This window comes from Sitophilus oryzae, unplaced genomic scaffold (genome assembly GCF_002938485.1).
Source record: "Sitophilus oryzae breed Bouriz unplaced genomic scaffold, Soryzae_2.0 scaffold_395_pilon_pilon, whole genome shotgun sequence".
In the NCBI taxonomy this organism is placed as follows: Eukaryota; Metazoa; Arthropoda; class Insecta; order Coleoptera; family Curculionidae; genus Sitophilus; species Sitophilus oryzae.
This window is the reverse complement of record NW_022146968.1, coordinates 970,321-2,123,753: the sequence shown is the minus strand read 5'-3', so window position 1 is coordinate 2,123,753 and position 1,153,433 is coordinate 970,321. Positions and strand designations below refer to the sequence as shown.

At 32.7% G+C, this 1,153,433-nt stretch overlaps 21 protein-coding genes and 4 long non-coding RNA genes across 25 annotated transcripts; 10 read left to right on the top strand and 15 right to left on the bottom strand.

The window, feature by feature from the left end:
- Positions 1 to 21,628: 21,628 nt before the first annotated feature.
- Positions 21,629 to 22,396, bottom strand: LOC115885519 (GS homeobox 1-like). Its single transcript, XM_030904470.1, has one exon. The coding sequence runs from the start codon at positions 22,394 to 22,396 to the stop codon at positions 21,629 to 21,631; it is 768 nt and encodes a 255-aa protein (XP_030760330.1).
- Positions 22,397 to 64,728: 42,332 nt separating this feature from the next.
- On the bottom strand, positions 64,729 to 66,267 carry LOC115885518 (uncharacterized protein K02A2.6-like). Its single transcript, XM_030904468.1, has one exon. The coding sequence runs from the start codon at positions 66,265 to 66,267 to the stop codon at positions 64,729 to 64,731; it is 1,539 nt and encodes a 512-aa protein (XP_030760328.1).
- A 3,828-nt stretch (positions 66,268 to 70,095) lies between these two features.
- On the bottom strand, positions 70,096 to 71,354 carry LOC115885517. Its single transcript, XM_030904467.1, has 2 exons — positions 71,030 to 71,354; positions 70,096 to 70,949 (listed from the first exon to the last, which is right to left on the bottom strand). The coding sequence occupies exons 1-2, from the start codon at positions 71,352 to 71,354 to the stop codon at positions 70,096 to 70,098; spliced, it is 1,179 nt and encodes a 392-aa protein (XP_030760327.1).
- Positions 71,355 to 85,114: 13,760 nt separating this feature from the next.
- On the bottom strand, positions 85,115 to 87,946 carry LOC115885516. The gene has a single exon (XM_030904466.1). It carries the CDS (start codon positions 87,944 to 87,946, stop codon positions 85,115 to 85,117), a length of 2,832 nt encoding a protein of 943 aa, XP_030760326.1.
- A 14,738-nt stretch (positions 87,947 to 102,684) lies between these two features.
- Positions 102,685 to 104,307, top strand: LOC115885515. Its single transcript, XM_030904465.1, has one exon. The coding sequence runs from the start codon at positions 102,685 to 102,687 to the stop codon at positions 104,305 to 104,307; it is 1,623 nt and encodes a 540-aa protein (XP_030760325.1).
- A 41-nt stretch (positions 104,308 to 104,348) lies between these two features.
- On the top strand, positions 104,349 to 105,071 carry LOC115885514. Its single transcript, XM_030904464.1, has one exon. It carries the CDS (start codon positions 104,349 to 104,351, stop codon positions 105,069 to 105,071), a length of 723 nt encoding a protein of 240 aa, XP_030760324.1.
- A 48,462-nt stretch (positions 105,072 to 153,533) lies between these two features.
- Positions 153,534 to 156,330, top strand: LOC115885489 (protein ANTAGONIST OF LIKE HETEROCHROMATIN PROTEIN 1-like). The gene is made up of 2 exons (XM_030904431.1): positions 153,534 to 154,027; positions 155,179 to 156,330. Exons 1-2 carry the CDS (start codon positions 153,912 to 153,914, stop codon positions 156,101 to 156,103), a joined length of 1,041 nt encoding a protein of 346 aa, XP_030760291.1. The 5' UTR covers positions 153,534 to 153,911; the 3' UTR covers positions 156,104 to 156,330.
- On the bottom strand, positions 154,145 to 157,775 carry LOC115885490. Its single transcript, XM_030904432.1, has 2 exons — positions 157,260 to 157,775; positions 154,145 to 155,064 (listed from the first exon to the last, which is right to left on the bottom strand). The coding sequence occupies exons 1-2, from the start codon at positions 157,390 to 157,392 to the stop codon at positions 154,202 to 154,204; spliced, it is 996 nt and encodes a 331-aa protein (XP_030760292.1). The 5' UTR covers positions 157,393 to 157,775; the 3' UTR covers positions 154,145 to 154,201.
- Positions 157,776 to 238,206: 80,431 nt separating this feature from the next.
- On the bottom strand, positions 238,207 to 239,241 carry LOC115885513 (craniofacial development protein 2-like). The gene has a single exon (XM_030904462.1). The coding sequence runs from the start codon at positions 239,239 to 239,241 to the stop codon at positions 238,207 to 238,209; it is 1,035 nt and encodes a 344-aa protein (XP_030760322.1).
- An 11,064-nt stretch (positions 239,242 to 250,305) lies between these two features.
- LOC115885512 lies at positions 250,306 to 250,989 on the top strand. Its single transcript, XM_030904461.1, has one exon. The coding sequence runs from the start codon at positions 250,306 to 250,308 to the stop codon at positions 250,987 to 250,989; it is 684 nt and encodes a 227-aa protein (XP_030760321.1).
- Positions 250,990 to 251,083: 94 nt separating this feature from the next.
- LOC115885511 lies at positions 251,084 to 251,566 on the top strand. The gene has a single exon (XM_030904460.1). It carries the CDS (start codon positions 251,084 to 251,086, stop codon positions 251,564 to 251,566), a length of 483 nt encoding a protein of 160 aa, XP_030760320.1.
- An 8,806-nt stretch (positions 251,567 to 260,372) lies between these two features.
- LOC115885484 lies at positions 260,373 to 260,520 on the bottom strand. The gene is made up of 2 exons (XR_004050741.1): positions 260,476 to 260,520; positions 260,373 to 260,420 (listed from the first exon to the last, which is right to left on the bottom strand). It is a non-coding gene; the product is annotated as an uncharacterized LOC115885484 (long non-coding RNA).
- A 94,971-nt stretch (positions 260,521 to 355,491) lies between these two features.
- On the bottom strand, positions 355,492 to 355,902 carry LOC115885510 (homeobox protein otx5-like). Its single transcript, XM_030904458.1, has one exon. It carries the CDS (start codon positions 355,900 to 355,902, stop codon positions 355,492 to 355,494), a length of 411 nt encoding a protein of 136 aa, XP_030760318.1.
- A 3,575-nt stretch (positions 355,903 to 359,477) lies between these two features.
- Positions 359,478 to 363,025, bottom strand: LOC115885509 (paired box protein Pax-6-like). Its single transcript, XM_030904457.1, has 4 exons — positions 362,841 to 363,025; positions 362,122 to 362,623; positions 360,965 to 361,314; positions 359,478 to 359,805 (listed from the first exon to the last, which is right to left on the bottom strand). The coding sequence occupies exons 1-4, from the start codon at positions 363,023 to 363,025 to the stop codon at positions 359,478 to 359,480; spliced, it is 1,365 nt and encodes a 454-aa protein (XP_030760317.1).
- A 56,007-nt stretch (positions 363,026 to 419,032) lies between these two features.
- On the bottom strand, positions 419,033 to 960,499 carry LOC115885527 (peptidyl-prolyl cis-trans isomerase CYP95-like). Its single transcript, XM_030904483.1, has 14 exons — positions 960,226 to 960,499; positions 775,686 to 775,755; positions 765,454 to 765,645; positions 750,335 to 750,506; positions 679,608 to 679,790; positions 656,376 to 656,572; positions 649,562 to 649,672; positions 641,006 to 641,206; positions 524,497 to 524,624; positions 515,399 to 515,603; positions 513,932 to 513,991; positions 469,749 to 469,921; positions 453,045 to 453,411; positions 419,033 to 419,544 (listed from the first exon to the last, which is right to left on the bottom strand). Exons 3-13 carry the CDS (start codon positions 765,560 to 765,562, stop codon positions 453,160 to 453,162), a joined length of 1,791 nt encoding a protein of 596 aa, XP_030760343.1. The 5' UTR covers positions 765,563 to 765,645; positions 775,686 to 775,755; positions 960,226 to 960,499; the 3' UTR covers positions 419,033 to 419,544; positions 453,045 to 453,159.
- Positions 642,662 to 642,806, bottom strand: LOC115885530. The gene is made up of 2 exons (XR_004050748.1): positions 642,752 to 642,806; positions 642,662 to 642,699 (listed from the first exon to the last, which is right to left on the bottom strand). It is a non-coding gene; the product is annotated as an uncharacterized LOC115885530 (long non-coding RNA).
- On the bottom strand, positions 647,571 to 647,878 carry LOC115885529. The gene is made up of 2 exons (XR_004050747.1): positions 647,661 to 647,878; positions 647,571 to 647,608 (listed from the first exon to the last, which is right to left on the bottom strand). It is a non-coding gene; the product is annotated as an uncharacterized LOC115885529 (long non-coding RNA).
- On the bottom strand, positions 859,118 to 859,870 carry LOC115885508. The gene is made up of 3 exons (XM_030904456.1): positions 859,807 to 859,870; positions 859,529 to 859,751; positions 859,118 to 859,467 (listed from the first exon to the last, which is right to left on the bottom strand). Exons 2-3 carry the CDS (start codon positions 859,587 to 859,589, stop codon positions 859,118 to 859,120), a joined length of 411 nt encoding a protein of 136 aa, XP_030760316.1. The 5' UTR covers positions 859,590 to 859,751; positions 859,807 to 859,870.
- Positions 859,593 to 860,934, bottom strand: LOC115885507 (KRAB-A domain-containing protein 2-like). Its single transcript, XM_030904454.1, has 3 exons — positions 860,133 to 860,934; positions 859,807 to 859,931; positions 859,593 to 859,751 (listed from the first exon to the last, which is right to left on the bottom strand). Exons 1-3 carry the CDS (start codon positions 860,932 to 860,934, stop codon positions 859,593 to 859,595), a joined length of 1,086 nt encoding a protein of 361 aa, XP_030760314.1.
- On the bottom strand, positions 899,964 to 900,612 carry LOC115885528. Its single transcript, XM_030904485.1, has 2 exons — positions 900,607 to 900,612; positions 899,964 to 900,534 (listed from the first exon to the last, which is right to left on the bottom strand). The coding sequence occupies exon 2, from the start codon at positions 900,530 to 900,532 to the stop codon at positions 899,999 to 900,001; it is 534 nt and encodes a 177-aa protein (XP_030760345.1). The 5' UTR covers positions 900,533 to 900,534; positions 900,607 to 900,612; the 3' UTR covers positions 899,964 to 899,998.
- On the top strand, positions 902,148 to 903,680 carry LOC115885506. Its single transcript, XM_030904453.1, has 2 exons — positions 902,148 to 902,316; positions 902,377 to 903,680. Exons 1-2 carry the CDS (start codon positions 902,148 to 902,150, stop codon positions 903,678 to 903,680), a joined length of 1,473 nt encoding a protein of 490 aa, XP_030760313.1.
- LOC115885505 lies at positions 914,624 to 915,862 on the top strand. The gene has a single exon (XM_030904452.1). It carries the CDS (start codon positions 914,624 to 914,626, stop codon positions 915,860 to 915,862), a length of 1,239 nt encoding a protein of 412 aa, XP_030760312.1.
- Positions 960,500 to 1,052,430: 91,931 nt separating the features above from the next.
- On the top strand, positions 1,052,431 to 1,056,833 carry LOC115885482. Its single transcript, XM_030904427.1, has 2 exons — positions 1,052,431 to 1,052,497; positions 1,056,518 to 1,056,833. The coding sequence occupies exons 1-2, from the start codon at positions 1,052,447 to 1,052,449 to the stop codon at positions 1,056,794 to 1,056,796; spliced, it is 330 nt and encodes a 109-aa protein (XP_030760287.1). The 5' UTR covers positions 1,052,431 to 1,052,446; the 3' UTR covers positions 1,056,797 to 1,056,833.
- A 36,144-nt stretch (positions 1,056,834 to 1,092,977) lies between these two features.
- Positions 1,092,978 to 1,093,186, top strand: LOC115885483. The gene is made up of 2 exons (XR_004050740.1): positions 1,092,978 to 1,093,038; positions 1,093,106 to 1,093,186. It is a non-coding gene; the product is annotated as an uncharacterized LOC115885483 (long non-coding RNA).
- A 25,768-nt stretch (positions 1,093,187 to 1,118,954) lies between these two features.
- On the top strand, positions 1,118,955 to 1,120,156 carry LOC115885485. The gene is made up of 6 exons (XM_030904428.1): positions 1,118,955 to 1,119,294; positions 1,119,356 to 1,119,418; positions 1,119,475 to 1,119,558; positions 1,119,611 to 1,119,676; positions 1,119,934 to 1,119,993; positions 1,120,050 to 1,120,156. Exons 1-6 carry the CDS (start codon positions 1,119,219 to 1,119,221, stop codon positions 1,120,154 to 1,120,156), a joined length of 456 nt encoding a protein of 151 aa, XP_030760288.1. The 5' UTR covers positions 1,118,955 to 1,119,218.
- The last annotated feature ends 33,277 nt before the right edge of the window (positions 1,120,157 to 1,153,433 follow it).

The following is a 1,153,433-nucleotide window of genomic DNA, read 5'->3' as shown; positions in this document are numbered from 1 at the left end:
TTCTATCGGGCGCATCCGAGGTAATCACAATAAAAAAATATTTTTAACATAACGTCAGTTCCTTTATTTCATTTAAATTGGCAACTAAAAACAATAAATATAATCTAAAGATATTTGCATCAAACATCCAACTTTAGTTTCTAGACTCGAAACCAGAGCATTAGTACCTACGGGCGGCGAACTGCTAACTAACAAAAACTCTTCAGTTTTGAATGATATAAATGTGACATGCTTTGAATGTATGAAACTACAAACCTTGGTATGAGGACAGTTTCTATATTATTATTATTTTTCTTTTATTAAAGTTCAGAATAGCATAGTTGGATTCTTTGGAATAGTGATCAATATTTTTTCTGCCGTGCTCTTTTAGTTGTGAAATCCAGGCAGAGCACAGCACTCCTTTCATTTCCTTTAATAAAGGGCTATTTACAATTTTAGCGTTTCATTTACATGACCTATTCTTCTCAAATTTCCCAAAATATTGCTTCTATCGGGCGCATCCGAGGTAATCACAATAAAAAAATATTTTTAACATAACGTCAGTTCCTTTATTTCATTTAAATTGTTTGTTATACAATTGGCCAAAATACTACTTCTTCAACTTGTTGAACGACCCTGGCAGTATTAAGTACTATTAAGCGATATTGCTGTTTCTTCAAGCGATATCGCTGTTTCGGTGTCGATTTGCCATGTCGCGACAGCCAATGTTAATTTACATAAAAATGATCCCAGTAGTATTTCCACTACTAAAATTAATAACATATCAATAAACATCTTTAGAACTGCAGTACTCAGACCATGTTAGCTATATGAATCGTTAAACTTCATGAAAGGAATATCTCCGTTTATCAAGAATAACTTTACAAAACTTGTAGTTCTAAAGCGGGTATAATTTTTAAAACTACCTACATAGGTTTTTAATATTTAATTTATCAAAGAGTATTAAATATGTGAGACAACCGACCAGTTATGTTTCTTTAATGTTATTATATTTTTAATTTTTTTAAATATTATTTATATAATATATTATATTTTGCGACTGTATGTTAATACTCCACATAATGATATATCTTTATAATATTGATTAAAATGGATTATGTTATTTATGTGTTTACTTTAAAAATATGCTCGTCGATCATATATATCGCTTTATTCTACTTGATGTATTGCGCTGGGTATAAAGTCATTATTTTATGCTAAAAATAGATTTTAATGACTTGTTTACACTAGTAAGCTACATGTAGCCATTAATATTTAAATGGAAATTACGAAAAAAGATAGCAGCTCAAAAAGATTTGGGCGGAGAATCGATATCCAAATTATAGATGTCAGAATGTTTTCATTTTTAATTGATCTCATTTTAAGCTTTTCAGTGATACTTTTATGAAATTCTTTACTGAATTATATTCAAATTATGGATAAACATTATAAGATTATAAAATATGTATTTATTTTTTATAACCATTAAAAACATAGGCTTCCGAACAAGCTCTATATTAGGTTTCTGGTTTTTGATTTAGATTTCAATGGTAACGCATATTTTGAAAATATTTTTGTAGACATACAGGGCGAGTCAAATATATTTTCATACTAAAGTTTTATATTTTAGGAACACTATATATTTTTTAACTCAGTGGATTTCCCATTAAATTTTCATTCCAAAAATACCATAATATCATTCACTATAACGAGTGGTTTTTTTTTTAAATACAACCCTTTTTAAATTAATTTGCTGCTTATTTAAAGCCCTCTTGAAATTCAAAATTCTAAATATTTTAATTTTTTTTTACAGGAAGTAACTGTACAATAGTATTTTCTTCAAAATTAGGTCTACCAAAATTTGCAATCTCGTTTGATATATGCAAAACTAAATCTTGTATTTTTCTCCACTATTTTAAATGAAACACGCTATATGGTACCAAAAAAATCGAACAAAATCTTGTTTAATATTTTTGTTTTATTAAGCCCTTCCCCTTATACTTAAAATCCATATTTAATGAGAAATTTTTTTTTGAAAATATAAGACATGATCTGAATTTATGTACCGGACATAAATATTTTATTTCCAATTCTTTTTTCAAATTGCTAGTGATTATGTGTGACAAAATCGTATGATCTCTAGTGATCCAAAGAATAGAAAATAAACATAAAATCTTCTAGATCAAGATAATAAGGGTGTTAAAATTAACGAAAAATGATCTCGAGCTAGAAGATACATTCCAATTTGTATTGCTATAAATATGGTAATCGTAAATCATACAGGGTGTTCAAAATTCTACGCTAACTTTTTAAAATACAAAATAATTTTTCTTCGTTTCTTTAAATGGAACACCCTATTTATTATTTTTTCACTAAATGGAGAGAAAAAATTAACAGTTTTTGTATTTAGAGTATTTCAAAATTTTTAACGGTTTCGCAGATATTCGCGGTTTTATATTTCATATGGCATTATCCACAGTAAATTTTTATCAAAGCCACCCTTTGATTTATAGCCGACCATACCAACATGTATGGTAGCATACCAACATGTAATATGGTAGGCTATTAATTGCGGCAATTTTTTTTTTAATTTCACTAAAAATGAGTTATTTGGGCCATAAATGACCTAAATACAAAATAATTTCATGGCGTCTGTCTGTCAGTCTGTCCGTCTGTGCCTCTGTCCGTCTGTAACACGATAACTCAAAAACCGCTAAACCGATTTTAACCAAATTTGGCACAAAAAATACTGTGGCACCCGAGAATCTGGCCATTAGTTTTTGCTGGGGGTGGGGGGTTGGTAAGGGGGTATGGGAGGGGGTTAAAATTTTTAAAAAGTCGTAACTCCAAAATTACAGTAGCTAGCGAAACGCGGTTTTCAATTTAAGATTAGGAATAATATTTGCAACAAAATTTGTAATAACATCAAAATCAAAGTCGCAGTTTTTCAGATAAAAAAATTGCTTTTTATTAATATATTTTAGTATGGGCGAATACGTGCCTCCCGGTGCCAATTTTTCTCTGGTATTTTACCGTTAAAAGAGCCATAATATGAAATAATACTGCGTGTATCTGCGAAACCATTAATTTTTTTTAAATACTTTAAATATAAATAATGTTCGTTTTCTAACTCTCCATCTAATAACAAAATAATATAGAGCGTATTTCATTTAAAAAGACATAGAAAATTAATTTTATTTTTCGAAAGTTTGGCGTAGAATTTTGAACACCCTATATGATTTAAGATTAACATATTTCTAATGTAATTTGTAATAATTTTATTAAGGATGGTTGAAAAATATATATTTCTTTTATGTCTTAGGATTATGTAAAGTGATCTGAAAGAAAACCAAAAATGCAATAATATACAGCGTCTTCCATTTAAAAAAAAATCATCCCTATCCACTCACACTTTTTTGAGCCGGGTGGCTCAAAAATATAGGGTATCTATAGGGTTATAGAAGTCAAAATATTTTTTGAAATACATCCTCGTGCATACTTTAGGTTTGCACTTATCAAGTTTTTTTATTCTAGGAGCTACAGATGCCCGACGCACTTTTGCCGGACCCTGTATAAAATATCGACTTTTAGTTGTTAGTTGGGTCTCTTCATGAGAAAGATGACGGTATGAATATTATTAATAGCACTAAAATTTACTATCCACATTGATCAAAATAATAACATACAAATCAATTAAATAGAGAAAAAAAGAAAACATATATACATATATATATATATATATATATATATATATATATATATATATATATATATATATATATATATATATATATATATATATATATATATATATATATATATATATATATATATGTATATATATATTTTACACGCCCTTTTACATATATAAAATTCTTATTTTATTCCATAAATAATGTCGATCGTACCCTGAATAGACTATTTTAAAATGAAAGCCGCAATATAAAGCCGACACGGTGCCTAAAGAGCCGCAGAAATATTATCTGCGGTCGTGAATTCACTCAGCGCTTTATTATGCATTCAAAGAAATCATCATACAATTTATTCACTAACATATTCTTCAGTACAATGGAAACACAATTAAATAACTACCCGACATCATTCGAAAAGTTATAACAGTAACGGACGTATTTTAAAATAATCGTATTGTCTTCTAACTGTATATTGGGGACGCAACCCCTTAGGGTGCCGTTCTTCGTTGGTCAGATCTCAAAACGATGCTTTTAATCAGTAGCGTCGGGGCGGAGCATGAACACAGGCGTACGGGCTAGAGAATTTTTAAGTTATTTAAATTCTACTTAAATCTCTTTCTTTTATCTTTTTTTTTTGTAGGATAGTACAAATTTGTGTGTATTATTGTAAAGTTATATTATTGTTATTGTTAATAGTAAATTTGTCTCTGTAGTTTGCAAATCCAATAACTTTTTACCTAAAATAGACGTTTAAGAGTTTTATTTTAGAAGTGAAATTCTTAGACCGTGTTTTTGCCCACTACAATTTATATTATCATCATCATCATAATTTTCAGCTTACTCAAACATTTCAAATTATGGTGTACTCCCTCACATATTTAATTATCTCTTAGACTCTCTTTGTAACATGTTGTCTATGCAGGCCCAAGTAATCACTGCTAATTTCCTAATATCATGGTCCCATCTCAGGTTCCGTCTTTTAAGTCTCTTAATTCCTCGTGGGTACCATGCTGTAATTTTTGGGGTCTATCTGTTGTCCGTTATTCTTTCCAGGTGTCCTGTCCAATACCATTTGGGCGATTTGACTTTGTGTATGATATCTATAGTCTAAGAGCTAGCAACGTTTTCGAGAAAGTATTTTAAGACTCTGGCCCTTTGATATACCTTTTACTATGCTCTCTGGAACAGCATGCGGCCCGTCTGGCTGCCGATACCCGTTGCGTTCACTACTGCGCATCGTGAATTCGAATCCGTGTCAGGTCAAAGACTTTTTTATTTTATTTTCGTTTATATTCTGATAGTAAAGTATTAAATAATTCTGGTAATTAAAAAAAACAAATATTTAATACTTTACTGCAGAATATAAACGAAAATAAAATAAAAAAGTCTTTGACCTGACCCGGATTCGAACTCGCGATGCGCAGTAGTGAACGCAACGGGTATCGGCAGCCAGACGGGTATCGCACTGCGCTATGGAGACACGTTCGATTTATATTCAATACTGGAATTTAAAGGACTAATAAAAATATAGAATCTTCTTTCAATGCGCAGTAGGGAACGCAACGTTTACCGGCAGCCAGACGGGCCACATGCTGTTCTAGTGAGCATAGTAAAAGATATATCAAAGAGCCAGACGTCTTAAAATACTTGTTTTTCCGACGTTGCTAGCTCTCGTACTACTATTACCTGGGTCTTTTGTCGTATCCGCTCTATTCTTTGCGGTCTCTCTTGGTTATTCCCAGTTTATTTCGTTCCATTGACCCTTGTGCGACTTGCAGTTTCCTTATGATGTCCGTTTTAAATGTCCAGGTTTCGCATGAAACTGGTAGTACACACTGGTCGAATGTTTTCTTCTTTAGATAGAGTGGCATTCAAGATTTGAATATGATTGAGTTTCTTCCATAAGTACTTCATGCTAACTTAATTCTTCTGTTGATTTCTGGTAGTAGAGATCCCCAGCTGTGTATTAGTTGTCCTAAATATATATATATATATATATATATATATATATATATATATATATATATATATATATATATATATATATATATATATATATATATATATATATATATATATATATATATATATATATATATATATATATATATATATATATATATATATATATATATATATATATATATATATATATATATTCTTCTACTAGTTCCAGTGTTGTGTTATTTATTAGAATGTCTTAACAATTTATACAATAGATTATATTTCTCATAATTTATAAGTGTAATTTACAATATTGTTTATTTTTGTATTAATGTACTATACCGGGCGGTGTATCGTGGTTGGAAACATAAGAAATCTCATGCAAATTTTGAATTGTTCAAATATTGGCTCCCCTATTGATTTTATAGTAAAGGCGTAAATAGATTTTTCAAGGTCGACGTTTGGTAAACATACATGCCAAATTTGAACAATTTTGGACAAGCCAATTTTGAGTGATTTAACAAAAACTGTGTCTATTTTTAAATTAAACTTGAATAGGCAACAGTTAAACACCAGTCAAAAACCCATATATCTTAAGTTGTCAACGTCATTGTGAAACATTGTTATACACCAAAGGAAAAAGGGAGCATGATAACATGGTGCGGGAAATAGCTTAGACAGTGTATCTGACATGTTTCGGTCAATTTTTCCTCAATATTAAAATTAATTTACTTTTGACAAAATCATAGTTTGTAAACATAAGGTATGTCGGTTTTTGACTGGTGTTTGATTGTTATCCGTTCGGTTTTAATATAAAAATAGATGCAATCTTTCTTAAATTACTCAAAATCGGCTGGCCCAGAATTGTTCATATTTGGCATGTGTATTTACTGGTATTTACCATACATAAACTTTAAAAAAGTCTATTTACGACTTCGCTGTAAAATCAATAGGGGAGTCAATATTTGAACAGTTCCAAATTTACATTGGATTTTCTATGTTTCTAACGACGACGATGCACCACCAGGTATTCTGATTACTTATTCCTATTTTTATGTTTTAGAAATAAGAGAGACTAAAGCTGTAAATCAGAAAGCTCTGCATATGTATATCTATCAGTTTAGGTGATTTGAGAGCACTATAATTGTTTTATTTTAATTATTTATCATTTCGGGACTACTATTTCGTCTAAAAATTGATCCCTAAAGTAACTTAATAAATAATTAATTATAAAGATATTTTAATTAATACAGAAATGAAAATTTGACTAATTCTCTAGAGATAAAGTTAACGGATATATTTACATTTACCAACTATATATCTAGAACACTTTTATATTATTATGGTAAAATTGTTTTTAATTACGTGTATCCTTTATTGGAATATAGAATAAAATTACATAAATTGGGTTTGAGCCCCATGAATTGAACAAATAGTTCTGCAGATGAGCTATTTTAGGAACTGCTATCGAATTTTCAAAATTTTTCGCAAAGCTATATCTAGTCCTTAAGTAGGCATAGAAATAATAGCATTACAAAAATATTACATGCCCAAAGTTAATTAAATCAAGTTATAACTGAATTCCCTAAAAATTTGGTTAGGTTAGGTTTGGTACTAGCACAGATTAGGTATCCTATAAGTATACATATAAAAATCTTGTCCCTAATTCGTGGTACGAAAATTGTTTTTTATGACGATGAGCAAACGAGTAAATTTCTTGGGCGCAAAAATAAATTCCCGTTTAAACAGCGTAATAAGTGGGCCGGTCACAAGGCCGGTCAGGCGCTGTGCACAATTTTAGAGACCATAAGTGGGCGTGCTTGTGCGCAAACTAGTAACCTAACTAGTGCGCGACTCCGAAAATTGGAACCACGAAAAACAATGCTTTTGACGAAAAGTTTATAATCTGTAAAATCTGTGGTACTAGTTTGGTACTCCAGTTACGAATATAAGAAAAATACCTTACAAAAATTGAAGTGTATAGTTTTTTTGCAACAGAACATGCTACATGATATGGATCTGTTTCTTCATACACCGATATTTATTGGTTAAGTCCAGGATATTTGTTACAATTTTGTTACAATCTCATCCTAGTAAAAGAGACGTCTAGTACCGTTTTTTACCGCTATGCAGTGATATAGGGCATTAAGGAAGAAAACATAATATTATATGGTCACTTAAATGGATTGAGAAATGTAATTAACATTTTTAGTTCACTACTACAGTAAAAAATATCGAAGTTGATTTTAAAGTAATCATATATTTTAAGAAACAATTTAAAAAATGTACTTACCGATCACATATGGTAGAAAAAAAAAACATTTTGAACCTGTATCGAGGGAAACAAAGTTGCTACTTCTATATCTGCTGAGAATGCGAAGTGGATCTTAAAAGGAAATTTTATGCTAATTTGTCAAAAACAAATGCTATAGAGCATTTGGTTTTGTATAAAAAATTATTATTAATACTTATTATTACTCAAAAGTATACAGTTGGAGTACTTTTGGTGTTACAACAGTAAAATAAATCACTCATTCACCACAATACCCCAAAACGCTATACTTTTGCACTGGACGCGCGTTTTGCTAACTATGTTATCATCATCAGCAAATGATTAAATCAGTTTTAATCATCTGCTGATGATGGTAACATGGTTAGCTAAACGCACATTCACTGCGTAAGTAAAGTGTTTTGGTGTATTGTGGTGACTTAGTATTTTATTCTGCTAAAACTCAAAATATATAAGTATTTAATTAATATAAATATTGATATACTGGTTAAAGTAAAGTAATACCACCAAATAAAATATTGTTGTAAATAATTGCAATAAAAAAAAAACAAAAAAAGTAGTATATTAAAGTAGTTTTCTTTTTAGCCATCAAAAAAACAATTTCATTTTGCAAGAAATTTAGTTATAGGTACTTTAAAAAGGCAGCTATTTATAACTAATCAAATAGAAGTTCTATGTACTACTATTTATAACTAATCGAATAGAAGTTCTTGACTTTGAGAAAGTTTTGTAATATAGGAAGATACAAAATGAAGTTATAAAGGATTGCATAAATGTCAGTATTCTTAATTGGGGTCTTAGTTTTTCACTTTTTATTAAATAATTTTAATAGAAACTTAAGGTTATTGTATGGATAGTTAAATGATTTATTTAATTTTAGTTCTTTGATAATATATATTATAAGAAAAAATAAAGACTATTCGGAAAACTCAACAATACATTATTTTTGTAATTTGAATTGAAATCACGATACGCCACTGGTTAAATCGTAATGTTACACCCTTGCAATCGTAACATATGGGTGGGACTAATCTAACGAGAATAATGATACAATGAAAGGCTCGAACTGCGTATGATGTTAACAAGATAAAAAAACATACCCGTTTCTTTACTGACAGGATCTAATTTGGACAAATGAAGATCTATTTGATTTGATATGAAAGCATAATGAAAAGGTTGTGATATAAGTTGGGAAAATAAGGCATATTAGGATGGGTATATCTGAAATAGAAGGAGTGTTTTGATCATTTAGATGGATATAGAGTAAATAATGAAATGTATCGTATTTCAGAACGTTTTAATACGTATAATAGAAGTATGAAATGGAACTACACTCAGATGCAAAAAAACAAAATGGATTTTGTTTCCTCAAGTTTAAAGAATTATATTTTTTTATATTAAAATATAAAAGAAAAGCTCTAACTAAGTTGGTTGAAACAATAGGATAATTTCAAAGATACTCAAAAGATTAAGATATAATGTAGTATGTTGTATTATAAGATTAGTAATAAGTAAATTTTCTATTCTATGTTAATTAGTTTTAATTATTATATTTAGTTTTTGTTGTATCCAGTCCGCTTACAGAGACTCTGTCTATCTACGGTTTTGCAAGACTATGTAATATGTATTGTAAAATTTACTGGTAATAAATAAATAAATAATTATTTAGCCCAATCTTCATGATTTTTTTAGCAAACTATATATAAATCTATCAACATTAATTCATTATTATTCATTAACTCAGTTTTTTATAAACTTTAGTATTTGGCTCTTTATAGAGGGTTAACTGAAGGGTTGTTTTTTACCTTTAAAACACCCTATGCAATAATTCCGTGAGCAACTTTTCCTAAAACATTATTTTTCGATCAGAACCATGCCTCCTGAGCATTTTACTTTTTGGCTCATGTCAACACATGCCTTTGTTAATTTTTAAGAGAGAAATGAGCTTGCCACAAACAATTTGCAATTTGTTCAACTCTCGTTACTTTATGATGCTATTTTTCGATATCATGAGGTGGCTTTGGTGACTATTGTCGTAATGTCATATCGAAAAGAATTTAAAAAACGTTAAAAAGTAACGATACAGGCTTGTTTCTAATAAATATTAGTAACACAAAACTAAGGATAATAAAAGAAATAATTGTAATAACAAAAAGTGTACAAAAGAACAAAAAACTTCGTCGGTTCATACTGTTAACGTGGCTGAAAATATATTGTGTTACGTTATCTTATTCTTCTTCAAGGGTCAAGCGAATATTCATAAGTTCGGCCATCTTCAACAAGATCAATGACTTGTACAATCTTCGACACTAAGGACAATAATATTCAATCGTACACAACAATAATAACCAAAACGACCTAGTCATTATGAAGAATAACATAAAGCAACGACAATTGAAAAAATTGCAAAATGTTTGTGACAAGTTCATTTTGCTCTTAAAAGTTAACCAAGGCATGTGTTGAAATGAGTCAAAAACAAAATATTCAGGAGACATGGTTCTGACGGAAAAATAATGTTTTAGGAAAATAAAAAAAGATCAATGTTTTGCTCGCGAAATTATTGCACAGGGTGTTTAAAAGATAGGGTAAAAAGTAAAACTCCTCGATTAACCCCGTATAATAAGATAAATACTTAAATTTACAATATACTGAGTTCACCAATTAAAGTTGATATGTTTTTCAAAAAAAAAAAAAAATCAAGGAAATAGGACTATAAATAAAAAATAACATTTTAAACACTTGACCAAATTTCTTTCCGTTGCGTCTTTTTGCATCTGTGTGTAGTTATAATACTACTGATATATAAAACATTCTCATATCAAGTTCTATAACAATTGAAATAATACTTAGTTAACTCGTCTTTTTAGCTAACAGGAATCTAATCTGGATGAGTTCTATTTACTCTCTTTGCCCTTTTAATGCCACTGTCAAAAATCATTAGACATACTATACTATTGTGATTGTGTTTATTTTAGCTGAATCTTATGCTTCTTTGTCTTCTTCTGCTCTTTTCTTATAGGGGCTCAATCAATTGCTACGATTTTCACTAAATATATATAGGGTGGTCCGAACTGTATTCCGGAAACTTCACCCACACAGCACCATATTCTGCAGATAAAAATAAGTAAAAAAGTTCCTATAAATGTGCGTCCTAAAATGCTTAGTTTCGGAGATACGGGGTGTAGAAGTTTCATTTTCATTTCGATTTTTTCCAAATAATTTCTGAAGTAACGTCAATATTTGGATGAAAATTGGTGTCTGGGAGTTTTTTGACATGAGAAATTTGATTTTGATATCAATACGACTCCGACTTGTAGAGGGCGCCACATACATATTTTTAAACTGATTTGAAGAGTAATAACTTTTTGGCCGTACCTGTATAAAACTGCTTTGTAGAAAAATACACATTTACGACATTTTCTACGTAAGAAAGGTTTCTTGGTAAAAATCGTTACGAGTAGTGGTTCTCGAGATATTTGTAATCGAAATTATCAATACCTGTTACTACTGACATAAATTAAACTTGTTGACTAAATAGTTATTAGATTGAAATCATAAATTTGAAATTTTTTTGTGCCAAAAATTCAACTGAAACTGTTTTATCGTCATTTTATCGCAGAAAAAATTATGCTTAATCTAAAAAAATAAAATTTTTCTAAATTTATTATTTCAGTCAAATAATTATCTACTCAACGTGTTTATTTTTAGTCAGTAAAGACATGTATAAACTACTTCCATTCTAATTATCTTGAGAACGGTTGCTCGTAGCGATTTTTATCAAGAGATTTTTATTACGTAAAAAGTGACGGAGATGTATATTTTCTCACTCAGTAGGTTATATAAGAAAACTCTCAAAGATATCGCGAGACAAAAACATATCTAAACACTTAAAAAAAAGGCTTGTTCACTGCCTAATATTTCCTATATTAACGTATGGCTCCGAGTCCTGGACGATGAGACAGTCAGAAATGAAAAAAATTGACGCAACTGAGATGTACTGTTGGCGACAATGCTCAGAATTCCCTGGACTGCCCGGCGAACCAATGAATCCATAATCTAAGAACTGAACATCACAGAAAGCCTCTCAACTTCTATACAGTCACGTATGCTTAAATATTTCGGTCACGTTATGAGGAGGGATACTGACTGTATGGAAAAGCTCATTATACAGGGCAAGGTTCCGGGAAGAAGACCAAGAGGCCGCTCGCCCTCCCGATGGATAGACCAGCTATCAAAGATCACCCACAAGCCACTGCACACGCTTGTACATGAAGCATAAGACAGGGAATTATGGAGACAAACCTCACACATCACCTGACCACTACATTCCTCTTGTAGGAATAAAGACAGAGAGAGAGAGAGAGAGGTTATATACAAGTCCGGGCGAAAATTTATTACTCTTCAAAACAGTTAAAACTCATGTAGGTGGCGCCTCCTACAAATAGGAGTCATATGGACATTAAAATCAAATTTCTCATGTCAAAAAACTCCCAAACACCAATTAACATCCAAATATTGATGCTACTTCAGAAATTATTTGGAAAAAATCGAAATAAAAATTAAAGTTTTACACCCTGTATCTCCGAAACTAAGCATTTTAGGACATACATTTATACGAATTTTTTTACTTATTTTTATCTGCTGTCGAAGTTTCCAGAATACAGTATGGACCACCCTGTATATTATTAATTAATTAGTCACCTCCTTATACCACCGCTTTTTGTCGGTCTAAAAAGTGTTGATGGAATACTATTTATAAACATGAGTTAAACAAGTATACAAAGTAATTGGAAGAGTACTTCAATTTTGTAGAGTATCCTTACATTAGTAGTAATAAACAAAAAGAGTAGCCAGGAGTAGCCATACCATATCCCTAAATAATTTCATGCCAAAACACTTAAGAAAAAAATTGTGTGTGCATTATATGCGCCTATTTAAAACTTCGTCTGTCTGTCCGTCTGAGAATTCCCTTCGGGTACCTCTATCCACGTGCCAAGGTTGGTTCCAATCGACCTATAATTAAGAAAAATCCTGATGATTTCGTCCATTTATAGGTATCGGTTCGAAACGTCGAGGGCGTCATCCTGTAGCCCGTCCCCACTTATGCCGAAATCGACCTACATTTTTCTTCAATATCAAATCCTTAGTCCCACCCTGATGTCAACGAAACATTATATCGAAATTCGCAATCGGACAACATAAACTTTTGACGTTTCTTACGTCAAAACTAACTGTCACGGTGACATATATCGTACACGGTCAAGTTGGCTTTGGTCCAATCTATCCACATACCAAATTTCATTTAAATCGGACGATATTTTGATTTGATTCATTGATGATGGGGTTTCGTAGTGTACAAAACGTCGTCAAAACATCACGAAAAGATGGACCTCTTTGTGCCCCATCTACATTCCGAGTTTCAACCCCCTCGCTCACATATTGCACGAGTTACGTCGATTGTTACCACTTTTATTGTAAGTAGTATTGTATTATATATGTAATTGTATGCAGAATTTTCTTCCAGTGGAAAACATCCAGACATTTTCAACTAAACACTTTTGCGACTAGTTCATTATTAGAACAGAATTGGGTATTATGCCTCTATCAAGACATATTATAAAACAAAAAGTGTGAATATTATCTATTTGTAAAATATTAGGTTGGACCTATTCCACGGAAGACCAGCTTATTAGCTTAACTTTTTACTAATATCCAAATTTGATTATCTAAGATGTTACTAGTATCTTGTATAAAAACTTTTTATCAATCAAACCACAAAAATTTTAAACTTCAACAGTAATTAAGATAAATTAATATTTTTATAATTAATAAATTATTATTTTTATTTAAAAATAAATCAATATGCTTTACTAAGTAAATGTTAATTTATAGCAAAATCGTATTAAAACCAAAAATATTTATTTTTACTTCTTTAATTTATATTCGTTATTTTATTACTATGCATTTATAATATTTTTCATTTACGGCTTTGTTTACAGTAACAAGCATAAGAGCATTTTAGCAAATTAAATTTGTGCCCAATAGCACTTAAATTTACAAAACTAATGGAGCACTAAAATAGAGCAAATTATATTCCTTTATTATAACTTTTGGAGGATCTATGGCCGCAACTATTTCCGTTCGTTGTTATATTACTCATACGCAAATTATATTTGGATATGAATTTACGGTCAAAAGCCTGTTCACAATTTATTTTATGTCCCATTTTAATGTAAAATACGTACCTGAAGTTAAATTTAATTAAGTTATATGTCATTTTACTACTCTGAATTGTGTTGAGAAAATATAATTAAAATTTTAAATTATAACTTAATTTTATAGTTTGTATAACGAAATACATAATGGTATTTTAAATTTTTAATTTTAATATTTGATTATATTCATAAGTTCTAAAATAATAATAAAATAATGGTAATACCATTTCGATTTCACTCATTGACAGGTTTTTATTAATAGAATTTTAAATAACGTTTTGCTGTTTTAAAATGTAATAGAAGTACAAAATTTATTTTGGTCAATTCTACGGAAAGGGTGATAATAGTTATCGGAAAATTTGATACTTTAAGAAGAGTAAAAAATATGACGTTAATGGAAATTAATAATAACCATCTGTCAAAGAATGATGCACCCCCTAGCGGACATTTTTCGAACTTGAAATGAATTTCCATCAATTTCTCTTGACTGATTTGACTGCAAAATAGATATTAATAATTTGGCACAATTTCAGTTAAATTTTAAAGACGATCTGAATAAAATTAATAAATATGCTCTGGATCATAATTTAAATTTAAATGCCGGTAAATCTTGTGTTATAGTATTTGTTAGTGATATAAACAAAATTACAAATACGGCTGGTAACATGAATATCCATATAGATGAAGTTGTGATACCTATTGTTAAAGAGACTAAAAATCTTGGAGTCTATTTTGATGCGAAGCTTTCTTTTCAGGTACATATAACTACTAAATTAAAGCCTGCTTATGTACGTTTCAAGAATTTTTCGTCTCTTAAGAAATATATACCATCAAAGACTAAGTATCAGTTATGTGACACACTTATTTTATCTTTATTTGATTACGGCGATGTTGTTTATGGTACATCCATAATTGGGGCTAGATTCTCTAGAAAAATTCAAATACTTCAAAACTCGTGTCTACGGTTTTCTTTTAACATTCCTTTTAGAGATCATGTAACGCCACATCTTAAAAATTTATTTATTTTATCCATGACTAACAGACGACAATTTCATTTAATGACATTCATTTATAGAATTTTAACTACAGAGCTATTTGTTCCCATTTTCACTTCGTTTGCCTACGTTGCTCATTCGACTAGGCAAGTGCATTATATTTTAAAATTCCTCAACACCGAACAGCTAACTTCCAAAAATGTTTCAGTTTCATAGCGCCACATTTGTGGCATAATATTTCTAATAACTTTAAATTTCAATCCTTTATATTATAAAAAACAAATCAAAAATCGTTTACTGAATTCGTAAAAATTATAATTTCTATGACTGATTGTGAGGTTCTTGTTCTTCTCATATGCCCGTCATTGGTTGCTGTTCCGGATATTACACTGTTTCGTTATGCCTCTCTGCTTATCTCTGCTCATCCCTGATAAAATTATATTTTCACTTTTTTTTAATCTAATCTCTGTTTATTTTTATAATCTAATTTATTTTATTTTGCTTTTAGGGTCGCACCACTCTGGCGCTTTGTGTCTTTGTATCGGTTTTTTAATCGCGGTGCGATCCCTTTAGACACACGTTTATTAAGAATAATTATTAATCTGTAAAACTTAATGGGGTCTAATAAAAAAAATTGAATTTGAATTTGATTTACTTATTACAATTTTTTCCCAAGTTATACGATTAGTAATTTCTGAGATACAGCCGGCGTCCATTCTTAGTTGGGCACCCGGTGCTAGAATTTATTTATTACTTTAGCCCTTTCATAGACAACTGTTAGTTTGATATTGATAGAAAATTCTTCCCACAAAAATATATTATATGATTGATATAATCAAAAAAAAAACAATTTTACCCACAAAGGTGTCTGGGTTGTATATTCATGCCCTCTGGTCATATACAAACAAATGCAGACCATTTCTTCCTATCTCCTGACAATTGTTTTGCTCTTGCTTCTTTCTTTGTAAAATATTTTCTACTATTTTGTTCCAGATGTCTTATGCTCTGCCTCTATATCTCTTACCTCGAGTCCTTGCTTCCCATATTTTCTGCACTGGAATGTGCTTGTTCTTCATTTGTAAGTGTCCCCACTAACTCAATTGTCGTTCTATAAATCCTTACATTGATTTGATTTGTAAATTTTCTGTAATATCGTTTCTTATTCTGCCCTTTCGTGTCACACATCTGACACTTCTAAGGTAGTTCATTTCAATCGCGTGTATCTTGCTTCTTTGACTCTGATTTAGTACCCAAGATTCGCTTCATAAGTCAGTATTGCTCTATATATTGTTTTAAAACTGCTATCTTGGTTTGACGATATTGATCCACCAAAAGGTGTTTTCAGTAAATTGCTTGAAAGTAATAACAAGCTTAATTTATATCTGTTATATTAAAATTTTTAATTTTATTAATTAATTTTATAGACCTATAAATATAAATTATTATTAGTTCACGATATATTAAGACACCAGTTAAACTTGGTAATTTATAACAAATAAAATGAGTACGTAATAAAATCTCTATATTGGTGGATATAGTATGAGGAAAATGCAGTATATTAAATTTTATATAGGTAATATTATTTTGATTTTCTCTAATGTATGGCTATTAGTTATTTTATGTTTAGTTTTATTAACCGCAACAAATTAAATTTGGACATAAATTTAGTGCTATAGAATCCAGCTGAATATAATTACTTTTTGAATATGGAATTGATTATGAACGTGAATGCAATATTTAGGTATATTAAAACATTCCTCTTATTTTCTTTGTTTCAATATACCTATTATTTTTTTAGCAACTCTTTTCAGTCCGTGCAATTTTTTAGTGAAAAATATCAATGAATACAAATATTTTATTTAAACAAAAATTGGCATTTTAGTGTAAATGTGTATTAATAAATCTAAAAATATATATAAAACATACACAAAAATATAATAAAATCTTATAATGATAAAAATCCATATAAAAATACTATACTATCGAAAAAACGGCGTCTGAGTTGGTTTGGAAATAAAGGTGCTTTTATTTTACAAACAAAATTACTTGACAACATTTATTTTCGATTATACGGTATATTACATGGAATAAAATGTTTCATAGAATACCTACTGTCGGTCTCGTCCAAACTAGTGACATCATTGTCAGTTTCCTCATAAACTGAGCTGGAGTTTTTACTTTTGCTAAAATTTGTCACGCGTTTGGCCTTAGCTTGGCTCTTTTCAATTTAGAAAAAGAAAAAAAAATAGAAAAAAATAATTCTAAAAAAAAAGTTATATAGTTAGCGATAAAAAAAATAAATATTTGTGGAATTTGTAGGGGTCTGGTCATGAACAAATTTATGCCCTAGCTCAGAAAACTCGGAGAGTAGGGGCAGGTTAAGAGCGCCACTGACTTTGGACGGAGAAAAGTCAGAAATCCGCCAAGATGTATTTAGGGCCTTACAAGCTCCACAAATAGATAAATAAAAAAATAAATAAATAAACAAAAAAAAGTCAAGATCTTAGAGAATTATGTCGACATAGGGCCAAAGGAAATATAAAAATAATAAAGCAACTGATTAGTTTCAGTACCCTTTTAGTTTACCCTCTATTGAAATATAAAAGGTTAATAATAGGAAACAATAAATAGAAAATACCAAATAGCAAATAATAAACTAAATAAATCAATAAAAAAAAATTGTGCACTAAGAAAAATATATCACAATACGCCAGTAGCAAAATTACGTAAATACCTAGGTACCTTTCGTGATCACGCAAGATTTACAAAAAAAAAATATATGTATAAATCAGCGCAACTAGATTCAGATAATATATCAAATTAATCAACAAAGTAATAAATGAAATAAATAATAACAAGGTAATTCATTAATATTAATAATTAATAATATCATTATTAAATAAATAAAGTAATGAACTAATAGTTACAAAAAAAAGAAATTCAGATATCGATTAAAAAAAAATGAATAGATTTAAATATAGACAAAAAGAAACTATGTCAGCAGTATTAAATTTACAAAAAAAAAAATAAATAGAGAAAAAAAAAATGAAATATTATTTTATCAACAGAATTGTGTATGTGAAAATTTATTCTAATTATATTATAATGTTAAGAAAAAAAATTATCTACGGTCAGTATTTGTAGGCACCATCAAAATTTAAATCGTGAAATAGAAAAAAATAAAAATTGAATTGTACGATAGCAAATAGTTGAGAATCTTCTAAATTAACATCTGACTTGGGCAGACACCGTCGGCTGTCGACTGTCAACCGTGGACTGTCAACTCCTCCAGAAAAGTAAAATGGATATCAGCAAAAAAACTGCTCCAACAAAAAAAAAACTGGCTCAGAGAAAAGTCTTCAACACAGAAGAAAAAAACTGCTTCGGCCCAGACAAAAAAACCCTACGGAGAAATAATATTATAGTTTCTCCATAGTACGAGATACCATAAAAAAATAGTTTTTTTAAGAAGAAAAAAAAAGTGGAAAGAAATGTATTAATTAAAAAAAAAATAGGCTTTACCTGCTAACTCAGGGTTTTCTACGAATCCTCAGATGGTTAATATTAGTTCTTCCCCTGGATGGAATGGGATGCTCAATAAAAAAAAGGCGGGCTGCTTGGTTGACCCACGTCAGCTTTTTGAGGTGAAAATCCCGTCACCGGTAAATTGTAGCACCGTCCAAAAAAACAAAAGGTAAGATAGGGTGCTGCAGTAGTTTTTGAGGCACACTCGAAAATCCCCACAAGGGTAAAAATCAAAAAAACTTGACAAAAATACCGAGAGGCCTCTGTACCTCACACTAGCCAAACCAAACCAAACCAAACCAAGATAGTTCCAAGAAAAACGAAAACCTTTTTTGCCACAAAGAAATAGCCAGATAAAAACACAAGACACGAGCCCTTGATAAAATATGGATTGCCAACCATAAGCTGAATATAGACATGAAGAAAAAAGTTATATGTTAAAAGAAAATAAAGTTAATATCAATAATTTATATAATTAATAGAATAAATAAAGTTAACGAGATTAATGAAAGTTATATAGAAATTTGCTTATTAAAACATTCAAAAATTAATTAATAACAACCATCTAGAAATATTGCGCATGACTCACTTGCCGGATCGATATGATATCTTTACTAAGACAATTATGCTTAGAAAATTTTACTTAAAAAATTAAAATAGAGCAACATAAACTTAATGAGTTTAACTAAGTGACAATAGGCTCAATAATTACTGTTGATTAAATAAAATACAAAAATATATAATCAGTTTATTAAAGTAAATTTTGGGTTGCCTATAGTTAATGTTAATAAAAATATAAATAAATATTTGACGGTTCAGTTCAAAAATTTCTAACCTACGTATTTAGTAAATAAAAAAAATTAACGGCGGAAAGAATTATTTTATCTATTTCGGCTAAAATAAATATTAAATTGTATTAAATCGAACTAGTATTGTGCTGCAAAAAAAAAGTGTTATCAAATGTGAAATATGTTTAGTTAAAAATAAGGATGGAATAATTACTTTTGTTGACATGTAAGTACGATTTATTTATTTTTGGTTTACTGCATTGAACTGATCGATATTTCAGACTAATAATAATATCAACTAGCGTTAAATTATTGAGAAAAATAAATAAAATAGCCTACTGAAATTTTGGCATGTTACACAGTGCTTCCTGTGATTTGAGCAATGCTCGTTCTGAGTCTTATTCAAAGACATAGCTGTCGCTGCTTTAACATTGTTTTGTATGTATGTCTGTTGATGAATATTTTCAGTCGTAGATTCAAGTACAGTGATATTGATATACATTGATTTAGCAAAATGTGAATTGACAAAAATATTGGGCAATTGTAGCATTCCACATAATAGCTAGTACTCAAATAAATAATAAATACAGGATAAGGCAATAGGGCGTTGGGCATCTGTAGCTCCTTTAATAAAAAAATTTAGGCATTTTCTGTGTGCAGATCTAAAGTATGTATTTGGTTGTATTTCAGGAAAATATTTTAACTTCTACATGGTGTCTCACAAAAGTGGAAGTGGATCATGATTATTTTTTTTAAATGAAACAGCCATCACCTTTACATAATTCCAAAATATTATTAAATGTGTTTTAATAGTTTCAGAGATATTAATAAATAAACAAAAAAATATTTTTTCAGCCTTTCAAAAAAAATATTAAAAATACAAGAAATTTCCTGAAATCAAAACTATACTAGGTACTTCGCTACTACAAGAGAAATCTACAAAATAAAATAGTTATTTTTGTAAACACTGCCGCGTTAATTCAACCAAAGGAATAATATACTAGATATATTATTCCTTTGTTAGATGGAAAATTACAAAATGAACATTTTTTGTATTTAAAGTATTTTAAAATTTTTAACGGTTTTGCGGATAGTCGTAATATTTACATTACATATGAGGTTTTCAACAGTAATTTTTAACAAAGCCACCGTAAATCATCAGTAATGATTTGGGTCTGAAATTTTCTGGTTGAAAGGCATATGTAATAAAAATGCGAATATTTGCAACACCGCTAAACATTTTAAAATACTTCAAATGCAAAAAATGTTTATTTTTAAATTCTCCATCTGACAAAGATACAATATACAGGATGTTTTTGGTTTGGTTTGGAAAAAAAACGAAGAAAAATTATTTTATATTTTAGAAATTTTGGTATAGAATTTTGAACACCCTGTGTGGTTTAAGATTTCGATATTTATAGCAAAGTAAATACAGACCTGTAGTAAATACTTAGTATAGTTGATTTCAGGATATTTCTGGTATTTTTAATAATTCTTTAAAAATAGCTGAAAAAATATATTTTTTTATTTACTGACATTAAGTGCCAGTTCACAAGTACATCCATTATTGCTAGATATATTTATTTACAAGGTATTACTTTATGTACATTTAAAAAATTATTTGCGACTTTTGAAAAAAAAATCTATTCTGATTAAAATGACTTTTTGTGCCTCACCTGTGTCACTAGTACAGCCTTGCCACAAAAGTATAATTTTTAGTCCGAATAAAATTAGATGCTGTTCTGTAGATTTTAACTTTATATTTTATTTATTTTATTTTTATAAAATTTATGTCCCAAATATTCCAATATTTTATAAAGGATGACATTATTTTATAAATAAAGGATGATATTATACTGTATATTATTATACTATAAGTGTGGTATATTTATGCTCTAAATTATTTTTTTAACGCAAAAATATTTATAGTAAAAAAGTGTCATATTTCCTTTTTTGAACAAATTTTCATTTCAGTAAATTTAGTTTAAGGTTTTTGATTATTTTTTTCACTGTTTAGATGATATTTTTAATGAAAAACAACAATTAATACAAATAATTTATTTAAAAAAATATTCCTTTGGCATTTCAATATAAATATACACTAGTACTACATGTATTTATAAAAGTGTTATATACAAAACTTACATAAAGATTGATATAAAAATACCTTTTGTATAATATAATATTTAAAAAAGTTTTCTTAGTTAAAACTATCATTCTCATCCAAATTAGTGACATCGATGTCAGCTTCCTCACAACTTGAGCTGGAACCCTTACTGTTCTTCCTGTGACTCGAGCAGCTTCTTAAACAGTTGCATTTTGTTGCGGGTAGACCTCCTAGTGCAGTAGGTAAGTCTTCTTTCTTGTATTTAACTCTTCTATTCTGGAACCAAATCTTAACTTGCTTCTCAGACAATTGAAGGCACGTGGCGATTTCAATCCTTCTTAATCTTGAAAGGTACATATTAGCGGAGAATTCTCGTTCAAGTTCTAACAGTTGCGTCGAAGTAAATGCTGTTCTAATTCTTTTACTCGAAGAATCTCTCAATGACAGTTTATCGTGAGTCGATTTTCCGGGGGTAGACGGTGGACTTGGTGTAGAATCTCGACTGTGGGTAGGAGATGTTTTCAATGTAGGCGACGAATGACCACTTCCTGGATGAACTGGACTTGAAGTCAGAGATGGAGGCGATAATGGTTGGTGCAATATCGGAGGAACAATCCGGGGAATCGAAGGCACTGGTCGCAAAGGCACTTTATGTTGATTTATCTGCTGCATCTGCATCAAATGCTGTTGTTGTTGCTGAGCCAAACTCAATGAAAATAAGTAACTGTTTATGTAGTTGGAAGAGTATGGAAGCATCGGTCTTGGATCACTAACGCACTGAGGAAATTGCGGGATATATTTCGTCGACATTTCTTTTCCTGTGTTTCCCAAAAGGGAATCCATTAAAAAACTTCTCGACATACTGTTATTACGACTTTCCATATCACTCTTAAATAAAATAAATTAAACCAAATAATACGAGCTGCTAACTCACACGACAACACCTCAGTCAGTACTGGAAGTTTTTCTAGGGGTTGAAAATATATATGCCCCCTCTTCAAAAGCTCACCCTCGTGGGCCTTTGTTATTAGCTCCGCCCTGTACAGCCCTTTTAAATGTACCTACGGCCCTAAACTCATCTGGTAAACAAATTGCATGGTCATTGGGTTCAGAAGCGCAAATATTGGCCGGTGATGGGATGGTTTCAGTTTTGGAGGGGACGGAGTTAATATCCTAAAGCGGTTATAAGGCTTGTTGTTCCTTTTTTTGTTAGACAGAAACTAGAATTATTGTATAATTATTAAAATTTGATTGACTATCAATTCCGACAATGTTTTAGCTATTATTACTGGTTAATTTATTCATATTTTTATTCAAAATAAAATTAAAAGTATTGATAATTAGAAAAGTATTTGTTGATTATCTCCGAGCTTTTTCTAATGGTTAAATTATTATATTCCTACGAACGATCTACTGTGTTTTCAATATAATAGACTTAGCTATTTAAACATGAGGAGATACACTATGCAAGGGTAAATGTCTTGTTTAATCTAAATGTTATTTCTTGGTAAAACAATTGCTAACATTTAAAGATTTACTGAAAAGCTGGTTTTCATTAGATTCTAAACCCAGTTGGATTTTAAAGAAGTAACTATTTTTATGTAGCGCAATTCCCAGCTGTTCCCTAATAACGAGTAGGTGTAAATTAGTAGAATAGGTAAACTCCAAAAATTTTGTTTTGATTTTTTTTAAATTTAATTATTTGATATTAAATTAATACTTTTGGTAATTTTATCTCTGTTTATATTAAGAATTAAATCTCTTAGGGACCGTACATATTAACTAACGGACTACAAGAAGAAGATTAAATGAAGCAAATCTTATATCAAGAAGGCCTGCCTCGGGACCAAAACTTACTAGACGTGTTGACTAGGCTCAAAAGCAAAGGCATGGTCTTAATGTAAACATTCCAAAAAATTGTTAGTGCCTTCTTTAAAACCGAATATTTCAAAAAATAAAGCTAATGAGATGAACCAAAAAACAAACCATCGAGAAAGGATGTATCTAGATGATAAAATTATTTTTAAATTTCTTGCTGTTTTAACATATTTCACAGGGTGTTTCAAACTTTCACAAAAATATCAACATTTTGTTTTTCCTGGAATAATTAACAGAGGGGGAGTTTCATTTTTAATTTAAAAAAAGATACTAAAAAGTCAAATAATTTGGCAACACACTGCTTAAAAAATCATCAAAATCGGTCCATTAAAATAAAATATATTAACGTTTAAAATACATCAAAGTTTTAAGGTGCCCATTTTTCGTGCCGGTGAATGTATTTCAAAAACTATACATTTTAGTCATATACTTTTCTAATAAAACAAACTTTTATTTTCTTACTAGAATCCAAAAATCAATTAATATATAGGGTGTTTGTTCCATTACTAAAATATAACTTTCATGTATAACTTTTTCTTGGGGACACCCTGTAGAACTCTACATAATTTTAGAAAATGCTTTAAATTTACCTACATAAGCTCACAAAATTTCACTTTAATAGAAACATTTGTTCTCCTTGCAAAAACCGCGTCGTATATGACGCGACACCCTGTATAATTCGATTTCAATCAAAATTTCAGTGATTAGAATATAAGCAGAATACGTATAGCTTATGCATTAGATTTATTTATTTCAATAAATTTACTAAGAAAAAAAAATAAAAAAATCAAAATATTAAGAAGGAAAAAATTAAGAATTTAGTAAAAATACTAAAATAAAAAATTAAAAGCAACGAAAAAAAATTGGTAAACATTTTAGTATTTTATCTATAAAATACAATAGAGAAGGTTTCACATTAATACATTCACAGTAAATGAATTCCGAAGTAAAAGTCTCGGGACACTCCACTATATTATAAAGTAAAAAAATACCATATAATATCTAGTTTTGACTCATTCTGTATCTCAATTTTTAGTATAATTACTTTTGAAAAGAACATTATAAAACTTTTAAATCGGATTAAAAAAGCGATTTTATAAATATCGAAGGGGTAGGTATATATTTTCAGAAAATTTAGTCCAAAAACACCATTCTGTATAGATTATGATATGACATTATGGGATTTTTGAATTTGTTTAGTTTAGTTGATTTGAGATTCGATAATTTAGGATTACTATCATTGTTTATATTTAGGTACTTCTACAATGAGAAACAGCTGTCATTGGTTAAAAATTACCAAAAAAAAATCACCTAGCTGGCTAATAGCTCACATAAAATTAAATAGGACAGAACCAATATTCCAGATATAGATTTTCAAAATTCGATTAATAAAACCAGTTTTTATCCATTTTTATCTTTAAACATCAATTATTAAATTAATTTTAATTTTACACTTCAATAAATAGGGTACTGGAACCAGTCTCGGACATGGAACCAATAATGGACACTTAACATTTCTATGTCTATTATTAAGCAAGTATGCCTTCTAATGAGTTCTATAAATCAGGAAAATTCTTCTTGCATTGCTCTAAGTTGTATTTTCATTGTCACATTTTATGATAGATGTCGCCTGTGACATGACAAGCAACGTTAATAAATCAGTACCCGGATTGGCGCCATTTCAGTGAATTTGTTAGTGCTCAACTTTAAAGCAACAGTCGGTTTTCTTAAGGCCTTGCTGTCATCATAATACATTTTTTATAAGTTTGGAAGTTTCATCTGGTAGTTAAGGTATGTATTTAATGCTAGATTAGGTTATTTTAATAGCAATTCGTGGTTTAGTAGTTATAGGTTAGGTGTTCAATACTGGATCATGTAATTGTTCTGGAACCCCTAAATGGACAGGGTGTCCATTTAAGGAAAAATACGGTTTTTTAATATATACTGACTAATGAACTAAAAAAATTCATAGTTATCTACGTTAATGTAAGTTTCACGCTTATATGATGACCGGATCCAGTATTAGACAGGGTGTCCAACTTAGGACATGCTCATATGTCCATTATCGGGTTAAATGTTTTTATGCTTTTTTTCAGATTGTTCAGATTATAAAATGATAAAGAAGCCGTTTAAGAGGTATACTCCTGAACAAATGGCACAAGCCCTGGAAGCTGCCAAACTTGGCATGCCAGTTGCAACTGCTAGTAAAAGATGGTGCCGCGTATTATATTAAGAAATAAACTAAAAGGCATTAGCCCGGAAGTCTGCAACATGGGGCCTCCTACAGTTCTCTCAGATGAAGAAGAAAATCGCATCGTCACCTGGATTGTTGATATTGCTAGAGCTGGATTTCCAGTAACAAGACAATCGTTAATTGATACTGTTGCAAAATTAATAAAAGAACTTAATCGCAAAACTCCATTCCCTGATGGTATTCCCGGTAAGAAATGGTTTAAATCTTTCCTAAAAAGGCATCCTAATATATCTTTAAAAACACCTGAGAAACTTACTGGCTACAGAAGTCAATTAACTGAAATAGATATACGTAACTGGTTTGCGGAAGTTTCAAACTATTTTGAGGAAAATAACTATACAGAAATTTTAGAAAATGGATATCGCATCTTCAATGCTGATGAGACGGCTATTGCATTATGTCCTAAAACGGGAAAGGTGTTGGCGCCAAAAGGGGTTAAAAACATTTATGATGTATCCAAAACCTCGGAAAAGGATAGCCTGACAGTTTTACTGTCAGTTGCAGCCTCTGGCAAAATGGCACCACCGATGGTGGTATATCCTTATAAAAGAGTTCCTTCAGATATAGCGACTAATTTCCCAAAAACTTGGGGGTTAGGAAAGTCCGATTCTGGATGGATGACTGGTGAGGTTTTTTTTGAATATATGGCAAATATATTTGAGCCCTGGCTAACAGAAAACAATATAGAACGCCCAGTTATATTTTTTGTGGATGGGCACAGATCCCATTTAACGTTACACTTGAGTCTCTTTCAGCGGGAAAAACAAATTATTTTAGTAGCATTCTATCCGAATGCTACTCATATTCTGCAGCCTCTAGACGTGTCAGTATTTCATCCATTAAAATGCAAATGGAAAACATATGTCAGAAAGTGGTTAACAGAGCACAAAAACCAACAAATAATGAGACAGGACGTTGCCCCTATTCTAGAAAATATTCTAAAGGATTCAATATTACCAGAGATTATTACAAGTGTTTTTCGAGTGTGTGGACTATTCCCATTTGATCCCAATAATGTGGACTATTCAAAAATTATACAAAGACCAACAGAAAGCAATAACAAAGAAGACGGTAAAACATCTAATAAGAAGAATCATTCAGTTCAAGAAATAAAAAATTGTTTAAGCATTCTAGAAGCCAATATTCCGCTTCATATACTTAAAGCGATAAAATCAAATTCTGGGGATGAATGGAAGGGACCTGAATCATCAAAGGATTTGTACGCTCTTTGGAAAAAAATATTAAAGCTGACAAGTAAATCAGTGCCAATTGAAATTGAAAATATATCTGTAGACACAGAAGAAAATATTAAAGCGCCGGTTGATGTTCCGCAAGAAGATCAGGACGGACAATTACAACAAAATGATGAAGCCCAAGCACCCGCATACGAAAGAAATATTTACCATACTCCAGACATAACAGTTCCCTCTACTTCAAAAGCGACTATTCCTTTTGAACTAAATAGCATGTATTACCAACCGCATTTCCAAACAGATGATAAACCAATTGAACAAATGTTAATAGAATCTAATACACAGTCAACTGAATCACCTTTTAAGAAATACCTATTTTTTCCCAAAGAGGAACTAAAAAATCAGAAAAGAATAAAAGAAAGATCACGTTCAGTCATCACATCTGACTATTGGTTAAACGAACAGCAGAAAAAAGAAGAGTTGAAATTACAGAAAGAAGAGTTAAAGCTAACCAGAAAACGAACCAGAGAAGAGAAACAAAAAGAAAAAATTAAAAAAAATCAAGAAAAAAAAATGCAAGGCGGTCAAAAACAAACAAAAAAAAATTAAACACAATAATGTGGAAGAAAATAAACTAGACTGGAAGTGTTACAAATGTAGTATTTTGGAGAGACCAGCATTTTTTGGAGAGGAAAGCAAAATGGTTTAGTTGTATTAGTTGTTCAAATAAGATACACAGAATTTTTGTGTTCCAACAAAACATATAAATACACTAGGACTTGGTATTTCTGATTCTGAAGATGAATCGGAGTTTGTATGTGAAGACTGTGGAATCACTTTAGACAGTAGCGATAGTGATATAAAGTGAAAGTTGGGATAATGTAGAAGAAGATTTGTAGGTGTCTTAAATTCCAAGGCTAGATATGTATATCAGAAAAAATACTGATGTTATGGTATTATGTCAGGCGTACTTTATAAATTAGAAGTTAAATTATTTTTTACCTTTACAAGTACAAATCATATTATCAATACAATGTTGTTTTCTTCCATGCACTAACCATAAGTAGTATGTAATGATTTGAAATCTTTTGAATATTAATAAATGTGAGCAAAAAATCGATTAATAGTTTTATTTCGTAAATCAATTAATATTGAATAGATTTGAAAAAAAAATCTTCAGTATCCCAATATCTTACTTAAAAATATCCTTATGAAAATCACTTTAGAAAGTCACGTCCATTACTGGATCTATGACTGTCCAAACTAGGATCTAACAAAAATTTGTGTATCCATTTTTGGGGTAGTGGGCATCCAAAATCCAATATTTTTTAATAACAATATAATTCAATTTTAAAGATTACATGCCTTGGGCAATTAACGAGCAGATTATGAACTTGAATTATATATATGAACAAACCACACTAACTTTATTCGTATGTATTATTCATGCAATTACAAATTTCATGAAGCTTAATGTGGCCATTATTGGTTCCACTACCCTACTAAAGCCTAATGTTTTTTAATTTTTAAAGAAATAAATAATGATGGGGACTTTACCTGTAATTCTGTATATTTATAAAAATGAAAATTGAGCGAAAAATTAAATAAGGGTTTAAATTTTTCAAAAAAGAAATAATATTAAAATAAGCCGTTTTCTACCGTCGTTCCTAAGAATTTCAGAATAAAATTATACCTTTATATTTATATTCTATACATTTTATTAATTTTTTTATATCGAAAAAAACTTTTAGTCTTCTTTACCGTCTCTTTCACCTCTTATTTTATACTCTATTCATTAACCTTTAATGCTTCAAAGTAACTTTTTAAAAAATAAATTTCCTTTTCGGATAAGTTTTTTCATTTAAATATTTCATCTCTCATATATGAAAGACCAAAATAGAGGTTAAATTAATTAATGTTACACAATATTTTTAAGCATTAGTCAGCAACCATTATAAAATAAATATGAACGTTAAATGTCAAATTTATTTCAAGTTAGAAATACATAAAACTATTTTAATATAATCAATTTTGGTCATTTTCTTTTATAATATAATCTACTCCTACATAATCGTGAATTTTCAACAAATTAATGTTAAAAGAAACACAGAAATTATTGAAAATGTAATTTTATACATTTAGATGCAAACGAATACGCAACCGAAATTTTTTTCGTCAAGTTTAAAGTGTTATATATTTTTTACTTTTAGCCATATTTTCGTGATTTTTTAGCAAATTGTATATAAATCTATCAACTTTAATTTATAAACTCAGTTTTTAACAAATTTTAGTATTTGGCTTATTATACAGGATTAATTGAGATATTTTTTACCTTAACTTTGAAACCCTGTGCAATAATTTCTTAAGTAACTTTTTCTAAAACATAATTTGTCGATCATACCCATGTCTCCCGAGCATTTTGTTTTTTGACTCACGTCAATACATGTCTTGGTTAATTTTTAAGAGCGAAATGAACTTACCGCCAACAATTTGCAACTTTCACAACTATCCTTACCGCCAACACTTGCAATTTTGTCAACTATTATTTACTATCATTACTTTATGATATTATTTTTTAATATCAGGAGGTGGCTTTAGTGACTATTATCGTAGTGTTATATCGACACTGATTAGTAATCTATATTAAATCTTAAAAAGCGTTAAAAAGTAATGATACAGGCTTGGTTTTAATAAATATGAGTAACACTAACAGAACTAAGGATATTAGAAAAAAAAATAACTGTAATAACTAAGTGTACCGGGTGGCCAACTAAGAATGGACGCCGGCTGTATCTCAGAAACTACTTATCGTATAACTTTGGGAAAAAAAATCTGATAAGTAAATCGACCAAGATAAATCGCTGGAAATTATATTCAAGTTCGAAAAATGTCCGCTAAGGGGCGTTTCTCTGGTAGCCAATCAGAAAACAGGGTTTTTCTCTAAAATATGCAGGTGAACAGGTATTTCAAGTATTACTATTGTAATTATCGAAAAAATTGTAATTTTGTTGATCTAGAGTATTTTGCTCTATCTCATAAAATAAAGTGATGGGAGAAGGTTAAACTTGCTTTTATTAAAATAAGGATAACTCTGGTTTAGATTAGCCGATTTAAACAAACTAGGGCTCATTTAAAAGAGCGTTTCTTCCTTAATGATCTCCAGTATAAATTTTGTTTCCATCATATTTTTCGTGGTAGCTAGAGGGCGCTTTTGACATCATAACAGATTTTGCCCTTTTGCATAAAAAATTTAAATAGGAGGCTATATTTCTCTTTGCACAGTTATATAGAGCACAAAATTTCCAAAAAATCAGCTCAAACCGCAACTTTCTATCTTCTCTCTAACGGGAGATATTAATAAAATAAATCATATTAGGCTGTCGCCTAGGATTATACAGTCTAAAAGTTATAGTAGGCTAGGAAACAAAAAGAGGTAAATTCGTTACGTCAAAATATCAAAACATACATTTTAATTTCATTTTAATACCATTTAATTGTTATTTATCCATGTTCGTTCTTGATTCTACCCCATATATTAAAACAATGACCAGCTAGGTCATTGGATTCAATATGCCTGTTGAATCCGATGACCTAGCTGGTCATGGAAATATGCCGCTCCAGCGTCTCTATATCTACTAAAGTAAGTGGTATCCAAAAGCACATCCATCTTAGCAACATAAGCGGAACAACTGCATCAACTGCATTCATGCTAATGAAATTGCAACAAATGCGATTTCATCATGATGGTTCCCCTAATAAAATTGACAATTCATCTCTTACAAATTATGGATAGTTCATTTCATTCAGACAATTAAAAAACTCCAATCATTCGCCATCCTAGAATTCCTGCCTAAACGTTTAACGACCAACGGTCTTGGTGCTGAACTACTTGCATCAATTTGAACCAGTAGTGCATATTGTTAAGATTCGTACCTTCGGTGCTATATGAAAAGTGACAAACGATATAAACTTTAATGTAATAATGAATAACACAAACAAGAGGTAAAATACGAAAACAAGTGTATTTGTCGGCCATGCGAAATTCAGCCGTTTTCTGTTAAAAGCAATATGGCGGCACAAAATTTCTAGAAATTTTAATAAAACTATTGATTGTCCGACTTTTGGACATTTTAATCTGACAAAAACCTACGTACAATTAACCAAAAAATTAGTAAAAATTATATGGATGGACGATAATGTTACATAAACATGTTCAAAAATTTATGACGTCATTTTTTTAAGAAAACGCCAGAAATTCAGATGCATGGAGACTGAACTTTAACGTTTTGATATTTTGACGTAACCAATTTACCTCTTTTTGTTTCCTAGCCTACTACTATAATTTTTAGAGCATATAATATACTCCTATAAACGGCAGCCTAACATGATTTGTTTTAAATCTCTCTTAATATCTCCGGTTAGAGAGAAGATAGAAAGTTGCGATTTGCGCCGATTTTTTGGAAATTTTGTGCTCTATTTAACTGTGTAAAGAGAAATATAGCCCCCTATTTATTTTTTTTTCTGCAAAAGCGCAATATCTGTTATGATGTCAAATAGCGCCCAATAGCTACCACGAACAAATTTATGGAAACAAAATTTATACTGGAGATCAATACGGAAGAGAAGCTCTTTTAAACGAGCCCTAGTTTGTTTAAATCGGCTAACCTTCTTAGAGTTATCCTTCTTTTAATAAAAGCAAGTTTAACCTTCCCCCATTTAACCTTCCCCCAAACTTTATTTTTTGAGATAGAACAAAATACTCTATATGAAAAAAAATACAAATTTCTCGATGATTACAATAGTAGTATTTAAAATACCTGTTCACCTGCATATTTTTGGGAAAAACGCTGTTTTCTGATTGCTATCAGAGAAACGCCCCCCCAGTGGACATTTTTCAAACTTGAAAATAATTTCCAGCGATTTCTCTTGGTCGATTTACTTATTAGAATTTTATTCCCACAGTTATACAATAAGTAGTTTTTGGGATACAACCGGCGTCTATTCTTAGTTGGCCACCCGTACAAACAAACAAAAAACTTGTAAAAAATACTATAATGCTTTGTATTGCCCCCCTCCTCTGCTAGTTTGTAGACGTTGCTGTCGGTTCATACTGTTTTTAATGAGGCTGCAATCATATTGTGTTATGTTTTCCCATTCTTCTTCAAGGATCAAGCGGATATTAATAATTTCGGCCATCTGCAACAAGATCAATGACTTTTGCATAATCTTCGACACTAAGAACTATATTAAATCACTGTCATTATATATCATAGTAATCACTGTCATTATGAAGAATAACATCAAGAAGTATCTATATGATTGAAAGAATTGCAAAATGTTTTTGTTGCAAGTTCATTTTGCTCTTAAAAATTAACCAAGCATGTGTTGACATGAGTCAAAAAACAAAATATTCATGAGACATGGTTCTGGTCAGGTTAGTTTAGTCAAGGAAATCAAGGAAACATGGCTAAAATTAAAAAAAATATAAAATTTTAAACTTGGCCAATATTTTTTCCATAGCCCCCGTTTTTTGGCATCTGAGTGTATGTTATTTCTCTTTAAGTTATTTATTATATTAAAACCAATGACATTATTAATAAAAAATTACATAAACATCAATAAATCAGTTTGCAATCTAGTTAAAATAGAAAGATGACATCACAAAACTAATAATAGAAACTACTATTACTACTACTATACCTATCAGTTTCATTGTTATTCTGAATTCATAGTCATTTTCCATTCACCTTACATTTATAAAACCATTTAATAAATCATGTGCCAAATTTGTCATATAATATCCGCTTTCTAAAGACTATTTACCGAAATCATTATCTGTTTCATTTAAAAACACGAATCCCACAATAAATTCGTCCCAACTTTCTCACACAGCACAGCTATTTTGTTAAAGATCCATTGATCTACTACGGTAGTATTTCTTTGATACCCTACAACCCGAATCTCTCGTAAAATAAGAAGAATTTCATCAAAATGTCCCATACAACTTGCCGCTTTCTATACATCAGTACTTGACTTTACTGCATTGAGGATCCTTTTACAAATTTCGCCAAAGGTCGATTTTATGAATGGAATCGCGCCGTACAATACACGGCTACCTGTCGTAAGAATATACCCGTTCTACCTATTGTAAAATGCGTATAAAGCCCAAAAATATCCACTAATATATTTTAAATTCTGTCGTAGGCTTTGTAAAAGACACTCGAACAAGTTTACCTCCAAATTTACAAAAATTTTCAATGAATATCTTTGCATAATGGTCACTATTGTGTGCAGGTGTTCAACTTCTTGACTGAACATTTTTTCCATTCATGTTTTCTTGACTTGAAGTAGATTTTTGTGCGTTTGCAAAAGAATACTTAGCCTGAAAATAGAGCGTTACGAATTTTCTTCACATTTACTCGGTTACAAGAAGGTAATAAATATTTATCTTACATAGCAGAGAAATAATTAGGACTTATATAGAGATTTAACTATTATATTATCAAAAATATTGCGTATAAGTTCGAAGTATACACAAAATCGCATAGTATGTTGCACATCATCAAGAATTGTTTAAATATCAAAATAAAATAAAAAATTATACTAGAAATTAGGAGATTTTTTATAGTTTCGACATTTTTTCGTGTATGGTGGTAACACTAGCGATTATACATACATATACAGGGTCGCTGATATGTAGGGGTAAAATTATATATGAGGTTCCGCAAAAAGAAAAACATAAAAGTTATAGGATTATATCCGATTATATCTATTGAGGAGTAATAAATTCAGGGTCAATCATAAAGTCGTGGAACATCAAAGTTTTATTTTTTTAAATAGAATTATATTATCGCATATACAGGGTGAGTTTCCTACGATGTTCTCTATGGGTATCTTGGAAACTACTGGAGATAGAGAGTCGGTTAAATGGGGAAAGAATTGCAGTTTTGTGGGGTCATAAATATGCGCCTTTCAAATTTTTGAAAAAGTTCGTGGCTTACTAGATATTTAGAAAAAAACAAATTTCGGCTATTTTAAAAATTGTCCCGAATTCCATTATAAGCTATTTTAGACAAAAAGTTTTCAGATAAAAGTTGTAGATAATTACATCCTTAATGAGATTATGTCCTCCGTTTTTCTCTAAAGCCTGTCATTTTTGACATATGATACAAACATATGTTTTTTTAAATGGAAACAATAGTTGGCCATGACTTTATAAAAAGCACCATGTTTTAAGCTTTTTAGCGATATAAGCTATAATATGTTTGCTTCTAAAAATTACTGAGTTATAGCCAATTCTTATCATTTTTAAACAATTTCACTTAGTTAGCCATGGAAACAAGTTTCGTCTTTGCCCTCATAAATGCGAAGCTGTCAAATCCAAACTTTGTAAATTAAAATAAACAAAAATTGTAAATATCAATTTTTCAAATGAAGAAAAGCTTGTAGGTTCAAGTTTTCTTGACCATACATTTTCGAGGATACGTTGACCGGTGAATGTTACGTTTTTTAGAGAACGGTTTTCTAGACATGTTAGAAAAGTTAAATTTAGTTATAGCCAATTCTTATCTTTCTTGACTAATTTCACTTAGATTGCATGCTATTCTTATTCTGTTATGATTTATAACTTATAAAAAGTCAGAATATATTACTAAACGGTTCTTTACAATTTACATTAAACAAACTAAAACTTAAAAAAAATAACATCACTACATACACTTTAAGTTATTTTAGAAAATGTTCAAAAAATCCGCTATTGTTTTGAGTTGCATCTTTTTAAAACTGAATTACTAGCTATTCTCACAGAAGGACCGGTGGACTTAATCAAACTTCTCCTGTACCGCCACTTCGAGTGCCTCTCTTAATTCATAAGTTCTTTTGTAAACATTATTGTTAACCATACCGCATAAAAAAATCTGAAATGGATAGGTCAGGTGATCGAGGAGGCCCATGCAATTAGTCCACCTCTTCCTATCCCTGAGTGCATAATTAGGATATAAATAATTTTTAACATTTTTTCATTAGGGCCATAATGAAAGTCATGTTGGAACCACTGTATTGATGCGAGAGTATCTACATGCTTCTTTTCATTTGAAAAAGTCATATTTACAATTGTTGTTTATTATTACATTACAAAGTTTGAATGTGACAATTTCACATTTCTGAGAGCAACGACGATTGAACTTGTTTCCATGGCTAACTAAGTGAAATTGTTTAAAAATGATAAAAATTGGCTATAACTCAGTAATTTTTCGGAGAAAACATATTATAGCTTATATCGCTAAAAAGCTTAAAAAATGGCGCTTTTAATGAAGTCATGGCCAACTATAGTTTCCATTTAAAAAAACAAATGTTTGTATCATATGTCAAAAATAAGAGGCTTTAGAAAAAAGCGGAGGACACAATCTCATTAAGGATGTGATTATCTACAACTTCTATCTGAACACTTTTTATCTAAAATAGCTAATAATGGAATTAGGGACCATTTTTAAAATAGCCGAAATTTGTTTTTTTCCAAATATCTAGTAATCCATGAACTTTTTCAAAAATCTGAAAGGCGCATATTTATGACCCCACAAAACTGCAATTCTTTCCCCATTTAACCGACTCTCTATCTCCAGTAGTTTCCGAGATACCCATAGAGAACATCGTAGGAAACTCACCCTGTATGTATATACAATATTATTAATTCTTCCTTCAATGCTAAGAAAAAATCTAAATAGATACAATGTATCTCAAACCAGCCGTTTCCGAGTTATTGACTTTTGAAAATATCCCTTAAACAATCCGATTTAATTAATTTCGATGTGTTCGGTTTCATTTAACAATGCCATTCTGCGGAAACCGTGATAATAATATCTGACATTAGTTCTCAAGTTAGTAGTTATATAAAAAAGTTATAGGGGTGAGCCACTTTTGAGACGCAACTTTTTTATTTTTTTAGATAAAACAATGAGATTTGGTATGTTAGTGTATGATGTAAATTAGGATTGGATTGACGTATTCAACTCGAGCACTGCCGGTTTCACCGGAAATGACTACAATTTTTGATTTTTAAATGTCACCCTTACTATTTTTTACTTTATTTGAAAGAAAATCACACTCTGAACAGAATGACATATCATATATGTCAGCTTTTCACATTTTCGCATATTGTTTATTTGAAATTGTAACATGCGGTTCATAACGACAATCTGAGTAGAAACACCAAGTGTGTGGTATCAAATTATTCGTAATACAATGATTGTTCCAAATATGCTAATGAGTCTCCTTCGTTCCATTTGAAAAAAATTGAGATATGATTAAAAATACGATTTTGGCATCTTTTAATCGGCCAGGACATTCGACGATCAAATCTATTTTTCCAAGGCTCCTTGATTAAAAATTAGTGGTTTTAACACAGCCATGGCACTCTAGATTGAAATTTAAAATACAATTTGTTTTTGAGCGAATATGTCAAAAATTGACATATGATATGTCATTCGATTCAGAGTGTCATTTTCTATCGAATAAAGTAAAAAAATACTGTGGGTGCCATTTAAAAATTAAAACTTGTAGTCACATCCGGTGAAACAGGAAGTGACCGAAAACAATTGAATACGTGATTCAATCTTAATTTATGTCATATACTAACATACCAAATCTCGTTTTTTTTATCTGAAAAATTAAAAAAGTTATAGAGGTGAGCCACTTTTGAGATGCACCCGGTATATGTATAAAATGAGATTATATTAAATATGGAACTTTTTGAAAAATGTTTTAATTTTAATTGAAAATCGTAATTTCTTGATAATATGGCAATATAGGTAGTAGATTTAATTTACAAGAACCCAGAAACGATCCAGTGGTTCTCAAAACTTAAACAGAATTTTTTTTTTTGGAAATTATTTTGGACTTATTTGAAAAACTGTAAAGAGAAAAGATGTTTCTTTTATCGCTATCTACCAGCCCTAAAAATATTTATATTTATTTAAGACTCACCCTGTATGATAGTGCACTAAAATTTTAAAGTACATAATCATTTTAAAATACGTAATTCAGTTTCTTCTGATATCTAAACACAAGCCTACTTTTTGACTAATGACATATTTAGATACATCTTAAATGATATCAACACATTTGTGTTAAGTTCTTTATTGCACAGCAGTAGATCCTTGATCACTAAAACAAAAAAATAAAGGACAAAATATTAATTTTCTGTAAATTGCTTATGGGTTAAGATAATGTTCATAGACACTAAATTCTCAGTGGCTATTTACTTGCTGAAAAATTTGCTTAGCCAAAAAAATACACACTTACAATATGACGTTTCTAAAATAATAAAAGCGAATAAATGTTAAAATAAGCTCGGTTTTGATTTTGATCTTTTAATATTTTTGATTTGGTTCTAGCGTCAGGAATGATTTAAACCTTTGAAACGTCAAGTGGTTTTTGTATTGAACAGACATATTTTGTAAGGAACCACTAAGAATAATGACAGGAAATAGACAAAAAAATGCACTACAGGACATACCAAAGTTTTAAAGTCAAAATGTACCAAACAATGACGCATATTGTACTAGTGGTCGTAACTATATAGTACAATATGAGTGTGAAACCTGGACGTTCAATGCAACGGAAAATTCGAGGCTAGAGATTTGAGGAAGGAAAATACTGAGAAAATACATAAAAATGACACATATCACATGTATTTAGATTCACCACAAGTCTTCAAATTCAAAACCTAGTGGTATTTTTTCATAAAAAAGATATTTTTTTCCATAACAACTGTTAAAATTGCCTTATATCTATCAAAAATAGTAGATAAAATAGTACTTTAACCGCAATAACTTTATACATACTTTAACAGCGAGAATAGGGTAAAAACTTTATTTCTTCTCGCACGTTTTTAATTGCTTTCATTTTTTTCAAAATATATGTATGTTGATTTAAATGGAAGTAGTTTAGATATGACGTTTGTCGCCTCAGCCTGAATATCTGTTGGTAATTTACTTATTTCGTTTTGAGCCATTTCTGGCTCCAATTCAATCAGCAATCGACATGAAAGAGAATTAAAAAATATTGACTCAAAACTGAAGACTGAAGAACTAAAGAGACAGCTTTGTTTATTTGTCAAATTACATAGAAGCCAACGCCAACCTAGCACAATATCTTTTCTACTCTTAATAAATTCCTTGAAATAATAATTTCTGAATATTTTTTAAAACGTGGAGAAAAATATTTTATACACGACTATAAAATTGCATTATCGTCTCCCGAAATTAATTCACTCGCGATTTCATCGCTCGTGAGTTAACCTTTTCGGTCGACGATGGAATACCATTTTATCGTCTTATAAAAAAAATAACTATTAATTGTTTCGTCGCCTTCCATACAAAGTGTTGAAACTTAAATTTTGAAAATTTTACTGTAAAGCGAAAAAAACGTCTTTTAATGTGATCTAACAGTCCCCACGGTGTCGTAACTGTAATAACAAATGCTCTTATTATGTTATAGCAGAAAAAATAAATGGCAGATCTAAAAAAGTTAATTTTTAGATCCCACTAAAACACGACTTTTCTTCACTCTACTGTAAAATTTTCAAAATATAAATTACGATATTTATGTGGGAAGGCGACGATTTGTTTAAGTAATTTTTAAAAAATTAATTTTCAGTAACGAAATACGCTCAGTTTTTTGCCAGCTAGATATCTTCGAGTAAAATCACACAATTACTTTAAATCATTTAATAGATTATAAACCATAATATAGGTACGCTATTTTTAAACACGAACGCCGCTGTATCTGTAACATTAAAGTTTAATCACATTCCGAAGAACTATTTCCGAAATAATTTCGCATCGGGCGTTTTTATGGCAAGTCATCAACAGTCATCGCATTAATTTCGAGCACTTAAAAGATGTAGAAATGTAGAAATTAAATCGTACTTCCGGACTATTAAAGGACTGCTGCAGTCGTATTGTTCGTTGGCAACAATAGGAAACGAAGGTAACGGAATCATTGACACATTTTTGACGGGTTTCGGTTATTGGTTTCTAGGGTTTCTATTTCGAATAGACGGCTCTCCCAGTTATTCGATTCGGTTTTTAAATTGGTTTATATTTGAAACGTTTGCGAATCCAATAAAATGACCGGTTATACTGTATTGGGAAAAATAAAAAAAATGTGTTTAAGTTTACTTATCAAAGAATATCGAATACTAGCACATTACTAAAAAACTTTTCTTTTGTATATACATTATGTCCCCGGATTGTTGTTACATAGGAGAAACACTTTCTTATTATTTATAAAAAAAGTTATTGTATTCTTTATAAACATTTTTGCTTGTTCTGAAATGTAAACTTTTTCACTTTTTAATTAATAACAGTATATCTACATTTTGCTTGGTTATAATTTTTATTGTCCAACACATAGCTTTAATATAAGAACAAGAAAGAAATAGTGAGGGAAATGTATAAAAAAGAAGAAAAATATTAAACGGCTCAGCCCTCAACAATTCGCAACCGTATACACCAGTTCAGAGACGCACACTCACACAACCACACCTGTGTACACTGGTGTATACTGGTGAGCATATCTCCAGCGTCAGTAAGAAGGCGGGAGCAGTTCAGGGCGCACTCTCACGAATAATGCCCAATATCGGAGGCCCCAGGCAATCCCGGAGACGATTACTTGCACAACAGTAGTTACCTCCGTCCTGCTATACGGAGCACCGGTGTGGTCAGAATCGCTGGAACTAAAAACATATCGCAGGACAATGACATCAGTCCACCGACTCTCAGCGATCAGAGTGGCGTCAGCATACCGGACGGTATCACAGGATGCAGTGAGTGTAGTGTCATCATGCCTACCTATCGACATCTTGGCGGGAGAACGCCAGCGACAACATCGAAAGGAGAAAGCCGAGCAGCGACAGGTCTTCTGCGAAGAAGAGAGGCCTGAAAGTCATCGTCTCTGGCAAGTGAGATGGGACAGCTCGACGAAAGGTCGGTGGACACATCGACTAATCCCGGATGTCACCAAATGGATCACCCGTGTGCATGGGGAGGTTGGATTCTACATCACCCAACTCTTGACTGGGCATGGATGCTTTCGAGCATACCTGCACAGATTCAAGAGAAGTGACTCCCCGAACTGTCACCATTGCCGCGTGGTGACCGAAGATGCGGAGCACGTGTTCTTCCGATGCCCTCTATACGAGGAGATAAGGACGGAACTCGAGAGAAATCTGGGCTTGTCCATCAGCCCAGAAAATATAGTGGACTGCATGCTGAAGAGTCAATCGGCATGGAACAAGGTAGCGGAGTATGCTGAGACCATACTTAAGGATCTTCGCACCACCTACGAAGAATAGACAGCAGTAACACCAAATAAGAACGCCCCGGCGAGTAGTATTTACAAAGAGTGCCGCCGGGGAAAGAACGTTCCTGGAGAGAGGACAGAGGTGTAGGTTAGGTTTTAGTGAGGTAAAATCCCACATAACTCGTCTGGCACATACGAGGTTTTACCAGGCGAGTACCTGTTGCAGGTTTCCCCCTTCACCCCTTAAATCACAAAAAAAAAAAAAAAAACACAACCACACCTATACTAGTGTACACTGATGTTACTGCCTTCAGGCCTTATCAGTACGGTAAGAAATCAGGAAGCGATGAAACCAACCACAAAACACAAAAAACCAGGAAGCAAACGATGCAACGAGGCACCGGGGCACCGACCGTGTGCAACACACGAGATGGAAGAAAAGTGATGAAGAAACGAAAATCAATGATGGAAAATAAAAGGAGCAAACGGGAGCCTAAAGCCCCAATTTGCAGCCAAGAACCAGAGTCGCCCAGGCTTGTGGGCTTCGTCCATAACAGCCGCGGAGGTAGTCAACAGCAACCGTGGTACCAATATGAACAAGAAATAAATAGTGAGGGAAATGTATAAAAAAGAAGAAAAAGAGTAAACGGCTCAGCCCTCAACTCGCAACCGTATACACCAGTGCAGACACGCACACTTACACACTCACACAACCACACCTACACTAGTGTACACTGATGTTACTGCCTTCAGGCCTCATCAGTACGGTATGGAATCAGGAAGCGATGAAACAGATCCCAAAACACAAAAAGCCAGGAAGGAAACGATACAACGAGGCACCGTGTGCAACTCAGGAGATGGAAAAAAAGTGTGAGTGTGCGTGTCTGCACTGGTGTACACTGGTGTATACGGTTGCGAGTTGTTGAGGGCTGAGCCGTTTAATCTTTTTCTTCTTTAATATAAGTATATAATTCATGAAGTAAAAAAAATAAATAAATTGAATTGTGATGAACTATTAATCGAATATCTTTTTCAAGTTACAAATTAAAACGAAGATTGAAATCTGTGGTGTTCTGCTTTGTATATTCTGGGCTATACTATAAAATAGAATAATTTTCAATTAAGTACAGCTACTCCTACTCTTCAACTTATAAAAGACGACTGATAACGTATTTCAGCTATATCCCTTATACAAGACATCGATCACGCCCAAGAGCTTAAAATTATTAATAGTTATTTTGTAGAATATACAGGGTTTTCTGATATATTTATTAGCGATACCTGCAGTTTTATCAGTTAAAAATAATAAAAAACTTAAACTGTAGGAATTGTAAGGTTTTACCTGAATCGCCAGAAAGTAAAATAAAAATAAAGAAAAGACGATCAGGAAGTTAAGTAAAAATTTAAAACTTTCTTGAATGGAGCGCCATTTATATTTTAAGTTTTTGGCAAAGACATTTTTCTTTCTACATCAAAATTTGTCTACATTTGCGTGAACTGTTTTATATAGAGTGTCTCAATAGCAACAGGTATACATACTACTTTATGTGGTAGCGGTTGCGCTAATTAAACCAAAATAATTCAAAAACAGAAAGATAGAAAGAACCTTAGAAAATTTTTCTTTCAAAAAACTTAAAAAATATATAGAATATTTCATGAAAAAAGTGAAGTTTTATTTTTTTTCTTAACTCTCTAATCGGTCTTTTGTTTATTGTTATTTCACTTTCTGATGGTTTAGGGTATAATTATTTAAACTGTGGCTTAGGTGCACGACGGCGACGCGCGACGGTAGGTATATGTAATGTTAAGAATTAATAAATTAAAAGTTTAATTTAAATTCACAAATCTGACTCTTTTATTTCATATATTGTTACAACTGTTATATCAAAGCTTATTTCTATGGAAACACTAAAATATATATACAGAGAATATTATTAGGATATTACATTTTTCTCTTCGTCTTTATTAAAAATTCCTATAATGCATAATCATTTAAATAATTTGTAATCTGAATTTTTCTTTTGTCATTGATTATGTTCACAGAGCCAGTGTCAATAATAAAGTCAAAAGGTTTTCTATTTAGACGCAGAGTAACTTTTGGTACAGTTTTCATATTGTTTATATAAATGCTAAAGGATTGTTCTTCAGAGCTACTATCCTCATTAGTTTCTGTGTAATTTACTGATTTTCTACGTTTTTGTGGATTCTTTACTAAAGATTGTTCTATTTTTTGTTGATGACTAATATTCTGTTTACTTTTAGCCATTTTATTATTTTGAAAGTTTTGTTGCATATATTGTTGTTTATGTTTAGCTAAACACATGCTTGCAAAATGACCCTTCTTTCCACAATAATAACATTCAATTTTAAATGCAGCACATGCTTCTTTTCCATCTTCATGCCATAATTTTCCACAATTTGTACAATTTTGTTTGTAGTTTTTTGATTCAATTTGGGATACTTGTTTTTCTATCTGAGAAACCTGAGGTTCTATAACTTCTAATGTTCGCGTTTGTGTAAGAAGTTGTTCTAGACTTGGTTGCTCTTTCATTGTAAATCTTCGTAAATTTGAATATCTGGTATATTGAATAATTTGTGATTTAATTTCTTTGTCTCTGTTGTTAAAATTACAATTTGTACTTAATTTTAATAATTTAATGTAATACTCATCAATTGTTTCATGCGAACACCGGTTCCCATTAGAACACCGAAGTTAAGCGACGTAAGGCGATACTGGTGGATGGACGGGTGACCGGTTCGAAACTGTATCGTGCTGTTGTCCAAGAAAAGGCAAAAGTGTAAAATCTATTGATACACACTGCTCATTCACGGCGGTTCGAGGCCGGATGAGATCGGATATCTCGTGAGTAACAGTCGATTTAGACACTTGCCAAGTCGGCAGGCCATTGACCATGATATGGTCGAGGACCGCGGTTCGGATTCCGCGTAGACAAAGTAGGCCCCGTCCAGATTAGCCCTGGCAGCAAAAAGGAGACCTTAACTGAGATCTTTACTTTACTTTGTTTCATGCGATTCTTGCACAGCTTGTCGAAATTTATATATTTCAAATTCTTCATTTTTTTTAGACACAAAATAATTATTTAATTTTGTTTTTGCTAACTTAAATTGCGATTGCTCAGAGTTTGCAATATCTGGGAGTGTTGAAAAAATATCAAATACTTCTTCTCCTGCACAATGTAACAAAAGTGCCTTTTGTCTCCTATCGTCTGTTATATTTGTTGCTAAGAGAAAATTCTCAAACCGTTTTAGCCATTTTGTCCATCTTCCTTCCATATTTTCTGGATCATTGGTCATATCGAAAGGCTTTATTTGATTAACAAATTCCATGCTTGTCTAAATCCTCGTCGCCAAATGTAATGTTAAGAATTAATAAATTAAAAGCTTATTTTAAATTCACAAATCTGACTCTTTTATTTTATATATAGTTACAACTGTTATATATCAAAGCTTATTTCTATGGAAACACTAAAATATATATATACAGAGAATATTATTAGGATATTACAGTATTATACGACTCCTACATTAAACTATTTTTACTATCTCCATTAGTTAAACCAGCAACTATGCCTCTAAATATATCTGAAAATCCTATACTTTGCCTTTTCTAAAAATAAATGAAAAGTAAAGTTTCTCCTTAAACTTAAACTTAATATACAGGGTGAGAATAAATGCAAATATTTTTAGGGATAGTATATTTCGACCCCATAAAAACGTCTACGAGTTTTTTTCGCGAAAAAAAAATTTGGAAATATTTTTAGTTTTTAAATAAAAAAACATAATTTCTTGATAATATGTGAACATAGGTAGTAGATTAAATTTACAAGAAAGAAAACCCACAACAGATCCAGTGGTTCCCAAAATTTACGCAAAAATAATAAAAAATGGTTTCTCTGACACTATTGGCAGCGAATATGTATCGTGATTTATGATATCCGTCAACTATAATTCATATTACAATTTTGAAACTTGAAACACCCTGTATTTCAGACAAAATTAGAGTTAATGGTTAATCAATAAGTAATGAGAAAATGATTAAATAATATATTATCAATATGAGTTAACTTCAATTTTAGTTAATTGAGCTGCTATATCCTGATACGTAGTAGGTAAGTATTTTAGATTATCAATAATTATTATAACCCAGCATTCAGAAGATAGAACCGATTAAATAAACATGACGTAGCCTAATTCACTATATGATCATGCGAAACGCATAGTATAAAATTAATATTTGAGATTGAAAATCAATTCCATATATTTATTATAATTATATTAGTTACCAAGCCCATCAACTAATCAAAGGAGGTATAAATAAACATTATTTTTTATTAAAATGGTGATTTTTTATGTGGTAACGAGGCACTACTAAAAAAACATGATATTTATAAATTCCAGTTATGCAAAGAGAAGTAAATCAAACTTATGTCACTGTTTAACACATATTTATCAGTAAGACGAAGACGGAGAAATATAATTAAAACAAGGATACATTCGGTCCCTCTAAATAACTTATTTAAATGAACCGAATAAAAAGCGCATGCGTTTGATGAAACGCTTAAAAACGTTGTGCCACAGATTAAGTATTATGGTTTTAGAAATGATTTATTTAAGACTTAAGATTTAAGTTTTTTTAAAACTGACTTGTTGCAACTCTGCAAGCTGGGCCTTTATTTGTCTTCGATCTCCTTTTAAGTTAACATAATACCAATGTGATTTCTTACGAATTCGATACGAATTGATAGATCATTATTATGCAAAGCAGGGTTAATAATTAAATTTCCATACACTATGAACTACTAAATTGGAGTAGAATGTAAATCTGAAAATATGACATCATGACATACTTCAGGTATTAGCCATTCACAAGTATTCAAATAAAATCTATCTTTTAGAAAACTGATTTAAATAAAGAACATTCATAAAAATATTATTAGTAAATGGATAGCATAAACTAAAAATATTTTATAATAGACAGGGCGAGTCTTAAATAAGTGCAACTATTTTCAGCGCTGGTAGATCTTGATAAAAGAAACGTATTTCCTACTTACCGTTTTTCGAATAAGTCCAAAATAACCGAGATATTGTAGGTACTATGAAAATTTTCAAAAATAAAAATGATTTTTTACTTCTTCTTCTTCTTAGGCCTCTGCGCCGTCTCCCTTCGGAGGTTGGCGATCCAACTGATGGCTATGATGGTGCGTGAAACCTCATCCCTAAAAATTTCGATCGATGTTCTTTCGAACCAACGACGCAGATCTTTAAGCCAGGAGTTTTGCCTTCTTCCCACTGATCTCCTGCCCTCAATTTTGCCTTCGATGACCAGCCTGAGCACCTCGTATCGATCACCCCTCATGATGTGACCGACGTACTATAACTTCCTTTCCTTCACTGTTGATAGGAGCCCTTTATCTTTGCCCATCCGCCTGAGTACCTCCTCATTTGTCACTCTATCCATCCAGGATATACGCAGCATACGACGATACAAGTACAGGGACATCATTTTAAGTGTCTCACTCGATTTATAATTTTCCTGTTTGGTATTTAAAGATAGTAGAAAGATTTTCTAATGTAATTTTTCGCGAGGATGCCGATTCTCTACACCAAAATTTTTTAAAACGTCAATTTTGACAGATACGACGCCATCTTGATTTTTTTTAAATGGAAACCCCCACATATTTTAGCATGGTCCGGTAGACATATTTTAGCTAATTTCAAAAATATATAGTTTAGTATACTTTGCTCTTACCGTTTTCGATATAAGTGGATTTAAAAATGAATTGTTCCAGAATCATTTTAAGTGTCTCACCCAATTTAAAATTTTCCTCTTTTCTATTTTAAGATAGTAAAAAGATATTTTAATGTAATTTTTCGCGAGGATGCCGATTTTCTACATTAAAATTTTTTACAACGTCAATTTTGACAGATACGACGCCATCTTGATTTTTTTAAATGGAAACCCCCACATATTTTAGCATGGTCCGGTAGACATATTTTAGCTAATTTCAAAAATATATAGTTTAGTATACCTTGCTCTTACCGTTTTCGATATACAGTGGATTTAAAAATGAATTGTTCCAGAATCATTTTAAGTGTCTCACCCAATTTAAAATTTTCCTCTTTTCTATTTTAAGATAGTAAAAAGATATTTTAATGTAATTTTTCGCGAGGATGCCGATTTTCTACATTAAAATTTTTTACAACGTCAATTTTGACAGATACGACGCCATCTTGATTTTTTTAAATGGAAACCCCCACATATTTTAGCATGATCCGGTAGACATATTTTAGCTAATTTCAAAAATATATAGTTTAGTATACCTTGCTCTTACCGTTTTCGATATACAGTGGATTTAAAAATGAATTGTTCCAGAATCATTTTAAGTGTCTCACCCAATTTAAAATTTTCCTCTTTTCTATTTTAAGATAGTAAAAAGATATTTTAATGTAATTTTTCGCGAGGATGCCGATTTTCTACATTAAAATTTTTTACAACGTCAATTTTGACAGATACGACGCCGTCTTGATTTTTTTTAAATGGAAACCACATCAAATTTTAACAGCGCCCGGTAGACAAATTTTAGCTAATTTCAAAAATATATAGTTTAGTATACTTTGCATTTACCGTTTTCTATATACAGGGGGTTGGAATCAAGAATTCCTCTAATTTTTATATATTTGAATATGAATGCCATTCACTTACAACTGAGTGGCATTTGTATCCAAATGCATGAAATTTACGTAAATTGAGCTATCTTATGATAAATGACTAGCAGTTTAAATTTTCATTTTTTTATATACAGGGTGATCCGAACTGTATTCCGGAAACTTCGGTAGTATACTCTGCAGATAAAAATAAGTAAAAAAGTTCGTATAAATATATGTCCTACAATACTTAGTTTCGGAGATACAGGGTGTAGAAGTTTCATTTTTATTTCGATTTTTCCCAATTAATTTCTGAAGTAACGTCAATATTTGGCTGAAAATTCGTGTCTGGGAGTTTTTTGACATGAGAAACCTGATTTTTATGTCAATATGACTCTTATTTGTAGGGGGCGCCACCTACATGTGTTTTAACTGTTTTGAAAATTAATAACTTTTCGCCCATACCTGTATAAAACTACTGACTAAAAAAATATACATTTTCTTGACTTTTTACGTAAAAAATATCTCTCGGTAAAAATCGCTACGAGCAACCTTTCTCAAGATATTTCGAATGGAAATAGTCAATACATGTCATTATTGACAAAAAAAACACGTTGAGTAGATAGATATTTGGTTGAAATAATAAATGTGGGAAATTTTTATTTTTTACATTAATTATAAATTTTTCTGCGGAAAATGATGATAAAACAGTTTCTGTTGAACTTTTGGCAAAAAAACATTTCAAATTTATGATTTCAGACTAGTAACTATTTAGTCCACATGTTTAATATATGTCAATGATGACAGGTATTTATAATTTCGATTCCCAATATCTCGAGAACCATTACTTGTAACAATTTTTACCAACAGACCTTTTTTACGTAAAAATCGTTATAAATGAATATTTTTTCACTCAGTAGTTTTATAGTACGTATACTCAGTAGTACGGACAAAAAGTTATTACTCTTCAAAACAGTTAAAACACGTGTATGTGGCGCCCCCTAGAAATTGGATTTATATTGACATCGAAATCAAATTTCTCATATCAAAAATCTCCCAGACACCAATTTTCATCAAAGTATTAACGTTACTTAATAAATTATTTGGAAATTATCGAAATAAAAATGATACTTCTACTCCCTGTATCACCGAAACTAAGCATGTTAGGACATTTATACGAACTTTTTTACTTATTTTTATCTGCAAAATATGCTGCCAAAGTTTCCGGAATCACCCCGTATGTAAAGGTCATATTGAAGAAGAATCAAAATATAAATAAATAAAAAAATTTAAGCGTCGTAATTGTCAAATTTGACATTTTCAAGAATTTTAAAATTCGAAAATTGTAAATTGGATGAGTCACTTAAAATAATTCTAAAGATTTCATTTTTAAATGCACTGTATATCGAAAACGGTAAGTGCAAAGTATACTAAACTATATATTTTTGAAATTAGCTAAAATATGTCTACCGGACCATTCTAAAATATGATGGGCTTTCCATTTAAAAAAAATCAAGATGGCGTCGTATCTGTCAAAATTGAAGTTGTAAAAAATTTTAATGTAGAAATTCGGCATCCTCGCGAAAATTTACATTGAAATATCTTTTTACTATCTTAAAATAGAGAAGAGGAAAAGTTTAAATTGGGTGAGACACTTAAAATGATTCTGGAACAATTCATTTTTAAATCCACTGTATATCGAAAACGGTAAGTGCAAAGTATACTAAACTATATATTTTTCAAATTAGCTAAAATATGCCTACCGGACCATGCTAAAATATGTGGGGGTTTCCATTTAAAAAAAAATCAAGATGGCGTCGTATCTGTCAAAATTGACGTTGTAAAAAATTTTAATGTAGAAATTCGGCATCCTCGCGAAAATTTACATTGAAATATCTTTTTACTATCTTAAAATAGAGAAGAGGAAAAGTTTAAATTGGGTGAGACACTTAAAATGATTCTGGAACAATTCATTTTTAAATCCACTGTATATCGAAAACGGTAAGTGCAAAGTATACTAAACTATATATTTTTCAAATTAGCTAAAATATGCCTACCGGACCATGCTAAAATATGTGGGGGTTTCCATTTAAAAAAAAATCAAGATGGCGTCGTATCTGTCAAAATTGAAGTTGTGAAAAATTTTAATGTAGAAATTCGGCATCCTCGCGAAAATTTACATTGAAATATCTTTTTACTATCTTAAAATAGAGAAGAGGAAAAGTTTAAATTGGGTGAGACACTTAAAATGATTCTGGAACAATTCATTTTTAAATCCACTGTATATCGAAAACGGTAAGTGCAAGGTATACTAAACTTTATATTTTTCAAATTAGCTAAAATATGTCTACCGGACCATTCTAAAATATGATGGGCTTTCCATTTAAAAAAAATGAAGATGGCGTCGTATCTGCCAAAATTGAAGTTGTAAAAAATTTTAATGTAGAAATTCGGCATCCTCGCGAAAATTTACATTGAAATATCTTTTTACTATCTTAAAATAGAGAAGAGGAAAAGTTTAAATTGGGTGAGACACTTAAAATGATTCTGGAACAATTCATTTTTAAATCCACTGTATATCGAAAACGGTAAGAGCAAGGTATACTAAACTATATATTTTCCAAATTAGCTAAAATATGCCTACCGGATCATGCTAAAATATGTGGGGGTTTCCATTTAAAAAAAATCAAGATGGCGTCGTATCTGTCAAAATTGACGTTGTAAAAAATTTTAATGTAGAAAATCGGCGTCTTCGCGAAAAATTACATTAAAATATCTTTTTACTATCTTAAAATAGAGAAGAGGAAAATTTTAAATTGGGTGAGACACTTAAAATGATTCTGGAACAATTCATTTTTAAATCCACTGTATATCGAAAACGGTAAGTGCAAAGTATACTAAACTATATATTTTTGAAATTAGCTAAAATATGTCTACCGGACCATGCTAAAATATGTGGGGGTTTCCATTTAAAAAAAATCAAGATGGCGTCGTATCTGTCAAAATTGACGTTGTAAAAAATTTTAATGTAGAAAATCGGCGTCCTCGCGAAAAATTACATTAGGAAATCTTTCTACTATCTTTAAATACCAAACAGGAAAATTATAAATCGAGTGAGACACTTAAAATGATGTCCCTGTACATCTGAAAAGCATTAATGCGGTTTTCCAATTTCTGATTGAGTGTCCAACTCTCAGAGCCGTAGAGAAAAAATACTGGAAAGATGTAGCAACGCAGCATACGTATGCGCAGTTCGAGGCTTAGATCTCGGCTGCAGAAGAGGGTTCTCATGGAAGCAAAAGTACGTCTGGCCTGTTCGATCTTCGCTAAAATTTCAGTTTTCGGGCCGCAAGCGTCGTTAATTAGGGCTCCTAGATACTTTATGGACGATACTTGTTCTACCACCTTGTTGTTAATTCTGAGAAAGTCTTTCCCGGTGTTTTGGAAAATATTTTAGTTTTGAAAAAGTTTAGTTTTGTTAACATTGATGTGTAATCCGTAGTGCATGCTATGTTCAAGGATGCACTCCATCATGTTCTGAAAGACTAAGATGGGCTGGTCACGTATGCAGAATGCAAGAAAACCGCATAACAAAATCGCTGCTTTACGGTGAGCTTGTAGACGGTAAGAGGAGGCCAGGTGGACAACTCAAAAGGTACAAGGACATTTTCCACGAAAACTTAAAGTGGATTAACGTGCAGAATGAGTGGGAAGTAGCAGCTCACAATAGAACTCAATGGAGAAGAATTGTAAACTCAGTTAACACCGAGAACCAAAAAGTGAAGAGGCAACAAAGCAATTAGATTTTTGAATGTCCGGAGTGCGGTAGACAAATTACATCACGTATTGGGCTTTTCAGTCACAGAAAAGCTCATGAAAGAAAAGGCCTTGCGTGACCATCTTCTGATGCGTGTCAAATACTCCTCAGCGAGTAATGGCAGTATGTATGTATGTATGTTCTGAAAGTGTAGAATGTTGCCAGCCAGTACGACCGTATCATCTGCGAAGCGAATATTGTTGATCAGTGTACCATTGATTTTTATACCATCCTCAACGCTCTCTAGTGCCTCACGGAATACCGCCTCGGAGTATATGTTGAAAAGGAGCGGGGATAATACACACCCCTGCCTGACGCCCTTCCTAATTGCTACTTCATCAGATGTTCCGCCATCCGCCCTGATCCCTGCAGTCTGGTTCCAGTATAACTGGGTGGTCCCCCTCATCCACACCGGTGGTTCTAAGAATCTCGGCAAGTTTTTGGTGCGACACACAGTCAAAGGCCTTTTTATAATCTATAAAGGAGGCATATATATCGACGTTCATGTCCCTGCATCACTGTGTAATAACGTTCAGTGTAAAAAGTGCCTCGCGCGTGCCAACTCCATTCCTAAATCCAAACTGTGTATCCCCAACCTGTCCTTCGCATCTGTTGTATATACGGGTATGAATTATGCGGAGGAATATTTTGAGGACATGCGACATCGGACTGATTAACCGGTGGTCATCACATTGAGTAGCGTTTGTTTTTTTGGGTAATGGAATAAAAGTGGATTTTAGCCAATCAGTGGGTATTTTGCCGGCTTTGTATATCGAATTAAACAGTTCTGTAAGAATCTTCAGGCCCCTGTCATCTGCATCGGCGATTAGCTTTAGGGTTTCCGCGTGGATCTGGTCTGGTCCTACTGTCCTGTTTTTCTTCTGAAGATCTATAGCACGTTTAACTTCTTCCTTTTTAATATCAGGACTAGAATCATTGAGATTGCTAGCTATGGGTGGTTGATCGGGTTTTGTATCTGCGTAGAGCAACACAATATACTCCTTCCACCGATCGAGCTTTTCCTCGACGCCTTTTACTTTCATTTTGAGAACGATATTTTTTACTTACATTTTGAGAACAGCCGGATCTTTTCTGGATTTTCTTTCTTGTAAACTTAATCTACTACCTATGATGCCATATTATGAAGATATTATGTTTTTAACTAAAAATTATTTTTTTTTTTAAAATTCCAATTTTTCAATTTTTTTCGCGAGAAAATCACATAGACGTGTTTCTGGGGTCGAAATATACCACCCCTGAAGTATTTGCACCCAATTAAGACTCACCCTGTATAGTGAAACAGATTATTAATTTAATTTAATATCAGTTTTTTTTATTAATACCTAAAAAGTTATTAGCGGGTATTCCTGAAGTAATATTTCTTTATTCTTCGTCTAAATAAGAAAGAATAAATCAAAAATAGAGCATTTTAGCTACACTAATCCAAATCTGCATGTTTTACAATAAAAAATGCATACTTGTATCTCATATGGAGAAAAGAAGCAATGAACGGCTCAAATATTCGCGTTCAAACATTCTGATTTGTTATAAGCATTTCATCGGTAATTATTTTGAAACAACAAACAAGTTATTTATTTTATATGAATATAATAAAATAAATATAACAATTCCTTAAACAAAAATGATAATTCTTAATAAATTAGTAGCAAAGAAAACAGACAATATAAAATTGAAAAAAAAATGTCTAACTTATGATATTTTTAAAATCAACATTTTGCATTTTCTATATTTTTAGTTTTTTTCTGGTACCTAATTTTAGTATTTTTTTTTAATTTGAGTTAAGTAATAAAATTATATTTTGTTACTTAATGTATGATTTGTTAATTTATATTTTTTCAAATATAATAATAGCAACGAAAAAAAATATGTTCATTTCTTTCTGCGGTTGTAAAATAGAGTTTAAAATAAAATAAGTAATCGATTAATATAAATGTTTTAAAGATTATTGGAATCCTAAATATGTTATGGAATAAATGGTAGAAACAGGTGTCCAAAAAATCGATTTCATGTGTTAAAAGAAGTACGTTAGCAGCTGATATAGGAATGACAAGGCGTTTTATGAATTGATTCTTATAGGCTGTAAAATGGAAGAAATAAATGAAGAAAATATACGTGCTTATGATATTTTGATAAGAGAATTGATTATTCCCAATAATTATAATTATATTAAACATCCAATACTTTATTGCATTATTACTTTATTTTACGATGAATAATTTAAGTATATAAGGTAAACATTTTCCGATGCACATCATCAATCCTATCGAAATTGGCACTAAAGCCTATAAAGCTGACTAAATGAAACTTTGGCAAATATGTTTAAATTTCTTGTATAATTTAAGATACCGAGCAGCTCTTCATTTTACATTATAGAGATTATGTATTGATCGTAAAAATCGAAATTAATGATTGTAACAGATATTTTATTTAGACTAAAGCTGCAAAAATTAATTTAAAGCGATTTTTATTATCGCCATGTTTGTCACATTGTGCCGTGATTAGCATCGTTGTCGTTTATTATTTGACGATTATCCAATGTCAGTCATTATTTTGTATAATATCGTGTTGTTGTTAAATCTTTGGGAGTAATTCTCTTTTTTGCCGATTTTCGTAGTCTTTTTTAAAGTTAAACTTTTAAGCACAAACAGTTCTTTTAAGAACTAAATTTTTAAGTTTTTGCATTGCATTTCTTGAAATTGTGTGTTGAAAATATGCCGAAGCATTTAAACAGTCGAAGCATAGATTTTATAGTTTTCCTGATAAACTATTTGAACGAGAACGTGAAAATAAAGGTCCTTTATTACCCCTGACTGCAGTCAGAGAAGTAAGTTTGATTGGTAAGCACATTATACCACTTTCAAAGTTATTTCTACATATTTCCCAAATTAAAATAAACTAAATTTAAATATTTCTACTGTGAGTGTTAGTGACTACTGTTAATAAATAAATTAATGAGTAAAATATTAATTATTAAATTAAAAAATGATGTAATGAATATATTGTTTCCCAATTTTACATTAAGATTCATCTCATAAATCCATCACAATCTGGCAGCGCTGTCGTCATCGCTTGTCACTCAAAGTTGATCACGTGCATCGGAAATTGTTTTGCGATTACTTTATCAGCAATGTAGTATATAATGAATGTAAAAAATATTTTATATTGAAGCTTCTTCTATGGTGTTGGGTTTAAGAATTTAGAGGGGTCTGTTTACTATTTCCTTAAAAACGTTTTCATATATCATAGAAATATTAATAAATATAAGAAATACAATAAAAAACATAATAAAACTTTGCGAAAATATTAAAAATTAAATCAAATCTAAAGTCTATTACTTAATTTTAAGAGTAGTATATAGTTTATTATTATGTATTGTTATGTTTAATTTTATTTCAAATTAATGTTGTTAAAAGAGAGAAAAATGAACATAAAAATTGGCCTTCTTCTGCCCTGACTCTTTATTAAATTCCTTTTATTGGCTGTATTGATCTCTTAAAATTTAATCACCAGACTAGCAAAAATTCCTGGGAATAATTTTTGTAGCGTCATTTAATTATAAAACCCGTCAATATTTTACCTTCCTACTAGCAACAGGGAGATAAAAAATTTGTAATTTGCAGCAACATTTGGTAGTATACCTAGATATGTTAATTTTTTCCTACTACTAACACTTATTACTAAACTTATATTTTAAACTGTACGAAAGTAATAATAAAACTAGATATTTTCAGTTGTTTAATCCAAAAATATGAAGCTGACCTAATAATCTAATAGTACCTACCTACTTGGTACCACAGTTAACAATTTGTAAGGGAAAAAATTAAAAAAGTAACTGGAAAAATTGTTAATTTTGGATCATTTTTAAATATACTTTAATAGTATGCAAGCATAATACTAGTAGATATTGGCCTGTAGTTTAATTCATTAGAATTTAGAAAACTTCTCTCTACAGTATATCCCCGGATTTTTTTTACAAGAGGAAACACTTTTTTATTATTAACATATCGAAAAATATTAACTTCATTAAACTTCATAAAATGTTTGGCTTGTTCTAAAATGGTTTAATCCCGTTTATACTTTTTCAACCGTTTTAAAGAAAATTTAAAAAAACATGTAAATATGATTGATTTTATTGATTGATGGACCGTGTAGCACTTGAGACATAAGAGGAAATCAAATCAGCCTTGTCACGAATTCGTCCATTAGGTTGCGTATTTTCCCAATTCATTCAATCATTCCTCATTAATTCTCGCGGCCTCATTTGGCTTGTGTTTGCACACAGCAGGTGATTTTATGAATACATAAGATGTGGAATTTTTTTTCTAGGCTGGCCTGAGAGAAGTGGTGTTTACTCTGAGGTGTGAGTTCTTCTTTTTTGCTTACATTTAAAAGGGAAAATATTAAAATATCATTGTTGCGCGGTCACATAATTTTATGCGACATAATAAATCTTAAGATGTTAACAAACTTCATAAAAGCAAAGAAAATCAACGTGAATTTAACAATCCCAAAAAAATCACCGCAACGCAAAATTAGATAGGTACGCTAGAATAATATTCTTTAGAGACGCCAAGTTATCCGATTAAAAACTGATTGACTAACTATTCCTTAACTGTACACTCAGTGCACGATTTTTCATTTTAAAGATATATTTTGCTTATAGTATAAAAATAGCACCAAGAGGTATCCAAAGAGATTGACAATATTTTCTGAATATACTACTTTTTGCAGATGATCAAGTGATAATCGCAACAGAGAAAAATATCTTACAAAAACAAGTTCTCTTAGACAAAGTAATAACAAAATATGATGGAAAGATATCTACTGAAAAAACAAAAGTGGCACACTGCAGCAAAGACGGGATCCGCACAATATCAGCAAATATCGCACTGCAGCTTCTTGGGATGGCAAGTAACTTATGAAAAATATAATGACTACATGAAAGAAAGAAAGAAATTCCCAGTCAGTGTGTAGAACAATTGCAAAAACTTTTAAAAACAAGGCAAAGTTAGAAACTCAGTTAATATTTTATAATATATTAGCGGTATCGATAGCATGGAAGTGAAGCCTAGACTACCTAAAAAGTTAAAGGACAAAGACTCAGGTCAACGGAGATGACTTTCTTTCGAAAAATAAAAGGAATAAGTAGAGAAAAACGAAAAAAAGAAATAACACAATATGAAATGAACTAAAAATACAACAGTTAGAAGAAAAAGTAAAAGTGCCAAACAGAGTGAAAAAAAAACAGATAGAAGAAACACCTGGAAAGAATGACAGATGATAGAATTCCAAAAAAAACATGCTGCGATATCAACCTTCGGGACAGGGAGCAGTATTAAACAACCAATACAGAGATGGTAAAGCGAAACAGGTTTTTAAACCTAAACCGGAAAAGTACACATGACGACGATTTTGATTGTGAATTTAAAATAAAATGTGAATTTATTGTAAATTCACATCAATATTGTGAATAAATAAGTTTTAAGTAAAACACCGGCGGCTCTTTTTTATTTTCTGGGCTTTTAAACAATAATAAATGAAAATAAACTATGAAAAATAAATCAACAAAAATAATAAATAAAACTGAATAAGAAAAAGTAAATAAATAACTCAAAATTATAAAATTAGCTGCTAATTAAGAAAAATAAAGAAAAGAACGTAAATGTTGAAAATATAAATACAAATTTTACTGAATTTTTAATTTGCTGCCTTATTTTTTTGCACATTTTAGAAATATTGTGAGATGTATTTTTTTTTCGAATTTACTTTATTTACTCTTGCCTAAGAGTAAAAGTTACAAAAAACCATACTTAAATGTTTGCGTAGCCAACTCTGTGTGTATTGCCTTTGGAATTCCGCCGAATAAATTGCGCGAAATGTTGAAAAAACCGAAATGTCCTTCGTCTCCAACCAACAACTACTTCACAGCGACAGTTCAGGGGTCATAAAGCCTTTGTTATTTTAGAATTAGAATTAGAATGAATGGGAGGGGGGTTAATCACTGCGACCTTACAGATGTATTGTGTCCCCTCTTTCTTGAGTTATAACTCATCATACAGTCCCAGGGCTTTGACAAAAGCCAGCATATGGGACGGTTTTAGAGAGGGTAGTTGTCCATCTCCAAAATCAGTTGTACCAAAGATCATGGCACGAATGGTTGTCATTTCGGCGCACTCAGTGATGAGGTGTTCTGGTGTTTCCCCATTTTCCCCAAGAATCTGCATTCGTCGTTGCTTCATAGTTTCAATCTACTGAGGTGTTCATTGAGGAGACAGTGTTCTGTTAAAAACCCCGTGACAATCCGAAGATTGTTCTTACTTAAGTTCAAGAAGATCTTTGATTTCGACGGAGTCTTCCAAGTTCTTGAGTTCCGCTTTTAGTTGTTACCACTTTGGAAGCAGAACGGTTCTGGTTCAGTTAGTGGAGTGTTCGCTCCTTTTCTAATCATTTGCTTTTTCATTGCCTTCTATCCCTTGGTGAGCAGGCACCCAGGGTAGGAGGACTTTGTTTTCTTTGCCTAATTTATTCACCTTCTTTGACCAACTTCGAATTGATTGATACTGAATTGATCGCTTTTAACGCTGCTTGACTATCAGATAAGATGGCTGTTTCTTGTTTCCAATAGTACCTATGTAAGATAAGTTGTACGCATCTTTCGATAGCGTAGATTTCTGCCTGTAGGATGCTAGGCTAGGTGCCCATTGGTTCGGAGTATTTAGTTCTCGGCCCAAATACTCCGATCCCTGTTCCCGCATTGGTTTTGGAAGCATCAGTTTACCAAGTTATGGTATGGTCTTTTAACTGCTGAACAGACGTTTCTCTCTTCCAATCCTTTTTATTGCACAATACTAAATTGAGGTGTTTCTCCTCAAAGTTGTACATTCTTGGCATATCATCCACTGGGAGTTGCAGGAGTGGAATTTACTATTTGAGGGTGTTTCAAGCACCTGATCTGACAATTCTCCCAATACTGATTACGCGATCAAATAACTTAATCTCTGTTTGTACGGCAAGGATAACAAATCCTGATTCCTACAGTTAATATACGATCTTTTTATTTAACCTGAATAGAAAATTTTAAGTTTTTATACTGTCCGTAATATCGACTGGAACCGCAATTTTAATTAATTATTTGCGTATTCAATTCACAGGCGAAATGATTTTTATGCACATTTTAGAAATATTACGAGACGTAAAGATTTTTTAAATCACGCCCTATGAAAATAAACTGTTTTTCGAATTTACTTTACTCTTGTTACAAAAAAACATACTTAAGTGTTTGCCCAGGCAACTCTGTGTGTATTCCCTTCAGAATTCCGCCGAATAAATTGCGCGAAATGTTGAAAACCGAAACGTCCGTCGTCTCCAACCGACGACTACTTCACAGCGACAGTTCAAGGGTCGTAAAGCCTTTGTTAGCATAGGTTTAAATTGTAAAAAGTTTTCATTGTCGATTCACCACTCGAACCGTATGGATCGGGGTGGGCCTGAAGGCGATTACTTAACTAAGTGTCATTGTTACTGCCTACTGCCAGGCACCATAAAATCCTTTATGTCGGCTTTGTAGTGCCTTATTGAAACCTAATCGGAATTATTTTATTTAGTGGTTTTGAAATAATACCATTGTGAGAGGAGCATGTTTAAAGATGTCTTGAGGGCCCGATTAAGGATCGTTTTTTTTAGATAGAGAACGTTCTATTTTAAGGGGATACCAAAATCTATTATTTCGATATTGTAAAATTGAACTTGTATTTATACAGTGTACCTAAATGTAAAGGTAGATATATTATTATTTTTTAAGCAATATAAAATATATAAAAGAATTTTTGTTCATTGTCAAACATTATTAATATACAGGGTGGTCCGAAATGTATTCGGGAAACTTCGGCAGCATATTCTGCGATAAAAATAAATAAAAAAGTTCCTATAAATTTATTTCCTAAAATGCTCCGATTCAGGGTGTAGAAATTTCATTTTTATTGCGGTTTTTTCCTAATAATTTCTGAACTATAGTCGATATTTGGATAAAAATTCGGTGTTTTTTGCCATGAGAAACTTAATTTTTATGTTAATATGTCTCCTAATTATAGAGGGCGCCACCTACATATTTTTTACTGGTTTGAAGAGAATAACTCTTTGTCCGTCCCTGTATAACACTACTGTTGACGTTTTACGGACTACGTTTTTTACGGACTAAATAGTAATATTAGACTGAAATAATAAATTTGAAAGGTTTTTGTGCCAAAGCTCAAAAGAATCTGTTTTAGCATAATTTATTCAAAGAAAATTTTATCAAGTATTTATTCAAGAAATGATCAATGTTTAGACATTATTTCTAAACCTGTGAAGCCACCCTTGTCGTCCTTGAGATACGTAAAAATCTTCATTTTACGAATAGTTTCTGTGATAACCTCGCTTTTTAAGTTCGAACCTTAGATGTTTTGGTTTCAACATTATCTTTAGATTTGGTAATGTAAAAATATAAAATTACTGATTTACAGAACTGATAAACGCCAGGCCTAGATATTAAAGATCGGAAATCGGAAGACAACTGATTTAAACATTCAAGTTCAAACGTGGTACTCAATTAGAGAGGAACGCAAAAGTCGTACTATTAAATATAAGTCAAGTATAGAGGGTGTCCCAATATTCCGTGGACATAGAGTTACTACGTATTTTTGGAATTAAAATAAGTTCATTGGACACAATTTATGTAGGGGTGAGGGAAGTTTTCACCCTTTACGTACTTTTTCTTGATTTTTGGGAAAGTCAAATGTTAAAGCACTTAGCAAAACATAGACACCCAAAATCTCACTCAAATCGGTATAACGGTTCTTAAAATATCTGAAAAAATGTGTATTTCTTTAAAGTTTGATGCCCTTTAACGAACAAACGAAGCACTTCTGTATAGAGATAAATTGTGTCCAAAAATACGTAGTTCTTCTATGTCCACGGAATATTGGGACACCCTGTATAAGACACGGTGCCACTGACACCATTCGTATTACTGAATGTTCCAATTAAAGGTATTTCACTATAGATAATTTTGTTTGTCTAGTAAAATATCTTCCTGCATGAACCTAATCTGTCCACATGTCAAATTACTGATGCGATAATAAGCAAATTAATAGATACTAAATATATAGTCATATAGCAAAATATTGATATTTATAATATTTTACGGCACTTTGCATATGTATGGGCAAATTACTATTTGCCTAACATGTACATTGTAGGTACATTACATATTAAATATCTTTATCGATTAAAATTTACTATTATTCAAAGATCAAAATATTAAAATATCAGAATTAATAAAATCAAAGAAAATGAGATAAATATAGGCTTATAAGCTTAGTGAGTTATATCCTGTTATATCCTCAAACTATGTTTTAAAATTATTAATTCAAGGATATGCAGAAATTCAGACCCGGATATCCGCGCGGGAATAAGAATTCGTGAAGAAAAATTTAATTCCATTTACATAACCTCCCTCCAAAAAAAAAGAAAAATAAGACACACAAGCTGTCATATGCAATGATGTTCATCTCTCTCGAAAACAGCAAGGATGGCGAAAGGGAAAATTATCTTAGTAAATATATCAATTAAATTACGAATTATCATATCATGGATGGTTTCTCCAGTAATAAACGATTGTTTATGTTAGCTGTTTTCAAATTGATTATTTTAAATTATTCTTCTGAAGACACTTTGTCGTTACCGGACCTTAGCAACCCTACTATGATGGTGCGAATAAATGCCCCTCTAAATTTTTATAAGATATCTTTGCGAACCAACGACGAAGGTTTTTGAGCCACGAGTTTTACTTTCTCCTCAGAGATGACCTGCCCTAAATCTCTCCCTCGATGACAAGTCGGAGCATCTCGGCTTATTTAAGTAATATTTTACGAGAATTTACTATCTCTACGAGTTTGAGATTCAGTCTGTATTTGGAGACTTCTATGCATACTTCACGTAATTTGGAAATTTTACAACCCCATTCTAGGTTTAATCTATTTATAAAGAATACATATAGCCGCACTAGAAGACAGAGAAATATTACATAGCTACTTCTAAATAGCAAGAAAATAATTAGGTGAAAAAAATATTACATTGTAAATAATGTTTGTATCTTCGTGGCAGGTTGAGTTCTGGATTTTTTTTTGGGTATTTCGTCACTGAAACTAAAATCTAAAAAAATAAAAAGGTATTTTTTTTTGTAAACTGCTACTGCACACTCAACATTAACAGTTTTAACGGTCGTCTGTACTAAAAATCTAAAGTGTTCTCTCAAAGTAGTTGCACTAAAAAAATACGAAATAGTTTTTCTTTATTCTTTTTCTTTTTTGCTTTTGACGATGGCGGGATATAAACCCCCTGAAACGATAAACATTTTTTGCTGGATATAAGAAAATTTGTTTAGTATAAGCAAAGAAAGTTATAGTTACTTTTAGAGATGAGCAAAACTGCGATTGCGATTTGACTGTAATCTGCGATTGCAATTTTAATATTTAAATATTGGACTGGTATATAATTGTCTGTGTATATGTCGTAGTCACATAGTGTATTCCGTCTTTTCATGAAGATCCTAGGTCACTTCATGAAGCGTCGGTTAGGTTAGAAGTTTGTTGTATGTTATTAGGTTAGTTATTTTTCGTTAAGTGACTAGGCTCTTCATGAAAAGACGGAATAAACTATGAGACTACGACATATATACCTATAGCTTAACAGTTAAAAAGAGTTAATCAGTTGATAATCAGTTGTTTAGAATAGTAGTTAATCAGTTAATAATCAGTTGTTTAGTTTTCTTACTTATAGGTATTAAAACTTTATATGCAGTGGCGGATACAGGGGAAGCCATGGGGCCAAGGCCCCGCCCCTAAAATCTATAAATTGGGTTAAATATTATGCTTATATGTTAAAAATGGCGCTCTAAAAGGCATATTTTAAATTACTTTTTATTTGGGCCCCCCATAAAATAAATCCCGGCCCCCCCCCCTAAAATAAATTTCTGTATCCGCCCCTGTTTATATGCGTATATTATCAAATTCTTTACCCAATACTTATTTATTCAATCAATTGACCTTTAATCTTGGGCCTAGAAAACAATATCTTCTCTATAAAAAATAACAACAGAGAGAATATTCAATCGCAGTATACTATAAAATGCTTCAATACAGTACAAAATTACATTCGCACCAATATCCAAACCAAACCAAACTCGCAGTTAGAAGGTTAAATCACAATTCTAGTTTACAAAATCACAATCGCAACAAAACCAAATCACAACTATAGTAATACTGGTTGCCTAAAAATTGAAACTTGCAAATAGAAGAAATCACAGTCGCAGTTTCCTATGAGAACCAATGGCAGGTTGCGATTGCGATTTTAAAATCGCTGTGACTGAATCGCAGTTTACGATTTTTTGCTCATCTCTAGTTACTTTGCTATAAGAAAAGCTGATTTATTTGGATTTTATGCAGTGGCATTTTATAAAAAGTAATTTTTCACTTTTTAAAATACGTTTAAAAAAATTGGATGGGAGTGCCAAATTTGATGAAAATTGAGAAATGTTTTAGGGACAAAAAAATTAAAAACAGTTTCGGGGGCTACACAAGAAAACAAACGTATCTACTATTTTTAGTACCACAAAATTTATATTTCTAGTTTTCATGCTAGAAATTATTTGATCGTATAAAATGAAACGTAATATCTAAAAATCGTATCGTATAAAAAAAAGATCGTATAAAATGTACACATAATAAACGTATATCTTTGCGTTAAATATTTTCTTATTTTTTTCCTTTTATCTTGACGTTTCTCCTGTGCCCTTTAGTACCAGTTACTACCAAAATGCCAAAGACCAGCACAACTGTATTTAATAGCTCCAAGAGAGTGCCGATATATTAATTTTCCAGCATGGCGATGTATTAATTATATCGGCATTGTTGTAACTAATACAGATTATGTTATTGAACAAGCTTTTATTAATAACTTTAATTATAACAAATTACGTTAAACATTCTCTGTGACCTCTAGTCTAAATTATTGTCTGTCTTCTTCTGTCGTACCAACCTAACCTAACATGACACTTGACATTTGAACTATTGTACATTTCATCTACACACAACATCCTTCCTTTTAACATTGTAAAACTAGCTTTTACATAAGAATAAATGTTTACATTATGCACAATAGTCTTTTAGATATAGAAACCGTTTAGAAACTCTTCCTGACCTAGTTGTTGGTCTATCTGAATTGTTCATTATCTCATTAGGTTGATCACTTACTGTGTTTGGATCAGGATGATTAATTTCTCTTTGTATATTTAAAGTATCATCAAACTGACTTCTATTAGTTAAAGTATTATTAAAACTTTCTGGAGAAACTACACATTTATTTTGTGAATGTCTCAAATGAAATGAATTTCTTTGCAATAAGTTACCATTGTCCTGCTGCACAGTAAATGACCTTGGTCCTTTTTCATTAATAACTTTTGCCGGTGTCCAAATTCTGCTGGGCAAATTCTGTACTACTACATCATCCCCGCTTTTAAAAGGTTTTTTATTGTGAGCTGTTTTATTATAATACCGTTCTACTTTTCCCTTGTTTATCTCTATCTGTTCTTTAACATTAATTGCTATCTTTGGAGCCAAAACTTCGTTTGTACAAGGTAACTGCGATCTTAAAAATCTACTCATCAGAATTTGGGCTGGACTATATTGTAAACCTGCTACTGGAGTATTTCTATAATTTAAAAGAGCTAAATTAATATCCGAACAACTATCTTTACATTTTTTCATGATATTTTTAACAATACCAACAGCTTTTTCACTAAGTCCATTCGACTTTGGATATCTAGGACTTGAATGAATTAGTTCAATATCATATTCATAAGCAAAATCTTTAAACTTAGAGCTAGCAAATGGCATGTTATCACTAACAATAAATCTTGGTATTCCATGAGTTGCAAAAATAACTTTCAGTTTATTAATTACACTATCTGAAGTTTTATCTTTTAAACTTTTAACCTCTATCCATTTTGAATAATAGTCTATTACAACTAAATAATATTTTCCATTAAAATACATTATATCCATGCCTATCTTTAAAAATGGTAATGGTGGTACGTCATGAGATATAATTGGTTCTTTGATGTTAGTCGGTTTAAATTTCTCACAAGTTTTACACATTCTTACTAAATTTTCTATATCTGATGACATTCCTGGCCAATTCCTAGCAAACTTCTAGCTCTTTGTTTACACTTAGTAATGCCGAAGTGGCCTGCATGAATTAAATTAAGCATTTCTTTACGTAGAACTTTAGGAATTACTATTTTATTGCTCAAGTATAGTATATCGTTTTTTACATGTAAGATATATTTTAATTTAAAATAGTGTTTCAGTTCAGAATTTGTTATATTTTTATTATTTAATGGCCATGCTTCTTTATACCAGTTTAAAACTATTTTAAGAATTTCATCTTGTAAAGTTAAATTTTTAATTTGATTTAGTCTTTTATTCGAAATAGGTAGGTCAACTTCTAAACAATGTACAACCTCTCTCAGGCTAGAATCATCTTGTGCATTATTTAGCAAATGATTTCTTGATAAAAAGTCTGCTATGAACATTTTGTTCCCTGGTAAATAAGAAATATCTACTTCATATTTTAATAATTTCAATACCATTCGTTGTAACCTTGGACTTACCTTATTTATATCTTTTTTGAATATTGATATTAAAGGTTTATGATCTGTTTGAATATTAATTTTACGTCCATAAATAAACTGATGAAATTTTTCAACTGATGCTGAAATGGCAAAAAGTTCTTTTTCTATAGGTGCCCATCTCAGCTGGTTTTCTGTAAAACAACGTGAATAAAATGACACTGGTTGTCCATTCTGCAACAAACATGCACCTATGCCTGTTTTTGAACTATCAGTTTGTAATAAGATGTCACTATCTTTTCTCAATATATCCAATGTTGGAGCTATAGTAAGCTTTCTCTTTAACTCTCTAAAAGCTTTTGAATGTACTTGATCCCATTGCCAAATAACATCCTTCTATAGCAATTCTCTTAGTGCCTGTGTACTTTCGGAGTAATGAGGTATAAATTTACTTAGATAATTTGTCATACCTAAAAATTTCTGTAAGGCTTTTACATTCTTCGGTTCTTCTAATTTGACAATTGTTTCCACATTACTAGCATCTGCTGCTATTCCTTCTTTCGATATTATTAACCCAACATATTTGACCTTGTCAATTTTATACTGAAGTTTCTTTACATTAAATTTATAATTGTATTTTCTTGCTCTGTTTATCACCTCTTGTAATATTCTGTCATGATTTTCAGCATCTTTCCCTGCAATGATTAGATCATCAAAATATATTTGTACCCCTTCAAGGTCACCAAATATTTTTGTATTTGCCTTCTGTAGAACCTCTGGTGCTGATGATATTCCAAATGGCATTCTCTTAAAACGATACCTCCCAAATGGCGTTCCAAATGTGCATAAGTAGCTACTTGGTTCATCAAGCTCTATTTGATAGAACCCATCTTTCATGTCTAATACACTAAAGACTTCCTTTCCCGCTAGCCTATTGCACAATTCTTCAGTTGATGGTATTAAATACCTTTCTCTCCCTATATATCGGTTTAAATCTTTTGGATCCAGGCATACCCTCAATGATTTGTCTGGTTTTTCCACGATTACCAAATTTTGGCACCATTCTGTTGGTTCATTGACTTTTATTATTATGCCTTTCTTTTCCATAATTTCTAAGGTGTTTTTTAATTTGTGACTTACAGCTTCTGGAACTCTTCTTATTGGCTTAATAATCGGTTCAGGTTCTCCTATCAATTTAATTTTGTACTTACCTATCTTACCTAACCCTGTAAAAACATCTTTGTTCCTACTAACAAACTGTTCTTTTGTTTCTTTGCTTGTAATTTCATTGACTCTTTTTAATAAATTGAATTTTAGACAACTTTCTAGTCCTAAGATAGGTACTGCATTGTTGAGATCTACCACCAAAAAATCTACCTTGTTAACATTTTTATTTAACTTACACTCTAAATTTACTGACCCTAACGGTTTAAATTTATTGCCACTGTATGATGTGAGAATTAACTTAGTTTCCTTTAAGTTTAAAGAATTGTTTTTGTTTAATTTCTGAAAGTAATTATAAGGTAAAGTATTACACTCTGCGCCTGTATCTAATTTAAATTGGATAAACTCTTTGTTTATTTTCAATTTTTGGTACCACTGAGTTTGTAAACTATTTATAGAACTATTAAGGTTTACTAACTGGCTTACCTTATCTAACTGACCTAATACCAACGTATCCAAATAAAATGTTTTTTCTTCTTCAATATCTTCTTGTTCCTGTTCTTTGACTTCATTTACTCTTTTCTTGTTTTTCACTCTTTCTACTGATTTCTTTTCTTGTGGCTCACTTCTTTCTTGTCTTGCTTTGTGACACATGGTTGCAAAATGATTCCTCTCCTTGCAAGCTGCACATTTCTTCCCATAAGCTGGACATTCTCTTATCTTGTGGTTTTTTCCACATTTCTTACAATTAAAGATTTCTTTCTTCACCATTGCAACTTCTACCTTTTCCTGTATGCATGACTTTTTCCTGCCTCTGAAGCTCGACAGTACTCGATTGCGTTTGTTAATGTAAGATCCTTTTCACGTAACATTCTCTCTTGCAATAATGGATCATTTGTTCCAATTACAATTCTGTCACGGATTAACCTCTCTTCTTGATCCTGAAACTCACATAGTTTTGCTTGTACACATAGTTCTGTAAGAAAATGGTCAAAGTCTTCATCTGGTCTTTGTACTCTGCTAAAAAACTTAAAACTTTCGTTTATGATGTTCTTCCTTGGAGCACAATACTTCTCAAATTCTTCCAAAACCTTTGTGTAATCACTCTTATCTTGATTTGATAGCTTAAAGGTGTTAAAGACATCTAGAGCTTCTTCCCCAGCTATATTCATAAATATGGCAATTTTTCTATCATCTGCTTTATTTTCTAGGCCCGTGGCTTTCATGTAGATATCAAACTGCTGCTTGAATTTCGTCCAATTCGCTTTTTCTCCATTGAGAATCAAACCTCGTGGCGGCTTTTAACTACCTTCCATGGCTTTTCTTTTCAAACTTTTGTTGAATTATCTTACAACAATTTGATTCTCTTCAGTTTTTACCTGACACCATGTAGTAACTAATACAGATTATGTTATTGAACAAGCTTTTATTAATAACTTTAATTATAACAAATTACGTTAAATATTCTCTGTGACCTCTAGTCTAAATTATTGTCTGTCTTCTTCTGTCGTACCAACCTAACCTAACATGACACTTGACATTTGAACTATTGTACATTTCATCTACACACAACAGGCATAGCTAAAAAAGATTTACCAATACAAGTATCGGAACATAATGTAGCAAAAGTAGGCACAGTACTGCAAAAAATTGGTCAAGTGCGAGTCGGACTCGCGCATGAAGGGTTCCGTACCATTCATTATCTATACAACATTAGACACTATATTACTATAAACTTTTTTTCCGATTTAGCTGAAATTTTGAATGCGCGTATAAGTAATTTAAAAAAAAATGAAGAAACACATTACTAAAAATTGTATTAATCAATAATAAGTATGTAAAAATATGTAAAAATTAAAAAAAAGCGATTAAAGAAAGTCGCCTTTACTAGGATTCGAACCTGCCTTACTACGGCTCTAGGATATTCTATGTAAAATTCTTACTTAAAAGATAATATTTAGTGAAAGTACTTTTTTATTTATAAACATTTATTTAATTCTGTTTTTAGTATTTGTTCTTATAGCGGCAACATAGATACATTATCTGTGAAAATTTCAACTGTCTAGCTATAACGGTTCATAAGATAGACCTTTGTGACAAACGGACGGACAACGAAGTCTTAGTAATAGGGTTCCCGTTTTTACCCTTTGGGTACGGAACCCCCAATAAAGTAGCGCAAAGTAATCAGCAACGTATCACAAAGCAAACAGCACAAGTACCAGACGATCGAAAAAAAAAAACGGCGTCATAGAAGGCTGATGTGAAGTGACAATCCATGATAATTTTGGTGAGGTCAAACCCTAGACGTTATTTACGTGACCCGTACTCTTCTTTAGTTTTTAATGGCGCTTAGGACCAGTTGGCCTTATAAAAGCTGTAATTTCTTTTTATATTGAGTAAAAATTATTTTAAATCGTGTACTCGAACTCTTCCGTTTCACATACATATTTAACAAATTGCTTAAAAGAAATAATTTCCCCAAAGATTAGCCATAACCCTGAGAACTGTAAAATAACGTCATCTTCTTTTATTCTCTCTGGAGTTATATTGAAGGAGACATTTTTTCCAACAGAAATATTTCTTTGCAGAGGCCTTATGGATAAAATTCCAATATAGAATTTGGAATGGATACGAAACTCCAGAGATACAAAATCGATTTGAAGTTTGCAAGTTTGCGCAAACAAGAAAAATATATGAGATAAAACGACGAATTTCTTAATATATCTGAATAAATATTCTGTAAGAGTATTCTTAAAACTAAACTAAAAAATTCTTCTCTAAAAGGAAAGGGTTTAAAACAAAATTAGATCAAAAATATCTATAAAAAAGTTATTTATCAAAATATATAGGTTCTGAGGGATCAGTAAAATTCGATTTATAATTAAATATTTGAATGACGACCATCATTTCGAGTATTGATAGAATCTGACCAGGGGCGCAACTAGACACATATTTTTAGGGGGGCTGATGTCTTTTCTGGGCCTAGATCACTATAAGATAATATTGATTTAAGGTTAAAACTAATTTTATACGATCCGCACCAAGCATCTGGGAGCAATCATCTATTTATAGAATAACATATAAATTATGTAGATGGTGCTGGTTTTATTATCTTGTTTACTAATTCTTCTTCTTAAAGTGCCTTCTCCATTCAGTGAAGATCGGCAACAACCATGGTAAATTCCTCTCTATTTTTCGCTCTTCTCAGCAAAGTATGTGAGTCCAGGCCTGTCCAATCTCTGATGTTCTTCAGCCAGGAACATTGCCGTCGTCCGGGTCCGCGCTTTCCCTCAATTTTACCCTCGATGATGAGCTGAAGGAATTCATACTTGCTATGTCTCATGATATGGCCCAAATAGGCTGATTTCCTCTTTTTTATTATGTCGAGGAGTTCTCGGTCCTTGTTCATTTGGTTTAGAACTCGTTCATTCGAGACACGGTCAGTCCATGGTATTATTCATTGCGCTTATACTTTGAGTGTCCACGACTCAACCCCGTAGAGAAGTGTGGAAAGTACGTAGCACTTGACGAAGTTGTCTTTTATATGGATGTTTAGACGTTTATCGCACAGTAGGTTCCGCAATTTTAGGAAGTTTGATCTAGCCATCTCAATTCGAGCTCTGATCTCAATGTCTGGGTTTAGGTCTTCACTAATCCAACTGCCCAAATATCTAAACTTTGAGACTCTTGCTATTGGTGTCCCACCTACGACTACCTCCGTTGCCTGTCTTGCATCTCTATTTATCACCATGACTTTTGTTTTGTTTGTATTTATCCTGAGACCCATTGAGTCGCCCACCGAGGACAGTCTATCAAGAAGTCTTTGCAGGCCCTCAGTGGTGTCTGCAATAACGACGGTATCATCAGCATATCTCATGTTGTTAATCAGCCTGCCATTCACTTTTATGCCGTCTTCTGATCCCTCAAGCGCATTTCGAAATATTAGTTCGGAGTACATATTGAAGAGCATAGGGCTCAATACGCATCCTTGCCTAACTCCACGCTTGATAGGTATTGCTGTTGTTTCAGTGTCCTGTAGTTTTACTGTCGCTACTTGTTGTTCGTATAGCTTTTGGATAATTTTCAGGTCTTGGGTATCCAGGCCTCTTCTTTCAAGGATGCTCAGCAATTCCCTGTGGTTGACGCAGTCGAATGCCTTCGTGTAGTCTATGAAGCATAGGTGTACCTCCTTTCGTTGACTCTGCACTTCTGCAAAAGCACCGATAGCACAAACAGGGCTTCTCTCGTCCCCAGTCCCTCGCGAAATCCCATTTGCTGTTCACTTATGTCTAGCTCACATTTTCTTCGGATTCGATTATGCAGAACCTTTAAAAACAGCTTTAGGACTTGACTCATCAGACTTATTAAACGAAACTCATCACATCTTTTTGCACCATTTTTTTTTAAGGAATAGGTATAAATGTCGACGTTAGCTAGTCCTGCGGTATGTTTCCGGTATTGTATACAGAATGGAAGAGGTTTACCAATAACTTTAAATTGTCTCCGTTTATTAGTTTTATCAATTCTGGGTAGATGTTGCCGGTCCAGCTGCTTTCCCCTTTTTGGTGTTCTTTAAAGCTCTCTCGATTTCTGAGATCATTATATCTGGACCATTTTCCGTTTCATTTGGGAGTGAAAAGAGGGGCCACCGTCATCGAACAGTTCCCTTATGTAATTGGTCCATACCTCCTCTAGTTTTTGTTCGGTTAGGATTGGTTTATTCTCACCGTCCACGATTCTGGTACATGTTCGAGGTTTGTGTTTCCCAGTGACTTCTTTGACTTTTTTATGTAGGTTAAATAAGTCATGTTTTTGGTGGAGCTCCTCGACTTCGCGGCACCTCTCCGTCATCCACAGTTCTTTGGCTTCTTTGATTTTATTTCTGATAAGCCTGTGAGTGTCTCTATATCTCTGAGGGTCTGTGCCTTTAAAACTTCGCCGCTTTTCCATGAGGTCTAAAATTTCTTGAGTCATCCACGCTTTATGGTGCTTCTCGTTATTATTTGTTGTTAGTTGTTCTTGTGTTTCCTGCAGCGCTTCTTTAATTTTCTTCCAGATGTTCTCTATGTTATTGTGGTCTTCCAGTCCAGGGGTTTGAGAGGCATTTGGCTGTTGGATCTTTCCTAGTTGCTCGTTGAGTTTGTTGGACACGTCTTGTCGTTGTGCCTCACTTCTCAGTAAACTCATGTTGTAAACTGGGTAAGTATTTGCACTAAGTACTCCATTTCTGTATCGTTTTAGAGCTAATATATAATCAATTTGGTTACGTATTGGATTTTGCTTTGAATCTTGTGGCGATTTCCACGTATAGAGCCGCCTTGCAGGTAGTTTAAACCACGTATTGCAGATAAAGAAGACCTCTTCCTGACAGAATTGGATTAAGGTGTCGCCTCTTTCGTTTCTTTCGCCTGTTTCATAGTCGCCAACGACATCCTCGCTTTTCCATTTGCCAACTTTGGCGTTAAAATTTCATAATATAAAGGTAATTTCATTTTTTCTGGTGCAAGATAGCAGTTGTTTCACTTCAGCATACCAAAATTTAATTTTCTCTTCTGGTTTTGCGTTGGAGCGTACACCTGGAGAATATTTAAATTCCTCGGTGTGGCCTTAAGCTGTATCATCATAGCCCTGTCGGACATAGGAATAAAGTTAAGGACCGAAGGACCAGTTCTCGCGTCCCAAAGAATTCCAACGCCGTTCGGGTGGCTAGCGCTGTCGTTTCCGGAGTAATACAGTGTTGAGTCGTCAACCCTTATTTGTCCACTATTCGGCCATCTTGTCTCGCTTATTCCCAGTATATTTATATCCAGTCTGTTCATTTCCTGTCTTATGTTGTAAAGTTTTCCAGCCACATACATGGACCTGACATTCCATGTACCAATCTTTAGTGTCCTTGCACAGTTGCTTTTTAAATAGTTCGAGTTTTTTCACGAGGGGATTCTTAGCACCCCTTGACCATCTAAGGTCTGCCGCGGACTAGGGACCATTGACTTTTGTTGCGTTGCCATGTTTTGTTTGTCTTGAGAAATCTCCAGGGATCTTTAATATGGTGGTTTCTCGTTGCCTTCCATATTCTTATGCCGTTGACTTCTTAAAGTTCATCCGCCTTTTGGGACGATTTCTCACCCCATGGTCAAAAGAGTGCCCTTCAACACTCCGCTCTTCCGCCCTTTGAGAAAAGACCATTGGCAGAGTGAGTGCGATCGCTTATCCCGGCGATCATTCGGCTCATTGCTCTCCATGCATATCTGGCTACCCTCACTTGGGGTGTGTGGGTCAACACAGTGTACCGGGGTGTGGCGCTTGGAGCCAGCAAGTGAGAGTTGGGTGTCTCGTGAAGACCAGTTATCTGGGACCTCCGCCCGCCTATGGCACTTGGAGTGACCGTACCAGACAAAAGGTACTACCTCTCCAACACACCCCTACACCCCCTGTTTACTAATAGGGTTTCCAATTTTCAGAATTTTCAGAGATCCCGTTTTGAAATCCCGGGATATGAACTTACATTCCCGGGTTTCCGGGATTGACTATCAAAATGAGAAATTTAATCTAAATATACAAGGTTGTTTACCACATACGACACGGCGGCGTATAGTAGTTAAACGATTAGATTTTTCCAAATTGTAAGTTTTGGGTTCGTTGAAGGACTATTAGAACTATAATTTAAAAATATTTTTACAAGATACAGAATGTCCCAAATAAATAAAAAATATCGTTGTATTTTATTAAATGGAACACCCTGTATATTATTACATTTTTAGTTTCTACGATTAAAATAAAGGTAAATTTTATTAAGGTTTATTACACTTAAACCTTACCGTTTTTGAAATATTTTCAATTTTGTGAAATTGCAGTAAAAACTTTAATTTTTTCAAGGGTATCAAAGTTTTTAATACTAAATTTTACTGAAGTTTATTTATTGATCAGTTATTGTGTTGCAATAATAAAAATAATACTACCTCATACAGAGTGTCTAAAAATTTATTTTAAATAATTTCTAGCTTTAAACGTTTGTTTAATTTAAATAGAATGCCCTGTATATTTTAGGAGAATCAGAATTTAATTGTCTATCATATTTTATTATACAATTTTTTATACAACGACCCCTTCATATATCGGGGAATTTCGAAGAACCGCAAAATTTCCGAAGCAACACAAACTGACTTTAGTTGTTCTTTAAAATTAATTATAATAAAATAATAAATTAAAAAAAACGTATTATGCGAGCTAGGGTTCAGCCCACATTAGCTCGAATAATCAAGTGTCTACTGTATATTAGAGTGAGGATACTATATTTTAGCTATCATTTTCTTGTATAATCTGGAGAGTTTCGTCCAGCTTTAATCGATATCTACACCGTAGGATGAAAGAAATAAATTCTTTTCCAAAAACTGGTTCGAAGCGCCTCCGGAGTTATAGACGTCGTTTCGAATTGATTTTCCTGGATATTCTGAGAAGCAGACATTTTTTCGACAAAATATTTCTTCGGAGAAATCTTGTTGACAAAATCTGCAACACAGGATTTGGACGGACGTAAAGCTACAAAGACAAAAAATCGATTTGTAATATGAAACCCCTATGTTTGCGCACACGAAAAATGCGAAGGATAGAATTTACGAGTTTTTTTATATATCTAAAAACACACTATATTCACGATTTGTTTTAATGAAAAATATCAGAAACACACATATACCGTGAAAAAATAGTACGGATGGGATTTTTCCAATATATCGATAACTATCGATAGTTATATAACTATTTCTAAAGTGTAACGTACCTACTAACAAAAAAACTAATATTGTATACCATATTGCTTGTCAAGACTGCCCAAACGTTTATATTGGTCAAACCGGTCAAATAGCACAATATCTAGAAAACCAGTTAAAAGGACAGAAGTATGATAAGAAAAAATAAAACTGATATGATTAAACATGAAAACACTACAAATCACAAAATTAATTATAAGGAGACCAAAATTTTAGCTACTGAATACAACAAGCATAAGAGAGAATTTTTGGAAATTAGCATTCGAACACTAGTAATCATGGACACTAGGATGCAAAAAAACGCAACTGACAATTTTTTTGGCACATTTTAAATAGTTATATTTTTTTTAATTTTAATCAAATTTTCATGATTTTTTTAGCAAACAGTAGATAAATATATTAGAATTTTTTTTTTTTAGAATTTTCTTTTTGACAAACATGTCAATGTAGTATTGAGCAATAAGAAGGATTGGAAGAGCGAAACGCTTGCCCAGCAGTTAAAAGACCATATCATAACTTGGTATACTGATGCTTCCAAAACCGGGAACAGGGATCGGAGTGTTTGGGCCGAGAGCTAATTACTCCGAACCAATGGGCCCTTACCCTAGTATCCTACAGGCAGAAATCTACGCTATCGAGAGATGCGTACAACTTATCTTAGATAGGAACTATCGGAAACAAGAAATAGCCATCTTATCTGATAGTCAAACAGCGTTAAAGGCGATCAACTCAGTATCAATCAATTCGAAATTGGTCAAAGACTGCATAGAGAAGCTGAATAAATTAGGCAAAGAAAACAAAGTCCTCCTACACTGGGTGCCTGCTCACCAAGGGATAGAAGGCAATGAAAAAGCAAATAATCTAGCTAGGAAAGGAGCGAACGCTCCACTAACTGGACCAGAACCGTTCTGCTTTCCAAGTGGTAACCAACTCAAGGCGGAACTCAAGAACTTGGAAGATTCCATCCGCAACCTGGAATGGAAATCTTGCAATGGTCTAAGACGCTCGAAGAAGTTTCTGAGGGCTTATGATCAAGGAAAATCACAGATCTTCCTGGGTCTGAGTAAAAACAATCTTCGGATTGTCACGGGGTTTTAACAGGACACTGTCTCCTCAATGAACACCTCAGTAGATTGAAACTAAGAAGAAACGGCGAATGCAGATTCTGTGGGGAAGATGGGGAAACACCAGTACACCTCATGACTGAGTGCGCCGAGACGACAACCATTCGTGCCATGAATTTTGGTACGACTGATATTGGAGATGGAGAACTACCCTCTATAAAACCGTCTCAGATACTGGCTTTTGTCAAAGCCCTGGGACTGTATGATGAGTTATGATTCAAGAAAGGGGGACACAATGGATCTCTAAGGTCGAAGTGATTAACCCCCCTCCCACTCATTCTAAATTCTAAATTCTAAATATATTAACTTTAATTCGTAAACACAGTTTTTTATAAACATTAGTATTTGGCTTATTATACAGGGTTAATCGAAGGGTTGTTAGAATCATGTCTCCAGAGTCTTTTGTTTTTTGGCGCATGTCAATACACGCCTTGGTTAATTTTTAACAGAGAAATGAAGATGAAGAAAAATTTGCAATTTTTTTGGATTGCCATTACTCTTTGGTGCTTTTTTATATAACGAGGTGGCTTTGGTAACTCTTCTCGTAATATCATATTAGAACTCGACATTGAAAATTAGGAAACGTTAAAGAATAACGAAAAAATCTTGGTTTTAATAAATATTTTAACAATAACAGAACTAATGATTAAAAAAAACATAACAGTAATAACTAAGTATAAAAACAGGAAAAAAAACTCTAAAACAAAGCTTAAAACGTAACCTAATACTTTGTATTTCCTCCCCTGGCTGTTATAACGGCCTGTAGACGTCGGTCCATGCTGTCAATAAGGGTGCAAATCTCATTTTGCGTTATGTTTTGCCATTTTGCTTCAAGGGCCAAGCGCAGTTCATTAATTGAGGCTGGTGCTACTTTGCGACTGCAAACCCTACTGCAAAGTAAGTCCCAAACGGGTGCTATAGGGTTCAAATCTGGTGAACACGCTGGCCAGTTCATTTTATTTATAAAGGCATTCGAGGTATTGAGTGACACACATTGCAGAATGCGGCCGCGCATTATCTTGCATAAGTTTAAAATTATCCCCGATATTTTGAGAAAATGGTACTACGTGATTAGCTAATATCTCCTCAATATATCGATGTGCAGTCAACGTACCATCAATAAACACCAATTCAGTGTGAGCCTCTCGGGATATTCCAGCCCCCATCCCATCACCGAGTCCTCCATGGCTAAGGCCGAAAGTGCTAAAAGTGCACTCCGCAAACTTCGCTCCAGTTCGTCGCCACACTCATTCTCTCCCATCTGATGAGTTCAAGCAGTACCTCGACTCATCTGTAAAAAGAATATTACTCCAGTGTTCCAAATTCCAATATGCATGTTCTCTGGCAAACCGCAGTCTAGCCACTCGGTGACGGGGAAACAATTTAGACCCAGTTGCGGGTTTGCAACTGTAAACCAATTTCGTGTAATCTTTGACGAACTGTAAATACACTTACGTTTTCTCTTCGAACTTCTTTGAGCCTATTTTTTGTTTGTTCTGCAGTTATATGACGGTCCCGCAAAGCGTTTATTCTCAGATATCTATCTTCAAGAGCGGTAATTTTTCGCTTCCTACCACTACCCGCTTTACGCTTCCAGTTCATCTAATACGTTACACGACCCTTTTTATCGTAGAGCGATTAGTGTGTAGTACTCTAGCCACATATTCATAATTTTGCCTATCTTCAACAAGAACAACGGCTTTTGCACAATCTTCGATACTCAAAACCATATTCAAAAGTAGGTATACAAGAAGTAATTGTCAATATGACATTACGACAATAGTTACCATAGCTATCTCTTCATATTGGAAAATAACATCAACAAGTAATGATAATTAAACAAATTGTAAATTATTGGTGGCAACTTCGTTTCGTTCTTAAAAATTAACCAAGGCATGTATTGACATGCGCCAAAAAAACAAAATGCTCAGGAGACATGGTTCTGACCGGAAAATAATGTTTTAGGAAAATTTGCTCACGAAATTATTACACAGGGTGTTTTAAAGTTAAGGTAAAAAACATCCCTTCGATTAACCCTGTATAATAAGCTAAATAATGAAATTTATAAAAAAAACTTAGTTTACGAATTAAAGTTAATATATTTATCTACTGTTTGCTAAAAAAATCATGAAAATTGGATTAAAAATAAAAAAATATAACACTTTAAAACGTACCAAAAATTTGTACGTTGCGTTGTTTTGCTTCGGAGTGTATATATAGGAAGTAATATTTTGGAAACTATAAAAAGATTACAGTTGAGGGTTGGAACCAAAATAAAACACTAAATCTACTTAGTTAATGATTAACTAAGTTGATAATCATCTGCTGATGATGCTAACATGGTTAGCGAAACGCGCGTCCAGTGTAAAAGTAAAAGTGTTTTGGTGTATTGTGGTGATTTAGTGTTTTATTTTGAACTATAAAAAGAACAGTTTTTTATATTTTATTGATCAAGGAAGTATAAATAAGGTTCAGTACGATTTCAGCCATAGTCCATGTAGATAGATTTGTGTTAAGAATAATAATTTTAAAAAATATGTGGTTATCATTTTACAATTTTACATTAGTTTATTAATTGCAGTAAACATTATGTGTTGTGTGGTGTAAATATTTTATATGTAATTTTTGGACTATATTCGACACTGTGTTTCGATATGGTAACTTTTGTAAGATTTTGGTTTTAACTTTCGATAGCAGGTAAATAAGTACTAAAATAATATGATTTGTAAAGGATTATTATGTTTATAACATAAACAATTGTAACACTAAACTTCTTAAGGTTTTGTTTTTGTATATACACTGCTTGTGACTTTTCAATTTTAACTATGTATTCGTTATTTGTATAAATGTATTTTTCATTCTCTCAAAAAAAAATTAACATAGATTTTTGTGACAAGTAAATTGAAATTGTTTTTATGATAAATACTGATAGCGTTGCAGTCAAACATTAGCAGTCAATAAATTTCCAGGGCAAAACACTTCCAAATTATCAAAAAAATGAAATATATTCGTAAAGCAAGTTTTAATTACTTCAAGTTAGGTTAAAATTATTTCCTATTATTATGTATACCGTTGTGTGGTTGATCTAATTTAAAAACTAAAATTTAAACCCGTCCGATCCTGATGTTCTAAAGTGGAATCAATTGGAATTCTTTTCCATTAAAATATTTCTTTGGAAAACCTTAAGGATATAAAATGCAACACCGTACTTGAAAGGGTGCGAAGCTCTAGATATAAAAAATCGATTTAAAACTTGAACACCCTATGTTTACACAGACACGAAAAATGTGTAGGATGAAGTTTATCACAGGTTTTTTATATATTTCAGAGGGATATTACATGCATGAATTTTATGTAATAAAAAGCAATTTTTGAAGCACGTATATAGATTGATATAAAGTAAACAATTTTGACATTTTATAAAGAAATAAAGTTTTCTATATTTATATATTCGTGTCAACAACAACGTTTTTGAGATATACAAAAATAAATTGAAATTTACCAAAATATATAAGAGTAATACTAAATTACTCTTACTAATTACTCCTACAAATACTATTCTAAAATACTATTCTAGTTTTATCTGAAGTCAGTTGGAATAGATTGGAGCTAATGGGATAATTTCGGTACTGTCTTTGTCAGTGCCTTTATCCGCATCGTCCGGACTAAGAAATTAAGAGTCTCACTAACTTCGGAAATACTATACCTTACCGACTAAAAAAAAACTCCACAAACCTCTTTGAGTATCTCCCCGAGGAATTACCTTTCGGTATTTCTTCTGGGAGGCGGTTTTGTGTCATGTATTAGTTATTTGAGCGAAGGTTGAGCCGGCCAAAGTTGACCACTCAAGTAGAATGGTAGGTATATTAATATTATTTTACTTTCCAGATCTTTTGGCTTCGTCTTTTCTTTGCAGATATCAGCATTCCAGCAGCCAACTAACCAACCAAACTGCTTTCCAGTTCTCCTTAGAGATTTAAGCATCGTTGGAACCAGTTTAATGTAAGTTAGTTCCTCTGTATTTAGACTTTCTATAAATGTATTTCACCCATAGGTCCACCACCAGGATTGTGTGCGCTGCTGTATCGTTATCATGATGTATTTTGGACTATCGACAAGCTTCATTTTATATAAGTAATTCCTGAAGAACACGTGTCCTGATAAACATTGTATCATAGCGTAGCTAACTTCTCCATGGCACCGATTTATCCAGTTTTTTAGATGTGGTATAAGTTAGTATTGTCCAATGTGCTTTCCTATCTATGTTGTGAATAAAATTGTATAATATAAATCATTAAATAATAAATTAAGTAAAGTTATTATCATAAATATACTACATAACATTGTCAGACCAAAAATTAGCAAACTCCAAATTTATTTTCCATATTTAGGAATACCAGACATTGAGGACCATTGTATAAGGACCATTGTGTAAAGGTAGTTGCTTACTGTTTTTTTTTTTCCAATCCTCTTCTTCTTCGTCGTCTCTTCGTCTCGTCTGAAGAATCGTGACATTATGGCTATGTGCAGCTGGTGATTTTGATCTTCCATCGTTGGCGATCTTCCGCCTCTCGGAGATTTGATTAAAATGGATGTCCTGTAATATTTGCTATTTGGTCAAGCCATCTTGATAGTGATCGTCCTCTGGGTTTTCGGCCTCTTTTGAATCCTACATTCTCATAATGCTAATGTGTTCCCAAGATAATTTCTGATGGTCAATGAAGTAAATATTTACATTGCTTGCCAATGAATCATACTGTTATATACACTCGTATATAATAGTAATAATAATAATAATATATAATAGTCATACTATTATATTATACGAGTGTATATAATGGTATGATTCATTGGCAAGCAATGTAGATATTTACTTCATTGAACATCAGGAAAAAGTGTCAGCACGAAAAACTGGCACTTTAAAATGTTGATGTATTTTAAAGTTTAAGATATTGTATTCTAGTCGACCGATTTTGATGATCTGTTAAGCAATTTGTAGCTAAATTATTTGGCTTTTTAGTACATCTTTCTAATTTTAAAACGAAAGCTTCCATCTATCAATTATACGAGGAAAGACAAAATGTACTTATTTTGGTGAAAATGTGTGGAATATATTAAAAAGCAAATAATTTGAAAAAAATCATCTAGTTCATCTTTTATAATATTATTTCTTGTCCGTACTTTTGCTGCGGTGTTGGTTAGATGCGCCTTGTAGGACAAAGTTCTATCCAGTATGATCCCAAGGTATTTTGGAGTTGGATTATGTCGAATAATAGCACCATTAAATGATATTGTAATCTCCCTGTTAGCTAGTTTATTATTTAGGTGGAAGCATGTGCTTTCTGTTTTGCTGGGGTTTGGTGTTAGTCTCCATTTGCGATAAAAATCACCCAAAATCTCCAAATCGTTGGTTGGGATCTGTTCCGTAGCTTCCACGCTTTTATTACTTACTACCAAAGCTAAGTCATCAGCGTAAGCAAATTTTTTGGACTGCGATACTGGCATGTCCGATATATACAAATTAAATAACACTGGAGCAAGTACGGAACCTTGTGGCAACCCATTTTGTAACGTCTTCAACTTGCTGGCTTTGTCACCCATTGTTACCTGGAAAAGTCTGTCGCACAGCATGGTGTTAAGTAACTTGGCTAATTTTATATTTCGAACTATTCGCAGACAGACTTATACAGTAAGCCGTGCCGCCACACTGTGTCATAGGCGGCAGTCAGGTCAACAAAGACTGCTGATGTTTTCAGTCCTCTTTGGAAACCAGCCTCAATTGTGATACATTTATATGAACATGATATATTCATATGATGATTCATTAAGAGTCCATTTCACTAGTCCGAAAAAGTAGCCAATAAGGGTTTTGGATGAGTATGTTTTGTTTCATCTCAATAGCTTTATTTATTGGAGATATTCGCTTTTGAAGAAGATTTTTCAGAATATTTATTCGAAATTGTAACATTAAAACCATGCCTTTGCTTTTGGTCCCAGCCAACAGACCTAAGAAATTATATATAGCGTTTATGATTTATGCAATGTCACTATTATTGAAAAATTATATTATTATTGTCTGTTGGCTATTGGGCAGTTACTCTAGCAGAGACAGTTTTAAGTCCAGAAGTCGTATCCGTTATAGTTGCTTTAATTGAAGATGATAGAGATCAAAACTATGTCGCAACAGATTTAGGTATGCACGAAGTATAGTGCTTCCTCGAGACAAGTTCATATGCTAGACGTTCAGGAACCTTCGTATGAGAACTTCGAATAGAGACGATCGACTTATAAGTTTATCGGTAAGAAACCGCCGTTTGCCAGCTTTTCAAATTTATAGGTAATAGATTATATATATATATATATATATATATATATATATATATATATATATATATATATTTTTTTTTATTTATTTATAGGGTTCTTGGCTTTTGGTCAATATTAAAGTTTTTCTGGGTTTAGGAAGTGTTTATTATATAACTAACGGTTCGGTCCGGTTTTGTGGTAAGTTTTATTTATATTTTTTTTACACAGTTGTAGTTTGATAATATCGTATTGTAGGCTTTGAAAAAGGTTAAAACTGGACCGAAACGTTAGTATAATAAACACTTCCTAAACCCAGAAAAAGTTTAATATTGACCAAAAGCCAAGAACCCTATAAATAAAAAATATATTAGATTGGTCAAAGAAAAGTTAATTAAAAAAAAATATATATATATATATATATATATATATATATCGAATGTCGTCAAAATCCGCAATATAAGTATATATATATATATATATATATATATATATATATATATATATATATATATATATATATATATATATATATATACTTATATATTGATTTTTTACGACATTCGATATATATATATATATATATATATATATATATATATATATATATATATATATATATATATATATATATATATATATATATATATATATATATATATATATATATATATATATATATATACTTATATTGCGGATTTTTACGACATTCGTCGTCTCCCGCTTCTCAACTTCCACAGATTTCTGTCTGTCCAGTATTCTTCCTGGAGGCCCCTAGAATTCATAGCGTCAACTACGCCCTGCTTCCATCTTCGAGGTGGTCTTCCACGTTTCCGTCTTTCGCTTGGTGTCCATGAATGAATTCTTTTCGGCCATCGGTTATCATCCATTCGTTGGAGGTGTCCGTACCAACTTAGTATTTTGCCGTCAATGGCGTCGAGAATAGCTTCTTTTTCTCCTATAATTTCTCGTATTCTTTGATTTGAGATGTGTTCCAGTCTTGAAATGGATATAATTTTTTAATTTAAGTCTTGAAATGGAATATATATAATATATAATAACTTCTTCGCCAAAAATCCATTTCAAGAGATAGCAACTTATTTTTCTCTACTTTGTTTAGCTCCCACATTTCAGCGCCATAAGTGGTAATGCTCTCTACAATGGCTTTATAAAGTAGAATTTTTGTTTTTTGGGAAATTTTGTCACTCCACAACAACGAGTTAAGTTGACCGATAACTCTTTTTCCTTGACCAACTTTATTTGCAATATCTTAAGTGCTTTTTCCATTTGTTGTAAAAGTGACGCCCAAGTATTTAAATGTACAGACATTTTTAATTGTGCCGATTCCTACATCCAAATCCTCACGTTCGTCAACACCCACTACCATGTACTCCGTCTTCTTTGTGTTCATTGTTAGGCCCCATTTCGAATATTCCTCATACAGTTTTCTAAACATATAACTGGAGTCGTCTCTGTCTCCCGCTATCAAGACCCGGTCGTCGGCAAAGAGTAAGGTATATAAAGTGTCTTTTCCTACTGGGATTCCCATTCCACGGCATTTCATCTTCCAACACTTCAGTACTTCCTCCAAATATACTTTAAATAAAGTTGGTGCTAATGAACACCCTTGTCTTAAGCCCTTGGACATACCAACTACTGATACCAAAATTTTGCATTGACACCCACAACTTACTCAGTGGGACTGTATCGTATGCCTTCTTTAGATCAATAAATGTCAAGTGGACCGTCCTTCCCCTTTCTAGCCTTTTTTCGATTAGATGCTTAAGAGTGAAAATGCCATCAGTACATGAGCGTCCCGGTCTAAAACCATTTTACTCTTCCGATTCCGTTATTTGTGTTTCTATCTTATGTTTTAGTACTTTGCCATAGAGTCGAGCAATAGTACAAATGACACTAATTCCTCTATAATTTTCACAGTCGCGTCGGCTCCCTTTCTTAAATATGGACGGAATAATCGCTTTTTTCCATTCTTTGGGCGGGTCTTCTCCATTTAAACATCTACTAAAAATATCTGCCAGAATTTCCAAAACTGCTGAGGGGGCAGCCTTTAAAAGTTCTACTGAAACATTTCCCAAACCCGGGGCTCTGCCATTTTTCATTTGTTGGAGGGCTTTATTTACATCTGCAGAGCTTATTAGTGTTGGATGCTCAGGTTCGGTTGGATTAACAGGATGACTTTCATGATCTTGTATGAATTCGGTTCTATTTTCCGTCAACAGATTTTGATAATAAGTCTTCCAATCCTCGATCGGAATAATATTCATCCCTGAAGTAACTTTATGTTGCCTTCGCATTCCGTTGATAATTTTCCATGCTTTATTTGCTTTTGTGTTTCCAGCTTCTAAGTTGACTTCTTGGCATCTTTCTTCCCAGTACTTATTCTTTGCTTTTATTATTTCCTTTTGTACACTTCTCTTCTGGTCATTATAAATTAGTCTGTCTTGAGTGCTCTGTGTACTTAACCATTTCCCATAAGCAGCCTTCTTTTCATCTACAATCTTTCCTAGTTCTTCACTTCACCAAGGTGTATCTTTTCTGTATCTCGTGGAGACTATTTTCTCTCCAAGAGCCTCATTTGTGGCTTCATGTATGCACGTTTTCAGACTTTCGTACATATCATTTGGAGATCCTTGTCCTATTCTGTTTAATTTCGTGGCTAGTCTCAACTGGTACAAGAATTTAGTTGAGTCATTCCTCAAACTTTCGATATTATACTTGACGTTACTTAATGGAGTTCCATTTTTCTCAGGCAATCCATTTGATTGCATTTTTTGTTTGTAGGGAAAATAAGATTTTGCTACTACCAAGAAATGATCAGTACCACATTCTGGGCCACGCATGACTCTGAAATCCGAAATTTTCAGTTGAGTATTCTGCCTAACAATTATATAATCAATTAACGATTTTATATTTCGTGTGGGTTGCGTCCATGTATATTTGTGGATATCTTTATGTGGAAACCATCCATTAGCAATCCTGAGTGCCTGTTGTTCGCATAAGTGAATAAGTCTTTCACCATTATTATTTATAATGTTTTCTCCGTAGCGTCCTACTACTGGGTCATTTAATTTAAAACCTGTTCTGCAATTTAAGTCACCAATTAGAATCACCTCCTTTCGACTTCCAATCTTTTCCAAGGCTGTCGTCAAATCAAAAAAGAACGTGTCCAACATCCACCTGCAAAAGTCTGTGGTTGATTTGGTCCCAAGATTTTATAAATTATTTTTTTTTTAGAAATTTATAAACAAAATATATTAAAACTTTAAAGTACATCAAAATTTTAAGGTGCCCGTTGTTCGTGCCGATGAGTGTATGTTATCTCTAATCGTCTCTGAAATGGAGTGCTTTACCGTTACTAGATAAATAAGTCCAGGGTTTTTCATAGAAATGCATATTTTGTTATTTTTTATTATAATAGTGGACAATGAAAATATTGCTATAAGGAACTTATTTTCCAAGGTTTACACAAAGCTTTGCAGAACATCGAGATTTAGACTCCGTTGTGAACTTTTGTTGCCAGCTAATCCAAGTGCAAGAGATACTTTCTTCTAAGGTTATTTTCAGGATTTCAAGGATACTTTCTTTTAAGGTTTTTCTTTTAAGGTTATTTTCAGAGATAAGCCGCAAGCTCTCGGTCAGTTTTAACCGATTCAATATCGTTGGGTAAACGAAATCTATTTCAAAATCTGAAATCGAAATTGCCACGGAGCTGTAAAATAGAGTGATATCGCGGTTTTGTTTTCCCTGGAGATGCAGAAAATCTGACTTTTTTCCAACAGAAATATTTTTCAGGAGTAACCTTATGGGTAAAGAAAACTACAATATAGGAAGCTGGGATGAACGCGGAGCTGCAGAGATACAAAATGGATTTAAAATTTCGAGCTTCGAAGTTTATGCAAATAATAAAAATATAAAATATAAACTTCTGCACGATTTTTTATATATCTAAAAAACGTATTATGTGCAAGAATTATTTTTGAAGAAAAATGTGGGATGTGTACACATAATTAACACACTGTGATATTAACACAGATATTTAGTAAAAAGACACAGGTATAAAACGTCAATATTTCATAAAATAAATATCGAAATATTAATGAAGAATGATCTTTATCAAAATAGACACCTTCTGACGAATAAATTATTATTAGTACGGAGTATTGTAGTTAAACCATTAGATTTTTACAAAGTTTTGGGTTCGTTGAAGGACTACGAGAGCTACAATTTAAAAATACTTTTCTTATAATTATTTCTTATATATATATATATATATATATATATATATCGAATGTCGTCAAAATCCGCAATATAAGTATATATATATATATATATATATATATATATATATATATATATATATATATATATATATATATATATATATATATATATATATAAAGGATTCTACAGCTCTGGCTGCCTTCCTTCCATCAACCGGGTCCTCCATTCGTCTCGATCATCCCATGTTCCCTCTCGTAGTCCTCTCCGATGCATAGACTCGTCCACTTCATCTCGCCATGATCTTCTTGGCCGCCCTCGCTTTCTTCTTCCAATCGGGCTCCACTCTGTCACTCTGTTAATCCATCTATTTTCCGCCCTTCTAACATGACCGTACCATACCAATCTTTTCGTTTCTATGTACTTTAAGACGTCGGTCTTTCTCCCCATTCTTCTTCTTATTTCCTCATTCGTGACTCGGTCTCTTCTGGTTAGTCCACAGCATCTTCTCCAATACATCATTTCGGTGGCCAGAATTTTTCTTTGGTTGTTTTTGTTTATGACCCATACTTCTGCTGCATATGTCATGATACTCTGAATAATTGTTTCATATATCAATGTTTTAGTCTTTTTCCTGATATTTCTATCCCAGATAACGGAGTGCAGTTGTTGTATACAGGATCTTGTCTGTCCAAGTCTGACATTTATATCTTCTTCCGTAGTTGCGTTTTTCGATAGTGTAAATCCCAGGTATTTAAAGTTATTGGTTCCCTTTATTTCCAGGTGGTCTTCTATTTGTAAATCAGCTGTATCTTCCTCTGTTGTCATGTACATGGTTTTCTTCAGGTTTATTTCTAGTCCTACTTTTTCATACTCTTCATTTAGCTTCCTGAGCATATAACTTAGATCTTCCTCATCCTGGGCCATCACCACCTGGTCATCTGCAAAGCAGAGCGTGTAAAGATGTTCATTTCTTAGAGGGATTCCCATACCTTCACATTTGCGTTTCCAGGTTGTCAGTGCATGTTCCAGAAATATTTTAAATAATGTTGGCGATGTTGGACATCCCTGGAGCAGCCCCTTCGATGTTGTTAAGCTGTTTACTATCTTGTTCCCTACTTTTATGTGTATTTTGTTGTTCCTATATAAAGTCTTCATTGCATTTGTGAGTGTTATCGGTATGTCCAGTCTTTCCATCGCTTTCCATAGTTCTTTCCTGGGTACAGTGTCATAGGCCTTCTTTAAATCGATGAATGCTAAGTGTACTGGTTTGTTCTTTGCTTTTTTTTTCTCCAATAATTGTTGGATCGTGTAAATATGATCTATGCATGATCTCCCTGCTGTAAAACCTGCTTGTTCTTCTCCGATTTTTCCTTGTATGTTCTGTTCTAATTTGTCTCTCAGTACTCTACCATATAGCCTCCCCATGGTTGCTATGACACTGATCCCTCGATAGTTATCGCACTGTCTTCTATCTCCTTTTTTGAAAATCGATGTTAGCTGTGCTTCCTTCCATTCGTCTGGTATGTTATGTCCATTTATTGCTTTCCCAAACATTCCATGTATGATTCTGAATAATTTTTCTGTGCCGCATTTTATGAGCTCTGGTGCGATGTCCCCTGGTCCTCCTGCTTTTTTGTTTTTTATTGTTTTAATTGCCTTTCGTATATCTTCTATTGTTATAGGTATATGTTGTGCTCTAGGTTGTCCCTCTTCTTCTTGTCTTTCCTCTATAAACTTTTGTCTTGTTTCCGTGAGTAAATCTTTGTAGTGATCTTTCCACTTCTCAGGTTCAATGTATGATATGTATGATCTTTCTTTCCTATCGGATCTCAATTCCTTAATCACTCTCCATGCTTCTGATCTTCTAGCTCCACCGATATATTGGTCCAAGTTCTGGCAGGTTTTTTCCCAATTTTCGTTTTTCTCTCTGTTTACCATCCCTTTAACGTCTCTGTTTTTTTCTCTATATTTTTTGTAGTCATCTTCATTCCTGGTACTCAGCCATTTATTGTACAGTTGTTTTTTACATTTAATTTCGTTAATCGTCGTTTCACTAAGATTGTATTCGAAAGGTCGTTGTTTTCCTTCTACTTCTCCGAGGGCTTCCATCCCTGCCTGTAGCATACTTTCTTTGATGTGCTGGTATGTGTCTTCCATGTTATCATCGTATCTAAATTCTATGAGTTTCTGGTCAAGTCTTGTTTGGTATAGATGTCGTGTGGATTCATCCTGTAATAATTGTATTTTTAGTGGTTTTCTTTTTTGTATTTCTATCGGTGTTCCTTCAATGTTGTTCGTTTTTCTATTCATCCAAGGGAATTCCATTTTAGCTAGTAATAATCTGTGGTCGCTTCCGCATTCTGCCCCTCGCTGTACTCGGACGTCCCTTATTTTAATTGTAGATCTTCTTCGTATGATAATGTAATCTATTATAGATTTGAGTTCTCTCGTTTCTTGTGTCCAGGTGTATCTGTGGATATCCTTATGTCTGAAGAACCCATTTGTTACTTTGAGGTCGTTTAGTTCGCATATTTCTATGACTCTTTCACCGTTATCGTTGGTTATTTCTTCTCCAAATCTTCCTATTACGCTATCATTTTCTTTTCTGCCTACTCTCCCATTCAAGTCGCCTGCTATAATGAGTTCTTTTTTCCGTATGTTAGCAATTTCGTTCTGTATCGTGTCCAAAAACTTTTCTTTCTCTGTAACGGGGCTGTCATCGTTTGGTCCGTATGCGCCTATTATAATTACGTCCCTACCGTATATCGCTATCTCCACTCTTATCACCCTTTCGTTTACTGGTTCCCACGTCTTGATGTTCTTTCTAAATTTTTTCTTCACTAATATTCCGACTCCCGCTTTAGCTCTTTGTTCTTTTTTCACTCCGCTCCATATATGCAGTGCGCCTCCGATCTCTTCTGTACCGTTTCCTTTTTCTTTGTCTCGGTTACAACCAATATATCCACGTTCATGTTCTTGAATTCCTCCAACACTTCTTCTCGCTTGGTTCTCCATCCTTGGATATTCCATGTGGCGAGTCTTAATTTCCTTTCCTTGATCTTCCTCCCTTTCCTCTTTCTGTCCCGGTTGCTGTTTACAGCTTGTACTTGAAAATCTTCAGCAGAACTGCCCCCCGTATCCGTTGGGGCTCCCTCTAAATGAGGTGTGGATTGCCACCCGGGGATTTTTCTTATAATTTTTCATTCTGCATCTATTTTTCCCAAGCACTTAAGATTTTAAGTGTGGTAGGGTGCTTACGCCTGCCGCCACAACCCCCTTTTGGAGGACCTAGTAATCAGCCGCTCACTCTGAGACAGACGCTGTTTGCGGCCGTTCACTCTGAATCAGACGCTGCATAATTATTATATACTATATTATATATAGCATACAAATGCTTACATTTTTTTTAAAAACTACATTTTGCTAAAAATGATAATATTACTAGCTTGTATATTTTGTACAGTTGTTGCTTTAAAAACGATCTAAAATGTCAATAATCCATGGATATATTGATAAATGAGGTCTAAATTATTAAGAAAATGCATTTTCTACGAAAACTTGAAGAGATAGGTAAAAAATAGTTTAGTATAATTTGATAGACAATTAAATTGTGCATCTGGTTCTTGTAAATTATACCGGGGGTTCTATTTAAATTAAACAAGTTATTGCCATTTAAAGCTACTATTTAATATAAATTTTTAGACACTCTGTATACGGTAGTATTTTGTTTATTACTGCAACACAATATCTGATCAATAAATAAAATTTACTAAATATTTAGTACCTATTACAATCTTTGATACCCTTGGAGAAATGAAGCTTTAAAATTTTTACTGCAATTTTATAAAATTGAAAATAATTCAAAAACAGTAAGGTTGATGTGTAATAAACCTGAATCAAACAATAATATTTTTACTTATTTGCGACACTCTATACCTTGTAAAAATATTTTTAAATTGTAGCTCTAATAGTCCTTCAACGAACCCAAAACTTACAATTTGTAAAAATCTAATCGTTTAGCTACTTTGAATAAAAAGACTAAGGAAGGAGCATAATGCTATCCATGTATTCATGCATGGTGGGCGGAAAAAGCACCATAAAAGCACTCTAGGGTGGGGATCCTTGACAGTTCTGTTTGACGATTCATTTGACACATTTGAATTTGATTTGAAATTTTGTGGATTTGTCAGTCTTTACGGAGCTTATTTTATGTCATTTATTATTTATTCTACTACTGATAGTTGTATAAAGGTAGTAAATCTACATGGAAATTGTGGCAGAACTTAAATTAACAGTCATACTATCGCGATTTATCGAAAAAGACTCTAAAATAGTTGGTTGTGTAGCGTGTGGTAGATCTCGGCAAAAATTGAGTGAAATAATGGAACAACTTTTCGCTAGTAAGTGACTATATAATATACATACGTGTAGTAAACCGATCATTTATGAAATTCACTTAAATTAACTAAATTATATATTTTTCTTGCATTTTAGCTTTTATTTATTACTTGTCAAAGATTAGATGTCAAAGAATTTAGATACGTTAATTTGACTTACCTGCTTCAGTAGCGTATCGGATGTTTGTGGTAATAAATACTTATTATAACTTATCTATTTTTATTAGAATTATATATTTGTATAACAATTTTAATAACTACCAACATTTATTCACAACGTAAAATAAAACAACAAATTATTGAGTCTACCCCACGTCTACCCTACACCATAGTTTTACATTTTTTAAATAAAATTAGAACGACACTGATAAACCGGGATTTAAGTCGGCCATATTTGAGGCCCATCGCGGTGTACCTAAGATTTTTGATATGCTCCTTCCTTAGTCTTCTTATTCAAAGTTTAGCTACAATACTCGGTGTCGTATGTGGTGAACAACCCTGTATAATAGTTCTGTGTTTTCAATTTACAACTGAATGTATTTTATATTAAATACATATTATTAAATAAATTAAAATAGTACTGGTTTTGATACAACACTGTTAGTTCCATTTTTAAAATCATACTATAATTTAATAAAACTTACGACAAATGCAAAAACAAATAAAAGAAGAAGAAATGGAACAAATTATTAATGAACTAAAACGAAACAAAGCACCAGGATTTGATAAAATAACAAATAATATACTCAAAGATAACAAGAAAACTTTGATACCAATACTCCTAAAACTAACAAATGATATATTAAATTCAGAAATATACCCACAATACCTAAAACAATCCACAATAATCCCTATATACAAAAAAGGCAAAAAGAACGAAACACAAAATTACAGACCAATTACTTTATTATCAGCATTGAACAAAATACTAGAAAAATGTTTACATAATAGAATGTCAGAACACGCAACACAAAATAAAATAATAAATGCAGCACAATATGCTTTCCAGAAAAATTCAGGCACGAGCTCAGCTGTATATGACTTGATTGAAAACATAAAAAATGCATAGAAAAGAAACATATGGTCGTTACAGTATTTTTTGATATGAAAAAAGCATTCGATACTGTCAGTAAAGAAAAACTCTTGGAGAAACTCATTTCATATGGATTTGGTAATTAATTACATCAACTTAGTAAAAAGTTATTTGAATAACAGACCCCAGAAAACAAAAGTCGGAGACATAGAAAGCAATAGTAGTATAGCTCCATATGGCCTACCACAAGGCGGCAACTTGCCACCATTACTATACATTCTATATACTAACGATTTATTTGAACAAAATTTTTTTGGTAGAATGTTTGCGTATGCTGACGATTTATGTATGGTGTATTCTGACAAGGATTACAACAATTTACAAGTGAACCTAAATAATGACCTGAAGAAATTTGAAATGTGGTACTTCAACAATTCACTAACTATAAATGAATCCAAAACAGAATTTATAAGATTTAATACAAGAAAGCAAATAAAAGACTTAAATATAATTCTAAACGAGCAAAAATAAAAGAAATATCTGAAGTCAATTACCTCGGCATTAAAATCCATAACAATTTAAAATGGGACACACATACAAATAGTTTAAAAAAAGAAAACGCCAGAACAATTGCCACACTCCTGAAACTTAAAAACATATTACCACCAAATATGAAGAAACCAATATATCATGCATTAGTTTCATCAAGGGATATATATTTAATTAATACGTGGAGTAATACAACAGAAAAAATTTAAACATGCTACAAAGACAACAAAGTAAAATACTAAAAATATTATTTAACCTAGATAAACTAACACCAACAGAAGAAGTATACCAAAAAACAAAAGAATTAAACATAAGACAATTAATAAAATATCATAATATATTACTTCTACACAAAATCAAAAATAAATTAATAAAAACAAATATTTCTCTAAAAACTAACAAACAAATACACACTTACGAAACTAGAAGAAAATCACACATCAGAACAGCCAAGAGAACTCAAAAAAAACTTTCACAAAAACTAACAACAGAAACTACCACAATATATAATATGTTACCAAAAGAATTAACACAATTAAATTATAAAAATTTTAAGAAAAAAATTAAAAACATGATATTTGAGAAGAGCGTATAAACGTAGACGACATAGACCAATTAATAAAAAAAAACAACAATGGCTTCGATACCACATGCCCAGGGAGAGTCTTAAAACTCTTCAAACTGTTGCAGATGAAGAAGGACGCAACCAACAACTGCCACGAAGATAAAGATTAAAACAACAACAATTAACTAAACAGTAACAATATAATTGAATTGTATATATTTTTTTAAACAGTTGTATATATTTTAATTAATAAACGGTTTATATAATTAAAAAACATTAACAAAACAATGGATCAAAGTCTTACATGTTGAGAATAGTGACAAGCAAATGCAAGACCAAGACCAAGACCCACCATGGTCTCTGGTTTTGCTGCAAGATTCTTGCAGGTCTTGCACTTTTGTATATATTTCTACTGAAGGTAATTTCTACGCAGAAAATCGTTCAAAAATAGTTTTTCAAGTAACTTTAATTTAATAAAACTTTAAAGAAAGAAACAATGTTTGTCTGATCGAAATTTCTGTTTATCAATATTAAGATTTAAAAAAAACGGCGTTCAGTTGGCTTGGAAATGACGATCGATAATATTCCCCATATTGTTTTTTTTAATGAAATACACTGCATATTATTTTTTAATTTTATTTGTCTTGTTATGAGCTTTCTAAAAATCTTATATGTACAGGGTGGCGCCTCTCATACGCCGCGGAGGCTCCAAGGAGAACGACAGTTTGTATTGAAATATAATTTTGTGAGCATATGTTAATAAATATAAAAATATAGAGAGTTCTACATGGTGCCCCAAAAAAAGTTACATATCAAAGTTGTGTTTTTTGTAATGGAACACCGTATATATTAATTGATTTTTGGATTCTGGGAGAAAAATAAAGGTGAGTTTATTAAGAGAAGTATATGATTAAAATGTAAGGTTTTTGACATATTTAACATTTTCTAAAAACAAAGAAAAATTAATTATTAAGATCTATACAATGTTCTTTATCCACAATATGTTCGGCAACGCAAGATTTATTTGATCTACCATATCTTATCCGAGCTATTAAATAATAATTAACTATTAATTAAACAAGTCTCAAATTACAGGCAATTAGATGCATATGAAAGCATCAGAATTAATAAATGTAAAGATAGTATGAACAGAGACAACGGTCCAATTCCTTCAAGTTCTTTGTTCCTACTACTCTAGTGGCGGAAATCTAACTGTTACGCTTAGTGGGTTCTGACTCGGTTGGCCAGATTTTGCCACGCCCACTCGGTGCCCACTGGGCGAGTATATAAACGCTCAACTTGTAGATTGTACTTTAGTTTATAATCATCTGCTGATGATGCTAACATGGTTAGCGAAACGCGCGTCCAGTGTAAAAGTAAAAGTGTTTTGGTGTATTGTGGTGATTTAGTGTTTTTATTTTGCTGTGTAACACCAAAGGTTCCAACCCTCAACTGTAATCGGTTTAAATTAGATAACCAAAACAATAAAATAATTTACACGACGCGCGACGTCAAATTATGGTTATTGACTAATTTACTATTCCACCCTAGTTTCTGTATATAGAATTATTGCAGAAGTGCATCAAAAATATCAATAACTCTGATTGATAGGGTGTTAGCTAAAAGCTACAAAAGTTCATTTTTGGTGCATAATTCTCAAATTCGTTCTCTGTATTTCAGAAACTAAGAGGGCTAGAACAAATCTGTGTGTAGTATACTGTGTAGCATCTTTAGTTTGATAAAAAAGTAGAATAGTGATATGAAAACCGCATCTTTGTATTTCTACTCATAAACGAGAAACCCTCTATAACACACGAAAGGGGGACACACTGTACAGGGACATTTTATTTTAGAGGTTATTTTGGTAGATAAACTACAAGTTCTTGGCCACCCTTAACCGTTTCAATATCCGTTTTGTGGGAGAAATACATTTGAACAACTAAGATAGAAACCCCTGCGGAGCTGTAATGTGTTGTAGGATCGATTTTCTCTGAGAATGCGGAGGGAGCGGACATTTTTTTCTAACAGAAATATGTCGTTGGAGCATCCTTTTGGGAAAAAAATGCAATATAGGATCTGGGACGAATGTAGAAACTGCAGAGATACAGAATTGATTTAAAATGTTGAGTGAACACTTTTTTCAAACAAGAAATATATTTAAGTAATTTAATTTTATACAGGTTTATATGTATAGAGAGTGCGAGAATTTATTCTGAACAATTACTATATAACGAAAAGGCGTATCTCGATTTTTACTACTTTTCAGGAGAGCAATTTAAAGAAAATCAGTTAATTTATTTGACCAATAAATGTAAAGTCCTTAACTTTTTAATAGTGTTTTTGTATTAGCGCGAGACGAAATTACCACTTTTCGTGATGGAGAATTTAAGATGTAGGATAAAAAAAATAAATTTTTAATTCTTCATATCTACTAAAAAAAATAATATACAGGGTGTTACGTTTTAAAAAACGAAAAAACATTATTTTACATTTTAGAAAGTTTAGCGTAGAATTTTGAACGCCCTGCGAATGATTAAGTACAGAACGTAATATAGTTTTGATATCAGAACAGTTGTATATCTCTGACAGTAATATATCTGAAACTATCGAAATATATTTACTCATATCTATGGATTACTCTGACGTGAACGCACACTTACTGTGATCTGAAAAGAAGCCAAAAATGCAATAATATACAGGATGCTCCATGTAAAAAATCATCCCGACCCACTCACTCTTTTTAGCCACCCTGTAGAAGTTAAAATATTTTTCTGAAATACATCCTAATACATACTTTAGATTTGCACCTAAATAAAATTTCCAAGTTTTTTATTCTAGGAGCTACAGATGCCCGACGCTCTATTGGCGGGCTCTGTTTACATTTGAGTTTGTTGCAACACTTCTTATATAGTTTACTACTACCTAGAAATACAATTCTGAACGTTTTATTTAAAAAAAAAATTGTTTCAAATCACCCAGATTTACAGAACAGTGTGAATGTCGCCAATTTTTCAAAGTGCAGGGACACTTAATAAATATACAGGACTTTTTCGTGGATTATCCGCGAACCGACGCGATGGCTAGCTTTAACCGCTTTAATATAATTGTGCTGAAAAATTCTAGTTGAAGGACTGAGATCGAAACCCCTCCGGAGCTCTAAAATAAAGCTCTATCGGTTTGATTTTCCCTGGAGATAGATATCCCTCTTGAAAAGAAATAAATACTGGATAAGAAACAGATGCCAAGCTACTAAAACTGAGACACAAAATTAAATTACTACAGTATTTTACTGCATAAAAGAACATAAATAAATAATACTTGTTAGTAGTAAATGAGTTTTTTTAATCTTATTTTAATAGAACGTCAACGATACGCAATCAAATAGGTATCTGCTAAAAAAACTGAAGTGTTCTTGGATAGTTGTATTTAGATATTTTAAATATTTCTTTTTGTTCTTTGTGTCTTTTTTGTTTCCGACGACGCGCGACGGAAAGAGATATACTTTCCGAACGGTTAAGGATTTTTTGTCCGTTAGGCAGTTTTTTTATTAGTTAAGAAAATTAAAAGAAACACCACTAACAAATCGGTCTCCGTTTGATCAACTCACCGCGGTTGATCCGTTAATCCGTTTGATCAACGCACCGCGGAGTTTAAAATCTTCTGATGATATTCACAAAAAATTCTTAAAGTGTTGACCGGTTAACTTATATAATAACATGTAGAATATACAATGAATGGGAGGGGGGGGGGGTTAATCACAGCGACCTTAAAGGTCTATTGTGTCCCCCTTTTTTTGAGAAACCTCATCATACATGGGAACTTTCCTGTTGTAGAAGGGTACTTCCCATCCTTCTCTGACAACAGATGTTCTTCCTCCGAGGAGTTGATGTCTACACCCTTCTACGGTTGGGGTTGAACCTCCGTGTCTTTCACAGTCAAGGAGCCGGAGACAAGGGTAAGGCACCCGTGAGGTGGAGGCTGGAGGAACTGTCACTATTTTCTCCACCTCTTTAACTTGGTCTCTCCTTAGACATGATATCGGTGCTATCCCGAATCTATAATAGTAATATATTCGAATATTCGTCCCGAATCTATAGTAGAGGATATCTCTCTCTTTCTTTATTGCCTCTTTGGATTTGAGATCAATTCTTATGAAGCCCTGTGAGGACCTGACCATGGCCCTCTTCCCCCGAGTTGATGACTCGCCAACTCGACGTCCTTACACTTGAGTTTTAGCAAAGCTGGTGATGCCTCCCTGCTTGCCTCCCGGTGTTGGACGGTTTTCCGTCCCGGATTTTTCTTGTTACAAATACTATAAACCAACGAACAAATACCTATAAACTAACAATAACTAAATTGGTCCTATAATATGAAAATGTAGAATGTTTAGGAGGGGGTTTAATCACCACGACCTACCAGATTGTGTGTTCCCCTTTCTTGAAAAGCCAGTATCTTCACAGAGGCGAGTTCTCCACCTTTATGAAACAAATAATCATCTTCGCAACACGATATCAAAAACTTCAAGTTTCTTTTTTAAAGTTTTTTTTTATGTAACTGGGGTATTTCTTTACTAAAAAGGTGAACGATTATAAATCTACCAGCAAACTTTTGAGTTAGACTATCCAGGATTTAAGGGAAAACTAAACTATCAGTAAAATTTTATCTCATTTACGAAATACTTGATTGATATATATTTATAAAGATTCAGAAATAAGTTTTCTAAATTACTTTACAAAAACATTTCGCACTACTAATTTCAACAGAATAATTTCAGATTCATAGTTCTGGAGCTTTAAGGGAATATATTTATGTTAGATACAAATCTGGGAATGCGAAGAAGCGGACATTTCTACGAGTACAACAGAAATATTCCTTTCGAGTTCGTTTCTGAGAGAATAATAAATAAAAATAAAATAAATTTAAGACGGACGCAAAGTTGAAGAGATAAAATCCGGCAGCCGCAAACAAGAAAAATATGTATGATAAAATATATGACAAAATATTTATATAATACAAAAAAAATATTATGTGCCAGGATTTTTTGAAGAGAAAAATTGCGAATATGTAAATATAGAGTAGGCAAAAATAGGTTAGGAATTTTGATATTTTAGTGGAAATTACTACCGTTAAATTCGCATTTGTTTTCAAACTCTCTGTAGAATGTAAAATGAGTAAGAGGGGGGTTAATCACCGCGACCTTAAATATCTATTGTGTCCCCCTTGAGTTATAGCTCATCATACAGTCTATAGCTCATTATACACGGAAATCTTCCTGTTGTAGGGGGGACTGAGTATTTCCCATCCTCTGCTGACAACAGAACCACTGAACACCCTTTCACGGATGGGATTTAGCCCTCTGTGCCCTTCACAGTCGAGAAGCCTGTTTCCGGCTGAGGTACCCGTGAGGTGGAGGCTGGAGGATCTGTCTCCATTTTCTCCACCTCTTTAACTTTTTTCAGGTTTTTTTAGGTTTCTTCTTAGACGCGATACCGCTGTAGTCCAGAATCTATAATAAAGGATATCTTTATTGAAGGATTACTCCGTGGATTTGAGGCCAATTACACCCCAAGGGTTAGTCGGTCCACTTCTACAGAGCTCCGCCTGTAGAAATAAGGGAGACGAGAATACAATGTGTAGCCTCCTGGTGACCCAAGGTTAAGACCAGTAGAGGCTATTCTTCTATCTAGCAACGCATCCCTTTGACCTGGTCTCGCCATCATAGGATTTATGTTTTTTTTTGTGAGGTTATCTCCTCTTGGTTCAGGCGGTTAAGCTAAGACCCCCCTACACCCTCTGCTCGTGATACACGACTACAGATGGTAGAGGGTGCGTGATATGATGGACAAGGTAGTCCCATCCGGCATCGTTATACGTCTTGGCGTAATTCCCTGACCGCAACACTACAGTCAGGTAGAAGACAATGAGATGTTCCTTACACCCAGACAAAGTGCCAGTGGAGATTCCCCTCAGACTAGGAACTTCCCCGCCATGCCAAGGTCTCCTAGAAGAGACACCCTGTACAACCCACTGGTTTCATAGTAATAATAGTTTACAACAAACAATTTAATAACTCACTGTTCCAAGCAAAGTCACCTATTATTTTAATGTTTAGCTATAAAAGCAAACTATTTAAATGCTCTATAAATTTAATGGCCTTACGATTTACAAACAACAGACATTTACGGCATAAATTTATGCCTATGGAAATACAGCAATGGGACTTAAGGGTCACGTAAACTTGTTTTGAATATACCATTATAGCAAAATGTTTTGGTTATGCAATTTGCAATAATATTTTATGTGTCGCATTTTTTTTCCACGTGAGCTGTCAATTGCGGAATTCCAAACCTAATTTATTTAAAAATAAATTTTCTGTATAATTTTTTTTCCGGAAATGTTTTCAATATATTTATTTTACAGTTTATTTTTAGTAGTTCTGTTATTCGAGATGGAGACGAATCCAACAAATCGGAAATCATTAAAATGTCCGGCTATTCCTCAGTTATAAATGGTGTAAATAACCCGACTTTAATTTATATACAGATTGTTAACTGGACGGTTATTTATTGGGGAACAGAATGCAACACTGCCTACATTCCAAATGTGTACTAAAGGTACTCGCACACTTTTACACTTTTGTGGCGCAAGTTCTCCTGGCGTCATTATAAAATTGCTGGATATGTTCACACGGGTGGCAAAATTGAGCCGAAAATTGCTACATAAATGAATTGCGCAACTTAAAAATGTCAAGACATTTTTTAGAATTGCAGGGCTACTCACACATATTGGCCACTTTTTCTGGCGAAACTCTATTAAGAAGTTGCTCTACATTTTGAATCATTTTCTTGGTGTCTACGTGACATATTATATTGCTTTTTTTATATTGCTTTTTATTATCTTCAATTACTTTTATTATCTTCTACTAAACTTATTAAATGTAAAGTGTCCTCCGACTTCCACTTGCTTTTATTGTAACTTGACATAATTCTTAATATTATTATTAAAATCTACTTCAACTCAATGAAAAACTTTTAACCTCAAACAACAACCAACACATTAGAGTTTGCACAAGTAGTAATATTGCGACACATCATTTAACCAACATCTCGGTGCATTTATATGTTGCGCAATATTATTTCTTTTGACTGTTCACACATTGCAATTTCTGTAAGTGTACACCTCCAAGCGCGCGCTATCCTCAAGTGTTTTGTTCAAGCAAAAATCAACAGGTACGAGTCCAGAACGGGAATAAAGGTGAGTGCCCACAGTCCTGATACATCAACTCACCCTAATGAACTGAGCCTCTTAATTCTCGCCCGTAACATTGGTCCTTCGAGCCGGATCCCTTTCTGAACTACGTACATATTTTACTTATACTCAATTAAATTGATTATCATAATTAATTTCTCAAAATTATCTAAATATCATTAATATTTTTGTAATATATTATTTTAAATATATTCAATAAAATAAATTCTCGAACAAAATCTATATTTATCTTCTCTTTAACGCAGTAAAAAAAGGTAGTACATTTTTTGTCACTGGTTCCACTGGCCAGGAATTTGCCACCGACCGATCGATTTTTAAATTGCCGTACCGGTGTTAAAAGCGATATCTAGCGCTGTTTCGCGATACTGGTCCGGATATTTCTTTTTTACGCTCCAATTTATCGATACGCATTTAGTCTCAACTCTAGTCTGTTCTCTCTCTTAATAATTTAATTTTTAATTAATAAATACACTCAATTAATACGAATACCTTTCTTACTCTCTCTCTCTCTCTCTCTCACACACACACACACACATACGCACATATGCTCTCTCAGTTAATTATTCTATTTCTCTCTTATTCTCTTAATTAATTACTCTCTCTCTCTCTCTCTCTCAGTTAATTATTATATTCTATAATATTTTATTTTCTCACCTTATAAAGTAAAAATATAATAATTATTTTCTCATATAATATTCTATTGTAGAATATATCACTCTCTCTCTCTCTCTCTCTCTCTCTCTCTCTCTCTCTCTCTCTTCTCAGTTAATTCTTATAATATAATATTTTATTTTCTCACCTTATAAGGTAAAAATATAATAATTATTTTCTCATATAATATTCTATTGTAGAATATATCATTCTCTCTCTCTCTCTCTCAGTTAATTATTATATTCTATAATATTTTATTTTCTCACATTATAGCATTCCATTTTTCTCTTACGCTCTAATTAATTATTATACTCATTTTCGCTATGTCTGCAGACGCTCGCAAATTAAAAACTCTTATAGCTCAACGCTCTGTAGAACTTACTAAAATTAAAGAACTTAAAAAATCCGCTGATCAAGCTCTTGAAGATCCAAATTTTCACCCTAATGAACTGAGCCCCTTAATTCTCGCCCGTAACATTGGTCCTTCGAGCCGGATAAATGTTTGCCATATCGATAAATGTTTGCCAATGTTTAAATTCACCATCAAAATGGGGTACCTCAATTTTAGGAAGTTTCACCCTAACTTTAGATGTAGAGCAAAACACTTAGAAGATATTTATAAAACTTTTGATAAGATTCATAATAATATAATTTTATTAGTTTCCGCACAGGATAATGGCGATATTGATCCTCATGTCAAAATTCAAACTGAATTTAATGATTATTATTTTCACATTGAAGCATTATTCACAAATTTATTTCCGCAAACGAAATCGGAGCTGGATACTACACAATTACAAAACACTACTGCTCAATGTTCGGTAAAACTTCCTAAAATTGGGTACCCCATTTTGATGTGAATTTAAACATTGGCAAACATTTATCGATATGTTTGATTCTCTTATACACTGTAACTCGTCTCTTAGTGATATATCGAAATACAACTATCTAGTGAGTTTCTTACGAGGTCCTCCTTTAGCTTTGGTATCTAGTACTCCACTTGCCAATCAAAATTATAATATAGCATATCAAGCCTTAAAAAATAAGTACGATAAGAAACGTTTGATTGCAAAAGCTCACTGGCAGGCTCTAGAAAATATTAAGCCCATCTCTAACGAAAATAATCATGAAGCTCTAAGAAATATGATTGATATTTATACTCGTAATATTACAATTTTAAATAACTTGGGTTTTCCCACAGAGAGCTGGAGTTTTGTGCTATTTAATATGATTTATGATAGACTTCCAGAAATTTTGCAAACTAATTTTGAACTGGAATGTGGCTCTGTTTTATCACAAGATATGCTATACCTCAAATCATACGATACACTCATTGAATTTTTAGAAAAACAATGTTCAGCTAAAGATACAATCTCTCTAACTAAATCGTTTTCTCATTTTAATAAAAATAGTAATTATGACAAAACTAAAACGAAGTATTCACAAAAAAGTTATAAAAATAAACCTACCTCTTCCTTTGTTGTCAACACTCAGTTGAAACAAAATTTAACTTGTCAAGTTTGTAACAAGGATCATTTTATTTATAACTGTCCAGATTTTATTGCTTTTACTCCAAAACAGAGATATGATTTAATTAAATCCCGAAGTTGGTGCTCAAACTGTCTCGGCACTAGACATTCTTCTAAGAGTTGTAATTCTCGTTCCTCATGCCGAACTTGTGGCAAAAAACATCATTCGCTTTTACATTTCGAAGGTCAAATAACAACTCCTGTAAACGTTCCTCCATCCACTTCATCGCAAACTCTTCCAGTTCTGCAAGCAAGCAGCTCTATCTCAGAAGTTGTATCTACAAATTTATTTGCAAAACATAAGAATAAAGCTCTTCTTTCTACAGCATTAATCAATGTTCAAGATGCGTGGGGTAATTTTCATGTAATACGCGCTGTAATTGACAGTGGAAGTGAAAGTCACTTTATTTCAAAATCTTGTTTTAATAAATTAGGTTTATCTAAATTTTTCCTCCCCATCCAATTGTGTGGCATCGGGAAAAATATTTCCAAAGGTTCTCACGGTGTTAGATGCAACATTAAACCTATTGGAAAGTCTGATCCGATCTACTCCTTGGAGTTTATTATATTAAACGAAATTAGTGATAATTTACCGATTAATTCTCTTCCCGTTGAACAGTTCTCAAAGTTTTCTCAATTGCCCTTAGCTGATCCCAACTTTCACCTCTCTAAACCCGTAGATATACTTTTGGGTGCAGATATTATGGTTTCTTGATAACAGGAAACAAACTCCTCTCAGATCCAGATCAACCCGTCGCTTTAGAAACTATATTTGGATGGATAATTACAGGAAGAGTTAAAACATCTAGTGTTTCACTCTCTGTAAACTCATACTTTCTTACCTCTTATGCTTCCTTGGATCAATCACTTCAAAGATTCTGGGAGTTAGAGGACGTTCCACAATCCTCGACGCTTTCTTCAGATGAAAAGCTTGCCGAAGAACACTTTTGTAAAACATTTTCACGCACTCTTTCTGGACGTTATAAAGTATCTTTACCATTTAAAACTTTGGACCGATCTTTGAAGGTTCTAGAGATGTCGCCCTTCGTAGATTTTTCTCGCTCGAAAAACGATTGCTTCGAAACCCCCAACTTTATTCTCAATATTCTAATTACATGCGTGAATATTTAGATTCTCAATATATGATTGCCGTGCAAAATCCTTCTCCCAACGCTTATTCTTATTATCTGCTTCATCATTGCGTAATCCGACCAGATAGTCTCACGACCAAACTTAGAGTTGTTTTTGATGCTTCCGCTCGAGATTACACAAATAAATCTTTGAATGACACTCTCTTAACTGGGCCAAAATTACAGTCAGATATTTTATCTATTTTGCTTCGATTTAGATCGCTTTTTATTGTATTTGCTAGCGATATTAAACAAATGTTTAGTCAAATTCTTGTTAATGAAAATCATACTTAATACCTAAAATTTTTATGGCGATTTTACCCTAATGAGCCCATTCAAGAATACAAACTTACTCGTGTTACTTTTGGTTTAAGCTGTAGCCCATTTTTAGCCATTCGAGTTATAAAACAAATTGCTTTAGAAAATTTAGTAAAATATCCCGAAGCATCAAAGATTTTAGATATGGAGACGTATGTCGATGATATTATATCTGGTTGCGATTCTCTTTCTCTTGCTATAAAAATTCAACGCGATCTCATTTTTATACTCAAACACAGCGGTTTTGAACTTAGAAAATGGACTTAGAATAGCTCAGATTTTCTTTCTCAGTTATCTCCAAATGAATGCAAAATGGATTCTTCTCTCTCTTTAAATATAAATTCTCTTTCTTCCTCTAAAGTTCTAGGACTAAACTGGAATCCCTCTACAGATGAATTTTTCTTTGATTCACCAGCGTTGTCCTTGACAAACAAAATCTGTAACAAACGCAATATTCTTTCACAACTCGCAAGCATATTCGATCCCTGTGGCATGTTAGTTCCTCTCACTCTTCACGTAAAACTGATTATACAAGATTTGTGGAAGTTAGGTATAAATTGGGATGATCCTGCTCCCAATAACATTGCTACATCTTGGCATCAACTCGTTCAAGAATTACCTTGTATTTTCTCTCTCAAAGTTCCTCGATATTTTCTCACTCTCAAATATTTATCCCTGGAAGTACATGGTTTTTGTGATGCTAGTGAAAAAGGCTATTGTGCAGTAATTTATTTTAGGATAATTCTTCCAGATAACTCTGTAAAAACAAATTTTGTCTGCGCTAAAGGCAAAGTAGCTCCACTCAAAAAAATCTCAATTCCAAGACTGGAACTCTGTGCAGCCTTACTTCTGACCAGGTTAATTGATTTCGTTAGAACTTCTCTTTCTAATAAACTTATTAATGTTAGTACGATTGCATGGTCCGACTCGATGGTTGTTTTGCATTGGCTTAAAAGTGAACCATATAAGTGGAACACCTTTGTAAGCAATCGAGTTTCCCAAATTCAAGAGAAATTACCTCCTTCTTGTTGGCGTCATGTAGTCTCCAAAGACAACCCCGCTGATCCAGGTTCTCGTGGTCTTCAACCTAGCGAGTTACTCGACAATGCCTTATGGTGGGCGGGACCTCCATGGCTAAGCCAACCGGAATCTTATTGGCCACAATCAATTTTTACTTTCCCTGAAACTGAAGAAGAACAACGAAAAGTTATATTGACATGTACTTCACAGCCCTCATTGTTTGATACTCTCTTTGAAAAGTTCTCTTCTTTCTCTAAAATTATAAATATTGTCACGTTTTGCAGACGCTTTCTCTATAATACTCGACATTCTAAATCTCGTAAAACCTCTCCTCTCTCGAAATTTGAAATAAATGAAACTCTAGAATGTATTATTAAATGTGTTCAATCACAATATTATGCTAGGGAAATTCTCTTAATAAATAATTGCAAATCTCTACCTAAATACTTAAGAAAATTGACCCCCTTTATCGACACCAATGGAATTCTTAGAGTTGGTGGTCGCTTGCGCAATGCTTCTCTAAATTTCTCTCAAAAACATCCCGCACTCTTACCCAATAATCATAAATTTACTACTCTACTCATAGAATATACTCATAAACTCTATTTGCATCCCGGTCCCCAAACTCTTCACTATATTCTCGCTCAACAATACTGGATTGTTTCTGCTAGAAAAACAATTCGTAGTGTTCTCTTTAAATGTCCTCAATGCTTTCGCGCTAATCCAGTAATGCCTCAGCCTCCTATTATGGGAGATATTCCTGCTGTAAGACTTTCTCAAGTAAAACCTTTCTCTGAAGTTGGATGCGACTATGGTGGTCCATTCTCTTTATTAAGATATCGTGCACGAGGTGCTAAGTCCTGTAAAGCCTATATTTGCTTATTTGTGTGCATGGCCACAAAGCTTTGCACTTAGAACTGGTTTCCGACCTTTCCTCCGAGACTTTTCTGGGTGCAATGCGTCGATTCATTTCTCGTAGAGGTCGCTGCAATCATATTTATTCCGATTGTGGAACGAACTTTGTCGGAGCTTCTAGAGAACTGATTAATATGCTAAAATCCGCCGCTGAGCAAGAACAAATTTCCTGGCACTTCAATCCTCCAAGCGCGCCTCATTTTGGTGGCCTGTGGGAAGCAAGAATAAAGTCTGTAAAAACTCACATTAAAAGGGTCATTGGTGACCAATTGCTCACGTATGAGGAATTTTATACGCTACTGGTTCAAATAGAAGCAGTGCTTAATTCTCGTCCATTGTGTCCACAAAGCTCTGATCCTAATGATTTGTCAGTTCTTACTCCAGGACATTTTTTAACCCTAGAGCCGTTAAACGCCCCTCCGAAAGATGATCTTTCCGGGATAAAATTAAATCATCTCTCTCGCTGGCAGTTGATATCACGCTTGCACCAAAGCTTTTGGAGCCGATGGTCTAAAGAATACCTTCAAACACTTTTACAAAGAGCTAAATGGAATGACTCTACTATTCCAATAGAAATAAACTCGGTTGTTTTAATAAAGGATGATAATCTTATTCCGCTCAAATGGAGCATTGGAAGAGTCTTAGAGATTCACCCGGGCCATGATCGTGTTACACGCGTGGTTACTTTAAAAACAGCAAAAGGCATTCTTAAAAGACCAGTGACAAAGATATGCCCACTGCCTTACTGCAAATCTCATAATTAAAATTTACTCTCTAAAAAAAAACATAATCGCAAAAAAAACATAATCGCAAAAAAAAACATAATCTCATTATAAACATAATTAACATCTCTTATTTAATTACTTTTCTCTACTCTATAACAAATGTAAACTCTCTCAATATTTAATTAAATTACACTCATGCATTAACCCCAATAATGCATTTTTCTAAATTTCCTCTAAATTTAACTCCATAAATTTCACTCTTACTTTCTTTTAAACATAACGCATTTTTTCACTTTTTTTTATTTTACTTTACTATTCTCAAACGAAAATGGAAAATATTTCATTTTGGTGGGCGGTATGTTGGATTCTATCCCTTCCTCCCATCCTTTACCCGAAAAACCTCAGTGGGTACGTAGCCGTAGTCGAGTACGGAGAGTGACAAGATCGGCCGAGTACACAGTGTACACCTCCAAGCGCGCGCTATCCTCAAATGTTTTGTTCAAGCAAAAATCAACAGGTACGAGTCCAGAACGGGAATAAAGGTGAGTGCCCACAGTCCTGATACATCAACTCACCCTAATGAACTGAGCCCCTTAATTCTCGCCCGTAACAGTAAGCAAGATGAAAAAATGTAGTACAGTTTTGATTGTTGCGCAATTTTTAAAGTTGCAACGATAGTCTCACTTTTAAATTTAGGAATGGCGACATTTTTCAGACTGCGCAATACAAAAAGTGTACAAGTGTACGAGTACCTTAAGCTAAGCTGCCGACTCGTCCCGTCGCGTCGCCTCTCGACGAGCGGGCCGAGGTTGCCATATTTCAATCAAAAAGCTCTTGCCGCGAGTAATAAACAAATTAACAACCTGTATATATAGATGAGACATATAATAGATGTAGGCCACTGATTATGGCTAAAATCCAAATTACCTGTGTATTCCTATATTCTTATGCAGAAAAACAACATATTTTCATCTACAATTTTTTAGGCTTGTTCCTTGGGGTTAAACAAGACTCGACTAGACTAAAAGTTTAGAAATGCGACACATTAAAATATGACTTGAAAATTTGCCTTGTAATATAACAAGTATATCTGTATATACAGGGTGAGTCTTACATAAGTGCAAATAATTTTAGGGGTAGTATATTTTGACCCCTGTATCAGAATCATGAGGTTTTTTCGCGAAAAAAATTTGTTATTTTAAAAAAAAATGGATTTTTTTTTATTTCTATTTAAAAAACATATCTTCATAATATGCATATACATATGTGTAGTAGATTAAATTTACAAGAAAGAAAACCTAGAAAAGATCCAGTGGTTCTGAAAATTTAAGCGAAAAATCTATCTTTTTTTAAATTTTCAAAATAAAATATCTGGGTAGTTACATGTGGCCATTTCCGCCACACCTGATGCGACCGCACCGGAGATCTTCCCGTGAGACCTGCTGGTCCTGCTTTTATTGATAACTCTTCTTTTTAAGTAAATTTTCATTAAAAATCATTCTTTTGTTCGATTTCGTACTGACAACATCCACTCTGTATTTGTTTAAATAAAATAATTGTTTTTTAAAAAGAGTTTTCTTCCGTCGAACAACATGATTCGGTTATTTTGGACTTTATTGAAAAACAATCAAGAGAAAATATGTTTCTTTTATCGAGGTCTACCAGCCCTGAAAATATTTGCACTTATTTAAGACTCACCCTGTATAAAAGCCATTTGACACTGAATGAGGGAGAACTCCATACTCAATGGCCAGAAAAATTACTTCAACGTTAGAGCATTATTGGTGACCAAAAGTTATTAATATTAATCAGTAGTAATATCAATCATAATCTAAAGGGCCAGACGTACTGGCAGGATTTAGAAGGAGCTTGTTCCAAATCTGGCAATTTTAATCCCCGATCCTCTTTTATTTAGAAACATTTATGTAGAAATATCTTCTTTTTTATGTAAAAATATGAACAACTTAATATAATAATAATTGAAATGTTCATGAATTTTCTCTAAGTTCTGTGTTTGATATAATTAATTTATTCCACCTTAAAGACTCACCCTGTATACCAACATTGCGAGATTTATAACGAAATATTTCGTTCCAAATTTTTATGCACAGGGATGTGGGCACGTATCAGCTAGTATGTCTATACAAACTAAAAGGTAGAATCAGAGCTTAATTACAAATATGTCACAGTATAAATAAATATAAAGAAGAAATAGAAATTACAACAAAATATATTTCAATTTGATATTTTATATAACTAGAAGTTGCGTGTCCAAAGAATATCTAGTACTCTCTATTTATATCAATTTAGGTATCGTATTTTTAGCTCCGTTGTAACATGAAACACGCATTAATATCAGTGTTATACAATTTGATCACTTATACAGAAATTTAATTTTATTTCCAAAATTGGATAATGTTTATTTGAAATTAACAATAACATGTATTTAATTTTGTTGCACATTAAATTAAAAGAAAATCTGTTAAGATTATAGATATATAACCGATACCAATTAAATTTTTAGTTATCGAGAGCGCGATTTTTAAATTCATTGTTGCCAACCACGGACATATTCGACGCCGGGCTGACTTACTAGAATTTAAATTTCGGCCTGGGATTCAGGTGGTAGCTCTGCTGTAAAAAATGTCAAGTTGCCACATTTAATTATTTATTTTCTGACATTGTCATTCATTTTAACACTTTAGTTTTGTACTCAATGTGTGCTCAATGGAACGAAATATGCAGGGAATACCCAAGAAAGGCCGTAAAAAATAGAGTGGGTACGACAAAACACCCAGGTAACAAATGTCCATCCACAGAATAGAATCCCTCAAGGGGCAATGGGCAGGACACCTGGCTAAAAGGACGGACAGATGGACCATAAAAATTATAGCATGGCACCCACAAGGAATTAAGAGACCTAGGAGAAGCAGACCAAACTTGAGTTGGGACCATGATATTAGGAAATTAGCAGGGATAACTTGGGCCCGCATAGTCAAAGAGAGTATCTAAATATGTGAGAGCGGCTACACCATAATTGGAAATGGTCGAATATCCTGAAAATGATGATAAGATGATGAGAGGTAATAAAAGATGGAAATTATAATAATAATATAATTTCACCTATTTTTTAATGTAGACAAGTCAAGTTGTTACCTCAAACTCTCAAACATGATAATTATTACATGCAATTAAAAATTCGCAGAATAATACCATATCTTTTTATGTAATACTATTAAAATTTAGATACGAAAGTTATATACCGTGTGGTGCGTTGAAACACGGAAACAAATATGAAATCCCATGTTAATTTTGAAAAGGTAAAATATGATCTCCCCAGATGATTTTATGCAAAAGCTGTATTAGATAAAAAGTTGTACTTTTGTGTAGATTTTTTTATTTGGAAAAGTCATTTAAAAATTATTTGCAAAAATCTACCTTCAAATTAGTAAAATTTGTAATACGGCCCAGAGAAACCTACAATTAAAATACCAGCAAAAATGTGATTGTGTCTTTGTCAAATTCGATGTCACTTCATTGTCAGATTTTGTTTACAAAAATTTTGAGATACCTACCAAACAGAGTAATTTTGTAAAAATAATTATAAATTTCGCAACTTCGATCCTGTGGAAAAAACCACAGGATCTTTCGCCGAATAACTTCTTCCTGTGGAGTACACTCCGTCTTTATAGGCATATTACAGAAATTTAGAAGGACTGAAAACGACACACTCTGTGGAATGCTAAAGATTCTTCCCTTAACAGTTTTGTATTGTGAGGCGTGAATTTCACAATCATTTGGAGTATTGTTTGACTGTGAATGGGAAGTTATGTAAACATTTTATTAATTAGTATAATTTAATAAAATTCCTTGTGTTACAAATATTTCGAATATCCCTTGAATTGTTGTGGATGACTGCGGTGACTGAGTGATCGAGTAATGAACAGCAAACAAGGCATACATAAATCCGCGAATACTATTCTCAGCTCATTTAATTCTTTTGCAGATGATGATTCCAATTCAGAAAAAAATTAACCACCTTTTTCAAGCCACAAAAATTCTGTTAAACAAAAAAAAGTGACATTGAATTTGACAATGTCTATACAGGGTAGTCCGAACTGTATTCCGGAAACTTCGGCAGCACATTCTGCAGATGGTAAAAAAGTTCGTATAAATGTATGTCCTAAAATGCTTAGCTTCGGAGATACAGGGTGTGGAAGGTTCATTTTTATTTCGATTTTTTCCAAATAATTTCTAAAGTAACGTCAATATTTGGATGAAAATTGGTGGATGGGTGTTTTTTGACATGAGAAATTTGGGGATTTTGATGTCAATATGACTCCCATTTGTAGGTGGCGCCACCTACACGTGTTTTAACTGTTATGAAGAGTAGAAACTTTTCGTCGGTACCTGTATAAAACTACTGAGTAAAAAAATATACATTTACGACTTTTTTTACATAAAAAAGGTCTCTTGGTAAAAATCGCTACGAGTAATGGTTCTCGAGATATTTGGAATCGAAATTATCAATACCTGTCATCATTGACATAAATTAAACATGTTGACTATAGTTATTAGACTGAAATCATACATTTGAAATCTTTTTGTGTCAAAAGTTCAAAAGAAACTGTTTAATCATCATTTTTTCGCAGAAAAACTTATGATTAATTTAAAAAAAATAAAAATTTATTATTTCAGTCAAATAACTATACTTAACGTGTGCTTGTTTTTTGTCAATAATGGCACGTATGGACTATTTCCATTCTAAATATCTTCAGAACGGTTGCTCGTAGCGATTTTTACCAAGAGATATATTTTACATAAAAAGTCATGGAAATGTGTATTTTTTTAGTCACTGGTTTTATACAGGAACGGTCGAAAAGTTATTACTCTTCAAAACAATTAAAACGCATGTGGGTGGCGCCTCCTACATATAGGAGTAATTTTGATATCAAAATCAAATTTTTCGTGTCACAAAACTCCCAGATACCGATTTTCATCCAAATATTGACGTTACTTCAGAAATTATTTGGAAAAAATCGAAATAAAAATGAAACTTCTACACCCTGTATCTCCGAAACTAAGCATTTTAGGACATACATGTATACGAACTTTTTTACTTATTTTGATATGTAGAATACGCTGCAGAAGTTTCCGGAATACAGTTCGAACCACCCTGTATAATATTTTTGCTGGTATATTAATAATTGTAGTTTTCTCTGGACCGTATAATAAATTTGACTAATTTGAAGGTAGATTTTTGCAAATAATGTTTAGATGCCTATTCCAAATGAAACGAAATTCTATACAAAAGTACAATTTTAACGCCCCTTCAAAAAAGTTTAATACAATTTTTGCATAAAATCATCTGAAGAGATAATATTGGACCCTTTCAAAATTTACATGGGATTTTCTGTCCCGCGTTCCGATGCACCACACGGTATAGGTCATTATTTTATGAAAAAAATAATGACCGTTTTGAACTACGTTTTTGTAAATGTATTCTTAGTATGCCGCGCCGTAGTATACGAATTTTACCGACTACGACCATTATATTTTAATTGCCGCTCCTGCTTCTGACAACTTTATTAGAATCAGCTCACGTTAGTGCCAAAATGTTCAGCGCACATCGCCGATTAAACCCCGCGGTTTGGACCAGTACAGACTGTTTCTAACTACCTGCCACTCAACCGTTACTAATGAAGTGTCGCACTCTAAAGACCCATTCTTGTCGTTCGATTCCATCGAGAGTATAACCGTTCAGTTTTCAATCGAAGAGGCTCGTTCATTCGCGTAATTATTTATTCGTCCTTTGAAAATTGGACCGCCATCAATTACAATTTATCAAGTAATGTCAACAGGGGCTATTGTCGTTCGAGCAGGTATAATGTTCGGCCTTTGAATTTCGAGTTGGCGTTAAAAAACATAAGCCCAAATAGGCAGGACGATTATGAATAATAAGCGACCAAGTCGTTGACGGTTGTCAAGGGGTTGTAGGAACTTGTACCTCGGGTTAATGTCTATTTGTTTTTGTATACCTCTTGAATTAAACTCACTTAGAGGCGGGTCGCATTACATATTGTTTCCTTTATGTGAAACGATACTACACGTCATTTAATTCGGAAATTGACAAATTCTATTTACAGCTACTAGGTAGCTCAGTTCACATAGTTTGTTACCATCAGTATAGAAGGAATTTTTTATACATGCTTGAAGTGAAACATATATTTTTTTATATAGGGTGTCTCATCGCCTGTCGTATACCATCGTTCCAGGGGGGCAATTTTTGGCTATTCGTTTCCTTGCAAATTGTTCGCAACTTTTCGATCAACACTAAAATCCAATTTTTAAGTTTTCGCATTTTTGCATATTAGCAAATTTCCCTGCGTTGTCTTGCGAGCGGATCGACAGCATCGTAAGGATATGTTTTCTAAGTGCACTTATTAGATTTGATAGTTCCAAGTTTGTAGTTGGGTTTAGGTGTATCAATAATAGTAGTGGATGACTTAATGAACATTTTGGCCATTCGAAACCTAGAAAATGCAGAACTGCAATACCGCCCTAATGTTTTGCGCAATCCGGGGAATGCGTTGATAGAACTGAGTGAAAGGCAATTTATTAAAAATAAAAATATTTCGGTTATCCAAAGAGTTGTGCCGTTTTTTAATTCAGTTACTTGAGTCGTACATGCGACCACAAAGAAGACTGATTGGGATGTGCAAAGGCGGGTAACATTTTTCTCTATTATTGTATATCTATGAAGTAACATTAAATTTTAGATTTTAGCTTTAGCTGCTTTGAAATTTTATGGAAGTGGTTGTTACCAGCCGGATATTGCTTTAAATAAATACATCGATATGTGCCAAGCCACGGTTTCTCATTCAATTGATGAAGTTACCAACGCTCTAAACCATCCAGAGATGTCAGATCAATGGGTTGAATTTACAAATAATTTTGAAAAACTCAACAGAATTAGAGAACAGTATGGGTTTGCAATACGGGTATTTATTGCATTGCCTATTGCAATTGCAATTTCTTTACAAATATTAACGTTGCTTTTTGCTTTTCTGTAACATTAGTTCCACGTTTTTTTCCATTATTAACCCACTTGACCAACAACACAACAAACCTCGATTATCGACACAAAGTAATGAAATGTAAATAAACAGTAAAAAATACGGTTAAACTGGAGAGAATTTAGTTTTTCACTGTGATTTGTCGACGTTGCCACAGTTCCGGCTCGTAATTTTGCGTACGCTCACGACGATCGCAAATTAAGATGCGAAAATGGCTGAAAAATTGAATTTTTAAAACGCATTCGTTTTCTAACACTCGCAAAGTTGCGCGTTCGCATGTAAACGATCAATTCCAAAAATTGCCCTCCAGGACCGACGCGGGCGTCCCCTTTTGTTTCTTCCAGTGGGTGACCATTTGAATATACGTTTTGGCCATCTTGTGTCCTCCTCATTAGATGACCAAACCATCTCAAACCTCTTTTCTCTATTCGTTGAATTACTGTTTCTTGTGCAGATGTTCTGTTTCTGATTTCCTCGTTTCTCACTCTTTCTAATCTGGACACTCTAGAGCTTCTACGTAAGTAATCAGCCAATACTCTCCGTTTATCTTCTTCTCTTAGGGCCCATATCTCACTTCCATAGCATATGACAGATTCTACCATTGTTTGGCCAATATGTTTTTTATTATTTATATTAATATGTTTGTCCCACCAGATTGAGTTAAGTGCCCCTACCACTCTCCTCGCGTTCTGAATTCTCTGTCGTATCTCTGTCCCACCGATTCGATTTTTATCAACTATAGCTCCTACATATTTGAATGTGTCTACCTATTGCATTTCTGCCTTGTCGTCAATTAGAATATCAAATTTGGCGTCGGAATTTAATACCAAATATTCTGTTTTTTTCTAAACTGACTTCTAGACCCCATTCCCGATACTCAGTATATAGTCTCCTGAGCATAAACTCCATGTCAAAGGAATCTTGAGCAAATACTGCTTGATCGTCTGCAAAAGTAAGTGTCAGAAGATGTTCCTCATTAATTGGAATACCCATTCCTTGACATGATCTCTTCCACCTCCTAAGAGGTATCTTCAGGTAAATATTAAACAAAAGAGGGGATACGCAACAACCTTGTCTCAGACCTTTCGTTGTACATATGGGTTCCGAGAGTATATTTCCTTGTTTTATATAACTGATGTTATCGGTGTTCTTTGATACTTTCTTAAACAGTTCTTTGATAATTTCTATAAGATGCTGACTAACCCCAATAGTTTCTAATGCCATCCATAGTTTATTTCTCGGGACATTATCATATGCTTTCTTTATATCCACAGATGTTATATATGTATTTCTTCATTCTTTCTTATCTTTTTTTTCTGCTATTTGTTGTATGACAAATAAATTGTCAGTACATGACCGACCTGGGGTAAAGCCATTCTGATCTTCGGATATAGAATTTCCAACTTCAGCTCTTATTCTGTTTTGTATAATTCTTCCCCAGAGTCTCGAGAAAGTAGCAGTGACGCACAACCTCCTGTAATTATTTGGATCATTTCTGTTTCCTTTCTTATGCAGAGATGAAATATATCCAATTTTCCACTCACTCGGCGTTTTTCTCTGTTGTAAACAATTATTAAATAAGCCTTTAATTCTCTCATATAATGTTATCCCCATACACTTGATCATTTCAATTACAATATCTCCGGGTCCGGGTGCTCTTCCATTTTTCATTTCTTTAACCGCTTCTTCTATTTCTTCCGTTGTAATAGGTGTTGAGTTCTTATGTTCTGTGACATTTCTATATACATTATTTGCGTTGTTCATGAATTCTTCTCGATTTTCTGTTAATAATTGCGTGTAGTATTCTTTCCAATCCTCTATACTTATAAGAGAAAATGATTGTTCGTTAGTGTTTCTCTTCATATTTTTTATTATTCTCCATACTTCAGTCATACGAGCTCCTCCTATGTACGTATTTATTTGATTACATTTCAGCTCCCAGAATTCGTTTTTGTCCTTTTTAATTTGTGTTCGCACCTCCTTATTTGCATTTTTATATTCTTGTCTATTCGCTTGTCTTCACTAAAAATATGTAGTATTTAAATTTAAATTCTTCACGTAAAAATAGAATTTATATTTTATATAAATATAGGTCCTATTCTGCTTTGTTTCGTAGTTACAGGAGTTAAGTCTTAATTTTTTTCGATTTATTATTATTTTTGTCCAAGTGCTTTTAGCGATTCGAATGAAATTTTGAGTGTAAAAGTTACTAAAATTGCATATTATAAAAATCCTAAAAAAGTCGACATATTCACCAGGTACGTGCATATATGGACTATCACTGGAATATTTTTCTAAAAAAAAATATATTCGCCACTGATTTTTTTTGTTGGCAAAATTGTGTAGACCGTTAAATGTTGATTAAAAGTTGTCTCTTGATATTTTGTCAATTTCAATCTTCTTGATGAGATAAGGTTCATTCCCACATTATCAGAAAATTATCTGAAATAGTTAACCGAATTAGTAATTTATGTTTTTTGTTTTTTTTTTTTGTTTACTTTAAACATATCTATGACTTGGTGTGATCAACTACATTTGACAAGTTTCTGACCGGTTTGGACGCTTGTGGGAACAAACCCATATACGTATTTTTATTAATTTGTCTTTAAGAGCTTTTTTCGAAAAATATTCCAGTGATAACCCAGGTCGCTGGTGAATAGATGAGCAGGTATCATTAAAATATGTCCCACATAGTAACTTTTACCATTCGAATCGATTTATAATAAATCGGAAGAAAATTAAGATTTTAAGTAATCCCATAACTACAAAATAAAGCAAAGGAATTTCTCTACGACTGAGGGCATATGCTTTTTGAAACACCCTGTATAATGTAAGATATGTACAGGGTGGCTCGAATTCGACGCTCATCATTGTGATTTCGGAAAACGTAAGAGATGCAGGATCGGTTAAATGGAGGCAAAGTTGCACAATTTAATGCTCAATAAAATGCCGTAATGCATTTTTTTTGCATAAAATATTCTGGAGATGGAATTTTCTGTATGAAACGTCGGCAAATATCAAAGTGACTATATATAGTGTTTTAAGAGTGATGAAATTATTTAATTAAATTGAAAAAAAATCAGGTTCGTAGTTAAAAAAATTAAGTTGATGATGGTCGCCAGGAGCCGAAACGTCAGAGTCAATATTTAATCACACAGAGGTATAGAGCAGAAAAAATGGCCATGAAAATGTGTTTTTCATTTTAAGTTATCTTAACAAACAAAGCCAGGAAACAAATAGAAAACAAAATTAAAAATTCCGTTTTTCTTTTCGAATATGAATATATTCGAAAAGAAAAACGGAATTTTTATGATAAATAGATAGAATAGAATTTTTATGATAAATGCCGTATTGCATTTTGAAAAATTCCGAATACTTCCGAATGGAAGTATTCGGAATTTTTCAAAATGCAATACGGCATTTTATTGAGCATCAAATTGCACAACTTTACCTCCATTTAACCGATCCTGTATCTTTTACGGTTTCCGAAATCCCAATGATGAGCGTCGAATTCGAGCCACCCTGTACTTTAAAATAAACACTAAAATATGAGTTAAAGTTAATAGTGATAAGTAAATAATGCTACACATTATAACGTGTTTATGACAGATGGCTGCGGAGGTACCCAGCAGAATATCCTCCTAGCCAAATACAAAGGCAAGATATTGTAGGATATCGACAAAATATATCGATTTATTTGGATTATATTGTACTTTTTTGATTGCATTATATTAATTTATAAATTATTTTTGCAGTCTACATAACTCAGCGTTTATATCTTATTTTTGCATAATTAACATTTTAATTAAGCACAATAAATTTAAATTTTAGATTTTCTCCGAGGCTATTTTTCACTTGATTATCATGACGTTGATTACACATTCAAGCGACGTCTCTTTGTCGAAACATTTCTCTTTCTTTTATCGTTTGTAGGGTAAAATGTAGCCTACAAACGTAATGTAAACTATCTTGAAATATGCACCGAGTTTTACATAAACAAAACAAGAACTTCTAAAACTGCATTTAATGGTACCTTATAAATTGCACGACTTCTGTACCCTCGACAACTCCTTTTCAAAATGTAGAAATCTCTTGTAAACTTTTCTACTAAAGCCGAGATTCACAATAAACTGTTTAAAAGTTACGGCGCCATTGTTAGCGTAACGTTGGATATTAAGCTTTGAGGAAACATATTGTTAAGCTCGCGGAATAAGCAATACACTTTGTTTCACAAAAAGAATAAATGAACTACGTTCTACTTTATGATAAGAGTTAAAACGCCGGTAAAAAGTTAGAAATTTATTACCATAATTAGTTTTTAAAAGGGATATGTACGAATACAAAAATATATACACATTTTGATATTCTATTATACACAGAATATCAAAAGAATTTTGATAATACAGTTCATAATACTAACGAAGAAATAATTATCTCAATATTATATTTTATGAAAATGTATCTTATCTGACATATGACATATTGTCACATATAATTATATAGGGTGTCTCAAAAAACATCTCTCGTGGGGAAAAACCTAACGTAAAAATATGATTTATTTTTTATACCAACAATACTACAGCCCATTTCTAGGATTCATCTAGATTCCGATCAAACACTCAGTAAATTCCTGGAATTGTTTATACATGAAAAAACTCCCGAGTACGAAAGAGAAAAAGTATCACCAAGGAAATGCAATCCCCTTACAAATGAATAGGTACGAGTGGCAGCCAATAAAATAAAAACTGGCAAGGCCCCGGGCCCTGACGGTCCCAGGAGTGCCCCAGGGATCGGTTTTGGGTCCCACATTATGGAACGTGTTATACAACAAATTTGAAAGTACAGAAAAATGACCGAGGCTCTTATGGTGCAAAATACAAACGGACCCCTGCAGAAGTTTTGAAATGGATGGATAACAACTGCCTAAAAGTCGCTCCCACGAAAACGGAAGCAATACTTCTTAATTATAAACGAAAGGGGGAACATACACGTTTTAAAATAGGAAATTAGCAGATAGTTCCAAAGAAAAATGTCAAATATCTTGGTATCACCCCCCCAATTAGTTATAAAAGCACTTAGCATCCTGTTACCCAATTTGCGGGGACCAAGTGCGTCTAAAAGAAGGGTTCTGACTATGGCAATGCAGTCCATAGTGATGTACGGGGCGCCTTTATGGGCTGAAGCCATGAAAACCAAAAAATTCCGAAGGAGGATAATCCAACTCCAACGAATAATGGGAACCAGGACGTGCTCAGGATACCGTACAATATCTACAGATGCGGCCATTCTTCTGGGAGGCCTGGTCCCACTGCATCTCCTGTCAGCTGAAAGCAAACTTCTTTTTGAGAGTAAATCGCCGAAAACCCGCCTGATGCATTGAGACGCAAACAAGCTAGAAGGGACACATTACATAAATGGTAAATGGAATGGCTTGCTCCAGGAATGGAAACTAAATGGATCAGGAGGCTAATCCCGAAGTGTGATAAATGGTTTGACAGGGCATGGGGAGAAGCAAACTATTATCTGACACAGGCCTTGACGGGACATGGGTGCTTCTCTGCGTACCTACGTCGGATAGGGCAAAAGACCCCCATCTGCGTCATGTGTTTTTTGCAAATATGCCATTGATGATGCAGAACACACAATCTTTTTTTGTAATAAATGGAAAGAAAAGCATTTTGTGATGAAATAGGTGATTGCATTACTGTGGGAAATATGAAAAACCTTATGCGTAAACCAAAGAGAACTGGAATCACATTAATGACTACATTAAAGGTATACTGTCGGAGAAAGAGAAGAATGAGAAAGAAGAGAAGTAAAAGTAACGAGGAAAAAAATGAAAACTTATTCGCGTAGATGTCCACGGACGGGAATAGTAAGTGTGGCAGGAACAGAGGAGATGGGTTTAGTCGGTCGGTTACCTCCCAAAGTGGGGGCACCAACCGGATACTATCCAGGCACATCAAACCAAGACCGCTTTATGGGCCAAAGCCTGGATGTCTGTTAACAGTTTCCTAAACCTCTTAAAAAAAAGGTCCGATACTACTTTGTATCGTAGCTACAAGGGGTTAAATTCTTATTTTTTAATCGTTTTAATTTTCTTCTTTAAGTGCTTTTAGCGATTCGAATAATACATTGAGGGTAAAAGTTACTATAATTGCGACATATTTTAATGCTAAAAAGTTTGAAGGTCTTTACAAGGGACGTCTATATGGGTTATGACTGGAATATTTTTCTAAAAAAAATTGTGGCGCCCGTGTTATCCCTGATGGCTCTAACTATAGTTACTTAGTGGATATATATTAACTAACCTTAACTTATATTTAAAGAAAAATAAAAGTGTGTTATACAGTAATTGAGTTAGATATAAACAGCTTTAAACAATCCTATCGTCTTAACCCATTAACGCCCAAATTTTTTTTTTCGAAATTGACTAATTTTTTAGAGATTCCTACTTCTTTTTAAGTAAATAAACGTAGAAAAATATTATTTTGAAAGTAAGTTATCAAGTTTTTCAAAAAACTGCTGTCCTCGTTTGAGGACGCTGGGATAATATGATATAAATAAAAACAAGAAAAATTTTTGTATGTTTATTTTAATTTATATAAAAATAAGAGTTTATAAGCTGCTTTTTTGGGAAAGTCGTTAAAACAAGCAGGCATGCAAAGCGTTATATTACATTTTTTCCAAAATGTCCTTCCTTTGCAATTGATCATTTGACATCTTTGTATCTCTCTTTTGCCAATGCAGTGGTTTCTCCCGTCAAACTTTATGTCATCTGGTATAATTGTTTTTGATGTACTTGGAATCTCTTCCTTATTTGTTGAATACTCGAATATATTTTTCTGTGTTCTAGCATATCGTATTGTTTCTGTAAGCACTAATTCGTAAACATAATCGTCAAAAAAGATTTACACCTACACCTACATTTGGTAGGCTCTTATAACTTCCAACATCTGATGACGATCTTCAGAGTCCACCGTTTCATAGCTTGGTTCAGTTTTATCCCAACTGGGTGTCAAAAGAATACGTTCACCTCAGTTTCTCTTAGAAAACGATGAGAGTGGCAAATTATCTTCTTCGTCAGATGTGTAATGGATGTACCATCTGGAGCATTTTCTTCGGTGCGAAATATTTCAGTACCTCCTGTAATGTCTCGTATAGTAGCTGTTCCAATATCTTCTTCGTTTATGTCATCTTCATCGCTCAATTCTTCGATTTCTGGGGGCAATGCTGCGATATCGGCATCAATCTACTCTGAATATAAATACTCAACAGCATCTTCTAAAGTCTTGAAAGCCTTTCTAGACATAATTCTGAACAAAATCAGAATATCTGCGAATAACATTTGTTTTTAGTCATCAACAATACCTAAAGTCTAGTTAGAACAATAATAGGAAATAATCAAATTTTATACATACTACCGCCCAGCGTCCTCATTTGAGGACAGTAGAATTTGGTTACATCCTGTACATAAATCATGTCTCTAATACTTTCTTAGGTATTATATTCATAAAACCTAACAATTGAACTAGGATCTTAGGATCAGTGTATGACTGGCACTAACATTTCCCGTGAAAGTATTGTTGTTTTTTTCGACGGTGTTTAAGCTATCCCCACCTATATCAGCTGTCCTCAAATGACGACGCTGGGCGTTAATGGGTTAAGTAATAAAGAAGGAGGTTTATATTTGATATAATTGAATTTTGCCAGAAATAGATCTACGGTTCACATCAAATAAACTTTAGTTACGTCATCGAGGGCGCGATTTTTAAATTCATTGTTGCCAACCACGGCGCCGCGCCTTGCTGACTAACTGGAATTTAAATTTCCCGCTGGGGATTCAGGTGGAAGCTCTGCTGTTAAAAATATCAAGTTACCGCATCTATTTATTTATTTCCAGACATTGTCATTCGTTTTGACACTTTAGTTTTTTTATTATGAGTTCTTAGTTTAAATAACTAGTGTTGTGATACTTAAAGCTTAAAAATGTTTACTAGCAGACCTCGCAGTCAAACATTGTTCGTTTTAGAACCTCTTTTAGTGCGAAGTGTACAAGATGCCTCAATAGCCGAAAAAAAAACTCATCGCCACTTTATTAGAAAATTTTGAACGGGAAAGCGGTAGTATTGGAACTTTATGTCCCTTAAGTGTTGTTAAGAACGTGATATTTGTAGATGTAAATAATAACTGTTTATATATTTATAATTAATTTATTTTTGTTTCCTAAAATATTTTGATGAAAAGAAAATATATAAAAATGGCCAAGCATAAATGACCAAGCATAAATGACCAAACTTAATTAAGTGACTAAAAGTTTATTTAGTATGAAACATTCTATATGTATGACACATGACCTAACATAACAGTTAATATATTAATTTAATGAAGAGTGGAAATACCAAAGGGTAGAGAGATAAATGCGATAACGAGATAAAATGAGAAAAACACAGTAGAACTGAAACTAATAAATTTTTAAAATATCTTTTAAAATACATATAATATACATAAACAATGGACTCTTTCGCTTGGCACTTGTAAGTTAGGACAAGCAGCATAGTATTTATTACGTTTCTAATTTAATAACGTAATATTGCAAAATTTGGCACTTACCCCCTTTGGTATTTCCACTCTTCAATTATACTCTCAAAAATGTGTTTCGGCATATGCAATTAACTATAGTTAATATATAAATAGTTTTAGTAAAACGAACGCTGATTTTGATAATGGTCTGATGTTTGTCGAACAATATTAACAAAATTTTATTGAAACATTGTTAAAATAGCATAATTATTGTATACTGAAATTTTACAAAATGAAATATAGATACTTTACAGTATTTTAAATAAGAAACTTATAAGAATAAAATATTTTTGTATAGTTTCACAAAAGATTTTAATTTATTAAAACAACTTATTGATATTTAATGATTATATTATTACTAAACGATATTATTTTCACAATAAATTCTGTATGTTTAAAAATTAAATTTAAACTACAATTACAAAAATTAAACAATAATCGAAGGAAAGCGTACTTAGAAAACGAGACACTTTAATCAATTTGTAGAACTGGCAGGTATATTTAATAGTAAAAAATGTCTATACCTATGTGGCGGATTCATCTATCCAAAAAAATTCTTATGGGTTTTTCGCCACTGCACTGCAAGAAAAATCTACAAAATAAAATAGTTATTTTTTGTAAACACTTCTGCGTTAAACCTAAACGGACGCTGCTTGTCAGAAGTTGTGTTTACAGTAATAAAAATTTGCCTAACAAAAAGGATAGGAAAACAATATAACATACAAATATCTTTCAAAACACAAAATACACTTAGATCAATTTTATCACATACTAAACCAATGAATACAGAACAACAAACAAAAAATGTAATATACCAAATACCCTGTGAATGCGATAAATTTTACATTGGTGAAACATCTAGACCATTAAATGTTAGAATTAAAGAACATAAAGATTATTTAAGAAAGGGAGATTTTCACAAATGTAAGATTTGTCAGCATTTATGGGACACAGGGCACAGAATAAATTTTAATAACGCCAAAATTATAATGAAAGAAGCGATAGCCTCTAAAAGAAAAATAAAAGAGGCTTTTTTAATTCAATCTAATAAAAATAAATGTATTGCTCATGCATCTGTAGATGTTAGTAATGTATGGCAATCGCTTCTTTGATTTTAAAGAACATTACATAAATAAACATAACATACGTGAAATTTAAAAATAATCATACAGAAAGTTTGGGCTTTTTGGTTTTACCTTATTAAGTAATTATCAGGTAGTAATTGTTAATTTTGAAGTTTAAATTAATATAATGTCATTTTAACAGAACGTTAACGATTTCTTGTAGACGTATCTGTTTTAAAAAGTAAAGTGTTCTCGAATAGTTCAATTTAAATATTTTAAATAGTTTTTTTCTTGATTCTTTATATTTTTTTGCTTCCGACGACGGAAAGAGAAAACTTTCCGAAACGTTAAGCATTTTTTTCTTTGTTAGGCAAATTTTTATTACGGTAAACACCACTTCTGACAAGCAGCGTCCGTTTAGGTTTAACGCAGAAGTGTTTACAAAAAATAACTATTTTATTTTGTAGATTTTTCTTGCAGTGCAGTGGCGAAAAGCCCATAAGGATTTTTTTGGATATATTTAATAGTGTTGCACAAGACAAGAATTCTTGTCTTGAAAATCAATTTCTTGTCTTGTCTTGAAATTCAAGATAAGAAATTTTCTTGTCTTGCAGATATATTGAATGGCAAAGTCTTGTCTTGTCTTGCAAGACTCTTGAAATTTCTTGTCTTGAAAAATTTTAATTAAAAAGTTAATAATATTTCTATATTTTATTTCATAGAAAGCGTCGTTTATCTTCGTAAATTATGTTCTATTTTGGTTACCCGTTTGCTACTTTTATTTTTTATGGTATTTATTTTATTTTTTAATTATGGAAGATTGGTTGGAAAAGTTTGGACACAGGGTGTACGGAAAAGCCATGTTAGAGTGTACTATTTTCGCTATTTGATAGGTACTACTTTTTGTACGCGGAGCAATTTCGTGCATGAAAATTAGTACCATATAGCGCAAATAGCGTGCTGCACGAACCCACCGTTAGTTTCAACTACCGTTAGTTTTTTTTATAATACCATTATACCAATATAATTTTGTGTATAATACCAATTACCAATATACGGTTTGTTGCCTCGACTTTATTTTATTTCATTCTCAACACGAAAACACTGGCTATGATGAACACTGGTCAATATTAATGCCGGGATTATACAACATTTGCATAAGTCGTAATCATAATCACAGTCTTAATCATCGTCATAATCACAACGCAATTTTAATGTGCGTTTATAGAACATTTTCATAATCATAATTTTTATATCAGTGAAGTTGGGTAACATAATTAAAGGCTAAATTCATGGTAGATGTCGACAGGTTTATAAGAAGTAGATATTATTATATTATGATTATGACTATGATTGTGATTACGACTATGTAAATGTCGTATAAACCTGACATAACTTGCGCAAAGACCTAATTATCACTTAAAAAAAATATGTCATTTCTAACTTTCAAGAAATCTCGAATTCAAGAAATCTTACAAGACTCTTGAAATTTCTTGTATATTAAAGTCTTGTCTTGTCTTGAAATTCAAGACAAGAAATTTTGAGTCTTGTCTTGAATTTCTTGCAAGAGTCTTGGTCTTGCAAGACTTTTTCAAGACTCTTGTGCAACACTAATATTTAAGCACTGTGTATAGCTGGCGAGATGGTTAGTGTTTAAGGGTAGGTGTAAAAAATCCTCTTATAAAATACAATAGTTATTTATTATAATTATTACATATTTTTTATACAGCTGGAGCCCTACAGAGATTCTACCTCTGTTTTGACATTCGTCATCTCCATTGGCCATATCTCGCATCCTTCTTCTAATTTCTTCTTACCATAATATTACTGGTTTTTCTCTTTTTCTTCGATTTCTAGGGGCACATTCTAAAGCTCTTTTTGGCCATCGATCTTCCCCAGCTCTCATCGCACATGTCCATACTAGACAAGTTGTCATGTTTATATGTTGTCCATAATTGTGTATATACTCCCTGTCTTTCTTCTTATATCTTCATTTCGAATATGTTCTGTTCTTGATGTCTGACACGCTCTTCTCAAGAAATCCATTTCCATCACGTCCACTCTTTTCCTGTTTTTCTTTTCTGTCAATCGATACGATAAAATAGGTTCTAGTATCAATTTATAGATTGTCATTTTTCTTTTTAATTTTGTTTTATTCGACCAAAGTACTGAATTTAGAATTCGGATACATTTCTGCCCTTTTTTGTGTTCTATATCGAATGTCCCTGTTAGATGTTCCTTCTTGAGATATTACAGTTCCTAAATATTTGTATTCTTCGCATTGCTTTATATTGCTGAGTTCTTAAGTTCCGGTCTACTTGTCCACCGTCTGCCATTTTTAGATGTTCTGCTTTTGTCATGTTCATTTCAATCTCCATTGTGCGCACCCCTCGTTTAATTTTCTGAGCATATAGTCAATATGCCTCATTATTAGCAACTCGTGTATTCCAAGTGTGTTTATTATTGCATCTTAATTTTAGTGATTTTTTTTATCATAGGAATAATTGTTTCATGATCTTGTTCAAGGGTTCTAAAATAATTCCACAAATTCCTAACCTAACTCACATGTTGGTGTAATTACCTCTCTTTAAGTCGCATCATCAGCATCATCATTCTCAGCTTATTCAACCATTTCCAATTATAGTGTAGCCTCCCTAACATATCAAGAGACACTCGCCAAGTCAGTAGTCCATTGACCACGATATGACCGAGGGCCGCGGTTCGGATCTTACGTAAAGAAATCAAATAAATTTGTTAGGAAAAGTTACATGAAATCCTCCTTACATGAAGTATTATTCATGTAGGTACAAATATCAAATTAAATTATAACTAATGATGTCTCAAATTATGAATTTCTAAACAATTCTAAACTTCGTAACAAATTCCATTCGTTCAAAAATACACATTCATTTGTTAATTTAAGTACATTACTAAAATATTATTCTTTTGTTGATTCGCACACGAACATCTGACAGAAAGCCCTTGTTCAAACACTATTTCCATGCGCTGGCATTATGGGATAGATTGAAGTACAGAAACTATTTATTTTAACTTTACAGAAATTATACTGCCCACGTCTGGAATATTTATTTCAAATATTAATTTCAAGATTTCCTCAAAATTCTATTTGCTTGGTATTCAAGTAGCATTCATTTTAGATAATTGGTTTTGTTTGTAATTCTCGGCAGAATAATACTCCTTAACAAAATATAATTTATTGGTCTCAGTTGTATTTCCGAGGAGAAACAGTATCCTCCAGTTTTCTTCTTTATTTTAATGTGTTTTTCAGTACACGACGCCATTCTGGTTGGAGCAGAATGCCAATCTTTATTGAAATAATAATTTGTCTTGATAAGTCTTATGCTTTAAGAGATTTCGGGAAGTTTCCCAGAGGAATATAATTTATATGATTTATTGAGAGTTCTTAATTCAAAATACATTATAAAATTATTTCAATTTATTCTTTGTAGGCAATTCTCTTGATGAATGTAATAAAAATATTATGAAATTAAAAGTGGAGTCGACAGTTTAAAATTTCTAGTTTTTTGTAAATCTCATTTGCATTAAAATAACAAAGAAGACTTTCTTCGAGATACCGGTTACAACTAAAGGTGGACTTTCAGTAACCCTGCGTTTTTAGCAGCTGGAAATTGGTATACCAAGTTGCAATACCTATCTTTTCAAAATTTCAAAACTACTAATATTGTAATTAGGATTTTCCATCCTGGCACCAAACTTTAATGGAGGCTCTGCAAAAAAGCAAAACCACTCTTAGAAAAAATATTATTTATCAAAATATTGGGAAAATGAATGTAGATTTGTTAATTTCAGACAATCATTATTGTATAGAAGTTAAGATTAATTCTATAAATTCTTGGAAAAAATAAAAAAATTGTGTGTCCTATGTGTGCATACTTGAAGTGAAACTTCTTACTAAAAGTTATTAAATGGAAGGATTTGAAGGATATGTTTGAAAAAGTTTAGTTTAAAATGTTGAAAAAACACTTCTACGCTTTCACAAAATACATTGTATTAAAATGAAATTAATAAAAATAAATTTATTCACTATAACAAAATTTGTATTAAAATATCAATATTTTTGATAAACATATGGACTGCTCACAAATACATGTCGCATCACTACGTATTTCTAAACCGTAGGCTGTCCATAACCTAACCTTACCACTTTTCGTGTCGCGCTAGCTTGTATGTCACGGCCTTGAATTTTTACTCCCAGCGCGCGTAAAGAAGTTTCACTTCAAAAAATGCAAGATCTTAAACCTCTACATACTAACATTCCTATATTCTAAAGATAATAGCTTTACAGCGCTTTCAAATGGAGCGGACCGTCAGCGACGGAGCGTCTGCGCCTTCGAGCAAGTACCATGAGTTTATATGAACAATTCGGAGTTCATCCGAGGGCTATCTTGAAAAAACACGATCTGAAAGCGCTGTTACAGAGCAAATATACGTATATAGTACATTTATATATTAGGTAAATAATTATTATGTATTTACTAGTAAACAAACAAAAACAAATTTAAAATAATAAACTAAAATAAAAAATAACAACAAATTAAAAATATAATACAAACAAAAAAAAAAACTCAGAGGTTTTAAATAATTTAAATATTTTTCTAATAATTCCTCCACCTCTTATCCTTAATAAATTCATTTTTTCTTTTTCAATTTTTTCCTCGATTTTTTCTTTCACTTTATAAAATTTTCCCATATCGTCTTCCATCTGCAGTAGTATGTCGCTACGTTTAGTGTAACTGATAGTTTTGATGTGTTTTGGACTCGAGTTTGATATTAGAAGTATTGTGGGATTTATGTTACTTTTTTTTCCAAAATATTGTTCATTTCTTCTTCAAACTCAAAAATCTTTCTGCCGCGTCCACTTTTACCATTATTATCGACTACTTTTTTATAGTTTCTTTCTAAGACTTTAAATTTGTTTTCACATTTTCCTGGCAAGAACGTTATTTCTAATATATTGAACAAATCCCTTGCGACAAATTCCTAAAGTTGAAATATATAACATTTGTCCTTGTATAACAGATTGAACGATTGAAAAATGTGCCTGAACTACCGTTACGAAACCAGCTTAACCAAGAAGAGCTAAATTATGTTATTATTATTATAAGTAATATTTCTGAAAATGATCTTGTAGAGAGGGACTAATTAGAATTTTAGATATAGTTACTATAGTAATCACTATGGAATGATCAGAAAATTGACAATTTGGGACCAAATGGACAATTTGGGGCAACGGGCTTTCCAGATATCATTGGGTGTATCGATGCTACACATGTGCGCATTGATACACCAAAAGATGATGCTGAATCATATTTTAATAGGAAAAAATATTATTCAATTCAGTTATACATATATAATATCAGACTATAACAAAAAAACTTAACTGAAATTTGTTTTTAGGCTCAAGTTGTTTGTGATTATAATAAAAAAATTATACCCAGGTTCCCAGGTAGTGTCCATGATGCCAGAATTTTTCGATGTAGCCCTCTCTTCAACACTCTGGCAGAAAAATGTGGGAACTGTTTTATTTTAGGAGGCAGTGCCTATCCTTGTTTGTGAAATCTTCTAACACCCTATAAAGACACAGGGAATTTAAGTGGCGTTGAAAAAATGTTTAATAAGAAATTAAGTCATTGTAGGGTGTTAGCTGAACACTCAATAAGGCTATTAAAACAAAGATTTAGGCTACTATACCATTTAAAGGGACACAATATTAATTTTATTTGGCATTCTATACGCGCATGTTTTACACAATATATGCATGGATAAAGATATAGAATTGGAAGAGGTGTGTGGGAATTCAAATGATAACTTAAATTTAGAAAATGTTGATGGAGGGGAAAGAAATGAAGTTGGATTGAATTTTAGAGATTACATTGCATCATTGTTAAATATTTTATATGCTTTATTTTATTTTTTAATTTATTAAATTAATTTGTTATATTATTTTTTTTGTTTTATTCTTTGACTTATTATATTACTAAAATAATAATTTTAAACTGTTAAAATAGGGAAAAGAACACAAATATACGTATATAGTACATTTATATATTAGGTAATTAATTATTATGTGTTTACTACTAAACAAACAAAAACAAATTTAAAATAATAAACTAAAATAAAAGATAATAACAAATTAAAAATATAATACAAACAAAAAACTCACTCATCAGATTTTAAATAATTTAAATATTCTTCTAACATTTTTGTTCTTTTTCCAATCCTCCACCTTTCTCCTTCATAAATTTATTTTTTCTTTTTCAATTTTTTCTTTTTTTATAAAATTTTCCCATATCGTCTTTCATCTGCAGTAGTATGTCGTTACGTTTAGTGTAACTGGTAGTTTTGATGTATTTTGGACTCCCATTTCTCAATCCACGCCCTGTCCCTCTGCCTGTGCTTGTAGACGGTTGATTCATGTCAACCTGTAGATTTTCATAATTAATAACAATAGTTCACTATTAATTGCTTCAATATCACCCACTGAATTTGCGTCTTCTAAATTTAATACGCTGCTACATTGGAGGTCTGTTTTTGAGTTTGATGTTAGAAGTGTTGTGGGATTTTTTTTAAATATTGTTCATTTCTTCTTCAAACTCAAAAATCTTTCTGCCGCGTCCACTCTTACCATTATTATCGACTATTATTTTTTATAGTTTCTTTCTAAGACTTTAAATTTGTTTTCATATTTTCCTGGCAAGAACGTTATTTCAAATATATTGGACAAATCCCTTGCAACAAATTCTCAAAGTTTTTTCATCGATTTAATTTCATACGTTCCTAATCTTTTTTTATATATTTTATATAATTCTAACAATTTTAAAGTGTTTTCATCGTTCTTTTCTATGAGTATTAAAAACTCACTTAACTGATCTAAAAAAAATTGCACAGGAAGCATTAAACACTAAAGCTTCATTCAGAACTTCCCAATTAGTGGAATAAATTAGTGGTTTTAATTACACTTTATACTTTTAGTTTACTATCATTCACAATGTCTAAAAACACAATTAAAATTAATAAAATATCCTAGCAACAGTTTGCAGTAGTCTGTTGTATTCATAGAGAAAGCATACTATATATTTAGCTTATAAAAGAATAAACTTTTGACTTCTAACCAAAATTTTTCTTGACGGGTGATAATCAAAAGCCAAAATGACACTCCCTTACAAATTTTGAAGTATAATTAGTGGAAAAGTCAAAAGTTTGTTAACTTTTTCCACTAATTGAAAATTCCTACCACTAATTATAACGTTCTGAATGCTTACATTATAATTAGGTGAACAAACTTCTACGGCTAATTGAAACTACTAATTTATTTCACTGATTTCGAGGTTCTGAATGAAGCTTAAATTTCATATAATTGTTTTGACTTACCTTAGTCTGCCATCGGTATCAATTAAAAATTATGATTAAAATTTAAATATAAAAGAATCTTTAAAAATTTTGTATGTAGAATGAAGAATGTTTAGAAGGGGAGTTAATCACCGCGACCTTATAGATCTATTGTGTGTTCCCCTTTCTTGAGTTATAACGAGTTATAACTCATCATACAGTCTCAGGGCTTTAAGAAAAGCCAGTATCTGAGACGGCTCCACAGAGGCCAGCTCTCCATCCTCGACATCAGACGTGCCAAGGTTCATGGCACGAATGGTCGTCGTCTCGGCGCACTCAGTGATAAGGTGTTCTGGTGTTTCCCCATTTTCCCCACAAAATCTGCATTCGCCGTTGTTTCTCAGTTTCAGCCTACTGAGGTGTTCGTTGAGGAGACAGTGTCCTGTTAGAAACCCGTGACAATCCGAAGATTGTTTTTACTTAAATCAAGGAAAACCTTTGATTTTTCTCGGTCATAAGTTCTAAGGAACTTTTTCGAGTGTCTTAGACCGTTGGAGGACACCCATTCCAAGTTACGGATGGAGTCTTCCAGATTCTTCAGTTCCGCTTTCAGTTGGTTCCCGTTTGGAAAACAGAACGGTTCTGGTCCAGTTAGTGGAGTGTTCGCTCCTTTCCTAGCTAGATCATTTGCTTTTTCATTGCCTTCTATCCCTTGGTGAGCAGGCACCCAGAGTAGGAGGACTTTATTTTCTTTGCCTAATTTGTTGAGCTTCTCTAGGCATTCTTTGACCAACTTCGAATTGATGGTTACTGAGTTGATCGCGTTAAGTGCTGCTTGACTATCGGATAGGATGGCAATTTCCTGTTTTCGATAGTTCCTATCCAAGATAAATTGTACGCATCTTTCGATAGCGCAAATTTCTGCCTGAAGGATACTGGGGTAGGTGCCCATTGGTTCGGAGTATTCAGTTTTCGGCCCAAATACTCCTATCCCTGTCCCTGCTTTGGTTTTGGAAGCATCAGTATACCACGTGATGGTATGGTCTTTTATATGCTGAGTAAGCGTTTCTTTCTTCCAATCCTTTTTATTACTCAATACTACAGTGAGGTGTTTCTCAAAGTTGTAAATTCTTGGTATGTCATCCACTGGGAGTTGGAGAAGTGGAATTTTCTTTTTGAGGGTGTTCCAAGCCCCTGACCTGAAAATTCTCCCAGTACTGTTTCCGTCAATGACCATTCTAATCATTGTCGCATTGGCATAACTACCGACGACAATATGCAGTGGTGTTAGGTCTAGAATGACCTCCATTGCTGCTGTTGGACATGTTCTCATGGCACCTGTGATGCAGATACATGCCAGTCTCTGTACTTTGCACAGGGTTTGCCTTGCTGTACGTTGCTCTAGTTTTGTATACCAAGCAACTGCTCCATAAGTAATCATGGGTCTTACTATCATGGTATACATCCAGCGCAAAATGTTAGGGGCGCAGCCCCACCTATTTCCCGCCAGTCTTCTGCATATCATGAGAGCCTTTGTGGCTTTGCTGGTAATGTTCTTAATATGCCTGTTCCAGAGAAGTTTACTATCCAGGGTTATTCCCAGATATTTCACTTCCTGTGATGGCAGTATTTCCTTTCCATCTAGATGGATTCTTTTCAAGTTTTTCAAACTTCGCTTTCTGGTGAATGGCACTACTGCGGTTTTATCTGAGTTAATACTCAGCCCGACAGTCCTGCACCATCTCTCAGCGATGCGGAATCCTCTTTGGATAATATCACACAGGGTGCCTTCATGTTTCCCCTGTGCAATGATGACTATGTCATCTGCGTACCCTATGCAGTGTATTCCCGCTAGAGTTAATTCTTCCAGTAGTTCATCCACTACCAAGCTCCACAGTAGGGGGGAGGTCACTCCACCTTGTGGAGTTCCTTGCGTTGTTTTAACAACTACAGTTTTGGTACCTATCTCAGCCTCTGCTGTTCGTGTTGAAGCATTTCCCAAAACCAGCGAATTATCGTACTGTTCGCCCCTCTTGTTTCAAGAGATCGCTTGACCACCTTGTGAGGTATATTGTCAAACGCCCCTGCAATGTCCAAGAAGGCACAAAGTGCTGTTTCTTTGCTATCCAGGCTTGCCTGTATTAGCTCAGTTAACTGGTACAGAGCAGTTTCTGTGGATCTGCCCGCTCTATATGCATGCTGACTATCGTGCAGTGGCTTAAACTGTAGATGATTTACTCTAATATTGTTGTCCACTACTTTCTCCATCGTTTTTAATATGAACGATGTGAGACTAATAGGTCTAAATGATTTGGGGTTAGCCCAGTCAGTTTTGCCTATTTTGGGTATGAAGATGACTTTAGCTCTTCTCCAGATGGTTGGTATATATCCCATCGCTAAGCTGCTTCTTGTAATGTTTAATAGATGGTGTGTAGCTATTTCTAAATCTAATGGGAAAAATCCCATCTATTCCTGCTGTTTTATAAGGCTGAAAGGTGTCAATAGCCCATTTCAGTTTTTGTTCTGTTATTACTAGCTTGGCCGTCTCCCAGTCTTCCCTGCGAGGATTGTGGGGTTCGGTCGGAGCTACTTGCGTATCAATAGATATGCTACCTGGGAAGTGTGTATGAAGTAGGAGGTTAGCTCTCTCTTCATCTCCTTCCGTGTAGCTTCCGTCAGTTTTCTTAAGTGCCATGTTGGGGATGGGCCCACTCTTGGCCATAGCTTTCTGCAGCCTAGCTGCATAAGTAGTTGAAGTGATGTTTTCGCAAAAGCATCTGAAGTCAGACCGCTTTGCCCTTCTAATCTCCTTATTATACTCAGTTAATTTCTCGGCGTAGAGATGCCATTCGCCGCTGGGTTTGGCTCTGTTGAAGAGTCGTCGGACCTCCGATCTAAGATTGGCCAGCTTTTTGTTCCACCAGGGCTTGTTGTTACTTTTTTGTATGCCCTTACTTGTGGGGCAACTAGATTCATATGCATCCAATATTGCACCACTTACTTCCTTTGCGTACCATTCTAGTTACAGGTGGTTCCTAGCCCTACCTGCATCTATTTGGTCCAGGTGGTCTACGAGATTGGTGTGGTATAGTTCCCAATCGGTTTTTCTTGGATTCCTTCGAATTTCAGTTTGGAGTATGATTCCTCCTAATTTGAACTCGATGATTCTGTGATCTGATAGGGAAGGTTCCGTTGAGACCCTCCAATCTTTCACGTAACTAGTTACACTAGCACTCCCGATTGTTAAATCTAATACTTCCGCCCGCGTTTTTGTCACAAACGTGGGGGTGTTCCCTATATTGAGAACAACTGGCAACAGATGTTCCTCCTCCGTGGAGTGGTCATCAACCTCCTCCGAGGATATACACCCTTTCACGGCTGGAGTTACGCCAACCGTGTCCTTCACAGTCGAGGAGCTTGTCTCCGGCTGAGGTACTTGTGAGTTGGAGGCTGGAGTATTTGTCTCCATTTTCTCCCCCTCTTTAGCTTGTTCTTTTCTTGGACCTGATACCGGTACCGTCCCGAATCTATAATAGAGGTTATATCCTTCTTTCTCTATTGCCTCCTTGGATTTGAGGTCAATTCCTATTGTGAGGACCTGACCATGGCCCTCCTCCTTCGAGTTGAGGACTCGCCAGCTCGATGTACTCACATTCTCGTTCTGAGCTTGGATAAGGTCTAGCAGGTAGGCGGTGTCTTTCCCCTTGCTTCTTGGCAGAAAGACCGTGATGGTTGTCCCTTTAGGGATGTTTTCTCCCCTCATTGCAACCAGTCCCGGCCCCTGCCAATTTTTAAGCTTAGGTGCCGTTTCCACCAACCAATCCGCCGATTTTTCAGATGCACAATCTATGAGGATCATGCCCACCCTAAAGTGTATCCCCGCAAAGCGCAGCTGACCCACACTTTGTGGATCGTTGCGTCGCAATCCGCTCGCTACTACTTCGTCCAGTATCGCCTCTTCTAGAGCCGTTTGCTGCTCGGTAGTCAGTACAACCTCAGGATATTCCTTTGGAAGCACCGCAATTTTCACTTGTCCAGCAATAGCGGCATAGCTAGTGATACGTCCCTGCTTGCCTCTCGGTGTGGGACGGCTTTCCATCCTGGCTTTTTTCTCTCCTTGACGGAGCAAAGGGGAGAGGTTTTCGCTCCCTCTCTTGCCCTTTGGTGGAGATGCGCCAGGTTGTTTCTTGGTTCCTTTTTCAAGGAGAGTTTTGGCTTTTGCTTCCTCCGGAGCAAGTCCTTCGTGGAGCAGCCGGAGGTATCTCCGTACTTGTGCTCCGCTAAGACCTACTCTCAGCGGATCGTCTAACCCGCCTGGTTGACCCAAGCCTGGTAGACGGAACGGTAACTGGTGTCGCTTGTTAGGTCTAGAGGTGGACTCCCGAACCTTACTAGAAGAGGTGATAGCTTGTGTACCACTTGTGGAGGCTGGCCTCGCACAAGTGTCAGCCGCCCCTCCTGTAGTTCCCTTTGGGATTGGTCCCTTGGAACTTTCGTTCATAATGTTCCCAGTGTTACTAGGGGGTTTCCCCACAGCTTCACCGGTGGTGTTTTTATGATAGTTTGATCTCATAGTGTTCCCACGAGTCGCTAGGGATAGTCAGTCCACTTCTACAGAGCCCCGCATGTAGAAGTAAGGGGTAAATACAATGGGGTGCCCCCTGATGCCCCAGGTTGAGACCAGTAATGGCTAGTTCTCTATCTAGCCACGCATCCCTTTGACCTGGCCCCGCCATCGTAGGATTTAGGTTTTGGTGAGGTTGTCTCCTCTTGGTCCAGGCGGTTAAGCCAAGACCCCCCACACCCTCTACCCGCGAGACTTGACCACAGACAGTAGAAGGTGCCTGGTTTAAATGTCTTGGTGCAATTCCCTGGCCACTACAGCCAGAGACAAGACAATGAGTGAGATGCTTCTTGGACCGAGCCAAAGTGCTAGAAGAGATTCCGCCAGCACCTGACAAGGAGCTTCCCCACTAACGACAAGGTCTTGCATCTCCTAGGGGAAGAAAAAAAAATTTGTATACGTTAAACTGTTAATTTGAAAAAATTCCAGTAGAAACCGTATTTAAAAAAAAAAACGGCGTCGGTGATGGCTATGACATGAATATCGCTGTCATTTTAAATGTAAAATTATATGGGGAATGTCATTGAGGTTCATTTCCAAGCCAACTACGACGTTTTTTTTTCGATCATACGGTACCGTTTATAACGATTTGGAATAATATAATGCATGAGTAAATATCGTAAACCTTACTTTTTTTTTTCAATCAAGTTATAAATTTTAAGTGTGGGTTTCAAATGCATCCGTAATGCGTGGTCCGTCGATGATTTTATGCAATTATTGGTTTATTTCAAAAACGATAGCTCATATTTAAAAATGATTGGAGTGGCGGAACGACGAATGGCGCATTACAGATTACAGATGTATATAAACTCACCTTAAGAGTAGACTAATAATCTTTATAGATATCTAATATAAAACAACTGCAACAACACTATTATTTAATAAATATGGTGAACTCGTATAAAATTATTAAGTTATTTACAACAACCAAAATTTATGATTGTCTTACGTTTTTATGTAGATACATATTTATTATTTATTTCATATTTATCATTCATGCATAAATTAATTTCTGTTTTTTAACATGAAATTTTATTAAAGTGCTTCATTTATAACAATTAGCAATTAAAGCTCTATGGAAGCCAATTTAACTTTTTTTAAGATTCTTGAGGGGTAAAAATGTAACAAAATAAGAATAGTCAAAGTATGTGACAGAAAATTGATAATTTTTATTAATTAAATTTATAAACAGTTATGACCTAATTTTTAATCAAGAAAGCCTGGGAAAAATTGATTTGATCGTCTAATGTTTTATTGTCTTGTCCTGGCCGGTTAAAATATGCCTCAATCCTATTTTTAATAAACCATATTCGAAAATGTGATTCGTAATGACAATTTGACTTGAAATACCTTGTGTGTGGTACCAAATTATCAAAATGACACTCTGAATAGAAATTCAGAATATCATTTTGTATCGGGAAGTATTTCCGGTGAAATAGGAAGTGACCGAAAACAATTGAATACGTCAATCAATCCTAATTTATGTCATATACTAACAAAGCAAATCTCGATTTTTTATATAAAAAAATAAAAAAGTTATAGGGGTGAACCGCTTTTGAGAAGCACCCGGTATACTTATTATATTGAATCACTCTCTTTTAAAGTTTATGCCATAATCGGGAAAATATTATTAGAAATAAATTAAAACCATAATTAATTAAGTAATTTATAACAAATAACAAATAAGTAATTTCTATGTTAATTCTCTAATACTATGTTTCGGATTAATCATAAACTTTCATCATAAAGTTTCTTAACGTGAATGTGGATATAGATTTTTTATTACTCTTAAGGGGCCTATTCACATACGTATATGTACGGTGGATTTGTACAGCGGACAGATCTGTGATTTGGTACACACAAAGCGACAGATACGTCGGCGCAGATAAAGCGACAGATACAGCCGAAGAAAGAAATCTATCTCGCTGTAGTAGTTGCCAGTAGTTGCTTCCTGGCAGTAGTGTGTGTTTTTAAAATATGGATTATTATACTTTACTAATAAATTTAATTATACTCCAAATAATAACGAAAAAAATGGTTTCCTTGAAGTAAGACGAATTTTTCCCAGTAGCTATGATTATACTTATTTATTATACTTTAAGAATCCCTGCACTTATAACGCTAAAAAAATTAGACAATAAAATACACAATTATTCTTAATGCCTATTAACATTTTTACGCTAAATTTAATGTAAATAAATATTTTAATGATTTTTAAGGCGGCATGGGCATTTAAAATTAATAACGAACTTTAGCAGGAAGGTACCAAATATTACCACAATCTGCATGGCACAATCTGATTTACGAATATTAGTATATACATACGGGTGGCCTATCGAAAACGTTCCGCAAGGCATAACGGCCAGGGTAATTTTTTTTCAGAAAATTCAAAAACACGTCAATTTTGCTTTGTGAGGGGGACAACTTTTGCCCCAAAAATGATTGCAAAATCTTCAAATCTCAAAGCGGGGGTGTCACCCCCAAATTTTTTCAAATGGGAAGGGGGCCAAGTGGTACCGCAATGAAAAGGGCTTTCTATTCTCTATACTTTCCCGCTTCGTTTTTGAAAATCGGCCGAGTCATTGAGAAAATATGAAGGATTGAAATTTGAAAAGTTTATTTAAACATTTATCAGAGTAAACGATAAGGATAAATTCCTTCGACCAATTTGCTGTTTTTCCTTATTATTTTTAAGTGTTGACGCATTTATTCACTTGCCACAAGGTTGAACGATCAGGTGCGGTAGTTGCTAGATAGCTGTTCTGTGACTTGTGCGTTGAAGATCTTAGAAGAAACTTAACAATTATGGTGTACTCACTTGCAGAAAAAGTGGAAATAATTAGCCAATAAAGACCGGCGTGAATCGTACAAGTGTCCAAAAGATATTAAAAAAACAAGTTCCACCCGTACAAAATTTAGTTGGTACAAGAACAACGAAGACGGTTTTGATTGTCGCTTGCAATTTTATGAAACTATGAGTGAACGAGTGGCGAATGATAATAATTTCCTATTTAATGTGTGTTTTTCGGATGAGTGTACTTTCTTTTTGAACGGTGTAGTTAATCTGCACAACTGTCGGTACTAGACAACCCCAGGGTTTTTCACGAGGTGCACACACAAAACCCTCAGAAATTGAACGTGTGGGTTGGTGTTTTTGGAAATTCCATTATAGTTCCTTTTTTTTTCCTGGAAATCTAACAGGTGATATGTACTTGGATTTACTGGAAAATACCGTCGACTCAGCCCTAACTGACATCATGGAGAACAATCCTGGATACGTTGAAGCGGAACTATTATTTCAACAAGACGGTGCACCTCCACATTACTTTCAAAATGTGCGTAATTATTTAAACAATAACTTTCCCGGTCGGTGGATAGGACAATTCCACGGATTAGAATCGGGGTGCAATTGAGTAGCCTCGCCGGTCACCCGACTTGACTCCTTGAGACTTTTTTCTATGGGGACACATAAAAAGTAAACTGTATAGCACTCCACCCTCCTCATTAAAAGACTTGCGAAGACGAATTATTGATGTTTGTCGCGAAGTGACCCCGCAAGTTCTTCAAAATCTTCGAGAACGGTTTGAAAATAATTGGTATTGCTGTATGGAGGTTGACGGGCAACATTTCCAGCATTTGCTTCATTAATAAGGTAAGTTTTTTAAATTAATTCAATTTATGCGTTTTTTTGCAAAAAGTACTTTTCAAATTTCAATCCTTCATATTTCAAAATGACTCGACCGATTTTTAAAAACGAAGCGGGGAAATATAGAAAATAGAAAGCCCTTATCATTGCTCAAGTTGGGGGATGATACCCCCGCTTAGAGGGTTGAAGATTTTGCAATCATTTCTAGGGCAAAAGATGTCCTCCCCACAAACAAAATTGACGTGTTTTTGTTTCTTTTTTGAAAAAAAAATACCCTGGCCATTATGCCTTGCGGAAAGTTTTCGATGGGCCACCCGTACACACTTTCAATAGGCCTAGTACAAAATGTTCAAACAAAATTTATAAATAGTAGATAAATAAATACTTTAAATTATAACACCACGCACCATTTTTAATTACTGTTAGCAACACTGATGCAAAGAAAAGATGATTTGCCTCGAACAAATCCGTTCTAGGCTATTCACGCGTGGATATATCCGGCTCGCTGTCCGTGCTCGTCGTTTTTTCGACAGACGGCGAGCGAGACATATCCAGCAGGCGAGAATACATACATACGGATTCGTCCGCCGGACATATTCGTCGGACAAATCCGCCGTACAAAATCGCATGTGAATAGGCCCCTTTAAACATCTACAACTTGAAAATAATTAGGGCGACTTCTCTTGACCAATTTATCTATAAACATTCTGTATTTAAGTTCTATTTTTAATGGTTCTTTAGATACAGTCGACATCCTCTATTATTGTACCATCCCGAACAGACTACGCAAAATTTTACAAAAATTATTATTTAAACTCCGAATATAGAGCCAATTAGTGGAGCGACGTCAGCAGACGCCGGGGTGGTTGCACCCCCGCCGCGCGTATTTTCTACCCGTGGCACTCGTTACTGGGGTGGCCTCGTGCGCGGCGTGCGGCCAGTACCCCGCGGCGTATGTTTGATGTTTCCCACACGTTCAAGTGCTATCTCCCGGTGGGAGAGAACGCGTAAATGGAGGGCGACCCGCCGCCCGCCGGCACTATACCGTCAACAACAGATTACTGCTTATTTTAACGTCTATTAATTAATTAGGCGGGAATGATTGGGATGTTTTTATTAGCAGGCTACTTCACTCTTTTTGGCTGACAATGGATTGTTTTCTTGTTAGTATTTTGCTCGGGGCTCTTCTTAGGATTAGTATTTGGTTTATTATTTGCGCGGCTTGGTAATTTCTTCTTAGACTTTTAATTTGGTTTATTGATGTTTAATTCGGAATTGCGGCTATTTATACGTAGATTTTGTGAAGCCATAAACTGTAGCCAGAGCTGCAAGCTCACAGAAAACTTAAGTCTTTTTTGATCTAAACCAAATGACTTAAGTCATTTGGTTTTAAGTCCTTTTTCGAAAGCTGGCGTAAAACTTAAGATTTACGTTTTTTCAAAATGATTTGTCATTTAAATCTTTATGCCGAAGTAGAATAAGATTTAAGTCTTTTTAGAAAAGACTTAAGTCATCAAAAATATTTAAGTCTTAGAGTTTTTATACAATACTTACGTTGGATTTTTACATATTTTTATGATAAACTTTTAACAGCATCATTTCTTTTTCACACACCTAGTATATAGTACACACCTAGTCTGTTTAGTTCCTTAAATACAAGGTGAATTTTAAACTGTTGCATCTTTCGACCCTCTTCGTATCTTGGTTTTAGATGCGCCACTGAATTTTACTTGGAACTTTCTATGGAGCTCGATTTTCACCTTTTCGATATGTTATAATGTCCGAAATATGAGGGAAATCGAAAAATGCAACAATTTTTAAGTTTCGTAAAAAATTAGCATAGTAATGTGAAAACCGCAACTTTGTGCTTCTGCTCATAAACCAGTAACCCTGTAATACACGCGAAAATGGGTCATCCTGTACAAAGTACTACAAAATTTAATTTAATTAGTTATGTTTTTATATTCTTTATGCTTTTATGTTTATTTTTGTATGTTTGATTATATTAGTTATTCTGAAAATAAATCGTTTTCTTTTAAGTGGTTTTATTCTCGGTTTTATTCTCATCTGTATCTACAATAAATTAATAATGATAGGTACTTAGTAAGAAAATCGCTAATTGGCAATTAACATTAACAATTAATACTAAATACAATTAAAAATTAATACTAACTAATACTAATAACTAATATAATTAAAAATAATACTAACAAATAATAATTACTAAACTAATACAATTAAAAATTAATACTAACATACATACATACCGCCATTACTCACTGACGAGTATTTGACACGCATCAGAAGATGGTCACGCAAGGCGTTTTCTTTCATGAGCTTTTCTGTGACTGAAAAGCCCGATACGTGATGTTATCTGTCTACCGCACTCCAGACATTTAAAGATCTCATTGCTTTGTTGCCTCTTTACTTTTTGGTTGTCGCTCTTAACTCACTTTACAATTCTTCTCCATTCCGTTCTATTGTGAGCTGCCTCTTTCCACTCATTCTGCTTGCTAATTCCCTTTAAGTTTTCGTGGAAAATATCCTTGAACCTTTTGAGTTGTCCACCCGGCCTCCTCTTACCGTCTACAAGCTCTAATATAACTACTAAGCTATAATTTTCAGCTTATTCAAAAATTTCCATTCGGTAGCCTCCCGCACACCTTTAGATACTCTCTTTGTAGATGAGCCCATTGTTGTCTATTGTTGGCTATACGGGTCCAAGTTATCCCTGCTAATTTCTTAATACCCATCTCATCTTTAGTCTTCCTCTAGGTCTCTTAATTCCTCGTGGGTACCATGATGTAATTTTTCTGGTCCAACTGTTGTCCGTCCTTTCCATGTGTCCTGTGCATTGCCACCTGAGGGATTTGATTCTGTGGATGACATCTATTACCTAGGTCTTTTGTCCTATCCACTCTATTCTTCTGCGGTCTTTCTTGGTTATTTCAAGCATATTTCGTTCCATTGAGCCTTGTGCGACCTGCAGTTTCCTTACAATGTCCATTTAAAGTATACAGGTATCGCATGCATAGGTCATGACTGGTAGAACACATTGGACGAATGTTTTCTTCTTTAGATAAAGTGGCATTCTAGATTTGAATATGATTAAGTTTCTTCCATAAGAACTCTATGCTAACTTAATTCTTCAGTTGATTTCTGGTAGTAGAGATCCCGAGCTCACCGAGCTGTGTATTATTTGTCCCAAATATATGCATTCTTCTACTACTACTATTTACAGTTTTGTGTTATTTATTAGAATGTCTCTTCTGTCTACTAGTTCGTTGTACATTACTTTAGTTTTTGCTAAATTCATTCTGAGACCTACTTTATTGCTGCCTGTATTTAGTTGTGAAAATCAGAATGTACACAATTTTCAGGTAAGTTAAATCTGATCAGTCAAATGCTAGAAGTAGGAAATTATTTTCTTATCTACCTAGTAGCCAAATTTGTGATACAAAAAAATAGATTATATAGCTTATATAATGTCTATTGGTTAACTAGTCATAGATGATTAGGATGTTGTTATTAGTCGGCTATTTTACTCTTTGCATCTGATATCGGATATCTTGTTGTTTGTGGATCTCTCGAGGCTGTTATTGTTGATGCCTCATTATGAAGGGTTTGTTTACATTTGACGCTGAAACTGATCTCATTGCTATTCAATTAATTATTGCTATATTATTTACACAGTTACCATTTAAAAATTAAAACACCAATACATTAAGAGGCTGCTTTCAAAATCAACACCTTTATCTGAACAATTTTATTGTTCTCGGTCATTTAAAAATTTATTTTCAAAGCAATTGTTTTTTTTCTATGGAACTAATACTCCTATGCACACGTCGACATCTACCCTTTTATTGGCCAGAAGTTTAGAGTGCTATTTCAATGAATGAATCAATCAATCATTGCTTTATTGTTATAAGATTTCTCTTGTTTACAAAGCTGTGGCAAATAATAAATAAACATAAAACAAATACAAAATATACGAAATTTTGTCAAAATAATAAAAAAACAAAAAAAACAAGATAGCTCAAAATATACAAAAATCTTACAAATGCGTTCATTAGTTTAAGAGACCTAACCTTTAAAAAAAGTAAATAGCTACAAATAAAAATAGAATAGAAAAGAATAAAAATATTTCCCTACAGTGAAACTAGTAAGTCACAAGTAATTTTTTAATAGATATTGCCTCACTTACTCCTTTTTTAAGGGAAATAAAGGGCACGACATAAAATACCCAAATCTTATCTTACTTGCAATTTATGATTTATGACTGAGCTAAAGTTTAGAATTTTTTATTAGATATCTTAATTTTTTTAAATTTTTTTAGTTTCCGGAATATTTAGATATATTTAATAATAAAAAATATTTAAATATATTATAAATTATAATTAATAATTTAATAATAAATTAATAATTAATAATAATTTATTATTAATAAATTAAAAATATTTAATAAAAAATATTTAGATATTTTAAAATGTAATTATAATTTCTAGTGTTGTCAATCCAAAATAATATATACTGTTTTTTAATTGGCTTAGGAGCGAAAAAGGAACTCAAGAGAAGTCCTTTGTTTTAAATTTTTCGACATTTCGCAAAATTTATTTGCATCATCAGGACAATTTAAATCTGGACTTTCTTTATCATTGCGATATGAATAGACTGATGGCATAGAGGGGAGTGGATATTTCTCTCTTATTTGACACATAACACACGTACATTCAAAAAAAAACCATCCATATCACACAGGGGCGGATACAGGAATATATTTTAGTGGGGGCCAAATAAAAAGTAATGTAGAATATGCTTTTTTGGGCGCCATTTTTAAGCCAAAACCTAATATTTAACCCAATTCACAGATTTTAGGGGAGGCTCGGGCCCCATAGGCCCCCCCTCTGTATCCGCCACTAATATCACAAACATATTACAAAAAAAAATTAGAAAGATGCAATGCAATGTAGCAATTCAGATACACATACATTGATTGTGTTCAATGAGCAACTACTAGAAGTAGTAGAGCATTGATTTTTTTCTTTGTGAAATTCTTTTATTTTGTGATATTTTTGTGATATGGATGTTTTTTTTAAATGTACGTTTTTATGTGTCAAATAAAATGTATATTTTAGTAGTTTTAATGTATATTCGTAAAATGTTCGTAAAATAGAGTGTATACTCCCCTCCATACCAGCCGTATATTCGTATCAATGACAAAGAAAGTCCAGATTTAAATTCCTGATGATGCAAATAAATTTAGCGAAACGTCGACAAATTTAAAACAAAGGACTTGTGTTGAGTTTTTTCTGTGTCCCAACCCAATTAACAAAAGAACATACTTTAAAAAGTGTTTTCTTGTTTCTTTCTTACTTCTACCGGCGCGGCGGCGGTGGAAGGTGATCTCCAGAAAACATCAGGAAGTAATTAAAAATTTGTTTTACGAGTGAAAAACCACTGACCAACACTGCTTTCTACTAAAAACCACTGACAACCCTGTAAGAGATTTTGTCAGCTAAAAGCTTGGTCTGTCACAGACTTGGTCCGTCACACAAATACAAAGTTTTTATCCGCAGGACAAGACTGCAGGCCAAATCTTCTGGTGTATGGCGGGCTATTAGTAGATATTTAAGATCATTATTAATTGTTGATTTGTGTTGAAAAATACCATTGATTAATGGTATTTTTCAGACATATTTTCTATTGTTACTTCTCAAATTGCCATTATTTATGTATTTTATAAGAATTATTGGGAATATAGTTAATATATAAGTTAATAATTAATTAAATTTATTTACAAACGATTAAAAAATGGCTGGCCGTGTTGACAAAAGATTACGTTAAAACATTTATAAAATATAAGTGTTGTCCAATTAATTAATGGTACAGATAACCTATCACAATTCGGGTGATGGATACTATCCATCACCTGACTGGATACAAAGTAAAGCCGTCTAATTTTCGACATGAACACTCGCGTTAATTATTAGACTGAGCTAGTTACGGATCGTCGCATTCGAAACTGCGGATTAATATGATTAGCTGTAATAGGTTTTCTGCTTTAATGCGGTGAGTTAAGACCTTTCGGAGAATTTCAAAGTAAGATAACATTGAAAGTTTGCAATACCATTGCATCGAGGGCTGTGTTTGTGCAAGCTCGGCATATACAGTGTCCCAATATTCCTTGGCTATAGACCTACTACGTATTTTTGGAACCAAAATAAGGTTAATGGACACAATTTACCTCTATACAAAATATTTTATAGCCCACAGCAACTTAGTAGAAAAAAGCAAATATGAAAGACACCTTGAGAGGTATTTGAAGATTCAATCACTCTTTCATAATTTTATAAGAATTGCTATTGTTAATTGTTCTAGTTGATTAGATGAACTAAATGAACGATCAGATTATAGATGAAAATTCATTGAATTCACTGGTTACGAGTCATATCTACCAAATGAACTCTCTTTACAAAAACCCAGAAAAAACACAGAAACCTTTTGACCTTTCCACTTAGTGAGGCCGACGATACTTTTCGTTGTTGTTCGAAAACAGTCGCCGGCAACCAGAAATCTTCAAAAGGTTTCTCATTTTGGAAACTCTAGTTGATGTTTTGTTGATAAAAAACAGTCTCTGTGTTGTCGCGGTGTTGTCCAATTGGTGGAAATCCGCCTTTATATGATTGCTGCTATATGCATATGATATGCACTGTCGTGATCGGTTTATCTTATTACATGTTGTAGAGGTGTAGTCTCCAGCAATGTGGACACACCTTCAACTACTATATGATATCCATAATTATATCGACTAAATGATAAAGATAATATTAACTAAATTTAAAGAAAGTATGGCTTAGTGAAGACATTCCACATATTGTTGATGAAAATCATTGTATAAATATTAGTAAGTTAAAATTAATTATAAGTATCAAATTAATAGCAATTAGATGCATATGAGAGCGTAAACATTAATATATGTAAAGAGAATACGAACACAGAGTCCAATTTCCAGTTTCTCTCCCTCCCTATTACTATAGTCTCGGTAACTAATTGAACTACGCTCGGTTGGTTTTCACTCTCTTGACTAGTTTTGCTACGCCAGGTCAATGCCATCTGAGTGCCTATATAAACGCTCTAATTTGTAGATATTAGTTTAAATAATTGCTTCAGCAGCAGATGATTTATAGCTTTGAAAAATTATGTAAAATATAATTCCAGTAAACTAACTAAATGTAGGCCCAAGGGATCAGTTACCTGCGTGACGTTGACCCAGATATGTTTTTAAATAACATTAATAATTAAAGAATATTAAAATAATATAACATTCTCGTGTCGACGATCAAAAGAAGCTTCTATCTAGTTAACTTCTTCACTAGTGAACTCCAGTGGCGGCTTATTGTTGATGATAAATAAATAAAAATTTAATGATATAGTTGATGATAAAATGAATAAGGTCAAATGGTCAATGCCCTCCCAAAAAAAATCCGAAGAAAATTAGGAAAAATCTATTTAAATCAAATTAAAAGTTGATCCAAAAAGTTATACAGGGTAAGACAAAATTAATATTGAACTTTGGTCACCTTTAAAAGCATGTTACTCTTTTATGTTAAATGGGACACCAAGTATATTGTATTGTGGTGATTTAGTGTTTTATTTTGCTGTAAACTATTTGACGTAACCGGCGATGATGGCAATCTGCTGATGATGCTGATATTGTTTTTTTATTGTGCCGTGTACAGTTTTGGTGTATTGTGGTGAATTAGTGTTTTATTTTACTAACGATTAGTGCAAAAGCTGTATCTTATACAAATATATGCGGTTATTTTTGCAGCATTTGTTTAAAGCTCTTCGACGATGTATCATTTGAAATAAAACTGTTACAATGAAGTACCATTCTCTATATTTTCTAATTTACACAAGTAAGCAAATCAAATAGTAATAACTCTTCCTTATCAAGATATCAAAAAATAGTGTTTATGTTTCATAATGGAGAGCGATAAAACTAGAAGCGTAGTTTTCAAATCAGATTTGAACAAGGATTTGAAGTTATTACTATCGATTTCAGGTTTAGCATATTTACCACTAAGAATAGCGTGAAGGAAAATGCGAAATGTTATAGGCAATACCGATTTAGTGCTTGGATTTTCCACTCCATATAGTCGCGTTTTACGCTTTATAAAACAAAATACTTATACTGCTGGAAAAGCTCCCTTCCCAACACAATGGATTTCCAACTGCTTCAGAGTACAATAATTCATAAAACTTTTCATATGATCTCGGTAAACGAGTTATATATCGAACATTTTAAACTAAAACCAGATATGAGTTGAATTCTACAGTCTAGTAAACTAACGAAAATTCCATTAAATTCTATAATTCCATATTAGTAAGAATATTACATTTTTCCAAGAAATTGAAATAATGTAGTTATTTATTTTTATTATTGTAACAAGTAAGTACCTAATTAATAAAAAAGTTGTTTAAAATTCTAGATTACTTAATAATTTTGGTATCAAATTTGCGGTTTTTATTCGCATTTTAGTTACAAATATCATTAAATACACTTCAAAATAATCCTTCAAATAATTTATTTTTATTATAAGTAACTCTCTTAAGGTTTAACCCCAGTAACCAGAACAAGTCTGACATCTTTTCAAACGCCTACTTGAACTAAGTTTCCTCTTACTTGTATTATATTTATGTTGTTAACCATGTAAGTTAATTTTGAGTAAGTCAGTTCAAAAAGGTGGAGTTTTAAAGTTAAATATTAATTAAGCTTCATCATCATCATCATTTTCAGCTTATTCAACCATTTCCAATTATAGTGCAGTCTCCCTTACATACCCTCTTTGTAGATGGGCCCATTGTTATTGTTGTAAATTGTTGTTGTCTATTTTGGCTATGATGCAGGCCCAAGTTATCCCTGCTAAGTTCCTAATATCATGGTCTCATCTCAGGTTCGGTCTTCTTCTAGGTCTCTTAATTCCTCGTGGGTACCATGCTGTAATTCTTGTGGTCCATCTGTAATCCGCTCGTCTTGCCAGGTGTCCCGCCGATTTCCATTTGAGGGATTTGACTCTATGGATGACATCTATTACCTGGGCCCTTTATCGTATTCACTCTATTCTTTATTAATTAAGCTTAGGTTAAACTAAACACTTCTTGTAATAAATTAGCAGAATTGACAGCCAATAAGCAAACTTTTTAACCGTTTAAATTCCATTTTGTTACTTTTATATTTTTTTATAGTTTTTAAAACACTTATAATTTTAAGAAATTTTAAGGGTTGACAACTTGGCCGTTTTTTTTTCACTGAATGATATTTGATGTCATAATTGTTAATCATATATGACAACCAAACATGTCATTTGTCGACAACATTTGTCGGGTTTCGTCTAGTATTATTTGATAGCACCATAAAAAGTAGGTAAAGTATGTTAGAATAAAATACAACATAGTATGAGATTTATTCTTAAAAGTAAGAAATACTTATGTGTTTATTGGTATCTGATGTGATTTAACTATCATTAGAACTTTATATCGAGCTTTATATCCTTTTATTGGTCTACTATTTCCTATCTCTTTGTAGCCTTACTTTAATGAAGACACCATTCCTTCATTAGCAGTAATTGGCTATTAACGAAAATGTTTTCCACTTTGCTTTTAACGAGATAAACTTGTTTTTGAATTTGCGATGGAAGTTGTCGTGGAAAAATTGACAAATATGACTAGAAAATTGAAACGACTTGCTAACCTAATAATAATTGAACTTTAGAAATATACTGCGTGTGCATTATAAATGTGTATAAAAAATATAAATGGTGGAGCTCAAGTTATTGATACATGTTTCTACCTTGTGTATCATTTATACCGGGTGCGCCTCAAAAGTGGCTAACTCCTATAACATTTTTATTTTTTTTCAGATAAAAAAACGATATTTGGCATGTTAGTAAAGGACATAAATTAGGATTGATGACGTATTCAATTCTTTTCGGCCACTTCTTATTTCACCGGAAATGACTACAACTTTTGATTTTTAAATGGCACCCTCGGTATTTTTTTACTTTATTTGACAGAAAATGATCTTCTGAATAGAATGACATATTATATGTCAACTTTTGATATTCTCGCTTTAAAAATAATCGTATTTTAAATTTCAATCTAGAGCGCCATGGTTGTGTTAACTATTTTTTAATCAAGGAGCCTTGAAAAAATAGATTTGATGTCTAATGCTTTTCGTGCCTTGTCCTGGCCGGTTAAAACATGTCCAAATCGTATTTTTAATCATATCTCAATTTTTTCAAATGGAACGAGGGTTGCTCATTAGCATATTGGAAAATGCATTTTTACGAATAATTTGGTACCACACAAATTGTAGTCACTTCCGGTGAAACAGGAAGTAACCGAAAACAATTGAATATGTCAATCGATCCTAATTTATGTCATATACTAACATACCAAATCTCGTTTTTTTATCTGAAAAAATAAAAAAGTTTTAGGGGTGAGCCACTTTTGAGACGCACCCGGTATAATTCAGTTTTTAAAAAGACTGTTAATTAAAATTATATCTAAAAATTGAAGGTTAAACTTCACCCATTCAATTGTGCTTTGAATATTTACAATTTTTATTATTAAGTTCTCTCATTCTGCTAAAAGACTACTAAGCTTACTACTAAAGCTATTTTTCAAAGCACTACCTAAAATAATTATTTTATAGCTCATCATACAATCTCAAGGCTTTGACAAAAGCCAGTATCTGCGACAGTTCATTAAAGAGACAGGGTCCTGATACAAAATATAATAGAAGGAAAATTAAAATAGTTGTTATACGTAAAGCTTGAATTTGTTCGGAATTCTAACGTATATTAGTCGTTGAAAGTTGAATATGTTACAAGAATATTTCTTGGTTATCTAAGTAAAGGCTAAAGTAATAACCAGTTATAAATTATTGCTTTTTAATACAAAAGAATACTTAAGATAATTCTTAAGTAGTTTATTTTATTAAGGTCTTTCCAAATTTAATAAGATGTTTAATTAATGGAAAGGACAGTATTGGTATTAATTAATATTTAATAACATTAATAAACAATAATCGAAATCGCAATCGATAAAAACATGTGTTGGGCCGACTCCCATGACAGGCCATTTTTACTACTTTTATTTAAACATTATTTTTTTACAAACTTTTATGATACTTTTAATAAAGGACAATATAGGTGGTCAAATTCACAAAAACCCTTAAATTAATTTTCTTGGGACATTAGGTTCCGAAAACGCTGAATTATGTTTTCATTTTGTTTAAAAAACTTTATTTAGTTTATGGAAAAACGTATCGGCCAACAGTCTTCATTAGTGTTATATATCACAGAAGAATTGACAAAAAATGAATATCCAAAAACAAAACATACAATCTATCACAGCACAATGGCATAATATTCACTAAAATTAATCAAACAACATAAATTGGTGAACAAAAAGGAAAAACACATCACACATTGTTTTAAATGTCATTTTTAAGCCGATTTGCATTTACCAACATTGCTTGCCCGTGGCTGTATCGTACTAAAACTAGTTTACAGTTATATATATATACAGTTTGCCCATAGAAACGCTTGTCCATAAACTAAATAATAGTCTATTACATACCCAGGAGGGACGTGTTTCATTACTGCCGAGAAATTAACTAAATCTCGAGACAATAATGAAACCTCCGAGGTTTGTATACTATTTTATTTACAACCACATCATTAATTAAAAAATAGGGGTAATATTTTATTTTCAAAAAAAGTAAATAAATATGCGAACATTTGTTGTTTTCTGTTTTGGCATTTCCATATCTATAGTTACCGATACCAGTGGTTGTTATGGCGCAAACCTTCAACAGCAAAAGAAGCAACTAATAAAAAAGTTTTGAATTTCTCGTTCGCTTTTTCGAATTTATATAACATAGAAAGCTAGATTGTTGTCAGAAAGTTCTAATAATGAAGATTACTTGGTATTCCACCAGAACTTAAAGAAGCTGCGAAAAGAGTAGAAGCCAGTTTACTTCCAGAGAAAAGTAGGGGGCGATATGAAATAGCATTGAAAGTATACGAAAAATGATGTGCCGAAAGAAATGCTAAGTATATTGCTTCGGAGACAGTCTTAATGGCATATTTTAGCGACATGGCAAGGCAGAAATAGCCATCTACTTTTTGGGCTACGTACAGCATGATACGGACAATGCTAGAATTAAGGGAAAAGACTGACATATCAAAATATCACAAACTCGTCGCTTTTTTAAAACGCCACAATGTAGGTTTTAAGCCGAAGAAGTCTAGCATTTTTACCAGGTAAAACTTGGAGGATTTTCTCACGAAAGCACCTCAAGAATTCCTTCCTGTTAAAGTAAGGCTTTTTTAAATGTTTTCTTTTTCTGTTTTTAAATATTTCTTTTCATTGTTCTAGGTTGCGCCTATAGTAGGTGTGTCTGGGGCATTTCAAAGTGATGAGCTACTGAAGATGAAAACTACGCATATTGATATTTTAGAAAGCAAAATTTGCATAGAAATTCCCGATACAAAAACTTATAAAAGCAGATCATTTATGATAACTAACACAAGTTGGATAGAAATTGTGAAAGAATTTAACAGTTACGAAAAGATATTGAAAATGAGAGATTTTTTGTTCAATATCGATTAGAAAAGCTCGAAATCAACCCTTTGGACACAATTCTATATCTAAATTTCCGTATAAAAGTGCTAGCTTTTTGAAAGTTCCCACTGCGAAAACCTACACAGGTCATTTAGACGAACAGCGGCTACGTTGCTGGTAAATAGCGGAGCTGATATTTTACAGTTGAAGCGTCTAGGGGGATGGAAATCTAGTACTGTGGCTGAGGGTTATGTGGATGCATCAGTAGCCAACCAAACTAAAACCGCAAATATGATATCTTCAACGACATGGTTGCCATCGTTGTCATCCTCTTCCTAAATTCAAACTATTTACCTTCTTTCGTTGACATTAGAAGACCTGGAACGAATCAGCAGTTAAGTTTTTGCAGCAGTGAAACCTCAATGAGTGAAACACATCATCAGAGCGGTCCCTTAACGATATTGATTAACGCGTACAATAAGTCAAATTTGACCATTAATTTCAACAAATAAATGTATTAAAATCTTCATTTATTATTGTTAATCTTCTGGTTTATTTTTGTTGATGTTAGATAAGTATTTAATAAAGGTATTACAAGAATATTTTGCTTAATTAAATGAGGAGAAGAATTAGAAAAACCGAGTGAGGGAAATGGGCGAGGGAAATGGGAAGAGGGAAGAAATGTAGATAATTTGACACTTTCAATTTTTTTAAAAGTCAATAATGTCGGTATTACATATGTGGCTGTAAATAAAGATTTTTTAAACAAAGTGAAAACATAATTCAGCGTTTTCTGAATCTAATGTCCCAAGAAAATTAATTTAAGAATATTTCGATACAAGGTTCAAGAACTTTCCAAAACTAATAAAAATTATAATCAATTAATATTTCAAAGGCCATTATAATGACGTTTTTTATCCATCGTACGTTTGCTTGATAACTAATCACTAAAATAAAATTAGATTTCACCTTCGAGAATCTGTGGAAGAGTAAAAAACAGAAAGCCAATCAGAATTGGATACTCTTCTTTCGAACCTTATATCTTTCAATACGAAATGTAATTGGCAAAGGTTTCTATTACTGTTATCTATTTGAATTCCTAAAATACGGGATTCCGGATGTCTGTGGTTCGTCCGGTAATTAAAGTTTCGCTCCTGAATCGTAACTTTTCGCATTCTAAAACTTACTCTACAATTTGTTCCGAGTAATTTACTGCTGAGGTCGTTCGAGAATGGGATGTTGCGTGGATATTTGTCGATGTCGGTTGACTAAAAATAAAACAAAGATGGGTTTCGAAACATCAAACCGCAAGTATAAATATATGTGAAATAAATTGAACATTGTAACAAAATAATTGTATAGTGAATTGAAGACGGCGATTTTAAAATATATATACATATACAAATCAGTTCACAACGTTCTCCGCCGTCTTCTGATTTCCAGTCTCCACTAGTCTCTGTCTGTTCAGAAGTTTTCGACTATTTCTCTTGTTCTGATGTTCTTGATATTTCTTCTCTTGAACTCCGTCTAGGTCTCCCTCTCTTTCTTTTACCTTGTGGTGTCCAATTGAGTACTTTCTTTGGGATTCTGCTCTCTTACATTCTTGGTACGTACGCGTACCACCTGAGTTGATTCATTTTGATGTCTTCTGTTATTCTGTGTTTAACGCCCATGATGTTCTGAATTTTCTCATTACTCTATCCAGTTTCGACTCCCTGGCCGCGCGCCTCCAAAAATCCATTTCTGTAGCTTCGAGTGACTTTAGGTTTTTTCTATTAAAGGCCATACTTCACTACAATAACTAATGATGATTTTAACTATGCTGTTATAAATTTGTATGTATTTATTTTGATACTGCCTTATCACATAAAATACTGTTGAGTTGCCTAATTGCTTGTCTTCCCTGGTTGTTTCTGTACTTCATTTCTTCTTAAAGGCTACTATCGTTGGTAAAGTGCATGCCAAGATATTTATACTTTTGGCAGTGCTGTTGTTGTTCTAGGATTAATTTCTTTTGTTTGCCGCCGATACACATATATTTCGTCTTCTTAAGGTTTACCTCCAGCCCCCACTTGTACTAATTAGTTTGCGGGTCATATATTCCAAGTCCTCGTAGTCCTGAGCCAGTATTCTATAATCAGCGAAACAAAGAGTGTAAAGTTCGAGTCGTTTAATGATATCCCCATCTGTTCGCTCTTTTTTTACCACGGTTTCAGTGCTTGTACCAAATAGATTTTAAACAGTGTCGAGGGCTGACAGCAGCCCTGTTTAAGACCTTTGCTCATGTTGAACCCCTCTGATACTCTTTGTCCTTTCTTTACTTGGCTAGTGTTGTGTTCTCATAAAGTTCTTGGGCAGCCTTAATTAATGTTATGCTGATATTAGTTTTCTCGGGAGCTTCCCACAGATTTAAACTGGGGCACACTATATGCTTTCTTGAGGTCTACGTAGAGGAGATGTATTTCTTGATTTCTTGTCATCTTTTTCTCAATTATCTGTGTCAGTGTAAATAAATGGTTGACCGTGAATCTACCAGCTCAAATCCCGCTTGTTCTTCGGCCTCCATATCCCGGTATTCTTCCTCACTTCTTTATTTAACCAATTTTCCATAGATCCTTGAAACAGAGCTCAGCACGGAGATTCCTCGATAGTTATCGCAATCGTCTTTACTTCCTTTCTTGTGTATTGTTGTTATATATGATGTTTTCCATTTTAAAATATACTGTATAAAAAGCAAAACACAGATGGAATCAGAGAATCATTTACTCTGTTGACTTTATTTAACTTTTAATTAGTTGTTTTAACAATTAAGGTTCAAAATTCTTTTTCGTATAGTATGACTAGCAATACATAGAACTTTAGCAATCGTATTTCCAGAAGTAGCTTGAAAGTCCTACCGCAAAGCAATTTACTCATCTCTTTGAAATTATCTTAGCTTATTGTAATATCATTCGCCTTTTAGTTGTGTTTGTCCAATTTTTATTGAATCTAAAATTGTTAACTTTTTCCAGTTCGTAATTTTAACGAAAATCTTAACTTCCAGAACTCTTCTTTAACTTCTATAATTGGTGTTCTGCCAGTTCTGCTGATCACCATCACCTTGATCTTATTAATGTTCCTTATTATTTCTTCCAGTCCCGCTTCTATGCCAGATCATATATCATTCACGGTACTCTTCAGTAGTATTTGCAGGTATTCTGAGCCAGTTTCGAGCACAGTACTGCAGTCATTTAAATACTTCAAGTTATTTATTAATTCTCCATTCACAACTCTCTCCCGTGGTCCCTTTGTCCTTTTGAAATTACTCTCTGAATAAACACTGAACGTAGAACTGACCGCAGCTGTGTTTAACTACTGGTTTTATGTTGATTTGTGTCATGATACTGTTATCTATTGAACTTGTAATCACACCGATATTAGTTTTTGTCTATCTCCTATAGAAAAGGGTGTTTCCATTAAAAAGCGTCGAATTGGACCCACCCTGTACACTATTTACATTATTAAGCATATCGCGCACTTATGCGAAGCGCGGCGCGGCGCAGCGCGGCGAATTTTTGATGGGTCCGCTAACTTATGCACGGTTTTGCGTACGCGGTTGGTATTTAAAGTTGTTTTGAGCTGACCGTTTTAATTTTAGTGTTATCTCTATGACGGTTTGATAAAGGTGTGTTAAAATTTCATTATGTGCTCAAGTTCTAGCAGCAGTTCAGAGGGAGATTTTCTTACTTTATGTACAATAGCTGAGGAAGAAGAAATGCGTGAGAACAAAAAAGAAAATCTTGGATTCATAATATAAATATAAAAAGAAATACGTACGGAGAATTCCATCACCTTCACTCAGATCTTCTGGAAGACGAAAGAAAATTTTTCAAGTATTATAGAATGACCCACGAAAAATTTAGTGAACTTCTTTCTTTGTTAAGACCAAGTATAGAGCGTCAAAATTCTAGATTTCGCTGCTCAATTGACGTTATCGAAAGACTTTCAGTTTGTCTCAGGCAAGTTTTTAATATTGTCTAAATAAAATTAATAGAGAATAATTTATATTATTTTATGTAATGCATGCTTTTTAAATGGATAGATTTTTCATTATTCTAAATAAGTAGTCTGTACATTGGTAGAAAATACTTTATTTTATATGTGATGTACAAATAGCAATACATAAATAAAAATTACTTTTGTCCGGGTTCATCGGGCGAAAAGCTGTTATAACTTCGAGGTGGTTCATTGAGAGAAAAGCTGTTATAATTTTGAGGTGAATATTGCAAATTCTCCTCAGAATGGGCTGGAGTTGTATGCATAGGAAGACACTCGAGTGACTGCTGATGCTGTCGTGTTGGAATGCCATACGTGCCTGATGAATAATTTAAATTATACTGAGATGACTGCTGCTGAGAAACATGTGGTTTATATGGTGGCAGTGTATGTATATTTGTACTTTGGGAAGACAGAGTCTGTTGATATGCTGAAGGAGGGGATTCATCGACTTGAGTATATGTTGAGGTGGTAGGCGAGGTGATATTTTTTAATTCTGCTTCATGAATTATCTCTGATATTTTAGATTTAACCTGAATCTGCAATATAGGTGGAAAAGTCCTGACAGATTCCTCAACTGATTGAAAATATTTTGTTAAGTGGTCCTTGGGAGTATGAATTTTTGATTTTTTATAATTGACATATTCCTGAAGTGCTACTGAAGTTGGTGTCTCTTTTACAGAACTATACTTTCTTTTTTTACTGCTTTGTGAAATAGAAGATAAAGGGCTGGGTGCGGATGATGGTGACGCCGGTGAAGGAACCGATACAACTGTATCAACTATACCATCTGATTCAGGTTCTGTGTTGATTATGTCTTGTGTTGAATAATTTGATTGTTGGGGCCTTTCTGCTAAAAATGGTTTCATAAAACTCATTTGCTGTTCTAGTCGCCAAGGCTTTGATTTTGTAGCGGCTTGTCCACTTTTTGTTTGTCTGGACTTCTGTGCTTTTCTGTAGCACTCCCTCAAATTGCGCCATCTTTTTCGGCATTCTTCGGCTGAAAAGATAATTTACCATAAGGTAACATTATTATTCACCTTATACGAGTATTTAGACAAAAATGTAGAAGATAATTTTAAGTAACGAGTAAATAACTTTATGTTTTTTACAGATTTTTGGCAACTGGAGACACCTTTGGAACAATAGCAATGAGCTATCGACTTGGTGAAACTACTGTTAGAGAGATAGTTTATCAAGTGTGTGAAGAAATATGGCGCGTACTATCCCCCAAATTTTTGCCAGTACCCAACAAAGAAAAATGGAAAAATGTAGCAGAAGAGTTCCAACGGAAATGGAATTTTCCAAATTGCGTGGGTGCCCTTGACGGAAAACACGTAATTACAGATAAACCTCCAAATAGCGGTTCACGTTATTTTAACTACAAAAAAAGTTTTAGTATTATACTTCTGGCCTTGGTCGATGCTAATTATAGGTTTTTGGCAATTGATGTTGGATCTTATGGACGTAATAGTGATGGTGGAGTATTTTCTTCTTCAGAATTTGGAAGGAAATTTTTTAAAGATGAGCTAGATTTTCCTGAAAAAAGAAATCTACCAGGAACAAATATATTAATGCCTCATGTAATTGTCGCAGATGAAGCTTTTCCTCTCCATGAACATTTAATGCGTCCATTTCCTGGCTCACAAACTTCAGGACAAGAAGACAAAAAAATATTCAATTATAGACTAAGTAGAGCAAGAAGGGTTTCCGAAAACGCGTTTGGCATTTTAGTAAAAAAGTTTCGTTTGTACCAAAGAAAGCTTCAAATTTCACCTGAACATTTGGATAAAGTGGTTCTTGCAACATGTTGTCTTCACAATTTTTTGAGAGATTGTGATGTAAGTGGTGGGATCTCAGAAGAAGAACAAGAAGATGATAGAACAATACCTCAAGGTCTAATAGATATCCCCGGAATTGGTGGAAATCCATCTCTTTATGCAGTAGATGTCAGGGAAAAATTTAAGAATTACTTTGTTTCTGAGACTGGTTCATTACCTTGGCAAGTCGAAATGGTTAGAAGAGGCAGAAAAAACTAGATATATAATAAGATTATAACGATGACTAATTATACAGGGTTGTTTGAGTTTTAAATAAGTGCAATTTATTTTAGGGGTAGTGTATTTCAACCCCTGTTTTTCAAAGAGAATTTTGGAAATATTTTTAATTTTCATATAAATCATAATATAACTTGATAATATGGCAGCATAAGTTGTAGATTAAATTTCGTTGGAATTTGACTTTCGAAAAATCGGTTTGCCAAAAATAAGCTTTTTACGTCAAGCAGTTTAAGCAGAATCGTGGTTAAGAAATTACCCAACTTTTTGGAACACCCTGTATGATTTTTTAAAAAAATTCATAATATGTAAAAAAAAAACAAATAAATTATGCTTGTCCAAGCGTTTTCCCGAAAGACTAACCGTTTTTTAAATAACAAATATTGTAATATTTGAGGGGCGTTTTCACACTCTTGGAATTTGAGATTCGAGAAACCCCTCCTTATCGAACCTCTACACCCCACAGTCAATCCGTTTGCCAAAAATCAGCTTTAAACGTCAAGCAGTTTAAGCAGAATCGTGATTACTCTATGGTCATATTTTATGAAACACCCTGTATACATTTATAAAAAATCTTAAAATATGTAAAACAACAAAATAAAATATACGTGTGTAAGCGTTTTTTCGGAAACTTGACCGTTTTTTAAATAAAAAATATTGTAATATTTGAGGGGTGGTTTCACCCTCTTGGAACTGGCATTTCGAAAAATCCCTTCTTATCGAACCTCTACACCCTAGAATCAACCTGTATGCCAAAATTGAGCTTCTTACGTTGAGTGGTTTGAGCAGGATCGTGATTAATCAGTATGTCAGTCACTTAAGGATTTTATATATTAGTATAGATAGATAACTAATAGTTTTAGGTATATAAAACTATATACAAAAAATTATAGAATTTTACTCAGAATCTCTGCGTAAAATATGTGCTCTCTACATTTAAAAGAAATATTAAATTGGGCATCTCTTAAACTTCTCTAAAATTTGTTCTTTGTAGTCTTTTGTTGTAATTGTTAAAATAAATGAGATAATGAACAAAGAACTTTAGTCTATCCTTCACTCACCCTGTACAACAAATTCGTACTACGTTTATGTACCGCTACCCACTCCATAAACTTGGGAAATAATTAAAATTTCATACCTTTTATTCCGCATTTTTCTTCAATTTCTTCCCAAATATTGTCCCTTCTCAATTGATTATGATAATTGGGATCTCCAATATCATATATCTCTTTATAACTTTGTATAATTAAAATGAACGTTTCATCATCCATGATAAAACAATAATTAAATTACAAGTACTAAACAAACTCAAACGAAACAAAACGGCTCTTGATTAAACGTAACCTAAATGCCAATTAGTAATACATTAATCGTAGAATCCTTCATCCGAAGACACCCGAAATAGATTTCGAAAATGACCGAAAACAGAGATAGTTTCCGCAGACCACCGCGCACTAGGGCACGCGAAGCGCGCCGAAGAGAATTTCCTCGCTTTGGATTCCAGGTCTGCAACGAACGGCGCTTCGGCGCGCGGTGCAAGCGGTTGCTTCGCTTGAGTCAGCGGACGTGCATTATATAACACAAATTTAATCCGTTGCACGGTTTTTCGCCGCGCTTCGCCGCGCCGCGCTGCGCATAAGTGCGCGGTATGCTTTAGGCAACTCTTCACAAAACGTCGATCTGGGTATAATTTGAATGTCATTTCTACTAATTGTGGAGGAATTAACCTGTATCTGATTCTAAATGACGTTTCCAAATCATACCCTCAATGGTACGAAGTTCGACTTCCTAAAAACTTCCTCACACCACTTCGGTACATTAGGCCTAAAGTCGCGTACCTAAACCTTATCATTTAATTTAAATGCTTCGTCACTTTTAGAACTGTAATATTTTTTTGTATAATTATTTTTATTTTCTACTTGAATTGCCGTATTTGGCATTATTAATAAATCAAATTTAGTATGAATGTGCCTTCTAAATATTAAATTTCGTGGTTTTTCCCTCGTAGTGGTGTGAGGGGTATTTCTATAATGAAATAAAAACAGAGATTAGTTGAAATTGGTATTTTTAAACCTAAAGAATTTTCTGAATGGGATACGCCTATTCAGAATTGTTATGTATTTTTTAATCTACACTGGAAACTCTTACTCTCACAATTTCTTATATATAGAGCACACACAAATGTTCTGCAATCACTGTTTCACGTATTAAACTTCTCATTATTATGGTTTATTTTCATTTTTGAATAATATCTATTAGTTTTGCGTGTTTTGTTTTGTTTAACATTTTATATTTTATGTTTTTATGTGATATAGCAACACTTAACATCTCTGGATTTTAGTATGCGGATTTTTTTCGGAGTTTTTTGCTTCATTACGAATATCGTACAAAAACATAAAATATAAAATGTTAAACAACACAAAACACGCAAAACTAATAGATATTATTCAAAAACAAAAATAAATAATAATAATGAAAAATTTAATACGTGAAACAGTGATTGCAGAACATTTGCGTGTGTGTGTGCTCTATATATAGGAAATTGCGACACCGTACACAAGAGTAACGAGTTTTTCCGCCTATCACAATTCTGTATCGCCGATCCTGGCAATACTGTATCAGTGCTTTAGAATCGGAAATATATTTTTTGTATCAGAGTTTATTTCGGGTTTTCTGTAATATCCACTTTTCTTTCCTCGTCATCGTCATATTCAGTAGTAAATTTGTCATCTTCATTCTAATAGTCTTGTATGAACTGTTACAATCGTTCTTGCTCTGCCTCATATGAGTATATATAAAAATAATACTTTATCACGACTTACTCATTTTCAGTTAAAACAAATCTGAAAAATATCTTATCTTATTCGATATTATAAAATTATTGATGTAAAAAGAGTATCACAAACGATTGGGCGCGTACTACACTCCCCATATGAGTATACACAGGAGAAAAACACAAGAGGCTGAAAACTGGTAAACTTATTCAAATAGTTTTTAAAAATTTAATAAATAAAAAATAAATAAAAAAGTACCAGTACAGATGATGGTAACTTTATCTGTTTGTATTTTTATTAAATTACAGCTTTTGCGGAACATGTACGTTTATAGAGAAGGGTTTTATTTGAGATACACCCTCGCGCCGCCCTCTCTGGAAAAACATCACCTGTCTTTCCGCGTTGCCGCGCGACCCGGCTCACAAAGTCGGTCCGATGTTATATCAAACGGCGGCCGATCTTCTGCCAATTAGAATTACGCCGACTGACATTGACCTGGCCGCCTCTCCAGAGTCTCGCACACACATACATTGTCACTAAGAACTAAGAACCGTAATTGAATGGAGCCGGCTTCGAAACAACCCTTTGTAAAACGCACCCTAGATCGGTAGCGTTCCGCCATTCTTCATTGTCTTTAAGCGTCGTCCTTTGGAGTATATAGATCAAGACCCTACTAGATTATAACCAATAAAAGTCCGAGTATACTAGATTCTTGAAATTAATTTTAAAGTCAATCAAAACATAAAATCAAGACTTTATTCTTTTAATCAGCACAGCACAATAAATCACAAGACAAACCTTAAATTAACAAAGATTTTTTTTGAAATTAATTATATTGTCATCAAATGGAGTAAGTATGCTACTTTCAACTACAATTGCTTTCTACGAAGAGAAGTAAAAACAATTCATTATTGAGATTTAATACAATAAACATGGATTTTAATGATTTTGGAAGGTGCTTAATAAAACAGAAATTTTAATAATAACTGTTGACATATCTGCCATAAACTTAGGACAAGGAAGATGCAATTCTTCCATATAATAAAAGGAATAAGTCGAGAAGACCAAATAAGTAGTGACACAATAATAAATGAACTGAAAATACAAATATAACGAATATAAGTCATTTCAGACAAATAACTATCTAATAGACATTGTTATTTTCGTTGAGAAATTTTGCGTTTATTTCTTGGTAGTAGCAAAATCCTATTTTACCTACACAAAAAATGCAATCAAATGGATTGTCTGAGAAACAGGGAACTCCATTAAGTAATATCAAGTATAACATCGAAAGTTTGAGGAATGACTCAACTAAATTCTTCAATGAATTGAGGGCTTCAAAAAAATTCTTGGCAGCTGAACCGGTGCGAGACTCCTAAAAAAATATATCGTTTTCAACACTGTCTTATAGACTTTTCGTCACTGTCTAAAATCTTTAACATGAAATTCAACTCGGTCCCTAGATGAAGTCAAAAAACTGACAGTTTAGGATCGAACTATCTTTAGAGTTCGATCCTAAATTTCTTATTTCGATTCTTTATAATCTTAAACTTCTTATTAAGATTCTTTATAATAATAGGCTGCCGAAATTTCCTGAACACAACACATTCTGTATATACCGGGTGCGTCTCAAAAGTGGCTCACCCCCTATAACTTTTTTATTTTTTCATATAAAAAATCGAGATTTGGTATGTTAGTATATGACATAAATTAGGATTGATTAACGTATTCAATTGTTTTTGGTCACTTCCGGTTTCACCGGAAATGACTACAACTTTTGATTTTTTAATGACACCCTCGGTATTATGTTACTTTATTCGATAGAAAATGACACCCTGAATAGAATGACATATCACATGTCAACTTTTGACAATTTCGAATATTTTCGGTCTGTAATGTCTTTTGATATGGTTGAGAAAGGAAACACGAATTTATTTAAACTTATTTTATTTTACTAATAAATGTTAGATTGATGAATCAGATCGATACGGAAAATACTGTTAACATTTTGATGGTTGGAGATGGAAGAGAGCGACTTCCAGCTGCGTGCAAAACAGCTAACGTTATTGCGCTTGCCTTAAATAGTATTGTTTAAATTTAAATCCATAAAGAAGCAAGTAATAAAAGTTGCCTATGCTTAACTATTATATTCTTAATAATTTAATGTGATATATTACACGGTCGAAATTTTTAAGGTCAAATTTTTTTATTTGAAATTGGAACATGCGATTCATATTGACAATTTGACTCGAAATACCAAGTGTGTGGTACCAAATCGTTCGTAAAAAATGTTTTTTTCACATATGCTAATGAGCCAACCCCGTTCCATTTGAAAAAATAATAAAAATGCGATTTGGACATCTTTTAACCGGCCAGGACAAGACACTAAAAACTAAAAACATTAGGCGATCAAATCTATTTTTCCAAGCTCCTTGATTAAAATTAATGTTTTTAATACAGCCATAGTACTCTAGATCAAAATTTAAAATACAATTTTGTTTTAAGCGAAAATGTCAAAAGTTGACATATGATATGTGATTCTATTCAGAATGCCATTTTCTATCGAGTAAAGTAAAAATATACCGAATGTGCCATTTAAAAATCAAAAGCTGTAGTTATTTCCGGTAAAACAGAAAATGACCGAAAAGAATTGAATACGTCAATCAATATTATTTTTTGTCATATACAAACATGACAAATGTCGTTTTTGGTTTGGCAACCAAAAATTTTGGCAACCGAGATTTGTCATGTTTGACAAGAGCAACCGCTCTCAAGATATTTAGAATGGAAATAGTCAATACATGTCATTATTGACAAAAAATAAACACGTTGAGTAGATAATTATTTGACTGAAATAATAAATTTGAGAAGTTTTTATTTTTTTAAATTAATAATAAATTTTTCTGCGAAAAAATGATGATAAAACAGTTTCTGTTGAACTTTTGACACAAAAACATTCCAAATTTATGATTTCAGTTTGATAACTATTTAGTCAACATGTTTAATTTATGTCAATGATGACAGGTATTGATAATTTTGATTCCAAATATCTCGAAAACCATTACTAGTGGCGATTTCTACCAAGAGACCTATTTTACGTAAAAAATGTCGTAAATGTATATTTTTTATTCAGTAATTTTATACGGGTACGGACGAATTATTAGTCTTTAAAACAGTTAAAAAATATGTAGGTGGCGCTCTCTACAAGTAGGAGTCATATTGACATCAAAATCAAATTTATCATGTCAAAAAACTCCCAGACATCAATTTTCATCCAAATATTGACGTTGCTTCAGAAATTATTTGGAAAAAATCGAAATAAAAACGAAACTTCTACACCCTGTATCTCCAAAACTAAGCATTTAAGGACATACATTTATACGAACTTATTTACTTATTTTTATCTGCAGAATATGCTGCCAAAGTTTCCGTAATACAATTCGGACTACCTTGTATAGTAGCATTGCTGTTTTTTAGTCATACAGAACGATCAAAAACCATATGCTGGCTTATTGTCGTTATATTTACCAGTCTGATCCAATGTAATTTATTCGAGTTTTCATCAAATGATGAAAACTCGAATAAATTACTAATAGTAGAAAATATAAGTAAATACTTATATTTTCTACTATTAACATACGATAATTTCATACTCCATTAGAATACCCAGTTCATTAGTGAACATATTGCACATTTCAGCTCGTTTTATATTTCGTATAATGTACCTGAACTCCGTTCAGCGTGAAACGATTATTCTAAAAAATGTTTGCTATTTGAATAAATCACGTACAGCGAAACATCTGGCATTTGCCTAACGACTTGGGCATCAGATAATTCGAACGCAAGGAAATTAATGAGTATTTCAGTTTGTCGATAACAATCGCACGTTGTGTAATGAATTCGCTAGGATGGATGCTAATAAATCGATGCACGAACAAAAAAAGATAGCTAAGAGAGCCGAAAAGGGTTTTCGTTTTCGCATTTGGCTCGAAAGATTGGGCAATTCTTTTTTTGAAAAAAATTCAAGCAGAAATATAAAGCGTTCCGGCACAACCCTCGAACCAACGAATAGATCTGTATCTGACAAGGTCTAGTGTGCGGTATCGGGAAGTCTCGATTATAGATCTCGCAGACGATTTTTACATTTAGAATATTCTTGGGTCTTGGGACTGAAGAAATTTGTTCTTGTACGTGCAAAACGATAAACAAGGTTTAGTTAAAACAGCTCTCTACAATTTATTTTATATATGAATAAACTGAGGCGTCAATTTGCAAAACCCGCCTTATCCATTTTTTTAAATGGCCTAATGACATGTTAATAGGGGTCCCAGAAATTTACATAAACATAGTCCCAAACTGCAGCAAAATTCGCTTATTTTTATATAAAATTCATTACAAATTACTTTACTGCAGCAAAAGTCGTCTTATCCTCTTATATTTGCTTTTTATTGTCATTATTGGTGCAAATTCCGTATTATTCATAGGCTTTTTATACAGGTATAATATTACCACTGACGTTTTATCCATTTCAAATCCTTAGTTTTAAAAAAATTATGTGTGCGCATATTTGAAGTGAAACTTCTTACTAACAGCTATTAAATTGAAGGATTTGGACATGTGTAAAAAAGTGTAGTTTCAAATGCTGAAAAATTAATAAATTAAAAAAAAATATTGACAAAAAAACTATTGATCAATGTTGGGAGTCGATGAGTCGACTTTTATTCTTGACCTCGGCATGTTAACAATACGTCGACTGTCAATTAAATGGTTTATCATTAGAAGGGGAATGATTAATTCCCCCATTACTCCTTTCTCCGAATATTTTTGGTTATTTAGTTTAATTTAGGTTTATACATAATCTTTTGCATTTTTCCTTCTTATTAAAGCGGTATATTTGCAGCACTTTTTGAAAAAGAACTAAACATGCCTTTATTACTCTGATTGAAGCTTATGATTGTTCTGAATGAGGCTTAAGTTTCAAGCAAAATTAGCTCACGTTGGCGGAAATCGCAATCATTTATCTTCAACATTAACGGATCTAACCAGCAATGACAGTAAAAATGGAACACTCTTTAATAGGGAGCTGTACGATCAAGATATACAAACTATACAGGGTGTTTGAAAAATACTACTACCAAACCAAATATTAAAGAACTTTTTTTGTAATTATCGTATATTATCATTTGTATTATTGAAAATGTTCACTATTTTTCCTGGTAATAAAAGCCTAATTTAGGTCTAATTATATTAAAATATTAAATCCGCTTTCCAGGAAACATCATCGAAAATAATTGTAAAAAAATGTACACCACTTGTTATGCAATTCGCCACGAGAATATCAAAAGCTGACATATGATATGTCATTCTATTCATAGTGTCATTTTCTATCGAATAAAGTAGAAATATACCGGGGGTTCTATTTAAAAAATCAGAAGTTGTAGTCATTTCCGGTGAAACAGGCAGTGACCAAAAACAGTTGAATACCCTCAATTAATCCTAATTTATGTCATATACTACCATACCAAATCTCGTGTTTTTATCTGAAAAAAATAAAAAAAATTATAGGGGTGAGCCACTTTTGAGACGCATCCGGTATATTTTTTTCCATTAAGCAATTATAAATACGACTTTTTTCTCTTGTGTCATATGCCTATATCTAGTTCTATTTTCGATAAAAAAACAACTAGATAATTAATTTCAGGTCTCTGAACCCATTAAAATAAAACTTTAAAAAATTAAATTTCGCAATTTACAATTTATAACATTGATGTTCGAATACAGTTTTACATCCTGCATCTTTATATGTTTTTTGAGGGAGAAATACCCCTGTATAATGTAGACTGTATAAAGTAATCTGTTAGTGCTTCCTGTGCATCAGTGTTGCATCGATTTTTTTTTCAAAATTGGTCAATATTTCTCAAAATTGATCAAATTGATCAAATTGATTCATGATTAACCAACAATTAGTTCAATAATTTTCTTTTTGATAGAATATTTAAAATTAAATACACACATTTTAAATATTTTTACTTTTATTGTTTTTTTCTAACAAGTGTTTGTATATACTAGAAATCAGCACAATGTTTTAGAATTAAAATAGCATAATTGTCGTGTTCTAAGTGGACGCCACGCCTTAACAATATATTAAAGTTAATTCTAAAAAGAATTACGCCCACCACGCTGTTTCAAGTGTCTGACCCTGGGTGATTAACGGCAGATTGCCCTTTGTCTTTGCTAGGGTGAAAGAACGAAAGCTAAGCAAATTTAAAAAGAGTTTTCAGATGAAAATTCTAGACCAAATGACTTTTCCATGTCGAGACTAACACAAAAATAATCACAGATGCAATGATGGCCAAATTGATGCAAAATTACTACAACCATAATAATAGTAGAGTTATGTTAAATGGTATAAATGGTATTTTATATAACTTGTATTCTGGTAAAAATTGATGTTAACATGCATGAATAAAAACTTATAACAGGTAGTATTTTAGTGTTCATTTATTTTAGAATCGGAAATCGCGGATAGACGTCCATCAGTGGTGGTAGTTGTGTACAGTGTCAGATTCTTACTCACCAAACCAAACCATTACTACTACTGCCACTGCCATTACTCGCTGACGAGTATTTGACACACATCAGAAGATGGTTACGCAAGGCGTTTTCTTTCATGACCTTTTCTGTGACTGAAAAGCCCGATACGTGATGTTATCTCTCTCAAACCAAACCAAACCAAAAATCACAGGAAATGCTGAACACATATACCTTTTAAACTGAACATCGATAAAACTAAAATCATGTGCATCCCCCGGAAAATCATAACAGCGCTATAAAAATCGGAGAAGAACTATTGGAATATGTATCGGAATTTAATTACCTCGGCATCGGCAGTTTGATTTCGGAAAAGGCAAATATCGACTCTGAAATTCAGCACAGAATTAGCAGCGCCTCAAGAGCATTCTGGAAATTAAAAGACAGGGTTTTCTACAACCATGACTTGAGCACAAAAACGAAACTTGCAGTGTATCGAGCAGTAATAATCCCCACCATGTTATATGGAAGCGCATTACTTCAGAGTTTACTTTCGCATTACTTCAGAGTAGATGTTGACATATTTACCCTCTAAGATTCTTTTCTTTTGCAGAAATAATATTCCGAATTGTGCTAATTATACTTGGTTCACTACTTTAGTTCTCCGGTAAGTCTGTCCATAATGCTGGCAGAGTTAAAAGGTTTTCCAATAAAATTCTTAAATATATTTCTCTGGGTAGTGCATCTCGGGCAGACAAACATAGGGTGCTCTCTACGCCATTGTACACTTCGTGTCTTTCCCGTATTTGCAGCTCAATGGGTGGTAATCCTGCCAAGACTCCAACGGCTTGAGCAAAGATCGTTCGGTAAGCACTATAAACTCGAATTCATATTGCCGCAAAGCAATAATTACCAGTGCACTACACCTGTGAGAAATTTCCGTTTAGGTGGTCGGGGTTTTAATCGATTTCTCAGTTTTAATCGTCTGCTGATGATGCTAACATCGTTAGCGAAATGCGCGTCCAGTGCAAAAGTAAAGCGTTTTGGTAAATTGTGGTGATTTAGTGATTTATTTTGCTAAACACTATTTCTTATATTCATGGCTAAACAATAGATAAGCGTTATAATAACATACAATATTAAAATTATACTTTTTTTATACTTACATTTATATTCAACAAAATCTCATTCGAAAACCATACAATGTGATACCGAATACGTCAACAACAAATTTAAGGTTAAGGTAACCTAACTTGTATATTACTTGCGCAGATCTTTCATCTAAAGACGCATTCTCACAACTCGTCTACTTGGCAAGTATTTTTATTAGCATTCAGGGTCTGGCGCGAATGCGGCGTACTTTCTATAATAAGTAACTTAGAAATTATGTATAGATGCCCGACGCATCATGTATACCCTGTATACCAATAATTACAAATATTTGTCAAGTACACGAATCGTGAGAATGCGCCATAAACCTTCGTTACAATGTGGCAGAAAAATTTTTGTTTTGTTGAAAAATATTGTATACCACGTAATTTTGCAAGGTTGTGAGAAGTAAAATATAATTAAGTTTTAGTCACCTTTCAAAAACAATTTTTTAGCTACCTTTAATCAATCACGACAGGACGTTTAAAACTTAACATTACAAAGTCAGCTGTTTGGGTATTGACTGCAATGTTGCAAATGTAATGTGAGGTGTTTATTGCTTGGTGGCTATATTTCATTAAATTCACAAAATAAAAGAAGGTAAGGTGTTTTTGCTTCTTTTCTAGGAGGAAAATATCGTAGTTTTAAGTCACATACGTATCCATGGGCGCCGCGCCGACTGCATGGGTGCTCAGGTGCTCCAGGACCCATGAGAGGAAAACAGTGGGTGCGGAGCACCCACGAGTTTAAGCCTCAAAGCCAATCAGTTTAGCAACTTTAAGCGACACTTATCAACCTTAAGACAAGAAGTCGCTCAAAAACAACAACTGTTGAAACCCCTTTGGTACATGTATGATGCACATCATACTGTGGTATTTTTTCAAAGAAATTAATTTCAATAGTTCTAAGTAAGTTTCCTCTTCCATTCTTGGGTATTTAAAACAATCCTATTTTTCAAATATTAAATCACAAAGCAAATTGAAATGTGAATAATAGTTATTTCCTTTAAGTAGTAAATCTTTAACCGTTGTTTTTCTGCTTTTTTTGAAAAATAAATAATAGCACGTTTATTCGTTTACAATTATATTAATAGTGTTTCAAAGAAATCGATAAAAATATTTGTTCTATATTTTATTATGAACATTTAGGAACTAAATATATTTCCATATATTTTTATATTTTTTTTTTCAAATTACGTTTTTTACTGCTTTATACTACTAATTATAATAACTACCGTATAATTTAGTTAATTTGAAGGTAGAAAATATAAATATTTGTTTTTCCTTTTTAAATTAAGTTGAAAAAAAAATACTTTTCAGGACGACTCTAAACATGCTTTTTGCGTTCTTTTTCTGTTCTGTTTATTCCATGACCCGTCTATCGTGTTCGTTTGAGTGCACAAACATTGATTCTTTCGTAGGTGTATTCTGAATAGTAAAATATACCGCTTTATATACATTGGTTGCCATTGTTACGAGCTTTGTAAAGTTCTGAAAATTCTAAAAATTATCTGGCCATATAATTTAATACGTTAGTGGTAAAAATTATTTGGTCATCTAGGGTGAGCCAAAATTATAAGTAATAGTATCGATTTTTTCAAAATCATATAACATTAAAAAGTTGAATGTAGAGAATCAAGTCCCCTTTTTTAGAGAGAACGATAATTTTCGCATAGTACATAATACAGGGAATGGTGAAACAACTACTTCATTCAGAATATTCTGTTATATTTCTTATACTATTAGATCGACTTTTATATAAGTCACTTTAGAAATTATTTGTCACGCTATACGCGTATAGGACTATACAAACATAGAGCAGCTTAGAAAAAATACCTACACTATTAGTAATCTTATAAGAAGTTTACATTAAATTTAAATACATCAAAAAGAAATTCGAATTAAAATTGAGACACACATTGCAACTTTTAATCACTCTATGTAAAAAAATTACTTTATTTTTTTTGTTTCGTTTCTTTGACTGTATTATTTACTAGATTTTGTTCATTATTTTATTTTATGACGACGGACGTTTCGACAGTATATGTCTTTTTCAAGCCTATTGAACGTAGATTCCTACAGAATTAAAAATAGTTAAAACTGGACAAAACACAATAACACATATTAAAACTATCATTTTAATTGTTTTTAGACATCACTCTTCAGTATAGAGCACGTATGTATTTTCTAGCAGACCTTCTGTATAAAACATATTTATCATTCAGTAGACATCGTGTATTGAAATGGAGGTCTTTCTCTATTGCCTCCTTGGATTTGAGGTCAATTATACAGCAAGCATTAGTCGGTCCACTTCCAGGGACAAGACAATGAGATGCTCCTTAGACCCAGCCAAGTATGAGAGGGAATTCCTCCTAGCATCTGGTCAGGAGCTTCCCCACCAATGAGAAGGTGTCGCATCTCCTAGAGGAAACAAACGAAACCTTAGATACGCCGAATGATTATCTAGCTCTCATTTGTAACGGACCTACACTAGTGTTAATAACATATAATAAGTTTTATTTTCTTTTTAATAACCGGCTTTCTCAAATAACAAAACGATACTAACGCGCAAGATAATTCCGCAAATTATTTCCTGATTTTTAATGACGAATAAACATATGTAAAACACGGTTGAGTTACGTTGGTAAAAAGCCCAGTTCCCTTAGGACGTAATTTAGCCCGATGCAATTAATTACGTAGTAAAGTGGTGTAATATTGGCAGCGTACTGGGGACGGCTAATCTATTATAACGCTTGGGGTGGCCGATGTGGGGTCGCCGAACATATGCGAACGACAAAGTCCCATGACATTTGAATATATATTGAGTGTGGTGTTAATGATGAACAATAAAATCAAGCAATGGTTCGCTTTAGTCGGAGGAGTTAATTTTACTTTTTTCCATTAAATGAAACTAAAAAATATCAATTTAAAAACGAGGTCAAAAAACACGAACTTAAAAAGAAATCAAAGTAGATATACAGAGTGTTCCAGTATTCCGTGGCCATAGAACTACACTCGCCGGCACGAAAAATGGACGCTTTAAGATAGGGTTGCCAACTTTCAAAATAAAAAATAGAGGATGAGAGTGTAAAAAAGAGGCACAGCCGAAACATTTTTTGAAACCTCGCTCAAACGTCTAGTATTTACCAGTAATGTCAAAACGGTATGCGATAGATGGTCTTTCTTACTTTCTTAAAAATGTTATACCCCCAACTTGTTAAAATAAAACAAACTATGTTCAACTAAACTTTTTTTTCAAAACATAAGCTAACAGTAAATAAACATAAAATAGTTAATCATGTTTATCGCTTCCACAAATATTTCTTATACATAAATATTTCTTCATTTTCTTTTCTGTACAAACGAGTGGGAGTAGTTAAAGACACAGATTAACAATTTTTTAAAAAATTGTGGCGATAGACGAATATTTTTTAGATTTTGACTTTGGTATGTAAAAAGAGGACTTTTTAAATACGTGAGAGAAAAGAGGATAGTGAGAAAAAGAGGACTATCCTCTGGACGGTTCGCAACCCTACCTTAAGATTTTGATGTATTTTAATGTTTTATATATTGTGATTATGTATTAACATTTTAGTGGGCCGATTCATAATTATTTAAGAAATTTGTAGCGAAATTATTTGGATTTGTAGTACCTTTTTTTAAATTAAAAATGAAGTTTTTTTCTGTTAATACAAAATGTTGATATTTTAAGTTAGCAATGCAAAAAATTTTTCGATAGTTTGTTTTTTGATTCATCTAAATAGTTTTATTTTTGTTGGAGATATTCGCTTTTAAATAAGACAGTAACGATCTACAGCAATTTTAGCATTGATTTTGGATTTTCATCAGAACAGTTATAAAATAGTGTTTACTGGTTTTCTGATATCGCTGTTATTGAAAAAACATATTATTATTGTCTATTGGCGTTTACTCTAGTAGAGATACTTTTAAGTACTGAAGTATCGGCTATTGTTGCTTTAACTGATCATGATAGAGATCAACTTTTGGACTTAAAACCATAATTGAACAACATACAATAATATGATTTTTCAAAGATAGTGACATTACATAAATCATAAATACTATTTTATAGGTCTGTTGACTAGGAACAAAAGCAAAAGCATGGTTTTAATGTAAAAATACGAAAAAATATTAGTGTCATCTTCAAAAGCGAATATCTCCAAAAGAAATGCAGCTATTGAGGTTAATCAAAAATCAAACTACTGAGAAAAGATACACTTGAATGATAAAATAATTTTTACATTCCTTGCTTCGTTAACATACTCCACAAGGTGTTCCAAACTTTCACCAAATCAACATTTTGTTTTCCCTCGTATATTTGACAGATGGGAACTTTCACTCTTAATATAGAAAGACAAACTAAAAAGTCAAATAATTTAGCTACAAATTGCTTAAAAATCATCGAAATCGATCCACTAGAACACAATATATAAAACTTTAAAATGCATGAAAATAAATTTTAAGGTGCCCGTTTTTCGTGCAGGTGAGTGTACTACCTATGTCTGGATTCAAAATAAGACGACTGGACACAATTTATCTCTATATAAAAGTTCTTCCCTGGTCCGTTAGAGGTAATATTTATATAATAATTAATTTTTAAGAAATTTCAAGGACCACTTTCCGATGTGAATGAGTTTCGGGGTGCTTATGTTGTGCTAAGCGCTTTAACAATTGACTTTCACAAAAAAAGAAGTACGGAAAGGGGAAAACTACCCCTACCCTTATATAAATTTTAGTAGAAATATTTGCTAACCCCACCGACGCGGACGCGACGACTATTTTTTTCTTCGTAAAATGATCCTCCTAATATTTACTACTTTTTTACCTCTTGTAAAAAACGCCACATCGCATAGTTTTTGAAAAAAAAATCAGGGAGTTCCTATATTCCTTATAACAACTCCGTATTTTTATAGTCAAAATAAGTTAATTGCACATAATTTACCTGTATATAAAAGTGCTTCGTTTGTCCGTTAGAGGGCAGCCGCCAAAAATAAATCTAAACAGCTTTTTGTCAATTTTATATTAGTATTATCAATGATATTAACATAAAATTCCATAATTTTGCCAACTAGATTATTAGCGCATACTAAATTTTATGCACCTACATAACTCGACGAAAGTAGAAATATTTTCATCAGCAGATGATCAAAACTCTTTCTCAATTTTAATCATCTGCTGTCCAGTGCTAAAGTAAAGTGTTTTTGTGAATTGGTGTTTAATTTTACGATTATGTTGACATTTCAGATAAATAACTGCTTATAAATTAGGGCTAATATTGTCTACTTGACCTTCTACATCAGCGCTTGGATGTATTTAGAAAAAAAGACTATTTATTTACTTAATCAGCACTCCCTCTTTGCTTACTCTAGAACTATATAAGCACGAGCAAGGAAAATTTCCAACTCATTAGAGACATTAACCAGAAGCAATTACTAATTAGTGGTTCAATTTAAAATTCTCAGAAAAGCAGACTTTAGAAAATCGATTGCTTAATTCAATTAATTGCCTCTATCTTTCGAACTCATTCCGATGGAACAATTTTCCATTTGAAATAAAATAAGTTAAAAGAAATAACTATAAATCCTTCGTAAAAAAAGAATTTCTACAATTAAATAAGTTTTATGAGAATATAAAAATAGTCATTGTTAGCATTTATGATAATGATAGAAAAGTATCACTCATTTATACTTTACCCCGTTAAACAGCATGTTGTGCTTCCTTTGGGTACTTGGTCTTACTTTAAAGCTAATATACAGGGTGGTCCGAACTGTATTCCGGAAACTTCGGCAGCATATTGTAAACGATAAACACGATAAAAATAAGTAAAAAAGGTCGTATAAATGTACGTCGCAAAATGATTAGTTTCGGAGATACAGGGTGTAAAAGTTTCATTATTATTTCGATTTTTTCCAAATAATTTCTGAAGTAACGTCAATATTTGTGTCTGGAAGTTTTTTGACATGATAAATTTGATTTTGATGTCAATATGACTCCTATTTGTAGGAGGCCCCACCTACATATGTTTTAACAGTTTTGAAGAATAATAATTTTTTGTCCGTACCTGAATAAAACTACTGTTATTTGACTGAAATAGAAAATTTGGGAGCTTTTTATTTTTTTGAATTAATCATAAATTATAAAAAAACAGTTTCTGTTGAACTTTTGGCACACAAACATTTTAAATTTATGAGTTCAGTCATTAACATGTTTAATTTATGTTGATGATAGGTATTGATAATTTCGATTTCCACCATTTGCACCAAGACATTTAAACCAGGCACCTTCTACTGTCTGTGGTCATGTCTCGCGGGTAGAGGGTGTGGGGGGGTCTTGGCTTAACCGCCTGGACCAAGAGGAGACAACCTCACCAAAAACCTAAATCCTACGATGGCGGGGCCAGGTCAAAGGGATGCGTGGCTAGATAGAGGACTAGCCATTACTGGTCTCAACCTTGGGGCATCAGGGGGCACCCCATTGTATTTACCCCTTACTTCTACATGCGGGGCTCTGTAGAAGTGGACTGACTATCCCTAGCGACTCGTGGGAACACTATGAGCAGTAATAAAAATAAAAACACCAACACCACCGGAGAAGCTGTGGGGAAACCCCCTAGCGACACTGGGAACAGGAACAATGAAAGTTCCAGGGGGTCAAACCCCCCAAAGAAAACTACAGGAGAGGTGGCTGACACTTGCGCGGGACCGTCCTGCGCTAGTGATACTCAAGCTACCACCTCCTTTAGCAAGGGTCGGGAGCTTACCTCTAAACCCAACAGGCGACACAGACTACCGTTTAGTCTACCTGGCCTGGGTCAACCAGGCGGGTTGGACGATCCGCTGAGAGTGGGTCTTAGCGGAGCAGAAGCACGGAGATACCTCCGACTGCTCCACGCAGGACTTGCTCCAGAGGAAGCAAAAGAGAAAGTACTCCTCCATAGAGGGGAGGGTAAAGGAACCAAGAAACAGGCCGGCGCATCTCCACCAAAGGGCAAAAGAGGGAACGAAAACCTTTCACCTCTGCTCTGGCAAGAAGAGAAAAAAGCCAGGATGGAAAGACGTCCAACACCGAGAGGCAAGCAGGGACATATCACCAGCTTTGCCTCTATTGCTGGACAAGTGAAAATGGCAGTGCTACCAAAGGATTACCCAGAGGTTGTACTGACCACTGACCAGCAAACGGCTCTAGAAGAGGCGATACTGGACGAAGTAGTGGCGATTGGAGAGCAACACAACGACGGACAAAATGTGGGTCAAATGCGATTTGCGGGGATTAACTTTCGGGTGGGCATGCTCCTCATAGACTGTGTATCTCCAGAATCGGCGGATTGGTTGATAGAAACGGCACCTAAACTTAAGAATTGGCAGGGGCCGGGACTGGTTGCTCTGAAGGGAGAAAACATCCCTAAGGAGGCGACCATCACGGTCTATTTGCCAAGGAGCAAAGGAAAGACACCACCTACCTGCTGAACCTTTATCCAGGGTCAGAACTCCGATGTAAGGACGTCGTGTTGGCGAATCATCAACTCGAGGGAGGAGGGCCACGGCCAAGTCCTCACAATAGGAATTGACCTCAAATCCAAGGAGGCAATAGAGAAAGAGGGATACACTCTTTACTATAGATTCGGGACAACACCGGTATCAGGTCTAAGAAGAGACCAAGCTAAACAGGTAGAGAAAATGGAGACATATCCTCCAGCCTCTACCTCACAGGTACCTCAGCCGAAGACTAGCTCCTCGACTGTGAAGGGCACGGAGGGCCAAACCCCCACCGTGGAAGGGTGTATATCCTCGGAGAAGGTTGATGGCCACTTCTCGGAGGAGGAACTTCCGTTGTCAGAGGAAGATGAGGAATACCCTATCCCCTCTACAACGGGAGAATCCTCACACACCCCAGTAACCTAAACCAGATCCAACGTCCTACTCCAGCCCCTCTTCCCACCCCAAACTTATCCTTTCTTCCTTCCCCCCCCCATGCATGGGATATCCCAAATAAACCTGCACCATGCAAAAGGGTCTTCCGCTACAATAGCAAGACTCTTTGAGAAAAATCATTATGCAATGGTACTAGCCCAGGAACCCTGGGTGTATCAGGGACAAATTAGAGGTTTGTCTGGAAAAAATTCAAAGGTAATATATGATAACAGGCAGGAATTTCCCCGAGCCTGTATTCTTATAAGAAAGGACATTAACTACATATGTGTTTCAGAATTTACAACCCGAGATCTTGTTCCTATCATGGTTCAGCTTAATATCGAGGATTGCAGTAAAAACATCGTGATTGCCTCTGCTTACTTTCCGGGTGACGGGGAGGCACCGCCTCCGGAGGTACGGGAGCTCGTGCGATTCTGCAGCCAACGGCGACTACCTCTGCTAATGGGATGCGAGTCCAATACACACAATGAGGTATGGGGAAGCACTAACACTAACACTAGAGGTGAGTGTTTACTTGAATTCCTCTTAGCATGCAATCTTGAAGTTCTCAATGTAGGGAACAGCCCCACGTTCGTGACAAAAACGCGGGCAGAAGTATTAGATTTAACAATCGGGAGTGCTAGTGTAATCAGTTACGTGAAACACTGGAGGGTCTCAACGGAACCCTCCCTATCAGATCACAGAATCATCGAGTTCAAATTAGGAGGAATCACACTCCAAACAGAAACTCGAAGGAATCCAAGAAAAACAGACTGGGACATATATAACACCAATCTCGTAGACAACCTAAACCGTATAGATGCAAGTAGGGCCAGAAACCATCTGCATCTAGAATGGTACGCAAGGGAAGTCAGCGGTGCAATATTGGATGCATATGAATCTAGTTGCCCCGCAAGTAAAGGCATACAGAAAAGTAACAACAAGCCCTGGTGGAACAAAAAGTTGGCCAAACTTAGATCGGAGGTCCGACGACTTTTTAATAGAGCTAAATCCAGTGGCGAATGGCAGCTCTACAGCGAGAAATTAACTGAGTATAAGAAGGAGATAAGAAGGGCAAAGCAGTCTGACTTTAGATCCTTTTGCGAAAACATCACTTCTACTCCTGATGCAGCTAGATTACACAAAGCTATGGCCAAGAGTGGATCTATCCCCAACATGGCACTTAAGAAATCTGACGGAAACTACACGGAGGGAGAGGAAGAGAGAGCAAATCTCCTACTTTATACACACTTTCCAGGTAGCATACCTATTGATACTCATGTAGCTCCCACTGAACCCCACAATCCTTGCAGGGAAGATTGGGAAGTGGCCAAGCTAGTAATAACAGAACAAAAACTGAAATGGGCGATCGACACCTTTCAGCCCTATAAAGCAGCAGGAGTGGATCTTTCCTGCCCTTCTAAAGGACGGTCAGCAAATAGCTACTCACCATCTACTAAGCATTACAAGAAGCAGTCTAGCGATGGGATATATACCAACCACATGGAGAAGAGCAAAAGTAATCTTCATACCCAAAATAGGCAAAACTGACTGGACAAATCCCAAGTCATTTAGGCCTATTTGTCTCACATCGTTCATACTAAAAACGCTGGAGAAAGTAGTTGACAACCATATTGGAGAAAATCATCTAAAGGTTAAACCACTGCATGATAGTCAGCATGCATATAGAACGGGCAGATCCACAGAAACTGCTCTGTACCAATTAACGGAGCTAATACAGACAAGTCTGGATAGCAAAGAAACAGCAATTTGTGCCTTCTTGGATATTGCGGGGGCGTTTGACAATATACCACATAAGGTGGTCAGGCGATCTCTAGAAACAAGAGGGGTGAACAGAACTATTATTCGCTGGTTTTGGGAAATGCTGTCAACACGAACAGCAGAGGCTCAGATGGGCACCAAAACTGTAGCTGTTAAAACAACGCAAGGAACTCCACAAGGTGGAGTAACCTCCCCTTTGCTGTGGAGCTTGGTGGTGGATGAACTACTAGATGAATTAACTCTAGCGGGAATACACTGCATTGGGTATGCAGATGACATAGTCATGATCGCTCGGGGGAAACATGAAGGCACCTTGTGTGATATTATCCAAAGAGGACTCCGTATCACTGAGAGATGGTGTAGGACTGTCGGGCTGAGTATCAACTCAGACAAAACCGCGATAGTGCCATTCACCAGAAGGCGAAGTCTGAAAAACTTGAAAAGAATCCAACTAGATGGAAAGGAAATACTGCCAACACAGGAAGTTAAATACCTGGGAATAACCCTGGACAGTAAACTCCTGTGGAACAGGCATATTAAGAACACTACCAGCAACGCCATAAAGGCTCTCATGATATGCAGAAGACTGGCCGGAAATAGATGGGGCTGCTCCCCTAACATTTTGCGCTGGATGTATACCATGATAGTAAGAGCCATGATTACTTATGGAACAGTTGCCTGGTACACAAAACTAGAGCAACGGACGGCAAGGCTAAACCTATGCAAAGTCCAGAGACTAGCATGCGTTTGCATCACAGGAGCCATGAGAACCTGTCCAACAGCAGCAGTAGAGGTTATTCTAGATCTAACACCACTGCACATTGTCATTGGTAGATATGCCAATGCAACAATGATTAGAATGGTCACTAACGGAATTAGTACTGGGAGAATTGTCAGATGAGGGGCTTGGAACACCCTCAAAAAGGAAATACCACTCCTGCAACTCCCAGTGGACGACATGCCAAGAACGTACAACTTTGAGAAACATCTCAATGTAGTATTGAGCAATAAAAAGGATTGGAAGAGCGAAACGCTTGCCCAGCAGTTAAAAGACCATACCATAACTTGGTATACTGATGCTTCCAAAACCAATACGGGAACATGGATCGGAGTGTTTGGGCCAAGAGCTAAATACTCCGAACCAATGGGCACTTACCCTAATATCCTACAGGCAGAAATCTACGCTATCGAAAGATGCGTACAACTTATCTTAGATATGAACTATCGGAAACAAGAAATGGCCGTCTTGTCTGATAGTCAAGCAGCGTTAAAGGCGATCAACTCAGTATCAATCAATTCGAAATTGGTCAAAGAATGCATAGAGAAGCTGAATAAATTAGGCAAAGAAAACAAAGTCCTCCTACACTGGGTGCCTGCTCACCAAGGGATAGAAGGCAATGAAAAAGCAAATAATCTAGCTAGGAAAGCAGCGAACACTCCACTAACTGAACCAGAACCGTTCTGCTTTCCAAGTGGTAACCAACTCAAGGCGGAACTCAAGAACTTGGAAGATTCCATCCGCAACCTGGAATGGAAATTTTCCAATGGTCTAAGACACTCGAAGAAGTTTCTGAGGGCTTATGATGAAGAAAAATCACAGATCTTCCTGGGTCTGAGTAAGAACAATCTTCGGATTGTCACGGGGTTTTTAACAGGACACTGTCTCCTCAACGAACACCTCAGTAGATTGAAACTAAGAAGAAACGGCGAATGCAGATTCTGTGGGGAAGATGGGGAAACACCAGTACACCTCATCACTGAGTGCGCCGAGATGACAACCATTCGTGCCATGAATTTTGGTACGACTGATATTGGAGATGGAGAACTACCCTCTATAAAACCGTCCCAGATACTGGCTTTTGTCAAAGCCCTGGGACTGTATGATGAGTTATGATTCAAGAAAGGGGGACACAATGGATCTGTAAGGTCGAAGTGATTAACCCCCCTCCCACTCATTCTAAAAAAAAAAAAAAGCTATTAAGATCGGCAAAAAAAAGTTTTTTTTAATTTCACTCAAAATGAGTTATTTGGGTCATAAATGACCTAAATACAAAATATTTTAATGGTGTCTGTCTGTCTGTCCGTCTGTAACACGATAACTCAAAAACTGCTAAACCAATTTTAACCAAATTTGGCACAAAAATACTATGGCACCCGAGAATCTGGCCATTAGTTTTTGGTGGGGGTGGGGGGTTGGTAAGGGGGTATTGGAGGGGGTTAAACATTTTTAAAAATCGTTGCTCCAAAATTACAGCTACATCGTAGCTCCAAAATTACATATTACAAACTAGCGAAACGCGGTTTTCAATTTAAGATGAGGAATAATATTTGCAACAAAATTTGTAATAACATCAAAATCAGTGAAAGTCGCAATTTTTGAGATAAAAAAAAATCGGAAAAATTCCTTTACTTTGAAACTAAAAGAACTGCCTACCAACTTTTTATTAGCATATTTTAGTATGGGCTATACGTGCCTCCCGGCACCAATTTTTTATCTCATTATCTAAATTTATGTTAAAGAACTGATATCTATCACTGTGGGGCTTATTCAATAATTTAGTAAGATTTTACTAACGCTTTTGTATATAGTCCAATAAAAATGTTTCTATAGATAGATGTCACTACAGTCCATACGTATGACATCATTTTTGTTTTACCTATTGTGATAAATTGTATAAAAAATGTTTGATAAAATGTACTGGATTGTTCTCATCTTTCTAACAATTTTTGTTCCAAATGATTTAAAGATCTGGACTCTGGAAGTATAGATTTAATAATTTAAATATGTGGTCTCTTATGTGTTTTATATTCACAGGAAAATTGAATTCAAAATAATTTTAGTTTAGAGTGCGATAACCAAATAAAATACCAGTTTATTACAATAACACAGCGTCAAGGACGACTGAGAAATGACAATGTATTAATACCCGTCGTTTACTAAAAATTGATTTAAAACTTGATTGAACTCGTGATTTTGTGATTTTTGCAACCCAAGTTACTTTTTAAATTTGGCCAAATTTCCTGTAGTATTTCAGTAGTATATTCATAGTTTTATAGTAGTCCGCATTTGTATACCTATTGCATAATTAGGTGCCTTTATGTTGCTTTTATTTTTGAGAAAATCTTAAACTTTAAATTAATATATGTAACATAAAACAGGTATTAAGTTGTTTGTAACTGTACTCGTATGACTGACATAGGGTACAAACATAGTGAAGTATTTCATCTCGCCGCAATGCTCCCCAAGATGCTTACATGCATGCCGTCGCGCACTGTTTTAAGACGGCGAGCAAGTGCGCGACAGCAATCGATATGCGATGTAAGCATCGTGGGGAGCATCGAGGCCAGCATCATGGCGGCGAGACGAAATGCTCCACTATGCTTGTACCCTAAGAATAAAAGTTTCTGATTAACAATATCTTATTTAATATATCACAAAAACAAAGTGGTATTCCATATTTGGATTTTTAGTTTGGTTTGGTTTGGTTAGGTTAGGTTTTTACTTTCCTGTACCTAATCGCGTAACGACCTTAAGTTGAGAAAAACAGTAACACACAAAATTTGGTAAATAAGGGCGGTATTTCTATTATTTGAAAGAATATACTGCCAAACGGCGGTATTCTTTATATATTTGGCTACAACCGCCGTAGTTGAAAAATGAACCTCGTTATTCGGCCGTATTCATTATAAGAAATATGTAAAAAAACGTCTAACGGTGGTTTTTCTGTCAATTGTCTACACTGGCGGCGGTAATTTAGTCAGTTTGTTTAAGTAATTAAAAACCTCATTCACAAATTCATCAAAATATTGAATCGGCATTTTTTTCAAAATTATCGAAAAGTCTATAAAAAAAATAATACCTAATTATCTATAGGGTTACAACATTTTTTGAAAGCTCTTCAATTGTCCCGAATTCCACTGTTAATACAATTTAATTATATAGTAATTGATATAAAATAATACAAGTACATTCAGTATTCAAAATAGATATGTAGGTATATTACAAAACCGCCTATGGTTAATAATAAATTGTTTCTGTTGTTCGGCACGTTCTAGAATGTACATTTTCCTTTCAACCGCATTTCTAACTCCATACATCACCGGAGCACGACGCAAAATTACTCTAACTATGCACGTGTATCATTCGTACCTATTCAGCCAAGAAATATCAAAGGAATTCCGATAGATTTGCCTCAAATTTTCCACTAAATTCTCGATAATTGATTACGTTACCTTTTGAACGGCTCGGCTCGAACTTGACTTTTCTAACCTTTCTTCGATTTTGTGTAATACTTTGTGAATGGACGAAAACGCATACAATAAGAATAATGTTTTACTCGAGTGGAAATAGCGTACAATAACGTCGTTCAATAAGAATTTCGTTCACTTTAAGTTTGCCATGGTCGGCAAAGAATACCGGTCCTTGAAGCAGCTTGAGGAGGCGTGGTAATATGTATGATTGGTTTGTAAGCATATTTGAAACATTTGGCGTTACGACTGAATGGTTTTCGAAATACATCTTTTTGAAAGTATAGAGGGTGTCTCTGTCTGAGATAGCATTGATAATTTTAAGAAAATTAGAATTTGTATATTGCAAATTTTTCTACAGGGTGTCCCATTTTGGTTGAAATCATACGGTATCTCCGTTATTCGTGAAGATAGAAGGGTGCGATTTGCACAATGCCACTTTTTGTCAAACTAAAGATGCCGTAAACAAAATTTTCATAGCCATCGTCGTTTGTGAGCTACACGGTCTTTTTTGAAAATTTAGCAATTTGGGACACCCCCTGTATCTCTGTTATTGTTAAAGGTATCCAGAAGGTGAAAACTGTTTGTTGTAGAACTTTTTACGTAGAATACAGTGGCGTAGTCTGTTATGCTACAAAAAAAAACATTTTTAAAGATATAAAATAAAGTTATGTTTTCGTAAATGGAACACCCTGTATATTTATAAATTATATGATCTGGCTTGCCATAAGCTTCTCAAAAATATATTATGCCACTCTATATTTATTTTCACTATTTAGTGCAATATTTAAAAAAACGTATTAAAAGATAAAATTTATTAGTAGGCCATGATTGATAAATTAATATAATAAGAAATAAAAAAAGAAACTAAAGAATTATTATTAAAAGTAATTTTAATCAAATTTGGGGAATGTCCACTGCGCATCGAGAGGCGTCTCTTATTTTATATTTCTCACGTCTCTAGCTATACTTCTTAAGTTGTACCTCTAGTCGCAAACGAGATACCATGTAAAATACACAAATATGGGTCACTCTGTACACTCCTTAAGAGAAGATGAAATACATGCAAATATTTATGCCAATAATAATTTTTTTAAAGTTATATACTATTTTATTTTCACCCAAGCCGAGCACCCAAAAAGTTCTGTGGGAGTATGAATATTTACCGTAAGATTAAAACCAACAAAACTCTTCCCAATCGTCTATGTAATCCAAATTCTATTAATGACTTCTTTTTTGACTCTATAAATAATCTAGCATTGACTGTCGAATCATGTTTTTCAATTTATTTGATGTGTTGAAAGGTATATCTAGTTTAAAATACAATTCTTGTTGGTTTGATGGGTTGTCAGTACAAATGATTAAGTTGTGCTCTCCAGTGATTATACATTTTCTAGCCCACATATTTAATGAATATAAAACTTCCAGCGTTTATCCGAATCAGTGGAAGGTAGCTGCTGTATATACTTATTCCTAAAATAAATAATCCTGATAGTTTTTCAGATTTAAGATCTATAAGCCTTTTACCGACTTTGATATTTCAAAAGACTATATACATGCAACTTATTAGTTATCTAAACTATTCTAACCTCATACCTCCCACTCAATCAGGTTTTCGGAAAGGATATAGCGGAACTTATGTGTTGTTAAGTATGCTGGACGACATTATATCTGCAGCTGATGAAGGTCGAACTTCTGCCTTGATAATGCGGGATTATAGTGATTTGAAGCATTTGACACGTTAGACCGCATGTTACTTTGTGCTAAGTTTAAATTTTACGGGTTCTTGGGTGGCTTTTATGGCTGCTGTTAATTTGTTTCACAGCTATCTTGTTGATAACTATCTTGTTGAACCATTCTCGGGTCGTTACTTTTTACTATATACATCAAGGACATGGCAGTTGACGAAAACCACTGCAAAATACATAGATATGCCGACGATACCCTATTACATTTGTGTTTTAGGAAAGCAGAAGCATACGAAACCCAAAACAAAGTTGAACAATGTTTAGAAAAAATATATAATTACTCCAGCAAGAGCCGGTTAAAATTAAATCCGACAAAGTCAGTAATCATTTACTTCGGACCAAATAATGAATGGGTGACCCAGAACATTGAAATAAAAATGTCTGATTCGATTATGCCCTAGAAAGGGAATCAAAAAATTTAGGACTTATATTTGACTCGCAGTTGAGGTTTAGATCTCAAGTGAGTAAAGTGGTCAACATTCATTTTCTTAAGAAACCTATACAAAAAGAAAGATTTTCTAAACTACAATTTAATAAAGCAATTATGTGAGGTTCATGTATTATCACAGTCCAATTATTGTAATTTTGTTTACGGGCCTTGTCTCAATTAAATCTAAGGGACAGTTACAGAAGGTACAGAATTCATGTATTCCCTTAATATACGGATTAAGATCGAGAGACAACGTTGCATGTAAACTAGATATTATGTGAAATTGGCTAAATATTGAAGACAGACAAAAATTATATTTTGCATGTTTTTTTACACAGAATTTTGCAGATTGTTAACATTGAAAATGTTTCTGTTATCCTATATAAGGGCGCCCAAATCGAATTAAAATGCTACATTTGCCACACCATGACGTCATATATACAAGGGTATAGGAAATCTCGGCGCAGCGGCGGCAGTCGGCCAGCGCGCGCAAAAACCATTACATCGCTAATTGTTTATTGATATATCTTTATTAGTTTAAAAGCAAAAAATATGGGGTTTGCTTTGATACCTTGTCAAGACATGAGCGAAACTTTTAAATTGTTTCTTTTTTTCATTTAGGCCTTCGTTTTTCGTTAAATGAAAGTTATATTAAAAAAAAATCTCTATTTTTAAACCAAATTTTCGCATGATTGAAATGATTATTCATGTTTAAAGTTTTTTTTTGGTCATAAGCGCTAATGGAAATGTTTTTTTGTAAATAATTATAAAAAATTACTCCCTACGAAGACTTTATTCTGTACTGGATCAAAAAATAAGTATTTGTTTTCTCTATACGGTGGTATTAATATATCGATTTTTGATGATAGTGCCTTTTTACCCTGTTTAATTTTGTACTACTTTCGGAATAAGGGTCCCCATATCATGTACTGTGATGTACTGTACTTCCATCCCTGAAAAATTCAGCTTGTGACACCGAAGTGAGAGGTAACGTCAAAATAAGCTTTAATCTACCTACATCATCATAGGTAGGTGTAGGTACTCTAGGTAAATTCTACCTAGACAGTAGCTGAACTAGCTGACAGTAGTAATTAATTTGTTATCCGATAAGTAGTTGTCATTATATAAGTTTAATCGTCTTATACCTCCTATAACGGTAGGTTTTGGATTTTTCCTGATTGGTTTGTTAAACAAAAATATACTGGGCATATAAATGTCTGTTACAGGTTAATTCGTTAAAGAAATATGTTACACACATATTATTTTAATAATAATAGTATAATAGTAATGGCTATATTATGTTATAACACATTATTGAATTAACAATTGAAAACAGTATTGAATGTACTTATTTTAACCAATGCATTGTTTTGTTTTTTTAATCTCACAAATAAGAAATATTTTATAGTTTTTATTATAAAAAACAGTGATTATACAATTTATTTACACCCCTTACACTGTTTTCTGTAAGGGGTGTAACCAGGAGTATATTTCGTAACCTTTTACGATATAAGAGGGCACAAAGTGTTTTATTACTTAATGCTTAAAATTTAATAATATATTTGTACATAAAATAAAATAGACTAGAAAGTCAATTAATTAATATTGACGTAATTACTAAATAAGTACAAGATTTTTTTTCTAATTATTTTAGTGTATTTTTAGTCACCCAATTATAAAGGAGAGATATCCAACCATTGCATTATTTTACTCACAAATAAATGTTTTATGGTTTTTATTATAAAACAACGATTAATTTATTATACACCCCTTAACCCAAACACTCCAAGGAGGATATTTCGTGACCCCGTATTTAAAGTGGACAAGGTTTATTAGTCAATGTTTTAATTACCCAGCGTCTTTAATAAAAATCTAATGTAATTTTTCATAGAAATGATCTGACATGAAAAGCAAATTTTATCAAAAAACTTTTTGATTATCTACAAGGAGTAAACCGCTGACAAATGTCTGTATACTAATGCCAAAGTAATGCCAAAAATACAAATTAAATACCAAAATTTCTCATATAATGCCCCACTAATGCCAAGCTGATTCCAATATAATACCACTAATACCACGAATAATATGTAACACATTTGTTTCACGAATTAACCTGTAACAATACTGGTAGGTACGTGCACAGATTTTTTCCTAGGTAACTTAAAAGTCGTTAAAAAGTCTAATTATATTTAAAGAAGATATAATTCCAACAAATTACATTATAAGGCCAATAATGCACAAGTAATACCATTAAAATTTTAGCGTTTTTAACTTGTGTAACATATTTCTTTAACGAATTAACCTGTAACAATAGTGGTAGGTACGCGCACAGATTTTTTCGCTAGGTAACTTATTAAGTCGTTAAACAGGCCTATAAAAGCTATAACAACATAGGTAACTAATATTTATAATTTAATTCGAGTTTTAATCTCAAATAATAAATGTTTTTACTGGTGTATTTCTGAAGTGTTCATTATTAAAAGTAGATATTCTTCAAGTTATGCGAAGTAATAAGTAATGTTTCCGGTGAGACCGCGTATATGTCACCGGATTCTGGTTAGTATAAAGACTTTTTCTATAGAAAGAGTTTTTTCTATATTTTCCTTTCAAAATAAGACTAATTTCTTCTTATTCTTTTAAATATTACAGTGTTTCTTTTTCCTAAAATGTTATACTTAATTTTCGCTTAAAATTAAAAAATCACAAATGGAGGAAAATATACGTTATTGAATAAAGTTTATACAAATCACTTTACCATAACAAAAAAGTAAAAACATGTCATGGCGGAAGATATTCAGGTGGCATTTCACACATTTATCTATTAAAATCGAGATTAAAATAATAAACTTGCGTAACATGTTATACACGAGATAGAAAGTTTCAGAATCGATTAATACGCAATACGCTACGCAGTCAACTTATTCCTATGCGCGGATGAGCGTCTTCAAGACTCTTCCTTCGGCCAGGGTCACGACGCCGCCGAAGAGGAATCGGCCTACGTTTGGCTAAACAGGCTGGACACGGTGGAGTACGATATTGGCGAGTCTGAATATTTATAAAAATTTGCAAAGTAAAATATGTTGGAAAAATAATTAATCCATACATATATAAAAGCTCAAAGGGTTTTTTTGTTGCATCCATCCCGCCGAAACCGCTTTACCAATCTTGATGATTCTTTTTTTAAATGAAAGGTATATATGTGTAGATTTGTTATGAAGTATTTTTATAGTGCTTAATGGCTATTTCTTTGTGTAAAACGACTAAATACTAAAACATACCTGAAAAACACCTACACACAATACCTCCAGAAATAAATTATTTGTCATTGTCAGTGGTGTGTCAGTTAGATTATATATTACGTTTTTAGATATTTTAGAGTGAGTTCATGCCGCCAGCTTTAGATACATAAATATTAGCACAAAGGTTCGTTTAAACGACATTAGTGAATTAGCTACACAAAGCGATTTTAGGAAATTCATCCTCTTAGAGAGTAAAATTATCTCGGAACAGTTTGTTGTATGAAAATTCCTTACTATTTGGTCTAGAAGAATGAAATCCTACAAAAAGAATTAGAAGAAATTTTTGAAATTCATCAACCAAATGGGTAAAGTTAGTAAAAATTTATATAAAACTTGGTGACCTCTGGATTATACACATAAAAATTGGCACAAAGGTAAAGCGAATTTATGAAATTTATACATTTAGGGAGTAGAATAGGGAATGAAAGTTTGCTGTACGAAAATGCAATACTATAACATTATAAACCAGACAGTATAAAATTTTATACAAGGGTTTATTTAGTGACATCATAACGAAATATATCTTCCTCAATTATCCTTCAAAGAATAAAAAATAACCTATAAAGAGAGTATTAGTTCTCTTAATAAATAAAAAAAAGATGAAAAATAAAAAACATCTATGCTCACTAGCTCTCTATAAAGAAGTAAAAAATCATTTAAATCAATGCATGAACGATTCGAGGTGTAACGCGAACGTAGTCGCGAGAAAAAGCTAGTAATTTATTAAATTATTTTATTTAAATCATTAATTTTCATTGAAAAGGAATTTTTGTAATTCGCTACTATATTAGTTAAAAACTAAGAAACTCATATCAAATTTAAGTTTTGCTATTTTGACTTATACTTTTTACAAAATCTGAACACATTTTAAAAGAAAAAAAGTTTTTGATAATATTTGTGTAGATTGACTACAAGTTGTATAACATAAATTTCTACGACCGGTCTACCTAGTGGTCTGCAACATCGCCTTGTGGTGCAAAGGTGGGCCTGTTAATCTGTGACGTGACGCACAACAGCCAAGAAAAACAGAAGCGTGGCTAAGAATTTAGTAATTTAAAAAAAGTCTTTTAGATACAGTAGTAGGTATTAAAAAGTTTTGTGTTTAAATGGGGCTTGCCTTTAACAGTTAAAAAATTATATCGTAAAGTGTAACTTTCCGTAAGAATTCTTTATCTGTCATTGATCATGATCTGTCATCATGTTAACCTGATGTTTTGTATGTTATTTTGTTTTTTTCGAGGTTTTTTTGATTGCTTGTTTTACGGATAGGTGCGATCGCATAATTATTATTGATAATGTTTTATTTAATGTTGACACTAATACTTTTTCAGTGAATCTTTAAATCTGTTGTTTTTTGTTAAGTTCGTTATTTAAACATATGTATGTAATACACTCATATTAACACTAATCATATTTTTACGTTTTTATTCATCATTTTCAATGCCCCCCCGGTTGCATCTTTGTAAAGGACTGTGAATTTTTTTTCCTGGGTATGTATTTGACTACTGAATTGAAATTTTGACACTCAAACTATAGGATAAGGCAGTGTAATAATATGGAAATTCCCAAAAATCGCACGGCACTATATCAGCGTTCGTTCTCCTACCTGACATCCAAGATGTACCGGGTGTCCCACTAAGAATAGCTCTCGGCTGTTTCTCGGAAAGTATTAGCCGTAGAGGCTGCGGAAAAAAATATTTATAACTAAAGAGGCTATGAGAAATTTCTGGAAATTATTTTCAAGTTTGTAGAACGACCGCTAGGGGGCGCAACAGCAACAAAAAATAAGAAAATGGCGTTTTTACACAATTTTGCCTAGATAAGGTGTACTATAAGTAATAGCTTCATAATCTCCAGTAAATTTTGAATATTTTTTGTTAGAGCCATTTTCCTCTATCTGCCAAAATAAAGTGGTAGGGAAAGGTTAGATCTATTTTTATTTAAACATTAATGACTCTGGACTGGATGATCGGAATCCAACAAGCGGGGCTCGTTTAAAAAAGCGTTTCTTACTCTATATTATACCATATAAATAATAATAATAAGCTTTTGAACAGAGACGCTAGGGGGCGTTGTCTTACAATTTAACTAAAGCTTAAAAAGTCAGCGAAAACCGCATCTTGATATCTTCTTTCAAACCGAATATATTAGCAAAATTATAATAAATACCAAAAAATAAGCCTTTAATTACCTTATTTATACAACACGGTATCAGTAGCCCTCTTGATTATGCCCATTCTAACAAAAAATAAGATAGATACAGTTAATTTATTTTATAATCAAGGAAATACTAGAATACCATAATACCAGATGTATTAATATCTAATAATTAAGATATTAATAACAGTGAACAAGAAACGATGATTCAGTGAAGTCATGGTAGGCTTTGGAAAAAAATTGCTTTTGACGTAATAGTATAAACGTCAAATTGTTATTAGATCAACATTTTGATAGCCTTAGCAGCGTTTTTTATTGCTTTTATTATTTGAAGTAGTTGAAGTTGTTGGCATTTTGAAAAAGCAATCAAAAGATAAAAACGCTGCTAAGACTATCAAAATGTTGATCTAATAACAATTTGACGTTTATACTATTACGCCAAAAGCAACTTTTTTCCAAAGCCTACCATGACTTCACTGAATCATCCTTTCTTGTTCACTGTTATTAATATCTTAATTATTAGATATTAATACATCTGGTATTATGGTATTCTGCTATTTCGTCTATTTTAAAATAAATTAACTGTTTCTATTTTATTTTTTGTTAGAATGGGCATAATCAAGAGGGCTACTGATACCGTGTTGTAAAAATAAAGTAATTAAAAGCTTATCTTTTGGTATTTATTGTAATTTTGCTAATATCTTATCAAGATGCGGTTTTTCTACTCTTTTCGATCAGCTAAAATTACATATACTATTGTATTTATTTTTTTTTAATAAACGCGCAATGTTAGTTAAATTGTAAGACAACGCCCCCTAGCATCTACGTTCAAAAGCTTATTATTATTGTTTATATGGTATAATATAGAGTAAAAAACGCTCTTTTAAACGAATCCTCGCTTGTTGGATTCCGATCATCCAGTCCAGAGTTATTAATGTTTAAATAAAAACAGATCTAACCTTCCCCCACCACTTTATTTTGGTGGATAGGGGAAAATGGCTCTAACAAAAAATATTCAAAATTTACTGAAGATTAAGAAGCTATTACTTATTGTACACCTTATCTAGGCAAAATTGTGTAAAAACTCCATTTTCTTATTTTTTGTTGCAGTTGCGCCCCCTAGCGATCGTTCTACAAGCTTGAAAATAATAAAAAAATTAAAAAAATAAGACAGCCGAGAGCTATTCTTAGTGGGACACCCTGTACAATTCTAACTTGAATCTATACTCCCATGATTTAAATACGTTCACTTTCAAAACAAAATTTAAAACATATTATGTTGGGCGAATATAGAATTACACAGTAATTTGATTTACTAATTTTGTTTTACGGAACAATTTTCATTTATTACTATTTTGCTTTGAATTTTTTAAGTTTTCTAAAATCCTTTTCTAAAATATATTGTTTATTTTTATTTTTCTTACTCATTTTTTTTCTTTGAATGTTATTTTTTAATGTATTTAACTTAACAGCTTAATTTAACAGCTTTGCTGACTTTCGCCGAGTAAAAAATAAAAACGTTATTTATTTATTTATCATATGGCTATTACCACAGGCTATTACTGTTTTTGAATTAATCTTTCAAAAATGTTTTCAGAACTATTTTTTTAAATGGAAACCCACTTAAAATTTATTAACAAAAAGTATTTCAATTCGTTCTCTGAAAAAGACTGAAAAAATATTGTCGAAATATTTTGTGTTTATAGTTTATAAAACAAAGTTATAGTTTATAAAACAAGGTGCCCGGTGGCGTAGAGGTACAGGCTCTCGTCTACCAATCTCAAGGTGTGGGTTCGATTCCCACACCCGGCATTTCATCAGCCGACTATTTTTATTAAAATAAAAATAGTTTGGGTACCTAGGTCGACTCAGCCTTAAATGAGTACTTGGGATTCACAATCCTGAGGTAATAATAGGCGGTTGAAGCGTAGTGCTAGCCACATTACCTTCCTTGTATACCGAACGGCTCTAGTATAGCAAGCTGTACCTTGCTACTCCCAAGGCGTTAAATGCTATATCCGGGGCTATTATTATTATTAGTTTATAAAACTCGTGTTCTATAATAAAGCAAATTTACAAAAAATCAATTTAAATCGGCAACGGCACATTTTTCAAAATTTACATTTATTTTATAAATGTAAATAATACTATAACAATAATTTTCGTTCAGTATATTTAAACGAATCTATCAAAAATATATAATTTACGCTTTATGTTAAATAATTATTGGACGTTGAGAGAGGTATTAACAAAATATTTACATAGCAATAATTCTGTTTTAATTTTATAAAGCAAATAAAATATTTATTGTCCTAAATAAATTATTAAATATAGAGTTTTTGCTAAATTAATTTTAACATGATTGAATCATTTAATTTTAATATTTTTAAAAATATTATACGTATATTTTTCTGTTTTTTTTAATAAAATTTGATGCAGATTTCGGCTTTATAATTAAATTATTCAAACAAGTGATTTAGAAACGCAATGTATCTTAATTAAAATATTCAACACATATCTAAGCTTCTTTGTATTTCAGGATAGGGTTTATAACAATCAGGTTTCAACCCTGCGAAGAGCAATTATGGACTTTCTGGGCGTTTGTGTAATAGATATTGTTGATACAATCTAACATGAGTCGGATATCGTATGTAGGTAGTGTCAAAGTTTTTGCGAATTTATATTTATATTTATTAAACTTCGATTGTTTATTTAATTCGGAAAATATTATATTATTAGAATTCAAAAGATTATTAATTTAGATACCTACATTGTTACAATTTTTTACAAATTATTCTGCGATTTCAAAGAAAAAAGTTTCAAAAATAAAAAGTATATGGATATAACTGAGGTTAAATGAAATCATATCTAAACGAAATTTAAATACCTAAGTAGTAATGAAGTAGTAGAAATAAAAATAGAAATAATAGAAGTAGAAATAAAAAATAACTTAGAAAGCTCGTTACGTTAAATTATCAATTTATTATAGTTTATTGACATTATATTAATGACAATATAATAAATAATTAATGACAATGTCTGTTTATAAAAGACTTAAGTCGTTAAAAAGATTTAAATCCTTTTAAAAGGCTTAAATCAGATTTTTATATATTTTTATGATAAATTTTTAACATTTCTTTTTAAACCGTAGGCGGCAGCCAAGGAGCAGAATAAAAACAATGTTCAATACCATTAGTAAACAAAATGTTAGTTTTTCGGAACCGGTTTTAATTATATGTCGTGTTACGCCTGCGTAGTGAGTCTGTTCTTTCAAGTGAATCCCTGGCTCCGTTATGTTCCTCGAAAGACGAACCAACGAAATTTATCTTGAATATATTGAAGAGTACCTTAATCCTTAAGATTACCTTAATCTTTTAGAGTACCTATCCTCCAGCCCTTAGCTTATGCCATCGATATATTACATAGTGATCAAAACACATCACCACTTTTTAATAGACATGTATTCGATGACATCTATCTGTGATGGATACATGCAAAGTATTACAAAATCGGTTAAATTTTATAAAAAAAACTATTTTTGTGTTTGTAGTTGTTCTGAAAATTAACCGTTTTATTTTATGTGGTTTTAGTTTAATAATATGAACTTAGTAGATACTTAGTAACATTTAACAAAGGTGCGTAAATTGAATTCTGGTTGTCTTGAATGAGGGTAATTATATTGATTTAAGTCATTTTACTGACTTAACTTGCAGATTATCATGATTTAAGTCAAAAATATAGACGTAAAGTCATAGACATACATCATAAAAACGTCTTAAATAGTGTTAAAAAATGTCTATACCTATGTGGCGGATTCAAAAAATCCTCTCCAAAAAATCCTATATGGGTATTTCGCCACTGCAAGAAAATCTACAAAATAAAAAAGATATTTTTTGTAAACACTTCTGCGTTAATCCCAAACGGAAACTACTTGTCAGAAGTTTACAGAAATACAAAATTGCCTAACGAACAAAAAAATTCTTAACGTTTCGGAAAGTTTATCTCTTTCCGTCGTTGAAAGCAAAAAAAATATAAAGAATAAAGAAAAGAACTATTTAAAATATTTAAATTCAACTATTCGAGAACATTTTTGTTTTTTTAAAACAGATACGTCTACAGAAACCGTTGACGTTCTGTTAAAATGACATTATATCAAGTTAAACTTGTTAACAAGTTAACACCACTATAGTTAATTTGTGCAACTACTACCTGATAACAATTACTTAATAAGGTAAAACCAAAAAGCCCCAAACTTTCTGTATGATTATTTTTAATTTTTACGTATTATGTTATGCATGTTTATTTATGTTATGTTCTTTAAAATCGAAGAAGCGATTGCCATACATTACTAACATCTACAGATGCATGAGCAATACATTTATTTTTATTAGATTGTATTAAAAATCCTCTTTTATTTTTCTTTTAGAGGAGATTTCTTTCGTTATAATTTTGGCGTTATTAAAATTTATTCTGTGCCCTGTGTCCCATGAATGCTGACAAATATTATGGAGCGTTTAGACTTGAGCACGCAGGAGCTGAGCGTGCACGAATGGCATTCGTTCGCGCTCTCGGCTCCGTTCAAATTAAAAACTTATTTTTCGACGAATGAAGTGATCCACTTGTACGCGCACAGCAGAGTTGTTTTGGCGAAACTAATGGACGACCAAGAAATAGTCGGGGCTGCAGTCATTGTTATGCACAGCTTAATTATTATTAAAAAGAAGAAAAATCGAAAACATCGACGTCGTCGCTGGTGGCAAACCCAAATTTTTAGAAATCGATATAATTTACTGCAACAACTTAGTGTCTGAGGAGGGCTATGATCAGTTCAAAATTTTTTTGAATATTTAGAAAATTTAATAACACCAAAAATTAGGAACAAAAGATACAAATTTTAGAATACTAATTTCATTAATATCGACATACTCAATATTAATTTTATTTAAAAGGTCTTGCCCTGCGTTATTTTTTTTTTTGTTTTTTTAATAATAAGAATGTTTAACATTCCATAATATAGGCCACTTTTCATATTCTTCAATTAATAATAACGAAGATTCATTGATCCACTCCATAATTTTAATAAAGAAAACGAAAAAAAATCACACACGCACGCACGAATCGAAGACAAAACAAATTGCCGGTGCAAATTGAGCGTTCGCGCACACATAAAATCCCTTTGAGCACGGACCAAAAACTGACACCAGATGGCTCACGTTCGCGGCTGCTCGCGCACCGACAGATTCAGAGTGAGCGTGCGCGCACAGCCGTTTACACTTGAGCATTCGCGGAGGATCAGTGCGAGCGTGCTCAAGTCTAAACGCACCATTAGATTTGTGAGAATCTCCGTTTCTTAAATCCTCTTTATGTTCTTTAATTCGAGCATTTAAATGTGTAGATGTTTCACCAATGTAAAATTTATCACATTCGCAAGATATTTGGTATATTACATTTTTTGTTTGTTGTCTGTATTCATATATTGTATCTGAGAAATAGTATAACTTTTTTTGAAACTTTAGTTTCGGAGATATAAATTTAATCGGATCTTTTAAAAAATTAATTTTATTTTTCAGAAACTATTTGAGTCAGAGTTTACGAAAAATGTTTTTTATATCTACTAGTGGGTAAATTAATTTGTAGATATAGAGTGACTTTATTTGAAACTTTAGTTTCGGAGATATAATTTTATTACAGTTGAGGGTTGGAACCTTTGGTGTTACGCAGCAAAATAAAAACACTAAATCACCACAATACACCAAAACACTTTTACTTTTACACTAGACGCGCGTTTCGCTAACCATGTTAGCATCACTAATGCTGCATATTGTCAGTGAAACGCGATAACCTGCTAACTCCATTTTTTACGATAATAAGTTTTTTTATACCATTACAAACAGAAAAAAATACTGTATAAGTAGGGAAAGCAAACACATTTTTTCATATTAAAGAAAATTTTTGAACCATGTTAGCATCATCAGCAGATGATTATGAACTGATGAATATAAATTGACAGTTTATAATCATCTGCTGATGATGCTAACATGGTTAGCGAAACGCGCGTCCAGTGTAAAAGTAAAAGTGTTTTGGTGTATTGTGGTGATTTAGTGTTTTTATTTTGCGATATAAATTTAATCGGACATTTTAAAAAAATTATTTTTATTTTTCAGAAACCATTTGAAATAGAGTTTACCAAAAATGTTTTTTATAACTACAAGTGGGTAAATGAATTTGTAGATATAGTATGCCTTTTTTGAAACTTTAGTTTCGGAGATATATGAATACAGATAGTGTTGGTTTAGTATGTGATAAAATGGATCTAAGTGTATTTTGTGTTTTGAAAGATGTTATATTGTTTTCCTATCCTTCTTATTTTTTTCCGAAACGCCTCGTATGTATGGAATTGTAAGTTGTATATATTGTGTATTGTTATCATTATGTCTATGATTTGGGGTTTGTATTTCGTTTAAAGTTTTGTTAAAAAAAAATAAAATGTTAATAAAATAAAATGGTGGATATTCGTTTTTTATTAAGGTATTTTTACAAAAATACATTATGGACCCATTTTATCACATACTAAATCAATGAACACAGAACAACAACGCAGAAATGTTTACAAAAAATACTTTTTTATTTTGTAGATTTTCTTGCAGTGGCGAAATACCCATATTAAATAATGATATATTGATTTAAGTCTTTACAAAAATGACTTGAGTTGAAATAAAATAACTTAAGTCAAAGACTTAAGACTTAAATAATTTGAACTTTATGTTGAATTGGACATAAGACTTAAATCATTTTGATTTCAGAAAGGACTTAAGACTTAAGTCTTTTATGTATCTCCGATGCAGAAAAACGCAACGTAGAAATTTTTGGTCAAATTTAAAGTGTTATATTTTTGTTATTTTTAGCCCTATTTTCATGATTTCTTTAGGGAGCTCTATATAATTATATCAACTTTAATTCGTAAACTCAGCTTTTTATAAACTTCAGTATTTGCCATATTATACAGGGTTAATCAAGGGGTTGTTGATAAAAAACTGATAATGATCAATTTGCAATTTTTTCAGTTATCAATACTTTTTGATGTCATTTTTTAATATGCCGCGATGGTTTTGGTGTATTGCATTGGTGCATTGGTTACACTGAATTGGATACTCTGTACTAAATTAAAAAAAATTAAAGACTAACGATACAGTCCGGATTTTAATAAACATTAATAACGAAAACAGAACTAACGATATTAAAGAAAACATCTGTTATACTCAAGTATACAAACAGAAAAAAAAATACCCTAATACTTTGTATTGCTGTCCTTGGCTGTTATAACTGCCTGTATACGTCCGTTCATACCGTCACTAATGCTGCATATTGTTAGTGAAACGTGATAACCTGCTAACTCCATTTTTTACGTTAATAAGTTTTTTTATACCATTAGAAAGAGAAAAAAAAAACTGTATAAGTAGGGAAAGCAAACCAATTTTTTCCTATTAAAGAAATTTTTTTATTTTAGCTCAATAATATCTGCTAACTCCTAGTGATCTGAAATAGCCATCGAAATGCTGCTATCTCCGTAATTTCCGTTACGATGACGCTAAAGCAAACACACAGATTCTTACTCGTATGTTTTTTTAGTACAGTACGTCGATCCAGGGTCGCACTAGGCCAAAGGGACCCGGGTGGCAATGTAAGGAGGGGCCCGTGTGTTTTTTTTGCGTATTTTTTCGCCTTACGTTTTGGTCAATTTTTCCCTATTATATACAGGGTGAATCTTAAATAAGTGCAAATATTTTTAGGGCAGTATATTTCGACCCAAGAAACACGATTATGAGGTTTTTTGCCCGAATTTTTTTTTTTAAATTTGGAATTTAAAAAAAAAAAAAAAATTTAGTTTAAAAACATACTTTATTTGTAATATGGTAACATAGGTAGTAGATTAAATTTACAAGAAAGAAAATCCAATGATTCTCAAAATTATAGCAAAAAATTGGAAATTTTAAAAGTGAAATAACTCGGTTGTTTTGGATTTATTTGAAAAAACGGTAAAGAGAAAATATTATGTTTCTTTTATCGAGATTTACCAGCCCTGAACATATTTGCACTTATTTAAGACTCACCCTGTATAGAAATCAGGGAACTACCCTAATGCAAGGTAAACCAATGCAATGCAAATTCCATAATGCAATGCAAAAGCAAATATTGTTAAGAATAAATAATGAACTATAAAGGGGGCCCGCGAAGGCTGGGCCCCCCTTAATAGTTATCTATATAATATGGCCAGTCCGACCCTGCGTCGATCCGTTCTGTAAATACGGGGTATCCGTAAAGGGTAAGGGGAGAAACGAAATTCTCTATATACGAGTAATTCATCGGCGTGCTATAAATAGTTTAAATAACCATTACTTACTTGTAAAAGAATTTCCATAATACCTAATCAGTTTTATTTTTTTTTCCACGTTTTTTCACGTAAATGATACATAATTTTTATAAAAATTAAAAAAATATGTAGAAAAGTAATAAAAATATAAAATCATGCACTGGCTTCCAAGCTCGGTCTACTACCGTTTTATAAAAATTAGGATAAGCATGGAAGGATTCTACCATATCTCTAAGAATTATAAGTTTCATTTTTAAATTATTTTCATATTCATTAAGTCCAAAATGCTGCTACTTCGGTTCTTTAAAAATGCAAAAAATTTTAAAATTTTCATTAAAAATTTATTCGTTTTTGGACTTGTATGTTTTGCTTCTAGACCGACGATATTATAAATATATGGTTATGAATATCATATTTTTTAAATTTAATTGATTATTTCTAAATCTGTTCAAAACCGTCACAACCACTACTCATAGTATGTATTTTTAAACATCATTATGAAATTAAAAATAAATATGTGCCCATAATATGACTAGCGGTATTTTTTTTTCGTTTCATCATAACGGATTTTGTTATGCTGAAAATAAGCAGCAAATATATTATCGATTGCAGCAACTATACCTAGTTTACATTCAGTATGTCCAATTAATATAGAACTAAAAAAATATATATTTTGATAGTATATATACAGGGTGAGTTTTCTACGATGTTCTCTATGGGTATCTCGGAAACTACTGGAGATAGAGAGTCGGTTAAATGGAGAAAGAATTGCAGTTTTGTGGGGTCATAAATATGCGCCTTTCAGATTTTTGAAAAAGTTCATGGCTTACTAGATATTTAGAAAAAAACAAAGTTCGGCTATTTTAAAAATTGTCCCTAATTCCATTATAAGCTATATTAGACAAAAAGTTTTCAGATAAAAGTTGTAGATAATCACATCCTTAATGAGAATGTGTTCTCCATTTTTTTCTAAAGCCTGTAATTTTTGACATTTGACACAAACATATATTTTTTTTAAATAGAAACCATAGTTGGCCATGACTTTATAAAAAGTGCCATTTTTTAAGCTTTTCAGTGATATAAGCTATAATATGTTTTCTTCGAAAAATTATCGAGTTATAGCCAATTCTTATCATTTTTAAATAATTTCACTTAGTTAGCCATGGAAACAATCGTCTTTGCTCTTATAATTGTGAAGCTGCCACATCCAAACTTTGTAAATTAAAATAAACAAAAATTGTAAATATGAATTTTTCAAATGAAGAAAAGCGTGTAAGATTATTGGTTCAACTTTTCTTGACCATACATTTTCGAGGATACGTTGACCGGTAAATGTTATGCTTTTTAGAGAACGATTTTCAAGACTTGTTAGAAAAGTTAAATTTAGTTATAGCCAATTCTTATCTTTCTTGACTAATTTGACTTACATTGGCATTCTTATTCTTTTGTGATTTATAACTTATAAAAAGTCAGAATAGGTATATTACTAAACGGTTCTTTAGAATTTACATTACACAAACTAAAACTTAAAAAAATAATATCGCTGCAGTCGAGTCACTGCATACACTTTAAGTTATTTTAGAAAATGTTCAAAAATTCCATTGTTTTGAGTTACATCTTTTTAAAACTGAATTATTACCTATTCTCACAAAAGGACCGGTTGATTTAATTAAACTTCTCTCGTACCGCCACTTCGAGTGCCTCCCTTAATTCATAAGTTCTTTTGTAAACCTTATTTTTAAACATACCGCATAAAAAAAATCTAAAATGGATAGGTCAGGTGATCGAGGAGGCCCATGCAATTAGTCCACCTCTTCCTATCCCTGAGTTTGTATTACTATGATATCAATAATTTTTAACATTTCTTTCATTATGCGGGTGGGGGGGGGGGGCATAATGAAAGTCATTTTGGAAAGACGCTTTTCTTCATTTGAGAAATTCATATTTACAATTTTTGTTTTTTCCAAGATACCCATAGAGAACATCGTAGAAAACTCACCCTGTATATATAAATAAATATGTTTGGGTAATATTCATTTCCATTTTCAAAATTTCAAACAATAAAGGTTGCTATCTCCAGAAGTATATTTTTATTTCTTATTTCTGCAAGACGAATATCTCCTTATTGTGTCTGAGAAAAATGACGTAATACGAAATATTGAGTTTTATTGTTCTCCAGCAAATAAAATTCTTATCTCTTTATCATATTAACGCATCAAAATACTTCCTACATGTGTACATATTTTTTTGTACCGTTTTTTGCTCTCCTGTAAAATTAGGCATAATAGAGTTAGCAATATTAACGCATCAAAATACTTCCTACATGTGTACATATTTTTTTGTACCGTTTTTTTTGCTCTCCTGTAAAATTAGGAATAATAGAGTTAGCAGTTTATCACGTTTCACCGACGATATATCATATTGCGTTATGTTTTCCGATTCTTCTTTATGGACCAAGCGAAGTTCATTTAATAAAGCTGGTACTGCTTCGCGACCTCTAACCCTCCTGCCAACCATTTGCCAAATGTCTAATATGATGGGCAGTTCATAGTAGTATATAGTTCACGATAATCACCAAAGCCACCTTGTCACATTGAAAAATAACTTCAAAATGATAATTGAAAAAAAACTGCAAATTGTTGGTGGCAAGTTCATTTCGCTCTTAAAAATTAACCAAGGCATGTATTGACATGATCCAAAAAACAAAATGCTCAAGAGACATGATTTTCGCCGTAAAATTACATTTTAGGAAAATTTACACACGAAATTTTTGCACAGGGTGTTTTAAAGTTAGGGTAAAAAAACAACCCCTCGATTAATTCTGTATAATACGCCAAATACTAAAGTTTATAAAAAACTGAGTTTACGAATTAAAGTTGATATAATTATATACTTCTTCTTCAAGTGTCATGTTCCTAGTGAACGTTGACGACTGCCATGCTAACAACATCTCTGTATCGCTCTCGATCTTGCGCTACATGGAATAATTCATCCGCACTCAAGCCTGTCCATTGACGCAAGTTCCTCAACCACGAAAGCCTCTTGCGCCCCATCCACTTCTTTCACTCGATTTTTGCCTTAAGGATCAGTCGGAGAAATTCATATCGAGGTCCTCTGGTTATATGGCCAAGGTATTCAAGTTTTCGTCGCTTGATAATATTCAGAAGTTGTCTGTCGTGCTCCATTCTTCGAAGAACTTCTTCATTTCTGGTTCTGGTGGTCCAAGATATTCTAAGCATTCTTCTGTATGTCCACATTCAAATGCTTCGATTTAATTATATACAGTTTGCTAAAAATTCATGAAAATAGGGCTGAAGATAGCAAACATATAACACTTTAAATTTGATCAAAAATTTCTCCGTTGCGTTTTTTTGCATCTGACTGTAGTATGTAGTGTTTACAATAAATAACGATATTATTTTGTAGATTTTCTTCTAGTGGCAAAAAACATAAGTCTCATAAGAAATAAAATTTTTAGGGCTATCCATTTCTATCTCCAACAGATTGCTATCTAGTGGAGCATACTTATGACATTTCGCAAATCATCCTTTTCGACCTATCCAATGCTAAACGTCATTCCCGGTAATCGGTCTGTCGGAGAGCGGCAAAGCGAAACAGAAGGGATGTCGACCGGGGGTACCGGTTTCCAGCGGAGCTCGACTCGATTTGCATAAAAAGGAAGGGCCGACGTCAACTTTAATAGCTACCTGAATCGAATTTGATTTCCTAATGAATTAAAAGGGCCCACCAGGACCCCTTAACGTAAAATAATAAAAAATAATAAGATTACAATAGGACGACGTACCGGTTCTCTATAATTGTCGAGGGTTTGCTTGCGTTTAAGTATGTGGCTGTCGTAAATCAAAGGACTCACAAAAAGCGTGTCTAATTGTTGGTGTAATTGTAGAATTATTGTTTTTTTTTCGATGGCGTCATTTAAATGGAGAGCTTAATTGCATTGGCACTAAATCAAGATTATGGAAAACAGTAAATCTTATTATGTAAATTATATTTTTTTAAGCTTTATACAAAATTAGCACCTTTAACAATTAGAGAGTATAATAGAATACGAGTATATCAATAATGCAAACAAGGGAATACAATGCTATGATAACAAATTTATTTAAAGAAAAAAAAATGTAAAATATTTTTCTATTATTATAATGGTTTTTTTCTTTAAAAACAATACAGAGACGGAGTCACTATATCCGAACACACATACGTTAATCGCAAAACAAAATCCGATGCACGTTATAAATCATATCGAAATTGACACAAAAGCCTATAAACCTGACTAAATAAAATTTTGGTCAAAAATCTTTAAATTTGTTGTATAATTTAAGATACCGAGTATCTCTTAAGGTTACATTATAGAGAAAATAGTTGTAAGAGATATTTTATTTAAATTATAGCTGCAAAAATTAGTTTAAAATGAATTTTATTATCGCCATGTTGGCCACATTGCGCCGTGTTCAGTAACGTTGTCGTTTATTATTTGACAATTATCATAATATCAGCCATTATCTTGTATAATATCGTGTTGTTATTGAATCTTTGTGAGCAATTCACGTTTTTTACCTAATGAATGATATATTTCATCGCCATGTATATATATGTAAAAATATTTTTAAAAAGTGCGCTACTCTTTCCTGAATATTTTATAAAAAAGGGAGTGCAAACCTCAAAGACGAAACATCATATAGACTAAAAGCGTGTTATCCTTATTTTAATAAAAGCAAGTTTAACCTTCTCCCACCACTTTATTTTATGAGATAGAGCAAAATACTCTATATCAAAAAAATACAAATTTCTCGATGATTACAACAGTAATAGTTAAAATACCCGTTCACCTGCATATTTTTGAGAAAAAAACTGTTTTCTGATTGGCTATCAGAGAAACGCCCCCTGGCGGATTTTTTTCGAACTTGAAAAAAAATATATATATATATATATATATATATTTTTTTTTTTGTTTCGTTTCTTTGACCTGTATACTATATATTTTTTTGTTTTCACTCTTGGCTTTAGGTCGTTGGGGTTGCAAAGATGTTTCTAGATTTTGTTCATTATTTTTTTATTTTGTGACGACGTTTCGACAGTATATGTATTTTTCAAGCCTCTTTAAGTACATAAAAACAGTCAGTTAAAATCAATAAGATAAAATGTCATACTAAAAGGTCTTACCTTGAACGTAGATTCTTACAGAGTTAAAATTTGTTAAACTGGACAACACAATAACACATATTAACTATTGTTTTTAATTGTTTTTGGACATTACACTTTACTATAGAGCACGATCTGCAAGGAAATACGTACGTGCGATACATACAACACTGCAGCGATACATACAACACTGCAGCAGTGTTGTAAAATCCATTAAATGTGTATGTCTCTGTGCAAAAATTGTGACGACTTTATTGATATGTTTGTGTTATGTGTGTGGAAACCAATTTGGATATATTTTCTTCGCTAAGATTTCAGAAAGAAAATGATAAGTTGTAATAAGTAAACAATCTACGTTCAAGTAATAAATTTTGATAAAGACCCTACCAGGTCGAAACGTCATGAAATATTTAATATAAAAAAACCGTTTTTCTCATTTTTACCTGACCTAAAGCCAAGAAAAAATTAAATAAAATATATATTGAGAGGTCAAAGAAAAGAATAAAATATATATATATATATATATATATATATATATATATATATATATATATATATATATATATATATATATATATATATATATATATATATATATATATATATATATATATATATATATATATATATATATATATATATATATATATATATATATATATATATATATATATATCCAGCGATTTCTCCTGTCCGATTTACTTACTAGAATTTTTTTTCCCAAAGCTATACGATAAGTATAGTTTCTGAGATACAGCCGGCGTCCATTCTTAGTTGGCCACCCGGTACATTACTTTTCAGAATTAATTCGTGTTCCGAGTTGAAAGGTAGAGTAAAAATGTTATTGATTTCGTAAATTTATACAGAGTTAACAAAAATTTCTGATCTATTTCAAATATCTGTTTTACATAAAAATTTTGTTATTTCAAATGCAACACCCTCTATTTTTTTAAATAAATCGAAGCAGATTCAAATGCTCTTTTAAATTATATTATGTTTTTTCTATACATATCTAGCTTAGATTTTGAATAAAAAACGGTTTTTTCAATAAAATGGTCAATTTTCAGTCGAGATGGCAAGAGATTGCTGGTGTCGCCATGGCAATTTTCTACTGACAGTTAAAAAGTATTTCCAAAATCGACATGAGTTTATGCACTTTATTATTTAGATTTATAGCAGTTTACTTAAATTTACCCACAATAGTTTAATAAGTAAATATTCATTATTTTATCAAGAAAAATAAAGCAGTAGCTGGCGGTACAAATGGTGTGTGATTTTATTAACGTGAAATGATTTTATTTTGTGAGGAAAATTGCTTCTGGCCTCAAGGGCTAATGCTCAAAAATATCCAAAGAGGAATCTTCCTGATAAGCGTTTACTTGAAAAACTACTTGTCCTATTTTGCAGAGTGGTTTATAAAAATCCTATTAGGCAGAAACCTGTCGTTTGAAGCGAAGAAATGAATTTGCCGTAATTGGCTCTTTTATAGAAAATCCATATATCTACAAATTATCGTAAAATAAATCAAAGAACTACTTATTCGTTTTTTTTTTTGATAAAATAATAAATACAAATTTGATAAATATTATTTGTTAAACTATTGTAGGTAAATAAAATAAAAGTAAACGACTATAAATTTAAATAAAGTCCATAAATTAATTTCGATTTTGAAAATAGGTACTAATTGTCACTATACAAACTTCCCATGACGACACCAGCCGTCTTGGTTGCCATTTTATTAACAAATTGTTCTTTACTCAAAGTCTGAGCTAGATAGGTATAGGAAACCCTCATATAGTCTGAAAGTGCATTTAAATCTGCTTCGATTTATTTAAAAAAATACAGAGTATTACATTTGAAATAACGATTTTCTTATGTAAAATAAATATTTAAAATAGACCAGCAACTTAAAATAAGCAATAAAATTTTTCAGTAAAGTTTATTTCTCTGGCATAAAAGTCAGCACAAGAATTAATTCTGAAAAGTAATGTACATGGTGTTGACAATCTTTTATATTATAGCATGCATATTTAAATATCTTTAAATATCTCAAAAACCAAAGCTTATAAATATATTTAGCCCTTATAATAAATGTCTTATTTTGTGTCCAAGGACTCAAAAATGAAATAAAATACTGACTGTTCCATAAGAAAAAATATAACTTTAGTGTGGGTCTTTAGTTCTGATATACTTTGTACATTTCGAAATAATTTAAAAATTACGCACATTGCATTCCCCCATATACCCATAAAATATTTTGTTTCTTCTTTCCGTTTTCGTATAATCAACAGAGGGGAATGAGGTGCGCCACCCTGTATACACTTGGTGCTTAAAAATATTTTGAAACTGGGATTACTATATAACTATGCACTTTAAAATATTTTAATATTACAATGTAAAAAGCACTTAACGCTGCTACTATTAAACTTCATAAACTTAAAATCAAATATACACAATCCGACAAACTTTCAACTAAATGTCAGAAGTTGAATTGCCCTTTAGTATAAAACTTTATAATCTGACTAAGCGTTATAAGTTGCTGCGGAAATTTAGAATCTCGATGTAAGGTCAAATGTCACCTTAATTATAAGTTTGACTAGTTCTAATAAGAAGATTCCGACATTTTTACGTTTTCTGCAAACAAATTGAAAAAATCTAATAATTAGCTAATCTGTAAAACAACCATAGCGTCCGATCCAAAAGTTTTTTAATTATAACTGATCTAACTTCGAAGTTTGTGCTAACTGTAATGTAATTTACTGTAAAAATAGTTTAATCTGCCATCATTCAAAACTAGATTGACCTAATACTTTTGTTACAATTGTTACAATGTAGATGCAAAAACGTTACAGCAATTATAAGAAATGCTGAACATCGATAAATCATGTGCACTCTCCGAGAAGATCATAACAATGCTATAAAAATCGGAAAAGAACTATTGGAATATGTACCGGAATTCAATTACCGCGGAAGTTAAGAAAAAGTTTCGGAAAAAGCCAATATCGACTCTGAAATGAAATGGAAGGATTAGGTCTAGGATTAGCAGCGCCTCAAGTGCATTCTGGAAATTTAGAGACAGGGTTTTCTACAACTAATGAGCACAAAACCGAAACTTGGAGTGTACCGAGCAATAATAGTCCCCACCATGTTATATGGGAAACCTGGGTGCCATATCGCCGACACATAAACGCATTAATTAAGTTGCAACAAAGTGTGGACGGGTCTCGCGAGAGCCTCGCGAGACAGCCCACGGAGCCTCGTTGCTATCCGGCCCCTGTCGGTTTTTCGACGGCCGATCAAAGAAAGCTCGCGGCTAAGTCTGGACGCATTTTTGGTAGGCTCGCTCGACTGCAAGATATTAGCTCTAATTTATGAATTTCGTCGTAAATGTATATTTTTTTACTCAATAGTTTTATACAGGTACGGACAAAAAGTTACTACTCTTCAAACAATTTAAAAAATATGTAGGTGGGCCCTCGACAAATAGGAGTCATATTGAGATCAAAATCAAATTTATCGTGTCAAAAAACTTTCAGATGCCAATTTTCATCCAAATATTGACGTTGCTTCAGAAATTATTTGAAAAAAAAACGAAATAACAATGGAACTTCTACACCATCTCCGAAACTAAGCATTTTAGGACATACATTTATACGAATTTTTTGCTTATTTTTATCTACAGAATATAATAATAATAATAATAAATGGTCTTTATTAATAATTAATCAATTACAATAATGTATTAATTAATTACATAGGCGAAGTCTAGCTCACAGAGCCATTCATACTTAACTTAATCAATACATTTATAATATGCATAATAAGAAAAGGAACATAAATTCGAAAATAATGTCCAGATGAAAATAAAAATAAAATGAGCAATAAATGTGGCTCGATTGTATGGAGCTCGATTGTATGGATACGTTTTAACAAACACAAAAAATTTAAAAAGTAAACAATCAAACAAAAAATATCACAATAATTATCCTAAGCTTGGGGTCTGTTGTTCCAGCAATAAATAGTTTTTCAGACTTGATTTAAATTTAAATGATGAACATAGAAAAAACAAAGTTTGAATATCTTTTCTTAAATTATTAAAAATACATACAGAGTTGTAAGTAAACGATTTCCGAAACATGGCCGTTTTGTGATTTGGCATAGTAAGCATTTTTTTGTGTCTTATATTTAAATCATGCATCGAATTTCTAAAATTTAATTTTCTGAAAAGATCAAAAGGAAGTGTAGTATCTACAATATTCTTAACGGAGGTCAATATTCTTAATTTAAATAATTTATTTAGTTTTAGTCATTTGAGTGTCTCAAAAGCTGAGGAAATGTGATCATACTTTCGTTTATTTAGTATCAGACGACAGCAGTTGTTCTGAATCCTCTGGAGTCTATAAGCATCAATTGAACTGAGGCATGGAAAATATACCATACTGCAATATTGCAACTTTGAGAGTACGAGTCTGACATAACGTTTTTTTCATGTTATATGTCAATATATGCTTCTGGGAATACAGAAGTTTCAAACTCAAATAACATTTTCGAGCTAACTGAGTAACATGGTTTGAGAATTTAAAACTTTCGTCTATACACAATCCTAAATTTTTAACAGATTCTACATTTTCTATAGGCTGATCATTTATATAAAGTTTTATTTTTGATTTCAAATAAATTCGATACTTTTTGGATCCAAATATTATTGTTTTTGACTTGGTTGGATTTAAACGCAAATTATGATTTCTAGCAAAATCGAGGACTCTCTCTAAATCATTAAGCATTAATGTCTATGACTGTTTGTTCATATTCTTTACACTTAAAATGGCTGTATATTTGTGTGTCATCGGCAAAACATTTTATGTGAGGTGTCTTTATTACATTTGGTAGATCAATAGTGTAAATCAAAAACAATAATGGGCCCAATACTGAGCCCTGAGGGACACCAGAGGATATACAGAGATTTTCAGAGAATTCATTATTTATAGTAACTCTCTGGCTTCGATCTTCCAAGTAGGATTTCAAAAAATTCGCCGAAACATTGTCAAAGCCAATATATTTACATTTTTCAACCAACAACGCATGATTCACGGTGTCAAAAGCCTTGCTGAAGTCCAATAGCACAAGAACAGTTGCTAAACCGTTATCACATGCTCGAAAAACATCATCAGATAATGCCAATAATAAAGTTTCTGTACTTTGACCTTTTCTAAACCCCGATTGTTCTTTCGGTAGCAAGTTTGCATCATTTAAATCATTTATTATTTGGCTATACACAATCTTTTCCAAGATTTTCGATAAGATTGGCAATAAACTAATTGGTCGCAAGTCATCATATCTTGATGGGTTTACAGTTGTTGGTAGAGGAATGACTAATGCCTCTTTCCATATTTGTGGAAAAAATCCAATTTCTAAGCAACTATTAATAATATGACATGTATTTATCAATGCTGGATAGGCACATTTTTACCATTTGTAAACTTAAACCATCAAAACCTTTTGCATTTGATTTTATACTATTTATAATTTTAATTATTTCAGGCACATCTATAAGTTTAAAATTGAAAGACAAATTTTCATTAAATTTATGGTTGCTATAAAAACTTATTCTCTCTGCGCATGCAACATCGCTGTTCTCAAATATTGAAGTAAAATACCTGTTTATATGATTTGGATCCGATAGATCAGGTGGTATGTCAATGACAGGTTTGCCATGTTGAATATTCAAGTTTTTAAGAGCGCGGTAAAATTGTGTTGCATCTCGATTATTTAAATAGTTAAGATATGCTGCTTTTTCCTTGCGAATGGCCGATTTTGTAAAATTTCTTATTTCCCTGTAAATTGTCCAGCTTTGAAGTGTTTTCAATTTTTTATGATTTGATAAAGCCTTATTTCGTTCTTTCATTATTAATCTTAGATTTGGTGTTAACCAAGGTGCATTTTGTGTCGTAATTCGGGCATTACGCAAAGGTGCCGGTTATGCACCTTTGCGTAATCACCAATTGCACCTTTGCGTAATCACCGCTTGCACCAATCCAAAAAATGCCGAATATGCCTCCGAAGTTTCCGGAATACAGTTCGGACCAGCCTGTATAATATCATATGCAAAAAAAGTTACCGAATTGTACGTAGAATCTAACAATAAAATAAAAAATAGTCTCTACAGTAGAATTTAGAATTTTTAGAATTTAGAATGAGTGGGAGGGGGGTTAATCACTTCGACCTTACAGATCCATTGTGTCCCCCTTTCTTGAATCATAACTCATCATACAGTCCCAGGGCTTTGACAAAAGCCAGTATCTGGGACGGTTTTATAGAGGGTAGTTCTCCATCTCCAATATCAGTCGTACCAAAATTCATGGCACGAATGGTTGTCGTCTCGGCGCACTCAGTGATGAGGTGTACTGGTGTTTCACCATCTTCCCCACAGAATCTGTATTCGCCGTTTCTTCTTAGTTTCAATCTACTGAGGTGTTCATTGAGGAGACAGTGTCCTGTTAAAAACCCCGTGACAATCCGAAGATTGTTCTTACTCAGACCCAGGAAGATCTGTGATTTTTCTTGATCATAAACCCTCAGAAACTTCTTCGAGTGTCCTGGACCATTGCAAGATTTCCATTCCAAGTTGCGGATGGAATCTTCCAAGTTCTTGAGTTCCGCCTTGAGTTGGTTACCACTTGGAAAGCAGAACGGTTCTGGTCCAGTTAGTGGAGTGTTCGCTCCTTTCCTAGCTAGATTATTTGCTTTTTCATTGCCTTCTATCCCTTGGTGAGCAGGCACCCAGTGTAGGAGGACTTTGTTTTCTTTGGCTAATTTATTCAGCTTCTCTATGCATTCTTTGACCAATTTCGAATTGATTGATACTGAGTTGATCGCCTTTAATGCTGCTTGACTATCAGATAAGATGGCTATTTCTTGTTTCCGATAGTTCCTATCTAAGATAAGTTGTACGCATCTCTCGATAGCGTAGATTTCGCCTGTAGGATACTAGGGTAAGTGCCCATTGGTTCGAGTAATTAGCTCTCGGCCCAAACACTCCGATCCCTGTTCTCGTATTGGTTTTGGAAGCATCAGTATACCAAGTTATGGTATGGTCTTTTAACTGCTGGGCAAGCGTTTCGCTCTTCCAATCCTTCTTATTGCTCAATACTACATTGACATGTTTGTCAAAGTTGTACGTTCTTGGCATATCGTCCATTGGGAGTTGCAGAAGTGGTATTTCCTTTTTGAGGGTGTTCCAAGCCCCTGATCTGACAATTCTCCCAGTACTAATTCCGTTAGTGACCATTCTAATCATTGTCGCATTGGCATATCTACCAATGACAATGTGCAGTGGTGTTAGATCTAGAATGACCTCCATTGCTGCTGTTGGACAGGTTCTCATGGCTCCTGTGATGCACACACATGCTAGTCTCTGGACTTTGCATAGGTTTAGCCTTGCCGTCCGTTGCTCTAGTTTTGTGTACCAGGCAACTGCTCCATAAGTAATCATGGGTCTTACTATCATGGTATACATCCAGCGCAAAATGTTAGGGGAGCAGCCCCATCTATTTCCGGCCAGTCTTCTGCATATCATGAGAGCCTTTATGGCTTTGCTGGTAGTGTTCTTAATATGCCTGTTCCACAGGAGTTTACTGTCCAGGGTTATTCCCAGGTATTTAACTTCCTGGGTTGGCAGTATTTCCTTTCCATCTAGTTGGATTCTTTTCAAGTTTTTCAGACTTCGCCTTCTGGTGAATGGCACTATCGCGGTTTTGTCTGAGTTGATACTCAGCCCGACAGTCCTACACCATCTCTCAGTGATACGGAGTCCTCTTTGGATAATATCACACAAGGTGCCTTCATGTTTCCCCGAGCGATCATGACTATGTCATCTGCATACCCAATGCAGTGTATTCCCGCTAGAGTTAATTCATCTAGTAGTTCATCCACCACCAAGCTCCACAGCAAAGGGGAGGTTACTCCACCTTGTGGAGTTCCTTGCGTTGTTTTAACAGCTACAGTTTTGGTGCCCATCTGAGCCTCTGCTGTTCGTGTTGACAGCATTTCCCAAAACCAGCGAATAATAGTTCTGTTCACCCCTCTTGTTTCTAGAGATCGCCTGACCACCTTATGTGGTATATTGTCAAACGCCCCCGCAATATCCAAGAAGGCACAAATTGCTGTTTCTTTGCTATCCAGACTTGTCTGTATTAGCTCCGTTAATTGGTACAGAGCAGTTTCTGTGGATCTGCCTGTTCTATATGCATGCTGACTATCATGCAGTGGTTTAACCTTTAGATGATTTTCTCCAATATGGTTGTCAACTACTTTCTCCAGCGTTTTTAGTATGAACGATGTGAGACAAATAGGCCTAAATGACTTGGGATTTGTCCAGTCAGTTTTGCCTATTTTGGGTATGAAGATTACTTTTGCTCTGCTCCATGTGGTTGGTATATATCCCATCGCTAGACTGCTTCTTGTAATGCTTAGTAGATGGTGAGTAGCTATTTGCTGACCCTCCTTTAGAAGGGCAGGAAAGATCCCATCCACTCCTGCTGCTTTATAGGGCTGAAAGGTGTCGATCGCCCATTTCAGCTTTTGTTCTGTTATTACTAGCTTGGCCACTTCCCAATCTTCCCTACAAGGATTGTGAGGTTCAGTGGGAGCTACATAAGTATCAATAGGTATGCTACCTGGAAAGTGTGTATAAAGTAGAGATTTGCTCTCTCTTCCTCTCCCTCCGTGTAGCTTCCGTCAGATTTCTTAAGTGCCATGATGGGGATAGATCCACTCTTGGCCATAGCTTTGTGTAATCTAGCGGCATCAGGAGTAGAAGTGATGTTTTCGTAAAAAGGATCTAAAGTCAGACCGCTTTGCCCTTCTTATCTCCTTCTTATACTCAGTTAATTTCTCGCTGTAGAGCTGCCATTCGCCACTGGATTTAGTTCTATTAAAGAGTCGTCGGACCTCCGATCTAAGTTTGGCCAACTTCTTGTTCCACCAGGGCTTCTTGTTACTTTTTTGTGTGCCTTTACTTGCGGGGCAACTAGATTCATATGCATCCAATATTGCACCGCTGACTTCCCTTGCGTACAATTCTAGATGCAGATGGTTTCTGGCCCTACTTGCATCTATACGGTTTAGGTTGTCTACGAGATTGGTGTTATACATGTCCCAGTCTGTTTTTCTTGGATTCCTTCGAGTTTCTGTTTGGGGTGTGATTCCTCCTAATTTGAACTCGATGATTCTGTGATCTGATAGGGAGGGTTCCGTTGAGACCCTCCATTATTTCACGTAACTGATTACACCAGCACTCCCGATTGTTAGATCTAACACTTCTGCCCGCGTTTTTGTCAGAAACGTGGGGCTGTTCCCTACATTGAGAACTTCAAGATTGCATGCTAAGAGGAATTCAAGTAAACACTCACCTCTAGTGTTAGTGTTAGTGCTTCCCCATACCTCATTGTGTGTATTGGAGTCGCATCCCATTAGCAGAGGTAGTCGCCGTTGGCTGCAGAATCGCACGAGCTCCCGTACCTCCGGAGGCGGTGCCTCCCCGTCACCCGGAAAGTAAGCAGAGGCAATTACGATGTTTTTACTGCAATCCTCGATATTAAGCTGAACCATGATAGGAACAAGATCTCGGGTTGTAAATTCTGAAACACATGTGTAGTTAATGTCCTTTCTTATAAGAATACAGGCTCGGGGAAATTCCTGCCTGTTATCATATATTACCTTTGAATTTTTTCCAGACAAACCTCTAATTTGTCCCTGATACACCCAGGGTTCCTGGGCTAGTACCATTGCGTCTCTACAGTAACAAAATAAAAACACTAAATCACCACAATACACCAAAACACTTTTACTTTTACACTGGACGCGCGTTTCGCTAACCATGTTAGCATCATCAGCAGATGATTATAAACTAATAGTTTATAATTATCTCTCAACTAATAGTTTATAATCATCTCTCAACTATAGTTTATAATCATCTGCTGATGATGCTAACATGGTTAGCGAAACGCGCGTCCAGTGTAAAAGTAAAAGTGTTTTGGTGTATTGTGGTGATTTAGTGTTTTTATTTTGCTGTGTAACACCAAAGGTTCCAACCCTCAACTGTAATCTCTACAGTAATGTTAAAATGTGTTTCTCAATAACTTTTCTATTTAACATTTTGTTCTAAAAAACGTTAAAAATTTACGTATAATGTAAAAAAGTCGTGTCTCAAAACAAATGACGGGATAAAGAGGAAAAGAGACAAAAGGGAAAAACCGACGATGAATAATATACGACACACCAAATACCATGTTAAAGATACAAAAATTTATTATTGTATGATTTATTATTTGGCCATCCATCGTTTGTTATATTCAATTACAATTTAATATGTGTTTGGATTCCTTTTACTATGATCCAACTCAAGGCTTGTCTCGTGGCAAACTTGCGTCAAAAAATGGATAGAAAATCTGTCGCTCTCGTCTCCCGCTCGGCTCGTCAGGTCTGGACACACCATTAGTCAACATTTAAGAATCAAATGGTTCCACGATATCTCAAGGTCTCTCTCATACTGGTCCTTTGGAAAAAGCTAGCTGCGAGAGCTTTAAAGTCATGATTACTAAATCCCGCTTAAGATGGGCTGATCACGTTCATGCAGGATGCAAGAAAACTGCCTATCAAAATATCTTCTTTACGGTGAGCTTGTAGACGGTAAGAGGAAACTGGGTGGACAACTCAAAATATACAATGATATTTTCCACAAAACTTACTTAAAGGGGATAAGCATGCAGAAACTGTGGAAAGAAGCAGTGCATAATAGGACGCAAAGGAGAGGAATTGTAAACTCACTTAACAGCGACAACCAAAAAGTAAAGAGGCAACAAAGCAATGAGATTTTTAAATGTCCGGAAAGTGCGGAAGAGAGATGACATCACGTATCGGGCTTTATATTCACAGAAAAGCCCATGAAAGAAAACGCCTTGCGTAATAACTTTCTGATGCATGTCAAATATTCGTCAGCGAGCGGAGCGTAATGGCAGTAGTAGTAGTAGCTACCATATATTATCTACACTTAGCTATGAATTGTATACCGAATGAAGTAATGCAATAACATCTGCATATAATATTTTAAACAATTTTAAACAATAAGACTGACAATATTATTTGTATAATGTTTTGTATTATCTTTTGTTTGTTTGTTTGTGTACCTTGTTTGTTTATTTTACCTTTGTCTACAAATTGTAAAATTTGTTGACAAAAAAGCCATTTATTTATTTATTTATTTATATGGTTAGAGTGGCCTATTTTGGTTTCCAACGAAGGTCTTCAATCTTGCTCATTAATAAAAACAATACCCTGGCAGTTTTCGCGAACCTGAGATATTTTTTTTTTGTTTCAATTATACCGTAAAATAAAATTTCAGGCGCCACTTGTATCTCAGTTATCTGAAAACTTATCAAAAGAATATAAACGAAGTCTTATAGAACTTTTTACGCTGAGGCCAGAGACCTAGTTTTTCATAATGTTTCCAGTTATGAAATTTTTTCATCTCAATATGTTTTATAAATGGGACAGCCCGTAGATTTGTCAAAAAATTAATTTGTTTTTTGAAGGTTTGTATAAATATTTAACAGAATGGGACTAGTTTAATGATTTTCATATTACATTTCAAAATTTTGCGGTAGGCCACGGAAAACAATTGTTTATCGCAACGCAGAGGGTATGATTGAAAAGAGTGATTTTTTTGTTGTTGCTTTTGTCCCAAATTTTGTTCTGTGCGGTAACATTATTTATACAGGGTTAATATATACATATACAGGGTATAAGTCTTATAGAATGTTGGGGGGGGGGGGTATCACCTCAACCTTACAGATCTATTGTGAGTCTCCCTTTCTTGAGAGTTATATCGAGTAGTATTCATTATACAGTCGCAGTGCTTTGACAAAAGCCAGTGTCGGTGAGACGGCTTCACACAAGCTAGTTCTAAATCTCCGATATCAATCGTACCAAGATTTATGGCACAAACGGTTGTCGTTTTGGCGCACTTAGTGATGAGGTGTTCAGGTGTTGATGTGTCCTGGTATGCCCAAGGGCGAGTCTTAAATAAGTGCAATTATTTTTAGAAGTCGAAACTCCAGAAACACGTCTATGAGGGTTTTTATGCGAAAAAATAAATTATTTTTTAGTTTTTAGTAACAAAAAATAATTTCTTGATAATATGGCGACATAGGCAGTAGATTAATTAAATTTACAAGCACGAACATCCAGAAAAGATCCAGTGATTCTCAAAATTTTAGAAAAAAAAATATATTTTTTTATTTTCAAAGTAGAATAGCTCGGTTATTTTAAAAATTCACAGATTTTGCAACATGCGCAACCATCAGACACAAGTCGGCGGTTGTCGACAATCACCTGTTTTTTTTACAGGTTATATTAAGTTGTGGCGTCATTTGGAAAAGCTCAATAGAAATATGTGGGGTCGCACCACTCTGGCACTTTGTGCCATTGTATCGGTTTTTTAATCGCGGTGCGATACCTTTATACACACATTTATTAATACTAATATTATTCTGTAAAACTTAATGGGGTCTATAAAGAAATTTGAATTTGAATTTGAATTTGAAATATAAAAGAACTAAACTTTTGTTGGAAAGCAATTTGACATTCGTGACGTCAGCACTCCGGCAGTCTAACGTAAACGTATCATTGATCGCTATTCACAAATATATTCCAGATACGTATAATGAACAAGTTTAACGTTCGCAACGTTAAATAATTTTGATATTTGATTTTTATCATGATAGCTTTTTGTAAAAGTGAAGAATTTAGTGAGGAAAATATTAATGATGGAGACGAACGTGTGCGGATTCGTGAATGGTCACGATCACGGTCACGACACTATGACGGGCTCCTACCCACGTAGGAGCCCAAAATATGCAAAGAAGGGGTCAGTTTAGCATAAGTTTAGATTAGGTCTATATTTTTATTGATGCAAAATCAACTAAAACCTAATTCTAATCTAACCTAAACTCACTTCTTTTGCCTATTTCGGGCTATTACCTGGGTATTCCTAGGTTTAACCAATATTCGAACTTAGGTGTAAATTTAAATTTATGGATGGCTCATAAATTTAAATTCGCCGTACAAAAAAAAAATACTTTTCACCAATTTTCACAATAAAAATTAAAAGTTATAAATCATAATATTTTTTTATAGAAATGAGGGAATAAGGGTGAACGGGGTGCCGGTAGACCAAGAAGACTTGGAATGTATCAGTACGTAGCAGTATGTCGAATTAATATAGAACTAAAAATAAAAAATATATTTTTATAGTTGAGTTTTTGAATTTATTTGTCAGCTTCTTAAACAAAACCCATAATAATTCAAATATTTATCATTCAAGACTTTCAAAAATTATGAAGTAATCTGATGTCAAAATTTTTTTAAATTATTGCATGCCTTAAGTATTTGCAAAGTTAACAAAAACATTTCTTTGCCTACCTTGCAATTAACATATTTGATCCAATTTATCAGTTCTGCATCATATCCGAAATTTAGATTGTGTGTGACACAACGATGAGTCAAAGTGCAACGTGAACGACCAGAAAAATATCAAGTAAAAAAAAATTGTTAAGTTTTAATTACTAGTTACACAGTCCTTCCCTTGAGTTCTCTTGCCTAAAATCCATATTGTCTTTCCTAACATTTTAAATATAAATGATTGAAACTCATACAAGTTTACCATAATTTAAACTTAAGATAGTCCCTAATTATATTAAAATATAACTCTTACGAAGTTAATAAATATTAACTATTTCTACTTATTTTTAATCATTTAATAATTCTGATAAAAATACCCTTGATTTTTTAACATTGAAAATGTTTCTGTTATCCTATATAAGGGCGCCCAAATCGAATTAAAATGCTACATTTGCCACACCATGACGTCATATATACAAGGGTATAGGAAATCTCGGCGCAGCGGCGGCAGTCGGCCAGCGCGCGCAAAAACCATTACATCGCTAATTGTTTATTGATATATCTTTATTAGTTTAAAAGCAAAAAATATGGGGTTTGCTTTGATACCTTGTCAAGACATAAGCGAAACTTTTAAATTGTGTCTTTTTTTTTCATTTAGGCCTTCGTTTTTCGTTAAATGAAAGTTATATTAAGAAAATCTATTTTTAAATCAAATTTTCGTATCATTGAAATGATTATTCATGTTTAAAGTTTTTTTTTAGTCATAAGCGCTAATGGAAATGTTTTTTGTAAATAATTATAAAAATTACTCCCTACGAAGACTTTATTGTGTACTGGATCAAAAAATAAGTATTTGTTTTCTCTATGCGGTGGTATTAATATATCGATTTTTGATGATAGTACCCTTTTACCCGGTCTAATTTTGTACTACTTTCAGAATAAGGGTCCCCATATCATGTACTGTACTTCCATCCCTGAAAAATTCAGCTTGTGACACCGAAGTGAGAGGTAACGTCAAAATAAGCTTTAATCTACCTACATCATAGGTAGGTGTAGGTACTCTAGGTATATTCTACCTAGACAGTAGCTGAACCAGCTGACAGTAGTAATTAATTTGTTATCCGATAAGTAGTTGTCATTATATAAGTTTAATCATCTTATACCTCCTATAACGGTAGGTTTTGGATTTTTCCTGATTGGTTTGTTAAACAAAAATATACTGGGCATATAAATGTCTGTTACAGGTTAATTCGTTAAAGAAATATGTTACACACATATTATTTTAATAATAATAGTATAATAGTAATGGCTATATTATGTTATAACACATACATATGTATTGAATGTACTTATTTTAACCAATGCATTGTTTTGTTTTTTTAATCTCACAAATAAGAAATGTTTTATAGTTTTTATTATAAAAAACAGTGATTATACAATTTATTTACACCCCTTACACTGTTTTCTGTAAGGGGTGTAACCAGGAGTATATTTCGTAACCTCTTACGATATAAGAGGGCACAAAGTGTTTTATTACTTAATGCTTAAAATTTAATAATATATTTGTACATAAAATAAAATAGACTAGAAAGTCAATTAATTAATATTGACGTAATTACTAAATAAGTACAAGATTTTTTTTCTAATTATTTTAGTGTATTTTTAGTCACCTAATTATAAAGGAGAGATATCCAACCATTGCATTATTTTACTCACAAATAAATGTTTTATGGTTTTTATTATAAAACAACGATTAATTTATTATACACCCCTTAACCCAAACACTCCAAGGAGGATATTTCGTGACCCCTTATTTAAAGTGGACAAGCTTTATTAGTCAATGTTTTAATTACCCAGCGTCTTTAATAAAAATCTAATGTAATTTTTCATAGAAATGATCTGACATAAAAAGCAAATTTTATCAAAAAACTTTTTGATTATCTACAAGGAGTAAACCGCTGACAAATGTCTGTATACTAATGCCAAAGTAATGCCAAAAATACAAATTAAATACCAAAATTTCTCATATAATGCCCCACTAATGCCAAGCTGATTCCAATATAATACCACTAATACCACGAATAATATGTAACACATTTGTTTCACGAATTAACCTGTAACAATACTGGTAGGTACGTGCACAGATTTTTTCCTAGGTAACTTAAAAGTCGTTAAAAAGTCTAATTATATTTAAAGAAGATATAATTCCAACAAATTACATTATAAGGCCAATAATGCACAAGTAATACCATTAAAATTTTAGCGTTTTTAACTTGTGTAACATATTTCTTTAACGAATTAACCTGTAACAATAGTGGTAGGTACGCGCACAGATTTTTTCGCTAGGTAACTTATTAAGTCGTTAAACAGGCCTATAAAAGCTATAACAACATAGGTAACTAATATTTATAATTTAATTCGAGTTTTAATCTCAAATAATAAATGTTTTTACTGGTGTATTTCTGAAGTGTTCATTATTAAAAGTAGATATTCTTCAAGTTATGCGAAGTAATAAGTAATGTTTCCGGTGAGACCGCGTATATGTCACCGGATTCTGGTTAGTATAAAGACTTTTTCTATAGAAAGAGTTTTTTCTATATTTTCCTTTCAAAATAAGACTAATTTCTTCTTATTCTTTTAAATATTACAGTGTTTCTTTTTCCTAAAATGTTATACTTAATTTTCGCTTAAAATTAAAAAATCACAAATGGAGGAAAATATACGTTATTGAATAAAGTTTATACAAATCACTTTACCATAACAAAAAAGTAAAAACATGTCATGGCGGAAGATATTCAGGTGGCATTTCACACATTTATCTATTAAAATCGAGATTAAAATAATAAACTTGCGTAACATGTTATACACGAGATAGAAAGTTTCAGAATCGATTAATACGCAATACGCTACGCAGTCAACTTATTCCTATGCGCGGATGAGCGTCTTCAAGACTCTTCCTTCGGCCAGGGTCACGACGCCGCCGAAGAGGAATCGGCCTACGTTTGGCTAAACAGGCTGGACACGGTGGAGTACGATATTGGCGAGTCTGAATATTTATAAAAATTTGCAAAGTAAAATATGTTGGAAAAATAATTAATCCATACATATATAAAAGCTCAAAGGGTTTTTTTGTTGCATCCATCCCGCCGAAACCGCTTTACCAATCTTGATGATTCTTTTTTTAAATGAAAGGTATATATGTGTAGATTTGTTATGAAGTATTTTTATAGTGCTTAATGGCTATTTCTTTGTGTAAAACGACTAAATACTAAAACATACCTGAAAAACACCTACACACAATACCTCCAGAAATAAATTATTTGTCATTGTCAGTGGTGTGTCAGTTAGATTATATATTACGTTTTTAGATATTTTAGAGTGAGTTCATGCCGCCAGCTTTAGATACATAAATATTAGCACAAAGGTTCGTTTAAACGACATTAGTGAATTAGCTACACAAAGCGATTTTAGGAAATTCATCCTCTTAGAGAGTAAAATTATCTCGGAACAGTTTGTTGTATGAAAATTCCTTACTATTTGGTCTAGAAGAATGAAATCCTACAAAAAGAATTAGAAGAAATTTTTGAAATTCATCAACCAAATGGGTAAAGTTAGTAAAAATTTATATAAAACTTGGTGACCTCTGGATTATACACATAAAAATTGGCACAAAAAAAATTTAAAGCGAATTTATGAAATTTATACCCTTAGGGAGTAGAATAGGGAATGAAAGTTTGCTGTACGAAAATGCAATACTATAACATTATAAACCAGACAGTATAAAATTTTATACAAGGGTCTATTTAGTGACATCATAACGAAATATATCTTCCTCAATTATCCTTCAAAGAATAAAAATAACCTATAAAGAGAGTATTAGTTCTCTTAATAAATAAAAAAAAAAGATGAAAAATAAAAAAACATCTATGCTCACTAGCTCTCTATAAAGAAGTAAAAAATCATTTAAATCAATGCATGAACGATTCGAGGTGTAACGCGAACGTAGTCGCGAGAAAAAGCTAGTAATTTATTAAATTATTTTATTTAAATCATTAATTTTCATTGAAAAGGAATTTTTGTAATTCGCTACTATATTAGTTAAAAACTAAGAAACTCATATCAAATTTAAGTTTTGCTATTTTGACTTATACTTTTTACAAAATCTGAACACATTTTAAAAGAAAAAAAGTTTTTGATAATATTTGTGTAGATTGACTACAAGTTGTATAACATAAATTTCTACGACCGGTCTACCTAGTGGTCTGCAACATCGCCTTGTGGTGCAAAGGTGGGCCTGTTAATCTGTGACGTGACGCACAACAGCCAAGAAAAACAGAAGCGTGGCTAAGAATTTAGTAATTTAAAAAAAGTCTTTTAGATACAGTAGTAGGTATTAAAAAGTTTTGTGTTTAAATGGGGCTTGCCTTTAACAGTTAAAAAATTATATCGTAAAGTGTAACTTTCCGTAAGAATTCTTTATCTGTCATTGATCATGATCTGTCATCATGTTAACCTGATGTTTTGTATGTTATTTTGTTTTTTTCGAGGTTTTTTTGATTGCTTGTTTTACGGATAGGTGCGATCGCATAATTATTATTGATAATGTTTTATTTAATGTTGACACTAATACTTTTTCAGTGAATCTTTAAATCTGTTGTTTTTTGTTAAGTTCGTTATTTAAACATATGTATGTAATACACTCATATTAACACTAATCATATTTTTACGTTTTTATTCATCATTTTCAATGCCCCCCCGGTTGCATCTTTGTAAAGGACTGTGAATTTTTTTATTTTAGAAATCATACGGGCTATAATCATTAATATGACTATATTAACAATACTTAAATTAAAATGTAATTACTGTATTACAATAATTGTAAAACACGTATATAATAACCTTGTAATAATAACTCGGAATAATATAATTATTTAAAACTGCTCCTCGCGTTATCGATGTCGGCGTCTTTTATTTCTCTTTTTATGAAATGTATTTTTTCCCATTAAAATAAACATAGCTTACTAGATCACTAGCTAGCTATTTTTAAATGCAGGGTGTTAATTAAGTATCTGGCCAAACTTCAGGAGGTGATTCTTTGAGTGTTTTAAGGTAAAAAGTTCATATAAACATGTGTCCGGAAATGTATAATTTTAAAGATACAGGGTGTCAAGGTGTTTTCTAATAGACCTTTTTTTATTAATATCTCGAAGATCCGTTGGCCGATTTTGTTGAAATTTCGCCATGTTGTAAACTTTGATAAGTTAGCACTAATTAAATGATAATTATTATTTACAACAATATTCAAAGGATAAAAACTTATCCCAATAAATATTTGGCAACGCCTTGGATTCATTTGTTTTTACGCCTGTTGGCGGTGGAAACCATGCAAGCTTTTTCTTTGTCCTAAGTTGTTAATTAAAAAAATAATAATCATAAAAAATATAGGTCCTAATAGCCTAAATTTTAGCAAAATGTATCAGCAGATCCGATGAGACCCGAGTTATTATGTTTTGGAACTTAATGATTTAATTAATGAATCCCTTTAATGCATTTACCTATCCTACGCGTTAAGAAAAAATATTGCATTAGTCTAAATTTATTATTTATGTGATTCCGCTCTTTCACGTATAATTTGCCCCTTGCTTCTCATACGAAAAGAGTTAGATTAAAATAGCCAAACTGTACCTAACAACCCATATCCCTTGACGCATATTCTTTTTTATAATAATATGGGCTTTCTTTATCCGCCGGCCCAGACAAACATCCATATCCATAAAATAGTTGGCCCACACTGATAAATTAATAAGACCTCATTTCGGCCCTCAAACGTCCTTGCTCTATTCGATGATCAACGCCGGCTAAACTATCGACCTACGTTTTGACAAGTTGATTAAGCAGGTTATTGAACTCGTGTGGCATCGATCATGTCGTTTTTTCAAAGACGGGTCCCATATAAATGCGGCTAGAAGTATTTTCAATACTAAAACCACTTACTTTAAAAAAGATAAAAAAAAGTTTCTTTTATCAAGATTCAGCCCTTAAAATATTTGCACTTATTTAAGACTCCCCTGTATATTTTAGTATTTTCTTTTCTTGATTTTTCATGGTATATTTTTGAATGTGTTTTAGACTGGCCACATCAAAGGAAATAGCCAGAAGCGTTAGAGCAATTATCTTTGGTTAGAGTAACAATATCTACATACATACAGCCGTTACTCGCTGACGAGTATAGTAACAATATCTAAGCTCACGCTCATGATCAGCGAAACCTCGAATCGCAAACGAGAGACCGTCCGTCGCATTGCACTCTTGTCATTGATGACGTGGTGGATTATTCTTCAGAAACGGAATCTTTAATACATTTTTCATATTCACGTTATTTTTTTATTCAGTAAAATATTTATAAAAAATATAGTCAACTTAATGTAATAACTTTATTGCGTTTCAACTTATTAAAATTTTCTAAACAAGTGATAAATACCAAATCGTAGAATAATTCCAAATAATATAAAACTGAAATAAAACATCTCAAATAAAAGCAAACGGATCCTCAAACCAGATCCTCAATTAAAAGCAAAACAGTAAACAAAGAGAGGCGTGGGGAAAACCAAACAAAACCATAGATTACAGATATAAAACAACTTTAAATTTATGCTCAATGCGTTTTCACATAAAACAAAATAAGAAGTTAAAAGATAACCAACTCTTATTATATTTTATTTTGTCTGTCTTTATGGTATCATGGGATAACCTACTTTCCTATTTTATTTTGTTTTATTCTTATTTTATTTTATTAGGCTGTATGAAAATAAGTTAAAATAAATAAAGACAAAGGAAGTCCGAAATACTATTAAAATTTCAAATTTAAATTTCCATTTTTATTTATTAGACCCAAATTAATACATGTTATTAATAATATGTGTGAGCATCTAAACACAAACAAGGATACGAAGTGCTAGATTTGTGCGACCACAAAATCAAAATAAAAATAAATTTAACTAACAAAAAATATAAAATTAAAAAAGTAAAAACATTATTTCAACAGGGATGAGCGGAGATAAGTAGAAAGGTGGGATGAAACAGTTTAAACTCCGGAAGCCAGGACAGCAAGTGTGGGACCGTGTGCGTGCTCTAAAATTACTTTATGTGAACGTAGCATTGTTACGTTGGTCTGGGTACCAGGGCACGAGGGTCACAAGTGTAACGAAAAGGCAGATAAAAGGGCTAAGCAAGGCTCATCAATGATATTTATAGGCACATAACCCTTCTGCGGCGTTGCAAAATCAGTCAACAGAATGGCCACGGAACGATGGGTGGCCGACAAATCTCTAGAACGGAGGAAACTCACCACTTTTCGCCAGAGACAGGCGAAAAGTTTATAGACATTCGTCAAAATTCACGGTAGACCGGATAAGCAAGGACAGAAAGACAGTCAGACCTGTAGTGGGTCTACTAACAGGCCATTGTAAGCTGAATAGGCAACTAAAGTTAATGGGGTTGACCAAATACGTTCAAATAAAATATACGGAGGGTACCGCTTAAATTCCTGTCCCGATGTTGAAGGATGGCTATAGAATGTCAATGCATTTCCTACATAAGTCTATCCTTGTTCGGGAGGAGGTTTTCTGCGCTTGCTCGATCTGTAAGCACTTTGATTGGACAGTTCCAAATCATATGATATGTGTTGGTTTTATTTTTATTTATTTTAAGTTGAGGTTAAAGACGTTCTAATAATTGAATTAAATCTTTCGAAAAATTGGAAGCTTTTTGTTAAATATTCTGAAATCAAATAAGTTTGATAATGTAACATTATGCGCATATTTATCAATTGAGATATTTTAATCGTATCCAACATGTTATGGCAAAACACTTTTTCAACCAAAAGTTTTCAGATATCTTCGATTTAGTTATTTTCGAATGTTTATTTTGTTTATATCTATTACAAACTCAAGGAGCAACAGTTTTTTACAAGTAGTGTTAATTTTGATGCTGGTGCAATACTTCTACTCGTTAAAATAAGTTTATTATAAATATTACAGACATTTAAAAAAATAGGCTATGGAATAGGTATATAAAAATTATTTTATATCTGTCTCACAATGGGGGGCTCCTAGTAGCGTAATAGGTATCTGCAGTGCGATTCTGTAAACATTTCCCTGTCTAGTGACTCATCAATCGTATACAAATAGCATAGGCTCGATAGGAAATTTCTTGCTACAGAGCTTACAGAATCCCATTGCTGATTTCTAAAATTCTTTTTCTAGATAGGCTTCCCGCATCGTAAAAACTCCTATTTTATGGTATGTAATTAGTATTCTGAAGGTATTAAAATATTTTAATATCAATATAGTTTTTTCACTGAAACTCGAGTTAAATCTTAATATACATTATTCATATTGTCGTTTTAGAGATTGTGCTTTTATACTTACTATTATGAAAATTTACTGAATAAAATATATAGTTGCAATCCTTTTACTGAACTCCTTAATTTCTTGTTTTATGAGGGGATAATTTTTGCTTATTTAGGTACTAATTTTAATCAGACCATTTTTTAATGAACTCATTTATATTTATATCATATCGTTCTAAGTAGACTTTGTTGTGTTAGACAATTATTATTAAATAAAACGAATGAAAAAAAGTGACAGGTACGATATTTTTTTTTTAAATTCAAAAAATAATTTAGTAAAACCACAATTATTAAGAAATTGTCTTAAAAACTTCGTAGTACAAATTGCATATCTATTTCACTTTTTTTAAAATTCAAAAAATAATTTAGTAAAACCTCAATTAAGGAACTGTCTTAAGAACTTAGTATTACAAATTGCATATCTATTTCACTCGACTTAAAAATTGCAGCAAAACAAAGTATAACAGTACATTTTTTACTGTCTATTGTTTCTTTTACTGCCCATGTATTTATGATCAATAATCAACATCAGTCCTGGTTTAAAAGGAAACAAAAGTAATTCTTTATTATTAACATATTTTTTATTAAACAAATATAACTAAAGTATGTACATATTAAGTTTATACATAAATCAAGCTAGATACAAAAATATAATTATTTACATTGTTGCATTCTAAATACTCTTATATTATGAAAAAAAACAATAATAATTTACAATAAGACAGTTTGTGTGTAACTGTGTAAGCATTATAATTAGCCTTATGTAGTCTCTATTTTTAGTCTCTACATTATAATGTCTTTTTTATTTTAAAATAGTAAGACTAAATATAATGCTTTTAACAATTATTGATTTCTGAATTAAATTAGTTTCGTATATTTTTGTCTTATATTAACATCCCTTTCATTTCTGATTTTGCTTTCATGATACAAACGAACATCGAGAAAAATTTCTATTATTAATTTGGTTAGTTGGCTTCTACCACACAAGAAGCAGTAGCCCATTCCCATTGTTCTATTAATTAAACTACAGCAAAAGTCTTTAAAACTAAATCACAAAATTCTCAATAAACGCACAAAGATTAAAATACAAACGAAAACACAGTACACGTGGAAAACAGAAAGTTAGAGAAAACACTAATGGCGACTGCCCAAGTCCAAACTGAAAACAAAATCCACGCCGACGACGCGTCCAAAAATAAATCGATAACCCATCTCGACACCATTCGGCCAATAGAAAAGTAGCATTTCGGCGCATGTGCATTACATCCAGCTACTGAACAAGGATGGACTTATGTCAAACTCGATCTTCTGTCCTTCAATTCTGGGACATAAATTCTCTCATTGCTCTTATGGGGAGGCCGCGGTATATGTAAATTTAAACGTATTTGGGGTTGACGAACGAAGCCATGTGTAGGTGCTGCCAACCTACGACAGAACGCACTCTATGTCAGTGTGACAGCCTGGCATATGTGCGGTTTTCGGTAATAGGTAATGATAGGCCATTGCCAGAGTCTCCAAGTTGCTAGATTTTGTGAAAAGGATAGGACTGGAGAATGTAACCTACTGATCAGAAGAGGACCACAATAGATCTGAGAAGATCGCAGTGGATCGGGCCGATAGCCACCTCTAGGAATCTAATATAAACTAATCTAAGCCAGGACAGCAACCAGAGACAAAAGAAGTATATCACAAGAACAAGAACCTCACAAATCAGTAAATTATAATATTTGCGAATTTGGTAAATTATTTTTAATGTGTTTCTTATAATCTGCAAAGGATTGGAATTTAAAGTTAGTATCAACACTAACTGTTTATATACATATACATATATTAAAAAGTATATAAAATGAAATTTGGAAACTGGCGCTTACTTTTTACGATGAATTATTATTTACTTAATTTAACTTAATTAAACCATTTAATCCATACATACAACGAATCCAAAGAATTTCTTACTTTTTGTGGCTATTTTTGTGTCTTTAAATGGAATATCGATTTTAACAACCTCATTCTAAAGAGATATTTACTTTGATTTATATGTTAGCTCTCGTCACACATATGAAAATATAAAATTTGAATATCGATAAAACGCGTGTGAAGTAAGAGTTTCTATGCATAATTTATCGTTTGTATGTATAATTTATAGTTTATAGAGGCCTTTCTCCCTATATCAATTTGTTCTCCTAAAATAAATTGATATCGGAAGGAAATTCAGAATATTTAATAGACTACTTTCTGTTTTTAATAAAATATATTACAAATTATATTAACATTAACACATTTTGTGACCAACAGCTCTCGATGGACAATATCAAATGCCTTTATAAAATGTAAGAGTACCCAGGCAGTTGACATGTAGTAGAATGTAGAATGAGTGAGAGGGAGGGTTAATCACTGCGACCTTAAAGATCTATTGTGTGTGCCCCCCTTCCTTGAGTCATCACACAGTCTATAACCCATAATACCCCCGCTGTAGAGGGGACAGGGCATTTCCCATCCTCCTCTGACAAAACAGTTCTTCCTCCGAGGGTTGTGACATGTTACTATCATGTGCGAGTAAAATATTGTCCGTCAACGCCAACAAGAGTAATTCGGTGCTGTTGCCTCGTTGAATTCAGATTGAGATTCCTGAATAACATTTATTGGCGCTAAATAAGCATTTATTTGTTTGTAAATCCCTCCCTCTAAAACCTTTGACAAAACTGGTAACAAGTTTATTGGTCTTATATCTTTATATGTATATCGGGTTAGCAACTTTAGATAAAAGAATAACCAAGGTGAATACCACGCTCTAAATATAATATATTTATAATATGAGATACATATTTTATGTCTATAACTGTTAAACACTTTATTACAATCTTTATCATTTGCAGCAATATTCCATCAAAGCCGGTTGTTTTAGACTTAATATTTGTAGGAATTTCTATTATTTCTGAATCGTAATAGGTTTTGTAGCGTTTTTTAAACAACTACCACTGCGAACGGCAGCTTTTCATCGGAGAGCAGTCGTGGATAAGGTATTTCACTGGAAAGAAAACTAATTAAGAACAATAAACAAAAAAATAGATATTGGGCGCCAGGCATGTACAGAGAAAGAAAACACAGTTGTATATTACTTAAAACTAATGACTATATTTATTCATGATGAATTCTGATGGTAAATAGCATTGTACAATTTTAATAATTATTATAGTGGTTATTTGTTGAGTAAAACTATGTATGTAAATAATATTAAATATGTTCTATGAAAAGACTATGAAAAAATACAATGCGTGTAACGTTATAGAAAATATAAGAAAAGTAGCATTACTTTATTTAAATTGTTAAATTTTATGCGGTGTTGAATCTGATATGTTGCAACCTGTAGATTCTAGAATCTATGTCTCGTTATTCATCTGTTAACATAGCGCAATAATAATATCTATAGAAAGTAATACTATTACAAGGCGTAATATAATGAAACCTAAAATATAAATCACATTGTAACTACTGCATCGACATAAATGTTCTTAATAATCTAACCACTAAATATAGTCTGTACGATATTATTTTAAATGTACGTTACTGTTTAAGACTGAAAATATAGAAAATCTAAAACATAAAAACTAGAACGTAAATCTACACTTAGCTGTTCTTTATGTAATCTTGCTTCAAACAGTAGCAGCGTGAGGTGGTCTCGCATCTCTGTACTCAGCCATCCAACACAACCAAAGGGGCCAGCCTGAGACACCATAAATTGGTACAGCCGTAACTACTAGCTTACAGCTGGGAACGAAGCAGCATGGGACTCAAGCTACATCCACGCTGTGGCACTTATATGTAGAAAAAATCGTTCTTACTGGGGACACTCGTCCACAGGACATCCGTACATAAGATAATGTCCGTACACAAGACACTACCTTGGACACAGTCCGTACCTTGGACACAGTCCGTACCTTGGAAATAGTCCGTACCTTGGACACAGTCCGTACCTTGGACACAGTCCGTACCTTGGACCCTAAAAATATGAAACTCTTGTTTAAAACCAAACAAGGTCTAATAAACAAAATAAACCTACCTCGAAATACTTCCGAGGGCTCAATAAATAATAAACAACATGTCCTTTCTTCCATGTGACATTCTGGAGGACAAAAGAAAAGGGACGCCAACGTGCCAGCAAAACACAAATACAAGTTGGGACATCCGTAACTCTACCCTAAAAATATTCAATAATAATATCGAATCTATAAAAGGTAATAACTCATCTTTACCTGTAGCCTCGAAATGGCAGCTGATTCAAATTATACAGCAAGACTTAAATAATCACCATTTCCAAAAGCTGGGATACAACAGAGCGTCAAAACAAAGTGAGGTTAAGCACGGAGACAGTTGACAGAAGCGATGTTGACAGCGCCTCCCTCAGAGCAATAACAGGGTTGTGTCGAACGATAACAGGGTTGGCGACTAGGGAACGTAAAAATTACGCGTCAAATAAACTATCCGGTCTGAACGAGAGGGAATCCGGTGATGATAGGCCAGACATCATATATTATATATAAAAAAAGACATGTAACGAACTAAAAACGTTACACTGCCCTCCTCCGAAAAGAAAAGAAATGGACCTGTAAGGTACACTTTCTTTTTCACAAATCTGGAGATGGTAAAAAAAATCAAAAGAAAACTACATCGTAAATTTCAGAATAGACGAAACCCATTTAAAAATTGATAAGGTTCTCAAAAAGGAAACGGCAAACCAAAAAAAAACGACAAGTACCGGTAAGGAATATATGACGCAGGAGATCATAAAAACTAAAGGTGTAAAATTACTAAAGTTGCTGGTCACTGGATACGCCGTAAAGTACAGAGATACTCGAGCCATTGTTCTGCTAAAATAAAATAATACGGAGGTACATCAGCTATTATGGTACGCAAGATTAAAAAATAATGCTATAGTTAGGTGTTATAAAACGATATAGGTGTAATTTATCGATAACTCAGGCTAGACAAGTGCAGACTCAAAATTACGCAATGTTCTAAAACAACGCGACTCAAAAATAATTAAAGAGAATGTCGATCGATTCACGGTATGGATATGTCTCGGTTTATAACCTTGGTGATAGTTTCTGAAACCAACATTCTAGTTCATATCAGATCAACTACGCCAGAGAAGTAACACTACACTACTAGAGCAGCTAGAGGTATATAACGGCCGGTAACCTAAAACCAAAACAACCAAACAGATTTACTGTGCAAGTACAAACCTTCTCTCGGACGGAATGAACAATACTAACAACGCCAGACAAGGAATTATATGGAACTAGAGCAGCTAAAGGTTGACGACGGTCGGTACTACAAGACCAAGACAACCAGACAAATATACTGTTCCAGCTCAAACCTTCTCTCAAACGGAATGTATCATACTAACAACGTCAGACAAGGAATTACAGACTAGAGCAACAGAGGCTGAAGAAGGCTAACCGAGCCTAAACACCTCACAAAATTTGAACTAGCTCAACCCTTCTCTCCAACGCAGTGACTGGAACCAACAACAACAAAAACCAGAGATAATCACCAAGAGACAGAACTGCAATGAAAGATCAAAATGAAATGAATATAGAAAAATAATACCCTACATCTGTCAGCATGAGGGGATGCACTGTAGTGTACATCAACTAAAATGGGATAGACAGAGAGTATCTACAACGATATCCGAAAATGACACTACATACAAAAAAATACAACTAAAAACCTTCTGAGCCTTAGCTCAGAATGAAAGAAAATACAAAATACGCATCGCCTAGGGTAGTCGACGGAAGGTCAACGCCCTGTCAAGCAAATGGCGACGGAACCCTAACAGGTATCTCGAATCAAAATCAAAATAATAATCAAATCAATTTAATAAAATGAATAAATATAAGTTTTACTTACCAAAGTAAAACCTATTAAATAGGTATTACGATAAAGTAATACTATACAGGTAATACCACATACGTAATACTATTCACGTAGTACCACATACGTAACATCACCCATACAACACCACACACGCAATACCATATACGTAGAATGTGGATAAGGTGTACGGAAAGAATTTCCGACACTCTCGATGTTTTGAGACTTACCACATACTACGGTGGCATTTGACGGACTCTTACCGTCACGAGGAACCCGTACAAGGCTATTCTTTACTGTTGAGTATGCAACTAACCAGTAGCACACTCAACTCGCCCACCATGTAGAGCGGATACAAGCCACGCGGCCCAAGCCACGACCATAGGCTAGGTCATAGCCATAGATCGAAACAAAATAAAAAAACGAATGACAATATGACAATCAAACAAACTCAAAGACTTACAGAAAACTGTAAAGTCAAAAATCACAAAAATGTCAAACACGACACTGCTCAAAGCCAGACTCAAAAAAACACAATTGCTAAACGCAAGTAAACTGTAGGGCCAAATAAAACTAACGAGCTAAACTAAACTATACATAAGGGACTAAAATGATGAAATTGTCTCTATGACAACTCATCAGGCAAAAACAAACTAACAACTATCTCACTGACAGTTATTCTAAACCAAAAAAGTGGTGTAATTGCTCGCGAAACAATACACCTGGACTAAAAAAACAGAAAAACTAATAAAACAGAGCAATCATCACCTCGCTATGCACGCCGCTAAAAAAACTCAATGTATCTGCACATTCCATACAGACACTGCCAAAATTCACTAAAAAAACTAAAAATGATATAGATGTCACCAAGACAAAAATATCTCACAATACAAAAAGATCTAAACCTGACACAAGTGTCATCAAAAAAATATCTCTTCAAATAAACAGAGAAAACTAGAACTCCAACTAAACTCAAACTATTGACGCGTTTTGACACAGATATAGTTCTTCGGAAACATTGCATTGGCTATCAGATCTAGTAAAAACTATTAAAACCAGGCAACAGAATCCGAAAACAAAGATGTCAAACGTCAATCCTCCATAAACTTGAGTCACAAGCGCTAAATCGCTCAAACAACTCAAAAACTCATCATATCAAATCATGACAACACGTTAATGATCTTGGACGTCTCCAAAAAAAATCATTAACAACTAAAATGTTCACAGTAGCCTCCTGCTAACTGTAAACCATAAATACGACAAATGTTCACCGCATATGTCGTCTGCAACACTGCAAAAAATTTAATGTCCTCCTGACATTAAATAACTAAACGGTAAATATCTGTTTATGAAAAGTTATTCGGCAACAATCATAACAGAACAAGTACCAAACATTCCTTTGACCCAGCTGTCAAAAGAAAACAAAACGATACCTCACGTATCAAATATGACAAGTCACCCTCGTCATACACTCAAAAAAACTCAAAGGATACACTTCCTGTATCAACATAACAGTCCTAGTATAACTGTCACAACAAAAACTCAAAATGTACCTAAAGTACCAAACAGGACAGTCTAACAACTGTCGATAGTAACTGACAACACTGAAGGTTCAGATGATGAAACATAGTGAATGCGATACTAAACAGATAAAATATTGGCATAAAAAATATTGGCATAGAAACCTGAAGGTAAACTAAACAATAAACGAGATGAGATTAACTCTAACGTACTTCTATACAAAAAAATAACCCTAAATGTAAGTTTAGCAGCTCGCCCTAACAGTTATCGATAATCACAAAAACTTGTAAAATTAATTGCAATCAATTAATCAACACAAACAAAATCAAAATGGTCAAGTTGTGACCACCCTGTATAGTAAAATTATCAAAATAATCTCAACTAAGTATAACGTTCAAAATTTATATCAAATTTCAAACACCCAGAGATATAAACAAAATCAAAGTCAAAAATTTAATGCTTGTCCACCCTGTTTAGGGAAAATACAAACCAAAATGTCTGTAAATACAAAGCTTCAAACCTTATCAAATGTCAAACACCTTGAAATTTAAAAAAATTTCAAAGTCACAAAAAAAAATATTGACCACCCTGTATAAGGAAGTCCCAACAATAGATAAACTTTCAAGTTTATCTACCAAGAAAAATTTTAAACAACTATTAAAAAAAAATTTTAACCCCAAAGAAAATTCAGGTCCAAGCATTAAATCTTGACCGCCCTGTATACCAGGTTCAAAAATATATCAAAATATCAAAAATATCAAAACACACAGCTGACACATCTCCGTTATATGAAATTGTCCAAATTCCATAGACCCAAATAATAATAAATAGAAATATCAAAAATAAGAAAGAGAATAAAAACTTCAGTCTTAAATCGTACCAAGAAAACAACAACTGTTTCCTCCCCTGTATCATGCCAAAAAAAATTAAACTACAAAAATTAATTTAAGAAAATCAATCAGGAAAATGGTCAGACTCCAGTGAAATACATTACGAGTAAAAAATACAAAACAGACTGAATAATATAGTTTCGAATTTTCTCGAGGCCCCACGTTGGGCGCCAAATAATGTGTAGCGTTTTTTAAACAACTACCACTGCGAACGGCAGCTTTTCATCGGAGAGCAGTCGTGGATAAGGTATTTCACTGAAAAGAAAACTAATTAAGAACAATAAACAAAAAAATAGATATTGGGCGCCAGGCATGTACAGAGAAAGAAAACACAGTTGTATATTACTTAAAACTAATGACTATATTTATTCATGATGAATTCTGATGGTAAATAGCATTGTACAATTTTAATAATTATTATAGTGGTTATTTGTTGAGTAAAACTATGTATGTAAATAATATTAAATATGTTCTATGAAAAGACTGAAAAAATACACTGCGTGTAACGTTATAGAAAATATAAGAAAAGTAGCATTACTTTAATTAAATTGTTAAATTTTATGCGGTTTTGAATCTGATATGTTGCAACCTGTAGATTCTAGAATATATGTCTCGTTATTCATCTGTTAATATAGCGCAATAATAATCTATAGAAAGTAATACTATTACAAGGCGTAATAAAATGAAACCTAAAATCTAAATCACATTGTAACTACTGCATCGACATAAATGTTCTTAATAATCTAACCACTAAATATAGTCTGTACGATATTATTTTAAATGTACGTTACTGTTTAAGACTGAAAATATAGAAAATCTAAAACATAAAAACTAGAACGTAAATCTACACTTAGCTGTTCTTTATGTAATCTTGCTTCAAACAGTAGCAGCGTGAGGTGGTCTCGCATCTCTGTACTCAGCCATCCAACACAACCAAAGGGGCCAGCCTGAGACACCATAAATTGGTACAGCCGTAACTACTAGCTTACAGCTGGGAACGAAGCAGCATGGGACTCAAGCTACATCCACGCTGTGGCACTTATATGTAAGAAAAAATCGTTCTTACTGGGGACACTCGTCCACAGGACATCCGTACATAAGATAATGTCCGTACACAAGACACTACCTTGGACACAGTCCGTACCTTGGACACAGTCCGTACCTTGGAAATAGTCCGTACCTTGGACACAGTCCGTACCTTGGACACAGTCCGTACCTTGGACCCTAAAAATATGAAACTCTTGTTTAAAACCAAACAAGGTCTAATAAACAAAATAAACCTACCTCGAAATACTTCCGAGGGCTCAATAAATAATAAACAACATGTCCTTTCTTCCATGTGACATTCTGGAGGACAAAAGAAAAGGAACGCCAACGTGCCAGCAAAACACAAATACAAGTTGGGACATCCGTAACTCTACCCTAAAAATATTCAATAATAATATCGAATCTATAAAAGGTAATAACTCATCTTTACCTGTAGCCTCGAAATGGCAGCTGATTCAAATTATACAGCAAGACTTAAATAATCACCATTTCCAAAAGCTGGAATACAACAGAGCGTCAAAACAAAGTGAGGTTAAGCACGGAGACAGTTGACAGAAGCGATGTTGACAGCGCCTCCTCAGAGCAATAACAGGGTTGTGTCGAACGATAACAGGGTTGGCGACTAGGGAACGTAAAAATTACGCGTCAAATAAACTATCCGGCCTGAACGAGAGGGAATCCGGTGATGATAGGCCAGACATCATATATTATATATAAAAAAGACATGTAACGAACTAAAAACGTTACAGTTTTAAATGAAATCGAAAATATCTATTCAAGTTGTTGCTATTGTAAAAAATTATATTTTGTTCACCCTGATATAAAAAAAAACTATTTTAACCAAAAGTAAAAATAAAATAAAACACTAAATCACCACCAATACCACCAAAACATTTTTTAATTTTACACTGGACGATCATTTCGCTAACCATGTTAGCATCATCAGCAGAAACATGGTTAGCGAAACACGCGTCCAGTGTAAAAGAAAAAGTGTTTTGGTGTATTGTGGTGATTTAGTTGTTTTTTTTGCTATGTAACACCAAAGGTTCTAACCCCCAAATGTAATAGAAGTAAAACTTTGAGTTTTTATATTGTTTATCCACCTTGTATGTTATTTCAAGATTTCTAATTCTTCTTTGGGTTGTACTGAATAAGCAAAACTTTACAAAAGTTATGAATTCAAAAAAAGTAAATATGCCATCAAAAAATAACACAAAAATATACAATATGAATACTCTAAATCTCACTTCATATCAAAATTTGTTAATAAACTATTTCTTTTTGTTTAAAAACATGTAATGAAGTTGAATACACGCACGTGATTTACACGAAAATTAATAATTGCTAATTACAAAATTAATTGGAAGCCAGTAAACGAATCCTGCCGCAAGAATCGATTTCGAGTACACTGAACTTATATATAAATAATGTTCTTTATAATTAGGTTTCAATTTTTGATTACCCTTAAAAAAGTTTTAATTAACCTGCCATTGAGTCAGATACAGGTTAAGCCGCAGTAAGTTAGAGTTACAAATTTTACTAAAGATATTATTAGGAAATAATACATTATATCCTAATCTACTAGTATCTATGAATACATAATTACTGAGTTATGTATATAATTACCATGCACATCGAAAAAATCCATTGCATAGTGTAGGAATACAAATATACAGTAAATTACACAATTAAAGGAGAGCTGGCTTCTGTGGAGCCGTCACAGATACTGGCTTTTGTCAAAGCCCTGAGACTGTATGGTGAGTTATAACTCGTTATAACTCAAGAAAGGGGAACACATCATAGATGTGTAAAGTCGCGGTGATTAACCCCCCTCCTAGATATTCTACATTCTAATTCAATTCGAAGCATATACAACAATAAATTTCGGACAATAAACATTACAATGACGACATTTTTCAAATTATTTTTTATATTCAATATAAAGAATTAAATATAATACAAATCTAAGTCTATTTTAATAGAATTAGTGCTCTAGCACATTCGAAAATGCAGACATAAGATCGCAATTTTTGCATGATATTTGAAGGATATGTCACTTTCCATGTGTGTGTGAACACCGTAATGTCGAAATATCGAAGGTCTCGAGACATCTCACTGTTCTGACATGATAGGTCACGATGTCATTAGTCACTGCTTGAAAGTTTTTTAAGCCAACTGAAAAACTAGGTGAAATTAAGTATATCGTAATAATAAGAACAAATTTACCACAATAGTAGATATTACTTTCTACTGGAAATTTTAATTTCTACATACTAATACGAATGTTTTACATTAAACAGGACTATGTTTTTGGAATTTGAATAAAATAACAAGAGATACTAGCAAAAAAATTCTACAGAAAATTAGACATGCAGAAACTTACAATTATTTGATACCAATTAAACTTTTAGTTACGTAATCGAGTAATTAATTTTTAAATATTGTTGCCAACCATGGACATATTCGGCGCCAGGCTGACTAACTGGAATTTTAATTTTCCGCTGGGGATTCAGGTGGTAGGTCTGCTGTAAAAAATATCAAGTTGCCACATTTATTTATGTATTTCCTGACATTGTCACTCGTTTTGACTCTTTAGTTTTGTATTACAAGTTTTTGGTTTAAGTAAATAATATTGTGATACTTTAAGCTTAAAAATGTTTACTAGCAGACCTTACAGTCGAACATTGTTCTTTTTAGAAGAAAAGAACCGCTTTTCGTGCGAAGTGTATGAGGTAGCTTAATAGCTTGAAAAAACTCATCGCAACTTTATTAGAATATTTTGAACGGGAAAGCGGTAGTAATAGCCCTCAAGTGCTGTTAAGAAGGTGAGTTTTGTTGATGTAAATAAGCTGTTTATATATTATAATTATTTATTTCTGTTTCCTAAAATATTTTGACTAAAAGAAAATATGTAAAAGTGGGCAACGCTGTGCCGGTCAAGCTTAATCACGTGACTAAAAGTTTATTTGATATGAACTATAAACTAGACATCCATTAGACATACTTACTTGTTATACCTAACTACTTGCTATTCAAAATTTCTCTAAAAACAACATTAATTTTGACATAAATGTAATACATATCTACAAATGCATGCTTAATGGTCATAATAATGGTCATATTTGACTAAATTCAAAAAATCTCTTTAAATGTAGTTTTTCAAACTGAAATTCAAAAAATGTTTATAACTTTGATATTGTTCTAATTTTCCTGCGTTCTATCCTTCTGGATTGTATATGATCTATCATTTTATAAATCTTCTTTCCTACTATACTACGTCGGATATAATATCTAAGAAGAAATAACAGTAGTTTTTCTCGTTTCCTCCGCATTTGAGATCTTCTTCTTCTTAGTGTGCCGTATTCATTTAATGAATGTTGGCGACAATTCTGGCAAATTCGTCTCGATCTTGGGCGACTCTAAAGAGTGAATGGGCATCGAGACCAGTCCAGTCTCTGATGTTCTTAAGCCAAGAATACTTCTTTCTTCCGATGCCACGTTTTCCTTCAATCTTCCCCTCCATAATCAGTTTCAGGAATTGATATTTGGTGTTTCTCTAAATATGTGGCCCAAGTAAGCTGTTTTCCGTTTTTTAACTATTTGAAGCAACATTCTTTCCGTTCCCATACGTCGCAGAACTTCGTCATTTCTCACGCGATCAGTCCAAGGAATCCTGAGCAATCTTCGAAATATCCACATCTCAAAGGCCTCTAGTCGGTTCATAGTTTTTGCCTTGAGGGTCCAGGTCTCCACGCCATATAGTAGTACTGAGTATACGTAGCCTTTTACAAAACGGTAACGTAGGCGTAGACTCAGGCTTTGGTTACTCAACAGAGTTCTCATGTTCGTGAATATTGCTCGGGCTTGTTCGATCCTGCTTCGAATCTCCGTGTCTGGATCTAGGTCTTCGGTAATCCAGCTGCCGAGGTACTTAAACTTCGGGACCTGTTGAATCTGTTGGCCGTTCACCGAGATGTTTAGACGGTCGATCGGGGTTCTGCCAACCATCATAGTCTTCGTCTTATCGATGTTGATTTTTAAACCGAGTCGCTCGCCTTCCGCGGATACTCTATCGATAAGTCGCTGTAATGCTTCTTGGTTATCAGCAATGATGACTGTATCATCAGCGTAGCGAAGGTTATTAACCGCGTAGCCGTTGATCTTTATGCCGTCGTCTGTGTCCTTTAAGGCACTGTCAAAAATGGCCTCCGAATACAAATTAAAGAGGAGAGGCGACAAGACACAACCCTGTCTTACACCCTTCTCTATTGGAAAACTAGAGGTGGTTTCATTTCCTACCTTCACCGATGCTATCTGGTTTAAGTAAAGCTTTTTTATGAATGCCAGGTCGTTCCTGTCCACCATTTTCTCCTCTAGAAGTTTTATAAGTTCCGAGTGGTTGACACAGTCGAAGGCTTTCTGGTAATCTATGAAGCACACGCATACATTCTTTCGCTGGTCTCGACACTTCTGAAGAAGAACACTCAGACTGAATAATGCTTCCCTTGTGCCAAATCCCTGTCTAAACCCAAACTGTGTGGTGCTGATCTCCTTTTCACATCTGTTGTATATTCTTCCGTGAATTATTTTTGTGAAGAGCTTTAAGACCTGGCTCATTAAGCTGATCATTCTAAACTGGTCACAGTGGTCAGCATTGGGTTTTTTTGGTAAGGGTACGAACACCGAGTGTAGCCAGTCCTGTGGTATTTGACTCGACTCATATATGTTGTTGAACATTTGCACCAAGACTTCAATGTTTTCCTCGTCCAGCAGTTTTATTATTTCTATATAAATCTCATCTGGTCCTGCTGCTTTTCCCTGTTTTCCCTGTTTAATGGCCTTTATGATTTCTGACTTTAGTATTTTGGGTGCGGTTTCGCCAGCGCAATTATCCGTAAAGATTCTCTGTTCATTTTCGCGGAATAGTTGTTCGGTGTATTCTTTCCAGTGGTTCAGTAGGCTGCTAATGTCAGTTATGAGTTCGTTACTGTCATCTTTTATACTATTTGACTTGTAATGTTTTGTACGTCCTGTTGTTTCTTTTACGAGCTTGTGTATATTGAAGTGGTCATGCTTTTCTTCCATTGTCTCGATCTCAGTGCACTTATCTTCCATCCACTGCTCCTTAGCTCTGCGTATTTCCCTTCTGATTTGTTTATCAATTTCTTTGTACTTGGTTTGATCCCTATTCTTACACAGACCGCGCTCAGCCATCAGCGACAAAATCTCGTCAGTCATCCATCTCCTCCTTTTGTATGTAGGTGGTCCAACTATGTTATTTGTAGTGGTGACTATTGCGTTCTTCAACGGTCCCATGTTTTTCCGACATCATCCGGTGGTTGAGGCAGGGTCCTGATTTTGGCAATTTCCCTATTTATTTCCTCCTTTGCTTCCGCTCTTATCTCAGCTTTCTTTAATTTGTTCATGTCGACTTTCTTTCTCGGCGCCCGTCTTAATTTCTTTAGTCTTACTTTTAGTGTTCCTATTACCGGGTTGTGGTCCGATCCAATATCGGTCCCTGGATATGTTTTTACTCCACTTAATCCATTTCTATATCTTTGGCTGATTAATAGAAAGTCTATTTGGTTCCTGACGACATAATCTGGTGTGTGTTGCGGTGACTGCCAGGTGTATAGCCTTCTTGGGGGAAGTTTAAACCATGTGTTTGCGATGATCAGTTTTTCTTCTTGGCAAAACTGAACTAACGTGTCACCTCTTTCATTGCGTTCTCCTAAGCCATACTCCCCGACCACGTCTGTCACGCGGCCTTGACCGACTTTGGCGTTAAAGTCACCCATAACCACCAGGATCTCCCTCTTCTTCACCAGTTTCATTAGTTCTTTTATTTCCTTATATAGTTGTTTTACTTCGTTTTCTGGCCTGTCTGTCGTTGGAGCGTAAATCTGTATGATGTTAAGATCTACGGGATCAGCCTTGAGCTGCAGGAGGGCTGACCTATCCGAATATGCCACAAAATTCTTTACCTTGTTGTTCACGTTTTTATTGACTATGAATCCAACCCCATTAAAGCGGTTAGGTTGATTGTTTCCGGAGTAGTATAGTGTTGCTTTTTCGGTTGTACATTGGCCGCTGTTCGGCCATCTGATTTCGCTAAGGCCCATTATATCTACCTTACAGCGTTCCATTTCTTGTGTTAAATTATCCAGCTTACCAGCCACATACAGGCTTCTTACATTCCAGGTTCCCAGCTTAAGACCTGGAGATGTGTCCACTTTCGGGTGGGTCCTAGCATTTTTCTTCGTGGGTATTCTTAGCACCCCTTGGCTATTGAAAGCCTGCCACGGACTAGGGGCCATCATCTGTTGTACTTCTGCCATGGTTGTCATTCTTGGAATCATAGTGCAGTAGTTTTCCAGGGCTTTCTGCACCGCTGTTCAAACGCCGTTCCAATGGTTCCCATCGCGCCGTTTGATGCCCGTTGCACAGCCGTTTAGTTTCCATAACACATGTCTGTGCACAGTTCTGAGATGCCAGCTGCCACACCTCAGTGCTAGTTTTGGTCCGCGCCGGGTATTTCATTTCCCCGGTACCACCCATATCTGGGAGGCATCCCCCTATCCGCCACCCGGGGACGCGCCCGATGGGGGACTAGCAACCCGACACGGGGTTGTGTGTTAGATCTCAAACAAAATTTGAGATCTAACAACCTGGAATACTGGGCTTTATAGTAAAGATAACTATGTAACAGATATCTATTCTTGATAATGTTGATGATTCATTATGGTACCTATATTAAGAAAGTTTAATTTATAAATTAATGTTACGATAATATAAAAAATAATTGATTAGTATTCAGCATTAAAACTAAAAGAGTTTAGGACTTCCGTTGTCTTTATTTATTTTGCTTACACAACGTTTCGGTCAGAAGTATCACTGACCGTTATCAAGTGTGAACTCTTTTTTGTTTTTAGTTTTAATACTGAATCATTGTCTACTACATTCAAATTCAATTGATTAATATGATTGATAAGATTCGACACAATTGTGAACAAATTAAATTATGATCATTATAAGATTATCTATATTCGTTATAGATTTGGTGCACTTCAGCCGTTTTTTTTTAAATTCGCACAGCAGCGCTCGTACGGGAGAAATCAGAACTGTCCGGCTACTCTGTTTCACGCCGTCTCGGTTACCGTTCATATTGGTCGAGTTGAAATAATATTGGAATCATTTCATAATATTTAAGAATTTCGGGTTTTACTAGTGCAGGTGTTGAATACATTATAATACACGTTAGGCCTTTTGAAGATATCAAAAGATTGACCTTTTTATTTATTTTAAAATTTAGCACCATAGCCGGAGAGCTGGCGACATATTTAGAGAACATATTTTAGACAAGTTAGAATAACAAAAAATATAAACTTTAATAACTTGTGAACCCAGAATCCTAAGTCTGGCTAGGGGGTTGGGGGTATTTCGCTACTGCGCAACCAATAACATTTGCAAAAAAATAAATCCAAAAAACATTCTTTAGGCAACTTCAAATTTGTTTATTCTTAAATTTTAGCATCTATTTAACCTAGAAATAAGTATGCCAGACTTTTTTTTCGGGTTTAAAGTGTAACCCGACCATTCCAAATATGTTTAATTATTATACCTGGAAAACATACTTTAGGCATTCTAAAATTTTTACAGCGTGTTTATTAGATGATATTAAAAAATATGTGTTAATTGCCAGACGAATTCAATGGGATTTAATACTTGCCAGACGCGAATAACGATTTTAAATGAGCGCGACAAAAAAGTCTTATGAGTATCTATAAGCGCGAGAAAGATACTTTATTGAGACCCGTCGGCAGCCGATGATGAGCCGATGCGGCTGACGTAACAGTATTTTGGAGTACTTCAAATTTTCATAAAAACAATTTTTTTGTCGGTTTGGTTTGGTTTGGTCATTTCAAACTAATAAACCACAATGGATAAAAAACATTTAAATTGTGTAATTTGTAAAAAAGTTACTAGTGACAAAGTTATTGTTTTTGATAAAGGAAGACTACAAAAATGCAAATAATATTTATAAGCCAACAACATGGTTTAAAATTTAAAGAAGTGGTTTTACCAGAAAACGTAGTCCCGACAAAACAGTACCATGTACAGTGCTAAAAAATAAGTATTCTGGAATTTTATTAAAGTACCATTGTTAATCTTTCTAAATAGATTCAAAAGTAAGTAAAAGTGCTTTACTTTTAGGCATTAAAATGATTTTTTATATTGTCAGTCAGGTCGCAAAAAGTAATAATAATATAATATGTCACAAAAGTATAATAATAATTATATTTTTGTGACGTTTGAAAAAAATATAATTATATTATGCTAATTTTTAAATAATTATTTGTCTTTTTATTCTTTCAGATACAAAATACTTAAATTAAAGTCTTCTTACTGAAAGGATTTCAATCATACATTGTTATTAAAAAATGTTTCTTTTTATTTATTCAATATTAGTTAGTTTTTTTTAATTTTCACGACTCCAAAATGCTGTTACGTCAGCCGCATCGGCTGCCGACCGGGTCTCAATAAACAATCTTTCTCGCGCTTATAGATACTCATAAGACTTTCTTATCGTGCTCATTTAAAATCTTTATTTGCGTCTGGCAAGTATTAAATCGCATTGAATTCGTCTGGCAATTAACACATATTTTTTAATATCATTTAATAAACACGCTGTAAAAATTTTAGAATGCCTAAAGTATGTTTTCCATGTATAATAATTAAACATATTTGGAACGGTCGGGTTACACTTTAAACCCGAAAAAAATTCTGGCATACTTATTTCTAGGTTAAATAGATGCTAAAATTTAAGAATAAACAAATTTCAAGTTGCCTAAAGAATGTTTTTTGGATTTATTTTTTTGCAAATGTTATAGGTTGCGCAGTAGCGAAATACCCCCAACCCCCCAGCCAGACTTAGGATTCTGGGCTCACCAGTTAATAAACTATACATTTTTAGTTATTCTAGCTTGCTCAAAATATTATGTTCTCTAAATATGTCGTCAGCTCTTAGGCTACCATGCCCTATAGTAATTTATCTACGAGTATACCAGAGATATATTATATCATAGTCTTCAATGATTCTTTAGAATTTTGTTGTTTTTCTTCGTTTCTCATTTATGAAAATTTTCTGAAAAATGTTCGTCAGTTGTTATTCTGGATATTACTTATATAGCATTAGTGGTTTAGAAAACAAACGAACTTTTAATGGGTGCTTCAAAGGCGCTTTTACTGCACAAACATTAATTAAAAATGTCTGACTTCCATATAAACCTTCCCAGCAAAAAAAGAATTACGTAATTTAAAAATATATTAGATTTTTCTTTTCTCATTATACAGTTTTTAAATAAAATCCGAAAATATTTTAATACGTAAATTAACGGGCATATATTTTGAAAGACAAAAATATAATATAGAGTATTATTCACCATAAGAGAGTGTTATTTTTTATTTATCAGAAATTCTGTCTAGTTTTGTAAGAATATATATGGTTTGGTTTGGGCACAGCCAACACCTTTATATAATAATTTAAAATCTGTAGCCTGCAATCTCTTTAGATTAATATCTATAAATGGTAGACAGAATTACAATCAAATACCTCATTTTTTTATCCATATAATCATTAAAACGCATGCATATGTATGTTACTCAGTAATTGGGAATCCTCCAACGCAACGGTCTAAGGCACTCGAAAAAGTTTCTCAGAACTTACGACAGAGAAAAAACAAAGATTTTCCTTGATTTCCTCACCATCGATCGGTGACATTCTGTTAAATTACATTATATCAAGTTAAACATCAAAATTAACAAATACTACCTGATAACAATTACTTAATGAGGTAAAACTAAAAATCCACATACTTTCTGTATGACTATTTTTTAATTTCTTTTCAATTTTTACTTATTTTATTTATTTATGTTATGTTCATTAAAATCAATGAAGCGATAGCCATACATTATTAACCTCTACAGATCCCTGAACAATACATTAATTTTTATTAGTCTGTATTAAAAAGGCCTCTTTAATTTATAGTTTATAGGCTAAAACCAAATAAAAGTGGCGGAATACCTATTGGACTTTTTTGAAGAGTTTCCGCCACAGAGTTATAGATATGTTTTAATAGTTTAGAAGACCAAAAACTATAAAGAAGATATTTGTAGTAGTGAAAAAATATACATAAAACTATAATGTTAAAGTTTACTCTTATAAAATTAACACAGACCTAGTAATATATTTTTGTACAAATCTGATTAATAACCGGAAATGTATGGTTGTTTGGTACATAAATATAAAATAAATACATCGTCGGGAACAAAAACTCGATCGTGTTAATTATCGCATTAACACTTAAGCTACACACGCCATGTTCTCTTGTATCATTAAAAGCTTTACCTACAGTTAACGAATCATGCAAAGGTGAATATATTACCACTGCAAACACGAGCCTGATTTTTTTACTAGTTATATCGACATTAAGTGCAAAAGCTCCTCACGAATTTCACCCTTATAATTCAAAGGTCGAAAGTGATGTTAAAGATAAAGTGTTAGTAAGTTAAAGATGATATTTTTTTTTCTCATACTTAGTTTTTTATTTCTTAATATGTAATTATAAATTAATAACGGTTTGTTCCATTTACTCTTACTTCATTTGAAACAAGTTTTTCTCTAATAGGAAATTTAAAAGAGTGTCTCCACGATCGTTTCATCCTGGGCTTCCAAAGTTGCATAAGGCAGTTTCTGATGGATCTAATTTCGTTCCCAATTTGGCATTAAAGTCACCGCATACGACAGTGAAATCTGTATGGTTATTTGAGATAGCTGTACATAAATCATCATAAAAAGTCTCAATCTCCTCATGTATGTTCTGTTGTTGGAGCGTAAACTTGAACTACTTTTAGGTTGTATCTAGTGTTTATTTTAAAAATGGCGTATATTACTCTAGTGGATACTGAGTGGATGATTTTCAGGCTTTCTGCTAGACTTTTATTTATGAAAAAACCCACACCTCCTATTGACTGGTGTTGTTCTCCATTATAGTAAAACAAATGACCAGATATTTTAGGGTCTCGAGACCTTCACCTCGTCTCCTAACTTCGCTCATTCCGACAATGTCCCATCTTATCTTTTCCAATTCCTTTTCCATTTCGGTAAAACTTTCTTCAGAAAGTAGAGTTCTAGTATTAAAGGTTGCAATTTTGAGAACTGTTGATTTCTGCAGACATACTCTTGTCAAATTTGTGTCCCCCCCAGAATCCTTGGGACAGACTGATAAATCAGTGTGAGAGTATTTACTCACCTGGGGCAGTTTCAGTTTTGTTTTGAAATCTGACATTTGTAAGGGTTTTGGCTAAGAGTACAATGCCGCGCTAGCCGCTGCGTGTTGGCAATGTTAATTTCAGCCGTCCAATCTGGGAACAGACGCTGTTCGCAGCCGCCCACTCTGGGTCAGTCGCTGCTATTTGTGCGTTCTTTTACGCGTATAGATTCACCATATCTGGCTATCCTCACTTAGTTTTGCCTGCAGGTCGGTGCAGTTGCCCGGGGTGTGGCGCGTGGAGCCATAAGTGAGAATTGGGTGTCCTATGAGGACCAGTCATCGCCGACCACTCTCCGACTATGTCGTTGAGTGCGACCGTCCTTGATGAAAGGTACTACCTCTACAGCACAACCCCATACAACCCCTTTCAATAGTTTCTTCCACAAGAAACCCCACCGCAGATGGACCTGGAAAAGCCCAGATGGCAGAACGAAAAACGAAATCGATTACTTTATCACTGACAAAAGGTTTGGTTTGGCAAAATCAAGCGACCATCGAATGGTGAGAGCCACAATTATATTAAACACCAATTACGAACGGCACAAAATGATAAGGAAAAAACAAAGTAAGACATTGACACACCCGAGAAGTATACAGGAATTCGGAAACCACATCACTCAAACCCTTCAAAACAAATCACCACCGAACGATTTTAATATCCTAAATGATATAATAGTAGAAGCAATAACGGAAGCCGAAAAGAAATGTTGCCCAACCAATTTGAAGGAGGAAAAGATCAGTTTGGAAACACAACGCAAAATGGAACAAAGAAGGAAATTGAAAAGCGACGAACACGCCAGTCAAGGTGATTTTAATAAACTAAATAAGGAAATATCAAGAGAAATCAGAAAAGAGATAAGAAAGCACAGAAACGAAAAAATTGTTAAAACTATCGAGGATAATAAGAGTATGAAAATAATGAGACGCAAGCTCACTAATGGAAAGAAAGAAATCGTCAAACTCAAGGAGAAAAATGGTAATATAACATCTAATAGAGAACATTTATTACAGATTGTGGAAACATTCTATGAAACACTATACACCAACCATTCTACTCTAGACTCGAGGAAGTACCTAAAAAGAAAGGTTCAAAATCAGGGTTCTGAGGATGTTCCGGAAATCTCTGTAAGTGAAATTTACAATGCTCTGAAAACGATGAAGAACAATAAAGCTCCGGGGGATGATGGTGTCGTCACAGAAGCGATAAAGATGGGAGGAACCGTACTAATGACCAATATTCAACGGCTGTTCAATCTCTGTCTGGAAAATCAAAATATCCCTACAAAGTGGAATAACTCAATAATTATCCTCTCACATAAAAAAGGAGACATAGCAGACCTGGAAAATTAAAGACCAATTAGCCTTCTTAACCATCTTTATAAACTATATACCTGAATTATAACAAATAGACTAGAGGCAAAATTGGACTTCTACCAACCTAAAGAGCAAGCTGGTTTCCGTTCCGAATTTGGTACCAACGATCATCTGCAGTCTTTAAAAACCTTAATAGAAAAAACCATCGAATACAATCGTCCCCTAGCACTGATATTTGTCGATTTTAAAAAAGCGTTCGATACGGTAGAATTACCGGCCATCCTAACAGCGTTACAAGAATGTAGAATCGACCATCGATATTGTAACATAATAAAAAACATATATTATGACAATGCTACAACAACTGTAAATTTATATTCCATAACTAACCAGATAAAAATAAAAAGGGGAGTTAGGCAGGGCGATACCATGTCGCCAAAATTGTTTATTACTGTTCTTGAGCATGCATTCAAAATGCTGGCTTGGCAACAAAAAGGAATAGTTATCGATGGAGAGAGACTCAACCACCTACGCTTTGCGGATGATATCGTTATAGTGTCAGATAGTCCGGGAGAGATCAAAGACATGCTTCAAGAACTTAACGATGCATTACACGAGATTGGACTAACAATAAATTTTGACAAGACTAAGATAATGACTAATATGGTGCCCAGCGAACACATACAAATTCACAACAACAGAATAGAATTAGTCCACAAATATGTATACTTGGGCCATGAGATCAAAATAAGCAGAGATAACCATACCTGTGAACTGGCTAGACGAATTACCTTGGGATGGGCGGCTTACGGAAAAATGAGGGACATATTTAGAGCAAATATCCCAATACACCTGAAAAGGAAGGCATTTCACCAATGTATCCTCCCGGTTTTGACCTATGGCGCAGAGACGTACGGGAGTGGATGACATTATCCAGCGAATCACAAAACAAAAGTGGAGATGGGCTGGACACATTGCTAGAATGGCAGACGGGAGATGGACCAAAAGACTTATAGAGTGGAGACCAAGAGCCGACAACCGTAGCCAAGGCAGACCTCCCACCCGATGGACCGACGACCTGAAACGAATAACAACTAACTGGATTGCAACTGCTAGAATGGCAGACGGGAGATGGACCAAAAGACTTATAGAGTGGAGACCAAGAGCCGACAACCGTAGCCAAGGCAGACCTCCCACCCGATGGACCGACGACCTGAAACGAATAACAACTAACTGGATTGCAACAGCTAAAAACCGCGAGAACTGGAGACGTTTGGAGGAGGCCTATGTTCAACTATGGACGTGAAAGGGGGCTGCGTGATGATGATGATGATGACTTTTACTTCCTAAAAATCTAATAAGTCTCATTTTGCTAGAATTAACCTCGGCTTGATGAAAAGCTTTAACGCGATGGAAAGCTTTCAGATATTTTTCAAATGTTTAATAGTTATTGAAATTCGGATATATGAATTATATAAAAAATATAAATAGGAAAAGAAAATGCAAAGATAGCAATTAGAGGAATGGATAAAACGAATTTAAAATAAGACAGGTTATTCTGAAGAGCGAGAAAGTAGTATATTGAATACAACCTAATATCTACTAGACTCTACTTAGAACATTACATCTTTAGAACAACCAGTTGCAACAATAAACACTGTAAATATTTATTTGTATAAATGTTCTGTAATATTTACTGTCCTTAAGGTTTTGATTCAAAACCAAACAAAAAAAGTAATTAACATTGATTTTATTATAAATGTAACTATTTATATAACTAAAAATTAAAAGAGCTCCCAAAATGAAATTATATATGAAGCCTGGATAATATCAAAGCAAGTAATTTTGTAACTGTTACTTTGCTGTTACCCAATAATGTCGGCAACGTCGGCCTTGAATAGACGAAACCTTGAATCAGCGAATCTATATTTCACAAATATGAAATCGAGGGCGCGATTTTTAAATTCATTATTGCCAACCATGGACATATTCGGCGCCGTGCTGACTAACTGGAATTTAAATTTCGCGCTTGGGATTCAGGTGGTAGCTCTGCTGTAAAAAATGTCACGTTGTCGCATTTATTTATCTATATCCAGACATTGTCATTCGTTTTGACACTTCAGTTTTGTATTACGAGTTTTTGGTTTAAATAAAAGGTTTGTGATACTTTAAGCTTGAAAATGTTTACTACCAGACTTTTAAGTCCAATATTGTTCTGTTTAGAACCTCTTTTAGTGCGAAGTGTACAAGATAGCTTAATAGCCGTAGAAAACTCATCGCAACTTTATTAGATTTTTTTTGAACGGGGAAGCGATAGTAATGGCCCTTTATATCCCTTAAGTGCTGTTAAGAAGGTGAGTTTTGTTGATGTAAATAATAACTTTTTATATATTTATAATTAATTTATTTTTGTTTCCTAAAATATTTTGATTAAAAGAAAATATATAAAAGTGGACAACGCTGGGCTAGTCAAGCTTAATCACGTGACTAAAAGTTTATTTGGTATGAACTATATATAGGAAATCAATAACTTCTTTCAGTGAGTTTTTATGCGAATGTCCAAGAATATATTGTAAAAGTGTCGTAGATTTGCTTACTTATGTTATAGATGAGATGGCAATCGCAGGTTTACGACCAGGAATTAAACAAAATTTTATTTAAAAAATTGTCGACGTTTTGACATGTATTTTCGTCTTTATCAAGGTTATCTTTGGGGAATCTTTGGTATCTTTGATAAAAATGAAAATACACGTCGAAACGTCGGATTTTTTTTTAAATAAAAGGTTGTTCAATTTCTATTCCTAAACCTGCGAATACTATTTTCTATTGTAAAAGGCGGAAACGGACAACATCTATGTCTAGTAGCTTAAGCAAGCAGAGTCCTTCTAAGTGAACGAGACTCCAAGCTAGGCACTGAAAGCTAGGTGCAGGGCTCGTTCTATGTATATTATTATTTTCCGAGACAAAAACCGTAGTGCTGAATTTTGAACTTATTTTTTTTATCTACATAGCGAAAATAAGAAGATGGTGCAGATAAGTATGCACAATCAACTTGTAAACTAATAATAATCAACTTGTGATCGTATAATACTCTTATAAAGATGTAGTAAGGAGGTGGAATTTGCAAACCATTTGATACCTTTGAGTATATAGATGTTGAGGCCACCGAATAAGGTTTGTAAAAATAGTCTGTAATTAAAAATTAGATCTAAATATTTGAATATAGAGCATGAAAGTCAAACTATGTCATATAAAAATAAAAAAAATATGTCATCCACATATAGTTTATATGAAATACCGGGGCAGGCAGTATAGATTTGACTATATTATTAATAGCAGTGTTATAAAGGGCGTGACTTAGAACAGATTCCTGTCAAAAACTATTATTAAAGACAAAATAGTTCCAGAAGAAATTTCCTGGGTCCGCTTTATAATTCTCATTCTTCCATGGAACAGAATGTTAATTAAGACGTATAGAATATAACAAGAACAGATATGTATCAAGCCGACTTAATGGCAGATATAAAGCGATCTACATTGCCATCTCCATCTAAAGGAATTAAATTTGTCAGAATAAAATACTTTTTGTAACGATCCCAGTTGCATGGTTTCGGAAATGGTATCGGAAGTTGTAAGTCTGAAGAGAGAATGTCCCTCCTATGAAGATCATACAATACCTCTCACTGTAAACAAGAAAAATTAGTGGGAGAAGAGAAAGATAAGAAATCAATAATAGACAATGTAAGTAAAACAGATATGAGAATGATTGTTGTTATTGAGAAGAAGTAGATAATTGATATTTATGAAGTAAAGGGAGTGCCACTTCTGTTTTCTAAAGCAGAACCTCATGATTGATAATGGAAGTTAAAGTTACCTAGTATGATATAAGAGAAGGTAGTTGATTTAAAATAATGATTTAGTGACGCAGGAGATAAATTAGTATGCGAGAAAAGCTGTTATTGAAATTGCACCATACCTGAGTCAATATCGAGAAGGTGTAAATCGCGAGACATCGTAATCGCAAGCTCTTTACAAAAGCTCTTGCTGCATAAATTATATTAGATTTGGAAATACCGAAGTTACTAAAAGAAGGTGAATGTTAGCGTTTCAAATTAGTTTCATCAAGAAGGATGACAGAGAGTTCCATTCAGAAATAATACGTTCTTGTTCGTCGATTTTTGAAGTTAAACTTCTTTACGCGCGATGGGAGTAAAAATTTAAGGCCGTGATACGCCGCGGCCTTGGCACTTCATAGTGAGAAAAACAAGTAGTAAGGATCGCACGATGGCGCAAACACCAAAAAAAACATTTGATTTACGCTAAGAAAATAATTTTGTTGTATACGCCATCTATTGGAGCAATGGTAAATTAACATAACCCATGTATTTACGGTTGGTAGCACTAAGAATAGGTTAGTAAGTTTGTTTTTATAAGGTTCCTAGTAACATAAAATAGAGTAATAAGAATATGGCGGCAGGATGTTCAGTTTGTTCGTTTTAGTTTTTGTTCTTGTAATTGTTAACAGAAATAAAACGCGTTAAGAGTAAAAAGACCTGGTTTAATTAAAAAGTAAATTCACGGACCTCAAAACAAAAGGTTATGTGCCCAGATCACAGCCCAGACACAGAATAGAAAACCAAGGTCTCGCGGTAAAAACGGCAAGGACAAAACGACAAAGACAAGTAAAATTTCGGGAAAGTGTATCGGAGCGTTAAGAGTAAAAACATTAAAAGTAAAAACAGTAAAACCGAAAAAATGTCTGAAAATAATGCTGCATTAAAACTAAATGGGGATAACTGGCCAGTCTGGAAATTTCAAACAAGCATCGTACTAAAAGGTCGTAGTTTATTTGAAGTAGTGGATGGATCCAAAGTAAAACCAAGCACAGGAGTTGAAGAAATAAATAAGTGGATGAAAGAAGATGCAAAGGCCCAAGAATTACTGGTAACAAGAATGGAAGAAGGACCATTACCGCATGTACTGTCTTGTGAATCGTCCAGAGAAATGTGGAGTAAACTAAAAACAGTATATGACAAGGAATCAGTGGTGAGTGTACACCTTTTACAAGAACCTTTCTTCTCACTGCAGTTTGATTCAAGTGTTAGTACCTTTTTATCTAAAATAGAAGAAATAAAAATGAAATTAAAATCCGCTGGCGAAATTCTATCAGAGAAAATGGTAATAACCAAGATCTTAATGTCTCTCCCAGAGCAATTTAAGCATTTTAGATCAGCGTGGGAATCTGTTTCAGTAGATAACCAAAGTCTCGAGGAGTTAACTTCAATATTACTTCTAGAAGAAAGATGCAAGTCTTTGGAAAATGCAACTGCATTGGCAACTAAAACCAGTGAAAAACCTCAAGGAAAGAAATGTTATATATGTTCAAAGGTAGGCCATATTGCTAGAGATTGTTATTTCAGGCAAGATGCCAAAGAATGAAAAGAAAGTGTGCAGTTTCTGTAGAAAAAATGGTCATTTAGTCGAAACATGTTGGGTCAGAAAAAATAAAGAAGGAAATCAAGAAAACAAAGGCATGTCAAGTAAAAAGAAAGAAGAACTAGAAGTAAATGCTTTTATGGTCAACTCTAAAACTAATACCAAGTCACATGAATGGTTTTTGGATTCGGGTGCAAGCGAGCACATGTCATGGAACAAGGAATTATTTCAGGAAATGTACAAAGTAAAAATCCCTAGAATGGTGCAAGTAGGAAATGGTCAAAAGCTAGAGGTAAGAGGTTATGGCAAAATTAAGTTGTGGGCATATAATGGCACAAGTCTTATTGAAACTTGCCTTTCTAATGTATTATATATACCTGATTTAAAGTTCAATCTCTTTTCTGCTGGTTGTGCACTTGATAATGGATATTTCTTGTCCTCTGATAATGAAAAATGCACTTTTTATGACAAAAATGGAAAGATAAGAGCTCAAGCTATAAGACAGAATAAGTTGTATACAATGTGTTTTTCTCAAGAAAAGTCTTATGTCAAATGCTTACAAGATCAACAACTAACGTAAACTCTGACTGTATGAAAGTTAAAACCATAGATTCTTTAAAAGAATGGCACTGTAAATTAGCACACCAAAATGTTAACTATATAAAACACTTTTTAAGGAACAATAGCATAGAATTTGTGGATGAAAAGTTCGTATGTGAACAATGTTTAACTGGAAAACAGCATAGACATCCCTTCCATGAAAGTGAGTCAAGAGCTACAGTACCATTGGAGCTAGTACACACAGATGTATGTGGACCTATGGAGCAAGAATCTTTAGGAGGATCTCGATACTTTCTCCTATTAAAAGATGACTATACTAACTACAGGTATGTCTATTTTCTAAAGAATAAATCAGAAGTAAAGAAAAAGTTGGAAAATTTCATAACGTTAGCTGAAAGAGAAACAGGTTACAAAGTGAAGGCTCTAAGATCAGATAACGGTCTTGAATTTTTGAACAAAGAGATAAAAGAACTGTTAGAAAACAGAGGAATAAGGCATCAAAGATCGGTTGTATATACGCCACAACAAAACGGAAGAGCAGAAGGAGAAAATCGAACCTTAGTTGAGGCAGCTCGAACAATGTTGCAAGGTCAAAAGTTACACAAGAATTTGTGGGCAGAAGCTCTCAACACAGCTACTTTCATATTAAATAGAACAGGAGTAAGCTCAGAGCAAAATAAAACACCATATGAGTCATGGTACAAAAGAAAGATAGACCCTAATATTTTTAAGAGGTTTGGAGTAAAGGTCTCGGTACATATTCCAAAGGAGAAAAGACTAAAGTGGGATGCAAAGAATATGTTTGGTATATTTTTGGGATATAGTCAAGATGTAAAAGGATACAGAATATACTTACCTGAAAAGAACACAGTAGAAATTCTTCGTGACCTAATATTTCTACCAGAAAAAGACATAGAACCTGAACGTGACATAGAAGAAAATAAAGAAACAGTAAAACAAGAAAATCAAGAGCTAACTGCAGAATTAAATACTCAAAATGAAGCTGAGTCTAGTAGTGACAGTGAGTTGGACATTGAAGAGGAAGAAAGACACTTAGAAGAGAACTTAGATAGTGACGGTAGTGAAAATGAAGACCAAGAAGACAATAGAAGATACAACTTAAGAAGAAGCATAAATCTACCGTCAAGATTCAATGACTTTGACATGGACAACGAAGATATAGGTTTGTTGGCCTGTATCGACACCGATGAACCCCTAACAGATGAAGACGCTATGGCAAGCAGTGAACAAGCAGTTACAAAATTACCATCAATAAGAGTTTTCTTAGCTTTGTGACGACTTTTCTGTCGTTACCCAAATAGAATGAAAAAAGAATCCGTTGCTCAGGGTTAGAGGAAAGCTGGGTTCGTAGGTAAGGCTTCTGACTCACAGTGACTTTCTAATGTTGTTAAATATTAAAATAAAAAATGATAATATATAGGCTGCAGAGATTTTAATATCGATGTTAAGAATTCAAATAGGTATGGTCAAAGACAGTGAAAAGGGCGCCACTTACTTTGTTTATGAGAGTGGTAAAGTAAGAAACCAAAAGAAAAAATATGATATCACAACATAGCTAATATAAAGTAATCAACAGCATTAAGGGTCTATTATGTTTATCAGGAATAAAAGTCAGAAATAACTATCCTACATTAAACATTTATTGAAAACGAACACAAGTATCAACAATTAGTCACAGTGATCCCAATAAAACCGCAAGTTATTTTAAATAGATTCGAATTTTTGAACTAAGTAAGCTACTTAATATAAAAACAGGTGAAATTTATGTATGTCTCAATACGATGATGTTTCGAAACATGTCGTGTACAAAAACCTTTAAAATGAATATGTGTTAATAATTTTCATATAAAATATCATAGCTAAGCAAGAGTATACTGTACGAATCAAATTATAACTTATAACGTTAAATAAAAATAATTTTGACTACAATATGTGGGATAAATAGTGATAATTTACCAGGTTATTAAATCTGTTGTCTCAAAAATTATAAAATAAAAGCGTACCTTGTGTATCAAACTTAAGACTTATCTGTATATAGTTTCTTATGATGTAAATAGGTAGTTAGGTATTCTCCAGACTAACAGAAGTGGATGCAGATGACTATGGCAGGAGAAGTCTTCGATATTAGCCAAAGGGACGATTGTAATGTCAGGAACATTGTCTTAAGGTCTGCATAGGTCCATACAAAATGAAATGGGTGAAACATACAATAATTACTGCATTATTACTGCATACCATGTGGTAATTACTGAGTACCAGGTGGTAGTTACTGAGTACCATGTGGTAATTTTACTTAATATCATGTGGTACTTTTACTCTATAAATAAAAAATAGTTCTCAGGACAGATACTCAATAAAAGAAACAACTTACGGTCTGAAAATCAGCTTTACATAAATATATTCAAACCATATGCCGATCCAAACCAGTAATTAAATACTCAAATAAACGAAGTAAAAAACGGAAATAACTGAAATAAAATTTAGTTAGATAGGGCTATATAAAATGGCGGATAAACTTACGGTGATCATTCCAAGAAGAAACCAAACAAATACGATCTATACTCTGAATTGCATACTTTACAAGGTTTTCAAATCTCCAAATCGGATACCCATGCAATCGAAATCGAAAAGTGGATTCAGAGTGCTTTTCACTGGAAAATTTGTCGGACGCCGAAACGCGTCTTCTTCAGATCCAAATTCCCAGAAAAAAGACCTTCTTCTAAGTTTCAGAAACGAAAACAAAAAAACCCTATTCACCACAGACAAAATTAGAGAAAAAAGTGATATCATATGATCGAAATCATTAGAACAGAAAATCGCAATCCACAGCGACGTGAGATTGGGACAAGTGAAATACAATTAAGGAAGTTTGGCATATAGCGAATAGATGGCGCTAATAAACAAGACAAGTAAACTGTAAGAAATGAAGTTTGACATCTAGCGAATAGATGCGCTAATAAAAATTAAATATCGAAACAAGTGACCTGTAACAAATGGAGTTTGGTATCTTTGGCATCTAGCAAATAGATGGCGCCAATACTAAGAAATTTAAATAAAAATAGATTTTTAAATTCAATTTTATTAAAGGAAATAAAAAATGCTACACTGCCCCCCTCCAAAAAAAAAGAAAGCCCTCAAAGAGGACTTTCGCCCAAACAACACTAAGGAAAACTAAATTAAATTTGTACATGTTTTTAGATTTTTGAAATTAAGTTTGGTGGATGATAGCTTCGTGTATCACACGTCCATAAAGGAGTCACAATTGGTAAGTCGCAATCGGTATGTCAAATCAGGGGAGGTTACACAATCGGGAAAGTCAAAATCACCACATAATCCAAAAAAACAAAATCATATACAAAATATATGATAAACTAAAACTAAATTTAAAACTAAAAAGGTATGGGATAGGAAAAGAAAAAAGAATCCCATGGAAGCGCAGATGTTTCTAAAGAAATTCCCCCGCTGATCGCCTGTACTCAACCCACCTAGTATGAGGCAACGAAATGATTCACAAATCGCGTGTAATCATTCATGCGACCCCTCACACCCAAGGAAGCAGAGAACAAACAAACAACAAAAGAACCTCAACAAAAACCATGCTACGGATCACTATAAGAGGTTAGTTTGGCGTGATCAAGACAAACTACCTTCGCCACAACCTGTGTGCTCACCGGTTAACCATTCAAGGTAACTCACCTGTATGAGAAAAAGAAGGAAAATTACAATAGAAAACACAATAGAAAGACACAAAGAAAGAGAAAAAAAAGATTGTCACTAATGACCCAAAATATCCGTAACATAGGATTCCAGCCTATGAAACGCTATTGCAAATATGGAAAGAAGATCACAATAATATCCAAAACACAGTAAAACTTACAAAGTCATGAGGTTAGCTACGTCTCACTTCTAGGTTGCAATCAAAATTATAACAACTTTTCGTTTTTTCACGAAGTTGTGTTCTCAGAATACACAAAATACAAGAATCTCTTACATTTCAGATTCTTGTGAACTGAATAACAAAGAATAGAGCAAATGACATAAAACTATATGAGTGATTAACAGAATTACCATCCCACAAAATATTTACTCAAAATTAGATAATCTGTAGAATACTCGAAGAAAAAAATAGTGTCATATGCTCGCATTTCCAAATAGAAATACTATAACATATCAAAAATATAGGTACGCAAAAAAACTAAATGACAATATAGTTATACTGATTCGCGACAAATCCGTAAAAAAAACGAGAAGCAAATGTTGTATAACTGTTTAATCTGAACTAAAAAGAAACTAAAATATAATCTATGTATCCGTTAGACTAAACCCTAAAAAGGAATCGGACATAATAGATTATTTGAATTACTAATGACGTAGTCGAGACATTTTCTGTATCATCGTCGTCAATCGTGTGACCTTGGTATGGTTTAAGATCTTTTATATGCCAGCGGCCTGCGTTAGTACCATTCTCGTCTACTAAAACATAAACTAAATTCGAGATTTTCTTTCGCACTGAAGATAAAATAAAACGAGGAGCTAACTTGGCTGAAAAGTTAATACCAGCATTTGATAAGACCTTATTACGTCTCCAAACCAAATCACCAACCTGAAAAGATAAATCACGCCTACGCAAATTATAAGACTTCGAGTTTCTTTCATAAGCAGCATGAAGTTTCTTACGGACTTCGCCAAAGACACTATAAAGATTTTGAGTTCAGAAGCGTAAGAGTTGCGATCGCCAGGCATAATTTCAAAATCTTCAGAAAATTTAACTTGACCATAATACTTACCAGAGATGGGAATATGTCTACCAAAAACTAAAAATGAAGGAGAAAAACCTGTGACCTCATGTTTAGAAGTATTTAAAGCAAACTGAATATTAGAGAGCTGAACATCCCAATCTGTATGCTGTTGAACATAAGTTCTAATAGCTGTTCCTACAGTTTTATTCATTCGCTCAACAAAGTTACATTGAGGAGAATACACAGCATTATACCAGATCTTCTGAACTTGGTATTTCTTAGCTAAATCTCTAAATTCTTTCGCAACAAATTGAGGACCATTGTCACAAATTATATGTTGAGGTACTCCATAGGTAAGAAAAACTTCATTCTCAAGATACTTCACAATATAGGAGATTTTGATGAACGCAACGGACACAGAAGAACATACTTCGAAAACCAATCGCCAACAACTAAAAGCCACTTATGACCCTTTTTGATCTAGGAAAAGGACCCATAAGATCTAAAGCGATTGTCTGAAAAGGCATATTAACTTGCTTTTCTTTTCCCATCTTACCTAACGGCATAGTATTAGAAGATTTTGAGCTCCGCAAACACGACAGCTCCTAACAAATTTAAGAACATCGGCTCTCATCTTGGGCCAAAAAATTGTTCTTGAAGTCTTGATAAAGTCTTATAGAAACCCAAATGCGAACAAGTTGGCGGATTATGACATGATTCGATAATATTACGACGTTGAGGACGTGGAACAACCTTCTTCCATTCTTGAAGATTTGATGAAAATGGTAGCTGTACCGGAATAAACTTAAAAAGAAAACCATCTTCAACTTTCCACTGTGGAAATGAACCAGGTGAAGCTAAAATCTTTTGCTTCATAGTCTCATACCATGCGTCAGTATGGTCTAAATCTATATTCAAAACGGAAATTTGCGGACATACAAAAGAATCATTATCTGAAATATCTGAAGGAGAAACTTTATGATTGGTAGTGGTGGATCTATAAAAATTCTTAACACATAATAACCACTTCTTCCAATCAGATTCTGAAAATAAATTTCTGGGTTTGAATTTTTGAACTACATGACCAGAAACACGAGTTCGTCCGATTAGTTTTTTGAACATTTTGGACACGCCGGTGATTTAACCCCTAAATTACCACATTTAAAACAAAAAACCCTACGTTTCTGTCGACAATCATGAAACGTATGATTCGGACCAGAACAATTCCAACAAACTAAACGCGAAGCTGTTTCCTTACCTGAATTTTCTACAGATCGGGGCATACTCGAAGTATTTACCATATCAGGGTCAGAAGACGACGACGCTACAGCAGAACAAGGAGACCTAGCAGTAGTATTTTTAATTTTGTTCTGAGCATTTACATTCTTAGATTTTTTACTAAACTGTACGCGACGAGAATCAAACGAGCTAGAATCAGGAGTGGTATTTAATTCAGAAACATTTAAATTTCTAGAATGTTTTTCATTCTGATGTTTAGCATTTTCTAATTTTCTACACAAATTAGAGAGTTCAGACACAGATAAAACATCAACTAAAGCTAACTGAGTAATGTATTCAGGAAGTAAATTTTGTCTAATAATTTTAATCTTATTAACCTCACTAGGGCATTTACTTAATCTACTAAAAAGATTCTCTAAAGTTGCTATAAAAATTAAAATACTTTCATTTTTCGTTGTTTATAAGATTTAATTTGCGACCAAATATTGTCATCATTATCTGGTGGCAAAAAGTCTTTCTTTAATCTTGCTACAAGAGATTTCCAATCTGTAACATGTTGTTTAATACTTCTGTACAAATAAAAGCATTCCCGGTAAAAAGTTCTACTGCGGAAGAAAATAAATCTTGTTCACTAACTTTACGTGATTCAGAAAGCTCAGTAACAGTTTCTAAAAATGAAAATAAATCTTGAGGATTACCATTAAATTTAATAGGCCAGTCTGAGACTGGACAAGGTTTAGCAACATAAGTCACAATAGGAGGCGGTACATTAATAACCGGTCCTGAAGGGACAGAACTAACATTTAAAATATCATGTGTCAGAAATTTTTGAAAATAAGTCAGCTTCAAGTTGATAACAACTAGTATAAACATCAGTTTGAATAGTCTCTGCATCAGCACGATTTTCATCTAAAATTACTCTTCTAATTCTACCAGCCAAATATACAAGACGAGATTTTATAACTTTAAACATTGAATCATTTACTCCACCCTCGAATTCAGAAATTGACAAAGAAATTGAATCTAAAGTTGCTTTAATTTCGAAAATTTCTTGATCAAAAGAAAGAGGATAATTTTCCATATTAACTAAACAAAAGGGTTATTAATTTCTCTACTTAAAAGACCTGACAAAATTTTACGTTTACTCTCAACATTTTTAGATGTCTTAATACCCCTTATAAGAAGTTCATAATCTAATTCTACTTGTCGTAAATGATTAACTTTAAAAGATTCTTTCTCCATTGTAATTCAGTTATATAAGATATTAAAGACTAAATGATTCAGAAAAATTTACTAATTTTAACAAAAAGCTGTTATGACTCGACGCAATCTATCAGAAAGAAATTATGTTCAATGTCAAAACCAAAAAAGACTCAAACATTCAAAACAAATTCCAAAATTTTACGAAGTACTAACAACGCTACCCTGTATACTAAAATTATGTCCACTCTGTATATTCAAAATATAACCTTACCTGTATATTTATATCAAGATCAAAATTTCAATAAACTATGTAGTCAGAAGTATCAAGTTATTTATCTCTGAGTTTTAAACCGATAAACAAACACCCTCTATAACATAAAAAACAAAAATTGCTGTTGTACTGAAATATAAAAATTAAATTACAGAAATAATGAAAATAAAATTTCAAAACTATAGTCTTTGCCTTATAGAAAATTTATCTGAGCCTAACAAAAATTATTTTACAAAGTCTACCAAATAAATGAAGCAAATTAAATTAAATTGAGCCAATTAAACTAAGTCGAGCCAATTAAACCAAGTAAAGCCCCACGTGACAGGGCGTCATATACTTTATTCTTCTATGTGTGACGACTTTTCTGTCGTTACCCAAATAGAATGAAAAAAGAATCCGTTGCTCAGGGTTAGAGGAAAGCTGGGTTCGTAGGTAAGGCTTCTGACTCACAGTGACTTTCTAATGTTGTTAAATATTAAAATAAAAAATGATAATATATAGGCTGCAGAGATTTTAATATCGATGTTAAGCATTCAAATAGGTATGGTCAAAGACAGTGAAAAGGGCGCCACTTACTTTGTTTATGAGAGTGGTAAAGTAAGAAACCAAAAAGAAAAATATGATATCACAACATAGCTAATATAAAGTAATCAACAGCATTAAGGGTCTATTATGTTTATCAGGAATAAAAGTCAGAAATAACTATCCTACATTAAACATTTATTGAAAACGAACACAAGTATCAACAATTAGTCACAGTGATCCCAATAAAACCGCAAGTTATTTTAAATAGATTCGAATTTTGAACTAAGTAAGCTACTTAATATAAAAACAGGTGAAATTTATGTATGTCTCAATACGATGATGTTTCGAAACATGTCGTGTACAAAAACCTTTAAAAATGAATATGTGTTAATAATTTTCATATAAAATATCATAGCTAAGCAAGAGTATACTGTACGAATCAAATTATAACTTATAACGTTAAATAAAAATAATTTTGACTACAATATGTGGGATAAATAGTGATAATTTACCAGGTTATTAAATCTGTTGTCTCAAAAAAATTATAAAATAAAAGCGTACCTTGTGTATCAAACTTAAGACTTATCTGTATATAGTTTCTTATGATGTAAATAGGTAGTTAGGCATTCTCCAGACTAACAGAAGTGGATGCAGATGACTATGGCAGGAGAAGTCTTCGATATTAGCCAAAGGGACGATTGTAATGTCAGGAACATTGTCTTAAGATCTGCATAGGTCCATACAAAATGAAATGGGTGAAACATACAATAATCACTGCATTATTACTGCATACCATGTGGTAATTACTGAGTACCAGGTGGTAGTTACTTAATATCATGTGGTACTTTTACTTAATATCATGTGGTACTTTTACTCTATAAATAAAAAAATAGTTCTCAGGACAGATACTCAATAAAAGAAACAACTTACGGTCTGAAAATCAGCTTTACATAAATATATTCAAACCATATGCCGATCCAAACCAGTAATTAAATACTCAAATAAACGAAGTAAAAAACGGAAATAACTGAAATAAAATTTAGTTAGATAGGGCTATATAAAATGGCGGATAAACTTACGGTGATCATTCCAAGAAGAAACCAAACAAATACGATCTATACTCTGAATTGCATACTTTACAAGGTTTTCAAATCTCCAAATCGGATACCCATGCAATCGAAATCGAAAAGTGGATTCAGAGTGCTTTTCACTGGAAAATTTGTCGGACGCCGAAACGCGTCTTCTTCAGATCCAAATTCCCAGAAAAAAGACCTTCTTCTAAGTTTCAGAAACGAAAACAAAAAAACCCTATTCACCACAGACAAAATTAGAGAAAAAAGTGATATCATATGATCGAAATCATTAGAACAGAAAATCGCAATCCACAGCGACGTGAGATTGGGACAAGTGAAATACAATTAAGGAAGTTTGGCATATAGCGAATAGATGGCGCTAATAAACAAGACAAGTAAACTGTAAGAAATGAAGTTTGACATCTAGCGAATAGATGCGCTAATAAAAATTAAATATCGAAACAAGTGACCTGTAACAAATGGAGTTTGGTATCTTTGGCATCTAGCAAATAGATGGCGCCAATACTAAGAAATTTAAATAAAAATAGATTTTTAAATTCAATTTTATTAAAGGAAATAAAAAATGCTACAGCTTTATGTAACAATTTCGATTTAAAAATACATCAATTAGATGTATGTAGTGCTTTTTTAAATGGGGATATTCAAGATGATGTCTATATAAAACTTCCAAAAGGGTTTAAAGAAATTGAGGGTACAGTTTGTAAGCTTAAAAAATCATTATACGGTTTAAAAACATCACCAAAGAACTGGAATGATAAATTTCATGAATTAATGCCAAAAATGTCATTTAAAAGATCTGAATATGAGTATTGCCTTTATATCAAAGCAAATGTTAAAAGTAAAATGTATATTTTAATTTATGTTGATGATTTGCATCAACATAAGGAGGGAAAATTATTATAAATCAGACAAACTATTTAAGAGGTGTTCTTGAAAAATTTGGAATGTTAATTTGTAAACCATCTAAGACACCTATGGATAACAATTTTCATCATGATTATTTAAAAAGAGTAAAATCTGAAAATTTAGAGATAGAAAAGAGATGTAGAATGGCTATTGGGTCGCTTATGTATGCAATGCTTTGCTCAAGACCTGATATATGTGTATCTATTAGTATACTAAGCAGATATCAAACTTGTGCAAGTTATGATCTTTGGCAAGAGATTAAAAGAGTGTTAAGGTACATTCAAGGAACTATTGATATGAGCTTGGTATATCAAAAGAATAATAATTGTGAATATTTAATTGTAGGATATTCAGATTCGGATTGGGCAGGTGTTTGTACTGACAGAAAGTCTACAACAGGATATGTTTTTAAAGTTTTCAATTGTACAGTATCGTGGGCTTGTCGGAAACAGTCATCTGTTAGTCTGTCTTCAACTGAAGCTGAATATATAGCCTTAAGCCAATCTGTTAGTGAGGCTTGTTGGCTTAGATATTTATTTTATGATTTAAACATATGTGAAAGCTATGTTACAGTGTTAGTTTTTGCTGACAATCAAAGTGCTATCAAAGTTTGTAAGAACCCTGCCTGAGTTCCATAAGAGACTGAAACACGTGGACATTAGATATCATTTTGTTAGGAATGAAATCAAAGATAATGTACTTGTGTTAAAATATATTCGCACTCATGATCAACAGGCGGATTTGTTTACAAAACCATTAGGTTTTACACAGTTTAACAAACTTAGAGAAAAGTTAGGTTTAGATTGTGTAGAATAGTTTAAAAAATTAAGAAAAAATTTGTTGTGTATTTAAAGGAAAATATTGTTAGTCACATGTTTAGTAAATTTACCATTGAGGGGGGTGTTGTATACGCCATCTATTGGGGCAATGGTAAATTAACATAACCCATGTATTTACGGTTGGTAGCACTAAGAATAGGTTAGTAAGTTTGTTTTTATAAGGTTCCTAGTAACATAAAATAGAGTAATAAGAATATGGCGGCAGCATGTTCAGTTTGTTCGTTTTAGTTTTTGTTCTTGTAATTGTTAACAGAAATAAAACTCGTGAAGAGTAAAAAGACCTGGTTTAATTAAAAAGTAAATTCACGGACCTCAAAACATAAAATTTTAATAAACTAACTTGATACTGTACCTGGTATGTACCAATATTTTCTGCCTGTGTTCTAAGAAGTAAATTTTCAGGCATTTTTCATCGATAGGTTTGTAGCTTCTGAATAACGGTCTAGGTAAAGTATCTAGCTCATTTGCTAGCTCAGAATTAGAATTATTAGAGTTAAGCAATTTGCATTGTTCATTGGAGAACATTGTGTATTATCATATGTATTTCAAACCAATAATCAACGAGATTACAGTTGAGGGTTGGAACCTTTGGTGTTACACAGCAAAATAAAAACACTAAATCACCACAATACACCAAAACACTTTTACTTTTACACTGGACGCGCGTTTCGCTAACCATGTTAGCATCATCAGTAGATGATTATAAACTGATTCTAAACGAGAATATTCGTATAATTTAACAAAATTACTGTAAATCACTTTTAATAGTGAACAAAACATGTAAACAAATACAGACCACACAAATTGTTGCTTAGGTTCAAAATTTCTTCTCTTCGGAAATATCCGGCAATTTTCTTCTCATAAATTTTAAGGGGTGTAACATTATTAGGTATTTGCATGAAAGTGTGTATTTTGGGTAGTATTCCACAAAATTTTCAGGCTATTGAGGAAACAGAAAATGTACAGAAACAAATTGAACAGAATATTTATATTAAAACAGCATTATATGTCACTTTTTCAAACATGTCATTCAAATCCTTCAATTTAATAGCTGTTAGTAAGAAGTTTCACTCCAAATATGCGCACATAGTGTACATTGATTTTAGTAAATCTAAGTACGAAATTGAGAACGATAATTTACCTTAGATATATTATACCCTTGGGCGTAAACATTTGAGAGTTGCATATAATTTTGTTACAATCCTGGAAGATAACTAGAGATATTTCATTAAATTCACAATTAAACCTAAACATATTAAATACTTTCTAGAAAAAAAATAATAATGTATTTGAAATCAGTATAGGCCAGTAAGCGAGGGTTTTAGGGTCCGAATTCTGAACACCTGCACCGATAGACGCGAAATTTTAACAGTCAATAGAGATATAAGTACATATGTAACAAACAAAAGTTACATAGTAGCGATGTGTGCTTTCACCCTGGGGGTGAGTGCCACGGGGGTGAAAAATAAGTCACCCATTTTAATTGCAAAAATCAATAAAGGGATGAATTCTAAGCAAAAAATGTTCTATAACATTTTTTCAGAGAATTAATATTTTTCTAGTTATTAGGGATTGAAAATGATGATCTAAAAACTGCATATTTTCCCGCCATTTTTCATAAATAACTCGAAAATCTTGCGTTTTATCGCAAAAATCATATAACCAAAAATGAAGCTTTTGGAATAGCGAATCGATTCATTTGATTACCGTAGGTGTAATATTTTTTTTTTGATTACCGTAGGTGTAATAATAGCCCAGTTATTACTCTGTAAAGGTAATTTTGTATTTTTCGAAAACTAAATTGCAACATTTTACAGTAAAATAATGGCGAAAGAACACATTTTTAGAAAAAAAAATGAATATGACCGGTTTTAAAGTGCTTCACGACCTTCTGAATGTTTTTTTTTAAAGTTCGTAGCTCAAAAACCTGCGAAGTTATGATAAAAATAAAATGGTCACCTCGTTTTTTCGGAAAAAATTAACAACAAAATCTATGACTAAAATCATAAAAATAAAAACTAAGCGTAATACATGTACAGTTGGCTAAATTTAGGTGCTAACAATGGGCTCTGCAACTTCGAGTGGTTTAGAATGCCTAAATTTGGAAAAAAGGTTGTGATATAATGAATGTGTGATAATGAAAAATTTTTATTTTTTATTTTTTTTGACATATCTCAAAAACTAAGCAAGATACCTAAAAAATGCAAGAGACTAAAATTGAAATTCTTCATTTTGCAATATTTTTGCTCTCTTTCAATTTTTCTGTAAATTTATTTCGTAGATATACGTTACGTTTTTTTAGTTTAACTTGGCTCAAAGAAGGTGGTCCTTCTTTGAGCCCTTAAAACCCAAGAATCTCGTAAAAATGAAGAGTTCAAGACTGTTCAACTATAGAGGTTAATTTATAGCTCGTGTAATTTCCTACAAATTGATAGTTTTTATTTTTATGATTTGATTTTTTTGTAATTTTTTTTGAAAAAAATGTGGTGACCATTTTATTTTTATCTTAACTCCGAGAGTTCTTCGAGCTACGAACTTGAAAAGACATTTTAAAAAGCATTTAAAAGGTCTCTTACTTTTACAGAGATAACATACAGTAATCATACACCTACAGTAATCAACAAAAAACGATCTATATGAGTTTTGCGATAAAACGCAAGATTTTCGAGTTATTTATAAAAAATGGCAGAAAAATATGCAGTTTTTTATGAAAAATCAACATTTTTAATCCTAAATAACTAGGAAAATATTCATTTTCTGAAAAAATGTTATAGAAATTTTTTTACTTAGAATTCATCCCTTTATTGATTTTTAATAATAAATTAAAATGGGTGATTTATTTTTCATCCCCGAGAAGGTACTCACCCCCATGGTGAAAGCACACATCGCTACTATATAAGTTTTGTATCTTACATATATCTCTACTCACTGTTAAAATTTCATGTCAATCGGTGCGTGTGTCAAGAATTCGGAAGTAATACCCTATTTTTATCCTCGCTTACTGGCCTACAGGGTTAAAATTAAAAAAAAAAAGAATTTGATTGTTCAAAAATTGTGTATAAACTTCTTTTCCTAACACCATATATATAAATATTTGCGGCTGCTTTTAGAGTTAGATAAACTTTAAGGCCTCTCTAACTTCCATTTATAGCCATTAAAAACATGAAAAACATAAGTGTCCTTTTTTAGGTCCTCCAATTCATTGTTAAATTTAGGTCTTTATCGCCTCTGTAATGGTATCGGATTACAACACGTGGAGGACATTATTATAAAGGGCCTCATTGAACGACGGGGTTCTACAGTTCGAAGCCAATATTTAACTGAGAAATAATTATGTTGATGTTAACGCGATAATGCCTTAAGTTAAGATTTCAGATAAGATAAGTACTTAACTTATAATTATTAAGCAGCAGTTCGAAATTTGAAACTGTTTAGACGATGTGGAAAGTTTAATGGAGATTAGATTAAAGGTCGAAGGGAAGCAAAATGTCAATTTAAAGTACTAGGGTGATAAAAAGAGAGTTTGTCTGCGACATTAACTAAATATTAGATATAAACGGTTGTTCACCAGATACTACACAGAGTATTGCTACTAAATGATTAAATTTTTACAAATTGTAAGTGTTGGGTTCGTTGAAGGACTATTAGAGCTACCATTTAAAAATAGTTTTATAAGATACAGAGTGTCCCAAATAAATAAAAAATATCAAAGTTGTATTTTTTGATATGGAACACCCTGTATATTATTACATTTTTAGTTTCTACGATTAAAATAAAGGTAAATTTGATTAAGGTTTATTAGACTTAAACCTTGCCGTTTTTAAAATATTTTCAATTTTGTGAAATTGCAGTAAAAATTTTAAGGCTTCATTTCTCCAAGGGTATCAAAGTTATTAATATTAAATATTTACTGAAGTCTACTTATTGATCAGTTATTACACCAAATTAGATTAGTTACGTTTTAGTATTTAGTCCGTATTACACAAAGAAAAAGCCATTAAACAATATAAAAATACTTCATAACAAATCTAGACATCTAGACCTTTCATTTAAAAAAAAAATCATCAAAATTGGTGAAGCGGTTTTGGCGGGATGGATGTAACAAAAAAACCTTTTGAGCTTTTATATATGTATTGATTTTATATCAATTCTTAGTAAATGACGTCTAGAAATTGACATCTTTGACGCCGATTTTCTCGAACATATGGTATTCTATTTTTCTTCTTCTTTCAGTGCGATACTCTATACTCTATACAGAGCGTATTCCACCTCTCACATAATAAATATACTTGTGATGTGTGTCATCAGTATTTCACCGGACCTACAGTTTATCGCCGAATCCGAACGGTACTGTTTGAGAGGCTATACTAGGCAAATATTTTCAAGATGGTTCGCCATTGCCTTCCTTGAGCCATTCCCTGGCTATTTAGATAAATAAATGTTTTAATTGAAATAAATACAGCGACTGTACTGGCTGAGGATCGAACTCAGACCTCGCACAGCAGTCGATACACTACTGCTGGAGCCATGGCCGGCTACATATAATATGTACTAGTTTTTAAACAAATCCTATGGGGTAATAATATATTTGAAAAATAAATCCATCTCTTCTATCTTTGATGTTTGTATACATTACAGATTACAGGATGCCAAAATAAAATAAAACAAGAAGTAAATAAATCGTTCCACTTTTATAAAACCTTATTTGCTTGAAAATTTGTCTAGATAAATAGAAGCCGACCAGAGCTTATTTATTTCAAGTTGATTTGTTTCGGTGGAAAATAAATGAGACTACTTTATAACGTTTTTGGATTCCATGTTTTATAGAAAGATTTATGTTTTAGATTTATATAAGAAAATGTCCGAATTGTGTCCCATAAAACGACATAACTACTTTTCAAATAGTTTTATTTTGAGTCGGAAAATTGAATTACAGAAAAATGTGAAGAAAAACATAAAATTAATATCTTAAACTCTTTTATATGAAAATAGGATTTCATATCCAAAGATCTGAAACACATATCCAGGGTGTTCCTTAATGTCATATATGGGGGCAATTTTGAACCCATTCGAAGAAAAAACTTCATATTAATGTATGATGGCTGGCTTCTCTAAATTACGTCAGCTTACAACACCTGATCTCCGAGACCGCTGCAGCGTGGCCCTTCTTCGAAAAACAAAGCTCGAGCAATATTGCGAATGTTGCATCATTCTTATAAGTTTAGTCAGTTAAGATCGACTTTCGAACTGTTCACGTACTTTTAAGCGGAATAAAACGTATTTTTGAGGAATATAGTGGTTTAATTTAAGTAAAAAGACTAATTATCTGTCCCTAATCTAACATCAGAAGTGAGATTGTGCCCCAGTGTGCCCCAAAAGTACTGAAAAGTGAAGTTTTTGAACATTAAGACAGTATATTCGCAGTATGGCGAAATGTGGTAAATGTGCCAATTTCTGACGATACCGATTTTGATCTATCAGAAGAATAATTTCTCCTGTGTATTAGTGATCGTTAAAGGACAAATAAACAATAAAACAATCAATTTGTGAGTGCCTTCAGAACGAAAACATGAAATTTAAGAGAAGACATTGTTCCGTGGGAGTGTGTTGGAGATTCAAATTCGAACAACCCAACCATAATCACACTAAGTAACAAGCAATCAAAAATTAATATTTTGAAAGCACGAAAAGAAATTGGATCATTACAAACAAGAGAATGTCACATTAAAGGAAGGAACAACGATATATTCGTAAACGAACACCTAACAACTTTAACCGGGAAAATATTTTACGCTACCAGACAGCTAAAGAAAGAGAAGAAAATCAGATATACATGGATTCGAGACGGTAACGTATATATCAGAAAAACAGAAACCAGCGACAAAATAAAAATTAAACAGTTGGCAGATATCGAAAAATTAGACCAATAAATATAAAATAATAAAAACAAAATATAACATAACAACGACCGCCATAGATGATTAACATCATAATGCAAAACGTAAGAAGCATTAGAAACAAGTTTGAAGAAATTGAAACCTTTCCCAAAATACAAAATTATCCGGAAATCATTGAACTTACAGAAACATGGTTATCACCAGAAGAAGAACATCTATATAACATTAATGGCTATAATGCAATATTTAGATCGCGCCAAACTAGAGGAGGTGGAATACTAATGTATCTTAAACATGGAATAGAATATAAAGAAAAAATAAACAGCATCACAAATAAAATAGAAATAATAACAGTCGAACTAGTACAAGAAAAAGTATCAATCACCCTTATATATAAACCTCCTCATGTTGATTTTACGAAATTAGAATACACTTTGATTAATAATATTGTAAATAGGAAGAAAAGTCTTATCATCATGGGAGATTTTAATATAAATATAATGGAAAAAAACACTCTGATTGACAATATACTACAACATATATCGAGAACGAAACTACAAAATTCTGAATAAAAAGTCAAAATGCGCATACACTCGTTACAATGAACATTCTAACAACTCGATACTTGATCATGTTATCACAAATATTAAAGATAAGTCCATTAAAATGAACATTATCTCCTCTAATATATCTGATCACAATTTAATCAAAGTAACATTAGAATCAAGTATAACCAAAGGATCTACTTATACACAATTTGAAATCAAAAAACGAAATACTCAAAAAATAAACAAAATGATCTTCAAACTAAAAACCGATGAAATTAAATCTTGTGAAGAACTGTCAAAAACTATAGAAAACATTATAGACCGGAATATAGACATTATTAAAATAAAAAGAAAATATGATTGTCCATGGATAAATCAAAATATTATAAAAGAAATAAGAAAGAGAAATAAATTTATAAGAAACACCGAAAACACCCAAACAACGAACTTCTAAAAATAAGATATATTGAACAAAAACAATATACATTAGCCCTTATAAAAATAACGAAAAACCAATATTTCAGAAGAAAATTTAATGAAAATAAAAATGACAACAGAAAAACTTGCGAATTCATTAACAGACAAATACACTCCAATAAAAATGTCTATACTAAAGAAAAAAAAAAAGAAATTACCAAAAATGATGGAATAAATAGTACTGATCCAAAAATTATAGCAAATGAATTAAATAACTATTTTACTACAGTAGGGCAAATATTAGCTGAAGAACAAATATTAAAAAACAAAGGAATACCTAAAACAACAACTACTAAGAAAACTTACAACAAATGCTACATTAAACAAATAAAAGAAGAAGAAATGGAACAAATTATTACTGAACTAAAACGAAACAAAGCACCAGGATTTGATAAAATAACAAATAATACAGGGTGGCGCCTCTCAAACGCCGCGGAAGCTCCAAGGAGAACGGCAGTTTATATCGAAATGAAATTTTGGCAGCATATGTAGGTTAACTGAAAGCATTTTATAAAAATATATAGAATTATACAGGGTGTCCCGAAAAAAAGTTACACATCAAAGTTGTGTTTTTTTAATGGAACACCCTATATATAAAATTGGTTTTCGGATTCTAGGAAAAAAATAAAGGTGAGTTTTATTAAAGAAGCATATACCTAAAATCTATGGATTTGACATATTTCACATTTTGTGAAAATAAAGAGTAAATTTTAAATTTCGATAACAGCTACCTAAATTTTAGTTGACCTTGTATAGCCTGATATTTAATTACAGTAACCATTGTATGTTAAACCAAATTGAAATTTAACCCGAAAAGTTATACAGGGTGAGACAAAATTAATATGGAACATTAGTACTTTTAAAAGCAAGTTACTCCTTTATTTTAAATGGAACACCCAGTATATTTTTCCGGTATTCAATGAGGAATTTATATATCTTCAAAATATTATTAAGGTTGCCTACCCCTCAGACAAAGATTTTCCCAGATATTTTAATTTTTATGATTTTGCGTCAGTAAATCTTTATTATTTGAAAAAATCTAGGTGGCTGTGTGATATACCTTTTATTAATTTAACAAAAATTAAAGATTGTGGAGTAAAATACTCAAGGGTAATAAAAAAATACACGTATAAAACATATTTTAATTATTACAGAATTAAAACTATATATAAACCTATAATTATGCGACAAAAATTAGCTGGATGAAATCAAATGCTCAAAATGCTTCCTGTCCTGTTAACTGCATAAAATGATTGTCTTTTCAAAAGGATCTTTTCATTTTAAAAGGCATTTATGTGGAGTTCTACCTGAAAAAGCAGCGACAATAATTTATCTCATGCTGTCGACACTAGTTGGTCGAGTTTTTTAAACACTGTCTTTAACATATCCCCATAAAAAAACCCAGACTAGATAAAATCAGGAGCATTTAACTATTCTATTAATTGGTGAATGCACACTGCATTCACCAACTAATAGAATCATATCAATTCTCTCTGATGTAGGATAAGTTTGCATTTTCGGCAAATTCCTGAGATTTTATTTTTGTTTTAACTGACAAAAAAGTATAACTAGTTATTAAAGTTGAACTAATTAGACAGCTATGTTGAACTAACGTCAGACATATCACAGCCACCTAGGTTTTATCAAATAATAAAGATCTACTCAGATCAAATCATGTAAATGAAAATATCTAGGAAAATCTTTGTTTGAGGGGTAGGCAACCTTAATAGTATTATTTTGAAGAGACAGGAATTCTCCATTAAATATCTGTATATATATAAATATATATATATATATATATATATATATATATATATATATATATATATATATATATATATAATATTAAATATCTGTATCTATATAAAAATATATAAACTGGGTGTTCCATTTAAAATAAGAGAGTAACATGCTTTTAAAGGTAACCAATGTTCAATATTATTTTTGTCTCACCCTGTATAACTTTTTGGATCAAGTTTTAATTTGATTTAAAGTAGAATAGTTAGTTTAACTACATATTAGGCTACACCGGGTAAATTCCAATATAGGTAGCTTTTATTGTAATTTAAAAATTGTTCTTTATTTCTAGAAAATGTTAAATATGTCAAAAACCTCACATGTAAGTCATATACTTCTCTTATAAAACTCACCTTTATCTTTCTCCTAGAATCCGAAAATCAATTAATATATAGGGTGTTCCATTACAAAAAACACAACTTTGATATGTATTTTTTTTTGGAGACACCCTGTAGAACTCTATATTTTTAAAAAGTGCCCTGAATTAACCTACATATGCTCACAAAATTTCATTTCAATAAAAACTGTCGTTCTCCTTGGAGCCTCCGCGGCGTATGAGAGGCGCCACCCTGTATACTCAAAGATAACAAGAAAACTTTAATACCAATACTCCTAGAACTAACAAATGACGTATTAAATTCAGAAATATACCCACAATACCTAAAACAATCCACAATAATCCTTATATACAAAAAAAGCAAAAAAGAACGAAACGCAAAATTATAGACCAATTACTTTATTATCAGCACTGAACAAAATAATAGAAAAATGTTTACATAGTAGAATGTCAGAACACGCAACACAAAATAAAATAATAAATGCAGCACAATATGCTTTCCAGAAAAATTTAGGCACGAGCTCAGCTGTATATGACTTGATTGAAAACATAAAAAAAATGCATAGAAAAGAAACATATGGTCGTTACAGTATTTTTTGATATGAAAAAAGCATTCGATACATTCAGCAAAGAAAAACTCTTAGAGAAACTAATTTCGTATGGATTTGAAAATTACATCAATCTATTAAAAAGTTATTTGAATAACAGACCCCAGAAAACAAAAATCGGAGACATAGAAAGCAATAGCAGCATAGCTTTCATATGGTCTACCGCAAGGTGGCAACTTACCACCACTACTATACATTCTATATACTAACGATTTATGTATGGTGTATTCTGACAAAGACTATAACAATTTTCAAGTAAACCTAAATAATGATCTTAAGAAATTTGAAATGTGGTGCTTCAACAATTCATTAACTATAAATCAATCCAAAACAGAATTTATAAGATTTAATATAAAAAAGGAAACAAAAGACTTAAATATAACTCTAAATGGACAAAAAATAAAAGAAATATCTGAAGTCATTTACCTCGGCATTAAAATTCATAACAATTTAAAATGGGACACATATACCAAAAAACAAAAGAACTAAACATAATTGTCATAAAATATCATAATATATTACTTCTACATAAAATCAAAAATAACTTAATAAAAACAAACATTTCTTTAAAAACTAACAAACAAATACACACTTACAAAACTAGAAGAAAATCAGACATCAGAACAGCCAAAAGAACACAAAAAAAAACTCTCACAAAAACTAACAACAGAGACTACCACAATATATAATATGTTACCAAAAGAATTAACAAAATTAAATTACAAAAATTTTAAGAAAAAAATTAAAAACATGATCTTTGAGGAGAGCGTATAAACGTAGACGACAGACCAGTTTATAGAAAAAAAGAACAATGCCTTCGATACCACCTGCCCAGGGAGAGTCGTAAAAGACTTCAAACTGTTGCAGATGAAGAAGGACGCAACCAACAACTGCCACGAAGTTAAAGCTTAATAATAATATTGAATTGTATATTTTAAACAGTTGTATATATTTAGATAATAAATATTATTATTTAAAAAAAAATGGAAATGTATCAACAAATGTCGAGCCGATTTCTGAATATTTTAAAAAGAGAGAGAGAAAGCTGCAGTGGGATTCTGTAAGCTCCGTAGCAAGACATTTCCTGTCTAGCCTATGCTATTTGTATACGATTGATGAGTCACTAGACAAGAGAAGTGTTTACAGAATCGGGCCTCTGGAGCTTGAGCAACTGTTATTGCTGAACAAGGAAAAACATGGACCGCATTTAATCACAATCCATTCGAGAGTTGGTTCACATACCAAATGTGTTACGTCATGGACCAAGTTCCAGATTATTGGTTTCTCAACATTTTCTGGCTGACACACCGCCAACCGATGTCGTCGATCTGGACAAAGCCAGTGCAGAAGCTGAAGGACGATTGGAAAATAGCCCGAATAAGCGAGCTCAGCACTTTAATGTCTAGCACAGCCAACCTGATTTGTTTACTTCTGAACAAAAGTTGAGTATTAAAAAGTTTTAGTAATATTGAGTATATTATTAATCAAACTATTTTATTTTTATGTGTTTATGGTTGGAGACCTCATGACCGAGAAAGTCTCTCAGCTGACCGACGACTGTAAGGCCCCACAGTTCGTCCATTGTTACCTAAGGACAGATATGCGCTGCATCAGCAACATATCGGCAAGATCGGCGGACCACCGTTGCCGTTCGTAAACAACTATGACCATGACCTTCCACAATATAAAAAAAGCTAAGTATCAGACCATTTGACATACAGTCTTACAAACGATTTAATTTAGTTCTTACTGGTAATGTAAGAATTGGTAATTTAATAAGTTGTCAGACAAAACTTATTTCAGAATTGAATTTAATTCTTTGTTCTCATTTAAAAAGTTGTCATTTAAAAGTGGAAAACTTTTTGAAGGGTTATAAAAGTTAATCTGTACAAGAAAAATAATAATGCTATAGTTAATTTTAAATTTCAATGAAAATAGTGGCAGTCAGTTTCCTTTGTAGTTAAGCTAAAATATCCATATATTGCCAGAGATTGTTTTGACAGTTTATACAGATTGTTAAATGGTACATTACCAAGTTATGAAGCGTATTGAAATCACTAAATAATTTAAAGGTGCAATCGAACTAATTTTATTTCGAACAGTTGGAACCGAATGCTAAAAAATGTTTTAACACTAGAATTTACTTTCTGGAAAGAAATTTATCGTTTATTATGAGAACTTACAAAAAAAAAATTAAAACATGCAAAAATGTGAGATTAACATTATCGTTTAACCATAAGTTCTGGAATTTTTAAGCTACATGAACGAACATTGTTTCGTGTTTGAAGATATTTTTATAGACAAACAAAAAGGATTTTGCTTAGGTTCTCCGCTAAGTCATTTACTTGCAGAAAGTTTTCTGTCTGAATTTACTGAAATACTTTTCAAAATCATAACATTTTGATATTTTATTATCTTGTATGATCATGTAGATCATGTTCTTATCTTCTTTTATATCAGTTGAATGAGTCTGAAACTCAGAAGCTGAAACTGAATGAGTGCTAACTAAGATAATAAAATTAATTTCTTAGATCTAACAATGTCAAAAGTAGACTAGAGAAATTAGAATTTGATATCTTGCGAAAGCTGATGTTTACAGAGGTTATCATGATTTTAAACATTCAATACAACATAAATTAGCAGCGTACAAATCAATGGTTCATTCAGCATGTGCTGTCGCACTAAGTGAAGCTATCAGAACTGAAGAATTAGAAACAATACAATAAGACAAAACACTAGGTTTAATAAAAGCAATAAATAAAATAATGAGAAGTTAAATGGTACAGCGGTAGCATTTGAACCGTCTTAGGCCATATCAGGTTTACTTTTTAATGTAAATATAGGAAAACAACACTATCAATCTATAAGTTGAACTGTTCAGATTGCAATGTCTGTTGTATATGCTAGACCGGTAGAAATTTAGTAGGTAGATTCAAAGAACATAGAACATCTTTTATATAAAAAAAAATGTTTCTTCTCGGCCGATAAACAAATACATAAGTACTAAAGGTTCTTTTAGTTGCGGCTGTTGAAGATGTGGCAAATTTAAAATGTCCACAGCCGACATTCTCATTTTAGAGTTGGGTAAATGAAAAAGAGTAAAAAAAAGAAAATGGAATTTCGCTAATCATTTCAGATTTACAGATGGCAAGTGCATTCGAGTACTATGTTTAGAAAGACGTAGTAGATAAGACTACTCGAATTCGGAATTTACGAGTATAGAAAACAGTCTTAAAAAAAAGACAAAAAGTAACTCCAGACAGAGCTGGGAGCTTATTAGTTCGTGATGTATTTTGTAAGAGAGAGCATTTTTTTGTTTGTTTATTTTAGACATACGCAAGCTGCATGTGTTATTTTATCCTACGTTTTCTTTTGAAGGACCGTTCTGGGCGCCTATATCTAATATAATGCTTATATATATGCAAAATGATAACAATTAGGGAATCAATTTATATCCACTTGATTGATTTGTTTTAAAGTGTGTGGAAAGGAAATACATCTCTTTTCAAAAATAATTAAAGTAAATGACTTTATTCTTGAAATTTTTAGATAGTGGTGTACCTACCATCAGAATTGATTAAAATAATTTTAAGAAAATATTGTAAAACTTGTACCTAAGCCTGCAGGAAAAAAAATAGAGTATTTTTTATCTGTGGCTTAGATAATTGACAGGTATTTGCTGGGCAAGCCATGTAAAATTACAATAATTGGATGGGATATAATCAGTCAGGTAAAACACCCCTTAATACCATTGCTGTAAATGTTAGGAGTGGACGAGCATACTCAAATGAAATACGCATGATCAGTAAAGCCTACTACATTTGAGATACAGATGTAGTAGAGAATGCCCAGTTTAGTGGAGGCAAATTAGGCCCTTGATACAAACGACCGTTTAGATAGAGATAACGGCTTGTTTGTCTAACGAGCGCTATACAATTAAACGACCAAATGGTTTTCGTCTGGCTATATTTAAAGATCCCTGTTGTGACAGGTTATATTTAAAGGTCCCTGTTTAGCAGGCTATATTTAAAGGTCCCTGTTATGACAGGCTATACTCAAATCCTTATATTTAAAGGTCCCTGTTTAACAGGCTCTATGTAAAGGTCCCTGTTTAACAGGCTATGTTTTAAGGTCCCTGTTATGACAGGCTATATTTAAAGGTCCCTGTTTAACAGGCTATATTTAAAAGTCCATGTTATGACAGGCTATATTTAAAGGTCCCTGTCTAACAGGCTATATTTAAAGGTCCCTATTTAACAGGCTATATTAGAGGTCCCTGTGTATCAGGCTATGTTAAAAGGTCCCTGCGGGGCAGGCATAAATTGATTTTATTTTAAGGTTTCTGATTTACCAGGTTATACTTACAGGTCCCTGCGTGGCAGGCATAACCTGATTTTATTTTAAGGTTTCTGATTTACCAGGTTATACTTACAGGTCCCTGTGCAGCAGGCATAAATTGATTTTAAGGTTTCTGATTCATCAAGTTATACTTACAGGTCCCTGCGTAGCAGGCATAAATTGATTTTATCTTAAGGTTTCTGATTTACCAGGTTATACTTACAGGTCCCTGCGTAGCAGGCATAAATTGATTTTATTTTAAGTTTTCTGATTCACCAGGTTATACTAGAGCGTCTCTGCGTGGCAGGCATAAATTGATTTTGTTTTAAGGTTTCTGATTCACCAGGCTATACTTAAAGGTCCCTGCTAGGCAGGCATGTGCAAGCTCTCTGGAGACTCTGGTTTGAGCAAATTGGGGGTTTCTGTCTTATCAGGCTATATTGAGAAGATGCTTAACTTAAATGTGAGAAATTAATTAAGGTCCCCAAGCCTCTCGTTTGGGCATGGTTTTACGAATATAAACTTGGGCTATGTAAAGCGTCAAGAATTTGTATTTTGGTTAAGTTACTTTTATTTTTGAAACTTGGATTTTTAAACTAGTTTTGTTTAGCCTTAACCCCTCAGAGGTTAATATGGCAAACCTTGAAATGTTTGTTTTGCTTTGATGTTGTAAAAGTAACTGACAGTAAAATCACAGTTAAGGAAATTTTGTCTCCAAGATTAATTCAGATTAATTCTGATTTGTTCCCCGAATATATTTTGAACAGTAAGTGTTCTTAAATATTTACAGATTACCGCTGTTAGGTGTTCAAACCACAAAACACATACACAAGAAGAAGTCCGAGCGCCTTGCTAAATATTGGAAAGTGAAATTGACGTTTAAATTTGACACTGTTGACAAGTCTACTGCTACTAGCGCCACCAATTTCGCTTGTAGGAACTAAGGACTAAATTGTCACGCATGGCGGGAAGTTTGAAAAAATAAAAAAAAATTATTTCTTCGTTTATTTTTAATTATGACATACACAAAAACACAAAAAATACACCATTTTTTAAAAATATGTTTAATATCAATATCAAATATACAACAGAAATTAATTTCACCACAATAAATTAATAAAATGAAAAGAATAATGTTACAAGTACTCATCATGTATTACTACAATCAAGAGACAAAATTAATTATAACAAAACTGAAAAAAATGGCGTCATAGATGGCTTAGAAATAAAAAGATATATCATAATTTTGAAAGTAAAATTATATGGGAAATGTCATCGATCATCATTTTTAAGCCAACTGGACGATTATTTCAAACATACAAGCTGAGTTCGTTCATAGTGCTCTGAGAAATCTAGATAAACAAAGAATAATAAATTAAAAATATTCCAGGGGAAAAGAGGGGAAAAACCGGTATCGTCTCTGATATCTGTCAGGGTATTGTTGAAAATGTCATCTTTTTGCTCGAAGTTTTCAGGTTGATCAAAAAGATGTCATTTACAACAATACTTTGCTGTAACTTTCACAAATATCAGAGAGAGTACATACAGGTATTGCATCTCTTTTCCTCTGGGATGCTTTATATCTGTTGTTCTTTGTTTATCTATATTTCTCAGAGCATAATGCCGAACGCGACTACAGTATATAATAATTTCAATATCCTAAGTGGAAAGAAAAAAGATCACCTTTCTGTTTTGTACTATGGTCCCTTTCTTCCGATGGCTCATCTCGTTGATATTTAGGAAGGATAAATAGGAAGGAAAATATAAAATTCATTTTGATTTGATGATACTTTTCTGTCACCTAAAATCAGGAGAACGACAATGAGCATGTTAAGATGAAAAAAAAATTATCAACACTTACCTGCACGTTAGTCCGGGAGTTTTATTAAAAACCTATATTTGCCTAAATAATTTATGTATTAAATTTGCAAAGCAAAATGCAGCGTGTAAACAAAAGAAATAAAATGGCGACAAGTCAACGTCAACGACCCGAAAAGGAGAAAAGTGGTGTTCGAATAACAAATTATGGGTCACCAAAAATTATTTTTGTCTCCTTTCAACGCACACTTTAGAAAGAAACAGAGATGAACTGGAATACTGAAAGAACGTCAAGGTTTTATCTGTCACTCTTGTCAATAATTTATCGGTAAGGAAGATTCCTAGAAAATCACTTGTAGTCAAGTTTTCAACTATTGCCAGTTCTCCCATAAGAAGTGTCATCCACCTGGTTCAAACTGTGAACGGTGCGAGGACGCCCCGACGTCAGGAAGGCCGTGATGGCTGGCTTCTCTAAATTACGTCAGCTTACAACACCTGATCTCCGAGACCGCCGCAGCGTGGCCCTTCTTCGAAAAACAAAGCTCGAGCAATATTGCGAATGTTGCATCATTCTTATAAGTTTAGTCAGTTTAGATCGACTTTCGAACTGTTCACGTACTTTTAAGCGGAATAAAACGTATTTTTGAGGAATATAGTGGTTTAATTTAAGTAAAAAGACTAATTATCTGTCCCTAATCTAACATGTATGACTTAAACATCTCAATACTTGAGATAAGAGGTGGTATTTTTTTAATAACATATTTTTTCAGAATTACAGATGTTATTATAGATATCTGTATTATTTACTTATTATTTATTATATAGCTTTATGAAACTTGATACACATATTCTATGAATCAAAATCTCCTTTTTGGAGTACAATTTGATTTATTTCAAGCAGTAGAGTCAATGTATATAGAATGTAGAATGAGTGAGCGGGGGGGGGGGTTCTGACCCTGGATAAGGCTCAGCAGGTAGGCGGTGTCTTTCCCCTTGCTCCTCGGCAGAAAGACCGTGATGACCGCCCATTTAGAGATGTTTTCTCCCTTTACAGCAACCAGTTTCGGCTCTTGCCAATTTCTAAGCTTAGGTGCGATTCCCACCAACCAATTCGCCGATTCTTGAGACACACAATCTATGAGCATCATGTATCCCCGCAAAATGCAGCTGACCCTCATTTTGTAGATCGTTGTGTTGTGATCCGATCGCCACTACTTCGTCCAGTATAGCCTCGTCTAGAGACGTTTGCTGGTCGGTGGTCAGAGCAACTTCTGGAAAACCCTTTGGCCTGGTTGACCCAAGCAGGGTAGACAAAACGGTAGCTTTTATCGCTTATTGGGTCTAGAGGTAGCTTCCCGACCTTTTCTGGAGAAGGTGGTAGCTTGTGTTCCACTTGTGGAGGATGATCTCAAGCAAATGTTAGCCGCCTCTCTTGTAGTGTCCTTTGGATTTGGACCCTTGAAACTTTCATTGGTAATGTTCCCAGTGTCGCTAGGGGGCTTCCCCACTACTTCACCTGTGGTGTTTTTAATACTAGATCTCCTAGTGTTCCCACGAGTCGCTAGGGATAATCGGACCACCGGGCGATAAAGCCAAGACCCCTCCACACCTTCTACCCGTGAGACATGACCACAGATAGTAGAGGGTGCCCGGTATGACGGACAGAATAGCCACGTCTGGCATCGTTATATGTCTTGGTGCAATTCCCTGGCCACGATACTACAGCCAGGGACAAAACAGCGAGATGCTTCTTAGACCGAGCCAAAGTGCTAGAGGATTTTTTTCATCCGACGCATTGTTTTTGCTTTTATAAATTAAAGTAATTTTACTTCAGGGTCAAATTGTTGTGTGGACATAGTTTCTGCATTGGCTTGATGAAAATAAAGTGATACAACAAAAACTTTTTTTTGTACCGCAAAAAAATAATTTTAAATGCAATGAAGACGAGTATCAAATTTCGTAAAGATATCTATAATACGCAGAAAAAAAATCGTGGGTGTTTGGGAAGGCTCGAAAGGAAACAATTATATTTTTGCGACATTTTGCGACTTTATTGTCGCTTCTTCAGGCACTCTAGGAGAAGCAGTTTTTTAAAAAATATCAAAATAAAATTAACTAGCCACTTACCCAAAACATATATTAATCCATATGCGTACTAACTACTGAGAACTAACAATAATGATATGATATCATGATATCTATAATAATAATATGATACACATGATATCTATAATAATATAAAAGATATTTAAAACAAATATAAGAAAATTTTACCACCCTGCATCTTAAAACTTAAGATGTTTAGGACATACATTCATATAAAAAAAAATTCTTAGAATAGGTCGAAACGTTCAATTTTAGAATTGCCGTCTTAAATATTAACATGTCAATAAAAACCCTATATAATTTTAAATGTATATTCTAAAATTCTCTGATATAAATTTGAGAGGAAGTGACAATCTGGCAAGAACGACGTGCTGCCACAGCACGGAACATCCTAATTACCAATCGACGTGTATTTAGTAGTTCCTATCCCCAAAATGTGCAAACTATTCCACGCATTTTGCTCTATTTTGGTTGTTTGTAGAACAAAATTTATAGCTTAAATTTAGAATAGTGTAAAGTTCAATAACTTTTTTTGTTATATATTATATTTTCATTTAAATGAATTTGAAATTAATACACAATTTCGTTACCATGACAGATTTAAAAAAGTTTCAAGTAAAGTCTAATATTTGCAGACATAAAAAATGTATATAAGTAACAAAATTTGTATGGGGCGTGTAAAGACTACTATACTTTTCCAAATCTGTGTGTCTATACGCTTTATGTAAAGAACATAGATGTTTCATCCTCTATCTGGCTATTTTCATTAGCATAAGCATCGCACGTATGATTAGTTTTAGTTAGACATTTTTATTAAATATTCAAATGTATAATTTACATTTTTTTTAATGATAAAATATCAGAGTTGTTAATTCAAGAGTTGTTATATCAATCGGTATTAATTCTTGTATGCATACTCATTTCTGTCCTTGTTGCAGGTTCAACAAGATTTTCATCATATTGTGTTGTATCAGATAATTGTAACAAAAAAATTAGTAAGATTATTTTCACAATTTTCAGTGCCTTCGTGAATAACTTCTTGATAGAGAAGTTTCCTATATGATAGTAAAAAAGCATTGGATTAGTATTGTTCTCTGACTGTTGTCCGATACCACCAAAAAAAATTCAAGACAATCTTGATTCAGCCGTCTTGTTAATAAAATCTTTAACCCGTTTGATATTCAATGTTCTCCACAACTGTATTATTCAATTAATAGTTGTTTGTAAGTCCGATATATATTTAATATTTTTGGGTAACTTCCTGACATTGGACACTGGATATTTGAAAATTAGAAAAAAAGTAATGCAATCTTTCTAAAACGATATTTGTTATTTTTTTCTATATGTGGCTCCAGCAGAACCACCAGATGTGTTTAAAAGTTGTAAAAATGTTTAAATATGGGCTGGCAGCTAGAGAAGAGCTAAATTAATTTAGGTGGCAAATTAAACCTTCATTTCTTCAAAGCTGTTGGGGTAAGTCCCCCAGTTTTAAAGTTGCTCTAATTTTATTAAGACTTATCCTAATATATAAATTGTGTTAAATATTGGGTTCTTGGGTTAAAAACGGCCCCTATAAAGCAAATTCTATATTACTTTTTTGATTTGGGCTCCCCTAAAATAAATTCTGTATACGCTCCTGTTTGAAACCATATCACAAGTAATGCATTTTACTTTCAAACCAATATTACTTATTTTTTCTATAATATTGAAAGCCATCTTTTAACTTGACGCTAGGGTATGTCGAGTTTACCATGTAATAACCTAGTGACTGTTTCTAAATACTACAAAGACCCCTTACCATAACTACTGTAGCGACCATGAAAGCTTTGAAAGATCTAATATCACTATCTATATTTTCAAAACCATATATTTTGTCGGATTCTGTGCCATATAATAAATTTGCTTTACAGCTCTTTCTACTATGTCTACTATGTCTTGCACTTATGCTCCAATTTTTCAAAAAAGGGATTACTGATTCCACTTGAAATACTGAAATTACTAATGCATTTTCTTAACGTGGAAACTGCTGACAGACAAAATTTTTGATAAAGTTAATTTGTATAATTTAGGATTTGAACAATATAACGATAAACACTATAAATTGGTAAGCAAATCTTCTGCCTCTCGTTTTTTTTTCACCTGTGGCAAACTTGCCGACTTTGCAATATTTTTGGATGTGCATAATATATATGTCAATTGTTTATAGTCACTCAAAATAACCTTATCTAAAGAATAATTTTCAGCAGACTTATCGAATTTTTTTTGTTATTTAAGATTTGCACTCTTTAGTCTATGTTCATTCGCAATTTGGGAGTCTTTTTCAATTGGCGATGATCTGGGCATAGTTTGTATCTCAACGGAGCGCATATTTTCCCTTCATCAGAGAAAGTGTCTACTTCTTCTTACAGTGCCATACTCTATATAGAGCGTCGGCTACCTCTCGCATGTACTTGTGATGTGTGCGTCATCAGTGTTTCACAAGTGCACGGGACCTACAGTTTATTGCCGAATCCGAACGGCACTATTTGAGAGGCTGTACAAGGCAAATATACTCAAGGTGGATTGCCATTGCCTTCGTTGAGGTGGCGGTTCGTTGGTCGCTCTATTTATATAAATAAATATTTTCATTTAAATAAATAAAGCGACCGTACTGGTTGGGGATCGAACCCAATACCTTCCCCTCCACAGATCGACACACTAACGCTGGAGTTACGGCCGGCCAAAAAGAAGTGTCTACTAAAATATTTAAAAGACATATCTATAATTATTTGAATAAAGAAACGTATATTGAAAAATGTAATAAATATGGTCTATAATAAATAAATATATAATTTATTTTTTAGATTTCTCTCCTTTTAATATTTCGATACACTCTAGATCAGAGTGTATTGAAATACCGCAGAACTTTTCCACAGATGTTTAACATAATATCAATAAAAATATTTATGGTATTAAGAAACACCTTGTTTTTCATCTTCTGTTTGAAACCAAGTAAATACTGAGTAAGTTACAAGCCAAAAAAACTTCTAAACTACTTCTTATTGGAATTTTAAAAGTTCACGTCTCGCATGTCTACTTTTTTGACTTCACATCCGAAAGTAACGTTTTTTTATCGGGCACGTATTTCATTTAGGGATAAAACGAATTCTATTACGAGCCGACTAAAGAGATGCCTAGTCTTGATAGATAGCACGCACATTAGCAGCGGTCTTCGCTATTTTTTACAAAGAAAATACAGCCCAGCTAAATTTAGGTGGCGGTATTCGACTAAATTAACTTAATATTAAAGTCAAGTTGGTCGGTTTCAGCTTTATAAAAACTGCCCTTGGCAAGCTCAAATAAATAAATAAGTAAATGTATTTATTTTCCATATAAAAATAAAACTATTACAAAAAAGAAAATAAATAAACATAATTACCAAAGAAAGATGAATGAATACCTATATTATATTCAAAAAATATCAAATACTACAAAGACAATATTTTTTAGAAAAGATCAGAAAAAAAGTTGAAAATGTATATAAATCTTTTTCTAAAACTTAATTTTAAGATAACGATTTATCAAAAACTTTCCAACAGACATAGTAGCAACTTGCAATAATCAATAAATAATACACCAACTTCCGAATTCATATCAGTTATGCAAGCGATGCAGGAACAGTCTCAAGAATATTAAAGACAGACATAGTAATTTCATATGCATAATTTCGATAGGGTTTCCGTTATTATTTATATAGTTTTAAAAGATTAAAATATTTCTTATAATTCCAAAAAACTTCATAGCACTTTACAAAAGTTCACCCTAGGAGGATAATTATTGAAATACTAAAATAAAATACAAAATATATTAACATTGAAAATGTTTCTGTTATCCTATATAAGGGAGCCCAAATCGAATTAAAATGCTACATTTGCCACACCCTGACGTCATATATATAGTAAAGGATCCGAGTACTAAACGACTTTCACCGAACTGGTTAGTGGATGAAAAATATTTTATATCAAATGAAATATCTTAATGAATATATTTTAAATGGGTTGTCTAAAAAATTTCAGTCCAGAATATGATTAATTAAAAATTAAAAAATCCATTTTTTTTAAACATTTTACCGTCTCGGTTAATGGATAAATAACTTACCAATCAAAAGTATGAACCCTATAGAATATGCAAACGTTAGGTTGACTATTTTTCCCGTCATAACCTTTGGGTAGGCAGGTATAAACAGGTAAATCGATAATAGTAATTTGCGCCGGTCTAGTTAATGAATGAGCTTTTTTTTAAATTAAAGATTATTTTATTGTGAACACGGTGATATAGGGTTGTCTGCAAAAAATCAGTCCTGAATTCCGGTTGTCAAGTTTTAAAAAGTTAAATATTGCTGCGAGTAAATACGTCCAACAGAGAGGTCCCAGCGAAGCTATACCATGCGATAGAAGAGGACGCAGCATTACAGCTGCGTGTATCTCGTCCGTTGAATGAGAGAGAGAGTGCGCATGCGTTTTGTCTATGCCATTGAAAAGGATAGCGATAGACTCGTAAATATTGCGCGTCATTTTTAAGCAGATTATTTATATTTAAATCGAAGAATGTTTTTTAAATACTTTTTTATAATATATTAATGATATATGTGTGTACATATTGTACGTGATATTAAAGTATATACTTGTTTTGGAAATAAAAATGTATAGTGATACATATATAATACTTATCTTGCTATTTCAAATTTTTCTATCAGCAGTTTGAATTAAAACAAATAAAACAAAAATTTTAATATTTATCATCAAGTAAAAATAATTATATACAAAAGTAACGTTATGTTTATATAGAAAGTTTATTATAATCAAAAGTAATACATAAGTTTTTAAATTAAATACATTTTCATTCAATATCAATTATTCTACATCCGATTCATCGGAAGTAAAATTTGGGTCTTCTGGATTTGAATATTCTTCGTCCTCATTCTCGTTTTCAGTAGCTTCTACAATTTCTTCCACCGTTAACGGTGTTTGTTCTCCAATAAACCCTATTGGTTTTAAATAATTATCTAAAACCCAACCGCAGTTTGTAGGCTGCAGTTTAACGCATACTGGATTCGTGGCATTAAGCCACATAGAATTGACAAAAATCGTTCTCAAAATTTTTTGCTTCAGTGATATCCAGCATGGTGGTATAGTATTGGAGTCGAAACTTTTGATTTTTTTTAAAAACCGTTCTCTGTCTTCTTTGGAAGAGTAATTTTTTTGAAAAATGCGATATCTCGCATCATTCACTTTAGTGCAGTTTTTAATGCCATACATTTTACAAGTAAATTCTTGAACGATGTCAATTTTTTCATTAATATAAATATCAGCTTCATCTATTAATGACGTAAAAACAGTTTGATATTTTTCATTTTTTGAAAATAACTTGAAAGGTTTCACTTTTCCTTTATTATAAAATGCTGCCGTGTAATCGCAACCTGTAAAGGCATGAAATGCGGGTAAACTTTTACACAATTTGGGCCCTAACTTCGACGCTAATTTGGTGCAATTAATGCAATCAAGATGTTGGTTACTTGTCTTTTTTGTTGCCGAATTAGCAAGCAAAATTTCTAATTCCGAAAGTTTATGCATATTTCCCAACAAAATAATGAAGACATCGGTATCAGAGGCTTTTATTAATATTCTAGAGCCTGGTGCCGCTTTATGAGCATGGAAAATAATCCTCGTATCTGCCTCTTCGTGATGACATTCATAATCAACCTCTTCAGTTTTTCTAATAGAATTTTGCTCAACTTGATAAGAGTAGCACTGATGGTCGACGGTTAAAAAAATTTTTTTCGTTTGGATTATTGGTACCAAATCTTTGTTGTCCCAATGATCTGCCAGAAACTGCACCAAAGCCTCTTTAAAACGATAATTTCTAAGACTTTTCAAAAAATCTTTAGGTCTGGTCTGTTGAGGTCCAGAAATATTGTACGCAATATCAAACTCTTTTCGATTTTCACGTTCACAATCTTTGATTGACGGTGATAAATAGCGATCAAAAATTAAATGTATTTCTGCGGCATTTGTTGAACATATTTTTATGAGTATTGACTCTGCAATTTTTTGAAAAGTTTGTGGCATAGAAGATCCGATTTGGTGTAAGTAGTAAAAACCATCAATTATTTCTACGTCGATGTTTGTTGGCTCTACCACTTCAGTTTCGGATTTCAAAGTTTTTGCTAACGTCGATTTAGCTGTTTTCAACATTTCACCAGTATATGAAAAAAGGGCCGGTGGCATTGGTGCTAGTGGAAAAGTCAGGCAATATTCAACATTAATTTTTTTGCTTAGACTAATTCCCAGAAGTCGCCCAAATATGTCTCGTTCCATTTTTAATAATACTTTTTTGTTTTTGTCTTTGGTCATCAGAACTTTAGTCGTACACTGAGAAGCAAAATTGCAGATCTTGTTCCGTTTTATAGGCTTGTCGAATCTTGCGGAAGTTGAAGCGCATTCCAAGATAAAATTTAATTTTTGTTCATTGCCGGCTGTCTTGATGTTAAGCAAGAAATCAGCAACTTCTTCAGATGCAGCTTTCCCCGTCGAAATATTGAATAAAATATCTTTGTCAATGGTGTCATCAAATGGATTCATCATATCTTTTATTGCTTTAATGATACTGTCCAAATTTTTTTTATCTTTCTTAATTTTACTTGTTTGTAACGAGTGTGAAGTATCATCCTTTTTCGTTAATCCGATATTTTCTTTGATAGTCGATAATATTTTTGTCCTCATACTGTGACTGAGCGCCCATCTTTGACGTGCAGATATTGAATCGGCGGCAAGGTTATCAGTCAATTGATTGCTAGCATCAGCATTGATCGTCTGCTCTAGTGTCAAGTCAACAGGAGATCGAGCAAAATTTGTTTTGGTTCGTCTAATTCCAAAAGCGCCTCGACGAAACTCAGATATCAACGGCGAATTTTCAGAATACAAATTGATTAAATTGCTCAAGTACAATAAAGACCATCGGGCATAATTTGGCTGATTCAACGCAAAAAATAAATCAGACATGTTGAAAATTGAGTCCATGTACAGTTCTACGTCACTCGTGCGGATACTCCTTGAAAACCGATGGTATAAATTTATTAATTCACAATATTGATAGTAGAATTTAGCGGTCTTCCCTTTCTCACCCATCAAAGTCTGTCGGCAGAATTCTTTATATCCGTTTAAAATACGATCCAATAAATCTGGTAACTCGATCTTTTCCCTGGCGTCACACGCATCCTGATTGGATGCATTCCGTATTTGCATTTGCAGTAGCTCATCCATTGTCTCAGGAGACATATTAGTTGTTGATAAATATTGTTCAAAATGTAATGTTTGCAATGCAGCAGCAGTAAGAGGATGTAAGCGCTTACAGCGATTGAAATGCTTACTGTCTAAAAAGCTGTTCATGGAGCCAGCAGCTAATACCTCTGCTTGAACCAATATTTCCACTAATCCGCTACAGTCTATATATTTTCCGACCGCTTTGAAAAATGCCGCGATTGTATGGAACGCTCCCAAATTAACAAAAATATTATCGTATTTTGGTTTCTCTTTCTCTTGAATCTGCATTGCCATTTTTGCTATTGCTAAATCATATGTCACAATAATTTCTGCCTGTTGACATTTTTCAGCAATTTCTTTTGCTATGATTAATGTTTCGTTGACTACCGCATAAGACGTTGGAGAAGAATTTATCGGAGCTAAATACTCGATCTTTTGCGTTTCACTATGGTCAATTGACATCATGCAGTTATAACCCAACCACATAGGAACAGAATCTATTCTTGATAACGACATTATCCATAGCAAATCTTTATCTGTTGCTATTTCCGTAGCACCTTTGCATAGATCCATTGTACTGGTATAAGAATCTACGGTAATAAGCTGCATACTCGTTTTTGGCTTCGTATAATATGGTCTAACTTGTCGCGAAATTTCGCTAAATCGTCTTCTTTTACGGACAGGTCCTTCTTCATTTTCGTTGCCATCAAATGGAGACGCTGATGAAGTTGTAGCTTCAACATCGTCGAAGTTATCTGTTTCAGCACTAGAAAATTGATAAATAATCCCAACAGTATCATGCATCGTGTCTTTGCCAGATGTAGTGTCAACGAAGCGGTCGAAATTGTCGAACGCCACGTGAGTGCTGTATCCATTAGCTGCGATGATACCAGCTGGTATTACTGTATTCTCTTCAATCGATGTATACGTCATTTCGGTTTCCAATTCTTCGGCCAAATTGTATCCAATCGTGTGGCCGTACTTGTTGAGCATCGAAATGACTTGCCGAGAGTTAGTTAAAGATTTGATTGCCAATCCAAGGTTTAAATTTTTTGCTGGCTTACATCTACCCTTAGTGACAGCATAAATAATGTCGCTACATATGGAAGTTATTTTGACATTATATTTGTCGGAATTATCATCAGAAATGTTAGGACCTTGAACTAAGTTTTGAATAAAATCAAATAATTGTTGAGGAATGTTGCATTCTCCTTGAATGATGTCGTTTGCAGTTACTCTGCGAGGAAGCGGGTGAACATCAATATTTTTAATGCAGCTTCTTAAATAATATGCGACATCTTCAAATTTTTGATCATTTTTTTTCTCCAAAAATTTGGTGTTATTCGCCATGACAGAAACGTCAATGTCTGTCCGGTACACAATTTTTTGGGAACGCGTTCCGGTAGACGCTTCGATAGTAATACGGTCACCAAATTTGCTCAATATTTTTTTTTGCAGAGTTTCAGATCGGTAATCTTGGATATCGTCGAAATCAATTTCATGATTTCCAAACTCTAACAATAAAGCTTGATATCTCAACATTAATTGGGCCAAGTACATTACTTTATTATTTCCGATGATTTGTACTGTTATGAAATTCGATAAAGATTCAAAAGCCAATTTATGGAGCTGTCTGTATTTACTAAAGCTGGAATCAGTAGGCTCTTGAGTAGATCGTTTATCTTTTGATTGATATGCTGCATAACAAGGCTGATGGTATGCAACAGTTTGATGCGCAAGTTTAGAGAGGATCTCTAAATCGCCTAATTTTTCGGCTATATTTTTCATTAACAGCGGCACTTTTTCATTCTTAGGAAAAATCAGATTGAGCAGTTTCTTCCCGCATCTTTTTTGACTGTGCTCGCAAAAAATACAAACGATTTTGCTCGATGCCGAAACTGTTGTTGTTGACGGATCCTAAAAGAATCAATACCATTATTTAATTACGAATTGGCCAAAAAATATTTAATGCAGAATAAAAATTGAATCGATCAAAATTTTTTTATAAATTTTTAATGTTTAATTATTAAAATATTAAATAGAACAATATACATTATATTTCTATGAGTAAGTCATCTATTAAATGCCCTGTAAATTTACTCAAGGTTTCGGTTAGCCTCAGTCATAAAAGCTTTTAGTTGTTCATTCGCATAATTATTCTGATAATGGAATTTAACACTATTAAAGAAAATATATAACGACATTGATTTTGTATTACTGTTGCACTTCTTCATTACGCTGGTTCAAATATTGAGAAAGTAATGTTTTTTCGAAAATGTTTATATGTATTAAACTGGGCCAAATCAAACAAAAAATTTTCTTTTAAACAGTACTGTAAAAATATTGTTTATAACAAAAAAAAATTATCCTGCAAGTTTGAATTCTTCATTTTAATACTGAGGGGTGTATTATTATAATTAGTGGAAATGCTGTATTATTTTGTAGTAAAATTTTGAGGCCAGTGTACAATATATAATTATTTCAATGTTATTTGATCCGCTGACGCCGAATATCAGTAATATTACAGAAAAAGAAGAAAGTAAATGAAGAAAGGTTAAAAAAAAAATGAAAAATATCATTACCTTCTCTGCATCTGCCGAAGTATGAGATGTCTCATTCGCATTGCTGTCTTCACCTTCCGGAAGTATGATATCGGAAGTGACACTAGAATGTTTGGAGACTTCGTCAGCAGTAGATGCATTGGCGTACTCCTGAAAGTCGATTTTTACGATTATATTTAAATGTATGATAAATAAGATTCATGAATCATTTTATTTCGATAGTTGAATGGAAATGTCTCCATTTTAATGAAGTTACAAAAAAAAAAAAGAAATCAAATAATTTTCATTATTATTTTATCAGCAAGATACTTTAAGTAAACGAAAGAAATTGTATGTGTTGAAAATTAACAGAATTATAAGTGTGAATTTTACAAGCAATTATTTCATCATGAAAAAATATATAGAAGACAAAGTCTGCTAAGATAATTGTAAAAATTAAATTATTATGTACTTACAATATTCTCAGCACTAAACTTCAGAAATTCGTCGTTGTACTTTTGATTTAAAGCTGTAATTTTCTTATAACATGTGGTATGATAACCTACAAATTTGAGCGACGCATAGGTTAGCTGAACGTCGTGGTATTTAAAATTTTTAATTTTACGAAAAGCTAACTTGGATACACAATTTTTAAAAGTTTCGTCGCTAAAATCAATCACATCATCGTCCGAACTACACAAAAAACACTTTTTCGCCATTTTTTTCACAATATAACATTTAAGAATAAGAGAGCAGGTTGTTTTGATTCTGAAAAAGCGTGTTAAAATCGTGGCAAGCACTCAAAAATGACGCGCAATATTTACGAGTCTATCGCTATCCTTTTCAATGGCATAGACAAAACGCATGCGCACTCTCTCTCATTCAACGGACGAGATACACGCAGCTGTAATGCTGCGTCCTCTTCTATCGCATGGTATAGCTTCGCTGGGACCTCTCTGTTGGACGTATTTACTCGCAGCAATATTTAACTTTTTAAAACTTGACAACCGGAATTCAGGACTGATTTTTTGCAGACAACCCTATATCACCGTGTTCACAATAAAATAATCTTTAATTTAAAAAAGCTCATTCATTAACTAGACCGGCGCAAATTACTATTATCGATTTACCTGTTTATACCTGCCTACCCAAAGGTTATGACGGGAAAAAATAGTCAACCTAACGTTTGCATATTCTATAGGGTTCATACTTTTGATTGGTAAAGTTATTTATCCATTAACCGAGACGGTAAAATGTTTAAAAAAAATGGATTTTTTAATTTTTAATTAATCATATTCTGGACTGAAATTTTTTAGACAACCCATTTAAAATATATTCATTAAGATATTTCATTTGATATAAAATATTTTTCATCCACTAACCAGTTCGGTGAAAGTCGTTTAGTACTCGGATCTTAGACTAATACAAGGGTATAGGAAATCTCGGCGCAGCGGCGGCAGTCGGCCAGCGCGCGCAAAAACCATTACATCGCTAAAAATATGGGGTTTGCTTTGATACCTTGTCAAGACATAAGCGAAACTTTTAAATTGTTTCTTTTTTTCATTTAGGCCTTCGTTTTTCGTTAAATGAAAGTTATATTAAAAAAAATCTATTTTTAAACCAAATTTTCGCATGATTGAAATGATTATTCATGTTTAAAGTTTTTTGGTCATAAGCGCTAATGGAAATGTTTTTTTTGTAAATAATTATAAATATAAAAAAATTACTCCCTACGAAGACTTTATTGTGTACTGGATCAAAAAATAAGTATTTGTTTTCTCTATACGGTGGTATTAATATATGGATTTTTGATGATAGTGCCTTTTTACCCGGTCTAATGTTGTACTACTTTCGGAATAAGGGTCCCCATATCATGTACTGTGATGTACTGTACTTCCATCCCTGAAAAATTCAGCTCATGACACCAAAGTGAGAGGTAACGTCAAAATAAGCTTTAATCTACCTACATCATAGGTAGGTGTAGGTACTCTAGGTAAATTCTACCTAGACAGTAGCTGAACTAGCTGACAGTAGTAATTAATTTGATAATCATTATATAAGTTTAATCATCTTATACCTCCTATAACGGTAGGTTTTGGATTTTTCCTGATTGGTTTGTTAAACAAAAATATACTGGGCATGTAAATGTCTGTTACCGGTTAATTCGTTAAAGAAATATGTTACACACATATTATTTTAATAATAATAGTATAATAGTAATGGCTATATTATGTTATAACACATACATATGTATTGAATGTACTTATTTTAACCAATGCATTGTTTTGTTTTTTTAATCTCACAAATAAGAAATGTTTTATAGTTTTTATTATAAAAAAACAGTGATTATACAATTTATTTACACCCCTTACACTGTTTTCTGTAAGGGGGTGTAACCAGGAGTATATTTCGTAACCTCTTACGATATAAGAGGGCCACAAAGTGTTTTATTACTTAATGCTTAAAATTTAATAATATATTTGTACATAAAATAAAATAGACTAGAAAGTCAATTAATTAATATTGACGTAATTACTAAATAAGTACAAGATTTTTTTTCTAATTATTTTAGTGTATTTTTAGTCACCTAATTATCAAGGAGAGATATCCAACCATTGCATTATTTTACTCACAAATAAATGTTTTATGGTTTTTATTATAAAACAACGATTAATTTATTATACACCCCATAACCCAAACACTCCAAGGAGGATATTTCGTGACCCCTTATTTAAAGTGGACAAGCTTTATTAGTCAATGTTTTAATTACCCAGCGTCTTTAATAAAAATCTAATGTAATTTTTCATAGAAATGATCTGACATAAAAAGCAAATTTTATCAAAAAACTTTTGATTATCTACAAGGAGTAAACCATGACAAATGTCTGTATACTAATGCCAAAGTAATGCCAAAAATACAAATTAAATACCAAAATTTCTCATATAATGCCCCACTAATGCCAAGCTGATTCCAATATAATACCACTAATACCACGAATAATATGTAACACATTTGTTTCACGAATTAACCTGTAACAATACTGGTAGGTACGTGCACAGATTTTTTCCTAGGTAACTTAAAAGTCGTTAAAAAGTCTAATTATATTTAAAGAAGATATAATTCCAACAAATTACATTATAAGGCCAATAATGCACAAGTAATACCATTAAAATTTTAGCGTTTTTAACTTGTGTAACTTATTTCTTTAACGAATTAACCTGTAACAATAGTGGTAGGTACGCGCACAGATTTTTTCGCTAGGTAACTTATTAAGTCGTTAAACAGGCCTATAAAAGCTATAACATCATAGGTAACTAATATTTATAATTTAATTCGAGTTTTAATCTCAAATAATAAATGTTTTTACTGGTGTATTTCTGAAGTGTTCATTATTAAAAGTAGATATTCTTCAAGTTATGTGAAGTAATAAGTAATGTTTCCGGTGAGACCGCGTATATGTCACCGGATTCTGGTTAGTATAAACTTTTTCTATAGAAAGAGTTTTTTCTATATTTTTCTTTCAAAATAAGACTAATTTCTTCTTATTCTTTTAAATATTACAGTGTTTCTTTTTCCTAAAATGTTATACTTAATTTTCGCTTAAAATTAAAAAATCACAAATGGAGGAAAATATACGTTATTGAATAAAGTTTATACAAATCACTTTACCATAACAAAAAAGTAAAAACATGTCATGGCGGAAGATATTCAGGTGGCATTTCACACATTTATCCATTAAAATCGAGATTAAAATAATAACTTGCGTAACATGTTATACACGAGATAGAAAGTTTCAGAATCGATTAATACGCAATACGCTACGCAGTCAACTTATTCCTATGCGCGGATGAGCGTCTTCAAGACTCTTCCTTCGGCCAGGGTCACGACGCCGCCGAAGAGGAATCGGCCTACGTTTAGCTAAACAGGCTGGACACGGTGGAGTACGATATTGGCGAGTCTGAATATTTATAAAAATTTGCAAAGTAAAATATGTTGGAAAAATAATTAATCCATACATAAAATCCATACATATAATAAATCCATACATAAAAGCTCAAAGGGTTTTTTTGTTGCATCCATTCCCCCGAAACCGCTTTACCAATCTTTTTGATTCTTTTTTTAAATAAAAGGTATATATGTGTAGATTTGTTATGAAGTATTTTTATAGTGCTTAATGGCTATTTCTTTGTGTAAAACGACTAAATACTAAAACACCTGAAAAACACCTATACACAATACCTCCAGAAATAAATTATTTGTCATTGTCAGTGGTATGTCAGTTAGATTATATATTACGTTTTTAGATATTTTAGAGTGAGTTCATGCCGCCAGCTTTAGATACATAAATATTAGCACAAAGGTTCGTTTAAACGACATTAGTGAATTAGCTACACAAAGCGATTTTAGGAAATTCATCCTCTTAGAGAGTAAAATTATCTCGGAACAGTTTGTTGTATGAAAATTCCTTACTATTTGGTCTAGAAGAATGAAATCCTACAAAAAGAATTAGAAGACATTTTTGAAATTCATCAACCAAATGGGTAAAGTTAGTAAAAATTTATATAAAACTTGGTGACCTCTGGATTATACACATAAAAATTGGCACAAAGGTAAAGCGAATTTATGAAATTTATACCCTTAGGGAGTAGAATAGGGAATGAAAGTTTGCTGTACGAAAATGCAATACTATAACATTATAAACCAGACAGTATAAAATTTTATACAAGGGTTTATTTAGTGACATCATAACGAAATATATCTTCGTCAATTATCCTTCAAAGAATAAAAAATAACCTATAAAGAGAATATTAGTGCTCTTAATAAATAAAAAAAAAGATGAAAAATAAAAAACATCTATATGCTCACTAGCTCTCTATAAAGAAGTAAAAAATCATTTAAATCAATGCATAAACGATTCGAGGTGTAACGCGAACGTAGTCGCAGTGTTACCAACTCCGGGATTTTATCCCTAAATTTGGGGAGAAAAAATCTATATGGGGATTTTTTTAGGGAGTAACATTTTTTGGGGATATTTTTAGGGATAAAATTTCAATGGAATTTTACCGCTACGACCGGTCTACCTAGTGGTCTGCAGCATCACCTTGTGGTGCAAACGTAGGCCTGTTAATCTGTGACGTGACGCACAACAGCCAAGAAAAACAGAAGCGTGGCTAAGAATTTAGTAATTTAAAAAAAAGTCTTTTAGATACAGTAGTAGGTATTAAAAAGTTTTGTGTTTAAATGGGGTTTGCCTTTAACAGGTAAAAAGTTATATCGTAAAGTGTAACTTTCCGTAAGAATTCTTTATCTGTCATTGATCATGATCTGTCATCATGTTAACCTGATGTTTTGTATGTTATTTTGTTTTTTTCTAGGTTTTTTTGCTTGCTTGTTTTACGGATAGGTGCGATCGCATAATTATTATTGATAATGTTATATTTAATGTAATAACATTACTACTTTTTCAGTGAATCTTTAAATCTGTTGTTTTTTGTTAAGTTCGTTATTTAGACATGTGTATGTAATACACTCATATTAACACTAATCATCTCCTCAGTGAACACCTCAGTAGATTGAAACTAAGAAGAAACGGCGAATGCAGATTCTGTGGGGAAGATGGTGAAACACCAGTACACCTCATCACTGAGTGCGCCGAGACGACAACCATTCGTGCCATGAACTTTGGTACGACTGATATTGGAGATGGAGAACTACCCTCTATAAAACCGTCCCAGATACTGGCTTTTGTCAAAGCCCTGGGACTGTATGATGAGTTATGATTCAAGAAAGGGGGACACAATGGATCTGTAAGGTCGAAGTGATTAACCCCCCTCCCACTCATTCTACTTTCTACATTCTACAACACTAATCATATTTTTACGTTTTTATTCATCATTTTCAATGCCTCCCCGGTTGCATCTTTGTAAAGGACTGTGAATTTTTTTTGTTGAAATGGAAAAATATTTCTTAATACAGATTTATTAAAATTAAAGGTACAAGAAAAAGTATTTTATAACGGATTTAATTATAAAAGGTATTAGACTAAAAAATACAAAAATGTGATTTGTGTTTCAATACAAATATTTCTTAATAAAGATAAAGTAAAAGTACAAACAAAAGTGTTTATGACATATTTAATTATAAAATGTATCACCCGTTAGATATTACTATTTTTAAGAATATATTTAATAGTATATTGGTAGTGGGGCAATTGATCTTGCATTTTTTATAAAGAGCAGATGAATATCCTTCGTCATGTGCATTTACAATGTTCCATATTGTAAATGTACCTCCTCTCGAACTATTAAATCTATATTACGATTTAAAAGAAATTTGGAGAGATATTTACCTTTGGATCTACTAATTTCTTCTATCTAGAATCTAGTCTTTGTCAAATGGTTCCTTCAAAAGAACCTTAATAATATTATTATAATATCAATTTCTTTAACTTTTTTCCTTGACAAAAACATGAATTTCATTTCAACATATTTTCAAGTTAAGTTTATAACATATTGTTTTATATTATATTATTATATTTCCATATTGCTAAATTGGCATAAAGACATATGATTAATTTTGCACTATCTAAAGCACTGGACGGAAATATATTTAAAGCTTCTTCGCAAAATTAAAGGATATCTACAAATCTGTCAATCTTTTAAAGAAAATCGTAAAATTTTATTCCCGCAATTTATAGGCAATAGATATTTTATATCCGATTATCAATCCTATGTTACAATTCGAATATCGTAAAGGTTTTACGATATCTAAATGGCACATAAGATTAGAAGCGCTCCTTAAATGCTACCATTCAATACGGATCCTAATGGTATAGCAAAATAAGTATTATTTAAAAAAAGGTTTATTAACATTCAGTAAATTACACTTTATAATAAAGCTAAACTTTCTTAACGGCTAATTAGTCTCGGTAATATTGTTTTATGGGAGTACGTTTTTATGTAAGCCATAGTAGAGTGTATAAAAGCTTAATTTTCATTTCGTTTATGAGAGAGAATTTTATATCAATCGTCTGCGTGTCCTGCCATTTAATTGCTTTTGGTTTTCTGGATTTGATTGTCAAGTTTTCACATTGAATAAATCACAAATTAAATAAGTTTAGGAAATAAGTAGTTATGACGAGATAAAATTATGTTATAGGTTATGTTGTAGGTAAAACTAGTGGTAAATGTTTGAAGCAATGTTTTTTTGGAATGAACGAATTTTCGGCGAAAATTATACATAAATTTTATTACGCGGTATCTGTATCCAAGGCAAAGGTTTTTTTTCATATATCTCAGTGAAATAAGTAAACCTAGACGTTTCTAAAATGGCTGTTGTTACGATGATATTTCGTAAATTACATCCCGTTTTATGTTATATTGATATATATTCCACAGAATTAATATTTGAACACGCGTTTATTATATGTACAGGGTGGCCCATCGAAAACGTTCCGCAAGGCATAACGGCCAGGGTATTTATTTTTTCAAAAAATCCAAAAACACGTCAATTTTGTTTGTGAGGGGGACAACTTTTGCCCCAAAAGTGATTGCAAAATATTCAACCCTCTAAGCGGGGGGGTCATCCCCCAACTTTTTTAAAATGGAAAGGGGGGTCAAGTGGCGCCGCAATGAAAAGAGCTTTCTATTCTCTATATTTCCCCGCTTTGTTTTTGAAAATCGGTCGAGTCATTGAGAAAATATGAAGAATTGAAATTTGAAAAGTTTATTTAAGCATTTATCAGAATAAATGATAATTAAGGATAAATTCGACCAATTTGTTGTTTTTTCTTATTATTTCTAGATGTTTACGCATTTTTTCACTTGCCACAACGTTGAACGATCAGGTGCGGTAGTTGCTAGATAGCTGTTCTGTGACTTGTACGTTGAAGTTCTTCTCAATATCGTTAAACTGACCCAAAATAGAATTTCCAAAAATACCAGCCCACACGTTCAATCTCTGAGGGTTTTGTGTGTGCACCTCGTGAAAAACCCTGGGGGTTGTCCTCAGCCCAGTACTGACAGTTATGCCGATTAACTACACCGTTCAAAAAGAAAGTACACTCATCCGAAAAACACACATTAAATAGGAAATTATTATCTTTCGCCACTCGTTCACTCATAGTTTCACAAAATTGCAAGCAACGATCAAAATCGTCTTCGTTGAGTTCTTGTACCAACTGAATTTTGTACGGGTGGAACTTTTTGTTACGGGTGTTTTTTTTAATATCCCTTGAAAAATTGTACGATTCCCGCCGGTCTCATTGGCTAATTTTCTTGTACTCAGAATACTGTCCATGGCAACTTGGCCCAATACGAATACCTCCATAGCTTCATTTACTACAGGATTTTCCCTCTCCCTCTTTTTATTCATAACGGAACCAGTTTCGCAAAATTTTGCTACTAACTGGCGAACAATTTTGCCATAAAGGTGTTTGTCAGGATGGCGTTCATTGAATATCTGCGCAACCCGATTGCAAACATCTAGAAATAATAAGAAAAAACAGCAAATTGACCGAAGAAATTTATCCTTATCATTTACTCTGATAAATGTTTAAATAAACTTTTCAAATTTCAATCCTTCATATTTTCCCAACGACTCGACCGATCTTCAAAAACGAAGCAGGAAAGTATAGAGAATAGAAAGCCCTTTTCATTGCGGTATCACTTGACCCCCCTTCCCATTTGAAAAAATCGGGGGATGACACCCTCGCTTAGAGGGTTGAAGATTTTGCAATAATTTTTGGGGTAGAAGTTGTCCCCCTCACAAACTAAATTGACGTGTTTTTGAATTTTCTGAAAAAAAATTACCCTGGCCGTTATGCCTTGCGGACCGTTTTCGATGGGCCACCCTGTATAGTAGATATTCAGGAACAAAACTTTTCACTTAAACTGCAGGAATATAATTACAATATTTTTATGATTTAATTTTATTATAATGAAGTAGTATATAAAATTGTATATGATATGTTTGTTTACGGCCTTAATTGATTAATATAACAGTAGTATTGCTTGATGAGTAATACTGGTAACATTATCAATATATCCGCTTAGTAAAATTATTAATTGACCCGATGTCAACAAAAATGGTCCACGGACATTATTTAAAAGCAAGAGAAATAATCTGTAAACGATACTATAAATCCATTCAACTAGTATTTATTATGCAGGGATTTAGACAATTAAAAGTAAAAAAAAAACAAAATCAAATTCGTAAACTAAACTTTGCTACAGACTACAGTATAAATGTTACTTTACCATAACAAGAAATAATTAGACGATTTTTTAAATAATTATTAAAAAATTAATAATTTTGTGTATATTTTGTTCATGAGGCGCAATACTGCGGATTATAAGTCGATAAATGGTAGCCCGCTAGTTAGTCACTGTTTTGTATTTTTTTTTACTATATTGTAATTAATAATATTAGACAATGATTAAAACTAAATATTCTTGTCTTCGTGTCAGACGTGCTAAACGGGCTGAATTTCCCAGAACGGCAAGCAAACAAATTACTATATCAACTGGCGACTTAGTTTAGTATCTAGACATTAAACTAGCCAGTTGATATAGTAATTTGTTAAACTGGCGACTGTCTGGACAATAAACTAATTCGCAGTTAATATAGTAATTTGTTTTTTTAGGGAAATTCAGCCCGTTTAGCTCGTCTGATGATGGGTAGGATGTCCGTTATTTCCCAAGTTGATTTTTTTTTCGCTGTCGCCCTCTGAAGTTTTAGATTTTGGTCTAAAAAAAATTATCCAGCGTAAACAAGCTCTTCATTTTTAACTTAAACTGTGCCGGAATCATGATACTTTTCCCATTTAAATAACATGGGATTTTCTGATCTTTTGCATTAAATTTTTTATCTCCAAAGCAAATGAACCTAGAGCTTCGGCAAAGACATATTCGAATACAAAATTTTACGCTCTACAAAAAAGTCTCTTTGGTTTGTTCCATAAATATATTCCTTTAAAAGTTATTCGCGGTCAAAATTATGCACATAGTAATCAAATTTTTCTATCATTCACTGCAAATTTTAATTGTCCCTTTTAATTTTGACTAAAAAAGGATCTAGAGCCATACTTTTTTCAATAAAATAGTTCTTTACCAACTTTAATATGGAAAAGAGAAATTCGATACAAGTAATATTTAAGATAAAAATACACGATTAAAAAGATAAGATTAAATTATTATTTAATTAAATAAAATTATTAATTAATTAAATGAAATTATTAATTCATTTAATTAAATTATTATTTAATTAAATTAAATTACTAATTAATTAAATGAAATATTAACTAGTTAAATTAAATTATTAATTAATTAAATTAATTTATTTAATTCGATAAAAGTAATATTTAAGATAAAAACCACTCGAAATTTGTTCTTTTCAATTGACACACATATTTACGAACACTGAAAGGCAATGAAACACTTTAACCTTAAATTATAGTTTAGATCAATTGTAGAGCGTAAAATTTTGTATTAGAATATGCCTTTGTCGAAGCTGTAGGTTCATTTGCTTTGGAGATAAAAAATTAAATGCAAAAGATCAGAAAATCCCATGTTATTTAAATGGAAAAAGTATCATGATTCCGGCACGGGTTAAGTTAAAAATTAAGAGCTTGTTTACGTTGGATAATTTTTTTAGACCAAAAACTAAAACTTCAGAGGGCGGTAGCGGAAAAAAAATCAACTTGGGAAATAACGGACACCCTAATGATGGGGTATAGGCACCGCAACCGGTAACGAGGGGGTGGTTGGTAACAAAAACATAACTTAACAAAAACATAAGTAACAAAAACATAACTTTTTTGTTACTTTCAGTTTTCATTATTTTTGAGAGCTGACATCAAGGTCCTTGTGAAGGGTACACAAACGCATTTCAAATACATCTGAAAGTCAACCTTAAAGGTCGTTTAAGGTCTCACAACAAGGTTCTTTCTGGAATCACTCAAGGAGGTTTGAAAGCCACATATGTCAAGGTCAAGCGAACTGCGCATGTGGAGGAGCCCAATCGGCTAATATCTCCTACTATAGTGTTTTTAACCAAAGAAAACCAACCAAAAATTGCAACACCGTATAGTGTTTAAAATAAAAATAGTGTTCTAGATGCAGAATTCTATGCTGAATCCAATTCTGTACAGAAAAATGGGGGGTGCAATTAAAAAAACTCAAAACCTTATCATAACCTTTTTTGTGGCTCTACAAAATATTTTTAGTATATGCACTATTATAAACCATGCAACATCTGTATAAAACGTTTTTTCATATCTTCGACAACAACGACGATATTGGACTTCCTCGTACTAATGGACCACACTGTATGTTTGCGATTTTTTTTAAATTACAATTAAACTCAAACTTATTTATCTCAATCTCACTACAGCTCATTTAACAGGTTGTACGTTCAGTTCGAGGTTTATTTGTTTCCGATCTTCTTCCCACGCTTGTCGCACCCGTAGAAATTGCGCATTGTGCACTCCCGATTCCGAAAAGAAACCCTTCAGGTACGGAACGAGGATTATCGCCGCAGTTAAACAAACCAAGCGACCCATAAAATGTAAACATTTTATTTTCAAACAACGGCGATACAATGAAACGGTTCGGTCGTTTAATAAAGAGAACGTTCTAGATGATGCCGCACAAAAGCGAAACACTATATGTGAAAGAGCATTCATTTGCTGATGTAAAAAATGGCATTTCTGCTTTCATCTAGTAGTAGGTAAAAGCTCATGCCTTGTTAGTAAATGTTATTTAAATTGAGTTTGATGTTTCTATACAAAATACCTTGCTAAAATTGGGAAATTATTTTCTTTGCTTTGGGCCGCAATGTTGGTAATACTGATAATAAAACATTTAAAAATTTAAAGCAATATTAAAATCCATATTTATAGAATAATTATAATTCCATCATTTCCATGTAGTTTAACATTGTGATTTTAGATTATTCATAGGATTGTTCATCAGTATACGCAGTACATGCGAAACTGTTTATATGACTGGACTATTTATCACTACCAGAAAAACGGCGCAACAAGTAGAACAATTAATAATATTAGGGAAGAGAAACACATGGAAAGTGATTTTTTTATATTAATTAAATTTTTATATTTATACTAAGTGGGATTATAAATGCGGAATATTATGTCTCAGCATCATATATTCTCTAAAAAAGCAGTGGTTATTGGATTCCCAGATAGATTAGTGGTCCCAAATACCTGCACTTAGTGATCCCCCTTAAACGCACTCAAAAAAAACTAAAGAAATTTTAGTCAAAAGCAACTATTCAGAAAAATTAATAAACGGAATAATAAAATCTACACAATCAAAACTATTAGACAACTATCATCAAATAAGTAAAAATGGTAGTAGCAACAGCAATAAAAATGACAAAAGCCACCTACCACTACCATATTTAACCCTCAACTGGCGATGGCGTGGTGAATCTTTGTACCGCTTATGGCGTGCTAGAGTTCGACGGACCCCAATTTTTTTTCAGTTAGAAATACATGATAAAGAGATTTTTAAAAGGGTTATAACTAAATTTATAATCATTTGTTTAAAACACTACTTGTTAAGAAAGCTTTTGTAACGGTAGAATCAGGTTAACATATATAATTGCAATGAAAAGTTACTTCCCCTTTCAGTGTATGATTAAATCTAAGTCATGAACAATAGCTTCTAAAGCAAGCACCAAGTCATGCGTTAATTCCGGATGACACTGATGATCTGATAGTTAGCGAAAGGGGTAAATCCGTTTCGTACTACAAATAAGGGTCAAATAATATTGATTTATAGATTTGTGTATATTATTCATTCAACCGAATAAACACACACATTCGAAATTTGGTCTATAAATTCACCAGTGGCTTTAGTTGGAATAATTACAGAAACTCATTAGTTATGTAAATGTTATATTTGGATTTACGACATAATTGAACAAGTTACATGTTTATTACATTATTTTATATACTAATTTATTATCTGGAAAGAATAACTTAAATTATTATTAATTAATAAGTTTAAGCATTTTTAGAGTACGTATAATAAAGTTTTGCAGTACAAATTACTTTTTAAACCGATTTATTATCAAATTTCTACTCTTGTATGCCGATTTGTAACCCTCTATTAAACTGTAAAATTACATTAAATACTTTTTTCAGAAACAAAAACAATAATAAAATTAGCTCTGCCATCTCCATAGATATTTAAAAAGACATTTATATTTAAAAAGGCAAATGTATAAGAAATTCCATAAAATGAAGGGCTCGTACACGGTTTCCAATTGTCGGGATCAGAATCCCGTTTTAAAACACCTGGATCAGAACCTATAATCCCAATATCTCGAAATTGACTATCAGAATGAGAAATTTAACCTAAAGAAAAATTTAATAAAAATGCAGCCACACATCTCAAAAAAAAAAATGAGAAAAGAGCTTTATTAAAATACACAAAACAAAGTAGCATTCATATTTAGTAAGTAAAAAAAAACATTTCTTGTTGCAAAAACAATAAAATCTAGCCAATACCGAAATACAACTTTTAGATATTGACCTTCTGCTTAGTATAAATAGAATATGATCTTTGAAAGACACGCATTCATCATTCCTGCTTGTGTATAAAGTCGAATCATTTTAGATTAGGCATTTAAATTTTTCGAGATTTTCGGGATCCCGTGACTTAATATCAGGATTTCGGGGATAAACATACACCGGGTTTGGGAACCCTCGGTTCTAGAATAAACTATTTTTACTACCTATATTATTTTTTAAATAGGTCTGTAACGAAGTGGAACTCAAAGAGTGGAATGGAGAACTCAAAGGAATGGGCTACCTCAAGGGAGCGTCCTGGCGCCAATGCTATTTAATATATATACCAACGATCAGCCTCTCCCTGCCTACTCAAAACATTTCCTTTATGCTGACGACCTGGCAATAGCTGTACAAGATACCAGCTTTCACAGCGTCGAACGAAAACTGGAAGGTGCACTTAACACAATGGCTACTTACTACGACCGGAACTCACTTAAACCCAGCCCTTCCAAGACGCAGCTTTCCGCATTCCACCTACGCAATAGAGACGCTGCAACAAAACTTAATATCTTGTGGAGAGGTAGCTTACTGGAGCATACATACATTTTTGATATAGCGTATTTTCTCTATCTCATAAAATAAAGTGGTGGGGGAAGGTTTAGCTTTATTTTATTAAAATAAGAAAAACTCTGGTTTGGTTTAGCCGATTTAACCAGACTAGGGCTCGTGTTAAAGAGCGTTTCTTTCTTAATAATCTTCAGTATAAATTTTGTTTCTATACATTTTTTTCGTAGTAGCTAGAGGGCGCTGTTTGACATCATAACAGATATTCTTTTGCATAAAAAATTTAAATAGCAGGTTATGTTTTTTTTTGTTAAATAGAGCACAAAATTTCCAAAATATCAGGCTAAACCGCAACTTTCTATCTTCTCTCTAAGGGGATATATTAAAAGAACAAATCATGTTAGGCTGCCGCCTAGGATTATAAGGTCTAAAAGTTATAATAGTTTGCTAGGTAAAAGCTAGGAGGGGTAAACTGATTACGTCAATATATCAAAACATACATTCTAGTTTCATTTTAATGCCATTTAATTGATATTTATCTATGTTCGTTCTTGATTCGACGTACGACGCCATATATAAAAACCCAGGCATGTTAAGTCCGGTCGGCTCCAGCGTCTTTACTAAAATAATAAGTGGTATCCAAGAAGCCCCACACATTCATAGCAAAATAAACTGCACCCAGTGAACTGATCAACCAGTGAACTGAACCCATCATACTAAAATGTCAACAAATGCAATTTCATCATGATAGATCCTCTAACAAAATTGGCAATTCCTCTCAAAATTGTGGATAATTCATTCCATTCAGATGAATAAAAAAGTTCACCATTCACCCTCCTAGAATTCCTGCCCAAACATTTACCGACTAACGGTTTTGGTGCTGAACTACTTGCATTAAGCGTAGATTTGGACCTGTAGTGCATATTGTTAAGATTCGCACCTTCATTGCTATATGAAAAGTAACCCTGACAACATAAACTTAATAATATAATAATAAATAACGTAAACAACAGGTAAAGGTCGAAAACAAGAGAAATCAATGACGAACTTGGATTAATAACTAAATCATGCTAACCTTATGAAAATAAACCCTACTTTTCAGTCATACGAAATTAGAGCGTTTTCTGTTAAAAGCAAATCGGCGCGGCGCACAAAATTCATAAAAATTTAAATAAAATTATTGATTTCCGACTTTCGGATAACCTGGCAACTACCTACATAAAATTAACTAGAAATTGTACATAAACACGTTTAAAAAATTGTGACTTTTTTTTCAAAAAATGTCCAAAATTCGGATGCATAAAAACTAAACTTAAATGTTTTGATATTCTGACGTAACCAATTTACCTCTTGTGATTTACTTTCTTGTTTCCTAGCCTACTACTATAATTTCTATACCTTATAATCCAAAGCGGCAGCCTAACATGATTTGTGCCCTTAATATCTCCCGTTAGAGAGAAGATAGACAGTTTCGGTTTGCACTGATATTTTGGAAATTTTGTGATCTATTTGACTATTGACTTATTGTAAAAAGAGACATAATCTGCTATTTAAATTTTTATGCAAAAACGCTATGATGTCAAACAGCGCCCTCTAGCTACCACGAAAAAATGTATGGAAACAAAACTTATACTGATAATTATTAATAAAGAAGAGATCTTTTAAACGAGCCCCAGTTTGTTTAAATCGGCTAACCCAAACCAGAATTACCCTTATTTTAATAAAAGAAAGTTTAATCCCCACCACTTAATTTTATGAGATAGAGCAAAATACGCTATATCAAAAAAAATACAAATTTCCTATTGATTCAATAGCAATATTTAAAATATCTCTTCACCTGCATATTTATGAGAAAAATCCTGTTTTCTGACTGGCCGTCAGAGATGCACCCCCAAGCGGACATTTTTTGAACTTGAAAATAATTTCCAGAGATTTACCTTGGCCGATTTACTTTTAACAATTTTTTTCCCAAAGTTATACAATAAGTAGTTTCTGAGATAAAGCGGGCATCCATTCTTAGTTGACCCCCGGTACAATTTGGAAGATTACATTGATTTTATAAAAACAGTTGAATGAAACCCATGAACGATTAAATTTTCTGAATCTTACCATTTATTTGGAAGGTACGACTCAAAGTAAAGAAATTATTTGTTCAACTACGAGTGTGGTCTGAAAAGTTTCCGACATAACAAAGATCATAGACAACAAGATAACAAGACATTTTTTCTGAATATTTTATTTTATTTTTCAACATAGTCCCCTTGTAACTCTACACACTTTTCTCAGCGATGCTCCCATCTCTGTAACCCGTCCAAATAGTACTCGGCGTTTTTCTCTGCAAAATAGTGGTTCACGAAGATTGCCTCTTCATTTGACTAAAATCTCTGTCCTCCGAGCGCAATTTTTAAATGAGGGAACAAAAAGAAGTCGCTAGGGGCTAGATCTGGTGAGTAAGGCGGATGGTCAAGCAGTTCAATTCGTAATTCGTGGATTTTCGCCATGGCAACCGCTGAGGTTTGAGACGGTGCGTTATCTTGGTGAAACAGGATTTTCTTTTTCTGTAAAGGAGGCCGTTTTTCCGTAAGTTCTGCTTTTAGCTTGTCAAGTAATGATGCGTAGTATGCTCCTGTGATGGTTTTTCCTTTTTGAAGATAATCAATTAAAATAACTCCATGACTATCCCAAAAAACAGTCGCCATCACTTTCCCAGCCGAAATAACAGTTTTTGCTTTTTTTGGAGCCGGTTCTCCCTTTGCCGTCCACTGTTTGGACTGTATTTTTGTTTCTGGTGTATAGTGGTGTATCCGAGTTTCATCTACAGCAATTAATCGACGCCAAAACTCGGATTTATTACGTCTAAACTGCGCTAACATAGCGTTGGAAATGTTTATTTTAGAAACTTTTCAGACCATCCTCGTATAACGAATATTTATACGAATATTAGATTACTTCAAACTCAGTACCATGTCAGAACACAAATTGGATCTCTGAACACAAAAATGATTCCTAGAACAAATACAGATATATAGATTCCAACGCTCTGACTCGAAACAACATATCCATTCGAAATATAAGATTTCCATAAAATCCCCATTTCTTAAAATATCGACGAAGAGTGCGCTAATCCAGTATAATTCCCAGCAGGCGACAATAAAACGCTCGAGAATATGCGTTAACTTCATCATCATTCTCAACTTATTCAACCATTTCCAATTATGGTGTAGCCTTCCTCACATGTTTAGATACTCTCTTTGCAGTTAGGTTCATTGTTGTCTATTATTGGATATGCGGACCGAACTTATCTCTGCTAATTTCCTAATATCATGGTCCCATCGCAGGTTTGGTCTTCCTCTTGGTCCAGGGTCTCCATTCTTGCCAGGTGTCCTGCCCATTGCCACTTGAGGGATTTGGTTCTGGGGATGATATCTATTACCTGGGTCTTTTGTCGTCTCCACTCTATTCTTTTACGATATTTTTTGGTTACTGTCAGCACATTTTGTTCCATTGAGCATTGTGCGACCTGCAGTTTCCTTATAATGTCCGTTTTAAGAGTCCAGGTTTCGCATGCAATGCTCGAATGTTTTCTTGTTTAAATAAAGTGGCATTCTAGATTTGAATATGATTGAGTTTCTTCCATAAGTACGCAATGATAACTTAATTCTTCGTTTTATTTCTGATATGTCCCAAATATATGTGTTCTATTATATGCGTTAACTTACATAAATATATTTTAATACTAAAATAATTCTAAATCTTTAAGTACTTTTGGTTCATATTTAGTAGAATATATTTCCAAACCCATTAAAATCTCAGTTTTAGCTTTCCTTAGCAGCCTCAATATTTAGTTTAAACGTTATTGTTAGCAAATTATGAACTTTTAGGTAACTAATAACTTGCAAAAAAGTTTACATATTATACAAACTCTCGTCTAAACTTTTAGAGAGTCTATGTGAACAATAAACGCCAAAGCAGCAAAATATCGTCGTTATTTACATCAAGTTATAAAATATGTTTTCAGATATTTGAAGTATTAAATATTTGCAAACGAAATGTTTACCTCGACTGGAAAATTAATATCGGTAAACGTTATTTACCAACGTAAAAAACTTTTGCAGTGCTTGAAAATACCAAACTTTAATACGGTATGAGATATTGCGGGAACAAAAGGAAGGTTAAACATTTAAAATAATGGTATTTTCCAAAATAAGCAATTTGCCATGTTAAGCCGTACTACTATTTGTTTTAAGAATAACAGAATTCAATTATCTAAATTTGCGTTTTCAGCGAAAATCTATGGGATGAAATTTATGTAAAAAACACGAAAATGTCACTTATTTTAATAATTCAAATCCACTATCTATTATATTAATAAAAAATATCGGTATTCATCTATCCTTAAAATTCTCTCTTTTACATGACAATCAGATCAAAGAGATCGTTAACGACATTACGGCATTTCGTAAATTACAGCACCTTGTTTATGGCAACTGCCATTTGATTTGATGTTAAAATTTTATTGACGGATATCGATCAATGTAATTTTTGACATTGATCGATACAATATTATTTCTATCCATTGTTTCTGGTAATTTTTATTTGATTTGAGTTTATAATTTTATTGACAGTTGTCGATTAATGTCCAAACTTTAAATTTATTGCCTTGTCAAAAGAAATTTATCATTTTTTTATAACTAAAGATTTAACATCGCCGATTTAGCTCAGTAGAAGCGAAACATAGTAAAGCTTATTATTTTAAGCAAGAAAGAAACGCTCTTATCCGTGGATGTCGCATATGAAGTAATAATATTCTTCTGTAAAGCCAAATTGATGTGTTTCTAAATAATAGAAGAACTCTTAGATGGAGTGTTGGAAATCGACGACATGAGATTTTCGATCTATCCCATAGTATATTGTGGTTATTAGTATTTTCAACGTTTACAGTGTTGATGTAGTTGTTTTGTAATTGTGTAAATTAAATAAAACCTACAGAGAAGTCACCATTCAGTAGTCACAATTGCATGCACAAATATTCGCTTAAAGAAAAGTACATTAAAGCAGTTTGACATTATTAAATTTCATGTAAGTACATGAAAAATGGATGTATATCAAGATCTGGCCTTTAAGGGTGCCTTATGAGGGTGAATCCAATCTGTGGAACCAGACCAACGGTCACTCGAGAATATTGCCAATGATAGGGAAACTCATGGCGAACACGAGTTCACATCTGCTAGACGAGAAAACGGACTATATGCTCACCAAACATGATTTTGGAGAAAAAATAAGGATTCGCATCCCGACAAGAGAAGTGTGGGAAGTGGGAAGGCAACCGAGTAATGAACACTCAAGAGAAAGCAGTGTACACATATACTTCCGTAACTTCAGGAGGTACAGGTATAGACATCTTCTCAGAGGAACTAGACATCCGACGATATTGAAGGCTATCGGATGGCTATAATGTTCTACAAGCAGATGTTTACGATATAAAAGAAGCGGCCAGTTGTATTCGAGGGAAAATCGTTCATAGACCAATAGTCAGAGTATATCGTGATATACTCCGAGAGTTTGGGGGCTTTAAGAAGTATCACCATGCAATCAGTGAGATCTAAAATTGTAATGGACTGCTAAGAAGCACTGTCCTGACTACGTCAAGGCGGGGCCACTCTGTGCTGGGTGCTAGGCCACGGGAATGTGATTGGCAACCAAGAAGCGGACAGACTCGCCGAAGAGGGGGCCAGGGGAGAGGCCGTGGCAGATGACCCACCACTTGTGACGATCAACACAAATATGTTTAAATAAAATATACGACTGCCTCCCCATAAGAGCAATGAGGGGATTTATATCCCAGTGTTGAAGGACAGAAAATCGAATCGAATGGTTTCAAGACATAAGTTCATCCTTGTTTAGTCAAACCTCCTACAACACAAGGATAGACTTATGTAGGAAATGCATTGAAATTCTATAGTCATCCTTCAATATCGGGACAGCAATTTAAGCGGTACCCTCCGTATATTCTATTTTAAAAATATTTGATCAACACACTGAAGGAAGCTATAGGAACTACCATCAAGGCCAAGTAGCAAGAGACGTGGCAACACCGTGAGGACTGCGCTACAGCACGAAGACTGTTGACCAGTGGCAAAAATACAAAACAATTACTAGAGCACAAAAAGAACCTAGTACGCATAATTGTAGGTGTCATCACTTTTTTTCTTATTGTATTTTTAATTATTTTGTCATATTTTATTTTCCCTGTTTTTCATATTTTAATTCTTTAGAATCCTTTTTTTTTATTTTGTTTTCTTTATTGTAGTTTTTTGAGAGTTATATTTTTGATTTTGTTTTTCTTATTGTATTTTTTGAAGTTATTTTTTAATATAACTACCGTAACTAACTTAAAAACATATTTTCCCTTCTGCTTTTCTCTTTCTCTCATTAGTTTGCGCATCTTCCCAGTTCAGATGCATATTTTAATGCAGAAACTTTTTATTAATACAGTTTTATCATTTAGTCTTGTTCTTGAAAAATATTGTAGTTGTTGTAGTAATTAGAACGTCGTAGTACACAAATAGCAAATAAAATCAATACATTAAGTTTAATTAGACCCTTTAAGTAATTGTATTACAAACAAGAAAACAAACTCTTTACAATTTTTTTGTCATATGCGAGATTAAAAAGTAAAGAGAATCCTGAAAAAATGTAATAACGAAAATATTACAAGGCAACTAAATTAGAGATGAGATATTGTTGTATTAAAATATTAATGCGACAAAACATATGCCACAGGATATTAAATTCCGGGCTTTATGTTTCATTAAATTCCAGGAAATATTTTCGTTGTATAAAAGCAACAAAGTGATATTACATTTTTTACAGTAGGATTTTTGAGTAGGTAACTAAAATAATGCTAATAATAAATTTACCTTTAAAACTACTTTATACCAACTGGACACTTTAACTCCGTGGTCTGTATTTTAATGCATGCGACAGACTAAAATATAAATGACCGTTTGACAGTCAGAGAGACAGCATAATAACCTAATAACCTCCATACCTACAGTGTTGCTAGTTTTAACGTTTGTAATTACGCACAGTAAAAAATTAGCATGGCGGTGCTATACATATATTAAGGCGTCATTCGCCCCCAACTTCTCTATGCAGCCCCAGCATGATGTGGAGCTTCCGACAACTAAATCAACAGACTCTAAGTCAGTGAAAACAAAGCCATACATTACCAGAGCTCCGTTGTATGTATGTAACTCCGACATCCGCATTGACTTTCGATCCCGTACCAAAATATATTCGAGATCGTGCCTTGAACTTTTACGAGAAAATTGATACCATCCCAAGTGATACCCTAAAACTTTTCGACTATAATCCCGAGGACTATAAAAACCTCAAATATCCCCAGCTGAGAACAATAATCCTTCTGGACAATTAACTTTGTCTCCCCCCTCCCCTTCCTTTAAAATAGTCCTCCCAAATTCCTATAAATAACCTCTCTCTCACGGAGGTGGACTTCTTTAGTGGGTAACATTTTGACTCCCAAACTGTCTGGAGTGCGTGTCTATGATAATCTCTCTCGAGATGGCGATGGGAACGAGCACCATTCGCCTATGAAACCCATGTCCCGAGCCTATGATACCCATGTCCCGAGCCATGTCCTTATTGCGAAAAGGACTTACGTTGGTGCAATTAAATAATTACGTCACAATAACGGGGAGATATTCATCTTTTGGTAACTTCGATTTGCCTATGTGGCCCTGATAAAGAATGTCTTATTTCTAAAACCAGACAAAGAATAAGGTATCTCAAGCCGTATAGTAAACAACTGCATACAAATTAGACTGCACTGAATGATTTAAGTCATACACTTTAATACATAGCTTCGTCCTATAAAAATACCACATAACATTGCACGATAACACCCACTAAGAGTTTTCTTTCAAATGCAGGATTGATTATCCAACTAAAACAAGAGCAAAAAAGAAATCCAAACGAGCGGGAGTGGAAAAGCACATGAGGGGGCTCGTTCCACTTTTGAATTCAACACCAGGTTTGACACTGCAAATGCAAGAAAGGCTGTCAAGGTAATTGTGAACGCAGGAGGACAGGAGGACTTTAAACAACACTATAAATTTAAGTGCTCTATGAATCTAATATTTTAACAGTATTATTTTTCAAGTTTTTTGTCACAACCTAAGTTTTTTATAAAGTGAACAGTGAAAAAATCGATTTTGAAGCGATAGCTCAAAATACGCTAATCTTGAGCCAGCGCCAGAGCCTAATTGGATTGTCTTAGGAAAAAATAAACTAAATTTGTAGGAAACTTTGTTTACTTTTGTATAAAGTTATTATTTACAAAAATTGCTGTTATCATTTTTTACGTTACTTTTGGCGTTACAAGCAAAAAACCTAAAAAATGCATTTTTTACATTTTTTGCATTTCTTCTTTTGCATGTTCCGTCACGAAGTTTTGTTAGCAAATATCAGATTCGGATACAGCGCGACAAAAAAACATAAAGAACATAATAAATCAAAATTACACTAAAATTTTCTACGAAAAATACAATTTGACTAGACTAATATACCAGTTGACATATTTGAGCGGTTTTCCAAACACGCTCCCGTTTATTAATTATCGAATTTATTCCGTTTGGCAGCAACAACATATATGTATGTATTTTATAAACTATTTTCGCGACAACGACCAACCACCTCGAAACACCGGTTCCCGATAGATTACCAAAGTTAAGCGACGTCAGAGGATGCGAGTGGATGGACGGATTACCATTTGGAAACTCTGTTGCGCTGTTGTCCCATGGCAAAAGTGTAAAATCCATTGGCATACACGGCTGATTCACGCCGGTTCGAGGCCCGATGTGATCGGTAAGAGTTGATTTAGTCAATCGCCAAGTCGGTAGACCATTGACAATGATATGACCAAGGACACGTATTCCGCGTAAACAAAGTAGGTCCCTTCCAGATTTGCCTAGCAGCAAAAAGGAGGCGTCGACTTAAAATACTTTATTTTTTTTACTACAAACAAAATAAATAAGTGGTTTCTTTATACTTTTTAGTATAAACTCTTAGTAAACGACCATTCACAATGTCTGAAAAACACAATTACTGCTCTCATAGAGTATCCTAGCAACACCTTGCGATAGTCAGTTTTATCCAAGTTTTATCCATAGAAAAAGCCTAATATTTAGCTTATAAAACAATCAACTTTTGATTTCTAACCACATTTTCTCTTGACGGATGATAATCAAAGGCCAAAATAACATTCGTCGCAAATTTTGAAGTATAATTAGTGGAAAAGTTAAGTTTGTTAGCTTTTTCCACTAATTGAAAATGCCTACCACTAATTTTGACGTTCTGAATTACATTCAAATTAGAGGAACAAACTTCTACGCTAATTGAAACCACTAATTCCGAGGTGCTGAATAAGGCTTCACTTATTAAAATTAAAATACAAAACTTATACATCATCATGCTACTTTCATGATTCATGAAAATATTATAAATAAATTAATGATATATTAACTCTATATATATAAAAACTCTTATTTCCAGGACCACCTTTTCGAGACTAGCATATTTTCGCCCCTTCAACGGCAACCTGCCTAATCCTCCGTAAAATTAATTCCACTTGCATTACATTTGAACTTTTAATTTGGCCCTGATGTAACACATTAAGTGTGACGAAACGTCGCATTACGTTATCGAGTTTCGATTTTAAATTTGGACAGGAGCAAAGGGTAAACGTCATCGCAGCTGTCTCTCTGCTTTTACGGCTATTTGCTTTACTCGTATAGAAAACATTTATAGTGTATTAAATTGGGAGATTGCCCAATATAAATGGATATTAGTGTTTAAAAGACGACTAAGTATAAATGGTATTGTTAATTAAACCTGAAATAATTAACGTTGTACAGGGTGAGTTAACGATAAAGTCTTTCATTTTATTTATTTTGACAATTACAAGTTAAAGCTTTACTTACAAGTTTTTATAGGGAATTTTTAGGGGTCATAATTTTAAATTATTTTGAGTATACAGGGTGGCCGAATTGTATTCGGGAAACTTCGGCATATTGTGCAGATAAGTAAAAAAAATTGTATAAATTTATTTCATAAAATGATCCGTTTCGGAGATACAGGGTGTAATAGTTTCATTTTTATTTCGGGGTTTTCAAATAATTTCTGAACTAACTTCGATATATGAATTAAAATTGGTGTCTGGATGTTTTTTAACAAGAGAAATTTCTACTGGTAGGGGGCGCCACCTACATGTTTTTTTTAACAGTTTGGAAGAAATAACTTTTAGCCGGTACCTGTATTAAAACTAATGAGTGAAAAAATATCTATTCCGTAAATTTACGTTATTGTTAATTAAACCTGAAATAATTAACATTGTACAGGGTGAGTTAACGATAAAGTCTTTCATTTTATTTATTTTGACAATTACAAGTTAAAGCTAGGTAAGTTTTTATAGGGAATTTTTAGGGGTCATAATTTTAAATTATTTTGAGTATACAGGGTGGTCGAATTGTATTCGGGAAACTTCAGCAGCATATTGTGCAGATAAGTAAGAAAAATTATAGTGTTTCTTGGTGAAAATCGCTACGAGCAACCATTTTTAGGATATTTGGAATGGAAATAGTAAATACATGTCATTATATAGTCCGTCTAGAAAGTATCCGGAATTTTATATTTTTCCTAATTTTAATGTATTATTTTTCTGTAACACTCTAAGACAACAGTAATCCATCACGTAGGTTGTGCCGATAGTAGGCTATAACCAAAATCGCATGGCAATACCATCTGTCAAATATTGTTGATTGTAAACCGGCTTAAGATTTGAGAAGTAATATCGTAGTAAAAAAAAAGAGAAATGGTGGAATATTTGTATAGAAAAGGTGTTCGAAACGTTAAAAAATTAGTGCAATTGACTGAACTCGGAAAAACTGCAGTATGAGACAAGGATAAAAAATGGTACAGATATGAAGCATGCACTGATAAAAAAAATATGTAAAAATATACATTAGATCATTGGTTACTTTTATGCCACACAAATATGTGTAAAATTCCATCTTGTCTGGAATTTTACATTTATCATGTAATTTTACATTTTTGGTGTGTAAAAGTAAAATGTAGATTTACCATTTTAAATGTAGAAATACATTTGGTATTTAAGCTTACAATGTACTTATACTTCTTTAGTGTCGTAATTATACGACTAAGTGCATTTCAGATTATGTATTTTTACTAAATTAGTGTGTATTTTTACATTAAATGGACATGTATTTTTTGACTCTATCCGATTTAATGTGTATTTACCATGTATTATTTATTACACTATAGATATCTGAAAATGAACAGGAACTAGGAATTGGTAAATTATGTCTAAAAGGGGTTTATAAAAGAAACTCATTCGATTATTTAAATATCTATTAACTTTCAGTGTTATTGTTCTATAAAAAGATCCACAACTCAAAAAAATCGAAAATAGATTACTTAAAAAAAATATTTTATATTACTGAATATAAAACAATTTAAACAGAATTCGTTCAAGATTTTATGTCCTACAATGTAACCTGTAAATGCATGCTATATTTTATAAATATTAGAGACTTACCTTCTGACATACATTTTGCTTTTATTAGTATGTATGTCGAAATTCAGATGAACTTTTCCATTAAGCTTTTGAATCATATCTAGAGTTACTACAGCTACCTGCTACCACTCTGATTCTTAACTGGAGGCCTAAACACGCCAATACCTTTCAGTAAAAATTGAATCCCTATGTATCTTCTTTTTCTAAAAAAAATATTTAGTAAATTTAACAATACTTATAAAAATATAATGCTTTAGGACTAAGTATTTGTAATACTTACATATATGCATTATGAAAGTGACTAGAAAAGGAATAAACCGAGATAATACTCTTGGATCTGACCCTATTACAAACATGTATGGTATAATAATTTCCTTTCTGAACTTTATTCAATTATTTTTCAATTATCCTCCATCCATATCTCTCTTCCAATATTATATAAAGATTCACATGCAGCCCTATAACTTCTAAAAATTATTTTTGGTTACAGAGTAAAACATTTTGTATTAAACTTATTAATAACAACTTACCTGTCGTTCATTTTCACTAGACTATTAATTCAAATAATGTAGATTTGTTCAATATAAGTTAAATAGTGTAGTTGTATCACCCAAAACGACAAGTGCTATGCTAGTAGTTATGGTGGACTTAATACAGTGCAGTCTCTATAGACAGTGGACGGTTGTATCGCGTGGTCTATTGCGTAATCAAACACGTGATCCGATCCATTAATATAATTGGTTGAAGAAATTTAATACATTGTAAATTTGCAATTTGGACGAATTTTTACATTGTATTTTGTGATTCTACATAGCAACCTGTACTTTTCATGTAAATTTACGTATAATTGGAGAACTATTACATGCAACCTTGTAAAAATACACATAAAATGTATTTTACCATGCACTTTGTAAATATTCAATTATTGATGTGTACAAATACCTTCCTAATTGTTTTTATGTAAAAAAACTCTAAATGGTATGTAAAAAAGTAGTGTAAATTTACCACAATTTTTATCAGTGTGGACCAGTTTCAGGAAGACCGCGTAAGATTCGCGAAAACAATTTAAACGCTGTAGCGTTTTTTATAAACATTACCACTGCGAACGGCAGCTTTTCGTTGGTAGAGCAGTCGTGGATAAGGTATTTCACTGGAAAGAAATAATTAACAATAATAACTCGAAATTATAAATATTGGGCGCCAGGCATGAACAGAGAAAGAAAACACAGTTGTTTATTACTTAAAACTAGTGACTATATTCATTCATGATGTTCTTTGCTGGTACATGACATTGTAAAGTTCTAGTAAATATATAGTGGTTATATGTTAAAGAAAGTGGTGTTAAGAGTTGTACTAAATATCTATGAAAACAACGATGATAAAATACAAGACATGTAAAGTTTAAGAGAATGTATGAAATGTAGTATTGCTTTAATTAATTTGAGATATTTTATGTGATGTTAAATCGAAGATGTTGCAACCCGTAGATTCTAGAATCTATGTCTGGTTATTCATCTGTTAATATAGCGTAATAATAATATCTATAGAAAGCAATACTATTACAAGGCGTAATGTAATGAAACCTAAAATCTAAATCATATTGTAACAACTAAATCGACATAAATGTTTTTAATAATCTAACCTAATAAAATATAGTCTGTACGATATTATTTAAAATGTACGTTAAGTTAAGACTGAAAATGTGTTAAATGTTAAATGTAAGCTAAAACTTAAATCTAAACTTAGCTGTTCTTTATGTAATCTTGCTTCAAACAGTAACAGCGTGAGGTGGGCTTGCATCTCTGTACTCGGCCATCCAATACAACAAAAGGGGCCAGAATGAGGACACCATGAATTGGAACAGCCGTAACTACTAACTAGCTTATGGATGGGAACGAAGCAGCATGGGGCTCAAGCTACATCCACGCTGGGGCACTTTATGTGCAAGAAAAATAATTCCTACTGCGGACACTCATCCACAGGACATCCGTACATAGGATAATGGTACAAGGGAACACTACCCGTACCTTGTACCATAACCTAGGACTATAACCTTGGAAATAGTCCGTACCTTGGACCATAAAAATACGAAACTCTTGTTTAAAATCAAACAAGGTCTAATAAACAAAATGAACGTACCTCGAATTACTTCCGAGGGCTCACTAAATAATAAAGAACATGTCCTTTCTTCCATGTGACATTCTGGAGAGACGCCAACGTGCCAGCAAAATACAAATACAAGTTAGGTTGGGACATCCAAAACTCTACCCTGTTGCTTTGAAATAGCAGCTGATTCAGATTATACAGCAAGATTTAAATAATCACCATTTCTAAAAGCCGGGATGGTTAGGTTAGGCTACAGAGCGCTAAAAGCAAAAGTCAGTCGACAGCACAGAGAGTTGACAGAAGTGATGTTGACAGCGCCTCCACAGAGCGATAACAGGGTTGTGTCAAACGATAACAGGGTTGTGGACTAGAGAACGTAAAAATTCGTCAAATAAATTATCCGGCCGGAACGATAGGGAATCTGGTGATGATATGCCAGACATCATATATCATAATCAAAGACATGTAACGAACTAAAAACCTTACAACGCTTTAGTGGCATTAAGACGACAGAATCCGCGCCTAGGGTTTCGGAAATTGGCTAACAGATTTGGAAGTCAGCGAAAATTAAGTGTGTCCAGAAACCGTCCGCATGTCACTGAAAAGACAAGGCTACATATCAAGGAAGCAAAAAAAATCCCTGCAATAACACCTCTTCAAAGGCAACGAAGAATGGATTTTTGTCTACGTTTTCAAGAAGTGTAAGTGCACCTCTGTGTATAGTTGATGGAACTGTTATTAGTGCAAAATATTGTGATATTTTAAATGGTTTCCTTCTTGAAACGGTCCATGTTTTATATCCAGAGGGGTGGCGTTTTCAGCAGGATAATGCAAGATGCCATACATTTGGATGAAAGAACACCATTTGGCAACAATTTCATAGCCAGCAGCTTCACCAGACCTTAGTCCCATTGAAAACATATGGGGACTAATGAAGATTGAAGTGGAACGAGCAGTACACGAAATAAACAAGATTTGCTTCGCTCAGTTTTACAGGCCTGGACTACCGTCACTGAACATTATGGTGTGGACCTAGTTTCGGGTGTACCTGGACGTTTAGTTAAGTGTTTGGAGTTAAATGAAGGTTGTATAATGTATAAGTAATTAAAATTTTTGTGGTTGCTTTCTTTTTTCCGGATACTTTCTAGAAGGACTATAGACAAAAAATAAAACATGTTGACTAGATAATTATTTAACAGAAATGATGAATTTGAACACTTTTTATTTTTTTAAATTAATTATGAATTTTTCTAGAAAAAAATACTATAGAACAGATTCTGTTGAATCTTTGGCACGAAAACATTTCGAATATAAATATTATTTCAGACTAATAACTATCCGGTCAACATGTATAATTTTTGTCAATTATGACATGTATTGACTATTTCAATTGCACATATCTTGAGATCCATTACTCGTAGCGATTTTTACCAAGAGACCATTTTTAGGTAAAAAAAAATATGGAAATGTATATTTTTTCACTCAGTAGTGTAATACAGATACGGACGAAAAATTATTACTCTTCAAAGCAGCTAAAAGATATGTAAGTGGCGCCCCGTACTCCAAATATACATTTTTGCCCTTGTTAAGACGATACTTTGAATATACTTCTCCTTTCTTAAGGGTTATCATGTGCAGAAAAAGGATTCTCAGTGAAAAACTGAAAGTTTTGTAAAAGAGTAAACAAATCTTCCTATATACAAAAAATCTTGTTCCTATTTGAATAATTCTATTATTTCATTTTGCTTGTTGAATAACAAGTCATAAGTATTGTTCTTACTTATTGGTATGACATATTTATTTATATTTCTTTTAAACTTACGCAAGTTTCGCTTAACCGTTTTCCTTTCAACAGCTCATCAGTTAGTTTTTGAATTATTTTATAAGATCTTCTAAACAAGTATAAATATTTGGTTGTATCGTTTATTAATTATAACTAAATTACTAATAAGTTATACTTTAAAAAATAAAATTGAGAGAAAAATTTTTATAAAATTACGTATTTGTGATTTATTACCACAAAACTATATTTTTGGTTTCCTTTAAAATTTATGGGGAGCAAAGTAATATCTTTCACGTTTTTCATTTAAAAGAAAACCAAAACATATTTTTCTCGAGGGCACATTAAGACCTGTTGACTATAAATTAATAATACCAAGAAACACTGTCAGTATTATCTTGGGACAATAATTTTCCACTCAAAATAAAAAGCGAACAAACGAGCCTTGACATTTTTTCATTTACTTTTAAAATGTCTATTAAATTCTAAGAAACTAAAATCTTCCTTCATCCAGTCAATCGCTTCCTCGGAGGCTTCGTGTATGTCATACATTGTTTCCGGAAATCTTCGCAAGCAAAGGGCATTCCGTAAGAATATCAGGTATCGTTTGTCGTTGGTGCCCGCAATCACAGCTAGCATCCTCTGATACTCCTCCACTTATGGGGTATATATATCTTCTGTGACCAGTACGTATGCGGTTGAGATTGAGGGTCGCTCAAGTTCTTCTGGAGAGGTTGAATCCTGGGGGCTTTTGTGTCGGTTAGGTTAAGTTGCAGAGTTAGCTCATTAAGTTTGCCAAGTCGGGGTTTCACGTATACCAATTGTTCTACTGTTTGAGATTGAACATTTTCATAGATGAGCCTTCCGCCAAGTTTCCAAGAACGTCTTCTAGATTTCAGCATTTGCCTTTGGTTATCTAGGCAATCCTGGTGTAATGGCAAACCTGAGTCTGCAGAACATTTTCAATATTTGGGCTCAATATTTGGGGAGCCAATGCATTTTGTCCATTTTTTAAGATTTTCAACCAAAAGTGGAATTGCAAACTACATACACAGAGTTACAATATTATGTCAGAAACGACATTCTAAATTAATTTTATTCCCTTAGACCTTCTATGTGCTGTATATCCATTACACATACGACACACAAATTGAAGTTTGTCCTTTTGTGTTGTGGACATATGCTGTTGCTTTGTCATTGCCAGATGAAGAGTGTTTTTAAAGTAAACTTTCTTTACGCGCCATGGCAGTAAAAATTCAAGGCAGTGATACGTCGTGGCCTTGACACTACACGGCTTTGACAGGCCAGCTAGCGAGAAAAAAAATGGTAATGATCGCACGATCGCACAAACACCAAAAAACATTTAATTTAAAGCTAAAAAAATCATTATAATAAACTTGATACTGTACCTGATGTGTTCCAATATCCTCTGGCTGTGTGCTAGAAAGTAAATTTTCATGCATATTTTCATCGATAGGTTTGTAGCTTCTGAATAACGGTCTAGGTAAAGCATCTAGCTTATTTGCTAGCTCAGAACTAGAATTATTAGAGTTAGTAACTCGCATTATCATTGGAGGACACTGTCATATTTATTTCAAACCAATAATCAACGAGAATATTCGTATAATTTAACAATATTAATGTAAATCACTATAAATACGAATTGTTGATTAGGTTCAAAATTTTTCCTCTTCTTAAATAAGTTTAAGCGTTAATATTATTAGGAATTTGCTATGAGCATTTGACCATGGTGGCATACACCGTTTAATTTTGTAGTACTTTTTTCTATTTTGTAACTTCTCTATCTTTTGTATAATACTACTTAAAATAATGAATCGAACTACGACTGGGTACCTATTCTTGACATCTTTCGCAACTTTGCGTAGACGCATCACGTGTATATGGCTTTTTCGGAGTGAACGATCAAGAATAGGTATCCTGGAGCCCATATAGGTACGTGTAGGTACCACATACCGTACGGACCGCGGTAGCAGAAAAATAAAGAGAAATTTCACGTATCTCACGTCAATGGTTATTTTCAATTTTAGTATTGAAAATACTTCTGGCCGCGTTTATATGGGACCCATCTTTGAAAAAACGACATGCTAGAAGCAAGATGGGTTCAATAACCTGCCTGTCAACACGTACTTATGTCGATAGAGCCTGCATTGATGAGCGAACAGGGCAAGGCCGTTCAAATCTGGACCGGCGGATAAAGAAAGCGATATTATTTTAAAAGAAAATATGTCAAGGCATGGGTTGTTAGGTACAGTTTGGCTATTTTAATCTAACTATTTCCATAATGGGCAAATTATACGAGAAAGAGCAGAATCACATAAATAATAAATTTAGACTAATTACCATATTTTTTTATATGATTATTATTTTTTTAATTAACAACTTAGGACAAAGAAAAAGCTTGCATGGTTTCCACCGCCAACAGTCGTTAAAACAAATGAATCCAAGGCGTTGTCAAATATTTATTGGGATAAGTTGATAAGTTTTTACCGTTTGAATATTGTTGTAAATAATAATTATTATCATTTAATTAGTGCTAACTTATCAAAGTTCACAACACGGCGAAATTTCAATAAAATCGACCAACGGATCTTTGAGATATTAATAAAAAATGTCTATTAGGAAACATCTTGACACCCTGTATCTTTAAAATTATGCGTTTCCGGACACATGTTTAAATTAACTTTTTACCTTAAAAACACTCAAAGAATCACCTCCTGAAGTTGACCAGATACTACTTAATTAACACCCTGTATTTAAAAATGGCTAGCTAGTGATTTTGTAAGTAAAGCTATGTTTATTTTAATAGAAAAAAAATATATTTCATAAAAAATAAACAAACCCATAATTCAATTACTATACACTAATTAATTAACTTTAAATGTATCTAAATAGGCACTTTAATAATTGAAAAATGGACATGAGCACTTCATAGAGTATACCAAATATGTAAAAAAAATTTCAATAAAAAATCCACAAATGGCACATTAAAATCTGCATTATCTGAAATCAAATTATAGGTACCTAAACGGCCAATCAGCCAGACAACAGTGACAAGACGCCGACATCGATAACGCGATGAGCAGTTTTTAATAATTATTCCGAGTTAATACTTCAAGTAGCATTCCTTCAAATAAATTTTAATTCAAGTATTGTTAATATAGTCACATTAATGATTATAGCCTGTATGATTTCTAAAATAAAAAATCAAGCGTGTTTTTATCAGAATAATTATTAAATGATTAAATAGAAATAGTTAATATTTATTAACTTCCTAAGTGTTACATTTTAATACCGTATGATCGAATAAAAACGGCGTCAGCGATGGCTATGAAATGAAGATCGCTGTCATTTTATATGTGAAATTATATGGGAAATGTCATCGATCGTCATTTCCAAGCCAACTGGACGCCGTTTTTTTTTTTTTCGATCATACGGTATAATTATGGATTTAATAATTAAATAATTATCTTAAGGTTAAATTGTGGTAAACTTGTTATGAGTTTCAATTATTTATATATAAAATCTTAGGGAGGCAATATAGATTTTAGGCAGAAGAACTCAAGGGAAGGACTGTGTAATTAGTAATTAAAACTTTACATTTTTTTACTTGCCATTTTCTTGTCTTTCACGTTGCACGTTGACTCTTCGTTGTGTCACACACAATCTGAATTTCGGATATGATGCGGAACTGATAAATTAGACCAAATATATTAATTGCAAGGTATGCAAAGAAATATTTTTGTTAACTTTGCAAATACTTAAGGCATGCAATAATTAAAAAAAATTGACGTTAGATTACTTCATAATTCTTGAAAGTCTTGGATGATAAAGATTTTAATTATTATGGGTCTGTTTTGTTTAAGAAGCTAATAAATAATTTCAAAAACTCAACTATCAAAATATAATGGTAGAAAATGTTAATTGGACATACTGAATGTAAACTAGGTATACATAGTTGCTGCAATCGATAATATATTTTGCTGCTTATTTTACTCATAACAAAAAACCGTCAATACTACTCACATTATGGACACCTTTTTATACTTAAATCTCATAATGATTTTTAAAAATACATATGTAGGTACATACTATAAGTAGTAGTTGTCACGTTTTTTTTATTAGGTATGATGAAAAGAAGCTGCAAACTAAATTATCGTTGGAGCCAACTATATTTTAATTTATTTTTATCTACAGTAACTATGCATGGTAAGGGTTCAAAATATCCCTATACTGTGAGGCAACTCAATTCGAGTATAAATTAACACTTACATTCCAAGTATCTTCTTGGTCTACCGGCACCCCGTTCACCCTTATTCCATCATTTCTATAAAAATAGTATGATTTATAACTTTTAATTTTTATTGAGAAAATTGGTGAAATTTTGTTTTACGGCGAATTTAAATTTATGGGCCCTCCATAAATTTACACCATGTAAGCAATAAGTTCGAATATTAGTTAAACCTAGGAATACCCAGGTAATAGCCGGAAATAAGCAAAAAAGGGGTGAGTTTAGGTTAGAGTAGAATTAAGTTTTAGTTGGTTTTGAATTAATAAAAATATAGACCTAATCTAAACTTAACCGAAACTGATCCACTTTTTGGTATATTTCGGGCTCCTACGTGGGCAACTCTACGTTTAACCAATATTCGGGCTTTTACGGTAACATAATACTCATTCTGATTGGTTTAATCTGGCTCCATAACAAAACTGTGGGTTCGAGGTGCTATTGCAAATTAATGCAATTAATACTTTGTATACACTTTCATAAAAAACCATCACGATAAAAATTAAAATCAAAATTATTTAACGTTGCAAACTTGTTCCCTATACATACGTATCTGGAATATATTTGCGAATGGCGATCAGCGATACGATGGTGCGTCCAGACCTATGGAGACGAGCGCGAGACATTCCAAATTCGCTGTGTGGACGAGTCTCGCGAGAGCCTCGCAAGTCAACCCACAGAGCTTCGTTGCTATCCGTCCCCTGTCGATTTTTCAACGGCCGATCAAAGAAAGCTCGAAAGTCTGGACGTGTTTTTGGTAGGCTCGCCCGACTGCGAGATATTAGGTCTGATTTATAAATTTCGACTGTTTAAAATTAAGTAATCTCAAATTTTTAAATCGTACACTGTATATATTATCATTTTTTCTGATAGAATTTACAAATTTTGCGTCACTGATAATTTTTACCCTACCGAAATCCAACATTTCTTTAAACAAATAGAATTATTACAACATCTATTAATTTTAGATATATAATATCAAAAAATGCAAGAAAAGTTACCGAATTGTACGTATGTATAACCCAATAATAAAATAAAAAATAGGGTATTCCCATTAGAAAATATGTTATATCCGCAACACTTTTTTGAAGTACCCTGTATACTCTATAGTAATGTTAAAATGTGCTTCTTAACCTTACCAGTAACTTTTCTATTCAACATTTTGTTCTAAAAACATTAAAAACGTATTATGTAAAATCGTCGTGTAAGGGATAAAGGGGAAAACAGCCAAAAAGGGGAAAACCGACGATGAATACCATGTTAAAGACCGAATACCATATTAAAGATACAAAAATGTATTACTGTATGCGTTATTATTTGGCCATCGTTTGTTATATTCAATTGCAATTTAATATGTGTTTGGCTTCTTTTCACTATGATTCCACTCGGCTTGTCTCGTGGCAGGTTTACGTAAAAAATGGATAGAAAATGTCTCGCTCTCGTCTCACTCTTGTCTCGCTCTTGTCTTGCTCTCGTCTCGCGCTCGGCTCGTTAGGTCTGGACGCACCATACACTGCCGGAGTGTTGACGTCACGAATGTCAAATTGCTTTTCAAACAAGGTTTAGTTCTTTTATATTTCTATTGAGCTCTTCCAAATGACGTCACAAATTAATATAAAATGTAAAAAAAACAGGTGATTGCCGACAGCCGCCGACTTGTGTCTGGTATTTTCAATACGCGTATGATGGTTGCGCATGTTGCAAAATCTGTGAATTTTTTCAGATATAATCAGAACTAGAGTTTTCACATATAGGTCTGGTTTGGTTTTGATGACGGTATTTTAATACCCGACACAGTTGACAGTAAAAATGATACTTTTGTGGCGAGGCACGTGACGTCATTGACGTCAAGTCATTTTTACTCCGAAGAGAACATGTTATCAACACCTTGTAAGTAATTATATATCGAGTAACAATGGGTGCTGCCGTTGAATTTGGCACTTAATATCAGTTTAACATATTAACACTTCTGAATATTTTAATCAAAGTGTCGATAACATTATTAAAAAAGAGACATGTGTGATTTATTTTTAACACAGTAAAAAATATCTACTATTTAATACTCTTCTACTATTATAGGGTAACACTTTGTTTGTTTGGCATGTTAAATAAATCATTACCCAGCAATATCTTATTTCTTAATGGAACTTGAAGCCTCTCTCGCCTATATAAATTTAATAACCCATTCTACTACCGATACGGGATGACCCTCACATGAGAAGAATGTCCCCTTCTTTCGGTCAGCACAATAAAACCGGTTAGCACAATATTTTCAAAATTAAAATTCCTAACTTCCGAGCACGACAGCTCCGTCGATAATGAAAATTGTCGTATGCGTGTAAAATCCTATCTTAAGAGGGTCGTGTTATTAGAACTCACTCCCCCAACAACATTGCATTAAGGGGGCTTAATGTAATATGTTTGTTTTGTCTTGTATATCAGTGAATATTAAGTGATTTAGTAATGTCTTTTTTATATTCGTACGGTTTTAAAATATTAAGAATAAAAATATTAATAACTGTTTAATAATCACACGAAATTAAATTTTGTCGAAAAAGTTAAAAACTGTCGAAATATTGGCTTCCCTATTAATTTTACAGTTAAGTCGTAAATAAGTTTTCTAAAGGTATGTGTATGCTGAATACACATGCCAAATTTGAACCATTCTGGACAAGCCGATTTTAAGTAATTTAAGAAAAACTGCATCTTTTTCTAAATTAAAACTGAACAAGGTAATAATGCAATACCAGTGAAATGTCAATATACTTTAACAACATAGTTAATTATTATTCATTTATTAAATAGTTAATAAAGATTAATCAAACATGAAATAAAATAAGAATTGTCATTTTTTTGCGAGTCTAAGCTTTTTTTCTTTTTATAGAAAATGTTTCAACAAATCTAGTACCTAAATCTGAATTTTTTTTCAAAATAACTTATCTGAGTCAAATTTGCCATTTTAATGATTACGGTTATTATAATTTTAATGAGTAATTAAGATTGTACGAAATACGCATACAACTAATACTATACGAGCGAAAAAAAACGGCGCTAAAGGTGGCTGGGGAATAACAATCGATGATAATTTTGAAGAGGTCAAGCCCTAGATCTCATTAGTTGGCCTGCACTCTTCATTAATTTTTAATGGCGCTTACTTCCAGTAGATTTTAAAAAGATTGTATATTTTATTTTTATATCGAGTAAAAATGATTTTTAAATAATTGTGTAGTTTAAAATTCGAGAAAATACTTTTTTTGGAAATAGATTTGTGTGTCTGGAAATGTTCTATCCTTCTTTTAATCATTCTATATTTTTACTAAATGACTTCTACCACAGATTGATCGCGCCAAAATTATCATCGATTATCATTCCCTTGTCAGCCAATTCTGTCGTTTTTTTTTCGAACATATGGTAGAAGCAAGCAACGAACCCAGAATCAACAGAAGCTTAAAATGACTTCCTTGAAAATTTGAAGCTAAAATGACTTCCTTAAAATGAATGTAAAAAAAATCAGATCTGATCTTTGAACCAAAATCTTATAGCTTAAATGAAATGCTCAACTTTTTGTATAGTGTCCAGCATCCATAAATAATTTACCAATTCCTTTAAATGTTACAAGTTTAAAAGGATTTTTTGGCCGTTTCCTCTATAGTTTGTAGAAAGGAGACCAAACTTAATATTAAAATAAGCAGAAATTGAATTCACTTCAGTATATGAAGCTACAAAAATGTTTTTATTTTAACATACTACTTAAAATTTACTAATTATTCCTACAAAAACTGAAAATAAAGTAACTTTTAAAGAAACTTCTGTTGTAATAAAATTAGCAGTTATATGTAAACGGTACAAGCTGATTTGACAAAGCTTTCAGAAAATTTAACATCCGCCAGTGTTGACTTTATAAATACACTTTTTGGTTATATTTTCAGAGTCTTAAGCGGAAAGAAAAATAAGAAGTAATGGAAAAGAAAACTTCAAGCGACGTTCCCCTTGGCTATGTGTATAGCCTTTATAAGGAGCACAGCTACTGGATTTTCGAATACAGGAAAACTAAATTTAATTTAAAAGGGTGTCACTTTCAGTATACAACACACTCCGATAAACCTAAGAATGTCAAGATAAATAATACTTTTAAACTTTTTTGTTGATCTGAATTCATATTAAATTTAGAATAATGTTTGAGGTAATTTTTATAACAATAATGACAACAATTCAGCTAGCTATGAACCATAAAAGAATTAAATTAATAATTCGAAGATATTGCAACCTCTTCTGTAGACAAAAATCACGAATTGGTTGGAAAGACGGTTTCGTAATCCAATACTTTTTTAGGAAGGGGGTTAAACACCGCAACCTTACAGATCTATTGTGTGTTCCCCTTTCTTGAGTTATAACATCATACAATCTCAGGGCTTTAACAAAAGTCAGTATCTGAAACGGTCCAAACCAAACCAAACCAGATCTCCATCTTCGACATCAACCGTATCAAAGTATATGGTACGAACGGTTGTCGTCTCGGTGCACTTATTAATAAGGTGTTCTGGTGTTTCCCCACAAAATCTGCAATTGCCGTTGTTTCTCAGCTTCAATCTACTGGGGTGTTCGTTGAGGCGACAGTGTCCTGTTAGAAACACCGTGATAATCCGAGGATTGTTCTTCCTTAAATCAAGGAAAATCTTTAATTTTTCTCGTCGTAAGTTTTCAAAAAACGTTATCAAATGTCTTAGACCGTTGGAGGATTCCCATTCCAGGTTACGGATGGAATCTTACAGGTTCTTGAGTTCCGCTTTAAGCTGGTTTCCGCTTGGAAAGCAGAACGGTTCTGGTCCAGTTAGTGGAGTGTTCGCTCCTTTTCTAGCTAGATCGTTTGCTTTTTCATTGCATTCTAATCAAATACTTACTAGAACCTCTATTTGTGTTACTAGAAGAATTCGAGGCATCTCCAAGGCTGAGAAAACTGTCACCGCTTTAGCCTTACTCATGCCAAACGTGGGAGGAGCTAGAACATCCAAAAGGAGAGTGCTTGCTAGTGCGGTACACTCGCAGCTGTTGTATGCTGCACCAGTATGATATAAAATCATTAACAATCGAAAGCTTATACAAAGACTATGCAGAAAACAACGTATCATGTCTATTAGAGTATGCAGCACATACAAAACGATATCTGAAGAGGCTATAGGGGTTATATCTGAAATAGCACCTATTGAACTGCTCATACAGGAACGATATGATAGATACTATGGGATGGATAAGGATCTAGTGAACAAAACTTCTCTAAGAGTGGCAGGACCAATGGAATACCGGAATATATGGCAGATGGATATACAGTTAATACCCGACATTCAATTATGGTTGAATAGATGACACGGAGAAGTGGATTACTTCAGGAGTCAAGCATTGTCTGGCCATGGATGTTTTTAGAAAATATTTGTATGATCGTTGTAGGGTTGATAGTGCATCATGCACCTACTGCGGTCGGGTTGATGATGTTCAGCATACACTGTTTGCGTGCGAACGATGGCAGGTTTTTAGGGAACAATTCCGTATGGAAGCCGGCAGAAACTTTGATTTATCCGCATTTATGATATACTTAATTACAGGGGAAGAACAATGGACGCTAATATATCAGATAGTCTGAAGTATCATAAACTGTAAAGAGAGAGACAAAGAGCATGATAATGTAAATCTAGACACCCTTTGCACTGAAGCAATGCGAGAGCGGATTCCGGTGAAAAGTGGTAAATGAAGGAGGGTTTTTTTAACCAGTAGGAATCCGGCACTATCCAACTTTGGGTGTCTTAGGCAAGAGTTTTTCCCCCCTCAACAAAAAAAAAAAAGAATTCGAGGCGTTATTCGACTGAAGTTTATTTCCTACCGTATTATTATTTAACTATTTACAAGTATTTCATTAGTAGTGTGAGTAGATGTCTACTCATTAGTCCATTATACGAAATTTTACTGCAATATCATTTAACTATCGAGATTAATTCTCTGGCTTGCTGACATATGGAACATGAAGCGCAAATACGCAAAAATAAGCGAAAATTATCATCTGGTACTGAATAAGCTGTGCATTTCATCTCTGTAATCTATCTATCTATCTATCGTATGGCTAAACATCACAACAAAACACGGAACTATTCATCAGTGTACAAGTCCTATCCAGGTCATGGACATCCAAATGTATCAGCAGTTGCGGCTTGTTAGTAATTTTAGTGTATTCTCTAAAAAGTGCATACTGCCTGCGTATAATGGTCTCTGTAATAAATGGTATTAGTAGCAGGAAAACAACCACCGGCTAAATCTTAAGAATAAGGCTAATTTTAACCAAGTAAATAAACAACATAATCATAACTCATAAAGTAACGGATAAGTATTTAATAATAAAATTTGACCCTAAGCTCCCAACTAAACAATACATAAAATAGCAATCGAAAAAGCATTAATAAAATTGTGTCTATACAATTAGGTATAAGAAGAAACATGATAAACTAATTAATATAAAAACATATGTTGTTAAAATAAGTTAGGAACCGTCCACTTTCAACGAGTACCAAATTTATATATTCTGTTTTAAATATAAAAATTACGATAAGGAATTTACACCAAGTCATAAAAAGTATTTAAAGACGCAATTTAATAAAACTTTTCTAATAAATAACGAGAAAAATGTCGCACGAAGATGTCAATAACCGCTATATAAACTTCTTTTCCCAGTTGGAATAACATTAAAAATAAATTGTTAGCTGTTCCTAAAGCCATATCCTAACTTTGAAGTTCGCCGGTTTAATAACGTGAAGCAATTTAAAGTTACTAAACAGAAGTTTTAATATTTTTGAACAGCTTTGATGGTTTAATAAAGTCAGAGATTATCGCAAAGGAAAATATACATTAATTTATGCTGTCTTATTTGTAAATGTCTATTACTTCACAATCTTTTGCAGTCTATATAGGCTCTTATTAAACTAATTTTCTAGTGGTACTCTTACTAAAGATTCCTCCATCCTATTCTACTATTTTCTTTTGGTACTTATATTACCTCATGTTATCTCATCAAGACATTTATTATCCGAATATCTTATATCCCTATTTCAAGAATTTAACTACTAACACATAATAATTCGCTTTATATATCTTTTTGTCCATATATTATATTTATCGTCTTAACATCATACTTAACATTATCTTTTTTGTTTTCGATCTGCATTTTGTGGCATTAGTGCTAACGTTCTTGCTTAATACTTCTGCTATGTTGTTGTTGTTGTGTTGATACTACAACTAGAACATATTCATGGTAGCGCTCTCTATTATGTTGGACAGTAAACCGCAGGAAAGAGGAATGGGCATTAGATACAGATACGACGGCGCGGCGGCGCACAGTGCTTCGCCCCATGGACAAAAATCGAAAAAACAGTTAAAATTTACTAATATCTGAATATGTAATTTTATACTTATAGCAATGTTCAACCATCCTGTATATTATTATTCATAAACAGCGTTTTTTGTTATGTATTATGGAGTTAAACGGTACGTACTTAACTGAAAGCCACTATGGATATTGTTAAACAAGTCATGATTGATGTCATGATTGTTTAGTTTTTATTTATTTTTTAAATGATTCTTAAATTCTTAAATGGGTATAAAAATTTTACGTTTTCAAACATCAAAAAGGCATTTAAAAAAACATATAAAAACATATCGTATTTACTGAATATTTTTGTTGTCATATTCATACACTTTTAATTTTTGTATAGTTCACCTGCGTCTGCTTGCGACGAACTTTATTTTATAATACTTTTCAGATGGAGTAAAATTGATAAGTAATGCCGATCTGGTTAATACTTGGCTTGATCATAAGGACAAGAACTCAAAATTATTTGTATTTCAAAAAATGTATTCTTTATTAGATATTGTATATAACCTTCCAGTCAAATGAGACACCGCACTTGTATCTGAAAAAGCACACTATGTTGGAGCGAAACGTCGCATAAAAAAAGTTACCATCTTTCAATTTATTATAAAACCTCGTACCCAAGAAAAGGAAAAAATAATATATGGATATGGTCTATTAAAGAGGTAACTATTAACATCCGAACCCCTCATACCAATAAAAAGAACAGTAACAACGCGAAAAAGTAACATATTAGAAAATGATGTACAGAAATATCTTATATGTGAGGATACTCTATCTACCTGTGATTGGGTACTATAAATTTGGAAGATTCTGTCAGCAGTGATTCTTCTGAATCAGAGTAGTTACGATCTATGCATTTTGTTGTCCTAAATTAAATTTATAGTAACTTAAGATTTTTTTAATTAAATATAACATTAATGTTTTTTCTTCATTCAGGGGCGGATACAGGAATTTATTTTAGGGGGGGGCCAAAAAAAATTGTGTAGAATATGCTTTTTAGGTCGTCATTTTTAACCCAAAAGCCTAATATTTAACCCAATTTATAGATTTTAGGGGGGGCCGGGCCTCAAGGCCCCCCCTCTGTATCCGCCACTGTCTTCATTAAAGAAAAACATTTTTATCTTATATTAGGCTTATATTGTAGGAATCATGTTCTAATGTTATTTCAATTCATTTTTATCACAGGGATTTATTTAATACTTATACCGTTTTCATACTAATTATATTCATACTAAATTATTATTTCCTTAGATGGAACACAGCTCCAACATTTTTATTATATATAAGATTTTTTTCATAAACGTGGGACTAAGAACATCATCATTTAGTACAATGAGAGTACTCATTATTTGTGTCAAATAAACCTAGTTTGAATAAATTGCCTACAAAAAAAGAGAAGTTTTGCATTTTTGTCCTCTAGAGCCATATGTTCGAAGCACTGTGCGGCAGTCTGTTCAACAAAAAAAAAAGACTCAGGGCAAAAATACATATAAGATTCATCACAGAACTTCAATACGCTGAGGACTGCGTTCTAGTTGCAAGAACGTTACACCAATACTAGTCTTTGAGCCTTAATCTGAAGGATAAAATTAAAATAATGTGCACCCCCCCAGAAAATAACAATAATGCTAAAAAAATCGGAGAAGAACTACTGGAATGCGTAGCGGAATTCATTTTTCTCGGCAGTTTGATTTCGGAAGAGGCCAATGTTGACTTTGAAATTCAGCAAATTAAAAGACAGGGTTTTCTATAATCACAACTTGAGCACAAAAACGAAACTTGCATTGTACCGAGCAATAATAATCCCCACAATATTATACGAAAGCGAAACCTGGGTGCCAAAACCTGTCTCAAAATATTGCTTAAAACCACTTATTTACCATTTTTCGGATATTTTTTCAGTGCTTATAGAAAATTTTTATCTTCATCATTTGAGTATTTCGATATTAATAAATAGTTCCTAAAAATCGATAAATAACATATCCAAGGAAGTATAACATAGTATAGATGCAAATGCCCATGACTTCTTTTATGATAAAGAATAATTGGCAGAAGAACAAACAAAATCAAGTTCAAAAACTCTACAAAAAGTTATGCAGTTTCGGAAGTAATAAAAGTAAACATAATATTGATCTCGAAACTCAAATATTAAGGCATTATTTATTATCCCTATAAATTGTGTTTCATATCTAAACCGCAGAAGGTTAAAGTTTAAATCCGGCTTCTCAAATGTAAATATTAGGTTCATTTTTAATTCGATATCCTGCCAAGATTGGAAAAGCTATTAATATAGCAAAGAAGAGCAATAAAACTTCTGAATTTTAAAAATCAAAGAGAGGAAACACATAACCGGATGATCTGTGTAATGGAGATGTGGCAGCTTTTATTCAGGGTGGCGCACCTCATTCGCCTCGGTTGATTTTACGAAAACGAAAAAATGCAGAAACAAAATGTTTATGGGTATATGTGGGAAGGCAATGTGCATAATTTAAAATTATTTTGAAATGTACAGTGTGGGTCGGAACTAAGATCCATACCAAAGTTATATTTTTTTCTTAAGGAACACCCGGTATTTTATTTAATTTTTGAATTCTTCGGCATAAAATAAGGCTTTTATTATGAGGGTTTAGTATGTTTAAATGCTTTGGATTTTGAGATATTTAAATGTATTTAAATATGCATACTATAATAAAAAAGTTTGTCAACACCCTGTACATAACTTTTCAGAGTTGATTTTTGTGGTGATTCTTGGGCATAAAACAAAGCATTTATTATAATGGTTTGATATCTTTAAATGCTTTGGTTGTTGAGATATTTAAAGATATTTAAATATGCATGCTATAATAAAAAAGTTTGTCAACACCTTGCGCATTACTTTTCAGAATTAATTCTTTTGCTGACTTTCAAGCCAGAGAATAAAAATTTACTAAAAAAATTATTGCTTCCTTAAGTGTATACAGGGGTATCAAAAATTGCTGGTCAATTTTAAATATTTATTTTACATAAAATCTTCGTTATTTGAAATGCAACACTATGTAATTTTTAAAATAAGTTGAATTAGATTTAAATGCTCTTTCAAACTATATTAGGGTTTTCTATACCTATCTGGCTCAGATTTTGAATAAAAAGCAATTTTTCATTAAAATGGCAATCATACATACATACATACAGCCGTTACTCGCTGACGAGTATTCGACACACATAAAGAAAATGGTCACGCAAGGCGTTTTCTTTCATGAGCTTTTCTGTGACTGAAAAGCCCGATACGTGATGTTATCTGCCTACCGCACTCCAGACATTCAAAAATCTCATTGCTTTGTTGCCTCTCTACTTTTTGGTTGCCGCTGTTAACTGAGTTTACAACCCTTCTCCATTGAGTTCTATTGTGAGCTGCTTTTTCCCACTCATTCTGCATGTTAATTCCCTTTAAATTTTCGTGGAAAATGTCCTTGTATCTTTTCAGTTGTCCACCCGCCTCCTCTTACCGTCCACAAGCTCACCGTAAAGCAGAGATTTTGGTATGCGGTTTTCTTGCATTCTGCATACGTGACCAGCCCATCTTAAGCGGGATTTTGTGACCATGACTTCAATACTCTCGCAGTTAGATTTTTCAAGGACCGATACGTTTGAGACATGATGGAACCACCGGACTCTTAAGAGTTGTCTAAGGTGTCTCTGTTGCAACTTGTTCAATGCGTTCATGTGTCGGCGGTAAGGCACCCAGGTTTCGCTCCCATATATCATGGTGGGGATTATAATTGCTCGGTATACTGCAAGTTTTGTTTTTGTACTCAAGTCATGATTGTAGAAAACCCTGTCTTTTAATTTCCAGAATGCTCTTGAGGCGCTACTAATCCTGTGCTGAATTTCAGAGTCAATATTGGCCTTTTCCGAAATCAAACTGCCAAGGTAATTGAATTCCGCCACATATTCGAATAGTTCTTCTCCGATTTTTATAGCATTGTTGTGATCTTCCGGGGGAGTGCACATGATTTTAGTTTTGCCGATGTTCAGCTTAAGGCCCAAAGCCTCGTATGCCCAGGTATATGTGTTCAACATTTCTTGTAATTGTTGTACCGTGTTTGCAACTAGAGCGCAGTCGTCAGCGTATTGAAGTTCTGTGATAAATTTTGTACGTGTTTTTGCCCTGAGTCTTTTTATGTTGAACAGACCGCCGTCATATCTGTATCTAATGCCCAATCCTCTCTCCTGCAGTTTGCTGTCCACTATAATGGAGAGCGCTGCCATGAATATGTTGAATAGGAGAGGCGCTAAGACACATCCCTGCCTAACTCCTGTATTTGTTAGGAATGGGTCGCTCAGTGATCCATGATGTGACACTCTTGACTTGTTGTTGTTATGGAGGCTTTTACACACTGTAAGAAATTTGTTGGGTACTCGAACTTTTCCATAATTGCCCAAAGCGCATCTCTGTTCACAGAGTCGAAGGCTTTGTTAGATCGATGAATGCAACATAAAGTTTAGACTGCTGCTCTTTTACTTTTTTCCTGTAGTTGACGGATGGAAAATATGGAATCGACAGTGCCGCGGTTGGTACGAAAACCCGTTTGCGATTCTGGAAGAATTTTTTCTATATGTGGGTGCAGGCGGTTTGACATTATTTTTGCAAGAATTTTTCCGCCGATAGCCAATAGCGAAATTCCCCGGTAATTTCCGCAGTCTGATGCACTTCCTTTGTTCTTAAATATATTCACTATATTCGCATTGCGAAAATCCTGAGGTACCTCTCCGCTTTCCCATACGACATCAAAGAGAGCCTTAAGATGACCAATAAGTTCTTTACTTGCACACTTATAGATTTCCGCCGGGATATCGTCACAGCCAGCTGATTTGTTGTTTTTAAGCTGTTTTATGGAGGTCTTTATTTCTTGTTCTGTTATTGGGATGTCTAATACATCGAGGCTGTTATACTGAGGTATTGTGTTTAATGCTTCCATATTGGGGTTGTTTTCTTGGTTAAGGATATGGCTGTAATGTTCTTTCCAGCGATTTCTAATTTGTTCTTCCTCTTTTTAGAAGTTCGCCATTTTGAGCCATGATTGGGCAGCTTACCTTCTTAGTTGGGCCGTATACTTCTTTTACAGCCTCGAAGAATTTACGATAATCGTGATGCGTGGCGTACTCTTGAATCTGATTCGCTTTTTGTGACCACCAGTTATCCTTTACTTGGCGCAGTTCTCTTCGAAGCGTGTTGTTGGCTGCTTTAAAGTTGTCTACCAGTCTTGGATTATGTGGATTTGCAGTGACGGCTTGATATGCTCTATGCTTTTGTTCCAACAAAGCCTGTATATGCGGTTGATTTTCGTCAAACCAGTCTGGTTGTTTCTTTTGTTCGACTTTCCCAGTACTGCTTCGCTGGTTTTATGAATCGCATCCCTTAATTGTGTCCAGCCTTGTTCAGCTTCCAATACTGAGATTGAAGTTATCGGTGGAAGTGATTCTTTGATGGCTTCCCGAGGGCGTCGGCGGTATTGTTGTTTTCTAGACCCCGTACGTTCAATCTGGTCATGTTGTTTTGCTTTTTACAGCGTGGATGTTTGGGTTTTAACTGGATTTTCATTTTTGAAATTAAAAGTCGGTGGTCAGTGCCGCATTCGGCATCTACTCTAGCTTTTGTGAGCCTAACATCCTTTAGATGCGTCCTTCGAACGATTATGTGGTCCAATTGATGCCAGTGGCCTGATCTAGGATGTTTCCAGGTACCTTTAAACTTGTCCTTCAACATGAACCACGTATTGGTGATGCAAAGATTATACTCTGCGCATGTTGCTAATAAGCGTTCACCATTGCTATTTGCGTTTCCCATTCCATGTTTTCCCAATACGTCAGGCCATATTTCCTGTTGTTTGCCTACACGGGCATTAAAGTCACCTAGCAAGATGATTCGTTCGTGCTTTGGAATTCGTTGAAGGGCATTTTGTAAAGCTTGGTAAAATTTATCCTTATCTTCAATTTTAGCGTCAAGGGTGGGAGCGTAGGCACTAATGATGTTGACGTAAGTTTTGTCTGATATGGGGTACCTTAGGGTCATAAGACGTTCGGAGACACCAATAGGTACTTCTGTTAACTTGGTGGCGATTTCGTTTTTGATCGCAATGCCTACACCATGAATTCTCCTGTGTGTTGCGGGATGACCTTTCCAAAAGAAGGTGTAATGCTCCTCAGTGAGACTACCTTCATCTGCAAAGCGTGTTTCGCTTAGAGCGGCAACATCTATATTTAATCGGTGGAGTTCCTGTGAGACCAGTGCTGTTCTTCTCTCTGGTCGATTTGAATTTATCTTGTCCAGTAGAGTGCGGACGTTCCACGCCGCGAACGTGAAACATTGATGTTTTTTGTTTCTCCGATGATACGCTCGAGTAGGCACCCCCTCCCGGAGATCCGATTGAGGGGGTATTTTACCTCCGGACGATAATTTTGTCCCACTCGATGGCAATCAAGATGGCTGGTGTCGCCATGGAATTTTGCTGTAGCTATTTTCAAAATCGACATTAGTTTATGGACTTTATTTAAATTTAGAACAATTTACTTTTATTTAATTTACCTACAACACTTTAATAAGTATTTATTATTTTACCAAGAAAAATAAAAAAGTAGTTATTTGATTTATATTACGATGACTTGTAGATATATTGGATTTTCTATAAAAGAATTCTTTTTCTTCACTTCCAACGACGGGTTTCTGCCTAATTTTGATTTTTCATATACCATACTATCAGCTCTGCGAAATAGGAAGTAGTTTTTCAAAGGACGCTTCTCAATAAAATTCCTATTCGGATATCTATTTTTTTCATTTTTTGACACCCTGTATAACTACGCCGGCGCCGTTTAAAAATCATTTTTATTCAGTTTAAAAATAAATTACAACCTTCTTAAGGTCAACTAGCAGTAGGTTAGTGCCATTAAAAAAATTAAGAAGAGTACAGGCTAAGTAAATGACGTCCAATCACCTCGCTAATTTTTTTTTCATTTTTTGGATACCCTGTATAACTACGCCATTTAAAAATCATTTTTACTCAGTTTAAAAATAAATTACAACCTTCTTAAGGTCAACTAGCAGTAAGTGCCAATAAAAAATTAAGAAGAGTACGGCCAAAGGTACGGCTCAAGTAAACGATGTCTAATGACCTCGCTAAAATTATCATCGGTCTTTGATGCCATTTTTTTTAACGTAAGGTACTACAAAAATTATAGAGTAAAATTCAAAACACAAAACTAGAATGGTTCATTATTTTTAGCTCAATATTTTATAATTGACATGAGCCCTCAATATTCTATATGGCCAATCTGACCCACAACATCTAATAACGGGTTTATAAAATTGGTACTAACTGACAAATTATAAAAGTAAAAGAAGTAATAGTAAAATAATATGGAATTACGATGTAAGACGTACGTCTCCTTCATGTCAGGGGTCAAGAGAGAGTTCAAAAAAATCCCAAATAAAACTGGCAAAAATGCCAGACGCTAGCCAAACAATTATTTATATTTAACAAGCACCCGATATCTATTCAGCTGGGCCGGCCAATTTTTTACTATTTTACAAGCCGCTTCTTGGACCTAATCTCCATAAATAAATCGTTATCTTAATGGAAGAACTATGTAAATTTTAGCACCGTAATTCGTTTCTTGCCATAGGTTTATTTTGACGCGTCTGAAGTGATAATCGGCGTATAACTGCATAGTTAGTGCCGTGTGAGCCTAGATAATTCATTTATTATGTTGGTCTTGACTTGCCAAAGGGGTGAAATTACTAATAAAGAAAATCGCTTATCATGTTTGCGAGTACCACAAGGGACAGAGAGATATAGCTTACAGGATAGAATTGAAAATATTTGTGATTTAATTTTACGAAGTGCATATTGTATATAACGTGATTTAAATGAAATGGTGTAAAAAACAGTAATATAATAAATTATGCTCAAAAAATATGTTTTTTTCTGTATACAGGGTCCGGCAATAGTGCGTCGGGTATTTGTAGCTCATGGAATAAAAAACATGGGGATTTTGTTTAAGTGCAAACCTAAAGTGTAACATACTATGTATAATGTACAAAGATGTATTTCAGCCAAATATTTTAATTTCTACAGGGTGGCACAAAAAATTGTGAGTGGATCGGGATGTTTTTTTAAACGGAACACCTTGTTTATTATTGCATTTTTGGCTGCCTTTCAGATCACTTTACCATAATCCTAAGATATGAGTAAATATATTCCCATAGTTTCAGAGATGTTAATGAATGAATACAAAACATGTATTTTACAGCCTTTCGGAAAAACAATGTTAAACCTACAAGAACTATCCTGAAATTAGAACTACATTAGGTATTAACTTTAGATGGTCAGCACTTACTACTAAAATGCCATACGAAACATAAAACCGCAAATATCTGCGAAACCGTTAAAAATTGTGAAGTACTCTAAATGCAAAAAATGTTAATTTTTTAATTCTCAATCTATTAAAAAATAATATACAAGGTGTTCCATTTAAAAAAAGGAAAAAAATATATATTTTAGGAAGTTTGGCATAGAGTTTTGAATATCCTGTATGATTTAAGATTACGATATTTATAGCAAAGTTAGTAAAGATCATCTAAAGTAAATATCTGTTATAGTTTTGATTTCAGGACAGTTCTTGTATAGTATATTATATATTTTTCAACCAATTATCAATTCATCAATTACCATCAACAAATTATATATATATATATATATATTTTTTAATACAAGTTAATACAAGTTTTATATTCTAGGAGCTATAGATGCCCGACGCACTATTGCTTAACCCTGTATTGATAAGAGGAGATTAGACAAATAAATCGCGCAACATACAATAATACATTTTAAACTCTCGACACGCATGTTGTTAACTATGTTAGCAATATATGGGCAGTTTATTTAAATACATTTTCAATCAAATACTGACTACGTGTGTAACGCAACGTAATAATAAAATATAATTTTATTAATACATTACGGCGACGGTGCTGTTCGCCTGGAGAGCATTATAGGGTGAGTAAGGTTTGTGCTCAAATGAGTGCCACTGAATCTACCTAATAGTTAAATAACATTAAATATTCAGAAAACTATTATTAGGAAAAGATATTTGCCCAAGACGGAACCTCATTCATGCAATAAAACAAATAAATTTCTACTCTACTAAATCTAAATATATTAATTAAAATTAATATTTGGTTATAAAATACGTTTATTTTATAACAACCAAAAAAAGTAATGAAATAGGTTTAAATTTTGATAATGAGGTTAAAATGTTATTTAAATTTGTAATTAAAGTATATAATTAAATTAAAAAATATATCATTAAGTGAAATATTACAGATGTTCAAAACTACTTATAAAAAAAATAATAAAAATAAATCAGACTGTACTATCTATACCTTTTTATAGTGTACCCCAAAATAAAAGTATACAAGCCTGAGTAACTTATCCAACAGCAACAGCTGAGCACGGCAATCTTGAACGGGGTGGAACAGGGTGAACTCCAGGAACTATAGTTGCATCAGCAAGGCTACAAATCTTTGTTGAGTTGAAAAACAGGGTGGATGTCTCGACACCATGTAATCACGTACAAGTGAGTGTAAAATTTAAACCATCAAAGCAAGAAAGGAAACCCAGGAAAAAGTAAAAACCGGAAACAAAAAAAAACCCAAAGCGTAACTAATAACTCATCCAGCAACCATCGACAAATAACAAAATTAGTGGATCCATTCAAAATTGTTGTCCATATCCAATATCTGACAACATGGCAGACCAAAAAACAAATCTATTTTGGTTCAGGCAAATCTTTGTAGAAACTTATAATATTCTCCAACCACATCCAAAAATTACGCTGGCAATCCCAACAGGAACCAACAGGCAAGGATTCCACCAAAAATGACGATCTCCTCCCGATCACCACGCCAAGATGGCGATCGGAGGGAAAAGAACAATCATCGACCAAAAATGAACCTCCAAAGATTTTGACAATCCAGAAATGACATCAGAAAACGGAAGTTAGCGGCGTTGCCGTACTGACCAAATAAACAGGTATTTTGGGAAAATATTAGAAAGATAAATTGAAAAGAAACTGTCAACACTGAGTAGCTCACCCGCTGCTGTCAACTAAATATAAAATAATTATAAAGACATATTTAAATATTATAATTAATTAAGAGAAATTTATAAACAATTAATTAAAAGGGAAAGGGCTATTATCAAAAAATATGTATGTGTTATGGAGTATTGTGACTTATTTATGTAATTTTCTAAATGTTCAATATCTAACACCTTTATCTGAAATGAAAAAATCTCATTTCAATAAAGATCGGGATATCGTGTTTTTTATTACATATCACAATCTTTATGGTATAGAGCCTTGGCCCATTTTTTTCTGCGATAATCCTACCTACACTATATCTTCTTCTTATATTTTTCGTCAGACCTCATCGTTCGTTTATATTGCCCATTAGGGGGTATGTTCTACATTTACAGAGATTGTGTCGGATGGATGGGTAGTTATTACTGTCGACAATCCTAATTCCTAAAATAGCTCGTGTTAAGGAATTTATTTTGAATGAAATATTGAACAGAAAACCTTTTGAACGGAGAAAATATACTTGTTATTATTTTCAAACATTAATTATATTGCAATCATTAAAAATATAACGTTTTGTAATTATTTTCAAACACAAATTTCGTAAGAAACAATAATTGAAAACAATTCAAATGAATACTGCTGTAATTTTTTTCTCTCATTAAACAAGTATTGATTTCTACAAATCGGAAATTTACTTGTATAAGTGTGCCATTTATTTAGTTAGTAAAAACCAACGACTACCATAAAACATTGTAGTAGATTGTCACGAACTCTGGTTCGGTAAAATGTTATGTGTTCTTTACATTAGTGATATAAGTAAAGGTCCCATTTTTATAAATACATGTCTTAAATAAGTGTAAATGTTTTCAGAGCTGGTAGATATAAAAGAAACATATCGTCGGTAAAATATGATAAACTGCTAACTCCATTATTTATAATTTTACAGGAGAGCAAAAAAACGGTACAAAAATATGTACACATGTAGGAAATATATTCATGCGTTAATATGATAAAGAGATAATAATTTTATTTACTGGCGAACAATAAAACTCAATATTTCGTGTTACTTCATTTTTCTCAGACACAATAGGCAGATATTCGTCTTGCAAAAATAAGAAATAAAGATATATTTCTGGAGATAGCAACCTTTATTGTTTGAAATTTTGAAAATGGAATTAAATATTACCCAAGCAGATTTAGAAATAATCAGTTAAATTAAAAAGAAAAATGATATTCATAACCATATATTTATAATATCGTCGGTCTGGAAGCAAAATACACAAGTCCAAAAACGAATAAAATTTTAATGCATTTTTAATGAACTAAAATAGCGCCATTTTGGACCGAATGAATATGAAAATAATTTACAAAATTAACTTATAGTTCTTACAAGATATGGTAGATTTTATGGATATAGCTCTATATTCTGGAAGAAATCTAGTAAAATGGTATTACATCGGCCACTTGCAAATTTGTCGAATTTTATTGACAGGATGCTCAGCCTAATTTTTTGACGAGAACGGTAGCAGGCCGAAGTTGGAAAACAGTGAAGTCGATATCGGTAAAATAGTTGTGTGATTGTATTAAATTTTTATTATTTTTCTCCTTAATTTTTAAATTTTTATAAAGATTATGTCTCGTTTACGTTGAAAAATGTCGAAAAAAAAATTGATGAGGTACTTTGGAAATTTTTATACAAGTAATATTATTATTACTAACAATATTAAAATAAACAATATTATTTAAAATATTTATAGCGCGCCCAGGAATTGCTCGTGTCGAGGAAAACTTTTTTTCTCCCCTTACCCTTTACGGATAGCCTGTATTTACAGAATGGATCGACGCAGGGTTGGACTCGGACTGGCCATATAGTCAGGTTGGCAATTGCCAGCCGCGCCCCAGCCTTGGCGGCTCCCCTAGTAGTTCATTCATTTTTTTTTTCCTAAATAGAAATGAAACAGAAAAAAGTGACGGTAATATTCTGAGGTCATCGATAATCCCAAAAACGTTTTTTTATCAATTAACAATATTTGCATTGAAATTTATCTGCATTGCATTTTGGTTTGCTTTTCATTACGGGTAGTTTCCTAATTTCTATATATAATAGAGAAAAACTGACCAAAACGTAGGGCGAAAAAATACGTAAAAAACTCCACCCGGGCCCCTCCTCACAATGCCACCAGGGACCCTCTGGCCTAGTCCGACCCTAAATCGACGTACTGTACTATAGAAACATAGGAGTAAAAAATTCGCGTATTTGCTTCAGCGTGATCGTAACGGAAATTATGAAGATAGCAGCACTTCTGCGGATATTTCAAATCACTGGGAGTTAGCAGATATTATTGAGTTAAAATAACAATTTTTTTAATTGTAAAAATATTTAGCTGCTTGCCATATTTATAGAGTATTTTTTTCTCTTTCTAACGGTATAAAAAACTTATTCACATAAAAAAAGGAGTTAGCAGGTTGCAGTGTTTTAGTGCGTTTTTGAAATGAGTCTAAAATAATCGAGTTATTTTACTTTGAAAATTTAAAAATATATATGCTGTGTATTTCAAAATATATGTACTCATGGGGAGATTCCTCACGCAAAAATAGGATATAATTTGAATATCTACATAGTGTCCGATTTTGCTTGTAAAAAAATATATTGTGTTATGTTATGTATTGTACCTAATTGTTATAATAATTATCCTTGTTGATTAGGAAATAATATTTTGTTAGATAGGTATACTATTTTAAACAGGTTGGCCGTGTCAGATTGTATTATTCATAATGCATGGTTTTTATGACAGACGCGATACAATGTTATGGGAGATAAGATATTGTAAGTGAGGCGCCCGGGGATAGTCGGCACCGGGCGCTCGCACGAAGCACATGCTTGTGATATAATCCTGAGTACTACGATGAAATAAAGGAGTTATGAAGGAAATCCAGTGTTTTATTAGATAAATACAAGTTGTACTGTAATAATTGACAATTTCACCATGGGTATGAAAATGGGCTATCACTAGGACAATTTGCCAAAAATCATATGCGCCATTGACTATATTTTCTCTTGTGTGGAGGCCGATTAAAAGAGAGAGTGGAGAAAAATTGTGGAGGCCGATTAAAAGTTGTCCTTGATATTAACAATATTAAAAAATAATTTGATAGATACGACACAAAAGAATAAATTTATCTTATATTGATAATAATAATAATAATAGCTCCTGTATACCGGGTGCGTCTCAAAAGTGGCTCACCCCTATAACTTTTTTATTTTCTCATATAAAAAAATGAGATTTGGTACGTTAGTATATGACATAAATTAAGATTGATTTACAAATTCAATTGTTTCTGTCACTTCTTGTTTCACCGGAAATGACTACAACTTTTGATTTTTAAATGGCACCCTCGGTATTTTTTTACTTTATTCGATAGAAAATTACATTCTAAATAGAATGACGTATCATATGTCAACTTTTGACATATTCGCTCAAAAACAAATTGTATTTTAAATTTCAATCTAGAGTGCCATGGCTGTGTTAAAAACACTAATTTTTAATCAAGGAACCTTGGAAAAATAGATTTGATCATCTAATATTTTAGTGTCTTGTCCTAGCCGGTTAAAAGATCCCAAATCGTATTTTCAAAACAATTGAATATGTCAATCAATCCCAATTTATGTCATATACTAACATACCAAATCTCGTTGTTTTATCTGAAAAAAATAAAAAAGTTATAGGGTGAGCCACTTTTGAGACGCACCCGGTATAGCGTTTAATGCCTTGGGAGTAGCAAGGTAGAGCTTGCCATACTAGAGCCGTTCGGTATACAAAGAAGGTAATGTGGCCTAGCATTACGCTTCAACCTCCTATTATTACCTCAGGATTGTGAATCCCAAGTACTCATTTAAAGGCTGAGTCGACCTAGGTACCCAAGCTATTTTTATTTAATTAAAACTAGTCGACAGATGAAATGACGAGTGTGACGAGGAGTTTTGCTGACTATATGGAGACTCCCCGTTGTCGGAAAGTCAGACGAGCCGTATACATCGGTCATTTTTTCCAAGACAGATTGTCCAGGTACATTTGTTTTTAAACTTGTTCTCGGAGGGGACGATATGCTGTGTGATAATAGCAGGTCGGTGACCGAAGAGGATGTTTTTTAGGGTTAATTAAGCATTTCTGAAGCTCGTTCTAGTTACAAATAATTTATTTATCAATCGTCATTATTACAATAGATTAAAATGCTTAATTGCTTATAACATCAATAATGAATAATTGACAATAACAAATAAATATACTTAAATTAAAATATGCATATATAGGGTAAGATACATCTAATTAATGAACAATATACATATATAGGGTGAGGTTCATATATTCCTGCACTACTTCCCGGTGTGAAATTATGAATAGTATTACTTAAGTGTGACACGTATGATTGAGGCGAAATCTGGCACACTTGCATAGTCGCTGATTTTTGAGTTGCATGTCCGAACGGTGACGAGGAGTTTTGCTGACTATATGGAGACTCCCCGTTGTCGGAATGTCAGACGAGCCGCATACCTCGGTCATCTTTTCCAAGACAGATTCTACACCTTTTCCATGACAGGTACATCTGTTTTTAAACTTATTCCCGGAGGGGACGATATGTTGCTTGTCGGCGTCAGCATATTTGACGGTGGTGAAAGTTTTTTCGGTAGTATAGCAGTCGAGGCTACTATTGAGGCTTCTTGTTGCGGTTGTGGCAAAGAAGCGGAAGTGGACTGTTGAGACACAGAAGTCGATGGTTGCGACAAAGATGATGTCGCTGATGATGCGGAAGGACGTCGCATTTTCTTCGGCTTGTTCCTCTCTGCCTCGTGTTGCTGCTGTTGCGTACGGGCTTTGGCTCGTCGGTTCTTAAACCATACCGGAACTCTCGACTCCGCAACTTCGATTTTAGCGGCAACTTCTTCTCTCATTAAAATATCTGGGTACCTGGTCTTTTCGAACAAAATTTCCAAAACTTGTAGTCGTTAATTATTGTGGTTCTTTAAGTCGGTTTACCTCGGTCATCTTTTCCAAGACAGATTATCCAGGTACATCTGTTTTTAACTTGTTCCCGGAGAGGACGATATGCTGCTTGTCGGCGTCAGCATTTTCTTTGGCTTGCTCCTCTCTGCCTCGCGTTGCTGCTGTTGCGTACGGGCTTTGGTTCTTCGGTTCCTAAACCATACCTGAACTCTCGACTCCGCAACACCGATTTTAGCGGCAACTTCTTCCCTCATAAATATATCGGAGTACCTGGTCTTTTTGAACAAAATTTCCAAAACTTGTAGTTGTTCCTTACTATAAGTGATCTGCTCCCGCTTCTGTTTTCTTGCCGCAACGGCTGGCGGATATGCTGACACTGTTGAAAATGAAAAAAATGTCAAAAAATGAAAAAAAAAAAAATGAAAATCAGTTAAGAGCAAACATCCACGCTGTAAAAAGCAAAACAACATGACCAGATTGAACGTACGGGATCTAGAGAACAAGAATACCGCCGACGCCCTCCGGGAAGCCATCAAAGAATCACTTCCACCGATAACTTCAATCTCAATATTGGAAGCTGAACAAGACTGGACACAATTAAGGGATGCGATTCATAAAACCAGCGAAGCAGTACTGGGAAAGTCGAACAAAAAGAAACAACCAGACTGGTTTGACGAAAATCAACAGCATATACAGGCTTTTTTGGAACAAAAGCATAGAGCACATCAAGCCGTCACTGCAAATCCACTTAATCCAAGACTGGTAGATAACTTTAAAGCAGCCAACAACACCCTTCGAAGAGAACTGCGCCAAGTAAAGGATAACTGGTGGTCACAAAAAGCGAATCAGATTCAAGAGTACGCCACTCATCACGATTATCGTAAATTCTTCGAGGCTGTAAAAGAAGTATACGGTCCAACTAAGAAGGTAAGCTGCCCAATCATGGCTCAAAATGGCGAACTTCTAAAAGAGGAAGAACAAATCAGAAATCACTGGAAAGAACATTACAGCCATATCCTTAACCAAGAAAACAACCCCAATATGGAAGCACTAAACACAATACCTCAGTATAACAGCCTCGATGTATTAGACATCCCAATAACAGAACAAGAAATAAAGACCTCCATAAAACAGCAACAAATCAGCTGGCTGTGACGCGATTCCGGCGGAAATCTATAAGTGTGCAAGTAAAGAAATTATGGATCATCTTAAGGCTCTCTTTGATGTCGTATGGGAAAGCGGAGAGGTACCTCACGATTTTCGCAACGCGAATATAGTGAATATATTTAAGAACAAAGGAAGTGCATCAGACTGCGGTAATTACCGGGGAATTTTGCTATTAGCTATCGGCGGAAAAATTCTTGCAAAAATAATGTCAAACCGCCTGCACCCATATATAGAAAAAAAATCCTCCCAGGATCGCAAACGGGTTTTCGTACCAACCGCGGCACCGTCGATTCCATATTTTCCATCCGTCAACTACAGGAAAAAGTAAAAAAGCAGCAGTCTAAACTTTATGTTGCATTCATCGATCTAACAAAAGCCTTTGACTCTGTGGACAGAGATGCGCTTTGGGCAATTATGGAAAAGTTCGGAGTACCCAACAAATTTCTTACAGTGTGTAAAAGCCTCCATAACAACAAGTCAAGAGTGTCACATCATGGACCACTGAGCGACCCATTCCTAACTAATACAGGAGTTAGGCAGGGATGTGTCTTAGCGCTTCTCCTATTCAATATATTCATGGCAGCGCTCTCCATTATAGTGGACAGCAAACTGCAGGAGAGAGGATTGGGCATTAGATACAACACGTACAAAATTTATCACAGAACTTCAATACGCTGACGACTGCGCTCTAGTTGCAAACACGGTACAACAATTACAAGAAATTTTGAACACATATACCTGGGCATACGACCTTAAGCTAAACATCGACAAAACTAAAATCATGTGCACTCTCCCGGAAGATCACAACAATGCTATAAAAATCGGAGAAGAATTATTGGAATATGTGGCGGAATTCAATTACCTTAGCAGTTTGATTTCGGAAAAGGCCTATATTGAATCTGACTGAAATTCAGCACAGGATTAGTAGCGCCTCATTCTGAAAATTAAAAGACGGGGTTTTCTACAATTATGACTTGAGTACAAAAACAAAACTTGTAGTATACCGAGCAATTATAATCTCCACCATGTTATATGGGTGCGAAACCTGGGTGCCTTACCGCCGACACATGAACGCATTAAATAAGTTGTAACAGAGGCACCTTAGGCAACTTTTAAGAGTCCGGTGGTTCCATCATGTCTCAAACGTATTGGTCCTTGAAAAAGCTAACTGCGAGAGTATTGAAGTCATGGTCATAAAATCCCGCTTAAGATGGGCTGGCCACGTATGCAGAATGCAAGAAAACCGCATACCAAAATCTCTGCTTTACGGTGAGCTTCTAGACGGTAAGAGGAGGCCGGGTGGACAACTGAAAAGATACAAGGACATTTTCCACGAAAATTTAAAGGGAATTAGCATACAGAATGAGTGGGAAAAAGCAGCTCACAATAGAACTCAATGGAGAAGGGTTGTAAACTCAATTACAGCGGCAACCAAAGCAATGATATTTTTGAATGTCCGGAGTGCGGTAGGCAGATAACATCACGATCGGGCTTTTCAGTACGAAAGCTCATGAAGAAAAGCATGACCATTTTCTTATGTGTGTCAGAGGTACTCGTCAGCAGTAACGGCTGGCAGCAATGGCAATAACATGTATGTATGTTTGGTAAAATTACCGAACGGGTGCAGTCTAAGGGAATGGTAATTTGGTTGGACAGTCAGAACACAGAAGTCGTGGTTGCGACAAAGATGATGTCGCCGATGATGTGGGGAGCGTCGCATTTTCTTCGGCTTGTTCCTCTCTGCCTCGTGTTGTTGCTGTTGCGTACGGGCTTTTGGCTCGTTGGTTCCTATATCGCCCACCTGAACTCTTGACTCTGCAACTCCGATTTTTAGCCGCAACTTCTTCCCTCATTCCACTAATGCATGTGATTTTTTTGGTTAAATAAAATTTGGGATAGCATTGGAGCTGCTGGGTGGCACGCTATTACCCCAGGTGTGGGTGAATATTGCCCCAGCAGTGGCTTCTGTTTTGAGGATAAGGGTATGCCTGGTAGTGGCGGTCACGTTTAGAACCTGGTTAGTATAGGACGCGTGGTTCTCGTTGATTTGATAGTAATTGGTCTGGCGACCTGATTCACATTCCAAGTATTGTGGTCATTTAAGTCGGTTTGGTAGGACTGACTGTGCCCATGGGGATAATTCGTTGGAACGACATTCGTAGCGTGGTTGTACACAACCATTATGCTTCCCGCACTACTACCCAGTGTGAAATTGTGAATAGTATTACTTAAGTGTGACAGACATGACTGAGGCGAAACCTGGCACACTTGCATAGTCGGTAATTATTGAGTTGCATGTCCGAACGGTGACGAGGAGTTTTGCTTATATGGACTCCCCGTTGTCGGAAGGTCAGACGAAACCATACATCGTCATCTTTACCATTTTAATGCCTGGTAGTGGTAGTCTACGTTTAGAACCTGATTAAGATAGGACGCGTGGTTTTGTTGGTTGATGGTTATTGGTCTGAGCGACCTGATTCGCATTCAAGTATTGCGGTCGCTTTAAAGTCGGTTTGGTAGCACTGACTGACGCACGGGGATAATTTCGTTGGAACGACATTCCGTAGCGTGGTTGTACACAACCATTACGCTTCCACACTACTACCCAGTGTGAAATTGTGGAGCCAATATTCTTAAGTGGCCGGCACATGATGAGAAGCGAAACCTGGCACACTGGTCGGTAATTATTGGAGTTGCATGTGTCGAACGGTGACGAGGTTTTCCTTATATGGACTCCCCGTTGTCCGGAAGGTTAGACGGAAACCGTATACATCGGTCATCCTTTTTCAAGACAGATTTGTCGGTACATTGTTTTAAACTTGTTCTCGGAGGGACGATATGCTGTGTGATAGCAGGTCGGTGACCGAGAGAATTTTTAGGGTTGAGTGTAAGCATTTCTCAAGCTCGATCCTAGTTACAAATAATTTATTTACATCAATCGTCATTATTACAATAGATTAAAATGGCCCAATTGCTTATAAGCATCAATAATGAATAATTGACAATAACAAATAAAATATACTTAAATTAAAATATGCATATATAGGGTAAAAGATACATCCTAATTAATGAACAATATACATATATAGGGTGAGGTACATATATTCCTGCACTACTTCCCGGTGAAATTATGAATAAGTATTCTTAAGTGTGACACGTACGGTGAGGGCGAAATCTGGCACACTTGCATGGTCGTGATTCTTGAGGTTGTATATCGAACGGTGACCAGGAGTTTTGCTGACTATGGAGACTCCCCGTTGTCGGAAAGAGATCAGACCCAGGCCGTATACATCGGTCATTTTTCCAAGACAATTTGTCCAGGTACATTTGTTTTTTAAACTTGTTCTCGGAGGGACGATATGCTGTGTGATAATATGCTTGGGTGACCGAGAGGATGTTTAGGGTTAATTAAGCATTTCTGAAGCTCGTTCTAGTTACAAATAATTTATTTATCAATCGTCATTATTACAATAGATTAAAATGCTTAATTGCTTATAACATCAATAATGAATATTTGACAATAACATATAAATATACTTAAATTAAAATATGCATACGATACATCTAATTAATGAACAATATACATATATAGGGTGAGATACATATATTCCTGCACTACTTCCCGGTGTGAAATTATGAATAGTATTACTTAAGTGTGACACGTACGAGGCGAAATCTGGCACATTTGCATAGTCGGTGATTCTTGAGTTGTATGTCCGAACGGTGACGAGGAGTTTTGCTGACTATATGGAGACTCCCCGTTGTCGGAAGGTCAGACGAGCCGCATACCTCGGTCATATTTTCCAAGACAGGTACATCTGTTTTTAAACTTATTCCCGGAAGATATAATAAGCATATGTTGCTTGTCGGCGTCAGCATATTTGACGGGGGTGAAAACTTTTTTCGGTGGTATAGAAGTCGAGGCTACTATCGAGGCTTCTTGTTGCGGTTGTGGCAAAGAAGCGGAAGTGGACTGTTGAGACACAGAAGTCGATGGTTGCGACAAAGATTATGTCGCTGATGATGCGGAAGGACGTCGCATTTTCTTCGGCTTGTTCCTCTCTGCCTCGCGTTGCTGCTGTTGCGTACGGGTTCTTAAACCATACCTGAACTCTCGACTCCGCAACTCCGATTTTAGCGGCAACTTCTTCCCTCATAAAAATATCGGGTACCTGGTCTTTTCGAACAAAATTTCCAAAACTTGTAGTTGTTCCTTGCTATAGGCGGTCCGCTCCCGCCTCTATTTTCTTGTCGCAACGGCTGGCGGATATGCTGACACTGTTGGAAATTCCGAACAGGTGCAGTCTGAGGAGCCCAATTGGTTGGACAGTTTGAGACACAAGTCGATGGTTGCGACAAAGATGATGTCGCTGATGATGCGGAATGGCGTCGCATTTTCTTCGGCTTGTTCCTCTCTGCCTCGTGTTGTTGCTGTTGCGTACGGGCTTTGGCTCGTTGGTTCCTATATCATACCTGAACTCTTGACTCTGCAACTCCGATTTTAGCCGCAACTTCTTCCCTCATTCCACTAATGCTGCATGTGATTTTGGTTATCAAATTTGGGATAGCATTGGAGCTGCTGGGTGGCACGCTGTACCCCGGGTGTGGGTGAATATTGCCCCAGCAGTGGCATCTGTTTTGAGGATAAGGGTATGCCTGGTAGTGATGGCAGTCTACGTTTAGAACCTGGTTAGTATAGGACGCGTGGTTCTCGTTGATTTGATAGTAATTGGTCTGGCGACCTGATTCACATTCCAAGTATTGTGGTCATTTAAGTCGGTTTGGTAGGACTGACTGTGCCCATGGGGATAATTCGTTGGAACGACATTCGTATGAAGTTTGTGCCCAACCATTATGCTTCCCGCACTACTACCCAGTGTGAAATTGTAAATAGTATTACTTAAGTGTGACAGACATGACTGAGGCGAAACCTGGCACACTTGCATAGTCGGTAATATTGAGTTGCATGTCCGAACGGTGACGAGGAGTTTTGCTTATATGGACTCCCCGTTGTCGGAAGGTCAGACGAGCCGTATACATCGGTCATCTTTACCATTTAATGCCTGGTAGTGATGGTAGTCTACGTTTAGAACCTGATTAAGATAGGACGCGTGGTTTTTGTTGATTTGATAGTTATTGGTCTGAGCGACCTGATTCGCATTCCAAGTATTGTGGTCTTTTAAGTCGGTTTGGTAGGACTGACTGTGCCCATGGGGATAATTCGTTGGAACGACATTCGTAGCGTGGTTGTACACAACCATTATGCTTCCCGCACTACTACCCAGTGTGAAATTGTAAATAGTATTACTTAAGTGTGACAGACATGACTGGAGGCCAAAACACAGCTGCCATAGTCAGCAATATTGCATGTCCGAACGGTGACGAGGAGTTTTGCTTATGGACTCCCCGTTGTCCTTAGGAGATGGGGCAGAGAAAGCAATATACATCGGTCATCTTTACCATTTAATGCCTGGTATTGATGGTAGTCTACGTTTGGGAGCCTGATTAAAAGATAGGACGTGGTTTTGTTGATTTGATAGTTATTGGTCTGAGAGCACGACCTGATTCGCATTCAAATATTTTGTGATTGAAAAATTGGAGGACATTTGGGACCCGGCTGTGCCCATGGGGATAATTCGTTGGAACACATTCATGCGGTTGTACACACAACCATTACGCTTCCCACACTACTACCAGTGTGAAATTGTGAAGACGTAGTATTACTTAAGTGTGACACACATGACTGAAGCGAAACCTGGCTTTGCCCACATGGTCGTCAGTATTAGTTACTGTCGAACGGTGACAGGGGTTTGCTGCCATAGCCGGATCCCCAGTTGTCCGGAAGGTGGAACAGGCTCCAGGGACCAAGTTGGTAACTTAGGAATTAAAATATATGCATATATAGGGTAAGATACATCTAATTAATGAACAATATACATATATAGGGTGAGGTACATATATTCCTGCACTACTTCCCGGTGTGAAATTATGAATAGTATTACTTAAGTGTGACACGTACGATTGAGGCGAAATCTGGCACACTTGCATAGTCGGTGATTCTTGAGTTGTATATCCGAACGGTGACGAGGAGTTTTGCTGACTATATGGAGACTCCCCGTTGTCGGAAAGTCAGACGAGCCGTATACATCGGTCATTTTTTCCAAGACAGATTGTCCAGGTACATTTGTTTTTAAACTTGTTCTCGGAGGGGACGATATGCTGTGTGATAATAACAGATTGACCGAGAGGATGTTTTAGGGTTAATTAAGCATTTGAAGCTCGTTCTAGTTACAAATATTTTATTTACATCAATCGTCAGTATTACAATAGATTAAAATGCTTGTGCTTATAACATCAATAATGAATAATAACAATAAATATACTTAAATTAAAATATGCATATATAGGGTAAAAGATACATCTAATTAATGAACAATATACATATATGGGTGAGGGCTATATTCCTGCACTACTTCCCGGTGTGAAATTATGAATAGTATTACTTAAATTGTGACACGTACGATTGAGGCGAAATCTGGCACACTTATGATCATTCTTGAGTTGTACCGCTCCGAACGGTGACGGCGGAGTTTTTGCTGTTATGGAGACTCCCCGTTGTCAGGAAGTCAGACGAGCCGGCCCAGCCATCGATCATTTTTCCAAGACAGATTGTCCAGGTACATTTGTTTTTTAAACTTGCTTACTTGTTCTCGGAGGACGATATGCTGTGTGATAATAACAGGTCGGTGACCGAGAGAGGATGTTTTTAGGGTTAATTAAAGCATTTCCTTGAGCTCAGGATTCTAGTTACAAATAATTTGACTCAATCGTCATTATTACAATAGATTAAAATGCTTAATTGCTTATAACATCAATAATGAATAATTGACAATAACAAATAAATATACTTAGAATTAAAATAATAATACATATATAGGGTAAAATCATCTATTGTGAACTTAATAATATACATATAGGGTGAGGTACATATATTCCTGCACTACTTCCCGATTGTGAAATTATGAATAGTATTACTTAAATTGTGACACGTACGAGGCGAAATCTGGCACATTTGCATAGTCGGTGATTCTTGAGTTGTATCGGCCGAACGGTGACGAGGGTTTGCTAGCTACTATGGAGACTCCCCCGTTGTCGGGAAGGTCAGACAGGCACGCACCGGTCATATTTTCCAAGACAGGTACATCTGTTTTAAACTTGTCCCGGAAGATATAATAAGCATATGTTGCTTGTCGGCGTCAGCATATTTGACAGGGGTGAAAACTTTTTTCGGTGGTATAGAAATTAAGAGGCTACTATCAGGGCTTCTTGTTGCGGTGTGGCTTAAAAGCGGAAGTGGGCTGTTGAGACACAGAAATCGATAGTTTGCGACAAAGATTATGTCGCTGATGATGCGAAGGACGTCGCATTTTCTTGCGGCTTTGTTCCTCTCTGCCTCGCGTTGCTGCTGTTGCGTGCGGGTTCTTAAACGCCCGCACGAACTCGACTCCGCAACTCCGTTTTGCCGCTTCTTCCCTCATAAAAATATCGGGTGCGCACAATTCTTTCGATCAAATTTCCAAAACTTTTAGTTGTTCCTTGCTATAGGCGGTCGCTCCGCCTCTATTTTCTTGTCGCAACGGCTGGCGGATATGCTTTGACACTGTTGAAAGTACGAACAGGTGCAGTCTGAGGGAATGAAGGCCAATTTGGTTGGACGGTTGAGACACAGAAGTCTAGGTGGTTTGCGAGCAAGGGAATGGTGTCGCTTCGGTGATGCTGGCGGAATGGCGTCGCATTTTCTTCGGCTTATTCCTCTCTGCCTCGTGTTCCTGCTGTTGCGTACAGGCTTTAGCTCGTCGGTTCTTAAACCATACCTGAACTCTCGACTCCGCAACTCTGATTTTAGCGGCAACTTCTTCCCTCATAAAAATATCGGGGTACCTGTTCTTTTCGAACAAAATTTCCAAAAGTTTTAGTTGTTCCTTGCTATAGGTGGTCCGGTTCCGCCTCTGTTTTCTTGTCGCAACGGCTGGCGGATATGCTGACACTGTTGGTAAATTGCCGAACGGGTGCAGTCTGAGGGAATGGTAATTTGGTTGAACGGTTGAGACACTTTGGCTTTGGCTCGTCGGTTCATAAACCATACCTGAATTTTCGACTCCGCAACTCCGATTTTAACGGCAACTTTTCCTCTCATAAAAATATCGGGGTACCTGGTCTTTTCGAACAAAATTTCCAAAACTTGTAGTCGTTAATTATTGTGGTTCTTTAAGTCGGTTTGGTAGGACTGACTGTGCGCATAGGGATAATTCGTTGGAACAACATTCGCTCCTCTCTGCCTCGTGTTGCTGCTGTTGCGTACAGGCTTTGGCTCGTCGGTTCTTAAACCAAACCTGAACTCTCGACTCCGCAACTCCGATTTTAGCGGCAACTTCTTCCCTCATTCAACTAATGCTGCATGTAATTTTGGTTATCAAAGCTGGGATAGCATTGGAGCTGCTGGGTGGCACGCTGTATCCCGGGTGTGGGTGAATATTGCCCCAGTGGCTTCCGTTTTGAAGATAAGGGTATGCGTGGTAGTGATGGTAGTCTACGTTTAGAACCTGATTAGGATAGGACGCGTGGTTCTGTTTGATTTGATAGTAATTGAAGCTACCTGATTCGCATATCAAATATTGTGGTTATTTAAGTCTGTTGACCTCGGTCATCTTTTCCAAGACAGATTATCCAGGTACATCTGTTTTTAACTTGTTCCCGGAGGGGACGATATGCTGCTTGTCGGCGTCAGCATATTTGGCGAAGGTGAAAGTTTTTTCGGTAGTATAGCAGTCGAGGCTACTAACGAGGCTTCTTGTTGCGGTTGTGGCAAAAAAGCGGAAGTGGACGGTTGAGACACAGAAGTCGATGGTTGCGACAAAGATGATGTCGCTGATGATGCGGAAGGGCGTCGCATTTTCTTCGGCTTGATCCTCTCTGCCTCGCGTTGCTGCTGTTGCGTACGGGCTTTGGCTCGTCGGTTCTTAAACTATACCTGAACTCTCGACTCCGCAACTCCAATTTTAGCGGCAACTTCTTCCTTCATAAATATATCGGGGTACCTGGTCTTTTCGAACAAAATTTCCAAAACTTGTAGTTGTTCGTTGCTATAGATGGTCCGCTCCCGCCTGTTTCCTTGTGGCAACGGCTGGCGGATATGCTGACACTGTTGATAAATTGACGAACGGGTGCAGTCAGAGGGAATGGTAATTTGGTTGGACGGTTGAAAAACAGAAGTCGATGGTTACGATATAGATGATGTCAGATATATCTGTTTTTAAACTTGTTCCCGGAGGGGACGATATGCTGCTTGTCGGCGTCAGCATATTTGAAGGGAGTGATAGTTTTCGGTAGTATAGCAGTCGAGGCCACTATCGAGGCTTCTTGTTGCGGTTGTGGCAAAAAAGCGGAAGTGGACGGTTGAGACAAAAAGTCGCGTTGCGACAAAGATGATGTCGCTGATCATGCGGAAGGGCGTCGCATTTTCTTCAGCTTCTTCCTCTCTGTCTCGTGTTGCTGCTGTTGTGTACGGGCTTTGGCTCTTCGGTTCCTAAACCATACCTGAACTCTCGACTCCGCAACACCGATTTTAGCGGCAACTTCTTCCCTCATAAATATATCGGGGTACCTGGTCTTTTCGAACAAAATTTCCAAAACTTGTAGTTGTTCCTTGCTATAGGTGGTCCGCTCCCGCCTCTGTTTTCTTGTCGCAACGGCTGGCGGATATGCTGACACTGTTGGTAAATTGCCGAACGGGTGCAATCTGAAGGAATGGTAATTTGGTTGGACGGTTGAGATACAGAAGTCGATGGTTGCGACAAAGATTATGTCGCTGATGATGCGGAAGAGCGTAGCATTTTTTCGGCTTGTTCCTCTCTGCCTCGTGTTGCTGCTGTTGCGCACAGGCTTTAGCTCGACGGTTCTTAAACCATACCTGAACTCTCGACTCCGCAACTGTGATTTTAGCGGCAACTTTTTCCCTCATAAATATATCGGGGTACATGGTCTTTTCGAACAACATTTCCAAAAACTTAGCAGTTGTTCCTTTATAGGCGGTCGCTCCGCCTCTATTTTTCTTGTCGCAACGGCTGGCGGACCAATAGCGACACTGTTGGAAAAATTGCCAAGGAAGCAGGTGCAGTCTGAGGAATGGTAATTTGGTTGGACAGTTTGAGACACACAGAAGTCGATGAAGTTTGCGACAAGATGATGTCGCTGATGATGATGCGGAATGGCGTCGCATTTTCTTCGACTTCCTCTCTGCCTCGTGTTCCTGCTGTTGCGTACAGGCTTTTGACTCGTCGGTTCTTAAACCATACCTGAATACTCGACTCCGCAACTCTGATTTAGCGAGCAACTTCTTCCCTCATAAAAATAATATCCGGGGTACCTGTTCTTTTCGACCAAAATTTCCAAAAGTTTTAGTTGTTCCTTGCTATAGGTGGTCCGGTTCCGCCTCTGTTTTTTTGTCGCAACGGCTGGCGGATATGCTGACACTGTTGGTAAATTGCCGAACGGATGCAGTCTGAGGGAATGGTAATTTGGTTGAATGGTTGAGACACTTTGGCTTTGGCTCGTCGGTTCTTAAACCATACCTGAATTCTCGACTCCGCAACTCCGATTTTAACGGCAACTTCTCCTCTCATAAAAATATCGGGGTATCTGGTCTTTCGAACAAAATTTCCAAAACTTGTAGTTGTTCCTTGCTATAGGCGGTCCGCTCCCGCCTCTGTTTTCTTGTCGCAACGGCTGGCGGATATGCTGACACTGTTGGTAAATTCCTGAACGGATGCAGTCTGAGGGAATGGTAATTTGGTTGAACGGTTGAGACACTTTGGCTTTGGCTCTTCGGTTCTTAAACCATACCTGAATTCTCGACTCCGCAACTCCGATTTTAGCGGCAACTTCTTCCCTCATAAAAATATCGGGTACCTGGTCTTTTCGAACAAAATTTCCAAAACTTGTAGTTGTTCCTTGCTATAGGCGGTCCGCTCCCGCCTCTATTTTCTTGTCGCAACGGCTGGCGGATATGCTGACACTGTTGGGAAATTGCCGAACGGGTAGAGTCTGAGGGAATGGTAATTTGGTTGGACGGTTGAGACACAGAAGTCGATGGTTGCGACAAAGATGATGTCGCTGATGATGCGGAAGGGCGTCGCATTTTCTTCGGCTTATTCCTCTCTGCCTCGTGTTGCTGCTGTTGCGTACAGGTTTTAGCTCGTCGGTTCTTAAACCATACCTGAACTCTCGACTCCGCAACTCTGATTTTAGCGGCAACTTCTTCCCTCATAAAAATATCGGGGTACCTGTTCTTTTCGAACAAAATTTCCAAAACTTTTAGTTATTCCTTGCTATAGGTGGTCCGGTTCCGCCTTTGTTTTCTTGTCGCAACGGCTGGCGGATATGCTGACACTGTTGGTAAATTGCCGAACGGGTGCAGTCTGAGAGAATGGCAATTTGGTTGAACGGATGAGACACTTTGGCTTTGGCTCGTCGGATCTTAAACCATACCTGAATTCTCGACTCCGCAACTCCGATTTTAACGGCAACTTCTCCTCTCATAAAAATATCGGGGTACCTGGTATTTTCGAACAAGATTTCCAAAACTTGTAGTCGTTAATTATTGTGGTTCTTTAAGTCGGTATGGTAGCTCATTGTTTGTTAGCGCAATTATTGTGGTTCATTAAGTCGGTTTGGTAGCGTCGGACTGTGCGCATAGGGATAATTCGTTGGAACGACATTCGCTCCTCTCTGCCTCGTGTTGCTGCTGTTGCGTACGGGCTTTGGCTCGTCGGTTCTTAAACCAAACCTGAACTCTCGACTCCGCAACTCCGATTTTAGCGGCAACTTCTTCCCTCATAAAAATATCGGGGTACCTGGTCTTTTCGAACAAAATTTCCAAAACTTGTAGTTGTTCCTTGCTATAGGTGGTCCAGTCCCGCCTCTGTTTTCTTGTCGCAACGGCTGGCGGATATGCTGACACTGTGGGTAAATTGCCGAACGGGTGCAGTCTGAGGGAATAGTAATTTGGTTGAACGTTTGAGACACTTTGGCTTTGGCTAGTCGGTTCTTAAACTATACCTGAACTCTCGACTCCGCAACTCCGATTTTAACGGCAACTTCTCCTCTCATAAAAATATCGGGGTACTTGGTCTTTTCGAACAAAATTTCCAAAACTTGTAGTCGTTAAGTATTGTGGTTCTTTAAGATGGTTTGGTAGGACTGACTGTGCGCATGGGGATCATTCTTTGGAACGCCATTCGCTCCTCTCTGCCTCGTGTTGCTGCTGTTGCGTACGGGCTTTAGCTCGTCGGTTCTTAAACCATACCTGAACTCTCGACTCCGCAACTCCGATTTTAGCGGCAACTTCTTCCCTCATAAAAATATCGGGTACCTGGTCTTTTCGAACAAAATTTCCAAAACTTGTAGTTGTTCCTTGCTATAGGCGGTCCGCTCCCGCCTCTGTTTTCTTGTCGCAACGGCTGGCGGATATGCTGACACTGTGGGTAAATTGCCGAACGGGTGCAGTCTGAGGGAATAGTAATTTGGTTGAACGGTTGAGACACTTTGGCTTTGGCTCGTCGGTTCTTAAACCATACCTGAACTCTCTACTCCGCAACTCCGATTTTAACGGCAACTTCTCCTGTCATAAAAATATCGAACAAAATTTCCAAAACTTGTAGTCGTTAAGTATTGTGGTTCTTTAAGACGGTTTAGTAGGACCGACTGTGCGCATAGGGATAATTCGTTGGAACGACATTCGCTCCTCTCTGCCTCGTGTTGCTGCTGTTGCGTACGGGCTTTGGCTCGTCGGTTCTTAAACCAAACCTGAACTCTCGACTTCGCAACTCCGATTTTAGCGGCAACTTCTTCCCTCATAAAAATATCGGGGTACCTGGTCTTTTCGAACAAAATTTCCAAAACTTGTAGTCGTTAAGTATTGTGGTTCTTTAAGTCGGTGTGGTAGGACTGACTGTGCGCATGGGTATCATTCTTTGGAACGACATTCGCTCCTCTCTGCCTCGTGTTGCTGCTGTTGCGTACGGGCTTTGGCTCGTCGGTTCTTAAACCATACCTGAACTCTCGACTCCGCAACTCCGATTTTAGGGGCAACTTCTTCCCTCATAAAAATATCGGGTACCTGGTCTTTTCGAACAAAATTTCCAAAACTTGTAGTTGATCCTTTCTATAGGCAGTCCGCTCCCGCCTCTATTTTCTTGTCGCAACGGCTGGCGGATATGCTGACACTGTTGGGAAATTGCCGAACGGGTGCAGTCTGAGGGAATGGTAATTTGGTTGGACGGTTGAGACACAGAAGTCGATGGTTGCGACAAAGATGATGTCGCTGATGATGCGGAAGGGCGTCGCATTTTCTTCGGCTTATTCCTCTCTGCCTCGTGTTGCTGCTGTTGCGTACGGGCTTTGGCTCGTCGGTTCTTAAACCATACCGGAACTCTCGACTCCGCAACTCCGATTTTAGCGGCAACTTCTTCCCTCATAAAAATATCGGGGTACCTGGTCTTTTCGAACAAAATTTCCAAAACTTGTAGTCGTTAAGTATTCTAGTAGTCTATAGTTGGTCCGCTCCCGCCTCTGTTTTCTTTGGGCAACGACTGGCGGATATGCTTAAACTGTTGGTAAATTGTCGAACGGGTGCAGTCTGAGGGAATGGTAATTTGGTTGGACGGTTGAGACACAAAAGAGATGATGTGGAAGGGCGTCGCATTTTCTTCGGTTTGTTCCTCACTGCCTCGTGTTTCTGCTGTTGCGTACGGGCTTTGGCTCGTCGTGTCGGTTCTTAAACCATACCTGACCTCTCGACTCTGCAATTCCGATTTTAGCGGCAAATTCTTCCCTCGTTCAACTAATGCTGCATGTGATTTTGGTTATCAAAGTTGGGATAGCATTGGAGCTGCTGTGTGGCACACTGTACCCCAGGTGTGGATGAATATTGCCCCAGTGGCTTCCGTTTTGAGGATAAGGGTATGCATGGTAGTGATGGTAGTCTAAGTTTAGAACCTGATTAGGATAGGACGCATGGTTCTGGTTAATTTTATTAGTAGTCTGAGCTACCTGATTCGCATACCATGTATTGTGGTTATTTAAGCCGGTTTGGTAGGACTGACTGTGCGCATGGTGATAGTTCGTTGGAACGACATTCGGAGCGTGGTTGTACACAACAATTCCCGGTGTGGTAGGCGAGGATCGCCTTACGCTTCCCGTACTACTGTCTTATGCTCCTAACCTAACCGCACTACTGTCTACTGCTATATGTGACCAATGTCTTATGCATCATGCGTCAAAGATGATTTGTTCTTAAACCATACCTGAACTCTCGACTCCGCAACTCCGATTTTAGCGGCACCTTCTTCGCTCATAAATATATCGGGGTACCTGGCCTTTTCGAACAAAATTTTCAAAACTTGTAGTTGTTTCTTGCTATAAGTGGTCCGCTCCCGCCACTGTTTTCTTTGTCGCAAGGGCTGGCGGATATGCTGACACTGCTGGTAAATTCCCGAACGGGTGCAGTCTGAGGGAATGGTAATTTGGCTTGACGGCGGTGAAAGTTTTTTCGATAGTATAGCAGTCGAGGCTACTATCGAGCCTTCTTGTTGCGGTTGTGGCAAAGAAGCGGAAGTGGACGGTTGAGACACAAAAGTCGATTGTTGCGACAAAGATGATGTCGCTGATGATGCGGAAGAGCGTCGCATTTTCTTCGGCTTGTTCCTCACTGCCTCATGGTGATAGTTCGTTGGAACGACATTCGGAGCGTGGTTGTACACAGCGATTCCCGGTGTGGTAGGCGGGGATCGCCTTACGCTTCCCGCACTACTGTCTTATGCTCCTAACCTAACCGCACTACTGTTTACTGCTATATGTAACCAATGTCTTATGCGTCAAAGATGTCGTCATGCGTCAAAGATGATGTGTTCTTAAACCATACCTGAACTCTCGACTCCGCAACTCCGATTTTAGCGGCACCTTCTTCGCTCATAAAAATATTGGGGTACCTGGTCTTTTCGAACAAAATTTCCAAAACTTGTACTTGTTTCTTGCTATAGATGGTCCGCTCCCGCCTCTGTTTTCTTGTCGCAACGGCTGGCGGATATGCTGACACTGTTGGTAAATTGCCGAATGGGTGCAGTCTGTGGGATTGGTAATTTGGTTGGACGGTTGAGACACAGAAGTCGACTCCGCACCTCCGATTTTAGCCGCAACTCCTTCCCTCATTCAACTAATGCTGCATGTGATTTTGGTTAACAAAGTTGGGATAGCATTGGAGCTGCTGGGTGGCACGCTGTACCCCGGGTGAGAGTGAATATTACCCCAGTGACTTCCGTTTTGAGGATTAGGGTATGCCTGGTATTGATGGTAGTCTACGTTTAGAACCTGATTAGGATAGGACGCGTGGTTCTTGTTGATTTGATAATTATTGGTCTGAGCTACCTGAATCACATTGTGGTTATTTAAGTCGGTTTGGTAGGACTGACTGTGAGCATGGGGATAGTTCGTTGGAACGACATTCGGAGCGTGGTTGTACGCAACAATTCCCGGTGTGGTAGGCGGGGATGGGCTTACGCTTACCGCACTACTTCCCAGAGTAAAATTGTGAATAGTATTGCTTAAGTGTGACACGCATGACTGAGGCGAAATCTGGGACACTTGCGTCGTCAGTTATTCTTGAGTTGCATGACCGAGCGGTGACGAGGAGTTTTACTGAATATATGGATTCCCCGTTGTCGGAGGGTCAGACGAGCCGTATACCTGGGTCATCTTTTCCAAAACAGATTGTCCAGGTACATCCGTTTTTAAACTTGCACCCGGAGGGGACGATATACTGCTTGTCGGCGTCAGCATATTTGATGGGGGTGAATGTTGGGGAAGTGGACGGTTGAGACACAGAAGTCGATGGTTGCGACAAAGATGATGTCGCTGATGATGCGGAAGGGCATCACATTTTCTTCGGCTTGTTCCTCTCTGCCTCGTGTTGCTGCTGTTGCATACCTGAACTCTCGACTCCGCAACTCCTTCAACTAAACAAACAAAAGAGAATACAAAACAAGTATAGAAATTACATTGTCAGTCTTATTGTTTAAAATAAACATTTATAAATGTTTACAATGTCAAGGAATATCAAAATAAAAATAAGATTCAAAAATATTTAGTAAGTTTATAGTAAATATAGTAATAGCAAACATTAGACCAGTATTTACAAGATAAACAAATTCTGAGAAAAAGAATATATTTTTCTGGAAATATCAATAATGAAAAATTTTTTCCTTTTGTAAAGACAACCCGGTGACATACTGTATACAAATTGACCAAGAATGTCTTTCCAAATATGTTTTTAAAAATAGCAGCAAACATAAGCAATACAATTTAGTTGACTTGTTTCAGAATTTACATAATAGGACGTATCAATAAGTAACTTCGGAAAATGTGTAAACGTAAATGCAAACCACATCGCTTAGGAAACCGCTATTTTATAGCTTTCATAGCGATGAGGTTAGTAAAATCAATTAAAGATTCAAACAAAATACTATTTATTAAAGTAACAATAAACAATTAACAAATTCAATATAAACTTTTTTTTTTCTTTAATAAAACACAAAATTCTTACACAATCTTGATTCATATGACTAGTATATACCGAATTATTTCCGTATGATTTTAATTTATCCGAAGGACCTAAAAATTAATTGATGCTAATTTTCTACCCTTTTATGAATTTTAATTTTATAGTTACCTCTTTTTCGCCTTTATAAACTTTAGCAGAATCAAAATAACTGACATTTCTTTTAAAATATTTATTTGGTAGTTGGGCACTAGAAATGTTTTTTTCTATTTATTTTTACTATTAGGCATTCTGGACGAATTTAACCAATCAAAAATCATAAAATAAAATTAACTCTATCATTTTCCAAGTTAGGATATTGTTCAAATTCAATGTAACATTTAAGTACAGCAGCAGTGCTTGCACTAAATACTTGCTCTGCCAATTTTGCTTTCATCTATTAATTCTGAACAGGAACGTCATGACAAAGGTTTTTCTTTTTGCTTATTATACTTCTTTTATAAATATTCTTTATCAGTCTCCTCTGCTGACGTTTTGAATTTATATTGAAGTAAATTATTTCTAGTAGATTTAAAACGATCTGGGACATCAAAGATATAAAACACTTTTTAATTATTTATCTACATGAAAATAAGGTATTTTTGAAGTTACTTTAATGTTTTCGGGAAAAACGAATAAAATTTTACCTCTGGTCTGAAATCAGTGCTAGGACTATTAGATCTATGGATCTCAACTTCCTTATTGCCTCAAAAAAATATATTATAAATCTTAATTCTTCACTCCAACATACATCTACAAAAAATATACAATCGACTGATTCCAATTTGAAAAAATATCCCTCGCCATTAAGACTAAGACACATTTTGTTGTAGTATAGCTTTACTTTCGAGGGTATTGTGAAAGTCTATAATCTCGTCATTATATAGTTTTATTATAAAATAGAAACCTTTTGAGTGTGTGCCATTTCATCAATACATAAACCACGATGTCTTTGCATGGTCATTCAAAGTGGACACTTTTGATTTAATGACATAAAGTGTAACATTTTTAAAGAAGCACTCTTTGAATGGAAATTTTAGTTGGTTGTGACGGTAAGCAAAGTGGAGCTTTAAGAAACTTATATGCATTTGGACTGAGAAAGTAAATCGTCAATTCTAGTTGTTCTTAATCTCTGAACGATGTCGCTACATTTACATGAATCTACAGAAAATATGCAATCGGCTGTTTCCAATTTGAAAAAATTATCCCTTGCCATTAAGACTAGGACACATTTTGCTGGAGTATAGCCTTTCTTTCGAGGGTATTATGACAGCCAATAATCTCGTTACTATATGTATATAGTTTTATTATAAAATAAAAATCATTTGAGTGCCATTTCTTCAATACATCAGACGAAACCAAACCAAACCACAATGTTTTTGCATGAACATTCAATGTGGTTTGATTTAATGACACTACGTATAAAATTGTTTAACCAAGCAGTCAAATTCCATTGAATGAAAATTTTACATAGCGTTGATTGTGACGGTAAGCAAAGTGGAGCTTTAAGAAACTTATATGCATTTGGACTGAGAAACTAAATGATCAATTCTAATTGTTTAATCTCTGAACATGTCGAAATTTGAAACATATACACCTCGTCATTAAGACTACGACCGATTTTGCTGTATAGCTTTTCTTTCGAATGTATTGTGAAAGCTAATAATCTCAGTATATAGTTTTATTATAAAATAAAAAGCTTTTGAGTGTGCCATTTCGTCATACATAAACCACAATGTTTTTGCATGAGTATTCAAAGTGGACACTTTTGATTTAATTACATCAAATATAAAAATTTTTAAACAAACATTTTATATTTGATGATCAAATACCATTGACTGCAAATTTTACATAGAGTTGGTTGTGACGGTAAGTTGAGTTTTAAGAAATTTTCTTAAGAGCAACCTAAATAAAATGCTGTATAAATTGTCTTGAACGGTCGGGCCTACTATCATAAGATCAGTCAGGAATACGCCTGATTCACTTTTCACATTCGCGTCGAATACAACCCTACACCGTGTAGTAATTGAGTCTTTTATTACCGCACTGTGAGGTAAAAAGAACGATTCCTTTTCTATTGATTTGTCAACTTCTAAATAACAATTAAACTGCATGTGATCTAAGTCTTCGTATTCGTGTATGAATTTTATATAAAGATCTTTAAAATTTTCATTTTTCTTAAAGTGTGTTTCCAAAATATAAAACCGTTTTAATGCACATTTCTTCGAACCGCCTAACTGATAATTTAAATTTTGTTTAAATGGATATTTAACTATAAATTCACCCTCTGAGTTTCGCCTTGTGATCTTAAAGTATTCTTCGCAGTATTTTTCGTCTTTCGACAAATGCTTTTTATTTTCTAACTCTTCAATCTGCCAAACTTTCGTTAAAGATTTATCAAGATCTTGGTTGGTTACTTCCGAGACAAAATTATAGATCGGTTTGTCGTTAACTATACAGGGTCCGGCAATAGTGCGTCGGGCATCTGTAACTCCTAGAATAAAAAATTTTTGGAATTTTGTTTAAGTGTAAACGTAAAGGATGTACAAGGATGTATTTCAGGAAAATATTTTAACTTCTATAGGTGTGAGTGAATCCAAAAAGTGTGAGTGAATCGGGATAATTTTTTTAAAATGGAACACCCTGTATATTATTGCATTTTTGGCTTCCTTTCAGATCACTTTACGTAATCCTAAGATATGAATAAATATATTTTGATAGTTTCAGAGATATTAATAAATAAATAAATAATTATATTTTTCAACCTTTCTTAAAAAGAATTATTAAAAATACAAGAACTGTCCTGAAATCAAAACTATATCAGGTATTTACTTTAGATGGTCCATACTTAACTTTACTATAAATTTCGTAATCTTAAATCATACAGGATGTTCAAAATTTTACGGCAAACTTTCTAAAATATAAAATAATTTTTCTTCGTTTTTTTAAATGGAACACCCTGTATATTATTTTTTTTATTAGTTGGAGAATTAAAAAATAAACATTTTTTGTGTTTAAAGTATTTCAAAATTTTTAATGGTTTCGCAGATACACGCAGTATTATTTCATATGGATCTCTCAACGGTAAAATACGAGAGAAAAATCATTGGGTGGCTTTGATAAAAATTTATTATGGAAAACGCCATATGAAATATAAAACCGCGAATACCTGCAAAACCGTTAAAAATTTTAAAATACTCTAAATACAAAAAATGTTCATTTTTTAATTCTCAATCTATTGAAAAAATAATATACAGGGTGTTCCATTTAAATAAATAAATGCCTTTATTGTCAAAAAATTTTACAACTTGTAGACAAAGGTAAAGTAAACAAACAAGGTACACATAAAACGAGTACGAGACGTGATTACGAAAAACAAACAACGAGAAAATATATTTTTACGTGAAATATGTCTATTTGACGTCTAAAAATACGAGATATATATGCTACAATTTTACACTATACTAACAAATACGAGATTATGAAAAATAAGGAAGGAGTAGGTAAAAAGAAATAAGGATATAGCGCTAATCAAAAATCTTACCAAATCATCTTCTTCAATTTTCAAACTGCTTCGATATCTTCAATAACATCAATTTTCCATAGGTTTTTCTGATTTCGTGATCCGGGCGAAGTGACCAAAATGATTTTGGCTAGTAGGACTAAAATGAATCCGGGTGGAGAACCAAAAGTAAATCTAGATGACTCTTTGAGGAGTTGGACTGTCACATTTAATAACGATAATTTTTACACACTTATATTGTAGACAAATGTAACACAAGTGAAACTTATAATAATACTTAAAATAAGAACGTTTAAAATTTCTCGTAACAATATTATAAAAGCAAAGAAAAAGTCTGTAAATGCCGATATGGCGGATGGCGTCTTTCGACGCGTCGCGCGTCGTGCGTACTCTCGACGCATAAAAACGTACTCTATTTAGAACCACGTTTCAGTCTCTTAAATAATGTCTCACTTCAAAAATACCCAGAGGCGTACAATAGAATATTTATGTTCTTAAATCTAATATTCAGAACAGTGGACGACACTGCCCTAAACTTACATTGTTTAGATAGACAAATGTCTACGACAGCTATATAGTTTTATGATCAAAATTCCCAATGGTAATAGTTAAAGTCATAATTTTACGAATATAATGTAGGGTCGTTTATCATCTTAAAGGTAAGGTACCTTAGCAAGGTTTTTATTATGGGAAATTTCTTTACAACTTTGTTAACAGAGTAGAGTAACTTTATATTATAAACTAATATTACCATCTAACAATAATGCCTTAGCTAGCCTGAACAGTCTTTCTACAGGCGGATTTTGAACAAACGGTTAAAACCAAAACAGAACAGAGGCTACCGTTTTCGTCCAAACGACAAGAATTCCCAAAATCAAAAACAACGGAAACATTATTAAAATAAAAACCTCTGCTTCAGTGCCGTTACGTTGTGTTGTGTTACCGTTTGGCGGAATTCAAGTTTCGAGTTCTTTTTGTCTGAAAATACGTTTCTGAAAAAAAAACTGAAAATATGTTTCTGTTTTTGCAAACCAAACCAGTTGAGTTCGTTTGTTGAAAATCCGCCTTATAAAGACTTCCTGTCGGGTTTTATTCTTTTCGTATACATTTCATATTTCAGTAATGAAAGCTGTATTTAACATCTATTATGAATTTTAATAATCTTTTCAAAATCTTTAAATCCTACGTTTCTTCTCAGACAGCTCAGCTCTTATCGCTTGTTTTCCAGCTTTTAATTTCCCGTTTGTGTGATGGAATATCCTGAAAAAGGAATTTTCGATTTCTGCCGGATTCTGAAACTGTTTTTATTTAATGGAAAGCTTTCTGGTAAAAAGCGATTTGAACGGAAATTGAATGTAATACGTCAGTTGCGATAAGAACGTTATGTTAAGGTAACGTTAATTCAACTATTATATTTCTCAATCAGTGTTAAAATAAAAATTATTCGAATTACTAAAGTAATTTCAACTCAGTAAAAAGGAGTATAATTAATTATTAACTCTATGTTTAATAAATGAATATACATAAAAGTGTGGATTTTGAGTTTAATCTATTTTTTGAGAGCACAGGGTGATTAAAATTTGGCTACCTAAGCTAAATGTGAGATAAATGAGATAAATACTGCAATGTTACTTACTTTGAATCTGGTAGACAATGATTCAGTATTATAACTAAAAGAATTTTGGTCTTCCATTGTGTTTATTCATTTTACTTACACAACGTTTAGGTCAGAAGTATCACTGACCGTATCAAGTGTGAACTAAACTAAATCCTAAAAGCTACTCAGCTTATATACAGGGTGCTACAAATTCGAGGTACGAGCATTGGTATCTCGGAAACCGTAATAGATACGAAGATGGTTAAATCGGGGCAAAAAAATGCCATCAAAAAAGTTTAAAAATTTCAAGGATTGCTGAGTTTTTTGGAAAAAACCGATTTTTTGTAAATCAAAAAACTAATTGCACATTCTCATAGCCACTTTATTAGGGCTGTCTGATAGTATTTTTAGATTTTCAAAATAGCTGATAATTTGTGAGATACAGAGACCAACTTAATTTTTTTTAAATACGGACCTGCATTTATTATTTCAGATTTTGAAAGAACTCAGTCTTCTGAGTACAATGATATGCCACACTTTATACTTTTTTTGTTTTGGGTGCCTTAACAGCAACAAAACTATTTAATTATTATTTAAAAAAATTTCAAGTCCGACTCTCTGTTTTTTGAAATTATTTAATCTGATTATATTCATCGCAACAATATTGATTAGTGCTAATTAACATTGAATAAGGAAAATTGAGCCAATTGAAAGATTCAAATAAATAATATCCAGATCAACAATTTAAAGATATTATTTTTAACTTCTCTTATTGTGAATTTGAAATTCTCAGTGTACGATCTAATAATTTGCATAATATTAATCGTAGTTATTACGAATAAATTAACTTCTATAAACTAGTTTCTAATGCTTTACATAGTCTACATGTTCGAAAGGGTTACCACCCTCCCTATTGCACAAATTTATTTTTCGTTCAATTTTATTTATAGCTTTTGAATAGATCTTCTTATACTTTCGAGTGCATTTTGTACTCTTTATTATTCTAACTGCCGAGATGTGTTGATTTCACTTTTTTGTAAAATTTGGACCTGTCGAATTATTTGACGTCATCAGACGGTCCAGGTACCTCGCTGGCCATTATACTGCTCTACCATTTCCAATCCATCTCAGTCCGGGGAAATGATTTGATTTTTTCTATTACATTTTATTTATATTATTTTTAATTATTTTATTGCATTTGATTTTCCGTATTCAACCCACGTCACTGTTAAGTTTGAAAGCTTATCAATATTGTAACGATGAATATATTAAATATTAAAAAAAACAGAGCCGGACTTGAAATTAGTTTAAATAAATTGTGTCCAAATTTCCAAAACAAAAAATAAATATTAAGTGTGGCATATCATTGTACTGAGGAGAGAGCGTCTGAAATAAAAGATGCAGGTCCGTATTTAAAAAAAAAGTTGGCCTCTGTATCTCACAACGTATCAGCTGATTTGAAAATCTAAAAATACTATGAGATAGCCGTAATAAAGTGGCTATGAAAATGTGCAATTAGTTTTTTGATTTTCTAAAAAGTATCGACAGGAAAAATAAAATTGATTTTCAAAAATATCCGTTTTTTTCCAAAAAACTCAGCAATCCTTGAAATTTTCAAAACTTTTTTGATGACATCCCAAAGCGCAACTTTGCCCCAATTTAACCATGTTCGTATCAATTACGGTGACCGAGTTACCAATACTCGTGTCTCGAATTTGTAGCACCCTGTATACTAGAGCTGAGCATTTACCCCTGAATTAGTTGGGTACTGTCAAGCATGAGATTCTCCACTAAGAATACCTTCATTGAAGCGTTTTACGATGCCATATTGTTAAGCGTTTTATGATGCCATGTTGTTGATTTTATTGCCATATTGTTGAAATTTCCATACTTTGATTGCTAAAGATTTTATTATTGTTAGAAATGAAGACGACCTCTTTAAATTTGCACTTTTTTCGATGGGGTTCTTTGCGGACAACCCGGGCTTTCGACCATTTTATGTTATGGTGCTTGGACTACACAGGACCTTCAATGTCTTTTTGTCTCTCCAATATACGACACACCGCACTCGCAAAGTACCTGGTACCTTAGAAGTTTTTCGGATTTAGTTTGTTCACACTTCCTCTTCTTCTTCTAGTTCAGCCATTGGGGATCAAAAAAGGGGCCTGCTTGGAAAAAAGTCCAGAAGTTTTGAAACATTGCGGGTTTATAAGTTTTGGAGTCCCTAACTAAAATCCATAAAATGCACATCTCCAGACTTGCCGCCGGCGCCGCCATCTTGCCAAGATGGCGCCCAAAATCGGTATTTTGTAAATATCTCGAAAACTATGCGGTTTTCAGAAAAATTGGAAGAGAGCAGAATTAAAGAGAATAAAATTTCCTATAAAAAAGGTTCTATGAAAATTTTCGCTAAAGTCAACCGTTTAGGCACAAAATCTCTGAAAACTTTACAACTTTGCGTAAAGTATGATATATGTATAGTCGATTTTCCGGAATCAAATGTCGATTAGGGTTCACTAAAACTAGTTTTTGTTTAGTTTCTTCAATTTTCTCATAAAACAGTGGCGTATCATTAATTCGCTCATTAATTTATGAATAATTAATTGTCGTGCTGGACAGCATTCATTGCGAACTTACCACCAGGTTTAGCATTGGTCTGGTTGTACCAAAGATGCCGAAGAATGGGGTTGGAAGAAAACAAAAACAGGCATTACTCCAGTCACAAAAAAAAATCATAAAAAAAATCCATATTGGCATTTTTATCTTCTAAATGCAAAACCAACAACTGTGGTAAAGCCTGCGGATGCAGAAAATCAGGATTAAAATGTTCAATGATTTGTGCATACTGCAATGGGAAATCCTGTGACAACATCACTGAAGTGTCACTCGACGAATCCGATGAAGAGGAGTTGGACTTGCCTGTAGATATCCCTCTAGCGGCTGAAGATGAAGAGTTGGACGAATTGAGAGACCACCCTGATGAGCCCAGCACAGCAGACACGATCGACTTTGACATCAATGAGGCAGGTCTGTCGGGCTTGTGCAGATAAGTAAAAGTTTTTAATTTACCTAGTGGAGTTATAGGCATCCGGGGAGACCACGTTAAAATAAAAGCGCTATGTACTTTACCTCTTGAGTGATGTGGAAATAAGTACACATTTTCAATAATTAAAAATAATTATTCATAAATTAATGAGCGAATTAATGATACGCCACTGTTTCATGACAAAATTGAAGAAACTAAACTAAAACTAGTTTTAGTGAACCCTAATCGACATTTGATTTTGGAAAATCGACTATACATACCTATATCATACTTTACGCAAAATTGTAAAATTTCCAGGGATTTTGTGCCTAAACGGTTGACTTTAGCGAAACTTTTCATAAGAACCTTTTTTATAGGAAATTTTATTCTCTTTAATTTTACTCTCTTCAAGTTTTTTTTGCGAAAAACGCATAGTTTTCGAGATATTTACAAAATACTGATTTTGGGCGCCATCTTCGTAAGATGGCGGCGCCGGCATCGGCGGCAAGTTTGGAAATGTGAATTTTATGGATTTTAGTTAGGGACCCCAAAACCTATAAACCTGCAAAATTTCAAAACTTCCGGACATTTTCCAAGCAAAAATCCCCAATGACTGAACTATTCTTCTTCTATGGAAAGGATCTATGGCTCTGGAAACATCCAATTCCCGATCTAATCCAGATATAGCAACTTGCCCTTAAGGCATTCAGCCAGCACTTTTCTGACCGAAACGTTGTGTAAGCAAAATAAATCAAGACAATGAAAATCCGAAATTCTTTTAGTTTTAAATATTGCAATGTTGGACACGTCAGTAAAAAAACATCCGGTATATGACATCCGGTGTTGTGACTCCTTGTGTTTGTTTCCTTCAGGGATGTGTTTTGTTATCCTTCTTTAGGAAAATATATCTAAGTTAGTAAAATTAAATTCGCTCCAGTGGTTTAATCACTTTTGGCATATAGTGTTTTTAACAAAAGTTTTAGTAAATAAGAAATAGTATGATAACACTGCATAGTGCTTCAAATAAAAATAGTGTGTTATATGCAGGATTTTATGCTGAACCCAATTATATAGAAAAAATGGAGATTGCAATTTCAAAAAACTTACAACATGTACATTAGTTTTTTTAAATGCCCTGTATATGACAATTTTTGTAGGATGCATATAAACCATGCAACATTTGTATGAAATTATTTTCATGTTTTTGTCAATAACGACGATACTAGACTTCCTCGGATTAATGGGCTACCCTGTATATATAGAAATTATTTTTCACTTAATTACGCACGTGACGCATGCTTATAGCTTATTTGTATTACTAGATGTCCGCTGCAGATTAGTAACACATTAGACGTTATAAAAAAGAAATTCAACGAAAAATAGTCGAAAAATGCCATTAGTCAAATCTAGAGAGATGTTATTTAGACAAAAATAAAATATTCAAATGAAAACATTTGTCAAATTGACCCCGATCTTGTGGTACGGATGTCGATTTGCAAAAAAATTAGAACAGTACTTGGCAGCAAATAAGTAACTTTTTATATCATATTTATTTATCTGAATGGTTTACAAAATATGAGCGCCTCAACTAACACGGCAAATATCGGTTTGTTGTTGACGGCTACCGCAAATCACATATTCGCTGGCAATAGTTTCAAAGAAACCTTTTTTATGCCTTCCATGCTTGGTTTGATCTTGCCCTGGTCGGTCTTGGTTTTGGTCTTGCAGGTTTAACGCTAGTTTTGGTCTTGGTCTTGTGAAAATGAGCGACCAAGGCTAGCCTCCCTCATCACTAGTAATATGATATGGAAAACATGAAATTTGGTTCTCATTATCAATATTTTATAGATGTAGCAAAATTCCGATGCTTGTTATCAAATTTTTTACCTCAGTTTTTAGTTATACAGTATGTTCCCGGATTGTCTTAACAAGAGGAGAGAAAAACTTTTTTATTATTGAGATTTTTAGAAAAATACATTCTTCATAAAAAATTTGCTTGTTCTAAAATGGTTAATCCTGTTTATACTTTTCCAAATTTCCATAACGTTTTAGAGAAAATTAGAAAAAACACGAAAGTATAAAATAGTTGAATTTCCTAAAAATCAAAACGCGTTTCTATGGTAATATAATTTCGTTTTCATTCTTTGATAGATTATAGTTGAGAGAATTTTAAGTAACGTCATATTTTTTGCTGTTTTAAAATGTTAAAGCATAAAATTTACTTAGTTCAATGCTACAGAAAGGGTGGTAGTAGTTATCGGAAAATATGATACTTTAACAACAGCAAAAAATATGACATTAAACAAAATTAATAACAACCACTTATCAATGAATGAAATCTAAATTATTTTACCATAGAAACGCCTTTTTATTTTTAGTACTTAGAAAAAATTCAAACAAATTTTTATGTTTTTTTCTAATTTTCTCTAAAACGGTATGAATATTTGGAAAAGTATAAGCGGGATTAACCCTTTTAGAACAAGCAAAAATTTTTATGAAGAATGCATTTTTCCCAAACTGACAATAATAAAAAAGTGTTTCCCCTTATAAAGACAATCCGGGGACATACTGTATATAAATTTGTTTATATTATTTAGTTTTTACGTTATTTATGTCCCTTTAATTATTAGTTCTCATTATTCCCCATGATAGTTATATTTCTGGAAATGAATATTGAAAATCTGCTCTAGATTATAGTTGAGGAACCTTTGATACACATGCTCTAACAGCAAAAGAAAACACTAATTATGTTTTATAACAAAATACACCAAACACTACTGGTAACACTAGACGCGCTTTTCGCTAACCATGTTAGCATTATATGCATAGAAGATGATTTAAAATAATGTAATCACCAAAAAAAGTTAATCATCTGCTGATGATACTAACAAGGCTAGCAAAACCCACGTCCAGTGTTAAAAGTAAAGTATTGTTAAATTGTGATTTTATTTTGTTTTTATCTGTCTAAAATTAGATATTTAATCCTTGTCCCGAATAATTTTGCTAAAGAAGGTTCTAATGTTTCCTAATACAGATATTAGTCTGCTTTTTACTTATTTACTACAATTTATTGCCTTATACGCGTAAAAAAATATAATATTTTCATTTATTAAAGTAGAACTTTTTTGATTTGAGATTTGAAAAAGATGAAACAAATTAGGGAAGCCAGTAAGATTAAATTAGATGTAAAAGGAAGGTAAAAAAAGATTAGAGCAAAATAAGTGGGTTGAAAATAAGGAAAGTGAACGGAAATGCGCGAAAGAAACGCGAGAAACTTAGATGGAGCTTTGCAACCTCGGGCTGTTGGTCGTTCAGCTCACTTCCGTGTAAAATTCAGTTAGAGCGCGAAAATAAAGGAAGAAATGGAAAAAAATGGAAAGAGAAATGCCGAACAAAATCTTGATGGCCTCGGGCTGTTTCCCAACGAAACGTAGTTTTAGTTTTCTACGTCTGGCACTTTTCTTTATTACGGGACATTACGCCGTGAGAATTTATTATCACCGTCTCTATTTTCAGTATTATTTGTTTTGCTGGAAGGTCAAATAGAAAATGCATTTATGAAAAATATTTACTAGTGATATATCTTTCAATACGTATTAAAATTTGCAAAAAATAATGCAAAATATTACCCGAACATAATATTTCAATAAGAAATGTCGTTTTTTAATCTTTTTTCCAACATTTTTAGTAATCTAGACATGAAGGAGATAGAACTTGTACGAAGAAAAAGTATATGATTGCTATCAAATGGACAGCAAAATAGTAGGAGTATACTTTTAAAGTAAAATTACTTGCACTCTGTATGACAGTGGAAGATGTATGACAGTGGAAAATGTAAAGGAATATTAAAATAATTATTACACTTCAAGTTTAACTTAATTGGTATTGTAACAGAAAATTAAAAAAATCCGTCACAATAATGCACCAAAAGATTTTTTAACTCGGCGATGATACTTACGAGGTTCTTATGTTATGTATGAAATGGCGTTCGCAGGTTTTGAACCAGGAAATAAACAACCTTTTTATATTTTTTTTAAATAAAAGGTTGTTTTGTCCTATTTCCTTGACCTATTTCCTGGTCCTAAGCTGCTAGGCTAACTAACATGATTATCAAAACCAGAATACAAAAAATATTTTTAGTATTGAAAATACTTCTGGCCGCGTTTATATGGGACCCATCTTTGAAAAAACGACATGCTAGAAGCAACATGGGTTCAATAACCTGCCTGTCAACACGTACTTAAGTTGATAGAGCCGGCATTGACGAGCGAATAGGGCAAGGTCGAGTCTGGACCGGCGGATAAAGAAAGCGATATTATTTTAAAAGAAAATATGTCAAGGCATGGGTTGTTAGATTATACGAGAAAGAGCAGAATCACATAAATAATAAATTTAGACTAATTACCATATTTTTTATATGATTATTATTTTTTTTAATTATCAACTTAGGACAAAGAAAAAGCTTGCATGGTTTCCACCGCCAACAGGCGTTAAAACAAATGAACAAATGAATCCAAGGCGTTGTCAAATATTTGTTGGGATAAGTTGATAAGTTTTTACCGTTTGAATATTGTTGTAAATAATGATTATTATCATTTAATTAGTGCTAACTTATCAAAATTCACAACACGGCGAAATTTCAACAAAATCGGCCAACGGATCTTTGAAATATTAATAAAAAAATGTCTATTAGGACTTGGCACCCTGTATCTTTAAAATTATGCATTTCCGGACACATGTTTATATTTACTTTTTACCTTAAAAACACAAAGAATCACCTTCTGAAGTTGGCCAGATACTTAATTAACAGCCTGTATTTAAAAATAGCTAGCTAGCGATTTTGTAAGTAAAGCTATGTTTATTTTGATAGAAAAAAAACACATTTCATAAAAAATAAACAAACCCATAATTCAATTACTATACACTAATTAATTAATTTTAAATGTATCTAAATAGGCACTTTAATAATTGAAAAATGGACATGAGCACTTCATAGAGTATACCAAATATGTAAAAAAATTCCAATAAAGAAACCACAAATGGCACATAAAAATCTGCATTATCTGAAATCAAACTATAGGTACCTAAACGGCCAATCAGCCAGACAACAGTCACAAGACGCCGACATCGATAACGCGATGAGCATTTTTTAGTAATTATTCCGAGTTAATACTTCAAGTAGCATTCCTTCAAATAAATTTTAATTTAAGTATTGTTAATACATATAGTCATATTAATGATTATAGCCTGTATGATTTCTAAAATAAAAAATCCAGCGTGTTTTTATCAGAATAATTATTAAATGATTAACTAGAAATAGTTAATATTTATTAACTTCGTAAGTGTTATTTTTTAATATAATTATGGATTTAATAATTAATTAATCATTTATATTTAAAATCTTAGGGAAGGCAATATAGATTTTAGGCAGAAGAACTCAAGGGAAGGACTGTGTATATAATTAGTAATTAAAATTTTACATTTCTTTACTTGCCATTTTTCTTGTCTTTCACGTTGCACGTTCACTATTCGTTGTGTCACACACAATCTGAATTTGGGATATGATGCAGAACTGATAAATTAGACCAAATATATTAATTGCAAGGTATGCAAAGAAATATTTTTGTTAACTTTGCAAATACTTAAGGCATGCAATATTTTAAAAAAATTTGACGTGAGATTACTTCATAATTCTTGAAAGTCTTGGATGATAAAGATTTGAATTATTATGGGTCTGTTTTGTTTAAGGAGCTAACAAATAATTTTAAAAACTCAATTATCAAAATATAATGGTAGAAAATGTTTAAAAGCATGTATATGTATAATATTCCATATTAATTGGACATACTGAATGTAAACTAGGAATACATAGTTGCTGCAGTCGATAATATATTTTGCTGCTTATTTTCCTCATAACAAAAAACCGTCAATACCGCTACTCACATTATGGGCACCTTATTATACTTAAATCTCTTAATGATGTTTAAAAATACATATGTAGGTACATACTATAAGTAGTGGTTGTCACGGTTTTTTTATTAGGTATGATGAAAAGATGCTGCAAACTAGATTATCGTTGGAGCCAACTATATTTTAATTTATTTATAATATTTATTATTTTTTTTATTATTATTATTAATATGCCTATACTGTGAGGCAACTCAATTCGAGTATAAATTAACACTTACATTCCAAGTATCTTCTTGGTCTACCGACACCCCGTTCATCCTTATTCCATCATTTCTATAAAAAATAGTATGATTTATAACTTTTAATTTTTATTGAGAAAATTGGTGAAATTTTTTTGTACGGCGAATTTATATTTATGGGCCCTCCATAAATTTATACCGTAAGTTCGAAAATTAGTTAAACCTAGGAATACCCAGGTAATAGCCGGAAATATGCAAATGAAGGGGTGAGTTTAGGTTAGATTAGAATTAGGTTTTAGTTGGTTTTGAATTAATAATAATTGAATTAATAAAAATATAGACCTAATCTAAACTTAACCGAAACTTTTTGGTATATTTCTTTTTGGTACTCATTCTGATTGGTTTAATCTGGCTCCATAACAAAACTGTGGGTTCTAAGTGCTATTGCAAATTAATGCAATTAATTCTATGTATACACTCATAAAAAGCCATCACGATAAAAATTAAATATCAAAATTATTTAACGTTGCGAACGGTTCACTTGTTCACTATACGTATCTGGAATATATTTGCGAATGGCGATCAGCGATACAATGGTGCGTCCAAATCTGGGGAGACGAGCGCGAGACATTCCAAATTCGCTGTGTGGACGAGTCTGGCGAGAGCGTCGCGAGTCAACCTACGGAGCCTCGTTGCTATCCGTCCCCTGTCGGTTTTCCAACGGCCGATCAAAAAAAGCTCGAAAGTCTGGACGTGTCTTTGGTAGGCCCGCCCGACTGCGAGATATTAGCTCTGATTTATAAATGTCGACCATTTAAAATTAAGTAATCTCAAATTTTTAAATCGTTCACCATCAGAATTTACAAATTTTATGTCACTGATAATTTTTACCCTACCGAAATCCAACATTTCTTTAAACAAATTGAATTATTACAACATCTATTAATTTTAGATATATAATATCAAAAAATGGCAAGAAAAGTTACCGAATTGTACGTATGTATAACCCAATAATAAAATAAAAAATAGGGTATTCCCATTAGAAAATATGTTATATCCGCAACACTTTTTTGAATTACCCTGTATATTCTATAGTAATGTTAAAATGTGCTTCTTAACCTTACCAATAACTTTTTTATTTAACATTTTGTTCTAAAAACGTTAAAAAACGTATTATGTAAAAAATGTCGTGTAAGGGATAAAGGGGAAAACAGCCAAAAGAGGGAAAACCGACGATGAATACCATGTTAAAGACCGAATATTAAAGAGACAAAAATTTATTACTGTATGCGTTATTATTTGGCCATCGTTTGTTATATTCAATTGCAATTTAATATGTGTTTGGCTTTCTTTCACTATGATCCCACTCGGTTTGTCTCGTGGCAGGTTGGCGTAAAAAATGGATAGAAAATGTCTCGCTCTGGTCTCGCTCTCGTCTCGCTCTTGTCTCACTCTTGTCTTGCTCTCGTCTCGCGCTCGGTTCGTCAGGTCTGGACGCACCATAGACTGCCGGAGTGGTGACGTCACGAATGTCAAATTGCTTTCCAAACAAGGTTTAGTTCTCTATATTTCTATTGAGCTCTTCCAAATGACGTCACAAATTAATATAAAATGTAAAAAACAGGTGATTGCCGACAACCGCCGACTTGTATCTGGTATTTTCAATACGCCTATGATGATTGCGCATGTTGCAAAATCTGTGAATTTTTCTACAAACGTCTTTGGAACTTTGGAAACGTTTTGGAACGAATTTAATTAGTAAAGGAAAAGTAAAGTAATTATTAGTAAAGTTTTTATTCCATGTTAATATACTACATTAACACTTTTTCGTCAGATGAATTTTATTATAAGGTGTAATATAATAATATAATTAATATCCCACATATACTTATGTCGAAACGTTAGTAGTTTTCGAAAATCGCTCCGACGCGCGACGTCGTACTTCAATTTAAACTTTCAGTTACTTCTATATAAACTTTCAGTTACTTCTGTATATTTACAGGGTGACTCAGGCTTCCGAAACAGTTCTATATTAGGTTTGTGGTTTGTAACTTATCTTTCATTTTTTTTCAGAATATGGAGGCAATGGTAAAGCACATTTTAGACATTTTTGTAAACATAGGAACATATTTTCAAACTAAAGTTGTAGATTTGCCATTAAATTTCCATTCCAGAAATACCTAGGGTTGCCACCTGTCCTTTTTTAAAAAGGACAGTCCTTTTTTGGAATAACTTGACCTTTTGACTTAAAAAGTCCTTTATATTTACATATTTTCCCGGAGAAAATTATCTACAGCAAACAGAAATATTCTTTTCTTCCAAATTTAATTAGAGATGTTATAAAACTTATAAATAAATGTTTTTTGTTTAGAATAGGCACCATTATTTAGAACTTCCCGTTTAATCTGAAATTATATAGGTTTAGTTTTACCTTTTTTGATCTTAAAAAAAAGAACTTTTCAAAATTCGTAATTAGTAACGATTTATAATCGGCCGTTCGCAATCGACAGCTTATACCTCCACTGTCCTTTTTCTACTTTGCACAACGGTGGCAACTTTAGAAATACCCTTTCTGAAAGCCCTCCCAAAATTCTAAATTCAAAGAATTTTATTAACTGTTTACTGTTAAACAATATAAAATTAAACAATTACTTCCTGTGAAGTACTGTGTAATAGTTGTTTAATCTTGTATTATTAATAAATATAAATTTAACTTATAGTTTGTCTGAATAACTTCCTATACCTAAAATGAATATTTAATGAAAAAATTGTGTTTTTTTGAAAATATAAGACAAGATTTGACTTTTGGTCATCTTCTTGTATTACGATGGCTCTGATACGAGGCAATTCAGTCTCTCAATAGAAGGCATTTATCATTAAAACTATCAAATCTGTGTGCTACAGTGTGGGTTTTCTGTCGCATAATAATGAATATTACGTTTATTTACAAATCCATTACTTTTAAAGGTAGCTTCATCAGACAATCAAATTTTAGTTAAATGTCAATCTTCATATTATCTTCGTATTAAGCATATATATTGCGGTTGTACCTCTAGGTAGAGGTATTTGTACGGTGGTAAAAAAATGTCTAAACAAGGCCGAAAGGGCAGATAATATATAATAAAGCAATAAAATGTAAAAAAGGTCGGGTATAAACACCTTTGTTTATTTGTTGAGCAAAATTCCTTTAGAATATCGTATACCATAATATGACCAAAATATGACGAAATCATAGACTTAAAATAAAATATAGACTACACTATTTACATCTCAACGTGGACAGACAATATTTTTTGTACACATGTTTACTTCTGGGTACAGTCGACCGAGTCTTCCTCATCCAGCCTATGTTGTCACGTCTATAATATTATCAATATTTTTTTTCTTGTATACACATATATTGAGATATTAATACTACAGTTTAATAAAGTAGATTTTAATATTCCATAGATGTATTAAATAGTCCTTATACTACTAAATTATAAGTCGGATACTGTTTAAAAAGGATAAGTTCTTTACAATATGACAACACCGATTAGAGGCGAGGGAGCCTATTCATTCATTTATTACCTTGTAGTACGTGTCGCACGTGTGCGGCAAAGCTTTGTTGCCGCTATCTCCCCGGCTGTATTAACGCATTTTCTTAGCTTGTAGTCCTTAAATGTTTATTTTATTGACTTTTTCTGTTCAAGAACTATAAAATATGGTTCGCCAGTGCCAAATTTGCAAGAAATTTGACTTAAATAATCCATTTAAGTCTTGAAACGACTTTTGACCGGTAGGCAACTCTCAATTTACCCATTGGAAGTCAGTGGCGTTGTTGTAGAAAGGCTCTTATTTAGATAATATTTTAGTAAAATGTAAAATCTGAATTTTTTCTCTTACATTACATTATTTACCTACTTACATTAATAGTACAATTAATAATGTTTTTATTAAAAATATATTCCGGTTTATTCTAAAATTATCTTCAGAATCTAAAATAACATACAATAATTTTAAAATGATATTACATTATGAAACAATATTTTTTAATATACCGGGTCGTCTCAAAAGTGGCTCACCCCTATAACTTTTTTATTTTTTCAGATAAAAAAAACAGATTTGTATGTTAGTAGGTATATGACATAAATTTTGGATTTATGGACGTATTCAATTGTTTTTGGTCTCTTCCTGTTTCACCGAAATGATTACATCTTTTGATTTTTAAAGGCACCCCCGGTATATTGCTACTTTATTCGATAAAAAATGACTTCGAATAGAATGACATATTATATGTCAACTTTTGATATTGTCGCTTAAAAACAAATCCTATTTTAAATTTTAATCCAGGATGCCATGGTGTTGTTAAAAACACTAAGTTCTAATCAAGGAGCCTTGGAAAAATAGTTTTGATCGTCTAATAGGTTTCGTGTCTTGTCTAGGCCGGTTAAAAGATGTACAAATCGTATTTTTAATCATACATATGTCAATTTTTTCAAATGGGACAAGGGTGACTCATTAGCATATTTGGAAAAAGCATTTTTTATGAATATATTGATACCACACACTTGGTATTTCGAGTCAAATTGTCGTTATGAACCGCATGTTACAATTACAATTAAACCATATGCGAAAATGTCAAAAGTTGACATATGATATGTCATTCTATTCAGAGTGTCATTTTCTATCGAATAAAGTAGAAATATACCGAGGGTGCCGTTTAAAAATTAAAAGTTATAGTCATTTCCGGTGAAACAGGAAGTGACGAAAAACAATTGAATGCGTCAATCAATCCTAATTTATGTCATATACTAACATACTAAATCTTGTTTTTTTATTTAAAAATATAAAAAAATTATGGGGATGAGTCACTTTTGGGACGGACCCGGTATAATAAAGACAGTACCGAGTTAAATAAATGTAGTTTTCATTTTATCCAGTTCCAATCACCTTCCTTGCTTTAATGGAACAGATTTATGTTTTCTCTAATTTACATAAGACATCACTTAACCAGAAAAAAATTACAACAATCATATATTTTTTCTCTCCCTGTCGCCGATTCTATTATATCTGTGGAATAGATCCTGTTTTGATTAATATTAGGAGTTGTAAACTAAAGTTGTTGTTTGACTAAAATTAATAATATATTATTAATTTCAAAAATTACGTAATTTTGATTATAAAATTTCTTCTATAACGTGTATTTTATTATTTTTATCCTTTTTGGACTCTAAGGCGTTTTTTCTAAATTTTTATTTAAAAACCCTGTCCTAAATCTTAATAAAATATAAAAAAGTTTAAATACGATATATTTCTAATTTAATTATTATAGCTTCATTAAAATAAAAGAATTACCCGGCTATGATACGGAGAGTTCAGGTGTACTTGAGAACCGAAAGACAGTGTTGTGTTTCTCGGCAGAGTCGTCAGGGAACGACCGTTACGACAGAGACAACCTATCTATCGCTCGTGTCGCACTCGTTATAACCTAAAACAATAACACAACAATAACAAGACATTGTCTGACCGCATGTTCCAGCTATTTATGAATGAGATGCTCAGTCTATATTTTATTTTAAGTCTATGGACAAAATTTATCGAAAAAAATGTCACTTTCAGGCTTATAATAAAGTTTCAAATGCAACGTTTATATTCAAATTTGTTATGATTTACAGTTAGTAACAGTTAGTAATTGAGACGCGCGCGCGCGAATTATAATTCAATAACCGGCTACTAGTTCTTGTTTTAATAAATCAAAATTCACACAAATATAATTAAAAACCATTTTAATTGTGAGAAGCTCCCTTGTGGACGCCTATGTACAATTATGGCGGAAATATAAAATGTCAAAACAATACCTACCTATGAAAAGACAAATTCGGGTAATTTGAGCTTATTTTTCCACACACTTGACACTGTCGTACCATATTGAAAGTTCGCAGATTCAAAAGTACGTTAAACAAAAACAAAACTACTGAAAAACACTGAAACTTCACTTCCGACTTGATTCCGACTTCAAACACACCGTAAGCTAAACGTAGTACGCTACAACTGACCACAAAACACAAATACAGAAGAAGTGCAAGCGCCCTGTTAAATATTGGAAAGTGAAATTGACGTTTAAATTTGACATTGTTGACAAGCCTACTGCTACTAGCGTCCCCAATATCGCTTGTAGGAACTACGTACTATATTGTGACGTATGGCAGGAAGTTTAAAAAAATAAAAAATTTAATTCTTTAGTTATTTTTAATTATGACATACATAAAAACACAAAAAATACACATTTTTTAAAAATATGTTTAATATTAATATTAAATATACAACAGAAATATATAATTTCTCTACAAAAAAAATATAAAATTAAAAGAATAGTGTTACAAGTACAGATCAAGACACAAAATAATTTATATAACAAAACTGAAAAAAACGGCGTCGTATATGGCTTAGAAATGAAGATATATATGTATCATAATTTTGAAAGTAAAATTATACTAGGGCTGGCATTCCTGATCTTGGGTGCCGATTTTCGTTTGTACGAAGAGTACGGTCGCTAGAATACGCTTAGCAAAATAAGATGTACTGAATAAACACAGAAGGCAAGTATTTTCTCAAGCGCATGAAATATATCGTCAGATTAAGTGGTTATGTAATAAATACTTAGTATTTTTGCTCTCTCCGACTTACTGGATTGCCATAGCGATTCACTCCTATACATGTAAACGCCGACCCAACTTGCCAGCAGGGTATGGGAAATGTCATCGATCATCATTTTTAAGCCAACTGGACGATTATTTCAAACATACAGTATATAATTTCAATATCCTAAGTGGAAAGAAAAAAGATCACCTTTCTGTTTTGTACTATGGTCCGTTTCTTCCGATGGCTCATCTCGTTCATATTTAGGAAGGTATCCATAAAATATATATTTTACTATCGGTCCTGGGATGAAAAAACATAAAATTCAGTTTGATTTGATGATCCTTTTCTGTTACCTAAATCAAGAGAATGACAATGAGCATGTGAAGATGAAAAAAAAATAGTACACATTATTTATCTGCACTTATCTACACATTAATCCAATAAAGGTTTTTTATCAAAAACCTTTATTTGCCTAAATAATTATAGTATTAGATAAATTTGTGCAGCGTGTAACAAAAGAAATAAAATGGCGGCAAGTCAACGACGCGACAAGGAGAAAAATTGTGTTCGAATGACAAATTATGGGTCACCAAAAATTGTTTGTCTCCTTTCAACGCACGCTTTAGAACAAAAAACAGGTGAACTCAGTTACTGAAAGATTGTCAAGGTTTTATCTGTCATTCTTGTCAATAATTTATCGGTAAGGATGATTCCTAGAAAATCGCTTGTAGCATAGTTTTGAACCATTGCCAGTTCTCCCATAAGAAGTGTCATCCCCCTGCAACTGACCATGGGACTTAGCGAGGGGTGGTTGGACGGACATTATTTCATTCTGGAAGACTAGCAGCGACGTTGCCAATTAGTGGAGTAAAATGAGTAAAATCACTAAGAAAAGTCGCTTCCTTCTCGAAAAAAAATTTTTGAAGGTATAACCACATAAAATCGGTTAGGGCTTTATGCATGTGAAATGACTAATTACGACCTTTTTGGGGGGGGGGGGGTCAGAAATTTTTATACCGGAAAATGTCAAAAATCTGTCAAAAATGGATAAACATGTTTTTTACCTTTCCACGCGATAACTCCTAAACTAATTAACTTATTCACAAACTCTTTTTTTTAATCGATTGAGAACACATAGGCGGTGATAGCTGAGGTAATTAAAGTTCCATAGTGAGTGTATTTTTTTTGGAAAATGGATTAAACTTCAAACATTAACTTTATTGTATCATGATTTTCGGTAAGCGAAAAACTTTTTTATTTGAAGGAATTTTTACATAGTATCTGCGTATGATGTAAAGAAAAAATATTAAAAAAGTTTTTAAAACTTGTTACAACCTTCTATTACTAATATTTTTATAGTTATTCTGATTTAAAATTATCATTATCCCGTGCGCGCCCTATAGTTAGACGCCGCGCTATACCGCCCGGCTTGCATCACGTTGTACGGCGTGCTAGATGTGGCGGATGTGGCATTAATTTATGTTTTAGAATAAATGTAGAAAATTCTTTTTAAATAATTATTTAATATGTGAGTGCCCATATGTAGGTGTCGATTTAGTATAACATATTTTTGTAATATTTTTTTTATGAAAACATTGAAAAGTTGTTTGAATTTTGATGTTTGAAGTTTGCATCGGATTGAAATTCTTTTATTAAACTACGAATTTCTTCTTTTAATAGGTCTTATTATTTGTGTTTTCTAATTTTGCTCTTCATACCACTTACATAAAGATCAAAACAAAATCCTAAAAAGGGCATCGGCAACTAAAGTTAGACCTCGAATAGCCCTGGAATATTATTTTTCATAAAAAATGTCTATGTATACCTATGTGGCGGATTCATCTCTCCAAAAAAATCCTTTATGGGTATTTCGCCACTGCACAGCAAAAAAATCTACAAAATAAAATAGTTATTTTTTGTAAACACTTCTGCGTTAAACCTAAACGGACACTGCTTGTCAGAAGTTATGTTTACAGTTATACAAATTTGTCTAACAAAGAAAAAAATGCTTAACGTTTCGGAAAGTTTATCCCTTTCCGTCGTCGGAAGCAAAAAAATACAAAGAATAAAGAAAAAAAAACTATTTAAAATATTTAAATTCAACTATTCGGGAACACTTTACTTTTTTAAAAAAGATACGTCTACAAGAAAAAAACAACGAACAAGAACGTCAACGGTTTCTTGTAGACGTATCTGTTTTAAAGAAGTAAAATGTTCTCGAATAGTTGAATTTAAATATTTTAAATAGTTTTTTTCTTTATTCTTTGTATTTTTTTTGCTTCCGACGACGGAAAGAGATAAACTTTCCGAAACGTTAAGCATTTTTTTCTTTGTTATGCAAATTTGTATAACTGTAAACATAACTTCTGACAAGCAGTGTCCGTTTAGGTTTAACACAGAAGTGTTTACAAAAAATAACTATCTTATTTTGTAGATTTTTCTTGCAGTGCAGTGGCGAAATACCCATAAAGAATTTTTTTTGGAGAGATGAATCCGCCACATAGGTATAGACATTTTTTATTATTATTATAATTGCAGAGTAGATTTTAACAACGCAAAAATTATACTGAAAGAATTTTCATCTTACATCATTTTACAAGTATTTTCGACGTAATTATCTGTTTCCGTAAAAATGGCAAAAATCCATCTCCAAAATTATATCCAATACTAACTAAAAAAGCCAGATAAAGGATTCCGTCTAGCACAAATGTTAATTTCCCATGTAATAATTTAGGATTATTCCTTAATATTTCGCGAGCTTTTAAATAAATGACCTATAGTGTGCTATTATATAAATATGGTTTTGTTTTAAAGTTTGAGCTAAATCTACTAATCATACCATTGAAGTATATATGGTATAACATTCGGTAGGTGGATTGTTTATAAATGGCAAGTATAATATTTTGAAAACAAAAATTTCGTTGTCAACTAAAGTGTCGTTAAAGTCCATAAAAAAGCACACATTTCACAAACAATAAAAGTGGGAAGAGATATTATAAAAAATGCTTATTTAAGTCTAAGTCAGTGAAAAATTCATCCAATGTATAGTCTGCTTTCTTAATTAAAAATGTCGTTAATTTGGTTTTGATTTGTTTGGGATTATATAAACAAACATTGTGGTATTTAGGATTCTGAATTCTGACTCGTGTACTTGGCAAGTACGCCAATATTTGTATGCTTGGCAAGCATACTATCTTTGTAAACAACATATTTTGCAACAAGCTTAGCGTTCACGCTACGCGGCGACTGACAAATATTTGCACAAAAAAACGACTCACACCACATGGCAAGTATATCCAAATAACAAATGTTTGTACAAGTTCACGAGTCGTCAGAGTCCACCGTAATAAAAATAAACTTTAATAAACAATAATAGAAATGTACGATTTTTGATGGTCATAAACGGTTATAAACTTTAATGAATACCTACGTATCTATTTTTTTTATTAAATCATTCAATCATTTTTTGATCAACATTTTTTGTGTCTCACCCATTAAAAGATTTACGGTAAATAAGAAAAATTAATATTATCCTGGTTATACCTCCCCTTTGCTGTGGAGCTTGGTGGTGGATGAACTACTAGATGAATTAACTCTAGCGGGAATACACCGCATTGGGTGTGCAGATGACATAGTCATGATCGCTCGGGGGAAACATGAAGGCACCTTGTGTGATATTATCCAAAAAGGACTCCGTATCACTGAGAGATGGTGTAGGACTGTCGGGCTGAGTATCAACTCAGACAAAACCGCGATAGTGCCATTCACCAGAAGGCGAAGTCTGAAAAACTTGAAAAGAATCCAACTAGATGGAAAGGAATACTGCCAACACAGGAAGTTAAATACCTGGGAATAACTCTGGACAGTAAACTCCTGTGGAACAGGCATATTAAGAACACTACCAGCAAAGCCATAAAGGCTCTCATGATATGCAGAAGACTGGCCGGAAATAGATGGGGCTACTCCCCTAACATTTTGCGCTGGATGTATACCATGATAGTAAGACCCATGATTACTTATGGAGCAGTTGCCTGGTACACAAAACTAGAGCAACGGACAGCAAGGCTAAATCTATGCAAAGTCCAGAGACTAGCATGTGTTTGCATCACAGGAGCCATGAGAACCTGTCCAACAGCAGCAATGGAGGTCATTCTAGATCTAACACCACTGCACATTGTCATTGGTAGATATGCCAATGCGACAATGATTAGAATGGTCATTAACGGAATTAGTACTGGGAGAATTGTCAGATCAGGGGCTTGGAACACCCTCAAAAAGGAAATACCACTCCTGCAACTCCCAGTGGACGATATGCCAAGAACGTACAACTTTGACAAACATGTCAATGTAGTATTGAGCAACAAGAAGGATTGGAAGAGCGAAACGCTTGCCCAGCAGTTAAAAGACCATACCATAACTTGGTATACTGATGCTTCCAAAACCAATACGGGAACAGGGATCGGAGTGTTTGGGCCGAGAGCTAATTACTCTATATATTAAATCTACGCTATCGAGAGATGCGTACAACTTATCTTAGATAGGAACTATCGGAAACAAGAAATAGCCATCTTATCTGATAGTCAAGCAGCGTTAAAGGCGATCAACTCAGTATCAATCAATTCGAAATTGGTCAAAGAATGCATAGAGAAGCTGAATAAATTAGGCAAAGAAAACAAAGTCCTCCTACACTGGGTGCCTGCTCACCAAGGGATAGAAGGCAATGAAAAAGCAAATAATCTAGCTAGGAAAGCAGCGAACACTCCACTAACTGAACCAGAACCGTTCTGCTTTCCAAGTGGTAACCAACTCAAGGCGGAACTCAAGAACTTGGAAGATTCCATCCGCAACCTGGAATGGAAATTTTCCAATGGTCTAAGACACTCGAAGAAGTTTCTGAGGGCTTATGATGAAGAAAAATCACAGATCTTCCTGGGTCTGAGTAAGAACAATCTTCGGATTGTCACGGGGTTTTTAACAGGACACTGTCTCCTCAACGAACACCTCAGTAGATTGAAACTAAGAAGAAACGGCGAATGCAGATTCTGTGGGGAAGATGGGGAAACACCAGTACACCTCATCACTGAGTGCGCCGAGATGACAACCATTCGTGCCATGAATTTTGGTACGACTGATATTGGAGATGGAGAACTACCCTCTATAAAACCGTCCCAGATACTGGCTTTTGTCAAAGCCCTGGGACTGTATGATGAGTTATGATTCAAGAAAGGGGGACACAATGGATCTGTAAGGTCGAAGTGATTAACCCCCTCCCACTCATTCTAAATTCTAAATTCTAATCCTGGTTTATGATAAATTATTCAGCCCTATTGGCAAAAGAAATACTGACTATGGAATTTTAGCGATCATATCAATTTTATTATCAATGAATTAATTAAAATTTTTTTATTAAAATAGTTTACAACATAAGATACCGGTTTGTCTAGATGTTAATTTGTGATGTTTGCCCCTTTTTCTTATTTTATCATATCTCAAAAATATTATAATATCAAAACCGTTCTATTTAACTAGTTTTCTTTTTGTTAATATAATATATCAACAATTATTAATTAATATATTAAGCATACATCATCTTGCCTTTTTCCGCAGCATTTATGATTATGATAGTTTTTAGGTCTCGTTACACTAGGATTTAAAAAAAACTGTCATTTTTGTTTATTGTTTTTCTGTAAATTAAAGAGTCGATAACTAAATAATTTATAACGTACAGAATTTACTAAATTTCAAACTGCAGGTATAATGCACATAATCAGAAATAGACCTACGGAACATCGCGTCCGCTGTGCCGCCAAATAAAATCAAAGTCTCGGGCGGCGAGGCCCGAGTGGTCTCGCGCGCGGCCTATTCGTAAATTTAATTTAGGATAACTAGAAAAGTATTAGCATTAGAAGATTATACCAAGTTTTAAAAACTTTTTCAATATTTTTACTTTATTTCATACGCAGATACTATGTAAAAATTCCTTCAAATAAAAAAGTTTCTCGCTTACCGAAAATCATGATACAATAAAGTTAATGTTTGAAGTTTAATCCATTTTCTAAAAAAAAAATACTCTTACTATGGAATTTTAATTACCTCAGCTATCACCCCCTATGTGTTCTCAATCGATTAAAAAAAAGAGTTTGTGAATAAGTTGATTAGTTTAGGAGTTATCGCGTAGGAAAGGTAAAAAATTCACAGTCCTTTACAAAGATGCAACCGGGGGGGCATTGAAAATGATGAATAAAAATATGATTAGTGTTAATATGAGTGTATTACATACATATGTTTAAATGACGAACTTAACAAAAAACAACAGATTTAAAGATTCACTGAAAAAGTAGTAGTGTTAACATTAAATAAAACATTATCAATAATAATTATGCGATCGCACCTTATCCGTAAAACAAGCAAGCAAAAAACCTCGAAAAAACAAAATAACATACAAAACATCAGGTTAACATGATGACAGATCATGATCAATGACAGATAAAGAATTCTTACGGAAAGTTACACTTTACGATATAATTTTTAACTGTTAAAGGCAAACCCCATTTAAACACTTAACTTTTAATACCTACTACTGTATCTAAAAGACTTTTTTTAAATTACTAAATTCTTAGCCACGCTTCTGTTTTTCTTGGCTGTTGTGCGTCACGTCAAAGATTAACAGGCCCACGTTTGCACCACAAGGCGATGCTGCAGACCACTAGGTAGACCGGTCGTAGAAATTTATGTTATACAACTTGTAGTCAATCTACACAAATATTATCAAAACTTTTTTTCTTTTAAAATGTGTTCAGATTTTGTAAAAAGTATAAGTCAAAATCGCAAAACTTAAATTTGATATGAGTTTCTTAGTTTTTAACTAATATAGTGGCGAATTACAAAAATTTCTTTTCAATGAAAATTAATGAGTTAAATAAAATAATTTAAAAAATTACTAGCTTTTTCTCGCGACTATGTTCGCGTTACACCTCGAATCGTTCATGCATTGATTTAAATGATTTTTTACTTCTTTATAGAGAGCTAGTGAGCATAGATGTTTTTTTATTTTTCATCTTTTTTTTATTTATTAAGAGCACTAATACTCTCTTTATAGGTTATTTTTATTCTTTGAAGGATAATTGAGGAAGATATATTTCGTTATGATGTCACTAAATAAACCCTTGTATAAAATTTTATACTGTCTGGTTTATAATGTTATAGTATTGCATTTTCGTACAGCAAACTTTCATTCCCTATTCTACTCCCTAAGGGTATAAATTTCATAAATTCGCTTTACCTTTGTGCCAATTTTTATGTGTATAATCCAGAGGTCACCAAGTTTTATATAAATTTTTACTAACTTTACCCATTTGGTTGATGAATTTCAAAAATTTCTTCTAATTCTTTTTGTAGGATTTCATTCTTCTAGACCAAATAATAAGGAATTTTCATACAACAAACTGTTCCGAGATAATTTTACTCTCTAAGAGGATGAATTTCCTAAAATCGCTTTGTGTAGCTAATTCACTAATGTCGTTTAAACGAACCTTTGTGCTAATATTTATGTATCTAAAGCTGGCGGCATGAACTCACTCTAAAATATCTAAAAACGTAATATATAATCTAACTGACACACCACTGACAATGACAAATAATTTATTTCTGGAGGTATTGTGTGTAGGTGTTTTTCAGGTAAGTTTTAGTATTTAGTCGTTTTACACAAAGAAATAGCCATTAAGCACTATAAAAATACTTCATAACAAATCTACACATTTAAAAAAAGAATCATCAAGATTGGTAAAGCGTACATATACGCGGTCTCACCGGAAACATTACTTATTACTTCGCATAACTTGAAGAATATCTACTTTTAATAATGAACACTTCAGAAATACACCAATAAAAACATTTATTATTTGAGATTAAAACTCGAATTAAATTATAAATATTAGTTACCTATGTTGTTATAGCTTTTATAGGCCTGTTTAACGACTTAATAAGTTACCTAGCGAAAAAATCTCTGCGCGTACCTACCACTATTGTTACAGGTTAATTCGTTAAAGAAATATGTTACGCAAGTTAAAAACGCTAAAATTTTAATGGTATTACTTGTGCATTATTGGCCTTATAATGTAATTTGTTGGAATTATATCTTCTTTAAATATAATTAGACTTTTTAACGACTTTTAAGTTACCTAGGAAAAATCTGTGCACGTACCTACCAGTATTGTTACAGGTTAATTCGTGAAACAAATGTGTTACATATTATTCGTGGTATTAGTGGTATTATATTGGAATCAGCTTGGCATTAGTGGGGCATTATATGAGAAATTTTGGTATTTAATTTGTATTTTTGGCATTACTTTGACATTAGTATACAGACATTTGTCAGCGGTTTACTCCTTGTAGATAATCAAAAAGTTTTTTGATAAAATTTGCTTTTTATGTCAGATCATTTCTATAAAAAATTACATTAGATTTTTATTAAAGACGCTGGGTAATTAAAACATTGACTAATAAAGCTTGTCCACTTTAAATAAGGGGTCACGAAATATCCTCCTTGGAGTGTTTGGGTTAAAGGGTGTATAATAAATTAATCGTTGTTTTATAATAAAAACCATAAAACATTTATTTGTGAGTAAAATAATGCAATGGTTGGATATCTCTCCTTTATAATTAGGTGACTAAAAATACACTAAAATAATTAGAAAAAAAAATCTTGTACTTATTTAGTAATTACGTCAATATTAATTAATTGACTTTCTAGTCTATTCTATTTTATGTACAAATATATTATTAAATTTTAAGCATTAAGTAATAAAACACTTTGTGCCCTCTTATATCGTAAGAGGTTACGAAATATACTCCTGGTTACACCCCTTACAGAAAACAGTGTAAGGGATGTAAATATATTGTATAATCACTGTTTTTTAAAATAAAAACTATAAAACATTTCTTATTTGTGAGATTAAAAAAACAAAACAATGCATTGGTTAAAATAAGTACATTCAATACATATGTGTTATAACATAATATGTGTTATAACATAATATAGCCATTACTGTTATACTATTATTATTAAAATAATATGTGTGTAACATATTTCTTTAACGAATTAACCTGTAACATTTATATGCCCAGTATATTTTTGTTTAACAAACCAATCAGGAAAAATCCAAAACCTACCGTTATAGGAGGTATAAGATGATTAAACTTATATAATGACAACTACTTATCGAATAACAAATTAATTACTACTGTCAGCTAGTTCAGCTACTGTCTAGGTAGAATATACCTAGAGTACCTACACCTACCTATGATGTAGTTAGATTAAAGCTTATTTTGACGTTACCTCTCACTTCGGTGTCACAAGCTGAATTTTTCAGGGATGGAAGTACAGTACATGATATGGGGACCCTTATTCCGAGAGTAGTACAAAATTAGACCGGGTAAAAGGGCACTATCATCAAAAATCGATATATTAATACCACCGTATAGAGAAAACAAATACTTATTTTTTGATCCAGTACACAATAAAGTCTTCGTAGGGAGTAATTTTTTATAATTATTTACAAAAAAACATTTCCATTAGCGCTTATGACCAAAAAAACTTTAAACATGAATAATCATTTCAATCATGCGAAAATTTGGTTTAAAAATTGATTTTTTAATATAACTTTCATTTAACGAAAACGAAGGCCTAAATGAAAAAAAAACAATTTAAAAGTTTGGCTTATATCTTGACAAGGTATCAAAGCAAACCCCATATTTTTGCTTTTAAACTAATAAAGATATATCAATAAACAATTAGCGATGTAATGGTTTTTGCGCGCGCTGGCCGACTGCCGCCGCTGCGCCGAGATTTCCTATACCCTTGTATATATGACGTCATGGTGTGGCAAATGTAGCATTTTAATTCGATTTGGGCTCCCTTATATAGGATAACAGAATAACAGAAACATTTTCAATGTTAAAAACATGGTTATACATTTTTGACAGATTTTTGACATTTTGCTGTATAAAAAATTTCTGACCCCCCCCCCCAAAAAGGTCGTAATTAGTCATTTCACATGCACAAAGCCCTAACTGATAATCCCGTATAGATATCATGTGGTTATACCTCCAAAAAAAATTTTGACACATTTTGATATCGTTTTTACTCAACTAAATAGTTCTAGACGTTTCAGCACATTAATAAACAGTAAACGTGTCCTTTAATTGTAACGCATATATATCCTCTGGTTAATAACATATTATTACCAATGCTTATTTAAAAATAAATTATTATTATTATTATTTTAATTGAGCATAAAGAAATTAAGATTTATCGGTATCCGGTGAAGGTTTTAAAGTCACCTTTTCTGCAAATCAAACTAAGTAGGTAGCTAGGCGCAAATTTGATATGTGGCAATGTCACCGTCTCTATCTCAGTTGGTTTTTACAGTACGTAGTCAACCTCAATCTCCGACTGTATAATCTTCCTAAATCTATGGTTTGCACTTAAACAAAATTTTCAAGTTTTTTATTCTAGGAGCTAGAGATGTCCTTTTCTCGTATCTATTTTAAAATAAGCCAAACGATAAGGGATGGCGTTCCTTAATAAAAATTGTATAAATAACCGGTATAATTCCTGACAGATACGTTGCAACTAGATTACACAATAAAAATATAACCATCATATAAATTTCTTTTCAGAACAATTATTAGGTATAAAGGGCGAGAAATTAATACTTTATGCAAACAGAGAAGACAAGCACAGGATTAAGACCTAACAAATGCAAAACGTAATACGAACGCAACTTCTATTCTATAAAACCTCACCTAAAGGCAGATATTTATTGCCTTACGGTTATATTTGTTTAAAATATATATTTTTAGGGCGCCGAACGAGTGTTGCAATACATGTGTTTACACATCACCTAAATCTTCAGTCAGGCAGCACATTAAATATGAAATATTAGCAGACGTAGGACTATGAATATCAAGAAAATACCAGGGGGTGTGGTAACACAGGTAGACAGCCGAACCTAACTACATATTAACGTCAATTCTATAAACTATACTATATCTGCAATATTACAAGTTTATTTAATATTTACTTAATTTTTACTAAACATTTTTAGAGTGTTACATGATTTTATTAAAATTGTACTTTGTTCATACTTAATATACCTTTTGTAACTTTATATTGACTTTTTATACTGAATTAAAAATTTACTTAATAAACTTTTAATTCGATTTTCAACTTTTCTTTCTTTAAATTTATAACTCTTTAAATGTAAGTTCCCCCTTGATGGTTAAAATTCTTAAAGCGTACTTGTATACAGGGTGGTCCGAACTGTATTCCGGAAACTTCGGCAGCACATTCTGCAGATAAAAATATGTAAAAAAGTTCCTATAAACGTATGTCTTACGCTTAGTTTCGGAGATACAGGGTGTAGAAGTTTCATTTTTATTTCAATTTTTATCAAATAATTTCGGAAGTAACGTCAATATTTGGATGAAAATTGGTGTCTGGGAGTTATTTGACATGGGAAATTTGATTTTGATGTCAATATGACTCTTACTGGTAGAGGGCGCAACCTACATGTGTTTTAACTGTTTTGAAGAGTAATAACTTTTCGTCTGTACCTGTATAAAATTATGGAGTGATAAAATATACATTTCCATGACTTTTTACGTAAAAAATGTTTCTTGGTTAAAATCGCTACGAGCAACCGTTCTCAAGATATTTAGAATAAAAATAGTCAATACATGTCATTATTGACAAAAAATAAACACGTTGAGTAGATAGTTTCTTGACTGAAATGATAAATTTGGAAAACTTTAATTTTTTTAAAATAATCATAAACTTTTTACGAAAAAATTATGATAAAACAGTTTTTGTTAAACTTCAACACAAAAACATTTCAAATTTACGATTTCAGTGTAATAACTATTTAGTTAACATGTTTAATTTATGTCAATGATGATAGGTATTGATAATTTCGATTTCGAATATCTCGAGAACCATTACTCGTAGCGATTTTTACCAAGAGACATTTTTTACATAAAAAACTTCGCAAATGTATATTTCTTTACTCAGTAGGTTTATACGCAGGTACTGACGAAAAGTTATTATACTTCAAACCAGTTAAAAATATGTGGGTGGCGCCTTCTAGAAGTAGGAGTCATATTGACATTAAAATCAAATTTCTCATGTCAAAGAACTCCCAGACATCAATTTTCATCCAAATATTGACGTTACTTCAGAAATTATTTGGAAAAAATCTAAATAAAAATGAAACTTCTACACCCCGTATCTCCGAAACCAAGCATTTTCGGACATACATTTATACGAACTTTTTTACTTATTTTTATCTGCAGAATATGCTGTCGAAGTTTCCGGAATACAGTTCGGACCACCCTGTATATTTTCTGTGTGTATTCCTATTAATAAATACATTCAGATACAAAAAAAGCAACGGAAATGTTATTCGTCAGGTGTAAAGTGGTATTTTTTTACTTTGAGCCCTATTTTCATATAAATCTATCAAATTTAATACATAAACTCAGTCTTTTATAAACTAGAGTATTTGGCTTATTATACAGGGTTAATTGAAGTTTTTTTTTATCCGAACTTTAAAACACCCTGTGCAATAATTTCATGAGCAACTTTCCCTAAAACATGATTTTTCGATCGGAACCATGTCTCCAGAGCATTTTGTTTTTTGACTCATGTCAACACATGCCTTGGTTATTTTTTGAGAGCGAAATGAACTTGCCACCAACGATTTGCAATTTTTCAACTGTCATTATTTTATGATGTTATTTTTTAATATCACGGGGTATTTTTTAATATCACGGTGACTATCGTCATAAAGTCCAAACCAAACCAAACCAAGCCTGTATCGTTACTTTTTAACATTTTTTAAATTTTAATATAGAGTTCTAATCAGTATTAGAACTCTATATTAAAATTTAAAAAATGTTAGAAAGTAACGATACAGGCTTGGTTTTAATAGATATTAGTAACACTGACAGAACTAAGGATATTAAAGAAAAATAAATAACTGTAATAACCAAGTGCACAAATAAACAAAAAACTTGTAACAAATACTCTAATACTTTGTATTACCTCCTCCAGCTGCTATAACTGTCTGTAGACGTCGGTTCATACTGCTAATGAGGCTGCAAATATATTGTGTATTGTGTTATGTTTTCCCATTCTTCTTCAAGGGCCAAGCGAGTATTCATAATTTCGGCAATTTTCAACAAGATCGATGACTTTTACTTAATCTACGACACTCAGAACCATATTCAATCGTACACAACAATAACCATCAAAAGCCACCTTGTCATTATGAAGAATAACATCAAAAAGTAACAATAATTGAAAGCATTGCAAAATATTTGTGTCAAGTTCATTGTGCTCTTAAAAATTCATTCTATAAACTATGCTACATCTGCAACATTACAAGTTTCATGTCAACACATGCCTTGGTTAATTAACCAAGGCATGTGTTGACATGAGTCAAAAAACAAAATATTCAGGAGACATGGTTCTGATCGAAAAATAAAGTTTTAGGGAAATTTGCTCACAAAATTATTGTACACTATGTTTTAAAGATAGATTTTTTGCAGTGCAATACATGTCTTGAATAAACCGAGTTAATATTCTTTTGTAAGGAATAAAGTTAATGGGAAATAAAATGGAATAAAGTTAAATCCATCAATAGCCTATTACAACCAGACAAATATCTAAAGTTGAGCTACACACAAAAGAAAAACCGAATGAAACTGGAAATGCCAATGAACCCCGAGACATTTTCTATTTTATTTTTATTTCTAAATAAATTAGTCTACCAATAACTAATTTATGAAATATTTGTTAACAGCCTTAGCTAGACACATGAACTTATTGGAATTAAAGTAAATATAAAACAAAAAAAAAACAACGATTAACTCTGTATAATAAGTCAAATACTAAAGTTTATAATAACCTGAGTTTAGAAATTAAAGTGGATATATGTATATACAGTTTGCTAAAAAAACAAGGCAATAGGGCTAAAAATAAAAAAAATATAATTATTTAAACTTGACCTGCTTGACCAAAAATTTTCCGTTGCGTTTTTTTTCATCTGAATGTATATTCTTTACTTTTATTCAATCAACATTTATTCAAATTGTCTTTTATTATCGTCAAGTTATCCTCTTTTCTTTTAATATTGTTAAATATAATACTTATATCAAGTTTCTTCAATTGTATAAAAATAAATTTACTATTAAGAAAAATAATATTAATTTCATTTTGTACACATCTATCAAACAATATTATAACTACAACGTCGAAGGGACAAGTTAAAGTTATGGTTGTTTGTTTTGTTTGGATTTGGGTCAGATTAAAACTCAGGGATTTAAGTAAATATATATCGAAAGCATATTATGCGACTTTAAATTTTCCGTAAAATCCTTAGTAATATTATAAACTCGAAGGTTTGTATGTATGGATGTTTGTTACTCTTTCACGCAAAAACTACTAGATGTTAATGAAACTTTACAATAATATAATTTATCCATGAGAGTAACACATAGGCTATAATTTATAAAGATGAATTATCCATAATATAAAGATAATATTGAAAATGAACTATGATGTTGAAAAAATAAGATGTTGAAAAAATATGATGTTGAAATAATGATTGTTGAGATGTTGAAAACACACGGTTAGGTTAAACTGTGAAACAACTATCATTATTCATAGACTATCAATTACAACTAGACACATGAGGTAGGTACTTTCAAATATTGCCACTAGGTTCTATAATAAATATCATACTTTTTATTACTATGTTTAGATACCATAATATCAACAGACAAGTGTTAAGTAACTAGGAGAAAATTGTGCCCTTTGCGAGCAATTCTAGCGTAGGAACTGTACCTATGTAATGTAATAGATAGGTATTGACAGGTATTTTGTGGTTAGGAGTTACACGTATAAAAATATACTTCATGTAGAATAAATTAGAATTTTAGCGGGAAAAAACTAGTTCTAAATAGCAAAACAAAAACACTAAATCAACCACAATACACCAAAACACTTTTACTTTTACACTGGACGCGCGTTTTGCTAACCATGTTAGCATCATCAGCAGATGATTATAATTACAACATGGTCATACAACATGGTTAACAAAACGCGCGTCCAGTGTAAAAGTAAAAGTGTTTTGGTGTATTGTGGTTGATTTAGTGTTTTTATTTTGCTGTGTAACACCAAAGGTTCAAACCCTCAACTGTAATAGTTCTAAAGTTCTAAATATATTTTTTATGTAATATCCAATAAGTAAGATCAGCGATTTTCTGATTAGCTTATGTTCCCTTTTTTTCATAAGATTTATAGTTTTTGAAATACTTTTATTATTTAATGTGAAAAACACATTTACTGACCAGGGGCAAGTTATATATTTTTTTTAAATTGATGAATTTTTTTGAAATTGTATTACCTACCTTTTAGAAATCAATGAAATATACTAAAATATTCAAATGCAAAAATATAAAAAAAATCATTCATAGAATTTATAAAAAGTCGACTATTTGAAACTCCATGGAAACCTCCATTTTTATTTTTTTATTTTATTAACTTCATATTATGGAGTTGCCCATATTTAAAACCAACAGTTTTTTGAATATTTACACAGTTACTTTTTCCCATTGCTCTAATACTGCTTTCTATGGATATACTAGGGCTGGTATTTCTGGTCTTGGGTGCCGATTTTCGTGTGTACGAAGAGTACGGTCAACACGCTTAGAAAAATAAGATATACTAAATAAAGACAGAAGACAAGTATTTTCCCAAGCGCATGGAATCTAGTAGCGATGGGAACTATCGAATGAATTAGACTATCGAATGGTTAATGAATGAATGAATTCAACTATCGAATGGTTTTATTCGAATAAAATCATTCATTCATTTGTATACTAAAGCATATGTGACAACCTCGCCGTGCGACTAAATGGTTATCGTTGAGCCACGACTATCGAATGCTTTTGATAAATGAAATTTAGTATTCGTTTGATTTTTGTATGCGTCAGTGCATTATTAGTTCTTCCAAATTTTTATAACTTCGCCGTATAAATACTGTGCTATTTTTTGCGTTTATTAAAATAGTTAAAATACTAAAATAGTAGTTATTTTTAATTTTATTTATTGACGATTGTGTGCATGTGCAGGTGGTCAAAATTTTTCCGAAAATTTGTGTGGTTTTCCGTAGTCCGATCTTTCAATTATTTAATTTTATATGGTATATGGTCTATTTTTTAATGGGAAATTTTGAGAAGTAGCAATTTTTAAGAGATGAGATGAACTTACAATTAATTTTAAAAATACATATTTGTATTTTAGATGTTTTAATAATATGAATTAGTTGAACTTAATAATCATATTTAAGTAATGTGGTTAAGTAAATGGGGTTATCGAACTCAAACTATGGGGTGAGAAAATTAAAATGAAAGTTTTACACGTGCCAATTTAAAAAAAAAGTTAACGATGTTTGTATTTTGTTTATGCTAATTCTCTTACATGTAGTTTTTTGCGAAGGAATATTTCATTTATTTTTTAAAGTAAATGCCAGTAAAAGTAAATATAATTTTTAAATAGTAATATAAAGCACCTAATATAAATAATTTTGATTTCTAATTTTTTATTTATATTTTCGTTCCATTACACTGCATGCTTAGAAAATTAATAAATGTTTATATTTCATGATTTTAAAATTTGTTGTTAATATAACAAATTAGTTCGGTAATTATTATTATTTAATAAACCAACGTTGCCAAAAAATTTAGAGACTATTATTTTTAAATAGGATCTAATATAAATAATTTTGACATCTAATTTGTTGTTTATATTTTGCTACTACTTAAAAAAATATTTATATTAAATCATTTTAAATTTTGTTGTTAATAGGTATAACAAATTATTATTGTTATTATTATTTATTAAACCAATCTTTGCTTAAAAACATTAAAAATAATTTTCTTATAACAAGTATTATTGCAGTGTAACAACAGAATATTAATAAAAAAAAATGCAGAATATATAGACATACTATCCCTAACTAACTAAAGCCAAACAATAATATTCTTTGCTAATATCAACTAATACCAAAATATGGCAACAGCGCCCTTCATAATGTATTTTCTGTGTAAATACTAGCACCTCAATAAAAAAAATAATGTGTCCTTATCTATATCTGACTCCGCAAAAAATCAAAGATGCCGGCTTCTTTCATAGCATTGCCACCGACCGCTGTCGAGTTTCTTGGAAAGAAACCTACGTCGCCGGGCTACAACTAAAATTCAGTTAATATTTTATTATAATCGATCCTGACGAATAAATGAATTTCATAAATGAATGAATTTTATAAATGAATGGTTTTTGCTGCCGAATTACTAGAATACAATATTTCAAGGCAGATGACGCATCTATTCGATAATTTTTATTCGAATAGTTTTCAACGAATGTTTTTTACTAACTATCGAATTATTCGAATGAATTACAACTATCGAATGTTTCGATAGTATTCATTCGATAGTTCCCACTACTAGAATCTAGCGTCAGATTAAGTGGTTATGTAATAAATACTTCGTATTTTTGCTCTTTCCGACTTAGTAGATTGCCATAGCGATTCACTCCTATACATGTAAACGCCGACCTAAGGTTTCGCTTGCCAGCAGAGTATAAGTAGACATGAATGCGAAAGTACACTTCATAAATATTCTTCTTCTAAATAATCAGACTAATAATTTAAAATTTGAAAAACTTATAATATCATGTAACTATTTAGTTAATTTGATATTATTGATTTTTATAGAGAATTTTTATAAATGTGTACGAGTCTTACAACTAGAATCTGAAACATGTTTCTATTTGTTTAATTTATTGCTACCAATGATTTCTCCGATTCTGGTCATAAATATTCTTTTACTTTCAGAGAATCTCTAGAGAAAGAAGTTATTAGACACAAGTCAGGGGATTGGGGTGTCTAGTCGGAAAAGATTTACTTTAATTCCAATAACTTTTTCATGCGTCTAGCTAAGGCTCTTAATAAATATTTCATAAATTGGTTACTGGTAGACTAATATATTTAGAAATAAAAATGAAATGGAAAATGTCTCGGAGCTCATTGGAATTTCCAATTTCATTCCGTTTTTCTTTTGTTTGTAGCTCAACTTTAGATATTTGTCTGGTTGTAATGGGTTATTGATGGATTTAACTTTATTCCATACAAAAGACCTCTTTCTATTAGTTAAAATCATAGACTTAAAATAAAATATAGACTACACTATTTACATCTCAACACGGTCAAACAATCTTTTTTGTACACATGTTTACTTCTGGGTACAGTCGACCGAGCCTTCCTCGTCCAGCCTATGTTGTCACGTCTTTAATATTATCAATATTTTTTTTCTTGTTATACACATATATTGAGATATTAATACTACAGTTTAATAAAGTAGGTTTTAATATTCCAGAGATGTATTAAATAGTCCTTATACTACTAAATTATAAGTCGGATACTGTTTAAAAAGGATAAGTTCTTTACAATATGACAACACCGATTAGAGGCGAGGGAGCCTATTCATTCATTTATTACCTTGTAGTACGTGTCGCACGTGTGCGGTAAAGCTTTGTTGCCGCTATCTCCCCGGCTGTATTAACGCATTTTCTTAGCTTGTAGTGCTTAAGTGTTTATTTTATTGACTTTTTCTGTTCAAGAACTATAAAATATGGTTCGCCAGTGCCAAATTTGCAAGAAATTTGACTTAAATAATCCATTTAAGTCTTGAAACGACTTTTGACCGGTAGGCAACTCTCAATTTACCCATTGGGAGTCAGTGGCGTTGTTGTAGAAAGGCGCTTATTTAGATAATATTTTAGTAAAATGTAAAATCTGAATTTTTTCTCTTACATTACATTATTTACTTACTTACATTGTAACAAAATCATAATTATAACCCTGTTAATAATTAATAATGTTTTTATTAAAAATATATTCCGGTTTATTCTAAAATTATCTTCAGAATCTAAAATAACATACAAGAATTTTAAAATGATATTACATTATGAAACAATATTTTTTAATATACCGGGTCGTCTCAAAAGTGGCTACCCTTATAACTTTTTATTTTTTCAGATAAAAAGCAGATTTGTATGGTAGTAGGTATATGGCATAAATTAGGATTTATTGCCGTATTCAATTGTTTTTGGTCTCTTCCTGTTTCACCGAAATGATTACATCTTTTGATTTTTTAAAGGTATCCTCAGTATATTGCTACTTTATTCGATAAAAAATGACACTCTGAATAGAATGACATATCATATGTCAACTTTTGACATTGTCGCTTAAAAACAAATCGTATTTTAAATTTCAATCCAGGGTGCCATGGTGTTGTTAAAAACACTAAGTTTTAATCAAGGAGTCTTGGAAAAATAGTTTTGATCGTCTAATGGGTTTCGTGTCTTGTCTAGACCGGTTAAAAGATGTACAAGTCGTATTTTTAATCATACATATGTCAAATTTTTCAAATGGAACAAGGGTGACTCATTAGCATATTTGGAAAAAGCATTTTTTTATGAATATATTGATACCACACACTTGGTATTTCGAGTCAAATTGTCGTTATGAACCGCGTGTTACAATTACAATTAAACCATATGCGAAAATGTCACAAGTTGACATATGATATGTCATTCTATTCAGAGTGTCATTTTCTATCGAATAAAGTAGAAATATACTGAAGGTGCAGTTTAAAAATTAAAAGTTATAGTCATTTCCGATGAAACAGGAAGTGACTAAAAACAACTGAATGCGTCAATCAATCCTAATTTATGTCATGTAGGTACTAACATACTAAATCTTGTTTTTTTATTTGAAAATATAAAAAAATTATGGGGATGAGCCACTTTTGGGACGCACCCGGTATAATAAGGACAGTACCGAATTAAATAAATGTAGTTTTCATTTTATCCACTTCCTATCACCTTCCTTGCTTTAATGAAACAGATTTATGTTTTCTCTAATTTACATAATAAGACATCACTTAACCAGAAAAAAAATTACAACAATCATATTTTTTTTTTCTCTCCCTGTCGCCGATTCTGTTATATCTGTGGAATAGATCCTCTTTTGATTAATATTAGGGGTTGTAAATGTTTGACTAAAATTAATAATTTATTATTAATTTCAAAAATTACGTAATTTCGATTATAAAATTTCTTCTATAACGTGTATTTTATTATTTTTATCCCTTTTGGACTCTAAGACGTTTTTTCTAAACTTTTATTTAAAAAACCTGTCCTAAATCTTAATAAAATATAAAAAATTTAAATACAATATATTTTTAATTTAATTATAGCTTCATTAAAATAAAAAAAATTACCCGGCTATGATACGGAGAGTTCATGTGTACTTGAGAAACGAAAGACAGTGTTGTGTTTCTCGGCAGAGTAACAACAGCAGAGACAACCTATCTATCGCTCGTGTCGCACTCGTTATAACCTAAAACAATAACACAACAGTAACAAGACATTGTCTGACCGCATGTTCCAGCTATTTATGAATGAGATGCTCAGTCTATATTTTATTTTAAGTCTATGGTTAAAATAGTATATTATTAACTCAAAAATTCAATTTAACTTTATCGAGAATTATACAGTGTGTTTCAAAAAACATGCGCCATCTCACATGGAGAGATGCTTCACATAAAAATAAGATTTACTTTTCATATCAACATAGGTCCCTTTTCTACTTTGTTTACTTCCTTGTGCCTACAGGGGCTTAGTCTTCTTTTTTTTTTTTGATTTATCATAATTCTCTTCCAAGTGCTTTTAACGATTCAAATGAAATTTTGAGAGTAAAAAGAACTACACACTAGTGCGACACATTTTTATGCTAAAACAGTGTGACATTCACCAGGGACGTGCATATGGGTTATCACTGGAATATTTTTCTAATAACACATGTGCGCCATTGACTTTTTCTCTTGATGGTAAAATTGTGTAGGCCGTTAAATGGCGATTAAAATTAGTATTTTGATATTTTGTCCATTTTGATCTTCTTGGTGAGATAAACGCAATTTTATTAATTTTCCTTAATCCAAGTCTATGGCAATCTTATTTTTTTATTTCATTTACTAGCCAAGGTGTCAAAAAAGTACTCATTGATTCCCCATTAAAAAAATTGGAAAAGTTTCTATAAACACGGAAATGCAGAGTTTTAAAGTTATAGGATGTTAAACATTTGAAAAATTAGTCTTTTGTCGTCATCTTAAATGCCATTATTTTTTTTCTTAATTTTCTGTAGCATCATTGAATATCAGTATTATAAATTTTAATCAATTAGATTAAATAAATACTTTAATAACTTTATTTTAATCTTATTAATTGCGATAAAATTGCGTTTCTCTCATCAAGGACATCGAAATCGACAAAATGTCAAGATATCAAATTTTATTCGAATGACTAAAAGCACTTGGAAGAAAATTACAATAAATCCGAAAAAAAAAAACACTTTAAGTTCTATGTTGATATGAAAACTACATTTTATTTTTACGTGAGGAATCTCCCCACCAGAAATGGTGAATATTTTTTTAATCCCCTTTATATTTAGTACCTATACTTTTTTTCATGTCTGTTTCTTAATATATTTTGGTCGATATGACATCGAGGTGAAAAATAAATAAAACACTATACTAATAATCTCAGGAGCAATATATTTTCGTAAATTTTACATTAACATAATCAATCCTTTACTAAAAATCTAAATAAGGGACATTTAAAGCACATTAATAGCATTTTTTAATTTTTGTCTTACATATATAACATATCACAGATAAAACATTTATATTCGATAAATCATCAGACTTATAGTGTTTCTAACATCAGTTGAAGCTGAAAAAATTAAACAAACTCTGAATATGACTTTACATTGGCTTTGGGGTTTAGTTCAAATATTAAAACCATATTTAGTAGCTGCATAATTAAAAACTCAACTGAGTGATTCTTATCAGTGGACTAGCATTTGAGTTATAATGACTTGAAAATTATAACATACAGGATGATCCAAATTGTACTTGGGAAACTTCTGCAGCATATTCTGCAGATAAAAGTAGGTGAAAAAGTTCGTATAAATGTATGTCCTAAAATTCTACGTTTCGGAGATGCAAGGTGTTGAAATTACATTTTTATTTCGATTTTTTCCAAATAATTACTGAACTAATGTCTATATTTGAATAAAAATTGGTATCTGGGAGTTTTTTGACATGAGAAATTTGATTTGCATGTCAATATGAATCCCATTTATAGAGGGCGTCACATACATATTTTTTAACTGGTTCGAAGAGTAACATTTTAAGTTACATTTTCATCCGTACTTATATAAAACTAACGTATATCATTTCTAAAAAATGTAAATGCAACAGGGAAAAATCGCTACGAATAATGGTTCTCGAGATATGTGAAATCGGAATTGTAAATACCTGTCATCATTGACATAATTTAAACATGCTAACTAAATAGATATTAGACTGAAATAATAAATTTGAAATGTTTTTGTGCCAAAAATTTCAACAGCAACTGTTTTATCATAATTTTTTTGAAGAAAAATTTATGATGCATTTAAAAAATCAAAAATAATTTTATTCAAATAACTATCTACTCAGCATGTTTATTTTTTGACAATAATTACATGTATGGACAATTTTATTTCCATTCTACATATCTTGAGAACGGTTGCTTGTGGTGATTTTACCTACATACATTTTTTACGTAAGAAATTATAAAAGTTTTATACAGGTACGGTCGAAAATTACTCTTCAAAGCAGCTAAAACCCATGTAGGTGGCGTCCCCTACAAGTAGGAGTCATATTGACATAGAAATAAAATTTCTCATATCAAAAAACACCTAGACACAGCCTCACAACCAATATTTATCCAAATATCGATTATACAAGGTTGTTCACCACATACGACACGGAGTATTGTAGCTAAACGATTAGATTTTTACGAATTGTTAGTTTTGGTTTCGTTGAAGGACTATTAGGGCTACAATTTAAAAAATGCATTACCTACGAAAACTTGAAGAGATAGGTAAAAATGGTATAACACAGTTTGATAGACAATTAAATTGTGTATCTGATTCTCGTAAAATATACAAGGTGTTCTAATTATTTAATATAAGTTTTTAGACACTCTGTATAAGATAGCGTTTTGTTTATTATTGCAACACAATATCTGATAAATAAATAAACTTCAGTAAATATTTAGTATTAAAAACTTCGATACCCTTGGAGAAATGAAGCCTTAAAATTTTTACTGCAATTTCATAAAATTGAAAATATTTCAAAAACGGTAAGGTTTAAGTGTGGTAAACCTTAATCAAATTTACCTTTATTTCAATCGTAGAATCTAAAAATAGAATAATATACAGGATGTTCTATTTAAAAAAATACAACTATAATATTTTTTACTTATTTGGGACACTCTGTATCTTGTAAAAATATTTTTAAATTGTAGCTCTAATAGTCCTTCAACGAACTTACAATTTGAAAAAATCTAATCGTTTAGCTACAATACTCCGTGTCGTATGTGGTAAACAACCCTGTAGATAGTTTAGAGATTATAAAAAAACGAAATAAAAATGAAACTTCTACACCACTATCTCCGAAACGAAACATTTCAGGACATAAGTTTATACGAACTTTTTCACTTATTTTTATCTGAAGAATATGCTCCCAAGTTCCCTATTAAGATTCGGATCACCCTGTATATTTTAAGATGGATGGACATAATTTAAATTATAGATAATACCATAGATGTATAAAGGTGTAACCATGATAAAAAGTTAACAATTGCTGTAATTAATACATTTTCGACAATTTTTCAATTATTTTTAGTCATAGCCAATAAAATATACCGCATTTCAATTAAGTGACAAACAAAAATATACACCATCTAAAATATGTGTCAGTACCAATCAAAGAACATACCATTTTATCACTTAAAATGCCGCTATTCATGTGATCTATATAGATCTCATCATATATTCTGAGGAGATATTTATTTTTTATCATTTTATTGTCTTGGCGTTAAAAGACTTGATCTAGTACATCATTTTTTGTCCACTCAATACTCAAATGTCATTCAATCAGCTAGATTCAACTGATATTAAAACTCCTATATGCAAAAAGCAAATATAAATTATATATAATACTTTGCAAAGCCAACTTCATAGCATTTCAGAAAACATGTTTTCCTTGAATACATAATTAACAAATAGCTTTTATGTACTTGTCTTTCTATTTTTGATCTAAATTGTATAGATAAGATATAGATATTTTTATGTAAATGTATCTAAAGCTTGTATATTATAAGATAAGTTTGCTGGTATATTTTATATAAGTACCATTTTGGTTCATTTTGATGTTGTTTCATATGTTTTTCTATATAATATAAATATATACATTATGTACTTCCAAATCTTAAACTACACTGATTTATTTATTTTTATGGAAGGTCTAATAAGCATATCAAATTAAACGTTTATAAAGACACAATAATTATTTTTTATGTCCAAAATTGGAAACAACAGTGAATAATAGAATAGTTTATGTATACATTTAGTAAGTATAATTACAATAATTAGGCAAGTGTATCGGTTTTATTAACGTTTAATTTGTATATCTTTAACATATATAGGGTGGGTTTTCTACAGTATGCTCTATGGATATTTTAAAAACTACTGGAGCTAGAGAGTCGGTCAAATGAGGAAAGAATTTGTAGTTTCGTAAGAGCAAACATGCAAGTCATTAGTGATTTTTGAAAAACTGTATGGCTTACTAGATATTAAAAAAACAAATTTCGGCTATTTCAAAAATGCTCCTTAATTCCATAATAATCTATTTTAGTCAAAAAGTTTTCAGATAAATATTGTAAACATCCTTAATGAGACTGTTTTCTCCGTTTTTTTTCCTAAAACCTGTCATTTCTGACATATGACACAAACATATGTTTTTTTTAAATAAAAACCATAGTTGGCCATGACTTCATAAAAAGCGCCATTTTTTAAGCTTCTCAGCAATAGAGTTATAATGTTTTTTTTTTAAATTACTAAGTTATGGCCAATTCTTATCTTATACAATTTTAATTAGATAGCGATGGAAACAAGTCCAATCGTCGTTGCTCTTAGAGATGTCAAACTGTCATTTATCGAGATGCAAATTTTTCAAATTTATAAAATGAAGAAAATCATGATGCATACTTATTGATATGAAGAGGTAGACCAATTGCATCGACCTCCTCGGTCTTATTTTTGATTTTTTTTGCGGTAGGCCAACAAGGTTTACAAGAAAACTTATGAACCAAGGGAGACACTTAAAGAGGCGGTACGGGAGAATTCTAATTAAGTTTTAAAAAGATGCATTTTAAGTATTCAAAACTATAGCAGATTTTTTGAAAACTTGTTAAAATATCTTAAAGTGTATGTAATGATATTAGTTTTTTAAGTTTTAATTTGTTTAATATAAATTGTAGAGAACCGTTTAATAAAATAGTATGTTTTTTTAGTTAGTTAGTTAAAAGTTATTAAATTTTCAAAAGTGTTAGAGCTTATATCGCTGGAAAGCTGGTTTCCTTTTAAAAAAACATATGTTTGAGTCATATGTACGACAGGCTTAAAAATAGAGAACACAATCTTATTAAGGCGGGTATTACACTATAAAATTTCTTTGCCAATGATCTTTTATAAATTATATTTTTTGAAAAATTTGACAATGCTAATATACAATATTTTATAAAATCACATATATTACCCTGTCAAATTCTTCATAAATTATATTTTAAATAAGATCTTCGACAAAGAAGAAGACCTATATTTGACCTCACAAAACTGCAATCTTTTCCACATTTAACCGACTCTATCGCTGCAATAGTTTCCGAGATACCCATAGAGAACATCGTAAAAAACTCACCCTGTATATTATTTATTTCCTAAATTACATTCTGGCCGGGCATATCTAATAATCACATCTAAATTATGTTATATTTTTCTTAATAACTACTTTTAATTTACTGGTTTTATATTCATGTTGATAATACATAAGCTTACTAAAACTACATACCTACTATAATATTTATGTTACTATTTAGTAATGATCTATTTGGTTATAAGAGAATTTAAATGTTATATTTACAAGGTTGGATTAACAACACAGCCTAATTTATTTGAATCAGAGTATCGATAAGATCAAAATAATTAAAAGTTCATTAATGGTATAATCCGTATTTACTATAAATCTTCTATAATCAACTTAAGAGAAGAGGAGAAAAATAAAACTGTTTCTATTATTCAAATTAATATAACTTCTAAGGGTGATACTTCCGGGGTGATGATGACTCGCAATATTTTATACACACATTTTATGGTACAGGGTGTTAACATTTTACGAAAAAAATATGTGTAACGGCAATCAACTTAAACTGCTTATACGTGCTGAGTTCAAATTCGATAGTAACATGCCATAAATTTCCATTCTTTTAAAATGTATTTAACATTTACCTTAGGGTTTCAATCAACGTACAGATGGGTTGTTATTTAACGACCGAATAACTTAGGACTGTTAATGAAAGATAACTCTTTGCAATAATTGATATTTTCAAAAATAAGAGACTCTCTCCGCTGCTAATGTAACACAATAACTTGAAAATTTTGACGCAGATTTTATTTGACAAGGAGATGACGAAATCATAGCGTTGCCAATAAAATTTTATGGAAAGTATCGGCTACCTTATTTTTTTTTATTTTACTGAAATTTGCACCACATTATTTGAATTTTTAAACAAAAAAATGAGAGAAAATACTCATATAAATTGAAATAAAGTCAGTTTATAAAGATTCTCTGTGGCGGATTCATCTCTTCAAAACAGTTCTCTTCTCGAGCAAAAAAAAAACACAAGAACAAATAAATTATTTAAAATATCTAAGTAAAACTATTCAAGAACACTTTAGTTTTTTCCCAATAGATACGTCTATAAAACCCGTTTAACGTTCTGTTAAAATGGCATTATATCAATGTAAACTTTAAAATTAACAATTACTTGTTAGGCAAATTTGTTTATTAGTAAATCGCTGACAAGCTGTTCTCCTTTGGATTAACGCAGCAGTGTTTACAAAAAGTAATTCTGGAATTTTGTAAATTTTCTTACAGTGCAAGTGGAGAAATACCCATAAGACTTTTGTGAAGAAACTATAATTTTTGGTATAAACAGTTTGGTAAAACACGACATTATCACTATTACTATTATATCCCTGTACTATTATTATGTACATAAATATATTAATATTTATATATTTTTTTATTATTTTTAATATACCCCATTATTAAGCATTTGTTACTATAAATATTTACGTTTCATTTGTTTTTAACAAAAATAAGTGGCTCTCATTAGAGGTGGGCAAGGAATGAACGAGTCGTTCATTTGAACGAGTATTAAACATAAATCGTGAGATTCGATTCACTGCTTAGAATACGGTTCGTTCAAATGAATCATAGCGAGCACGGATCAATAGAATTTGAATGAACGAATCGTTGAAAAATAATCATAGAATTGAATCAGATCACAATACGGTTAGTTCCTTTATACGGTTCGTTCGTTCAATGAATCGTGAGAATTGATTTATTGATTCATTAGAATTAAATACTATGATCTTAGCTATCTAAACGGTTTAATATAGGTAAAAATAATTATGATTATTGTTAGTTCCCAGTAGTTAATACGCAGAAAAAAAATCGTGAGTGTTTGTGAAGGCTTGAAAGGAAACAATGTTTTTGCGACGTTTCCCGACTTTATTGTCGCTTCTTCAGGTACCAAAACATATATTAATCCACATTATGCCTACAAACATTCATGGCGATTCCAACCGCCAACACTAAGACACATACAGACGAATCGAACAGAGACTTATCGGATATTTTTGGCCCGATATTCACCGATGCTCGGTTTGTGTCGTACTGACCTCAGTGTATATCGGGCCAAAAATATCCGTTAAGTCTCTGTTCGATTCGTGTGTGTGTTGTTGGCGGATGGAATCGCCATGAATGTTTGTAGGCATAATGAGGATTAATATATGTTTTGGTGCCTGAAGAAGCGACAATAAAGTCGCGAAACGTCGCAAAAACATTGTTTCCTTTCAAGCCTTCCCAAACACCCACGATTTTTTTTTCTGGGTAAAAATAATAAAATAATAATATAAATATAGATCAGTAATTGTTATTTTAAAAATTTGAGTTAATGTTTTATGTTTCTATTAATCTAATTTTATATATTAGTAAAAAAATAATTATAATTTAATGCCGCCTTCATAATTATGAAGACTGCGTGTTTATATCATAGGGCATCTATATTTAGATTGGAACAAAAGCACTAAACAAACAAATAATGGGCATAAAATGCAAGGAATAAGAATGTTATTTAGAAAAAAAAATTATACTGTGTTACGCATAATGAGTATGTAGTTTGTTCAAATGAATGAATCGTAAAAGTCGATTCAACACGAGAAATAGAATATGTGATTCGATTCACTACAAAGAATCATAATGCCCATCTCAGCTCATATACAGGCCAACGTTGTAGAGAACTCATTTCTCGACAACTGTTGGTTAATTCATTTTTTCGTACGACTTATGATCACTATCGAGAATGAACTAAACATTGTTATAAAAAATGTAGTTACTGCGGAAGCTACCTAAAACCTATATCATCACCTCCGGGCTAGTACAGTTTTTGGTACGGTTTTTTACCATTGTGTTTCCTTGTGTCTATGAGACATAATATGTGGTTTTGATATTTCAGAAAGTTAGGTGATTCGTATTAATTCTATTTAAAGCTTAATAACTTAGCGGTTTAAGATTGCAGATTAAAGTTACTCTCAGAACTTGAATCGTCCAGAAATGGTCGCTTCTGACGCACTACAATGTTAATAATAAAATTAGTTCTTCATGATAAATAATAGCAACAACTAATATTTATTTGCAAAATAGTTTAATTATTAGTTGTAGAGAGTTAAATTTCATTAAAGAATTTATAACCCATTTTTGTCGACCAATGTCCACAAATCCAAGATTGTGTAAACTTCCCATAACAAATTAATGGCTAAGATTGAGATTTTATCAGCTGCTGACGAAATAAAAAATTCCTGAGTCAAAATTTTGAGTGCTCTATTTTTTTTGTTGAGAAAGTCTAAAGCTATTGCGGACTAACGACACCTGCCATACCGCGAAATGTTCTTAGGTTTTTGACTAAACGAATCGCTATTGCCTTTTGATTTCTATTATGCAACAATGAATGCTATAATGTTTTTTGGACGGATTTGAAATGACAAGTGCGTAATTGTTGTCGCTGTGTGGCTGAGTTGGTGTCAAATCTTAATTGGGTTAATACCACTGAACTTAGATTTTCATGAAAAATTGTACACAATAGTCAGATTATCCTCCAGAGCTGTCACTGTTCTTGAGTGTAGTACCCCTATTCCTCTAAAAAAATTCTTAAAGTGAATTTTTTGTAGTTATTTAGCTATTGTGTCAGTGTAGATTAAAGTAACGAAAGTCCACATCCTTGCTATCATTCAGACTACGAGACGCCCATACCCAAAAGCTAATTTTCTACATTTTCCATAAATATCACCTATAGGGTTACCTTGTGCATAATTTGATAAAACTTAATTTATATAGAAAATAACATATATAACATATGTATTAGTACTTCCATCCCTAGTAGGTAATAAAGTTGTAAAGTGTATATCACATATAAAGCAACATGTTGCTATATAAAAGTGTATTAAAACTATAATAAATTTTGCGAAAAAAATTACTTCTGGTCACGAAGGAAAATATTTACTTGCTGCCTTTGTACATCAAACTAAGGTTGATCAAGCAGTTTGTAGAGACAAGTGACGCATTTCAATTATTAAATACTAAATTTATTCGCCTTAGTGATGCTAGTTTCAAGAAAGGTGTCCTTGTGAGTCCCCAGATTATACAGCTTTAGATAGCCCCAGATTAGAAGATTCGTCGTTTAATGAGTGCCTGAATGGAAAATAAAAACGAGTTTACTTTGCATTCCAAAATATGTGTAAAAACTTTATGGGTAACCACAAAAGTAATAATTATGTCGCTCAGGTCGAGGAGTTGATTAGCGTACAATGCCATGGAATGTAACATACTCTTAACCCTCGGGCAGGCGCGTACTTTAGAATCACACGACCAGGCGCGTAGGGTATTCCGTACCGCATTTATATTTTTTAAATATTCTGTAACTTAAAATATTTTATTGTAAAATTTAGCATACTAAACAGTTACAAGCAACATTTTAATGTATAATTACTTTATTAACACATAAAAAAAACTTATACCTATCGTAAAAAAAGAAACCGACCGAAATATTTTTAGTATTCAAAATAAAAAAAAAATAAAATTTTGCGAAATAACAAAAACTAAATCATACCGAACATATTATAATAAAATAAACCAAACAGAACCTTTTAAATATTTCAAAAATATATTTTTAACCACTGGAAGAAGAAACTAAATGTTTAGTCTTCTTCTATAGGGAGATACCTACCGGTAATACAATTGATTAGTATACTATCACTGTAGTTTTTGAGAAAAAAATAGTTGTAAAAACTAGTAGTTTTATGGGTTTGACATACATGGCAGGGACCAACTCGCTTCTTATTGTCTCTGTCTAGTACCTTTACCTCTTGAGTATATTTAGCGAGGACAACTTGGAAATCTCTGGGAAGAGTTTGTATACTGGGCCCTTTCCGTCATTACTACAGGTTATATAACGTTATTTAACACATTATTATAAAATCAATCAAAAAAATTAATTAACAATTTAAAATTACTTATGAAAACTATTTTATTAACATAAACGGGCGCGAACTTCTGTAGTTGTTATGGTGCGTTTAGACTTGAGCACGGACGAGCTGAGCGTGCGCGCACGGCATTCGTTCGCGCTCTCGGCTCTGTTCAAATTAAAAACTTATTTTTCGACGAATGAAGTGATCCATTTTTGCGCGGTTGTGGGTTGCAGAGTTGTGTACAGCAGAGTTCTGTTGTTCGAAAATAATGGACGACCAAGAAATAGTCGAGGCTGCAGTCATTGTTATGCACAACTTTTGTTGCACACTTTTATGCAGAACATTGTTGTCACAACCCAAATTTTTAGAAATCGATATAATTTACTGCAACAACTTCGTGTCTGAGGAAGGCTATGATCAGTTCAAAAACTTTACAAGAATGACCAGACTCGACTTTGAATATTTACAAAATTTAATTACACCAAAAATTACAAACAAAAAATACAAATTTTAGAATAGCAATTTCATTAATATCGAAATATTCAATATTCATTTTATTTACAAGATCTTTCTATGCGTTTTTTTTTTATTTTATAGTAATACAAAGAATGTTTAACATCCCATAATATCGGCAACTTTTCATATTCTTCAATTAATAATAACGAAGATTCATTGATCCACTCCATAATTTTAATAAAGAAAACGAAAAAAGTCACACACGCACGCACGAACGCAGGCAAAACAAATTGCCGGTGCAAACTGAGCGTTCGCGCACACCGACACAAAAACCGACACCAGACGGCTCACGTTCGCGGCTGCTCGCGCACAGACAGATTCAGAGTGAGCGTGCGCGCACAGCCGTTTAAACTTGAGCATTCGCGGAGGATCAGTGCGTGCGTGCTCAAGTCTAAACGCACCATTAGGTTTACGACAGAATAGGCACTGAACCAAAATCGCTGGATACATAACTACTACGACCCAGGGTGTCAAATATTCCTAAATAACCTAATTTAGTGACACCACCGATCTACGTCCAGTGGATATTTTGTTATAACGAAATTAGTAAAATTGCGGTACAAAATTCCGGACGCGGCCGCTCGAGGGTTAATGTGCATTTCCTTCACTCGCACCTAGACTTCTTTCATAAACATTTAAGAATAGTCTCGGATGAACACGGGGAACGGGTCCATCAAAACATCGCTAAGTTAGAGAAGACATTTTCAGGGAATTGCAAGCATGTTGGCAGAGTACTACTGATTTTTGGAACGAGAGAGTTAAAAATATACGAGCAAATTATGCTGTAAAGCAACATCTATTGTTGGTGTTGAAGAAGCTGAAGAGACGTTTATGATTGAAGAAGCTAAAGAGACTAATGTTAATATATGCCGCAACTAAATAACTACAAAAATTTTAGCTTTAGGTGAATTTGTTCTGCGAGGCATCACAATTGCACTTAACTTGTTGCTGGTTACAGACATACTGAGTTTAGCTGCTAATTGTTTTTGCTACTTATTATTACTGTTAGAAAACATATTAGGTAAAGATAACTCATACTTAATAATTTATTATTATTTATAAATATGTAAATAGAAAATTACAAATGGTGAGAATATCGGTAAAAATGTTTCCTAAAATATATTTGTTTCTTCTCGCTGGTTCGGCTATTTAAAAATAAATTCAACAAATTGCAGAAACTTTTAAATAACAGTTAACAGTCCAAACTATTGTTAAGAAATATAAGATTCGCTTATCTCTTTTTCGATTTCTTACTAGAAGTAAGAACTTTTGTCCAATATGTTATGTTATTTATCGTATCTCAATCACCCGTATAAAACCAGACATATTAGCGATAGTATTTGAAATTAAATAATGACAGAGTATTAGATGAACCTAAACGCAGTTTTCTCAATCCATTAAATTGGCTGTGGTGTATCTAAATCCTCTTTCAACCATTTATTAGTATTAAAGCTGGACCTTGCATTTTCTGTTGTCTTATATATAATTTGAACAACAGTATCATAAGAATTTAAATAAAATTACATCCAGTCCTAAACTAAATTAACCCTACTATAGACTTTTGATAAAGGTATATTTTTATCTACATATTGTTCATCAAACAGTTTCGTATTTTTTTACAATTTAATAGAAATATACAACTATCTACAAAATATTTTTTAAATGCCAAAATTTCTCTGTATATTCTTTCTCTATAAATAGATCTCTAAATATCTATAAATTAATATTTTAGTTATTAATCTAATACGGTTACACATCAGTTTACAATATGAAAGGAAAAGTCCTTAAAAGTACAAAGTTTAAATCCTTCACTACATCCTTTTCATATTCTCAAATAGTAATTCTATACAGGGTGAGTCTTAAATATGTGCAAATATTTTCAGGGCTGGTAGATCTCGATAAAAGAAACATATTTTCTCTTTACCATTTTTCAAGTGAGTCCAAAATAATCTTTTTACAGTGCCATACTCTATACAGAGTGTCGGCTACCTCTCGCATGTACTTGTGATGTGTGTCATCTGTGTCACAAGTACACAGGACCTACAGTTTATCACCGAATTCGAACGGCACTGTTTAAGAGGCTGTATATGCTTGTATCCAAAATAACCGAGTTATTTTATTTTGAAATTTTCCAAAAAAATGATTTTTTGTTAAAATTTTGAGAACCACTGGATCTTTTGTGGATTTTCCTTCTTGTAAATTTAATCTACTACCTATGTTGCTATATTATCAAAAAAATCATATTTAGTTAAAAAAAACGTTTTCTAACTAAAAACTAAAAAACAATCCAAATTAAAAAAAAACTCGTGTTTCTGCTCTTATTTAAGACTCACTGTGTATAATAGGTATAACATAATTTAAGATGTTCTTAAATCTATAAATTTATAAGAATTGTTGGCATAAATTTTTCTATATTTTATATTATAAAGAAATGGATACAGTTCCCATTTTTCCTTATTGGTATTTTTGTCACAAGATCAACAAAAAACACCTTTTGTTGGAAAAATTTACAAACACGTTTCGTGGTCTCAAAATATACTCAAAATTAAAATGAACGAAATATATTTGTTCTTGTCAATTCTTATGATCCACAATATATTCTTATGTTTAATCGTTATGGAATAAAAATTAAGAAAAATATTTATTATTTGAAAAATGGGAATTGTAATTTATTCACCCACGCCACATCTCTATAAAAACATTAATTAAATATCTATTATTATACTAAAACACAACATAAATAAATTCTTGACTTACTCAATTTTCACTTTATCTGGCTAATACTGGCATTTCATGTGTCACGCCTCTAGTTATTACAATCTGAAATCAAAAAAAATCTAAGATTATATGTTATACGAGTGTCACTAATTGCAATTTTTTAGTGCCTGTACATTTGACATATAAAAATGTCAACTACGTGTGTTGTAAGTAGATCAGTATGCGTTTAAAAGTGTCTAAGAACTATCGGTACTTCTTATTTTGAAACAATTATAATAATGAATAATGACGTGTGGATACGACAAAAGACCCAGGGAATAGATGTCATCCGCAGAATCAAATCCCTCAAGTGGCAATGTGCAGGACACCTGGCAAGAAGGACGGACAACATATAAACCACAAAAATTACAGCATGGTACCCATGAGCAATTAAGAGACCTAGAAGATAATCAAACCTGAGATGGGACCATTATATTAGGAAATTGGCAGGGATAACTTGGGCCCGCATATAGCCAACAATAAACAACAATAGGCCCAACTACAAAGAGAGTATCTAAATATGTGAGCTACACCATAATTATTGGAAATGGTTGAATAAGCTGAAAATGATGATGACCCTCCAATTTCAATATATTATAAAAGTTGGGACTGCAACCCCACTAAATCCTAGATTTTCTTTCTCACTAGTCAGTCGAGACTACTTTCTGCCTATATATATATATATATATATATATATATATATATATATATATATATATATATATATATATATATATATATATATATATATATATATATTATAATTAATGGCATTAATTTGCAATAGCACCTCGAACCAGTTCATTATGGAGCCAGATTCATTATGGAGCCATAACAGTTTCATTATGGATTAGAGATTAAGCCAGATTAAACCAATCAGAATGAGTATTATGTTACCGTAAAAGCCTGAATATTGGTTAAACGTAGGGTTACCCACGTAGGAGCCCGAAATATGCAAAAAAGGTTTAAGCACTTTAGGTTAAGTTTAGATTAGGCCTATATTTTTATTAATGCAAAACCAACTAAAACCTAATTCTAATCTAACCTAAACTCATCCCCTCTTTTGCATATTTCGGGCTATTACCTGGGTATTTCTAGGTTTAACCAATATTCGAACTTGCGGTGTAAATTTATGGACGGTCCATAAATTTATAGTTACTGTAGATAAAAATAAATTAAAATATAGTTCCACGATAATTTAGTTTGCAGCTTCTTTTCATCATACCTAGTAAAAACCCGTCACAACCACTATTCATAGTATGTATACCTATGTATTTTTAAACATCATTATGAGATTTAAGTCATAGGTGCCCATAATATGAGTAGCGGTATTGACGGTTTTTTGTTATGATGAAAATGTTGTGTGATATGAAAAAGCAACAAAATATATTATCGATTGCAGCAACTATACCTAGTTTACATTCAGTATATCCAATTAATATAGAACATTATACCTATGCATGATTTTAAAAATTTGCTACCGTTATATTTTGATAGTTGAGTTTTTGAAATTATTTGTTAGCTTCTTAAACAAAACAGACCCATAATAATTCAAATCTTAATCATCCAAGACTTCCAAGAATTATAAAGTAATCTCACGTCAAAATTTTTTAAAATTATTGCATGCCTTAAATGTTTGCAAAGTTAACAAAAATAGGTCTTTGATTACCTGCAATTAATATATTTGGTATTTATCAGTTCTGCATCATATCCGAAATTCAGATTGTGTGTGACACAACGAAGAGTCAACGTGCAACGTGAACGACAAGAAAATAGCAAGTAAAGAAAATTGTAAAGTCTTAATTACTAATTACACAGTCGTTCTCTTAAGTTCTCCTGCCTAAAATCTATGTTGTCTTCCCTAAGATTTTAAATATAAATAATAGAAACTCATACAAGTTTACCACAATTTAAACTTAAGATAATTATATTAAAATATAACACTTACGAAGTTACTAAATATTAACTATTTCTACTTAATCATTTAATAATTCTGATAAAAACACGCTTGATTATTTATTTTAGAAATCATACGGGCTATAATCATTAATATGACTATATTAACAATACTTAAATCAAAATTTATTTGTAGGAATGCTACTGTATTACAATAATTGTAAAACAAGTATGTAATAATAACTCGGAATAATTATTAAAAACTGCTCATCTTGTTATAGATGTCGGCGTCTTGTCTGTATGAAGCTCCGCGCGCACTGCACCGGATCGGGCCGGCGAGAAACGGCGAAGGCGATGACTCGACTATCGTAGATAGGTAGAGGTAGGAATCTGGCCTCTACAGGCCGAAATGTTTTAGTGGACGCCGGCGCCGTCTATATGTACGATGGTCGCAGTCGCTTTTGCTGGTCGGTCCGATCCAATGCAGTGCGCGCGGAGCCTTATTTTATTAGCCGTTTAGCTATAGTTTGATTTCAGATAATGCATTTTAATGTGCCATTTGTGTTTTTTATTGGAATTATTATTTTTAGCATATTTGGTATACTCTATGCAGTTATTTTTAAGTGCTCCTGTCCATTTTTTAATTATTAAAGTGCCTTTAGATACAATTAAAATTAATTAATTGGTGTATAGTATTTGTATTATGGGTTTGTTTATTTTTTATGAAATGATTTTTTTTCCTATTAAAATAAACATAGCTTACTAAATCACTAGATAGCCATTTTTAAATACAAGATGTTAATTAATATCTGGCCAAACTTCAGGAGGTGATTGTTTGAGTGTTTTTAAGGTAAAAATTTCATATAAACATGTGTCCGGAAATGTATAATTTTAAAAATACAGGGGTGTCAAGGTGTTTTCTAATAGACCTTTTTTATTAATATCTCAAAGATCCGTTGGCCGATTTTGTTGAAATTTCGCCGTGTTGTGAAATTTAATAAGTTATAAGTAAATAGCACTAATTAAATGATAATTATTATTTACAACAATATTTAAACGATAAAAACTTATCCCAATAAATATTTAGCACCGCCTTGAATTCATTTGTTTTTACTGTTGGCGGTGGAAACCATGCAAGCTTTTTCTTTGCCCTAAGTTGTTAATTAAAAAAATAATTATCATATAAAAAAATATAGGTCCTAATAGCCTAAATTTTATCAAAATATATCAGCAGATCCGATGAGACCCGAATTATTATATGTTTTGGAACTTAATGATTTAATTAATTATTCCCTTTAATGCATCGATTGTGCGCATTATCCTACGCGCCAAGAAAATATATTGCATTAGTCTAAATTTATTATTTATGTTATTCCGCTCTTTCACGTATAATTTGAACCCTGCTTCTCATACGGAAAGAGTTAGATTAAAATAGTCCAACTGTACCTAACAACCCATGCCTTGACGCCATATTCTTTTTTATAATACTATCGGCTATCCCAGACTAAACATCCATATCCATAAAATAGTTGGCCCACACTAATAAGACCTCATTTCGGCCCTCGGACGACCTTGCTCTATTCAGCTATCGACTTACGTGTTGACAAGTTAATTAGGCAGGTTATTGAACTCCATATCGCTTCTAGCATGTCGTTTTTTCAAAGATGGGTCCCATATAAACGCGGCCAGAAGTATTTTCAGTACTAAAAATAAACTCACACAAAATTTAAATGTGTACCAAATTCACATTTGTTTACATGCTAGTGATCACAAGAGAAGATTACAATTTTGCAAATGGTTTCGGGAAAGTGTTCAAGAAAGCCCCCTTTTATAGCAAAATATTATGGACGGATGAATATTTATTTACAAATTCTGGTACATTTAAAAGAAAATAAAATTGCCATTATTATACAAAAGAAAATCGTCATTTAATTAGAGAAACCAGACTACAAATAATCTGATTTGGTGATATACTGATATGCTTTGAACAAAGTTCAAGGGATATGAGTCATTTTAATATATTTCCTTGTATTGAACTCTACTATACAATTTTTGTGCTTCCAGATTTGACACTTAATAGAAAAAACAAAAAATAACTTGCTGACATATAAAGTGTCAATTGGATTTCTAAGGCAGACTTAGGCGAATTTTTAAAAGACTATTTTTTTAGGGAATTTACATAATAATGAATAAAAATTAGATTCCACCGTATAGACTTTTTTTCGCTCTATCTAATAGTATTAAAATTCAAAATGACAGCCATAAGAAAACAAAAACTTGGCTGTTGTTGTGCGAAATCTGGAAGGCTTAGAAATTTTCTGAAAACGGCATTTAACTGGCTGAGGTAAAAAATATAAAACTACCAACTTACGTTGCAATAGATTAAACAGTTTTGAAGATATTGTCATTTAAAATAAACGTATTATTTTCATTTTTTTGACATAAATCCGAAACTAATCAAGATACCGGGGTTTTCTTCATAGGTGTTTGTCAAACTTCTAATTACGCAACTTTTGTCCCATTTAACCGACTTCGTATCTCTTGTAGTTTCTGAGATGCCAATGTTGAGCATCGAAATTGTCACCACCCTGTATACTAGGTACCTACCTAAATTTTATTAACGTACCTGTTGGGTATTTGCTCACCATTGACTATGTGTACAAAATGTACTAACTGAGTTTTAATGATTAAATATAACATATCTCGCCATCTGACGGCAGACGGACGTATCGTATCATCTACGTCTACGCATTGTACCGCCAGAATATATCGAGAGGCCTGCTTCATCAAACTTTCTAAACATTAACCCTAGATGGAGCTGCGTTTACAAAATGCAAGGTCTATAGAACATGATATGGGAAATTTAAACGAAATTAGGACATGCAGTTCGTCAGTTGCGCAGATTTTTGCTTCGAAGTTCGAAAGCACCACTATCATAAAACTTTCTTATCATATTATACTTTATGTCCCGGGATCGTCTTTACAAGAGGAAAAACTTTTTTATTATTAATTTTTAAGAAAAATGCACTCTTCTTAAAAGTTCTTCTTTGGTTCTAATGGTTAATTCCGTTTTACTTTTTCAAATTTGTCAACCCTCCCAGAAAAATAATAAAAAAATTGAGAATAAGGTTGAATGAATTTTATATGGTCAAATAATCAAAACGGGTATTTATGGTAAAATCAATTCGTTTTCATCATTACTCAATATTCGTTTTAGTATTTATTGAACTGGTCAACCACTCCATAAGACTATCTTTTGCAATAACAGTGATTATGAGTATAATCAATCAAACGTGAACAATAATTGAATTAATAAACGACAAAAATTATAAAAACTTAGTTAACTTACTTAAATCTCACTTAATTCTACTTACATCGCCAGTCTTCAATAGCGTTTTAGTATTATTTCATTTAGCGATTCTTAATGCATGAAAATTATGACATTTTTCGTTAAATTCTTCAACAACCCGGCGATAAGCGTTATCACCTTTTCCGTAAAATTGAACAAAATAAATCGTGCTCTTTTAGCATTTTAAAAGAGCAAAAATGTATGACGATAATAACAAAATTTTTGTGAATGAACAAATTGAACATTAAGTGATATTACCATAGATACAGTTTTAGAACTTTTTGTTATCAACATGACATTTTAAACGGCAACTGACATACCGACCTGGTCATTTGATTACTGTGTATAGGATTTTAACGTGTAAGACAGAGAATAATATAAATGACCGGTTGACAGACAGAGAGACAGCATCAAAAGGGGCCGGCGAGGAGCCGGTGCGACCGATACAGTGTTGCCGGTTTTTACGGGTGTGGGCAAGGTAAAGCATAAGCATGGTGGGAGAACGCATTGAGAGGGGCGGTGCTTTATGTTAAGGTTCGTATTCACTATCCGAAAGAACAAAGGAATGAAATTCGGTATATTTGGACAGCAAACCGAATGCATGCGGCCGTTCGCCATTCGGTTCGCTCCATCATCCGTTTCCAGTCGGTATATCAGAGACGTTCGCAAACGAATGAAAATTATAGAACCGCGCGAACAAGACTGGACGTTCGCTGGTTGGATAGTAGCATTCGTTCGTTCGGATAGTGAATACGCACCTTTATGTAGATGAAATTGTGGGGAAAGGAAATAGATCACCTGAGATCCAAACTATTTTTGCATCATTCTTTTCGCCTAGCTACTTCGGTATGTACGTTAAGTGTTTCAAAAATGGCTATTTATACGACCGAAGAGAAGGTGCATATCGTTAAATGGTTTTACATTTCGTCAAGTGTGGAAGAGGTCATTGGGCGTTTTGTGTTTACCTTTCAAGATCGCCCTGTGCCTTGTGCCACAACTGTACGCAACATTGTCCATAAATTTGAGCAAACAGGCTGCATTGCGGCGTGCAGAAATTGTGACAATAAGGAAGGTGCAGATAAGGTGATTCCCGACAAGGAAATTAATATTTGTGCCGCGGTCGAAACAAGCGAACCTTGTTCAAGCCGAAATATAGCCGAACAAGTTGGTTGCAATGCTCGAACGGTGCGCAGGGTTTTAAAAAAGCATGGATATAAGTCCTACAAAATCAGTACCACGCAAGAAATTTTTCCCGCAGATTGTAACAGACGTCTGGAGTTTTGCGAGGCTGTAAGAGAAAGAGCCGATCGGAATAATTTATTTTTGGAAAATATATTATTCTTAGATGAAAACTCGTTTCCCTTACATGGCTACCACAATCCTTCGATAGTACGTTATTGGTCTCGAGAAAATAAGCACCTTAGTATGGCACTGCGGACACAATATCCACAAAAAATAAATGTTTGGGCTGGCATGCTGCAAAATCCTATCATTGGGCCTTTTTTTATTGATTGTATGTTAACAGCTGCCAAATATTTGGATATGCTACAAAACGAAATTGTACCAGCAGTTCGAAATTTGCCAATCAATTTTGAGGAAGTGTGGTTTCAGCAGGATGGCTGTCCTGCGCATAACGCGCGGAACGTAAATCTGTTCCTTCAAACCACATTTCCCAATCGGCTAATTTCCACACAAGGCACAATTAATTGGCCACCACGCTCTCCTGAATTGTCGCCCAATGACTTCTTTCTGTGGGGATATGTAAAAAATTCCATTTATGGCCATAACCATGACGACCCATGAATATTGACGAGCTGCGATTAAAAATCGTTCAGTCGTTAGAAAATATCCCCGCTGTTATGTTAGCTAAAGTTAGGTCAGAGTTTTATAACCGTCTTGGCTATTGCGAAGCACAACAGGGAGGTATTTTTGAACCTTTGATTTAATTTTTTATAATTATTTTGCTAATTGTCCTTTTTTAAAGTTGATTTTTAGTCATTTTTTTAATGCTTGTTTTAACTTATGCTGAAACAGCAACAAAAACATGAGCAGTATAGATACAACCGGACGTTTAATTATTTTTATTGTTAAAAGATTAAACGTCTCGAGATGTATGGATAACCTTCAAAATCGTAAATATATTGTAGAATGATGTACATCCAACCCCTTTCAAAATCCGACTGATTTGATAAATGTGTCAAAGTATGTCTACCGTTCCAGGACTTCGATACTGTCAGTGTTCCCAGATGAAGTTTTGAAAATTTCCTGAAGCCTGGTTGGCACGGTCAATCTACCAACAAAAAATATTCTTTTAAAATATTTATCTGATGATACTTTTAGAAATGCCAAGTTTGAGAAAACAAATTAAATACACACACTAAATTGTGCCCAAAAATATGCTTTCTAAAAATGTATTTCCTGGATAGAAACCTTAATGTTAGGGAATATTTCCTAGACGTGGCATCTACGGCCATATTCTTTCCCACCACTTGATTTGTCTTAGCTGATTGGTCTCACCCCGCCTCTCGAAATGTGGAAGCCATGCATATCTCTTCGCACGTGTCGCCACCAAACCAAACCAAACTCTTGAGTCATAGGCGTACTAATATTTTATTTTCATTTAGATTTAGTATTACAGCCAATTTTAGTTTAAAAGTTTTGCTTATGAATTCTGTAAAATTTAATTTATTAGAATTTTAATAATAATCTTTTTATGACAGCTGACAATGTTTAAGATGCGAACAGTGGAACAACGCCTTCACCACGCTGCTTCTTAAGCCCGATACATACTCAATATAAAAAAAACTCATCGACATCATCAAAAAGTTTTATGATCAAGCGTGTTTTGTATCATAAATAAGAACAGATAAACAATTTTTATGTAAAACGACCTTTAAAATTAACATTATAAACATTATATAACTGTTAAGTGGCATCGTATTTATCATTCTAATTGTGCTACACTTTAAAGGGTTTGAAATAAATTACTTATTTATAATAATACTGTATTTATGCGGTGTGGTATAACCAGTGTTATAACGGTTGTAGCTACAGTATTACGGGCAACCAAAGGTCCAGCTACGTCGAAACACCGGTTCCCATTAGAACACCGAAGTTAAGCAACGTAAGGCGATACTAGTGGATAGACGGGTGACCAGTTCGAAACTCTGTATCGTGCTGTTGTCCAATAGAGGCAAAAGTGTAAAATATATTGACACACACTGCTCATTCACGCCGGTTCGAGGCCGGATTAGCCCCCGGAAATTAGCCCTGGCAGCAAAAAGGAGACGTTAACTTCAAATCTTTTACTTTACTTTATAGTATTACATTATAACATTATCATGTCATAATATTATGAAATAATATTTCCTACTACCAATTTTTTTAATATTGGTACAGCAAACTTATCAGTATAAAGTTTTACTTATCTTTATCCTTTTTATTGCTATTTATAATTCTGAATACGAGGATAAGAAATTTTAGTTTTCAGTACGCCTATGACCGAAAGCGAACGTCTACCTCCCGCTTCATCAGCGGCCATAATTGGATGGAATCAGGGATGAGTAAATATAAAGGACCCTAAAATTAATAAATTTTGCTCGTCTGCTGCAACACGTAAGAAATATTTATTGATGGATCAGTATGACAGAGAAGTAATAAAAAGGCCGTTTTTATGAATAACAAAATGGTATTTGAACATCATATTATAATCATATTGAATTGACAATAGATTAATTTAGCAGCTATCCGCAGAAAATTGACAATAATAATAAAAACATTAATTGGCAATTAATATAATTCCAAATTAAAAATCGATAAGAGTTCTCATTCATAATAGTAATATAGATATATTTCAAAGAACTTTACTTAAACTTAACTTTTTTAATTTTGTACTAGTTTATAGCACTTGGTGGTATAACTTAACAAAATAATATCAATCATTAAATAAAGCATAAACGAACCAATAAATAAACAAAAAGGTTAATTTATTTAATAAAACGTACAACGTACGGCTTTGTATGCCGATTGTCGTGTGTATGAAGAATAAAGTCAGCGTTTGTTCAGTACAATACAATATACTGAAAGAGAAAAGACTACAAAATACGAGAGAAAAATGAGAAGTTTATTACCTATCCACTTAATCCGGATCGGTCGACAATAGAATTTGTGATATTTACAACATTATGTAATTAATTGATTATCGGTCCTATTATGTAACTGAGGATGTACGTAACTACGTAATAGAGCATATTTTTGGTTAGTTTATTTAATGAAGCGTACACACGGCTTTGGTTGCTGATTCTCGTGTGTCAACGTGTTCAGTACAATACGATATATTCGAGAGATGCTGATGCTCTATTACGTAGACACGTACATCCCTAGTTGCATAATAAGACAGATAATCTATTAATTCCAAAACGTACTAAAAGCGCAAATTCTGTTGTCGAACAATGTAATCAGTATGATTACAGATTAAATAATTATGGAGGTGCATATGAAACATTAAACGATTCATCATTGTGTTAAGTTATACCACGTAATTTAACAAAATGATCAATCATTTAATGTCTCACTTCACACTGGCTCACTCCATTATTATTTAATACTGATTAGAATGGTCGACAATAGAATTTGCACTATTTACTACGTAATACAGCATATTTTTTGGTTAGTTTATTTAATGATATAACCGATAATGTACACACGGCTTTGGGTGCCGATTGTCGTGCACAGAGTCTATAGACTCTGTGATTGTATAAATGAACAAAGAGAAAAGAGCAAGAATTTTCCCAAGCGTATGAAGTTGAGCTCCGGATTAAGTGGATAGGTAATAATTTTCTCTCCCCGACTTACAAGATTGCCATAGGGATTCACTTCTAGACATGTAGGTAAATGATGACTAAAATAAACGACCCAAGATTTTCTCTTGCCGACCAGTATATTATCGTAGTTTTAAAGAAATTAGAATAAAATAAACTATGTTAAAAATGTTCATGTATACTACTGAAATGAAGATAATATATCTAAGCTAAATGTAATCTATTACAGTTGTAGTAAAATGAGTAACTAATTGGCGAAAATCCAGATCCAACAATGCCACATTTTTTTGAAACGTCTACTTATGCGGTTTGAAATTTTGATGCAAAATCTGGCAATACCGCTCAGAAGAAATGTACCCACCCATACCCACCCAACTTTTTTCTCTTTTTAATACATTTGATTTGCCATTAAGCTGCCTACATCACTGTCTTACACGTTAAAATCCTATACACAGAGTTGACCTGTCCCGATGTGTATATGTCATAATATTTGAATTTTAAATATGTATGTAGGTAATATAATTTAAATTAATATAATGGAACTTTATACTAAGAAAATATTTTGCAAAAATGTATGACGATAATAACAAAATTTTTGTGAATGAACAAATTGAACATTAAGTGATATTACCATAGATACAGTTTTAGAACTTTTTGTTATCAAGATGACATTTTAAACGGCAACTGACATATATGTCATAATATTTGAATTTTAAATATGTATGTAATATAATTTAAATTAATATAATGGAACTTTATACTAAGAAAATATTTATACATTCACAAAATACAACAAAGTCTAATAATATAGTTTGAAAACAATGAAAATTGAATTAAAATTAAAAAAGTTAAGCGCGACCCCTTGTGTCAAAATTAGATGATTAAATTTTCGCAATTTTTACACCATTTGATGTTGATTATTTGATTTTGATATGATTTGACAGTTCCCTGATTTTGCAATGTTACCTTGTTCAGTTTTAATTTAAAAATAGATGCAGTTTTTCTTAATAATAATAGCTCCCGTATATAGCATTTAACGCCTTGGGAGTAGCAAGGTACAGCTTGCCATACTAGAGCCGTTCGGTATACAAGAAAAGTAATGTGGCTAGCACTACGCTTCAACCGCCTATTATTACCTCAGGATTGTGAATCCCAAGTACTCATTTAAGGCTGAGCCGACCTAGGTACCCAAACTATTTTTATTTTAATAAAAATAGTCGGCTGATGCAATGCCGGTTGTGGGATTCGAACCCACTACCTTGAGATTAGTAGACGAGAGCCTGTACCTCTACGCCACCTTATGCAGTTTTTCTTAAATGCTTAAAATCGGCTTGTCCAAAATTTTTCAAATTTGGCAAGTGTATTCAACATACGCAGTGCTTTAAAAACCCTATTTACGTCTTGTTCTGTGAATTGAACAGGAGCGCCATTATTTGAACAGTTATAATTTTGCATTGGATTTCCTATGTTTCCAACGCTGATGCACTACCCGGTATAATAATTTACATTGACAGCTTACATTTTTAAATGTGTATATACCCATTCAATTGAAAGGCTTTATTTAGAAATTTTCATTAAAAGTAAAAGACTAATATAACGAATGTTCGTTAACGTACGAATTATATAAATTATTATTCACATACACATACACATACATTGAGAACACCAAAATGAAATGTCTACTGATATTTAGTTATAATGTCAATTTGTTTTTAAAACCTAATTAGACTATCAGTTAATTTTCCAAGAGAAAACAATATTCTCAGTAAAACGCCTAAATCTTTAATCATGAAACCTAATGAAAAATCGGCTTATAATTCCCAATACAACATTTTTTAGCGAATCTGGCAACCGAGCAAACTACAATGCGAAAACTCTGTCTAAAGCTGACAACGACCATTATGAATTTCTTGATGTGCTTCGTATACTCAAAAACGCCACAGCGAAGTTTCAGCGAGTGATGGATAATACACTTTACCGAGTTCAGAATGAAAAGTGTCTAGTTTATCTCGACGACATAATCATATTCTCGACTTCACTTTAAGATCATAGAGATAACGTGGTATTTTAAAGTCTAAGGTAAAATACACGTCCCTTTTTGTAGTATTATTAGATAAAAATCGGTATATGTGTCAAGTAATAACCCTTTTAATCATCATGTTGGAAAAAAGGAAATAAGTATTTTTTAAATATAAAGAAATATTTTAAAAACGACTCATTTTCGAGGATCCGTTGACAGTCTGTTGACCGGTGAACTTTACTTACGCTTTTTAGAGAGCGGTTCAAGACATGCTAGGAAATTTAAATTTAGAGACTGACGCCTAAATAAAGTGGTTCCAACATGACTTTCATTCGCCATGAAAGAAATGTTAAAAATTATTTAGCTCATAAGTATGCAAATTCAGAGATAGAAAGAGGTCGACCAATTGCATAGGCCATCTCCGGTCACCTGACCTATCCATTTTAGATTTTTTATGCGGTATCCTGTTGAGGTAATTTTAATGATTTATTAATATTTTTCCACAATTAGTTGACATAAAGGAAAACTATGTAATAGGTAAAAATCTTGAATTGTATACAGGGTGAGTTTCCTACGATGTTCTCTATGGGTATCTCGGAATCTACTGGAGATAAAGCGTCGCTTAAATGGGAAAAGAATTGCAGTTTTGTGGGGTCATAAATATGCGCCTCTCAGATTTTTGAAAAAGTTCATGGCTTTAAGAAATTTCGGCTATTTTAAAAATTGTCCTTAATTCCATTATAAGCTATTTTAGACAAAAAGTTTTCAGATATAAGTTGTAGATAATCACATCCTTTGCTTGTCATTTTTGACATATGACACAAACATGTTTTTTTAAATGGAAACCATAGTTGGCCATGACTTCATAAAAAGCGCCATTTTTTAAGCTTTTCAGCGATATAAGCTATAATATGTTTTCTTCGAAAAATTACTGACAGCCAATTCTTATCATTTTTAAACAATTTCACTTAGTTAGCCATGGAAACAAGTTTAATCGCCTTTGCTTTCAGAAATGTGAAGCTGTCACATCCAAACTTTGTAAATTAAAATAAGCAAAAATTGTAAATATGAATATTTCAAATGAAGAAAAGCGTGTAGGATTATTGGTTCAACTTTTCTTAACCATACATTTTCGAGGATACGGTGACCGGTGAACGTTACTTACGTTTTTTAGAGAACGGTTTTTAAGACATGTTAAGAAAGTTAAATTTAGTTATAGCCAATTCTTATCTTTCTTGACTAAGTTCAATTAGATTGCATTCTTATGATTTATAACTTATAAAAAGTCAGAATATATTACTAAACGGTTCCTTACAATTTACATTACACAAACTAAAACTTAAAAAAAATAATATCACTGCATACACTTTAAGTTATTTTAGAAAATGTTCAAAAAATCCGCTATTGTTTTGAGTTGCATCTTTTTAAAACTGAATTACTATTCTCATAGAAGGACCGGTCCACTTAATTAAATTTCTCTAGTACCGCCACTCGAGAGCAACGACGATTGAACTTGTTTCCATGGCTAACTAAGTAAAATTGTTTAAACATTATAAGAATTGGCTATAGTAATTTTTCGAAGGATACATATTATAGCTTATATCACTGAAAAGCTTAAAAAATGGCGCTTTTTATGAAGTCATGGCCAACTATGGTTTCCATTTAAAAAAACATATGTTTGTGTCATATGTCAAAAATAACATGCATTAGAAGAAAACGTAGGGCACAGTCTCATTAAGGATGTGATTATCTACAACTTTTATCTGAAAACTTTTTGTCTGAAATAGCTTATAATGGAATTAGGGATAATTTTTAAAATAGCTGAAATTTCTTTTTTTTCGAAGTATCTAGTAAGCCATGAACTTTTTCAAAAATCTGAAAGGCACATATTTATGACCACACAAAACTGCAATTCTTTCCCCATTTAACTGACTCTCTATCTCCAGTAGTTTCCGAGATACGCATAGAGAACATCGTAGGAAAATCACCCTGTATATTCAAAGGAGTTCTTGAAGTCTTCAAGTTCTCACTTTTAAGAAGCTGCAAAATATGTTTGAAAATAAATGTTACAAGCAATTTTCAGAAAATTAAATTTTTATACTGCTTAATGGATATAAACTGGCGAAAATTATTTGCCATGCTGAACGCCCCTTATTTCGCTTTGAGAAATTGTGAGCCACCCTAGTAATGGTAATTCCTTGCCGCAATTGCCAGTAATTTCATTTTCGCTTGACAACAATAAAAATCTAAATAAAGGAAAGGGAAGAAAATTGAATTTTTACCCTAATTTCCCCAATGTCGGATTTAATAGGATCGACGCGGTGTGGAGCAAAGAAAGGTGGTTAAGGAGTACGTAACACCTTAAATAGACGATTTAAAACAAATTGGATTACTTATGACTCTACAGAAACGCTACTTTGAAAGTAGATTCTTCAGTTAAAAACCTTTGCAACGTATGGATAATTGAGCATGGTGTCGAAGTTTCGAAATATTTGGGAAATTATATTAGTATAGTTATTAGATTTTTAAACAAATCTATCTTTAATAAGAGCTAATGGGATGCTTTTTTTACTATTCGGTTTTATCAAGATTTTGGATTTGACCACGATAACTTACTAAAAATTAGTTTTCTCAAAATATAATGTAAAATCACAGATAATAAACGCAAGCCTTAAAAATCATATTGAGCATTTTTTTATTTTATATTATAGAGGCACCCTTAATAATCGCGGTTGATGATGTGTCACACAGAGTTTCTCCGATATTCTCAATATATTCTCCAATATATATCAATCGGTTTTAAAACGTTCTTCCACCTCTTCCGATGCCAAGTCGCCAATGGCGACTTGGCGACGAGCTCTCGTTCTTTTAGCTCCTTGTCTATTTCTTCTTTCCAGCTCTTGCGTGGTCTACCCCTTTTCGTCGTCCAGTTGAGGATCTGTTTTGGAAGCCTCACTTCTGACATTCTTTGTACATGGCCATACCATATTAATTGTTTCATTCTTATTTCATCAGCTATTGATCTACTGACACTCATAATTTCTCGAATTCTGTTTTTTTTGTACATCGTTCTCTTCCCGATTTACCTGCGGCCCATCTCCAGAAATCCATTTCAATCGCTTCCAAGGTGCTGACGGTCTTATCTTTTAGCTGCCATACCTTGCTGCCACAGCAAACGATGCTTTTAACCATTGTGCTGTATATTTACTAGATTTTTTAAGTTCTGTCCACGGAATATTGGAAGTTCCTGTATATTTTGTAGGTCTGCTTTGGAAAAATAAATTCTCCAAAATTTTTTTCTCAAAAGCTATGCTAGTTTTTCTCAAAAAATACTAGAGAGAACATTATACGAAGAGAAAAGCGGTCGTCGGTTGGGTTGGAAAATATTTACACTAAAATTTATATAGTTTTTTCCCGTACCTTTCTCGTACTTTTTCTTGATTTTTGTGAATGTCAAATGTTAAAGCATTTAGCAAACTTATCTCACCCAAAATATTATTCAAATCGGAATAATGGTTCTTAAAAATATTTGGAAAAATATATTTATTTTTTTAAAGTTTGGTACCCTCTAGCGGACAAAGCACTTTTGTGTAGAGGTAAATTGTGTCGAATGAGCTTATTTTGATTCCAAAAATACGTAGTAGTTCTATGTCCACGGAATATTGTGATACCCTGTATAATAATTTTAGTTTATGTCTACGGAATATCGGGACACTCTGTAAACTAGGATATAAAATAAAATTTAAACTAGCGTTTTGTATGAAGTACCATTAAAAATAACTACATTTGTGTACACGTGAATATTTTGTAGCAGTTTTAACAAAACTTCCATTTCAAGGCGCCAGAAACGTAAGTTAATTTATTTATGCAGGCAACAAGTTCAGAAAAGTTAGTGTTTTTCGCACGCGACATGCACCGCACGCTAAGTGAAGTTAAACAATAATTATATAACTCGCAACATTTTTTTGAAAGGAAATACAATATATTAAAAGTTACATTGCGTTTAGGATGTAAAAAGTAAAACTTAAAAAAAACTGTATGCGGTTAGTCCAGGTCTATGTATAATATAACGATCGGGTCATCGGAAACCGTAGTCTGGATTATAACGTGTAAGACAGTGATGTAAACAGCTTAATGAAAAATCAAATGTATTAAAAAGAGATAAAAGTTGAGTTGATACATTTTTTCTGTGCGGTATTACCGGATTTTGAATTAATATTTCAAACCGCACAAGTAGGCGTTTACGAAAAATGTTGCACCTAGGTTTGGAACTTTACTTTTCACAATAATTAGTTTTATAGCAGCCAAAGCAGGAACTTGTTTCAGCCATCTTGCTTTTATTGTTTTTCTTTGTGTGACGTCACCAATCAGACTTGAACTTGCTGTCTCTTAAAAACAGCAAGTGTTGCTGGGACGAAATTTGCAGCAGGATGCAACAGGGGTATAGCAAGCAAGAACGAGTTTTGGTGATCCTGCTTCCCATGTGTGGCCAACTGGGAAGTCAGCAACCAAAATAGAAGTAACTATAGCTCAAAATAGGTAGGTGTTGCTGGGTTGGGATTTGAAGAAGGATAAAGCAGGTTTATTATTACTAACCTTTACCATAATATTTTACATGCGAAATAACAGCGATCTTCATTTCCAATCCAACTCTGACGCCGTTCGTTGTTTAATAATATAATATTATATTAAATTGTTTAATGATAGAAAATCCGTATTATGAACGTACTGTAGTTCTGGCAACACTGTCTCCGGCAACCACTCACTCTGTCAACTAAAAGCAGAACTACGGTACAGTAATCTTTATCCGCTGCTCTGTAAACGACTATCAACGCGCTGCGGCGAAGAACTAAACTATCGGAATTCTCGGATGGTAACGCCAGCTACATCTCCAGCAGGTTCTGTGCCACGAAATAGCCCATTAGGTTGCGCATCTTCTTATTTCTTCAATCAACTAAGACTGTACCAATAAATCGTAAAGGGTAAACAGAAAACTGTAGTTTGCGTACTACTTTCAGAAAAATATGTAGTTTAAGTACCAAACCGAAAACAAATGTCATTTTTAGGTTATTTAAATGATATCCGTCAGACAAATAGCACCAACTAACTGAATATCTAAACGAATAAATAGGTTTGGGTAAACTTTGTACACTCGTTGGTTTTGCAGACGACATCGCCATGGTTGTAACAGCTAGTAATGAGGAATCCTTGATGAATTTGGCTGACACCGGACTAATGCGAGTAACAAAGTGAATGAGGAGGCAAAACCTTCAACTTGCACCTTATAAAACTGAAGCAGTTCTACTAACGACCAAGAGAAAAATAGCTAGACTATATTTTAATGTAGAGCAAACAGTAGTTAATCCAAGTAGTGCCATTAAGTATCTTGGTGTATGGCTGGACTCAAAACTGACGTTCGGGGTACATATTGACAAAACTGTTGTTAAAGCGCAGAAGACGATATCGGCATTGACTAGTCTCATGCCGAATATCAGGGGTCCCAAACCCTCCAAAAGGCGTATTCTGGCAAGTGTGGTACATTCGCAATTACTGTATGCAGCACCGGCATGGCATAAGTACGCAGAATAAAAAACAACTGCAGAAACTTATAAGAGTGCAGAGAACAATATGCATCAGAGTTTGCTGTGCATACAGAACAATATCTCGTGAAGGTGCTTGCGTTGTAGCTGGAATTCCTCCAATAGAGCTTCTAATAAAAGAAAGACATGCAACTTACTGCGGGTTGCAAAGCAAGAAACTCGAAGTAAAATGATTACTGAGTGGCAAAATAAATGGGAAAATGGAAAACATGGCAGATGGACATATAAACTTATCCCGAACATTGAAAAGTGGATTACTAGAGGCTACGGAGAAGTAGACTACTACATAACGCAAGCGTTGTCGGGTCATGGGTGCTTTGGTAAATATCTGTTTGTTCGAAAAAAAAAGACCACACCTCAGTGTATATATTGTCATGCCGAAGATGACGCAGACCATACTTTATTTGAATGCCTTAGATGGGATCAAATTAGAGGTCAATATTTGCAAGATACAAAAAAAGTTTTCAACATAGGAAATGTAGGTAGCAAATAGCTTAGTTGACGGGGAAAATGCCTGGGACAAAGTTACAATGATTATAAGACATATTATGGAAAATAAAGAGAAGGAGTCCCAGATGATGCAAAGTCTGATAGAAGAAGATTAAGGACAACGGCCGGATTGAAGAAATGCGAAAGCGGATTCCAATGCGGTTCTGTGGCAGGGTAGAGGAGGGTTTTTTAGCCGGTATGAATCCGGCATTACCCTTTCGGGGTGTCTTATGCAAGATTTTCTCCCTCCTCACCAAAAAAAAAACTTTGTACAAATTGGTTTGCGTAAACTAGTTTGCGCTAATTATGTGAGAGTCTAAACGGCCTTTAAGAGTCGCGTACGGTCTTTAAGAACGCTGTACTGTTCGGGTCGGTTTCAGGGGTCCGGGTAAAGCGGGTGTGTGGCCGAAGGAAATGTATATTATATTTCAGAAATCTGCCTAAGGCTTAGCCCGATCCTGTCATGTTAAGCCACACCCAAAATTCCAAACACACGTGCTTTGATTAAGGCTTGATTAAGGTTTGCACAGCTTCAGAATTTGCCATAAAATAGCGAGCAATTTGTTACAAAACAATATAAATTATATATCACTGTAATCACAAAACTTCAATCTATTTCCGTATTGTAACGGAATTTTAAATTATATCTATTTTCGAGAAAATTTAGTCCAAACATAAGGAATATTTTGTTGAGCTTTTACCATCAAAATCTTAAAAATAAAAAAGTTGTCTAAAAATGTGCTACAATACGGATATAGTATAATCCTTTATCTTTAATTTCTTTCTTCATTTGTGTAAAAATACCTAGCCAGTTTTAAATAAAACGTTAAATGCCGAGCGCTTATTTTGCTACTTTTTTGGACTAGTGAAATGGACCTTAAGAGAATTGAAATAATTCTGATATTTTATATAAAATAAATAATGAAATTTAATTGACAAATTACGCCAAAATTATTTTATTAAAGAAAAATTGCAATAAACTGCTCCATTACACATTACACCGTATGTTAATTTTATTATATCGAATGTAAACGGTGTCAAAGACGTCTGGGGAATGACAATCGATGATAATTTTGGCGAGGTCAATTTCTGGATCTCATTTATTAAAAATTGACATAAAAGTTGTCAAAAATTAACACTAATTATAGAAAGATTAAAAAAGTTTCCACATACAAATCTATTTCCAAAAAGAATATTTTTTCTCGAATTTTAAACTACACCATTTAAAAATCATTTTTAATGAATAAAAAAATAAATTACAAAATGCTTACAACCAAAACGCAACCAAATCGGAATAACGGTTCTTACACTATCTTAAAAAATGTGTTTAATTTTTAAGTTTCATGCCCTCTAACGGATAAATGAAGCACATTTGTGTAGAGGTAAAATGTCCAATGAACTTATTTTGATTCCAAAATACGTAGCAGTTCTAACTCCACGTAATATTGGGACACCCTGTATAACGACAAAAGCAATTTAAAAAACAAAGTACGAAAGGAGAAATGAGCACATTTAATTTAATTTTATATCACTTAGAAATTAAATTTACTCTGTTTTTTTAATTACTATAAAACGTTTTTAAACCTCTGCTCTTCAACTGAATTCAAGATTAAAATGTCGTGCCAAAAGGAAACGAAACCCATTTTACGGATGAAATAACAAAACTGCATTTTCAGAAAAGGGCAGAAGTCAATACTATTCATGTATTTTAAAAAGGCCTTTATATAAATTACAAAATTTAATTCAGAAAAGTTGATAAAAAAATAGTTTACAAAGGAATATAAATATAAATATGTTTTTAAAGTAAAAAGTAATACTACTTTGTGTAATATGTAATAATAAATTTAGTTAAAATTTTATTTTAGAGGGTACATAGTATAAAATACAATTATAACATATTTATTTAACAAAAACGGTATTCCAAATATGTAGGTGTGATTATTATTTGCAAATATCAATTGTGTTAATTAATATTTCGTTACCAGAATTCAAATAAATTTATATTGAAATATTATATTATAGTATTCAGGAAATACTTTATAATCAAAAATTTATTGTTTTAGAATTTAATACAGACCTTATTCATAACTAGCAATTTATTATAAATATCATAAATTAATATAGTAGGTATACAGGGTTCTTCACCACATACGACACGGAGTATTGTAGCTAAACGATTAGATTTTTACAAATTGTTAGTTTTGGGTTCGTTGAAGGACTATTAGAGCTACAATTTAAAAATATTTTTACAAGATACAGAGTGTCCCAAATAAGTAAAAAATATTATATTTGTATTTTTTTAAACGGAACACCCTGTATATTTTTCTATTTTTGGATTCTACGATTGAAATAAAGGTGAATTTAATTAAGGTTTATCACACTTGAACCTTACCGTTTTTGAAATATTTTCTCATTTATGAAATTGCAGTAAAAATTTTAAGGCTTCATTTGTCCAAGGTTATCAAAGTTTTTAATACTAAATATTTACTGAAGATTATTTATTGATCAGATATTGTGTTGCAATAATAAAAAAATTACTACCTTATACAGAGTGTCCAAAAATTTATATTAAATAATTACTAGATTTAAACGGCAATAACTTGTTTAATTTAAATGGAACACTCTATATATTTTACGCGAATAAAATGCACAATGTAATTGTCTGTCAAATTTTATTAAACAATATTTATCCCATCTCTTCAAGTTTTCGTAGAAAATGCATTTTTTTATAATTTAGACCTCATTTATCACTACACCCATGGAATATTGACATTTTAGCTTATTTCTAAAGATGTAACAAATGTTCAAAGGGTACACATATTGTCGATATAGTTTGCTTATTTAATTAAAAAATAAAAAAAACTGTTAGGGTACTGGAACCAGTCTCGGACATGGAACCAATAATGGACACTTAACACTTCTATGTCTATTATTAAGCAAGTATGCCTTCTAATGAGTTCTATAAATCAGGAAAATCCTTCTTCCATTGCTCTAAGTTGTATTTTCATTGTCACATTTTATGATAGATGTCGCCTGTGACATGACAAGCAACGTTAATAAATCAGTACCCCGATTGGCGCCATTTCAGTGAATTTGTTAGTGCTCAACTTTAAAGCAACAGTCGGTTTTCTTAAGGCCTTGCTGTCATCATAATACATTTTTTTTATAAGTTTGGAAGTTTCATCTGGTAGTTAAGGTTGTGGTTAAGGTATGTATTTAATGCTAGATTAGGTTATTTTAATAGCAATTCGTGGTTTAGGAGTTATAGGTTAGGTGTTCAATACTGGATCATGTAATTGTTGTGGAACCCCTAAATGGACAGGGTGTCCATTTAAGGAAAAATACGGTTTTTTAATATATACTGACTAATGAACTAAAAATTCATAGTTATCTACGTTAATGTAAGTTTCACACTTATGTGATGACCGGATCCAGTATTAGACAGGGTGTCCAACTTAGGACATGCTCATATGTCCATCATCGGGTTAAATGATATTTTTATGCTTTTTTTTCAGATTGTTCAGATTATAAAATGATAAAGAAGCAGTTTAAGAGGTATACTCCTGAACAAATGGCACAAGCCCTCGAAGCTGCCAAACTTGGCACGCCAGTTGCAACTGCTAGTAAAAGATTTAACGTGCCGCGTATTACATTAAGAAATAAACTAAAAGGCATTAGCCCGGAAGTCTGCAACATGGGGCCTCCTACAGTTCTCTCAGAAGAAGAAGAAAATCGCATCGTCACCTGGATTGTTGATATTGCAAGAGCTGGATTTCCAGTAACAAGACAATCGTTAATTGATACTGTTGCAAAATTAATAAAAGAACTTAATCGCAAAACTCCATTCCCTGATGGTATTCCCGGTAAGAAATGGTTTAAATCTTTCCTAAAAAGGCATCCTAATATATCTTTAAAAACACCTGAGAAACTTACTGGCTACAGAAGTCAATTAACTGAAATAGATATACGTAACTGGTTTGCGGAAGTTTCAAACTATTTTGAGGAAAATAACTATACAGAAATTTTAGAAAATGGAAATCGCATCTTCAATGCTCATGAGACGGCTATTGCATTATGTCCCAAAACGGGAAAAGTGTTGGCGCCAAAAGGGGTCAAAAACATTTATGATGTATCCAAAACCTCGGAAAAGGATAGCCTGGCAATTTTACTGTCAGTTGCAGCCTCTGGCAAAATGGCACCACCGATGGTGGTATATCCTTATAAAAGATTATCAATTAATATTGATTAGATTTGAAAAAAAAAATCAATATCCCAATATCTTACTTAAAAATATCCTTATGAAAATCACTTTAGAAAGTCACGTCCATTATTGGATCTATGACTGTCCAAACTAGGATTTAACAAAAATTTGTGTGTCCATTTTTGGGGTAGTGGGCATCCAAAATCCAATATTTTTTAATAACAATATAATTCAATTTTAAAGATTACATGCCTTGGGCAATTAAAGAGCTGATCATGAACTTGAATTATATATATGAACAAACCACACTAACTTTATTCGTATGTATTATTCATGCAATTACAAATTTCATGAAACTTAATGTGTCCATTATTGGTTCCACTACCCTAAATAAAAAAAATTAAAATACAAAAAAATATTTTTTGTTAAAGAGGACCGAATAATATGATCCCAGTATTCAAACTACATTAGTTGACTGTTTACGTTGATTAATAATAATTTCTCCAAATACTATAAAACTAAATTTTGTGTGTGTATTAGACAGTGTGGTAAAAAGTAACACCTTATAAATTTTATTTTATTTTTTGACGAATGCTTATTTACGAATGCTTTCATTTTCATAACTTATTATTATATTGATTTCTGAGCCACATTTATTTAGAATACTTAATTAATTAAAACAATTTAAAAGCATGTATTGGGTTTAATTGGTATACTTTTTCGTATACCAATAGGCTTGCCATATTTACCACCTGCATATTGTGTACATATATGGTTCTATAAAAAAAAATCTGAAATGTTAATATTCCATGGGTATAGTGATAAATGAGGTCTAAATTATAAGAAAATTCATTCTCTACGAAAACTTGAAGAGATGGGTAAAAAATGGTATAATACAATTTGATAGACAATTACATTGTTCATCTGGTTTACGTAAAATATATAGGGTGTTCCATTTAAATTAAACAAGTTATTGCCGTTTAAAGCTAGTAATTATTTAATATAAATTTTTGGGTACTCTGAATAAGATAGTAAAATTTTTATTATTGCAACACAATATCTGATTAATAGATAATGTTCAGTAAATATTTAGTATTAAAAACTTTGATACCCTTGGAGAAATGAAGCCTTAAATTTTTTACTGCAATTTCATAAAATTGAAAATATTTCAAAAAAGGTAAGGTTTAAGTGTGATAAACCTTAATCAAATTTACCTTTATTTCAATCGTAGAATCCAAAAACAGAACAATATACAGGGTGTTCCATTTAAAAAAAATACAACTATAATATTTTTACTTATTTGGGACACTCTGTATCTTGTAAAAATATTTTTAAATTGTAGCTCTAATAGTCCTTCAACGAACCCAAAACTTACAATTAATAAAAATCTAATCGTTTAGCTACAATACTCCGTGTCGTAGGTGGTGAACAACCCCGTATAAATGACCAAATGCTAATTGTATTTGTACTATATGGGCAGTTTGTCATTTATTTATGATTTTATGTATTTATTTCACCTTAAGTAATGTAATAATTTAATATTAATAAATATATGAAATGGTTGCTTCCAATACAATGGGTGTGTGGACATTCCAGTACCTTCTAATACTACTTAAGATATCTAGATTGAGTGCAAATTAACTTATTGTGTTATTAATAAACGTTAGTTATTATTAATGAAGATTATTATTCGTACATTAGCCAAATATGATATACGACTAATAATATATCAAAACATTCAGACAACTAGGATCGTATTTCTAATTAGCCAGAGAATAAGAGAATAAGTCATAGCTTAGTTACGAATCTATTGTATACTCTTGGATTCCGTCGCTAAACGACGGAATACTGGTCTATCCTAAAATTATCCTGGATTAGAAACATTTAATTCAACTATTTTGAATACAAAATGTCATGCACAACTAGTATACAGGGTGTCCCAGAAATAAGTGCAAGTATTTTAAAGGGTAGTAGATCTCGATAAAAGAAACATATTTTCTCTTTCTCGAGTTATTTTACTTCGAGTTATTTTACTCTTTAGTTTTTTTTATTTAAAATTTTCAAAAAAAAATATTTTTTGTTAAAATTTTGAGAACCACTGGATCTTTTCTGGATTTTCTTTCTTGTAAATTTAATCTAATACCTATGTTGCCATATTATCAAGAAATTATGTTTCTTAACTAAAAACTAAAAAAAATTCCAAATTTTTTTCAAAAATTTCGAATTTTCAATTTTTTTTTCTCGCGAGAAAAACCTCTTAGGCGTGTTTCTGGGGTTGAACTATACTATCAGTTAAAATACTTGCACTTATTTCTGAGACACCCTGTATATGTATGTTACAGTAAAAGTTGGAAATGAGTAATTGTTAACAATTACTTTAGTAAAAGCTCACATTCACTGATTGGCTAAGACTATGCCAGCAAATGTGCAACAGCTATTTTTGAAACCAACTTTTACTAGCGGATGCTAGCATTCCCTGAACGATAGCAGTGAGTTTGAAAGATCCAGTTAGCACGGTTTCCACATGAAAAATATAAGGATAAATAAGGATAAGTTGAATAATAGGCAATATAAGGATTACATAGGACTAAACGTTGCCAAAATCTGGCGCAAATTCGCTTTGTTTTTTGTGGTTATATATAATTGTTTTGTTATCGTTGGAAAAAATGCTGTGAGGTTTTTTGCCCTATGAAAGAAATTTTCTAAGAAAAATTAAGGTAAACCAGGCACTCGCAATAATGTAATAGTGCTTGTTTTTCATTTTTGCAGTATAATGACGAATAAAATGAATAAAATAAATATATAAAAACCTACAATATACAGGGTGTTTCAAAAAACATGTACCGTCTCTCATGGGGAGATTCCTGATATATCAACATAGTAGGTCCAATTCGTTACAGGGTGTTACAATTAATAATCTTTCGATTTATTATAATTTTCTTCCAAGTACTGTTAGTGTTTCCAATGAAATTTTGTAAAACATACTAAACTAACGGCCTACACAAAAAATTGTGTAGGCCGTTTAATGCCAATTAAAAGTTTGTTGACCTTGATATTTTGACGAATTCGACCTCCTTGATGAGATAAACGCAATTTTATTCATCACAATTAATAAAATTAAAATAAAACTAATAAATTATATATTTTACGTAATTTATTATTAAATATTATTACTATTAGTTATTATTACTATTAGTCCATCCTACAGCAGTTTCAAATAAAAAAAAATGGTATTTAAGATAATTACAAAATACCTCATTTTAAAAAGTTTTAACATCCTGTAACTCTAAAAACTATGCATTTCCATATCCATGTTTGTGGAACTTGTTATCATATTTTTTGATGAGGAATCAATGAGCATTTATTTCAAACTTTCGCAAGTTCATGATATTACATTTTTTTAAAGGTTTAGACTATTAGACTTAGATCAAGGTAAGTTAATAAAATTGCATTTATCTCGTAAAGGAGGCCGAAATCGACAAAATAAAATAAATAAATAAATAAAAACGCTTTTATTTTTAACTCGGCGAAATTCAGCTGAGCTGTTAGTTTAACCGAACATTAAAAAAAATACAATTATAAGTTTACAATAAAAAAAAAGTTTATTTATCTGTAGGTATTTATCTGTAAAAGATAATAAATAAAATAATGTGCAAAATATAATAATACTATAATGTGCAGAACGATATATTGTTTGATTGGCTGATAATGGGATATTATAAGATCAGGCAGGCCAAAGAAGACTGAGTCCGTAGAGAGTGTGAAACCATTGAAGAGTATGAGAAAAAGTATGATAGCTTTAACTTGCACAAAAAGATCAAAGAACTGACTGAAATGGCGAAACATAAACAACCGACAGTAATAAAGGATAAAAATGGTGCTTTAATCATTGATATTAAACAACAGCTGCTTCGTTGGTCTAAATATATAAAAGACCTTTTTTACGATAATCGTCCGGACATGGTGCCCAGTTTCTCAGAAGCCACAGGTCCTACCATTTTGCGAGAAGAAGCATTACACGCAATTAAACAGATCAAGAGTGGTAAAGCGAATGGTCCTGATGAACTTCCAATCGAGCTTCTCAAACTTATAGATGATGAAGCCATTGAAATTTTGGTTAATCTGTTTAATGTTATATACACTACGGGCATTATACCAAAGGATTGGTTAATGTCTAGTTTTGTACCGTTGCCCAAGAAACCCAATGCCAAAGAATATTCCGACCATCGAACAAATGCCCTGATGAGTCACACACTGAAAGTGTTTTTGAGAATTATTTATAATAGAATTTTTGCTAAGGTGGACTCAGAAATCAGTGATAACCAAGTAGGGTTTAGAAGAGGCATGGGTACGAGAGAGGCTCTGTTTAGCATAAATGTGTTAGCACAGAGGTGTATTGATATGAATCAAGACTTGTATGTGTGTTTTATAGATTTTGAGAAGGCTTTGGATAAAGTTCAACATCATAGACTAATTGAAATACTTAAAAGCATGAATATCGATAGCCGAGATATCAGGATAATAGCAAATCTTTATTGGGGACAAACAGCGAAGGTTATAGTGGACGACCAACTTTCTGATGAAGTAAAGATTCTGAGCGGCGTTCGTCAAGGATGTATAATTTCTCCGCTATTGTTTAATATATATAGCGAATCAATTTTTCGGGAGGCCTTGACTAGTAGAAAGGAGGGCATCACTATTAATGGGCAGGTCTTAAATAATATGCGGTTCTCCGACGATACCGTCCTTATAGCAGACAACGTGGAGGGTCTGCAAACACTTCTACAAAGACTAAACAACACGGGTAGAGTCTACGGCCTGAAAATAAACCCTAAGAAAACTAAATTTATGATCATCACTAAGAGAGAAGATGCCCAAGCCAATGTTCTAATAGATGATACACCTATGGAGAGAGTACAAAAATATAAATATCTAGGCAGTTGGTTGACCGAAAACTTGGATCAATCAGCAGAAATAAAAGCTCGAATAGAAATAGCTAGAGCAGCCTTTGTAAAACTCAAAAAATGTCTCTGCAGTGGAGACATCAACTTAAAGCTTAGATTAAGAATGCTAAGGGGTTACATATTTGCAACTCTATGGTTCAGAGGCTTGGACACTTAAAAAGGCCGAAATGGAGAAGCTTGAGGCATTCGAAAGATGGTGTTATCGCCGTATGCTGAGGATTGCATTGACTAACAAGGTTACAAATGTTGAACTGCGACGAAGAATTCAGAAGGACGAAGAGGTCATTAACTCACTTGAGTACTTTGGACACATAATGGGAGGACCTAAATATGCCCTGCTGCAGAACATAATAGAAGGAAAGATAAAGGACAGAAGAAGCCAAGGAAGAAGAAGAACATCATGGCTCAAGAATTTGAGAGAATGGTTTGGAATGACTTCAAACCAGTTATTCAGAGCAGCCGTTAACAAAGTTAGAATTGCCATGATGATTTCCAACCTCCATTGGGAGATGAAACCCGAAGAAGAAGGGATATTGGTTAAGCAGTTTAACTGATGCATATGAGAAGCAGCTCTGGGTCATGGCTTTATTAATTTTGGGTATTTGATAGTGCGTATTAAAATGAGTTTCGCGTGGATGAATATTGTCCCTACGTATTAGTTTTTCAAACAAATATGAAGGGCTCTCAGATTTAATTAATTTATGCAGGAAGCAAGCAAAATTAAGTTTTTGTCGATCCGATATATTTAGCCACTTTAGATCATGAAGTTTGTGGCTCACGTGATCACTACGTTTGAGGTTGTAAATAAAACGAATGCAAGAGTTCTGAACTCTTTGCAATTTGAATTTGGTTGAAACGTCCAAACAAGGTCCATATACAAAATTACAATAATTCAAATGACTTAAGACAAGTGCTTCGCATCATTTTCTTTAACCCAAAGTTCAGAACATCTTTGCTTTTATAGATGTTGCGGAGATTAATATAGGCTTTTTGGAGAACTTTTGAAACTTGAATACAAAATCGAAGTGTGCTGTCGAACACTACACCCAAATTTTTGTACTCGTCAACAATATGGATTCTTACACCATTTATTGACACGTTCAAACTCTGAGCTGCCCAATTCTTGGCTGGTCCAAAGTATATAATATCTGACTTATTTGGTGTTGTGGCCAAATCTTAATTTTTAAATTTTAAATTTTGCGCGCAAAACCGTAGCGGAAGTATACGAGAGAGAGAAAAAGAACTGTCAATGAAGCCGATCGAAGAGGAACGAAAAAGTTTATGTCGAATTAATTTTCTGTAGTTATAATCAGTAAAGATATTAAATAGAAAAAAGGTTTGTGATTAAGTAGATATTACAGTCCCAACATTTGGGTTTAGTTTTAGGCCGTGCTTTGCGAATATTTAGAGACGGATTCTAGACAATCTTTAAGTCTCCTTGAGGCTTCCACTGCATCAGATTGTGAAAATGAAATCTTTATTTGCGTGTCATCTGCGTATCTGTGACTATTACACTCTTTAAAACAATTCGACATATCCGCTGTGAATTATGAAGAAAAGAGGACCTAAAAGTGACCACCGAGGAAAACTTCCAAAGGCAACTTCATGTTATCCAATACCACCAGCTGAGACCTGCCGTCCAAATAACTACGGATTAGCTGGATAGTTCTAAATTTAAATCCGAAATGGCTTAACTTGGCACAAAGCAGAACGTGGTTAAGGGTGTCAAATGCTTTGCTGTAATCTAGTAATACTAGGGCAAATGTTTTTCCCTTGTCTGCTGCCAGTAAGATGTCATCCAGCACTTTTAACAAAGCCGTGGCTGTACTGTATCCTTTACGAAAACCTGACTGCAGTTTGGGTAACAGGTTGTTTCCAGTGAAATATTCAATAATTTGTCTGTTGTCTGTAAATAAGCTTTTCAAACACCTTAGAAAACACTGGTAACAAGCTAATGGGACAAAGTTCCGTGATGGTTTTAGGGCTGCTTACTTTTGGTAACGGTTTAACTTCCGCCACCTTCCACTGTCAGGGAAAAATGCTTTTTTCTATGCATGAGTTAAATATTTCAGTAAGAATAGGTATGATTGTTGGACAACATAGACTCAGCATGTGAAGCGAGATCCCATCGGCACCAGATTTTTTTTTTGTGATACGACATCATCCTCTTATATAAGTTTGAGTTCAAACTCTGATATGGTGCATTTAGTATTAAGGTACTATTTTTCATAATGGTATCATGGTTCACATTATTAGGGATTTGTCTAACAGAATCTATAAAGTATTTATTAATTACGTCAGGCTTTTTCAAGTGATTAGGGATATCCATATTTTTCTTTGACCTACTGTGTATATTAAGGTGATCGAGAGTTTTCCAGATTTCTTTGAGGTTTTTGATGAACTTTTAAAGACTTACATAGTCAATATAAGATTTTTTTTCCGCCCGAACGGCTGACGTGAAAAGATTTTTAATCTCCTTATATGCTTCCCAATCGCGCATGCTTTTAGTCCGTTTATATCTAGAAAATAAGTTATTGCGATGCATTTTCATTGCACGCAGGGCATCAGTGAACCAGGGAGAAGGAGGTCTGGTAACTTTTTTTTCAGATATTGGAGCATGACATTCAAAGAGGGCCAAAATCATTTCAGAAAGTAAAGAAACTTTTTGGTTAACTTTTTCAAAGTCTAAAACCTGCCACCAAGGCAGGTTGATAAGATCTTGTGTGAACGTGTTAATGTCGAATTGCTTGAAATTACGATATTTAATAATTTTTGGCTTAGCCGCAGATACTTTGATGTTAAGAGTGCAATTGATTAATTGATGATCAGAATGATTGTGCATATCATGGTGTTGAACAGCACCACTTAAAAGACGGTCATCTGACAAGATGGTAACGTCAATCAAGCTAGCCTTCTCTCGAGAGTATCTGGTGGGATTTAATACAACCTGCTTACAGTTCATTGAAAGCATCAAGGAGATTGTCAAACTGGCTAGTAACATTAGTATATCTCAACAGGTTGATATTAATGTCACCCATTACAATTAGTTCATCTGTTAAAGGAACAACGTTGGCTATAGTGTCTTCCAATTGATGTAACGCAGTTAGAGCGTTATAGTTTGGATATGCATAGTCCGATTTTAACCTTGTTAATTTTCAAGGTAAGCCACTGTTGCTCAAAGCTTCCCGTTTTGTTCTCCACAACATCCATTACCGTAGTATTTAAGTCCGATCGAACATAAACACCTATGCCCCCTCCTCTGGATTCCCGATCAACTCGAAAGAAATTAAAATTTTGTATGTGAATATCAGCATCAGTTGTTTTGTTGTTAAGCCATGACTCAGATACTCCTAATATACCCAGCTCTAAGTCATTTATCAATGTCTTGATTTTATAAAAACTTGGTAATAAAGATCGCACATTTATATGACCTATTTTTAAGTTCTTTTCCTTATTTTGACTATTCATAAAGATAAAAAAAAGTTAAGTGGTAAGCAAGTGGATAAAAACTAAAAACAGAAATAAAGTAGGTAACAAAACGAATTATAACAGAAACAGATAAAAATAATGAAAAAAAAACACGGATAAGAGTTTATTTCAGTAAGTCTTTAAGGTGGCTTTCATTCCGGACAGCAACAACTTTGGAATCATCATTCTTGCGTGATAATATTTTCCCATCTCGATGCCACACATATTTGTAGCCGACACCTCGAAGTTGTTCCTTGGCATTTTTAAAGAGCGCATAGGTCTCTTTTGTAAGCTCCTCATCAACAAAAATTCTATCATTCGAATCAGAAAATTTAGTATTTTTTAGTGTCAGTTTTCCTTTTCTGTCACGAGATTGAAGAATTTGCTTTTTATGTTCTGGTTTTACGGTAACGATGACTTTTGTACCGCTTTTTGTTGGCACTTGTCTGAAGTTGGATATATCGTTTGAGGTCAAGGGCGTGTCCAAGAAAGAAAATAGGATTAGGGTATTTTAAGTGCTTTCTTCTTTAGCAGTGAGGCCCGTAATTGACAAGTTGTTTTCAATCTTTTTCATTTGCACAGTGTTAGATACTGATTTCAATTTGTCAACTTCAGCTTTCAGAACTTTCAGAATACCAAGAGACAACTTTTAATCCGCAAACTGCTTACATTATTTCACTAACAAGAGAAAAAAAGTCAGTGGTGTACATGCTTGTTTTAGAAAAATATTCCAGTGATAACCCATATGAACGTCCCTGGTGAATATGTCGACACGTTTTTAGCTTTAAAATATGTCGTGTAATGGGATGGATTGTGGGGGTTTAATTAGAGATGGAAAATAATGTGTAGACGATCAGACGCAGCTTTATTCAGTCTAGTGCTTCAGGCTCGATCTAATACAAAAAATCCCTTAATTATGGTAACAGGTAATTTGCGATTAGCAAACAGAAAAACTCACCTAATACTGGGATACAGCTCACTAATATATTTATTATATTATTCACTAACACCCTCATGGCTGTTTGATCGGCCATCAAACTGCGAATATTCATACGGCAGTAAAAACCTACCTATATTTTAATAGAATACCACATTTTTTGCAGGGTATAAAACTTAATGGTTCCCTCGCACTTGCCCAGCGCATTCACCGTATTTAACAATAGTAAATAAAATAATAACAACAATAATACCAAATAGCTCCCGTTACAGTCGCATATATAGTAACTTTTATACTCAAAATTTCATTCGAAACGCTAAAAGTACTTGGAAGAAAATTATAATAAATCGAAAAAATATTAAGACTAACACCCTATAGCTACAAAACAAAGCAGAATCGGACCTATGTTGATATGAAAAATAAATCTTATTTTTACATACCCACGAGAGACGGCATATGTTTTTTGAAACACCCTATATAGTGTAGGTTTTTATATATTTTTTATTCGTTGTTTCATTTTGACCACGTAATTAATTTTTAATTGTAATCGTGATGCCCATTTTTCATAAACCATCTTACCCTCACTAGATTTTGTGTAATGCGTCATCTCACCCATATCAGGGCGGGTAAGATGGATTAAAGCTACACGCACACTGGTGCGATCACGGCCGCGATCACGATCACGATCAGGGCAGCGAAAACATGAGCGATCATTCTAGCACACACCAACGCGTTCACGTTCACCGCCGTACCTATATGTAGTGCGCCATCCTGTAGGTATATATAGGTACAAATTAAAAAAGGTGAATTATGTATACCGAACAAAAAACATTCTTAAATATTTCCCTACAATATTTACACTTAAACAATAAAAATGTATACATATGTAGTATCCAATCCAATTGCAACTCAAATTTTGTCTCTTTTTATTATTTTTATTGTCTCTTATATATAAACTTTTTATTTTTAATTCTATTATTTTTGTAACTTGGATCGGATAAATCATAGAGAATTTTGTGTATTTTTACAGCCTTAATTAGCTGCTCTGTAAACTCCATTTCTAAATTGCAACAAGAAAAAAAAACACAAAATAACAGAAAATTCCTATCAGTTGGGTCGCGATCACGCGATCAAACTCGACAAGTTGAATCTGATCGCCACCGCAGAATAGAACGCCGCCAGGCCGCTTCGTCTCCAAAACTCCATCGCGTCAATGTGAAACGGCTCATACATATCCTTCAGCAACTTTTGGCCGAGGCCGCGTGGAGATCGTGATCGCGGCCGTGATCGCGCCAGTGTGCGTACAGCTTTAATGATAATCGGGTACTTAATTATAGGACCCACATGAGCAATATATCAATCGTAGCAGATAACATCTTTATTCGTTGAATTATATTTTAATATCAATTTAAAAAAAAGATGGACCATCCCTCCCGACTTTAGGTACCCTCTAAAGCAATCTCATATCAAAATAATATTTTTGTACTTATCAGATGAAAACTTTATAGTAAAACATTACCAAAAAAAGGAAAACTGATATCTGTCATTTAAATCGTTAGATATGGGCTCATATTTGAGCAAAATCGCCGAAAGAACAAGAAGCCCAATTTCTCGTCATTTTCTCTTTTAATTTAAAACTTATTTCAGGTATTGCCAATACCAGTAACATAAATTATATCAAATAACAAAAATATCTTCGACTTGCCATTCTTTTGAAACTAATAAATTGGTTAATTAGTTTACCCATAAATTTCATAATAATTTAAATTTTTGAATCAGAATTTAAAAATATTATATAATATATTCTCTAAATATTTACCTATAAGGGATTTCTCATCTAAATCGGAAGCACATTTTACTAAATCGTATATTTCCTTCTTCTAATGATACGTTCTAGGAACGTCCCATAACTCGAAGTAATCGGGCGGGCTTTGCTATTTATATCTCGTAGGACCGAGCCACGGGCTTCCCAAAATCTGACAAGAGGCGAGCACTATCACTAACACTATCACCACACCGATTAGGGAATAAACTATGCATAAGTGGACCAGCGAGAACACGTAGAGCGTACGGTGACACCATTTGTTAGGTTCGAAGAGTGTCGGTGCATAGTCGGGCCATCTTATTCGCAGGATCCAATAGTTGCCCAGGCCGAACCAGATAATCAAAAGGATAGTCATTGCGATCTGAAAAATATAAAAATATACATCAATATTGTAAAATGTACATAGTAAAATATTTAAATTCTTCTAAAACAACAAAAAACGTAAAAAATATCATATAACATGGCGTCTCTTAGGAAAATTCTTCGTTTAATATGGACAAGATACAGTTTAGAGAAACTTCTGAACAGGTATTGAACCTCTGAACAACAATTTTTAATATCACCTTGTATATATTTTGGCATTTTTTAGATACAACATAATATTCTTATTTAGGTTAAGCTACGTTGCTGGGGTCTGGAATCCTGTTTGATTCCTCACTCGGAGGCTTTTGAGATAAATGTTGACATTTGTCTGGTTTTGCATTGTTACCCGTTCAGATTTAATTTAAAAATAGATGCAGTTTTTCTTAAATTAGTTAAAAACGGCTTATCCAAAATTCTTCAAATTTGGAAAGTGTATTCAATGTAATATAATAAAGCTCCCTTATACGGCTCTTAACGCCTTGGGTGTAGCAAGGTATAGCTTGCCAAGCTACAGCCGTTCGGTATACAAGGAAGGTAATGTGGCTAGCACTATGCTTCAACCGCCTATTATTACCTCAGAATTGTGAATCCCAAGTACTCATTTAAGGCTGAGTCGACCTAGGTACCTAAACTATTTTTATTTTAATAAAAATAGTCGGCTGATGAAATGCCGGCTGTAGAATTCGAACCCACAACGTTTATATTGGTAGACGAGAGCTGTACCTCTACGCCACCCGGCACCTTCGGGTATTCAATATAGGGAGACCTTTAAAAACCATATACGACTTCGCTGTAGAATCAACAGAGGAGATAATATTTGGACTGCTCAAAATTTTCATGAGATTTTCTATATTCAAACGCCGGTGCACCACCCGGTATATACCAAGGTGTAAAACTAGCTTTTTTGCTTAGTATCAAAAATAGCCCTATTATACTCAAAAATTAATACTTTTGTATCATTTGATAATAATTTATGACAACTGATATAAAAATAAATAGTCAAAATGGAATTCCGAAATTCTTTTAGTATCAACACTAAATAATTGTCTATATATACATTCACAGATTTTATTGTTCATTTCCCAATAAAGACGAAAATTTCTAGTGGTAGCCCCTCATAAATTAAAAATAGCATTTATGTAATTTCAAAATTAATTGTGAGATGGACAATAGTAGAGCATTAATTTGTATTACTAGACATTTTGATACACCGATATAAAACTACAATTCTGTGGAGAAAAATTATCGTTTCAATGGCCAACAATGAAATTATGAAATAATGAGATATTTCGCTGCACAACGGGTCTACATACATACAGCCGTTACTCGCTGACGAGTATTCGACACAGATAAAAAAGATGGTCACGCAAGGCATTTTCTTTCATGAGCTTTTCTGTGACTGAAAAGCCCGATACGTGATGTTATCTGCCTACTGCACTCCGGACATTCAAAAATCTCGTTGCTTTGTTGCCTCTTTACTTTTTGGTTGTCGCTGTTAACTGACTTTACAACACTTCTCCATTGAGTTCTATTGTGAGCTGCTTTTTTCCACTCATTCTACATGTTAATCCCCTTCAAGTTTTCGTGGAAAATGTCCTTGTACCTTTTTAGTTGTCCACCCGGCCTCCTCTTACCGTCTACAAGCTCATCGTAAAGCAGAGATTTTGGTATTTCTTGCATTCTGCATACGTGACCAGCCCATATTAAGCGGGTTTTGTAACCATGACTTCAATACTCTCGCAGTTAGCTTTTTCAAAAACCGATACATGATGGAACCACCGGATTCTTAAGAGTTGTCTAAGATGTCTCTGTTACAACTTGTTTAATGCGTTCATATGTCGGCGACACGGCACCCAATTTTCACTCCCACATAACATGGTGGGGATTATAATTGCTCGGTACACTGCAAGTTTTGTTTTTGTACTCAACTCATGATTGTAGAAAACTCTGTCTTTTAATTTCCAGAATGCTCTTGAGGCGCTACTAATCCTGTGCTGAATTTCAGAGTCAATATTGGCCTTTTCAGAAATCAAACTGCCAAGGAATTGAATTCCGCCACATATTCCAATAGTTCTTCTCCGATTGTTATAGCATTGTTGTGATCTTCCGGGGGAGTGCACATGATTTTAGTTTTGTCGATGTTTAGCTTAAGGCCCAAAGTCTCCTAGGCCCAGGTATATGTGCTCAACATTTCTTGTAATTGTCGTACCGTGTTTGCAACTAGAGTGCAGTCGTCAGCGTATTGAAGTTCTGTGATGAATTTTGTACGTGTTTTTGCCCTGAGTCTTTTTATGTTGAATAGACCGCCGTTGTATCTGTATCTAATGCCCAATCCTCTCTCCTGCAGTTTGCTGTCCACTATAATGGAGAGCGCTGCCATGAATATGTTAAATAGGAGAGGCGCTAAGACACATCCCTGCCTAACTCCTATATTTGTTAGGAATGGGTCGCTCAGTGATCCATGATATGACACTCTTGACTTGTTGTTGTTATGGAGGCTTTTACACACTGTAAGAAATTTGTTGGGTACTCTGAACGTTTTCATAATTACCCAAAGCGCATCTTTGTTCACAGAGTCGAAGGCTTTTGTTAGATCGATGAATGCAACATAAAGTTTAGACTGCTGCTCTTTTATTTTTTCCTGTAATTGACGGATGGAAAATATGGAATCGACGGTGTCGCGGTTGGTACTAAACCCGTTTGCGATTCTGGAAGGATGTTTTCTATATATGGGTGCAGGCGGTTTGAAATTATTTTTGCAAGAATTTTTCCGCCGATGGGCAATAGCGAAATTCCCCGGTAATTTCTGCAGTCTGATGCACTTCCTTTGTTCTTAAATATATTCACAATATTCGCGTTGCGAAAGTCCTGAGGTACCTCTCCGCTTTCCCATACAACATCAAAGAGAGCCTTAAGATGACCAATAAGTTCTTTACTTGCACACTTATAGATTTCCGCCGAAATCGCGTCACAGCCAGCTGATTTGTTGTTTTTAAGCTGTTTTATGGAGGTCTTTATTTCCTGTTCTGTTATTGGGATGTCTAATACATCAAGGCTGTTATACTGAGGTATTGTGTTTAGTGCTTCCATATTGGGGTTGTTTTCTTGGTTAAGGATATGGCTATAATGTTCTTTCCAGCGATTTCTGATTTGTTCTTCCTCTTTTAGAAGTTCGCCATTTTGTGCCATGATTGGGCAGTTTACCTTCTTAGTTGGACCGTATACTTCTTTTGCAGCTTCTAAGAATTTACGATAATCGTGATGCGTGGCGTACTCTTGAATCTGATTGGCTTTTTGTGACCACCAGTTATCCTTTACTTGGCGCAGTTCTCTTCGAAGCGTGTTGTTGAATGCTTTAAAGTTGTCTACCAGTCTAGGATTATGTGGATTTCCAGTGACTGCTTGATGTGCTCTAAGCTTTTGTTCCAACAAAGCCTGTATATGCGGTTGATTTTCGTTAAACTAGTTGGTTGTTTCTTTTTGTTCGATTTTCCCAGTACTGCTACGCTGGTTTTATGAATCGCATCCCTTAATTGTGTCCAGCCTTGTTCAGCTTCCAAGATTGAGATTGAAGTTATCGGTGGAAGGGATTCTTTGATGAGTTCCCGGAGGGCGTCGGCGGTATTGTTGTTCTCCAGACCCCGTACGTTCAATCTGGTCATGTTGTTTTGTTTTTTACAGTGTGGTTGTTTGGGTTTTAACTGGATTTTCATTTTTGAAATTAAAAGTCGGTGGTCAGTGCCGCATTCGGCATCTATTCTGGCTTTTGTGAGCCTAACATCTTTTAGATACGTCCTTCGGATGATTATGTGGTCCAATTGATTTTCCATGTTTTCCCAATACGTCCGGCCATATTTCCTGTTGTTTGCCAACGCGGGCATTAAAGTCACCTAGCAAGATGATTCGTTCGTGCTTTGGAATTCGTTGGAGGGCATTTTGTAAAGCTTGGTAAAATTTATCCTTATCCTCAATTTTAGCGTCAAGGGTGGGAGCGTAGTCACTAATGATGTTGACATAAGTTTTGTCTGATATGGGGTACCTTAGGGTCATAAGACGTTCGAAGACACCAATAGGTACTTCTGTCAATTTGGTGGCGATTTCGTTTTTGATCGCAATGCCTACGCCATGAATTCTCCTGTGTGTTGAGGGGTGACCTTTCCATAAAAAGGTATAATGCTCCTCAGTGAGACTACCTTCATCCGCAAAGCGTGTTTCGCTTAGAGCGGCATCATCAATTTTTAATCGGTGGAGTTCCTGTGAGACCAGTGCTGTTCTTCTCTCTGGTCGATTTGAATTTATCTTGTCCAATAGAGTGCGGACGTTCCACGCCGCAAACGTGAAACATTGATGTTTTTTGTTTCTCCGATGATACGCTCGAGTAGGCACCCCCTCCCGGAGATTCGATTGAGGGGGTATTTTACTTCCGGACAATAATTTTGTCCCACTCGACTGTTCCATCATTGCTGTGTGTAAGCTGCGTGAAAGGTTTAACTGTGGCGGTTACGCTGCCTCACAGTTTTGGCTGCAACTGTAGCACGGGATGGCTATGGCACGGTGAGGACTGCGACGATAGTTCCCTTGTGCTACGTTCTCGGCCAGCTAGGTGTAGTTTACTACTCCTTTTCCCCAGAAGATGGTAGGTCTGAGGGTTGTATAAGGTTATACCGCCTATACTCGGACGCCAGAGCCTCGTTTGTGTAAACAGGGTGCACCACCTGAAGGTGAGGTTGACTTTTGGGTAATCTAGGCTATATGTATCGCTTCAATACCCCTTGCACCCCTTGCATAACGGGTCTACCGAGAGTATGTGGAAAAAATAAAGTATTCATTGTTTTAAACCTTTTTTCGTGTTAAAAATTGAAAATTAACGCCACCTGGTGTAACTTGGTAGAACTAGCCTATTTAAGGGAAATTGGAGGGGAGAGGTAATCTTTTTAAATATATTTTATCCGAATTTTTACTGTTTAAAGTTTTAACTTAAACTGTTAAAATTATTCAAAATATAACTAGATATCTTTTACACCAAAATTGTTCTAAGTTTGCTAAAAATTCAGTTGCTAAAAATATACTAAAATGGAATATCAATAGTATTTCCTTTAGAAATCATCCATCATCGTTATCCATAATAAAAAATATTTTGTTTAGATTTTTATACTGGGTGCGTCTCAAAACTGGCTCACCCCTATAACTTTTTTATTTTTTCCGTTAAAAAAACGAAATTTGGTATGTTAGTATATCACGTAAATTAGGATTGATTAACGTATTCAATTGTTTTCGGCCACTTCCTGTTTCATCGGAAATGACTACAACTTTTTATTTTTAAATAGCACCCTCTGTATTTTTTTTACTTTATTTTATAGAAAATGACACTCTGAATAAAATGACATGTCATATATCAACTGTCAACTTTTGACATTTTCGCATATGGTTTATTTGAAATTATAACTTGCGGTTCGTAAAGAAAATTTGATTCGAAATACCAAGTGTGTGGTATCAAATTATTCGTAAAAAAATACTTTTTCCAAATATGCTAATGAGTCACCCTCGTTCCATTTGAAAAAAATTGAGATATTATTAAAACATTAGACGGTCAAATCTATTTTTCAAAGGCTACTTGATTAAGAATATTTTTTTAACATAGCCATGGCACTCTAGATTGAATTTTAAAATACGATTTTTTATTAAGCGAGAATGTCAAAAGTTGACATATGATATGTCATTCTATCCAGAATGTCATTTTCTATCGAATAAAGTAAAAAAAAAATACCGAGGGTGGTATTTAAAAATCAAAAGTTGTGGTAATTTCCGGTGAAATCTCGTTTTTTTTATCTGAAAAAATAAAAAAGGTACAGGGGGTGAGCCACTTTTGAGAAGCACCCGGTATATTTTTTTTAATTTTACTTTAATTTTAAAGAGAACTCAAGGAAAGAGTATTTTTTATGTAATTTTATACTTCTAAATTTATATAGCCAATACAGTATCCTACCGATGTTTTAATGTGCTCCAGAATAAATGCTATAATAAATCTTAAGTGAACAAGCCTCTGAAAGTAAGTACCGAACAAGATTTAAAGTATGCATTTTTCAAATTGCACTTAAGCACTTACTCTAAATCTTTTTGGCAACTATCCAAGGAAACTTCCCTAATTAAGTTAACTATCAAATACGGGTTTTAAGAGAGAACGTATATTATATTTAGAACTCTTCAAAAGTAGATATATAGCGCTTTTAACTTAAGAAGTATGGAATTGCATCATAAATTGACTGAAATTTCTAATATTATTACAGTTATGGAGTAAATTGTGAGAAATTATCTAAGGAACAGTTATTACAAAGACAGTTATTGACGATTTTCTAAAAAAATTATAAAACACACATGAATTATTACTATATATTTGATAATAATATAATAAATAATATACTAAAAATACTTTAATTTGTAATAACCACATAATTGGAACTTAGTGAAGGCAACAAACATGGTTTGGTCTATTTTTTTCAATTATTGGGTAAGAATGTGTTAGAAGTTTTCTTTTACGAGCATACAAGGTAAGTCTTAAACAAGTGCAAACGTTTTCAGGGCTAGTAGATCCCGATAAAATAAACATATTTTCTCTCCAAAGTCCTAAATAACCGTTTTGCAATTTAATTAAATTAATTATTATTCATTATTATTATACATTTGCTGATGACACGGTATTGGTAACCGCAAACCAGCAAGAACAGAAGACAATTCTAACTAGATTGGAAACTACCAGTAGAGAGTTCGGCCTTCGCATCAATTACAAGACTAAGGTGATGATCATAGGCCGTGTACTCACTGGCGAACTGCAACCGTTGCTGCAACAGAATCGTCGCGAAGGTATGCACGTTTCTCTTCTCGCGAACCTCTCGATCCGCAGTGTTTGCACAGAGCTCGCGAGCACAATGTCCCATTAAAGAACCAATTTCTGTCCAAGCATCTTCTTTTAAATGTCTCTTGTAATAGTCTTTATTTTTTGGATCCCATATTTTAGGCATATTTTTGTACTTTTCAATTAGCGCCAAAACTTTTTTTTCGGTCCCACGTACTCATATTTTTGTTGGTTGCAAGACTATTGAACGTACACATTGGCGAACGTCCCAAATCGACGTCCACAAACCAACCGAGAATCTCTTTGTGTTCGTCCTGAAAACTGATAACTGGCGGCTCGCTGCGAAGTGTTCGAAGCTGGCTCGCGAACCTGGTTCGCAACGCGTCCACACTATAGAATTTGGTTACAGCAACGGTTGCAGTTACAGTTGCAGTTCTCCAGTAAGTACGCGGCTATAGATCGCGAAAACAACAACTGCCCAAACATCACAAACATAGACCGCTGCAAATTTGTGCAACAATTTTTTATTTAGGTGCACTGATATCTAATACCGGCAGTTGCGAAATGGAAATACGCCGCAGAATTCAACTGGGCCGTAGCGCTATGACGCAGCTCAAGTATTTTTTCAGATTATTAAGATTTATTTTCGATTTCACTTTAAATAATATTATTTATAAACAAATATCTCAATGGGTTTACCAACTCTCTAATCTTAGGTAAATTCCATATACAGCGTTATTCACCTCATTCAACACGGAGTATTGTAGCCACATGATTAGATTTTTAAAAATTCTGAGTGATGGGGTCGGAACATAACTTCGCACTATAGGATTCACATTTCTTTTGGCATCTTTTTCTCATCTCATATCATATTTTTTTCATCTAAATGAAAAATTTATTTAATAGACAAGCATATTTACAATTTGAATTTTAATCCTAGGAACAAAAAAAATAATAATATACAGTGTATTCCATTTAAAAAAAAATATTGATAGTTTTTATTTATTTGGAACGCTCTGTACCTTTTGAAAATAATTTTAAATTGTAGCTTTAGTAGTCCTGCAACGATCCCATCACTCACAGTTTATAAAAATCTAATAATTTGGCTACTGTACCCCGTGTCAAATGAGATGAATAACCCTGTATAAATGGATTAACAAATACAGTAGTAGCATTATTTAAGGACGTTCCGGTGGCTGTTAGAAAAGTGTTAAAAAATCAGCATACTGTCTGCGTGGCCAAACTGTTTACGGGTTTTGGGGAACCAAGAGAGGGCTAATTTTATTTTTATGATATCCTGTCAGGGATATGGGGTTTTTATGTTGAGCAAGTCAGGTATTCGCCAAAGCGACACCATCTCTCCAAAATGATTTAATAATTTGCTCCATTACATGTGCAAACAGATAGAATAGGATGAATTAGGTATAAATATAAATGGCGAAAACTTGAACCACTTGCGATTTGCTGATGGCATTGTCTTGATATCCGATTGCGTAAAGAAAGCACAAGAAATGTTACAAAAATTGAATACGACCTCTGAACAAATGGGACTAAAAATCAATGTCTCACAAACCCAAGTGATGACAAATCTAGTAATTGGCGGCGGAATATATATGTATATATATTAACCAATATCAAATAGAAGAAACAACTGCTTACAAGTACTTGGGGACAACATATGGGACATTAAATATGTATAAGCCGCGATAACCAAACTTGCGAGCTTAACAGACGAATAGGACTGACTTGGGCCGCCTATGGACGATTGAAATACATTTTCAAAGGGGTACTTCCGATATGTTTGAAGAGAAAAGTATTCAATCAATTGTACTACCTGTTCTAACGTATGGTGCGGAGACGCTAACATTAACCAAGAACACTGTAAGCAAAATCAGAACAACGCAAAGAGCAATGGAAAGATCAATGTTGGGGCTATCTCTGAGAGACAAAATACCGAATATCTAATTACGGGGGGGGGGAGACAGAACAAAAGTCATAGATGCCATAGAGAAAAAAACACAACAAAACTGCATATAGCTTGGAAATAACGATCGATGATGTTCCCTATATAATTTAACGTATTAAATAACAGCGATCTTCATTTCATAGCCATTGCTGACGCCGGTTTATTTTCGATATCATATTATATATAGATAGAATTGTAGACGTAATAGGTATTAAAGAACATCGTTTAAATATGTGACGAACGGATTATACAGGAATGCATCCATTCTGATTATAAAAATTTCAGTAGTTTAACAGCCTTAAAAACGTAAGTGTTTACACAATACCGCTCTACTACAATAAGTAAATATTTGGTCTTTTGCAGCGTTTAATTTTAGGAATGAAAACTGTTTCAATTATGCATTAATGTTGGAGTTTCCGCTACTGATTATTTTATAAACACTGTTTATAATTTATACTGTATAAGTCTTGTTTGCGTATCCATGAAATTAATTTATATTTGAAAAAAAAACTGTTCTACAATTTGACTGATGTTTTCTTTGCTTTTCTATAGAATACGGAACATTTTTGGATTCTCAGTAGTTTTTTTCTTATCAAACTAAAAACTTAACTCAAAATCTAACTAGTCTCTATCTAATCAACTCTAAAATTAAGATTTTCGATCCATTTTTTTTCTTTTGCCTTCCAAATTACGAAAAGAGTATCTCGATAGTATTCGACTGTAATTCTTTATCCCGTATACAGAATCTCGCATACAGTGTCCTAGTCTGAAAGAGCTCTAAGTTAAGAAAAATATGTGCCACGGCACTGTTTAGAGGTAACGTAACAATTTGGTCTCAGGTGCTATTAGTCCTTGAATCGGAACTACTGATGAAGAAAGAAAGACAACAAGTCTATGTGTAAGAAACGATAGGGTTAGGTAACTACTATGCATACTTACTTTATACATTATAGACGAAGTAGTGTTGGGCGATGTTATCGATGTTTTAAAAACATCGATGCTTCGCCAGCGATGTTCGATATTTTAACACAGATGTCAAACGGTCCGATGCTGTTACTATGTTATAAAATTTTGATTTTAAAGCAATAAAAATGGCTATAAGTAAAAGAGGCGATTTTCATTTTCTACTATGTTCGGACGTTAAAACTTAATTGGGTCTTTGTTTTTCATATTTGTTTTAACCAATCAATAAATATGAGTAAGAGTATTGTTGAAAAATAAAAAGCTTAAGCATTTCCTTGCCTCTTGAGACATGTTGTTATTTTTTATTTATGTCATAGTGCACGTTCAGGGGACACATCAGCTGTCTGACCGCTAAGAATTTTGCTCAGCGGCTGACCGTTGTGTGTAAAAATAAACAGATTCAGGAAAATTGCCTTCTCAGCCGTTTATGCATCCCCGTAAGTACCTATAGTCCAAACCCTATTGTTTACTCTCTTTCTTCATGAGGGACTTCTCACTCTATTAGCCTTTAGGAGTATTTTCTATGGTTGTAAGTGTAAACCTATTTCGTGTTTAAGGGGAGAGCTATGTTTTATTGCAATAAAGTAGTAGTTAGAAATGTATACAGGGTGGTCCGAACTGTATTCCGGAAACTGCAGCACCATATTCTGCAGATAAAAATAAGTAAAAAAAATCGTATAAGTGTATGTCCAAAAATGCTTAGTTTCGGAGATACAGGGTGTAGAAGTTTCATTTTTATTTCGATTTTTAACATTGAAAATGTTTCTGTTATCCTATATAAGGGAGCCCAAATCGAATTAAAATGCTACATTTGCCACACCATGACGTCATATATACAAGGGTATAGGAAATATCGGCGCAGCGGCGGCAGCCGGCCAGCGCGCGCAAAAACCATTACATCGCTAATTGTTTATTGATATATCTTTATTAGTTTAAAAGCAAAAAATATGGGGTTTGCTTTGGTACCTTGTCAAGACATACGCGAAACTTTTAAATTGTTTCTTTTTTTCATTTAGGCCTTCGTTTTTCGTTAAATGAAAGTTATATTAAAAAAAAAATTAAACCAAATTTTCGCATGATTGAAATGATTATTCATGTTTAAAGTTTTTTTGGTCATAAGCGCTAATGGAAATGTTTTTTGTAAATAATTATAAAAAATTACTCCCTACGAAGACTTTATTGTGTACTGGATCAAAAAATAAGTATTTGTTTTCTCTATACGGTGGTATTAATATATCGATTTTTGATGATAGTGCCCTTTTACCCGGTCTAATTTTGTACTACTTTCGGTATAAGGGTCCCCATATCATGTACTGTACTTCCATTCCTGAAAAATTCAGCTTGTGACACCGAAGTGAGAGGTAACGTCAAAATAAGCTTTAATCTACCTACATCATAGGTAGGTGTAGGTACTCTAGGTATATTCTACCTAGACAGTAGCTGAACTAGCTGACAGTAGTAATTAATTTGTTATCCGATAAGTAGTTGTCATTATATAAGTTTAATCATCTTATACCTCCTATAACGGTAGGTTTTGGATTTTTCCTGATTGGTTTGTTAAACAAAAATATACTGGGCATATAAATGTCTGTTACAGGTTAATTCGTTAAAGAAATATGTTACACACATATTATTTTAATAATAATAGTATAATAGTAATGGCTATATTATGTTATAACACATACATATGTATTGAATGTACTTATTTTAACCAATGCATTGTTTTGTTTTTTTAATCTCACAAATAAGAAATGTTTTATAGTTTTTATTATAAAAAACAGTGATTATACAATTTATTTACACCCCTTACACTGTTTTCTGTAAGGGGTGTAACCAGGAGTATATTTCGTAACCTCTTACGATATAAGAGGGCACAAAGTGTTTTATTACTTAATGCTTAAAATTTAATAATATATTTGTACATAAAATAAAATAGACTAGAAAGTCAATTAATTAATATTGACGTAATTACTAAATAAGTACAAGATTTTTTTTCTAATTATTTTAGTGTATTTTTAGTCACCTAATTATAAAGGAGAGATATCCAACCATTGCATTATTTTACTCACAAATAAATGTTTTATGGTTTTTATTATAAAACAACGATTAATTTATTATACACCCCTTAACCCAAACACTCCAAGGAGGATATTTCGTGACCCCTTATTTAAAGTGGACAAGCTTTATTAGTCAATGTTTTAATTACCCAGCGTCTTTAATAAAAATCTAATGTAATTTTTCATAGAAATGATCTGACATAAAAAGCAAATTTTATCAAAAAACTTTTTGATTATCTACAAGGAGTAAACCGCTGACAAATGTCTGTATACTAATGCCAAAGTAATGCCAAAAATACAAATTAAATACCAAAATTTCTCATATAATGCCCCACTAATGCCAAGCTGATTCCAATATAATACCACTAATACCACGAATAATATGTAACACATTTGTTTCACGAATTAACCTGTAACAATACTGGTAGGTACGTGCACAGATTTTTTCCTAGGTAACTTAAAAGTCGTTAAAAAGTCTAATTATATTTAAAGAAGATATAATTCCAACAAATTACATTATAAGGCCAATAATGCACAAGTAATACCATTAAAATTTTAGCGTTTTTAACTTGTGTAACATATTTCTTTAACGAATTAACCTGTAACAATAGTGGTAGGTACGCGCACAGATTTTTTCGCTAGGTAACTTATTAAGTCGTTAAACAGGCCTATAAAAGCTATAACAACATAGGTAACTAATATTTATAATTTAATTCGAGTTTTAATCTCAAATAATAAATGTTTTTACTGGTGTATTTCTGAAGTGTTCATTATTAAAAGTAGATATTCTTCAAGTTATGCGAAGTAATAAGTAATGTTTCCGGTGAGACCGCGTATATGTCACCGGATTCTGGTTAGTATAAAGACTTTTTCTATAGAAAGAGTTTTTTCTATATTTTCCTTTCAAAATAAGACTAATTTCTTCTTATTCTTTTAAATATTACAGTGTTTCTTTTTCCTAAAATGTTATACTTAATTTTCGCTTAAAATTAAAAAATCACAAATGGAGGAAAATATACGTTATTGAATAAAGTTTATACAAATCACTTTACCATAACAAAAAAGTAAAAACATGTCATGGCGGAAGATATTCAGGTGGCATTTCACACATTTATCTATTAAAATCGAGATTAAAATAATAAACTTGCGTAACATGTTATACACGAGATAGAAAGTTTCAGAATCGATTAATACGCAATACGCTACGCAGTCAACTTATTCCTATGCGCGGATGAGCGTCTTCAAGACTCTTCCTTCGGCCAGGGTCACGACGCCGCCGAAGAGGAATCGGCCTACGTTTGGCTAAACAGGCTGGACACGGTGGAGTACGATATTGGCGAGTCTGAATATTTATAAAAATTTGCAAAGTAAAATATGTTGGAAAAATAATTAATCCATACATATATAAAAGCTCAAAGGGTTTTTTTGTTGCATCCATCCCGCCGAAACCGCTTTACCAATCTTGATGATTCTTTTTTAAATGAAAGGTATATATGTGTAGATTTGTTATGAAGTATTTTTATAGTGCTTAATGGCTATTTCTTTGTGTAAAACGACTAAATACTAAAACATACCTGAAAAACGCCTACACACAATACCTCCAGAAATAAATTATTTGTCATTGTCAGTGGTGTGTCAGTTAGATTGTATATTACGTTTTTAGATATTTTAGAGTGAGTTCATGCCGCCAGCTTTAGATACATAAATATTAGCACAAAGGTTCGTTTAAACGACATTAGTGAAATAGCTACACAAAGCGATTTTAGGAAATTCATCCTCTTAGAGAGTAAAATTATCTCGGAACAGTTTGTTGTATGGAAATTCCTTACTATTTGGTCTAGAAGAATGAAATCCTACAAAAAGAATTAGAAGAAATTTTTGAAATTCATCAACCAAATGGGTAAAGTTAGTAAAAAATTATATAAAACTTGGTGACCTCTGGATTATACACATAAAAATTGGCACAAAGGTAAAGCGAATTTATGAAATTTATACCCTTAGGGACTAGAATAGGGAATGAAAGTTTGCTGTACGAAAATGCTATACTATAACATTATAAACCAGATAGTAGAAAATTTTATACAAGGGTTTATTAAGTGACATCATAACGAAATATATCTTCCTCAATTATCCTTCAAAGAATAAAAAATAACCTATAAAGAGAGTATTAGTGCTCTTAATAAATAAAAAAAAGATGAAAAATAAAAAACATCTATATGCTCACTAGCTCTCTATAAAGAAGTAAAAAATCATTTAAATCAATGCATGAACGATTCGAGGTGTAACGCGAACGTAGTCGCGAGAAAAAGCTAGTAATTTATTAAATTATTTTATTTAACTCATTAATTTTCATTGAAAAGGAATTTTTGTAATTCGCCACTATATTAGTTAAAAACTAAGAAACTCATATCAAATTTAAGTTTTGCGATTTTGACTTATACTTTTTACAAAATCTGAACACATTTTAAAAGAAAAAAAGTTTTTGATAATATTTGTAGTAGATTGCGTTGTTATACAACTTGTAGTCAAGTTGTATAACATAAATTGCTACGATCGGTCTACCTAGTGGTCTGCAGCATCGCCTTGTGGTGCAAACGCGGGCCTGTTAATCTGTGACTTGACGCACAACAGCCAAGAAAAACAGAAGCGTGGCTAAGAATTTAGTAATTAAAAAAAAAAACTTTTAGATACAGTAGTAGGTATTAAAAAGTTTTGTGTTTAAATGGGGTTTGCCTTTAACAGTTAAAAAATTATATCGTAAAGTGTAACTTTCCGTAAGAATTCTTTATCTGTCATTGATCATGATCTGTCATCATGTTAACCTGATGTTTTGTATGTTATTTTGTTTTTTTCGAGGTTTTTTTGCTTGCTTGTTTTGGTGCGATCGCATAATTATTTTTGATAATGTTTTATTTAATGTTAACACTACTACTTTTTCAGTGAATCTTTAAAGCTGTTGTTTTTTGTTAAGTTCGTCATTTAAACATATGTATGTAATACACTCATATTAACACTAATCATATTTTTACGTTTTTATTCATCATTTTCAATGCCCCCCCGGTTGCATCTTTGTAAAGGACTGTGAATTTTTTCCAAACAATTTCTGAAGTAAAGTCAATATTTAAATGAAAATTGGTCTCTGGGAGTATGTTGACATGAGAAATTTGATTTTGACACCTACATATTTTTTAACCGGTTTGAAGAGTAATAACTTTTCGTGCGTACCTGTATAAAACTACTGAGTAAAAAAATATAAATTTACAACGTTTTTTACGTAAAAAAGGTCTCTTGGTAAAAATCGCTACGAGTATTGGTTTTCGAAATATTTGAAATCGAAATTATTATTACCTGTCATCATTGACATTAATTAAACATGTTGACTAAATAGTTATTAAACTGAAATCATAAGTTTGAAATATTTTTGTGCCAAAAGTTCAACAGAAACTGTTTTATCATCATTTTTTGCAGAAAAATTTATGATTAATTTAAAAAAAAAATCAAATTTATTATTTCAGTGAAATAACTATCTACCCAACGTGTTTATTTTTCGTCAATAATGACATATATTGATTATTTCCATTCTAAGTATCTTAAGAACGGTTGCTCGTAGTGATTTTTACAAAGAGATATTTTTTACGTAAAAAGTCACAGAGATGTATATTTTTTCGCTCGGTAATTTTATACAGGTAGGGACAAAAAGTTATTACGCTTCAAAACAGTTAAAACACATGTAGGTGGCGACCTCTACTAGTGGGAGTCATATTGACATAAAAATCAAATTTCTCATGTCAAAAAACTCCCAACCTTCATCCAAATATTGACGTTACTTCAGAAATTATTTAGAACAAATCGAAGTAAAAATGAAACATCTACACCCTGTATCTCTGAAACTAATCATTTTAGGACTTTCATTTATACGAACTTTTTTATTTATTTTTATCTGCATAATATGCTGCCGAAGTTTCCGGAATACAATTCGGACCACTCTGTATATGATTTTATATTGTTTGACCTTTTATATCGTGCCTTTTCTAATGTTGTATCAATCAAGCTTTACTCTAACCTTGTGAGTACTTTTTTATTTATGTAGCCGACTACTTTGTTTCCTATAACCATTCTAATAGCACTGGTTCACCAAAATACCATATACCAAAACACTTTACTTTTGCACTGGATCCGTTTCGCTATCCATGTTTGCATCAAGGATGACGCGAAACGCGCGCCAAATGCAAGCGTAAAGTGTTTTGGTATATTGTAGTGAATCGGTCTTTTATTTTGCTGTTGTGACACCAAAAGTTCCATTCTTCAACTGTAATCATTCTAATAAATATAAATTTAATTGGAGCCATATTTTAATGAAGTCAATAGAGAATTAACTACTACAATACAGAAATACTATACTAGAGATTTGAAATCCAAATTGGTAATTAAAATTAAGACAATTATTTTGCCAGAGTTGACAATAAGGTAATAAGTTAAGTACGCAAAATACTTACCGAAGCTACCTTTGAACCAATTGATGTAGAATTCATTGAAGAAGCATCCATATGTCGAGAATGAAGTTGATTCCATAACGTTAAGCCCATCTTAACACATCCTAGACTTCCACCAACTACCATATAAATTGGTATATTGGGCTCTCTAGGACAGTCACGCAGAAATTGTATTCCTAAAAATAAAGAATTTTCTTGTTTTATAAGTTTTAATAAGAGAGTATAACTAAAGACACTAAAGTATTATCACTCCGATGATATCATTACTTAAGACTACACAGAACAATAAAATAAAATAATTTAAAATATATAAGTTGTTAGACAGTTTTTTTATAGTGTTGGACGTTTTTTATTTTTATTCTTCATTTGATTCATTTAATATGATTCAAAACTAGCATTTATATTTTTACGTTCAATATACTCGTAGGCTACTAATTAACTTTTTTAAATTTTTAGTTTTTTTAGTACTAAGCCTATTTGGGTACATTAAAACAAAAAATTATTTCATTCTTTCTAACTTAGAGTTCATAGAGACTGATTCATTAAATTCATTAAATTTCGAGTAAATAACGACTAACAAAACTAGAAAAAAGTTTAAAACATTTCTTTGTTCATAGAAACTTTTGAAAAATGGGTACAAATTTCGAATTATTAATCAAAAACTGATAAATTATTGTGCATTGAAGTTTGACGATGAATATCTTTTAAACGGTTAATTTAATCGACTAATCATAAGAAACCATTTTTGTAGAGCAGTGAATTTTCTACAAAACCGTGAGTTGCGCGTATCAAAGAGAAAGAAAATCAAAGAAAAAAGAAATCTGCATTAAAATAATCAAATTTCAGCCTCTAATAACTTCCGAACGGTGAGGTTACATTACAAAATTGTAAGAGACCTTTTTTGTAGTGAATTCAATTTCCTACAAATATATGAGACGAGATATTTTTTTCCAAATAGTATATACCGAGATATGAATATTTCTTACTAATAATAACGAAAAAATAGAAAACCGAAAGGCGGAGGATCTTCCTATTAAAATTAAGAGCTCATGCTTGGGGATAATTTTTTGAGGTGTCTACCAACCTTTTTTTCCAGTTCGAGTTTAAAGTGAAAAAAGTTTTGAGTATAAAGTAAAAAAAATAGTCGATTTTTTTGACCCACCCTAATCTACATACTGAATATTTAATTCTAAAAATATAAAGATTTTCTATTTATTGAAATGCAATAATTTTGAACATATATCATATATAAAAACTTCTATTCCCTATATATAAAATTATAATTTTATTTCAAATAGCCTGCCATACAACGGATTGTTCTTTTTGATTGGTAGATAAACGCATAGCCATTTCTCGCTTCTGGTGCCGTAACTGGCGAAATAAAAAGTTACAGACCACTAGACCTCGTTATTGGCCATTTTTCTCAATACCAGTAAATTGCTGTATTAGTTCGGTCTTTGGGAATCGAGTAAAGTAGAGAAATTCAGCAGGCAATAGAAAATTTACTATCAAATCGGAATTCTTCTTTCAATTTCTTCACCAAAAACGAGCTCTATAAGGTTTTGAAATTTCATAAAACGAATATGTTACATAAAAAGATTTTAGCGTGGCTTAATATAACTTATAACGCAATTCTGATGTTATGATAAGAATTTTATATTCACGATAAAGAGAGAGAAATTTTGCCCAGATAACGGGTACTATAAATAATAGATTCATAATCTTCAGTAAATTTTAAATATTTTTTGTTAGAACCATTTTTTCCTATCTGCCAAAATAAAGTGGTGGGGGAATGTTAGAATTGTTTTTGTTTAAATATTAATAACTCCGGACTGGATGAACGGAATCTAGCAAGCGGGGGCTCGTTTAAAAAGGCCAATTTTTTCGTATTTATTATAATTTTGCTAATAATTTTCGTTGGAAAAAGATAACAAGATGCGGTTTTTGCTGACTTTTTAAGCTTTTATTACTCTTTACTATCAGATGAAATTACATATAGTATCGCATTTAATTTTTTTGAAAAAACGCGCAATATTTGTTAAATTGTAAGACAGCGCCCCCTATCGTCTGCGTTCTAAAGCTTATTTTTATTGTTTATGTGGTATAATATAGAGTAAGATACGGTTTTTTAAACGAGCTTTCATTTGTTGTATTCCGATCATCCAGGCCGGAGTTATTAACATTTAAATAAAAACAGATTTAACCTTCCCCCACCACTTTATTTGAGCAGATAGGCAAAATTCTAACAAAAAAGATCCAAAATTTACTAAAGACTTTTATTTATAGTACATCGTATCTAAGCAAAATTTCTTAAAAATTATATTTTGTTATTTTCTATAAAGGACGGTCCACACTTGCTATATAACACTGATATATAGCAAAGTTATATAACATGTTACATATTTTTTAGTCATATTTAGCAAATTTCGCTGCTATATAACTTGTTAGATGTTATCCATTTGTAGTCGGTAAGATCAAAAAATGTTGTACAACACTGCTATTGTAACATGAAACAATGCGTCCAGACTTGCTAAATTTCTAGTTTAGCCCGTCATATTTTCAGGGACGTGCGCGACAAAATCTTAGTGTGGTGAGCTGATATTGATTTGTTTATTTACTGGTCAATAATATACCGTATGGTCAATAATAACGTCCGTATGATCGAAAAAAAAGTGCGTCCAGTCGGCCTCCCGTCCAGTTGGCTTGGACATGACGATCGATGACATTCCCCATATAATTTTCCATATAAAATGATAGCGATCTTCATTTCATAGCCATCGCTGACGCCATTTTTTTTTCGACCGTATGGTTCTTACATTATTAATGGAGTAGAGCCAAGAGCAGACTGGTCAACTAATTAAGTTGTATAGAGATCATACAGTGTTATGGGATATCCGTAGTCCCTCATTTAAAGTGAAATAAGAAAAGCATGATACATGGTTAAAAATTGCAAAAAGTATATATTTGGAAAGAGAAAAGTTGAGAAAAAAATGCGTTGTCTAATAGACTAGTTCCAGAGGGAACAAAAGAAATGCAAATCAGGTATTGGTTTAGATAAAGTGGATAATTCAAAATGATTTGCTTTTAAGTTATTAATGTTTTTAAAGACAGAAACACACCACCAGAAACAGCCGCGGCAGGTATTGAAAAGGTAAGCTAATTGAGTTCAACTATATCTAGATCTTGCTTGTAGGCTATGGCGGACTCAAAACCGTTTTTTTTTCTCGACTTTCTTTCTCTTTCTTCAAAACAAATTAGGCACGCCGCTGCTGGGAGCTGAACCTCTTTCTTGCCAAAACGATTCATGTTTACGAAAACTATAATGCGAACGACTCCCGGTTTTGTAACATGTGATATGTAGCTTGTTAAATAGCAATGTCATATAACATGTTACTAAATGTGGACCCTCCTTAACAGTTACGCTCTCTAGCGGCCGTTCTACAAACTTGGGAATAATTTCCAGGAATTTCTCATGGTCTCTTTAGTTACAAATATTTTTTTCCGCTAGCCCTACGACTAATACTTTCCTAGATACAGCCGAGAGCTATTCTTAGTGGGACACCCTGTACAAAGCATGATATGCAGTTACAGCCGCTTCCGTTCCAATATTTACTTTTGCCTACCTAGAAATTTTACTATGTCTGTAGAAACAGTTTTATGTCCATCGAACATCACTTCAAATAAGCTACGACATGGTTTTTCAAAAAGTATTAACTGCATTTTTGAAACATTTAATGATAAATCGTTTGCCACAAAGAATTCTTGCACGGCACGTAGCGAGTTTGTCGCTTTACTTAATATATAATTTATTATCATCCTCACTAAAAACCTATAATAATATAAAACATATTTAAATATTTTCGGTTTAACCAATGATCTGACTGTTACTTTTCAACTCTATCATGCGAGTGTTGGATTTTAAGAGTGATAAATTAATTGCAAAATTTATTTCGAGTATACTCGTAAACTCGTATTTCAAAATGGAAGTAGTCGGTGGCAATGATTAATGTTAGCTAGTCAAACTGAGAATTAATTACGATCTCTTTTACAATTTACGATTGTTGATACTTCAAAAGAAAATATTACATATCACTCTAAATATGGCATTAGAATATTGACAAATATATTTAATTTTAAAACTTACATATTTTTTAAATTATAGTTAGATATTTTCAATTTAACAAAATCTTAAAATTTTATCTTATGTTAAAAGAATCATATATAAATTGTCTAATTTTACAGATGAAAATTTATATAAAAAATAATAATTATGCTACAATTTGTTTATGAAAATTATGTCGGAACCTATTTATTTCGAGTGTACTCGTAATTCAATCTCGAAATAGTCTGATGCGATGATTAATGTTGACCAGTCAAACTGAAAATGAATTACGATGTCTTTTGCAATTTACTATTATTCGATTAGATTATTTTATAATCGACATCACAGAGAGGCGAATCATGCGATGGATATTATGATGTATATTAACTCTCCAGTTAATTTGACCAATTCCATCAGTTAAAAAGTTTTTATTTTAGAATGAAAAAAATAATAAAATTCAAAAAATTTGTCTAAGCAACAAAAAACATTAATGTATCAGTGAAATATCCCCCTCCGTTGTCAGAACTTGTCACAACAGTATAGAAAATTTTTATCCTTTAGCCACATGTGCAGATTGAAATGTATATTGTAGTTGGGATATATTACGAATTTTCTTGGAACTTTAGTTTCGGAGATATACATTTAATCGGACATTTTTAAAAAAATTAATTTTATTTTTCAGAAACTATTAGAGACAGAGTTCACCAAAAATGCTTTTTATAACTACTAGTGGGTAAATGAATATCTAAATATATTACGAATTTTTTTGGAACTTTAGTTTCGGAGATATTAATTTAATCGGACATTTTTAAAAAAAATAATTTTATTTTTCAGAAACTATTAGAGACAGAGTTTACCAAAAATGCTTTTTATAACTACTAGCGGGTAAATGAATTTGTAGATATATTACGAATTTTTTTGGAACTTTAGTTTCGGAGATATAAATTTAATCGGACCTTTTTAAAAAATTAATTTTATTTTTCAGAAACTATTAGAGACAGAGTTTACCAAAAATGCTTTTTATAACTACTAGTGGGTAAATGAATTTCTAGATATATTACGAATTTTTTTGGAATTTTAGTTTCGAAGATATACATTTAAATGGACATTTAAAAAAAAAATAATTTTATTTTTCAGAAACTAAGAGACAGAGTTTACCAAAAATGATTTTTATAACTACTAGTGTGTAAATGAATTTCTAGATATATTACGATTTTTTTTGGAACTTTAGTTTCGGAGATATAAATTTAATCGGACCTTTTTAAAAAAAATAATTTTATTTTTCAGAAACTATTAGAGACAGAGTTTACCAAAAATGCTTTTTATAACTACTAGCGGGTAAAAAACGATGGAATGATAACCTAGAGGCAGATAGCTGAGCTAAAGAAAAAGATCCAAATTTAGAAGCTATTTTACAAGAAGGAAGAAGTAGACTGAAGCATTGACTTCATTGCAGTGGAATAGTATATAAAATGTGTATATTCGTAAAAGTAAGTAGCTAATGGAACAATTTCATCAACTTTAGGGAGTTTAAATGAAATATTCATGTTAGAATACAGCATCTTTTTTTCGATAGGATCACATAAATTGTTTCATTTTACAAATGATAAATTAATGGCAAAAGGTTAATCCCATTAGAAGTTTCCTGTGGCAACAATTCAGCGTACTCCCATTATTTATTTGGAGTATTCTTGTAATTTATAATGGAAATGTCAGTGGCTAATGTCGACTAGTAAAATTGAGAATGAATTGCAATCTCGTTTATAATTTGGGTTTATTCTATCAGATTATTTGGAAACAGAAATCACGATGACACGATTCATGTGTGGAGGTTTATTACATTGCATGTTTAGTTCAATTTATTGTTCGAAATAATAACCGACTGTTAGCCTTTGTTTTGGTATATTTAAAAAATGTGTCAAAAACTTCTCAACGAAGGGAAAAGCTATTTTTTAATAACTACCTATCTAATTAAAAAAAAAAGTATATTGTTTTATAAGGACTATATGATACTTTAAAATGATAACTATAAAATGATACTTTTCGTGGCGAGGCTGTATGTTTCACATTACAGGTAAGGCAGAAAAAGTATATTACTCGGAATTGAAAATTCTTCTTTTTTTGAAACATCAAAAATAATTTCTCAAACAATTTTCAAACGTCGCAAATAATATAAAAAGTAATACCTTCCAAGTAATTATACATGGTGGTCCGAATTGTATTCCGTAAACTTCGGTAGCATATTCTATAGATAAAAATAAGCAAAAAAGTTCGTTTAAACGTATGTAAAATCTAAAAAGTATCTAAAATGCTTTTTTTCGGAGATACAGGGTGTAGAAGTTTCATTTTTATTTTGATTTTTTCCAAATAATTTCTGAAGTAACGTCAATATTTGGATGAAAGTTGGTGTCTGGGAGATTTTTGACATGAGAATTTTGATTTTGATGTGTCGATACGATTCCGACTTGTAGAGCGCGCCACCTACATGTTTTAACTGTTTTGAAGAGTAGTAACTTTTTGTCCGTACCTGTAGAAAACTACTGAGTGAAAAAATATATATTTCCGTAATTTTTTGCGTGAAAAATGTATCTTGATAAAACTCGCTACGAGCAACGGTTCTCCAGATATTTAGAATGGAAATAGTCAATAATGTCATTATTATATAACATAACTATCTTGTTGCAATGTGGTATATAGATAGATAAGATCTCCTTCAACGTAACATTTATTTTTTCATAAACACATTTAGAATAATTTTTTAATTATATTATGTTACTCTAAATTTTTGATTTATACATCGAACTCATTTTTCAACAATTGCCCAAGACAGTAAAGTAACCTACTACATTCACAGAGTAATTTTTATACATTCGTTTCAACTCATTCATAAAAAAGTAATTTAGTTTCTAAAAAAAATATCAAAGGATATTTACTTTAAATATCGGTATTTTTTGAATTTCATTGTATGGGTTCCAAAATTGGGAAATTTATGGAGTGATTTGAATATCATTAACAATTATTTTCGATATTTTCTCAAATAACACAACATTTTACATATCTTCGGCACAAGTCCAATATGACGAATTTCACAGGTTATTTCACAATTTAACGAATAAAAAACAGATTTAAAGGAATGTTACAAACCATATAAACTATATACATAGGTGCACTTATATCTAATACCGGTAGTTACTTAAATAAAAATACGCCGCAGAATTTAACTGACCCGTAACGCTATGACGTAGCTCACCAAAGTTTGGTCGAACTGTCATAACAAAATCGACAAAAATCAACCTTGAAAATAATCTTGTCTTTCCGGGTATGCTTTATGGTTCGGACACATCGACATTGTTAGCTCCGAGATGTAGAGCTGGAGGAGGGTTTCGCGAATACCCATGGACAGCAAATCGCACTAATGTGTCGGTCCTTAACGAAATCCAATTACCACAAAGACTTTCCAGCACAGTCTATAAAGGTATTCTTTTCTTCGTCGGCCATGTAAACAGGGACGTGCACATGAAGAGCACAAGGAAGTACAGCAGTACAAGGAAGACCTGCAAGATCCCGTCGCCGAGGCAAATCACGAACCAAGTGGGTGGACATGATTGAAAAACCTATGAATACCAACCTGCAGAGCCGTTTGGAGAACAGAGAACAGGGAAAATTGGAGACGGGCGATGCGTGCGGCCGTCAGGTCCTTAGAGCCAGAACCAGAGCCACTACACGTCGTCGTAGGCGTCACGACGCGCGACGTACGGACTTAGAAAGGATCTAACCTAAACTTTAAGGGCCGTGTAGTAAGTACTTTTTAATTAGAAAATCGGATTTTTTGGATTTCCGCAATTCTTTACACGATTTTTTCAAATCTGGCACCATAACAATCCAAAAATTTTTTTGTCATTAAGCATGATGAATATTGGCTCCGTAAAAATCACAGAAACAATATTTTATCTGTTAGTCTTTCGTTAATAGATGCCGTATAAGTTTGGACGACTGCCAGCGAGTTAGCTATTTGTACTGTATACCTTTACCTATGCAATGGAATGTCTAATAGTATACAGTACAAGGTTGCTGTTCTACAGACATAATAATAATAATAATAATAATAATTTAATGTCTACGTGGAATACAGTTCTAGAAATTAATCAAAACCAAGGAATAGTCATATCACAACCGATTAGTGTCCAAAGGGGTATTTTCCAGGGTGACAGCTTAAGCCCTTTATGGTTTTGTCTGGCACTAAACCCCCTGTCTTCGATTCTGAATAAGACCGGCTACGGATTCCATATAAAGTATGACAAGACTCAACATCATGTTATCAGTCACTTGATGTACATGGACGACATTAAATTGTTTGCAGGGAATGAAAAACAACTTCAACACCTTCTTGAAATTACAAAGACTTTCTCTAAAGATATCCAAATGTACTTTGGGTTGGACAAATGTAAGCTACTTTAATATAAAGCAAGGTAGAATAATATCTAGTGGATTCGACTTAGGTGATGGAGATATCATCGAATCCTTGGAAGAACATGAGACCTATAAATATCTTGGACTAGCTCAAGGTAAACGCTTACAGCACAAAGATATTAAAGAGAAAATCACCTCTATATATATTAGTAGACTGACGAATATACTTAAGTCTATACTTAAGCCCTTTATGGTTTTCTCTGGCACTAAACCCCCTGTCTTCGATTCTGAATAAGACCGGCTACGGATTCCATATAAAGTATGACAAGACTCAACATCATGTTATCAGTCACTTGATGTACATGGACGACATTAAATTGTTTGCAGGGAATGAAAAACAACTTCAACACCTTCTTGAAATTACAAAGACTTTCTCTAAAGATATCCAAATGTACTTTGGGTTGGACAAATGTAAGCTACTTAATATAAAGCAAGGTAGAATAATATCTAGTGGATTCGACTTAGGTGATGGAGATATCATCGAATCCTTGGAAGAACATGAGACCTATAAATATCTTGGACTAGCTCAAGGTAAACGCTTACAGCACAAAGATATTAAAGAGAAAATCACCTCTATATATATTAGTAGACTGACGAATATACTTAAGTCTAAATTAAATGGAAAAACACATTTACGGCTATCAACAGCTACGCAATTCCGATAATCTCATATACTTTTGGGACTATAAAATGGACGAAAACAGAACTTGAAAATATCCAGATCAAAACGCGAACTACACTAACAAAATTTAGGGCGCATCATCCTAAGGCAGCAGTTGAGAGATTAACCCTCCCACGCAATAAAGGTGGGAGAGGTCTAATTGATTTAAGGTTTCTACACGCCAAACAAATCTATGGTCTTCAACAATACTTCCTGCACCAGGCATCAGGTCTTCACCGAGCAGTAGTGAGAGCAGATAACAAACACACCTGTTTAGATCTTCAACATGCCGTTGACATCAGGCTCCCATCGGATGTAATCTACGAACGAGAGAAAGTCGAGGAGTGGACTCGAAAAGTACTGCATGGGAGATTTCCGCATGAGCTTAACCAAACTTATGTAGATCAAGATGCGTCGAACAAATGGTTATCTCAGGCGGATTTGTTCCTCGAAACCGAAGGTTTTATGTTATCAATCCAGGACCAGGTCATAGCTACGAGGAACTACAGAAAATTCATCCTAAAAGAGCCGAATGTAGTAGATCAATGCCGAAGATGTCATGAACCTGGTGAAACTATCCAGCACGTGACAGCTGGATGTCGAGTGCTAGCGCCAACCTCCTACCTCCAAAGACACGACCAAGTAGCGAAAATCATTCATCAAAAGTTAGCAACCCTTTGTCATTTAAAAGAAGATATTACACCTTATTACAGATATGAACCTGAAAATGTGTTAGAAAATGCCCACTTTAAACTCTACTGAACAGAAGTATACTTACTGACAAAACAACTCCGCATAACCGACCAGATCTAACATTCACCATAAAAGAGAGGGCATTAACTTACCTTATAGATGTCGGGATTCCTAACACCCATAATCTGCAGTCTACATGGAGTGAGAAGTTAAGTAAATATACCGCACTAGCTGAACAAGTTAAAAGTTTATGGAAGCAAAACGAAGTGAATATCGTACCCATTATAATTTCATCAACGGGCGTAATACCAAAGGCTCTCCACCATAGTTTAAAAAAGTTAGATCTTCCACCGTTACTCTATATACAACTCCAGAAGGCTGTCGTTCTTCAAACAGCAGCAATAGTAAGACGACACCTCAATCTTTAACAAACCGATAGAGTGTTAGAAACTTGCATCACCGCCGTTTCTTACATATTATACCGTACAAAAATACGTGCGCAAACGAATAATAATAATGGACATTGTAAAAATTAAATTGGACATTGTAAAAATTATACCAATAATAGTGTCATCAAGAGGATTGATCCCAAAATCATTACATGATAGTCTGAAAGGCCTTGAACTTGCACCAAAACTTTATATACCCATTCAAAAACCAGTTATCCTCCACACGTCCTTGTCGTGTAATATTACACGACAAGTCTTAAATACACAGTAAAAAGCGTTGACGCTTGACTTAAGTCCGCGACTACGTTAAATACCGGAAAGCCCGAGATTCAAGAACATAATAATAAATATGTCTGGCCGCTAGTGCACTGTAACCAGTAGGATACTAGCGCTACTGTAACGACGTAAGCAGTACAGCCGGTATCTCCAGCAGTCCGCTGTCCTATACCCCTTTTCCTATCTGTCACTACCCACTTCCCACGCCTATTAAACCTGTTCCTATATCATTTCCTATGCTTCCCTATATTTTATTAAGTCAGTATACTGTTGCCAGCAGGATATTTGCAAAACAAAACGTCCGTCTCTCAAATCCCTCCCCCACGTCAGGTTAAGAATACCTACGCCACGTCAGAGACGGGGAACGTTAATAATATTAAATGTATTTGCCACTAGTGCGAACAGGGGAAAGGTAAATACCCATTAAAAATGGAGATTAAAAGTAAAAAATGCCTCGGAAAATTGCCGCTGCCTGGGGAGCACCAGGGCACGTCCGGAGCCGGTGCTGGACATGACAGCCGACGAGCCACCGGTGTAAGGGATTCGGGGGAACCAGCGACCCTTACGGAAAAATCCGAATTGGCTACTGGAACGATCAGCTCAAGTTCAAGGAGCACAGAAGCCAACCGTTTAACACCAAACGTTAGTCAGCCCCAGGTACCTAACACTAGGTGCCCTAACAAGACTTCTGTAAAGACCCGTTACAAATGGCAACATAAAGATAATTGCGATATTCTTCGGGCATATCAAATTGCAACAAAGTGTGAAACAGACAAAGCAGGATTCTGCGCGAAGATGCACCATGAACTACGGCAAATAAGACCAGATCTAGTAAATTTTACAGAACAAAATATCGTAGATAGATATAGGTACATAACCAGAAAATCTGTTATCTCAGTTACTGAACAAAATACGATTAAGAATGAAATATATCGTTCTCACTTTAATTACACAGAACATAACAGCTCGGCCAGTTCTGGCGAATATGAACCAAACATCCGTGAGACGGTAGAATTGATAGACAACTTTGAGACAGAAAACAATGAGACAGAACACAGGCACGATAGCAACCTCTATAACAATCTGAAGTATGAGTTGGAAGCTAACTTGACGAAATACACAGGCACAGACCCAAATGCCCGACAACCGTTACCAAAACTCCACCCCAATAAACGCGTCTTTGAGTACCTAAACATAATCAATAATATTCTTAAAAACAGGATAGTCAACACGACAGAGAACATCCAACTGTATGCATATCGTGCAGGACTAACAATAACAGAACAAATGAAAATACCCGCATCAACCTAAAATGGAAATAAATCAAAATGGAAACACCTGCATGGAAACGAAGAATTAAAATAAAATTAACCAACTACGAAGTGATCTTCCAAAAATACTGGTCTGGAATAACAGGCAGGAGAAAACCAAACAAAAACTGAGGGACCGAGTTTACAATATTTTTAGGAACAATAACATCAAAAGAAATAGCCCAAACTTTGACGAGCAATTAGATATGTATATCGATACACTTAGACAAAAATTTGCCGCTCTAGGCAAAAGATTGCGGCGCTACAACACATCTAATAAAAGAAAAGCAGACAATAAACAATTTACGTTAAATGAAAAACAGTTTTACAATAAACTAACTGAAGGAAACATCACGTAACAAGAAAAGCCCCTATTTTTGAAGAACTCTGGTCAAAACCAGCGCAACACAATGATAGAGCCGGGTGGATACAAGAGGAATCGAATAGATACAACACCGAAATGAAGGAACCAATTATAACGATTGAAGACCTACGTCATACCATTCAGAAATTGCACAACTGGAAAGCTGCCGGGCCAGACGGTGTTCATAACTTCTGGTGGAAATACCTTACAATGCTACACCCAGCCCTAGTCGAAATAGTAAACGAAATACTTGAGAATCCAGCTAAATGTCCTTTATTCATGACTCAAGCTATCACCTATTTGAAGCCTAAAAATGAAAACACTGAAAACCCCAACAATTATAAACCTATAACATGTTTGAACACTATATATAAAATCATATCATCTCTAATAGCCAATAAAATAAATAGTCATATAACACAACATAACATCTTACTAGAAGAGCAAAAAGGATGCCGGAGAAATTCCAGAGGTTGCAAGAACAACTAATTATTGACACAGTTGTAACCAATCAAGCTAAAAAGGCAAAGAAAAATCTATCTCTTGCTTGGAAAGACTATCAAAAAGCGTACGATTCAGTACCACATCAGTGGCTCCAGAAAGTGCTCGAAATATACAAAATACACCCCAAAATAAGAACATTACTGAAAACTTTTATGGAGAGTTGGCGCACACAGCTCGTTATAAAAATTGACCAACATACATATAAATCCAACCAAATACCCATTAGACGTAGCATATTTCAAGGCGACACTTTTAGCCCTCTATGGTTCTGCCTAGCATTGAACCCTCTGTCTAATATGTTAAATCATAGTAACACAGGATTTAAATTAACATCAAAAAAGGAAACGCTATATACAATCAACCATCTTTTGGATATGGATGATCTTAAACTATACGCCAGTAACAAAAATGATTTAACCACTCTACTTAATATTACATCGCAATTTACCTCGGATATCCAAATGAACTTTGGGATGGAGAAATGTGCCTGTGTACATTTAGTGCGTGGTGAAGTACAAGAGCCAGGCACTATATCTTTGCTATTAAAAAACCTTAATTTCCCGTCAAATGGTCCTGAAGAGAGCTACAAACACATAGGCTACAGTTAATGCCTCACAAAACAAAATAAAGAATTAAAACAGCAATTTCAGAATAAGTCCAACAGTCGCCCCCATAAAATTCTCAGAACGGAACTAACCTCCAAAAATAAAATAAAAGCAATCAATACCTGGTCGATCCCAGCTTTAACATATTCCTTCGGTATCTTGAATTGGTCAGACACAGATCTTAACGCACTTAACAGATTAGTTCGAACGACCCTAACTAAATACAGGATGCATCATCCGAAGGCAGCCATCGAACGCCTATACCTACCTCTTAAAGAAAGAGGCAGGGGATTACTTGATATAAAGAATTTATGCAACAAACAACTAGTCTCGCTTAAAAAATTCTTCATATCAAAAACAGAGAACTCTACATTGCACAATGCTATTGTAAAATGCGATCTGACATACACGCCACTTAATCTTTCAAAAACAGAAACTATGCCAAGCGTTGTTACTATCAAGGATCGAATAATGGCTTGGAAGTCCAAAGCGCTCCACCGAAGATTTCCCCAATCTCTTGAAAATGCCGACAGAGAAGCGTCAGTACGCTGGCTGAGGGATGGGTCTCTTTTCGGGGAAACTGACGGTTTTATCCAGGCTATTCAAGACCAAGTAATAGCAACGAACAATTACGACTTATGCAGAAGATGTCATAATAAATCTGAGACAATAGACCACCTCATATCCTGCTGTACGAACCTATCAAATACTGAATATCTACAGAGGCATAACTTAACAGCAAATATCCTACATCAAGCACTTTCTGCCAAATACAGCCTCCTTGCAAAAGACGAAATGCTGCGATATTATGAATATAAAGCACGACCTGTACTGGAGAATTAAACATATAGATTGTATTATGATCTTCCAATATGCACAGACAAAACAATACAAGCTAATAGGCCCGATCTCGTACTGCACAACATTAAAGATAAAATAGCATTTTTTTATAGATATTACACATCCCATCGACCACATCATCAACAAAGCGGAAGAGGAGAAAATCAAAAAATACATTCCCTTATCTATAGAATATAAAGAAATCCACCGGCTAAAACCAGTACAAATAATTCCTATAGTTATCACGGCAACTGGTCTAATAAACAAAAACCTATCAAAATCACTACTTAAATTACAGCTGGATCCTAATATCCTTATTCCAAAAATGCAGAAGAATGTCATCCTGGAAACATGTCGAATAGTACGTACTGTCTTAAATATGCCAAATGAAGAGTAGAATAAGATTTGCCTAGAGGCACCTTATCCCTAAAACCAGATGTTAATAGCTCTGAGACTTAAATATAATATAATAATAATATCTTTATTGCCCAACAGTAACAAACCAATTATAGGACAATTTTACAATATGAATATAGCTATAAATTAGTAGTAAATTAACCTCTAAATAAACAATAAATGAAAAAAAAATTACATTCAATGTAAATTAAATCTTAAAAATTAACAGGAGTAAAACAGCACTGAAAGGTGAATGATACATCCATCGGATACCAAGTACAGATGAACCAAAAAAAAAGAAGAAAACCCAAGTATAAACAAAATATAAGATCAAAACACTATATAAAGAAAAAAAACTCAAATCACATCGCTGAGCAGCATATTATTAGCTAAAGCAATTCAGATAGATATATATCTGTGGTTGCCTACTTATGATATCTATATACATATTTATGTCCATCAATATTTTTTTTATAAATTTATAGATTATTTTTATAATATGAAATGTATTCTACTTTAATGTTGTGACATAACCCTGACAATTCAATTTATTGGCTTATACTTTTACCAATGTACAGGGTGGGTCAAATTCGACGCTTTTAAATGGAAACACTCTTTTCTATAGGAGATAGACAAAAACTAATATCGGTGTCTGGAGCTCAATTTTTGTCAAAAACATGATGGTGAAAACCGCATATCGATATCTGTTACCGTTTCGGAGTTACGGGGTTAATTCATGTTTCTCAACAGTTCCTTAATGACTTCGAGGGTTTTTTAACATGACAAAATAAAGTAACTACAGATGTTTCTTTCATATATTTTTTACAGACGTAGTGACTTTATTTATAATAGAATTGCTATGTGCGAGTGCATTTTCTTTGTCCAAGCATAAACTTATAGCAGGAATTTATAAAAAAGTAAAGAGCTAAAGAAACCGGTTTATCTTTTTTTTCTGTAGTTCAAAAGGAAATATTTCATTTTCGAGCGAATGATATATTTTTTAAGAGGATGATAAATATATTTCCTTTTAACATGGAGTTATTTTTGAAATATATACCTTGTGGGTTTTCAGATAAAAAAACGAAATTTGATATGTTAGTATATGGCAGAAGTTGGCTGTGGTAAAACTACTAGTCTTTAATCAAAGGGCCTAGGAAAAATAGGTTTGATCATCTTATCTTTTTTGCGACTTTTCCTGTGTTTAAATGGAACTGAATAAAGTAGAAAAATACCCAGGGTACCATTTGAGAGAGAGAGAGAGAGAGAGAGAGAGAGAGAGAGAGATGTGTTAAAGACGCATCGACTGTAGAGTCTTTTAGCGTCACTTTATCCCATTATTTATATATTTTTATATATGTCGATATCCTTTATATAATCCAACATAGCCTTGTTATTTTGGTAGAAAAGGGCTACCTCAGGTTTATCCACGATACCGTGTTGTCTTCGTTTTAACGCGTTCTTTGGGCATTCAAAGATAATGTGTTTGACAGATATTGGAAGATTACATGTTTCACAAATGGGCTGATTCTGTCCTTTAAGGATGTTTTCATGGGTAAGTTTCGTGTGTCCTAAACGAATTCTAGTGAGCACAACGAAATCTCTTCTAGGGAAGTTCACTACATTATTTTCAAAATAGTCCCTTTTGATTTCATGAAGCTTATTATCATTCATGTCTAAGCCCCATTCTAGTTGGATTATATTATCGATCATATATTTGCCATAATTCTTTAAATCTTGCACGGAGAAAACAAGGTTGGTTTTATGAGGGTTGGGAGTTTTTGCAGCCAAGTAGTCAGCTCTGTCATTGCCAGGAATTCCTATGTGGCTCGGAAGCCAAAGGAAAGTGACGCTGTAGTGGTTGATATTGGCCTTCTGTAGAATTTTATTGCTATAACTAGTGGATGGTTGGAGTAGAAAGAGGAGATACTTGAAATGGAACTCAATGAATCGGTAGCCACGACCCATCTCTTATAGCTGGAGGTCAATATATGTTGAATGGCCTTAAATATTGCAAAAAGCTCTGCTGAGAATATTCCCGTTATGGGACTTAGTGAGAAACACATTTTATTATCAAACGTATGAAAAGCCGCTCCAGTGTGCCTATCAGTTTTCGAGCCATCGGTGTATACCAGTCGATGACATTTATACTTCGAGTTGATAAGATCTTTGAATTGTGCTCTTATAGTGAGATGTAAGCATTCCTTTTTGTTGTGGACTTTGAGTGATAGGTCAAGCGAGAGTGGGTGCAGACTCCATGGGGGAAACATACGAGAGAATGGCGCAATATTGAAAGGAGGAGGCAAATCGATTGACAGTCTTTCCTTTATCTCTACATAACGGTGGTGTGATGCTGATTGATATTGTTTGTATCTATGTTTGATTTGGGGGTAAATAATTTTGAAGGATTTTTTGTGATTAGAGTGTTCCGAATTAACATGTAGACCAAACGCATATGCTAATAGGTGTCGTTCTCTAATATAATTTAGTGTGAGTTGTTCTGATTCACACATTAAGCTTGGTATAGGACTCGTGTGAAAAGCGCCCAGTGATTTCCTGATTCCCATGTTATGTACCGCGTTCAGCTTATTTAAATAAGACCGCGGTGCAGACGCGTAAACTTGGCACCCGTAATTGATTTTGGATGAGACACAAGCATTGTACACCCTCAAAAGAGAAACATGGTCTGACCCCCAGGTGGTGCCAGATAGAATTTTAATAATGTTAAGATTAGTTTGGCATTTAGAGATTAAGTTGCTGATATGGGTTTTAAAATTGAGATCATTGTGTCAAAGGTAATGCCAAGAAATCGTTGTTCGTACTGGGAGTTTATTCGTTCAGAGCCAATATATAGATTAACGGACTTCGAGCAGTTTCTTTGGCGGCAGAAATGAACTGCAGCCGATTTGGAAGTAGAAAGGGATGAGTTTTTCCCCGTACACCATTTTGTGAGTTTATTTAGTGAAGTTTGTACCATTTGAAAATCAAAAGTAGTAGTGATTTCCGGTGAAAGAGGAAGTGACCGAAAATAATTGAATACTAATTTTGTCATATAGTAATACCAAATTCCCTTTTTTGTCTGAAAAAAATTAAAAAAAACTACTCCCTATACTTTTTTTTATTTTTTCAGTCATTTTTGAAAAACACACGTTATCCACTGGAAATCTGCTACAAACGGTAATTACTTATGCAATTGAATTGTCTACAGTCTTTAATTAGAAGTACATAATAGATATAAGTTCATATCTATACATATACGTCAACTAGAATATTGAGAAAGAAATAATTGAAATATCAGGAATATTATCCTCTAGTGACACGTATATACTTTATATTAATAAGTATTTTCTTGGTTAGTTGTATGCAATATCCATCATATACCGGGTGTGTCTCAAAAGTGGCTCACCCCTATTACTTTTTATTTTTTCAGATAAAAAATGAGATTTGGTTTGTTAGTAGGTATATGACATAAGCTAGGATTGATTGACGTATTTAATTGTTTTTGGTCACTTCTTGTTTCACCGAAAATGACTAGAATTTTTGATTTTTAAATGGCACCCTCGGTATATTTCTATTTTATTCGACAGAAAATGGCATTCTGAATAAAATGACATATCATATGTCAAGTTTTGACATTTTCGCTTTAAAAAAATCGTATTTTAAATTTCAATCTAGAGTGCCATGGCGGCCAAAAAACACAAATTTTTAATGAAGGAGCCTTGAAAAAATAGATTTGATCGTCTGAAATTGTTAAAAGTTGACATATGATACGTCATTCTATTCAGGGTATCATTTTCTATCGAACAAATTAGAAATATACCGAGGGTGCCATTTAAAAATCAAAAATTGTCATTCCGATGAAATAGTAAAGCCACCAAAAAGAATTGAATACGTCAATCAATCCCAATTTATAATTCAAAAATCATATACTAACATATCAAATCCCGTTTTTTTTTAACTGAAAAAAAAAATAAAAAAGTTATAGGGGTGTTCCACTTTTCAGACGCACCAGCTATATCTAATTTACGTCGTGGAAACAGTATTCCATATCTGACGTAAAATATCCATATTTTGCATGAATATATTCATCCCGTTGCTTATTATAGCAAGTGGTTTCTATTTCTATCTTGTTATTCATGTACTCAATAATTCATTCAGTGTCTAGTCGACTTGCATAAATATGTAATTATATCGAATTATTTATAATTTATTCTTCCTGTTATAAAATAAAAAATATACAGGGTGGTCCGAACTGTATTCAGGAAACTTCGGCATCATATTCTGCACATAAAAATAAGTAAAAAAGTTCGTATAAATATATATCCTAAAATACTTAATTTCGGAGATACAGGGTGTAAAAGTTTCATTTTTATTTCTATTTTTTCTAAATAATTTCTGAAGTAATGTCAATATTTGGGTGAAAATTGGTGTCTGGGAGTTTTTTGACATGAGAAATTTGATTTTGATGTCAATATGACTCCTACTTGTAGAGGGCACCACCTACACATGTTTTAACTGATTTGAAGAGTAATAACTTTTCGTCCGTACCTGTATAAAACTACTGAGTAAAAAAATATACATTTACGACGTTTTCTACGTAAAAAAGACCTCTTTGTAAAAATCGCTACGAGTAATGGTTCTCGAGATATTTGGATTTGAAATTATCAATATGTCATAATTGACATAAATTAAACATGTTGACTAATTAGTTACTAGCCTGAAATCATAAATTTGAAATGTTTTTGTGTCAAAAGTTCAACAGAAACTGTTTGATTATCATTTTTTCACAGAAAATTTATGATTAATTTAAAAAAATAAAAATTTCCCAAATTTATTATTTCAGTTAAATAGCTATCTATCAACGCGTGTTTATTTTTGTCAATAATGACATGTATTGACTATTTCCATTCTAAATATCTTGAGAACGGTTGCTGGTAACGATTTTTACCAAGAGACATTTTTTACGTAGAAAGTAACGAAAATATATATTTTTTCACTCAGCAGTTTTATACAGGTGCGGACGAAAAGTTATTGCTCTTCAAAAGAGTTAAAACACATGTAGGTGGCGCCCCCTACAAATAGAAGTTATATTGACATCAAAATCAAATTTCTCATGTCAAAAAACTCTAATTAGACACCAATTTTCATCCAAATATTGACGTTACTTCAGAAATTATTTGGAAAAAATCGAAATAAAACATTACATTTATACGAACTTTTTTACCTATTTTTATCTGCAGAATATGCTTCCGAAGTTTCCGGAATACAGTTCAGACCACCCTGTATAGGTATTTTTTGATCCTTGGAAATCAAATAGATCGCCTATTGTGTGTTTTCAGGTACTACATAATTACTTTACCGGATACTCCTGAACTTTTGAACTTACCTGAAGGTTTTTGAACGGGCAAAAAACAAAAAAGCCGCTAAGAAAAAAAAATGAATATGCAGATGTGAAAGAAGTTTCGTATGCTGGGAGAATTTGGAAAATGTTCGTAAAATTCAATTCAATTAAATCGTTTTATCCACGGCAGGACTGCGAATGTGTATGGTTAATTCATTAGGCCTCATATGCACTAAACTTTATTAAATTAAAGCACATATACAATACCAGAATGCGGTGCAAAATTTTATTAAAACGAGGCTTGATTTATTTGATTGGGACTCAAATAAAGCTCTTTGTTTATCCAGTCCGGTTTAAAAATGAAATATGGGAATAAATGATATGGAGTAAATAGTTCTTTTTTATGATATATTATCATATGTTTATTAGCAAAATACTATGGAATGTATATTGTCATTTTCAATCTCCCCCCTCCCTTAAGTAAAATAGTAACATAACATAAAATATAAAAATATAAGTCATGGATAGTTGGTTTGGTTTGGTAACGTTTTATGGCAAAATATCGATTTTAAACATCTATCGTGATTTTAAATATTATTTAATAAAAAAATAAAGTTATTATCAGAAAATAAGATTAACTATGTTCATTTTTTTAACCAAATATAAAATATATCGGATCTTTATGTATTAATAGCTGAGAAATTATTTTTTAAATAATAATTTAATGGCTCTTTCTTCCAGTTGGCCTTAAGAAGGTTGTATAATTTATTTTTATATCGAGTAACAATGATTTTTAAACAGTACAATTATTCAAGAAAAGTATTATTTTCGAAAATAGATTTGTGTGTCTATCCTTTTTTAATCTTTCTATAATTAGTGTTAATGTTTAACAAGTTTTATGTCAATTTTTAGCAAATGACGTTTAGAAATTAACTTCTTTAAAATTACCATCGATTGTCATTCTCCAGCCCTCTTTGACAGCGTTTTTTTCTTATCACATGGTACCTATATTGAATTTAGGTATAAAGAAGCAATGTTGGTTCAGAACTTGATTCCTACTTTCTTTAAATTGTGGGAGATAGCTAATTAATATGTTTCATGAACTTAAATTAAAACCAGTATGGATCCTTAGTGATTAAACACAAGCAGATAATTACATATCTACTGCAGTACCCGAATATTAAAATTGGAAAGTAAGTAGGTATATTGCTTATATAAACACTTACGCATTTAGAATTCGTAAACCGAAAAGAGAATGCACCTAAATGCATTAGCATCTGTATCAGTAGGTAACATGTGCATGTGCAGAAATTAGATTACAGTATGCATTAGTAGCATTTTAGGTTTATTAAAAAATCAGATATTAACAAAAATAGTCCTCCTGATATATCGTTCTATACTTACTTTGATATAAATATCGGCAATCTTAAATGATACAGGCTGTTCAAAATTCTGCGCCAAACTTTCAAAAATATAAAATAATTTTCCTCCGTTTTTTATAAATATATATAGTTTTTTAATAGACGAAGAATAAAAAAAACGAATAAAAATTACCTTATATTTTAGAAAGTTTGACGAAGAATTTTAAACACCCTGTATGATCTAAGATTATGATATTTATAGCAAAGTAAAGTGTAGACCATCTAAAGTAAATACCTAATATTCTTTTGATTCCAGGACACCTCTTGTATTTGTAATATTTTTTTTTAAAAGGCTGAAATATGTATATCTTATATTTATTTATTAATATCTCTGAAACTATGGAAATATATTTACTAATATCTTAGGATTATGTAAAGTAATCAGTAGGCATTCGGACACTTTGGATAGACAGCCACTTCCGGTCCAGAGACCGAATTCTAGGAACCCAATCAGATATACGTTAAGCTACTATCAAAACAACAAACTGAACAATAATGTACACGTCTTAATTTAATTAATGAAACAGATATTTATACTAACCTAAGGGAAATAAAATCTAGTGCTTACGGTACTGACAATATCAATATAAAAATGCTAAACCTCGTATTGCCTCATTGCATAACTCATATCAAAACTATATTCAACAGCTCAATCATATCTGGTAAATCTCCTTGTGCATGGAAATCAGCTAATATTCTCCCTATAACTAAGGTATCGACGCCTGGGTCTTTTGGTGATTTGCGACCTATCAGTATATTACCGGCTATATCAAAATTATTGGAAAAGATAATTTATAAACAAATTTTAGAGTTTTTGGAGGCTAACAATATTCTTCCGATGGTCCAATCTGGATTTCGTGCTAAACATGGGACATCTACAGCTTTGCTTAAGATTGTAGATCATCTTTCTCGCGCAATGGATAGTTCTAAGTGTACAATGTTAGTTCTCTTGGATCAGAGTAAGGCATTCGATTCGGTTAACTTTCAATTGCTTTTAGCTAAGCTTCGATTCATCGGATGTGATACTGCTGCATTGTCTTGGTTTGAAGATTATCTAAATGATAGGACACAACGAGTAAAGCTGAATAGCTTAGAATTATCCAACTTTAGCGTGACACTGAATGGAGTGACCCAGGGTAGCATCTTGGGCCCTCTGTTATTTTTATTATACATATTTGATTTGCCATCAGCGATTCATAAGTTTCAAATGCATATGTACGCTGACGATGTACAGATATATCTGGAAACTGCCATTGAAGATGCTGGGGACTCCGTTACTATTTTGAACCGCGATTTGGTTACTTACGAAACATGGTGTAGTAACCATGAACTAATAATAAATTCTAATAAAACTCATGCACTTTGTAATGCGAGGAGTAGAAGCTTTATTGTTTCTAATTTTGATTTATCTATTGGTGGTGCTCTGATCCAATGTTGCCAAGAACCTAGGAGTTTATCTAGACAGCGGACTGACATTCGAACATCACTTTAATAAAGTATACAAACAAGCTATGTTTAAATTGAAAAGCCTGTATAATCAAAAAATTTTTGTTGGATGAAGCGACAAAACTTCACCTAATAAAGGCGCTGATATATCCACATTAGGACTATTGTAGTCAGATTTATCATAGTTATTTGACCAACTACAACCAAGCAAAAATACAGAGAGTACAAAATGCATCGGTAAGATTTGTTTGTGATCTACAATATAGAGAACACGTAAGTCCTCACCTAATTAAATTGAATGATCCTAGACTCTTTTTACGTTTTCAATAACTTTATATTATGTTATTATATAAAGTCTATACATACAAACTTCCTCCATATTTATACAATTTCCTTATAAAAAGATCAGACATCCATATAGTAGAGATATTAGATTAAATACTTTTACAGTCCCGCGGCATTCTAGTTCAATATTTAAATAAAGGTGCCTATAAGGCACCTTTATTGTTAAACCCAATACTAGATATACTAGATTCACCATTTTCAAGATGTAAATTTGAAATAAAAAATCGTTTGTTTGCTAATTAAAAATAATACATTATTGTCTACTAATTAAATTAATTTAAAATCGTTTTCATGATCAGCTGTTTAAAAAAAATATTCTTTATTGTAATTCTTTTGCATTTTTTTTTATAATTCAAATTTTAAGCGCAGAATCATTTACTTTTATTTTATGGTGGAGTGGAAGAGTGGCTAACGCAAAACTCCTACCAATTATTGTGTAATATTGCATATTTGTAATATTACTGTTTATACAAAAAAAAATCATAATTTATTTATTTGTTTTATTTATTTAGATAAGAACATGTAAAATACGTTAATAAATAAGGATAAACAGGTTTGAGCCGCGGTGAACCGCTTTAAAACAGAAATAAACAAGTTTGAACAAAAAATGAACAGGTCTGTTGTTTTAAACTAAAAGCTGTTCAAAGCAGTTCAAAAGCGGTTCACCGCTGCTCAAACCTGTTTATCCGTATTTATTAACGTATTTTATATGTTCTTATCTGATTGGGTTCCTGGAATTCGGTGTCTGGACCGGAAGTGGCTGTCTATCCAAAGTGTCCGAATGCCTACTGTAATCTCAAAGGAAGCCAAAAATGCAATAATATACAGGGTGTTCCATTTAAAAAAAATAATCCCGATCTACTCACTCTTTTTTCAGCCACCCTGTAGATGTTAAAAATATATTCCATTCTCGTATATAGTTTAATTTTGCACATAAACAAGATTCCCAAGTTTTTTTATTCTAGGAGCTACAGATGTCCGACGCACTATTGCCGGGCCCTATATATCACAATATTTGGACACCCAGTTTTTGATTTGCCGCAAACACAGTAGAATAATTATTTATTATAGACAACATTTTCTGGAATTATTTTTAAAATGTGATATTCTCCTTCTTCTAACGGTGCCTATCTTATAATGTTGGTGACCAGGCTTGCCTATCTTATCTTGTTTACAGAAGCTCAAGATAGTTCAATTGATATTAGGCGTTTCCATTTTCTGAGATTGACAAGCTAAGATATACGCCTTCGAACGCTTGCCCGCTTGCCATCAATTTTGCCTTGTAGGATTAATTGTAGAAGTTGGTATTAATCATTCCGCAATGTGGCCAAAGCAAGCCAGGCTTGTGTTTTTACAGTAGCATTAATTTACTTATCTTTTCTGAGCCTTCAAAGAATCGTGATCAGAGGCGCAACTAGAGGGGGGCCGGGGGGGCTTAGCCCCCCCAGATGTTCAGTGCTTGTCGTATAAAATTGGTTTTAACCTCACATGAATTTTATCTTATAGTGACCTAAGCCCCCGAAAAGACTTAAGCCCCCCTAAAGGTATATATCTAGTTGCGCCCCTGATCGTGATGTTAGTTATGTATGATGTGTATACTATAAATGAGACTCGTAACATGCAGTGGTAACACCACTCCATGAAAGCCTCTAGGGGTTTGGTGGCAGCATCTGTAAGACTCCAGCTTTCTATTTCATAAAGGAGGACATTGAAAACGTAGCATCTGAGAAATCTTCCGTATACTGATATTTAGAGAGAGGTTACAAAGTAATTTTTTAAAACGGTCAACAGCACTGGATTTGCACACTCAATGCGCGTTCTTATTTTGTAACTATCATCTTATGTATCTGCAGATATTGCAACCTAGATAATTTATTTTGTTTGTGAGATATTTCAAACGGTAATTATAAATAGTTTTCTTACATCACATATTTCTAAAATTATTAATTTTTTGAAACAAGATAAATTACTTCTTCACCCTAAAAATATTTCTGGCTTAAATACTTTTTAATTATTCATGGTAGTCAAGTCTTAGAAACAATACCTTTATTAAAATTACAATAGCGAGTTCTTGGTAAATTTCTCCCTTGTCTTAAGAAGACCCGTACTTAATATAAATATTTAATACAAATTCTAATTGTACATTTTCTTCGTTGAATACAGATTCTCAAACAAAAGGAGATTTTCCAAATAAAGTTCTATACTATTATTAACATTAATTAATACTGAAACTAAAAGAATTTGGGACTTCCATTATCTTTATTTATTTTACTTAAAAACGTTTCGGTCAAATGTATTATTGACCATTATAAAATGTGAATCTAAATATAACTGCTACTCTATTAAATCTATCTAACTACTGAGCTTATACAGACCCGACCACCGTAGTAGTAACATAGGCAGAACCGGACAAATTGGCGTTTACCCGTCCGCCGGATAAAAATCAGCCGAAAAAATGCGATAAAATAAAAATAGGTAGATATGCGATAAGAATGTTTCTTTGTATTTATTCGTGTTTTAATAGCCAAAACGAATACATAGATTCTCGCGACAGTTCTCGTGTAAAATTTATTTTTTAAGTAAAATAATGGATGTTTACGAAGTTCGTGAGAAAATTCAAATTGTAAAATGGTATTTCCAAAATAGGTCTTATCAGGATATACAAACAATTTTTCCACAAACTTTTGTAAACAGACCAATTCCATCTTTACCTACTATATCAAGAGTTATTAATCATTTTGAAACACATGGGTGCGTTTCTACACAAAAATACAAAAAGCCTGATGTATTGATTAATGAAAAACAGGAGTTAAAGGAAGTGTTCATTTGTTCTACCGTGGATCAAAATCCCACGTTTTCAAGTAATCAAATTGCTGAGGTAACAAATTCTTCATCTAGCACGGTTAAAAGAGTCCTTAAAAAGAATGGATACCGATCGTATAAAGTGCGCAAAACTGAAGAAATTTTCCATGAAGACCAATTACGGCGTATGGCGTTTTGTGAATCTGTAATGAAAAAGGCCAATTTAGATGAAAACTTTATTCGGCGTATGGTTTTCACCGACGAATCAAGTTTTTCTTTATTGAGTCGTCATAACCCTACACAAGTACGATATTGGTCTCGGGAAAATTTGCACAGATATTTTGAGGTACGCACGCAATATCCTCAAAAGCTAAATGTTTGGGGTGGTTTTGTAGGGGAGCATATGAATGGTCCATTTTTTATAGAGGGTAATTTAACTGTTGCAAAGTATTTGGACTTGTTACAGCAGCAGATTATCCCTAGAATTTGTGAGTTATTGGGAGAAAGATTCCACAATGTCTGGTTTCAACAAGATGGTTGCCCTGCCCACAATGCCCGTATTGTTCAAGAATATTTGAATAATACTTTTCCCAACCGTTTAATTAGTGGATATGGAACTATTTTGTGGCCCACCAGATCTTTCTCCCAATTATTTCTTTTTGTGGGGTTATGTAAAATCCAAAGTGTATGGTCATAAGAGGGCTAATAATCTGGATGAGCTTCAAGTGAAAATACGAGAAGCTTTCCAAACTATTAGCCCTAATATGTTAGCCAATGTCAGACGGGGATTTTACGACCGCCTAGGCTTCTGTCTAGCACAAGAAGTCTTTTTGAACACTTGTTACCTATAACATTTTTTATTTAGAGTAATATTTTAGTTTTTTTGGTGTTTAGAGAATTTATTTATGTAAAACTTGGAAAATAAGTTCGTCATAATAATGCTTTTATTTATTCACTATTCTAATAAACAATATGCATTCCTTCGGAAACTCTCTATTTATTTATTTGGTAATGCTAAAACACTCTATTTGAAAGTCGATTAGAGAAAACAGTATGATTCATTGGCAAGCGATGTAAATATTTGTGATCAGGTAAAATTGTGATGTAAGAGAAGGCTTAGCTCGGCAGGCGGCAGGCGGCAGGTCAGTCAGTTGTTGATAGACCGGCCGGCTCAGTAGTGTTGTGTTTTGTCACAGAGCTGACAAATGGAGGTTGTGAGTCTTTTGGCTAATATAGTTGCAAGTCGTTTGACTGTAAGCCAACGGGGTCGTTTGACCACGATAAGAAAACCTCTTGGGACGTCCTGCCTTCGAGTTGGTCTTGAGAGTTTGAGGTCTCCATGTCTTCTCGATTGACGATGCGGCGTTGGGATAGTGAGCTACCCAATAGCCTATTCGATTGGGATGCGAATCTGTTTAGCGGCAGAGTTGCGTCCGGGGAAAGCCCCTATACTATTTCAGGTGACACTAGCTAGTTGTTGAAGGTTATTAACAAATAGATCCGAATAATATTTGAATTTGAATTAATAATTGAATGGAAGATATGGAATGGGATATATTGAATAGAATGTCAGTGATGTCAGTGGCTAGGGGCGGAGTACCCCCGGGTCAGTCTTACTATTTAACTATCAATTTTATCCAGATCAGTAAATGTTTGTTTTGTTATTTTCATGTACAATGAGAGAGTGCTTGCCAATGACCAACTAAATGGATATTTGAGGTGAATTTGCATTGTGAGACCCGGTTGAGTAAGCCCCAAAAATTACGATTTTACATTTATTTTTAGTTTTGGCTTGTAAACACACTCTAATAATAAATATTTAAGTTTTTTTTTATTTTAAATGTTACCTTAAGTGAAGGTAAACACTTAAAATGAAAATAATAAATACTCGGCACTCCTTGCGTCGTATTCCTAGTCTGTCACGACCGACCCGTCCAAGTACAACGGCAACTCCGTACTGCCTGACCAGCCAACTAGCCGGCAGTGAATTTCGAGTACGAACGCAAATTGGGTAAACGTAAATTCGTCCGGCAACTTGCTACTAGTAGTCTGGTCTTCTCTGTATATACTAATTCGTCATGTTAATAATTCATTATTGAGTTAAATGAAAGGTTTTTCTACTCTGTTGTAGATATAGGTGTAGTAAATGATTAAGCAAAACCTTGTTCGGTTATGATACCAAATACAAAGTGTTCCATTTATTATAGTGGAGAAAAACCCAACATTTAATTTTTCAACAAAACAAGATTGCAAGAAACAATCGAACAATATTGCAAATTTTGGTAGACCGAATTTTGAAGAAGTTAAAAAATTAAAATGATTATTTAAAAAATTCAGTAAATTAAGTTCAATTCAAAAACCTCTCGGTATAGTATACGACATGGTATTTTTTGAAATGGAAATTTAATGGTAAATCCACTGAGTTAAAAAAATATATAGTATTCCATTTTAAAATATTATACAACCTTGGTATGAAAACATACTTGAATCCCTCTGTAGAATGTAGCATGAGTGAGAGAGATATTAATCAATGTGACTTTACAAATCACAAATCTTACGTTAAAACTCATCATACAGTCTCAGGATCTTGTCAGGGTGGTCATCAACCTCCTCCGAGGACATGCACCCTTCCACGGTTGGGGCTTGACCCTCCGGGCCCTTTACAGTCGAGAAATTTGCCTCCGGCTGAGATACCTGTGAGGTAGAGACTGGACGATCTGTCTCCATTTTCTCCACCTCTTAGCTTGGTCTCTCCTTAGACCTGATTCCGGTGTTGTCCCGAATCTATAATAGAGGATATATCCCTCTTTCTCTATTGCCTTGAATTTAAGGTCAATTCCTATTGTGAGGACCTGACCATGATCCTGCCTCCTAGTGTTAATGACTCGCCAACTCGATGTCCTTATATTTGAGTTCTGAGCCTGGATAAGGCTCAGCAGGTGGTGGTATTTTCCTCTTGATCCCTGGTAGAAAGATCGTGATGGTCGCCTCTTTAGGGATGTTTTCTCCCTTCATGGCAACCAGTACCGGCCACTGCCGGTTAAGCTTAGGTGCCGTTTCCAAAAAACCGATCGTCTAATTCTTGAGATGCACAATCTATGTGGAGCATGTCCACCCGAAAGTGTAACCCCACAAAACGCAGCTGACCCACATTTTGTAGATAGTTGCGTTGCAATCCGCTCGCTACTACTTCGTCCAGTATCTAGAGTCGTTCGCTGGTTCTCTTCTAGAGTCTTCGCTGGTCGGTGGGCAGTGCAACCTCTGGGTAATCCTGTGGTAGCACCGCCATTTACACTTGTCCAGAAATAACGGCAAAGCTGGTGATATGTCCCTGATTGCCTCTCGGTGTTGGACGGCTTTCCATCCTGGCTTTTATCTCTCCTTGCCGGAGCAGAGGTGAGTGGTCCCACTATCGTAGGATTTAGTTTTTTGGTGACGTTGTCTCCTCTTGATCCGGAGGTTTAAGCCAACCCTCCCCCCTCTAACCTCCTTTTGCCTGTGAGATAGACCACAGACAATAGGGGGTATCTGGTTTGACGGACAGGATAGTCCCATCCAGCACCTTTATACATCTTGGTGCAACTCCCTAGCTACGGACAAGACACTCCAGGGACAAGACAGCGAGATGTTCGTTAGACCAAGCTAGTGGTGTTAGAGATGATTCCCCCTAGCCCCTGACTAGGAGCCTCCGCACCAACTCCAATGTATCGCATCTCCTAGAGAAAGAACCACCTGTATGATGACAAAAATATTTTCAAAATGTGCGTTACTATTGCCTTCATATTAAGTAAAAAATAGAAATAAAATTGAAAAACCAAAAGCGTAATGTATAGCTTTTTCGGAAGCCTGAGTCACCCTGTATATATTATTATTCTAATTATATAGTTCTATACAGCTGCACACTGAACTCGACATTGAACATTTTTTATTTATATATTTTCATTTCCGCCGCTATAAATTTCTTGTACTTTTCAATTTAGTACATATATAATACTGCTTATATTTTCTTTAATATTTACTTCTACTAATTTTTATTAGTTTTTTTAATATTTGATATTTATTTAGTTATGGATTTTTTAATTGAATATGTTAAAAACGTTAAGTCCAGAAATAAGCGCTTAAAACCCAGTTCCTTGTTATTTGTTTCTAATCTGTTTGTTGTATACAGATTAAAATAAATTTGAATTTATATTAGGTTATTCCGAATTTGCTAGCGTATTTACGATAAGTTTTATGAACGTACGTGCAGATTACCACGTACTTTACGGAAACTTATGTGAAGGTAAACAAACTGTATTACCGCATTTCGGATATCCTTTGAGAGTTCTAAGAAAAGTCAATATTATACTGGCTCCCCCAGAGACAAATACTTTAGTCCCGCAACTAAATAACCTTTCGAAAATCAAACACTTGATACACAAAATTACAATGGAATTTATTTAAGAGCAATAATAATAATTCAACATAGTATTATATTAGCAAAATAAAAATATCTGTTTTGATAATACTTATTTCAAAAATTTATTTTAGATATAATGAAATTATATCTAATTGTAAGTCGAAATTGCAACACCCAACAAATGTAAATATTTGATTAATATTTTGGAAGGAGTTAGGATAAATATGAATTATAATGGATTAAATTTTAAAACTTTATTGAAAGGAATTCTTAACAATTAAGCCTTCACGTAAGTTTTGACATTCTGTAACCTTCGTGGCGTTCTGCGAATCAGATGACCGATATCTTCCTGTGGTGAGTTCTTTCAGGCTAATGTTACCTCATGACGTAGACGTTGTACATGCAGTATAAGATGGAGTAACCGCCTCAGTATTCTACCTATCATATCCAATATGTCCAATAGGCCATAAGTCTTGTGACTCTGCTGGTCAAAGAAGAAGAATAATATTAGCTTGTCGGAGGAAGGTTCTAGTAACTTCGGCGGTATGTCTGGCATTGAATTGCAAACATTATAAATTAGCTAAGTATATACTGGGTGTTGCAGTTTCTATGTCACACACTATAATTTATTAATTTATAAAGTTTCAAAACTAGTCTTGAAATGTCCATATTCACTTGTATAAATATTTAAAGCACAACAAAGTTATTACAGTTGGGGGGTTGGAACCTTTGGTGTTACAACAGCAAAATAAAACACTAATTCACCTGTCCAGCGTTAGCGAAACGCTGGACGCGCGTTTCGCTAACCATGTTAGCATAGTCAGCAGATGTTTAAAAGAGTCAAAACCAATCGAGCGCAACAATTAATTAATGAAACTAGAGCACCAGGAACAGGTCTCTGTTCATACTATCTGTACATTTATTAATTTTGACATTCTCAGATGCATCTCAGTGTCAAAGGGAATATTCAAATCATAATCCATACACCACAATTTTTGGTACAAAAGCTCCGTCCAGTTTTTTTCTCTAATTAGGGATAAAGAATCAGTTCAGATCTTTAACGTCAACTGGTAAAATATTCTGCTAATTTTGTTTGAAGGCTAGGTACATTATATCCTCGGATTGCGTTTCCAAAAAAAAGGAAAAACCTTTTTATTATTCACATATTGTGAAAATTTATACTTTGACAAATGTTCATATTATTCGTTTAAGAGAAAATTAAAAAAAGCATGAAGATATGGTTGAGTTCCTAAAAATTAAAACGCGTTTCTATGGTAATATAATGTGACAAAAACTTTCCTTTTATTGAAAATTTAAGTCAAAATATTGCGAACGACTACTCTTATATCGGAGGTGGTGGGAACAAGCTTTTGCTTCTGCACTTGACTAAAAAAATGATACCCACCTATACCTTACATTGCATACCAAATGGCGCCACTTATTTCAAAAAGATGCTAATACTTACAAAGGATAGTACAAACTGAAATAAGAAAATTTGTACAAGTGTATTAATTGAATAGAAACTAAGATTAGTATAGCTACTAATAACGCATTTTTCTCAAAATGTCTATTATAAAAAAAGTTTTTCCTCTTGTAAAGACAGTCCGGGGACATATTTTATAATGTTTAGTTTCCTATTTATACAGCGTGTAAATCAATAAGAGAAAAAAATTCACTAGCTGATTGCTTAGGAAAGATTTGCAAATTTGAAAATATCATAGAAATATACAAAGTCGGCAAAAAGTCCGAAATAGTTATATAACACAGCTGCATTACAGGAATTATAGAATTTAAAAAATCAATTCTTTATGCAGTACGAATGCGTTATTGTTATATAACATTTTCACAACATACATTTTGCACAATATCAGTGCTTGCGCGGAATAGTAAAATATAATTGATTTCCGCTGCAGAGAAAAATAGTGACATATACTGTCGGAATATGAAATAAAGCTTATAATTTAAAAGAGGCACGAAACCAATAAATGGAGGAATTTCCGAATAGAGCCTTGGCACGCAAACGGACAATATTTTACATCGACGAAATATTTGTAGATGATCGTTTAGAAAAAATATGTCATAGGAGAACACGATGAAAGTTTGCTAAGTTTATTCGACATTTTTATCGTCAGAACGCAATGGAAATATTGAAAATTTACCGCTGCCGCGCCGGCCGGTTTAAAGCTGCATTTTGTAGAAATTGATCAACTCTTTATTGATAATATAATATAAGGAAGTTATCTTCCTATGTCCTCTTTCATAAGAATCAATAATAATAAGAAAGTAAGTAAAGTTTAGCAGGTTCATCATACAGGGTCCGGCAATAGTGCGTCGGGCATCTGTAGCTTCTAGAATAAAAAATTTGGGAATTTTGTTTAAGTGGAAACCTAAAATATGTACCAGGATTTATTTCAGGAAAATATTTTAACTTCTATAGGGTGGCTCAAAAAAGCGTGAGTAGATCTACATGGTTTTTTTTTAAATGGAACACCCTCTATATTATTGCATTTTTGGCTTCCTTTCAGATCACTTCACATAGTCCTAAAATATGAGTAAATATATTTCTATTAGTTTCAGATATATTAAAAAATAAATCAAAAATATATTTCAGCCATTCGTAAAAAAATTATTAAAAATACAAGAACTGCTCTGAGATATAAGTACTTACTTTAGATGGTCTATTCTTACTTTGCTATATATATGGTAGTAGTAAATGATACAGGATGTTCAATATTCTACGTCAGACTTTCTAAATTCTTTTTTCTTTGTTTTTTTTTAAATTGAACACTCAGAATTTTTTTTTATTAGATGGAGAGTTAAAAAATGTACATTTTAGGTATTTAAAGTATTTCAAAATTTTTAATAGTTTTGCAGATACACGCAGTATAATTTCATATGGCGCGTTCAATGGTAAAATACGAGAGAAAAATCTTTGGGTGGCTTTGAAATTTACTGAAAAATGTCTATACCTATGTGGCGGATTCATCTCTCCAATAAAATCCTTTATGGGTATTTCGCCACTGCACTGCAAGAAAATCTACAAAATAAAATAGTTATTTTTTGTAAACACTTCTGCGTTAAAACTAAACGGACATTGTCAGAAAAATATTTTGCAGTGCAGTGGCGAAATACCCATAAAGGATTTTATTGGAGAGTAAAAATTTACTGTTTAAAATGCCATGTGAAATATAAAATAGGGAATATCTGCGAAACCGTTAAAATTTTTAAAATACTTTAAATACAAAAAATGTTCTCTTAATTCTCCATGTAATAAAAAATAATATACAGAGTGTTTCATTAAAAAAAAACAAAGGAAAAATATTATATATTTTAGAAAGTTTGGCGTAGAATTTTGAACATCCTCTATGACTTACGATTTCCATATTTATAGCAAAGTAAGTACAGACCATCTAAAGTAAATACGTAAATAAAAATAATATAGTTTATTAATAATTTTCTTAAGAAAGGCTGAAAAATATATAATTTTTATTTATTTATTAATCTCTCTGAAATTATCGAAATGTATTACTCATGTCTTAGGAGCATGTATTTTTTGCCAAAAATGCAATAATATACAGGATGTTTCATTTAAAAAAAAATCATCCCGATCCACTCACACTTCTTTGAGCCACCCTATAGAAGTTGAAATATTTTCCTGAAATACATCCTAGTACATACTTTAGGTTTGCACTTAAACAAAATTCCCAATTTTTTTATTCTAGGAGCTACAGCTGCCCGACACACTATTGCCGGACCCTGTAGATAGCGGATAATTAGGTTGTATTATAGAGAGTGGGTCCAAAATGTATTTCGGAAACTTCGGCAACACATAGTGCAGATACAAATAAGTAAAATTCGTATAAATATATATTCTAAAATGCTTAGATTCGGAGATACAGGATGTAGAAGTTTCATTTATATTTCAATTTTTTCTAAATAATTTATGAAGTAACATCAATATTTGGATGAAAATTGGTGTCTGGGAGTGTTTTTGACATTATAAATTTGATTTTGATGTCAATATGCCTTCTATTTGTAGGGGACGCCACTTACATGAGTTTTAACTGATTTGAACAGTAATAAATTTTCGTCCGTACCTGCATATAACTACTGAGTGAAAAAAAAAACATCTCCGTGTCTTTTTACATAAATAATGTATCTTGGTAAAAATCGGTACAAGCAACCGTTCTCAAGATAAACAGAATGGAAATACCCTATGCATGTTATTAACAAAAAAAACACATCTGACTGAAATAATTTTGAGAAATTTTTATTTTTTTTAAATTAATCATAAATTTTTCCGCGAAAAAATTATGATAAAACAGTCTCTGTTGAACTTTTAGTCCAAAACATTTCAAATATATGATTTCAGTCGAATAACTATTTAGTCAACATGTTTAATTTATGTCAATGATTGACAGGTATTGATAATTTCGATTTCAAATATCTCGAGAACTATTGCTCGTAGCGATTTTTACCAAGAGACCTTTTTTACGTAAAAAACGTCATAATTATATATATTTTATTACTCAGCAGTTTTATCCAGGTATGGACAAAAAGTTATTACTCTTCACACCAGTTAAAAATATGTAGGTGGCGCCGTCTACAAGTAGGAGTCATAATGACATGAAAATCAAATTTCTCATGTCAAAAAACTCCCAGACACCAATTTTCATCCAAATATTGACATTACTTCATAAATTATTTAGAATAAATCGAAATAAAAATGAAACTTCAACAACCTGTATCTCCAAAACTAAGTATTTTAGAAGATACTTTATACGAACTATTTTACTTGTTTATATCTGCAGAATATGCTTCTGAAATACAGTTCGGACCACCCTGTAGAGTACAAATAAAAGTATAAAAAAATATGTTATATTGGCTCGCCCATTATTCTATTCGCCCATCCATCAGGCTACATCCTATTGCGACACGTCCGGACTATCGCTAAATCGTATATTACATACATACAGCCGTTACTCGCTGACGAGTATTCGACACACATAAAGAAGATGGTCACGCAAGGCGTTTTCTTTCATGAGTTTTTTGTGACTGAAAAGCCTGATACGTGATGTTATCTGCCTACCGCACTCCGGACATTCAAAAATCTCATTGCTTTGTTGCCTCTTTACTTTTTGGTTGTCGCTGTTAACTGAGTTTACTCCCTTCTCCATTGGGTTCTATTGTGAGCTACTTTTTCCCCCTCATTCTGCATGTTAATTCCCTTTAAATTTTCGTGGAAAATGTCCTTGTATCTTTTCAGTTGTCTACCCGGCCTCCTCTTACCGTCTACAAGCTCACCGTAAAGCAGAGATTTTGGTATGCGGTTTTCTTGCATTCTGCATACGTGACCAGCCCATCTTAAGCGGGATTTTGTAACCATGACTTCAATACTCTCGCAGTTATCTTTTTCAAGGACCGATACGTTTGAGACATGATGGAACCACCGGACTCTCAAGAGTTGTCTAAGGTGTCTCTGTTGCAACTTGTTTAATGCGTTCATGTGTCGGCGGTAAGGCATCCAGGTTTCGCTCCCATATAACATGGTGGGGATTATAATTGCTCGGTATACTGCAAATTTTGTTTTTGTACTCAAGTCATGATTGTAGAAAACCCTGTCTTTTAATTTCCAGAATGCTCTTCAGGAGCTACTAATCCTGTGCTGAATTTCAGAGTCAATATTGGCCTTTTCCAAAATCAAACTGCCAAGGTAATTGAATTCCGCCACATATTCCAATAGTTCTCCGATTTTTATAGCAATGTTGTGATCTTCCGGGGGAGTGTACATGATTTTAGTTTTATCGATATTTATCTTAAGGCCTAAAGCCTCGTAGGCCCAAGTATATGTGTTCAACATTTCTTGTAATTGTTGTACCGTGTAACTAGAGCGCAGTCGTCAGCGTATTGAAGTTCTGTGATAAATTTTGTTTCCTTGTTTTTGTCTTGAGTCTTTTTATGTTGAACAGACCGTTGTCATATCTGTATCTAATGCCCAATCCTCTCTCCTGCAGTTTGCTGTCCACTATAATGGAGAGCGCTGCCATGAATATGTTAAATAGGAGAGGCGCTAAGACACATCCCTGCCTAACTCCTGTATTTGTTAGGAATTGGTCGGTCAGTGATCCATGATGTGACACTCTTGACTTGTTGTTGTTATGAAGGCTTTTACACACTGTAAGAAATTTGTTGGGTACTCCGAACTTTTCCATAATTGCCGGATGCCGGTCCAACATAAAGTTTAGACTGCTGCTCTTTTACTTTTTCCTGTAGTTGACGGATGGAAAATATGGAATCGACGGTGTCGCGGTTGGTACTAAACCCGTTTGCGATTCTGGAAGGATGTTTTCTATATATGGGTGCAGGCGGTTTGAAATTATTTTTGCAAGAATTTTTCCGCCGATGGGCAATAGCGAAATTCCCCGGTAATTTCTGCAGTCTGATGCACTTCCTTTGTTCTTAAATATATTCACTATATTCGCGTTGCGAAAGTCCTGAGGTACCTCTCCGCTTTCCCATACGGCATCGAAGGGAGCCTTAAGATGACCAATAAGTTCTTTACTTGCACACTTATAGATTTCCGCCGGAATCGCGTCACAGCCAGCTGATTTGTTGTTTTGAAGCTGTTTTATGGAGGTCTTTATTTCTTGTTCTGTTATTGGGATGTCTAATACATCGAGGCTGTTATACTGAGGTATTATGTTGAGTGCTTCTATATTGGTTTTTTTTTCTTGGTTAAGGATATAGCTGTAATGTTCGTTCCAGCGATTTCTGATTTGTTCTTCCTCTTTTAGAAGTTCGCCATTTTGAGCCATGATTGGGCAGCTTATCTTCTTAGTTGGACCGTATACTTCTTTTACAGCCTCGAAGAATTTACGATAATCGTGATGAGTGGCGTACTCTTGAATCTGATTCGCTTTTTGTGACCACCAGTTATCCTTTACTTCGCGCAGTTCTCTTCGAAGCGTGTTGTTGGCTGCTTTAAAGTTGTCTACCAGTCTTGGATTATGTGGATTTGCAGTGACTGCTTGATGTGCTCTATGCTTTTGTTCCAACAAAGCCTGTATATGCGGTTGATTTTCGTTAAACCAGTCTGGTTGTTTCTTTTTATTCGACTTTCCCAGTACTGCTTCGCTGGTTTTATGAATCACGTCCCTTAATTGTGTCTAGCCTTGTTCAGCTCCCAATATTGAGATTGAAGTTATCGGTGGAAGTGATTCTTTGATGGCTTCCTGTAGGGCGTTGGCGGTATTGTTGTTCTCTAGACCCCGTACGTTCAATCTGGTCATGTTGTTTTGCTTTTTACAGTGTGGATGTTTGGGTTTTAACTGGATTTTCATTTTTGAAATTAAAAGTCGGTGGTCAGTGCCGCATTCGGCATCTATTCTAGCTTCTGTGAGCCTAACATCTTTTAGATGCGTCCTTCGAACGATTATTTGGTCCAATTGATGCAAAGATTATACTCAGCGCATGTTGTTAATAAGCGTTAACCATTGCTATTTACGTTTCCCATTCCATGTTTTCCCAACACGTCAGGCCATATTTCCTGTTGTTTGCCAACACGGGCATTAAAGTCACCTAGCAAGATGATTCGTTCGTGCTTTGGAATTCGTTGAAGGGCATTTTGTAAAGCTTGGTAAAATGTATCCTTATCCTCAATTTTAACGTCAAGGATGGGAGCGTAGGCACTAATGATATTGACGTAAGTTTTGTCTGATATGGGGTACCTTAGGGTCATAAGACGTTCGGAGACACCAATAGGTACTTCTGTTAACTTGGTGGCGATTTCGTTTTTGATCGCAATGCCTACACCATGAATTCTCCTGTGTGTTGCGGGGTGACCTTTCCAAAAGAAGGTGTAATGCTCCTCAGTGAGACTATCTTCATCTGCAAAGCGTGTTTCGCTTAGAGCGGCAACATCTATATTTAATCGGTGGAGTTCCTGTGAGACCAGTGCTGTTCTTCTCTCTGGTCGATTTGAATTTGTCTTGTCAAGTAGAGTGCGGACGTTCCACACCGCAAACGTGAAACATTGATGTTTTTTGTTTCTCCGATGATACGCTCGAGTAGGCACCCCCTCCCGGAGATCCGATTGAGGGGTTATTTTACCTCCGGACAATAATTTTGTTCCACTCGAATGTTCCATCATTGCTGTGTGTAAGCTGCGTGAAAAGGTTTAACTGTGGCGGTTACGCTGCCGCACAGTTTTGGCTGCAACTGTAGCACGGGATGGCTATGGCACAGTGAGGACTGCGACGATAGTTCCCTTGTGCTACGTTCTCGGCCGGCTAGGTGTATTTTATTACTCCTTTTCCCCAGAAGATGGTAGGTCTGAGGGTTGTATAAGGTTATACCTAGAGATGAGCAGAAAATCGCAAACTGCGATTTAATCGCAGCGATTGTAAATTCGCAATCGCAACCTGTGATTCCTTTCCATAGCAAACTGCGACTTGCGATTGAAACATATATCTGCCGATTTTGGATTTTTAGGCAACCAATATTACATCAGTTGCGATTTGCAATCGCAGTGGGCACGCGAACGAAGAGCTGCGAACGAAAATCACAGCATTGCGATTTTCGTTCGCACCGGTGTTGCATCGACACGGCACTGAGAAGCCGAACGATGAGCTGCGAACGAAAATCGCAATATTGCGATTCTCGTACGCCCCGGCCGGCGGCGGCGCGTCTTCAACATGGCAGTGGACAGGCGAACGAGGAGCTGAACGAAAATCGCAGCTCATGCCAGCATTGCGATTGCGATTTTCGTTGGCACCGGCGCGGCATCAGGAGCACGCCAACGAAGAGCGGCGATTGCGATTTTCGTTCGCAGCTCCCAACACATCGGCCTAGACTAGATCGCAAAATCACATTCGCAATCAGGGCCCCGTAATTTTTATGAAGCGATGGAAAATAGGCTTATATATGTTTATACACCGCATAATATATATAATTTATTAGTTTTAAATTTTGATAATAGTTTCAGATTTATAATATAATTATGGATTGAGAAGGTTAAAAAATTCTTGTTTTCGGTTATGACTAATTATAGTTACAGTTGCTCCCCGGTAATGATTCAGGTAAAATGATTGATAAGGACAGTTTTGGATTCAAATTATAAAAAATTATCTATTTTTATCCTTTATTTACTAGAAGATATAGAGCACGGAAAAGAAACATCCCTTTTTATTTATTATATTTTGTTATATATTATATTATTATAAACATTTTTATAACAGTCCATAATATAATATAATTTTCTGAATATACTAACAGTTGTGGATCCGCTGCTATGTTAATTTAAATACATCCTTTACAATCAGTTTTTTCATTTTAGAGAAATTTTAAATATAAAATGTGATATTGTCCTTTTATTTATCTAAAAGTTCGAAAGTTTGCACTTGCACTGGACGGGCCATATCAAAGCCGTCGGCGTCGGCTTCTTTTGAGTTACATATAAAGAAAATGTTTTTAAAAGAAAACAAGATAAAATAAACAGTTTTTTTTTCTAGTTATCTGAATTAAGGTTGGCGGCAACCTTTTTTATAATAAATTTTTCGTTAGTATACCTACTGTCTAAAAGCACATTCGAATATTTTGAACATTTTATGTATTTTTAATTTCCCTTTTAAATTTATTCGGTCTGTTCTAATCAAAAATGTTTAAAAAAAAGAAACTAAGTTATTTGTGGATTTTTTTTTGGTAGGTAATTGATGAAAATTTTAAGTGCAATATGTGTGCAGCAAAAATATCATAAAAAACACGCACTACAAATTTTAAAAGGCACATAGCATCGAAACACCCAACAGTTTCTTATTAAAAAAAAATTATTCCGCTATTTATTCTGTTTTTTATTAGAAATTTTGGGATTGAGCTTCCCAGATTACACCGTACCAATTTAAAAATATCAAAATCGCAATCGCAGGTTACAGTCACAGCGATTTATAAATCACAATCGCAGTTTCAACTGCGATTGGAAAATCGCAATTTTGCTCATCTCTAGTTATACCGCCTATACTCGGACGTCAGAGCCTCGTTTGTGTAAACAGGGTGCACCACATGAAGGTGAGGTTGACTTTTGGGTAAGCTAGGCTATATGTATCGCTTCAATACCCCTTGCACCCCAATCGTATATTAATCAAAACAGTGTCAGTCTATTTCTTTTTAACAATGTACTTTCCCATATTCAATATTATTAACATACCATTATTTCTAATATAAAAAACAATTAGGTATTTTGTATAACCACAAGAGTAATAAAAAGTATTCGAGAAATAGTCTATTGCAGAGAGGATTTAGAGGAAACAAAATAGGTGACTGATTCACACTTGATAACGGTCAGTGATATATACCGTGATTATGACCGTTGTGTAAACCAAGGTGTAAACAAAATAAAGACAATTGAATCCGAAATTTTATTAATTTTAAAATAGGTGATGCTGTAATCATAAAGCTTTGTCTCAAATTTACAGATTCAATTACTAGACGAATCTATTTCCTGTTTAAATTTAGTTGTTAAAATAAAATAATTAATAAATAAAATAAAACTTTAATGGGCCGTTTAGACTCTCAGATGGTTTGCGCAAACCAATTTGCGCAAACCATCTGAGAGTTCGTTGCTACAAACTGCACCAATACTAAAATATCTTAAAAAACTTACTTAACAATTAAATACACATTTGATAAATACATTGTGACATTAAATGTTAACCAACGAATGTCACAACTATCTAAAACCATGGTAACGTTCACTTAACAATGGAGACGAGACAGATTTTATTCAAGCCAAATTTTTGAACGGCAACTGATAGTCCGGTCGAGGTATGAAATCACGCGTTTTTTTTGGAGGGGGGGGGGGCTTTTTGTGACTGATATTTATTCTTTGCATGGTAATGATTAAATTAAATATGGAAGTCAGTTTTGAAATTTTGGCGTTTGGGTGCCATTTTGTAATTTAGTTATGTTATTCAGCTATGGTGCAGCGTCCTTTTCCTATTCGAAGTTCAATAAAACACAAGTTTACTTAATCGGGATGAGTTGCATAGAGGCCACTAGCTTCTAATTTTAACAGCCGGGTGGTCGGGATTCAAAGATCTTGATAAAAGGGCACAACGAGATTATACTCTATGAACTCTGCGTGAATGATGAAACTACTAAGCAAAACTTCAACACTAACCTCGAACTGTTGTGTGTATCTACCATGAATTTCAAATATGCTATAACTCGTTAAACTTAAGTGACTCTAACTTCACAATGAGACTAGACTGTAAATAATACTACTAAAAATATTTAAGCAATTTATTGAAATATCGAAAAGTTAATATTTAAAAAAAATGAATGAAATATGTTAAGAAAAGCAAATTGAATGGTAAGAAAAGAAAATAGAATTTGAATCAATTGAAATAACTGATGACGTCAAACCCCCTTATCTAACTTAATACTAGATACAACCAGGGTGGTTTACATAAATCAAATCTAAAATTATACTAATCTAAACAGTCTTACTCTAATGCCTTGAAAGTACTCGAAACTTCCTCCGGCTTAGCTATAGTGCATAGCTACGGGGTTGCTACGGCGGTGCACAGCAGTTCGATGAATGTCACTGGAGCCCACGGATGTCAGGAGAGGTAGAGGTGCAAGGCAGGTGTGCAGATTTCAAACGGTGAACATAAAAACCCTAAATAATACTGGTTGTCTTGGAAAAGAGCCGCAATTATAGAACAAGGACTAGCTCAACGTGTAGGAGTTAATAAAGGTAATAAAGGACTAATTAAATCTGAACTTTACCTCAACGAGGGTTTATGATGTCCAACGGGCAACTCTACACGAGCAACAGGAACTGGCGGAATTCTGAACTATTCTGTACGTCTGAGTCGGACTGCTTGCTCTACAATTACCAACAACCAAATAAGATTTAAGAAAGATAATAACTCAACTAATCTTTCTACACCACGTGGGTGTGGAAAAGTCAAAAACCAGTCAACAATATCAACAAAAATCAGTTGAGCATTGACTTAGAACAAGCAGAAAAATTATAGCATACCTTGGAACTACTCAGGAACTTCTTGGGCACGTGGAATCGGAATATCGGTCGGAAAAGGCTATTTTAATCCCATTACGGAAATTGGTCGGCGCGCGGCGGTCCATACAAATCAACAAAATACAACCACGTCTCTGACCAAATGTGTTCCGGAAAACTTGATCCTCTCTAGAGGGTCCTGCTTTTCACCAACAGGGAAATTGCTTCAAGAAACGGCAGCCAGATCTTCACGATAATATTCGGACGGTGGATACACAAGAAGTCACAAAAGGATTGGACTTCCTTCACAAAACCAGATTTAGAAATAGATAGAGAACTATATATATCGACTAGTCCAACTCACAAAAAGGCATAAATAAAAAACTATGTTCTAGAATATTTTCAACTGCCATATTCCATATCCGGTCATTGAACGAACTTAACTCAGAAATTCCTACAATTAAATGAACGAATTGCACACTGCGATCCACATCAAAAATAAACGATTTAACTACGAAATTTTATCTGATAATTATAAAATTTCAATAACCAAAAGAAAGGATAAATAAATCCAAAAACATCTGATTTGATCTGACAGTGACAAGCGACGGACAGGTAATCATCAAAGATAAAGAGAATTCGACAAAAATCCTACTGCTGGTGGCGGCATCCAGTGACAATGCTGTGTAGCTGTATAATATCGCGGTGTATATTCGGTTACATAATCGTAAAATACTAAATAAAATAATATTTACCAATAAAATTGAAGTAGACATGATGCAAAAATAATAGTTATTTGCTTTAATTTATGAGCTAGCATACAGATGTCGTAGCGAGGAAATTTGACTGTTACAATAGTAAGACAGTAACTCAGATGAAGAATTATATTATAAATAATACAAAAATAATAATTTGTGTGTTTATGCCTTGTTTGGAATTCATATGATATTTCTATATTAGGTTATTTCTTTATTAGTTTTTTACTTGCTGTTTATTTTTTAACGTTTCTTTGTTTAATAGTACAATCTTAAATTTTTTATATTTTAGTTTCAATTATTCTTTGACCTTATGATATTAATAATTATGATAAATAATAATTGGCCTTATGATATTTTAAGTAAATTGTATTCTTGGTTTGAGGTCAGGTGTAAATAAATATATTAGAGATTTGATCCATTAATTATTATTTATTGATGAAAGAAAAAAAATATTTTTCATGACGTTTCGACCATTAACTTGGTCTTTTTCATAATGAGTAATAATCTTCTATCATAATTTAATAATATCTTAAGCATAAAAAATATTGCAAATTTTATTTTTTAACAACAGTTGCCCTGTGGTATAAATTAATAATTTTTATTTTTACTTTCTACCTATTTACGATTTAATTACTAATAATTTATATATATTTGTGGAGATTCTAGCATTTTTAAACATGTCACTAAATTACAAAATGGCGACCAAACGCCAAAATTTCAAAAGCGACTTCCATGATTAATATACCATTACCATGTAAAAAATAAATATTATTCATAAAGCTCCCCCCAAAAAACTTACGGAATTTAATATCTCGACTGCACTTTAACGATTTCTGTTTACACTTTAAATTTTGGTTTACGCAAATTAACTGAGAGTCTAAACGGCCCTTAACAGGTCACGAGCCGCCACTAACTATATTTACTGTAGAGTAAAGAGTAATAAAATAGTAGATAATAAACAAAACTAGGTCAATTATAAAAAAATACTTACCCATTATTAGCATAATTAAAGGAAGGATGGAGAGACAAACCAAGATAATGGTCACTACAACTGAAAACAAAACAAATATATCCTATTAGACTATACTTTATTATTGAAATTACTGTTAGTCTAATGGGCCAATCAAATAGGATTTATTAAGGAGATAACTTGGAAAGAAGTATTAGAAAGCAAATTATACGTTTTGATTGGTCGATCTAATGTCAAAGAAAAGTTTTCTAAGTTTGCACGGTTGCTCGACCGCCGTTCGAGCAAGGAGGCCCAAAAGATTTACTTATCTTTTGGGCCTAAACCTTTTTCCTAAACCTCTTTCGCGTTAAATGAACCACTCAAAACAATAATTACCTCTAATACTTTTTTCCAACTGATCCCTCTAATTTGATTGGCCTATAATGACTATTTATGTTAATCATTTATTACTAGGCATTAATTTTATGTATGTATTGCAGTATTACACACTACTAAATATACAAAATTCTTGCCTTGAGCTGCTATATTTTTCAATTTTCGAAAATAGAAAAAACAAAAAAAGAAAAAAAAAAATGTTATGTTTGTCGTTAATGGGGGAAACCGACTCCCACGACCGGTTTCTGGGCCTACCCGTCACCAGGTGAGCTGTCCAGAGGTTGGTTCACCAACGAAACGACTTAACAATTTGAATTGGCAATGTCGAACAGTGTTAGTGAGATATTAAAGATCTCGCTCTAAAGATGGAAAGAGCATTCTTGAGCCGCTCGAATATACAGGGTGTCCCAGAAATAGTGCAAATATTTTAAGGGGTGGTAGACCTCGATAAAAGAAACATATTTTTTCTTTACTGTTTTTCAAATAAGTCCAAAATAACGGAGTTATTTTACTTTGAAAATTTCCAAAAAAAATGATTTTTTGCTAAAATTTAGAGAACCACTGGATCTTTTCTGGATCTTCTTTCTTGTAAATTTAATCTAATACCTATGTTGCCATATTATTAAGAAATTATGTTTTCCTTGAGGTAGCGGCTCGTTGGTCGCTCTATTTAGATAAATAAATATTTTTATTTAAATAAATACAGCGACCGTACTGGCTGGGGATCGAACCCAGTACCTTCCGCTCCGCAGATCGACACACTAACGGTGGAGCTACGGCCGGCCACAATTCTTGCCCTGAGCTGCTATATTTTTCAATTTTCGAAAATAGAAAAAAGAGGTTGTTGTTTTTTTTCTCAAGCCCAAGGCAAGAATTTTGTATTTAGTAATTTATACTAAAAGCTGCAAGAAAACTTTGTTTGCCTTTACATGTATATTACTAGATATTAATTTTGTATGAAGAATAATTTAATTTGGACAGTAACAAAACTAAATAAATATTGCTCTGAAGTTAATAATACTCTCACAAATTAATTAATATGTGGAGTTTACTCAATGGCTCTCTCTCTATTTTTACTTAATTACATTCAAATTTTCAGTACCTATAACTTACTAGTTTTATTGACGATTTTTAGTGCCTTGCAGACAAAGTCACAGGTGCCGCTGGCTTCCAAATTGGCATCTTTTAGCTGATAGGCAACCGATCCGTAGGTGGTAAGACTCAATCCAAGACCGAGTCCTTGTCCAGTTTCTGCTGAATACTTCTGGTCTGCGCAGAGACGCCGCTGTTCGTCACCGGAGACCTGCGAGATCCCCACCTGTTTAATTTAGTTCTTTTGGAGGGGACACTTGTGAACAAAACTACTTTAACTAATAATAACTACTGCCGTTTATTTTGTATCATGCATTAATAACTAAACTAAAATTGTGCATCTATAGATATATTATCCAAAAAAAAATCATCATTCATACATTTTTTGCATGTGGTCGAAGAACAACTAAAATTGGGGTCGTATTTCAACCAAAGTTACCCAAATCAGCCTAGCCGTTCTCGAGTTTCAGTGTAACTAACTACTAGATTAGAGTAATTGTTTCCTTTTTGCCGGCACGTCATAAATTCGTAATCAAAATGCGCAACATCAAACTAAAAAATTCTAACTAGTACTGTACTGTGCTTACGGTTATAAATTAGTTAGCAACTTCAAATGTTTCATGTGCGAATGCTGGATTTTAAGTAATGAATTACCAAATTTGCTTCTAGCGAACGTTTTAAACTTCATGCACATGCGTTGAACCGTTGTAAACTATTCCTGACTGCTTTAAGAACGAAGCTAATATCGTTTATTAAAGAAATTAGAAGATGCGCAACCTTATGGGCTATTTTGTGGCAGAAAACCTGTCCGAGATGTAGTCGGCGTAACCGTCAGCCTGTCCGTGAATTCCGAGATTTAATTTAGCTCTGCGCCGCTGCGCGATAATAGTCATTTACAGCGCGGCGGATAAAGAATACTGTACCGTAGTTCTGCTTTCAGTCGACAGAGTTAGTGGTTGCCGGAGACACCGTTGCCAGAACTACTTATTAATCCGTACATTTACGGATTTTGGGTACAGTACGTTAATAATACAGATTTTCTATCATTAAACAATTTAATATAATATTGTATAATTAAACAAAGAACGGCGTCAGAGTTGGCTTGGAAATGAAGATCGCTGTTATTTATTATGTAAAATATTATTAGGCAGAGTACGTTAATAATACGGATTTTCCATCATTAAAAAATTTAATATAATATTATATGATTAAACAAAGAAAGGCCTCAGAGTTGGATTGGAAATGAAAATCGCTGTTATTTGATATGTAAAATATTATGGTAAATATCAATAATCGTCATTTCAAAGCCAAGTAAACGACTTTTTTCGATCATACGATGTATTCCGTACCTATAAAAGAATTTTTATTTTTGTTGTTTATTCCATGTTTAAGGCGAATAAATTTTCAATACATAAACGCGGATTTTTCATCCAAAGATATTTTCGTCAAAAACGTATTATATATATTACATATTTTAATATGGCAACACTGCCGCTTTCTGATCCACACCGTTTTCGATATGCCTTCACTAGCCGAATTAGAGAAAATTAGTGTTTTATGCGTTGACCGCAGAACGATTTTTGTCTCCACCGTAAGGCTCTTGATACGTAAGGGAAAATCAACTCAGCCTGGTCACGAATTCGCCCATTAGGTTACCTATCTTCCCAATTCTTTCAATCAATGCTAATATTTAACAAGAATGTTGAACGGTAATTCCAATAAAATTCCAAAGTAATCATAAACAATAGACATTCCAAATTTAATTGTTACCATTAATTTTTCATCCGTCTACATTTATGTATAAAACTATTTTTTTCCAACTCATCCATAATTTAACCATCCCATTGCATCCGAAAACAAATTGGTTAGTTTAAACGGCATGTTTCAATGTTCTTACTTTTCATTCTTTGTAAAAGTAGGTTTGGTTTATTTAAAATGTATGACTATCACCTTTGCAAAATGCAAAATTTTATTCGCTAACTCGTATGCAGGTTATGAATTTTTAAAAATGTTTCTTCGAGCGTGTCGAGCTTAAGACGGTCTCTTTTGTGATGCTAAATCCATAAATGGAAACTTTCAACCCTAAAAGGCTTTCGCCTATATGTGGATTATGTATTAAATATGTTTTTAACCCGTAATTTTCTTACTAAAAGGAACAATAAAAAACATAAATTACCGTTATATAAGATAAAAAAAATAAATAAATAATAAGTGTGGAACGTAAAAGCATAAGAACTTAAAAGCTTGAGAATAGCTTTAAGAATATTATAACTGATCATCAGCATGGTTTCGTGAGTAGGAGGTCAACTGTGACTAATCTACCATATGATCGAATAAAAACGGCGTCAGCGATGGCTATGAAATGAAGATCGCTGTCATTTTATATGTAAAATTATATGGGAAATGTCATCGATTGTCATTTCCAAGCCAACTGGACGCCGTTTTTTTTTCGATCATACTGTATTTCCATATAAGATTTTATTAGCAACGCTTTGGATCAAAGTTGTGAGGTAAAGATTGAACGAGTCGTTCATTTGAACGAGTATTAAAAATGCATCGTGAGATTCGATTCACTGCTTACAATACGGTTCGTTCAATTGAATCGTGGCTAGCACGGATCCATAAAATTGGACGATGAGCAGTAAAAAAGAGTCCGGCACCAATATTTAAGCTTGAACAAAAGCCCTAAACAAACATCAGGGGCATAAAATACAAACGATAAGAAAGTTATTTACAAGAAAAAAACCTATTTATACTTTATCCTGTGCTTAGTACGGAGGGGGGGAGGTATCTGTAATGCATTTTCACGTTATTTTTTTTTTGTTAAAATAATATTTAACAACTATAAACCATTAAATGTCGGACTAAAACACGAAATCGTGTTTTTATGCAACTCCAAATAAATATTGTTGGTTTCTGCTCAATATGATAAAAAAACGTTGTCAGCGATGGTTATGAAATTATGTCATTTTATTTTTTTTATTGCTGTCATTTTAAAATTATATGGGGAATGTCATCGATGTTTAATTCCAAGCCAACTGAACGCCATTTTATTCGAATATACGGTATTATAAACTATTTATTATATGATTATTAAACTGGAATTAAAATATTAAATTGGTATTAAGGAGTCTTTAATAAATAGTATATATGAATTGGATTGATAATTTAATATTATTGGTAAAATAATCAATCCAATTACGCCAGTGCCATAGAGTGTTGAAAAACAAATGAAAGAACTGTATATTTCCTTTTCTAGCCCATTAAGTAATTGTCCGACCAAAATGTCGCTGGTACTGCCAGTTACGATTCTTGTTTTTATGAAAGGTAAATTGTACATGTGGTTCGTTCAAATGAACGAATCGTAGTAGTCGATTCAATACGAGAAATTTAATCTTGTCATTCGATTCACTATAAAGAATCGTAATGCCCATCACTATCGTGAGGTTCATTCCGTATATACCCATTTTAACAAGACATTTGATCTCTTAGATCAAAACATTTTATTCAATAAACTCCAGAATCATTATGGTTTAGTGGCTCATTTTTGTCATGGTTGGCGCCCTACTTGCGAGGCCGTACTCTTCAGGTTAATGGATACCTCTCATCAACTCTTAACGTTAAATCAGGCATACTGCCGGGATCTCATCTTGGCCCTAGACTGTTTCTTGTTTTAATAAATGATATTGGTCACTTTTTTAATTCGAATTATTTGCTTATTGCTGATGATCTGACACTCTTTAGATGTATAAGATCAAGTTACTATTGTGAAATACTCCAGAGAGATACCTATAAATAGTTTGATGGAACGGTGTTACTTGAATAATTTAAAGCTGAATAGAGACAAGTACACATATAATGTTTTCACTCGTTATGAAAACTATTCCGAGTACAGTTATAGAATGGGTGACTATGCGCTACCCAGAGTAAATCTTATTCTTGGATAGTAAGCTTACTATCATATTAGCATATTATTGGCATATCATTAGCATATTATTGGCAGAGAATATTGAATTATGTTATTAATAATTAGAACATCTAGGGATTTTAGGAATTGCACTCTTTGGTTATGCTTTTCCCTTCTCTGGTACGCTCAGATTTGGAGTATGGTTCAACCATTTGGTACCCCTACTATCTTATATATAAAAGCCGCATTGAGGCTGTGCAGAACAGTTTTCTGAGGCATTTTCGATTTAGAGGTGGGCCAGGGCATGCATAGATGAGTGAATTAAGGGAGCACTTTGGGTTCAATCCGTTAGAAGAGAGGATAGTCTTTTTAAATATGTGATTTATTTTTAAATTGTTAAATAATATAATTTCTCCTGACTTATTACAGCGAATAAATTTTGCAGTTAACCCCAGAAATTTTAGGTATAATAATGTGCTGGCTAGAGGTAAATTTGATACGAGGCATTATCAGAATATGCCCTTTAACCGGACATACGTCAATGCAGATGGAAACCTTGATTTTTTGGGGGGTGTCCTTAAATATATTTAGAACTAGATTGGGAAGAAGTATCCTCTGACTGAAATGTGTAAAAGTTAATTTTGCTTTCGTTATTTACGCTCTATTATATTTTGTTTACATTTTTAAATGTTTTTAAGAGTGTCTATATTTTTTACTTTATATTTGTACTTTTTACTTTTTGGATTTATGATGTAAAATGGTTTACCGTTGGAATAAATAAATAAATAAATAAAGAAGAATCCTGATTATGTCGTTTATACCAAATCTGTTTTTTTATTATATTAAAAAAAATAACAATGCTAATAGGAATGAGACACTTTTGACAAACACTCGGTATATTTTGATTTAAGCGCTATTTAATTTATTCTACCAGATGGGCTTTCTTTAAAATATAATTTTAAAAATTTATATTAGTATTATTAAGTCTTTACTTATAGAGATTTCAGAAACAGTGCATCTAAATTTAAATTACCAGGATAGTAATCTGAATGGGTATAACAATATAGGTCAAGTCTCTAGGTATTAGGTATTATATAAGATTAACGATTAAGATTATTAACTACCATTTTCCCTGGAATCGAAGTCTTAAATTACTATTAGTATTCTAAACTTGAACGAACGACAAGATTATGAGGTAACAAGGGGAGGATTATTTCATTTACGGATATCACAGCGGATGTTAAAGCTATGAAACGGCCAAGACAATTTATCACATTTTGTCATAGACTTACCTTTACAGGAATTTTTACCTACATGTCATTTCATAGTATTTAATTTTTATTTGAGCGATAAATTATCGTTAACACAATATATTTAAATTATTAGTCCATTTCTTAATTCTTCTAAATAAAAATATGAATAAAATCAATATTTTTAAGAAAATATAACACGGTTTTTATAATACTGATGGTATAGGGTATAGTTTATACTTAGACCAGTCAAGTTTTAGTTTAGATTTCAGAATAAATAGTTTTCAGAATAATAATAAAACAATAAATGTCGTATATGAAATATTATAATTAAATTCCTTATACTTATACACAAAACTGCTCATTATCATCATCGTCATTCACGGGTACACTACAAGAAACAAGCTTTCTTTAACCGTAAAAATGTATTTCTGTTTTTGTTATCGATTTAATTCCCTTTTTGAAGTGAAATTTCTTTATGCACGCTGAGAGTAAAAATTCAAGGCCGCTAAACACGAGCTAGCGTCACGACACGTGTCACACCAGCTAGTGGTGACGATCGAAAAAGTGGTAAGCCAACGAGAAAGTTGAGATGGATCTTTGGACAGTCGTAACTCGGACCCTATGTGAGGGCTGAAACTCGGAATGTAGATCGTGTCACAGTCTTTTGATAATAGTACATGCGGTCCATAAAAAACGTAGCAAATTGGGTTAAAAGCATGAAACTTGGCATAGTTGTTTAATAGGTCATTTTAAACTTTTTTACCCGCAGTACCTTTCATTCTTTAACATATTTACCATATCCTGACCAAAATGCTGGATATTTTTGTAAGTTTTGATACGAAAAATGTAATTAAATTTGTGATAAGACCATGGGCGTACCCATGGGGGAGAAGAAATGTTATCTCCCCCTCGGATGCGCCATTAAGGATTCTTTGTACAATTTGGGCAATACTACACTTCTAAAAACTGGGACTAACGTTTTGTGTAATAAAAAAAATTAAGTTTATATTTAATCTTAATTAGTTTGTTGATAATTACGTAAATAGCAATAAAATACAAGTATTAAAGCTGGCTTCTTAGGTATTTAAAATTCATTGAAATCTCGAGCTGCAACAAAAAATAGTTTTGTTATAATAGCTGACGACATATTTAGGGTGTGGCGTTATTTTTTTTTAAACAAAAGAAAAATTAAAAATCTTAATAAAAACAGAACGTTTCAGAGACGGCTAAATCCACTATAAAATTTCTCCTCTGTAGATACCCCCTAGCTTTTATACAGTGGAGACGGGGTGGGTTACAGATCTTAAGGGAAATAAATTCCCAGGGCGCCACGTAATTTTTTAATCCACAGAGAAGAGTTGTTCTGATTAAATTACGAAATATTTTTATGTGAAAAATAGATGGATTGCCATTAAAATAAATAAAAAAATTGTGAGAACAAAAATACTATATTAAATTTAAAGTGTGAAATTTACACTATAAAGAATTTAAATATATGAATCGAAGTACCTAACAACTTTAAAAGAAAAGAAGAATATATTTAAATAAAAAAAAATGTTATTATTTTTTTTACGAGAGTTGAGGGTATGACCAATGAGAATCAATTTAATTACTCACAAAAAATAGTAAAAATATTCTCTAAATATAGGCAGAATAATCACTCTAAATTTTCCAACTATAATAAAAAAAATTGCAGTAAACTTAATAAATCTAAATCAAATTACAAAAAAAAATCATACCAGATATAGCTATATGCGGTTTACATATATCACCATAATATTTAAAAAAAAATCAATACTAAATAGCCAAGTTAGGTTCTTGTGCCTATAGGTTACTCTTATGCAGCATCAGAAACCAAAACCCATCCACTTCTACGCAAGTCGATATCTGTACCCATATAATAAGTGCCCGTACGTAAATGTAGTACGAAGTAGTACTTCGAAGTATGAAGGAGCAAATAAAATTGCCAAAAGACCCCAAAAAAAATCCTAGAACAAAGAAAGAAATATCTTACTACTTTGCTCTAGAAAAATAAATAGCAGTAATCAAAAGAAACAAAAAAAAAATAAAGCATTTAAGCTAAATTATCAGCATAATTTATCTTAATAAAAAGCAAAAGAATATTACGTAATTTATTACAGAATACTATTCCCAACCCTAGAAATTGATTTATCTATACCCAGCCCTCAAAGCCGTACTAAAAGCTAAAATTAATTAGGTATCTACGGAAACTGTACATATGTAAATAATTGTTTTTTTTATAAATAGAATAGTTTTTATTATAGATTATAAGGTTATTTTTAAGAGTTTTTATTATTAGTTTTAATTGTTTTTTTTTAGAAATAAGATTTTTTAGGTTTTGTTCGTTTTTCTTTTATGTTTAGAATTAATATTTTATTTTTGTTTCGGTCACTTTAGGATTAGATTTAAGTTTTTTTTTTATCCATAGTTTTTTTTGTATTATATATAGATTTAGTTATATGTAATGTAATGTTTAATATTTAGTAAGTATGAATTAAATATTTGCACCTCAAAGTATGAAATTTGTTAGAAAAAAAAGTAAAATAGAAACTTACCTTCTGTCTGAAGGGTTTCTTTTTATTCGGTTATAATCTGGTATTAGGGAGTTTTCGTTGCTTACAAATTGCAATTCCGGTTAACGCTAATTGACAACTTTGACATTTCAATTTCGATTATCGTATATCGTAACCGCTAGCTGCCGATATTTTACGGACGTTAGCCAAAGCCGTTAACATAGCGGTACGCATGCGCACTAGCGCAGTAGAAACACAACATTGAAAAATACAGATCTAACCTAACCTCATTCTATTTTGTTTGTTTTGATTATTTATTTTATCTGTGTTAAACTCGTTGGGAATTCTTAGTGCTTCAACTAATCGAGGAATGTCTTTTTTTCAAAGCGGAAGTTAGCTTTGCACTCTTGGTCAGATAATATTTCTAGGTTGAACTCCCCATAAAGTTCTGCTCGATATTCGATGTTGTTTTCAATCATGTTTTCGCCCATCCATTACTATTTATAAATATCACTAATTACTAATTATGTATTAATTAACACAAATAACTAAAATGTTGACTCGGATTCAACAGCGTTTAAAAGCAAACTGTGTAAAATAAACACGCGTCTGGCTCCACTCAACCAGAAGAACGGCGGGTGACGCCACAGCGGCAAGGCGCGGTAGAGAGCGTTTGCCCGGCCATTTAAATTAACAATATTTAATTATTTTATATTAGAGGCATTTCTTAACCGATATCAACGATTTTTTTTTGTTCAATTTGTAATTATATGAACTATTTTTTAAAACCATTATTTAAAAACATGCATTTTCCTCATTGTGCTTTTTAGACATTTTGAATGATCGCAAACTAAAAAGTATAAAATGTAATTGAAACCACTAATTGATTCCACTAATCGCGAGGTTCTGAATGAAGCTTAAGTTTACAAAAAAAACTGACTCCTTTTTTTATTCGATCGTATTGGATATGTATTTATCTACTATTTCTAAGATTTAGATCGACTGGAATGTTCTAATTGATTACTAGTTCGTTGCTCTTTCATAACCTTTATTTCATTCCGAGCCCTTCATCAAATATTCCAGAGGCAATTTACCGGTAGCGAAACTAATTTTTAAACATAAAACTATTTTTTTAAAATTTACAAAAGGAAAGAATATAATCAATATTATACAAAAAAATATAATCAATATATAATTATAAATATCTGAAATCACCTTTTAAGAAAGAAATCTATATATCTAGAACAAGTATTAGTAGTAATAACAGTACAACCCTAAACATTCCAAAAGACACGTTTAAACAAGGCCGTTATCTACCATATAAACGGCATGCACATTCTGCAAGCATTCATCTAATACTGTATTTTACACAAACACACACACATACCTACAAGTGCAATGTCATTCGTTACATTGCCGCCTTACCTGACTAACCGAACTACTAGCTCGACGTGAACCGCTACTTTCAAAGCCGCTGTTTCCACTGTAACCCACGTTTATGTTTCCCCTAGAGGATGTGCGATACGAAGGAGACGAGCTTCTCCCTCGGGGACCTACAAAAAATTAGTTTAGTATATTTAACTTGATTTACAAGATAAACACATATTTTTGTGCGAAAGTCATTATAAAGAGAAAGTATTTTTATACAATACACTTTTAGTAATATACAGGGTGTTTCAAAAATGTGCTATCTCTCGTGGGGAGATTCCTCAGGTAAAAATAAGATTTATTTTTCATATCAACATAGGTCTGATTCTGCTTTGTTTCGTAGCTACCGGGTGTTTATATAATAAAGTATACCCGTAATATGTTTTCGATTTATTCTAATTTCCTTCCAAATACTTTTAGAGATTCGATTGAAATTTTTAGGGTAAAAGCTATAATAAATGCGACATATATTAAATCTAAAAAAGTGTCGACATATTCACCAGTGACGTGCATATGGGTTATTACTAGAATATCTCTCTAAAAAAAGCATGTACGCTACTGACTTTTCTTCTCTTGTTAGCGAAATAGTGTAAGCAATTTAATGCCGATTAAAAGTTGCCTCTTGATATTTTGTCGATTTCGGCCTTCTTGATAAGATAAACGCAATTTTATTAATTTGCCTTGATCCAAGTCTAATAAAAAAAATTAATATCATTAACTTGCGAAAGTTTTAAACACGTACTCATTGATTCATCATCAAAAAATGTGAAAAAAGTTCCTACAGACATGGGCATGGAAATGCATATTTTTAGAGTAGTTACAGGATGTTAAAACTTTTTAAAATTACGCTTTTTGTGATTAGGTTAGATACCAGTATTTTTTTATTAGACTTGGATCAAGACAAATTAATAAAATTGCGTTTATCTTATCAAGGAGGCCGAAGTCGACAAAATATCAAGAGGCAACTTTTAAACGGCATTAAACTGCTTACACTATTTCGCTAACAAGAGAAGAAAAGTCAGTGGCGTACATGCTTTTTTAGGGAAATTGTCCAGTAATAACCCATATGCACGTCAGTGGTGATATGTCGACACTTTTTTAGATTTAAAATATGTCGCATTTATAGTAGCTTTTACCCTCAAAATTTCAATCGAATCTCTAAAAGTATTTGGAAGAAAATTATAATAAATCGAAAAAATATTACGAATTTTACACCTTGTAGCTACGAAACAAAGCAGAATCGGACTATTAGTTCTTATTACAACTAATAGTAATACTATTTAATAATAAATTAAGTAAAATTGTAGCATTTTTTATTTCCTTTAATAAAATTGAATTTAAAATTCTATTTTTATTTAAATTTCTTAGTATTGGCGCCATCTATTTGCTAGATGCCAAAGATATCAAACTTCATTTATTACAGTTCACTTGTCTTGTTTATTAGCGCCATATATTCGCTATATGCCAAACTTCCTTAATTGTATTTCACTTGTCCCGATACTTAATTTTTATTAGCGCATCTATTCGCTAGATGTCAAACTTCATTTATGACAGTTCGGTTCTGAAACTGAGAAGAAGGTCTTTCTTTCTGGGAATTTGGATCTGAAGAAGACGCGTGTGTCGGCGTCCGACAAATTTTCCAGTGAAAAGCACTCTGAATCCACTTTTCAATTTCCATTGCATGGGTGTCCGATTTGGAGATTTGAAAACCTTGTAAAGTATGCAATCCAGAGTATAGATCGTATTTGTTTGGTTTCTTCTTGGAATGATCACCGTAAGTTTATCCGCCATTTTATATAGTGCTATCTAACTAAATTCTATTTCAGTTATTTCCGTTTGTTATTTCGTTTATTTGAGTATTTAATTACTGGTTTGGATCGGCATATGGTTTGAATATATTTATGTAAAGCTGATTTTCAGACCGTAAGTTGTTTCTTTTATTGAGTATCTGTCCTGAGAACTATTTTTTTATTTATAGAGTAACTACCCCATGGTACTCAGTAACTACCACATGGTACTCAGTAACTACCACATGGTACTCAGTAATTACCACATGGTATGCAGTAATAATGCAGTAATTATTGTATGTTTCACCCACTTGCATTTTGTATGGACCTATGCAGACCTTAAGACAGTGTTCCTGACATTACAATCGTTCTTTTGGCTGATATCGAAGACTTCTCCTGCCATAGTCATCTGCATCCACTTCTGTTAGTCTGGAGAATACCTACCTACCTCTTTACATCATAAGAAACTATATACAGATAAGTCTCTCTCTCTTAAGTTTGATACACAAGGTACGCTTTTACTTTATAATTTTTGAGACAGCGGATTTAATAACCTGGTAAATTATCACTATTTATCCCACATATTGTAGTCAAAATTATTTTTTATTTAACGTTATAAGTTATAATTTGATTCGTACAGTACACTCTTACTTAGCTATGATATTTTATATGAAAATTATTAACACATATTCATTTTAAAGGTTTTTGTACACGACATGTTTCGAAACATCATCGTATTGAGACACATAAATTTCACCTGTTTTATATTAAGTAGCTTACTTAGTTCAAAGAATACAGTTACTAAATTCGAATCTATTTAAAATAACTTGCGGTTTTATTGGGATCACTGTGACTAATTGATGATACTTATGTTCGTTTTCAATAAATGTTTAATGTAGGATAGTTATTTCTGACTTTTATTCCTGCTAAACATAACAGACCCTTAATGCTGTTGATTACTTTATTTTAGCTATGTTGTGATATCATATTTTTCTTTTTGGTTTCTTACTTTACCACTCTCATAAACAAAGTAAGTGGCGCCCTTTTCACTGTCTTTGGCCATACCTATTTGAATTCTTAACATCAATATTAAAATCTCTGCAGCCTATATATTATCATTTTTTTATTTTAATATTTAACAACATTAGAAAGTCACTGTGAGTCAGAAGCCTTACCTACGAACCCAGCTTTCCTCTAACCCTGAGCAACGGATTCTTTTTTCATTCTATTTGGGTAACGACAGAAAAGTCGTCACAAAATATATAATTTTGATTTTATTTTAATTTTAATTTTATGAGTTGTGAAAAAAATTGCTCATAGCGGAGGCTGAATGGGCTCTTTCACTATATTTTGGAATTAGCATAATTGAATGAAACAATTAACTCTAGAACTTTCTGCAATCTCGCTTTCGAAAAATTTTAAGTCGTTCTTAAGAAAATAAATAAAAACAAAAAAGCCCAGAATAAAAATCCGCACTTTATTTTAATACGTCACACCTGGCATGTTGAAAAGCGGCAACACGGCCGCGGCCGGGCCACCATGCTGACCCATCACCACCTCCACACAAGTCCATTCAACCTTTTCCAATATGGTGGAGATAGAAGTGCCTTATTTGGCGCGTATTTTAAAACTATTTTGTTTCCAAATAGTCATTTTTCACACAAATGTCGGGTTAGATTACGTAAATATATACATATTTCACTAATTTTTTAATTTACAGCGAGCCTAAAGTTCTCCACATAAGTATGGAATTTTTCGTACTATTACTTTTATGAAAACATCAGTTAGTTACTTATTATAAAAAGGTCTGCTTTCTCAGAAAATAAGTAGTGTTAAAATATTCAAACTTGAAGTAGCATATACAGGGTGTTCAAAATCATCGGAAAAAGAAATAACCAGAAATATATGACAGAAAATAGCAATACAAACTAAATATTCAATTGCAAACACTTACCTACCATAGTTTAGAATTTACTAAACGTTTGATAAATATATACTATTATGGACAGTATAGGAAGTTACTTGCCTTAGTAAAAGCCTTGGTAAATGCTCTTCGAACTATAAACTACACTGGCTTGGGTCAAAAAATATGGAATATTTTTTTATGTTTTGCAGCATTACACAAATGGGAATAAATTTAAACTATAATAGGTGAGGATAAATTAAAAATATAATATGTGTTACAAGATTTTATATAGAAAAAAAACTAAATACCTTTTTGGGGGTTCGTAAGTAAAACTTACGCTTAGCTTATTTTTTTTTACTCTTTCTCTTTACATAGGGTATTGTCTTTGTGGTAAAGACGTCATTCCTTTTTTTGCATAGTTCTTCAATAAAATATTGGATATTCTGAACAAGATGGATTTAATAATAAATTCTGACGTATGTGAGGGGCAATTGTGACCTAAAAAAGACTTACATCCAGGCCATTTATATTTTCAAATGTCAATGTTGTCAATATCTTTCTGTGATCTTTTTGACATAAAATGCTTGATTCTTCTTCCACTATTTTACTTATAGTGAGGTAAGGGTAAGCAGTAGCCATAACTACATCCCCACTAGGGTAACAGAAGCTTTGGCCGTTGGCCTTTTTGAGGCATATTTAATGCACTTCTTACCAAAGGAACTACTAGTAGGAGTGAAATTATCTCTTTTAATAGCTGTCAACCATTTTTTACGAAGCTCGTCATTTTTGGGGAATATAAAAGCAGAAACCTTGGAACCCTCTATAATTCACAGGCATGCTACAATAAAATGTTAATACCTACCCTTTAATACCTATCTTTTGATTATTGTAAGTAACCATTATAAAGTACTATGCAGACTGGCGGCGAAGGCTTTTTACTCATTTAGGTGTAATATCTTGATAAATACTTCTAGTTCTTACCTTAAAATAATTAAATATAGAGAAGTACGACAAGCACAAAAGTTTGAAGTTCTCTATGTGGAATGTCTGGTTTGGATTTTTATTACACTGTTATTTTATCACAATTTTCTGATCACACCATGCACTGAACACTAAGAACTAAACAAACGTGTTGTAGAAGCACAACAAACTAGAGATAATTAATTATTTCTGGTATGCAATCGGAACGAGAAACCACTATCGGCTTTTCAGGTTAAAGGTAAACAATTTAATAATGCGCTGCCTTTGCCGCAATATTTGCCTTGCCCATATCATGTTGATTGGCCTTGAGTTGAGGTGGTGCTGGTCAAATCAAATCGCAATATTGCCAGTTGTTGGCTGGCGCATGAGCACGGTTCTCCAATGTGATTGGGTGTATTTTTCATACGTCATCAATTGGCGCTTTAAAATTATTTCAAATTAAAGCAATTTTGAGGGCCTATAAAAAATTATTCAATGTCGTGGAACTATTTTTTTTTTGGATAAATATACTGAAAATAGTCTTCTATTTCAGATTTTGTCTTTGAATTGGGTAGTTTATTTTTTGTGAAAGAGCCCATTCGACAAAATTTCAAAAGATAACTGTTAATTGGCACTAAACCGCCTGCACATTTTTGATATCAAAAGAAAAAAGTCAGTGGCGCACATTTTTTTATGAAAAATATTACAGTGATAACCCATATGCACGTCCCTGATGAATTTATCGACACTTTTTTAGCATTAAAATATGTAGCACTTATAGTAACTTTTACCCTCAAAATTTTATTCGAGACAGCTTAGCATCCTGTGGCTACGAAATAAAGCATAATCGGACCTATGTTGATATGAAAAATAAATCTTATTTTTGCGTGAGGAATCTTCCCACAAGAGATAGCACATGTTTTTTGAAACACTCGGTAGAAAAGTACTCTAATTTATTCCGTAAAAATATATGTATATTTATAAAACTTCTAGCTTCTCATGGTCAACTCAAATTTTCTCTTAGTCATACAATAGAAACATAGATCGAGACAGGAAATGGAATATTTATCTATGCCTATTTATGATCCAGGCTAGCGCACCTCATGGGCCTGGGGAGATTATACGAAAACGCAAAGAGAAGAAACAAAATATTTTATGGGTATATGTGCACAATGGAGGCAATGTGCACAATTTAAAATTATTTTGAAATATTCAGGGTGTTTCAGAACTAAGATCCATACCAAAGTTATATCTTTTCTTAGGGAACACCCGGTATTTTATTTCATTTTTGGATTCTTGGGCCCAAAAAAAGGTATTTATTATAAGGGTTAAATATGTTTAAAATCTTTGGTTTTTGAGATACTTAAAGATATTTAAATATGCATTCTATACAATAGAATAGATTATTATCAACACCCTGTACATAACTTTTCAGAAATAATTCTTTTACTGAGTTGAAAGATAGAGAAATAAACTATACTGAAAATTTTTATTGCTTCCCTAAATTTATACAGAGGTACCAAAAATTGCTGATCCATTTTAAATATTTATTTTACATAAAAACTTTGTTATTTTAAATACAACACCCCGCATGTTTTAAAATAAATCTAAGCAGATTTTAATGCTCCTTGAAACTATATTAGGGTTTCCTATACCTATCTAACTTAGATTTTGAATTAAAAGCCATCTTTCAATAAAATGGAAATCAAGATGGCTGGTGTCGCCATGGCAATTTTCTAGTGACGGTTAGTAACTATTTTCAAAATCGGCATTAGTTCATGGACATTATTATTTAAATTTATATAACAGTTTACTTAAATTTACCCACAATAGTTTAATAAGTAAGTATTCATTATTTTATCAAAAAAAATAAAGCAGTATCTGCTGGCGGAAAGAATTGATATGTTACCAGTGAATTTTATTTTGTGAGGAAAATTGCTTCTTGGCCTCAAGGGCTTATGCTCAAAGATATCCAAATAGGAATCTTGATAACCGTTCTTTTGAAAAACTACTTGTCCCATTTCACAGAGCGGGTAGTGTGGTTTATAAAAAACTTATTAGGCAGAAACTTGTCGTTGGAAGTGAAGAAAATTAATTTGCCGTAATTGGCTGTTTTAGAGAAAAATCCATATATCTATAAGTCATCGTAAAATAAATCAAAGAACTACTATTTCATTTTTTTTCAAAGAATAATAAATACATATTTATTAACTGCTAATAACAAATAAATTTAAGTAAAGTCCATAAACTAATTTCGATTTTGAAAATATCTGTCTACTGTCACTAAAAATTTGCCAAGACATCAGCGGTTTTGGTTGCCATTTTATTGAAAAATTCCTCTATTTAAAATCTGAGCTAGATAGGTATAGGAAACACTAATATAATTTGAAAGACCATTTAAATATGCTTCGACTTATTTTAAAAAATACAGAGTATTGTATTTGAAATAACGAAGTTTAATAAATAACGAAGTAAAATAAATATTTAAAATAGACCAGCAATTTTTGATACCCCTGTATACAATAAACAAAGCCATCAAATTTTTCAGTAAAAATTATTTCTCTGGTTTAAGAGTCAATACAAGAATTAAATCTGAAAAGAAATGTTATAGCATGGATGTTTACATATCTTTAAATATGTCAAAAACCAAAGTTTGTAAACATATTTAACCCCTATAATTGATGCCATATTTTGTGTCCAAGGATCCAAATATGAAATAAAATACCGGGTGTTCAATAAGAAAAAATATAACTTTGGGGTGGATCTTAGTTCTGATATACCCTTACATTTCAAAATAATTTAAATTATGCACATTGCCATCCCACATCTAACCATAAAATATTTTGTTTCTACATCTTTCCGTTTTCGTATAATCAACCGAGGCGAATGAGGTGCGCTACCCTGTATAAAGTATTAGGTTATTTCTATCATGATTTTCAAGTATATCGTATACTATTCAAATAACAGGAAAACTAATAATGTAGTCAAAGAAAGTAGTAAATGGTTTGCTATTTTGTTCCTATACTATGGCAAGTAATTTATATATTATTGACAAGGTATAAAATAGGAGCGATACATTTTTATATACGAAAGGAAAAATATATTTGCAGTAAACGCTTGTCAGTAAAATTTTATCACACTCAATTCCATTTAGATATTTAAAGTAGTAGTTTCCAAACTGATCTAAAATGGCACCGTATTTTGGAATGGATTTTGTTGGCAATTTCCTCTATCGCCTAAAAAAGGAAGATAAATTTACTTTCATGACTTCGAACTTTAAAGATCACACATAAACACATAAATGTCACCTGTTTTATCGTGGAGCCAGTACGGTTTTCAAATGTAGTTTCTGTGTAAAAATACAAATATAATTTTTTATAAACAACACTTTATTCAATCCAACAACCAAACTAATCAAATCTAACTGAAATCACTAATTATTATTGGATATACAGGGTGGTGCACCTCATTCGCCTCCGTTGATTATACGAAAACGAAAAGATGTAGAAACAAAATATTTTATGGGTATATGTGGGGAGGTAATGTACACAATTTAAAATTATTTTGAAATGTACAGGGTGTTTCAGAACTAAGATTCATACCAAAGTTATCTTTTTTCTTATGGAACACCCGGTATTTTATTTCATTTTTGGATTCTTAGGCCCAAAAAGAGGTATTTATTATAAGGGTTAAATATGTTTAAAATCTTTGGTTTTTGAGCTATTTAAGGATATTTAAATTTGAATGCTCCAATAGAATAGATTATTAACACCCTGTACATTTCTTTTCAGAATTAGTTCTTGTGCTGAGTTTAAAGGTAGAGAAATAAACTTTACAGAAAAATGTTATTTGTTCATAAAATGTATACAGGGGTATCAAAAATTGCTGGTCTATTTTAAATATCTATTTTACATAAAAACTTCGTTATTTCAAATGCAACACTATGTATTTTTTTAACTAAGTCGAAGCAGATTTAAATGCTCTTTCAAACTATATTAGGGTTTCCTATACCTACCTGGCTTAGATTTTGAATAAAAAGCGATTTTTCAATAAAATTGTAATCAAGATGACTAGTATTATCATGGCAAGTTTCTAGTGACAGTTAGTAGCTATTTTCAAAATCGAAATTAGTTTATGGACTTATTTAAATTTATACCAGTTTACTTTTATTTAATTTACCATCATTATTTCAATAAATAATATTTATTAAATATGTGTGTATTATTCTATCAAGAAAAACGAAGAAGTAGTTCTTTGAATTATTTTACGATGACTTGTAGATATATGGATTTTCTATAAAATAGCCAATTACGGCAAATTCATTTTATTGACTTCCAACGACAGGCCTAATAGGGTTTTTATAAACCATACTGCCAACTCTGCGAAATAGGACAAGAAGTTTTTCAAAGAAACGCTTATCAGGAAGATTCCTATTTGGATATCTTTGAGCATAAGCCTTTGAGGCCAAGAAGCAATTTTCCTCACAAAATAATACCACTAGTAACATATCTATTCGTTCCGCCAGCAGATACTGCTTTATTTTTCTTGATAAAATAATGAATACTTACTTATTAAACAATTGTAGGTAAATTTAAGTAAACTGTTATAAATTATAAATAATAATGTCCATAAACTAATGTCGACTTTGAAAATAGTTACTAACTGTCACAAACTAAATAGTTACCAACTGTCAGAAAATTGCCATGGCGACACCAGCCATCTTGATTGCAATTTTATTTAAAAATCGCTTTTTATTCAAAATCTGAGCTAGATAGGTATAGGAAATCCTAATATAGTTTGAAAGAGCATTTGAATCTCCTTCGATTTATTTAAAAAAATACAGGGTATTGCATTTGAAATAACGAAATTTTTATATAAAATATATGCTTAAAATAGATCAGCAACTTTTGATAGCCCTGTATAAATTTAAGGAACCAATACCATTTTTCAGTAAATTTTATTCTCTGCCTTTAAACTCAGCATAAGAATCAATTCTGAAAAGTAATGTACAGGGTGTTAATAGTCTACTCTATTGTAGCATTCAAATTTAAATATCTTTAAATATCTCAAAAACTAAAGGTTTTAAACATATTTAACCTATAATAAATGCCGTTTTTTGGACCCAAGAATCCAAAAATGAAATAAAATACCGGGTATTCCATAAGAAAAAATATAACTTTGATATGGATCTTAGTTCTGAAACACCCTGTATATTTCAAAATAATTTTAAATTGTGCACATTGTCTCCCCACATATACCCATAAAATATTTTGTTTTTACATCTTTCCGTTTTCATATAATCAACCGAGGCGAATGAGGTGCGCCACCCTGTACACCAAATAAAAATAAATAATTTCTTCTAAGCAATTGCCAGGAACAAATGCCTTTAAAATCTGTACTGCTGGATGACAATTTTCCAAGTACATCCAGCAGACATTGCAGCATACTCCAATCGCACTTCACATACCCATTCCCACGGAAAAGAACGGTTCGTACAGATACTTTGGCATTTTCAATTTTCAAGAAAGGAACCCGTAAAAGCACTATAACGCGAATAACATGATAAAAACCTAGCGAGAAAGTAAACACCTAGCGAGAAAGATTCTTTTCTTTGAAGACACTGCCAATAGTACAAGCAAAAATATCTTAGCAAAATTTCATCGTCAACCGACTATATTTGCAATAGTTCGAAAACATTGGAAACATTCATTTTTCAAGACAACGTCGAAAATTCTACCCGAAGGTACAAAGGTTTTAAAGCTTACAAAAAAGGTTGAATTTTTGTGCTTAAATTAGTTCCATCTACGTCTATAAGGTAAAGGTACGTTATAAAGTAAATATGTTTTTAATGAATCTGTATAGAAAATTTTGCATATTTGCTGTCCATCGAATGTACCAAAATTACGTTTTTTGTCACTTAAAAAAAACAAATTCATTCAACAATTTTTTTGGTTTAAAAATGTTCAGTTTATGATAATATCAAAATCAAGATTATACATATAATGTTACAAAAGAAAACAAAAAAGTGCATGAAGACCAGTTTCCTTCACAAGAACCGTGTTTTTAAATAGATCTATTTAGATACATTAAATAGTATTTTTGTTTGTTCTTTGTGTTATTTTTTACTTCGGGCAACGTTTCATACGTAATGAAACGTTAAGCATTTTTTGTTCATTAAGCAAATTTGTTTTATTAGTAAAATATCACTGACAAATAGAACTTCGTTGGATCAACGTAGTGGTTTTTACAAAAAATTACTATTTCTACCCCAGTCAAAATAGACATTTCAATTAACAATAATTCGCATAGAGCTGAAAATTAGTACGGGTCTTAAATACACTATCATAAATGATATCTGAAAAATCTCCAACCCTCCCACTTCTGCTAAAAAAAATATTCAAGGTCAAAAGCCAAAAATATGTTTTTTTGCTTTTTTCTCCTTAACGGTAAGCGCTATCGCAAAAGTATCTTAAACAAATATTGTAGACCATTAAATTTTCTACAATAATGGTTCTTATACTTTTTTGTTACGAAACACCATTCCTGAGATATGGGGATTTCAAAAGTTGAAAAACTTGTATTTTTCATAATATGCACATTATTTCCGCACCACCTGTGCGGTAGTGTACTTGGCGTGTTTTTTTAACGTGGTTTCCCCTGTAGGCCTAGCCCACGATCTATTGTGGTTAAGTTTTATTACACATTACACTATTAATTTTAAAAAACGGTGCTCTTGGTAATGATTATAGTCGAACGGATTATTGTTGATTTTAGGAGAATTTTAATCTGAGTGGTAATCTTCAAATGATACTGCGACAATACTTCTTCGCTTTCTTCTTTCTCATCTTCTTGCGGAATATCTGAAAATCCATCTAGTTGTCATCAAAATCCTCATCTGTATTTAAGTCAATATTGGAGCAAGACTGTAATTTTTCTGGAGCAGGTGGAAGTAAAGTTTTAATCGGCTCCAAAGTATTATCTATAAATTTCCAACCCCAGTCTTCTAGGTTCAGTTGATTACCTAGCCAGAATTGAACTTGATAGTATACACTATATAAGTGTTGACAGGCAGAAGCAGATGTTGGATGAAGACAAGAAAGCTGTACCATTTTATTGTTCCGAGTATTTTTAACAAAACTTAAATATCTATACTGGTCGTCTATAGAATCAATTTTTTTTGGAGCACCATATATAGCAAGAAGCAAGCGAATTCCACTTGTGATGATGACTTGTGGAGAAGAGTCAATCTTTTTGAATATGTCTGCGCAATCAATTAAGTCATTAGGTACGTGTTTCAAACATTTTAAATACTGCTTTTTTGCCCCTTTTAAACAATGCAGAAGTAGTGTCGCAGCCAGTTATTGCGCGTAGAAGTAAGACATGAGATTGACATTGTGGAAATGTAGATAAACTTTCCGAGGAATATATTTTAGTTTGTACTTGAGCTTTCCCAGGTTTCAAAAAGTAAATAATCTTATCAATTGGAGTTCGTACAGTCACTAGTATTAACAAGTCAACATCTTCACCAACAACGATTGTTGTATTTGCTCTATTAGATTGTTCTATGGCTGTTTCAATTATGAGGACATCAGCGCCATTATCAGCTTGTTTCACTAAAATGTTCGCAGTTGTAAACATTTCAGATAACATTAAAATGAAGCGAGACTGGTTGATTATACTTGTTGTGCATATTTGCAAGAAATTGTTGTTGGTTTGTTGGAGCTGTCATAAATGCTTCATCAAAACCGACATCAGAAGATCCCGAAACGCGTTACAATATGTTTATTAAATTGAGCCTCCTATTATGTATACTGGTCGAGTATGTGTGCATATTAGTATTTTCGATGTTTGAAATCGCCATATCGGGAATAGTGGTTGGTAAGAAAAAAGTATAAGTATATAAATATAACCATTATTGTAAAAAATTTAATGGTCTACAACATTTGTTTAAGGTACTTTTGCAATAGCGCTTACCGTTTAGGAGAAAAAAAGCAAAAAAACATATTTTTGACCTTTGACCTTAAATAATTTTTTTAGCAGGCGTGGGGCGGTGGGGACTTTTCAGATTTCATTTATAATAGTGTATTTAAGACCTGTACCAATCTTCAGCTCTATGAGAATTATTGTTATTTAACCCTCTTTTTTTTTGTTTATTTTGACTGGGGTAGTCCTTTGTAGATTTTCTTCTAATCACGGAATACCCAGAGGTCTTTTCAAAAAATGAATCTGCCACAAAGGTACAGACATAATTCAAATAAAATATTCGTATGGGAATCTTTGAAAGGGAGGTATCGCCCATTTAAGAAAACATAAAAGAGAACACAAAATAATATAATTAAAATGAGGCGGACGCAATAAAACTCAGAAAGGAATACTCATGATTATGCTGTGAAAAAACCCGAAACGATTTAAAAGAGAGATATTTTTTATGTTAGATGATTTTAATATATTTATATAATTTATGGACTTTTTTTAACTCTATTATTAAGAAAGCAATATGCTTTGTACCTATTCTACTACAATATTTACAAGATTACTTAAATAGATCAGATTGCGAATCCGCGCTGAAATATGTGTGTTCAGAATGGCGTAGTGAAGTAAGCCGAGGAAACTTGGTGGTTAGTATATTTATCGATCTGCAGCGTAAATTTGAAACAATAGACGTAGTATACTAATTTTAAAACTATACAGTTATGATATTAAAAGTAGAGTAATTAATTGGTTTCGTAGTTATTTTAATGAAAGGTTTCAAAAAACTAGAATTAAGCTCAGTGTCTCTGGACATTGAAAATAAATTAAGAGTGCCCCAGGGAACTGTACTTGGACCATTATTGTTTTTAGTGTATATTAATGAAATGAATAGGGTTATAAATAGATTATTTGTTAGATTGTTTGCGGATGATCCTCTAATTCTTGTTGCAGGAACCAATTTTAATGAAATCGTTATGGATGAATAGCGAATTGGATATTTTGTATACTTATTGCTTTTGTGGTAATAAACTTAAATTGAATGCTTCAAAGGCGAAGGCGATACTTTTCGGCAGTAAAATAAATTGTAAGAAATTTACAGATAATTAAGGAACGGAAATTAAGTATCTGGGTGTTGCTTTGGACCGGCAATTGAAATTTTCTTTGTACATTGACTATATGTGTAAAAAGCTAGGTAAACCAATAGAAATGTTTAAAAGAGTATCTAAAGAATTAACTGTTTTGAGTAAAAAAACTGTTTACAATACACTAATCTATCCACATTTTCAATATTGTAATTCATTACCATTATCAAAGTCATTATCATATCACTATATTACTATATCATGTACAAAAGGAGGTCTTCATAGGTTACAATTATTACAAAATAAGAGTATGAGAACCATTATAGGATGTAATAAATCCACACCTGTAAAAACAATGTTAAACATTTTGCAATGGAACTCGGTATGGCAATGTGTTCAAATTTCGAATTTGGTTTTAATTTAATAGATCGAGCATGGCTTGTTGCCTAAATATTTTGATGTGTTTGTACATGAGCGTCACAATTATAATATAAAGGATAAAAATAAATATAACATAATTAAGGTATTTACATCGACACTTTCCAAGATTTTTTGTTTTGATGTTAAATCATTTAATGTCTACTGTTGTTTTAATGTCTGAATGAAGTTTAAATATTTATCATGGTAACGATTTTCTTTAAATGAAACAATTATAGAATTATTATCTCTTAAAAGGCTTTACAGAAGAACCAGAAGGTTTAGGTATAGAACACGATATATCGTTGGAAAGAAATTTTATGTGGGTTTCGATTTTTTAAATAATATACATAGGCTTGAATCTAAAATAACAATAATTTGAACGATTTATAACAAACGGAAATAATTATTTTTTCTGACCTCCCCTGTTTGATACCTAATCAGTTGATTTAGAAATATCAAACATATCGACTTTCTTTAATCTATAAACCAAATTTTAGCTTTCGAAATGCCGAATTTATGATTTAACCAATGCTTATTCAAAATCATGTTTTTGTCAATTTTACACATATTTTATTTTTTATCTCGAAAACTATTAGAGATTGGTATAAGTTAGTATAATATAAAAATGTTGACTTATGGAAGTAGTTTCTAAAAATATAATAATATACCGGCTATACCGGGTGTTCCATTTAAAATAACACAAATGCTATCACTTTTAATATGAAGCGGCAACACTGTAATTCTGAAATTAATTTAGACAGATGGAAAAGGTGCCGTTTTGTAAAAATGCAAATTTTCAAAAAAATCCTATCACGTGTCATGATCGTGAATCATCCTATACATAAATTTCATTCTAATATATCTTAAAGCTAAATTTTATTCTAATTAATATTTTCATGTTATCTAAATACTATACATTTTATCTTTTTTATAATTATTGCTCTACAATTCGATTTTAGCAGTGAAACGAATGATGTGGTAAAGCTCAAATAATATAGTTACTCGGGCCGCAAATTGATATTATAATGAGCTCCTTATGAATCTAAAATCGCATTATGTAATTACGTAATTACTAGTCGAAATACAAATATTTTTATATTTGTTTCTTAAAACTTAACGGCAAATATACTAATTTATATAGAACCTTAGTTTTTTGTATTCAATATTTTTATTTTTGCACATTTACAACATATTTTAACAAGTTTATTTGGTGAGGTTATGTTAGATACAAATCAATATTAATTATATTTAGACTCTTCCGAATGAGGGAGTTGTATTTATGTAGTAGACTTGTAAAAGTTGCAGGATAAACATTGATATAGTGCATATCAATGAAATAGTCGAATGTGTAGGTATTAAAACACATAAATTCATATATTTTGAAGAAAATAATTGAATCGGCCATTTCGAAAACAAGCTAAGTCCATATATGGGGTAAAATGAGAAGTCGCCGCCATGATGGTTTTTACCTTAAAACTTTGACATTTTGACAATTTTTACATTGAAACCAACACGCGTCACTGTTTCATAGCATTAAATGCAAGGCCTGCATGTTTTACGGTCAGTTCGAAAACAATATATCGCGGGTGATCTGGCAAATGCTCCTATCCGCCATTTTTTTCAAAATTGAGATGATTTTAGCATAACGTCCTATGAGTCATTATGCACGTATTGACAAAAGGTAATATCTGAAAATAAAGAATTTACGTCACAATTTGAAGAAAAGAAAACCTCCTATCTGAAACCAGCTGTTATTCTGGTCACACAAACACCTATCTACTTATTTTGATTAAAAAGCAAAAGCTCCTATCTATAATCAGGTGATACTAAGAAGCAATTTCTCCTATCTTCATAACTACTACGATACATACTACTTTTATACACACTATCTTTTGCATTAAGTTGATAAGTGTTTGGTTTGGTTTGGTTTGGTTTGAAGATAGTTAACGCCTAGGCATAAAAGTAAAGTCTGTTACGCCTAAGCACAAAAGTACAAAAATATATTATTAAACTGATATTAAGTGTCAAATTCAACGAGTGTATAAATTGTTGCTCGATTACTATTCATATTATTTACAATGTTTGAAATTGACTAAAAAATTATTTGTAATATTTTAAAAGGAATAGTATGTTCTATCAGGAGATATTTTTTACTCCTAATTAATTTTCCTAATAATTTTTACTCCTAATAAAACAATACACTATTGTTCGGAAATAGCCTTAAGTCAAGAATGAAATTAGTATGTATGATCTTATGTCAAAGTGTAAAGTACTTACTGCAGATCGAAATGTCGGTAGGAATTTGGAAACATGCAACTGTTCAAAAAAAAACATACACACATAACACATTTTCTGACAACGATTATAGATTCTCGGGAATGAAGATATAGTCTCTATATCAGAAGAATCTAGTGAATTTTTGTCACTTCTTATACATAAATTTTAAAAAAATCCCTGCGTTTAGCAGTCTAATGAATTCATACGAAATTACTTCAAAGATCGATCCAGCATTTAAATTGATGAATAGATATTTTTATACAGTTTTATAACATTTACAATTATTTTTCGATTTATTATCTGTTATATCTGTTATAAAACTATTTTTTCTAGTTTTCTAGGACACATTTTTATAACTTTTACAGTTACTTTTTGATTGATTATATATATATATATATATATATATATATATATATATATATATATATATATATATATATATATATATATATATATATATATATATATATATATATATATATATATATATATATATATATATATATATATATATATATATATATATATATATATATATATATATATATATATATATATATATATATATATATATATATATATATATATATATATTTATTAAATCGACGGAGTCAGACCCGATACGTTTAGAATAGGCTGTCAGACCCAGGGGGTATATCGGACGAAAAATGTTCAAGCGATACTTTCAGGCCCTGATGCTGGACCGTTTAATTTGTCCCATTTATATAAAAAATAGAGGTTTTTCGTTTTCGCCAGACCCACGACGTTGCCGCTTTTAATTCTCAAATATTTATATTAGAATTAGACGAACGGACCTTTTGACGCGGTAATGGATCACAGTGCAGAAGTAAAAACGGTGCATTTCTGCTATAGTGAATATTATTGTACTTATTGTTAGTATTAGATATATTCTGTCTTATAAATGCTGTACTAAATCTGTACGAAAGCGTTTTTATCTGAAATTCCTTTAAAAATTAAATTTCTTTGTAATAAGCATAATCAAGTTACAATGCATTATCACTTTCGTTTAGATTTTGTAAGTGTTTACTAAGTGATGATGGAAACCGGTTTATTATCTTTATACTTTAAAAGAAAAAAAGTTTAGCTACTTCTACAACGAAATCATAGCATCGAAATAAATTTTTAGATACTCGTACAATTTTTTGACACGACGATCGATTCCGACAAAAAAAAAATTAGTTACTTCTACAACGATATCGTAGCATCGATATAAATATTTAGGTACTCGTACAATTTTTTGACACGACGATCGTTTCCAACGACTGTCATTTCTAAGGTAATTTGACGCCGTGTTTTGGAATCATAGGGTATGTGTGTATTTATCATTAACCTTTTTTCTATTTTGTTGTAAAGAATTATTTTAACTTATTTTTTTATTACATACAGATATGAGGGCGGCAATTTAAAAATTTGCACTGTGGGCAAGACGGGTAGAAAAAAGATGCTCATTTAGAATATTAAGAAATTCAGACAAAAAAATTAAAATAAGCATTCTTTAAAGATTGTTTCTACTAGTTTTATTTAAAAATATAAATAATATAAGGTCTAATCTGGCGAGTTGAGTTTGGATGAGACTGTAAACAAAATTTTTAAAAGTATAAATGTAGTAATTTAAATTTTCTGCGTCTGATAAAATTCATGTAGCAGTAAAGTAGGAAAAAAGTTTAGGTTTAAAAGCATTAATTTCTGGAAATTCCCTATTTGTAGAGGCTGGGAACCACCTACTTTTCTGGGAACCCCATATTTTCAAGTTTAAATTATTAGAACTGTGATTAAAACAAATCACTATTTTCATTCATATTGCAATCAACGAATAATAAGAATATTATATTATCAAATATTACACTAATTAAATTTTCGAATACAAAGTAAACATAGAAGATACAACATATTATAGAGATGCAACCATAAAACGTGTTTGTCATATTTACATGGTGTTGGTAGATAGCATCCAGCCGTAAACTGAATATACAACGTATTACTGTAGTGTGTAGCAAAAAAGCCGTCAAAATTTTTGTTTCACTGAAATTACTATTTTAGATCTTACTGAACGAAATAATGCAATAAAATTAATTATTGTGAAATAACTGAATACTATCATATTTATGATCGAAAAAAAACGGCGTCAGCGATGGCTATGAAATGAAAATTGCTGTCATTTTATATGTAAAATTATATGGTGAATGTCATCGATCGTCATTTCCAAGCCAACTGGACGCCGCTTTTTTTCTATCATACGGTACCTTTTTGTTTAAACTTTTTCCTGTGGGAAGAAATATCATACAAAACGGCCTTATCGTACAGTAACTATCATATATACGATGATCGTAATTACTTTGATGTAATTACTTCGACAATGAAATCATACCACCGAAATAAATCTTTAGGTACTCGTACAATTCTTTGACCCGTCGCGCGTCGATCGATTTAGATGAAAAAAATTTTTAGGTACTTCTGTAACGAAATCATAGCACGAAATAAATTTTTAGATACTCGTACAATTTTTTGACACGGTGATCGATTTAGATGAAAAAAACTTCAGATACTCGCACAATTTTTTGACAAAACGATCGATTCTGACGATTGTCATTTCAAAGGTAATTTGACGCCGTTTTTTGGAATCATATATATGCCATGTGTATACTTATCTAATAAGTAAAGTGTATTCATTTAGAATATATTAAGAAATTCAGACGAAAAAAATCAAAATAGGTAGTAAGTATTTTTTAAGATTGTTTCTACAAGTTTTATTTAAAAATTGTAACAGAGAACCATTATTATTATAGGGCCCCTCTCGGACCGCTTGGACCAGTCCATTATAAAAAAGAGCGAGGGATAGTAGGTAGAAAAAACATATGATTTGATTTGTCACGGAAACGTGAAGTTTATTAATAAAAGTGTTTTGTTGAAATTCTTCGAGTTTTATCATAAAGTTTATGGTTCGACACCCAATAAAATAATTGTAACGAATCCCCGTCACAAAATATAAATAATTTAAAGTCTAATCTGGCGAGTTGAGTTTGGATGAAACTGTAAACAAAATGTTTAAAAGTGTAATGTAATCATTTAAATTTAAATAAAATTCGTATAGCAGTAAAGTAGTAAAAAAAAGTGTAGGTTTAAAAGCATGAACTTCTGGGAATTCCCTATTTGTATAGTCTGGGAACCACCTACTTTTCTGGGAAACACATACTTTCAAGTTCAATTTATAAGAATTGTGATTAAAAGAAAGCTCTATTCTCATTCATATTGCGATTACTGAATATTAATATTAATAATATTATACTACCATATATTACTCAAATTAAGTTTTCGAATACATAGTAAGTAAACATAGATAGAAGATAGAACATATTATAGAGATGCAACCATAGAACGTGTTTGTCATATTTATATGGTGTTGGTAGATAGCATCCAACCGTAAACTGAATATACAACGTATTACTGTAGCAATCAACATTTTTGTTACACTAAAATTACTATTTTAGATCTTAGTGAACGTAGTAATGTAATAAAATTAATTATTGTACTGATTAACTACCATATAATCGAAAAAAACGGCGTCAGCGGTGGCATGAAATGAAGATTGCTGTCATTTTATACCGGGTGCGTCTCAAAAGTGGCTCACCGCTATAACTTTTTAATTTTTTTTAGATAAAAAAACGAGATTTGGTATGTAAGCATATGACGTAAATTAGTAATATGACGTAAATTAGGAATGATTGACGTATTTAATTGTTTTTGGTCACTTCATGTTTCACCAGAAATGACTACAACTTTTGATTTTTAAATAACACCCCCGGTATATTTTTACATTATTTGATAGAAAATGACACTCTGAATCGAATGGAATATCATATGTCAACTTTTGACATTCTCGCTTTAAAAAAATTGTATTTTAAATTTCAATCTAGAGTGCCATGGCTGTGTTAAAAACACTAATTTTTAATCAAGGAGCCTTGGAAAAATAGATTTGATAATCTAATGATTTTCGTGTCTTGTCCGGGCCCGTTCTTATAAGATGCCCAAAAAAAAACAAGGGAGGCTCGTTAGCATATTTGGAAAAAGCATTTTTTACGAATAATTTGGTACCACACACATGGTATTTCGAGTCAAATTGTCATTATGAACCGCATGTTACAATTTCAAATAAACCATATGCGAAAATGTAAAAAAATTGACATATATGTCATTCTATTGAGGGTGCATCCACACTATCCTAAAAACGGCGTATCGGCGTAACGGCGTAACGACCTTGAATAGATTTCCAGTAATTCTATTGCCGGATGCGTCTCAAAAGTGGTCCACCGCTATATCTTTTTTATTTATTTTTTTTTGGATAAAAAAACGAGATTTGGTATGTTAGTATATGACATAAATTGGAATTGATTGACGTATTCAATTGTTTTTGGTCACTTCCTGTTTTACCGGAAATGACTGCAACTTTTGATTATTAAATGACACCCCCGGTATGTTTTTACATTATTCGATAGAAAATGACACTCTGAATAGAATAACATATCATACGTCAACTTTTGACATATGATATGTTATCTGACATATGATATGTTATCTGACATATGATGTGTTATAAAAAATAGTATTTTAAATTTCTATCTATTATAGAGTGCCATGGATGTGTTAGAAACACTAATTTTCAATCAAGGAGCCTTGGAAAAATAGATTTGATAGTCTAATGATTTTCGTGTCTTGTCCGGGCCCGTTATAAGATATCAAAATCGAATTTTTAATCATATCTCAATTTTTTCAAACGGAACAAAGGTGGCTTGTTAGCATATTTGGAAAAAGCATTTTTCTACGAATAATTTAGTACCACAATTTGGTACTCGAGTCAAATTGTCATTATGAACCGCATGTTACAAATAAATCATATGTGAAAATGTCAAAAATTGACATATTTATGATATGCCATTCTATTCAGAGTGTGATTTTCTATCGAATAATGTAAAAACATACCGGGGGTGTCATTTAAAAATCAAAAGTTGTAGTCATTTCCGGTGAAACAGGAAGTGACCAAAAACAATTGAATATGTCCAATCAATCCTAATTTATATTATATACTAACATATCAAAACTCGTTTTTTTATCTGACAAAATAAAAAAAGTTGTAGGGGTGAGCCTTTGAGACGCACCCGGTATACGACAATCGATTTAAATGAAAATCGTTTTTAAATACTTCTACAACGAAGTCATAGTATCGAAATAAATTTCTAGGTACTCGTACAATTTTTTGACACGACGACCGATTTAGACGAAAAAATTTTAGGTACCTACTTCTACAGCGAAATCGCAGCATCGAAATAAATTTGTAGTTACTCCTATGATGCTTTGACACGACGCGATCGCTGATCGATTTAGATGAAAAAAAAAATTAGGTACTTCTACAACGAAATCATAGCATCGAAATAAATTTTTAGGTACTCGGACAATTTTTGACTAGCCGAACGAAATAATGTTGTTTCTAATATTTATTAGCCGAACGACCGGTTTCGACAATAAAAGTTTAGTTACTTCTACAAATCCGGTGATGACAGCAATTCAAAAAAAAGATTAGACCGTAAATTATTGATATTTTTAAATGAAACTAGTGGAATAATTTTAAAAGAATACTTATTTTCATTTTTTTCGTCTGAATTTCTTAATATTCTAATTAGAGTAGGAGCATTTTGTTTTCTACCAAATATAACACGGCTATATCTTCGTTTCCCTTTAATAGTTTGCTTTACCGTGTTGCCGGCTCTTGGGTCTGAATACATCGATTCAACGTAAATCGGCTTATACACTTATACTCATGTCGAAGGTGGCGCCGCCCCGTGACAATACCGGTGTACCCCAATCGTATATAAAAACGTAAAACCATTTTTCAGGCCCAGCTGAAATTTGGTCAGGGAAGTGGGAAACCGTTCTAGACGATAACCACTGAAATCGTACTCAGACCCGACCCCGGGCCTGAAATGTCGAAATCAGGGTCTGAGCCCAATGAAGCAACGTAGTTTTTGGGCTCGTATAAGCGGTTTAATAAATCTATATATATATATATATATATATATATATATATATATATATATATATATATATATATATATATATATATATATATATATATATATATATATATATATATATATATAATCGAAGGCCTTCTACCCGAAGGTGTAGGCTTCTAGTAGCTACTTTCCATAAATAAAATTTTGCCACTTCTTCTTGTCCAGGGCCATGCTTGCTGCTTCAATATCCCTCTAGTTTTAAGTAATTTTGCAACATTTTGATCCCAAGTAGTTGCAGGTCTACCCTTTTTCCTTTTTTCTTGCCTTTTTGCCTCCCATACTCTTCTTACTGGTCTCTCTTTGTTGAGTCTTTTCAAATGTCCGTACCACCTCAACTGGCAGTTTTCGATAGTTGTTAGTACTGGCTGGACTTTCAGCTGCTCTCTAATATGGGAATTACGTAGTTTATTCATCGTCGTAACCCCTAGCACTTTTCGTAGGTATTTCATTTCTACTGCTTGTATTAAGCTTTCTTGTCTCTTGGTGAGAACCCAACTCTCACTACCGAATGTTAATATTGGTACGAATACTGAATTAAACACGCTGATTTTGGTCTTCAATGATACCTCTTTTTTACCTAGAAATGTGTTCTTTATGCTATGGTATAGATTTGCAGCGCTTTGGACTCTTGCAGTTATCTCTTGGTTTTGATGTCCCTGGCTTTCTATTTGGACTCCCAGATATTTGAAAGAATTTACCTGCTCTATTATTTGATCATTTATTTCTATGTTAACCATTTCTTCGCTCTTTCCGCTAATCATTATTTTTGTTTTGTTCTAATTTAACTTAAGGTTTTTGGTAGATAATTTGTTGTTCCATGTATTGAGATTCTTTTTAAGTTCTGTTTCGCTCCTTGCAAATATAACGATGTCGTCAGCGAAAGCGCATTCATTGATCCACACAGGTTGCTTATTTTGGTACCCTACAAGAAGTTTAGATGTCTCTTGCCTAGTTTCTTTCATTACATCATCCATAACCAAATTGAATAGAATTGGGCTTAGGACACCTCCCTATCGAACACCCGCACGAATAGAAAACTCTTCTGAGTACATATTATCAGTTTTTACATAGCTTCTAGTGTCGGAATAAAAACTCATTATTGCTCTTCTTAAGTTTTGGTCAATGTTACTATTTATTAGGGTTTTCTGAACTTCAGATCTTGGAAGTCTGTCAAATGCTTTTTCAAGATCAAGAAAGGCTTGGTAAACCTGGACATTTGTATTTCTAATTTTTTCCGTTATTTGCTTAATTGTAAATATATGGTCGTGTATACTACGGCCCTTCCTAAATCCACTCTGCGATTCCTCAAGTTGGTTGTCAATTTGATTTACGAGTTTTGCTTCCAGTATTCGCTCATAAACTTTAGAGGCAATGCTAAGAAGTGTGATTCCTCGATAATTATTACAATCCTTTTATTACCCTTTTTAAAAATTGGTACGATGACCCCTATTTTCCAATCATTTGGGATTTTTCCTTCGTTCCACGCTAAAGTACAAATCTTTGTTAGTATTTCTTCTCCCTTTTCTCCCATGTTTTTCAGCATTTCTGCGGTGATGCCGTCATGTCCCGCCGCCTTTCCTTTTTTAAGTTTCTGTATGGTGCAATGGACGTCCTCTAACTCTATCATATCTTCCTCTTGAGATGTGGCCCTACTTTCCACGACTAAATTTTCCTGATCACTCTGCCCTTCAAAAAGATCCTCAAAATATTGTTTCCATCTCTTAATAATGTCTTCTTCATTCATTAGTAATATTCCATTCTTATCGTTTATTTGTTTCATCGGTGGGTCTTTGTTATTGCATCGAAGATTTTTAAGGACTTTGTAAAATAGCTTTTTATTTGCGTGGAAATCGTGTTCAATTTTTCGACCGAATTCTTCCAATGACTTTTTCTTTGATAACATTACAAGTTGCTTCACTCTTTCTCTATGTTTCTTATATACTTCATATTTATCCATGTTTCTGCCACATAAATAGTTTTTCCATGCCGCTTTTTTCATTTTAATTTCATGTTTGATATCGTCATTCCACCAAGCGGTTTGTCTTTTGCTTTTGTTAATTTTCGTTGTTCCACAGATTTCTTTCCCTGCTTTTAATAGTATAAATTTAAAATTTTCCCACATTATTTCTAGATTTTGTTCCTCATTGACTGGTTGAGTTTCAATTAGTTCTTGTATTCTTTTCCTGTAACTCATGGCAGTATTCCTGTTGTTCAATCTATACGACCTGACTACTTCTCTTGTTACGCTGCTCCGTCGTCTCTCTATTTGATCTGGTTTTTGAAAGCCTAGTTTGGTTTTTGCTAAGACCAGGTAGTGATCGCTGTTTATTTTGGGGCCTCTTTTAACTCGTACGTCTTTTATATATCGCCTTAATCGTTTACATACTAATACGTAGTCAGTTATGGATTTTTCATTTCGACTTTTAACTTCTCTCGTGTACTGATGGATTTCTTTGTGTCTGAAAAAGGTGTTCATGATTAATAAATCATTCTGTATACAGAACTCTATAATTCTAGTCCCGTTGTTATTTCTTATAGCCTCTCCATTTTTTCCTATGACATCGCCGCTTTCATAATCCTGAATACCAACCCTTCCATTTAGATCCCCCAGAACAATAATATCTCCATTTAAACTGTCTACAACTTCCGTAACTTCATCCAAAACTTGTCTTTTACTTCAGCTTTTTCATCTTCATTTGGACCATAGAGTATTAATATGTGTATCGTGTTCTTGTCTTCAAGCCTCAATTGTACCATAATGATTCTTTCTGATATAGTATCCCATTTAGTTACAAATTTAGCTAAGGTACTTTTTATAATACAACCAACTCCGGCCTGTGCCCTTTTCTCATTCTGGATCCCACTCAAAATCATTATATGCCCATTTTGTAATTCAACTGTTTGTTTTCCTTTCTTTTTAGTTTCAGTTATAGCTAGTATGTCTAGGTCAATGTTTTCAAATTCTTTAATTAGTTCGCCCTCTTTGTCATTTATCGACCGAATGTTCCATGTACCAAATGTTAGCCTTTTCCATTTAAGTTTCCTTTCAATGTCCGTTTAATGCCAAGTTCCATGTCCGATAATCCTGCTCCGTGTAATCCATTGGTTAGTTCTAGTTTTTTGAAGTTCGCGTAATCTTTCTCAGTTGTTCTCCAAATTTATCATTTTCCGGTGATCTCATATCGGATTTTCTCTTCTTGTCGGCGTTATTATATTGGCTAGTTGACTCCCTATTTATTATGTTGCTTGCATCATATACCTTATCGTTTATAATTAGTTTGTTGTATCTAAGTTGTGCTTTTTCGCCCTTTTTCCATGCTTCTTTCATTTCGGACACCAGAATTTTTCTTTCTTCTTGTATTTCCTTTGGGTAATCCTCATCAATCCATATGTTAGATCCTCTTAATCCTTTAGTTTTTCCTAGTATTTCGAATTTCTTATTTGTAGTTGTGAGTTGTAGTAATATTGGTCTCGGTTTACCTGGGATTTGTTTGCCTATTCTTCTTACCTGGTCTACATCAAATTCTGGTTTAATAGGCACTCCCAAGGATTCACAAATTTTAATTGTCTTGTGTTTGGTTAGTTCGAAGTCCTCTGTTTCATCTTCCATAATACCTTTAAAAATCAGATTTTTCTTTCTAATCTCCCTTTCCAAATTGGCAATCTTCATTCCTTGCGCTTTAATTTCTGTCTTCATCGCCGCATTTTCTAGCTTAGTATCTCTCAGCTCCTTTATAACATCGGATAGTTTACCATCCATTACTTGCATATTTTCTCTAATAAAATCGAACATTTCTTTTATTTCGTTCATATCGGATTGTTTTTGTTTTTGCTCCATATTATTTTCCTTTTAATTATAGGGATTGCGAAAAGAGAACAGACTCTCCTCAACGGATCGGAAGTCCCTTGCTCTTATCAATCCCCAAATATCCTGTTCTCAGCACAAGCTGGCAACAGCACAAACAATTTTAACGAGAAACCGCTAAATACCTCAATTCTCTTATCAGTTAGATTTAGATTCCTGAAATTTCTTTATACGTTTTTGCTACTATTTATATTTAATTCTAGATTTTTTACCTCAGCATCGAATTGTAAACATGTACTTTCACTATACAAATAAAAAGTTCAAATTATTTTTCACTACAACTCGCGATATACGGGAAAATTGCAGATCAAGAATAATTTAAGATATTTCACAAACAATGCCACGTTGCCACTCTCAATGATTGATTATAAAGTTTCAATATTTTTTTTTTATTTAAATCACATGATTAAAATTAAAAAAATCACTTGATTTAAATCACGATTTAAATCATGCCAACCCTGCTTTTTAGGTACCTTTTATCTCTCACCGACACAAAAAAAATTTGATAAGATCGTCCAGTATTTTCCAGTTCGCGGGCATTTGTTTTTACCCTGCGATAGGCATTCTCGGCGAGTGAAACGACTATTGAAAAAATACGATCGAATGTATGTTCCCGACGAGTACTATAGCCTGGTTCTAAAAGCCAGTGTCAGTTTTAAATATGCTGTCATGATAATACCCAGACTAAGCCGGGAAATTCAAGATTACAAAAATTGGTGGCCTATATGGTACAAAAAAAACATAATCTCAGAAGAATCGGCAAAATTGAAGATACCAAAGGCTCACAAAACTCAGCTCATGGTTTCAAAATTTAGCCAGCTACTATTTTCTTCAGAATGTACCGGTTGTATTAAGGCGTACGAATATATAGACGGTTTGATTTTTCGTTCTTTCTTTGGTTGGAAGCTCATCACAAACACCTTCTCTGCAGCAAAATTCTGCATATTCATCAGATAAAGTTCCAATAAACCTTAAAAAAATTAATGATATTAAGAAGGTCATGCAATATATTCCTGATGAGCACGCAGGGTTTTTGAATGATTTATTTGACTGGCCTACAACTAATTCGTTGTGAGTTGTAAATTTTAAAAAATAATGTTTTTATTTTTTTCCAGTGTAATATATTTCATTTTCTATGTAGGTTAAATATGATTTTTTGTGCTTTAGAAAACCTTTAAATAAACTTAAATAAAAAAAAAACATTCAAAAACACGCTTTATTTCGAAAACAACATAAGTCCCACACTTCAAAAGCCTAATTTAAAAAAAAAAAACTAAGTGACATTTATATCTTGTTTTCTCTTAAAAATACACTCACACAATCTACAATACGTATGTAATAAAGTTATGCTTTAAACATTCTAACTGGTAAAATGTGACGTTTTTCACGTTTTCTGAAAAATTTGCTCTTTGTGACTTAGCGTGTTTTCAAAATGGCCGATTCAATTAGTTATGTTTTAATACATAAAATCATAGATAATAAGACTAAAAATATCGATAATTTCAAGAATGTCACAAGCGCAGATTTGAGGTCAGGTTTGCATTAGAAGAGTATGTTTAATTCCCCGATTGATTATTATGTTATTTGTTTGACTTAGGCTTATGGTTAATAGTTTTATAGTCAATAGCTATCCTGTGTACATCACAAGCGGTGGTTATTGCTTCCTTTTGTTTAGTTAATTGCAGTACATTAGACTAGAGTAAGAGTAAATCCTAGAAGCTTTAATAACACTCTGTATTATTAGAGATAAATCGATGTGTGTTGGCTGCCTTCGTATATTGTTATTTGTTAGTTATGTGCTATCCTATACAGTATGTCATTGTCATTGGCTAAATAAATTAATCAATTAAAAATACTAACCATGCCAATACTACCATTCTTTAGGAAATCACTAACTCTTTTACGTTATTAATCGTGATCGTCAACTAATCGTTTTTTCTTGATACAAGCAGCATTTTATTTATACACTACTCTAGTGTCTTGTTTAACTAAAATCATATTTATTAAATATTTTTTTGTTAACTTGATTTTACATTGAAGTCTCTTGATAATATGGAATCAAATTAAATTTTATGTAAAAGATAATCAAATTTAGCCCTTAGAATTAAGAAATAAGTCCTATTAATTCAAATTTAGTCCATCTTTCAAGATTAAATACTTCTTTTTAAATATCCCTAAAATATTTACATAACTAATTGAACGCTTAACGAAAATTTAAAATTTTGATTTTCCGATTAAACTGAGAGGACATTGATTTTTCTTAATAAAACCTTTTTTTATATATTTTCATGGACCGTTATAAAAGGAAATTATTCGTCTCTTTCAAAAAGGAACGGTTGTTTTCAAATCAATCTCTGAACGATAGGCCTTCAATGTTTATAAAATTTCCAAAAAAGCAAAGTTGAGAAAAGATTTATAAAATGTTCCATCAACTGGACAAACTCTGACCAATAAGGTATTTTGCATTTTTAAAAATATCTTGCAAAAAAAATATACATTGTTTAAATATTTTGCTAAAATTTGTAAGTAAATTTGCGAGTAAACTATTTATGCGAAAACTTCTACTTCTTATGACGAAAAGTCGTCAATTAAATCAGCCGTAGGTTTACCAAATCAAAACCTTTTACCACCTTTAAAATTCTATTTCCAATACATCCCGCTATACAGGGTGGCCCAAAAATAAGTGCAAGTATTTTAAGGGGTGGTAGATACAAGTTAATAGTTAAAAATACAAGTGAAAATACATAGATTTTTTAAAAACATTTATTTGAACATATTAAAAAAAATCTATTTATAAATGAAGCAATAAAATGAAATTTTCCTCCCTCTCCTCCTCGCCATGCCAATTCGTAGGATAATACAAAAATTATTTTTTTTGCAAACTCTCGGGACATTCTTCATTACAATTTCGTACCATCAATTTGAATTCTTCGTATTTGAGTCCCTTAGAGCTTTCTTTTCTTTTTGGAGGGTCCATCTGTCATTTCTTCCTTTTGGCACTTTTTGCCTCCCGGGAGATTTTAAATTCGGTGTCAGTTAAAGGATTAAATTTAAAAAAAAGTCATATTAAATGCCCAATCGGTCAAAATATTGGCCAGTGCCGAGATTGAGATGTTCGCATCCAGAATGTATTTTCTATCTTTTATAAAGTCCATAAACTGTTTCCATACATACTGGTCATTAATTATAGTGTTTTTCGGCTTACTTTCGGCAACTTTTTCTTCAATTGCACTTATTATTACAATTACACTTATTGGGTAATTTTCGATTTTAGCGGGCAATTTTCGCCGAAAATTGCCCGCATTCCGATGGGATTTTTTGTACACGAGTGAAATATTCTCGTTAATAGCTCTGCATACACCAACATACATTACAATATGGCCGATTTGATATGATACGAGCCAAATACGCGGATAATACTTTTTATTTGAGTGGCGAATCAAGCCTGTTTAAAGCTGTCACAATCCTGTTAAAACTCTCAGAAATTTGAAAATATTGCGAGCTAGGGAAAAACTGCTATAAATACATCGAGTTTTGTTCCAAATGAGAAGAATCTCTTATATCTGAGAATCTCTTATAATGAGAAGAATCTTTTATATCTATATCTCTGGGAGACAAAAGACTGTGTTCATAAGACTGTGGTATTGGTGCTCGACTTCAAATCACTAAAAATAAAATATCAATTGTGTCTTATGTAAGTCGACCGCCCACCAGATATTTGAAACACTTGCTCAAATACTCTTATTCTATCTACACTCTTACTACTCTTACTCTATCTACTCTTACTCTATCTACAGCAGATTTTGTAGCAAGTATGATACCAGATTGGCGCGGTTTCCATTCACAATTGTATGTGAACCTGATCGAAACAAAAATGTAAATCAGTAAACTTTCTAAATAAAAAAAAGAAATAAGCTATCTAAAATATCTAAATAAAAAAAACATAAAAAAGCACTAACTAAAGAACCAACAATAAAATTACCTAAAGAAAAATAAAAATACTACCAAAGAAATTAAAACTGAATAAATAACACTGAGCAAACGATGCTTTATTTTTTAGCCGTACGTAGGAACGTTACAAGAAAACTATTTAACATTTTAGTATTAAATCATGAGTAAGATGAAATCGTTTTTTGAAAAAAGTTTTTTGTTTCGTTGGCAATATTTCTAGAAATTTGCAGAAATCAGACATCAAAAGAACTTTATACTGTAGAACTGTATAGAACAGTTAGGATAAGATTCAGAATTAGATTCTTTGTATGTCAAAAGTCACATATTTAAATATTACCTACAAAACAAGTAGATAATTGAAAAGATGATATTAAAAGATTGCTAAAGATAAAGCTTATCTAGTATTTAAAATTACCACTAAGAATTTAACGGCTTTTCTCAAAAACCAGCACATAAATCGAACAAAATAAGCAATGGTAATTAAGGCTCTTATTTCTCCGATACTCCTTGATAAATTCAAGCCAGTATTATAAAAATAGTTCGGACGTGACTGTCCAACTATCTCGAACGTTAAATCATTTTAACGATAGTTGTAGGGTCTTGTCTAGTATACACACTAAGGGACGTGAACAGAATTTAAATGTCGCAAGTAATTTGCTTATATTGTTTGGTCTTATATTTTGTTTAGAAACTTTTAATGACAATTAATCAATATTTATATCATATTGCATATTTTATACACAAAATTGTGTTGGTTTGATATATATATATATATATATATATATATATATATATATATATATATATATATATATATATATATATATATATATATATATATATATATATATATAGAGTCTTTCTTTCTTACAGTGCCATACTTTATACAGAGCGTTGGCTACCTCTCGCATGTACTTGTGATGTAAGTCATCAGTGTTTTACAAGTGCACGGAACCTACAGTTTATCGCCGAATCCGAACGGCACTATTTGAGAGGCTGTACAAGGCAAATATACTCAAGGTGGTTTGATATTGCCTTCCTTGAGATGGCAGCTCTCTTGTCGCTCTATTTAGATAAATCAATATTTTTATTTAAATGAATAAAGCGACCGTACTGGCTGAGGATCGAACCCCGTACCATCCAGTCTCTCGCACCGCAGATCGACATTCTACTGCTTGCGCTACAGCCGGCCACAGGGTGAGTCTTAAATAATTGCAAATATTTTCAGGGGTGATATATTTCGATCACAGGAACACATGTATAAGATTTTTTTATATTTTTCGAAAACTTTTTAGAACTGCATGTGCACTTTAAATTTTCCCACGGTATAATTTATTAATCTCTGACATTACCATGGTTGTAAAAGTTCCTAAATACCCAGTTCCTAAATGACCTACATTTCTAATTATTTATCTGAGAAAATTAACAAGTAAAAATTGTTGAAAAGGGGTGAGAAATTCAGAAAAGGTGTGAACAACCCTGTATTATAAAGTGCAGAAATACTAGTTGTACCATTATGATTAATTATATAGTCTATTTCAGTATTTACATAATGAATAACTAGCTAGAATAATGATACACCTTTAACTTATAAAACGTCTGTTTTGAGTATAATAAATTGTTTTTGCTCGATTTTAAGCGTCTTATCTTGTCAGTACAAGGCAATCTTTATCCAATGTTCATTTTTCTGAGAGTTTGCTTCTATTAAAATAATGTGGTTGGAATTCAAATTTCCTACCTAAACATCTCTTTGTGGTATCGCGTGTACTCCATACGCAACGTATTGCAATTTTTCCTATAAGAAAACAGTGAACTTAACAAAATTAAAAACGATTTTTACTTTATTTTAAAATTAAAATAGATTTGACATTGTTTTGTTATTCTGTCAAGTGATCACTGTCAAGTAACCGTCAGTTTTGACGTAATAGACGTAATATGCAATATCTTATTAGAGAAGGGCATTCTTATTAGAGATCGATAGTTATGATTATTGCGTACAATATTATAAAAACTACATTTCAACAACATGTAACAATATAAAAAATATAAGTATAAACAAACTGTATCAAGCCACGTTATTTCATTTACACGTTTTCAAACCATAAAGGGTTATCGACAGGAGTTTTTAAATTTAATAAATTCGGCCTGGTCCTACTGCCTACAGCGCCCCTGCCGTAAACCAAATAAAACAACTGAAACCACAGAATGTTTTGAAAATGTTGTGTTTACTAGTTTCAAAGCGTTTATCAGTTGATACAATTCATTTTTATTTAGAGTTTAAAGGAAAAAAATCGCTTTAACGGGGATTGCCTTCCCAAGTAGATATATCAGTCAAGAGTCAAGTCTCTAAAACAATAAGCCAACAAAGGAAACTTTTACCCCATATACCTACATTAAAAAGGTACAATAATTTTGAAGAAGGCGATTTTACAAAGATATATTTTGTTAGTAAATGTGTAAGTTTCGTGAGTGTTAAAGGAAATGGGAAGATATTCCATGTTCTGTGTTGTGTACAAGTGTTTGTTGTTTCCAGTGTGTTGTGTACAGATAAGGCAGGTAAACAATAACTTAAGGTCTGTTCCCAGAAGAATCCCTGACTAGTCAGCACGTTTCTCATTGGTTAAAATGCGTAGAAACCTGATTGTTAGTCTGGTTTCTACACATTTCAACCAATAAGAAACGCGCTGACTCGTCAGGGATTCTTCTGGGAACAGAGCCTTAATAGCATTATATCTTATTTAAATAGCAGAGGTAACTTTTTTTTAAAACCATTTTTTAACACCATTAAAAACATAATGAACTATCCATATTTTTAAGTAAAATTGCACGATATCCGAATACACTCGAAGATAAATATATTGAATATATGAATTGGTTGATTGTGTAAGTAGGCTGAAAAATAAGTGCAGTGCTGTATACGATGAAATATCCATGAATATTGTTAAGTTTACCATTGAAGTCCTGGATAGGCCTATGTGTAATATTATTAACAATTCCTTTTATTATAATTTATTTCCTGGCCAGTTAAAGTCTGCTGTTGTTGTTCCAATTTACAAAAAGGGTGATTGAACCTAATGTGAAAACTTCCATCCAAAAATCTCCGCGTTCTCAAAAATATTTGAAAAAATTATGTATGATCATAGTATAAAATTTATGATCGAGACAAAACAGTTAAATGAGCACCAGCATGGATATCTAGCTAATAAATCGACTACGACAGCTATAGAGGGACGGGTAACATTTCCCTGGGGCTGTTTATGGATTTCTCAAAAGCTTATGGTACTTTAAAGTATCAAATCTTGTATAGAAAGCTTTAACTGTACGGCATCAGAGGTGCCACATTAAAATGGATACAATCATTTCTAACAGATAGAAAACAAAAAGTTACATTGAATACTGCAGGGCAAACTCAATTTTAAACTGAGCTTTTGAAATCCAGGAATACCTCAGGGTAGTGTATTAGCACCATTATTTTCTTATTATTTATGTAAATGAATACAAGTGGGATACATTTAGAGAATCAGTGCGTTTAGAGAATGGTGCAGGCTTACAGCATATGCTGACGATAAATATACAGGGTGTTGCCTCTCGATTTATTATAATTTTCTTCCAAATACTTTTAGTGATTCGAATGACATTTTGAGGGTAAAAGTTACTATAAGTGTTACATATTTTAATGCTAAAATAGTGTCGATTAATTCATCAGGGACGTGCATATGGGTTATAACTGGAATATTTAAAAAAAAACGTGTGCGTGACTTTTTTCTTTTTTTTTCGCCACTGACTTTTTTCTTTTGATAGTCCCTTTAATGCCAATTAAATGTTATCTCTTGATATTTTGTCGAGTTCGGCCTCCTTGGTGAGATAAACGCAATTTTATTAACCACAATTAATAAAATTAAAATAAAAATAAAATTAATATATTATATATTTTACCTCATTTTTTACTAAATATTATTACTATTCTTATTACTATTAGTCCAACCTACAGCAATTTCAAATAAAAAATAATGGTTAAAATATGATAATTATATAAAACCTAATTTTAAAAAGTTTTAACATCCTGTAACTCTAAAACTATGCATTACCATTACCGTCTTTTTTTGATGAGGAATGAATGAGTACTTATTTAAAACATTCGCAAGTTAACATATTATTTTTTTTAAAGGTTGCTGTTAGATTTGGATCAAGGTAAATTAATAAATTGCGTTCATCATGGAGATGGAAAATGACAAAATATCGAGAGAGAACTTTTAATCGGCATTAAACTGCTTACACTATTTCGCTTACAAGAGAAGAAAAGTCAGTGGCGTACATGCTACATGTTTTACAACAACATTTCAGTGATAACCCATATACACGTCCCTGATGAATATGTCGACACTTTTTTAGCTTTAAAATATGTTGCATTTACTTTTACCCTCAAAATTTCATTCGAAATGCTAAAAGTATTTGGAAGAAAATTATAATAAATCGAAAAAATGTTAAGGCTTTAACACCCTGTAGCTACGAAACAAAGCAGAATCGGACCTATGTTGCTATATATAAGAATCGCTTTTAAAATGTCCTTCGACGTTGTGCGATGCCTAGTCGCCATTGATTTCGTTCATTCCAGTCTCCGTCACGCAGATCCCTTGAGGTCATCGCCTTCTTGACACCCTCCATCCAGTTTGTCCTTGATCTTCTCTTTTGTGGAAGCCAGTTTAGTACCTTCTGAGGCAGTCGCCTGTTATCCATCCTTCTCACATGTCCATACCACTTCAGTTGGGCACTCTCTATTTCCTCTACTATAGTTTTTTGTTTACCCATTTTTGACCTATGTTGATATTAAAAATAAATCTTATTTTTACGTGACGAATCTCCCCACTAGAGATGGCACATGTTTTTGAAATACCCTGTATATATATACCGGATGTAGCACTTTAAATAACAAAGATGATACTGGTTTTCAAATTAAGCCGCAACACTGTAACACTGAACATGATTTAGATAGTTGGAACTAATGTCTAATATGTAAAAATCCAAATTTAAAAAAAAATCTTATCAACAGTTCTCCATAAACGTCTAACCTACAATCGCCATGAATCACCCTGTATGAGGTCATGGTCAAATTACCTAGCTTATCAATTTATTACAGTAATTGTAATAAATTCTTTTATTACAATAATTGTAATAAATGTAAGAGTCAGTTATTCATTAACCCATTTTTGACCACTGTTCCAATAATGGAACATGCTATTTTTACCCCCACCATGATTATGCTCATTGTCTGCCGGTGTTCGGATGCTGCGATATCTTTTTAGTAAACATCGATACCTCTACTGGTGTGGTCGTTTGCTTCTCTGTGGATGTATACGCTTTCAATCAAAAACTAAAGTTTACTGATTTTGAGGTTAAGGATGGCATACAGAAAGTAAGTATCTAGAAGGTATTGTTTGTTCATTCAACATGTTGTAATATATGTTTTTAAGTTTTTTAATCATGTAAGAAAATATCTATGCAATTAAATTTTAAGAGGGTTTTTGTAAGTTTTAGTAATTCTTGTGCAAAATTCAGTGTTCCATTATTGGAACAGTGGGCATGAATGAGTCCAGTAACATTTTGTTAATTCTAGGTATTATACTACCGAAGAGTTAATTCAACTTGTGGAAGATGAAGATTTTTGGGAAGCGGATGTCTTCATTACACCCCCTGAAGATGGTATGGAGAGTGCGGAAGATAGTGGTGACGAGGACAACTGCAATGATATAAATAAGCTGAGTGGTCCCCAGTTGAGAGCAGGTGCTTCAGCGAAGATTCGAAATCAAGGTAAATCTCACAGAATAGGTGAAGAGACAGATGAAGAAGAATCGGAGTTGATTGTTCCCAGTACAGGTGAGTTCACTGTAGAAAATGATGTACAAATAAGCCAAAACGAAAATGCTACTGAGGATAGTGACGACGAAATGAACTTGACTTTGTCTGAAATAAAAAAAAGGCTTTTTCCAACCAACAGAAATTGGTCAAAGCAAACAGACCTCGTCCGGACCTTTCCAGAGTTTACACCTGTACAAAATCTCCGCGAAATTCCGTCAGATCCTGTCACATGCTTCGAAAATTTTTTTGATGAATCTGTATTTGAGCTCCTAACAAATTTCACAATAAAATACGCAAAGAGTGACAAAAAGGACCATAATTTTACAATGGATACAAGCGAAATGCGTTGTTTCGTAGCGATTCTTTTACTTTCCGGTTATTGTGTAGTACCTAGATGGCGCATGTGGTGGGAAATAGGATCAGAAGCTTGCAATGACGCTGTTGTAAAGGCGATGCGACGAAACCGTTTTGAAATAATCAAGCGATATTTACATTGTTGTGACAACTCAGATCTTCCAAAGGATGATAAATTTGGAAAAATGGAACCTCTAATAGCAGCCCTAAATAAAAGATTTTTAGATTATTCCGAATTTCAAGAGAGACTTAGTATAGACGAAAGTATGGTGCCTTATTTTGGTAGACATGGCGCCAAACAATTTATAAAGGGCAAACCTATAAGGTATGGATACAAGATGTGGTGCTTGTGTGAGCCTCTAGGTTACCTTATGAAATTTGAACCCTACCAAGGAGCCCCGCCAAAAACAAAGAATGACAAAACTAAAACTGAGCTTGGTGTTGGAGGTTCCGTTGTGATGAACTTGTTAAAAGACATGCCTCAAGATGAGCCATTTAAAATTTATTGCGATAGATTCTTCAGCTCTCTAAAACTAGCACACCGACTTCAACAAACCGGTTTTGGTTTCACTGGAACAATAAAATATAACAGAATCGAGAAGTGCCCAATAACTGGAGCAAAACTTATGGAAAAGGAAGCCCGTGGCTATTATGATTATTGCACGGACACAAAAAACAATGTTACTATTACAAGTTGGAATGACAATCGTATAGTGTTAACAATTAGTACTTGTGACCCTGTAAGTCCCGAAAAAGAAGTAAATCGTTGGGTATCGGCTCAAAAGAAAAAAGTTCCCGTGAATCAGCCTTTTGTAGTGTCACAATATAATAAGTTTATGGGAGGTGTGGATAGAATGGACGAAAATATTGATAATTACAGAATATCAATTAGATCGAAGAAATGGTGGTGGGCAGTATTTGCTTTTTGCGTTGATGCAAGTGTACATAACGCTTGGCAACTCTATAGAAAAGGAGGGGGGAAGAAGTTAGATTATTTAGCCTTTCGTAGAACGATAGTTCAAGTTTATCTTCAAAAGTATGGGCGTCCACCTACTGGAGGGGGTCGTCCTATGACACCTAAACCATTGCCTGCAAGAGTGGCCGATCAGGTGAGATTCGACCAAAGCGGACATTGGATCGTCAATGCTACAAAACAAAATAGATGTGCTTTTTGTAAGAAAAATTCTACTAAAGCTTGTGTAAAATGCAACCTTAATTTGCATGAGTCTTGTTTTGTACAGTTTCATACGAAATAAACATTTTTTATTTATCTAAATATATTTTTGTTTAAAAACTCTATGGTGTCATTCAATCCCACTGTTCCATTATTGGAACAGCTTCAAAAATTAAAATATTAAAAAAGAATATTCTTTGGCTATTTTTTTTTAGTTCATCATTCGCCTTAAACTAAGAAAAGAGCACTTTTAATAAAAAAATATGAAAAAAAATAATTCGGGCATAAACGGGTTAATATTAATAATTCATTATTCGTCAGTTATTATTTAATAAATAATATTTTAAATAATAATTAAATAATAATTCTTTATAAATCTATGAACAGAATAAATCTGTATATTTAAGCTACCTGGTGACCGTTTAGGGTCTTTTACGGCGGGCAATTCCTACAATTTTATGGTACCTAGATGACCCTAACTTCTAAAGGAACTATCCTCTCTCATTTTTAAAGCAACCATTGCCTGTGCTAGTCGAAGCCCTTCTTGTGTTAAAATAAGAAGACAAATTAATAGAGTGTTAATAGGGTGAGTTGTTCACAGATCATACCATTTTTATCTATTTCTTAACGTGAGTGTTTGTTTTCTCACAGAGCATACCATTTTTATATATTTCTCATTAATGTGAGTGTTTCTCACAGAGTACACCATTTTTATATATTTCTTAATATTATTTTAAAACTGTTTATTGTCTTGAACTATTTTATTTACTGAGCTTTACGTATTTTAAAAGTATTTAATTAATAAACTCATTTGAATAAAATCCAATGATAATCAAAGTAACTATCAGTCTCGAAATGATGAAAGAAGGTGACCTGTACCTAATATTTAAAGGCTATTCTTTTATTTATTAGAGATATAATAAATAAAGATATACGGCATTGTAGCGCGCCATTCCTGTCAATGCTTGGGACTTTTAGGTCTGTAGCTAATTACCTCTCTAGCTCTACCATTTATACTTATTACAACAAATTAAACTTAAATTCACGTTTTGTTCTTAACTTGCTTAACAGACATATGAAATATTGATATTATTTGTCATTTGTTTTGGCAACTATGATGTTATAGCGTAATTGTATTAAAGATATGGGTAATCATAATAAAAAATTCAGAAAATAACCAAAAATTCAGAAAAAAATGAAAATATATAGGATGTACCATTTAAAAAATTTGAGATTTTTGATTTTAAATAGTTGAAATTCATAAATATAGTTTGAACACCCGGTAGCATTTAACTAAAATATTTTTACATATATCTTTTTTTTTCATCTTTGTAAAACTCTCCTACCAAATTTTGGTACTCCAACTTCAGAAACAATGGTACCACTGACAATTTTTACCGCACTGTAGTTTAATATTATTTTTCTAAATAAATATAAATATTACATAAACTATTTTAGGTATATAACATTATACACAAATAATAAAATTATATAAGTATTCTTGCCACTTAACTGCTGATATAGAAATTTAATTCTACACTGTGTTTGCCATAATGTGGATCAACCTGCTCTCACTACCGGTTTCGGAGCCCTACTCCATCATCAGGTGAGCTTGGGCAGATCCACAAAATGACAACCACAGCGCAGAGATAGTTAATTCCGACTTGTCGGAAAGTGTCGGTTAGATATTAAGTCCCGAACGGGAGATAGCGGCCTGCGTGCAATGGTAGTACTATCGTACCACCGAGGCACACTATCAATAGTAAAAGGATGGACCATAAACACACTTGTACTGTAAATAACTATTACTCTATCGTTGTACTCACACTGTACTTTCCCTTTTATATATTTTGGGTTAATGTTTTTATTTTCTAACTTTCACGCTCTCAAACTAAAAATTCGTTCCACATAAATTAGACTAGAATTGCGAGACAAAAGACTAAATTATTATTTAGTATTTTGTGTCGCATTATTATTTCCCAAAATGAGTAACTTTAACGGGACTAAGTATACCTTAGAGATGCCGCGAGATGCGAGACACGAGACGTCTCGTCTCGAAGCCATTTTGTCTCGTCTCGAGAGCATTTTGTCTCGAATTACGAGACGAGACGAGACGAGATAAAATGTTTCGAGACAAGGCGAGACGAGACGAGATATCTCGAAAACCATTAACACAAAATATGATAATAGGGTTAAAATTTATATAATATCAAATTGCGTGATGTTTTCTAATAGTTGTATGCTTATGGAGAATAAATAACCACAAACTAACTAAATAAATATAATTTATTTGAAAACTTAGAACCAACTTAGTGTCCAACGTTAACGTCGATCTTAATATACGTATGTAGCTAATCTTTACTTCCATTGTTTTTTCAAAGTCATTGAAAATTTCAAAGGAAAACAAACAAATGAAATGGGAAAATGTTTTTTTAGTGTGTATAGGGATGTCCGTATATAGGGTGGCCGAAAAAAAAATTGTTTTTTTAATTTTCTTAAAGTTGTCTTAGGTGTATACCGGGTGCGTCTCAAAAGTGGCTCACCCTTATAACTTTTTTATTAATTCAAATAAAAAAATGAAATTTGGTATGTTAGTATATGACATAAATTAGGATTGATTGATGTATTCCATTGTTTTTGGTCACTTTCTGTTTCACCGGAAATGACTACAAGTTTTGATTTTTAAATGACACCCTAGGTATTTGTTTACATTATTCGATAGAAAATGACACTCTGAATAGAATGACATATCATATGTCAAATTTTGACATTTCTCGCGTATGATTTATTGACGAAACACCAAGTGTGTGGTATCAAATTATTCGTAAAAAAATGCTTTTTCCAAATATCCTAATGAGCCACCCTGGATCCATTTGGAAAAGTTGAAATATGATTAAAAAACGATTTGGACATCTTTTAACCGGCCAGGACAAGACACGAAAAACATTAGACGATCAAATCTATTTTTCCAAGGCTCCTTGATTAAAATATAGAAAATTTAGTAAAACATTTCAAATCATACTGAAGCTAAAAAATGTCAACTGCATTTTTTCTGTAAATTTCCGCTGAGATAGGGTATAACCCGGGATACCAGCTTCTCATGCTCTATTTTATGAACAACTTTGCATAAAATGTTTTTATACAGAGCGATCCGCAAGGAAATACGTACGTGCTCTATAGTAAAGTGTAATGTCCAAAAACAATTAAAACAATAGTTAATATGTGTTATTGTGTTGTCCAGTTTTAACAAATTTTAACTCTGTAAGAATCTACGTTCAAGAGGCTTGAAAAAGACATATACTGTCGAAACGTCGTCATAAAATAAGAAAATAATGAACAAAATCTAGAAACATCTTTGCAACCCCAACGACCTAAAGCCAAGAGTGAAAAAAAAAATTTTTTTTTTTTATTTTATCTATAGCTTCCAGACATTAAGTGTCAAACAATCAGACAATTTATTTCCTTCTGTCAGAATACTAATTGTTTAAATATCGTGTATTATAAATACTGCTGCTTAAAATTTTATAAAGTTTTTCGCTCTTTAGTGATATTTAATAGTTGATAATATTAATAATATACCGTATGACCGAAAAAAACGGCGCCTGGAAATGAGTAATATGACACAATATGATATGGTCAGATATATTGTTTTACGTCGCTTGACGTTTAAAGTCGTAGGCTACTGGATAAAACAAAAAAAAATACACGCAAACGTTTCATTTTAGGTATAGGCACATGTATACTCAAAAAGTAACGAATTGTAAAACCTTTTCACTAGTGAAATAAAAAAGTGGATTTCCATTTGAAAAAAATGATTTATGATAATTTTATAATCGCTCAATTCCATGACAACTACGGCCAAAATGAAATGACATTCTAAGAATTTAATTTTTGAAATAGATAGCCACATGTTTTCTCTTTATGTCACAGTGGCTGCAGTTTTTTACCTCCAAAAATTTTAAATATTTTTTTTCTCAAAAACGGTTAATATTAGGTATAGAATGTTTGATCGTGAGCTTATCTATATTTGGATGTGTGTATATTTCTATATGCATATGTATGTATTATCTTATAGTTTATATTTTCTACTGTCTAAGAATTATCTATTCTTGTATTGTTCTTTTGTTTCATTTATCAGATACATTCATACATACTGCCATTACTCGCTGACGAGTATTTGACACGCATCAGAAGGTGGTCACGCAAGGCGTTTTCTTTCATGAGTTTTTCTATGACTGAAAAGCCCAATACGTGATGTTATTTGTCTACCGCACTCCGGACATTCAAAAATCTCATTGCTTTGTTGCCTCTTAACTTTTTGGTTTTCGCTGGTAACTGAGTTTACAATTCTTCTCCATTGAGTTCTATTGTGAGCTGCTACTTCCCACTCATTCTGCACGTTAATCCCCCTTAAGTTTTCGTGGAAAATGTCCTTGTACCTTTTGAGTTGTCCCCCTGGCCTCCTCTTACCGTCTACAAGCTCACCGGAAAGCAGTGATTTTGGTATGCGGTTTTCTTGCATTCTGCATACGTGACCAGCCCATCTTAGTCGGGATTTTGTAACCATGACTTCAATACTCTCGCAGTAAGCTTTTTCAAGAACCGATATCTTTGAAACATGATGGAACCATTTCATTCTTAAGAGTTGTGTATGATGTCTTTGTTGCAACTTGTTTAATGCGTTCATGTGTCAGCGGTACGGCACCCAGGTTTCGGTCCCATATAACATGATGGGGATTATTATTGCTCGGTGCACTGCAAGTTTCGTTTTTGTGCTCAGGTCATGGTTGTAGAAAACCCTGTCTTTTAATTTCCAGAATGCTCTTGAGGCGCTGCCAATCCTGTGCTGAATTTCAGAGTCGATAGTGGCCTTTTCCGAAATCAAACTGCGCTACATATTCCAGTAGTTCTTCTCCGATTTTTATAGCATTGTTGTGATCTTCCGGGGGAGTGCACATGATTTTAGTTTTGTCGATGTTTAGCTTAAGGCCCAAAGCCTCATATGCCCAAGTATATGTGTTTTGGTTTGGTTATTACAACATTTCTTGTAATTGCTATACAGTTTTTGCAACTAGAGCGTAGTCATCAGCGTAAAGCTCTGTGATGAATTTTATACGTGTTTTTGCCCTGAGTATTTTTATGTTGAACAGATCGCCGTCGTATCTGTATCTAATGCCCAATCCTCTCTCCTGCAGTTTGCTGTCCACTATAATGGAGAGCGCTGCCATGAATATGTTGAATAGGAGAGGCGCTAAGACACATCCCTGCCTAACTCCTACTAAAAAGAAGGAATCGCATTATGTGACACTCTTGACTTGTTGTTGTTATGGAGGCTTTTACACACTGTAAGACATTTGATGGCTACTCCGAACTTTGTCATAATTGCCCAAAGTGCATCTCTGTTCACAGAGTCGAAGGCTTTTGTTAGGTCGATGAATGCAGCATAAAGTTTAGATTGCTGTTCTTTTACTTTTTCCTGTAGTTGGATGGAGTGCCGCGGTTAGTGCGAAAACCCGTTTGCGATTCTGGAAAGATTTTTTCTATATGTGGGTGCAGGCGGTTTGACATAATTTTTGCAAGAATTTTTCCTCCGATAGCCAAGAGTGAAATTCCCCGGTAGTTTCCGCAGTCTAATGCACTTCCTTTGTTCTTAAATATATTCACTATATTTGCGTTGCAAAAGTCCTGAGGTACCTCTCCGCTTTCCCATATGACATCGAAGAGAGCCTTAAGATGACCAATAAGTTCTTTACTTGCACACTTATAGATATCTACCGGAATCGCGTCACAGCCAGCTGATTTGTTGTTTTTAAGCTGTTTTATGGAGGCCTTTATTTCCTGTTCTGTTATTGGGATATCTAATACATCGAGGCTGTTATACTGAGGTATTGTGTTTAGTGCTTCCATATTGGGGTTATTTTCTTGGTTAAGGATATGGCTGTAATGCTCTTTCCAGCGGTTTCTGATTTGCTCTTCATCTTTTAGAAGTTCGCCATTTTGTGCCATGATTGGGCAGCTTGCCTTCTTGGTTGGGCCGTATACTTATTTTACAGCCTCGAAGAATTTACGGTAATCGTGATGCGTGGCGTACTCTTGAATCTGATTAGCTTTTTGTGACCACCAGTTATCCTTTAGTTGGCGTTGTTTTCTCCGAAGCGTGTTGTTGGCTGCTTTAATGTTGTCTACCAGCCTTGGGTTGTGTAGATTTGCAGTGACTGCTTGATGTGTTCTATGCTTTTGTTCCAACAAAGCTTGTATATGAGGTTGATTTTCGTTAAACCAGTCTGGTTGTTTCTTTTTGTTGGACTTTCCCAGTACAGCTTCGCTGGTTTTATGAATCGCATCCCTTAATTGTGTCCAGCCTTGTTCAGCTTCCAAGATTGAGATTGAAGTTATCGGTGGAAGTGATTCTTTGATGGCTTCCCGGAGGGCGTCGGCGGTATAGTTGTTCTTTAGACCCCGTACGTTCAATCTGGTCATGTTGTTTTGTTTTTTACAGTGTGGATGTTTGGGTTTTAACTGGATTTTCATTTTTGAAATTAAAAGTCGGTGGTCAGTGCCGCATTCGGCATCTATTCTGGCTTTTGTGGGTCTGACATCTTTTAGATGCGTCCTTCGAACGATTACGTGGTCCAATTGATGCCAGTGTACCTTTAAACTTGTCCTTCAACATGAACCACGTATTGGTGATGCAAAGATTATACTCTGTGCATGTTGTTAATAAGCGTTCACCATTGCTATTTACGTTTCCCATACCATGTTTTCCCAATACGTCAGGCCATATTTCCTGTTGTTTACCGACACAGCGTTAAAGTCACCTAGCAAGATAATTCGTTTGTCCTTCAGAATTCGTTGGAGAGAATTTTGTAGAGTTTGGTAAAATTTATCCTTATCCTCAATTTTAGCGTCTAGGGTGGGAGCGTAGGCACTAATGATGTTGACGTAAGTTTTGTCTGATATGGGATACCTTAGGGTCATAAGGCGTTCGGAGACACCAATAGGTACTTCTGTTAATTTGGTTGCAATTTCGTTCTTGAGTGCAATGCCTACGCCATGAATTCTCTTGTGTGTTGCGGGGTGACCCTTCCAATAGAAGGTGTAATGCTCTTCAGTGAGACTACCCTCATCCGCAAAGCGGGTTTCGCTAAGAGCGGCAACATCTATATTTAGCCAGTGGAGTTCCTGTGAGACCAGTGCTGTTCTTCTCTCTGGTTGATTTGAATTTATCTTGACCAATAGAGTGCGGACGCTCCACGCCGCAAACGCAAAACATTGATGTTTTTTGTTTCTCCGATGATACGCTCGAGTAGGCACCCCTTCCCGGAGATCCGATTGAGGGGGTATTTTACCTCCGGATGATGATTTTGTCCCACTCGAATCTTCCATCATTGATGTGTGTAAGCTGCGTGAAAAGGTTTAACTGTGACGGTTACGCTGCCGCACAGTTTTGGCTGCACTTGTAGCACGGGATGGCTATGGCACAGTGCGGACCGCGACGATAGTTCCCTTGTGCTACGTTCTCGGCCTACTAGGTGTAGTATACTACTCCTTTTCCCCAGAAGATGGTAGGTCCGAGGTTATAAGGTTATACCGCCTATACTCGGACGTCAGAGCCTCATTTGTGTAAATAGGGTGCACCACGTGAAGGTTAGGTTGACTTTTGGGTAAGCTAGGCTATATGTATCGCTTCAATACCCATTGCACCCCATTTATCAGATAATGTTCTGACTAAAGAACAAACATATCTGGAACCTAAGCTAATTAACATGAATAGTATCCATTAAATATTATATGCTTTATTAATGTAAAATTGCTTGGTTGCAAAAATTTTAAATATTTTTTTTTCTCAAAAACGGTTAATGTTAGGTATAGAGTACATCAAAATTCATAAAATTTTACAGACAACTTTGATATCAAAAAATTGTGATACCCATATAAAATAAGACAGTTAGTTGTTGTTAACTTCTGGTATTTCCGGAAGGGCCGCCATATTGAAAATATTTTTAATCGGTAGATCTCGTTGTGAAACTGTGATGTGCAAAAAATCTCCGATCTAGATATTGTAGTTCTCTAGAAACTTCTAATGCACGTTCAGCCTGAGACACCCTGTATCTCCCAACAAGCTATTTGTCGGTTAGACAAATTTATTTACATGCAAATAGCCTGAGGAGCTTGGAGTCATTGAAATCTAAACCCAGTGGCTGTTTATAAAAAATAAATATTTCAAATTTTCTAATTTCCTCTTTCAGTGGCAAAATACCTATTTGTTTTCTGCAGTTGGTTTTTATCATTTTAAAATAAATAAAAAATATTCTAGATAAATAGCTAAACAAAGCTATGTGTTCTATTCAGCCAGCCGTCACTAATACGGGAAAATTAATATGCTTCATCTTATCCACAAGAAACAGTTTGCGTGAACGAAAGTTGCAAACTGTGTCAGTTAGTAAACTCCTGCAACATTAAACCAAACCTAATGCTGTAAAATTAAGTTTTTGAAACATACTGACGGATTAATGAAATGCTGCTGTCGCCTGTATTTATTAATATTCAGTTAAACATTTTCCTAGTTAATAATAAAACATATTTTTTTCAAACGTCAAAAAAGTATTAATTTTTGCGACGAGATGGACAATATAAAAAAGTTATTTGAACGCCTAGGCTTAAAGCCGAAATTACATTTACGAGTAAGTCGTATACGAATAAGCAAATCGTATACGATTTCGCATATGTAAATAGGAACTCGTAGATCGTATACGTGTTTGCTGAGAACGGTTCAGGAATAGCAGGGTTGTGTGTGTGTGTGTGTGTGGAGCAAACCTATAGGGTGTAGAAATTTCATTTTTATTTCGATCTTTTCCAAATACTCTCTGAAGGATCCTCAACATTTGGATGAAAATTGGCGTCTGGGAGTTTTTTGATGATAAATTTGATTTTGATGTCATTATTACTCCTACTTGTCGAGGGCGCCACCTACATGTGTTTTAACGGTTTTGAAGAGTAATAATTTTTCACCCGTAACTGTACAATACCACTGAGTGAAAAAATATACATCCCTGTTATCTTTTACGTAAAAATTGTTTCTTGGTAAAAATCGCTATAAACAACCGTTCTCAAGATATTTAGAATGGAAATAGTCAATACATGTCATTATTGACAAAAAATAAACACGTTAAGTAGATTGTTATTTGACTGAAATATTAAATTTGGCAAATTTTTATTTTTTTAAATTTTTCTGCAAAAAAATTATGATAAAACAGTTTCTGTTGAACTTTTAGAACAAAAAAATTTCAAATTTATGATTTCAGTCTAATAACTATTTAGTGAACATGTTTAATTTATGTCAGTGATGACACGTATTGATAATAATTTCGTTTCCAATAAGCTCGAGAACCATTACTCGTAGCCATTTTTACCAAGGGACATTCTTTATGTAAAAAATGTCGTAAATGTATTTTTTTACTTAGTAGTTTTATACAGGTACGGACGAAAAGTTATTACTCTTCAAACCAGTTAAAAAATATGTAGGTGGCGACCTCTACAAGTACTAATCATATTGACATCAAAATCAAACTTCTCATCAAGTCAAAAAACTTCCTGACACCAATTTTCATCCAGATATTTACATTACTTCATATATAAATTATTTGAAAAAAAATCGAAATAAAAATGAAACTTCTACACCCTGTATCTCCGAAACTAAGCATTTTAAGACATACATTTATACAAACTTTTTTACTTGTTTTTATCTGGAGAATATGCTGCCGAAGTTTCCGGAATACAGTTCGGACCACTCTGTATAATTACATACAAGGTATGACTTTTAAATCTTTTTATATTATGTGGAAGGTTCTGGTATGGAAGGTTGTTTGGAAGGAAGGAATATCGTTTAAAAATTATTTGTGGCATTTCAAAAAAATAGCATGTTCTATTCGGAGTAAAAATGACTTTTTGTGCCTCGGCTGTATGTCGGTTTCAGGTGTACAGCCTCGCCACAAAAGTGTAATTTTTACTCCTAACAAAACAATATAGGTAATATTATTTTGTAATTTATATTAAAATTTCCATTCAAGTAATACGTACAGAGTAATAAGTACATTTTATGAATTATTAAGAGACGTATGTATTTATTAAATACTGGGTGAGTCCTAAATAAGTGCAAATACGTTTAAGAGCGGCATAGTTCGATTCCAGGAACAAATCTATGAGGTTTTTTAAAAATAAAACATTTTTTTTTTAATTTCAAACTTGATTAATTATTATGCGGTTATTATGGACTTATTTGAAAAGCGGCGAAGAGAAAATATACAGTGCTTTTAATTTAACTGTGAACATAGGCGTCAATCATTGTAATTTGTAAATCACTCCCCTGTTGTCAGTCCATAACCAACATTTTGTCATCTCCATTGATGAAATACCGACAGGGAATACTATTTTTATGCCTAAAAATTAATTTAATAGACATGAAATAAAATTCAAAATATGTTTTTTCATCGAAATTTAGGATTTTGGGTAATTTTTTGAGCTAGAACTATTTTTAGCTAAACAAAAAATTATTTTAAAACAAAACATATTATTTGTTGTGTAAGTATTGGTTGCATACTATTCACTCAAATCCAATGCATTGACTGCTCCGCTTTAAAAATGAACATACTCAGCAAAATAGCATTGCACTGTGTTAAGATCTATGTTCACAGTTAAAATAAAAGCAGGATATATCTTTTACCGAAATCTATACCAGCCCTGAAAATATTTACACTTATTTAAGACTCGCCCTGTATATTTCGGAAAATAGGAGTCAATATTCTGATTTTATATGGCATTTTATATTTGAATAGTTCCACTATCCTGTATCACCAAGACATACTGTAGAGCTTTGATATAGTGAACTAGTTAATGAATGGCTTTATCAGACAGAAATTAAGAGTACAAATTAAAATATACAACAGTTTCATTCACAACTATAATTGTACTAATAACTCACTAATGCGGCAATTTATCAAAAAACAAAATATACAGGGTCCGGCAATAGCGCGTCGGGCATCTATAGCTCCTAGAATAAAAAACTTGGAAATTTTATTTAAATGCGAACCCAAAGTATGTACTAGGATGTATTTCAGTAAAATATTTTAACCTCTATAGGGTGGCTTAAAGAAGTGTTTGATTTGACAGGATTATTGTGATTTGTCAGGATTATTATGATTTGTCAGGATGATTTTTTTAAATGGAACACCCTGTATATTATTGCATTTTTGGCATCCTTTCAGATCACTTTACATAATCCTAAATTATGAGTAAATATATATCGATAATTTCAGAGATATTAATAAATAAATAAAAAATATATATTTTTCAGCCATTCTTAAAAAAAAATATTAAAAATACAAGAACTGTTCTGAAATCAAAACTAATATTAGGTATTTACTTTAGATGGTCTGATCTTACTTTGCTGTAAATATGGTAATCGTAAATCATACAGGATGTTCAAAATTCTACGCCAACTTTCTAAAATAGAAGAAAATTTTTCTTCATTTTTTTAAAATAGAACAACCTGACCATGAATTCCATGACAGCTACCGCCATTATTATATGACATTTGAGCAATTCAATTTTTGAAATAGATGGCCACATGTCTTCTTTTTATGTCACAGTGACTGTGGTAATCACTAAATTTGACTTTTAGGCTATACAATTTTTTTGACAGGTAGTTCTTTCGTCCAAAAATTTTAAATATTTTTTTCTCAAAAACGGTAAATGTTAGGTATAGAGTGTTTGACATCAATATTCATAGTATTTTACAGAGAATTTAAGTATGTAATAAAAAATGGGGGCACCTATTTAAAATAAGAAAGTTGCTGTCAACTTCCGGTATTTCCGGAAGTGCCGTTATATTGAAAATATTTTTAATCTATAGATCTCGTTGTAAAACAATGATGTGCAAAAAATCTCCGATCTAGATATTGTAGTTCTCTAGAAACTTCTAATGCACGCTCAGACTGGGACACCCTGTATACTTGATATAAATCCAATAGCATATATATACCACACTATTTAAAATCAAAAATCAGCATTATAAATATGTTATGTAATAGTTTTTTTGATACATAATGCAGAATAAATGTATAAATTATAAAAAATAAAGCTTTTCTTTGAAAGGAATTTTGGAAAAGAAAGAACAAAAGGAAGTAAGGCTAAGCAGACCTCAGATTTATCCTTCCACAATGAAACATTTCACTTAAAAGAAAGGTAAATAAAATAGTAAATAAATACGAGACATGTTCTGAAAGTGAACCGTCAACAATACCGTATATGAAAAATGTATTTTTAAGGACTATTTTTAATAAAAATATCAAATCCAATTCCTTTGTTTTTTTTAAAACGTTCTCTTTTGATACAGACTTGGTGCATTTTAGTTGATTCCGACCGCAGCGCTCGATACGGGAGAAATCAGAAGTTTTCGACTCTGAATTTTACGCCGTCCCGGTTACATTTCATGTTGATCACATTAAAATAATATTGAAATCGTGGCTTTTTCATAATATTTAAGTATTGGTTTATACTGTACAGGGTGGACCATTTTGGTTGTTTCTATAGGGTACCTAAGAAACCCTGAGAAATATTCAAATTTTGATACTGCAGTCTCGGGTTCTTTTTTTGAAAAAATTACAATAGCGCAAACGGATCGTGGCTATCTTGATCGGTTTCGAAGCTACAGGGGGATTCTCAAATTTTGTACTTTTTGAAGATGGTCGATAGTTTGTTTATTTCGGCAACCACGGAAAAATTAATTATACATTCTAAGGTACATTTCTGTGTAGAATGCAGTGACGTAGTTAGACTTTTTTCGAAAAAAATATTTTTTGAGATATTAACTATACTTATGCTTTTTTAAATAGAATCCCCTGTATATATTTAAATTTTCTTATTCAGCTTGGCACGGGCTTCTCGAAAATATATAACACTCTATATTTATTTTCACTATTAACCTCAACATTTCAAATTTTTCTTAAAATATCCACTTAGTAGATAGTAGGCCGTGCCGAATAAGAAAGTAAACTTTCGTCATGGTGATCAGAACATACCTTTGATTTTGATGGATGCGGGACATTTCATTTCAACAGATTGAAGTGTGTGTATTTTAAATAAAGAGTGCGAGCAACCAAAAGCAACTTAAAGAGTGCGAGCAACCAAACCCAGCCATTTTTAAAAGGTTAGAAGATAGTTTAATCAATTTTGGATCTTTTCAAAAACCGCGTCTGAAAAATTATCAGAAAGGAGATGAATAAAATCAATATATTAATGTCCTCGGAACCATAACACTAGGTCTAACAACATCAAGTAGAGCTATTTAAATGCTGTTAGCGGCGGCGCGTCGCGGCGTGCGGAGACGGTACCAACTCTGTCTAGATAATAATGGGCAGCAGTCTGAACATTTAATGTAGTCTTCGTGTTTTTATTTTCTTTATATTAACTGAGAAGCCCGATTGAAGTAACCTCTTGAGTTTATATTAAAATATGTTCTTTTGTTTCTGTCACACTTATTTTTTATTTGCTTCCTATTGTTCGATTTTATTTAATTGCTAATTCATGTATTCAGCTCCGAGGACATTAATATAATATTGATTTTCTTCATCTTCTTCAAAATAGATTAAACTATCTTCTAACCTTTTAAAATTGGCTGAGTTTGGTTGCTCGCGCTCTGGATACCGCTTAAAATATAAATCAGCTGCCATTTGCTTATGTTTGTTAGACTCAATATAACATTCTAACATATCATGTTTCTGAAAATCTTCAAATTTACTCATTTTTTTATTATTTAAAATACACACACTTCAATCTGTTGAAATGAAATATCCCGCATCCATCAAAGGTATGTTCCGATCACCATGACAACTGCTTACTTTGTTACTCGGCGCGGCCTACTATCTACTAAGTTCATATTTTAAAAAAAAATTGAAATGTTGAGGTTAATAGTAAAAATAAATATAGAGTATTATATATTTTCGAGAAGCCCATTCCAAGCTAAATAAGAAAATTTAAAAATATACAGGGGGTTCTATTTAAAAAAAACATAAGTATAGTTAATATCTCAAAAAATATTTTTTTCGAAAAAAGTCTGACTACGCCACTGCATTCTACACAGAAAAGTGCCTTTAGAATGTATAATTCATTTTTCCGTGGTTGCTAAAATAAACAAACTATCGAACATCTTCAAAAAGTACAAAATTTGAGAATCCCCCTGTAGCTTCGAAACCGATCAAAATAGCCACGATCCGTTTGCGCCATTGTAATTTTTTCAAAAAAAGAACCCGAGACTGCAGTGTCAAAATTTGAATATTTCTTACGGTTTCCTAGATACCCTATAGAAACAACCAAAATGGTCCACCCTGTAGACTTATTGAAACTATAACATTCTCAGTATAACATCTCATGTATGAAAGTTTTATGATGTTAACGCTGATTCGGGTAGTGAAAAATAACCCGAACTGAGCGACGCATTGTCTTGGGACAATGTCGAATGATAAATAAATTGCCACAAAACTAGCAACACAAAGAGAAAAGCATTATTGCACCGTTATTGGGTGCAATAACACTCAATACAAATATCCAGGAACAAAATTTTACAGCTTCCCAGCTATATCACACTGATTTTATCAAAAGAAAAAATGGAGTTCAACGACGATTAAATTTTTTATGAACATCTTCTAAAATTATAATTATGTACCTTTAAAAAATTAGAGGTGCGTAAAACCTGCCAGTTGTTTACGATATTCTCCGATGGTGGTTAGGTTTGGTTTACAATACCAGCGGAGAATGCACCAAGCCTATAGATGGCGCACACTGAAGCTTGTCCTTGGTTCAATAAAGGCACATGAAAACTTTTTAAATGACAAAAAATAATAAATTATTTGAATGATAAATAAAATTACATTCAAATATAGCATAGATATTTTCAAACATTTCAAACAAAACCATTTCAAAACGAATTTTGTATATTTTAAGTCATCATCATCATCATTATTCAACCATTTCCAATTATGGTGCAGCCTCCCTCACATATATAGGTACTCTGTAGTAGGGCCCATTGTTGTCTATTGTTGGCTATGCGGGCCCAAGTTATCCCTGTTAATTTCTTAATATCAAAGTCCCATCTCAGGATTGGTCTTCTTCTAGGTCTCTTAATTTCTCGTGGGTACCATGCCAAGTTTTTGTGGACCATATGTTGTCCGTTCCTCTTGACAGGTGTCCTGCCCATTGCCATTCGAGGGATTTGACTCCGTGAAAGACATAATTTACCTATATTTTAAGTATGTATGTATATTTTAAGTACAAACGAAGTTATTCCAAATCTGACAAACGAAGTTATTCCAGATTACGCGATAGACACCTTGTCACTGGGACCTAATCTCGCAGTTGAAATTAAAAATGAGAAGGCAATACCAACAGCTGAAATTTTGTCAAATATTGAAACTGAGATATGGCATCTGACCAATGAGGTTATATACAGGGAGACGCTATGAGCATTTAAAGTGCTTGCGAAAAATGGTAACACTAGGCGTGGCTTAAGCCAGCACCAATATGGCGGCATTAGCAGGGCCGGATTACAGAAACTTCTTTGAAAAATTTTATTTTACACAATATAACGACCTCAACTTTTTTAAATAAAAAATTAATTAATCAAAATAACTACAAAACCTACAATTTTTTCAAAAATATAAATTACAAGATTAATTTTAATGACTATATACTATATATATTGTATATTTAAGGAGGAAACACAAAAAAATAATACACATTAAATAAATTAAATTTTATTGCTCACTAAATAACACTGTTTTGTTGCTAGTATGTCTTACACTAATTGCCTTGTTTTTATTGATGTATCTAACAATAATAACCCTTCATTTAAAAAAAAAATAGAAAAAAAAGCGGAAAATAATTAAACATGATTACTGATTTACCATAATTATTAATAACATTTTGATAATCATTAAAATTTAGAAATCTTTGGAAATTATTATTTATTTGAGATATTTTATTGAGATGTTCTGTCAAATCAGAAAAATGTTTCGAGCATAGAACACTACCTGATGTAGCTTGCCAGTTTCTCCTGTTCAAAAACTTCACCCAAGCTTCTCGACGGATGGGATTTTCGAAACCTAAAAATCAGATTTAATGTAATATTTATTTGATAAAAATTTTCTAAAGAGAGCACAAAATTTATATACTACGTACTAAATTTAAAATGTTCTGATATAAAATTTTATTAAAATAATAAATGTTTATTAATAAATATAAGTCGTTAAGACTTTATCTACAAAAAATAAATTTACTTTGTTGATTTTATAATATTTATCTAAAAATTAAAGCTGTACTATATAAAGTTTGTACATAGTATATGCTAGCAGATGCTAAAAAGGAATGTAAATAAATGTTTAAGTACAAAATCTTAGTGTAAAAATAGAAAAATAAACCGTAGTTAAAACAAAATTTTTAAATTTGGCCTAGCAAAATACTCTTTCCTGTCAAAAAAAGTATATGTAGTAAAAATAACAGATATTGCTAAGAATTTTTTATACAAGAATAGAAGTCGAGGCATGTTTTAATTACTTAATTGCCTCTAACAAAGTATTAAATAACTAAACACTTTGTCAATATAGAAACACTTAATATTTAATTAATAAACGCATAACTAGTTAAATGGAAAATACGATAATAATTTAATCAGGTCCTGTATTATGTTTACACTTACCTGTGAAATGCATTTTCAGTGGATTTCTTCCTCTCTACACGTTGTCGACTGCAACAACTACTTACAGCACACGAAGACATGTTCGGAAAGTCCAAATATTCAAATAAAAACACAAAAATAGTCTTGGGAAATTAAAAAAACACTCGCAGCAACGCACTTAACCTCAAAAACTGAACTGTCAGAATTGCCAGTACCAATATGGCGTAACTGGGTACATTTGTCGATAGCTTATGTTGCCTCCCCCCCTTATAACCTCATTACATCTGACAAATAATGACAAAGAACAAGTTAGGGCAAAGACTTGTAACATTTTAACTAACTTTAAAAATAAAATGAAGAACAAAAACAACCAACCAAGTAAGCAAACAAATTTTTGTCAAAAACAAAAACATATCTAAAACAAAACGAAAATTTAAAAATCTTGAAGGCAGACAAAACAAACAAAACATTAATTATGTACGCCGATGAATATAACAGAAAAATGGAAGATTTACTGAACGAGACAAAAACATTTACAAACAAATCAAGAGAGACCCAACAAATATTTACCAAAAAAACAACAACGATATTGTCGGAAAATGGGAAATAATCAATATATACCTACAGAAACAGCAAAACGATTAATGATTAGAAATGCAATACCTCCAAAAATGTACGGGTTGCCTAAATTGCATAAAGAAAATATTCCTCTACGTCCTATTGTGTCATGTGTGAAATCTCCGTTTGAGAAATTATCGAAGTACCTGAAGGATATATTAAGTAACATTGCATATAAAAACGAATATTATTTAAAGAACTCGCAACATTTCAAACCAAACCAAACCAAACCAAATGGTTACAAGCTAATATCCCTGGATGTTGCTTCACTGCACACTAGCATTCCTATCGATTTGGCCTCACAAATAATAAGAAAAATATGGGATCAAATAAAAAAATACACTGACATCCCACAGGATGAGTTAATTAAAGGGGTCGAAACAATATTGAAATCTACGTATTTTACTTACGATAATAAAATATACTAACAAATAGATGGCTGCGCTATGGGTGCTTCAATTTCCAGCGTTGTGGCTCAGATAGTAATGGAGGATTTAGAAGAAAGTGTATTGGAAAAACTAGACATTCGTATTCCGTTCTTTTTCAGATATGTTGATGATTGTTTAACGGCCATACCAGCAGATTATATGGACAGAATTCTAGATAAATTTAACGAATACAACAGTAATATCAAATTTACAGTGGAAGTAGACGTCGAATCAAAGATCAACTTTTTAGACGTGACAATTCACCATAAAAATGGAATACTAAGGACAGAATGGTTCACAAAAGAGACATGGTCTTCAAGATATCTAAAATTCAACTCAAACCATCCCATGTCACAGAAAAAATCTGTTGTAATAAACTTAGCAGACCGAGCAATAAGTCTATCCGATCCCGAGTATAGAAAAAATGCTATAAACAAAGCGAAAACAGCTTTAGAGAAAAACAATTACCCAAATGAACTTATAGAAAACATTTTTAAAATAGAATTAATAAATTTTACAACTCCGGGAATATTATAAATAAAAATAAAGCCAAAAAAAACAAATTCATATCTTTGCCATACATCAGTGGATTGTCACACCAATTAAGTAATGTATTCAAATAACATAACATAACTCTATGTCATCGAGGTAACAATGTAATAGGACAAATCTTTAGCAACTAAAAACTAAAACACCAAAAAATAAAAAAAAATAACATCGTTTATCAGATTCCATGTAATGACTGCGATTCTGTATATATTGGACAAACTAGCCAATACCTAGAAAACAGGATAAAAGGGCACAAATATGACAAAAAAAATCAAACCGCCCTAACAAACCATGAACTGAAGGAAAAGCACTCTTTTAATTTTGACGAGACCCAAATATTATTAACAGAAGTAAGCCAAAAGAAAGGGGAATTCCGTGAAATGATCGAAATACAGAAAACCCCACATTCTATTAATGACAAAAAAGACGTTCAATATCTAAACAAGCTGTATATTTCAATATTATAATATTTATTTTAGAGTCTGACATGTACTAGTAATGTGTTTGTTTGTTTTTTAATATGTTATGTGTAATAGTTAATTAAATTTTATAATGATTTTATATTGTTGTGGGTATATGTATTTGGTAACACACGGTGTGAATCGGTGTAAGAAATTATGAAGCTATAAAATGTTGTTTCGGGAGAGTTCAATATCCGGGAAAGGTTGAGTTATTGAATGTTATTACACCCAACAATGCCCTAATTACGCTCTCCTTTACGCGTTAACATTTTTTTAGTCAATTTTATTAAGATTTAAAATTGTCACAACACAAGTTCGCCTAGTTCGAATTCTTTTTCACTTATTTTTTACTAACTTAAACAGCCTTACATCACACAAACCTCGTACTGAGTGTTCTATAATAGTCTCAACAACTGCACTAGCAAAAAACTCAAATACTTAAATATCATGACAAAACCCCGATTTCAATAATATTTTAATGCGATAAACATGACGGCAGCGCTGCGTGAACTATGTATTGATAATTTCTGATTTCTGCCGTAGAGTGCGCTGCGGTCGGAATTTGTTGAAATGAACTGAAATGCACCAAGCCTATACTTAATAAACACATTCATGCAATACAGCAACTGTATACAAATTTGAAATAGAAATCGAATATGATCGAAAAAAATGGCGTCAATTTCTTAAGGCTGAGGCGTTTCATTTTTTTTCGATCGTATACATTTGTAAACATTTTTATTTACCTTTTTTAAATAATTTTTAAATACGTCATTTTTGATTTTTATATTTTCAGTGTAACAAACAGACACATCATGTGTTCCAAGGCCAAACCAAATGTGCACAAAGTTAAATGATGATTATTTGGCACTCGCAAGAATTAATGAAGAGTATCATCAAATTAAAAGGGATAACCTGATATCCCGAGAAAGAAGGGAGCAGGAGGTCTTTGAACTTAAGAAGAAAAAAATGATCCTGGATATAGCGATAAGGGAGCGAGACCTAAACAAAATCAAAAATTAACTTGTAATCTTTATAATATATTTAAAAAAAATAGAAAAAGTTTGTTGGGTTTTCATTCTCAAGATACATAAAATCGAAGGGAATATCTCCAAGGGACACACCATGTATTCCAAGGCCAACCCAAATGTGCAGTTAGCAAATAGGTGAAAGCGTGCAGGACAACAAGCCAGCGATCGACAAAGTAAAATAAGGATTATTTGACACTCGCAAGGATTAATCAAGAGTGTCATCAAATTAAAAGGGATAACCTGATATCCCGAGAAGGAAGGGAGCAGGAAGTCTTTGATTTAAAGAAGAAAAAAATGATCCTGGATATAGCGATAAGGTAGCGAGACCTAAACAAAATCAAAAATTTACTTGCAATATTTATAATATATTTAAAAAAATTGAAAAAGTTTGTTGCGTCTTCATACTCAAGATACATAAAATCGAGGGGAATATCTCCAAGGGACACACCATGTGTTCCAAGGCCAACCCAAATACAACAAGACAGCGATCGACAAAGTTAAAGGAGTATTATTTGGCACTCGCAAGGATTAATCAAAAGTGTCATCAAATTAAAAGGGATAACCTTATATCCTGAGAGAGAAGGGAGCAGGAAGTCTTTGATTTAAAGAAAAAAATGATCCTGCATATAGCGATAACGGAGCGAGACCTAAACAAAATCAAAAATTTACTTGTAATATTTATAATATTTTTAAAAAAATTGAAAAAGTTTGTTGCGTCTTCATACTCAAGATACATAAAATCGAGGGGAATATCTCCAAGAGGCACACCATGTGTTCCAAGGCCAACCCAAATGTGCTGTTAACAAATGGGTCAAAGTGTGCAGGACAACAAGACAGCGATCGACAAAGCTAAAGGAGGATTATTTGGCATTCGCAAGGATTAATCAAAAGTGTCATCAAATTAAAAGGGATAATCTGATATCCTGAGAGAGAAGGGAGCAGGAAGTCTTTGATTTAAAGAAGAAAAAAATGATCCTGGATATAGCGATAAGGGAGCGAGACCTAAACTAAATCAAAAATTTACTTGTAATATTTATAATATATTTAAAAAAATTGAAAAAAGTTTGTTGCGTAAGATATATAAAAGATAAGATAGGTAGGGTAAGATACATAAAAACGAGGGGAATATCTCCGAAGGACACACCATGTGTTCCAAGGCCAACCCAAATACAACAAGACAGCGATCGACAAAGTTAAAGGAGTATTATTTGGCACTCGCAAGGATTAATCAAAAGTGTCATCAAATTAAAAGGGATAACCTGATATCCCGAGAAGGAAGGGAGCAGGAAGTCTTTGATTTAAAGAAGAAAAAAATGATCCTGCATATAGCGATAAGGGAGCGAGACCTAAACAAAATCAAAAATTTACTTGTAATATTTATAATATATTTAAAAAAATTGAAAAAGTTTGTTGCGTCTTCATACTCAAGATACATAAAATCGAGGGAATATCTCCAAGAGGCACACTATGTGGGTCAAAGTGTGCAGGACAACAAGACAGCGATCGACAAAGCTAAAGGAGGATTATTTGGCATTCGCAAGGATTAACCAAAAGTGTCATCAAATTAAAAGGGATAACCTGATATCCCGAGAAAGAAGGGAGCAGGAAGTCTTTGATTTAAAGAAGAAAAAAATGATCCTGGATATAGCGGTAAGGGAGCGAGACCTAAACAAAATCAAAAATTAACTTGAAATATTTATAATATATTTAAAAAATTTGAAAAAGTTTGTTGCGTCTTCACACTCAAGATACATAAAATCGAGGGGAATATCTCCAAGGGACACACCATGTGTTCCAAGGCCAACCCATATGTGCAGTTAGCAAATGGGTCAAAGCGTGCAGGACAACAAGCCAGCGATCGACAAAGTAAAATAAGGATTATTTGACACTCGCAAGGATTAATCAAGAGTGTCATCAAATTAAAAGGGATAACCTGATATCCCGAGAAGGAAGGGAGCAGGAAGTCTTTGATTTAAAGAAGAAAAAAATGATCCTGCATATAGAGATAAGGGAGCGAGACCTAAACAAAATCAAAAATTTACTTGTAATATTTATAATATATTTAAAAAAATTGAAAAAGTTTGTTGCGTCTTCATACTCAAGATACATAAAATCGAGGGGAATATCTCCAAGAGGCACACCATGTGTTCCAAGGCCAACCCAAATGTGCTGTTAACAAATGGGTCAAAGTGTGCAGGACAACAAGACAGCGATCGACAAAGCTAAAGGAGGATTATTTGGCATTCGCAAGGATTAATCAAAAGTGTCATCAAATTAAAAGGGATAATCTGATATCCTGAGAGAGAAGGGAGCAGGAAGTCTTTGATTTAAAGAAGAAAAAAATGATTCTGGATATAGCGATAAGGGAGCGAGACCTAAACTAAATCAAAAATTTACTTGTAATATTTATAATATATTTAAAAAAATTGAAAAAGTTTGTTGCGTAAGATATATAAAAAGATAAGATAGGTAGGGTAAGATACATAAAAACGAGGGGAATATCTCCGAAGGACACACCATGTGTTCCAAGGCCAACCCAAATACAACAAGACAGCGATCGACAAAGTTAAAGGAGTATTATTTGGCACTCGCAAGGATTAATCAAAAGTGTCATGAAATTAAAAAGGATAACCTGATATCCTGAGAGAGAAGGGAGCAGGAAGTCTTTGATTTAAAGAAGAAAAAAATGATCCTGGATATAGCGATAAGGGAGCGAGACCTAAACAAAATCAAAAATTTACTTGTAATATTTATAATATATTTAAAAAAATTGAAAAAGTTTGTTGCGTAAGATATATAAAAAGATAAGATAGGTAGGGTAAGATATATAAAAACGAGGGGAATATCTCCAAGGGACACACCATGTGTTCCAAGGCCAATCCAAATGTGCAGTTAACAAATGGGTCAAAGCGTGCAGGACAACGAGACAGCGATCGCCAAAGTTAAAGGAGGATTATTTGGCACTCGCAAGGATTAATCAAGAGCGTCATCAAATTAAAAGAGATAACCTGATATCCTGAGAGAGAAGGCAGCAGGAAGTCTTTGATTTAAAGAAGAAAAAAATGGTCCTGGATATAGCGATAAGGGAGCGAGACCTAAACAAAATCAAAAATTTACTTGTAATATTTATAATATATTTAAAAAAACTGAAAAAGTTTGTTGCGTCTTCATACTCAAGATACATAAAATCGAGGGGAATATCTCCAAGAGGCACACCATGTGTTCCAAGGCCAACCCAAATGTGCTGTTAACAAATGGGTCAAAGTGTGCAGGGACAACAAGACAGCGATCGACAAAGCTAAAGGAGGATTATTTGGCATTCGCAAGGATTAATCAAAAGTGTCATCAAATTAAAAGGGATAATCTGATATCCTGAGAGAGAAGGGAGCAGGAAGTCTTTGATTTAAAGAAGAAAAAAATGATCCTGGATATAGCGATAAGGGAGCGAGACCTAAACTAAATCAAAAATTTACTTGTAATATTTATAATATATTTAAAAAAATTGAAAAAGTTTGTTGCGTAAGATATATAAAAAGATAAGATAGGTAGGGTAAGATACATAAAAACGAGGGGAATATCTCCGAAGGACACACCATGTGTTCCAAGGCCAACCCAAATACAACAAGACAGCGATCGACAAAGTTAAAGGAGTATTATTTGGCACTCGCAAGGATTAATCAAAAGTGTCATGAAATTAAAAGGATAACCTGATATCCTGAGAGAGAAGGGAGCAGGAAGTCTTTGATTTAAAGAAGAAAAAATGATCCTGGATATAGCGATAAAGGAGCGAGACCTAAACAAAATCAAAAATTTACTTGTAATATTTATAATATATTTAAAAACATTGAAAAAAGTTTGTTGCGTAAGATATATAAAAAAGATAAGATAGGTAGGGTAAGATATATAAAAACGATGGGAATATCTCCAAGGGACACACCATGTGTTCCAAGGCCAATCCAAATGTGCAGTTAACAAATGGGTCAAAGCGTGCAGGACAACGAGACAGCGATCGCCAAAGTTAAAGGAGGATTATTTGGCACTCGCAAGGATTAATCAAGAGCGTCATCAAATTAAAAGAGATAACCTGATATCCTGAGAGAGAAGGCAGCAGGAAGTCTTTGATTTAAAGAAGAAAAAAATGATCCTGGCTATAGCGATAAGGGAGCGAGACCTAAACAAAATCAAAAATTTACTTGTAATATTTATAATATATTTAAAAAAATTGAAAAAGTTTGTTGCGTCTTCACACTCAAGATACATAAAATCGAGGAGAATATCTCCAAGAGGCACACCATGTGTTCCAAGGCCAACCCAAATGTGCTGTTAACAAATGGGTCAAAGTGTGCAGGACAACAAGACAGCGATCGACAAAGCTAAAGGAGGATTATTTGGCATTCGCAAGGATTAATCAAAAGTGTCATCAAATTAAAAGGGATAATCTGATATCCTGAGAGAGAAGGGAGCAGGAAGTCTTTTGATTTAAAGAAGAAAAAATGATCCTGGAAAATTTACTTGTAATATTTATAATATATTTAAAAAAATTGAAAAAATTTGTTGCGTAAGATATATAAAAGATAAGATAGGTAGGGTAAGATACATAAAACGAGGGGAATATCTCCAGAAGGAACCCACCATGTGTTCCAAGGCCAACCCAAATACAACAAGACAGCGATCGACAAAGTTAAAGGAGTATTATTTGGCACTCGCAAGGATTAATCAAAAGTAACATGAAATTAAAAAGGATAACCTGATATCCTGAGAGAGAAGGGAGCAGGAAGTCTTTGATTTAAAGAAGAAAAAAATGATCCTGGATATAGCGATAAGGGAGCGAGACCTAAACAAAATCAAAAATTTACTTGTAATATTTATAATATATTTAAAAAAATTGAAAAAGTTTGTTGCGTAAGATATATCAAGATACATAAAATCGAGGGTAATATCTCCAAGAGGCACACAGTTCCAAGGCCAACCCAAATGTGCAGTTAACAAATGGGTCAAAGTGTGCAGGACAACAAGACAGCGATCGACAAACCTAAGGAGGATTATTTGGCATTCGCAAGGATTAATCAAAAGTGTCATCAAATTAAAAGGGATAATCTGATATCCTGAGAGAGAAGGGAGCAGGAGGTCTTTGATTTAAAGAAGAAAAAAATGATCCTGGATATAGCGATAAAGGAGCGAGACCTAAACAAAATCAAAAATTTACTTGTAATATTTATAATATATTTAAAAAAATTGAAAAAGTTTGTTGCGTCTTCAAACTCAAGATACATAAAATCGAGGGGAATATCTCCGAGGGACGCACGATGTGTTCCAAGGCCAACCCAAATACAACAAGACAGCGATCGACAAAGTTAAAGGAGTATTATTTGGCACTCGCAAGGATTAATCAAAAGTGTCATCAAATTAAAAGGGATAACCTGATATCCTGAGAGAGAAGGGAGCAGGAAGTCTTTGATTTAAAGAAGAAAAAAATGATCCTGGATATAGCGATAAGGGAGCGAGACCTAAACAAAATCAAAAATTTACTTGTAATATTTATAATATATTTAAAAAAATTGAAAAAGTTTGTTGCGTAAGATATATAAAAAGATAAGACAGGTAAGGTAAGATACATAAAAACGAGGGGAATATCTCCAAGGGACACACCATGTGTTCCAAGGCCAACCCATATGTGCAGTTAACAAATGGGTCAAAGTGTGCAAGACAACAAGACAGTGATCGACAAAGTTAAAGGAGGATTATTTGGCACTCGCAAGGATTAATCAAAAGTGTCATCAAATTAAAAGGGATAACCTGATATCCTGAGAGAGAAGGGAGCAGGAAGTCTTTGATTTAGAGAAGAAAAAAATGATCCTGGATATAGCGATAAGGGAGCGAGACCTAAACAAAATCAAAAATTTACTTGTAATATTTATAATATATTTAAAAAAATTGAAAAAGTTTGTTGCGGCTTCATACTCAAGATACATAAAATCGAGGGGAATATCTCCAAGAGGCACACCATGTGTTCCAATGCCAACCCAAATACAACAAGACAGCGATCGACAAACTTAAAGGAGTATTATTTGGCACTCGCAAGGATTAATCAAAAGTGTCATCAAATTAAAAGGGATAACCTGATATCCTGAGAGAGAAGGAAGCAGAAAATCTTTGATTTAAAGAAGAAAAAATGATCCTGGATATAGCGATAAGGGAGCGAGACTTAAACAAAATCAAAAGTTTACTTGTAATATCTATAATATATATAAAAAAATTGAAAAAGTTTGTTGCGTAAGATATATAAAAAGATAAGATAGGTAGGGTAAGATACATAAAAACGAGGGGAATATCTTCAAGGGACACATCATGTGTTCCAAGGCCAATTCAAAGGTGCAGTTAGCAAATGGGTCAAAGTGTGCAGGACAACAAGACAGCGATCGACAAAGTTAAATGAGGAGTATTTGGCACTCGCAAGAATTAATCAAGTGTACCATCAAATTAAAAGGGATCACCTGATATCCCGAGGAAGAAAGGAGCAGGAGGTCTTTGGCCTTAAGAAGAAAAACCTGGTTCTGGATATAGCGATACCTAAACAAAATCACAAATTAACTTGTAATATTAATTGTATAATAATGGTGCCCGGTGGCGTAGGGGTATAGGCTCTCGTCTACCAATCTCAAGGTGTGGGTTCGAATCCTACACCCGGCATTGCATCAGCCGACTATTTTTATTAAAATAAAAATAGTTTGGGTACCTAGGTCGACTCAGCCTTAAATGAGTACTTGAGATTCACAATCCTGAGGTAATAATAGGCGGTTGAAGCGTAGTGCTAGCCTTCCTATTACCTTCCTTGTATACCGAACGGCTCTAGCATGGCAAGCTGTACCTTGCTACTCCCAAGGCGTTAAACGGCGTATACGGGAGCTATTATTATATTATATTTATAATAAATAAAAAATAGAAATAGTTTCTTGCATTTTCATTCTCAAGATACATAAACTCGAGGAGAATATCTCTGTATTTTAAATAGTCTACTTACTTTTTAAATATATACATTTCATTTTCATTTGCATCGTCTTAAAGTTTTAGTAAGGAAACGGTGAGTTTTAGTAATATACGGTGATAATAAATTGCAGTAATGCAATAATCCAATTCATAGAGGCAGAAATACTAAATAATTTAAGAGATAGAACAGGTACGACTTCGTGTTATTTTCATTCCAAACAAGTTTCTCCTCTGATCCCTGCCATGTTTTAAGGTGAAGGTATAGTGGGATTATCGCTGTATCGTGTCAACATGCGGTGATGTACGACTTTACGTGGTTACAATTTTCAGGAGCTTTACATTTCCTGCGGACACATACCTAGATACTACACTGTCTAATGTATTACTTAGCGTATATGATAAGAAGAATTTCATTAAATTGTAAACTCGTTTAAAAGAAAACCACATTCACTCTGCATCTCTATTATGTAAAATTTTTATTCCTAATAGTTGTATACCGGGCGCCAAAATCATTTATAAAATTTATTGTTAATTACAGAAAGACATATTTTATACAATAATTATAAATCAATAATAAGGAATTTTTGAGTATTATTATTTCGAGGAATAGTAATATATATTTGAGAACTAACAACAATATATTTTAAGTTTCTCCACTCACCGGCACGAAAAATGCACACCTTAAAATTTTGATGCATTTTAAAATTTTATGTATTGGGGCAATGATTTTGGTGATTTTTTTTAGTAATTTGTAGCTAAATTATTGGACTTTTTATTATTTTTTTCAACATTAAAAACAAAAGTTCGGATCTGTCAATTATATGAGGAAATACAAAATATTGTTATTTACGTGAAAGTTTAGACCCTGTGCAATAGTTAACAAAGCAAGGGATTTGAAAACAATTTTATCATCTATCTTTAAATCCATTTTATCTTCTTTTCTCGATGGTTTATGTTTTAATTCAACTAAGTAGCTTTATTTTTTTTGGAGATATTCGCTTTTTTTGACTTTTGAAGAAGGCAGTAACGATTAATATATTTTAATTTTTTCATCTATAGCATGCTTTATCTTTTGGTCCTAGTCAAGAGATACTAAAAAGTGAAATAATTTAGCTACACATTGCTTAAAAAATAATCAAAATCGGCCTACTACAATAAAATATATTAAACTTTAAAATACATCAAAATTTTAAGGTGTCCATTTTTAGTGCCGGTGAGTGTATAAATTAGATATAAAAATAGAGTCACCATGTAACTTAATTTTCGCAACTACAGGAAATTTAATAGATATGTATTCAATAAAAATTTTCAGTCCCTTTTTTTAGGGAACTGTGGGATAAACTTTTAAATTGAGCCTTGGGTGGTAACCCAATTAAATTATTAACTCAAAAAGTCCCTTGATGTTAAGTTAGTAACTTTAAAGAATCTTTGAAAGAAACTGGTAATAACTTTTCGGAACTTGGAGGAATTTGCATATTTTTTAAATAAAAATATCAAAAAGAAAATCCTGACCTTTATATATTCAACCACAGATTAAAGAGAATAAAAAGAGCGTTTCGTTGACATAAATCAATAGAGAGTTAATTAATGACATTAATTAAAATTAATTAATAAATTATTGTTAGACATAATTATTAAGAAATCCATAATTGTATCAAATAATTATAAACAAAATATCTTTAATATACAGGGTGGCCTATCGAACAAAGTTCAGCAAGATTTACGGCTTTGTATGTATTTTTTTAAATCCTCACACCCGTATATGTTCATTGTCAGAGGAAGATTTATAACTATTGATTCAATTGTTGCAACTTCAATCCTCTAGCTGGGTGGTGAGCTATCTGTTTTAACTTCTGGTCAGAGGCGTGATTGTATTTTGTTGGATTTGGAAGAAGAACCCACCATTCGTCGTCAAGGGATTAAACAGCTAATTTTCACACCGTTATTCCGCTGCACGTTCCCAAGAACACCCAGAATAGCTCCTAGAGCAAAAAGCAGATTCCATAGCCGTAATATCACAGAACCGTCAAGAGAGCATGTTCCTGCTGCATCGTGTACAGTTGAACCGTTGTTACCTCATTTGTTCCCTCTGACAATGTCGAATGAAGATTCCCCAACTGGTTTACATCTGAGTGGCTGCTGACAAACATGGGCTCCAGTAACAGTCCACTGAGCTGATGTAGACCGTACTATCGTTGATTGAAGAAATAACAAGATGCGCAAACTTATGGGAGATTGCGTGGCACAAAACCTGGCCGAGATGAAGCTAGCGTTACAATCAGCCTGTCCAAGATTCGAAATTTAGTTTAGCTTTGCGCCACTGCGCGCTGATACTGGCTTACAGCGGAGCGGATAAAGAATACTGTACCGTAGTTCTGCTTTCCGTGGACAGAGGGAGTGGTTGCCGGAGATAGTGTTGTCAGAATTACACTTATTAATCTGTAGATTTGCGGATTTTGGGTACAGTGCGTTAATAATACGGATTTTCTCTCATTAAACAATTTAACCCTTAACTGGTCTGGCGTCGTCTGACAGACTAACCAAACCAAATAATTAAATCATTCTCATTAGTTACTGGGGCCGCCTACAGGATTGGCGTTCCAGCTAATCCTCCCCCTCACGGTCAACAACTGATAGCCATATTTATACCCAAACTGGATTAGTTTTTTAGAAGTTATGGCAGAAGTTACTTAAGCCGTAGTCTCTCAGACGACGCCGGACCGTTTGTGTAAGATTTTGTGTGTGACAAACTTTTGTAAAATATAGCCGGGTCTTCGAAAAAATGCGTTTAGGAGACTCTAGTTATGAAGAAACTCTATTAAAATGATATGATGAGGACTGTGACAGTGACAATATGACAATCTGCCAGACAAATGCGTTTGACAATGTCAAATATTCCACGAGAAATACACTTTACAATTGGTAGAATACTTCCAATTCCTGTACAACCAGAAAATGCCCACGGAGATATTCTTATCCCATAGAGTTCTTATCCTAGTTAAAGACAATGTTATGTCCTAGTTAATTATTTTTAATGCCTAGAATGTACGATTCCATTGTGTAAAACATGTTTAGGAAAACAATGAACTTTGCCTCATGCTGTAACTAAAATTTTCCATACCAAACCAAACTCCAGTTTTATAACTTATATATATATATATATATATATATATATATATATATATATATATATATATATATATATATATATATATATATATATATATATATATATATATATATATATATATATAGTATTAAAAACTTATTTCTATATTGTAATGACTGTTAGTAATTTGGTTTTATTTTTTAGAGCTTGGTAAAAACCTAATTGATTTTGTTTCAAATTTATATGTATGTTATTTTATTTTGTACTATATTTTCTTAAAGTTAATATTAATTGAACCCATTTTTGTCTAGATTAGTTCAATAATACGTAATATAATATATAATGAAATAAAAATTTGTTATTTTTTAGTTTTTCTGCGTTTTTTAAACTTTTTAGAAGGCGTAGTCCCACAGACTACGCCGGACCGTTTATGATACATATTTATTACCGGACCAGTTAAGGGTTAATATAATGTTAGATGATTAAACAAAGAACAGCGTCAGAATTGACTTGTCATTTTCAAGCCAACTAAACGACATTTTTCGATTATTGAGTACCTATAAAAGAATTTTAATTTTTTTATTGTTTATTCTATGTTTAACACGAATACATTTTGAATGCATAAATGCGGATTTTTCATCCAAAGATATTTTCGTCAAACGTATGACAGATATTACACATTTTAATATGGCAACACTGTCGCTTTCAGATCCACACCGTATTCGATATGCCTTCGCTGGCAGAATTAGAGAAAATAAGTGTTTTATGCATTGCCCGCAGAACGATTGGCGTCTCCACCATACAGCACTTGAAACGTAAGGGGAAATCAAATCAGCCTTGTCACGTATTCGCCCATTAGGTTGCGTATCTTCCCAGTTCTTTCAATCAACCCCCAGTTCTTTCAAGTATAAACCCCGTAACTATACACCGCAGCTATACACCGCAACTATACACCGTAGCTAAGTCGAGAACTTTCATATAGTTTGAACAACGAGTAAAGTATGATCGTCTAGAGGAAGACCTTTAGATAAGTATAAGTTTAGATTTTATATTTGCAATCGGTATTTTTAGTATTAAGATAGATAAGGGGGATTATGACCTTAATTTTAGTAATAATTTTTATGTATATTTCAATATTTTTTTCACTTTGCAAATGTTATTCACTTCATTTTTATTAGTTATTCACTTCATTTTTATTTATTAGTTTTAATTATTTTAATAAATTTACTAATATTCTAACTAGTATTATTTGCAGTCTGGTCTCATAGTTCTGGTCACTAAATTAAAACAGTATTAGTATATTTGAAGTTCAGCTTAATAGTTACATTCTTTATTCAGAGTCCATAGAGTATAATCTCGTAACTAATCTCGTGGCGCCCTTTTATTAATATCTTTGAAGCCCGACCACCCGGCTGTTACCATCAAAATCTAGTGGCCTAAAGAACCTACCAAAAAGACACAGGCATTATCTTCGACAAGATACATTTTAAAATTAAATTTTATCAAAAAATGTTGGATACAGAAAATGCTGTTTCAACCAAAAATTAACACAGTAAATTAAAAAAAAAATCTTTATTTCTCTCTCTTTCTATTTATTTGGTACATGGTTTTAGAAATTATAATAAAATATAAATAGTAGTAACCTAATTACCTAATTTATAATTCATACAAGTTCATGATATTCATAATGTATATCAATATAAATATTTCCACATATATAGCCAGACGTAATTCGCTTAGAAACTTTACACCATTGGAATTTGACAATCACGGTTTTTTATCCTAGTTATTAAGTTAAATAATTAATAATTAAATTATTTTTTTTAGTTATTAATATTAATTAAGCAAATCTTTACTTAGATGTAAGGCAACTAAATATATTAATTTCTATTCTAAGAAAAAGCTAAACAATATGAGACGCATACAGATTTCACATAGAAACCTAGGTTTCTCAATGTTTATTTAAATTTAATATCTGTATAATAGTAGTAATAATGAGTTAAAATATCAAAAATATTAAGTAGTAATAAGCTATTTAAAACAAAAAGTGTAACAGGAACAAAAAAAAATACACCGCTTCTCTCTTTAAATTAATATTACAAATGATCTAAAAATAAATATATTGTAGTGGTTGTCCAATTCCAATGATGTAAATTTTCTAAGCGATTTACGTACGGCTATTTTTGTAAATATTTATATTGATATAAATTATGAATATCATCTAAATTTTATTATAATTTGTAAAACTATGTACCATTGTAGAAATAATGATTTTTTGATTTTTTGGATTTTTTTTTATATATTAGGATCAGAGATGCGTTCATAAATTCTCTCAATAGATATATATAAACGGGATTTGGTTTAAGTATTTAATACTCATTTCCTACTACAGCCTATTGCTGCCTTCCCGTTACCCTACGCTGCACATCTCGATTTAGAGCGTCAGCAGCTTCTAGGTTCCGAGCTTCCATTGCTTCCGTAACCGTTCCGTTCCAGGATTTTCTAGGTCTACCTCTATTTCTTCTGCCCTGGGGAGCCCATTGAAAAACTCTTTTTGGCCACCTGTTCTCCGGCATACGCAGAACATGTCCAAACCATTTTAAGCTGGATTTTTCGATTCGATCCAGTACTGTCTCCTCCGATGCATTCATGATACGCCTGACCTCGATGTTTGTCTTTTTTTCCATCCTAGATATACCTGCACTTCTTCTAAGGTAGTCCATTTCAACAACTTGGATTTTGCGCTTCGCGTCTGCACTCAGAGTCCACAGCTCTGAACCATAGCAAAGAACTGACTCCACCAATGTTCTTCCAAGTCTCTTTTTAGTTGTTGCAGATAAGTTTCGGTCCCACCAGAGGCTGTTAAGACATCCAATAACTTGTTTGCTCTTCTGAATTCGGTTTGTATTTCTTCTTTGCCCAAACCCTCGTTGTTGATAGTAGCACCCAGGTATTTAAATTTGTCTACTTGTTGAATCTGGACGTTATCATTAATGAAGACTTCAAAACAAGTGTTGGAATTGACAGCTAAGTATTCGGTCTTCTTTAGACTAACCTGAAGTCCCCATTTGTTGTATACTTGATAAAGCCTCTTAGTCATGAACTCTAGATCGTATGAGTCCTGCGCAATCACGACCTGATCGTCTGCAAAGCTCAGGGTAAATAGTGTGTTGTCCCCAATGGGTATTCCCATACCTTGATATTTCGTCTTCCATTCCCTAAGGGCTAATTCGACGTAAGCGTTGAAGATCAGAGGAGATAAGCTGCATCCTTGTCGCAACCCTTTTGTGGTGTTAATTGGATTAGATAGCCTGTGTCCTATCTTAACGTACGATTCATTTTCTTTATATAGCTATTTTATTATCTTAAGCAAAGGTCTATCTACTTCTAAGATATTCAATACTTCCCATATCTTGCTGCGGGGAATAGAGTCGTACGCTTTCTCCAAATCAATAAATGCTAGATGGACTTCTTGATCTACTGCTATCTTTTTTTCCATCACCTGCTGCAGGACAAAAAGGTTATCTGTGAAAGATTTCCCCGGTGTGAATCCGCTTTGGTCTTCCGAGATTTGTCACCAATACTGTCCCTGAGCCTACCCTGTAGCACCTTTCCAAAAAGTCTGCTGACCGAACTGTTAATGCTCTATAACAAGTGGGGGCGTTACGATTTCCCTTTTTAAAGATGGACACTATGTGAGCCACTCGCCATTCTCGGGATAGTTTACTTTGCAGGCAGCACTGGTTAAATAGCTCTGCCAGACGCCAGCGCAATCTTTGGGTTCCACACTTTAACAATTCGGCTACAATATTACCGGGACCTGGTGACCGTCCATTTTTCATTCTTTTGAGACTTTGATGTAATTCTCTTTCGCTTATCATTAAAGTGCCTGCAAGGTTGTTCTCATCTTCTACTGCTTGGAATTCTGGTCGGTTTTCTGTCAGTAATTCTGCATAGTAGTTGCGCCATTTTTCTATATCCATTCTATTCAAGAGCTTGTCCGTTTGATTGGTTTTCATTTGTCGGATTGTTCTCCATACCTCAGTACTCCGTGCGCCCCCCTATTAGTCTTTCCACTTGCTGGCACCTTCTTCCCAAATATCTGTTTTTCCTACCTTAATGGCGGCTCGTACCTCTCTATTTTTTTGCTTGTAATGACTCCAGTTAGTATCTGTTCGGTCTGAGAGCCATCTTTGATAGAATTTTTGTTTGTCATTGATTAAGGCCTTTATGCTGTCAGTTATCCAAGCTGGTTCATCTGCATGTTCTGTTCACCTAAAACTTCGAAAGCTACTTTTTTAATTAGGGTTTTTAGGTTGGTATACTCTAGTTCTACATCGTTACAGGCTTTCACTTCCTCTAGGGCTACATCTAATCTTCTCTGGTACAACCATTTAATACTGGCATCGTGTAGTAAATGAAGCTTGTACTTAATACGCTCAGATTCTTCAATTTCCAGTTCTTGTGATGTTGTGTATTCTATACTTTTGGCTCTGCTCTGGAAAGGTACTACTAATTCTACAACGACCAGACGGTGGTCGGATCCACAATTTGCTCCTCTCTTAACTCTGCAGTCTTTGAATTTGAGTTTCGATATTTGTTTAGCAATCATATAATCAATTATAGATTTTTGTGGCAGAGAGGGCCTTTCTCGGGTATATCGATGAATTAATTTGTGTGGGAAGAAGCCGTTAAGTATACGTAGACCATTCAGTTCGCAAAGTCTCTCTCCAGAATCATTAAGGACGTCCTCACTGTGTTTTCCAACCACTTTACTATCTTCTTTCTTACCAATTCTTGCGTTAAGATCTCCCATGATTAAGACTTCCTGGCTCGGCTTTATTTCTGTGAGGACTTTTGAGAGTGCAGCATAATAAGAGTCTTTTTCCGCTTGGTTTGAATCATCTGTGGGCGCATAAGTACCTATTATTACGGTTTCCAATCCGAAAATGGTCAAGGTGACAGTTACTATTCTTTCGTTGACAGCGTTGTAATTCTTGTAAAATTTAGATAATTTTTTCGCAATCAGTACCGATACTCCAGCTTGAGCTCGTTTTGCCTTATCTATCCCAGACCAGAAGTGAAGGAAGTTGTCGAGATGTTCACTTCCTCTCCCTTTCTTCTTCGTTTCAGAAAGAACAACTATATCTAGGTTGAACCTAGCCATCTCTGATGTAACTTCCGAGGTCTTGTTGACAAAGCTGTTGACATTCCAAGTTCCTATTCGCATAGTCCGTTTCGTAGCCAGTTGTCGTCGTAAAGAATATCTGTCCGAATTCCGAGGCGTGTTTAGGGTTCTTTGAGCAATTAAGTTTTTTCCGAGTAACAGGTCGCTAGCCCGTTGCCTCAACCCCCAACCTGGAGGACCAGGGGCCTTTCTGTAGGGATGCCCATCCTTAGCCGAGAGAACCGGTTTTGAGGCGCCGGAATCTCGCCTTCGCCCTATTCCTGTTAGCTGCATAACACCCATCCATTGGATGCCATACATTACCAGTGGTCACGACATTCTCTCAATAGATAAAACCTATAAATCAAAATTCTGGAAAAATTGATATTGCAACTTTATACGTGAGTCTAACTCCTAGGTATTTTCAAGTAGTATCAAATTCAGGACTGTTTTTTTCATTGAATGAAAATACTACAAACAGTAATTATTGGTAAAACTGAAAATCCTCCAATTTTCACCAAAATTGGTATACACCCTATTTTGAGGTCGTAGATTACGAATCTGGCCGATATTTACGATTTTTTTTCTAGCGGTCTCTTACCATTTTTCAGAAAAACGAAAAATTATTCAACATCGAATTTTTCTTAATTTATCATATTTTTAAGGTTTTCTAGCACATATTTTGTTAGGTATTCAATAAACAATGAGGTTTTTGCTATTTTCTGTTACTTTTTTAACCAATTCTATGCATAATAGAGGAAAATTTGCTAAAATAAATTTGTAAACACTATGAAAATGTTGGGTTATGTGTTTCTGACATTTAAAGCAACATTGCCAATGCTAAACCTAAATTTAGCGCACTTTTTCCGCTCCCTCTGGGATTACGAAAGGCGGTCGCCAGAAGAACGGCTCTGTCCTATAATTTTACCAACGAAAACCACGAAGTTGCACGAAAGAGTTTTGATTGCATTGGTTTCAACTTCTATACGGAAGAGGTTAATCATTTTTTGATAAAATATAATAAAAAAAAAAGATTAACTCCCTCCGCATAGAAGTTGAAACCAATGCAATCAAACCTCTTTCGTGCAACTTGGTGGTTATAAATAGTCTTTATATAACTTCTTTGCGGAGGGGGTTAATCATTTTTTTATATAATATAACAAAAAAAGATTAACCCCCTCCGCATAGAAGTTGAAACCAATGCAATCAAAACTCTTTCGTGCAATTTTGTGGATTTAGGTATATTTATTTAACTATTGTCAGATCTCATAATAGGTAATTTATTTAAAATCCGTAATCGCCCGAAAAAATACAAGATACGGCAACGTTGCAAATTTTCAAATTTCTATATTAGATCTAGAATATATTTGTCTCTCTCATTACATAGGAGAGAGAAAGAAGGATATATGAAATGTCAAACTTCTATCTGCTTTCAATTTTCTTTGTTATTTTGTTAAGAAAAGTGCTTTTTAAGTAAAATTTTGGACATTTTTCTATCCTCAATCAAGTGTGGCTTTTGGATAAACTATAATATAATGAATATATAGTGAAATTATTACTTTATATGGCTGAAATAAAGAGGAATTTAATGTTGAACTTATTTTCCGTTTTTCTGAAAAACGGTAAGAGACCGACAGGAACAAAGTTCAGATTCGTAATCTACGACCTCAAAATAGGGTGTATACCAGTTTTGGTGAAAATTGGGCGATTTTTTCAGTTTCCAGTTTTCCCAATAATTATCCTAAAAACTTTGTTTTTTCAACATTAATAGTAAGTTGGAGATTCAAGTTTTAATTTAAGTTGGAGACTCAAGATATTCAAGTGCAAACCTTGCTGAAACTATATTTTCTGCTATTTTTTTTAGTAACCGACAATATTCCTATACATTCAGTTTTGTATTTTAAAAGTGAATATAATATCAAAACAAGCATATGATCATAAATCACACGTATATTGTAAAATAAGAGCGCTATATTATCCAGATTTTCCTAAATAGACCCATGGGAATGTTCGTGCTGAAATTTTAATACGCAAAATATTCAGATAGAGGTACCCGAATAGAAATATTCCCTGATATGAAGTTAGCTCCGGAAAAATGACACATATCACATCGGGTTAGCGCGAACACGAAATTCCAACACGGTAAAGGTAAAAATATTGTTGCGCGCTGTGTTTTCTCTTTGGTGAGGCGAAATGAAGAAAACATTTTCCACGAAATACGGAATTAGATGAATTTTACTCACTTAATTCGACTAGGGTTACTGGATAAAATACGGATTTAATTATATTTGCTACGAATGTTTGCGTTTAATTAAATTTTTAAGTGAATTATTCAAATAAAAATCTAATCCCATTATATTATGTACTTTGGATTTAGCAATGTTTTCTGCTGTTGATACTAACAGAATTTAATTAAAATCTAAAAATATCATTGTCTTTGTATTTTTTAAAAATCGATGTCAATAAACTATGAGGAAATTATTAATCAGCCGATTATTTAGTTGCAGATTTGTGGAAGTTGGTCTTATAGTGGAGTGCCCAGAGACTTTTACCTCGGAATTCAATTACTGTGAATGTATTAATGTGAAACCTTCTGTATTGTGTTTAATAGATAAAATAATACTGAAATGTTTGCACATTTTTTTTCGTTGCTTTTAATTTTTTATTTTAGTAATTTTAGTAAATTCTTAATTATTTCCTTCTTAATTTTTTGTAATCCTTTTTCTAAGTAAATTGATTGAAATATATAAATCTAATGCATAAGCTATACCTATTCTGCTTATATTCTAATCATTGAAATTTTGATTGAAATCGAACTATACAGGGTGGCGCGTCATATACGACGTGTTTTTTTTCAAAGAGAACAAAAGTTTACATTGAACTGAAATTGTGTGAGCTTATGTAAGTCAATTTAAAGTCCGCAAAAAAAGTTACAAATCAAAGTTATGTTTTTTGTAATGGAATACCCTATATATTAATTGATTTTTGAATTCTAGTAAAAAAAAAGTTTGTTTCATTAAAAAAGTATATGACTAAAATGTATAGTTTTTGAAATACATTCACCGGCACGAAAAATGGGCACCTTAAAACTTTGATGTATTTTAAACGTTCATATATTTTGTTTTAATGAGCCGATTTTGATGATTTTTTAAGCAGTATGTAGCCAAATTATTTGACTTTTTAGTATCTTTTTCTAAATTAAAAATGAAACTCCCCATCTGTTAATTATACGAGGGAAAACAAAATGTTGATATTTTGGTGAAAGTTTGAAACACCCTGTGGAATATGTTATAGCAAGAAATTCAAAAATAATTTTATCATCTAGATACATCCTTTCTCGATGGTTTGTTTTTTGGTTCATCTAATTAGCTTTAATTTTATTGGAAATATTCGCTTTTAAAGAAGACACAACATTTTTTCCTAATTTTTACATTATAATAAGGTCTAATAACTAAAAACTAAAAAACTCCTACACGATGCCTTTGCTTTTGGCCCTAGTCAGCACATCTAGTAAGTTCTGGTCCCGAAGCAGGCCTTCTAGACATAAGATTTGCTTCATTTAAATGGTATTAAGTTATTTTTGGAACCGGAATTTTATAGTCGGTGTGTGTTCCTTCAAAGCGTTCGACTCGAAAAAACAGCAGCGTATTTTCTGAAGCGGTCGCTCTGTACGGACCTTGCAAGCACTTTTTTTGACGGTGAACAATATTTTATTTGAACCATAGAGAAACTAAAATAAATATTATATAATAAATAATATTATATAATTGTAACATTATTTATTTAATTTATATTTCTCTATTTTTTTAGATTTATCTACATAGTATTTTAACACACCGTCTTTAATGTTACTTTACAACAATATTCACCGTCAAAGCGACCGCACTAGTCGTTGGCAATAAGTGCCGCTAAAGTACGGCCGCTCTTTAGCGCTACCGCTTTGTAGGAAACCAATGCTTTAGATATTAAGTCCCGCATGGCGAGATAGCGGCGTGTGCAATGGTAGTACTTTCGTACCACCGAGACACAACTATCTAACTATACTAATGTTTGTTTCAAAAGGCGCACTCTCACGACTCGTTAACTTGGCAGGTATCCCCACCATCTCCACTTTGTAAACAACATTGGCAAGTGTGGCGCTCACACGACCATAAAGTAACACCAACCAAACCAAACCAAAGTAACACCAAATAGAGAATTTTCATCAATGGGCAGCTGTCAAATAATGTTTAGAGACTAGTCCAGCCACTTGGGTCGCTATAGTCGCGATTTATTCCGACAGGAATGACAAGTGACGTGACAGTTGACAGCTGACGGCAACGACAAGCGACGCGACGGCATGGCCAGGACGCCATCTTGACATTTTCATTTTTCGTCCGCTTTTCGTCATTTAAGGGCAAAGCGTTGTTGTGTGTGTTAGCGTGTTTTCCGAGGTGTTTTCTTTGCTCTTTCTTTAATATATTAAATTATATACTCGTAATAATGTCTGCGAAAAAGTGTTCTGTTCCTGGATGCATTAATGGAAAGCCTAAACGGCATAAGTTTCCGAAGTCGGATCCTGCCATTTTTAGACAGTGGCTTGTTAAAATCGACAGTGCAGAACTATTTTCAAGTGCAAAACTATTTTCATGAGACAATTTACCGCTTATGTAGAGTGTGTGACAAACATTTTACCCGTGACTGTATTGGGAAGGAACAAAACGGCCCTTAACAAATTTTGAAAAAAAGTAAAATAGGTACAGGAAAGTTAGAAAATAATTCTCCGATAAATAATTATTGTATTATGTACTACTAAAATAAAATTTTTAAATTATGTATTTATTGTAAATACTGGTTATTAATATATGAAAATGTTAAATTAACATAGTGTTAACTGAGTGTAATCAAATAAAATATACTACACAGTTGTTAAGTTTATTTCCTTCCTTATATTTTGTTTGTTGACATATAAATATGCTAACGCATTACTTCATACAATTTTAATATATTTATTAATAGGAAATGTATGAATTAATGAATGTTAGCTTATTTTATATGTCAACAAATAAGTTGAAATTTAAAATTGAGAAAAATTTTAATACAAAATACAACCTAACCTAACTTATTCCACTTTAGTTCCGAGTCCATCCATTGGCGGCGCTACATGCAACAATTATTCAAATTGATTATGGTTAGATGTCACTCTACACACGACGTGTTCATTTCAACAAGTACGCCAGCACAAACATTGTTTAAATCCTTGACAAGTATACAGTATAGTCGCATCCATGGATACCGGTCGTCCCGAAATTGTCGTTGCTAGTGATTCTTTTTAAGTTCTTTTACTGTACACTGCAATACGATTTCTATGTTCTTTATGTTTGGCCATCCATATGAAGGGCTCATTTTCATATAAATCGATAAATTTCAAAACAACATCATTTAAATACTACACGGGAAAACTAGCTTTGTCCAGTTTAATTGGAGCAGAGAAAAATGCAATTTCGCGTTTTTAAAGAAATATGTTATTTTCGGTTGAATAATTAGAAAAATATATTACTACCACTTCTGAATTATTAATATTGTTAATTATCGCCATATTCTTAAATACCGAAATAAAAATGTCAAAATGGAAAACAAAACAGGGGATGTCCAATTAAAGGTTGTATAAAACCTAAACTAAACTAATAATTTTTTGTTGTAGGAAGAAAATTAATATTTAAGTAGGGTTTTATTAGAATACATAAATACTACATGTAGTACTAATTGCAAGATGCATACTTGTCGCCCATGCGTAAGGACATCTCTGGTTTTTACCATTTACGCGTGGACTATTCTGGTTTTCCCTTGTACGGCAAAATAACCAAGCCGTAATATCTCTGGGACTAAGCGTTTATTGCTTTCTTTTTTCTCGAATGGCGCTAACATTTGCCTATAAAGTTGTATCGCTATCTTAATTTCTATGAAAATGTGACATATCTGTTTTTTCCTGTGTAGTCTTAATTTGTCCACTCCATTTATTGCTGAAGGAACGATTTAGGTATGTCGCCAATATTGAAGTTATTAATGTAAATTTTAAATTATATAATCTATTATTGCTTTAAAGTTTTAAATTATCCGCAATTAACTCGAAAAACACTACGATCCGGAAATAAACAGGACATACGCTATAACAGTACAATTATTTGCGCAGTCGTTTGAGCGCCTTGGCAAGTATAGCCAAGGCTGGCAAGTGTACAAATAATTGTGATCCTTTGACTCGGGCTATGTTTACCGATAGAGAGTAGGAACGTGACGAGTGACAAATAATTAACAAGGAAACGGATGGAACAATAACGGACAAGGAAACCGTTCTCACGACATGGCGAGAATATTCCAATAACAAATGTTTGTCAAGTACACGAGTCGTGAGAACGCGCTATAAGGAAAGGAGATAAAAAAAGACTGGCGACTACTTGGCTGAAAATATTTTACGACAAAGAAAATATATATCTTGGAATATAAAAGTTTTTTTCTTTATTTATGAATGAAGATATAATAAGATTAACTTCGTCGGTATTTACATGTCTACTAGTGAATCGCTATCGATCTTGTAAGTCGGAGAGAGAAAAGTTTTTATCACATAACCAGTTATTCGTCGCGCTATGTTCCATGCTATTGATAAAATACTTGCTCTTTTTTCTGTCTTCAATACATCATATTGTACTGAGCGTTTTGAATTTACTCTTCGTACACAGGATAATCGACACCCAAAGTTATACCTTGCCGACCTTGTACACTATAAATAACAATACAGGTGCATGAATGAATTGGGATAATTTCCTAAAGCCTTCTAAAATGCAAAGCAAAAGCTTTGCTTTTTAAATTTAATTTATTATTACATACGTATAACATGACTACGAATATATCGGCTAGTTTCAATCCGATTGAAGAGATCGGATTCACTTTAATCCATCAGAAATAATGATATACCCGGCGGCGATTGATATCTCAATGCGAATCCAAGTTCTTAACTCTTTTTCGGTGGGAATGAACTTCAAACGGGATTCAAACGGATGCAAACATAATATCTGTTGATATACACAGGATAGGATCGACTTTTAGAAACTAACCTTCTAACCTTAATTTCGTTGTAGTTTGTTTTGATTTATATATTGTATTAAAATCTAGTTTTATTTTGTCTTTTTCTTATTTAAAATGGAGTATAGTCAAAAGGTAACATCAGGGTAACACTCAAATATCACAAAATACTAAAAGAACTCACTGCATACTAAAATATCTGTTTCAACTTATATATTTATCTTTGTTTTTTTTTGTTTTAGAAATTGAAAGAAGAAACCTTAAGATGTATTAGAAAAATGGCGCTAGACACGGAATTGAACACAAAGTGTTTCAAGCCTATCGACTGAATTGGATTACATGTTGCCGGTATATACGTAGTCTATGTATAATTTTGAAGCGTAATGTATTATTCTTATCACCATGCATAATTTGTTATGCAAGTAAGAAGTATATATTATAAGCATCGTAATAAGTAATAATATATACATATTTGTGCATTGGTTACGGTCGGTGACGGGTAAACAACCTGTGTATTGAAATTTGGGTAAATATCAAAGATCTTGCCCCAGTATATACCCAATGGGTAAATACAGGGTATATTGAATTCGAGTACACACACGTACTCTATCCGATATGTACCCAAGTATACATACTTACTTGAATAATTTAAAGTACTCTAACAAATTTTAACAATTTGTTATTAAATTCTACATTAGAAACATCAGAAAGGTAAAAAAATTACCAGTTAGTCAAAGAAGGTACAGAACCCAATAAATTCTATCAAGATTCCCCTACAAACGCATTGTAAATACCCGGTATAATTATTAAAATATTATTTATTAAAGGGTAAGACTAAAACTCTCATTTTCGTAAAAAAGTGAAGCTGCGTGATACTGCAGCCACCCCTTCATTTATCTATAACAAAGTTTACAGGACTATATTAAAAGCGTTGCACATAATATCCGGATCCGGAAAATTTGAATATCAGGATCAAGCGGTTAACAATATATTAATTTTAAATTTATACTATAAACAGCAATGAAGTGACAGTCTGTGCAACGGTTTCGTTGTCACCCGGTATATAATTAACTATATACAAATAATATATTTATATTAACAAAGGTAACTAAATTTATTATATGACAGTCACCAATCACTTTCTATATTTGAAAGATTTTTTAAATTACTTTTACTACATAAGATAAACTCACAAACGGTTCCTTAAAAATAGGTACGTTAGTAAATGAAGAATCATGCATGATGCATCTTTATGCATGATTGCCGTTATCTAAAATTGATTTAGTAAATCTCGGGTATAAGTCTAATGCTTATGATGCATTATTTACCATTGCAGCCAGTTCTGGATTAACTACTGGTCCAGTGACAATTCTGCGGAGTGTGATTTAGCTGTTAACTAAATGGATACTCCGATTTTAATGCAATATCCAAGTGACGGCTCTGTTTATCTTAATTAGAATTAATCTTCATTGATTTAGTCCGATACCTAGTTTCTATGTGTAACGTGATTGGCATTTTCACATGCATTTGTGGCTTTGTATTTGATTTTGGTATTATTTATATGCTGGTTAGTTTTTTATTTTGTTCTATTTTAACACACTATAACTTCTTTATTTATGTAGGTAGTAGTTTCAAAACACAAATTGTAGGGTTTTTAGTTTCCAATAGGTTTTTAAAGTTTAATACGCATTACCAGAAATTTCATATCTGTCAAATACGATAGTTGTTAGTATTAACTCTATACCTTACATAGAAGTGTATATCGTTATGGCGTTCTTGTAAATTGGAGAGAGAACAATACGAATTTTACTCCTTATTTATTTTTTCTATCCACACATATCCCTGCCTACATATGTAAAAATCGGCAACATTGTATGCCGCTGTTTATTGTATCTCTCCATCTGTCAACCGGTCATTTATATTTATCTCTGTCGCATATATTAAACTACAGACTACGGAGATAAAGTGCCCAAGACCGTATACTTCTTTATGCCGATTTCAATAATACACGTGCTCTTTCCTTTTAATATCCTAATTTTAATTTGATAAAAATGTGTAGAAGCAGTATGCTTACTGTCCAAGTCCAACTACATGGCCAACTTAAAACCAATTAATATATTAACATGTTTGTATCATACTTTCACATAGCCATTAAAATGTTAGGGCATGTATATATTTTCAAAATCAGGAAATTATGGACTAAGACATATCAATAACTGTGACATTTGACAGAGTATATCGAATTTTTCTTAGTACATACAGGGTGAGTTTCCTACGATGTTCTCTATGGGTATCTCGGAAACAACTGGAGATAGAGAGTCGGTTAAATGGGGAAAGAATTGCAGTTTTGTGGGGTCATAAATATGCGCCTTTCACATTTTTGAAAAAGTTCATGGCTTACTAGATATTTCCAAAAAAAACAAATTTCGGCTATTTTGAAAATTGTCCCTAATTCCATTATAATCTATTTTAGACAAACAGTTTTCAGGTAAAAGTTATAGATAATCACATCCTTAATGAGATTGTGTTCTCCGTTTTTTTCTAAAGCGTGTAATTTTTGACATATGACACAGACATATGTTTTTTTAAATGGAAACCATAGTTGGCCATGACTTCATAAAAAGCGCCATTTTTTAAGCTTTTTAGCGATATAAGCTATAATATGTTTTCTTCGAAAAATGACTGAGTTATAGCCAATGCTTATCGTTTTTAAACAATTTCACTTAGTTAGCCATGGAAACAAGTTCAATCGCCGTTGCTCTCATAAATGTGAAGCCGTCACATCCAAACTTTGTAAATTAAAATAAACAAAAATTGTAAATATGAATTTTTCAAATGAAGAAAAGCATGTAGATACTCGCGCATCAATAGAGTTGTTCCAACATGACTTTCCTTATGAGCCCCCCCCCCCCAATAATGACAGAAATGTTAAACATTATTTATATCATAATTATGTAAACTCCTCACCTGGCCTATCCATTTAAGATTTTTTTATGCAACATGTTTAACAAGAAGGTTTATAAAAAACCTTATGAATTAAGAGTCACTCGAAGTGGCGGTCCGAGAGAAGTTTAATTAAGTCGACCGGTCCTTCTGTAAGAATAGGTAGTAATTCACTTTTAAAAAGATGCAACTCAAAACAATGGCGGATTTTTTGAACATTTTCTGAAATAACTTAAAGTGTATATAGTGATATTATTTTTTTAAGATTTAGTTTGTGTAATGTAAATTGTAATTGTTGCAATGTTGAACCGTTTAATAAGATATTCCGACTTTTTATAAGTTATAAATCATAACAGAATAAGAATACCATGCAATCTAAGTGAAATTAGTCAAGAAAGATAAAAATTGGCTATAACTAAACTTAACTTTTCTAGCATGTTAGACCCCTGCGTCTTGAAAACCGTTCTCTAAAAAACGTAACCTTCACCGGTCAACGTATCCTCGAAAATGTATGGTCAAGAAAACTTGGTCACACGCTTTTCTTCATTTGAAAAAATCACATTTACAATTTTTGTTTATTTTAATTTACAAAGTTTGGATGTAACAGCTTCACATTTCTGAGAGCAAAGACGATTAGATTAAACTTCTTTCCATGGCTAACTAAGTGAAATTGTTTAAAAATTATAAGAATTGGCTATTACTCAGTAATCTTTCGAAGAAAACATACTATACCTTATATCGCCGAAAAGCTTAAAAAATGGCGCTGTTTATGAAGTCATAGCCAACTATTTTTTTTTAGAATTTAGAATGAGTGGGAGGGGGGTTAATCACTTCGACCTTACAGATCCATTGTGTCCCCCTTTCTTGAATCATAACTCATCATACAGTCCCAGGGCTTTGACAAAAGCCAGTATCTGGGACGGTTTTATAGAGGGTAGTTCTCCATCTCCCATAGCCAACTATGGTTTCCATTTAAAAAAAACTATATATGGTTGTGTCATATGTCAAAAATGACAGGTTTTAGAGAAAAATGGAGGACACAATCTCATTAAGGATGTGATTATCTACAATTTTTATCTGAAATTTTTTTGTCTAAAATAGCTTATAATGGAATTAGGGACAATTTTTAAAATAGCCGAATTTTGTTATTTTTTCGAAATATCTAGTAAGCCATGAACTTTTTCAAAAATCTGAAAGGCGCATATTTATGATCCCACAAAACTGCAATTCTTTCCCTATTTAACCGACTCTCTCTCCAGTAGTTTCCGAGATACCCATAGAGAACATAGTAGGAAACTCACCCTGTATATTTCGACTACAAATCCTATAACTTATTTCTTAATGAAAGTTCTAGGTAAAAAAGTACAAAAATGAAAAATATTTGACATTTTTCGGAATAAAAAATATCTGACCCTACAAAAGGGGTGGTAATTAGATATTTCACATGTACATACTCCTAGCCGATCATCCTCTATAGGTTTCGTGTAGATATTCTTCAAAAAAAAATTCCGCACATGTTCATACAGTTTTTACTCCACTAAATAGCAAATTCTCCTAATCTTCTAATCATTCATTCAATATGTGGATTCTTAAAGCAGCTATAATTTTTATTTCCGTGATATATTTCTTGACTTTTTCTTATCTTTTGCAACCTTAGGTTGTCTTATTAATGTGTTATTCTTATTTGTCAGCAAAGATGTTTGTCAAAACGGATGTATCATTTGGTAGTACCTCCAAATAACCACACTGTTATACAGTTTCTTTGTCCGTAGCATGACCTCCATATGCTCCTGATATAAAATTTGTAAATCCACTAAGAGTTGAAATTATTTTTTAAATTTTATTATAGTGTTTATATTCAGATTGCTTATATTAATGCATTACTCGGTATTTCAATTTAGATTTGAAAACAATTTTATTGAATGAACAGATTTACATCTTGCCATACACGCCAGAGGAGCTTAGTCTTTTATCACCTTGTGGCCAAAAAATAAATCGCTGTAAATTATTTGCAATTTTTCGAACACAACCAGTGAAAACACGTTTTATGCTTGATACACTGGAATCAAAATCGTACACACGGATCGTTAAAACAATTTTTTTAATGTTATAGGAACATCCCCATATTGAAGTTTTAAAATGAAATTGAAAATATACATGTTCTGGTAATCCCATATAAAATCTGCTACAGTTTGTAACATGGGCAAATGAGAACTAAATCTCTTTGGATCTGTAAAATTATCACTATCAAAACTCTTACTATCTCAAAGGAAGTACTTCTAAAATGTCACTATTTTCTGTCACTGATGTCACTGATTCTATGCTGTCAGATTCTGTATCCTTTAGAACCGATCTGTTCTTTAGAGATATTTCTTGCAAAATGGCCACAATAACAATATTTCTTTCCTTAAATTTACTCATTCCCTTCAATTACTCAATAAATTAATAGAAGTACAGATTCAAATTTATTTTTAAACTTTATGTGTTTTCCATATCGCCCAGATTATAGCGTATCTGTGTTTCTTCAGACAATGAGAACTTAGATTAGAAATATAGATTAGAATCTTAATCTAGATTAGAAATCCTAAGAAAGATTAGTGTTCTTATTTCTAGGGGGAATTACAGTTTAAGTTTTTTTTTAAATTAATTTTGTCCTCGTAGTTTTATAGAACATCCAGTTAGTTGTAACATCCTCCAAATGAAAAAAGATAATTAATTATAAAAAAACTCCAAACTTATGTTGAAATGATCCCCATGAATTTAAAGATTATCGGATTGGTATTTCTCGCGACAATCATATTTTATGACGTTGAACCAGTGTTTTCGAATTTCCATATTTTTCCGCACACAGGAAAACAATTTATTACAGATAGTCGAATTATTATTACACAATGAAACAATACTTTTTTCAAGATAGTTTAAATCAGAGGTTTATATGCAAATTTGAAAATAAATGAATGTTGGAAATTTTGAATTTGAAGTCTAACTGTCTCTTTCAATGTGTGATTAAAGCCAAAATTTACGTATAGGATTATGTTATTTTTATATTATTGTGAGTTATTGAGACAGAAATAAATAAACATCAAAAGATGTTGTATAAATATTTAAATAAAAATTGTGATGAAGAAATATTTATAAGTTAATGAAATGTTTATAATCATATATTTTATCACGAGACCTATAAATTTAATCGATTAAACTATTCAAATATATTTTGCGCGTGATTTTGCTTAGAAAATAGTTGAATGGCACAATAATTTAATAAAACTTTTTTATTCTAAAATTATTGTCATTGAAACTATTTTCTAAAAAGCAAAATCATGCAAAAAATTATTTGGGTGGTTTAATCAATTAAATTTATAGGTTGAGTGATATACGGCTAGATTATTTCCTGAATGACTTAGAAATGAAGAGAATGACTTGGGATGAAGCAAATAACTATAAGAATTTTATTAACTATAAAATTTAACATTTTCGGACATTTTTTTATAAACAATTCATTTTCACTACAGAGGTAAATAAAATTTAAAGATGTTTCAAAATGACGTCTCGTAAGTAATGTTTGTGCTTCTGCTGCCTTGGTTACGCATCCCAACAATGCATCCACTTATTTGTTCAAAATAAAATCGAATAAAGGGTGTTCACCGATTAAAATCGTTATTAAGTCATACATATGAGTTGTAAATCAATGTTTTTAAATGAACTGTTGCCAAAATCTGAAAAGAAAGCCGAAAAAATAATCGTGGTTAAACTGGTCTTGGGGTTTAATCACTTATCTAAACAAAATTTATTCGAAAAATTAGATTAGCTGATTGGTCCATTTCACGATGAGGAAAATAATCAGTATATAATTAATCATATAATACGATCTTCGTTAATATATACATAAACTTTTTGATAAATAACTGGCAATAAGCATTTTTTCTGTTCAGAGAAGTTACCGAGATATAAAATATTATCTTAACTTACTCTATTTTAACTTCAATAACCCTGTATTACGACCCAGCACTCTTACCAATTTATCAAGACCAGATTTCTGGCAGCGGCATATAAGTTGTGTATATTTACAATTTCCAGCTTTATAAACCAGTTACAAACTAAACAGGCATCTACGTCTACGTCAAATTGAGTTTATAGGTTATGGAGGTGACGTTGACTTTTTGATTAATAACTTTACTAAACAACTTTTAGATGGTTTAGATTTAAATAAAATTATTATTATGGGAGATTTTAATTCCCATCATCCATTATGGGATGAATCTCCTATTAATAGGGGTGGAATAAGGCTTGCAAATTTTATTATATAAAATTATATGGTTATTTTAAATGATGGTTCTAGAACTCTTGTGCAAAATCCGAATTCAAGTTCGAGTGCAGTTGATTTAACAATTGTTAGTAGCGCATTAGCTATAAATTCTAACTGGAAAGTTATTAGTGATTGTGGAAATAGCGATCATTATCCTACACTTTTACAATTAAATTTATCAAACAATTTATATTTAAAAAAAGCTTTTGTAAATAGTTATTGTGTACGAAATTGTAGTAAAGCTGATTGGCATCTTTATCAACATAAAATAGCTGTGCAGTTAATCGAGAAAAATAGTACTATTTTAGATTATAATGATTTGTCTTTTATTATGAATAGAGCTGCTGATGATGCCATTCCTTTGAAAAAATGTGGTTCTTATCCTAAAATTGGAAACCCATGGTGGGATGAAGAATATTCTCAGTGGGTTCAAGACAGAAAGCGAGCAATTAATGTTTTCAATAATGTTCCAACTTTGACTAATTTTATCAATGCTAAAAGATGTATTGCAGTTACGAGAAAAAAATTAAGATCAAAGAATAAACAAAAATTTCAATTTTTTTGTGAAACATTAAATAGGGAATCTAGTATTTCATACGTTTGGGAAAAAAATAAAAAAATTTCTAATAATAACAGCAATTCTAATTGTTATAACATTTCAGATAATTTAAAACAACAAATTCTATATAATATGTGTAGTATATACATAGATCCGAATTTTACACTGTTGCCAACATATATAAATAGTAACATTCCTCCATTCACTAGTCAGGAATTTAACTATGCTGTACAGGATAAAAAAAATTCTGCACCTGGCATGGATGATATTTCTTATTCCATGTATAAAAATTTACCATTGATTGCTAAAAATTATCTTCTTAAAATATATAACAAATGTTTATTTGAAGGTGTGTTACCGGATTCGTGGAAGAAATATAATATTATTAATATCTTAAAACAAAACAAAAATCCTACTTTGCCAGAGAGTTACAGACCTATTGTATTATCTTCATGTGGTGCAAATTTTAGAAATTATGATTAAAAAATCGTTTAGATTGGATTTTGGAGAATAAAATTGTGTCATAGCAGGTTATCGTAAGGGTAGGGGGAATATAGCGATAATAATATTGCTTATTTATCTACTTTTATTTTTGATGCCTTTAATTTGTCACATTCAGTTATTGCTGTTTTCTTAGATATAAAATCTGCATATGATAATGTTAACATATACAAACTCTATAATTTGCTTATTAATTTACAAATTCCAGAAAGAATTATCTAATTTAATTTTTAGACTTTTGAAAATAGATTGTTATTTTCCAGAAAATCTGATGGTTCCTTCTAGGTCCGGTTTTAGCAACTAAAGGTATTCCGCAAGGTTCTATTGTTGACTATTCCTTTAATATTCATATTTCAGAACTTTTTAAAAATTATTTAAATGTAAAGATTATTGGTTATGCGGACGATTTGGTAATTTTTGTTAAGGGTTCAAATATACTTGAGATGTCTGAAAAAATTAATAATGCTTTGGAGCTTGTAAATGATTTTCTTATTAATAGAGATCTTTCTTTATCTTTGGAAAAATGTGAGGCAGTATGGTTCACTAAGGGCAAACGAAGAGATAGCCACCATTGATTCAACTTGGAAATCACATTATTCCGTATAAACATAATGTGAAGTACTTATTTTTCAAAAACATTTAAAGTGGGATTTGCATATTGAAAATATGACTAATAAGGCTAAAAAGCCTTAAATGTTTTAAGGGCTGTTTGTAGAGTGTGGTGAGGACCCGATCCTTGTACCCTTTTAATTATTTTTCTGCTCTGGTGAGGTCTCATTTGAATTTGGTAAATTTTATTAAACCAACTAGTCAAAAAAAATTTAAATAAATTAGATCTAGTATTTTTGAGGGTTTACGTATTTGTCTAGGGTTGTATGAAATCTACTCCTAGATTAGCGTTGTTGGGAGAATCTTCTATAGAATTGGGACGAATGAAGAAAAATACTTGCAGGCAAATTTCTTTTGTTAATTTGTTAACTTTACAGAAATAATCCATTAAAAATTTAATTTACAATACTAGAAAAACTGTTAATCCAATTTATATTAATAGGGTAATAATGTAATCTTTATGTGGTCTCAGCTTTACATGACTTTCTGCCTTATATTGATAATCTTTTATGTTAGTAAATTTTCCGTGTTATGAAGTTAGTTTTAATATTTTGAATGATTCTAAATTAGTTGATTGTCAAATTAATAAACATGATTTTTCTATTAAGGAACAATTTTTGTCAGTATCTGAACATTTTAAAAAATTCTCATATTTTTATTTTTACAGATGCATCTAAAAAAGATAAAAGAACAGGGATTTGGAATATATATTCCAAGTATATAAATTTTAATTCTTCTTCGCGAGTATAACAATTGATTCTTTAAGTATTTGTAAGGGGCAGAAACCATAGCTATTCATGATGCAGTAAAGTTTGCTATTAAAAAAGAACTTCTGCGTAGTGTTATTATCTTTTCAGATTCCAAATCAATTCAAAAAATTAGTAAAAATCTCTTTAAAGCATCTGCTGATTATTGGACCTTAAGAACCAAACGTTTAATTTGTTTAGCAAATTCTAATGGTTTTGACATCAGGATTGCCTGGATTCCAGGTCATTGCAATATCTTGGGAAATGCAGAGGCAGATTTGTTGGCTAATATTGGAAAATGTAACAATATTTTACGGTCGCTACCGGCATAGTGGTCTGCCGCGTCCGGTTTGGGCTGAACCATCGTAGGCCATCGCCGAAGACGACCCTGAGCGCCGTCGTAACGGTCAAGAAGTGGGAGATGCGCGCGAATGGAATTCGGGCCTACGGGCCAAAAAAAGAGAAGTGTCTAGCCCTAGCAATCAACTTTTAAGCTTGACCAATCAGGTTGGTTAGCGTGGTTATTTGAAGGGTGTTAATTCATTTGTGTTTGTCAAAAACTCTAACGTGATTGGTCGGGCTTAATAGTTGCCTGCTAGGGCTAGACACAAGTAAAAAAAGCAGTTAGCGACAATAGAGAAGTGAACGAAGCGGCGTCTGTTTTTAACTTTGAAAGCTCTCTGCAATGTATAACCCGTTCTTTTTTTTAATAGATAAGTGAATTAATTACATTAATGAATTTTAATTTCACTTCCTATCATATTTGACGTCCCAACTTGGGCCATACATTGTGAAATTTGAAGAGTTTTTAAAGTTAAAAAAGATAAAATAGACATTTTATCAAAGTGAACAGTCAGTGGTGAAACAGTGCTTGTGAACATTGTAAATTGTGCGTGAACATTCTGGAATATTTGTGACAGAATTCTAGAAATTTACTCAGCATAGTGCAAACTCGTCGTTTGGCTGCAAATTCAACACTAAACCCTGATAAGCTTCACCAACTTCAACAAAATCATCCAATCCAAGCACCCGGTTGAAAGAAAAGAAAAAAAAAAATCAAAAACCACATCATTTCGGTAAGTTTTTGAACATTTTTTTTCACTCTGCAACCTTCAGAAGAAAACCGATACTGGCTACGGAGCCACAGTAGTAGAAAAACATCTAAATTACGTAACATGGCAGAAGCAAACGTCACTCTTACGCAGCAACAATTTGAAGCACTCTTATCACGCATCAGTAATTTGTCAACACAGTCGTTGGAAACAGGGAATTTCTCTTCATGTTCGTCGCGTTTTAACGGTAGCAAAGACTCTGACGTAAATGCTTTTATAGACGCTATAGAAACCTTCAAAGACTGCTCAAAAGTGTCCGACGCGAACGCTCTGCGTGGTTTATCTATGCTACTCGATGATTTTGCCGCTACGTGGTGGTACGGAGTAAAAGACACTGTCGCAACTTGGGAAACTGCTCTCGATCTTTTACGTCTAACTTTCGGTCCAAGAAAACCAGCATATCTTGTATATCGGGAAATATTTTCAAAAGAACAAGATATTAGAACACCTTCTGATGTATTTATCTGTCAATCGCGTTCATTGCTTGCGCAACTTCCAGCAAATACCCTAACTGAGTCGACGCAGATTGATATGATTTATGGCTTGTTACATAAACGAATACGAGAAAAAGTACCTCGAGATAAAATCCGTACTTTTAACGAATTACTTAAAGAATGTCGCATGGTAGAAGAAACGTTTGTTGATCATTTTGACAGGCCTTCTAACGATAAACGTCCAAAATGTCGATTTTGCAAATATTTGGGACATACAGAAGACCAGTGCCGAAAGAAACAAGGTACTGCAAGTACATCAACAAAAACTTCGACTACAGCGCCTTCACCAAGTAATCCAGTGACATCTGTTCCAAATTCGACCTTGGAAAGTCATCCTCCCCGAATATCAAATCAAGTGACATGTTACGGATGTAATAGACCTGGCTACATTAAATCCAACTGTCCAACTTGTTCCAACACCGCAGCTTCTGTCGAATTCTGTGCTCTTGACAATGTAGAAGTTCCTGTTTACCCTCAGTCACGTCCTATTTTGCCTATAAACATACTAGGAATGAATGGTCAAGGACTGATTGACACAGCCGCCAAGCACAGCGTTGCCAGTGGCTCATTATACGAAGCATTAAGGAAACACAACGTTCCGTATACAAAAACCAGAAGTACGATTAAACTTGCAGATGGTACCGTGAAAGAACAGGAAGTAAAACTTCTGAGAGTTGATGTTTTACTAGGAAGTCGTTATATACCAACAACATTTATGACTCTACCCAATGCTGACAAAACCTTACTAGGCATAGATTTCCTTCGAAGTGCTAACCTTGTTCTGGACATCGGACAGCAAAATTGGAGTTTTGCAGACGATATTTTGACTAAGTATCCCTTGGTATATGAAGATGACCACAAAATTTCCAATATAGAAGTACTTTCCGTTTCAATTTTGAGATCAGATGAAGCCATAATGTTATCCAGTGAAGAACATAAGCAGTTATCAGACCTTCTTGAAGCCAACCAGGATATTTTCGCTCTAGGGGGAGAACCAACTCCTTATGCTGAACACTATATTGATACCAAGTCACACGCACCAATTTCAGTACCACCGTACCGAATGACGCCTGGAAACAAAGAAAAACTTCGACAAGAACTAGACAAGATGTTACGAGATGACATTATAGAAGAATGTGAGTCAGCTTGGTCAGCACCGGTAGTACTCGTTCCAAAGAAGAATGGCGAAACTAGGGTATGTTGCGATTACAGAGCTTTGAACGCTATTACGACACCCGTGCATTATCCGTTACCTCGAATGGACGATCTACTGCATGCAACCAAAAAGACTATATACATGTCAGCCATTGATTTACGTGCGGGATATCATCAAGTGAAAGTGCGGGAACAGATAGAGACAAAACATCGCTCAGACCCCTGTTCGGAACATCTCGGTACCTGGCCGCTGTTCGGTCTGCGTAACGCACCAGCAACTTTCCAAAAGCTGATCGACAGATTTCGAAGTGGACTTCCATCTTATCCTGGATACTCGCCTACCTCGATGACGTGCTGGTGATATCTGGAAACGTTTGATCAACATATGACTTAAACGTGTCTTCGAAAGACTCAGAACGTACAAACTACGTCCGAATCGTGATAAATGTACATTTGCGACTCCACAAGTAAAATATTTGGGACATTTGATCACCCTCTAATGGCATTCAAGTAGATCCAGAGAAAACTTCAGAAGCATACGAAGATGCATCCGCCACAAAATGAAAAAGCATTCGGTCATTCTACAATCCGCTTCCTGAATTTTCGGTTCATCGACAGATTTGCTGAATTGTCCAGACCCCTTTGTCTAATCTTTTGAAGATGCTACTTTGGAACTGGGGACCTGATCAGAAAAAAACTCATTTGAATCTTACTAAGAGCTTTAGCTAGCACCAGTACTCCAGCAGAACGACCCTAGCTAAACCATGGCAAGCTACGAACTGATGCTCTCATCTTACGCCTTAGGCGTGGTCCTAGTTCAAGGTGAAGGTTCAGGAAGAACATCCTGCTTGAATATGCTAGCAGACGGCTTAACAACTTCTGCAACGAAACTACTCTACCACAGAACGAAGCTTTTTACGTTGTTTGAGTTTGAAGTTTAGAGGTTATTTTAGATAACCTGCCGTTGTCTCTAGTGACAGACCATCAGCCTCTACGCGATGGTTACACCTAAAATCTCCAACAGGTCGCTTAGCTCGTTGGCTCAGCGCAGAGTTACAATATCAAGATAAATATATATACCTGGCAAACATAATGTCTTAGCAGGATATGCTTTGAGACCTCCATGTATCCATACGCTGATGTAGAATCATGTGACATTTGTCTTGTTACGGTCGATTTTCCCAAAAGGACAAATGCTGAAATCAGAACGGAGCAACAGAGAGATCCTGAACTGAAGAAAAATATTGACAGTTTTGAAACAAATTGGTAACAATAACTATAGTCAATGGACAGCAAGAGGATACATTGTTAGTAGTGGAATACTATGCTAAATATGCTGATGGTAATTCGAAGAAGCTCAATTGGTAGTACCAACACATGAGAGAAGGAATTGGAAGCTGTAAGAGCACCATGATTCACCTACTGCTGCTCATTATGGTACTGGAACGGACATGCCAAAGAATAGCTCGATTATACTATTTTACCCGTATGCGACAAATACATAATGATTATATCAAGAATTAAAATTGAACGTCAACGCCAAGGCCAACAATCAAAACCAGCTGGATTAAACCCCTGAAATATAATCAACGACGAAGCTCTAGTTATTGATTTATTCGGTCCATTGCCGCAGCAACCTTGGAAAACAATGGGTATTCATCATTAAAGACAGCCACAAAATGGGTAGAATTATTTCCTTTGGTGAAAGCTACTGCAGAAGAATGTGCCAAGATGGATTAAATCAAAGTATTCCTACGTTATGGCTTTCCACGCAGAATTATCTCAGACAACGGAGTTCAGTTTGGTGTCACACATTATGCAACATGTTTGTGATAAACTGAAGATTAAACAAAAACTTGACTCCTTTATTTCATCCTCAAGCAAACATGGTAGAGAGGAAGAACAGTAATCCTCAAGCCACATTAGCTTCACGGTATCTGATCATACAACCTGGGCTGAAAATTACCAAATATGACGGTTATGAATAGTGCCAGTGTCAAAAAACAACCGGTTTCGGTGCTGCTTACCTCAACTTTGCGCAGAAATGCGGCTGGATAGCAGAATATTCAATTTTGCTCCGTTGGGAAATGAAAATTTATCCCAGAAATAACACCTTACCCGTAAGTGAATGTTTACAACGATTATAGAAGCTAAAGCGCCAGCACATGAAAAATGTCAAGATCGTCAAAGAAGTATGCCGATAACTCAATGATCGACACCGCCTACTTTTGATGTTGGAGACAGTTTTGTGACGCTACATACGAAGAGTGGGAAGCCAGAACAAACAGAGCACTACTAAATTTGATCCGAAAAGGGATGGACCCTATGTCATAACTAGACAGGTTTCGCCCGTCTCTTATGAAATCTCTTGCTAACATTGATCTAGGACAACCTTTAGCATTTACCACGTAGCAACATATTCAAGCATCGTGAGACACGCCAGGTTTCAAAGTTCCTTACCAGAAGAAGAGGCCGCCCGGAAGAAACCAACCACACTAGTGCTGGTCCCTTCGACATCTCAATGTCCACGGAACCAGAGGGGAGACTGTAACAATATTTTACGGCTTCCATACCGGCATAGTGGTCTGCCGCGTCCGGTTTGGACTGAACCATCGTAGGCCATCGCCGAAGACGACCCCTGAGCGCCGTCGTAACGGTCAAGAAGGCGGATAACGCGAATGGAATTCGGGCCTACGGCCAAAAAAAGCAGCGAAGGCCAGAAGAGAGAAGTGAACGAAGCGGCGTCTGTTTTAACTTTGAAAGCTCTCTGCAATGTATAACCTGCTCCTTTTTTTTTTTAATAGATAAGGAATTAATTACATTAATGAATTTTAATTTCACTTCCTATCATAAAAGATTTTAAAATACCCTTGAAAACAAAGTGAGAGATGGATTCAATAGATATTTTAATTCAAATTAAAACTGATATTTTGTGTAATTATAAAGAAAAATTGGAAATCTCGCATGAAAGGAAAAAAGCATGTATTTTAATATACAAACAATCTTCCCAGATAAACAAATGGTTTAAAATATCCAGTATATGTGATATACACATATTACAATGCGTTAATTAGAATGCGTACAGGCCATTGCTTAACAAAAATTTGGTCCTTACAAAGATGCAACTGGGAGGCATTGGAAAATGATGAATAAAAAACGTAAAATATGATTAGTGTTAATATGAGTGTATTACATACATATGTTTAAAATAACGAACTTAACAAAACAGATTTAAAGATTCACTGTAAAAGTAGTGGTGTTAATATTTAAATAAAACATTATCAATAATAATTATGCGATCGCAATCCTATCCTGTAAAAACAAGCAAACAAAAAACCTCGAAAAAACAAAATAACATACAAAACATCAGGTTAACATGATGACAGATCATGATCAATGACAGATGCAAAGAATTTTACGGAAAGTTACACTTACGATATAATTTTTTAACTGTTAAAGGCAAACCTCATTTAAAAACAAAACTTTTAATACATACTACTGTATCTAAAAGATTCTTTTTTTAAATTACTAAATTCTTAGCCACGCTTCTGTTTTTCTACAAGCAAGCGTCATGCCTACAAATTAACAGGGCCCACGTTTGCACCACATACAAGGATGCTGCAGACCACTAGGTAGACCGGTCGTAGAAATTTATGTTATACAACTTGTAGTCAATCACAAATATTATCAAAAACTTTTTTTCTTTTAAATGTGTTCAGATTTTGTAAAAAGTATAAGTCAAAATCGCAAACTTAAATTTGATATGAGTTTTAGTTTTTAACTAATATAGTGGCGAATTACAAAAAATTCCTTTTCAATGAAAATTAATGAGTTAAATAAAATAATTTAATAAATTACTAGCTTTTTCTCGCGACTATTGCCCGCGTTACACCTCGAATCATCGTTCATGCATTGATTTAAATGATTTTTTACTTTATAGAGAGAGCTAGTAAGCATAGATGTTTTTTATTTTCATCTTTTTTTATTTATTGTTACTTAATACTCTCTTTTATGGAAGTTTATTTTTATTCTTTTTAAAGGATAATTGAGGAAGATATATTTCGTTATGATGCTCTACCAATAAAACCTCGAGCAAAATTCTATACTGTCTTTGGCTTTGGCATGTTATAGTATTGCATTTTCGTACAGCAAACTTTCATTCCCTATTCCTACTCCTAAGGGTATAAATTTTATAAATTGCTTTACCTTTGTGCCTTACTTTATGTTTATAATCCAGAGGTCAAGTTTTAGTTTAAATTTTTACTAACTTTACCCATTTAAGGTGAATTGTTCCGAGATAATTTTACTCTCTAAGAGGATGAATTTCCTAATCGCTTTTGTGTAGCTAATTAGCTACACACTCAATGTCGTTTAAACGGTTAATATTTATGTATCTAAAGTTGGCGGCATGAACTCAATTCTAAAATATCTAAAACGTAATATAGGAATTCAACTGACACACCACACTGACAATGACAAATAATTTATTTCTGGAGGTATTGTGTGTAGGTGTTTTTCAGGTATGTTTAGTATTTAGTCGTTTTACAGAAAGAAATAGCCATTAAGCACTATAAAATTCTTCATAACAAATCTAGCTACGGTATATACCTTTCATTTAAAAAGAATCAAGATTGCAAAGTGGCTCTCGCGGATGGATGCAAATAAAAACCCTTTGAGCTTTAATATATATGTATGATTAACATCTTTCTTCCAAATATATTTACTTTTGGTAAAATTTTATAAATATTCAGACTCGCCAATATCGTACTCCACCGTGTCCAGCCTGTTTAGCCAAACGTAAAGCGATATTCCTCTTCGGCGGCGTCGTGACCCTGGCCGAAGGAAGAGTCTGAAGACGCCTGCTATCCGCGCATAGAATAAGCTGACTGCGTAGCGTATGCGTATTAATCGATTCCGAAACTTTCATCTCGTGTATAAGATGTTACCTAAGTTTGTTATTTTAACTGATTTTAATAGATAAATGTGTGAAATGCCAATTGAATATCTTCTAGCCATGACATGTTTTACTTTTTTTGGTGGTAAAGGATTTGTATAAAACCTTATTCAATATCGTATATTCCATTTCTGTGATTTTTAATTTTAAGCTTGAAAACTGAAGTATAATATTTTAGGAAAAGAAACACTGTAATATTTAAAAGCGAACAAGAAGAAATTAGTCTTATTTTGAAAGAAAGGAAAAAACTCCTTCTTATAGAAAAGTCTTTATGACTTTCAACCAGAACTGGTGACATATACGCGGTCTCACCGGAAACATTACTTATTACTTCTGCATAACTTGAAGAATATCTCACTTTAATAATGAACATTTCAGAAATGAAGGACCAGTAAAATTATTTATTATTTGAGACAAACTGAATTAAATTAAGGATTAGTATTTTGAGAAAGACGTTAGATGCTCAAAATGCTTTTGTTTTTTGAAACATCTAAAAGGTGTGCTTTCATTAAAAATACCAGATTTCAAACGTGATTGCTTCACAAGCAAACCAACCACAGCTTCAGCAATTATTAAATTATAAATACCCATGTTGTTATAGCTTTTTAAAGGCTCATGAACGACTAATAAGTTACCAGTGAAAAATCTGTAAAGCGTACCTACCACTATTTACAGGTTAATCTTCATAAAGAAATATATATTGCAATGCTTAAAACGCTAAATTTGAAGTATATTACTTGTGCAATATTACCTTATAATTCTGTTGAAACTTATCTCTTTAAATATAATTAGACTTTTAACGACTTTTAAGTTTACCAGGAAATCTGTGTACCATCTACCAGTTTTAGTTTACAGGTTGAATGTGAAACAAATGTTGTATATTATCGTAGAAGAAAAGGAAATTGTGGGTTATAATGAACCAGCTTAGTAATAGTGGGGGGCATTAGTATGAAATTTGTGGGCTTTAATTGTATTTTTGTATTACTTTGGCATTAGTATACAGACATTTGTCACAAAGTGTTTCATCTATAATCAAAAAGTTTTTGATAAAATTGTTTTTATGTCAGATAATTCATGAAAAATTATGCATTAGATTTTATTAAAGACGCTAGGTAATTAAAACATTGACTAATAAAGCTTGTCCACCTCAAATAAGGGGTCACTGAAATATCCCTCCTTGAGTGCTCAAAGCTTATAAGTGTATAATAAATTAATCGTTGTTTTATAGCTTCAAAACCATAAACATTATTTTGTGAGTAATATAATGCAATGGTTGGGCAATGCAATATCTCTCCTTTTATAATTAGGTGACTAAAATATTACCTAAAAATACTCAGAAAAAATCTTATACTTATTTAGTAATTTCATGTCAATAATATTAATTAATTAATTTCTATCTATTTTATTTTATGTACAAATATATTACATAATTTCAAGTATTTAAGTACAAAACACTATGTGCCTCTTATATCGTAAGAGGTTACGAAATATACTCCTGGTTAAGAATTCCCCCTTACAGAAAACAGTGTATGGTGTAAATAAATTGTATAATCACTGTTTTTTATAATAAAACTATAAAACATTTCTTATTTGTTACAGATTAAAAAACAAACAATGCACATATACATTCAATACATATGTATGTGTTATAACAAAAATATAGCCATTAATATTATATACTATTATTATTAAAATAATATGTGTGTGTAATATATTTCTTTTTAACGAATTTGAATTAACCTTGTAACAGACATTTATATGCCCAGTATATTTTTAATAAACCAATCAGGAAAATCCAAAACCTACCGTTATAGAGGTAGATGATTAAACTTATATAATGACAACTACTTATCGGATAACAAATTAATTACTACTGTCAGCTACTTCAGCTACTGTCTAGGTGAATATACCTAGAGTACCTAAGACCCACCTGTGATGTAGGTAGATTAAAGCTTATTTTGACGCTACCTTTCACTTCGGTGTCACAGCTGAATTTTTCTTAGGATGAAGTACAGTATATGATATGGGGACCCTTATTCCGAAAGTAGTACAAAATTAGACTAAAAGAGCACTATCATCAAAATCGATATATTAATACCACCGTATAGAGAGAAAAACAAATACTTATTTTTTGATCCAGTACACAATAAAGTCTTCGTAGGGAGTAATTTTTATAATTATTTACAAAAACATTTCCATTAGCGCTATATGACCAAAAAAAACTTAAACATGAATAATCATTTCCAATCATGCGAAAATTTGGTTGTGAAGAACAAAAGGAATGAAATTAGAGAGTTTGGACAGCAAAACCGAATGCATGCGGCCGTTCGCCATCTGAGCTGGCTCCATCATTCGTTTCCCAGTCGGCATATCAGAGATAAATTGCAAACGAATGAAAATAGAACCGCGCGAACAAGACTGACGTTCGCTCAAGCGATAGTAGCGTTCGTTCGGATAGTGAATACGCACCTTTATGTAGATGAAAAGTGGGGGAAAGGATCACCTGAGATCCAACTATAAGCTGTACCATTCTTTTTCGCCTAGCTGTTTCGGTATGTACGTTAAGTGTTTCAAAAAATGGCTATTTATACGACCGAAGAGAAGGTGCATATCGTTAAGTGGTTTTACATTCTCGTCAAGTGTGAAGAGGTCATTGGCAAGTTTGTGTTCACCTTCAAGATCGCCCTGTGCCTTGTGCCACAACTGTACGCAACATTGTCCATAAATTTGAGCAAACAGGCTGCATTGCGGCGTGCAGAAATTGTGACAACAAGGAAGGCGCAGGGAAGGGTGACTGCTGAAATTAATATTTGTGCCGCGGTCGAAACAAAGCGAACCTTGTCTGCCGAAATATAGCCGAACAAGTTGGTTGCAATGCTCGAACGGTGCGCAGGGTTTTAAAAAGCATGGATATAAGTCCTACAAAATCAGTACCCACGCAAGAAATTTTTCCTGCAGATTGTAACAGACGTCTGAGTTTTGCGAGGCTGTAAGAGAAAGAGCTGATCGGGAATAATTTATTTTGGAAAATATATTACCTCAGATGAAAGCTCGTTTCCTTACATGGCTACCACAATCCTTCGATAGTACGTTAGTTGGCTATCTCGAGAAATAAGCACTTAGTATGGCACTGCGGACACAATATCCACAAAAACCAATGTTTGGGCTGGCATGCTGCAAAATCATATCATTGGGCTTCTTTTTATTGATGGTATGTTAACAGCTGCCAAATATTTGATATGCTACAAAACCAAAACCAGCAGTTCAATTTGCCAATCAATTTTGAGGAAGTGTGGTTTCAGCAGGATGGTATTGTCCTGGCATAACGCGCGGAACGTAACTGTTCCTTCAAACCACATTTCCTAATCGGCTACTTCAATAATAAGCGGCACAATTAATTGGCCACCACGTTCTCCTTGATTTGTCGCCCAATGACTTCTTTCAGGGGATATGTAAAAAATTCCACGGCGGCCATAACCATGAACGACCCATGAATATTGACGAGCTGCGATTAAAAATCGTTCAGTCGTTGTGGAAATATCCCCGCTGTTATGTTAGCTAAAGTTAGGTCAGGTTTTATAACCGTCTTGGCCATTGCGAAGCACAACAGGGAGGTATTTTTGAACCTTTGACTTAATTTTTTATAATTATTTTGCTAATTGTCCATTTTGCTGATTTTTAGTCATTTTTTAATGCTTGTTTTAACTTATGCTGAAACAGCAACAAAAAACATGAGCAGTGTAGATACAACCGACGTTTAATTATTTTTATTGTTAAAAGATTAAACGTCTCGAGATGTATAGATAACTTTCAAAAATCGTAAATATATTGTAGAATGATGTACACCCAACCCCTTTCAAAAATCCGACTGATTTGATAAATGTGTCAAAGTATGTCTACGCCCTAGGACTTCGCTCGATACTGTCAGTGTTGCCAGATGAAGTTTTAAAATTTCGGAAGCCTGGTTGGCACGGTCAATCTACCAACAAAAAATATTCTTTTAAAATCTTTATCTGATGATACTTTTAGAAATGCCAAGTTTTGAGAAAGTAAATTAAATAATAATTAAATTGTGTCCAAAATATGCTTTCTAAAAATGTATTTCCTGGATAGAAACCTTAATGTTAGGAATATTTCTAGACCTGGCATCTACGGCCATAATTCTTTCCTGTACCACTTGATTTGTCTTAGCTGATTGGTCTCAATTCGCCTCTCGAAATGTGGAAGCTATGCATATCTTCTTTCGCACGGTTTCAACCAAACCAAACTCTTTGATTCATAGGCGTACTAATATTTTATTTTCTCATTTAGATTTAGTATTACAGCCAATTTTAGTTTAAAAGTTTTGCTTTATGAATTCTGTGTAAAATTTAATTTATTAGAATTTTAATAATAATTTTTTATGACAGCTGGCCAATGTTTAAGATATGAACAGTGGTCAACGTCACCGCCGTTTTAAGCCCCAATATAAACTCATCGACATAAAAAGTTTTATGATCAAGGGTTTTGTATCACAATAAAAAACAGATAAACAATTTTTATGTAAAACGACCTTTAAAATTAACATTATCATTATAAAATGATTATATAACCGTTAAGTGGCATCGTATTTATGATTCTAATTGTGCTACACTTTAAGGGGTGTGAAATAAATTACTTATTTATAATAATAACGAATTTATGGGTGGTATAACTAGTATAACGATTGTAGCTAGTAGTATTGGCCAAAGCAACCAACGGTCCAGCTACGTCGAAACACTGGTTCCCATTAGGAAATCTTAAAGCGTGACGCATGATACTAGTAGATAGACGGGTGACCAGTTCGAAACTCTGTATCAAAGTTGTTGTCCAACAGCAAAATACGACACATACTGCTCATTCACGCTGTCTGAGGCCGGATGGGATCGGATATCTCGTGAGTAAGTTCATTTTAGACACTTTGGTCATTGACCTGATAACCCGCTGTTCGACCAAGTAAACAAAGTAGGCCCTGTCCAAATTAGCCCTGGCAGCAAAAAGGGAGACGTTAACTTCAAATCTTTTACTTTACTTTATAGTATTACATTTGTGACGACTTTTCGTCATCACTCAAACAAAGAAAAAAGGTATCCGTTGCTCAGTGAGGAGAGCTGGGTTCGTAGGTAAGGCTTGTAATCTGTGACTTTTAATAATGTTGTTAAATAATAAAATAAAAAGAATAATGTATAGGCTGCAAAGATTCTAAAAATTGATGTTAAGTATTCAAATAGTAATGGTCAAAGACAGTAAAAGGCGCCACTTACTTTGGGTATGAAAAGGTAAAAGTAAGAAACCAGTAAGAAAATTTGATCATGAAAGCTAAAATAAAATAATCAACAGCAATAAGGGTCTATTATGTTCATCAAGAATAAAAGTCAGATATAACTATCCTACGTTGAACATTTATTTAAAAACGAACACAATTATCAATCAGTTTAAACCCAGTTTCAATTATCCCAATGAAATCGTTAGTTGCTTTAAGTAAACTCAAATTTAGTTAAAGTTCTCTTCAGTATACTATACTACGTAATATATAAACAGGTGAAATTACAAAGTCTACCAAATAAGTGAAGCAAATTAAATTAAATTGAGCCAATTAAACTAAGTCGAGCCAATTAAACCAAGTAAAGCCCCACGTGACAGGGCGTCATATACTTTATTCTTCTATTTGTGTGACGACTTTTTCTGTCATCACTCAAACAGAAAGAAAAAGGTATCTGCTGCTAGGTTAGAGGAGAGCTGTTCGTAGGTAAGGCTTGTGACCTGTGGTGACTTAATAATGTTGTTAACAATAAAATAAAAGTAATAATGTATAGGCTGCAAAGATTCTAAATTGATGTTAAGTATCTCAAATAGTAATGGTCAAAGACAGTAAAAGGGCGCCACTCTACTTTGGGTATGAAAAAGGTAAAGTAAGAAACCAGTAAGAAATTTGATCATGAAATAGCTAAAATAAAATAATCAACAGCAATAAGGGTCTATTATGTTCATCAAGAATAAAAAGTCAGATATAACTATCCTACGTTGAACATTTATTTAAAAACGAACACAATTATCAATCAGTTTAAACTCCAGTTTCACTATCCCAATGAAATCGTTAGTTACTTTAAACTCAAATTTAGTTAAATTCTCTCCAGTATACTATACTACGTAATATAAAATGAAATTTATAAGTACCAATACGATGTTTTCGAAACAAGTCGTGTACAATAACCTTCAAAATGAATCCGTGTTAGCGATTCTCACATAAAAGATCATCATACTGAAGTAAACGTACCGTTAAGGACAAAGCATGACTTATAATGTTAAACTAAAAGGTAAATTTTGACTATAAATATATGGAATAAATGACAACAATTTACAGAGAGATATTCAAAATATTATCTCAAAGTAAAAAAAATTTAGGGAATACCTTGTGTGTTGAACTTAGAACTTATCTGTATTTTTTATTTTATTTTATGACGTAGTGAACAGGTAGGCAGGCAGTCTCCAGACTAACGGAAGTGGATGTAGACTCTTCGATAGTAGCAGGAGTCTTCGATATCAGTAGAATATACACCCAACCCCTTTCAAAATCCGACTGATTTGATAAATGTGTCAAAGTATGTCTACCGTTCTAGGACTTCGATACTGTCAGTGTTGCCAGATGAAGTTTTGAAAATTTCCTGAAGCCTGGTTGGCACGGTCAATCTACCAACAAAAAATATTCTTTTAAAATCTTTATCTGATGATACTTTTAGAATGCCAGTTTGAGAAACAACAAATACACACACTAAATTGTGTGTCCAAAATATGCTTTCTAAAAATGTATTTCCTGAGTTAGAAACCTTAATGTTAGGAATATTTCCTAGACCTGAACACGGCCATATTCTTCCCCACCACTTGTCTTAGCTGGATTGGTCTCACCCCTGCCTCCTCGAAATGTGGGAAGCCATGCATATTCCCTTCTTTCGCACGTGTCGCCACCAAACCAAACCAAACTCTTGATTCATAGGCGCAATAATATTTTATTTCTTTCATTTAGATTTAGTATTACAAGTTTCTCAATTTTTAGTTTAAAAGTTTGGTTATGAATTCTGTAAAATTTAATTTATTAGAATTTTAATAATAATAATTTTTTTTATGACAGCTGACAATGTTTAAGATGCGAACAGTGGAACAACGCCTTCACCACGCTGCTCTTAAGCCCCATACATACTCAATATAAAAAACTCATCGACATGATCAAAAAGTTTTATGATCAAGGGTTTTATAAATAAAAAACAGATAAACAATTTTTATGTAAACGACCTTTTAAAATTAACATTATAAACATTATATAACTGTTAAGGGCATCGTATTTATGATTCTAATTGTGCTACAATTTTAAGGGGTGTGTGAAATAAATTACTTATTTATAATACTGAATTTATGCGGGGTGGTATAACTAGTGTTATAACGGCTGTAGCTATATATTACGGGCAAACTGTCTTGTCCAGCTACGTCGAAACACCGGTTCCCATTAGAACACCGAAGTTAAGCGACGTAAGGCGATACTTAGTAGATAGACGGGTGACCAAACTCTGTATCGTGCTGTTGTCCAATAAAGGCAAAAGTGTAAAATATATTGACACATACTGCTCATTCACGCCGGTTCGAGGCCGGATGGGATCGGATATCTCGTGAGTAAGTCGATTTAGACACTTGCTCGGTCATTGACCGAGGACCGCTGTTCGGATTCCGCGTAAACAAAGTAGGCCCCGTCCAAATTAGCCCTTGCAGCAAAAAGGAGACGTTAACTTCAAATCTTTTACTTTACTTTATAGTATTACATTTGTGACGACTTTTTCTGTCATCACTCAAACAGAAAGAAAAAGGTATCCGTTGCTCAGGGTTAGAGGAGAGCTGGGTTCGTAGGTAAGGCTTGTGACCTGTGGTGACTTAATAATGTTGTTAAATAATAAAATAAAAGTAATAATGTATAGGCTGCAAAGATTCTAAAATTGGATGTTAAGTATTCAGTAATGGTCAAAGACAGTAAAAGGGCGCCACTCTACTTTGGGTATGAAAAGTAAAGTAAGAAACCAGTAAGAAAATTTGATCATGAAATAGCTAAAATAAAATAATCAACAGCAATAAGGGTCTATTATGTTCATCAAGAATAAAAAAGTCAGATATAACTATCCTACGTTGAACATTTATTTAAAAACGAACACAACAATCAGTTTAAACCCAGTTTCAATTATCCCAATGAAATCGTTAGTTGCTTTTAAGTAAACTCAAATTTAGTTAAAGTTCTCTTCATAGTATACTATACTAATAATATATAAACAGGTGAAATTTATGTAAGTACCCAATACGATGATGCTCTTTGAAACAAATCGTGTACAATAACTTCAAAAATGAATCCGTGTTAGCGATTCTCACATAAAAGATCATACTGAAGTAAAACGTACCGTTAAGGACAAAGCATGACTTATAATGTTAACTAAAAGGTAAATTTTGACTATAATAATATATGAATAAATGACAACAATTCACAGAGATATTCAAAATATTATCTCAAAGTAAAAAATTAGAATACCTTGTGTGTTGAACTAGTGAACTTATCTGTATTTTTTTTTAATTTATGACGTAGTGAATAGATAGGCAGGCAAAGTCTCAGACTAAATTTGAAGTGGATGTAGACTGATAGTAGCAGGAGTCTTCGATATCAGTAGAATAAATGTAGAGTCATAAATACTGTCTTCAAAAGTGGTTACTCATATACAATTACTTATACGTCAATTTTTATACGCCAGTTAGGTCTGAAAATCAGCTACACCTTCCAAAATATAGCCAAACTATATGCTGATCCAAAACCAGTAATGCACAATCAAACATTATCAAAATAAATAAAAACGGAACACGTGATCTTATTCCAGGAAAAGGCCAAAAAAAAACACGAACTAGGCTCTGGAAATATTCTTTACAGGATTTCAAATTTCCACTTTGGATACCTGTGCCTTTTACTGTTAGGAAAAGTGTTTCAGAAAGCCCTCTTTTCTCTCTGAGATTATCCGTCGGACGCTGAACCACGCGCCTTTTTTCAGATCTCAATCTCGGAAAGCCTCCTTCCTCCTTTTCGCAAAACGGAAGTCTTCGAATTGACAGGTCATATGACCAAAGGCAATTAAGTGAACTCTATCGTCTATACTGAATGAAATTTGTTTTTATGGAAAGGAACCGCTACCTGTACTGAATGAAGTTTAACATCTAGCGAATAGATGGCGCCAGCAATATTAAAATTTGGAATTTTATAAAAAGAAAAATAAAACGCTACACTGCCCCCCTCCAAAAAAAAGAAAGGCCCTCAAAGAGGACTTTCGCCCAAACACCACATAGGAAAACTAAACTAAGTTTGTACAGGGTTTTGGATTTTTCAAATGAAAATTTGGTGGATGATAACTTCGTGTATCACACGTCCATAAAGGAGTCACTATTGGTAAGTCGCAATCGGTATGTCAAATCAGTGAGATTACACAATCGGGAAAGTCAAATCACCATATAATCCAAATAAAAACATTCATATAAACTATATATGAAAACTAAAACTAAATCTAAACCTAAAAGTATGGGATAGGAAAAGAAAGAAAGAAAGAATCCCATGGAAGCGCAGATGTTCCTGAAGAAATCCTCAAGCTGATTGTCCGTACTCAACCCACCTAGTGTGAGGCAACGAAAGATTCACAAATCGCGTGTAATCAGTCATGCGACCCCTCACACCCAAGGAAGCGGAGAACAAAACAAACAACAAAAGAACCTCAACAAAAGCCATGCTACGGATCACTATAAGAGGTAAGTTTGGCGTGACCAAAACAAACTACCTTCGCCACAACCTGTGTGCTCACCGGTTAACCATTCAAGGTAACTCACCTGTATGAGAAAAAGAAAGGAAAATAACAATAGAAATCACAATAGATAAACATATAAAGGAAGAGAGAAAAGATTGTCACGAATGACCCAAAATATCCGTAACATAGGATTCCAGCCTATGAAACGCTATTGCAAATATGGAAAGAAAATCACAATCATACCCAATACACAGTAAACTTACGAAGTTATGAGGTCAGCTATGTCTCACCATTAGGTTGCAATCAGAATCATAACAACTTTTCGTTTTGTCACGAAGTCGTGTTCTCAAAATACAAGAATTGCTTAAATTTCAGATTCTTGTGAACTGAATGTCATAGAATGGAGCAAATGGCACAAAACCATATGAGTGATTAACAGAATTACCATCCCACAAAATATTTACTCAAAATTAGGTAATCTGTAGAATACTCGGAAAAAGAAAAATACTGCTATATGCTCGCATTTCTAAATAGAAATACTATATTATACTGAAAATATACGCAAAAAAACTAAATAACACAATAGTTATGCTGATTCGCGACAAATCCGTAAAAACGATAAGCGAATTGTTGTATAACTTTTTAATATAAACTAAAAAAACTAAAATATAATCTATGTATCCTTTAGACTAAACCCTAAAAAGGAATCGGACATAATAGATTATTTAAATTACTGTGACGTAGTAGAGACATTTCCTGTATCATCGTCGTCAATCATGTGACCTTGGTATGGTTTAAGATCTTTTATATGCCAGCGGCCTGCGTTATTACCATCCTCGTCTACTAAAACATAAACTAAATTCGAAATTTTCTTTCGTACTGAAGATAAAACAAAACGAGGGGCTAACTTGGCTGAAAAGTTAACACCAGCATTTGATAAGACCTTATTACGTCTCCAAACCAAATCACCAACCTGAAAAGATAGATCACGTCTACGCAAATTATAAGACTTTGAGTTTCTTTCGTAAGCAGCATGAAGTTTCTTACGGACTTCGCTAAAGACACTATAAAGATTTTTGAGTTCTGAAGCGTAAGAGTTGCGATCGCCAGGCATAATTTCAAAATCTTCAGAGAACTTAACTTGACCATAATAATTACCAGAGATGGGAATATGCCTACCGAAAACTAAAAACGAAGGAGAAAAACCTGTGACCTCATGTTTAGAAGTGTTTAAAGCAAACTGAATATTAGAGAGTTGAACATCCCAATCTGTATGTTGTTTAACATAAGTTCTAATAGCTGTTCCTATTGTTTTATTCATTCGCTCAACAAAGTTACATTGAGGAGAATACACAGCATTATACCAGATCTTCTGAACTTGATATTTCTTTGCTAAATCTCTGAACTCTTTAGCAACAAACTGAGGACCATTATCACAAATTATATATTGAGGTACTCCATAAGTAGAAAACTTCATTCTCAATATACTTCTACAATATAGGGAGATTTTGATGAACGCAACGGACAGAATAACATACCTTCGAAAACCAATCGCCAACAACTAAAGTCGTACTTATGACCCTTTTTTGATCTAGGAAAAGGACCCATGTTGATTCTAAAGCGACTGGGCCCCTGAAAAGGCATATTAACTTGCTTTTCTTTTCCCATCTTACCTAACGGCATAGTATATTAGAAGATTTTTGAGCTCCGCAAACACGACAACTCCTAACAAATTTAGTTTGGCTCTCATCTTGGGCCAATAAAATTGTTCTTGAAGTCTCGATAAAGTTCTTTATAAAAAACCCAAAATGCGAACAAGTTGGCGTGGATTGCGACACGATTCGATAATATTACGACGTTGAGAAGATTGGGGAACCTGCTTCCATTCTTGAAGATTTGATGAAATGGTAACTGTACGTGGGAATAAACTTAAAAGAAAACCATCTTCAAATTTTCCACTGTGGAAATGAACCAGATGAAGCTAAAATCTTTTTTGCTTCATAGTCTCATACCATGCGTCAGTAAGGAATTAAATCTATATTCAAAACGGAAATTTGTTACAAAAGAATCATTATCTGAAATATCTGAAGGAAAAACTTTATGATTGGTAGTGGTGGATCTATAAAAATTCTTAACACATAATAACCACTTCTCCCAATCAGATTCTGAAAATAAATTTCTGGGTTTGAATTTTTGAACTGCACGACCAGAAACGCGAGTTCGTCCAATTAGTTTTTTGAACATTGGGGACATGCCGGTGACTTAACACCTAAATTACCACATTTAAAACAAAAAATCTTACGTTTCTGCCGACAATCATGAAATGTATGATTTGGACCAGAACAATTCCAACAAACTAAACGCGAGGTTGCTTCCTTACCTGAATTTTCAGGATCTGGGTGGCTCGAAGAAGTATTTACCATATCAGGGCCGTAGAAGACGACGACGCTACAGAACAACTAGCAGACCGAACAGTAGTATTTTTATTTTTGTTTTGAGCATTGACATTCTTAGACTTTTTTACAAAACTGTACTCGATGAGAATCAGACGAGCTAGAATCAGTAGTGGTATTCAATTGAGAAGCTCATTTAAAACTTCTAAATCGTTTTTCATTCTGATGTTTAGCATTTTCTAATTTTCTACACAAATTAGAGAGTTCAGACACAGATAAACACATCAACTAAAGCTAACTGAGTAATGTGTATTCAGAAGTAAATTTTGTCTAATAATTTTAATCTTAACCTCACTAGGGCATTTACTTAATCTACTAAAAGATTCTCTTAAAGTTGCTATAAAATTAAAATACTTTCATTTTTCGTTGTTTATAAGATTTAATTTGCGACCAAATATTATCATCATTATCTCGTGGCAAAAAAGTCTTTCTTTAATCTTTTCTACAAGAGATTTCCAATCTGTAACATGTTGTTTAATACTTGTACCAAATAAAAGCATTCCCGGTAAAAGTTCTACTGCGGAAGAAAAATAAATCTTGTTCACTAACTTTACGTGATTCAGAAAGCTCAGTAACAGTTTCTAAAAATGAAAATAAATTCCTTGAGGATTACCATTAAATTTAATAGGCCGTCTGACACTGACAAGGTTTAGCAACATAAGTCACAATAGGAGGTATATTAATAACCGGTCCTGAAGGGACAGAACTAACATTTAAAATTTCTTATTTGTGTCAGAAATTTTTGAAAAAATAAGTCAGCTTCAAGTTAACAACTAGTATAAACATCAGTTTGAATAGTTCCCCTGCATCAGCACGATTTTCATCTAAAATTGTCTCTTCTATCTCTACCAGCTAAATGTACAAGACGAGATTTTATAATTTTAAACATTGAATCATTTACTCCACCCTCGAATTCAGAAATTGACAAAGAAATCGAATCTAAAGTTGCTTTAATTTCGAAAATTTCTTGATCAAAAGAGGATAATTTTCCATATTAACTAAACAAAAAGGGTTATTAATTTCTCTACTTAAAAGACCTGACAAAATTTTACGTTTACTCTCAACATTTTTAGATGTCTTAATACCCCTAATAAGAAGTTCATAATCTAATTCTACTTGTCGTAAATGATTAACTTTAAAAGATTCTTTCTCCATTGTAATTCAGTTATATAAGATATTAAAGACTAAATGATTCAGAAAAATTTACTAATTTTTAACAAAAGCTGTTATGACTCGACGCAATCTATCAGAAAGAAATTATGTTCAATGTCAAAACCAAAAGACTAAATATTCAAAAACAAATTCCAAAATTTTACAAAGTACTAACAACGCTACCCTGTATACTAAATTATGTCCACCTCTATATTCAAAATATAAATCCATACCCTGTATTTAAATCAAAATCGAAAACGTCAATAAAAATGTAGTCAGAAATACGTATTGGGTTATTTATCTGGGTTTAAATAGATAAACAAACACCCCTCAAGAATTTATAAAAACAAAAAATTGTTGTTGAACTGAAATTATTAGAATTTAATTACAGAAATAATGTGAAAATAAAATTTCAAAACTATGGGGCCTTTGCCTTTATAGAAAATTTATTTGAGCCTTAACAAAATTATTTTACAAAGTCTACCAAATAAGTGAAGTACCAGCCTCAATTGAACCAATTTAAACTAAGTTTGTTTCAATTAAACCAAGTAAAGCCCCACGTGATGAAGTGTCATATACTTCTTATTCTTCTATTTGTGCATGACTTTTCTTTCTGTCATCACCTCAAACAGAAAGAAAAAGGTATCCGTTGCTCAGGGTTAGAGGAGAGTTGGGTCTGTAGGTAAGGCTTGTGACCTGTGGTGACTTAATAATGTTGTTAAATAATAAAAATAAAAGTAATAATGCATAGGCTGCAAAGATTCTAAATTGATGTTAAGTATTCAAATAGTAATGGTCAAAGACAGTAAAAAGGGCGCCACTTACTTTGGGTATGAAAAGGTAAAAGTAAGAAACCAGTAAGAAAATTTGATCATGAAATAGCTAAATAAATAATCAACAGCAATAAGGGTCTATTATTCAATTTACAATAAAAGTCAGATATAACTATCCTACGTTGAACATTTATTTAAAAACGAACAATTATCAATCAGTTTAAACCCAGTTTCAATTATCCCAATGAAATCGTGTTAGTTACTTTAAGTAAACTCAAATTTAGTTAAGTTCTCTCCAGTATACTATACTACGTACATATAAACAGGTGAAATTTATGGCACCAATACGATGATGTTTCAGTGCCCAAGTCGTGTACACAACCTTCAAAAAATGAACTGTGTTAGTTGATTCTCACATAAAAAGATCATACTAAAGCAAAAATGTTAAGAATAAAGCATGACTTATAATGTTAACTAAAAGGTAAATTTTGACTATAATATATGGAATAAATGACAACAATTTACAGAGATATTCAAAATATTATCTCAAAGTAAAAAAATTTAGGGAATAATTTTGTGTAAGAACTAGAACTTATCTGTATTTTTACTTTATTTATGAATGTGAATAGGTAGGCAGGTGCCCCAGACTAACGGAAGTGGATGTAGACTCTTCGATAGTAGCAGGAGTCTTCGATATCAGTAGAATAAATGTAGAGTCATAACAATACTGTCTCAAAAAGTGGTTACTCATATGCCAATTACTTACGTCACTTTATACGCCAGTTAGGTCTGAAAATCAGCTGTACACCTTCCAAAAATATAGCCAAACTACATGCTGATCCAAACCAGTAATGCACGATCGTACCATTATCAAAATAAATGAAAATTCAGAATAATGCATTCATTCTGAAAAGGCCAAAAACATTAATCGAAATTTGAACAGTATATTCTACAGGATTTCAAATTCCACTTTGGATGAATTCGTGCTCTTTACTGTTAGGAAAGTGTTTCAGAAAGCCCTTTTTTCTCTTGAGATTCGTCGGACGTTAAACCACGCGTCTTTTTCGATCTCGATCTCGGAAAGCTCTCCTCCTTTTTTCAAAACGGAAGCTTCTAACGACAGGTCATATGACCAAAGGCAATTAAGGAACTCTATCGTCTATACTCTGAAAATTTTTTTTTTTATGGAAAGGAACCGCCACCTGTAATTGAATGGAAGTTTAACATCTAGCGAAATAGATGGTGTCAGCAATATTAAAATTTGGAATTTATAAAAAAGAAAAAATAAAAACGCTACACTTATCACATTATCATGTCATAATATTATGAAATAATATTTCCTACTACTCAATTTTTTTAATATTGAAAATAAACTTAATAGTATAAAGTTTTTACTTATCTTTATCCTTTTATTGTTATTTATACTCCTGAATACGAGGATAAGAAATTTTAGTTTTCAGTACGCCTATGACCGAAAGCGAACGTCTACCTCCCGCTTCATCAGCGGCCATGCTGATGGAATCAGGATGAGTAAATATAAAGGGACCCTAAAATTAATAAATTTTGCTCGTCTGCTGCAACACGTAAGAAATATTTATTGATGGATCAGTATGACAGAGAAGTATTAAAAAAATGTTTTTATGAATACAAAAAATACAAAATGGTATTTGAACATCATATTATAATCATATTTGAAATCGGACAATAGATTAATTTATCAGCTATCCGCAGAAATGATTACTAATAATAAAAAACATGACACATGGCAATTACTGCGAATTTAAATTATTAAAATCGATAAGAGTTCATTCATAATATAGATATATTTCAACGAACTCTACTTTAAAATTTGACTTTTTTAATTTTAGTTATAGCACTGGTGGTATAACAAAATATATAAGACGAAGTATAAACGAATCAATAAATAAACAAAAAGGTTAATTTATTTAATAAAACGTACAACGTACGGCTTTGTATGCCGATTGTCGTGTATGAAAGAATGAAAAGCCTTTAACGCTTGTTCAGTACAATACGATATTCTGAATGAGAAAAAGACTATAAAATACGGGAGAAAATGAGAAGTTTATTACCATCCACTTAATCCGGATCGGCTGACAATAGTATTTGTGATATTTACAAGCATTATGTAAATTAATTGATTATCGGTCCTATTATAACTGAGGATGTAACTACGTAATAGAGCATATTTTTTGGTTAGTTTATTTAATGAAGCGTACACATTCTCGTGTGTCAACGTGTTCAGTACAACATGATATTGAGAGAGATGCTGATGCTCTATTACGCAGACACGTACATCCCTAGTTGCATAATAAGACAGATAATCTAGTTAATTCCAAACGTACTAAAGCGCAAATTCTGTTGTCGAACAATGTAATCAGTATGATTACAGATTAAATAATTATGGAGGTGTATATATGAAACATTAAAACGATTCATCATTGTGTTAAGTTATACCAATGCAATTTAACAAAAGATCAACTTAATGTCTCACTCACACTGGCTCACCCATTATTATTTAATACTGATTAGAATATCGACAACAGAATTTGCACTATTTAATGCAATACAGCATATGGTTTTTGGTTAGTTTATTTAATGATATAACTTGATAATGTACACACGGCTTGGGTGCCGATTGTCGTGCACAGAGTCTATAAACTCTGTGATTGTATAAAATGAACAAAGAGAAAAGAGCAAGAATTTTCCCAAGTTGTGTATGAAGTTGAGCTCCTGGATTAACTTTCGCTGGATAGGTAAATGATGACTAAAAATAAACGACCCAAGATTTTCTCTTGCCGACCAGTATATCGTAGTCTTAAAGAACAGAATAAAATAAACTATGTTAAATTTATGATTATGATTAAGTGGATAGGTAATAATTTTCTCCCCGACTTACAAGATTGCCATAGCGATTCAATTTCTAGACATGTAGGTAAATGATGACTAAAAATAAACGACCCAAGATTTTCTCTTGCCGACCAGTATATTATCGTAGTCTTAAAGAAATTAGAATAAAATAAACTATTAGTTAAAAATGTTCATGTATACTACTGAAATGAAGATAATAAATCTAAGCTAAATGTAATCTATTACAGTTGTAGTAAAATGAGTAACTAATTGTCGAAAATCCAGATCCAACCCTAGATGCCACATTTTTTTGAAACGTCTACTCATGCGGTTTGAAATTTTGATGCAAAATCTGGCAAAACCGCTCAGAAGAAATGTACCCACCCATACCCACCCAACTTTTTTCTCTTTTTAATACATTTGATTTGCCATTAAGCTGCCTACATCACTGTCTTACACGTTAAAATCCTATACACAGAGTTGACCTGTCCCGATGTGTATATGACGTCATGGTGTGGCAAATGTAGCATTTTAATTCGATTTGGGCTCCCATATATAGGATAACAGAAACATTTTCAATGTTAAAACCATTTATATAAAATTAAAGTGAAGGAAGATCTATACTGTGAATGTGGCTCTGTTGAAGACCTAAATCATATCTTTTTAGAATGTCCTATAAATTTTTTGTTTAATTTGGATTTATATCAGAAATTTATTGAAATGAATTTTCCTACTCCACTATCAATATTTACAGTTTTGTCTAAGCCAAGTGAAAAATTAATAGAAACTATTATGATATTTTTAAACATTAATAGAATTAAATTATAATGCTCAACTTTCTATTTTTTATTTTCTTTTTGTTTCAGTTTCCGAATGCAGTCTGTTTGTGTGACCTCTACCCTATGTGCCTTTGTTTGTGATATAATCTTCCTTTCAACACGTCATTTATATATTTAATAAATAATAATAATAACATTTTACAGGCACAGGTTACCTTCATAGAAGTTAGTTATATTAAAATTTACCCATTATACATTTTACTCAGATAAGAATCAGTGGCCTTGATATGGTTTAGTTATTTTTTTGTTATAAAATATTGAAAATTAAGTTCCAAAAAATAGCATTGTTCTTCTCATTTTTGTTTTGAGTTTTTAGACATAACTTTTGCCGATATGGTGCATGAGATTGAGAATATAGCCATGCAGTTAAGATTGATATTATACATACTATAAAATATAATCTTACAGAACAAAAACTAACATAAAGAATGAAATAATCAAGAAACTTTTTATTGAAAGTTAGAATTATTTATTGCGTGTTATTTCTTCGAGATAATAATCTCGAAACTATATGTAGAATGTGTAGAATCTTTAGGTCAACTAGATTATTATTCTATTATTTGAGTTATTACTGTTTTTTTGTATTTGTAATTGTTTTATTAATTATATACGTTTTAAATTTTTTGACTAGAATTCGATCAGAAAAGGTTTATTTCTAGACTTTATGTTGTTTGTTTGGGATCAAACAACATAAAGTCTAAAAATCTAGAATATAATAAAGAATTGTTGTTTTCAGGAAAAACATAAATAATACAAAATAATCTCAGAAAATTTGGATAGGCTACAAAAATAATAATATTTCACTGCACTGTCGGTCATAACTAACGAGAGTAATTTTATATTTGATTCATGATTTTTGGTATGATCCGTTAACGCTTTAGAAATATTATTTCTGAACTTAATTGAATCTGTTTCGAAGTGTAAAAAAGGAATCTTTATAAAGGTATTAAAGCAAAAAAAAAATAAAAAACCAATTTTCCTGTTCACGTGTATTGTTTGTAACATCGTACTCTTCAATGACAAACGGATATACAGTAATAAACATATCCAACTAAAGTATGATTTTTCTTATAGCACATTCTGTTCTCAATGTATTACGCATTGGAATGAATATCTTAGGTCGTTGATAGATGCAGTTATTTTTCATATCATATATTTAAGCCTTGTTTACAAATTGTTCATAAGGTTAATTTTTAACAGCACAGTATATATTTTGTCATCTACCAAATAATATATAATAATAATATAATGATCAAATATTTCTTATAAAATAGACTCTAAAAACTCACGTGAAATATCGAATGAGAGTAAGAATTTTTATACTAAATAAAATGTCATTGACTGCTTTTAATGAATAAGCCGCTAAAGAATTTTGCGTAAATTACCTGAAGGGTTATCTGCACTGGATCTGCGTTCACTAACCGGAGGTTCTTGAAAGGTTAATGTTAGACTGCCCCTTGAGCTGCGCACATCAGCTGCTAAATTGTTTCTAGTAGCAATACTTCCCCTTGGACTCCTATTCGGATCGCATCCATTTTCGGGTCCAATACTTCCCCGTGGGCTTCTCTGCTCTGGACCATATTCTCCTGTAATAAGTTGATAATATATTAAGATATTATATTAGAGTTCGATTGAATTGATTGAGAGCATTCTACAATGATATATACACTGTGTCAGTTTTAAAACTTCCCACCCTTAATATCTTTCTTGCAGTTAAAATTATGGAAACTCGGAAAGACATGTCAAAATTATTTGTGAGGGGGAAACTTTAAATTAATATTTTTAGCCTTTTTCTTTCAACCCCTTAGGAGGGTTTGATCGGGTTGAGGGTTGAGGGTTTGATCATCCTTACAATCTTAAATGGGAACGGGGGTCAAGTGGCACATCGCTTTAAAGGGTGTTTAATTCTCTTTTTAGTGATATCCTACTTTGTTGCTTTTTTTTCCAGAGGTTTCCGAATAATCGTGTTTCAAAGTTGCAGAAACAATTAAATATGTCTGCATTGAGATTTTGGTTTTCAGGCTAGTGTTTACACAAAAATGATTGCGATGGATCTTCTTGTAGTACAAATACTTAAAATATTAGGCTACCCCTATCTTATAAGTTGTTCAAAATGTTGTCCATTTTCCTGTAAACAATAATAGTCTGTTTTTAAACTCCTCTCTAACATTTCGGTAAACTTCACCGGGAATTTACAGCCATTCTGCTATAATTCGACTCCATCCGTAACATGGAATGAGAATCCACCAACGGTCTAAGACACTCGAAAAGAATTTTTAGAACTTAGGATCGAGAAAAATGAAATATTTTCCTGGATTTAGGTAAGAACAATCTTCGGATTGTCACGGGGTTTTTGACAAGACTCCTCAACGAAAACTTCAGTAGTTAGAAGCTAAGAAACAACGGCGAATGCAGATTCTGTGAGGAAAATGGGGAAACACCAGAACACCTTATCACTGAGTGCGCCGAGACTCATTCGTGTCATAAATTTTGGTATGACTATAATATCGGAGATGGAGAACTAACCTCTATAAAACCGTCCCAGATACTGACTTTTGTCATAACTCTGAAACTCAACGATGAGTTATAACTCAAGAAAAGGGGACACGATAGATCTGTAAAGCCGTAGTGATTAACTTCTCTCCTCCCATACATAATAATCTCTAGAAATACAACCAAAAAGAATAATGTATTTTAAGTATACCAGATAAAAAAGAAAAAGAAAAAAAATCGATAACCTTAAAGCACGTAGAGCTCTTAATATCTACGCTTTTAGCTTAGTACGCTTACTCGATCAACTTCACATTCTACAAAGATTGATTTGAGTAGAAATGAAATTAGTGTTAAAATTTCCGTAATAACACCAAGTCCCAAAAAGGAGTTGCTGCTAAAAACAAAAGTTGTATCCATACCATCTGCTGTTGTAAAATACATCTAAAATTTCCGAAAATCTTGACTACAATCTTAAAATTATTAACTACTGTAACAAAACTCTTATAAAGGGTTAGGGGTTCGCTCAAGTCAAAGAAAACTCTTCGAAAAACACTCCGAAAATTCTTTATTCTTGGTATCTAAAATACTATACATTTACTTAGCAGGGGGAAAATTTTATATATATGGTACAATCTTACCTATCAAGCCTTTCTACTAACTTTTAAAAGTACAGTTTTACACTTTATGGCCACGGATAATAAAATGAATACAATAAGAATAGTTGTTTCAGCGTACAGTAGCGAGAGTAAAATGAGAATCGAATTCAAATATGCAAGGCGCAAAAAAAGATTTAAATAAAAAACTGACTCTCCAGGTAGAGCTACGACCAAATAAGATTCCCCACATTGTTATGGCTGCTACAACCGCCCCCTGTCTAAATAAAAGTAGCTTTACTCTTTTAGGCTAGACACATCCGAGTTATAAGGCTTCAAATGAGACACGTGGAACATACCTCTCTCTTCGTCGGTATTTTCCATAATTAAAATATAAGTTGACAGGCCTACCTTCTTTTTAATACGATATGGACCCTCAAAAAGAAGAAGAAACTTCTTGGTTTTTGATGATAGGGCTGAAGAAACGGGGTTCGCTTTAAGCAACACCAGATCTCCAGTAGCAAATTCTTTATAATGTCGACCAGGGTGTAATATCTTCCGACGTTCAGCGCGGCTTTGTAAGATCTCTTTAGCTAAAATAAGTTTCTTTTCATAACTAAGCACCTTAGGACTATCAGGATAATCGACCAGTTCTCGTGTAAAAGAGGTAAGCGGTTCCTTGAAATGTAATTCGGAAGGTGTAAAGCCTGTGGATTCATGCACCACAGAATTAAAAAACTGACCAAATTTCCGTACATGTTTAGCCCAGGCCGTATGTTGCTCAAAGCAATATGTTCTAAAGAGACGACCTAATTCGCGCATGTATCTTTCAACCGGGTTTGACTGAGGGTGTCTTACCGAACAATGAACAACTTTAATTCCAAGAGGTTGTAAAGTATGTGACCAGGATTTTGACGTAAACTGCGAACCATGATCAGTTAATATCCTTTCAGGCTTACCCATTTTTTTAAAATAATCTAATATTAAACGGTTTAAAATAGCTCTGGTAGTGGCCTTTTTTAAAGGGTATAATGTCACATATTTCGTAAATAAGTCGACAATCACACATAAGAATGTAACGCCCCCTGTAGACTGGGGTAACGGTCCGTATAAATCCAGACTAATAATTTCATTTTTTTTCTCGGATATTACAGGAGAAAGAGGAGCTTTTGGTAATAAACTCAATTTTGCCTTTTGGCAAATGTCACACGCTTTTAAGCATTTTTTGATATCACGAAACATGCCTTTCCACCAGAAATCATTTTTTAAAATACTCCATGTTTTAAAAATTCCAAAATGACCTAAAGAAACATGATAATCATAAATAATTTTATTTTTAAATTCTGATGGAATGCACAAACGGTAGGATTCATCGTCTGATTCTCTTACAAAAAGCAATTGATTTTTAAGAACAAATTTATTTATCTTTTCATCAAGTTGTTGATTCTCTAAACTTTTATAAATTGGCCCAAAATAACTATCGTTTTTTTGCGCGGCAGGTAGTTTTTTTAATAACGTGTTCAGCTTATCAGGAAACTTGATCGACGAGGAAAACACTTTAAAACACTTCTCACCCGGAACCGAATAACGAATACCAGGGTTTCTCGATAGTATGTCGGCTATTTTATTTTCCGAACCCTTAACGAAAGATATTTTAAAATCATACTCTTGCAGAGCTAAAGCCCACCGAGTTACCCGAGGCGTGAGTAACCGACACGTTTGAATATAACATAAAGCTCGGTTATCGGTTAGCACTTCGAAATGACGTCCTAATAAATAAATTCGCCACTTCTTTAACGCAAATACAAGAGCCAAGATTTCTTTTTCGTTGGATGTGTAATTTCTTTCCCGATCAAGTAAAAGTCTACTAGCGTACGCTATTACTCGTCGTTCTCCCTCTATCCTTTGAAACAGTTGAGCGGCTATTGCGTAATCACTAGCATCAGATTGTACGTAATAAGTGGCAGTATTGTCGGGGTGGTATAGTAGTGTAGCATTCTTTAGTAACCGTTTTAACTCATCGAAAGCCCTGTCCTGTTCAGTATTCCAAACCCACTTATTTTTTGTTCTTAATAATTTACTTAAAGGTTCTGTTACGCCCGAAAAATTCTCACAAAACCCTCGATCGTAATTACATAGTCCCAAAAATGACTGAATATCTTTTTTATTTTTCGGTTTTGGATAATCCTGAACGCATTGAATTCTTTCAGGATCGGGTTCTATATTATTTGTGCTTACAATGTAACCCAAATAATTTAATTTTTCTGGCATAAATTGACACTTTCGAAATTTAACTGTCAACCCAGCTTCGTTTAGACGGGAAAAAACTTGATCCAAATGATTTAAATGGTCTTCAAAATTCTTGGAAGCTATCAAAATGTCATCAAGATACGGTATAACAAAGTCATCAAACTCTGAACCCAATATCTCAGAAATGCATCGCGAAAATGAAGAAACAGCGGTAGAAAGTCCGAAAGGTAACACCGTAAATTGATAGCACTTAGTACCAACCAAAAATCCCGTATACTTTTTATCGCTTGGGCGCAGAGGTATTTGCCAGTATCCAGACGACAAATCAAGACTAGTTTTAAATGGTTTCCCGAACAAAGACTTCATAATATCATCAATAGGTCGTGGTAACTCGTATTCTTTTTCTAATACCCGATTTAAATGTCGCGCATCCAAACAGACGCGAACCGACCCATCTTTCTTAACCTCTGTGACTAACGGACTAATATATTGGGTGGAAGCCCTTTCAATTACCCCCCAATCAAGCATTCGCTTAATTTCATTATCTACAGCTTCACGATGTGCAATTGGTATAGGATATTGTTTAACTTTAAAAGGAGTTTCATTAATCAATTTAATTTTGTGATAGTACAATTCGGTTCGCCCCGGTATATCAGAAAATATATTTTTATATTTCAAGAGAAGATACTTAAACTGATTTTTTTGTTCAAATGTTAAAGATTTATTTTCGTTTATAAATTCTGTATTAAAACCATTTCGATCAGTATTTAAAGTATTTAAGGAATATTCTTTTTTTAAGGCTATCGTTCTAGTTTTTTTAATGTCGCTCGGAGGAATATAAAAATGAATCGTATTAATTGTTGAGACTGTAAAAAACTCTTTATTAGAATTTAATAATGTTATTGTATCATTTTCTAAGTTTATTTTACTTTTCACTGAAAATAAAAAATCAATACCTAAAATTATCGGAAAAACTAAATCACTAATTAATAAAAATTCATAACTAAAATAGTTATTAGCTATTTTAAAATCAAGAAACAATTGTTTCGCTATTTTACGTTGTTTTGTTTTAAACGCCCCTGTAATACGAATCCCCGTTACCGGAAAACTAGGAATTTTCTCTTGAAAATCTCCCAATTGAGCGTAAACGTCACCGGATATGCAGGATATTTCTGAGCCGCTGTCAATTAGTGCTGGAAAAGAAAAATTAAAAATTGAAACAGTAATAACTGGTGATTTTTTATTTTCAATGTTAAGATGGTCAAACTCACAGTCAGAGCCCCATGGCTCTTCTTCCATATTTTTATTTAGTATTACGGCCATTTTGCCACTGTCAGTTGTCTCCGGCCCTAAAGACTGTGGCTCGGCTCGTTTCCCGATATTTCCAAATTCGCTACCCCTAAATCGTCCACTAAATCCACCGCGGATACGTTTCGATTTGCATAATTTTTTCTTTCGGGTCCCAACCTATCCTTTTCATAACGCGACCCAAAATTTGATCTGTCTACCGTTCTATGATTATAATATTCCGCTTGTTGCAGTATTGGGATTACTTCTGACAATTTCTTTAGCCCTATTATAGCGCTAAATATATTTACCGGAAAATGGCGGGCTATACATTGAATTAATTCAAACTCAGACAGGGGTGGTCTGAGATATTGTGCCATAGCTACGTATTTTGTAAAATGGTCTACTAGAGAGCCAGTTTCATACTTTCCTTGCCAAATTTTTAATTTTATTTCTAGTTGTTTAGTTTCGCTCCAAAAATATCTTAAATATGCTTCCTCAAATTCTGTAAAAGTAAGAAATGATTTAAGATATGCCTCACTCCACGCTTTAGCTCTACCCTGTAATTTTTTTGCCAATAAAAATTTTATTTCTAGAAATGAGGTATTATTTCTCTGTAATAAAAACTTAATTTTTTCTAGAAAATCTATAGGGTGTAACGTATTATTACCATGAAATTCTGGAAGCATATTATCTATGTTTGCTAAAATTCTATTATATTCGCTAATGTTATCAATTTGAAAAGGTAAAGTTTGTTGATTGTTATTTTTAAAGGTATCTGTTATAGATTGATTTACAATATTTCTTATAAAACTATCTAAGTTATTAAAGTCCCTATTATCATATGGCGGTGGTGGTTGGCGTGGGTGTTGATTAGTTTGTTGTGCAATTCTTGTAGAATCAGGAACTTTTACTTGTTCACCCAAAAAATATGGAATGTTCCTACCTTGAAAATCCATGCCCGATGTATATATTGGTGATTTCTGTGTAGGATAGCGTGGCAAACCTCTGGATGCATTCGAAAGAGGAATGCGCTCATTTTCTGGAATATTCCTACGCCGGACAGCTCCAGTAGGTTGTCTTCCACTTGAAGTCTGTTCTGGAATGACGCTCTCGTTTCGCTGGGAAAATGTGGGAGTTGTTTGTAGCTCCTCGTTCATTCTTCTCGCCCCCAGACGTGTTAAGGGTGGTGAATTTCGACTGTTATCAGCAGGAGGTGTTCGTCGAACTGCCATTCTTAGACTCGGCCGTAGTTGGGTAGCCAAGATGTAACAAAACTCTATAAAAGGGTTAGGGGTTCGCTCAAGTCAAAGAAAACTCTTCGAAAAACACTCCGAAAATTCTTTATTCTTGGTATCTAAAATACTATACATTTACTTAGCAGGGGGAAAATTTTATATATATGGTACAATCTTACCTATCAAGCCTTTCTACTAACTTTTAAAAGTACAGTTTTACACTTTATGGCCACAGGATAATAAAATGAATACAATAAGAATAGTTGTTTCAGCGTACAGTAGCGAGAGTAAAATGAGAATCGAATTCAAATATGCAAGGCGCAAAAAAAGATTTAAATAAAAAACTGACTCTCCAGGTAGAGCTACGACCAAATAAGATTCCCCACATTGTTATGGCTGCTACACTACTAATCAAATTCTGTTAGATAATTTGCATTTTGAAGATAGTTATGTACTACTCCGACTCTATTAAATAAAAAAGAAACAGAAACATAGATTCCAAAACTCCATAAAAACATACTTAATTTTTATATTAATTTGCTAGCAGTTTGGTTTAGAGAGCCAAGAATATAAATATCTCAGAAACACGAAGTAAACATTTTCTTATTTTTATGTTAATATACTATAAATAAAATCGTAAATATGTTTAATATACTATAAAATTATATTTTCATCTTGCCAAACCAAACCAAACTAAGCAGGTAATTTGACTTTCATAATATTTGTTATTTCCTATTTTAGTTTTTATAAGTGTTTTAAGAATCAATATTTTTGTGGTATAGCTGCAGATCCTATGTACGTATCTGATATACATTACTACAACATTTCCGTCTAATCAGATCCGTCTAAAAGTTTTTGATTTGTAATCGGAACTGAAAACGTATATTTTTCCACTATAAAATAAGTTTTCCAACTTTAGTAGAACTGTGTTATAAGCTAGAAAACATTATTGGATCGTAGCGTAGTTTACAACAGTCATAAGAATTGGTGCATCGACAACAGGATCTTGTTCATCGTCGTTCGAGGGGTGTATTGCCGCATCGTAAGCTGATTTATTTTGCACGTAATGTTTGCAATCCAGTTGAACTAACTTATAGTCTTAGCCAAATCAATAACTATATTGCATTTATTACTTTTTTCTGTATTCTTCTTTAAGGTGGTTATTATAAATATCGAGATTATAATATTAGAACTAGACATTAAATAGTACTACAAAAAAGTAAATGCATTTAAAAATGAATTTAAATTATAATTAGTTAGTGTTATAAATGTAACTTTGCTGTAGTCTACTTATTCATACTATTACTAAGACTAGAATTTACCGGTGGTTTAGTCCGTGTAAAAATTAAACCTCTTGGTTATAGATATGTTTAAGTGGATTTTAAGGTTTTAAAAGGTTGTTGCTCGTTTTTTTGTCAATTCTTTTGTCGTTTTTTTCCATTTCTAATCAACAAAATCATGCTTTTGTCTTAGAAAAAGCCGAGATGTTTCTGGATAATTAATTCAAAATATATTATTGAACACTCACAAATTGATTTTTTATTTTTTATTGTATCACTGTATAAACTAAGAGTTCAGTCCTCGATAATGTCTTAAATTAAAATAGCATGTTTTAAAAGCCAGAAGCCAGATGTAAGTAAGAAATTTCTTTCATACAATAATGTATCCCTCATTAAGTATCCACTCAAAGGGACATAAAATATAAGTTTCTAGTATCCAAAAAAGTTTGTTTAATATTTCGTGGTTCTAGACTTAGATGTAACAGATTTTTATATACTTATTCACCAATACTTTATCTCTTAAAGTAAGTAACTAACACAATTTAAGAATATATTCGTGTATTATATCTATGTACCTAAAGTTAGCGGTTTCGTAGTTTCATAAAAACTTTCATGCCAAATATCACACTCTTGTGGAATAAATTTACTAGAATTGATGGTAAAATGCTTAAGAGCAGGAATATGTTATAAAACATATTTCTGATATTTCCTTATTATATTATTTTTTAACGATTATTAATTACATGCATACATAACTAAAAATTAATAATATATAAATAATCAAACGAACGGATATTTACCTGTAATGCTACCTCTTGGACTAGTACGATGTGATAATACCTCTGGTGCTATACTTCCTCTTGGACTCCTATTTATTTCTGGAGTTATGCTGTGTCTAGGGCTACATTTAACTGAAAAAAAAACAGGCGATAAAAACATTTATTTAATTTACTTATTAAAATTATTTATTTCACGACTAAGAATACATTACACCGTTTAATTGTATCACAACAGTTGTAAGGACGCGTAACATCGATAACATTTCCCATATAAAATGTCAGCGATCTTCATTTCATAGCCATCGCTGACGCCGTTTTTATTCGATCATACGGTAGTTGTTTTATAGTCTTATATAATTACTTTAAGGAAATAATGACTAAATATCGATTTCCAACACTTTCGTTTTATTTGTTGCGCCTTCGCCAATTATTAGTAATTCAAACCTAGCTATTCGCGTCTATACCGCTGCTTATACAGGGTTGTTTATCACATACGACACTTATTGTAACTAAACGATAAGATTTTTGCAAATTATAAGTTTTGGGCTCGTTGAGGGACTCTTAGAGCTACAATCTAAAAATAATTTTACAATATACAGGGTGTCCCAGAAATAAGTGCAAATATTTTAACTGGTAGTATAGTTCAACCCCAGAAACATGCCTATGAGGTTTTTTTTGCGAAAAAAAAATGTTGAAAATTTAAAAATTTTCTTGACATTTTCCGGGAAATTTGAAAAAACTTTTTAGTGCCACTTGTTTATTCACCTGAGATTTCTCTACGGTGTATCTAAACCTTGCAGTGTTGCAACCTCCTATGTTATCCACATTCTACATAGTTCTACATTTATAAATTCATAGAAAAATTTCTACTCAAAAATTAGGAATGTTAAATTTTTATCAGTGCTCATTATTAATAATTATTATAGAAAAAAAACACATTAATTATTTTTAGTACTTACCCTTTCAATGAAAACTTAACAAAAACCACCGAAAATTAACTAAAACATTACGTTTATGACGTTTACGAAAATGATTCATCATATTATTCACAACCAGGTCACAAAAAACAAATTCCTAAAATGTTTATCGTAATTTAGAATTCAATATTTGTTTTCTTTCATGTTTCTCTGTTTTATTTGAACCACTGATTTACAAAACACCTTGAAAAGCGCACATTACTTTGAATACCGTCACTTATCGCCACTTTACGAACCACTTTCAATCTAAGACATGTTTCACTCAACAATTTTAAATACGTATTTTGTTTTTTCGCTATTTTTTCGATGTATTTTGACAGCCCAACAGTCGCGCGTCGGCCAAGAGTGCCACGTGTGAACTGGTCCTTTGAGCCGCGCCGTCGTGGCAGGCTTGCGTCAGACGACAATGTTAAGCAAAGTTGCCGTAGTTACAACAATTTCAAATTCAAGACATTCGAAGCAATCAAATTAGGATTAAATTTTAAAAATAAAACAGAGACACATGAAAGGAAACAAACAAAACAAAAATTAATTGATTATTCGTCGGGCTGTTTTCGATATATTGAATTCTGAATTACGATAAACATTTTAGAAATTTCTTTTTTGTGACCATATCAATAATCAATTCATTTGTGTTTTGTTTGTTTCCTTTCATGTTTTTCTGTTTTATTTTTAAAATTTAATAAGAATTTGATTGCTTCGAGTGTCTTGATTTTGAAATTGTTGAAACTACGGCAACCTCGCATGACGCAAGCTCGACACGCCGGCGCGACAAAGAAGCAGTGAGCAGTTACCAACCAGTGATCAGTGATGCGTGGCTGTCTTGGCCGATGGTTGGGCTGTTGACGGAATTGTCGAAATACATCGAAAAAATACCGAAAAAGCAAAATACGAATTTAAAATTGTGGAGTGAAACATGTATTTTCTTAGATTGAAAGAAGTTCGTAAAGTGGCGGTAAGAGACAATAATTCTCAACATTTATTCATTCAGCAAGATATTCAAAGTAATGTGTAATGTGTGCTTTTCAATGTGTTTTGTAAATAAGTGGTTCAAATTGTGATGAAGCCTATATGAAAATAATGTGTTAAGTTAAAAATGGGGACTGTTATTTTAGCAGTTTTTATAATAGCACGTACAAGTAAAGCAGCACAATGAAGTGTATTTTAGTTAAGTGTGTATCGAAAAAGAGAACTGTTGCAGTTACATCGATCTGTCATAAGTATCTTTTTTAATATTAGGTAAGTTTTTTAATTTAACTTTTAAATATTTAACTTTTAATTTATTTTATGTAATAATATCATGATCTTAAATATGTCATGCATCTCTGCAAACTCCTCAGGTGTTGTGATTTTATGACTTACTTGTAAACATATACTTTCTTGTCCATATGGCAACACAGTGCGTCAAATTAACTGAAATCCGGGCTTGATCCGGGTAATTGGATGTAGTTGGCAATATCTGCCGGCGGTTCTCAAAATGTTGCCATTATTTTTTTAAATTTTCAAAGTTAAATAAGTCGGTTATTTTCAATTTATTTTAAAAATGGTAAAGAGAAAATATGTTTATTTTGACCAGATCTACCACCCCTTAAAATATCTGCACTCATTTCTGGAACACCCTGTATAGAGTGTCCCAAATAAATTGTAACGAGAATATTTTCGTTATATTTTTCCTTTATATAATTTACAACAACAATTAACAAAAGTGTCAAAAAATTTAATTAAACGTCCCCGATGAATTTATCTACACTTTTTTAACATTAAAATATGTAGCACTTATAGTAACTTTTACTCTCAAGATTTAATTCGAATCACTAAAAGTACTTGGAAGAAAATTATACTAAATCGAAAGATTATTAAGACTTTAACCCTTTGTAGCTACGAAACAAAGCAGAATCGGACCTATGTTGATATAAAAAATAACTCTTATTTTTACGCGAGAAATATCCCCACGAGAGATGGCACATATTTTTTAAAACCTAACACCATGTAGAAGTCAGTGCTTAATTAACGTTAATTTATTTAATTATATCAACTCAAACATGTGTTGTGTATTTGTCCAGGAGTAATCTGCATCCAGTTGCTATATATCGCAGTAAAAAAAACATTTCTTATGTATCCTTTCAATACCTTCCACCGAAAACAAACCATCAAATAGTAGAAATACAAACTTCCAAGTACAAAAACATGTGTACTTATATAAAAACACACTACTCTCTGAACTTAAACTCTAACTTCTAGAAAGTTTCCCTTCGTAAAATAAAAGCAAGGCTTAGAGGAAAAATGTAAGACGAGCTTGTAAGCACTTTCGCGAAGTTTTACATGATGGACGAAGAAAAAAAAGTCCTAATAGCATTAATTAAAAATTAACCAACAATAACTACATTTAATGTTTGTTTCACGTTTTTATTATTTCTATTTAATTATTATTATATATATATTTCTATTATTATTTTTATTTTTATGAAATTTAAACAAAAATAATGTTTAATTATTCTATTGGTAAATATGTTTACGTAAACCGCGGTAGAAAATAAATATAACCAAGAAGAGGTAATTAGAATATTTAAAATAAAAAAAAATACATTGTGTATAAAGGTATCCAACTTTTCGCTCAGATTGGCTTATCCAAAATGGTTTAAATTTGGCCAATTGGAAAAACTTTTGTGGTGGATTTATTGTAATTTACTGGCTATTTTCTTTATACTATTATAAGGAAAACAGAAAAAAGTATCTGCTCTGTTAGTATAAAAACATTCGAATTAAATGTAAAATTCTAAAAATAGTCTTTGAAAATTAAATCTATCTACAGCAAAGACAGAGGCAAATAAGAAATATGACATGTATTATATATGATAATTATTAATGAGTCTTATTTAATTTTCCATATATCGGGTGGTGCATCGGCGTTGGAGACATAGGAAATCCCATGCAAATTTTGAACTGTTCAAATATTGGCTCCTCTGTTGATTTTACAGCGAAGTTGTAAATATATTTTCTAAAGGTTTAGGTATGGTAAATACACATGCCAAATTTGAACAATTTTAGACCAGCCGATTTTGAGTAATTTATATATATATTTTATCTACAACCGTTTAGTAAAACGGTTTTTACATCACTATTTTTGTAGTATTTCAGTTACGTTATGAGATTCATAACACAACTAGTGGTGTTATGAATCTATAACATAACTACGTGGCACGTACTGTGGCAACTTCTACATCTGAAGGGAGACTTTCGGAATCGCTCATCGTAATTTTTAAAATAATTTTTCTGGGCAAAAAGTGCTCGCGTTTACTTGACAGGGCAAACTGACTTTTCAGAAAAAAATGTGACAAATGTCATAGTTAAAGGTGTTAAAGGTGGGCGACTAATAAACGAAAATTAAAACAGCATTTTCTTATTTTTCGGTTGTAGATAAAACGTTGTACATGACACGTGCGTTTAAACATGATTACAACACTCGTGTGATTAGAACGACTCGGTCTACGACCTCGTCGTTCTAATCGTTCACACTCGTTGTAATCATGTTCATAAACACACTTGTACTGTAAATAACTATTATGAAACACCAGTCAAAAACTGATACCTTACGTTTACAAACTATGATTTGTCATTGTCAAGAGTAATTTAATTTTAATAAAATTTCAACATTCAGGGGAAATTTACCGAAAATGTCAGACACACTGTCTAAGCTATTTCCCGCTTAGTACCATTTTATCATGCTTACTTTTTCTTTAGATGTATAACAATAAATTATTATTAGTAGTGAATATTAAAATTTTATTAAAATAGTTTGAAAATAACGGACAACTTAAGGTATGTCGGTTTTTTACTGGTGTTTGATTTTTACCTGTTCAGTTTTAATTTAATAATAGATGCAGTTTTTCTCAAATTACTGAAAATCGGCTTATCCAAAATGGTTTAAATTTGGCATGTGTGTTTACCAAACGTAGACCTTTAAAAACCCTATTTACGACTTCGCTATAAAATCAATAGGGGAGCCAATATTTGAACAGTTCAACTTTGAGTCTTTTTTCTACTTTTTCAGTTCAAAATTTGCATGGGATTTCCTATGTTTCCAACGTCGATGCACCACCCGGTATAAGTCAGCCTGGAAAGGACAATTAATGACATATGTCACATAAAACTATATGGTAAATGTCATCATCGATCGTCTTCTCCATCGATCTTTTATTCGATTTTATAGTTTTTATCTATGCATCTTAAGTTATTGACCACTTTTTCTAGTAACTGCAATAATGTTGAATGAATTAGTACTTAAATAATAGTCCCAATAATTATGTGAAGTTTAGACTTATCGATAACTAGTATCAGCCTTTCCGTAAGGTTGTTCGGTCCTAAGATTTCAGTACCGGTATCCGGTACCGTGGTACCGGATACCGGTACTGAAATCTTAGGACCGAACATCCGGTCATACAACAGGTATACCGGTTCGAACAATTAAATCGGTGGGACCGATACTGAACCGGTATACTGGCTGGACCGAAAGACCGATTGGACCGGAAGACCGGACGAACCGGAATATCGGAAAGACCGAAATGACAATTTTGGTTGTTATGCCAGTGAGCATTATGCCAGTGAGCATTATGCCAGTGAGCATTATGTCAGTGAACCATTATGCCAGTGAGCATTATGATACCGTATTAGAAAATGAAAATAGAAAGTTCTCGTGCCTGTAGCGTTAAGTAAATATAGTAACGTAATAAATACGGTATTTTGAGGTATAAATTATATTTCTCGGAATATATTCTAAATCTATCCGTTACCGTTATAACGTTATTGATCTAACTTAAGATTTTCATGGTTTATGTTCACATTTCCGGCATATTCTTGGTTTCTTGTCCAACATTCTCTTTACTTATGAAAAATGGAAAAATTACTGGAAGCTGCTTTTCTTGGAGATACAAATGGAGCGGAAATAAGAAGCTGTTTTACATATTTTAAATAATAGAGTAGACGCTATTGAATATCGGCCTGTGTTTTATGGACATTTTAATTTATATAATATACATGAGTGATCCATGAGTAAAATGCTTTACTTAAATTTTAGATGTACTATAAAAAGAAGACTAGATTACTAGACCAAACTAGACTAGCAATGCCTTAAACATACATCAAAATAAATTTCATTGCATGTTCCTGACCGTATTATACTGAACGATCGAAAAAAACGGCGTCCAGTTGGTTTTGAAATGAACATCGATTACATTCTCCATATAATTTTATATATAAAATGACAGTGATCTTCATTTCATAGCAGTTTTTTTTTCGATTATACGGTACCTAGAGTAGGAGAACACAATCAGCTTTGCACAAAAACCGGTACCGAAATCATTTTATACAGGTTTTGATTTTCATATTATCATGAATCTATTTTTCTGTACGGATTGAATCTAGTTTTTCGGGGCCGATTTAAACCGGTCTTCTAGTACCGGTATCAAAATCGGCCTTCTGGTACCGGTATCGAAACCAGTATACCGGTCTTGTGAAAGACGATACCGATACCGGAATATTTCAAAAGTACCGGTCCTGGTAGGGGTATACCGGAAGACCGAAAATGCCTACCTTTCCGTAACATCGAACTAAATAAATTTTGTACTTTGTAAACATTTTAATATAGAATTTTTTGATATTTTCGTATTTTTTTATTTTTCTCAAAAACGGCAAACTTTTCTCATAAGCAAAAATTTTATAAACAGTTTTCTCAAAATGTTAATAACAAAAAAGTTTATCCTCTTATAAAGATGATCCCGGAGACATAATATAATTTATATATTTTACATTCCATGAGAACTTTATTAAGCATAAAAATTACTTAAAATATAAAATTGTACCTTCTTCATTCCATGTTGTTGATTCCGAAGGAGTTAACGCCTGCCTAGGTGTTCTAGAACCATCTGGCAATAAACTGTTTCTAGGACTACGGTTGTATTCTGATAAATTTAATCTTGATCCATAGTTGTTTGATTCGGGGGTTAAACTGTGCCTTGGAGTTCGATTTTGGTCTGGAACAAGACTGTTCCTTGGACTCCTGAAAATAAGAAAAGTATCTTAAAATATTGAGTACTAGTAGCTCTACTAATCCCACTTTCGGTCATATACGATCTTTCTTTTAAGTTTAAACGAAAATAAAAATAGTAGCAGCATTTTTCTGTAAGAGTTGTATTACAAAAAGAATGTATTTCTTTAGTTCGTAACTACATACGAACTAAAGAAATACGTTGTCTACACAGTAGATCATATAATTATACCGTTCATAATACTACTTTCTTGTTTGCAACAAAAAAGTTAATCAAGTGACATTTAATAAAAAAGTAAATAAAATTAATGTTTTTAGTTTCATTTATTAGGGCTTTTTTGGCTATATTATAGAAAAATCCAGCGATGGTCTCTTTTAGCAGTATTATAGTAAATCTATAATAAAATTAAATTATTGTGGCCGAAATATATGGATTCACCTGGATTTACACAACCGCTGATATTGTCTCGTTATACGGGGTGGTGCATCGGTGTTGGAAACATACGAAATCTCATGCAAATTTTGAATTGTCCAAATATTGGCTCCCCTATTGATTTTACAGCGAAGTCGTAAATAAGTGTTTTAAAGGTATTCGTATGCTAAATATACATTCCAAATTTAAACAATTTTAGACAAGCCGATTTTAACTAATTTAAGAAAAACCGCATCAATTTTAAATTAAGACACTCAATCTCGTTAAACATATTACTTTTAGTTTAGTTATGCACTGCTACGCTTCTGGAACTATGATCCAAAGTGGTGATTTTAAGTCGCTCATTCTAAAAAGACAAATAAAAGCTTTAACATTTTTTTGAATGCATATGGGAAGTTTAATTTATGCTTAGGCATTAATATTTTTGAAACTTGATCAAAATTGATGAGATTGCCTATCCGCATTTCGATTTTTGTAAAAATTATTTTCGACTGCCAAAAAGGGATAAAATACATCTATTTCGGATAAATTTATTTCTTTTCTTTGTATTCCTTGAATCCTTCTGTTAATAAAGAGGACTTGACTTCTTCATCTGAAGGGTATATAAAAGTTAAAATGTAACTTTTGCAAGCACAATAGATTTAACACATGTAATAAGATACCCAATAAATAATATAGAGATGTTTCTATTTTATCGGGTTCTTCATGATTGTCGATTAGATCGTCCGCATAGTTATTAAATGGGACGTTGTTATTTTTGTTTTGTTTATAAAAATAATCAATTAAATGAGTCCTGGTGTCAATGTGAACATTATCGTACAACCTGGCACTCATGCTGAGATAAAGGGACCAGTCTCAAGGATACTTTAAAGTCATGAGGGCCTGGTATTTGCGTTCGACTACGAATTACAAAAATACGTTTTTGAAGCGCATCCTCGGTCAATCGACCTCCCGTGACATATTTGGAACCATACTTGTTCAAATACTCTTGCTGTATATCTACAGCAGTCTTTATATCATTCCAGATTGAACTGTTTTCCAGACTTGCCTTTGAATATTACCCCGTAAATAATATTGATAAACTCATACATGAAATGCATAGTCTTTTTACGATGGACCAAGCAAGTTTAATATCTCTGGGGCACTATTCTGTACACGGCATGGACAATCGTCGATATCGGTAAGTTACGATAGCTCTCGGTACGTATTTGTATATAGTAAATATGTGTTAATTGTTGTTGTCATAGTTACCGATCGGCCCTATGGTTGGGGCGCTCTTCTGGGGCGCTATTCTGTAAAATCGTCGGTATCGGTAAGTTACGACAGCTCTCGATACGTATTTGTATATAGTAAAAATGTGTTAACTGTTGTCGTCATAGTTACCGATCGGTCCTATGGCAAATATCGCAAATTTGTACCGACGAAAATCGGTATCTCTACCGTGCCCTTGTCAATCTCATGGTAGAGATACCGAGAGTCGTCGGTACAAATTTGCGATATCTGTCATAGGGCCGATCGGTAACTATGACAACAATAATCAACACGACGCTCATTAGCCGTACGTACCGATAGTTGTCGGTAACTTGCCGATATCGACGATTGTACAGAATAGCGCCTCTGTACAATCGTCGGTATCGGTAAGTTACTGACAGCTATCGGTACGTACGGCCAATGAGCGTCGTGTTGATTTTTGTTGTCATGGTTTTAGCTGTCATTAATAGGACATATAGTACTTATATTTTAAATTTGTATCGACGACCCTCGGTATATCTACCGTGAGGTTAACAAGGTCACGGCGAGGGGTGAACACTTAGGGATTTACGGTGTACACATGAGAGGATTTCCAGGGGATGTACCGAGGATGTAGTGGATGTACCAGGGATGTACTAGAGGATGTAGGGGATGTACCGAGGATGTAGGGGATGTACCGAGGATGTACTAGAGGATGTAGGGGATGTACCGAGAATGTAGGGGATGTACTGAGGATGTACTAGAGGATGTAGAGGATGTACCGAGGATTTACCGGGGATGTATTTCGAATTATTTGGGGCGTAGTTCGCCGAATGCGATGTTTCAAGTCATCCAAATTTGTGGGTTGGCTTTTGAATACTTTTTCCATAAGGTATCCTCCTCGGTGTCCTCTTAAAAAAGTTTTTTTTTTATGTTTTTTTTCACTTTTTAATTTTTAAATAAGAATAAATCCAAAAAGCTTGGATTTGGGTACAGCACTTACATGGAAAATATTCAGAATTTTAAGAACGAGGTTCTAAAAGCATAAAATTATTTTACCCATAGGTAATTTTGTTGCATCCCCGGATCATCTTAAACGTTTAATTGAAGATTTTTCAAAAGACAAACATTTATTGTCAATGTCAGACCTAAAAGCTCTGCCGAAAAAATATGTTCTCTACAAGTAATCAAATTGCTTGAAAATGTTGCTGGTAGTGAAGGTACCCGAGCCTACTTGAATATAATGCATCTAGCCATATCGTCTTATCTAGATACGGGCTCTGACATAAAGACAAGAATATATAATATCTGGTATGTTGTTTTTTTTCTCAGGATTTGGCGAAACTGGCTTGAAAATCATCCAAACTATAAAATTGGAGCTAATTTCATAACAGCCAATTGTTATAATTGCTTAGAGCTTAATGCTCATGCATTAATTAACCTAGTTTGCAATTTCCGTGAAAATCCCATTCTTACGCAAGACATGTTTCTTCCTTCTTTATTTTCTAGTCAAACCTGCGAGAAGATGTTTCGGGCTACAAGATCAATCACTTCAACATTTTCGACAGTAGTCAACTACAGCATTAAAGACATCATGCTACGTATAGACAGGATCATGGCAGTAAACAATATCTTAAATGATCTTAAAGATGTGATTTTTCTTCGAGAAAGGGCAAAAATATCTACTGAATCACACTCACAATTTCAAGATCTTTCTGACTCTTGTTTAGAAAATGTAGTTTAAATGCTCTAAATGATGCAATACAAACTACGTGCGACTTGGGAATTGAAGTTGTTGATAACAGTTGGAATATCATATCTATACCTGTATTAAAAAACCCTACCGATGAAAATGAAAGTGACAATCAAACAGAAGAAGTTGTCAGGGACCCGGTAAGTGATATGGCAACTTTCGTAGACGAAGAAACTGTACCAAACATTCTTAGTGCCCTACCAGTTGAGTCAGGAAACTCAGATAACCTGGATAATCAAGAAAGTAGCTTATTTATAGATTTATGCAACATTTCATCGGCAGGAATAGGAGAAGAACTTGTGATGAAAGATTTTTCAGCGAAGTTCGTCGAGGGAAATAATGCGGTATAAATGAGCAGGCACCCATGGTTCGAGTAACCATAGGAAATAAAATTGCAGTTATAAAAATCCTCATTGTGTTGGCTCCTCGACGAAAAAAAAAATCAGTGTGGATCGCCTAAGACGATTTATTTTAAATAATCCTAAAGCGGACAACACTCGTGTCAAAAAACAAAAAAAATCATCAGAGTGCAGTCGAAAAATAATAAAAAAAAGAGAAATTGCCTGGCAAAACAAAAAAAGGGAGGTAGAAGAATTTCTTCATCTGAAACATCTTCGGAGGATGATGTAACAGCAGTCATGGATCGGACCAAGACTCAAAAAATCAAGATCAAGATCGAGATCAAGACTCCAGACTTGAGCCAGAAGTTGAATTGTACAAATTTTATGCGGTTTACTACGATTCAGGGTGGTTCATCGGCGAGATCGAAGCAAAAATGGGAAAAACTTTCAGAATGAAATTTCTCAAAGAAAAAAAAATGGGGGTTTCTTTTATTGGCCCAAAAAAGCAGACACAGCGGAGGTCGAAAAAGAGTTCATTTTTTTCGGCCCTGTTTGTTTGTCGCCTGATTTGGACGGGTATTTGCAGTTAAAAATGATGATTATCAAAATATATCTTTTGCCTATTCTCAAAAGAAGTAGCCCTCCTAGGATATTTTTTTTTGAAAAGAGAACAATGTTAACTTTTTGTTTTTTATCGAGGTTTTTATATTCCTTTCAAGGATTTTTAAATGTTTTTCTTTTTTATTCATTGTACGAGATAAGACTGAGTTTGTTACGTTATTGTTCCTATTAGGTAATATGATTTACTTTTGTTAATTTACATAATGAGTGTATACAGTGAACAGCATTACAATTCGGACACATGTTTTTAATAACAATCGGTATTAAGTACAAATCCTAATCAATAAACAATTCAGTCAAATGCAGTGCCGCGCGAGGTGCCGCGTATCTCTACTACATAATCATAATACCACAGCAATCCCAGAACTTTAAAATATGAATTAGAACTGAACAGAATAATATGATTAACAGAATAACAAAACAGAATTATATAAACTATAAACAAAATAGAAAGTTAATGCTCTTACCACTGATTTCATTTATGTCAGAATTTCGACACAATTCATGTTTCAAAAATTTATTGTTTGACATTATTTCACGACGGGTATTCAAAAACACGTGTCCAAATTGTAATGCATCTCACTGTACCTAGTTTTGCGTAATATCATAATAGTGTAAAATATTATTATATATACAAAGAAATATGTAACTCCAAATCTTTAACTTGCATATTTTGTAAATTTTATTTATATCTAGGTTTACTTGTTTTTCAGTTTTGTAGGTGGTGTCGGTACATTGTGTAAGAAAATATTTTAAAATATTTAAAAACACATCAATGTGTCGATTTTTTATATCTAATAAAGCAATCATATTTGAAACTAATCTACCTTATTTATGAGCTTTGAGCAAGATGATGTTACTCCACAACATTGTCACCAGTAAATCCTTGAGTAAATCCCATATGAATACGCGTTCATATAACATCATCACTGGTCCTATACAGAATATTAATATCAATGCGTGTTAACTCATTGATAATAGGTACCTTTGCTATAAAAAAGCTAGGATAAAAACTAGTAGTTTAAAATTAATCTCCTGAAGGATATCGAGAAATGGATATCGTCATCACTATGAAAAAAATACAATAATTGTGCCACCTAACTTTTTAGCAATGATTTTATTATATTACTTTAAAAAAAATATAATAGATCAGCAGATTAAATTACAAAATATGGATAGTTTCCATTAGCATGAGCAGTTTAAGATATTTTTGGAAAAAAGTCCTCTAAAATTTGTGAAATTTGAATACAAATAATATGTCAATATGATTTTACAACATCGTTATTGACATTTAATTTTACAAATTTCACAAATTTGAGGGAACTTCGTTTCCAAATATATCTTAATTTGCTAAATGTAAACCTCGATGTAAACTACAGGTACATATTTTTATGTACGTCTATCATATATGGACCTTCATAAAAGTATTGCAATACAATTTTGCACTAAAATAAACGGGGGAGATAATATTCTGGGACTTTCAAATTTACAGGGGATTTCCTATAGACGGTCTGCCGTTGCAATACCTGGTATTCTGATTGATATCTATACCTATATGATTGATAATAATATGATTGATAATAATAAGAACTAAAAGGATGTACCGGGGATGTACCGAGGATGTAGTGGATGTACAGAGGATGTAGGGGATGTACCGAGGATGTACCGGGGATGTAGTGGATGTACCGAGGATGTAGGGGATGTACTAGGGGATGTACGAAGATGTAGGGGATGTACCGAGGATGTACTGGAGGATGTAGGGGATGTACTAAGGATAGAGGATGTAGGTGTACACTTTTTGCCCTATGTGTTTACCCCTCGGGTCACGGTAGAGATACCGATCCTCGTCGGTACAAATTTGCGATATCTGCCATAGATATCATAGATCGGTAACTATGACAAAGATCGGTAACTATGACAACAACAATTAACACATGTTTACTATATACAAATACGTATCAAAAGCTGTCGTAACTTACCGATACTCAAACCAAGCAATTGTTTGACCAATCAAACCAAGTGTGATTGTTTACTATCTTCCTCTTTTGAATAAAATATTGAATTCACGCAAAAGTATCTTGATGTGCAAGGGCATGTGCTGTTCCAACATCCACTTTTTCAAAACGACTTGGTTAGGTTAATGTATTCTTTTAATCGCGGAACTACCCATTCCTGTGAGTATAAACACTAAAGCATGGATGCTAATTATCGTGAGCTGTCAAAATTTCCACTTAACAGCATTGTGGGCCTTCATAATATACCTTTCGTCGAGATCCGAATTGCAGAGGCGTTTAATAACCATTTCATCTATTAATACAGCGGTGTGATTTTCGTGCTCCTCAAATGTGGCTACATAAAATGCAACTGAACATACTACTAAACTAAAACTACTACATAAAATAAAACAAGAACACGGACTAACTATCGAACTAAACAAAAACGCGAACAAGCTAAGTAACTAAACAAGAACAAGAACTAACTGAATAAATACTAACGAAACAACTAATAAAGAATAACTTTATATTTAAAAAAAATAAGAATCTAACTAACTAAAACACCTAAACAATAAACGAGTAAAAAACTAACTAAACAACGAATTAAACGAGAATACGAACTGACTAAACAAATACACGAACTATCCAACTAAACAAGAACACAAACTGACTAAACAAAAACACGAACTAAACTACCTAACTAAACAAGAACACGAAGTAACCAAACAAAAACACGAACTAACTCTTAACTACTTCCCCTAGGAGATGCAAGACCTTGTCGTTGGTGGGGAAGCTCCTGGTCAGGTGCTGGGGGGAATCCCTCTAGCGCTTGGCTTGGTCTAACAAGCATCTCACTCATCGTCTTGTCCCTAGCTGTAGTGTCGTGGCCAGGGAATTGCACCAAGACATATAACGATGCCGGACGGGGCTACCCCTGTCCGTCATACCAGGCACCCTCTACTGACTGTGGTCATGTCTCGCGGATAGAGGGTGTGGGGGGTCTTGGCTTAACCGCCTGGACCAAGAGGAGACAACCTCACCAAAAACATAAATCCTACGATACCAGGTCAAAGGGATGCGTGACTAGATAGAGGATTAGCCATTACTGGCCTCAACCTTGGGGCATCAGGGGGCACCCCATTGTATTTAGCCCTTACTTCTACATGCGGGGCTCTGTAGAAGTGGACGGACTATCCCTAGCGACTCGTGGGAACACTATGAGATCTAGTACTAAAAACACCACCGGTGAAGCTGTGGGGAAGCTCCCTAGCGACACTGCAAACACTACAAATAAAAGTTCCAAGGGACCAAATCCAAAGGAAACTACAAGAGGGGCGGCTTACACTTGCTTGGGATCATCCTCCACAAGTGGCACACAAGCTACCACCTTCTCCAGCAAGGGTCGGGAGCCTACCCCTAAACCCAATAAGCGACACAAGCTACCATTTCGGCTACCCAGCCTGGGTCAACCAGGCCGGCTAGACAATACTCTGAGAGTAGGTCTTAGCGGAGCAGAAGCACGGAGATACCTCCTCAGCACTTGACCAGGAGCTTGCTCCACGAAGGACTTGCTCCAGAGGAAGCAAAAGCGAAAACACTCCTCCGAGAAGGGGAGAGTAAAAAAACCAAGGAACAACCTGACTCATCTCCATCTCCATCAAAGGGCAAAAGAGAGAGCGAGAACCTCTTCCGCGCCAGGGAGAGAAAAAAGCCAGGATGGAAAGCCGTCCAACACCGGGAGGCAAGCAGGAACGTATCACCAGCTTTGCCGCTATTGCTGGACAAGTGAAAATGGCGGTGCTGCCAAAGGATTTCCCAGAGGTTGCTCTGACCACCGACCAGCAAACGTCTCTAGAAGAGGCTATACTGGACGAAGTGGTGGCGATCGGGTCGCAGCACAACGATCTACAAAATGTGGGTCAGCTGCGTTTTGCGGGGATACACTTTCGGGTGGGCATGATCCTCATAGATTGTGTATTTCAAGAAACGGCGAATTGGTTGGTGGAAATCGCACCTAAGCTTAAAAATTGGCAAGGGCCGGAACTGGTTGCAGTGAAGGGAAAAAACATTCCGACTAAAGGGGCGGTCATCACGGTCTTTTTGCCGAGAAGCAAGGGGAAAGACACCACCTACCTACTGAGCCTTATCCAGGGTCAGAACTTAATGTAAGGACATCGAGTTGGCGAGTCATCAACTCTAGGGGGGAGGGTCATGGTCAGGGCCTCACAATAGGACTGACCTCAAATCCAAGAAAGCAATAGAGAAAGAGGGACATATCCTCTATTATAGATACAGGATAACACCGGTATCAGGTCTAAGGAGAGACCAAGTTAAAGTGGTGGAGAAAATGGCGTCAGATCCTCCAGCCTCCACCTCACGGGTTCCTCAGCCGGAAGCAAGGTCCTCGACTGTGAAGGGCGGCACGGAGGGACAAACTCTAGCCGTGGAAAGGTGTGTACTCTCGGAGGAAGAACTGTTGTCAGAGGAGGATGGAAAATACCCTGTCCCCTCTACAACAGGGGTATGATGGGTTACAGACTGTGTGATGACTCAAGGAAGGGGGGCACGATAGATCTTTAAGGTCGCAGTGATTAACCCCCCCCCTTCTTACTCATTCTACATTCTACAACTCTTAACTAAACAAGAACACTAACTAACTAAACAAGAACACGTACTAACTAAAATTATTAGCGAAATCGTAAGTTTTTGAACAAATGAACAGGATCTGGCATTATGTATAATTTTTCTTTTTTATTCGATGGATGGGGAGAATATTTTACTATATTGTAATTTGTAATTGCTTGTAGAAATATTATCAGCGCCAGTAAGCTCTATTTAATGCACCCATGTCCGATATTACAGTTTTCACTGCTACATCTATATCTTCTGTTTTTTTTAATATATTCAGCTACTTTTTTGAACTTCATCAGCACTATATGACTTAGGTCCTGTTAGTTCATATCCAACAACTTGTTTAGATCTTAGTTTTTTTTACGTTAATTCCTGCGAGCATAAAAACTAAAGCATGGGATGTTAATTATGCCAAAATTTCCATTGTGGGCCTTCATAATATACTTTTCGTCGAGTTGCCGAAATGCAGAGACAGGTTAATAGCTATTTCATCTATTAATAATGCGGCGCAATTTTCGTGCTCCTCAAATGTAGCTACATAAAATACGTTTCAAAATTAGCAAAATGCCATTTTTGTATTATTATTTATATTATTTTTGTATTACATGTATGTGTGTTTCATATGACAATCTTGCAATATTGAACGGTTACTATTACTCTACCTTTTATCGCATTTAAATCAGAACCAAAAAACTGATTGGGAAGAAAAATACAAAAGACCCATCTAAATGCAATTTGTTGAGCTGTTTATAATAAAGTATTACCTATTACAGTACATTTAGTTGAAGCAATTGGAAAACATCTTAGAGTAAACCAGGTTCAACCTTTAAATTTTCAGCTGTGTTCTGATAATTGGAAGTGTTAATTTTTGCCGACACATCTCCTCATAGCCCTTACTCCTACATGCTATGTATAATTTGAAGTATTTATTATTATTTTATCCATTATATATTATCCATAGACCATTCCTTTCCTCGGTGACAAATTAATTTGGTCTTTAGGAAAAATCCCTTTGAACTTTTTGAAGTGCACAATGTTTAGATTTATTGTATGCTACAATGATAAAAATATCGATATACAAAATAAGTACCGCCAAGCGTCCACTAGGTCCTGGCCTGTGCTTGTCGTTGTTTCTCGTTGTCCGAGGTGTAGAAGGGTGGAGATGAGTGATCAATTTTTTTTCTATGCTGGTTTGGATAAAGCAGTTTCAGTCCTTATGATACGTAGATTATCCCTTCCCTCTAAGACTTCCTGTTATTTTCAATGTTGAAGTTGCATCTAATTCAATTCCAATTTTATATATTCCTTCAAAAATTCAAGTGGACTTTTTGTTGTTAAGGGGAAATAAACTATAATATAAACCCAAGTTTCAAATATAGCCTAAGAAAATCAAGTGAATGGCGTTTTGTCTAATGAGTTTCTTCTTACCCAGTATATTGTACGAAATATGTTCACAATATTTCGGAGTTCTTAGAATAATTAATATTTCTATTATACTTTTTTTGTGTTTTTTATTACTAGCGACGGGCAAATACAATTCTGGCAGTTAATTAATATTCGTTTTTTTACGAAAATTTATGTTCAATTTAAAACGAAAACAGTCTGTGAAATTTATGGTTACTGATAAGTTTTACGTGATTTCTAAATATTTCAAACACGTTCTATAAACTCGGAACGAATATTTTTATTTCAAGAGAGAAAAATGAAATATTTACTTCCTAGATGACTCAATTTCCTCAGACATTGAATGATAAAGATGAAAAATGTTAAAACATTTAAAAATTATAAATCGGCAATAGTTGTTATGGAACAGTCAGCTTAAAGTCTTGTATCATGCGATCGGCCAAAAAAAAACAAATCAGATTATATTATATGGCATGTGTTATCACCAGAAATTTTTAGTGTATATGGAAAACACCTAATAAGAAATCTAAGAATATAATAAAAGAATAGAGTGGATACGACAAAAGACCCGGGTAGTAAATTTCATCCACAGAATCAAATCCCTCAAGTGGCAATGCGCAGGACATGTGACAGAAAGGACAGATAGGCCACAAAAATTACAGCACAGTACCCATGAGGAACCAAGAGACCTAGAGGAAGACCAAACTTGATATGGGACTATTATATTAGGAAATTAGCAGGGATAAATTGATGAAAAATAGAGGAAATTCTTTGCAAGAGGCAAATAACACTGCGGCAGAACGTCTGCTTAACAGGCACGAAAATTCCTTATCTTGCTGGTAATCTCGAAAATTTGTATACCCTAGACTTTAATATTACATTATAATAATACAAAAAATTGTACAGGGTGTCCCATTAAGAATATCTCTAGGCTGTATCTCGGAAAGTATTAGTCGTAGGGCTTGCGGAAAACATATTTATTACTAAAGAGACCATGATAAATTGCTGGAAGTTATTTGCAAGTTTGTAGAACGGTCTCTTGGGGGCGTAACTGCTACGGAAAATAACAAAATGGAATTTTTAAGAAATTTTGCCTAGATACGATGCACTATAAATAATAGCTTTATAATTGGTAAATTTTGGATCTTTTATGTTAAAACCATATTCCCCTATTTGCTAAAATAAACTGGTGGGGGAAGGTTAGTTCTGTTTTTATTTAAATGTTAATAACTCCGGACTGGATCGGAATCCAAGAAATGAGAGCTCGTTTAAAAGAGCGTTTCTTACTCTATATTATACCACATAAACGATAAAAATAAGGTTTTGAACGTAGACGCTAGGAGGCGCTGTCTTACAATTTAACAAACATTACGCGTTTTTTTCAAAAAAAAATAAATGCGATAGTGTATGTAATTTTAGCTGATACTAAATAGTAATAAAAACTTAAAAAGTCAGCGAAAACCGCATCTTGATATCCTTTTTCAAACCAAAGTTATTAGCAAAATTATAATAAATACGAAAAAATAAGCCTTTAATTACCTTATTTTTCTAACACAATCCCTAGGGTTATCACTAGCCCTCTTGATTATGATCATTCTAATAAAAAAATAAGATAAAAAAGCTTATTTTATTGAAAAATTCAACAATGTACCAGAATACCATAATACTAGGTGTATTAAGATCTAGTGTTAGAAAAATATGGTAATTAAAGGCTTATATTTTCGTATTTATTATAATTTTACTAATATCTTCGGTTTGAAAGAAGATATCAATTTACGGTTTTCACTGTCTTTTTAAGCTTTTATTACTCTTTACTATCAGCTAAAATTACATATACCGTCGCATTTAATTTTTTTGAAAAAACGCACAATCTTTGTCAAATTGTAAAACAGCGCCCCCTGTCGTCTACGTTCAAAAGCTTATTGTTGAACGCTCTTTTAAACGAGCCCTCATTTGTTGGGTTCCGTTCATCAAGTCTGGAGTTATTAATATTTAAATAAAAACAGATCTAACCCTTTTTTAAGGGAACATGGTTCTAACAAAAAATATTCAAAATTTACTGAATATTATGAAGCTATTATTTATAGCATCCGTTATCTAGGCAAAATTGTGTAAAAACCTTTTTTTCTTATTTTTTATAGGCCTTCTAAAGGCCGATCTACTGGGTGCGTCTCAAAAGTGGCTCACCCCCATAACTTTTTTATTTTTTCAGTTAAAAAAACGAGATTTGGTATGTTAGTAAATGACATAAATTAGGATTGATTGACGTATTCAATTGTTTTCGGTCACTTTCTGTTTCACCGGAAATGATTACAACTTTTCATTTTTAAATGGCATCGTCCGTATTTTTTTTTACTTTATTCAATAGAAAATAACATTCTGAATAAAATGACATATCATATGTCAACTTTTGACATTTCGCATATGGTTTATATGAAATTATAATATGTGCGGTTCGTAACGACAAATTGACTCGAAATACCAAGTGTTTGGTATCAAATTATTCGTAACAAAATGCTTTTTCCAAATACGCTAATGAGCCACCCACGTTCCATTTGAAAAAATTGAGATATGATTAAAAATACGATTTGTGCATTTTCTAACTGGTCAGGACAAGACACTAAAAACATTAGACGATCAAATCTATTTTCCCAAGGCTCCTTAATTAAGAATTAGTGTTTTTAACATAGCCATGGCACTCTAGCTTGAATTTTAAAATACGATTTTTTATTCAGCAAAAATGTAAAAATTTGACATATGATATGTTATTCTATTCAGAATGTCATTTTCTCTCGAATAAAGTAAAAAAATACCGAGGGTGCCATTTAAAAATCAAAAGTTGTAGTCATTTCCGGTGAAACAGGAAGTGATTAAAAACAACTGAATACGTCAATCAATCCTAATTTATGTCATATACTAACATACCAAAAAAAAGGTAAAAAAAAACAACTTGACTTTTTTTTATAGAATAGATACCTATTTGGTATTATATACAGAGAACAACAGGCTACTAGTAACATAGCAAGTTGCCGGACGAATTTACGTTTACCCGTTTTGCGTTCGTACTCGAGATTCACTGCCGGCTAGTCGGCTGGTCAGGCAGTACGCAGTTGCAGTTGTGCTTGGACGGCTCGGTCATGACAGACTAGGAATACGACTCGAGGAGTGCCGAGTATTTATTATTTTCATTTTAAGAGTTTACCTTCACTTAAGGTAACATTTAAAATGAAAATATTTAAATATTTATTATTTGAGTGTGTTTACAAGCCAAAACTAAAAATAAATAAATTCTTTAAACCCAAAAAAAACTAAAATATTACTCTAAATAAAAAAAAGTTATAACAAGTGTTCAAAAAGACCATCTTCTTGTGCTAGACAGAAGGCTAGGCGGTCGTAAAATCCCCGTCTGACATTGGCTAACATATTAGGGCTAATAGTTTGGAAAGTCTCTCGTATTTTTACTTGAAGCTCATCCATATTATTAGCCCTATTATGACCACACACTTTGGATTTTATATAACCCCACAGAAATAAGTCATTGGGAGAAAGATCTGGTGATCTAGCGGGCCACAAAATAGTTCCATGTCCACTAATTAAACGGTTGGGAAAAGTGTTGTTCAAATATTCGTTAACAATACGGGCATTGTGGGCAGGACAACCACCTCAGCAATTTGATTACTTGAAAACGTGGGATTTTGATCCGCGGTAGCACAAATCAACACTTGCTTTAACTCCTATTCTTCATTAATCAACACATCAGGCTTTTTGTGTTTTTGTGGGAACACGCACCCATGTATTTCAAAATTATTAATAACTCTTGATACAGTAGGTAAAAATGGAATTGGCCTGTCTACAAAAGTTTGTGGAAAAATTGTTTGTATATCCCGATAAGACCTATTTTGGAAATACCATTCTACAATTTGAATTTTCTCACGAACTTCGTAAATATCCATTATTTTACTTAAAAAATAAATTTTACACGAGAACTGTCGCGAGAATCTATGTATTCGTTTTGGCTATTAAAACACGAATAAATACAAATTCTGAAACATTCTTATCACATATCGACCTATTTTTATTTTATCGCATTTTTTCGCCTGCTTTTTATCCGGCGGACGGGTATACGCTAATTCGTCCGGTTCTGCCTATGTTACTACTATGGTGGTCCGGTCTGTATAATATAAGTATGGCGAATATTTATTCCTATTATAAAAACAGAATTTAAAATTTTAAAAATGTAATCTACAAAATCTAAAAAATGAGCCCTATACACTCTCTCAAAAAATATAATAATTAAAAAATCAAAATGAAATCCGAAATCATACTTAACGGAAAAATAGAAACAATTAAACAGAAGTAGGTATTTGTTCACATACTAACATTAGAAAATAAAATCAATAACACTTGATAAAAAAAAACCATTGTGAGCCAAAATAACACAATATCAAAACAGCACCACAACTAAAAAAGAAAAGTATGTATTTGTACTTACACCCATCCCATAATAAAACATAATAATAGAATCTAACTCTTTACTCTTTGACAAGACTATACACATCGGGACAGGTCAACTCTGTGTATAGGATTTTAACGTGTAAGACAGTGATGTAGGCAGCTTAATGGCAAATCAAATGTATTAAAAAGAGAAAAAAGTTGGGTGGGTATGGGTGGGAACATTTCTTCTGAGCGGTATTGCCAGATTTTGCATCAAAATTTCAAACCGCAGAAGTAGACGTTTCAAAAAAATGTGGCATCTAGGGTTGGATCTGGATTTTCAACAATTAGTTACTCATTTTACTACAACTGTAATAGATTACATTTAGCTTAAATATATTATCTTCATTTCAGTAGTATACATGAACATTTTTAACATAGTTTATTTTATTCTAATTTCTTTAAGACTACGATAATATACTGGTCGGCAAAAGAAAATCTTGGGTCGTTTATTTTAGTCATCATTTACCTACATGTCTAGAAGTGAATCGCTATGGCAATCTTGTAAGTCGGGGAGAGAAAATTATTACCTATCCACTTAATCCGGAGCTCAACTTCATACGCTTGGGAAAATTCTTGCTCTTTTCTCTTTGTTCATTTATACAATCACAGAGTCTATAGACTCTGTGCACGACAATCGGCACCCAAAGCCGTGTGTACATTATCGGTTATATCATTAAATAAACTAACCAAAAATATGCTGTATTACGTAGTAAATGGTGCAAATTCTATTGTCGACCATTCTAATCAGTATTAAATAATAATGGAGTGAGCCAGTGTGAAGTGAGACATTAAATGATTGATCTTTTGTTAAATTACGTGGTATAACTTAACACAATGATGAATCGTTTAATGTTTCATATGCACCTCCATAATTATTTAATCTGTAATCATACTGATTACATTGTTCAACAACAGAATTTGCGCTTTTAGTACGTTTTGGAATTAATAGATTATCTGTCTTATTATGCAACTAAGGATGTACGTGTCTACGTAATAGTGCATCAGCATCTCTCTCAATATATCGTATTGTACTGAACACGTTGACACACGAGAATCAGCAACCAAAGCCGTGTGTACGCTTCATTAAATAAACTAACCAAAAAATATGCTCTATTACTTAGTTACGTACATCCTCAGTTACATAATAGGACCGATAATCAATTAATTACATAATGTTGTAAATATCAAAATTCTATTGTCGACCGATCCGGATTAAGTGGATAGGTAATAAACTTCTCATTTTTCTCCCGTATTTTATAGTCTTTTCTCTTTCAGTATATCGTATTGTACTGAACAAACGTTGACTTTATTCTTCATACACACGACAATCGGCATACAAAGCCGTACGTTGTACGTTTTATTAAATAAATTAACCTTTTTGTTTATTTATTGGTTCGTTTATGCTTTATTTAATGATTGATATTATTTTGTCAAGTTATACCACCAAGTGCTATAAACTAGTACAAAATTAAAAAACTTAATTTTAAGTAAAGTTCTTTGAAATATATCTGTATTACTATTATGAATGAAAACTCTTATCCATTTTTAATTTGGAATTATATTAATTGCCATGTGTCATGTTTTTATTATTATTGTCAATTTTCTGCGGATAGCTGATAAATTAATCTATTGTCAATTCAATATGATTATATTATGATGTTCAAATACCATTTTGTTATTCATAAAAACGGCCTTTTTATTACTTCTCTGTCATACTGATCCATCAATAAATATTTCTTACGTGTTGCAGCAGACCAGCAAAATTTATTAATTTTATGGTCCTTTATATTTACTCATCCCTGATTCCATCCAATTATGGCCGCTGATGAAGCGGGAGGTAGACGTTCGCTTTCGGTCATAGGCGTACTGAAAACTAAAATTTCTTATCCTCGTATTCAGAATTATAAATAGCAATAAAAAGGATAAAGATAAGTAAAACTTTATACTGATAAGTTTGCTGTACCAATATTAAAAAAATTGGTAGTAGGAAATATTATTTCATAATATTATGACATGATAATGTTATAATGTAATACTATAAAGTAAAGTAAAAGATTTGAAGTTAACATCTCCTTTTTGCTGCCAGGGCTAATTTGGACGGGGCCTACTTTGTTTACGCGGAATCCGAACAGCGGTCCTCGGTCAATGACCGAGCAAGTGTCTAAATCGACTCTTACTCACGAGATATCCGATCTCATCCGGCCTTGAACCGGCGTGAATGAGCAGTGTGTGTCAAAATATTTTACACTTTTGCCTTTATTGGACAACAGCACGATACAGAGTTTCGAACTGGTCACCCGTCTATCCACTAGTATCGCCTTACGTCGCTTAACTTCGGTGTTCTAATGGGAACCGGTGTTTCGACGTAGCTGGACCGTTGGTTGCCCGTAATACTATAGCTACAACCGTTATAACACTAGTTATACCACCCCGCATAAATTCAGTATTATTATAAATAAGTAATTTATTTCACACCCCTTAAAGTGTAGCACAATTAGAATCATAAAAACGATGCCACTTAACAGTTACATAATGTTTATAATGTTAATTTTAAAGGCCGTTTTACATAAAAATTGTTTATCTGTTTTTATTTATGATACAAAACCCGCTTGATCATAAAACTTTTTGATCATGTCGATGAGTTTTTTTTTATATTGAGTATGTATGGGGCTTAAGAAGCAGCGTGGTGAAGGCGTTGTTCCACTGTTTGCATCTTAAACATTGTCAGCTGTCATAAAAAGATTATTATTAAAATTCTAATAAATTAAATTTTACAGAATTCATAAGCAAAACTTTTAAACTAAAATTGGCTGTAATACTAAATCTAAATGAAAATAAAATATTAGTACGCCTATGACTCAAGAGTTTGGTTTGGTTTGGTGGCGACACGTGCGAAGAGATATGCATGGCTTCCACATTTCGAGAGGCGGTATGGCCGTAGATGCCAGGTCTAGGAAATATTCCCTAACATTAAGGTTTCTATCCAGGAAATACATTTTTCGAAAGCATATTTTTGGACACAATTTAGTGTGTGTATTTAATTTGTTTTCTCAAACTTGGCATTTCTAAAAGTATCATTAGATAAATATTTTAAAAGAATATTTTTGTTGGTTGATTGACCGTGCCAACCAGGCTTCAGGAAATTTTCAAAACTTCATCTGGCAACACTGACAGTATCGAAGTCCTAGAACGGTAGACAGAAATCAAATCAGTCGGATTTGAAAGGGGTTGGGTGTACATCATTCTACAATATATTTACGATTTTGAAGGTTATCCATACATCTCGAGACGTTTAATCTTTTAACAATAAAAATAATTAAACGTCCGGTTGTATCTATACTGCTCATGTTTTTGTTGCTGTTTCAGCATAAGTTAAAACAAGCATTAAAAAAATGACTAAAAATCAACTTTAAAAAAGGACAATTAGCAAAATAATTATAAAAAATTAAATCAAAGGTTCAAAAATACCTCCCTGTTGTGCTTCGCAATAGCCAAGACGGTTATAAAACTCTGACCTAACTTTAGCTAACATAACAGCGGGGATATTTTCTAACGACTGAACGATTTTTAATCGCAGCTCGTCAATATTCATGGGTCGTTCATGGTTATGGCCATAAATGGAGTTTTTTACATATCCCCACAGAAAGAAGTCATTGGGCGACAAATCAGGAGAACGTGGTGGCCAATTAATTGTGCCTTGTGTGGAAATTAGCCGATTGGGAAATGTGGTTTGAAGGAACAGATTTACGTTCCGCGCGTTATGCGCAGGACAGCCATCCTGCTGAAACCACACTTCCTCAAAATTGATTGGCAAATTTCGAACTGCTGGTACAATTTGGTTTTGTAGCATATCCAAATATTTGGCAGCTGTTAACATACCATCAATAAAAAAAGGCCCAATGATATGATTTTGCAGCATGCCAGCCCAAACATTTAGTTTTTGTGGATATTGTGTCCGCAGTGCCATACTAAGGTGCTTATTTTCTCGAGACCAATAACGTACTATCGAGGATTGTGGTAGCCATGTAAGGGAAACGAACTTTCATCTGAGAATAATATATTTTCCAAAAATAAATTATTCCGATCGGCTCTTTCTCTTACAGCCTCGCAAAACTCCAGACGTCTGTTACAATCTGCGGGAAAAATTTCTTGCGTGGTACTGATTTTGTAGGACTTTTTTGATATCCATGCTTTTTTAAAACCCTGCGCACCGTTCGAGCATTGCAACCAACTTGTTCGGCTATATTTCGGCTTGAACAAGGTTCGCTTGTTTCGACCGCGGCACAAATATTAATTACCTTGTCGGGAATCACCTTCTCTGCGCCTTCCTTATTGTTACAATTTCTGCACGCCGCAATGCAGCCTGTTTGCTCAAATTTATGGACAATGTTGCGTACAGTTGTGGCACAAGGCACAGGGCGATCTTGAAAGGTGAACACAAAACGCCCAATGACCTCTTCCACACTTGACGAAATGTAAAACCATTTAACGATATGCACCTTCTCTTCGGTCGTATAAATAGCCATTTTTGAAACACTTAACGTACATACCGAAACAGCTAGGCGAAAAGAATGATGCAAAAATAGTTTGGATCTCAGGTGATCTATTTCCTTTCCCCACCCTTTCATCTACATAAAGGTGCGTATTCACTATCCGAACGAACGAATGCTACTATCCAACGAGCGAACGTCCAGTCTTGTTCGCGCGGTTCTATAATTTTCATTCGTTTGCGAACGTCTCTGATATACCGACTGGAAACGGATGATGGAGCGAACCGAATGGCGAAGGGCCGCATGCATTCGGTTTGCTGTCCAAATATACCGAATTTCATTCCTTTGTTCTTTTGGATAGTGAATACGAACCTTAACATAAAGCACCGCCCCTCTCAATGCGTTCTCCCACCATGCTTATGCTTTACCTTGCCCACACCCGTAAAAACCGGCAACACTGTATCGGTCGCAACGGCTTCTCGCCGGCCCCTTTTGATGATGTCTCTCTGTCTGTCAACCGGTCATTTATATTATTCTCTGTCTTACACGTTAAAATCCTATACACAGTAATCAAATGACCAGGTCGGTATATGTATTTCTTAGGTTTAGGTTCCAAGTAAGAATGATACTTGATTAAATTTACCTACTAATAATACTACCGTATGATCGAAAAAAAACGGCGTCATCGATGGCAATGAAATGAAGATCGCTGTCATTTTATATGTAAAATTATATGGGACATGTCATCGATCGTCATTTCCAAGCCAACTCGACGCCGTTTTTTTTCGATCATACGGTGCTTAGTTTGAACCCTCAGTCTCCTATCTTTTAACTTGATCCAAGACTCAATCACATCTGTCAATTCTATATTATCTGTTATGTCGCGCTCGCTTTTCAGGCTCATTAAGAAATCTAATCGTTCATTAGCCATGGTGGTACGTAACATGTTTTTACGAATTTTAAAGTGCTAAATTTTCGCTCGTTTCCAGACGTGTTGCAACTGAAAACGCAGCGGTATAGATAAGTTGACAAAAAAGAAAACTGTCTTTAAAAACGTATTTTTGCTCGATGGCAATTTTCATTACATCTTCCATGGAAGCAACCTTTTTCTCTATACAAATATCAAAAAATACCTCCAATTCGCTCTGTAAACTAGCTGGATCGGGTTTATTGGAGGGAAATAATAAGATCGCTGCTTCAATATTTTTACTGTCCATAACGGCTTTTTTAGACAAACGGAAAGAAATATTTTTACGAAAGGTTGTATAATTTTTAGGACTTCAGATAATTTTTTTTCCAAAAAACTGATGAGGATATCTAAAACTTAAAAGAATTCGTGTCGATAAAATGCGTTTATGTCCATGAGTGCAGCATTTTCATTTTGTTGATCAAACTTTTTTGGAATAACGTTCCGTCGATGGTGCCTTTTAAAATCTTCATCTGCATTGAGATCTAATGATGCCGCAAATGTTTTGGAAGCTTCAATTAGGTTGTTTACTTCAACGGGATTTGGTCTAATGGTTTGCAGGGTATTTTTGACACTGTTTATAATAGAGAAGGCCTCAATAACATTTAACTTGTCGGATTCTAGGATTTTGGTAACAATTTTCATCTTTAAAAAAACAGTGTTTAAAAACATTAGACAGCAGAAAAAATCAAAATTTAAACGTTTGCATGATGCAGAACTTTTTTTTAATGCAAACTAAATTAAGATTTTTGAATTGAAATTTTTATTTTATTTTTTGATTGTTGGCAATTTTTGTTAGTTAAAACTTATATTCTATTTTTTTATTACGATTAGTAGCTTGGTAGGTAGATTTTGCCAACCGCATTTGGAACCAAGTGGCTTGACTTTGGGGGGGGGGGGGGGAATTCCCCATCCCCCCCACCCCATTGGGCCCGGCCCTGCTATTATCTAAAAAAATGTAAGAATATCTTTTTTTTTACCCTTACAGGAATACCTACAGGAGTTTTTTTTACAAGTTTACCCTTACCTAATGGGTAGGAACCCACTAGGTACCTCATTCTGAAACGAAGGATAAAACACACCATTGGTCAAACACCTGGCTGTCCCGTAGGCGATGCATGCTTTCGAAAAATACATTTCTCTTTACTTTTCCAGAGTGCATTGCCGAATACCGGTCTTTTGTCATTCGTTCAGAATTCGATATTTAACGGTAAATCATCTTACAGTTATTGTGTGTGTGCTTCCTATTTAATAAATTAGGTGAGTCTATGCTCACTAGGGTGTCCGTTATTTACAAAGTTAATCATTTCTCTCACGACGCCCTCTAAATTTTTAGTTTATTGTCTAAAAAAAATAACAGACCATTGTAAACCCTTAATATTCACAATAAACCTTGCCCCAAAGACGATTCAATTCCCATTTAAATTACATGGGAATTTGCCACTTTTTGCAAATATATTTTTTTCTCTCGATCTTGTTCTCTAGCAGCCATGACAATCACATATTCCTGTACAGAATTGAACTCTCTACAAAAAAGTCTCTTACAATTTTTCGATAAACCTACTCCTTCAAAAGTTATTCCTACCATTTATGTATAGTTGATTTATTTTAATAAACAATGTTTATATATACAATTCTGATGGTGTTCTAACAAAAGATGCTTGCTAGATAATTATCTCCGATTGTTCCTTAATGTGTAGGTACTTCGTAGCAAAGACGTTCGGTGTTCGTTGGCAACGCGAAAGAATTCGTGCGGTATATGTTCGTTGTGCAGTGGACAACACGCCTAACTTTACAGCCTACAGCCAACAAATTCGACCAAATGCTTTCCACCCTATTCGTTCGCTTATCTTAATGCGCCTTTAATAAACAACTACGTGACTACCTGTCGTAGACAAGGTAGTATTCAAATCGCAAGTAAGAGCCATTATTCATTTTGTACGACTTCCACCACTCACCTTCAGCTCGTAAACAACCGTCTTCATGCATGAGTAATGTTTGTTTATAATTTACAGCTCACTTAGTTATATAGTATACCGCGTTGCAGTTACTTTTTTAAAGAGGCAATCTCTAGAACATCTCTAATCATCGCAACCCATAGTTATTATGTAAAAGTACGTCTACTGGATTTGTGTCTATGAAAGAAATTTAAAGAATGCAGACACAATTTTGGAGTAAACACATTTAAACAAACAGGAACAAATTTTATAGATCGCTACCAATACAGGATACAGGATTATTCACCAGATACGACACGGAGTATTGTAGCTAAACGATTAGATTTTTACAAATTGTAAGTTTTGGGTTCGGTGAAGGACTACTAGAGCTACAATTTAAAAATATCTTTACAAGATACAGAGTGTCCCAAATAAATAAAAAATATCAAAGTTGTATTTTTTTAAATGGAACAGCCTGTATATTATTAAATTTTTAATCTACGATTAAAATAAAGGTAAATTTGATTAGAGTTTACCGCATTTTAATCTTCCCGTTTTTGAATTATTTACGTTTTTTTTGAAAATACAGTACAACTACAATACAAAAATAATTTTAATGCTTCATTTTCCTATGCGCATTTGAACCAAATATTGTACTGATTTTTTTCTAAATTAAAATTAATAATAGTCTAACTATATTAAATATAAAAACAACTGCCTCAAATCTCCTATATTTTCAAAGTTATTACCTGTTATATTGGTCGGGAATTAAACTGTTCCTTGGAGATAATGCTGAATCTGGTACTAAACTATTCCTAGGACTTCTTAAATCACTCGGCACTAAACTATGTCTTGGAGAGCGTGTCGAATCTGGTACTAAACTGTTTCTTGGACTCAGAGCACTGTCAGGAATCAAAGAGTGCCGAGGGGATCTATAAAAGAAATAATAAACTTGAAAAATTATTTAAATAGTGAAAAAACAATAATGTGAATGAATAATTATTTTCAATAGATGTTTCTTCTTAACCCTGACTTTAGTTTAAATTATTAAAGTTACTTATAAATAATTATATATTATATTATAATTATAATATAATTTAAACTGCAGTCCTTTCATAAATCTTTATCAAACTACAACAAAAATTAGTCGGAAAGTTATAGTTATTAACGTAATAAGGCCGATAAACAACAAATAACGGCCGGGCTGAAGTTTGTGATCCGAGGCGATAGCCGAGGATCATAAGCAGCCAAGGCCGTTATTTGTTATCGGCCGTGTTGCGTTCTAGATTTTTCGTCATACTGCAGATTTTTTAGAGCAATAAACACTACTATTTAATAACAAATTTTATTGAACAATAACACAAGTAAGGATAAAAAATACATAATGTCTTATACTAAAATTCATTTTTCATGATAATAAACATGGAAATTAAAAGTGCACTTGTTGTTCTTAGAAATCTGTAATCCTTCCCAGGGATTTACAGATTTTATAGAAGAAGATGATGCTACTGAAGAATGGCAAATATTTGTATCCACTAAAGACACATTATTTTTGGAGCTATCATGAAAAAGTTGATTTGTTATTTTCATTCTTTTGGAAACTGATTTTTCTATGTAAGTTTCTGCCACTGTTGAAGACTCCCATCCTCCTAGCTCCTTTAGCGATAGTAAATCACCACCATTTTCGGCGAGCATGGTTGCTGATGATCTACGAAATGAATGCCCTGTATAACGTTCTGGATTCTCCAAGTTCAAAAATTTTGCAATTTTCTGCGGTACGCTCCCGATGGTATGTATACCGACGATTTGCTTAACACACTTGCCTTTCTTGTAACCAATGAAAAATTTTGGATTGTCAAAGTTACGAGGACGCAGGTTGATGTATTTTTTGTATAAACCATAGGCATCAAACGGAAGGCCCGTTTTGGAATAAGAAATTTCCTATCTTTCTTATTTTTAGTATTTCTTAATGAGACAAGAATATTTTTCTCCGAATCTTCGAAATCATCAACTGTGAGTGACCAAAGCTCGCTGCGCCTACAAGCTCCAAGAATACCAAGCACCAATACAATTTTTTCGAGTAACCAGGTGTAATCATCGGCATCCAGTAGAAAATTATTTATGTCATTCTCCGACAGAACTTTGGCTTTTTTTGTGAATAACCTTCGTTTTTGCGCCTCAGAAACATGAACAGTTTACCAAATCTATGAACAAATATAATTTAGATGAGTATGATTAAATATCGAAGAATATAATGGCTTTTTACCTTGATATGTCGATGTTTTCATATACTCTCAACGCAAGCTTCAGCATGGATATCTTTGTCCACAGTGATGTAGGAGAATACATTTCAGACATTCTTTTAGCATAAGCCAGCAATACCGCTTCATTTACGCTGTTTATACTTCTATCCTGCCGCCACTTCAAAAATTGTCATATTCCTGCTGATATCTCTCTCTGGTTATAGTCGGAAGTAAATTTTGAGTAGCCGCAGCCGCTTCCTCCTGTATTTCCAACGGAATTTCTCGCGACATCTCGCTATGGTCTATTTTCCCAATTATTGAAAAGTCCAACTGACAATAAATAGTCATTGTTGCAGGTGACAGACGTTACGATTACCTTAGAAACTTAACGGCCGCCGGCCGTTATGATAACGTCCGGCGGACGTTATATGCATCTTTTCCATTCTGATTTTGCTTATGTTATAATAATATAACAATATAGTATGACGAAAAAATATTATTATGAATAAAGCATATTTTCTTAACTTGTCGAAATTGATTTATTTACTGCTGATTTAATCCCGCAAATTTTGTCCAACAGCATTTAATTATCATTCCTTATTACGAAGCGCCTATCTCGAAGATGAATTTATTAATTTATTTTTGAACATTGATTAATAGACTCATGTCTACAATGCACAAAATTAGTAATTAACCGCTCGAACTTCATATATCATAAATCAGTTAGGGAGTGCTTTCAATATTAGTCGAAATAAATTGATTACCGAACCGTAATAAGGTTTTAAACTTTATTATTAGTCTCACAAAACTCAGTCATAGGCTTGGTGCATTTCAGTTGATTTCAACAAATTCCGACCGCAGCGCACTCGAAGGCAGAAATCAGAAAATATCAACAAATAGTTCACGTCGCCGTCATGTCATGTCGATCGCATTAAAATAATATTGACATCGGTGTTTGAAAATAATATTTAAGTATTTTAGTTTTTTACTAGTGCCGTTAATGATACTATAAAAGACTCAGGTACGAGGTTTGTGTGGTGTAAAACGGCCTACACACGTAACGGTTTATCGTACTGCGCGTTGAAATGCAGATCGTAAAGAAAATCGTATGGCTTGCAGTACAGCCATTTTTTGTACACACGATGCAACACTTTGTACTGCCGCAGTTCAGATTATTCACTTTTCGTCGAGAAGGGCTACCGTTATGTCAAGGATTTCAAAGAAGAAAGCTGCCGTGCTTGTAGCTGCGGTATTGCTGATAGATGAAGATGATGAACAAGAAGAAATCAAAAAGCGAAAATGGTGTAAAAAGTGGTACCTGCTTGATTTTTTTCACATTGAAATTGATTTCACATCCCATAGGCATCTATTTTCTCTATATAAATCAATAAAGTCTTCCCAGAACGTCTTATTTTTTAAATCCATAATATTGATTAAACCAAAAATAAATAAAAATTATATCGTAACTGGGCGCTGCGGCAGGGAATACACTCCACACGTTCAGACTTGCGTTCAAACCCCACCCCAGACACGACCCGTTGATACGATATTTTACGGAAGCTCCGTACTGCGAACGATTTGACGACTGCATGCTGCAAACCATGCAATTTCCCTACACACGCTACGATTTATCGTTAATGTGGCAGTTTTGATGGATATCGTACTGCATGCAGTACGATAAATCGTTAGGTGTGTAGGCCGTTTAACGCTGTTTCGGGTAGTAAAAAATAAGTGAAAAAGAATTCGAACTAGGCGTCTTGTTGTGTTGTGACATTTTCAAATGTTAATAAAATTGACCAAAAAATGTTAACGCGAAGGAGAGCGTAATTAGGGCGTTCTTGGGTGGAATAACATTCAATAACTCAACTTTTCCGGATATTCAACTCTCCTGAAACAACATTTTATAGCTTTATAATTTCTTACACCGATTTGATCAATAGCAAAAATTGATTCAAGCAGTTCGACGAAACAAGTGAGTAAACAAAGTGCTTGTTACATAATCAAAAAATTAAATAGACTATAGTATGAGAGGGTGAAATTTAATTTGCAACATTAATGGTATACTTTTTTAATCAACTAGTGATTAAATGTTTTATTAACATCTTCTAATATTATAATTCTGTACCTTTAAAAAATGTCGTTATAACCGAAATAACTCCAATTATGCCCCACTAGCAAAACCGGTGATAAAACTATGCTCGCTACCGTAGTTGAACTCATCTATTTTTTTAACTGGAATAATAAATTATAATGCAAGTTAGATCTTCGGAAGATATCAAAATATTTATCTTTTATTTTTTTTTGTTTAGAATTTCCACATATTACACTTTCTAACACTTTTAGAATAATTGTATACTAATTTTTTCGTTTACTCGCCATTTAAACCCCGTGTATTTCTATGTGTTCCTTATTTACGAGTTCTCCGGCGGTTGCAGCACCGGCGGTGAATGCACCAAGCCTATAGAATCTGTAGACAAGTTCTGTTTTTATTTAGAGTTGTCTCATTGACAGCTCGACAACTCTCTTGGCGGGAACAGTTTGTGTCGATTTCGTCTCTATACTCCGCCTACCAGCGGAAAACACGGCATTGGCGTCCAAGCGTGTCGCGTGATTATTCGTTCAACATGTATAGCGGTGCATATATAATTTTGGCGAACTATTTGTGTGATGGCCTTGTTTAGTGTTGATATTTTTCAGCAAGATGAATGAGCTAAAAAAATGCTTTAGCAAGGGATACAACTCTAAGCCCACGGCCACACAGAGAGCGATTTTTGCATTTTTTATGTGAAGCGTCTTTTGCGACTAAAACAAAATAACAAGATTATACCGGGTGCGTCTCAAAAGTGGCTCACCCCTATAACTTTTTTATCTTCTTAGATAAAACAACGAGATTTGGCATGTTAGTATATGACATAAATTGGAATTGACTGACGTATTCAATTGTTTTCGGTCACTTCCGGTTTCACCGGAAATGACTACAACTTTTGATTTTTAAATGGCACCGTCGGTATTTTTTTACTTTATTCGATAGAAAATGACATTCTGAATCGCATGAATTCTATTTTAAATTTCAATCTAGAGTGCCATGGCTGTGTTAAAAATACAAATTTTTAATCAAGGAGCCTTGGAAAAATAGATTTGATCGTCTAATGTTTTAGTGTCTTGTCCTGGCCGGTTAAAATATGCCCAAATCGTATTTTTAATCATATCTCAATTGTTTCAAATGGAACGAGGGTGGCTCATTAGCATATTTGGAAAAAGCATTTTTTTTACGAATAATTTGATACCACACACTTTGTCTTTTGAGTCAAATTGTCGTTATGAACCGCATGTTACAATTTCAAATAAACCATATGTCAAAATGTCAAAAGTTGACATATGATATGTCATTCGATTCGAGTGTCATTTTCTATCGAATAAAGTAAAAAAATACCGAGAGTGCTATTTAAAAATCAAAAGTTGTAGTCATTTCCGGTGAAACCGGAAGTGACCAAAAACAATTGAATACGTCAATTAATCCCAATTTATGTCATTTACTAACATACCAAATATCGTTGTTTTATCTGAAAAAATAAAAAAAGTTATAGGGGGTGAGCCACTTTTGAGACCCACCCGCTATAGGAGTGGCTCGACCAAAAGCATTTAGCGTTCGGCGTGTCTAGCAAAAAACGCAAATGAAAACAAATCAGCTTGTTTTCTGTAGCGTCTTTAGCGATTTCTAAGATGAGACACACCCCGTCATAGGCAGACGTAATATTTAATAATACAATAAAAGTAAATTAAATAGTAAACATTTTTTTTTTCGTTTTAGTGTATTATCTAAAAATAGTTCTATAGATAACATCTAGTGTTTAGAAATATTCTATTAAATTGAAAGAATTGAAAGATTTGAAAAAGTAATAAAATAAAAAAAATATTTTTTTATGAGTATCAGTGTTTTGTGTAACAAATAGTTTTCGACGCGTAAAAAATACTGTTTTACGTGTAACAAATAATTTTTTACACTTAAGAAATCGTTTTATTTTTCGCGTAAAAAATTTTTTTTACGACTAACAAATATTTTTATATGAGTAAAAATAGTTTTTACGTGTAACAAAAGGGTTTTTACACGTAAAAATTTGATTCACTTTTACAAAATTTGTCTTAAAATATCAATATCTTTGATAAACACGTGGACTGCTCACAAATACACGTCGCATCACTACGTATTTCTAAGCCGTTATCACTTTTCGTTACCACTAGTTCGTGTGTCAGGGCCGTCTCGCTAGCTCGTATGTCACGGCCTTGAATTTTTACTCCCAGCGTAGGTAAAAAAGTTTTACTTCAAAAAGTCTGATAAATCATGTCCTAAAATTGCGTTAGCAATTAATTAGTAATATTTACTAGTCTACTATATAATTATAATTATTTATTATATTATATTATAATTATAAAACACAAGTAACAACAAAACTACAAAATAAAAAATCTATACACAAATAAACTAAAATTCCTAAAATAAATGGCAAATAATAATAATTATTTTTACACACATCTCTGGCACTAGCAGTAGATTGCGTTTGTCGTCGAATGTCCAGCCCGTTCAACGTTCGATCCAAGCATATATTTCATCTTCATCTTTTCAACGCTAACCGCGCCGATCTCGCCTATCTCTTTCTCAAAGGATTGATTCAAAGCAAAAACCGTTTTCTGTGTGGCCGTGGACTAAGAAAGCATCTTTCGATTTCCTAAACAACTAGTATTAAAATTTCCAAAAACGGCATCATAAACTTATTTAACATTTTTCGGGATATTGTGACACTGTTGCTTGGAAAATCATTTTGAAAAAATCAGAAGTGATAACAGTAACTGTATTAAATGCTGTGATACTCGTATAGTAAAAGATAGTCGATATAGTAAAAGGCAATCATGTATTTGATAATTCTTCTTTTTATTTTTTATTTAAACGTATATGATGAATCAAGATTCCTTTTCTAGAGAATTACAAATGCTAAATGATAAATTTGTCGAGTTTATTTTTAATACCGAAAATATAACTCAAAATAATTTTGAAGATTGGTTACAAAAATAAGAATGAAGCATTATAAGAATGTCTATAACTTTACGGTGGGCTTATTTCTTCAAAAATACTTCTAGGTTTTTCGCCATTTGAAAGAAAATCCACAGAATAAAACAGTTATTTTTTTGTCGCTGCGTTGATCCAACCGAGACCAATTTGCCAGCGGTATTTGAAAAGAGCTTGACGTTTCGGGAGGTATACAGTGTGTTTCAAAAAACATGTGTCATCTCTCGTGGGGAGATTCCTCACGTAAAAATAAGATTTATTTTTCATATCAACGTAGGTCCAATTCTGCTTTGTTTTCTAGCTAGATTTATTATAATTTATTTTTTTTTCAAGTACTTTTAGCGTTTCGAATGAAATTTTGAGGGTAAAAGTTACTATAAATGCGACATATTAAGACTAAAAACGTGTCGCCATATTCATCAGGGACGTGCATATGGGTTATCACTGGCATATTTTTCTAAAAAAAGCATGTACTCCACTGACTTTTTTTTCTCTCTTGTTAGCAAAATAGTGTAAGCAGCTTAATGACGATTAAAAGTTGTCTCTTGATATTTTGTCGATTTCGGCCTTCTTGATGAGATAAACGCAATTTTATTAATCCGCCTTGATCCAAGTCTAATAGCAATCTTGAAAAAAATTTAATATCATTAACTTGCGAAAGTTTTTAATAAAAACTCATTGATTCCTCATCAAAAAATATAAAAAAAAGTTCCTATAAACATAGGTATGGATATGCATAGTTTTAGAGTTACAGGATGTTAAAACTTTTTAAAATTAGTTTTTTTGTAATTAACTAAAATACCATAATTTTTTTATTTGATATTGTTGTATGTTGGACTAGATAGCAATAACTAAACAATAACTAATAGTAATACTATTTAATAATAAATTAGATAAAATATATAATTTATCAATTTCATTTTTATTTTGTTAATTGTGATTAATAAATTTGCGTTTATCTCATCAAGGATTCCGAGTTCGACAAAATATCAAGAGATAACTTTTAACTGACATTAAACGGCCTACACAATTTTGATATCAAAAGAAAAAGTCAGTATCGCACATGATTTTTTTTTTGAAAAATATTCCAGTGATAACCCATATGCACGTCCCTGATGAATTTAATGAAACTTATAATATAGCACCTAACCTAACTTTTACCCTCAAAATTTCATTCGAATCACTAAAAGTAGTACTTGGAAGAAAATTACAACAAATCTAAAAATTATTAAGACTTTAACAATCTGTAGCTACAACAAATTATTTTTGCATCCCCAATCTTTTTCTCAGTTTTAAGTTTTGTATCTTAAAACTCTAAATTAATTTTTAAGCAACAATATAGTTCTGAGAATCAATTTCTAAAACAATTACGGTTTTCTGTTAATGCGCGTATGAAACTTCGTAATTAACTGCGTGAAGTTGATACAATTTAAATCAGGTTGTTTGCAAAGTAGGTCGGCACTGTTAAACTTCTGGGCAATCCATAAAAAGCAAAAATGTTCTAAAAGTAATAACAAAGTTTTTTACTTTATTACTGCATGCTGAAAAAGAAATTTAAAATATGTATACTTTTGTTCGAGCTAAATAATTTAATGTCTGATATTAAAGGAAAAGGTAAAAAGTAATTAAAGCTATATGTATTTAGGGTAAAAGCGTGTTATGGGGTCACTTATGCAAGAACTCAAATGAAACTTTTTTGAATTTAAAATCTTTAATGCAAGTACCACATAACATAATTTAAACTGTAATAATTTATTTATTTATCTATTAATGGAGATCAGTTTTAATCACTTTGTCAATTAACTTTGACAAATAATTGCATTTAAAAAAATACAGTTTCGTGTGCCCAGCATCCACATGAAGTACATCTGTACAAAATCTCATTGTTTTTTACGTATTCATCACATATTAAGCATCTGTTCTCTACGTCTGCTCCATCATCATCTTCATGGCATGACTCTATTTACTTCCGATATAAAAGTATGAGATGAGTCCCAAAAGCCTCCTTACTCTATCGGATCCCCTTTTTTGTATTTTGTTCTCCTGCCCTTTGCCTTTACCTTTCCATTTCTTTCTTATTACGTTGTTCATTTCGTGGTTTATATAGCAAATAATGTTCTTAAATTTATTTTTTAAACCAATACCAATATGCAGTTATTTTAAATGATTTGACATATTTTAACGCAACAAAAATATTAAATCTATTAAAAAAATATTGGACAATAGGCATACTTATACACATAACATTATTTGATAATTCGGGATTTAAAGATTATAGAGTTATTTTAAATGATTTGACATATTTTAACGCAACAAAAATATTAAATCTATTAAAAAAATATTGGACAATCGGCATACTTATACACATAACATTATTTGATAATTCGGGATTTAAAGATTCTTTTCCATAATTTTAAGTTCAAGATTTGTTCCTCTTTTACTTGCAGGTGTCTCACATAGCACCTATAATAGTTTCTACTAAACTCCATTCTACTGTTTTGCATCTAGATGCTTCAAATATCTTGGAAGAAGTTATTCGGCAATATCTCAAATCGCGCCACAAACTACACCTACTTTGCTCCGTTGTTTTATTGAAGACCTCATTGCACAATGACACTGCCATTTTGGAAGCTCCATACTTAATAAATTCATCAGCTGATTATTGATTCTCATTTCTATATTAACAAAAGCTCGTGAATACCTAAATTTAAAAATTCATCTTATGAAAATATTGTTGAAGTTGGCTAGTGGCGCCACATTCATTAACGTTTTTAATGAACTGCTTCAAAAAAACAGTTTTTTCCTGAATACACCGCAGTGGCGGCTCGTGGTCATTATTGTAGGGAGGTCAATATCCAAAAATATGGCGTCGATTTTTTTTAAGATGTGTTTTATTTATGCTGTAGTAAATAAATAAATAAATCTTTATTGACTACGTATTTATACAATGTATAATTGTAGCAGGTCAGAGTAAATAACAAACAGATAAGAATTCATAAAAATACTAAAAGTTAGAAAAAATTCACAGTCCTTTACAAAGATGCAACCGGGGGGGCATTGAAAATGATGAATAAAAACGTAAAAATATGATTAGTGTTAATATGAGTGTATTACATACATATGTTTAAATAACGAACTTAAAAAAAACAACAGATTTAAAGATTCACTGAAAAAGTAGTAATGTTAAAATTAAATAAAACATTATCAATAATAATTATGCGATCGCACTTATCCGTAAAACAAGCAAGCAAAAAAACCTCGAAAAAAAACAAAATAACATACAAAACATCAGGTTAACATGATGATAGATCATGATCAAACACAGATAAAGAATTCTTACGGAAAGTTACACTTTACGATATAATTTTTTAACTGTTAAAGGCAAACCCCATTTAAACACAAAACTTTTTAATACCTACTACTGTATCTAAAAGACTTTTTTTAAATTACTAAATTCTTAGCCACGCTTCTGTTTTTCTTGGCTGTTGTGCGTCACGTCACAGATTAACAGGCCCACGTTTGCACCACAAGGCGATGCTGCAGACCACTAGGTAGACCGGTCGTAGAAATTTATGTTATACAACTTGTAGTCAATCTACACAAATATTATCAAAACTTTTTTTCTTTTAAAATGTGTTCAGATTTTGTAAAAAAGTATAAGTCAAAATCGCAAAACTTAAATTTGATATGAGTTTCTTAGTTTTTAACTAATATAGTGGCGAATTACAAAAATTCCTTTTCAATGAAAATTAATGAGTTAAATAAAAAAATTTAATAAATTACTAGCTTTTTCTCGCGACTACGTTCGCGTTACACCTCGAATCGTTCATGCATTGATTTAAATGATTTTTTACTTCTTTATAGAGAGCTAGTGAGCATAGATGTTTTTTATTTTTCATCTTTTTTTTATTTATTAAGAGCACTAATCTTACACTCTTTATAGGTATTTTTTTATTCTTTGAAAGATAATTGAGGAAGATATATTTCGTTATGATGTCACTAAATAAACCCTTGTATAAAACTTTATACTGTCTGGTTTATAAAATTATAGTATTGCATTTTCGTAAGCAAACTTTCATTCCCTATTCTACTCCCTAAGGGTATAAATTTCATAAATTCGCTTTACCTTTGTGCCAATTTTTATGTGTATAATCCAGGTCACCAAGTTTTATATAAATTTTTACTAACTTTACCCATTTGGTTGATGAATTTCAAAAAATTCTTCTAATTCTTTTTGTAGGATTTCATTCTTCTAGACCAAATAGTAAGGAATTTTCATACAACAAACTGTTCCGAGATAATTTTACTCTCTAAGAGGATGAATTTCCTAAAATCGCTTTGTGTAGCTAATTCACTAATGTCGTTTAAACGAACCTTTGTGCTAATATTTATGTATCTAAAGCTGGCGGCATGAACTCACTCTAAAATATCTAAAAACGTAATATATAATCTAACTGACACACCACTGACAATGACAAATAATTTATTTCTGGAGGTATTGTGTGTAGGTGTTTTTCAGGTATGTTTTAGTATTTAGTCGTTTTACACAAAGAAATAGCCATTAAGCACTATAAAAATACTTCATAACAAATCTACACATATATACCTTTCATTTAAAAAAAGAATCATCAAGATTGGTAAAGCGGTTTCGGCGGGATGGATGCAACAAAAAAACCCTTTGAGCTTTTATATATGTATGGATTAATTATTTTTCCAACATATTTTACTTTGCAAATTTTTATAAATATTCAGACTCGCCAATATCGTACTCCACCGTGTCCAGCCTGTTTAGCCAAACGTAGGCCGATTCCTCTTCGGCGGCGTCGTGACCCTGGCCGAAGGAAGAGTCTTGAAGACGCTCATCCGCGCATAGGAATAAGTTGACTGCGTAGCGTATTGCGTATTAATCGATTCTGAAACTTTCTATCTCGTGTATAACATGTTACGCAAGTTTATTATTTTAATCTCGATTTTAATAGATAAATGTGTGAAATGCCACCTGAATATCTTCCGCCATGACATGTTTTTACTTTTTTGTTATGGTAAAGTGATTTGTATAAACTTTATTCAATAACGTATATTTTCCTCCATTTGTGATTTTTTAATTTTAAGCGAAAATTAAGTATAACATTTTAGGAAAAAGAAACACTGTAATATTTAAAAGAATAAGAAGAAATTAGTCTTATTTTGAAAGGAAAATATAGAAAAAACTCTTTCTATAGAAAAAGTCTTTATACTAACCAGAATCCGGTGACATATACGCGGTCTCACCGGAAACATTACTTATTACTTCGCATAACTTGAAGAATATCTACTTTTAATAATGAACACTTCAGAAATACACCAGTAAAAACATTTATTATTTGAGATTAAAACTCGAATTAAATTATAAATATTAGTTACCTATGTTGTTATAGCTTTTATAGGCCTGTTTAACGACTTAATAAGTTACCTAGCGAAAAAATCTGTGCGCGTACCTACCACTATTGTTACAGGTTAATTCGTTAAAGAAATATGTTACACAAGTTAAAAACGCTAAAATTTTAATGGTATTACTTGTGCATTATTGGCCTTATAATGTAATTTGTTGGAATTATATCTTCTTTAAATATAATTAGACTTTTTAACGACTTTTAAGTTACCTAGGAAAAAATCTGTGCACGTACCTACCAGTATTGTTACAGGTTAATTCGTGAAACAAATGTGTTACATATTATTCGTGGTATTAGTGGTATTATATTGGAATCAGCTTGGCATTAGTGGGGCATTATATGAGAAATTTTGGTATTTAATTTGTATTTTTGGCATTACTTTGGCATTAGTATACAGACATTTGTCAGCGGTTTACTCCTTGTAGATAATCAAAAAGTTTTTTGATAAAATTTGCTTTTTATGTCAGATCATTTCTATGAAAAATTACATTAGATTTTTATTAAAGACGCTGGGTAATTAAAACATTGACTAATAAAGCTTGTCCACTTTAAATAAGGGGTCACGAAATATCCTCCTTGGAGTGTTTGGGTTAAGGGGTGTATAATAAATTAATCGTTGTTTTATAATAAAAACCATAAAACATTTATTTGTGAGTAAAATAATGCAATGGTTGGATATCTCTCCTTTATAATTAGGTGACTAAAAATACACTAAAATAATTAGAAAAAAAATCTTGTACTTATTTAGTAATTACGTCAATATTAATTAATTGACTTTCTAGTCTATTTTATTTTATGTACAAATATATTATTAAATTTTAAGCATTAAGTAATAAAACACTTTGTGCCCTCTTATATCGTAAGAGGTTACGAAATATACTCCTGGTTACACCCCTTACAGAAAACAGTGTAAAGGGTGTAAATAAATTGTATTCTCACTTCGGTGTCACAAGCTGAATTTTTCAGGGCTGGACATGATATGGGGACCCTTATTCCGAAAGTAGTACAAAATTAGACCGGGTAAAGGGCACTATCATCAAAAATCGATATATTAATACCACCGTATAGAGAAAACAAATACTTATTTTTTGATCCAGTACACAATAAAGTCTTCGTGGGGAGTAATTTTTTATAATTATTTACAAAAAACATTTCCATTAGCGCTTATGACCAAAAAACTTTAAACATGAATAATCATTTCAATCATGCGAAAATTTGGTTTAAAAATAGATTTTTTTTAATATAACTTTCATTTAACGAAAAACGAAGGCCTAAATGAAAAAAAGAAACAATTTAAAATTTTCGCTTATGTCTTGACAAGGTATCAAAGCAAACCCCATATTTTTTGCTTTCAAACTAATAAAGATATATCAATAAACAATTAGCGATGCAATGGTTTTTGCGCGCCCTGGCCGACTGCCGCCGCTGCGCCGAGATTTCCTATACCCTTGTATATATGACGTCATGGTGTGGCAAATGTAGCATTTTAATTCGATTTGGGCTCCCTTATATAGGATAACAGAAACATTTTCAATGTTAAAAAACAATACACGGAGGCAAAGTGTGTTACATTAAATACATACAAGACAAACAACAATTTAAGAATTTTTGTACAAATAAATCAAATTAAATCTAAGTTCCCATCTACCTGCTCTGTAAACTCATCCACGCTATAAATTCCAGATTTCTCTAAAAATGTCTTAAGCTTATATTTAAATTTATTAAAACATAGAGTTTTTAATTCCATTGGAAGACGGCTGTATAAATCAATGCGTAGAGAGTCTAGCTGATTTATCCAGTCTATAGAAATTGGTTCGTATTAGATTGGCAGATCTTGTTCCATAATTATGACAGTCAGAGTTAACTGTCAGATAAGATTTAGTTTTATGAACTTCCAAAAGTTGATATAATATATACAGAGCAGGCAGTGTAAGTATATTCAGTCTAATAAAGTGGGGCTTACATGTATCTCGATAGCCAACACCACATAATATTCTAATTACCCTTTTTTGCAACCGAAATATTTGAATAGAATTTGTCGAGTTCCCCCACAAAGCCACTCCATAGGACATATGGGAATGAAACAAGGCATAGTACGAATTCAACAAAGACTCCTTGCAGATTAACGCTTTAAGTTTACGCATCAAGTATACCACCGACGAAAGTCTGCGTTTAAGATTTTCAATATGTGGTACCCAACTGAGTGTACTATCCAGTGTGATACCCAATAGTTTAGCACTATTCATTTCTATATCCTTAGACCATCTGGAGGAAAAAAATATGTTTTGCGTTTTATCGCGATTCAGTTTCAGGCAATTATGCGTGAACCAAGTCTCCGCACGTTTCATCAACCTTTCGCTTTCAGTCACTAGCAGATCCATATTTTTATTTCTACAAGACATTGAACTGTCATCCGCAAACGCTCGACACTTATTTGGTATAAGGTAATTAAAAAGGTCATTAATATAAATGATAAAGAGCAGTGGTCCCAGTACAGATCCCTGTGGCACACCACTGTCCATCAAACCTACTTCAGAAACCGCATTGCCAAAGTCCACGCACTGTCTACGCCCGTCGAGATATGACTTAAGCAATTGCAGTCCAACACCTCTAACACCATATGTGATCGCATGCGATCCTGATTGACAACTTGTCAATCAGGATCGCATGCGATACGCAGTCGAACGCCTTAGTGAGATCGCATAGCATTAGATTTACCAGCTCTCCCTTTTCAAAGCCCTCGACTATGTCCGACACAACACTACCAACAGTCTGAACCGCAGATCGCCCCTCCCGGAAGCCGAACTGTGAAAAGTCGAGCAAATCGTTTCTCTCGAAAAAATCCATTAATCTAACTTTAATAATTTTTTCAAATATTTTGCCAAAAACGGGAACAATCGATATAGGGCGATAGTCCGACACTGAATCCTCGTCTCCTTTTTTAAAAATTGGAACCACTCTAGATAATTTAAAAAGATTGGGAAAATTGCCCTTTTCAACACAAATGTTAAAAAGATGAACCATAGGCTGGATAATTTCATTTGAAATGCTTTTCAAAATATTGCTACTTATATCATAAATATCATATGAAGCGAATCTTTCAGCGCATTAACAGCATTCCATATCTCTCGCCCGTCTATTGGCAAAAAAACAAAAGTGCTGTTGTTCATTAATATATTTCCAATCAATTCGTTCTGAATATTTTGATCAATGGACAATTCGCTTACAATTTTAGATGCTATTTCAAGAAAATACTCGTTGAATTCCCCAGCTTTTATATCAGAGTTGTTTCTCGATCTTGCCTGATGATTTCTCTCGAGGTTGATAATTTTCCAGGCACTTTTTGCTTTCGATTTTGATGAATTTACATAATTACTGTAGGCATTCTTTTTTGCGATAATGATAGAATTTTTATAATCTCCCTGCAGTAACCGGTAGTAGGCGCTATACTCTACACTATTTAATCCGTCAGCAATGCATTTTACAACTTGCATTTGCCTTCTTTTTTCTTTGAGCTCACTATTATACCAGCGAACAGGAGGATTATTATTCCTATTCCTAACCGTTTTCAAGGGTAAGTGTTTATTTATTAAAATTTGAACATTTATTACTAAAAATTTTGACAAAAACTCAATGTCATTCGAGTTAAAATAGTCTGCCCAGTCTAAATCTAACAATTCCCGCTTTATGCAACTCAAAGCCCTGGCTGTTAAACTTCTTACCTTAAAAATTTGAGGAGCCGGACTCACCTCTGCAATATTCAGATTTATGTATATACCATGATGGTCAGATAGACATGAATTCATTACTCCGGTAACAAAATCAGTAATATTATCGCTAATTAATATGTTGTCTATACATGACGCAGATATTTCGGTTATTCGTGTATTTTCAGAGATAGTGGGACTCATACCATTACAAGTTAAAATAGACATTAAGTCGCTCAAATTAGACGAACTACGCGAGAAGTCTATGTTAAAGTCGCCCAGCACAATCAACTGCCTGTACCTACTTTGCGCATCGTGGAGAAACTCCCCAAAGACATTGAAGAATGTGCCAGTAAGACCCGAGGGTGATCTATAAGCAGTTATCACCAAAATCCTACCGTTACATATCTCTATGGCACACAACTCTGCCTCTATTTCTCTTCATATACTATTTAAATCTAGATTCTTATTTTTAAAACAATTTCTAACAAAAATACATACACCGCCGTGACACTTATCTTTTCTACAAAATGATGGGGCTAGTGTAAAGTTTTGTATCTTAATACTACTTAAAACATCCTGCTTGCACCAGTGCTCACTAAGACAACCAATATCGTACTTCTCATCATTCATTAATATGGAAAGTTCATCAGATTTGTTGGTTGTCTGTATGTTTATATGGAATATTTTCAGGTTGTAGGATGTTGTTCCTATCCTATGGTTTTCGATATTTTCCTGAGGTGAAAAAACTTACTGATCTTCGTTCCTGGAGGCCACAAGGTTGGATCAGTTATATTTTCAGAATGACTGTCATTCACACCTATTTTAAATGATGAATATTCATCAGCCCGTCTGGATTGTAATTTTTCACATGGTACTTCGGGGATTAAGCTAATTAGATAGTTGTTAATATCTGTTTCTGTACATGCTGGGTCCAGTCTATAGATATGGTAATACGTTAGGCTACGTACCGCCTTAATTGTAAAATTTGTCCCTGTTCCAGTAATCGCCTTATGATGACGACGCCGTTTATTGGTAACAGTTCTCCAGTTAGTCTCCTCCCTTCCTGGTGGGTTGACCAGCACACCCATGATGCTACGTGACTCCGCCTCAGAAATAGCACTGGCCAGTTGCTGTCTAGTCACTACTTGACCAGTTGGTACTCTATTATTGCTGGCGTTCAACTTCTCGCAGCTCAGTGACGATGTACTCGTAGTACCCTGTTGCTGTAGAACCGGTACCCCCGATGTAGGCGCTGCAGCCTCTCTCGAGTTTGCTGAGCGCTTCGCCGCACGATCAGAGGAGCCCAGTCTAGTAGAGGTGGTGGGGCCGTTATTATTTTGCTTTCTGGGTTCGATCGACCGATTAACCTCACTTTTATGATTAGATTTCATTAACGAAATTATTGTATTCAATTGTTCTATTTGCGTTCCCAACTCGGAAGTTAGTCTTTTATGTGATTCTACTTCTACTCTAGCTACTCTAAGATCACATCTTACCAGTATGCATGAAGTTTCCATACATTCGTCATTTTCTCCAACGACTGTCCTGTTCAGATGGTCAGTGTCCTCTGCACGGCCTTTCAGAAAATTTAGTCTAGCTTCTCCAAGGCATACAGTACTATCTGGCATCCTCCTTAACACTATATAATTTATAAGATCCTGTTTCGTCAACTTTCTCAGATCACTTTCAATATTCACGTTTACACCGGGTGCCATCTTGAACTATACTACTGTAAATACTATACTACTGTAAATAATTTCAGTTTAAAAGTAATCTAAATTAAATTGTTTACTGTTCCTTCGTGCCAATGTTTGTGGTTTGTGAGAATAAGGGCCTTGTTGAGTGTACTAACAATTTTCGACCGTGTATGGGCGAATAGGGCTTAACTCGCAAAAGGGCAAACAAAAACAATAAATAAAATAATTCATAGAATAATTTATAAAGATTCTAATATATATATAATTTCTAAAGATATTGGCACCAATCCTTCAACTTTAGCCGATTTCGCAACAATGGACTTCGTACCTACGGGTGGGGACCCGTTAAACTAACAAAAAACTCTTCAGTTTTGAACGATATAAATGTGGCATGTTTTGAATTTATTAAACAATAAACCTAGGTATGGGGACAGTTTCTATATTATTATTTCTCTTTTATTGAAGTTCAGGACAGCATAGTTAGATTCTCTGGAATAGTGATCATGGTTTTCTCTGCCGTGCTCTTTTACATGTGAATTCCAGGCAGAGTACGGCACTCCTTTCATTTCATTTAATAAAATAAGTAGGACTATTTACAAATTTAGCGTTTTATTTACATAACCTATTCTCCTCAACTTTCCCAAATTATTGCTTCTGTCGAGGCGCATCCGAGGTAATCACAATAAACAAATATTAACACAACGTAGGTTCCTTTCTTTCATTTAAATTGTTTGTTATACAGTTGGCCAAAAATATTACCTCTTCAACTTTGTTGACGAATTTGGGTTGTTACACTACACTTTATATTGGCTAAACCAAACATTATACGCCGGTAAACAATACAAAAACCTACACGGAAAAAAAGCTAAACTGGCTTAAAGATTATTAATCTTGAACCAACGATATGCTAGTTTCCCCATTCCGCAAATCTAGTTATACTTCTTTTCAAGAAACCCATATCCTTAGAAGCTAATTAATTAATGTTTTATTTAAGATTTACCTAGTATTGAAATTAAGATTATAACTACACTCCAGACAATTCGAGATAAAATCTTGTTTCGAGTACTATTTTAGTATTATACTTATTTGTAAATTAGCAAATTATTGCATTAAGTATAGAAATTCTTTGTGTACATGTAATAATTACTTTATTCAAATGATAATATCACCTACTATAAAATAAAGCCTCTACTTACTTTTAGGTTAGTTACTAGATGCGCCGACTAGGTGGTTTATAAAATTATACATTTTTTTTGTTATCGTTTGTGCTTGTGATATGTGAAAATGGAGGGCCTTCTTCAGGCATGGGAGATGACGATTTGATCCCAAAATTTCAAGGTAAGTTTAGCAATGATCCTACATTATTTGATGACATTGGTTATTGGTTGGAGGTTTTCCATTTTCAGTAGGTATGGAATATTGAAATATCACCAGAATAACCCCGAATATGGTTAATACTTTTTAAATTAGATTAGCCAAACATCACCTACCAAATTATATGCTTTTCTTAATAAGAAAATACAATAAAACTGTGTAATTTCCCAATATAGGTAGATATTGAACAGCGGCATCGCTAAATGAAAACGAGAAACGATAATAAAAATTGTTAAAACATAATTGAATCATTCCAAACGCGTACATACATACCTAGTTTACCACCAATGTATAAGAAATAATGCATATTAAAATGGAGTCCCCCTAACCTCAAACCAATGTCATCAAATAATATAGGATTATTGCTAAAATTACCTTGAAATTTTGGGACCAAATCCGTCATCTCCCATGCCTGAAGAAGGTCCTCCATTGTAACATATCACAAGCACAAACGATAACAAAAAAACTTTATATAAAGTACCCGGCGCGTCTCGTGTCGCAGAGGAGAAACAGAAACCAAATGAAGATAGGAACCAGGAATGCGCTGTTGCGTTGTTGCTGTTGGGGATGGTCACTTAATATAAGAATAGTAACTCTGGGGAATGGGGTGTTATGCTCGCGCCGAGAATAATATACTTATTTAAAGTCTTAATACACCGATTACAAGTAAAAGTTTTAAAAAAGTTAAGAATACTACTTATTATTATATAAAAGCATTTATACTTCATTTAATAATAGTTTCTTCGTTGCTAAAGGATTTATTCACTTGATAGTAATATAAGTTTTTCTTAAATATAAGTCATTTTATTCTTTTTTTTAGATTCAAAATTACTTAAAGTGACTATAACTATATTTAAAAAGCAAGTGTAAAAGTAAAATAGTTCCAAATATTTGTTGTACTCATGGAAAGAATACTATCCTTAAAGAAAGTGTAAAATTTTAAGTGTATGATTGTTCTTGAATATAGAAATGATTTTTTTCCGTGTAGGTTGTTTTATAATTTGAGTTTTTATAAACACACAAACTGCCCAAACAGCGAAATTTTTCCAGTGATATGACTGAAATCCTTTTATGAATGACGCGGTCAATGGCTAATATAAACTATATAGTGCGATAGATATCTATCGCACCTTAACCCATTATATTTTCTATACGTAGTATACCTTACCTCGTTGGCGTCACGAGCCGCGGCATTTGGAGTTTAATACGTGCAAACCATAGCGGGAACGAAGGACAAAATGAAATTTTGACCGGCAGTAGAGGAAATGGGTAAAATAAAACGTTTTCAAGCAAAAATTAGACAAATTGAAGATTTTTAGGAATAGTTTTCAATATCTTAGGATGAAAAAAAGTGATTTACAAAAAGTATAATTTAAATAGTTTTTTTCTAATTTTCTTCTGATTTTGGGGGAGGGGCATTGACCATTTGACCTTACGGTTAAGCCGCCACTGATACACCGTCTCCTGTTTCGCATCTTTGGCAAAGTATTGTCAAATTCTGGTTTGGGTCTCTTAATAGATTTGTCTAGACGATGTCGACAATGGCGCCGACTTAGACAGTACCAAATTTAAGAGCCCCAAACAACTAACTTTAAAAATATTATACTTAGTAGTTTAATGCTGATTGTACTCACAATAATATTTTAAAGAGTTCTGTAAGATATTTTTTTTTTGAAAAAGAAATACCCATCATAAACTGACATACAGTTCGTACTATATGAACATGGATCTGTATTATGTATTATGCAAATCATTTGATGTACCATTTGGAAAAGCAACTTCTAAAACTTAATATTTAGACTGTATAAAATTTGGCGAACAAACACAACAACAATAATAATTATAACAACAAATTTGCATATATTATTCCGAGGCGAAAATTTTCAAACACAAATTAATTTTGTAACATTGATTAATAGTTTTGAGACGTAGTTTTCAATCCAGACAGAAATTATTATACTTTGCTACAATATGCAATCAGTCTTGGAAATTCAAGAACCTATTGAACTTCTTACAGTAACTTATTTCAAAGTTTTTACAGTTCAAACGACCAAGAAAGAGTAAAAATTTACTTAAAAGAAATAATAAACTTTTTTAAACTTCATTAGAACAACTCCCTGAAAAATTAATTTAGATCGAACAATTTTTTCTGTAACTTGAACAATTTATTTTGATTGTTAACGACTGAAAGGTTTATGAAATACGTTAATAAAAATACGTTTTGTTGCTTTTACGATAAAAAAAATATATTCCAGTAATTGTTAAACAAACAAATTATTTGATTGTTTAGTAAATAGCAGCTAGCTCTTCACTCTTTTTCATAGTATATTTACCAAACACATTAAGCTGATTGAATTTGGATTTATTACAGTAAAATATTGTTATGTTTTTGGGATTGGAATTTTCAGACTAAAATTTTATCTATAGGTCGGACCGAAATCAGTCGAAGTAATCAGACAAAAAATAAATATGTTTTTTTTTATAAATACAATGAAAATAGAGAATTACATTTTCCATTTTTGTTTTATTCTTTAACAATGCCATTAACAACTCTTTTCGATAGTATATAAAATTTTGTATTAAAAATACATCAAAGTAATACACACAAAATAAGATTAGCTTTCTCTAAACGAACACCAATTTGTTTTCATTAGAGCTCTAATGATATAGGCCGCTGGCAAAGCTCTCTGGAAATTGCTATTACATTTAATCCCAAATATATAGAAAGATATGGATATGTAAATATTTCATCCTTCGCTTTAAATTATTGTGAGAGCTACTGTGTCCTTGACAAAACGACCTCTTAACACATAATACCATTTCAATACACTCCAAAATTAAAAGTAATGAACAATAATGTAAAAGTGTGATTTATGTTGTAATACGAATGGATTTTCATAGTAGAATAGGAAAAAGTATAAGTACAAATACTTTTCACTCACTTAAAAAAGGACTGACAAGTTAAGGTCTTTATCTAGGCCTATTCTTAAAAATCACATATTCGGATGAAGGTATATCGTTCTATTGCCGCCAAAAGTCACTAAGTATTTTTTTAATAAGAAAATTGAATATCTACGACTATACAACTATATTTTAAAGAAAGAATCCAATTGAAAAAGTAATTCACTACAATTCATTGCAGTTATACTTAATTTTAACAACGAATAGTCGCTAATAGTAGAGGAACTGGTGTCAAAAAAAAATTTTGGTGGCCTAGTATTTTCAGAATGGGTTACAATTTAGTAATGAAAAGTAACTGTAGATCCCAAACTTCACCTACTGGGACACCTGGCGCTAGTACGTTCGCAAAAATGTAACATTTATTAAGGTAGTATTTTTATATACAGTCTGTTGCATCGCCGACCTGGACATAGGAAATCCCATGTAAATTTCAAAAATGAGAGCAACTAAACATTTCACCTACAGTCTTGACAATTCGAAAAGTTTACTGTATAGGCTGCTGTTAATATGTAGCGACACCAGGCCATTTCCATTACATCTCAAAATACCAAAGCCGCAGGGCTTATGATTCGTGGCGACATGACGTCATGTCTAGCAGGGGTTCAAGTTGAGGCAGTCTTTACAACGACGGCAGGGACCAAGTATAAAGCTTTAATTTAGTTGAGCTACACGTTCCTGAATATAATTGGGCTATTATAAGAGAAGCCGTTAGAAATATTAGTATTCTTCCTACAAAAATAAACGTATGTCATAACTGCCAGGATCGACTGATCGAAAAAGAACGGCGTCAGCGATGGCTATGAAATGAAGATCGCTGCCATTTTATATGTAAAATTATATGGAAAATGTAATTGATTGTAATTTCCAAACCAACGTTTTTTTTTCGATTATACGGTATAATGGGATTCCTTGGAATAGATTTAATGTCAAATTTATTTTGCTTTTAATTTCCGGAAGTAGTAAAATAAAGTTGTGCAAAAAACAATATTTTCATTCTTGGTAATCAACAAAAATGTCAATCCTAAATTTGTGTGTTATGAACACTATAAATAAACTCCTCAAAACGAGCAACTTTTTGTTATAACCCTTTGAGTAAAATAGGTTGATGAATAGGTTGAGTAAAATAGATTACATAGAACCAACTGATTAATACATTGTTATGTAATTCTATACTAGCCCCATCAAGTGAGTTGTAGCTGTTCTACAGACGATTATTGACGTACTGTATTTTTTTCAGATGCCAGAATTTATTTTGTAGATTTTAGTTATATTAAATTAAATAACATATTTTAGTTAGTTTAGTTTGATTTCAGTTTCAGAAATTTTATAAAATACCAATAGTAAAATTATGTGTTATGAATACAAAGCTCTCGAAACAGGCAACATACTAAACCCGGTGAGTGAAATAGGAAAGAATGTCCCATTTTAACCCTAAAATGATCAGAAACCCTTCTGAAATGCATATTTGATTACATAGTCTAGCGGACGATAGCTTATTAAAGCAGACGCACCGTATTTTTAAGTAATAAAAATATCAAATGATAATGGTGACCTACTAAGAACGTAGAAGTTGTAACGTTTCTACTCTATGCGGAGAACTCTTCGAAGCAGGTCAAGGTCGCATTTCGTCGCCCAGCTTTGTCACATTTTGGTTTATTTCCAGTTGTTTTGACCCACTTTGCTTTGCCTAGACCTACTTTCGATTCTTAAAAGCGCCTGAAAACTAACCGTGAGAAGGGCGTGGGGATATTTTTTTTGCATTTCCTGTTGCTTCGTTCAATTTTGTTTCGTTTTGAGCTATTTGCAAAACGTGGCGGTATCTATACCCGAGGAAAAGAACTTTTTTTACCGTAAACCTAGACGTTTCTAAAATAGCTGTTGTTACGATGATACTTCGTTAATTAAATCTCACTTTATGTTGATATATATTTCACAAGATTCATATTTGAACACGCGTTTATAATATGTAGAGTAGATATTTAAGAACAAAACTTTTCACTCAATCTGCTTGAATATAATTACAATATGTTTATTATTTAATTTTATTATAATGAATTAGTATATAAAGTTGTATATGTTATGTTTGTTTACGCGGCCTTAATTAATTAACAGTAGTATTGCTTAATGAGATGAGTAATACTGAAAACATCATCAATATACCGAGCTGATTGGGAAAATTATTGATTGACCCGATTTCAATAAAAGATACTTTTATATATAGTAATAACATGGTCTGATGTAAATCCATTCAAAAATAAGAAATAATTAGACGATTTTTTAAATAGTTTAACACCGTGGATCATAACCTATAAAAGATGGCGGAACAGTTAGTCACTGCGAATTGCCCTGCAAGTAGAGGGAGAAGGGGTCACCATCCTCCTCCCGGAGCAGGAAGTGACGTCATGTGACATCATCAGCTAAGAAAATGTAAAACACGCAAATAGACAAGAATAAAAAGGTTTAAACAAGAAACAACCGGTTTAAAATAGAAGTAAACGGGTTTGAACAAAAAATGAACAGGTCTGTTGTTTTAAGCTAAAAAGCAGTTCAAATCAGTTAAAAAGCGGTTCACAGTAGTTCAAACCTGTTTATTCTTGTTTATTAGCGTACTTAACACGTTCTTAGCTGATGACGTCACATGACGTCACTTTCTGGACCGGGAGGAGGATGGTGAAACCCCCTTCTCCCTCTACTCCTGCAGTTTTTTTATTTTAAGTTTTCGAAATATATTTTTTTACTTTATTGTAATTAATAATGTTAGACAAAGATATATATATATATATATATATATATATATATATATATATATATATATATATATTATATATATATATATATATATATAATCGAAAAAAAAAACATTTTTCCCATGAGGGTGTCTGGTTTATATATTCATGCTTTTTTGTCATAGACAAATGCAGACCATTTCTTCCTATCTTGTTCTAATTGTTTTGCTCTTGCCCACGTACTTCCCTTTCTTTGTAAAATATGTTCAGCTATTTTATACCACGTTTCTTTTGGTCTGCCGCTATTTCTTTTGCCTTGAGTTCCTCCCATATTTTCTTCATTGGAATGTCGTTATTCATCCTTTGTAAATGTCCCCACCAACTCAATTGACGTTGTTCTATAAACTGGATTTTATATTAAATATTATTTAAATTATAATAATAACATTGATTGGATTTTAGTAAATTTTCTCTTATTATTTTTTCTCGTTCCTTATTCTATCTTTTCGTGTCACACCTCTGACCCTTCTAAGATATTTCATTTCAATTGCTTGTATTTTGCTTCTTTGACGCTGATTTAGTACCAAGATTCGCATCCATAAGTCAGTATTGGTCTATATATTCTTTTAAAAAATGTCATCTTGGTTTTACTCGATATTTCCTTTTAATTTATAAATCTATTCATTGTATATTACATTTTCTGGTAAGCTTATTGTATTTTGTTATTTCTGTTAGACAATGATTAAAACTAAATATTCTTGTGTAACCTTAGAGGAATAGCCAATTTAATCTATCATCGGTAACTATTTTCTAAATGTACTGTTTTTGATTTTTCATATCTGTTTAATATAGTGATATTATATTACACCCCATTACAAGTTAATGCTATTTATTCATACCCTATGTTTACCTCAATTTTCTAAAGCTACCACAACGTTTGACCTTGATTGCTTCGTGTTATTTCACAAAATAATACGATAAATAAAAACTCACTAGTTTTTATAAGACGGGCTTATAATTGAGTTTTCTTCTGAAAGTATTTCCAGGGCCCGTATTCTGTAACTTTGACATAAACACGTTACGCTTTCAATGCGGTGAGCGCAAGTGTTTGATCAGCGGAACGCAAGGCAGTCGATTTTGGTATTCTCGTTGCCATGCGAATCATGTTCTGGATACGCGTTGAGCACATATTGGCAACAATACAATTTCTAATGTAGCTAATAGTCAAAAGTTGATAACTGACGGATGTAACAATGAAAAATGTCAATATTGCGTGAATTTCATAACCTATTGTTGAGTTATGTCAAGCTATTTTTCTATGGATATGTCATTATTCTTATTATACGAGGGAAGTGTTGAAGACGCTTCTCAGCATTTTCGATGTTTTGAAAAATATTTATAGCTACCAAGTCGTAAATTATTTATCAATTACTTATTGAGGAATTTATAGAAGAAGTAGTAATTTTCAGTAAAGTGCAAGATAACGCACAAAATCACAATTGTTTCGATTTTCACTGACAGTTCGACAAGCAAAACGATCGTTTAAGGCAACCGTTTTCCAAGCGCTCAGCGCAATCAGTAAAGACGCTAAGCGCGTCAGACGAGAATACCGAAATCGTTAAAGTGCGCGCTCAGCGAAAATTAACGTCATATATGCTAAGCGTCTAAAAGCGCTTAGCGTTTTCAAAGTTACAGAATACGGGCCCAGAAATATTTTACGCTGTTTAACATTGTTTTATTCATATTTATATATTGAGACCTGAGAGAGGGACCATGATATTAGGAAATTAACAAACAATAGACAAAAATGGACTCTACTTATCCACCCTCTCACTCATTCTACATTCTACATTCATGGACCCTACTACAAAGAGAGTATATGAGGGAGGTTACACCACAATTGAAAATGGTTGAATAAGCCTAGAATGATGATGATATATACAGTGTGAGTCTTAAATAAGTGCAAATATTTTTAGGGGTAGTATATTTCGACCCCAAAAACAACTCTATGTGTTATTTTTCGCGAAAAAAAAATAAAAATTAGGAATTTTTTGAAAAAAAAATTGTTTTTTTATCTTTTAGTTCAAAAACATAATTTCCTGATAATATGACAATATACGTAGTAGATTAAATTTACATAAAAGAAAGGCCAAAATAGATCCTGCAGTTCTCAAAATTTAAGAAAAAAATCATTTTTTTTATTAAAGTAAAATATCTCAGTTATTTTGAACTTTTTTAAAAAACGGCAAAAAGAAAATACGTTTCTTTTATCGAGATCTACCAGCCCTATAAATATTTTACACTAAGTATATATAGCTGAGAAGATGCATAAGTGAGAATACCGTAGTCAGCGGTGGAAGAAATCTGCATATCATAATGATGATGCATGCCTAAAATAGTTATTTTAGTTTTCTCGCGCTCAAACCATTTACAGCTATGGATGGGTAACCATCAAACTCACTTACGCAAGCATTTACTTCACCTCTCCACCAATACTTAATATCCACTACTGTTATACCAGCAAATACCTTTATTTTCTGGTATTAATAAATCAATATTAATAATACTTATATACAAAACATTCATATACAAAAGCATTATAAAAATTTAAATTTCGTTTTTTTAATATTAAAAAAGTCGATAAAAGTAATATGACCTTTAAATATGAACATCTGGATGCAAAACACGCTAATGCAAAATTTCAATATTTTAAGCGAAACATGGTAAAACGTTTAAAGATTTGCATTTTTGATGTTTGAACCATATTAGAGCTAAAAGGTAAAATTTTGTTGCATGGAAAATAAAATACATGGTGATGCAACTATAATGAAATTAATCGTTTCAACTAACTAAAGTTTACAATATAGTTCAAAATACCCTAATTGCAGATTGTCCGTAAACAATTAAAGTACGAATAATACGGAATAATCCAGGAAGGACATCCATTAACTGGACATCCGGTTATTCAGTTCTTATACACTTAGCAAAAAAAAACGCAACGGAAATATTTTTCGTCAAATTTAGTTTTATATATTTAGCCCTATTTTCATGGTGAGTCTTAAATAAGTGCAAATATTTTCAGGGCCGGTAGATCTCGATAAAAGAAACATATTTTCTCTTTACCATTTTTCAGCTAAGTCCAAAATAACAGAGTTATTTAAGTTTGAAAATTAAAAAAAAATTATTTTTTTTTGAAAAAAATTTTAGAGCCGCCGGATTTTTTCTATATTTGCATCCCTTTTATTGCCGTAACTATAGAGTAAAGCCGTAACTATGGTAATATCTGAGATTAAGGAATTATACCGTAGGAAATTTTGCGGTGAACAGGCAGTTCTAAAAAATTTTCGAAAAATATACAGGGAAATTTAAAAGAAAATGCACGATTTTCAACATCTTTTTTAACGAAAAAAACCTCATAGACGTGTTCCTGGGGTCGAAATATACCACCCCTGAAAATATTTGCACTTATTTAAGACTCACTCTGTATATAAACATATCAACACTAATTCTTAAACTTATTTTTTATAAATTTTAGTATTTGGTTTATTATATAGTGTTAATCGAAAGGTAATTTTTACATTAACTTTAAAACACCTTGTGCAATAATTTGTTGAGAAAATTTTCCTAAAACATTTTTTTCGGTCAGAATTGTGTCTGCTAAGTATTTTGTTTTTTTGGATAATGTCAATACATGCCTTGTTTAATTTTTAAAATTGAAATGAACTTCCCACGAACAATTTAATTTTTAAATTATCATTTATCTTTACTGATATTTTTCACTATGCCTAGGTGCTTTTGGTGATTATTGTGAGTTTGTATAGCACACTATTTTAGTATTGAAAATACTTCTGGCCGCGTTTATATGGGACCCATCTTTGAAAAAACGACATGCTAGAGGCGACTTGGAGTTCAATAACCTGCCTAATCAACTTGTCAACACGTATGTCGATAGCTGAATAGCAAGGACGTCCGAGGGCCGAAATGAGGTCTTATTAGTGTGGGCCAACTATTTCATGGATATGGATGTTTAGTCTGTGAAAGCCGATATTATTATAAAAAAGAATATGCGTCAAGGCATGCATGGGTTGTTAGGTACAGTTGGGCTATTTTAATCTAACTCTTTCTGTATGAGAAGCAGGGGGCAAATTATACGTGAAAGAGCGGAATAACATAAATAATAAATTTAGACTAATGCAATATTTTTTCTTGGCGCGTAGGATAATGCGCATAATCGATGCATTAAATGGAATAATTAATTAAATCATTAAGTTCCAAAACATATAATAATTCGGGTCTCATCGGATCTGCTGATATATTTTGATAAAATTTAGGCTATTAGGACCTATATTTTTTTATATGATAATGATTTTTTTAATTAACAACTTAGGACAAAGAAAAAGCTTGCATGGTTTCCACCGCCAACAGGCGTAAAAACAAATGAATTCAAGGCGGTGCTAAATATTTATTGGGATAAGTTTTTATCGTTTAAATATTGTTGTAAATAATAATTATCATTTAATTAGTGCTAACTTATTAAATTTCATAACACGGCGAAATTTCAACAAAATTAGCCAACGGATCTTTGAGATAATAAAAAAGATCTATTAGAAAACACCTTGACACCCCTGTATCTTTAAAATTATACATTTCCGGACACATGTTTATATGAACTTTTTTCCTTAAAAACACTCAAAGAATCACCTCCTGAAGTTTGGCCAGATACTTAATTAACATCCTGTATTTAAAAATGGCTATCTAGTGATTTAGTAAGCTATGTTCATTTTAACGGGAAAAAAAAATAATTGCATAAAAAATAAACAAACCCATAATACAAATACTATACACCAATTAATTAATTTTAATTGTATCTAAAGACACTTTAATAATTGAAAAATGGACAGGAGCACTTAAAAATAACTTCATAGATTATACCAAATATGCTAAAAATAATAATTCCAATAAAAAAACACAAATCGCACATTAAAATCTGCATTATCTGAAACCAAACTATAGCTAAACGGCTAATAAAATAATAGAGACAAGACGCCGACATCTATAATAAGATGAGCAATTTTTAATAATTATTCCGAGTTATTATTACATACTTGTTTTACAATTATTGTAATACAGTAGCATTCCTTCAAATAAATTTTGATTTAAGTATTGTTAATATAGTCATATTAATGATTATAGCCCGTATGATTTCTAAAATAAATAATCAAGGGTGTTTTTATCAGAATTATTAAATGATTAAGTAGAAATAGTTAATATTAAGGTAATGGTTCTGTTTATTTGCATCACCCATCTTTCTGAGAAGAATAATAATGTTGATGGTATTTTTCGTACCTTAAATTCTTTAGGCATAGCCGTAGAATAAGGGTAAAAATAATATTTTATACAATTTGTCGAATATACATATACATATAACCATATTAAATGTATGTTCACAACAATTAGTAATTAAGACTTTACAATTTTTTTACTTGCCATTTTCTTGTCGTTCACGTTGCACGTTGACTCTTCGTTGTCACACACAATCTGTATTTCGGATATGATGCAGAACTGATAAATTGGACCAAATATATTAATTGCAGGTAATCAAAGACATATTTTTGTTAACTTTGCAAAAATTTAAAGCATGCAATAATTTCAAAAAATTTTGACGTGAGATTACTTTATAATTCTTGGAAGTCTTGGATGATAAAGATTTGAATTATTATGGGTCTGTTTTGTTTAAGAAGCTAACAAATAATTTCAAAAACTCAACTATCAAAATATAATGGTAGCAAATTTTTAAAATCATGCATAGGTATAATGTTCTACCTATATTAATTGGACATACTGAATCTAAACTAGGTATAGTTGCTGCAATCAATAATATATTTTGTTGCTTTTTCATATCACACAACATTTCCATCATAACAAAAAACCGTCAATACCGTTACTCATATTATGGGCACCTATGACTTAAATCTCATAATGATTTTTAAAAATACATAGGTATACATACTATGAGTAGTGGTTGTGACGGGTTTTTACTAGGTATGATGAAAAGAAGCTGCAAACTAAATTATCGTCGAACTATATTTTAATTTATTTTTATCTACAGTAACTATTACTTATTTTTTGTACGGCGAATTTAAATTTATGGACGGTCCATAAATTTACACCGTAAGTTCGAATATTGGTTAAACCTAGAAATATCCAGGTAATAGCCCGAAATATGCAAAAGCGGGAGTGAGTTTAGGTTAGATTAACGTTGCGAACGGTTCACTTGTTCACTATACGTATCTGGAATATATTTGCGAATGGCAATTAGCGATACGTTAGACTGCCGGAGTGCTGACGTCACGAATGTCAAATTGCTTTCCAAACAAGCTTTAGTTCTTTTATATTTCTATTGAGCTCTTCCAAATTACGTCACAAGTTAATATATAATGTAAAAAACAGGTCATTGCTGACCACCGCCGACTTTTGTGTCTGGTATTTTCAATACGCCTATGATGGTTGCGCATGTTGCAAAATCTGTGAATTTTTTAATTTAGTATAGAGTAATGCAGCGTAATATGACATTAAGACAATAGTCATTAAAGCCACCTCGTCATATTGAAAAATAACATCAGAGTAATGATAATTAAAAAATTGCAAATTGTTGGTTCATTTAGTTCTTAAAAATTAACCAAGACATTTGTTCACATGAGGCAAAAAACAAAATGCTCAAGAGACATGGAATGAAGTAGCTAGTTGACTGGCAGGCAGACTAGTGAAGTTAGAGGAAGGCTGAAAGGCAGACTGAGTGGCTGGATGAGTGGCAGCAGGTCGAATGATAGAGACGTCCAAAATTTTCACTTTAGAAGTTTTAGTTTTGGGCTGGGTCTCTGTTACTAAATTTTCGGTCCAAAATGAACATCCTGGTTTAGGAATCATCTTCGATTTCTTGATGCGGATGATTAATTTCTTGAAATGTGAACTCGGATGGCGCAAAAGCTGTTTCCGGTATTACTGAGGGGTCGAAAGGAAAAGTTCCTGTAGCCCTAAAACCACTTTGTATAATGGAAATACTCATGCATTGCTTCCAGAGCGGATTGAGTATTTTTCCAAAATTCTCTTTTTTGATCGATCTTAAACTGGTAAGATTATCTTTCCAATATCTCAAAAGTTCGGAGTCCCAGTAATGTTCAAATGCTCTGAAAACAGCTTTATCGAGAGGCTGTAATTCATGAGTGGTGTCGGATGGCAGGCAGTACAATGAAATTTCAAAATTCTCAGCTGCATCTACGATAGAAATATCGAGATGACACGATGCGCCATCTAGGATCAATAGAATTCTACCAGCTGGCTTAAATTTTGAAAAATGGCGTAGCTACTGAACAAAAATTTCCCTGTTCATGCTGCCCTTCTCGGCCATAGCAACTGCAGAACCAGGTGGCAGATGTTCCTTGTAGCTTTGTTTCAGTCTCAAGCCCTTAAAAATTATGAACGGCGCACGGCGGTACAGCATGACCCAGAGCACTGACACAAGCCACTATACTGCAATTTCCCGCATGCTCATTGGAAATCAAATGAACACGACGAGATCCTTTTGTTTGCCAAAACTTTTTGATCGTGATGCAGCGTCAGCCTGCAGCCCTTTTCGTCAATATTAAAAATTCGTCCTGGAGAGTTTTTAATATCCAGTGCACATATTTTCTAATTTATTGAAATGATCTTTAGCAATGACCGGATTTAAATTTTGGGATCTCCTATGCGACAGGATCGGATTCCTTCTGAGGAATGATTTATACCAATCGTATCGAGCCATTTCTTTTTCGTTGCGAAATTTGTGAGGGATATTATTGTCAAGGCAGTACCTGTAGACCAGTCTTCTCAACGATTTGGGAATAAGTGGTACCCCGAGCTCTGCTAACCGCAAAATGCGAGAAACAAGAGCCTGCTCTTCCTTTTTGCTCAGTAAACATCTTCTGCCCAATTTTCTAGAGGAAGTTCCAGTTTTTAAGTGATTCCGAAGTGTTGTTCGAGGAATACCACACTTTTTCTTCACATCTCTTTGTGACATTCCTTTACTTAGTAGATCTAAAGCTTCACGCATCATTTCTTCGTTCTAGTTAACTCGGACACCTCTATTTTTTCCCATGATCTGAAAACCATAAACACAAATTCTGTCGAAATTATGGCCCATGGCGAAAATACGCGGCCCATGTTAAAAATTGAGTGGGCCATATTTCCATTATATCACCTGTTGTGAATTTAAGGTTATCGCAATTTCTTGGAAAAACAAATATCAAGTTTCTTGGCAAATTCTGTGCCCTAAGCCTATACAGTTTTACGTCAAATAGATACTTACCACTTTTTTTCTCCACAACTCGAAATATACACTATTTAATTTAGTCTAAAATTAGAAAAATAAGCCGGGAAAACAAGAGATGTTTTTATTTCATAATCTAAAATATCAGCAGCCTGCAGCGACAGTAAAATGTTTTCTGTAAATTCCGAATTTGTGGCAATGAAGAATAGATGGCGCTTCAGTGTTTATAAATACTGTACGGGCCATATTTTCGCCCGGGCCATAATACCCTAATGTACCTTAGAACAGTTTGAAAAGTTTCATATAGAAATCGTAGGTCTAATTGAACCAGGTGAAATAGAGAACCAAGATAAAATTCAAGAATGTTTTGATGATATGCAATTTGCAATAAAATCTATGTTTAAAGATATTAGTTCTAGTGAGATGCAGGTAAAATTTGAATATGCACATTCTGATTTGCGCATAACAAGTGATAGGTGTAATAGAATTCGTTTACCAAAAATTGAAATTCTTAAATTTGATGGAGAAATTAAAAAATGGCCAACTTTCTTTGACTTGTATAAATCATTAATTCATGAGTGTTCTTCTCTTACAAATATTGAACGTTTTCAATTGTTAGTATCCTATTTAGAAAAAGATACCGCCTTAGTAATTAAAAATATTCCTATTATTGATGCGAATTCTTGATATTCTTAAACTAAAAGAGGTGCCATATTCTAAACCTATTAGGAAGTTAGCTCCGTTTATTGTGCCGGTCAGTGTATGTTTCAAATATATAAAATAAATATAGAAGGAAAAAATTAGTCGTTTTTTTTTCAATCTTTAAAATAAATAAATATATATAATGGAAAATCAAGACTAAGTTAATGATATGGAGTGAAGTACAGGACACCATGAATTATATTAGCATTTTATCCACGATATTTGACTTCTTTAAAACTAGCATCGCTAAATTTTACATCCTAAAAAGACATGTATTGGAAAATCCTTATTCACTTGTCAATTTATTGTCAGCACCTGATTTATAAAGGTGTTTATAATCGCGTTAGCCTTCCGCTCCTTTAGTTATAACATGGGTAGAATGTAGAATACATAACATAGGCTACATCTATATGATTTTCTGTACCTAGGATCTGACATTCCTTTGTTATATTTGGAAATATATTTTTCCATAAGTTCCGCATTTATTTTTATATATTTTAATATTTTAACGTTTGGCGTCTATTTGTCGGTACAAGTAGAAATATTGCTCAATTAAAAAAAGCAGATGAAATTTGTTAACAAATTATTTACGGTTCCAAAAAAATAAAGTTATATATAAAATAATTAATTTTACGACTTTAATGTCCTGAAGATGGAACAAATCAATTCCGAAAGCTTATTAATTCTAGTTCGCGTCGATGTATCTGAGCGAGTAGACGTGTCTTTTAGCACGCTTCCCATATTTTCTAAAATTTAGTTACTTTCAGTAAAAGGAAAACTGTGACAAGTGGTTTATAGTAAAAAATAAAACCTAAAAGACTCCGTTAATGAGTTTTTAGATTTAAAAACCAACGAGTTATAATATTTATCGGATAATTAAAAATTGACCAATCAAAACTCTGTATACCATATTAGAGAAGTTCAGCAACATGGGACGGAATGAAGCACCTCATGTTCCTGCTCCCAGCACCAGAAGTACAAGTAACTCACGAAAAACTGAGGACGATCTGGAAAAACTGATCAATAAGGTATGTGCTACTTTTATCAATCAACTAAAAGAAGAATTAAGTGATAAAACCAAGCAACTTGATGTTAAAATAACCCAGGTCTGTGAGATACTAAAGAACATTGAAACAAAAATTGATAGCAATAAAAAAGAAATTTCCGAACTGCAGCATCGTGTCGAAAATTTGGAACAAAGATCAAAGGCGAACTCTCTACGAATATGTGGAATTAAAAGAACTAAAGATGAAGACCTTCAAAAAATGATGAACAAGATGGACCGACGCCGATTATTGTAAACTTTGTAAGCAATGACACGTAATAAGATTTACCAGGCGAAAAAAGAACTGAAGCATACCCCTATTTCGATATTTGAAGACTTAACTTGAGCCCGATACAATTTATTAACAAAAACCAAGGAAAAATTCGGAAAACACATGGCATGGTCTGAAAATGGTAAAGTTTTCGCTTGGGATGCTCCAACACAGAAGAAAATAGCTGTAAATATTAACAGCGACAACGCGGTATCTCTCTAATATTTTTTGTTTAAATGTTTGCTTTTTAACAAAAAAAAAGGAATAATGTATTTATTTTTGAGATAGCAAATACTTTTTTATTCTTAATCTTGGCAAATACCATGGAAAAAGGAATTTAGGTATTGTCCCGCAATAATCTGATTTCATTTCGAATTTGTTTACTTTTTTAATACGGAATTTATAGCCTGTAATTTTTTATTAAGTATATGAATAATGTGTAAATATTGTTTATCTCTCTATTGTTATTTTGGAACTGATACTAGACAGTTGTTATCTCTCTATTGTTATTTTGGAACTGTCTAGTATATTTTGATTTCTTTACATTGAAGATCATCCTGGAAATTAAATTTATTTTTGTTATTATAATTTCTCAATATAATTAATTACTGCTATAATTATGAATTATGAATAATTTTCAATTGAGTTAACTATCAAATATATATTTTAATATTGTTATATTTTTGGAATTCATGTGCTATATTAGTGTTAGGTTAAGTATTATGCATTTGTTCTCATATTAAATTCCTTTTATTTAAGAATAATGGGGAACTACAATTTTAATTTTAAGAGTATTAATTGAATAATGTTTATTCCCAAAAGCATTTTTTTATTTGATAGTTTTTTGTTTTGTAATTTGAAGGGTATGAGCGGATATAAGAGGGGAGGCATTTTCTTTTGGATGGTTTATTTGTCTGGGGATGGCTAGCATCATGGACTCGGGCGGTCAGCAGAGCAATAGAACGAGTAAAAAATGTTGTGTAGGACATTTAAATGTTCCTTCTCTTAATACCGGTTTTGACGAATTTGTACACTATTTGAATGATTACCGATTGGATGTCTTGGGTCTATCTGAAACTTGGTTGTTATCTAACTATGGAAATAATGCTTTCAATGTTACTGGATATTCTTTTGTTAGAAAGGATAGAGATGGTCGAGGAGGGGGTGTGGCAGTATATTTAAAAAAACATTTATCATACGAAATTGCTCATTTGGGCATTGCTACTAATTCGTGTGAATTTATAGCCGTCCAGTTAACTATAAAGCAAACAAAAATTTTATTTTCAATGTATATAGGCCTCCTTCGTCAAATATTGAATATTTTATTAACTTCCTGGAAAACTTGTTGAGTTATACTGTGCCATTTTATGTATAGCCTGTAATTTTTTATATAGTATATGAATAATGTGTAAATATATAATGTGATATTTATAATATATAATGTGATATTTATGGGTGATTTTAATATTAACTTTTTAAAACAGTCTCCTGTGACATTGAAAATATCTAAAATTTTAGAGTCTTTTAATCTTGTACAAGTTATCAACGAACCTACTGGTGTTTCGGATGGTGCCTGCAGCCTAATTGATGTAATGATCCACAAATAATAATTTTAATTATGATTTCAGTACTTCCGTCCCTGTATCTGATACTTCCGTCCCTGTATCTGAGTCAGTTTCTGATCAATGTTTGATATATGTTATATTTACCCTACAAAATCTAGTTATATTCCTATGATTTCTGGGGTTCTTCAGGGATCTATTCTGGGGCTACTTTTATATTCGTTATATGTAGCTGATATGAATAAGGATTACAGTTTTCTAAATTGCAGCAATATGCAGATGATTCTCAAATTTATTGCAGAATAGATACTAATAATTTGGCACAATTTCAGTTAAATTTTAACGACGATCTTAATAAAATTAATAAATATGCTCTGGATCATAATTTGAAATTAAATTCCGCCAAATCTTGTGTTATAGTATTTGGTAGTGATATAAACAAAATTACAAATACGGCTGGTAACATGAATATCCATATAGATAATAATGCGATACCCATTGTTACAGAGACTAAAAATCTTGGAGTCTATTTTGATGCGAAGCTTTCTTTTCAGGCACATATAACTACTAAATTAAAGGCTGCTTATATACGGTTGAAGAATTTTTCGTCTCTTAAGAAATATATACCATCAAAGACTAAGTATCAATTATGTGACACACTTATTTTATCTTTATTTGATTATGGCGATGTTGTTTATGGTACGGATGTAAGAAAAATCCAAATACTTCAAAACTCGTGTCTACGGTTTTCTTTTAACATTCCTTTTAGAGATCATATAACGCTAGATTCTCTAGAAAAATCCAAATACTTCAAAACTCGTGTCTACGGTTTTCTTTTAACATTCCTTTTAGAGATCATATAACGCTAGATTCTCTAGAAAAATCCAAATACTTCAAAACTCGTGTCTACGGTTTTCTTTTAACATTCCTTTTAGAGATCATATAACGCCACATCTTAAAAAATTATCTATTTTATCCATGACTAACAGACGACAATTTCATTTAATGACATTCATTTATCGAATTTTAACTACAGAGCAGCCTCCCTATTTGTTCTCATTGTTTCACTACGTTGGCCACGATCATTCGACTAGACAAGTGCATTATTTTAAAATTCCTCAACACCGAACAGCTAACTTCCAAAAATCTTTCAGTTTCATAGCGCCACATTTGTGGAATAATATTTCTAATAACTTTAAATTTCAATCCTTTACAGATTATAAAAAACAAATTAAAACTAATTTACTAAATTCGTAAATATTATAATTTCTTCGACTGATTTGTGAGATCTTGTTCTTCTGGTATGCCCGTCATTTGTTGCTGTTCTGGTTTTTACACTGTTTCATTATGCCTCTCTGCTTATCTCCGGTCATCCCTGATAAAATTATATTTTCACTTTTTTTATATTTAAAATAATTAAGATATGTAGTGAGATGAACCGCCTATTTAAAAATATATATATTTGTTTAAATTCAAAATATTCATTTTTCAGACACTCTGTATACATAAATAAAATTATTGATTTTTAAAATATTATTCACAAACTAGAGAGAGGGAAATCAGGCGACGACCAGAGATAATAGCTTACTTGGGGTTTCTCTTATTACCGATTCTGAACCGTCCTAGAACTGTGATGAGTATGCGCAGAATGAAATATGAAGACAATATTTCATTTGCGCATGCGCTGCAGAATTCTAGGACGGTTCAGAATGGGTAGTAACAAGAACCCGAACAAACCTGATCTAAGTTGCTAAATAATAATAGCTTTCAGACTACCATTCGAGACGCGTTGATATTATTTTGATTCTTGAGTTTTGTGACAAAGAATGTTAAAGGTAAAGTAAATGTTTTCTCATTATTATTTAACAAATGTTAATTAAATCATATTATTTTGTTTTCCTGTTCTAATTCTGTTCTAAAGCATTTCTTTATTTATTTGATCTGACAAAGGAAATATATAACATGCGTATGCATTTAATGGAATCTATTTATGCTGTAAATAATTTGAGTTTAAAAGTAATCTAAATAAAATCGTTTACTGTTCCTTCGTGCCGATGTTTGTGGTTTGTAAGAATAAGGGCCTTGTTGAGTGTACTAACATTTTTCGTCCGTGCATGGGCGAATATCTTAGCTCGCAAAAGGGCAACCAGAAACCATAAATATAATAACTAATGATCTAAAGATATTTGCAGCAGACCTTCAACTTTAGCGTTGATCTCCGCAACTAGGGAATACGTACCTACGGGTGGGGATCCATTAAACTAACTTTCTTCAGTTTTGAACGATATAAATGTGGCATGTTTTGAATGTATTAAACTATAAACCTAGGTATGAGGACAGTTTCTATATTATTATTATTTCTCTTTTATTAAAGTTTAGGACAGCATAATTAGATTCTCTGGAATAGTGATCATGGTTATCTCTGCCGTGCTCTTTTACATGTGAATTCCCTGTTTACAAATTTAGCGTTTTATTTACATAACCTATTCTCCTCAAATTTCCCAAAATATTGCTTCTGTCGAGGCGCATGCGAGGTAATCACAATAAAAACATATTTACCACAACGTAGTACACTTTCTATGGGTTGTTACACTACAATAGAATAGATAGAAGACGATAATACCGATGTAATACCGGTATAAAATAAACAAATTATCGAACTGAAATTGGAGAATAAAATAAACCTAAAGGAGTAAAGCAGTACTTCGTAGGTATATATAAAAAAGTATATACTGTAATAAAATAAAATAGCATAGAAAACGTCAAAGAAGTTATACGACGACGGCTGTTAACTAAATTACTGCACGATTTATCGATCCGAATATCCTACCGTATACTAAATCTAGCCTTTGAAACTTTTCGAACGTTGTAACCATCTTTTTTTCCATCCTCTATGTTTCAGCGGCAGAAAAAAAACTTGACATTTCATTACCGACCTGGCGTAATTTATTTAAGCCAGTAAATAAAGTGGAAGACTTACTCTCGCTTTACTCTTTAATTAATGTTGTTAATTTCGTATCCTAAAACTTAATAACGTCCCTGTTCAGATTTAGATTGAATATGACAGTTCTTAATAAAGGACCTGAAGATTTGAGACAAGCGAATAATAACAATTTAGTTGGAATTTTAATTTGTGCCCCCAATAAAAAAAACAACATTAGAATGTCTTGCAAAGTAGTATGTAATAAAATATGTCTTAGCATATTATTTAAGTTAGGGTGGCCAATGCTTCTATTCCAGAGGACTTTCTTTTTGATCGTACTGTCCTCTTTTCTCTCACGTATTGTTCTCTTTTTTACATATGAGACTCAAAAAAATCTAAAATATATCTATCCAACGACTCAGGGAAGATTTCGACAGATGACATCCAAAAAAGACAGACAGAGAAGAATATACAGCAAAAACAATTTGCTTGTGAATTGTTACAGCTATTTACATTTAAATGACAACTGTCATTATCAGTTGAGTCCTGGCGTTGGACGGACTATACTCCCACTCATCCATACAGAAAAGAAATATTTATGGACAAGAAATATTTTTGGAAGCGATGTATGTTTAGGTTCTTTATGTATAGGCTTGGTGCATTTCAATTGATTTCAACAAATTCCGACCGCAACTCTTCAACGGCAGAAATTATCAGTATATATTTCACGCCACCGTCATGTTGATCACATTAAAATAATATTGAAATCGTTTTCTCATAATATTTAAGTATTTTAGTTTTTTGATAGTGCAGTTATTAAGACTATAAAACCCAGACCCCATTAGCCAACACGCTACGCCACGCGATGCCATGCTACCCCACGTCATGAAGATCAGTGCGCATGTTTTTCCATTTAATTACATGTATTACGTACACGCTGGGCAACACGCGATGTCATCTGACGCTATAACACGCTATGATACATGAAATGGTCGATTCGTCGGTCCCAGATCTCACCGCGGCGCGACGTGTGTTACGGCGTGCTGTTCCCCGCTTGCCTCTCTAGTCCCGCAGCCATTTTCTAACGGTTATTTTCGAATGCAATAGAAAACAAAAATGTTTTTTCGAGTATTCAATCAGTAAGAATACAAATTCTAGTATTAATTTTAAAATTTAATAATCAAAATTAAGGAAAAAATTAAGGAAAGAAGGTTAATGGAGATTGTGAAGTTAAGGTATTATGATTATAATCTAATATCGATATGGGTATCGATACTTCTAGTATTTTCGTAACCCTACTGACAACTTTTTTAACTCTAATAAAAATTTCAGGCGTGTTAACACGTGTTACCAAATATGTACACCCATTCCCAATTCCCACGTCGCAACACGTGGGTTAGCGTGGCATCGCGTCGGGTTTGGCTAATGGGGTCCCGGCTTAAAACAAACACTCAGGTACGAGGTTTGTTTGTTTCGGGTAGTAAAAAATAAGTGAAAAAAAATCGAACTAGGTGTCATGTTGTGTTGTGACAATTTCAAATGTTAATAAAATTGCCAAAAAAATTTAACGCGTACAAGAGAGCGTAATTAGGGCGTTGTTGGGTTCAATAACATTCAATAACTCAACTTTCTCGGATATTCAAGTCTCTCGAAACAACATTTAATAGCTTCATAGTTTCTCACACCGATTTGATCAAAAGCAAAAATGGATTCAAGGAGTTCGACGTAAACAAAGTGCTCCTTACCCATAATCAAAAAATTATAATATATTATAATAGACATATACTATGAGAGGATAAAATATAATTTGCAATATTAATGGTACAATTTTTTTAACCAACTAGTGATTAAATGTTTTATGAACAACTTCTAAAAAATTAAACAAACCTAACCAAACCAAACCAAAACCGGTGACTAAAACTATGCTCGCTACCGTAGTTGAACTCATCTAAAAAAAGTTTTATTAACTGAAAAAATAAATTATAATACAAGTTAGACCTTCTGAAGATATCAAAATATTTACTTTTTTAATTTTTTAGAATTTTCACAAACGGTACTTCCTAACACTTTGAGAATAATTAAATAATAAATGTTTCGTATACTCGCTATTTAAACCCGGGTATTTGTATATACTAGTTGTTTACGATATTCTCCGATGGTGGCAGCATCGGCGGAGAATGCACCAAGCCTATACTTACTATTAGCTTATGTTTTGAAATAGCACACTGTCTAATATACGCATAAAAAATTCTCCTACAAAATCAGGGGCCCATATCTATGTTTATTGCAATGATATATTTAGTATTTCCAAGCAAAAAAAACATACTTAGTAAAAACTATAAACACGTTTTAATCTAAAATATTTTCTTACTATCATTACTCGCTGACGAGTATTTGATACGCATCAAAAGATGGTTACGCAAGGCGTTTCCTGTCATGAGCTTTTCTGTGACTGAAAAGCCCGATACGTGATGTTATCTCTCTTCCGCACTCCGGACATTCAAAAATCTCATTACTTTGTTGCCTCTTTACTTTTTGGTTGTCGTTCTTAACTGAATTTACGATTTTCCTCCATTGCGTTCTATTGTGCGCTGCTTCCTCCCACTGATGTTGCATACTTATCCCCTTTAAGTTTTCATGAAAAACATCCTTGTATCTTTTGAGTTGTCCACCCGGTTTCCTCTTACCCTCTACAAGTTCACCTTAAAGAAGAGATTTCGGTAGGCGGTTTTCTTGCATCCTGCATACGTGGCCAGCCCATCTTAAGCGAGATTTAGTAATCATGACTGCAGCGCTCTCGCAGCTTGCTTTTTCAACGATTGATACGTTTGAGACGTGGTGGTACCATTTGATTCTTAACAGTTGTCTAAGGTGTCTCTGTTGGAATTTGTTTAATGCGCTCGTATGCCGGCGGTACGGCACCCAGGTTTCGCTTCCATATAACATGGTGGGGATTATTACTGCTCGATACACTGCAAGTTTCGTTTTTGAGTTTTGTTTTTCTAAAATATTATACAGTTTGAAATGAACAATTCCAAGCCATAACGTTCAATCTTTCAAACAACGCTATTTTATACAATGCCTAGTACCTACCGAAAAATGGGATCTTAAATCAACCTAAATCTCTAACGAAAATCGCTATTCAAAGAAGCATTGAAATTTTTTGAATCAAAATGGATTTTGCAAAAGACAAAAAAATAATACATGAAACAGTTAGTTGTCGAGTAGTACCTATCGTGGCATACGCTAGTAATTTTAATACGTCAGTGTTTAAATAAATACTGCTGGTAACAGACAAGTTGCAAGTTCCTTATGCGAGCAAAATAAAGAAGGAGAAAATGAACAACCGACGGTAATATATAATCTAACAAAATAAATGTAAATAATTTTTAAAATAACTTAATTACAGCGGAATTACAGAAGACATACTTACAATATCCACAGAAAGAAAGCCTTTTTGAGGTTTCAGTAACTTTCCCGACCAAAACTTTTTTTCCAAACTTTCTTTTAGCTAACTAGATATTCTTTCTTCGAGAGTATCGATCAAAACACCAGTGCGCTATATCTAACCTCATACCGAAGTTTATTTTCGTCAGTTAATTTCCACACAAAAAACTAGGAGTTTTGCAAGCGATCCAGACACAATTATTTTGTACAGTAAATTAAATACAAGTCCAATTGAGGATTTATGTTTTTAAGTCGTAATTATTCTTCCTTTCTTTGTGACGACTTTTCTGTCGTTACCCAAATAGAATGAAAAAAGAATCCGTTGCTCAGGGTTAGAGGAAAGCTGGGTTCGTAGGTAAGGCTTCTGACTCACAGTGACTTTCTAATGTTGTTAAAAAATAAAAAAAATGATAACATATATAGGCTGCAGAGATTTTAATATTGATGTTAAGAATTCAAATAGGTATGGTCAAAGACAGTGAAAAGGGCGCCACTTACTTTGTTTATGAGAGTGGTAAAGTAAGAAACCAAAAAGAAAAATACGATATCACAACATAGCTAAAATAAAGTAATCAACAACATTAAGGGTTTATTATGTTTATCAGGAATAAAAGTCAGAAATAACTATCCTACATTAAACATTTATTGAAAACAAACACAAGTATCATGAATTAGTCACAGTGATCCCAATAAAACCGCAAGTTATTTTAAATAGATTCGAATTTTTGAACTAAGTAAGCTACTTAATATAAAAACAGGTGAAATTTATGTGTGTCTCAATACGATGATGTTTCGAAACATGTCGTGTACAAAAACCTTTAAAATGAATACGTGTTAATAATTTTCATATAAAATATCATAGCTAAGTAAGAGTGTACTGTACGAATCAAATTATAACTTATAATGTTAAATAAAAAATAATTTTGACAATATGTGGGATAAATAGTGATAATTTACCAGGTTATTAAATCTGTTGTCTCAAAAATTATAAAATAAAACGCGTACCTTGTGTATCAAACTTAAGAGACTTATCTGTATATAGTTTCTTATGATGTAAACAGGTAGTTAGGTATTCTCCAGACTAACAGAAGTGGATGCAGATGACTATGGCAGGAGAAGTCTTCGATATCAACCAAAAGAACGATTGTAATGTCAGGAACACTGTCTTAAGGTCTGCATAGGTCCACACAAAATGAAAGTGGGTGAAACATACAATAATTACTGCATACCATGTGGTAATTACTGAGTACCAGGTGGTAGTTACTGAGTACCAGGTGGTAGTTACTTAATATCATGTGGTAGTTTTACTCTATAAATAAAAAATAGTTCTCAGGACAGATACTCAATAAAAAAAACAACTTACGGTCTGAAAATCAGCTTTACATAAATATATTCAAACCAAACCAGTAATTAAATACTCAAATTAGCGAAATAAAAAACGGAAATAACTGAAATAGAATTTAGTTAGATAGGGCTATATAAAATGGCGGATAAACTTACGGTGGTCATTCCAAGAAGAAACCAAACAAATACGATCTATACTCTGGATTGCATACTTTACAAGGTTTTCAAATCTCCAAATCGGATACCCATGCAATCGAAATCGAAAAGTGGATTCAGTGCTTTTCACTGGAAAATTTGTCGGCCGCCGAAACACGCGTCTCCTTCAGATCCAAATTCCTAGAAAAAAAGACCTTCTTCTCAGTTTCAGAAACGAAAACCCAACTGTCATAAATGAAGTTTGACATCTAGCGAATAGATGCGCTAATAAAAATTAAATATCGGGACAAGGGAAATGCAATTAAGGAAGTTTGGCATATAGCGAATAGATGGCGCTAATAAACAAGACAAGTGAACTGTTATAAATGAAGTTTTATATCTTTGGCATCTAGCAAATAGATGGCGCCAATACTAAGAAATTTAAATAAAAATAGATTTTTAAATTCAATTTTATTAAAGGGAATAAAAAATGCTACATCTTTATGTCTTAAAGTTTAGATAATGTCAGAGTTGAGTTTTTATTTCAATGAAATATTAAAGAAACACGTCAAAGTTAAAGAGACTTATTTCTAAAACAAAATACAGGGTTGTTTTCACCACATACGACATGGAGTATTGTAGCTAAACGATTAGATTTTTATAAAACTGGGTTTGTTGAAGGACTATTAGAGCTACAATTTAAACATATTTTTAAGATATAGAGAGTGTCCCAAATAAATAAAAAATATCAAAGTTGTATTTTTATAAATGGAACACCCTGTAATTATTATATTTTTAGTTTCTACGATTAAAATAAAGGTAAATTTGATTAAGGTTTATCACATTTAAACCTTACCGTTTTTGAAATATTTTCAATTTTCTGAAATTGCGGCAAAATTTTAAAGCTTCATTTCTTCACGGGTATCAATGTTTTTAATACTAAATATTTACTGAAGTTTATTTATTGATTAGTTATTGTGCTGCCATAATACAAATAATACTACCTCATACAGAGTGTCTAAAAATTTATTTTAAATAATTTCTAGCTTTAAACGGCAATAACTTGTTTAATTTAAATAGAATACCCTGTATATTTAGGAGAATCAGATGCACAATTTAATTGTCTATCAAACTGTTTTATACAATTTTTTATCTATCCCTTCAAGTTTTCGTAGAAAATGCATTTTCTTATAATTTAGACCTCATTTATCAATATACCCATATAATATATAATTATTTTAGATGATTTTTAAAGCAACAAATGTATAAAATGTACAGGTGCTAAAAACGGTAATATTTTGTATACAAAAGCTATCTAATGTCTAAATTATAAGCAAATTAATTTTCTATGAAAACTTAAAGAGATAGGTAAAAGATGATATAATACAATTTTGATAGACAATTAAATTGTGCATCTGATTCTCCTAAAATATACAGGGTTCTCCTAAAATATACAGATTTCTATTTAAATTAAACAAGTTATTGCCGGTTAAAGCTAGTAATTATTTAAAATTAATTTTAGACACTCTGTATAATGTTTTTATTATTGCAACACAAAATTTAGCAAATAGAAAGACTTCAGTACAATATCTGGTTTTAAAAACTTAAATACGCCTAGAGAAATGAAACATTAAAATTATTACTGTATTTTGACAACAACCTAAATATTTCAAAAACGGTAAGATCTTTTAATCGTAGAAACTAAAAATGTAATAATATGCAGGGTGTTCCATTTAAAGAAGTACAACTTTGATATTTTTTATTTATTTGGGACACTGTGTATCTTGTAAAAATATTTTTAAATCGTAGCTCTAATAATCCTTCAACGGACCCAAAACTTCACAATTTGCAAAAATCTAATCGTTTAGCTACAACACTCCGTGCCGTATGTGGTGAACAACCCTGTATATCATAAATTGTAAAATCAAAAAAAAAGAAAGGAATAAAACTTAAACAATGATAATACGTGTATTATTCCGACGCCAACTGGCACTTCAAAAAATTGTTGAAGGAGTTTGCTCTATTCGTCGTGTTTCTAGTACGAGCAAATATACAATTTCCTTTGGCACGCTCCGCAATAAATACATCGCCAGCCGTATTGAGAAAAGTGGAGGTCAAACAGTTTTTACAGCCAACGAAGAAAAAGCAAACTGCTTTGGAGAGTGAGGTTTACGGTATTTAGCTAATAAATACCTAGATAGCCAAGGTCGCAATGTTAGCAAGTGTAAATCAAATATGCCTGGGATAGTGTGGGCGCGTACCCGGCCAGAAATGCACAAAGAACAGATAGAGTAGTCAAAAAGTGTCAGGGAATATTAAAATACTTCGCTTTAGAATATCATTACTAAAGACAAACGATTTGTTTAACATTTGACACATTAAATTGAAGCAAATGCATTTTTTGTTGAAATATCTTTTTATCCTTGATGGTTTCTGATTTGCGTGACGTTTTTGTCTTTTGGGCCTGAGGATGGGAATTTGATTCCCGAAACATTTTGCCCCTCCCCTTATTTAAATAGTAAAAATTTAAAATATTTTTTATACAAGACTGTGAGTTTGTATCTCCTTTCCCTCAGTAGAGGATTTTAATTAATTAAGATTTAAAATGCTATTTTTTTAATAGAAACTGTCAAAATTTGACATATGATGTCATTCTATTCAGAATATCAATGTCAATGTCCAAACATACCAAATCTCGTTTTTTTTTATCTGAAAAAATAAAAAAAGTATAGGGGGTGAGCCAATTTTGAAACAAAACCGGTATATAGTTTTTACCTTATAGGTATGTTATTTCAGTATTTAGCTGCAATAATAAGTAAATTGTATATCCAATTGAATGACAATAAAAAAAGATAAAATAGATTAAAGAAACATTAAAGATAAAACACTTTAGAATAATTATTATACTTGGCTTTTCCACAGAAGAATATTGTCATTTTTGTATATATTTGTCTATGTAACCATTTTTTTATTTCAATATCATGTTTTCAATTGTCAATAATTTTTATTGACTACTTATTAAGAAAATATGTGCTTTTTAATACTTAAATAACAATATAATAAATAAATAGTTTTCATAGCGTTTATAAGTGCGTGCGTTCATATACCGGGTGGTGCATCGTCGGTCGTTGAAATCATAGGATAACCATGCAAATTTTGAATTTTCCAAATATTGGCTCCCCTATTAATTTTACAACTATGTCGTAAATAGTTTTTTTAAAGGTCTGCGTATGCTGAATACACATGCCAAATTTGAACCATTTTGGACAAGCTGATTTTAAGTAATTTAAGAAAAACTGCTATCTATTTATAAATTATTACTATAAAGACTTACGATTTGTTTAACATTTGACACATTAAATTGAAGCAAATGCATTTTTTGTTGAAATATCTTTTTATCCTTGATGGTTTCTGATTTGCGTGACGTTTTTGTCTTTTGGGCCTGAGGATGGGAATTTGATTCCCGAAACATTTTGCCCCTCCCCTTATTTAAATAGTAAAAATTTAAAATATTTTTTTATACAAGACTGTGAGTTTGAATCTCCTTTCCCTCAGTAGAGGATTTTAATTAATTAAGATTTATTAAATGCTATTTTTTTAATAGAAAATGTCAAAATTTGACATATGATGTCATTCTATTCAGAATATCAATGTCAATGTCCAAACATACCAAATCTCGTTTTTTTTTTATCTGAAAAAATAAAAAAAGTATAGGGGGTGAGCCAATTTTGAAACGAAACCGGTATATAGTTTTTACTTTATAGGTATGTTATTTCAGTATTTAGCTTCAATAATAAGTAAACTGTATATCCAATTGAATGACAATATAAAAAAGATAAAATAGATTAAAGATAAAACACTTTAGAATAATTATTATACTTGGCTTTTCCACAGAAGAATATTGTCATTTTTGTATATATTTGTCTATGTAACCATTTTTTTATTTCAATATCATGTTTTCAATTGTCAATAATTTTTATTCGCTACTTATTAAGAGAATATGTGCTTTTTAATACTTAAATAACAATATAATAAAGAAATAGTTTTCATAGCGTTTATAAATGCGTGCGTTCATATACCGGGAGGTGCATCGTCGGTCGTTGGAATCATGGGATAACCATGCAAATTTTGAATTTTTCAAATATTGCCTCCCCTATTAATTTTACAACTATGTCGTAAATAGTTTTTTTAAAGGTCTGCGTATGCTGAATACACATGCCAAATTTGAACCATTTTGGACAAGCCGATTTTAAGTAATTTAAGAATAACTGCTATCTATTTTTAAATTAAAAGTGTACAGGTAACAATACAAAACCAGGTAAATGCAACGTACCTTAAGCTGTCATCCTATAATTTTGTCAATGTTAAGTTTTATGTATTTTCTAAACGTAAACGTTATGCCTCATTCGAACCAGTTTAAAATTACAAAAATAAATTTCGGGAACACTAAGCGTAGGTACTATAATGTAATCGTGCAGGAGAACATAACAAATTACATTTGATAGTGATTTAATAGTAGGTTGACAACTTAAGACATTACTTAAGGTATGTTGACATTGACTGGTTTTGCATTGTTACCTGTCCAGTTTTAATTTAAAACTAGATGCAGTTTTTCATAAATTACTTAAAATCAGCTTGTCCAAAATTGTTCAAATTTGGCATGTGTATTCAGCATACGCAGACTTTTAAAATACCTATTTACGACTTAGCTGTAAAATTAATAGGGGAGCCAATATTTGGAAAATTCAAAATTTGCATGGGATTTCCTATGTTTCCGACGAAGATGCACCACTCGGTATAATGTTGAACATTTTCAATCTTAACTGCCGATTTTGTAAATCAAACTTAACTGTATTACATGATGTTATAGTGTTATTTTGTGACCGGCCATGGCGCCAGCAATAAGATATCGACCTGCTGTGCGAGCGGTACTGTATTCGATCCCCAGCCAGTACGGTCGCTTTATTTATTCAAATAAAGTATTTATTTATCTAAATAGAGCAACCAGAGTTCCTCCATATCAAGAAAGGTAATAGCAAATCACCTTGAATTTGCTTAATACGACCAATCAAGTAGTGCCGTTCGGATTCGACGGTTAAAGGTAAGCGCATTTGTTCTCACCAGACGCAACGGACGCATCGAACGAATCGCAATATATTTGTTATCATCGCACGTTATGTTCGGATTTTCTTCCCGCATTTTCATTTTAGTGCCATCCTCGAAGCGGGCTAGTACTTCTGTTTTTCACGTTTGCTTCCCAAAATTAAAATCAGTAGTAGTTCTGATGACGAATTATTTGCAATTGCATGTGCATTTGAAGAGGAAGAGCAAGGGAACAAGAAAAAAAAACGAATTTGGGTCCACAATGTAAATATGAAGAGAAAATTTTATGGAGAATTTCATACCTTGTTTGATGACTTGATAAGAGATGAAGCAAAATGTTTCCAATAGTTTTGAATGACCTATGAAAAACTTAGAGACGACAATCAAATTCTGCAAGTCGATTCCTGTTTACATCGCGCATTTGATCGAATTTACGAATGACGCCATCCGCACGCATAGTATTTTTTCGGATTTAATTCTTTTCTAATTATTCTGAACTGATTTCCGCGCCTACGATGCGTCCGATACGATTGTATGTGCGTTATCTCATTTCAAATAAAGCAAATAATAATTTTCGTCCGTTCCATGTGTCAGATATGTCCATCCCATGCGAATAAATGCGCGCTTACCTTAACCCCGTATACTTGTGTAACACTAATGACACACATCATAAATACATGCGAGAGGTACTCAGAAACCGCTATTTACAATGGGTATTAATTAAATTTAATTATTTTCTTTGGTGTATATTTCATATACAGTGTTACTTTAACAAATCAAAATTAAATAATTTCAAAGTTAATTTAACAAGAGGGATCAAAGCGAAAATTTAATACATCAAGAGATATTTAATTAAATTTGCTGCATTTCGCAAAGAAAGATCTTCACTACACGTTTACTTATAGTTGGTAATTAACTGAATACTAATTAAATAGAAATTTCTAACTAGAAGGATATTTACGAGATTCGCTTTGTTGAACCTTCAAAAGACTGTTCGATCATGATGTTTTCAGTATCTGGCTTATAATAAGAAAATTATACGTAACAAAATATTTTTCGTATTTTAAAAGAAAATGGCGATCCCCACTGTCTTCAGGAGCAAATCATGGTTCAGTGATAGAATTAGATTTTTCCTTCTACGCCTAACCTCCACAACCTTTTAATATAAAATAATAGGGCTTCACTTTTTTAATATCGCAACATTTTATTTAAAGCGTGTCCTCAGTTGTTTTGCTGAACAATTCAAAACGGGTCTCGTTCTGGCCTGTAATACTACTGCTACTGGCGGGAAAGAGATAAGGCTGCGCCCCTGCTATTTTGCGCTGAGATGTATACCATGATAGTAAGATCCATGATTACTTCTGAAGCAGTTGTATGGTACGCAAAACTAGAGCAACGTACAGCAAGGCAAATCATGTTCAAAATGCAGAGACAGGTATGCATTGGATCGTTTAGGATAATGAAAAAAAAATCTAGTAAAGTTTGAGCTATTAATATTAATACTAAGAGGTATCTCTCGTGATTTGCTATTTCCCATGTAAATTACACGGGAATTTTTTTTTGTTTTTGGAATTATATTGCGTTCTAACAAATCAGCGTTTTGTAAAAATCAATATACGCTCTTGTAGCAAATTAAACAGTCTTTAAAAAAGTCTGACATGAATTTTCATTTAATCGACTCGTTTGAATGCTATTGAAGGTTAAATTCAACTTAAAATCGTATATGATAACTTCTACATTTTTTTATATTTTATCACGAAATAATGGCTCAAAAACATAAAATATAATATTTTAGGTTTTTTCGTGATAAAATATATTTATTTCGTGATAAAATATAATATTTCGTAATAAAATATAAAAAATTCTGTATGAACTTTTTTGAGAAAGAAATATATTTTTTTTCTGCACCCTACTGCACATTGTCACCTGTAGAGGAGCGAACACTCCACTAACTGGACCAGAACCGTTCTGCTTCTCAAGTGGAAACCAACTTAAATCGGAACTCTATAACCTCAAAGAATTTTCTCAGAACTTACAACCGAGAAAAATCAAAGATTTTCCTTGAATTAAGTAAAAACAATCTTCGGGTTGTCACGGGTTTTTAACAGGACACTCTCTCCTCAACGAACACCTAAGAAGATTGAAGCTAAGAAACAATGGTGAATGTAGATTCTGTGAGGAAAAGAGCCAAACACCAGAACGCCTTGGCCAAGAGACTGTATGATTTATAACATACGAAAGGGGGATACAATAGATCCCTAAGGTCGCGGTCATTAACCTTCCTCCCATACCTTTCTACATTATAGTCTAAACAGGTGTAAGGGGTAGTTAGTGTATATCTTATTATGTATCTCGTTTTTTTATCTGTATATGATTTTCCTTTTAGATATAGAATTACAAAATTAACATTTTGTGTTTTTAAAGTGTTCGCAGACCTTAGGTGCAACAAAATATTTTTAGGATCATGCAATGAATCATGCGATGCTAATTTTATTTTACCAATGCTTATTCAAGATTTTGTTTTTGTCAATTTTATACATATTTTATTTTTTATCTCGAAAACTATGTATAAGAGATAGGTATCCTCCTCCTCCTAGGTGCCGTCTCCGTTGAGGTTGGCGACCACTATGGCAAAATCTTCCCTATGTTAGGCTCGATGTATTAAAGTATTCCCGTTTGAAATATTTGTCCAATCTCGTATATTTCGAAGTCACGATTTCTTCTTCCTTCCTATGCCGCGCTTTCCCTCGATTTTACCTTGAAGTATTAGCTGAAGCTGTTCGTATTCTTCGTGTCTCATTGTATGCCCGAGGTAAGCGGTTTTCCTTATTTTTGTTGTGTTGACTAAGTGGGTACGGGTGTTCATTCTGGTCAATACTTCCACATTTGTTGTTCTAGTGGTCCAGCTTATACGTAGCCTATAAAGCCACATTTCGAATGCCTCCACCTTCCTGAGGTCCTCCTGTTTTACGGTCCAAATTTCGCACCCGTATAGCAACAAAGGCCAAACGTAGCACTTGAGTGTTCTCAACCTTACCCCTATGGACAAACGCGGGTTGCAGAGTACGCTTCGCATCTTAACGAATCCTGCACGAGCGATTTCTATTCTCCTTTTAATCTCTATAGAGTGGTCGAGCTGACTGTTTATTTCCCTACCCAGGTAACAGTACTTTTGTACATTATGTAAAGTGGTGTTATTAACAACAATGTCCAATTGAGGGTGATCTTGAGAGGTCAAGAAAACACCATAGTTTTGGTCTTAGATGCGTTTACCTCCAAACCCATTCTGGTACTGTGCTCTGTTAGGATGTTCATCAGAGTCTATAGCTGTTCTTTAGACTGTCCGATCACTACGGTGTCATCTGCGTAACGGAGGTTGTTAATTACTATTCCATTTGGTTTTTTCTCATTTAGTTGCTCCTTCAGCTCGATCTTCCGATTGTTTAATTATGTACTCCGAGTACACATTAAATGACGGACAGCCTTGACGTACCCCTCTTTGGATATCTACGTAAGAGGTGTTTCCAGTTGATGATCGGACGCATCCCTTATGGTTCCAGTATATACAGTCTATAAAATGAATAACTTTGAATTTTTACCGTTATTTTTTACCAACAGGGCAAATATAAAATCCCTCTATCAAAAAAATTACTGATATTCTTTAAATTGAGTGCCTGATTATTGATTGACGAATCAGATAGTTAACTCTTTTTACTTTCGTGAAATAGAAAAAGAAAATAATAAAACAAGTGACAGTTCATCCTCTTCTTGCAAAAATCAACACAATTGTCAAAAGTAAAAAACCAAACCAAACCAAAAAGGCTGATTAAGTTTTCATTTGTTTATTCATTATTTTTTTGGTTTAAAAAACACGTGGTTTAAAAGAAAACATCATAGCCTTTATCAGTGTTGTCATATGAAAAAAATAATGTCGAATATAATCCAAAAAATTACATATAAAATATTCACACCACACACCACATAATGTTTACTGCAATTAAACTAATATAAACTTGTCAAAAGATGACCACGTATTTTTTAAAATTATTATTCTTAACACTAGAACTATCTACATTGACTATGGAGTACGATTTCAGTCATAGCAAGTAGTAGACATTGAATGTTGTTTGTTAAATTAGATTGATTTTCAAACTCCAAAATTTAAAATATATTTTACATTTTACCCATTATCTTATGTACCTATTCATTATTTGTATATTGTAAAACATTTGCTCCATTTGTATGGTTCATAGTTTATTTGCGAAAGTATCTGTTACTATAAATACGTATATATATTGTATTTATTAACTGTATATTATGTATATTTCATGTAAACTATATCATTTTTAAAATACAAACCAAAAATACGAGGAATTATTACGTTCTCCATGTATTCTACAACATATTTATTAATTCGTAGTATTTAACTAGCGTGACGTCATAAATCTCGCTCCGAGGCTGTTCTATTAGAAACGACATTGCGTCAGCATGACTGCAAGTTGCTAACCTAATAACATTAACACTAGAAAAGCCCGCGGAAACTGTCAAATTCAAAGTTATTCGTTTCACAGACTCTATTACGAATTACAATGATGTCATGTTTATCTACTCCGATTTGCTGGAGTATGTCTATTAGTTTTTCATGTTGTATGCGGTCGAAAGCCTTCTTGTAGTCTACGAAGCAGGCATAAAGATCCTTCTTTACCTCCAAGTATCTTTCAGCTATTAAGGTTAGCCCCAGGATGGCCTCTCTTGGTCCTGTTCCTCTTCTGGAACACTTGGAGCGTATCCGATTAAAAATGATCCTCATCATTATCTTAGCAGCATGGCTCATAAGGCAGATGGTCCTGTGGTCCTCGCACTTCCTTGCTTTATTTTACTTTGGAAAAGGTACGAACGTAGAAGTCAGCCAGTCCTGGGGTAGAATACCGCTTTCGTAGATGGCGTTCATCAGTTGGGTAAGTTTTTCCATTGCTTCTTCGCTGAGGTTCTTGAATTGCTCTGCTACGGTAGAGTCTTCGCCCGGTGCCTTGTTATTTTTGATTTCGTCTATTGCCCGGGATACTTCGGACGTGAGAATCCTTAGGTGGTTTTCTTTTTTGAGGACTGGCCCTGCAGGGGTTCTTTCGTCTCCGAACAAGTCCTTCAGGTATTCTTTCCAGATGAGTTTTTGTTTGTCAGGGTCTAATTCGAGTTCATTATTTTTGTTTGTTATTAGAGACACTTGCTTAGGCTTCCAAAGACCTGCGGTTTCACGTATTTTCTCGTGAAGCTCTCTGTCCTTATGTTGGTTTTACAGCTCTTCAATTTCTCTCCATTGTGCATTTAACCACTGCTCTTTTGCCTTCCTTATCTTATCCTCTATTGTCCTGTTTATATCTCCGTATGCCTGCTCGTTTTTGTTCTTTAATTCTCTTCTGGCGTCCATCAATTTTAATATGTCCTCCGTCATCCAGTCCTTGGTCTTCCTGCGGTCTTCCTTTCCTATTGCTTCTTGCTCTGACTCAATAAGTATGTTCTTGAAGTCGATCCATGTGCTTTCGATGTTCTCGTCTTTTAGGTTCCCTCCGGCTATTTTCATCCCGGCTAGTTTTGTGTCCACTTTTTCCTGGTATTGTATTTTTTGTTTTTCTGTTGCCTTAGACCCGGCGATTTTCTCTTTACCTCGTGTCTTAGCCACCTTCTTAAGCCGCACTCGTATAGTAATGACCACAGAGTTATGGTCTGAATTTATGTCGCAACCTGGGTACGCCTTAGCGCTGAGAACACTGTTCCTGAATCTGGTGTTAATTGTTACGAAGTCGATTTGGTTCCGAAGGACGTTGCCTTCCCGATCTTGAGGCGATTTCCAAGTGTATAACCGTCTTTTAGGGAGTTTAAACCAGGTGTTACAGACGAAAAGTTTATTCTCCTGGCAAAATTGTATGAATCTGCTGCCTCTGTCGTTCCTATCCCCCAGGGCATAAGAACCTATCACGGCATCGACCTCCTCGTTGTCAACCTTAGCGTTCAGATCACCCATAAAGATGTTTATGTCGTCGCTCTTTATGTGCTTTCTCGCCTTATCAATGTCAGAGTAGAATTTCTCCAGTTCCTCGTCCAGACTTCCTGCTGTGGGTGCGTACGTAATGATGTTTACTTCAAATGGTTGCCCCCTTAATTTGATCAATATTACCCGATCGCTAACTGGTAGAAATGTTTTCACACACTTCATGATTTTATCTGAGACAAGGATACCAATTCCGTGCTGTGCTATGTCTTTCCCAGAGTAGAAAAATGTGTTCTTTCTCTCTGTGGTAATGGTGTTCTTTCTTTCTCTCCTGGCCATCTCACCTCACTCATTCCCAGAATGTCCCATTTCTTTCTCCGCATTTTGTATTCCGCGTTTGCCAGTTTGCCCGCTCTGTGTAAAGTCTTTACGTTCCAAGTGGCTATTTTGATTTTCCTCCCTGTGATTCTTAGCACCCCCTGACCACTTAAGGTCGTGCAGGGACTGGGGGCCGTGTTTTCAGTACTATCTGCCATAATGATTTGCTGGGAAAATTTCCATAGGGTGCCACCGTCTTCGATAAAAGGTACTATCTCTCCAGCGCAACACCCCGGAAAAATTATGATATGAGGGTAGTTTCCAAAAATGTAATAAAATACTGGGTGTTCCATTTAAAATAAAAAAGATGCTACCACTTTTCAAATGACAGCACTGTAACGCTGATAATATTTTAGATAGATGGAGCAATGCCGTCTCTATTAGAACAGCCATACAGCAAGATTTATGACGTCACGCTAGTTAGATATAACGGATTTAGCGCACAAATATAAATGTGTTGTATTATTAAAATATTTTTCATGTAAAATATTTGAAATACACATAAATGAGGCTACCAGCGCAAAAACGGCCTAATTTACAAAGTCACAAATTTGAGTTGTATGGTATTTATTTAATTAAATTAATAATTAATTTAATTAATTATTAAATTCATTTTGTATCTAAATAAAAATAAAAGTTTTAGGCCACAAAATTTGCTTCGTTAATAGTTTTTTTGCTATTATTAATGTTAATACACATACAAAATGAATTTAAATAAAAAATACCATACCGCTCAAATTTGCAAGTTTGTGGATTAGGCCGTTTTTGCGCCGGCAGCCTCAAATATATATACGTATACATAAGTACTTAGGCAGTAAATATAACAATGTAAAATGTATTTTCAATTGGGGTTTAAAAATCAATCTTATTTAACAAAATAATATTCGATATTTACTAGTCATGTATTATTATTCACATTCACAAACTCTATGAGTATATTTCAAAATATATTCCTATTTAATTAGGTTTAAAACGTTTCACTTAAGGCATAATTTTTGTAGTGACTATATCGTTACGTTGTTTTACATGGTTATTTAACAACATATTTTGTTTGTTGTTACAATAGATTTAACTATATTGTTTGCCTCATGTTTATTACAATTAAATCCTAAAAATAGGTTTACATCAGAGTTAGAAATATTTTCTAATGTTAGCTTTATGACAATATTTTTAATATTGTATTGTTTTAAAAAGATCTCTTCGTCCTTTAACAAATTTTCCAATATAATAAAAGTATTAATATAATAATAATAATAATAATTTATTCATAAATACATATAAATAAACAGTATACGTTATAAAGTCAAAGACTTGTTCGTATAAATATTATTTAAATCAACAACATAAACAGTATAAATAATATTAACAAGGAATAATTAAATCCTTAGATACAACCTAACCTAACTAAAACAAAGAGAAAAGAATTACTTAGTATTTCATATAACCGTATAAATCCTTGAATTGAGAACAGTATCAGCAAACGATCTGCCCTTCATAATTACCCACAGACGGATTTGTTTTTTAAAAACATATACAGCTCGGGACAGGCAAACTCTGAGGGTTGGATTTTAATGGCAAATCAAATGTATTAAAAAGAGAAAAAAGTTGGGTGGGTATGGACGGGTACATTTCTTCTGAGCGGTATTGCCGGATTTTGCATCAAAATTTCAAACCGCATACGTTTCAAAAAAATGTCGCATCAGGGTTGGATCTGGATTTTCGACAATTAGTTACTCATTTTACTACAACTGTAATAGATTACATTTAGCTTACATATATTATCTTCATTTCAGTAGTATACATGAAAGTTTTTAACATAGTTTATTTTATTTTAAATTATTTAAGACTAAGATAATAGATTTATACCGGATCGACAAGAGAAAGTCTTGGGCATCAGGGCCGCGTTAAGGTGATTTGGTACCCTAGGCACCATTTATTTTGCCGCCCCCTTCAACTAATAAAAATTCAAGTAAATTTTGTTATTTCAAAAATGCCGCCCTAGGCAGCTGCCTATCTTGCCTAATGGATAAATCGGCACTGGTCTTGGGTCAGCATTTACCGAGGGAGGGGTAAACCGCTGGTGTATTTTGGTGTACAAAATGTTGACATTACTTGGTATTAGTGGTATTAATCGTGGTATTAGTTGGCATTTTTTCAATTATACGTGGTATTAGTGTATAGAAATTTGTCAGCGGCTTACTCCTCTTCATTTACCTACATGTTGTAACAGTCAAATTTCCTCGCAACGACCTCTGTGTGCTAGCTCATAAATTATCGCAAATAACTATTATTTTTGCATCATGTTTACTATAATTTTATTGTTAAATATTATTTTATTTAGTATTTTACCATTATGCAACCGAATATACACCGCGATATTATACTGGCTTCAGCTCCACATTGTCACTGAACCAGCAGTAGGCTTTTTGTCTATCTCTCTATATCTTTGATCATCACTTTTCTCCGTCACTTGTCACTGTCAGATCAAATCAGATGTTTTTGGATTTATTTATCCTTTGTTTTGGTTATTGAAATTTTATAATTATCAGATAAAATTTCGTAGTTGAATTGGTTATTTTTGATGTGGATCGCAGTGTGCAATTCGTTCTTTTAATAGTGGAATTTCTGAGTTTAGTTCGTTCATTGACCGGATATGGAATATGGCTGAGGAGAAAACATCATTTTTTATTTATGCCTTTTTGTGAGTTGGACTAGTCAAGACATATAGTTCTCTATCTATATCCTGGAGGAAGATTTCCGGTTGAAATCTGATTTTGTAAAGGAAATCGAATCCTTGCATCACTTCTTGTGTACTCCCCGGCTGAAGAGTGTCGTCGTGAAGAACTGGCTGCCGTTCCGTGAATCATTCCCTGTTGGTGATTAGCAGGTCTTCCTAGTGAAGGATTAAGTCTTCCGGAACACATTTGGTCAGAGACGTGGTTGTATTTTGTGGGATTTACATGGACCACCGACCAATTTCCATAATGGGATTAAAATAGCCTTTTTCCGACCGATATTCCGATTCCACGTGCCCAAGAAGTCCCCGAACAGTTCCAAGGTATGCTATAATTCTTCTGCATATTCTAAGTCAATGCTCAACTGATTTTTGTTCATATTGTTGTCTGGTTTTCGACTTTTCCACGCCCACGTGGTGTAGAAAAATTAGTTGAGTGTTATCTTTCTTAAGTCTTATTTGGTTGTTCGTAATTGTAGAGCAAGAAGACCGATCCAGACCGTACAACACAGAACAGTCCAGAATTCCATCCGTTCCTGTTGCCCGTGTGTAGAGTTACCCGTTGGACATCATAAACCCTCGTTGAGGTAAAGTTCAGATTTGATTAGTCCTTCTTTATTACCTTTATTAACTCCTACACGTTGTGCTAGTCCTTGTTCTATAATTGGGGCTCTTTTCTAAGACAACCAATGTTATTTAGGGTTTTTTATGTTCACCTTTTGAAGTCCTACACCTGGCTGGCATCCGTACGTCTGCTGACATCCGTGGACTCCAGTGACAGTACACCGAGCTGCTGTGCACCGCCGTAGCCACCCTGTAACTATACACCGTAGCTCAGCCGGGGGAACTTCCGAGTTGTTTTCAAGTATGTCACATCGAGTAGAGTAAGACTGTTTAGATTTTAGTTAGGTTTAGATTTGCTATTTGTATTGCGCCCTATGAGCATACTTAGTTTAAGTTAAGGGGGATGACGTCTTAGTTTTAGTATAGCTTAGACCATTTTCATTTTTCATTTATTCTTATCGATTTAAACTTTACTTCATTTCATATACATTTCATCATTTTCTTTATACATTTAACCTTTTTGATATTTCCATAAATTGCTTAAATATTTTTAGTAGTATTATTTGCAGTCTAGTCTCATAGTTAAGTTAGAGTCACTTAAGTACAAATAGTTATAGAATATTTGAAGTACATGATAGTTGCACTCAACAGTTCGAGGTTAGTGTTGAAGTCTACTTAATAGTTACATCTTTATTGCCGAGTTCATAGAGTATAATCTCGTGGCGCCCTTTTATTAATATCTTTGAACCCCGACCACCCGGCTGTTAAAATTAAAAAGCTAGTGGCCTCTATGCAACTCATCCTAATTAAGTAAACTTGTGTTTTATTGAACTTCAAATTAGAAAGGGCGTGGCAATGTGTAGAAGTGAATCGCTATGGCGATGTTGTAAATCGCAGAGAAAAAAATCCCGAAAAAAAAATTTATTATATCCACTTAATCCGACGTTTTACTTCATGCGCTTGGGAAATTCTTACTCTTCTCTCTTTGTTCAGTATATGGTATTGCACTGAACACATTGACTCTACTTTTCATACACACGACAATTACTGTCCTCCATTCACGCAGCTGTGCAGCTCTGAACTGTTCAAGAACGCAATACTCTCACTCCATTCAATTGAGTCATAAAGTTCAGAACTGTTCTGCGCCATATGAAGGCACCAGGCTATCGCGCACAGCTCCTTTCAGAACCGTTCTCGAGTAGCCCAGAGCGTAAAGCTCTGGAACTTAAAATTCGCGAATGGAGGACAGCAAATCAGCACCCAAAGCCGTGTGTACATATAATCAATTAATTACATAATGTAGTAAATAGCGCAAATTCTATTATCGACCGATCCGGCTTAAGTGGATAGGTAATAAACTTCGCATTCTTCTCTTGTATTATATAGTTTTTTTCTCCCTCAGTATATCGTATTGTACTGAAAATGGTGACTGTACTCTTCATATACACGACAACTGACACCCAAAGCCACGTATTATTAAATATAAACTAACCTTTTAGTTAGTTTATTTATTGGTTGTGGTTGGTGTTGTATTATTGTTGGGTATTTATTGGTTTATATTTTTTGCTTCTTTATTACGTTAGTGACGTACATCCGCAGTTACATAATATGACAGATAATCAATTAATTACATAACGTAGTAAATAGCGCAAATTCTATTGTTGACATGTCGATTATTGTAATCAGTATAAGATTATGTATTAAATAATTATAGAGGTGTATATGATATATTGATGACAGAAAAATGATTGATTATATTGTTAAGTGCTATAAACTAGTACAAATTTAAAAAAGTAATTTTTAAGTAAAGTTAAAGTAAGTTCTGGGAAATATATCCACATTACTATTATTAATGAGAACTCTTATCGATTTCTAATTTGGGATAAACATTGCCGTGAGTCATCTTTTTATTACTATTGTCAATTTTCTGCAGACGGCTTATAAAACACGGACACATAAATTTATTGTCAATTCAATTTGATTATAATATGTTCTTCAAATGCCATTTCGGTATTCATACAAAACGGCTTTTTTTATTACATCTCTGCCGTACTTATCCATCAATAAATATTTGTTACATGTTAGAATAGAGCAGACCCTAAAATTTATAAATTTAAATTTATTTATCTCTACTCATCCTTGACAATGATGGACCCTGACATTATGGCCGCTGACTAGAAGGAGACGGTGGGCGTTGCATTTCAGTCATAGGCGTACTTAAAACTAAAAGTTCTTATAGATATATTCAGAATTACTTATTACTCGTTGTCCATTATTATAGACATAGAGGATTACAAACAGCATTAAAAAAGCTAAAGATAAGTAAAACTTTATACTGATAAGTTTTCTGTACCAATATTAAACAAAATAGGTAGTAGGTATATTTCATATTATAACATTATTAACCGTTGTAACACTAGTTACACCAGTCCGCAGAAATTCAATATTAATAAATAAATCATTTATTTCACTGCCCTCAAAAGGTAGCACAACTGGAACTATAAATATACAAATGTATAGTTTTTATTTAGTGTTACAGTAAGCTATACAGCATTATAATAAAAACCAATACTTACCATGCACTGACACGGTTCGTCGATAAGTCGATTTGTTGCGCGAATGCGTCCGTGCGATAGGTTGTGCGGCGATTTGACAGAATATCGATTTTTGGACGAACCATTAAAAGAAATATAACGAACAAAATGGACGAATTTCCAGACGAACAAACGAATCGCATCCACGAACCACATCGACAATGCCTCGCATCTCCACAATGCATCGACCATCACGACGCATCATACTCACTATGCGTGTATGGATGCATGGACGCATCAAATCAATGCGTCAGCGCATACTGAGTATGAGGGTTAAAAACCGCATGGTGAAGACATTGCGTAAATCTTTGTAATCGTTGCGTACTTAAAATATCGGCCAGCTGACAGTAAAGATAGAATATGTGAGAAATAAATTGTTAAACTCTTTCCGTCTTAAACTTTGTCTATCATAAAACGATTCTTATAAAAATTCTAATAAATTAAATTTTACAGAACTCATAAGTAAAACTTTTAAACATAATTGGCTGTAATACTAAATCTAAATGGAAATACAATATTAGTACGCCTATGACTCAAGAGTTTGATGTGTCACACGTCGCGACAGAAATTCATGGCTTCTAAATTTTAGAGTTGGGGGATGAGACCAATCAGCTATGACAAATCAAGTAGTGGGAATCAGGTGGGAAGAAGTAAGGAATCTCTTAATATGAAGACGGTCAAAGTATTAGTCATAGTTGCCAGGCCTAGGAAACTTCCCTAAATCTAGTAAGAATTAAAATTTAAATCATAGAAGTAAATTTTGGGAAAACATATTTTTTAGACAAAATTTAGTGTGTGCATTTAATTTTGTTCCCAAACTTGGCATTTCTAATAGTATCATCAGAAAATATCTTTTAATAATTATACACTACTCAAAACAATTATCGCATATTTGAATAAAAGTAATTATTACATATTTCTAACTGAGGCATGCATTTTTCTGCCTTTCTCTTGTGAGTTTTTTTTAGGATAATTAGGGTATGCACTGACATGTAATTTTTAGTCGGCCGACTTTGGACATGGTTGCAAAAGTGAAAACAATACATTCTTATGGAGCCGATCGGCCCAATATTTGATTACATTGCGTAGCCTTAGGCTATGCGCTGACAGGCAATTTTAATCGGCCGACTATTTAGTTGCATATTTGTAACCAATATATTCTTATGGAGCCGCGCTCACATGCAATCAAATAGTCGGCCGATCGACTTCACAAGTATGTATTGTTTTCACTTTTGCAACTAAATATTCGGTCGACTAGAAATTACAGGTCTGCGCGTAGGCTTATTTTATCGAATTTTCCTTCACAGTATCCGTACTATTTAAAATCGTAAGTCAGGGAATTCAAAATGTCTTGTTTTTAAAATTAACATTATTTTTAGAAAATATGCGATAATTGTTTTGACTAGTTTATTTTTTAAATATGTAATTTTTCTTTATTGAGATTTACAACAAAAATTCTAACCAGAAAACGGAAACTATTCTAACTATTGATATTATTTGACAATATGCTATTAGTTATGCAGAGGTTGTTAGAGGAAGTTTATTTGGCAACACTGAGAGCAGTCTCGAATTGTCATCGGCATCGGAGTCGATTTGTGCTCCCACCATGCTCATTCTTAATCCTGCCTACACGCTTACGAACCGGCAGCACTGTATCCCCTCTCTTATTTTGTGTCTCTGTCTGTCAACCGGTCATTTGTATTATTCCCTGTCGTATCCATTAAAATCCTATACACAGTAATTGAATGACCAGGTCTGTATAGAGGATGTAGTTCTAGGCTCCAATGGTATCATATTAGGTATATCCAAATGGTATCATATTATATAATTTTGGTCCAAGGTAATAGAAGCTATGTTGTGTATGTGTTCTTACTGATTTAGGCAACTGGACATTTTTTTATTGCGTGTCTCATAGGGATGATTCCTTTGAGATAATCTTGTTCTATGAGTGTACTGTGTGATAAGTAAATCACGACAGAAGAGCTGTTTAATGTCCAGAACACCGGATTCCCTGAATAGTGTCTATGTTGGATATGTTCTCACTCTAGAATGAATTATTTTTAAGATCCATTTTTGTAGTACCTGTAGTCTATGTATGAGTGTGTTACTGGCTCCACCCCAAGCCACTGTTCCATATGTCAAATGCGATTCAACCAAGGCATGGTACAATATCTGGAGATCTTTCATATTTAGAATATTTCTTAGGTGTTTAAAAATGGCTAATAAATTTCTTATTTTTGGCATATATAAGTAATTTGATGATCCCAACGTAAGTGACTGTCGATAAAAATACCCAGATACTTCACTTTTACTGCTCTTCTTATCGTGTAATTCACACAATACCATGAGTACTTTTTTACCTCTAAATTTTCAAAAAGAGGTAGACGTCTTTCTAAATGCCGAATGGTATAAAGCAGGTTTTGTCAAAATTTACTGTCATTCGTTTTTTGCTTAGAAAATGAATAATGCGTGGTGGGTCTCAAATATGGCAATATCGTCGGCAAACCCAATTATGTTCCCATCAGAAGGTAAATGAAATAAGTTGTTTATATAAATATTGAATAAAATAAGCCCTAAAACAGTACCCTGTGGGACTCCATATTTAACTATGCTAGGTTTACTAAATTCATTTTCTATTTTCACTATTTGTGTACTGTCGGCTAGAAAACTCTCCATAAGACTTAAAGGTTTCCCTCGAAAACCAACATATTAAAATTTTTCAGAAGCTCTTGATGGTCCACCGTATCAAAAGCCTTCTTGAGGTCCAAAAATAATACAAGGGCTGGTGTGCTAGAATCCAATGATTTATATATTTCTTCGGTTAAATGTAAAATTGCATCTTGGGTTGATACTCTTGAAATCCATATTGATTTGGAGATATGATATTGTTATTTTCAAAGAAACTGTTGATTCTCACTTTTAGAACCTTCTCAAAATTTTTTTAAAATATCGACAGAAAAGATATGGGTCTGTAATTGGATACATCCGTATGACAATTGCTTTTGTATATTGGGTTTATAACAGCCACCTTAAAAATTTTGGGAAATACTCCTTTTTCTATTCAAAATGTGTTTTAGAGGGACTATTATATATGGCGAAATTAATTGTAGTATATCAATGGTAACTTTATTATATCCCGGAGATTTTTTACTTTTCATATTCGATATTATCCTATCTATTTCAGATTCATCAGTAGGGGTAAAAAATATGGAGCTGCTTAATGATTTTTCATTTGTTGTATAGGTGTGTAATATTACAGTTTTTTTTGCAAGATTTTCGCCCACAGATTCAAAATGATTATCAAAAGCATCAGCTATTTGTTTTTTATTGCTCACTATCTCTTTAATACTGTTTTCTATTTTGGATTTTTTCATTTTCCCAGTTATGTTTTTGACGTAACTCCAAAGACTCTCCCTATTTTTGGATATTATTACTAATGTAGTTGTTATAGTATACTTTTTTGGCAGTTTTGACTAATGCATTTAATAAATTTCTATGTGCCTTAAAGTTTTCTGCTTTCGATTTGTCTTCATTTTTTGAAACAAAAAATTTTTAGTTTTTATATATTAATATTAATATTATAAAAGGCAGAACATACAGAAACACTTTCGCTAGGATATAATAATCCTCCACGATTATTACAGGTAATTAAGCTAGTGTGAAACAAAGAGTCTTCACTACCTTCTGTTAAAACACTTTACAATATTCACAATTATATTTTTTATGATAGATGGGCACCATAACCTGAAATGTATATGAGAGAGGGCCATATTCTCTTAGAAACACTACCAAGACAAATATCGTCAGTCTTTAATTTCCTTAAAGAAAAAGGAATGTGATCTTCGTTAATATTTTCACAATCGATGTCGATATCATTATTTAAAAAAGATTTAATATCCTCTTTTGATATCTTGATGTCTCCAATTTTTTTTTTAATTTATAATAAGGTATCATATTCTGTATCCTAAGCTTCTTTTCAGACTCAATTTGTCTCAAGCAAACATGATACTGTGTGCCTGCAAAATACAATACTAATTATACCAGTGATTATACTGTCCATTACCTGTACTTGCTATATCTCACTTCTAATCTGTCAGTCTGTAGGTTTGTCAAAAGAATGTAATTAAAACCTTTTTTGTCAAGAAGTAAATTTGCAATTTTAATTATACCTTTTGTGGTGTTGGTAACGGCTAAATGTGTATTTTTAGTTAATTTGCCGTTATTACTACTAATATTTTGCCACCTATTTAGCCAACTGATAAAATATTCTAAAAATTTAAATATATGTATGTGGTGAATTTTTAGTCACAGGTTGTCGGTATTCGTTAAGACTTCTTAATCCTTTAAGCCTGGTCTTTACATTAACTATATCCCACCACCTATTTATAATTTCAATATAACTAGCCGTGTCTTCGTAATTTTGTAAGGTACTTTCGGACCTAATTCCCGCAAGGCATTTACCATCACCGAATTAAAAATTTGTAAAACAAGCTTTATTTACACTTTGGCGTTCTATAGATGTGGAATTAAAGCTTTAAGGCTAAGTTTTATCTTTTATAGGCAATATCTAAGCAATCTAATTGTAATCTAAGGCAATATCTTTTATAAAATTATCTGAGTTAAAGTCGGGGTATATCATGTCTTGTAACTTAGGGTTTATCCAATTATTCCTTATTATTTTTGATGATATGCACTATATCTACAACATAAAATAAAGGCCGTATTGGGTCTTTGGGTTGTTTGTATATGTTTTTTAGTTGTGGTGGGCATTCAAATAAGGACATAACTGTTCTATTTAGCGCATGGTTGTCTGTAGCTACCACGAGAATTTCAAAACCAATATCTTCTAATCCTGAAATTACCTTTTTTAAGATTTCATGCAAAAATTCTGCTTTCAGTTTTTGTACTGGCAAAATATGAACCACTTCTTTATAATTCGACTTTAAACTATTTAACATGAATACACTGGCTCCAGTTGCAATCTCTTTGTAATTTTGAGCATTTCCAACAATACTTCCACCCTTAAAGTCTAAAAATGGCTTAAGATGAATTTCATCTAGCATATGGACTACTAATTTGTCATCTTCTTCTAGATGCTTAAATTTTTTAGAGGCATACTCTAAAAAATGTTCATCGCCTTCATTACTTGGATCAGTCTTAAAACTGCTACATAAGCTTTTTAATGTTTTTGTACTTGGTAATACTAGAAAATTAGAACTTCTTAGAAAATTATAAGCCTGAAGGGAAATTGATTGTAATATATATATATATATATATATATATATATATATATATATATATATATATATATATATATATATATATATATATATATATATATATATATATATATATATATATATATATATAAACGGGATTTGGTAAAAGTATTTGATACTTTCTTCCAACTACAGCCTATTGCTGCCTTCCCGTCACCCTACGCCACACGTCTCGATTTAGTGCGTCATCAACTTCTAGGTTACGAGCTTCCATTGCTTCCTTAACAGTTCCGTTCTAGGATTTTCTAGGTCTGTCTTTCTTTCTTCTACCCTGGGGAGTCCATTGAAAAACTTTTCTTGACCACCTGTTCTCCGGCATACGTAGAACATGTCCAAACCACTTTAGACTGGATTTTTCAATTCGATCTAGCACTGTCTCCTCCGATGCATTCATGATACGCCTGACCTCGATGTTTGTCTTTTTTTTCCAAACCTGCGCTCCCTTCTAAGATAGTACATTTCAACAACTTGGATTTTGCGCTTCGTATCTGCACTCAAAGTCCATAGCTCTGAACCATAGCAAAGAACTGACTCCACCAATGTTCGTCCAAGTCTCTTTTTAGTTGTTGCAGACAAGTTTCGGTCCCACCAGAGGCTATTAAGACAACTAATAACTTGTTTGCTCTTCTGAATTCGGGTTTGTATTTCTTTTTTGCTGTTGAAATAATAGGCGGTTGAAGCGTAGTGCTAGCCACATTACCTTCCTTGTATACCGAACGGCTCTAGTATAGCAAGCTGTACCTTGCTACTCCCAAGGCGTTAAACGCTATATAGGGGAGCTATTATTATTACTATTATATTTCTTCTTTGCCCAAACCCTCGTAGTTGATAGTAGCACCCAGGTATTTAAATTTGTTTACTTGTTGAATCTGGACGTTATCATCTATGAAGACTTCAAAACAAGCGTTGGAATTGACAGCTAAGTATTCTGTCTTTTTTAAACTAACCTGAAGTCCCCATTTGTTATATTCTTGGTAAAGCCTCTTAGTCATGAACTCCAGATCGAAAGAGTCCTGCGCAATCAGGACCTGATCGTCTGCAAAGCTCAGAGTAAACAGTGTATTTTCCTCAATGGGTATTCCCATGCCTTGGCATCTCCTCTTCCATTCCCTAAGGGCTACTTCAACGTAAGCATTGAAGATTAGAGGTGATAAGCTGCATCCTTGTCGCAACCCTTTTGTGGTATTTATTGGATTGGATAGCCTGTGTCCAACTGTAACGTACGCTTTATTTTCTTTATAGAGCTATTTTATTATCTTAAGTAGGGGTCTATCTACTTCTAAAACATTCAAGGCTTCCCATATCTTGTTGCGAGGAATAGAGTCGTACGCTTTCTCCAAATCAATAAACGCTAGATGGACTTCTTGATTTACTGCTATCTTTTTTTCCATCACCTGCTGTAGGACAAAGAGGTTATCTGTGCAAGATTTCCCCGGTGTGAATCCGTTTTGATCTTCCGATATTTTGTCACCAATATTATCCCTGAGCTTACCCTGCAGAACTTTTCCATAAAGCCTGCTCACTGAACTGTTAATGCTCAGGCCTCTATAACAACCGGGGTCGTTGCGATTTCCCTTTTTAAAGATAGACACTATATGAGCCACTCTTCATTCTTGGGGTAGTTTATTTTGCAGACAGCACTGGTTGAACAGCTCTGCCAGGCGCCAGCGCAATTTCTCGGTCCCACATTTTAACAATTCTACTACTTTTCTACAAATTCTACAAATTGATTGTAATAAACTACAGAAAAGTAATGTTTCCCATGTATACCTTAAAGTGTTATTATGTATAACAAGGATTAATTTTGTTTGCTCAATTATAAAATTCATAGTTTGCTGTTTTTCTTCACTTAGATGATTTGGTGAGCACAGCGCCATAACGCCGCATTGATGGGGATATACTATCACCTTCGTCATATGCATGGATTTGACGAAACACCAGTGCTACCACAAACAACGAAAGAAATCGTAGTCCATGGTGGAAAACGCAACAAGCAAGATTTACTGGAACTACCCATTCCAAGCCTTCGGACAAATACGGGCGAACAGACCAGACATACTTCTTCAGGATCTAATGAAGAAAATAATTTATGTCATAGAATTCTCGGCGCTATCAGAGAAGAACATCACCAGCAAAGAAGAGGAACAAAGGGAGAAGTACCAGGAACTCCTGGAGCAAATGCACAGAATGTACGCTGATCATTCTGTAAGATTGGTGGTGCTAGTGATAGAAAGTTTAGAAGGAGTAAAAGACACCCTGCTCCAACAACTGAAACTGATACCAACATGTTACCAACATGTAGCATAACGACTAGCTGCAAGTATGCAGAAGGCTATAATTTTGGGCTCTCTCAGAATACTCAGGGCACACGATACGCGGATTCAGTGAACGGCTTACCAGACGGACGTCAGGAGTTGAACATTGAAAAAGGATACCGGCAAGTTTTCTTCAAGTGTCGGAGCTAAAGGAAACAAACCGGTTTTGCAAAACAAATCGCACACCTACAAGAGGCAACAATATTAATACTAAAGCTCATAGAATAAATGTTTTTCCCGTGATGCCTTTGTTGGTCTGAAGTTTTCTCGTTTTATACCTCATATCCACTTCTCCTGTTCTTGAGGATTCTTTGGAAAACTAAAACAGGACACTTTGGATTGCCCAGGGTAATTACCCTTGCAACAAGGAACACAACAAAGATAAGGCATAGCACTCCACTAAAGTTTAATTGAAGAATTGTTGGACTCTTCAAAAAACAGAGAAAAATTATGATAAATAAAAAATTTATGGGCATCTTTAGGTTACATCACTTACAAAACGTGTAATTTTTCTATTTTTTAATGCAAAACAGAGAGTATCTGGTAGTAGTTTATGTCACTTAAACAGCAAAATAATTAGTTTTGTGCACTACAATAACAAATAATACCAAAAATCAACTGACAAAATATAAATACAGAATCTAACCGAATATCTAACGATGAACAGCTGATGAAGTAAACAAAAGTCCGCGCTTAGGCTGATTATAAGAAAATCTAGGAACTAGTGGGGTTAAAATGGCTTTTTGGCCATGGCGGCGCGCCGTCATGTTGATCGCATTAAAATAATATTGAAATCGTGGATTTGTCATAATATTTAAATATTTCAGTTTTTTGCTAGTGCAGTTATTGAGACTATGGCAACGGCCCAGCTACGTCAAAACACCGGTTTCCATTAGAACATCGAAGTTAAGCGACGTAAGGCGATAGTAGTGGATGGATGGGTGACCGGTTCGAAACTCTGTATCGTGCTGTTGTCAAAAAATGGCAAAAGTGTAAAATCTATTGACACACACTGCTCATTCACGCCGGTTCGAGGCAGGATGAGATCGGATATCTCGTGAGTAAGAGTCGATTTAGACACTTGCCAAGTCGGTAGGCCATCGACCATGATATGGCCGAGGACCGCGGTTCGGATTCTGCGTAAACAAAGTAGGCCCCGTCCAGATTAGCCCTGGCAGCAAAAAGGAGACGTTAACTGAAATCTTTACTTTGCTTTACTTTATTGATACTATAAAACACTCAGGTACGAGGTTTGTGTGATGTAACGCTGTTTTGGGTAGTAAAAAATAAGTGAAAAATAATTCGAACTAGGCGTCTTGTTGTGTTGTGACAATTTCAAATGTTAATAAAATTGCCGAAAAAATGTAAATGTTATAAGGGTGATCCACTTTTGAGACGCACCCGGTATAAAACGGTTTAACCGTTTATATTAATTGATATTAATAGAATTTGAATGATACGATAAAAATGAAAAACTAACGTTTTGGTTTGGTTCGAAAACTAACGTTTTCACTCTGAAAATAGAATAAGAAAAGATACGTTTCTCTATTCATTTTATACATTCTAAAATATTCTAACCTGTTACACGTAGGTTCCTCTATCTCATCACTTCTTTCCCTGTCTTCTCTAGATTCCATAAGAGCAATATCCGGTATAATACTGTGTCTAGGACTGCGACTTACTTCAGGTGGTATTAAGCCTGCTGTTCTATTTCCATCTATCGGAGAGACGGCGATACTTGCCCTTCGACCTATTAATATAAACAATATTTGTAAGAACATTGACTGCATGGTATTTATTTAATTTATACTTGCATGATACAATATGATAAAGTATAATATATATTGCATTTAAAAAAAGGTATTAAAAATAGGTAGTCTTAATACTTTTAGTTAGTTTAAACTTTTCATCTTTAAATAATTTCGGTATTTTTTAGGAGACTTGATTTTAGTTTTATAAAGTGCTTCTATAATGTAATAGCTATTTATGTAACTAGTACCTAAAATGATGTTTTTTAGGACGAATCATTACTGTTTGCGGACGAGGCGTTAGCCGAGTCCGAAATAGTAGATGAGTCCTAAAAAACATAATTTAGGTACGTGTTACATACACTATTTTTTGTCATACGCTTTTTACAGTTTTTTAGAACGCATATTTGCAAATTTTCCATATTTGAAATTATAATGTTTGAAAAAGTTGGCTTATAAATTCATATCTTAGTAACGAGTTTGTTTATTTCATCGCATTTTGACATGTCATTCGAAATTTGTCACAAAATCACACAAATTCATCAACAATTTTAAAATGTTCCAAAATCCCGAACATATTGCTAATAAGGCCAAAGAAATCGTGTTGGATTTACTTCCTGTGAAGTCTCGTGCCATTTACCAGAAAGAATATGATGTTTTTAATGAATGGAAAGACAAAAATGGCGTATTCGTTGTAAATGAAGATGTATTGCTAAATTATTTCCACGAAAAGTAAGTACCTAGGTACCTATTTAAAAGAGGCTTTTAAATTAAAATATTCTTAAATTACAGTCACAAACATTCAAACCATCGTCAATTTGGTCGAAATATTCCATGCTGAGAGCAGTGTTAAGTGTTAAAGAAGATATTTATATTGACAAATTTCCAAAACTTATTGCTTTTTTGAAGAGGAATTCGGTTGGTTACGAGCCTAAAAAGTCTAAGGTTTTGTCCATAAAAGAGATCGGTGATTTTTTGGCCACGGCTAGTGATGAAACTTATTTACTTACTAAGGTAAGTTTGCGATAATGATTTTTAAAATATATAGATGGTTTCTTATTCCATTGTATTTGATTTTAGGTAGCTCTTGTCATTGGCCTTTGTGGAGCATGTAGAAGAGAAGAATTGTACTCTCTACGAGTGCAAGACATCATAGAAAAGACAACAGCTGCCTTTTAGTTACCCTTGCGGATACAAAAACTAATATCAAAAGAGTGTTTCCGGTGGTGAACGAAGGGAACGTTGTCAATCCAGTTGAGTTGTATAGAAAATATGCTTGTCTTAGGCCAAAAAATGTACCACATGATTATGTCTTGTTTGTGACTGTAATTTAAGAATATTTTAATTTAAAAGCCTCTTTTAAATAGGTACCTAGGTACTTACTTTAAACAAATAACTTAGCTTTTGATATTGTTAGTATTTAATAATTTAATTATAAATATATGTATAATTTTATGTGATTTTGTGACAAATTTCGAATGACAAAATAAAACAACCAAATAACGAATTTAGACATTTTAGTCCATAAAGGTTGCCATGACGACCTTTACGGCCTAGGCCGAAAAAGAAACATTTTACGGACTGAAATGAGTCCGTAAAATAGCTGTTTTTGGGAGCGTATGACAAAAAATATTTTACGGAATATGATTGTTGAAATGGCGAAAGAAATATTATTAAATTATATTTCTAATTTAAAAATTATTGACAGGTTAATTATAATTATTCCATTGGAAGCCTATAACTTTCAAAAAGTCTTCACGTATTTCAGGGCACTCTTCAATTTTACTAATCATTTGTAACTATGATACTCCATATATCCATAGGCAAACCTGTAGTTAGATAGTGATTGACCTAATAAAGTTTATAAAATAATGTATGATTATATTTTTAGAATATCTTAAACTCAGCACTCAAATTTACAAGCAAGTATCAATAAAGATCGTAAAAGAATATGCCAAAAACATCAGAATGAAATTGAAAATCTGTAGTAAAGAAGAACGAATAAGATCATCCTAAAAATATACAACTCATAAAGCGGGAAGGGGGTATTTCACCTCAGCTGATAATTATACATACGAATGAAATATCAGCTGATAGCTAATATTTCATTCGTATGTAATACCGCCAGCGTAACCAATACCGCTTTTCCCTTGTTTCAAATGCAACACCATCTGTACTATTCAATTTTTAAGTTTTTCACAAGATTCAAGACATTGTTTCACAAATATTAAGTGACATTTTTAAATTATTGTCTCACCATATGACAGTAACATACTGCTAGTCGTGTCAGAAAAAAAAATCGCTCCAAAGAAATTCCACATAACAATAATTGTACAGGGTGGCTCGAATTCGACGCTCATCATTGGGATTTCGGAAACCGTAAGAGATACAGGATGGGTTAAATGGAGGCAAAGTTGCGCAATTTGATGCTAAATAAAATGCCGTATTGCATTTTGAAAAATTCCGAATACTTCCGAATATATTCGAAAAAAAAAACGGAATTTTCAATTTTGTTTTCTATTGTTTCCTGGCTTTATTTGTTAAGATAACTTAAAATGAAAAACACATTTTCAAGGCCACTTTTTCTGCTCTATAACTCTGTGTGATTAAATATTGACTATGACGCTTCGGCTTCTGGCGACCATCATCAACTTAATTTTTTTAAATACGGATCTGATTTTTTTTTCAATTTAATTAAATCCTTTCATCACTCTTAAAACACTATATATAGCCACTTTGATATTTGCCGACGTCTCGTACAGAAAATTCCATCACAAGAATATTTTATGCAAAAAAAAATAAAAAATAAAAATGCAAAACGGCATTTTATTGAGCATCAAATTGCGCAACTTTGCCTCTATTTAAAAATAAAAAAGTTTCCGAAATCCCAATGAGCGTCGAATTCGAGCCACCCTGTACAGATGATTGATAATAGAGATAATAGAGACATACCATTCTTAAAAAAAATAACCATTACTTAGCGACCCGGCTATATTTATTTATTTTTTTTTTTGTTTATAATTTAGTTGTTAGTTGTAGTTTTTTGTTTTCAACAAACCTTTTTATATAAGGTATGTCGTATAAAGGTGCATTCTAACGACTTGTATACTTGGCAAGTACGCCAATATTTGCGTACTTGGCAAGTATACTATTTTTGTAAACAACCTTACTTGGCGCTCATGCGCGACGCAGCGCGGCTAGTGAATAATAATTGCACAAGTAAACCGCTCATACGACATGGCAGGTATATTCTAATAACAAATGTATGTACAAGTAGGTACACGAGTCGTGAGAATCCGCCTTAACAATAGCTAATACTTTCTTCTCAAATAGTCTTTCAATAGTTCTTCATCTCCTTAGTTCATGGACAACTACCACTTTCTTCCTTTAATGTTGGAAGAGCCGATAATTGGCTAAGATTGAACAAATGGGCTACAAGTGTAAAGTGGCTTCGTCAAACATCAAGTACTAAGGGCTGGCAAAGGTTAGTCTTGGGTTGAGATTTCCGTATGTAAGAAGAGTACAATGCGTTTACGATGTATTGAACAAAGAGAGAACAGTAAACACGTTGCCAAACGTATGAAATGAATCGAAAAACTGTGCACATTGCTAGAGATGTGGAAGGGGATATAGCAGATTTGTCGCAGTTGACCGGTCGACCCCAGTCGACCCAATCAGTACCTCTGTCAGTACTTAAAGTTCTAGGGAGAGGTGTACATCATACGTTCAGCTTCACGATTTAATTACGTCTCGTGATACTTTATTTGTTTATTTATTAACGAGTCGTTTTAATTTTCACTATAGCTTGAAAATTTTTAAGTGCAAGCTAGAAACACTTGCATTTTTGGTAAAAATAAGTGGAATTGAGTTGGTTTTCGACAGTGGTCGGGCTATTAGAACTCTGTATTCAAAAATCGATATCTCGAAATCTATTAGAAATAATTGATTGCAGTTTTTTCAAAAACTTTGTTAATATTTCTGCTGTATTTTCTTCGTAGACAGTAAGTGAAAATCTTTATCAATAAAAAAATTGCATGACTGGTGAAAATTTCTATGCTCTAAAAGTAAATAGATGGGTTGTGTTTACAATTCTTGAAAACAACCTTATCGATTTTTACTTATGTAAACATATTGTAAAAGATCCTATCTTTAAAATAAAAAAGTGTCAATATCTAAAGTGTTTCTTGAGTTATGGCGTGTTAGTGTTAAAAAGTTGAGTTTTTAAATTATCGCGATTACAAACGTTTTCTCGTTATAAAAAAATGACACCTTAAAGATATCCTTATAATTCCATTTCAGATGCTCTCAGAGACATTTCTAATGATTTTATCTAGTTATCTTTTCGAAAAGAAGTCTTTTTAAAATAAGCGGTTTGCAATCGTGATTTTACTTTACTTGATAGGGAAAGGCGTACCGGCAACGCCGCAACAGCGCTCCGTCGCATTTCTCTCACTCCGACTTAGTAAGATCCCTATGCGATTTACTTCCACACATGTAAATACCGACCCAAGAGTAACAGTTGCCAGCACGGTATAATACCCAATTTGTTACCTTGACCTATTGTATTAACAGCTGGCTTATTTAGCTGCCTTTCATGTCTAAGTTCGCGATTGTAGAGTCCTTGGAATCGAAGTAGCAGATTTAAATATTCGAAGGCTAGCAACTTCCATTTCTGCTTTTTTGTTATTTCCATAACCTATAATATGTGTTGTGTGTTCTTTAGAGTGTATCCGTTCCAGATATTGACGATAAGCAAAGCGATTCGAAGTAGGGGTGTCTCACTTGGTTGAAAATATACATGTACTGCCGAAATATCATTTTACTGCCAATGACTGCAAAAAGACTGCCTGTATATAATTATAGTCGACTGTCATAAGAATTATGCCAACGACTGTCATAAGACTGATCCGAGTGACTGCCAGCGACTGTCAAGAAAATGCTCATGTAATTTCAAATGTAAGACATCCCTCGGATTCGATCTTTAGTGACTGCTACTCTAAATATAATCCTCCTGTAAACAGGGAAAACCAACTTCTGAGGTTTTTCAACCAGGAGATTCTGGGCCTACCAGGTGCTCTTCTGCCTAAGATATTTTTCTGGAGTATCATCAGTATTATCTTGAGTACTTCTGTTAAATATGTAATTTTCTGATTTTTAGTTCATGAAATTCAAACGCCTATAACGCTGGTAATTACTGCGTTAGAACAATAGTCGCTTTGTTGCATTTGCTTGAGCAACTTACTATTATTGTGCATGAAATATATCACAAATTTTGTGAGAAACTTAAAAATTTAAAAATATACATGTCTTACATTTAGAATAAGAAAGTTGGTATAGTCACTGTTGATACAATTTGTATGAAAATGTTTTCTTGAAAAAAAATGGTCGACATAGCTATACAAGCATGTCAAAGCGTTTTTACATCTCTATCTATTTGTTAACGCATTTATTTTATTTGGCTGTTACACAGTGTATAAATATTTACAGACATCTTTGCTGAATGTTTACAGACTTTCCGGATAATGAGTGCAGGGTCTATAAACAGCATCCTAAATGGCAACCATAAAATAAAATCGACCAGATGCAGCACATTACAATTCTGTATTATCATTTGAAATAAAACGCTAGTGTTGTCATAGGCTAAATTGAATTTAAGAGATTGTGGTCAAAAATTTAACTGCGCAGTAAACAGGATCCAAAATTAAAAAAAAAACGATATTGTTCTGAATAAATGAACAGACAACACATTTATCATCAAGTTTTCAACTCCTAATTTTTTCTGCCTTCTCATTTTCTACTACTAGTTGAAACTTAGATAAAAAAGGACATCGAACCTTTCAGGTTACTGAGTTAATACATTATATACTATATTACTAATATGGTTTGTGTAACCCTTATACTTAACATTTAAAATAATTCTGTTTTAAAAATCAACCTAGGAGATGTAATTTTACCTGTTGTGGTTTGCTTCGTATATTTTTTTTACAGAAAATATCAAAGAGATTTCATGGTAAGCAAGACTATTTAAAGTTTTAGTATTCTTGCTTATGATAATGTACACAAAACCAAATTTATATGGAATCATCTATTACTTTTCATAATTTTTGAGACGTATGAACAGTTTGTGTTTATGACTTATTTATCGTTACCAAACATCCTTAATTAAAGTATTAAATGTGTATCCTAAGTGGTCAAATTATGAAAATATTAATAGAAAACATCAAATAATTATTATACTATATTCAAAAAAGTCCTATGGGTATTAGGGTATTACGCCAGTTGCACTGTAAGAATATCTACAAAATAAAATAGTTGTTTTTTTTTGTAAAACACTGCTGCATTAATCCAACGGAGACCAACTTGTCAGCGGTGGTTTACTAATAAAATAAATTTGCCTAACGGACAAAAAAATGCTTAGCGATTCGAGAAATATACCTCCTCTCGTGGTCGGAAGCAAAAAAACAAAAAGAACAAAGAAAAAAACTATTTAAAATATCTAACTACAACTGTTCAAGAGCACTTTAATTTTCTTCAATAGATATCTGTATAAAACCCGTTTTTCGTTTTTTATAGACGTATCTGTTGAAAAAAACACTACAGTGTTCTTGAATAGTTGTAGTTAGATCTTTTAAATACTTTATTTCTTTGTTCTTTGTTTTTTTTGCTTCCTACGACGCCGACTGGAAGAGATATACTTCCCGAAACGTTAAGCATTTCTTGTTCATTAGGCAAATTTGGTTGTATTAGTATGACAATACCATATGAAAAATGCAAACTCTGCTGCATTCTACATACTTATTCTGGTCCATATGTTTAAAGACATAATATGAAATGATGTAAATCTTTTACAAACAAAGCGAAGGCAATGTTACGTTTCTATGCATTTAGTCTACTTTGTTACAAAATAATCATACAGACCATCTCTTAGGTAAATATTATCCTTATATCAAATTTAGTAAAATATATCAATATAAATTTATTTTTAATTTCTCAGTCTGTGTTATAATATGTGTGTGTTATAATATGTATAGTAGTCAAATAAACTTCATATTCTTGTAACATAATCATGGTATCTCCTGTTTTAATCAAAAGCATAAATCGATGTATTCCCTGCAAATCCAAAGCATATACAATCCAACTTTGAACGCCTAGTATAGCTGAAGGCAAAGTTCTGTCATGTTAAAATTTGAATATCTAATTTAACTTCTTTGTATATATTCCAGCAGATTAACGCGTTCTATTGCTCAACGTTCTAATCGTATAAGATAGTATCGATCGTTATTATCAAATACAAGTTTGAAATTAATTTTTATATTAAATTGGAAGTCTTATAAAGGATATTTAGCTAAAGTTGAGTAGTTAATAATGATCCTAACTTAATGTAAAATGTATTCCTAGTTGAAATGTTATTATAAATTTACCATATTATACCGTATGATCGAATAAAAAGTTTCAAAAATGGCTGGGGGATGAAAATCGATGATAATTTTGGCCAGCTCAAACTCTAGACGTCATGTAGTAGATACAGTGACCTAAATTCAGTCGTGCGTACGGACGTGCTTATTTTCGCTGCGTGGTATTTCATTAATTTTAGCAATATAAATAGTGTTTTTAGTGTGAATACTACTTCTAAGGAGTATCAGTACAAATGCACACTGAAATGGATAGTGAGAAAACTAAGAGAGTCAAGAAGAAAAGTGTAAACGATGAAAATATCCGCAAAACAAGAAGTCATTCTCTAGAGACATTGACCTTCAAATCAACGGCAAACAAAATAGATCCAAAAAACGAGCAGCAAAAAAGAGGAATACCGGATAGCGCCGAGCTATGCAAAACAACACCTGATGAAGAATTTATACACATACAGGATGGGCCAAGCCGAAGTATTTTAATGATTCATGATGATGATGATGCTTTTAAACCAAAGCATTCAGTAGGGAGAACTCCACCTGGAATGCCTCTTGAAAAAAACAAGAATATAAACCAAAGGCAATGTGCTACAGTAACAAAAAGGCCGAGATCTGAAACAACTCCTGAAACTCAAACATTCAAGAAAAGGCTATTAAACAACACGGAAGAACAATTAAATAGTCCACAAGTTAATTTAGGTGAAGATTATATTCAGTCAATAATTAATGAAATGGACAAAATATATTATGCAAATAAAGAAAATATAGAGACATAAAACTCCAATTATTTAAAGATACAAGATGCGCACAATAACTTGTACACGGCGCTCACAATGTTGATATTCAAACATGGCCTTTTAGAAAAAGAAAATTTACATATAAAAGAAGTTCTGCAAAGAAATCAGAAATCATGTGATAGTGAAGCAAGGAGTGCGCAGCCATTAAAAGGCGTACTTCATATGGAAAATATTCAGCATTCGAATATTAAAACATACGCTAATGTTTTAGGAAAAACGCAAGACAAAAGTGAAAAGACAGTTGCAGAAGAAAATTCTAATTATCAATGGACAACACCAGAAAAAAAAATACAGACATGAAATTGTTATAAGTATAGACGGTATAATAGATCCAAGAAAAACAATCAACACACTGAAGACAGAAATCGATCCAAAAAGTATAGGAGAAGGCTTTAAAAGTATTCAAAAAAGAAAAGTTGGAACAATAGTTATAGAAAGTCACAACAAGGAACAACAAGAGAAATGAAAGCAAGCAATAAAAGAAAATCAAAAAATTAAATACAAGGAAACTCCGACAAATGATCATATGTTTATCATAACCGGTATCGACCAAGGGGGGGGGACTCACGGATAAAGACATTATAGAAGAGTTGCAAATGTATAATTACCATATTGTAGAAGACTTAAAGTGCGATATCAAGGATAAAATTAAAATGATTTCCAAAAGACCATGTAGAAATCCGAAAAAAGAGAATTGGATTTTACAAGCACCGCCATTGATCAACAAATGGATCTTAAAGAGAGGAAAAATTAATATCGACTTAACTTCTGTGTACGTCTATGAATACTTTAATTTAGTTACGTGCTTTAAATGTTGTGGCTTCGGCCATGTATCAAAATACTGTAAAGAATGAGAATGTTGCCATAAGTGTGCTGACAATCATCCATCTATAGAGTGTCAACAATCTAAATATAAATGTGCTAATTGTATGAAGTTTACTTTAGAAGAAAGTGATCATTCTGCAAGAGATAGGGATTGTCCAATATATCAGAGACGACTCGCTCGTTATAAAGGAAATATAAACTATGATGACTTTTTATAAGTGATGATAAATTCTACTAAATATACTATTAAGTGTGCACATGTGAATATTAGATCTATGATGCCTGTCTTTACTGATTTATCACATTTTATACTTGATAACAATTTTGACATATTTGCTATAACTGAAACCTGGCTAAGTACTAAAACTTCATCTGCGTGTATTTCACTTGATAATTACTACATATTCCGCAAGGACAGGCAGAGTCGGGGTGGAGGTATCGTTGTATATGTTAAGAAGGCCCTTAAGTGTGAACAAATGTCACTTGATTTATCATTGGAAAATTCGACTGATATTGATCAGCTGTGGTTAAAAATAAAGTTAAACAGTGAAACATTATTGTACGGATGTATATATAGACCACCTAAAGGTAAGTTACTTTATGCACTAGAAATATTGGACAATGTAATATCAACTTTTGTTACTTCATTTGATAATATTATGTTGGTTGGTGATTTTAACGTAAATATTTTAAATGCTAATAATAAAATTAGTCAGTGTTTGTCTAGCTATAATGTGTCTCAATTAATTAATGAACCAACTAGAACAAATGGCAGTTCACAGACATTACTGACATCCCCTCTTTTTAAACTTTCCTTAACTCTGTTGTGCGAGTGGCACTATGAACCGGGATGTCTTCACGGATCATTTATTAGTATATTGTGAAATTGTCACTGACAAAAATCTAAATAAACAAAAATTTATAACTTTTAGAGATTTTAGAAACTTCAGTTCTGAGAATTTTGAAAGTGAACTTTCGTTAATAGACTTACAAAATATTTTGAAAATAAGTGATATTGATAAAAAAAATAGATTATTTTAATCATACTCTTTTGTATCTCTTTACCAGACATGCTCCACTTAGAACTGCACGAGTGAGTAAGCCACCAGCTCCCTGGATTACACAAAATCTTAAAAATATTTTTGAAGAGAGAGATCGTGCTTTGTTAAAATTAAAATCCAACCCAAATAGAGTTAACTGGGATTACTACAAGAGTCTTTGAAATTTTGCATTATCCTGTCTTCGTCAAGAGAAAAAAACCTATCTCACATTTTCCTTTCAGCAAAACAATATTTCAAATTTTTTTAAAAATCTAAAAACAATAGGTGTTAAATCCAAAAACAATCATAGCATTCCGGACCAGCTTAATGACCCAACCAAAATAAATGATTACTATTTATCAGTTTTTACAAAAAATAGTGCCGATTGTCAAAGCAGAATTGATTACTACACTAACAATAAATATAAAAACAATTTAAATTTCACTCTTCAATTAACCGATGAAAAGGAAATATGGAACGTACTTAACACTATTAAATCCAACTCAAGTTGTATAGATGGAGTATCTCTTAAAATGATTAAGCTTAGTTTTTTCAAAATTGGTTCATTTTTAATACATATAATCAAGAAATGCATTGAAAATAAGTATTTTCCAAAACTGTGGAAAGAAGCAGTCAATTCCTAAAATAAATAACGCAGTTCCGTATTCTGATCTTCGGCCGATCAGTTTGTTGCCAGTTTGTTCAAAAGTTTTCGAAAAAATAGTACACAAACAACTTAATCAATACCTTGAGAATCATAATATTATTCCTGAATGTCAATCTGGGTTTCGAAAAGGATTCAGCACGACTTTTGGGATGATTTTAACGTAAATATTTTAAATGCTAATAATAAAATTAGTCAGTGTTTGTCTAGTTATAATATGTCTCAATTAATTAATGAACCAATTAGAATAACTGACAGTTCACAGAGATTACTGGATCCCGTCTTTTTAAACTTTCCCGAACTCTGTTGTGCGAGTAGCACTATGAACACTTTTGGGATTAAGTGATGATATTTTTAGAGCTTTAGATGGCGACAGGGCAACTATTCTTAGTCTTTTAGATTTTTCAAAGGCATTTGTCCAATTAACCATGACCTATTACTTGCACAGTGTAATTACTATGGCATATCTGCAGATACTCTTCTTTTTTGGGGCATTATGTAAGAAACAGATATCAGAAAGTCACCTTAAATGGAAAACATTCTCCTTTATCCGAAATAATATCTGGTGTACCTCAAGGCTCAGTTCTCGGACCTTTGTTATTTTTACTGTATACATCGGACATGCCAACAGTTATTAGAAACTCTAAATTAGCTTTATATGCTGATGATGCACAAATGTATTATTCTTTTGATTTGAATGAGGCTCAAGTAGCATCGGCCAACATTAAAAATGACCTAAGCTGAATATCAGAATAGGCTACAAGTCACTCTCTGAAAATTAATCCTGAGAAAACAAAGGTAATACTTTTTGCCCCAAAAAAGGTAAGAGAGTTTGTAGGGTCCAATGTTTTTCTGCAGTTGGATGGCGAAGCGTTGAATTTTTGCTCTTCCGCAAAAAGTCTTGGTGTGGAATTGGATGTCAATTTAAGATTCTATAATCACGTCAATAATCTAACAAAAAAATGCTATGCAAGGAGGCGTCTTTATTTAAACGGTATAACAGATATATATTGACATATAAAATAAGGAAAAAACTCGTAGAATCTCTTGTACTGTCCCAGTTATCGTACTGTAATATTTTTTATCAGCCTTGATAAACTAAGTGCAAATAAATTACAGAAAATTCAAAACTCTTGTTGTCGTTTTGTCTACCAGGTAAATAGATAGCCACATTTCGCCATATATCAAACAATTAAAATGGTTAAAAATTAACAAAAATTCTCAGTTTCTCTTCACTATTTTTATTCACCGTTTGAACTACTTTTATTCACCGTAATGAAGTTAATATCGCGAAGTTTAATAGTACAAAGGCCTATAAGATTTTTAAACAAATTTACAATGCCAAAGCATAAAACATCGCTTTTTAGTCGCTCGTTTACATACAATGCCGTAAAACTATATAACGCATTACCTGAAAAATTTAAAAATCTGTCACTGACATCCTTCAAATCTATACTAATATATAAAATCCTTAATTGACTGACATACTGATTAATCACGATCCTGCTCAAACCACTCAACGTAAGAAGCTCAATTATGGCATACTGGTTGATTCTAGGGTGTAGAGGTTCGATAAGAAGGGATTTTTCAAAATTCCAGTTCCAAGAGGGTGAAACCACCCCTCAAATATTACAATCTTTTTTATTTAAAAAACGATAAAGTTTCCGAAAAAAACGCTTAAACACGTATATTTTATTTTGTTTTTTACATATTTTAAGATTTTTTAAAAATGTATACAGGGTGTTTCGAAAAATCTGGTCATTGATTAATTACGATCCTGCTTAAAACGCTTGACGTAAAAAGCTGATTTTTGGAAAACCGATTGACTTTAGGGTGTAGAGGTTCGATAAGAAGGGATTTTTCGAAACTCGAATTCTAAGGGGGTGAAACTATTCCTCAAATATTAAAATATTTTTTATTTAAAAACCGGTGAGTTTTTCGGAAAAACTCTTAAACACGTATATTTTATTTTGTTGTTTTACATATTTTAAGATTTTTTATAAATTTATACAGGGTGTTTCATAAAATATGAGTAATCACGGTTCTGCTTAAACTGCTTGACGTTTAAAGCTAATTTTTGGCAAACGGATTGACTGTGGGGTGGAGAGGTTCGATAAGGAGGAGTTTCTCGAATCTCAAATTCCAAGAGGGTGAAAACGCCCCTCAAATATTACAATATTTGTTATTTAAAAAACGGTTAGTCTTTAGGGAAAACGCTTGGACAAGCATAATTTATTTGGTTTTTACATATTTTGAAATTTTTTAAAAAATCATACAGGGTGTTCCAAAAAGTTGGGTAATTTCTTAACCACGATTCTGCTTAAACTGCTTGACGTAAAAAGCTTATTTTTGGCAAACGGATTTTTCGAAAGTCAAATTTCAACGAGATGAAACTACCCCTCAAATATTACCAAGTTATATAATAATATCGCCATATTGTTTTTTCTCATGCTGACATAAATGTGAGAAAATGTTATCCAGTTTGTATGTTAATGGAAATTCTAGCTTTGCTTTATAATCACCATTACAAATTATTAATTCGACCCGAACGAAGTCGCTGGTACACGCTAGTACAATATAAAACGATATTTCCTAACCTCCGATACATAATAAACTTATAGTATAATCTATGCATATTGTTATCTGTTATGCATATTGTATATCGTATATTGTATCTATGCATATTGTTAATCATGTTATTTTATTTTTTCTTAACATCATGTTGGATTATTTATTTATGTTTTTTTTTTTGTAAGTATATTGAATATACAGGGTGGTCCGAACTGTATTCCGGAAACTTTGGCAGCATATTCTGCAGATAAAAATAAGTAAAAAAGTTTCTATAAATATATGTCCTAAAATGCTTTGTTTCGGAGATACAGGGTGTAGAAGTTTCATTTTTATTTAAATTTTTTCCAAATAATTTTTGAAGTAAAGTCAATATTTGAGTGAAAATTGGTATCTGGGAGTTTTTTGGCATGAGAAATTTGATTTTGGTGTCAATATGACTCCTACGTGTAGAGGGCGCTACCTGTGTATTTTTTAACTGGTTTGAAGAGTAATAAATTTTCGTCCGTACCTGTATAAAACTACTAAGTAAAAAAATCTACATTTAAGGCCTTTTTTACGTAAAAAAGATCTCTTGGTAAAAATCGCTACAAGTAATGGTTCTCGAGATATTTGGATTCAAAATTATCAATGCCTGTCATCATTGACATAAATTAAACATGTTGACTAAATAGTTATTAGACTGAAATCATAAATTTGAAATGTTTTTGTGTCAAATGTTCAACAGAAACTGTTTTATCATCATTTTTCGCAGAAAGTTTATGATTAATTTTAAGAAAAAAATAAAAATTTCCCAAATTTATTATTTCAGTCAAATAACTCATCTACTCAACGTGTTTATGTTTTGTCAACATGTATTGACTATTTCCATTCTAAATATCTTGAGAACGGTTGCTCGTTATGATTTTTACAAAGAGATATTTTTTACGTAAAAAGTCACGGAAATGTATAGTTTTTCACTCAGCAGTTTTATACAGGTACGGACGAAAAGTTATTACTCTTCAAAACAGTAAAAATACATGTAGGGGGCGTCCCCTACTATTAGGAGTCATATTGACATCAAAATCAAATTTCTCGTATCAAAAAACTCCCAGACACCAATTTTTATCCAAATATTGACGTTACTTCAGAAATTATTTGGAAAAAATCGAAATAAAAAGGAAACTTTACACTCTGTATCTCTGAAACTAAGCATTTTAGGACATACATTTATACGAACTTTTTTGCTTATTTTTATCTGCAGAATATGCCGCCGAAGTTTCCGGAATACAATTTGGACCACCCTGTATACGAGTATATAGGGAAATGTAATTTAGGTTTGGGTTAAGTGGAAGAATAGCTTACAGCTAAACTTCGACCACAAATTGTAACTGTCTTTTTTTATAGTACAATAAAGACGATTTATTATTATTATTATTATGTACTAAAATTTGACATAAAACTTGTCAAATATTAACGAAAAAAATTATAGAAAGCTAAAAAAGGACAGAGCGTTTCCAGACAAGCAAATCTATTTCAAAAAGAATATTTTTAATTGCAGCAATTGCAGTAATCATCATTAAAAAGTTCAGGTTCAAAATTATCATTGAATGTCATTCACCAGCCGTCTTTGACTCTATTCTTTTGGATAGTATGGTATTACGTACCTGGACTAGTGGCAGCAGATCTACTACCAGAACTCCTGTTCTGAGCAGGTGATGAAGCTGCAGACCTAGAGGCCCGTCTTCTCCTTGAAGACGTACTTCTATGAAGCATCTTCGAGATATTAGGAAGAGTCCGGGATTACCGTTGTAGTTTTCGAGGTTCTACATTATTTGTTTATTAAGGAGCGACAGTTACTGAAACCAAAAAAATATATCATAATTTATGAATATTTTTTTAGTGATGGGAAAAATGGTATTATTTCAATAATCGAATTATCAGGTTATCAGGTTATGTTATGAATAATAATCGGATTATAATTCGAATTATAAATCAGTCATATTATAATAAATTCTCAAAGTTCAATCACTCAGTTCTCATTAATCGAAATTCGACTAGCTTCTAAGTTTCATTACTTGGTCAACTCACATACCCAACGTTGCCGTTTGTTGTCCCTTAATTTCGTAGTTCTACATGCGCATAAACGATAATAATCGGTCGGGTATTTCGCGTGCAATCTAAACAAAATTTTACGGCGTATTTTGATTGCTATTACCGACAACTGTAAATAAAAAAGTTTTGGTTTGGGTTGGGACACGATCCTGGGACCTCTCGTTCCCGAAGCGACGGCCTTACCAATGGATCCACAGCTGCTCTTGCAAAGTTGGCCATAACTAGGCGTCACTTTCCGCCAATCTTAAAACCGTTCATAAAATAAGGTGACAGCAAACGGCATAATTGTTGGGTATGCGAGTTGACTAGTGGGCCGTAGAAGCTTCTGTTGTCATAACCTCTGCAGTTAAATTAAATTAAAACAGCTTAACAAACACTCAAATTATTGATAGCGAATCTGGTTGTTTGTCTCTCTCTCAGTCTCTATTAGGTTCTCGATAACTATAAAGAAAGCGATTATCGAACAATCCCGCTGAAACATCGACTACTCGTATTGGTGAGTCATCGCAAACGATGCGATTATATTTTTTTATCATTCATTAAAAAATTTTAATTATTTCTCGATAATCGGATCATGGCGATTATTTTCAAAATCGAATTATGAATGATTTTTAATTTGAATTAACCCATTAATATATTTTGATATTTTAGTAATCGAAAATATTGCATTTCTGGAACATAGGTTTAATTAACTTATAAAAACCTGTCACTTTCGACTAGGTGATTTTAATATATTATCTTAATTTCTGATATGCTGTTATTTTAAAATAAAAAATATAATTAAACTTGTTAGAAGAATAATTCATTTTAGTCTATGACCCGGCTGCATGATTATTACGCTCATCGTATTTTTAATCAAAACCTAATTTTTACGTATATTTATGAATAGGAGAATACACTTCCCACAGGGTGCCTGTCAAAAACTTGCCACACCTCGGGGTTGCCACGTTTCAAAGTTTTTCCTTAGAGCCCGGCAACAGTGCGTCGGGCATCTCTAGCTCATTTAATAAAAAACTTAGGAATTTTGTATAAGTGCCAAACTAAAGTATATACTAGGATTTTCATGAAAGGATTTTCACGAAAATATTTTAACTTGTACAGTGTGGCTCAAAAAAGCGTGTGTTTATTATTTATGTTTTTATTTCTTGGAAATAAGAATTATGATACTTGTAAAACCCTCCACCTTATTCCATCCGATTATGTATTATGCCAAATAATATCTACTAAAGTAAAGTTTAAGCATTATTATATTTCAAAATTATTTACAGAACTGCTCTTGTGATGCTCGCATTACTTATACATTGCATACTTTTAATTTAATTAACCTTATTTTAGCCATTCTTTTCTGCAACTGAATATACAAATCCGTAAGACAATGAATTAAAATACTAACAAACTCAAAATCTGCGTCTCAATTTGGAACATATTCCATGTCTCTCCATAAATTACAAGTGCAAATTCGTAGCCTCCAACAATGTGGTATGACATTAACTTAATTAAATTCTAATTTAAAATGCGATATACGCCAGCATTGCCGAGCGCTGTGAGAGGTAAGATTTTTGTTATATTTTTTATTCGAGTTCAAGTCCTTTCTATTTAATTACTCTAATACGGTTGTTGTCAATCGGGCTTAGGAGAACAAAATTATTGTATCCACCAAATCTTGGATTATGTAGGATTCTAATATTATAGTTAGGCATTGGAACCTTTTTTCAAGAGAAAATCAAACAATAATTCACCACAATACACAAAAACATTTTACTTTAAAGCTTCATTCAGAACCTCCAAATTAGCAGAATAAATTAATGGTTTCAATTAGCGTAGAAGTTTGCTGCTCTAATTTGAATTTTTTGAATTGTGCATTCGAACGTCAAAATTAGTGGTAGGAATTTTAATTAGTGGAAAAAGTTAACAAACTTTTGACTTTTCTACTAATTGTACTTCAAAATTTGCGAGAAATGCCATTTTGGCGTTTGATTATCATCCGTCAAGAGAAAATGTGGTTAGAAACCAAAAATTTATTGTTTTTTTTCCCTATGATACAACTGATTACTGCAAGCGGTTGCTAGGATATTCTATGAATTTTAATTGTGTTTTTTAGACATTGTGAATGATCGTAAACTAAAAAGTTTAAAGTGTAATTGAAACCACTAATTTATTCCACTAATTGCGAGGTTCTGAATGAAGCTTTAACACTGGACTCTCGTATACATATTTAATAAAAAAAATATTTAAAACTAAAGAGGCTATGAAAAATTGCTGGAAATTATTTTCGAGTTTGTTGAACGGCCGCTAGAGAGCGCAACTGCTAGGTGGAATAATAAAATAGATTGTAACAAAATTTTGTTTATGTAAGGGGTAGTATATAAAATGGCGTCATAATCTTCTGCAAATTTAAGATTTTTTTTTGTTTGAACAATTTTGCCCTATCTGCTAAGATGAAAAGGTGCGGGAAGGTTAATCTGTTTTTATATAAATGCTAATAATACAGACTGGGTAATCGGAATCCAACAAACTAGAGCTCGTTTCAAAGCGCGCTCCATACTATATATTGTGCTCTATAAACAGTAATAATATGCGACTGACGAATTGACGCCAGGAGGCGCTGTCTTACAATTTGACAAACATTGCGCGTTTTTTCAAAAATAAATGCAATACTATGTGATAATTTTAGCTGATAGTAAGGAGAAAAAAAGCTTAAAAAGCCAGGGAAAACCTCATCTTATTATCCTTTTTCTAACCAAAAATATTATCAAAAATAAAATAAATGCGAAAAAATAAGACCTTAACCTTATTTTTTAAAACACGTCATCAGTATAGCCCTCTTAAATATCACCATTCAAATAAATCAAAAATAGAAACAATGAATTAATTCTAATATCGATAATATATCAGAAATCCATATACATCAAAAAATCTTATCTAGAGAAAATTTCGTAAAAGTGTCAATTTTCATATTTGCCATAGCAGTTGCGCCCTCTAGCAGCCGTTCTACAAACTTGGAAATAATTTCCAGCAATTTCTCATCACCTCTTTAGTTATAAATATCGTGTGATAAAAAAGGCATCAAGTTGGCTTGGAAAGGACCCAAGAAGAATGCAAGAAGACCAAGGAGGATGGCATTTCTCTTATAACTTTACATATAATTCACTGCATAGGCATCATTGACGCCATTTTTTTTGATTATATTGTTTTTATTTTTCGCAGCCTCTACGCTTAGTAATTCTCGAGATACAGCCAAGAGCTACAATATCATCGAAAAAATACGGAGTCAGCGATGGTTATGAAATGAAGACCGCTGTCATTTTATATGCAAAATTATATAGGGAATGTCATCAATATTCATTACTAAGCCAACCGGACGCCGTTTTTTTTTTTCGATCATACGCTATTATTATTGAAACGTGTGGTAAATACATCAATAGCGGGCCTTTCTTCTTTCCATTTCATTACTCTAATTTCTATCAAATTTTAATATACCATATGATCGAAAAAAAAAACGCCGTCCAATTGGATGGGAAATGACGATCGATGACATTTCGCATATAAATTTATATTTAAAGTGACAGTGATCTTCATTTCATAGCCATCGCTGACGCCGTTTTTTTTAGATCATACCTACTACCTATATAATAGATTTAATACTACATACTGTTTTTTAACATCAAATTTCTATTTTTGTCAGTAGTTTATAATGCGATTTTTATTTTCAGTAAAACAATATGTGGTTGTTTCTTCAACTCATAAGTATGATTTAACTGTGCTGAATTAGTACAATTCAATAGTGATTGTAGTAAATTATTTTTATATCGATCTAAGCGTGTTGAATATTGAAAAAATATATAAACTACTTGATTGGAGAAATTTTAGGTATAAATGTATTATTGTAGAATTATTGACCATATATTTATTACAATTATATATCTATATTTTTAGACATATTTTAGCTAATTTCAAAAATATATAGTTTAGTATACTTTGCACTTACCGTTTTCAATATACAGTGGATTTAAAAATGAATTGTTCCAGAATCATTTTAAGTGTCTCACCCAATTTAAAATTTTCCTCTTTTCTATTTTAAGATAGTAAAAAGATATTTTAATGTAATTTTTCGCGAGGATGCCGATTTTCTACATTAAAATTTTTTACAACGTCAATTTTGACAAATACGGCGCCATCTTGATTTTTTTAAATGGAAACCCCCACATATTTTAGCATGGTCCGGTAGACATATTTTAGCTAATTTCAAAAATATATAGTTTAGTGTACTTTGCATTTATCGTTTTGGATATACAGTGGATTTAAAAATGAATTGTTCCAGAATCATTTTAAGTGTCTCACCCAATTTAAAATTTTCCTCTTTTCTATTTTAAGATAGTAAAAAGATACTTTAATGTAATTTTTCGCGAGGATGCCGATTTTATACATTAATTTTTTTTACAACGTCAATATTGACAGATACGACGCCATCTTGATTTTTTTTAAATGGAAACCCCCACATATTTTCGCATGGTCCGGTAGACATATTTTAGCTAATTTCAAAAATATATAGTTTAGTATACTTTGCACTTACCGTTTTCAATATACACTGGATTTAAAAATATATTTATTACAATTATATATCTCTATTTTTCATTAAACTACTGTCACCTACCGTTTGTAAATAAATTCAATTAAAAGATAATATTTGATTCTATTTCCAATTTAAAAATATAATTATTAGGTGATATCGTATTTATCTGAAATTTTAAAATTTGGCAATAAATTTTATTATTCCAGTACATTAGTGGGAAATTTTTTGACTACCTAAAGTTATTAATAAGGAATAATAGTAAAATGTGTATATTTTACAACATTTGAAAGAAAAAAATCTTATCACACTAAACCTATCCCGAGTAGTATATACAGGGTGAGTTTCCTACGATAAATGTCTCTACGATGTTCTCAGTGTAATTTCTATTGTGTGTGTTTACGATCACTGGAGCTAGAGAGTCGGTTAAATGGGGAAATAATTGCAGTTTTGAGAGTTTGTGTTGAAGTGAATTGCAGAGTTTGTGTTGAAGTGAAGTGAATTCATAGCTAAATTCATTCAAGGATCAATAGAGCGGTTCCAACATGACTTTAATTATGACGCTCTTCCACATAGTGAAAGAAATGTTAAAAATTCAAAAATGTTAAAATATTATAATAATGCAAACTCGGGGATAAAAAGAGGTGGACCAATTGCATGGGTCTCCTGGTCACCTGACATTCGGCTTTAAAAAGACCATTTTATGTACTAAAAACAATGGCGGATTTTTTGAACATTTGTTAAAATTACTTAAGTGATATTAGTTTAAAGTTTTAAGCTTTAATTTCTTTAATGTAAATTGTAAAAAACCTTTTAATAAAATATTCTGTCTTTTTATAAGCTATAAATCATAAAAGAATAAGAATGAATATCATGCCAACTAAGTGAAATTAATCGAAAACGATAAGAATTGGCTATAACTCAGTAATTTCTCGAAAAAAAAAATTACAGTTTATATCGCTAAAAGCTTTAAAAAAATGGCGCTTTTTATGAAGTCATGGCGTTGACCATGAGTATCGCAGAAACTACTGCATCTAGAGGGTCGGTCAAATATGGAATGAGTTGCAGTTTTGTGAGGTCAAACATATGAGCCTTTCGAATTTTTGAAAAAAAGTTTATGGCTTAAGTACTAGATATTTCTAAAGAAACAAATTTCGGCAATTTTGAAAATGCTCCCTAATTCCATTATAATCTATTTTAGACAAAATGTTTTCAGATAAAAGTTTTAGATAATCACATCCTTTATGAGACTGTCTTCTCCGTCTTTTTTCTAAAGCCTGTCATTTTTGACATATGAAAGAAACATATGTTTTTTAAATGAAAACCATAGTTGTATGGTTTAACCCAGTGATTCCCAAAGTGGTCCAGGTGGACCCCCAGGGGTCCACGGGAGACTTGCTGGGGGTCTACGTAGGCGTGAACAAAAAATGGGGGTCCATAAGATGTTAATGGGGGTCCACGAAAATTTATCTGCTTTTGATAGTAAAGAGCAAAAATGTAAGCATAGTTTTTATAAGGGCCTACCTACATTGTTTTAAGTACCTATCTAAGCAGATAATATTTTAATAAGGCAAGCGACTGTTACTTGTCTAAACTTGCGTATTCGATATTACGTCCAATTTCGTGTACAGACTTGCAAAGCGCTATCCGCCCGACAATGCTTAATGCTTGTTCAGACATGAACTTGATCACCACTATAAATACTTGATGCCAAAGGCAAACGCATTCATTTGTTTCCGGAATTTCGAAAAAAAGGCGGAATTTGGAAAAAAAGTTGTGAGAAAATTTATATCTGTGTTTGCTAGTGCCGGAGAAAAGTAAGTAACCTACCTTTTCTTTGTTATAGTACTTAAGTATTTTGTTTACGTGTACTAGTCGGTTGATCACAACGGCCTGTATAGATAGGTAACTTAGTAACTTACAGATATTTTAATTGTCCTCTTTCGATTTGAAGACAAACACAGCACGTTTTATTCAATTGTTTTTCACGAGAGAAACACTGCCTCTCTAAAAGGCCGAATAAGCAATATTGCAGAGCAATTAATTTTGTAATTTTTCTTGCAAATAACTACTAATTTTATAAAACAGTAATTTCATAATCATTTTAAATTGGTTTTGAAGTAACTATTTTATCAAAACTATTCCTTTTCGGAAAGAGCGAGCGGTGCGCGGGCGACGGGAAAAGGGCGGGGCTTGGACTTCGATGCCAGTTTGTCACGTTTTAACAATGAAGCCGCAGACAAAAATACGCAAATACACGGAGCGCGTGAACTCATTGATTTAATAAAATGTTAGTTATCGTTTTTATGGACAATTTTGGGATTGCGACTTTTATTTTTTCCTACACAAATATGATCAGTATTCGATACTGAGTACACCAATTTTTATTTATACTATTAAAATTAGTGGTAAATTATGTACTTTAAAATTGATACCGTTTTGTGAAAACGTCTGTATTTGTCTCAGCGGTTTATTAGTTGGTCCCTTTACAAGCCGTAATTCTATTTCCGCGTGCTGACAAAGGCTGCGGTGTGATACCTATATTCAGAAAAAACTTGGTTACTAAAACATTTTTTTTACAGGTAAGGTAACTGACACGAAACATGGCTACAGCAAAGAAAAAATGTCGACAATATAGTATCGATTATTTGAAATATGGTTTTGTTCCATCAGAGGCAGACAAACAATTGCCCATGTGCCTATTATGCAACAAAGTTTTGAGCAATGACTCTATGAAACCATCAAAGCTCGAAGATCATCTAAAAAGGTGTCATACTGATAAAATAGGTAAAGATTTAAAATATTTTCAAACATTGAAAGAAAAATATGGAAAGAGACCCACCATGCACAGTATGTTCGCTTCAACATCTCAAAGTAACGATGATGGCTTGCGGGCATCTTACAATATCTCATTACTTATAGCAAAATCTGGAAAACCGCACACTATCGGAGAACAATTAATTTTACCCGCTGTTGAAGAGGTTTTAAAAACTGTTTTGCACAAATCTCCATTTGACGTACTAAAAAGAATTCCATTAAGTAACAATACTGTACAAAGACGCATTGATGAAATGAGCTCTGATATCGAAAGCTTTTTGTGCAATCATCTGCAAAAAACTCATTTTTCTATACAACTGGACGAGTCAACGTTACCCAGTAATGAAGCATTACTATTGGCATATGTCCGATTTATTGTTGAGGAAGAAATTCACGAAGAATTGCTATTTGCCAGAACTTTGGAGACTGACACTAAAGGCGAATCAATATTTAATGTCCTGAGTAATTTTTTTACGGAAAAATCGATCCCATTTACAAACATTATTTCAGTGGCAACAGACGGAGCTCCTGCAATGGTCGGGCGATATCGTGGGTTTATAAGTCATCTCAAAAGAATTATACCAGGACTTACAGCTATTCATTGCGTAATCCACCGACAACATCTTGTGGCAAAACATTTAAGTGACAGGTTGAACCAATCTCTTCATTTTGTAATAAAAGCTGTCAACAAAATCAGAAGCAATGCATTGAATACGCGTTTATTTGCTCAATTGTGCGACGAAAATGATGAAGACTTCCAACGACTGCTCTTACATACTGAAGTACGCTGGTTGTCGAAAGGTGCATGCTTAACGAGATTTTACTCTGTTTTCGATTCCATATTAGAGTTCTTAGAAAGTAGAGATCCAGATTTAAAAGAAAACTTGATCAAATTCAAAGCAGACATTGCGTATTTGACAGATTTGTTTAAAAAATTTAATGATATTAACTTGCAGTTACAAGGGGACAGCCTGAATTTAATAAAAACAAAGGGGATAATTTCGGCTTTTCTTGGGAAATTGAAATTTATGAAGCAAAACATTAGTCGGCGCGAATTCTCTCAATTTCCAAACTTGTCGCAGGTAGAATGTATTGATGAGGATATCCATACCTACAGTCAACATTTAAGTGCTCTGCATGATGACTTCAAAACCAGGTTTGAAGATATACTGACGATGGATATACCACCATGGATCATAAATCCATTTGATGAAACGGAAGTGGCCAATGTTGTATTACAAGAGGAGCTGCTCGAGCTAAGCACTAATGAGGAGCTGAAGGTGAAATTTAGAAAAGGCTACCCAACATTTTGGCTGCAAGCAGAAATACCCGAAAAATATCCTGGACTGTGGGAAATCGCAAGGAAATTTTTAATAGCTTTTCCCTCGTCATACCTTGTCGAAAGGAGTTTTAGTGCCGTTACAAACCTCTTAACAAAAAAAAGAGCAAATTAAACATCACAGAGCGGGGGGGATTTGCGGTTATTGCTCACAAAAAATAAAGCCAAACATTGATCGTTTGCTGACACTCCATCAGATACATCCTTCCCATTAATTAAAATTATGACCTGAACCTATATTACCTTAATATTTTTTCTTGTAATTCTATTCTTTTAATAAATAAAGTGATATAAAATGTACCATTTTTCGTTTTTATTTTACATATCGGAATATAGGGACAGAACTCAGAAGTGAGACAATTTTTATTTTTTGGCGACTTTAAGAATGTGGTAGAAATGTAGCAGCAGGGGGTCCACCGAAACCAGTAAAATTTTGAAAGTGGTTCACGAGAAAAATAAGTTTGGGAACTACTGGTTTAACCCAACAAACATGTTTTTTAAATGAAAACCATAGTTGTAGTTTTTTTTAGTTGTAGTTGCGGTTTTCATTTAAAAAACATATGTTTGCAGTCTGTTTCATATGTCAAAAATTACAGGCTTTAGAAAAAAGACTGAGAAAACTTTTATCTGAAAACATTTTGTCTAAAATAGATTATAATGGAATTAGGGAGCATTGTCAAAATTGCCGAAATTTGATTTTTTAGAAATATCTAGTACCTAAGCCATAAACTTTTTTTCAAAAATCCGAAAGGCGCATATATTTGACCTTACAAAACTGCAATTCTTTCCATATTTGACCGACCCTCTAGATGCAGTAGCTTCTGAGATACCCATGGAGAACATCGTAGAAAACTCACGCAGTATATAACATTAAAACATTAAACAGATACACCGACATATCTAGTACAAAATATTTTCCTGGACAAAAACTAGAAAAAAAGTATTATAGTTTAGTTTACATTTCATAATTCTCACAAATATTTAGGTTGAAGTTAAAAATGCAATTACAACACATTCATAAAGCAATAAATATTTCTATATCTATATTGACAACTTACCTGGAAAGTTCAAAGCTCAATAATTTCTTCATATATAGCCCCTGTCATATCAAAGTATGCTATGATGAGCCTGAAAAAAAATTATGCTTGTCAAATAAGAATTGAATATTTTTCAATGAAATTAGTATATAAAATTAAACTTAATGGATCTCACAATTTTACTCTCATAACGATGTTTCTCAATGGATCTGTAAATGTATAATAATCATGTAAACATATAATAATACAATATTCAATAGTAAAATTTCACATTCATTTGCTTTCCTTTTTCGTTGGTGAATCGACTAATGAAACCTTTACCGGAAATTAAATCTATCGCTGTAGATCCGGGCGACTTCCACATTCAAATCCTACTACATTATTGCCGTTTATATTGAATATTGTGAACACTTGTCTGTTAAATCAGACAAAAAATGGATAGACAGAACAATCAGCGCCTATTTGGCTTTGAAATGACGATCGTTTACATTCCTTATATAATTTTACGTATAATGATGCCGGCGATCTGCATTTCCAAATCATCTCTGATGTTCTTATTTTTCGATCGAGTTTCCAACGAAAGGTTAGATTGTTCGTTGTTTGTCGCTTCATTCAGTGGAGAATTTATGGCTGGGAAGCTTAAATGAATGGTGTTATGGAAAAGGGTTCCAACCCACAATATGAGCACTTTTGAATTAACCGCGATTTCATATTGATGTATGTATGTACATGTGCTGCCATCTTCAAAATATCTTAAAGGTAATTTTGAAATATGTTAGGTGAACAAGTTTTAGTTAAAAAAATTGCCTAACCTCTATCGACGTTTCTCAATTACACAATATGGTTCCAAACATCTTGGTACCCAACATCAGTTTTTTATTAGCAAAATTAAAATTGCAATACGAGACCACACTGCTTGGATCTATTGTTTATCATTTATTTAAGTGATTCTAAAAACTTAATAAAGGACCAAGTGGCTTAGACATATTTTCCCAACTACTATGCTATATTTTTAAAAATTTAAAAAAGATCCATGCGGCTTGGAACTCTCTCGTCAACTACTAACCAATATTTAGAGTTTTTCAATACGGAACCAATACATATGATACCTTATTGCATCGTCGTTATTGAGCTTGTCACTAAAATTTAGTTTCGCAAGAAGGAACCAAGCCGTTTGAATCTCTCTTACGCTATTGGCTGCGCGTTTTACCGCCAATAATAACGGTCGTTGGTGTGTTGGTTATTCGTACATTATACACGAGTTGTTACACGCGAGACGGTGAAACCGTTATTAATTTAGTTTTTTATGAATAATTTTGTGTCTTATTCGTTTCTTGGGTTGTTGTTCTTATATTCTTTGCAAAAATGTCTAGGAGAATGAGAATTCTCCAGATGGTTACTGCTATGTCTTATTACACTGATTATTATCTTTCATCCTCTGTTTGGTATTTTTCTTTGATTACAATTTGATTATAATAAATACATAGGTGCCCTGGAGCGTTATAAGGGGTTGTGCATGTATATACAGGGGTGTATAGGAAGTTTTTATGTGCCGCTTGTTAAAATTTTTTAAGGCACTTTTAAATGCAGGGACGGGTCTAGGATTTTTTTGGGGATACTTTTTTGAAATTGCTCTATAATTATTTTTGTGCTAGTAATTATTTGTTCTCTTGCTAAGGATTTTTAGAGATAATAATAGTAATAGTATAGTATTTAGTATTTTTTTAGAATGGAAACATTAGTAACCTAGAAGAAAACTCCGATAACGAGCAGATTTTGTCAACGCCAGATGAATTACCTATTACTAGCAATTATAATACGTAATGACTGTACATTACAAAATGAAGGAGAGCTACAGGATAATAATTCTTTCCATATTGGTAATATTACACTTGAGAATAACTGCTTATTTGATATTGAAAATATGGAAATAGCTTTGGATGATAGCGCCCTCCTTGTTTGTAGTAAAGAAAAGTGCGAAGAACCTAAAAATATTGACGTAGATAAACCCCATACCATAGAAAACAATATCCCTCAGACCCCCCCCCTCAGTTATCTGAAAACACGAATGACGTAAGTGTACATGAGTGTACTTCAGACATCCGGCAAGAAGTCATATATGTATTTGTTTAAATAATAGTATATTGTTTTATTAGCAGTAAAAAATGACACCATGAATAGTGTCGTAGTTGTAGGTGTAATAGTGTAGTACAACTTCACCATGAATAGTGGTAGAAGTTGTACGTAAGTATCAAACGAGTGGAAGAAATAAAGTTTGGTGACAACGATGAACAAGAGGACTATGCAGATGATCCACTATATGAACCCGTTTCCAGTGAAAGTGAGAAAGAACCCGAAGACGATGATACAGAAAGTAGTGACAGAGAAGGCGATGACAGACTTTTAATTGGAATTCACCCAATTTTAATGAAAATAAAGAAAATGCGGAAAATAGTAGGCCTAGTAGAGGTAGAAAGCGCAAATTTGCATCACAGGATCGTCATACTAGAAAAATCTTAAAAAATTCCAACAAAAACCATATTAACTCGAGAGGATGTAAGGTAGAATCTAGTGTGTCGTAACCTGTTTGTAATCACGTATGGCTTGACAAGTAAAAGAATTAATACAGATTAAGAAAATTATTTTATTGACAACAGAGGAAAACATTCAAATAGAAAAAAAAACTTGATCCTGCTGTTGAGAAGTATGTTGTCGATCATATTAACAGTTTTCCAAAATACAAGTCTCACTACTGTAGAGAATCGATGACAGGAAACAGGCAATATCTGTCATCGCAACTCGACTATCAAACTAACGACTCAACGATTCTGACGACAATGACTTTTGACTAAACGACTCAAAAAAGATACGTGCAATTTTTGTGGTATAAGAAATGCGAAATTACAAAATGGGACAATCCGATGAAAAAAATTAACAGTCCTTTACAAAGATGCAACCGGGGGGGCATTGAAAATGATGAGTAAAAACGTAAAAATATGATTAGTGTTAATATGAGTGTATTACATACATATTTTTAAATAACGAACTTAACAAAAAACAACAGATTTAAAGATTCACTGAAAAAGTAGTAATGTTAACATTAAATAAAAAAACAAAATAAAAACACTAAATCACCACAATACACCAAAACACTTTTACTTTTACACTGGACGCGCGTTTCGCTAACCATGTTAGCATCATCAGCAGATGATTATAAACTGAACTGTAATTAAATAAAACATTATCAATAATAATTATGCGATCGCACCTGTCCGTAAAACAAACAAGCAAAAAAACAAAATAACATACAAAACATCAGGTTAACATGATGACAGATAAAGAATTCTTACGGAAAGTTACACTTTACGATATAATTTTTTAACTGTTAAAGGCAAACCCCATTTAAACACAAAACTTTTTAATACCTACTACTGTATCTAAAAGAATTTTTTTTTAAATTACTAAATTCTTAGCCATGCTTCTGTTTTTCTTGGCTGTTGTGCGTCACGTCACAGATTAACAGGCCCACGTTTGCATCACAAGGCGATGCTGCAGACCACTAGGTAGACCGGTCGTAGAAATTTATGTTATAGAACTTGTAGTCAATCTACACAAATATTATCAAAAGCTTTTTTTCTTTTATAATGTGTTCAGATTTTGTAAAAAGTATAAGTCAAAATCGCAAAACTTAGATTTGATATGAGTTTCTTAGTTTTTAACTAATATAGTGGCGAAATACAAAAGTAGTACAAAAGTAGTACAAAAACGGCGTCCAGTTGGCTGGGAAATGACGATCGATGACATTTCCCATATAAATTTACATATAAAATGACAGCGATCTTCATTTCATAGCCATCGCTGACGCCGTTTTTATTCGATCATACGGTACCTTTCATTTAAAAAAAGAATCATCAAGATTGGTGAAGCGGTTTCGGCGGGATGGATGCAACCTTTGAATAAGAAGACTAAGGAAGGAGCATATCAAAAATCTTAGGTACACCGCGATGGGCCTCAAATATGGCCGACTTAAATTCCGGTTTATCAGTGTCGTTCTAATTTTATTTAAAAAATGTAAAACTATGATGTAGGGTAGACGTGGGGTAGACTCAATAATTTGTTGTTTTATGTTACGTTGTGAATAAATGTTGGTAGTTATTAAAATTGTTATAAAAATATATAATTCTAATAAAAATAGATAAGTTATAATAAGTATTTATTAACACAAACATCCGATACGCTACTGAAGCAGGTCAAATTAACGTATCTAAATTCGTTGACATCTAATCTTTGACAAGTAATAAATAAAAGCTAAAATGCAAGAAAAATATATAATTTAGTTAATTTAAGTAAATGTATATTATATAGTCACTTACTAGCGAAAAGTTGTTCCATTATTTCACTCAATTTTTGCCGAGATCTACCGCACGCTACACAACCAACTATTTTAGAATATTTTTCGATAAATCGCGATAGTGTCACTGTTAATTTAAGTTCTGCCACAATTTCCATCTAGATTTACTACCTTTATACAGCTATCAGTAGTAGAATAAATAATAAATAACATAAAATAAGCTCCATAAAGATTGACAAATCCACAAAATTTCAAATCAAATTCAAATGTGCCAAATGAATCGTCAAACAGAACTGTCAAGGATCCCCACCCTAGAGTGCTTTTATGGCGCTTTTTCCGCCCACCATGCATGAATACATGGATAGCATTATGCTCCTTCCTTAGTCTTCTTATTCAAAGGATGCAACAAAAAAATCCTTTGAGCAGATATTTATTTTTTTACGGTACGATATGATCAGCAGATGATTAAAACTGATTTAAGTTGTTTTTATTATTCCAGGTCTCAAACGGAAACAAACTGGGAATCTTGCCTACACCAAAATTATATAGCTATTTCCAATTAACTTCAAAGGGAAGAAAATTATGTAAAACTGCCTGCTATTTGCGGTAAACCGCCCAATATTAAATTATAACTATAAAGACTTAATATATACTATCACTAGAGCCTTTTTTCTCTGGCAATATTTTTTAATTAATATTCGACATATAAGAACGGTTTGTATCTTTTAATTAAGTTAATTTATCGTTTATAATATGTTCCTTGACCTAATTAAAAGCACATACACATGTCTTCTTACATGTCTAAATTTATTTTAAATCAATTAAAACAACTCCCCTTCCCTGCACTCCTCTGTTTCCTCAGTAATACTTCCTCCGACCACCAGAAGCGCCCTTGTATAATAAAATTGAAATGATTGAAGTTGCCTATGTACTTAATATTATAAGTCTGTATGGGTTTATGGGTATATGGGGAATCTATGGGTGTGAATTGTATTTTCTGTCATTTACTGGAAGTCATCTGTTGAAATGTTTCCCGACTCGTTGTACAGATTTTTGTGTTTTACTGACATAAAATTATTACTAATCATTCAGATAAATAATAATCGAATATATCGCAACTTTTAGTAGTCTTCTGAATGATTTACCTACTATTACTATCTTAATTTTTAGAAAGTACATGTGCGATGATATAATATTGATCTTAGTTTTAATTAAAGTGACGCGTACTTAGCCTAATAATACGTTGATTTTGCTGACACACCTCGTCAATATCGGGATTATTATCTTGACCTACTTGTAGGTGTGTCAAGTCTGCTGATTCGGGTTGCACTTCGATAATCTAAAGGGGATGAAATAATCCGTGTAAAAATATTTGCTTAGTCTCAAAATAAGTTATTTTTAAACTTCTTGCTTAACATTAGTAATAAAGTTTTATCAACATATTAAGGTAAATTCATATTTTCAAAACTAAAATTAAAATGAATTACAATTTTCAATTACGGTTAGTCCTCCGAAAAAAAAATTCACAGTCCTTTACAAAGATTTGCATCTTTGTAAAGTACATACCTTGTTTAACAATATCCATAGTGGCTTTCAATTAAGTACGTACTAACTCGTTTACGTTTAACTCCATATACAGAACTACTATGAATGTTATTCTTTTCATTGATATAAGATAATGATCGCAAAATTTATTTTTAGTGAAAATATTTGCTAACAAAAAAACGGTGTTTATGAAAAATAATATACAGGATGGTTTAACATTGCTATAAGTATAAAATTACATATTCAGATATTAGTAAAGTTTAACTTTTTTTTCGATTTTTGTCCATGGGACGAAGCACTGTGCGTCGTTATCCTGGCCGATGGAAGAGTCTTGAAGACGCTCATCCGCGAATAGGAACAAGTTGACTGCGTAGCGTATTGCGTTATTAATCGATTCTGAAACTTTCTATCTCATTTTTTTAGAATTTTAGAATTCCAAAAAAAAAATTCTATCTCATGTATAACATGTTACGCAAGTTTATTATTTTAATCTCGATTTTAATAGATAAATATGTGAAATGCCACCTGAATATCTTCCGCCATGACATGTTTTTACTTTTTTGTTATGATAAAGTGATTTGTATAAACTTTATTCAATAACGTATATTTTCCACCATTTGTGATTTTTTAATTTTAAGCAAAAATTAAGTATAACATTTTAGGAAAAAAAAAACACTGTTATATTTAAAAGAATAAGAAGAAATTAGTCTTATTTTGAAAGAAAAATTTAGAAAAAACTCTTTCTATAGAAAAAAGTCTTTATACTAACCAGAATCCGGTGACATATACGCGGTCTCACAGGAAACATTACTTATTACTTCACATAACTTGAAGAATATCTACTTGTAATAATGAACACTTCAGAAATACACCAGTAAAAACATTTATTATTTGAGATTAAAACTCGAATGAAATTATAAATATTAGTTACCTATGTTGTTATAGTTTTTATAGGCCAGTTTAACGACTTAATAAGTTACCTAGCAAAAAAATCTGTGCGCGTACTACCACTATTGTTACAGGTTAATTTTTTAAAGAAATATGTTACACAAATTAAAAACGCTAAAATTTTAATGGTATTACTTGTGCATTATTGGCCTTATAATGCAATTAGTTAATTATAGCCTAGTGGAATTATATCTTCTTTAAATATAATTAGACTTTTTAACGACTTTTAAGTTACCTAGAAAAAAATCTGTGCACGTACCTACCACTATTGTTACAGGTTAATTCGTTAAACAAATGTGTTACATATTATTCGTGGTATTAGTGGTATTATATTGGAATCAGCTTGGCATTAGTGGGGCATTATATGAGAAATTTTGGTACTTAATTTGTATTTTTGGCATTACTTTGGCATTAGTATACAGACATTTGTCAGCGGTTTACTCCTTGTAGATAATCAAAAAGATTTTTGATAAAATTTGCTTTTTATGTCAGATCATTTCTATGAAAAATTACATTAGATTTTTATTAAAGACGCTGGGTAATTAAAACATTGACTATAATAAAGCTTGTCCACTTTAAATAAGGGGTCACGAAATATCCTCCTTGGAGTGTTTGGGTTATGGGGTGTATAATAAATTAATCCTTGTTTTATAGTAAAAACCATAAAACATTTATTTGTGAGTAAAATAATGCAATGGTTGGATATCTCTCCTTTATAATTAGGTGACTAAAAATACACTAAAATAATTAGAAAAAAAATCTTGTAATTATTTAGTAATTACGTCAATATTAATTAATTGACTTTCTAGTCTATTTTATTTTATGTACAAATATATTATTAAATTTTAATCTAAGCATTAAGTAATAAAAAAACTTTGTGCCCTCTTATATCGTAAGAGGTTACGAAATATACTCCTGGTTACACCCCTTACAGAAAACAGTGTAAGGGGTGCAAATAAATTGTATAATCACTGTTTTTTATAATAAAAAACTATAAAAACATTTCTTATTTGTGAGATTAAAAACAAAAACACTGCATTGGTTAAAATAAGTACATTCAATACATGTATTGTGTTAGACATTTATATGCCCAGTATATTTTTGTTTAACAAACCAATCAGGAAAAAATCCAAAACCTACCGTTATAGGAGGTATAAGATGATTAAACTTATATAATGACAACTACTTATCGGATAACAAATTAATTACTACTGTCAGCTATTGTCTAGGTAGAATATACCTAGAGTACCTACACCTACCTATGATGTAGGTAGATTAAAGCTTATTTTGACTTTACGTCTCACTTCGGTGTCACAAGCTGAATTTTTCAGGGATGGAAGTACAGTACATAATATGGGGACCCTTATTCCGAAAGTAGTACAAAATTAGACCGGGTAAAAGGGCACTATCATCAAAAATCGATATATTAATACCACCGTATAGAGAAAACAAATACTTATTTTTTGGTCCAGTACACAATAAAGTCTTCGTAGGGAGTAATTTTTTATAATTATTTACAAAAAACATTTCCAATAGCGCTTATGACCAAAAAAAAACTTTAAAACATGAATAACTCATTTCAATCATGCGAAAATTTGGTTTAAAAAATAGACTTTTTTAATATAACTTTCATTTAACGAAAAACGAAGGCCTAAATGAAAAAAGAAACAATTTAAAAGTTTCGCTTATGTCTTGCCAAGGTATCAAAGCAAACCCCATATTTTTTGTTTTTAAACTAATAAAGATATATCAATAAACAATTAGCGATGTAATGGTTTTTGCGCGCGCTGGCCGACTGCCGCCGCTGCGCCGAGATTTCCTATACCCTTGTCTATATGACGTCATGGTGTGGCAAATGTAGCATTTTAATTCGATTTGGGCTCCCTTATATAGGATAACAGAAACATTTTCAATGTTAAAATAAGTCTCGTTACTATTATGTTCATGTTCAAATACTATTTAAAATAAAACAAAAAATACACAATATTATTGCACAGTTTTTCGTTGAAATATCATTTATCACACTGAATTTTGCTTAATTCTTAGTCAAATTACAATCAGATGCTGATTTAAATAAATAATATTACATAATTAAAACTCAATATTCCTCCATTTCTACAACTATTATAGTACGATAAAATACCGGGTGCGTATCAAAAGTGGCTCACCCTTATAACTTTTTTATTTTTTCAGTTAAAAAAACGAGATTTGGTATATGTAAAAAACGAGGTTTGGTATATGACTTAAATTAGAATTGATTGACGTATTCAATAAATGTTTTCGGCCACTTCCTGTTTCCCCGGAAATGACTACAACTTTTCATTTTTAAATGGCACTCTCGGTATTTTTTACTTTATTTGATGGAAAATAACACTCTAAATAGAATGACATATCGTATGTCAACTGCTGACATTTGTGCATACGGTTTATTTGAAAAAATTGAATAACAAGTGTGTAGTATCAAATTATCATTCGCATGAAAATGCTTTTTCCAAATGTGCATAACATAATCTCCAACTTCTTATGAAAAATTGAGATATGATTATAAATAAGATTTGGGCATTTTTTTAACCGGCCAGAACAAGACACAAACAAGACTAAACGACAAGACAACAACCAACTAAACGACTAGACAAAAAAGAACAAAAAACATTATACGATCAAATCTATTTTCCAAGGCTCCTTGATTAAGAATTAGTGTTTTTTAACATAGCCATGGTACTCTAGATTGAAATTTTAAATACGATTTTTTATTAAGCGATAATGTCAAAAGTTGAGATACGATATGTCATTCTATTCAGAATGTTATTTTCTAACGAATAAAGTAAAAAAATACCGAGCAGGGTACCATTTAAAAATCAAAAGTTGTAGTCATTTCCGGTGAAACAGGAAGTGGCCAAAAACAATTGAATACGTCAATCAATCTTAATTTATGTCATATATTAACACACCAAATCTCGTTTTTCTGTCTGAAAAAAAAAAATAAAAAAGTTATAGGGGTGAGCCACTTTTGAAATGCACCCGGTATAGTATGTTTTTCGTAAAAAATATATCATAATAGAGGTACAGTATATCGAAAACGGCAAGTACAAAGTATACTAAACCCATATATTTTTAAAATTGTCTACCGGACTATGCTAAAATATGTGAGGGTTGCCATTTAAAAAAAATCAAGATGGCGTGGTATCTATCAAAATTAAACCCATATATTTTCAAAATTAGTTAAAAACTGTCTACCGGACTATATTAAAATATGTGACGGTTGCCATTTAAAAAAATCAAGATGGCGTCGTATCTATCAAAATTAACGTATTAAAAAAATTTCAGGTACAAAATCGGCATCCGCGCTAAAAATTACATTAAAAAAATTCACAGATTTAGCAACATGCGCAACCATCATAGGCGTATTGAAAATACCAGACACAAAAGTCGGCGGTGGTCGGCAATCATCTGTTTTTTACATTTTATATTAACCTGTGACGTCATTTGGAAGAGCTCAATAGAAATATGAAAGAACTAAACCTTGTTTGGAAAGCAATTTGACATTCGTGACGTCAGCATTCTGGCAGTCTAACGTATCGCTAATTGCCATTCGCAAATACTGGGGTCGGCATTACTGGTCTTGGGGTGCCGATTTTCGTGTGTACGAAACGTAAAATAAGATGTACTGAATAAAGACAGAAGGCAAGTATTTTCCCAAGCGCATGGATCTAGCGTCAGATTAAAGTGATTATATTACAAATATTTCGTATTTTGGCTCTCTCCGACTTAGTAGATTAGCGATTCACTCCTATACATGTAAACGCCGACCTAAGGTTTTGTTTGCCAGTAGGGTATATTCGAGATACGTATAGTGAACAAGTGAACCGTTCACAACGTTAAATAATTTTGATATTTGATTTTTATCGTGATGGCTTTTTATAAAAGTGAACAATTTATTAAAAAAAAATATTAATGATGGAGATGGACGTGTGCGGATTCATGAATGGTCACGATCACGGTCACTACACTATAGAAATGTGAGGTATGTATATACATAGAATTAATGGCATTAATTTGCAATAGCACCTGGAACCCACAGTTTCATTATGGAGCCAGATTAAACCAATCAGAATGAGTATTATGTTACCGTAAAAGCCCGAATATTGGTTAAACGTAGGGTTACCCACGTAGGAGCCCGAAATATGCAAAAAATGTCAGTTTAGGTTAAGTATAGATTAGGCCTATATTTTTTTATTAATGCAAAACCAACTAAAACCTAATTCTAATCTAACCTAAACTCACTCCCCCTTTTGCATATTTTGGGCTATTACCTAGGTATTTCTAGGTTTAACCAATATTCGAACTTACGGTTAAATTCGCCGTACAAAAAATAAGTAATAGTTACTGTAGATAAAAATAAATTAAAATATAGTTCCACGATAATTTAGTTTGCAACTTCTTTTCATCATACCTAATAAAAAACCGTCACAACCACAAATATACATAGGTGCCCATAATATGAGTAGCGGTATTGACGGTTTTTTGTTATGATGAAAATGTTGTGTGATATGAAAAAGCAATAAAATATATTATCGATTGCAGGAACTATACCTAGTTTACCTTCAGTATGTCCAATTAATATAGAACATTATACCTATGCATGATATCTATGCATGAAAATTTGCTACCATTATATTTTGATAGTTGAGTTTTTGAAATTATTATTTTATAATTATTATTTCTTAAACAAAACAGACCCACAATAATTCAAATCTTTATGATCCAAGACTTCCAAGAATTATAAAGTAATCTCACGTCAATTTTTCACAGTTTTTTTTAATTATTGCATGCTTTAAATGTTTGCAAAGTTAACAAAAATATTTCTTTGAATACCTTGCAATTGATATATTTGCTATTTAATATTATCAGTTCCCCCATTAAGCCTATTTAATATTATCAGCTCTGCATCATATCCGAAATTCAGATTGTGTGTGACACAACGAAGAGTCAACGTGCAACGTGAACGACAAGAAAAATGGCAAGTAAAAAAACTTGTAAAGTCTTAATTACTAATTACACAGTCCTTCCCTTGAGTTCTCCTGCCTAAAATCTATATTGCCTTTCCTAAGATTTTAAATATAAATGATTGAAACTCAAGTTTACCACAATTTAAACTTAAGATAATTATTTAATTATTAAATCCATAATTATACTAAAATATAACACTTACGAAGTTTCTAAATATTAACTATTTCTACTTAATCCAGTAGCGTAGCGTAGGCCCCGCAGCACCCGCAATGGGGCCTCGTGATTTTGTTTACTAAATACATATATATGTGAACAGCGTCCCCTACAATTTCCAAAAATATTGTGTTGATTTATTTTTTAATGTTTTATTTTTTATGTTCTTTTATTATTATTTTTTCTAGTTCTAGTTATTATTTTTTCTAGTCTATAAGTTTTTTTTTGTTTTTATATTTTAAATGACTTGATATACGTACATAAAGCTATATTATGTTTTTAGTGTGTTTTTTTTATTTTAATATAAGGGCACCAAAAAAATTTTGCGGGGGGGCCTCACATTTGAAGTTACGCTACTGACTTAATCATTTAATAATTCTGATAAAAACACTCTTGATTATTTATTTTGAAAATCATACGGGCTATAATCATTAATATGACTATATTAACAATACTTAAATCAAAATTTATTTGAAGGAATGCCATAACCATCATTACAATAAATTGTAAAACAATAAGTATGTAATAATAACTCGGAATAATTATTAAAAACTGCTCATCGCGTTATAGATGTCGGCGTCTTGTCTCTATTATTGTATTACCCGTTTAGCTATAGTTTGATTTCAGATAATGCAGATTTTAATGTGCCATTTATGTTTTTTATTGGAATTATTATTTTTAGCATATTTTGTATACTCTATGAAGTGATTTTAAGAAGTGCTCCTGTTCATTTTTCATTTTTCAATTATTAAAGTGCCTATTTAGATACATTTAAAATTAATTAATTAATTGGTGTATAGTATTTGTATTATGGGTTTGTTTATTTTTTATGAAATGTATTTTTTTCCTATTAAAATAAACATAGCTTACTAAATCACTAGCCAGCCATTTTTAAATACAGGGTGTTAATTAAGTATCTGGCCAAACTTCAGGAGATGATTTTTTGAGTGTTTTTAAGGTAAAAAGTTCATATAAACATGTGTCCGGAAATGTATAATTTTAAAGATGTCAATGTGTTTTCTAATAGGCCTTTTTTATTAATATCTCAAAGATCCGTTGGCCGATTTTGTTGAAATTTCGCCGTGTTGTGAACTTTGATAAGTTAGCACTAATTAAATGATAATTATTTACAACAATATTCAAACGATAAAAACTTATCCCGATAAAAAATATTTGGCACCGCCTTGGATTCATTTGTTTTTACGCCTGTTGGCGGTGGAAACCATGCAAGCTTTTTCTTTGTCCTAAGTTGTTAATTAAAAAAATAATAATCATATAAAAAAAAATATAGGTCCTAATAGCCTAAATTTTATCCTTGTTTATAATATGGCTGAAGGATTTTATTAAGTCAGAGATCCGATGAGACTCCGAGTTATGAAGTTTTGGAACTTGCCTAATTATGCCCTTTATGTATCGATGTGCGCATGATCCCACGCGCCAAGTATTGCAGAGCTAGTTCAAATTTGATTATTTATAATATTTCTGTTTTCACGTATAATTTGCCTCTGATTCTCTACGGAAAGAGTTAGATTAAAAGCCCAACTGTACCACACCAGGCCACGCATATTTCTTTTATATATTACGGCTTTCCCAGACTAAACACCATATTCATAAAATAGTTACCCCACACTAATAAGACCCTCATTTCGGCCCTCGAACGGCCAGGCGATCGACTTACGTGTTGAAGTTGATTAGGCAGGTTATTGAACTCATGTTGCCTCTAGCATGTCGTTTTAGTATTGAAAATACTTCTGGCCGCGTTTATATGGGACCCATCTTGAAAAAACGACATGCTAGAGGCGACATGGAGTTCAATAACCTGCCTAATCAACTTGTCAACACGTAAGTCGATAGCTGAATAGACCAAGGTCGTCCTAGGGCCGAAATGAGGTCTTATTAGTGTGAGCCAACTATTTTATGGATATGGAATATGCGTCAAGGCATGCATGGGTTGTTAGGTACAGTGGGACTATTTTAATCTAACTCTTTCCGTATGAAAAGCAGAGGGCACATTATACGTGAAAGAGCGGAATAACATAAATAATAAATTTAGACTAATGCAATATTTTTTCTTGGCGCGTAGGATAATGCGCACAATGGATGCATTAAAGGGAATGATTAATTAAATCATTAAGTTCCAAAACATATAATAATTCGGGTCTCATCGGATCTGCTGATATATTTTGATAAAATTTAGGCTATTAGGACCTATATTTTTTATATGATACTAATTTTTTTAATTAACAACTTAGGACAAAGAAAAAGCTTGCATGGTTTCCACCGTCAACAGTAAAAACAAATGAATTCAAGGCGGTGCCAAATATTTATTGGGATAAGTTTTTATCGTTTAAATATTGTTGTAAATAATAATTATCATTTAATTAGTGCTAACTTATTAAATTTTACAACATGGCGAAATTTCAACAAAATCAGCCAACAACAAAATCTTTGAGATATTAATAGGTCTATTAGAAAACACCTTGACACCCCTGTATCTTTAAAATTATACATTTCCGGGCACATGTTTATATGAACTTTTTACCTTAAAAACATTCAAAGGATCACCTCCTGAAGTTTGGCCAGATACTTAATTAACATCCTGTATTTAAAAATGGCTATCTAGTGATTTAGTAAGCTTTGTTTATTTTAATAGGCAAAAAATTCATTTCATAAAAAATAAACAAACCCATAATACAAATACTATACACCAATTAATTAATTTTAATTGTATCTAAAGGCACTTTAATAATTGAAAAATGGACAGGAGCACTTAAAAATAACTTCATAGAGTATATCAAATATGCTAAAAATAATAATTCCAATAAAAAAACACAAATGGCACATTAAAATCTGCATTATCTGAAATCAAACTATAGCTAAACGGCTAATAAAATAATAGAGACAAGACGCCGACATCTATAACAAGATGAGCAGTTTTTAATAATTATTCCGAGTTATTATTACATACTTGTTTTACAATTATTGTAATACAATAGCATTCCTTCAAATAAATTTTGATTTAAGTATTGTTAATATAGTCATATTAATGATTATAGCCCGTACGATTTCTAAAATAAATAATCAAGAGTGTTTTTATCAGAATTATTGTATGATTAAGTAGAAATAGTTAATATTTAGTAACTTCGTAAGTGTTATATTTTAATATAATTATGAATTTAATAATTAAATAATTATCTTAAGTTTAAATTGTGGTAAACTTGTATGAGTTTCAATCATTTATATTTAAAATCTTAGGGAAGGCAATATAGATTTTAGGCAGGAGAACTCAAGAGAACGACTGTGCAATTAGTAATTAAGACTACAATTTTTTTTTACTTGCCATTTTCTTCTCGTTCACGTTGCACGTTGACTCTTCGTTGTGTCACACACAATCTGAATTTCGGATATGATGCAGAACTGATAAATTGGACCAAATATATTAATTGCAGGTAATCAAAGACATGTTTTTGTTAACTTTGCAAACATTTAAGGCATGCAATAATTTTAAAAAATTTTGACATGAGATTACTTTATAATTCTTGGAAGTCTTGGATGATAAAGATTTGAATTATTATGGGTCTGTTTTGTTTAAGAAGCTAACAAATAATTTCAAAAACTCAACTATCAAAATATAATGGTAGCAAATTTTTAAAATCATGCATAGGTATAATGTTCTATATTAATTGGGCATACTGAATGTAAACTAGGTATAGTTGCTGTAATCGATAATATATTTTGTTGCTTTTTCATATCACACAACATTTTCATCATAACAAAAAACCGTCAATACCGCTACTCATATTATGGGCACCTATGACTTAAATATCATAATGATGTTTAAAAATACATAGGTATACTTACTATGAGTAGTGGTTGTGACGGGATTTTACTAGGTATGATGAAAAGAAGCTGCAAACTAAATTATCGTCGAACTATATTTTAATTTGCCGCCGAAGTTTCCGGAATACAGTTATTATAGGACCACCCTATATATATATATGTATACACACATACCTCACATTTCTATAGTGTCGTGACCGTGATCGTGACCATTCATGAATCCGTACACGTTCATCTCCATCATTAATATTTTTCTTACTAAATTCTTCACTTTTATAAAAAGCCATCACGATAAAAGTCAAATATCAAAATTATTTAACGTTGCGAACGGTTCATTTGTTCACTATACCTATCTGGAATATATTTGCGAATGGCAATTAGCGATACGTTAGACTGCCGGAGTGCTGACGTCACGAATGTCAAATTGCTTTCCAAACAAGCTTTAGTTCTTTTATATTTCTATTGAGCTCTTCCAAATGACGTCATAAGTTAATATAAAATGTAAAAAACAGGTGATTGCTGACCACCGCCGACTTTTGTGTCTGGTATTTTCAATACGCCTATGATGGTTGCGCATGTTGCAAAATCTGTGAATTTTTCAAAGATGGGTCCCATATAAACGCGGCCAGAAGTATTTTCAATACTAAAATATTTGTACTGTCTTTAAACAGGAAAATTGTAACTTGAGTGAGACACAAATTGATGTCCCTGTACAAAGAATGTAGTAACTTGACCAGCTGTTTCTTAAAGGAAGTTAACGTCCCTTTGTCTTATATAAGAATCATGTGGGAACGCTAGTCAATTCCTCTTCTCGGCAAACCCAATAAAACGCTTTATCCAATGGCGACTTGCTTATACGTGAGAGCGGCTAGAATTCCCTCGGGAATAAACTACTTTTACAGAACACCCTAAACGATTTTAGTTATCACATCGGTCAAGTTTGCTATTCCCTGGAATATTATCATGTGCAGGTGTTTTCCATTTCTTCCAGGCAACGTAGATACAGACGATGAAAAGCAGAACCTACATACCGAGTGTCCACGCACTTGGAATTGCCGATACTTTTTCGAAAACTAATTGTGGTTTATTGTCTTTTATTTCTGATTTTAATTTATACAATTCGGGGTCCAGGTTTACATTGTCTATATGGGCACTTAGATTGACCGAATGTATAAAAAATGTATTTTCGTGAAAATCCGAAAACAGAAAAGGTTGTGTTTTAAATTTTATTGTTTTTTGACTATTGGTTATCAGTTCATTGTTTGTTTTCACTTGGCAGTTCGACGGTATTTCTAATAAATACGTTCCAATTATGCGTACACTTTCTTCTTGCTGAAGACATTTCAAATTTATAATTTCTTCGAAGGGCGTCACGTATATCCAGTTATTCGATGAACTTAATTGTTTTGAGAATGAGTGGGAAATTTGTGCTTCAATTTGATGGCACTGCGATAGGTTTTGAATTTCATCTAACAGCTGTACGGCACAGGAATCCTGGTCTTTGACTTCTCGTACATCGGACTCGTCGCAGATAAACAGCTGGTCTCGGGTATCATGGCATTTGTTGGTTTGAAAGGTGTAGTGCAATTTGTTTTTTAATAAAAATTTATTTTTAGCTATTACAACCTTAAACAAACTCTTTACAAATACTGGTACTGAATAAAGATGAAAATAATCAAAATTTTCTTTAAAGGTTAATGGAATTTTTAATAAATATGTAATTCTATTATTTAATATATAGCACTCAACTTCAATAATTTTTTCGTATATGAGAATATTTTCAAATGTAACGTTTAACGGCATTTTATCGATTCCAACAATATTTTGAATATTAATTAGTTCATTGAATAGATCTTCAGTTTTCACAATACTGGAATGAAATATTCGTGACTTAGAGAAAGCAATAGAATTTTCGATATCTTGTAGAACATTATCGACAATTTCATAAATATTTATTAATTGAATGAGTGTGTCTTTAATAAACATCGAATTTTCTCTATAAACTGCCCCTTGAACTATTTGTTCTATTTGATTGATTTTAAATTCCAAAAGTTTTTCGTTGTGTAAAATTTGTTTAACAGTAGAATTAAATTTATTTATCACTCTGAGCGATAAAGAATTTTGTTTCAAAATATTTTCCGCCAAATTCTTTTGATTGGTTTGTAGATTATTTATTAATGTGTTGTATCTTTCGCCATCGGATGCGTCTAAATTTCCACTGATAGTTTTAAATACTGACCCTAAAGCATTTATTAAGCCTCGCTTTATTCTATCAGATCGTGGTATGATCTGATTTATTTCTGAATTTACTCGCTCTTGTAAAACGTTTAAAATATTTAAATAGTTAATTGAATCAAATGTATAATTTTTATTTTGGTATATTAACAAAGTTAAATTATTACTTTTTATATTAAGTGTATTTATTTCTAATATTAAAGGATTTAAGTCATAATAATGAATCAGCGTAAATGAGCTTTGCCGTAATTTTGCCGTTCCAAGTTTTATCGGAATTATACCGGGGTTGTCATTTAACTGTTTCAAGAGAATTTTTTCTTGTCCGAGACAAAGTCCTGATGTTATGATTCTGAAAATAAATATGAGAACTAATTATTAAAACTATATCTATGTTTCAGAGGACGTTTTAAATTACTTAAATGTATTTTTCCACGTGTTTTACTTGTTGCTGTTTTTCTTGGTAAATCAACTGAGTCTAAGTTTACTGGTTTGTGGAATTTGTCAGAGTTTTTCTGTCTTACAAATTTCTTAGGATAAGCTTTTTGTCCTTCCTTGAATAATAATTCAGGGTCATCGCGATCTTTATTAATTTTATTTGCGACAGATTCTTTGTGATTTATTAATTTTTCGTTTAATTTAGAGTATAAGATTTTCGATTTTTCTCTGTGACTTTCAATATAATCGGTAATTAAAATTTTATTAATATCGATGTCAAATGGATCATCGGAAGAAACATGACCGTTTATGATGTCAATTGGTTTTAAATTTGTTACCGAATGTATTGTATGATTGTATGCTAAAATTGCGTAAGTGATTTTCTGGCTTACAGGTGTTGTTTGAAAACCTTTGTTATTTAATAACCGAATATGTTCAGAAAGAGTAGAGTGTAGTCTTTCAACCATACCGTTCGATTGTGGGTGGTTTGGAGAGCAGAAATGTGTTTTTATCTTATGCAATTCAAATAACTCTGTAACGACTGAATTTTTGAACTCTGTACCGTTATCTAATATAATTTGCGATGGAATCCCATGATGTGAAAAATATATTAATAGATTATTAACAATATCACTAGCTGTCAAAGAGTTTAGATAATACGCTTGCGCATATTTCGAAAAACTGTCTATTATAGTTAAAAATTTGGTTTTCTCATAAGTATAGGTATCTAGGTGTACAATTTGGAAAGGTTTGGTTGGTGTTGGGGTTATGTTTATAGGGATTTTTACAGGGTTTCTCTCATATTTACTAAGTTGACATATTTCACAATCATTAATGTAACTTTGTATAGAGCTTTTTAAATTCGGCCAATAGTATTTTGATTTAATTTTTTGTTCTGTCTCGTCTATGCCTCTGTGATTACTTTTTCCTTCGTGATAATTTTTTATGACATCCTGTATATCATTTTTAGTTACAACATCAATAAGCTTAATCGTACATCGTTTAAATTGTATAGAAGGCCATTTAAAATTTTTACGTATTACTTCACAAAAGGGTTCAAAATTATTTGGATTTTCGAAATACAAATAATACATTTTTTCGGGTAAGACAAATTCTTTAACAAATTTTAGTATATCGTTTTCAAAATTATCTTTTGAGAGCTGAACAAGAAATCTACGTTTTTATTCGAAAAGAATTTGAATTTTAGGTTTTGTAGGAGAGTGTAACACTTCACTAATAATTATTTGATTTGCGCCAAAATTTACAGGTGATTCGCAAATTGGAATTCCTACAATAGGATCTTGTTCGTCGTTTGAATGGATTGTGTTGATGTCATCGTTCTCTTCTTCATTGTTTGCTAGTTCGTTCTCGATATCTGGTTCCTGGTTGTACTAACATAGATACGTTATCGGTATTGTCTTCGTGTACTGGTACATCTGGCAGAGTATCGGTATACAAGTCTATTGGTGGTTCTATCTGTTGGGACGTCGTTGGTTTGTCAAATAAGCCTCCTTTCGTTTGGTCATATTCACTAATAATATCGTCTAATTGTTCCCAAAATTCGGAAAGTGCATCTGCATTTGTGTTAAGTTTTCCCTTCTTGTAAAATATTTTATAGTCGTATTCTTCCAACTTTATCCTCCAACGCAATAATTTTGAATTTGGATCTTTTAACGAAAATAGCCACTGTAGTGGTTTGTGGTCCGTAATGATGTTAAATTGTCGTCCATAAAGGTAAGGCCTAAAATATTTAGTCGCCCACACAATTGCTAACAACTCCTTTTCGATAACAGAATAATTCTGTTCGGACTCATTAAGCGTTCTTGATGCGTACGCCACTGGTAGATCTTGACCAATTGTACCTTGGGAAAGTACTGCTCCAATTGCTACGTTACTAGCGTCCGTTGTCAGGTTAAAAGGTCTTGAAAAATCTGGATACTGGAGTATTGGTTCATTAATCAGTACATTCTTACAGGCTTCGAAGCATGATAGAAATTCTTCGTTATGTACAATTTTTGCACCTTTCTTTAGACACTTCGTTAGCGGCTTGGAAAGTTTAGCGAAGTCCTTTATGAACCTTCGATAGTACCCTAATAAACCTAGAAAGCCTTTTATCTCTTTTGTTGTTCTTGGAATTGGAAATTTCTTTATGGCTTTGATTTTATCGGGGTTGGGCTTAACACCATCGGGTGTCACGATGTGACCCAAATACGCTACTTCCTTTTTGAGAAATTCCGACTTGTCCAATTGAATCTTAAAGTTGGACTCTCTTAGTCTTTTAAATACACACTTTAAGCTATCTAAATGTTCCTGTAAAGATGTTGAAAATACAATTATATCATCTAGATAAGTTAAACATTTCTCGTTTTGTATGCCCCGTAAAATGTTGTCCATTACACGTTGGAATGTCGCTGGCGCGTTCTTAAGTCCAAACGGCATTCTAAGGTATTCGTAATGACCATGTTCGGTGTTGAAGGCGGTTTTCTGAATGTCCTCATCTTCCATCTCAATTTGATGAAAACCACTCGCCAAGTCCAACGTTGTAAAGTACTGGCACCTTCCTAACTTGTCCAGTAAATCGGTTATGTTTGGCAAAGGGTATTTGTCGTTGATGGTTTTTTCATTAAGCTTCCTATAGTCCACCACCACTCGCCATTTTTGCTTCCCAGAAGCATCAAGCTTTTTTGGGACTACCCAAATTGGTGAAGACCAGGGAGAATTGCTTGGTCTTATTATATTTTGTTCCAACATCTTCTTCATCTGTTCAGTTACCTCTTTTCGGTGTATAAAAGGATATCTGTACGATTTAGTGTAGACGGGAACTTCATCAGATGTTTTTATCCTATGTTTAATCTTACTTGTAAAGGTCAAAGGTTGGTGTTCATTATAGAAAATATCAGAAAATTCCTTACAAATTTTTAAAATACTATGCCTTTCTTCGCTGTTTAAATGGTTAACTCGTAATTTAGAAAGATCGAGATTTTGTTTTTCAGAATCATCAAAATTGTTTAAGATAATTTGTTGTATATCTTTATGATAAAATTTTTCTACGTTAATAGGTTTCGAAAAATCTAATGTTAATTTTTGTGTAGTATTATTTAAAATTGTCGTTATAGCTTCACCATTTTTTGCTACAGTTAGGCATTCTGGAATTTCACAGTTATGTATTTTCTGATGTGGGAGTATAATTTCTCCATTTCTAATCGAAGTTTTTACTTTTATAACCTGTTCAGAACGTGGGAAAATTGTTATTAAATTTAAATTATTATTTGTGTTATAATATTTTAATTTAATTTTGGTATAGGGTGTTATTAAAAATCCGTTTGAAAAATCTAATTGTGCTTGTAATAGTTTTAAGTTATCTAAACCTAAAAGTCCGTGAAATGTATTGTGAAATTTAAAAAGAAAGAATTTTAAAGGAATCTGGTTAGGCATATTAAAAATTTTAGAAGGCGGTATTGTCGCACTGTACTTGTGTGCCGATTTTTGGAAAACTGTAGAAACAATAAATGGATCGTTTTTAATTAAATTTGGAAAATACTTTTCTGCAATGTCAGGATCTATAAATGATTTTGTAGAGCCACTATCGATTAAAATTTTAATGTCAAATTCGGGAAAAATAATATAAGATAGTTCACTAGAACTAGATGCATTTAAAGAAATAATTTCTGGTTCTATTCTGGTTCTGTTGTAGGAGGAGCTTCCGTAAAATTTTCGTCATTCGATTCGGTAGTTTCTAAATGTCCCTCGTAATCATACTCTGGTTGATCGAAGTTTTGGTAATCATATTGATCAGAATATTCATAATTACTTTGATCAGTTAACTCACTCGAATTATTTACTGATGAACACTGTGTATTAAAAAGTTCTTCTGATATAAAATTACGCGGTCCTGATGGTTTAAAGAAATTAGATTTAGTTGGCCCAAAATTTGGTTTATACGTTTGACGAGTAGAGATACTCATCGGTGTCGGTTTTGGTAGAGGTTTCGATGGATCGGGTTTAAATACATTTCTATTTTGCTGGCCAAAAACTTCTGCGTTTGTGAACTGTCTAGGAGGTACATAATTAGGATTGGGTCTGATATTAATTGGCTGTGACGGGAATGGTTTAGGATTAAAATTATGTGGTTGTTGATTAAAATTATCAAAATTATGTCTAGGCTGAGTATTAAAATTAGGTCTAAAATTATTAAAATGTTGTTGTGGTTTAGAGTTTTGCTGATTTTGTTTAAAATTTTGAGGTTTATTTTGTGAGAAACTATTTCCCTGAAAATATTTAATATTATTTTCTTCAAGAACTAATTGAATTGCCTCAGTAAGATCTTTAGGTCGCATACAGCGTATTGTATTACCTAAGGGTTCCCTAAGTCCCGATAAGAAAGTCTTAAGAGCTAATTTTTTATATAAATCGCGCTTAGTAGAAGCGGCTAATGTAGTTTCGTGTGCGTCTACGTAACTACATAATAAATTTAATATTTCTAAACATCTATCATAGAAATCTTGAGCAGATTCGTTCGGATTCTGTCTCAACATTACTAAATCCCGATTTAAGCAAGCTTCGTCGCGTCTGTCGGCGAAGTTTCGATACAAAACATCTTTTAATTGATCCCAATTTGTGACATTTTGCACGTTAACAATCAATTTAGCATTACCACTAAGTTTACCTATCAAACTATTTAGCAAATAAATATTTTGAAAACATTGAGGATTAGCAATATCATAGAAAGTATCAATCAATGACTTGCATATAGCTAAAAACCTATTCAATTCACTTGGATTACCGTTGAAAACAGGTACACAATTAAGGTATTCTGGTTTGAATTGAGACATTCTTTTAATGTGATTGATTTTTTCTAAATTAATATTAGGTGTATTAGTTTGATTACTTATATTTAAATTTGAGTTAGAGTTTGCCGAAGGCGTTAAATTTAATCTTTCTAAAGAATTTAAAATATCTTCCACTGACATATATAGCTTAAGAATTGCACTACTTACATAAGAAATGCCAAGTTGTTCTTCATACCGTCTATAGAGAACAATGGATGATCAGGCGATGTGGGTCCTTCTCAAAACCTATCGATCTCTGTGAAATAGGACAATTTTGGTTCCTATTCCCGTGATTGATCCCCTCACTGGTCTTGTACACTTCCTCGATGGATTGTAAAATGTCTGTACGCACAATAAAGTTATCGATCACTTGTTCTGATTGCCGATTAATCAATTGAAATTGAACAACGATGCTCGATGCAAAACGTTTTCGACAATCCTACCGACTGCGCCACTTAACTTATTGGATTCAAACAACCCGTTTTTAAAAAAGATTTATTTATAAATTTAATTTAACAAGTGGAGAAATACGTGTTTACAGCTCGACAACAAAGCTCTAACTGAATACAAATACAATGAGAATTAACAATAATGCTTGTCTCAGCGAAAACAGAATTAAAGTCTTTTTCATATGATCTTCATGGTAAAGGGTTGTGTAACACATGTAAATTACTGACAATTTTTAAATAAACGTAATTTATATTAGTCACATTTTAAACTAATCATTCTAAAATTGGTTAAATTGCTTGCTATATGCAAGGTGAGTCAATATTAGATTATTGTCGCGAACTAGCTTTGGGGGTCTTTGCTAGGTTTTTTTAAGCATATGAATAAACTTATGGTATTATGCAGTAAATATTTATCGTTTGGGTTTGAGTGGCCGTGTTTTTTTTTGCTGTTCCGGGGAAAGCAACCACACCCTCGTTCCGGCCTACTCCATCGTCAGACGAGCTACCCGGGATGATTTTCCAAAAACAATAAACAAAGGAATAACTTTAAATTCTAGCGGCTTCTTTAGTGTCGGTGAGATAGATATTGGATGTGGGACTAGCGCGTGGGAATACACAGACGGATAAAACATTTTTAGGCAGAAGCCATAAATATAAATAAAAATAAAAATGCAGTTAGTGCAGTGCGACATTTTATTTAATGTCAGTTTTAACTAACGTGTATGTTTCATAGAACTTCGATAGCACTGTTAAAAAATGTATGATATGACATCAGAAAAAACTGTCCTATCCAATACATTGCCAATATTGTGAGTATCCTATTTAAAAATAGAGTTTGTACCTAGAGCTCTGATATTCGACAGCGTATGGTATATTTGGTAATACACCTTAAAACTTTTTCATGAATCTCAAAAAAAAAGAAGACCAGTTAAAAGTGGGACAAAATGATATGCGCACACTGTATGTACATATTTTAATAAATAAAATATTTTCTTGTTATCACCTTCAATTTTTAAAAGTTAACAAATCACTGAAAATACCAAGACATTCTTGGGAACTATTTAAAAAGCAAAAAAAAAATGTTGGTAGCAGTAAAGATGTGACTAATTTTCTTTAGCCGCAAATTATACTGTACTTTTAAGCCGTAAATTATACTGTAGAAGTACATACTACCTACGGCTGTACCGTATATTGTATTTTCTGAATTAATCTAAGTAACTTTAACATTATAGTTTAAAGAAGTTTTATTCATAAATTATATTAAACAACCTAGACAACGACAAACAATCTTACATTATTGGTAAACAAGTTAAAGGAAACAGGATGTTGACATATCAATCCAAGTCGAGAGAAAATATATTTTAAAAAACGCTCTAAAACTCTAGTACTTATTTACTGATTTATCTAAGTTGACTGTGGAATATATGAAGCTTAAACTTTATTTTAGTTTAGATCACTGAATAGTATTTTAATACAACCAACAACATTCTGAACGGGGCCATTCCTAAAAATATGCCATATGCCAGCAATGATTTGTCAATCAATAAATCGATATTCAACAGAACTCGCAATACCACGTCTCAAAAAATATCAATTTCAAGTGTAGCAGCTCTAAATATAAAACGAATCACCATTCCAAATGGTTATAACAGAAAACGACAGTTCTATAAAATGGTACGATATACAAATATTAAGAATTAGTATCTGAATAAAATAAAGTAGGACTAATATAATTTATTGCAACTTAGTATTTATAAAGCACATTGAAAACGTACTAAATCTAAAATTTATCTCAACCTTTTCGGGCCATATCAGGCCCATAATTTACAACGCCTTCTCCTTCCTATACGTCTCGATGTCGAAAGTTAGATCGTAATCAAGAAAAATGCCACTTGTTTGGAGCTAGCGTGACCGTAAAGGAAAGAGCTTTAAACTATTAGAACCGACTGTGTTTCAGATTTAAGTGGATTAAATTTTCGGATATATAGAAGGATTAACTCCTCTAAGCAATCGCAATATTGCATGAGTCCAACAATGAATTCTTTCGTTGGTCCTTATAAAAGATATTATAAATATAAAGTTATATTTAAATGGCAAAGCTACTCATATGCTACTACATAACTACGGGGTGTCCCGTGTTAAGTCCCGTGTTATAAGTGCAAGTATTTTAAGGGGTGGTAAATCTGGTCAAAAGAAACATATTTTCTCTTTACCATTAAAGTAACCGTGATTATTGCAATACTCTGAACAACAAATCTAAAAAGGATAAAACTGCGTTAGCCTCACACCATTTTGACACCGGACATGAATTTAATTTTGATGATGTTATGGTTCTCGAGAGAGAACCAAATATACTAGTTTGTACCACAAACCAAACCAACAACAAACCAAACGAAACCAAACCAAACGCAACATAGGCGAAATGATTCATATTAATTTAAACAAAACGGTCAACATGAGGTCTGGTACCCAGGGTCTCAGTGTAATATATAGCAACATTTTAAATAAGTACAAAATAATTAATGAAAGAAGAAAGGTTTAACCATGCAGGTTTTTTTGGGTATGTTGGGGGTGCTTTCGGGTGTGAACATTTTGTGTGTCTTTCTTTAAAGCTATCTGACATTTTCCGTCGCGATTGTGTGTTTCTTCCTTGTGCAGAGTTATTGTTATGGCAATATTGTCCGTATTGATATTGCCGCATTGAATTTTTGTGGTTGTTTCATCTACACCTGTTAATTATTTTTGTTTATACATATACTAAGGGCTGGCAAAGGTTAGTCTTGGCTCGAGATTTCCGTATGTAAGAAGAGTACAATGCGTTTATAACATACTGAACAAAGAGAGTATACTGAAATATTTATGTAGTATATTTATGAGTTAATACTGAAATAAACCGAGAAACTGTGCACATCGCTAAGAGACGTGGAAGAGGATATAGCACATTTGTCGCAGTTGACCGGTCGATCCAATCAATATCAATACCCTCTGTCAGTACTTAAAGTTCTAGGGAAAGGTGTACGTCATGCGTTCAGCTTCACGATTTAATTACGTCTCGTGATACTTAATTTGTTTATTTAATAACGAGTCGTTGTAATTTTCCCTATAGCTTCAATTTTTTTAAGTGTAAGCTAGAAACACTTGCATTTTTGGTAAAAATAAGTGAAACTGAGTGGGTGTTCGATAGTGGTCGCGCTATTAGAACTCTGAATTCAAAAATCGATATCTCGAAATCTATTACAAAATAATAGATTGTAGTTTTTTCAAGAACTTTGTTAATATTTCTGCTGTATTTTCTTTGTAGACAGTATGTGAAAATCTTTATCAATAAAAAAATTACACGATTGCTGAAAGTTGCTATGCTCTAAAAGTAAATGGATGGATTGTTTACAATTTTTGAATGGAAAAAACAACCTTATCGAATTTTTCTTATGTAAACATATTGTAAATTATCCGATCTTGAAAATAAAAAAGTTTCAATATCTAAAGTGGTTCTTGAGTTATGGCCTGTTATGTGTTAAAAAGTTGAGTTTTTAAATTATCGCGATTACTGACGTTTCCTCGTTATAAAAAAATGACACCCTAACGATATCCTTATAATTCCATTTCAGATGCTCAGAAACATGTCTAATGATTTTATCTAGTTATCTCTTGAAAAAAAAAGTCTTTTAAAAATAAGCGGTTTGCGATCGTGATTTTACTTTACTTGATAGGGAAAGGCGTATCGGCAACACCGCAAAAGCAAACCGTCACGCGTCGCGTCCGTCGGTCGCATTTCTCTCACTCCGACTTAATAAGATCCCTATGCGATTTAGTTCCACACATGTAAATGCCAACCCAAAAGTAAAAGTTGACAGCACGGTATACCTACTTGTGTACTCAATGTATTATTTATTTTAGTTTTCATTCGATTTTAACTAAACGCATTTTTTTGCTTCTTTTATATTATGTTTCTTTAATTTTTAATATTTTTTTAGTCTTTTATCTTTTATTTGTTGACAAGTAATAATAAAAAAAAATATTTAATTTTAATTACTATCCGGCCCACATTATGATTCCGTTTGTTTCTTTATGGCGATGCCGACCGGCCTGCACATATATAGAGGTAATTGACTAGTGCTCTTAAGAGTACCAGAGACACGGGGAAAGAAACTAATGATAAAGGAAACGAAGAATCAATCCTTTTTTTGGTACCGAAATTAATTCAACTGGTGTCAGTACGACACAAACCGAGCAATTTTATTTAGATATTTTTAAAAAAAAACTGCTTCTCCTATAGTGCCTGAAGAAGCGACAATACAGTCGCGAAACGTCGCAAAAACATTGTTTCCTTTCAAGCCTTCCCAAACACCCACGATTTTTTTTTCTGCGTATTAACTACTGGGAACTAACAATAATTATAAGGAATAACTGTACCAATTTTCAGCTCAATCTGCCGTATCCAAAACTACATGTGATGAGTGATGAGATATCGTTAGTCAGTAAGTGCCAAATCGCTTTTATATAGATTATGTTTCGAAGAGAGGCAAAATCTTTTTTTTTACAATCAAATATACACGGCAGCAGATACATTACGCGATGACTAAAAATATTTTACGTAAAACGACGATTCGAGAGAAATGAGATGTGATGGTGTAGTTCTGATAGCGGATTCGTGCTCAGCGTTGAAAAATATTATAGGACATGGTGGTCTAAAAAATACACCACTTTTTTTGTGCAGCTGTGTTATAAAATATGCTACTAAACTACGGAACTATAACTGGAAATGAAAATGAACTAAAAAAGAGAATAAGATAATCATACTTTCTATGCTGCGAGATTTGCAAATCTATCATATAGGAAACAAGTGCAGGCAAAATTGACATTTAAAAGCTTAAAATCATCAGCCACTAAGCACATATATCCCGCCCCATTGCAGTAAAGTTTGGGTGATTTATTACTGCACCTAGTTAAGATATTCAACCGTTGCCTGCTTATCATGCCTGTATATTCTGTCAGTAGGAGCTCATGGTCGTTTGTAACGGCGAAGGAAAACAATAACATGTCGTATTAAAGAACCGTCGACTTTTACAGGGTAGTCACCATTTTCTATTAATGTCTGGTTTGTAGCACGTAAAAAGTCAACAATATCGGCCCTCCGTTATCTAAATTGGTGAGAGAAATGTGGCTTCAGGTTAGAGTGAATGGCACATCATCTAGAAAAAGCAGAACGGCGTAATGACCTTGTAGCGATTTCCAGCAATTATATTGGCTGAAATTTTTGATAGATGAATTTTCGCGTATTCAAGGCCTTTACGCCAAAAATTAACTTAACTTTAATTTCGACGTAATGGCGGATTGATGAAATGTCATAAATTGACAGATATTATATATAAATATCATTTCTGTCCTTTTTCATTATCGTCTCCATTTTTTCTAACAAACGTGTTTTTTTAGTGGGTATTTGGTATGTATTTATATTTTGGTTGTGATCATTTTGATGTCCTTTTCATACCTTTTTTGCCTATTTAAGTGTATAAAAGTCTTACAGTTGGGGGTTGGAACCTTTGGTGTTACACACAAAATAAAACACTAAATCACCACAATACACCAAAACACTTTTTTACTTTTACACTGGACGTGCGTTTCGCTAGCCATGTTAGCATCATCAGCAGAGAGGCTAACATGGTTAGCGAAACGCGCGTCCAGTGTAAAAGTAAAAAAGTGTTTTGGTGTATTGTGGTGATTTCGAGTTTTATTTTGCTGTATAAAAGTCGTCAAATCGTCAAATATTTGTCTTTTTTCTTTTGTGCCTTTCTAGTTACCTACCTAAAACTAGAACGTGACTAGAACTCTTCAAACAAGGCTAAAACCCATTGAGAACCAGCTAGAACTGCACATCCTTCATTCCTTAATTATTGTGATGGTAAGAAATATTCTTAAATTACCCTTCATTATACTACTTCCCACAACTTTATTATTTTTTATTAAACATTAAGATATTTTCATTATTTAATATAATTCAATCTTCAATAATTTCAAGTATCACTGAGGAACGGTACAAATGTGAATATTATAGTTGGGTTTTTCCAAGAACCTGTCAGATTTATACTTATCACCATTGCTTAGCCCATTTTAAAGAAGAAGATAAAATTGTTGCAGATGAAAAAATCATGCACTGACTGTAGGTGAGTACCCTTCTACTAGTCTTTTACCAACCATTTCAGCAAACCATTTTACGCTATATAATCCATCATTCAAGTGTTTTACCAATTGAAAACTCTGCTCGAACTTCTGCCTTTTTGGAATCACTAATAATGTTAACTGAAAATGATTTTCACGGCATATTCTAATCACTAATTAATCAAATAATGGCGCAGCTTTCGTTTAGCTTCCAGTTATGTAAAAAATATTTGTTTATTTAGTATTTGGAAGCCTTTCCAATAAGAAAGTCACGATTTTTTTTCTGCTGAAATGCATAATTTTCAGTTTACCAGTTACATGAAACACGTTTCTGTTTTTCATTCTAGAAATTTTTCTAAACAGACACGCCAAAAACTTCTTGTGGAAATTACGATTTTCATTTATTGATAAAATATAGCAAGGTTGAAAAGCACTCGGCACTGGAATTCATAAACAAGCGTGTTTTAGCTTACAGCGTGTTTGATTCATTTAGTTCGTTTGTTGGTTCGTTTTTGTTTAATTTTGTTACTTTTCGCTATGATATTGATGTCTAACAATATCTACTAGGTTAAATTTATACCTACACAAGATTTTAGAATGCAAAGCAGGAACATGTTTTCATGTAATTAATTTCAGTTATTCTAAAGTTAACACTATTTAATGAAAATGAAATATTTCCGCATAATTTTTTTTGTGTGTTTATGTTCAGAAAAGTGTTTAGAATGTAATATAAAACAAGAACATGTTTCATGTTAACTGATTTCAGCTATTTTAAAGTCGGAAAAAAAGAGAATGAAGCATTTCTGTAGAGAAATTTTTATGATTTTATGTTTGGGAAGGCTTCTATATACTGAGTATTTTTTTCATAAGTAATTTCAGGTAAAAAAAGTTCATCCCAAATAATTTACCTAATCATTATATTAATTAATTATAGAGTTTGATTTTTTAAACACATAATCTGTGTGTGTGTGTGTGTGAAAACGATTTTGCATGCTTTATGATTATATTATAATAATAAAGTAATAATAAAAAAAATGTATACGTATTATTTTAGTATCAAACGATACAGAGCCAACTTTTCCGCAGGAAACATTTCGGGGCTTGGATTACAATAATTTGGATGAAACTTTAGTATATTTAGTTCAAGAGATGAGAGCATCCTCTATGATTATAGAATCCCATTGAAGGAGAAAACCAAGCAAAAAAAAACAGTCTATGGAGAGAAATCTCAAACTGTCTGGGGAGGCAAATGACAGATGAAGAAGCTAAAGTCGGATGGAAAAATCGAAGAGGTTGTTGTTAGAGAGATATAACATGTTCAACTCCTAAGAGGTAAGAAAGTTTTATTAAGGAAAAAAATGGTGTGAAGAAATGTTTTTATTTTTTAGAATGGTATCATCTATATTCTTAACAAACCGGCATCTAGTGGCACTAGCGAGTCTCCCAGTCAGCATGAATCTCCCAATCAGTCTCTGCCTCTTCAGGCCCTTCTACATCTCAAAGTATATGAATAGTATGTATATTATATCCCATTTTTGATATATTTATCATACACTAAGATTTATCTAAATATAAAGCATGTAAATTACATAGTAGCTTACAAAATCATTTTGACATAAATTATGCAATATTATTGAAAAAGAAGGCGTCAGCGACAAAAATTGAAATGAAGGTCACTGTTATTTTATATATAAAATTATATGGGTAATATCATCGATAGTCATTTCCAAGCCAACTGGACGCCGTTTTTTACCAAATAATAAACTTTTTTGCATTTATGGCAATTTTTCAACAAGAAAGTGAAAAGTTTAAAGCTGTAGATTAAAATGTGTACTCCCAATAGTGAAATTTAATTATATGTACCTATGCAGAGGATGCACATCCAGAATCCGGAAAGGCAGGGGGCTAGACACAAAACTTTACTCAAAATACATACTTCGGGGTCGTTTCTGACATAATGAATTAATAATATTATTATCGTATTACATGACTGAACTTTGGGTCCGCCACTGGTACCTATGTATTATCAGTTTGTTAGACAACTTTCATATTTTAGGAAAAAAGAGAAAATATACGTATGAAGACCCTATTGATAATGCCATCATCGAGTGTTTAAAAGCTCCATCCGCTGAGAATAGGCCTTCAGGTCTGCAGGGATTTTTATTGAGAGTGGAAGAAGGGCTTTCTAGACTGCCATTTGGAAAAAGGTCTAGATTAGAAATACAGATACTGCAGTTATTAGAGGAGGCAGATTCTGATTAAAAACAAATAATCACTCCGTGTAATTTTGGGATATTTTCATTCAGCACAAAGAGGTACATGGTCTTCAGATGAACTAAAATGTGTCAAACTTACTTAGCTCAATGATCTGTTTTTTGATGTGTTAACGTGTACCTACAAGTTCTTTAAAAGTCAAGTGCCTATTTTATGTTAGTCTCACTTGACTAACATAAAATAGGAACTTGACCTAATCAAACAATTTGTAGGTAAGTACTACTTGTACAACATAAAAAAATAAATAAATAATAAAAAACTAGGGGTGTGTGAACTGAACATACTAATAAGAAAGGAAAGTTCCTTTTTTATATTTTTTTTATTATGTATGTTGTCTTAATGACTAGTTGTTACATGTTTAATGGCAATAAGCTGTTTATGAATAAGAAAAGAGCCAATCTCTTTGAGAAAACCCTTTGAATGATAAGCATGTTTAATTATAACAATTTCTTATAAATGTTTCTTTATAGCGGTTTGGTTTATAGCGGTTTGGTTTATTTACTACCACCCAAAAGTATGTTTTGGTATACGGTATTGAATTTGTGCCGTCAAGATTTTTCATACAAAGGACAAACCGAGTGAAATAGTTGTTTTTTTTTATACTTTCCTATTATTAAGGTGAGAATACCGCCTCCATTATCATGTCCATATGAGAACAAGTGTCCACATCCATCGCCCAGTTCCTGTTTGTTGTCATCAGGAAGGAAACATAAGGCCAGCTTTTTTATTACATTTAATAACTATTTTTTGCATTAAGCCCTTCAAGCATTATAAATTTGATTTGTTTACGTTTTGTTTTACATTACATAATTTATAGATATATACCGTATGATCGAAAAAAAAACGGCGTCCAGTTGGCTTGGGAATGACCTCAGGAATAACGATCGATGACATTTCCCATATAATTTTACATATAAAATGACAGCGATCTTCGTTTCATAGCCATCGCTGACGCCGTTTTTTTTCGGTCATACGGTATAAAATAATATAAGTGAAGCATAATTGGGATTTTATTTTTTAAACTGTTGACATATTTAATATTACAAGTCAAATTTGTGTATAAAGATCATCAGACTTTATACGTAGTAATTATTAAAATAACATTCAGAACAGTGAAGATTTTAAATATAAATTGTGAGATTTAATTTATTTGGCTCAAAATACCAAGTGTGTGGTACCAAATTATTCGTAAAAAATGATTTTTCCAAACAAGATAATGAGCCACCCTCGTTCCATTTGAAAAAAAATAAGATATAGTTAAAAATACTATTTGGGCAACTTTTAACCGGCCATGACAAGACATGAAAGACATTGGACGAACAAATCTATTTTCCAAGGCTCCTTGATTAAAAATTAATGTTTTAGTCATGGCTCTATAGATTGATATTTAAAATTTAAAATTTCGAAAAGTCAAAAGTTTAGATATGAGACGTCATTCTATTCAGAGATTTGAGATTGATACGTCATTCTATTCATTTTCTATCAAATAAAGTGAAAAAATGCCGTGGGTGCCATTTAAAAATGAAAAGTTGTAGTCATTTCCGGTGAAACAGGAAGTGACCAAAAATAATTATTGAATACGTCATTCAATCCTAATTTACGCCATATACTAACATATGAAATCTCTTTTATTTATCTGAAAAAATAAAAAAGTTATTGGGGGTGAGCCACCTTTGAGACGCACCGGGTATTCCAGAAATTACTTTTTATAATAATTGTTCTAAAAGCCATATTGGCAAAAATATTTATCTATATCTAAGAGATATAAATCGAAGAAAACATACAAATTTTACTTCTTGTTTGTATTTTTAAAGCGTTTTTGACTGCTTTAAATCGTGCAGTGAGTTATATATTATGAATGATATAAAAGTGAATCTCTTCAATATAGATCCGTGAGAAATTGCCGATTCTCTAAAGGTATTTCTTAGAAATACCGTAAGCTGTTTTCAGCAAGAAATGTTTATTTCCTTTTTAAACAGTATCCTCACGTTTTGGTAAGCCTTCTTTTATACCTGATGCTTGTGCCACATATAAATTAATATTTATGACACTGAAGAATTTTCTTCCGGTTTTCAAGGTTCGAACTAAACCAGAAATGTGAGAAACACAGCGTCCCCAAAACAAAAAATTAATATAAAGGGTGTCCCAATATTCTGTGGATATAACACTACTACGTATTTTTTTTTAAATCAAAATAAGTTCATTAGACACAACTTCCCTCGATACAAATGTTTCAATGCTTCATTTGTCCGCTAGAGAGCATCAAATTTTAAAAAATAGACACATTTTTTCAGATATTTTAAATACCATTATTCCAATTTCAGTGAGATGAACGAGATGAATGAGATTTTGGGAGTCTAGTTTTGCTAAGCGGTGTAACATTTGACTTTCACAAAATTTAAGAAAAAGTAAGGTAAAGGTGAAAACTACCCCAATCCCTATACAAATTTTAGTATAAATATTTCCCAACTCCACCCGGTAGATTTTCTTTTCGTAAAATAATCCCACTAGTATTTACTACATGTTTTGTCACTTGTAAAAAAAACACCACCATGCATACTTTTTGAGAAAAAAAAATATTTTTTCAATGCTGAAGGAAAAATGTTTTTTGTCACATTAAGTTATAAGGGCGCATAAAACTTATTATGCTCTAATAATCTAGTTGGCGAAAATATTTAATTTTATGTTAGTATCACAAATTATATTTGACGATAAGCTTCATAAAAAACTTAAAAAAATAAATAATTTTTAAATTAATTAACGTTCGGGTTTATCTTTGATTAATGCCCTCTAACTGACAAATGAAGCACTTTTGTATAACGGTAAATTATGTACAATTAACTTATTTGGATCCAAAAAATACGTAGTTGTCCTATGTCTACGAAATATTGCTAGAACTCCCTATAACATATACATATTTTGTAGGCCTGCTGTGGAAAAATAAATTCTTCAAAAATTTTTTTCACAAAAACTATGCGATGTGGAGTTTTTTTATAAAAGAGAAAAAATGTAGTAAATACTAAAGGGACCATTTAATGAAAAGAAAATCTGCTGTTGGTGGAGTTGGAAAATATTTATTATTTATGCCTACTAAAATTTATGTAGGGGTGGGGGTAGTTTTCACCCTTACCGTACTTTTTCTTGAATTTTGTGAAAGTCAAATGTCAAAGCACTTAGGAAATCATAGACACCCAAAATCTCATTCAAATCGGAATAATGGTTCTTAAAATATCTGAAAAAATGTGTTAATTTCTTTAACGTTTGATGGCCTCTGGCGGATAAACAAAGCACTTTTGTATAGTTTGGTTTATATAAAATATAACTTATTTTGATTCTAAAAATACGTAGTAGTTCTATGTCCACGGAATATTGGGACACCCTGCATAAAGGTATGTAATATACTGTCTAACTTGCTTTTAAAAGTTATTTTTTTCTAGAATACGAAAATAAATTAATATATAGTGCTCCTTTACAACTAACAAAACTCTTATATGTAACTTTTTTGGGTACAAAAATGCTTTAAATTAATTTACATATGCTCCCAAAATGATCATTTCGTTACGAACAGATATTCAACGAGTCGTATGAGAGGTCCCACCCTGATACTTTTCTAAATTTTCTATCTATATAAGAGAGTTAGTGTAACAAATTATATTTTATAATCAAATATTTATAAAATAGCATAACTAGAAAACAAATATTTTATTTTATTTTTTCATAAAAGTAGCATGTTGTCTCTCTGAGTTTTTGGTTTACTTTTTTTACTTTTTCTCGGTTTAATAAATTACAGTCATAATCGTAACATAAAAACTACGCTCGTTCTTAAAGCTTCTTATATTAAGCGAAATAAAACATTTAGGGCAGATTAACCTTTATAATAAGATTTCATATTTTTCGTTATTTATTCTTTTTATTTCGCACCGTTCTAATAAAACAATTTATCTTAGTATCTTCTTATATCATAAAGTTAAGTTAGCTTGAATACAATCTTATATTTAATAAGAATAAAATTGTTTTATTTTGTAGTATACAGTAGATGCTTTTACGTACCTTAAATGTTGTCGAGACCTATTGGAGTGGACAAGCAACATCATGTATTTTCTATTCTTGAGAGAAGTAATCCCATTGCGTTAACTGAATCAAATATTGCCTCAGAGTAAAGACGATTGTAAAATTCAAGATGCCATTGAAAAACTAAAAATAATTTCTAGGAAATAGCCGATAGAAATCCTCATTTACCATTTGGCTTCTAACTTTTTAATAGGCGTTAAAAAATAAAAAAAAAATTGTCATCTCCCAAAAGTTAAGTTAGCATTTAGTAACTCTAGTTCACGAAGTCATCCGGTGGGACGGTATTAAAGATGAGATTGAGATCTATAATCTGATGGCCATTAATCGATAGCTGAGCATTTTCTAAAACAGTGCAGATGTTATATGATGGTTGCCCAACCAAACAAACCGCCACCTATGGAGAGGTATCAACTTTCGAAAGGCTCATAGCAATCTTTAGCTGTAGACCTTATGGGACCCCTACCCAGTACAATCAGAAATTTTTCTTTATATAGTCAGTGACTATTTTTCCAGGTATCAAGAAATTAAAATCTTTTGAAACTTGTAGCATTACAAATAAATCAGTATGTTACCGAACATAATATTATTGCGCCCGAGCAATCTGGTTTTCGAAAGAGACATAGTACTACAACCGTTTTGGCTAATGTTTTAGATAACATTCTAAGATCAACTGATCAGGGCAAGGCTTTAACTTTAATTCTTTTAGATTTTTCCAAGGCCTTTGATGCGATAAATCATAAAATTTTAATTAGAAAACTATCCTCGCTAGGATTTGGTGATATTCTCCTCAAGTTATTCGAATCCTATCTCTATGATCAGAAAAAAATTGTGGAAATTGAGGACTCTTTCTCTTCACCTAGTCCCATTGTTTCAGGTATACCTCAGGGTTCAGTGTTAGGGCCAATACTTTTTCTCATATATACAACTGATGTATTCAAAAAAGGATCATACTACAGCCTTAGAGGCTATGCTGATAATATCCAATCATTCGAGCAGGAAAATGTTAATTATACTATGAACAAGATCAACTCTGACCTTCATTCGGTATTTTTATATTCAAAAGAAAATAGTTTAAAATTGAACCTGGATAAATGTTCATTGATGCTGTTCTGTACGGAACGTCAGCGTCAGATGATTTCTTCAAGTTTTAGGATGCATATAGATTAGAGTCCTCTACAACTGATCGATTCTACCTAGAATCTGGGAATAATATTTGATAGCGATTTACGATTCAGAAATAAAGTCAAAGATATATTAAGAAAGTCTCATGGTGCATGGAAATATCTTTACAAAAATAAAGACATTTTGAATTTTAAAACGAGGAAAAAGTTATGCGAATCACTAATATTACCTGTTATATCATACAGTCATTGCTCATATTATCGCTGTCTGGATAAAACCACCCAGAATCGACTACAAATGATGCAGAAGAGCTGCTGCATATTTATTTGTGTTTTCAGATTATTCTGAGCTCTTCTCTTAAATATCTTTACAATGAATTTGTATTTCGTTGTAGTACTGATCGGTACTTAAGGTACCCAAATAAATTAGAGAGTCCACCATGTAAGTCTGCATTTCTCCAACGGTCATTTATCTACAATGCGATAAAATTTTATAATGCAATAGATAGCTCAGTAACGTCTATTCCAATAAGTACTTTTAGACGTGTAATTAAAAAAAACTGTTTGATAGTCTGATTTAATTTGTTATTTGTCATTGTTGTTACGTTTAAAACTATTATTTACGTAATTTAATATAATATTCTTTATTTTTATTGTTTGTTTAGATTTAGTACTGTTTCTTAAGTTCTTAACTTATTATTGTTTATTTATTATTATTGTTTATTACTACTGTTTCATATTATTATTAACTGATTGTAAATAGCATGTTATGTTCTGTTTATTATTCTGTGTATATCGTTTAATATTTTAATTTTTTATTATATTTATCTTTCTTATTTAATGATGTTCTTGTAATAGGTTAAGTAGATTAGCTCCAAGCTAGACTTTTCTGGGCTTTAAAGGATAAAAGAGGAGAAAACGCTAAGAAACGTATGAAACAAATAGGAGACAAAAACTATGAACTTGTAAAAGAACACAATTCATACCATCCACAACCATCACACTACAATCTATCACATGTCCCTAATAGAAGATATTTAACAGCAGATCTTTCAATTCAAAGTATGTATTTAGATTATAATTCTAAAAATATAGATAATAAAGTTACATAGGAGACGTATCAAAAAATATTTAATAAGGAGAATATTGGATTTTCTGTACCAACGCAAGATGAATGTGGTAGTAGTTCAAAATTCAAGCAGCATAGCCATGATGAAAACGCAACTGCATTTGAAAATATTGAGGTTGAAAGTGTTAAGTCGCCAGAGGATATGGAAAATAGTACTCAGTTAAATAGCGAAACTAGCGATTGTCAAATATGCACGGAATACCACAAACATCAAAAAATGTATAGGGTAGCTAGAGAAAAAATTCACAGTCCTTTACAAAGATGCAACCGGGGGGGGGGGGCATTGAAAATGATGAATAAAAAGGTAAAAATATGATTAGTGTTAATATGAGTGTATTACATACATATGTTTAAATAACGAACTTAAAAAAAACAACAGATTTAAAGATTCACTGAAAAAGTAGTAATGTTAAAATTAAATAAAACATTATCAATAATAATTATGCGATCGCACCTATCCGTAAAACAAGCAAGCAAAAAAACCTCGAAAATAACAAAATAACATACAAAACATCAGGTTAACATGATGCCAGATCATGATCAATGACAGATAAAGAATTCTTACGGAAAGTTATACTTTACGATATAATTTTTTAACTGTTAAAGGCAAACCCCATTTAAACACAAAACTTTTTAATACGTACTCCTGTGTCTAAAAGACTTTTTTTTAAATTACTAAATTTCTTAGCCACGCTTCTGTTTTTCTTGGCTGTTGTGCGTCACGTCACAGATTAACAGGCCCACGTTTGCACCACAAGGCGATGCTGCAGACCACTAGGTAGACCGGTCGTAGAAATTTATGTTATACAACTTGTAGTCAATCTACACAAATATTATCAAAAACTTTTTTTCTTTTAAAATGTGTTCAGATTTTGTAAAAAGTATAAGTCAAAATCGCAAAACTTAAATTTGATATGAGTTTCTTAGTTTTTAACTAATATAGTGGCGAATTACAAAAATTCCTTTTCAATGAAAATTAATGAGTTAAATAAAATAATTTAATAAATTACTAGCTTTTTCTCGCAACTACGTTCGCGTTACACCTCGAATCGTTTATGCATTGATTTAAATGATTTTTTACTTCTTTATAGAGAGCTAGTGAACATATAGATGTTTTTTATTTTTCATCTTTTTTTTATTTATTAAGAGCACTAATACTCTCTTTATAGGTTATTTTTTATTCTTTGAAGGATAATTGAGGAAGATATATTTCCTTATGATGTCACTAAATAAACCCTTGTATAAAATTTTATACTGTCTGGTTTATAATGTTATAGTATTGCATTTTCGTACAGCAAACTTTCATTCCCTATTTTACTCCCTAAGGGTATAAATTTCATAAATTCGCTTTACCTTTGTGCCAATTTTTATGTGTATAATCCAGACGTCACCAAGTTTTATATAAATTTTTACTAACTTTACCCATTTGGTTGATGAATTTCAAAAATTTCTTCTAATTCTTTTTGTAGGATTTCATTCTTCTAGACGAAATAGTAAGGAATTTTCATACAACAAACTGTTCCGAGATAATTTTACTCTCTAAGAGGATGAATTTCCTAAAATCGCTTTGTGTAGCTAATTCACTAATGTCGTTTAAACGAACCTTTGTGCTAATATTTATGTATCTAAAGCTGGCGGCATCAACTCACTCTAAAATATCTAAAAACGTAATATATAATCTAACTGACACACCACTGACAATGACAACTAATTTATTTCTGGAGGTATTGTGTGTAGGTGTTTTCAGGTATGTTTTAGTATTTAGTCGTTTTACACAAAGAAATAGCCATTAAGCACTATAAAAATACTTCATAACAAATCTACACATATATACCTTTCATTTAAAAAAAGAATCATCAAGATTGGTAAAGCGCTTTCGGCGGGATGGATGCAACAAAAAAACCCTTTGAGCTTTTATATATGTATGGACTAATTATTTTTCCAACATATTTTACTTTGCAAATTTTTATAAATATTCAGACTCGCCAATATCGTACTCCACCGTGTCCAGCCTGTTTAGCCAAACGTAGGCCGATTCCTCTTCGGCGGCGTCGTGACCCTGGCCGAAGGAAGAGTCTTGAAGACGCTCATCCGCGCATAGGAATAAGTTGACTGCGTAGCGTATTGCGTATTAATCGATTCTGAAACTTTCTATCTCGTGTATAACATGTTACGCAAGTTTATTATTTTAATCTCGATTTTAATAGATAAATGTGTGAAATGCCACCTGAATATCTTCCGCCATGACATGTTTTTACTTTTTTGTTATGGTAAAGTGATTTGTATAAACTTTATTCAATAACGTATATTTTCCTCCATTTGTGATTTTTTAATTTTAAGCGAAAATTAAGTATAACATTTTAGGAAAAAGAAACACTGTAATATTTAAAAGAATAAGAAGAAATTAGTCTTATTTTGAAAGGAAAATATAGAAAAAACTCTTTCTATAGAAAAAGTCTTTATACTAACCAGAATCCGGTGACATATACGCGGTCTCACCGGAAACATTACTTATTACTTCGCATAACTTGAAGAATATCTACTTTTAATAATGAACACTTCAGAAATACACCAGTAAAAACATTTATTATTTGAGATTAAAACTCGAATTAAATTATAAATATTAGTTACCTATGTTGTTATAGCTTTTATAGGCCTGTTTAACGACTTAATAAGTTACCTAGCGAAAAAATCTGTGCGCGTACCTACCACTATTGTTACAGGTTAATTCGTTAAAGAAATATGTTACACAAGTTAAAAACGCTAAAATTTTAATGGTATTACTTGTGCATTATTGGCCTTATAATGTAATTTGTTGGAATTATATCTTCTTTAAATATAATTAGACTTTTTAACGACTTTTAAGTTACCTAGGAAAAAATCTGTGCACGTACCTACCAGTATTGTTACAGGTTAATTCGTGAAACAAATGTGTTACATATTATTCGTGGTATTAGTGGTATTATATTGGAATCAGCTTGGCATTAGTGGGGCATTATATGAGAAATTTGGTATTTAATTTGTATTTTTGGCATTACTTTGGCATTAGTATACAGACATTTGTCAGCGGTTTACTCCTTGTAGATAATCAAAAAGTTTTTTGATAAAATTTGCTTTTCATGTCAGATCATTTCTATGAAAAATTACATTAGATTTTTATTAAAGACGCTGGGTAATTAAAACATTGACTAATAAACCTTGTCCACTTTAAATACGGGGTCACGAAATATCCTCCTTGGAGTGTTTGGGTTAAGGGGTGTATAATAAATTAATCGTTGTTTTATAATAAAAACCATAAAACATTTATTTGTGAGTAAAATAATGCAATGGTTGGATATCTCTCCTTTATAATTCGGTGACTAAAAATACACTAAAATAATTAGAAAAAAAATCTTGTACTTATTTAGTAATTACGTCAATATTAATTAATTGACTTTCTAGTCTATTTTATTTTATGTACAAATATATTATTAAATTTTAAGCATTAAGTAATAAAACACTTTGTGCCCTCTTATATCGTAAAAGGTTACGAAATATACTCCTGGTTACACCCCTTACAGAAAACAGTGTAAGGGGTGTAAATAAATTGTATAATCACTGTTTTTTATAATAAAAACTATAAAATATTTCTTATTTGTGAGATTAAAAAAACAAAACAATGCATTGGTTAAAATAAGTACATTCAATACTGTTTTCAATTGTTAATTCAATAATGTGTTATAACATAATATAGCCATTACTATTATACTATTATTATTAAAATAATATGTGTGTAACATATTTCTTTAACGAATTAACCTGTAACAGACATTTATATGCCCAGTATATTTTTGTTTAACAAACCAATCAGGAAAAATCCAAAACCTACCGTTATAGGAGGTATAAGACGATTAAACTTATATAATGACAACTACTTATCGGATAACAAATTAATTACTACTGTCAGCTAGTTCAGCTACTGTCTAGGTAGAATTTACCTAGAGTACCTACACCTACCTATGATGATGTAGGTAGATTAAAGCTTATTTTGACGTTACCTCTCACTTCGGTGTCACAAGCTGAATTTTTCAGGGATGGAAGTACAGTACATCACAGTACATGATATGGGGACCCTTATTCCGAAAGTAGTACAAAATTAAACAGGGTAAAAAGGCACTATCATCAAAAATCGATATATTAATACCACCGTATAGAGAAAACAAATACTTATTTTTTGATCCAGTACACAATAAAGTCTTCGTAGGGAGTAATTTTTGATAATTATTTACAAAAAAACATTTCCATTAGCGCTTATGACCAAAAAAAACTTTAAACATGCATAATCATTTCAATCATGCGAAAATTTGGTTTAAAAATAGATTTTTTTTAATATAACTTTCATTTAACGAAAAACGAAGGCCTAAATGAAAAAAAGAAACAATTTAATAGTTTCGCTTATGTCTTGACAAGGTATCAAAGCAAACCCCATATTTTTTGCTTTTAAACTAATAAAGATATATCAATAAACAATTAGCGATGTAATAGTTGTTGCGCGCGCTGGCCGACTGCCGCCGCTGCGCCGAGATTTCCTATACCCTTGTATATATGACGTCATGGTGTGGCAAATGTAGCATTTTAATTCGATTTGGGCTCCCTTATATAGGATAACAGAAACATTTTCAATGTTAAAATACATGGGCGATGTTGCTCAAAGTATTAATTATACTACAGAACTGTATGCTGTCGACTGTCGATGTCCAAAATGTTATAATTATTCCAAAAATGACCATAAAAAACTCCGATTTTGTCAGCAGGCTTGTAGTTTTTCACGAAACTTTTGCAAATCTAAAAAAAGGTGGCGAAAATATGTGCATCCTGTGGCATGAAGCTATTATAGGCCGCAATAGTCCGGATGTTACGTCAGCCTATTATAATATGATAAAAAGGCTATACACCACAGACTATAACAAAACATGTAATTTTTTGAGCGCATAATTGCACCACCCAAAATATAAACTGGGTGTTTCTTACCTCCTGTGTAACGTTTGTAAATGAACCATGGGGCCTAGAAACTATTAAATTTAAATACTTTAAACCTGGTCACAGCTTCATGAAGGCAGACTCCGTTCATTGACAAATAGGAAAAAAATGGAAATAAGCATCAGAAGTTCTAGATTTTGAAGATTTGGATTATTTTTATAATTCGAACTTATCAAATACGTTTTTTTTTTGTAGGGGTATTAACACTGAAAAAAAGAGAAGATTTTAAAGGATTTGGCAATACACATGAATCCCCGAAATTTTTTTTTGGGAAGACTGGAGAAAATAGTAAAGACATTATACACAAATTGCCGGAGGTTGAGTAGTAAGATCGTTGTTAGTTTTAAGATTTATTAAGATAAAAGTTAAGTTTTTTATTAAGTTTATATAAATATACAGCCACCGTACAAATATTTTTTTATGCTAAATAGTTATTTTAAAAGAATAGTTTTTAAGTAAGAACAAATATATTGTTTTTTATAATGTTTTTTATACATACATAGGTTTTGTTATTTTTATTTATTTATTTATTTATTAAGAATATTTCGTTTATTTTTAAAATATATATTATTTAAACAAAATGTTTTTTTTATATATATTATGTTAATAAATATATGCACAAATACATTTATTAGTTTTAGTATATTGAGTTACTTTATTTCTGGTAAGTATATTTGAAGGATCTATTTTAAAATAATAATATATGTTGACTTGCTAAGATAATCGTGCCAAATTTAAAATTCTAAAGAACCATAACATGACTTACATGGTTTCTGAATTGAGAATGGCATAGCATAACAAATAAGTAAGTCTAAAAACGTTAATAACCCCTTATATTATTTAAATACAATACTTTTTTCTAAACATAATTAAAAAAATATATAATGATATACTGTATCCTTTTTTCCAAATTTTTTATTATAAAAATAATGAAACTACAAGCTAAAATTCCCTAAAAACTTTAAACCTCCATTGCGAAAAATGCCGTGTTTGGACTTACTAGGTTTCTGAATTGTGCGGCAGTGCAGCAGCTACGGTGAATACTTTCCTATATACAGCTGAGAGCCATTCTTCGTGGAAAACCCGGTATATGGCCTAACTTATTTCCCTTTTCCCAAAGACGCCCGTAACCAATGTAATCCTAATATGTTTTTGTGGTGTATAACAAAATATTTATAAGAATCGACTATTTAAAAAAATAAAATAAAAACCATATTTACCAAATTCCGATCATACAATTTAATAATAATTACCACTGCTCCTGAAATAATTGAATCACTACTACTAGCAGGTGGTGTTTGATGCTGTTAGTTACAGTGTACCTTTAATGAAGCCACTAAATTTGCATAATAGAATCCAGCCTACGTCATGTCTACTCGACTAAAGTGATGAATGCAAAATATGCTGGCTATAATTTTAATTGAAGGGTCCTGCGGTAACATAATGGCGACGAGACACAGAAGTTATCGCAATATGCAAGCGACAATTCAGATATGAGATCGATAGTTGCTGTCAATTATCTCTGAGATATATCCTTGTTAATAATAATAATATATAACTACTTTTAACTTTTTTAGAGAATGCATGCTAGTTGCGGATGTTTAAATATCGCAATTAAGTATTTTTTACTATTTACCTACATATTTACATATATTGATATGAGTAGTTACAAATATACAGGGTTGTTCACCACATACGACACTAATATTGTCGATATAGTTCGTTTATGTCATTAAAAATAAAAAAAAAATGTTTAAATATTTGTAAAAGAGGACCAATTAATATGATTCGAGTATATTCAAACTACATTAATTGACTGTTTGGTGGATTAATAATAATTGCTCCAAATACTAAAAAACTGAATTTTGTATGTGCATTAGATAGTGCGGTAAAAAGTAACACCTTAAAAATGTTATTAAATTTTTTGACGAATGCTTATTTATAACAACAGAAACGTCCATTTTCATAACTTATTATTATATTGATTTCTGATTCCAAATCCACATTTATTTAGATTTATTTATTAACTAACACAATTATATGTGTAATTAATTAATATTTGGGCGGAAATAATGGTGTTATATTTAATTAGTGGTATACTTTTTTATAATGATTTAAATAGTTTTATTTTTGTATACAAATAGGCTGGTAATATTATCGCTTTTAGCATCTGCACATTTTGTTGTGTTTGTACATTTGTTGCTTTAAAAACAATCTAAAATTTCAATATTCCATGGGTATATTGATAAATGAGGTCTAAATTATAAGAAAATGCATTTTCTACGAGAACTTGAAGAGATAGGTAAAAAATGGTATAATACAATTTGATGGACAATTAAATTGTGCATCTGATTTTTCTAAAATATACAGGGTGTTCCATTTAAATTAAACATGTTATTGCCGTTTAAAGCTAGATATTATTTAAAATAAATTTATAGACACTCTGTATGAGGTAGTATTATTTCTATTATTACAACACAATAACTGATCAATAATTAAACTTCAGTAAATATTTAGTATTAAAAACTTTGATACCCTTAGAGAAATGAAGCCTTAAAATTTTTACTGCAATTTCACAAAATTGAAAATATTTCAAAAACGGTAAGGTTTAAGTGTGATAAACCTTAATCAAATTTACCTTTATTTTAATCGCAGAAACTAAAAATGTAATAATATACAGGGTGTTTCATTTAAAAAAATACAACTTTGATATTTTTTACTTATTTGGGACACTCTGTATCTTGTAAAAATATTTTTAAATTGTAGCTCTAATAGTCCTTCAACGAACCCAAAACTTACAATTTGTAAAAATCTAATCGTTTAGCTATAATACTCCGTGTCGTATGTGGTGAACAACCCTGTATAATAATAACAATAAGCTAAATAATTATGGCCAGTATATAAAAACCTGAAATCACTGATAAGCGCAGACTTGAGTTTTATATAGGCGGACTGCCCAGCTAATTAATAATTTTTAATAATTTATCTCTTTTTGGGCTGTATGTATTGTTATTTAATGTCTTAATCATAAATACGACTTTGACATTCGCACAAACAGAAATTTTAATTCCTAAAAACTTATGATATTAATCGACAATACATAGACATTTTCGTCACTTTTAAGACATTTATTAAACTTATTTGAATTTAAGAACGGCTTTAGTACTATAGAAACCGTATTCAGCCTTCAAACATTAGTACATAATTGCCAAGATCAAAGAAAAGATCTTCATGTGCTTTATGGACTATGAAAAGGCTTTCGATAATGTTAACCATAACCTCCTTATATCATACCTCGGAGACTTGGGACTTGATTGGAAAGATAAAAAGCTGATCAGTAGTTTGTATTGGAACAAAAAAAACTGAAATTCGTATACATAACGTGGGTACAACAGAAGATTTTGAAATAAAAAGGGGGTAAGGCAGGGGTGTATTTTGTATCCAATGTTGTTTAACTTATATGTGGAAAGACGACCATTCACTGAGTCAATCTCCGACAGTCCCATTGGTTTGAAAATAAATGGCATTCCAATTAATAATATCCTATATGCGGATAACACGGTGATAGTGGCAGACAATGCAAATGATTTCAAAATCCTTCGAAATAATGTGAACAACGAAAGCCAAAGACTGGGTTTAAAAATTAATATTAGAAAAACTAAATTTATGGCTGTTAGTAGAAACAACATTCCAAACACCAGAATTCACTTAAATGGAGAGGTCATCAAACATATTACACAATTTAAATACTTGGGATGCATGATTAACCAAACGTAGGGTCCAGATCAGGATATAAAATGTAGGATCAAACAAGCAAAAACAACTTTTCTAAAACTTCGAACGTGTCTCACAGATAGGAACTTGAACTTCGGCCTCAGATAATGGTGAAGTGAATCTGATCCGTTTTGTTATATGGTGCGGAAGCATGGATACTGAAAGTAGCAACAATAACCAGAATTGAAGCCTTCGAAATATGGACCCTACGACGAATGCTAAGAGTGTCTTTGGTCGAACTTCGAATCTAGAAGAACGTGAACTCTTCGAAATCATCAAGAGGAAAATAGTCTATTTGTAACACATACTACGCGGAGAACGCTCTCACTTTCAGCGTCTAATTCTCCAGGGTAAAATCGAAGGAGGTAAAATGGGAATAGACCGAAGGAATCCTAGACTATCCTGGTTGAAAAATATTCGTCATTTGACAGGCATACAGGACTTCAAAACACTCCAAGTCGCCGCAATTAATAGAGACATCTGACGAGGAAGAAAAAGACGTCTACGCAGGAATCTGCACGGCACCTTAAGAAGAAGAATGTTTTTGATGAATTTACAGTAAAAATTATTTTTAGATAAGAAATCACAAATAATGTATATGCTCATGACAATGTGATGTGAGTTAACCTGTCCCAAATAACAAATTCCTATTTTTGTTTTTGTTCGGGTTTTTGATTATTTTAGTACCTACTTATATCAAGGCTCTTAGATATAGAAAATGCAATAATTCTATTCAAGTAATTGTATCAGTAGTAATTGTATTGTAGTATCTTCAGTAATATTACTAATAGTGGTTAATAATTTAATTTGATTTTTTTTTGCGTTATCTGTAACTGCGACATTTTTCTGCGTTCGCTATACATCTTTTACTTTGTTTATTTTCTGATTTTTTTTATTTCTTTTGTGACACTAACGAATATTTAGTTTTAGTAGTATATTTAGTACAGTATTTCCCTGTAGTTTACGTTGCATAGAATTACGAAATTTTTCTGCGTTCGTTATACAATAATTCTTTAACTTTCCTTTTCTCTTTTTTGTCGAAGTGTTATTATTTATCAGTGAAACCTCTTCCTCCTTTTGGATTTATATCGTTAGATTTTTTGATTTTTTTTTCAAGTGCGCTTTGACTAACATCGTCTGATTTTTTTTATCAGATTTCCTTCATTTCTATCTTTTGAAATATTTAAACCGAACAACCGATCTACGAACTACCGAACTGCCGAACTGCCGAACTACAAATTACCGAACTATGAACTAACAAACTAAGGAATTACCCTAACCTAACCTAACTCCCGCTGCATTAGCGTAACTAGCAATTTATCCTGAGTTGGGCCTGGGGGGGGCCTGGTGTTGAGCCCCGGGGGGGTCTAGGGCTTTTGTTTTTTTTAAAAATGAAAAGTAATTTTAAAAAACGCATTTTGTGAATAAAATTTTACATGAATTTCTCTATCAATAAATTTCATAGACTTGGTTATCAAACCGTGTTCCCGTAGATTACTTAAATACCTACAAATTTTCTAAAAAAATAAAAATTAACACATTTTTTGAACACAATAAAATAATATCAACTAAACAAAACTAGAAAACGTCATTTTTACTACATCACAAGCAAATAAAAATTAATACGTAGCCAAGAGTCATAATTCAGGATTTCTCTGGGGGGTGCCCAGCAGTACCTGGGGAGGCCGGCACCCCCGTGCCCCCCTGTAGTTACGCCAATGTACCGCTGTACCGAAATATCCGTAATTTATAGTCTATATTTTATTCTGATGTATAAGTTATAATATTGTAAAGTTTCATTAAAATCCATTCAGTAGTTTTTGCGTGAGAGAGTAACAAAGATCTATATATCCAGACATCCAAACAAACTTACGCGTTTATAATATTGGATTGCGGATTGTGAAGGATTGCTAAATAATTAGAATATACACAAATTATTAAAATTATTATTTAATTGCCAAACAATTAGAATATACATAAAATATTAATCATCCAACAAAACTATTCATTTGCCAAAAATTAAGAATACACATAAATTAATCTTGTTTATTATGCGAACCACTCTCTACTAAGATACTGTTTGACCAGCGGATCTGTAGCTACGGAAGGAATGCGAGAAAAAAAAATCGATATTGCCACGTTTATCTATAAAATTGCAAAATTGCCAGACATGAACTATAAATTTAATATATTTATATTATATATAATGTGTTTAGCATATATTCTGACGTATATTACTAAGGAATTTTAACGTAGTTCATATTGTTCGATATGTTTTATTTAATAACTTATTTCTTTCATTCTGTATAATCTGCCTATTATGAAAGTTGAAGATTTTCAACGATATCATTGGCAAACCGGCATCGCCGCTCATGGCCGCCTATTCATCGAACATGATTGGCGAGTACGTCACAGGATTTGTTACCACGCGGTTGCCATGGCTTTTACGCCTTTCCTATTCGCTTGCTTTATCCCCAACTTCACGGTCTCTTCTGAAAAGAGTAGGAATATTGAATACTATTGAAATATCCAGTGGCGGTGTCATTTTTTTGATCATTATTACTTTATTTCATTATTTTATACCGGTTATCCTAAACTTTATTCCTATATTTTTAGTATATTTGATAGTTAAGTTGTGTTTTATTGTTTTGTTATCTTGTTATAATGTTTTTCGTTCGTAGTTTTTAATTATTAATATCAAGTTTGATCGTATATTTGTGTTTTAAAACGAATAAATTTGTTAAGGGTAAGACGCTACATAGTCAGACAAGAGAAATAATAGCTATTTTATATAGGTAAGTTAATAATAACGTGGATGAAATCTCATTTGGTTTATTTCCTTGTGTTCATAATAGGGTTTGCGATGAAGAAGCTACAGAGAGTTCGCTTGAGTTGCCGCTTAAACGTAAACTTGAGCGGATATTTCTTTATACCGGAGTTAGTGTATCGGCTATAAAAAAATTCACACAGAAGATAAAAAAGGCTGAAAACTAACCCCGATAAAATGATATCCTCTCTGGAAAGAAACGACCACGTGAGACTGCTGTCGAAAGCTCAACGACTTTTTCGAAGTGGTCAAGAATTTGATAAATAGATTTTATCTCGAATTCAAACTCGTCCCCACAATTAGAAAGCTTTTGCAAAAATTGCAGGAAGAATCGAATTTTCCTTTTGCAGGGAAACGCTTAGGGGGTTATTAAAATCAAATGAATTTTTTTGGCGTAAATGTTAAAATAACAGATACATATTAATGGAGCGGCCCATTATATTTTTTAATTTCGCGTATATATATTTATATCTCTCTCTGCAATGAGAGATATAAATATATATACGCGAAATTCGAAAATATAGCCAAGTATTATCTATTTGGATGTAACATATGGGTAGACAATGACCTAACCTTTAAAAACTGCTGGCGGAGCGATACCATATCTGGTGTAATAGGCAATATCAGATCTACTGATGAGTAAAATTATGTTTTGTTTGCGCTTCCAAAGTTAACTATTTTCAAGATTTTTTTTGCTGGAAATAGTTATATCTAAAATTATGTATTATAGAAAAAAATATAGTTAGTACAGATATATAAATAAATATACCTCAAGACTCAGTCTTGATCATCTGCTGATGGCAGACATGGTTAGCGAAACGTGCGTCCAGTGTAAAATTAAAAGTGTTTTGGTGTATTGTACTGATTTAGTGTTTTATTTTGCTGTGTAACACCAAAGGTTCCAACCCCAGCTGTAATTATTTCTTCTATTATATTAACAACACAATAATAAAATGATTCAAAATATTTAAGGGAGCTTTAATAAAAGCTTTTAGTGTTTATCTGCTAACTCAATAGTAACGATTCAAACAGCATAAAGTTTTTTGAAAAAAATTATTAATCTGAGTATTATATTTATGATACACATTATTTTCATATAACACCGTACGCCCATGCCTATTTTATGAATGAAATTGGGCGTGTTTTGTTTACAACTGCGTTCCCCTGCCGATACCCCGTAGCTACAGATCCGTTGGTCACACTATACGTCTTATCATAAGGTATTACGTTACCACAGTTACTACAAACGGTAACGTTGGTTCGCTGTCGACTTCCCATGTCGAAGTCGCGACAGCCAATGTTAATTTTATATAAAAATGATTCCAGTAGTATTTTCAATACTAATATAATATGCGAATTGGTAGAATATTACACAGTTTCGAAAATTAGAAGCCCAAGAGTATAAAAAAATCAAAATATCTATCTATTATTTTAAAACTGCCTGCAATCTCCCACCTTTCCTTTGCCTCCGTTCCTCGGAGATTGCTGCTGAGCTTCACGGCCTTGTTATTTCCGATATTGTTTCATATTTCGTCACAACTAGACTTTTTTGAAAACATTTATTACTGGCTAAACCAGTGAGATAGATACTTTTCTTAATTGGCTGCTTCTGCTTTTCCATAGACCGCTTTTGGACTAGTTATTATGGCAGTATTGCACAGTAATGTTTATTTTTAATTTCCCTGATCTTAAAATATTTTTACTCGTTGCATTTGTTAATTGAAAGGAGATCTGAAAGTCTCAACTTATTTAAGATATACCTCTAAAATAAACTAGTAATTAGTAAGAAATAAATTTGAAGATTTTATGCAAAAATATATTTTTTTAATATTTATCGCGTTAATGTATTTTATGTAGGATAAGGAGTTTGGATGAAAAATATTGGTAGGTAGGTATATTTTCATTTTATATACAGGGTGTCCCAGAAATAAGTGCAAATATTTTAAGGTGTGGTAAATCTCGATAAAAGAAACATATTTTCTCTCTATCGTTTTTCACATAAGTCCAAAATAACGGAGTTATTTTACTTTGAAAATTTCCAAAAAAAATGATTTTTTGCAAAAATTTTGTGAACCACTGGATCTTTTCTGGATTTTCTTTCTTGTAAATTTAATCTACTACCTATGTTGCCATATTATCAAGAAATTATGTTTTTTAACTAAACACTAAAAAAAATTCCAAAAATTTTTTTCAAAAAATTCGCGAAAAAAACCTCATAGGCGTGTTTCTGGAGTTGAACTATACTACCAGTTAAAATATTTGCACTTATTTCTGGGACACCCTGTATAGCGATATGTTTTATTATGACACGATATGATATATTGTTGAAGTAATAATAATAAAGTACCGGGATTACTCCTCACATATCTCAAGCAACTCGGTCTAAGCTATACCGTACACGCGAACACGGGCGCCGGCTTTTATAAAACCTCGTGGGTGCTCATTAGATATGGGTAAATGTATTTCCAGACTGTTACATTTGTTCTATTTATTACTATTGTTGCTACTGTTCTACTATTGAGTATAATTTGAGTTATGCAGAAATAAAACTTTTTAGTGCAGATACTAATTTGTGAGAAAATTAATTATATCCAATATAATCGTGTAAGGGCAGGCAGTAAACAGACAGACACCTACTCTATTTTATGGGTATAGAAATACAAAATGAATGAAGCTAAAAGTTGCTGAAGAGCTACTAGTGAAAGGATACTAGGCATTAGAGGTGGGCAAAGATTGAACGGGTCGTTCATTTGAACGAGTATTAAAAATGAATCGTGTGATTCGATTCACTGCTTAGCATACGGTTCCTTCAATTGAATCGTAGCCAGGACGGATCCATGAGTCGTGAGAATTGATTCATTGCTTGCAATACGGTTCGTTCAATTGAATCGTGGCCGGCACGGATCCATAAGATTTGAACGATGAGCCGTAAAAAAGAATCGTGAGAATTGAATCGGATCACAACGCGATTGTTCGTTTCTACGGCGCGGCGCGGCGGTGATATAGGCATAGAGTCAGACAACAATATTTAGACTTGAACAAAAGCCCTAAACAAACATCATGGGCATAAAATGCAAACGAATATATAAGAATGTTATTTACAAGAAAAAAACTTATTTATACTGTAGGTATTTATTACGGGAGAATCTGTAAGGTATTTAATTTTCACGTTAATATTTTTGTTAAAATAATATTACCGACTATAAACCATTAAATGTCGGACTAAAAGACGAAATCGTGTTTTTATGCAACTCCAAATAAATATTGTTGGGCTTTGCTGAATATGATAAAAAAACGGCGTTAGCTATGGTTATAAGATGAAAATTGCTGTCATTTTATATGTAAAATTACATGGGCATGTCATCGATGTTCATTTCCAAGCCAACTAGATGCCATTTTTTTTGGATCATGCGGTATTATATACTATTTATTATTTGATTATTAAACTGAAATTGATATATGGCTCTAAAAATATTAAATTGGTATTAAGAAGTATCTAATAAATAGTATATATGAATTGGATTGATAATTTAAATATTATTAAATAATAATTTGAAAAATAATCAATCCAATTACGCCAGTGTCATAAAGTGTTGAAAAACAAATGAACAACATGTTTCGTGGTTCTACATGTTTTGAGAGACCTCTTACCTTGCGGTAGATGAGATAAGTGTTACTTAAAGTTCCTAAATTGATAAGTTTTGATGATTATGCTCGTGGGTGCTCTGCATGCGAATATTCAAAAATATGTCATTCTAAAAACATGCAATATAGTACGATCATTTCTAAATTCAAGCAATAGACTCTAAAGCGACTTGGTACAGCCCCTCACTTCAGAACAAACAACCACATTGTATAAACAAGTGAGAAGAGAGAAAAAGAAAATAATGTATATAAGTTTATTCCAAAAGATACGCAAAATCATGTTGCGTTCAAAATTTAGCAAATATAGTTTTCTCTGGGTTATAATCCTTAAAAATAGATACTCCAGATGCTTTTAGAGGTATTAGGAAACTTGTTCATATCTTCTTTATTATGTGGATATTTTTTATATAATCACTTAACCAAACCATTTCTGAATTGAACAGACGAAATATGTTAAGAGTAATAATATTGGGCTACATAAACTGAACAACAAAAAATAATAATATTTTTTGTTGAACGATAACAACTAATAGCACTCTAGCCCACGCACGTAATGAAAAAGTTCGAAAGTGTTTTAAATTCCTTTTCCCTTCTGTTCTTTATTTTTTCTATAGCATAATATTGGAAATAAATATACTGAATATTAGAGAAAACGAAAGCTTAAATATTACTGATGAAATACATACTAAAAACAAAATTGTTTCTATATGTATAATACAAATCTATTTTAAAGAATAATTTAAGATACTCTACGTGATTAAAGGTCCTTGAATTATTGAAGTTTTGTGAAATAAAAACATTTTCTGTACATTTCCTGTTAACTCCTTGAGTAAATACTTAAAATATATGTAGATAAGGTCGAAAGTAGATGCGTGTACGGTGCTACACGCCCGCGATCATCATAAATGTCAAAGCTATACTTTCGTTATCAGTTTTCATTGCAAAACTATTAGAATAGTAAATAATAGTGGAATGCGCACTAACACAATAAGAAAAATTTCAGAAAGCAGTAGTATCTGCTATATTACTAATAATGATAATTACCTAGTGCCGTGATTTAGGTCGACTTAGTTTATGGGATTTCCTTCATTGTAATTTATTTATACCAATTTAAGAAAACTATACCATAAAGTTCATCAAAAAATATTTTCTTTTCTTTTTAATTACTGTGAGAATATCGTTCACGATAATGAAAAAAAGTTCTGGCAAAGTTTGTTCTGACAAAGTCAACCTGATTGTTGTTTCTTTCGGTCTAGTAAACTTAAGCAGAATTTTGCACACTTATTTTAGTAGATATTTATTTTAAATATTTTTTTTATTTCTGTTTAAACATTGTTACTATTACCACAGCTATTACTTTATTATAACTTATATCAAGGAATAAATAATAAATTAAGGAAAGAATAACAAAAAAACTTTGCCAACTCACAAAAACTAAATCATACCAAACATATAATAAAATAAAGCAAACAGAACCTTTTAAATATTAAAAAAAAATATTTTTAGCCAATACAATGGAAGAAGATATAACTATCATCTAAATGTTTAGTTTTCTTCTAGTTAGATATCTACCGGTAATATAATTGACTAGTCTATCACTGTAGTTTTTGCGAACAAATTTGTTGCATTAGTTGCAAAATCTAGTAGTTTTATGGGTTTCACATACATACATGGCGAGGATCGCTTCTCATTGTAACTCGCTTGAACTCGCTTCTTATTTTTTCTACTGGTACTTTTACCTCTAGAGCATATTTAGCGAGGAAAACTTGGAAATCTCTGGGAACAGTTTGTATACTGGCTCTTTCCGTCATTACTACATGTTATAAACATACAGGGTCCGGCAATAGTGCTTTGGGCATCTGTAGCTCCTAAAATAAAAAACTTGGGAATTTTGTTTAAGTGTAAATCTAAAGTATGTACGAGGATGTGTTTCAGAAAAATATTTTAACTTCTATAGGGTGGCTCAAAAAAGTGTGAGTGAATCGGGATGATTTTTTTTAAATGGAACACCCTGTATATTATTGCATTTTTGGCTTCCTTTCAGATCACTTTACATAATCCTAAGATATGAATAAATGTATTTAGATAGTTTCAGAGATATTAATAAATAAATAAAAAAAATATATTTTTCAAGATTAATTCTGAAATATATATATTTTTTATCTATTCTTTATTTATTAATTTCTCTAAAACTATCGAAATGTATTTACTCATATCGTAGGATTATGTAAAGTGATCTGAAAGGAAGCCAAAAATGCAATAATATATAGGGTGTTCCATTTAAAAAAAAATATCCCGATCCACTCACACTTTTTTGAGCCACCCTATAGAAGTTAAAATATTTTCCTGTAATACATCCTAAAACATACTTTAGATTTGCACTTAAACGTTCTTTTGGTTTTAGAAGTCTTTAGAAAAAATTCTTAAGTGTTTTATTCTAGGAACTACAGATGCCCGACGCACTATTGCCGGACCCTGTATATTTAACAGATTATTATAAACCAAGTCGAAAAAATTAATTAACAATTTAAAATTGCACCAAATCAAACAAAATAATTAAATAATATGATAACTATCTTCCCAAGAAGCATTTTTTGTTTTAGTGTGTTAGGAAACTTCCCAACACACACCATATTATACAACCTAAACGCATCTAGAATGGTTGTCGTGAGTTATTGGTAACCATTATATAACACTTATATGCCCTAAACGGTCCATTTTATAACTGTTCCTATGGTAACCCTTAACACTCAAGGTGTGCAACCAAAGTCCTGAAAACTTTCTCAACACTTTTATATATCCTATCGAGTTACCGCTATAAAACTGAAAAAGGGTATATAATAGTTATATAGTGGTGTTGAGAAGGTTCCCAGAGACTACCTCCATAGAAATATCGCGCATGCGCGTTTTTTGAAAATATACTGGTTTTTTTCTGACTAACTACTTTAATATTTGCCTCTTTTTTTAACATAAAAAGCAGATATGATCTTATTGCTCCAAGTTGTCCTACGCAGATAATCCAGACAAAAGAGACAAAATGACGCCATCCCTGTCATAGCCTACAAAAGCGTTTGCGTTATGCAAATGACTTTATAGACATTACTGGTTTAATAACATCTATTGTGCCTATTCAGAGTACTAAATACATATGCGATATTAAATTTACTGTATGAAAATCAATTTTACCTCCAAAAAACACATGCGTCCCCAAAAGCAGAATTATTTAGTAGATTTTTTTATAAACAAAAAAAATATAGTAAAATTTTTGTAATGAAAGTCAAATTTATTAATATAAATAATAGAACATACGACTTTTTTAATACATAGAAATAACTGGCAACTGGCCAAAATATAGTTTTGTACCAGTTTTTAACGTTATCTTAGAAGTACTCATTGTAGCCAAAAATGGAGACATCAATAATAATGGCGTCCATTATATTTAAAGTGCTATATATTACTTTAGGGTCTATAACATTCTCATCAACCATTATGTAAATTTGGTTACTTAGGTTTGCATAAATGAGTTTGGGTTTATACAACTAAAGGTGATACCAATCACCATTATAAATGCCGGGGTGTTTATGGCTACTTTTAGTCACCCAGAAAACCTTTATGTAACCCGAGGTGTCGACTGTAGCGACTCCCTGCGAACGAAGTTTGACATTACAGCAATTTGACAGAAAATGTGCAGAAAACAAAACATAACCTCATAAAATTGAAATAATACTGTTTTGGTTCAATTTAATCTATATTTAAAGTGGTAGGAGTTTTCAAAAGAGTTCTAGGATCCTTTGGTACTTTGGATGGTAGTTTTTTGATACTTTGGTTCTAGGATCCTTTGGTACTGGTAGAACAGTTATGAATGAACTGACTGTAGAAAAAAGCTCTTTAAGTGCAGAATGTGTAAGTTAAAGCTCGTTCTCTTATGTTATGCATTCTTTAATGAGTTAGTTTTAATGCCCTAGTTAGTTTTAATGCCTTAACCAGGCATCTTCCTGATCCTGATCGTTTTGGCAACTTTCTGTTGGAAATATCTCAGGTTGATCCTGATCTCTGCTTATGGATGGTAAATTTGCATGTTGGCTTTCAATATTGGTAGATGTAGTTTGAATGAGGTTTGGATTATTCCTATTTTTTTTAAACCCTGAAGAACCTTTCTTTTGAACGTAGATGTATTTTTGTGTTTTGTCCAGTTTATTTTTTTATTATTTATTATAATACCGAATTGCTTTGCTTGCTAATATATTATTTGTTTTGATTATATTATATAAAATTTGAGGTTATGTCATTAGGTTTGATATTCGGCAACTACAGCTTATATAAAGCATGCAACCATTTGAAAGGTGCAAAAAAACGATTTGAGGGAACAATTATATAACTTATAGTGTTATTGGTTACATAATGGTTCTTAATAACACCTTTAATTATATAGTGTATATCTTTCGTACCTTCCTAAACCTAATACCAGAAGTTATATAAAATAGATGTGAACACCTTTATAAAACCTTACTATGAAACCTTTAGTAACAAGAACCTCTAGTTTTATAAGGAAAGTGATAGACAACATTTTAAGGTTAGTATTAGTGATAAGTAACCAACGCTACACTTATATAAATCAAAACACTGTAAGATAGCAATAAGACATTTATTAAACCTTTATATAACTAACCTTGAGAATATATAACCTAAAGGAACTTAAAATGTTACTTGGGTTACTTCCATAACCGGGCGCATAGCGGCACGGAGTACCGCAACTTCTGTAGTTGCCAGGTTTACGACAGAATTGCTACTGAACCAAAACCGTTAGATACGCTACTACGAGCTACTACTTAGTTATACTAGTAGTAGTACTAGTTTTTAGAATTTCGGGGGCATTAAGCGTATATTGATTTAAGCACACACCTGGTGTAATATGTATAAATATAAGAAATGGTTATTTTTAGTTAAAATTGGCAATTCGAGCATCATTCTACAATATCAAGAATTTTAACAATATTACAAAATTGTATCATTATTAAATTTTTCAATATTAAAAACTTATTAAAATGGAAAATTAAACAACTACTAAAATATCCATAGGGTGGTACATTTTTTAGGCTTAAATATCTCACAATATACAGGGTTATTCAACTCATTCGACACAGAGCATTGTAGCCACGCGATTAGATTTTTAGAAATTGTGAGTGATGGGATCGCGTTGGAAGGCTCCGGTGAACTATCCGCACTAGTGCTGGGAATACCGGTTCCACGTGAGTCGCGTTACAATAGCGACCGTTCCAGAAAAATACCGCGACACAATACCGCGATTTTGTAACTGAGGTTCCGACTTCCAAAGTGTTGCGGTCCTCGCTAAAAATATATCTAACTTATCTATATTAAATTTGTAGATTAATGTAACTTTTATCCGCCACTCATTTTCCAAATATCGAGTTTATAATTATATATAGCCAATCTATCTCATTTTTAGAAAAACGATGACATTCCTTGTTATTTTTTTTTCTTTATCAATTTTCGTTTAAATAAAATGAATGGCATATTTATGTGTATTGCAATATAATATATTTAATGTTAAAATCAAGAACAAAGTCCAAACCACTGTCAAAAAAAATTGTTTATAGGTCTAACCTAACCTACAGCGACATATGTCATTCTGTTCCGACATATGTCATTCTGTTCAGAGCGTCAATTAACCTAACCGAATAAAGTAAAAAAATTCGGAGGGCGTCGTTTAAAAATCAAAAGTTATAGTTATTTCCGGTAAAACAGGAAGTGACCAAAAAGAATTGAATACGCCAATTAATCCTATTTTATGTCATATATTGCATACAAAATGCATACCAAATGTCAACATACCAAATGTCGTTATTTTATCTGAAAAAATAAAAAAGTTATAGGCGGCGAGCCACTTTTGAGACGCACCCGGTATAACCCGAACCCTCTTCATCGGGAGAACATCAACCTGACACTCCCAAGCGCCCACATCGAGAGAACAAGTTGAAACACACAAACCCTCCACATCAAAAGACAATCAAGGTGATATGAAAATTAAGGGAAAAAAAGATATACCAAATCGGAAAAATTGAGAGACTCAATAAAAAACAGCAAAACCTTTTTAGAGATAAGCCAGAAAAGTATATTTACAGTTTTATGCAGGGAAAAAATAGAAATAAAGAAAAATTATTATGAGGCAAAATGTAAATATAAAATGAAAACTGAGGAACTGCACTATAAAGAAGAATATGTAAAATATTTCAATTTTCTGTTTAAATTTTCACAAACTTCTGTAACAAGTATTAATTAAAAATATGCAATATGTTATATAAAATTGTGAAATAGATTACATATTAATTGGTAATATGATTCATAGTTTTATGTAACATTTTGTGTAAAATTTTACATTTTAATGTATTATTTTACATAACTAATTTTAATTTTATATTGCAAATAAGTAACAATGAACATCACCTAAATTATCCAGTTCCTTAATTCGCAGTTATCGATTTGTTATTAAAAAATTGGCTCGCCTAAATTGATACATATTAAAATATTTATTACCATTGCTAAAGTTAAAGGATGTTTTATATTTCAAATCAATAATTACGATATAAGCAACTGAATAATCTGGGCCCAAATTAAAACAACACGTAGAGGTAGATATATGTTTTATTAACAAAATTAAAAAAAACACATAAAATATATTATTTATTATATATTTTAACCAAACGTAATACATATTAACACAAAACTTAATCCAACAAAAAATATAGATAAAGATATTATGTATGTCTTAAATATTTGAAAACAATTGCGAAACATTATATTCCACAATTTCTAATAATGGTACCTACACGATTAGTCGAGGTGTTTTTACTTTTTTATTGAAAAAATAAGTATTTAATCTGATATTCCGATAAGTCAATTTCTTTTTACAGCAATTTTTTGTGTATTTTTACTTGTGGAAAAAAAAACAGTACTTCGAGAAACATCTGAACATTTTATCTTCAATTGCAAATGGAGTAGAGTAGAAAAAAAATGCAAGTAATAATTAGTCTTATTTATTTAATTTTTTTTTGCTTTTTCGCAAGTTTTTAGTTTTAAAGAGTTTATTATTAAGAACTTATTTTTTTGTTTTCTTTAAGAATTTTTTTAGTTTTTACAAGTTTATTTTTTTGTTTTTTAATATTTTTTTTAGTTTCTAAGAGTTTATTTTTTAGTTTTTATAAGAGTTAGGGAGCAGAACGCAAGTTCTACTCCCTGAAACTCAATAATAGATAACCCTGAACGAAAACATTAAAAAATATAACAAACATCAAAAACTAATACTTTTCCGCAATTTGTTCGGTAAGATTGTACATCCTTTGAGAAGGTGAATTTCCCAAAAAAATGTTCCATACAAATTGGTCAATGTATTCCTCTAAAAATGGTGAACTCATTACACCGAGTCTTCTAAGAAGTTGTTTAAAGGTGGACCAAAAACCTTCTACTTGGTTTGTACATGCATTTATTTCCGGTTCTTATAAAAAATTCTATTAAAGGCCCGTAGTAGCCTTTAATAGAATTCACAGTTTGATATTTGTACCGATTCATCAATTTCTTTTCCGTCGGTCCAGATTTCGGATTGGAAGTCCAGATTGGAATTAACGTAGCAGCGGACCTATCCGGGATGTATATTATATAACCACGTTTTAATGTGCAGTCGTAAATTCCAATTATTCATTTTTCTCTAACAATGCGGCCTCGATTGTATTTTCGCTTAGTTATCTCATCAATGATCTTCACCTTCTATATAAGTATATAAGTTTAAGATAATATAATATAATATATATAATGTTCAGTTCTATTTTCAACAATAATCTTAAATATGACAACCAATATAAACATTTCCTCATTTTGCATCAATTTCCAACTTAAGATATCTCTAATATATCGGTATTGTTAATTGTCGTTTGAAAATTATTATCGTAGCAAGAATTCACTAGCCGTTTTTGCCATGTTGTGCCTTAAAAAAGAAAAAAAATGTTAAAAACTAAAAAAAATTCTTAAGAACTAAAAAAACTTAAAGAAAACAAAAAAATAAATTTATAAAAAAAAGCTTAAAAACCAAAAAAATCTTTAAACTAAAAAAAACTCTTAAAAAAACAAAAAAATAAATTCATAAAAAATAAAAAAAAATAAGACAAAAAAATATTTAAAAATAAACTAAAAAATCTAAAAAATAAGCTGTTAAAAAAAAACAAAAAAAATAAAAAAATAGGTTTTAAAAATTAACTCTTTAAAAAACTCTTAAAAACAAAAAAAATAAATCAATAAAAAAAACTTTAAAAAAAAACAAAAAAAATCTTTAAATAAACTAAAAATCTAAAAAATAAATTATCTAAAAAATAAATTCTTAAACACAAAACTAAACTCTTAAATACTAAAAATAAACTGTTAAACAAAAAAAAACTTTAAAAAATAAAAAAACCAAAAAAAATAAATTCATAAAAAATTTAAAAAAAACATAAAAAATAAATTCATAAAAAATTTAAAAAAAAATCTTTAAAAACATAAAAATACTTTAAAAAACAAAAAAATAAATTTATGAAAAATAAAAAAAATTAAAAAAAAATCTTTAAGAGTAAACTAAAAAATCTAAAAATAAATTCTTAAACACAAAACTAGACTCTTTAAAACTAAAAATAAACTGTTAAAAAAAAACAAAAAAAAAATGTTAAAAAAAATAAGCTCTTAAAAAATTAAAAAAAAAATCTTAAAAAACAAAAAAATTAATTCATAATTTATTTTTTATGAATAGATTTTTATAAATAAAACAAAAAAAATTGGCGCCGGGAGGCACGTATAGCCGTAGAGGCACGTATACTAAAATATGTTAATATCTCGAAAACTGCGACTTTGACTGATTTTGATGTTATTACAAATTTTGTTGCAAATATTATTCCTAATCTTAATTTGAAAACCGCGTTTCGCTAGCTACCTACTGTAATTTTGGAGTTACGATTTTTTTAAATTTTTAACCCCCTCCTATACCCCCTTAACAACCCCCCACCCCCACCAAAAACTAATGGCCAGATTCTCGGGTGCCGCAGTATTTTTGTGCCAAATTTGGTTAAAATCGGTTCAGCGGTTTTTGAGTTATCGTGCTACAGACGGCAGACAGACAGACAGACAGACAGACAGACAGACAGACAGAGAGACACCACAAAAATATTTTGTATTTAGGTCATTTATGATCCAAATAACTCATTTTGAGTGAAATTAAAAAAACTTTTTTTTTGCCGATCCTAATAGCCTACCATACCTATTGGTATGGTCGGCTAAAAAATATGTAAAAATAAACTGAAAAATCAAAAAAATAAATATTTAAACACAAATCTAAACTCTTAAAAATTAAAAAAAATGCATGAAATTCCGGATAATTTACTACCTGATTTTGCAACCATGTATCAATTCGCAATGTTGGTCAAAATTCGACCTTCGCTACTGTCAGCATAAACACAGAAAGGGATATAATAAAAAATATAAAAATAGTTTCCGAAATAAATAAAAATATCAAAGTTGTATTTTTTTATGGAACACCTTGTATATTATTAAATTTTTATTTTCTACAATTAAAATAAATGTAAATTTAATCCAGGTTTGCCGCTCTTTTATCTTACCGTTTTTTCAATATTTACGTTTTTGTGAAAATACAGTAAAAGTTTCAATACTTCATTTCTCTAGGCGTATTTATGTTTTAAAACCAAATACTGTACTGATGATTTAAAACTAAAAAAATTAAAAAAAAAATTCTTAAACACAAAACTAAACTCTTAAACAAAAAAGAGATGCATGAAATTCCGGCCTGAGAATAGCCTATAATCCATCCTACATTTTCTTGCAATAATAATAACATTCACAAGCCGTTTTTGCTTCACAATATAAATCCGAATTGCGATCCGAAACAATTCGATTGTTTAACTCACAATACAAATTCGAAATTGCAATCCGAAACATGAATTGCCCTGTTAATGCAACTAAAATTGTTCTTAAGGAGTCCCTTGTCTTAAAAATACCGCAATAATTCTGTCAGATTTATTAGTAATTGTAGTTTTATTTATTTAAAAAAAGTGTTAGGGGAGTAGGACGCAACTCTTACAAAAATCAAAAAATAAACTTAAAAAACTATTAAAAACTGTTAAAAAAAAAACAAAAAAATAAACTCTTAAAAACTAAAAAACTCGTAAATTAAAAACTAAAAATAAACTGTTAAAAACTAAAATAAAACAAGAAAATAAATACATAAAAAATTAAAAAACCCTTAAAAACAAAAAAAAACTAAAAAACCAAAAACATACATTCTTAATCACAAAACTAAACTCTTAAAAACTAAAATAAAACTAAAAAAAATCTTAAAAGAAAACAAAAAAATAAATTCATAAAAAATAAAAAAAAACATAAAAAATTCACAGTCCCTTACAAAGATGCAACCGGGGGGGCATTGAAAATGATGAATAAAAACGTAAAAATATAATTAGTGTTAATATGAGTGTATTACATACATATGTTTAAATAACGAACTTAACAAAAAACAACAGATTTAAAGATTCACTGAAAAAGTAGTAATGTTAACATTAAATAAAACATTATCAATAATAATTATGCGATCGCACCTATCCGTAAAACAAACAAGCAAAAAAACAAAATAACTACAAGACATCAGGTTAACATGATGACAGATCATGATCGATGACAGATAAAGAATTCTTGCGGAAAGTTACACTTTACGATATAATTTTTTAACTGTTAAAGGCAAACCCCATTTAAACACAAAACTTTTTAATGCCTACTACTGTATCTAAAAGACATTTTTTTTAAATTGCTAAATTCTTAGCCACGCTTCTGTTTTTCTTGGCTGTTGTGCGTCACGTCACAGATTAACAGGCCCACGTTTGCACCACAAGGCGATGCTGCAGACCACTAGGTAGACCGGTCGTAGAACTTTATGTTATACAACTTGCAGTCAATCTACACAAATATTATCAAAAGCTTTTTTTCTTTTAAAATATGTTCTGATTTTGTAAAAAGTATAAGTTAAAATCGCAAAACTTAAATTTGATATGAGTTTCTTAGTTTTTAACTAATATAGTGGCGAATTACAAAAATTCCTTTTCAATGAAAATTAATCAGTTAAATAAAATAATTTAATAAATTACTAGCTTTTTCCCGCGACTACGTTCGCGTTACACCTCGAATCGTTCATGCATTGATTTAAATGCTTTTTTACTTCTTTATAGAGAGCTAGTGAGCATAGATGTTTTTTATTTTTCATCTTTTCATTATTTATTAAGAGCACTAATACTCTCTTTATAGGTTATTTTTTATTCTTTGAAGGATAATTGAGGAAGATATATTTTGTTATGATGTCACTAAATAAACCCTGGAATAAAATTTTATACTGTCTGGTTTATAATGTTATACTATTGCATTTTCGTAAAGCAAACTTTCATTCCCTATTCTACTCCCTAAGTATAAATTTCATAAATTCGCTTTATCTTTGTGCCAATTTTTATGTGTATAATCCAGAGATCACCAAGTTTTATATAAATTTTTACTAACTTTATCCATTTGGTTGATGAATTTCAAAAATTTCTTCTAATTCTTTTTGTAGGATTTCATTCTTCTAGACCAAATAGTAAGGAATTTTCATACAACAAACTGTTCCGACATAATTTTACTCTCTAAGAGGATGAATTTCCTAAAATCGCTTTGTGTAGCTAATTCACTAATGTCGTTTAAACGAACCTTTGTGCTAATATTTATGTATCTAAAGCTGGCGGTATGAATTCACTCCTAAAATATCTAAAAACTTAATATATAATCTAACTGACACACCACTGACAATGACAAATAATTTATTTCTGGAGGTATTATGTGTAGGTGTTTTTCAGGTATGTTTTAGTATTTAGTCGTTTTACACAAAGAAATAGCCATTAAGCACTATAAGAATACTTCATAACAAATCTACACATATATACCGTTCATTTAAAAAAGGAATCATCAAGATTGGTGAAACGGTTTCGGCGGGATGAATGCAACAAAAAAACCCTTTGAGCTTTTATATATGTATGGATTAATTATTTTTCCAACATATTTTACTTTGTAAATTTTTATAAATATTCAGACTCGCCAATATCGTAGTCCACCGTGTCCAGCCTGTTTAGCCAAACGTAGGCCGATTCCTCTTCGGCGGCGCGTGGCGTCGTTACCCTGGCCGATGGAAGAGTCTTGAATACGCTCATCCGCGCATAGGAACAAGTTGACTGCGTAGCGTATTGCGTTATTAATCGATTCTGAAACTTTCTATCTCATGTATAACATGTTACGCAAGTTTATTATTTTAATCTCGATTTTAATAGATAAATATGTGAAATGCCACCTGAATATCTTCCGCCATGACATGTTTTTACTTTTTTGTTATGGTATAAAAAGATTTGTATAAACTTTATTCAATAACGTATATTTTCCTCCATTTGTGATTTTTTAATTTTAAGCGAAAATTAAGTATAACAATTTAGGAAAAAGAAACACTGTAATATTTAAAAGAATAAGAAGAAATTAGTCTTATTTTGAAAGAAAAATATAGAAAAAACTCTTTCTATAGAAAAAAATCTTTATACTAACCAGAATCCGGTGACATATACGCGGTCTCACCGGAAACATTACTTATTACTTCACATAACTTGAAGAATATCTACTTCTAATAATGAACACTTCAGAAATACACCAGTAAAAACATATATTATTTGAGATTAAAACTCGAATGAAATTATAAATATTAGTTACCTATGTTGTTATAGCTTTTATAGGCCCGTTTAACGACTTAATAAGTTACCTAGCAAAAAAATCCGTGCGCGTTCCTACCACTATTGTTATAGGTTAATTTTTTAAAGAAATATGTTACACAAATTAAAAACGCTAAAATTTTAATGGTATTACTTGTGCATTATTGGCCTTATAATGCAATTAGTTGGAATTATATCTTCTTTAAATATAATTAGACTTTTTAACGACTTTTAAGTTACCTAGAAAAAAATCTGTGCACGTACCTACCACTATTGTTACAGGTTAATTCGTTAAACAAATGTGTTACATATTATTCGTGGTATTAGTGGTATTATATTGGAATCAGCTTGGCAAGTGGGGCATATGAGAAATTTTGGTGCTTAATTTGTATTTTTGGCATTACTTTGGCATTAGTATACAGACATTTGTCAGCGGTTTACTCCTTGTAGATAATCAAAAAGTTTTTAGATAAAATTTGCTTTTTATATCAGATCATTTCTATGAAAAATTACATTAGATTTTTATTAAAGACGCTGGGTAATTAAAACATTGACTAATAAAGCTTGACCACTTTAAATAAGGGGTCACAAAATATCCTCCTTGGAGTGTTTGGGTTATGGGGTGTATAATAAATTAATCCTTGTTTTATAGTAAAAACCATAAAACATTTATTTGTGAGTAAAATAATGCAATGGTTGGATATCTCTCCTTTATAATTAGGTGACTAAAATACACTAAAATAATTAGAAAAGAAATCTTGTAATTATTTAGTAATTACGTCAATATTAATTAATTGACTTTCTAGTCTATTTTATTTTATGTACAAATATATTATTAAATTTTAATCTAAACATTAAGTAATAAAACACTTTGTGGGGGGGGGCCCTCTTATATCGTAAGAGGTTACGAAATATACTCCTGGTTACACCCCTTACAGAAAACAGCGTAAGGGGTGCAAATAAATTGTATAATCACTGTTTTTTATAATAAAAACTATAAAACATTTCTTATTTGTGAGATTAAAAAAACAAAACAATGCATTGGTTAAAATAAGTACATTCAATACATGTATTGTGTTAGACATTTATATGCCCAGTATATTTTTGTTTAACAAACCAATCAGGAAAAAATCCAAAACCTACCGTTATAGGAGGTATAAGATGATTAAATTTATACAATGACAACTACTTATCGGATAACAAATTACTTACTACTGTCAGCTACTGTCTAGGTAGAATATACCTAGAGTACCTACACCTACCTATGATGTAGGTAGATTAAAGCTTATTTTGACTTTACGTCTCACTTCGGTGTCACAAGCTGAATTTTTCAGGGATGGAAGTACAGTACATGATATGGGGACCCTTATTCCGAAAGTAGTACAAAATTAAACCGGATAAAAGGGCACTATCATCAAAAATCGATATATTAATACCACCGTATAGAGAAAACAAATACTTATTTTTTGGTCCAGTACACAATAAAGTCTTCGTAGGGAGTAATTTTTTATAATTATTTACAAAAAAACTTTTCCATTAGCGCTTATGACCAAAAAAAACTTTAAACATGAATAACTCATTTCAATCATGCGAAAATTTGGTTTAAAAATAGACTTTTTTAATATAACTTTCATTTAACGAAAAACGAAGGCCTAAATGAAAAAAAGAAACAATTTAAAAGTTTCGCTTATGTCTTGACAAGGTATCAAAGCAAACCCCATATTTTTTGCTTTTAAACTAATAAAGATATATCAATAAACAATTAACGATGTAATGGTTTTTGCGCGCGCTGGCCGACTGCCGCCGCTGCGCCGAGATTTCCTATACCCTTGTATATATGACGTCATGGTGTGGCAAATGTAGCATTTTAATTCGATTTGGGCTCCCTTATATAGGATAACAGAAACATTTTCAATGGTAAAAATATTTAAAAACAAACTAAAAAATCAAAACAATAAATTCTTAAACACAAAACTAAAAAAAAAGATGCATGAAATTCCGGATAATTTACTAGCTCATTTGGCAACCATGTATCAATTCGCAATGTTTGTCAAAATTCGACCTTCACTACGGTCATAAACACTGAAACGGATTTCATAAAAAATATAAAAATAGTTTCCCAAATAAATAAAAATATTAAAGTTGTATTTTTTAATGGAACACCCTGTATATTATTACATTTTTATTTTCTACAATTAATGTAAAGGTAAATTTAATTAAGGTTTGTCGCCCTTTTATCTTACCGTTTTTGATATATTTACATTTTTGTGAAAATACAATAACAATTTCAATGCTTCATTTCTCTAGGCGTATTTAAGTTTTTAAAACCAAATATTGTACTGAAGTTGTTCTATATATTAAATGTTGTGCTGCAATAATAAAAATAATAATACCTTATACAGAGCGTCTAAAATTGATTTTAAATAATTACTAGCTTTAAACGGCAGTAACTTGTTTAATTTGAATGAAATATCCTGTCTATATTATGAGAGTCAGATGCACACTTTAATTGTCTATCAAATTCTATTACGCTATTTTTTTACCTATATCTTATTTTTACCTATCCTTAAGTTTTCGTAGAAAATACATTTTCTTGTAATTTAGACCTCATTTATCAATACCCATGGAATATTGACATTTTATATTATTCCTGAAGATGTAACACATTTTCAAAGAGTACAGATATAGTTAACCTATTCCATTAAAAAATAAAAAATTGTTTAAATATTTGTAAAAGAGAACCAAATAATATGATCCCAGTATTCGAACTACATTAAATGATTGTTTGCGTTGATTAATAATTGCTCCAAATACTTAAAAAACGTTGAAATGTTGTATGCGTATTAGACAGTGTTTTACCACACTGTTTAATACACATACAACATTCAGTTTTTTTTTGTATTTGGAGCCAATTATGAATCAACTCCTTATAAATATTATTTTATTTTTTGACGTATGCTTTAAATAAGCAGTTGTTATTAAATAAGCTGTATATAACAACAGAGACGTTCACATTCATAATTTGCAAAGCTGTGCAAAAAGGAACGACATTTTATTGGAAATAAAAAGAGACATGGCAAAGAATTATGCTATAAAAGAAAACAAAGAAATAGAAAAATTAGAATTATTAAGAAGAAAGCTCGGAAATGCAGAAAACAAAATTATTAGAATTAGAATAGTATTTAAATTATTTAAAATCTGATTAAAGAAGTTTATATATTACGTTATATTTCATGTTATAAGTTTGTATTTCTATTTCAAATAAACCCCAACGGCCAACTTTTGAACTGAAAATAAAATACGATTTCACTTCGCCGAGTTACTTATATTTGATGTCAATTAAACCTTTAGTTACGTAATCAAGGACGCGATTTTTAAATTCATGGTTGCCAACCATGGACAAATTCGGCGCCGGACTGACTAACTGGAATTTAAATTTCGCTCTGGGGATTCAGGTGGTAGCTCTGCTATAAAAAATATTAAGTTGCCACATTTACTTATTTATTTCCTGACATTGTCATTCGTTTTGACACTTGTTTTGTATTACGAGTTTTTGGTTTAAATAAATAGTGTTGTGATAACCTTAAGAATGTTTACTAACAGACCTGGCAGTCGAACATTGTTCTTTTTAGAGCCTCTTTTAGTGCGAAATGTAAAAGATAGCTTAATAGCCGTAAAGAACTCATCGCAACTTTATTAGAATATTTTACGAGACTAGAATAGAAATAAGAAACGAGAAAGTGGTAGTAATAGCCCTTTATGTCTCTTAAGTGCTGTTAAGAAGGTGAGTTTTGTTGATGTAAATAATAACTGTTTATATAATAATAATAATAATATATTTATTGAAGTTTGTATATATACAATGGCAACAAATTTATACAGATGAGTTTAAAAAACATTATCATACAAAAAACAACAATATAATCTTACAAACTACAAAAAGGCTGGAAAAACAACAGTTGCTGATCAAGTTCCGGCCTCAAAGTTAAAAAAAAGTAATATAAAAAATAATAATTTAAATATAATAAAAACAAAACAACTAAAGGCAATCTAAAATTTCCCACAAAAATCAGATAGAAAACAGCACCTACACGCAACATGCAACCTAATCAATATTCAGAAAGTATTTTTCTTGCTTTTATCTTAAATTCACCCAAAGAGGAGTTCTTACACTTAACATCTAAATTGTTGTACATACTATAAATATTAAATGTAAAAGATCGTTCAAACAATGCAGATCGGTGCGGAGTGGGTGAAATGAGACATCTGTGCCTTAAATTCAAATTGTGAATATCAGTACGAAACTGTATTTTTTCATAAAGGTAAGGTGGACTTTTATTTATTATAATTGAATGGAACAGAGTCAGAGAGTGCAGTCTACGCCTAGTTGCCATGTTCATCCATTTTGCCTCCTTAAGTTTATGAGATATTCTATCATATTTCCGAATACCATATATATAACGCAAACAAGATTTCTGAACTTTTTCTATTTTGGCGGTATCTCTAACGTCTAAACAAGGCCCATACAATACATCACAATAATTAAAATGACTAAGAACTAATGTATCGGTAATTTTTATTTTAGTTGGTATATCAAGTATTTTACGATGGGGATAAAGCATCTTAAGGTTACAATATGCTCTCTGAAGTAGCTTTGCAGTATGTTTTTTAAATCTAAGATCCACATCCAGTTCAACTTCCAGATTCTTAGCACACGACACAGCACTTAATTCTTTATTGTCAACCATTATCTTTAATTTACTTTGTACTTCTTGGCGTTTATAACCAATATATTTTAATTAATTTATTTTTGTTCCCTAAAATAAACTCACCGGCAAAAAAAAACGGCCACTAAAAACTGGTCCCAATTTCAAAGTTTCGATTTCTCGCGAACCACTCATTAGATTTTGATGACTTTTTTTTAAATTGTAAATTAACTCCTTCTTAACGGATGCTACGTCAGAAATTTTTATTCCGAATTTATTTTGAATATATACAGGGCACAACAATAACACGAAGTTTTTTGCCCGAACTTTGTAACACCACCACCAGCCGTAGTAGCTATTGCTAAATCAAATCACATTGTAGCGTCATCTTTTGTGAGCATTTTTTTTTAATCACAACATTATCTCTGTTTGTATTGAAGATAAGCTGCTTTAAAACGGAATCTCGGAAAAATGCTTCGCAGGCAGAAAGTTTTATGTATATATAATCAAGGCGAAAGGCGAATACGGATTTATGACTATTTGCAATATGACAACAACTGTTGTAAAATTAAAAAATGCCATTTTCTGTGACGCATGTTGCTCGTATTGTAGATTTAATTAAGGATAGCCGAATAAGTCAAAGTTATGTGTCCGATACCCTGGGTATACCTCCAACAACAGACCAGGATGCCTGGAATCGATATATAGAAACGGGAAGTTTCACCACGCGAGTGGATTCCAGAAAAAAACGGAAGACAAATGTAATTGACGACCGCTTTATTGTCCTGAATACTTTACGAAATCGTAGAATTACAGCGTTTCAGAATCAACATCTGCTACAAGGCGTGCGTAGAACTAAAGTCAGTAGTTTATTACATTAACAATCCGTCGAAAAGTAAAAGAAAACAGCTTGTCTGCAAGGAGGCAAGAGGACCCCAGCTACTTCCAAGACATCGTCGAGCACGTTTACATCGTTTGCACGTTTACATGTGAATTGGGATATTGAGCAATAGACTAAAGCTTTTTTCGGGTCATTTGTTTTACAGCAGCTTATCCCCAAAAAACAAACAGAGATAATGTCATGATTATAAAACAAAATGCTCCCAAAAGATGACGCTACAATGTGATTTGATTTAGCAATAGCTACTACAGCTGCTGCACCGTACAGGGTGTTACAAAGTTCGGACAAAAAACTTCGTTTTATTGTTGTGCCCTGTATTTGCTCAAAATAAATTAGGAATAAAAATTTCGGACGTAGCATCCGTTAAGACGGAATTAATTTACAATTTAAAAAAAAATCATCAAAATCTAATGAATGGTTCGCGAGAAATCCAACTTTGAAATTGGGACTAGTTTTTAATGGCCGGGTTTTTTTGCCGGTGAGTGTATTTGGATTAAAAGAAAATATGTAAAAGTGGGCATCGCTGTGCCGGTCAAGCTTAATCACGCGACTAAAAGTTTATTTGGTATGAACTGTACGTGTATTTTTTCTTAAGTTGTATCATTAACGATTCTTAAGTTACAGCTAAAATTCTGTATCACTAGACCATGTACCAAATCATTGTCAGATGTTATCTGTTTATTCGTAGTGTAACTAAAGTGTGAATAAATCACAATGCCTACTTAAAATCAATTTATTTTTTATTTCACAGTCGATATATTAAGTCTTAATTTTACCTCTATATGAATTTTAAAAATATTGTAGATATCTGTAAATATTTTAGGGAACTGTTACTAATATGGCCTTTAATGATATATCCCTGTATAGTTAGAAGAGCTATAAAAAATGAAAAGCCTAATGACAACCTCAACATTCACTTCAAAGTCGTTATCTGGATCCCGACAAACCGAGTTGAGCACAGAATTTAATTAAATGATTTAACTGATCAATGAAGAAGCTGAAGCCATTTACGAAGTAGTTAAATACAATTGCAGGTCGTTTGAAATGACCGAGCCGAAGGTTTCAGTCTACTCTTGTAGCCGCTGATAACGCTCCGCATTTCCAAATGCAATTAAGACTTTTGGCAAATCACGGTCGTCTGGATCCGATTAAGCTGATGCGGGTGTGACAAAATCCGAATGGCATCGACCAGCTAAAATAGATGAGACCAGCAACATAACTTTTCACTAAATAATATAATTTTACATTTACAATTTTGTAGAAAAACTATGATCTGTACAGGGTGTCCCATTTTGGTTGAAATCATAGGGTATCTCTATTATAATTACTGAAGATAAATGGAGGCGGTTTGTACAAACATGTCCCACTTTTTTGTCAAACGTGAACAACTCGTGTGCCGAACAACTCTAAAATTATAAGGATTATATTTATGCTTCCTTAATATTTTCTTAGTAGTCGTTTTCGGAATCCCCACACAATTTGCCACTACTCCACAAGAAGTTGTTCGATTAGCTTCTATGTTAGTCAACAGTCGTACCTCGTTCTCCTCGTTATTTTCTTTATTGTATGTCTTAGCTCTTGCTATATACAATGATCCATAATCGACAAAAATGTTTTTAATTCTATCCGGTCTTCTTTCTGGAAACCTAAAAATAGGCAGCCGCGCATTTTGTATATCTAATATTTATGTCGCAGGATTAACATATCATCATACCTTGCTAAATACAGCATTTTCATTATTTTCGATGTAACAAACAAGTATATCATATTTTTCGAAATTTTCAGACTCGTTTCTTTCCATATTTTAAATAATTACAAAAAAAAAACAATAAATCAACCTAAAAAAGTAAAAAGACCTAAAGCACAACTATATCCTTGACAGCTAGCAGCATACTTTTAATAATTTATTTGTTTCTTTTATTATCAATCACGGCCTATTAATAAAAGTTATCTTTTAATGGAAAATTTTAAATGCTAGAGTAAATAGTGAAAATAAATATAGAGTATCATATGTTTTTGAGCTCATAACAACCCAGATCATATGATTTATAAATATACAGGGTGTTCTGAATGTGTCCTTGAAAAGGTTTAAAGTTTATTTCATCTCCTGAAATATTTTTTCAAACGAAAAACAGTCTACGTCACTGTATTCTACGGAAAACGTTCTACTAAAAACAGTTTTTACATTCTCGAGTAGTTCTTGCATCTAAAGAGGAAACCACCGCGTCATTAATGACTCAACTGCATTGCGATCCCCTTGCTCGCGATTGTAGGTTTTGCTGATCCATGAACGCGAATTTAGATATATTTATTCTAATGCTATAAAATAATATTTCGAATTATTTCGGTCAGGACTATTTAACTTAAAAGATGAGTATTAAAATTTAGTCCCTGTAGCTTATCTATAAGAGACCGAAATCCAATACACATCAGAGAAATTGATGGTTTTGATGTGGTCGAAAAGTTCAATTATATCGGATCCCTCATAACAAACAAAGGAGGCTGTGACAAAGAAATCAGATTCAGACTAGCAATAACTCAAAATAATTCAACAATAAAACTGACTCGAATTTGGAAAAACTCTGCAATATCCGAGCACAAGAAATTAAAATTACTAAATACACTGATTTTTCCGATAGCTACTTATGCATCCGAGACCTAGACCCTGAAAACTACGAACCGAAAAAAATAGATGCTTTCGAATCGTGGACCTACAGAAGAATGCTGCGAATTTCTTATACGGAACATCGGACCAACGCCAACGCAATGCCTCAATTCTAAGGCAGTTGAAAGTTACCACATGACATTCAACCAAAATAAACCAATCATACATTAATTGGTACTTTGGGCTAGCCATGTGTAACACTGTGTTGTATGGCACTTTTGTGCTGACACCTTTCAGTGTGTCATGGGTGTTGAAACAACGTCAATGAATTTTTTGACACTGACGCTTTTAATATAAGCTTCAATCTTTCCGCACGGAGTATCTTAGGAGTATCTTATCGAGATGCGGGCCCTATGCCAGCATAATACATAAAACAGTTTTATTTTGTCATGCTGGGCCAACGGATTCGATTTTTGTTATATGTATACGAGCATCGATAATTGTTTGTAGTTTAGTAGACTCAGTATTAGTGGAAATCTACGATTAAATCTGTTATTGATTATGAAATAAATATTACCGAGGTCTCAAAAACATGGTTCATGAGAGGATGGAGAGGAGGAGCTAAATCGGACGTAGACTCGAGTTTACATCTTTTAGATTGTTACTGTAATAAAAAATTGATAGTAAATAATAATGATTTTTTCTTAAAACTAAACGTTCTCTAACCCAGTGTGAGTACATATTATCAAAGTAAAACCTCTGAAGGCGGGTATAAGGGGACAAATAACTCACAATCTTTAAGATGTTTATTTAAATTTAAATACTTCAAAAAAAGCAGGGGGGCGACATGCTTCGGGACTTAAACAATTCCCATCATAAGGCCCAGAAAGCTAAAACAATTACAATCAGAATAATGTTGCGGACCCGTACCGTGTGAACTCGGCCTTAGGCTTCAGGCGCCTGCTATGACTCATACGCCCACCGACGTTCGAAGAACGAATAAGAATTTACTAGACAAGTCTGGACTGTCTGTTTCTCTCGTATATAAGCCGATGCCCGAAACCTGAAGGAGATAGAGATAAATAACCGATCGACGCGTAGAGTTACAATCGCCGCGCTAATTCAAAATAAATTTCTGTTAGATAAATAATTAGATAAATTGTAAATAAGTTATAAATAGTTCTTTAAGTCTTTTAATCGTTATTGTTTTTGTTAATTAGTGTTAAATAAATTGTGTTTAAATAAATTGTGACTTTCTATCCACACAGAACCGACGAAAAACGTAACAATTGGAGTCAAGTGTGGGTGTGTGATAGACTAGAAAAATAAAAAGACTGAAAATGGCTTCGAAAAAATTGTTGAAAGACTTGAAAGTGTCGGAATTAAAATGCATATTGGAAGAGAGGGAGTGCGAGACAAATGGAAAGAAAAGCATTTTGCAAGCGAGACTGAGAGAGGTTTTGATTGAGGAAGGTGAGGATCCTGACACATTTTGCTTTGAGCTGGAAGGTGACCTTGACTCGTCATTGAAAAATTTGCAAGACAATTTAAACGACAATTTGAATAGTAAGATAATTAATTTAGAAGATAAAATGACGGAAAATTCCCAAAAATTAGAAGATAAAATCATAGAAAATTCTAAAGATATACAGGCCAGCTTTAATAATAAAATACTTAATTTAGAAGAAAGTTTATATAACAAGATAATAGAAAATTCTAGGGAATTAGAAGAAAAGATTATAGAGAATTCCACGGAGCTACAAGACAAAATAGCACAGATTGAGGACGATGTTAACAGAAAAATCGAAATTTTAAAAGAAAAAATAGCGAAGTCAAATTCACCAAAATGTCAAGAAACATCGGAGGGACCGAAACTGGTCGAAAATAAGTATGTCTCAAAATCAATTATTAAGCCTCCACAGTTTGACGGAAAAACCGCTTGTGCCAATTATTTTTGCCAGTTTGAGGCCGCTGCGAGAGCGAACGGGTGGACAATCGCTGAAAAGGCTACCGCTTTGACTGTCGCACTGCGAGGAGATGCGACTGACATCCTGCAGACACTCACCATCGGAACAGGGAGATTATCAGCAATTGGTACGACATTTAGAAATGAGGTACGGCCAGGCTCATTTGGAACATGTCTATCATTCCCAGCTAAAAAATCGCATTCAAAAGTCAAATGAGTCTCTGCAGGAGTTTGAAGCCGACGTAGCCCGCATCGTTCGCCTTGCGTACCCTGCTACGCCCGAGAATGTTATGGAGCGGTTGGCAGTACAGGCATTCTCCAATGGCTTACGTGACAACGAGACAAGACAAGCACTTCTCCTAGCTCACCCAACGCACTTGGTGGACGCTTTAGCACGTGCCCTAGAATTCGAGGCCGCGAAACAAAGTTCTCGGTCTTTAGGAAAAGTACGGGCCATCGACGAATGTTCCGACGAATCCGTGGAAGGGATTGTTCGGAAAGTAATGGACCAGTACATGGGCAAGAAGGGACCGATTCGTTGCTGGAACTGCGGACAGGTAGGACACGTGCGAAGCCGTTGTAAGGAGAAGAACGAAGAACCGGCTTCGTCGAGGTCGGAAAACTACTAAGGGTCGAAATAAAGGGGCACACGTCGACCTGTACCCAACATGCCCCAACGAAAACTGCTCAAGTCGCCTCGCTACAACACAAATTCAACAGCATTTTTGTGGATGGTTTCGTGGATGGAGAGTTACGGACCATGCTTTTGGATACGGGTGCGACCAAAACGATCATCAGGCCGGATATCCTTAAAACATCAAAAAGGATTAAAACAACACAATGGCGACTACGTACAGCTACAGGAAGCTCCGCTCTCATCCATGGAGAGGTAGATCTTAATTTTGTTATCGGAAGCACCTGTTTTAATAATCGAGTGTTAGAAGGAGACACCGAAGGAAAAACCGCTAATTTCACAGCATTTATAACCCAAGTCAGCGATGAAACATTCGGAACTGCTGAATAATCCTTGAATCTAATACAATACTATAACTATGACTAAGAGTCACATATATCATTCCTATAGTGTTTTAAAACTGTTTTCGTAGTTGTCTTAGCATGGCTGTCCAAGTACGTGAATTTGGTCCATGTGACACGGTAGAGTTTTTCGCTAGCCATTTAGGTGAAGAACCGTTATATAAGGGCTTAATGCTTACAAATATTGGTTTATGGCCTTTCATAAACCAAGCTTGGGTTCGTAAAGAAGTTCCAACCATGGCGAATCTTTCCACTTTAGGGAGGTGGTTTCATCTACATGGATCGTCACGAATTCCCGAGGACGACCTCATCTACACTGTAGTAATAGGGGAATTATTGGCGCCTTGTCTGGCCAGTAATATCATCTTGGTTAGAGCTGACGCCAGAACCCGCATCGTCCAAGCAGTCAGAGCATTAATTTACGGAAATGACAGACTAGAACGTTATTCAGAAGAAACACGTGCAGATTATTTGACTGTAGTGGCAGACTTGGAAATGGACGCTCGAGGAAATCGAACTAGCCGGTCTGGGAGTAACATTTTCCTTGATCATCCTCACGATGCCACTGGTGCTGCTGGGTTCGGTACCCCTACAGCTGGTGACTGGCCAGATGTTGCTGATCCAGCAATGACTCCCCAAGTCGCAATAAGAATTCCGTATTACCTTTCTAGAAAAGTAACAAACAGAGGCGTAAGAGGAGGACTCGCCTGTATTGTGCATATCGTGTTAGCAGTGGTTAAACGTGGGACAGTTTCCACAGCATCTGTCTCTAAAGTAAGTCGTGGGATAACAGATGATATTGGCAAAGTGGTCGAAATAAATACAGCTGTGCTTCCCATGATTTATAAGGTGTACGGGACACTCATAGATGATACCAATATACGCGAAATATTTACGCGTTGGGGCGGACAAATTCCAGATATAGCCCAACGACTACGTTTAATAGTACAGCAGGCTGCTAGAGGAGGATTAACTTGTTATTTCACAATCGTGAAAGCAATAAGAGATAACCCAGATTTCTGCTGGGGAAGAATCAGCCTCATGCTCAAGGATGACTGGAATAAATTCCAACTCGCATATAATATTGTAGGCAACAACATGTATTATGGATTCAGGAAGGATCTTGGACCAGCAAAGTCTACCATGTTTAAGAATTTAGGGTATGTGGCAAAACTCCGTGTAAAAATACAAGGAGAGGTTGCTCTTAATAGATACGCAGGTTGGGTATCACGTATCCCAAATCAGGCTACTATAGATGGATTGATTGCCGATTATGAGACTAAAAGGGGAAATGAGGTCACAGAGGCAGAAGGCGACGCCAAAAGGAAAACCGGGGATAGTTCATTTCAACCGTTTGAGCCCATACCAAGGCGAAATAGAAGATCGTGCTGGGACCGTGAGAACCTGCAGCTTTGATCCCCCTGATTCGGAGATGTTCTTTGATGATTTCATGGCCCGATACAACAGCAGTGAGAAGGCTCGCTATGGTGTAACCAAAGAAGAACCACGAGACCTCTTTTCCGTGCCTCCTAATTATTCGCTCGCTCACTGTGTGGCCCGAGATTTGCGGATGTCCAGAGGAATCGCTGCGACGTTCAATGAGAAGTTTGGGCGTGTCGGAGAACTACGCCGACAGGATCCAAAGGTTGGAAGCGTCTTGAGGCTAACCGACAATGCACATGGTCAAGCAAGACACATCTTCTACCTGGTCACCAAGGAATGGTCCCCGAGTAAGCCGACTTATCTCAATCTATGGAAGACCCTGATTGAACTGAGAGAAGCCCTGCTAAACAACAACGTTGCACGATTAGCCATTCCGAAGCTGGCGTGTGGACTCGATGGTTTGAGTTGGCGTACAATCCGGAACATGATTGAAGTCTTGTTCAGATTTACGGGAATCGAGATACTTGTTTGCTGCTACAACCCAAAGCTGAGATCGGGAGAGAAAACTGTAGACTGCTATTTCTACCAGACCTCGCAATGTACCAGGGGCCAGCTTTGCAAATACCTTCATTCACCGTGTACATCTCGGGACGAGCATGTACCTAAGAAGGGGGCAGTGTTGCGGACCCGTACCGTGTGAACTCGGCCTTAGGCTTCAGGCGCCTGCTATGACTCATACGCCCACCGACGTTCGAAGAACGAATAAGAATTTACTAGACAAGTCTGGACTGTCTGTTTCTCTCGTAGATAAGCCGATGCGCGAAACCTGAAGGAGATAGAGATAAATAACCGATCGACGCGTAGAGTTACAATCGCCGCGCTAATTCAAAATAAATTTCTGTTAGATAAATTGTACATAAGTTATAAATAGTTCTCTAAGTCTTTTAATCGTTATTGTTTTTGTTAATTAGTGTTAAATAAATTGTGTTTAAATAAATTGTGACTTTCTATCCACACAGAACCGACGAAAAACGTAACAATAATAAAAAATTCCAATAGTCAAACAGAGGTCAAAATTATAAAATACGATCACAAAACAAGTTAAAAAGTTTTTTTTAAAGGTTAAAAGGTTTTAAAGGTTAAAAGGTATCACAATAATTGTTCAATCACAATACATAACATACATAACAATATGGTAAGCTTAATTTGAAAACTAAAAACAACTAGACTAAAATCATAAGGTGAGGGGAGCCGTATAATCCACTATAATAAAATTCCACTAATTTAAATAAACACCTTAAAGTTTGTGAGTTATTTGTCCCCTTACCCGTGTTCAGAGGTTTTACTTTGATTTTTTTCTTATCGCGGAGAATAATATATAATAATTATATATATTTTGTTGATAAAAGAGTGGTTTTCTTACAATATGGATTCGATATTAATGCCTTTCAGTTTCGGTTTTGTTTAGGCAATACATGGACCGTCGCGGCGCGTTGTTGCCAATGCTAATTTTAGTAGGGGGAGAATAATTATCTGTAAACTAAACAAAACATGTGGTGTGCTATAGGAATTACCGATCTCCGATTTTACGTAACAACTACCTTTGCAAACCAATGTTGCCACCATCCTTTTATTGAGGATGTGTGCACTAATTTTCTAATTTAAAGACCACATTTAGCTCTTCAAGATGCTTAAGAGTATACCTGTGCTTCTATATTACATAACATTGTATATGAAACTACTCTTATATTAACAAAAAATTGTGTTTATTTTTTTTTGTATTTCAAAGTACTGAATTTTTCATCATTTGGCAACATGGAGTCCCAAGCGTCAGCCGTCGGACCTCTCGACAGTGTTCCGTTATTGTATCATATCGACAGTGACAACTCTGTGTGTGTTTATCTGATATAAGGCTGATTAACTACTGTGCAACATGACACAATCGTGCAGATACTCTGTGTCGATACCGGAAAAGGTGTCAGTGTTACTGTATCAACACACGAAAATTTATAGTGTTACCCATGACTACTTTGGACGCATTTCGAGACGAACAGATGGACTGGAAAAAATCATTATCGAATGGAAGATTAATGGCAAACGACCACGACGAAGATCTCCATCGCGCTGGGTGGAATAAACTAAAAAGATTATTGGGCACGGTCTGCAAGAGGCTTCTCTGACCGCTCAAAATAGAGGGGGATGGAAAAGAACGATCCGAGCAATTGAGACATGATGTCTCTATTAAGAGTTAATGGACGAGAAGAAAAAGAAAAAAAATCTTTAGACCACCCCAAAATGTGTTCACACCGAGACCAAATCCGCCTAGTTAAGTGACAAAACCTACATCTATGTCAATAAGCGTGTAAAATAGGAACTATTATAAATAGTGTGACAAAAAACTTTCCTTTTATTGAAAATTTAAGTCAAAATATTGCGAACGGCTACTCTTATATCGGAGGCGGTGGGAACAAGCTTTTGCTTCTGCACTTGGCTAAAAATATGATACCCACCTATACCTTACACTGCATACCAAAGGGCGCCACTTATTTCAAAAAGATGCTAATACTTACAAAGGATAGTACAAACTGAAATAAGAAAATTTGTATAAGTGTATTAATTGAATAGAAACTAAAATTAGTATAGCTATTAAATATTTTGAGAGACTGGATCAACCAATGAAACAATTCAAATAGCAAAAAAAAAAAAAAAGATTTATTGTTAATATTTCTATTCGGTACCTATTCGGCACAACAGTTATGTACATTAATATACAAGAATTATATTTAAGAAACTCTATCTTAAAACTTATTTAAAATCAAATTATATCTTTTCAAATATTATTCAAACAATTATAATATAAAAGGAATACTTTTAGAGACGGTCTTGGTTATATTCGAATAATAAATATTTAAATTTGACTTGACTTATTACAAAGATTCATGAACCTTTTTGTTTATATATAGTTAAGGGGAAAAAGATTAAAATCTGTACCCAAGATTGCCCTTACAGGTCAAAGATCGTAATGATATAAAAGGTTAACATAAATAGATGTTAAATCCGAATAATCAATCAATATAACATGGTAATTTAATAAACAAATACAAGTAAAATTTAAGCAATGCTGAAGGCAAATACTTAAAGTGTTAAAAAAATATATAAAATGTAACAGAAGTTAAATTTTATAAATTAAGGGTTAAAGTAATGCTGATGGCAAGTACTTAACCAGTTAAATGTAAAATGTTAAGAATAGCTAATTTCTTAACACACTAGTGATTATTTAAAATCAAATTAATAAAATTTTAGTTTACTATAAAAAATATACTGGCCATGTATACCAATTTATACTAAAAAAAAGGATCTTCTTAATAATACAAAAACATCACAGCATCCAACTTCTCCTCAGAGGGGCGCAGGGCTGAAATCCAACCGGCTGCTACTGATTACCTCGGATTGAAAAACTCGAAGAAAAACTGGTGGAAAAACTTGGCACAAACTTCTAGAAAAATATGCAGAACAACTTGCAGAAAAACGTCTAGAAAAATGTCTAGAAATACTTGAAGAAAAATCCAAAGAAAAACGTTGAGAAAAGTGCTGAGAAAAACCTAAAAAGAAATGCACGGTATAAGTTAACCTTACATTTAAAAAAACTTGAAAAATTTACGACAGTATTAATTTACCTCGTTGTGAAGGCACACAATCAATAATTTAACATTTCTTCTCAAATAAGGGCTGGACACTTCTTATCAAAAAAACCGGAATCTAAAAGAAAGGCATGTGAAGATTTTTAACATTGAAAATGTTTCTGTTATCCTATATAAGGGAGCCCAAATCGAATTAAAATGCTACATTTGCCACACCATGACGTCATATATATGTTACGCCGAATTTGTGTAACTGCCGATTTCATGAATTCGGCAAATTTTTGCCGAAGTCGCGAAATCGGCAACATCGTTGCGCATTTCATGTAATAGGCAATTATTAAATTTAACTTTGTCCATTTCAAGCAGTAAGCAAAGACCATCCTTGACTTTATAATATAGTCACAGATTTAAACTTTTTTTTTAAATAAAAAACATGTATCTATGTATCTACATTTTTATTTAATATAGGTACCTACATATCTAAATATTATTTAGTACTAATACCTAATGTTTATTAAATATTAAGTATTAGTACAACTTCTTCCAGCATGGCAAGCTGACTTACACATGAAACCAGCTTTTAGGCATTTGCACCTCATTGAGTTGCATGTTTTGGTGCAATTGCATCTTTTATATCCTTGTCCGGAACCCACTGAACTTTTACGAACAAGCATTCTAATATTGTGTTCATGATCAGGCACGTCGCTTAATTTTAATCTCTTAAATTTTGTAGGTTGCAGGGAATTTTTTTCTAACCAGTTATCCGCAATGCCATGTTTTGTACCAATTCTAAATTTTCCATCTTTTTCTGCTATAACCACACCAATTAGGTTAGCTGGATCGCCCCTTCCTCTGTCAAATTCACTAATGCCTAAAAATGTCAAAAAAAGAAAATTTTAGTAACCAAAATTTTACCAAGACGTTTGTTTTACCTAGAAGCACGTTATCTCCAACACTAAATGACCCAGGTTTTTTATTGGACAGATCAGTCATTTTCTAAGCCTGTTGTAAAATATTTCTGTAGGCGAGATTTCTTAAGTCAATAGCAGGATGATTTGTTTGATCGCTGACTATATCGGTGTTCAATGTTCTTTCTGAAAAAAGTTCTTGTAGAACTGTCACCTCATCCTCATTTTCTATGGGATTCTCAAGGAGCTGCAAAGAATTATAACTTATTTAACTATTTAATATAGCATAATGTCCTACTTACCTGATTGCTTAAAATGACAATATTTTTGCTGTTATCATTGTTTATGTGCTCTACTACAACTTCTGACTGAAATTCAGTAGTAGATACTTCCTGCAAAGTTAAATAATTTTCTGTGTTTTCTTCATCTTGAACGGTTTCTATCTGTGTTTCTGGTGTAAATTATTTTGTATCCTCTTTAGATATTTCACCAAAACCAGCAGTCGGCACAGAAGTTGTGTCTGTTGTAACTTCTTGATTATAGATTAAGTCTTCTTCTATATTATATATTTAAAAATTTTCTGGCATTGTATCTTTCATTATTTCATGTCCATTGTCATTCTCCTTACAACTCTCATTATCTGGTATTTTTAATATTTCATCCATATTTTCTTCTGTTATCCCGTTGGATATCGCAGCAAGAAATTCTTGTGGTATCTTAGAACCTAAGCCTAATTTTGGTGGCTGACCAAACATAGCTTTGTATGGTTCCATTTTTATAGCATTATGATAAGTTGTGTTAATACCCCATTGCACAAATTTTAGGCCCAACGACCAAGAAGAAGTCTTATTGTCACGCATCCAAGCCACTAATGCATTTTTTACAGTAGCGTTTGCTCTTTCCACACTTCCTTTACTTTGTGGATTCCGTGGCCTCCCATTCACAAGAACTAAGGTAGGCCAGAGAGTCCCTAACTCCTTGATTATATTTGCAGTAAACTCTTTACCGCTATCGGATTGTAGAACAGTCGGAGCTCCAAAATCCAAAAAAATGTTTAAAATTTCTTTGGCTACTTCAACAGCACGTTTACATATTAGCGGTCTTAAAATACTATATTTTGTTAAATGTTCCTTATAGTGCAAAATAAATTTGTATTGACCATCAGGCAAACTTTGGTAATCAATTAAGTCGATTTGTGCTCTGGAATTAAGATCTTTACTTATTATGGGTCTAACAACAATTCCTGTACTGTATACTTTTTTTGTTTTCTCTGTACACCTCTCGCACTGTTCAATAAACTGTTTTATTATAACCATTGGTATATTAGCATAATGTTCTGCAACTTTTTTGTAGTTTTTTTTCTCTCCTTTATGTCCACAAGCGGTATGCAAATCTCGAATGATTTGCCATGCATTTGTTTTGGTAGTCATTATTTTATTGTCTTTTTTTCAAACTTTTCTAGCTTGAACGAACTTTTAATATGGTAGTACTCTCTGTTTTTAGTGACACTTTCACAACCTTGCAAAATTCGGATTACTTTTTTTTTCGTATTCCTCACTCCACATCTTACTATTTATACCGGTTTCAGTCATGTTTAAATGTCGCAACACATTAATATAAAGTAAAAAATCTGTTATAGCTTACGTCGCTCAAAACTCAAAATAATACAATATACAAATATAATAATTTCAATTAAACATGAACATAACCTCCAATTTTTATAATTTTCATTTGTTATCGTGCGCTGGTTGCCTATTTCAAATAATCGGCAAAAGATTATATGCCCAGTTCATGTATTGGGACATTATTTTGCCTATTACATGAAATGCGCAGCGATGCTGCCTATTTCGCGAATTCGGCAAAAATTTGCTAAATTTATGAAATCGGCAATTACACAAATTCGGCTTAACATATACAAGGGTATAGGAAATCTCGGCGCAGCGGCGGCTGTCGGCCAGCGCGCGCAAAAACCATTACATCGCTAATTGTTTATTGATATATCTTTATTAGTTTAAAAGCAAAAAATATGGGGTTTGCTTTGATACCTTGTCAAGACATAAGCGAAACTTTTAAATTGTTTCTTTTTTTCATTTAGGCCTTCGTTTTTCGTTAAATGAAAGTTATATTAGAAAAAATCTATTTTTAAACCAAATTTTCGCATGATTGAAATGATTATTCATGTTTAAAGTTTTTTTTGGTCATAAGCGCTAATGGAAATGTTTGGTTTGGTTTGGTTTGGTTAAGTTTGGTTTGGTTTGGTTCGATTAATAGCCTAAATATATATATATATATATATATATATATATATATATATATATATATATATATATATATATATATATATATATATATATAATTTCAGCCCGATCCATTCATAAATAGAATTTTAAAAAATCAAAAACCTCAAAAATGCCGCCATTTTGACAGCTGTCAAAAATTCGGGTCATGCCTTGCAAAAAAATGTATTATCATCGGGACTGAACCTACATGCCAAATTTCAATCTCCTACAATAAAAGAAAGTGGTTTTAATTTAGCTTACAAGATTTGCCCCGAACAAACATACATACATACATAGATAGTTACATACAAAGCAAGTTAAATAAAAGCTTATAAAACTAGCCTCCAATGAGGAAACTAAATAAAAAAATGGTCACTTGGCATTAGCAAGCCTCCAAATAAGTAGTCTTCATCGTTTTGAAAAGCACTAAAGTGTGAATATACTTTTGAATTGAACATTAATTTTGAATTGAATTGAAAATTAAACAGACTATATTTTGAATTATTTCCATAATTATTTGTGCAACCAGCAGCCGCACATCCCGGAAAACCTTTTCCCATTCCATCAATAAAAATAAAATTGAAATAAAAGCACAAATACCTATGGTTAAATATAAGAAAAAAAAAGTCGAATTAAAATCTTCCGTAATACGGCCCTACGCGCCACCGGTGGAGGCTATGCATCGACTGAATGAGGCTGACTGTCGGTCGCTTAATTCAGTTAGCGCATCGTCGGAGTGGGACGTTTTAAATTCGAGCGTGGGAAAAATTGGCGAGTGTCAAAGCTATGTTATTCTGTAAGCTGTGACTCTTCCTTCGGCCAGGGTCACGACGCCGCCGAAGAGGAATCGGCCTACGTTTGGCTAAACAGGCTGGACACGGTGGAGTACGATATTGGCGAGTCTGAATATTTATAAAAATTTGCAAAGTAAAATATGTTGGAAAAATAATTAATCCATACATATATAAAAGCTCAAAGGGTTTTTTTGTTGCATCCATCCCGCCGAAACCGCTTTACCAATCTTGATGATTCTTTTTTAAATGAAAGGTATATATGTGTAGATTTGTTATGAAGTATTTTTATAGTGCTTAATGGCTATTTCTTTGTGTAAAACGACTAAATACTAAAACATACCTGAAAAACGCCTACACACAATACCTCCAGAAATAAATTATTTGTCATTGTCAGTGGTGTGTCAGTTAGATTGTATATTACGTTTTTAGATATTTTAGAGTGAGTTCATGCCGCCAGCTTTAGATACATAAATATTAGCACAAAGGTTCGTTTAAACGACATTAGTGAAATAGCTACACAAAGCGATTTTAGGAAATTCATCCTCTTAGAGAGTAAAATTATCTCGGAACAGTTTGTTGTATGGAAATTCCTTACTATTTGGTCTAGAAGAATGAAATCCTACAAAAAGAATTAGAAGAAATTTTTGAAATTCATCAACCAAATGGGTAAAGTTAGTAAAAAATTATATAAAACTTGGTGACCTCTGGATTATACACATAAAAATTGGCACAAAGGTAAAGCGAATTTATGAAATTTATACCCTTAGGGACTAGAATAGGGAATGAAAGTTTGCTGTACGAAAATGCTATACTATAACATTATAAACCAGATAGTAGAAAATTTTATACAAGGGTTTATTTAGTGACATCATAACGAAATATATCTTCCTCAATTATCCTTCAAAGAATAAAAAATAACCTATAAAGAGAGTATTAGTGCTTTTAATAAATAAAAAAAAGATGAAAAATAAAAAACATCTATGCTCACTAGCTCTCTATAAAGAAGTAAAAAATCATTTAAATCAATGCATGAACGATTCGAGGTGTAAAAAAAGCTAGCAATTTATTAAATTATTTTATTTAACTCATTAATTTTCATTGAAAAGGAATTTTTGTAATTCGCCACTATATTAGTTAAAAACTAAGAAACTCATATCAAATTTAAGTTTTGCGATTTTGACTTATACTTTTTACAAAATCTGAACACATTTTAAAAGAAAAAAAGTTTTTGATAATATTTGTTTAGATTGACTACAAGTGGTATAACATAAATTTCTACGACCGGTCTACCTAGTGGTTTGATGATCTGTGACGTGACGCACAATAGCCAAGAAAAACAGAAGCGTGGCTAAGAATTTAGTAATTTAAAAAAAGTCTTTTAGATACAGTAGCAGGTATTAAAAAGTGTTGTGTTTAAATGGGGTTTGCCTTTAACAGTTAAAAAATTATATCGTAAAGTGTAACTTTCCGTAAGAATTCTTTATCTGTCATTGATCATGATCTGTCATCATGTTAACCTGATGTTTTGTATGTTATTTTGTTTTTTTCGAGGTTTTTTTTGCTTGCTTGTTTTACGGATAGGTGCGATCACGTAATTATTATTGATAATGTTTTATTTAATGTTAACACCACTACTTTTTCAGTGAATCTTTAAATCTGTTGTTATTTGTTAAGTTCGTTATTTAAACATATGTATGTAATACACTCATATTAACACTAATCATATTTTTAAGTTCTTATTCATCATTTTCAATGCCCCCCCGGTTGCATCTTTGTAAAGGACTGTGAATTTTTTCTAACGAAAGGAATGTCAAAGAAAATCTTACCAAAACTATAGATCCATTAAAATCTCAACAATCAAAAACTATATGGGACCTTCATCCATCTCTAGGTTAACAAAATCACAATATTTTTACCATATTGTGAAAAATACCAGCCAAATAAAGTTTTCTCAAAAATGGCACGGTGACCTCGGCAACGGCCAAATCCGAGGTGACGATTTTGACGTTTTCCGTCTTGTCGATACACCAGGGTTCGATCCAATACTTTCGATAGAGAGCGTTCTGAAATTCAAGCGTTGTAGAAATTTAAAGAAAATATCGATATAATAATAAAAATCCGTCTATAATAAAACAAAGTAGCATTTGGAAAATGAAAATGCTACAGTAGTACATATAAATACGTAACTTTGCTATCGGTGAAATGCCAATTTGGAACTAGAATAGTCCACTTTTTGCAAACAAAGCACTGGCGGACCTTCTTAAATATTTAAAAATATTTTAAGCAGTAAAAATTATTTGAAAACACAAAAGTTTAAAAGCGCCGCCCAGCAACACTGTTAAACATAACTTGAATGAATCCACCAAACTTTTACTATTCATCGTAAAAATCATAGAAAACGTGTATGCCCCTTCCTAAAGCAGTGATATCACAGTTACTTCCCTAGTATATCTTAATTTAATTTAATTAGAAAACTAAAAATAATTTCCAAGCTAAAATCTATGTATTTTAACTATAAAATGTTATACCTATTTCAGCGCGAGGCCTCAGTGATTCCTTTCGTAAAATATCAATTTCATCAATAGCCCCATAATTCCATAAAGTGCTCTTAAGAGAATCCTTTCAAGAAAGAGCACGAAAAGGAAACTATCACTATACATCAGACGTCATTTTATGCGGCATATACCCCATCGATTTTCGAATAGAACAAATTATTAATGTAGTCAATATAAAGGATTCAACAACCTAAAATATTATTATTTATTAATAGCAGCCTTCAACGATAATAGATAATAGGAGTAGAAGTAATACAGCAAGAAATAGAATATTATGTTAAAAATTGAAAAACTAATAGTTACAAAGTAGAGTATAAGCCAACAAAATCTATTATATATGTGTGTTTGGTTTCTGTGTTCGAGAACTGTGTTCGAGAAGCTACTATTTCAAAAAGTCGCCATATATATTTTATATTTATATTAATTCAGAGTTTTTAGAGACCACAGAAACTACATTACCTAGATATTACTAATGCTAAACAGGTACAATAATTCTAAAGCCGACAAGTACGTCGACGGCAAGTGTGTCGGCCCGCTGGCGCTGCTACAGAAATGATAGCCATTACTAAAATACAATTATAATACAAACTAATACAATGTAATCCGGTATATTTCAATAAATACATTACAAAATTAAATCTCTAATCATTTAAGTAAAGACAAAGGCCGTTTAAAGTAGTCTGGTTCAAAAGAAACTTATTGTTTACAAATCATTCACGCTTAGCTTAAAAGCATACTAAACTCATTCTTTAATCCGCTTTAAATTTTAATTGCTTCTAATCTTTCAATTAATTTCCATTTAAATTAAGACAACAAATCCGCATTCAGACAGAACACGTTAATATTTAATAAAATCTACTCTTTAGGAACTTTCGTTATTACAAACGATACTAATCGTTTTAACATTTGAAAAACAATTTCAGTTTTCTGTGTTAAATCAGAATTTCTATGTTAAATCAGAATTAAAATTGGTCAGTCGTATCTGAAATCTGAAATATATTTTTATGTATAAAATCGTAGCAAACACGGATAGATTTTTCGCTTGAATTTCAAATTTCCCGAACGGCTTCTGAAACTTTATGATTTGAAAAGTTATGGAAATCGCAAGGAATTTAGTGAGTTTTATTTAAGGCCATATCGTGTCTGCTCCATATACAAATATGGATACTTCGTATGTCACAATGATAAAAAACAGAACTGGCAGTTTCATTAGTACGAAGTGAGAGACGAACCGTATCTGTTAAAATGTTCCGGATAGTTGGAATGAATAAAAAACGGGACGTTAGAACTAAGAGTAATTATAGTGTACGAATATCCAAGTTACAAGTCTCTTTTTCGTTTCAAATAAAAAAAACAAAACAGCTGAAGAAAGCGATGGGAAAATATGCTGTTGCCGAATTTCTACCATTTCAAGACATATGATCTTACTAGAGAAGCTATACCAGATAACTGATGACTTGGGGAATCCGCGACACCGTTTATTATTTCGTTAGCTAAGAAAATTATCCACACTCATATCTTCGCTTATGCATCTATAAATGAAAGTAGTCACCAAGTCGGAAAGACAAAACTGGAAAACATTTACCAGCCACGGCCACGGCCAAATGGATTCAGAGGCCGATAAGGTTAGTTCTGTAAACTATTTTTGATAAATTGCCTATAGAGTCTCTTCAACGAATACATAATATATTTCTTTCCTATTGTCGTCATTTTGTAGACAACTACCAACAGTAAGTTTCAGACGCGATGTCTCGAAAAAAATTAAATGACCTGATAACACCACTCCAAGCATATATAACAATTCTGATAATTCTGTAAATGATAATGAAAATAGTGATGTAGAAATGAGACGTGCAAAAAAAATCGTAAGTATTACTATTTATATTTTTTATTGGGTCTGATCTAATTTTTAATCTACTATGATTCAATATTTAATATATTTAATGATATTCCTATAATTATTTGATATTCCTATTTACCTCTGATCCTAGTTGCCTAAGCATTTCCAATTGTGGAAATTGTGTCATTGTTTAATTTTTATAATATACAAATAATTGTGTTCGTTTATATATTTTTCATGTCCTGTAGACACTTAAAAAATGGGCATGTTACCAGAGACCCACTTTTATTAGTTATTCAACCCGATTAAAAATTTTTATAACCACAAGAAACTTAAAATGACGTTAATTTAATGACACCTTGCATAGGTACCTACAAAACACTAAATTGAAATTATACATGTGTAATTATCAGTAGATTTGCAAAGCGATTTACCCGACGCTTTTCCAAGTATCTATCCCGGCTGTACCTTCTCAGCAAGACTTCAAAAATGCATATTCCCAGCTTCTAAAGGCCCATTCAGCGATTAAAGCGTCATGGAAAAACTTCATTAGATTTACCAGGTACACAAAATTGACTAAAATTCAGAACTCTCTCTATCTTAGAATCTTATATACATTTAGGTACTCCTGTGGTACTTAACGAGCGAAAGCATATCGAAGTATATATGGATCTGATATTTTTTAGATAGAAAACATGCAGATAAATTCTATAAAGGCTGGTGTTTATTTATAATAAGGCCACTTTGTACTCTAAATTCATTAGTATGAAGTGAAAGACCAACCGTATTTGTTGAAATGTTTCGGATAGTAGAAAGGAATCAGAAACGGGACGTTAGAATTATTCTAAATGTCAAATATGTGACGCTTCCATGATACTAGTTTCTCAAGTTCTATTGTATTGTAAAAATTATATATAATTTTTACAATATACAAATAATTGTATTCGTTTATAAAATATTTTTCAGCTCCAGAGACCCACTATTATTAGTTATTCAACCCGATTAAAAATTTTTACAACCACCAGAAACTTAAAATGACGAAAATTTAATAACACCTGGTATATGCATTTACAAACACTAAATTGAAATTATACAGGTCTAATTATCAGTAGATTTGCAAAGCGATTTACCCGACGAGTTAACGCATCTTTCCAAGTATCTATCTCGGCTGCACCTTCTCAAGACTTCGCAAGATTTCAAAAATGCATATTCTCAACTTCTAAAGGCCCATCCAGCGATTTGAGCGTCATGGAAAAACTTCATTAGAGTTACAAGGTACACAAGTGTCTAAAATTCAGAACTCTATCTCAGAATCTTATATACATTGTGGGTACTCCTGTGGACTTAACGAGCTAAAGCATATCGAAGTAAATATAGATCTATTATAATTTTTAGATAGAAAACCTGTAGATGAATTGTATAAAGGCCAGTGTTTATTTAAATATTAACAATGTCACTTTGCACTCTAAATTCATTAGTATGAAGTGAGAGACAAACCGTATTTGTTGAAATGTTTCGGATAGTAGAAATGAATCAAAAACGAGACGTGAGAATTATTCTAAATGTCAAATATGTGACGCTTTCATGATACTAATTTCTCAAGTTCTATTATTATGTAGTTAATTATCGTTGCTGAAGTAAGCGATGGGTATCGTATATCAGCTGAAGGAAGCGATGGGAAAATACGTTGTTGCCGAATTTCTAACATTTCAAGACATAGATGATGTTTCTATAGCAGGTATACCAGGTAACTGGCTGGGAGAATCCACGCCACCGTTTATTATTTCGTTAGCTAAGAAAATTATCCACACTCATATCTTGGCTTATACATCTATAAATGAAAGTATCCACCAAGTCCGAAATTCAATAAAGTCTCTTCAAACAATACATTTTTCATACACACACACACAAAGTACAAAAGGTTGAATTATTAGGACTCACACTCGATAGTGCACTCACTTGGACTGTTCATGTTGAAACGGAACTATCAACAGCTTTATTTATACGGAGAAAAATGAAACCAACCCTGAACCAACAAACAATTATAAATGTGTATTATTCACTGTTTTTTACACATATTTCTTACGGTATAATTTTGTGGGGTGAATCGCCTGCGTAGGTGAGGGTCTTTAGGATGCAGCTATTCGCGTATTATGTGGTGCCGGTTTTCATGACCACTGTAGACCACTTTTTATAATATGAAAAATACACACATTAATGCCTATATATTCTGCAGCAACTGTTGGAGATACATAAAAATAAATATTTTTTTACCCATAACCCGGACATACTTACCCATAACCTCGGACATACTTAAATAAGACCAAACATATTTCGATTATGTAAATCAGTTACTTTAAAAAAATCTATACTGTACTATACTAACAAAAAAAAATCAAAAAGTTCCTTGCAGGGCATGCGTATTATAATATAGATGAATATTTTGAGAGTGTAAATCCACTAACAACATTTCCACTGTAATGTAAATATTTGCATACGTATCTATACATTTTACGCTTGTTTATAAATGTTCTATTTGTTTTTTCGTGTTTTTCTTGGCCCTAATTCTAATTTTTACCTAACCTAACCTAACCTAACCTAATTCTAATTTTTGCCTGACTTGCTACAATTGTATTATTTAGGTACAAAAAGTAGTCAATAAAGATTATTCTATTCTATTCTACATATTGTTTCTTTCCTATTGTCCTCATTTTATAGACAACTACCAATATGCTCGACGGGAGAAGGCTAATGCCGATGCCTATCCATATAGTGATCTCGAAGGATTTAAAAGCTGACGCAACAGTAGGTTTCAGTCGCTGTGTCTCGAAAAAAAAAATACATTGACCTGATGACAACACTCCAAGCACATATAACGATTCTGATATTTCTGTAAATGATTATGAAGATCGTGATGCAGAAATGTGCAAAAAGAAATCGTAATACCTATTTATATTTTTTTATCGGGTCTGATCTGATTTTCAGCTTATTATGATTCAATATTTAATGATATTCCTACAAAAAATTCATATTCCTATTTACCCTGACCCTAGTTACCTAAGCATTTCCAATTGTAGCTTATGTGGGATAATTTTGAAAACATGTTTGTCGTTTATTATAATAATTGAACATGTTTATAAATAAATAAATAAATAAATAAAATAAAAAAAAATTGTAGAAATTGTACAAGTGTTTAATTTTTATAATATACATATAACGCAACCAAACCAAACCAAAGGAAAATCACGTAAATTTATTGGAATCTGGTATAGGCACTTACAAAACAGTAAACTGAACTTATACAGGTGTTGTAATTACCAGTAAATTTGCCAAGGGATTTGCCCGACGAGTCAGCTCATACTTTCCAAGCATTTATCCCGATTGCACCTATTCAGCAAGAGTTCAAAAATGCATACTCGTAGTCTCAACTGCTAAAGGCAAATCCAGCGATTCGAGCATCTTGGGAAAAGCTTCATTAGATTTACCAGGTACACAATTGCCTAAAATTCAGAATCTTATTTAGTATTTAGGTGCTCCTGTGGGACTTAACGAATGAAAGCATACCGAAATATATGGATTTGTTACATTTTTAGATAGAAAGCCTGTAGATAAATTCTATAAAGACTAGTGTTTATAACAATTTACAACACTTTGTACTCTAAATGCAATGTTTCCAAGATTGTACTTTAACAAAAAAAAACATTCTAGCCTTCTTCTTTGCATAGAACTGCAGATATCGAAAATAAAGTTGCAGTTTTAGAAAAACGTGTGGAGTGTCTGAACAATTAAAAGAAAGTAACCGCCGAAGATAAAACGATTGACAAGGAACGGTTGAAGATGGAAACTTTAGTGCCGTTATCTGTATCCATGGTGGAATGGCCAAAATTATTAAATGAAACATTACTTCACATTCCTTATAAGTTTTATATTTTTTATAGGATGCACATTTATTTTATTATATTAAAAAGTGAATATTCTTTATGGTATTTACTTAGGAAGCCTGACAATTTTTTTATATGATTACAGCGACTTTTCATAAATGATGCGTGTGCAATTCCGAGTTTTAAAGATTTTGGTTCAAAAACACTTTGTCAGGAATTAAAGAAAGTGGATGTTTATGCCGCATAATAACCAATGAGTTAGCAGTATAACATATTTGGGTACAGCACAACCTAAATGGATTTCCAAAAAAGGATTTATACAGTTTAAGTAACCCCTTACTGTAACGTTTGGTAAGCTATCAATGATATAATAAATATAACATATATTTCTGACGTTTCTAATTCTATATTAGCGATAAAACCTAAATAGCAAAATTAGAACAAATTATATCTCAGGCCGGGGCTGTTGGTAAGTGCTTTCTCCAAGCAGTCACCCCCAGAAGGTAATTTTTTTTTTAAATGACTGATAAGAGGGTTGCAGTAGCACAGGCTGATATACTGCTTACTCTGAAAAAACCAACATGTTTTTTAAAACATATTTTTATAAAAAGCAATATCATTTATCAGTCATTTACTACTTCTCTTTTGTGTTACATAATTAATAGGATTAAATGATAATAACTAGGTATTTAAGTAAAAGAACGAATCCCATCACCAATATCTTATATTATGTGGAAGGAAAAATTGAATAATATAAAGCTATTTTTCTTGGTCTAGCGAGATACTTTGAAAAAATAAAAGTTTCGTACCTATCCGAACTTTCTTTTTCGTAGACATAATGGGTATCACCCTTGTTTATGCCTCTGGCGAACAAATCGCAAAGCTTTAAAAGAATGAAGCATGTGATTAGGGGCGGAGTCAAAAATATCGATTATTTGCGGTATTTCCCTCAGAGTAATGTAATAATATAGCTCGGATTTTTGCGAACTATAATAGGGCTCAGCTGATTAAGAAATTTAAACAAAACTATTATTTCATTGTTGATTTTCGATTATTTTTACTGTTATTTTAAGGATTCTAAACCGTATTTAACAAAGAAATAACAATTTTCAATATGTTGGTACATTAATGCTAATTACTGGTAATTATTAATATTTAAAAAAAGTTACATACACTTACTTTATTTCGATTTGATCCAGGGCTATAACATTTTATTTCATTCTTTCATCATTTTATTCTAAATTGAGGTTTTACGAATTTAAGATAATTTTTTTTTGAAAACAAAACATTTATACATTCTTGATTAATTTTTTTCTTAATTAAAAATAAAACTTGGCATTTGTTTCAATAATATTATTTGACATTTAAAGAAATATTATGTACTTAATACACCATTTAAATCTTTATTACACGAAATAAATCTTTCTTAGCGTAAAACATGGTCAGAGTCAAGTTTGCTTTAACTTTGTACCATATGAAAAAAAAACGGCATCCAGTTGGCAGGGAAATGACGATCGACGACATTTCCCACATAAATTTACATATAAAATGACAGCGACCTTAATTTCATAGCCATCGCTGACTCCGTTTATTTTCGATCAAGAATTATAAAAACTGAAAATATCATTATGTTTTAACTCACAAAGCCCGTTAAACCATAAAACTTTCTAGTATATTGTTTTATTAGGAGTAAAAATGACACTTTTCGTGGCGTGACTGTAGGTTTGACATACAGCCGAAGCACAAAAGTCATTTTTACTCCGAATAGAACATGCTAGTTTTTTCAAACGCCACAAATAATGTTTTAAACAATTTCAAACGTTCCAAATAATATAAAAATATTTAAAACTCATACCTTGTAAGTAATTATCATGATACAAAAATAACAAGGTATGATATTGCGCAGGTTGGTCACCACGTCACAGGTGATAAACGGCAATATTGGTCGGCAAGCTCCACGCGCCAATTTCAAATTTTCAAACAGATGACACATAATAAATGTGTATAATGTGTCATAACTTTTCAAATGTCCAGCTCGATGATTTTACATAACTTTAGGGGTTATTTAATTCTTCCCTATTTTAGGTCTTTTTTTATTAGTGGCAATTGAACAATACGGATATTTTGTTGTATGGCATATGACGTCACAGGCGATATGCGCAAACTGAACGAAATTGGAGACGCTATCGACCATACCTTGTTTTCAAGTTTTCTTTGTACCATGAGTAATTATATATCGAGAAACTATGGTTACGGCTCGTTGAATTTGAGACTTATGTCATTTTAATAATATATTTTCATACTTTTATGCTTAGGCGTAAAGTGCTTTACTTTTATGCCTAGGCGTTAAAATGACTTTTTTATATTGTCAATCACGTCGCAAAAATTAATACTTTTGTGACGTTTGAAAAAAAAATAATATTTTGAAACTAACTGGTATATTTTTCTGCCACAACAAAGTTATTATACAGTGATAAATGATAAGATCATATTGAAATACGCTACTGGGTAAAAAAAATTGGCTAAATTTTATCAATAATACTCCATTTCAAAAGTTATTTTCCAAAATAATTAATATTTTTTAATAATTGATTGCAATTAATATTATTTGACTAGTTTAATTTGATTAATTAATAAGACTAGATTAATTTCATTTAAAATAAATTTGATCAGATTTTTTTCGTATATTCAACTACCAGAAAAGTAGAAGGAAGATTATAATGTATCTATCACAATATTTAAAAGAACTACTACAATAATTATTAGAAGAAAAACAAAAAGAAAAAAATACCCAAATACCTTCACCTTCTACTCAACTACAAAATAAATGAATATAATCTCTTACAAGAACACTACACAAACTACTTCTTGTATTCTACACTAAACAAATTATCAAACTTATTAATTAATCAAACATAAAGAAAAATTAACCAAATTACCCCTTCACCTACTACTTAACTTCAAAATATTCTTCTGGTAGTCTACACTAAACATTATAATCAAACTTAATAAATTAATCTAATTTTACATTACAACTACAAAGAAACAAGAAAATATTTTAAAACTACAAGAAATAAAACTTCGATACGTGCGGCCAGTATAATAGATCAAGCGGACAAAGGATATAAAATACTTTAAAATGTGCATTCAGAAAGATAAAATATCTCGAAAATTATCTAAACAAATATTTTTTTTTATCAGTGAAAAACATCGACCTCGTCGGCCTTGCGGAATTTGTCGGGTATTTACAATGGTTGAATTGTATAATTACCAACTTTTATAGCACATCTAATAGACAAAAAGTATCTGGTCGATTAGTAACCAATTGGCACAGTCCGAAAATTATCGATTTTTATTTTCTCTGTTTTTATTGGCCGCTTCAAAATTCAGGGTAACAAAAAATATTTTTCTCTAGTAAAAGACTGTGAAATACGCCCCGCCATCTGGTGCTTTACATCCATAAACGTCTTAGGTTGAGCTACTTTAAAAATTCATATACAAGGGTATCACTAAATAAACCATCAATAAAATTAATGTTAGGCAAGAAAACTTTTGTTATTTGCTGAATTATTTCACCTAAATGCAATGTGTGTGAGTATCAACGAGATTGTAATGTAATATTTTCTAATGAATCCTTTTGTTTTTGTTCATCATTTCGAACACTATCAATGCTTTGAGGTTGTTATCGAACAAAATCCATGTCATCCAGCTCTGTCTTTCTTTAATAATATTTGTCTCTTTTATTGAATGTCAGATCTATGTTTGATCTGGTCGATAAATAAACGGAATTTAATAGATCAAATAGTTTATATATTTCAATTTAATAGATAATTAATTAATTAAAATAAATTTAATTAACTTCTCTAAAAAATATTTATTTAAAACTCGAAAGTAAAAGTTATCAAAATAGGAAGATTATCACTTCAATTCTAGATTTTATTTTAAAATTTATCAAGCATCATGTAGAATAAATAATATACTTTTTTGTTATGCCCTTTTTAAATATATAACATAGTTTTAAATACAGTTTCACATCACATCGTATTTTTTCTAAAACATTTTAAAAGTTTCATTAAAGTTTGAAACTAAACATTTCTGACTATTATTCAAAGTTGGAACTCTAGTTATACTTTCAAGAGCCACCAGGTGCTCTGACGAACAAAAATCTATAATTTAGACTGAAACTTCATCGTTTAATGCCTCTGGAAGCTGCAATTATTTATCATTGAGATTTAACATAATAACTCTAATATTTCTGATTAAACATAATAAAGACCTATTTGTTCGTAAATATAAAATATTTTTGGGATACTAACTAAATACGTATACATAGTACATCTTCCTAAATTCCTTCCTGCTCGGCTTCGTCGATAAAATGGTTCCATGTACCTTGTAAAAAACTGATAACAGACATCACAGGCATAAATAGCCTTATACAGGGTTATTAAAATTGGTTTCATTAAAACTAGATTTTGTATTCTTACGTATCTACATTAATATGTTCTATATTCTATCTATTAATTTGAAGCAGGGCTGTTGTAAGAGATAAAACATAAGACATAAAAATATCTCGAACTCAAAGTAAGATTTCTTCAGTTTGCTTTTACTTACTTGTATGTAGTATTTTTTGTATAAATAGTACTTGTAGATGGATAGAAATAGTGGCGATAAAAGTTAAGTACTTAGACACGATTCTCAATTAACAAAGATTTTCACTCTTTTTATACTCCTCGTAATTAATTAAGGTTAAAAATGCCGGAGGAAGGAATAAAACTTGAAATAAATATTCTCAAACATGGAGAGGTATTTTGAAAGGAAAACTTACACGTTTCAAAGCATTTTTGAATATACCTACGAATCAAACTAAGTATTGTCCAATTGAAGCACGTTGAAAAAGCATTAAAGATCAATATGAGTTAGATACTTGTCAATCACGGTTGGATTATTTAGATGCAGTCACAGTAAAAAATTGTGAACAAATTGAATATGACTATTTTGAAACAAAAGCAGAAGTTAACGAATTTATAATTCAAACAACCGAACATTCTAACACGGAGATTTCAAGTCCTAGTTATATTTTTCAAACAATTCAACCTCAAATTAAGTTAGGAAAACTACCACATTTAGGATTATTGTCTTCACATGGAAATACACCGTGGTCCTCGGCCATATCATGGTCAATGGCCTACCGAATTACCGAGTGTCTAAATCGACTCTTACTCACGAGATATCCGATCTCATCCGGCCTCAAACCGGCGCGGCGTGAATGGACAGTATGTGTCAATATATTTTACACTCTTGCCTTTGGACAACAGCACGATACAGAGTTTCGATCCGGTCACCCGTCCATCCACTAGTATCACCTTACGTCGCATAACTTCGGTGCTCTAACGGAAACCGGTGTTTCGACGTAGCTGGGCCGTTGCCCCCCAAGGGACTTAAGATCCACATCAGTCTCCAATCTTCTTTTTTGCAAAGGAAATGAACACTACAATAAAATCTGTGAGGAAGTAGAAAAATCAGGCCAGCTATGACGTATCTTACGTAAAAAGAATGTGCGGCTAGATTCTAGTAAACAGGAAATCTACAAACGTTCATTCGTGCCAAGGAAGGTAGTTCATCTGAATGGACTATCCAGTTCCCAACAACCTCAGCGGGAGAAGAGTCCTTGTTCAGTGGCACTATTATCACTCCAGAGAACAAGACTGCTTCCAGGGTGGACATGGGAAGAGGCGTCGCCATATGTAAAGATCAGTGGCAGGCTCAAGCATATATTATTATAATTCATGGTGTACAAGGTGTTCCACTAAGAATAACTCTCGGCTGTATCTCGGAAAGTATTAGCCGTAGGGCCTGCGGAAAAAAAAAATTTCTAACTAAAGAAGCTATGAGAAATTGCTGGAAATTATATTCAAATTTGTAAAACGGCCGCTAAAAGACGCACTGCTATGGCAAATAAGAAAAGGCAATTTTTCAAAATTCTGCCTAGATAAGGGGTACTATATATAATAGCGTCATAATCTTAAGCAAATTTCGGATTTTTTTTTGTTATGTTACGTTTTTCGTCGGTTCCGTGTGGATAGAAAGTCACAATTTATTTAACACTAATTAACAACAATAATAACGATAAAAGACTTATAGAACTATTTACAAACGATTTATTTAAATAAATTCTTATATTTTGAACTTAGCGCGTCAACTTTACTCGTCTATTTATAACTGCCCTCTCTAGGCCACAGCCGCCGGCTTTTATACCTACAGCTAAAGATTTCTAGAATAGTCCATAGATATCGTTAGGTGCATAGAGAAGGTTTCGAATGTTCTCGTATGTACTACTCCATTCCAGTGGGACTCGATTCTTCTCGAACGAATGAATCATTACGGTGTCTATTCTTTAATGCGATGTTAAGGTCATCTGAGGGCGGGACATATAGTTAGGTTAGGTCGAGTCCACACGGGTCCGCAACAGTTAGAACCATTTTCCCCTGTCTGCTAAAATAAAGTGATGGGGGAAGATTAGATCTGTTTTTATTTAAATGATAACCAAATAACTCCGGACTAGATGATCGGAATACGACAAGTGAGGGCTCATTTAATACTGTATAAATTAATTACATATATACAATAATAATATGCATTTAACAGTAGACGCTGTCTTGCAATTTAACAAACAATGCGAAATTTTTCAAAAAATTTCCTAAAGAGGAATAAAAGTTAAAGAAGTCAGTGACAACCGCATCTTGATATCTCTTTTCAATCCGACTATATTAGAAAAAATATAATAAATATAAATATGCCCTTAACTACCTTATTTTTATAACGCGGTATCATTAGCCCTCTAGAATATGAACATTTTAGTAAAAATTAAATAGAAACGATTAATTTATTCTAATATCGATAATATACCAGATGTATTAATATCTAATAATTCAGATGCCAATGGCCGAACGAGAAACGATGCCTCGATGAAGTTACAGTAGCTATGTTAAAAACTTTTGAAGAAATATCTTATAAAATAGTAGTTCAGTCTTATAAAAAAGTAGTTCAAAAGCTCGTTTTGTAAGATATTTTGGCATATTTTGGCAAGTTTTTAAAGGATTATAAAAAACTTGGTGATATATGAATTAAAATAATAAAGGCACGTCGGCTTATGACTAGTTTTCTTTTTTCTATAATATTTGTGGTTCTACAAACGACCGATTTAAATAAAACAGAATTCTTAGTGACGCCCAAAATGTTCAAATTGTCGCCCATCATTCTCAATGCATGACCGTAATCTTAGTCTGGTTGACATTACGGCAGCTTCCACTTCTGCCCAGGGAATGTGGCGGCTGCTTTTCATAATGCGTTCGATTATGTTTTCCCTGGTTCTAGGCCTAGTGGCAAAAACAAAAAGTGGGGAAGCTCTTTTAACCTTGTTAAAGACATGTTAAATCAGGGGGAGAATAGAAAATATCGTATTCATTAAAATATTTTTTAGATATTAACCTATTTCATATTATGTAATACTTTGCAGAACTATGGAAATATACTTCCCCTTCTTACCCATCTTGCAGGGAGCGAATCGTCAAGAAATTGACGCACTGCGAAATGTGCAAGCCATCCGTCGTCGTGCTGAATATCATATTCCTCTGAATATCGAGAGGCACATCTTCAGTTTGGTATTTAAAAAAATTAAATAATTTGCACCAGTAAGGGGCCGTTGAAAATAAAAGGACCAAATATTCGTCCGTCGAGAATGTCGCACCATGTTTCACGCTCCATCTTCCCTGATATTGCACTTCACCCATCCAATGGGGATTGTCCCGCGCCCAATAGTGCATGTTGTGGAGGTTAACTCCGCCCGAGGGGTGTCTCACTTGGGTAAAAAATGTACATGTACTGCCAAAATATCATATTTCTACCAAGCGACTGCCAATCACAGCCCTATGATTGCCATGTAATTATTATAGGTTACTGCCGTAAGACTGCCAATGACTGCCAGCGACTGCCAAGAAAATGTACATGTAATTCCAGTAGTGAGACACCCCTCGACTTCGCTTTAACTATGAAATCTTGACTAATCAGTCTATAATATTTTCTCTTTTTAAGTAGATCCCTATCTTTTGGATCCCTTCAGAGATCATATTAAAGAGCCACTGGCAATAATCCAGCCTTCGATCATATTCGTGCTGAGTCAATGCATGGCGGAGAACAATATGGTAGGGATGTAGCCTAAAAAATAAAATATTATAAAATTTGAGTTAAAAGTGATATGATTGGTCTTCTGAGAACAACAGTGTTGTATTAATATTATGAATTATTAAGAGTTTTGGGATATATTGTTATAAATTACTTACTTTTCTTCTTTCAAAATCCTATTCACAGTAGTCCGAGCAATGTCCAAGTCTCTGGAAATTACCCTGATACTAACTTGAGGATCAAACTCTATTTTTGCCAAAACATTTATCCTGTTTTCTTCAGTTCGACCTGTGCGTCGTCTTCGATATAGAGGGCGATGAATACTTCCCGTGTTTCGAAATCGGCGAGCCAAACGACTAAATATTCTACTGTCGATATGTCGCCTTTCAAGGTATCGCCCTGCACGAACCCTTGCAGCAATTAATTCATTGCCCAAACAGTCAAAACAGCTTCTTCAAGTAAGAGAGGCATTTTGAAAAAACTACATAACATTTGACGCGTCATGTTGTAACGTTTTTAGTTCGTTACATGTATGTTTTATATATAATCGTGTATATAATATATGATGTCTGGCCTATCATCACCGGATTCCGTATCGTTCAGGCCTGACAATTTATTTGGCACGCTTGGCGTAATTTTTACGTTACCTAGTCGCCAACCCTGCTATCGTTTCACTGTTTTGTGGAGGCGCGCTGTCAAGATCCTTGTTATCTGTCAAGGCGGCTCTCCGCGCTTAACCTCACTTTTGTTCACCTGGCTTTTAGAAGTGGTAATAATTTAAATCTTGCTGCAAAATCTGAATTAGCTGCCATTTCGAAATTACAGGGTAGAGTTTTGGATTGACCCACCTTAACTCGTATTTGTATTTTGCTGACACGTTGGTGTACTTTTGCTGTTGTCCTCCAGACTGTTAAATGGAAGAAAGGACAGTTCTTTTGTTTATTATTGAGCCCTCGGAAGTAATTCGAGGGTCTTATGGACGTACATTATCTTATGGACGTACATTGTCTTACGGACGGACTGTGTCCAAGGTATGGGCAGGTGTCCCATATATATGTATTGATTCCAAGGTTCGGGCATTATCCAAGGTCCTAGTAGTGTTCCAAGGTACGGGTAGTGTCCCCATATTGCCACAGTATGGATGTAGCGTAAGCCCCATGCTGCTTCGTTCCCATCCATAAGCTAGTTAGTAGTTACGGCTGTTCCAATTCATGGTGTCCTCATTCTGGCCCCTTTTGTTGTATTGGATGGCCGAGTACAGAGATGCGAGACCACCTCACGCTGTTACTGTTTGAAGCAAGATTACATAAAGAACAGGTAATTGTAGATTTAAGTTCTAGTTTTACATTTAACATTTAAAACATTTTCAGTCTTAAGCAATAACGTACATTATTTTAAGTAATATCGTACAGACTATGTTTAGTGGTTAGATTGTTAAGAACATTCATGTCGATTTAATATTTAAAATATGATTTAGATCTTAGGTTTCATTACATTACGTCTTGTAATGGTATTACTTTCATAGATATTTAGTACAACTCTTAACACCATTTTTTTTGACATATAACCACTATATATTTATTAGAACTCTACAATGTCATGTACCAGCAAAGAACATCATGAATAAATATAGTCATTAGTTTTAAGTAATATACAACTGTGTTTTCTTTCTCTGTACATGCCTGGCGCCCAATATCTGTATTTTTTTGTTTATTGTTATTGATTGGTTTTCTCTCTAGTGAAATACCTTATCCACGACTGCTCTCAGATGAAAAGCTGCCGTTCGCAGTGGTAATGTTTTATAAAAAACGTTACAATGTTGCAAAGCCCGCCTTATCCATTTAAAAAAAAATGGCCCAATGATATACATTAATAATAGGCCCTGAAATCTATATAAAGATAGTCCCAAACTGCAACAGAATAAGTCGCCTATTCCTATATAAAATTCAGTACAAATTACGTTACTGCAGCAAAATCCGTCTTATCCATTTATATTTGCTTTTTATTGTCATCATTGTTGCAAATCCCGCATTTTTCCATAGGCTTTTTACGCAAATATAGTATTACTACTGACGTTTTATCCATTTCAAATCCTAACCTAATTTTAATAAAATAGCATATCTAATAATTCCAGGATGCAAATATCTTGTTGTAGCAAAACCCGCAAAACAAAACGCACACAAAAAACGTGCTTAACCAAACCAAACCAAACCCGCGCAAAAAATTAATTTTTATTTCTACAACAACGAGATGTAAAACAATGATTTCACTTAATGGACACGTTTTTTTGGAAAATAACGCTTCAAACATTTGCTAAAACATTTTTTGCTTATTATCTCGAAACAATGTTTTTGGGATAAGGCGGGGTTTGCAACTTCACGCCCTCAATTACACACACAATCAACAAATTACAACAAACATCAAATTATAAAAACATTGCTAAAACTATAAAAATGTTGATCTAATAACACTAACTTTTAAACAATTATTTCAAAAGCAATTTTTTCCAAAGCCTACCACGACTTCGTTGAGGGGCGTCGTTTCTCGTTCACTGTCATTTACATCTTAATTATTAGATATTAATACATCTGGTATTATGGTATTCTGGAATACTATCGATATCGGAAGAAATTAATCTTTTTTATTTTATTTTTTATTAAAATATTCATAATCTAGAGGGGCTTACTAATACCGTGTTATAAAAATAAGGTAGTTAAGGACATATTTTTTCGTATTTGATTATACTTTTCTATTCTTACCCCCTTTTTCATGGTTTTAAGAGTTTTACAAAAAGTTACTAGTACTTTAGTAGGTACTTTTAGTTTCAAAATCTCTTATAAAATACCGTTGTTCTTTATTTTATCGGAACACCTCACCCATTGTCTAAAAAACTTTTCCTGGTAGCAGGAAGGTTATCGGGAAGGCGCTATTATGACGAGGAGTTTCCGAACAATCAACAGAAACATGTTTGTCTTAATTATCCAATTCTACTTTAAAACAATATTCAACAGGATTAAAGCTGTGATGGTAATTTTGGATGTCAAATAAGCTAGATCATTTTGTGCTTCCGGTGCCTAATGTCTTGGAATTTCCAACCTGTCAATTTAATAATGATGTTTCTTATAATATCCTTAATTATTAATAACTTTAATGACAGGCACTGACATGTCTTCTGTTTCTCGAATCAAAAGGTTTTTTAAGGGTATATTGGTATTAAAATCTCCAAAGCCGAGGTTCACTTGGGACTCTCGTGTTTTCTTACCTAATAGAAAGAAAGAAACTTGTAGTCCTAATAGTATTAGCAACGTGTCATCAAATTCAGATTTGAAATTCCAGGCTGAAAATTTGAATAATTAAAACATTTAGACTAAAATAAAATCTACAAAACTGAAAAAACATCAGCCTTATTTCAATCTACTATTTTTAAGGATGGTACCAAAAACCTGTGTGTCAAGCGTGTTATAAATATACTTAGAGATAATTACAGATTTGAGTCAATCTATATAATACATAACAACTGCTATCTCAAGGACTCCTCACCATGGGTAGATGGATTAAAAATGTATTGAAAGAAATCGGTTAATTAATCAATTTAAACTCTACAATACTCGCCATGCAGCTACATCATCACCTGATTAAGCAGGGATTAGTTAGGGCAACATTCGTTTCGCTGCAGACTGATCAAAGAATTACAAAGACATTTTCACAATTTTATAACAGACCCTTAATTGACAATGAACAATTTGGCCACTGTGTTTTGCCCCAGAGGTTAAATCTTCAATATTATAGTTACCTTGTTAATGTTTTTTAGGCTTAAGTGTTACTATAGGATGCATTTTCTTTCCTAGTTTATCTGTTATTACTTTTTTCCTATTGGTTAATGTAAGAAATATTTTTCAAAATTATAAATTTAAAATTTGAAGAAATAAGCCTATACCTATGTATTTAAACATCAACAGGCTATTATGATACGAGGCCGGAATATAATATCGTAAGGTCAAACAAATTACTTTAAGTGATGTTCGATCTGGATTATATGTAGGCCTCGTCGAAATAAATAAGTCCCTAACATACCCTATAATTCATACTTGAATTATTTCCGATACATTGCAACAAGAATTTTAAACAGGCAGAATATGGAGCGGGCTTACTTCTTTCGTCTGTAAATTGAGACACAACTTAAAATAAAGATTATTGTTATTATTATTAGATGAAGTAAATTATTGACACTGAGTCCTGATAAAGTCATATTACTCACTTCTAACTAATGACACTCTGTCAGAACGTTAACGATTAAATAGATGTGTCCATGAAAAAATAGTATATTGTAGTACTTTTCGTGGCGAGGCTGTACGTTTGACATTACAGGCGATCTACAAAAAGTCATTTTTACTTCGAATAGAACATGCTATTTTTTTCAAACGTCAAGAAATAATTTTTCAAACAATTTTGAACGTTCCAAATAATATAATAGGCCAACCAAAATAGAGAGTTCACACAAAAGTGTTGGAAAGCTAATTATAGTCTTGATTTGTTCAGTTGACATGAAAGATAAGTATCCTAATTTTGCACGGTTGCTCGACCGCCCACCGCTCGACTCAGGAGGACCAAAAAATAGTAAAATTTTTGGACTCTGTTCAGATTTTCGCCTATAATTCCGAAACGATGCTTTCTAGCCAATATTTCACTATTACAAAAATTAAAGATCACTAAATACCTTTTAAATACTACTGAAGTGGTGAAGGTGACGTGTGTCCGAAAGAAAACGTCATAGGTAAATTTATTTGCTGGTTTAGAATCGCTCAGAAAATTGTCAGTGGACTCTAAACCGTTGAGTTATAACAGTCAAAATCTTTCTCTCGGACAACACCTGCGCCTTTGCCTGGAAACCTCCAAGGCAGCAGATTGCCACAGAAGAATAAAAGTTTTTCTCTTAGTAAACCAATGCATATCTTAGCTACGGTATGTTAACATATTTTGTTATGAAATGAAACGATATGTTAACATATTTTGATCGCTCTTCTGTAAAATAAAATGTTTGTTCTAAAAAAATATAAATCATGTGATATAACAAATATTATATAAATCGCATTGCCATTTCACTAATCACACTATTTCTCAACTAAAATTTACCAAGTTAGATACAAAGCTAATAGCTTAAAAGTTAAATAGCTTTATTTGCGAAATGACCCTAATGTAGGAAGAATGCCTATTCTTACAAAGCAATCACACAATAATAATTATCTTTTTACTTTATTATTCTATTCTTCATATCAAAATAAACAAACATAATATACAGAAATAATATAAAGAACTAAATAAATACAAAATGTAATTAAAACATTAGAAAGCAAAAGATGAAAACTTAGGACTTCAAGTCAGATAGAGGAAAGAGACCAGATAGAGAATATTTACCAAAGAAAATACCTATATGTCAGAAAAGGGAAAGGGCTGAAATATATTTACACCTAACAACAAAATCCAACAAACACGATTTTATCCTAACGGATAAAGTGCGTTAGAAAAATGCTCGTCCCTATTTTTTGGCATTTCAGGTGACAAACTGCGTTTTTGTATAACACTGACAAGAATAATGTATATTACACTTTTAGACGAGCTATATACAAAGCTCTGGCAGTATAGAGATCGATAATACCAGGAATTAATTCTTTCTCTACCGGATAAATTTCTGACAAAATTGATTTAGTAAACTAGATTGATGTTAACATAACAATATCTGAAGAATGGATAGAAAAGTTGCATGAAAATATCTCTCTAATATATTACACTTTTAGACGAGCTATATACAAAGCTCTGGCAGTATAGAGATCGATAATACCAGGAATTAATTCTTTCTCTACCGGATAAATTTCTGACAAAATTGATTTAGTAAACTAGATTGATGTTAACATAACAATAACTGAAGAATGGATAGAAAAGTTGCATGAAAATATCTCTCTAATACGATACACGTTCTCTGAATACAGTTATCATTTTAAAAATAGAATTGTTAAAAGTAACGAGTATTCCATTTTCTTTGAAAATACACGTGTCTACGGAAATTTCCGCAGAGAATTTCCTTACAATAACTCTATAAATTAAGTCTCAAAACTTATATTTACTTAGTTTTACAAGGTGTACCATTTTGGTGGAAATCATACGGTATATCCGTTATTAGTGAAGAAGGTTGCAGTTTTCAAAAATCTATATATGACAAAAGTGACAAGCTATGAAGTTGTGGATGAAATACTAATATCTACTTTGGCGAAGGAAGAAAATTCAGAAAACAACAGCTACACAGCAAAGAAAAAGGTGAAGAAAAATTTTAAGATACAAAGACTGGATAATGTCATATCTGAAAATAAGAAACTGTTGGAGTTGACTGAAAGCCAGGCTCATAATACTAAAAAGTTTCGCGCAAAAATTAAAGTTGTACAAGAGAGTGGTGGTAGCGAAAGAAGCAATTACAAGCCTTACAAGATTTAGTGGATCAGGATAGCTATTTTATTTGGCTTTCAAGAATATAATATTTGTTTTTTAGTATATTTTCTGTTATATAATATGTTTGTATTTTAAGTATAGTATAATCTATTTAGTTTAGTTTATATAAAAAAAGTTTTGTTATGGTATAGTTTATTTTGTTTTAAATAAAATATATTTGTTTTTTAGTGTAGTTTCTGTTTTAGAATATATCCGTTTATTTTTACTAATAATTCGTAAAATCGAAGAATAACAAAAAACATATTTTTTCATGTCCTCTCTTTCTCTAGATATAAATACAATGTTATTATTTTTTAATCTTTATAAACTATTGTAATTTTAAATAAATTATCATCGGCCCTTTGCAAAATAATTTAAAGACTATAACAATACGTATTGTTATAATACTCTATTATTTTTATCTGAATAAAAATCAATTATTCTGGGTGAAAGCAAGTTCATTTACCAGTCGAGCAACCTTCGCTGAAAATAGAGAAGTCAGGTATTTTCCAGTGCATTTACTGACATTCCAATTATCTCCTTCCTATTAAAGGGCGGAAAGTTCACAATACTCTTTGCATGGATATTTGCCAGGGCGGGAAATATTCGGTCGGTTTGAGCTCTTCCTAATAGACAAATTCATGACGCGCACTTTCAAATGCAATCTTTATGGTAATTTTTCATGCATATACGCTGGCACTACATTTCTGCAGACCGAACCGCTTTTATTTGTAACGATACACGTTCTCTGAATACAGTTATCATTTTAAAAATAAAATTATTATAAGTAACGAGTATTCCATTTTCTTTGAAAATACACGTGTCTACGGAAATATCCGCAGAGAATTTCCTTACAATAACTCTATAAATTAAGTCTCAAAACTTATATTTACTTAGTTTTACAAGGTGTACCATTTTGGTGGAAATCATACGGTATATCCGTTATTAGTGAAGAAGGTTGCAGTTTTCAAAAATCTGTCCCACTTTGTCAAACGATAGATGATATAAACAAAATTTTCATAGCCTGTGCTACATTCCAAACGCTACTCTGTTTTATAATAAAGTTACGTCGGTATTTTTTACATTTATACCACACTTAAATTTCGGAACGCTCTGCATCGAAAATGTTTAATTGGATCGTACCTTGGTGAATCGACGAGACGGAAACGTCAAAATCGTCACCCCGGGTTCGGCGGTTTTCGAGGTCACTGCGCCATTTTTAAAATTAAATTTATTTGACTGGTATTTTTCACAATATGGGAAAGGTTTTGTTGTCTCTTAGATGGGTGAAGGTCCCGAAGCTTTTGATTGTTAAGATTTTGAAGGATTTGTATTTTTTTTCTTAATTTTTCTTTCGTGGATCTTGTAAATGATTCCATTAAAATTTAAATATTTATTACTCGAGTATAACCCAGACCATCTCTAAAGTATTCTTTTATATACAGGGTGGTCCGAACTGTTTTCCGAAAACTTTAACAGCATATTGTGCAGGTAAAAATAAGTAAAAAATTTCGTGTAAATGTATGCCCTGAAATGATTAGTTTTGGAGATACAGGTTGTAGTTTCAATTTTATTTCAATTTTTTCCAAATAATTTCTGAAGTCACGTCAATATTTGGATGAAAATTGGTGTCTGGGAGTTCTTTGACATGAGAAATTTGATTTTGATGTCAATATGGCTCCTACTTGTAGAGGGTGTCAGCTACATATTTTATAACTGGTTTGAAGAGTAATAACTTTTCGTCCGTACCTGTATAAAACTAGCGAGTTAAAAAATGTACATTTACGACGTTTTTTATGTAAAAAAGGTCTCTTGTTAAAAATCGCTACGAGTAATGGTTCTCGAGATATTTGGAATCGAAATTACCAATACCTGTCATCACTAACATAAATTAAACATGTTGACTAAATAGTTATTAGACTGAAATCATAAATATGAAATGTTTTGTGACAAAAATTCAAAAGAAACTGTTTTATCATCATTTTATTGAAGAAAAATTTATGATTACTTTAAAAAAATAAAAAGTTCCCAAATTTCTCATTTCAGTCAAATAACTATCTGCTCAACATGTTTATTTTTAGTCAATAATGACATGTATTGACTTTTTATTATTGTATTGACTATTATTGAGACATTTTTTACGTAGAAAATCACGGTAATGTATATTTTTCACTCAATAGTTTTATACAGGTATGAACAAAAAATTATTACTCTTCAAAACAATTAAAACACATGTAGGTGGCGCCTTCTACAAATAGGAGTCATATTGACATCAAAATCAAATTTCTCACGTTATAAAACTCCAAGACACCATTTTTCATCCAAATATTTACGTTAGTTCAGAAATTATTTGGAAAAAATTGAAAAAAAAAAAATGAAACTTCTACACCCTGTATCTCTGTACCTAAGCATTTTAGGACATACATTTATATGAACTTTTTACTTATTTTTATCAGTAAAATATGTTGCCGAAGTTTCCAGAATATAGTTCGGACCACCCTGTATAATTGTTTGAATAATATTTATATACTAGTTGAAGCCTGGCGCATCCGCCACGACATCGACAAAAATACTTTTTATTCTTTTTTAATTAAATGAAAAACAAAAAATCCGGCGACGACAGTTTTTAGAAGAGCCAATTAGCTATCTTTTAGTAAAAAAAGCAACTTTCTAGAGCAAATCGTTACTTCAGTAAAGACGACACAGATAAACATTAGCATTTCATATATGTCGATTATTTGTATTTAGGAACAATTCCAAATATTTTAGAAATTGTCAAATTCATGATATTAACCATAGATTCAAGAACGATTTTCAGCAACCAACACATCGTATTAACTTAACCTGTAACTCGCCAGATAGTATTGGATTAAAGATCTTTAATAGACCTTCAATGGAAATGAAAATGTGTACGTCATTAAATATTTTTAGAAGGAGATTAAAAGAATTTTTAGTTAATAAGGTCCTTTATATAGTTTAAGAGAATTTTTGATTGATGTCTTATATATTACTTTAGTTTTTAGGTAGGTATCTTATTTTATTTTTTTTTCTTACTAAATCATTTTCTACACAATTTTGTATTTTTTTGTAAATAAAGAATTATTTATAATTACTTTTCTCTCTATGACATCATCTATAATTGAGGTATCTATCTGCACTGATACATCGTAGATCTTCAGAAATAAAAATAGCTTAAACTATTGACTGTACTAAAAATATTTAAAAAATCCACTAAAAAGAATACCATTACATATATTCCTTAAAATGGATATAAATATTCTTTAGAAAAAATGATTTCTTACATTTTAATCCCATTGAAGAAAATAAAATAAATATAAAAAACATTAGACATTTTTATTCCTCACCTTTGCACAAACAAAAAATGCCCTCAACATAAAAAGCTCATCTTCTGGCTATTTCGATTTTCTTTATCGATTCTCCATACAAACCGTTTCTAACAATTGGATTTTCGGATACTTTTTTGTCTGTTTATTTTCCCGAATTTGAAAACCTCTTTCAGTTTTTTATCGAATGCGTATCGTGATAAATATAAACAGAATTAAATCCGTGACAATTTAAAATTCTTTCGAAAAAATATTCGGAAAAAAGTGTCTTCGGATAATAATACTACATTTTACACATCTATTATGATATTATAAAATTTTAAATCTCAAAGTGTCAAATAGTCAAATAACTAATAATAATATTTACTCCTAGTCAAGAGTTTGTTAAACATTCAAACTACCGGATTATTAAGTTTATTACGCTCTTGAATATAAACTTGAATTGATTAGGTTATTAACTATTATTCACTGATTATACCGATATTATAACTTTGAATATAACCATATATAAAAAAATTGTGCGTGCAACACGTGCGCATATTTGAAGTGAAACTTCTTACTAGTAGCTATTAAATTGAAGGATAAAATGAAGGTCATGTTTAAAAAAAGTGTAGTTTGAAATATTGAAAAGGTAATAAATTAAAAATTAACAAATAATTTGATTCACTTTTACAAAATTTGTATTAAAATGACTGTCTGTCCGTCTGTATTGTATAGTAAATATGTATAGTCTACCCAGTGATAGTCTATCCGATTTATGGTTAATAAAAGTTGTAAAAACTATTGTCTAGCATTGATTAATACAAGTTAGTATAGTTATATATACGAGTAGTTTTTGTCAGTGTTTCCTTTTTGCATACATATGTTTAATGATTGATGTTCAAAGATTTTACAGATATTTAGTGCCATTCCTGCAGGCTTACATATCGGAGATAGCAAAAAACTTAAATTTAAGAGTTATGAAGGTTCACCTGAACTGCCTATTTACTCATCCTGTACAAAACTTATTGTTATAGTAAGTTTTATTAATAATATTTGTATTAAATATATTCAATACCAACAAGCTAGTATGTATAATAATATACCCGGTGTGTCTCAAAAGAGGCTAACCCCTATAACTTTTTTTCTTTTTTACCGATAAAAATACGAAATTTGGTATGTTAGTATATGACATAAATTAGGATTGACTGACGTATTCAATTCTTTTTGGCCACTTCCTGTTTTACCGGCAATAACTACAACTTTTGATTTTTAAATAGTAAAAGTAGTTAGTGTAAACCTCGGTATTTTTTTACTTTATTCGATAGAAAATGACACTCTGAATAGAATTGATATATATATATATATATATATATATATATATATATATATATATATATATATATATATATATATATATATATATATATATATATATATATATATATATATATATATATATATATATATATATATATATATATATATATATATATATATATATATATATATATATCAACTTTTGACATTTTCGCTTAAAACAAAATTGTATTTCAAATTTCAATCTAGAGTGTCATGGATGTGTTAATAACACCAATTTTTAATCAAGTGCCTTGGAAAAATAGATTTGAATGTCTAATGTTTTTAGTGTCTTGTCATGGCCAGTTACACGATTCCCAAATCGTATTTTTAGTCACATCTGAATTTTTCCAAATGGAATGAGGGTGGCTCATTAGCATATTTGGAAAAAGGATTTTTTACGAACAATTTGGTATTTCGAGTCAAATTGTCGTTATGAATCGCATGTTCCAATTTTAAATAATCCATATTCGTCATATGATATGTCATTCTATTCAGAGTGTCATTTTTTATCGAACAAAGTAACAAAATACTGAGGGCGTGAATTTAAAATTGAAGTGAAATAAATGTAAACAAAATAATATCAAAAAAAAATTATTTTAAATCAACCTGGATATTTTAAGTTTTTTGAAAGATATTTCTCTTCCGATTTCAAATATATATATACAAAAAAATAATATCATAGCCTCTGTAGCTCCTATAATAAAAAAGTTAGGAATCTTGTTTAAGTGCAAACCTAAAGTATATACAAGGATGCATTTCAGGAAAATATTTTAACTTCTATAGGGTTACTCAAAAAAGTGTGAGTGGACCTGGATGTTTTTTTTTAAATGGTACACCCTGTGTATTATTGCATTTTTGGCTTCCTTTCAGATCACTTTACATAACCCTAAGGTATGAATAAATATATTTCGATAGTTTCAGAGATATTAAAAAATAAATCAAAAATATATATTTTTCAACCCTTCTTAAAAAAATTATTAAAAATATAAGAACTGTTCTGAAATCTAAACGATATTAGGTATTTACTTTAGATGGTCTGCTCTTACTTTGCTATAAATATGGTAATTGTAAAACATACAGGATGTTCAATATTCTACGCTAAACTTTCTAAAATATAAAATATTTTTTCTTTGTTTTTTTAAATGGAACACCCTGTATATTATTTTTTTATTAGATCGAGAGTTTAAAAATGAACATTTTCTCTATTTAGAGTATTTCAAAATTTTTAACGGTTTCGCAGATACACGCAGTATTATTTCATATGGCGCTTTCAATGCTAAAATACGAGAGATAAATTATTGGGTGGCTTTGACAAAAATTTACTGTGGAAAATGCCATATGAAATATAAAACCGCAAATATCTGCGAAACCGTTAAAAATTTTGAAATACTCTAAATAGAAAAAATGTTCATTTTTTAATTCTCCGTCTATTGAAAAAATAATATACAGGGTGTTCTATTTAAAAAAACGAAGAAAAATTAATTTGTATTTTAGAAAGTTTGGCGTACAATTTTGAACATCCTGTATAATTTACGATTTTCATATTTATAGCAAAGTAAGTACAGGCCATCTAAAGTAAATACCTAATATATAGTTTTGATTTCAGAACAGTTCCTGTATTTTTAATAATTTTTTTAAGAAGGGCTGAAAAAAATATATTTTTGATATATTTTTTAACATCTCTGAAACTATCAACATGTATTTATTCATATCTTAGGGTTATGTAAAGTGATCGGAAAGGAAGTCAAAAATGCAATAATATACAGGGGGTTCCATTTAAAAAATAACATCCAGGTGCACTCACACTTTTTTGAGCCACCCTATAGAGGTTAAAATATTTTCATGAAATACATCCTAGTATATACTTTAGGTTTGCACTTAAACAAAATTCTAAAGTTGTTTATTCTAGGAGTTACAGATGCCCGACGCACTATTGCCGGACCCTGTATATAGTTTGTCTATGTTAGCGTAAAACGTTGATTGTTGTTTGATTTCTTTGGGTTAAATCGCTATGTATTGCATGTACCTTCGAGATCATATAAATATACAAATTATCTATCTTTTGAGTGGTATATGATGTATTGATTAGACCAAAAGAATTATATATAAAATATATACATATTATTTTTTAATTTTAGTAAGTGTAAATAAAGGATATAGTAACTATAAAACTTATAGAATATTTAGAAAGTATATCTTTCATAATTCGTCCAATAAAGACCTTGAACAATAACGCCAGCCTAGTTTGTTTTTCAAAATCAATACTTTACTGATACCTAGTAAGGAGGATTTCATTTTTAGAGACAGCAATTATTATGATGTTCTATTAATACACACGAAGGTTGAATATAAAGCTTGAGCGATTCTAATACCATATTTATAAAGTAAAAATTTCCTTCACAGAGAAACTTATTCGAAAACATTTTGTTTGCACCCGTCTAAGAAGTTTGTCTCTGTAGAATTTTAATATATTTTAATAATTATTTGAAATTGCATATTTAATTAATTGCATGTTAATTATGATCTATTTTTAAATAAAAACAGATCTTAATTAAATTATAAAAATATAGAAATACTGCCCGTCAAATTAATGCCACAGCGATTTTTTTACTCATTTTCAACGAGTTGTAACTTTGAAAAAAATGGACCAATTTTGTTAATTTTTTTAGCATACTAAAGATCGTTTTTCGTAGATTGATCTAATTTTTCTAAATTTTGTATGAGATTTAGTTTTCTATGATCTACAGGGTGTGAAAAAAAGGAATGAAATTTTTGTGTTGCTGCCATTTTGCCAAAAAAAATAACTAGAATTGTAAGCTATATTAGCTAAGACTAATAAAAGCCTTCTAATATATTTACTGTTGTAACATTTTATTTTTGTTTCAGATTCAGCATTCTCAAAGAAAGAAGAAAAAGTTACTAGAAGTATGTATTATACTTTTAAAGGACACCAGTATTTCTAGTGCTCATTGCACATGCATCAGAATTGCACAGGTTTATCAGAAGTCTGCAGTCACGTAGCAACACTGCTGTTTTATTTACATGTCCGTCCAAATATGAGGCTTCAGATTTGTCGTGTACCGAAAAACTTTCAATGTGGCCGGTACCTCCCATGAGAAACGTGCAGATGCTAAGAGTATGTGACATCGATTGGACAAAATCTAGTGAGGCAAAGTGTCTTTCTCGGCATGTAGTTTCAAAATTATATATTCATAGTAATGTTTCAAAAAATTGGCATATGCTCAGTGATTTCTCGTGTTATGGAACCCTTTGCCCCCAAAATTGAATCAGAGAGTCGTGAAATTTTATCACCTACTCTGGACTACCAATAATCCAGATACTGTTCCGATATGGTTGGAAAATCATATGAGGTTTTCAATGCTTCCAAAACTTTGAAAATGTCCTTGTCTGAGGAACAAATAAAGATTATCGAAGCAGTTACTAGGGAGCAATACCTGGAGCAATATCAAAATACCACATAGTTTAAGCATAGAACAGGAAGAATAACAGCTTCAAAATTTAATGCAGTAGGTAAAACTAAGAGAAGCCATCATTGACAGTAATGTGTATGATATCCACAAAAGGTGGTTTTTAAGACAAAACAACCCACATACGGAATTAAAAATGAAAAGACTGCTCTTAGTGAATACCGGCAACATATTTCTGTCCAACATACTAGTTTTGAACTAACAACCACAGGGTTTATAATTTCAAGTAAACATCCAGAACTAGGTGCATCTCCAAATGTTTTAGTGTCGTGTGAATGTTGTGGTTTAGATTGTGTAGAAATTAAATGTCCATATATGTTAATAGATAAGTTAAATATGAAGAATTTGTGTCGAAAAAGCATACATGTTTAACTGGTAGTAATGTCCGATATTTTTTGGACCGCAGTCCTATTACTACCAAGTTCAATACCAAATGTTTGTAACAACACATACTGTGATTTTATTATTTGGCCAAAAAACATTTTATTGTGGAAAGGATTTTGTTAAATGAAAACTTCTCTGTTGATAATTTAAGCAAGTCATTACATTTTTATAATTATGTCATTAAACCAAAACTTTCCTCAAAATATTTCACAAATAAAGGAGAATGGGAAGGGCAATATTGTGGTGTCTATGTCAGACACCTGATGATGGTCGCGCAATGATCAAATGTGATAATGATAATTATTGTGACACACAATGGTTTCATTTTAAATGTACAAACATTTCGGTATTGCCGGAAACTTGGTTTTGTGATAATTACAGTTACGATCACAGTATATTTTTTAGTTGTTAAGATTACAATATTTTTAGTTAGTTTTAGAATTATTATAGTTCTATTTTTTAGTTGTAATTAATATTTTAATATATTAATTTAAAACTAATTTCTTTGTATTCTAGTCCTCTGTAACGTTAAGGATATATTTTCATTAATTATAAATAAAAGCCATCATTTAATTAAAATATATTTATTTTACAGTTGGGGGTTGGAGCCTTTGGTGTTACACAGTAAAATAAAACACTAAATCACCACAAATGACAGTTTTAATCACCTGCTGATGATGCTAACATGGTTAGCGAAACGCGCGTCCAGTGTAAAAGTTAAAGTGTTTTGGTGTATTGTGGTGGTTTAGTGTTTTATTTTAATATTTATTTTATAAAAAAAAGTCGTTTAATAAATATACCTATCCCTATTAATTACTTATTTTAATTTAAAGATATACATTATAAATAAAGATTAATTAATACTAAACATATTGAGTAACATATTTTAGATAAATTTCATTGTTAATAACTACATAATGGTCTACATAATGTTGTGTAACTTACATATTAGGTATTTCAGAAGGGCACATATATTTATAAATGCACTACATACTACCACCATTTTATCTAATACACTATACCCATTTCTCTGTTTTGATAACATGCTTATAAGAATTGTTTCATGAAAGACTTTAATTTTTTTTTAAAAAGACCTATAACCCTTTCCACGTGGATTCGTACAGTTCCAATGTTGCGTGTTTTTTCTACATCTGTGGAATGTAACTGTGTTGTGCCTCTCGTAATAGCCGGAATTTCCTGCCAAAATTATATATATATATATATATATATATATATATATATATATATATATATATATATATATATATATATATATATATATATATATATATATATATATATATATATATATATGATTTTGTATTCTATGGTGTAATTCTAATTAAAAAATTAATAGTCTGATGATGTTCCAGTCTCAGGTATGTAATTTAACCAGCAACTAGCAACATTACTAATATTTGAAGGTGTGTCAGTGTATACCTCAAAACAATCCAACATGGGAAAGTCCTTATACAGACATCAAGAGAATAAATGTTGTATGGTACAAAGAAAACAAGGTATGATATTGGTCACTACTTCACAGGTGATAACGGCACCATTGGTCGGCAAGCTCCGAGCTCCAATTTCAAATCGTCACACTGATGTAAACATGAAGCGATTTCAAATGTCAAGCTCAATAATTTCACATAACTTTTGAGGTTATGTCCTAATTTTTCCCTATTCTAGGTCTTTTTTATTAGTGGCAATTGAATAATATGAATATTTTTTTTGTATGGCGTATGACGTCACAGGTGATATGCGCAAACTGAACAAAATTGGAGCCGCTATCGATGATACCTTGTTTTCTTTGTATCATAATGATGTTGTGTACCGGATTCACAACACATCCATAGAAGTAAGATGAAAGTAGTTCGCCTGGACCGATTTACGAGATACCAGATAGGAAACCTATTAGCATGGCGACATCTTTCTGGGAAACTTAAAAGCCTATTTAAATAAACTTGTTCCACACCATTTAATGTAGGGTTTGCATTGCTTCTCAACAAAACAAAATTTATTAAAGGAGCATTAGCACTAGCCGAGTGGGTACAGGCAACCTCACCATTTTTCGTGTATTTGAATACGCGATAAGAAGAAATGCCAAACTTTTCTTTTGATCTAGATTTTGGATACGGATAAAAAAAACTTTTTAAATGATCAGTGTAGTTCAACACCATAGTGTGGGTAACAGGAATAACATGAAATTTACGTGAAGATGACTTGACAATTTCCATGTACTCTTGCGGTAAAAAAATGCGATCTATATAACGTTTTTTCTTTTCAATTATCCCCAAGAACCTGTCACAGAGTAAAAAATTATGCCCTGGTTCGGGAAAACGATGCATAATTACGTCAAACCTTTCTGTAAAACACAAAGTGGCTAAATATCGAACAAGGGCATGGTTTTTATTTTGGGCGCAACAGTTGTCACTAAATAAGTACAAAATCTTTATATCAGGCCCAAGTACGTTCACGATATAATATTGTAGAAAACTTACAACTTCGTTGGCTCCTTTTTTACAGGTACTTTCGTCATACATAAAAAAATGTCCCGTTTTGTTTTTCGCCGAGTGTATACAAAAATTTTGGACCCATAGTTGTCGCAAATAAAAGGCGTCCCCAGATGGCACCTTGGGAAGGGGCATGTTCTGCTGATAGTCGAAAGACAGAACTTCGACATGATCATTGTCTTCCGCTTCTTTCGATTTTTCTTTCAGTTCCTTGTAAAACCATTCGGACTTAAGAAGGTGTAGTTTTTTTTGGGTTTCGAAACTACTCTTTTGAAACTTACTCTTCTTCTGATTCTGCTCCCTGAACCTTGTTTTCCAATATGTCAGATTTTTTGCACGTATCTTTTCTCGGACGGCCAAAACTCATATTGAAATTTTCGCGAAAATAACGACCATAAAAATCATAAGAAACTGTAGGTTTAAATGGTAGATTTTCTTGTTTTTGCTTGTAAATTTCTGGTTCAAATTTCTTAAGATATAGATCGTACATAATCTTAAGATTCAAATCAGGAGACAAATACTGCCTACAGCTTCTTGTTCGAGAATAATGCGATATTTGCTTAGGAAAGCTTTCGATATGCTCACGAACTTGATTTCTCACAGGTTCCGGAATTATATTCTTTCTATTAACGTGTTTACCTCGTTTGTCCTGGACGGGGGTTACACTGAGTGTTAGGTGATTTGCAATACGTTCTAAGCGCTTCTTTCCGATTCCATGAATTAAACATAGAGCTTGCTTACAGACTGGTAACTCGAATGCACCCTTTCTCAACTGAAACAATATTAGATGTTGGCCACCCCTTACGGACATAACATTACGTATTGTCACCGAACATGTACCAAATTTTATTGAAATCGGTTAACTTCAAACTCGATTGCAAGATTTATACCGGAGAGACAGACACGAAAGTGGGTTAATAAAAACGTGGTAAAAATTAGTATTTTAAGTAGCTTACCCTATACTTGTAGCTGCAATTTCGTTGTGAATTGACAACATTTTTACGACGTCTTTTAATCGTGTTAACAGTTATTAAACTTGAGAGGTATGAATCTTGTTTTTCTTGATCTGCAAGAGCATTGAATGCCGTAAATATTTCGTTTTTTTCATCAGGGAAACCTTTTTTAAACACTCTTTTTCACATTTACAGTCAGTGCCTTGTTTGCGTTCCAGTACCATTTGTCCAGTAGACATGGACTTATAACTTTCTCCTCTGGCCCGTTGAACTTTTTGTACACTCCTTTTAAAACTTTTCACATTACGTTTTCTTTTTCTACTACCTGCTTTCATTGTTTCATTTTCTTCTAGAGGTTCTACGGTTTCTTTCACAGAAGAGAACCCTAGCGAGGATGGCTGGTATTCACTGCCCGAACTCTGAAATGGCTCACTCTCCTTTGCCTCACTTTCAGTTTCATTATTGCCACTTAGTCCTGCACATTCACCACGTTTATCCATAATAATTCAATAATAGCCTGACTTGCGGACAAAACAAACATACCCTACTACGCGCAATACCGTCTGACTTCGCTGGAAAAACAAAACTAAACGACAATGACAATAGACCGTTGCACTACGCACTACGCACTTTGCGTCATTTTTTACTGCTGCAGGAGCGGGATATGTTTGGCGTGTTTTAAAAGTACAATCATTGCACCACCGATAAAGACGATGTTCTGCTACCTATAGGCATAATAATCTCATTTTTCAAAATTTTGCACATATCCCCTGCACCAGAGTCTTCAATTACGAAACAATATTCCACGTTATTTAATAGTAAAGTTAGTATAAACTACCAACTACAACCTACCACTTTTGTCTAAAATTTCAACAGAAATTTAACTTAGTTCTGATGAAAATTGTGTAACAAAATATACTAAAATCCACAAAGTTCTACAATTATGGTCATATAGTATGTAAAAATTTTAGCCACACACTTTCTATTTAACATTTTCAACAAATTTGCATCATATTATTTCTAGGGTGGGTATATTTATTTCACTTAAGCATTTGTGGTCGCTTTAATAGCGGAGGGAAATACTATAAGGATTAAGTCGGAGACAGTAGATTTTTAGTGAGGCTATATTATTCGGTTTCACTTATGACATTCGCGGAAACTGTGATACTTAATAAAATTTGACATTAGTTTTCAAGTTAGTATTTATAGATGTATAAAATGAGATTATATCAAGTCTGGAAATTATAAAATTTTCGTTTAACATCTCAAAACCAAAACTTTATAATTCGGAAATTGTTGAATTTAGGTACATAATCATAATACACATAAGTAGATAATATATGAGAGACCCTCCTCCTCATTATACTCCTCCTCCTCCTCCCCCCACTACTAATTCTACCCTTTCCCCTACTCCTTTTTATTTCCAATATATTTTGTTATTTATTCTTAAGATTTTCGTTTATATCTAGTTTCAACATCAGTAAGAATAATATCTAGTATAATAATTTAAAAATTGATTTAAAATGAGTGATTTAGTAGAATTTCCATTGCAATTATCAGATCAATCTGTTCTTAGTGCTCAACGTCAATCTTTTAGTGTGTTAGACTCTCCTCCTAGAGAAGAAGTAGAAAGTTTAACTACTTTAAAAAATGAAAATGTACAAGAAAGTATGAAAGTGCTTTGTGCTATTTGTTATGAAATGATTGATTTCTATGAAAGTTGTATGCCAAATACGTGTTCACACTTCTTTTGTCTAAGTTGTATATTGAAATGGAATGATGTACAAAGTGGTTTAAAGATGAAATGTCCAATGTGTTGTTCAAGTTATACATATTTGGTGCAGATTCAAGAACATGTAATTAGACATCATTTTACAATCACATTAAAAAGAGGATTTAATTTCTAAAAAGAAAATGATGCTTATATTTTTATTCAAAATACATATTCTGAATAAAGTATATTTTAGTTTAACAACTTTAAGTTAGGTTATAAAGTTAAAATATTGTTTATAATTAAATATTGTTTATAATTAAATATTGTTTATATAAATTAAAACATTGTTTATGAACCTAAATAGTCTTTGAATATACCTATTTACCCTATAACTGTGAAGTATCTACTTATAAATATGTATATGTTACTACATATAACTATTATACATTTTTACTTTAAAATAATAGCATATACCCTTGTAAATTACCACATATTAATAAATAAAAAATACTTATTACAAATGTTTAACTAAATACTATACTAATATATAAAATTATAAAATTTTAGAAATAGTAACTTAATAACTAATTACTAAACTAAAATATATAATTTAAACAATACAAATAAAATTATAAAATAGTAACTTAATAACTAATTACAAAACTAAAATATATAATTTAAAAATATAATATAATAAAACAAAATATAATACATATCAAAAATAAATAAAATAATGCATCCTATATATTACTACATTTCCACTGAAAAATTCTTCCCATTGCAAATATAGCAACATGTAGGATGCATTATAATATATAAATTAGTGTTACACACTGCACATTTTCCACCACGTTTCATTTTATTAATTTCTTCAGGTAACAGTTTTGTGGAGAAATGCGAAGACATATGCTCATGGGAACCATATGGAACCATGAGTTGGTGTCTATAATAACACTCTCCACACAGTGCCAACTGACGAAAAGTACCCACCACGTTAGTAGATATCGTGACTCGCACATAATGTTTGAAGACACAAAACACTCCGGATTCTAGGGCTTCTTGATACTCTGTTACACCAATATACTTTGCCCTAATCGCCGTATGGGTGTCAGATGCGACATTATCTTCACATCCGGAGTCGTTTGGATCTTCAACATCTTCCGGAGCCAATCCTTCTACGTTGTTGGTATCTCTCTGCTCCAAAATATCTAGTCTTTGGTCAATTATTTCTTCGGTCTGTTGCCTGTTCACGAAGAATTCAAAAATGCGTAGAAAAAAATCCATATCTGGAAAAATTGCACACACAAAACAAAATAATAAATAAATAAATAGAAAAAATAGTATACACAAAATCTTACCTTGGTTGTCTCTCTATACCTCTGTACAGCACGAACTCAAGTTTTATTTTCGATATATTTAGCAATGACTTATGATGAGAAAGAACTGGTTGGATAGGAATGCAACCAGTAGAAGGTTAAAGTAGGGAGCAAGTATAAAACCATCTGCAGTTACGACAGACTGTGTACTTTCAAGAAGTTCTTGAAATAAGTTTTATGGTTTCAGTGTTTTCGTTACTCATTTTTATTTTGTGTTGTGTCTTGTGCATAGGTAAATATTTAATTAAAATGAATTCCGAAAAGATTAATATTTTACAAGTAATTACCATGAACAATTTTTCTAATCCTCATTTTATTTTTAACTCAACAAATCAAACCAGACCCAATTCACCAGTTATTAATTTCAGTGAGGAATTAGATAATTTCTTACATGAAATTAATAATTGTGAGATTGAAAATACGGACGACCTTTTTACACCTTTTGAAATGGAAAACTTTGCTGATTTGAACCAATTTTTAACCGACGTTGAAAATAAAGACATAGATTTGAACGACATATTTTTGGATGAACTAACAAACGACAATATTTCCATTTCAAAATTTGAGGAGTCACTAATACAGAATAGTCAATCTGATGAACTAAATTTAATAACAGAATATATTAATGACTCCAAAAATGAGGATCAGACTAGTTCTTCTCAAAACATTTCTCCTTTTTCACCGGCACACTCTCAAAAAATAGAAGAGTTTAGTTCCGATGAAAGAGGAGAAACGTTTAAGAACAAAACTGATTTTATTAAACCTTCATTTATAATAACAAAAAAAACGAAAACTTTAAAAAAAAATTTAAAACCTTATTCAAAATTAAAATCTCTTGGCTTCGCTTTGGAAGGATTTGTTAAAAAAACAAACGTGACTAAAGAAAATATCATAGAGCTTGAAAATTCAAAAAAATCTTTCAATACGTTAGTGGATTCTTTTAATTAAATATTTTCTTTTAAATTATTTATACGTTTCTTTTTTCCAAATTTAACCTTTCATATAACAGAATAAAATTTAATATAAAACCATAAAATTATTTTACAGAATAAAATTGAAAGATGTTTATTTGTCCATCCTGTAAAAAAAACTTTACTCGTAAAGATAACCTATCTCGGCATTTAAAGAGTGCCTGCAACAAATCTTCCTTTCTAAACAGATGGTTGACAAAGTCTACACCTGAAGAAAAAAGTAAGATTTTTTTCATTTTATGTTATAACCTTTTGAAATTAACAAAATAATTGTCTTTATAGAGAAATATTGTGAAGAATGCAAGGAGTTAATATCACAAAATTTATGGTTTGGTCATCTACGATCAAACGCACATAAAAATAATTCTAAAATAATTGAACAACCAGGAGTACAAATTATTAAATCTGCATTCAAAGAAAGAATAATAACATACAGATTATCTATGGAGGAGATGATCGTAAATGTTAAAAATTACTTTATAACATTGGAACAAAAGATTCTTCGGATATTTGAGGATCAATTAAAAAAAACATACATGCATTAAAATTAATATGGAGCTTTTTGGCTATTATTATAATCCAAGTACTGATAATCATGATGTAAAATCATTTAATACTCCATTTAAAGTGATTTGCAATAGTGCCGAAACAAAGGATTTGATTGAAGAATTTGTAACAGTTATTGACAATAAGGCAGATGAGTTCGCAGAAAAAGATTCTGGTAAGTGTTGTAACTTTAATCTAAAAATATATATGTAATTAATTTTATTTCTGGTTTCAGGATGGATCTTACTTAATTTTGTTCATTTGGAAATTAACATCAATAAATTCAATCCTTTGAGAGCATCATCATTTATTGAACTACCTCCTGAAATAGTACGACGTCAAGCTGTAGTTAACATAAGAAATAACGATGACTACTGCTTTGCTTGGTGTATCATGGCAGCTCTTCATACTCCAACAGGTATTGATTTTGTTACATCATCATACCCACATTATTCAACGGTTTTGAACACTGCAGGTATTGATTTTCCAATAACATTAAAAGACATTAAAAAATTTGAAAATCAAAACAATATTTCTATTAATGTATATGGTTTAGAAAAATATTATAATAAAATTTCTAATAATGAAGAATATGAAATAATTGGTCCTCTACATTTCACAAATGCTAAAAAAAATATTCATGTTAATTTATTATTGATAAACGATGATGATGGAAATCTTCATTATTGCTACATTTCCGATCTTTCTAAATTAATTTCTAAACAACTTAGTAAACACAATGGTAGAAAATATTTATGTGAAGGATGTTTGCAATATTTTGATACAGAACAAAAATTACAATACCATAATAGTTATGATTGTGATCATGTTAAAATTAATTTGCCTTCTAAAGAACTAGTTAAAGATAAATATGGAAATGTAGCATATGAAAATATATTAAAATTTATAAATTATCAAAAACAAATGGAAGTTCCTTTTGTGATTTATGCAGACTTTGAATGTATTTTAAAACCGTTAAATAATAATGAAAAAGTAGAAGATCCAAATAGTTCATATACTGTAAAAAAATTTGAACATATTCCATACTCTTTTGCGTATTATGTCAAATGTTCATTTGATGATGCATATTCTAAGTTTGAAAAATATAGAGGTTTGGATAGTGAAAAAGTTTTTATAAATTCTCTAGAACAAGATGCGTTAAATTTATATCAAACATTTTTAAAGACTCCTAAGAAAATGAATACTCTAACAGAATTAGAACAAACTACACATAACAATGCTAAAAACTGTCATATTTGTGATAAACCACTTTTAGGGGATAAAGTTGCCGATCATTGTCACATTACGGGCAACTATAGAGGACCAGCTCACTCTTTGTGTAATATCAACTATAAAATTCCTAATTTTATTCCAGTTATAATGCACAACTTACGTAATTACGACAGCCACCTATTTTTAAAGAATTTGTGTTTAAATAAAGAACAAATATCAGTAATTCCACAAAATAAAGAAAAATATATTTCCTTTGAAAAAAATTTTCATGTAGACAATTATTTTGATAGACATACAAGAAATTAAAAAAAAAGAATCTATCACTTAGATTTATCGACCCATTTCAATTTTTATCATTTTCTTTATCTAAACTTTCAGATACCCTAAAAGATGAACAATGTATAGAAATAAGAAAATTTTTTAAAGATGAGGAACATTTTAAACTTATTCGTCAAAAAGGTGTGTTTCCTTATAATTACATTGATAGTTTTGAAAAATTAGAGGAAAAATTTCTCCCTGAAAAAGATCACTTTTTTAATAGTTTAACAGATGAACATATTTCCGACGAGGAATATGAAAGAGCTCTTAAAGTTTGGAAATTATTTGAATGTGAATGTATAGGACATTATTCAGATATATATTTGCTATCTGACACAATGCTTTTAGCTGATATTTTCGAAAATTTTCGAAAAACATGTTTGTCTACTTATAAACTAGACCCTGCACAGTTTTATACTTTTCCCGGTTTATCATGGGAATCTTGTTTACGTTATACAAGCATAGAACTGGAATTACTGATAGATCCAGATATGATACATTTTTTTAAAAATAGTGTTCGTGGTGGAGTAAGTTCATGCATAACACGGAAATCTGAGGCAAATAATCCTTTTCTATCAAAATTTGATTCAACAAAACCTAATAAATATATAATGTACTATGATGCAACAAATTTATACGGTTTTGCAATGTCCCAATATCTGCCAACAGGTGATTTTGTATGGTTGTCAGAAAAAGAAATAAAAAATCTAGATATTTTTTCAATTTCTAATACATCTAGCAAAGGTTATGTTCTAGAAGTTGATTTAGAATATCCTGAACACCTTCATGACTGCCACAATGATTTTGCTTTTTGTCCAGAAAATGATAAACCACCTAATTCGAAATCTGCAAAATTAATTCCAAATTTGTACAATAAATCAAAATATGTAATTCATTACCAATTACTAAAACAATGTTTGCAAAACGGTCTTAAGTTAACTAAAATCCATAGAGTAATACAATTTTCTCAATCTGCTTGGTTGAAAAAATTTATAGATTTAAACACAAAGTTACGTAATGAGTCTAAAAATGAATTTGATCGTCACACCTTTAAATTAGCAAACAATAGTATTTATGAAAAAACAATGGAAAATGTGGATAGGAGAGTTGATGTAAGACTTGTTACCGAATGGGAAAAAAACAAAAGGAAAGATGGGGCTGAAAATCTCATTGCAAAGCCATATTTCAAGGACTTAACAATTTTCTCTGAAAATTTGGTAGCCATCCAAATGCAAAAAATATCGATTACATACAACAAACCAATATATGTTGGCTTTTCCATACTAGATATTTCAAAAACGGTTATGTATGACTTCTATTACAATTTTTTAAAACCTTTGTATAAAGATAATGTTTCTCTTCTGTATACAGACACTGATTCTTTTATTCTTGAAATTACAACAAATAATGTTTACCATGATATGCAAAAGAATATTCATAAATTTGATACCTCCAATTATTTACCAAATAACATACATGAGATGCCAATAGCACAATCAGTTGTTGGTAAATTTAAGGATGAATATGCTGGTGAACCCATTGAATCTTTTTATGGTACCGGAGCAAAAGCTTACTGTGTAAAAACCGAAAATGGTTTAATAAAGAAAGCCAAAGGTATAAAAAAACATGCTATTAAAAACCAATTAGATTTTATTCATTATAAAGATGTAGTAGAAAATAATTCTAAAATTTTTTGCTCCATGTATGTTTTTCGTTCTAGACTACATTCAATTTTTACTGAATTAATACATAAAATTGCATTGAATTCTGAAGATAATAAAAGATATCAAATTCCACATGATTTTAAAACACTTGCTTGGGGTCATCATGATATTTCATTTTACCAGTGGAATGCAGATAATCCAAACCTCGATATATTTTTTAAATAATACAATATATTTTATAGATATATAGATTTATACAGGAACAAATATATTTTTATGTATTTTAGTTTTAACATTTACCATAAAACTCTTTAATGGTGTGAAACATAAAACTTTACACAATTATGAAAAGTTGTACTTATTAAAAGTATAATGTATTAAATAGCATTCTACTCTGGAATGATTTAAATTTAATTTATAATTCCACTTATGAGTGTTTTAAACTTGTTATAATTTATAGATATTAGTTGTAGATTTATACAGAAACAAATATATTTTTATGTATTTCAGTTTTACAATATTTTTTAAATATTACAATATATTTTTTTATTTAGTTTTAACATTTGCCATAAAACTCTTTAATGGTGTGAAACATCAAACTTTACACAAAATAGTTCACATAGATTCATACAGAAACAAATATTTACCTATGCACAAGACACAACACAAAATAAAAACGAGTAACGAAAAACTGAAACCATTAAACTTATTTGAAGTGACTCATATAATTTTGTTAAATAAGTAAAATATATTTTTACATAATGTACTTTAGGTTATATACTATTTACATTGTATTACTATACTATTTACATTGTATTACTATACTATTTACATTGTATTACTTATTAATAATATACTTTTATATGAGTTAATGCATTTTCAATGAAAAATATACCTACTTATAGAATACATGTTTGACAATATTTCATTTCTTATTAATCCTTCTTAAGATGTGTTTGGAAAGTTTTGATAAAGATATTGATGATGTTACTTATAAAACCTATGAAAATCGACTTTCTACTTTTAAAAACTGGAATGGAAAATTGGAACCTGAGGTATTAGCAGGAGCAGGCTTTTATTATATTTCATATAGTGACGTATGCAAATGTTACTATTGTGGAACTGAAATTTATGAGTGGACCTATGATGACTGTCCTATCGAAGAACATCACAAAATTTCTCCATTATGTAATTTAAATGAATGTCTATGGTTAAGTCAAAACAAAAATAATAAGAAACAAAATTTCAAAAAATCTAATAATTCACTGGAACGTGTAATTTTGATGATATTATTCATTAATTTACATTTTTTTTTTTCAACATATATTTCTTATGCTAATAAGTACTTATATTCATCTATAAAAAAGATATTGTCAAATATCATTTGGCAATCATCTTGAATGGAAGTAAATTGTAGTTAAATAAATTTTTAATAAAATATTTACTTTGTTTCAATGGCTCCTCAAACCCATTTTATTCTCCTTTATTTCATATTTCAAAATGTTATTTATGTTCATTATCCCCCTACTGTAACCCGATGTGAAATATGTTTTTCAAATGAAACAAACATTACACTTGATAAAAATTGTCAGTTTATGAAAGTTGGTTTAATTAATAATAATACGCTTAGTTTTATATATCCCATCAACAAAGGAGAAAATGTTAGTAGGTTTTTTAAAATTTTATATCATTATTCAAACCAAACCATTTTTGATACTAATTGGATTGAAAGATCTGAATTAAAATATGTACATTTTCAAAATGAATCACTCAACTATACTAAATAATGGATATAACACTTTTAATATCATTAATCTCTTTTTAACTTTTACAATATTTTTGTATATTACAATTTTAATTATCTTTTTTTATTATAAATTTCAAACAGGAAATTTATACTTTCATTAATCAATTTCATTTAAAACATTGTTGTGAATAGACAATAAGCAATGCGCATGAGTTGATGATATGAATATGTGGGGATATGAAATGGTAGGGGTATGAATATTAAAGTAAGAGAAGAACTTAATATTATTTAGTTCATTCACCATGTCTTCTAAAAATCATTTAAATTCAAAAATTTTCTTTTTGAATAAATCTTTATCAAAGTTTGTTATTGTTGGTATAAGTAATCAAGATTTTTCACCGAAAATTATAATCGGTGGAAAAAATGGTTTTTCTGTAACTCTAAGTGAAGAAAATTGGAACAGTTTTTGCAATCATCGAGGAGTTATTGAAAACTACTTCTGCTTCCCCCAGCAAATTAACGAACCCATGTTGAATATAAACAAATTTAAATTATATTTTGAGAAAGTTAACAGTCTTCCTGTTGTAAAAATTAAAGAAGAATATTCGAACTATGTATATTTGGGATACGAGTCTATAGAAACATTATGGCGATTAAAGGAAGTTGTGGATTACAGGATTTCTATTATAAAGAAACAAGAATTTTCACTTTACTTTAAAGTATTCCAAACCAACATTTCAATTCAGGAAGGTGATCCTATTGATAATATTTATCGCATTTTGCAACCCAATCAAAATCCAAACAGTGAAAATGTTTCAACCATGTTGGAGTTCCTCATACAGTACCCAGAAGAATTGGAAAAAAGGTTGAAGAGGAATGAACTCAAAAGAAAATATTATGAAGAAATCGGTGACTTTTCAGGAAGAGAAAAATAAACTTTATGTGTTAGTGCAGTGGAATTTTGCTTATAAACAAGCACGAAAAAGTGAATTTAGAACTTATTATTTAGATAGACTTCGTTTTGAAAAACGAATTAATAATTGTAAGCTTATTCTTGATCCAATACTAAGCAAAGAACACAGAACTAAAATGTATTTAACACGATTTGATAATACTTGTATTTAACCAAATATTAAATAAAACTATATTATATTAATTAGTGCTTTATTTTATTTTAAGTTACATAAAACAACTATACAACGAACAAGCAAAGAACACAGAACTAAAATGTATTTAACACGATTTGCTAATACTTGTATTTAACCAAATATTAAATAAAACTATATTATATTAATTAGTGCTTTATTTTATTTTAAGTTACATAAAACAACTATACAACATCATTTTTATTAATCCATGTATTAAACTTTTTATCTAATCCTAACCATTTTACATAAACTTTGTTTCCTTTTCTTCTTAGAATTTTTTCAACGAGGTATACATCAGAGTGTTTTGCTTTCTGTAACTCCTGTTCATAAAATCCACCCTGAATTTCCTCATTTCTTTCATCTTCAATTATATATGTTCTGGGATTTGTCATCTTAACTTTTTTAATTCTAAATATTTCATTTGACCAATTTGGAGTGTAACCTTTGGAAAACGCCTCGCGATACTTGCTTATATGCACATGATCTCCAACTTTAAATTTAGCAAGTTTTGAATCTACTGTTTTAGCATGAGTAAAGATTGATCTAAAAATCTTCTTTTCATTTTGTTTATTTACTTGGTTTGGTTTCATTCCAATTGTTGAATGTTTGGTGTTGTTGTAATCCTTAACGATATCTTGTAAAATATTAAGCCAACTATAATTTCCTTGCAAACTAAACATTTTCCACATTTTGGTTTTTAATGTTCGGTTTACTCTTTCAACTACACTTGCTTTTAAATTGGAAAAAGTACTATAATGATTAATTTTAAATCGTTCCATCAGTTTTTGGAAATGTTGGTTGAAAAATTCTGTACCCCTATCCGTTTGCAAATTTTGTGGGTTGGTTTTTAAAGTAACTAATATGGTTTTCATTGCTGTGGCAACATCCTTACCAGATTTTGTTTTTACAGGTTCTGCCCAAACATATTTTGAAAACACATTTATAACAACTAAAATATATCTATAACTCCTGTTAAATTTGGAATATGGTTGCATTTCTACTAGATCTGCTTGTAAAAGATCATTTAGTCCTATAACAATTACCCTTCTTCGCATAATTTTTTTTCTAGCAGGTTTATGTAACTCATTAACTACTTGTTCCTTAATGGTTGTCATACTTTTGAAATTTTACCAAAAGATATTTTGTTTTGAGAGTAGTTGTCCACAAAACTTTTATACATCTCTCTCCATTCTTTTAATTTTTGTATTTGTTCATCCTTATTAGTTTCAATCAAAATTTCATTAATTTTAATTATTTCTTTGACTAGGTTATCTAGATATTCTTTAACTGTTGTTAATAGAAAATATTTTCTTTTATTTGCAGAATTTTCTACTTCCGTTTCTATTTTTGTTAGTTCTTCATGCAATATTTTAGAGATAGTATATATAATTTGTGAAAGATTTTCTATATATTGTCTACTGTCTAAAGGTACATCAACTAATTTTTTATCATTAAGAGTATCGTTTATAAGTTTACTTTTAGTTTGATGAATATTATCAATATCATTTCTTAGATGTTTAATTCTTTCTTTTTGATTTTTAATTATCACTTCTCTAATTTGAGTGTTCATGGTCTTATCAATTTCATCAATATCAGCATTAATTTTTTTATTTTCTTCTTTTACATGCTCTTTCAATGATTCTAGACTTACATAAAGTTCATCCAATTTTAAATCGAACTTCTCTAAACTGGATTTTATTGTAGAAATTTCATCTTTACTTTTATTTCTATCTTCACTTTCCAAATTTTTTTCTGATTTTAATTTTGTAATTTCAGCTAATGTATTATTAAATTGCTGTCTTAGATCTTGTAGTTCTTCTATGTCTTTTTTATGGTTAACTAAGTGCATATTTAATGCTGTCGCTGTAATTTTTTCAGTTCTGTCAATTTTATCATGAACATTCTTAAAATAAGCTACTTCTTGATTAACTCTTTCGTAAACGTTGTTTGTGAAATCTTCAAATTTTGTTTTAATGTCATTTTGAAGATTTCTTTTGATTGATTCAATTTGTGATGTATCGTTAATGGAATCTTTAATTTGTTCTATTTCTGTTTTTAAATTATTAATTGTTTTTATATTATCATTAAATTGTATAATTTTATCTTCATGTTTTGTAATTTTTTCATCAAAAAACTTAATTTTCTTTGCAAAATTATTATTGTTTGATTCATTTTCACTTAATCTCTTGTTTGTGTTGTCTATATTACCTTGAAAATGTTCAATTACTTTATTTTCAATATAGTTTACATCTGTCTTAAACCTATATAAAATTTTATTTTCAACATTTGATAAGATTGTGTTTTCCAAGGTTGTTGTATTTACAATGTTACGTTTAGAAATATGACAACCAAATTTATCAACAGACATGGTTTGATATTGGTCAACAATTGATTTGTTTATAACTATCAATTCTTATTTATAGTATAACTTTAGCCTCTCTTAATTCCTCAATTATAGATAATATTTCATTGTTGTGGGCTGTATTGCCAGCATCTGTAGATGCTAGTAAAAGACGAAGTCGATCTACAAGTTCATTTATATTATCCCAATACACATAATCTGTATTTGATTTATTTATTTTTAAAGTTAAACCTTTCCCTTTCTGGACAGCCGTCGTTCTACTAGTTCTAAATGGTGCTTTCGGTTTAGCAAAAGCTTCAGTCAACCTTTCCAATGGTGTTATTGTTTTAGTTTTTGTAATACCCTTTCGTTGCAAGTAAGGTCCAATTATTGTTACATATTTGTGTGAACTATTTCCTTGCACTTGCTCGTTGGGATCAAAATTTCTACGATATGCATTAGTTCTTTTTAATATGTCCATATAATTTTCTAAATCATCATTTTTGTATCCAACAGGTTCTTTTTTAAAAAGTAATTCATATAAACCAACCGTTCCGGGATATTTTATACCTTCCACATGAATATTTTTACCAATTATTTCCACAGGTTTTTGTGTTAAACCCAAAAAAAATTATCTCTTTCGAGATCATGGACTATTCCATAATTATGATCAAACTTAGACTTTGTATCTCTCACACCTTCATCTATATATGTTCTTGGTAATTCATGGAAAGCATTCAACCAATCGTCATATCCCGAACTCCCAACATATGTTTGAATAGTTTGTCTTGTCTCTTCTAATATATCTGATAAATTTCTACTTTCTGAATGGTTAAATTGTGAAGGAAATGTTTCTGCAATAACACTTGTTTCTTGTATATTGGGAATCTGACTTATAGATTCTGTTGATCTGTTAAAAAATGATGGAGTTTCAGGTGGTAATATAGGAGTTTTGCCAGTTTTCGGAGTTATTTTAACTTTTGTAGGTGTTGAAGTTTTAAAATATTCTTCTTGTAAGTCAACAGGTTCTTCTTTTATGTGTAAATGTTCCGATTTTCCAATAGCTGAGACTAGTTCTTGTATAGGTTGTGTTATTGGTTTGTAAGTTTGTTCTAACTCTGCTTGTGTTGTAGATGCTGCTGATTTTAGCATATGATACTTTTCTTTTACTGCTTGTCTTGACTTTATCAACTCTTTAGCTAAACGTTTATCCATGTTAGATAATTTTTAAATGAGGAAAAACCACAAAACTCGTCTTATATATAAATATAGGAGTCAAATTTATTTCTATATCTACCATTATTTAATTGACAATCTTTATCAATTACAAGAAAACCATAGGGTTCCCTCCAACATTTAGCACAAATATTTTTAAACTGATCAAATGTCATATCTATCATACAATGATCATTATATATATGTTTTAAACTTGAAGAATCTTGTTTAAACAAAATCAATAAATTTGAATTTTCACGAATTAGTTGTTTAAGAATAGAAGAGTAGCCCTGAAATATGAAAAAACAATCTGTGTTTGTATGTCTACCATGTGTAAAATAATCTCGAATAATTGATTGATTGTGACAAGGAATATCGTCGAAGATAATAACAGAATTTGGTTTTATTTTATGAGGTGAAATAACATTTTCATCATTATCATATTCAAAATAACCAATTTCTTTCATAGGTTCTAAAAGTTGTCTTAAATATTTATATTTCGGTTGATCTAATGATTTTGAATATATATAAACATTTTCGAATCTAATACCATTAGGATGTTCAAGCAATGTTAGCATAACATTAGTTTTACCACTTCCACTACAACCAACAATTAATCCTCTTTTCGAACCACCACCAAACAAAGCACCATGTTTCCTAAATTGTTTGTGTGAAACTTTTTCATCATGGTTCTTAATAGGTAAAGAGAATTTTTGTTTTTCGATCTTCATTTTTAAAATTACTAATATATTCCATTGTGTGTAAAAGTATTTATACCCTAGCAGCAATAGTTTATTTTTAGTATTTAAATACGTTTTAATGATTGTACATCACTCCAGTGAGAACAAAACTATAAATAGGAGACGAAAAAAAGGTTTTGGTTTAGTAAACAAATTAATTACCAACCTTCCCTTCGAATTTCACATACCAGGATATAACTACTGTGGACCGGGTACAAAATTGGAGAAGAGAATAGCCAGAGGGGATATTGGTATAAATCCATTGGATGCTGCTTGTAAACAGCATGATATAGCATACTCTCAATCTGAAGATTTATTAAAAAGACACGCATCTGATAAACTGTTAGGAGATCAGGCTTGGAATAGAGTAAAAGCTAAGGATTCTTCAATCGGTGAAAAAGTAGCTGCATTAACTGTTGCTGCCATAATGAAGGGAAAACGAAAGCTTGGAATGGGTATAAAAAAGAAAAAGGATAAAAAAAGTGGAAAGCTTAACATGAAGAAAAAACGTATAATTCGAACACCTGAAAAAATTGGGGGACTTTTACCACTTTTGCTCCCAATATTGGGAGCGTTAGGTGCACTAGGTGGAGGTGCTGCAGGAATTGCCAAAGCAGTCAACGATGCTAAAGCATCTAAACAGCAGTTAGAAGAAATGCATAGACATAATATTGCAATGGAGGATGTTTCTAAGGGAAAGGGATTATTTATTAAACCGTATAAGGGAAAAGGACTTTTTATAAAACCGTATAAAGGTGGTAAACTTGGTATAAAAAAAAAGACCAAAAGATTAACATAAGTTTTCCACGTAGACCGCTTACAAATATTGACATTATTAAGTATGTAAAGGTAATGAAAATTCCTAATTTCAGAGGTGTATTTATGCTTGATGAACTTCCAAATACAATATCTTTAAAAGAGTGTGGTGTTGTTAATTTAGACAGGAAGCAAAATAAAGGAACACACTGGACTTCATACATTAAAAATGATAATCATGTTGTATACTTTGATAGTTATGGAAATTTAAAACCACCTCTTGAACTTTCAAAATATTTTAATTCAAATGGTGAAGTGAAAGTATTTTACACATATGAAAATAAACAAAAAAATAATTCATACAACTGCGGACAACTTTCTCTAAAATTCTTAAAAAATAATATATAAGCTAACAACATGTAATAAAATAGCATTTACACAATGTCTACAACAATAGCAATATCAGGAAACAGTTCAGTTTTATCAGCTGATTTCAATCCACCTATATATTTGGATGATGAGAAACAATATTTCTTAGGTTTAGCAGATTTTGAAACTTTTATGACTATACCCAATATAGAAAAGGGTCACAATAAACTTTATATAGGTGATAAAGTGATTGTTATTCCAGATGGAACTTATGATATAATTGATATAGAAACCTATATAAAAGACAAAGTTAAAACTGTGTTTGAATATGAAAACGTTGCTTTTTTATTAAAACCTAATACTAATACCCTGAAATGTACCTTAATGTGTAGCAAACAAATTGATTTTACAAAAGATGATTCAATAGGAAAAATACTAGGTTTTAAAAGTAGAATCATAGAAGCGGATAAAGTAGATCAATCAGATAATGTTGCTAATATAAGTAAAGTCAACGCTATTTGCATTGATTGTAATATCTGTGTTGGTTCATTTAGTAATGGAAAACCTGTTCATATTATTCACCAATTTTATCCTGCTGTAGCTCCAGGGTATAAAATAGTTGAATCTCCTTTACCCATATTATATTTTCCAGTCAGCGTTAAAGCAATTAACAACATTACAGTAAAAATTGTTGTTCAAGACGGAGATCTTATCAGTTTCAGAGGTGAGACTATTACAGTAAGATTACATTTAAAAACAAACGGTTTATAAAATGGTTGTTAGATATAATAGAGGTAATATAAATTATTCTCCAGTTATTATTCCTAAAAAAATCAAAACTTATAAAAAGAAACTGACACAAAAATTATTCAGTGTCAAATCCAACACCAATCGATTAACACGAAAAAATCATAATTTTCTAAAATCGCTAGGTTTTAAAGTCTTAATATAATGAGCATATTAAATGTAAACGAAAAGTTATATATTGATAACTCTATTGTTAGTTCAGAATTACATACCTATCAACCATACATTTCTTCAAAATTTGATTATAATGATGAAATACGTATACCAATCCAAGAACTTGATGCTTACACTCTACCATCAGAAAGCCTACTTTATATCGAAGGAAAGTTAACAAACACAGAGGGAAATTATACAAAGAGATTGCGATTTACGAACAATGGTATAGCTTTCTTATTTAGAGAAATTCGTTATGAGTTAAATGGTATTACTATTGATGCCTTAAGAAATGTCGGACTAGCATCAACATTAAAAAGTTATCTATCCAGTAACACAAATGAAAGTTTAAAACTGCAAAATGCAGGTTGGTTTCCACACAGAAAAGAAGAGGATAGAATCTTAGTTGATGATAATGGAAAATTCTCCGTATCTATACCATTAAAACTGCTAATGGGATTCTTTGAAGATTATAGAAAAATTATAATAAATATGAAACAAGAGTTGGTTCTTATAAGATCTAATAATGACTTAGATGGAGTTTTCTTTAAGGATGATGTGACACCGCCATCTACAACTGTAGAAACCCCAAAAGTTACTTTCGATAAAATCTATTGGAAAGTACCACATATTTCAGTTGATATACCACAACAACTAGCTCTCACTAGAATATTGGAGTCAAATAAAGATGTACTAATTGGATTTAGAAGCTGGGAACTTGTTGAATATTCTTCCCTAACTGAAACAACACGACACACATGGCCTGTAAAAACAACTAGCAAACTTGAAGCTCCCCGCCATGTAATAATTGCCTTTCAAGAAAATCGAAAAGGAGATGTTAAAAAAGATATGAGTCAATTTGACAATGTAGATTTAACAAATATTAGAATATTTTTAAATTCCGAAAGGTATCCTTATCATGACTTATATTTAAATTTCAAAGAGAACAAATATTCATCTTTATATGAAATGTTTGCAAATTTTCGTTATTCTTATTATGGTACTTCTAATGAACCCATTTTTAATCCTGAAAAATTCAAGGAGATTTCACCAATTGCATATATTGATTGTTCTCACCAAAAGGAAACGCTTCAAACGGGTTCTGTTGTAATGAGAATTGAGTTTGAAACAAACAGTACAATCAAAAAAGACACACCTGCTTATTGTCTTATTTTACATGATAAATTATTTAGTTACAATCCTTTAACAAAGATTGTCAAACAATTATAAACTTTTACCCCCACTCTCTTAATGTTAAGTTTTGATATAAAATAAGTAAACATAATGTCTGTAGTAGTAGATATGTCTTCAACACTACAACTAGAAATACAAAATTTTATTTTTAAAATACAAAAATTGAAAGAACAAATTGCAAACTACTCAAGACAAAAAAGTTTAATTAAAAAGTTTAGTGAACTAAAAATATGAGGTTGATTGTGGATATACAAGGATTTAAAGATGAGAAAAACACCTTTTTACCTAAAGAACTTGCAGCCTTTGATGGACATAGAATCTCACATTATATGTTTAAAAAAAACCTATCCATTAGACTTTCTGTCACCAGAATGTCACAGACAGGCGGTATGGCTAATGAAAAACCATCATTGTATCAACTGGAATGAAGGATTTACACCTCACCATTATTTTTCAAATATAATTGAAAAACTCACTGAAGAAGTAGAAGTGGAATTTGTTTATGTTAAAGGAGTTGAAAAAGCTGCGTTTGTAAAGAAATATTCCAAAAAACCTGTGATTGAAATGGATGAACAACCAGCTTTGCCTATCGGAACACCAAAATGCTTCCATCATTCTAAGTCAACTTGTATGTGTGCATTATCAAATGTATTGTATTTGTATGATAATTTTTTTATGAATGAATAAAAATCTATATAATATTTATTACATCTTTTATTATTAAAATATAATTTTTAACTAAATTAATACTTCTACATCAACTAAGTTATTGGATGAATTATCCTGGTTAACTAAGTTACTATTCATGTTAGTGTTTACATCGTCTGTTACTTGTTCGTAGGATATTCCCCCATTTATAACAAATTTATTTAAATATGTTATTTGATTTATAAAGCCTAAGTCTATCATTACAGAGAATAATTCTAATGTATCATAATTTTCATAATATTGTGCACACGCACTCATTCCTTTTTCATATTTACGAATCATATCATAATATATTTTTTCCATCTGCCTAAGTTTTTGATAAGTTTCATGAAATGATTCATAAAATTCTTGATGAATACATATTACTGCGCTAATAAGTTCAATATTCTCATTTGACATTTTTCACTTTAAAACAAAATATATTTTTTTAAATATCTCGGAGTACGATATTGACGAAGAGGTCTAAGTTTTCTTGATATTGTTCTTCTAACTTCTCCGGGTTGTTGTAACTTGTTTTTAAATCTTCGCAGTAACTGATCTCTAGCGTCGTCCAAATGGAATCTCTTGAAAACCTTTAAAATTTCTATTATAACTTTTGAATTCTTCGTTACTCTCAGGTATGGAACAATGTGTGTTAGTTCACTTGCAAAATATGTATGTCCCAATGCACATATGAACTCGTAAAGATTAATCCTTTGTAATAGAAAATCAGCACAAAACTCAGTTATCCTATGACAATCTTGTTTGAGTGGAAAAAATAAATCTTTTTGATTAATTAAAACTATTCGATGAGAAACAGTTTGATGGAAATCAGTATATTTTTGAATCAGCTTTCTAACAACATTAGTTATTTTTTTCTTATTGTATTGCATCACTCTTGATGAATAAGAGATTCGCTTTACTTTCTTCTAAAGACCTACCTTACTAGCTATATATGACTAGTTGAATAAAGTGGGGATGAAAGTAGTAGGAATTAACATATTTTTGAAATGTATATTATATTAGTGAGAGGAGGAGGAGGAGGAGGAGTATAATGAGGAGGAGGGTCTCTCATATATTATCTACTCACATAATGTACGTAAATTCAACAATATCCGAAATATAAAGTTTTGATTTTGAAATGTTACACGAAAATTTTGTAATTTCCAGACCTGATATAATCTCATTTTTTACATCCGTAGTTCTAACTTGAAAACTAATGTCAAATATTATTATTATTCACAGTTTCCGCCAAATGGCATCGTTAAATGAAAATGAACACATCTAAATTAATTAAATCGAATTGTTTAAATGATATTTTCAAAAGTCAATAACTCGGAAACAGTTGGTTTGAGGTCCATTGTATGTATCTCGATTTTTACTTAGAATTGAAGGAAGAACCGAAATATGCAATAAAATACAGAGGGTTTATTAAAAAAAATGAAACTTTGATGTGCCACGACTTTATGACCGATCCTATATACTTAAACTTATTACGCGCTAATAGATATTTAAAAACCCTATAACTTTTATATTTAACTTTTTGCGATACCTCTTATATTTTACCTAATAATCGACCGTTCCCATACATATCAGCGACCCTGTATATCTGAAATTGAAAGGACTGAAAATTAATTATTTCAACCATAATTAATATAATCCAACACTGCTCGTGGGAAAAATATTAGGTATGTAGAAAGTTCTGAAAAAGACCACAAAACTATAATATAATATATTAAAATAAAGATAAACACAAAACTACAAAATCACACACCGAACAGCTAACTTCAACACCGAGCAGCTAACTTCCAAAAATCTTTCAGTTTCATAGCGCCACATTTGTGGAATAATATTTCTAATAAGTTTAAATTTCAATCCTTTACAGATTATAAAAAACAAATTAAAAATAATTTACTAAATTCGTAAAAATTATAATTTCGTCCACTGATTTGTGAGGTTCTTGTTCTTCTAATATGCCCGTCATTGGTTGCTGTTCCGGTTTTTACACTGTTTCGTTATGCCTCTCTGCTTTTCTCCGCTCATCCCTGATAAAATTATATTTCCACTTTTTTTTTCTAATTTTAATTTTTTAATTCTGTTTATTTTTATAATTTATTTCAATTTTGTTTTTGGGGTCGCACCACTTTGGCACTTTGTGTCATTGTATCGGTTTTTTAATCGCGGTGCGATCCCTTTAGATACACATTTATTAATAATAATATTCTGTAAAATTTAATGAGGTCTAATAAAGAAATTTGAATTTGAATTTGAAAATAAAAAAGTTGATTTGTGTAAATAGCACTGCGTTGATCCAACGGAAACCAATTTGTCTGTGCTACTTTACTAATAGGAAAAATTTACCTAAGAGAAAAAAAAGTCTTAGAGTTTCAGGAGATATACCGGGTGCGTCTCAAAACTGGCTCACCCATATAAATTTTTTATTTTTTATTTAAAAAAAACTAGATTTGGTGTGTTAGTATATGATATAAATTAGGATTGATTGACGTATTCAATTGCTGATTTTTAAATGGCACCCTCAGTATTTTTTTACTTTATTCGATAGAAAATAACACTCTGAATAGAATGACATGTCATATGTCAACTTTTAACATTTTCGCATATGCTTTATTTGAAATTATAGCTTGCGGTTCGTAACGAAAACTTGACTCGAAATACCAAGTGTGTGGTATCAAATTATTCGTAAAAAAAATGCTTTTTCCAAATATGCTAATGAGCTACCCTCGTTCCATTTGAAAAAATTGAGATATTGTTAAAAATACAATTTGGGCATTTTTTAACCAGCCAGGACAACACACTAAAAACATTAGACGATCAAATCTATTTTTCCAAGGCTCCTTGATTAAGAATTAGTGTTTTTAACATAGCCATGGCACTCTAGATTGAAATTTAAAATACGATTTTTTATTAAGCGAGAATGTCAAATGTTGACATATGATACGTCATTCTATTCAAAATATCATTTTCTATAGAATAAAGTAAAAATATACCGAGGGTACCATATAAAAATAAAAGTTGTAGTCATTTCCGGTGGTGAACAGGAAGAGACCAAAAACAATTGAATATGTCAATCAATCCCAATTTATGTCATATACTAACATACGAAATCTCGTTTTTTTATCCGAAAAATTAAAAAAGTTATAGAGGTGAGCCACTTTTGACACGCACCCGGTATATCCTCGTGTCGCCAGGAGCAAAAGAAAACACAAAGAACAAAGAAAAAAACTATTTAAAATATCTAAATACAAATATTCAAGAACATTTTAGGAAGAACAAAGAAAAAAAACTTAAAAAAGTCTCTCTACTTCATTAAAAACTTAAATCGAAGTAAACTTAATTCTACTAATTTAATTATTTGAATCTATTATTTACCAACTTTTAATTAAGTTAAAACGGAACAGAGACATATATTCTTATTTTGCTGAAGGAAACAAAACACCAGCACCGGAGCTGTAAATCGATATAAGGCTTTTTTTCATTGAATGTTAGGTTTGTAATTTAAACCTATATTTTTCTATATAATCTGATTGTGTATTTCTGCTTTAAACTGGACGATTAATCACATTGATAGATTATCTGTCATAAAAATGTAGAGGATTCGATGGAAACAATTAATATATTTATTGATTGTCACAACAATGATTTGTTTATCTGACAGGAACATATTATTCGAGTTGTTTTCAATTATTTTCTTTAAGTATGTATGAATTGTATTTCTTCTATTTAGAACGGATTATCCGATATTAGGAACCATTTGTCCAGTGGTACGTTCGTCGGACGTCATTCGGAAAATATCTGCGTGATTTTCTTTATTCTGTTATCAGGCAAAGATAAACTGTTTCTCGATGATGTCCGAACTTTTATTTTTACGCAACCGGGAGTTAGGATAAGACCTCATACTGAGGATTTTGTTTTTTCTAGATGAACGGACAACAAAACCAAATAAAACTTAAAAAGCGTAAAAGCTGGGATGCAAAAGCTATGGGGCTGGCTGTAAATGCAGTAAAAAGCAAGGAAATGGGATATTTAAAAGCGTCCAAATTCTACAGGGTCCCGAGAAGTACCGTTGTTGATTACGTTAAATCAGGCAAGGCAGTAGACATATTAACGGTTACAAAACTAGGACAAGAGCCTGCGTTATCTGATGAATTGGAAAATCTATTAGTTACGTATTGTTTGGATATGGAGAAACGGTTTTATGGTCTAACAGCATCGGACATTAGAAGATTAGCATTTCAGTTGGCTATTCGGAACGGTTTTTGACACCCTTTTTCTGTGGGAAAATCAAGTGCTGGAAAGAAGTGGCAAAAAGGGCTTCTAAAAAGACATCCTCAGCTAAGTTTTAGAAAACCGCAGGGCGTATCAGCTGCTCGAATGAAAAGGTTTATTCAAGAAAATTGAGCGCGATAGACGAGACCTGCATAACAACGTTCATTCAATTCAAACGTTCAACGTTCATTCAATTCATATAAGGATTTTTTGTTGATCAAATTAAAAAAGTATCCAATAATAGGCTACTTTCCTCTATTACATTTTTTTTAATTAAAATTTTAATTAAAATGTAACATTCTTTACCGTGACCATGTAAAAAATTTCCTTCTTTCAGGTTTCTGGCAACTGGAGAACGCTTCCAGAGCTACAGCTAAAGAAATAATAGTAATAGAAACATGTAGGGCTAATTTGGATATTTTGTCACCAATTTTCATAAAAAAATCCGTCAACAGATTAATAATGGTAAGGAATTGCAAATAAATTTGGAGAACTTTGAAATTTTACCAACTGCCTCGAATCTATAGATGGGAAGCATATTCAAGTGCAGTTCCCGCCAAAATGTTGGTTCCGCATACTACAATTACAAGCATCAGTCAACTCGATGAGTCTTTAAGCAGTTCTAGATGTAGACGTGAACTCTATAGCGGTCGATGTTAGAGACTTTCGTAGAAATAGTGATGGTGGATTTTTTCAAGCTTTGGAAAAATAATTTCTTAGAAATGAGTTAAATATTGCACGGCCCACTATGCTTATTTTATATTTGTGTCGTGTATTTTTATTTTTTGTTTTCCTCTTTAACTTTTATTGACAAATATTTGCCGGTCATTTCTGCCTCATCTCATTGTTGTTTTAGTATATAAAATGTGAACATATGTGATCTTAATTTTATTGTACTGTAATTTTAATTAATGAAAAACTCAAAAGACGTAACAACACGATAAGCTACTCTTTCGCGGAGAGCGAAACAGATTGTTTTGGGATCTGACAGTGAATGCATTAAGGAAAATAATTAAGAAAATTAGTCCGTAGGATGTGAAGAAGACTATTACGCACATCAAGCCATGGAAGAATGTATTAAATCTATCCTTTACGATAAGTGGCTTCTAAGTGGCAACAAGGCTAAGTAAATTATTTTTAATTATTGCTTCGTTAATTTTGATTCAATGCGTAATATAATATTGTAAAATTGTTGAGTATATACCATAAGAAGAATAAGAATAAGTGGGAGGGGGGTTAATCTCTGCGACCTTAGAGACCTATTGTGTCCCCCTTTCTTGAGTTATAACTCATCATACAGTCCCAGGACTTCCTACGAAGACCCGTGTCCTTCACAGTCAAGGAGCTACGACCCAGGCCGGATAGACGAAATGGTAGCTTGTGTCGCCTGTTAGGTTTAGAGGTAGGAGGTAGGCTCCCGACCCTTGGAGGAGGTGGTAACTTGTATGCCACTTGCGGAGGATGGTCTCACGCAAGTGTCAGCCACCTCTCCTGTAGTTCTCTTTGGGTTTGGCCCCTTGGAACTTTCATTGTTACTGTTCCCAGTGTTGCTAGGGGGTTTCCCTACAGCTTCACCGGTGATGTTTTTATTACTATTATTACCAGATCTCATAGTGTTCCCATGAGTCGCTAAGGAGAGTCGGTCCACTTCTACAGAGCCCCGCATGTAGAAGTAAGAGGTAAAATACAATGGGGTGACCCACGATGCCCCAAGGTTGAGGCTGTCCGTAGCCCCGCCCGGTATCGTTATATGTCTTTGTGCAATTCCCTGGCCACGACACTACAGTCAGGGACAAGATGATGAGTGAGATGCTTCTTAGACCAAGCCAAGTGCTAGGGGGGATTCCCCCCAGCACCTGACCAGGAGCTTCCCCACCAACGACAAGGTCTTGCATCTCCTAGGGGAAGGAGTATATACCATAGAGAAAGATAATAAAAAGAGAGTGGCAGATTAAATTAGGAGAACTGGCATAGCATTTTTGTTTTCCTGTCGCGCAACTCAGATGTCCTAAATTTGTTCAAATTGAGCTACGACTGACGATTTTGCTTTGACCTTCCTCTAAACGCAACTGTACAAGCCGTGTTAGGTTTGGACGTTGTCATCTTTAATAATTCTGTCTTTAATAATTATGTCATCATTTTATTCGCAATAATTGGCGCCTGGACCGAAAAATTAATATTTGTGTTCTAGAATTTTGTTATGTGGTATCGGTTATAATTGTAAATTGGTGTAATTAAAAGAATTATTACTTTTGTTGTTGTTTGTCTCCTAGGATATCTATTATAAATAGCCTTGGATATATAAAAATGAATTTTTGGTATCATTTGTTTTTTGAGGATGTTTAACAAAATTCATAAGAATGATCTGCAGTTTTATGATAATCGGGTAGATTATACCACTGTACCGTACTGTGTATACAGGGTGTGTCATCTCTCGTGGGGAGATTCCTCACGTAAAAATAAAATTTATTTTTCATATCAACATTTTTTAGCTACAGGGTGTTAAAATCTTAATATTTTTTCGATTTATTATAATTTTCTTCCATGTACTTTTAGCGTTCCGAATGAAATTTTGAGGGTAAAAGTTACTATAAGTGCTATATATTTTAATCCTGAAAAAGTGGAGATAAATTCATCAGGGACGTGCATAAGTGTTATCACTGGAATATTTTTCAAAAAAAAAAAACATGTGCGCCACTGACTTTTTTCTTTTGATATCAAAATTGTGTAGGCCGTTTAATGCCAATTAAAAGTTACCTCTAGATATTTTGTCGAACTCGGCCTCCTTGATGAGATAATGCAATTTTATTAATCACAATAATTAATAAAATTAAAATAAAAATAAAATTAATAAATTATATATTTTACCTAATTTATTATTAAATATTATTACTATTAGTTATTATTACTTTAGTCTAACCTACAGCAATTTAAAATAAAAAATAATGGTATTAATATATGAATGGTAAAAAACATAATTTTAAAAAGTTTTAACATCCTGTAACTCTAAAACTATGCATTTCCATACCCATGTTTATAGGAACTATTTTAAATTTTTTGAGAAGAAATCAATCAGTACTTATTTAAAACTTATCCAAGTTAATGATATTAAACATTTTTAAAGGTTGCTATTAGACTTGGATGAAGGCAAATTAATAAAACTGCGTTTACCTCATCAAGGAGGCTGAAATCGACAAAATCTCAAGAGACAACTTTTAATCGGCATTAAACTGCTTACACTATTTCGCTAACAAGAGTAAAAAAAGTCAGTGGTGTACATGCTTTTTTTTTGGAAAAATATTCCAGTGATAACCCATATGCACGTCTATGGTGAATATGTCGACACTTTTTTAGCATTAAAATATGTCGCATTATAGTAACTTTTACCCAAAAAAAAATATTCAAAACGCTAAAAGTACTTATATAATAAAATAAAAGAAAATTATAATAAATCGAAAAAATATTAAAACTTTTATACACTGTAGCTATGAAACAAAGCAGAACAGGACCTATATTGATATGAAAAACAAATCTTATTTTTAGGCGAAGAATCTCCCCACGAAAGATGGCACATGTTTTTTGAAACAGCCTGTATATGTACTCATGTAAGAAATAAAGTATCTTTATTCGTTGAATTACATTTTTTATACCACTATAAAAAAAGGTGATCCATCTCTCCCGACTTTACCCTATAATAATTTTATCCTCTCGCAAAAAGAACTTCAATTTTATTGTTGTTTTGGTATTTCACATGCTCTCGCATGTATCTCGCATACTGAGTATAGGTCTTATATATTGTCAAGACTTAAATATAGGCCAACTTGGGTTTACATCAAATTGGGAAAAATCATGTAAAATATAATTCTAGTAAACCAATTTGATGTAGATTCAAGGGAATCGTTCGCGTATACGTTAACCTGAATATGTTCTTATAATAAACATTGTTAATTAAACAATTAAAATCAGGTCGATGTAAGCGTGATATTTCAGGGCTAGCTCGTACTAAATATCGGTGCTGGAAAGAAACAAAGGAGATTTTGAGCACGTACCCGCCGATAATTGGGACGAGCGGAAAAATATAAAATGGTGTGCTGAAGACAGGGGAAAAAGTTAGTCCATCGATGTGAGTCGTATTATACAGTTAGTAATTCGCGTCATCAGTCCGTTAGCAGAAGACAGCGCAGACTTGAAGATGTTCCTGTAAGTACTTAGTTAACTAAACCATTAAGTCTTGGCATTCCCCAAAATTGTATTATACTGTGAACTTTATGTTAAATAAATGTGTATTTTATTCAATGGTTGTTTTGATTGAGAGAGAGAACCTGGTATAGCGACCCTAGCAAACAACCCCCAGCTAGGTCGCGACATATGGTGGAGGCGCCGGGTAGGGTTGTAATTTTTTTTCAATTAATTATTTTAATTACTTCTTTAACACCACGACATATGGTGGAGGCGCCGGTCTCTTTTTTAATCAAAGCAATCTGTTTGAATGCAAAATTTTAATTACTTTCTTTAACACCACAACATGTGTTGGAGGCGCCGGTCTCTTTTTTAGTCAAAGCAGCCTTTTTTAATGCAAGTTACGGGTAATACCCCACACCGCCGCAACATGTAGTGGAGGCAAAGTTCTTTTATTTTGTTTAATTCAAATATATTTTTTTTTTTTTCAATACTTCCCCACAATCAAGACATGTGGTGGAAATGTCGTTTTTATCTGTTGCAAAACAACCTTTTAAAGAACTTTGTTTTTAATTAATTATTTCTATATTTTTCGCCACCACAACATGTGATGAAGGCATGTATTTTAATTTTTTTTTATATTTTGGGAATGCCAAGAATGTCCTAGTTTTAACTTAATGAATTGGTTTAAATATATTTAGTTTTTGCTTTTTAACATAGTTTCTTTATTTTGATTAATATTATCCAATATGCAATTTTCGTCAAATTTAAATTTTTGCATATCAATTTTGTCGCCCGATTTTTGTTTTCATAAAATATACGAAATGATTTTAAATTTTAGTATATTTAAGTTGATAAATATTTAAATAATCTATATTTACTATTATAGAATGAATATTTTATTTTATAGTTTTTATTAAGTATCACATAATAATTTAATACCCTATATATTATTTGAATATTATTTATTAGGTACATTTATTTATAAAGTCAAGTGCTGGAAAATGCTGACGACTGTAGTTTTCACCCTGACCTACACATCATGTTTTATTTTGAAATATGAGTACATTCTCATCCACATTTGTTTATTATTTTTCTAACGTTTAAATTTCATTCAAATGCCAATGGCTTTGTCTATATTTAAATATTTCTTGATATATTTCAATGTCATAAACTCTCTAACTAATTATTTTTAAACAAGCTAAACTTTTTATTTTAAAAATTTTTCATGATGGAATTTCAAAGACTTCCAGTTCTGCCTAAATTTGTTGAACCCCCTACATTTGACCCTAGGTACGATTGCCCAGTGTCTTTTATTTCTAACTACGATAAAATTACTGATAGAAATGGTTGGGATTGTGCATATAAAATTCGATATTTGCAGTGTTATCTGAAACACGCATCTGTCTTTTGGTTTCAAAAATACGCGACAAATAAAAATAATTTACATAAAACTTGGCCGGATCTGAAAAGAGATTTTATTTTAAATTTTGGCGGTGATATAGCAATAAGAAAACTAAAATCCAAATTGCGCTCACGTAAGCAGGATGCAAACGAAGATATTAAACACTATTACTTTGGCTTACTTTCAATGTTTCAAGAAATATATGATGAAATTAATTTTGATCAGTTCAGAGACTATTTTGAGAATGGTTTGCATCCATCTTATGACAAATATTATTTTATATTGTCAAGCCGTGATATGGATTTTACCGCGTTAAACAATATTGTCTATAAATTGAGTGATCTAAAAGACAGACTTACCGATTACAACACGGTGGGACATTCTTCTCATTTCTACGAAGATAAAACAAGTATAGATAATTCAGCTAGTGAAAATAAGTATGAATATAGCAATTATGTCCAACATTCGGATTATTTAAATTCAAATAAAAGAAATAAAAGACAGGTAGAGCATGACTATTCGTACAATGGTCATAGGGTTGAAGATATTGATAATGTAAGAGGCAAATCAGGACATGAGAATAAAAACTGTAGGTATAACAATACAGACGAATATAATTTTAATACGAATTATGAGAGAAGACAACAAAAGTTGATTGAAGATAACCGGACAAAGAGTTCCGAACAAAACCCACCCTCAATTGAGGACAACCAGACCACTAATTTTGAACAAAACCCACCCCTGTTTGAGAGACAAACAGCTGATATGGATGGTATATTTATTGTGTCGGAGGAGCATGCTGTAGAGGAATGCACAAATAATGTTGCGAGTTATTTTAAAGAGGATGATTTGGATTCCCTCAATTTAGAAAGTGCACGGATAGAGGAAGATTGTGATGCCCTCCCCGTGGCAATGGGATACGCACAGGCAGAGGAAGTGAATGATACCCTCCCTGTAGCAATAGAGTTCGCACAGGTAGAGGAAGATAATGCCCTCCCTGTTGCAAGTGAAGTTATGCCGGCTGAGGATGAGTGGAATACCCTCCCTGGCAATGTCGAGGAAGACGAAAAAGATAAATGGGACCCTTCCTGTTTTGAATATGAAAAGTGCTCCCCAAATATACCGATAATTTGTCCGTCCGAGACAGAAGAGAAAGATATACCTCCGACACAAGAAGTTACGCATATAAGAAGCAAAAGTATACGTTTATTAGACAACCCTTGTTGGAACCGACAGTTTGACTATTTTGTTCGTAAAATAAACGTTCCAAGAGAAGAAACTTGTGATGAATTTAGACCCCAGCAAGCCATTTCTTGCACAACTAGGACACTGGATATGATGACCAAAAGGCCAAACGCCAAGATGGCGAAGGATATCATTATCCACCCTAGCCACCCTCCCTGGACTCGATGCTTATGAGTCATATTTAAAGTCGAAGTTTGAATCTTGAAGCCAAGTACGATGGACCACGATAAAGGATACTGATTAATTAATGTAGCATTTAAGAATATTTTTACTTTTATATTATATTAAAAAAAAAAACAAACAAGAGACTGATAGAAACTAATCTATTTTTGAGTATTTTTAGGTGACATATTATTTGTTTTCTAACATTGAGCAAAAATAAGGATAAAAAAAAGGAAGGAAAGAAATACTTTCAAGGTAAGCTGAGGTAAAGTATACTCAAACCTACTACATTTACAGCTCCTTGGTAAAGATTGTGTAGCTATATTGGTCTTAAAGAACTGCTCGGACGATATTTTGTTAGTTGATTTGTTGCTATTTGTATTCCTAGTATCATCGTCACGTGACTATTTTGGCTTAGGATGCCCATTATTTTTTTAGAAAGCCGTGATTGTTTTAGAGGTACTAGTTGAATTTGATTATTTTTTTTCCCGAGTCAGAAACAAATATTATTTATAATTTATGTTAGTAATAAAAAAGAAAAATAAACTGGGGGCGATAGTTTTGTCAATATGTATGTATGTTGTTCTGTTTTGTAGACTGTTTATTGTATATGTTTCCATGTTGACAAAACATGTTATTAGAAGCCACGCGACTTTTCCCAAACAATCTTTCACCACTTAGGAGATAAAGGACATGTAATGTAGTAGACGGAATAAAGAAAAGCCAAATAGATATTAAAGATAGGAATAAAATATAGTACTTACTCTTTAATTTCTCATGAATTTTGTATCACACCTGCCGATACCACAATCAACACTAAGAAGTCGAAGGAAGAAATGAGTTGCTGTCTGGAAACACGTACCAACCACACCAGTGAGATGAAACTTTCCAGCATCACAAGCTTTGTTCAGTTGAGTAAATGTTAAACACGCCGCTCGCCTTTTTGCCTCGAATTTCAATGGATTGGAGATGTATGGAAATTTTTGATACGGATATGGAAGCAATAACCAGCCTGGAGAAAAAACTAATTTGGATGGTTGAAGTAACAAGCCACTGAACCCATAATACCGCAGAGAAGCCAGAAAACCAAGAAATATTAACAAGTAAATTTTGTTTGGCTCGAATGAAAACAGTACACTAACGAAGAAAAGAAAAAATAATTGTCCAGTATTCCGCTGATCCCAGCAAATTCAAAAGGCCGTCGCCCGTTTGACATTGAAACCAAGCGCACGGACGAACAGAAGTATACAATGAATAAGAAGGCAACCAGTCAAACAAAGGCAAAGGCAGTGCTGGCGTGTGCATTGCTTAACTGATATGAGCTAGGGTTAAAGCTTGAAGCTTATGGTATTGTTGAAACGGACGCAACGCACCAGGATGCCAGGAGACATATTTTCAGTACGGGTGGTATCGCGTAGGACCTTTTGTTTGTACGGGATTAAAGAGTAAATGATAAAAAAATATATATTTTTTTTTTGATTTTGATGAGTCGCAAGAAAATCTTAATTAAGCTTAATAGCACATGATTTTTTTTTTATCGCTGGGGACCAGCTCTCCAAGCCCGGGGGATATGTCAAGACTTAAATATAGGCCAACTTGGGTTTACATCAAATTGGGAAAAATCATGTAAAATATAATTCTAGTAAACCAATTTGATGTAGATTCAAGGGAATCGTTCGCGTATACGTTAACCTGAATATGTTCTTATAATAAACATTGTTAATTAAACAATTAAAATCAGGTCGATGTAAGCGTGATATTTCAGGGCTAGCTCGTACTAAATATCGGTGCTGGAAAGAAACAAAGGAGATTTTGAGCACGTACCCGCCGATAATTGGGACGAGCGGAAAAATATAAAATGGTGTGCTGAAGACAGGGGAAAAAGTTAGTCCATCGATGTGAGTCGTATTATACAGTTAGTAATTCGCGTCATCAGTCCGTTAGCAGAAGACAGCGCAGACTGAAGATGTTCCTGTAAGTACTTAGTTAACTAAACCATTAAGTCTTGGCATTCCCCAAAATTGTATTATACTGTGAACTTTATGTTAAATAAATGTGTATTTTGTTCAATGGTTGTTTTGATTGAGAGAGAGAACCTGGTATAGCGACCCTAGCAAACAACCCCCAGCTAGGTCGCGACAATATCCATACTCAGTATGCGATGATGCGTCGATATGATTAGTTCGTGCGTCCATGTGAGTATAAAGGTTGATTCTCACTATACATTCCTTTTCCGTTCCATATCTGTTAAGGATTTAAAGTGAACTACGGCAACCGCGCATTAATTCGCGCGCCAGATTGACGTTGACGCGCAACGACAGGAATTCAAGATGGCTGAGTCCGAGTAGTTGTCACTTATGAGGCTCCATATTAATTTTAAGTTTTTTGCAAATAAACGACGATAAGAGAAATTAGTAGGTTTATTATGAAACCCCGAAGTATATCCGTTTCGTATAACTTGATTGTATTCGCACTATTAAGCGAAACCATGGAAACGGAACGAGTAATGTGCATTGTCCTATTCATTTACATAATATACTATTTTATGTAAACGCAAAGGAAACGGAAAGTAGCGGATACGGAAGGTATAGTAGGAATCAACCTTAATGCGGTTCGTAGATGAGCTTTGATGGTTCGCCCAAAAACCCACATTCCGGCGAACCGCAGTGCAACCTATCGCATCGACACATCAAATCGACGCAATGACAAACCGCATCAGCGCATAGTGAGTATGGGACTTTAGAGCGAATCGTCTTGAGAACTTTGAAAAACACATATATTTTACCGTTATAAATTCATCGATTTGTTTGCATCTAGAATATGTAATGTAATTTTATCGCTCGCTACATCAAAATCGATGACAGAAAATGTTTCCAGGACTATAAAGGTTAAGACCTGTCCTGCAGTGAAAATGATAATTTATAACCTTTTATAATAATGGACTTGCATAGTAAATATTTATAGCAACTGCATTATTCAGCTTTAAAATATTTCTATGGTATTATGGATATTAGATCAATATTTTATTTTAGGTTTTCTTATAAAACCAAAGCGACAACTTTCACAATTATATTGGACATGATGTATACTCTCCTATAAAAATATTAATATTCTCTATAAAGAAATTGATGATTCGTCGATTGCAGGAGCAGCCACATACGGCTTTTCGGATGTGAAGCTGCGGCTCTTTAGTTCCATACGCAAATATTATTTATTTTATTAAAAAAAACATTTAAAAATCGTTCTGAACTGATTCACGAGTATTAGGTACCGATTCTCTATCTCTCACCACTTGCCACTACTACCACTAGATTCTTACGTTTCACTACATAACACATCGAAAAGCGCTTTATGCCCAAATTTCCGGCTAAAATAGTTGAGGTCATCAATTTGGTTATCAAGATTGTTAACAGCATTTTGTCAAAAGCACTCTATCGTCGTCAGTTTAAAGAATTCTTAAACAAAATGAAGACATCGCTTTCCAAATGTAAGGTGTTTTAGAATTTATAGTTACTCAGAAAACAGTCCAAATTTCGGAGTGCGTTTCTCTGGACTTGGAAAATAGTTTACGACTTTTTTGCAAAACCTTGCAATCAAAATTGAAGGCAAAGGATTTATAAATTTGATTATTTTTGTGTAAGCGGATCCACTTGGCCAGATAGAGACTTTTGTTGGCCTGAATCATTTCTAAATGAAATACGAAACGCCTTCCACTTCTCAACAACAAAAGAATGAAGAAAGACTAAAAAAACATCTTGATGAATTATGCTCTGAACAGAAGAAAAGAAGATCCCACAGCCTTACATCACAATCGGCTGAGAAACTTGAGTTTGCCATGAAAACTAAATTGCGGATGGAGAGTAAAGAATTAAGCAAATTAAGCAAAAATTTTAATCACTTGCCGGAAATTCCGGAGGATGCTCAACGTGTAAACGATTTTCTATTTCATCCTATAAAAAATAGAAAGACGTTATCAACGCAAGCGTCTTATGACGTCTTTAAACCTTTCAACGTGGCAATATCACATATTGAGAGAATTTACTAATAAATACATAGAAGGAGATCAGTTACCATCGTATTACAAAATCAAAGAAGAAGAAAAAAAGTTGTTATCCTTTTAAAGATGAAATTAGAATTACTGAAAACATGGACTAAGGTCAATAAATAAAGCAAACACGTTTACTTCAAATGCTAATTTCGCACATCCCGTGCAAAAGGGTATTAACTCAAAAAAAACAGATTTCTTTTTTTTGCAAATAAGTATGGGTAATGACGGCATCTACCTCCCAACAAAACCGTAGTAAAGTTATTTTAGAAATTTATCGATAGGTGGCGCAAAAGTCTTTCTTGCCCGGAACGCGTTAGAACAAGATTTCCCTCAAAGACAGTATAATATATAATATAATATTTATTGTTCCAAACAAAAAAAAAACACTTTACAGTAACAATCGTAAAATCATCTGCAGGAGCAAAAGCTGTGTACAGATGGTCTACATCATTCATATATGTTTCAGCAATTCTAAATATTAAATTAATTTCTATAATAATCATATTCAAATATCCTAATCATTAAAACATTTACTATAGACAACAAAACAGCCTATTAAAATACTCAAACCATAATAAGAATTTTATATAAAAAACCTATAATATATACTTTACAAAATATTTCTATACATTTTTTTAAATCAACACAGTAACACAGTAAACAGTGAACCAGACCAAACATTTAGTTATGAACATTCACGAGTCTATCAATTGTTTCTCTATTGGATTCTAGCAAAAACAATTTTAGATGCTTTTTGAATAGAGCTCCTTGGGTAAAAAATTATATGCTCTCGACAGAAGATAGCAAGAACTCCTTTGACCAATCGTCTTATTTGATCTAGTTGTTTTTATTGAAAAATTTTGCTTTAAATCGCGTATTATGATTATGAAACAATAAGGTCATAAGGTTATAGAAATATATCTGTCGAATATCCAATATTTTTAGTTCATTGAACAACATATCAGTTGAGAATCTAATAGGTTTTCTATAAATTATTTTTAATATTCTTCTTTGGGCAACTTGTAGTTTTCTTATGAATACATCAGTCACCTCACCCCATCCAATTATACCATAATGTAATCGAGCTTCAATCAACGAATAATAAATTATTTTTAAATGTTCAATGTCCAAAAAAGATGATGAAGATCGCTTTCCAAATGTAAGGTGTTTTAGAATTTATAGTTACTCAGAAAACAGTCCAAATTTCGGAGTGCGTTTCTCTGGACTTGGAAAATAGTTTACGACTTTTTTGCAAAACCTTGCAATCAAAATTGAAGGCAAAGGATTTATAAATTTGATTATTTTTGTGTAAGCGGATCCACTTGACTAGATAGAGACTTTTGTTGGCCTGAATCATTTCTAAATGAAATACGAAACGCCTTCCACTTCTCAACAACAAAAGAATGAAGAAAGACTAAAAAAACATCTTGATGAATTATGCTCTGAACAGAAGAAAAGAAGATCCCACAGCCTTACATCACAATCGGCTGAGAAACTTGAGTTTGCCATGAAAACTAAATTGTGGATGGAGAGTAAAGAATTAAGCAAATTAAGCAAAAATTTTAATCACTTGCCGGAAATTCCGGAGGATGCTCAACGTGTAAACGATTTTCTATTTCATCCTATAAAAAATAGAAAGACGTTATCAACGCAAGCGTCTTTGGCTCTTATGACGTCTTTAAACCTTTCAACGTGGAAATATCACATATTGAGAGAATTTACTAACAAATACATAGAAGGAGATCAGTTACCATCGTATTACAAAATCAAAGAAGAAGAAAAAAAGTTGTTATCCTTTTAAAGATGAAATTAGAATTACTGAAAACATGGACTAAGGTCAATAAATAAAGCAAACACGTTTACTTCAAATGCTAATTTCGCACATCCCGTGCAAAAGGGTATTGACTCAAAAAAAAACAGATTTCTTTTTTTTGCAAATAAGTATGGGTAATGACGGCATCTACCTCCCAACAAAACCGTAGTAAAGTTATTTTAGAAATTTATCGATAGGTGGCGCAAAAGTCTTTCTTGTCCGGAACGCGTTAGAACAAGATTTCCCTCAAAGACAGTATAATATATAATATAATATTTATTGTTCCAAACAAAAAAAAACACTTTACAGTAACAATCGTAAAATCATCTGCAGGAGCAAAAGCTGTGTACAGATGGTCTACATCATTCATATATGTTTCAGCAATTCTAAATATTAAATTAATTTCTATAATAATCATATTCAAATATCCTAATCATTAAAACATTTACTATAGACAACAAAACAGCCTATTAAAATACTCAAACCATAATAAGAATTTTATATAAAAAACCCTATAATATATACTTTACAAAATATTTCTATACATTTTTTTAAATCAACACAGTAACACAGTAAACAGTGAACCAGACCAAACATTTAGTTATGAACATTCACGAGTCTATCAATTGTTTCTCTATTGGATTCTAGCAAAAACAATTTTAGATGCTTTTTGAATAGAGCTCCTTGGGTAAAAAATTATATGCTCTCGACAGAAGATAGCAAGAACTCCTTTGACCAATCGTCTTATTTGATCTAGTTGTTTTTATTGAAAAATTTGCTTTAAATCGCGTATTATGATTATGAAACAATAAGGTCATAAGGTTATAGAAATATATCTGTCGAATATCCAATATTTTTAGTTCATTGAACAACATATCAGTTGAGAATCTAATAGGTTTTCTATAAATTATTTTTAATATTCTTCTTTGGGCAACTTGTAGTTTTCTTATGAATACATCAGTCACCTCACCCCATCCAATTATACCATAATGTAATCGAGCTTCAATCAACGAATAATAAATTATTTTTAAATGTTCAATGTCCAAAAAAGATGATAAAATTTTGAATTTATAAAACATGGATCTTATCGTTTTAGCTGTTTTCTATATGATAATTCCACTTCAAATGCTCAACTATCACTATACCCAGATATTTAACCTTTGGTGCTGACTGGATATTGATAATAACATTATTGTACGTCATTGTAAGTGTCTTGAAATTTGGTAGATGTTTACTGTATGAACAGAATGACAAAAATTTAGTCTTTTCATAGTTAATTGTAAGCTTTTTATTGGTTAACCAGTTAACAATTTTTTTCAATTCAGTTTCTGCCTTTTTATGTACTTTGATCCAGTCCGTATCAGGAAAGAAAACCGCAGTATCGTCTGCAAAACTTATGACACTACCATCAACATCCATGTTCAACAAATTATTTACATAAATAGTAAAAAGAACCGGACCCAACATAGTGCCCTGCGGAACACCACAGGTTACCGGTAATTGTTCACTGCTACAATCACCAATCTGAACTGTTTGCGTTCGGTTTTCAAGGTAACTCTTAAATAAATTTAGTGGAATACCTCTAATCCCGATTCTTTCCAAAGTTTCTAAAAGCAGCGAATGGTCTGCTGTGTCAAAAGCCTTCGACAAATCCAGGAAAACACAAAGTGCAGGTTCCCTTTCATCAACTGGCTGGTATATCTGTTTTGCTAGACAATGTATTGCATCCTGTGTGCTTTTGTTATTTTGGAAACCAAATTGTCTATTGCTTATTATATTAAATTTCTCCAAATATTTTGCCAATCTATCCTTAATGATCTTTTCAAATATTTTAGTGAACACAGTTATTAAAGATGTGGGACGATAATTTTCTAATTGGTATTTATCCCCGCTTTTATATATTGGTGTTACCAGTGCCAATTTAAACTCTTGAGGAGTAATCCCACTTGAGAAACAACAATTAACAACAGGCGCAAAATCTTTTCAAATATTTTAGCCAACACAGTTATTAAAGATGTGGGACGATAATTTTCTAATTGGTATTTATTCCCGCTCTTATATATTGGTGTTACCAGTGCCAATTTAAACTCTTGAGGAGTAATCCCACTTGAGAATCAACAATTAACAACAGGCGCAAAAGGCTCCGAAATGAGGTGTATCATGGATTTTTACTTAATTAACATCCTGTATTTAAAAATGGCTAGCTAGTGATTTAGTAAGCTATGTATATTTTAATAGGAAAAAAATTCATTTCATAAAAAATAAACAAACCCATAATACAAATACTATACACCAATTAATTAATTTTAATTTTTTCTAAAGGCACTTTAATAATTGAAAAATGGTCAGGAGCACTTAAAAATAACTTCATAGAGTATACCAAATATGCTAAAAATAATAATTCCAATAAAAAACACAAATGGCACATTAAAATCTGCATTATCTGAAATCAAACTATAGCTAAACGGCTAATAAAATAATAGAGACAAGACGCCGACATCTATAGCCAGATGAGCAGTTTTTAATAATTTTCCGAGTTATTATTACATACTTGTTTTACAATTATTTTAATACAGTAGGATTCCTTCAAATAAATTTTGATTTAAGTATTGTTAATATAGTCATATTAATGATTATAGCCCGTATGATTTCTAAAATAAATAATCAAGCGTGTTTTTATCAGAATTATTAAATGATTAAGTAGAAATAGTTAATATTTAGTAACTTCGTAAGTGTTATATTTTAATATAATTATGGATTTAATAATTAAATAATTATCTTAAGTTTAAATTGTGGTAAACTTGTATGAGTTTCAATCATGTATATTTAAAATCTTAGTGAAGGCAATACAGATTTTAGGCAGGAGAACGCAAGAGAACCACTGTGTAATTAGTAATTAAGACTACAATTTTTTTTACTTGCCATTTTCTTGTCGTTCACGGTGCACGTTGGCTCTTCGTTGTGTCACACACAATCTGAATTTCGAATATGATGCAGAACTGATAAATTGGACCAAATATATTAATTGCAGGTAATCAAAGACATATTTTTGTTAACTTTGCAAACATTTAAGGCATGCAATAATTTTAAAAAATTTTGACGTGAGATTACTTTATAATTCTTGGAAGTCTTGGATGATAAAGATTTGAATTATTATGGGTCTGTTTTGTTTAAGAAGCTAACAAATAATTTCAAAAACTCAACTATCAAAATATAATGGTAGCAAATTTTTAAAATCATGCATAACTATAATGTTCTATATTAATTGGACATACTGAATGTAAACTAGGTATAGTTGCTGCAATCGATAATATATTTTGTTGCTTTTTCATATCACACAACATTTTCATCATAACAAAAAACCGTCAATACCGCTACTTATACTATGAGCACCTATTACTTAAATCTCATAATGATGTTTAAAAATACATAGGTATACATACCATGAGTAGTGGTTGTGACGGGTTTTTACTAGGTATGATGAAAAAAAGCTGCAAACTAAGTTATCGTGGAACTATATTTTAATTTATTTTTATCTACAGTAACTATTACTTATTTTTTGTACGGCGAATTTAAATTTATGGACCGTCCATAAATTTACACCGTAAGTTCGAATATTGGTTAAACCTAGAAATACCCAGGTAATAGCCCAAAATATGCAAAAGAGGGAGTGAGTTTAGGTTAGATAAGAATTAGGTTTTTGTTGGTTTTGCATTAATAAAAATATAGGCCTAATCTAAACTTAACCTAAAGTGACCTTTTTGCATATTTCGGGCCCCTACGTGGGTAACCCTACGTTTAACCAATATTCGGGATTTTACAGTAACATAATACTCATTCTGATTGGTTTAATCTGGCTCCATAATGAAACTGTGGGTTCGAGGTGGTATTGCAAATTAATGCCATTAATTCTATGTATATATATACATACATACCTCACATTTCTATAGTGTCGTGACCGTGATCGTGACCATTCATGAATCCGTACACGTTCATCTCCATCATTTTTTCTTACTAAATTCTTCACTTTTATAAAAATCCATTACGATAAAAATCAAATATCCAAATACTAATACAATATCACTATACGTATCTGGAATATATTTGCGAATGGCAATTAGCGATGCGTTAGACTGCCGGAGTTCTGACGTCACGAATGTCAAATTGCTTTCCAAATAAGCTTTAGTCTTTTATATTTCTATTGAGTTCTTCCAAATGACGTCACAAGTTAATATAAAGTGTAAAAAACAGGTGATTGCTGACCACCGCCGACTTTTGTGTCTGGTATTTTCAATACGCCTATGATGGTTGCGCATGTTGCAAAACCTGTGATTTTTTTTGTATTTAGAGAAATAGCATTTAAAGTATAAAAATTAAACCAAGATTTATAAAACACACACTTCAAGATTTCAAGTATACAAGTTGGAAAAAAACATATTTTTGCACCACTACCACCACGGTTCTTATTGTTTTGTTTCAAATACGGTGTTAAATAAATAACCCAGAAAGACGATAAAATGGCAATCTACCCATACGCTACATGAGGACTAGGGTCCAGAATAACAAAGAATTTAAAATTTTAGAAAAAGTAGTAAAGAAATACAAATTTAATTTAATTGATGAAGATCGGGAGGATACGGAACAGCAGCAACAAATCAAGCAAAAAAGAAAGTTACAAATTACAGATGTCTACACATCGGGGGAGGAGGAGGAGGAAGTGGAGAACGAAGGTTTTTTGTATTTAGAGAAATAAAATTTAAAATAATTAATTAAAATTAATTAATTATTTTAAATTTTACTAATTTTTTTTTTTTTTTTTAAAGTATAAAAATTAAACCAAGATTTAAAAAACACACACTTCAAGATTTCAAGTATACAAGTTGGAAAAAAACATATTTTTGCACCACTACCACCACGGTTCTTATTGTTTTGTTTCAGATACGGTGTTAAATAAATAACCCAGAAAGACGATAAACTCAAATAAAACTTCAATCCATTTTAGACCTAACTGTAAAACGAATTTTAGAAACTGTTAACGAAGAAGGCTCAAATAAAAATATGATTTTAACCAGTAAATGGGGCTTTGATGGCGCAACCGGTCAGAGTATATACAAACAGAAAAATCAAGAACATAAAACGTCAGAAGAATCGGCAGTGTTTATGACAAGTTTGGCACCTCTAAAACTATACATAGAAAATAATGAAACCTATTTGGGAAAATCCAACACCTTCTTCCACTCGTTACTGCACACCTGTTAATTTTCAGTTTGTGAAAGAGTCCAAAGAAGTCGTCAAAGAGGAGTTTACTAACATGCAATCTCAAATAAATAATTTATACTCAAGGAAGGGGGACAGAATAGATCTTTAAGGTGGCGGTGATTAACCTCCCTTCCATTAATAATATACCAATAAGACAATTTTCGATATAGCATTAGTTTTAAGTAATGATGCGTTTTAATTACTCCACTTAGATATTAGCTATCGCGGCGAGAGCGGTAAAACCATTGAAAAGAAACTCGTCCTTCTGTACATAGAAACAACATTTCACTTAGTAAGCAGAAAAACAGCGCGCAACAAAATATCAGTCCTACCCAAAGATTCGTCGTTGGTCAATCTGTATTGGATAATGCCTATTGACGTACTCACGGGTACACTTGTATCTGTTTTCTACATCAAACATAATAAACTTCTGAAATGGACTTAATTCTCAATAAAATTTATAAAATTCTAAAGAAAAATGATAAATAAATTCTATATATGTTTATAATTAATAATAAATTCTAAATAAAAATATAGGATAAATAAATAAAAATAAAAATCTATTTTTGGCCCCTTTTTCCGCTACTCGTATTTTGTAAATAATTTATTAATAACAGTCTGTGAAAATAATATTTCTGTTAAGCATGATTTGCATTTAACAATGATAGATGGAAAAATAAGATGATTATTGTTAGTTCTCAGTACGCAGAAAAAAACTGACGATATGATGAGTACGACATAAACCTAGCATCGGGCAAAAAATGGCCCAAGTTTCTGTTCGTTCGTCTGTATGTCTCTTAGTGTTGGCGGTTGGAATCGCCATGAATGTTTGTAGGCATATGGATTAGTATATGTTTTGGTGCCTGAAGAAACGACAATAAAGTCGCGAAACGTCGCAAAAATATAATTGTTTCCTTTCAAGCCTTCCCAAACACCCACGATTTTTTTCTGCGTAATAAGAACAATATTATCAGATACACCATCTGCATCAACATGCCCTATCTGTCTAACAAAACCGTCAGATATGAATAATCTTGAAGCAATTTCCAGTAAACTATTTAACAAGGACATTTACAATAATTATGAACTGTCAACACTTCACATGTGGATTCCGGTGTATGGAGTGTTTATTACATATTCCTATAACTTGGAATTTAAAAAGTTAAAAAGACGGCTAAAGGAGACGATGAAACGAGAAACGATGAAACCAAGAAAAAAAATCAGACTGCTTTTATGGATGTATTAGGAATAAGAGTAGATATCGTTAAGCAAGACCAGGGAACAACTAATGATGCCAGATCATTTTTCAGAAACTACGAATTATCGTCACAAATCATTGGTATCGATAAAAATCTATTTATCGTTTTGTAGTTATTTTGCAAGTAATATCATCAGAAGAAAAGACTAAAATTGGTTTACTTAGGCAATGTTTAAAAGACACAGCAGAATTGTTTGTTTCCCTTTATGGTTGGTACTACATGCCTTCGAGCATTCATATTCTTTTAGTAATAGTAGGTACAGATATACGTAAGAACTTTCGATTTATAGCAATTGGAAAATTGTCGGAAGAGGCATCTGAGGCAAGAAATAAAGAATTCCGATTATTTGGTTAGAATTTGTCCAGAAAGTGTGGTCGTAAGGAAACTATTGAATCTTGCATAATTTATTAATATCTTCGGATGCTTTGCTTTCGCATTTGCGACCAAAATGTTCAAAAAATGGAAGGGTGGATTTGTTTCCTTAAGCCAAAGAACTTTTACATATTATCCGTATTATCGAAACAGAAGATTTTGAAAGTTAAGTTTGTCTTTTGCTTACATTATCATAATGAATATATTTAGTCTGCCTCTATACATAAGTATCTGCATGTATCTATCTAACTTTTTACATTTGCGGATTTTTAGCAATTTAAAAATAGATGCTAACATGGTTAGCGAAATGCGCGCCCAGTGCAAAAGTAAAGGGTTTTGGTTTATTGTGGTAAATTAGTGTTTTATTTTGCTGTTGTGACATCAAAGGTTCCAACCCTCAACTGAATATAATTCGTAATTCAAATGATATTTTATTCAGTATTAAAAAATACCAGTGTCAATGGTTTATATCAAAATCTTTTTAAGAATTTAAGCATTTTTGCTGTATTTTTTCTACCACCCTAACAAAATAATTGAGTTTTCCGGCTAATAGTAAATTAGAGAACCACTAATATACAATCACGGATATTATGGTGGATCCAAACTTTGTGAAAACAGACGGAAGTCCTATGGCAACAGGAATTATTGCGGTCATAAACCTTCTTATGCTCTTACAGTTATCTTCATTATGCTCTTACAGAATATGAAGGAAGTTATTCCACCCTGACGAATGATAGTTAACTTGGAGTACTCGTAAAAGTTTATGGATATTGTAGCATTTTATTTAAGTATGCTTTAATAAACTCCTTTAAACTCTAATTCATTAAATTTCAAGTTTCAACAATATTGATATTTTCTGGTTCAATTTTCCATACTGAGATGTCATTTTAAACATTATTTGATTAATCTTAATCTATTTAATTAATCTTAATCTAGCAACATCTATATCTATAGACGTATTCGGCTTTGCGCTACATTTGAAATTCCTTTCTAGCACTTTGATTCCAGTCTCTAGGAGGCCTAGATCACATCTTCTACCTGCTTTCTTAGCTGTTTTGATAGCCATATTTCGTAGGGCGACCAAATTCTTTGGACTAATATTTTCATATAGAATAATACAATATAAATAAGAGACTTTATTTTAATATAACAACGATTTCTTATCCACTTTTCTTTACTTACTTTTCTTTGTCGTCATTAGCATCATAAAATTATTTTGTTAAATCCTAGGGATTTAAAAAATATGAAAAATACATTTCATAAAATATAAACCTACACCCTATTTTATACAGTAATCAAAACTCTAAACTCTGTGTCATAAGGCACATTTATTAAATATACTTATTGTGTTGCAAAACAGTCAATTATGAATATGATTGATGACTTTCATGTCAGTACTTATAAACCGATTAATCATTTTATAACAAAAATATATATTTTTTAAATTACCATCATAATAAAACCTACTTTATTACCAAAAAGGCACACTAGTATTGTACTTTTCCGAGGATAATTAAAAAAGATAATTTACCATTTATTAAAAACAATAACACTGATATGCACCTAATAAGGCAACTTCTTGTATGCCAGTAATTAAAAACAGCACAGAATTTTCATTTGAGTCTTCGTTCGTCCCCATGGTCAGACTCAAGTAAGTGTATTCTTCAAAAGGTATATTACCATGAATTTTACCTAAAAATAAATATAACACTATGATATTAGTAAATAAATCACTAGATCAATCTTTATCTGAATCAATATTTTATATCTTAAAAAAGTTGCTTTACGTGTCCGTGACATAGAATCTTTTCTGTTTATATCGCAAATATTGAAGCTATATTATACAAGGTGAGTTTCCTTCGATGTTCTCTATGGATATCTCGGAAAGTACTGAAGGAATAAAAAATGTAGAATGTAGCAAATACACATTCTTTGGTCAACCCTTTGGATAACCCTAGTTGAGTGACATAGACGTAAGTGACTTTGACAGTTAAGTAATAGATCCGTAGAAATTCGAAAAGTGTATGGAACAAGTTGTATTTTTCCCAATTAGTTATAGTTAAATAAAAGAAGTTTAAAAGCATTTGTTATCAACGGAAATATCAAGAGGTTATGTGCCCAGATTACGTTGATCAATAAGGTAATAACTTATTTTTTAAGAAAAAAGATGTAAAAGCACGAAATCTGATTGTACAATCCTTGGCAGACAATAGTCCTTGAAATGGTAAAACTGAAAAAGGTCGCAAAAGAGATAATGGAATGTTGACTCGGAGAAAACAGTTATCGACTTAAGACAATGTAGTAGTAACAGAGAAGAGAACGAAGTAATAATATTTACAGTTATTATCGGCGATGCCTGAAAGCTACCAACAAGTAACAGCAATTGATATACTCTTTAGTCAAAGTACCAATATTGTAAACTTAGAGTATGTTAAGAGAAAACTCTTACAAGAAGAAAGCAAACAGAAGAAGGATAGCAAAAAAGACTATTCCGCAGGTATTCTATAAAAAGAAAAGAAATGACATCTGAAACAGAAAGTTTCCATTCACACGTTATAATTGTGGGATGAAAGGTCATAAACGAAGTGAATGTAGAAAAATAAAACCAACAGAAGCTCATGGAACTGTTGCTAGGAAAATAACATGCAGTTTTCAAAAATGATTAAGATGAGACAGCATTTTTAACTTCAGAAGACAGTATACTTGACAAGGAAAATGTAATATCGTTTATAATCGACAGCGGTGCTACTAATCATTTATTAATGTCAAAATACTTGAGATATTTAAGTGATGTGAAAGACACTAGTCAAGAAATCAGAGTAGCAAAAGAAGATGAAGTGGTAAGAGCATTTAAAACAGGAAATTTACATATGATTGCTGAAAATGGAAGAAAAATAAAGCTAGAAAACGTCGTAATATGTAAAAACTTATCAGATAACCCATTATCTGTAAAGAAAAGAGAAAAAAAATATAATATAATAATGTCATTTCCTCATTGAAACATCTCTTTATTGATATGAAAGAAAAATATGGGATTAGCTACATAAATACAAATAAATTAAACCAGGATGCATTAGGAAATTCTCTCAAATCCGAGGTAGGAGTGGGGTAAATGGTGGGCTATTTTGGCTAGGGAGAAGGATGTGTACATGATAGTGACAAAGATTATATTAATAGTAGTATTACTGTAGCAAGGTTCAGGGGTGCAAAATAATAAAGAAATTTATTTTTCCGGGAATGAAGGCAGTTTAAGTATAAAATCAAGTTCTCCAAATTTAAAATCAATATTAGAAATGAATAAAGCCACAGAAGCAGATGATCTACAATATTTAGCTGGATGGATTGCATTTAAATTAAAACAGAGTCATCCTGATTTGGGTCAACATACATATAAAACACAAATCGACCATTGCTACGGCATGACTTCATGGGTATCGCACCTATCATTTAGCGGGCCTATGCAGCCTTTAAAATGGGAAGAGCAAGCTCACATCCTCAACAAATTATTTATGAGATTTCATAAAAGTGGAAAAATAAAAAAAGGCCCAAGAATTACACAAAAACTTGTCAAAATGGTAGAACACAAGTATAAACAAATAGATTTGGATGCGGCTAGATTAGTCAGTTGACGAAAATGATGTCAAAACTACTTCTACAATAAATGATACACCTCGAAATGTGGGTGAATCAAATTTAAAAGATCATTCTGATACGGTAAAGGAAGTTACCGAGGACTGTCAATATGTACAGATAGATTTGCAAAATGGAAAAACCGATGTTCTTTCATTTCAAACAGATCGATCTTTCATATAACAACGGTTTCTTATATATTTTTTCTTTACTTACTTTTCTTTATCGTCATTAGATCGGATTTAAAAAATATGCGAGAATAAGCGAGTTGGTCCCTGCCATCTATGTGAAACCCATAAAACTAGTAGTTTTTGCCAACTAATGCAACAAATTCATTCGCAAAAACTACAGTGATAGACTAATCAATTGTATTACCGGTAGATATCTACCTATAGAACAAGACTAAATGGTTAGATGATAGTTTCATCTTCCTTAAGTATTTAAAAATGTTTTTGGAATATTTAAAAGACTCTGTTTGGTTTATTTTATTATAATAATATGTTCGGTATGATTTAACTTTTGTGAGTTGGCAAAGCTATATTTTTTATTTTGAATACTAAAAATGTTTCGTTCGGTTCCTTTTTTATAATACGTTTAAGTTTCTTTTATGTGTTAATATAGTAAATATGTATTAAAAATGTTACTTACTTGTTACCGTTTAGCATGCTAAATCTTACAATAAAATATTTTAAATTACAGAATACTTAAAAAATATAAATGCGGTACGGAATACCGCTACGCGTCCGGTGGTGTGATTCTAGAGCACGCGCCTGCCCGAGGCTTAATATATTATTTGAAGGCATGTAAACAATTAAAGAGGTTTAAGAAGTTTTTGCATAAAATGGAAGTTGGTGTAAAAATTTAGGTCAGCGGTTTCCCCCTCGACATTAACATTTAGTAGAAATTTTTAAAATGTCCAATGTCTAATTATTTAATATATAATATTATTTTTATACCTATATAGACTTATTTTATTATACTAACGGTTTATTAACACAGCATTGATATATTTAACAGGAGCCATTTTGGTGATAGTTCTAAATAATTCAAAAGTTATTGTTATAGACTTTTTATTGCATTTTTTAATGTATACTCTGTTTTTTTTTCTCATGTAAGATTTCGACAGACGATGACACAAGAAAAGCAGATGACGTCCCATACCAATCTATTTATTTTACTAAAAAAAATTCTATTATTTTTTAAGTTAACTATGGATGGGTTTAAATAATAATAATATAATAAATAATCCGTCATGCGTCGTCTCTTGTTGTTTTTAATCAGTTTTATTGGTTTATTTTAAAAATGACAGATCTATTTCAATTTTATTGGTTTGACGGAACGATGAACGACAAACGGACGCCGATGCGTATGAATTCGTCTTTAGATTTTTGAGGCTTGTCAAAGTCTTGCCAAATTATAGGTTGTAATTTTGTGTCAATTTATGTCAAATACCCTGCGTTTTGGAAGATGATGCATTTTGATTCATGTTATTAGTATTAGTATTTTTTGTGTCTTTTGAAGTCAAGCGGAGAAAAAATCGAGGGAAAATTAACTGTATACCCAGAGCACAGTTTATAGTTAATACTCGCTGCTCAGGCAGAAAGTCTTGTACACCAATAAAGTTTGTATACCATCTCGTCGTAGATAAGTGCATCTCGTATATGGTACGAGGATCGTACTAAACATATACTAAAAATTGGAGTAGCTGTAAAATATCGACATCACACGATAGGTAAATAATGGATTTTAATACTGCAGAAAAATAATGTCAAAAGGTACTGGTTTAAAAAAAATCAGATTAAAGTTAATTAATCAACATTTAAAGTATAAAATTTGGTTAGCGTTATTATTAATAAAATAGTTTGTTTTATTTATGTTGTTTAATTTATTCCTATGGAATATTACAAATTTGTATTTGTACATAAGTTATATTGAAACATATAATAATAAAGGGAAGTTTCTTGAAGCTTGAAAGTAAGAAATAGTTCTTTTTTATAGTTTTTTGGTATATGGTGTTTTGTTCTTGTTTGTTTTGTATTAACACATACCGTTTTTTTTCCACAATATTTTGAAGTAATCACTTGTCAGTCAAATTTTAAATATATCAATTTCCTGCTTTGCGTTCCAATTGTACCAACTTATTTCTTTGTAAAATAAAATAAACTACTTTGAAATTAAAATGACAGACACATCTATCACTGTCAAGGATCTTGTCGTTGGACAGACTATATAAGATATTACATTAAGATAGAGAATTATAGTAAAGTTAAAAAATCAGGCGTTGAAATGTTAATTATACCAGAACGTTGGAAATGATTTGCTTTTATTAATACATTTTACCACTTGGGCTTGAGCCATTCCCTAATGCCCCAAGCGTCTGAGACTCTTATCCGTCGCAAAGAATTATATCGTTTCTTCCAGAAAATTGTCTACAGGCCCTAAGTAGTCCTATAAATCGTACAGTTACAATTTCATTTTGCTATCCTCTTTCAATTTCTGGATTTTCTAAGCAAAGTTTTACGACATACATTTCTTATTATTGGGAGTAGTCATAAAAAAGTAAATTGAACTTATATTCTCTTGGATAAAAAATTCTATATGTCTATTTTTTGATTTAATTAAACTGAATAATATTTACAGGACAAGAAAAATGTCTAAAATATTTAACAATAAAAGAATATATTTTGTATATTTAATAGACAAATAGTAGGTACTTTAAGAAATTAAGGTTTTCGGCAATAATACTAAATTATTGTGAATTCAGAAAAAAACCTGTCTATAGTAATTGGTAACCTTTGCTAAAAGAAACAAAATGTTTTTTCAGAATAAATATATAATTTAGCAATATACGTATATAATTTGTAATTATACATAAACTAAATTATATACTTACAAAAGATATAAGAAAATAAATATTCCTTTTTTGTATAAGATAAGAATGATACGCGTTCCTTAATAATACCGTCTTTAAAATAATATCATGCAGTTTTTTTTCGAAGTACTTTGATGGGGTCATATAAAGCTACTATAAATTATTAAATATTTTTTAGCATGCGATCTTATTTATATTCAATGTTGGGCATAATATTAAACTTGAATATTAACTTTCTCATAATATTTCTTTAAATATGGCGGACAATGATTCAGTATTGAAACTAAAAGACTCGGATTTCCAGTGTATTTATTTATTTTAGCATCCATAACGTTTCGTTTAGATGTATCACTGACCGTTACCAAGTGTGAAATAAACTAAATCCTAAACTGCAAAGATGTTTCTTAAGAAGAGCCTTAACAAAAACAAGACCGCAATTCAAAGGAGGCACGCATTCTATTTGAGTACTGTACTGTAGCGGACCCTATAAAGCAACATATCAGATTAACTTAAAAAATAATATAAATTGCAATAAACCAACTTGCAATTACTATCCCTTTAATGTAAGTCATCAAAAAAATTGTACATAAAATATTTCTGGCCATATTTTTAGCGTTACAAATTTTTGTTATTGTTGCCTTAATTCAATAAACATCACTAGGTTAGAGTTAGATTTACATCGCTAATATTTAAAAATTCAACGCGGTTAATAAAAAACTAGGGTAACGCATAACTAAATTTTATCGGCGAATTATTTTTCGAGAAATGAAAAAAAAGAAAGGTTTAATTTTTAGTGTGTGGAGCTTAACTTTAAAAAAGAGATCAACAGCCAGATACAATTTTCCCTTTTATGGAACTTCGATGTTTAGATAAGGAATGTAATTTGTTCATAATATTGGACAATATAATCCGTCTAAGGTTGGTTTGTGTTGTATAGAACAAAACTCTACGTTTTGTTCCACGCTTAACTTCTAGTAGTGAAACATTTTACTTTCAAGAGTGTGAAAATAGTACTCTTGTGAACCAAATAAAAAAAGGTTGGAGTAAACATATACAATGTGGTACGGAACTTTTTTTGAAATTACAAAAAAAATTGTGTCCAATCGTGATCGAGTGCCTAAAAATGTATTTCGAAGCTATGATATCGTTTTAAAAGTAGCTAAACATCAGAATCGGTTGTTCGGATATAAATACTTAGAAACAAAATTATATTTATCGTCGCGCGTCGAGGTCGTGTCAAAAAATTGTACGAGTAACTAAAAATGTATTTCAATGCTATGATGACGCTGTAGATGTAGCTAAACTTTCTTCGTCGGAATCGTTTCTTCGGCTAGTAAACACTTAGAAACAAAATTATTTTTTATCGTCATGTCGCACACTGGTCAATTTTTACGAAAACATGGCAATAATTAATATTTTTATTATTTAATATTTCGAAATAAGCTGACGCTTAACCTAATACTCCATACAATTAGTAGGCCATGGATTTGATAAATTGAATGACGTCGATTCACTAACAGCAGTTGTCAAAGTAGCAGAAAGTTTTATACACGTGAAATAGAAATTATTTTTGGCAATTTATTTTTTTAAATACTCCGCCTGTTTTAAGTTTTTTGGTTTTGATTTTTATGAATAATGATATGGCAGGTAAGTTGTTAGGCTTCACGTATTTATATATTATTTTTATTAATTTTGATTTCCTGTTGCTAGCGGTTTTTCGACAGGCTTTTTGTTTATGTTCCGTTGTAGATCTTAGTATCGAACTGTTTTTTTCAAATACACCAATGCCTTCTTGTAACGGCTGTGCAAAAAAATCTTGCACATATTTGCACCTTTCTTTAAAAATACTTTTTAGTGTTACAACTAAAAATTGATTTTGTCTCTTTTATCCAAGTAATAAATTAATTCTTATAAAGGTATGTGTAATATTCTTATAGGTTCTCCTTTCTACTTTTTTAGACGAAAATGAACATATCATGGTATTAAGCCACGGCGAACTCTTCGAAATATTTCAAAGTGCTAATGAAAAGTATATTTCCAATAATTATATGTTGAGCTTCAGTTCACAATATCTGAAATGACGGGTTTAAGAATTTGCCCAAAGAAAGTAAAGTCAACCTTTCCAGATTCTTTAGTAGTTTTGAAACCAAGATGTGAATCAGCTCAAAGAATTAGAAGTAGATTTGTAAAAAACAATACCTCTTGGCTCAATGTAAAATTAAGCTTTACAAAGAAATCTGGTAATAAGGGTAGGAAACAAACCGAATTTGAACAATGTAGTGAGCGAACAAAGCGATTTAAAACAACACATTTGAGAAATAGTGTTTCTTCTCAAGAATTAGCTTATGCAGCCCAGATGCGATATAGACAGGAAGGTGAAACGAGTGCATCTAAATTAATAAAAATTTTAAGCGAAGATCCAGTAAAAGCAAAATTATACTGTGACGCATTAAAAGAGAAATAATCTTCATACCGGAAACTAAGTTCAGGCGAGCATTCTTTATTCCACTCATACCCTGTATATATTTAGTTTATATTTCATTTTTATTAAAGCTTTGTTCAAACCTGTAATTATGTAAGTTAATACGTTAATACTAGTACTTAACTGCTAACTATTCAAGGGAGTATATTTCTTTGAATTTTTAAAACATTTTACAATACCGCATATCGCAATTTCTTAAGCTGTCCATAATTTTATAATTTTCATGTTACCTACTTCTTTTCAATGTCGCCATCTTAATCACAAAAATGATAGAAATTGCTTTCAAAAAATATTTTTATAAATATAATAAGTTTATTTTTTATTAAAACACAAAAATAACTCACCCTGTATACTGTATAGCATAGCTGATTACTGAGGTCTATTGTCACGTGTAACAATGTTTTTAGGTCAAATAAGTAAAATATATAACTTTTCACTTAAACATTTTTTCTTATCTAATTAATGCCATGTTTTCGTAAAAATTGATCAGTGTGTGTCGTGTCAAAAAATTGTACCTGAAAATGTATTTGAAAATTTTTGAACTGTATTACCCTTCATTTTATCTATGAGTCTCTAATAATATATTCGAAAAGAAAATTTCATTAAAAATGTAAATCTGGCATTAAAAAGTTAATTAAATCAAAGCCTGGCAATGATTCCTTTTTTCATCAATTTTTCTGGACCATTTCCTAATGGCACAAACAACGAGGACTTTTATATGTCGCAAAGAATTATGCCGTTTCGTCCAGAAAACTATCTACAGACGTTCGGAAGAACTCCCATAAATTGCACAGCTAACATTTTATTTTGCCATCCTCTTTTGGTTCTTTGATTTTTCGAGTTGAATTTTACGACATAATTTTCTCGGCTTCTTATTATTTTGCGTTAGTTATAAAAATGTATATTGTTTCTGTTCCAGTGGATAAAGAATATTCTTTATGGTTTTATTAGACTGAGATTGAATTTACAAACCAAGAAAGTCTTTAATATGGAAAAAGAAAACAGCCTTATTTAGCTTAAGCTATTATTTTGAGTAACAGGGTGTATTGTCTACATTTACATTATTATTTATATTGTTTACATACAAATAGCTGTTTTAGAATAAAAGTTGTGGACAGTAAAATTATAATAATTTCTATATAACTCATTTAAGCACTACCATAAAATATAAAAATCGTTAATTTTTTAACTTTTTTTAATTTTCTTTAACATTTTATTGCACGCAAATATTTTATCCAAAACTGCCTCAAAACTCAATGAAATAATTGCAAAATCAAGCACACTCTCTGAAGTCCCGGAGATATTCATTAAACCAAGGACTAGTGATGGGAAAATCCGATTAATTTCCATAATCGAGTACTCGAGTTTCAAGCGATTGCAATAACCGAGAGATCGCTCGAGCGAAATATCGCTCGTATTTAAAAATACGGTTTTTCGTCCGTCGCTTGTTGTAAGTACTCGTTAACGCCAAGCGCCAAGCAGTAAGTTGCATGCGCAGGGCACATAATATTCCATCGGAGATAAATGACAAGTAGCAAGCGATTCGCTTGATCGCTTGATTTAGTTTATTTCAAACCATTGTCGATGGAGGTCGTATTTTTTTCCCTCAGATACGCAACGGATAACGTCGTATAAATTTGCTACCTGCATACCTGCAATGTATGTACAAAATTCGCTTGACTTTTTATCGAGCATGTCACATTAAAATCGGATTTCAATTTATTTCACTCTAGGATCGCTTGCGTTTGTCGCTCGTAACTCGTCACTTGCATCGCTCGTTCATAATCGAGCGATGTCGGTTATTTCAATAATCGAGTACTCGAGCGAATTTTCGTACATAGAGAAAGACTTACTACATATTCTATACTCAAGAAGTTACTTTCTGGAATCTAAAATAAGTGCCGACCGTGATCATCCAACAAACAGATAGATAACTGCTGTTATTAATAAACCGCGTCCAAAGAACAGAACTACAATTTTTAGGGCTTCTATACCTACGTAAACTTCTATCACTTTTTGAAATATGAAGATGATTAACTCCTAAACAAAAATTAAAAATTGCAATGATGTGTCGAACATCGAAAAATTGTTAATAAGTCATTAAAGCCTTTTCAAAAGAAATCTTTGATTTTAAATGCGATGCAAGCAGTTGTGCAATTGGGTGGGTTTTGAGCCAAGAAATGAATGAACAAAGTGAAAGGAATGAAGGAGATTCACGACTATTGTTATGTATAACTGACTATAATATAGAAGGTTCTTCAAAGTAGGTACACAAACCTAGAATTTAACTTTTATGCCATCTAACAGTTTCCATTTATTAGTTATCTCATTTATTAAGTCATGTAGAATGAGTGGGTGGAAAATTATTCACCGCTACCTTACAGATCTATTGTGTTCCCCTTTCTTGAGTCATAACTCAATCCTAGAGCCCTGACAAAAGTTAGTATCTGAGACGTTTTTACAGACAGCAGTTAGACTTAGTTACTAAAGTTAATGTCCTGAATGGTTGTCATCTCGGCCCACTCAGTCATGAGTTGGTTTGGTTCTGGTGTTTCCCCATTCTCCCCACAAAATCTGTATTGTCCATTTTTGCTTAGCTTAAAACCCCGTGGCAGTTCGAAAATTGTTCTTATTTAAATCAAAGGACCGAGAAAAATCACGATTTGATTTTCCTCGGTCGTAAGTCCAAAGAAACTGCAGGATTCTCATTCGGGTTACGGATGGAGACTTCCAAGTTCTTGAGTTCCACTTGGGAAGTTTTAGTTGGTTTCGACTTGAGAAGCAGAAGGATGTTTTCTGGTCCAGTTAGTGGAGTTTTCGCTCCTTTTCTAGCTAGATCATTTGCTTTCTCATTACTTTCTATCCCTTGGTGAGCTGGCACCCTGAGTAGGAGGACTCTTGGTATACTTTGGCCAACTTCAAATTGATTAATAGTGAGTTGATCGATTTTAGCGCAGCTTGACGATAAGATGGCAATTTCTATATTCTACATTAACTCATGACAATATTACATTTTCTAATTTAATTTTTGAATATAGGCACGTATATCGTGATTCTTGGACCCAAAATTTTTATATTTCGGGTTGCAAAAACATCTTTATTAAATACTTATAAAACCAAATTTCTTTAACCATCTATTTGTCTCTCAAGAAGTAACTATTAGTAAAACAATATATTTTACTGCATCCACTTCACTTTACTTTATTACTAAATTAATCAATATACACAAAATTTGAAGCACTAAACCTGATGGTTTTTTAATTGACCGAATACTGACAACGATTAATATACATGAACAGACACGAAAGCAACTTTAATTATGAAGGAAGAGAATTTTAGCGTGGGTTCATCTACACAATTATAGCTTAATTGAACCGACAAGTAAATTTATGACATTCTGATAAATTAGATTGTATGATTTCTAGAAGCTGATATTAATTAGACATATACAGACAAGTAATATAATGAAACTTATTAGCACTCCACTCAAATTTTGATATCTTATATAACTGTCATATTATATAACACATTTAATTTACGTCTTTTAATTATTAAAGAAATATATAATTTTCGTTGTGTTTTTACTAATTAATCGTAAGAAACAAGCATATCATCATAATGTAAATAAATAATGAGTAATTGTAATATTGTTATTATAATTTTTTTAAAAATATACCGGGTTTCTGAAAAGTGTCTCCATTTTTTATTTTTTCAGATAATAAAACGAAATTTGGTATATTAGTAATAGGTAAAAAAATACCGAGGGTAGCATTATAAAAACAAAAGTTGGAGACATTTTCGGTGAAACAGGAACTGATCAAAAGTAATTAAATCCGTAATTAACATTTTTGGAGAAAGCATTGTTTACAAATAATTTGGTACCACATAGTATTTCGAGTAAAAGTGTGATATATTTATGGCAATGGCACTCTATATTGAAATTTAAAATGCAATTTTTTAATAGAAAATGTCAAAATTTGACATATGATATGTCTTTCTATTCACAATGCCATTTTGTATCATATAAGTTAAAAAAATACCGAAGGTACCATTTAAAAATCATAACTTGCAATCATTTCCGGCGAAACAGAAAGTGGCCAAAAGTAATTGAATACGTCAATCAATTCCGATTTATGTCATATATGAATATACCAAATTTCGTTTTCTTATCGGAAGAAATAAAAAAGTTATAAGAGTGAACCGCTTTTGAGAAACGCCCCGTTGTAAAGTTGGTAATTTTACAATCTGTAGTTGTAATTAAAAAATGCATTTTAGTTTTTAACTTATTCCCTATGTAATACATTTTATTTATCATTACTTATACTTATTTAACAAATATAAAGTTTTATATGCAGTTTTCTATAAATGATGCTATAAACGTCCTTAAAAATAGCATTATAGAACAATCTGAGCCATATACTGACATAGAAAACATAAAAAACACTAGGGTTAAAATCTAGTCTCTAGTCTTGCACAAATTTACTTAACTATTCATCATCAACAAAAATCAGTTAATTAAATTATCTTATTTTCTTATTATTAAGAATAATACTTCAGAAATCTGAAGTTAAAAATTTCCACTCCTTATACTGAATTATTAAAATTTAAAAAGGGCACATCGATAATTTAATTTTAGCGTAGGCGCCTGTAAGCAATACTTCTGTGGTTCAATGGCCTAAAAGGGGTAGTAGATATTGGCATCGAATTAAAAAAAAATTGGGGAGAAAGTAAAATGGAATATAATTTTAAATATCTTATGACTTTAGTTCTCTTTACAATACTTTTTTCGATAGGTTATGTAATACTTTAAAGAATCTGAAATATCTTCTATTCTTCTGTATTCTACAAAAATACGAAAAGATTTCGCGATATTTTAATTTCTAATGTAGGACTGAAGACAAAAAGATCTGTAGATCGGTTCTGAATAATCTAGTAGAGAAATGTGACGAAATGATAGATGGTGAAAATATTGAGGCATGGGCTCTACATTTCTTTATACAGAGTGAAGAATTTCCTATTTATCAAAAAAAATGAGTCGACCATTAATGATAATTTGAGACATTATTACAACAATTTTATAAAGCTTAGTGAGTCAGAAATCATTCATTTATGTATTACAACAAGGAATCAAAAATAATGTAAAGAATGGCACGATGCCAGAAAAATTAGAATTAGTGCCAGCCATAAAGCACATTCAATTAAAGTCAGGACCAAAAAAAAAACGCAAATTCACAGATTTTGCAACATGCGCAACCATCATAGGCGTATTGAAAATACCAAGCACAAGTCGGCGGTTGTCGGCAATCACCTGTTTTTTTACACTTTATATTAACTTGTGACGTCATTTGGAAGAGCTCAATAGAAATAGAAAAGAACTAAACCTTGTTTGGAAAGCAATTTGACATTCGTGACGTCAGCAGTCCGGCAGTCCAGTGCGTCCAGATCTGACGAGCCGAGCGCGAGACGAGAGCAAGACAAGAGCGAGACATTTTCTATCCATTTTTTACGCAAACCTGCCACGAGACAAGCCGAGTGGGATCATAGTGAAAGGAAACCAAACACATATTAAATTGCAATTGAATATAACAAACGATGGCCAAATAATAACGCATACAGTAATAAATTTTTGTATCTTTAATATGGTATTCGGTCTTTAACATCGTCGGTTTTCCCCCTTTTGACTGTTTTCTCCTTTATCCCTTACACGACGTTTTTTACATAATACGTTTTTTAACGTTTTTAGAACAAAATGTTAAATAGGAAAGTTATTGGTAAGGTTAAGAAGCACATTTTAACATTACTATAGAGTATACAGGGTACTTCAAAAAAGTGTTGCGGATATAACATATTTTCTAATGGGAATACCCTATTTTTTATTTTATTATTGGGTTATACGTATAATTCGGTAACTTTTTTTGCATTTTTTGATATTATATATCTAAAATTAATAGATGTTGTAATAATTCAATTTGTTTAAAGAAATGTTGGATTTCGGTAGGGTAAAAATTATCAGTGACGCAAAATTTGTAAATTCTGTCAGAAAAAATGATAATACATACGGTGTACGATTTAAAAATTTGAGATTAGTTAATTTTAAATAGTCGAAATTTATAAATCAGAGCTAATATCTCGCAGTCAGGCGAGCCTTCCAAAAATACGTCCAGTTAGGTTAGGCCTAGATCTTGCCTTTTTTTCACAGCATTTATGATAGTTTTTAAGTCTCGTATAGTAGGATTTTTAATAAAAAACTTATCATTTTCGTTTATAGTTTTCCGCAAATTAAACAGTCCATAACTAAATACTTTATAACGTACCGAATTTACTAAATTTCAAACTGCAGGTAAAATATACAATGCACATAATCAGAAATAGGCTTATGGAACTTCGCGGCGAGGCCCGAGCGGTCTCGCGCGCGACCTATTCGTAAATTTAATTTAGGGTAACTAGAAAAGTATTAGCAATAGAAGATTGTACCGAGTTTTAAAAACTTTTTCAATATTTTTACTTTATTTCATACGCAGTCACTATGTAAAAATTCCTTCAAATAAAAAAGTTTCTTGTTTATCGAAAATCATAATACAATAAAGTTAATGTTTGAAGTTTAATCCATTTTCCAAAAAAAATACACTCACTATGGAACTTTAACTACTTTAGCTATCACCGCCTATGTGTTCTAAATCGATTAAACAAAAGAGTATGTGAATAAGTTGATTAGTTTAGGAGTTATCGCGTAGGAAAGGTCAAAAAATATGGTTATACATTTTTGACAGATTTTTGACATTTTCCGAGATAAAAAATTTCTGACCCCCCAAAAAGGTCGTAATTAGTCATTTCAGATGCACAAAGCCCTAACTGATGATTCTGTATAGATATCATGTAGTTATACCTCCAAAAAATATTTTTACACATTTTCATATCGTTTTTACTCGACTACAGACTTTCGAGCTTTCCTTGATCGGCCGTTGAAAAACCGACAGGGGACAGATAGCAACGAGGCTCCGTGAGTTGACTCGCGAGGCTCTCGCAAGACTCGTCCACACAGCGAATTTGGAATGTCTCGCGCTCGTCTCCCCAGGTCTGGACGCACCATCGTATCGCTGATCGCCATTCGCAAATATATTCCAGATACGTATAGTGAACAAGTGAACCATTCGCAACGTTAAATAATTTTGATATTTAATTTTTATCGTGATGGCTTTTTATGAAAGTGTATACATAAAATTAATTGCATTAATTTGCAATAGCACCACGAAACCACAGATTCGTTATAGAGCCAGATTAAACCAATCAGAATGAGTATTATGTTACCGTAAAAGCCCGAATATTGGTTAAACTTAGAGTTGTCCACGTAGGAGCCTGAAATATACAAAAAGTGGGTCAGTTTAGGTTAATTTTAGATTAGGTCTATATTTTTATTAACTCAAAACCAACTAAAACCTAATTCTAATCTAACCTAAACTCACCCCTTCTTTTGCATATTTCCGGCTATGGTTATTTGTTGGCTTCTTAAACAAAACAGACCCATAATAATTCAAATCTTCTCACGTCAATTTTTTTTTTAATTATTGCATGCCTTAAGTATTTCCAAAGTTAACAAAAATATTTCTTTGCATACCTTGCAATTAATATATTTGGTCTAATTTATCAGTTCTGCATCATATCCGAAATTCAGATTGTGTGTGACACAACGAAGAGTCAACGTGCAACGTGAAAGACAAGAAAAATGGCAAGTAAAAAAATTGTAGTTTTAATTAATAATTACACAGTCCTTCCCTTGAGTGCTCCTGCCTAAAATCTATATTGCCCTCCCCAAGATTTTAAATATAAATGATTGAAACTCATAACAAGTTACTACAATTTAAACTTAAGATAATTATTTAATTATTAAATCCATAATTATATTAAAATATAACACTTACGAAGTTAATAAATATTAACTATTTCTATTTAATCATTTAATAATTATTCTGATAAAAACACGCTTGATTTTTTATTTTAGAAATCATACAGGCTATAATCATTAATATGACTATATTAACAATACTTAAATTAAAATTTATTTGAAGGAATGCTACTTGAAATATTAACTCGGAATAATTATATTAAAAACTGCTCATCGCGTTATCGATGTCGGCGTCTTGTCACTGTTGTCTAGCTGATTGGCCGTTTAGGTACCTATAGTTTGATTTCAGATAATGCAGATTTTAATGTGCCATTTTTGTTTTTTTATTGGATTTTTTTACCTATTTAGTATACTCTATGAAGTGCTCATGTCCATTTTTCAATTATTAAAGTACCTATTTAGATACATTTAAAATTAATTAATTAGTGTATAGTAATTGAATTATGGGTTTGTTTATTTTTTATGAAATGTATTTTTTTTCTATTAAAATAAACATAGCTTTAAATACTATGATTGATATATTGAGATGATACTATGATACTATATATATTGATGATACTATGATACTATTCATTTTCAAATACTTTGAAATAAAATGTCCATCATCTTGCAAAAAAATATTTACAACAGAGAACTGGAAAAATTCGAAATTGACTACTTAAAAATTGTTGATAATAAAGTACTATTGAAAAGGACAGACAAATATTACACGCAATGTCAAATGCAAATGTATGTTACAGGCGCATAAAGTTGCGATCTGTTTATATGGAACCAAAAATAAAATTATACAGTACCTATTTTAAGGGATGAATGTTTTTTAAAAAATTGTGTAGACAATTTAGAATTATTTTACTTTTACTATTACTTGCCACTTTTGTGCGCGTGAGCCTTTTTAAAAGCCCACAAAGACGCTCAGTTTTATCAATCAGGGGTGGAACTCTGCAACGAAATAGCGATCGGTAGCGATAAAGAATACTGTCGCTTGCCGTTTAGTTTGTACGGCCAAGGTCAGCATTCTTCATCGCTACCGATCTCTATTTCGTTACAGAATTCCAGCCCAAACAGACCCAAACCTGAATTTTGCAGGTATATTGGTATGTAAGACCCTGCTTGAATTTGGCCCGCTGAAACTTCGAAGTCTGAACCTATGTATGCTTATTAATTTTTTTTAGTTCATTTATATTTTCGATCCGTTCAATATATTCAGTCAATTATTATATGGAAACAAAATACCGATTTATAGTAAACTGTTTTTATGCCAATTTATTGAATCATTAAAAACAGGGTATGTTTCCGGAATTTAAAAATTATGGATTATTGTCACAGGATGAAAAAACCCGCAGCTTAGAACACATATACAATCTTGTACCATGATTATGATCTCTATTGCATTCTAAAAATAGATCTTTATTATTACTTATAAATAACACTAATATAATACTGATATGACATAAATACTAATAAGAGTTAGGATATTTTTTGAGATAAATACACCTTTACAGCTACGACAACGCCAACAAAAGAAAAGCCCCATTCGATGAACGTTTATTCAAAAGGACAAAAACTGTACTATATTTTTCCTATGCTAAAACTTAGAAGTAATAGCCTAAACTACTGTCAATCTGTAGTAAATCCCTGCTATGATTTTTAATAAAATTCATATTATTTCAGGTTAAGAAAAGGCTCTACTGCAAAACCAAGCCATCCAAACACAAAGAAAACCATCGAGAAAATCAGCGAGAAGAAAACTAATGTTTAATTAAGTTACCAACACATATGTATCGAAAATGCGTCGAATTCATTTCAAAACTTGTGTACCTTAAGACAAATACCTTCATTGTTTCGCATTGTTTCTCAGCAGAGATTTTGTGTCGATTTTGCTTCTAAAAATTATACATGGGACATTATTACAACTATACGAGTAGTAACGACTTAAAAGCAAACTACCTTGTTTTTTAAATAGAGATATGAGTATATATAATAAAGCATATCGTCTTCAAAGGTTACTGTAACCTTTATAGACGTATTAAACAATATCGGTATGGTTTAGTAAAAGAATCGGCAAAATCGATAGAGGTAACTAAAAAATAACTATTTTAAGAATTTTGGTCGAATTATAATAAATAATCATTAAAAAACTATATGGATAAAATATTTTTTGATATAAAGGCATTCTTCTACAATATAAAACCATTAAAAAAAGTACATTTTTATTTGAAAAATGAAAACCGTTTATTTTTCAAGATATTTACTGAGGAAAGCTTAATAAATCTTATTTCTGACTTGTCATAACTTAGAAGTACAGGATACACCAGCATCTCAATTGCGTAATTTATTATTATTTCTATTAATCGATCGTCGAAGAACAGAAAACGAGGTACTAAATTATTTTCTAAATGCAAGAATTAAAATAAATATTTTATTAATTGATTTTTTAAAATTTTTAATTGAAGTTATTATCTGCTTTCAAATTCTGTTTTCAAATTTAAAATGAATATTTCTTTAAAAATTAACCTAAGACTGTGTCTTGGATAATGGATATTATGAATTTAAGACTATTTGTTTAATTCTTAAGTATTACAATCTGTAATTTTTAAATCTAAAAAACGTAAAATTATATGCGTTGATATGTATATTCAAATAATTTTTGAAATTCAATGCATATCCAAATTAAGCTAGTATTTTAAAAGCTAAATATACACTAAACATTATTAATAAATAATAAGGTAGAACTTAATAAATAATCAACCATGGTCAATACAAACAACTACCAATACAACTATGGTAACTACTTACCAGCAAAATTATCTGCTTTTGGAAATATCAGCCCAAGTATAAGTATCGTCTCTGGAAAACACTGCAACTTTCATAGATATCGAATCATGTCAGTATGATTTAAGTAAAAAGTTTATAAAGACCGAAACCGGGAAAAGTGCGCTTGGCGAGAGTTCTCGCGCTTGCCGGCTCTCCGTTTCGCGGCTTAGGGAACGACTGTCGAGCGACGTTTTGAACGAACCGGCGGTCACCTGGTCAACAGAGACGCCTGCGGACATCGTGGTTTCCGCGCGCATCGCAACTTTCAATTACGAATCAAATACATCAGATCGGCGATTTATAATACATCGGATCTGATTATAGATAGATAAAATAAATACTGAATATAAAATACTGATAGATAGATAGTTTATTCATTCCAATAAAAAAAATATACAAATAATGTTCATACGAACGTGGAACCCGTTTAAACAAAGAAAACAAAATTATAATAATATATGCTATTGAATGGGTAGAAAAAAATAACATAATTTTGTTAAATCTAGATATATCTTAGAAATATACAAATACATTTTTTTAATACTCAAATTAAAATCCACTTCCGACAGCGAGAGCAGCCCTTGAGCTATCTAAGGAAAAATCCTGCACTGAATAAAATGCTCTATTTACTAAATACCCCCTTAAAGCGGATTTTAGTTTGTTTCTTGGCAAGTTTCTAATAGCCATGGGAAAAGAATTGTACATTTTTACAGCATTAAAATTTAGATTTTGTTGAATAAAGGTATATTTACATTTTTCTGATTTTAAATTTTTGTACAATCTTGTACCATGATTATGATCTCTATTGCATTCTAAAAATAGATCTTTATTATTACTTACAAATAACACTGATATAATACTGATATGACATAAATACTAATAAGAGTTAGGATATTTTCTGAGATAAATACACCTTTACAGCTATCTTTCGAATGCATTCCATACATAGTTCGTATCAGTCTTTTTTGTAGTATCAATATCCTACTATCTGAAGAATTTCCCCAAAAGATAATTCCATATTTCAAGCTTCAATGTATATATGCATAATATGCACTCAGTGCTGCTGTCTCATTTGGTCACGTATAACGTTCATTGCATAACAATAACCAGCACAGTATTTTTTGCTAACTAATCTATGTGACATTTCCAGTCTAGTTTTTTGTCGATGCGTAAGCCTAGAAGCACTACATCGTCTTTAGAAGTTAGATTGTACCCTTTATATGGTATAGATATTTTATCGTTCGACCGGTTTGCAAACAAACGAGATTGTGTTTTTTGAATATTTAAAGTTAGATTCACATTGAAATATTCAGTTAGCGTATTAATATTATCGATCACTTTTTTCAATAATATTTCTTTATCAGATTCGCTAAAAATCAGAGCAGTATCATCCGCGTACATGGCCATATACTCAGATGAAATAGTGGGAAGTTCAGGCATATATAGTATATACAATAATGGTCATAAAACCGATCCTTGTGGAACACCCTTTTTTATTGAAATGTCATTTGAGTACAGCACTTTTCCATCCTTATCCACATCAAATACGCATTGTATTCGGTTTTCCAAGTATGATTCTACCAGTTGACGAGCAATCCCTCGTATACCAAAATGTTCTAACATATTACATAGTTTTTTATGATTAACGGAATCAAATGGCTTTAGGTAAGTCTATTAATAAAGCCATGATGACCTTATTGATATTCAATGAGGTTAACACTTTCGAAAGGGATTGATAAATAGCACGAATGATAGTATAGATTTGTTTCTTCTAAAGCCATTTTGCAGATAGGATAACAGACTGATATTTTCAATAAAAGTTATACGATAAGCCAATGAATTTACTTTAATAATGTTATAGTTTTGAAGTTCTCCCCCATAATTGTTCTTAACCTTTAGGCGCTAACGTGCGTAAAAGGAACATAACCGCTAACGTATTGTCTGGCATACCGTTATGCCATTTTTTACGTATAAGATAGTATAAACAAAATAGACTCCTTTTTTCAGGAGCATTTATTCATAAATTATTAAAAGGAAGAATATTGAAATACATAAAAATAAACATTAACATATCATAACAAATACATTTTAGAAATTTAGAAAGTTTAAACCTATTGCTTGTTATTTAAACCTCTGATAAACACTCAATGCAGACTTTTTAGGAATAGATATCATACAGGGCCCAGTCACTCTAATGGAGCGTTAAATTACAAATTAACGATTCGGCCCACTATAGATGGCGCAACTAAAGTCGTGTATATTTGGTTGCCTGATTATTGCATATCAATTTTAAACGTTATGATTGGTTCGATTGACTCCCCACTCCTCATACCATTAGTTGCCCGCGCTCTTACGCGTCGCCAGTCGCCAGCAGTTTTATACGAGCGTTCAGGTGTGTAGTTTGTTGTTTGGCCAGTTCCATTTTTCGTGTCTCGTCTTTACTTGTGTATGTGTCTCGTGTTTTAAGCAAAGTTGTTCAGTTTTTGCATTTATATTCCGACTTCTTTATATAATATAAATATATTATAATTAATTAATGTGTTTTATTTATTTAAAATAAAATTGTTATTACTCCGAATGGGCATCTAATTAAATAAAAAAATTCAATATACGTTCACGAGTAGGCCCGTGAGCCTATATTGACATTTTTTATTTAATAATAAGATTCTGAATTAAATATGAAATTAAAATTTGATTTAGCGGGGCGAGCAGCGAGGGGAGTGTACATAATTTAACCTTGAAGCCCTGAGCCGCACTCGGCCCACTATAGATGGCAGCAAAAATTTTGTTCGTTTTTTTATTAAATTGACTGATCGTTCTGTAGTTATTCTATGATATCATATGATCGGAAAAAACCGGTGTCCAGTTGGCTTATAAATTATGATCGATGACAGTCCCCATATAATTTTATATATAAAATAAAAAAAATCTTCATCTGACGTGTTTTTTTTTCGATCATATTGTACATTCTGACATTTTGTACAGGATGGCCAATTAAGAATTGACGCCGGCTGTATCTCAGAAACTACTTATCGTATAACTTTGAGAAAAATAATTTTGAAATGAATTTTCAAGATCGAGAAATGTCAGCTAGGGGGCGAATCTGTGATGGCCAATCATAACCGCTAACGTGGTGTCTGGCATACCGTTATGCCATTTTTTACGTATAAGATAGTATAAACAAAATCAACTCCTTTTTTCAGGAGCATTTATTCATAAATTATTAAAAGGATAAGAAAAATACTGAAATACATAAAAATAAATATTAACATATCATAACAAATATATTTTAGAAATTTAGAAAGTTTAAACCTATTTTTTTTGTATTTGACTAAGAGTGGGTCCCATAGGGGACCCTCCACTGAGGCCGCGAGGGCCTATTGCTTGTTATTTAAACCTCTGATAAACAGTCAATGCAGACTTTTTAGGAATATATATCATATGATCGAAAAAAATCGGTGTCCAGTTGGCTTAGAAATTAGGATCGATGACAGTCCCCATATAATTTTATATATAAAATAAAAAAAATCTTCATCTGACGTGTTTTTTTTTCGATCATATTGTACATTCTGACCTTTTGTACAGGATGGCCAATTAAGAATGGACGCCGGCTGTATCTCAGAAACTGCTTATCGTATAACATTGGGAAAAATAATTTTGAAATGAATTTTCAAGATCGAGAAATGTCAGCTAGGGGGCGAATCTGTGATGGCCAATCAAAAAACAGTATTTTTCTCAAAAATATGCAGATGACGTATTTGAAATATTGCTATTGTAATCAATGGCAAATTTATATATTTTTTATATTGCGTATTTTGCTCTATGTCGTAAAATAAAATGGGGGGGGGTTAAACTTGCTTTTTTTTAAATAGGGATAACTCTGGTTTAGGTTAGCCGATTTAAACAAACTAGGGCTCGTTTTAAAGAGCTTTTCCTTCTTAATGACCATATATTTAGTAGAGAATATAGTTTCCATATATTTTTACCTGATAACTTGAGGGCGCTGTTTGACATCATAACAGATATTGTGCTTTTGCATTAAAAAATTTAATTAGCAGCTTTTTATACAACTAAATAGAGCAAAAAATTTCCAAAATATCAGCGCAAACCGCAACTTTCTATCTTCTCTCTAACGGGAGACATTAGGAAAAATCATATTAGGCTGCTGCTTACGATAATAAGGTATAAAAATTGTAGTAGTAGGCTGAAAAGTAGGCAGTTAAGAAAAAGAGGTAAATCTGTTGTACATTATTGTTCGTATTTTTAGAGTATTTCGTTTTTAGATTATTAGAAGTCGTTAACGCTTAAATTATACAATACTCTAGTCGATTGACGTTTAGAAATAGATAAAGATTGACAATCAAATTTCGTGTTAATTTTTTGAAAAAAATTAGACTAAATCCGAATCTTCTTTATCCATCTCTTCAACTTCAAGGGTACCTCCTAACCAGTAACATTTTTGCTAAATCTTATACTTCTATAATTTTAATCTAAAATATTTTAGGGCAACTTTTCAAGTCTGAAAACATTATAGAGCATATGATTTGGTAGCTGCTCGTAATAACTACCAACTTCAGAAAAACCACAGACATATGTATACTTCCGGCACGTGAATAAAATACAATAAATAATACCTAAACTCGTATCCATTTTATTACGTGTGTTTTATAGTATTCGGTAGTTTAGTAATATGGCCAGTACAAGTTGTTTTTATAAAGGTAAGATCGTAAATTATAACGCTGTTATCTCTATTTAATTTAAATATTTTACAAGTATTTAGCAATAACCCGTTGCCAAATATTTCGGATTGTGATAATAAAAATCAAATGGATCAGGTATAAAGAGTTTTAAGTGAAGCATCAATCATAAACAAAGTGATGACATTGTAATCAACTTTAGGGTGATGTTTTGTTTATATATATATATATATATATATATATATATATATATATATATATATATATATATATATATATATATATATATATATATATATATATATATATATATATATATATATATATATATATATAAAACAATTTTTTTACTTACCCCCTTTACGACAAGCAAAACAATTTTCTTTTTACTTTTTATTTTTTTTTTTTTTTAAATTTTTTCTCTACTTTCGATTTTTCGAAATTAGAAAAAATACACAGCTAAAGGCAAGAAAATATTATTTATTAATATACACTAAAGCTGTAAGAATTTTGTTCATTTCATATATTTGAGCGGGCCGAAAAACGCTCTTTACCATCTTTTGACGGGAGATGCACTAATATCTCACCGACAGTTTACGACATCGTCTGTAGATATAGAAGAAGTTTTGCTTGCCGTATCGGTGGGAACCAGCCCTGGACAGCCCACCTGATGAAGGGTAGGCCCAGAAACCGGTTGTGGGAGTGGAGCTTGGTTCCCCCTTTACGACAAGCAAAACCAAAACCATTTTCTTTTTTTTTTTTTTTTTAATTTTTTCTCTACTTTCGATTTTTCGAAATTAGAAAAAATACACAGCTAAAGGCAAGAAAATATTATTTATTAATATACACTAAAGCTGTAAGAATTTTGTTCATTTCATATATTTGAGCGGGCCGAAAAACGCTCTTTACCATCTTTTGACGGGAGATGCACTAATATCTCACCGACAGTTTACGACATCGTCTGTAGATATAGAAGAAGTTTTGCTTGCCGTATCGGTGAGAACCAGCCCCTGGACAGCCCACCTGATGAAGGGTAGGCCCAGAAACCGGTTGTGGGAGTGGAGCTTGGTTCCCTTTACGACAAGCAAAACAATTTTCTTTTTTTTTTTTTTTTTTTAATTTTTTCTCTACTTTCGATTTTTCGAAATTAGAAAAAATACACAGCTAAAGGCAAGAAAATATTATTTATTAATATACACTAAAGCTGTAAGAATTTTGTTCATTTCATATATTTGAGCGGGCCGAAAAACGCTCTTTACCATCTTTTGACGGGAGATGCACTAATATCTCACCGACAGTTTACGACATCGTCTGTAGATATAGAAGAAGTTTTGCTTGCCGTATCGGTGAGAACCAGCCCCTGGACAGCCCACCTGATGAAGGGTAGGCCCAGAAACCGGTTGTGGGAGTGGAGCTTGGTTCCCCCCTTTACGACAAGCAAAACAATTTTCTTTACTTTTATTTTTTTTTTTTAAATTTTTCTCTACTTTCGATTTTTCGAAATTAGAAAAAATACACAGCTAAAGGCAAGAAAATATTATTTATTAATATACACTAAAGCTGTAAGAATTTTGTTCATTTCATATATTTGAGCGGGCCGAAAAACGCTCTTTACCATCTTTTGACGGGAGATGCACTAATATCTCACCGACAGTTTACGACATCGTCTGTAGATATAGAAGAAGTTTTGCTTGCCGTATCGGTGGGAACCAGCCCCTGGACAGCCCACCTGATGAAGGGTAGGCCCAGAAACCGGTTGTGGGAGTGGAGCTGGGTCCCCCTTTACGACAAGCAAAACCATTTTCTTTTACTTTTTTTTTTTTTTAAATTTTTTCTCTACTTTCGATTTTTCGAAATTAGAAAAAATACACAGCTAAAGGCAAGAAAATATTATTTATTAATATACACTAAAGCTGTAAGAATTTTGTTCATTTCATATATTTGAGCGGGCCGAAAAACGCTCTTTACCATCTTTTGACGGGAGATGCACTAATATCTCACCGACAGTTTACGACATCGTCTGTAGATATAGAAGAAGTTTTGCTTGCCGTATCGGTGAGAACCAGCCCCTGGACAGCCCACCTGATGAAGGGTAGGCCCAGAAACCGGTTGTGGGAGTGGAGCTTGGTTCCCCCCTTTACGACAAGCAAGACAATTTTCTTTTTACTTTTAATTTTTTTTAAATTTTTTCTCTACTTTCGATTTTTCGAAATTAGAAAAAATACACAGCTAAAGGCAAGAAAATATTATTTATTAATATACACTAAAGCTGTAAGAATTTTGTTCATTTCATATATTTGAGCGGGCCGAAAAACGCTCTTTACCATTTTTTGACGGGAGATGCACCAATATCTCACCGACACTTTACGACATCGTCTGTTGATATAGAAGAAGTTTTGCTTGCCGTATCGGTGAGAACCAGCCCCTGGACAGCCCACCTGATGAAGGGTATGCCCAGAAACCGGTTGTGGGAGTGGAGCTTGGTTCCCCCCTTTACGACAAGCAAGACAATTTTCTTTTTACTTTTAATGTTTTTTTAATTTTTTCTCTACTTTCGATTTTTCGAAATTAGAAAAAATACACAGCTAAAGGCAAGAAAATATTATTTATTAATATACACTAATGCTGTAAGAATTTTGTTCATTTCATATATTTGAGCGGGCCGAAAAACGCTCTTTACCATCTTTTGACGGGAGATGCACCAATATCTCACCGACACTTTACGACATCGTCTGTTGATATAGAAGAAGTTTTGCTTGCCGTATCGGTGAGAACCAGCCCCTGGAAGCCGACCTGATGAAGAAGGGTAGCCGGTTGTGGGAGTGGAGCTTGGTTCCCCCCTTTACGACAAGCAAAACAATTTTCTTTTTACTTTTTATTTTTTTTTTAAATTTTTTCTCTACTTTCGATTTTTCGAAATTAGGAAAAATACACAGCTAAAGTCAGGAAAATATTATTTATTAATATACACTAAAGCTGTAAGAATTTTGTTCATTTCATATATTTGAGCAGGCCGAAAAACGCTCTTTACCATCTTTTGACGGGAGATGCACTAATATCTCACCGACAGTTTACGACATCGTCTGTAGATATAGAAGAAGTTTTGCTTGCCGTATCGGTGAGAACCAGCCCCTGGACAGCCCACCTGATGAAGGGTAGGCCCAGAAACCGGTTGTGGGAGTGGAGCTTGGTTCCCTTACGACAAGCAAAACAATTTTCTTTACTTTTTATTTTTTTAATTTACTTACTTTTAAAAATACACAGCTAAAGGCAAGAAAATATTATTTATTATATATATATATATATATATATATATATATATATATATATATATATATATATATATATATATATATATATATATATATATATATATATATATAATCTTCACTGGTCAAGAACTCATGAATAGCCAGGAAAATATTTAAAAATTTTTTTTTTTATTTTTATATATATTTAAATTTGTTTAGGAAGCTATGTCTCATCCACAAAATTATGGATATGAAACGCCCAGACGTTTGTTAAAAATGTCTAAAATTATCTTTGTTTTTGTAGTTTTATCAATCGTGTCGGTTGTGGTTTTATCGACTGTTTATTCTTTATAGTAGATAAGTGTTTAAAAGTTATCTTTTTAAAGTAGTGTTTTATGTTAATGTGCTCGTAAAATCTCGAACTATTTCATTTTCGTTACTTTGATCAAGTTCGGTTACGCTAGACAGAAATAAGAGTGATATTAATTCAAATTTTAATTAAATATTACTTGAAAATAAACAGACTTGTGGATGGAGAAAACACAAGTGTTAGTACAAATATAGTCCAAATTAAAGATGAGTTAATAAGTTATATTAAAAAACAATGCATTTTAAAAAACGCCTCTAAACTGAGAGGTACAAACATTTTTATCACACAAGATTTAAGTTGGGAAGATAGCCAAGAACTGAAAATTCAAAAAGAATACTTAAAACAAGCGCGTTCTAAGAACTACTCTGCAAAAATAGTGGAAATTATAAACACGGTGAAATATTTACCTCAACACAATTAATAAATGACCAACCTGACGAATTATGAATTCTTTACACTCAGCGCCGCTAGAAATAATAGACTGGACTTTAAATATCAGTCAGTTAGTCGTCAAGTTCAACTACATTCATCTTCTTCGAAGGAAATAGAAATAAAGAAAAGAGAATGGAATACTTCAAACAAGGCATCAGAAAATATAAATAACGTCGATGTTCTTTAACGCCGAGCAAACGTGTATTTCTTGCCTCCGGACTAAATTAAGTGTAAAACTTGGAAAACAAGTTCGTTATAATAATGCTTTTATTTATTAACTATTCTAATAAAGAATCTGCATTCCTTAGGAAACTCTCTATTTATTTATCTAGTAATGCTATAACACTCTATTTGAAAGTCGATTAGAGAAAATAGTATGATTCATTGGCAAGCGATGTAAATATTTGTGATCAGATAAAATTGTGATGTAAGAGGAGGCTTAGCTTGCAGGCGGCGAATCAGTAGTAGACGGGCCGGCCGGCAGTAGTGTTGTGTTTTGTCACCTCTCTGGTTGTATGTCGTTTGACTGTAAGGCAACGGGTCTTTTGACCATTGAGCTGACATTTGGGGGTTGCGAGTCTATTGACTATAAACGTTGCATGTACTGTAAGGCAACGGGTCGTTTGACCATTGAGAAAAAAACCTCTTGTGACATCTTGCCTTCGAGGTTGGTCTTGAGAGTTTGAGGTCTCTCTTGTCTTCTCGATTAACACGATGCGGCGTTGGGGTAGTGAGGTACCCCAATTAGCCTATTCGATTGGGATGCGAATCTGTTTAGCGGCAGATTTACGTCCGGGGGAAGCCCCTATACTATTTCAGGTGACACTAGCTAGTTGTTGAAGATTATTAACCAATAGATCCGAATAATATTTGAATTAGATGGAAGATATGGAATGTGATATATTGAACAGAATGTCAGTGATGTCAGTGGCTAGGGGGCGGAGTACCCCCGGGTGAGTTTTACTATTTAACTATCAAGTTTATCCAGATCAGTAAATGTTTGTTTTGTTATTTTCATGGACAATGAGAGAGTGCTTGCCAATGACCAACTAAATGGATATTTGAGGTGAATTTGCATTGTAAGACCCGGTTGAGGAAGCCCCAAAAATATGCGATTTTACCTAAGTATTTTAGTAGTTTAAAGTGACGTAAATTTTTTGAAACTTTGACAAGTTTTGTGTGTGTTGGCCTAGTATACTATACCGAAAAATCAAGTTTGAGAAAGGCATACTTTTGCATTAAATTGCAATTAAACAATCAAATTAAATTGTATTTACCTGCTTATTTAATATAAGATGGTTTTTACTTCGAGACAAAAAAAATGAACTTAAACAAATTCTATCGGAGCTACTGGCTGATAAGGATTTTATAGCTACACTAGTAAATAAAGTTGCAGATACGGTGTCCCAAAAAATTGATGCAAAAATAAATTCACTAAGCAGCAGCGTGTCGAAAGTTTTAAAAAGATCAAATTAATTCAAGAAGAAAATGAAGAACTGCAGAAGAAAATAGATGATTTAGAACAAAAAACAATTAATTATGGCCTTCCAAAAGACAGAGAAAACGATCTACAAAGTACTGTCAAAGATATATTTAAATCGAAGCTTGGGATTGAAAATGTCATCTTAGAAAGCTGCTACAGAGTGGAAAAAATTCAGTTATTATCATTCAAAGTTATTATTATTTCAAAGTCAGTTAAAATCATCCCGATCTGTTAAAATTGAATTTTTAACACAAAATGAGGAAAAATTAAGTATATGCTAACAAAAAAAAACTTAAAGGGACCAAAATCGTCGTAACTGAAGAACTCACCAAACTAAGACAGAATCTCTTTACGTTGGCGAAAGAAAAAATGGGAAACATAAATGTCTCGACCAAACAGGGTAACATCTACATCAACATTGATGGAAAAATCGTTAGACTAAAATCTGAAGAAGATAAATTAGCAAATGTACAATAGTTCCGGAGATAAGCACCTGGACTTTATTTTTGCTTTCTAAATTCATAATTTGCATTTTTATTTTTATTATTCATTCAAAGTATAATTCAATTTAAGATTTTATCTGGATTAATTTTACCAAAAGTTTAATTTTTATATAACTAGAATTGTGCTATGAGTACCCTAAATGCAAAACTCGGTATTTGACGAAATTTTGAAAAGCGGGATTTTCGCGCCATTCCCTTGCTTATCATAACATGTACCTTATCTGCTAGTTAGTAAGTTGCTAAACTGTTTATCTGTATGCTAAAAATACATTTGAAAACAAAGCTTAAATGCAAAACTCTGTATTTGCTCTCACTTGTCAGATGCAAAACTGTGTAAATGCAATTGGCCAATGGCGTTGCGCCTTATGTGGTTGCGTGATTAAGTGCACGTAGGCATGTTATGCATTATTATTTTATCTGGATTTGGTAAAGGGCAGTAGTAATAATTACCATCGCTCGTGTTTGCCATTCTTCGTTAAAATAAAAGAAATAATGAATACCGCAGTTACACCTTGTGAAATTGGCGAAGGTAGAAAACTCCAAAGAAAATCCAGAACTTAGAATCTAAGCGCTCGTTGTTTGGAACCTGTTTTCTAAAGTGCCTGACTAAGAACCTGCATATTTTTTAGTTTAGAGAAGTTTCTTTTTTCGTTTCTTGTTTGTAAGGATTATGGAAGGAATTTGAAAGTTTGCTTTTTCAAAGTACGCATCTGTTTTGTTTAGTTAGTTAGAAAATATTTTTTTGTGTTTAATTTTTTATATTATTATGTCTAATAAATATTGTATTAGCACTACTTTGTGCCTCCAATTTAAAGAAAATGGGTTTAATCTGAAAGTAATTTTTAAATTCCACAAGTATATATTTATGGCTATGGGCAATTTTGAGTTGCAAACTGGGTATTTTCAAAACACAAGTGCAAAACTCGGTATTTTAATTTTAAAAGTTAGTTTTTTTAGTTTTTGGTAGGATTTCAAATTAAAAAGAATAGTAGTTTTAAATCAATATGACTAGAGTTAACTAAAACCAAGATTTAAAACAAATCCATATGTATTTTAATATGTGACAAATTATTTGGTTTCCTGAACATTTTCGTGACTAGCAAATACCGAGTTTTGCATTTAGGGGACTCCTATATTTAAATTAAAAGAATTATATATATACAGGGTGCTACAAATTCGAGGTAAAATAGAAAATATGAAACCACCTTGGCTCACTTACTGAAGTTCTACATAAAAAGAAGAAAAAAGTTGACTCTGATATACTAAGTGCTGCTTCGTTCTGGACAAAAGAAAATTAAAACGAATTGGTGAGATTAAACTTTTTATTAGCTTCTTACTTTGTATTTGAATGTTATATTATAGTTTTGTATAGCTCTATTTTTAGTGTAAGTTGCATGTATTACAAAACGATGAGTTCTGCAGAGACATTCATAAAAGAATTTCATGTTTAATATACATAGATTCTAGGTGCGAAATCAGTGAATTTCTTACTATCAGAAATAATTCTGATCGTTAAAAAATTAAATTGGAAAATATATCATATTATGACTACTAATGAAAATAAATTGCACATGCCATTATAGTTGCAGTACGACCAGTATCATTTATATAATCCCTGCATCATGCTTTAGCTATTACATTTCACCGAAAACGAGGTCTTATAGAAATAGAAATTTATTCGTACAAAGAAGTACATAGTAGCTTCAGCCGCTGTTTTTATCAGAGTCATATTTTTATTCAATATGTAGTAGATATATATTGCATAAATAATCATTTTTATGCCATCTGTCTACGATAATGCTGACTTAGTAATAGAGTGTGAGACTCCCCCGATTTAAAGAAAGGTCACGGACGCCGAGTTGCCTTGGTTCGGTTCCTCGGGCGCCATCCCAATGTTTAAAGTGTTTGAGAGAACACTAGTGCCAATACGGGTAGCTTTTATACAGTGGAGATACCAGGGAGTGATGAGATGAAAAGAAAATAAAACACACAATTAACTATAACGTAACACTAGGCTTTTATTTAACTAATTAATTATGTACAAAAAAATAATCCAGGAAGGTTCACGTACTCGAATCGTAACAACAGTGAAATAAAATGTATATTTAAAGACCCGTAAAGTAAAATTTACAATAACAACCGTGTACCTCTAGAGTTTTGATCGATTATTCCCGAGATGCAACTCTCTGACTGATTCTATCACGCGAATTCAAAACGCGTTCCCGAAATGACGTTCTATTAAATAAGACGACGCGAGTTCCTGATCGACGTCGAATTTAGCGGCGTCCTAATGAAACACAGACCTATAATAAGTACCGGAGCAACACACTCTACTATGACGCGATTCTCTAAACGGCGGCGACGTCGTTACAGGCGTCCCGATGATCACAGCTAAATATTTCTTGGAACGGCGTCCGTTTTGCCAACGAAACATGAACCTCGGATCGGCGTCGACATTAAAAGCGTCCCGTGATACAGAAACGCGGGTTCTGGATCGATCGCGAAATTAACAGTGACCTGAGGGATGCACAAACGCGAGCCCTGGATCGATCGCGAATTTAAGAGCGTCCCGAGGGATATACAAACGCGAGCCCTGGATCGATCGCGAAATTAACAGCGTCCCGAGAGATACACAAACGCGAGCCCTGGATCGATCGCGAAATTAACAGCGTCCTGTGGGATATACACACACGCGAGTCCTGGATCGATCGCGAAATTAACAGCGCCCCGAGGGATACACAAACGCGAGCCTTGGATCGATCGCGAAATTAACAGCGTCCTGAGGGATACACAAACGCAAGCTCTGGATCGATCGCGAAATTAACAGCGTCCTGTGGGATATACACACACGCGAGCCCTGGATCGATCGTGACGTTAGCGACGTCTCGGCGAGTTGTACGTCATTTGGATAAGCGCAGCCCGCACACACACCGCCCGGTCAGGACAACCTCGGGATTTCGGCGAGATCCCGTCCAGCGTCACTGATGCAGGGTGTCGTCCGGACGACACACCTAGAAAATACGGGAGCTACAAAACCAGCTTCGGGATTTGGGCGAAGTCCTGTTTTAGCTCCGTGAACATTCGCGACCCGTGTGTTTACTGAACTACCTTAACCGTTATCTGTCTCACTCTCATTGCTTTCTTTAACAAAAGAAATCGTTCCTGGCGTCCACGTGAGCCGACCAACCAGGCCCCTACCTCCTTAAAGGACTGTTGGCCCACCTGAACGAATACGAGTTTTGCTAGCTTTTGCCTTCGCGCGTTCCGGTCAAATAGCCCCCACCTCGCTAGAGGACAGTTGGCCTACCTGAGCCAATACAAATATCTCCGCCCCTCGCGTCCACGTGATCCGATCAACGAGGCCCCTACCTCCTTAGAGGACTGTTGGCCCACCTGAACGAATACAAGTTTTGCTAGCTTTCCGTGTTCGCGCGTTCCGGTCAAATAGCCCCCCACCTCGCTAGAGGACAGTTGGTCTACCTGAGCGAATATAACTATCTCTGTCTCTCCCTTTATCCCTGTAACGCGTCAAGGCAGTACAGTAAACGGTATTAACAATAAAAAAGAATACGACTTACTCTCGATCACGTTGGCGGTGGGTGCTTACCTTATACAGTACGGCGGCAGGCGGCTGGCAGCAGGGTATTTAGGGACTCTTGGCAGGGCACTCCGGACTCGAACCTCACTGTCTCACGTGCGACCACAAACTGTCTCTCTGGAGCTGCTGCAGCCGAGGTACTCGACTGACGCTCCCTCCACTCAACCTGCACTGGTAGAGAGAGCGGCGCAAACGTCTCGGTTTCTCGCACCGAACCACAGCGACCCAAACCGATCAAAACTCTCTTACAAAATGGCAATTAAATATTTAACTTATTTAATTCAACAATAGAAACACTAATGAAGTTCATTACAATAATGAGTTAACAATAAAATACACTGCCTGTCATTATTAAAAGAGAATCAAGTCTCTATTATTCTAGTATAATATTAACACAATATACAGGGTGTCCTAGAAATTTTATGAACTTCATTACAAGAGCACAATATGGGATTTATTTAAATGGTTACTCCAGGCAACGAAATGAGTAATAGAGATTATTAAATAATATATAGAATAATAATACTGAGTAATAGACCTTATTAAACGATTAAAAGTATTCCCGCTGAATTTACCATTGCTGAAATGGGAAATATTCCTATTGGAGAACACCCAGCTTTCGTAGGTGTAGGATATGAACAAATTATTATAAAATGATAACCAGATAATTGAAATTCAAGAATGTGTCGTCGGGCACGTGTTACGCGTCAGAGTTACGCGAGAGATGCTCTACGCGTCAGCGGTGCGCCTCAGCCAGCAAATGATAGTAAATTTCCTGGATGGAATCATAAACCTCTTAACAAATGTATGTACAATATTTGGACACTTAAACGAGAGTTTTTTACTATTTATTAATACAACTCCAAGTGATTGCAACACGATCTATACAAGTTGTTAACTGGAGAGTTACTGATAAGGGAACAGAATGGCAACACTGCCTATTGAGAACGCATGTACTTATAGGGTTTTTTGCCGACTCGTCCCGTCGCGTCGTCTATCGACGAGGGGGCCGAGGTTGCCATATTTCAACCATAAAGCTCTTGCTGCGAGTAATAAACCAATTAACAACCTGTATATGACTAATTCTGTTAATAATGCTAATGTCGTAATATTTGCTCAGCTATTATTTATGAAAGCATTGATATATCTTTAGCTTTATAATTATTTGATGAAATTCTTATTGGCGTGAGATTGGGTTCATTCCACACTGGTATGTCATTTATATGATTTATTGGTTATATCATGGGTGATAGAATGAAAGAAGCACTTGCTGAAAACACTATTGATCAAATCATGTTTGGACGTACATGTGCGTATGCTATAGCAGCACGTGCTCATATTTTTATTACAACAACCATTATTGAGATTATTTTTTGCTAAGATTGTGGAAAGAAATACAGTTTCGGAGGTTAATAAATGAAGAAGAAAATTCAACTATATTTGAAATGTTCAACTGCACAGAAATTAATGAAAATGAACAGTTAAAAATTTTAGCAGAATTTAAAAAAAATTACTTGACCTGAAAATAAAAATAAGATTTATGAATTATGGATTAGTTAATACCAGATTGTTACAGTATTAAAAGATTTGATTGCAACTGATAAATTACACATATACATAAACGTACTGGTAAATTAGGTGACTGGAAATTAGATTTCCATTGTAATGAGCTTACGATTTCATTATTTCATGCATCGGGACATTTTCCTTATGCCAAGGCTTCGAATGTTTATTAACAAATATGAGAGAACATGATAAATGGTGATAATTGTTATAAAATGGATCTTACAGATTATGAAAAATTTAGGGATGGATTTCACCGAAACGAGCTCGGGATAAGCCTGGGAGTAGGAGCTCGCCGAGTAATTGAAAACACCTTTGCCATGCTTGTTTCGAAATATTAGCAGAAATTTTTGAAAAAAAACTTGACTTGAAAATAAGATTTGTGAATTATGGATAAGTTAATACCAAATGGTTATAGTATTAAAAGATTCGATTGCTCCTGATAAATTAGGTGACTGGGAGTTACATTTATATTTGAAAGAGCTTACGATTCCATTATTTCATGGACCCGGACATTTTCCTTATGCCAAGGCTTCGCAAATTTATTTACAAAATATAGACGAACGTGATAAATTGTTATAATCATTATAAAATGGATGTTGTAGATTATGAAAAATTTAGGGATGGATTTCACCGAAACGAGCTCGCATAAACTGAAGAAATCAGACTTTAAATATTTTCCTGATAGTACAAAAGTAGCACATGTTTCATCCTAACTGAAGAATTCCAACTTAATTCCTATATGATGAGACCATACTCAAGACGAGTGCTCTTAAGTGATGAAATGAAAATGTTTAATGATCGCCTGGGAGAAGAAGCTCGCCGAATAATTGAAAATATCTTTGCCATGCTTGTTTCGAAATAGAGAACTTTAACTATACAGAAATTATTAAAAGCGAAAAGTTAAAAATATTAGCAGAAATTCTTGAAAAAAAAAACTTCAAAATAATATTTGTGAATTATGGATAAGTTAATAGCAAATGGTTACAGTATTAAAAGATTTAATTGCTCCTAATAAATTAGGTGACTGGGAGTTACACTTATATTTGAAAAAGCTTCCGCGATTCCATTATTTTATTTACCCGGACATTTTCCTTATGCCAAGGCTTCGCAAATTTATTTACAAAATATAGAAGAACGTGATAATCGTTATAAAATGGATGTTGTAGATTATGAAAAATTTAAGGATGAATATTTCACAGAAAAGCGCTCAGATAAACTGGAGAAATCAGACTTTAAATATTTCATCCCCCGCACATTTCCTGATAGTACAAACGCAGCATATTTTGTTTGTAGCGGAGATGAAGCATTCCAGTTTAATTCCTATATGATGAGACCATACCCAAAACGAGCGCCCTTAAATGATGAAATGAAAGTTTATAATTAGAGCCCGAGTAGAGCTCGCTGAGTAACTGAAAACGCCTTTGACATGCTTGTTTCGAAATAGAGAACCTTAACTATACAGAAATTATTTAAAACTAACAGTTAAACATTTTAGCAGAAATTTAAATAACAATTTAGGTGTGGATATTTCACAGAAACGAGCTAGGATAAACTGGAGAAATCCGACTTTAAATATTCAATCCCCCGCACATTTCCTGATAGTACAAGCGTAGCACATTTTCTTTTTATCATAGATGAAAGCTATATGATTATTTTCAGCTATCCCGATTAACAGCTATATGATAAAACCAGTGCTCTTAAGTTAGTTAAGATGAAAACACATTTTCCATGCTTGTTTCGAAATAGAGAACTTCAACTATACAGAAATTATTTAAAATGAACAGTTAAAGATTTTAGCAGCAATTTTTGAGAAAAAAATTACTTGATTTGATGATAAAAATAAGATTTGTGAATTATAGATAAGTTAATACCAGATGGTGATAATATTAAAATATTGTATCGCGCCTGATAAATTATATGACTGAGAGTTACATTTATATTGTAATGAGCTTACAATTCCATTATTTTATGCATTGGGACATTTTCCTTATGCCAAGGCTCCGACAATGTATTTGAAAAATATGAAAGAACGTGATAATTGTTACAAAATGGATCTTGCAGTTTATGAAAAATTTAGATGGATATTTCACAGAAACGAGCTAGGACAAACTGGAGAAATCAGACTTTAAATATTTTGATGATAGTAAAAGAGTAGCACATTTTCTTTTTATTGTAGGTGATACATGCAGATCTCAATTTCATCTTCGCTATGCAGGCCTACTATGCGCGCTGCCAACCGGAAAATACGAGATGTTTTACAATAATCGGGAAGTGCAGGAACTGCCGTATCTCTAAAAGTTCATTATAACGAATAATTTTTTTGTTAAGAACTAAGTGATACAAAACTGCATGTCTTTTATCAGAATGTGAGAGGGCTTAGGACCAAAACTAATGAGTTTTATGAAAACGTGATACCTAACGATTACAATATTATTGGAATTACTGGGACTAAAATGTGCTCCATATATACATTCTCTTTAAATAGCATTATAATGAATACTTTATTTTGTTAAGAAATTAATGATAGAAAACTACATATCTTTAATCAGAATGTGAGAGATCTTACGACTAAAATTAATGAGTTTTATGAAAACGTGATATCTGACGATTACGATATTTTTGGAATTATTGAGACTTGGCTGAATCAAACAATTTTGAATAATGAACTGTTAACATAGAGTAATAATGTTTTCCGACGTGATAGACAAACATCAAGTTCTTCAAAAAAGGATGGTGGCGGATTCTTGATTGCTGTGAAAAATACTGTTCCTGTCAAATACCACCCGGAGCTATCTTCTAATGCTGAGGCCCTTTGATATCCATTATGGACAACAACTTCAAGTGTTTATTTGTTGTGTGTATGTATTAACTCGGTCAAGATGACTATGCGTGGAGCTGTTTCTTGTCATCATTAAATGCTAAGTGGAGTAAATTACTACAGCAATGGACTGTAAATTAAAGGTAATTTTAAAACTGTTTTACTATAGTTTTACTTGAAGTTAACTACGATAATGGTAGTAAAACTACCACCTTTTTACTTTATTTAATTGTAATATTACATTACTTTCTTTAAAGATTGGTTAATATTGATTATAAATAAAACACTTAAATTTTTATATTTTTTTATTAAATTAAAAACTCTCAGGAACAATAAACATCTTGGCACATTGCATCACTCTATAGACTGTAAAAATTACTAACATGGTATTTAAGTTGAAGATGTCCCAGAAAATCAATACACATAGGATGTTCTGGTTAAGACACCTATGCAGTATGTAGTATTGAAAAAGCATAAAATAATAATAAGAACTAGGATTGAACACATACATAAATCACCTTTTTTACAGTAGAAATCTGAATACACTTAGCAGAAAAATATTTAAAAAAATTAAAATATGGATATATTAATTTGAAAACGCTTTTTATTGATCTCAAATTGTCTATATAGGTACCTATATCGAACCCCATCCGGATTAAAAATATAAAAATAGGTTGGTTCGTTCGTTTTGTCTTGATATCAGGTATCTAGGACTCACAACCATCCTCCAATGGGATACCTCTTCCAGGAGGGCAAAACTCCTGGAAAGGGCGAATATTTACAATTTATTTAATTTAACTATACGTTTCCATGCACGGACGGATTTCCTCGGCTTCAAGCCGTTCTTCTGGAGGTATGACCTCTCCGTTTTTAAGTGCTTCGATACAACAACACAACCTATCCGAACCTGAAATCCGTAGAAATAAGAATACCTAAATAGTAAGTTATAGATTTAAAATGTTTTAAACATTGATGAATACAGAAGAAATAATATTTTCTGTTGGCGGACTCATATTCCTCGTAAAACGCGTTTTTATTTTCAAGCATCGTAATAAAATTATAGCAAAACTTGCACAGTATCTTAACCAGAACGCTAGATACATCTGAAAAAAATATATTAATTTATAGATACATAAAAAATTGCATATTACATTCAGCATGTGAGCAAATCCTGTGGGGTTGCTAGTCCCCCATCGGGCGCGTCCCCGGCTGGCGGATAGGGGGATGCCTCCCAGATATGGGTGGTACCGGGGAAATGAAATACCCGGCGCGGACCAAAACTAGCACTGAGGTGTGGCAGCTGGCATCTCAGAACTGTGCACAGGCATGTGTTATGGAAACTAAACGGCTGTGCAACGGGCATCAAACGGCGCGATGGGAACCATTGGAACGGCGTTTGAACAGCGGTGCAGAAAGCCCTGGAAAACTACTGCACTATGATTCCAAGAATGATCAGACTACAAGCGTCGACAGTTGACAGCATAGAAAATAACATAACGGATAAGAAAGGAATATACGTGTTAATTTTTGACGCTACATAGTGGCGCCATCTAGACAGCGCGTACTATTCATTAAATGGCGGGAATATAGCGCTAAAAGCAAAACTTATAAATCGAAATTTTATAATCTAAACATTAAATCTGCTATAGCAAAATGAACAAATTGAACTTATGCCGACAAGTACAAATTATTCTACTTTTTGTTTCATTTATTTATAAATAAAAAATATTTTCTATATTTTAGTATTTTTTCGTATTTATATACAGGTCCGGCAATAAGTGCAAACCTAAAGTATGTACCGGGATGTGTTTCAGGAAAGTATTTTAATCTTTTATAGTGGCTCAAAAAGTGTGAGGTGGACCTGGATGATTTTTTTTAAATGGAACACCCTGTATATTATTTTTTAGCTTTCCTTTTAGATCACTTTACATAACCCCTAAGAGATGAATAAATATATTTCGATAGTTTCAGAAATACAAAATAAATCAAAAATATATATTTTTCAGCCAATTCTTAAAAATTATTAAAAATACTAAGAACTGTTCTGAAATCAAAACTATATTAGATATTTACTTTTAGATGGTCTGTACTTACTATGCTATAAATATGAAAACAATAAATTATACAGGATGTTCAAAATTCTACATGGAAACTTTCTAAAATATAAATACTTTTCTTTTCGTTATTTTAAATGGAACACCCTGTATATTATTTTATCAATAGACGGGGAATTAAAAATGAACATTTTTGTATTTAGATTATTTCAAAATTTTTAACGGTTTCGCAGATATTTGCAGTTTTATATTTCATATGGCATTTTTCCACAGTAAATTTTTTATCAAAGCCACCCAATGATTTTTTCTCTCGTATTTTATCATTGAAAGCGCCATATGAAATAATATTGCGTGTATCTGCAAAACCGTTAAAAATTTTGAAATACTCTAAATACAAAAAAATGTCCATTTTTACTCTCCATCTAATAAAAAAATAATACAGAGTTGTTCCATTTTAAAAAAACAAAAGAAAAATATTTTATATATTTTAGAAAGTTTGACGTAGAATATTGAACATCCTGTATGCTTTACGATCACCATATTTATAGCAAAGTAAGTACAGATCATCTAAAGTAAATACCTTATATAGTTTTGATTTCCAGAACAGTTCTTGTATTTTTAACATTTTTTTAAAAAGGGTTGACAAATATATATTTTTGATTTATTTTTAATATTTCTGAAACTATCGAAATATATTTATTCATATCTTAGGGTTATGTAAAGTGATCCGGAAGGAAGCCAAAAATGCAATAATATACAGGGTGTTCCATTTAAAAAAAATCATCCAGGTCCACTCACACTTTTTTGAGCCACCCTATAGAAGTTAAAATATTTTCCTGAAATACATCCTGGTACATACTTTAGGTTTGCACTTAAACAAAATTCTCAAGTTTTTTATTCTAGGAGCTACAAACGCCCGACGCACTATTGCCGGACCCTGTATATAAACGATAAAATAATTTGTAGATGTTAGCTCAGAAAATTGGTCATTTCAGCTTTAAAAGATTTATTGCATAGACTTTTATTAATAAGTAGGGATTGTATTATTGATTAATCTTTTTTTACTTATTTATGACAATTTGCCGAAGTAAAATAAAACACAAAAAATAAACACAATTAATATTATATATATTACAAATACAATTATATATTATTTCATTTATTTTTCAAATGTTTCATGCGTCTGTACGACACTGTGTTCCCTGAACCCGCGCAATGTTAACATATATTCTGCCTTAGTACCACAGATATGATCTAGAAGTATAACTGTATATTGTATATATACCGTAGTCACGTAGCGTATTCCGTCTTTTTGTGAAGATCCTAGGTCACTTCATGAAGCGTCGGTTAGGTTAGCAGTTTTGTTATGTTATTAGGTTAGTTTTTTTCATTAAGTGATTAGGCTCTTCATGAAAAGACGGAATACACTATGAGACTACGACATATACATGCTGAGAAAAAATTAAAAAATAATTACCTCAAGGCTTTAATATGTCACTGACTTCTACATCATGTTGTATGTGCTCTTCTTGAGGTGCAGCTAGCAAAGTTATGTCTTCTAATCTGATTATCTTTTGGGTATTACAGTCCCTTTCCGATAAAGGCAAAGGTCGTTTGAATGAAGGCCCTCCCTGATCTACCTTCCGTTTTGGTAACTGTTATGCTGGTGTTCCTTTCCAAAGTATCTATCCCAAATGTGAGTTTTAAAGGATCTAAAATTTAACGTATCGTTTTTACTTAAACATATAACTTTTCTTCCAGTTAAATCTATACAATATGATCAAAATGTCTTTGTACAAACATGCTTTAAACAAGCACAGTTAAACACTTTGTATGAAAAATTACATTAGTATTTTATAACTGTGAAAGTCAAAAGTTTACGTGATATCTAATAAAACTTTCTGATAGTATTCCTATTTAAAAGTACAAGATGATCACAAGCTGGCTTTAATTATTCCAATAGTTACAAATGAAAATTCTAATAAGAACTGTTTTTCTGTCAAGTTATACAAGACACATAAACATAAACCTTCTGATCACATTGTACCTCGTTTGTCGATTAATGAATGGAAAATTATATTTAACGAATGAAGCTAGAAAATATAAAATGTATGTTTAATTATTTACCTGGGAGAGAGGGCACACAGTTCTTTATTTTCTTTAGTAGCAATTCTACATCACTATTTGTAAAATGCTTATTACAAATATACACTTTCTTGTATACTGCCTTGTTCTGGTGCCAAGGTAGAAAATTTAGTATTTCCTGTTGCTCTCCACCAAGACAGGAATAAATCCCATTTATATTTGGGATTAAGAATACGGAATAAATATTCATTTTCATCGATTCTTCGGTAGCTCCTACCACAACTAAAATGAGCCATTTCCTAAAAAATCAATAAAAATTAACTACTTTTACAATGCAACATTATTTATAATAAACTTACCGTTTATACGTACGTCGATATATGCTAGAAATAGGGCACAAGTTAATATTATAGTAATCACGAAAGAAAAAAAAACTCAGAAAACAACCGATCAACGCAACAGTTCGCAAGCAAATAAAAATTTTGAAATCGACGCGTGCCGCGTGCTTCATCTGACAAAAAATGGCTAACTTATGGGTGTTTAACCGGTTGCATATGAGTTGCATTCAGCACCTAGCGCAATCTAGTTGAGCAGCGGTAATTAATTTCTTGAAAATATTTGGCCAATAAAGATTCAGGCCCCTGGTTGACAGTATGCTGCCCGGCTCGAGAATAAACGACATCACGATCACGGCCGGCGTAATGACTAATGAAGGTGATGGTGTTTCGCGGCAATTTAAATAGGAAAGTTACTAAATTGGTGTGATTTTCCAACAAATTTACAACAACGTAGTAAACCAGAAGTAATATAATTGTAAACTATGCGTAAATTTACTTTTCACGTTTGTTCATATTATTGTAATTTTACTTACGAATAGTATTTTGTTAGAAATTGTACATATTATAGGAAAAGTACCAATAAGATAAGCAACTATTTTGGAATTTCACCAAACTGCTACAGTAAACAATAGGCAACTTTACGTTAAAATTATTACATTTTTATTACGTTTTTACATGCTCTTTTTACAGTGTAGAGTAGAATAATCTTTTGAAAAACAAATTATGTACCTTTGAAAATAACAATAAAATTTGTGAGTTAAGGATGTTCTTACCAAACGGTTATAATATTAAAAAGATTTTATTGCTCTTGATAAATTAGGTGACTGGGAGTTACATCTACATTGTATTGAGCTTATGATTACATTATTTTATGCATCGAGACATTTTCATTATGCCAAGACAAATTTATTTACACAATATAAAAGAACTACACGATAAAATAGACCTTACAGATTACGAAAGATTTGGGGACGGATATTTCACAGAAAAGCGCTCGGACTGTTTTGTAGCGTTTTTTTTAAACCACTACCACTGCGAACGGCAGCTTTTCATCGGAGAGCAGTCGTGGATAAGTTATTTCACTAGAGCGAAAATTAATCAGTAATAATTAACAAAAGATATATAGATATTGGGCGCCAGGCATGTACAGAGAAAGAAAACACAGTTGTATAATACTTAAAACTAATGACTATATTTATTTATGATGAATTCTGATGGTAAATAGCATTGTACAATTTTAATAATTATTATAGTGGTTATTTATTGAGTAAAACTATGTATGTAAATAATATTAAATATGTTCTATGAAAAGACTATGAAAAAATACAATGCGTGTAACGTTATAGAAAATATAAGAAAAGTAGCATTACTTTATTCAAATTGTTAAATTTTATGCGGTGTTAAATCTGATGTGCTGCAACCTGTAGATTCTAGAATCTATGTCTCGTTATTCATCTGTTAATATAGCGCAATAATAATATCTATAGAAAGTAATACTATTACAAGGCGTAATATTATGAAACCTAAAATGTAAATCACATTGTAACTACTGAATCGACATAAATGTTCTTAATAATCTAACCACTAAATATAGTCTGTACGATATTATTTAAAATGTATGTTACTGTTTAAGACTGAAAATATAGAAAATCTAAAACATAAAAACTAGAACGTTAATCTACACTTAGCTGTTCTTTATGTAATCTTGCTTCAAACAGTAGCAGCGTGAGGTGGTCTCGCATCTCTGTACTCAGCCATCCAACACAACCAAAGGGGCCTGAATGAGACACCATAAATTGGTACAGCCGTAACTAACTAGCTTACAGCTGGGAACGAAGCAGCATGGGACTCAAGCTACATCCACGCTGTGGCACTTATATGTAAGAAAAAATCGTTCTTACTGGGGACACTCGTCCCACAGGAAATCTGTACATAAGATAATGTCTGTACATAAGGCACTACCCGTACCTTGGAAATAGTCCGTACCTTGGACACAGTCCGTACCTTGGAATAGTCCGTACCTTGGACACAGTCCGTACCTTGGAAATAGTCCGTACTTTGGACACAGTCCGTACCTTGGACACAGTCCGTACCTTGGAAATAGTCCGTACCTTGGACCCTAAAAATATGAAACTCTTGTTTAAAACCAAACAAGGTCTAATAAACAAAATAAACCTACCTCGAAATACTTCCGAGGGCTCAATAAATAATAAACAACATGTCCTTTCTTCCATGTGACATTCTGGAGGAAAAAAAAGGGACGCCAACGTGCCAGCAAAACACAAATACAAGTTGGGACATCCGTAACTCTACCCTAAAAATATTCAATAATAATATCGAATCTATAAAAGGTAATAACTCATCTTTACCTGTAGCCTCGAAATAGCAGCTGATTCAAATTATACAGCAAGACTTAAATAATCACCATTTCCAAAAGCTGGGATACAACAGAGCGTCAAAACAAAGTGAGGTTAAGCACGGAGACAGTTGACAGAAGCGATGTTGACAGCGCCTCCTCAGGGTTGTGTCAAACGAAAACAGGGTTGTGGACTAGAGAACGTAAAAATTCGTCAAATAAATCATCAGGCCCGAACGATACGGGATCGGGTGACGATATGCCAGACATCATATATTATATATAAAAAAGACATGTAACGAACTAAAAACGTTACACTGCCCTCCTCCGAAAAGAAAAGAAATGGACCTGTAAGGTACACTTTCTTTTTCACAAATCTGGAGATGGTAAAAAAAAATCAAAAGAAAACTACATCGTAAATTTCAGAATAGACGAAACCCATTTGAAAATTGATCAGGTTCTCTGAAAGGAAGCGGCAAACCAAAATAAAAACGAAAAGTACCAGTAAAGAATATATGATGCAGGAGATCATAAAAACTAAAGGTGTAATATTACTAAAGTCAGTGGTCACTGGATACGCCGTAAAGCACAGAGATACTCGAGCCACTGTTCGCTAAAATAAAAAAAAAAATAAAAAATACGGTACATCTGCTAGTATGGTACGCAAGATTAATAAATACTGCTATAGTTAGGTGTTTTATAACGATATAGGTGTAAATTATCGATAACTCAGGCTAGACAAGTGTAGACTCCAAAATACGCTATGTTCTAAAACAACGCGACTCAACAATAATTAAAGAGAACGTCGATCCATTCATGGTATCGATACGTCTCGGTTTATAACCTTGGTGATAGTTTCTGAAACCAACATTCTAGTTCATGTCAGATCAACTACGCCAGAGAAGGAACACTACAATACTAGAGCAGATAGAGGTATATAACGGCCGGTAACCGAAACCAAATCAACCAAACAAATTTACTGTGCAAGTACAAACCTTCTCTCGGACGGAATGAACAATACTAACAACGCCAGACAAGGAATTATATGGAACTAGAGCAGTTAAAGGTTGACGACGGTCGGTACTACAAGACCAAGACAACCAGACAAATATACTGTTCCAGCTCAAACCTTCTCTCAAACGGAATGTATCATACTAACAACGTCAGACAAGGAATTACAGACTAGAGCAACACAGGCTGAAGAAGGCTAACCGAGCCTAAACACCTCAACAAAATTTGCACTAGCTCAACCCTTCTCTCCAGTGCAGGGACTGGAACCAACAACAACAAAAACCAGAGATAATCACCAAGAGACAGAACTGCAAAGAAAGATCAAAATGAAAAGAATATGGAAAAATAATACCCTACATCTGTCAGCATGAGGGGATGCACTGTAGTGTACATAAACTAAAATGGGATAAATGGAGCATATCTATAACGATACCCCAAAATGACTCTACATAAAAAAAATACAACTAAAAAACCTTCTGAGCCTTAGCTCAGAAAGAAAGAAAAAACAAAATACGCATCGCCTAGGGTAGTCGACGGAAGGTCAACGCCCTGTCAAGCAAATGGCGACGGAACCCTAATCAGGTATGTCAATCGAATCAATAATAAATAAAAAATAAATGAATAAATATAAGTTTTGCTTACCAAAGTAAAACCTATTAAATAGGTATTACGATAAAGTAATACTATACAGGTAATACCACATACGTAATACTATTCACGTAGTACCACATACGTAACATCACCCATACAACACCACACACGCAATACCATATACGGACTATGTGGATAAGGTGTACGGAAAGAATTTCCGACACTCTCGATGTTTTGAGACTTACCACATACTACGGTGGCATTTGACGGACTCTTACCGTCACGAGGAACCCGTACATGGCTATTCTTTACTGTTGAGTATGCAACTAACCAGTAGCACACTCAACTCGCCCACCATGTAGAGCGGATACACATGCCCCAAGGCCACAAACCATGACCATAGGCTAGATAATAGCCATAGATCGAAACAAAATAAAAAAACGAATGACAATATGACAACCAAACAAACTCAAAGACTTACAGAAAACTGTAAAGTCAAAAATCACAAAAATGTCAAACACGACACTGCTCAAAGCCAGACTCAAAAAATCACAATTGCCAAACGCAAGTAAACTGTAGGGCCAAATAAAACTAACGAGCTAAACTAAACTATACATAAGGGACTAAAATGATGAAATTGTCTCTATGAGAACTCATCAGGCAAAAAAAACAAACTAACAACTATCTCACTGACAGTTATTCTAAACCAAAAAAGTGGTGTAATTGCTCGCGAAACAATACACCTGGACTAAAAAAACAGAAAAACTAATAAAACAGAGCAATCATCATCTCGCTATGCACGCCGCTAAAAAACTCAATGCATCTGCACCTTGCATACAGACACTGCCAAAATTCACAAAAAAAACTAAACTTGATATAGATGTCCCAAGACAAAAATATCTCACAATACAAAAAGATCTAAACCTGACACAAGTGTCATCAAAAAATATCTCTCCAAATAAACAGAGAAAACTAGAACTCCAACTGAACTCAAACTATTGAGGCGTTTTGACACAGATATAGTTCTTCGGAAACATTCCATTGGCTATCAGATCTAGTAAAAACTATTAAAACCAGGCAACAGAATCCGAAAACAGAGATGTCAAACGTCAATCCTCCATAAACTTGAGTCACGAGCGCTAAATCGCTCAAATAACTCAAAAACAATCATCATGTCAAATGATGACAACACGTTAATGACCTTGGACGTCTCCAAAAAAAATCACTAACAACCAAAATGTTCACAGTAGCCTCCTGCTAACTGTAAACCATAAATACGACAAATGCTCCCGCATGTGTCGTCTGCAACACTGCAAAAAAATTTAATGTCCTCATGACACTAACTACACGGTAAATGTCTGTATAAGAAGGTTTTCGGCAACAATCATAACAGGACAAGTACCAAACATTCCTTTGACACGTACATAGACAGCTGCCAAAAGAAAACAAAACGATACCTCACGTATCAAATATGACAAGTCACCCTCGTCATACACTCAAAAAAACTCAAACGATACACTTCCTGTATCAACATAACAGTCCTAGTATAACTGTCATAACTAAAAAACTCAAAATGTACCTAAAGTACCAAACAAGACAGTCTAACAACTGTCGATAGTAACTGACAACACTGAAGCTTCAGATGATGAAATATAGTGAATCGGATACTAAATAATAAAAAATTGGCATAAAAAACATTGGCATAGAAACCTGAAGGTAAACTAAACAATAAACGAGATGAGATTAACTCTAACGTACTTCTATAAGCAAAAAAATAACCCTAAATGTCAGTTTAGCAGCTCGCCCTAACAGTTATCGATAATCACAAAAACTTGTAAAATTAATTGCAATCAATTAATCAACAAAAACAAAATCAAAATGGTCAAATTGTGACCACCCTGTATAGTAAAATTATCAAAATAATCTCAACTAAGTATAACGTTCAAAATTTATATCAAATTTCAAACACCTAGAGATATAAACAAAATCAAAGTCGAAAATTTAATGCTTGTCCACCCTGTATAGGGAAAATACAAACCAAAATGTCTGTAAATATAAAGTTTCAAACTTTATCAAATGTCAAACACCTTGAAATTTAAAAAATTTCAAAGTCACAAAAAAGTATTGACCACCCTGTATAAGGAAGTCCCAACAATAGATAAACTTTCAAGTGTATCTACCAAGAAAAATTTTAAACAACTATTAAAAAAAATTAACCCCAAAGAAAATTCAGGTCCAAGCATTAAATCTTGACCGCCCTGTATACCAGGTTCAAAAATATATCAAAACACACAGCTGACACATCTCCGTTATATGAAATTGTCCAAATCCTATAGACCCAAATAATAATAAATAGAAATATCAAAAATAAGAAAGAGAATAAAAACTTCAGTCTTAAATCGTACCAAGAAAACAACAACTGTTTCCTCCTCTGTATCATGCCAAAAAAAATTAAACTACAAAAATTAATTTAAGAAAGTTAATCAGGAAAATTGTCAGACTCCAGTGAAATGTTACGAGTAAAAATTTCTCAAAGCCCCACGCTTATGGGTGCCAAATTATGTGTAGCGTTTTTTTTAAACCACTACCACTGCGAACGGCAGCTTTTCATCGGAGAGCAGTCGTGGATAAGGTATTTCACTAGAGAGAAAATTAATCAGTAATAATTAACAAAAGATATATAGATATTGGGCGCCAGGCATGTACAGAGAAAGAAAACACAGTTGTATAATACTTAAAACTAATGACTATATTTATTCATGATGAATTCTGATGGTAAATAGCATTGTACAATTTTAATAATTATTATAGTGGTTATTTGTTGAATAAAACTATGTATGTAAATAATATTAAATATGTTCTATGAAAAGACTATGAAAAAATACAATGCGTGTAACGTTATAGAAAATATAAGAAAAGTAGCATTACTTTATTTAAATTGTTAAATTTTATGCGGTGTTAAATCTGATGTGTTGCAACCTGTAGATTCTAGAATCTATGTCTCATTATTCATCTGTTAATATAGTGCAATAATAATATCTATAGAAAGTAATACTATTAGAAGGCGTAATATAATGAAACCTAAAATCTAAATCACATTGTAACTACTGAATCGACATAAATGTTCTTAATAATCTAACCACTAAATATAGTCTGTACGATATTATTTAAAATGGACGTTACTGTTTAAGACTGTAAATATAGAAAATCTAAAACATAAAAACTAGAACGTAAATCTACACTTAGCTGTTCTTTATGTAATCTTGTTTCAAACAGTAGCAGCGTGAGGTGGTCTCGCATCTCTGTACTCAGCCATCCAACACAACCAAAGGGGCCAGCATGAGACACCATAAATTGGTACAGCCGTAACTAACTAGCTTACAGCTGGGAACGAAGCAGCATAGGACTCAAGCTACATCCACGCGTGGCACTTATATGTAGAAAAAATCGTTCTTACTGGGGACACTCGTCCCACAGGACATCTGTACATAAGATAATGTCTGTACATAAGGCACTACCCGTACCTTGGAAATAGTCCGTACCTTGGACACAGTCCGTACCTTGGAATAGTCCGTACCTTGGACACAGTCCGTACCTTGGAATAGTCCGTACTTTGGACACAGTCCGTACCTTGGAAATAGTCCGTACCTTGGACACAGTCCGTACCTTGGAATAGTCCGTACCTTGGACACAGTCCGTACCTTGGACACAGTCCGTACCTTGGAAATAGTCCGTACTTTGGACACAGTCCGTACCTTGGACACAGTCCGTACCTTGGAAATAGTCCGTACCTTGGAAATAGTCCGTACCTTGGACACAGTCCGTACCTTGGAAATAGTCCGTACTTTGGACACAGTCCGTACCTTGGACACAGTCCGTACCTTGGAAATAGTCCGTACCTTGGACACAGTCCGTACCTTGGAATAGTCCGTACCTTGGACACAGTCCGTACCTTGGAAATAGTCCGTACTTTGGACACAGTCCGTACCTTGGACACAGTCCGTACCTTGGAAATAGTCCGTACCTTGGACCCTAAAAATATGAAACTCTTATTTAAAACCAAACAAGGTCTAATAAACAAAATAAACCTACCTCGAAATATTTCCGAGGGCTCAATAAATAATAAACAACATGTCCTTTCTTCCATGTGACATTCTGGAGGACAAAAGAAAAGGGACGCCAACGTGCCAGCGAAACACAAATACAAGTTGGGACATCCGTAACTCTACCCTAAAAATATTCAATAATAATATCGAATCTATAAAAGATAATAACTCATCTTTACCTGTAGCCTCGAAATAGCAGCTGATTCAAATTATACAGCAAGACTTAAATAATCACCATTTCCAAAAGCTGGGATACAACAGAGCGTCAAAACAAAGTGAGGTTAAGCACGGAGACAGTTGACAGAAGCGATGTTGACAGTGCCTCCTCAGGGTTGTGTCAAACAAAAACAGGGTTGTGGACTAGAGAACGTAAAAATTCGTCAAATAAATCATCAGGCCCGAACGATACGGGATCGGGTGACGATATGCCAGACATCATATATTATATATAAAAAAGACATGTAACGAACTAAAAACGTTACAGTTTTTTTTCTGGAATCTTATCGACCAGACAATTGCACAAGCTTTAATGAAATCAATGAGTGTTGAGTTCTTTTAAGCGTGGTGTTACTGAAAGTATTGTGTATAAATATATTAAAAGCGTGATTGACACTAAAGACCTAATTGAAGGGATGGAAGAATTTTGTAATATATCTTTTAAAAATGTTATCAACATAGTGATTCAACCGACGCGACGCACACTGGTTTCTTTTGATATAAATCCGGAAAATATAATAATATAATAATGGAAAAACCGAATCAGCGAATTTAAAAGGCTGACTTGCAAAATTTCACAGTAAACATTATAGCCGATAAGTTGGCTATGGAAACAAAAATATGGACTAGTTGTTTCTGCCATAACAACACGTCAGACAGTTCTTTGAGTCTTAGTTTCTAGCAGTATTAATTAACTCCTATTTGAAAGAATTTTTAATCTTTTTTCTGGCAACGTTGTGCAAGAAACTATTTTTTCCAGTTATGGAGGCTCATAATGAAGGCATTTTCACTTACCTTATAAAGCATTTTCACTTACCTTAGACAAAAAGCACTGTGCTGCTTTCCCTTAGTTTTCTAAGGTAATAAAAGAACAGACTGTCTTTTCAGTCACTTATTTTTTTAACAAGGTTTAGATATGTTTTTCCTTATGATCCGCCTGTTTCCCATATTTTCGTTACTGTTATTTAAGATATTCAGAGTAAACGTAAATAAAAATAAATGCCTAAACGTAAATATAAACCAATTTTGCAACTTTTTGCAACTTTTTAAAAAATCTTCCATTTTTCGACACCGATGTTGTTTGTGCAATGGTTTAAATATTCCAAAATTATTTATCCAACGTAACTTGGGATTGTGTTCTTGTTACATTTCGTTTAACTAGCTATGTTTTTGACTATAATAATTAATTAAGTTTGGGCTTTCGTGTTATGAATTTGCAAACTATTAAAGACAGGGAATTCTTTTTTCAGAACTGCAAGAAAACCACATTAGTTTTACGTACGGTCAGATGTTTCAGACATTTCAAAGCTTCCCAGAAAAAAAATTAGACACGAAACTAAAAAGGCTATTTCACATTTTAGAAAAAAAAGTTCTGACGTATTTCCTGCTAATGAGAAGAAAAACTTGTCTCGATTCACATCCAGTTTAAAATCTTAATGGCTTGAAGTTAGTCGAAGCAAAATTTTATTTCTCAAAAAGTATTCTAACTGGCTCAACCAAACCATCACATTTACAAAAAAAAGGAACTAAAACGGTCTACTGGACGACCAAAATCTGATTTGAACAACAGTAGTGAGAGGTCAAAAAGGCTAAAAACCTAGGATTTTCGGGGTCATAATACCTTACAAGAATTGGCTTATACCACTCAAATGAAATTTAGAGAGGAGGGAAATATAGAAGCTTCAAAAGTAGTGAGAGATATCACAAATATTAATACAAAGGCAAGAGAATATCGAAAAGCACTAGACAAATCCAAAAAAACAATGTCCAAATTGAGTAACGATGAGGCCGTTTCTCTTATAATAGAAGCTAAATTAAGCAAGAGTAAAGAAATAAACTGTAATATATATATATATATATATATATATATATATATATATATATATATATATATATATATATATATATATATATATATATATATATATATATATATATATATATATATATATATATATATATATAATCGGAATACAAACAAAAATTTGAATTTACAAACTTTTCAGACACTCTAGTATTTTTTTTAATTTCTTTAGTTCCCATAAGGCTTTATGTAAAACATAATCAAACCGAAATTATCATTTGGCAAAATGTAAAAACATCTTCTCCCCGATTTTGTTGTCCAATAAAATAGGTTTTTAAAAAAGAAACTACTGAATTAACCATACAAGAAAAAAATTACATTGATTTAAAAATTACAGAACTATCTACTTTTCGCTATTCTTCAAACAGTAACATTTATAATGCAAGTTATGAAATGCATTTTACTATGATCGATCTAAAAGCTGTAAATGCTTTGACAGCCAATAAATCCTCTCAAACATGTTATCTTTGCGGGGCATTTTCCAAAGATTTTAATAACATAAGCCAAGTTGTTACTAGACCTATTGTTGCCAGTCACTTATCATATCTACTTTACATGCCTGGATTCGTTTTTTTGAGTGCCGGTTGCATGTGGCTTACAAAATTGACATTCAAAAGTGGCAAGCAAGAAGTCCTGAAGATAAGCAATCAGTGGCTGTTACAAAAAGCCGAATTCAGGCATCCTTGCATTCAAATTTAGGTCTCATTGTCGATAAACCTAAGCCAGGCTTTGGCAGCTCTAATGGTGGCAACACCGCGCGAGAGTTTTTTGACAATGCAGAAATTGTTTCTGAAATTACCAAAGTTAACTTAAGTTTAATAAAAAAAAATTCACATTATTTTACAAGCCATGACATAAATGCGGAAAAATTATTGTTTAGAAACTGCCCACCTGTTTGTCCAATTATACCCTTGGTACCCAATGCCTACCACCTTACATAAGGTATTAATCCATGGGTCAGAAATTATTCAGCATTTTTTGGTACCCAAGGTCAACTATCGGAAGAAGCACAGGAGGCGAGAAACAAGGATATAAAGAGGTTCCGCGAACAATTTTCACGAAAAACTTCAAGAAAAGATAGTTTAAAAGATATCTTTAATCGCCTTCTTGCTTCTTCCGATCCTTATATATCTAGTTTGCGAAAATTAACTAAAACAAGCTAACAAAAGTCTTCATCCTGAGGCTGTTCAATTACTAATAGGGCCTAAAATTAATAAAAGTAAAACCATATGTGATAGTTCAGATTCAGAATAGTATTCTAAAAAAATGTATTTACGTATAGTCTTGTAAAATGATAATTTTAGAATTTTTACCGTTCACGAATTTTTACCGTTCTTGGCAGAAACATAGTGAAAAGTCGTATTAACAGTTTTCCAAGAGTCCAAAGTCAGTACAACCGTGAAAAATCTGACAAGGAGTACCTAAGCAGCGATCTAAATCTGAACAGGCTATTTCATGCTTATAAAGAAAATATCCCGAAAGTATTGTTACATACAAATTTTATCGCAAGGTGTTCTTAAAAGATTTTCCAAAATTATCCTTTAATTAACTTTAATTATCCATTCACTTAAAAACCAAAGGTAGAGATACCACTGAAGTACAGAGAGCAAAAGACCAACTAGAGTTGCACCAAAGGAAGGTTGAGAGGGTATTTCAAGCCATTAAAATTGATACTGTAAGCAGTACCTTGCCAGAAAGTGAAACATGTACATTTACTATAGATTTACAGAAAGTGTTTCCATTGCCTAAACTAACTCACAGCAGTATGTACTATAGTCGTCAATTATCATGTTACCACTTCAATTCTAAGAAGGGAATTCACATTACTGACACTTCAGATGCTATTATGTGTGTGTGGTATGAGGGAAAATCAGGAATCAGGAGGGTGGAAATCAGATGGCGTCATGCCTTCTACAAGCTTTGAACGTGTTTTTTCAACTTACAAAAGAAATTTGTGTGTTTGGAGCGATAACTGTGCGGAGCAGCTAAAAAATAGAATATGTTTGTTTTTGTACATTTACCTAGTGTCTTTAGGATTTTTTGACACTATTGACCACAAGTTTTTGATGTCAGGCCATAGTTTCTCCTCATCTGATCTTGACTTTGCTTTGATTGAGAAACGCGCAAAACGTTCAAAAATGCAAACAATTAAATATGTCAAGGAAGTCATAGCAGCTTCAAGACCTTCAAGCCCTACAAAGTTTTGGATATGGGTGAGCTAAAGTTTTTTTGATTTTGACTCAGCATCAACAAAATATATTGCAACGTCAAAGCTTCGTATTACACAAGCTTCGTGGCTACGAGTGACAAAAGAAGATATGGGTGTTGTCTTTTATAAGCCAAGCTTTAGCGACTTATTGGGTTGGGAAAAATGTTATTTGCTTAAAAAGGGAATCAGCATCGAAAATATTAAATCAGCCGAACTCACTTCGTTACCGGGTGTTCAGCCCTTAAATGAGAATAAGAAAAAAGATATACGTGTTATGATGGAGTTTATTGATGAAGATAATAAGGAGTTTTTTGAAAATATTCTAAGTGCCTGATAACAAAACATTATGGAGATAGATTTCCACATTTATTTGTATTTTGAGCTTTTTGTACTTGTACTTGTTTTATTTTAATATATTAGTCAATCAATTGTGTGTTTATTATCATTTTTAGTAATAAAAAAGTAGGTAAAAGTAAAGTATTTTTCAAATATATACATTTTTTTTAGTTTCCCACAAAAATGCTTTTTGGCTTTTAGATCACTTAGCTTTTCCACTCTACAATAGTTGTTCGAATTTTGTAAACACTGTCTTTAAGATATCCCCATAAAAGAGCCCAGACTGAATAAAGTCAGGAACATTAAAAAAATAAAAAAGAGTAGAATACTTTAAAAAATTAAAGTATTCTATTAATTGGTGAATGCACACTACATTCACCAACTAATAGAATCATATCAATTCTCTCTGATGTAGGATAAGTTTCCATTTTCGGCAAATTTCTGAGATTTTTTTTTGTTTCAACTGACACAAAATGATAACTAGTTGTTAAAGTTGAACTAATTGCTCAGATATATTGAAGTATCGTCAGACATATCACCAGCGACCTATATTTTATCAAATATATAATAAAGATCTACTGACACTAGATCATAAAAATGAAAATATCTAGGAAAATCTTGGTTTGATGGGTAGGCAACCTTGAAAGTATTTTGAAGAGACATGAATTGAATATCGGAATAATATACTGGGTGTTCTATTTAAAATTACAGAGTAACTTGCTTTTAAAAGTGACCAATGTTCAGTATTAATTTTGTATCACCCTTTATAACTTTTTGGGTCAAATTTTAATTTGAATTAAAGTACAATAGTTAATTTAATTACATATTAGGCTATACCGGGTAAATTTCAATTTAGGTAGCTGTTATTGAAATTCAAAAATTCATCTTTATTTTTAGAAAATGTTAAATATATCAAAAACCTTTCATTTTTGTTATATACTTCTTGAATAAAACTCACCTTTATTTTTCGCCTAGAATCCAAAAATCAATTAATATATAGGGTGTTCCATTACAAAAAATACAAGTTAGATATATAACTTTTTTGGGGATACCCTGTAGAACTCTCTATTTTTTAAAAAGTGCTCTGAATTAACCTACACATGATCACAAAATTTACCTCCGCATCGTATGAGAGGCGCCACCGTGTAGAATGCGTAAAAAAAATATATAAAAAACTATAATTAAAAAAAAATTAAAACTTTTTTTAAAACAAACAATAATAATTACAAAATTAGGATTGTGTAGAGTAGAGACATCTAGCGCCAAGCGTTTGTATCAGACACTATTGGTTTTCTGTTCTCCATCACACATACAGGCAAACTTATTGATGTTTACTATACCATTAAATATGCTAGGTTTTAAACTCTACTACGAGATGGACAGACATAAAAATACCATATTGCAAGTCTCATTGTTTATTTATCATCAAAAGGATTAGTTTAAAATACAAAAGTCACTGATAAAAACCTAAATAAAAATAAGTTTATAAGATAGGAGATTTATTTTTGTGCAGTATGGATACCACGTGTTCAACCAATTGGAAATACGCTTTTCTTTTAATAAAAACCTAACATGCATTTCCTGAAGCTCTTAAGTAGGATGAAAAAGAGAAAAATTATACTGTAACAGGTATAATAACATAAAACATTAAATACTGCAAAAACTTTAAATTAATAAATTTTACTTAAATATAAATATTAGTTTGTATCAAGGAGACATTGTGTTACTAGATTACTTGGTTTGTGATATTAAAATTGTTACTTAACTTTATTTCTAAATTTATTGCCCTACAATTTAAATACTACTACCTGCTTCCTGCAAAAAATATTGTTTTTACGCATGCTCAAACAATTATAACAAATGAAGGGACCAATGCAAAACGTGCCTAAGTCACATTTTCGTCGATTTGATACTATCAGTGCAAACTGGGTAAATTTTTTGTAAGCTTTCTGTCACTAATTTTAAAATGGGTGTAAGATGTGCCTAAGTGATTATATGAGAATGTAAAATTTTACAAATAGTTGCCAGCTCAGTGCAACATGTGCCCAAGTCCGATAAAATAATAAACTGCAAAATGTGCCTAGGTGCGTAGTTTCTTCGTATTTTAAATGTTTGACTTCATTTTAAAAAGTGCCTTAGTCCAATGGCATAGTATTTTTTTTGCGCGTAATTTGTTGTTTACAAACAGTGTTGTGGAAAGCAATGAGAGTACGTGCTCGTGGAGATTTATTGTGTTTTACTTAGTTGATCTAGTTGTTTGCAGTTGGAAAATTGTGGAACAAAAAGTACGGAAGGATATTTATGCTTCTTTGATTTTTCTAACAAAATATGGTACACCACTGCTTTTTCCAAAAATACAAATCATTTTTGAAAGACTCATTTATTTTGCAACAAATTTGGCATCTTAACTTTTTTCCATCCGCAGCACCGTTTTTGCGTAAAAAAAACCATTTTGGCTATTAATTGACTTTATTAATGAAAATTAGACAAAAACAGCTGAAACGTTAAGAGATTTAGGACATATTATAATGTTCATATGAACTTTTTTCCTTAACTCTTTGAGGGGCACCGGTATAAAAATTGTACCCGGAAAATATATGTATTAGTGGGGCACCGGTCTAAAAAATGTACCACCCCTTCAAACATTTTTAGCTAGTTGTGCAATGGAGCATTTTCTCGACCAACGTAATATTGGTCGCACTCTGACGGCTGTTTGTTAGTTTAAACTTTATTTGCACGTGGCAGTTTCGGTTCTGCGATCAGTTTTATTGGTCACAAAATCATAACGTTAAAAGGTGGTTTACGCAGAGTGAAAGTCACACTGTGAATATACAGAAAAGTAAATTGAAATATATAATAAAATATAGGTGCCTTTCCTGTAATAATAATATATTTGATCATTTATAACAATAATATTATTTTGGTACAAAGAAAAATATTTTTTGTTTTATTTTGGTAGTTTGTTGTGGTACTATAAGTGTACCGTTGCACGCTTAGGCAAATATTCTATCCTGATTATGCCACATTATTTTTTAGATATTCAAGATATGGATTCGTTACCATTTAAGCTAAAAGGTTGGAGTTATGATGACCTGCAAGATGAATTGAATAATATATATAACGACGCGGAGCCAATACCTTCCGAGCCGGAGTCTGTATTTAGTGAGTCGGAAGATGAAGATGACCAAATACTGTTGGACCAAACTACACCTGCTTTGAATTTTACTGATTCTGATACTGATCCAGAAGATAACGTGCCATTATCTATTTTAGCAACTAATCTGCTTCCTGTACCACCCGTAAACTCTAACGACTGGTCTAAGCTTGTTGAACCAGTACCCCCCTCAAACTTTACGTCAGAGTCCGGAATTAAACCTGTTGTGAGAGAAATGGTTGATCCTACTCCGTACAAACTTTTCAAGTTATTTTTTAATGATGGTCTGCTTGACCACATAGTATTCCAGACAAATTTGTACGCACAGCAGTCTTTCAGCAAACAAAAACTTACCGAAATCTCAGAAATAAAAACCTTTCTAGGCATAAATTTATTAATGGGAATTAAACGATTACCGAGCTATAGGGACTACTGGAGTACTTCTCCTGATATAAATGATGCTTACATAAGTGGATTGATGCCTGTGAAGCGCTTTAGTTGGCTCCTTTCGAACTTCCATCTCAATAATAACGTGCTAATGCCTAAAAAGGGAGAAGCCCACTACGATAAATTGTACAAAGTGCGACCATTATTAGTTGCGTTGGCTGAGAATTTTGAAGGCTCCAAATAGGGAACTTGTAATAGACAAAGTCAATGATAAAAAATTCAAAGGGAGAAGCTCGCTCAAACAGTACATGCTTAAAAACCTATTAAACGAGGGTACAAGGTATGGATTTTAGCGAATAAAAATGGCTACTGTCAAAAATTTGATATATATACCGGTAAAGCGGAGGACGCCGAAAAACAATTAGGTGCCAGAGTTATTAAACAAATGCTCAATGGATTGGAAAATAAAGAGCACATTGTCTATTTCGACAACTTCTTCAATAGTACCGAACTTTTGGAAGACCTGAAGAAAAAACTAATTCATGCCTGTGGTACCGTAAATCCATCGAGAAAAACTTTGCCGGTGTTTAAACCGGATCGAAAATTTGAAGTTTTTAGCAATCCATCAAGAATTGTAGCTTTTAAATGGAGAGATAAGCGTAGTGTCTATTTACTGTCAAATTTTCATTCTCCTTTTGGAACCACTGAGGTTAAAAGATATTATACGTATTATCGTATAGTGATTGATAAACTAAAATGTTAATGGATCTATTAAATAAGATGTTTTGTTATTTAGATAATATTAATTACAAAAGAAAAGTAGATACATGGGAACAACTAATTTTTATATTGAATATCAGTAGATATTATTTACATTAATAATTTAATTAATATAATGTATAATTAAAAAGCACAAAATTCATCTTTTCTGTTAGCATGAGAAGTTAAACTAATACGGGACTGCGACAGTCGGATGGCCAAGAAGGTTACCAAAGATTTTCACCTGTTTTTTTTTGCGTGCGTACCTGTGGGTTCTTGTAAATTTACCAGAGGCTGTTGAAGAGGGCCTTAATTGTTGTGGTTTAGGTAGGTAGCAGGTAAATGTAAGTGTTGACGTCAGAGCAGTTTGGTGAAGAACTTTGATAGGTTAAAGGTTATCTCGAAATATTGTGATAAGTTATTATTGTGTACGAGAGGTTACTGGGGTCGGGTTTTATCAGTAAATATTGCGATAAGGATGTTTTTCGCTGTACTCATAGTGCGAGCCAAGCCTAGCCTTGTGAAATATATTTTATAAGAAAAGATAAATTAAATTATAAGTACATTTATTTTTTATATTAATATTTTCCATAAATATTACAATATCTAATTTAATGAATATAGTTTTTGCAATAGTTTAATGTTGTAAATTACTGTATTTCTTTCTGTATCTAAATATGAATTTTACTCAACAGTGTACTTATTTGAATAAGAACAATTAAAATAATAATTAACAACAAGATTTTTGACAACGTTCTCAGAATGATTAAACAATTTTAACTATTCCTCTATAGTCTTCATCTACGACTCCTGCTGTAAAATAAATATCTGTTATTAGTTGTACTGGAAATTTTATAATTAAAATAAAATACATCCAACATCGATGAAATTGTTTATAGCCAGTCCAGATCTGGGTGCAATTCGACCATAACGCCCTTTAGGTACTTGAGTTTTTAAGCCTGTATTTACTATATTTCTGTGTCTTTGCTGGTGTCCAATACAGTCATCTATGCTTTATAAATCGAATCCAGCCCCAGTCTAGCTGAACCCTTAACTGGAGCATATGCAGGTCTTGTTCAACATGTTTTAGGAACTGTTTGTTTTTAGTTTCAAGAGATTTCAACATAGGGGTTAAATAAAGAAAAAAAATAAATAAAGTAAGTGGATTAATCTAACCAATTTATAACCCCAGGGGAAGTGTATCTAATGTAATATAATTTACAATTCTTTTTATCGTCATTATGGAGTTAGAGCAATTTTTTTTTTCTGGTCCTATTGTATATACCTCATGTTTTTTTGCTCCAATTAATGTTTCTTTGACAGACAAACTGCTATTATTAAATGGAGCATTCTAATAATTCTCAAAGTAATTGTTTTTAGTGATGCACTTGTTATTCCCTTATCCTTTTTAACAATTTTATTTGCATTGTTTTGTAACGTATTAAATGTATACATTTTAGATTTCAAACCTATAAATTCAACCATTATGTTTCCATTATTTTCATCCTTCATCAAACCTAATACTTTTTATTTACTAAAGGAATATTAAATTGATTGTTTTTCTGGATAGAGTCCAGAGAATTATCAATTTATTTATCATCCTCCTCTAATAATAATTTCATATATTAATATAATAATAGTTCTAATATGTTCATTATTTATTCTTCCAATGTGTGTCATATGCGAAAAACAATTTGCACAAGATGATATTGATAAAGGATCATTGTCCTTCACAAGGTCAATATAGAGGTAGTGCTCACAACTCCTGCAATATAAATTATAAAATGATCATGTTATCCAGTATTTCACAATTTATCAGGTTATGATGGTCCACTTTATTATTAGTGCATTAGCAACAAATACCAGGAATGACAAATTTACTCCCAGTAAATAAAAAAGAAAAATATATAGCTTTTACTAAATACATTTGAAAATACATCTGTACAGCTTCGATTTCTCGATTCATTTCGATTTATGGCTAGTAGCTTAGATAGAAATTGGAGTTCATATCTCCTGAATTCAGAAAGGTTTTAACGAAAGTTTCTGTAGAAATGAAGATGAATTTTTTATTGAAGTATCGAAAAGGTATTTTTCAGTGAATATCTTGATAGTTGGGATAAATTAAACGAATTAAAATTACCAATATGAGTGTTTCTATGGTAATTTAAAAAGAAAATCTGAGTATAGAACAATGTAGATATGATCCTTAAAAGTATGGGATACATTTGATTAAAATCTTTGTGAATATATGGAATTATATTTAAAACAGATGTATTGCTGCTGATGTATTTGAAAATTTAAGGTTTGTTTAAAACATATAATTTGGAATATTTAAGTATTATACAGCTAGGTTTTAGCCTACGACAGTTGTTATATATATATATATATATATATATATATATATATATATATATATATATATATATATACATATATATATATATATATATATATATATATATATATATATATATATATATATATATATATATATATATATATATATATATATATATATATATATATATATATACGTGCATTAGTATCTTATTGGCCTCCATATGAAATACAGGCATATCCATTACATTTTCTTATTCATATTTGGTATATATAGGGACAATAATTGATAAGCTATCTAAATTCCCCATGAGGGGTAACAAATTTATAAAAATTATATATACAGTTTTTCGCTAAACTTTTAAATGCAATACGTCTCCGAATATAAAGTGTCTAACTAGCCACCTACTTGTATAAGATTATAAGGGCTTCGCTCGTATTTGCCTCCGACAATGTTGCCGCTTCTAACGCTCGCAGATGACGCTCGCAAAAAGACCGATTTGGTGACCTTGAGCTATTTTTAAATCTTTACTAGCCGATTCCTAGAAATCATCTCCAACGGTCTTTTCGAGACATTTTTATATATTTTTGATATGAAGCGGAAGACGTGTGCGGTGCTCTCTGGGCTCTGATTATTTACATTATTAAATAGTTTGTATTAGAGTTTGTTTTGTTAAATTGATAATGAATAGATATGAAATTTTACATTAATTCCTTTTACATAAGATTGATAAAAAATAATCAATTTATATAATTATTTAATTTCCTTGTAGACCCTGGCTACACAAGTGAAACAACTAGTGTTGCGCCATCATTTGATGCTTCTTTTCCGGATATAGATCTGGATTCAATAAAAAGTGACTGAGATGGTTAGTTAGCTAATAGTTGGGATCCTAATAATAATAAACTTCTTTTCTAATTACAATTCTTCGCAAATATTCTGGATATTATATTACTTATGCTTCTTCCAACAGTCAAATACAAGACAATAAATCATTATATGGCTTTGATAAAAACGTTTTGAAAAAGCATTGTAAATGCGTCGGTAAATGTATTTGTGAAGAAAAATATGTTGAATAGTTTACTTCTCGATTGTTTACTATAACACAGATATTATAAAAAAAACAGCAGTTGGATTCTGTAAGCTTCGTAGCAAGAAATTTTCTGTCTAGCCTATGCTATTTGTATACGATTGATGAGTTACTGAACAGGAAATATGTATACAGAATTGGGTCTCAGGAAGCACCTTTATAAAATGTCTGAAGGGTGGTACCTGTGGCTATTATGCTTATGATTAGTTTAGATTGTTAGAACGAAAGAGGATGATAAAAATTTGCAGCAATTTTTCTTACACGTTTCATTACCCTTTTGGTCTTTTTATAGCAATACTATTGCATTATAATTTTAAAAACTTTTTGATGCATATTTTATATCAATTAACCAAATTTCATCGTTCTTATTTTTACAAATTGCACATTTTTGGCCCTTTAGAATAAATATATGAATATATTCCAATAAAGTGTGCTTTTATTTTCAAATGAACTGAGCCCTTAAAATTCAGTCACGTAGCGACGAAGTCCCGGGCCAGTGTTTTACAACCAAATATTTTTTGGGCCCCTTTCGCCCTCAACAAATAATAATTTTGTTTTAATTTTTTAACAAAAAAAAGAACACGAAGACTTGAAGTAAATAATGTTCTATGTGACAAAAAATCGGTTTGTCATGTTTTATTTGTAAAATGTCCATAACCAACAACACATAGAAAGCGCTAAGTGCCACGGCTATTAAATTTGTATTGAAAAAACTCAACAGAGACACCGCCCGTTCTTATACATTGGTTATATAACAAAAAATGTTGTTTATCTTGAAATAATTTCCACTTAGAACATTTTTCTGAAAGAAAAGCAATAGCAATTGCTATGATAGATTAATTAAATTAAATAATTATTTTCGCACTTAGAACACTACTTACTTCAAGTGTTCACTTCTTTATATTGTTACGGATTCCGTGGGTCCACTATTTAAACTCACGATAAAATACTTATCGAATTTATTTTCTCACTTTATACACAATTACTAACTTATAACACACAACAAACTAACTATTTATAAGATTCCTTCACCAAATTGTCCGATTTTTTTAATTTTCACGCGGTATATTCAAATTTCAAAAAAACTTTTAACTTGTCCAACTGTCGTAAGCGCTCCTTTTATATAGCTGTGGTGAGTGTTTCGCGAACAATCTAAAATTATCGGGACGGGTCCGCCATCTACTAGTACATTCTATTGTCTGCTTCGCTTACTTGTCGACTTGATTAAGAGATGGCGCTACAACAAAATATTGTCTTCAGGTTTCTGGACACGTTGCGGTTTTAGTTGCTCGCTTCTCAGACAGATGGCGCCACATACACCTTGACATTGCCCCCTTCTCGAATTTGATCGTCCCGATCAAGGTTTCCTGTCTGGTATCTCTTCAATCGATCCAGATGAACTACTTTCATCTTACTTCTAGGGCTGCGTTGAATCCGGTACACAACATCATTTATCCTCTTGATGACTGTATAAGGACCTTCCCATGCTGGAGTTAACTTTGGGGACCTTCCTTTCTTGCGCTGTGGGTTATACAACCATACCCTATCGTCCTGTTGAAATCCCGTAGAATTAGCTCTGAGGTCGTAATGAGCTTTCATCCGGTCACTGGCTAGCGCAATCTTACTTCTAACGGCCTTATGAATGTCCAATAATCTTTCCTTCCTAGCGATTCTTTCGAACGACAGTCCAACGCTATCCTGTTCCATTTCTTCCCCAGATCGAGTACTTGGTCTTTGTCTAGCTGCGCAAATCTTACAACGTTGACACCATTTCTTAACATCTTCGCAATAATCCACCCAGTAAAAACGGTCTCTCAGCTTACTCAAGGTCTTGTTTACTCCAAGATGGGCTCCAGTTTTACCACCGTGAATTTCTTCCAATACCTGGGTGACTTTCTTCCTTGGTACCAGTAACTGAGTTGTTACTGTCCTGCCATCCGCACTTTCCCACGTGCGCTTTATCAATCCATTCTCAATCACCAGTGAATTCCACTGAGCCCAGAGAGCTTTGAAAACGAGCCCTCTGTCCGCAATATCCTGCCACGGTGGTCTCTCGCCGTTACCTTCCTTGAGCCGTAGTATTGCTCCGATGTCTGGATCTTCCATTTGATCTTTCCTCAACTGTATCGTCGTCCATTGTTCGTCAGTTCTCAGTTTAAAATTCCTTACTCTGATAGTGCTTTCGCGATGTTTCATTTTTTGTCCAAGGTAGCTCGTCGTCGATCTAGGTCGTTGTCGATAATTTGTACCCGTCTACACGGCACCCAGCGGTTTCTCTAGTTTCCCGAACACAGTCTTCTTGGTATCACCAGGTATCATCACAATTTTCGATGATCTTTCTTCCATATTTCCTGGTCTCTTCTCTTTAGATACAGAAAATTCCTCATTTCCGATTTTCAGGATGTTTCTATGGTGATCAAACGAAAAACCATGTTGACTGATCACATCCATCCCCATGATAAAATCATCTTCAATGTCAGCCACTAAAACGCTATGCCGAAACTTCAAATTCCCTAACTCCAATTCCATGAAAGCCTCTCCCCATTACAACGGCCATTTTCCCCGTAACTGTACGTAAATACACTCTTCTTCTAAGAGGCATCATCTTCAATCCTTGCACCGAGTTAGTCCGCACCAACGATACCATAGCGCCTGTGTCCACAGTCATTCGAATTCTTCTACCATTGACCTTCCCGTTGATCACCAAACTGTCAGCGGTTTTCCTAGACTCTAACGGAAAACATCCTAGGGGCTCTGTTTTCTTCAGCCAATACTCGCTTATTAGTGTTGATTTCCTGGTGCCTATGTTCTCTCGATGGTAAACGGAATCGCATTTGGACGCGGCAATCCCGTTTGATGTGGCCATTCCTGCCACATCTATAGCAACTTATGTCCTGGGATCTTCCGATGTGCCGATGTTCTCTGGATGGTGAATGGAATCGCATTTGGATGCGACAATCCCGTTTGATGTGGCCATTCCTGCCACATCTATAGCAACTTATGTCCTGGGATCTTCCGATGTGCCGATGTTCTATGGATGGTGAATGGAATCGCATTTGGATGCGACAATCTCGTTTGATGTGGCCATTCCTGCCGCATCCATAGCACCTCATATCCTGGAATCTTCTTTGGTTCTCTGTCTGGGTGTTGTTGACTCTCTTGTTCACTAGTAATTCACATAGTTTGTCGAACTTTTTACACATCTCCTCCAAACTTCTGTGGGTACTCTCGGGCTGTTCCTCGACTGTTACTGATCTTATTTTCGGTCTAGGGATGGCGCTAAAAGCAGCTTCTATTTCCAGCGCCCTTACCAATGCTTCGCTGCTGGTAGAAAATCGGGATATTTGCAGCGCCCTCTGTAATTCGTTGTCCCTCAGTCCGCTGATAAAGCACTGAGCAGCGAGTTCCTCCCTAAATCCTTCCGGTGCTTCTGGATATGCCAGGTGTACCAGTCGACGTAAGTCTGCTTCAAATTCCTGCAGACTCTCTCCGGACCTCTGCAGGCGTGTCTTGATCTGGGCCTGGTAAAGTTGGCGTCGATGTTGGTCGCCATATCTTCTGTCCAGTGCAGCGACCAAAGTTTGGTATTCCTGCTGTTGGGCTGCAGGAATAGTTTGCAACAGTTCCAGGGCAGGGCCACGCAGCGCGATGACAAGTGCCGCTGCTTTCTCCTGGTCAGTCCATCCGTTGGCAGCGGCGGCTGCTTCAAACTGACGGTGGTACATTGTCCATGTCGTTTGTCCATCGTAGGTCGGGGCCTTAAGGTTCGCTGTTCCTTGAACGCCAGGTGTCTTTACTTGTACCTTGGTCTTCTGTAGGTCCATCTCCAATCTTTCTATCTTCTGCTGAAGGCGCTCCTCCAGATCTTCTACAGCTTCTTGGAAGTGGTTCTGTTGTTCCTGGCAACGTACTTCCAACATTGATTGTTGCTTTTTTTCCATTTTTTCGAAACTTTTCTTGATACGGTCCTGCTCTTCAAGTTTTTCTTCTTGTCGACGCACTTCAAAACCTTGTAAAATTTTCTCGATCCGGTCCTGTTCCTCTTGTCTTTCTTTTTGATGACGCGCCTCTAAGCCTTCCAGAATTTTCTCAAGCCGGTCCTGTTCTTCTTGTTTATCTTTCTGGCGACGCACTTCTAGATTTTCTACAATTTTCTCCAACCGTTCTTGTCTAATTTCTTGATTCTCCATAAGCATTTTCTGTAGTTGGTCTTGTTCTTCTTGACGTCGTAGTTTTTCCTCTTCTTTTTCTCTACGGAGTCTTTCTTGTTCTTCTGCCTTCTCTCTTCTCATATTCTCCATAAAATCGCCCAATAACTTGCTTACTTCCTCCATTTTCTTCGCTTGTTCTCTTGTACCAACCATAAAAATACTCTAATTGGGTCTAAAAATCTTCCAATCCACTTAATTTCTTCTTAAAATCCTCTTGAATCCCACTTCTGACACCAATTGTTACGGATTCCGTGGGTCCACTATTTAAACTCACGATAAAATACTTATCGAATTTATTTTCTCACTTTATACACAATTACTAACTTATAACACACAACAAACTAACTATTTATAAGATTCCTTCACCAAATTGTCCGATTTTTTTAATTTTCACGCGGTATATTCAAATTTCAAAAAAACTTTTAACTTGTCCAACTGTCGTAAGCGCTCCTTTTATATAGCTGTGGTGAGTGTTTCGCGAACAATCTAAAATTATCGGGACGGGTCCGCCATCTACTAGTACATTCTATTGTCTGCTTCGCTTACTTGTCGACTTGATTAAGAGATGGCGCTACAACAAAATATTGTCTTCAGGTTTCTGGACACGTTGCGGTTTTAGTTGCTCGCTTCTCCGACAGATGGCGCCACATACACCTTGACAATATTATACCTGATATATAATTGTTCTGAAATAAAAGCAATTGCTATATTTCCAACATAAAACAATATGGGCAAAAAATTACATACACATTAAAAACAACCATATTTTGAAAATATTTTTGATATTATGTCTTCTAGATATTTGTTCTGAACCATTATTGCTTCCTGTCACAATTCTGCATCGCAATAGTTGCAAAGTACAGATTTCTTTAAAATTTTAAAGTTTCCATTTTCTACAAACCGGAAAATCTGTTAATTTGACTTATTACAACAATTTTTGTTAAAATTCATTAATTCGAAAAACTCTTTGTTTGATTCGAGGACATTTAGATTATTTTTTTCATTAAAATATAGTTTTTATCGTTCTATTCTTTTACTACTAAATCGTGCTTTACTGTTTCACTCAGTTGCAAGATTATAAGTTTCATTTTTCAGTTGATCGAATTTCTCGGGTTGGAGTTCAAGACGGTTTCAAATAGTTTCTCAGACGTTTGAAACTACATTTGAGAGATTTAAAATAGTACTTCCAAAAAATATTAAAAATTATTACTTCTCGTGCGTATTTCAACGTTGTTTTAATAAATATATTTTCATCGACTTCAGTATTTTGTTTTCATTGGATGTTAATATGATATTTGTCAACGCTTTCTGTACATCGACGTACCTAGATGTTAAAGCTAACATAACAACGTGTCTGGATGACGAACGCGTAGGGTTTAAACCTCAGGATTTCAGAGACGCTTTGCGACTAAATTGAGCTTCTGAGCAGCACAAATATTTTATGTGGTAAGAAGTAAGGAAATGAACAACAATAAAGTGTCATAATCCAATTAGTAATGTTGAAGAGTAGAATAACGAGAAAATAAATATATTTGTACTATATGTAGTTGTAGCAGATTCTTTACTTTGTATTTTACAGTACACAAATCGATCAATTTAAATTTTTTAGGTATGCAATTCTGTACCATCGAACACGTTTGAACACCGGTAGTTACGTCACTGTTAACATTTATGTAAATACTCTACGTTCTATCAAAAACAAACTTTTAAGAAAATATAGTGCTGATTGTTTTTAATAATATTATCGGTTTTATATAATTTTTCTCGCTTTAGTTCTTACAAAAACCAAAAACTTAATATCATGATGTAATCTATTTTAGAATGTTCTGGAGTAGATTTATAATGGTAATAGAATTATACTACTGCTATATTATTATTAGTTACAGATCATTTATTTAAAAGAAAGATAAATGTATCGTTTGTATTAAATAATATGTACAGAGTGATTAGAATTAGATTTACTTAACTTATACTTAGAATAATATCAGGAAAAAAAATATAAAAATATAATAGGTCCTTGAGATCCTAAGGAAAGTGGTTAAGGTATATTTAGGCCAACCAATGTTGCACCAATGTTGCATATTCATTTACCATATTTCTGATATTGGACCAAGGCACCAATTTTGAATCACGCTGTACATTATTTTACTACATAACTGAAAATTGGTGAGAGAATAGAAAGTTTATACTTGATAACTGTAAGTTAAAATAAATAAAAAACAAGTTTTTTTAAGTTTTCAATACTGAATAATTGCCTACCACATTCTATTAATATGCATCTGTAAATTGTTGGACACCAAAAATATGTCGCCTCTGAGTAGCAAGTTAAGTCTAATAATTATGAATAATTTTGATAGACCCTTAAGTCTTTAAACATTTAAGTTCCATTATTACATAGTATAATCTTCTCTGTGTATGAGTGTATTATTTTTTTTTCAAATAAAACTTTATACTAAAGTTTCTTTATACAGGGTGAGTTTCCCACGATGTTCTCTATGGGTATGTCGGAAACTACTGGAGATAGAGAGTCGGTTAAATGGGGAAAGAATTACAGTTTTGTGGGGTCAAGAATATGCGCCTTTCAGATTTTTGAAAAAGTTCATGGCTTACTAGATATTTAGAAAAAAAAATTTCGGCTATTTTAAAAATTGTCCCTAATTCCATTATAAGCTATTTTAGACAAAAAGTTTTCAGATAAAAGTTGTTGCTATGTTGCCAGTTTTCCGGAGGCATAATATTGCAATTTTTGTATGGAGACCAGTCCGTACAACACATTGTCCTAGCGTATATGTGTATAAGATTGTAGCGCCACGTGGTGGAATTATGCGGAACTACATTGTGTAACTGTGCGTGTATAGACTACCAAAACGCCTCCAGGATAAAATTGGTGACAATACACCTTAGGACCATTGAAACACATTGCGACTGTTATACATGGCGATACGTATTGGACTCCGATTTTTCGCATTCGCCTCCGGTTTTGGAGGCCTATGAGTTTGTTTTAGAGGTGTATAAGTAAAAATGCATATATATATATATATATATATATATATATATATATAACATATATATATATATATATATATATATACATGCAACGCCACCAATACGTAGCCCCCTACATCACGCGGACACGTCGAAGCCCGGTAGTCTGGGTTGGCGCGGCAAGGGGCGGACGTGGGACGAATTTAATTCGGCTGGAATATTTTCTTGTTTTGACGGCGTATATCGGCCGGGCGTCATGTTGCGCGGCAGCGGGAAGCCCGGCGTTGTTGCCGTATCTTTTATTTTTACTCTTTGCTACTTAAATTATATAAGTAATATTTATTTAATGTATTTTGATGATTTTATGACTCATGTGATATCAAAATATCTCATTTTCAATAGTAGTAAGGGTACAGAATAAAACACTAATTCACCACAAATATACCAAAACACTTTATTTTTGTACTAAACGCGTGTTTCGCTAACCATATTAGCATCATCAGAAGATGATTAAAATACATGATGACAAAAATAAAGTGTTTTGTGGTGAATTAGTGTGTTATCTTGCTGTTGTAACACCAACCCTCAACTGTAAAGTAGTAAAATTTTAAATTTATATTTTAAATTTACAATTATATTAAGCAGTTGAAAAAAACTTATTTCTAAACATTTCTTATAACTATTGCAGAATGACTCACTGTTTTCATTAAACTTTTTAGCAGGTTTTCTATTTGTGTATTTAATAATTTTCTTTTATTTTTTTACAAAAATTCGTTAGCAATAGTAGCCTAAATTAATAAAAAAATGTTAATCTATAGTGTCATTTTAACAGAGTTATTTCCAGGTTGAACTGAAACAAGTTAAACTTTTTCAAATAGAATGCTATACCGGGTGCGTCTCAAAAGTGGCTAAACCCCTATAACTCTTCGTTCAATAAATCAATAAAGAAAGCAACAGTTTGCAAATTGGAACTTTAGGCTTTCATATGTGCCTTGTGTTCTTTTTTTCTCCATTCTGATGAAAGCAATACACCGGAAAATTAAAAGAAATGGTTATTCCGATAATTCTTCCTTCTTCTTTAATAACTAAAAAAATATTACTAAGTTAGCTGCATATACAATATTAGCCCATTATTGTAAGTTAATATGTTTTTTTATATAGCAATTATCATTATGTGGATACAATTTATTTCAATATATAATTGCAGTTTTTAAATAGAATACAATTTATTTACTCAAAGGATTTGCATTCTATACAAATTATTAATGTTGTTTATCTTGAATTACAGGGTGTCTTATTTTCGTGTGTTTATGGAGTATTCGGTTATGAATAGAGATACAAAGATGCGGTTTTCGCACATTACTTTGCTAATTTTAACGAAACGCTATTGTTATATAAAAGATGTTACACACAGATTTGTCCTAGCCCTGTTTGTTTCTGAAATACAGGGCGAATTTGAAATGTTGCATTTTAAACCCCTTTGTATCTTGGTTATCTTATAACTTATTGAAAAGGTGAAAACTGATTCCTGTAGAATTTTTTAAGTAGAATGTAGTGCCATAACTAGTTTTTTGCCGGAAGCTGTCATTTTCCAAATATGACTCAAACTTATGTTTTTATAATCGGACACCCTGTACATTATTTTTTTATTTTATTTGCCTTGTTATGAAGGCTTTCTAGAAATATAGTAACTACTTATTTTCATAAATAAGGTAAAATATGCATTATTTAACTTTTTAACATAAATCAACCTAATTTAAGAGTATTATTATTTTATTTATTTTAATTGAACCAGAGAATTTTACTCTTCGTCATGTTATCTTAATAAGCTGCACTCAAAATGAGCTTGTGATAAGATAACGCGCTGTCAGTCAGAGATATTGATATTTTTATGAACTTGTCCTATACGTAATTTCACACACAGAAACTAGCGTAGAATAGACAATAACCAAAATTTTACGTCGACTCGATTGTTTTGATTATCTCATGTAAATAGCCGCCTATGTCATAAACTTAATTAATAATGTATCTTGTTTATGGAAACAAGTATAGGATATATTTTTCGAAAGTTCATAACAAGACAAATAAAATTAAAAAATAATATACAGCGTGTCACACATTAAAAAAAAGGTTTGGATCATATTACAATAATGACAGCTCCCAGCAAAAAGAAATCAAGTTACGCCACTGGATTCTACGTGAAAATTCTATAAGATAACAATAAAATTCTATAAGATAACAAAGGGGGTCAAAAAATACAACAATTTGAAATTCTGTCCTGTATTTCAGGAACTAAGAGGGATAAGACAAACCTGTATGCAGTAATCTTCAGTTTCTTAAAAAGTAGGACATTAATATGAAAACCGCAACTTTGTACCTCTACTCATACACGAAAACACTAAACACACAAAAATGGAACACCCTATACATATTTTGGATGAAATACATATTTACTGGTATACTTGAGGTTTTACCCTAGCATTAACAACTTGGTAACTACGAACACCACTTGAATAGACTACTAGGGCTTCGCAAGTATACTAAGTGGATATTTTAAAATATTCTTGTTTAAGTGACATTTTTTCAATCGTCAATCATAAAATATTCGAAATCTATAACTCGGTAATTTTTAAAAAAAAACATATTACAGCTTATATCGCTAAAAAGCTTAAAAAATGGCGCTTTTTATGAAGTCATGGCCAACTATGGTTTCCATTAAAAAAAAAGATATCTTTGTATCATATGTCAAAAATGACAGGCTTTAGAAGTAAACGGAGGACACAATCTCATTAAGGATGTGATTATCTACAACTTTTATCTGAAAACTTTTTGTCTAAAATAGATTATAATGGAATTAGGGATAATTTTTAAAATAGCCAAAATTTGTTTTTTTCCGAAATATCTAGCAAGCCATGAACTTTTTCAAAATCTGAAAAAGCGCATATTTATGACCCCAACAAAACTGCAATTCTTTCCCATTTAACCGACTCTAGCTCCAGTAATTTCCTGAGATACCCATAAGAACATCGCGGGAAACTCACCTGTATATTTAAAACAAAATAATATTATAAAATATGATTTACGTATATTTATTGCTTTATATTTATTATATTATAACACTGTATATTTTAAAGCTTCCATTTATATTTTCTTATTGTAATTAAAAATCTTAAGTCTTCAAATAATTTTTCTAAAAATAAATTTATTTTAAATTCAATATAAACATCTAAAAAAAACTATTTCATTAATTTTCTAATGATAATCTTGGCAGAAAGATCTAAAATTTTTCGTTTAGGTAGGTACACGATGTTGCCCGGATATAGCGGGCTTCATATACTCTTAATATATGTCAAACATACAGCGGGCTTTTGGTACTCTTGATATGTCTGTGCGCGCTTACGCGCCCTCTAGGTCACATACATGGGTACTAGAGGTGTATATTTTTGATATACTTTTTAGATTTTATAAGCTTCCAACCGATTTTCGGCAATCGATAGAGATGACCTTCCGGATGCCTATATATTAAATATATACACGCGGTTTTACGAAGCCCGGGATCGGGCCCTAAAACAAATCGGGCTTCGTAATGATGGCGCGGCTGGTACGTTTCTGGTCTTGATAAAGGCGGATTGCATGTATATATATATATAGTATATATATATATATATATATATATATATATATATATATATATATATATAATAACTATATATATATATATATATTATTATATATATATATATATCTATATCATATCCATATATATATGAGGTTGTTTTCGGATTATTTACCAAAGTTGGCAGGTCAGTGACTCAAAACTTCTATTTGTTTATGTCTCAATATTTCTGTAAATCTTATTATCTTACTATCAGGAGATATACTACAAAGTCAAAATTCTAACATAAGAATGGATCAATTCAAATACACAAAAATTATACTAAAGACTAAAAAGTCAGTCGTATCTATAATATACACGTTTCATTATACTTCAATATACTTTCAGTTATAAAATTTGGACGGACAAAACAGACACACTGCATGGTGTTTAAGTTACAATGAAACTGACAAAAAACTATCAACAATTAGACAAAACTAACAACCAGTAAGATAAAAATTGTTATACATTTGAACAAAACAAAAAGAAAGAAAGAGGATATCATTCATTAGTTTTTTAGTTTAATGTTTTAACAAATTGCAATATATTGTATTAACTGGTTTGTGTCGGACTTAAAATTAATAGATTCTCTTTACATTTTTATTTATAAAACACATTTCCATGAATAAACGGCTTTTATAATTTGATTCTGTTTTTCAGACCTTTTACTTTATCTATAGTGAACGTGTGTCCTGTTTCCAAATGATGGTCCACCAATGTACATCTTTTTATTATGTACGACAGTCACTTTTATGCAATGATAGTCTCTGTTTAAGCCACTGACTAGTTTGTCCTATATATATGTTTTTGGCAACCGTCACAATTGGTATCTCATATATTACATCAGACTTGAAAAGTGTTGGGGTTTTGTCTTTGATTTTGGCTGTATAGATGGGATATTTTAAGTGTGTTATATTTTACCATTTTTATATGCGGAAAAATCCCTGAAAATTGATATGATGTTGTTAGTGAGTCCTTTACCAGTGGAATTCTTCTATAAGTTGTGTAATCCATTTCATCCCTGTGGCCGTCGTGTACGTTTGTGTTATAAATCAGTTTTTTCAAAATATTCCTCGGATAACCATTATTTTTAAAGATGTTAAATAGCTTATTTAAATTGTTTTGTATTAAACTTTTGTGTGATATATAACTTACTCTGTTTTTTATGGCTCTTATAGTATTGTATTTTTGCGATGTAGGATGGTTGGAAAAGAAGTTAAGGTATCTACCCGATGCATTAGGTTTCTGGTACCAATCTAGTATGATTTCCCCATCGTCCTGTCTTATTAATCTTGTGTCTAAGAATGGAACGCTATTCTCTTTTTCACATTCGACCGTAAACTGAATTTTCTCATTAAATGAGTTAAAAATGTTCACTGTTAATTCGATGGAATCCTTTGGGACTGCGGCAATAATGTCATCGACATACCTGTACAAAAACGGAAATTTGAATGGCAATATAGTTAGCACCTTATCAAATGTGTAGTCCAAAACCATATTGGCTCAGACTGGACTAATGGGAGAACCCATTGGAATTCCGTAGATTTGTTTGTAAAATTTGTTGTTGAAAATGAAATACGTATTATCGAATATGAAATGTAATAATTTTGTGAAATTTTCCTTGGATATCTTAGAGACTTTTTTTATTTGTTCCCACTTGTCGTCAACGATTTCGAGTGCTAACTCCATTGTTATGTTAGTAAACAATGATATTACGTCTAAGGAAATCAATACATAGCCGTCCGGAACTCTTTTGGTTTGTATGTCGTCCACAAATGCGAAAGTATCTTTAACGCTATAATTATTACTGTTCTCAAAAGCCAATTTTAAAATATCAGCCAACTGCCTTGAAATGTTGTATGTAGTGGATTTTATTGAAGCTACAATGGGTCTAAATGGTATATCCTCTTTGTTGTATTTTCGGTAAGCAATACAGCTTAGGGGTGACTGAGTTATAGATGGTCAGATTCTTTGCCTCCGCATCGGTAAATTCTTTCGCGTTTCTAATTTTCTTTATTAGATTATTATAAGCCGTTTGTATTGAACTGGTTGGGTCTTTCTTTAATTCAATGTAGGTTTGACTGTCTTTTAATAATTCCTGCGTTTTCTCTATATAATCTGCTTTATATATAGCGACACTGTAATGAAGCAATGCGTGAGCGGATTCCGTTGCAGATGGTGAGGCCTGCTGGTGAAGGGGGTTTTTTAGTCGGTAGGAATCCGGCACTATCTGGTAAAACATTTCTTTTTTTTCTGGATGTCTTATGGAAGATTTTTCCCCAACACCAGGAAAAAAAAAATATGTAAAAAAAGAAAAATCTCCCATAAGACATCCAGAAAAAAAAGAAATGTTTTACCAGATAGTGTCGGATTCCTACCGACTAAAACCCCTTCACCAGCAGGCCTCACCATCTGCAAACGGAATCCGCTCACGCATTGCTTTCATTACAGTATGTTCTTAGACATTATGTCTCACGTTCAGAAGTTTTTGTCATTATAATATATTTCATAAGTCCCACTGCATTTTGCCATTCTTTTTTCACTTCCTACCAGACATTTTACCACTTCTGCCACACAAACTTATTTCCCGTCCTATTATAGAACTCCTCCTTTGTGTCTGCCATCTACAACAATTGAAAAAGAGTGTGTTCGGCGTCGTCTTCAGCTTGACAGTAATGGCAGTCGGAGTGTCGATTTCTTTCTAATGTATAGATATTTTTTAAAATAGCCGTGTCCAGAATAATATCTGGGTGATATAGTAATCGACTTCACCATATGGTCGCGTTATCCATTTATGCAGATTGGGGAATGAGGTAAATGTCCACCTTCCATGCTTTCCGCCCGTCCATTTTTCCTGCCATTTTTCCATGAGTTGCGCTCTGGCTTCGTTTTTTGTCGAACCATTGTAGACCTCATACCTCTCTTGTATCAGGAGATCAATCGGTGGAATTCCGGCAATGACACCAACGCCCTCCCCTGATATAGTTCGGTAGGCGCTGCAAACCCTAATGCACAAAGACCTCTGTAATCGCCTTAGTTTCACCAGCCTATTCTGACATTTAGTAGCTGTATGCCATGCCGGCGCTGCATACAATATTTGTGAGTGTATAACACTTGCTAAAATGCGCCTTTTAGACGCTCTGGGACCTCTTATTTTCGGCATTAAATTTGACAATGCAGCTACGGTTTTCTCCGCTTTAACTACTAACCTACTTATGTGTTCTCCAAAAGTCAGCTTTGTGTCTAGCCACACACCCAAATATTTTATTGCTTTGGAGGGTGCAATATCTATTCCTAAAACGTTGAAGAAAATTGGGGCAATTTTTCTTTTTGTTGTAAGTAGAACAGCTTCTGTCTTGTGTGGTGCTAACTGAAGATCATGTTCTTTCATCCATCTTACTACTCGCTTCATGCCAGCATTTCCCAAATTTATCAGGATCTCTTCATTTTCACCTACAATGACCATAGCAATATCGTCTGCGAAGCCAATCAAAGTTACACCACCTGGCATATCCAGCTCCAACAAACCGTCATACAACACATTCCATAGGGTTGGCCCCAGGACGGATCCCTGTGGTACACCACCATAAATGTCAACTTTTTTGCTTTTTCCATCAGCTTCAAGTATTATCTTTCTTCCGTTAAGATAGGAAGCAATCGTAGACCACAACACTTTGTCAATATTTCTTTTTTTTAGATTTCTCAGTATCTTTTCCCAAGAAGCGCTGTTAAAAGCATTTTTAACATCTAACGTAATTACGGCGCAAAATCTTCTATTTATATGAGAAAATGCTGCTGCATTCTTGGCTAATTGAATTACTTTTGTAATGGCGTCTGTGGTTTGCTTTCCTTTTTGGAAGCCATATTGTTTAGTTGAGAGACCACCTGTCCGTTTCAGCTCATTATTTAATCTCCCAAGTATGAGATGTTCATATAATTTACCTTCCACATCTAAAAGGCTTATTGGTCTATATGAGTTACCATTTCCATTTTTACTGAGAAGGACGAGTTTTGCCTGTTTCCATTCCTGCGGAAACTTAGTCAAGCGTGCTAGGTTGTTGTAGACCTGCAGTACATACTCCGCTTTACGTGTTATTACGTGCTTAAGTACTTCTGGAGGAACATTTCCGGGTCCTGGTGCTTTACCATTTTTTAATTTCTTACACGCTTCTAATAATTCTTCGAGTGTATAGGGGCTCAAATGTATATTTCTATCACAGTCATCTGCATCACAGTTATGTATATCACAGACGTTTTTATCACAACTATTTACATCACTAACATATATATCACAGATACTTCTCTCACTATTTTGTTTTGACATACCATGAAGAGGAAATAAGTCCTTCACTATCTCTTCCGTCTGCTCCATACTTAAATATGGCTTAGGTGGAAACCCGTTTATCTTTTTCATTAATATCTTATATCCGTCACCAAATATATCACAGTCTACGCTATCACATATATTTTTCCAGCAGTCTTTTTTAGCTTTCTTAATTTTATTTCTCAATATTTTTTTGCTATCCTTATAATTGTTCAATTTTTGTTCTGAAATCAGGAGACTTTTGTTTCTTTCTCTAGTGTATGCTCTTCTTTTTTGATTACACTCTTTGCGTAGCTGAGCAATCTCGTCACACCACCAATAAACCGCAGGGCCCCTGTGACACTTCTTTTTGCGTGGCATGGATTCATCACAAATACATTTCAAAGCCTTAGAAAATGCTGATGCTGTAGGATGCTCATCTACTAGTAAATGGGTTTCTATAGATTTTTCCAATCGCTGGATATTTAGTTTCCCTATCTGCCATCCATTTTCCTGCTTATTATTTTGTAGTTTTTCTTGTGCTTCCGATATTTCAAATATAATATACCTGTGGTCGCTAAGTGTCTCTTCTTCGCTGACTAGCCAGTGCTCGATTTGAACTTCTTCAGATGTTATTGTCAGGTCTAATATGGATCCGTAACTTCCACATTGGAATGTCGGCTCACATCCCTTATTTACCACTTTTAGATTATTTGTTGCCATCCAGTCTGTTAAAAGGAGTCCCCTTGAGTCTGAATTTCGCATACCCCACTGGGGTGACTTCGAATTAAAGTCTCCAGATACAATAACCATTTTATTTTCATTCTTAATTTTAACTTCTATATCTTGTAATATTTTATCTAGACAATCTATATCTTCATTACCAGAGGAATAGCAACTATAGATTGTGTATTTTGGTGTGGTAATGTAGCAAAACCCGGGTCCACTCCCTCTTTCCATTATGATGGTATGTTTTCCTGTCAGATATATTGCAGCGTTTAATTGACTATCATAAATCCAATCCCTTCTACCGCTTAAAGCAAGCTTATTTGGTTCACTGACTAGTAACATATCGGCTTTAATATGCTTGGCTGTAGCAAGCGCAAGATCTTGAGCTGCTTTACTTCTATTTGTATTTATTTGGAGTACTTTAATTTCTTAATATATGCTTTGTATCTCTTGTATATTACTGTCTCTCTCAGGGACACTCAACGTTTCTTTCGGCTTTCCAACTGGGCACTTTATTCCTCCCGTTTGGTGACCTTCTTTACTGCAAGTTATACAGAAAGCTTTATTTTTACAGACGGCTGCTTTGTGACCTTCACCTCCACATTTCATACAAAGGTGTTCTCTGCTAGGATTTGTACAGCTATCTTGTGTGTGACCTTTCTCCCAGCACTTAAAACATTTTAGGTTTTGAATCCTTTCTCTTACTTTACATCGGGTCCAACCTATTTTAATATTCCCTAACGCTATCAAGCTATCCGCTTGCTCTTCGTTTAACACCAAAGTTGCATTCTACTTCCCACCATAAGCTGGCCTCAAGGATCGAACCTGAAAAGTTTCTGGATTTACTGTCAGGGTGTCATACACTGCATTTTCGAATCTCCTCCTCTGTTGTAACCTCTATCCAAACCTTTTAATTGTATCGCTTTCTTGGCTTTGTAGAAGAGAGGTTTTGCTTCAGGAGCTTCTCTTTGCAATTTCTTTTTGAAGCACTTTCATTTTGTCTGTGCTGCTTTTTAACCATCAAAAGTACTTCACCTTTCTGAGTTTTTTTCGAACTTCTTTTAATTCTACCTCCCCACATTCATTAGGTTTAATTGCATTTTTGAGATTTGTTAGAATATCAGTATAGGATTTGTTCTCTCTATTTTAATAAGTAGAGCATCTTGTTTGTTTTCTTTTGTTGTATCTTTTTGTAGATATTTCACTGTCAATACGTTCCCTGGCTGATATTCTATTTGCAGTAACACTAGCATAGTTCGATTGTCTGTATCGAATTATTTGAATTTCGGTGTTATTAAAGATGTATTCAATCATTCTTGAAAACATTACCCCTTGAATGTTCTGCAGATCTGGTACTGCAATCTTCTTTGTTCCCTTTTTTACTGGGCAATCATTTTAAGCTCTTTACGCATTCAAATAATTTTGTATCCTCAGTTCTATCTTTCAATTATCTTTTTCCATAAATAATAGGGTATAAAATATTTTTTGTGGTATAAACCATAGTTCCTGTTTTATCTGGAAAACCCAGGGTGTATAACATTTGAGCTACTTGAAATACTTCCTTTCTTTTGTTTTGGAGGCCAGTTTGTTCCACTTGATCTCTTGATAGCATCATTTGTTTGTTTATCTATGGATTGAGGAATGATATGTTGCAAGGAAGCACGATATCTATGTCATCTGGTGCATCCTAAATATGACCATGCGTAACTACATTGTTCGAGAAAACTTCTTCATCCTTACATTTCTTCTGGTATTTTTTAAAATCTTCATAGGAATTTCCTTGTAGTAAAGACCTCCTTAGTTTACCGCGATTCTTCAGCGCTGAACATTTTTTTTACATGTACTTCCTCCTGGAATTTTATGGAAATTAGGCCAAGTCGCTTTCTTTTAACTAATTTTCGGAGTCTCTGATTCTCTTCTACAAGAGAAGGTTTTGAGTTCCTTCATTTTTTTTCAATCCACCCAATCAGGTCGTTTTCCTTCAATATCTCTGCTCGCGTAAAGTCAGTCTACTCGCAATCTCTTTTTAATCTCCACTTTCGGTTTGTACATGTGTTTTATCAAATTGTCTAGTTTGTTGATATGTTTGTAACATCCTGCAAAGCGCTCTTATATTTATTCAAATCATTTGTCTTTTTTATTTTGATCGACGGCCCAATCTGCTCTTTTCCTCTTCATAGGTTGCATATCTTGAGTGTACTCTTGTGGGGCAGTGAAAAGGTTCTCATTCTCGGAGGTGTTCTTTGTAAAGATTCCCTTCTTGCAAAAGGATCGCCATCCTCAATTTCCAGTAGTAATTTTGTTTTCCTCACTCGGCCTGGTTTCCTACCGAAGTAAAGCCGCAGTCGTTGGCTGACGGACCAGGCGGGCCTGCTTTACCACCCATCTCCTGGACCGGCACTGGGGATCCGACCCCCTGTGCGGTAAGTTTTGTCTCTATAGGTTTCATTTACCATATATTGACTTGTTGCATCTCTCTTAGTATTACTTCTCCCCTTTTAGATTATTTTAGATAGATTTATTAAACCGCTTATACGAGCCCAAAAACTACGTTGCTTCATTGGGCTCAGACCCGATTTCGACATTTCAGGCCCGGGGTCGGGTCTGAGTACGATTTCAGTGGTTATCGTCTAGAACGGTTTCCCCCACTCCTGACCAATTTCAGCTGGGCCTGAAAAAATGGTTTTTATGTTTTTATATACCATTGGGGTACACCGATATTGTGTCACGAGGCGGCGCCACCTTCTGACTTATTAGACATAGTGTATAAGCCGATTTACGTTGAATCGATGTATCAGACCCAAGAACCGGGCAACACGGTAAAGCAAACTATTAAAGGAAACGAAGATATAGCCCAAGTGTTATATTTGGCAGAAAACAAAATGCTCCATATTCTAATTAGAATATTAAGAAACTCAGACGAAAAAAATGAAAATATAAGTATTCTTTTTAAAATTATTCCTACTAGTTTCATTTAAAAATATCAATAATTTACGGTCTAATATTTTTTGAATTGCTGTCATCACTTTGATTTTGTAGAAGTAACTAAACTTTTATTGTCGAAACCGGTCGTTCGGCTAATAAATACTAGAAACAAAATTATTTCAATCGGCGGGTCAAAAATTGTACGAGTACCTACAAATTTATTTCGATGCTATGATTTCGTTATAGAAGTACCTAATTTTTTTCATCTAAATCGATCAGCGATCGTCGCGTCGTGTCAAAGAATTGTAGGAGATGGCTACAAAATTATTTCGATGCTGTGATTTCGCTGTAGAAGTACCTAAAATTTTTTCGTCTAAATCGATCGTCGTGTCAAAAAAATGTACGAGTACCTAGAAATTTATTTCGATACTATGACTTCGTTGTAGAAGTATTTAAAAATTATTTTCATTTTAATCGATCGTCGTATACCGGGTGCTTCTCAAAAGTAGCTCACCCCTACAACTTTTTTTTATTTTGTCAGATAAAAAATCGAGTTTTGGTATGTTAGTATATAACATAAATTAGGATTGATTGACGTATTCAATTGTTTTTGGTCACATCCTGTTTCACCGGAAATGACTACAACTTTTGATTTTAAATGGCACCCCCGGTATATCTTTACATAAATATGTTAATTTTTGACATTTTCACATATGATTTATTTGTAACATGCGGTTCATAATGACAATTTGACTCGAGTACCAAATTGTGGTACCAAATTATTCGTAGAAAAATGCTTTTTCCAAATATGCTAACGAGCCACCTTTGTTCCGTTTGAAAAAATTGAGATATGATTAAAAATTCGATTATGATATCTTATAACGGGCCCGGACAAGACACGAAAATCATTAGACTATCAAATCTCTTTTTCCAAAGCTCTTTGATTAAAAAATTAGTGTTTTTAACACATCCATGGGCACTCTATAACCAGATAGAAATTTAAAATCACTATTTTTTAAGCTGAAAATGTCAAAAGTTGACATATGATATATTATTCTATTCAGAGTGTCATTTTCATCGAATAATGTAAAACATACAGGGTGTCATTTAATAATCAAAAGTTGTAGTAATTTCCGGTGAAACTGGAAGTGACCAAAAACAATTGAATACGTCAATCAATTCCAATTTATGTCATATACTAACATACCAAATCTCGATTTTTTCCATCCAAAAAAAATAAATAAAAAGATATAGCGGTGGACCACTTTGAGACGCATCCGCCAATAGAATTACTGGAAATCTATTCAAAGTTAGCGTTGCGCCGTTACGCCGATACGCCGTTTCTAGGATAGTGTGGATGCGCACCAATAGAATGACATATCATAATATGTCAATTTTTTTACATTTCGCCATATGGTTTATTTGAAATTGCAACATGCGGTTCATAATGACAATTTGACTCGAAATACCATGTGTATGGTACCAAATTATTCGTAAAAATGCTTTTTCCAAATATGCTAACGAGCTCCTTTGTTCCGTTTGGAAAAATTGAGATATGATTAAAAATACGATTTGGGCATCTTATAAGAACGGGCCCGGACAACACACGAAAATCATTAGGATTATCAAACCTATTTTGCCAAGGCTCCTTGGATTAAAAATTAGTGTTTTTAACACAGCCATGGCACTCTAGATTGAAATTTAAGATACAATTTTTTAAAGCGAGAATGTCAAAGTTGACTCTATGATATGTCATTCGATTCAGAGTGTCATTTTCTATCAAATAATGCAAAAACATACCGGGGTGTCATTAAAATCAAAAGTTGTAGTCATTTCAAATTGACAGGAAGTGACCAAAGACAATTGAATACGTCAACAATTCCTAATTTATGTCATATACTTACATACCAAATCTCGTTTTTTATCTAAAAAAAATTAAAAAGTTATAGCGGTGAGCCACTTTTGAGACGCACCCGGTATAAAATGACAGCAATCTTCATTTCATGCCACCGCTGACGCCGTTTTTTTTTCGATTATATGGTAGTTAATCAGTACAATAATAATTAATTTTATTACATTACTACGTTCACTAAGATCTAAAATAGTAATTTTAGTGTAACAAAAATGTTGATTGCTACAGTAATAAGTTGTATATTGAGTTTACAAAAAATTGAGATATGACTAAAAATACGTTGATTAAAAATACGTATGGTTGGTTGCTATCTACCAACACCATATAAATATAACAAACACGTTCTATGGTTGCATCTCTATAATATGTTCTATCTTCTATCTATGTTTACTTACTATGTATTCGAAAACTTAATTTGAGTAATATATGGTAGTATAATATTATTAATATTAATATTCATTAATCGCAATATGAATGAGAATAGTGCTTTCTTTTAATCACAATTCTAATAAATTGAACTTGAAAGTATGTTTCCCAGAAAAGTAGGTGGTTCCCAGACTATACAAATAGGGAATTCCCAGAAGTTCATGCTTTTAAACCTACACTTTTTTTACTACTTTACTGCTATATGAATTTTATTTAAATTTAAATGATTACATTACGCTTTTAAACATTTTGTTTACAGTTTCTTCCAAACTCAACTCGCCAGATTAGACTTTAAATTATTTATATTTTGTGACGGGGATTCGTTACAATTATTTTGTTGGGTGTCGAACCATAAACTTTATGATAAAACTCCAAGAATTTCAACAAAACACTTTTATTAATAAACTTCACGTTTCCGTGACAAATCAAATCATATGTTTTTTCTATATAGAGAGGCGCCCAAAGAGGGGCCCTATAATAATAATAGTTCTCTGTTACAATTTTTAAATAAAACTTTTAGAAACAATCTTAAAAAATACTTACTACCTATTTTGATTTTTTTCGTCTGAATCTCTTAATATTCTAAATGAATACACTTTACTTATTAGATAAGTATACACATGGCATATATATGATTCCAAAAACGGCGTCAAATTACCTTTGAAATGACTTTGACGTCAGAATCGATCGTCGTGTCAAAAAATTGTACGAGTACCTAAAAATTTATTTCGTGCTATGATTTCGTTACAAAAGTACCTAAAGATTTTTATCATCTAAATCGATCGATGGTACCTAGAAATACCGAGTACTACGGAGTAAGTACTACCGAGTACCTAGAAATTTACGTAGAAGTACCTAAAAATGTTTTTCGCCTCAGAAAACAGATCGTCGTATCAAAGAATTGTACGAGTACCTAGTATTTCGGTACTATGATTTCGTTGTAGTAGGACCTAAAAATTTTTTCGTTTAAATCGGTCGTCGTATTTGTGTTTAGACATTATTCGATATAAAATTACACTCTGAGGGTGCATCCACACTATCCCAAAAACGGCGTAACGACCTTGAATCGATTTCCAGTAATTCTATTAGCTGATATTTCTGACAGATGAATTTTTCAGCCAATAGAATTACTGGAAATCTATTCAAGGTCATTACGCCGTTACGCCGTTACGCCGTTACGCCGTTTTTAGGATAGTGTGGATACACCCTCAATAGAATGACATCATAATATGTCAATTTTTGACATTTTCGCATATGGTTATACATATACAGAAGTACCTAAAGTTTTTTTTCATCTAAATCGATCATCGTGTCGAAAAATTGTACGAGTATCCAAAAATTTATTTCGGTACTATGATTTCGTTGTAGTAGTACCTAAAGTTTATTTCGTGCTATGATTACGTTATAGAAATACCCAAAGATTTTTTTCATCTAAATCGATCGACGGGTCAAAGAATTGTACGAGTACCTAACGATTTATTTCGGTGGTATGATTTCATTGTCGAAGTAATTACATCAAAATACTTACGATCATCGTATATATGATAGTGACTGTACGATAAGGCCGTTTTGTATGATATTTCTGCCCACAGAAAAAAGTTTAAACAAAAAGGTACCGTATGATCGAAAAAAAGCGGTGTCCAGTTGGCTTGGAAATGACGATCGATGACATTCACCATATAATTTTACATATAAAATGACAGCAATTTTCATTTCATAGCCATCGCTGACGCCGTTTTTATTCGATCATAAATATGATAGAATTCAGTTATTTCACAATAATAAATTTTATTGCATTATTTCGTTCAGTGAGATCTAAAATAGTAATTTCAGTGAAACAAAAATTTTGACGGCTACACGTATTCTTTAAACTGTGGCTACACACTACAGTAATAGGTACGTTGTATATTCAGTTTACGGCTGGATGGTATCTACCAACACCATGTAAATATGACAGACACGTTTTATGGTTGCGTCTCTATAAAATGTTCTATCTTCTATATTTACTTTGTATTCGAAAATTTAATTAGAGTAATATTTGATAATATAATATTCTTATTATTCATTGATTGCAATATGAATGAAAATAGTGACTTCTTTTAATCACAGTTCTAATAATTTAAACTTGAAAGCATGGGGTTCCCAGAAAAGTAGGTGGTTCCCAGCCTCTACAAATATGGAATTCCCAGAAATTGATGCTTTTAAACCTACACTTTATTCCTACTTTACTGCTACATGAATTTTATCAGACCCAGAAAATTTAAATTATTACATTTATACTTTTAAAAATTTTGTTTACAGTCTCATCCAAACCCAACTCGCCAGATTAGACCTTATATTATTTATATTTTCAAATAAAACTAGTAGAAAAAATCTTTAAAGAATGCTTATTTTTCATTTTTTGTCTGAATTTCTTAATATTCTAAATAAGCATCTTTTTTCTACCCGTCTTGCCCACAGTGCAAATTTTTAAATTGCCGCCCTCATATCTGTATGTAATAAAAAAATAAGTTAAAATAATTCTTTATAACAAAATAGAAAAAAGGTTAATGATAAATACACACATACCCTATGATTCCAAAACACGGCGTCAAAAACCCTACGCGTTCGTCATCCAGACACGTAGTTATGTTAGCTTTAACATCTAGGTACATCGATGTACAGAAAGCGTTGACAAATATCATATTAACATCCAATGAAAACAAAATACTGAAGTCGATGAAAATATATTTATTAAAACAACGTTGAAATACGCACGAGTAATAATTTTTTAATATTTTTGGAGGTACTATTTTAAATCTCTCAAATGTAGTTTCAAACGTCTGAGAAACTATTTGAAATCGTCTTGAACTCCAACCCGAGAAATTCGATCAACTGAAAAATGAAACTTATAATCTTGCAACTGAGTGAAACAGTAAAGCACGATTTAGTAGTAAAAGAATAGAACGATAAAAACTATATATTTTAATGAAAAATAATCTAATGTCCTCGAATCAAACAAAGAGTTTTTCGAATTAATGAATTTTAACAAAAATTGTTGTAATAAGTCAAATTAACAGATTTTCCAGTTTGTAGAAAATGGAAACTTTAAATTTAAAGAAATCTGTACTTTGCAACTATTGCGATGCAGAATTGTGACAGGAAGCAATAATGGTTCAGAACAAATATCTAGAAGACATAATATCAATATTTTCAAAATATGGTTGTTTTAATGTGTAAATTTTTGCCCATATTGTTTTATGTTGGAAATATATAGTGCTTTTATTTCAAATTTCAATTATATATCAGGTATAATATAAAGAAGTGAACACTTGAAGTAAGTAGTGTTCTAAGTGCGAAAATAATTATTTAATTTAATTAATCTATCATAGCAATTGATTTTCTTTCAGAATTACAAGTGGAAATTATTTCAAGATAAACAACATTTTTTGTTATATAACAATAATATAAAACAGACGGTGTCTCTGTTGAGTTTTTTCAATACAAATTTAATAGCCGTGGCACTTAGCGCTTTCTATGTGTTGTTGGTTATGGACATTTTACAAATAAATCATGACAAACCGATTTTTTGTCACATAGAGACAGTATTTATTTAAGTCTTCGTGTTCTTTTTTTTTTGTTAAAAATTAAAACAAATTATTATTTGTTGAGGGGCGAAGGGGCCCAAAAATATTTGGTTGTAAAACACTGGCCCGGGACTTCGTCGCTACGTGACTGAATTTTAAGGGCTCAGTTCATTTGAAAATAAAAGCACACTTTATTGGAATATATTCATATATTTATTCTAAAGGGCCAAAAATGTGCAATTTGTAAAATAAGAACGATGAAATTTGGTTAATTGATATAAAATATGCATCAAAAAGTTTTAAAATTATAATGCAATAGTATTGCTATAAAAAGACCAAAAGGGTAATGAAACGTGTAAGAAAAATTGCTGCAAATTTTTATCATCCTCTTTCGTTCTAACAATCTAAACAAATCATAAGCATAATAGCCACAGGTACCACCCTTCAGACATTTTATAAAGGTGCTTCCTGAGACCCAATTCTGTATACATATTTCCTGTCCAGTAACTCATCAATCGTATACAAATAGCATAGGCTGGACAGGAAATTTCTTGCTACGAAGCTTACAGAATCCAACTGCTGTTTTTTTTATAATATCTGTGTTATAGTAAACAATTGAGAAGTAAACTATTCAACATATTTTTCTTCACAAATGCATTTACCGACGCATTTACAATGCTTTTTCAAAACGTTTTTATCAAAGCCACATAATGATTTATTGTCTTGTATTTGACTGTTGGAAGAAGCATAAGTAATATAATATCCAGAATATTTGCGAAGAATTGTAATTAGAAAAGAAGTTTATTAGGATCCTTAGCTAACTAACCATCTCAGTCACTTTTTATTGAATCCAGATCTATATCCGGAAAAGAAGCATCAAATGATGGCGCAACACTAGTTGTTTCACTTGTGTAGCCAGGGTCTACAAGGAAATTAAATAATTATATAAATTGATTATTTTTTATCAATCTTATGTAAAAGGAATTAATGTAAAATTTCATATCTATTCATTATCAATTTAACAAAACAAACTCTAATACAAACTATTTAATAATCTTAAATACATAATGAAAAAAAAAAAAAAAAAAAAAAAAATATCAAAATATATAAAAATGTCTCGAAAAGACCGTTGGAGATGATTTCTAGGAATCGGCTAGTGAATTTTAAAATAACTTAAAGATTCACCAAATCGGTCTTTTTGCGAGCGTCATCTGCGAGCGTTAGAAGCGGCAACATTGTCGGAGGCAAATACGAGCGAAGCCATATAATCTATACAAGAGTAGGTGGCTAGTTAGACACTTTATATTAGGAGACGTATTGCATTTAAAAGTTTAGCGAAAAACTGTATATATAATTTTTATAAATTTGTTACCCCTCATGGGGAATTTAGATAGCTTATCAATTATTGTCCCTATATATACCAAATATGAATAAGAAAATGTAATGGATATGCCTGTATTTCATATGGAGGCCAATAAGATACTAATGCACGTATATATATATATATATATATATATATATATATATATATATATATATATATATATATATATATATATATATATATATATATATATATATGCTATATATATATATATATATATATATATATATATATATATATATATATATATATGCTGTATGTATATATGTATGACCATATATATATATATATATGTATGCTATCTCTATATATATGTATATATGTATATATATATATATATAATATATATATATATATATATATATATATATATATATGCTGTATATGTATATGCTCCTTTCATAACAATATACGTATATGCTGAAATACATGTATATAACGGATGCTGTAACAACTGTCGTGGGTACAAACCTGGGACTGTGTGATTACTTTTAAACATTCCAAGTGTATGTTTTTAAAACAAACCTTACGAAGGTTACTCAAATACATCAGCTAAAAATACATCTGTTTTTTAAATGTAATTCCCATGTATTCATAGTTTTGGATTTTAAATGTATCCCATGCTTTCATGCTTTGTGATCATATTCACGTTGTTTATACCAGTTTTCTTAAATTACCATGAAACACTCAAGGGGCTGGTGGTGGGTATCAACTATCAAGGATATTCATACGGAAATACCTTTTTTCGATACTAACAAAAATTTATCTTCATTTCTACAGAAACTTTTCGTTAAAACCTTTTCTGAATTGGTGAGATATGAACTCAATTTATCTAAGCTAATAGCCATAAATCAGTAGTTGGAAATCAGGCTGTTGCAGATGTATTTTCAGTGTATTTAGTAGAAGCTATATATTTTCTTTGTTATCATTCCTGGTATTTCTGTTGCTAATGCCCTAATAATAAAGTGACTATCATAACCTGATAAATTGTGAAATATTACTGGGATAACATGATCATTTTTATAATTTCTATTGCAGGAGTTGTGAGCACTACCTCTATATTGACCTGTGAAATGACAATGATCCTTTACTTTAATATCATCTTGTGCAAATTGTTTTTCCCATATATGACATACATTGGAAGAATAAATAATGAACATATTAGAACTATTATTATATTAATATATGAACATATTAGAGAGGATATAAATAAATTTGATACCTCTGACTATCCAGAAAACAATCAATTTAATATTCCTTTAGTAAATAAAAAAGTATTAGGTTTGATGAAGGATGAAAATAATGGAAACATAATGGTTGAATTTATAGGTTTGAAATCTAAAATGTATACATTTAATACGTTACAAAAACAAATGCAAATAAAATTGTTAAAGGATAAGGGAATAACAAGTGCATCACTAAAAACAATTACTTTTGAGAATTATTATGAATGTATATTTAATAATAGCAGTATGTCTATCAAAGAAACATTAATTCGGAGCAAAAAACATGAGGTGTATACAATAAACCAGAAGGGTGGTCCTTTACAAGATGCAACCGGGGGGCATTGAAAATGATGAATAAAAACGTAAAAATATGATTAGTGTTAATATGGGTGTACATACATATGTTTAAATAACGAACTTAACAAAAACAACAGATTTAAAGATTCACTGAAAAAGTAGTATTGTTAACATAAAACATTATCAATATGGTGTACGATCGCACTTATCCGTAAAACAAACAAGCAAAAACCTCAGAAAAAACAAAATATTATACAAAACATCGGTTAACATGTTGACAGATCTTGATCAATGACAGATAAAAATTCTTACGGAAAGTTACTTTACGATATAATTTTAACTTTGTTAAAAGGCAAACCCATTTAAACACAAAACTTTTTAATACCTACTACTGTATCTAAAAGACCTTTTTTAAATTACTAAATTCTTAGCCACGCTTCTGTTTTCTTGGCTGTTGTGCGTCACGTCACAGATTAACAGGCCCACGTTTGCACCACAAGGCGATGCTGCAGACAGCAATACGTAACTTTACCATAAATTCTCACAATGAGTAGCGAAAGGGGTTGCGCAATGCAAAGCTTAAATTATCCCAACCGAACACCTTAACCAGAGGGCGGAATGGGGCGAAAAGGAAAAATGCACTTACAGTTTGATGCCGAAGTACGTCGTCTTTTTTCTTTTCCTGATTCCCTGTCGTTGTTGTTGTGGACTCTGCTGCTGTTTTCTGGGGTTGTTCTTCCTCGATCCGTGCTTAAGGGTAGATACCACAAGTGGAAAACTAGTCCCGATATTCACTCGATTTTCTAGGATCTCCACCGCACAGATCCTACCGACTGCGCCAATTACGTTTCAAGAAAACAGGAGAGTCTTTTTAAAAAATAAAGTTTTTTTTAATTTTATTTAATAAAGTACAAGATGTTTACTGTAAGAGCAAAGACAATGGAATGATTTTTAACAATGAGAAAAGAGTCTCCTCGGCTTGGTGAAGGCTTCGTGGAAACTGCAAGGACCGCATCTTCCCATCAGGATGGCCTGATCTTTTTAGCAGGTGTGCAGGAATCCGTGGGCGTAACTTTAGTAACTTGTTATCATATGTTTTTATTATTCTAATATATGATAATCAATATGTTTATTGATAACCTATTCAAAGTACGAATTATTCTGTATTATTAATATGTTACTTTGTATATATTTTTTATTACTAATAATCTATCAAAATACGTACATATCACTATCACATGTTTCTAAAATGTAAAAATGTTTTCTTCAATTTTAATATATAATATCAAGCTAACGTGTATTCGATTAACAGTTTACAAGAGCGAAATAAGATATTACATATTACAGCAAGATTAACAATAATAAAAAAACATTAGTGTAAAATAAATTTTTTACGAGCCTTCAGATTTTTCTGGACCCAACGATGCGAAGAAGAAACTATAGAAAAACGTCTAGATATTCTTGTAAGAAAAGATCGAAACAACATCATACATATGAATATCGACCCTATGGATGATGTTGACATAGAGTCGGATGATTCAGGTAATGAAGAAAATAACATGAGTAACATTTCGATGAGGGTGAAGGATTTGAACGTATCGCATTATAGAAGAGCTGTAGAGTTTGGAACAATGTGTGTCCACAAGCATTATATACTTGTGGAGACAGATACTGGCAACCCCAATTTATCAATCAAAGAAAGAAAATTGTGTGCTGAATGCTATTTCCTTCACCAAGTCAGTGTAGCGGTTGGTAGTCACAAGCATATAACACTACATTTCGAAACAGAAATAACCAGCGAACACATCGGACTATTAGCTAGTGAGAGTGGTAAATGTGCTGTGTGTAATACGAATTTATATGTGATAATGCACCCTTCATGTTGCAACTTTTAATTAACCTTACAGTAAATACGAACTAAAAATACCAACATGAATGGTGTATTATTACATAATATAGGACTATATTATAAATATTTTATAACATTATTTTTAAGATAATTAATTAAGATAATTGGAGATTTAAAATATATTTATATTGTATATTTTTAGATAATATTTTATAGCATTATTGTTAAGATATTGCATATTATTAATTTATTACTTGGTACAGGGTGGCGCCTCTCATACGCCGCGGAGGCTCCAAGGAGAACGACAGTTTGTATTGAAATGAAATTTTGTGAGCATATCTAGGTTAACTCAGAGCATTTTTTAAAAATATAGAGAGATCTACAGGGTGTCCCCAAAAAAAGTTACATATCAAAGTTGTGTTTTTTTGTAATGGAACACCCTATATATTAATTGATTTTCGGATTCTGGGAGAAAAATAAAGGTGAGTTTTATAAGAGAAGTATATGACTAAAATGTAAGGTTTTTGACATATTTAACATTTCCTAGAAATAAAAAACAATATTTAAATTACAATAAAAGCTAAATAAATTGATATTTACCCGGTGTAGCCTAATATATAGTTAAATTAACTATTGTACTGTTAATCAAATTAAAACTTGATCCAAAAAGTTATACAGGGTGAGACAAAATTAATATTGAACATTGGTGACCTTTAAAAGCATGTTACTCTCTTATTTTAAATGCAACACCCAGTATATTATTCCGATATTCAATGGATAATTAATGTCTCTTTAAAATACTATTAAGGGTGCCTACCCCTCAAACAAAGATTTTCCTAGATATTTTCATTTACATGATTTGATCTAAGTAGATCTTTATTATTTGATAAAATCTAGGTGGCTGTGATATGTCTGACGTTACTTCAACATAGCTGTCTAATTAGTCCAACTTTAACAACTAGTTATCATTTTGTATCAGTTAAAACAAAAAAAAAATTCTCAGAAATTTGCCGAAAATGCAAACTTATCCTACACCAGAGAGAATTGATATGATTTTATTAGTTGGGGAATGCAGTGTGCATTCACCAATTAACAGAATACTTAAATTCTCCTGATTTTATCTAGTCTGGTTTTTTTACGGGGATATGTTAAAGACAGTGTTTACAAAACTCGACCAACTAGTGTCGAAAACATGAGAGAAATTATTGTAGCTGCTTTTCGAGGTAGAACTCCACATATGCCTTTTAGAATGAAAAGATCCTTTTGAGGAGACAATCATTTTATGCAATTAACAGGAAAGGAAGCATTTTGAGCATTTTATTTCATCTAGCTAATTTTTGTGGCATAATTATATTTTTATATCCAGTTTAATTCTGTAATAATTAAAATATGTTTTAAACGTGTATCTTTTTATTATCCTTGAATATTTTACTCTACAAACTTTAATTTTTGTTAAATTACCAAAAGGTATATCACACAGCCACTTAGATTTTTTCAAATAATAAAGATATAGTGACCCAAAATCATAAAAATTAAAATATCTGGGAAAATCTTTGTCTGAGGGGTAGGCAACCTTAATAATATTTTGAATATATGTAAATTTCCTATGGAACACCGGAATAATATACAGGGTGTTCCATTTAAAATAAAGGAGTAACTTGCTTTTAAAAGTGACTAATGCTCCATATTAATTTTGTCTCACCCTGTATAGCTTTTCGGGTCAAATTTCAATTTAATTTAACATACAATTGTTACTGTAATTAAATATCAGGCTATACAAGGTCAACTAAAATTTAGGTAGGTGTTATCGAAATTTAAAATTTACTCTTCATTTTCACAAAATGTGAAATATGTCAAAATCCTTAGATGTTAGTTATATGCTTCTTTAATAAAACTCACCTTTATTTTTTTCCTAGAATTTGGAAATCAATTAATATATAGGGTGTTCCATTAGAAAAAATACAACTTTGATGTGTAACTTTTTTTGGGGACACCCTGTATAATTCTATATATTTTTATAAAATGCTTTCAGTTAACCTGTATATGCTGCCAATATTTTAATATTCGATATAAACTACCGTTCTCCTTGGAGCTTCCGCGGCGTATGAGAGGCGCCACCCTGTATGTATTTTTTAATAATTTATGGATTTGTTTTGATTTAGATACATGTTCTAAGTATACTGTAAACAACTTATTATTCATATCATTTTCTTTGTTCTAATATATAATTCTATATATTTTTATAAAATGCTTCTGTAGTTAACCCTTGTACATGCCAAGCCAATATTTTAATATTCGATATAAACCACCGTTCCTCCTTGAGCTTCCAAGTGGCGCATGAGAGAAGCCAACCCTGCATGGGCTTCTTTAATAATTTTATGGATTTGTTTTGATTTAGATACATGCCCAAGTATACTGTAAACAACTTCTATTATTCATATCATTTCTTTGTTCTATTATATATATATATATATATATATATATATATATATATATATATATATATATATATATAGTATATATATATATATATATATATATATATATATATATATATATATATATATATATATATATATATATATATATATATATATATATACTAGTGTGTAACAAATATCCAAGTGACTCCGCGACTTCGTTTGCTTCTGGATTAATCATTTGTAATGGTGATGATCAAGCAAAGCAAGAATTTCCATTAACATACAAACTAAGATAAAATTTTCTTACATTTATGCTCTTTTCAGCATGAGAAAAACAATATGGCGATATTATTATATAACTTGGTATAATATTTGAGGGGTAGTTTCATCTCGTTGAATTTGACTTTCGAAAAAATCCGTTTGCCAAAAAAATAAGCTTTTACGTCAAGCAGTTTAAGCAGAATCGTGATTAATCAATCACCCAACTTTTTTGGAACACCCTGTATGATTTTTTAAAAAATTTCAAAATATGTAAAACAAAATCAATTATGTGTCCAAGTGTTTTCCCGAAAGGCTCGCCGTATTTAAAACAAATATTGTAATATTTGTGGGTCGTTTTCACCCGCTTGGAATTTGAAATTCGAAAACCCCCTCTTTATCGAACCTCTACACCCCACAGTCAATCCGTTTGCCAAAAATCAGCTTTAAACGTCAAGCAGTTTAAGTAGAATCGTGATTACTCAATGGTTATATTTTATGAAACACTCCTATGGTATAAATTTTTAAAAACCTTAAAATATGTGTAAAACAACAAAATAAAATATACATGTTTAAGAGTTTTTCCGAAAAACTCACCGGTTTTAAATAAAAAAATATTCTAATATTTGAGGGGTGGTTTCACACCCTCTTAGAATTCGAGTTTCTGAAAATCCTTCTTATCGAACCTCTACACCCTAAAGTCAATCCGTTTTCCAAAAATCAGCTTTTACGTCAAGCGCTTTAAGCAGGATCGTGATTAATCAATGACCAATTAATCACTTTTCGAAACACCCTCTGTATACATTTTTAAAAAATCTTAAAATATGTAAAAAAGAAAATAAAATATACGTGTTCAAGTTGTTTTTCGGAAACTTGACCGTTTTTTAAATAAAAATATTCTAATATTTGAGGGGCGGTTTCACCTCCTTAGAATTCGAGTTTCGGAAAATCCCTCTTATCGAACCTCTACACCCTAAAAGTCAATCTGTTTTCCAAAAATCAGCTTTTACGTCAAGCGCTTTAAGCAGGATCTTGATTAATCAATGACCAGATTTTTCGAAACACCCTGTATACATTTTTAAAAAATCTTAAAATATGTAAAAAGAAAATAAAATATACGTGTTTAAGCGTTTTTTCTGAAACTTTGACCTCGTTTTTAAATAAAAAATATTCTAATATTTGAGGGGTGGTTTCACCCCTTAGAATTCGAGTTTCTGAAAAATCCTCTTATCGAACCTCTACACCTCTAAAGTCAATCCGTTTTCCAAAATCAGCTTTTACGTCAAGCGCTTTAAGCAGGATCAAAAGGATTAATCAATGACCAGATTTTTTCGAAACACTCTGTATACATTTTTAAAAATCTTAAAATATGTAAAAAAGAAAATAAAATATACGTGTTTCAGCGTTTTTTCGGAAACTTGACCGTTTTTAAATAAAAAATATTGTAATATTCCACTCCCTTTTACCCCTTAGGGATGAATTTTTAAAAATCCTTTCTTATCTTACGCAAACATTATAAAAGGAACCCCCTGTGCAAAATTTCAGTTTCTAGGGTCAAGGGTCTATCTGGGCGTTGATGAGTCAGTATCAGTCAGGAGAACAGTCAGATATATATATATATATATATATATATATATATATATATATATATATATATATATATATATATATATATATATATATATAAAGAAGGAAAAGAAGAGACTACCAACGAAATTGTTGGTTGATTGCAGATGAAACAGAATTACAACTTTTCCTACAAGGTATGAAAGAATTTGGTAATGTAAATTTTTACCCTTCTGTTGAGGAAGAGAGTACAAGTTTGGTACAAGTCAAATAGAAACCTTCACACCATCACCACCCTGATGAAGTGCAGGATCCCAAACAAAAGAAGATAAAACTATTAGAGACTAGAATGGTTTACCCATCATGATCTCTATCTATATTTTAATAAAATACATTATTATTATTTTCAATGTTTTATTTAAAAGTTTTGCTTACAATAAGTATACCAATAAAATAGGAAATATACATTTTCAACTGCACAATACAAAGTATTATCTAAATGTTTTAAACAATGATAAGATCTGAATATATTTTTTAATCGATCAAAAGCTGAATATGTTTCTATATAAAAATCAATTATTTCATTATCTATAAACTTTTCCAACCATTTCTTCTTTTCTGCTCCATTAACAGCAACAATTTCTGAACGCACATGTTTTTTAATAAAACTTGAAATATCTTTGTATGGTAAACATTTTCCTTCTTCTTCATATAAAACATTAAATTCTAAACCATGGAATTGCAAATTATCCATTCCATATGATCTCTAACTTTTGAATTGTACTGTTTCAATTCGATTGGATAACATAAATTTATGTGCAGCCAAATGTCCATTGTCGCCAACGTTAACTATTGCCAATTCTTTACATATAAAATTTCCTGATCCATACTGAAAGCCTTGTACATCAATAAAAAACATTTTTAATAGCGATGCTGATATGACTTTTTACTTTGACTGACTTTGAGGGACTAAATATTTTAATTATTACTTTAATTTTTAATTTATTAAATCCTTTGATTATAATATTTAATTCACTTGAATGTATATTATTAACGAAATTCATTATATAACAATAATTATAGAGTTTATTTTTTAAAACATATTTATTTTTATTAATATTGTTGCGGACCCGTGTGGGACTTGACCTAACCTAACTATATGTCCCGCCCTCAGATGACCTTAACATCGCATTAAAGAATAGACACAGTAATGATTCATTCGTTCGAGAAAAATCGAGTCCCACTGGAATGGACTAGTACATACGAGAACATTCGAAAACCTTCTCTACGCACCTAACGATCTATGGACTATTCTAGAGTTCTTTACCTGTCGGTATAAAAGCCGGCGGCGGTGGCCTACAGGGGGCAGTTATAAATATACCAGTGCAGTTGACGCGCTAAAATTCAACATAAATTCTTAGTTATAAATCGTTTGTAAATAGTTCTATAAGTCTTTTATCGTTATTGTTTTTGTTAATTAGTGTTAAATAAATAGTGTTTAAATAAATTGTTTCTTTCTATCCACACGGAACCGATGAAAAACGTAACAATTGGTGTCAAGTGTGGCGTGTGTGATAGACTAAAAAAAAATAAATAAATAAGACTGACAATGACTTCGAAAAAATTGTTGAAAGACTTGAAAGTGTCCGAACTGAAATGCATATTGGAAGAGAGTGCGAGACAGATGGAAAGAAAAGCATTTTGCAAGCTAGACTGGGAGACGTTTTGGTGGAGGAAGGTGAGGATCCGGACACATTTTACTTCGAGCTGGAAGGTGACCTTGACTCGTCATTGAAAAATTTACAAGACAATTTAAACGACAATTTGAATAGTAAAATAATTAACTTAGAAGACAGTTTGAAAGATAAGATTATGGAAAATTCCCAGGATTTAATTAATATTTTAGAAGATAAGATCGCAGACAATTCTAAAGACATACAGGCCAGCTTTAATAATAAAATACTTAATTTAGAAGAAAAGATAACAGAAAATTCCAGGGAATTAGAAGAGAAGATAACAGATACACAAGACAAAATAACAGAGATTGAGGAAGATGTAAATAGAAAAATCGAAATTTTAAGAGAAGAAATAGCGAAATCAAATTCACCAAAATGTCAAGAAACATCGGAGGGGCCGAAACTAGTCGAAAATAAGTATATCTCAAAGTCAGTTATTAAGCCTCCACAGTTTGACGGAAAAACCGCTTGGGCTAATTATTTTTGCCAGTTTGAGGCCGCTGCGAGAGCGAACGGATGGACAATCGCTGAAAAGGCTACCGCTTTGACTGTCGCACTGCGAGGAGATGCGACTGATATCCTGCAGACATTGTCACCATCGGAACAGGGAGATTATTAGCAATTGGTACGACATTTAGAAATGAGGTACGGCCAAGCTCATTTGGAACAGGTCTATCATTCCCAGCTAAAAAATTGCATTCAAAAGTCAAATGAGTCTCTGCAGGAGTTTGAAGCCGACGTAGCCCGCCTCGTTCGTCTGGCGTACCCTGCTACGCCAGAGAATGTTATGGAGCGGTTGGCAGTACAGGCATTCTCCAACGGCTTACGTGACAACGAGACAAGACAAGCACTTCTCCTAGCCCACCCAACGCACTTGGTGGATGCTTTAGCACGTGCCCTAGAATTTGAGGTGCGTCGCGAATCAAAGTTCTCGGTCTTTAGGAAGTTAGTACGGGCTATCGACGAATGTTCCGACGAATCCGTGGAAGGGATTGTTCGGAAGGTAATGGATCAGTACATGGGCAAGAAGGGACCGATTCGTTGCTGGAACTTCGGACAGGTGGGACACGTGCGAAGCCGTTGTAAGGAGAAGAACGAAGAACCGGCTTCGTCGAGGTCGGAAAACTACTAAGGGTCGAAATGAAGGGGCACGTCGACCTGTACCCAACATGCCCCAACGAAAACTGTTCAAGTCGCCTCGCTACAACACAAATTCAACAGCATTTTTGTGGATGGTTTTGTTGATGGAGAGTTCCGGACCATGCTGTTGGATACAGGTGCGACGAAAACTATCATCAGACCGGACATTCTTAAAACATCGAAGAAGGTTAAAACAACACAATGGCGACTACGTACTGCTACGGGGGCCTCCGCTGCTGTCCATGGAGAAGTAATTTTGTAACCTTAATTTTGTTATTGAGAGCACCAGTTTTGAACATCCAGTGTTAGTAGCAGATATCGAAGATGAACTTATTCTCGGAATGGACATCATGACCACTAAAGGTTTTGAACTAAACTTCAAACAGGGAATTTTAAAAATAAATGAAGAAGAAGTGGTTCTACATCGAAAATGTGAGGAGACGCTTCGCGTGGTGGTAGCAGAAGATGTTTCGATCCCTGAGCGCTGTGAGATATTTTTGGATGGTTGCCTAGAAGGTAAAATGAATAATGGGAGTATTATTCTGTTGGAGCCAAGGAACCATGACAGCGAAATAGGACGAGGGATCGCTGTTGGAAAAGCCCTGCTACGAGCGAAGAAAACTGTACCGGTGAGAGTAATGAACACGAATTATTATTCTGTATCCTTGAAGAAGGGAACCCTCTTAGGGTACTGTTGTTCGGTCTCCTCAGTCGTTCGAAGCGTGGAAGCCTCCAAAGTTTCGACTTCAAAAATTCCGGACAAAATGGTGAAGGAGTTAGTAAACGTTAAAGGATTATCTCCCGAAAATAGAAGAAAATTGAGAAACCTGATAATCAAGTATCAAGATGTGTTTGATAAAGGAGAAGCAGGACAGAGAGGTCGTACCAATTTAGTACAACACAAAATTGATACCGGAGATGCACGACCAATCAAACAAAATCCGAGAAGACTTCCGCTCGCCAAACGTGAAGAAGCTGATAAAATCCTTCGAGAAATGAAAGAAGAGGGTGTCATCGAACCATCTAACAGCCCGTGGACATCGCCGGTAGTACTAGTAAAGAAGAAAGACGGTACCACCAGGTTCTGTGTTGATTATCGGCAGCTCAATAATGTTACCAAGAAGGATAGTTATCCCCTGCCGAGGATAGACGATACTCTAGACACGTTGGCGGGATCGACAATATTCTCTACCTTGGATCTGAAGACTGGATATTGGCAAGTCGACATGGCGCCTAAAGACAGGGAGAAGACAGCGTTCTCGGTGGGCTCCGGACTGTGGCAATTTACCGTCATGCCTTTTGGATTGTGCAACGCGCCAGCTACCTTAGAAAGACTAATGGAGTCTGTGTTAAAGGGACTATCCTGGACCACCTGTTTAGTGTACCTGGATGACATTATAGTGATGGGGAAATCCTTCGACGATCATCTGAAGAATTTGGAAGAAGTTTTCAAGCGACTTGCGAGCTCTGGTTTGAAACTTAGCCCCAAGAAATGTCATCTGTGTCAAGAAAAGGTACACTACTTGGGCCATGTAGTCTCCTCCCAAGGAGTTGCGGTAGATCCACAGAAGACCAAGACAGTGGAAGAGTGACCGATACCCAAAGACAAACATGAACTCAGAAGCTTTTTGGGGCTATGCACATATTATCGCCGTTATGTACAGGGTTTCACCACCATCGCAAAACCATTGACCAGACTTACCGAAGGCGAGAGGCGTTTCTCTTGGGACTCAGATTCTGACGAGGCATTCCGAAGATAGAAGAAAGCCCTGACTAGTGCGCCTGTACTTAGCTATCCTCTTGGCAACGGAAACTTTATATTAGATACCGACGCTAGCAATGTTGGATTAGGCGCTGTTCTGTCTCAGATCCAGGATGGTCAAGAAAAAGTCATTGGTTATTTTAGTAAGACCTTGTCAAAACCGGAAAGGAACTACTGTGTAACCAGACGAGAATTACTAGCAGTAGTTAAAGCAGTGGAACACTTCTACAAGTATCTCTATGGAAGAAAGTTCTTGTTAAGAACAGACCATGCTGCTTTGAAATGGCTGTTGCAGTTTAAGAATCCTGAAGGGCAGGTAGCTAGATGGATTGAACGATTACAAGAATTTGACTTCGACACAGAACATCGAGCTGGGGCAATCCATCGAAATGCCGACGCACTTTCCAGAAGACCTTGCGCTAAGGACTGTAAGCATTGTTCCCGAGCAGAAGAGAAAGAAGTGAAACTCCTAAGAACAACTGTGGTTAATGATAGTTGGCAACCCGAAGATCTTGCAAATGACCAAACCAGTGACCCAGAATTAGGTTTAGTAATTAACTGGAAAAACACAGGCCAAAGACCAACGTGGGAAGAAGTTTGCAGATATTCGCCGAACGTAAAGTCGTACTGGGCCCAGTGAATTCCTTGGTAATAGATAACGGACTACTTCTGCCGCGTGTGATCGAGAGACCGGAGGGACAAGAAGAGAGAAGGCAGATCGTCATTCCAAAGAAGAGGGTCCCAGAAGTCTTGGAGGAAGTTCACACAATGGAACCAGCGGAGGACATCTTGGTGTTAACAAGACACTTGGCAAGTTGCGTGAACGGTTCTACTGGGTGAACTGCAAAGAAGATGTGAGGGCCTGGTGTAAGAAATGTGACATTTGCGCAGCCATTAATGGGCCACAAAAGCGTGGTAAAGCCCCTATGCGCCAGTACAATGTTGGTAGTCCCTTCGAACGAATAGCGATCGACGTGGCTGGTCCTTTCCCGGAGACGAACGATGGCAACAAATACATTGTGGTAGTAATGGATTACTTCAGCAAATGGGTCGAGGCCTACGCGTTGCCAAATCAAGAAGCGTCCACGATTGCTGATGCCCTTGTTAAAGAATGGATCTGCAGGTTTGGTGTTCCCATGGAGCTTCATTCAGATCAGGGAAGAAACTTTGAGTCCAATCTGTTCCAAGGCGTCTGTGAAGTCCTGAACATCCGCAAGACCAGGACGACTGCTCTACATCCACAATCCGATGGGATGGTTGAACGCATGAACAGAACTATCAACCGTTATCTGGCCAAAGTAGTCTCTGACCACCAAAGAGACTGGGACAAATTTCTTCACCTGTTCCTGTTGGCCTACCGTTCATCCGTCCAAGAATCTACAGGGCAAACTCCAGCCAGCATCGTTATGGGACGGGAAGTGCGCCTACCCTGTGATCTGAAATTTGGTTGCCGACCGGGAGAAGAAGTCGCCGGAGAAGATTATGTCCACACACTACGTCAAAGGATGGACGACATTCATCAGAGAGTCCGCCTAAATATTCAAAGTGCTAGTGACCGAATGAAGGAACACTACGACATTCAAGCTGAGCATGGAGGATACCAACCAGGGAAGTTGGTGTGGCTATATAACCCGCAGAGACGTCGTGGGTTATCTCCGAAGCTACAATCCTCGTGGGAAGGGCCATACGAAGTCATGGATAGAATTAATGACGTCGTATACCGTATCAGAAAATTGCCAAAAGGAAAACCGAGGGTAGTCCATTTCAACCGTTTGAGCCCCTACCAAGGCGAAATAGAAGATCGTGCTGGGACCGTGAGAACCTGCAGCTTTGATCCCCCTGATTCGGAGATGTCCTTTGACGATTTCATGGCCCGATACAACAGCAGTGAGAAGGCTCGCTATGGTGTAACCAAAGAAGATCAACGAGACCTCTTTTCCGTGCCTCCTGATTATTCGCTCGCTCATTGTGTGGCTCGAGATTTGCGGATGTCCAGAGGAATCGCTGCGACGTTCAATGAGAAGTTTGGGCGTGTCGGAGAACTACGCCGACAGGATCCAGAGGTTGGAAGCGTCTTGAGGCTAACCGACAATGCACATGGTCAAGCAAGGCACATCTTCTACCTGGTCACCAAGGAATGGTCCCCGAGTAAGCCGACTTATCTCAATCTATGGAAGACCCTGATTGAACTGAGAGAAGCCCTGCTAAACAACAACATTACACGATTAGCCATTCCGAAGCTGGCGTGTGGACTCGATGGTTTGAGTTGGCGTACAATCCGGAACATGATTGAAGTCTTGTTCAGATTTACGGGAATCGAGATCCTTGTTTGCTGCTACAACCCAAAGCTGAGATCGGGAGAGAAAACTGTAAACTTCTATTTCTACCAGACTTCGCAATGTACCAGGGGCCAGCTTTGCAAATACCTTCATTCACCGTGTACATCTCGGGACGAGCATGTACCTAAGAAGGGGGCAGTGTTGCGGACCGGTGTGGACTCGACCTAACCTAACTATATAGCCCGCCCTCGGATGACCTTAACATCGCATTAAAGAATAGACACAGTAATGATTCATTCGAAGATTCGAGAAGAAACGAGTTCCACTGGAATGGAGTAGTACATACGAGAACAACCGAAACCTTCTCTATGCACCTAACGATCTATGGACTATTCTAGAGTTTTTTTAGCTGTAGGTATAAAAGCCGGCGGCTGTGGCCTAGAGAGGGCAGTTATAAATATACCAGTGCAGTTGACGCGCTAAAATTCAAAATAAATTCTTAGTTATAAATCGTTTGTAAATAGTTCTATAAGTCTTTTATCGTTATTGTTTTTGTTAATTAGTGTAAATAAATAGTGTTTAAATAAATTGTGACTTTCTATCCACACAGAATTGAAAAATAAATATATATATATATATATATATATATATATATATATATATATATATATATATATATATATTATATTATATATATATATATATATATATATATATATATATATATATATATATATATATATATATATATATATATATATATATATATTTTTTTTTTTACAGTTATAAAAGAAACAAAGACCCTCATTAATTAAAAAAATAGGTATGATTATTTGATATTTCTTACCTTTAAAAGCAGATAAATAAAACAATATATTCAACTCGTATAAGGAGGTAATTTAATTGTAGCATATTGGAACATAGTTGTTATAAGTTATAAGAAACTGTTTGATATATTATGATGTAATAAATGATAACTTAAGCCAAGCCGGTGAACTGGGAGGAGGGGATTGACTCCGTACCGTGCTAGCAAGGCGAGAGTATAACGATTAGTAAAAGTGTTTCATTTACCCTAATATTAATTACTAAAATACAGCAGTATTACATTGGCGACGAGGATAAAGTCCAGCAATAATTAATGACATTATTTGTTAGTGAAGTGTACTTTTTGTAAACTTTTAAAGGTAGGTGGAAAATTAATATACTAGTAGTTCGAACAAACAAAGAAAAGGACAAAGGTATATGCGTAACACTGCATTAGAAAATGCGATTTAACCATTTTAGATAGATTCTAAGGCCCTTAACACACACATTATTTAAATAATTAATTAAATTGTGTAATAAAATAATATTCGTCTTTAAAGTAAACATATGCTTAGTCACTGCCGCTCTATGAAAAATCAATAAGATTATTAGTCATACGATAAAATACAGGTATTAATTTAAAATCACTGCTACTTTTATAAATAAATTCTAGGCTTTTGGCTATTCATTTGAGTTTTACAATTTGTCATTTTTAAATCTTACCTAAATACTTATAAACTTAAATTAGAGTAGCAGATTAATAGTGTTAAGGTCGTATAAAACTTGCAGTAGTATGACAAAGCATATTGCCTATAGTAATCTATATAGTATCTACTAGTAGATACCTATTTAATGTCCTAGTCGTGTTTCGGAGTGCACGTTAAAGAAACGCCCCGTCGGATTTGCAAAAAAAGCAAAGACGACGTTAATATCGAATGATTCGTTTAGAAATCAGTCAGTGGTGTTTCGGAGTACACCTTAAAGAAATGTCCCGTCGGATTTGAAGTAAATTCGAAAGACGACGTTAATATCGAATGATTTATTTAAAAATCACGAAAGCATGCAGGGTCTAATATAGAGTTTATTTCAGATAAATCTGAAATGGCACAACTTATGGCCATAGAGCATTTTGATTGCGAAGGTGAACCAGCTTCAGTAGGACTGAGGTGGGAAAGATGGAAGAGGGCTTTCCTTATTTATTTGGAAGCCTCGAATATCGTAGAGCCAACAAAGAAACGAGCTTTGTTACTTCATTCCGGTGGTATTGGTCTTCAGGAGATTTATTATAACATACCAGGGGCGCATGTTGATGAAACGGCAGACGAAGATGTGGACGTGTTCAACATAGCACTGGAGAAATTAGGTGAATATTTTGCACCCAAACAAAGTAAGATCTTTGAGAGGCACATATTTCGGCAACTTAAGCAAGAGTCTGATGAGAAGTTCGAAAAGTTTCTAGTAAGGTTAAGGATGCAGGCGTATAAATGCCAGTTCCAAAACTTGCAAGAACATCTCATTGATCAAATTGTGGAGAAATGTGCTTCTTTGGACCTAAGGAAAAAAATATTGGCGTTAGGGGATAATGCTACATTGGATAATATTATATTGGAAGCAAATGCTTTAGAAACAATAGGCCGTGAAATGGAGGGGTTTTCCACTCCAAGTTGTTCCAGTATGCAAATTTCAAATTCTGTAAATAAGGTTTTCCAAGAAACATCTAAATTTGACTGTTCTTGTTGGGGGAGAAAAGGACATTTACCAAAGGATAAATCGTGTCCTGCTAGAAATAAAGATTGTTTAAAGTGTGGGCGGAAGGGACATTTCCAAATTTGCTGCAGAACTAAAGTGAATCGTAAAATAAATGTTGGGTTTAATCGATACAAAAATAATAAAAAACCAAGAACAGAAGAAACTGATTATGTTTTCCATATTGATGACGATTGCTTGATTCAATGCAAAATTGGAAATGTACCTATAGAATTGTTAATAGATTCAGGAAGTAAAAGTAATTTAATTACTAGGGATTCCTGGGAATTTTTAAAAGAAAATAAAGTTCACGTTTGGAACCAAATAAAAAATCCAGAAAAGTGCTTTGTAGCATACGCAAGTAATACGCCACTGACGGTATTGGGAGCATTCGATGTGGAAATATCTATTGGAGATCAAACAAAACGTTCTACTTTTTATGTGATCAAAAACGGATCAAAAAATCTTTTCGGAAAAGAAACAGAAATGGCGTTAGGTGTTTTGAAAATCGGCCTTGAAATAAATTCTATTGAAGTTTTTCCGAAATTTAAGGACGTTTTGATTGATATACCAATAGATAAAAATATTAAGCCAGTTTGCCAACCGTATCGAAGGATCCCGATTCCTCTAGAGGCAAAAGTGGAAAAAAAGATTAATGAACTTATCGAACTTGATATTATTGAACCAGTCAACGGTCCGTCAAGGTGGGTTTCACCTATGGTTCCCATTTTAAAGCAAAACGGAGATATCAGGATTTGTATTGATATGCGCCGAGCTAATACCGCTATTATTCGCGAAAACCATCCATTTCCTACAATGAATGGCCTGCTTCCTCATTTAAGAAAAGCTAAATTGTTTTCTAGGCTTGATATAAAGAACGCATTTCATCAAGTCGAGATATCTCCGGAGTCGCGTGAAATTACAACTTTTATAACAAATAAAGGTTTATTTAGGTATAAAAGATTATTGTTTGGAATATCTTGTGCACTAGAATTATATATACTTATGGGCCTTAAGGGAGTCATAAGTTTTATTGGCGATATTGTCATTTTTGGATCTAATGAAACAGAACATGACAATAATTTGGATGCAACATTGAAAAGATTAAAAATTATGTTCTTCTTAATAGCGATAAGTGTGCTTTTAAAATAAAAGAAATCACCTTTTTAGGTCATGTTTTGTCTTCAAAAGGTGTAAGACCTTTAGATAGTTATATAGAAAGTATTCGGACTTTTAGGGCTCCTAAAACTATCGAAGAGTTGCAAAGTTTTTTAGGTTTAATCAATTTTATTGGAAAATGGATTCCGCACCTTGCCACTCTCACTGAACCTTTTAGAAAATTATTGAGATTAAAATTGAGTAAAACTGCTACTATTGCAAATTATTGGACTTCGGCTCAAAAAAAATGCTTTTTAAAATTAAAAGATCAATTATCCCTGATAAGGTCATTAGGTTATTATGATTCAGAGGAGAGAACTCAAGTCTTTGCAGACGCTAGTCCGGTAGGTTTGGGGGCGGTTTTGGTTCAAATTAATCAAGAGGGTTCCAGAATAATAGCATTTGGTAACAAAAGTCTCTCAGATTGCGAAAAACGGTATTGCCAAACCGAAAAAGAAGCTCTGGCATTAGTGTGGGCGGTGGAACATTTTAGGATATACCTTTTTGGTAAAACATTTGAACTTGTAACCGACCACAAACCTCTGGAAGCAATATTTGGGCCAAATTCTAAACCGTGTGCCAGAATTGAACGATGGGTGTTACGACTGCAGTCATATAAATTTAAAGTAGTTTATAAACCAGGCAAAAACAACATTGCCGACCCGCTGTCAAGGCTATGTATTGTAAATTCAGAAAAAACTAATTTTGATTCAGATGAGTACGTACACAGCATCGTTCAATTCACGTGTCCGGTTGCGATCTCTTTAAATCAAATAAAAGAATGTTCCAAAAGCGACCATGAAATTAGTAAAGTAAAAAGAGGTTTGTACGAAAACGTTTGGGACGATTGTGTAAAAAAATTTCGTATGTTTGAAAATGAACTTTGTTTTTATGACAATATTCTTTTAAGGGGTAATAAAATCGTAATTCCTGTTCAGTTGCGTAAAGCGGTTTTGGAAGCGGCTCACGAAGGGCATCCTGGTATTGTTGCCATGAAAGCGTGACTAAGGACCAAGGTTTGGTGGCCAAACATTGATACTGAAGCGGAAAAAATAGTAAAAAATTGTAAAGGGTGTACTTTAGTTTCAGCGCCAAATCCACCTAATCCAATAAAAAGACGAGAATTTCCCGCAGGACCTTGGATTGACGTAGCAACAGATTTTATGGGCCCTTTGCCCAATGGATATCATTTGTTTGGTTTGGCGCTATTATAGTCGACTATTATAGTCGGTACAAAGAAATTAAAATAATGAAAAAAATTACTGCTGCGGATATAATCAGGGTTCTTCGGGAAGTGTTCTCTCGGTTGGGTAACCCTGTGTCCATAACAGCGGATAATGGAAAACAGTTTTCCTGTAGTAAAATGAGGTCTTTTTGTTCTGAAAGAGCAATCATATTACACCACACAATACCTTATTGGCCTCATCAAAATGGGAAGGTAGAAAAACAAAACAAAGACATATTAAAGAGGCTTAAAATAAGCCATTCTTTAAAAAAGGACTGGCTTACGGAATTGCAAAATTACCTTGTAATGTATAATAGTACACCTCATTCTACTACAGGAAAAACGCCAGCCGAATTGTTTTTTAACAGACAATTCAGGGATAAAATACCTAGTTTAATAGGGCAAGATTATCGTGGTTTAGATGGGGAGGTAAGAGATAAAGATCACATGCAAAAAGAAATTGGCAAAGAATATGCTAATAAAAAAAGGAAAGCAAAAGAAAACGACTTGGATAGAGGTGATAGATAGAAAGTTTACGTAAAAAATGTAATAAAACATAACAAATTAACTAGTGATTTTGGAACTGTTCCACATACGATTGTAACAAAAAAGGGGGTGATATAGAACTTGAAAACAGCGAAAATGGGGAAAGACTTAGGCGAAATGTGGTTCATTTAAAAAGAGTGGAAGGAGAGTGGCAAGTATGTAAAAGTCCAAACACTAAAAATATCGAGCAAATAATATAGAATAAGTTATAATAGGAAAACAAACAAGTACATAAAAATTTGTACAGATTATTTATTAAATTATTATACATATTATTATATATTATACTTATATTATTATATAGTTGTGTTAGGTTTTTAGGTTATATTTAATATTTATTAAGGTACTTAGTTGTTTGCATTATACATTTAGATTGAGAGTTTAATATTATTGTTAATAGTTATATTATATTGTTATTATGTTTTGGCTGGTTATGTCATATACTAGCGTAGTTGATCAGGATTTTGTTTATGAATGTATTGTCTAGTTATGTAAAACATTGTGTAAAAAAAAAAAAAAAAGGAGAGATGTAGCATATTGGAACATAGTTGTTATAAGTTATAAGAAACTGTTTGATATATTATGATGTAATAAATGATAACTTAAGCCAAGCCGGTGAACTGGGAGGAGGGGATTCACTCCGTACCGTGCTAGCAAGGCGAGAGTATAACGATTAGTAAAAGTGTTTCATTTACCCTAATATTAATTACTAAAATACAGCAGTATTACATTAATAATAAAAAATAGGTCTTAATTTCTAAACAACTTTATTTTATAGAACATATCCCCTTTTTTCCTAGGTTTAAAGAGTAGTTTAGTAGGTTTTATATAAATGTTTATTATTTCATTACATTTCAGACAATAAACAGTTATGACTCTTTTAGGTATATCTAAAGATTTAATATTTTTGTAGGCTTTGTTAAGCTATTCTAGATTCAAATCATAATATAATATGAATAACATTATAGTAGTAACTCTATTCCAAGAATCTCCAATAATAAGCTTTTTAATTCTTTAATATTTATAATTTCAGTTTTAGAAGGCTTGTTTACATTTAAAATTTTAATTTATTATGTTCTAGTAGATCTCACTTTCCTATAATTCTCTCCGAATGTTTTTTGTAAACTTGCTATTAACTTTAAATTCTAAATTTTTATTTCCTTTAATATTGATCATGTTATTCTAAGTAAAATGTATTCAAGATTAAATCTAAAGGATCTCTCGAATTTGTGTATCCAAAAACAGTTTTTAAATTAAAAAGCTAAGTTAATGAGGATATGTAATATGAAAATTCTAAACTGTTGTAAATAAAAAGAGCTTGTTAATATATACTATATACAGATTATAGCTCTTGCTCAATATCATCAGACTGGTGAGGTCTAAAATCAGTTGTAAAAAAATTGTTGTAAATAAAAAACTCCTAATAACATATATACAATATACATAGACAACTATGCTAGCTAGTCTTAGGATACTCACTACTGAGGATTATTAACAAATCCTTGGATATTTTCAGGAAAGCGTTCATTGAGAAGTGTTAATAAATCCTGTGCATCGAAATCTTCTTGCATCACCCTTTGATATGGATGATATCTTATTGTCCTCTGAGTTTGGTTTGTTGTTCCTCTGAGTTGTTCCTCTTGTTGATGTGCATGATCATCAGGTCCGGTGAGGTCTATAATATTGCTGGGGGGCCTTGCACAATTGTCACATAAACCCATCATATTTATTTTTGGTGTTCTATGTGACCCCCCCATACACAATACCTCACCGTTTTTACTGAATGGATGAACCATTGCAACTTTTTTGTTTGATTCCATCTTGAAGGTTATTAGTAATATATTAATATGGGATACTATCTTACTTATATTAACAGATATATTTAGATATTATATACTTACTTATATTAATAATATTTTCACTCTTCTTGTAGAGTAAGCTTAACAAAGAAAAATATATATCTTAATTCGCTCTTGTAAACTGTTAATCGAATACACGCTAGCTTGATATTATATATTAAAATTGAAGAAAAATTTTTACATTTTAGAAACATGTGATAGTGATATGTACGTATTTTGATAGATTATTAGTAATAAAAAATATATACAAAGTAACATATTAATAATACAGAATAATTCGTACTTTGAATAGGTTATCAATAAACATATTGATTATCATATATTAGAATAATAAAAAAACATGTGATAACACTAATAAACCTTCAAAACAGATTCGAATTTACAAATTATTTAATTGGAAAATAGTGTGTTATTGCAATATATTTCGAAGAAAATTTTAGATAAATAATGCGTCAGAATAAATATCCTTCATTTGGAAAATAACCGAAAGAGTAAACAAGATAACAACTTTGCAATCGAGCTAAATGAAAAACATATTAGATTTTGGTAGCAGTGCAATTAATTTTATATCGTTTTTGTTCATTGTACCTATAATACAGTTTACAGTTGCCTCCACTTATAATGAGTACCGCTGCAGAAATTACTGAAAATTCAACAAGTAAAATGATTATTGTAAGTGGATTAAATTTTTAAATAGGACCCTTTTACTACTGTAAAAATATATTCTTTATTATTACTACTGAAAAAATATTATAAAGAAATAGGGGTTGCTATTTAAAATTTTCGGGGTAGGTGCCGTGGGGGTCAAGGAGTTGAAAGTAACACGACAACAAATGCCTCAAAAATTGTTCCCCTTGATATGTAAATTGACGTGTTTCGCCAAATTTTCATATCATCGGTAGAGGCAATATTAAATACTGTTCGTTTTCAATTAAAAGAATTTAAAAAGGTGTAATATTTTTTTTCATGGAATGCGTTACCTGCTCTGAGAAAAAAACATTTATTTGAATTTACTTTCAACTTCGGATCTTAATATTTTGGTACTAATATACAGCAAACTGAGGGGCAATCCATTAGGAAATTTCAGTGTACAAGACAAGGGGTATTTCGGGGTAATTTCAGGGGAATGGCGAGAAATTTCGGGGAAGTGCAGATAATTTGGAGGAATTTCAGTGTCCACATTTTTTCAGTTATTTATCTCTCAGCCTAGCAGCAAACTAAACAGGGAATCCAATAATAGTTATTTACAGTACAAGTGTGTTTATGAACATGATTACAACAACGAGTGTGAACGATTAGAACGACGAGGTAGTACCGAAAAATAAAAAAATGCTGTTTTAATTTTCGTTTATTAGTTGCCCACCTTTAACCCTCAACTGGCGTGGTGAAATTTTGCATCGCTTATGGCGTTCTGGGGTCCGATAGACCCCAATTGTTTGTTTTTTTTTCATTTAAGAATAAATGGGGAAGAGATTTTATAAAAAGTTTGTTATTTTAGCACTGTTTACAATATATTCAAACTTGCGAATTAATAGTGTAATTCATTTTCAATAAATTAATAAGAACGGACACAAAAATAAAGTAAAATGCATTTTTTAGGAATTTTTGACAACAGAAATATCAGTTGGCTAAAAAAACCATAGAAATTAAAAAAACATATATATTTTCTGATTTTCTCGTATTATTAAAATCACAAACAACTGAACTGTGAAGCTAAAGTAATAAACATACATTATTTTCAACAAAATTGCAAACCCTGAATGTATATAACTTTTTCAAATACAGTTCTTGCTAACATACGATCTTCAGGTACCGTACATGGATGGTGCACATTTGTTTCAGGAGATTTTTGTTTTTTTATCATATTATATCACATCTCTTTCGTTTCCACTACTGATTATTTAATACTCTCTCTTCGACAGGTAACAGATTCGGAATCGGAGTTATAGTTTCTCTTTGGAGAAAAATCATTGTCTCGATGATCTTCAAATCACATAAGTCTCTTTAAGTTCATTGTAGCACTCGGTTAATGTTTCCTCAAAATTAGCGTTGCCGGAATGCACACTTTTTGAACTACCCACCATTCAAATAATGAAACATTCTTGGCGTAGTGGTGCCACACAGACCCCAATGCAACATTATCCCCCGCTGGTAGGAACAATACTTGATAAAAACAAGTGCACGTTTAACAGTTGCATATGGGTACTCTAACTTAAAGGTAAATGGCGCGGCTAGGCCTAAATGCTAAACATAAACATTTTACGTTAGTTTAAATAGTACTTGGGGTCCGCTAGACCCCACCACGCCAGTTGAGGGTTAACTATGACATTTGTCACATTTTTTTAATTATAATTGTGACAGACAGACCTTAGACCTTTCAGTTAGACCTTCATTATTATCATCGTCATCATCATCAGCAGCAGGAATTGTTTTGAAGAAGTGTAAAAAATGTGTTATTAATATTTATAATAATTATTAGTAGCAGGAATTTGTATCAAGAATTAATATACTTAGATGTTCGTAGTTGTTTTTCATTATTATAAAACTAGTTGTGTTATAGATCCATAACACCACTAGTTGTGTTATGAATATCACAACGTAACTGAAATACTATAAAATAGTGATGTAAAAACGTTATAACTAAACGGTTGTAGATAAAAATAATAACATTGAATAAAAAGTAAAATTCAATAAACATAATAACAATCTCAACATTGGATTAGTCAGAAAAAAATAATTTTTATCACCTATTTTTTCTTTTAGAATGTGTGAAAATAAAAAATGCAGACCTGTTAGATGAATGGTTGGCCTCTCACAAAAATATAAAAGTTAGCAATGTTTTCAAGAAAATTCAATCTATGTCGGGTTTAGAAGAATGTTCTGAAAAGAAAAGCCAAAGTATGAATAAAATATATAAATATTAATAGATTTTTGCAATTCTCTGAGCGCCAAATGAAATATATATGGACGAAACAAAATATATTTTCAAAAGCGTTATTCCGATTGGTTAAAAAATGAAATTACGATACCTGAAGAATTATTCAATGAAACAGACTCAGAAGAATCACAAAATTTAAGTATGGAATGAGAGGCCCTAGCGGGACCGAGTCGTGGACGTGAAAGGCCTAAACCAGATTTCCTATAATCATCTTCAAAAACAAAGAAACGAAGGGTTACAAGATTTATTTTCCCGCTCAGATGAGTTAGCTTTTGCGATGCAACTTTCGGAGAAACGTACTATGAAAAAAGAAGCACATTCGAGTCCTACACCTGAAAATATATTAACTTTATGTATACACTTACTTTATGTATCTGACAGACAGAAAATATATAAGACTAAGAAATTTCCTAAATACTTTCCACCATAATTGCTGTCCTAACATAAAAAATTTAGAGAAATAAAAAAATCATTTTAACCTTTTGAGATAAAAGCAACAAAAAGATCGGCAGAAGTAAAATTATAATCATTATTAAATTATACAGCTATGAATATTTTAAAAATGCTTACTATTAACAGTGATGTACATAATTTAAAACTTATTTGCAAATGCGGTTTGATGGCAGTTCGGGTCTTAATTATTATTATAAGTACTGAAAAATCTACAAAACCAGAAAATTGCCGGTTTGGCTTATCCATATTACATTCATGTATAAGACGTTTTGAATGCCTCTTGCATACTGCGTACAAACTTCCTATTCAGAAGTGACAAGCAAGAACCTGAGAAGAAAATGCTTTAGTTCAAAATAATAAAAAAGGCATTCAAAAAGAATTCAAAAGTCGCGTAGGATTAATAGTGGATAAAGTCAAACTGGAATATGGCACAAGTAATGATCGCAACACTACCCGAAGATTTTTTAGTAATTCCTCAGTTAGTTCAGAAATAACAAAAACTGATAAAAGTCTGATAGAAAAATTTTATTTTATTTTAAGGATTCTATCTTGTGGGCAAAAAGTAAATATTGAATCTTTTAAGGAACTTCTCAACGAAACTTTTGACCTGTATTTGCAGTTATACAGCTGGTACTACCTACCTAGTAGTGTCCACAAGTTACTAATACATAGCTGTGAAATGATCAATTCTTTTGATCTCCCTATTGGCATCCTTTCCGAGGAGGCCTTAGAGGCAACTCATAAGGAGATTAGAAGAAATCGATTATGTCATACAAGAAAAACCAGTAGGAAAAGTACCAAATATAGATTTAACTAATAATTCTTCTACTTTCGTCTGATCCATTAATTTCTATGTACAGAAAGATTTCCAACAAGCATAGGATAAAACCGGTAGAGATGGCGCAGTGCAATATTTTCTTAACGAAATATAAGCCGGCAACGTCGCCATCGCTAACGACCTTCATTTGTCTGAAATAACATGAGCCGTTTATCACGCGTTGAGGAATAAAGGGAAGTAAATTATCAATTTTATACACTCGTATTACCATACCGTATTTTTTTTTCTAGACAATCATTTATTTAATTATATAAAAGTGAAACTGGCTAGAGTTTTTACTAGTTGTAAAATTATGGCTTTGAAATAGAGGCATTTATTGTTTTCTAAACTCAAAATTACCGACAAGTTATTTGTTGGAGAGCACGTGACTAAGCCATCTTACCCAACACAGTTGGGTTAGATGGCGCACGCCACCTCACCTAATTTTGACAAAATACTTAGCTGAAATCTGTTTTTCTTTTAGATGCCAACTAACTATAGACGAAAAGGAAACTGTTCCAGGGCAACATGGACCGAAGTAATGTTAAAAATGGCAATGCAGGCTGTGCGATCAGGAAATATGGGAGTGAATGAGGCATCCAGGGAATTTAAGGTTCCTTACACGACACTTCGTAGAAGACTGGTCAGAGGTGATACTAAAAAGAAAAGTCTGGGTTCACCATCGGTTCTAGGATTAGAAAATGAGAGAAAAATAGTCGAGGGGTGTCTCACTGTTGGAATTACATGTACATTTTCTTGGTAGTCGCTGGCAGTCCTAGGCAGTCTTACGGCAGTCGCCTATAATTACATGGCAGTCATAGGCAGTCGCTCGACAGTCGATCGGCAGTCGCTTGGCAGTCGCGGCAGTCACTAGCAGTCGCTAGGCAGTCACTGGCAGTCTTTTGGAATTCAGAAGTCAATCGGCAAATTTCGGGATGTTTTGTATAAAAACTTGTCAATTTTGAAGCAAATATATATATATATATATATATATATATATATATATATATATATATATATATATATATATATATATATATATATATATATATATATATATATATATATATATATATATATATATATATATATATATTTTTTTTTTAATTTAATGTAAAAAAACCTTGCAGCATAATTCTTGTTTAACAAAATATATATAAAACGACTCCTGTGATGATCGGGTAAAAGAAAATTTTCTCGAAAATTTCAGATACATTCAGATAGATTTTTGTTTTATGGTTAATGATGTTAAATTAAATCATAATACCTGCAGTATAATAGATAATGAAAAGCTAACGACTTCAAGGTATATGAAAAATGTTTTGGTTTTGTTTTTTTTTAACGCTTTTTGGAACAAAATGTTAAACAGAAAAGTTATAGGGAAGGTTAAGAAGCACATTTTAAAATTACTGTAGAGTATACAGGGTACTTCAAAAAATGTTTGGATTTGTGATTGTTGATTGTCGTTCGGATATAACATATATTTTTAATGAGAATACCCTATTTTTATTTTAGAATTAGATTCTACGTACAATTCGGTAACTTTTTTGCATATCGAAGATCACAGTGCAGTAACTCGTATCATTTTTTAAACATACCCAATTTTATATTAAATTATTATAATTTTTTTTAAACGAATTATCTTATAGAGCCGAGTTATCAATACTTCATTATCAAATGAAATATTTTGAATTATTTTTGTGAAAATATCGCAAAAATTGTTTTAAAAAATAATATAATTTTATTAGAAAATTATACGAGATCCATGCCTTGTGACCAAGCTTGTGACCCTCGATATGATATTATATATTAAAATTAATAGATTTTGTAATAATTCAATTTGTTTAGAGAAATGTTAGATTTCGATATGGTAAAAATTATCAGTGACGCAAATTTGTAGATTCTTTATTCTTAAAATTATAATACATACTTTTTTACTGGTACGACTAATCCCGGTTATACAATGCGCGTTTTTGTGGTTGCCGCAGACTACCGGCATCGACCATAAATAAACTACACAGAGCGCCTGCGACGTACTTTCGGTGCCACCTGAGGCCCGGTGCGTCTCGATCTAGAATCGAGACGCACCAATTAAATAAATAGACAGTGAAATAGATTAATTATAGTTTATATGTTTCGTATATAACATAGGCCTGAATAAGTACAAATAACTATTTTTGTGCAAAATAGAAACCCTGAATAATTTTAAATTTCTCATTTTTATAAAAAAAAATAATTTTTGAAATTTCAACCAAAGAAATACAAATATACCCATCTATATATGATTCGGGGATAACAATTATAAACATTTTGGCATAGGAGTAAATCTCGAAGTAAATGGGTCCAAGAAAGTTGCCTAATCAGGGAAAAAAATAAAATTCTTATAATTTTCATCTTCGTAATTGGAAGGCTATTGTTTATTTCTTCTATATTAAAATTTCGTAGCTGGTAAAAACGCGCCATAATTAAGCAGCGACTGCGATTTAACTGGTCGCTCTAGCAGTCGAGACGCAGCCGATGCGACTTGATCACAGATGAATTCAGTCCGACGCACCAGCGATTTAGTATTAGTATACAAACTACATACCTGTACCCAAATACGTTTAAAATAAAAATTTAAACTTATTTGCTCAGTACCCGATCCTGTACCCTAGAGTTCCCTATAGTTTGCTTCTGGGGTACAGATACGTTGAAGCAGTCGACAGTCGTAGCTGTCAGTAAGTAAGTAAAAACAAAACATTACTTTTTATGTTGTTGTATTATTCTGTATGCATTATGAAAACATTTCCAAAACACCTTTTTACATAGAATTTAATGATTTAAGTATAATTTTTTAAAATTAATAGTAAGTTTCTCGAGTTATCACTAGAAAAATTGATTTTTATTTGGGACACTCTGGGAATATTTTTAATTAAATGAAAAGAACTTAAAATTACCTTTCCAGAAATGTAGCACACTTAATATTTTGTTATAGTCCCCGTTGAAATACAGAATTTTAAAAGTTCGTCACTTTTATCTAGTAGGCTGTGGACCTCTTATTGATGATCTGCCCCTAATCGAAAAACAAAATTATACAGGGTGTTTCAAAAATATGTGCCATCTCTCGTGGGGAGATTCCTCACGTAAAAATAAGACTTATTTTTTTCAAAACAACATAGTTCCGATTCTGCTTTGTTTCGTAGCTACAGGATGTTAAAGTCTTAATAATCTTTCGATTTATTATAATTTCCTTCCGAGTACTTTTAGTGATTTGAATGGAGTTTTGAGGATGTTACTATGTTACATATTTTAATGCTAAAAAAGTGTTAATAAATGCATCAGGGACGTGCATTTATTAACACTTTTGTTGGGTTATCACTGGGATATTTTCAAAAAAAAACATGTGCGCCACTGACTTTTTTCGTTTGATATCAAAATTGTGTAGACCGTTCAATGCCAATTAAAAGTTATCTCTTGATATTTTGCCCACTTCGGCCTCCTGGATGATATAAACGCCATTTTTTATTAATCACAATTAATAAAATTAATAAATTATATTTTTACCTAATTTATTATTAAATATTATTACTGTTAGTTAGCGTTACCATTAGTCCAACATACAGCAATTTCAATTAAAAAATAATGATATTTAAGATAATTATTACAAAAAAATTATTTTAAAAAGTTTTAACACCCTGTAATTATGAAACTATGCATTTCCATAGCAATGTTTATAATAACTTTTTTCATATTTTTTGATGAGGAATCAAAAAGTACTTTTTAAAACTTTTGCAAGTTAATGATATTAAATTTTTATAAAGGTTGCTATTAGACTTGAATCAATTGAAAAGCGAAATGGACAATATATGAAGAGACAACTTTTAATCGGCATTAAACGGTTTACACTATTGCGCTAACAAGAGAAGAAAAAGGCAGTGGCGTACATGCTTTTATTAGAAAAATATTCCAGAGAAAACCCATATGCACGTCCCTGGTGAATATGTTGACACTTTTTTAGCGTTAAAATATATCGCATTAATAGTAACTTTTACCCTCAAAATTTCATTCGACTCGTTAAAAGCACTTGGAAGAAAATTACAATAAATCGAAAAAATATTAAGACTTTAACACCCTGTAGGTACAAAACAAAGCAGAATCGGACCTATGTTGATATGAAAAATAAATCTTATTTTTACGTGAGAAATCTGCCCACGAAAGATGGCACATGCTTTTTGAAACACCCTCTATATACAGGGTGTCCCAGAAATAAGTGCAAGTAATTCAACTGGTAGTATAGTTCAACCCCAGAAACACGCCTATGAGGTTTTTTCCACGAATTTTTTTTTTTAAATTCGTATTTTTTTTGTAAAATTTTTGGATTTTTTAGTTTTTAATTAAAAAACATAATTTCTTGATAATATGGCAACATAGGTATTAGATTAAATTTACAAGAAAAAAAATCCAGAAAAGATCCAGCGATTCTCAAAATTTTAGCAAAAAATCATGTTTTTTCGATATTTTCAAAGTAAAATAACTCCGTTATTTTGGACTTATTTGAAAAACGAAAAAGAGAAAATATGTTTCTTTTATCGAGATTTAACACCCCTTAAAATACTTGCACTTATTTCTGGGACACCCTGTATATTCAAAAAAATCGAAAACGAAAACATATTTTTCCAGCAAGACAAGGCACCACCTCAGAATGGTGAAGTTATCAGAATAAATTTGGGGAAATTGCCCATATATAATCTAGGCAAGAATTAGAACTACTTATGCGAGGGTATCTTTCATCCCCACTGAGTTAATTAATTCCGCGAGAAATGTTCAAAAACGGCCCCGTCTGTCCATAACAGAAGACGGTTGACATATCGAACAACCAAAATCTCAAATCTTGGTTTGATATTAATTTTTATTGTTATTAGATATAGTTTAAATGTGTTGATGTTGTTAAATGTAATTTAAATTGTTATAAAATTCTGCATCTGTCATTGCAAATATTATTCCGCCGTTCAAAGCCTACTTATTCAAAGTGGGCGAATTTTTACAAACTGTATATCTCGAGAGAAGAGGAATCGAGCAAAATATCAAGTTAAATTATTTTCAATGAATTAAAAATATACAGGGTGTCCCATATAAAAAATCAAATTTTCTATTCATAATTCCTAAATTGTTAATTTTAAAAAAAATATTCTTAAACCATTAAATTCTACATAAAAAGGTGCTTTGAAAATGTTTTCATAAAAATACAAAATTTTCTGTAGCAAAAAAGTTACAGTGATTTGTAAAAATGCACTTTTTTGAAAAACATCCCGTAATTCTGAAACGGTAACAGATATCTATGTCCGGTTTTCACCGTCATGTTTTTGATAAAATTAAGCTCCAGACACCTATATTAGTCTTCGTCTATCTCCTACAGAAAAGGGTGTTTCCCTTTAAAAGCGTCCAATTTGGCCCACCCTGTACATGTGTTGATAAATAATATATGTCAAGGGTCGACAAAGGCCCGGAACTTAAGATACCGCTGAGCCGGCAGTCGTTGGCTGTCGCTGGCAGTCTTTGGCAGTCACTGGCAGTCGCTGGCAGTCGTCGGCAGTCACTGGCAGTCGTCGGCAGTCACTGGCAGTCTTGTATAAAATGACATTTTGGCAATATGTGTACATTTTTTACCCTAGTGAGACACCCCTCGAAAATAGTATTTCATATTAAAAAATTAAAAAAAGAGAGTTCTCTCCAACGAGGAAAATTGTTCGTCATATGGCATACCACCTTGCTGAAAAGCTTCAAATTAAACATACCTTCAATAAAGAAAGTAAATTGGCCGGAGATGATTGGTTTAGATCATTTTTGCGGCGGAATTCCGTATCTCTTTCTCGTGCTCGAGGAATGAACAAAAAAGATGTGGACGCCTATTTTGATTTGCTAGGAAAAACTTTGGAAGAACATAGTCTCTTCGACAAGCCCGGCAATGTATTTAACGTGGACGAGACCGGGTTTCAACTGAATAATAGACCTGAACATGTTATTGCTGAAAAAGGGTCCAAGAACATAGCTGCAATAACATCCGGTGAAAAAGGTGAAACAATAACTGCAATCTGTTGTTGTAACGGAGAAGGGACATTTATACCACCAGCTTGCATATTTAATGGCAAAAACCAAATAAAATACGATGACGGGATGCCTCCTGGATCCGTTTAATATATGTCTCAAAAATCAGCATACATTAATACATCCATTTTTCTAACATGGCTACAGACACAATTTGTTCTTAGAAAGCCTCAAGGCCACGTGATTCTTATTTTAGATGGCCATTGCAGTTCAATACAGGTTCTAGAGTACGCTGAAGCAAACGATATTACTTTATTATGCCTTCCAAGCCACACAACACAATTCCTACAACCTCTAAACCGCGGATTCTTTAAAGCATTCAAAACTATGCTGCGTGCAATCATTTTATTAGAACAAATCCCACGAGAGCTCTAAATAGACTACAATTTGGTAAACTGTGAGCGGAAGCGTGGACAAAATCAGATACTGTAAATAACGGCACGTAATCTTTTTGTGCCACCGGTATTATACCGTTTAATAGAGAAGCTATTCCAGACTACGCTTTTTTAAACGAGAGTGAAAATGGTAGCCCTGTCAAAAATGATAAAACTGAAAAAGAAAATAATAGCAAAACAACCGATGAGCGCATAGTTCCTCAAGAAGGTAGCTTTACCCATAATAACCTAGAGAATCTGGCAAATTTTGAAGTTATTATCGACTCTGAAAATAATGAAAACTTTAGAAACAAAAATTTGAATAAAACACCTGAAAAGAAAAAAGGAATTTCTGGAAAAACGTTGGACATTATTTGTCCATTTCCTAGTACTTCTAAAGTGGATGTGGTACGCAAACACAATCGGCAGCTTGCTGAAATATTTACATCTCCAGAAAACATTCTTAAAAGAAAAACACTAACAGAATGCCAAACTAAATCTTACCAGAAAAAAAGAAAGATACAAAAACACAGTCAAAAAAAAACATAAGAAAACTAAACCAGAAAAAATAAAAAATTGTAGCTCTTCTTCTGATAGTGACGAACCTCTAGAAAAAGTAAGACATAAACTGTTTTTGCAAATTAAAAAAAATTGGAAAATGATAACACGACCACAAAAAAGCAACGAAGCAATAAAGGGAAGACAAACCAATTCAGAGATTACAATCTGAATCTGAATCACTTCTTCAGATAGCGACATATCTATTGACTTACAAAGCGATTTAAACGGCAACATTCATGACAACGATAACGAAAGTGAGTGCGTTGTGGAGAGTTTTCAAACTACTGCTTGAGGTGTGGCCGACGAGAAAATACTAAAGTTTAGTTGTTCTTTGTTAGATAAAAACGAGTTTTAATGTTTTTGTTAAATTTTTGATGTGCACCATCTCACCCCCTTAGGGTTGGGTGAGATGGTTTTTTCTGTTATTTAGAAATTTTTATTTGTTGCACATAAAAATAAAATAAATTTTTGTATTTTGGTATTTTGACTTTTATTTTATTTAGTATTAATATCTACAAAGGTAAAATCCATTAAAAATAAAATCCTAATTTTTTATATATTTAAAAAATTGAGCGCCATCTCTACCGGTTTTACCCTATATAATATTATAAGAGTCATAATATTATTATTACAAAAAATATTATTAAATTATCTTAATTAATTAATTATCTTAACAATAATGCTATAAAATATTATCTAAAAATATTTAAAATAAACATAAAATATATTAACTTATTTATGATATAAATATATAACCTTAATATTTTACTGAAAATTTAAAATATAATATAAAGCTTCATTCAGAACCCCGAAATCAGTGGAATAAATTAGTAATGTCAATTAGTAGTACAAGTTTGTTCACCTAATTTTAATGTAAGCATTCAGAACGCTATAATTAGTGGTAGTAATTTTCAATTAGTGGGAAAAGTTAACAAACTCTTAACTTTTCTACTATTGTGCACAAATTATACTTCAAAATTTGCGAGGAATGTCATTTTGGCCTTTGATTATATCACCCGTCAAGAAAAATTTTGGTTAGAAATCAAATGTTTATTGTTTTATAAGCTAAATATTAGGCTTTCTCTATGGATACAACAGACTAGCGCAAGCTGTTGCTAGGATATTTTATTAATTTTAATTGTGTTTTTAGACATTGTGAATAATCGCAAACTAAAAATTATAAAGTGTAATTGAAACTACTCATTTATTGCACTAATTGGGAGGTTCTGAATGAATCTTAACCCTATAATATATAAGATATATAAAGGTCAATTTAAGCAAATAATATTATAGTAGAATATTTACAGCTGTTAAATTTTAGGTTTGAAGCAAGTAATAATAAATAGAACAAACATTAATTTTGTTAAATTTAAATTATTATAAAATATACGATTATATTAATAATATAGGATTATAGTTTTATTATTTAAATTATCTTAATTAATTATCTTAAAAATTATAGTCCCATATTATGTAATGTTACGCCATTCATGTTGTCATTTTTAGTCCGTATTTCTACAAGGTTAATACCCTTACTTACTTTACCCTTGCAACACCCTTGCACCCTTGAAGGGTGCATTATCACGTATAAATTGATATTACACACAGCACATTTACTACTTTCACCAGCTAGCAGTCTGATGTGTTGTCTTGTTATTTCTGTTTCGATATGTAGCGGTATATGCTTGTGACTACCAACCGCTACACTGACTTGGTGAAGGAAATAACATTCGGCGCACAATTTTCTTAATTTGATTAATATATTGGAGTTGCCAGTCTCTATCTCCACTAGTATATAATGCTTATGGACCCACATTGTTCCAAACTCTACAGCTCTTCTATATTGCGATACGTTCAAATCCTTCACGCTCATCGAAATGTTACTCATGTTATTTCCTTCAATACCTGAATCATCCTATGTCAATATCATCCATAGGATCGATATTCATAGGTATGATGTTGTTTCGATCTTTTCTTACAAGAATATTGTCGCGACCCCGGTTTAGAGGGTTGCGGCTAGGGACGTTTTAGGTATCGAAGATCATTAAAACAATCAATATATATAAAAACAAAATATAAATTTATTAAAGAATTAAATACATTAATTTAGGTAGGAGAAATGTCAAGCAGAATACCTTTTGACCAATAAAATATACTTAGAGAAAATATATAAAAAATATAAACTTACTTTACTGTCATTATGATACTTGGAGAACTCAACTGAACAGCATGACTTCTTCATTCGTTCTCCCCGAGAGAGAGCCCTCGACTCTCCTCTGATTTACTTTTTAATTATTCTCCCATATTGATATTTACAACAATAAGAATTACACAAAGTTCACCTTCAGATCTTAGTATGACGTCAACTTGTTCTAGTTTAATTTTCATTGTGCAAATATTATGTTTATAGAAATATATTTTATTTAATATACTGGGTGATTTATTTTAATGATAAATACTTAAATTCTTGCTCTTGACATTTCCCCCGGTCCTGAAAAAGCTGGTCCCCAGCGTTAAATATAAAGAAAATATAGATATTAAAATAAATTACCTGTGAATATAATAATAATGCAATAAATAAATGAAAATTGTGTTGTGTTATTTTATACATATAAAATAATAAAACTTAATACTCATAAAATAGACTAATATAGAATAATATTTCTTAGAGGCAATGTAATATAGTGATATAAAACAATGAAAATAATATTTAGTGGGATTGTAACTTGAAACATTAATTAAATTAATTTCTCGTACTCTTTAACCCTTTACATTAATAAAAAAAAATCTTGATACCACTTTGTACTGTTGGGAGCAAATTTTCTGCTGGGATCTTCCAATGAACTTTCTTGGGGTGCTTCTATCAGCTAAGCAATGCACACACCAGCTTCTACCCTTGCCTATAATCCATGTGTTCCTAGTTGCATGGGTTTTTCTGTTTCATTTCCATGCATTATTTAAATATCATATGCGCTGAAGGTCAATGGCGCGAGAACGACGACTTTTAAACTTGCAGAATCAGCATACTGTCCATTTGCTTCTTGTTTACTATGACGTTTCTTTGTTTATCATTCATTTAATTCTGACAATAAACGTCCTAGTCAATATTTTACTTATGGAGTTTTTTAATTTCTGATCATTTCTGACATCATGTGGATGCTGGATTGTAGTCGGGAGTTAACGTACATGTCTTTCTCCTGTCTATAAGTGTATCCTGGTTACTTATATAGGGATTTAAACAAATTTCCAATAGTGCTCAATTTCCATATCATTCTATACTATTCCATTCCATAGTAATACGTGGCAAAAAGAGCAGACGGCGTGTTTAACATTACCTTCGCTGGATAGAGCAAACGTCTGTCGCTGGAATGAACGGCTTCATCATGTTCTCTGTCTTGGTGTGGTATCGGTAGATATACAATTTTTGATAAATTATGATGAGGAGTTAAAGAGTAAAGCATTTTTTAAGCTTAAGCTTTCCCTAAAAAATAAAAATATAAATTATTTGAATTAGTTAATTCGCTCTAAGAACGGGAAAGATTTTTATTAAACTTTTTGTTCTTCTTGTTTTTTTTAAAGAAATAGAATATATAATAAAATATAATAATATCAAATGTTTTATGTATATAAAAGTAGTATGTTTTTATTTGTAATGAAAATTTTTCTTAATTAGCTTATGTTGACTAATCTAAAAGAAGAATGAAATTTATTAATCGAAAATAATATTTCTAAGATTAAGAAAGTTTAATACCTTCATTTTTAAAGATAAAGTGTAATGAGTAATAATTAATAATTAAGGAACTTGTTAATTAAATAGCTTTTTTTAGCTATATTTTTAATTTAGTTAGCTTCAGCAATTAGGAATATGTAAATAAATAAATTAAGGTTTATAAAAGAAAGAAAAGAATTTATTATAAATTGTTTTTAAAGACTGGTCTTGGGATTTCTGTTCTATCCACTACAATACATGTCTGCTATCTCCTTCCTAATGGTGAAAAATTCTTTACGAAAAGTCTCATGACTTTTAATTGCATTTGCAATTTCTTGTAAACATTCGGGCATTTAAATACCTTACTACCTTCACATATATTAAATAATACTAAATAAAAATATTTTTAATGACTCGGGAAAATAATAGCTACATAAGCTAAACTAGTACCTTGAAAACAATCACGTTGATTAAATAAAATATTGGGCACACTGGGCCAAAAACAATTACGTGACATTGATACTAGTAACATAAAAAAAAATCATCAGAAAAATCATCCGAGCTAAAATCTGGACCAACGGGGCCTAACTAGACAGATAAAATTGAACCTCACAAAAAAGTCACATTTTGACATGTTAAAATGTGCTTTAAGGTGTCATTTTATCGCAAATTGCCATTCAATCTTTCACCAGGAGATGCTTGTAGTTGGGTCTAAAATACTGTATCTCTGAACTTACTTTCCATAAGAATTATTTTTTTTTATTATTACTCAAGTACTTTTTGTGATTCCTCAATTTTCCATTATCAATAAGTCCATGTGTGTTGGAAAGTGTCATCTTGATCACCCTAAAAAATGCTAACAAAAATATTATATTAGTACTAGTTATTTGCGGATTATTAGTCTGTATTTTTATTAAAAATATATAGTTTAAACTTATATGTTAAAATTACTATTACTAAAGTTTCGTCCTAAATTCTACCTAATCACTTTTCTTTTTCAAGTGCCTTAAATTCTTGCAATTTTTAAATCCATTGTCCTATCCTGTCCTTTTCTGTCTGTATATTTTGTCCGAGGTATTCTATTATCTCTATCAACCTTACGCTTAAAATTATAAATGTTCTTTTTGATAGAACGTTTTCCATAGACATTTTATACACTCTCTATTTGGCTAGGGAGGGCACTCCGGTCATTCTCTACCTGGGAATGTGCTTTAACAATAGTAAAAACATTTTCATCATATTTAATTTCTTTCGGGGGAGATTCCAATTTCTTTTCCACGTGTAGTGTGGCATAATTGTCCATATTTGAAATACAGTCCTCTTCTGACATAGTTAACATATTTTCGACCTGATCGATATGATTTTCGCATGGGAGAGCGTGCTGTTGACCATATTTTATTATATGATTATGCTTGACTTTGCTATTATTGTAATTTTTATTATTGTTTGATGATTTCATTGATTTAGTATACTTTAAATGACCTGCATGATTTTTATATGAGCCATAACTATTATTAGTTTTTCTAAAATTTGATCTGCCTTTTAAGTTATCAAATTTTTTATTAAAATTGCCATTATATGAATCATTGACTGACGACCTATTCCTGAAATCTGAATTGATTCGCTTTGGTTGTTTTTCATTACGGATATAATTGTGACAATAATAATCATTCCGGGAAAATGCTGACATTTGAGACTCTAAAAATATATCTTTTAAATCATTTAATTTGTGAACTATGTTTTTAAACTTTCAAAATTCATATTTTCTGTAACTAAAAGATAATAATATTTATTATATGATTCATGTAGACCGTTTTCAAATTGTTCTCTAAAAAATCAAAATTTACTTCACTATCAATTTCGTATGCAATCGACAATAAATCATAATAGTAATATTTTATATCTTCATTTTCACCTTGTATACGGGTACGAAATTTAGATTTTAGTTTACGAAATGGATTTTCACCACCAAACTGCTTAATAAAATTGGTTTTTAAATCCTGCCAATTTTTATTAAAATTATCCTTGTTGTTAACATATTTCTTAAACCAAACTAATGCAGCATTTTCCAGGTAACAATTTAAATATTTTATTTTAAAAGCGTGGCTCCAACCATTCTTATCGGTTATTCTGTCATATTTTTGAATGAAAGACACCGGACAATCGAATCTAGGGTCAAAATTAGGTGGCTGTATAAAGGCAGAACAGGTGTTTTATTAAAAAACATCATGAATATAGGTTTGCTAATTTTTAATTTATATTAAAATTCAATATAGAATTTTTAAGTAGAGTATAAATAATTATCGCCCACTACATATAACATGAAATAGAATACAAATTATTTTTCAAATCCAAACAAATAGGAATTTTGTCTATGTAAGCACTGTTTAGATATTTTTATAACACAATTGCAGTAAATAAAATTGTAACTAAAACTTATATTTGAAAATAGAAGACAATTATGTATTTGTGCGTATGATATTTCAAAAAAAAAAAATATTTAAATTTTAGTGATTATTCCAATAAACTAAAATAAATAAAAATATTTGAATTAATATATTTTTTCATTTTACTGTTAAAAATAGAAAGATACGTTTTTGATTTTAATATAATAATTGTTCATGATAATTGTTTATAGCAGTAAATATTTTGCAATATATTTAAAATATTTTAGGTTTTGTGTTGGAAATTTATTACGACTCGCGAAAAAAAATAGTTATTTTAGCAATTACATAAAAAATATAAGCATCGTTTTGGTAAAAAGTACACAGAGAAAAGTTATGTATGAATGAATATTAAAAGGAATATTTCGTTCGACGATTAAAAATATCGAATCGTTATTAGAGGTGAAAAAAATAGAAATAATTGTAATAGGACATATTGCTTAAGTCGAGAAATTTGTAAATAAATTAAAATATATGTAAATAAGTGTATAAATCATCATCAAAGTAAGCGTTCAATTTACCGGTCAAAAGATAATATAAAAATTTAAAAAATACATTGATTGTTGCTAAAAAAATTAAAGGCTTTATTAATTTAACATTTTCATAAAAAAATAAACGCGTCTCGTTGGTATGCGAAATTGTTAAAAAAAAACAACGGCGCCTCCACCACATGTCGTGGTGGTGAAAAAAATAAAAATGATTAATTGAAAAAAAATTACAACCCTGCCCGGCGCCTCCACCACATGTCGTGGTGTTGAAAAAAAGTAGAGAAATTAGTTAAAATTTGCATACAAAAAGAAGGCTGTTTTAATTAAAAGAGAGATCGGCGCCGGCGCCTCCACCACATGTCGCAACCCCGGTTTAGAGGGTTGCGGCTAGGGACGTTTTAGGTATCGAAGATCATTAAAACAATCAATATATATATAAAAACAAAATATAAATTTATTAAAGAATTAAATACATTAATTTAGGTAGGAGAAATGTCAAGCAGAATACCTTTTGACCAATAAAATATACTTAGAGAAAATATATAAAAATATAAACTTACTTTACTGTCATTATGATACTTGGAGAACTCAACTCAACTGAACAGCATGACTTCTTCATTCGTTCTCCCCCGAGAGAGCCCTCGACTCTCCTCTGATTTACTTTTTAATTATTCTCCCATATTGATATTTACAACCATAAGAATTAAACAAAGTTCACCTTCAGACCTTAGTATGACGTCAACTTGTTCTAGTTTAATTTTCATTGTGCAAATATTATGTTTATAGAAATATATTTTATTTAATATACTGGGTGATTTATTTTAATGATAAATACTTAAATTCTTGCTCTTGACAATATCTAGACTTTTTTCTATAGCTTCTTCTTCGCATCGTTGGGTCCCAAGAAATGACTCTATGTCCAGAGAGTATGGTATCACCTGTAAAATCATCAAAACAAATGAAACTCTTAACCACACTATTTAATAAGAAAAACTACGTTATTCATTATAAAAATTTAAAACAAGCGGTAAGTTTAGGTTTAGAAATAAGCAAAGTTCATAAAATCTTAAAATTTAACCAAACTCCTTGTTTAAAAAGTTACATCGATTGAAATACACAATTAAGAAAACATTTTGAGAAAGAAAAGAAAGAACTTTTTATAAGTTAATGAACAATGCAGTTTTTGGTAAAACTATGGAAAATGTAAGGAACTATAAAGATGGTAAATTAATTACAAAATGGTTAGGTTAGGCCAACCAAATTTCATTTCCATAATTTTACCATATTCAATGATATTATTATTATTGTAGAAATGAAAAGAACAAATATTAAATTTAACAAACCATTTTATGTAGGATTCAATATTTTAGACATCTCAAAAGTGATAGTTTATTATTTTCATTGCAACTACATTAAACCTAAATTTAATATCAATGCTAAATTATTATATACCGATATAGATTCTTTGATATACCACTTTTTGTTGATAATATATATATAAACATATTAGAAAGGATATAAATAAATCTGATGCTTCTGACTATCCAGAAAACAATCAATTTAATATTCCTTTAGTAAATAAAAAAGTATGAGGTTTAATCATCGTGTATTATAACAACAAATGAGTAACTTGAAAAGTAAAAAATATTTCGAGGGGTAAACCGCAGAGGGAAAAGTGTACACCGTAATTCCTTTTACTCAAATAATTCCTCAGAATTCCTCGTAATTCCTTCGGAATTCCTTGGAATTCCTGGTCTTCAAGGTCAAGGTCAATCATTCAAGGTCTTCCTTGGAATTCCTTGGTACGAACTCGGTAACTCTTTCAGTCTGAACCAGCGTTGCCACCTCGGTTTCGCAGTTCCGCTATGAATTTTCTGGTGATTTTTATAAATGTCTAATGTCTCTATAAGTAAAATATATAATAGTATAAATATAATATATATAGTATAGGTGCTGCGTAAAGTACCGACGTATTAAACTAATACGTCGGCGATTTACGATGCGTTCAAAATATTGTTTCATTCTTCGCAAGTTTGTAAATTGGATTAATCTATATTAAATTAAATCTGATTGAGATCTATATTAAATTAAATTGATCTGAGATATGTTGTTTTTGACAGAGAAATGAAATAATAACAGTAATGTTATTAATGTATCATTAATACAAAATAAATAGTAATAGCACAGATAACAATAAAAAGTACTATTACGAGATTTACGTTTTTTTTAGTTAAATTTTAGGACTAATAGGGGATCATGAGGTAAAAATACTGGAAATATGTCGGCACTTACTTATTAAAATTAATTTTTCTCGGGATTTTTTGAAAATGATAGGTACCTAGTTATACTCGTATCTATAGGAAAGGAAATTAATAAAACTTCAGTTGCACGTCATAATACGATCGCCAGTAAATTCCATAAGATTACGCATGGTATCATTGATGAAGTGCACCTAAAGTTGTATTAATTGCCCTATAGTATATACCTAGATATTATACCGAGGAAATGAAAAAATCAACTTTACACTTTCTGAGTACTGAATAAAAAATCTTATGAGGGTTTCTTTAAAATGGCGAAATCAGGGAACGTTATAAGTAGATCTCTCGGGGATGGTTCGGCCGTACTATTGGAAAATATTTTAGATATATAATAGAGGGTACAATATTAAATTAAAAGAATATCTAACCTGTAGATATTCGATATTGGGAAATTTTGGAAGCGAAAAAGAAAAACGGATAGTAAAAAATCGCCTGCAAAACGTTTTTCTTTAGTACTACTACTAATAGTACTACCTATTATAGTATTCATGGTTTACTAATGTTCGTTAATTTTTTATAAAGTTGCTTGTAATTCCTCTTAATTCCTGTGGAATTCCTCTAAATTTCTAAGGAATTCATTGGAATTCCTTGGAATTCTTACGGAAATAAATGGAATTCCTAGTAATTCCTATGGAATTCCTTGGAATTCCTCGTAATTCCTTGGAATTCCTGTAGAATTCCTTCATAGTGTACACCATAATTCCTCTGCGGTTTACCCCTCGAAATATTTCTAGGATAAATTTTTAAATAATTTCTTTTCCGATGAAATATTAAATAGATATGTTTTCACATTATACACAAGTTTAGGATTAAAAATAACAAAAATTCATAGAGTTTTGAAATTTAAACAGTCTTGTTGATTAAAGACTTATATTGATTTAATATATATATATATATATATATATATATATATATATATATATATATATATATATATATATATATATATATATATATATATATATATATATATATAATATATATATATATATATATATATATATATATATATATATATATATATATATATATATATATATATATATATATATATATATATATATATATATATATATATATATATATATATATATATATTATACAAAGACTTACATTGATTTTATATTATACAGCATTGCGAAAAAATAGTAAAAACGAATTTGAAAAAAACTTTCACAAACTGATGAATAATGCTTTATTTGGTAAGACTATGGAGAATGTTCGTAAATATAAAGATATTAAACTGATAACGAAATGGTCAGAAAGGTATGGTGCTAAATACTATATTTCGCAACCAAATTTTCATAGTTGTACCATTTTTGATCAGGACATGGTAATAATCGCAATGAAACGTGTAAAAGTTAAATTTGATAAACCAATTTATGTAGGATTTTCCATTTTATACTTATCTAAGAATTTTATTTACGATTTTCATTATAACTATATTCAAAACAAATTTGTAGAAAAAACAAAATTATTATATACTAATACTGATTCTCTTATCTATCATTTTTTGTAGACTATATTTATAACTCAGTTAAGCAAGACATTCATAAATTTGATACATTAGACTATCCTCTGTGGTCATTAGACTTAATGTCTATAACATACAGCAAAAAAAAATACTAGGTCTTGACCGAAAATAATGACCGAATTTATTGGTTTACGATCTAAACTGTACACCTATAGAACTCAAGCACATAGTTGTGAAAATTTAAATGTTAATAAAAAAGCTAAGGATATACAGTCATTTTCATTTAAAGCTATAACTTTTGATTATTTTTATCCATGCCTTTTTAAATAATTCCACTCTTGAAACTGAACAATATTTAATTCAATCAAAAAACATCAAGTGTGTACTATAGCCCAAAGAAAAAAGCTCTATCTCCGAATGATCATATAAGAATTATTAATTATTTGTGTACAGATACAAAATCATGAGGTTGGAAACTAAGGGGAAACATTTAGAAAATCTTTAGATTTTATTTATTTATTCTAAAAGCTTTCATTTTTCGAAAACATGTCAAATGATGGTGATGAAATATTGATGATAGAAAAGAAAAAATGCCTAAAAATGTAAAAGCAATTCCAAGAGCATTTACTCCTAGCAAAGAATCTCCTAGAGCTGCAGGATTTGATTTAAGAAGTGTCTACCGTATAACCGTATCTGCAAGGGATAAGGCGCTCATAAATACAGGTCTGAAATTTAAATTGCCTTCAGGATGCTATGGAAGAACAGCACCTACATCAGGATTAGCTTCATAAAACAGCATCAATGTTGGAAGTAGAATTTTATTTTTATAATTATTAATATGATAACTGGTCACTCAAGGCTAGAACCCTGAACCGCATCGAGGCTTTCGAAATGTGGTCTCTCCGGAGACTCTTACGTGTGCCATGGACCGCACATGCAACCAACGAAGAAGTTTTAAGAAGTGCAGGCTATGAACGAGAAATGCTTAATATAGTTAAAGAAAGGAAAGTCTCAAGTTGAGAAAGTCTCAAATTGAGAAATTTAATCCACACCATAAAAGCTTTTGTATATCTGAAACCAATTATTCTGACAAAGTATAAATTTAAATATGTTTTAACAATGATTTTTAACCAAGACCCCTTGGATAATTTTTTTAGTTATGACATAGTATGAGATCATGGTGTTAGGAACAATTCTCATGGTTCCACACATTTTATTTCATCATTTAACATGCTATTAGTGAATAACTTTATGTCCAACCAAACACTCTCCATTCTTAAATTGTGAGGAGAACTCATCCGACCTGTTAAGCAACTTAAAAACTTTTCTCCTATACGATGCATCTGCTGAGGATATTAATTTACCTAGAATTATAAATACACAAACAAATGTTCTAAAGTTTGTGCCTTTATGCAAAAGAACAAAAAATGCTAAATGTACTATAATGTACTATGCCAGCTATGTCGTTAACAAAAATTAAATATCTGATAAGTAAATTTGATTGCAAAACTTATAAAAATAATCTATTTGTTAGGGGAAGCAATTCTGATATAGATTTTACTAAGGCCAGGGAATATAAATCTAATCTTTTTGAAATACCTAGCGGATATCTTACTTTTATAGTAAGCCAAGCTGTACCATTCTTATATTATTTAATTATAATTGAAGCAATATAGAATTCAAGCCGATTAATAATTATTGTCTTAAACATAATTTAAAAAAAATTGTTCCTTCCTCTTTTCATGCGCTCTATATTTTTGGTGCAAAAGGTAAATCAAATTTATAAATGGCAAAATCTTAAATTTATTAAATTACCAAATACAAACAATATTGATCCTATAAGAAATGGGAATATAGACCTAAAATGTATAAAAGAAAAGTCTAAGCTAATCATTAATTTAATTTTTTAAGTAAGCAGTTAAACCAGCCAAATCAGTAGCATTACTTCGGTAAATTTTCTGTATGTTTGTTTTTGATTGAATATTATAATTCCGGTTTCTTTTTAAAATTCTAATTGTTTATTTATATGTATATAAAAATGAAATGAAGTTTGTTAGTCTCGCTAAAATTGGGGAACGGCTGAATTTGAATGAAATTTTGATTGAACTGAAATTATTTTAATGAAAAAAAATCATTTTAATGAAATTTTGATTAATGAAAATTGAGTTTCCGTCTCGGGAATTAAATTATTGATTCCCGAAACATGTTGCCCCCCCCCCTATTTAATTTAAAATATTTTTTTTATACTAGACTGTGAGTTTGAGTCTCCTTTTCTCTCAGTAGAGGATTTTAACTAATTGTAATTATAATGATAACTTTAACCGTAACTGGAAAACCATTGTTTTTAGGGTGGCTGCAACGACGCCGACGCGACGTCCCGTAAGTAGTATAGAGGGCGGCGTCCTCTGACACTCGATGGCCTGTCCATCCACATCTTACCACTTTTCGTCTTGAGCGAAGAGTTTGGTTGACCTTGACCAGCATTGACCTTGGATTTACCAGAAGCTGTTGAAATAGTATTTGGTGTGGTTTAAGGAGAGAGAGGGAGAGAGAGAGAGATAGAGAGAGATAGAGAGAGAGAGATAGAGATAGAGATAGAGATAGAGATAGAGATAGAGATAGAGATAGAGATAGAGATAGAGATAGAGATAGAGATAGAGATAGAGATAGAGATAGAGATAGAGATAGAGATAGAGATAGAGATAGAGATAGAGATAGAGATAGAGATAGAGATAGAGATAGAGATAGAGATAGAGATAGAGATAGCGGTAGAGATAGAGATAGAGATAGAGATAGAGATAGAGATAGAGATAGAGATAGTCATAGTAGGCAGATTGAGAAAAATACTTTCTCTTGAGATTGTCCACACAAATGCTTACGAAACTCCTTTTAATTTCTAGAAGCTCTACACCAGTTGGTAGTCTGGGCTGTAAAATTTGTATGTTTAATACTTTGACAGAGTTTCTGTGCAGTATAGTTTGGATATTTTAGTACTGTGTGCCTTAATGGATACAGGACAAAAGCAAAACTTTTTGCTGCATGTACAGCAAAACTGTGTACCATTAGATTTAAAACATATGGGGTTCTGAATTGATTTTGGCTGAATTCTTCGTCTGCTCTCTATTTCAAATCTTGGGATCAACGGAAACCCAGCAACGACATTTGTCTACTTGGATTGGAATTGGTCAACCTAGACGTCCCCAACTCTAAAGAAGCTATGTCATTTATGTAAGTGATTATTATTATTTTAATTTATGTATCGAGATATATCACCTTTAAGTAGATCATCATCACCAACATTATTTAATAATATAAGAGTAGAAATGACTAACCCTACTACATTATCGTAAAACGAAATTCAAACTCGTTTTAATTTTGCAAAATGTATGGTCCTCGAATATTACGGAGGCTCAAAAGAATTATGCTATTTCTTAAAAAAATCGGAACAATTTTTACAAAATTTTACTTTTACGGATACAACATTACACAATTATTTTCTAGAATATGTTTTCTCTCAAATAAAAGGCGAAGCCAGAGATTTAGTTATTTTAAACAATCCAAAAGATTTTAGTGAGTTAAAAACACTTTTAACGTCTAAGTATAAAAATCCGCGAAGTGAACAACTTCTTAATTCATTAACGACTTGTTATCAACTGCCAAACCAAGATTTTGAGCACTACGCGAATGAATTAAAAATAAGACTTCAAAGATCGATACAAAAATGTTCCATTAAATGATGATTCGCAAGTTAAAAGTGCAATGTTTGATGAGCAAGCTCGTTGTACATTTATTGCGGCATTGCGTGACACAATTATATTTTACACCTCAATCCTTCCAGTTTGGATGAATGTTTAAACCATTGTAGGATATACGATAATTTACAACAACAAAATAATTATTCAAATTTCTTAAGACGAAATTCCAAACCAATGAATTTCAATAATTCATAATCATAATAATCATAATAATAACTAGCCACAAAATGGTCAAACACAGATCTAAATAACCTCAACATACTAACAAAAAGGAGACAGAGGGATGATAGACATACACTCTCTACACACTAAACAAATACAAACACTTAGAGAATATTTTCGGAATAAACAGACAAGTCTACACGCTGTAATAGTTAAAAGAAGATAAAAACTACACACCACTCGACCTTGGGACTACTGATCATCCGGCCGACACACATAACCACCAGTAAGCTACAGCTGAGAAAATAGACACATGGGTACAGAAAACACACAGACACATGGAAAACACAAATACAACATCAATCAAGAACATAATATAAGCAAAACGCACTCATACAAATGGTTAGAAGCTGGACAACTCTTTCCCGAAACTGAGGGATTTCTACTTGCCATACAAGACCAAGTCATTTGCACCCGGAACTACCAAAAATATATTATTAAGGATCCAAATATAAGAGATGACTGTTGTAGAAAATGCCATCAAGAGAAAGAAACGATTGATCATATCATAAGTGGACGCAGGATTCTGGTTAGTACAGAATATACATCCCGACATAATATAGCAGCCAGAATAATTCTCCAAGCAATTGCAAACACATATAAACTTTAGATACACACCAAATACAGTAATAGACAATACATATTATAAACTCTACTGGGATATCGAGATTCGCAGACAAAACGATAATAGCAAACAGACCGGATATAACGTTTCAAAATAAGGCCGAACAAATTACATACATTATAGATATAGCAATACCGAATGACAGAAATATAAAGACAAAATACAACGAAAAAATAGCAAAATACACAGAACTGGCAGGGGAACTTGAGAGAATATGGAAACAAAAAAGAGTTTTTATTATTCCATTTATTATGTCAGTTACAAGTTTGACACCCTTTTCATTTATACATCACCTCAGAGATCTAGGACTAGACCCCAACATCCAAACAACAATACAAAAATCCGTCGTAATAAAAACCTGCAATATTGCTAGAGCTTTCCTGAACACTGATCGCCATAGAATGTGAGAGGACTTGGCAAGCCCGTCAAGTCACTTAATGAAACCACAAAAGTGTGAAAAATAAATAAATAATAATAATAATAATAGGCAAAATACTTTTCAACAAACACCACATAAACCTTTTCATAATAATAATTTTAATAACAACAATCAATCCAATTTTCCCCGCGGCTCTAGTAATAGACAAGTTCCCGACCAATAGACAAGTTTTTGGTCCTCCTGCTAATGCATTTAGACCACAAAATAATAATCAGAATTTACCTAAGCCTACACCTATGTCAGTGTCTACTAGAAACACTTATATTCCAAAACAACAACAGAATCCTCATAACAACAACTATAATCGTAATAATAATTATAATCATATTGCTAATCAAGGGAGAGCTCATCCTAATATAATTATAGAAGAAGTACATACGAATAACGTTAACGAAGAACCATTAAATGAAAGTTCTCGTCGGTAATAGACGAACAATTACAAGCAAATTTTCAGATACCCCCCGAATACGAAAACATAACTTACATTTAAATAATTACAACTCGCATACCCGACTTCCTTTTATTATCAGTAAAAAATCTAAATTAAAAATTTTAATTGACACAGGCGCATCATCTAGTTTAATGAATCCCGAATTTGCATTTAAAAATTTTCCGGAATTTATTTACCCACAAGAATTTGAAATCACATGTAATAAAACAATTAGAGGTTTTCATGCTTTAAAAATTCCAATTTTTAAAGAATTCGGAATAAATACGTTAGTTGAGTTTTTAATTTTACCATGGCACAAGAAATATGATTGTTTATTAAGCTTTAAAGATTTAACTGCAGTTCAATGTACGATTGATTTAAAAAATAAGATATTGAAAGTAGCAAATCTAGATATAAATGATTACGAGAATATTAATGATTTTTCAATAAATTAATGTAAATGTTAAGGATGGAAATATATTAGTACCCCCAATAAGAATAAATGAAAATATTATATTACCAGAGAGTATTTGTGAAGCAAAAAATTATAAGGTTTTCTTACCTATAGAGATAAATAATAGAGCTACTAATGAAATTCTACCAGAAAATTACTTAGAGGTACAACAAATGGAAGAAGGCAAAATCAACTCAATAAAAATTAATGAAATCAGTAGAACTAACCATATGAACGAAGAAGAAAAATCCGCAATTTTAAAGTTATGAAGTTCAAAAATGTATTTTTAACCCAAAATAATTACAGTAATGTTTGCATTTACTGCCTCTGGTAATGTAACCCCACCCATGTGTACCCATACAAAAGATTACCAATGAATGTAGGCAAATCTGTTCCAGAAGAATGAGTATAGGCCTTTCTGACACCGGTTGGATGAAGGCAGAAGTCATGTTTGACTATATAAAAAATATATTACATCCTAATTTACAAAAAATGTGAACAACATTTCCAGTAATCCTGTTACTAGATGGTCACAATACTCACCTTACTTATGAACTTAGCTGCTTGTGTGTAAAACTTGATATTATTTTAATATGCCTCTACCCTAATGCAACTAGAATCCTACAGCCTGTCGACATTGTGGCATTTAAACTACTTAAAAATGGCTGGAAAAAAGCGATTATACAGTGGCGGCGAACTCTTCCTTTGGAAATTTTAACGAAAGAACATTTTGCCCCAGTTTTGAAACTTGTAGTTGATGAAACATCTAAATCACAAACTATTAAAAATAGGTTTCGAGCAAGTGGTCTATTTCCATGGAACCCAAATTCAATAGATTTTTCAAAATGTTTAGGGGATCAAAACGAAAGAAAATATTTTGAAGAAGAAAAGAAAGATACCTTTTTAAGTTATAGTGATTTTGTTGCCATTGTGGGAAAAGATAGAATAAAAAAGTTCGAAACTATAAACGAGCAAGACTTTAATAATAATTGGGAAGATAAGGAATTTATTATTCATAAATTATGGAAAAGATTTTCGAATAAAACAAATAATGTTCAGCCTAGCAATAATGTTCGTGAATAAGAAGGCTTCCCACAACACGACCTCCATGAGAATGTGCGGAGTCGGTTGAAATCCAAAACTTTGATGCTGATAATTTTATTTTAGATGAGTGTAACATTGATGAAATATCTATCATATTTTCAGAGCCTTATGATTAAGGGTTATCTCCACTTCCTAGCATATCAGCAGATAATTGGCCTGAAATTATATTTGAGGCGGAAGAATCTGTTGAAGGTATAGCTCAAGACTAACTACCTGTTTTCAAAAGTAATATTTCAAAAGATATTACTGATGCTTGTAATCCAGCTGAAACAAAGTCAGAAGAAACCATTGATAACTCATTACAATATTTAAAAAATGCTCTATGGTATGCTAAAAGAAATACTCATATAAGAAAAGTTATATTATGCTCCTATAAGAAAATATAAAAAAGAAACTGAGAGAGTGTCTTTTGCAATTACCTTTACCCAATGGTGAAAGAGAAACACGGAAGAAGAAAATAAAAGAAATTGAGAAAGAATAGAGAAACAGACTTCGATTTGAAAAACAGAAAGAAAAGAATATTAAGAAAATCGAGACCAAAGCAAAGGAAAATAAAAGTATAAATAAGGTGAAAGGAAAACCTCAGGAAAGCAAGAACACTGATAACATTAAACTGAGCACTAGGTTGACTAAGGAAGTGGAAAAAGAAAATCTTGCAGGAAAGATAGCTGACAACTACGTTTATGAACACAATCAATTACCGACTAGTCTAAAAAGCTGTGATTTAGAGTACATAATCGAAAAATATGACGTAAGTACAAATAGTAATACCTCAGTCGCAAACACAAGTTTAGTAGTAAGTCATGTACCTGAAGCCGTGATAATTGTAGCAAATAGCGAACCCTCTAGTAACTCTAAAACATCATTAATCCAATTGACGAGGATCAAGAAATTCCAATTCTGGCTGAAATCAAGTTAAGCAATAAAAAACAAGAAAAGGAATTTTTAACAAAAGTTACAAATAAAGCAGTTTCAACACCGTCTTTTCTAGATAATGACGAATGTGACGAAAATCCTCTTGATATAACTAATATAGCGGTTCAAAAAGTCAAACGCTGGTTATTCCCAGTAGAGCAAAAACCTCAGTTAGAATTTGAAAACCAAAAAAGTGATAATTGGGCTGTGCTACTCCTGTACCTATAATATAACGACGCAAAAATATGGAATAAAATGTCAATCATGTTGTCAGGGAACAATAATTAAATTTACATAAGTCTAATTCTGAATATTTTAGTTGTCAAACTTGTTTGCGAAAATATACCTAGATTTTAATGTGTTTTATATCATTTTTATTGCGTTGAAGAAGAATCATATTTTTCTAATTTTTAAGTCTTTTTATTAGCAAAAAGTATCATTTTAGAACTAATAAAATAGTTTTGACCAGTAACTAAAAACATTGTGACCAATCAATGGGTCACATATGTCAATCACTGACGAATTGAATTGAAACTAGAAATCATTTTTATGCCAATATGTGTAAAAACATACAACAATACATTGTTCAAATCAATAACATACAGTGTATTTGTTACTTAAAACAATTTTGTGATAAATTTATACACTCTTTATATTGTAACACCGGAAAATACCTTATGAATTGTGTGAGTGGCCAATCACCCTATGTAGGCATGCGTTTTGGATTAAAAAACACTCCGGCCACTTTTCAGAGAATGATGGATCATGTTTTACTCGAATTTTTACACAACTTCTGTTTTGTATATATGGATGATGTTGTAGTATATTCTAAATCATTAGAAGAACACATCTCTCATTTACAATTAATATTCAAAAAATTAAGCGAACATAATTTAAAAGTTCAAATCGATAAGTCGGAATTCTTACGAAAAGAAGTCCCTTTCTTAAGACACGTGATAACTCCCGAAGCTATTAAACCTAACGAGGATAAATAAAATAAAAAATATTTTAAACTTCCCCATTCCAAAAACACAAAAAGAAATAAAATCATTTTTAGGTCTTATAGGTTATTATCGTAAATATATTTCAAATTTTGCCCGTATAACTAAACCTTTTACTAAATGTCTTCGTAAAGGAGAAAAAATTAATATTAATGACACTTCATATAAAGAAGCTTTTGAGTTATGTAAACAAATTATTTGTAATGCACCCGTAGTAGCCTATCCGGATTTTACTAAAACATTTTATCTAACAACTGACGCTAGTAATGTAGCTATTGTCTCAGTTCTTTCTCAAAACGATCAACCTATTTCGTTTTATTCATGTACATTAAATACAGCCGAAAGAAATTACTCGACTATTGAAAAAGAATTATTATCAATTGTTAATTCGTGTAAACATTTCAGACCTTACTTCTTTGGCCAAAAGTTTGTTATAAAAACTGATCATAAACCTTTAGTTTGGCTCTTTTCCCTTAAAGAACCTAATCAAAAGAAAATTATGTAGCAGATGCTCTTAGCCGTGTTGAAATAAATGCAGTCACTCGAAGTCAATCTAAACACAGTATTATCGACTCTGAGGATGAAGATTTCTTCTTAATAATTTCTAACGTCGACACCGATATTGAATTAATACCAGAAGACGCACATGAAATATTAAACGAGAAAAATACCAAATCAAACATAACTTAATTTAGGATTACCTATTTCAGAAAAGAACATATATTGCTTTAAATCTCAAGTAAGTATCAAAAACGGAGATAAATATAACTTAGATATTATCGATAAAAATAAATTTAATTTGGTTATTAGAAATGGCTCAGAAAAAGAAGAAAACCTATTTTTAAAACAATATATTCAACCAAATAACACGTATGGTATATATTTTTACGATCCTTCAATAGAATCTATTTTTAATTCTATATTACAGACCCACTTTAATGACAATTTAAAATTTGTAAAAACTAACTACGCCCCGAAAAAGGTATCGCAAATGGAATTTAAAGAAAAATTAAAAGAATATCATGATTTTACACATAATGGCATCAATGAAACCTACGAGCATTTCAAAAAGAACTTATGGACAGATAAAATATTAGCAAAAATAAAACTAATTATATAAATCAGTGTGATATTTGTCTTAGAGTAAAATATGAACGACACCCATATAAAAATCCTCTATTTGGTCCCCTAATAGCTAAAAGACCATTTGAACATATTTTCGTTGATATATTCTCTGTTGAGAAATCCATTTATTTAACTATGATAGATCTTTTTAGCAAATATGCACAAGCTTATGAAATTAAATCAAAAGACGCAATTTCAGTTATTAATAAATGACGACATTATTTCTCTCATCACAATAGACCATCAAAAATAACTAGTGACAGTGGAAATTAATTTAATAACGAAACATTCAAAGAATTTTGTGAACTATTTAAAATCAATTACCATACAATTACTGCTAATAATCCTAACTCATTATCACCTTTAGTAAGATTCCACAGTACACTTAAAGAGAAACTTAAGGTATTAAAATTAACGCACCCAAATGATTCACTAAATGACTTAATTATTACTGCGTTACTAATATATAATCAATATCAATAAATTTAATTATCGATTAATATCAATAAAATAATATAATCAATATCAATAAATCAATATCAATAAATGATCTTTATTCTATGGCCCTTACGATAATTTAAATGCTCATGAATTAGACTTAGATCTAGATCTATACCAACATTATAACATTAAACGAAAACAAGAACTTCTTTCTTTTTACGAATTAATATATGAGAAAAATAAAAATAAAGAACAAAGTGTACTAGAGAAAAGAAACGTGAATAAAGAAGAAATTCCCTTAGTTACAGGACAAAAGATATATACAAAATTCTCGAATACTCGAGACATTAAATTAAAACCCAATTATCACCCTGTACACATTCAATCTCAAAAGAATGTTAAATTAGCAACTAAAATAAATTATAGAAGTCGTACTTTTCATACGAAAAACCTAAAACAACTAAGAAAGCAAATTTCTTTGTAGGATTTTGACAACATTCCTGATAGTGATGGTCAACGGCCAGGACCTTCAAATGCAAACGATTAATGATCAAACCCCTTATATACAAGAAAATTTAGGAATAGGAAAATTAGTTATTTTTATCATAATAGTTATTTTCATATCAATATATCTAATTTAGCTAATAGTGTTCAAACAGCAGTAAATAACTGTTATTTCTTGTCTTTGAAAATCGATTCAAATAATAATGATTTTCATCTTTTAAAATATTTAGAAAGTAAAATTGAAAACCTTCAAAATAAGTTAACTATAATTAAGCATACCAAAAACAAGAGAGCTATGTTTAATGGCCTAGGTACAGCAATTAAATATATCACAGGTAATTTAGATCAAAATTATTTAAATAACATTATGAATAATATAAATGCGCTAAAACAAAACGAAGACATTAAATCAACAGAATTCTCGCACTTTGTCAGTTCTATCCAAACTTGAAGAAAATTCTAAAAAAGTTTAATAATATCCGAAAATTTCAAGAAAATTAATAATCAATTAAGGAACATTACAACTGAAATGAAAATACAACAAGCTTTGCTACTTGAAATATTTACTGTAAACTCATTAGAACAATTTCTTTCAAAGATAATTAACACAATCACATTAAGTACACGCGATTAAACTAATTCTCTTATGATAACTAAACAAGGTATCAGTCATCTTCATGATGCAGTCACAAATTTTCTAGAGAAGAATTATTACCATTCTCAGATCTAACTTATTTTGAGATACTAAATATTTGCAAACTAAACACAATTATTTCTCAAAATGAAATAATCTTCGTATTAAGAATACCAATCTTGAATTCAACAATCTACTGTTACCAAAAGATATATCCTGTAGTTTTTAATAGGAATAATTTCATAATGTTACCCAGCCAATATATTATAGAAAATAGATATATGCATTTCACAAGAACTCCTTGTATTAGACTAAGTAAACTATATTTATGTTACGAAATAACAAAAAATTCTTGTAACGTTAGAGACTGTAGAGTAATTGTATTATTGTTAATATTAAGAATATAAGCGAAGTCAATGTAATTAGTAGTGGGAACTATCGAATGAATACTATCGAAACATTCGATAGTTGCAATTCATTCGAATAATTCGATAGCTAGTAAGAAAACATTCGTCGAAAACTATTCGAATAAAAATTATCGAATAGATGCGTCATCTGCCTTGAAATATTGTGTTCTAGTAATTCGGCAGCAAAAACCATTCATTTATAAAATTCATTCATTTATCAAATTCATTTATTATTGGTCAGGATCGATTTTAATAAAATATAAACTGGATTTTAGTTCTCATCCGGCCACGTAGGTTTCTTTCCTAGAAACCCGACAGCGGTCGGTGGCCATGTTATGAAAGAAGCCGACATCTTTGATTTTTTGCGGAGTCAAATAAAGATAAGGACACATTATTTTTTTTAATGAGGTGCTAGTATTTACACAGAAAATACATTATAAAGGGCGCTGTTGCCATATATTCGTATTAGTTGGTATTAGCAAAGAATATTATTCTTTAGCATTAGTTAGTTAGGGATAGTATGTCTATATATGTTTTACATTTTCTTATTAATATTCTGTTGTTACACTGCTATAATACTTTTTATTTTGGATGTAGAAAAATGATTTTTAATGTTTTTAAGCAAAGACTGGTTTTATAAATAATAATAACAGTTAAAATTTGTTATACCTATTAACAACAAAATTTAAAATCATTTAATAATATAAAATGTTTTTTAAGTAGTAGCAAAATATAAACAACAAATAGAGGTCAAAAGTATTTATATTAGATCCTATTTAAAAATAATATAGTCTCTAAATGGCAACGTTGGTTTATTAAATAATAATAATTACAGAAATAATTTGTTATATTAACAACAAATTTTAAAATCATGAAATATAAACATTTATTAATTTTCTAAGCATGCAGTGTAATGGAAGGAAAATATAAATAAAAGTAGAAATCAAAATTATTTATACTACTTTTTATTACTTTATATTACTATTTAAAAATAATATTTACTTTTACTGGCATTTACTTTAAAAAATAAATGAAATGTTTCTTCGCAAAAAACTACATGTAAGAGAATTAGCATAAACAAAATACAAACATTGTTAACTTTTTTTTTTAAATTGGCACGTGTAAAACTTTCAATTTAATTTTCTCACCCCAAAATTTGAGTTCAATAACCATTTACTTAACCACATTACTTAAATATGATTATTAAGTTCAACTAATTCATATTATTAAAACATCCAAAATACAAATATGTATTTTTAAAATTAATTGTTCATTTCATCTCTCTTAAAAATTGTTACTTCTCAAAATTTCCCATTAAAAAAATGCAATCTAACTAAATCCATAATATACCATATATAATTAAATAATTGAAAGATCGGGCTACGGAAAATCACACAAATTTTCGGAAAAATTTTGACCACTTCGCACACAATCGTCAATTAAAAAAAAACTACTATTTTAGTATTTTAAATATTTTAATAAACGCAAAAATAGCATAGTATTTACAAGGCGAAGTTATAAAAATTTGGAAAAACTAATAATGCACTGACGCATACAAAAATCAAACGAATACTAAATTTCATTTATCAAAAGCATTCGATAGTCGTGGCACGTGGCGCAACGATAACCATTTAGTCGCGGCGAGGTTGTCACATATGCTTTAGTATACAAATGAATGAATGATTTTATTCGAATAAAACTATTCGATAGTTGAAATCATTCATTCAGTAACCATTCGATAGTCTAATTCATTCGATAGTTCCCATCGCTAAATGTAATGCAGAACAATACTTTAATTATAAATACCAATATAAAGACAATAAAGATTTTCAATGAATGTAAAAGAGAAGGGGACGTAGTTAATAAGCCAACACTTATATTAAAATCTAAGTAAATTAGAAATCAATGGTGAACATTATAATGAAATTTTTCAGCAATCAAATATCAAAATCCCATCAGTTGACTTTATCAAATCATATTAATAGTGTAACATTGGATAAATTAGAATCATATGATAATCTAAAACAACTTATTAAAGAAAATAATATAAAATTAGAATTGAACCAAATCAAGTGGAAAAATCACAGTTCTTGGTCTGTAATGTTGTTAATAGTTTTAGAAATTATATTTGTACCTACTACGGGATTGCGTCTTTTGATTTATACCTAACGATTCCAGAATATTCTACAAAAGAAGGTACAAAGAAGCAATGAAGAAAATGGACAGACCATATTCCTACAAGCAGTTCCCAAGGTACGATTCTACCCATTCTTGAAGACGGAACTTCAAACTTAAGGAGGCAGGAGTTATGTGGCCATGTAAAGGCACATTAGAACCTAATCACCAGACTTTCGCCGCCCTTGCTGTTAGTGAACTCTTAGTGTACTCTTTTCTGTCACGACCTATATAAATAGATTAGAAATAATATAAAAAGTTAGTTATAATAGCGTAGTTATAATATACGTAGCTCGTAATAAACGTGTTTTCTGTTTGTATTTCGAGTTTTTTTAAAAAAGAGGTTTTGCAACTCAGAAAATATAATTACCGATTCCCATTTTTTGGAGAGATTATCAGTCTGTAAAAAGACAAAACAAAAAAGCATTAGTTTGAATCATTAAAATATTTCTATGAATTTGCCTCTTTTGATCAGCCCCCATAAGTGCAAAGCACCATTAAGTAGATGGCTCGAAATTAATCGTTATAGCCCCAGGGTAGTGTGTCTGTGTAAAATAGTTTACAATCCTTTTATCATCGTATGAGCTAAGATGTTTTAGTTAGTGCAATGGTGCAAATACATTATGGTTATCGGATCTTATATAATTTATGACACTTCAAGTATGCTATTGTTAAATACACATTCATAATAATCGTTAAAATATATAAATTTTAAAGCTGACGATCGAATTCCTTTAACCTTTTTAACAATTCTAAAATTTGAAAGAGCATTATTTAGATATTTCTTTTCAATACCCCATTGTCTTAAATCTTCAAGTTTTTAGTTTTATCTTTATTTGTTGTATGTAAAGTAAAACAGTATATTTATGATCCAATAAACTCTTTCATTATCTTTCCACTATTTTCATCTTTCGTAAGACCTAACATTTTTTATTTTTTTGTGGCATTTCATATATGTGCATTATTGGATGGGTTATCTGAGGCAAACAAGTGTATATCTTCTTTTATATGTGTATAAATATCATCAACAAAGAACTGGTATATTAAACTATCTGTATCTGTATACAACAATTTAACGTTTGAGTTAAATTTAGCTTTAATATAGTTATAATAGAAATCATACAAGATGGTTTAAGAAATATCAAGTTTACATATACCAACATAAATGGGTTTATTGAAATTTACTTTTAATCTTGCCATTTCAACTGGAATCATATCTTTGGAAAATATTACACAACTGTAAATATGGTTGAGAAATATAATAGCTTGCTCCAAATTTTCCCCACCATTTGCCAACCAACTTAACACATCTCGGTATTTTTTACATTCTCAATAGTTTTACCAAATACTGCGTCATTCATTAGTTTGAAAAAAATCTTTTCAGATTCATTTTTACTTTTCTTCCTTAATTCTGTATTTAGATACTGACTGTTAAAATTTTAAACATCTATGAATTTTTCCAATTTTAATGCCTAATGCAGCAGCCTTAAGTAAGCTGTTTTAAGTTTTTATAGTGAATTACGTACTTTTTTATCGTAGAATGTTGTCAATAATTTGGATGTAAGAGACGATGAAGTTGGAGGCACTAAGTGTTCAGGACATAGTGGCAGATCTTTCCATGTGCTTATTATTGGCCTTACCGTAACGATTCGAACATTGTGAAATGCCACCTCTTATTCCTTTTTCAATAAATAAAATCATATCAACATCAGTAAAAAGTTCTAACTCAACTTGGGTAATTTTTCGCATGCTATCAAATGTAAGACCAAGGGCTACGTAAAAATGTAAACTATCAAGTTTATAAGTATCTAAACATACTTTTCTAAAGTTTTCGAATATATCTACCAATAGTAACACATCCGTTTTGAGATATAATTCAGCATATTCCCTGATTTGTTTTGCATATTGAAAATGTTTCTTACATTACACGCGTGTTGATAATCCTTTTGTGATATATCCGATTCACCGATTTTACTATAAAATTTTTTCTAGGGGTGGTAAACATTGTTCTTGTAACAGTCAATATAATCATAGGGAAACACTCCTTTCCGAAGAAATAAATTAAATTCTGTTTCGTTAGTGTACTGTTTTCTGGTTACAACTTTTTGATCATTATCCAAATAAGAGAATAATTTTTCCACTAGCTATAAATCTATACGAATCCAAAAATCTAAAATTGGTATTTGTGTCTTGTATGTATTTTTTAAATGATATATATTTTTCTTTATTTACGGGTAACAAATTTATAACTCCAGCGATTTCAGTATAAAGGGCCTTAATCAGGAAATTACTATCGTAACCAAATAAATTGTGAAATATTACGGGTACTGTATGAGAATTTTTATAATTTAAATTACTTAAGACTTACGAGCGTCACCCCTGAAACTTCCAGTAAAATGATAATGATCTCTGACTTTCACATCATCTTCGCCAGAAAAAGGTGTCTGACAAATGTAACACGTTTGGGAATGACAGAAATCTTGTTCTGATAGTATAGGCTGATTCGTTGAATATATTTTGTGCAATTTTTTCACAAACGATATTTCACAGTTTTTATCAGTATGTTTTAAAAAAGGATAACGAGTCATCTAACGAACATTTTACATAGAAAGCTATACTAAAAGGTTCATGCTTTTGGTATTTGGTAGATTTACTTTGAAATTTTTTTAAATATGAGTTCTAAATCTTAAAATAATTGACAAAAGGTCGTCTTGAATCGTGGGTCCGATCTTAAGAACGTCGTTTAAGGAAACTTTGGAGGATGTTTTCGCTGACGCGTCAAACACCATGCGGACTTTAGTTATAGTACTGCTATTTTTTACCCCACAGTGATGCGGCATGTAGTAGGTCGGATTTTTTAATAAGGAATCTTCATTTTCGTTAATTAAAGTCAATAAATAAAACAAATACGTTTACTTCAAATGCTAATTTATGTTGTTAATTAAATAATAATAAATGTATGCAATTATTTATAAAAGAAAACTGCCATTTTAGCAGAATTCCAGTAATTATCATCAAAGTTGTTTACTTCAAATGCTAATTTATGTTTGTTACTTGGAATAATGATCAATGTATGCAATTATTTCTAAAAAACAATTTGCATCAAAGGCGAACCACAAGATACACACGGCACCATTTTAACATACAATTATAGTTATTATTATACAATTTATAGTTACAATAAAATTTATAGTTATAGTTAATATTATACAATTATAGTTATAAATATAGTTATTATACATTTTAACATACAATTATAGTTATTATTGTCAAGTTATTTACTTCATATGCTAATTTATTTTTGTTACTTGGAATAATGATCAATTATTTTAATATTTATTATTATCAATTTGCGCCAAAGTCCAAGAACCACAAGACGCACACGGCACTATTTTAACATAATTATAGGAAACGTATTTGCACGCATTTTTTCCGTCTCACCACAACTACTATTTAAACAGAATACTGTGCAGTTCAACACATCAGTAAAGTGTATCACACAAACCAACCATGGCATCAACACCGACGACAATCGTTGATTACACAAGTGACTAACACAAGACAAAGTGAATTTTCCCATGAAATACGCGGTTGTCATAATGAACCAGTTATTTCAGTAAATACATTTATTTTTCTTTGTATTTAGAGAAATAGCATTTAAAGTATAAAAATTAAACCAAGATTTTATAACGCCACCTTGGGTGAAAAAGTTTATAATGGGAACTCAGGTTCACCAGGTTCCGTTACAAATAGGTTCTAGCTAGCTCAGTAAATAATTAAGTAAAATATATGCACAGAACAAGAGATATCAAAAGGGAGGTGTATGGAAAAAGTGTACTGATTGAAAAGTCTAAAATGTACTGGATTCGTTTAATAAATATTAAATTTAAAGTTAAAACAAATTGCCAAGATCTATCATAAAATGTAGCAAATATTTAAATACGAAATAATGAAATATATATATATATATATATATATATATATATATATATATATATATATATATATATATATATATACTAGTAAAAAAATGAACTATCCGTAAAATAAATTAAATCATGAATAGTATCACAAAATATTGTTGTGACTAAACTGTGAAAACCCTGATGCGTATTTGTGATTATGATTAAATGTCTATAAAGAATAAAATGAAATTTAAATGTAAAAATCCCCTGGTATACCAAGTTCACATACGATCGTATATTTAATGTAATAAATTTTAATCAATCATAAACGCAATAAAATAAGAGATGATTAAAGTCTTATCTGTCATCCAGTGGTCGTTCCAATCAGTCCATGAGAAAATCCAGATTGCCGGTCTTCAGTGTCACAGTTGCATTCCTCGTCACAGTGGCATTCACGTCACAATGGCATTAGTTGCAGTACCAAATCCAGTAAAAAATTGATAAAAATCTTAAGCTAAACCGTAATCATCACTGAGGAGTAATAGCCAAGGAACAAGAAAGAAAGAACCCTAAAATATGATCTATTTTAGTGACACATTCTGGTTTGGACACAGTAAAATACCTTTCCACCATGCAGACCTTTCCAAGACAAGATGGCGTCTCAACGCATGTTACTCCATGGAAAAGGGTTCCTTAACTGTCCTCGTACTCATCCCAGTACGTCCACACATCCATTTACAGCTCCTGTCTAAAATAAACAGTTGTAGAAGAGAACCTTACACCTAGAAATGTCTCTTACCCAACCAACAAAGATATCCCTTTTCAAGGTTTTCCCCCGGAATTCCAACTACACAGGCCAAGCTCAATTTCTTGCCAATCGGTCTTCTCAACCCTCAATGAATTCCAAGACCGTAATTCTATTGAACAATCCCAATATGGAACGACGACAAGCCAAAATTTCACTAGAATTTCTTTCTTTTATTTTCGGCAGAGATCAGAAGGCTTCCCCTGCTTTCACCAAGATGGTTCAAAGTCGAAAAAGGACGCGTGTTTGCAAAATCCGCAAAAGACGCTGGACTCCAAGATACCAACCCAAAATCCAACACTGACAACCAGTAAAACAAAAGACCCAAAATAAAATTATTTATTTAATGCATACGAATTGGATGAAACATTTTATTACATCATAATAAACATATTATAATCCATATACGAACATAATATCTTCGGAAAATTATTAATACATTTTCCGATCATATAAAAAACGATTAAAAAGATCGAAAACCTAATTTGCAAAGATCGATCCGTCAACCTTCAACGCAGGTGTCACACGATCAGCTGACAAACAACTGAAACGTCAGTCTATAAATCGTAATATAAACAAGATGAAATTTAGGGAAAAATCAACTATAATCAGGTAAAACCAATTGATTACACACAGGAAAAATACATAATAAAATTCTTAACCCATATGTATATTGCAGACCCAACATTCCCACTTGTTGCGTTGAAAACAGACAAAAGATAATCACATCAAGTCTATGTTCAAGAATCCCCCGAAGAAATATGGCAAGAAATCATCCTAACACAAGCATATGTCTAAATAAAGAATTAGTAACCACTGTAGAAAGAAAGGTAGTTTTAAACAGACAAATTGATATTATATTAATGAGGTTTTATATTACAGTTATCGGAGACAACTCCATCCAAAGAAATTGTTGTGATGATGAGACTTATAGATAAGATATTATTAGAAATTATATGTACAGTTAAGAAGTAAGCTAATTAAACGTTATTACTCAAGTTATTCAAGTAAGTTTTAGTTTTATTCCTAAAAATAACCAAAATAAGTAAAATACGTTACGGTGAAATTTTAAACCGTAACACCCCACCTTTTCTTCCTTTTTTTTAAAGAAATGAAATTTCTTTAAAAACAGCGAGTTACTACCAACTCAATGAAAAATATATACATCCTAAAATCTAACCTGGATCTGGTTTCAAATCTTTTACGTGCCAATTTGTAGCATTTTTTATTTCCTTTAATAAAAATTGTATTTAAAAATCTATTTTTATTTAAATTTCTTAGTATTGGCGCCATCTATTTGCTAGATGCCAAAGATACCAAACTCCATTTGTTACAGGTCACTTGTTTCGATATTTAATTTTTATTAGCGCATCTATTCGCTAGATGTCAAACTTCATTTCTTACAGTTTACTTGTCTTGTTTATTAGCGCCATCTATTCGCTATATGCCAAACTTCCTTAATTGCATTTCACTTGTCCCAATCTCACGTCGCTGTGGTTTGCGATTTTCTGTTCTAATGATTTCGATCATATGATATCACTTTTTCTTTCACTTGTCTGTGGTGAAAAGGGTTTTTTGTTTTCGTTTCTGAAACTGAGAAGAAGGTCTTTTTTCTGGGAATTTGGATCTGAAGAAGACGCGTTTCGGCGTCCGACAAATTTTCCAGTGAAAAGCACTCTGAATCCACTTTTCGATTTCGATTGCATGGGTATCCGATTTGGAGATTTGAAAACCTTGTAAAGTATGCAATTCAGAGTATAGATCGTATTTGTTTGGTTTCTTCTTGGAATGATCACCGTAAGTTTATCCGCCATTTTATATAGCCCTATCTAACTAAATTCTATTTCAGTTATTTCCGTTTGTCATTTCGTTTACTTGAGTATTTAATTACTGGTTTGGATCGGCATATGGTTTGAATATATTTATGTAAAGCTGATTTTCAGACCGTAAGTTGTTTTTTTATTTAGTATCTGTCCTGAGAACTATTTTTTATTTATAGAGTAATGACCACCATGATATTAAGTAAAATTTCCACATGGTACTCAGTAACTACCACATGGTATGCAGTAATAATGCAGTAATTATTGTATGTTTCACCCATTTCATTTTGTATGGACCTATGCAGACATTAAGACAGTGTTCCTGACTTTACAATCGTTCTTTTGGCTGATATCGAAGACTTCTCCTGCCATAGTCATCTGCATCCACTTCTGTTAGTCTGGAGAATACCTAACTACCTATTTACATCATAAGAAACTATATACAGATAAGTCTTAAGTTTGATACACAAGGTACGCTTTTATTTTATAATTTTTGAGACAACAGATTTAATAACCTGGTAAATTATCACTATTTATCCCACATATTGTAGTCAAAATTATTTTTTATTTAACGTTATAAGTTATAATTTGATTCGTACAGTATACTCTTGCTTAGCTATGATATTTTATATGAAAATTATTAACACGTATTCATTTTAAAGGTTTTTGTACACGACATGTTTCGAAACATCATCGTATTGAGACATACATAAATTTCACCTGTTTTTATATTAAGTAGCTTACTTAGTTCAAAAATTCGAATCTATTTAAAATAACTTGCGGTTTTATTGGGACCACTGTGACTAATTGATGATACTTGTGTTCGTTTTCAATAAATGTTTAATGTAGGATAGTTATTTCTGACTTTTATTCCTGATAAACATAATAGACCCTTATATGTAAACTATGTTGTGATATTGTATTTTTCTTTTTGGTTTCTTACTTTACCACTCTTATAAACAAAGTAAGTGGCGCCCTTTTTCACTGTCTTTGACCATACCTATTTGAATTCTTAACATCAATATTAAAATCTCTGCAGCCTACATATTATCATTTTTTTTATATTAATATTTAACAACATTAGAAAGTCACCGTGAATCAGAAGCCTTACCTACGAACCCAGCTTTCCTCTAACCCTGAGCAACGGATTCTTTTTTCATTCTATTTGGGTAACGACAGAAAAGTCGTCACACATAGAAGAATAAAGTATATGACGCCCTGTAACGTGGGGCTCAGCTTAATTTAATTGGATCAACTTAGTTTATTTTGTTTGACTTTTATTGGTAAACTTAATTTAGTAAAATAATTTCTATTAGGCTCAGATAAATTTTCTTTAAGGCAAAGACTATAGTTTTGAAATTTTGTTTTCATTATTTCTGTAATTTAATTTTTATAATTTCAGTACAACAGCAATTTTTGTTTTTCATGTTATAGAGGGTGTTTGTTTATCGGTTTAAAACTCAGAGATAAATAACTTGATACTTCTGACTACATAGTTTATTGAAATTTTGATCTTGATATAAATATACAGGTAAGGTTATATATTGAATATACAGAGTGGACATAATTTTAGTATACAGGGTAGCGTTGTTAGTACTTCGTAAAATTTTGGAATTTGTTTTGAATATTTGAGTGTTTTTTTGGTTTTGACATTGAACATAATTTCTTTCTGATTGATTGCGTCGAGTCATAACAGCTTTTTGTTAAAATTAGTAAATTTTTTCTGAATCATTTAGTCTTTAATGTCTTATATAACTGAATTACAATGGAGAAAGAATCTTTTAAAGTTAATCATTTACGACAAGTAGAATTAGATTATGAACTTCTTATTAGGGGTATTAAGACATCTAAAAATGTTGAGAGTAAACGTAAAATTTTGTCAGGTCTTTTAAGTAGAGAAATTAATAACCCTTTTTGTTTAGTTAATATGGAAAATTATCCTCTTTCTTTTGATCAAGAAATTTTCGAAATTAAAGCAACTTTAGATTCAATTTCTTTGTCAGTTTCTGAATTCGAAGGTGGAGTAAATGATTCAATGTTTAAAGTTATAAAATCTCGTCTTGTACATTTGGCTGGTAGAATTAGAAGAATAATTTTAGATCAAAATCGTGCTGATGCAGAGACTATTCAAACTGATGTTTATACTAGTTGTTATCAACTTGAAGCTGACTTATTTTCAAAAATTTCTGACACAAATGAAATTTTAAATGTTAGTTCTGTTCCTTCAGGACCGGTTATTAATGTACCGCCTCCTATTGTGACTTATGTTGCTAAACCTTGTCCAGTGTCAGACTGGCCTATTAAATTTAATGGTAATCCTCAAGATTTATTTTCATTTTTAGAAACTGTTACTGAGCTTTCTGAATCACGTAAAGTTAGTGAACAAGATTTATTTTCTTCCGCAGTAGAACTTTTTTACCGGGAATGCTTTTATTTGGTACAGAAGTATTAAACAACATGTTACAGATTGGAAATCTCTTGTAGAAAGATTAAAGAAAGACTTTTTGCTACCAGATAATGATGACAATATTTGGTCGCAAATTAAATCTTATAAACAACGAAAAAATGAAAGTATTTTAATTTTTATAGCAACTTTAGAGAATCTTTTTAGTAGATTAAGTAAATGCCCTAGTGAGGTTAATAAGATTAAAATTATTAGACAAAATTTACTTCCTGAATACATTACTCAGTTGGCTTTAGTTGATGTTTTATCTGTGTCTGAACTCTCTAATTTGTGTAGAAAATTAGAAAATGCTAAACATCAGAATGAACAACGATCTAGAAGTTTAAATGTTTCTCAATTGAATACCACTCCTGATTCTAGCTCGTCTGATTCTCATTGAGTACAGTTTTGTAAAAAGTCTAAGAATGTCAATGCTCAAAACAAAAATAAAAATACTACTGTTCGGTCTGCTAGTTATTCTGTAGCGTCGTCGTCTTCTGACCCTGATATGGTAAATACTTCTTCGAGTATGCCGAGATCTGTAGAAAATTCAGGTAAGGAAGCAACCTCGCGTTTAGTTTGTTGGAATTGTTCTGGTCCAAATCATACATTTCATGATTGTCGACAGAAACGTAAGGTTTTTGTTTTAAATGTGGTAATTTAGGTGTTAAGTCACCGGCGTGTCCCAAAATGTTCAAAAACTAATTGGACGAACTCGTGTTTCTGGTCGTGCAGTTCAAAAATTCAAACCCAGAAATTTATTTTTAGAATCTGATTGGAAGAAGTGGTTATTATGTGTTAAGAATTTTTATAGATCCACCACTACCAATCATAAAGTTTCTCCTTCAGATATTTCAGATAATGATTCTTTTGTATGTCCGCAAATTTCCGTTTTGAATATAGATTTAGACCATACTGACGCATGGTATGAGACTATGAAGCAAAAGATTTTAGCTTCACCTGGTTCATTTCCACAGTGGAAAGTTGAAGATGGTTTTCTTTTTAAGTTTATTCCGGTACAGTTACCATTTTCATCAAATCTTCAAGAATGGAAGCAGGTTGTTCCACGTCCTCAGCGTCGTAATATTATCGATTCATGTCATAATCCGCCAACTTGTTCGCATTTGGGTTTTTATAAGACTTTATCGAGACTTCAAGAACAATTTTATTGGCCCAAGATGAGAGCCGATGTTCTTAAATTTGTTAGGAGTTGTCGTGTTTGCGGAGCTCAAAAATCTTCTAATACTATGCCGTTAGGTAAGATGGGAAAAGAAAAGCAAGTTAATATGCCTTTTCAGACAATCGCTTTAGATCTTATGGGTCCTTTTCCTAGATCAAAAAGGGTCATAAGTGGCTTTTAGTTATTGGCGATTGGTTTTCGAAGTATGTTCTTCTGTGTCCGTTGCGTTCATCAAAATCTCCCTATATTGTGAAGTATCTTGAGAATGAAGTTTTTCTTACCTATGGAGTACCTCAACATATAATTTGTGACAATGGTCCTCAATTTGTTGCGAAAGAATTTAGAGATTTAGCTAAGAAATACCAAGTTCAGAAGATCTGGTATAATGCTGTGTATTCTCCTCAATGTAACTTTGTTGAGCGAATGAATAAAACTGTAGGAACAGCTATTAGAACTTATGTTAAACAGCATACAGATTGGGATGTTCAGCTCTCTAATATTCAGTTTGCTTTAAATACTTCTAAACATGAGGTCACAGGTTTTTTCTCCTTCATTTTTAGTTTTTGTAGACATATTCCCATCTCTGGTAAGTATTATGGTCAAGTTAAATTTTCTGAAGATTTTGAAATTATGCCTGGCGATCGCAACTCTTACGCTTCTGAACTCAAAAATCTTTATAGTGTCTTTAGCGAAGTCCGTAAGAAACTTCATGCTGCTTATGAAAGAAACTCGAAGTCTTATAATTTGCGTAGGCGTGATTTATCTTTTCAGGTTGGTGATTTGGTTTGGAGACGTAATAAGGTCTTATCAAATGCTGGTATTAACTTTTCAGCCAAGTTAGCTCCTCGTTTTATTTTATCTTCAGTGCGAAAGAAAATCTCGAATTTAGTTTATGTTTTAGTAGACGAGAGAATGGTACTAACGCAGGCCGCTGGCATATAAAAGATCTTAAACCATACCAAGGTCACACGATTGACGACGATGATACAGAAAATGTCTCTACTACGTCACAGTAATTCAAATAATCTATTATGTCCGATTCCTTTTTAGGGTTTAGTCTAACGGATACATAGATTATATTTTAGTTTCTTTTTAGTTCAGATTAAACAGTTATACAACATTTGCTTCTCGTTTTTTACGGATTTGTCGCGAATCAGTATAACTATATTGTCATTTAGTTTTTTGCGTACCTATATTTTTGATATGTTATAGTATTTCTATTTGGAAATGCGAGCATATGACAGTATTTTTTTCTTCGAGTATTCTACAGATTACCTAATTTTGAGTAAATATTTTGTGGGATGGTAATTCTGTTAATCACTCATATAGTTTTATGTCATTTGCTCTATTCTTTGTTATTCAGTTCACAAGAATCTGAAATGTAAGAGATTCTTGTATTTTGTGTATTCTGAGAACACAACTTCGTGAAAAAACGAAAAGTTGTTATAATTTTGATTGCAACCTAGAAGTGAGACGCAGCTAACCTCATGACTTCGTAAGTTTTACTGTGTTTTGGATATTATTGTGATCTTTCCATATTTGCAATAGCGTTTCATAGGCTGGAATCCTATGTTACGGATATTTTGGGTCAGTAGTGACAATATCTTTTTTCTCTTTCTTTGTGTCTTTCTATTGTGTTTTCTATTGTAATTTTCCTTCTTTTTCTCATACAGGTGAGTTACCTTGAGTGGTTAACCGGTTAATCTTCAGAAACATCTGCGCTTCCATGGGATTCTTTTTTCTTTTCCTATCCCATACCTTTTTAGTTTTAAATTTAGTTTTAGTTTATCATATATTTTGTATATGATTTTGTTTTTTTGGATTATGTGGTGATTTTGACTTTCCCGATTGTGTAACCTCCCCTGATTTGACATACCGATTGCGACTTACCAATTGTGACTCCTTTATGGACGTGTGATACACGGAGCTATCATCCACCAAATTTAATTTAAAAAAAAATCTAAAAACATGTACCAATTTAATTTAGTTTTCCTTAGTGTTGTTTGGGCGAAAGTCCTCTTTGAGGGCCTTTCTTTTTTTTTTGGAGGGGGGCAGTGTAGCATTTTTTATTTCCTTTAATAAAATTGAATTTAAAAATCTATTTTTATTTAAATTTCTTAGTATTGGCGCCATCTATTTGCTAGATGCCAAAGATACCAAACTCCATTTGTTACAGGTCACTTGTTTCGATATTTAATTTTTATTAGCGCATCTATTCGCTAGATGTCAAACTTCATTTCTTACAGTTTACTTGTCTTGTTTATTAGCGCCATCTATTCGCTATATGCCAAACTTCCTTAATTGCATTTCACTTGTCCCAATCTCACGTCGCTGTGGTTTGCGATTTTCTGTTCTAATGATTTCGATCATATGATATCACTTTTTTCTTTCACTTGTCTGTGGTGAAAAGGGTTTTTTGGTTTTCGTTTCTGAAACTGAGAAGAAGGTCTTTTTTCTGGGAATTTGGATCTGAAGAAGACGCGTTTCGGCGTCCGACAAATTTTCCAGTGAAAAGCACTCTGAATCCACTTTTCGATTTCGATTGCATGGGTATCCGATTTGGAGATTTGAAAACCTTGTAAAGTATGCAATTCAGAGTATAGATCGTATTTGTTTGGTTTCTTCTTGGAATGATCACCGTAAGTTTATCCGCCATTTTATATAGCCCTATCTAACTAAATTCTATTTCAGTTATTTCCGTTTGTCATTTCGTTTACTTGAGTATTTAATTACTGGTTTGGATCGGCATATGGTTTGAATATATTTATGGAAAGCTGATTTTCAGACCGTAAGTTGTTTTTTTTATTTAGTATCTGTCCTGAGAACTATTTTTTATTTATAGAGTAATGACCACCATGATATTAAGTAAAATTTCCACATGGTACTCAGTAACTACCACATGGTATGCAGTAATAATGCAGTAATTATTGTATGTTTCACCCATTTCATTTTGTATGGACCTATGCAGACCTTAAGACAGTGTTCCTGACTTTACAATCGTTCTTTTGGCTGATATCGAAGACTTCTCCTGCCATAGTCATCTGCATCCACTTCTGTTAGTCTGGAGAATACCTAACTACCTATTTACATCATAAGAAACTATATACAGATAAGTCTTAAGTTTGATACACAAGGTACGCTTTTATTTTATAATTTTTGAGACAACAGATTTAATAACCTGGTAAATTATCACTATTTATCCCACATATTGTAGTCAAAATTATTTTTATTTAACGTTATAAGTTATAATTTGATTCGTACAGTATACTCTTGCTTAGCTATGATATTTTATATGAAAATTATTAACACGTATTCATTTTAAAGGTTTTTGTACACGACATGTTTCGAAACATCATCGTATTGAGACATACATAAATTTCACCTGTTTTTATATTAAGTAGCTTACTTAGTTCAAAAATTCGAATCTATTTAAAATAACTTGCGGTTTTATTGGGATCACTGTGACTAATTGTTGATACTTGTGTTCGTTTTCAATAAATGTTTAATGTAGGATAGTTATTTCTGACTTTTATTCCTGATAAACATAATAGACCCTTAATGCTGTTGATTACTTTATTTTAGCTATGTTGTGATATCGTATTTTTCTTTTGGTTTCTTACTTTACCACTCTTATAAACAAAGTAAGTGGCGCCCTTTTCACTGTCTTTGACCATACCTATTTGAATTCTTAACATCAATATTAAAATCTCTGCAGCCTATATATTATCATTTTTTTTATATTAATATTTAACAACATTAGAAAGTCACCGTGAATCAGAAGCCTTACCTACGAACCCAGCTTTCCTCTAACCCTGAGCAACGGATTCTTTTTTCATTCTATTTGGGTAACGACAGAAAAGTCGTCACAAATTCTCAATCGATACACCACGGTCATCCTCAAGTTCATAAACACAATATCCAACTTTCTTACGAACCTTGTAAGGACCACAAAATTTCCCACCCAATGCAAAATAATTCGCACCGTCTGACAAAACAAACTGTTGTTTCCAAACAGAATCGCCGACATTATAAGTCACATGCCTTCTACGCAAGTTATACTGCTGTCTAGATCGATCAGAAGCTTTCTTTAAACGGACTCTAACAAACTCTCGAAGTTTCTGTAACCTAAGAATGTTCTCAGCAGATGGGAGAGGATCATTGGGTTGATGATTATCCGGATCTAGTGTCGAGCTCGTAGAAAACTTCGGATGGACCTCATACTCATTAGCATGCGTAACCATTTCATGACCGAAGTTTACAAAATATGTACTTGAAGTAGTAACTTCATGTCGTGCACTTCGATAAGCACATCCAATATCAGACAAAACTTCATTCCATTTCCGGTGATTCTCACCAACATATGCGGTTAACATACATTTTAAGACACGATTGACTCGTTCCGTAGGATTACACTGAGGTGAATAGTTTGGGTTGAAAATAATATTTACACCATAATTTTTACAAAGATTGGTAAATTCTCGACTTCTAAATTGAACACCATTATCACAACGTAAGTGAAACGGTACACCAAATATCATAAATATTTGATCATTGATGATCTTTGAAACAGCTGCAGCAGTAGCTTTCCTCAACGGGAAAAATAAACTAAATTTACTGAATTTATCGGTGACAACCAAAATATATTGATGTCCATGCGAAGATTTAGGAAGAGGACCACAGAGATCAGTACTGATGACTTGCCAACATTGTGAGATAGAGAGTGGATTTCCCATTAAACCAGCTAGTTTCTTCTGCTCTGGCTTTGTCCGTAAACAGACACGATATCGTTTAATGTATCTGGATATATCGTTCTTCATACCAGGCCAATAGAAAAGACGAGCGATTCGATGGTAGGTTTTATAAACACCTAAATGTCCAGCAGTCGGATCATCATGAAATTTTTGAAGAATTTCTACACGTTTCTCCTTGGGAATTACCAGTTTCCAAAAATCTGTTGAATCTCGCAATTCAAGAGAATCAGGTTCAATATATTTATAGAGTTTACCAGACTCTACACGCCATTTAGAAAAATGAAGTGGATCTTTAAGGACACGTTTACGCATTTTCAAATACCAACGATCACTAACATCGGAAACCTCCAGAAAATTAAGTTCAATATCAACAACAGGTAACGCTCTCGAAAGAGTGTCCGGAACCAAATGTTCCTTACCTTTTCTATGAATTACTTCATAGTCGAATTGTTGAAGTCTCAAAGCCCAGCGACCAAGTCTACCCTGCGCATCCATCAAGTTCTCCAACCACAACAAAGAGTGACAATCAGTTATGACATAGAACTTAGAGAGTTCCAAGTAACAACGAAGTTTTTCAACTGCCCAAAGAACAGCGAGACATTCACGCTCTGTACTGAAATAATTCCGTTCAGGACGTGAAAGTGTTCTGGATAGATAACATATCACAAATTCCTGATCATCATACTTCTGCGTCAGAACTGCTCCTAATCCATAAGCTGAAGCATCAGTTTGGACATAAAATGGATACTTGAAGTTTGGACAAGCAAGAACTGGAGCGGAAATCAAGGCATCCTTAATTTTAAGAAAAGAAGTCGTGCAAGACTCATCCCAAACAAACTTTTTCCCTTTCCTAAGAAGTCCCTTGAGTGGCGCAAGAATATCTGAAAATCCATCAACAAAACGTCTGTACCAAGTAATCATACCAACTACCCGTCTGACTTCTTTAACTGTTCGTGGTTCTGGCATATTTACAATAGCCTCCACTTTACCTGGATCTACAGCTATCCCAGATCTGTTTATTACAAAACCAAAAAATTTCAACTCTGGTCTACAGAAATAACATTTCTCTTTGTTCAAGGTTAGGTTAGCGGTTTTAAATCGTTCAAATACTAATTCTAAAACCTCAAAGTGTTTCTCTAAGGTAGGCGTTGCAACGATAATGTCATCAAGGTATTTCAAAATAAACGGTTCCAACTCAGGACCAAATAAATTATCAACTCACCGTTGAAACGTTGCGGGCGCATTATGTAACCCAAATGGCATTCTTGTAAACTGAAATAAACCCCTTGATGGTACAATATATGCAGTATATTTACGCGAATCTGGCTCAACTTCTACCTGCCAGTAAGCACTTTGGATGTCTAAAGAACTTAAATATTTAGCACCACCTAACTTTCTCAAAATATCCGAAATATATGGTAAAGGATAAGCATCACGTTCCGTAACTCTATTTAATTTACGATAATCTACACAAAATCTCCAAGTTTTATCTGGTTTAGGGACCAATAACACGGGTGAAGACCAACCACTAGAAGATTTTTCAATAACCCCTAACTTTAACATTTTATCTAATTCGGTATTAATAATATCTTGTTTAATAGGATCTTCCTGTGTAACACGAATCTTATGTTGAACTGCTGTGGTACGACCCAAAGCATTGCTATCAAAACTTGAAAAATAAGAATTAACAATTTGGTTAAGATGTTCTAAGTCATTTGTCCCTAAGTCAGTTTGTGACTCGATAGAATTTAAAACTGGTGTATTTAGATCTACATCAGAGAAATACCATTCTCCTTTCCTAACATCTGGAACTATTCCCATTCTAATCCAAAAATCTATTCCTAAAACTAACTTATATCTTAATCCCGGAAATATATACACGTCCATAATTTTAACTATATTACGTAACCTAATTGGAATTGTAACTATCCCTAAACATTGACATTGACTATCATCAGCGACACGACAAAGTAAATTTGCAGATTGATTTAATTTAATGCCTAAATTCTTAATCATTTCGTATCCCTCTAAATTCATGAATACTTTATTAGCACCACTGTCTAATAAACCGTAAAAAGATAAACCTAAAATTTCAACTTTAGCATACGGACATTCACCTTCGCCGACTTGAGCTAAAATGTAATCAAGAACAACTTTACCTTTAAAATCTTTGACCGGACTGTCAACAAAAGAGGCGGTGGGCCGATCAACTACCGTCTTAGCGTTTCCCGAACCAGAAGTTCGTGTGTTTTGGTTGTTTCGAGATGATTCAGATGTACTAGGCTCATTACGACTTCGATAATTCCTATTTGGATTGCAATTAGGACACGAATTCTTTGTGAAACCCTCTCTACCACATCCAAAACAACGAAAATCGTGTTTCCTTTTCGGACAATCTTTCGCAAAATGCCCCGGAGTTTTATATCTCCAACAAGTTTGTTCTCTAATTTGAATTTCATTGACAGTTGGACGGCTTTGTCTCGGACTACCCTTGTAAGCTAAATCAGGTTCTAAAGAAAGTGACGACAAATTACGCGGCTTAAAATTATCTACAGATTCACGAATTTCCTCGATTTTACGACATAGTTCAATAAGTTCGAAAGGTGATCTAATTTCTGTTAATGCTAATCGTTCCTGAAAAAATGGCAAAATATTTCGACGCAAAACTTGCATACGCAAACTATCTGACACATGTGTAGGCATTGTATCAAATAAACTCGTCATAATAGCTACATATAGACCTATCGACTCGGAAGCACCCTGAGTACGCGAAAGAATTTGTTTCCATAGTTTCTCTGCGGATGGAATATACTCTTCCTTCATCAACTTAATCAAACTATCCCAATCACTCGCATATCCCTTAAACCAGTTGTAGATTCTCAATGCATCGCCTACATATGAGACCTATGATGCTAGGTCACCTCTTTTACCCCTAGATAATAATATATTGGATAAAGAAAATTTTCCTGTAATATTTTTACCAGAAGATGCTTCTCTTTCCTTGACTGAAAATGATAATTTTGATTTACAAAATTATTTGAATGGTAATTAGACTGAAAGCTGTAATATAGAAGACTGCTCCATAAACACTATACCAAATAGTACAAACAGCAACAATTGTGATACAAATAAACAAACAATTTCATTAGAAGTAAAAAGTGCAAAAATTAAACCATGTCTTGTCCCTTATGAGTGTACCAGTACCATTGATGAAGATTAATTCGTCCGTGAAACTCATCAATATTTAAGTGCCAGTGTTGGTCCAGAGCTTTCAGATACCAGTACTACTGAAGATAACTATGAAGATGATACAGACGCCAGCTCTGAAGAGGCCGAGAAAGGGACTGAATCAGAAGAAGCATGAACTATAATAATATAAACAGTGGAAGATAACGTCAGATAATATCAGATAAAGACGAATTGATAAGAAACAAAAATAAAAGGCTAAGAATGCAAGGCAAGGCTTTTTTAGGATTAAAGAAAAAGAAAGGAGAAAAGATCAAGCAAAATCAACCAAGAAAAGCAAGATCGTTGAAGAAGACTTGTAATTCAAGCAAATGCCTAAAATCTAAAGTGAGGTATTGTACAGATAATGTGAAGGATTTTACAGATAATTGCCGACAGGAAATATTCTGAGTCTTAACTGGGATCAGCGCAAGACCTTTGTAGCGTCACATGTATTAAAAACCCCAACTTTTAAAAGGTCTAAAGAGCAGTCAAGAAGATTAGGCACTTACACATACTATCTAAATGATGGAAAGGAGAAACTACAAGTATGTCGGGCTGTGGTTGTTAACACGTTGGATATCGGATATAAAACTATTCAATATTGGGTGGATAAGAGTTCCTACGGAATGTTTCAAGGCACTTATGAAAGCAAATCAACAAAGGATATTGTAAGAAAAAGGTACGAAAACAGTTACAAATGTTTGAATCGTTTTTTGACGATTTATCCAAGCTTCCATCACACTATTGCCGTCAGAATACTCTTAAATTATATTTAGAATACAGTTTTCATAGTAAAAGACAGTTATACGGGGTTTACGTTAAGTTTTGCGAGGAAAAGGCTTTACACCATTAGGCCGTAATGTTTTTTCAAAGGAGTTTAAAAACAAAAACTTAGCATTGTATTCTCCTAAAAAAGATCAGTGCAATACTTGTTTTGGACTTAAATATGGCAACGTAACTGAATATCCGGATCATAACCAAAGAAAGGAGAACGTCCGAGAATCAAAATCAAGTGATAAGTTGAAAGCCGAAAAAGGTGAAATTATTGCACTAACAATTGATTTACAGACTGTTAAACTGTGTCCCTATTTGCCAGCAAACAAAATATATTTTAAGACGAAGTTATGTTGTCATAACTTTACTGTGTATGATCTAAAAACTCGTGACGTAATGTGCTATTGGTTCTCCGAAAATGAGAATAATCAGTTAAAAGCTTCTACATTGGTGTCATGTATCATTAATTATCTGGAGGAAAACTGTATAACAGATTCAAAAATTCCAATTATTATTTATTCCGAGGGTTGCGGATATCAAAACGGAAATAATATCCTTTCTAATGCGCTGTTAAATTTCTCTATAAGATACAAGACTGTAAGAAGTATTTCAAAAATATCTTGAACCGGGTCACTCAAATGGAGTATGACTCGGTCCACAGTGTAATTGAAATAAGTCTTAGAAATCGAGAAATTCATTTACCCAGTGAATATGCTTCTATAACTAATGAAGCTAGAAAAAATCCTAAGCCCTATCGTGTAAAATTGGTAGATTTCACATTTTTTCAAGACTTTTCTTCATCCAGTCATCTAAGGTGTTCTTCTATTCGACTGGGTAGAAAAGCTAGTGATCCTGTTATAACTGACATAAAATGCATAAATATGATCAAAATGGAACAATTGAAGTTAAATTAAATTTTACTGATAATTTTATCGAAGTTCCTGTAAGGCCCAAAAAGATTCCAGTAATTTTGAACTATCCACCCTTGTTTTCTGGTCCATCTAAAATGAAAACCGAAAAATGGCATCACCTACAAAAACTGAAATCTGTTCTTCCAAAGGATACCCATGCATTTTATGACAGTATTCTGCATGCTTAATAAAAAATGTGTTTTGTTATACGTTAATAATAACTAATTACACCAGTTTTTGTTTTGAGATTTAGATCTGTTAGAGAGATTAGTTCTGTTTACGTTTTTTTTAGAAAATATTTGTAATGTTTATTTAACTTCAAAATATATTTTTTTGTAACTGTAAATAGAATAGCTAATTTTTAATGCATTCGTCTTCTTGATGATAAGGCGATCGATACGAAATTTTTTGTAACTGGCACTTTTATTTGTCAGAAAAGTCGACGGGTGATTGTCTTATGAATTACGAATGCATGAAAAGTCAGCCTAACTTTTATTGTGATGCAGTAAACTGAAACTGGTAAAAAAATTATTTTTACCAGTATTGTTTTTTCACTTAGGGTGCGTTTATATTGGAGCGGCAATAAACGATAAGAGCAGAGATAGTAGCGAAGCAAAGAATATTATTATATTAATTTATATGTAGGTGTTTATATTGGAGCAACGCATCAAGACACGCTTGGCAGTTGAGCATCGATAAGAGCAGCGCTAATTCACTGCTTTTATCGTTTATAGCAGCTTCGAACGAAATTCTCCTGTAAGTCATTACATTTCAAACAATATCTCTTATCTAATTTTAAACAATAAGGGCAAAATATTGCTAAAAATTACATAAAAAATCAAATTCAGCACACTTATTTACAATTACATATCTATGACTGAAAAATAATTCAAAATCAAGCAATTCATAGATTTATTAGATTGTTTTGTCTCCTGTCAAATTTAGGTTAAATGACATAGAAGCTATTGCCAGGTCACCGACGATTTGTTAAAATAGCAAAATTTAATATAAATTATTTTTTAGCGGAAAACAAGACCCGAGAATCTGCATGCTAGCACTAAATTAAGAATCACGCATTTACAACGGACGTAAAAAAATGAGAGTTCGATTAGCGACTCAAACTTTAAGTAAAAGTGTTGCTGACGCTTTGTTGTTTTTATATAAAGATCTATTAAATGCAGATTTTAAAGATGCTGAAGCAACGGCAAATTTTACATTAATTTTTATCAATTTGTTTGACATTTTCAACTCGAGGAGTAGAATGAGCAAATACATTTTTAAAAGACCCCTTTCAAATATCTCCTATACTAGTTTATTATATTTTTGGATGATGCTGCAAAGCTACATAAAAATATAAAACTTAGAGGCGTTCCTGTTTTCTTGGTTTTTTAATTTGCTTTGAAAGCATTAAAAATATGTTTAGGTTTTATTTTTTGGATGCATTAGAAGTAGACGAGGATTGAAAACTAATCCTACACCGAGGCAGTTTAAAGCTGCATATAAACGGTTATTACTATAAACAAATGTATTTGCTGGTGAGAAGGGGAATGCAATAAAATTAGGGTTAGTACCAATTTTGTAATCTTCTAATGTATTAACAATAGGAGAAAATAATCTAGATCTAGAAAAGTCACCTGATTATTTAGATCTTCAACAAGGTATTAAAGAAGACATATCTAAGCATGAGTTTCTTAATTCGAATGCTTGGGATTGGACGCTGTATGTTGAAAATATTACATACATATGTGGATATTCCATGAACATTTTTTTACTGCAAACTAAATAGAGACATTGTGAATATTTGTAAACTACTAAAAACTTAAACTAATTTACAATATATTTTGGATGATGCTGCAAGCGACATAAAAAATATAAAACTTAGAGGCGTTCCTGTTTTACAATCGCCCAGAAAAAACAGGTTTTCTAGGTTTTTAATTTGCATTGAAAGCATTAAAAAATATGTTTAGGCTTTATATGCAGGAGAAAAGGCTATTAAAAATATATTTTTATCACCTGATTATTTAGATCTTCAGCAAGGTATTAAAGAAGACATATCTAAGCATGAGTTTCTTAATTCGAATGCTTGAGATTTGACGCTGTAAGTTGAAAATACTACATACATATGTGGATATTCCATGAAAATGTTTTTTATTGCCAACAAAATGGGGACATTGTGAATATTTGTAAACTACTAAAAAACTTAAACCAATTTGCCATATATTTTTGGATGTTACTGCAAGCTACATAAAAAAAATATAAAACTTAGAGGCGTTTCTGTTTTACAATCGCCCAGAAAACCAGGTTTTCTTGGTTTTTTAATTTACATTGAAAGCATTAAAAATATTTTTAGGTTTTATGTGCAGGAGAAAAAGCTATTAAAATATATTTTAACATACAAATTATCACAAGATCGTTCAGAGTTATCTTTTGGATGCATTAGAAGTAAAGCAGGTTTGAAAAATAATCCTACAGCGAGGGAGTTTAACGCTGCATATAAACGGTTATTACTATAAACAAATGTATTTGCTGGTGAGAAGGGGAATGCGATAAAATTAGGGTTAGTACCAATCTTTGTCATCTAATGTATTAACAATAGGAGAAAATAATCTAGATCTAGAAAAGTCACCTGATTGTTTAGATCTTCAAAAAGGTATTAAAGAAGACATATCTAAGCATGAGTTTCTTAATTCGAATGCTTGGGATTTGACGCTGTAAGTTGAAAATACTACATACATATGTGGATATTCCATGAAAATTTTTTTTATTGCCAACAAAATGGGGACATTGTGAATATTTGTAAACTACTAAAAAACTTAAACCAATTTGCCATATATTTTTGGATGTTGCTGCAAGCTACATAAAAAAATATAAAACTTAGAGGCGTTTCTGTTTTACAATCGCCCAGAAAACCAGGTTTTCTTGGTTTTTTAATTTGCATTGAAAGCATTAAAAATATTTTTAGGTTTTATGTGCAGGAGAAAAAGCTATTAAAATATATTTTAACATACAAATTATCAAAAGATCGTTTAGAGTTTCTTTTTGGATGCATTAGAAGTAGAGGAGGTTTGAAAACTAATCCTACACCGAGGCAGTTTAAAGCTGCATAAAAACGGTTAACTATAAACAAATGTATTTGCTGGTGAGAAGGGGAATGCGATAAAATTAGGGTTAGTACCAATCTTTGTCATCTAATGTATTAACAATAGGAGAAAATAATCTAGATCTAGAAAAGTCACCTGATTATTTAGATCTTCAAAAAGGTATTAAAGAAGACATATCTAAGCATGAGTTTCTTAATTCGAATGCTTGGGATTTGACGCTGTAAGTTGAAAATACTACATACATATGTGGATATTCCATGAAAATGTTTTTTATTGCCAACAAAATGGGGACATTGTGAATATTTGTAAACTACTAAAAAACTTAAACCAATTTGCCATATATTTTTGGATGTTACTGCAAGCTACATAAAAAAAAATATAAAACTTAGAGGCGTTTCTGTTTTACAATCGCCCAGAAAACCAGGTTTTCTTGGTTTTTTAATTTACATTGAAAGCATTAAAAATATTTTTAGGTTTTATGTGCAGGAGAAAAAGCTATTAAAATATATTTTAACATACAAATTATCACAAGATCGTTTAGAGTTTTTTTTTGGATGCATTAGAAGTAGAGGAGGTTTGTTAAAAAACTGATCCTACACCGAGGCAGTTTAAAGCTGCATAAAAACGGTTAACTATAAACAAATGTATTTGCCGGTGAGAAGGGGAATGCAATAAATTTAGGGTTAGTACCAATTTTTTCATCTTCTAATGTATTAACAATAGGAGAAAATAATCTAGATCTAGAAAAGTCACCTGATTATTTAGATCTTCAAAAAGGTATTAAAGAAGACATATCTAAGCATGAGTTTCTTAATTCGAATGCTTGGGATTTGACGCTGTAAGTTGAAAATACTACATACATATGTGGATATTCCATGAAAATGTTTTTTATTGCCAACAAAATGGGGACATTGTGAATATTTGTAAACTACTAAAAACTTAAACCAATTTGCCATATATTTTTGGATGTTACTGCCAAGCTACATAAAAAAATATAAAACTTAGAGGCGTTTTGTTTACAATCGCCCAGAAAACCAGGTTTTCTTGGTTTTTTAATTTACATTGAAAGCATTAAAAATATTTTTAGGTTTTATGTGCAGGAGAAAAAGCTATTAAAATATATTTTAACATACAAATTATCACAAGATCGTTTAGAGTTTTTTTTTGGATGCATTAGAAGTAGAGGAGGTTTGTTAAAAAACTTATCCTACACCGAGGCAGTTTAAAGCTGCATAAAAACGGTTAACTATAAACAAATGTATTTGCTGGTGAGAAGGGGAATGCAATAAATTTAGGGTAAGTACCAATTTTTTCATCTTCTAATGTATTAACAATAGGAGAAAATAATCTAGATCTAGAAAAGTCACCTGATTATTTAGATCTTCAGCAAGGTATTAAAGAAGACATATCTAAGCATGAGTTTCTTAATTCGAATGCTTGGGATTTGACGCTGTAAGTTGAAAATACTACATACATATGTGGATATTCCATGAAAATTTTTTTTATTGCCAACAAAATGGGGACATTGTGAATATTTGTAAACTACTAAAAACTTAAAACCAATTTGCCATATATTTTTGGATGTTGCTGCAAGCTATATAAAAAAATATAAACTTAGAGGCGTTTCTGTTTTACAATCGCCCAGAAAAACCAGGTTTTTCTTGGTTTTTAATTTGCATTGAAAGCATTAAAAATATTTTAGGTTTTATGTGCAGGAGAAAAGCTATTAAAATATATTTTAACATACAAATTATCACAAGATCGTTTAGAGTTTTTTTGGATGCATTAATTAGAAGTAGAGGAGGTTTTGAAAACTAATCCTACAATCGAGGCAGTTTAAAGCTGCATAAAAACGGTTAACTATAAACAAATGTATTTGCCGGTGAGAAGGGGAATGCAATAAATTTAGGTTAGTACCAATTTTTTCATCTTCTAATGTATTAACAATAGGAGAAAATAATCTAGATCTAGAAAAAGTCACCTGATTATTTAGATCTTCAGCAAGGTATTAAAGAAGACATATCTAAGCATGAGTTTTTAATTCTGAATGTTTGAGATTTGACGCTGTAAGTTGAAAATACTACATACATATGTGGATATTCCATGAACATTTTTTTATTGCAAACAAAATGGGGACATTGTGAATATTTGTAAACTACTAAAAAACTTAAACCAATTGCCATATATTTTGGATGTTGCTGCAAGCTACATAAAAAAATATAAACTTAGAGGCGTTTCTGTTTTACAATCGCCCAGAAAACCAGGTTTTCTTGGTTTTTTAATTTGCATTGAAAGCATTAAAAATATTTTTAGGTTTTATGTGCAGGGGAAAAAGCTATTAAAATATATTTTAACATACAAATTATCACAAGATCGTTTAGAGTTTTTTTTTGGATGCATTAGAAGTAGAGGAGGTTTGAAAACTAATCCTACACCGAGGCAGTTTAAAGCTGCATAAAAACGGTTAACTATAAACAAATGTATTTGCCGGTGAGAAGGGGAATGCAATAAATTTAGGGTTAGTACCAATTTTTTCATCTTCTAATGTATTAACAATAGGAGAAAATAATCTAGATCTAGAAAAGTCACCTGATTATTTAGATCTTCAGCAAGGTATTAAAGAAGACATATCTAAGCATGAGTTTCTTAATTCGAATGCTTGAGATTTGACGCTGTAAGTTGAAAATACTACATACATATGTGGATATTCCATGAACATTTTTTTTATTGCAAACAAAATGGGACATTGTGAATATTTGTAAACTACTAAAAACTTAAACCAATTTGCCATATATATTTTGGATGTTGCTGCAAGCTACATAAAAAATATAAAACTTAGAGGCGTTTTGTTTTACAATCGCCCAGAAAACCAGGTTTTCTTGGTTTTTTAATTTGCATTGAAAGCATTAAAAATATTTTTAGGTTTTATGCAGGGGAAAAGCTATTAAATATATTTTAACATACAAATTATCACAAGATCGTTTAGAGTTTTTTTGGATGCATTAGAAGTAGAGGAGGTTTGAAAACTAATCCTACACCGAGGCAGTTTAAAGCTGCATAAAAACGGTTAACTATAAACAAATGTATTTGCCGGTGAGAAGGGGAATGCAATAAATTTAGGGTTAGTACCAATTTTTTCATCTTCTAATGTATTAACAACAGGAGAAAATAACCTAGATCTAGAAAAGTCACCTGATTATTTAGATCTTCAGCAAGGTATTAAAGAAGACATATCTAAGCATGAGTTTCTTAATTCGAATGCTTGAGATTTGACACTGTAAGTTGAAAATACTACATACATATGTGGATATTCCATGAACATTTTTTTTATTGCAAACAAAATGGGGACATTGTGAATATTTGTAAACTACTAAAAAACTTAAACCAATTTGCCATATATTTTTGGATGTTGCTGCAAGCTACATAAAAAAAATATAAAACTTAGAGGCGTTTCTGTTTTACAATCGCCCAGAAAACCAGGTTTTCTTGGTTTTTTAATTTGCATTGAAAGCATTAAAAATATTTTTAGGTTTTATGTGCAGGGGAAAAAGCTATTAAAATATGTTTTAACATACAAATTATCACAAGATCGTTTAGAGTTTATTTTTGGATGCATTAGAAGTGGAGGAGGTTTGAAAACTAATCCTACACCGAGGCAGTTTAAAGCTGCATATAAACGGTTATTACTATAAACAAATGTATTTGCTGGTGAGAAGGGGAATGCAATAAATTTAGGGTTAGTACCAATTTTTTCATCTTCTAATGTATTAACAATAGGAGAAAATAATCTAGATCTAGAAAAGTCACCTGATTATTTAGATCTTCAACAAGGTATTAAAGAAGACATATCTAAGCATGAGTTTCTTAATTCGAATGCTTGGGATTGGACGCTGTATGTTGAAAATATTACATACATATGTGGATATTCCATGAACATTTTTTTACTGCAAACTAAATAGAGACATTGTGAATATTTGTAAACTACTAAAAAACTTAAACCAATTTACAATATATTTTTGGATGATGCTGCAAGCGACATAAAAAATATAAAACTTAGAGGCGTTCCTGTTTTACAATCGCCCAGAAAAACAGGTTTTCTAGGTTTTTTAATTTGCATTGAAAGCATTAAAAATATGTTTAGGCTTTATATGCAGGAGAAAAGGCTATTAAAATATATTTTTATCACCTGATTATTTAGATCTTCAGCAAGGTATTAAAGAAGACATATCTAAGCATGAGTTTCTTAATTCGAATGCTTGAGATTTGACGCTGTAAGTTGAAAATACTACATACATATGTGGATATTCCATGAAAATGTTTTTTATTGCCAACAAAATGGGGACATTGTGAATATTTGTAAACTACTAAAAAACTTAAACCAATTTGCCATATATTTTTGGATGTTACTGCAAGCTACATAAAAAAAATATAAAACTTAGATCTAGAAAAGTCACCTGATTATTTAGATCTTAAACAAGGTATTAAAGAAGACATATCTAAGCATGAGTTTCTTAATTCGAATGCTTGGGATTGGACGCTGTATGGTCGACTGCTATGAATATTTGTAAACTACTAAAAAACTTAAACCAATTTACAATATATTTTTGGATAGAAGACGGAGATAGACGGAGACTTTTGACGAGAAGGTGGAGATACCCGGGGGGGATATATATATATATATATATATACTTCTATAACGCTACTGCACTAGCGTAGGCGTTACGGCTAAGACTACCCTTCCACTGCTATGCTATATATATATATATATATATATATATATATATATATATATATATATATATATATATATATATATATATATATATACATATATATATATATATATTATTATTATTATTGTTGTTATTGTTACATATACATATTATTATTATATATATATATATATATATATATATATATATATATATATAATGTCACGGCCAAGACCAATCCTCCAATCACATATACATACATATTATTATACATATTATTATTATATATTATATATACATATATATATATATTACATATATATTATTATTATATTATACATATATACATATTATATTATATATATACATATTACATACATATTATATTATGTCACTTCTTAAGACCAATCCTCCACCGTTATATATATATACATATATATATATTATTACATATATATTACATATTATACATACATATTATATTATTACATATACATACATATTATTATTACATATATATATATATATATATATATATATATATATATATATATATATATATATATATATATATATATATATATATATATATATATATATATATATATATATATATATATACTATATATATATATATATATATATATATATATGGTTTGCTCATTAATTTTATTAATTTTATAGATTTTCAAAATCTCCATCAGCCAGGAATGTGGGGGTAGCGGGTAGGTACACTCCTACGATCCCGGTGGTGGGTTAGACCTACTTCAGGAATGCGTTCCTGCCCACGCGAGCCTTGATTTGCTCTCACACTCCTTTTTCAGAGAGAAGTCATGTCCTAACCTTTAATCCTACCAAAGATTCCTACTCTCCCTCCTCCCTCCTACCGGTCTGGCCGAATAGGCACTGTTGCCAGCAGTGTCTTCTGCGCTACAGGTAACGACGTAAGACCTGTACAGCCAGCTACGCCTGCAGGAGGCTATTAGGCCTCAAGCGCACCCCGCAGATCCCAGCAAGCCGACATGTGGACTAGCAATCCACACGTTGAGATCCTTTCTTTGCTCTCGATAAAGAAAAACGAAGCCTTGGGAACCCGCCCCCGATGTTGGGATTGCATCTGGGGAAGACTGGTACAGTCCCTAGCACAGGAACGTGAAGCGAGTGGCACGTCCTTGCGAAACGGAACCACAAGGCCTAGCACCTCCAATCAGGACACCCAAAGAAGTAGTTTGGACCAGCCGACGCACGTCTTCCAAGGCAGTCCCGCCATTTCTTGCAGAGGAGGAAGGCAGCATTGGACTAGAGAGATGAACCTTGCTCTGATGAATGCTTACTTCCACGTCACTGAGGTGGAGAGACAAAAATCCAAGTACACATCCAAACTGCAGGAAATATGGAATACAACTTACCCTAATAAGCAATTTAGCTCTCAGCATTTAGCCGCGCAAATATCCAACATCAAGGCACGAAAACTAATATCAACAGACGAGCTAAATACTATGAAATCTGAAGCTAAAACAAGCCCTAACAGAAAATCTATAAACACAAGAACACCAAGACTTTCAGGAACTTTTAACCCTAGATTGCACTCATTAAACTCTGTTCTGTTCTCTACTGTTCTTCTATTCGCTGTATATCTTCTTCTGATGGTGCGTAGGTGTTTACCTACGCACCATCAGAAGAAGATATACAGCGAATAGAAGAACAGGAGAGTATATTGCTCATGTTTCAGGAAGCCAATCAAAACTATGAAGGGATACCGATGGGTACAAGGCCAAAAATACCAAGACTCAAAATGAATGCTGAATGTAAAACCACCATCACCTCAATTAATACTGCTCTAGAAAAATATTTTAATGAAGCGGACAGCCTTGAGAATCTCTGTCATAAAGTTTACTGCGCAGCTACACTAACCTGTAAAATTCTGGAAGCAGGATAAATATAATTGCCTGGAGGAGAACCCCAGAGCCCCCCATGGAAAAAAAACGGTTGGAAACAAAAAATATCGAACTACCGAAAGGAAATAGGAATAATTCATAGTTATCTCAGTACCCAACAACCTAGCCGAAAACTTGTTAAGAAAATTAAAACGTGCGCGCGTAAACTTAAGGTGAAACCAGGGACCCTTTTACTGGAGCAAACATTGATACAAAGAGCGGAGACTCTAAAACAAAAATAGCTGCTCTTGGAAAAAGACTGAAAAGATACCATAAAAGAACACTAAGATGTAAACAAAACACACTCTTCAACAATAATCAAAGACTGTTCTTCCGAAATCTTGAGGCCGAAATCACTGATGAACAACATGAACTCCCCAAAAGAGACTGAGATGACAGAATTCTGGTCAGAAATTTGGGCTGAAAACATCCAACACGATCGGAAAGCACAGTGGATTAACATCGAAAAGGAGAATTCGGAAAATACACGGAGATGCCCAACATCACAGTATCGAAAGACGACGCAAGCCACAGTAAACGGATGAAAAACTGGACAGCGCCGGAATGGACGGGATCCACAATTACTGGTGGAAGGCGTTATCAAATTCACACGAACCACTCGCACGCCTTATTCAAAAATGCTATGAGAGACCCAAACAGCATACCCATATACTTCACGCAGGGGGAAACACATATGTTGCCTAAGAAAGGTGATTTAGCCAAGCCAAATAACTATAGGCCGATAACATGCCTTCCATCTGCATATAAAATTTTAACATCTATTTTATGCCATAAACTCAATTGTCATCTAAAACAAAATAATATTATGTCCTGGGAGCAAGTAGAGGTAGAAGGGGGTTTCACCATCAGTGGAGCAGTGGAGCAGAGCGCACGGCGCATGCGCGAGGAGTGGGGGTACAGCGCATGCGCGAGGAGTGGGGGTACAGCGCAGGCGCGAGGAGGAGGGGAGCTGTCAAATGTCAAACGTCATATGTCAAACGTCAAACGTCAAACTTGTCATCTGTCAAACGTCAAACGTCATATGTCAAACGTCAAACTTGTCTTACGTCATCTGTCAAACGTCATATGTCAAACGTCAAACCTGTCTTACGTCATCTGTCAAACGTCAAACGTCAAACGTCAAATCGCGAGGAGGAGGGGTACAGCGCAAGCGCGAGGAGGAGGGGCCCCTGTCAAACGTCATCTGTCAAACGTCATCTGTCAAATGTCATCTGTCAAACGTCAAACGTCATATGTCAAACCTGTCTTACGTCATCTGTCAAATGTCAAACGTCAAACCTGTCTTACGTCATACCTATTATATACAAGGTGTTAATGAAAAACAAACGCTTTACATCATAGATTGTTTTTTCACACCCGGTATATATTCCAAAAAAAAAATCTTTCCATGTTTTAACACAGATGATAATTTTAACGTTTGACGATTGAGTTTTAATTAATAATGCCTTTTGGGTATTCATAAATAATAATAATATTTACTTAAACGGTAAAAAATAAATCAAACTTGATTTATCCATAACGATATGATGAGCGATGCAACAAGACAATGGTTTACAGTAAAATGATCTAATACTTCAATCTTTACGGCTTCACTCTCATGATGTCATGCTTTTGTTTTTCTAGAAGATGAATCATTGTGATAATATTTAAGTAAAATAAAATAAATCAAACTTGGTGAAAAATACATTGTGCAACATTTATTCCTTATCGGAGTTTGCGGTCGGTATTATTTTTAATCGGACTTTGCAGCTTCCGGTATGACGACTATGATATCACGCGTTTGTTTTTCTAGATTGCGGTTTCCGTTTCCGTTTCCGGCCTAGCATTGTACCCAGCAAACAACTCGCAATTCACGTCAGTCTCTACTTGCCTCTCGTCGAAATTAGTCGTTTCACTGTGAAAAATAAAAAAAAAATGTTTCTGTGCAGCACTTGTGGGGAATTGTTTTCCTATAAAAGGAATTTGACAAGACATGCGAAGACTTGTAATGGTGAGTTTTTTATTTTATTTTTTATATTGTGCAATATTAAATGTTTTTTCTATTTTTTTAGCCAATGAAATCCAAACTGCCACGCCCCAAACCAGCGTGGACGAGGGTGCTAGCCTTAGTAAACGTAAGTAAATATTTTTATTTTATGTTCTGGCTTTAAAAAATGCTTTTTTATTTTAGATATGTGCCAAAAATGTTTGAAATCCTTTAGCAGAAGTGATAGTTTAGGCAGGCATATGAAGATTTGTAAAGGAGCCCCTAATGGTGAGTTTTTATTTTATTTTTTATTTTATATTAAATGGTTTTTCTATTTTAGTCAATCAGCCTGAACCAAAAAATTTAGAGAAGACCTCCCTGAAAAGAACAAGCTCTGCCACTAACAGTAAGTAATTATTTGTTTTTCATTACTTTTAAATTAATTAACTATTTAATTATTTTTTTTAACATATTTTTCTATTATTTTTTAACTTTTTCCATTATTTTTAAATTAATTAACTATTTAATTATTTTTTAACATATTCAACTATTATTTTTAACTTTTTCAATTATTTAAAACTAATTAACTATTTAGCATATATTTCTATTATTTTTAACAGAAAGCATCTATTTTATATTAAATATTTTTTTTTTTCTTTTTAGTCAATCAGGTAGAGCCAGAGTCTTCGGTGCCAAAGAGAGCTAGACTTGGTTTCAATAACGGTAAGTTATTATTATTTTTTATACACCTTTTAAATTAAAACGTATATTTTTTTTAGAACACTTGGTAATGCAGGAGGAAGGTGTTTACTTAGTTAATGCCTCTTACAAAAACCGAATTGCTACATACCGACTTTTATCGAAAAAAAGATCCTATCAGCGTTAATGATTTTTAGCTAATCTCCGCGAAAAAATTATTGCGTTGATAAGGTGCCAAATCGAAAGATTTGGCAATGTGAAAAGTCGGTATGGAGCTTTTCGGTCGTTTCCTCCCTGCAGACAAAGGAGGTAGAGGAAACCAAGTCCTTTGGCTCTAGGTTCAGGGGAGCAAGTCAGGGCACCGATTTGGAGGAGTTGTTTGATCAGTTCACCACTATCATTAAGCGGAGATTCCAGGAGTTCAATGAAAAAGATAGTGGTAAGTATATAATTTTTTCTGATTTCACCATACTAATTATTTTTCGTGTACATTAGGTTGGACTCTTCAGCAACTCCTTCACGTAGATGTAAGGGTAAATAAAATCAACCCACTAAAAGCCTCATCTTATATACCATTACCGAAGGAAATAGAAGCTGAAAAGGGTTGTGTTGAACATACAAAACACTGACCAGAAATGTTTTGTATGGTCGGTTTTAGCCGCCTTTCACCCAGTTCATTGGACTCAGAACGCCAACCGAGTCCAGAATTATCAATCTTTCGAGCAGGAATTGGATGTGTCAGGTATAGATTTTCCGATATCCTTAAAACAAATTTCAAAATTCGAACAACTCAATAATATTTCTATTAATGTTTATGGACTCGAGAAGGGTTATAAACATGATAGGAATATTATTGAAGTTGTTGGTCCTTTGTATTTTACTAGATCTCATAAGGCAGATAGACATGTGAATTTGTTATTAATCAGTGATGATTCTGGCAATAATCATTATTGTTTAATAAGAAATATGTCTCGCCTAATCTCACAGCAGCTTTCTGCTAAAAAGTTGCTAAATACTTGTGTGATGGTTGCTTGGTTTATTTTTTCTTCAGATATTAAATTAGAAAAACTCAAAAATACGATTGTGGTCATGTTGTAGTTGAAACTCCTTCGGTTAATTTAAAGAAAAATAAATATGGTGAAAACATTCCCGAGAATATCCTTAAATTTACGAATTTCGAACGAAAATTAAAAGTACCTTTTGTTGTATACGCTGATTTTGAAACTATTTTGGAACATATACAAACAGAGCAAAACGAGCTGGATCCTGAAATTTCCTATACGGTGAAAAAACACACCAACACGTTCCTTATTCTTTTGCCTATTACATTAAATGCGATTTTGATAATTCTCAGTCGATTTTCAAGACTTTTAGAGGACCTGATGCACATAAAGTTTTCATAGATTGGTTAGGGACTGATTGTAAATCAATCTACAATCGATTTATGAAAAATATTGTATCCATGTCTCCTCTCAGGAGCATACAAGAAGCCGAGTTTTATCAGATAACGCATTGTCATATTTGCGAAAGACCGTTTAATGTGGAAGATGACAGAGTAAGGGACCACTGTCATCTGACAGGAAAATATCGAGGTGCGGCTCACTCTGTTTGTAATCTAAATTTTAAAGTACCTAATTTCATTCCTGTGTTCTTCCACAACATGTCAAATTTTGACAGTCATCTTTTTATAAAAGAATTGGCTGTGGAGGAAGAACGATTGGACGTCATTCCCCAAAACAAAGAAAAATATATTTCTTTTACAAAATATATTATGGTGGGGGATGACGACAATAACCAGGAAAAGCGACAACAAAAGTTATTTTTAAAATTAAGATTTTTGGACAGTTTCCGCTTTATGGCATCAAGCCTGGATAAGTTAAGTCAAAATTTAACATCACAGCAGTGTCGCGAGGTTAGGAAGTATTTCCCTAACGAAGAAGAATTTAAGGTTATTCGTATGAAGGGTGTTTTCCCATATTCGTACGTAGATTCCTTTTCCAAATTAGACGATACCAAGCTTCCACCCATTGATGGTTTCTATAACGAGCTTAGAAAAGAAGCCATCAAACAAGGAGATTACGAGCGTGCATTGAACGTATGGAATTTATTTAAATGTCAAACTTTAGGCGAATATTCAGATATATATTTAAAATCCGACGTACTATTATTAACTGATGTTTTTGAGAATTTAGAGAGGTGTGTCTACAAACATAATGTCTAGATCCTTTGTCAATACTTCACCGCACCATCTCTGTCCTTTGACGCGGCTTTAAAAACTACATCTATCGAGCTGGAATTATTGACAGATCTTAGACATGATACATTTCTTAAACACGGGATTCGCGGCGGTGTCAGTCAATGTAGTGTTAGAAAAGCTATCGCGAATAATAAATTTATGTCTATATACGACGCTTCCAAACCTACTTCCTACATCATGTACTTGGATGCTACCAATTTATATGAATGCAGCCATGTCGCAATATCTACCAACAGTAACTCTTTACGTGGCTAACAGAAGAAGAAATTTCCAACTTAAATTTTATGAATATTGATAAAAATTTAATATAGGTTATGTTTTTGAAGTCGATTTAGAGTATCCGGAGCATTTACATGATTTACACAACGAATTACCCTTTTTGCCAGAGTCCGTTCAAACCAGAGGGATCTAAAGTTTCCAAAATTAATCCCCAATTTTAATTCTAAAGTTAGATATGTAATTCATTATCAAAATTTACAACAAGCGTTGAACCATGGTCTGAAACTTGTCAAAATTCATCGCATTTTATCATTTAATCAATCTCCTGGTTGAAAAACCTACATTGATCTAAATACAGCAAAGCGTAATAACGTTGAAAATAAGTTTGAAAAAGATTTTTTCAAACTTATGAATAACGCTGTATTTGGAAAGACAATGGAGAACGTGGAGAAACGGGTAAATATTAAATTAGTTACCCACTGGGAAAATATTGGTAGAAAGCTAGGGGGCAGAAGCGTACATTTCCAAAAACCGCATTTTAAAGACTTGACGATTTTTTAGCGAGAATTTAGTCGCAATACATATGGCTAAACAGAAAATCGTATATAATAAACCTATTTACGTAGGTTTTTCAATTTTGGAAATTTCCAAACTATTATGTATATGATTTTTGTATAGTTATATTAAACCAAAGTACGGTAATAAAGCTCACTGCTCTACACTGACACCGATTCTCTAATTTTACAAATTCAAACCGACAATTTTATGATGACATGCGCGAAAATTTGGATAGATTCGATACGTCAAATTACTTCGCAAACAATCCACACGATATTCCTGTAAATTCGTCTGTGTTGGGCCGTATGAAGGATGAATATGCAGGAAAATTTTGTGGGAGTTTTATGGAACTGGGGCTAAAGCGTATTGTAAATGTGGATGGTGAGTTAACGAAAAAGGCCAAAAGGCGTGCCTGACTACATCACCAAAACAAGATATTAGTTTGGATGATTATAAAACACGGTCGATGTAGCAGGTACGAAAATCTATCGCACGATGAATACTTTCCGTTCACATTTACACAATATGTATGTAGAGCTAAAAAATAAGATAGTCTTATCCTACGCGGACGATAAGAGATTTCTTATTCCCAATTCCGAGTACACGCTCGCATGGGGCCACAAAGATCTAGGAAAATATAGGGATGAAATATCGGAAAATCTATAGGCTGAAACCAATGGCAGCTATTTTTTACTTCTATTTTCCTTCGATTTTTTATTTATTTTTTTATTTATTTATTTATTAAGATTTAGTTACTTTCATGTTTAAGAGGATGGGTTAATTTTATTTTTGTATTTTTAGTGTATTCTATTTAGAGTATTATATTCAATATATTTTATCTTACTATATTTAACATATTTATATTGTATACAAAAATTAGACGTTTTATACTATGTCTACTGTTTGATTTAAGCTTTTCAATTATATATTTATTTTACACATGTATTTAAATAGTACTGAAAAACATTTTTCAAACTTTTTATATTGTACAAGACTGATTTTATAAAAAAAAAAATATTTAGAGTATTCTAAATAAAACAATTTTTTTTCATTTCACTGTGCATTTATTTTCCACATTTCTCTCTTCATCTAGTAAATTATAAAAATAGGTAACAGTATTTAAATAACAATATACAATCATCCTCCCAATCAATATAAGTTTTCCATTTCCTATCTTGAATTATCAGCACTTTCACTTCTTCTTCAAAGCATGATAAGTGTGTTTAAATGTCCATCAATTTATAGATTTATCACACCAACCACTATTAACGTTTTCATCAACAAAGTCCAGAAACGTTGAAAACCTTCTTCATATGACATTTGAATCTTCTTCTTCTCCTTGTTTGTACTTTGGAAAATAATTTGCTTTTCTGCCAGGTTCTCGGAAATGTTTAATGCTACATTAATTATTGGTTCTAATACACTTGATTTATCCATAACGATATGATGAGAGCGATGTGAACAAGACAATGGTTTACAGTAAAATGAGCTAATATATAATGTACAGGCTAATAAGTAAAAAAAATACTAGATATTAATAGATTTAAATTTATTGAGTTAAAAGGTTTATAATATAATCATATAATATATGAGCATTATTTACAGTACAAGAACATATTTCTAGTCTATGATAATTACAATTATTACTGTATGATTGTTCTAATTTCGGCACAGGTCCAGAAGTAAATTCCAAGTTCACTATACAGGGTGGACCAAGATTCATTTCGTTGTATGTGCGCAGCAGAAATTCCTTTTTAATAGATCCTTTAACGAAAACCATATCGAGCACCTTTCCAATTCCCTGTATTATGTTATACATCGCTTTATAGGTAATCTACCCTGAATTATAAGGATTCCATGAACATTGTGAAATATATAATTTATCGTCTTCTTATGGTGTATCGGCAGATGGTTGTAAATAAATCTTCGGTTTAAACGTATAGGTTTTCATTTCTTTTCCATCGTATATGGATAATTCCTTAACCTCAAATTCGGGATGGGAAACCTTGTACGTCTATAACAACGAACTTCATCGTATCAATGTCTTGCAGCAACTGATTAAATTAGCGTTCTAACATGTCCTGATAAAGGTAAATATTCCATGACTCGATCGTATATGATGATACAAAAATGCTCGGGTGTTTTCAAAATTTTCCGAACTCTCAAATTCTAGCTTTACATCTATCACATTACTTTTTCAGAGCCTCGTGAACAATCAATTACAAATAGGGCTCGACTGGCAAAAGCGGTAAAATCTAGCAAAAGGTTCGCTATTGATCTTTCCTAAATACGATTTTTGAAAATCCGTATACATGGAATAGGCTTTAGTAAACTGTCTGGTTTTAGAAATTTAAATCTAGGGATTCATATGGGTAGGCCTCCGGAATTTAGATAAAGCTTGACATCTGTAATTTTCAAATTATCGAAATATGTTGCCCATCAGCTTTATAGTTATCTTTTTCGATCTTCTTGGAAGAATACAATAACATATCTCGCCTGTTCAGATGCTGCCTTCACTGTCCATACATCTTTTCTCGCTTGTCGTAGAGCAGGTAGTTCATGAATTTCCCATTTCCTAAATCCAATAAATACCGGTTTGTCCTTGGAAATTGCTTCAAACAATTTTAATTTCACAGAATCGTTCGGGTAGATATGTTTTTACTCTTAACTCGATATTCAAAATGGTGATGTCTGCTTTCTTTCCCTGAATTAACATAACAATTATCATCTTTTTGGCACGTACAAGCTTTTAATTTCTGCGTTCCCATAATAGCGCTAGTATAATCGAAGAAGACGTTCAATAGGAAATTCAATGGTATTAGGAGACTGAATTATCCGTTTGTGGTTCATATGATTTCACAGTACCGTTCGGCCAATTCCATCCCGCCACATCAAGGGCAGTACTTTCATTTTGATTGAGACACAAAAGACTTTTAACAGTACTTATAAGCCCTGGATCTCGTACTTTATCGATTACTTTTCCATTCAATTCATACGTTATCGATTCAAATAGAAATGCTCCAACGTTATTTGTCAAGGAACATTTTCCTGTTTTCACAACTGTCGATACTTCTTCCAGAAATTTGGCTTCAATGTATAATTCGGCTTGGCTAATATCCATAAACACATCCTGCTGATTAATAACAATTTCTATCTCATCGCTGTTCTTAAATGATTTGGTGATTAAGGTGATACGTATGCCATTCTTCTCGAGCAATGGATTCATCTACGTTGACCGGTTGGAATATTTGTAGTTTTTTCTGATACGGAGTCCATATTTGCTGATAATATGGTGAAGCTGAAGTATACTACTCTAGACGTGAGCGTCTGCTTCGGGGCGCAAGTACTACTAACTGATTGATTGCTCTGTGATCTGGTATTTAAATAGTAAGGTTTAAAAGTTAAACCCCATTCTTTTTAAGCCCAACGTATAACAATATCTTCACCTCTAAAGTTGACCGGTCTTGATTCCTGATCTAATATATCCAGTGTAATGTTATCAATAAAATTTCTATTTACTGGAAGGTAGATTAGATTCCTGGGTTCGATAATTATACTATAGCCAGGATCTACGCTCGGACTAAACTCGTACAGTGTATGAGATGGATTATTAATGTAATACGATCCAGATATGATATTGCACTCGATACGTATTGTTACCACAGGAAAAATTTCCACAGGTATATCTGATTTGTGCAATTTGTTGGCAGCTAAAACTTGCGGTGAAAATCCTAATATTTTTCCAATACTATCTTCAGGTTGAAAATCTATATCGTAGATACACTTTATTTCACACTTTAGTGTATTATTATTAGGTGTAACTTTATAACGGTTTTACTCTTAGAACTTAGCTCTTTTGCAAATACTCTTCAATGTCGGTAATCTCGTAGATCCTGTTGGAATTTCAATTATTTGCTTTATACCATCTACAGAGAATAATGAAACTTATTTCGACCTGGTTCGATATTCGGTATTGAATTCCAGGTACTGAGAGATATCAGAGCTAGAGAATAACTGTATCTAGAATCGAGTTCTATTGAGGATTAATGTCCACGCTTAAACAGCTAGAACGACCTTTCAGCGTGAATGTCTGAGACATGACTGAGCGTGAAATTAAAACACATGTTCTTTTATAACTATTTATTATTATAGAGAAAGGACAATGCAAGATGACCACAATTGTAAGTATTATATGTTTGATACTGGTCGTAATTATAATATATTTTACATTTCTTGAAATATCGAACAATTTCTTTTGGTGGGTTTAAATTTCCAAAACTATCAAAATACACAACTTTATCCCTTGTTTTTCTATATGCTACCCAATGAGTTCCATCTCCTTCAATCTCGTCCAAATTTACAACACCGCACTCGTTCGTTCTGGGTGTTTGTGGTAGAGCATTTCTGCATAAATACTCCTGAAGTTGACAATTTTAATTTCTTTACATATTTCTGTATATCTAGGTTAGACAAAGGTCGATTGGGTAGCTTTATTGGAAGTTTTTTGGTGATTGCTTCTGAAGAAATAATCCATATCCTGTCTTGTGTTTGGCAAGGTATAATCCGCTTCCTCTTTTACCCAACGCAATGGCTTCCATGGTTTCGTTATGTCGTTGAGATTCCTTTAATTTATCTCTTGCCGCTCGGCTATCTTGAACAGCTTTAGCGACAGAAGCAGCGCCTCCGGTAAGAGTTCCCAAAGCACTTAGACCCGCGAAGAGCGGAATAAGAGGTAAAATGCCTCCGACTTTAGGTACTGGTATAACTCTAGGTACTTTAACTTTTCTTCTACCACCAGCTTGTTTAACACTCATGCGAGCTGCTCTCAGTGCTAGTTTAATATTATCCTTGAGGGTGCCATTACCATAATGTTTAATATGTCTCTTCACTTTATTAACAATAAAAGATTTGAAGGGTTTTCGTTTAACACCCATACCAAGCTTTCGTTTTGTTTTCATTGCGTTTGTAACAAGCCACGCAGCACTTTTTCTCCGATATTAGAATCCAAAGCTTTAACTCTTTCCCACGCTTTTTCCTCCAACACTTTATCGGCTTGATGTCGTCGATTCAAATCCTTTTCTTTCGAGTATGCGATATCGTGCTCCTACACGCTCGATCTATTCGTTTATGCCTGGATCTCCTCTAGCTAATCGTTTAGCAAGCTTTGTTCCCGGACCACAATACTGGTAACCAGGTAAATGAAGTTCAAATGGTAATTTATTGATAGCCCTATTTAAGAGACCTTTACCCTTTGACGTTCTCATTACAACTGAAGACGTGATCGAATAAACATCGTATATATGTGAAAAAAAAAAATGAGAAAAGTTAAACAGAAAATCGATATTGATGTTTGTAATTTCGATATCGCACAGGGTGATGCTAGAAATCGACATAGCGATCTATTACCAAATACTATAAGGGCTATAATCTGTGGCCCCAGTAATTCAGGAAAAACGAATGTGATGTTAAGTCTTTTAACAGATCCAAACGGACTTCGGTTTGAGAACGTGTATGTTTACTCAAAGTCTCTCTTTCAAGACAAATACACATTTTTGCAACAGGTTTTGGATCGTATTAAAGGTGTTAATTACTACGGATACAGCGATAACGATAGTGTATTGGATCCCGTAAACGCCAAACCCGACTCTGTCTTCATATTCGATGATGTAGCTTGTGAGAAACAAGATAAAATTAGAAACTATTTTTGTATGGGTCGTCACAATGCAATCGACTCGTTTTACCTCTGTCAGACCTATTCAAAGATCCCTAAACAATTGGTTCGAGATAATGCTAATATGTTGATACTTTTCAAGCAAGATGATACTAATCTTAGGCATGTGTATGATGATCACGTAAATACAGACATGTCGATAAACATGTTTAAGGATATATGTTCTGAATGTTGGAAAGACAAATATGGATTTCTTGTTATTGTTAAAGACTGTGATATTCACAAAGGCCGTTACCGAAGCAGATTTAATACCTATATAATACCATAAACATAGTTTAATGGTTAGTATGTAAGAGTCCTTGATCGAGGATACACCTAGTATCAGACGATCCGATTGCAACAGACCTGATTGAAACAGACCTGATTGAAACAGACCCGATTGGAACAGACCTGACTGAAACAGACCTGATTGAAACAGACCCGATTGTAACAGACCTGATTGAACGGACCTGATTGAACGAACCTGATTGGAACGGCCCTGATTGAAACAGATCGAGTTCGAAATGCCTAAAATATTAACAAAAGATGAGCGAGAAGTTCAGAGAAAGATTATAAATGCTGCTAGACATATACGAAAAAAACATCTAGCCTTGAAATTAGAACGTGATGAGGGAGATGAAACTCTAAATAGAATATTGGGACCTATAACTATACCCTTAAATAAACTCGCAGACAGAACAATAAAGAACAAGGAAGAGGAAATTGTAAAGATGGAAAAGATAACACCACCATCATCGATAAAGAAACAGCCGAAACCTGAACGCAGTTCTCAAAAGTATGTTGAATTCCAGCCGACTGAAATGATTGCGGAGAAGTCTGGAAACAGTGATAATGATGATGATGATAATGTTTTTATGGAAGTACAATCACTACAAGCATTTAAAGATGCTAACGAAGATCTTCAAAAATCAATTCTAGAACAAACTGAAGTGTACAAGAGCTACTTGGATCAGTATCCAAAAATAGCACATGAATTTATCGATAAGTACTTTATAGATTCCGATGAAATAGATCATACGTATGGTTTACAACATAATGCACCAACTGAAACTTGGAAAATGGGGACGGAAAAAGTGGATTTTCTTCAAAATGGTGATATACGAGTAGGCGATTCTATTTACAAAGGAAATCGTGGTTTATATGAATTGTTATTTCTAAAGAAACCTATGCACTTTACTGAAAACGATAGAGTTCAATTTCAGAAAATATTGAAGCAAACCAACGTTCACAAAAGAGATTTTAGTCCATTGGGACAATTGAGAGGTAGTAAATCTGTGAAATATAGGGATTTCGTTAAACCATTGATTACAGCTGCATCTTCGGCTTCGCTTGAAGGTTCAAGACTTAGGCATTCATCAGCCAGCAATATAGCACAGAAAATCCCTAAAACCAGATCGCAAACTAAATCTGGATCCGCACTACTTGAGTATAATGAAAAACCTAAAGAATATATTTATTATGATGACGTCAACGAGTTGGTGGATAGATTAAGTAAACTGGATGCCTCTCAAACAGCAGGAAACGGAAACCATACGAATGAAATAATGAGTATTCTTGAAGAATTGTTAGAACTAGGTGTAGTTGAACCTATAAATAAAGTGTTATACTAGATATTTGAGCATTATTATTTCAACCATGAACAAGTTCGGATGGTCTTTATCTTCCAAGCGAAGGTTAGTGCACCCTCAACCTGAATTTTCCCACACACCTGAAGGAGATTATGATTTTGAAAATCGAAAAATAACTAATGTTGAAGACCCTACAGAAGAGAGCGATGTATCGACTAAACGATATACTGATGAGCTTGGGGCAGGAAAGTTCGCGAAGAGATAAAATTTCAAGCTCGTTCTATGGAAACAATAAACGCATTTAACAGTATTCTGCCGAAAGATTAGAAGCATTAGAGATAGACTTACAGGAGACGTTTTCAAAAATTTCAAATACGTCTAACGGATATGGATAAGAAATTTGGAACTATAGAGGATGAGATAGTCAAGAAACTGCATATAGATCTTGGATATGCTGGAAAGTGCGATAAAGAATTATACAGATACGGTGATTGAAAAATCCAATAAGGCTAAACGTCTAGAACTGGATAGTATCAATTCTAAACTATCAAACATTGAGCATGATATACAGAACATTGATACGGATATAGCAGCACAATATCAGAGAGTGCTTGATTCGTTTAAGACAATAACAAACCAGAAAATAGATGATTTATCAAACGATTTGGGTGATGTAAAAGGTGTCCTTGAAAATTTATTATTAAGTAAAAAAAAATCTAACCCAAAATAAATATAAATACACATATACCAGTACTATTTCGTTAGACAAAGCGATGGGTCCTAGAGAACAAGTCGTTAGGGAACTTCATAAACCCGCTCGTATTAAATTCAAAAGACGAAGATTTATTCAGTATGGTTTAGACGATACTTTTGCCACCGATCTTGCTCAATTAGATCAATATTCTCGAGAGAATAAGGGCTATAAATATATTTTGGTTGTGATTGATTGTTTTTCCAAATATCTATGGACAAAACCTGTAAAATCAAAATCTGCACCAGACATTACTAAGGCCATGGAAATCATATTGAAATCTTCAAACAGAATTCCTAAAAAGTTGGTGTCGGATAATGGCAAAGAGTATTACAACAGTCAGTTTCAAAATTTGATGAAAAATACAAGATCCGACACTACACTTTTTTAGCCCTTGAAAGCCTCTATAGCTGAACGTAATAATCGCACTATTAAGGAAAAATTGTTTAGATCGTTTACGTTGAATGGGAACCATAAATGGCTGGAATTACTAAATAAAGTTACAGAAGACTATAACGATACGAAACACAGAACCATTGGAATGAAACCGAAGAATGTGGATAGTAATAGTGAGAAGAAAACTACTAGATGGCGTTTATAGTCATATTAAGGTAGCGGGAAAATCAAATTTAAAGTTGGCGATACCGTTAGAATCTCAAACAGAAACATCTTTTGAAAAAGGATATACGCCAAATTGGACCACTGAGCTTTTCAAAGTATCTAAAGTAAAAATTACAAACCCTGTAACGTACCTTTTAGAAGATTATCAAGGTAATCCCATCAGCGGTGGATTTTACGAAGAAGAATTACAGAAAACTAAACAACCTGAAATCTATCTTGTAGAGCAAGTGTTGAAAAGAAAGGAAATAAAATTCTAGTCAAGTGGTTAGGATTCGACAAATCACATAATAGTTGGATTGATAAAAGTAAAGATATTGTCTAAACCTCTTCAGTATTCAAAATGCATTCATTGTGTAAGAGTGTAATTTCCACTGTTTAAGTCATCAACATAAAAATCAGTGTGTTGTGTAGAATTAGAACCTGGAATTCAGCTTGTTAGGTGTGCTTTTAAAAATCGAATTAAATCTTATAGGATAACCTCTGAATCACATTCGAATAATATTATCCTATATTTAGATGCTCTTAAAGATACTATTGTACGTTTACTTCAGGAACATATATCGATTCATACCTCCATCAAAATCAATATGGAGTTATTTTGTTCATACATATTAGGGTCTGAAACGAAAGAAGATATTAAATCGTTTAATTCCCGATATGATGTTGTTTACGAAAATACAAATCTGGAGGAAGTATTCAACGAGTTTAAACAAGTCTTAGTGACGAAATCTGGTGCTTTCCAGGAAAGAGATAGCGGCTGGTCGTTACGTAAGATTCTATTTTTAGAATTGAATATAAACAAGTTTAAACAAATAAATTAGTTTGGTGGTGGTAGGGGAAGGAAATAAAACGTATACGATCGATTAGTAATCGTCAAGACACCGGTTCTGTGCGTATGTATGTCGGAGATGGAAGCGCTAGACATAACCTCAAATTCATCATGTTCCTCACCAGATTATTTCCTGAGTATCTAAACAGTATGGTTTTACGAAGTAATATGGAAATCAAGAAAGAACGCAGATTGTTGGCTGAAACGTGTTATCCCACGAAGAACTTTGATATTGTTGCTGGAATAAGTATCGCGAGAGGTTTGATACCTACAGTTAAAATTGTGAACAAATTATTCAACCTACCCAATGAACTAATGATAATCTCTTTTGACGATACGGATTGTCTCGAGTTTTTGAACATTACATCATCATTTATTTTGGTACCTGACAATGAGAAAATGGAGAAAACTGTTCAAGCCCTATCTGAAAATTTCACCGTTAAAGCAAGCAAATTCCTGGAAGAGTGGATAATTACAGTGTGTTTGGATGTACCGTTTTGTTTCACATGGAAGACATTCGATTAATTTTAAATCAAAAGTTTATTGTTAATTATAGGTTAGAGTTACTTGTAAAATTAGACTTAAGACCTTTTTACGATAATCTTTTACATTATATTAGAGCTTGTAATGTCTCTGAAGAAAATTGTTTGGAAGAAATTAAAAAATATTGTTATTTAAATGTTTGTGAATTATCATATTATATGTTGGAATTTCTAGAAATTAATCCAAATAAACTCAAAAATGATTTTCAACTCATATGTGTATTTACCGCTTGTGAATAAATGTATAGAAATAATAATTTAACGCTTTATTCTTTAGTATTATTTAAACACTTGAAGAGTAAATATGTGTAAAAGGAGAAAGATGTCTACCGAAGATATAAATTTTTTACTAGAGAAACATTTGGCTAATTTACAACAATTAAAAGAACTTATAAAATTTTACGAAGAGAAACAGTATATGTTTTCGAAACTTCTAGAATTGAAGATCTCCCATAAACATACTAAATGATTTGTTTGGATGACTCGCCCTACGATATACGCATAATTTTTTAAATCAAAAGTTTATTGCTAATTATAGGTTAGAGTTACTTGTAAAAATAACACCTTGTAACTGTTGTGAATAAATGTATAAAAATAATAATTTAACGTTTTATTCTTTAGTATTATTTAACCACTTGAAAAGTAAACATGTATTTGGATTTGGCAAAATATACTACAGAGGAGTTAAAAGCACTGTCTGTAGAATTTCTAGCAGAGCATATTAGCCCCTATACGCTTTTAAATATATGGTCTCGACTTCCTATCGAATACAAAAATAATTTCTATTTGCAAACGCAATTGCCATGTTTTATTCACTACAACAGACCTGGGATCAAGTGACTCATATTGACGGCCCTCCCCTTCTCAAGCAAGATGCCGAGATTGTTTATATTCTCTCCGTCAACATAGCTAAACAGTCATTCAGTATCCAGACATGGCGGCGTTAAGTTCAGCTTTTATTATATTTGCCGTTATAGTGCAAAATACATTCTATATAAATAAACCGAAAGATGTTATTGAAGCTTTCGTATGTTTAAAAACAATGATTCTACAACGAAGTGTAAATGGCCAGAAGCTTGGCAGAGATTGGAATATAGCAATAACGGATCGGTGGAAGTTTTCAAACGTCCATTATCGGAAGAAGAGACTAGGAATAAGACGAACATAAAATATAAAATAAGGGTAATCTTTTCAAATAGAAGTGTTGGAGATCAATCTGATTGGCAGATGCTACCCATCTAATTTTAACGATAGTTCAACTATGAAAAATCAGACGTGTAAAAGGATAAGGAAGACAGTATTTGATTTCATATAGTTCTATTTTTTGTATATAATTATGACGTTTATATCATCTGCTATAATAGTATTTAGTACCTGCGCCAAAATATCAAAAAGTAAATGTATTGCATACTTTAAATAAATATTAAAAATTTGTATTTTGTTTTTCATTAACACCCTGTATATAATAGGTATGACGTAAGACAGGTTTGACGTTTGACATTTGACAGATGACGTAAGACAGGTTTGACATATGACGTTTGACGTTTGACAGATGACATTTGACAGATGACGTTTGACAGGGGCCCCTCCTCCTCGCGCTTGCGCTGTACCCCCTCCTCCTCGCGCCTGCGCTGTACCCCTCCTCCTCGCGATTTGACGTTTGACGTTTGACGTTTGACAGATGACGTAAGACAGGTTTGACGTTTGACATATGACGTTTGACGTTTGACAGATGACGTAAGACAAGTTTGACGTTTGACATATGACGTTTGACGTTTGACAGATGACAAGTTTGACGTTTGACGTTTGACATATGACGTTTGACATTTGACAGCTCCCCTCCTCCTCGCGCCTGCGCTGTACCCCCACTCCTCGCGCATGCGCCGTGCGCTCTGCTCCACTGCTCCACTGATGGTGAAACCCCCTTCTACCTCTACTGGAGCAAAATGGTTGCAAGCATAAAGGAAGAGGGTGTAAGGAACTGCTGATTATAGACAACATTGCCACCATGCAGGCAAGAAAACGTCAAAGAAACCTCTCTGTTGCCTGGATTGATTACCAGAAGGCATTTGACTCGGTTCCTCATTCCTGGCTGATGGAGATTTTGAAAATATATAAAATTAATGAGCAAACCATCGACCTACTCCGGCACCTAATGGGTTCATGGCGCACCACACTATTAGTTAGAGGAAATACCAACTCTTACAAGACCAGAGAAATCCCCATCCAGAGAGGAATATTCCAGGGAGACAGCTTGAGTCCCTTGTGGTTTTGTCTCGCTATGAACCCGTTGGAGTAACATGCTAAACCGAAGCGCATACGGATACAAGATTGACGACCGAACAGAAGCTTACACATCTATTTTACATGGATGACCAAGTTGTATGCAAAAGTCGAGAGCAGCTTGAGGGACAGCTTGAGCTGGTCAGAAGTTTCAGCGAGGGTATTTGTATGAGGTTTTGGGCTCGATAAATGTGCGACTATCCATATAGAGAGGGAAAGCTAACTGAAAGCGCAGACATCACGCTAGCGGACGGAAGCGAAATTCGAGATTTGGGAGCGGAGACTTCATACAAATATTTAGGCATACAACAAACCTACAGAGCTGAAACAGAAAGACAATAAAGAGCAGGCCGAAAAGGAATTGGGTAATGAAGAACAAATAAAATATTAAAAACACAACTCGATGCCAAAATAAGTTTACTGTATACAACATCTGGGCAGTACCGGTGCTAACATATACCGCCGGCATACTCACGTGGTCAAAAACGGATTTAGAAAGACTGGACCGGAAAATTAGATCTCTACTTACAAAGCATGGCATACTACACCCAAACTCGGCCATAGAAAGGTTGTACTTACCTAGGGATGAAGGGGGTCGAGGACTAATCAGTTTAGAGTCTGCTAGCCAGGAAGAAAGACAGAAATTACGAAAATATTTACTCACCAACAATGCACCTGTGTATAAAAGCATACGAGTCTTAGATAAAACCTATACATCACTCAACCTGGCTAGCGACCAAGAACCGGAAGCTGTAAATCTTGCTGGACAGATGAAACAGCGCTGGCAGAGTAAAGAACTGCATGGCAGATTTTACGCCTCCTTACACCAAGAAGATGTGGATTTCAAGGCCTCAAATACCTACCTAACAGCTGGATACCTCTTCCCAGGAACCGAAGGCGCAATACTATCCATTCAAGACCAAGTAGTAAAAACCCGAACATATGCACGGTATATATTAAAAAACAACAAGTTGAAAACACAAAATGTCGTTTGTGTAATATTAGTGAGGAGTCTGTACAGCACTTGTCTTCTGGATGCAGTAAAATAGCTGGGACCAGATACCTAGAAAGACATAATAACATGGGAAAAGTAGTGCACCAGTTGGTATGCCTGAATAAGGGCCTCCTTGACACATTTACCCCCCACCACATGTACGTTCCAAAAGCTGTATTAGAGAATAACACCACCAAGATATACTGGGACTTTACAGTAGAAACAGATATAGGAGTAGAACATAATAAACTTGATATGGTAATATGGAATAAACCTGAAAACCGCCATCATAATCGACTTCTCAGTACCGCAGGATTATAACGTGGCTAAAGCCTATGCAGATAAGATAAACAAGTACGCTGCACTTTCTCAGGAAATAAAAAGCAATCTGGGAACTGCGTGAAGGTGATTATAGTACCGTTAATAATAAGTGCCAATGGACTTGTGCACAAAATGACAAACCAACATATCAAAGAAATTAAACCTCCCGAACAACACCATAATGTGGATGCAAAAAGCAGTTGTGCTTGGTACCGTCGGAATTATTCGAAGAATTGTCTCACCTTATTGACAATATTCGTCGTGCCCTTGGCTGGTTACAGCCTGACATGGACTAGAACTACCACTAACAGTGTGAGGAAAAAAAATGTATATAAATGTAATATATAGTTATATATATATATATATATATATATATATATATATATATATATATATATATATATATATATATATATATATATATATATATATATATATATATATATATTTATATCGGTTCAGAACGTTCTACGACACCTAACCTCCACTCTTGTCTATTTAGCCAGAGATCATCAGGTATTTCTCTATTTCCTAGTTCTTTATCCACACCCTCCCTCCAGCTTCGTCGCGGCTTTCCTCTTTTATTTCTGCCTCGAGGTGTCCACAGTAAAATTTGTTTTGGTATTCGGTGATCGGGCATTCGTTGCACATGACCAAACCATATGAGTTGTTTTGTTCTTATGTCGCCCACAATTGTGTGTTCTGTATGTAATTATTATAGGCGACTGTCATAAGACTGCCAATGACTGCCAGCGACTGCCAAGAAAATGTACATGTAATTCCAATAGTGAGACACCCCTCTATTTGCTATCAAGATTACGCCAGTGCAGTAGCGTTATAGAAGTTTTCTATTTGAGCCATTTTGCATCAGAATAATTTATTATCATGAAAATATATACCATGATTGGTAAAAATATGAATTATGAAAGATTACCAAATTATGTTACAATTATCGATTATGGTACAGACCTTTTTTGGAAAATTTTTCCAAAATTATGTTACAATTCGATAATTATGTTACATCTGACAACACTGCACTGAGTGAGTCACTGCTCCAGTCTAGGTACTGGACTGACGCTCCCCACTACTTAGTGGAGTAGGGAAATCGGCGCAGTTTGTTCAATTTCTCGCATTAAATATACAGCGACCAAAACCGATCAAAACTCTCTTACAATACGGCAATTACTTCAAATAAATATTTAACTTATTTAATTTAACAATCGTAACACTAATGAAGTTCATTACAATAATGTTTTGATATATTAACAATCGTTAATAAAATATATTAACAGTCATTATAAAAGAAAAAATGAAGTCCCTTTATTCTTGTATAATATTAATTAACTCAATATACAGGGTGTCCCAGGAATAAGTGCAGAAATTTTTATGAGCTTCATTACAGTGGCTAGCTTGAATATGCTAGAAGAAGTCTTGCCAGTTGACGTTTGCAAGAGGCGATAGAAAAGTATGAAAGATACATATCTCCTGTTACGGTTTAAAATTTCACCGTAACTTATTTTACTTATTTTGCTTATTTTTAGGAATAAAACTAAACTTACTTGAATAACTTGAATAATAACGTTTAATTAGCTTACTTCTTAACTGTACATATAACTTCTAATAATATATTATCTATTAAATCTCTTCACCACAACAATTTCTTGGGATGGAGTTGTCTCCGATAACTGTAATATAAAACCTCATTAATAAAATATCAATTTGTCTGTTTAAAACCTACCTTTCTTTCTACAGTGGTTACTAATTCTTTATTTAGACTTATGCTTGTGTTAGGATAATTTTCTTGGCATATTTCTTCGGAGGATTCTTGAACATAGACTTGATGTGATTATCCTTTGCCTGTTTTCAACGCAACAAGTGGGAATGTTGGGTCTGCCATATACATATGGGTTAAAGATTTTTATTATGTATTTTTCCTGTGTGTAATCAATTGATTTTACCTGATTATAGTTGATTTTTCCCTAAATTTCATCTTGTTTATATTACGATTTACAGATTGACGTTTCAATTGTTGTCAGCTGATCGTTTGACACCGACGTTGAAGTTTGACAGATGAGTCTTTGTAAATTAGGTTTTCGATCTTTTTAAACGGTTTTATATATGATCGGAAAATGTATTAATAATTTTCCGAAGATATTATGTTCATATAGGGATTATTATAATTTTATTATGATGTAATAAAATGTTTCACTCAATCCGTATGCATTAAATAAAATTTTACATCAAATTTTATTTTGGGTCTTTTGTTTTACTGGTTGCCAGTGTTGGATTTTGTGTTGGTATCTTGGAGTCCAGCGTCTTTTGCGGATTTTGCAAACACGCGTCCTTTTTCGACTTTGAACCATCTTGGTGAAAGCAAGGGAAGCCTTCTGATCTCTGCCGAACATAAAAGAAATTCTAGTGAAATTTTGGCTGGTCGCCGTTCCATATTGGGATTGTTCAGTAGAATTACGGTCTTGGAATTCATTGAGGGTCGAGAAGACCGATTGGCAAGAAATTGAGCTTGGCCTGTGTAGTTGGAATTCTGGGAAGACCTTGAAAAAGGGATATCTTTGTTGGTTGGGTAAGAGACATTCTTAGGTGTAAGGTTCTCTTCTACAACTATTTATTTTAGAGGACAGGAGTTATAGATAGATGCGTGGACGTACTGGGATGAGTACGAGGACAGTTAAGGAACCCTTTTCCATGGAGTAACATGTGTTGAGACGCCATCTTGTCTTGGAAGGTCCGCATGGTGGAAAGGTATTTTACTATGTCCAAACTAGAACGTGTCACTAAAATAGATCACATTTTAGGGTTCTTGTTCCTTGGCTCTTAGTGATGATTACGGTTTAGTTTAAGATTTTTATCAATTTTTTTGTACTGGATTTGGTACTGAAACTAATGTCATTGTGACGTGAATGCCACTGTGACGAGGAATGCCACTGTGACACTGAAGACCGGCAATCTGGATTTTCTCATGGACTGACTGGAACGACCACTGGAGGACAGATAAGACTTTAATCATCTCTTATTTTATTGCGTTTATGATTGATTAAAATTTATTACATTAAATATACGATCGTATGTGAACTTGGTATCCAGGGGATTTTTACATTTAAATTTCATTTTATTCTTTATAGACTAATCATAATCACAAATACGCATCAGGGTTGTTCACAGTTTAGTCACAACAATATTTTGTGATACTATTCATGATTTAATTTATTCTACGGATAGTTCATTTTTTACTAGTATATATATATATGTTTCATTATTTCGTATTTAAATATTTGCTACATTTTATGATAGATCTTGGCAATTTGTTTTAACTTTAAATTTAATATTTATTAAACGAATCCAGTACATTTTGGACTTTTCAATCAGTACACTTTTTTCCATACACCTCCCTTTTGATATCTCTTGTTCTGTGCATTTATATTTTACTGAATTATTTACTGAGCTAGCTGGAACCTATTTGTAACGGAACCTGGTGAATCTGAGTTCTCATTATAAACTTTTTCACCCAAGGTGGCGTTATAAACTTTGGCGCACAAACGTGTCAGGGCCTGGTGGAAAAATTGTATTGATTTTAAATAAATGATTGAAAATTTTAAATTTTTAGTGAATTTTGAAATTTGATTGCGTGGAAGTGTCAGATTTAAATTATTATTAAATTATTTCAGTCACAGTCGCAGATAGTGTCATTGGTTATTTATTTTTAAATTGGTAGTAACTACTTTAATATTATTTTGCGTGAAACTGATTGACTATTAAAATGCCTTTCAAACTAGACGTAGACAGATTGCATAAAGATGAACTTATTTGGGAACTTCGATCTCGAGGTATAGCCGAGTCTGATAATGTGGATGCTCTTAGGAAAAGTCTTCGTAGCGCTTTAAGTCTTGAAAAAGATGCTTCTTTTAACCAACCTATTCCTTTTGAGGGAGATGCTTCTGAGGAGTTAAATATTTGTCAGACTAAGCTGAATGATATTACTGAATTTTTAACGACATTCTCTGGTTCTGTAGGTCAGGTTAGACGGCTCGAGACAAAGATATGTCATACGTATAATAGATTAGAACGAATTACTTCTGATGATCCAGATCTTATGTGCAAGCGTGCCGGCTTCGTAAGGGTTTGATGGAAATGATTTCTGTATATAATAGTAAAAACTTAGCCTTAAAACCTGTACAACAAAATGTACTTACAGATTTACGCCTTCAAGACATACCACCTAGTACTTCTGGAAATACAGAAACGCATTCTCCACCACCTGTTACGTCGTCACCGCGTGTTCCACCGATACCTAATAATGATTTAAATTTAAATAATAGCTTTAACGTTAATTCTTCTTTTACGGTACCTGTTTATAAGTGGCAAATTAAATTTTCGGGCTTACCTACTGAAAGTTTTAATTCATTTTTAGAAGAGGTAGAGGAACATTGCATTAGTAGAAATGTTAATAAAGCAAATTTGTTTAGCTCAGCTAGAGATCTTTTCGCAGGCGATGCATTGAGAATGTACAACTGGTTTAAGAGATATGCGAGTGATTGGGATAGTTTGATTAAGTTGATGAAGGAAGAGTATGTTCCATCCGCAGATAAACTATGGCAACAAATTCTTTCGCGTACTCAGGGTGCTTCCGAGTCGATAGGTCTATATGTAGCTATTATGACGAGTTTATTTGATAGAATGCCTACACATGTGTCAGATAGTTTGCGTATGCAAGTTTTGCGTCGAAATATTTTGCCATTCTTCCAGGAACGATTAGCATTAACAGAAATTAGATCACCTTTCGAACTTATTGAACTATGTCGTAAAATCGAGGAAATTCGTGAATCTGTAGATAATTTTAAGCCGCCTAATTTGTCGTCACTTTCTTTAGAACCTGATTTAGCTTACAAGGGTAGTCCGAGACAAAGCCGTCCAACTGTCAATGAAATTCAAATTAGAGAACAAACTTGTTGGAGATGTAAAACTCCGGGGCATTTTGCGAAAGATTGTCCGAAAAGGAAACACGATTTTCGTTGTTTTGGATGTGGTAAAGAGGGTTTCACAAAGAATTCGTGTCCTAATTGCAATCCAAATAGGAATTCTCGAAGTCGTAATGAGCCTAGTACATCTGAATCATCTCGAAACAACCAAAACACACGAACTTCTGGTTCGGGAAACGCTACGCAGAGACGGTAGTTGATCGGCCCACCGCCTCTTTTGTTGACAGTCCGGTCAAAGATTTTAAAGGTAAAGTTGTTCTTGATTACATTTTAGCTCAAGTCGGCGAAGGTGAATGTCCGTATGCTAAAGTTGAAATTTTAGGTTTATCTTTTTATGGTTTATTAGACAGTGGTGCTAATAAAGTATTTATGAATTTAGAGGGATACGAAATGATTAAGAATTTAGGCATTAAATTAAATCAATCTGCAAATTTACTTTGTCGTGTCGCTGATGATAGTCAATGTCAATGTTTAGGGGTAGTTACAATTCCACTTAGGTTACGTAATGTAGTTAAAATTATGGACGTATATATATTTCCGGGATTAAGACATAAGTTAGTTTTAGGAATAGATTTTTGGATTAGAATGGGAATAGTTCCAGATGTTAGGAAAGGAGAATGGTATTTCTCTGATGTAGATCTAAATACACCAGTTTTAAATTCTATCGAGTCACAAACTGACTTAGGGACAAATGACTTAGAACACCTTAACCAAATTGTTAATTCTTATTTTTCAAGTTTTGATAGCAATGCTTTGGGTTGTACCACAGCAGTTCAACATAAGATTCGTGTTACACAGGAAGATCCTATTAAACAACGTTATTATCCAGTATCACCTTTTAAACAAGATATTATTAATACCGAATTAGATAAAATGTTAAAGTTAGGGGTTATTGAAAAATCTTCTAGTGGTTGGTCTTCACCCGTGTTATTGGTCCCTAAACCAGATAAAACTTGGAAATTTTGTGTAGATTATCGTAAATTGAATAGAGTTACGGAACGCGATGCTTATCCTTTACCATACATTTCGAATATTTTGAAGAAGTTAGGTGGTGCTAAATATTTAAGTTCTTTAGACATCCAAAGTGCTGACTGGCAGGTAGAAGTTGAGCCAGATTCGCGTAAATATACTGCATTTACTGTATCATCAAGGGGTTTATTTCACTTTACAAGAATGCCATTTGGGTTACATAATGCGCCCGCAACGTTTCAACGGTTAGTTGATAATTTATTTGGTCCTGAGTTGGAACCGTTTATTTTGAAATACCTTGATGACATTATCATTGCAACGCCTACCTTAGAGAAACACTTTGAAGTTTTAGAATTAGTATTTGAACGTTTAAAAACCGCTAACCTAACCTTGAACAAAGAGAAATGTTATTTCTGTAGACCAGAGTTGAAATTTTTGGGTTTTGTAATAAACAGATCTGGGATAGCTGTAGATCCAGGTAAAGTGGAGGCTATTGTAAATATGCCAGAACCACGAACAGTTAAAGAAGTCAGACGGGTAATTGGTATGATTACTTGGTACAGACGTTTTGTTGACGGATTTTCGGATATTCTTGCGCCACTCACGGGACTTCTTAGGAAAGGGAAAAAGTTTGTTTGGGATGAGTCTTGCACGACTTCTTTTCTTAAAATTAAGGATGCCTTGATTTCCGCTCCAGTTCTTGCTTGTCCAAACTTCAAGTATCCATTTTATGTACAAACTGATGCTTCAGCTTATGGATTGGGAGCAGTTCTGACGCAGAAGTATGATGATCAGGAATTTGTGATATGTTATCTATCCAGAACACTTTCACGTCCTGAACGGAATTATTCCAGTACAGAGCGTGAATGTCTCGCTGTTCTTTGGGCAGTTGAAAAACTTCGTTGTTACTTGGAACTCTCTAAGTTCTATGTCATAACTGATTGTCACTCTTTGTTGTGGTTGGAGAACTTGAAGGATGCGCAGGGTAGACTTGGTCGCTGGGCTTTGAGACTTCAACAATTCGACTATGAAGTAATTCATAGAAAAGGTAAGGAACATGTGGTTCCGGACACTCTTTCGAGAGCGTTACCTGTTGTTGATATTGAACTTAATTTTCTAGAGGTTTCCGATGTTAGTGATCGTTGGTATTTGAAAATGCGTGAACGTATCCTTAAAGATCCACTTCATTTTTCTAAATGGCGTGTAGAGTCTGGTAAACTCTATAAATATATTGAACCTGATTTTCCTGAATTGCGAGATTCAACAGATTTTTGGAAATTGGTAATTCCCAAGGAGAAACGTGTAGAAATTCTTCAAAAATTTCATGATGATCCGACTGCTGGACATTTAGGTGTTTATAAAACCTACCATCGAATCGCTCGTCTTTTCTATTGGCCTGGTATGAAGAACGATATATCCAGATACATTAAACGATGTCGTGTCTGTTTACGGACAAAGCCAGAGCAGAAGAAACCAGCTGGTTTAATGGGAAATCCACTCTCTATCACACAATGTTGGCAAGTCATCAGTACTGATCTCTGTGGTCCTCTTCCTAAATCTTCGCATGGACATCAATATATTTTGGTTGTCACCGATAACTTCAGTAAATTCAGTTTATTTTTCCCGTTGAGGAAAGCTACTGCTGCAGCTGTTTCAAAGATCATCAAGGATCAAATATTTATGATATTTGGTGTACCGTTACACTTACGTTGTGATAATGGTGTTCAATTTAGAAGTCGAGAATTTACCAATCTTTGTAAAAATTATGGTGTAAATATTATTTTCAACCCAAACTATTCACCTCAGTGTAATCCTACGGAACGAGTCAATCGTGTCTTAAAATGTATGTTAACCGCATATGTTGGTGAGAATCACCGGAAATGGGATGAAGTTTTGTCTGATATTGGATGTGCACGATTATATCGATTGGGAATTGGCACGTAAAAGATTTGAAACCAGATCCAGGTTAGATTTTAGGATGTATATATTTTTCATTGAGTTGGTAGTAACTCACTGTTTTTAAAGAAATTTCATTTCGAAGAAAAAGGTGGGGTGTTACGGTTTAAAATTTCACCGTAACTTATTTTACTTATTTTGCTTATTTTTAGGAATAAAACTAAACTTACTTGAATAACTTGAATAATAACGTTTAATTAGCTTACTTCTTAACTGTACATATAACTTCTAATAATATCTTATCTATTAAATCTCTTCACCACAACAATTTCTTGGGATGGAGTTGTCTCCGATAACTGTAATATAAAACCTCATTAATAAAATATCAATTTGTCTGTTTAAAACCTACCTTTCTTTCTACAGTGGTTACTAATTCTTTATTTAGACATATGCTTGTGTTAGGATAATTTTCTTGGCATATTTCTTCGGAGGATTCTTGAACATAGACTTGATGTGATTATCTTTTGCCTGTTTTCAACGCAACAAGTGGGAATGTTGGGTCTGCCATATACATATGGGTTAAAGATTTTTATTATGTATTTTTCCTGTGTGTAATCAATTGATTTTACCTGATTATAGTTGATTTTTCCCTAAATTTCATCTTGTTTATATTATGATTTACAGATTGACGTTTCAATTGTTGTCAGCTGATCGTTTGACACCGACGTTGAAGTTTGACAGATGGGTCTTTGTAAATTAGGTTTTCGATCTTTTTAAACGGTTTTATATATGATCGGAAAATGTATTAATAATTTTCCGAAGATATTATGTTCATATAGGGATTATTATAATTTTATTATGATGTAATAAAATGTTTCACTCACCGTATGCATTAAATAAAATTTTACATCAAATTTTATTTTGGGTCTTTTGTTTTACTGGTTGCCAGTGTTGGATTTTGTGTTGGTATCTTGGAGTCCAGCGTCTTTTGCGGATTTTGCAAACACGCGTCCTTTTCGACTTTGAACCATCTTGGTGAAAGCAAGGGAAGCCTTCTGATCTCTGCCGAAAATAAAAGAAATTCTAGTGAAATTTTGGCTGGTCGCCGTTCCATATTGGGATTGTTCAGTAGAATTACGGTCTTGGAATTCATTGAGGGTCGAGAAGACCGATTGGCAAGAAATTGTGCTTGGCCTATGTAGTTGGAATTCTGGGGAAACCTTGAAAAAGGGATATCTTTGTTGGTTGGGTAAGAGACATTCTTAGGTGTAAGGTTCTCTTCTACAACTATTTATTTTAGAGGACAGGAGTTGTAGATGGGTGCGTGGACGTACTGGGATGAGTACGAGGACAGTTAAGGAACCCTTTTCCATGGAGTAACATGCGTTGAGACGCCATCTTGTCTTGGAAGGTCCGCATGGTGGAAAGGTATTTTACTATGTCCAAACTAGAACGTGTCACTAAAATAGATCACATTTTAGGGTTCTTGTTCCTTGGCTCTTAGTGATGATTACGGTTTAGTTTAAGATTTTTATCATTTTTTTTTGTACTGGATTTGGTACTGAAACTAATGTCATTGTGACGTGAATGCCACTGTGACGAGGAATGCCACTGTGACACTGAAGACCGGCAATCTGAATTTTCTCATGGACTGACTGGAACGACCACTGGAGGACAGATAAGACTTTAATCATCTCTTATTTTATTGCGTTTATAATTGATTAAAATTTATTACATTAAATATACGATCGTATGTGAACTTGGTATACCAAGGGATTTTTACATTTAAATTTCATTTTATTCTTTATAGACTTAATCATAATCACAAATACGCATCAGGGTTGTTCACAGTTTAGTCACAACAATATTTTGTGATACTATTCATGATTTAATTTATTCTACGGATAGTTCATTTTTTTACTAGTATATATATGTTTCATTATTTCGTATTTAAATATTTGCTACATTTTATGATAGATCTTGGCAATTTGTTTTAACTTTAAATTTAATATTTATTAAACGAATCCAGTACATTTTGGACTTTTCAATCAGTACACTTTTTTCCATACACCTCCCTTTTGATATCTCTTGTTCTGTGCATTTATATTTTACTAAATTATTTACTGAGCTAGCTGGAACCTATTTGTAACGGAACCTGGTGAATCTGAGTTCTCATTATAAACTTTTTCACCCAAGGTGGCGTTATACTCCGTCATAATAGAAAACTGCACTTGGGGACAGGTTCATCTGCTTTAGGATAACGGGCGTCTTTCCCGCCAGGAAAAAGTTAAAACATGAGCGAGACTCGAAACAAACATTGGAATTTGAGGGAAGCCAAATAGCCGAAGAAAGTAAACATGTTGAGGCCGCTGAATTGATTTTATACTCCGATGAAGCCCATTCGGCTGAATTTTCTGATCCTTCAAAACAATCTGCGATGGCAAACATATCAGCTCAAGGTATTCGAGACTAGTGATGATATACATCAGAAATTATTAGTAGAGGTGTATGGCCGATTGTGCATCAGGAGGAAGGTGTGATGTCACGTCATACGTCATCTGTAAACTGTCATCTGTCATATGTCCAATACGTCATCTGTCAATTGTTAAACTTGACATACGTCATCTGTCAATTGTCAAACTTGACATACGTCATCTGTCAATTGTCAAACTTGTCAACGTCATATGTCATGTGTCAAATTTATCAACTGTCAAAGTTTTCTTACGTCATTTGTCATCTGTCAAACTTGTCATCTATCATATTCATATATAGGGTGAAAAATATATAGTAGAATAAAAACATTATTTTAAAATTATTATTCATAATAAAAATTGGCTTAATCCACGCTGAAATTTAATATTAAGTATAGGGTAAAAAGTACAAAGTGCCAGAAGGGCTAAAATATCAGGGTGGGGGATCGCTATCAGGTGGGGTGGCAAGCCACTTTCCCCTATATGCGCATATTTTCCTCTTATAGTTTAGCTAAAAAACTCGCTTTGGTCGGTTCGCGCAGCGGCCTTAATTAGTTAAGTGCGCACAAACCTATAAGTGTTATATATTTTTGGAATCGGCACACTGCACGGAGCTCGAATTTCAATAAATAAGAGGTAACAAATGTTAAGATCGTTATTCTATCTTACGTTATATACAGGGTGAGTGAAAAAACAAATAGTAATATTAATATTATTAAACTAATTAATATTTATTCAAAATACGCAACACATTTACTTTTTTTGATATCTTAGAACAACTACTAAATACTATTATCGCAGATGGTACAAACAACAATTATAAGTAATTTTTATAACTTGATTTTTAAAATGTAATCTAATTTTCTGTTTGCGTGACATTTAACCTCCTTTTATTTTTATAGACTTAATTAGCATTCTGTGCTTCTTTATAGGGAAATATGAAGTAAATATTATATAGGCGTATTAACTATTAAATGTTATGTGTTTGTTTGAAATAAAATTGGCAAATTTTGCTAATTTAACCCTAGTTTCCACTAATATCTGGTTTGTTTTTACATAGTGGAAAAGGGTTTGGGAAACCTTTATTTTAATAAAAAAAAATATTTAGTTCAAGTATCTAATGGTGTAACTAACACTAAAATGCAATATTTTGTTAAATCCTAACTCTACGTATGAAGAAAAACACATTTTATTGGTTTTGCGTAGTGGAAAAGGACAATGGAAACCCTTATTTTAATAGAAAAATTAAAAATAATTTAATGCCACTACCTATTAGTACAAATAACACTAAAATACAATGTGTTGTTAAATCCTAATTTTACATATGAAGAAAAACGCAATTTATTGGTTCTGTATAGTGAAAAAGGGTGCTGGAAACCCTTATTTTAATAGAAAAATTAAAAAATAATTTAATTCCAGTTATCTATTAGTACAATTAACATTAAAATATAATGCTTTGTTAAATCTTTACTCTACATATGAAGAAAAACACAATTTATAAGTGTGAAACGTCACTTGCTGATTCGGTTAATGTTTATCTTTGAAAACATATATAAATAGCAAGCAAAATTAAAACGCTTGCATTCAAACAGTTACTCTAATAGTTCAGCAATAATTTGAAAAAAGGGCTAACGTTCCATCCACCATCATAATTATTAAATCATTAAAAAATCAAATTTTCCAGATATATTCCAGATATTTCCAGATTTTTAGATATGGGTTTAGTGGTTATGAGAGAAATGTTCACGTGAGTTTTTATCTAGTGTGTTCATTTTTACAGCAATAATTATTTTGACTTCTCCTTTCTTGTTTAATGAGTATTTTTATTTTTCGTTTCAGTTTTGGTGTAAAAGATATATCCACTAAAGGGGATAAAATATTTATATGTCTGACACTCCACGACATCAAAATCTAAAAAAGAAATTTGGAGACTTGCCCATACAATACATCAGAACAAAAATGTTTGACAAGGAAAAAGATCTAAAATTGTTTGAAACAGCATTAAGAAGATTTAACTTTAAAATCCGTTTGGATGAGGAGGATGAAGAGCAGGAATCCCAACAACAAATAGAGAGCGGTCCTAGTAGAAAAAAAGGTAAAAGTTTCGCAACCAGAATCATCATTGCTGGCGTCTAGGATTAGTCTAGATTCTGAAGAAGAAAAGAAAAGGACACATAAGAAATTTTTAAATGTCTTAGTTGAGGATGATGATGATATATTCAGCCAGAAATTTTAAGATTTTTAACTGTATTACATTATTTAAAATTTTAATTTATTTTTCAATTTTTACTATATTATAATATTTAAAACTTTAACTTTTTAACATTGAAAATGTTTCTGTTATCCTATATAAGAAAGCCCAAATCGAATTAAAATGCTACATTTGCCACACCATGACGTCATATATACAAGGGTATAGGAAATCTCGGCGCAGCGGCGGCAGTCGGCCAGCGCGCGCAAAAACCATTACATGGCTAATTGTTTATTGATATATCTTTATTAGTTTAAAAGCAAAAAATATGGGGTTTGCTTTGATACCTTGTCAAGACATAAGCGAAACTTTTAAATTATTTCTTTTTTCATTTAGGCCTTCGTTATTTTTAAGTTATATTAAAAAAAGTCTATTTTAAAACCAAATTTTCGCATGATTGAAATGAGTTATTCATATTTAAAGTTTTTTTTTGGTCATAAGCGCTAACGGAAATGTTTTTTTGTAAATAATTATAAAAAATTACTTCCTACGAAGACTTTATTGTGTACTGGATCAAAAAATAAATATTTGTTTTCTCTATACGGTGGTATTAATATATCGATTTTTGATGATAGTGCCCTTTTACCCGGTCTAATTTTGTACTACTTTCGGAATAAGGGTACCCATATCATGTACTGTACTTCCATCCCTGAAAAATTCAGCTTGTGACACCGAAGTGAGAGGTAACGTCAAAATAAGCTTTAATCTACATACATCATAGGTAGGTGTAGGTACTCTAGGTATATTCTACCTAAACAGTAGCTGAACTAGCTGACAGTGGTAATTAATTTGTTATCCGATAAGTAGTTGTCATTATATAAGTTTAATCATCTTATACATCCTATAACGGTAGGTTTTGGATTTTTCCTGATTGGTTTGTTAAACAAAAATATACTGGGCATATAAATGTCTGTTACAGGTTAATTCGTTAAAGAAATATGTTACACACATATTATTTTAAAATAATAGTATAATAGTAATGGCTATATTATGTTATAACACATACATATGTATTGAATGTACTTATTTTAACCAATGCATTGTTTTGTTTTTTTTTAATCTCACAAATAAGAAATGTTTTATAGTTTTTATTTAAAAAAAACAGTGATTATACAATTTATTTACACCCCTTACACTGTTTTCTGTAAGGGGTGTAACCAGGAGTATATTTCGTAACCTCTTACGATATAAGAGGGCACAAAGTGTTTTATTACTTAATGCTTAAAATTTAATAATATATTTGTACATAAAATAGAATAGATTAGAAAGTCAATTAATTAATATTGACGTAATTACTAAATAAGTACAAGATTTTTTTTCTAATTATTTTAGTGTATTTTTAGTCACCTAATTATAAAGGAGAGATATCCAACCATTGCATTATTTTACTCACAAATAAATGTTTTATGGTTTTTATTATAAAACAATGATTAATTTATTATACACCCCTTAACTTTAAATAATGCACAAGTAATACCATTAAAATTTTAGCGTTTTTAACTTGTGTAACATATTTCTTTAACGAATTAACCTGTAACAATAGTGGTAGGTACGCGTACAGATTGTTTCGCTAGGTAACTTATTAAGTCGTTAAACAGGCCTATAAAAGCTATAACAACATAGGTAACTAATATTTATAATTTAATTCGAGTTTTAATCTCAAATAATAAATGTTTTTACTGGTGTATTTCTGAAGTATTCATTATTAAAAGTAGATATTCTTCAAGTTATGCGAAGTAATAAGTAAAGTTTCCGGTGAGACCGCGTATATGTCACCGGATTCTGGTTAGTATAAAGACTTTTTCTATAGAAAGAGTTTTTTCTATATTTTCCTTTCAAAATAAGACTAATTTCTTCTTATTCTTTTAAATATTACAGTGTTTCTTTTTCCTAAAATGTTATACTTAATTTTCGCTTAAAATTAAAAAATCACCAAATGGAGGAAAATATACGTTATTGAATAAAGTTTATACAAATCACTTTACCATAACAAAAATGTAAAAACATGTCATGGCGGAAGATATTCAGGTGGCATTTCACACATTTATCCATTAAAATCGAGATTAAAATAATAAACTTGCGTAACATGTTATACACGAGATAGAAAGTTTCAGAATCGATTAATACGCAATACGCTACGCAGTCAACTTATTCCTATGCGCGGATGAGCGTCTTCAAGACTCTTCCTTCGGCCAGGGTCACGACGCACACTGTTGCGCTCAATGGACATAATTCAAAAATGCATGTATTTATTTTTGGGTTTGTAAATACACCTATCTTTAGAGGAATGTCTGCTGATAATAAAAATAGAATGTTCTTTTTTTATTGTTTACGAATTCCAAAGAAACAGAGATAAAGAAAACGAAAAATAATTTTGTGCGTTAATTGAAAGATTAGTGTAAAATTTATTCTATAAGAGGCACTTTGTCATTTTAAGTTTTTATGCTAACATGGTTAGCGAAACGCACGTCCAGTGTAAAAGTAAAAGTGTTTTGGTGTATTGTGGTGATTTAGTGTTTTTATTTTGCTGTGTAACACCAAAGGTTCCAACCCTCAACTGTAATATTGTAGAATTAAAATAATATACATCATGTTCTGCGCATTTTTGCGATTTTTGTTAATTTTCTATTTTTAAAGAAATCCTCTGCTATTTTCAATTTAGGATTTTATACCAAAAATGCCGAATATTTATTTTTAAATTTATAATATATTTTTTTAAGTTTCTAGCGCATTTTCAAAAATACGTCAAATGTATTAAAACCATAGCAAATTCTTTAACCCTCTAAGTGGGGGGTATCATCCCCAATTTATTTCCAATGGAAATAGGGGTCAAGTAATATTTTATTAAGAGGACTTTAATTTATCTATATAATGCTGGTTATTTTTTGAAAATTAATCAACCCCTTAGGAAAATAGTGGGGTTTGAAATTGGGGATGATACCCCCACTTGAATGTTGAAGATTTCTCTATGGATTTTACCCTAAAATAACGTATTTTTTAAAATTTGTTTAAAAAACCTTCCAAATTTCTTGATATAATTTATTATGCATTTTTTCCTTATTATTGATATTTCAAACCTCCATATTTTCAATAGGGGCTTATCGATTTTGGAGAACTATACACCAATATTTAGGTAAATAAAAGACCTTTTCAATAAGGTATAAATTGGCCCCTCTTTCCATGTGAAAAATTTTGGGGATGACACCCTCGCATAGGGGATGACAATTTTGCAATCATTTTTGGAGCAAAAGTTGGCTCTCTTATAAACAAAATAAATAAAAATAGTCGCAATAATTAATATTAGTTTGTTTTCAAAATATGAATTTTGACCCAATTCCCCTATAAGGTGCAACACTGTGCGACGCCGCCGAAGAGGAATCGGCCTACGTTTGGCTAAACAGGCTGGACACGGTGGAGTACGATATTGGCTAGTCTGAATATTTATAAAAATTTGCAAAGTAAAATATGTTGGAAAAATAATTAATCCATACATATATAAAAGCTCAAAGGGTTTTTTTGTTGCATCCATCCCGCCGAAACCGCTTTACCAATCTTGATGATTCTTTTTTTAAATGAAAGGTATATATGTGTAGATTTGTTATGAAGTAATTTTTATAGTGCTTAATGGCTATTTCTTTGTGTAAAACGACTAAATACTAAAACATACCTGAAAAACACCTACATACAATACCTCCAGAAATAAATTATTTGTCATTGTCAGTGGTGTGTCAGTTAGATTATAGATACGTTTTTAGATATTTTAGAGTGAGTTCATGCCGCCAGCTTTAGATACATAAATATTAGCACAAAGGTTCGTTTAAACGACATTAGTGAATTAGCTACACAAGGCGATTTTAGGAAATTCATCCTCTTAGAGAGTAAAATTATCTCGGAACAGTTTGTTGTATGAAAATTCCTTACTATTTGGTCTAGAAGAATGAAATTCTACAAAAAGAATTAGAAGAATTTTTTGAAATTCATCAACCAAATGGGTAAAGTTAGTAAAAATTTATATAAAACTTGGTGACCTCTGGATTATACACATAAAAATTGGCACAAAGGTAAAGCGAATTTATGAAATTTATACCCTTACCCCCGGTGTTTTCAGGTACGGATAGCGTGTTATAATCTGCCAGATATATTTTATTTGACGCATAGCAGAAAAACGCGTATCTTCACCTATAGATAACAGTATCTATTAGATAAATT

Bases quoted from the DNA above. Each gene is read 5' to 3' on its own strand.
- LOC115885519 (XM_030904470.1), bottom strand. From the start codon at position 22,396: ATGTCGAGAAGTTTTTTAATGGATTCCCTTTTGGGAAACACAGGAAAA.
- LOC115885518 (XM_030904468.1), bottom strand. From the start codon at position 66,267: ATGGTGAAGAAAGAAATCTTTAATTGTAAGAAATGTGGAAAAAACCAC.
- LOC115885517 (XM_030904467.1), bottom strand. From the start codon at position 71,354: ATGTATGTGGCTGGAAAACTTTACAACATAAGACAGGAAATGAACAGA. The intron at 70,950-71,029 runs GTATGCTGAAGT...TTAACGCCAAAG, and splicing joins GAAGAGAAAATTAAATTTTG to TTGGCAAATGGAAAAGCGAG.
- LOC115885516 (XM_030904466.1), bottom strand. From the start codon at position 87,946: ATGGAGAACCAAGCGAGAAGAAGTGTTGGAGGAATTCAAGAACATGAA.
- LOC115885515 (XM_030904465.1), top strand. From the start codon at position 102,685: ATGGATTCTTCTCTCTCTTTAAATATAAATTCTCTTTCTTCCTCTAAA.
- LOC115885514 (XM_030904464.1), top strand. From the start codon at position 104,349: ATGCGTCGATTCATTTCTCGTAGAGGTCGCTGCAATCATATTTATTCC.
- LOC115885489 (XM_030904431.1), top strand. From the start codon at position 153,912: ATGACCCACGAAAAATTTAGTGAACTTCTTTCTTTGTTAAGACCAAGT. The intron at 154,028-155,178 runs GCAAGTTTTTAA...TGTTTTTTACAG, and splicing joins AGACTTTCAGTTTGTCTCAG to ATTTTTGGCAACTGGAGACA.
- LOC115885490 (XM_030904432.1), bottom strand. From the start codon at position 157,392: ATGGATGATGAAACGTTCATTTTAATTATACAAAGTTATAAAGAGATA. The intron at 155,065-157,259 runs GTATGAAATTTT...TTATCTTTTCAG, and splicing joins AGAAAAATGCGGAATAAAAG to CCGAAGAATGCCGAAAAAGA.
- LOC115885513 (XM_030904462.1), bottom strand. From the start codon at position 239,241: ATGGCAGAAGTACAACAGATGATGGCCCCTAGTCCGTGGCAGGCTTTC.
- LOC115885512 (XM_030904461.1), top strand. From the start codon at position 250,306: ATGTCTGAAAATAATGCTGCATTAAAACTAAATGGGGATAACTGGCCA.
- LOC115885511 (XM_030904460.1), top strand. From the start codon at position 251,084: ATGTCAAGTAAAAAGAAAGAAGAACTAGAAGTAAATGCTTTTATGGTC.
- LOC115885510 (XM_030904458.1), bottom strand. From the start codon at position 355,902: ATGGTTTATGAACCGACGAGCCAAAGCCAAAGTGTCTCAACCGTTCAA.
- LOC115885509 (XM_030904457.1), bottom strand. From the start codon at position 363,025: ATGAGGGAAGGAGTTGCGGCTAAAATCGGAGGTGCGGAGTCGACTTCT. The intron at 362,624-362,840 runs GTACAAGTTTTG...ATAAGACAGTAG, and splicing joins CCATCTATAGCAAGAAACAA to TGCGGGAAGCGTAAGGCGAT. The intron at 359,806-360,964 runs GTTTTGGAAATT...CTATTCCCTCAG, and splicing joins ATAGAAAGGATCAACTACAA to ACTGCACCCGTTCGGCAATT.
- LOC115885527 (XM_030904483.1), bottom strand. From the start codon at position 765,562: ATGCTTCATAGAAGTACGTCTTCAAGGAGAAGACGGGCCTCTAGGTCT. The intron at 750,507-765,453 runs GTACGTAATACC...TTATATTAATAG, and splicing joins ATCTGCTGCCACTAGTCCAG to GTCGAAGGGCAAGTATCGCC. The intron at 515,604-524,496 runs GTAAGGCGGCAA...TAAATTAAACAG, and splicing joins CTAGTAGTTCGGTTAGTCAG to GTGGGGATCTCGCAGGTCTC.
- LOC115885508 (XM_030904456.1), bottom strand. From the start codon at position 859,589: ATGACTGATCTGTCCAATAAAAAACCTGGGTCATTTAGTGTTGGAGAT. The intron at 859,468-859,528 runs GTAAAACAAACG...TGACATTTTTAG, and splicing joins TGGAGATAACGTGCTTCTAG to GCATTAGTGAATTTGACAGA.
- LOC115885507 (XM_030904454.1), bottom strand. From the start codon at position 860,934: ATGACTACCAAAACAAATGCATGGCAAATCATTCGAGATTTGCATACC. The intron at 859,932-860,132 runs GTAAGGAGAATG...AAACCGTTCAAG, and splicing joins AATACCAGATAATGAGAGTT to ATGAAGAAAACACAGAAAAT. The intron at 859,752-859,806 runs GTAAGTAGGACA...AATTCTTTGCAG, and splicing joins TTGTCATTTTAAGCAATCAG to CTCCTTGAGAATCCCATAGA.
- LOC115885528 (XM_030904485.1), bottom strand. From the start codon at position 900,532: ATGGATTTTTTTCTACGCATTTTTGAATTCTTCGTGAACAGGCAACAG.
- LOC115885506 (XM_030904453.1), top strand. From the start codon at position 902,148: ATGGAGCTTTTTGGCTATTATTATAATCCAAGTACTGATAATCATGAT. The intron at 902,317-902,376 runs GTAAGTGTTGTA...TTCTGGTTTCAG, and splicing joins GTTCGCAGAAAAAGATTCTG to GATGGATCTTACTTAATTTT.
- LOC115885505 (XM_030904452.1), top strand. From the start codon at position 914,624: ATGAGCATATTAAATGTAAACGAAAAGTTATATATTGATAACTCTATT.
- LOC115885482 (XM_030904427.1), top strand. From the start codon at position 1,052,447: ATGAGTACCGCTGCAGAAATTACTGAAAATTCAACAAGTAAAATGATT. The intron at 1,052,498-1,056,517 runs GTAAGTGGATTA...TTTTTCTTTTAG, and splicing joins CAACAAGTAAAATGATTATT to ATGCCAACTAACTATAGACG.
- LOC115885485 (XM_030904428.1), top strand. From the start codon at position 1,119,219: ATGTTTCTGTGCAGCACTTGTGGGGAATTGTTTTCCTATAAAAGGAAT. The intron at 1,119,419-1,119,474 runs GTAAGTAAATAT...TTTTTATTTTAG, and splicing joins GGGTGCTAGCCTTAGTAAAC to ATATGTGCCAAAAATGTTTG. The intron at 1,119,559-1,119,610 runs GTGAGTTTTTAT...TTTCTATTTTAG, and splicing joins TTGTAAAGGAGCCCCTAATG to TCAATCAGCCTGAACCAAAA.